We start from the raw sequence: 1,153,433 nt of genomic DNA, 5'->3' as shown, positions 1-1,153,433 counted from the left end.
CAGAGTGTTCTAAAGAACAACTAGAACGCTAACAGTCTTACTTATGACAAAAGTATGGCACATCTGAAGTCATCTTGATTGGAATAAAGTGGTAACACTTAATACATTTAATTTGAAAAGGAACAAAATGAGGGGTTTCATTTTGCCATAGAAATTTTATATATATATATATATATATATATATATATATATATATATATATATATATATATATATATATATATATATATATATATATATATATATATATATATATATATATATATATATTCACTGAAAAAACTATAGGTTTTAAACACGTTATAGTTAGGAAGTAGCATTTAAAAAACCTATGAAATTCACTGAAAAAACTATAGGTTTTACACACGTTATAGTTAGGACATAGCATTTACAAAACCTATGAAATTCACTGAAAAAAACATAGGTTTGACACCAGTTATAGTTAGCTGGAAATTTTACTCGCATAAAACCAATGAAATTCCCACGTTATAGTTAGTTGGACTCACTATAACTTGCGCGTGCAATGCACTGCTGATAACGTCACATATTACATCACTCATGACATGGTCAGTGACATCAGTCATGACATCACTGATGACACCATCCTTGTGACAGAGTAACAGACCTCTTTTCACTGTAATGTAACCCTTGAAACACATATTCAAAAATAGAAACTAAAATTTTCAAAAAAATGGAGATACCCATACCAGTTACAACAACCAATTCAATAATTCCACCATCTATATACACATCCACTTATTGATCAACAGTTCTATATAGTCACTCATACATATACTCACTCATGATATGTAGTGATACACCTATACATCCTGTTACACACCGACAGTCATCCAAAAGATACTCTCACACATATTCACACATGCAAATAAACTATTGAACATCCATTTATTTGCATATACAGCTATACACACACAACCACCCTACTTCTATGGAAACTTACACATACTTACTCTCTTAAACAATCACTTATAGAAACACATACTTATCTAAACAGGAACTCTTACAATCTCTTTCTCTCACATATACTCACTTATATACATCAATATTCACATATATTAGATTAAAACATATGTAGTTACTGATAAAGACACTAGTGAGACAGTCATTCACTCACTAACACACACATATACACACTCTTCCACCCATACAAAATAAACTGTGTTAACTGTGTTATGATGATAGTGTCATCAGTGATGTCATGACTGATGTCACTGACCATGTCATGAGTGATGTAATATGTGACGTCATCAGCAGTGCATTGCACGCGCAAGTTATAGTGAGTCCAACTAACTATAACGTGGGAATTTCATTGGTTTTATGCGAGTAAAATTTCCAGCTAACTATAACTGGTGTCAAACCTATGGTTTTTTCAGTGAATATATATATATATATACATATTATTTACCAACAGTTACTTTTAAGAATGATTTATTTCACACACCAACACTAATGCATTTCGACTAAAAAGTCTTGATCCGTGATCAAATCTTCTTAGTCTTCCTGCCACCTGAGCCCTAGAAAATCCTTTCCCCCTTTACTTCTACTATGTCCTAAACCCTAAAGAAATCTTACCTCTACCTCTCCCCAACCCTAAACCCTAACAAAAAGGCTTATCTTCCTTTGCTTCTACCCATTACTGAACCCTATACACCCTTACATCCCTTTACTTCTACCCACCCCTGAACCACAAAAAACCCTTACCTTCCTTTACCTCTGTCTTCCCTGAGCCAGTTGCGGCTAGTGACGTTTGAAAATGGTGAGGCGTAATAATTGATTCCAAATTTCAAAAAGCGACATAGACCAATAGACACAGAGGATTTGGTGAGCAAGGGGGCGGGAAGTTCTAGAACATTTTGGTAAGGAATTCGTAGCAAAGCCTAACGCTTTAGAAGGCAATTTGAATTAGAAAAAATTAAGGCCTGTGGCACTGACTTAAACTCTGTAGGAGATGTAAATGAAAACCTATGGCTCAAAACTATGATGGTGCAGAGGATTGAGCAATGAATTTTAGTCAGGGATCAATTTATGTTTTTTATTGTGTCCTTCCTTTGATTTGAGATAATATATAAGCAAGACAGAGAGACTATTCCCGAAGCACATTTGTTTCCATTCACCAGACAGGCAAATGTAGATAGAGTAGCTTTATGCGTGCCTAAATTAGTCTAAAAGAAAGGTAATAGTTTGACATGTGGGAAGGCAAACTAGCACTATAATAAACACTATAAAATAAATGATGGAACACATTTAGCCTTATACAATAATTCACCAAATCCTATGTAGTAATATACACTACTTTATACATGTTACGAAACTGATCCAAGTGTACATTACATATGTATGTGAGTCAGTAACAGGCCTTTGTGGAAAAATAAATTTTTATCAGCAGAAAATTCTAGCTTACAACCTCACTGCAACGTGAAGTAACTGCTTTAGGTAATGATCCAAAAACAGAAAAAAGTATTGTCTCTGCACTCACAGCAAATGTGAAGATAGGTCCTTTACATGCTGTTTGCACAGTGATGCTTAATTTACATTTCATTTTACACTTTACTTGCCAGTATTTGAAATTCATTGGAGTATTTTGTGCCTGTTCTTGATGTTGAGAAAATGAATTTTGCTCTATGAATTGCTGGAGGACTTTTGTTTTATATCTAGATGGTCGTGTGGCGTGCTGTGCACAGTGGAATTAAAAGTGATCGGCAAGACCCTGCTAGGAGCAGTTTGTTCATGCTTGTGTATACGAAGTTCACTAAGTGAGCTTATTAAAATGAAAGAAAGAATCAGTGTGCTTTAAACCATAAGTGCACTACAGATGCTAACTATTACCATACATATTTCTTCATGTGTATTTCATGTCCCTGCTGTCATCTGGTTTATTTGGCACCACTTATGTTTTGGTGGTTTGGGATTTCACAGGTGGTTGTAATACAAGGGGGTGCACTGGTGGTTGTAATACAAGGGTGTCCAATGAAGGGTGTAAAACAACAGTGTGCACTGGTGGGTGTAATACAAACGTGTGCACTGGTGGGTGTAATACAAGGGTGTGCACTGGTGGGTGTAATACAAGGGTGTGCACTGGTTGGTGAAATACAAGGGTGTGCACTGGTGGGTGTAATACAAGGGTGGGAACTGGTTGGTATAATACAAGGGCATGCACTGGTGGGTGTAATGCAAGGCAGTGCACTGGTGGGTGTAATAAAGGGCATGCACTGATTGGTATAATACAAGGGCGTGCACTGGTGGGTGTAATACAAGGGCGTGCACTGGTGGGTGTAATACAAGGGTGTGCACTGGTTGGTGTATTACAAGAGTGTGGACTGGTGGGTGTAATACAAGGGTGTGAACTGGTTGGTGTAATACAAGGACGTGCACTGGTGGGTGTAATACAAGGGTCTCTTGTGCCTCTGGAGGTCGTGGTTTTGTGTCAATACTAGCCTCCTTAAAGTCACCTGCCTTTGGGGGCATATGGATTTTCCTAGAGTACCCCACAGTACCTATCATTCGAGTAAACATGAAATAGTGAAGAAGCCAGCAGGCAGCCTTGTCTAACCCCTCTACTAGCTGCAAGTCATCCATGCCCAGAGGTTGGTGGGATCCTCCCACACTTACAAAGCCCCACCTTTTGGAATTCTTTCTCCCTCTCTCCCTTCTCCTCAAGAGGAGAAATACCTCACTAATCTACCAAGCTTAGGCTCGAATTATTTTTTTTCTGCTTTTTGTTCTACTGTTTTACCTTTCAAATTTACAAAATAATCATAGGCTGCCCCGAGGCAGTGCAAACACAATAAACATAAAACCTGACACCAAGAGTCACTGCCATAGTGCTGCTGACGACACAAGGCCATGATGTCCAGCCAGGTGAGGCCAAAAGGTCCATTGAAAAGATCTGTTTCCACATCATGTTATCTGTGACTAATGGTATGCCTCCTTTGCAACAAACACACAACTTCCTTTAATCGTGCCATGCTTCTCTTCAAGCCTGCCTTCCCCTGTAACTCCCGGTGCATTCACAGGGGCCATACAACTCCGTGTGTTGAAGATGTGCACAAAGCGTGCCAAGCTGTTGCTTTGAGCATGTCTCTTGAGTAGTCTAAACATGCGTTTGATGAAGATCACACCAAACAAAGATCCCCCGCAAGGAACATGAACATGAAAGGCGAAGATGAATGCATGTGGTATAGATTTTGATCTCGACTAGTGAATACATGAAAGTGGCTAATTATACGCTGCACCGAAAGCATCTTCTGAAATGCTTGTTCTAAAGGTCACCTTCACATAGAAAACAAACTCACGCATCTGAAGACCATGTATTTTGAATGTGTGACTTTTATGGATTATGAGTAAGTTTATTGACATTGATTACAAGTTTCATTTTTAAAGCTATTACTAAATGAAAGATTCGATAACATGTTTCGCTGAAAAAATGACATTTTTTAACGTGACAAAAGCATTAAATGTACCAATAACGTTTAGCATTTTCAGAAGGCGAGTTATTTAACTGGATACATCCTGTGCACATATAACTTGTATTTCCATAAGATTTCCTCAATTATTCATTTACCCTAGAGAACACACACACACACGCACACACACACACACGCACACACACACACACACACACACACACACACACGCCCACATATATTTATATGAAAAACAGGTAGCAAAGAACTCTGGGTAGTTCCCCAGTTTAGGCGGAGAGCAGCTCCATTAAATGGAGCACCGTCCAACACGAGAGACACTCTGAATCTGCTCACCTCAAATGTCTGTTCTTCTACTGTCGTTTTAAGCATAGGATTTAGCACAATGCCATCTACACTGAGCCAGAAATGGTCAAAGCATTTTGCCATTTTCACAGCAAAATCTTTAAGTATAGGATTAGCACAGTGCATCCAAGCTGAGCTGAAAAATGACAAAAGCCTTTTACCACTCCAGGCACAGTTTTTCAGCTTTGGATTGGTAAAATACCATCCAAGCCAACCTGGAGTGGAAAAAACAATCCCATTTCGCTCTAGTTAGAGGCCATCAGAGAGGTGCAGTTTTGTCCAGACACAAGAGAGCACCCAGTATAAGTCAAGACAATACCCTTTCAGGCTTAGAGTGCTGAATAAATTATGCAAAACAAGAAGCAAGGAACTCTGGGTAGTTTCCAAGTTTAGGCGGAGTGCGGCTCCTTTATATGGAGCAGAAAGCAGGAACCTGCATAAATGGACAGCGGGTGTCCAGTACTGTATTAAACAGGCCTGAGGTAGATTTAATACTAGCAGTCTTGGTATTCAGCGTGCCGATATTTAAATTCATCAGCCGCAGGCTTCTGAGCAGAGCTTTGAGCACTAACATGCATTCTTTTATAAAGTAAGCACTGTAAAAAATTTTTTTACAGTGCTTAAAATTGGCATCAGTGCAACATAAACCACCACACAAAAATGTAATTACTATTATTCTCCATAATTAATAGGGCCACCTCTCCTCCAAACACTTTTCGCCTTGCTTTTAATCTCCAACTAGCTATAGGCAGAGGATGTACATAGGTAAATAATAATAAGTGAGATCTTTCAGGCCACAGAAGAAAGGGGAAGTGCAAACCAAGCTATCGCTGGCCCTCACAGGCGCCCCCAAACCCATCCTGGCCATGGTTGAATTGGTAATCCGGGCAGTTGGGCAATGGGCCAGATCACTGATCTGCAGCTGTGGGCTGCTTTTCCGGCTAGGCCAGTGACCATTTTGGGATCTGTCTGTGCGGTTTAGCTGCCAGCACGTCCCGGTAGTGCCTGAATGGTCTTTCTGGAGGCCTATAGCCGGGGTCAGATGGGCCTCTGTTACCCCCTTTCCCTAAGAGGGACAGACTGTGTCATTCCTAGTGTGCCGCTTGGCTGGCCAATGGTTACAAGAAACTGACTTTGGCTAGCTATAGGCACATTGTTGTATGCAGATGAAGAGGGGCTGGGGGGGCCTGATCTGAAGTAGGTTCATTAGAGTCTAGGCAAGAAAGGCCATTATCGCCCCTGCTGGTGGCCAGCCATGCCTTTTCACTGACCCCCCAATTGCTGATGGTAGTGGGCAGGGGGGCAGATAGCCCTAGTAGCTTCAAGTTCTCGCTTCCCAAGGGTGAGAAGGCCATGCAGTCCCAGTTGTATCTCTGCATTCAAGGGGTGCGGCCACGCTGATCCCATTAGACAATCATGGCTACAATTCTCAAAGAATAAACCTATACTGGATGAGCTATTCGTGCAAAGGCCACTGAAACTGTAGAGCTCTCACAGTGGCATCTGGAAGTAGGATGCTCTCTCCTATGACCTAAACAAGTACAAACGTATTGAGCTGCAGCAACTCTTCACTGATATTCAGGTGTGGTTCTCTAGGGTGGACCAATCCATGCACAAGGATGAATGTTGACAAAGTTAGCATTTTTTTATCTCAGTAAATTTAAAAAACCAAAAGCTAAGTGTCAACATGTGCTCGAGAGATCCTTATAGTTAGTTTGACAGCCCAGTACGTTAATGTGCTGACTGCCTGACTATGATCATCACCACACTGTCATGGTTATAATGTTAACTACAGACAACAAGCGCCAAGTCCTATGAGGAGGCTATACATATTCTGATGCTTGTGGGCAAAAAAACATGCTGAGACTTTGGTAGTTCATCAAAAAGATAAAAAGATCGTTGATTACCGCTCTCTCTGCGATTATGGCTTCCCTAATTGATACGTTTCTCATGGCTTTCTGCTCCTCATGTAATGGCAAACTTGGGGACACTGTCTGGATGCAATAACAGAAAACTGAAATGAAATTAAATTTGTACTTATAAAGCGCACTTATACCCCAACTGGGGTGTCCTGGCGCTGTGCGCTTACCCTGTGGAACCCTTCCTGGCTTTTCCCTGTGAAATGTCCACTCCTGGGCACCCCAAGGTGAAGCCAGGAATCCCAGCGCTGTCGGGGCAATTGTGGAAATTAAGCAAGCTATTGTACAGAGTTACAGAGTGGGACCCATGATTAGAATAGGCACCGAGGCGAAAATTATCAGGTCCGAGGAAATTGAGCCCAAGACGCGCCGAGGCGGGAATTGAACCCTGGTCCCAAGCCAGACCTTTGCATCAGGGTCTGCCGCTCTAACCATTGAGCCACCCTTCTCCTCACAGGGAGCTACCCAAATACTGACCAGGCACAGGAATTTAGTTTACATGTTTTGAACCACATCCTTAATAACATAGACAATGCTTCTTGGAAATGGTCGTTCATGCTTTTTTGGCCATGCTTCTTTTGGAGGATCGCCCCTTCGCCTTTTCATATCACTAAAAACGCTAAAGCAGTGTTTTTACAAAAAGGCAAAATCCATGAATGTGGGCAACTTTCTTTGGGGTGGCCGGGTCTATTTTTTATCCCAACCCCACCCTGACCCTAATAGATGGCCGGCCCATGTTTCTTTGCTTTATTGGGAAAGAGCTCCTTCCAAACTTATTTCATTTTTATTTTTGAAACTTAATATAGCGCGGACATGGCCCAAAGGCATCAGAGCGCTTTCCAACAGTAGCAGGGTACATGGGTCACAGCAAGTTACAGTTATAGTGCTTAAACTCGGAGTTTTACATCGGAAGAGGAGTGCAGGATTTACCACATGAGACAATTACAGCAGTGGTCAGAGGTTGTACACAGGTAACGCATCTATTTGGATGGTGGGGTCACATAAGCAAGGTAGTTCTGATCCTGGTGGAGAATGCACTTAAGTATGTTCGAAGGACATTAACCAACGTACCTGGCAATCCCTCTAGGATTTGGCCTAACGGCTAGGGCGCTCGACCTCGGACCTGGGGATCTGGGTTTGAGTCTCGGTAACGACGCCAAAACCTCCTGTGATTCTGGACAAATCACTTAGGGCCCGATGTAGGAGCCCTAATACCGGTCGGAAACGGCCGTTTCCGACCGGTATTACGGTTTTCTTATGTAGGGGGCTACATAAGTACAGAATCGGTAATTTTACCGATTCTGTACATTTACCGATTCGGTAAAATACCAAATCGGTAAATGTACAGAATTGGTAAATAGAGATGTAGGTGGCACTCTGAAGAGTGCCACGGGCCTTCAAGAGTCGGTATTTTACCACCCAATCCAATTGGGTGGTAAAATACCGAATCCAGGTGTGCATGCACATCTGTGCATGCACACCTGTGCCATGTGGCACACAGACATGCCCTTAGGGCATGTCTGTGTGCCACATGGCAGACAAGCCTGTAATTGGGGTGCTAGAGGGTGTCAAAGTGACACCCCCTGTACCCTTGCAAGAATAGGTAATTACCGAATCGGTAAATACCGATTTGGTATTCCACATTGATTCCTATGGGCTTCAAGGCCCATAGGAATCAATGGGGGATACCGATTCGGTATTTACAGAATCGGTAAATACCGAATCTTACAGAATCTTACAGATTCGGTATTTACCGAATCAGAATTACCTACTTTTCCCCCCCTCTAATTTACCACTTCTTAAATACCGAATCGGTATGATTCGGTATTTTAGAAGTGGTAAATTAGATTTACCTACATCGGGCCCTTAATCTCCCCGTGCCTAAAAAAATGAAAGTGTGTCCTCATGTAACGTAACTGGAAAATATGTAAAGCGCTCTGATACCTGATTCGGTTCGGGTCTAGTTCGCGCTATATAAAACTCTGCCAAAAAAAAAAAAATGATGAAAGAAAACCTGGACTGTACAAAGAAAGTTTTATTGCAAGGTCAATAAAGTTTATGCTGGGTTGTTGCAAGCATTTTATGGTTTAAAAGGTTTTTATTAATAAGGCGATTGTTCATTATGAATTGATAATATTTGCGCATCATGTATAAAGTGAAATAGTGAATGTTTAAGGGGCTGGATTTAAATGAAAATTACTTGAATTGACCTTTCAGTGTGCTCACACACCTCTAACTATGGACAGACAGACTCCTGCATTCTGGCCAGGGCACTCACCTGGGATTTGAAACAAGTATTTTCTTCAAGGGACGTAGGTAAGAATGATGTTGCCTTGGAGGTATGTCTATACACCATTATGCCTGTTTTGTCTTGAAAGTTATAGGGTCAAAGGTCACCCAGACCATGGCCAATCCTGCCTAAGGCATGGATGACTTAAAGGTGAAGTACAGAGCTCAGGCGCATCAGATCCATCACTGCCATGCAAGTGGCCTATGCCATCTTTGTTCTTAGCAGATCCTGTGTCACTGGAGTAGGCAGGCAGCTGGTCTAAAGAACAAGTGTACATATGTTCCTTTCACAGCTATGAGTGAGTGCTGTGCAGGCTGAGCTCCCGCCTGGCACTGTACAAACAGCAACAATATCAAATACCATCAGCACTGTATGTTTCCTGACAATGTGAGCAGTGGAAACAGAAGCTTGTAGCTCCGCTATATTATTCTTGATCATGCATGTATGTATCACAGACCCGGCTGTAAAGCTGTGCATTGTTGTACAAGAGCTATGGATGCAATATGGATGCAAAAGGGCGGGGCAAGCAGGTAAATCCATAGTCTTTCACATTCTGGATTGCTGCTAAGTGTGATCTTGGTCAAGTAAATCTGTCTTGTGGGAACCTTGTTGAATGATTGACAAAATTAAATATAAAGAACCTAATATACTACAAAGCCTACCTTTAAGCATCAGCTTTGTGAATAAATAGGATCCTCTTGAGACCTGAAGAACAACACAAAAACAAGCATTCAACGTAATTTAAATAATGCATCACAATCAGTTGCAAGAGAGGTGTGATTACCAAAGCCCCTATTAGGACTTGGCTGACTAGTTGCATGGGTCCTGGGGACCCAGAATCTCTGATTCTGGCAGTATCCCCACATCTCAATCCTGCCAGTATGAGTGTTTGCCCTTGGAAGGCTGAATAGTCCTCTAGACACAAATTTAAAGGGTTAATTTGTTGCAGGTTTACCACAATTCAGGAGACAGATCCCCGGACATTTACCACTTGCTCCTAGCAGGTTGGGGCAGTGCAAGCTGGGGGTGGTAGGGGATTTGGGAAGAAGGGAGGCTTTGGGTTGGCAGGGGTGTTGTCTGTTCCTTGTTGGCTGCAAGGGTAGGTGGGGTTAGGTTGTACCTCACCCCGCAACCTCTGCCCTTCTCCAGCCATGTTTGTGACAAAGGTGGATTTGCACTGTGTACACACGGTCCAGTGCTTTGCCACGAGTAAATATGGATCTTGAAAAACAGGACCACTCATAGAGTGGAGGAGCAGTGTCCTACCTGCGGATACTGATCTCCATACTCATAATTAGGTCCACGTCAATGAGGGTTTGCTTGGAATACCAGAAGATGAGTAGGAATTCCTTACTAAGCAGGTGCAATTCCACTTCACCCATAAACAGCAATGGAGACTCTACTGCTGCATGAGAGAAGCAGGGTTCTCTCATCCATTGTTGTGCTCTGATTCTTGAAAGAGAACGCAAGAGGCATGGTATGTTGTATAGATTGCCATGGAAATGTGTCTCTTCTGTGGCACGCATGATGGCCAGTCAAACACCCGCTCCTGATGGCCAAGAAGTGGAAAGATGTGCATCAGTGTGGGAATCTAAGGATGCAGAAAAAGAAAAGCAGACTACGGGCACAGCATTGTAAGATCCAACATGCACTGGATGGCAGTGAAAATAGCCAAGGAGCAGTAAATTCAGCTAATGCTATGAATGTTCTACTCTCAATGTACATATCACAAATCATGAAAACAGGCAATGAGGTACAATGTCCTGGGTGCATGTGATAGATACGGGCCAACGTTCTGACAACTACTCCCAGTCGAGGAGTGTGTACTGATGTAATATAGAATGTATTGGCCATAACTACACATAGAATGTTATCTTTTGAAGTAGTGTTCAGTTACAGGAGCAGCGCTGAGGACAAGGAGTTGAAGCAGGCTGCCACAGCATGTCAATAAATATATTTGACATATGATCGTCTTCGCGTCATTACAGAGTGATGTTTGATGGTTGCCCAATGGGTTGCACAATATGGGTGACTGAGCCTCAGGGCTCACTCATCAGATGATCGTGCACTTGATATCACATGGTGTTTGAGTGCTGGTGGGAGGCAAATCAATGACCCTTGAGTGTAAAGTGGGAAGAATGGCACAGGTCCTAAAGTCTCACCTACTCAGCCCTAGAGTCCCAACAGTTGTGACAGCTTGATCACTATCAAACTGAAGTAAGAGAAATTGATGTGCCATTTTTTAGGAGCATATGTATGTATGTACCTAAAAAATGACATGGGTCCTTAATTTTATTTTTAGCCACCCATCTGAATTGGATCGGTATCTAAAAAGGAACTGGAGAGGGGCGTGGACGCAAAAGAGGAGGCGCGTTGGAGCAGGGAAGCAAAACAGGGGACGCAGCCAGGCAGGCTTGGAAGCCAAACGAGGAAATGCGGCTGGGGGAAGCAACACTGGCAGGACAAAGAGGAACACGGCGAGGCAAAGCAACACAGGGGAGCACTGAAGTACATGGTTTGACAGAGCCACACAGAGACGGGAGACAAGAAGCACATGGTCAGCAACATGGAGACAATGGGGAAGCAACACAGGGATGTAAACACAAGAGGAGCAGAGAAGCACACGGTGTAGCACGCAGGCCTCGGTGAGCAGGGAAACCTTAGGGGGTGGAACACAAAGAAGCACATGGTGAGACAGAGCAACACTGAGATGGGGGGTGGGGGCAGGGAAGCACACGGAAAGACAGATCTACATGGACACTAGGGGGCACAGAAGCACATGGTGAGACAAAGCAACACAGAGTCTGGGGGGCAGAGAAGTATATGGCGAGACAGAGCAACAAGGGACAGGGGAGCAGAGTAACACACAAAAGAGAGAGCTGGAAAAACAGACATTCTTGTAGAGGGCTTTACTAAAAAGAAAAAAGTAGCACCAAAAAAACGAGCAGTGCGGGGACACAGTAATTTATCCAAACTCACCAGGGAGAAGTAAATCCCACAAAAGCTATCAAATAAGAAGCAAGCAAATGCGAGTTACAATAATGCCAATCAATGGTAAACAATGGGTGGCCTCTAAGCTCACTGTAAACTAACAAATGTCTCACAACACACAGCGTAGTGCCGTCTTAGGTGAGACATAATGTCAATTAACAAGACATATCATATAATTACATACTTAGCAGCCAAAAAGCCAGCACGAAAAATATTTGAAATAATTTTTTTTTATTTTCATAAGGTACTGACTTTTTGCAGGATGCGTCAAGTGCATACTTCAAGCATAACCCCGGATTCACAAACAAATGAGGAACCCTACTGTTGTTTATTTTTTTGTTTTAACAATTTTATTAAAGTCAAAGCACAGAGTCATCATTGCAGTATCATATTACAGTCCAATTTTCGTGCACTATAGTACATCAATATTCACAGACTACTTATATTTAAGGATTTGGAAGGTCGTTGTTTCGATTTCTCCTCATCGCCATATCCTCTGTTGGAGAAGTACAAATCTCCCCCCTAAATGCATTCCACCCTCCCCATTTCTATTCCCACTTCTTAGGGCAGCTCCGCTATTTGTAGACCTCTTTCTCTGCAATCATGCATCTATCCATCTCTGCCACCCATCCAACTGTCAATGCCCGTTTGTTGGATCCCCAGAGCATTGCTATAGCCCGTTTCAACAGCAGGAACCCCAATGCCATCCACTGTTGCTATATGTCTGTCAGGTTGGTGGCCTCCCATATATTCAGAATCTCCATTTGCGCCGATAATTGAAGGTGTTTACCCAGTGTGTCTCTCATTTTTTTGGTTCCACTGCTCCACAGAGGACGTATATTGGGACAGTCCCACAGGACATGGTAAAATGGGTACACAGTCAAAATATCGAGTATTAAATTTCGACCTACCAAAATATCGTGTTTGAAATTTCAAAGGTACAGAATATCGATGTCAAGAATATCGTAGGACAGAATATCGACCCTAAGGTAAGTAATATCGAATTTATTTATATCGATGTAAGTAATATCGATGTCACAAATATCGATATTTTTATTATTTTATGTTTTTTATTATGTATGTGTTATATGTTTCTGTTAAATATTTAAATAAATGTATATTATATGTGTATTATTTATATATATTAATACATTTATTTTTAAGTAAATTATATGTTTTAGTACCGGAGCGGGTTGTGGGTTTATAGGGGAATAGGGTGGGAAGTAATTTAATTCTAAATAATTAATGATTTTTTTATGTATAGTTAATTTTGTATTTAATTATTAATTGGCAATTAATTATTTTAATTGATAAATTAATTATTTAATTGGTAATTAATGTTAATTTTTATTAAATGTTATGTTTTAGTACCGGAGCGGGTTGTGGGTTTATAGGGGAATAGGGTGGGAAGTAATTTAATTGCAATTAATTATTTTTTTTATGTATAATTAATTTTGTAATTAGTTATTAATTGACAATTAATTATTTTAATTGATACATTAATTATTTTATTGGTAAATAATGTTAATTTAAATTAAATGTTATGTTTTAGTACCGGAGCGTGATGTGGGTTTATAGGTGTATTGGGTGGGAAGTAAATTAATTGTAAATGTTTAATTATTTATACATTTTTTGTTATGGATAATTAATGTATTAATTAATTATTAATTGGCAATTAATTATTTTAATACATAATTAATTTATTTAATTGGCAATTAATATTTGTAATTTGTAATTATTTTTTAATCTGTAGAAAAATTCATTACTTAATTGGTAAACATTTTTTTAAAATTTATTGTATTTAGTATATTGTTTCTTTATTGTTTTTTAATTGTGATTTAAATTTAAACAATATATATTATTTTAATGATAAATAGTTTATTTTTTTATATTTATTATTTGGTGAGTAATATTTAATAATTATTATTTTTTGGTGTTTGTTGTTAAATTATTGTCAATTAATTATTCAAATGTTATTGGTTTTAATAATTATTAATAGTTTTTATTGATGTTGATGTATTAAAAAAAATTATTATACATTATTTCAAATATAAACATTATTTATAAGTATGTTAAAATAAAATTCTACGCTATTAAACGCTTTCCCTACTGTTGAACCCTTTGGAGTTGGAATAGTAATTTTTCCCCCTACGCTATCCAAAGCTTTCCCTACTGTTGCACCCTCTGGAGTTGGAATAGTTATTTTTCCCCCTACGCTATCCAACACTTTCCCTACTGTTGCACCCTTTGGAGTTAGAATAGTAAATTTTCCCCCTACGCTATCCAGCGCTTTCCTTACTGTTGCACCCTCTGGAGTTGGAATAGTATTTTTTACCCGTAGGCTATCCAACGCTTTCCCTACTGTTGCACTCACTGGAGTGGGAATAGTAATTTTTACCCACCCGCTATCCAACGCTTTCCCTACTGTTGCACTCTCTGGAGTGGGAATAGTAATTTTTCTCCCTACGCTATCCAACTCTATCCCTACTGTTGCACTCTTTGGAGTTGGAATAGTAATTTTAGCCCTACGCTATCCAATTATTTCCCTACTGTTGCACCGTCTGGAGTTGGAATAGTAATTTTTACCCGTATGCTATCCAATGATTTCCCTACTGTGGCATCCTCTGGAGTTGGAATAGTAATTTTTACCCGTACGCTATCCAATGCTTTCCCTACTGTTGTACCCTCTGGAGTTGGAATAGTTATTTTTCCCCCTACGCTATCCAACACTTTCCCTACTGTTGCACTCTTTGGAGTTGGAATAGTAATTTTACCCCTACGCTATCCAACGATTTCCCTACTGTGGCATCCTCTGGAGTTGGAATAGTAATTTTTACCCGTACACTATCCAACGCTTTCCCTACTGTTGTACCCTCTGGAGTTGGAATATTAATTTTTACCCGTACCCTATCCAACGCTTTCCCTACTGTTGCACTCACTTGAGTGGGAATAGTAATTTTTCCCCCTACGCTATCCAACGTTCTCCCTACTGTTGCACCCTCTGGAGTTGGAATAGTAATTTTCCCACCTACGCTATCCAACGCTTTCCCTACTGTTGCACCCTTTGGAGTTAGAATAGTAAATTTCCCCCCTACGCTATCCAGCGCTTTCCTTACTGTTGCACCCTCTGGAGTTGGAATAGTATTTTTTACCCGTAGGCTATCCAACGCTTTCCCTACTGTTGCACTCACTGGAGTGGGAATAGTAATTTTTACCCACCCGCTATCCAACGCTTTCCCTACTGTTGCACTCTCTGGAGTGGGAATAGTAATTTTTCTCCCTACGCTATCCAACTCTATCCCTACTGTTGCACTCTTTGGAGTTGGAATAGTAATTTTAGCCCTACGCTATCCAATTATTTCCCTACTGTTGCACCGTCTGGAGTTGGAATAGTAATTTTTACCCGTATGCTATCCAATGATTTCCCTACTGTTGCACTCACTGGAGTGGGAATAGTAATTTTTACCCACCCGCTATCCAACACTTTCCCTACTGTTGCACTCTCTGGTATGGGAATAGTAATTTTTCCCTCTACGCTATCCAACTTTTTCCCTACTGTTGCACCCTTTGGAGTTGGAATAGTACTTTTTACCCTTACGCTATCCAACCTTTTCCCTAATGTTGCACTCATTGGAGTGGGAATAGTAAATTTTCTCCCTACGCTATCCAACGCTTTCCCTACTGTTGCACTCTCTGGAGTGGGAATAGTAATTTTTCCCCCTACGCTATCCAACGTTTTCCCTACTGTTGCACCCTCTGGAGTTGGAATAGTAATTTTTCCACCTACGCTATCCAACGCTTTCCCTACTGTTGCACCTTTTGGAGTTGGAATAGTAATTTTTCTTTTTACGCTATCCAACACTTTTCTTACTGGTGCACCATCTGGAGTTGGAATAGTAATTTTTACCCATACGCTACCCAACGCTTTCCCTACTGTTGCACTCACTGGAGTGGGAATAGTAATTTTTACCCACCCGCTATCCAACGCTTTCCCTACTGTTGCACTCTCTGGAGAGGGACTAGTAATTTTTCCCCCTACACTATCCAACGCTTTCCCTACTGTTGAATCCTTTGGATTTGGAATAGTAATTTTTACTCTTACGCTATCCAACGCTATCCCTACCTAATGTTGCACCCTCTGGAGTTTGAATTGTAATTTTTACTCTTACGCTATCCAATATTATTTATATTTATATATGTATTTAATATGTTACATAATGTTGTATTTAATTAATTTTTAAAATATTGAAAGTATATTTAATTGTTTTTATTCATTAAATATAATTATGTATTATTATTTATGTTATTATTTTATGAGTGTTGATGTATTTGTAATTTATAGTATTTGTTAATATTTTTTACTTAATTAAAAAATATATATCAATTATTAAATAAGTATATATTATATATTTATGTTTAATTTTAATTAAATGTTTAATATTAAATATGTATTATTTATTCATTTTAAACATTATAACATATTTTTAAATAAGTTTAAATTATATATAAGTATTATTTACTTAATTTAACTTTTTTTAATTTACAAAAAAAATGATATTTTTAATTACGATATTTTTAACATCGATATTTTATTTTCGATATTTTTGTACTTACCATCTTGTAGATAGGGTGTCGATATACTTGCCTTCGATATTCCAGCGTCGATATTTTGTCTGTCGATATTATGACCCTCGATATTCTGTCATAGATTCGGTAAAATGTACTGCCTTGGCCGCATCCTCTAAGGCACAGCGCATCTGCATGGCTACCTATTTTGGCCAGGAGTACCCCGGAGAGATAAGATCTGTGGAGTATTTTTAGTTGTTTAAGGCCGAAGCAGTGATTTATCGCAGTTTCCCTGGGGGAAATTAATGCTGTTTGCCAATCCTCGTCATCTATTGGCCCTATGTCTGTTTGCCAGCGGTCTCAAAGAGTTTGGAAGGAGTCAGGTAAATTACTACGGTATGTGCAGGAGATAGCTTTTGTCAAGAGCGGTTCCGTGAGCAGACGGTCCTCTAAGGAGGAAGAGTCTGGCAGGGACGGTAGGTCTGGAACGTTTGTGAGAAGAGTGTGTCTGATCTGCAAAATCTTTCCGGGTGCCAGAGCATATTTGGTTGGTAATTCCTTAAATGTGAGAAGTTTCCCCTTGCTGACCAAGTCCCCTATGCTGGTTATGCCAATGGTGTCCCATTTATCAAACCCTGTGTGGTTGCAAAGATATCCTAACCCCTGAGAGGACCACAACGGTGTGGCTTTTGTGATTTATCTGCCCATCCCAGAAGCTTAGTGCCCCTGTGCCAAATGGCCACAGTTTGTGACATAGGCCCCAGGTACCGGCCCTTTCGGACCTAGCTGTAAATAGCACCAAATACCCCTCCCGCCATGTTTGGTATTGTTCTAAGTGAAAAGAAGGGTTCGACGGGGAGCCATAAATCCAGTGGTTGCTGGCCAACAGTTGTAAGGCCCAGTAATAGAGGCGTAGATAACCCTACTGTTTTTGTAGTTTTATTATTTTTGGGAATTATCAATATCTCCTCTGTATAGATGCACAGAGATACATAGAATACCAAGCAAAGGCCTGTTTCTGCCAATGCTATTCCTGGGATTGACTGCAAGCACACAATCTGGCAGTTTGGAATGAAGGACAATCTACGATTCAACATTGATCACCCTTTTTTCTCTGTATGGAACATGTTTCCACATCGATGAATCCCTTCATCTACACTCCTTGAAAAATGAGGAATGTGGAGAACTTTCAAACCTCCATTTTAGATTATCATCATGTGCACATTTTTCAGCATTCTATATGAAACTACAAAAGAAATCGATAAACAATGTTAGCGTGGGAAAATCCATTGTCCAGTTCTGACAGGGAGGAAGGCAGAAATCATCAGGAGCAACAGGAAGTTAGATTTTGGTACTCGGGCATGATGGGGATCGTATGAGCACCGGCATTTTCGGTCCTCTTCCCGGTCTACTCCACTCTTGCTGGTGCACCTGTATGGAGCTGTGGCCCCTCCCCCACTGTGCGTAGTGTAGGATGACTGCGTAGCGGCAGGATGATGCGGATGTTGCGTGCTAAGGGCAGGTGAGTTTTTATGGATTGTGAGGAGTCTGCTGGTGCTGCAATATACCTACACAGCTGAGTGTCATCCCCGCAAAGATGGGTCAATTGGTTGCGGGAGCCCAAAGTCCTGTGCAGTGAATTCCAGTGGAGGCGTGGCAGTGAAATGCAAGTCCTCCCAGAAACAGGAAACAAAAGGAGACTTGCAAGCAGAGAAGGATGGCCCTGCGGGGGTAAGACTACACCATGACAGTGGCTGACTTCTTTAAAAAAAGAAAATGGGTGCCAGACCCAACATCAACAGGCAAGGATCCCTCCCAGCTTTTTCAGCCATTCAACGTATCCCTTGATTCAACGAGTGAGGCATTGGACAGCTCTAGTCACTGAGCCCCTAGCGTACGTGAAGATACAGGGAGCTGAAATGCAACCACAACTGTGAGTACAAACCTGCAAGTTTACACATCCCCCTTGTCATCTCAAGTACTTGGTGATCCTGATAACCCATCAGTAATTTTCAAGGTTTGCCATCACAATGAGCAAACATGACTTTAATGGGGGGGTGCAGATCCCGGGTGTGATGCAGGGAATGTTGACAGCACAATAAGGGGAGCAATGGAGGGTCCTACCAGGGATCAAACTCCCATTCAGGCACAAGGGCTGGCTATGTACAGGAAAACCAGAAAGCCTAGCAAAAGGGCACAAAGCAAAAGTAAATGTTATGCGGCCAGTAATGGCAGAGACGGACACAGTGGAGCATTTCTTCTCATCAGATCAATCCTATTGGGCAGGGGAGAATTCGGATGTGGGGTCCGGAAAGGGGACAATAGGTTGAGTCTTAAGCTGCTATAGTTAGCTATTTGGAGGAGGAGATGCCTTCTCAGATGACCTAGGGGAAAAGGAGAAAGATCCCTGGTGAACCATCAAGTAAATACATCCGCTGAAGTGGGTTCCGGAGTAAAGACTGGTTCGAAATGGGACTACTCGGAGATGCCACAACTGGAAGGAAGTTCGCCATTTGCTTAGTCGAGTGGGGGCTAAATCAATCTGACCCTGCAACTTTGGAGACTATTTATTAGTGAATCATGGCCCATCGGGAGGAGACCTAAACAGACAGCCGGAGAGCATAGACTGCTAACAGGAAACTCCAAGGTGCTATACGAAAGGTTGCAAGAGCATGCACTGAGTTCTCTGACAGAATGGCTGTGGTAGAGAACAGGGTGTTCGTCTTAGAAGCTGATGCACTTGTAAACCATAAACTAGGTACAGAGCATAAGGCGTGGCTGATTGACACTCAGTGAAAACTCGGTTGAGGCGCAATAACCTTTAGGGTTCTGGGTGTTGCTGAGGGAGCTGAGAAAGACGACACTCTGAAGTTTATAGTGGGCCTATTTAAGAGCACCTTTCCAGAGTTTGTTGAATGGAACTGGGATATTGAGATTCAACGAGCACATAAGTTTCCTTTTAAACAACACCAGTGACACGTTCAGGATGGGGGAAACCAAGAGCTAGCCTAGTATTTTGGGAAAACTTCCTTCTTAGACATGCCGTCTTGGGAATAGCCCTCCCAGACGCAAAGCGAATGGCCGAAGGTTGTAAATTTTTTGTGCGGCCACACTTTTGTCATACTATAGTTGAAAGGCGATGCTGTCTGAGGCAGCTGATACAGCCTTTTCAGGCCAAATGGGCACAAGTCGTTCTGATGAATCCAGCCAAACTAAAAGTTACTATGCAGGACAAAACACATCTATTCACTTCAGAATTTAAAGCAAAAGAGCTTCTGGATGACCTGGCGTAGCTCAGGAAGGTGGCACTCTAGATATGATTTTGATAGGATGATAGGGCCTATTCTACATTTTGAGTAGAGTATGCAACGGATGGGGAAATGTACTTGAAGGTCTTTGGTCAGATGGTGGCTGTTTATTGATATTGGGAGACACTTGCTGTTTGCTGGCTGGAGGCGGGAGAGCCCTCTGCGTGTCGTTCTGCCCTCTAAGACTGCTTCCTCTTTTCTGGAGACCTCGCGGTACCCGCTGCGCGGGTCCCGCTTCGCCCGTGTGCCTGGGCGGCTGCTTCGCTTTCTTGTGGACTAACACTCTGGACTGGAGGCGGACAACAGGGCTGCGAGCGCCAGGTGAGGTACAGGGACTCCATTGCCCAGGAGTCCCTGCGCTGTCATCACCTGCACCTGGTCGCTCTCCCTGTTTGTCCCGCCCCTGAGCGCCGAGTCAAAGGTGCTTGCGGACCAACGTTCTGTGGGAGACACTTGCTGTTTGCTGGCTGGAGGCGGGAGAGCCCTCTGCGTGTCGTTCTGCCCTCTAAGACTGCTTCCTCTTTTCTGGAGACCTCTCGGTACCCGCTGCGCGGGTCCCGCTTCGCCCGTGTGCCTGGGCGGCTGCTTCGCTTTCTTGTGGACTAACACTCTGGACTGGAGGCGGACAACAGGGCTGCGAGCGCCAGGTGAGGTACAGGGACTCCATTGCCCAGGAGTCCCTGCGCTGTCATCACCTGCACCTGGTCGCTCTCCCTGTTTGTCCCGCCCCTGAGTACCTCCTCCCCATAATAGGAGTGGTAGGAGCCGCTGCGCGGGAGCGTGCCCGGGAGAAGCCCGGGACAAGGGCGGACCGTCTAAGGCCGTCATAGGCCGGAGTAGGCCGGGCTGGGCCTACTCTCTTGATTTGGTTATTTGAACCCTGGCCCAATTTGCTGCCATAGCCCCTTACTGACTACTATTAAACATCTGTTGATATGCCGTCCCCGGTAAGGGAGGGTACCCCCATGAAGCAGGGAGGAGCTAAAAATAGGACCTTAGAGAACTATTTTCCCCGGGCTGTGGGGGATGGGGACAAGGAGAGCACCTTAACCCGGCTAAGGGCAGAGCGGAGACGCTCTATAGATAACCTGAAAAACAGACCCCTTGGAGAATATCCCACCACGCCTAGTGAAGAGTCGACCTCAATAGATGATGTCCCATTCCTGTTGAGGGATGGTACGATCTCCCCATCTGTTCCACCCACGAGTCTAATCCCAGCCATCAGCTCAAGCCCTAGTAGGGTGACTATTGATCTAGTCTCTCAACCCCCCCTAGCTCCGAAAGCTAGGAAAGCTAAATCTAAGCCAGCCACCGTACAAGGAGTACAAGTAGTACATGGCCCCCCCCCCAAACAAACGTAGGAGAAAGTCGAAGGGAGCCCAGGGCAAAAATAAATCCAAAATCCCTCATTCTTATTTTGGGAGGTCATCAAAACCCTTAATACCGACTGTGAGGGTAGTGGACGAACTACACCCCAAACCTACTGTACAGGAAGGCTTGGCCCCTGCTCTGATAAATGACCCAGGAAATAATATTGCTAATGTCCCCCTTTCGGTTGCCCCACTCGGTAACCTGCAATTCCTGCTTAGGTCATTATTATTACCAATTAGTGAGAGTATCAAAAAGGTCGAGATTAGACTTACCATCCTGGAGGCTACATTAAGTAGCATGAAAATCTCGGCTGGCCACCAAGGAAGATCACCGGAGCTTATTCCCACTCCACCGGCCCCCCATCAACCCCCAAATAGTGCAATGAGCTCAGCCCCCTTACAGGCCGCGAATGCTGCGGCCCCTCCACAACTCTCGAGGACTAATCATGCATCAACTAAGCCCTTTAATTCTAATAGGCCCATTCCCCCTCTAGACCCCGTCCCCCTGGCACAGCCCGTAGACAGCACTACACTGACTCCCCTAATGCAGCTTCCACCTAGACCACGTAGACCTAATTTACCCCCGGAGTCAAACGATTTTACTGTAGTTATGGCGGGCGTCCCCCCACTTGAAGTAGGTGAACCTGAGGACTTTTGTTCCCTAAAAAGCAGGGTAATCAAGTGGCTTAACAAAAACAGACCCCTCCTGGTACACCTAAATAACGAAATTATAATGGTTAGAAGGGTGCCATGGGTGGGGAGAACATATAAATCCATAATAGGGGATTGCATATTGGTGAGCTTTAGGGATGCCGGTACTGTCTCTCACATATGCCAAGGAAAGAATAGATCTAGGGATTCTACCATTCAAACCCTTCATGTGTCCTTCTTCTTTCCCCCTATCCCCGCTTCTGTACATCCGTTCCAAACCTATGACAACTGGGAGAGGGTTGGTCGGAGGGGGAGACATCACGAATTTAACCCCAGGCCACTGTTTGGCCGCCCAGAACCATCCTTTCACTCTTTCAACCGGTTTAACTGTCTGAATGGCCTTGAGGGGGTGGATTGACAAACGGACAATGTCCCTCTGGGAGACGGAGAAAAAGGAGCTCTGGCAGAGGAGATGGAGGAGCATAGTCCCCTGGCACAGCAAATTCCATCGAGTTGTGTCGGGAAGTCCGCGCTAGATGGACCTAGGGCTATAGATATTGAATGTATAGGAGGGGGACATGGGCTGGACTCGCAAGAGTTAGAGTGGGAGCCACAAACGAGGCCTCATGGGGGACTAGAACTGAGTGGTGAGGCACTGAGATTGATCTCTTGGAATACAGCAGGTTTGGCAGGCAAATTTAATAACAAAGAGTGGCTGGATTACATTAGAAAATTCCATGTAATCTGCGTGCAGGAGACATGGGCCCCGGTGAATAACTATCACTTACAGGGGTATAAGTGTTTCTTTGTACCCGCGCAAAAATCCAGATCAGGGAGAGCCATGGGTGGATTATCTATTTATATAGATCTAGACTTGCCAGGTAGCTGGTCTTCCCCAGATTGGAACTCCCATGGGATCCAGGCAGTTCGGTTCCTCTGGAAGGGGCTAAGATTTACTGTTTTCAACATCTATAATAACGAGATAGCGGGAAACCATACCACACTAGTAGCTGAACTGGATTATAGGCTGGGTCAGGAAATAACAGTCCAGAAAAAGGGGCAATCATATGCGCTGCTAGTCATGGGAGATTTTAACTGCCATCTTTGTCCGGCACTGGTCCAAACAAACACAGACTGGTCCCAAAGTCCCATGGAGAAGGGGCCGCATTTTTCCCATACGCCGACAGGGTCAGCTTTTAGTACGCTCCGGCTCAAGTATGATCTTGAGCATACTATTAACATGATAGGCACACAGAAGGATAGTACACTCCCACCTACATTTAAGGGCAGGGGATGCACATCCGTCATAGACTATATCTTGGCCTCTAGATCCCTGCTAAATAAGATAATTAGTGTAGGGATAGAATGGAGCAGTTTTAGCGACCATAACCCACTTGTTATGGAGCTAATGTATAGGGCGGGCTCTAGAACTAGAGATCACCGCACAATTACGGAGAGGGTAACAGATCAAGGCAGGAGATTAAAATGGTCCAAAATAGATGGGGAAAAGTTTTACAAGGCCCTGGTAGACATGGGCAAATCTGCCATCAATGACTGTCTAGACACAGAAGTCCACGGTTCAAGGTTACTGGAAGCATTCGGTCAGATTGCTAACCTGATCGATGGCCTACTTAAAACTAGTGCGCCTACAAGGAACCACGATAACCCTCGGTGGTTTGATAAAGATTGCTCCAAAGCACTGAGGGAGTTGAAAAGCAGCCTTAAATCTAAACCAAGGGAGCCTCAAAAAATTAAGGTGTGTAGGGAAAAATACAAAAAAGAGACCAAGAGGAGGAAACTTGCCTTGCAGGCAGAAGCATGGGCAGAATTAAGAGAAGTAGGGGAAAGAAAGGATCTAGCGGGTTTCTGGAGAATTATCAATAAACCGACCTTCCAGGAAAACGATACCCCGGAGATAGGGTCCAACATCCTCCCAGAACAGTGGGTCACTCATTATAGGGGTCTATATAACCATGAGCCTGGTACTCCTGCAGAGTTATCTGTAACTCCAACTCAGGCCTCATTGGTTGTATTTACCATTAAGGAGATCACTGCTGGGATAGAGAGTCTGACTAAAAACAAAGCCCCGGGCCCTGACGGAATTCCTCCCGACCTGTTTTTGAGCAGCATAGAACTATGGGCCCCTTTAATGACCAGGGTTATAAATACTGCAATCATTTGTGGTCTCCCACCGTCCTGGTCCAAAGCGATCATTGTGCCGATTTTCAAGAAGGGCAATAGGGACGATCCTAAGTGCTATCGCCCTATCTCCCTGATTGACGTATCGGCTAAACTCTTGGGCAGGGCGATCCTCAACAGACTGTCTGAGTGGACCGATGAAAATAACATCTTCTCGGACACTCAATACGGATTCAGGACAGGGAGGTCCACTAGTGATCAATGCCTGAACCTGCATATGCTGACTGCCAAATATACCCTGGCCAGTGATGAATCGATCTACATGGGATTCATGGATTTGGCAGCGGCATTTGATCACGTCAACAGGGAGAAATTGTGGGACATGATGTCAAGTATGGGGATTGAGAGCGGTTTAATTGATATTCTAAGGGAACTGCATAGTGACACCACGGCTAAGGTTCGATTTAACAGGGAGGGGGGATTGACTGACTCTTTTCCCTGTATGAGTGGAGTCCGACAAGGCTGCATTCTCGCCCCTTTTTTGTTCTCCCTTTACATTAACAATTTGGAGCAGTTTCTGTTAGGTCTAAAGGTAGATTCTCCAAGGGTGGGGCAGCGTCATATTCCTGTTCTGCTCTACGCAGATGACGCGGTCCTGATTGCACGTACACACAGGAGCTTACAAATCCTGATTGATGGATTTGTAAAGTTCATGGGTGCCCTAGATCTCTCTGTTAACCTGGGTAAATCGTATGTGCTCCTGGCTGGTAAAAAAACTTCCTCTAAATTTACCTACACAATAGGCAGCCACACAGTAGAAGAGGTTAAAACGTTTTCTTATCTCGGTGTAACCTTCGATGGCGCCTTACAGTTTAATTCCCTAGTGGAGGAGCGCTGTAGTAAAATGATTGCCTCTAACGGGGCAATAGCTAGCTACGGCAGGAGGCTAGGCAGATGGAGCCCGAAACAGGTGATGAATTTGTACAGCTCCGTATCATGCTCCAAAGTAATTTACGGGGCAGAAGTATGGGGCTTTGCGAACACCACAAGAATCCAACGGGAAGAAAACAAATATCTGAAATCCATCCTGAGCGCACCCCCTAGTACTGCTGGAATTGTAGCACATAGGGAATTAGGGAGGCCATACCTAGATGACTTGGTAAAACTTAGGCCAATTGTGGCCTGGTTAAAAATCTGGGCTAATCCGGATGCGTCTCTTAGCAGAGAAATCCTATTGGACTGTTTAGAGAGGGATAAATGTATGCGCATTCCCTGGCTCAATTATGTAAAGAATACCCTAGAGGAACTAGGCTTTGGGAATCTCTTCACTAACCCCGCAACAATTGTAGCCCAGCATAAGATGCAAATAAGGAAAACCTTTCTCGAGCGGAAAAGCCAACGCAGAGCTGAGGCCGAAGGGTTTAAACAGACAGTGAGGGCCCACAACTTGGTGAAGAGCGTGGAGGGTATGGAGCCTTATCTGTACCTTATGCATAATGCACAGGATAGATTCCTGATGTGCTGTTTCAGACTGAACGTACTCCCATTTATGTTGGCATCACCAGCAGGATTTACACCATCAATTGAGCAGAAGGGACCCTGCGGCTGCGACAACAGGTCTCCGCAGGATTCCCTTCACTTTGTTTTACTCTGTCCTTTTTTTACAATGCCCAGGCGTAGATTTCTTGTAAATGTTTTAAAAAAAGCTAAACAGGAACATGCCAGGGAGGCATTAGTCTTTTTACAAAAAGCATCGGACCCCTTAACTTTGTGCTGTATAATGAATTTTATTAAGGTAGCGGTCCGTTTAAGGCTAACCAGGGGAGACGAATGAAATGTCTTTGATTTTACATTTTTAAAATTGTTATATAATTTTTTTTTTTTTCTGTTGGTGTTTCATGTTAACACTAATATTTTGTATAAGGATCTTGAAAATGTTTAATGACTTTTTTATTCATGTATATATGTGTGTGCTTTCATGGTGTTTTTTAATCACCGAATAAAGATTCCTTGAAATTGAAATTGATATTAAATGTTTTTTTCCTTGATTTGTTTGCACTGTTTAAGGCTAACCATCCAGATTGAATCTTTCAGATCCATTCCTGTTTCTTTGTAGGAGCACTTATCTCCATCTACGGGCCATGTTTGGTCCAATTGGGTGGTGGAGGGATTCAGGAGGAAGGATGGGGGGGTTCAGTTAGGGGGTGGGGCACACAGGGGTAGGGCTTGGATGCAACATGGAAATGGGAGGGTGCCACAGGTAAGGGGGGGTCAGAGTTTGTATATCAGGAAAATGGTAAAGAAATGGCAAGATGTTTTTGAATGAGTTTTTCCTTTTTTGGAAACATCAGAATAGGTTTTTTAAAGGATATATGTAGAAATGTAAAGAACAACAATGATAATATTGGTTTGCGGGTATATGGAACTGGAATCAGAGTACTGAATGTAACAAAATAATCTGTGTATTTGTACAATATATGCATGTGGTTTGAATGATAGATGTAAGAGGGGTAGACTGGCACTGGATTTTAGGGGGCTGATGCCCGACATCATTTGTATGCAGGAGATGCACATCCCCTTGGGGAAAAGGCAAGTGCAGGGTGACTTCGGTTACTCACTTCTCTGTTGCACGATGCAGGGGATGACATCCAGGGAGGTGGCCATGGTTGCTAAGAAAACTTCCTGTATGGTAATCCGTAGCTTGACAGATAAACTGTGGAAGTGGGTAATTTTGGAACTGCGTCTAGGCTCGGATCGTCTCACTTTATGGTTTCTACTTAAATGAGGCAGGTATCACTGACCATGTAAATTTGGAGCTCTCATCCTGGCCGGCCCCCCTTATCCTGTGTGGGGACTTTAATTTGCATATGTCTGTTGGAGGGAACAGTGGGGGGCTTCATTCATACACCGGTAGGAAATCACCGGTGTTCGGAGCAGTTCAGCGGCTGATCAGAGATCATTGGCTGACTGATGTCTGTGGCAGGCTAAAACCTCCGGACCATGCCGGACAGGTGGAAATTGAGAGATATCCTACGCCATTAATTATCCGATCAAAAACCCCCGGTGCTCAAATGTGCAATCGCTGGTCTAGTGAAGCCAGGTGGGACCTGGACGTTTGATAGAAAACTCCATTTATATATAGAACATATAGATCACATGCGTACGTGGTTAACAGATTGCCTTGCGATAAATAGAGGTACTGCAGCAAATAATATGGTCTGGGACATCCTCAAAGCAAGGATCGGGGTGAAACACTTAGCTATGGTCTTTATAAGCTGAAGCAGAGATTCAACCAGATCCTGGGGTTATTTAGAGATCTCTCTCTTCGGGAAACTGTACTGACTAGTTTTATAATGGATGGGCTGGACTGCAGTGAAATTCTGCAAAATATTGCAGCTCTAAAAGCTAGAATGAATCACATCATAGTAAAGAGGTAGCTGCTAAATTCCAAATTATAAGTCAGAGTGCTACAAGTATGGGGAAAACAAAAGCAGACTATTAGCGCATCGTATAAGAAAAAAGAGACAGAAAGAGGGATCGATGCTATCGTAGCTAAGCAAGGCATATGACCGAAAACTCAGAAGAAATTACCAAGGTGTTTAAGGAATTTCATGAGGACCTATACTCGGAGTATATACCCCCATGCATAGATAGTTATATAAGATTTCTTAGCTCAGTCAGGGGGAATACACTGAGTGAACAAGAGTGGGCTTCTATGGAACTTCCAATCTCTCTCTCCGCTACCCTTTTAAGGGCACAGAGGGAGGGCGAGATTCCCCTCTTGGGAAGACACCAATATAGTCATCTTTAGGAAGCCTTCTCTAAAATCAGGGTCTTACAGGCATATGGGGCACATGCATCAACATAAGGAATTGCGATTCCTTAATAGCAATTATTTAGAAATTGCTACTTAGGAATTGCAATTACTCATGCATATAGGAATCGCTAAAGAAATTGCGATTCCTACATATTCCTTAATTGCAAATTGCGATTCACAATTAAGGAATAGCTTCCCATTCATTCCTATGGGCCTAGAGGCCCATAGGAATGAATTGGAATTGCATGCGCAATTTCCGAGTACCAAATAGGTACTCTCAAATTGCGCATGCAATTTCAACTGTGCAAGGGGGCCAAAAGGCCACCCTGATGCACCCCTGAAATTGGCATGTGAGCACATGTGGCGCACATACATGCCCAAATGGCATGTGTGTGCATCACATGGCACATCGAAAAATGCACTTTTGTGCGTTTTTCTACGTTTTTGCTAAGTACCATCAACTTGAAGTTGATGGTAATTTGCTATTCCAAATTTCGAAATTGCAATTTGGAAGTGCATGATGCATTGCATTTAGGGAATCACAATTTGCAATTCCCTAAATGCATTTGCAATTTAGGTAATCACAAAATTTGCGATTACCTAAATTGCGATTTTGCATTTGGGTTGATGCATCCCAAATTCAAAAATACCAGTCGCAAAGGGGCCGATTCGCAGAATCGGCACGTTTGCGACCTGTATTTTCAATTATGCACGTGCTCCTATATCTTTAATAATTGCGGATGCCAAAGTATATGCCAAAATACTGGCTAAAAGGCTAGGCAAGATAATCTCCAATCTGGTATCCCCCGCTAACATAGCTTTATCCCGGGCCGGGGAAAAACTGACCACATACGAAGGGTGATTACTCTGTTCAACATAGCTGAAGTAACAAAGACACCTATGAGATTAATACTGCTGGATGCCGAAAAGTCTTTCGACCGAGTCTCTTGAGGATATCTCTGGGAGGTTTTAAAATGGAAGGTACTTGGTCCTGGCTTTATCAAAGTTAATAGGGTATTCAGATAATGGGGGTGGAATCAGGGAAGTTCTTAATCACGAGAGGGACAAGGCAAGGCTGTCCGTGCTCATCTTTCCTATTTGCACTTTAGATAGATCCCTTCATCTCACGATTGGCGAACAATGCCGGGATTCAGCCGATCAATGTAATGAAGGAGAAATATGGGGCCACATGCATCAAGCGTTTTCGCATTCGCAAACGGTGCGAATCGCAAAAATCGGCCGTTTTTGCGAATGCAAAAACCTTTTTTGAGATGCATAATTTTTTTTCATGTTTCGCAATTTAAGAAATCGCAATTTTTGCGATTTCTGGAATTGCGATAGCATTTAAGAAATCGGAAATTTTACGATTTCTTAAATGCTATGCATGATTTTTTTAAATTGCGAATTCGCAATTATGAAGGGAAAAATTACCATGAAGTAAACTTTCATGGTAATTTGCGAAAAGTTTTAAAAATGCACAAAAGTTCATTTTTGAAACTTATATTTTACACACACACATGCCCTTGGGACATGTGTGTGAGTAAAATGTACTTACGTGACATTTCACCCTTGAAATTGCATTCTCATTTTGCGATTCCTTAATTGCGAATTCGCAAAATGAGAATGCCTTCTTATTGATTCCTATGGGCCTCTAGGCCCATAGGAATCAATGTAATGCGATTCCTTAATTGCGATTCGCAATTAAGGAATCGCAAATAAAGAAAATTAAGGAATCGCAAAAACTTTTGCAATTTCTTGATGCATAGGATTTTGCAATTCCTAAATTGCGAATCCTTAATTTTCGCAATTTAGGAATTGCAAAATCCTACAATGATGCATGTGGGCCATAAAGTCTTGGCCTATAGTGATGATATTGCGGTAGTAACACCTGATCCTTCTAGAGCTCTCTTAGTGATGGAGAATAAGACCAATAACTTTGGGGAAATAGCAGGATATCAGCTCAACGAGGGTAAGACTCATAGTTTGTACTAAAGGAATCACAGAGGGGGACAACAGTTTGTGGAGGATGCCAACTACCTAGGAGTAAGGATAACATCTACCCTTGATAAACTGGTTGAGGTGAGTCTTGCTCCTCTGAGCTTTAAGATCAGACAGGATTTAGTAAGAATTAATGACTTGCATTTGTTGCTGGTAGGGAGATGCAATGTCTTGAAAATGCCTGCCCTGCCACAGGTTTTATATATGTTTAGGGCCATCCAATTGAAGGTGAATACGAACTGGCTGACCAACTTAGATAGCTCATGTTCCAGTTTTCTCTGGCAGTTAAAAGAAACGATGAGGGCACTGAGATGTATGATACTGCCTGCGAATCAATGGGGGATGGACTATACCCAGCTTTCTACAGGTCCTGTATGCCACATGGGGATCTTGATTACAGGTAATACACATGATGTAAGTCAGGACAAAGAACCAACTAAATACGAACTAACAATGGAGTCTGATGCCAAGGGCTGCTTTTTGAGAAATCTGGAAAGAAGTTACTATAAAAAACTAGATTTAAGATAGTGGACGGGGCATTCAAGGTGTGGCGACTTTATGAATAAGCTGGATAAGAAAGAAGTCTCTCTTGCAAAATTCCACAAATTTTAACCTGTAGCTCGTGGAGTCAGAATGGGACATATATATAATCTATTAATTCAGGTCCTCCCGGATAATCAAGAATTACTGAACGACGAATGAGGGGAGAGATTGGGCTTGGAAGGGCTGCTACTCCAGGGTTTGCTTGATTTCTCTAGGAAGTCACTTTTAATTGCAGGGTTAAAAACCCAGCACTTTAAAACAATAATTGATTTATATCATACCCTTGCTAAATTATTTAGATGGGGCAGGAGACCTGACTCCAACTGCCATATGTGTGGAATTGAACATGCCGATATGGTTCATCTGTTTTATACATGCCCAAGCCTAAATGCCCATATTAAAGATGTAAGGGACTTTTATCGGAACAATTCTTATGAATCAGTTCAATATCACTCCCCAAGCGATGCTGCTAGGCTTTAGTGAAGACTGTAGGTATTCAAGAGGCAAAACGTATCTGATCTTCGTGGCCATGGCGTATTCCGCATGTTTATTGCTTAAGAATGGATTAGTCCTGACCCCCCCAACATTCCCAGAATGGAGCGTGCGATTTTTAATCATGCATAATATTGAGAAGGGCCTATTTGAATCAGGCGTGCAATACCCATTAGGCTCATGGAGCTCAAGCCACCCCCCCCCCCGCCCCCGTCGTGTGTGTCAGCCCGGGGGAGACAGCTTCGCGGGCTGGCGATCATCAATTTGCAGCCGCACCCGAGTACTTAACAGGTCTTTAAAAGACCATTTATTTGTAAATGAGGCTTTTGTTGTGTGTTCACCCATTCTTACAGCCACTCTGTCCGTGGTTGGAAGAATTAGCCCCTCCCGAAATATGTTCCAGCCCCCCCCGAAAATTGGCTCTAGTTGCCCACCTGATTTGAATGTGAGCATGGAAATCCCGACGACAGAGAGACCTAATTTGTTCTCCGGTAAGTAAATGGATCAAGAGTTTCTACTAAGGGCCCAGTTTTAAAGATAGAGGCATGTTGCAGGGTCATGTACGTCAATTCACCAAAATGCCAGGGGTAGCGGAAGTGACTTCACATGCCCCTTGACCTTCATTTTCACACACACATTACACATGCATCCATGCATACACATACACACACACTGACACATAAACACACACTCAGCCTACACATGCACACAATTCACACATACACAGACTTTCTCTTACATAAACACATTCAAAACTGCAAGCAAACACACAATATACATACATACATTAAAAAAATGTTTTACTTACCTCAGCTGCCATGGAAAGTCATATTCCAGCTATTTGCACTCGGATTTTTATTAAAGTAATAATTAATAATATAATGTTGTTCAATATCAGTATAATATATTTTTTTTTTACAAAAAACGATGTGAGTGAAGCCCCCACTGACGTCCTTAAGGACGTTCTGCTTATGTTCCCAGGGCGACCCCCTAAATGATGTGCATGGCAGGGCACCTACAACACTTTAGCTTTAAATGTTTCAAGCTGCGATTGGAACTGGGCCAAGCTTTGATCTGCTGGAACATATGTGGTGCCACTTTGATCTATTTTGTGTATTTTAAGACATGGTGCATATGCACTTTAACACCTAGGATATCCTATACCCGTTGTACTCCGAAGAATCATTGAACTATTGTATCCTTGTATTTTGTACTGTTCTCTTTGACTACCTTATCGTTACATTTGTAGAGGATGGATTTACGGTTTAAAGGATGTTGTCATATGAAAATTTTACTCTGCCATTTTGCATTGCTTTTGAAGTATCCTGCTGTTTTAATTATATGGAATTTGATGACGTAACGCCTCTTGCATTTATTAAACTCACTAAGAAATAATTAAAAAAAAGGAGCGACTGTAAGTTCAATCATCACCGAAATGTTGAGGTACTGTCAAGAAGGCATAAAGCCTGGAAGAGGAAAGAACACGAGAGGCAAAGAAAGAGCAGGACCGAGGCCTGGACATGAAATCAGCTCAAAGAGCTAACTTCCTAAGTCCAGGGTGAAGCGTCCATTGAAGCAAGCAGGAGATGTACCAAAGTGCTGAAAGGTAGGGGGAAGTTGCAAAAACAACTGTCCTGCTTCTAGCCAGCTTCTATACTGTACTCAGGTGAATGGCTCTGCATCTTTCTGTACGTCTGTCCATGTCTATAGTCAGCTGGATCAGGAGTGCGCTGTGACGGTCTAGTGTTTCCTGGTGGGCCGGTGTTCTATGCTGCTATGTCCCCTACAACCAGCTATGTTTGCCCTGAACAGGATTCTGATGCTGGCCACCTTGCAACCACACGGGCCATCCATACCTGCCAGGGTCTCGAGAGGACACGTCCTACTGACAGCTAGCTTCATAGGCCCGCCTCTGCCTTTGAGGTTAGGTAGTCAGACAGACGTCACGTGTGTGATGCTGCTGTTGAAGAAGGGGAGCGGAATCGCTGAGAGTATGGAGGACCCTGGCAGCCATAAGAACCTCTGTGATTACTCACACAGTTCAGACCATTCTCAAAGGCCTTCCTCATGACCTTTTCCTGGGAGCCCCATTCTCCCACCCCATCACGATACTTATGACTTCAGAAAACCCAGCCTCCCATTGGACAACCTGCTGTTGTAAGTGTCATGTGCACCTCTGCCACATGCCCTGCTTCAGTGAGCTAGGAACAGTAGATTACAAGGCAGTTCACAATTTTTGGTCACCTGCAGAGGAAGTACACGACACAAGACACTTTTTTACGTTTTTTCTGAAAGACAACTGGGAGCAAAAAACCAGAGATGTTTTCTAGGGTCCATAATCACTAAATGTGTCATACATAGTTTATGAGAGCCAGATATGACACCAAAAACTGTATCATTTTTACTTCCTAACCACCTATCAGCCGTTTGGCAGCCAATACTTTATGTCTTCTAAAGTAGTATTTAAAAATTGTATTTTACCTATGCCGGTAGGGTTCAAAGACTCACATTACTAGAGTCTATTTGCACAATCGTCAAATGCAATCTATTCGAATCCGAATCTTCTACATAGTAAATTTAAAAGTGTTTTCAAGCGGTTAGAGGTGAGTATCCAACCAGAGAATTATTTTGGGGGGATTAATATTGGCCTTTCAGATTGCACTGCTGTAGACCTGCTTCTTGCATATACATGAAAATACAGTGCAGGCATTGCTGAGGGCTGCCATAATAAAACAAGCTAGATCATATCTGTCACCATGAAACATGTTGACATCCCACCAGCTGACCCTCAGAGTTTGAGTGCATGGTTTTGAGCATGGTGCCGATATAAGATCACAATTTACCCGTGGTGCCTCCGGAGCAGCCGGTGTTATGACATTTTCAGAATGGTGACTTCTCAGAAAGTAAATGGAATGTGCAACATGCCACTCAAGAGACTGTGAGAATCCATTAACAGTTAGAGTATCTATATACAAAGCGCTTCTGCAGCTGTAACCCCAACAATTCTTAACTGTGACCGCAAAAGGGCGCTTTATAATTTCGAACAGCTATTTTATGAGTTACAAAAGTGTTTCTGGTAAAAGGGCTTTGACAATGATTTTTTAGAAATTCAAATAGGAGAGAGCATGAAAAGGGGTGGCCTCTCTAAATGTAGAGATGGAAGTCTGTAATCTATGGGCATGTGCATCAAGCTAAGGAATAGCGATTCCTTAATAACGCTATTAAGGAATTGTACTTCGTAATGCATGTAGGTTTCGCTAAAATATTAACGATTCCTACACATTCCTTTTCGCAATTAAGGAATGCCTTCCCATTCATTCCTATAGGCCCCTAAATGGAACAGCATTCGCAATTTGCGATTACCAAATAGGTAATTGCAAATTGCGCATGCAATTTCAAGGGTTCTAGGGGGCCAAAAGGACAGCCTAATGCACCCCAACAAAGGTAAGTATGTGGGCATGTGGGCATATAAGGGCATGTGTGTGCACCACATTGCACTTTGAAAATGCATACTGTTACTGGTAATTTGCGATTCCAAATTGCAAAAACGCAATTTGAGAATGCATAATGCATCGCAATTAGGGAATCATAATTTGCGATTCCCTAACTGCATTCACAAAATAGAATTGCGTTTACCTGCTTTGCGATTGACTTTGGGCTTGATGCATCGCAAATAGCATTTTATCGGTCACAAACAGGCCGATTCTGCGAATCTGCCCGTTTGCGACCGGTAAAATGCTTGATGCATAGGCCCCTATATTCCTTCATAAGCACCCACTCACTGGGGTTGCAGATTGCGACCTGGCTACTAATAAACAGTGAATATTTAGATTGTTTTGCAATCTTAAAAGGCAATTTGTGAAGCAACCTAATTGCACTTATATTGCATCACAAATTCAACACTCATTCACAAACTTGCACATCCTGGTGTGCAAATGGATTTTGGATGTTATGCCCCATTTAGTACAAACAATGAGAAGATTGGTGTCTTTATCCTAACTGTCCTAAGAAATGATGCAGTCACAATGCCTCTGCATGTAGCACTATACGAAACAGCAGTGGCGGCAGCGCTAAAATGGAAGCAGTGAGGCAACGCAAACAGGGGGTGTGGGGAAAAATAATTGAAACAACTTACCTTCACCTGCGGGCTCCGCCTTGATGTTTCTCTCCTGACGCTGGTCACGCTGCACAGACTCCAAGGGGGCAATCACAGCGCTGCTCTCATTCTAGTAATATTATTTGCGAGCATGAAAGCAGTGCTGTAATTCACCTGAGTAGGCTGACCAGCCGCGGCCCGTGGAGGGAATTATGGTGGGGCAGAGAGGCGGGCGGGGGAGGGCAAGGGTAGGGGGTGCTAAAAAACGGAATTTGAATTATTGGAGGTAAGTAAACAATTTAATTAATAAAATGAATTTCATAGCGCGCCCTGCATTGCAAAATGCGATGCAGCGCGTGCTACGAAATTTGTTTTATTAATTAAATTGTTTACTTACATTCAATAATCCATATTCCGTTTTGTAGCACCCCCACCCTGCTCCTCCCCCGCACGCCTCTCTGCCCCACCGTAACTCCCTCCACGGGCCGCGGCTGGGCTGACTTGATGCTCGCTTTGGCACAGGGACCCTTCAGCCTTTTCTCCAACCCAGCTGTACAACACAGTTGCGTTCGAGAAACCGAAGTGTGCATGTCTGTTTGGCCGGCCTAAGACGGTCGGCCAGACTGACATGCACACTTTCAAGTGGCCACCACTCCTCCCTACTGTGACGCTCTGTCACAATGGCCCGCCCTAACTTCGGCTGGCAATGGTAGAATTAGGAAATAAAAATAAAATGATAATAAAATGGTTTTATTATCATTGTATATTTCAGTGGGGCGACGCTCCTCCGCCATAACGCCCTGGTGAAATGACAAATCATGTAACCCTTTTTTACTTCACATACTTTAACAATCAACATAACGTTGCATAACGTTTCCCTGAGCACAATCAGGTCTATGGCTGTTATCACTGGCTTGTCTTTGTATAAACAACGAAAGAGTGTAGTTTCAAGTAAAAGGGGTGAGCATGAAGAATCTCACTAGATTCTTTAAGAAAGCCCTCAATCACCAACCTAGTTGGTGACATGCTTCATCATCGGGCCCCACCGGGAGAGGCCGAGTGCTTCCCCGGTGTGCTGCAACGCCAGAGTTACTGCAGAGCTGGTTATGTGGTGATAGGTGATGGTGTGATTAAGTGTTTTAAAATTGTCTGGATTGTGTCCCAAAAAATATTTATTAAATGGCCAATCAGACACACTAAAAACCAAGTGTGGGAAACAGTGGCTGAATTAATTATTCAGCTGGTTCCCTTGGGGTGGGGTCGACATGTTTCTGCCCAAGTGATGTAAATTAACAGGCATTCATCAGGACCAGAGAGACTAAACCTTGGCGGTATGGTGAGTGAGGGCTTTCTTAAAGAATCTAGTGAGATTCTTCATGCTCGCCCCTTTTTCTTGAAACCACACTCTTTCATTGTTTATACAATTTAGACTGGGGGACCAAGAGTGTTCCGTTTGTACTATCCCTCACTCTCCTGTTGATATTAGATCACTGGCTTGTCACCATAACTAACTGAGGACTACTGTAGTGAGTGTAAACCATACCACAAGGCAATCATCAGGCACATAGTCAGAAAACTGCACATGAATACACAACTACAGTAGGCTAAGCAATTTACCATAGCCCCAAAAAGGGCATTCACAGGGACAATCAATACCTGAAGCCCTTTTCTCCTATGGTAATTTGTGACATTTCATTTATCAAAATACCTATCTGTAGGTGTTGGAAAGGGCCCTTTTTACGATCACCCCCCCTTTGTTTTGCTCCAAATTCTGATGGTTATAACTCTGATAGTGCACTAGAGTCTGCTGCCCATATTCCAGTGCCTGCGCTCTCTCTCAAAACTGTTATGTTTGACTTGGTAATCCAAAATTGACAAAGGCTGTACACCCTTATAAGTCTCTAGTATATGGTACCAGGAGTACCCCGGGCATAGGTGGTAAAAGGGTCCCCAGGGCTGCAGCACGGTTTTGTGCCACCATGAGGGACCCAAATAAACTACTGACAGCAGGCTTGACATTGCAGACTGCAGGAGCAGTGCAAAATGCTCGAGCTTGACTGTGCCCTCACCATGAGTGGCACAGTCATGACACTATTTTTAATACGTCAACATCCCTAAAAAAGGCCTCCTGAGCCCAGGAGGAAGGGTGCAGTATATTAAAGGTGAGGACATATAAGTGCAAGTACGTATGTCCCTATAGTGGCGTTCTCCATTGGAAACTACAATAAGTAAAACCGATAGCGCTGGCACATATACAGCGTCAGCCCTATCTTCAGAGGACGTTCCCTCAGTTGCATGTGGGCGTGACCCATGCAATTGAGGGAATTCCTTTGGCTCTGTACCAGTGCCATAATACAGATGCTGGCGTGGAGGCAAAGAAACTCTCAGGAGACGCACTCACAGTGCGCCATCTAAATGGTGGCGCACTCTTCAGTGTGCCCCCTTATTACAGCCCTCTGGAGGGGTAAAGTGGGTCCCATGGACCCCCTGGGCATCCCCTTGCAGTCGGGTGAAGTCAATGACTGCACCACCCTGCAAGGGGATCTCTAATAATGTGCTGTATCCATAATATGGCCCTTGGTTGCCCCAGCTTCTCTGTGCTCTGGCTGGCAAGCCTGCACTATATGCGTTTGCTGCTGCCAGAACAGGATTTTGACCTCTTGCTAGGCAGTGTGATCACTCCCAGGAGTCAGGAACAAAGGCTTGGGCAGAAAGGAGGCACACCTCGCACGCTGGCTAGTGAAGTGGCACATCAAGGCAGTGAGCTTAAGAGGCTGCAAGACCTATGTAATGCATCAGGGCTGACTCCCAGTGAAGGAAACAGTCCTGCTCCTGCTCCAAGCAAATTTCCACCGGGACAGGCTGGAAATTAGTTAGTCAAGGAAGTCATACCCCCAGACATCCAGCCACACCTCCAATGTGGGCAGACAGGTCTGCACACTAAAATTAGATTTCTGCCATCTTCAAAAGTGGCAGAATAGAGGGTTCTGGGTAGAAACGGTGACCCACACCCCAAAATGTTGTCACCTCAGGGACGGACTAGCTGCAGGTATTAGCTGCCTATTGGCAACTAGCTCCCAGACCCCTAACTCCACGAATTCTAGGATTTAAGGGATCCACCCACCGACACCAGAACCTCAGTTCTGAACAACCTGCATCAAAGAGGACAGAAGAAGAGATCCTCGCCAGTGACAAAAAAGACTTGCACAAAGCAAAAGAGGGATACTCTGCACCTGTGGTAATGGTCTTGGAACTGCCTGATCGAGACACATCCTAGGCTATTTCTCAGCTCCCCCAGACAGAGGGACCCCAGTGGGAGTCTGCAGCACCTACAGACTCCCCTGGACTAGTGGCACTAGTCCCTTGCAAACTGCAGGTAAAACAATATTCCGGATCTAAAGAATCGCTGGCCATCGGGCCCCTGAGGTATCACCCAAATACAGATGGTTTAGTGCATTGTGGGAACTGTAGTCGTGCCTAACCCCCACGCCACATAATTCTCCACTTTCTTACAGTAGGCTTTAATATAGAATAACAACAATCCACCCGTAAAATGCCTATTCCTTTAAACATTCTTTTCATTAAAAAATACAGTTCATAATAAACAGATTAGGCCTATAGCAATGTTCATTTGCTTGCCAGCATAACCAACTCAGTTCTACTGTAGCAAGTATAAGCTTTGCCAAAAGCAAAAAAGTGCAATACAAAGCAGGCAAATTCAGTCCAATCAAATGCTGCACTCAGGGTAACCTGCCTGTCAGTGGAGCCTAAACCGCTTTCTTAGTAGAAGTAGAAGATGTTTTTGTTGATCACATAAAGTCAAGGAACAGGGTCACTCTCAAGCCAGACCTACAAATCTGTGTAAATTAGTGTAGCCCTGGGCATCCACTTCTTCTATCAAACACACGTCTGAAGTCTAAAGTTAATGATGTAAGGGAAGGATGCTGGGACAGGAAAGTGGCAATATATTCCTCATGACTACCCAACTCTCATCTGTGCCACTGTCAGAGAAAACGCTGTAAATTATATACTTATGTAAGGCACATCAGCATATCACGTTGCCATGTGTGTGCTCCTAAAAGTGCAAGGTCTATACCATTGTACGCTTGACACTTTTTGTGTGTTAAGGAGACTTTCTACGCACCAATATTGCTGCTGGCTCAGGTAGCTGGATAAACAAAATAATCAATGCTGCGTTGAGGGGAAGAACTTTTTTTCTGTGGAAGCACACAACTTCTGCCCAATCAATATGTGTGCTCTCGTCCCACAGCCCCTCTCTGTGGTACTTCTGAAATCTCAATTTTTAGGTTAATCACATAAGATCTAGGGACAGCAGCACTGTCAAGCCAGGCCTTAACAGTATCACACAAGACCATGCCCCCTTCATAAAATGTTGTCTGCATTTCACATGAGTCACAACGCCACAGTTTCTTCTTTAAAACTGGCAAAGGTTGGCGTGGCTTACTGCTGAACAAGATGGCCACAGCCTAAAGGAGATCCGAGGGAGACATAGACTCCCCTGACGATCCGCTATATAATCCGATCACTGATTGTACCCCAAAGACACACACTAACAGCGGAAAGCGAAAGGATTCCGCCGATCTGACTCCGGAACTTGTCCAGTGTTCGGCGCAGTGGGGAGAGCGCGGAGACGGAGCGACCTGCTGACATGGCTGAAGCCGGGGACTAAATTGAGGTGCAGGCCCGTTTGCAGGGGGCAGGGATCGGCACATTTCGACCGACGTGGGAAGCGGCTCGGCAAACGTACGAACCACAGAGCGGGGTCACCAGTGGTGGCTTGCCTCGTTTGGGACCCGCTCCTGCCCCGGGAATGTGAATAAGGTGCCAGCCGCATGGAGATCCCTGTCCGCTGCTTTCGGGTCGGAACTAATGCCAGATACACACTAGAGATGGCGGATGCGGGGACGGTCTAGCAGGGCGGCCGGAGCCAGAACCTATGGACCAATGAGTACCACCCGGAAACATCTATCGCCCAACCTCGGGCCGCAATCAACATTTCCATTGCCTCACGGAACACTGAGGAGGGCGCGGCCTGGCTGCCTGACCGAGGCCAGGACCTCTATTGCAGCAGGGGCCCACTTGGACGATTGTAACAGGGAGCGGACAGCACACAATACTGTGGCCTCGACTGTGTGGAGTTCTGGGACACTGGTGAGTGACGTGGCGATCTGGCTGGCATCCGAGAGGGCGATTGACAACCAGTGAGCAAATCTTCCTACAGCACATCGGGGGGTCATGAGCCCAGGGCCTCAGAGGACCCACATACTGACACTGGCGGCGGCAGGGCGTACAGGCCCCAAGCACCATACAGGCCGAAACTGGAAGCTCATTCAAACCTATTGGCTGGTGACCCCCAAGAATTGGACAACAGGGTTAGTGGGTGCACAATAACGAAACATTGCATAGGCAGCATCCCGGGCCTCGCATCGCAAATCATAGGCCCCACCAAGACAGTTAATGGGGCTGAGGGAAAACCGACAGGCCGCGCAGGACCGGCTGCCTCGGGGCAGGTGGCGGTGATTACCGACTGGCGCTGCTCTGTCCAGTCAAGGATGGGGCTTCTGGTGTAACAACGTTAGAATTACGGGCATTCCGGAAAGCGAAGGGGGCCCTGCCATGGACTTGTATGTAGAAGACCTCATAAAAACTAGATTGCAACCCAGAGGGCTCTCCACTTTCTTCTCTGTTGAAAGAGCGCACAGGTTGCCGGGGGGGGGGGGTAGGCCCAAGCCTGGGGCTCCCCCTTGACCTAATCTTGCCCGCATTTTCAATTTCCGAGACAGGGATGCCATACTGCAGACGGCGAGGGTGGCTCCGCCACTACGTATCCAAAACTCGACGGTGTCCTTCTTCCCGGAGCTTCCTGGAGTTTAAAAAAGAATAGAGAACCAGGGAAGTGCCTTACTGGATGCTGTTCCCAGCAAAGCTACGTGTAGTGGAGGATGGGAAAACTTGTTTTTTCGAGACACCTGTGGAGGCCCACGTCTAGCTCGAGGGGTGGCTGTGAGTGGAAGGGTCCAGATGGTCAGAAAGACGCCAGCTACATCACAGGGTGGAAGAGGACCCCAGGGACCGTGGCCAGGAGCAAGAGCAGGACCACCCACAGCGGAATGGGACCGAGGAGTGAGATTTTGTATGGCGGCTGGAAATCGCTAAATGACTTCTTAGCCTCAGCGGATAGTCTGAAAATATTGATAGCATAGAGATTAGACCTAGAGGTATCTCCGACCATTCCCCATTGTTCATACTTTCCCTGGACGCACGAATGGCGTTTGATATGGTTGAATGGCCCTTCCTGTTCGCTGTGCTTCATTACCTGAGCTTCGACCCTAAATTTTGCGCATGGGTCCGTCTCCTTTACACTAAGCCAGTGGCTCACGTTACGGGCACGCGCCACGGCTGTCCCCTATCACCTCTGCTTTTTGCCCTGGTGTTGGATCCGCTGGTGGCATGGATTAGGTGGGAGCCAATGATACGAGGAATCAAATGGGCGGAAGGGTGGGAAGACCGCATCTCCCTATATGCGGACGGTGTCTTGTTATATATGGCCTCCCCTAGGCGCTCCTTACTGGTTCTCCTAAATGTATGCGAGCTCTTCGGGTGGGTGTCTGGTTATACCATAAACTGGTCCAAATCTGTCCTGTATGTACTACACGGCCCCCCACCTCACCTCCCTACAGAGTGCACGCTCCAGATCACGGGAGACACATTTAAATATTTAGGTATATACATAACAGCCAACCCTGATGACTTCTTCAACCGAAATCTGCAGCCCCCACTGGAGCACCTAAATAGGAATGCAACACACTGAGGGACATTGCCGCTAACGCTGTTGGATAAGGCAGCGTTTAAAACAAGCATTAAAAATGCAATAGGTCTCGCCTTTAATTAAGTTAAAGCCATTTGCTTTGCTATATAATACCATTAGCAAAGCAAATGGCTTTAACTTAATAAAAGGCGAGACCTATTGCATTTTCAATGCTTTTTTTTGTTAGGTACGGGGAGATTAAGTGATTTGCCCAGAATCACAGGATGTTCAGCGTACTTACCGAGACTCGAACACGGTTCCCCAAATTCGAAGTCGACCGCCCTAGCCGTGAAGCCTAGTTTGGCTTTTGTGCAGAATGTTGCAAAGTTATAATAAAAAAGTATTATAAGCATTTTTGTTGCCCTATCTATAATTAACATGATATTATGTATAACTGAACAAACGTATTAAAAATAGAATTTAAAAAATGTTTACTTTTTTATGTTGGCAGGCTTGTCCTTATCTATTGGTTGATTGTTACAGTTTTTTGTTGTTATTTTGGGTGGGTGGTAGATATAATCAATGGGAGGGTAGAGGTTGAGAAATAGTATGTGACTTGTAATACGAGTAGCGGACGAATATTAGAGAAGAATTAACAAATGCCAGATTTTGAGGGTACTGTGGAGCTATTGAAATGGCTGAAGTGTGGAACAGATGTTTTTAAAAGGGTCATGAGTTATCTAAGCACTATTGTGCAATATGAGATAACATCAGTATTAAACAAGAGGCAGGGGTTACTAGGGCTACAAGGCTATAACAGTCACAGAATTAAACAAGTGTAAGATGGGAACAGGCAGTGAGCAGACACAGAGCAGGAAGAGAGGTGGCAGCGGGCAGACAGGGTCAGGAGGGAAACAGAGAGAGTGAAGGGCAGTGGGAGCTAGATTGTCGGCTCTCTGAAAGGAGGAAGACAAGAGTTCCGACATCAGGGGATGGTGCAGAGAAGCACTGGTAATGTTTAGGGCAAAGAGAAGTACTTAAAGGAGACACAGTAGTGACAAAGAGGTGAAGCTGGGAGAGATGAGAATCATTGCCTTGGTGTTTACTGCTTGTTACATTTACACCCTTGGAAAAGTTAAATGGAATGATTTCAACCCGTGCTGCCGGTTCACATGAAAGAACTCAGAAAGATGCGATCTAAAAGTATCGGGGTTGGATGAGTGCAGATAGGGAGGTTCTCCCCCTTCATAACTCAATGTGGCTTCAGTACTGTTCTGTGTGGGGTGCAAAGGTCAGCCGAGCCTGTGTTACTCCGGCGCCTGCTGCTGCTCCTGGGCCCCAGTCGCCTCCTATGTGATCCTGTGCAGTGGCACCAATAACATGGTGTCAAGAACAACGCCAGTCACAGGTGGGAGTGGGAAATCAGAAAGCATGACCAGCCATGGATGACACATTTCACAACCAAGAGCAGGCTACTGCCATTACTGTGAATTTACCAACGGATTAAGGGATGTCTTTGAAACAAGTAGCGGCAGGGGCGGACGAAAAGGACAAGTTCACTCGAACCCGTAGGACGTTTTTAATCATGATAATGGAAGAAGGACACTGCCGGGCTTCTGACAAGTAACTCGCTAGAGTAACTTACTGACCCGCCTAGTAAAATTATTTAATGTAAAGCTCCAACTTACATTAAAAATGATGGATATGTTTTTGAAAATTATGGGTAACTGGCTGTAATGTCTCTTACAGCGTTTGAATGTTGCCATGCGTAACAATAGCAGCTACGGGTCAAATGATATTTTGCAATTTGCTTTGATTAAAATGATTTGAAAAAAACACTCAACATGGTATTATTCAGGAACTACAAGTTATCGCAGTAAAGTTAACAAGGCAGCGCTGGAAGGAAGGAGAAATGCGAGTCACGGCCAAACAATGAAGCGCTCTTCAGGAACTACAAGTTATCGCAGTAAAGTTAACAAGGCAGCGCTGGAAGGAAGGAGAAATGCGAGTCACGGCCGGAGGCCGGCCGTGAAAACAATGAAGCGCTCCTGAAACTGAAAGCACGGGCGGCCGGCCGTGAAAGCCTGTGATGCCGCAGGGGGTGGAGCGGCAAACTGAAAGCACGGCCGACCGGCCGTGAAAGCCTTTGATGCCGAAGGGGGTGGAGCGGCACCAAGCTGGGCAACAGATGGCTGACGATTTGATGCTGTGCACGCGCATTTTAGGTCAATGCGCTTGCGCATTGACCTAAAAGCGCACGGGCACAGCATCAAATCGCCAGTTAGTTAAAGTCTGTTTAAGCCCTTTAGTCTCGCTCCGCTCAATGCGCATGCGCATTGACAGGTCGCGAGACCTAAAAATGATGGCCCTCCCTCGATTTCTAAATGCGCTGGAAAACACACAGCTCCCAGTGCCGCCGGGCTACTTTAAGGCGATAGCAGCCCAGGTCTCCAGCCTGCTATGGGGAAACAAACCGGCGCGCATAGCACAGAACAAGTTGATCTGAGGATGGTATGACGGTGGGATAGCACTCCAAAACATACAATTATATTACTGGGCGTCGCAGTTAAAGGTAGTCAACCAATGGATACATGCCCCGCAAACAGACCCAGCATTTAAGGCAGACAGATTTGTATTGGGATCGAGAAGTATGTTATCTGTCCTTTATAACAAGAAGCAAGCCCCTGCGTTAATAGGGCACGCAAAGCACACAGTTGCCATATGGCACACAGTGCAGGCTAAATTGGCCTGGCAAGGGGTCATAACCCAATTTACTCCACTTTGGGACACAAAGCGGCTGGGTAAGCTCAGGAATAGTAAGGGCTTTGATCAGTGGGACGCAATAGGCATATCCACGGTGGGTGACATGTGGAACAAGGGGGAAGTTATTACATTTGAACATCTTCAGCAACAGTATGAGTTGGTTTTTAGGTACACACATATAAAACACGCAATAGCAACGGTCCTACCACCTGGTACCGAAGTCCCGGAGGTGTCGCCTCTGGAGGACAGATTACTGACAGACTGTATGCATAAGCGGGCTCAATCACTTACCTACCGAAAATTAGTTAACAACCTGCCGGACCCCAGAGGGCCCCTCAGGGGAAAATGGTCTCGCGATGTGGGTGACCTGGACGATACTGAATGGCAGGAGGCACTGGCCTCACCACGGGAGGTGGGTATACCTTCACGACTCAGACTAGTGCAGCTTAAAATTCTACATCGAACCTATTACACTAGGCATACCTTGCACATGATGGGTAAAACCTCACCCCCTTACTGCTTGCGATGCTGCGGGGATGAAGGTACCTTTTATCACACCATATGGCAATGTCAGGAAATTATGGAATACTGGACAAAGGTGATGAGAACAATATCACAAACGGAGGAAGTGTCACTGGTACAAGAGCCCAAGAGGTGTTTGCTAAATGTATTGGAGCCAAATGACCTTACTCACCAGGCACAAGACGGGGCCACGCTGGGGATAATGGTTGCAAAACGCAATGTTGCACAAAAATGGGGATCAGCAGAGTTACCATCACTTGCCTCGTGGTGCAAGGACATGGACGCAGCCATGATAGCAGAGAGAACGGTGTTCATCAAACGTGGCTGTCCCCGGAAGTGGAGGGGCATGTTACACATTCAGGGGAGACATTAGTGAGCCCCCCCTCCCTGGGCCACTATCGGCCTCCGGGATCCCATGTTGTAGAACTGAAAGACTCTCATTTAGGCCAGATAACATTTTTTTAAATCTACACAAGTAGACTTACACTATACATAGAGTATGGATTAAAGGAAGGGGGCCACCTGGCCTCACTTCCTAAGCCTTGTAAGCCCCTTGGACCCCATCTCCCAGGGCTGTTTATTTTCATTAAGGGGGGGGGGCGCACGGCTCCCCTCCCCAAGCCTTGTTAGGTCCGGGGAACCCCAGGGCCATTTCTAAAATTTATGGGGAGGAGGACCACGCAGACCCCCACCCTGAGCCACTAACGGCCCCCGGAACCTCATGTCCCGGGGTCCGCGTTTCTTAAAGATGGGTGCCCTGGTGCCCACCCAGGGCACCCATTATGTTCTTGTTGTGGGTCAGGGGGGCCTTAAGGAAGCGGGAGCCGGCATTGCTCCCACCCATATGGGGCAGCTACTGATGCTGCTCCCTTCCGTCGGAAGCAATATTTTGATCTGTTTCCCTGACTGTATCACTGCGGGTAGGCAAGCAGATCAAAGTCTGTTCCCAGCTGCCAGGAGCATTTTCAAAACTCCCGATGGCTTGGAGCAGACTTTATGTTTTGAAAATGCTCCCCCATGCGGATGCAAGCACAGGTTTCCCTGCCCTCGCTGGTGGTGTCCCTAGTACCAAAAGCAGCCTGGAGAGGAAGGTTGGGTGCCCTCTTCCCCGTCAAAATCCCAACTGGCACCAGGGGATGGGGTACCCAGGGCCAAAAGCAGCTTGAGGATGGGGCCGCGTGCCCCCTCCATCTGTACAACATGCTGTGCCCCAGGGACTGGTGTCCCTTGGGCCTAAAGCAGCGTGGGGAGTGGGGCCACATGCCCCCTCCCCCTCAAAAACATGCAGAGTCCCAGAGATGGGGTCACCGAGGCCGAAATTGGCCTACCCCTAAAATGTCGGGCTGAGTGGATGGGGTCCCCAGGGACAAAATCAGATTGGGGAGGGGAGCCATGTATGCCCCTGCCCCCCAAACAAAAACCTCTTCCCCAGGCCCTGGCCCATCCAGGTGATTTTTTTAAAAACAAGCGTGGGAGCTCGTGCTTGTTTTTTTATATAATTGCCTTAAATTTGATCCTTCAGTGTACTGCTCCTCTGCAAATTTGCAGAAAAATTTGAAAAAAATTAAATTTTGGCTCCAGGACGGGACCAATGAGACCTCACCACTAAGTGTGGACAGTTAACTCTGCTCCGCCAGCGGACTTTGTGGAGTTTTAGGACTCCGCACTCCGTTTGGAGTGCGAAATTTGCAAAAACTATGCGCTCAAAGTGGAGCGGAGTTTATCAGTGCCAGCATATACAAGAGAGATCGCTAGAGATAAACAAACCAGTCCGCAGTTACTTGGACACCGCATAAAATGATCAGGGTGAACCGGGAGATTAAAGCGTGACCATGTGCCATGTCAACTGAGCAGAATTAAAAACCCGAATCCCTCTTTCAGTGTTCCATGTGTACTTGTTAAAGACCTACACCAGGGTCTCAAGATGTAACAAAACAAAAACAACGAGATATATATAGATATAATAACCTTCACACCCCTTCCATGCACACTGTTGGTATCAATAATGTCATAAAGCATGTCATGAGTAATGTAATATGTGAGATAATTAGCAGTGCATACTGAGGGTGTGAGTTATAGTTACCTTGGGGCACAAATTATAGTTACTTGAGACAACTATAGCTAATGAATTTCAGTGGTTTTATAGTTTCACACAAATGTAACACCACTTTAGCCTTTGTTTTTTTTCAGAGAATTTCAAAGTCTTTTTTAATGTAGACTACCAGACGCTGGACTATTTATTTGTAAATCCTCGCTAGCAGTGTCAAGAATGAGAGTGAGACTTTACAAGCCAGAAGTGGGAGACCACAACAGGCTATGTATAATCCGAGACCCATCCGAAAACAAGATGGCAGCAGAAGAATCAAAATGGCATCAGCCACTACAGTTTCTTAGGGCAACATTTTTAAGCAGTTCCAGAGATGAGTTACATTTACAATTGCCTAATGTAGTTGCAGTGAAACAGAATAATTTTATTAGAATATGATTGCAAAAAGTTTAACAACTGCTGGAGCGTGTTTCTCTGAATTACCTAGTGAGCGGTAATATTTGGTGTCCAACAGTATTCGTGGAGACACATGGCAGACAAGACTACTGGGCAACTGGGGTGGTTGAGATCATTTGCCACTGGTGTCCTAGAGTCCATCCTACTATGACTCTGCAAAGTGGCCCAAGTACAATCCTTTCAGCACTTGGCTCTCAGGGTAACATGAACGTGCAGACATAGGCTTCTCAGACCGGAAATGTGGAGTTCCCAAGCTCAGTACTCACAATAAACCAACAAGCACAATAAGTATAATGTCCGGCTCAGTGATTTGATTTAAAGAAAAAGAAAGTTTTTTTAATTACACAGCAGTATTAAAATCTACAAAATCTAAAGTCAATATACAGGGCAGTGACCCGGGTATGGTCTGTCCTTGAGGCGTTACAATCTCTTAGTTCCTTTGCTAATCCTATCCAGCGGACTACTTTTTGGTTGATCCAACAACCCCTGTGAACTGGTAAAGCATGAATGAGGCTCCGGTGTAGTGTTTAGCTTTTCCCACAAGTCAAATGTGCACTTAGATCATGGCTTCCCGCAGCTCTTAATTCCTTGTTAGGCACTGGGAAGGCGGTAGTTTTATCTTGCTCCTTTTGAACTGGTCAAGTCAGTGGTGGCTGGTGACTTTTCAAAGTGGTAAGACATAACATTTGGAGACAATCATAACATAAGAACCGGGCACAGTTGATGAGCCCGACAAGGGAAACAGTCATTACAACATGGTTATAACCACATGTCACACAAAGCCATTACCACAAATATATGTTTATACCACGCATGGCTTTACAATGAATTTCGTACTAAAGGCATGAATGATAAAGGCATATGCGTGGTAAAGGTTTCGGCATATTTGTGGTAAAGGCAAGTACAGGTAACGGTTCAGGAGAGCTCTTTAATATTTGAACTTTTGCACACTGTGATTGTACTGCACAGGAATACAGACACCCCACTTACGGGCTGCTCAGCATCTCGTGGTAGCAAGACTGTAAGTCCAAGTCCATAGCTGTACAGATGGTCATGCTGTTCTCCCCAATATCTGAAAGTGCTACAGAGCTGGTGTGCACCAACTGCAAGCCAAGGAGGGTGTGTCCTGTTACCCAGAGACTTCCCATTCGAAGCGAGAGTGCCCACGGTACTTCAAGAGCGCGTCTCCGCTGTGAAATGATGTAGGAGCTCCTTGCTAAGAAGACCTGTGAAGCGCAGAAAAAACAAAAAAAGGTATTATGTGCTTTTCAGACATCACTCTGCAGCCCAACTTATCCATTACCATGCATGCCAAATTTGGGGCACGTATGTGCCTATACCAACCACGGCTTTGAATACCTTCATAGATATGGAGTAAGGCAAGGTAGCGCAATCACTGCGTTGCCTTACTCTGCACTAGGGAGGCAATCCAGTGGTGTTACAGTGGGTGTTACCAGGCAACAACCTTGGATTTGGATGCTTTGTCAGATTTACAAAACATGTAAACCTGGGGATGCGCCAAAACGTTACGCCTTCCCAGAAGAGGCACAACGTAGAAAAATACCTTTATTTCTCCTCCTTTTCCTCTTTCCATGTGTGCTGCATTCTGCAGGAGGACACATGGAAAGAGGAAAATGCCTCCCAGGATTGTTTTTGTGCAGGAAGGCGCCCTTTCCTGCACAGAAAATAATCCTGCCGACAAACAATCCTGTCGACCAAACAGGCATCCTTGCATCATGGTGCAAGGGTGCCTGCATTGGCGCAAGGCTGCCAAAACGGCACAATCGCAGGGGAAAGGACATGGATGCATCATATTGGATAAATACAGTGCGTTTCTGCCCTTTCACTTTGATGTAGGGCAGCACAGAAAGGTGACTTGCTGCGCTGCCCTATGTCAAATACTCATAAATGAGGCCCTCTGTGTGTACAATCAGCTCCATAGGCCATTCAAATCAGATATGAATATTGTCACCAGCTTCTTTTACATGAGGTCCGTAGACTGACACCCCACCCTCTCACTCTACCAACGCAGTGGCAATGGCCATACAGCGGCAATGTATTATTCTCAACAGCGCTAACTAAGCGAGCACCGCCAGCTCTGCAGAACATGTCCACAAGCCTCTCAGAGCAACAAGATTTCACACACTCCAAAGCGGACAATCTACAAGCGCCCAGACGTCACATCTGTGGAGGAGGTGCACTATATAAATACCAATAATAAAAATTAAGGGCCTCATTTATGAGGTTTTGCGGTAGGGAAGCGCAGCAGGCCTTCCTGCTGTGCTCCCTACGGCAAAAGAAAAGGACAGGAATGCGCTGTATCTATAAGATACTGCGCATTCCTGCCTATTTCCCCAGTACCGGCGCACAATGGGCTGCCTGCCCCAACGCACAATGGTGCAAGGGTGCCGCGTTGCAGGGATGATTATTTTTGTACAGGAAGGGAAACCTTTTGTGTTATACTTATCCCCTGTTCTTAGCTGCTATTACTTAGGGCCCCTTCCCTGCATTATAATCGGAATTCACCGCATTTTTCGCGGGTCCGGTTCCGGGTGGTGGGGTGATAACGGGCGCCATCTTGGACTGGTGTGGACGCCGAGGAACACCAGTAGTGAGCGGTCTAGCGCTCCTCACGCCCTGAGGGATATCTACTTAAGGCGAGCATTTGGGGGAAAGCCCTTGATGAAGACACTGAATGCTGCATAACGCTAAGCGCTTTACGATCGCGCTGCTCTTTTAAATCTCCTTTTACCTATTTTATTTCTTTTGTGTTATACTTATCCCCTGTTCTTAGCTGCTATTACTTAGGGCCCCTTACCTGCATTATAATCGGAATTCACCGCATTTTTCGCGGGTCCGGTTCCGGGTGGTGGGGTGATAACGGGCGCCATCTTGGACTGGTGTGGACGCCGAGGAACACCAGTAGTGAGCGGTCTAGCGCTCCTCACGCCCTGAGGGATATCTACTTAAAGCTCCCATTTTCCGCACAGCGGAATCGCGCAGCGGGCGTGCCTTCGCTGTGCCTGAGTCTTGCCAGAGTCCTGCCCGTCTGCGCCCGTCAGCATCTCGGAGGCGGCCGGGGCGAGACGGCAGGACTATCTTCGTTGTTACCGCTGCTTTAGTAAGTATGCTCTCCTACTCCTCGGAGGACCTCCTTTCCTTACGTGATGTTCGTGGTTCTTGCCACCACATTTTTCCTGGTGGTCGGGCTCTCAGGAAGGGATGTACGGAGTGCGGTTGGCGTCTTCCAGCTCTGCGGGGCCCCTTGTCGGATATTCCTCCGCTCCACTACCACTGTCTCCTTCTCAATACCAGATCGTTGAGTTGTCACTCCCTCAACATTTGGAATCTCTTGAGGGAAACGAATACATCTTGCCTATTCCTCACTGAGACCTGGTTGGGGGAAGGCTCTGCCCCGGATTTGGCTAATGCCTTACCTCCTAATTATAATATCTTTAGGAGGGACAGAGCGATTGGTAGAGGAGGAGGTGTGGCTTTGATTGTGGACAATCGCTTCCTCTGTACGACCTTTCCTGTAAACAATATTCAGGTCTGTGAGTCCCTAGGTTTTACCCTTCACTTTTCTCCCTCTCAAGCCTGTACTGGGATCCTTCTTTATAGAACGCCGGGACCCCTGGGGTCTTTTTTTGATGACCTGCAAGCGGCACTCTCCGTGCCGTGTCTCAGATCAGAGCAGTGTATCCTGCTAGGTGATCTTAATTTGCACATGGACAACAACTCAGACCCTGAGGTTCTAAAACTTATCGATATTACGGCTCCTTTAGGGCTGTTACCTTTCGTTCAGGGGCCGACTCATAACAAAGGTCACACTTTGGATCAGGTCTTTTCTACAAGACCAATAAATGTGTCTCCCCCGCAGCCTGTCCTGTGGTCTGATCATTTTTTAATTAACTTTGCACTGCTCTCTACTGCTACATCTCGGACGAGGCCTCTAAAAAACATCGTGAGGACCTCTCGGCCTTTTCACTTGATCTCTGCTGACATGTTATCCGAAGCCCTCCTCAGTTTCCCTTGTCAACTTTCTGGCAATCTGGAAGAGGATCTTGTTCTCTTCCAGAATTGGTTTTCGGCCAGATTGGAGGTGCTGGCTCCTGAGAAGAGGACTAAATCTACTGAGAGACGTAGTTCCGCTCCATGGTTTACTCCGCATCTGAAGGCCCTACGTCAGGAGTGTAAGAAGGCGGAAAGGGCCTGGCGACGAGCCTATGATCCAGCCGAGAGATTGCAATATAGAGTGGTGACAAGATCATACCACAGGCAAATCTGGGTGGGGAAAAAGGCGTTTTTGGAGCGCAGAATAGATGAGGCCGACAATGCTACTAGAGAGATTTTTAGAATTGTAAAGGATTTTATTTCTCCTTCCCTAAACACTCCTTCTCACACGCACTCAGAAGCTTGGATAAAGCAACTAGCCGAGTTCTTTGTCGATAAAATTAAATCCATTCAGGACTCCTTTCCTCCTGCCTGCCCCTTGTTGGACGTTAGCTGTCGGTTGTCCCTGCCTCCTCTGGATGGCAATGGTCCTTTTATGTGCGAATTCCCTCCCATGACCCTTACTAATTCCTTTGACCTTCTGTCCCGTTTGAAGTCTGGCTCGCCGCTGGATCCTTGTCCGGCAAAGTGTCTGGGGAGAGTGGCGTCAGTTCTTAACACCTTACTGAACCCACTTCTTAACTCCTCTCTGTCCACTGGTGTGGTCCCTCAGGCCTGGAAATGCGCTTTGATCCTACCGCTGATCAAAAAGCCAAACCTTGACCCTCTCATACACGCAAACTACAGGCCGATCTCTCTCCTCCCGGCGCTGGCGAAAGTAACCGAGAAGCATGTACACCGGTCGATCTCCAATTTTATCGAGGAGAACGACCTTCTTCACATGTCTCAATCTGGCTTCCGTGCGAATTTTAGCACGGAGACTGCCCTCCTCGAGGTTACCGACGCCATTAGGGAGGTTTTAGATTCTGGAGGCAAGGCCATGTTGGTTATGCTTGATTTGTCAGCGGCGTTCGACACCGTCCCCCATGAAGGCCTCCTGATAAGACTCTGGGAAATCGGCCTACGGGGGACGGTGTTGAGCTGGTTTAAATCTTTTCTGACCGGCCGCCGGCAAATTATCTGGGCGCCTCCTTTTTCTGCTGATATGTCGCCGCTAGAGGTGGGGGTGCTCCAAGGTTCCATTCTTAGCCCCATGCTGTTTAACATCATTATGGCCCCTCTGGCGGCGGTTGCGGAATCCTTTGGCGCCCAGATCATATCCTATGCTGACGATACCCAGCTTCTGTTCACATGTGACAGAGGTGGGACTTTCGATGGCATACGGATTAGGGACTGTCTCGATGCTGTCTTCGAGTGGTTCCGATGTCAGGGCCTCAAATGCAACTCCGATAAATCGGAGTTGCTTTTTTTTGGCTGTACTCCCGATCCTAGCTGGAAGGCCTGGTGGCCACAGGATATGTTCCCCGCGGACAATGCCTCTGTCAAGGCGAATAACCTTGGAATTCTGATTGATAGTGACTTATACTTCAGGCCCCATATCATCGGGCTTTCAGGGAAATGCTTTGGCATTCTCAGGATGCTTAGGAAATTTCTTCCTTTGCTGTCACTTCACCACAAAAAAAACATCGTGCAGGCTCTAATAGGGTCGCGTTTGGATTATGCGAACGCCCTCTATTTGGGTCTACCCAAATATCTTTTGACCCGCCTGCAAGTGGTGCAGAATTCTGCGGCTCGAGCCATTTTTGGACTCCCGAGACGGGCCAATGCCGCTGAGTTACTCAAAGCTTTGCATTGGTTGCCTATCTCTAAGAGAATCCTATTCAAAAGCCTAACTGTGGTTTTTAAAGCCCTTCACGGTATCGGCCCTAAGTACATTGGGAAATGCTTTTCTTTTTACCTGCCTAGTAGCGCTTTACGATCTGCTTCTTTGGCCAAAGTGGCTGTGCCTGCCATTAAGCGTTCCAGAACTGGAGGCCGGGCTTTCCGGTATCTGGCTTCGCGGGGCTGGAACGAGCTACCTCTGGTTTTACGAAGGGCAAGTAACCTTCTTGTTTTTAGGAAGGAATTAAAGACTTGGCTCTTTTCTGCATAGGGTTTCTTTGGCTTTTTTCTCTTCAGTTTTTAGTTGTTGTGTTGTTATGCTGTATCAAGTTCTCTTCGCTAAAGCGCTGGGATGCTCTTCGGAGTAGCCGTGCGCTATAGAAGAAAATAAATAACATAACATAACATAACCTTTCTGTAGAAAAATAATCACAAGAGGCTTTTCCTCTTTCTATGTGAAAAAGGAAAAACGAAGAGAAATAAAGATATTTCTCCCCGTTGCGCCTCCCTTATGCCTCCCCTAGGGAGGCTTAAGCTTTTGGCACTGCCTCTGGGGCTGTGTCAAAAGGTCATGGATGTTGCTAGGAACGCCCCCAGCAACACCCATTACACGCCCCTTAAACGCAGAACACTGTGTTAAAGGGACTGAAATTTATCAGGCAGCATTAAGCCCAAAAAAGTGGCTTAGTGTTGCCTGATATATATCACGCAGGCTTCTGCACCACGGAACGTCACAAAAAGTGACGTTCCGATGGCGCAAGGGGCCTCATAAATGAGGCTCTAAGTATTTTTAGGTTACCTTACCTCCCACTAGCATGCTAATATCTTTTGTTGAGATTATGTTCCAGAAGATGAGAGGTGCAGTTGCTACAGTTAGCTTCAGGACTGCTCGTGCTAGGTCTACTCTTCATCTACGTGTACTACAGATTGTCTTCTAGTTTTACACGGCACGGCCTTCGTTTGCAGTGAACCACGTTATAACAATGGCCAACATGAAGCATGCTAGAATTCCGATTGCATCACAACGCATGAAAGAAACATCAAAGCAGTGTTTCCAGATGCACAAAAGACACTTAAGTGCAAGCTAGAATTTGTGTTTGCTTTTGCCTGACTCTCCCCTCCCTCCAATTTGTGTAAAGGACTATTTATTTACATTTTAAAATGACGTTCCTCTCACCAGTTAATTTTCCTGAGGGGGAATGCACATAAAAAGGCCTCTTACAAGCGTCTCTCTTTTGCTTTTGCTTTACTTTGGAGAGGTTCTCTTATCTTGCTTCCTCCCAAAGAGCATGAGAACACCGTTTGGCATTCTTTAGATGCTGGATAACCTTACCTGGCCCGGCGGCTGCACGCTGTAAATCATTGCCACCTCGAGAGCCGATAACCTTCATTCCTTCTGCCTGCCAGGCCTGCAACAGGCTGTGGGCAGGGAGGGGGTCCTGGGCTCGGCGCTCTTTCAAGTTGTACTGAGAGTTTAATTCGAGGAACTAACGAAAATGTCCACAGCTCACAGGTGCCACTGAGTGGCCTTTTCACACCGACTGCCCTGTGCAGATGTGGTGCACTGGGACGGGGCAGGGAGTGGTGGTAGTATAGCTGGCAGGGGTTGGAAACTAGCGGACAGACAACACAAATGCTCAAAATACCAAGGGGCTTATATACAAGTCCATTGCGCAGCGCCGCTAGTGTGTCACTTTTATTGACGCATCAGCAGCACAATGGGCTTCCCCACATTTACAAGGCCATGTAAAGTCACCCTGTGTGACTGTTCATAACCGTGTAAATATGTGTCCCTTTCACGCATAACTCTGCGTGAAAGGTGCATTCCATGGGTTCTGCTGTGGGTGTTCCCACGCAATATCCATGGAAACTGACGCATTCCCAGATTTACATCATTTTTAAAACCTGGAGATGCGTCAGAATCATACGCCTCCCCAGGGGAGGCGTAAGGAGGCGCAACAGGGAGAAATACTTTTATTCCTCTTCGTTTTTTCCTCTTTCTATGCATGCTGCATTCTACATCATGCATAGAAAGAAGAAAATGCCTTTAATGATTGTTTTTGTGCAGGAAGGTTACCGCAGCCTTATCAAAGTCTACAAGTTTACCTCACTGTAGTTTCCTGACTCTACATCGGCCATTTTACCAAAGCTACGATTCTCTTTACTGTTAGAATCTGGTGATTCAGAAATGTACATGGAGGGGCTAAACAATTGGCACTTAACACCTTTACAATGGGGCTGAAATCCTTACATTGTGTAATAAAATATAAAAAATAATACATTGGAATGAATAAATGAAGTTACTCGTGATACTGCCAAAATAAAGGATGCTGGTGGTGGTCGGTCACAGGATTCTCATGCACAATTTAGTTCCTCTATCAGCCCCTTCTGCTCAGAATAAGAACCCTCTAATGACATTGATGTTGAGAAGCCCTCTCTTCCTTTTCTTACTGGCGGGACATCCTGCTGTCCTGTTCAAAGGTTGTATGTAGTGGATGCTGCATCAGGACTGGGCATATCCGCAAGCAGCCGCTACTCCACTCTGGATGTTACTGACACCGATCCATGTTAGCAAGCTCAACTGAGTCTTCTCTCCTCCTTCTTGTTTCCTTTTCCTGCCCTGTGTGGTATTCATGTGATACCTCTAGAGAGAGTCAGGGACAACCAGGAAACTCAGCAGATGTACATCTTCGCCAAAGTTTGACTCATACCTACACATATTCATAGGCATTCCTAATATATCCAGAGGGCAATTCATAAGAATATTTCCCATTATCCAAATAGCTATACATTTCATCTACAACCAATTTAAAATAATTAATAAATCAATAAAAAAGAACCAGCCACCTCCTTGAATGGCTCTGTTGGAACGGAAAGTCCTGTTCACTGTGATGACCATCCACCCTTGTCCTGAGTGCCCTCCTGTACTGGTGACTGGATCTCAAATGCTGATGTTGTTGTCATAGGCAAACATGGATTGTGCGTGTGCCCCAAGTCATGGGCCTGTTTTATGGATTGAGGTCATGTTGGACCAGTGGGGGCACCCAAAGCGCTAGCTCGTAGTGGTGGAAATGTACTTACTGCCTTCGCCAGAGGTAAAGCAGCACAAGCGGATGATGGCAGGGTACCGCCTAGTGATCAGTAGGAGTAAAAAGGTCCTTTTTAGGTCGAGCCTAGCTGCAGCATGCTTGCATTGTTTGCTCTGTGAGGCATGCTGTATTTGAGTATGCACTGGAAGCTCCACCCATATTTTTCATTTGCCAGTGTTAGTGACCTTTTTAAATGCTGGCTTCTGATTCGTTAATAGGCTTGTTAGTCCCTCCTTAGTCCCGCCTTGTCTTCATTTGTAACCTCCCATGAAGACTGTCCCTTTTACTTCTGTTGTTACACTGCATGTCTTATTTAGTCCGCAGCACTATTTTCTTTAATAAGTTTCTCGTACTACAGGCATGACATGCTTTTCTGTAACATTCAGCGCACCAGGCGTGCTTTCCTTTTCATTGCAGCGTAGCAAGCAGAGAGCACTTAATATGTAAAATGGTGGTCACGCTTTTGTTTTCTTCTGCATGGCTGGCCACAAACTACTTTACAAACATCCATTTCTTATTTTTCAACAATGCGCCATACCGCCATACTGCGCTTTCATTTTCATATAGCTGAGCCCTGTATGCCTTCCAGCATTGCTACGTCCCCGCCCCCATTACTCAGCTTCAGAAGCCAGGAGCAGCAGTGAAGGAAGAGGGCCAGGATCATCTTTTAATAGTGTTCATTTTTTAAACATGCGCCATTCACGCCTTTCACTTTACTACTACCTTCCAGCATTGCTGCCTCCTGTACTCACATGACACCCTCCTTTCCCCACCTCCATTACTCAGCAGCAGAAGCCAGGAGAAGCGGTGCAGGAAGAAGAGCTGTTGGCAAAGGCAAGCAAGGTAAATCACAGGCATCCTCTCTTAATTTTTAAATGCCTTTCGACTAAAAAATAATTGGCGAAATGAGCTAAGGCAGTCTTCTGCAGACACACCATGGCTCCAGAGAGGCTGAGGGCAAGGCAGAACTTTGTATGTCCGCTCCCCCTCTGTGATGTGTCAGTCCGTGCATTCAATCTTCACTGTTAGAAAGTGCTGTCTGTATGCATGCATTTAAATAATAAATGCCCTTTAAATGCATCATAACAGCCCTCATGTCCCTCTATAGAGCTTTGCCATTGTTAGGGCTGTTGCGTTGTGACTCACGGGATGAGTCCGACACTTGTGCGGGATTGGCACGTCCCATTGCTCAGGTTCTCACTGCATAAAATATGCATTGGGGGCACAATAATGGAGACAGACACAATGTGTGGTTTACTCTGCCACGGCCTCGATATTCACACTAACGTCACCTCCGGCCAGAGCTCCTTTTATTACATCCTACCCACGTGGTCCCAGACCACCCATTCACTTCAACATTATAGGGGGTTCGTAACACCACCCCTGCCGTCAGGAATCACATGTGTATCGCACCTGTTACATCACAGGAGCGTCACTACGTGCTTCCCCAAAACAGATATTCAAAAACATTCCCACTACACTAGGGAACCACACTGGTGTTATGCGCACTGCGTAATTCAACAGCGACACCTTCATATGATCAACCAAACAACAACACAAAAAAAGGAAACATCTAACATGAAATGATCTCTCAGCCGAGTAGACGGCATGGGGTTGCTCCTCAGACCATATCTGGTGCAAGTGTCACACCCAGAAGATCGACTGGACATTATCGTTGGGGAACCCCAGTCGACAAGTCAGGGAGTCCAGGGGCTCCTGTGTCGGTGTTGCGCATCACTGACAAGTCGCCTACAAAACAATCCGAATCTTCGCTGTCCACTTAGTCCTCCACCACTGAGGGTGGGTTGTCCATGTTCGGGGTTGTCCCAGATGAGGATGGAACTTCTTAAACGCTGATACATTTCTGGTGACTGTCTCTCCACCTCTCCGTGCCGTGACACGAGTGCCTTTCCGATGGATCACAGTCCAGGGTTTCTCGTTCAAACGACAGATGGAACTTGCTGCCAGCATTTCATTTCTGTAGTAAGACCACATCGCCCACCCGGAGATCAGATGTCTGTGCTTTTCGTCAACGAGTGGCTTGATCGTTTCCGTGATGATGGCGACCATGCACGTGGTGATCATCCACCCGCTCCAGCTGCCACAGTGGATGATGTGGAATTTAATCCACTACTACTTGTCCCATGTATTGATATCCAGAGGTCCTCCCCATGGTGGAGTGTGGGGTCTGGCGATACTCACAAAGGAAGGAGTATATCGCAAGTTCAAGGAACTGTTGGCTTACATAAGCGATCCAAATGACATTGTTTAACGTGCGCATAAGTCGCTCTGCTTCACCATTCGCCTGGGGCACCGCAGGGTGGTCTTCTTGTGAGTTATGCCAATGGATGAGAGCTAGGCTGCTATCTCCTGTCCATGGAAAGGAGCGCCATTATCTGTTTGCAGCTCCTTTATCAGTCCGTGAGTGGCCATCACCTTCTCCAGTTTAGGGATCACGTTGCCAGCACTCAAAGACTGCATTATCTCCACTTCCGGATACATAGAGAAGTCATCGATCAATACAAACGTGTGCCTTCCATCTAGGGGATGGGCTCAGTTATCACGGGGGCTGGCAAGCTGGCCTCACCATTCGTCCTTGAGAAATTTTTAACTTGTGTTTGACGCTTCTCAACTGAGAGACGTATATAAGCCTTGAGGAAGTTAAGTTCCAGTAACGAAACACGTGTCGGCTGCCTGTTTCATTTCTTTGGGATTTAAGTACAAAAGAACTTTCAACAACAATGTTTGTATCATGTACCATCATAAAGCACTGTACAGATAATATATAAGGAATTTCAAGTTTTTGCTGTACTTTTCATATGGTTAAATATTGGTGTTGTTCACATGAGCAATTGGCAGTCGTGACTCCTTAAACAGGTCAGGACAGGAAATTAACTCCCCTAGAAGCACTTGCTTCTATGATTAATAAACATTTGAGTGCTGAGGTACAACAAATCTTTCAACGTTTTTAGTAATGTAGCCACACTGATTGGTTATCGTGGGAGGTTACAGCAGAAGACACCAACAACAGTGTCCCAGTTTCCGATGAGGGAAGTCCATCCTATTTTTCACCCTGAGATACCAGAGCTGCGTAATCAGCCATATATCGTTATTAGACAGCGAGCAGAGGCCTACTTTCAAGAACAATGGCTTTACACTCTATGGAAAAGGAGTGAGGTTTTAGCTCTTAAGAGTCAGATACCAGACCCTAGGAAAAATCCGACTGCATATTACAAAGAATTGAGGATAAAGTGAAGGGCCCTGCAGTATGGTCACTAGGATCCTTGTTGGGGTTTGAGAGACAAGTATTAGTATCTACCCTCCAGATGTTCTGTTCACTATTTTTTAGTTATCAAACTGTACATGTTCTATAGAGGCAACAGGACATTAAGGCCAAACATTTCTAAATGAAATTTACAATGCAAGATAAAAAACTTTTTATCAAAAAAGGAATAATATTTTTTAGAGATTAAAAAGCATATTTATTCAAACCTCCCTATGGGTTACAATCTATGTACACAATATTTGTTAAAAACGTCATTAAACATTCACAGTTAGTTAAAAGGCAACTGATTTAAACAACAACGAAAAGTTTTTTATCTTGCATTGTAAATTTCATTTAGAAATGTTTGGCCTTAATGCCCTGTTGCCTCTATAGAACATGTACAGTTTGATAACTAAAAAATAGTGAACAGAACATCTGGAGGGTAGATACTAATCCTTGTCTCTCAAACCCCAACAAGGATCCTAGTGACCATACTGCAGGGCCCTTCACTTTATCCTCCATACTTACCCCCGTCCCTGTATTTAATTATAGGGGTATCCTCCTAATACTTTTTGCATATTACAAAGAATTGACAGAGGCCGCCTCTTCAACAGTGAGGAGGTTGGCAGATATTGAGATGTTTTTGGCTTGTTAGTACCGGTGGATATTTGAGGGCAGGTGCATACACAGGACCACGTTGTGGAGTTGGGTGGCACTGGGGGCGAGATCAGGGCATGGGATAAAGAGAGGAAGCCTGGTGAGAAGCCTAGGGCTGAGATACTAGCTTTGCCGAGTCGCATTATTACTTACATGTACTCCTTCATCCCACCTAGACAGGTAGATTGGGACAAGTTAGCAGCATGTCGTAGGAAGAAAGATGAAAGCATATCTGATTTCTTTACTAGGTTTGAAGGTGTGTTTTGGGATTTCAGTTGGCAGGATTTGTCAATGGAGGGAGGTGTTCGATTGTTCATTAACAGATTTGTTACAAACCTGCTTCCAGAGATCGCGACTTCGGAGAGCACTTGGATCACTTGGACTACATCCTACCTTTCAGTGATATTGAGTATGGCCCAGTATTATGCGCATAGGGAAAATGAGAAGGAAAAGGTGGAGATGAAAAATAAAGAGTTGAAGACGAGGGTGTTGATGCAGGAGGCAGCTAGGGGGAACAGTAGAGGATGTGGCACCGGTCTGGCCCAACAGCTGCCCCGTACTAGCAGAAAAAGTGCACCTGTGGGGCCAAACCAGTGTGCGTTTTGTAAGAGCGAGGGACACTGGCGAAGTGAGTGCCCGGAGTTGTTTTAGAAAGTCGCGCCCCCCAGAGGACGGGGTCCTTGCAGACAGGGCTGTGGTGGAGGTGGTCATGACGATGTTCAGGCATATGGGTCGTCGCAGGGTCGCTCTGATCAGAACTATTTTGATGCCCCTCGAGGAAGACAGTATTATCACAATGATTATGATATGGATGAGGTGACAGGGATGTCTTACAGCTAGGACAGCCAGGGACAGGGTGAGGGACCAGTTCAGACCTGTAGATCAGTGTGGTCCTTATGTCACAGCGGGTTTGCACAGATCGGTCAAAAGGTTTTTGGTGGATACAGGTGCAATGAATAGCTCTGTTTCTCATTTGCTGGTCCCCGGGGCAGCTCTCCGTGGCCACAATAATGTTTCGGTACGTTTTTCAGGTGTGCCGGTCATGAGCCCCATTTCCAAACCCCTGGCTTTGACTGTTGGCCCTTTTACCGTAGATTCACCATTTTTATTGACAATAAATTGCGGAGAGAATTTAATGGGACTAGATTTGTTGAAGAACCTGCATGCAACAATTTTTTGTTTGCATGGTGTCTATATGAAGATAGGACCAAATGTGACTAGTACCAATCAGTGTTTTTCCTAAAATGTGCCGCTCCCTGCTGAATTCAAATGTGTACCCGCTACAGGTGATACGGATGTAGGGCTGTTGCAGATACGTCTGGTCTCTATTAAGATCAAAGACAAAGTACAAAATACCGCAGTACAACATACTGCAGGCAGGGGGGCGGGCTCTATTGCAGACTATACAGGATTTGATTAAGTCAGGCGTTGTTGAAGAGACAGCAGCGCATGTGTGTAATAGTCCTATCCTTCCCATCCTTAAAAAGGCACCCTTGTATTTCTCTGATGCTCATGCTGATGTCTATCGTTTTGTGATTGATTTGTGTGAGGTTAATAAAAGGGTGGTCCCTCAGTTCCCAGTGGTCCCCGACATCACTGCCCTTCTGTGTTAGAATATATCCGGGTACACCAGGGGTTTACTCCAGAAGAGCAAGGGGCCCCGGATACTTTGCATCCAAATGCCTGTATGAATATTTATGAAGTCAAAAAGAATGTAACATAGCTTCAAAATGAGATGATGGATTTTCAAGATTTTAATGTCCCTGAGTACTTTCAGATGCGTAATATTACTAAAGACGAAGCAATGCAGTACCGATAGTTAGCACAACAGCTAGTTTCTGTGTCCAAGGATTTGGGAGTGTTAAAGTGGGAAGGTGTATTTGCAATTATACCTATGATTTGAGCACGACCAATAGCCCACCTTTATTTGCACCCATAATGTGTATTTTGTTTGTGGGTCCCAGGCTTATATATGGCTACCCAGGGGATGGTCTGGCATATGTTATGTCTCTTTCCTCCTACCACTCCCGGTGGGGCCCAATGATGAAGCATGTCACCAACTAGTGGTGAGTGAGGGCCTTCTATAGAAACCTGTAAGGTTCTTTCTATATTAGCACACTTGCTGACAAACTTACTTGGTTTTGTCCTAAAAGTCACTTTTGTGACGCTCCTTTGTTGTTTATGTATAATTAAAGTAGGGGTATAGGAGCGCCTTTTTCCTTCCCTGACTCTCTTGTTGGTTCAAGTGATTCGGCAGCGTACAGCTGCGAGAGTTTTTTTGACTCCCTCTTTTCCTTCTTAAATTTGCTATTTAGCAACTTCCCTCTCTATCACCAAACACGCTTACAAGATACTAAGATGGCCACGTTTGGCCTTACTTTCTCAGATTCCGAGGTCGATGCTATTTTAGCTCGCCCCTCTTTATTCGCTGATGCAACTATTTTACAAGCAGTCACCCATACTAATGAATGGGAGCAACTATCGGAACTAAAGAAAAATAAGATACGCACTATTCTTCACGGAACCATCTTGACAGAGTATCTAAGGACCAATACAGCACCATAGGGCCTCTAAGTCACAAATGCACCTAGGATTTTCCTGGATGATGCTGTCTTTAGGAAGGAATGGGCCATGATCACGTGGCATTGCACACGCGACTGGCTCGTTCTCATAATTAAGACAGCGGTCAGATTATCCGAGGCCATTATGGTTGAGATAACGCAGACCGGAGCCCACTACAAAACTACTCTCACTGGTTACAAAAAACGCCTGGATGACATTAATAAAGATGTCAATGAATAATAAGGACAATCTTACACAGGCAAGAGTGGCACAATTTCAGAAAGATTTGAAAAAATTCTCCTTTGCCAAAACTTACCCCTATTCAGAAGCAACCTATACAGCACCAAATAAATCCAACACTAATTCAGATAATAGTGATGATAATTCATCAAATAGTAGTGGGTCCAGTACAGGTAGCTACAAACAAAACAAAAGGGGTGGCAATAGGGGCAGAGCCCGTCAATATTACCAACAGCCAATGTGGCCCCATTTTCCCAACCAAGGTGGTGGTCCTTTGCAACCAATGCCTTTTCGGCACCATCCGATGATGCCGATGGGTTGGAACCCAGGTTTTATCCCAAATCATTAATTTCAACCAAATAATTATGGCCAGCCTTTTTTAGGGAATGGCCGACGAGGCAGAGGCAGAAGAAGAGGACAGCCACAAGTCCACTGGGAAGAGGACGACCCAGTGGGGAACCATACTCGGAGCAGACAGGGGCAAGCAGGAACGAGTGCGCAGGGAGTTTGATTGTGAACCTCTCAAACACCACTCTTTCTGGAGAAGAGACAGTCGTTTTGGAAAAGGGCTTGGGATTTGTGCCAACTGCACGGCTCGATAAGTTTCGCTTACATTGCGAACTTTCAAATTTTTTCAGAAAATTAAAATTAAAAGCCTTTTTCGAAGGAGCTGATGAAACGAGACAAGAAACTTCGACAGGGGACACGTCACTACGGGTGAAGTCTACATTCACTCCTCCACCACATACAACACCGGTGGAGCTCATAACATTTGAACAGGCGAAAACCTCGAGACACCAACTACATATAAGAATATGACAGCAACTGAATTCCAAGCCATCGACAAACTGCGTAGTAACCCTTTGATCATGATTAAACCAGCTGACAAGGGAGGGGCCGTGGTAATACAAAATAATAAAGATTATGAACTGGAATGCTCATGTTTGTTGGGCGACACCAAGAACTACCAACCCCTGTTAATTGATCCATCACATGACCTTAAAAGTACCATTGCAGAGTTGGTAGGGCAGGCGGCAGCCAGTGGACATATTTCCAAAAATGAGGCTGCTTTTTTGACAGAGAGTGAGGGCGTAATACCGTATTTCTAGACTCTGCCCAAAATTCACAAAAATAAACAACCCCCCGCCCGGTAGACCAATCGTCTCAGGAATTGGGTCTTTGCTTGAGCCACTGTCACGTTATTGCGATCATTTTTTAAAACCATTGGTCCAAAAAACCCCGACATACTTGAAGGATACAAAAGACCTCCTCAATCTCCTGAATACATTACACTGTGACATGAATAACATCTTACTTGTGACACTCGATATTGAGAGCTTATACACCAGCATTCCACAAGATGATACCATCAGAATCTTGGAGGAAACTCTCAACAACACAGACTGGGAATATTACACTCCAAGAAGATTTATCATTGAATGTGCTACGTTGGCTCTGAAGAAAAACTTCTTTGATTTCAAGGGTAAACTTTACCTACAATGCACGGGCACATCAATGGGTAGCACTTTTGCCCCTAGTGTGGCCGAGCTCTATGTTCATACCTTTGAACAAAAATACATCCAAACTGACAACAACCAGTTTATCTCTTCCATTAGTTTATGGAAGAGATACATTGATGACGTACTAATGATATGGCAGGGTACAGCAGAATCTCTACAATCCTTCCTAACTTGGATCAATACCTTAGATCCTAATCTCAAATTCACCTACACAGTGGACAACGATGAGGTGGTATTTCTGGACGTCGTAATCTCCAAAGACAATGGTTCTTTTTCCACAAAAACATACTATAAGCCCACTGCCAGGAACAACTTGCTGGAATTCACAAGCTTTCATCCGAGACCGCTCCGGGAGCATCTCCGCTATGGCCAGTACCTCCGGTTGAGGAGGAACTGTACCCATTTGGAAGATTTTCGTGATCAATCCAAAGATTTAACCATCAAACTGCAAAACAGGGGATATCCTGAGCCAGTCCTTAAGAAAGGCTACAAGCGAGCAAGAAATCAACCAAGGGAAGCTCTCCTTGAGACTGTTCAGAAAACACAGAAGAACATTCCACTTACCTGTGTCACTACCTATAGCTCTGCTTCTAATGCTGTAAAACGAATCATACAGAAGCATTGGCGGATCCTTAACAGCCACAACAGGCTGTGGGAAAAACCTCTTTTTTCGTTCAAAAGGTGTCGTAGCTTAAAGGACAGCTTGGTCAATACACAACCCATACAACGGAACATTAATTCAACAACATCCGTAATCAATGCTTGGGGCTTGCCCAACGTTACTGGTCACTACCCCATTTCTAATTGTAGTATCTGTCACCTCACCAGTCACACAAAAACTCTCAATTTGGAACCAGCACAAACGTAGACACAAAGGGCACATCCCAATTGCAATTCTGAAAATGTTATTTACCTTATCACATGTCCCTGTGGACTACGTTACGTTGGTATGACCTCCCGGAAGGTCAAATTGAGAATTTGTGAGCATTGGAGCAACATCAGGTGTGGCCGTGCCACAACGAAACTGAGTGATCACTGTATACAGAGTAATCACACAACGAACGATATACGCTGGACAGTGATCGAACAGGTGAATGCAGGGGCTAACACTCAGAGAATCCTTTTTGAGAAAGAGCAAAGATGGGTGTACCGTTTGGAAACCCATAAAAAGGGCCTTAACGACAACATCCCATGGTCCACAGTCCTTGGTAAATGAATCTTTCTCACTTTATCCAATACACATATCAACATCTTGTTTAATAATGATAATCGCAATCTACCATTTCTTCTATTTATCCCCTCTGTAGTTCGAAAGGAAATTGCTTTCTCTGTCTCATTATAAACTGTCTGACTGTATTTTAATATTTTAATTTGAACAAATGGATCAAAACCAAAAGTCAAGCAGGCTGCAGCTTACTAAGGACCTCTAGTTCTAATATGAACAACTAATGCCATTTTAGTACCTAATAAGGCTTTTTCCCCTCTGGGAACACGAGGGGTAAAAATACTGTCACTCTGTTTCTCACGCTGTTGTTTTATCTAAATAACTTTATTGGTCTCGACAAAGTTCCTAATCACTTCGGCTCCAGGCGAACCTGTGAGATAGTTGCCATAACAACTCCTTTCTCAGCCTTTATCTGGTTGCTACCTATTGGCCCAACGGCCATAACATGATCGGCGTTGGTTCCAACAGAGTCTCCAATCTTTTTGGCTCGACGTGAGCCTGTGCAATAGTTGCCATAACAACCCCTTTCCCAGCTTCGTGACTGGTTGCTGTCTATTGGTCCAACGGCAATCACGTGATCGCCGTTGGAGCCAATCAGAACATGTCACTACGAAAACCAGGAAGTGCCCGTCGACACGTACGGCGGCTCATTTTCATTTCCTTTTACTATTTCTATACCTCATTTACGGGTCCCCCCAGTCTTCGGGGTCCGGCGCAGGGGTTTGCAGGTGCAATAACGGGTGCCTAGCCAAGGAGGCGTGAGTAAGACGGAAGCAAGATAAGTACACTGCCTTTTGCCTTAACGCTCTCATGACCAGCCTTTCTTCTCCTTTTTTATAGGGTGTGCCATTTCGCTATCCACCCTCCCCCCCGTGACCCATGGCGCTCAGAATTGTAGCGCCCAATGTAAGAGCGTGTTTTGAGTGTTTGGGAATGCTTTACATATCGATTCAGTTGGAGTATGAGTAGTTCTTAACAGCCCTAGTACGCACTATGAACTAGACAGTTTGTACTATACCACTCGTATGATCTATATTTATGGGCTGTTTTTCACTATTTTTTTCATTTTATTCTTAGCACATTATGAGACATGAGGTACATTTGTCCCTGTGTCTCCACAAGTTCGCTGTTACCATTTACGAGCACGAGCTCACTATAACCTCCTCGTACTCTATATATGGCAAAGCAGTCACAATGGTAACACCCCAAGCAAGTGTGTGTATTCGCAGATGAGAGTGAACATGATTCTTAATTATGATTTCTTTTCTCTTTTTTCAATTTGTGTTATGTCTGTCATTTGTTTTTGTTTATGTTTACTAATCAGAATAAACTCGGTTCCACTCCAACACTTTGGAATCTTTGAAACCAAACAATTTTTTGGATTTTTTAACACTAGAAACCCTTGGTCAGGGTGGGCCTTAGCGCGCTCATACCGCCAAGGTTCAGACACTACCTTATCACTCACATCTGGTCCTGACGAATGCCTGATTAAATTACATCACATAGGCTGAAATATGTTGACCTAAAGCACTACACTTAGGGGTAAATCTGGACTTGTAATTTTGGTCCTTTACCCTTCACTGTTTTTATACTGTCCAATTGGCAAACCAATAAAACACTTTTTTTGACCTAATTGTGACATTTTAAATTTCTCACTTCACTTTCACGAACCAGCTCTGCAGTATTTCTGGCGTTGTAGCACACTGGGGTGGCATTCGGCCACTCCCCGTGGGGCCCAATGATGAAGCAGGTCACCAACTAGTGGTGAGTGAGGGCCTTCTATAGAAACCTATAAGGTTCTTTCTATATTAGCACACTTGCTGACAAACTTACTTGGTTTTGTCCTAAAAGTCACTTTTGTGACGCTCCTTTGCTGTTTATGTATAATTAAAGTAGGGGTATAGGAGCGCCTTTTTCCTTCCCTGACTCTATTGTTGGTACAAGTCTTTCCTCCTACCACCAGTGTATATAGCTCTGTCCAGTTATCACAGAGATCATCGATTGCATCAGTTCACCGATGCTATGAAGGGTATTATCCCCTTTTGGGGCCCTACATCCAATAGCCTTAACATTTGTCTGCTCACCAGAGTTGTAGAAGGGGTCATTAATACCACAGCAGGGATTTTAACAAATATTACAGCAGAGCTTCAGGCTGCGAGGCTCTTTGCTTTACAAAATAGAATGGTGTTAGACATCATCCTAGCTGATCGGGGTGGAGTCTGTATCGTCATTGGTAGTAGTTGCTGTGTGTACATACCGGATCATAATCCAAATGTCTATGCAGCAATACTGAATTTGCACCAACTTGCCTCCGATGTTCACCAAGAGAAGGGCACCTGGTCTCTTTCTGGTTGGTTCTGGGGTTTGATAGCATCCTAGGGTTGGAAAATACTCCTTTTCCTAGTAGCTGGTGCGGGTGTCATTTTCACTTGTTGCCTGTGTTAATTGTCTTCCTGCCTGCTGTATATATTGTGTTAGCAAGTTACCATCTGCACTCAAGGTCCCAGGACATGATACTAAGCCCTCAGCAATGATCATGTAAACTGTCCATGACATGATGAATATCGACGAGAGTATTTTAGAATATTAGCAGTATGTGTATTTCTCTGCATTATTGCTTTCCTTATTATGCTAGAATAGACAAAATTGTTAGCAAATGCTAAAAGGAGGGTCTGTTGGACTGCAAATGCATCTAGCCGACTCCTTCTAGCATTGTGTGAGATAAGTTATCGTTTGCAGCGCCATTTTGTCGTTAGCTGCCATTTTGCACTGTGATCGAAAGTAAGCTTCTGTCTCATGAATTGTCTGCCTCAGTGAAAAGCTGCTTTGTGCAACTTCTCCTTATCATATTCAAGGTTGAATCCTAACACACTGATGAATAACTTATACTGTCTTTGCATGCCTTTCCTCTACCGTAGCCCTGCCCCCACCCTAGAGAGCGTTGAGCTTGAACAAGACAACCTTGAGAATGTGATAACATGTACCCGTTCTGCAGCTGGTAGCTCACCCTTCTGTACCTCCTTTGTTCATCAGTGCTCGAGCTGGAAAATTCCAGTCTAGGAGGTGCTTTAGGGGTGTTGGAAATGCCTGTTATGTTTTACCAAGTGTTCGGAAGTCAGTCCCCTCTGTAGCATCAGGAGGCTAGTCTGACTGGACTCCACTTGAGCGCAATTGCTAATAAATAACTTGGTTTGTATTCTCTTCTGTCTCAACAACTCTTCATTTCTTGGAAGGTCGAGAGGTGGTCACGAGTGACCCGGGTGACCCTAATTTCCAAGATGGCCTCACGTAATTAGTCGAGTTGTCCTTTAACTATGTTTAGTTACATACCCGGCAGTGATCACTTCCACTTTGTAGCGTGTAAGAAGTGTGGCTCACTGTGGAGAAGTGTGGCTCACTGGTTAGAGGAGGCAGACCTGGAAACAGAGGTCAGCCCGGGACCAGGGTTCAATTCCCAGCTCGGCGGGGTCTTGAGTCCTAAAATGTCCATGGACTCGACAATTCTCGCTCCGGTGCCTACTCGATTCACGGGTTCACACTCTGGGCAATAGCTTGCTTAATCTCCACAACGGCCCCTCATGGCGGGATGCCTGGCTTTCACCTTGCGGATACCCTGCCGGGGTTATCTCACAGGGGAATACCAGGACGGGTTCCCTAAGCAAGCGCTTAGAAACCGCTTGGTGATTTGCGCTATATAAATTCCTGTACATTTATTTACATTTAAACAAACACCACATTCTATTACAACACGGTGAGGACCAGTCGAGTGTTTTTGAACACAAGATACTGACATAATGCATAATCATTTGCTTGAGTAAACTCTTCGCGATAGGTTTTAGTTAAACCTGTTATAATTATATTTTATACATCTACTTCACTGCCATTTTCATATGGATCATGTTACACACACTCCAAGATGGCCCCATGAAATTAGTTGAGTTGTCCTCTAACTATGTCTAGTTACTTACACAATAGAGATCGCTTCCGCTATTTAACGTGGAAGCAACTACTACATTCTGTCACAGGACCAGCTGAGCGTTTTTGGACACAGCGCATAGATGCCGGATATAATCATTTGTACTAGTAAGTTTTCCGCGATAGGCATTAATTTAATGGCCATATTCTCGGATATACGGCACATTTTTTAATAGGACTAATAACATGCATAGTAATTCTGAGAGTTTACCTAGAAACCTTATGAAGTTTAGATATTTTGTTTTACCGCTCTGATCATGTTTTTTGTCACATGCTCACTTAATATCACATACCAAGTTCACTTGTTTTAAGATTTACCTTCAGTAACAAAGAAAACCACTTTGAATACTTCATGAGATAGTTGTGAATAATAGGCATCACTTCTTATGTCTAGAAATTCACTCGTTTTTTCACCACTAAAGTGTAGACCTGAATAAGCAAGATGTCATTTGATAAGCACAGATGAGCATTTATTATTGCGAGGAATGCACGGAGTTCATCACCCAAAGTCATTAATTAAGGGATGGACATCATCCTAATAGATCCTCGTGTACTAAAGACATATTTTCGTTTATAGATACATGTTCCCTGATGAAGGCTTAGTTTAAGCCGAAATGCATTGGACAATGATGTAACAAGTATTGAGACCAAAGGATTTTGAACTAAGGAGATAAAAATATCATAAAATGATGGCCAGAATGGACATTATATTATTTTGAACCAACACAGACAGAACGGATCAAGAGTGATTAACCCAATAGCTGGGTAACTGCGGTGACCGGGGGACGTTCCCCAGGATTGGGGTACGCAGATACATATATTCATCGTGTACTACGGAGTACGCACCCTGGAGCACGCTACAACCAGGAAAATGGGAAAACACTAGGTTGTGCGAGTTAATACCATTGTTTATAAATTACTTGTAGACATTCCTCTTCTCTAGCTGTGTCTTCCCTATTGCTCAGCCAGGATGAGTGTTGGAATGTGTGCTAACGTAGCGGAATGCTTGGATACCTGCTTATGTCTGGAGTGTCAGTTGGTGGATGCAGGCTGAGCAGCAGGGAGGCTGCTACTGGTGGAGCTATACTTCCATCTATCTATCTTCTTCTTCTAAATTTACCCTTGGAAATAAGCCTGAATAAACCTATCCTGTTTTACAGATCTGGCCAATGGACTTTTATCTACAACATTTTTGGCGACGATTTGAAGAGAACCTAAGCGTTGAGGAAGGAAGTCTGTGATTACCCTACTGAAGATACTGGAACTAAGGAGCCTACTAAAGAGATTGGAACATAAGAACTGAAACTTTAAGGAAAAGGAAACGCAACTGAGAAGCAAAGCCCTGGCTAGCTCCACCAGTGTCCTTCATCAACAGGACAGCCTGCAGCCTAGGGCATTTGACTGTAAGCGACCATTTCCCTAATACCCTTTTTAGGTTTCGCCTAAGTGAAAGCTGCGCACTGCGCAGCTTTTCGCGCAGGCGAAAACCTAATGAGAATAACTATGTGGCTTGGGAATCCGCCCTCTGTTCCATTGGCTAGCTCCATAAATGGAGGCTAGCCATTGGAACAGAGATCTGTCCGTCATGGCCGGACCAGATTCGTGGGCGTTCCCACAATTTCTTCCCTCTCCACCCTTTTCTGCCCGTCATCGCGGAGGTGGGCGGTTGTTTATTTTTTTTTTTCTTCTAACGTTGTTTTTGCCATCTTTGAAGTGTCGTTTTCAGGGGTGGGTTGCGCGATGTCCCGCTCTCCGTTCCCGCCCCCCCCTCCCGCTGTCCGTGTGCCCGTTCCTGCCCCCCTCCCGCTGTTCGTGTTCCCGCCCCCCTCCCGCTGTCCGTGTGCCCGTAGGTGCTTGTTTATGTATCCCTTCCAAATTACGATGATTATTTGTAATTGTTCATCCATCTCCGTGATGAATTCAGCATAGTAAAAGGTCACATATCCAAGTATGCATATTTTATTACTCAGGGGTCACAGGTCACTTGGGGAGTGAGAGCAAAGACCGTAATATGTGCGGCTTAAATATGAAGTTGCATTTTTCGTTGAAATATGGCGGGCGCTGTGCAATCCGAGGCATCACTGCCTTCTTTGTGAAGAAGCAGCGGGTCGAGCTATGCTGCTTCAAAGACAACTTTGTGCTTCTTATTGACACCGGGTAAACGTGTGCACGAGCCCAGGCTTCTAAATAAGGCACACAGTCATGTGAAGTCAATACTAACAGCATCATGTTACTTCCTGCATGCTAGGATGGCTGGGGCCCCGCAGGAATCCCCCAGGGTCAGTATCACCAGACCTAAAGAACCAAAACCGCCCTGTTCGCCAAGTATTCACAGACAGATTATACAGTTAGCACGTACTCTACTTTAGGAACATTACAGCTTTTTGGAAACGTTTCTATTTTGTCTCTTCGGTGGTTTCAAAGGTTTGACTGTTATGCTGTTAGAGCTATATATAACTGCTCTCAACACTGCAATTCCTTAACACTTTACATTAAGACAGCAGGGTTATACAATCTCGTCAAAAGGTATTCAGAGAAGACAGAAGATTAAAATCGAAACTGAAATAGATCAGTGCTTCCAAGATATAAAATCATGCACGAAGTTTGGGGCCATTAATGTTTTGTAACCAAAGAAGGATACTGAGTTCCCCGGGGATCCAAAGGGGGGGTATGGGAGGTAGGAGACAGAACTAAACTATAGTCAGGGAACTGGGAGTTCCCTTGTTGGAACTAAGGGACCTCACACACCCAGTAAACTAGGTGTCAAGCTTCATCACTGGTCCCCTGCTCCTCGTCAGACTGGCGCTGCAATGTCTGACGGGCGCCGTAGGCGCGCTTTGTTGGAGATCTTTTGTTCCAGCCAAAAGTTTGTATGCGTGTGAGGGGTCTGGTGGTGGTGTAGTCGTGAAGGGAAAGTGAGGTTTAAAAGAAGGTGAGGCAGTCCACAACGGATTTTATTCGGGTGGCTGACTCCCTTATTAAAAGGGTGAGAGGGGAGAAAGAAACTGTATGATTGACAGCGGACTGACTCAACCCTCTAGAAGGTCGACATGTTTCATGCCTGTATGGCAATTCTTCAGGACCTCAAACAAATGTACTACACAGTGCAAAATAATAAGGAAAAATTAAAAAGATACAACCTCACTGGGTCAATCAGGGAGCAAGCCAACAGGTCCTACTCTATGGGGGAACCCTACAAAATAACCCTGGAGGGCCCCGCAGTCTGTTCCCGTGGGGCTGTTCGAGGAGGTTAATACCTTGGCGTCGGACAGCAGAGGTGGAAAGACCTACCCCCCACGCACGGCGCTCCGACCGGTAGCGCGAAACAGCTGGCCATTAATGTTTTGTCAAAGTTACATATTTCCAGAGCAGGCCAGGAATTTTTCTGTACTTCGCCCACATCCTCCAAGAATCTGCCAAAAAGTTAACACGCTGTATTTACTATAAAAGGCAGCTTGGCATTCTTCAACCTCGATGCGATTCCGCGAGTTTTTTTACTTTACAGTTTTATATAGCTCGAACGTGCCCCAAAGGCTTCGGAGCGCTCTTCATGAGCACCGAATTATACATTACACAAGATCTGTATTTTTAAGAAATACGGGGAGATTAAGTAATTTGCACAGAAAAATGTTCAAACCAAACCGTAACTTCACCTGGTTCCCCATTCGAACTCAAGCCGTTAGGCCACATCTCCAATAAATGAAAAAGATTTTCATGTAAATGCCACAGTGCCCCACCCCCTTTTTGAACTAAAGCCAGCCCAAAGCAATTCCCAACTTCATTTAAATTTGTCTTGCAGAGGATTCTTTGTACAGCTACTGTTAAAGACTCGACAAATGTACACATGCTGAAATACCCTGTTGTCAACTCTTTCCTCCCAGTCAGTCCCTGCCGCACCCTAGTGTGCTGTCCTCTAACACTATTTGCACACTTGCATTAATCGCACCGAGTGGTGAACACAAAAAAACAATACTTACTGAGCGCCCCAAGTACTCCATCCTGCTGTGGAGTAGAGAAAATACAAGAAAAACCCCGCAAATTCCATTTGGCACCCAAATAGGAAAAGACCCCCTATTTTCAGCCACTTCATACAATTTATTTATTGTCAACCTTAAGTTCGACGAATACAAAATGGCAAAGAGAGAGATCGTTGGTGAAGTCAGGGGAAAAACATCTTTGAGGTACTTTTGCTGCAACACATTTACATTTTAGTTCTTTTGTAAGTAGGGCGCCTAGAAGGTACGGTGATTCAATCTAGCAGCCACTATTAGTGATCGTACAATTACTGTAAAATTCTTTCAGATACAGTAGCATCTGCTTTAGTTGCAACCTGGCTCTCGATTCGAACACCAGGACGAAACACCTAGTGGCTGAGAATGGTATTCAGTTCCTTCTGGAACCTGTGGTTGTCCTGTTGTTGCCTGGTTAGGATAGCTAGCCTCACTTCAGTTACCAGGATAGTTTCCAGGCCCTCCTTCCTCATGGAATATGATCTCAAGAGGCATCTTGTTTGATGTCGGACCAGTGAGAATGTTATTACAGGGGCCAATTGCATTTAATACCTCTGTTTGGACACAGTGGATTCAGAGTCTTCAGTTTCAATCATTTCGGACTTAACTGTTACTGGGTGAAAGCTTCCTCAAGTATTGGCTGTGGCACCAGTTTCCACGTCAATAAAGAGGCCTTGCGGTCTCGAGGGGAACGATTAGGTAGTGTGCCATTGAGGAGAGCATATCAAAGTTCGAGCACGAACCCCCTCACCCCCTCAAGACCATGATGCACAATTTTGCTTCATAATGAATACTATGTGACTAACAGTTTATCTATGTATTACTAACGCTTGCTTATTAGTTGCAGCGTTTTTCTTGATTTTCTTGAATAAATTCGCTATTTACCTCACTTTAGGTCACCTTTTGGAGTGGTACACACAGGGCTGGCCCCTGTGTTGACCCGAAGAAGAGCTCTGGGGAGGCTTGAAACATGTTGACGTTTCACAGGGACCCCTAACTCATTACTGCTAGGCCTCCTAGTAACTCACCCCGTTTTTAGGTTTGGCCTCGTCGAAAGCTGCGCATGATCCTGCAGAGCCTGAAGTAACTGTTATGGGGAGGGTCAGGACCCCCAAACAAAGCCTCCAGGAATGAGTCTTTTGCCCCCAGGCTCCCCGGCTGAACAGCTGCGGTCTCTTTTGGATGGTCATTGTCACCCTCTCCACCCTCCTCCTGGGGCACTATTACACCGCAGAGGACCGCCGAGTGGCCTTCACGAGTGGATCCAGGTAAGGCTTGTAGAGAGTAGAGACCAAGCCCCTTTTTGGAACTCGGGGCATTTTTTTTTTTTTTACAGTTATAAGTACTATGCTAACATTGTTACTGCGTTGATTTTTTTTGGCAAGTGAATGGGATTGCGATTGCAAGGATGTGGCATAACGGCTAGAGCAATCGACCTCGAAGCTAGGGAACAGGGATCCAGTCTTGGCAGGGACGCTCACATCCTGTGATTCTGGGCAAATCACGTGATTACCGTGCCTAGCAAAATGAATGTGTCCGCCTGTAACGCAACTGATGCTCACTAAAGCACTCCGATACCTTCAGGTCGAGTTTGTGCTATGTAAAACTCCCACAAAAACAAATAACTAATGTTATCGACCTTTGGCGGATGAAGACCCCACTCCTACTCCCATTCACCCACTCAGCTCTAGAGCCAATGAAGATCGATTCCAACTGCTTGAAATCTATTGCATCAGGATAGGTTTTTCAGGGGGGGGGGGGAGAGAAAAAAAGGCAAAAGGATGTAACCACTGCGATGGGCTCACTGTTCGCTCAATTTGTTAAAGAGATAAGGGGCTTAGTGGTGGTGTTGCAGAAGGAGGATGGAGAGTCAGTACATTATCTAAGCACCTGGGCATACAGATGTTGTAAGCTATGCCTCGCAGGCATCTTCTAACACGGTTTCTAACACGGTTTAAGGGAGAACTTCTGTGACAAAGGGTGCTTGACACTGCCTCAGTGGGAAAGAAGGGGGTATTCTAAGAGTGTACGACAGTTCCTGTAAATGTCTGCTGACAGGCCTGTATGTCTTTAATTCTAAAACATACACTTTTGTTTGGCAGAGATGGTCAACCAAGTTATCCATCCGCAAGTATCTGGGAACAGGAGATAATGTCCCCGAGCAGGCCAACAGTCACGGTTAACCCTACTTGACTCTTAATGTTTGTCAGCTGGTAAGGCGGCCCTCATGGGACAGTACGTGCTGGCCCTGTTCAAGGCGGGAGTGCAGAGTAGTGAGTGCAGAGTGCAGAGTGACTAGGGAGTGCAGAGTGACTGCAGAGTGCTAGGGAGTGCTAGGGAGTGCAGAGTGACTAGAGAGTGCTAGGGAGTGCAGAGTGACTAGGGAGTGCTAGGGAGTGCAGAGTGACTAGGGAGTGCTAGGGAGTGCAGAGTGACTGCAGAGTGTTAGGGAGGTCTAGGGAGTGCAGAGTGACTAGGGAGTGCAGAGTGACTAGGGAGTGCTAGGGAGTGTGGAGTGACTGCAGAGTGTTAGGGAGTGCTAAGGAGTGCAGAGTGACTAGGGAGTGTTAGGGAATGCAGAGTGACTGGGGAGTGCTAGGGAGTGCAGAGTGCTAGGGAGTGCAGAGTGCAAGGGAGTGCTAGGGAGTGTGAGGGAGTGCTAGGGAGTGCGAGGGAGTGCAGATTGACTAGGGAGTGCAGAGTGACTAGGGAGTGCAGAGTGATTAGGGAGTGCAGAGTGACTAGGGAGTGCTAGGGAGTGCAGAGTGCTAGGGAGTGCAGAGTGCTAGGGAGTGCAGAGTGACTAGGGAGGGCTAGGGAGTGCTAGGGAGTGCAGAGTGACTAGGAGTGCTAGGGAGTGCTAGGGAGTGAAGAGTGACTAGGGAGTGCTATGGAGTGCTAAGGACTGCAGAGTGACTGCAGAGATTAAGCTAATGGCAATGTAAATGACAATGCCATTTATTTATCTGTTCTCAAAACCAACACATAAATACAAATTGTGTCATTTACAAAGCCAATAGCTCTAACTTTTCCAAAGGCGAAACCATTGCATTGTAAATGCTTGTTGTATCTATCCCTACTAACCCGGTAAAACCTAATTGAATCCATACACTGGGTCCACAAACATTCACCTTGGATAGAATTAACGGCTACTCCTTAAAATGGATTACATTTGACCCAGTGGCAATAACGTCTAAAATAGTAAAGCAGGCATTGCCACTAATTGAAAAATGCTTAGATTCTGATACTACCCATAAAGAGATTCTCTCTAGTTATTCTAGTATCACTAAAATAATCCAAGATTCTTTATTCAAGAAAATAAATACCAAGGGACATGTGGCAAAGGGATGGTTCAACAAAGATTGCACTAAAGCTTACACTACTTTGAAAACTGCCCTCCATAACTCACCAAGAGACAGGGATGAAATTATTAAATTAAGAAAGATCTATAATACAGCGCTAAAGTCCCGTAAGGCAGAATTAAAAAACGACCTATGGAATCAACTCCACAAAAGCTGCACAGAGAAGGATAGCGCTAGCTTTTGGAAGGTTGTAAAATCCCCCTTTTTTTCACCGATTAGTGACATTTCCACACCCTAACGACTGCCTTGCCCTTGCGATGAAGTTTCCCCTCAGTCACTGATACATACTGTTTTATTTTGTAAATTTTATACCGAGCCCAGGAAAACCTGGTTTTTGCCAAATTTAAAAATACTGGGCTTACGTAGGTGCCGTCCTGCTTTCCTCATTCTACAACTCTTGGAAGAGGAGCTATTTGCAAAAAATATAGAACGCTACCTTAAGTTTTGTATCAGACAACGAGCAAATCTTGGTTAAAATCACTATGGACTCTTCCACCTTGATTATATACTTTTGTAACTTGGATTTACTGATTTTTACTGTATTTTTATTCTATCTTATTCTGTTTTAATACTGTTTTCATGTATATTGTCCTGACTTATATATCTATTTACTCTCGTGAACTTTTATGGTTTTCTATGGAAACTTGGAAACCGAATAAAGGAATTTTGATTTTGATTTTGACCTTCTACTACGGTGGAGCCTGCTGTCATATTACTGCCTTGGAAGACTTTTCCCTGTCCTACTGTCGTAGAACAGACTCTCTAGTAAAAACAGTTTTCGTGAGATACAACAGTTTTGGCACTTCCTGCTGTGTCTTCGGGTTTATGTGGGCCCACAACGTGTGCTGGGAGTGTTAACATGTGATTTTTAGGGCTCGCCTGGCGTTGGAGCGCGAAGCGCTCCCGCCATCGAGTTCTATAGCCGCCTTCCTCCCTGTCAAGGGAGTAGCAGCTGTGAACGAGCCCGACACAGAGCTGGGAACGAGCCGACTCAGGTCCGTGAACGCGCGGGAACGTCAACGTGCACGTTCACGCGCGTCACGCTCCTGTCCTCCCGCTTCTCTGCCGAGGCGCGCTCCAGGCCGACTTGCGGTTGCGGTGTGCGTCACAGCGTGTTCCAGCGGCCGGAGGTAGGTAAGTGAGGGACGGGGGGTGGCGGGATTTGTTTGCTTTGTTGCTAGCTTGTTTAATGTTGCTCTTAGCAGGCCGAGAGTGATTGCGGCTTATTTATGTCAGGGCCCCCAGCCGGTGTTAAAGCTGTGTGTCTCACCGCCCGTTAGCCGCGTCTCCCGATCTGTTGTTTTCTGCCCGTTGTCAATTCTGGGCCCCCGGGGGGGTGATCAGCTCGCCGTATGTCGCGCTGCTGCTTTGGCCGCGTCTCAGCCCGCCTGATCACTTTTGCCACGGTCCGCCACTTTCCTGCCGCAGGAGCCGGTCTCTATTCACGCGAGGCCCTGGTCTCTGGAGAGTCAGCAGGCCTCCGTGGACTGCGCACGTTTACCGCTGCTTCCCGATATCAAACCGGAGTTTCGCCGATCTGTGCCGCCCGGCCCCAGACCGCAGCTCAGGCCCCCGAAGTGACTTGGAATGACGGATTATGATTATGGATTAGTGTGAAGGGCCACACCGACCCTGGAGCTCTTCAACTAGTCAGCCATCACGATCGGCTGTTAGCCATGCCCCCGTTGCTGCATTTTTAGTACATTTTGAAATGTAAGCGCCAGAAGCATTTTTTGGTAAAATCAGAAAATGATGTAGCAGATGATAAATTATGTGGCAAATGCGGCAAATCCTTAATTATGCAAAGAAAAGTGGCAGCATCACGTAATCCCAGTAGCCTTGGTTGTACGAGTCCTGCTCCACATGCCGTGCTTGATATACTGTCACTGTGCACATATTTTTAGTCACCATGTATAACATAACTGCATGTTATGTTGATAGTACTACTACAATTGTGTGGTGCATGCAAGTGCATTGTGTTAAAAGAGATGGTAGGTTGTGCATTGTGCTGGGCTCCTGTCAGTATGTGCTCATCTCATGTTTGCCCCTTTTCAGTAACAGGACTTCTTCATGTGGCAGAAGGGCTGCCACTTTGCACGTAAATGAAAAGAAGCTTTAAAGCAGCGGGTCACAGCTCCGTGTGTGTTATCTTCCTTCTCCATCCAGTGTCTGCTACACTACAAATTGGCAACTCCACCCGAACTTTTGTCCGAACCTAAACCTCCAACTGATTGACTCAAGCATACATCTAAACATGCATTATTTTGATATTTGGCTGCTGGACGACCTGGGAAAAACTAGAAGCAATTAGTTACATTAAGAACTTTCTGATGGCTTATTTACACTACTGCAGAGAACCATTGTAGAAAACAACTCTTCTCCATTCTGCCCGACGAAACGTTGTATTTGTTTTGTGTCAGGCTACTTGGAGGTACACAAATCCAATGAAAATATTTTTAAAATGTCTGTACTGGACTGGGGTGCTAACCAATACTCTTCCATGCATTGAACTTGACTAATTTTGGGCTGGAGTGGTAAATTGAACCAAAGTAAACTCTAGTCATTTTTCTACTTGCTATGATTTTATTGGTGGTTTTCCCAGCCCTGCACGTTTATAATATAATGGTTCCTACTCTTGTAGCTGTCAAGGATCAGACGTTCACACCTCAAACAATCACTTGCAGTGCCATAGGTCTCGCATTTGCCAGTTAGATCTATTGACATTGTAAATGATAATGCCTTTTATTTATGTGTTTACAAAACCTGTAAGCGGTGCTCAACCGCCGCTTGCAGGTTTTATAAACACATAAATAAAAGGCATTATCCGTAACAATGCCAATAGCTCAAACTCTCGCAAATGCGAGACCTATGGCACTGCAAGTGCTTGTTTAAATTCTGATTGTGGCATCCCTGGATCTATTGCCGCAAGGATGTCAGCTCATGTACCAGTGTTGTGCACGTGTGGTGAGGGACTGTGTGTTACGTTTTGCTGAATTAATTGTTTCTTTTCGCTCTCTTTCCCCGCTGCTGTGGACAGTTCAACTGTCGCTTTGTCGTTTAAAAACTGTGTGCGAGCTGGGCAATGCGCATAAAGCTTACTTGCTTTGATTGTCGTGAGGAGGTGTGCCGTAGCCTTTCTGACGTCCATGGAAGCTTGGCTGCTTCAATGCTGCTCACAGCTGTTGTCCAGCACAAGCGTGCCGAGAGCCACCCGGTGCAGTGCACGCTGCGCGCCGCTATTTTAAGATTGGAGTTTCTGAATGATGTGCTTTCCTGCTGTTTCAAGCATGGATTTAACACACGTTGCTAACCACAATGTTTTTATTGTGTGTTTTCTTCCTCTGAAGTTCACCATAAACTTCTGCATTACTGGGACTTTGGCTTTATGGTTTTCGAATAAGCTCAACATTAGTGAAGACTGGATTGATTCTCTAAGTGGTGAGGACTTTGTTGCAGTTTGTGTGGGTTTAACACACCGCACATCTTTAATTACTTTGCACACGATATTTGAGATGTCAACCTGGAGGAAGTCACGCCACAGCGTATTGGGTGGCAACAGCTTCATGGAGCTCATGGACAAGGGTTTCATTTTGGGTGAAGACTTCGGGTGAGAGATTGCTCACCGGAGTATAAGACTTTCTCTGTTTATTGTATTGCTTCACATGTCGTGTAATGGTATGCTTGACGTGTCCTGTAATGGTGTGTGTATCAGCTTGCGGTACAGTCATGTAGTTCTTCTGGGGCTTAAGGTTTCTTATCTACTACATTGAGGTGGTTAGTGCCCCAGTTCAGTTTTCTAGGGTGGTGTGTACCCACTAAGATGAGGTTGTGGGAGCTGAGTGACCCAGTTCAGTTTTCTAGGGTGGAGTACACTACTGCGGTGAGGTTGTGGGAGCTTAGTACCCCAGTTCCGTTTTTGTTAGGGTGGTGTGTACCCTACTATGGTGACGTTGTGGGAGCTTAGTGCCCCCGTTCAATTTTCTAGGGTGGTGTGTACCCTACTATGGTGAGGTTGTAGGAGCTTAGTGCCCCAGTTCAGTTTACTAGGGTGGTGTGTACCCCACTACTGTGAGGTTGTGGGAGATGAGTGCCCTAGTTCAGTTTTCTAGTTACTAAGGTGAGGTTGTGGGAGCTTAGTGCCCCAGTTCAGTTTTCTAGCTACTACGGTGAGGTTGTGGGAGCTGAGTGCCCTAGTTCAGTTTTCTAGCTACTATGGTGAGGTTGTGGGAGCTTAGTGCCCCAGTTCAGTTTTCTAGCTACTATGGTGAGGTTGTGGGAGCTGAGTGCCCCAGTTCAGTTTTCTAGCTACTACGGTGAGGTTGTGGGAGCTGAGTGCCCTAGTTCAGTTTTCTAGCTACTAAGGTGAGGTTGTGGGAGCTTAGTGCCCCAGTTCAGTTTTCTAGCTACTACGGTGAGGTTGTGGGAGCTGAGTGCCCTAGTTCAGTTTTCTAGCTACTATGGTGAGGTTGTGGGAGCTTAGTGCCCTAGTTCAGTTTTCTAGCTACTACGGTGAGGTTGTGGGAGCTGAGTGCCCTAGTTCAGTTTTCTAGCTACTATGGTGAGGTTGTGGGAGCTGAGTGCCCCAGTTCAGTTTTCTAGCTTCTACGATGAGGTTGTGGGAGCTGAGTGCCCTAGTTCAGTTTTAAGCCATGCTCGTTTCCTTTATTTTCCCTAAGGGAGGGGGATGGGGAGTGTTTCATGCATGTATATTTGGAATGTGTTTTTACATGTATATTTTTTAATGTTCCTTCCATATTTCCTGATGTAATGATATGTGCATTTCATGCATGTATTTTTGAGTGTTACGTTTCATGCATGCATATTTGGAATGTTCCTATTATCTTTTCTAATGTAATATATATGATGATGTTTCTGTTTGTTTCTTTCCATATTTCCTGATGTAATGATATGTACATACATGTATAGTTTGGAGTGTTACTTTTCATGCATGCATATTTGGAATGTTCCTATCATCTTTTCTGATGTAATGTATATGATGATGTTTCCGTTTGTTTCTTTCACTTATGCTTTTAGTTTTCCTAAGGAAGGGGGATATGTTATAAATTACTTGTTGCCATTTCTCTTTTCTAGCTGTGTCTTCCCTACAGCTCAGCCAGGATGAGTGTTGGAATGTTTGATAATGTTGCGGAATGCTTGGGTGCCTGCTTATGTCTGGAGTGTCAGTTGGTGGATGCAGGCTAAGCAGCAGGGAGGCTGCCCTGGTGGGGCTATACTTCCATCTACGTTTCTTCTTCTACTAAACTTACCCTTAGAAATAAGCCTGAATAAACCTATCCTGTTTTATACAACTGGCCAATGGACTTTTATCTACTACACATTGCTACTGACCAATTTATCTGACCTCCAAATATAAGTCCAATTGGTATCATTTTTCATCCTCAAGTGAATGCAGTAGCCAAGAAGATCAAATTGCAGTTCTCTTTGCTGTGTACACATCTCTGTACAGACCATAAGATGAACTTCAAAGAGCCCTGGTTATGGCAATATTTGATTTGTGTAGTATCATGCTTGCGCACCCCTGATGAAACTTGAGAAGGCTTCACTGGCTCTGGGTAGAGCTGAGAATAACTTTTAAGGCCCTGTGCACCATGCACAAAGCTTTCTGGACCAGGGGCACAGGGTACCTATTGAAGCCCATACCTCTCTATAACATTCACACGTACTTACAAACATTAACTGCACTATTGAGCTCACAAAGGAAACTACAAATGCCTCAAACATAAAGGGATAACTCTCCGAGTTCTCCATGTGCAAGCCTGAGATCTGAACCAAACGACAAGTTCTTTAGGAAAAAATCTGAAAAAGACCCTTTCTGGTGTTCTTGTAACTGAATTAAATGTTCGAAGCTTTTTTTATCTACAACTCTGAAATTGTAATTGTATTTATATAGCACTTACTACCACTGACATGGTGTTGAAGCGCTTTACGCCGGGCAGCATGCTGCTCTTGAACCCAATGGTTAGTTCAGTGTTATTGGTTACTTTTTGTTATTGAGATGAGTCTTGTGGGCTCAAAACCAACCATTCCATGCAGTCATTTCAGTTTTTTTATTGTGGACTAGATTAATAGTGGTTGCTTGAGATCATTAGTGGGGGGATGAGCTTAAGCACATGGTTGCGGGATTAATACAGAAGTTAAAGGATATCAGATATTGTTAGGTAGCATAGGTATAACTTTCAGGGGAGGGAGAAGATATTGTGATCTAGTAAATAATATGGGGAAAAGACATTTGCTGAAATAGAGACGATTCAAATGTGCATGTGCCAGACTAGTTTGTGCTCAGGCAGAGGGAGCATGCAGAGGATGGAAGGGAAGGAGAAGGACATTTGAAAGAGAAGAAAAAAAGTGAGGCAACTCACAGAGGTTTTAATGAAAGGACAGTTTTTTAATGCCGGTTTAAGGAATATCGTGAATATTTTTGAGAAAGCATGCAGTTTGAGGATGCAAGAATGTAGAAAGAAACAACATTATTAACAGGACTGTGCTATATTAGAAGTTTTGAATAGGTACTAGAATCAGATAAACCATCTCCCAGCTTCTAGGCTACTGCTAGATCACCGATCCAGCAAACTCAGTTGATCAGCTCAATGGTTAAAAGTAAAATATAATGGCTGGATGCAATATGTCGAGAATATACGTGGGTAATAATGTACACATTAAAAAGAGAATCTGGCATTCATCCTCCGGTTTGATTCATAGTACTAATTATACAGCAGAGTGGGATACTTTTCAGTTCCTCTGGTTTTGGATTGGCACCAGATGTAAGGTGAGGGCAGCTTCACAGATAGTGGAAGAGTATTACCTGCATTGGAGTCTCTGGAGGGCAGGGGTGCAAACACTGGTGTGACTGAGGGGATGGTGAAATGTCTCCCTTTACAAATTCAATGAACACTTTTGTTAGCAAATGGCTAATGATTAGATGTCTTGAAACTCTGCCCTATTTGTAGATGCGATGGGGGGAGTAAGGGAGAAGCTGTAGGTTGAAGCGGATCCTTTACATGAAGCCAAACATTTGTCTACCTTAATACACACTTAAGTGCAGAGCCCTCACACCTCTTTGTGTCTCTGTTGTGGGTGCTCCAGGTTGGATACAGTCCTGCTGTGGGGGGGGGGGCATCACTACACGAAGGCTGTGTCTGGAACGCAGAGTGGAAGACACTTGAAATGTAAACGTATTAAAATGTACCTTACACGGTCCCTGTGTTTTTGTTGATTTGAACAACTCAAAAAAAGACTTCCCCTCGCAGAGATAAGCGGTCCCAAAGCAAACCATTTAGGAGAGACCAGGTGTTCGACTCCAGCTTCAACACATTGCTCCCTTCCACCATTCGCCCCTGCCTCTCACACCATGCAATGAACACATGTACAGTGAGAACATGCAAAATGATGCCCACAGATGCGATCCGTGGTAGATGTGTACACACAGGACAGACGGGTCAATAGTCACATATATTCAACATAAATCCACCACCACCACCCCAAAGCCAACCGTGGTCCAACAGCAGCATCCACCAAAGACACGCCCACCATCGGCCCAAATCCCAAAACCAACCTGCGCTCCAACTCTCTAACTCCGACACACAACTCTCCAAATCCACCATGGGTGACCGATGCCCCAGGAACCCAGTCCCGACACACTCCCCTCGGCAAACCACCCACCCAAGCAGCACACCCACCCAACTGCATCCACTCCGTGGAAAAAGCAAGATGTGTCACCTCCTCCATCCTACACAGAGCACCTGGCTACTCCAAGGGCCTTCAAGTGCCACATACACATAGATAGCAAGCGCTGCTATGCCACGTCAATGGCAGGCTGGGCGCACCACATAAATGTCAATGCAAAAACCACATGAGCAGAATGCGAAGGCACCGTCCCTCCACACAAGGTGCTGGACGGAGGTGCAGAGCCCTCACTGCAGTCACCATTTGCACTGTCCCATCACCCTTTGCCATGCACGCCACTCAGAGGTGCCCTCCATGTGAAGTGCCCATCGGGCTGTACAGCAAGTCGTCCCCATATGCCTTGGGTCACAACTGTTTACAAGACTGTACACTGGTGCTCTCAATGTGATGCACCTTGTCGCCCTGCCTCTTTTCTTGTGAAAAGCACTCAAAAGTCGCTCTTTGCACCTTGCAGCGCTGTGCCAAAGAAGCACAAAAGACACACATGTCATGCCAGCAGCACTCAGAAAAGCAGCGAGGTAGCAACTCCCAGGCCACCAGCGTCCCCGAACCTCACCTGAACCCACACACACATGCAGCCAGCAAATAGACAGGTAGATTCAAACACACAAAAAGATACACAAATGAATTAAATAAACACAAGGCTAAAGGTAATGCTTTACAAATCTCTTTAATGAATGGATACATTAATTAAAATACTTAATCTGGCATCCAGGGTATTACAAATTAGAATTGTGGCCTTTCAACTACTCCTCTAAAATGTAATGTAGTGGGTGAACTGGCATCAATTAGATCATTCGAACACCATGAATTGCCTCCTACAATTCCCACTTTTTTCTGAGATTTATTCATAACTTTTTGAAATAGTTCACAAGTCCTGTACAATTTTTTAATTTGACCATTTATATTGAAGAGTAAGTACTTATGACCATATGTGATTTGAAATCTTTCCATCAGAAACCTATAGATGGTTCATGGTTCTCTTCAATTCAATTTTGCGCTTTTGATGTTCCATAATAATAACCCAGACTTAAGGTAAAGGTGCCTTCCCAATATCATCACATAATCACTATTCCAGAGATATCTATATTAAGCACAGTGGACAAACAATATAATTTTGATTAGCAGCAACTTATGCAACTTTAAGCTTTGGGTAAGAGAGATTTTACTATGAAATATGCGGTAATGTGTAACCAATAATGAACTGAGTAATAGCAGATTGACCATAAATTAAGAAAGCTCAAGATATATATGTTCAGTTATTCCCTAAAATAAAACATACAGACCTGGCAAGAACTACAAATGTATTACTGATGACTCTATTGGGGCGGTCTTGCAGTAAACTAAGTTAAGAAATAATAAAACATAATTTACTAAACGGCAGAAACCTGAGTATATATCTATATACATCTGTCTCTCTGTCTCTCTCTCTCTCACTCTGTTACCAGAAGTTTTTTGAAGAACGCACTCAGTCGGGGTCTCTTAATCCAATATTTTATTTAGTGAAAGCGGCAATAGCCATGCCCAACGCATTTCGGTTCAAGCCTCGAACCTTGATCACAGGATATGTTTTTCTCTCTCAAGAACAAACAGGCATCTTTTATTTCTACTTCATAAAGCATTTCCAGTTTGCTCTGTCACATAGTATTATGGTATCTGTTGTGCAGTGCATTACTTTTTTATATAAATTATATGCGCTTTTTTATATATCTATGTGTTTTTAAAAAAAAAACAATTGACTAAAAATGACTAGCTGCTTATTAGTGCAAATATTGTAGAGTGCAAATATATGTGCAAAATACTGCAGTGATTTAAGATCACTTTTGCAAACAACTTTTTCAATTTTTTCTAAAAAGGTCATGAGGCAAAAATTTAATTATATGTGCAATTTCTTTTGTACATTTTTACATCGCTCTTAATTTCCTTTAGTCTTTTCTCCCAGGTGAGATGTACTTAAAATTTTGTTACATATATTTCTTTCTTATTTTATACAAAGTCTTCAAGTGTTGTTTTCATTTCTGCTATAGAATTTTTCTTTATGATGTCCAAATGTTCAATTTTCTTTCATATTATCCCTTACCAATATTATCCTTATTTTTCATTGTTTCTCCAAATTTTTATATCTCTCTAGTGAGATTTTCAGTTTTTGTAAAACCATGTGATTTGTCTTGAAGGTTTGTAATAGAACGCTTGTATACATTTTTAGAGATGTACATATAATTCCTCGTCTTGATTCAATCCCAAGGGTGTAAAGGTGCGAAATGTTACAATGTGCTTTGATTCTTTCTGTCTGAGTAATCTCTCACGATTTCCTTCTCTTTCCAAAATTGGGACTTGTTTAATCGCATAGAATTTGAGTGTTTCCCATTTGCTTTCATGCGTCTTCTGCATGTGTTTGGCAATTGCGTTGGCTCGGTCATTCTTAGTGGTAGCTCTGATATGTTCCAATATGCATTTTTTAATCTTGCATGTCGTACTCCCAATGTATTTTAGTTTGATTGGGCATTCCACTATGTAAATAGAATATTTGCTCTAACAGGCGATGTGTTGCTTGAATTTCCATTTTACTCCTTTCTTGATTTCCACTTCTTTTCACTGTTCAGCAATTTTGCAAGCTTTGCAGCTTTTGCAAGGCCAAAAACGTTCTATTTGAGTCCAAAATGTAGTTTGTTTTGCTTTAAATAGCTGTGTGTTACTTTATCACCACAATTTGGAGCTCTTCTATAGGGGATATTGGGATGGTTTCCTATCAGGCCTGATACAGAAGGGTCCAGTTTCAAAATGCCCCAATGTTTTTTTAATGATTCGTGATTTGTTTCTGTCAAATATGTCGTTATCAGTCTGATTTTTGGTGAATCTTCCATTTTAATTTTAATGGGATTGTTTAAAATCTCAGTACGATTTTTATTTTTTGCTCTTTCTAAACTTTTTCAACTATTTTTTTGGGGGTAATTCCTCTTTTTGAATCTTGCCTGGGCTGCTGTACTATGTTTTTCAAATTCATCATCTGATGAGCAATTTCTTCGTAGCCGTAAGAATTCACCATAGGGTATATTCGATTTTTGATTCGTGGGGTGGAAACTGTTGGCATGGAGAATTGCGTTTGTGGCTGTCAATTTGCCGTATAATGTACTTTGTAAGGTGTTTCCGTCTACATAAATTTCAGTGTCCAGAAATGTTATTTTGGTAGAACTGATTTCATATGTGAATTTTAAGTTAGCCTAGTTGTTGTTCAATATTTGAAAATAAGCAGCAAAATCTTCTTCTGACCCATCCCAAACAAAAGTTGTCGATAAACTTGAGCCATAGAATGATTTTATCAACCTATTCATCGTTTTCAGACTTCCCGGCAATTTTCTGTTCGAACTGTCTCATGACCATATTTGCAAAATTTTGAGAAACTGAAAAGGCTGTTCCTTTAATTTGCCTGAAGTCGTTTTTGTTAAATGTAAAGATGTTATTTTGTAAGCATAGAGAGATCATGTTAATTAGCATATTATTGTGTTGTTGATATTGGATATTTATTTTTCCTAGCAAGAAACTGCATGCTCTGATTACTATTTGATGTTCAATATTCAAATACAACAAAACAACATCCGTTACTATTAATTTATATTCTGGATGCCAGGGTATTCCCTCCAATTTTTGTAAAAAATCTGTTGTATCACCTAGATAGGAATTATAGTCCTTTACCAATGGGGCTATATATTTATAGATATATATCTATGTACATATATAGCAAGATATACATATAACCTACTGGCGGTCGCCAGTAGGTAGTTATGGTTAGGCTCTAGTTTCCATAGGAAAAGCGTTTTTTCTTTTGCCAATATTTTTGGCGCCGGTTGCAAATCTTCGCGAAAGTTTTAAAACTAATGTGGTGCTCCGGTCAGCTTCTGTCTTGAAAGTTTCAGTGTGATTCATCAAGTGGGGCCGGGAAAAAACGGGTCACAAAACACATTTCCTTCATATTATTTTTCATAGGAAAGCTTTGTCATGACTACAGCCCGAACTGCTGAATGGAATTACACCAAATTTGGCAGTGAGGTAGCTCTTGGTCCAGCGTGCACTCTTTGCTTTAAATGGTGTAAATCCGTTCAGTAGTTCATGAGAAATTAGAAAATAAAAATGATATTGATATCTGGTGACCGCGGTGGATCAGCGAACCCTCCCGATCACGAATTTCATTATGATTGGCTGCCAACACTTCAAATCAAGAAGTGTTGGCAGCCATCTTGTGACTCGGTAAATCCGAGTCACAAGCAAAAAGGGTAGAAAATTATAAAAAAAAGAAAAGGGGGCAAGGTAGAAACACCCTGACCCTCTAGGCCTGATAAGGGAGTCCCTGCCCAAAAAAGCATTTTTGTTTTGCATTTTTTGCGGGATTTGCGTACCGTACGCAAATCTCGCAAATAAAATGAGGCATTCCTGTATGTTTATGCAGGACTGCCACCTCCCTGGGACGATACTTATTGAAGTGGGGGGGGCTTGCAGCCCTGGGGACCGCCACCTCCCCGGGGCTCTCTTTAACATTGAGCGTGGGGGGGCTCAAGCCCTCCACACGCCAGAGGGACCACCACCCCCGGGGCACTAATTAAAAGAAGCTGGGGGTCTGTTGCGGACCGCCAGCTTCTGGAACCACCACCTCCCCGGGGCTTTGCATACAAAGGGAGGGGGTCTGCGCAGCCCACCTCCTGGGCCCTCTATGGCCCTGGGGATGCCACCCCCCCAGGGCCAGCTACAGTAATGTACCGGGGTGCCCACCCTGGGACATTGCAGTTTTCTATGACTTTGATGTCATTTGATATGTCATCAGTGATGTAACTGACCATGTCATGAGTGATGTAATATGTGACATCATCGGCAGGGGGCGCAAGTTATAGTTAGCTCAATTAACTAAAATGGCTGAATATCTCTGGTTTTGTACGAATGAAATGTTCAACTAACTATAACACCCCTAAAACCTGTGTTTTTTTCTGTGAATAGATATTATGGCTTACTTCACTATCTTATGAAAGTATAGGCTAAGAGAGACTTTAACACATTTAGGCCCAGATTGACTAAGGGCTTGTGTTGTCCTTGCACGACGCATGGCAATGCAGCTCCTTACTAGGATTTACTAAGCCAAGCAAGAGGGGATTTTTGCCACTTTGAGTGGCTTTGTAAAGAAAAAGTAACTCAACACAGCACATAGCACTGCCTTGCGTTATCTTCGGTTGGGAAGATGCTCCATTAGTGGAGCATGGGCATTACCGGAGATCTATCCAAGGATTCTGAGTAGGGGTTGGTGGAATATTCTGTTCCACTAGTAGAATTGGTTGAATTGGGTGACTTCACGTTACTTTTGTAATGCGGAGTTCAGGCCAAATTCCACCAATCGCCAGGAATAACTTTTTCTTGCACAAGGCTCCAGAATGGTAACCTGGTAAACTTGAGTGAGATTTGGTGTCCCCTAGCAAGATTTCCGGTCGCTGTGAGGACATTCAACGAGATATTTCTAACGCTGGCAGTCGAGAGTTTTGTGGTCAGAAGGCTGCCACTCATGGAAAAAATCTACTTGAATGGCAGCAAGATCAACTCGAGTAGCTGCACCTATTGGCACACTGCGTGGTGCAGTTCATGCAGTTTTTTCAGTGTGGAACATGCCACCGGCGCTAAATCAAAGCACGAGCAGCGCAACATGCCCATTTCTGCTAATTGGTGGAACTCTGTGGAATCTCGTGAAGTTTACATGTAACTTTGCAAGTTACACTCTACCCTAATTTTGATGCAATCCCAGATTTACTATGGTCAATAAACCTGTGATTTTGCCAAAATAGTGCGTCTCCCTGATCCAGGCAACAAGGTAAAATATCTGTATTTCTCATAGTTACTTCCTCTTTCTGTGCATGCTACATTTTGTATCATGCATAGAAAGACAAAAAAGCCCCTATGGATTGTTTTTGTGCAGGAAGGCATCCCTTGCTGTACAAAAACAATCCTTCCCGTTAAGTAGATACCCTTACACCTTGGCTCAAGGATGCTTGCGTTGGTGCTAGGCAGCACACAGAGTGCCAGTGCTATTAGACAGAAGAACTGCACCATTTCTTTGTAAATATGGCACATTTCATCTGTCTCCTTTCACACAACGCAGCGTAGCAAGTTGCCTTGCTGCATTGCGTCAACTAAATTCTTAGTAAATATGCCCCTTTACAGTATATGATTTGAAATCCTAAAACCTGAGATTCAATTAAACTTGTCAATTAGGCCTTTCATAAAAAGCTATACAGAAAGGTAATTAGAAATGAAGGTGATCACGTCATCTGCATAAATTTCTTTATTTAATTTTTTTTTTTTTTTTTTTAAACCTTTATTGTACAGAGAAGGCTCACAAATACGGGCCTACAACCCAGCGGGCCGGCCACCACAAATAAGAAACAGAGACAACAGCACCGAAACGCATACAGAATATCACAACAAAGCATACAGGAAATAAGGGCTAAAAGCCATATAGCAACCAGCAGGGGCAGGATACGTGAAGGTTGATTTTCTAATATAGAAACGGGAATGACAGAATAATAACAGGTAGGAAGTCTCGGAGGGCCGGGGTGGGCCGCGAACAAGCCGCGTTGGAAGATACAGGATAACGCAATAATGACAAACACATATCGATAAAGGCAGAATAGGAGTCCCGCCAGAAAAACAGTGGCAACCGCCGTTCAGCGCCCACCCACCACAACAAGAACATATCATATCAAACAGAATCGAAAAAAGCTTATCAAATAAAGCCCTCCGTCACACAACCCAAAGAATAAGGAAAAAAAAAACCCACGAGAGGGGGGAGGAAGGAAAGAAAAAGAGGGAGAAGGGGACAAAAGGGGAAAGGAAGAACGCCACCTCAAGCACGCGCCCCATGGCAAACGAGATCGGAACCACAAATCGGTATACAGAACCAGTAGTAACCGGAGCAAAATTACGTAGTGAGCCCAAGTCACAGTAAGACCAAACGGCTAGTGCAACAAAAATAACCCACCCAGGGGGACATATGCTGAGACCGCGCCCCGAAAAAGAGGACACACAAGAGCCATAGAACCAAAGAATAAGAAAATGAGGGGAGAAAAACCCCAACGAAATGACAGACCCCCCCCACCCCACAAGCCCACCCTGCACCCCTGCAGAAGGCTATGGCCTACCCCCCAGCAGCGTGCCTGTCGCCCTAATCAGAACCCGAAATATAGAAGAGCTAAAGCAAGATTGAACCATAAGACAAAAAAAAAAAAAAGGGGAAAAGAAGGAATAAGGGAGGAAAGAACACGGGAGAGGGCCATAAAACAGAATCATAGGCTCCCACCCTCCCGTCCGAAACAGCAGTGCCCACGGGAAGACAAAGATTCTAAGGACACATTACAGGAATACGACAAGAATCCGACAAGGTCATACCGTTACCAGCCGCTCATCCAACCATTACAAAACACCAGTCCACAAAGGCAAGATCGTCTCATCCCTGTCCTTGTTTTTCCAAATCTGTGGCAGTCCGCCTCACAAAGAACCAGACCATGAGGAACAGGAGGCAGAGAACAGGGAGGTCAAACTTCAATCCGCAGAAGATGTTTCGTGTACCACTTGGATGATCCGGAACAGTCAGAAACCATTGTACACAATGCAGGCACAGTTCCGAAGATGATCTGAGGAAAGCCGACCCAGCGGAGTCAGCACAGGATATACGGTCGGCCATTCGAGGAGATGAAGCACAGGAAGAACCACCGAGACCGGTCCGGACAGGACCCGGCCTACCAACCCACAGCCCAGGAGAGGACACATCACGATGGAGGGCAGCGGAACTCCGCATATCCGCAGAAACGGCAGCCACCGGGTCCATAATTTCCAGGATAGTTCCAGCCGCACCCAGTAGCGACGTAGCCGCACACGCCGGGGGGGATCAAACGGCCCAGCGAAACGAGCCTCCTCCAGGTTATCAGCGGGTGCGGCCACAGGAGCACCCCAGGAGCGCAGGGCGGCGAGGACGTCGGCAAGTGTAGGAACACCTTTACAGTATCCGGCTTCTGTGCCACATCGTGGACCACCGCCGCCCATCTCGGCCCGGCTGAGATATACAGGGTCGGCCGCCATTTTGGAAGCCCGGCGGGGTCGCAGCGATCCTCGACCCCGGGCCGCAGCAGGGCAAACGGAATTCAGCCAACCACCAGCAGAGGCACGTCCAGAGCAAGAAGGGGGGCCACCAGAAGAAGAAGGATCGCAGGCCCCCCAATGCCACCGGCCCCGTTTTCCGAGTCCGGGCGGAGGCACTCAAAATGGCCGGACCGGAGAACAAAGGGGGGGGACAGGCCACATATACGGTCAGCCCCGTCAACGGAAGGCAGCGCCTCCACCCCAGGCCGCGGGACCGCCTGATCAGGCCAGAAAGCCGCAACCGGCCTCTCTGCACAACCGCCTCGTCGGCCGAGCCCACTGTGCCATCAAAGGCCGGCCATAGCGTAGCGCCCCGTCCGGGCGCCGCCGAGGAGACTCAGGCCAGTCCGCTCCAGAGGCCCCGAAGCGAGCGAAGGCACAGCTCCGGAACCACGGCACCCAGAGACAACCGGAACAGATGGTAAGTGCCTAGAGATCGCCGCAGATCCACAGCGTAGCAGTAATTGTCTTCCCGGGGCAGGATAAAGGCAGGATTTATGTTTCGAACAGGAAAGTAGACGGAGCCGAGCTAAAGCGCGGCCATCTCGGACGCGAGCTTGGCTCCTCCCCCTTTATTTAATTCTTATTTTGTTTTAGAAGTTTCACAAGGTTCGAAAAAAAGCATAGGGAAGAGCAGTGACAGCTGGTAGGGGATGGTGGCGGCGTTAGGAGGGGATTAGGAAATTAAAAAAATATTTACCTGCTGGTCTCCAGCCGCCGCCTCCAAATCGCAGGAAGCACCCAGGCTTCTAGACTCCCCTGACCAATCACAACGCTGCTTATAGCAGTGCTGGATGCCCATCGATTTGAAGTGGGGGTGCCCTAGAACTTGGAAGCAGGCCCTCCGCTGCAGGCAGTAGTGTCTGAAAAGAAGGCCCTTAAAGTGTGGCAGGTGTTGTTGGCATGGAGGCCCCGGACCGCTAGTTGGTGCCCCATCAGTGAGTGAGGAGTGGGGCGGGGTTGCTCGTGCCCTGCAGCTGTTGCTGGGGTACCAGGCTGATATGGGGTGTTACCCCAAAACCGGTCCCAGGATGATTGATTCTGGTTCAGGGAAGACCTGGCTTGGCAGTTCAGGCTGGTCTGTTCCTAAGAGGCACAGGGTCAAGACTGATTTGCATATGGCTGGATTTAAACTGAGGTGGTGAAGTGAGCTAAAGAATGATAATGGATTCAACCCAGACCTGTGCCTGGGGGTGAGTGTCTGAAAAATTTCAGCGCACCTCCATCATCTCCTTATGTTTGCTTAACAATGTACAAAAGGCAACTAACTAACCATTTATTTAAATTGCACACCCGTGGCAGTGTACGAATATTAGTGTAGACCCTAGAAACATGTTGTAAAATAAAATAAAAGCAACCTTCACAAAGTTGCCCATCATAACAATACCAAAGGGCAGGGCACAGAGGACAGACTACAGCAATAATTACTTTTGAGGTGAAAAATGTTATTAAGGAAGTGGAGAAGGTTATTGTAAGTACTAAACAAAGTCATGTGTATTCACAGGTGAAAGGTAACTTCAAAACAAAGAAATGAAAACGACAAACTACATTTCTTGAAAATTTTAAAACGATTTGTTTGAAGTAACATAACAAAAAATAAAGACAAATCACATGAAAATCAACTTTGCTTCTATTGTTTCTTTGCTTTGCCACCTGCTATGTCATCAGTGGGTTGCTGTGAGTATATACTCAATGTCACCACTCTTGCTCCTCCTTGGCCTTCCACCTGCATCCTCTGCTACAGATGTGCTGTTCTTACTTGATGCTTCCTCACTATCCCCTAGCTTGTAGTAGTGCTCTATGAATAGTGTCATTGGAGGTCTGCAACTCCACTAGGACATGAGTGACCTGGGCAAGGCTACTGATTAGATCACCACCTTATCTAACAAGCTCCACCTGTACAGGGTGCAGAGGGGGTTGTAGAAATAGAAGCCACCCTACAGACCCGCCGAATTCTTGTTGGTGGTGTCTCATGTTGTCTTGTTCTTGCCCAATCTTGGCAAATTAGTCTCTGCAGGACTGGGATAGTGTTCTTACTGTCTGAGACATTTTATAAACACTTTGTTTCATTGCAGCAAAGTCTTCATAGAGGGTGTCTTTATCCCACCGACATTTCAGCTGATTCCACGCAGTGCTTTAAGTGCTTTTCTTGCAACCTCACAATCTTACCTTTGATTTTTTTTAATTGTGTTGGTGATGGTGTACCAATAAAAACTCCAATCCTCTGGTGATTGATTTTTTGTCTTCTTGCTGTTTGATGTAGTCTTAAAAGGGCTGATGTGTTTCATCTAAGAGTGGGTGGGATAGTAGGATTGCTCCCTGCAGTGACTCGCTTTTTGTTTGTTGACTGCATCACTTACCCTGCTTGTATCCTCAGACCTTATTCTGTTAGGTGGTACTGTCTACCCATGTTTGTGGTCCTTCTCTGTCCTGTGAAGACTTCAAGCCAGGTGTCTGATCTGTAAGAAGTCAAACAAGAGCGCGTCAGTGACATGTTGTGGAAAAAGCATGAGTGTGACTATACATGTAGACTTTCACACTGGTCTAAGTGATCATGAGTGAAAATGTAATGATCTTAATATTGTATAAGCTAAGTAGTAATCAGAGTGTGGCTTAAACTAAACGTGAAGTAGTGCTACACATATGCACACCTCCGAAGTTTGCCAATACATCATATAGTCACACAGGTATTGCATGTAAGATGTAAAAACTGAAGAAGTATTGCGCAGGTCACACTGGCCTTGCAGGTACCAAATAAAGATAGCAAAGCTATTACTCAGGTCTCACAGATGTTTCAAGTAGAGTGTAAAGGGAGCCGAGCTGTCAATCACATCTTATTGGTTTTGCAGATAGAGGATGAAGGCAGCAGAGGTATTGCTAATATGACACAGGACTTACAGACCGCAGTACTGTTGCTTAGGACACACCAGTCTTGCAGGTGGAGTGTAACAGCAACAGAGATATTGCTCAGGACACATATATCTTGCAGGCATGCTGTACTATCAGTAGAGCTATTGCTCAGGTCACACAAGTCTTGCAAGTAGAATTTCAAGACGCAGAGCTATCGTTCGGGTTACACATATCTTGCAGGTAGAGTGGAAGGTAGATATTAAACACAGCAGTACAGTGACCACCTCACTCCAAGTCATTACAGACACTGTTTCCAGTCCTGAATTTTTCACCTATAGACAGATAGTTATTTTCAGGTGTATTAGTTCAACTAGTTCAATGGAACCAAAGCATGAACACAATACTAAGAATGTATAAGGGGATTACATGAAACTTCAGGACTAAACGCATTGTCTGAAATGATCTGAAAGGAGGAGGTCACCCTAGACAGCATTGCTATCACTCAAGTCATACAGATCTTCCACATAAGGTGTGAAGACAGCAGAGATGTTGCTCAGGTCACACAGTTCTTGCAGGTCAATTGTACAGTTAGCAGATCCAATGCTTAGGTCACCCAGGTCTTGCAGGTATGGTGTTAAGGCAGCAGAGCTATCGCTCAGGTCACACTAACCGTGTAGGTAAAAAATAAAGCCAGCAAAGCTATTGCTCAAGGGACACATGTTTCGCAGATAGAGTGAACACATGGGGGCTACAGCATTGAAGCCCCCAGCACACTTCAGGGCACACCACAGGGGTCAGGGGGAATAAAGGGATACTCAATGATAATTTTGCCATTGAGACAATATATTCATTACTTTTGGTGGGAGCTTAGAGTGGCAGTTGGAGGTTTGTAAAACCTGGCTCTCACCATGATTGGTAAAACAGGTGCTGAAGGGTTGGTGGAGGACAGCTGAAGACCGCTGGGGCTATCCAGCAGAGGAGCTGGGGCAGGGCTTTCTTTGCCTGTTTTTCTGATGACCTTCAGCTGACTCCTGGACCCACAGCCCTTGGAATCATCCACAACGTATTCTTTTACCAACCCTCCAATCCCTAATGTCAGATTATTTGATAGGACGAACAGCTTTGTTTTGTCAAATTTTGCAGGGTAGACTCATGGTTGACCACAGAGCAGGTAGACTTTAGTTACCCTATTAGTTCAATGGAACCAAATCACGAATACAACACCCAGAATGTATAAGGAGAGTATATGAAACTTCAGGACTGAAAACAGTGACCCATAATGATCAGGAAGGAGGTGGTCAGCCTAAACAGATGAGCTATCACTCAAGTCACACAGATCTTCCAAGTATGGTGTGAAGACCTTAGCATAACACAGTAAAATATAATGCAAATTCTGAATGTAGCTTAGTTTTACCCCAAGCAAGGCCAATCGTATTACAGGGATCAGTGAGGTTTAGGTGTAGGGTGAGAGTTTAGGCGTGTGATCCTTGCCCTTAAAGGGTACTTCATAGCACTGCCTTGGGGAGGTGGGGAGATTGTGCTTGCACCAGGTACCAAGTTATGGCCCAGTTGCCCAGGCCCATCTCCCAAAGGGTTCCAGGGTGGATCCCTCTCTGGTATTGACTCTGGCATGGTGTTCTTTTGAGTTCAGCTAGTTAGCTGGTATGGCGCTCCCTGTGGGGAGCACATGAGCTCCTACCGTGAGAAATTTGGTAGAGGCTTCAGGAGTCATTGGAAGGGGCCGCTAGTCAATTAGGTGATGTTGGAAGGGACAGTTGGGTGGTCAACCATAACTCTTGTCATTTTGATAGGTGTTTTAATGTCTAGTTTTGTTTTCCTAATTAATTCCATAAAGTAACGATGGCCCCTTGTGTAATGTTTGTTTAAACTTGTTTTGTAAATAAATGAGGACCGGGTCTTTTGGTTCTCATAACCAACACTGATTTAAGATTTAAGAAAGATTTGTAACTTGAATAGATGTTAACTAGAGTTGGCGGTGAGTGAGTTTCTGTGGTCTGGAGGCATGTGGTGCACCTCTGACCATACAACAACAATGGACTTCCACTGTTGTTCTGCATCGAGATAGCTTAGAAACGTATTGCATGAGTTTGTTCTGTTCTTTTCAGTCATGCTATTGGTTCTTGGGACACAGTTTCAGAATCCGAGTCTATGATTAGATTACAAACGTTCAAGCACAGCACTAGTCTAGTGCTGGCATCAGTGGAGCCAGTGTCTAGATTCTGCTGTGTTCTGTGTGCTATACTTTAAAACAGCATCTGATGACTTAAGGTGGTTCGCTTTGGATCTCTCTAAGAGACCCCCTTTGTCATCGTGATGAACGTTTCTGTCCCCTCTTGTCTTATTGCACTGTGTGCTACAACTACGAGGTTCGTCAACATAGGGCTTCAGGAACACGGATGAAAAATAGTAAGCATGTCTAGGTCTTCAACATCATTGCTGCCATGGGTGTTAATCAGGGTGTCTCAGCTCCAGCAAACAATCTCCAGTACAGCTAGTACACTAGGAAGAAATATGGTCTCTTTCCCTGCTGGGTGGGGAGACTGGGGGACATATTTACAAGCCCCTATCGCCACGGGACCATCACTTTTTATGACGTTCCTGTGGCGATAGGGTCTTCTCCTTATCTACACGGCAGCGTTAAGCCACTTAACGTGGCTTAAAGCTGCCTTGTAAATAAGGCCCCCTTTTTACGCTATGCTTAGCGTTAAAGGGGAGGGCAATGGGTGTTGCTATGGGCGTTCCACCGCAACATCCATTGATTCTAACACTGCCCCCTATTTACAATGGACGCAAAAATAGGAGGCAGCGCCAGAATTAAGACCAGGGAAAACCTGGTCTTACCATGGCACAACGAGGAGAAATGTTTCATTTCTCCTCGTTTTTGCTGTTTTCATGTGTGCTGCTCTGAGCAGCATACATGAAAACAGCAAAAGGCTAATGATTGTTTATGTACAGGAAGGTTCTCCTTACTGCACATAAACAATCATTTTTTTTAAATGCCGTTTTGCAACTTCTATGTGTTGTGCATCAAGCATCACACATAGAAGTTACAAAACGGCATTTAAAGATTGGTTATGTGCAGGAAGTGGCACCTTCCTGCACATAAAAAATCTTCTCCTGCGTGCAGACACCCTAACACTATGGTGTAAGGGTCCCTGCGTTGGCGCTAGGCTGCCAAGTGTAGCGCCAGTGCAGGGGGAAACGCAGGGCTGCACCATATTCTTGTAAATATGGTGCAGCCCTGCGTTTCTGAAGTGGCGGAGTGAGGCGTTAACCCAGGAAGGTTAATGCCTCACTCCGCCACTTCCCTTGTAAATATGCACCAAAGTGTCTCCAAACATGTTCAAATGTTTGCAGAGTTTTCTGCTACCTGGGGATTATGTCGAACAAAGATAATGAGAAAACAAAAGGAAACGCAGGACCTTGGACCCATCAGTGTGGCCCTCTGAGGGCTGGTCAGCACTTCCTGTAGGGAACGAAACAGGAAGTGGGTAGAATCAAAGAGACACTCTGTTTCAGGTTAGATTAGGGAACACAAGGTGAGAAACACGTTCTGCCAGAAGTAAAGGTGCAAATAATAGAGAGGGGTTGGCAGCATAAAAGGAACATACAGCCAGATTCATGAAGCCAAAATCGGCTCGCAAAGGGCCAGATTCTGAGAATCTGGCCCTTTGCGAGCGCTATTTTTGCATTTGGGATTCATCATCCCAAATGCAAAAATCGCAATTTCTAGAAATCGCTAAATTGAGAATAATTGCATTTAAGGAATCTCAATTTGAGATTCCTTAAATGCAATTCATGAACCATTTCAAAATTGCGAATTCGCAATCTGGGGCCTCTATTTACCGCGAAGTCTAACTACGTGGTAAATAGCAAAAACTTAGAAAAGTGCACTTTAGTGCATTTTTCTAAGTTGTATGTGACACAAACACATGTCCTTTGGACATGTGTGTGCACAACACCAGTGTACATTACCATTCCAGGGGTGCTACAGGGTGTCCTTTGGACACCTTGGCACCCTTGAAATCGCTTCCTTATTTGCGATTCGCTAATTGCTAATCGCAAATAAGGAATGACTCCCCATTCATTCCTATGGGCCTTTAGGCCCATAGGAATGAATCGGAAAGCCATTCCTTATTTGCGATTTGCAATTAGCGAATTGCAAATAAGGAAGCAGTAGAAATCGCAAGAAATATTGCGATTTCTACATGCATCCCGTTTTGCGAGTCTTTAATAGTGATTCCTTAAAAATCGCTATTAAGGACTCGCAAAACAGGACTTTGATGAATCTGGGGGTTGGTTTGTCCCAGAGTTCGTGTTCTTAGTCAAATGATGATGTGTTCCTGTGGCTGAAAATTGGGCTGTCTGTGAAATGTCTACGAGCTGTCTCTTCTACAGTGGAGGGGGCTTTGTTTACAAGTGTCTGGTGGCTTCTATAACATAGACGGGTGTGAAAGCAATCAGACACTCGGTAAAGCTCATAGAAGTCTAACAAATATTTAATGCAAAAATAGCTGGCAAGCATGAAAAAATATTCAAAGTGCAATTTCAATTGACCAACGCCCACGCCATCTGATCCCCTAAAGCGCATAATGATAAATTCTATACATTTTCTCACTAATTCTGTGTAATTGTTCCTAATGCAAGAAGCTGGGGACAGACCACATGGTCAAACAGAACTCCAGACCAACATTAATGAGCGGCTCATCCTGGAAGAATGTGAGAAGGCCTTGAGATAAAGATACAACAAGCTCTGTTCAAAGGCTGACTTCATTCCAACTTTAAAAGGAAGCTGTACTTACGTGCAATGTGCAACAATGGATAACAAGCCGACAGCACATTTAACATATGTTTTAATGTGCTATATTGTTAATGCGCATGTAATGCTTTGAACAGGTCTTTAAATGAATTCACAAACATTATTATAAACAGGTGGGTTCACATAAACAGTCGTTCTCAGAGGGTAGCAGGGTCCAGCCAAGCCTCTGGGTGCCCAGGGCTTAGCTCAGTTATCACACATAAAAGGTTCTAGGCAGATCAGTTGTGTCACTATAAGCAAACAGAATATCAGCAAGGTGGAGAGGGGAAAATGTGCTAGTCGGCTAAGTTCAGATCCTGGTTTGAAATCACCATGAGAGTGGCAACATTGTCACATCCAAGAATGAAGTGCCCACGTGCATGCTGCTTGTGCACTGTTCTTCTTGGTCAAATCGAATTTTGGTTATGGAAACGCCCCCAGCGAATTTGACGGGTGAGTAGACACATTCCAATCATAAAGAAAGGTTTATATTCTGATTGGCTACCCCAGAAAGTGCAAAAAAGCGTTGTTGTTGTCATCAAGGAAATGTTTGTCTTGGAGGTGGGCAGCAGGTTCAGTGTGGTTAATTTCATCACCTCCTCCAACCAGTCCCTGCAGACACAGCAACAAGGTGAGCCACCCAGACAAGCTTGCAGCAAAGGGTCTGCCACACCCAATGATGGACTAGCTTCCCCTCACCTTTGCCATATGCAAGAGAAGGGGCTGCATCTTGATGATGTCTGTATAGTATAGCAGCAGGACCATGTGCACTTGTGGTTGCAGGGACTGGAGCACTTCCGGTTGGGGGGCAGCTTGAACCTGAGAAAGGAAGATGTAGAGGCAGCGAATCACTTGCTGGCAGTATTCTAAAGTCATGTCATCATTCCGGTGCAAACAGAGCAAAGGTAAAGACACTGATGGGGTAGCAGGAAGGACAATGGGTCGTTCTATTAAGATCTTCTACGGACTCAACTTAGTCTTTTAGTTGGGCGTGGCTCAGATAGACCTGAGAGCCAATATTAGACCATCAGTCCACTTGAGCCTTGTTTCAATGCAAATCTTAGATTTGATGTTTTTCACAAACCATCAAGCCTCTCTACCTTCCCTTAGGTATCATGGTGATATGTGCAATATAAAATGATGTACAGAAGACACAAAGAAAGCTCCTTTGTCCCTCTCGATCTGATGAAGTCTTGGAATAGTTTCTTATCTACAGTGATCACTTCATCTCGGGCAAAGGTGTAGGCTTCAATCCATATGGAAAATATACATTTCATGAATAGTACATAAACATAGGAACAACACTGGGGTATTCGGATAAAATCAAACTGCATGTGAAGTAAAGGGGCTCCTTTGGGGAAGATGGGCAGCAAGAGTAAACTCAATGTCTTCACCAACACCGGTGGCGTGGCAAGTAGCACAGGTGTAACAGTTCTGCGGACAATGGAGGGGACGTATGGCGTGAATCAATAGGTGCTTGAGGCATGAATCATGCCATCTTCATTGACAAGAGTAACACCATGATGCAATAAGTACAGATTTGGGAACACTTTGAGGGCAACCACCCTCTATTATTTATCTCTCTATACTCTGCTATACCCTTTTCCGCTATTTTCATTTTCCATGACATACTCTTGTAACTTGGAATCATTCTTTGAATTCGGCATGCGAAGATCAGTGAGTGGAGACACATAGAGGGTACCTTCAGAACTGGGGGGCAGTGCATCCTTTTCAGCAGTACGATCAACAAAAGTGTTGACGTTAGACTTTGCCCTATCTAGGTTGGTGAGCATCACATTTAACAACAGCGACGTTGAAAAGGCAACTGGAGAGCATCAATCAAACCTTTCACATAAAATGTATTTTTGGTCGGGGCACCAACAGAGGTAAGAACCTCCACTGCATCTAAAAAAGTCCAAAACCATGAGCAACTCTAAATGTATTCTCAAAATTAGTGACAATACTCACATTTTTCTATGCAGCTAGTTTACAAACACCATTAAGGGCTATCATTTTAGCTACTTAAGCATGTGGGATAAACGTTGACTCTCCATAAATTCCTAAATTGTATGAAGGGCATAACTAGCGACCAGAGTCCTTTGCCATTTCTGAGACAAGAACCATCAACACAGTGTACAAAATCGCAATTCGGCAAAGGAGTGCCACTGAGATCAATGACAGTCTTGCGTAGTTGCGCTGTGGCGAGTGAGTAGTCTTGGGTGCCCCATTGAGAGCCGCAGGGAACAATGAAGCACGATTCTCTTGCCGCAATAACAGCAGCATCATCTACAGATGGTTTCCGCTGCCAACTGCCTTTCACCAAGCATCTCACTTGGCATGATTACACATAATGATGAATTCATATCAGTCCATTATAGATGGCCTAGAAGTGACAGCTGTTGGCTGCTGCCTGTGGAGGCTACCTGCCCTCCTCCTATTGTTACCGCCCCTATATTGGGGATCAGTTCTTCCTGTTTGAAGCAACCCAATGCCCTGTGCTCTTAGATCTGCAGGGCCATCCTAAATATACCAAAAATATAAATCAAATTTAAAAAACACAATGCTTCTTCTGAGTTAGAATACGGGGTAGACTCCCTTCAACCTGATTTCCAAGTACCCGCTCTCTGTGGCATTCTCTTTTCCTGCTTTGTGTCTTTCTTCATCGCTAAGTCTGCCCTGTTTCCAGTCATCTCTCTACTCCTCTTCTACCCCTCACTTTGCATCTGTGTCCCTCACATTGCTCATCCCTTCCCTCCTGGTCATCACTACAATTCTCGACCTGGGCGACCCTCTAGCTTTCCATCCCATGTCTGCAATTAGAGCCATTACTCTATGTACCGGTTTGACTTTGGCAAACTGAAACTGACATTATTTGTTATGCATGTTTACTCATGGTACTACTCAGAGTCAAGATGCAAAACTGTGTACTAGTTGCATACCATCATCATGTCTTTATACTGGGCAGAAAGGTGTATTTCAGAGCACGAATTTCAACATGGAGCCTGGAGGTAAGGACACTATGCAGTGTTTTTTTATTACTAAAATCCGATTTTACATTGTTGTTTTCATGCTGGTGGTTGGGGTGAACGGCAGGGCTGAACGGTAGCGTAGGGGCCCAGCTCCCGTGATATTGGTGTTTCAGCTTCCGGAGGAAACTCAGGCTGTGGTGCCACTGGCATAACGAAAAGTTAGAGGGCCCTCCAGCAGAGGCGTGGGGAGACTAGGAGCACGTTATCAGGGAATCAGCTCGGAGCACGATGTAAGTCCGAGCGATGAGTTTCAGCGTCCCTTGTGCTACTGCCTTTAAAGGTACATTAAAAGGTAATGGGGGCTTTAATTTTCCTTGTTTCCTCAAAAAAAGTAAAGCATTTCCAAACTGCAGCCCCATCTGGTAAAACAGCTTTTCATTCCTGTCATAGCCCTTATCTTCCTAGCACCGATAAAAGTGTTTACATTGGGAAGGCGGAATAGTTACTTTCATTACTGGTCCAGGGGCACCGGAATCATAAAAGTATTACAGGGGTCGGCACAACCTGAGTTCAACCTTGAAAATCCTTTCAAGAGTTATTTGTTTAAAATATGTGATGTTGGGCCTGCTTCAAAAACATTCAACTGACAGTATTGTGTAATGCGTGTTGTGACAAGTATTCTCCCAACAACCAACCGTTGTTCTGTGTGATGTCCTGTGTGTTGTTGTGTTCTGTGTTACGATTGTGTTCTGTGTGATTTCCTGTGTATTACGGTTGTGCTCTGTGTAAGGTGCTGTGTATTACTGTTTTGTTCTGTGTGATGTTCCGTGTGTTACTGTTTCTGACTTTTACGCCTCACTGCTTTCAGATCCCACCAGCCGCCACTGAGTGTAGTGCCTGATGGCCACTACATCTGTTCGAATGATCTCACCCACCACGCACCTGTTTCCATCTGAGTAAAATTCCGTGCACGTGACAGATATCAGGTAGCTCTGTATTATAGTATAAATGTGTTTTCTGACTTCCATCGGGGACTTTGATTCCATCTCTGTGGCTAAAGGAATCCCCCTTGCTCACTGATTCTGTAACTCGCAGACCTGTTTTTTTATTTGATACTCTTGTCAAGCTCAACGACAAATCTGAAGGGTGACTTTTATTTCACGCGGTTGATCATCTACTTCATGGGGTTTGGTTGGCAGTGAGACTGGTCCTGCGTGTACACTCAGAAGGGAGCGTAGGACAACCCAGACACAGCTGCCCAAGCAGACGCGAGGCTGCAGGGATGTCGGGCGAGTTCCAACTGAAGAGGCAATTGAGCATCGAAGGCGACCATTAAGCTTTATATACACAGGTATGTGATATGAGACGAAATCAACATTTTTTAAGAGATTTTGTGAAATTCAGGCAGCTGAACGGGCTCAAATGTGACAGCAATATTCCATTGCTAGACAACAAATGAATCTATCATATTTTCAGTTTTACTTTGCCCTCTATACAAATAATAGCTTTGCATTTATTTAATTTCTGGTGCACAACATTTTCTTGAAGGATCCCAAGGTACATTAGCACGACCTACGTTAGAACCAACGTTTCCCTGTTCTTCACATTGAGGGCTATTTGAGGTTTTAAGGATCCCTATAAAAGCGTGGAGTGACTATGTGCAGACACAAGCTACTGATTAAAGTGTCTTTTGTGTGGACTCCAAGATCAATCAGGGTGGGGGTGATATCAACAAGGGTTGTCTGAGAGAATAAAGCAGGAACGTGTGATTAGATCCGCCTTAATGAGGTTATAAAGTGGAAACACTTCCTCTACCCTCCCCACTAGGTAGGTGAGGTTGGTTACAGACCCCCATAAATGAACCTGAAAAGCTGGTAACCAAACAAGTGCTTTTGAAAACAAGTTCCCTACTAATTACAGTGGACTGTACAGGTGAATGGCCGCCATGATGGGGCTTTAAGTAAAAGGACAAACCTGAGGGCACTCAAACCTTCCGTGACAGCCGCAGAGCAGAACTTCCCAGGAAATACCAGTTTTTTTCCTGCACGTTTATTTCTCATCACAGTTTCATTTGCGAAGTGGGACCCGGAGAAAAAAATCGCGAAAAAGGTTCTGACAAGAACTAGAAAAGGTGAAAGTAACCATTTATTTGAATCGTAAGCTTTGCTTTTCAAAACCCAACTTTACAATGATTTCTATAGCGCTAAAGGCCCTGTATATAGTTTCTTAAACGAGAAATTAGAAATCAAAACTCATAAAAATAAAACTCAGAATTTTACATATAAATAATTAAACTACAAATATGACAATATTTTAATTTGTGTCAAGGAATTCTCGCAGAGTGGTGAAGTATGTCTCTTACCACAGAAGCAGGATTAAGAGAGAATTAACGTGGAAGAGGTCAATACAAGTAAAGTAGTATTTGACACAGGGGATGGGGGTGGGGGTGGGGGGGGGGGGGGGCGGTGAAATCCCCATTTCCAGCTGGTAAGCTGCAGCACCCTTTAGCTATTACAATATATTGAACTCAGAATGAGTGATAACTTGCCGCCCACATTTAATGGTTCCTTTTCTGCAGACTTTCTCTATCCCAGGCCAGCTTTTCCCCTGCATTTTGCCAATTGCTAGGAGAGGGTGGCATACTGCAGTGGAGGGAATGGTTGGTTGACTGTCATGAGTCATTGGAGCTTTTTCTGCCCACCTCCCTCTCCTCTGGTGGTGCAGTTCGAGAGTGGATGGGTGCCAAGTTCTGGAAAGAACTGCAGCCCAAACAGGACCGCATATAGGGCCGGGTTCTATATTTCTGGTCACAGGAATACCAAGTCCACTATTTTCATATTGGGTAGGACCAGGCCCAGGGGTGCAGGGGACCATAACTCTTCATTCTCCCCCAGTACAAAACTAATGAGTATTTGTAAGATATGGGAGACTTAGGGGTCCCTCATCCCATTCCGCAGGGGAGCCCCATCATTTTGCGTTATGGCACTGATCGAGCCTTGAAACAATGGGCTACTCCGATTGGACCAGAGCCATTCCTTCCATGAGGAGACTGCTTCGAGTCACATTTAATGAGAGCCTGAGGAGTGATGAGGTAGTGCTGGTAAATTACAAGCACATTAGGTGTGCATATATGGTGTGGTCACATAATCTGTGATGGGATGTAAATATGATGCAGTTCATCAGACTCTGCTTCTGAGCTGTGGGCCACATAATAAAACAAGCATTTACAATGCAATGGTCTCGGCATTGCTAAAGTTAGAGCTATTGGCATTGCTCATTACATTATTTTTATTTACGTTTTTGTTTTTAAAACATAAATAAATGTAATTTACAATGCCAATAGCTTAATCTCTCGCAAATGCGAGACCTATTGCATTTGCACCCACACACAGAGCCACACACACAAAGCCACCCACACACACATACAGAGCCACCCACACAGTAATTCACATAGAGTCACCCACATACACACAGAGCCACCCACACAGAGCCACCACACACACACACACACAGAGCCACCCTCCCACAGAGCCACACACACAGAGCCACACACACACACAGACAGAGCCGCACACTGAGCCACACAGACAGAGACACACACAGCCACACAGACAGAGCCACACACACACACACAGACAGAGCAACACACACACACAGACAGAGCCCCACACACACAGACAGAGCCCCACACACACAGACAGAGCCCCAGACAGAGCCCCACACACACTGACAGAGCCCCAGACAGAGCCCCACACACACAGACAGAGCCCCCGAAAGAGCCCCACACACACAGACAGAGCCCCACACACACAGACAGAGCCCCACACACACAGACAGAGACACACACACACAGACAGAGACACACACACACACAGACAGAGCCCCACACACACACAGACAGAGCCCCACACACACACAGACAGAGCCCCCCACACACACACAGACAGAGACCCACACACACAGACAGAGCCCCCCACACACACAGACAGAGCCCCACACACACAGACAGAGCCACACACAGTAGTAGAGAGTAGTCATGACCTACATTTTTTAAGAGGTAACTGTAGGTTATTGCCCCTCCTAAACAACACACTGCAAAGAACAGGCAGGGGAGCGCTTATGTAAATCAAAATCAAACACAGAATAACTCCGAAAGGCAGGAAAGGTCTAACGGGAACAACCGGAAAATAAAGCAATAATGACACATTCTAAGAAATGACAGGGTGCCGGCAGACCGCGAGGGGGCGGGGGAAGGCAGTTTTCCATTACTGCTAGTTATAAAGCCGCCGTTCCTTTGGTGACATCACTACTTCAAAGCTTTGAGAAGTAATGGGAAAACAAATGAAAAAAAAAGCAGTTGGAGCAATGTGAGTGAAACGAGAAATGTACTTGATGGTCATGTTTGCACTGCACACACCCCTCCTAGCCCTTAATCAATAGTCTCAACCGCAAGATCAAGATTATGTGAGTGCGCAAAACTGCAAAATTCCAGCGTGGAAAATACGCCTTTTTCACCTTCAATGATTCTTATAAATGCTACGGACAATAAACTAAATGCAGTGCAACTATAAAATGTATTTTTCATCCAGGAACGGACTTCTTTCAAATGAGTTCAACAATCAGTGACGAGTTTTGCCTTATTTGGGAATCCTTTGTATATGCGTGTCACGTGGCTGCTTTAAGGATGGATGTTAAAGCTTGAAGATGCCCAATAACAGGAAGCTTCAGTGGTCCATACAGAGGAAACCCTGCACAACCATATCTCAAATCCATCAGAAAGGGGACAGGCGCAGCTTGCTGCAGGCCCTATCAGTGTCACAATTACACCTGCGGCTTCAGAAGCAGGGCCGGCTGAAAACAAAAACTAAAGATCATCCACCAGCCATATGAAACTGACTATTAAAACCTATCTTTTCGTCAGTTTCCACGGTTTATGTATAAACCTCCTTTCCAAAAGGCTTCACGTTCTACAGTACTACACTCCGATTCCTCCTGCTTACTCAGCTCCTCAGAAAAGCGCCAACCCCAAATAAACCCACCCCTGCTGCCTAGGGCACAGCGCCTGGTCCGTATCGAGCTTGTTTATGCAAGAGCGTGCAGATAAGAGTGCATGTGCACAGCAGTTTCCAGCACAGGGCATGTTCGAGCTGGACAATAGTCATTAGCACAAGGCAGCCTCGGCGCTGGAGTGCTGCAGGGGGTCTAAAGGGAAGCCAGCCCTCTATTCTTGGCTCGGAGCAGCTGCTCTCCAAAACAAATCAGGTTACCGTTTCCAGGTAAACTGGAGTAAACACCAAGTCACGCTTTGCCGATTATCCACTGCTCTGCAGGTTTGACACAAGTTACTGGCAACGTTAGTAAACCCGTCAGCGTCACAAACAAGGCGCTCATTCATATTCTACAGATGTAACTGCTGAGTCACGTTTTCACGAGCGTACGTGTTTAAAGCACGCAATTTCTTAAAAAGATAAAAGATAACTAGATTTGCTCAACACTTTAAATGGCTTCTCGTTGTACAAAAGTAGGCATCTGAGCGGTTTAAAAACAGTTCACACAACAGCAGCTCCTCGGGGAGTGACGAGACACAGCATCTTTCTATTTTAAAGTAGGTGGATAGTCCCTCGGTGTCACCAATGCGGCCTCGACCTAAATAAACGCCCAGAATGGCATGACGAAAAAAGGGGCGAGACTTAAAAAAAGACACAGAAACGCCCACGAATCGCATCAAGCCGGGGAAAAGAGTAATTGACACACATCTCTTCCAATGGCTAGCCTCCATTTACGAAGCTAGCCAATGGAAGAGAGAGGCGGGTTAAAGCACCACTGTTGAACTCATAAAATGTCGGCTCCACCCACTGCTTCGCAGTGTGACGGTAGCCTCAACCTAAAAATAACTGTAGCCTCACTGCATGCTGTGCACTCACGATATGTATACTTCGACATGCAAATAAAATGACATCAAATTAATCCCTTGAGTATTTTTCACAGGTCGCCACTGTCATACTGTATATGTGTCTCAGAATCCATTGGTTTATCAGAATCCATGGGTTTCCCAGAATCCACATGTGCCAAAATGTAATTCGCACCAACCCTGTAAGCATTCCAACCACATTTCCTCATCCAACACCTGGAATCAGCCTGCAGGGCAATACGCCCACTGGTCCCACACCAACCAGAACTCAAACAGGATCACACACGATCATCCACCAGCTCCTCTGTCGATTCTGTAGTTTATCGCGGCCTCCAGTTCATGTCCAGACTCCCAACCATCAAGGACAGGCTGGTCCTTCAGGGCTTCACAGGCATGTATTTGGCCAAGCCACGGCATGGTTAGGCGGTGAGGGATATACTCAACAGCTCATCAGTGAAGCTTGATCACCCAATGGCCTTGCTGCACCTTCAGCCCTTTGCGAGGATCATGCTTTTCCCAGACCACCAGGGGAACGTGAGAAGTGGAGCTGCAGCTCAGCAGAGGAATGTCCTGCTACAAAGCCAGCTGGCTGCAGATCCTACAAACCCAGTTACATGTTCGCACTTCCCCAATGGTGCTCGCTGTCATTATTCATTTGCAGATTAGTGCTCTCTGATTTGCTGCACTTTCAATGAAACTAGAAAAAAATAGTAAGCCACTTAAGAACCCGGATACTACATGCAGCAGTCCCCTCATCCCTTGCTAGGTTCACACTTATGTTATGTTATGTTATACAAGGCTCTTCTATAGCGCACGGCTACTCCGTGGAGTGTCCCGGCGCTTTGGCAAAGAGAGGAATAGGAAAAGTACACAACAAAACACCCTCAGAGGCCGGCACAGAGTTACTGGGAGAAGAGCCAAGTCTTCAGTCCCTTTCTAAAAACCAGCAAGTTAGTAGCTGTTCTCAGAGAGAAGGGAAGATCATTCCAGCAGCGAGGTGCTAGGTACCGGAAGGAGCGACCTCCGGTACGGGGGCGCCTGATAGAAGGAACCACGGCCTTGGCCTCAAAAGTAGACCTAAGAGTCCTTCTGGGGACGTAGAAGGCAATCCGCTTCCCAAGATAACTTGGGCCCATCAAGTGGAGCGCCTTAAAGGTCACAGTCAAGATCTTAAAAGTGACTCTCTTGGCGACTGGAAGCCAGTGAAGTTTCTCTAGAAGCTCCGAGGCTCGGGCCCTACGTGGTAGGCCAAAGATGGCTCTGGCAGCCGAGTTCTGCACAACCTGCAGGCGTGCCATCAAGTATTTGGGAAGGCCCAAATAGAGGGCGTTCGCGTAGTCGAGACGCGAACCTATCAAGGCCTGCACAGTAATTTTTTTGTGCTGAAGAGATAGTAAAGGGAGAAACTTCCGCAGCATTTTCAGAATGCCGAAACACTTCCCTGTCAACCCTATGATCTGGGGTCTAAAAGAAAGATCGACATCACACAAGATGCCCAGATTTTTAGCTTTTAGTGATGCGGTGTCGGGCGGAGACATGTCACGAGGCCACCATGTCTTCCAGCCGGGATCCGGTGGGCATCCAAAGAAGAGCAACTCCGACTTGTCAGAGTTACACTTCAAACTATGCCTCTGAAACCAGTTGAACACGGCTTCAAGACATTCCCGGATCCGACCGCTGTCGAAATCCTCACCCTTGTTACACGAAAAAAGAAGCTGGGTGTCATCAGCATAGGATATGATCTGGGCACCGAAAGATTCCGCCACCGCCGCAAGAGGGGCCATATAGATATTAAAAAGGGTGGGGCTCAGGATGGACCCCTGGGGAACCCCCACCTCCAGCGGCGGCATTTCGGCGGAAAACGGAGGTGCCCAGACCACTTGCCGGCGGTTGGTCAGAAAAGACTTAAACCATTTCCACACCGTCCCACGGAAACCGATCTCCCAGAGTCTTAAAAGGAGACCATCATGGGTTACGGTGTCGAAAGCCGCCGACAAATCCAACATGATCAAGATGGCTTTACCCCCTCCGTCCAGAGTCTCTCGAATGGCATCGGTAATCTCGAGAAGAGCTGTTTCCGTGCTGAAATTAGCACGGAAGCCCGACTGAGAGTCGTGCAGGATATTATTACTCTCTATGAAACTAGAGATAGAGAGGTGCACATGCTTCTCAATCACCTTAGCCAGAGAGGGAAGGAGGGAGATTGGTCTGTAGTTCGCGTGTACAAGGGGATCTAGAGATGGTTTTTTCAACAGCGGAAGAATCAGGGCATGCTTCCAGGCCGTGGGGACCTCTCCCAATGTCAGGGAGGCATTGAGCAGTGGGTTAAGCAAGATGTTAACTGCCGGTGCCACTCTCCCCAGACATTTGGCAGGGCAAGGATCGAGCGGCGAGCCCGATTGAAGCCGCGACAGAAGATCCAGAGAGGAGGCAAGAGAGATAGGAGGAAAAGCCGAAAGCAAAGGGCCTTTCTCCGTCCTAGATGGTAACGTAGGTGTCAGATGGCAGACAGCAGGACTGAGGGCCATGCCCGGAAAAGAGCCTTGGATGGTTTTAATTTTATTAATGAAAAATTCACTAAGTTGGCTAATCCAGACTTCAGTATGGGCGTGAGTAGGTGTACTAAAAGGAGGAGAAATAAACTCCTGTACAATTCTAAAAATTTCTTTGCTCATACTTTCTGCTGCGTCAATTCTGCGCTCCAGATAGACTTTTTTAGCATCAAAGATATGCTTATGGTAAAGACGAATTAGCTCCCTGTATTTGATTTTGTCTCCCAAGTCATACATACGTCTCCAGACTCTTTCTGCCCTCTTGCAATCTTGGCGCATCCTACCTAAGAGAGGAGTAAACCAGGGGGCCGATACGTGTTTACCCACATAGTTGACTGGTTTACCAGGGGCTAGCTCCTCAAATCTAATTGTGAGCCACTTCTGGAACAATTCAATGTCTTGTTCCAGGTCGCCTGTTAGCTGGCAAGGATGTTGGCCAAGAGCGTCAGAAAGCATATCCGCCGTAACTCGATGGAAAGGTCGCGACATTCTTCTAGCATCTCTCGCCCCTCTTATGCTGGGCATGGCTACAGCTAAGATGCAGAATTTGATTAAGAAGTGGTCAGACCACAACACTGGGAGTGGTGGAGGAGCCTCGATAGTCCTGGTGGAAAAGATCTGATCTATCGTGTGGCCTTTAACGTGAGTGGGACTGGCAACATATGGGGTCAGCCCAAACGGACAAACAATGTTCAAGAGTTTAATAGTGTCTGGGTCTGCTGAGTTATCCATATGGAGGGTTAAAATCTCCCAATAGGATGCAATGCTCTGATCTAAGACAAGGCACTGAAAGAACGGCCTGCAGGTCGTCGAAAAAGGAACCTAACGGGCCAGGTGCCCTGTAGATAATAATCCCTGTACAAGTTTGACGGGGAGACAGTTTAAGAGTGAAGCCAAGGGCTTCACTACCGGAGATGTTATCCACGGCAAAAGTTGAGCAGGAAAGACTCTCGTCCACAATTAGTGCCACTCCACCACCCCGGCCAGCAACTCTATCCTTCCTTTAGATGGTGTAGTTCGGGGGGATAGCCGCGGCAACGTCAGGGCCAGAGCATTCACTCAACCAAGTCTCTGTGAGAAACAAGCACGAGATTTTAGAATCAGAAAGCAAATTCCAGATGTCAGTGGAATGCCTGCTAAGCGATCTGGTATTAAGCAGGTAACAAGGGAAATATAAGGGTGTAAATACGGGAGATAAGTCTTCCCGACTGGACAGATGCCAGCCACAACCAGAGCAGCCCTTCCTAAGAGAGCGGCCACCCGGAAAGACATGGTGGCAAGAAGAAGAAGGGCCTCTAAGAGCTAATAAATAGCTGGAAGAGTAGAGAAACATGAAAGCCGATAAAACGCCTCAGCTGCCCAAGCAGAGGCCCGATATATAAAAGGAAGTCTAAGAGCCTACCTCGCCGCCTTCCGAGACGCTGACGAGCGCAGACGGGCAGGACTCTGGCACGACTCAGGCACAGAGAAGGCACTCCCGCTGCGCGTCACCGCTGCCGCGCCACGAGGAGACCTTTAAGTAGGCATCTCACACTGTCTCCGAGCGCAAGGACGCTCAAAGATGGCGGCCACAGTTTCGCCCCACTCCAAGATGGCGCTCCCCACCCTCAGCCTCCCCGGAACCGGACCCGCTAAGCAGCGGTGGGTAACAAAGATTAGAGTGCAGGTGAGTGGCCAAAGACCCTGAGGTTAAAACCAGGGGATAAAATAAAAGAGAACAAATAAACTACAAAAACGGGCAGTTTAAAATTAGGGATAGCGCTGAGGGAGCGCGCGCGACCAGCAGCAAGGCGCTGCAGCAATACTAGACCTCAGGTCCACTTCGCCAGGCTGTCCCAGTAGATGCTCCGCCTTAAGTAGGCAGCTCACACTGTCTCCGAGCGCAAGGACGCTCAAAGATGGCGGCCACAGTTTCTCCCCACTCCAAGATGGCGCTCCCCGCCCTCAGCCTCCCCGGAACCGGACCCGCTAAGCAGCGGTGGGTAACAAAGATTAGAGTGCAGGTGAGTGGCCAAAGACCCTGTGGTTAAAACCAGGGGATAAAATCAAAGAAAACAAATAAACTACAAAAACGGGCAGTTTAAAATTAGAGATAGCGCTGAGAGAGCGCGCGCGACCAGCAGCAAGGCGCTGCAGCAATACTAGACCTCAGGTCCACTTCGCCAGGCTGTCCCAGTAGATGCTCCGCCTTAAGTAGGCAGCTCACACTGTCTCCAAGCGCAAGGACGCTCAAAGATGGCGGCCACAGTTTCTCCCCACTCCAAGATGGCGCTCCCCGCCCTCAGCCTCCCCGGAACCGGACCCGCTAAGCAGCGGTGGGTAACAAAGATTAGAGTGCAGGTGAGTGGCCAAAGACCCAGTGGTTAAAACCAGGGGATAAAATAAAAGAAAACAAATAAACTACAAAAACGGGCAGTTTAAAATTAGAGATAGCGCTGAGAGAGCGCGCGCGACCAGCAGCAAGGCGCTGCAGCAATACTAGACCTCAGGTCCACTTCGCCAGTACACCAACAAACAATGCTTTGCACGCACAACTACATTGTTTGTTGCAAAATGATAAAATAAATGTGTGCAACCTATTGAAGGGTATTTAATGCATGCAGTCCTTCAAAGGAGGCCGAATGCAAACATTCCCTCCATGCGGTGGGTGCGCATCTATGTCAGATGTCTTCATTTTATTTCCTTATATACCATATACAGTAAGAACCAACGTGCCAGTCACGTGGAGCAATACCTTAAACTGACCGGATGTTAGCACTTCGCTACCGTGCGATTATACTAATGTACCCAAAGCCCACCGCTCACATCAGGTGAACAGGGCTGGGTTTTGCAGCATCCATTGGTTTTAACTCTTATAATATGTTCCGTGGCACCAAACCTCGCTTTGTCTCCTTGTGCTGCTCGCTGGCACCGGCTGCTAATGAATGCTTCTAGGTGTGTGTAAAGCACCGGAGGGCACGCGGCTCTCCGCGCGCCTCGTACCCCCGAGTTTAAACCGGGCCCGGGGGACCGGCCTGCTCTGTGTTGCTTCTCCGAGGCCTACCAGCGAATGTTTGACAGACTAAACGCAACACTCAAATGTGATGACCGATTATATTCGGTTCAGATGTTGTATTCCCCGAAGCCACATTCTTAAAACACGCCACCGCTGCCCAGACAGGAAGCAGACCAGCACCGCCGCTGTGATAGGAGGCAGAGCTGGCACCCCTCCCCCTCCCCCAGCAGAGGGCTCTGCAGTAAACACTCTGTGGTAGACATGTTAATCACCAAACGCGCACGTTATGAATTTATGCCAAGGAATTTCGGCACAAATAACCCACTGAGCTGCTAAACAAACTGGGGCTCATCTCCCAGCAGCCGCCGCATGGCAGGTGGCACACCAATAGCCGGAACCCGAAATGGGCGTCGGATCGTTACAGACAGATGTAACTGCTGAGTCACGTTTTCACGAGCGTACGTGTTTAAAGCACGCAATTTCTTAAAAATATAAAAGACAACTAAATTTGCTCAACACTTTAAATGGCTTCTCGTTGTACAAAAGTAGGCATCTGAGCGGTTTAAAAACAGTTCACACAACAGCAGCTCCTCGGGGAGTGACGAGACACAGCATCTTTCTATTTTAAAGTAGGTGGATAGTCCCTCGGTGTCACCAATGCGGCCTCGACCTAAATAAACGCCCAGAATGGCATGACGAAAAAAGGGGCGGGACTTAAAAAAAGACACAGAAACTCCCCCGAATCGCGTCAAGGCGGACCCTGAACTGAGTGACGCTCCTCTCCTCCAATGGCTGGCCAGCATTTACGATGCCAGCCAATTGAGAAGAGGGGCGTGTTCAGGCCCCCATACTACACACATAGATCATCCAGTCTCGTGCCTAGCACAGTCTGCAGGGTATATTTTTGAGGAAATTGTTTTCTAACCGGGACTTGAAACATTAACAGAAATTATTACAATTACTTGGAGTGACCACCACATCCTTCTTTTCAATCTCAGTCTCCCCATAGCACCCGCAATGCCACTACTAGAAACTCAAGATTTAGAAAGAATTTTCATCTTTACTGTGTACAATATGAACTTTCAACTTCTTTTTCCATGGACCCTCCACATTGAAGGTCAACAGTGTAACCAGTACCCTTTTTTGGATCAATCTTGTTGGTACCCTTCACTTCCTTCTCCAGTAAGTCCACTGATCACTCCTAAACCAGGGAAGGGGCAGTGGTATTCCTCGAATCACAATGAGGGCAACTAACGGTACACTATGGTAGTAAAGCCCTTCGCAAAATACAGGTAGCACCCCTGTCACACTAAATGCAATGTTGCCAAGGTGGTTTATGCAGTCCACTTTTTCTGAGAAGCTCCTTCCTGCAGAGAAACCTTCAGCAGATAGAATTTTGTACCAAACAGATCCAGATCTCCTCCCAGCAGATTGTTATAGACTTCATCAGATGTTGTTCCTTCAGTGTAAAATCACAGACCTCGGTCCTAGGATCTCACTCTCCCGGCAGCTCCACTGTGCCCTGTGTCGCCTCAGAAGCAAGCCCCTCTGTTGCAGGGTTCGAGTCTACCCTGAATTCGGTTTCTCGATCGTTGCACATTTTGTGCTTATTTTAATCTGATTGTGCCTGCTACTGTATGTTTTTGTTTACATTCCTCTTTTGCCCTTGCTGTGTGCTGTTGACCCGCTTCTCTTTTTCCCACCACTCCCGCCGTCGCTGACCCGTAACTCCTCCCCCTACCGCCCGCTCCCGCCTCCCAGTTGCACGTCCCTCCCCCCTCCCCTTCATAATGGCGGCCGCTGCGGGGGAGCGCGTGTGAGTCCACAGACCTCGGTCCTAGGATCTCACTCTCCCCGGCAGCTCCGTTGTGCCCTGCGTCGACTCAGAACCCAGACCCTCTTTTGCAGAGTTCGGGTATACCCTGAATCCGGTTTCTTGATGGTTGCACATTGTTTGCTTATTTTATTCTGATTGTGCCTGCTGCTGTGTGTTTTTGTTTACATTCCTCTTTTGTCCTTGCTGTGTGCTGTTGACCTCCTTCTCTTTTTCCTGCCACTCCCGCCGTTGCAGACCCATGACTCCTCCACCTACCACCCGCCTCCCAGCTGCACGTCTCTCCCCCCTTCCCCTCCCCCTCCCCTTCCTAATGGCGGCCATGCGCAGCCACGCCGCTGGCGCTCCGAAGGCGTGCCTAAGGAACCAGTCTGCGCCCGTCCGCATCCCGACCGTGACCAGCGCCAGTACCTCTGGTCCTCCTAGACTCCACCGCTATGACTCAACTACCCTCCACGCACTCAACCCCGGAAGACACGCCGGCTGTGAAAGATCCTCGCTGAACACCACCCACGGGCAGTTCTCATGCAGACCCTGCCGCAGTTCCTTCACCATTGACAAAGCATCCACGACCTTCGAAGGCACGCTCGATGCACGCACCACCGGAACCCTGACCTGCATCCTTCTCAACGTGTGCTCCCTGCACCGACACGCCGTAGAGATCTGGGACCTGATCGACACCCTCTCGCCCGACATCGCATTCTTCCCGGAAACCTGGACCACCGCCACCTCCGGCCCGACAACGCCTCTGCCATCCCCGACGGCTACAAAATCCAGAGAAAGGACCATCCACACCACCCAGGAGGAGGACTCGCCATTGTACACAAGACCCCCTCTCTGACTCTCCACATACAGCACGAGTGACCCCCACTCCAACACAGAACACCTCCACTTCCAGATCTAGACCAGCCCCAGGACCATGCTATGCAGCACACTCATCTACAGACTGCCAGGACCTCGCACTCACCACGCAACCACCATAGCTGAGCTCGCCGCACCCAACGCCATCACCTCCATGGACTACATTCTACTCGGGGACCTGAATTTCCACCTCGACAATGGCAACAACCCCGACTCCACCACTCTCCCCGCCAACCTCGGACCGAATCAGCTGGTCAACATGCCCACCCACAGATTGGGTCACACCCTCGACCCCATCTTCGCGGAAGGAACTAACATCGCTTTAGCCACACCATCCAGCCCCTCTGGACTGACCACCACTGCGTCCACTTCACTTTCAACTCCACCACCGCACCCAACCCCGCCCGCCATGACGGAACTGGAGCAAGGTCACAGAGGAGCACCTCAGTACCACCCTCTGTCAAAACCCTCCCATCATCACAAACAACACCAACTCCGCCAGGGAATTTCACAGGTGAGTCTCCTGCGCCGACATGCTCGCACCCCTCCGCCCCGCCAAACTACACCCTCTGAAAGCCGCCTGGTTCACCACAGACCTTCAAGAAGTCCGACGCTCCTGCAGATGCCTAGAGAAAACCCGGCGAAGCCTGAAAACCACAGAACCACGGAACAACCACAAGAACGCCGTGAAGGAATACCACCAGCACATAAAAGACACCAAACGGACCTTCATAAGAGACAAAGTCCAGACCAACGTGACTAACGCCAAGGAACTGTTCAACGTCATACAGAAGTTAGCGAAGCCCACCTGAAAAGCCACAGACAACACACCCTCCAAGGGACTCTGCGACAAGCTCAGCTCCTACTTCCATCTGAAGATCAAAGCCCTCTACGACAACTTCAGCAAACCAACGACAAACACCACCCCCCTACCCAATGCCACCGATAAGCCCACCATCACATCCTGGGATCCCGCTTCCGTCAAACTCATCACCGCGACCATGAAGAAAACCCACTCTGGAGCCCCAACGGAACCCTGCCCAACTCACATATGCCGCCGTCATTGCACCCGAACTAGGATGCACCATCAAAGCCTCCCTCGGATCAGGCATCTGCCCAGACTGGAAACAGGTGGAGGTTAAACCTCTCCTCAAGAAACCAACGGCCGACCCAACGGACCTGAAAAACTACCTGCCCATCTCTCTCCTCCCCTTTGCAGCCAAAGTCACAGAGAGACCCATAACCACCCAGCTGACCGTCTTCATAGAAGAGAACTCCATCCTGAACACCTCCCAGTCTGGATTCTGCAGCAACCACAGCACCGAGACCGCCCTCCTTGCCTCCACCGATGACATGAGCGTGCTACTGGATCAGGGACACACCGCGGCCCTCATCCTTCTAGACCTCTCTGCAGCCTTCGAAACTGTCTCACATCACACGCTCGCAGCCAGACTTCACGATGCGGGAATACAAATAACCGCCCTCGACTGGATCCAATCCTTCCTCTCCGGCAGAACCCAGAGGATCCAACTCCCTCCCTTCCTCTCCAAACCCACGGAAATCAGCTGCCGAGTTCCCCAGGGATCATCACTCAGCCCCACGCTCTTCAACACATACATGGCCCCCCTCACCGCCATCGTCAGACAGCATGGGTTCAGCATCGTATCCTACGCCGACGACACTCAGCTCATCCTCTCGCTCACGAAGAATCCTGAAGACACCAGACTCTGCTTCCAGGAAGGAATGAAGAACGTGGCAGCCTGGATGAAGGACAGCTGCCTGAAGCTAAACTCAGAGAAAACAAAGGTCCTCATCCTCGGACCCTGCACCTCCACCTGGGACAACCACTGGTGGCCCTCCACCCTCGGGAGCCCACCTACCCCTACAGAACCTCGGAATCATCCTTGACTCCTCCCTCTCTATGAATCGCCAGATCAACGCCGTCACCTCCACCAGCTTCAACTGCCTCCGCATCCTCCGTAAGACCTCCCCCGACTACAGAAGGAAGGTCACCCACGCACTCATAACCAGCAGACCGGGCTACGGCAACACCCTCTACGCCGGAATCAAACCCAAACTCTTCTACACAAACTCCAAACCATCCAGAACGCCGCAGCCAGACTCCTCCTAGGGACACCACGCCACAAGCACGTAACCCAACACCTACGAGGCCTCGACTGGCTCCCCGCCGAAAAAAGAGTCACCTTCAAACTCCTCACCCACGCCTACAAATCCCTCAACAACGTCGGACCCAAATACCTCAACGAGAGATTATCCTTCCACGCGCCCAAGAGGAACCTCCGTTCCGCCAACCTCGCCCTAGCAGAGGTCCCCTGCATCCGCAGAAACAGAACCGGCGGGAGAGCCTTCTCCTACATCGCAGCGAAAACCTGCTCCCTGTGAACATCAGACACTCCCCGATTCTGCACACGGTGAGGAAAGACCTCAAGACCTGGCCCTTCAACTGACCAGGAGCCACTGCCCCCCAGAGCGCCTTGAGGCCCTCATGGGTGAGTAGCGCACCATATAAACCCCATGATTGATTGATTGATTGATTGAGCTATGGGAAGTTAGCGGTCAATCAGCTGTTGCTTTCAGAACATTTCTCCAACTTCGAGCAGAACAATGACTGACCATTCCAGTCCTACTTTAATCCTCCTTTCTCGAGCATGGTTTGTGAATTCCACATGTCATTTTATTTTATTTTTATATAGAACGAACATGACCCGTTAGGGTATCAGAGCACTTCACAGGAATAAACATGTTGCGTACAGTATAGGCATAGGCAAAATACAAGGATTGGGTTAGGGTATTGACTACAGTAGGACAAAAGTCAGAGCTATATACAATAAACAGTACGGTACCAAAATCAGCGAGCGAATAGTCAGAAGTAAAACAAGGGGAACAATTGATACATGGAAAGGGCCAAGCAGTACAGGAGATTGTGCACAGAATTTAATTTACGATCTCTCAAATTCACACTCCAGACTACTTATCTTGGGGGACTTTAATCTGTGGCCTAATGGGCCTACAGATACAGCCTTTAGAGAACTATGCCAGGCCTGTAGCAACCTTCAGTTGCAACAGGTGGTTTTATCTCAGACCCATACGAAGGGTCATGTCCTGGACTTGGTTTTCACCGAAGCCTCCCAGGTGGTGATCAGGGAAATTACCTTTCAATGCTGGACAGACCATGCATTAGTCCATTTTTCGCTCTACCTTCCCGTCGAATCTCTTAGAGGGAATGGACTGGATTCCACCAAAGTTAATAGGCAGTGGTCTAAACTTTTGAACAACCCGGATCTTCCTTCTTTCCTTCCCGGAGGTTTCAATTTGAAGGAGAGTGTCGAGGCGAGCTATTCTAGCCTGTACCAGCAAATTACTAACTCGCTGGACACGCTGGTTCCTCTACGAAAATCTAGAGCCAGGCGTAGGCCTGCCATCACAACAATGATGGACAGAATGTGGATCAATGTCACACATTCACCCCAGTCCAAAGATCTGGGCCCAAATCCATCGTTTTTCAACTCCACACCACCCTGGGTTAGACAATGGCGATAGGTAGGCCTGCCATGCCATGGTACTCGAACAATCTCCTCCAACTGAAACACCGGTGTAAACAGGCAGAGAGGGTTTGGAGGAAGTCCTACTCTGAGGCTGCTAAATCACTATACAGACTAGCACTGTTGGACTATAAAAGCCAGATTACATGCGCCAAAGCTAAGTATTTTGAGGACACGCTAATGCAGGCAAGTAATAAATCGCAGACTTTGTTCAAAATAGTGAACGATCTCTCTAGACCGGCCTGTGCGGCTAATAACATCCCGGCCTCACAATCTCTTTGTGACTCCCTAGCAAAAGCATTTGAGGACAAAATTGCTAATATCTTGAGTGGTCTTTCTACTCCAGGCACTCCTTGTCCCCAGTCCACAGCCGTCCCTGTATTTTCCTCTACTTTGGTTGAGTCAGGAGAACAGGCAGTTCATCGGCGGCTGGAGAGTTTCACTCTCCCCTTGTTCGAGGAGTTCTGCACATTAGCAAATGGGGTGTCTTCTGGCTCCCCTCTTGATCCTCTTCCCCATAAATTCTGGAAATCCTTTAATGAGGAACTCTTCCAGCCTTTATATTCCATATGCCACCAGTCCTTTAGCACTGCCACGGTCCCAGATTGCTGGAAGTTAGCAGTGGTCTCCCCTCTCCTAAAAAAATCCACTCTCGACCCCATCTGTTTGTCTAACTACCGGCCAATCTCGTTACTTCCCTTCCCAGTTAAAATCATGGAAAAGCTTGTGACCCGGTCTCTATCCAGCTTCCTGGAAAGTAACATCTGCCTGGATGTGGCCCAGTTCGGATTCCGGCCGGCGCAAGGCACGGAGTCGGCACTGGTGGTCGTGTTGGACACACTCCGATCACAGGTCGACAAGGGTCGAGCAGCCTTCCTAGTGCTGCTCGACATGTCGGCCGCGTTCGACACGGTCAGCCACTCAATTCTTGTCAACAGGCTGGAGGAGGCCGGGGTAGCAGGATTGGCATGAGATTGGCTGATGTCCTACCTTCAGAATAGACACTAGGTGGTGGCTTTACCTCCCTTTCGATCTGGTATTAGGAGAGTGGGACAGGGTGTCCCCCAGGGGTCTGCGATCAGTCCCATTTTGTTCAACCTGTATCTTTGCCCCTTGATCGGTTTGCACAAATCTTTCGGCATTTCAGTGATTAACTATTCCGACGACACCCAGCTCATTTTCTCCCTTGAAGGAGAAGATGCTGTGTCTACAGAAACCTTTTGTCGCTGTATGACTGCCACTGCCGACTGGTTGAAAAACAACTCCCTCCAGTTCAACAGCTCCAAGACCGAGGTACTCTACTGTTCCTCGGATCACGTTCCGCGTCCTTTACCGACTGACCTTTGGCCTTCTTCCTCCTTGGGCAATGTGGTGGCGGTGGACTCTGCCCGTAACCTCGGAGTCATGTTTGACTCTAACCTTCAGTCGGACGGCTTCATTAATAAAACTATCTCCACATGTATGCTGCTACTCCGTACTTTGCGGAAAATCCTCCCCCTGCTCCCGATCCAGGCTAGGCCAGAGGTGGTGCGTGGCATTATCCTTAGCAGGATAGATGATTGCAATGCACTGCTTCTAGGGGCACCTGGCACTATGATCTATAAGCTGCAGCGCATCCAAAATATGGCTGCGAAGTTAGCTCTCTCCAGGCCGCGCGCTGCTTCCTCCTCCCTTGCACTTAAATACCTCCACTGGCTGCCAGTCCAGCAGCATATCCGTTTTAAATCATCCTGCCTGGTCTTTAAAGCTCTACATGACCAAGGCCCAGTTATGCTTCATAACCTCTTCTCTTGGTACCACGCAGTGAGACCTTTGTGTTCCTCCTCAGCATATCTTGTGGTGGTCCTGAGGATTCATAGGCTACGGATGGGGGGTCGGTCCTTCGGACACGCGGCTGCTAAGCTGTGGAACTCACTCCCCCTGTCTTTGAGGAGCTTGAAGGACTTGCCATCCTTCAAGAAAAATCAAAAAACCTATATTTTCCCTAGAACAACATAACAACGTGTCTAAGTAGCTGGTTCAGTAATGTCAAAGCGCCAGGATACCCTACGGGTGGCAGCCCGCGCTATATAAGTGCACAATACATACATACATAGGTCATGAAAAGGCAGAATGCGCAATAAAGGAGAGTTATTGGAGGAATTTTCTCATTCTGAAGGTTTTCGCTTCCTTTTTGAAGCGCAACAAAGCAGGAATTCTTCTGATTTTTGGTGCGGCCCCAGAGAACGCTCGGTTATATGTTTTTACATTGCAGAAGCCGGGTGGCTGGAGCACATGGTCCCTGGTGGACTGGGAGTTTCTGGTTCTCCCGGATATTACAATTTCCTGGGCGGGATACTTCGGGGTGTTCGTGTACAAGGCTTTGTGAGTGATGCAGGCCAGCTTGAGCTGGATTCTGCCTTCAAGAGGAAGCCAGTTCAAGGCCTTCAGATGTGGTAAAATGTGGTCACATTTTTTTAACCCTATAAGAGTCTAGCTGCTGTGTTGAGGAAAGCTTTTAGCAGGGCCGTCAAAGTCATTGGTAGGCCAAATAGGGTAGAGCTGCCGTATACAATTCTGGAGATAACTAACACCTGAACTGCGGTTTTTACGTCAGCAGTATCAAGGAAGGATTTTAGTTTTCTCAAGTAGCTCAGATGGAACCTGGCATTTTTGGCCATCAAATTGCATTTATATAGCACTTACTACCCCTGATACGGCGTCAAATTGCTTTTTTAGCAAGTAGCACACTACTTCGGAACTTAAAAAGGATTAGTGGTGAATTACTATAGGGAAACATGAAATTAATTTGAGCAGTAGACCTGCAAGTCTGTTATTTGGCTTGAAAAAGGAAAGTGAAGGGATAGGAGAGGGAAGGGTCAAGAAAGTGTTTATTTAGAGATCATAACAGTAAGAGGAGGTTTGGGATGAGTAATGGAGGGGGGAGGGGGAAGGGTTTAGAAAGGCTTGTTTGCGAGATCTGAATAGTAAAAGAGGTTTGGGATGATGTAAGAAGGGGTAGAGGAGGGAAGAGTCTACAAAGGGTTATTTTGGGGATGATAGTAGTAGAACGGAGTTTGGGATGAGTCAGAGAGGAGGTAGAGGATGTATTGAGGGAGGTGTAGGGTGAAAAATAGAGTGTTCAAAGAGATTCTTTATCTTTGTATATGCCTCTTCTTCCAGAGCAAACACATCCTTTCTTTCCACGTGATGGCAGTGAATAGGTGGTGATGCTGGGAGTCTTCAAAGAGAGAAATGCACAACATGAGCACAAAGAGGAGAGAGCTGCTGACAACCACCCATTACCTCCTCGTTAGTCTTCCTCGCCACATGACTAACATAGGGAGCTTCAGCTCCACGACAGAACCCTCCAAAGTAAAAAAAGCCTCCCATCCCCTCCCAACATGGCCGACCAGTCACCCTTGACCTCTATAAGAGGCGGGCCGGCCCAACCAACAGCCTGTTTTTTTTGTTCTGCGCTGTACAGGTAAGTTGGATCTGCTCTAGCTGGTCCATGGGTTTTGGGTTGGAGGTCCTGCCTTAGCGGACCCTGGGACCTGGGACTTCATTCCCCCCCTCTTCCTTCCCCCGGTCCTGTGGGGCCGGTTAGGTGCTGCTTTAGCGTGCCAGGGGTCTACGGGGGGGGGGGGGGGGGGCGGCCGGGGATGGTGGGTGTTCACCTTCCTGTTTCCCGGTCGTTTTTTGTGGTCCTCGCCCGTTTTTCGGGCTCTGTGGACCGGCGCTGGCTCCTGTTTTTTTTTTTTTGTGGGGCTCCGGTCACTTGCATTTTGGCGGCCGCCGTTTTTTTTCAGACGGTGGGCCGCGGGACCGGCTGTTGTGTCCACTGTGTGCCGCTTCATGCCTGCGCGTCCCTGGGTTCGAGACTGCATCAGGCGTCCTGGTGTTTTGATTATTGTTTTTCCTCGGTAATCCCCGTGGCAGCTGCCCCGCTCGGGGCTTCAGGGCACTTCTTGGTGCATTTTTTTGCATTTTTTAAATTCGCTATTCCCGGCCTCGCGCCTATGCGTGCCGGGTGAAGGGGGGCTTGCGCGCTTACCTTTTGCCGGCCGTCCCGGTCGCTGGGCCGCTCCGGGAAGTGCATTTTGCGGCGCTGGACGCTGCCGCCTTTCAGGGGGTTTTCAAGCCTTCGGCCCGCGGCTCTGTGCCGCTCTGTGATTGGCCCGAGACGCGACCCGCCTTTTGGGGGCGGGGTTTCGCTCCAGGTGCAGCGTGTGGGGTTTACTGCCGTCAGCTGTGTCTTTGGACGCCTCCCCTTCTGGCTATATATTTTTCTTCCTGCGCCTGGGTGCCCTTGAGTTTCTCCGCTTTCTTCTGCTGGTGGTGTTTGCTCACGCATTATGGATCAGGATTCTGTCACGGCGGAGTCGGTAGCTGACTCCTTGTCTGCTTTGCCTTTTTCTGCGCAGTCCCTGCAATTGATGATACAGTCGGCGGTGGCTGATGCCCTTGCACAGCGTGATGCCCAGGGCCCTTCCTCGCCGAAGCGTCCTCGCAGGGACCCCACTCCTGTCTCTGATGCGGAGGGGGAGGAGGAAGATCTCCATGGCCGTTACATCCAGGGTCAAGAGCTTCGTGATGTTCTTTCCCACATCAAGGATAACTTGGCCTTCCCTCCTCCTGCGGCGGAGGATGTTTCCGAGGATTTCTTTGTCCAGTATCAGCGCAAGGCTCCGGATTCCCTTCCTCTGCATGCGTCCATCAAGAAGGTCATCGAGGGGGAGTGGTTGAATGTGGATAGGCAGTCCTTCCCCCGGTATCTGACTAAGCGTTACGCTATTGATGAGTTCTCTAAGGACTTCCCTCCGGCGGTGAAGGTGGACTCTCTGGTGGTTGGACTGTCTTCCCAGGGTTCGATCATTTCGGAGGACGCCTCCCCTTCTGACCCTGTGGACAAGCGTGTGGATGCTGCTGCTAAGCGTTCTTATGCTGCGGCTGATTTCTCCATCAGGGCCTCAGCCTATTTGTCTTGCACGGTGCAGTCTTTGTTGAAGGACTTCCAATCCCTGGGTGAGCTCCTGGATCGGGGGGCTGATGTTGTCCCGACCCTTGCCTTAATGGAACAGCAGACGCGCCCTCCTGTCGGACATCTCCTTTGACACTCTGGGTGCGGCGGCTGCCGCTGGGGGTGCTGCGATACAGGCTCGGCGTCAGATCTGGCTGCGGCATTGGAAGTCGGAGGCAGCCCAGAAGGCTTTGCTCATGAAGATTCCGTTTTCTGGGGCTAAGTTGTTTGGCCCTCCTCTGGAGGTTATGATTAAGAAATCTGCTGAGGACCGCAAGTTGCTGGCTCCCATCAAGACGTCTGGGGCCCGCTTCCCTGATCGCGGCCGTGTTTTCTCCTCGTCATCCAGGGGTAAGGGCAGCGCGCCCTTTCGAGGGAGGGGTCGCGGCCGGGGCGCCCCGTTCTTCAACAAATCCCGGTCTCAGCCTGCAGCTGCCGCTTCCTCTTCCACCCCTAAAACCTGACTTTCGGCCGTCTCCCTCCGGGGTGTTCCCTGTGGGGGCCGTCTCCGCCATTTCGTCCCGGCCTGGGAGGAGTCTGTCTCAGATCTTTGGGCTCTTCGGATTGTGAAGGAGGGTTTTTCCATCGTCTTCTCTTCCCCTCCTCCGGATTTTTTCCTCGCTACACCCCTGCCTTCCTCCCTGGTCAAGAGACGGGCCTTGCTGGCCGGAGTTCAGGACTTGCTTGCCAAACGGGCCATCCGCCCGGTCCCGCCTTCTCAGAGGGGTTCGGGCGTCTACTCCATCCTTTTTCTGGTAAGGAAGGTTTCTGGGGATTTCCGGACAGTTTTGGATTTGAAGTGGTTGAATTCTTACATTCCGCATACTAAATTCAAGATGATCTCTCTGCAGGAAATTCTGCCTCTTCTGGTTCAGGGAGAGGTGGTGGCTTCTCTGGATCTCCTCGACGCCTACCTCCATGTCCCGGTCCATCCGGTTTCCCAGTCCTTCCTCCGGTTCTGCGTTGGGGGTTCCCACTATCAGTTCCAGGTACTTCCATTTGGCTTGTCATCAGCCCCGAGGGTGTTTACTAAAGTCCTGGCTCCCCTGGTGGGTATTCTTCACCAGGAGGGGATCAGGGTTTTTCCTTACCTGGACGATTGGTTAATCTCTGCCTCTTCTTTTTCCAAGGGGATGCTGCACGTCGGACGGGTCTGCGAAGTCCTCTCCGCCCACGGCTTCCTGATCAACGAGCGGAAGTCCCATCTGTCCCCCACTCAGGACTTGAACTTCATTGGGGGTCGGCTGGACATGGTGCTGGGGAAAGTGTTCTTGCCTCTGGGTCGCCGGGACACTTTGTGGCGAGATCTGGGGTCCCTTCTGGCTCGGGGATCCGCTCCTGTTCGTCTTTGGCTGAGGGTTCAGGGCCTGATGTCGGCGACCATCAATGTTCTCCCCTGGGCTCGCCTCCACCTTTATCCCTTGGTCAACCATCTGCTTTCCCTCTGGGATCCCCGCTCGGAGGATTACGAATTCCTGGTCCCGGTCTCCCCTCAGCTTCGTTCGGAGTTGGGTTGGTGGTTGGTGGAGTCTCACCTCTCCGAGGGTCTTCCCTTCTTGATTTCCCCTTCCCGGGTGGTCACGACCGATGCCAGTCTCCTCGGCTGGGGGGCGACCTTGGGCTCGGGGTCGGTTCAGGGTCGTTGGGATCTCCTCCAGTCACGCTGCTCCTCGAACTATCGGGAGTTGAAGGCGGTCCTCCTGGCCTGCCTTCATTTTGCTCCTTCTCTCCGGGGTCACCATGTCTTGGTCCGGACGGACAACCAGGTTGTGAGGAGCTATCTCAACCACCAGGGGGGGTGCAAGGTTCGCTCCCTTTGGTTGCTGACTCAGGAGTTGTTGTCTTGGGCGGAGTCGTCGGTCCTGTCCCTTCGGGCTGTCTATTTCCCGGGGTCCGACAATGTGGAGGCGGATCGTCTGAGTCGGATCTTTCCGTCTTTGTCCTGTCTCTCCCTGTCTCCGGTGGTGTTTCGCCGCCTGGTGTCTCGCTTCGGTCTGCCTCTGGTGGATCTGTTCGCGGACGGGGAGTCGGCCCTCCTGCCCAGGTTCTGCTCTCTCCTTCCGGTTCCGGTGGTATGGCGTGTGGATGCCCTGTCGTTCCCTTGGCCCTCCGGTCTCCTGTACGCATTTCCCCCCTTCCCCCTGGTCCCTCGGGTCCTCTGCGAGATTTGATTGGACAGGGCCAGGGTGCTTCTGGTGGTTCCCGGCGGGGTTCGCCGCCCCTGGTACCCTCTTCTTTGCGAACTGGCGGTTCAGGCCTGCTGGCCGATCCCGGATCTTCCTTTTCCTTTGAGGGGCCCCCCGCTCCCGGGGTCGGTGTTGTGCCGGCTCCATCTACAGGCCTGGCTCTTGAGCGGGTGACGTTGCTTTCCCGTGGTTGCTCTTCGGGGGTGGTGGATTTGCTGCAGGGCTCTCGCAGGTCTTCCACTTTGTCCTCCTATGCCCGGCATTGGTCTTCCTTCTCGCGTTGGTGCGGTCTGCAGGGTGCTGATCCCGCCTCCGTGGATCCCTTGCGGGTCTTGGATTTTCTTGCTGAGGGGTTTTCCTTGGGTTTGGCCCCTTCATCCCTGAGGGCACAGTGGGCGGCCTTGCGGGCCTTCCGCAGTCTGGATTTCGACGGGCTGGATTCCCTGGTGGCTCGTTTACTCCGGAGTTGTTTTCTCCGTCGCCCTCGGGCGCTCTGCCTGTCTCCCCCTTGGGATCTTCCCCTCGTTCTGCAGGCCCTTCAGGGTCCCCCCTTTGAATCCCTGTCTTCGGTGGCTCTGAGGTTTCTCACTTTTAAGGTGATTTTCCTGGTTGCCATTGTGTCTGCCGGTCGGATGGGCGAGCTGGGTTCGTTCCTCCGCTCTCCTCCCTTCTTGCGGGTTTTGCCTGACCGGCTGGTTCTCCGTCATGACCCCCGTTTTCTTCCCAAGGTTCCTTCCTTGGTGAACCGGTCTCGGGAGGTGTCGTTGCCCTCTTTCCCTCCCGACGCGGATCCTTCCCTGTCCTTGCTGGATGTCCGCCGTGCAGTTTTGGTTTACCTTGAGCGCACGTCTTCCCTTTCCCGGTGTGATGGCCTGTTCGAGACTTTCGGTCCCGTTCATTCTGGCCACAAGCCCTCTCTTTCCACCTTGAGTCGCTGGCTTAAGCAGGCTATCCTCCTTGCCTATGCTTCTCTGGGTTCGGTTGTTCCGGTGGGGGTCCAGGGTCGTTCCATTAGGAGTGTGTCTGTGTCCTGGGCCTCCTTCAAGGGTGTCTCCACTGAGGAGATTTGTCGGGCGGCGACATGGTCATCCCCCCACATGTTCATGGAACATTATCGTGTTATCCTGGGTGGTTCTGTTCCTGGGGATTTTGCTGGGGCCGTACTGAGTGCTGGAGCGGTGGCTCCTTGATGGTCCTTTTTTGTTTCTGGATTCAGGTTTGCTGTTATTCCTGTTTTCTTTCTTTTGTACTGAATAAACCTTGTGTTGGTTTTCTACTTCACCGTGTGGTGTTGTTTTTCTTGTGGTCAATGAAGCCTTTTGGCTTGGGTATTTGCTCACTATGTTAGTCATGTGGCGAGGAAGACTAACGAGGAGGTAATGCCCCGGTTACTTACCGGTAATCTTCATTACTCCGAGTATAGTCTTCCTCGCCACATGAGTTCCCTCCCCCCCTCCCTGTCTGGCTATCGGCTTCATTGTTTGCTTGGTGGTTCAGGCTGGTGGTTGGGCCTGCCCGCCTCTTATAGAGGTCAAGGGTGACTGGTCGGCCATGTTGGGAGGGGATGGGAGGCTTTTTTTTACTTTGGAGGGTTCTGTCGTGGAGCTGAAGCTCACTATGTTAGTCATGTGGCGAGGAAGACTATACTCGGAGTAATGAAGATTACCGGTAAGTAACCGGGGCATCAGTCTTTCGGGAACAGCACATGTGGGGGGAATAAAAGTGTCAGGCCCTGTCAAAAGCTAACCATGTGTTTCAGAGACAACTGCCTCACCACAGCCACCATGTACTTTAATGGGGTGCTCTAGGAGGGAACATAATGCCGTCCACACTTCAGAATCTGATGCTACACAAAAGCTTCAAGTATGTTAGCAATACACATTGCTCATCTGGCAGGCTACCTCCATCTTGTATAACATTCTTCAAATGATAACCCATGATGGACACCATCCAGGCACACACCATTGCCACAAATCTACGCAATAGATTAGACTTTCTGGTCACATACATTGCCTGAGTTACAGCAGTGAGTGCCTCTTTCAGGGGAAGGCAACACTTGAATCCTGATTCCAAACAAGACGGGACCAGGCTTTTAACAATAATGTACACACCAGTAGATTGAACATTATTGCATGACTTTCTTAGAAAATAGTTGGCAGTGTTTTTTTACATGATAATAACCTGAATGTGGCAGTTCAAAATCAACTCTGAACCAAAGATGAAAGCTAATGCACTCACCTTGTTGGGTAAGACCAGTCTCATCCCTATTAGGCATGTTACTATTAGGTAACATCTGAGATATGTAAGATCTTGGTCATTGCAGGATTGAACTTGAAATGCTACTTGGCTATGCCAGTCTCAAAACTGCCATGGCAGTGCCTCACGGGACTCGCGCCCGCCATTTTGTATTTTCTATTGGAGTCCCTCCCTTCACCGCAACGTAGTAAATTGGTCTCCTTATTTCCCTAATGTGGCCAAAAGGAATATTACTCGACGTTCCTTTTAATTCTTAGGGCATTCCTGTGGAACAATCCACTTCAACGGGCACCTGTGTATTTCTGAATGCTACACACCTTCAAGTATGTTTGTTTTTTCCTCATGGCGTCTGAGCTCCTGAAACCAGTTACACACCTTTTATGAAATCCTACTTTAAGCAGACCACAACACTACTTGGACTTAATATTAGTCATGAAACTCAACTGAGCTATTGCAGACATTACCAGTTTTGAGAACATGCTGCACTGCTTTTATAGAGACTGCCACCTGTAATTATATCTTACTCATATAGTGGTTCATCAAAGAACTATTTGGAATATATGTATCATTCCTCGTCACAACGCCTAATCCCAACCGAAGGAATACGACGCGTTTCTCTTCACGAGTATCGCATCCAACTTATTGTTTTGCTTAACAGAATCTGGGTTCTCATTGAAACTTGGCTATTTTGCTGACTCCTCCTCTTAAACAATTTCGTCCATTTTTCTATCCAATACATCTTATTGACTGAATTTAGCGAAAAATGTTCAATGACTCTTACTGTTTTACATTTTGGATAGGAGGTACTTCTTAAATCCTTTGACTTTTTTGTTATATATCAAGGTCAAGGTCAAGTCAATCTTTATTACGGCCAACATGGCCCAGTAAGAGCAAAAATAAGTAACAGCATTGTTAATATAACATGTTAAAAACATAGTGATAAAAATAATGATAAAATCCTGTACAAAAGTTAAAAATCCATGTTAAATTAGTTCTATCTTTCATCATTAGTTATAGCCATATTTTTTGAGGCCACAATACTATTTCATTCTCCCTATTGATCTTATCAGAAGTAATGGGTCAGAGTATCTCATTCTGAAAAAGTGCATGGTGCATTAACCAGCCTATCTTTAGACTCCTACGTCGATCTTTTCTACATTTACCATACATAATTGCAAAGTACATATTGGAGCAGCTTGGAATACGGTACATCATAACTTTTAAACACACAGGGAAATTTTATAGCATATACATTTGTATAGGTTAGCGGCTAGTTCTTATCTGCTGTTGGCTTGCAAGGGCCCTTCTTGTACACCACATTGAGAAAAGGAACCCCGCTACACAGTAAACAATTGGGATCCTACTCCTCCTCTCAAACAATTTCGTCCATTTTTCTATCCAATGCATCTTATTGACGGAATTTAGCGAACAATGTTCAATGAGTCTTACTGTTTTACATTTTGGATAGGAGGTACTTCTTAAATCCTTTGACTTTTTTGTTATATATCATATACTTTACAAAGTACTCCTTTTCCTACTAACTCACTACTCTCTTCCAAATATCCTAATCATTTTTGTTGTACTCCTACGCTGTATGTTTTTATGTTGAGAACAAAACCTGTGAGTCGCTCCACATAATTGCCTGCTTCGTCATCTCCCCTTGAGGATTATAATCCTTTCAGTATTCTTCAGTCTAACGTGTAAGAGAATTCCAGCAATAATGTATCCCTCCCAATGGGTGCTTCTTCATCATCTTCTAACATTCCGCTTCCCACGACGAAGCCTTCACTCAAATCATCGGTTTCCTCCACTCTCATCTGGAAATCATGTTAAAAAAGATCCTCCATCCCCTGCCACTTCACCTCCTTCCACTTCTCTAGACGTACATCTGGAAGAAATTTGTGCTCTTCGTCCTTACATTGAAGAAACTAATATTCATTTACAAGCTTTGGAGGGTAAATGGTCACACACGGAAAACAAAGCATACAGGTGGAACAACGTGTTGATTCTCTTCAAGCTGGAGTAGCCCAGCTTCCCACAATGCAAACGGAAATTTCTTCTCTTAAAAAGCAAATCGAAAACCTTAAAAATCGTAATAGGGGTAACAATCTGCAATTAAATGGTCTGGTAGAGGGGCAAAAAGGTTCAGATCCTGTAGCATTTTTGAAATCTTTCCTTCCAAAAGTCTTGGGTATTCCTGAATCCCCTATTCTCAACATGCAGAGAGCACATCGCTTGGGTCACCTTCCACGTTCGCCAGCTCCTTCTACAAAGCCAAGAGGTGTTACTATGTATTTTTTAGAATATACTGCCCTATTGAAAGTATTGCAGGCAGCCAAGACTAAAGGCCTACTATCTTGGCAAGGTTCTAACCTCTTCTTTTCCCAGGATTATGTGGAGGATTCGGCAGACAGAAGAAAGAAATTTCTGGATATGAGACCGGCATTGCGAAATCTTAATGCTCGATTTGGCTTTTTTCACCCTTGCCTGTTGAAAGTGACATACAAAAACAAAACAACGAACTTTGAAGATCTGGCTTTGCTGCAACGTTTCATCAACAAATCACTAAATTGGCTTCCCTACGAAGCTAGAATTCAACTGCAGATTGCCTGCCTTTCACACAAAGCCCTCCACTTCAAAACCCCCAGCTACCTTGCACGAAAACTAGAACTCTCCGGAGGAGGTAGACTTTCAAGGAGTGCCAATTCCCTCCTCTTGAAACCACAGATCGTCCGCAAAAAGAGAACATGTCAACGAGCCATCTCTGGCGCTGCTCCTAAAATTTGGAACTCTTTTCCACCGGAAATTCGGAGGATCTCTTCCAAGGCTGCTTTCAAATTGGAAGCAAAAATAATTCTCATGAACAAGTTCTTACCTTAACAGAAGGGGCAATTTTTAGCATCAAGTGCATCGGACATACTATAATATCGGTCATTATTCCATTATATGATTTTTATTTTGTTTTTGGTTATTATTCCTGTACATGATTATTCGAGTTACTCCCTTTAAGTCATTATGTTACATCGTCTTGCCCATTCTTCATTCACTCAGGTGTATAAATTATCTATTAGATGTTACTCACTTGATTCAATACCTATTAGAGCCCCATTAACTCATGTATAGATTATTAGTTTGGTTTTGGTTATCATTCCTTTAATTGATTATTTCACTTACTCCCCTTATATCACTATGCTCCATCATATAACCCACTCCTCATTCACTCAGGTTTTACAAATGAGCTGTTATGTGTGCACTATTTGGTTCAATGCCTATTATACTCCCCATGTTTGACTCATGTTTTGATTTTGTTACCTTTCCCTATAATTGTAAAGCGCTCTGATATCCTTCGGGATCAAGTTCGCGCTATATAAAACTTTATAAATAAAAAATAAATACAAATAAATTGTAGAGAGGATGACATGGAAGTTTCCAGAATTTCCAACATCTGATGTTATAATGCATAATTTCTCTCCCTTTGATTGACTACCTATGCTGATTCTCCTATGGCAACACTTCTTCGTCAACTGTAGAGCAGAGGACCTGGTCGTTTTCAGTGTCTCTAATTTTTGATGTTTTGATGCATTGTTTCTCTTTTTTGCAATTGTTGCTTATTTGGCTTTTTCTCTGATTTGGTATTAATTGTTCACGTTTCAAATAGATTCTTCATGGCTCCTTGTGCTCTTGTCGTCTTTTTTATTTTTCAATTAGGTGTGGTATTCTGTTTATTTGCTCCCTGTGTTTATCGTCTCGTCGGGATGGAGTGTCTCCCCCACCTGACCTTGCCCTGAGATATCTGGTCAGTCATGTCATCTTCCTTATGTGGTTTCACCACCCTTGTTTTTGGTATGTCTTTTTTGAGGTTTTTTGTCTTGTCCTGTGTATATTCAGTGTTTGCTTCCTCTCTTCTCCCTCTCTCCTTTTTCTTTCTCTCTTTCTCCTTCCCTTTTCTTGTCTCTTCCCCAGCAATCCTCTTCTTTTTTCTATCATGGATCTCATCTTTTTCCCTCTCTCGTTTACATCTTATTTTATTGTTCTTCTCCTTTATAATCACATCTTATTCTCTTTACTTCTTCGTACTAATAAAGAAATTGTACCTTTTAATCTTAAAGAATTAAAATTAACCCCGAAAAAACGTCATTCTTGTCCTTATGGGGCCGTTTAGATGTAATAAAAATTATGTTGGTCCCAGTGATTCTTTTTTATATATCCAATCTTCCTATAAATATTTCTCTTTCACAATATAAATTAATTTATTCTATTTTATCGAAATTTTTATGGAACAATAAAAAAGCGTATGTCTCTTCAGAAGCTTAAACTACCCAAATTTATGGGAGGTGTTAACGTTCCGGACTTTCATTGTTATCATACTGCATTTTTCCTCAAACAATCTGCCCTCCTTTTACAAGAAGGTGATAGCACAGATTTACCTTTATGGATTTCCATTGAAAAATACTTTTTACATCCGTTTTCTCTCAGAGAATTTTTATCCTTTACATGTAGACCTTTATCCTTTTCCCTTCCTATTTTCAATCACATTTCAAAAATCTTTCGACCTATCTTCATTTCTCATAATTCCCCCGAAGATCGGTTCCTTCATTCCTCCATTTGGTGCAACCATTATATGCAAATTCAAAATAAAACTCTTGTTTTGAAAGATTGGCACGCAAGGGGCCTCCATTAGGTTTCTCAACTCTTTCAAGTTACTGTTTGCATCTTATTTGCCATCGCACAAACAAAATTTTCGTTACCCTCTTCCTGGGAATCTAAATTCAATTCTTTCATCACAACGATTCAAAATGCTTAAAATTCTCTCCTGCCGTCCCATATATCTTCTACTTCCCATTCTACTTTACCTGCACATTTGGAATCTACCCCCTATGCTTCTCAATTGTATAAGCATTTCCTCCCTCAACCATCTACTAGAGAGAAGACAGAGGTGGAATTACTCTGGGAAGCAGATCTTCAATCTACTTTTCCTATTCACATTTGGAACACGGTTTGGCTAAAAATACGTCGATCTTCCCGAGCAGCCAATTCCACTCAAACATTATTTTATGTATATAATAGACTTATTTGTACATAAAATAACTCAATCTCTCCCTTATTCCTGTTTGTCTTGCTCTTCTGACTCTGCCAATTTGCGGCACATGTTATTTGATTGCCAAAATATTCTCTGATTTGGTATTAATTGTTCATGTTTCAAATAGATTCTTCATGGCTCCTTGTGCTCTTGTCGTCTTTTTTATTTTTCAATTAGGTGTGGTATTCTGTTTATTTGCTCCCTGTGTTTATCGTCTCGTCGGGTTGGAGTGTCTTCCCCACCTGACCTTGCCCTAAGATATCTGGTCAGTCATGTCATCTTCCTTATGTGGTTTCACCACCCTTGTTTTTGGTATGTCTTTTTTGAGGTTTTTTGTCTTGTCCTGTGTATATTCAGTGTTTGCTTCCTCTCTTCTCCCTCTCTCATTTTTCTTTCTCTCTTTCTCCTTCCCTTTTCTTGTCTCTTCCCCAGCAATCCTCTTCTTTTTTCTATCATGGATCTCATCTTTTTCCCTCTCTCGTTTACATCTTATTTTATTGTTCTTCTCCTTTATAATCACATCTTATTCTCTTTACTTTTTTGTATTATCTATCTCCTGGTACCTTCCTTTCTTATTATTACATCTACCATTTCTGCTTCACCTCAATTTGTTTAGCACATTTCTTCGATTTTTGTATCATGGAATGTTAAAGGTTTGGGTTCTCCCATAAAATGTCAAAGAGTGTTAACTTATCTTTCCAATTCAAAATGTGATATTGCCTTGCTTCAAGAAATTCACATTGTCGAAAAGGAAGTTGCTAAACTTTAAAGGCAATGGGGAAGCCATGTTTTTGCTTCCCCAGGTAATGAAAAACATAATGGTGTCGCTATTTTGCGTAATAAACGTTTAGATATTCAATTACTCTCACAAGATTCTGATGATCTAGGCAGATGGGTGTCTGTTTCCCTTTTAGTTAACAAAATTCCTATTACACTTTGTAACCTTTATGCTCCTACCTCTCCCAATAACACCTTCTGGCCAGTAATTTTATCCAAATTAATGAGCTATAATGATGATTATCTATTGGTGGGTTAGGGATTTCAACATGGTGATAGACCCTATCTTGGACTGCAAATATAAAGCTAAATAAATTCCTTCCCTTATGCACTCCCAATTTACCTCAACCATACACAACAGTCTTTAGTAGATGCATAGAGACTTTGCAACCCCACCCTTTTAGAATATACTTTTTTCTCCCCAGTTCACTGTTCCCAATCTAGATTAGGTTATTTCTTTCTCTCTCAACCCCTTACTCAACATGTCACTCACTCAGAGATTGGCCCTATCCTTATTTCAGACCATGCTCCTGTATTTTTGAATTTGGATCTCCTTCCTCCGCTCCATGGCACCAAATGATGGAGATTTAACAATTCCCTTCTATTAGACCATCATTTCACCCAATCTTTTCAGTCCTTTGCTCATACCTTTTTCCTTGAAAATGAACCCTCTCATCCTTCACCCAAGTTATATGGGATGCTTTTAAAGCTGCTTCGAGAAACTTTATAATTTCTTTTGTATCCCGTAAAAAGAAATCCTCTCTAGGTACTTCGAACTCCCTTACTAAGCGTATTAAACAATTAGAATATTCCTATTACCATACTAACACTAAATCTTCTATAGAAGATCTTATTAAACTTAAATTTGTTTTCAATAAACTGTCCACTGATAACACAAACTCATTTTTACTTAAAGCTTCTGCAAAATACTATGGAGGTCAAAATAAATCGAAAAACTCTTAGCCAATTATCTTAAAATAAAAAAAGAAAGGTCCAAAATTAATTCGATTCTTGCTCCCTCTAATCGCATGCTTTACAAAAATGAAGACATTTTAATGGAATTTACCCCTTTCCATAGGGACCTCTATACACCTGATACCTCCACATCTCAAGATAGCATCGACGAGTATTTATCTTCCATAAATCCTCCTTCACACCTTCATATTGAATTTTCTTCTTTAGATAAAGAATTTAAAATTCAGGATATTCTTAGTGCAATTCGTGCAATTTAACATGGTAAAGCGCCGGGCCCTGATGGTTTTACTATTGAGTTTTACTCTCACTTTTCTCAGCTACTTCTTCCTAAACTACACCAGCTTTTTCTTTTCTTCAAATCCTTAAATCCTCTGGGGGCTCTCTTCAGGAGGCTCTCATTTGTCTCCTTCCCAAAGAAAACAAAGACCCCCTATTGTGTCAAAATGATAGACCCATTTCTTCGATTAATTTGGACTATAAAAGTTTTGCAAAGATTTTGGCCCTCCGTCTGGAATCCTTATTACCCAATTTAACTGGTGGGGAATAATGTGGTTTTATCAAGGGTCATCATATCGCAGACAATATTAGATTATTTTTTAATATCCTTAGTAAGTCCAAATCCTATAAGCATTGTTTAGCAGCTATCTCTTTAGACGCTGAAAAAGCATTTGATCGAGTAAGTTGGCCCTTTATTTTCTCTACTCTTTCCTGGTTTGGATTTGGCAAAACTTTTATTGAATATGTTTCTCTTTTATTTTCCTCCCCCACGTTATCTATTTAGTAAATGGTCTTCTCTCTCCTTCCTTCTCTTTATATTGTGGTGTTCCGCAAGGATGTCCCCTTTCTCCTCTTCTCCTCATTCTTGCTCTTGAACTATTTTTGATAAAGATTCGTACAAATTCTCAAATTTCAGATTTTCAATATGATGAGAAACATCTAAAGGCCTCTGTTTATGCTGGCAATATTTCGCTTTTTCTTTCACATCTTTCTCTTCCTGTCTTCTTGTCGGAGGTCCAACTTTTTGCTTCAGTTTCAGATTACAAATAAAATTTTGACCAATGTGAAATCCTCCTCTTAAATAAACTGTTTCCATGCTGATTATATTTCCTCCAATTTTTGTTGGAAACCTAACAAAATTAAATATCTTGGCTTATGGTCATGTTTACTATTAAAGAAACTGTACCTTTGAATCTTAAAGAATTAAAATTAACCCTGAAAAAACGTCATTCTTGTCCTCATGGGGCCGTTTAGATGTAATAAAAATTATGTTGGTCCCAGTGATTCTTTTTTATATATCCAATCTTCCTATAAATATTCCTCTTTCACAATATAAATTAATTTATTCTATTTTATCGAATTTTTTTGGGAACAATAAAAAAGCGTATGTCTCTTCAGAAGCTTAAACTACCCAAATTTATGGGAGGTGTTAACGTTCCGGACTTTCATTGTTATCATACTGCATTTTTCCTCAAACAATCTGCCCTTCTTTTACAAGAAGGTGATAGCACAGATTTACCTTTATGGATTTCCATTGAAAAATACTTTTTACATCCGTTTTCTCTCAGAGAATTTTTATCCTTTACATGTAGACCTTTATCCTTTTCCCTTCCTATTTTCAATAACATTTCAAAAATCTTTCGACCTATCTTCATTTCTCATAATTACCCCGAAGATCGGTTCCTTCATTCCTCCATTTGGTGCAACCATTATATGCAAATTCACAATACAACTCTTGTTTTGAAAGATTGGCACGCAAGGGGCCTCCATTAGGTTTCTCAACTCTTTCAAGATACTGTTTGCATCTTATTTGCCATCGCACAAACAAAATTTTCGTTACCCTCTTCCTGGGAATCTAAATTCAATTCTTTCATCACAACGATTCAAAATGCTTAAAATTCTCTCCTGCCGTCCCATATATCTTCTACTTCCCATTCTACTTTACCTGCACATTTGGAATCTACCCCCTATGCTTCTCAATTGTATAAGCATTTCCTCCCTCAACCATCTACTAGAGAGAAGACAGAGGTGGAATTACTCTGGGAAGCAGATCTTCAATCTACTTTTCCTATTCACATTTGGAACAAGGTTTGGCTAAAAATACGTCGATCTTCCCGAGCAGCCAATTCCACTCAAACATTATTTTATGTATATAATAGACTTCTTTTTACATAAAATAACTCAATCTCTCCCTTATTCCTGTTTGTCTTGCTCTTCTGACTCTGCCGATTTGCGGCACATGTTATTTGATTGCCAAAATGTTTTTACTTTTTCAACACAGGTTTGGCGGCAAATAAATACTATCTGTCATACACAGGTCTCCCTTACATTTCTTAACATTTTTTAGGCAGTGTTTCTGACGTTTGGGACTTCCAGTTAGCCATTTTCTCCATAATTGACCTTCTTTTTGCCGTTGCTTTTCAACAAATCACAAGGGAATGGAAGAACTCGACTACCATATCATACCAGGCCTGGTGGTATGCGGTTTGTTACAACCATAGATTAGATAGGGCATATCTCACCCCGATTTCCCTTGCAATTAAACGTGACACCCTCTGGCAGCCTATAACTATTTTTCTAGACACCTCTGCCATGAATGCCTCCTCTCATAATCCCCGGATTGAGGAGGTCCTCAAACCTTCATGATTGTATTTCATACTATCTATCTACTGTGTTATACTACTTACTGTTAATTACTGTTTTTTCTTTACTTTTTATTCTTGACTATGATGTTACTTCTTTGCATTGTAGCTGTAGCTCCCCGCAGGGTGTCTATGGCTAGCTTGACATCGGCGACCGATATTGGTTCCGCCATAAAGTCTAGCATGAATTTTTCCAAAAACACCAATGCGACTTCATCTAGGTATGCAGTCTGGGCCGTGCTGTCAGGTTCTGCCCTGGATGAGTACAGTGTGGCATAATAGTCTAGGAACTCATCCCGGATAGCCGCTGTGGAGGTGAAAGTGGTACCGTTAGCTGAGTGTATTCAGTGTTGTAATTTTTACTGTAAGGTGGTCTGAACATCTGCGCCAGCACCCTGCCGGGCTGCTCGCCTTCACCCTATCTTCGTGCCATGTAATACTTTCCCAGGTATAGTATCTTACAATCGGCCGTGTCCCTATATTCAGACAACAGGGCGAGTCTCTCAGCCTGAGCCGCTGGGTCAGGGAGGGTCGCAAGTTGGGAGTCCAATGTGGCTATTTCTTGTTCGATACTGGTCATCATCTGTCGGAGATCCCTAAGTACCCCCGCCTACTTGGAGATGCATACCCCTCGAATAACGGCTTTAAAGCCCTCCCACAGTACTGCCATGGTATCTACCGAGCCTGTGTTGAATTCAAAATAGTCCTCTATTGCTTCCAGAACCTCAGCCTTGAACAAGTCGTCTTGGACGGCTTTGCTAGGGAAACGCCATTGACTCTCATACCCTTCCGGTCGTGGAAGCATCAAATGTAAAACAATCGGGGAGTGGTCAGAACATGTGCAAGGGAGCGTGGTGTGGGAGCCAAACCAATCTGCAACTGTGGGAGGGATCAGCCAATAGTCTATCCTGGACCAGGTGCCGTGTGGGCCAGAGTGATGGGTGTACTTGGTGATAGTGGGATTATGCTGGCGCCAGATGTCAATCAGTGTATGTAGCCCGTGGTTTAGCGTCCGGTGCATTAGATGTGCTGTCCAGTGTGGGGTGTATCAATAGGTTGAGGTCCCCTCCCATAATCACCGCATGAGGGTCGTGCTTTGTGACCCGGGCATTCAGGTGGTGAAAAAACTCAGGGGCGTCTACATTGGGATCATACACATTAACTAAGGTGACTTTATGGCTGTATAGATTGCCCGTGACTATTACATATCTGCCCACCGGGTCTGGGATCGCATCTATAAGTGTGAAAGGGATTCTCTTGTGATTCAATATAGCTGTTCCTCTAGCATAATTGCTATAATTAGCGAAGAATCTGTGTGTGCCCCAGCTAGCGCCAAAACGGGCTGAGTCTGTGGGGGGAGGTGTGTCTCCTGCAGGTATGCTATGTCTATTGTCTACCTTGTGTCGAGTAAGATAATGGATCACCTGCCTCTGCTTACAGGTGTTATTGAGGCCTCTAACATTCCAGGACATGAAGATGATGGCCGAGGGCCCCTGTATGTTACCTAACTGTGACATTTAAACATTGTGTGGACCTGTGTCTGTCAGGACATTTATACAATGGCAATTTGGCAAGCAATGCTGAAATAAAGTGTGAATAACAACAAGTACAATGTACTGCCCTACCCCTTACACCCTCCCCCCACCCAGCCACCTTCCAACCCAAAGGTGGCCAACCCCCGGTAACTTCTCCCGCCCGGGTGTCATAGGGACCACCGGGCTAGCAATTGAGAACCAAGAAAAGGACCCCAAGATGGTAATGAACCAAACACTGTGGATATACTAAAGGGGGGTGGCAGCCAGAAACCAGACCGGCCCATTGACTAACAATGAACAACACTAAACAATACAATTTCCCCATTATGAATTATTGATACTGCGAAAACAATGAAACCATCATCCAGTTCCCGAGTTCGAGAAGAGTTCCGCACTAGCATCCGATCTGCTGTGAGGCAGGGAGGCGATCACACCCTCCACTGAGTTTTGTGTGTTACTCATCTTGTGCGTTTGGCAGAATTCCTGGGCCTACGCCAGAGTGTCAAATATTTGGGATCTGCCGCCAAAGCCTACTTTCCGTCTCGCTGGATATAACATACCATATTTAAGCCCAAGGTTGCGCAGGGTGGCCTTCACCCCCTGAAATTTCTGTCGTGCCTCCTGGACCATTGGAGTGACATCTGGGTAGAAGGACAGTTTGGATCCCTGCAATTCAATTACACCACGCTCCCTTGCCAGACGTAGCACGGTGTTGCGGTCGCGGAAGTTTAGGAGTCTCGCTATGATGAATCGCGGGCGTGGCCAGGGTTAGGCCTGGGGCTAAGCGATCATTGGGCTCTTTCCACCACAAAGCCAGGCGTGAAAGCTTCGCTACCAAACAGTTCTACAAGTAGCTTCTCTACAAAGAGGTCCATCCGGCCTGTAGATGGCGTCTCCTGGATCCCCATAATGCGAAGGTTGAAGCGGCGTCCACGTGCTTCCAGGTCCTCGTTCTTGATGGCTACCTCTTTTAGCAAGCGTTCCGTACATTCCAGCCTTTTCAAGGACTGGGCTGTCCCGTCCTTCAAGTCCGAGACACAAGCTTCCACCACGTCTAGACACCGATCGTGAACCTGGATTTTGACACCCAGTGACGCGATAGTCTGGTCCAGAGAGTTGAAGCGGGAGTCCAGCGCCTTAAAGCCTGCCTTCATCTCGAGTAGTAGTGAGACGACAGAGGCACCTGAGGGTTCAGGTATATCCACAGCGGGCACCTTGTCCGCCATTGTAAAGGAGTGCGACGTTGTCCCCTCAGCTGCTTTCACAAAAGGTAGGGTACCTTGTCTGGGATCTGTATGTCCCATTCCGCAAAGATGGCCACGCCTGCGAAGAGTGTCCGGACAGGTCAGTGAGCTTTGAGTGCTACGTGGAACAAAAACCAGCTTTCGGTGCCCTACGATCACCGTGGACACACAGGAGCCCGAGCCCACCGCGGCACGCAGCCTGGGCTAGATAAGGGAACTGGTGGCAGAAGAAATCAAATGTCCATGTTCACGCAGGATGATGTGTGCATTACAGAACCAGACTTGTGGGCATCAGTGCAAGTGGGCCTTGTGAGATCTTCTGCCGGCACCGGGTTGCCAAAGAGCGCTGTTTTCCAGTTACCGCTGGCGATATGCAAGAAATTATGGAGAGCCTTTATGTCGTCTTCAGCGTGTTCCCAGATGCGCGCGTACTGTACAATGGGGCTCTGCAATTCCCGTAGGGGGCTTGCGGGTATACAGCAATGCTGCTGTGTTGGACGACAGGTGAGCGCGCGGCCACCCCCACCGGGACCGCCACAGCCCCAGACCAGCGCCCCAGACCCGACAACAAAGACACGTGGGCCCTGTCCCCACGTGCATCAGACTGTATCGCGCTGGGGTCGCGGAGCAGAGCAGCCGGTCCGGATGCCGATCGCAGGAACCGGCAGCAAGGGAGGGGGGATCCTCACCAGGGTGGCCCAACTCACCCGTGTCTCGCTGGTTCCAGTCCGTGCCACCGACGTTCGCTCATGGGACGCTGCGTTATGCGGGTCCGCCACGGCGCCTGATGCGGCAGCACCGGCAGGCCCGGGCTCCCTTCAACACAGTGGTTCTCCGGTGCTGGTTGAAACCCTGCACTGTGCCCGGCTCATCAGAGGCAGCGCCGCCTCCGCTGACAGCGACGCTGGATTCGGCGTGTAATGGCTGGCACAATCTGAGGGAAATCGCCGCTGGGCCGGGCTGGTTACAAGAGCTTCTCTAGCTGGCGGCCATCTTCGCCGCCGGCTTGGCCACGCCCCCTCTTGGACAGTGATTTATTGTTGCTGATGCACCCTTTTTGAGTTGTGAAGCCTTTGTTCATTTCTCTGTATCCACCTCACCCCGAGGGAGCCTTGGACTCTTAACAACGTTACTACTGAGAGTCAAGTACAGAAGGGGTACTTGGCACAGTTGCTCACTATCAGTAGTAGTTTGGCCCGTGGGACATCAAGAGTAAAAGGCCTCAGTCCCATGGCAGAGCCCAGTAACTCCTGCTTGCCCCGTGGCCCTCTTAAAGGGGGGCTGACAAAGTGAATATTCTCTCACGTGAAAAGAATAAGAGCAAGTCATAAGCACTTGGTAACCTTTTTTTATTACTTCTCCACAAAGCATCATTTTATCTACTAATTTTGGGGGCTGTTCACTTCCCCTTCACACTCTCGAAAGGGATTTACTCCTACCCTTCCATGAGTGAATTCCCACTCCCGTCTTTTCCTGGGTGGGATAAGGTCAAGAAGTGGTTAATGCATATCTACAAAGTGTGCGTTTGTTGGTGGACCCCGCTTTCAGCATATTTCCACTCTCAAATGCCCACTCCCAAATCCAAATAGATTTACTCATAGAGAAAACTCTGTGTCAGAAAATCCACTTATGGTTGGGAAAGTAACTTGACTGGATAGGAAGACTGTTTTTGCACTCGTAAATAAGGCAAATTACACATTTATGTCTGATGCTAAAAGTTTTAAGAGTGAGGCCCACTCAAGCAAATAGCTTGCTAGTATCGAAATTGCCCACTCAGATTACGAAAGATGATTTAGCTTAAGCAATTAACTTAGATAAAATCAACCGTGCAGGACAATTTTTCTTTCCTCTTGTCAAGTCAAGAACAGGTCTAGCCGTACCCCTGCTCCGCGAGATTTTTAGTCTTTTCTTTGTAGAAAGGTTTTAATTATAGAGTGCATTAGCATAGAGTGTTGCAGAGTATAGTAGTGTAGAGTGCATCAGCATAGAGTTCAGTGGTGTACAATGGAGTGTTGTAGAATGTAGTGGCAAAAAGTAGAGTGCTGCATAGTAGAGTGCAGTGCCATAAAGTGCAGTTGCAGAGTGCTGTGGTGCAGAATAGAGTGACGCAGAGTGCAGTGCCATAGAGTGGTGCAGAGTAGCTTGGTGTACAGTGATGCAGAGTAGAATATAGTGCCATAGAGTGCAGTGGCATGCAGCAGAGTGCCGCAGAGTGCGGTGGCTGCGAGTGGAGTGTTGCAGAGTAGAGTGGTGTAGAGTGGAGTGGCATAAGTGTGCATTGGAATAGAGTACAGTGGTGCATAAAAGAGTGGCAAAGAGTTCAGCAGTGTAAAGTGGCATGGAACACATTCACAGAGTGGTGTTGAGTATAGTGGCGGAGAGTGCAGTGGCACAGAGTACAGCGGTGCAGTAGCATTGAGTGCTGTGGAGTAGAATGCAGTCCTGTAGAGTAGAGTACAGTGCACTGGTGTGGAGTGGCATAGAATAGAGTGGACTGGTGTAGAGTGCATTGGCGTAGAGCTTGCGGGGTATAGTGACAGAGTGAAATGACGAAGAGTGTAGAGTGCAGTGGCATAGAATTCAGTGGCGTACAATTCAGCATCATAGAATGCAGTGGCATAGGTTAAAGTGGTGCATAGTAGAGTGCAGTGGTGCGAGTGCAGTGGTGTAATGTGCAATAGTGTAGAGTAGAATGGCAGAGAGTGCAGTGGCGTAGAGTGGTGTGGAGTGGTGTAGAGTGCAGTGGCACAGAGTGCAGTGATGCAGAGTAGAGTGGCGTACAGTACAATACAATACAAAACAATTTGTAGAGCGCCCAGTTGTCTCCAAAGAGGCGTCCTGGCGCTAGCAGCAGGAGTTAGAAAGAAGAAAATTAGACTGCATAGCTAAAAAGAAAAGATTTCAGATCTTTTCTAAAAATAGCTTCTGAGGAAAAAAGCAGAAGGTTGTCTGGAAGGGCATTCCAGATCTTCGCAATAAGAAAAGCAAAAGATCTTCCCCCTTGTTTTGCTTTGTGCATCGAGGAGTCTGAAGTAGACTTTGGCTGCTAGATCTCAGAGATCCCGATTAAGAGTTGGCCTTAATTCTGTTTCTTAGAAATGCAGGGCCTCCAAGGTCAAAGCTAGAAAGTCCAAGGTGAGCGTCTTAAATTGGACTCGCTCAACAATAGGCAACCAGTGATGATTCCGAAGATGGAACGTTACTGATTGAAAAGCAGGAATTTTCAAAATCAGTTGAGCAGCAGCATTTTGTACAATCTGTAGACGACGCAGTAAGTAAGCCGGAAGGCCCAGATAAAGACTGGTAGCCTAGTTAAATTTGGACGTCACTAAAGAGTGAACAATGGTCATACTTGTGTCCTTGGTCACTAGTGTAACATTCTCCTTAGGGATTTAAGAGTGGCAAAACAGCCGCCAGATACAGTGTTCGCTTGACGAACAAAGGAAAGATCGGAGCCAAAATTGATCCCACGATTTCTGACAATTTAGGCAGTGGAACGTGGAACCCGAGCTCAAAGGCCACCAATTGTATGAGTCAGGATAGAACATAGTATCAAAAAAGAGAAGCTCTGTTTTATAAGAGGTAAGTCTCAGGTAATTGTTACTCATCCAATCTCTTTCAGACATTAAGCCCATTTTAAAGGAGTTGCGGGCGCGAGAATTCTTTTCATGGAAGGGTAAAAGCAATTGGGTATCGTCGGCATAGGAAATCACCCTGAGACCCCAGTTTTCCGCTAGACTTGCATGCAATTCCAGGTAAATGTTAAAAAGAGGGGGACTCAGGGCTGAACCCTGTGGCACTTCACACTCCACTGTTTTTTTAGAGTAGGAAAAGGGTGATAACAGGACAAATTGCATCCTGCTTTCAAAGAAAGAATTCAACCATAAAAAGGACCAAGCCTTGTATCCCTAAGTTCCTAAGCCTGCTCAAAAGAATCTCAGGGGAGACCGTGTTGAAAGTTGAAGATAAATCTAGAAGCACCACCATGGCCAAGGAGTTTCCTTTTATATTCAGATGCTTCCAGCAAGGCTGATTCCGTGCTGCATCCAGTCCTAAAGTCAGATTGAAAATCATGTAAAAGATGGTTTAACTCCAGAAAGTATGGCAATTGTCTGTTCACAAGTTTCTCCGGCATCTTGGCCCATACTGGCAGAAGAGAAATTGGTCTATAGTTACTTAAGAATATGGTGTCTGCGTTGGGCTTTTTAAGTCATGGAAGCAGAAGATCCAGCTTTCAACACTTGGGACCTGGGCCCAGTTGATGGAGGAATTCATTAGTTTATTCAGGATAGGATTCACCGTGGAGGACGCCATTTTAAGAATGGCAGGTGGACATTGGTCAAGAGAGGTACAAGACTTGCATTTATCCAGTTCCAGTAGAGAATCCGCTAAGATATGGGACTAAAGTTGGCAAAAAACTGGTTCAGAGGAAAGTTGAACTCCACGACAGGCATAGCTCCCGTATTCCTGGGGAATTGGTCACAAATAGATCGAATCTAATTATGGAAGAACTCTGAGAGCTCTTCATATAGATATGCAGAAGGGGTGGGCTTCTTCTATAGAGCACTCAGGGACAGGAAGGAATTAACTATTTTTGAAAAGCTCCCGAGGTTTGTTGGCTGCATTGGCAATTGAGGAGGAGATATACTCCTTGTTGGCTCTGACAATAGCTTAACTGTAGGTTTTCAGCGCTGTCTTACATGTGCTTTTGGCCTCAGTGTCATACGATTTCCTCCATGAAGTTTCTAGCAGTTTACACAAAGCTTTATCCTTTTTTAGGTCTAATGAAAACCAAGGGGTGGATGCCGTAGATCTTTTACTGATAGATGTTTTTTTTAGGGGCAATAAGGTAAACGCTTCTGCAAGTCAGCCATTGTAACTTTCTATATCTTGTTCCATGGGCCTGATAATTCTGAAAGGATACATAGAAGTGTCTCCGTTAAAGAGGATTCAGAGATTTTATGCAATGCTCTAGAAGTTTTATACGTACTATTTGGCAGCTTTCAGGCTCTGGGGTAGTGACCACAAAAGGAATCAAAAAGCGATCTGACCAAGTTAATTGTGGAACTGGCCTAAATGAAAGGGTTTGAGGGTCAGAAAAGATAAGATCCAGGGTGTGCCACCTTTATGAGGTGGCTCCTTCACAAGCTGTTCCAGTAGAGTGCAGTGGTGTAGAGTGGCGTAGAGTTCAGTGGTGGAGAGTGTAGTGTTACAGAGTAGAGTGTCATAAAGTGCAGTGGTGTAGAGTGCACTAGCATAGAGTGCAGGGGCACAGGGTTGAGTGGGATACTGAGCAGTGACGTAGAGTACAGTGGTGCAGAGAAGAGTGCAGTTATGTAGAGTGCAGTTGCATGGAGTGCATTGGTGTAGAGTGCATTGGTTTAGAGTAGAGTGGCATAGAGTGCAGTGGCATACAATAGATTGTTTCAGATTTGAGTGAGTGGTGTAAAGTGGAGTGGTGCAAGGAAGAGTGCAGTGGCAGGAGTGTTATGGCATAGAGTAAAGTGGTGTACAGTGCAGTGAGTTAGAGTGCAGTAGTGCAGAGAAGATTAGAGTGGCTTACAGCTGTAGAGTGCATGGGCATAGATTTGAGTGTTACAGAGTAAAGTGCATTGGTGTAGGGTGTATGGCATAAAGTGCAGTGGCTAAGAGTTCAGTGGTACAGAGTGGTATATAATGGAGTTGTGCAGAGTAGATTGGAGTGGCCTAGACTGGAGTGTTGTAGAGTGCTATGGTGTAGAGTAGTGCTGATTGGAGTGGAGTGGTGCAGAGTAGAGTGCAGTGGCGTGGAGTGGTGCCGTGTAGAATGGAGTGGCATAGAGTGGAGTATATATGTTGTGGTAGCAACCATCTGGCATTCCGCACATCTATTAGATCCGACACAGAATGGTTTTAGACCTGGACATAGTACAGAGACGGCACTTTTATTCATGGTGGAACACCTCCGCTCTGTACTAGATGCAGGTCAAACGGCGGCACTGGTCCTTTTGGACCTCAGTGCCGCCTTTGACACTGTATCTCACACCATTCTTATTCGAAGGCTTAGTGAGGCAGGTATCTCAGGCAGGGCGTTGGATTGGTTCCAATCGTTCCTTTCGGAACGATCCTTTCAGGTTGTGGTGCCACCGTTCAGATCCAAGCCCCACGCTATCACTCAAGGAGTTCAACCTTTGGCGGAGGTTGCGAGAGTTGGGGTCTCACTATGGTATCATACGCCGATGATACCCAGTTGGCGGTGGATCTTAATGGGGACTCTGACCAACTGGCATCGAACTTTGTGGATGGTCTGAGGGCTGTTGCTAGTTGGCTTACGGCCAACTGTTTACAACTCAACACCCTCAAAACTGAGGTGATGGGGCTGGGGAAACATCCTGATCTGTGGGGTGCTAGCTGGTGGCCTAAGGAGCTGGGACCCCCCCCAAAACCTGTCCCCGAACTCAAAAATCTTGGCGTCTGGTTGGATTCCAAACTAACCTTCTCGTTCCACACTAAGAAGGTGGCATCCATGTGCTTCGGCATTTTACGAGGTTTGAGGCCTATCCTCAAATTTTTTGATGCCCCCACCCGCCAGATGGTGATCCAAGCTAGCGTACTATCGAGGCTCGACTATGCGAGCTCACTGTTCTTGGGCGCCAACCAGGCGGAAGTCCTGCGACTTCAACGGGTGCAGAATGCGGCAGCTAGGGCCCTGGTGTGCCTGCCGCGTTTCTGCTCAGCCCGTAGTACAATCTTCAACTTGCACTGGCTGCCAGTAACCAGACGTATAGAATTCAAGGCCCTCTGCTTCGCATTCAAAATTCTTAAATTTGACACCCCCATCATACTTCAGCACCTTCTGTCCTTGTACACTCCTCTGCGCAGCCTTCGTTCTGCTGGCCAAAATTTGGCACTTGTCCCCCGTTTCCAAAAATTTAGATTGGGTGGCAGATCGTTTACGGTCTTAGCCTCCAAATTATGGAACGCACTCCCTGCCCACATTCGCTCTCTGGATGACCTTTTTGCTTTTAGAAAAGCTGTTAAAACTCATCTCTTTCCTTTGTCCTATTAATCACTCCCTACTTTTTCTGTGTTATTAGTTGTGTTACCTGTTCTAGATATAGCGCCGGGACGCCCCTTGGCTGGGGCAGCTGCGCGCTTAAAAATCCAAATAACATAACATAACATAGCACAGTGCCATTACAGACAACACATTTTCAATTGAAATAACCATTAGATTTGCACAGACATATAGTTCTACTAATAACACTATACAGCGCATAAACGATAATGTATGGAAATGGCATCACCTAGTGTATTGATTTTTTTGATCATATTAAAGTATTTGTTTCAGCACACTTCAGAATTAACAATAATGTGCTTCATTCGAGTACTCATAATAATATTATATTATGACATACTTGCCAAATTCATTTAAATGTTGTAGTGTGCTAGAAAAAAACCTTTCCTACCCCATGAATCCATCAAGATTGTCACATAAATACTCTCACTTTGAAGTCAGAGAAAGAAAAGTAATGACCAAGCTCCCTCGGAATACGGAGCTCAACATTTAACCACTGTCTTTGAATACACAGCAAGATTTACAGGCATGTGTACAGAAAGGAGCACTTGTGGAAGAATACATGGGGAGTTGGTGTGAACTGACTTTGCTCCTTCGGAGAGACAAACTCACCCTGGCACAGCCTAAAACAAATAAAGCCAGCAAATAGCCATAAAAAATCTTGAGTTACAAACCACAAAGCCAATGGTAAGCAACGGGCAGAATGCATTCCCAGGAAAGCTTTCCGAATGTCCCCAAGATATGTTTAGCAAACCAGACAGCTTTGCTACTTGATTGGTATCGACCTATAAATGTGTCCATACAGTTAAAAAATGCAATTCACTAAATAATATATGTTGCCTGGTTCCAAATCCCAAATTTACCACATACTCATTAACAAACCACACATCCCATTACACCAACTCAAATCTTTGCAAACTGTAATCATAAAATTGCAGATCGTTCTCATAGCAGAAAGTCAGGCCACCTATTCCACCAAACAGTTGAGATAGTGGGTTAAAGTCATTATACTTTACTGACAAAAAGAACAGACACCAGAGAAACAGGGGCAAGGCAGCTGTCTCTAACTTGCTGCTGCACATTCTAGCATTTCCTTTAGCCTACATGAGCCCAAAACTATGTAATCACCATGATTTGAGCACTTGTCACAATAGAGAACATCTGTTGTCCTAGAAAACACTTAAATATTTAATGACCTCATTATAAAATGTATAAACGTGGAGAAATCCATAACATTAAGGGGCTGGCCAATCTGCTTTCCAGTCCTAATACACCAGTAAAGTCTCCCCTTTTATGTATTGCCTAGACAATGGATGCTGTCTCTTCCAGATCTTCTGTTTCCTATCATTGGGCTTGGTGACTGAGCATTGCTTACCATTGGTTGCCTTCATTGTCAATCATTTTCTTGCTCTTTATTAGTAAACTGCTGTAGGCTTCAGTCTTCTTTGTGTGTTGTTCCATACCCTGGAGCATAGCTTCATTACTTGTGTCCTGGCACTGCTAATTTTTGTAGGCGCTATTATTTTCTTTGAGTTTACATATTCTACTAGAGTGTGTCTTTGCAGCAGGATCCCTCATGTACTTCTCCCCCCTCTTCTGTCTCTTCTTGCCGCCACTAAACTTTTTCTCCGTCTGTTGTTGCAGTTGCACTACTGTGCAACATGGCTAAAATATTGTCATCCCCAATACCATGCATGGGCAAGACCTACTGGTTTTGCCAATTCTTGTCTACAGAGAATTGATAGCACTCCAGCCTAGGTCATGCATTCAAGTGCTCTAAACATTTAAACTGAAATGTGTTTTATAGACAGGACATTCGTCATACAAGCGAAATCTCAACATGTTAGGTTATAATCTAAAGGTATGTGGTAATGTTATTCTCTAAACAAATGGGGGCTAATTTACAAGAAAATGACGAATCTGGATAGATGTGTCAGTTTCCCTGCGCCAGCCTGCGAAGCCCTTGCACCACCATGGATGCACAGTATTTACAATACGGCCCACCATGGCGCAATGAGTGACAGATGCGTCAGAAATTGATTTTTTTTAAATTGATTTTGGCGCAAAAGGCACACATTGCTGGAGTCGTGTCACAAGCATGACGCAACTCCAGCAAAGCATTGGTAGGCCTATTCCTAATACACTGCATTACTCCTTAATCCTGCTCCAAGCAGGCGTAGGATTTTGACGCAGTGACATCCTAGAAGTGGTGCAGTGAAATCTTGTAGATTTCACTGCGTCACTTCTATAAGCGCCCACCCTGCATACATTATACCCGACGCAAGTCTAATGTGACACAGGGCTTTACAACGTGACGCATCTCCCTGTTATCTGGGAGTACGCTTTGACCAACCTCTTATGATGAAAGAACACATGTCAACTTCATGCTCATGTTTCCATATCATGCACTTATTGAGAAGAGCCTTCGCCCTCCACTCTCAGCAAGGAAAACAGGGGTCCAGGGCTTTGTAATTAGCCACTTGGATCAATGCAACGTTTTGTTGGCTCTGGTAAATGAGACGTTGCTATTAAAATTGCAGGTGGTACAGAACACTGTGGCTCACATCATTTGCAATTTGCCATCTGGGGCTGCCTCCGCTCCCCATCTGCAGACCTTGCATTGACTACCGGTTCGGAAGACAATAATTTTTAACCCGTTCCATACCGTCTGACGTCACTGTGGGCGTGTGTGGAGGACGGCCGGGGCCATCCGAACCACGCCCACTCATTATTTCACCTGCACCACGGCGGAATACGCGATGCGGTCAACGGGTTAAAACGTGTTGTCTCACACATAAAGCCCTAACTGGAAACAACCCTGGTTACTTAGCTACCAAACTTAGACACTATAGCCCTATGAGACTTTTGAGATCGAGTGATAAAGCTTTGTTAATCTTTCCTTGTGTCAAAAGGGCCAGTACAGGTGACAGTCCTTTTCCTATCTGGCTCCCTATTATTGGAACAAACTGCCACAACATATTCGGATCTGTTCGTATTATTCTCGTTTTAGGAAAGTACTTAAGACAATTTTGTTCTGATCTAGCTGTTCTTGTTTCCCTGTCTGTTGGTTGCGCCGAGATACCCTTCAGGGTGATTTGAGCACGTTATAAATTAAATTAACATAATGTATGGCAGGTCTTTTCTATGATGGTAGTTCATGTTATATACAAGACAGTCCTAACAGCATGTAAACATGGCTGTGTTTAATATTTGAGAATGTGTTCGATAGGCATGTTAACAGTCAATCCTAGTAGCTTTACTGTTTGTATGGTAAAAATAGGAAATGTGTGCTCGTTTGCCATGTTTTCACTTTGGGAACTCCATGTTTTCTGGCACTGTTCAAACTTACAAGACAAAGAATGAACACTTTCCACGCTTCTGGTAAAAAGAATTGTATCTGCAGCTGTAAAAGGAAGATGACTTTGCAGTGGTCTGTCTTGGTAGGAAGAAGGGGAAATAGCATTAGCTTTCTGTGCTTCTGCAAAGGGGCAATGGTTGGATATTTTTGTAGCAAAGCAGGAGCCAAGCACAAATGACCCCTCCTCGCACCATAGACATCATTAGTGAGAAAGATATATGAGGTACTGGTGCAGGGTTGGTGTTAAACACATGTACCGGTTGCTGGGGAGAGATGCTGATATGCTGAATTGTGGCTGCTAACCCAATGCCAGCAAAAAGTATGCAGGATACAAAATATGTCTCACCATAATCAAACTTTTTTTTAACTAAAATTACTACCGTCATATTCGTTGTAGGGCTGGCAACATTGGAGGACTTTGGATATGGTTAGACTAACGGGTAAGAGATGTGTGATTGGCATCTACATATCATTGGCCCTGTGTATATTATCTGCTGAGTTGTCTATACTAATTATGATTGTTCACATGATTTGTAGATAAAACTGCAAGATAAATAATCCTACCTACACAGTAAAATACCAATTATTGTGTAAGCCTCCTGATTTGGTGTACCACTGCTAGGCTCCTTTTAACATCACCTGCAGATAAGAGATTCTCTCAGAAGTTTGTCTGGCTGCTAACAGTTCCTAGCTAAAACAGCATAACTCATTAGAGGAGGACTAACAGACGGCTGCCGGTTTCTCCAAAAAGGGTGGAACTCCTTTTGGGGCGAAAGAGATCTACTGGGTGTGACCCCAATAATATCTGGAAGAACAAAATACTCCTAACACCTATTATGCTGAGTTTCTAACTGAAGTCCTAATAGGTTTCTTAAAATATGATTGCAAATCGGTACCAGTTATTGTTAACCTACTTCAATTTTTTGGTCAAAGTTTTCTACTGTCAACATCTTGGCGTAATCGATAATTATTTCATTAAAATTCTAAAGTTTAAAAGTTTAGCTTAAAGAACATTGTGTGATTTGCTACACTAATAATGTAATTTCATGGTAAAACTTACGCTCTGGCCAACTTCTCCCCTGACTTCAAAGCACTCTCCACATTGGCCACACTCCAATCCAAAATCCTTCCAACCACACACTATTTTAGCGTATTAAGATGGGTACCTTTGAGAAGGTCCTGGTACCATGAACATCATTTACGAGTTTTTACGGAGTCGCAGTTGTGACACCTGGCTTGTCTCTTGCGACCCCTAGCACTGCATTTGCGACCCTAGGCTCAGAGGTGGCAACATCAGTGCTTGGAACACAGTGGCAGATTTAGGGACATCAGTTGGGGTTCCAGTCTCTTTGTTTTCTGTCAATTTTTCATTACACAATTCACTATCAGTGTAAACAAATGGAGTACAATTTGCGGAAAATATGACCTTCCCTGGCAGCCGAGGTCAGTAAAAAATGATTTTAAATCCATGCTGTGTGTGTACTTGTGGGTGAGAGTTAGTTTATATGAAAGACATCATGTGCATGTCTGAATGTGGGTGTATGTGTAAGCATGTGTGTGCAGTGCACAAGTCCTTTAAAAAGTAGTGGGGGGACTGACCAAGTAAGACAATATGCAAATGACCTCATGACGTAGCGCTATAAAAGAAACAAAATAGTGGCATTTAGATTATTTCTGTAAATACTGGGACAGACTAACCCATCTGACAGTCTTACAGTGTGTGCATTTATATACAGGGACAGAGCAAAGGCAAAAGCATGCCTCTCTTAAGTACCTGTGAAGAGAACGCAAGCGGTGTGCCTTTGTTTCCCTCTGTGGCATTTACATTTAAATGTAAGGTTCCAGGCACCCCCCAGTCAGCATATACAAACAAAAGGAGGGCAGATGGCCCCTTAACTTTGGCCCAGCTGGAGGTGAAAAAAAGGCTCCCTTGCTGCCTGCACCTTGCTGCAGGGAATGGAAAGCAGGCAACGTGCAGGTGCTGCTGAACGTGTCCCGGTGTATGAAAATTACACTGGCACAAGTTCAGCATATTTCTGTGGGGCCCAACTTCTTGGCAGGGGGGACGGCGTCCACCCTGTGAAAAGAGTGGGGGGACACGTGTACCTGAGTGTACCCCCGACTCGAGCCCTGTGTGTGTGTGTGTGTGAGTGAAAGTGAAGTTAAAGGGCATGTGATGTCACTTCGCCCTTCCCTGGCATTTTGGTGAATTGACATCCATGCCTGGCATGAGTCTTTAAGATGCCATCCAACGTGGAGAAAAAAACCTCTCTTTACCCAGTTATACAGTAGTCATTCCAAAATGTTCTTTTGCTTGGGATTGGGAACTATTGTGGTATTAGTCATCAGATGCCCCCTTTAACTTTCTCTTCCAACATTCAATGTTCTAAGATGTTACATGTGTTCAAGAATCCCACATGGAATAATGTGATATATTCATGCGCAATTTAGGAGGAATCTCGGGTTCGTTCACTTCAGTTTACTACTAGGAACACCTGCATTTCTGCAGGTAATGTACTTCCGAGTCGAAGTCTTGAATCTCTAGTCGGAGCAGAAAGGGCGCGGAGCGCAGACGTGTGCCAAGCACTGCAGCCAAGCTGCTGCTGATAAGAGTGATAAACGACTTTCCGTTGCTGGCTTACTTATTACACAGTAAGAAAGGAATGTTATTGTACACATCAGAGAACGTTATAAGATTTAAGCTTCTACTGAAGCAAAAAGGCATAACATGTTTGCATTTTGCAGACAAAGTAAGTTTTTAACACCTTTTATAACTGAATTAAACTCGCTGTACATCTTTTTCTATGTCAATGTTTATTAGCTGTTTAAAAAGTTTTTTCCCTCTCAAACATAATTTCATCCTCATCTTCCCTTCGAAATCAACAATTCCACTGCAATCCTGGATGAACACAGACGATCCTCAACAGAAAGTCTACCATTGTGGACACCGCCAAGTCTCTGGAAGTCATTCATGGCTAAATGAAAATTGTTTTCCTTATTTAGATATTTTACCAAACCACTGGTATAGACAAGAGATCTTGAGGATGAGAATTTGTATAAACCCCTGGATGGTAAATGATGAATTAAAAATGAAAATGTGGCATCAGGATGGTTATTGTAAGTGGATATTGGGAACTAAAGGTGATATATTGCACATCTTGCTAGATTGTGTAACAGTATTGCCGCAGCGAAAATGATACCTCCGCCCATTATTTTTAAAATATGATATAAAGCTACGAACACAGGCAGTAGATCTACTAACAGAAATGCCTAATCTTGAGATCGCGGTTGCATTGGGGAATTATATTAAAGTAATTAAAAATTCCCTTAGAGAGAATTAGCCTTATTTTAGAGATTTAAAATTATGTACAACTGAACGACCCTACCAAAAAATTAATTAACATGAAAAATGTCTTCTAGTTTTTTGGTCCTTGCAATGCTGGCAACTTTTATGGGGAAGACAGAAACAACGGGAGGTTGGGAAATAGTACCTGGATTACAAAACGAGCAGTGGATGGACACTAGGGGAGAATTAACAGATGCCAGATTCATAGGGCAGACTGAGGTGTTGCTCATTGATGCTAAGGTGGTGCTGAGGTGGCCGTTTACTGGTGCGGAGATGATGCTCAGGTGATGCTGAATGATACTATATCACACAAGGGGAAAGATCAAGGGCATTAGTGGGCTCACTCCTGCCATTATTCACATAACAAACCACAAAATGGCAAGACACCGTTGCATTTCGCTATGAGCCCAGTTAGCTATTCAGCGAAACAAGCAAAGAAACATAGAAAAATCCCTGCCGTCGCTACCTTAGGATTAACTACAAAAGTGTCCTTTATTAAGGTGGTATCCTAGGTTTATTGAAAATTACAAATGGGTAAAAACAAGAGGCACATGTACTATCCTAAGGTTTTTTTTATAATAAAAAAAACTGGATCATAGCATTATCCTGAGGAACTCACCTGCAGTTGAGTCCGCCCTGGTAGTACCATCTTACCAGGGTGGGACAAGGTGGCAAATGATGAAGAATGTCACATTTCGTGAGTGAGCCATCCTCGTCCAATTCTTGAAATTGCCTAGACACTGGGATTGCATTAGCTAGCAACAGCAGGGATTTTCTACATTTCTTTGCTTGTTTTGCTGAATATCCAACTGGGCTCATAGCGAAATCCAAGGGTGTTACCCCTTTTTGCGGTTTGTGATGCCGAATGATACTCATGTGGTGCTGAGTGGTGCCGAGGTAGTGGTGTGCTGATGCAGAGGTGATGCTCAGGTGATGCTGAGTGATAGTGAGGTGTTGCTGATTGATGCTGAGGTGGTGCAGTGTGACGCTGTAGTGCTGAGCCATTCTGAGGTGGTGATGTTGCACTGGTGCTCAGGTGGTGCTTAGCGATGCTGAGATGATGATGTGCTGAGGTGATGCTGCAGTGGGGCTGCTCTAGTACTGAGTTGCAGCTGCCCTGGTACTGGGGGGGCTGTGCTGTTGGTGGTACACTGATGTGTAAGTGGTGCTGTACTGAGATGGTGCTGTGCTGATGTTGAGGTAGTAAATGTAAATGTAAATGTAGTATACTTGTAAAGCGCACAGCTGCCCCAGCAACGGGGCGTCCCGGCGCTGTATAACTCTGGGGAACCCGTCCTGGCTTTCCCTGTGGGATGGTCCCTTGCTGGGAGTCCCCAAGGTGGAGCCAGGCATCCCCGGAATTGGTGGGGCCGTTGTGGAGATTAGGCAAGCTAATGCCCAGAGTTGCAGAGTGGAACCCCTGATTAGAGTAAGCACCGAAGCGAGAATTATCGAGTCCGCTGACCAAGGTCCACGACCCTGCCGCGTCGGGAATTGAACCCTGGTCCCGGGCTGACTTCTGCTCTCAGGTCTGCTGCCTCTAACCAGTGAGCCACACTACTCCACTGTAGTGCTCCTCTGTGTTCCTGAGTTGGTGCTGCACTGGTGGTAGTGCACTGATGAGGAGGCGGTGCTGTGCTGATGCTGAAATGATGCTGTGCTGATGCTGAGGTGGTGCTCAGGTGGTGCTGAGTGATGCTCAGGTGGTGCTGAGTCCGGCTGAGGTGGTGCTGAGTAATGGTGTGGTGGTGCTGAGTTATGCTGAGGTGGTGCTGAGTGATCCTGATTTGATGCTGTGCTGAGGTGGTGCTACACTGGTGCTGCGGATGTGCTGTGCTGGTGCTAAGTTGGTGCTGCACTGGTGGTGGTGCACTGATGGGGAGGTGGTGCTGTGCTGATGCTGAGATTGTGCTGATGCTGAGATGGCGCTGCGCTGATGCTGCGCTGATGCTGGGGTGGTGCTGTGCTGGTGCTGAGGTAGTGCTGCGCTAGGGCCATGCTGAGGCATAGTAATGCTGAAGTGGTGCTGTATTGTTGTTGTGCTGGTGCCCAAGTGCTGCTGAGTGATGCTCACTTAGTGTTGCGGTGGTGCTGCTCAAGTGGTGCAGAGTGATGCTGCCTGGTGCTGAGATGGTGCTGCGGTGGTGCTAAGGTGCCGTTGCTAAATATAAGTGAATGGTGGGTTTAAGGATTGATGAAATGGAGAGCTGGTTAGAGGGGGGAAACAGTGACTAGAAATTGAGGGTTGACAGTCAGTTTGACTACCAGGGATTTTGCCACAGCGTACATGACTCAGTTGCCACCATCTGTACAGCTGACGTTGAGAAAGCTAATTTACAATTTTAAACAGTCATTCAACAATTAACGAAACGGTATATTTTCCCTAAAAACGGCTAAGGAGACTAAAGTTACCACTTTTGGGGTAATTGGATCCTTGAACTTTTTAGTGTTTGTTTAGCAGCTTGATTGATGAAAGCTGCCACAAACTAAAGGATAGGGACATAAGTATCGCCCATCTGAGGCGAAAGTTGAAGCAAGAAGGTGGCACCATAGAAACAAAGAGCTACTGTTCTGCAGGCTCTTCCAGGGACCCTGCATAACTGCCCTTGCTGGGACCTACCCATATCCTCGACAATCAAGGGGCGTGCATCACGTCTATGTTTTGCCCACAAATGTGTCACAGTTGCTGCTTTTGTTTTGAGCCATAGCAAAACATTAAAAATTACAAGAATGCAACAATAAAATGCAAATACCGCCAGCTGTGCTAATTTCCATTGAAAAGCAATTGAAGGTAAAAATGTAGTTGGTCTCTACCTTGATTTGTGCACAAGTACAGCTAACAAACTAGTATGGATGAGTAGCGGTCTGAATTGAAGCACTGGTATGCAACGAATGAAGGAGAGCACTTTTTAGGAATAAAGAGGCAGATATGTTAGAGTTAAAAATTAATATTTCTATATTTTAAAATAAAACAAAACTTTGATCATTTCCAATCTTCTCACTGAAATTAATATCTCGATTTTTGTATTTTCGTTTGTAATTCAAGTGGTAATTCACTGTGGGTCTACTGTAGATAAAAGGTTAAGCACCATTGCTCTGAGCATTCGATAACCGTGTTAAGATTTCATGTTGCACTACAAACCAGTGCAGACCTGAAAAGTAGTTTCACAATATTTTCAAAACAATTGAAAGGGATCCCCTTTTTCTATCAAAATGCAAATCAGTTCGGCTCCTGGTCACATTAAAACTCCCTGCCGATTACGCATGTTATGAAGCTACAGTTTTAAACTACGTGAAAGATGCATAGTATACACAAGGAAAAAAAAGATATACTTTCTTGAACATCATACCACTTGAGTGGTTCACGGATCCGGTTTGAGACTAGAGTTTCCACCCCTAGCCCTTCTGTCATCTGACATGTCTATGCATATACTTTTATAACAAAATACAGTTGCATCATCAGCAAAATAGACCACACACTTTTTTGTTGGAAACTGTTGCAAGGTTATTTCTATTTTTTTTTTTTTAGAGTTTTATATAGCGCGGACTTGACCCTTGGGTATCAGAGCGCTTCACAGTTACATATGGAACATTTGTGATACAGTGCGATTGGCTATATAAAATTTGTGTACAAGATTTTCTTATCAGTTTCAGTAAAAACAGCAGTATTACTATATTTAATATTCATGTACAAGACATTCTTATCATTTTCAGTAAAGATAAAAGTATTTTTGTATACAAGGGTCTGTAGTGCTTTCTGTGAGTTTTACCACAGGACCGGTTCATGATCGACATTTGGTATTAAAAGCTAAAGAGCTGTCTAGTCTTATGGAAGGAACTTGCTCATCAGGAAGCTCTTCGCTTCCTTCTTGAATGTTGCTATGTTTGGAATTTTTCTAATGTTTGGTGGGAGTGAATTCCAGATTCTGGGGGCTGCTCCGGAGAAAGCTCTGTCATATGTTTTCTTCTTCTGAAAGATGGGTGGTTTCAGCAGTAGTTCTCTGGCACTCCTAGCTGGTCTGTTTCCCCCTGAAAGCTCTATTTTCTGAGCTAGGTACCTTGGAGGTTTGTAGTGGAGTGCTTTGTGTGTAGTACATGCCAGTTTGAATTGAATACTGGCTTCGTAAAGTAACCAGTTTAATGCTTTCAGGTGAGGGGAGATATGGTCATATTTTCTGGATCCAGTAATGAGTCTTGCTGCCGCATTTAGACAAGTACAAAGGAAAAGCGGTCCGAGTTAACATTATTATGTATCCACGAGTATTCACTTTATACCAATAAACCACATATAATTCAATTCAATGGAATATAACTGATGCAATATTCTTAATCAAATTGCATTTATTTTATTCATTAAAATCTCAAAATGTTCATCATAGTATAATTGATAGTAAATCTTTCAATGTAATTGTGAATTCATTACATTCAAATCGTGCTCTCAGTGAAGTGGGGAAAGGAAGTGAAAAGGTATGTGAGGGACTGGGTAAAGGTAGTGTGACATTAAAACATCACAGTAAATTCAAATACGCCTTTACAATCAAGGTAGTATTAATGTTCCCAGATACATCACACATAGGTAAAAATATATTCATTGCTTCAGATCCTATGGTGTGTCAGGTTGGCGTAGTCTACGTTTCGACCCCTTGTGTACTAAAGGGTTAGTGTGGCCTCATGTTGGGGTCTTCATCAGGACATAGTGGAGAGCCTGTGAAGTAAGGCAGAAGGTATTACCAATGGCCTGCGTGGTGAATTGGATAATCAATTAAGATAGAAAATGTAGGAGATACCTACATGGGAGTGATGGTCAATCTATGTTCCGTCCTGGTGAGGGGCTGTGATGCTCCTAGAAATTCTGAAACATACAAAGAATAAAGATTCCTCAAAGGGATGTCCTGACTGGGCAGGCAAGAAAACATATTTATGGGAAGGACACTTGCTAGGGAGTGCGTCCTCATGCAGCAGCATAGGACATTGGGTCGTGCGGTCATTTCTTAGTGTTCGCCGGGTTGATCTGGCGTCATTCTAGAGATAAAAACCTTAATGAGGTACTGGGATTCGCAAATGGGGCATAGAAATTGCAGCCTCGTATGGTTCAAAGAAGGTCCGGAGCATGCATTCTGTGATTAACAGCCAAACATGCACATATATTAGCATAATCAAAAGTGGTTTGAATGGGCCGATAGGGTGTTTGGACAGTAGTCATGAGGGGTTCACTGAGTAACAATCATATGAAAGTGCTAGGGCTCCAGTGAAAAAACATCTGATCGGCGGTATCGTGCCTCAGTGTGTTATCATGTGAAAAAGGGTCGATATAAAAAGTGCCGGTTTAATCGATAATCCTCGAATGTGATTGAGTGTGTGCTCACAGTTCAATTTTAAACCTTATTGCCCGTTGTTTGTACATGGCGGACCGTTATTGAAATACCTGTGTGTAGTCTGCTTTAGTCCGTCAGTGCAGCACGAGTCCTCGGTCGATCTGAGGCTCCTCGCGGTGCTGCAGCTCAGTGCTAGGTGACTAGGGGCTCGGCACCCATCAGCCAATCAGAGGCTGACTTGCACGAACACCCAGGGAGTCATGGAGTGTGTTTAAAGGTGCCGTATATTCTCTAAGGGATATAGTGGTCTGATTAGGTGCTTGAGTAGGGGATGTCGGTGCTGCCACGATTCCTACGGGTGGTCTGATTAAGGGCAAAGTCAATTTGTTTGCCGCGTATATCACTCGTCAGGAATGTGATCTAAATGATTGATTAACATACATGCTTTTAGTGGAGCTGTGGAAATTTTTGACAGACCTGCTAGAGTTTTAGATCCATATTCAATCCTTGAAATAACTAAGGACTGGACTTCTAGTTTGAGGTTTTGCATCTCGTAGAATTTCTATGAGGGGTTCGACATATAGGTTGAATAGTGATGGGGATAGTTTTGAACCTTGAGGGATTCCAATTGAATTTGGGCATGATGGGGAAAGCGACTGGTTGACTAGGAATCTTTGAGTTCTGTTCTCGAGGAATGATTCAAACCACTTCAGAACAATTCCAGATTGTCCCATCCTGTCTTGAAGCCTGGCTAGCAATTTTTCATGGTTTACCTTGTCAAAGGCAGACGACAGGGCAAAAAGTACCTATAGGCATGTTTGATTGTGGTCTAGGGCCTGCAGCGCATCATCCACTATGTGTAGGATTGCTGATTCCGTACTGTGGCCTGGTCTGAATCCAGATTGGCAGTCGTTCAGCAGCTTGAAATTGGCGATGTGGTTGCTCAGTTTATTTTGTACACATTTCTCTATTAGTTTGGCAAGTATTATTCTGTTAGGCAATGCACAGGTAGGGTGAACTTACGGGTGATCATATGAGTGCAGCACCTTTTAGGACTAACCACTGACACCCATCCTGAAACAATCTCCAGCCACCGGGCATTACATTGCCGTCTTATTAGTCATACGGTGCTGCATATTTTGCATTGAAGCTGCGGCCCAATGATTTTAATGGTTGCTGCAACTGTGCCACCAGGGAGCGAGGTAAGGACAACCCCCAGCTGTCAGGATACCATGTGTCCCTTACGGGATGAAGGGGTCCCCGTTGTGTTCTTCTCATGGCCCCCTGTGGCCTAAGGATCTCATATTTAGCGGCCCCCATTACCACCTGATGGGGTTTTCATTGCTTTTTGCATTAGGATCACCCTGTAACTCTGCTTGCGATGCTGTACAGCGATTTGCTGCTCTTCTTAGTTCTTCAGTTCTTTCAGGTGGGTGGAGGGCAAATTCCTCTGCTGCTGGCCACTGAAAGAGGAATACCCAGGTGTGGCACCCACTTAAATATCCCATTGACCTCCTGGAAGTAACATCATACCTGGGGCCACAGGGAAACGAGATCTTCAGGTGACGTGGCCATCCACCTTTCCTTTATGCTCGCTCTAGCCTTCTCTCTCTAACAAGAAAACAGTTGTGTATCAGGCCTGGAGCTGCCTGAAAGCAATACATTTGGCACATACACACACACTCGTCCAAGCAGCCTCTGCAGTCTTCTCTATTCACATATGAAGATGCCTTCCGTGCTGCTGTGATGAAACACAAATGCAAAACAGCAGATAGTTAGTGGTGGAAAGCCAACATCTCCCAGAATTGCACTGTTGGAACTGAGGGGTAGGATGGCTTCCCTCTTGCCAAGGGAGCATGTAGCAACATAGGGAGGTACACAGAGCCACGTGGGGATTAAAAGCCACACTGCCCAGTCTGAAATAGGATGCACAGCACATTTCACCAGGGTAGAGGTAAGGGAGCTTCCCCAGCACAAGAGTCACAGCCTGGGCAGCCTGCCCTTAAAAAGAAAGGAGGATTAAAAGTCCTGCGCTGATTGCCCAGCCTGACTAACAGCTGTACGACGCTGAGCACAGCCTGCAAACATTCCCAGCACACACAGTGTTTGCTTTATAAGGCACGGGCCTAGCTTTTAGGAGCCACCTACTCTCAAGAAATTTCTGTCCTCCTACCACATGCCGTAAAACAGGATTTTTGTAACCGTGTTACAGTGGTAACGATAATTTGTGTGGGCATTTAAAAACAAAATGTGCACATGCCTTCAAAGAGAATATTGCTCCCTCCTCATATAAATAAATAAAAACCCTCACCCGATCACGAATGAATTCTCTGCCCTGAGAAAATGGTGCAGCAAAACGAACGCACGTTTAGCCATGTACGTGACACAATTGGGACAGCCCATTCATGCTGCGATTGACTGGTCCTAAGCAGGACATAAGGACGCACACAAGGCACTCCACAACACTGGACCAGCATACCCCACCAGCCAGCTCCGCTCCGCCGGCCTCGCCTTCGCCGGGATCCCCCGCATCCAACAAGCGACCTCCGGTGGCAGATCCTTCCCTTTCCTCGCCGCCAAGACCTGGAACACCCTCCCCACCCACCTACGGCAGACCCAAGACCTACTCACATTCAGAAGACTCCTCAAGACCTGGCTCTTCGAGCAGTAGCAGCAGACCCTCACCCCCAGCACCTTGAGACCCTCATGGGTAAATAGTGCGCTTTACAAATACTGTGATTGATTGATTTACTCTGGTGCACGTGCACTGGGCACCACACAGAACTATAAATATAACATTTTACAGGTGTTCCACAGCGATTACAACTGTAAACACTGAGCGTACTAACAATCCAATATTTCAGGAGCCTGGGTACACCGGAGGTCACAGCCACCGAAAACAATGCTTCAGAAAAACACAAAACAATCAGTGCAAATCAGGGACAACTCAAAATGCAAAGCCGCAGTTGGGATTACTCATGCAGAAATTATGCACAGATGAGGAATACAGCCAGAATGAAAACGAGCAGCTGGGAGCAGCGAAGGGCGCAGAAGCTGAACTAGTGCACAAGACAGGACCAAGAAACAAATACAAGCGAGCTGCGAGGAGAGGGCAGAACGAAAAAGTAGTGCACTGAAACAAAATATATGGCCACTAGTGAAATGATTGATGTAGCAGGGGAAGTTGCCAGGGCGGTAACAAAATAGCCACAAGGCGGGACAAATGCACACTGTTCACCAATGAAAGCAATGGCATTTCTAAAGGTAGACCAAGCAATCAATTGAGAGCAGTGAGCTATTAAAAGCCCACAAAGGGGTTACAGCATGCCTCGTAAAGCAGCACATGCATGCTGACTCTAGGCTCGATCTAAAAAAAGAAAGCAATTTACTCACCCAGAATGCTTTCCAAGGCAGGGGTAATATCTAACTTTTCTCCCCTACTGGACTAGTCTGGTTAACCTCTTCCTCAGCCGAAGCTCCCTTCCTGTTGCCCTCAAAACTGAGCAGGTTACCCCACTTCTAAAGAAACCCTCTGCTGATGTGAATGACCTCAACAATTTCCACCCTATCACCACCCTCCCTTTCCTTGATAAAATAACTGAAAGATGTGTAGCGGAGCAACTCTACCAACATATCAAGGACAACGACCTTCTTATTTATTTATTTATTTATTTTTCACATTTGTAAAGCGCTCTGTTACCCGGAGGTGTCCTGGCGCTGACTGCTGGTGCTGGAATGAGTAGATGGGCTTAGTGGGTAAAGAGCCAGGTTCTGAGCTCTCTCCTGAACACCATCAGGTCCTGGGATTGTCTAAGCCTGAGCGGAAGTTTATTCCAGGCCTCGGCAGCCCCAAGGGAGAAACTCCTGCCTCCCCAGCGAGCTCTTTTAGTTCTGGGGACCGTGACCAGGGCCTGTTCCCCTGATCTCAGTGTTCTTGCCGGTGTATACCATCGAAAGAGCAGTTTCATATATCTGGGGCCCATTTCATGTAGGGCTTTAAAAACCATGCATAGTGCCTTAAAGACAATTCGCTTGCGGACAGGTAGCCAGTGTAGAGTCACCAAGTCCTGACTGATAGATGCGAATTTGGGAGTGTCAGTGATCAGGCGGGCAGCTGCGTTCTGTAGTAGTTGGAGTTTATTAAGGACGCTCTGCTGGGCGTTTAGCATCAGACTGTTACAATAGTCTAAGCGGGAGAGGACTAGACCTGTAACAATGGTTTTCCTATGTTCCCTCTCCACATAGGGAAGAATTTTTCTGATGGTTTTAAGAACATAATGCAAGGAGGAGGAGAGTGCGTTAACCTGGGGTTTAAAGGACAGGGAATTGTCCACAAGGATGCCCTAGTTTTTTACGTTGTCCACCGGGGAGGGGAGAGGACCCATTTCATCTGGCCACCAGCTCGGGGACCAGAAGTTATCCGTGGCTCCGTTGCTACAAGTTATCGACGATCCCCTATGAGTACTTGACTCAGGCACGCCCTGTCTCCTCATCCTTCTTGGCCTATCTGCAGCTTTTGAAACTGTTAATCACAACACTCTTCTGAACACATTAAAACAAATAATGGATTTTGAAGGCACAGTGCTCAAATGGTTTGAATCATACCTCTTGGGCTGATCACAGATGATCAAAATAGCAAACGGTCTCTCTACATCAAAGGCTGTTTATCAAAGCGTCCCTCAAAGCTCGATCCTTGGGCCCACCCTTTTCAATCTTTACATGGAACTGCTGGGAAACCTCCTAGAAAAGTGCAGAATCCACTATCACCTCTATGCTGATGACACCCAAATTTACTTAAAGCTGTCCTCTGCACACAGAATTTCAATCCTTGACACAACCCTCACCTCCATCCAAGACTGTATGTCATCTCATCATCTAATTCTGAATCCCTTAAAAACTGAATTCCTTCTTCTCTCTACCTCATACTCTCTTCCTCCTGTTCAATCAGGGAGGGATAATCTAAACATTCTTAACAACAAACTTACCATCATTGGCAGCGCCAATTCCTTAGGTGTCATCCTGGACAAAAGACTCAACTTACATTCCCATATAAACACCATGGCAAGAACACATGCTACAAACTGCGCCTTCTCTGAGGGATTTGGCGTTTCATTCCTGAGCAAGACCTGAAAACTCTGGTCCAATCATTGATTCTCTCTGCAGATTGGACAACTGCAACTCTATCCTTGCTGGCCACCCCAAAACCCACCTATCCTGTCTAAAATCCATCCTACATTCAGCGGCACGTTTCGTCTATGGGGTCAAAATAAATGATTATATTACACCCAAACTGATTTCTCTTTGCTGGCTTCCCATTGAAGATAGGTTAATTTACAATACTGCGGCATCATCCATAAAGCCACACACACTTCCACCCCTCGCTACCTGTGATCCAGCGGGCTATAGGAAATATGTCATAAGCAACGCTACCCAACTCCACTATATACACTATCAATCAATATACTCTCATAAGGCCCATAAATCTAACATGACATATTATAACCAACTGAATCATGTGACCTTATTAACCTATTCACAAATTATATACATTTATATACAACCATGGTAAATGAATTCATCGTACTATACAAACCTATAAGCTAATTAAGCCACTGTGGCGATAAGATCTAGCTATGAATAACCTATACATATGAAAATAACAAGACCAGCTTGATTTCCAAAGTAAGATTTTTATTAGCTCCTCATTTGGAAAATGTATTAGAAATTTTATTAAAGCATTTTTATTTGAATCATTGCAAATAGTTATGACAATTTTATTATGAATCAAAATTATTATTGCAAATGAGAATTATCAGTTTGGCATTTTTCAAAACCTAAGTCCCTAACTAATGCTAGCTATAAGGAAAATTAAAGAGTAAAGTCTTTGAGGGCTCTTACGTGTTCCAAGAGAAGTCCAACAGCATAACGCCCTCATCAAAAGGTCTGCAAGGAGAAGCATAACTCTTCCACGGGGCAAGAGTTTTTATACCTTTCTACGCTAAGCTAATCTAAGAAAAAGTAATTTTCACTGCTGAAATAAAACCCTCATTGGTCCAAAAGTGACAAGCGACATGTCACCAGATTTCAGAATTACAGTTCCGTCATCATTCTTAGAGACCATTGTCTCCAGTTTTCGAAAAACGCAGTTTCCTCCAGTTCGCAACATTTGCAACAAAATGAAGTTTTTAGCTTCCTCGGATGCGTGAATGTCATAAGCCTTTCGCCGGTTCCTGGCCTTGGCCTTGTTCAGCTAAGAGGATGTCATCTCAGCACAACAAACTTTTCAGACGGAGAAAATTGTAGCCATCATGGACTCATTCTGGCTCCAAGCAGATTTTTGCAAGCACGGAAAGTTTTCACTAGGCCCAAAGCCTTTTTATTAACTAATGTATAAACAAACACAAGAAAATAATTAATGCGAGAAAAATCATTTGTTCTGTTGCCACCCTTTATTGCTAATAATTAGCCCATTAGTCTAAGTTACCTAGCTATAATGCACAAATAAAGCAGCATTTTATATCTACCATTCTTCATATTATCCAGCAAGGTTCTTTATGCACCTATAGAGAATAGAGTGACACCACATAGACAGGGAAGCAAAATAAGCACATGCCATTTATTCTAAACAGCTGCAGTTAATTTTTGACATGACAAATAGACACGATTAAGTTATTATTTTTCACAAACAAGGAAATGCAACATAATGCACATTTATGAGCACACATGTTAGTATCCCGCGTTTTTCAGGTGTAGATGCAACTTAAACTAGGTTGAATTAATACATACACAGCACAACTGTTAATTTTATTATTTTATTTATGGAAGTGTGACTTCACGAGTTGAAATGAAAAACATTTCTGAATCTCGCTCCATCAACTCCCTCATCTGGTGATTAACCAATCACCACACCACACCCAAAAATTTGATACAATTTTTATCTCAAAAGAAAATGGTTCGATTTCATTCTGTTAGTATTTTCTAAAGACTAGTTTCAGCAAAATCTTTACAACTCTCATATTGAGCTCTGCGCAACTCCTCAAGCTCTATCTCTTTCTCTTGCTCCTTTTTGATTTTGTAAATTCTTCTCTTTTCCCTCATGTGCTTCTTTCTCTTGTGTAACATACAACTGATCTTTGTCAAAACTATCACAAAAATTATCACAAACAAAGGTGTTAGAATCTTGCCAAGAACTGATCCACCAATTTCTTGAAACCAGGTTTTGATTGCTTGGAATCTTTTTGAAAGACGTTCTGAAAAATCATCTTCTTCTAAGGGGACTATTTCTGAATGCATCTCTGTGATGTTTCTAATGTACATTTCAATATTCTTACTCTCATCTGGAATGTAAGTACAGCAATGCTGTACATGTAAAATGCCACAGACTCCTCCCTCTTTTGCCAGGAGTATGTCTAAAGCAAGGCGATTTTGCATCACCATTGATCTGACCGCAATGACCTCCACATCCACTAACTGAAAACCACCTGCTGTGTCAGTGGACAATCTGTCAACAATTGTGGACAATTTTCTGATTCTTCCTGCATTCAGGGTTATACCTACTAAGGGTATCACTGCCTCAAAGATGTCTCCCAAAATTTCTGAGAAACTTTCTCTCCTATACCTGTTTGCATGGCTACTGATTTCAAAAGAACCTTCTGCATTTCTGTCAACATGAAAAATCTTGGGGAACACAAGACCAACAAAACATGTCCCATACCAATGGTCTGGGAGATTATAATAAGCCTTATCTCCACAAACAAAATAGATCCCAGGGAAAATTGGATCTCTGCCACCTTTGAATCCCCAACCCCCCATGATTTGGTAAGTGTCCTCACAATTACTAGCTCCTACAAAATAATTATCAAACAGAGTGTTATCTCTCCTAATGCAAAGCTTTCCACTAATTGGTTTGTCTATGTGAATTGCAAAATTGTCAAAAGATTTGCCATTAAGCTTAGCATCCTCCTTTTGCCAGAATTTAGATTTGGTCTGTTTGACCATCTCATTTCTTTTATAAATTGCTCTTCTCTCCTCAACAAGATTCAGGAAAGATTTTTCCTCAGCTCTCAATTTGCAAGTTAAGTTATTTCTGTATGCGTACTCATAAGTGAGCTCATTAGTTACTAAGAAGAAATCCCTCATCTGTTTAGCTTGTTTATGTTTATTTAAATCATTCTCTATCTTCAAGTTAGCAAAGATCTCATCATAGTTGGAATAATAATACTCCAACCGACCAGTCTGGTAAAATAAGCTAGCTATCACACTGCATGTTATGCCATAAGTAAGAGGAAGCATATTGTATGTTACTCCCTCAGAAACAGAAGCAGGCAACTTCACACAAATATAGCAATCTTTGACACCCATGACTTTAACATACTCTCCCAAAAGCCTCGAAAATGTATTGCTAGAAAAATCACCAACAGACCTGTCCTGATGAACATCTGGTCTGTGATCAATAACCTTGTTAGCTTTGTGTGTTGCACTATGTTTGTCTTGACTAACTGAAGCTTTGCTTGTCATATTGGCTTTGAACGTCTCCTTATCAATCCCGAAAGGAAAGATGACAGCTAAAACTAACCAGAGCAGAATTAATATGAGCACACATACCAGAGTCATCTTACAGCATTTCTTGAAAATTGAACATTTTGAAGTACTACGCGCCATTACATACGGCATCTCTCTTTTTTTTTATATAAACTTATTTACAAAAAAGAGAAAACAAAAATTTTCAAAATGTCAAAATTTTCTAAAACCTCAAAAAACCTCACACCCCCTTTTAAATTTTTTTTTTTGTTTAAACCCTCTAACAATTTTTCTTAGACCTTGCGTCACAAGTTATTCTCCAACTAAATATAATTTCTTCGACCTTGTGTCACCTAACACAATTTCTTCAGCCTTACGCCAAAAACAGAAACCTAAACTTAATCCTAAATTCTAACAGGTTAGTACTTCAATCAATGTCACTAATTTCCTCCACTTCTTCTTCCTGACTACTGCTGTTTATTTCAATTACAGGTGGTATTATTATATAAGCCCATTCAGGAGACTTATATTGCTGATTCGGTCTCAAAACTCTCTTTGTCTTTCTAGAAATCACTTCTATTTTCTTTCCTTTTTCAGCTTTCTTTTCAGGATCCCCCTGACTAGTGATCTCATTCACCTGCTCCTTCGATCTTTTCACTAACCTGACTCTCAACCCTCCGTTTTCAGATGGCCAGGTCTCTCCTTTCCTCAAGATTTTTCTTTTTGGCTCAGACTCATTAAATTCTGTTTTCCATGATCTTTTCTTCACTCCTCCTTTCTGACATTCTTCATCACTTTCTCCAGAGTCACTGTCAGAAATTTCAATCGTTATCCCAGTATCTTTTCTAATCGGCAGCCTTACTCCGTTAGGAACAGCACTCCTTCTCCCATCACTGGTACTCGGTAATTCGTCTTCCTCCAATTCTTCAATCACCTTTAATTTCCCAGATGCAGATTTCTTGTTCCTGCTTTCAGAGTTCGTTTCCTGCCTTTCGATACCCTCCTGGTCTTTCTTCTGAACTTGATCAGACTCTTTTGTTGTTTCTTTTTCTTTTCTCAATTCTTTATCAGGTTCTCTCTCTTCACCTGTTTCCTTTTCTGTTTCTTCTGTTGATTCTTTGTCTAGCAGATTAATTTCATCTCCAGAATCTATTTCAATAATGTTCAAGTCTTTTCCAATCGAATCTCCATTCACAGATGGTTTTTCCAGATGTCGACCACTCTGTCGATCTTCAATATCTGGACTTCTTTCTATTTCCTCTTCAGAGTCTGAATCATCTGTCGTATCACTCTCCTCATCAGAGTTTTCAGGTGTAGGTATTGGAATAGTGTGACTTGGATGTATCCACCTTTTCAATCCTTTACATTTCACTGCATTCGTTGTAACAAGGATCACCTGCCTCGGTTTCTGCCACCTCGGGATCAAACAGTTCCTTCTTCTGTGAACTTTCGTTCTGACCCAATCTCCAGGTCTCAGATCATGTGTCTGCACTTTGTCTTTTGATTGTGCTTCAGTTCCCACCTGATTAGACACAGAAGTCACTACGTCAGACAGACGCTTGCAATACTCCAAAATCGCACTGTCATTAATGCTTAACAGTTTTCCTACTGGTACATAAGCTTGCCTCATGACTCTACCCATAAGGATTTCGTGAGGACTCAGACCTGTCTTTTTATCTGGTGTACTTCTCAAAGTCATCAGAACAAGTGGAAGAGCATCTGTCCACTTTACACCTGTATCAAGACACATTTTCCCAATTCTATTTTTTATTGTTCCATTAATCTGCTCAACTACTCCAGATGCCTCTGGTCTGTATGCACAATGTATTTTCTGCTCAATGTGTAATGCTTCACAGATCAATTTCATCAGTTTGTTATCAAAATGTCCCCCTCCATCACTCCCAATAGTGACTGGGAAACCATACCTTGGTATTATCTCTCTAAGAAGCAACTTTGCCACTGTAATCGAATCACAATGACGTGTTGGAAATGCTTCCACCCATCTTGAAAACAAACACACAATCACCAAAACATATTTCAAACAGTTGTGTATTGGCATTTCAATGAAGTCCATCTGTAATCTGGTAAAAGGACCACCCTCCCGTCCTATGACTCCCGTTCCCACAACTGATTTCCTGTTTGGGTTCATTTGTTGGCAAGTCAAACACCTCTGACAAAGAGATTCTGCAATTGTCCTGAACTTGGTATTAAACCATGTTTCTTTGAAAAGCCTGATCATAGAGTCTCTTCCAATATGACCAGGACCATGATACATTCTGGCCATGTCAGCAATCATGCAATTTGGTAAGACTACTCTGCCATCTTTGTAGGTCCAAACACCATCCTCATCTCGTGGCCTACATTCTGCTCTCAACCATAAGTTTTTCTCATCATCGTCAGCTTCATTTTGTAAGTCCCTAATTTCTTCCCATGTCTCAACAACAGATGTTAGCATTACTGAAATTGAACCAAAGTCTTTGTTTTTTCCCCGATTAAGTCCATAACCATTTTTTGCACAACATTTTGCCATTTCGTCTGCATAATTATTGCCTCTGGTGATAAAATCTTCACCTTTTTGATGTGCTGCACATTTTACCACAGCAATCTCCTTTGGCATTTGAATGCCATCAATTAATCTTTTGATGAATTCTGCATTTTTGATTGGAGAACCTGCTGATGTCATGTAGCCTCTCTGGGACCAGAGCTGTCCATAATCATGCACAACTCCGAATCCATACTGACTATCTGTTATTATAGTAACTCTCAAGCCTTTTGCTATTTCACAAGCACGAATTAAAGCAATTAATTCAGCCACCTGTGCTGAACGAATTCCTTCTAGACATGAAGCCTCTTCAACATCTGCTACTGTGCAGACCGAGTATGCTGCTTTCCAAACACCTCCCTCTGATCTCAGACAGGAGACATCCACAAAGAGGACAAGATCTGATTCAGGCAATGGTACATCTTTAATGTCCTGCCTTGGCTTGGTACAGTATTCCATGACATCCAAGCATTCATGCTCCACGTCATTTTAATCAATATTCTCAGTGTCAGGTAACAGTGTGGAAGGATTTAAATTCACACACCTTGCAATTGACACATTATCAGATCCCAGAATAATTTTCTCATATCTCGTTAGTCTGCTGTTTGTCAGGTGCTGCGTTTTACTCCTTGTAAGGAGAATTTCGACTGAGTGAGGAACATAGACTTTTACAGGAAATCCCATTATTATTCCCTCACTCTGTTCTAGGCTAACACTTGTTGCTGCAACTGATTTTAAGCAACCTGGTAATGCCTTTGCAACCAGATCAAGAACTGCTGAGAAGTAAGCAATAGGCTTTCTCATGTTACCATGTCTCTGAATTAACACAGACAAGGCACATCCTTCCCTTTCACTGCAATAGAGTTCAAAACCTTTTTCATAATCTGGCATGCCCAGAGCTGGAGCTTCACATAAGCTTCTTTTTAGTTTCTCAAAAGCTTCTAACTCAATATCAGTAAGAACAATTGGATCTTTTACATCTGATTTTGTCAATCTCTGTAGTGGCTTCGCAATTACCGAAAATCCACTAATCCATTGACGACAGTAACCAACCATTCCTAGGAACATTCTCACCTGTCTTTGTGTTTTTGGAGGTTGCATTCCCTGAATCATTTTGATTCTCTCGATTGTCACCTGTCTCATTCCTTTTGCAATTCTATGACCAAGGTATTTCACTTCTTGTTTACAAAACTGCAACTTTGCAGGAGACACTTTGTGTCCCTCATCTGCCAAATGATTCAAAATTGTAATTGTGTCTGTCACACAATTATCTCTTGTCTTTGCTGCGATCAACAGATCGTCAATATACTGCACTAATGTCGATCTGCCTGGCAAATTCAAATCTTCCAAAGATCTCTTTAACAGTTCATTAAAGATAGAAGGACTTTCTGTATACCCTTCAGGGATTCTGCACCATGCGAGGGTCCTACTCTGGAACCGGAAAGCAAAGATTTCCTGGCTTTCTGGATGCAATGGAACAGTAAAGAACGCATTGCAAAGATCAATGACAGTATACCATTCTGCATCATGCGGAATCTGGTAAAGAATGACAGCAGGATTTGGAACAACTGGGCAACAAGGAACTACAATCTGGTTTATTTTTCTCAAATCCTGAACTATTCTGTACGTTCCATTTGGCTTTTTGATCCCCATAATCGGTGAGTTACAAGGACTGCTCTCAATTTCTTTCAAAACACCTTGTTTAATGAACTTTTCAATTACAGGAATAACACCCTCAATCGTTTCTGCCTTCATTTTATATTGAGGAATGTTTGGAAAGTCTATTCCCTGCTTCACTGTGATTTTGACTGGATCGACATGTTTCATCAGACCCATCTCATTTCCAGTCAAATCCCAAATCTCAGATTTAACTGTCTCTTTCAATTCCTCTGGTAAATTTTCTTTATCAAAGGTAGGAAACAATTTCTCTTCTTCTGCCTCAATCATTAGCATAGTCAGTCTGTACAACCCATCTTCCTCCATGGTTTGTAATTCAATTCCACCAGGTGAGCAATATATCCTACAATTCATTTTACACAATATATCTCTCCCTAATAAATTCACTGGACTGCTATTACAAACTACAAATCTGTGTTTGTCTTTGAAATTGCCTATTTCCACATTCACAGGATCAGTAAGATCAGTCTTCATTTGTTGATTACTGACTCCGACTACTTGGATGGTATCCCCAGAGAGAGGTAGGTTTTCAATTTCCACTGATCTAACAGTAGAACGGGTAGCACCAGTGTCCACAAGAAAAGTGATCTCTACTTCGTTCACCTTTCCATTTACAAATGGACCAGACTGGTCAACCTCAAGAGTGACTCCAATTACACACTCTTCCCCCTCTCTCGGGCACCGTCAGAAGCAGTCATCAGAATCACTTTCTTTGTTTCCTGTTAACAAAAATTGTCCTGATGCACTTTGCAAATTTGGTCTTTGATTTCTTATTACCTGATCACATCCGCTGAATCCAATATCTGGATTGAATTTTTGACCTCCCCCACAGTTAGGAAAAGGAGGCAATGGAATCTGATTCTGCTGCTGGGTCAACTGCTGTTGTAGCTGTCGCTGAAGACTCAGTTCACTCATTTGACGCTGCAGCTGGAACTGTTGCTGCAGATCAACATCATTCGGCATCTGTGGGTTAAATGATGTGTTTTTAAATTTTCTGGGTGGGTTTTTGCACTCGTTTCTCCAATGTCCAATCTCCCCACAGTTAAAGCAAGGCATCGTTTGTTTTAATTTTTCAATTTCTGGATTAAACTTTGGCTTAATAGGATTATTAAAATTACTTTTAAATTTTCCTTGACCCTGATTTTGAACGAAATTTCCATGTTGCACAAAATTCCCATTTTTATTTTCAAGGCTTGCAATCTGTTGCTCAGCTACCTTTACCTGTGCCCACATTGCCTTTTCCTTTAATTTCTTTTGTTTAGCCTCCAATTCATCACTGCAGTATTTTGCCTTCCTCAAAATATCATCAACTGAATTTGATTGCCATCCGACAATATTATTCCTGATAATTTCTCCAATTTCTGGTCTAAGACCGTATACGAACCTGTAGATAAAATGGCTCATATCCTTTTCATCTAATTTTTCATAACCACTGTATTGTTTGAAAACCAATAATAATCTTTCGTAGAATGAATGAACTGATTCTTTCGGCTCCTGATTTGTTCTGTCTATTTTAACCCAATCTACTTCTTTTGGGGCAATTATTTGTTTTAGCCAGTAAATCACTTTTTCATAGAATTTCATGACCTCGGGTGCTGGAGCACCTGTATCTTTAACTCGATCTGGTTCAGCTTTTGGCCAACCCACAGCAATTTTGCATTCCGTCCATAGATCTGATGGGACAACTATGTCGAAAAAGCCATCCAGATCAATCCACAGAACTTTTGAAACTTTAATAAACCTGTCTACTTGTCGGTACCATTCCACAGGTTTTTCTCTCAGCCGAGGAAAATCATTAGTGAAAAGCAGAATATCCTGTCTTGACCAGGGAACATGTACATACCCTCCACCTGCAATTTCTCTCATTGGAAACTGTTTAGACAGATTATCCAACCTATCCAACCTTTCATCTTCCTTCTTTTTAGTCCATTTCACTCTCCATTTACTCAACTCACCCAATTTCTTGATATAAACAATCAATTCTTTTATGTGTGTAATTCTTCCTCCTGTATTGAAATTTTCAATGTCTTTTTCTGTAAAATGTAATTTGTAATGTTTTCCCAGGTTTTTCTGTTTGTTCAAATCAATTTCTAATTCTTCTGCCAGTTCCTCCAGCTGATCATATTTATTTTTTATTTTCCAATGTATGCTTTTGCTGATGAACAGGAGTTCATCATCTCTGTAAAATTTTAAACTATCCGGACCAATTGTGCCAATTATTAATTCTTCTAAATCTGCTTTTAATTTAGCAACATCAAGTTTTGAATTCGATTTTCTTTTCTCAGGAGACTCAGCATCTGACTCTGCACCCATTGGTGTCTGGTTAAAAGAACCTTGATTAAAAGTCAAGTCAGGCATCCTTGATTTTTCACGATTAATTTCAGATAAATCTGAATAAAAATGTTCAGCTACTTTTTGAATTTCTGCATTTAATGGAATTGTTAAACCTGGCTGTTTAATTTCCTTTTGATCGAAAATAGGCTGAACAGGACCAATCGTTACTGGAACTGTCACTGCTTCCATGCTCTTGGTTATTTGTTGAATTAATTTTTCTTTCGATCGCAGATATTTTGAAGTATTTGCAACTTCCTCAATCCTGTCAGTTCTCATCAGATTTCTAGGAGCTTCCCTTTCCATTGGAAAACTTTTGCTTTCATTATGAGCACTAGAATTAGTTCTTGTCTCAAACTGTTCTGGAGTTCCAAAAGATTCGCAATTATTTGGGTACAATTTTGGAGAATCATTTACTGGGGGTGCACTAGGAGTGGTTCCAGCAGAAACCGTTGGAGTGGACCATGAACGAGGCTGTCTCAAAGGGGCATTTTTATTATTCGTCGTATAAATTTCTTCTAAGACTGGATCCTCTGTTTCGTTATCTATAACAACATTATTTTTCTTCTCAGTTCTCTTTTCACCTGGAGACCCTAGAACCATTTCCCTAATTAAATAGAGACCATCGCACATATCTCCCTGTCTCCACATACGCATTCTATCTTCATGCGTTTCTCATCTATAACTCGGTGTTTTTGGAGGTCTCTTAATCCCATTTGCTTCTCTCTGAAGTTGAAACATCTCATCCTCCCATTCAACCAAAGCCTCAAATTGTGTCGGTCTAGGCCGTGGTACTAGAGCTGACATTTTCTCTCTCAAATTTCTTAAAACCTTAACATTGAATGAACCATCATCCGGCCAAGCCAATACGCCGTCGTCCTTTGTGTAATTTTTCCAAACATCAAACCACAGGACAGTATGGTAACCATATTCACCTTCCATATATGCTGCAGGTGTCTTGCACTTATGAAGTAATTTACCACCTCGCGTTTGAATTTTCTTGTCGGGTGAAAATAAATTTTTTAATTTTTGAAGTATCGAAGTCTTTTTCTCGACATGTTTAAAGTAATAAGTCATTTTTAAATCAAATCCGCTTAATCAGAAATGATTGTAGATGTTTTCCTGGTTGTTCTGTAACACCAGCCAATCCGTGCGCGAAACACACCAACAAGCCAATCAGGTTCAAGCTACATCACCACCTTGCTTGTCCAGTAAAAACAGAGCTTTCCACCAAAGCCAATCAACGTTCAGCTCGACAAAGTCACGCGAGCCAATCAGAGTACAGCCTGTGACGTACAGTACCCAATCCCTGCGCGGACCCTGTGACGTACACAGCCGCTGCGGTTTCTCGCGTCTCACTCTCAGCGCTCACCCCTCCTTCACAAAAACTTTTCACAGCGCCATTGAAATTCGATTAATCAACAACAAAAGAACAAACCATTTGTCTGTTTCTCTAAATAAGGTGATAGTTTTTACAGACACACGAGAAATTCTTTGCGTGGAATAGACGACGCTATTCTCACAGAATATGCATTTGCCGATAAAGTAAAGCTTTACTCTACCCTTCACACACGTAATAACGAACGCGCTTCCCTCTGAATGCACATAAAGTAACAATTCAAAGTTTGACTCGAACAGAATTACAAAACCATTTACGCACTTTCAAACGGAAAGTATCCCTAACCACACACACATGAAATCCTGGCGGGACTCTAACCCCCCACTGATAACATGAATCGTCAGTAAAATAAGCGACGTTATCCTACCCTTCACTCAAGTTGAATAAATTCTATTACTTTCCCCACAGAGAGGTTTACAACGGACACATTGTCCTTATACTCAATGTTTCGATTTCATAGACAATCCTCACTATGCATGCATTCTATCTGACACACCTAATATCCCTAACACGTGCTGCGCGACGACAACACTTATGATACACGACGATATCACAACTCTGAAACAGATCAAATGCACTGTGTGACTTGTGACTTTACACTCTGGCCACACTACTCTGTACCGGTACAACTAGGATTTTCCACGTCGGAAAAACCCTTTCGACTACACATAACACAATTGAACAAACTCAACATATGTTAATCATCGATCCTATGTAACTACCATATAACATATCGGTTACCATAGCAACCATCCAAATCTGCTACCAGAAAAATTGATCCAGCGGGCTATAGGAAATATGTCATAAGCAACGCTACCCAACTCCACTATATACACTATCAATCAATATACTCTCATAAGGCCCATAAATCTAACATGACATATTATAACCAACTGAATCATGTGACCTAATTAACCTATTCACAAATTATATACATTTATATACAACCATGGTAAATGAATTCATCGTACTATACAAACCTATAAGCTAATTAAGCCACTGTGGCGATAAGATCTAGCTATGAATAACCTATACATATGAAAATAACAAGACCAGCTTGATTTCCAAAGTAAGATTTTTATTAGCTACTCATTTGGAAAATGTATTAGAAATTTTATTAAAGCATTTTTATTTGAATCATTGCAAATAGTTATGACAATTTTATTATGAATCAAAATTATTATTGCAAATGAGAATTATCAGTTTGGCATTTTTCAAAACCTAAGTCCCTAACTAATGCTAGCTATAAGGAAAATTAAAGAGTAAAGTCTTTGAGGGCTCTTACGTGTTCCAAGAGAAGTCCAACAGCATAACACCCTCATCAAAAGGTCTGCAAGGAGAAGCATAACTCTTCCACGGGGCAAGAGTTTTTATACCTTTCTACGCTAAGCTAATATAAGAAAAAGTAATTTTCACTGCTGAAATAAAACCCTCATTGGTCCAAAAGTGACAAGCGACATGTCACCAGATTTCAGAATTACAGTTCCGTCATCATTCTTAGAGACCATTGTCTCCAGTTTTCGAAAAACGCAGTTTCCTCCAGTTCGCAACATTTGCAACAAAATGAAGTTTTTAGCTTCCTCGGATGCGTGAATGTCATAAGCCTTTCGCCGGTTCCTGGCCTTGGCCTTGTTCGGCTAAGAGGATGTCATCTCAGCACAACAAACTTTTCAGACGGAGAAAATTGTAGCCATCATGGACTCATTCTGGCTCCAAGCAGATTTTTGCAAGCACGGAAAGTTTTCACTAGGCCCAAAGCCTTTTTATTAACTAATGTATAAACAAACACAAGAAAATAATGAATGCGAGAAAAATAATTTGTTCTGTTGCCACCCTTTATTGCTAATAATTAGCCCATTAGTCTAAGTTACCTAGCTATAATGCACAAATAAAGCAGCATTTTATATCTACCTTTCTTCATATTATCCAGCAAGGTTCTTTATGCACCTATAGAGAATAGAGTGACACCACATAGACAGGGAAGCAAAATAAGCACATGCCATTTATTCTAAACAGCTGCAGTTAATTTTTGACATGACAAATAGACACGATTAATTTATTATTTTTCACAAACAAGGAAATGCAACATAATGCACATTTATGACCACACATGTTAGTATCCCGCGTTTTTCAGGTGTAGATGCAACTTAAACTAGGTTGAATTAATACATACACAGCACAACTGTTAATTTTATTATTTTATTTATGGAAGTGTGACTTCACGAGTTGAAATGAAAAACATTTCTGAATCTCGCTCCATCACCTGGCCAACAAACTCAAAATATTAAGCGGCTCCGGACCTTCACGCAGTACTGAAAATGTACTGCTCCAACCTCCTACTTTCAAAAAGGGAAAGACTTATGGCGTAATATATCTTAAAACTCTTCTCTTCCAAAGACACTTCTATGAATAATTAGCCTCAACCCAGGTATTCTGTACTTTTATTACCCTAATCGTACCACCTTTTGTTTTTTATAATCGTGAATGTATCTGTAGCTTATTATTATGTAATTTCCACCACGAGTTCCTAGAAGTAGTTTTACCTACTTCCATGCTACTCGTTTTCCTTATGTAATTTACTTTATTCTATTGTAAAGCGTTCTGACACCTTTGGGTAAAGTTTGCACTATACAAAAATGCATAAATAAATGTTTCAGATGTACTCCGGGAAAGATGCGCCAATTGCAATTTTCCAAGAGTAATTCAGTATATAACATACGCCTGTAACGTAAAGCAAGCAATGTTTCTTTTGAGTCGGTGGTTGTGGTGGAAAAAATACAAAATAGGGAAAGAAGGGAACACAGTGGCAAACACGGTAGGCATGGAAGTCATTTAGGAGGTCGGCAGGGGTTGCATCTGCAACCTCTGGCTTTCCCCTTGCCACCCTGGCACTGCTTTTGCAACCCCTGGCTTCAGAGGTGGCAAATTCAGTGCCTGGGACACAGGAGCAGCTCTTCATAATGGAAGCTGGTTTGAGTTTCACTTGCCTGGTTTCTGTCAATTTTTTTTATTATACAAATAGTGAATAATAATATTCACTATTAGTGTAATAAAAATGGAGTACATTAGCTGGAATTTGACCCTATATGGAAGCTAAGATAAATAAAGAATGCTGTTAAATGTATGTTGTATGCATGCTTGCTGGTGAGAGTGTGTTTATGTACGCAAGAGTGTTTGAATGTGTTAGTATGTGTTAGCATATGTGTGTAAGTCAAAGTAAAGGTCAAATGGCGTGCAATGTCACTTCTGCTACCCCTGGCATTTTGGTGAATGAACGTCCATGATGGTAGGAATTAAAAAGAACGAGCAAGCATGAGATAGCGGGGATGGGAATGTCTGGTGTTGGATGAATAAGGCATGAGGTGGAATCAAGACTACACAGCCTTGGTATAAAGCCCCTCCAACATTTCATAGTGCTGACCGTGGGCATCTGAGCAACATTTTGGGCACCAGCACTCACTCTCTCACAAATTAAACACTGAAAGCGAGCTATAGTCCGATTTTTCTGAACTACTGCTCTTGCTGTATCTGAGCTTTGTGCTGCAGAACAGCCAATCTTGTCTTACCTAGCAGTAAAGAAATGCTGTTTGGTGGGTTTAAAACACCTTAGGTTACACCTGCTAAAGGCAAGTGAGTTGAGAGGTATGCATAAAAGGCCCACCAAGTGCAATTATACTTTTTAACTCAGGAAAAAGTGTCTTTCCCTTAGGCAAACCCATTCCCTGACTCCCTGGCACTTATAAGGGCGGTCCCCACCAACTTAAATATGTACACCTACCCATCAAAGGAAGAAGTAATTGAACACTTTCAGTGCTGGAATGTACCTGCCAAAGGTTTGTGTGTGCCTGCTAATTGCAAGTTGTGTGTGTGTATATTTATCCATTAGCCAGATATCCCCACTTGGAAAGCCCCACACACCCAACATGTATCATAACACCTTTCTGGTGGAACAAAGTGAGAGCAAACTGTGGCTTATATTGATAAACAGGGTCAGATTGGGAAGGCGGGCATTGGGCGATAGACGGGTGCCTCAGGGTCACCTGTGGGCTGATTTTTAGGGCCTCTGTAAACCGGTCCACAGAGACTTACTGTCTGTCTTCCCTGCTTATCGCCAAACCACTGTAATGTGTCGCCAGTATCATGGGCACTCCCCTACCATGTTGTCATACTGAGGCTGGGGGCCAGGTGTTGTTCTGGCCCTTTTGGCATTCTCACCTCAGCCCCCTGCCATGTGTGGCTGGCCCGGTCCAGAAACTGTCATTCCCCTGCTGGGCCTTTACTATCAGGCTATGGTTAGTGAGGGGAGGTTGGAAGTATGCAGGGGCCACATGTGGGGTGGAGCATTATCACATAACTCCCCCTTGAGTAGGAGCAGCCATGTGCTTTTCTTGACCCCCTTCCCTGCCAGGTCATACCCTGAGGCCACACTGGACTGAGGAGGGGTCAGGTGTTGTCACCTCATTCCCAGTTTCTTTTAGGCCTGGGTGGAGGGGTGGAGGAGCATTTGCATAGGCCTCACCTTTCCCAGAGTAAAAAACACAGGCTGTAGCGGTAAGGTTTCAGAGCTGCTGACGTTGGAACTGGGGAAGTACATTTGAGTACTGGCATCATCTCAACATCCAGCGATTCTGGGCAAATCACATAATCTCCTTATCTAAGATAAAAATGAAAGTGATCTTGTGTAATGTAGCTGGTGCTCATGGTAATTGCACCAATGCCTTTCGGCCGAGTTCCAGTATATTAAACGACCCAAAAAAATACTAATGATTTGGGAATGAGGGACACTTTTTTTGGGAGTGTACAGGCCTAATTGTGATCCCAATCCGACCTTGTTGATAAATGGAGGTGTTTGTAGACCTTCACTTAGGTGCTCAAATACAATTGTGATGCCTGCTCCAAGTCAGCTGCAGAAGTGCAAGACATAACCTGTCTTTATTTTGAGTACTTTATCCCTTAATCTGAGGTACCTAGTCTTAAAATGTTTATCACATTTAAATGACACTTAATTCTGTAAAAAAAAGCATTAGCCACGTTGGCAAATTTGAGGAATGTGTTGAAAAAAGTAAGGAAATGTGCATGTTCACAAGCTCAGAAGGCACCTACTACAGCAAATACTTCACCAGAGTGGCACGATGTTACTCTATCCTTAGTGTCATTTGGGGAAGATAATATGAGTGTTTCTATGGAAGTGCCATGAGAGTGTCCATTACACATACTGCAAACATTCACAGGGTGATGGCTTTGTGGAAAGCCACTAATATTTGTAATATATTCCCAACCTTTACTCTCCACACAATCTCACAGTGCTTAGTTCAGAAAAAATTACTAAGAAGTAAGAAAGTTGCCCCATCAGACTTACTCCTATGTTTGGAGAAAAGTTTCACCTTTTTGTTCCTCATGGATTCCAGATGTAGTGTTTCTACCTGCAGAATTGTAATAGGAGTACGAATCCGCATATGTCAGATTCCGCATACGTCAATTGAATACATATGTGTATTTTAACACATCCTTTTTTGTTTCCCAAAAAAACAATGTTATTTGTGAAGAACTACCATCCCTTACATCTGACTAAATATTCAAGTGATCCCTTCCATTGGCACCATGGAAACACAATGCCTCTCACAGGAGTAAATCTGCAAGTGTTTCCAGAGAGGGAAACTACTTGAAAATGATTGGTGACCATCCTTAAACTCACAAGTTTTGCAGGTGCAATCACCGAGAAACAAACACATTCCACTGAATTCCGTACTGGGAAATCCCGTATGTGAGGATTATTGTCTGATATTAAGAGCTCATTGGTTAGGAATGGGAGTTACCCTCATAAACGTTTTTTAACAGAACTTAGTTGAACGGCCGAATGCAAAAACATTTGTGATTTTGCACCTTCATAATCTAGATCTCTGTGTTTTATACAAGAAGAGTGCACAAGTGGCCAGTCTCAAGAGTAAAGGGACCCATGTGTAAAGTAAATGAGCACACTGCAGCCTGCCAGTTGTAGAGATGATGGGCTTCGGTTAGAGTTAGGAGGCTGGCCTTCAGGTCAGAGGAGGATATGGCCTCCTCTCTCCTGGCAGAAGACTGCCCACCATATTGAGAGATCCCCCTTAGGATGGCCCAACCCCAAATTTGGTAGAAGGGGCTCTGCCGCTATTTGACAAATGCCCTGCATACATCAAACTCTGAATGGCTCTCTGTATCACCCTGAGGCTTCCCATCACAGTGTAGGCTCTATCACAGCCATACAATCTTTGGAGATGGGCACCATAAGCGTTGCTCGTAGAGCACAGGGTCTGCACAACCGATACACTCACAAAGACTGAAACATGTTCATAATAACCATGCCTGGCATAGCAGTTTTGTGACTTATCACACATCTATGATTTAGTGGTACCTGTGATGTGACCTGAGAATATATTTGCGGTGCAATTTATGAAACAATCCATCATAGTACAACAATGAAATTCAAAAATACTGACAGAATACTGCTGGGCATTGAGCGATTCCCTTTGTGAATCCCTCCAAATTCCTGTGAATGCAAGGATTGAGGCGTACGAGAGAGAGACAGAGAGAGAGGGGACTCCCGTCTCCGCATTTACATTTGCGAAAGGTCTACATTCTATTGCCTGTCCCTTAGGTATACCGCTAGACTGTCAAATACACAATATCGCGAAGCCTAAATATCGCAGACCAAAATATTGTGTAGGTAAGCGCATATATATGTAAGTATATGTGCGCTATTTCTAACTCCACATCTATGACCCTTGACGATAATGGAAAGGTACCCAGATATGGAGCATATGCACTGCACACGTGTTAACTTAGCAGGAGAATGCAGCACCATTTATTACATATAAAGGTCATGCATTAATTTGCTGACACACAGAATTAGGATTGGGGTTGCGACAAGTCCATTTACTGATAATGACAGAACTCAATAATTTGGATAGTTCACCTGTTTACACCCTGCAGTAAAATGGTGTCTACCTTAGATATACACTATGACTTGGATAACCGAGGAGCACTGCATCCCGGGGTTGATCCACAAGTGCTGGTGGGCCTGATCATGCCAGCCACAATTTGTGCTTCATGGCATATGTGTTGCCCTAGGGATCTCACTATTTGAGTCCCTGCTTAGACTCATCCCATATTCGATTAAAGTGATTCCATCAGGTGGTTCAAATTGTACCATTGACTTGTCTGTGGAAGATCAGGATGGAGTGCACCAGACGATCAATGTGGCATCTGAGATTCAATGCCCAAGAGGAAGTGCAACAATACAGAAACAAAACTGGGAAGTCGGGGTTTTGATGAGCCAATATTGTGAAATAACAAACAATAATGCAAGCGAAAACCTGCTAATACATTTCTCACATAGTTATTTCTATGAAGAGGCATTATTCAGGTGTGAGGAAGGAACACTGGATCCTCAACATGACTAATTATCTTTCTTGATGTTTGTTGTAAGTAGTTGCTGATAGTCATACTCTCCACAGTAACCTGTTTTCTTCTGGCTTTATCTTTTTACTAGGGTATAACCCCACAACCCCGACCAATAGATGGTGGCTTCCACTCTATAAACCTTTAATACTAGCCGTCTAGATTATGGCAAGGCACTACTTGCAGGCATCAACAAGGAATACCTGTCAAAACTTCAGGTGTTGCAGAACACGGCTGCCAGAGTGGTTCTCAATCTCCCTCCTCTTTCTCACTCAGCTCCCTCTCTAAGGGCCCTACATTGGCTGCCCATGAAAAAGAGGATCATTTTCAAAACCTGCTGTATGATTCATAAATCCCTTAACGGCAATGGACCCATGTACCTAGCCAACAAATTAAGAAAGTACTAACCCGCCCGACTCCTCCGCTCTTCTAGCAAACTACTCCTAGCTGTACCCAAAGTGCGCACAATTAGAACTGGAGACAGAGCATTCTCCAAACTTGGTCCAGAAACTTGGAACTCTCTTCCTATTCATCTCCGCACTGAACATAACCACAAAAGTTTTCGTAAACTCCTGAAAACATGGCTTTTCCAGCACGATTGAGTCACCTACTACAGTCCTCCTGCACCCCGCTGGCGCTGTGAGACCTACGGGTGATACACGCGCCTAACAAATACCAAATGACATGAAAATGAAATGAAATACTGGCTCTGATGCTGCCTAGGGTAGGATATTATTTGTAGAGTGTACTTATACTGGTGTTGTCCAGGCGCTGAGGCAGACAAAACAAGGAGGCAGAGACGAGGCGCATCTACAGCCGCTTAAGATAAGAAAAGCCTAGTTTTCAGTTGCTTTTTGAAAACTAGATAACAGTCCGCATTGGAGATAAAGGTGGGCAGGGAGTACCATAGCTTGGCGGCCGCTACCGAAAAGGAGCGAGCACCCCATCTGGTCCTGCGAAATCTGGGAGTCACAAGTTTTTTCTAAATAGAGGATTGCTATAACATAATTTTTTTGCTACAAAAGTATCATAACAAAACTATCGACAGCAACAATATTGTAAAAGTAGCTATATATAGGTAAATTAGAATTAAACATCTTTGAAATGTTCAGAAAGGACAATAACATCAAAGAAAATGTTATTGCAGGATCTGTTTTAACCTGAGGACCTTTAGCCTCCCTGGGGACTTTAATATAGGTTTTAATGAGGAATAACAGTCTTTATTGTTTGATTTGTTAAAAATCTCACTATAAACAATGAGATCCTAAAATTCATACATACACATTTTTAAAATCAATAATCAGTGGTGACCATTAAACTGAATAAATGAAAATGGTTGAAAGCGCATTAGAAGATTATTATGATAATATTGCAAATCCAAACTTGGCAGGTTCCTCTGTGGAGTAAGCTGACATATATGACTTGCACAACTAAAATAAAGAAAGTGCTTTATAGGATTGTTTTGATGAGTACAAGCCCAAATCGGCAGACTCCTCAATAAATTTAAGCTAACATTTATGTCTTCTAAAAATTCATTCTCAAAGTGCATGTGCAAAGTTATTCAAGTAATTTCAGGATCATGCTAATAGAGAAGCAGGAAAACATTTATGACTTCCACAACTATAGTCTGAAAGTGCATGTGCAAAGTTAATCAAGTAACATCAGAATCAAGCTAACAATATGGAAGCAGGAAAGAGCATAGAAAAGAAAACGTTTATATATAAAAATTAGTCAATTAACAGCAAGACGTATTTGGTCCCATAGTACAACAAACACTAGTATTATAATTTATTTGATCCACTGAGAAGTTTGGATCAAATAAAGACTGTGACTTCCACATCGAATTCGAAATTCAAGTCAACTTGATTTAAATAACTACTTTCATGACAAAAATACAGTATCATAACAAAAGGACTTGTACTAAAATCAGTTCGAACCCTGCGATTGCCCTGTATCCAGAAAGGGCATAAACATTTAAATGATGCTGTATGATAGATCAAGTAAAGTGTCTTTCATTGAGAGATTAACTGTTTTCTGATAGTTTGGCTGCAGCCAAGCCCGCTGAACCTTAAGGGATATTTACGGTAACGGGACAACCTACCAGCATGGAGGCAAATGCTAGTAGATTTAAAGGCGTGCTACGCCTACCCTGCTGACTGCTCCCGAATGAATACTTGACGATCAATGCTTTCTGACATCCATTAGATGACGAACTATCATGAAACGTGACTAAATAGAGGTATGATACGCAAAACGAGTTAAACACAAAAGGAATGCACACCTTACATGTCACACATTAGCGCCTTCTCCTCTAGTTTTTAAAGCTGATGAAAGTAGACTCGGAATATTACGCCTTTCACCTGTTGGGGAGGAGGGAGGGATACGATTGGGAATGTTTTATTATGTGTTTAATAACAAAGAAATGCCAATTGCATGTATTAACATATAAGGTTAGAAGATGTGTACTTTTTTCATGCCTCTGTTGCTGCATATCAATAAAAATATATTTTTTAAACAAAACTGTTTTCTGATAGTTGTTTGCGCCTTTTTGGACTATCATGAACAATTTGATGAACCTATGTGAGCTGACTGTTAGCGGACTCCATGCTTTTTAAAATGGCCTGCCTGTAAGATCTGAATCTGAAATGCAGAGTGTTAAACAAGGGTTTCAGCAGGCGAGTTCTCTCTTCCTTATATGCTGGACAAATGCATAAAATGTGCACGGGTGGCCCATGTTGGTAGACGCAAAAAAGAGCATGACTTCACTGCAAGTGCTTGTCCCTATGGCGGTGCGCAGTCTTTTGAAGGATAACATCAAATTCTATAAGGTGGAAACATACTTTTTAAAAACATTGAAAATAGCTGGTTAAAAATATTGCAGCCTGTGAATGAAGTGATGTATATTGATATGAATTTATCACAAACCAGGCATGAGAACAGGAGCTAAAGGCCGTTTTGCCCTTACGATGCAATTACTTTTTTTGCCACAGAGCTAACCACTTTCTTAAAAAGATGACCTATCGGGCCTGCCCAATGATCTTGGAGCTCCAGCTGATTTATTGAATCCTTAAGAAACTGCATCCATTGATTGACCTTGGCCTGAGAAAGAGTTGAGATTTCCTTCCAGATGTAATAACAATGTATTTAGATTTGAGGCTTTTATTTTATGCATTCATTTGACGTACCCTAATTTCCTTGCGGTGAGAAAATTACCGACATCAATCTGGAGACTTATCTGGCTGGGAGCCGAGTACAATTGAATAGTATGCGCACAACGTGACATTCCCTCCTCCCCAAATTCTGTCACCTTACCGCCCGCTACGCCCAAGAACTCTCAGAATCAGGGTATGTTGTCTATGGCGTAGCTTTTTATTTACTTCAAACCAAGTAATTTACCACAGACCATTACCAAAGAAACTTATCCTTTTTGGATATATAACAATTATTCACAGCATCACACTTTAGCTGCATCAACATGTCAACGGCAGTAAGTGAATTAGGCACAGCATTACACTTTAATTTTAACTCGGCCATACACTAGAACAACTTGGCCGTACCTTTGAACTTTACCCTTTAACTTTTTAACTCGGCAGTACATTAGAACTTGGCCGTACATTTGAACTTGACCGTCTCGGTCACCAATGTTCCACTCTGCTGAGCACATTGTACCGGCAGGCCCCAATGCGCTAAAGCCAACTGTTGCACTGCTTGACATCCAGGGCACCGCATACCACACCGGCCCACCGGGGTACCTGAACACAGGCCTCCTCCCCAAGATTCTACTGAGTCCATACGTTGTGGGTTAGGGCAGTAGAGTCCAGGACTACCGGCAGGTCAGTCTCTCCTCCCTGCCGACCCACTGCACACGTGGAATCTACCCCCTCCTGGGGTCCATCGAATGGCTGCACCTCCATTGTTGTACATCCTTCTTTGTTGTTAACTGTCAGCGCTGCGCCTCCGTGAAGCCTTCTCATCTGCCGGGTGGGTGGGTGGTCACAACGCTCCAGTAGTCAGGCTGTGGTCCGAGGGGACAAAGAGAATGAAACCCCCCAGGGCACAGCCTTAAATACCCACTAAGTTACGTTTTCTTCAAGGTTTCATTTCACTGTGTAAGTTTCGCTTCTGCAAGGTTTCATTTCACCAGCCAACCCCTTCCTTAGCCAGGGGCCCCAGAGGAGGCTCAGCCCTGTGGCGCAACTAAGGGCGCCCCTCCCCTAGGCGTGGGGGGCGCCTGTTCAGGAGGAACACTTACCTGTAAACCTTTGCTATCAGCGTTTTCAAACGTGATGCTCATCCGGTTGGGAGTAAAGCGAGACCGCAGTTTAGCACTGGCTCCATCTTCCCTTGGATGACTTTGCACAGCTGTTCCAAGTGAAGGGCTCTGCAAATTGGCATATCATTTGTTTTAAAGAGGCAATCAAAGCGAAAGCTTTTGGTTGTAGGGAGGTTTTGTTATTGCTAAATGAGGTGTAGCTATCAAAAACGATGTAAACAATGAAGGGTCGGCTGTTCCCCAGGGTGACAAAGTGAACAAACGAAGTAATGGATGAAGGCCCCAACAAAGGAGAAAAGGGAGGGGAATCCTCCCTTTCGGAACTAAAACCCTCTCACACCCAGCAAGCTAGGTGTCATGCTTCATCATATGGGTTTGCTCCTCGTCAGGCTGGTGGTGCAATGCCTGACGGGCACCCATAGAAGGGCTCTTTACCGGAGATCTTTTGTTCCTGCCGTTGGTGCTGTGGGTGTGAGGGTCCTAGGGAGAGTGTAGACGTAGGGGGATAGTGAATTGAAACAGGTTAGATAATCCACTGGATGAATTTAGTGGTGTGGTAATATACCTTAGTAAAATACGTGACGAGAGAATGCTCACTGGTGCAATGATCCAGGAGAGTAGGCGCTACTTAGTGGTCAACATGTTTCATGCTATGTGTTCACAAGGATACAGTTCAATTCATCAGGACCTTTGAGGAGTAACTATCTACACACTGTGGTTGGCGAGAAATCTACCTACCACAGGATACTGGGGGGCAGGCAAGGGGTCCTGCCACTTCTTAGTGGGACCTAGACAGGAATGACAAAAACAGGGGGGTGATATAAAAACAACTGTAAGTGTTGTCATCAACCTGGTTCACATTATCAAGGTTGAATTGGCTAGAGCAAGTCTGTGGTCGCATTGTGGTAGACAAACCTAACCAAATAAAGGTGCATTAAAAACAACATAGACTGGGTCTGGTAACAGTAATTACACAATAAATTATCTAGTGTGGATGAGAGAAAAGGTCTGCGAGTCTCACCCTACTAAGGAAAAATGATGGCATCAACGGTCTTCTCCCGTGCTGAGCACCTCAGATGTAGGTACCCTAGGAGGGGGAGGTAAGAACAGGTTCAAGGCTATACCATCTCAAGAGTGATCACCGCTTCAAACCAAACAACCCTCCCAATGTTAGCTGGTGGGGGGTGATTATGTCCATTTCTCTAACGTACCCAACGTTTTCAGCCATAGTTCCAGTCAGTAGCATCGCCCACACCTAAATTAAGCCACGGTCAGATTACAGAGGCTCACTAATCAAGCATGTATGGTGCAATCCTGGGCCCATGAGGCAAGCCAGTGTGAGCCCTGTTATAGCATCCCAAGTTGCTTCCCACACAGAACTCTGTGATCACCTACAGTTAATCGTGACCCGCTGCTGTTTGAAGACGTGGGCGCTCACATGTAGGAAGATGCTGACCACGTAGGTCCAACCAACACATCCCGTCAGCCGTGCAAACAAAGGTCGGGCTGCTTCGAACAGGTATGGCTCGATGCTTAGGTCCATTCCCACAAATATCGCTTCCCTCAGCTCTCCACTTACCTGTCAGCTGAACGGACGCTGTCAACGGACCTACCCGCACGTTACGGAGACGTAGAGAAGCCAGAACGGTTTCCTCGACGTTTCTGTCTGCTTTTATGTAATAAGCCGCACTTCCTGGTAGTCCCTAGTTACGTGCTGGGGGGCCTCGGTGATGTTGCGCATGCGTAATGGGCAGCGCATGGGTAGCGGTTACTCATTGTGCAGTAAGCCTTAATGTAATCGAACTGGCAGCCATCTTGGAGTGTATGCTAGAGATATCAGTGAACAGGTAGTTCTTGAAAACCTCTGCCAGCAAGAGTCTGGGGCTGTCGTGAATAGCGAGCCCAGTCAAAAAACAGAGCTAGCAGTGCCTGGTCAATAATTCCAAATATGTGATGTGGAATAAAGTAATACGTTCATGAATACACATAATAATGAACCCCGCCTAAACTCGTTATGGAGAGTCTATCCCCGATGGGTGGGCTCGAGAGTAGGGGGCCCTTTAACAGGAGGTAGTCAAAGAGGAACATGTGTGTCAAAGCGTCATATAATAGGGCAACATTAACGTACGCCGGCAGTGCTAGCCAACAGATGTTGGTGAATCAAAATCATTCCAAGGTGAGAAAAGCATAGCCCATAGTGCCTAAAATGACGTTTATGTTATTTGGATGTCAATGCCTGGGGAGGATAGAATCTCCCTCTATGCGGTCAGTTATAAGACACAGCAGTGTACAATGAAGAGTTTTGGTCAGGCGCTGGTGTCAAAGCAAGGGGAGGAAAGGATCTTTTGTAGCATGCATAGTCTGGACACAGGTCAATACTGTATATAGTGTGTGACAAGTCACCGGTGTTGATACATGTGCCCATTATGGTGCCCTGGCTAGGGATCCCCATAGAATGCAGTCCTTGAGACCATGTGTATCTGTGCCCAAGCGGCGATGCACCCACCTTTGTTCTATTCTGAATAGGGCCTGATGTGTGATATGTGGGTGTGCTTCAAGCACCGTCCATTTCAGGCTATCTGCGCTGTGGTTCATGTCTTTGCAGCGGGTGTATAGTCTGGTGTGTGTCTTCAGGCATCTTATATTGTTCTTATGTCCGTGATACGCAGCTTCACCTGTCTCATAGTCATACCAACGTATCTTTTGTTACAAGGACATGGAAGAATATAGATACATTTAGACTTGTTGCAGTTCGTGTGTCATTTGGGACGCCATATAAAGGTCTCAGAGAGTCTGATCTCTTTGCTGGTGCTGGTCTTGTTGCACACAGAGCAACCCCCACAGGGGTAGTGGCCGGTTACAGGAGGCAAGTCCCAGAGGGTTCTTTGGGCACTTGGTTCGCTCTTTCTCGGTCTCGTGTGGACCAAGTCATCTTTCAGATTAGCTGTGCGCCTGAAACCAAACCTAGGTCGAGGGATAGCTAGATCACCTGAGTTAACTATGCCCCAGTGTTTATTAATTGTCTTCTTGATGAAGGCTGAGTTCCTCGTGAATGATGTAACACAGGTGAGTATCAGTAGGTTCCTTCGTATTGGTTTCTAATAACACCTCTCTAGGGTTATTCATGGCTCTCTTGTAAGAGTGGTGGATTTGCCTGGATGGGTAACCTCTGTCCTGTAGTTTATGTTGTAGTTATTGGGCCTCTGTTCTGTAATCTGACATGCTTGAACAGTTCCTCCGAATCCGGAGGAACTGTCCAAAAGGGAGGTTATCCCTGAGTGATTTGGGGTGGTGGCTTTCGTAGAGGAGGAGGCTGTTCCTGTCTGTTTCCTTTCTATGAAGGTTAGTGCTCAAACCCCTCTCAGTGAGCCAGATCCTCAGGTCAAGGAAAGGGATACTGGTGTCTGATATTGTATGGGTGAATTTTATGAAAGGGTTCTGTGTGTTCACCCAAGTACAGAAGGCCTCACAGGTGGTGGAGTCGCCATTCCATAGTATGAGAATGTCGTCAATGTATCTTCTCCATACAGTGAGTTTTTTTCTGAATGGATTGTTCGGACTCATAATGATGGTATCCTCAAAAGTAGCCATGTAAATACAGGCCACACTAGGGGCAAAAGTGCTCCCCATTGACGTACCCTGGGCTTGATAGAATCATTGAGTCTCATATTCGAAAAGGTTTTCAGTGAGTGCAATAGAGGCGCAATTCATAATGAAGGTGATGGGTGTGGGGGATGACCAATCCTCTTTGAGTAGACTGGACTCTACCACCTCCAAAGTTGCCTTTTGTGGAATATTGGTGTAAAGTGCCTCCAAGTCCTGGGTCACTAGGAGGTCCACCGCTTCGCTGCCCTCAATGTTGTCAATGAGCCGGAGGACATCACTAGTGTACTGTAAAAAAGAGGGTATCTTCTTTACCAAGGGCTCGAGAAATTTGTCACAAAATTTAGATAAAGGTTCTAGCAAGGACCCTATCCCTGACACGATCGATCTCCCCGGGACCGGTGTGGTGTTCTTATGGATTTTCAGGAAGGATATAGAAATAGGGTGTCTTGGGGTTGGTAGTGACAAGGAAGAGAGCCTCATTCTTCCTTATCCACCCATTAGTCTCCCCCTCCATAACCAGTGAGGTAATCTTGGCTGTGAGTCTCGGGGTAGGGTCAACTGTCAGGAGAGCGTAGTGTCTAGTGTTGGCTGTTGCCGCCTACACTCAATATCATAGTCCCTGGAGGACTGAATCACGATGGCGCCCCCCTTGTCAGCCTGTTTGATAATTATAGTCTGATCATTGGAGAGTGATCTGGTGGCCTCCCTTTCTCCATTGCTCAAGTTGTGGTAGAGGGGAGTATGTGGGGTGTTTTCAAGGCCCTTCAACACAGCCCCCTCAAAAGCCAGGATCTCAGCTGGGACCATGTTATTGGTGGGGGTGAACATGGAGGGATTGCGTGGTCCAGTGTTATCTTGTTTAGGTTGGGGCCTGTCCTGGAAGAATGCTCTGAGTCATACCTTTCTAAAGAATTGTTTGAGGTCACATATCTTGTTAAATTTGTCGGGAATAGGTGTGGGAACAAATCCCAAGCCCTTCTCCAACATTGTCATTTCGGTGGGGGTAAGGATTCTAGTGGAAAGATTAACCACTAGACTCTCCTTCCTCTGGTCGTGCTCCTCGTCTCCACTGATGGAGCCGGCTGATCCTGCCATTGCACACCCTTCTGTGCTCCTCTTCTTCGCCCTCTTCCCTTGCCCCAACCTCTGCCTAAAAAAGGGGGGTTATTCATAGGATAGTATTGTGGAGGGCCCTGAGGGTACATTGGGTTTTGCGAAGGTGGGGGGGCTGGACCATGATATATTGGACTGTTGTCAAAGACGGGGAAGGGGGTGAAAGCTGGTCTCCGTTGGTTGCGGTTACCCCAGCTGCCACCACTGGAGTCGCTATTTCTGACCCCCTTCTGCTACCCATGTCTGAGCTATCGTCAGAGCAGTAACTATTCTTGGATGTGGTATAATCGTCCTTGAGATAGGGGTATACTTTCTCTTGGTCGAATTTGGCCTTATCTTTCTGAAGTTTGGTGATTTTTTGTTTCAACAGGTATTCCCTTCTTTCAGAGATTTCATTGTTAATTTCGGCCAGTTTAGAGGAGAAGGCTTGGGGATAGACCCTTTAAGGGCAGTCTCAGCCCCCTGTATTTTCACAAGGAGTGCATCAGCCAATCTTTTGGCAGTCTTGACAATAAGGAATAGGAGGTCTTTCGTACACTTCCAGGATACCTGGCACCAATCCTGTTTGAACGGCCCATCCTCAAGGAAAATCCTTGGGAGGATGTTAACTATGAGCCCATGGGGTGCAATATTTGCTCTCAAGTATTTCGTCATTAGGGTCCCGTGGATGGTAATCCTAAGCCATTCATTTTTAAGTTGTGTTACTGCGACCCAGTCATCAGTCGTAGAGCATGAGGCTGCGGCCCCCCCAGAACCAAATAAGGATGGGGCTGATCTCAAGGCGTCAGCTATTGCTTCCTCATCGTAGCTGAGCCCCGGGATGTCTTCCATGTCTGGTAGGACACACTGCTATCCACACTCAGGGGAGTGTTGGTATAGCTAGTGTGAGGGTAATGGGCCAACCAGTAAGCAATGTACTGTTGGTAACCTATAGAAAGTCCCACGGGGGTTGCCCATGCAAGAACCTGGGGGGCCTCAGTGATGTCGCGCTGCCCATTACGCATGCGCGGCATCACCGAGGCCCTCCCAGCACGTGACTAGGGACTACCAGGAGGTACGGCTTATTACATAAAAGCAGACAGAAATGTTGAGGAAACCGCTCCGGCTTCTCTACGTCTCCGTAACGTGCGGGTAGGTCCGTTGGCGTCGTCCGTTCAACGGACAGGTAAGTGCAAAGCTGAGGGAAGCGATATTTGTGGGTATGGACTTAAGCATAGAGCCGTACCCGTTCGAAGCAGCCTGACCTTTGTTTGCACGGCTGAAGGGGTGTGTTGGTTGGACCTACGCGGCAAGCATCTTCCTACATGTGCGCGCCCCCGTCTTCAAACAGCAGCGGGTCACGATTAACTGTAGGTGATCACCGAGTTCTGTGTGGGAAGCAACTTGGGATGCCATAACGGGGGCTCACACTGGCTTGCCTCATGGGCCCAGGATTGCACCATACATGCTTGATTAGTGAGCCTCGGTAATGTGACCGTGGCTTAATTTTGGTGTGGGCGATGCTACTGACTGGAGCTATGTCTGAAAACATTGGCTACGTTAGAGAAACGGACATAACTACCCCCCACCAGATAACATCATTGGGAGGGTGTTTGGTTTGAAGCAGTGATCACTCTTGAGAAGGTATAGCCTTGAACCTATTCTTACCTTCTCAAGTTAAACCCGCTCTCCTACATCTACAACTATTAAACGGCCCTAGAGTTATTTTTCATGTCGCCAGTTATCTGGTGGGTGCCGTTAGGGTTAGGAACCAGAGAATAAGAAATTGTAACTGATCATATTTGTAAATAGATGTTCTTTTAATTGTGTAATGTAACATGGCAGCTAAAAAATTTATTGTAAAATGGTTTCTCGTTTTCTTTTTAAACATTATGAAATTTGTGGGATATTTTTAACTATATGAATTTGTAATTGTTTTTAAAGTGTATTTGATTGTATGCATCACCGTCTTTTTATGATATTGAATTATCGAAATAAAGTATTTTGACTGACTGACTGACTCTTCTTACCTCCCCCTCATAGGGTACCTACATTCGAGGTGCTCAGCACGGGAGAAGACCGTTGATGCCATCATTTTTCCTTAGTAGGGCGAGACTCGCAGACCTTTTCTCTCATCCACACTAAATAATTTATTGCGTAATTACTGTTACCAGACCCAGTCTATGTTGTTTTTAATGCACCTTTATTTGGTTAGGTTTGTCTACCCCAATGTGACCACAGACTTGCTCTAGCCAATTGAACCTTGATAATGTGAACCAGGTTGATGACAACATTCACAGTTGTTTTTATATCACCCCCACCCCCCGTTTTTGTTGTCCCTGTCTATGTCCCACTAAGAAGTGGCAGGAACCCTTGCCTGCCCCTCAGTATCCTGTGGTAGGTAGAATTCTTGCCAACCACATCGTGTAGATAGTTACTCTTTAAAGGTCCTGATGAATTGCACCGTATCCTTGTGAACACATAGCATGAAACATGTTGACCACTAAGTAGAGCGTACTCTCCTGGATCATCGCACCAGCGAGCATTCTCTCCTCACGTATTTTAATAAAGTAGATTACCACACCATTAAATTCACCCAGTGGATTATCTAACCTGTTTTAAGTCACTATCCCCCTACGTCTACACTCTCCCTAGGGCCCTCACACACACAGCACCAACGGCAGGAACAAAAGATCTCCGGTAAAGAGCCCCTCTATGGGTGCCCGTCAGGCATTGCACCGCCAGCCTGACGAGGAGCAAACCCATATGATGAAGCATGACACCTAGCTTGCTGGATGTGTGAGTGTTTTAGTTCCGAAAGGGAGGATTCCCCTCCCTTTCCTCCTTTGTTGGGGCCTTCATCCGTTACTTGGTTTGTTCACTTTGTCACCCTGGGGAACAGTGTACCCTTCATTGTTTACACTGTATCTGGGCTTGGGCGCTGGACCCCGTTAAATATAGCCCTCTTTGTTTGCTGCCGCTATCAAAAACGATGCCCATATATTTCTTTCTGGGAATTTGAGAGCTGGATGCCTTTTTCCCTTCATCTTTAAGGACCCACTATCATAATTGTTGTTTGTCAAGATCGATTGATTTCCAAGTAATTTGCTTTGCAATAAGACCGGAGCTTATCCAATAGACGTTGCAGGTCTTTAGGGTCTTACTCATCAGCATTAAATCATCTGCATACTGCATAATAGGCAGATGTAATTTGCCTATTTTGTGGACATCAACATTTATTGAATCAAAGACATTTGCCAAAACCAACATACATAAGCAGATTTAAAAGCTATGGGGCTAAAACATAGCCTTGTTTGAGCAGGTACATATTGGCATTTTCTTCATGATAGCCCCACAATTGCCGATCTTGATGCTGACCCATGTCTTTGAATATAGGAGCTGAATGGCTTTCAAAATGTGCGATGGAATTGAAAATTTGCTAAATCTGGAATCATAGCTGAGATCTGGAAAATTCGGTTTTTTGGTATAATAAAGAAGTTGTGGGCTTGTTGTATACTTTTGCAATAACCACTGTGTATCATGGTAGCCTCTCGTTGTGGCACCCTGCCTCAGTAATGCTTGGGTTACTTGCTGCTAATCTTTATTAATTTGAAACCGGGTTATTCCACATTAACAGTCCCAGGATCCCACCTTTCCCGTGAGTGGATTGCTTGGCTTAAACAAGAGGAGTGAGCGTAAGGGCGGATTTTCTTGAAATCAGAGCGCATACATATTTTTAGAAAGTCTATATTTAACTTTGAATATACGCAAAAACTTTTCTGAAACAGCACAGCATTGCAGCAATAAAGTATTCGAGTTAGCTTGTCTCGAGGAATTGGTTATTCCTCAGGTGAGAAGGACTATGATGAGGATGACGGAATGTGGTCTCTGGTGAGGAAGCTGGAGAGTAAACTGATGTCATTTTTGGTTCTTAGAAATGGCAAAGACACCATGCTAACAATATTTTCAACAATTGTTGCTGCTCATCGAGGTGATGCATACTCTTAACTTTGCTAAGTAAGAAAATATAAGCACTGGCACAAAGATTCACATCTATTATATATACATAGACTTTTTGTAAAAATATATACACCATAGGTCTCTGGGTATATTGCAAGGTCCAGTCTAAGCAGTGCTGTCTCAACCTTTACATTACTTCTTCAGACATTGTAGTGAGGCCCTCTTGGGCCCACTTTAGTTTTTGCATTTTAGTTTTACATTTTACGCGGTTTAGAAGACATTGTTTTAGTTATATAAGTTCTACATATTTCGCTTGCACAATAATATTCTAATAAGAGACTGTACATTCTGATAGTATTTAGAAAGCCTTTCCTGCTACATAATCTGTACACTTTGTTCAAGGCTAGGAAGACAGAGCAAGATATTCTAGTGAATGCATTGCCCGTTTGGAGACAGCTTCTAACATCTAGACACATCATTACATCTGAGCTGTACCTCTAACACAGTTGTTGTATTATATAAACAGTGCACTGTCCTTTTACAGGTCAGAGGGGCACTCCAGTCATAGCTGTCCTGGAACAAATCCTGTGTTCGACATGGAACTCGGTTGATGCTGATCTTCCATCCTGCAGATTCCCCGGTTCAGCTATCCAGTTATGGGGGCTCAGGCTAACCTCAGAGATTGGGCAGAGGGTACACCAGCTATGCTCTCAGAGTAGAGGTAGTGATAGGTGGGAATATATCAAAATTAGACTTCCATGGTTGAACTGTTTATCCTTTACACCATGTTCATAATGCTGGTTACTCTACTTTGTTTTATCTGCCTTCTAATCGCCGCTCATTCTCTCTATACAAGATTATGAATGTTTAAATAATTGTATAGAAACCTTATTCAGAGCCTTCTTGTGTTTACCAAGGGCATGCATAAGTACACAACGAAAGGGGTAAGATCCGTTTCCACAATTCCTTAGGGGATTTGAGTGTCATGTTCGAGGTTTCCAAAATCCCCTGCCATCCCAGAAAGGTTAGGGGTTCGGGTGAGGCACTGTGAGCTAGCTAGGAATTGGGGCAAAGGTCTCTGATGGTGTAGACAGGAGGCGGCTCCTCCATGTGGGGGGAGGAGCATCGCCCACTGCTTTCTCACAGTGCGAGCAGCAGTAACATGAAATGGCATACATACCATTTTATGTTACTGCTTCTCGCACTGCGAGAAAGCAGAAGGATTTGGTTGCTGGCCCTGACTGTTTGGTCAGCCCTCTGGGGACGACCAAACCAGTCATACGCACTCTGCTATTTTCGCCATGTAGCACAAGTTACTACTTGTGTAACAATATATCTGTAAGAGACATTAGTTAGTGCTAGATTCCTTACCTTAGAATATCCCCAGGCGTCAGACTAGATCCGGAAACTTTTGCGTAGCAATACCCCTGCGCGTCGGTAGGTGTCGTACGCGGCTCTGAGTCGGTCGTCGGCGTCGTTAGCACCGGAATGACGTCGCCGGAGTACTTAGACGCCGCCCTCTCGCGCTGACGTCAGTTCTTCTTTTTTCCGCGCCAGCTAGCGCAGATCCGGAGAAGCTCTACCCCTTAGTCACTTTTTGACTAAACTTTTTTGATCTTTTTATCTGTTTATCTCGAGTCGCTCGACTCCTACGGTAGGGATGCCCGGGTTCAAACCATGCTCCAAGTGCAGCCGACTGATGTCGGTTACCGACCCCCATCGCTGGTGTCTTCAGTGTCTAGGCCTCGACCACGATGACGGAACCTGCTCCGACTGTCGGGCACTGACGTCTAAGGCGAGGCAGGAGTGGTCCCGCAAGCGGCTTGTGCTCCAGCAGTTGGCCCCGCGCCGTTCAAGGTCCCGGTCCCACAGGAGGTCGAGGGACCGGCCGCGGGGTCGGAGCCCTCGTAGCTCTGAGAGTCGGCATCGGTCTTCAGGATCCAGGTCCTCAGGTAAGAGGCATGAGAGGTCGGAAAGGCGTCATCGTTCTCCCGACGCTCGCGCGATGCAGCCGGGGGTTCAGGTGACACCACCCACGTGGCTCCGACGCAACCTGCCCCATACCTTCCGGTCCCTGGGCACGGTGTGACGCCAGAGGAGATCGAGCGGTACCTCATGGCCATGAGGTCTCTCCCTCCTCCGCCGGGCTCCGTGGCGCCTTCGGTCCCAGCGGTCCCGGCTGGAGGGCCTAGCGGGCCGGGTGCTTCGGCCTACGGGCGACGCCGTCCCCAATCCTGCCCTTGATTTGGTTCCGGCGCCGCTCTCGACGTCGTATGGAGTCTTTTACTTCCGCGAACCGGCCCCATCCGTTGAACCTGAATTTCAGGTGATGGGTGACGAGGGAGATTGGGAGGGGTCTGTGGACCCTCTGGCACAGGAGTGCCAGTCTCAACAGGACTGGACATATGAGCTTGGGGATGCCAGTGGACTGGACACTTCGCCAGACACTGGTTTTGTCTCCCCTCCAACCGTGGCTACGGAGGAGGGGGCTGCCTACAGTGCAGTGTTGACACGGGCAGCCAAGGCATGGGCCTAGAGCTCCCCATTGCGGCGTGAGGACTAACCTCCTCACTGAGGTCCTTAAACCGCAGGCAAGCTCGGCTGAGCCTCTGCTGCCGTTTAATGAGGCCTTGTGTGACGTTCTTTTGGGCACTTGGTCCAAGCCCGCTACAGGTCAGCCTGTGGATAGGAACGTGGCCAGAAGCTACTGCCCGGCCCTGGGCGACCCTTGCTTCTTGTCCACCCACCCCACCCCCGAGAGCCTGGTCATCCAAGCCTCTACTTCCCAGACCGCATTCCCAACGGCTCCGCCCGATCGGGAATCCAAGAGGTACGAGCAATTCGGTAAGAAGGTGTTCTCGTCCCTGAGTTTGGGACTGCGGTCAGTCAATACCGCACTCTGTGGGACACGGTCGCGGACGTGCTGCCACAATGTCTGGAGGAGGCCCGGACTAAACTCGCCCAAGCCCTTGCGGAGGGTCGAGATGCAGCGCACTATTCCATCCAGTGTGGGCTGGATACCACGGACTCACTGGGCAGAGCGATGGCAACGACGGTGGCGGTTTGACGCCACGCCTGGTTGAGGACCGCCAACTTTTCATCTGATGTCCAAGCCACCCTTCTGGACATGCCGTTTGATGGCCATCGCCACTTTGGCGACAAGGCAGACCATGCGCTTGATCGTTTTAAGGACTCCAGGGCTACCGCCAAGTCCTTGGGCCTCTCGGCCCCACGCCAGCAAACGGGTGCCTTTCGCTCCTTTCGTGGCCAAGGAAGGGGTGCTCCCACATGTGCTGCCAGCCACGCACCACAGGCTACTACACAGCACGGTGGCGGCCGTGGAAACCGCCGTGGTGGTGGTCGGGGACAACGGCAAGGCCAGTCCACACCTTCCCCTGCAGCACCCGCCTCAAAACCCTCCTTGTCCGTCCTTTCAGGCCCATGTGACGCCAGTGGGGGGCAGGGTTCGCCATCACCTCTTCGACTGGCGCAGTGTCACGTCGGACATGTGGGTGCTGCAAATCGTCCAAAGGGGGTACTCCCTCCCCTTCGAGGCGACCCCTCCAGCCATGCCACCGCAATACCACCGCGTGTCGGGGGATCACTTGCAACTTCTGCAAGATTAAGTTATGGCCCTCTTGGCCAAGGGGACCATCAACCGCGTTCCTGGGCCAGAAGTAGGATGTGGTTGTTACTCCCACTACTTTCTGGTACCCAAAAAGGGCAAAGGGGGCCTACTCCCTATCTTGGACCTACGGAACATCAACGGCTTCCTCCGGAAGGAGAAGTTAAAGATGCTGACTTTGGCTCAGGTCATAGCTGCCCTAGACCCAGGAGACTGGATGGTAGCATTGGACTTGCAGGACGCCTATTTCCACATCCCCGTCCTGCCGGCCCACCGGCGTTACCTGCGGTTCACGGTAGGCCATGAGCACTTTCAGTTCACCGTGCTCCCCTTCGGCCTTACAAGTGCCCCACGGGTGTTCACGAAAGTGATGGCGGTGGTCGCAGCTCATCTGCGCAGGTTAGGGGTTTCAGTCTTCCCCTACCTCGACGACTGGTTGTTGAAGGCGGGCTCGCCCCAGTTAGCCACTTCCAGACTATGGCTGACCTTCTGCACCTGCTGGGGTTCTCCATCAATGTGCCGAAGTCACACCTGTGTTCCTCTCAGAAGCTCTTCTTCATCGGAGCGGTTCTAGACTCGGCGCAGTTTCGGGTTTATCCTCCCGAACAGCGGGTTCGGGATATTCAGGCTCTGATTCCGATCTTTCAGCTTTTATCCCGAGTCTCGGTCTGGTTGACACTGCGGCTTCTGGGGCTGATGGCCTCCTGCATCCGTCTGGTGCATCACGCCCGGTGGCGGATGAGGGCTCTGCAGTGGGACCTGAAGTTTCAGTGGGCCCAGCATCAGGGCAACTTGTCCGACCATGTCTTGATCTCGGAGGGCACTGCAAGACAGTTGCAGTGGTGGCTCACGGACCGCGATGGGGCCAGCGGCAGATCCCTCTCCCTACCCCAACCGGAGCAAGTGGCTGGAACATCAGGGCGTGACCCTGGTGGTTCAACACCGGGCAGGTTCTCTGAACGCCAGGGCGGACGAACTCAGCCGTCGGTGCATGATGGATCACGAATGGCGTCTGAACTCGGACGTGGCGCAAGGCCTCTTTCAGCAGTGGGGAGAGCCTTGGTTAGATCTATTCGCCACAGAAGAGAACGCACAATGTCATCAGTTCTGCGCGTTGGAATTTCCAAGGCGGCACTCGCTCGGAGACGCTTTTCGTCACGAGTGGAGTTGCGGTCTATTGTACGCCTTTCCGCCTATACCACTTCTGCCCAGAGTGCTGAAGATCAGGCGCGACCGGGCTCAGGTTATCCTTGTGGCTCCGGACTGGGCACGAAGATTTTAGTATCCAGAGCTACTCAGCATGTCTGTCGATCCCACGATTCGTCTGCCTCTTCAGGAGGACCTTCTGTCGCAGCAGCAGGGGACAGATGTATGACATTACAACGCATGCTTTTACCACGCATGCCTTTACAATGCGGTTTTTACAACGCAAACCTTTACAACGCATATCGCTTTGGGGTGCTGGATAGTGAATAGTTTAATTTACTATTCCAACTCCAGTCCCCGTGGACACTAGGGAAGGTGTTGGATAGTAAATTAAACTTATTCCCTATCCTAGAGCGCCCCCCAGCGCAATGCGTTGTAATGGTTTGCGTTGTAAAAGTTGCGTCGTAAAGGCACTGCGTGGTAAAAGTTGTGTTGTAAAGGATTTTTCCCGCAGGGGACGGTCCTCCACCCGAACATGTCCAGTCTCCACCCCCAAGCTTGGAGATTGAGCGGCGACAGTTGAGGCCATTTGACTTGCCTCCTGAAGTCTGTAATGTCATTCTGGCAGCCAGGCGTCCCTCCACAAAGTCGGTATACGCCTCCAGGTGGAACAGATTTGTGGCATGGTGCACAGCAAAGGCTGTGGATCCACTCTCTGCCCCCCTTTCTGAGGTTCTCCTCTTCCTTCTTTCTCTGGCCCAGCAGGGCTCTGCTCGGGGCACTATCAAGGGCTACTTTTCTGCCCTTTCCGCCTTCTTAAGGCTACCTGATCAGCCATCTTTGTTCAAGTCCCCTATTGTAAATAGGTTTTTGAAGGGCATCACACACATGTTCCCTCCTGTTCCTTTCGTGATGCCTCAGTGGGACTTGAACCTTGTACTTACTTATCTGATGTGCACTCCCTTTGAACCACTTCATAACTGTCCTCTCCGCCTTCTTACTCTGAAGACTGCTTTCCTGGTTGCCATCACCTCTGCCAGGAGAGTGAGTGAGCTCCAGGCTCTTTATTCCAAACCTCCTTTCCTTTCTGTCCATCCGGACAAGGTTGTATTGCGGACAAGGCCCTCTTTCCTGCCCAAGGTAGTCACCGCCTTCCACATCGGGCAGTCCATCACCTTGCCCACCTTCTTTCCGCCTCCGCATCCCTCGAAAGAGGAAGAGAGGCTCCACCGTCTGGACCCAAAGCATGCGCTCTCTTACTATCTGGATTGCACACACCAGTTCCGGGTGGATGACCAACTCTTGTTGGTTACGTGGGCGCTAAGAAAGGACAGGCGGTGCACAAGCGGACCATTTCTCGGTGGATCGTATTGAGCTTCCAGGCGTGTTACTCCTTGGCTAAAAAAGAACCTCCTGCAGCCTACATGAAGAAAATGGCCTCCCCATAGGCGCCTGGCTGGGCGCCGCTCCCACCAATCACAATGCTGCCATTGCAGTGTTGTGATGGCTTAGGGGAGGGGAGGGAGGCTGCCTGCTCCCTGCGAGGAGAAGAGAAGAGAAACAGAGATGACGGGGGACTGGATCGAGCCGGCTAACCTAAGTTTGTTTAAATAATAATTAAAATTAAACCTCCCCGTGCGAACCCCTACACGCATGACCCCCCCTACCTCCTCATCCGTGAGTCATGCTGGCCGCGACTGAGTGTAGATGGACTCAGTACCTACATTCTAAAGTACTGTCATCCTAATATGAAGTCCTACCTTTCTTAGTGGGAACCATATAACAACATAAGTATTCTAGTGAGGTGGCCAATTAGAACAACTGTGTAGGTTTCCAAAGACAATATCAAGCCTACGACACGCCACACAAAGTCAACAGTTATTGCTGAAGGCATGGCATTGTTTTCCCTTAGATCATTACACTTCTTATACCATTTTAGTGTCAACCAATGTACATGCTGTGTCATAATTATGCTGCCATGTTTAGAGCACCTCACTTTCCCAAGTGTAAGGTGTATATCTAGCATGGATGAGATGTACATGAGGTTTTGAGGTACCAAAGGCGGGCGGTGCAGAATGTTCAGTGTTTGTGTAACCCCAAGTATTCGTACAGAGACTGTCTCCGATGTCCCTCTGACTGTCCCTGTGCTCTGCACCATTCTCACCTTTCCGACTCAGGCCTTTTTATCCAGGTTGTTGTACATTTGGTTCAGATGCAACAGACAGATTGTTAGTGCTCACCTCACCAGCTGAGACCAGGTGAGCACCTCTTTCCAAAGACCTTATCTAAAAGCAAGGCTCAGCAACACCTGAACAGTGGATATATGCTGAATTCACCCAACCCCTGAGGTTCGGACTGGAAGAGGAGACCAAGACTCAGCAACAAGTCCCTGATTGGCTGAAGAATAGTTTGAATTGAATCCACAAGCACTGTGATACTACTGGTGATCTAACATAACCTTTGAATCTGGACTTTGAGAACACTGTAGGAATTGGTTTCTAAGAAATGTAATTTCAGTTTAAGCAAGATGCATTTGAACCTGCCATTGTCCCTCAAATATTCTAGTGCTGCATCAATCTTGAGTGGCTGGCTCACCTGCTGGCTGGCACTCAACATTAAAATTGTCCTAGTGATCCACAAAATGTGTTTCCCTTACTTCCAGGCTAGCTTTGAGAGCAGCCACAGAAGGCGTGCATCAGTACCATGAAGATTGGCTGTTTGTGCATCAGGAGTCAGGATAAGACTCAAAGGCCTTCGGAGATATCCCTGTGAATTACTGACATTGAAAAAGAGGTAGGTACCCTGCCTTGTATACTGCCATAAAGTTCCAAGAATCTAGGGTCAGTTGCTTGTGCAGATGGCTGGGCTATGTATGAAGTGGTGCTGAGGCCTGAGATCAGTGCCACAAACCAACAACACTGAAAGTAATCAGTGCTGACAGCAGATGCACCCACCTACACCCACTGAAAGGAGTAAGAGGCAAGTGCTCAAGATGCCACGGAAGACCAGGGCCGTGCGAAAGCCATACCAGAATGAGCACCAATCAGTCAAACACAATCTCGCTGTACACCATCTGCCATCACCAATGCTTATTTTTGTTTGCAGACACAAAGACGATTTTAATTCTCTCTAACCCAATGGCTTAGATGGGGCCTAGAGGAGAAGGAGCTTAGAGAGATACGTGAATACTTTGTAATTTGAAAAGCAATTCATAGCTTTTTTAGCCATATTCCCTTTATTGAATCTCATGAGTTCCAACTTTCTAAACCCACCACATCTCGGACGCTGCTAATGAGCATCGACATTGCACCTGTGGTTTGGTTCTGTGTGTGCCGTAAGTGGAAAATGTGTGCGTGCGGATATGTGAACACCCAAATGTGGTTAACTCCCACAAATTGCAGTTGAGTATTTTGCGCTAGAGAAAAATGTGTAGAGTACCATAGTTTGAGGAATAGTTAGTTTTGCCCTGGATTTGTTGTTTTGTCCTACAGGCAGCTGGGCTGTACTTCTTGAATCTGTACACCATCTGAGGAAGTGCTTGTCTCGTTACCTGACTGGGCCTTCCCCTTCTCCTCCAATCACACCTACCTTCTTGGCCTCTCTCCCTACACACGCCATCTTGGGCTGGTTGCTCCTTCCCCAGCCACTTGTACTCACTTTTCTTAACCCCTTGGGACTGTTAGTACCAGATAGGGCCTTGGCCCGAACCTATGCTCCCAGAACATGATGCAGTACACAAGGCTGGCCACACAAGCCCTAAAGTCATCATTCATTGCAAGAATAGTTCAGCAACATAGTGTTCTTAGCCCTTTACAATCCTCTAAACAGAAGCAGGATACAGCAAGTCAAGAATTGGGTGCACAAACCTCTCATAATTATAGGGCATGTGCATGTTGGGGAGTTATAGGTTTCTGGCACAGACACAGACCAGGATGCGTCAATATAAGGCTGAGTGCAGTGATATAGGGTTCATGCCAATTCAGACAAGACCTCTCATAAACATCTCAATTATAGGGAGCATCACAAGATGCAATTATGTAGTGTTCAGGCGCACAGGCATCTAAGGATCATCAGGCACAGAACATGATGCATCAATGTAAGGTTCCGGCAAACAGGCCCCTCATGATTATCAGGCACCAAAAGAGAAGTAGTGCTGTACGGTTCAGGTGATGTTAAGTCACAAGGGACTCAAAGGACAAGCATTGAATTAGAATTAAATAAGGGCACTGTAGTTACCACCAACCCTACACATCAACCTCTTGGTCTTCCAACTGACAGCTAGAATCTTGAGAGTGCATAGAACATATTCTTATGATACAACCTTCTATTATCATAATTACCTTTTCTTTTAACTTATTGCACATTTAAGAGGTATAGTATTGGCAATAGTATTGATACTTAGGCCTGATTTAGATCTTGGAGGGACTCCTGTCCTCCCTTCGTGGTGGCGGTTACAAGAACTCCATTGAGCTGATGGAGTACCGTCCGCCGTATTTAGATGGGGGCTGACTGAACTGCCATCTGCATCAACAGACTGTTTCCCGTTGCGTAAGCGGTGCACCTTCGTCAGCACAGCAGACTCCTCTGCTGGCTAACAGCACTCCGTCACTGTCAGGGTGGTGGGTTTGCACCAAGCCTATTTAGATTTCCCCGTTGTGCTGGCATTGTCCTGGTGGCGGATATCTGACGGAGTCCCTGGTGGAGTGGAGACTGGTAAGTAGTACTCATTAATGTGTCCCTACACATATATATGTTTTGTTTGCATAAAAAATAATTGTAGGTAATGTGTTATGCCCCTTTTTGTACATATAGCACAGCATTCCAACAACATAAACACAATAATACATTTACACCACCACAACAAAAACATATTTTTTTCTGTGTTAATACAGGTGTGTTCATTTTACCCTGATAGGTTCTAAAATAAACACTAATGCATTACACATATGAATAAAATTGCATGGAAGTGCAATGTAAAAATACACAAGGCGAAAGCAAATGTTGGCACGCGATTCTTAGTAAGACAAGTGAAAAAAATTGTTACCTTAGATCCACTAGAAGGGAGATTGCTCATGGGCGACATCAGCGAAAAGGCTGTCTCAAGGACCTATAAAACTCTCATAAACAATAAGCTGGACAATCTGATAAAATTGATGGCAACGTGGGAAGTGGAGGTGGGAACCATGGACGAACTTGAATGGGAGGCAGCGCTGATGCATTCCTGCGAGGTGGCCATCAAGTCTCGCCTCCGCCTAATACAATTTAAAAAACTACACAGGGCATATTATGACAGGACCCATTTATATAAAATGGGAAGGGCAGACACACCTGAGTGCCGCCGATGCAAAAATTAGGGGGGTACCTTTATGCATACACTATGGGAATGCTCAGCGATACAAGACTATTGGCGTACCATAACGAATAAACTCAGCAAAATATTGGGTGAAACTGTACCTATGGACCCCAAATTTGTAATACTGTGAGTACCTGCAGAAATAGACAGCCCCAGAGCGAAGCAACTGTTGGAAAATGTAGGACTGGTAGTAGCCAAACGAGACGGGGCACGTCACTGGGTTACGCCTGACCCACCCACACTACATGAATGGAGAGGAGGGACGGACTTATATATGGCAGGGGAAAAAACTACATATAAAGCCCGTGGATGCCCAAAAAAGTTAAAAAAAAATATGGGGTTCCTGGATGCGATATTACAGGCTCCTAGAGGGGGAAGAATAGGGGACGACACAAATTGAAACATAAGATAACGCAGGAAGTGCAGGGGGCGGGACAGAGTAGGGGAGTGGACGGGGTAGGTGCATTACCATGTTGGATGAATGAAGAAAATGTGACAATGCCTTCTGTTGATTGTGCTATGATAAACTTGGAAACAAAAGTTGTGTATGCTGTACTTGTAATGAAAATAATAATAAGAGCTAAAAAAAAATGCATCAAAAGCTCAAAAGCTAATTTGTTTTAGAAACCAACTAGTTCAAGCTGGAAACCGACCAAAAAAACCTATTTGAACTTGTTAAGCTACAATCAAATGGCCCATCCAACCCTCCCCTAGCTGGATCCTGTCTGTCTCTAAACTGCAAGGAATTTGCCTCCTTCTTCCTTAAGAAGATGAAAACTTGAGAAATAATTTGCAGATGACTTTGGAGCACTCTCTCCTCTTACCTCCCTCCAGCCTCTCCCCCTTCCTGACTGTTGTACCCTCATGTCCCCGGGACACATCCTCAAATACAACGCCTCATGGACTTCTTTCAAAACCTTGCTTGAATGGTCCATTCTCAAAATTCTAGCAGCGCTGAAACCCTCAAACCACCTTAACGAACCCCTCTGTCCTACAATTTCTGCAATGAGGACAAACCGTTGATACTCCTACTTTCGACCAAAATTGTAAATGCCTCTCTTCTTCAAGACACTATCCCTGACTGGCTAAGCTCAGGGCAGTTATCCCCCCCTACTAAAAAAACAAACAACAGACCACATTGATCTAAACAACTTCTGCCCTATCGCCAACATTCAAACTCTGGCGAACCTCCTTGAAAAATGTGCACTCATCCAACTATATAACCACATTGAACAATTCTGCCTTCTGGACCATTTTCAATCCGGCTTCCCCAGGGCACAACATCGAATCGTTTCTTACACACATAGTGGATGATGCACTATAAATGTTGGATCAAAACAAATCTTGCCTCCTAATCCTCCTTGGCCTATCTTCGGCATTCGATACGGTTAAGCACAACAACTTACTAGACTTACTGGAACATAGAATGGGCTTATCAGGGTCCATCCTAAACTGGTTTACTTTGTTTCTTCAAAACAGAACTCAAAGATTCAAGGCTCATCAGTCCCTATCTAAGACCACTCCGGTCACACTATGGGTCCCACGGGGTTCCTCTCTCTCTTACCTACTCGCTTTAACTTGTTCTTGGAGTCTCTAACCAAAATTCTAAATTCATTCAACATCCACTATCACATGTTCGCTGATGACGCCCACTAAAGGGATTATCAAAAAACATTGGGGTATTCTCAATACAGGTTCATTAGATCTGCCAACTCCAAGATTTGCCTTTAAACATACACAAAACCTGAAAGATGTCATCATACACATGAGACCAAAGGTCCAACAGAGCAAGCAACAGAGGACTCTTTGGGACCTTCCAGCAGTCACTGGACATTACCCGTGCGGTGGATTCACCTGGAAACTGAAACACCACACTAATTGCAATACCTCTAGATGCATTTACCTGATTACATGCCCCTGTGGCGACATGTATATAGGGATGACAATGAGACCAGTCAAGACTAGAATCACAGAGCACAAAAGCAACATCAGATACCACAAACTAACCACCAAGATGTACACCCACTATCATGAAAAGGGTCACAATCCAGATTCACTAGAATAGCTAGTTCTAGAACATCTCCCTGGAAGCACACAAAATACACTATTCAGAACTGAACAACGCTGGATACATCGCCTGTCAACTTCCACGAAGGGACTCAATGATGAGACACCGTGGGCATCATTAAACTGGAAATGACCTTTGAACTAACAGAGGTACCTACCAGTTGATCAATATAATCACACAGGTTCCCCAGACCACCTAGATATAAATTGAAGGGTGCAAACTCGTGAGTACAGGGCAACCCACTATAGATGCACTCTGCAACACCTGGCAGATTATGGACTACTAGATTAATGAAGACTGTCCACTGAGTCAACATGAGCATTGGCTACATGAGATAGCAACAGCCTCGCAGTACTCCGAGAATATAACGCCTGGAGTACTCATGTCCCCTTGTACCCATGTACCCTTCCAAGATGGCTGCCATAGACACCTTCTGTTCGGCACCTCGAGAATTGGCAGACTCTGTTTTTCCAGTTTGTGAATAATGCCCCTTATATTATTATCGGGATGACTACCCCAACATAGGGACAGTCACTGTGTGGCAACACTTAATACACACCGATCATAGTATACACGATTACATGACCCCTCTTAAGATGGCCGCTGTAGACACCCCCTGTTCAGTGTCACTAGGACCAGGCACACATAACCGGAAGTGCCGCGCCTTAACCACTCCCAGCTCCGAGCACCCGGAGCACTTCTAATAGCAGGCAACCCCTGTCGGAGACACCAGCGGCCCGGGGACAGAGACGAGGGTAGGTTACCCAGCGTGGTTCCACCCACATCCCAGTAAGTGTTGCGCCGCATTGAGAGACCATGTGGCAGCCGGCGAAGCTGCCGAGCGGGGAGCTGCGGGAGCCGGGGGCGGCTGGAGAAGACTATCGGCACCCGCTAGTGCACGATGGTCCTCCCGCCTATGCCTGACTGGGTCCCACGCTGTCTCCTTAGCCCGGGAGTCAAGCCGTATCCTTCTATGGCATCGCACCATTTAACAGGGCATCCTCGTTCCCATAACTGTTAACGAAACCCTGCCCTTGTTCAATTTTATAATACACAGGGCTCCTACCATTGAGGCGCCCTGACGACCTGCCCGTCCCTGCTGAGGCTCCCGACCCCTACTAGAGAGGTGAGTCAGGCAACTTGGCATGACTAAGATAACGTGGGCACGAGATATCGACGCAACAACATTGGGATTCTGACATAAAGCGGGCACCAACAAGACAGAGTGCACATACTACTTTGGCTTGCATGAGAGAGATTTCGTATGATTTTATAAGTTTTTCGTGATATTGCTATTGATGCTTTAACATTTTTAAAGAGTGTACTACCACACTTATAGTACTAGGAGATGTAAGGAGGCGACTTCACCTAGAGTCACTAACCAATACAGATTGTTAGTATCATGGAGCTACACTTAGTGCAGTGGCTGACATCTTTGCTTTTTCTTTGCATTTTCTGTCTCCCTAGGTCATTTTATATATATAGTGACTACACTACGCTTGACCTGTAGTCACCCCTGAGAGGTAGCACATCAACAGTAGCACCACTCAGTGTAGATAACACACACTTTATACAGCCCTTACACTAACTGGTCCTGAAGAATTGCCACGGTATCCTTATGAACCACTAGGGCAAGAAACATGTTGACCCAGAGAGTAGAGCACAGTTTAAATTGAACAGCCCTTTCCAGGGTAGTGCCTCTCCACTTTTATTGACTTTTTAATGAGGTAGATTACCAATAGAATAAAGCCTAATTGAACTGGACTATCCAACCTCTTTTAAACTTTAGCACGCACTCACAACACCATATCTACACCACCCAAGGGCCACACACCCCCACTTCACCATACGGCTAAGGAACAAAAGATCTCCGACAAAGAGCCCCTTCGCGGGTGCCCGTTGAGAATTGCAGTGCCGGCTCAACGAGGAGCAGGTCCATATGATGAAGCATGACACCTAGCTTACTGGGTGTGTGAGGACCCTAGTTCCGCTAAAGCAGGATCCCCCACCCCTCTTCCTCCTTCATTTTAAAACACACCGCCAGACCATACCCACCACCACTCAATAGCTGATGTGGGACACCAACCCAAGAGGAACAGCTCCCAATCCTTGCAACCACATTGATCCAGACGGGCAAGGGACCTGGACCTCTTTAAAAAGCCCACTCATCCCCCTACTTGTTGAGAGATTAGGCACAGGTAACCCCCGTGGGATAACAGGTTACCAAATAGTGCCAAACAGCACTTACTGGACCATACCATCCTGTGGAGGCTTTCCACTCACATTACGATATCTCTCTCACCTGCTTGCCTACGACAGCATGGAAGACAATCAAGGCCTCAACTTCGATGAGGCAGCAGTGGCTGACATCTTACAGAGGGCACCTTCCCTACTGGGAAATGCCACCAATACAGCCTCAGGGTCCCAAAGCGAAGCCTGGACGAATTTGACCAACCTGAAAAAGTATTGGATCAAAATAACCTTGCACAGGGCTATGATGACCGAGTATCTGAGGGCCAACATAGCCCCCAATGGGCTTATAATCAACATCATACCCAGAATCTCTTTGGAAGACCCCGCATTCAAAAAGGACTGGTGCATGGTCTTGTGGAAATGTACCAGAGATCTCCTTGACCTAATAATAAATACTGCCCAAAGACTAGCAGACACACTACTACTGAGGATACAAGCAGCAAAGGCGGCACTCAAATAAGTAGTACAATCGACACCCTTCAGGTCTAAACTAGCTGAAATTAACAACGAGATAGCCGAAAACAAAGAACACCTCCTCAAACGCAAAGTGACCAAACTCCAAAAGGATATCCAGAAATTAAATAAGGAAACAGTATTTCCATATCTGAAGGATGACTGCACCTCATCCACCAAAGTTTACTCTTCAGATGATGGTACAGAAGGAAGCAGGAGGGGCTCGAATGATAGCAACTCAAGCTCAGACAGCAGAGGGAGTACCAACCAGAGGAGAAACCGGAATTATCCGAATGCAAACTACAAGCAGGCAACACAATTCAAGGGACCGCGTCTACCTATGCAGGCTCCCTCCTTTTGCCAAATGCCCATGTACCCACAATGTCCCCAACAATATTACCCTTTTGAGAACCCACCTTTTTTAGGCAGAGGTTGGGGCAGAGGAAGAGGGTGCAACAGAGGGAACTCCAAAGGGGTACAGTGGCAGGATCAGGCCAACCCACAGATAGAAACCAGGAGTCGAGCGAAGGGGAAGCAGAATTAAAAACCCTGGTGGTTAATCTTTCGGAAAGACCACTGACAGAGACAGAAAAAGGGGCCTGGAGAAAGGTATGGGCTTTGTCCCCACACCTAGAATTGACAGATTCAGGGACAGTTGTGAGATCCAAGCATTCTTCAGAAAGATCTGACTTAAAGCCTTCTTTCATGATACCGTACCTGAGGAAGTTAATGATTCAGGAACCCCTCTACCTTCACTCCCAACAGTGGGATGGTACCACCAGAGGTGTTGACATTTGAGAAAGCAGTCCTCAAAGATCTAGAGGACATCACTATAAGTAAAACATTCAACAACCTCTCTAAACCAGAGCAAAAAGCAGCTAGGGCTCTAGCTGAAGACACTAGTATCACCATCAAAATGCCGGACAAAGGGGGTGCCACGGTTATCCAATCCACGGAGAACTATGATCAGGAGTGTAGACGCCAGCTGAATAACACTAGGTATTACACCCCCCTCCAGACGGACCCCACAATGAGACTCAAAACTGAGATCACCATCATGGTGAATGAAGCGGAGACAAATGGATGGATATCCAAGTAGGAGGCAGAATTTCTGATTACCCCAGAACCCAAAATTCCCTATTTCTACACACTCCCTAAGATTCACAAAGGCACCATCCCGGTACCAGGGAGGCCCATCATGTCAGGAATAGGGTCCCTTTTGGAACCCCTTTTACGGTTCTGCGACAACTTCCTGCAACCAATAGTGACAAGGACACCTGCCTATATACAAGATACAACCGCTATCCTAGGCATCCTGGAAGGAATCACTGACACATCGAACATGAACCTACTGGGGACACTAGACGTAGAACAACTCTACACCAACATACGCCAGAGAGAGACACTCAATGTGGTAGAAACTTGGTTGAGAAACGAGGAGTGGTCGTCCCCAACACCTGTGTCCTTCATCATGGGCTGTGATACTATTGCACTTACCGAAAACTTTTTCGAGTACCAGAAACAGCTATACCATCAATCCCAGGGCACATCTATGGGCAGCACATTTGCTCCACGTGTGGCCTGTCTTTACATGGCCCACTTCGAGGAAACTGTCATCAGGGGCAACACCAACCCATACCATAACAACATCATTTTATGGAAGAGATTTATAGATGACATCCTGATCCTTTGGCAAGGTGACCATACAACGTGTTTGTCATTCTGTGAATGGGTTAATACTCAAAACCAACACCTCAGATTCACCCACACGATCTCTGTGACCCACATACCCTTCCTGGACCTCAAGGTACAACTAACTGAGGAAACGCTCACCACTACACTCTACCGTAAACCCACTGACAGAAACAGCTTGTTACTCTACACGAGCTATCACCCCCGGACACTGAGGGACAATCTCCCGTTCGGGCAGTTTTTGCGCCTCCGGCGCAATTGCAGCGCCACGACTGAATACAAAACTGAGGCCAAAATCCTAGAGAAAAACCTCAAGACTCGAGGCTATCCCACCAAACTGATTAGGGACTCATCCAAAAGGGCACTCAACAATCCCAGGGAAACACTCCTCCAGAAAACACCAAGGGAGGACACAGAAACACTGACCTGTGTTACCTCATATAATCCGAACTCCACACGCACTAAAGGGATTATCAAAAACATTGGGGTATTCTCAATACAGGTTCATTAGATCTGCCAACTCCAAGATTTGCCTTTAAACGTACACAAAACCTAAAAGATGTCATCATACACACAAGACCAAAGGCCCAACAGAGCAAGCAACAGAGGACTCTTTGGGACCTTCCAGCAGTCACTGGACATTACCTGTGCGGTGGCTGCTCCGTTTGTAAGCAGACTCGTACCACCAAGACCATCACCCTAACGGGTACATTCACCTGGAAACTGAAACACCACACTAATTGCAATACCTCTAGATGCATTTACCTGATTACATGCCCCTGTGGTGACATGTATATAGGGATGACAATGAGACCAGTCAAGACTAGAATCACAGAGCACAAAAGCAACATCAGATTCCACAAACTAACCACCAAGTTGTACACCCACTATCATGAAAAGGCTCACAATCCAGATTCACTAGAATAGCTAGTTCTAGAACATCTTCCTGGAAGCACACAAAATACACTATTCAGAACTGAACAACGCTGGATACATCGCCTGTCAACTTCCACGAAGGGACTCAATGATGAGACACCGTGAGCATCATTAAACAGGAAATGGGAGGAGCTTCGCGCGCAACCGTGATGGCCGCGTGAGCACAGGGCTCCCGGACCTTCGCCACCTCCTGCACTTATCCTGAATACTATCCTGGTTATGACGACGGGTCATTGAAGATGCAATCCAGCTGATATAATAGCTGTTTTAAGAACTCGATTTGGACTCCGGGAACCAATCTTATTATACTCTAAACTTTTGTGGCCTGCTCCACGGAACTGCCCCGGGCTCGAGTCAATGGCCTACCCAGACAGTAATTGAACAACATCGGCCTGACTGATCCTCCTCTCTACCCAGGTCTTAGCTTTCGGTTTCGCTTTTGGCCTTGGACCCTCTCCCGCCTCGGTCTCACTCCTACGCCCATGACGTAATCAACTTCGCTCCAGTATCGTGATCGCATGTCACGGGTCGTCGTATGGCAAGTTGTAACCTGCTCTTCTAGCGGACCCCTTTGGGTGAGCTGAACGGAGCCATTTTCACCAGGTCTCGAGGACCCCATCGGGGGCGCAACTTCTAAGATGGCCGGCAAACCGGAGATCGAGAAGCGAAAGACTAAGTCAGTCCACCGTGGGGGTACCGTACAATCGAATGTTATGGACTGATACACGTATCCTAAGGGATCCCCCGGTGGTGTGAGTAAGTCCCTGGGTGATGTGGGAGATGACTCGATGGCGGGAGACGATTTGACCCTACGTGATGTCATGGGCGCCATTGTCAGCATGAAGACCTCTATTGGCCAACAATATGAGACTCTGACCCTAAAACTTGACACTGTGGCAATCGATGTCAACCTGATCAGGGCGGATTTGGCTAAGACCAATGAAAAAGTTAAATCTTTGGATTTGAAGACCTCCAGCCTCACGACTGATGTCGCCGATCTACAAACGGAGATCCGCAATTACGGTCTTCCAACGATTTCTTTTCTCGTCGACTGGAGGATTTTGAAGGTCGGGCAAGACGAAACAACGTTCGTATCGTTGGGGTCGATGAAAAACCAGACAGCCCAACTTTGGATCTCCTCGTTGAGGACCTCATCGTCAACCATCTTGCACCTAAAGGCTTAAGCAACTTTTTTGCCGTTGAACGTGCTCACAGGGTGCCGCGAGGAAAGCCTAAGCTGGGTGCTACCCCACGACCCATAATCGCCAGGATCTTCAACTTTCGAGATAGAGATGCTATCCTACAGGCGTCGTGGCTGGGTGGCGCCACGAAATTCGAAAATACCACAGTGAGCTTCTACCCGGATTTCACCCAGCTTGTGCAGAAGTAACGGATGGGGTTCCAGGGGTGAAGAGACGATTGAGGGACAGGGACATGAAATACGCAATGCTCTTTCCAGCTCGGCTGCGTGTGGAATATGGAGATCGGACGTTTTTCTTAGAGCACCCTGAGGCCGCTAGTGACTGGCTCGACACGCTGACCAGGCGTCAGGAACACTCTGAACAATCTGGCGGAGCTGAAGGTGGCCCGATGGAGCAGGAATAAGAAATGGACCTGGTTTCCTGGGTTACATATAGATCATCCAGCTGTGGTTTGCTGACTCTTAAACTGGCTTGACAGTAGTGATTACCCAGGGGTGGCGGGGGGCGGGGGGGGTCTCTTCCTCCTCTGGGGTTTCTTTTCGTAGATTAGATATATGTTGGGGCGACAGGCGCACTGCAAGTTGGGGTGGCTTTTGAGTCTAACGCAGGGGTGCAGGGTGGTGGGTCGGGTTTCGGGTGTTTGTTGGGGGGTGGAGGGGGGGAGTTGTTGGTGCTCCGTTTATTTCAAGGCAATGTATTGATTGACTTCTGGATTTGGGTGTCGCGTTCGTTGTGGGGTGGATGCAGCGATTATTCCTGGGATGGGGGTAGGGGATTGAAATTACTATGCTGGAATGTTAATGGGTTGGGGGATAGTATAAAGAGGGGTGTTGTGTTACAATTGTTGATACGCCTCTCCCCCGATGTTGTACTACTGCAGGAGACACATCTGATAGGAAATACATGCCATGCTATGAATCGGCGGGGCTACCATCTCCTGACTCATTCTGGATTCACCACTGGCTCTAGGGGGCAGGGCATACTGGTCAGGAGTTCCCTCCCTCTGGAGGTGGATGATATCATCCTTGATGATAGGGCGCGGTACGCCGCCATCACTGGCAGATGGGAGGGGAGGACTATCAATCTGCTTTCTGTCTATGTTCTGCCTGGCCTTCAGACTACGACCTTTGCCGACTTGGGGAGAGTGATTTTGGAGCTTCCGGAGGGTATCCTAGTGGTGGGTGGTGATTTCAACTCGGTTGTTTCCGGAGGTGACGATCGCTACCCCCCCCAGGGAACTCGTAAAGTCACGGTCCTGGCTGGGTGGCTTCTTGGATACATTGGGATTAAAAGATTGCTGGAGGCTCCTTCACCCTGGGCAGTTCCAATACACGTTTCACTCTGGTGCCCACGGTAGTCTCTCGAGACTCGATTACATTCTGATGCCCACGACACAGGGCTCATCTGTCAGGGAGATTAGACATTTGGCTAAGGGTATTTCGGACCACTCCCCGTTGAGGCGTGTGATGGCGGCGAGGCAGGGAACTGAGGGTCGGGTAGCCCCGATTAACCCTTGGTATCTCCACGATCCTAGGACCCGTGCGGAATTGATCAACTCATTGGATCGATACTTCCCGGAAAATGTGGTATCTGTGTCATCTTCTATCTCGCTGTGGGAAGCCTTCAAGACTGTTATCTGTGGCCAGGCGCTATCATTAATCAATGGCGCTAAGAAACGTAAATACGAGGCTGTGGTCCGACTTGAGACCGAAATAACTGACTTGGAGGGGGAATTGGAGCTTGGTGTCACTCAGGACAAGCTCCACCTCCTCAGTCTCAAGCAACTTGACTATAGGGCACTGGTAACGGACGCCGCCAAAGTGATGAGTAAAGAGCAGCAAGGACGTTTGTATGATGTGGGAGACAAGGCGGGAAAGTTGATTGCCTGGCTAGACAAGAAGGAGAGGGCGAGTCGTGTGGTCCCCTTGATTGAGAGAGTGGATGGAGTGAGAGTGACTGACCCTATTGAGATTGTGGAGTGTTTTGCGGAACACTTCCAAACTGTACACTCCCCTGTCTCCGACAGGCCGGAGCAGGACTCGTATTTGCTGTTAAGAGACATTGCGCTGCCCCGCTTGTCGGATTTAGACAGGGAATCGATGGATGCGACGCTTTCTGTCAAAGAGGTGGCGACTGCGATTCGCTCCGTGCGATCTGGAAAGGCCATGGGCCCTAACGGACTCCCCATTGAGCTCTACAAACTGCGCCCTGATAAATTAGCGCCGTATCTACGGTCTATGTTTTTGGAGTCGTTGTGTGGGTTCCCTCCCTTCTGATCAACGACTTGCATCTATTGTCGTGATTCATAAGGAGGGGAAACCACAAGATCGTTGTGTATCGTACATACCTCTTAAATGCTGAGCCCAAGATCCTCGCGAAAGTGCTCGCAAACCGCTTGATAACTGTAATTGCCGACCTGATCCATGCAGATCAATCCGGTTTCATTCCACACCGTAACACGGCATTGAATCTGCGGCGCTTACATGGCGCCCTTGCGAGGGCTGCGTCGTTATGTGAGCCGGCCATATTGGCCTCCTTGGATGCCACAATGGTGTTCGATACGCTTGAATGGCCGTACCTATGGGCGGCCCTTGCGAAGTTTGGATTTGGCCCTGTTTTTATCGGCTGGGTGAGATTGCTGTACGAGGAACCATTGGCTCAGGTGGTCGTGAATGGTCGAGTTTCTGGGCCGTTTACCCTCGGCAGGGGTACGCGCCAGGGGTGTCCGTTGTCTCCGCTTTTTTTTGCCCTCGCCTTTGAACCCTTGGCAGCCTGGCTGAGGTGGGAGCCATCGATGAGGGGTATTCGGTGGACCCCGGGCTTTGAGAACCGAGTGTCACTTTACGCGGACGATATCCTGTTGTACCTCACGTCACCTCGGAAGTCGCTGATAGTGTTGCTTGATGTTTTAAATTCTTTCGGGAAGAATTCCGGCCTCGTAATTAACTGGTCTAAGTCTTGTGTATATGTCCTTTCGGGTGAATCTCCTCCCTTGCCGCGCGGTTGTCCCATACAGGTAGTGCAGGCGGGATTCAAATACTTGGGGGTCTTTATTGCCTTAGATCCTGTGGTCCGCTATGAACGTAACTTGCTCCCCCCGCTTCAACGCCTAAGGACTGATGTTGTGGCCTGGCGCAAGCTTCCGTTGTCCCCCCTCGGACGAGCAGCATTATTTAAGATGATGTCACTGCCCCGGTTCTTATATGCGTTACAAAACACATTTGACGTTATCACAGCGAGCTACTTTCGAGAGGTGGAAGGTCTACAGAGGCAACTGATATGGGGCGGGCGATCCCGCATTGCCCTTGCCAAGCTGACACTCCCCTGGTACGATGGTGGGATCGCACTCCCAGATATTAGGCGCTATTATTGGGTCTCCCAGCTGGGGGCAATCAATCATGGCACGTATGGTCCGGCGTCGAACCCCGCGTTCGAAATGGACAAGTGGCTGTTGCCTGGCGGGGATTACAACAGGGCGCTCTATACAAAATCTGCCGGGAAGATGCTCACAGGTCCAACTAAGATAGCGGTGCAAGCATGGTATCGTGCGAATGCTGCAATGGGATGGAAGGATAGATTGACTCGAGCGACTCCACTTTACGCATCCGAGAAGCTTGGCTCCCTGTGGAAGATGAAAGGCTTTGATAGGTGGGACGTGATTGGTATTTGCAGAGTGAATGATGTCTGGGTCAAGGACAGGGTCAAGACTTTTGAGGAGTTGAAGGCGGAATACGAGTTGAGTGATAGGGAGTTTTTCCGTTATGTGCAGATCCGCCACGCGTTGACCTCGGTCTTTCCGTCGGGTACCACTATCCCGGAGGCATCTCCACTTGAAGACCGGGTACTGGACGGGCATGTCCCCGACAGTACAATTTCGCTGTTCTATAAAAAGTTGATAATCGGGTTGGCCTCTTAGGCCGTCTCAGAGAGGCCTAGACCGGCGATGGTCTGAAGTTGGACGATGAAGACTGGCAGTCGGCGGTATCTTCGCCGAAGGAGGTTGCAATCCCGGCTCATCTCCGGTTTGTGCAGCTTAAAATCCTCCACTGGATCTATGTGACTGGTCCTCGCCTTATTAGTATGGGGTATTCCTCGGACGGGATGTGTAGGCGTGGATGCGGTCTACTGGGCACTTTTCTTCACATACTCTGGGAGTGCCCGGCGTTGTGCGTTATTGGAACCGAGTACATGCGGTTATGGAAGAGGTCACGGGTGTTGCGTTATTGCCTGAAGCTAGGAGATGTTTGTTGAATGTTTGGGAGCCGACTGACTATGATGTGGCTCAGACTCAGTGGGTGACCCTCGGGAATATGATAGCCAAGAGAGGTATTGCGCAATTGTGGGGTTCTCAGAGGCCACCCACTGTTCTGGTATGGAAGGAAAACATGGACTGGTGTATGTTTAGAGAGAAGACAACATACGTGGCACGTGGCAGCCCCCGAAAATAGGGGAAAGTCTGGGGCCAGTGGAACTCCTATCGAGGTGAAATTTGTACAGCTCCCTCCACACATGTTGAGACCACTCCACCTTCCCCCTGACCCGACATTCCTACTATTGTTTCAGCTAAAATGCCTCCTGACTTGCAATTTCCCCTTGCTCTCCCCCATCCTAGATTGTTGACTGTACCAGGGTTGGGTGCCTTCCCTCCCGCAGGACGCTTCACCATTTGTGACGATTGTATTGCCTTGTTTCTTTATTGTTTATTTTTTTTATTTTAATAAAAAGAAATATAAAAAAAACAGGAAATGACCTTTGAACTAACGGAGGTACCTACCAGTTGATCAATATAATCACACAGGTTCCCCAGACCACCTAGATGTAAATTGAAGGGTGCAAACTCGTGAGTACAGGGCAACCCACTATAGATGCACTTTGCAACACCTGGCAGATTATGGACTACTAAATTAATGAAGACTGTCCCCCGAGTCAACATGAGCATTGGCTACATGAGATAGGAACAGCCTTGCAGTACTCCGAGAATATAACGCCTGGAGTACTCATGTCCCCTTGTACCCATGTACCCTTCCAAGATGGCTGCCGTAGACACCTTCTGTTCGGCACCACGAGAATTGGCAGACTCTGTTTTTCCAGTTTGTGAATAATGCCCCTTATATTATTATCGGGATGACTACCCCAACATAGGGACAGTCACTGTGTGGCAACACTCTTAATACACACCGATCATACTATACACGATTACATGACCCCTCTTAAGATGGCCGCCGTAGACACCCCCTGTTTAGTGTCACTAGGACCAGGCACACATAACCGGAAGTGACGTGACTTAACCACTCCCAGCTCCGAGCACCCGGAGCACTTCTGGAAGGGCGAGATTTTGATCGATACCTTATCACTATAGATCTAAACCCCGATCTGGTCGACTGAACCTTTGTTGCCTGTCATTGAAGGAAGAAAGTGCCTCTCTTACCAAGTTAGTTCACCCAATAAAGGACTCCGCTCCAAAAGATCACAAACAACTTCTAGCTTTCAAAAGTTTATTGTAAGGTTAGGATAAGCTGCAAATACAGGCATCTCAGAATGAGATTCACGAGATACACAGGTCCAACTACATACATGTGCTCTCTGAAAGCCCTCAGACGAGCAACGGAAATTACCAGCACAAGTTCTAAGAATAATAAAGCTATCAGCATTGACGCATATTGAGATCTCTCCTTCATTTAAGTTGGAGGAAAACACACACAGGTTAGGCTGTCCCTACCCTGCTCTAGATGGTATCCCTACTTAACCAAGTCTCAACCTAACAAAAGGTGTCAGCAGTGAATGACCCCCAAGGGAAGTCACTCACTCTTAGTCTCTTGGTGAAAACCTATAGTTCTCCAGTCATGACCCCTCTCTGCCTACCCATCCGCTCTCTAAAGGGTCCTCAGGCATCTGCTCCAACTCCACCCAGGGGTGCTGTCCCTAATACAAAACAGTCAACAACATTTGAGACGCCCCTCGCGAGACGCCCCTCACGTGGTGTAGCTTCTGGCTTTTTCCATGCTGCTTTGTATTGGGCCTCATACGTTGGAGTTGACCTTGCTTCTCAGACTCTTCTCCGGCCCGCTGATACCCCTTAAAACATTCCGGAACCCTCCTCCATGTCTGGGCCGTCTACTGAACAGACCTCTATTCATATTATTTATAATCGGATCCTCCCTTTTCTCTTGCAGACAGACATCTGCAGCCAAGAACCCAACTCTCATAGACTTCCAAAAAGGTTCGCAACATTTCTCGGCCCAGACATGTACGTGTAAATCAATGTTAAAACATTTCAGGCCTACAACATTTCTCATAATGATTATAGCATTCAACTTCTTCATTAATTAAAGCATGTTAATACTCTTATTCTATTATTCAGTAAACACATCTATAAATCATGGCCCATTAATGCAATGACCAAAACATTAGTGCAATCTATGTCGTGAAAAGAAACACCTTCTAGCTCTGGCCCTGAGGCCTACCACATTCTGCGTTTAACCACATGCCATCTTACATTTTAGCAGCTACACGACATGGATTCAGGAATAATCACATCTAATAAAATCATATAGTGTCACACATTTCTGTATTAGTTCCACTTCTACTTAAATCTCTACATTAGCTATACATTCAGAATATAATTGCAGATACTACTAGCACTCATGGCATTTCTCCTCATGATTTGTGCTTACTACAGGTAAGTGTGATGCACTCATACATTTAGGTCAGTTTGCGCTCTCTCAGTTCCCCCCTTTGATGACCTCTCGGGGTCATCACTAACATTTAAACTGCAGTTATTGCTAGCATAACTTGTCTCTGCGTTTCCAGAGCCCTCAGACTCCTGTACTGATTATCTTGTATGGCAGCCAATCTCTGCAGCTGCTCTCTTTGGGCCCTTTCTGACCTTCTTGCTCTGTACCATTTGAATACCCTCACCAATCCCCACAATATGATCCCACAGATCAATATTATGATGATAGGTTTTAGTATATACCACACAAAGCTTTTGCCTAGGGTGGAGATCCACCCTCCAACTTCACTCATTCCGTGGCCCACCTTTTCCCAGACATTTTCTCTACTCAAGTCTTCGATCTCCTTGTGAATATCAGTTATGTTCCTAATAACTTTCTCAAGGGGCTTCGAATTGTCTGGAATGTAAGTACAACATTCCTGGACCTTCAAAGCCTTACAGACTCCGCCCTCTTTTGCTAGTAGGACGTCTAACGCAAGACGGTTCTGAAGAACCATAGCCCTTATCGATTGCATCTCTCCTTCTACCAGCATTAAGGACTGAGCAGTGCTGGCAGACAACCTGTCGACGACTGTTGCCAGTCGTCTAATTTTAACATCATTAAGGATTAGTCCCAAAAGAGGGAACATAGCTCCAAAGACATCTCCAACCATTTCTGCATCTCCTATATCTCTCCTTCCCCTCGATGATGTCTTGCCCTCGATGATCTCTAAGTCTTGTGCATGATATATTTTGGGGAAGACAATTGCTAGGTAACATGATCCATACCAGTTGTCAGGTAGTCTCACGTAGGCATTTCTTCCACATACAAAATACACATTTGGAATCACTTGCATTCCCTTCAGGAAATCTTTAGTATAGTACTCTATATTGAAAGCATGTTCACAGCTGACTTCTCCCACGTATACATTTTCGTAATACGTTTTGGCTCGGTGAAGACATAGCTTTCCTTTCTGCGTCTTATCTAAAGCTATTGGACCACTACTACCCTTTCTCTTGTGTGCCTTCTCTTCCTCGGTCCAATCTGTTTTCCATTGTCCTGATTTTTTCAAAATCTTTTGTCTCCTGTAACGATCATCCACCTGCCCTATGAACTTCTTCTCGACTTCTGACACTTTGCATGTCAGGTTATTTCTACGGGCATGTGAAGTATCTAAGGTAATCCAAGGAATGAAGAACTTGGCCAATCTGTCTTCACTCTTCCAGTAGTCCCATTTGTTCATCTGCTTATAATTTGGGACTTCTGGCAACACTGAATCATAGTTGGAGAAATAGTATTCAAAACTATCTCTCCCATAAAATATACTAAGCAATAAGCTACATGTAATGCCATATGTCAGCGGGAGGTGATGATATCTAATGCCTTCATCTACAGACGCCGGCAACTGCATGCAGACGTAACAGTCCTTAACCTCCATGGCATCCACGTATTCATATAAGAGTTTAGCATAAGCATTTGACCTAAAGTCTCCTTGGGACTCATCTACGTGTAACCTGCGGGCTTCTGCAGCTAATAACGCTTTCTCTTGAGTGTTTTCCCTTTTCTCACCAGCAACAGTGGGTGTAAGCGTTTCTACAGATTTCACATCAGTTACCTTCGCCTCTTCCTCATGTCCCTTTACATAAGAAATTGTTACCACTAAAGCTATTAATATTATCACTCCTACTATTAGTGTACCTATTATACATTTAGCTCTGCGGTTCTGGGTGCCGGCTTCCATTTCGTCAGACAATATGGCTCTCTCTTATCTTGGCACAAAGTTCTTTTCTTCTCGTTCCTTTACAGTCTCTTTTTACTCTTTTTGTCTTTAAAATCCACACAACTGGAAGCTGACAACCTTCTTCGCAAAGGTCCTTTAACAGTTCAATACAGACAACCCTAGCCCTTCTCCATCAACTCAAGGGAAAGTCCCTAATATTCTCTGCTTCCTGGGCGCTAGGTAATCTTCTTGTTCTGCTCGCTTTATTTACAAAGTCCTTTAAGCATCTACTATCAGGTTTGTGCCTGCAGCTTCGATAGCAAAGTTCAGTATTTCCAAACGAAGATTGTGCTCTTCATGGGCTGTTATCGTTGTACCAAAGTCGGGGAATTGCAATTCTGAGAGAAACATGTGTTTTAACTTGCTGAGGCGGGGAGGTCTGGGGAGCATGAATGTTAGTGACCCTTCTTGTTCGACTCCGGGTACCAACAGTCGTATTTCCACGGTGACGATGGGCTCAGAACTGGACACCACCACCGCTCGAATCCTCCCTGTCTCCTGTTTCAAAGACATTTGTCGCCAGATATGTCCACTCAGGGGTGGAGTATCTTCTGCTAGGCACACGCACTCTTCTTGACCTTCTTCGGTCCGGTGCTTCAGCGCCCTGAGCACCTTCTTCCGGGTCTGAGTCTTCTGATATCGGAGGAAGGGTTATCTCTGGAGTTGACCTCAGGCTAGAGCTCCTTCTTTGCGGCCAATTAGCTTCTCCACGTGCCCTTCTACTCCTTCTCCTTCTTGTCTGTTCTCGCTCTCTGTCAGACCTGTCAGTGTCTGACTCGTACTCCCAGCTACTTTCTCCTTCTGTAGCGTCGTCTGTTTCGCTGTTGTACTGACCGTCCTCAGCTTGGTCAGACTCGTTCCCTGCTTCCGCTGGCACCTCTACAGCTTGGCTAGCCCCCTCTATGGCTTCTCGGTCCTCTGCTGGACGTCTATCCGAGAGAGGAGCTGTTTCTTCCCGAGGTGCTGGAACCCTTCGCGTATGTGACGCGTGGATCCAATTGGGCAGGCCTCCCACCTTTACAGCCGTATTCGCGATCAGGATGATCTGGAAGGGCCCACGCCAACGAACATCCAAGCAGCTTCTTCTCACATGTTTTTTCACCAGGACCCAGTCCCCAGGGTACAGGTCATGGCACGGGCCCTGGCACGATGGAACCTCGGCAGCCTGCACCTGAAGGGACACAGAATGAATGGCGTCAGACAGCCCCTTACAATAGTCCAGGATCATATCATCTGTGATATTTAACAGTGCAGTAGTTGGGACAGATGGCAGCCTCATTGCTCTCCCCATTAACACCTCATGTGGTGACAACCCCGTTCTTCTGTCTGGGGTACTACGAAGGCTCATGAGGACCAATGGCAGGGCGTCAGGCCAACTCAGGGTCGTTGAGGAACACACTTTTGCAATTCTGGCTTTGATCGTGCCATTGATCTGCTCCACAATTCCTGAGGCTTCCGGTCGGTAACTGCAATGCAATTTCTGATCTATGTTCAGAGCCGCACAAATCATCTTCACAAGCTCGCTGTTGAAATGCGTTCCCCTATCTGATTCCAAAGAGGCCGGCACCCCGAAGCGCGGAATGAGTTCCCTAAGCAGTAACTTGGCCACTGTGAGGGTGTCGCACCTACGTGTAGGGTATGCCTCAACCCATCTGGAGAATACACAAACAACCACCAGGACATAGCGGAGGCGGTTGCACCTCGGCATTTCAATGAAATCTATCTGCATTCGATTGAATGGACCTCCAGACCTTCCTATGTGACTCAGTGCAACTGGTGTTCTTTTCCCTACGTTCAGCTGCTGACAGGTCACACAACGCTGGCACACTGCTTCTGCTGCTATTCTAAACTTAGGATTGTACCAAGTCTGTCTAAACACTCTCAGCATAGCGTCTCTCCCTAGGTGTACGGGACCATGTATGTGTCTGGCCATTGGGCTCACCATCTCATTGGGCAACACTGCTCTGCCATCTGCTGAGACCCAAAAATGGGACTCACCCACTACACATCCTGCCTTTTCCCATGTTTCTTTTTCAAAATCAGGAGCATTTTCTTGCATGTTTGCCAGTTCGTCCCAAGTATCAACAGTTTCCAATATCATGGCTAATTCAGTCCTTACATTTATTCCACCCACTTCCACCTCTGTGAAAGAGTACCCTTGTTCCGCGCAATACCGCGCGACTTCGTCGGCATATCTATTGCCTTTCGAGACGAAGTCCTCATTTCTGGTATGTGCGGTGCACTTTACAACTGCGATACCTGCTGGACATTGCAACGCCTCTAACAACAGGCGCACAAACTCTCCATTGCGAATGGGAGAGCCTGAAGAGGTCATGAACCCTCTTTGAGACCATAACTGCCCGTAATCATGAACCACCCCATAACCATATTGGCTGTCGGTGTATATGGTGACTCGAATTTGATTGCTTGCCAAGCAAGCACGTGTCAAGGCAATAATCTCGGCTACCTGAGCGGAGTGTACTCCTTCCAGGCACCTAGCTTCTACAACTCCAGTAATTGTACAAACAGCGTAAGCTGCTCTCAACTGCCCAACTTCGTCCCTTACACATGAGCCATCGACAAAGAAAATTTCATCTGGGTCGGTCAGTGGCTCATCTACGATGTCGGGTCTGGGTTTGGTGCATAGTTCAGTCACATCGAGGCAGTCATGGTCTGTACATTCATCATCATCCTCGATATCATTTGGGAGTGGCATCAAGGTGGCAGGATTCAAAACAGAGCATCTCCTGAGGGTCACATTCTCTGCAGCAAGAATAACTTGCTCATAGCGCGTGAGCCTGCTATTGGTCAGATGCTGTGTTTTGGTCCTGGTCATCAACAGTTCAACAGAATGGGGCACGCACACCTCTAACGGGTGCCCCATGACGATATTTTCACATCTCTCAATGCTGACACCCGTTGCAGCAACGGATTTGAGACATCCGGGCAACGCTGCGGCTACTGGGTCTAAAGTAGCCGAGAAATAAGCAACTGGTCTACGGGCATTCCCATGGATTTGGACTAACACAGACAACGCGCAACCTTCTCTCTCACAACAGTAAAGCAAAAATGGTTTATTGTAATCAGGCATTCCCAATGCCGGAGCACGACACAGGTCCTCTCGCAGCTGTAGGAATGCCATCAAACAGTCTTTGTCCCATGGTACCGGATCGCTCACCTCCTTATGCGTCAGTTTTTGCAAGGGCTTTGCTTTCAGTGAAAAGTTCGCGATCCACTGTCGGCAATAACCCACCATCCCTAGGAACATCCTGACCTCTCTCTGTGTCTTAGGCGCATTCATTTTCATGATCGCCTCTATCCTGTCTGGTGACACCTTTCGTTTGCCTTTCTCTATTCTGTGTCCCAAGTACTGCACTTCTGTCAGGCAGTACTGCAACTTTCCCGGGGACACCTTGTGCCCATTGGCAGCTAGGTGATTTAACAAAGCAATGGAGTCCTCCCTGCAAGCTTCTTCTGTTTCTGACGCCACGAGGAGGTCGTCTATGTACTGGACCAGAACTGACTTCTGGGGCAGCACTAGACTTTCAAGATTTTTCTTCAAAAGCTGGTTAAAGATCGATGGGCTCTCTGTATACCCCTGAGGAATACGACACCATGTTAGGACGCGACCTTCCAGCTTAAATGCGAAAAGAAAATGGCTTTCTTCGTCCAGAGGGATCGAAAAGAAAGCCTGACAAAGATCAATCACAGTGAACCACTCAGCTTGGAATGGAATCTGAAACAGTATCACTGATGGATTCGGTACCACTGGACAACACGAAACGACTATGTTATTAATCTTTCGAAGGTCCTGTACTATCCGGAATTTCCCATTTGGTTTCTGCAGACCCATAATCGGGGAGTTGCATGGACTACCCACGATTTCTTTCAGTATTCCCTGTTTAATCATGGACTCGATCACGGGTTTTATGCCTGCAATCGTTTCTGGAGTCAATTTATATTGGGGTGTTCTTGGGAACTCAGCATGCGGTTTCACTACAATTTTCACTGGGTCCACCCCTTTGACCAATCCAATCTCTTCCCCAGTGAAGTCCCATACTTCTGGTGCCACTGTCTCTCTCAAGTCCCAGGGGAGCTCATCTACTGTCAAAGTAGGGTACAGCTCCACGCATATTCTTGAGTTTGCAACTTTGAAGTCTGCGTCATCATCATTGGTCAATACCTCCACTCCCTGAGGTGTACAGTATATTGTACAATTCAATTTACACAACAGGTCTCTGCCTAGCAGACACACAGGACTTGAATCGCAAACCACAAACTGGTGCTCATCGCTGTACTTCCCTATTTTCACCTGTACCGGTTCTGTCAATTGGCTGGTTATTCTCCTGTTTGCGACCCCCACCACTTGTATGGTCTCTCCAGACATGGGCAGGTCTGGAACTGCAGCTGATCTGATCGTGGATCTAGTGGCTCCTGTGTCCACCAGAAATGTCGTGGGGCACCCTGCTACTTCTGCTTCGACATAGGGTCCCCTCTGGTCCACCTCCAAGGCTGCCCCGAGGGTGCAGTCTTCTCTTTCCACTCTCTGTCCGGTTAATGGGTCCACATAATAGCACTCTTCTCCTTCTACAAACAGGGGCATCTGTCTATAGGTCTTACCCATATTCCCTACTCGGGGTGGTTGCGGGAACTGGGCTCGGGGAGGAGCCCCCCCCCCTTTGAGCACCTTTCCCTGGTATGGCGTCACCCCTCTCGTAGGCGCGCTCTGGACCTCTTCCTCCTCTTCCTCTTGTTCTCCTATCTCTACATTGTAGGGACACTCGCGTTTCCAATGCCCCACCTCGTTACACTGGTGGCACCTAGTCGTTTTCTTCAAGGCAGCTATGTCTATTCTGGGTCTAAAGGTGGAACTCTCCTCATTGCCCCTGTTCTGACTGTACTGCTTCTTTCCTCCTGTACCTGTTCCTTGCTGCTGTTGCTGCTGTCCCCCCTTCCCTGCTATATTCAACTACTAGGAGTCAAGAGGGGTAAGGAAGACTGGATCGCCCTCCACTCAATCAGACACTAATCAAAAAATGACCCAGTCCTCAAGGCAACGTAGAGGTAAGTCCTGCTATAAACAGTTCTAGATCGTCCAGAGCGCTCTCTAGTTATATCCCTATTCGTAGAGATTATACCACCGTTTCAGGCTGTTGCCAACGTTAAAAATTAAGCCCATCTCTGATAAACAAAAAACCTTTCAACACAATACAGACATTCATTCAAAGGGACAACATTAAGAAAAAGGTGTGAATAGCTAGATGACACCTCACGGGCGCACCACCAATGGGGCCCCTGGTTGGTACTCACCAGGTTAGCCCTGTTCTCATCATCGGTGTCAAATAGCTTAACGCAAAACGTGTCCAAAAACCCAAAGTAAGGAACATAACAGTGAATGGTGCAGTGTACAAACAACATATATGTGACACAAGACTAACCGCATTCAACATATAACATACACTAAACTGCGCAGCAAGATATTACTCATACTTTATTGATATCTTTTTGTTGCATTGCAGTTCAACATGTAATATAAAAGGGTGAAGTATGAATACTACCTATCGCCTCATACTCAACCCGCAGCCGACATGTTTCATTGCCTTAGGTATAATATCAGGCAATTTCTTCAGGGCCAACGTATATTTACGATGTCACTGCCAGCGGTACTGTGCTTTTAGATGCTAGATAAGACAGTTGCTTTCATACCGTTACCGCTCTGGCTCTGTGCAAAGACTCTGACCCCCTTCCGCTCGGTAAGTAGGGTCCCGCCTCCCTTCCTGAGGTGCTCGCGGAGGTCCAGCAAACGGCGTTTCCTCAACACCGGAGTTGAGGAAACGCCGTTTGCTGGACCTCCGCGAGCACCTCAGGAAGGGAGGCGGGACCCTACTTACCGAGCGGAAGGGGGTCAGAGTCTTTGCACAGAGCCAGAGCGGTAACGGTATGAAAGCAACTGTCTTATCTAGCATCTAAAAGCACAGTACCGCTGGCAGTGACATCGTAAATATACGTTGGCCCTGAAGAAATTGCCTGATATTATACCTAAGGCAATGAAACATGTCGGCTGCGGGTTGAGTATGAGGCGATAGGTAGTATTCATACTTCACCCTTTTATATTACATGTTGAACTGCAATGCAACAAAAAGATATCAATAAAGTATGAGTAATATCTTGCTGCGCAGTTTAGTGTATGTTATATGTTGAATGCGGTTAGTCTTGTGTCACATATATGTTGTTTGTACACTGCACCATTCACTGTTATGTTCCTTACTTTGGGTTTTTGGACACGTTTTGCGTTAAGCTATTTGACACCGATGATGAGAACAGGGCTAACCTGGTGAGTACCAACCAGGGGCCCCATTGGTGGTGCGCCCGTGAGGTGTCATCTAGCTATTCACACCTTTTTCTTAATGTTGTCCCTTTGAATGAATGTCTGTATTGTGTTGAAAGGTTTTTTGTTTATCAGAGATGGGCTTAATTTTTAACGTTGGCAACAGCCTGAAACGGTGGTATAATCTCTACGAATAGGGATATAACTAGAGAGCGCTCTGGACGATCTAGAACTGTTTATAGCAGGACTTACCTCTACGTTGCCTTGAGGACTGGGTCATTTTTTGATTAGTGCCCCCTTCCCTGCTGCCTGCATCTGTACCACCATCAATTTTTCTTTTAGTTTCTTAGCCTTGGAGTCTATCTCATCACAGCAGTACCTGGCATATCTCAGTATTTCGTCTAGGGGTCTATTCTGCCAACAAATCAAGTGTTGCTGAATCATTAAACTAATATCCGGTCTCAGTCCCAGGACGAACTTGGACACAAATTGCCCTATGTCTTTTGGATCCATTACATCCAAGCCGCTATACTGTTTAAACGCCTTCAGCAATCTCTCATAATATTTGTGAACTGTCTCTTTGGGTTCCTGTCTGGTTCGGTCTATTTTGACCCAATCTATGTCTTGCATTGGCACTTTCTCTTTCAGCCAAGTCATCACTCTCTCGAATTTTGCCATCACAATCTCGGACGGCCCATTAGTCTTAGCATCTCTCTCCGGCTCCGTTGTGGGCCACTCAGCGCTAACCTTGCATGCTGTCCACAGATCTCCTGGTACTACAATGTCAAACAGCGTGTTCAGATCTATCCATAGGACCTTTGAGATTTTTACAAATCTCTCAACTTGCTTGTACCACTCCACTGGGCTTTCCCGCAATTTGGGGAAGGAGGTGGTAAAAGCAGCTAAATCTCCCCTACTCCAAGGGACATGTACATAATTCCCATTTGCGACTTCACGCAAAGGGTATGCTTCTATTCCCTGCAGCCTTCCTGGTGTCGTACCAAGCGTGCTTCTCCTGACGGTCCCTTTCTTGGACCACCTCTCTTCCCACTTATCTAGTGCCCTCCATGTCCTTATTCCAGTGATCAGTTCCCTTATGTGCGTTTTCAGCCCGATCGTTCTCCTCTCATCTAGGTCTCGATCTGTATAATGTAGCCTGTGGTTACCCTGTAATGCTTTGGTTCTTGACAGGTCCACCATATATTTGCCTGCTAGTTCGACTAACTTCTCATGGATTGCTCTCGCTTTTCGAGTGATGTCCTTTGCCATATACAGTATTTCATCCTGCTCATACATTTCCATTCTTTCTAAAGGCAGGGTACCATCTATCATGTCATCCAGGTCTGACCTTAAGCTGGCGACATCGAGTCTCTTAGCTTTTATCTCAGCTCGCAATATGTCTTTCGAAGGGGGCTCACTGGTCTCCCTACCATCCCAACTCCGAGCTCTACGTTTGGGCTCGGGAGAGTTAATGAGTGCTCTCCCTTGCTCCCATCTCTCCAGGTCCCATGCTCGGCCATCCGATCTTGGAAGGTGATGGAACACGGGCCTGTTACCCCCACTCTTGCTCTGCCCACTCTCTCCTGCTTCTCTCCTTTCACCGTACTCCTCTCTGTTATTTTCCCTCTGGTCGCTACTCTCCCTTTGCCTAGTATCGCTCAGTATCCGATACGATCCTTCCTGGTTCCCCATATTCCCTGGGCTGCGCTCGTTTCCATCATCACAGGGACTATGGTGCGACCTCTCACAACTCCCATTCAGTTCTCTGGTGCCGGGCACACAGTGGGTACACTTAAAGCTGTTTCTATACTCTTGCGTTCTCCTCTCCCCTTCACTGAGTATTGGGCGCGCCACCCCTCCACTCCCGGGGCCCCCGTTTTCCAGGTCCGTTCTATCTCCACTCCGGGCCCAATGGGTGACTCCCCTACTATCTCTCTCTCTCCAGTCCCACTCCGGGCTGCTCTCCCCAGCCCCGCAGTGAGTCCGAGCTCTGCTGTCCTGACTTTCCCTTTCAGCTTCTGCAGCTATGATGCTCTTGTGAGCCTCCACTGCCTCATCCCACTTCTTCATGTACTCATTTAGCTCTTGAAAGGATTTTCGTCCAGATCCCCTCAGATCTACTGGCCATCTAGGGCCCCCAGGATCCCCTCCTGGATCCCCTGCTGTGTGCATCGGGGTGCTCCACTCTCTGGGTATCGGCATCTGACTTGGGGAATTGATCGTATCGTTCCTCCTTGCCGTCTCTGCTCTTTCTCCGTCCTTCCGTACCCGTTCTTCCCCTCTTGCTCTCTCTGGGTCATATATCGATACTATAGGACCTATGGTAACAGGTACCTGTAGTGCAGCTGGTAATCCGTAGGATGTGGCGCACTCCGTTTCCGGCGCTCTTTGTACCACAAACCTCCCGACTACCTGTTGCACCTGACTAGGCTGGGACAGCTCTTTCTTTGCCTCAGGATCCCACTCTGAACTGGGAAGCGGTCCATGCTCTCCTGCATTGCCCCCCTTCTCTCTTTCACTATGCTCGACCTCTCCCCCTGCTCTATTATACGGGGGTGGCCTGTCTGTCAATAATCTGTTTATCAGGCTGTCCTCTGTTTCGCTCTCATCATCTTCTTCTAGGGGGCTTTTATTTCCGGGCACCTCTAACACCGGGTACAGTTTATTTACTTCCATGTTATGCACTCTCCATCTTTTAGCATCCGCATCCCACCTGGCATCCTGCACTGCCCTTACCGATCGTTTCACCCTTTCTTGTCGTCTGTTCATATTTTTTTCATGCGCTGCCCTAATCCATGCATCAAGGGCTTCAAACTGGGTCGGTCTAGGCAAGGGTCTCATTGAGGTCATGACTGATTTTAATCGATGTAACACCTCTAATCTGAACGTCCCGTACTTCGGGAACGTCAGTTCCTCATTTCCTTCCGTAATCTTACTCCACTCTGATATCCAAAGGATCGTATGCAGCCCAACATTCACTGCCATGTAACGAGCCGGCGTACCCTCCGGCGGGGCTTCTTCCCCTTCATCCGATCCCCGCTTCTCTTTTTTAAACGCCGCTCTCAGCCATTTAAAACACTTCATAATTATGCGCACAATATCCAGCCTCGCTACTCTGTTTACTTCCTGATGACAATCCACCAATCCTAACGCGGCTTTGCTAACTTGGCCTATCGCAGCGCGGTCTTTCTCCGGTCGGCCAATCCCAGCTCGCCACTTTCTGACGTCTTTGCTAGCTGGCCTATCACAGCGCGGTCTTTCTCCGGTCAGCCAATCACTGCGCGACACTTCCTGACGTCACTTTTCTCCGCTTCGCAGCAGCACCCCTCCTTTCTCAACTCGTCTCCCGGTCATGCATGCGTCCCATTCATACACCGAAAAATGACTACTTCCGACCAAGCGGTCACTTCCCTCGACTGTACGTCCACAGTCTATATGTAATTGTCAACACAACTGACGAAATGTCTATCGTCTCTCTGATAGGTTGCTTACACACACAGTAACCTCCGACCAGCGTCCGTTACTCACGCACTCACTCTTACGTTCCCCCTATCTCGGTCTTTCGGGTGATCAATGGTACCTCATGACCCCCTTCACACTATTTGACAATTACTCTGGGTGTCCGATACACCCGAACCACTTAAGCTCTCCTTGAACTTAAGATTTCCACCGGTTGCGCGCGCTCACAACCTGTTCCACAGTCACTCTACAGACATTCAACTCCGCCAGACATTACAACATAGATACAATACAAAAACACCGCAATCTAACACGCATGACCCTTTATACTCACTCTCGACCGATACTGCTGCTTTTTCTGTCTCACGTCATCCGGATCTTCTTCGGCGGGCGGTTCTTCCGATCATCGATCTCTAGGGGCCTTGGGGTAAGCTAACCTGGCCTAGGTCACCGTCCTCAAGAAGGCAACCATCCTCTATAGCTACCAACTGGAAGGGCGAGATTTTGATCGATACCTTATCACTATAGATCTAAACCCCGATCTGGTCGACTGAACCTTTGTTGCCTGTCATTGAAGGAAGAAAGTGCCTCTCTTACCAAGTTAGTTCACCCAATAAAGGACTCCGCTCCAAAAGATCACAAACAACTTCTAGCTTTCAAAAGTTTATTGTAAGGTTAGGATAAGCTGCAAATACAGGCATCTCAGAATGAGATTCACGAGATACACAGGTCCAACTACATACATGTGCTCTCTGAAAGCCCTCAGACGAGCAACGGAAATTACCAGCACAAGTTCTAAGAATAATAAAGCTATCAGCATTGACGCATATTGAGATCTCTCCTTCATTTAAGTTGGAGGAAAACACACACAGGTTAGGCTGTCCCTACCCTGCTCTAGATGGTATCCCTACTTAACCAAGTCTCAACCTAACAAAAGGTGTCAGCAGTGAATGACCCCCAAGGGAAGTCACTCACTCTTAGTCTCTTGGTGAAAACCTATAGTTCTCCAGTCATGACCCCTCTCTGCCTACCCATCCGCTCTCTAAAGGGTCCTCAGGCATCTGCTCCAACTCCACCCAGGGGTGCTGTCCCTAATACAAAACAGTCAACAACATTTGAGACGCCCCTCGCGAGACGCCCCTCACGTGGTGTAGCTTCTGGCTTTTTCCATGCTGCTTTGTATTGGGCCTCATACGTTGGAGTTGACCTTGCTTCTCAGACTCTTCTCCGGCCCGCTGATACCCCTTAAAACATTCCGGAACCCTCCTCCATGTCTGGGCCGTCTACTGAACAGACCTCTATTCATATTATTTATAATCGGATCCTCCCTTTTCTCTTGCAGACAGACATCTGCAGCCAAGAACCCAACTCTCATAGACTTCCAAAAAGGTTCGCAACATTTCTCGGCCCAGACATGTACGTGTAAATCAATGTTAAAACATTTCAGGCCTACAACATTTCTCATAATGATTATAGCATTCAACTTCTTCATTAATTAAAGCATGTTAATACTCTTATTCTATTATTCAGTAAACACATCTATAAATCATGGCCCATTAATGCAATGACCAAAACATTAGTGCAATCTATGTCGTGAAAAGAAACACCTTCTAGCTCTGGCCCTGAGGCCTACCACATTCTGCGTTTAACCACATGCCATCTTACATTTTAGCAGCTACACGACATGGATTCAGGAATAATCACATCTAATAAAATCATATAGTGTCACACATTTCTGTATTAGTTCCACTTCTACTTAAATCTCTACATTAGCTATACATTCAGAATATAATTGCAGATACTACTAGCACTCATGGCATTTCTCCTCATGATTTGTGCTTACTACAGGTAAGTGTGATGCACTCATACATTTAGGTCAGTTTGCGCTCTCTCACTTCTAATAGCAGGCAACCCCTGCCGGAGACACCAGCGGCCCGGGGACGGAGACGAGGGTAGGTTACCCAGCGTGGTTCCACCCACATCCAAGTAAGTGTTGCGCCGCATTGAGAGACCATGTGGCAGCCGGCGAAGCTGCCGAGCGGGGAGCTGCGGGAGCCGGGGGCGGCTGGAGGAGACTATCGGCACCGCTAGTGCACGATGGTCCTCCCGCCTATGCCTGACCGGGTCCCACGCTGTCTCCTTAGCCCGGGAGTCAAGGCGTATCCTTCCATGGCATCGCACCATTTAACAGGGCATCCTCGTTCCCATAACTGTTAACGAAACCCTGCCCTTGTTCAATTTTATAATACACAGGGCTCCTACCATTGAGGCGCCCTGACGACGTGCCCGTCCCTGCTGAGGTTCCCGACCCCTACTAGAGAGGTGAGTCAGGCGACTTGGCATGACTAAGATAACGTGGGCACGAGATTTCGACCCAACAACATTGGGATTCTGACATAAAGCGGGCACCAACAAGACAGAGTGCACGTACTTCTTTGGCTTTCATGAGAGAGATTTCGTATGATTTTATAAGTTTTTCATGATATTGCTATTTATGCTTTAACATTTTTAAAGAGTGTACTACCACACTTATAGTACTAGGAGATGTAAGGAGGCGACTTCACCTAGGGTCACTAACCAATACAGATTGTTAGTATCATGGAGCTACACTTAGTGCAGTGGCTGACATCTTTGCTTTTTCTTTACATTTTCTGTCTCCCTAGGTCATTTTATATATACAGTGACTACACTACGCTTGACCTGTAGTCACCCCTGAGAGGTAGCACATCAACAGTAGCACCACTCAGTGTAGATAACACACACTTTATACAGCACTTACACTAACCGGTCCTGAAGAATTGCCACGGTATCCTTATGAACCACTAGGGCAAGAAACATGTTGACCCAGACAGTAGAGCACAGTTTAAATTGAACAGCCCTTTCCAGGGTAGTGCCTCTCCACTTTTATTGACTTTTGAACTGGACTATCCAACCTCTTTTAAACTTTAGCACGCACTCACAACACCATATCTACACCACCCAAGGGCCACACACCCCCATATCACCATCCGGCTAAGGAACAAAAGATCTCCGACAAAGAGCCCCTTCGCGGGTGCCCATTGAGCATTGCAGCGCCGGCTCAGGTCCATATGATGAAGCATGACACCTAGCTTACTGGGTGTGTGAGGACCATAGTTCCACTAAAGCGGGATCCCCCATCCCTCTTCCTCCTTCATTTTAAAACACACCGCCAGACCATACCCACCACCACTCAATAGCTGGTTTGGGACACCAACCCCAGAGGAACAGCTCCCAATCCTTGTAACCACATTGACCCAATTATACCTGAAAGTCTCCTCCCTTGAAGACATCAGATCCCTCAATTTAACTCTACAGAAAACCCAAAGCTGGCTGGCAGGCAACCACCTCAAACTAAATACACTCAAAGCTGAATTACTCCTAATCGCTCCATCCAACCAGTTACCCATCATTGAGGAATGGTTGAAACAACTAACATACCTCAACTGCTTGCCCTAAGGTATTGATTCAGCGAGATGACTGGGAATAACTCTGAACGAGAACCTTAACATGCAGAAGCACATCAGTGCTGCCACCAAAGGAGCCAACCTCCAAATTAACATCTTAAGATAATTAAAACACTTCCTCCCAATTAGTGACTTCAAATCTGCAGTGCAATGGAAGTGCAACCCTCTGCGGCCTGCCCAAATTCAAAATGGTCCTCCAAGGGCCTCCTTTAACTCTGCTGCAAGATTCATCACAGGATCAAAAAGAAACAACCACAGCACCCCTTATTTGAAATCCCTCAATTGGCTCCCTTATGAGACAAGAATTCAGTTTAAAATTGCATGCATGACCCATAAAGCCCTACACTTCAATACCCCAAGATACCTTGCTCAGAAATTGGAGTTTCCGGCAGCTGCAGATCCTCCAGAAGCTCCACCACCTTACTGCTAAAACCACAGAGATTCTTTAAAAAGAACACCTACTACTGAACTTTCTCTGGGATCACCCTGAGAATTTGGAGCTTCCTGCCCCCTGAAATCAGACTGAACCGCACAACTGTTTCTTTCAAGAAATAAGTTAGAGTACTACTCATGAACAAATGTATGCCTTAGATCCTAGGATCTCCTCTCTCTGTATCTCTCGTCTTGTCAATTACTTTCATGACTACTGCTCGCTACTATTGTTTTTGCTATTGTGTGTTTTTATTTTCTTTTTTATTGTGATTTCTTTTACTATTGTATCCATTTGTATCTATATATTGTGGTGATCCCTCCTGTTTCTGGGTAGCTTTATTTGTTCTATATGTCTATGCTCTCTGTACATCTGTAAAGCGCTCTGATACCTGCAAGGGTCATGTTTGCGCTATTTAAATTTTTTTAAATAAAAAATAAAATAGTTGGAGACAGAATCAGGAGTGTGGTGCGCCACGCTCGGAAGAGGGAGTAAAAAAGACTACCTAACGCATTTCATATGCTGTGCTCCAAACACATAACCTTCCGCTGAGGCGCTGTGATTTATGATGGGAAGCTTTCTATGCCTCAACGACCCATGGGGACTCCTCACCTCCACATGTTCATTTTGGATGCTAGTATTTTACTTTTGTGTTTTGGGCCCCACCTGCATTTGTGCAGGTGGGGCCCAGAAAATGAGGTCCAGAAGTAGGGCTTGGGAGGGGCAGAGGGTACAACATGGCACCCAATGGATGGGGCTGGCTGTGACAGAGGAGCAATACACACACAAATGATGTGTGGGTAGAGATTATATTGCACTGAGAGTGTTTTATTGGTTGGGGGGGTTAGTCAGGGAAACTAACAGCACCAGGTGAGGAGGGTGGGGTTCATGGGCACGGGTTACAATGGAGGCAACTACTATAAAACAGGCCCTGAGAGAACAAAATAATAATAATAATCTGCCCACAGGGGGAACAGTCACATTTATTATTTAGCACATCCCGGTTAGGCCGCTACACCTGCAGAGGTGACTCACATGCAGAGGTGAACTCATAAAGAGAACTGTGGGACATATTAGCAAGAAGCTCGTTAAAATTATCTCCTTTTTAGTGGCAAGAAAATGTAGCGTTTTAGTATCTAAAAGCCTAGGGGCATGTTAGCAAGAAGCTTGTTAAAATTATCGCAGTTTTAGCAGCAGAAAACTGCGGCTAAAGCGGCGATAATGGGCTTGCTAATATGCGCTATTATAGAATTCCAATAGAAGCCCAGGTTACCTATCCTGCACATCTAACCTGGGCGTCTATTAGAATTCTATAGCGCATATTAGCAAGCCCAATATCGCCCTTTAGCGGCAGTTTCCTGCCGCTAAAACTGCGATAATTTTAACGAGCTTCTTGCTAATATGCCCCTATACTTTTAGATACTGAAACACTACATTATGGCACCACACCGGAGTCATTCTAAGCATTTTGGGAGCCCAAAGAAAGTCATAATTTTTGAGCCACTGTACAAAACAATTCTACTTTGATTACCCATTTCATCCTAATTAAAGCTTGCCCGATGCCAAACAATACTAAATTAAATGTTCAACTTTAAGAGGGTCGCAGAAAACAACTGAAATATATTGACCGATACCACAAACATCCTTAAAATGACACTGGGCGGGTAGACGGAGTAAAACTATACAAAAATGGCGAGAGGTTTACAGAATTAAATATAATAGAGAGAGGTCAAATTTGGAGGGAGTTTACATAGCCTGTTGGAAGGTGGGGGCCCTGGGCAACTGTCTACTGTTAAAGCAACATGCTTTAAACTGTCTCTGTATTGTGCGTGCGTGCAGGTTAAAGAGAGTGTTGGGAGCCCTGACGAGTGTCTTGCTTTCTTTACCCTCATCGCAATGAGTCTGTTTTCTGTAGATGTACAGTAAACAGTGAACAAAGAATGCTATAGAGGGGCCACACAAGTATAAGCTTGAATTTACATTAGAGAAGCTGTGATTTTGAGAAACATTTTGTTCTCTTTTGAAATAAAATTAATCTCCGAATTGGTATGCAAACATATACCACTAATGCCGTGTTTTACAAAGTGGAAATAAAGATGGCATTTTGAAATCCTTTTCAGAATATACATTTGCATCCAGGTAAGCCGAGAAGAGCTATATCCGTGCCCTGAATGCACACTTCAAAGTATTTTGTTTTTATGTGTTTTGTCTACACACCACCCTCTCTTCTTTCACAAGATTTTGGCAGATTACCTGATAACATGTCGACAAGTCCAGGCCAGGTGGTATGTACAGTAAAAGCGACATTATATTTACCGCAGGCCGGTCAGACCTGCAGACATGCAAGGAATTAGAAATCTCACTACGCTCCATGACTCACGCCCCCGAAGTACTTTCTCAAACTCATCAACAAATAATTCCTTGAGCTTTGGAAAAGAGTAAAGCAAATTAATCATAATAACATTTGTAATTTTTCAGTTCAGACTGTGGAAGGAAGCATACGATTTGGAATGAAATCCACATACCGACGTAAAGACAAAAATACAATAGGTGCAAACAGACATTCCTATTTAGTTATGTCATGCCCCCCCTCCTCTTTCTGAACATGCATTCACAAACACAGCCCTTCTTGCATGCCGTTTGCATCTGATAACTTGTTGGTACCTTGTTTCAATGACCAAACAAAACACTTGGCACTTCTAAGGTTTAAAATTGATGTGTGTCGGAGGTGACACAATATATTAAAGGGAAAATGGAAGAGATTATACAATGCGTTGGCATGTTCTGGCAACATTATATGACAAATGAGTGGTGTTTGGACGTTTTTGCTGATCTATAATAAAAATAGGTTTAAAAAAAAATTGATGTGTGTCAAGTTGTGAAGCGTTGTGAAAAGTGATTGCTCAAAAAGATGAACTTGCTCTCGAGTGCGTATCTAAACCCCGTGGTTATCACACTAACGACACCTCCCTCCCCCCCCCCCCCCCCAGTCTGTGGCCACTTTATTTATTTATTTAAAGAATAGTGAGTGGATTATTAAGACTACAGTCAGTTGAACGAGAATAATATAAAACAACATAATACATCAACGTATTACGATAAAACCAACATAAAATTAAAACACATGTCTACATTTACAGACTTACATTAAAAAGTGACTGTAAGAAATTGGGTTCGTGCTTGACTGGGGTGTGAGCCCTGGTCAAGCAGCAACAACAATTCTTGATAGGGGAGGCACAAGCCAACCCTAAATTAACCTGTGCTGAGCACTCTGGTAAGTTGCCACAGTGCAGTCAGACTTAACTTAGAGGCAACGTGTAAACTATTTGTGCAACACTTCAAAGAGTAATAACGTAAAATGCACCAGCAAAAAGGATCCCACAGCAAATTAGAAAAATATAGTAATTTTTAATAAATAAAACAACGCCAAAACAACAAAAATACAATTAGTAGAGAAAGTTTAAAGATTTCAATAACAATTGTGTCAAAATGCACAAGCACCAACTGTGGATATCTAGTCGCACCAGAACAGGACAAAGTCACAAGTCAGGGTGACCATGACGGAGCATGGGCTGGCTAAAGGGACTGAGTTTGGCCCGCTGAACAAAGTACCTTAAATCCTGGTTTGAAGTTAATTAACAAAAATACAAATTTATTTAGAATAACAGCTATATGTACAATGATTAATGTCATATTTCAAATAAAATGACCAGCATTTTTTAACGTGCTAACTTCACTAGGCAGACATAGGTATTCGTATAGGTCACAGAAATGCTTAAATGTAAGTTTCTTTTAGCTAGAAGTGAGGTTGACAATGTTGAAATGTGCACAATGACATTTTGAGACCTAACCGTAATGTGTTACATTTTGCTAAGAAACAACTGATTGTGATAACTGAACTTACTATTTACCCAATATTTCACCTAATGCTTGAATAGAATAGGTGTATATTTAATAAAAGTATTTCTTGTTCGTGTTAATGAAAGGCATTATTAAGCAGTATTTTTGCAAGTTGATGTTTCTCTTCTTTCGCACAGTTCATTGTTTACGCAGAGAAACATTTTTCGTTAGAAGGTTAAACTGTGTTTGATGCCTATGGGAACGGTGGCTTATGAATCAAGAAGCTACATACGTAAGATGTCTGTAACAAATTTAGTGATACAACTTTGCAATCTGAAAGGTATTTCATGGGAAAGGAAGAGCTGAACTTACTCTGAAGATGAATGCTGCTGTCTATTTGTGTCCGAAGAAGAGAGAGACCTGCTACACATTTTGCAACATTATTTTTGCCTTTTAAATTGTGCATGTTCCTAGTTGGTCTACACTTCATTCGCCCATTAGACTAGACTATTGCGATGCATAGAGGGCAACACTAAGAAGCTGAGACCGAGACCCATTTGCCTTGTTCCTTTTTAGGTCTAGCCTAGGCAGCACAGGCGCTATCTTGGGAGGCATGCTGTATGTCCTCTACTGGCTTAGACCACACCTATCACTTTTCATTCCTTTGTGTCCCCTTCAATTTACTTGCTTTTCTGTGGTCAATCCCTTACATGTGTCCATCCTCTTGGTGTGCTATTACCGCCCATGGCTACTGGACATATTACTTCTAGGCTTTCACCTGTGGCCATTTATATTCGTTTCAAGCAGAATTCTTTTTTTAAGGTGGAGCCTAATCGTTTGCATTGGCTCGCGCTTAGCTGATGGCTTCAGGGTGTTTCATTTGTTCAGCGTGGGCCGCTTTACGCCACCACTTCATTTTCATTAGCCCGCCAGAGGAGCCGACCTCCAAACTTCAAAGTTGGGTGCTCTTATGGTTTCCTGCTAGTCCTGTCCATCGCTGCCCACAGTTCCCTCAATCTCCACGGTGCCGTCCCCACACTACCACCTCCCTCCATCACTCCTTGTGTTTGCTTATGTTTTTTTTTTACACTGGAGGGGCAGCCAGGTAGAGCTTCCATCATGCTCTGCTTTGGGGGCCAACGATTAGAGGTCTTGAAAAGCTACACTACAGGACAGCACACACATCTCATCTGAACTGCGGCATAGAGACGAAGCATGGCAGCTGACTCCACCATGCAAAGCTGCAGAGGAAGGACGTATGGGAACAATTGCAGCATATCGTAGCCGGCAGCACACCATAAGTCTGGGCTGCTCCTGTCATATCACCTACCACATTGCCTCCTCTTAGCTTATCAGAGGAGCTGAGTGGGGACAAGGGGGGGGGGGGGGTGAGCAACTTTGAAGGTACGCAATAACTTTATTTACGCCATCTTTAACCAGCCACGCTGTTCATTGAGGTTTGTCACTAGTTTGCATTGGCACTAGTTTATTCCAGTTCAGGAATTCGTCAGTATAACTTTTAAAAGGATTTCTTCTATTAGGACCAAAAGTGTTGCTATTTGCTAAACATTTTTCGATATGTCCTAAAGCAACCATCCCTTCAATGTCCCTTCCATCTTCCTCCCTTGAGAGTCTTCCTTCCTTTTGTCTCCTCGTTCCATTCACCCCAGCCACTGTTTGAGTTAAAGTCACACTAGTTTTTTACAGTGTACAAAGCAATTCCTTTCAAAACAATGTAGAGACTTTAACGGTGCAAATTTAGTTTCAATTGATCATGTAGTTCATTAAGTAACATAGGTGGCTCTCCTTACTGATTTGTTATAGACAACATATTTTCCAGAAGCAAAAATGTGGTGAAATGAGTATGGTATGCCAGTTATGGTTGGCCCAGATGATTACAATAAATTAAATATCTACCTATAAATCTATACATATATATATATACACACACATATATATATATATATGTGTGTGTGTGTGTATATATATATTACCTACTGGCGGTCGCCAGTAGGTAGTTATAGTTAGGACCTAGTTTCCATAGGAAATCCGCAACATTCTATTGGGAATAACTTTGGCGTCGGTTGATAGATCTTCGTGAATTTCTCAAAGAAGATGGCCTGCTCCGCTCTGCTTCTTCCCTGAAAGTTTTGGGGGGATTCGTGAAGTGGGGGCTGAGAAAAAAGGGGGGTCCCAAAACTTGTTTTCCCCATGTTATTTTCCAAAGGACAATTAGACACGGCTACAGCCCGAATGGCTGAACGGAATTACATGAAATTTGGCAAAATAGTAGATTCTGTTTCGCAGATCGGCCTTTTGTTTAAATGGTGTAAATCCTTTCAGTAGTTGTTGAGAAAATTAAGTTTAAAAAAATGTATATATCTATAGGCGCGCACCGTGTGTGCACATATGCGTGCGCGAGCTGAATTCTGATTTGCTGTTGGACGTCTGTCAACATTCGAATCGGTCGAAATCAGGAAGTGTTGGGCGCCATCCTGTCTTCGAGGCAGAAGGGAGCCCCCCAAAAAAGTGGTAAACATGAGATTTCGAAAAATCGGGAGGTGCGCGCACAGTGCCTGCTTCCCACGAGATAGAAAAGCTTTGAAAACTAAAGCGGAGAACGTGAAAAGGTTCAGGGTAGAGTCTGCCAGACCCCCTAGGCCTTCTCAGGGGGTCCCTGAAGGACCCCTGAAAGTCAAATAAAAGACCCCTGAAAGTCAAATAAAAAAAATAAAAAAAGTTAAATCGCGAGGTGCGCGCACGGTGCTCGCACCCTATAGCCGCCATTTTGTGTAGTTTCAAAAGAGAGTGACAAATGAAAGAGGAGAACCTGGTGAAGGAGGCAGGGAAGAGACTCCCTGAGCCCCTAGGCCTTCTGAGGGTGTCCCTGAAGGACCCCGAAGGGCAAAAACATTTTTTTTCTTTTTTTAAAATAAGTCACGAGGTGCGCGCTCGTTGCGCGCACCCGACAGCCGCCATTTTGTGTAGTTTCAGAAGAGAGTGAAAAATGAAAGCGGAGAACGTGGTGAAGGAGGCAGTGAAGAGACTCCCTGACCCCCTAGGCCTTCTCAGGGGGTCCCTGAAGGACCCCGAAGGGCAAAACATTTTTTTTCTTTTTTTTAAAAAAATCACGAGGTGCGCGCACGTCAGAAAGAAAACTAAAAAAAAATACAGTTAAATAACAAGTTAGAGTGTTTAGATATTGGTTGGCTCTAAAAAGAGCCGTTGTGTTCATTGAGTGTTTTTGTACCTATAAGTGAGTACCGATGCAGAGTCTAAAGTTTAAAAGGAAGACTCTATTCCCCTCATCTGTGAAATGTACACCATCTCTCCTATAGATGCCTTGCATGTTGTAACGCAAGTTGTTGTGATATATAGAACCCATACCATAGTCTCTGAGGAAAGCAGAAACAGATTTATTCACATGTTTCCTTGCTTTCTCAATCTGTTGACAAAATTGGTTGGACTAGTTCCATTTTTGCCTTTGGCATATATTAGAATATACCAAGGCAGTTTTTGGAAAAAGTGACATCAATTGCCCAAAGGTGTCCTTTAAAAGCATTTCCAGACCTACCCCAGTCAAAGTGCCCAGGTCATTGCCACCACAGTGCACAATTATGAGGTCAGGGTGTGGTAGATGCATAAAGGATTTTACCAATGGTATCAATTGGTGACATCTCAATGCTCTCTGGCCAATCCACATAATATCCACATTTGGTAAATCAAGGTTGTGAAAGCATCTATTTGCTGCATACCTTTCACTCCAGAAAACATAGCTATGTCCTACTATCCAGACTTTGAGCATCTTGAAGGCAGATTTGGTTGTAGTCAGATGGGCTGTGGAAATGAAATGGCAGTTTGAAAGTAGGAGTTTAGAAAAAAATGTGGTTGAGATTCAGTACACTTGAAAAACAAGAAATGATTGGTGGTTTCTGATAATTTAGGATTGAAAACTAGGGTGCTTCCTATTGTTTTTTTAAAAGGAATAATACTATTGGTTTAGAAAAAGTGATTGAAAAGAACATCGCACAGGATAAGCTGGTTTATTGAGAGGTCAAACACACCTGCTAGTTTGGTTTGCAACATTGCAAGAGATGAACTTTTCACCTTTTGAGTTCAGTTAGGGGTTGTATGGAGAGTTACCATGGTAACAGGCAGAGGGAGCAGTGGGGGAAAGGTTGAACATTATGTGAGTTTGAAAGTGTTGAAATGTACAACCAATTAAAATGTTAGTTTGGTTTTGAATTTGTGTGGGAAGAAATTTAATTGGTTATGTACTGGAATATGTGTGAAAAATGAGATTGAATCAGTGCCATTTGTGGTTGCAGTGTCCGAGGTACATTTCAGAGATTCTGCTTAAGAAAATCTGGTGTGTGATTGACACTGTTCTAAATCTTCAAAAGCATTTTAAAGGCGAGTTATTAATGTGTAAGGGGATATATGTTGTGTACTGTAAGTTAATAATTAAAATGTGTTGTAATGTGGAAGTTACTCACTTTCCCTGTCTTTCATTCTCTCTCTGTCTTCCTTTCTGTCCACCACTGTTCTTTTTCCTTCTTTTTTTTCTAGAAATCCTTCTGTTTCAGTTACTCCTTTTTCCTTTTTTTAATGTTTTTTTTTATCATTTTCCTTTCCTTACTCTCATATCTTTTTCTTCACTGTCATTATCCCTTTCCTTTACTCCTATTTTCTATCTCCCTTTCTCCATGTGATTTACTTTTTTTAGGTCTCGCCTGTCGATGCGCATGCGCATCAAGCTTGCGAGACTATTGGGGCTTAAACAGTCTTTAACCAACTTGCAAGGAATCGTGGCGATTCCTTGCAGTGCCCGTGAAATTCAAGCTTAATGCGCATGTGCATTGAGCTTAAAAGCGCGTGCACATGCCCCCAGCCGCCTGCTTGCATGTATTTTCCCTCAGCCGCACTCCTCCCACACCCCCGCTCCGCCCCCTCCCCTGCCTGCCGTGTCGCATTTCTTCAGTTCCCTTAGCCGCACTCCAGGCCCCTGCTGCTTTCACACCCTCATGCCGCTCTCCCCGCTCCGCCCCCTCCCCTGCCCGCCGTGTCGCATTCATCCCCCCTCCCCTTCTCTGCCTTCCCTCCGTCTTCCCTCCCACAGGCAACAAGAGGCTAGTTCACGACGCGCGTCCACATCACAGCCATCAGCCTCCCTCCCGCGGGCAGCTTGGCCTCAGGTATTCACCCCAGCGCGACTTCTCCTCCCCCCTAATTACATGCCTGCTGTTTACTTCTTTCACGGCAGCTCTCTCGCACATCAAAGGCTGCCCCCCACGCCTCGCAACAGACTTCATTGGAATGCGCTCCATGCATTCTCCCCTCCCTTTCAGCCTCTTTCCCAGCTCCAAGCCGGACCCTCCTTTCTCACCTCCTCTTTCTTTATTTACAGGGAGAACTTTTATTTTTCCCCGAGGCAACCAGTTCTGACACACACCAACTTAGAGCTTGACTTGTACTGACGCTGTCACCCCAGCAGACATGCAAGCATCAGACATCCACAAGCATCAGACATATATATTCACCCACTCTGCTTCAGTCACCCACTCTGCTTCAGTCACCCACTCTGCTTCAGTCACCCACTCTGCATCTTTCACCCACTCTGCATCTTTCACCCACTCTGCATCTTTCACCCACTCTGTACCTTTCACCCACTCTGTACCTTTCACCCACTCTGCATCTTTCACCCACTCTGTACCTTTCACCCACTCTGTACCTTTCACCCACTCTGTACCTTTCACCCACTCTGTACCTTTCACCCACTCTTCACTTTTCACCCACTCTGTACCTTTCACCCACTCTGTACCTTTCACCCACTCTGTACCTTTCACCCACTCTGTACCTTTCACCCACTCTGTACCTTTCACCCACTCTTCACTTTTCACCCACTCTGTACCTTTCACCCACTCCGTACCTTTCACCCACTCTGTACCTTTCACCCACTCTGTACCTTTCACCCACTCTGTACCTTTCACCCACTCTGTACCTTTCGCCCACTCTGTACCTTTCGCCCACTCTGTACCTTTCGCCCACTCTGCACCTTTCACCCACTCTGCACCTTTCACCCACTCTGTACCTTTCACCCACTCTGTACCTTTCACCCACTCTGTACCTTTCACCTTCTCTGTACCTTTCACCCACTCTCAAACTATATGCCAAGCGCAGTGTTACCCTACTTCTATTTCGCTGTATTTTGCATTGCATAAAAATATGTAATAAAATACATGTCGAAATCATACGAACAAATAAAGTTATAGCGTTTGTCAATTGTTGCTAATTACATAAGATACATATTTACAGACTTTTTCAAAAGGTACAGCAGAGTGATAGCGTTCTAAGAATGCTTTCAACGCCATTACTAATACACTTATACAACCATATATAGAGCGTACTGCAGCACGTAGCTTTTATTTTGGTGTTTGTATAATTGCGTTGAAATTTAAAATATAACAAATAAGAACACATGAATTAAGAGATTATACTACAAGCTTTGATAATAATTGCATATTATGCATATTTATGAGGGTTTGCAAAAAAATATACTTGCCGCTAAAGTTAAGCAGAAAGATCTATATAGCGCTTACAACATATAATTGTAAGCTAAACGCAACTTTACAATAGTTGCTAATTGCATAAAAAACATGTTTACCCATTTTTAAAAGCGCAACTTTACAATAATTGCTAATTACATAAAAAACATGTTTACAGAAATTATTCAAAGGTACACGTGCCGCGAAAGCAAATCAAACTGCTACCATTAGAACAGCCCGTTAAATGCCATTGCTAATCTAATACATTGCTATTTGTATAATTACGTTTGAACATAGGATGCAACAATGAAGTAAGTACATATGCATGCAAGCCATTATGCTAGAAGCTTTGTTAATAGTTGCATACTATACATATTTACAAGGATTGGTAAAAAATGTACTTGCCAACAAGCTAAAGCAGAAATCTTCAGTCACCCACTCTGCTTCAGTCACCCACTCTGCTTCAGTCACCCACTCTGCTTCAGTCACCCACTCTGCTTCAGTCACCCACTCTGCTTCAGTCACCCACTCTGCTTCAGTCACCCACTCTGCATCTTTCACCCACTCTGCATCTTTCACCCACTCTGCACCTTTCACCCACTCTGTACCTTTCACCCACTCTGTACCTTTCACCCACTCTGTACCTTTCACCCACTCTGTACCTTTCACCCACTCTGTACCTTTCACCCACTCTGTACCTTTCACCCACTCTGTACCTTTCACCCACTCTGTACCTTTCGCCCACTCTGTACCTTTCGCCCACTCTGTACCTTTCGCCCACTCTGTACCTTTCGCCCACTCTGTACCTTTCGCCCACTCTGTACCTTTCGCCCACTCTGCACCTTTCACCCACTCTGTACCTTTCACCCACTCTGTACCTTTCACCCACTCTGTACCTTTCACCCACTCTGTACCTTTCATCCACTCTGTACCTTTCACCTTCTCTGTACCTTTCACCCACTCTCAAACTATATGCCAAGCGCAGTGTTACCCTACTTCTATTTCGCTGTATTTTGCATTGCATAAAAATATGTAATAAAATACATGTCGAAATCATACGAACAAATAAAGTTATAGCGTTTGTCAATTGTTGCTAATTACATAAGATACATATTTACAGACTTTTTCAAAAGGTACAGCAGAGTGCTAGCGTTCTAAGAATGCTTTCAACGCCATTACTAATACACTTATACAACCATATATAGAGCGTACTGCAGCACGTAGCTTTTATTTTGGTGTTTGTATAATTGCGTTGAAATTTAAAATATAACAAATAAGAACACATGAATTAAGAGATTATACTACAAGCTTTGATAATAATTGCATATTATGCATATTTATGAGGGTTTGCAAAAAAATATACTTGCCGCTAAAGTTAAGCAGAAAGATCTATATAGCGCTTACAACATATAATTGTAAGCTAAACGCAACTTTACAATAGTTGCTAATTGCATAAAAAACATGTTTACCCATTTTTAAAAGCGCAACTTTACAATAATTGCTAATTACATAAAAAACATGTTTACAGAAATTATTCAAAGGTACACGTGCCGCGAAAGCAAATCAAACTGCTACCATTAGAACAGCCCGTTAAATGCCATTGCTAATCTAATACATTGCTATTTGTATAATTACGTTTGAACATAGGATGCAACAATGAAGTAAGTACATATGCATGCAAGCCATTATGCTAGAAGCTTTGTTAATAGTTGCATACTATACATATTTACAAGGATTGGTAAAAAATGTACTTGCCAACAAGCTAAAGCAGAAATCTTCAGTCACCCACTCTGCTTCAGTCACCCACTCTGCTTCAGTCACACACTCTGCTTCAGTCACCCACTCTGCTTCAGTCACCCACTCTGCATCTTTCACCCACTCTGCATCTTTCACCCACTCTGCATCTTTCACCCACTCTGCATCTTTCACCCACTCTGCATCTTTCACCCACTCTGCACCTTTCACCCACTCTGTACCTTTCACCCACTCTGTACCTTTCACCCACTCTGTACCTTTCACCCACTCTGTACCTTTCACCCACTCTGTACCTTTCACCCACTCTGTACTTTTCACCCACTCTGTACCTTTCACCCACTCTGTACCTTTCGCCCACTCTGTACCTTTCGCCCACTCTGTACCTTTCGCCCACTCTGTACCTTTCGCCCACTCTGTACCTTTCGCCCACTCTGTACCTTTCGCCCACTCTGCACCTTTCACCCACTCTGCACCTTTCACCCACTCTGTACCTTTCACCCACTCTGTACCTTTCACCCACTCTGTACCTTTCATCCACTCTGTACCTTTCACCTTCTCTGTACCTTTCACCCACTCTCAAACTATATGCCAAGCGCAGTGTTACCCTACTTCTATTTCGCTGTATTTTGCATTGCATAAAAATATGTAATAAAATACATGTCGAAATCATACGAACAAATAAAGTTATAGCGTTTGTCAATTGTTGCTAATTACATAAGATACATATTTACAGACTTTTTCAAAAGGTACAGCAGAGTGCTAGCGTTCTAAGAATGCTTTCAACGCCATTACTAATACACTTATACAACCATATATAGAGCGTACTGCAGCACGTAGCTTTTATTTTGGTGTTTGTATAATTGCGTTGAAATTTAAAATATAACAAATAAGAACACATGAATTAAGAGATTATACTACAAGCTTTGATAATAGTTGCATATTATGCATATTTATGAGGGTTTGCAAAAAAATATACTTGCCGCTAAAGTTAAGCAGAAAAATCTATATAGCGCTTACAACATATAATTGTAAGCTAAACGCAACTTTACAATAGTTGCTAATTGCATAAAAAACATGTTTACCCATTTTTTAAAGCGCAACTTTACAATAATTGCTAATTACATAAAAAACATGTTTACAGAAATTATTCAAAGGTACACGTGCCGCGAAAGCAAATCAAACTGCTACCATTAGAACAGCCCATTAAATGCCATTGCTAATCTAATACATTGCTATTTGTATAATTACGTTTGAACATAGGATGCAACAATGAAGTAAGTACATATGCATGCAAGCCATTATGCTAGAAGCTTTGTTAATAGTTGCATACTATACATATTTACAAGGATTGGTAAAAAATGTACTTGCCACCAAGCTAAAGCAGAAATCTTCAGTCACCCACTCTGCTTCAGTCACCCACTCTGCTTCAGTCACCCACTCTGCTTCAGTCACCCACTCTGCTTCAGTCACCCACTCTGCTTCAGTCACCCACTCTGCTTCATTCACCCACTCTGCTTCATTCACCCACTCTGCTTCAGTCACCCACTCTGCTTCAGTCACCCACTCTGCTTCAGTCACCCACTCTGATTCAGTCACCCACTCTGATTCAGTCACCCACTCTGCATCTTTCACCCACTCTGCATCTTTCACCCACTCTGCATCTTTCACCCACTCTGCATCTTTCACCCACTCTGCATCTTTCACCCACTCTGCATCTTTCACCCACTCTGCATCTTTCACCCACTCTGCATCTTTCACCCACTCTGTACCTTTCACCCACTCTGTACCTTTCACCCACTCTGTACCTTTCACCCACTCTGTACCTTTCACCCACTCTTCACCTTTCACCCACTCTGTACCTTTCACCCACTCTGTACCTTTCACCCACTCTGTACCTTTCACCCACTCTGTACCTTTCACCCACTCTGTACCTTTCACCCACTCTTCACTTTTCACCCACTCTGTACCTTTCACCCACTCTGTACCTTTCACCCACTCTGTACCTTTCACCCACTCTGTACCTTTCACCCACTCTGCACCTTTCACCCACTCTGCACCTTTCACCCACTCTGTACCTTTCACCCACTCTGTACCTTTCACCCACTCTGTACCTTTCACCCACTCTGTACCTTTCACCTTCTCTGTACCTTTCACCCACTCTCAAACTATATGCCAAGCGCAGTGTTACCCTACTTCTATTTCGCTGTATTTTGCATTGCATAAAAATATGTAATAAAATACATGTCGAAATCATACGAACAAATAAAGTTATAGCGTTTGTCAATTGTTGCTAATTACATAAGATACATATTTACAGACTTTTTCAAAAGGTACAGCAGAGTGCTAGCGTTCTAAGAATGCTTTCAACGCCATTACTAATACACTTATACAACCATATATAGAGCGTACTGCAGCACGTAGCTTTTATTTTGGTGTTTGTATAATTGCGTTGAAATTTAAAATATAACAAATAAGAACACATGAATTAAGAGATTATACTACAAGCTTTGATAATAGTTGCATATTATGCATATTTATGAGGGTTTGCAAAAAAATATACTTGCCGCTAAAGTTAAGCAGAAAAATCTATATAGCGCTTACAACATATAATTGTAAGCTAAACGCAACTTTACAATAGTTGCTAATTGCATAAAAAACATGTTTACCCATTTTTAAAAGCGCAACTTTACAATAATTGCTAATTACATAAAAAACATGTTTACAGAAATTATTCAAAGGTACACGTGCCGCGAAAGCAAATCAAACTGCTACCATTAGAACAGCCCGTTAAATGCCATTGCTAATCTAATACATTGCTATTTGTATAATTACGTTTGAACATAGGATGCAACAATGAAGTAAGTACATATGCATGCAAGCCATTATGCTAGAAGCTTTGTTAATAGTTGCATACTATACATATTTACAAGGATTGGTAAAAAATGTACTTGCCACCAAGCTAAAGCAGAAAAAAGTAACCGCTTTATGCAATTATTACTAGAAATACCCATAAACTGCACAGAAATTTACAAAGCACAAAGTATGAGTTTCACATAGCAATATTAGTAAAAGTACAATTACATTTGCATTTTTTGCGCTTGCATCAACGATTTTGCATAGCTCCTTTAACTATTAGCCATGCATAGAAAGAGCATTGACATTATTACAGTGTGCTTTAGTGTCGAAAGAAAAACTTGCATGCATACACATTACGGATGTAAGTAAATTTTACATACAAGTATTAGATTAAAATATATAGCACACAATAAAGCACAATACGAATTATTATGTGAGTAATTATGCCATGTATCCAAATATCGGAAAGTTAAAAAAGTGTACAGTCAAAATTGGCCCGCATAAAAAAACACTCCTATTAATACATAAACAATACATAAACACATACATACCAGGAAATGAATACCGATGTTAAAAAAACACTTACCGATCAGACGCACAGCTAAGTCGACACTTCTTCCTCGAACTCTGCAGTTACAATCTGAATATTTGACGCGCACTAATTGTTACGCTACGTAATAAAACGCTGCAATTTCATTGGCTGTAGCATACGTCCATTGAAAAGTACACACACAGCAAGAAAAAAACTAAACCGCATCGCCAAACAACATAATTAGCATTACAGGACATACTAGACGCCATTTTGTTCATAAGGAAAAACGCTATACACATTTAACACTCAACCACAAATGCAACTTTACACACATACAGCACACACACATAACAGAAGCTTTACTGGAGCCTTTGACATTAGAAAAAAAGATAATACTGGGTATTCGAGGCAACACCACAGTGCAGAAGAGAATATATTTATGAAACTATCTAGTGATATCATCAAACTTATGCCAGCTGCTGTTCTCAGTCTGAGCCAAAAAGTAATTTTGCCTGCAGCTTGAACTTAAATAATTCTTCATTTGGTAATTAGGCTGTGGATTTTCTAGTACAGAGGCAGCTATATTTAAGACAGAAAGGTGAGATAAGCTTCCCATGACCTTATTGAGATATTGCAGGCTATAGAATGCAAGTACATTGACTAAGGCATTTGATTTTGTATTAAGCATGATGGTAATGCAATGAAACTGCTGCTAAATGTAAATGAGATTCCATCATCAGAGCTGTGTGAAAAACTGTGTCAGCCCCGTGCTCGAGGTGCATCATCAGAGCTGTATAAATAACGGTGTTGGCCTCATGCTTGAGGTGCATCATCAGAGCTGTGTGAATAACTGTGTCAGTCTCGTGCTTGAGGTGCATCATTAGAGCTGTGTTATTAGCTACGTCAGCTCTGTGCCCGAGGTGCATTATCAGAGCTGTGTGAATAAGTACGTCAGTTCCGTGCCCGAGGTGCATCATTAGAGCTGTATGAATAACTGTGTCAGCCCCGCGCTCCATCAAGCACACTAATACCACTTTTGTTAGGGCGTATTATACAAAGTGTTAAATTAATTTATTTAACTATATTGCTCGAACCCTAGTTGGCCTTGAAGGGTCATGTTATCTGTACTGAATGAAGGATGTGAGCTGTCTTCAGCTATCGTACAAACAGGTCGCAACAACGTGCTTACTAGTTGCCTAAAGTAAACTGCAAAAGAGAACACAGTCATGATGGATGATGACCCATGTGCGATTACTTTTTGTGTGGCAGATTGTAATGCTAATATTCGTGTTCACACTTCTAGAGGTATTTTCGTTCCTTAACAAAATCGCCTTGTTTGTTTTTGTTCACCCCCTCTGTGTTTTCCCGTTCTCTTGTAATTTGAAAAAAATGGTAATGTATGTTTCCTCCTAATATGTCATTTACAAGACCAATAACTACAACTTTTCTAATGCAAGACCTATTGCATTCCAACCCCACTCATCCACGCAACGCCACTCACACATGCAACGCCACTCACACACGCAACGCCACTCACACACGCAACGCCACTCACACACGCCACTCATACACGCAACGCTACTCATCCACGCAACGCCACTCATCCACGCAACGCCACTCATCCACGCAACGCCACTCATCCACGCAACGCCACTCATCCACGCAACGCCACTCATCCATTTGCAAAACGAAAAATCTCAAACTCTTCTATTGCGAGACCTATTGCATTTTCAATGCTTGTTTGTTTATTCCTTCCCTTATTGTCTCTCTCTTTCTCTCTCCCTCACCCTTGCTCTCTTTATAGAGCACTACTAGCAAGACCCCCTTCTCCCCTCTTTCACTGTAGTAATCATTTGACTGAATTGAAGGATTTCTGTTATGTGTCTAAGGTCACAGTTTGAGTCTCATGTTTGGATGTAATCTTGAGAAAAGAGTAATGCTGTAAATTGGAAATGTATTTTGAAAATGACTCAGGTTTCTGCACTGTATTGTAGTTCTGAAATAGATAGGCTGTGTTCTGTCTCAAACTTTTTTGTGTGGTAAATGTGTTTTGGTAAAATGTATGCTTTTAAACTTTTTGTCCAGGATCACACTGAGTGTCTGTGTAAAATAAAGAATTATATTTGCACCTTTTTGTATAATCTCCCCTGTCTCTCCTTACAGTCTACCTCTCTCTGCTTATCTCATTTTCTGTCTGTACCAACCCTCTCCCACTGCCTGCATCATCGTATGTGTATCTGCAGAGACCTATTATGATATGGCTGCTGGTGTGTATTAGACAGCGCTTACATGTTAAATCTTTTCCTGCTCTGTCTGTAATCTCGCACCCTCTGTGTGTATCATTTTATCTCTGTCTGTGTTTCATTTTGTCTCTGTTTGTACTTTGTCTCCTTCTGTGTGGTAAATCACCTACATCATGAAGTGAGTCATGGTTTAGGTGATGTAGTTATAGAAAGTCCTATGCAGTATGTGTTTCAGACCTCTTAATTTTCAAATTGTGTTTATGCTGTGCAATTTAGATGCTGGGTGTGCTGTTAAAATGCTAAAGCAACTGTGTCTGTAGCATGTAGTAATCATTTCAGTGAAATTGATTTGTACATTCTCAGTCCCCCCTTAACTCACTACACTGGTTTAGGTTCACTTCATTGTGGTAAACCCTGAAACTCCATTCCTAGAAAAATATTCAAACCTCTTGCAACACAACTGCAGTGTTGTAAATCCTAAAAGATTATTTCCAGTAAGACTCCCTTTCATTGTAGTACTCATTCTCATTCATCTGAGTCTCTGCTTGAACCATCTCACCCTCTCTATGCACCATCTTTTCTGTGACTGCACCATCTGTCCATCTGGATGGAGTCCTACACCATCAACGCTCTGTGTGTACCATGTCTGTGTCTGCTTGCACTATCTGTACCTCTGCCTACAGCACTCTACCATCTATCCTCTGTTTGTACCATGTCTGTGTCTGCTTGCACTATCTGCGTCTCTGCTTGAACCATCTCACCCTCTCTCTGCACCATCTTTTCTGTGACTAAACCATCTGTACCTCTGCCTGCAGCCCTACACCACCTATCCTCTGTGTGTACCATGTCTATATCTGCTTGCACTATCTGTCCCTCTGCCTACAGCACTTCTCCATCTATCCTCTGTGTGTACCATGTCTGTGTCTGCTTGCACTATCTGAGTCTCTACTTCAACCATCTCACCCTCTCTCTGCACCATCTTTTCTGTGACTGCACCATCTGTCCCTCTGCCTGCAGCCCTACACCATCAACGCACTGTGTGTACCATGTCTGTGTCTGCTTGCACTATCTGTCCTCCTCACATCTTTAGAGAGGTGGGGTTAGCAATCCCACAGGGCGTCCTTCCGCTGTTAAATGGGTCACTTTTACAGGGCAAAGTGCCTAGTTGCCTTAAGAAAGCCCTGCTTATTCCATTGATAAAAAAAGCAGGAGCAGATCCACATGATCCGATAAATTACAGACCAATATCTCTGTTACCTTATACATCTAAATATTGGAAGCCCATGTTTCCACAAATGTGTCCAAATTCATAGAAAAATCTGAATATCTTGAACCCAATCAGGCAGGCTTCCGTCCTTGTCATTCAACGGAAGCTGTGATCTTGGCGGTTCAAAATACTTTAAGGCGGAATGCTGATAAAGGTATCCACCAGGCCCTTGTACTTCTCGATCTTTCGACAGCGTTCGACACTGTTGATTTTACCATCCTTATCAACCATGTCGAACAAGCCGGCCTCAGGGGCCTTGCTCTGAGTTGGATTAGTTCCTTTATCACAGGACGCACGCAATCAGTAAGATTAGGCCTTTTTACAGCCCGCACCATCCCTACCACATGTGGTGTGCCGCAAGGCTCATCACTCTCACCTTTATTATTTAATCTGTTTCTTCGCCCACTTTTATACTCCCTAAGGAATGCTAAAGTTACCATCTATAATTACGCGGATGATCTCCAACTCATCTTTCCTCTTAACACCAAAGACTCTGTGGTGGAATTTCAAAACACCATGACACACATACAGAGATGGATGAGTCTCAATCATCTGAAACTTAACCCAGCCAAGACAGAACTGATCTTGCCTGGGAAAAGTGAACTAAGTTGGAGTCCATGCTTCTGGCCATCTAGCATGGGGGTCCACCTATGAGATCGTCCTCGGTTAAAAGTTTGGGAGTTATACTTAGTGAGGATCTTTTCTTGAAAAGACAAGTTGGCACTGTAGTGTCCGCCAGCTTCTTTCAACTTAAGAAAATAAGAAAAATAGCCCAGTTCCTTACGTGGACCGCTCTTATCCAGGTTACCATTGCCCTGGTCTTGTCTCAACTGGATTTCTCAAATAGTCTTTACTTGGGACTTCCAGCGGGCGTCCAAAAAAGACTCCAATTGGTTCAGAATCAAGCCGCAAGGCTTATTCTTGGACTAACAAAGTGGCAATCTATTAGACCTGGTCTGAAACAACTGCACTGGTTGCCTGTGGCACAGCGAATCGCGTTTAAAACTGGGTGTATCATCTTCAAAACCTTACAAGATACAGCCCCGAAGTTTATAAAAAACCTTGTTTCCAGATATAATCCATCACTAAATCTTCGCTCTGCTCAAAAAGCTTTACTGGTTGTTCCATCTTTTAAAAAGAAACGTCTTGGTGGCTGCTGCTTTGACCACCTTGCAGCCACCTTCTGGAATTCGCTACCGTTGTACTTAAAAACGAGTGCAGATCTTCTCAGTTTCAGACACTCTCTCAAAACTTGGCTGTTCATCCAGGCTTACTGTTGAGCTGTACTTTGTGTTGTGTTCCCTCCGATAGCGCCATGAAGCCCCTGGGCGTACGAGCGCTTAATAAATAAATACTAACATAACATAACATAACCTCTGCCTACAGCACTCCACCATCTATCCTCTGTGTGTATCATGTCTGTGTCTGCTTGCACTATCTGAGTCTCTGCTTGAACCATCTCACCCTCTCTCTGCAACATCTGTCTCTAACACTTTTTCGTGTGGTAAATGTGTTGTGGTAAAAAGTTTGGTTTTAAACTTTTTGTCCAGGATCACACTGAGTGTCTGTAAATTAAAGAATTATATTTGCATATTTTTGTATAATCTCTTCTGTCTCTCCTCATAGTGTACCTCTCTCTGCTTATACTGTGTTCTTTCTTCTGATATTGTGTCTCATGTTTGGATGTAATGCTGGCAAAAAAGTAATGCTGTAAATTGAAAATGTATTTTGAAAATGACTCAGGTTTCTGCACTGTATTGTAGTTCTGAAATAGATAGGCTGTGTTATGTCTCTTAAAATGTTTTGTGTGGTAAATGTGTTTTGGTAAAATATATGGTTTTAAACTTTTTGTCCAGGATCACACTGTCTGTGTAAAATAAAGAATTATATTTGCACCTTTTTGTATAATCTCCCCTGTCTCTCCTTACAGTCTACCTCTCTCTGCTTATCTCATTTTCTGTCTGTACCAACCCTCTCCCACTGCCTGCATCCTCTTATGTGTATCTGCAGAGACCTATTTTGATATGGCTGCTGGTGTGTATTAGACAGCGCTTACATGTTAAATCTTTTCCTGCTCTGTCTGTAATCTCGCACCGTCTGTGTATATCATGTTATCTCTGTCTTTACTAACTCTCCCTGTGTATGCTCCAATTAGCCTATGCATGTAACATTTCTCTCACTGTTTCCAGTATTTCTTCTCTGTTGTACCATTTTATCCTCTGTGTGTACCATGTGTGTGTCTGCTTGCACTATCTGTGTCTCTGCTTGAACCATCTCACCCTCTCTCTGCACCACCTTTTCTGTGACTGCACCATCTCTTCCTCTGCCAGTAGCCCTGCATCATTTATACTGATTGTACCAGTTTACTCTCTGCCTGCAGTATCTCATTTTCTGTCTGCACCAACCCTCTTCTATTGCCTGCACCGTTTCATGTGCATCTGTAGAGGCCTATTATGATATGGCTGCTGGTGCGTGTTAGACAGCGCTTACATGTTAAATCTTTTCCTTCTCTGCCTGTAGTCTTGCACCCTCTGTGTGTTTCATTTTGTCTCTGTTTGTACTTTGTCTCCTTCTTGGTGGTACATCACCTACATCATGAAGCGGGTCATGGTTTAGGTGATGTAGTTATAGAAAGTCCTATGCAGTATGTGTTTCAGGCCTCTTAATTTTCAAATTGTGTTTATGCTGTGCAATTTAGATGCTGGGTGTGTTGTTAAAATGCTACAGCAACTGTGTCTGTAGCATGAAGTAATCATTTCAGTGAATTTGATTTTTACATTCTCAGTCCCATCTTAACTCACTACAGTGGTTTAAGTTCACTTCATTGTGGTAAACCCTGAAACTCCATTCCTAGAAAAATATTCAAACCTCTTGCAACACAACTGCAGTGTTGTAAATCCTAAAATATTATTTCCAGTAAGACTCCCTTTCATTGTAGTACTCATTCTCATTCATCTGAGTCTCTGCTTGAACCATCTCACCCTCTCTCTGCACCATCTTTTCTGTGACTGCACCATCTGTCCCTCTGTCTGAAGCCCTACACCATCAACGCTCTGTGTGTACCCTGTCTGTGTCTGCTTGCACTATCTGTACCTCTGCCTACAGCACTCCAGCATCTATCCTCTGTGTGTACCATGTCTGTGTCTGCTTGCACTGTGTCTCTGCTTGAACAATCTCACCCTCTCTCTGCACCATCTTTTCTGTGACTAAACCATCTGTACCTCTGTCTGCAGCCCTACACCACCTATCCTCTGCGTGTACCATGTCTGTATCTTCTTGCACTATCTGTCCCTCTGCCTACAGCACTTCTCCATCTATCCTCTGTGTGTACCATGTCTGTGTCTGCTTGCACTATCTGAGTCTCTGCTTCAACCATCTCACCCTCTCTCTGCCCCATCTTTTCTGTGACTGCACCATCTGTCCCTCTGCCTGCAGCCCTACACCATCAACGCTCTGTGTGTAACATGTCTGTGTCTGCTTGCACTATCTGTCCCTCTGCCTACAGCCCTCCACCTTCTATCCTCAGTGTGTACCATGTCTATGTCTGCTTGCACTATCTGAGTCTCTGCTTGAACCATCTCACCCTCTCTCAGCACCATCTTTTCTGTAACTAAACCATCTGTACCTCTGCCTGTAGCCCTAAACCACCTATCCTATGTGTGTACCATGTCTGTATCTGCTTGCACTATCTGTCCCTCTGCCTACAGCACTTCTCCATCTATCCTCTGTGTGTACCATGTCTGTGTCTGCTTGCACTATCTGAGTCTCTGCTTCAACCATCTCACCCTCTCTCTGCACCACCTTTCCTGTGACTGCACCATCTCTTCCTCTGCCTGTAGCCCTGCATCATTTATCCTGATTGTACCAGTTTACTCTCTGCCTGCAGTATCTCATTTTCTGTCTGCACCAAACCTCTTCTGTTGCCTGCACCGTTTCATGTGCATCTGTAGAGGCCTATTATGATATGGCTGCTGGTGTGTGTTAGACAGCGCTTACATGTTAAATCTTTTCCTTCTCTGCCTGTAGTCTTGCACCCTCTGTGTGTTTCATTTTGTCTCTGTTTGTACTTTTTCTCCTTCTGTGTGGTAAATCACCTACATCATGAAGTGAGTCATGGTTTAGGTGATGTAGTTGTAGAAAGTCCTATGCAGTATGTGTTTCAGGCCTCTTAATTTTCAAATTGTGTTTATGCTGTGCAATTTAGATGCTGGGTGTGTTGTTAAAATGCTAAAGCAACTGTGTCTGTAGCATGTAGTAATCATTTCAGTGAATTCCATTTGTACATTCTCAGTCACACTTTGACTCACTATTTCACTTCATTGTCCTAAACCATGAAACTCCATTCATACAAAAATATTCTAAACTCGTATAACACAACTGCAGTGTTGTAAAGCCTGAAAGAATATTCCCAGCAAGACTCCCTTTGATTGTAGTAATCATTTTACTGAATTGGAAGGGATAGTGTTATGTGTGTAAGATCACAGTGTGAGTCTGTTTTCATTTAAGAGGAAGGTGGCAGAATAATTTGCGTAGTTAGTGTGTTTAAAAATATGGGAATATATGTACTTATAAAATTGATAAAGTTTGTTTTTTATTATCTATTAGTGAAAACGATATATAATTAAGTGTTTCTTTTTTTTTGCAAGGACCAGCAACATTATCATATTGGTGCAATGGAAGAGCATCAAGAGAACGTTGCTTTGAATTTTGAGATCTCAGGCGAATTAATAGAGGATGTCAAAGATGGACCTTTTCCAGAGGAAATTGATACTGAAAATGAAGATTTCTTTGATGAGAGTTTGGACAGTGATTTTGTGGAAGCGGTGGAAGATTTTGAATTTGGAGATGTACATTTTATATTTGATGAAAATGAAATACCGACAAAGTCATGTTGGAAGTTTTATTGGAATATGAAATGTTTGATGAATACATTTATAATTTATCATTAAAAATTATTCGAGTGAGTCTTTTTGTAGTATTGTAATAATTTGGATCGTTGATGTGTTTAAAAATTATGAGAATAGATGTTCTGATGAAGTGTGTTAGGGTTTAGGGTATGTAGTATTAGAAACTGCTATGCAGTATATTTGTCAGGCCTGTTAATCTGGAAATAGTCTCCATGCTGTGTACTGAAGATCGTGGCTGTGCTATAGAAATGCCATAGCAAGTCTCTCTGTAGCATGTAGTCATCATTTCACTTCCTCGGTGTATGTGTTTAAAGACTTGGGAATACATGTACTCCTGGAGTGAGTTAGACTTTAGAACATGCAGTGCTTTATACTACTAGCTCTTGCATGATACCATATATTGCCTACACACAACTGTATTGCTCTAAAGTCAGAAATATGAATCTCACCATGACTCTCTACACTGTCTAAACACCACTGCACTGTTCAGAACTCTGAAACACCATTCTTAACAAATTCCCCTATAATGTTGAAACATCACTGCACTATCATGAACTGAGAAACAGCAGTGACTGTATGATTTGCTACTCTGCTCAGACACTGTTGCTGTACCTTCAACTTACTTATAAAGTGAATCAGTGTTTACATCATGAAGTTGTTGTAATTGCTATGTAGTATGTTAGTAGTGGTCTATAACATGTTTTTTTACTTCACAATAGATTTAAAGAAAAGACTAAAGAAAATCAAAATGCCTACAAAGGAGGTGAAGAGAAGGAAATATAAAAAGGCTTACTTTTCCAAGACCACACAATTACACGATGCATCTAGACAACATTGTATAGAGAAAAAGAAGAATGCTCCTGGTAAGACAACAAAGGATTTTATAAGGAAATTAACTAAAAGGAAAAAAATGTGGATAATGTGGAAACGATCAAAAAATCTTCTCTAATAACAAGGAATTAAAAAAAAAATTGGAAAACTGTGTGGCAATGAGGATATCGATAGTAATAGACGTAGGAATCAATTTGTTGAAATTCGGAAGACAATGATTTATAACAGAATTATTTTAAATTTGTTGAAAAGTGGAAAGATTTCTAAAAGGAAAATAGCTTTTTATAAGCAAAAAAAAGAATTGAAGGCATTGTGGATGAAGTGTTAGAATTAAAAAAGAAATTATATGTTTTAGTAATCAATAGACTTCGTACACTAGACAAGGCAATTAATGTTTTAAAAGCGAAAAGTAAGTGGAATAGACTAATTAATAGAACTAATTTTTGTAATGTTTTTTCAGGAATATTCATTTTGACCAAAGAAGCCTTTCTATAGTACATCAGATTTGGATTAAATTTAGACCACAATTGAATATTGTAATTGACAGGCTGGGGTCTTGTATTTTAATCAATGTATTTTATAATGCATAAAATGAATGTTTTTATACAGTTTGTTTAACTTGGTTCGCATCCTTTGAAAAATCAGTTGAAGGATCTTCTCTTTTTTAATTGTGCAAGAATACTTTTGCCTCGTTTTTATAAATAAATATTTGTTAGCACTACTTTCCAGTTGGGTTTTATTTTTGATGCCACAATATATGTAGCCACTAAAGGGTTTTTGTGAGGTGTGGATGTGTTTTAAGATATAGCACTGTGATATGTGTGATAGCGTTATTTTCTAAAGCGTATGTGAAATCTCAATCCAGGGAATTTCTTCTGTGCTTCTGGTTAACGGTGCTCATTTCCCCTGGATTTATTGAGCCACCTCTCTTTTTGTTTAATTATGCCAGGATTGTCAGCAATGATACCCCAATGTTTGTTGACGGCTTGATTAATGGCGTTGCTACAGGTGTTGAAAGTCGTCACACATATCATTCTTTCCTTGTTGTCAGTGGTTCAGTCTTTTGCCGTGAGTAATAGGTCACATTGGTTGAACCAGGCCCGTTTCCTGGCCCTTTTTATCATCCTTCTCGGGTATCTGCGTTCAATCAAACGTGATACAAGGTCGTCTGATTCCAGAAAGAAATCTTAAAGGGAATAGTTCCTCCTGATCCTGAGTAACTGCCCAAAGGGCAAATTGTTCTGAAGTCCTCTGGGAAGGTGGCTTCCGTATCTCAAAAGAGTGTTCCTCTCTGCAGGTTTGCAGAATAGGGTGGTTTACAGTTGCTGATCCTTAACCTTGATCAAGATGTCAAGGAAATCAATGGCAAGGTATCCCAATGGATGGTGAATTGGATATCCTCCGATCAAACCATTAATCCGATCATGAAAAGCATGAAGATCGTCCGCCGTGCCTGTCCATATCACCAACCTGAATCCATGAAATGGGTGGTTCTGGAGAAAATTACACTGGGACCAAGGGGAGGCGATTTAGACTCAATATTAAACATTCACGAATGTAAATGGATTGACCGTTTTGATTCTGTCAGGGATGGCCAAAACAAGTTGGATGCCACGCATGCCCAGCTGCCCACCCAGTTTTACGGACTAGCACATTTACACCTTTAGACATCTCTAAATTGGCACATCTTTCAGGATCTCCCCAGTTTCTTCCTGAGATCCACCTTTCTGCATAAAATGTGCCATACAGAAGAACCCTCTAGATCATATGCATCATTCACATTGTACCTTATATTTTTTTCCACAAAGCAGTTATCGAAGGTCTTTAGGCAACTGTTGTTTAAGTACGCAACCTTGGGGATTTATATGCATATATTGTGCGCCTTTATTTTGGACAGTTACTACTTGAAACAATGGATGATTTACTGCTTAAACGTGATGTTTTGCATAATGGGCCCTATTAATGTACTCAGGTCCACGTGCACGCTGTTCATGCCCCCCAAATTATTATTAGTCCGGTAGATCTCCAGGAATTATTTGAATATTGTTTGTGAAATGTAATTTTGTTGTATTGTCTACACACAATATATCTCTGTGCTTTGTCAAACTAGGTTTTTAAATATGATGCAATTGGCTCTACACACTAGCCGGTCTTTCCCCTATGTCCTCTAGCCCTTTGATTTACAGTCAGCATCGAGTGCCTGTCACATAACGTACTTCGATGTGTACGCGTCTACACTTTCTTTCAAATAGGCACCGCTACGGTGGTCTGGCTGCCATTCCAAGTGTATCTGGAACCACCGGCAGTGAGTCTGATTACTCTGTGAACACTTTTTTAGAAACTTGATTGTGACTTCAAGCACGCATAGAATATCCGGATGAATTACGGGGTTTTTCTGTTTGCACATGACTTGAGGTCACAGCGATTAATTCAACCTTCGCCTAGGCTCTGTTTAAAACTAATGGGTTCCCTTTTGTGTTAATCGTGTCTGTAAGCAATGTACCTTTTTAATCTGTTTTCAATCTATTTTGAAATCGACTCATGGACACATCACCTAATCTTTATTCTATCTTGATGAGGCACTTGGAGTTCTTGCTGTACATACACTTTAAGGCTATCAAGCAGCTTTGACGATGTTGGCGTCATTGTAGAAAGTATTTATTAACATGGCATCCGTGACTATAATACTATATTCCTTTATGCCTATGGAGCCCTCCAAGGGCTTTCTCCATTTACAAACCATGGCGCAGGCTTGTGTTTCTGTTTAATTAAGCATTTATTCTAATCAGCGCGGCTGATACCTGGTGTATGCCTTTGTTGGTATGGGCGGTATCTTGGTGTATTCCCAGGCGGGTATTAATAATGCCTATAATTTGCAGTAGTTTTTCCTAACCAGCACAACTGATAACTTAGCATTATTGCTGACTTTTTCACCGATTTTAGCAACCATGCAGTTTGTCCTAGAAGCATACAACCACACGTGTTATAGTGTGTCTCAGCCATGGTGTATAGGCCCTCTGGAAGGCATTGCTGTTTTTTAGTTATATGTATGACGTTAGTGCGCTTTTATCCTTGCCTGAGTGTTTTCATTTGCTGGTTTTCAGCATCTTCAATATATATTTATATTTGTATTTCCACCCCATGTAGGTTACTAATCAACCAAGCCTGGAAACTAAGGTGTACTCGTGGCACCATTCATCTAACTCCATTCAATTATTGGTCTCACAAGTGAGTTTGAATATAATGAGATCCCTATGGTTAAGTGGTGGTAGTTAGTACTTCTGACCTCATGTCTCCTTATTCTGATCTTTTATTAGGAGCTTACGGACCCTCATCTTCAGAAACACAGCCAGATTCTACGTGCTGTCATGTAATGGTAATTACGAACAAAAGAAGTGACTTGGTGCACAGCAATGTTTTCCCGGAAAAGTTCTACCGAAAAAAGTTTAGACTGGTTTTTGTAAAGATTGGGTGCTCCACCAGGTTGTGTAACCGTCCAAATACGCTTGGATGAGTGATGCTTGGTTAGCGCACAAACATTGTTAGTGCGTCCCTGTACTTGGGCACACCTTTGGGTTCGTCACAAAAGGACAGATTCCGTTGTTACTGTTTATGGTTGTTTATTATTGTTATAAGTTTCACAAGTTCATTTGTGTTGCATTTTTATGAAGACGAATATTTATTTCATATCCTTATTAAAGTCGATTCAATTAGCATTTGCAATGAAAAAACGAAAACGCTCCGATTCATTTCGGGCATGGCCCTTTCTCAAGGAGCTCTGTTGGTGAAAGAATAACATCGTTTGGTATACGCTCTAAATGATGAATGTTCATCACACAAGATTAAAGACAAACTCAAAAGACTGAGATAACGTGCATACACATAAAATATATCAATACATTTTTAATTCATTGGTTCATGTCTGGCGTGTGTGGTGTAGGATAGAAATGTCTAGTGACATGACACAGTATGGGACGACTTAGGATTCAAAAATAAAAAGGAAGACGTACCGAATGTTTTCTATTCCCGGCACAGTTCGGGATAGTCACTAGCTTGCGCTGTTGAAAATAACAGCGGAGTTTGTAATGTGACATATAAACAATAGCGGGTTTGCGAAGGGACTCAAGTTACTCTAACGGCTTAACTTACTTGAGTATGAAGCTCATGAACGCTGAGCTGAATTGGGTACGAGTGTGTTCCCGCAGGTGATCGAGAGTTAAAACCTGGCAAAAAACTCGAAGGGTTCGGGATGTCAGAAAATAAAAAACGGACTAGTGTGGTGGACGGAAAATTGCAGCCATCTTAATGTGGGTTGAGTTGAAGGACTTACAAAGGGAATTCTGCCTAGGGATGACGTGGTGTGTGGGAAAAAAGGGTGTGTGTGTGTGAAAACTGATGTGGACATAAATGGGTCAAATAAAAGATTAATGGAAAACAGACCACACAATTGGTAATGCGTTACAGTATCATACTGAATTCTACAGGTAACAGCTCAGTTCAATGCGGTCATTGAGACCGAATGGTTTCAATGATTGTAACCGGTAAATCCAGGCTGTCTCTCGTTGTAGTAAGGTTTTATTATTGTCTTTGCCTTCACTTTTTGCCACCAGCTCTAATACCATGAATTTCAACTGGGCGATGTTGTGTCTCTGTTCATGAAAGTGCATGGCTATGTTAGATCGTTCATTTTTTGTCCGTATGTTTGATTTATGCTCGTTGAGTCTTATTTTCACTTTTCTTTCGGTTTTCCCTATGTAGATCTTTCCACATGGGCATTTGAGTAAGTAGATGAGGTTCATAGAATCACAAGTGGCGTTGACGTTCACCTTGATGTTATTTCCCCTCATGGGGTGGCATATGCTGTTTCCTCTTATGATGTTGTTGCAACTGTTGCAGTTGTAACAGGGCAGTGTTCCATTGTATGTCATCTGTTTTGTGGATTCCTTTGATAAAATCTCTTTGAGATTGGCTGCTCTGGTGTAGGCCATAATTGGGGGATCTCTAAACAAGTCTTTGAAGTATGGTTCTGTAGCCAGTATGCGCCAATGGTTTAAGATGATTTTTTTATACTGATTGCTTTGGGTGGAATACGGTGAAACCACGACCATTCGGTTATCCTCTTTTTTATTGGCTCTATTGAGAGCTTCAGACCTTGAGATAGCATTTACTCTCTCAATTGCCTTGTTTATGACGTCTTGAGGGTACCCCCTGTTTTTGAATCTGATGCCTGTTTCTTTCATGCGGGTTCAACAGGTTTTTTGATCCGAGGTTATCCGCTTAACTCGCAGCATTTGACTGTATGGAAGATGACTTTTTAGTGAGTTTTGGTGAAAACTTGTGTGATGAAGGGTATTGTTACGGTCTGTGTCTTTTCTGAACAAATCCGTTATTATTCTGCCTTCTGTGAGTTCAATGGAAACGTCCAGGAAACTAATGATGTGGTCACTGATATGCCAAGTTAATTGAATCCTGTTGTCTTTGGTGTTTAAATCGATAAGTGCAGCTTCCAATTCGGCTCTTGTGTTTTTCCATATGAAGAAAAGATCGTCGATGTAACGGACGAACATTTTTAAGTTATCTGTCCAATTGTTGTTACCGTAAATGAATGTATTTTCTAATTCGGCCATATACATATTGGCATAGGTTGGCGCTGCGCAATTGCCCATGGACAAGCCGGATAGTTGTAGGTACCACTGTTGGTCATGGGTAAAATAACTGTGATAGAGTGTGTAAATCATCAGCTCCATGGGAAAAGGTTGCAAAGTGTTAGAGATGTCGCTGTTCAAAATTGCTTTTTCCACGGCATCGATCCCTCCGCCGTGTGGAATTGATGTGTATAAACTGCTGACATCAGCAATGCATAGGATGAGTTCTTCTCCTTCTTCAATTCGTATTCCAGATAATTTGGCCAAGAATTCAGTGGTGTCTTTGATGTAGCTCTTTTGGCTCCTGACCAACGGCTGTAAGTGTCGATCCAAGAATTTTCCCACCGGTTCGTGGATGGAACCTCTGGTGGAAATTATCGGTCGGAATGGTGGGTCCACCATACTTTTGTGAATCTTTGGGAGCATTGGGATGGTTGGACTTCGAGGATGTTCTACCATCAGGTATTTTCTAGTTCTGTCATCGATGATTTCATCATTTGAAGCTTTAAGGATGAGTTCCCTTAATTCATTCTTATGCTCTGAAGTGGGATTGCTTTCGAGTAGCATGTATGTATTTCGATCAGAAATGTGCTCCGTTATCTTAGCTGTGTACATGCTGGTATTCACAATGACTATTGCGCCACCGTTATCTGCTTTGAGGCACTTGATTAGGTTGTTGTTGGCGATCTTTCTGAGGGTGTCCTTGTCTTTTTGAGTGATGTTAGATCTTGTCTTTTTTTTTTAAATTAATTTTTGCAATATCTTGTTTAACAAGGGTTTCGAAAGTGTCAATACTTTTGTGGCTGCATGGTGGCATGTAAGTACTTTTCGGACGTAGTCCGAGCAATTGGTCGGGTTTCACCTCTGTGGTTGGTGTTAAAACGTTGCTGAAGAAATGTCTCAGCCTTAATTTCCTGGTCAATTTAAATGTGCTTATCTCTAACTCGAGAAGGTTGCTGGAATGAGTCGGAATGAAGGATGTTCCTTTTTGTAGGAGTTTGGTTTCGTAAGGTGACAGTGTTACATCTGAAATGTTGATGACTAACAATTCTTCTTCTTGGTGGCTTTCTTTGAACTCCTTGTTTCGGTCTGATTTGTATCCTTTTCTTTTACCCCTCCGGGGTCTTCTGTTTCCTCTGGGCCTTCCTCTAAAAAAGGCTCCTGGGTGGGGGTGCCATCTGTAGTTAAGTCAGTGCTGCGGCTGGCTTCCTCGATGTTTCTTGTTGTTGTTGAGCTGAAAGTAGTACGTTTCGGTGGGCGGTTAGATGTCTCACTGCCTGAAGATGAGGTATCCGTTTGTTGGCTGTATGGCTTGTTGCGGCGTTGTTGAGCGTATATGTCTGCCCAGGTGTAAACCTCACCTAATTTGTAATCTAAAGTGTCCCGTCGGAACTTGCGAATTTTTCTTTCATTGATGTCTTTGGTGTGTTTATCAAGTTGTAAGTTGATTTCTTCCAGGGTTTTTGTTAACTCTTCTGGTGAAATGGTTTGTTCTAGCTCTTTTTCGATTTAGCTTATTTCTTTAGATAGGTCAGTGAGTATGCCAGAAAGCTCTTCAACAATTAATAAGATTAAGTCCAGACTGCATTTGTTGAGAATGGCATTCCATCTTTCCTGGAAGTCTTTAGAATTTTTACACAAAGAAGGCTTGAGTGCGATCCTGAGTCTACGTGGTATGCATAGTGCGCGATGATATTTAATAAGGGTGCTGGCATGAAGTTTCTGGTTGATCTTCCTTTTAGAAAGATATAGTAACTGTTTAACGCATTGCTCTTTTGTGCGGTTTGAGGTGGCTTGTGTGAGGTCCTCGTTGATTAGAGCGTAAATGCGTGCAGTTTCATCCTCTCCAAAGGCCAGAGTGCTGGCTCTTTGTTCTGTGGTCTTTGAAATCTCCTCGTATTGCATGATATCAGTTTCTGGTTGCATGCTACCTGCCTGGAGGGCGGTGAAGTGAGATATACGAACAAAAGAAGTGACTTGGTGCACAGCAATGTTTTCCCAGAAAAGTTCTACCGAAAAAAGTTCAGACTGGTTTTTGTAAAGATTGGGTGCTCCACCAGGTTGCGTAACCGTCCAAATAAGCTTGGATGAGTGATGCTTGGTTAGCGCACAAACATTGTTAGTGCGTCCCTGTCCCTGTCTTCCTTTTTATTTTTGAATCCTAAGTCGTCCCATACTGTGTCATGTCACTAGACATTTCTATCCTACACCACACACGCCAGACATGAACCAATGAATTCAAAATGTATTGATATATTTTATGTGCATGCACGTTATTTCAGTCTTTTGAGTTTGTCTTTAATCTTGTGTGATGAACATTCATAATTTAGAGCGTATACCAAACAATGTTATTCTTTCACCAACAGAGCTCCTTGAGAAAGGGCCATGCCCGAAATGCATCGGAGCGTTTTTGTTTTTTCATTGCAAATGCGAATTGAATCGACTTTAATAAGGATATGAAATAAATATTCGTCTTCATAAAAATGCAACACAAATGAACTTGTGAAACTTATAACAATAATAAACAACCATAAACAGTAACAACGGAATCTGTCCTTTTGTGACGAACCCAAAGGTGTGCCCAAGTACAGGGACGCACTAACAATGTTTGTGCGCTAACCAAGCATCACTCATCCAAGTGTATTTGGACGGTTACGCAACCTGGTGGAGCACCTAATCTTTACAAAAACCAGTCTGAACTTTTTTCGGTAGAACTTTTCCGGGAAAACATTGCTGTGCACCAAGTCACTTCTTTTGTTCGTATATCTCACTTCACCGCCCTCCAGGCAGGTAGCACGCAACCAGAAACTGATATCATGCAATACGAGGAGATTTCAAAGACCACAGAACAAAGAGCCAGCACTCTGGCCTTTGGAGAGGATGAAACTGCACGGATTTACGCTCTAATCAACGAGGACCTCACACAAACCACCTCAAACCGCACAAAAGAGCAATGCGTTAAACAGTTACTATATCTTTCTAAAAGGAAGATCAACCAGAAACTTCATGCCAGCACCCTTATTAAATATCATCGCGCACTACGCATACCACGTGGACTCAGGATCGCACTCAAGCCTTCTTTGTGTAAAAATTCTAAAGACTTCCAGGAAAGATAGAATGCCATTCTCAACAAATGCAGTCTGGACTTAATCTTATTAATTGTTGAAGAGCTTTCTGGCATACTCACTGACCTATCTAAAGAAATAAGCGAAATCGAAAAAGAGCTAGAACAAACCATTTCACCAGAAGAGTTAACAAAAACCCTGGAAGAAATCAACTTACAACTTGATAAACACACCAAAGACATCAATGAAAGAAAAATTCGCAAGTTCCGACGGGACACTTTAGATTACAAATTAGGTGAGGTTTACACCTGGGCAGACATATACGCTCAACGACGCCGCAACAAGCCATACAGCCAACAAACGGATACCTCATCTTCAGGCAGTGAGACATCTAATCGCCCATCGAAACGTACTACTTTCAGCTCAACAACACCAAGAAACATCGAGGAAGCCAGCCGCAGCACTGACTTAACTACAGATGGCACCCACACCCAGGAGCCTTTTTTAGAGGAAGGCCCAGAGGAAACAGAAGACCCCGGAGGGGTAAAAGAAAAGGATACAAATCAGACCGAAACAAGGAGTTCAAAGAAAGCCACCAAGAAGAAGAATCGTTAGTCATCAACATTTCAGATGTAACACTGTCAACTTACGAAACCAAACTCCTACAAAAAGGAACATCCTTCATTCCGACTCATTTCAGCAACCTTCTCGAGTTAGAGATAAGCACATTTAAATTGACCAGGAAATTAAGGCTGAGACATTTCTTCAGCAACGTTTTAACACCAACCACAGAGGTGAAACCCGACCAATTGCTCGGACTACGTCCGAAAAGTACTTACATGCCACCATGCAGCCACAAAAGTATTGACACTTTCGAAACCCTTGTTAAACAAGATATTGCAAAAATCAATTTTCAAAAAAAGACAAGATCTAACATCACTCAAAAAGACAAGGACACCCTCAGAAAGATCGCCAACAACAACCTAATCAAGTGCCTCAAAGCAGATAAAGGTGGCGCAATAGTCATTGTGAATACCAGCATGTACACAGCTAAGATAACGGAGCACATTTCTGATCGAAATACATACATGCTACTCGAAAGCAATCCCACTTCAGAGTATAAGAATGAATTAAGGGAACTCATCTTTAAAGCTTCAAATGATGAAATCATCGATGACAGAACTAGAAAATACCTGATGGTAGAACATCCTCGAAGTCCAACCATCACAATGCTCCCAAAGATTCACAAAAGTATGGTGGACCAACCATTCCGACCAATAATTTCCACCAGAGGTTCCATCCACGAACCGGTGGGAAAATTCTTGGATCGACACTTACAGCCGTTGGTCAAGAGCCAAAAGAGCTACATCAAAGACACCACTGAATTCTTGGCCAAATTATCTGGAATACGAATTGAAGAAGGAGAAGAACTCATCCTATGCACTGCTGATGTCAGCAGTTTATACACATCAATTACACACGGCGGAGGGATCGATGCCGTGGAAAAAGCAATTTTGAACAGCGACATCTCTAACACTTTGCAACCTTTTCTCATGGAGCTGATGATTTACACACTATCACAGTTACTTTACCCATGACCAACAGTGGTACCTACAAATATCCGGCATGTCCATGGGCAATTGCGCTGCGCCAACCTATCAGTGGAGAAAACTACCTAGGCAGTAATTCTAAAATAATGACAGAGTCATGAAAGGACCAACACTAAGAGTGAACAGTTTCCAAATAGTTACACAATTTTATTACAATCACATAAATCAATAGCTAAAAATATACATTCCATAAAAAATGAATATATATCAACCGTAACATAAAAAATTCTTGGACATAGAAGAGCAAGTTGTGTGTCGACGCGTTTCGGCGACCAGCGCCTTTCTCAAGACAATTTACAACTTTCTAAAGTTAAAATGGACTTAACACAATGGTAAGGAATTCGACGCTAGTAGGGTTCCATATAATTCTCAGAACCGGAATTCACGTTTCTGATTTAAAAATGATTCTATTCTGATGAATCTGTGGTTCTTATGTTTAAAAACGGGTATTTCGATATTGCAGTCTTGATCGTCAAGGTGAGGAGCCTGCCCGTAATAGAGCTTTAGAATACGTCGCCTCTACACTTTGTTTATTCTATGTTAACTTCTGGGGCCTTAGAATACCGGCATTATCGGGCTATTCGTAAAATAAAGGGCATGTGTATTTGTAAGTCAGTCACAGTTTGACACTCGATATGCACTTGATGGTCATACACGTTACCAAGCCTATGTTGTCGGCTCTTTAATTCTACGCGGTCTGGCGTGATGAATTCCAACCGTGTTATGTCGGTTAATGCAGCTTGCCGGATTCCTTAGATCCTTAGATTGAGGCCGCGTAGAGGCGCACGTCTCACTCGGACGTGGTTCCGGGATAAAAAAAAAAAAAATCATGCCAATATGTATATGGCCGAATTCGAAAATACATTCATTTACGGTAACAACAATTGGACAGATAACCTAAAAATGTTCGTCCGTTACATCGACGATCTTTTCTTCAGATGGAAAAACACAAGAGCCGAATTGGAAGCTGCACTTATCGATTTAAACACCAAAGACAACAGGATTCAATTAACTTGGCATATCAGTGACCACATCATTAGTTTCCTGGACGTTTCCATTGAACTCACAGAAGGCAGAATAATAACGGATTTGTTCAGAAAAGACACAGACCGTAACAATACCCTTCATCACACAAGTTTTCACCAAAACTCACTAAAAAGTCATCTTCCATACAGTCAAATGCTGCGACTTAGGCGGATAACCTCGGATCAAAAAACCTGTTGCACCCGCATGAAAGAAACGGGCATCAGATTGAAAAACAGGGGGTACCCCCAAGACCTCATAAACAAGGCAATTGAGAGAGTAAATGCTATCTCAAGGTCTGAAGCTCTCAATAGAGCCAATAAAAAAAGAGGATAACCGAATGGTCGTGGTTTCACGGTATTCCACCCAAAGCAATCAGTATAAAAAAACATCTTAAACCATTGGCGCATACTGGCTACAGAACCAGACTTCAAAGACTTGTTTAGAGATCCCCCAATTATGGCCTACACCAGAGCAGCCAATCTCAAAGAGATTTTATCAAAGGAATCCACAAAACAGCTGACATACAATGGAACACTTCCCTGTTACAACTGCAACAGTTGCAACAACATCATAAGAGGAAACAGGATATGCCACCCCATGAGGGGAAATAACATCAAGGTGAACGTCAAGGCCACTTGTGATTCTATGAACCTCATCTACCTACTCAAATGCCCATGTGGAAAGATCTACATAGGGAAAACCGAAAGAAAAGTGAAAATAAGACTTAACGAGCATAAATTAAACATACGGACACAAAATGAACGATCTAACATAGCCATGCACTTTCATGAACAGAGACACAACATCGCCCAGTTGAAATTCATGGTATTAGAGCTGGTGGCAAAAAGTGAAGGCAAAGACAATAATAAAACCTTACTACAACGAGAGACAGCCTGGATTTACCGGTTACAATCATTGAAACCGTTCGGTCTCAATGACCGCATTGAACTGAGCTGTTACCTGTAGAATTCAGTATGATACTGTAACGCATTACCAATTGTGTGGTCTGTTTTCCATTAATCTGTTATTTGACCCATTTATGTCCACATCAGTTTTCACACACACACACCCTTTTTTCCCCACACATCACGTCATCCCTAGGCAGAATTCCCTTTGTAAGTCCTTCAACTCAACTCACATTAAGATGGCTGCAATTTTCCGTCCACCACACTAGTCCGTTTTTTATTTTCTGACATCCCGAACCATTCAAGTTTTTTGCCAGGTTTTAACTCTCAATCACCTGCGGGAACACACTCGTACCCAATTCAGCTCAGCGTTCAGTCGAATCCACAAACGACAGAAGACTTTTGAAACCCTTTGAGCTTCATACTCAAGTAAGTTAAGCCGTTAGAGTAACTTGAGTCCCTTCGCAAACCCGCTATTGTTTATATGTCACATTACAAACTCCGCTGTTTTTTTTCAACAGCGCAAGCTAGTGACTATCCCGAACTGTGCCGGGAATAGAAGACATTCGGTATGTCTTCCTTTTTATTTTTGAATCCTAAGTCGTCCCATACTGTGTCAAGTCACTAGACATTTCTATCCTACACCACACACGCCAGACATGAACCAATGAATTCAAAATGTATTGATATATTTTATGTGTATGCACGTTATCTCAGTCTTTTGAGTTTGTCTTTAATCTTGTGTGATGAACATTCATCATTTAGAGCGTATACCAAACGATGTTATTCTTTCACCAACAGAGCTCCTTGAGAAAGGGCCATGCCCGAAATGCATCGGAGCGTTTTCGTTTTTTCATTGCAAATGCGAATTGAATCGACTTTAATAAGGATATGAAATAAATAATCGTCTTCATAAAAATGCAACACAAATGAACTTGTGAAACTTATAACAATAATAAACAACCATAAACAGTAACAACGGAATCTGTCCTTTTGTGACGAACCCAAAGGTGTGCCCAAGTACAGGGACGCACTAACAATGTTTGTGCGCTAACCAAGCATGTAATGGTAATTACCCTTATCTACCTTATAATTTAATTTTCTTTTAATATTGATGTCACCTAATTTTGAGCCTGTTTGGTTTTATGTGCTGTCTCACCTACTTCACAATTTCCCTGAGTCCTGATGAAGAACCCCCAATAAGGACGAAGCTACCTTTATGACAACAGGCATCGAAACGTTGACACACTATTATTCCTACCAAGCATAGGCAACAGAGACATGTTTATCTGTGCCTAGAATGTTATGTTTATGATTCGATTCTACTACTTCGTACTAGAAGGCGGATTGGTTCTAAAGATTTGGCTGTATTTGAACCATATGACCTTTCCATTGCCGCACTTTCTTTTTCTGAGCACAAACGTGTACTTATGAGGATTAATATCCTATGTTTATGTTTTGCTTCATGCTACATTTGTGATGAAGAATTAAATCGCATACAAATCATCTGTTTTTATAGTGATGTTGTACGAGTTACTTACCTTCGGTAACGATGTATCTGGTAGAGACGATTCTAGCCGCAGATTCCTTCACGTAGAATTATCCCCAGGCGTGAGACTGGATCCAGCAACTTTTTCTTTTGCCACAGCATCCCTGCGCGCCAGGGGCGGGGCGGCTCACGCGACTCCACCCAGGCGTAGTCCGCGTACTGTCAAGTTGTCACCCACTCTGAACCACGCCGCAGGAGCGACGATATTCCCAACCCGCTACCCCACCCAGGCTGCAGAGTGCCAGCTAGTACACGCAACTCAATACAGGCTGGGCCCAGGGAGAGGGAAGGGTAAAAAGAAACAAGGGAAAAGATGGACCCTGGTGATCTCCAGCTCCCTTTAGTCTCAACTTCTGTAACAAACTGACTTCCCACACTGCACAGGGGAGAAAAGAAACAGGACACAGGTCAACAACTTAAACAGCCTCCAGATAAGTCGTTTCTCTTTGTGCATCACATACAAGCATACAACAACAACCCCTCCTTCGTTCTTACCCGTCTTCGGGGTTCAGCAATCCATGATGTGAGACCTTCACAAAGGGAAAGTAACTATGAGCTGGAACAACTTGGGCCATCCAAAACGATAATACCACATGAAATGTCTTATTTCAGATAAAGGGGAAAAAAGTCCATAGACTAAAAAAAAACCCCGTAATTATCCAAGAGTGGCACGATTAAGACACCCGATACCCGAAAAACCCAATACTGTGGCCACAAAACTAAAGAAAACACCGACTAACAGCCGGTTCGAGAAAGCGTCTCAAAAATCGCACAACGATGTGAATTGGTAACAACGCCCGGATGAAGCGTCTCCGACGTGTTTACTCGGTCTGCACGCAGCCGCGTACAGACTCAAACAGTTCCAAACACAGGTCCGAGCTCGGCTCGCACAGTCCAGGCTTCCAAGAAATCCCAAATAAATGTCACTTTACCACATCCATTGCACAGCGCAAAACGAAGCCTCGCTTTGCTTTCACAAGAGCGTCCGAATTCCGTTAACACCCACTCGGCAGGGAATCCAACGCTGGGGTCACGAAGGGAAAACAACAGAAGAACAACGTGACCGTCTAGGAACCAAGCAAGGACTGACCCCGCCAGACTCATTTAAATATCTTCATACAGATAGAACAGGAAGAGGGGCGTGACCATCTGCAGGCACATAGAGAGAGGACTGGAAGGACTCGAAAGGTAATACAGTAAACTGGGTGCCTAAACCACCCGATTCCCAACACGTACGTGACGTCAGCGAGGTCACATAAGGCCTGCCCTGGCGCGCCTACGTCAGTTTTCTTCTGAGAACTTTTCCGCACCACAACGTGGAACCACCAGGTAAAAAACTATGGAAGCATGGGAACAGTGTGCGAAGAGCCGAAAAATTGGAAAAGAAATGGTGACTAAGAACACCACAAAGAGCAATGACAACACTGCATAACCCAAAGGCAGGGAAAGAGAAAGAACAAGCAGAGCCCTGAGCCGCCACCCTGCTCGCACATAGACAGCCTCACACCCCCATGCCCCAGAGGCAAGGAACATGCGTAAAAGTCATGGCACACGTAGTAGACCTACCACTCCCATCCTGAACAAGGATGGGGGCCAGTCCCAAGACCGGTAGGGACAACAACCTCCAAGCCACCCCAACAAAGAGAGCAACCATCCACAAGGGGACAAGGGCAAGACATGGCCCGATGACCCCTAATTAGAGGATAGCAACGGAAGGAAAGGGAGGGAAGGGAAGGACAGAGATAGAAGGCAATCCCCCCCAAACCTGGAGCAGCCAGAGCAGCAGGGCACTGGAGCACCGGGACCCTATCCTCCAAAGAACCAAAGGAGGAGTGAACCGCCCCCAGACGAAGCTACCCGTCAAGAGCAAGAAGGCACTCACAGGAGACACAGTCCCCCCACCCCCCCTCCCCCCAACGGGAGGCGAATACCAAAGACCAACCCAAGGGTCCTTGCAGAATCGGGGAGGAAGGGCAGGCCGTGAAGGAATCTGCGGCTAGAATCGTCTCTACCAGATACTTCGTTACCAAAGGTAAGTACCTCGTACATCTGATAGAGACTACTAGCCGCAGATTCCTTCATGTAGAATAGATACCCTAGCAATACCCCCGGGGAAGGAGGGTCTGCGAAAGGACCCCACCAGCCTGGGCAGAACAGAGGGTCCCACAAGGGACCAGATCTGTGGGCCAGGTAAGAACCTCGCCCCTACCAGGCAAGGGGAAACCCCCACAAGCAGAACACCACCAGAGGATGAAGGAGGGGTAAGAAGACTGAAGAGGGTCGTACACTCACAGCAGAGGAACCAGGGGCAAGGCCAGGAGGTTGAAGCACTCCACTCCCCCACCAGGTAACATAGCTTCCATCCAATGCCAGGACAGAAAGAGGAGAAGAAGCCTAGAGGACCCAAGGAAACGAGTGAAAAGAAGGCAAACCCACTTCAAATGGAAAGCAACATGCCAGCCAGAACGGTGCCGGCAGTCAAAATCAGCCAGACGCAGGAAGAACAGCCCGAGGCCCAAGGAAGGCCGGGCAGGCTGCACTTAACAAGGGACAACACAGAATCATCCCAGACCTCAGGACAGGAGCAGGGAGAGGAGTAGATGCCCGGGCACACCACTACGAGTGGCCGCGCACACAACCTCAAGAAGCAAAAGCAACCTACATAGACACCATGGAGAACAGGCACCCGAAAGCAACCAGAACTCCCTAGCAGAGCGCAAGACATATAACAGCTACCACTACCCCACATAGGGTACGCTAAGTCCAAAGATATGGGAACCCTCTTAGGAAGAACTTTCGCAGCAAAGGAAAAACAAAAGAGCCACAGGGAAAAACGCCCCCGCAGAAGTTTTGACAAGCAGCCCAAGCGAAGCAGAAGGCCTAATCTCAGGGCCAAGTCTGCGCAACAAATCCGGCAGAACACCCACATGACCAACAAAAGGGCCGTCCAGCAGCCAACAATGCCAAAGTCCCAAGGAAAGTTGCAATGGCCAGAAAAAACACTCCACAGCCAGAACAACCGGCCTAAGAAGGCCCAGAATCAGCCCAACTCAGGAGTCACTGAGGAGGGGACGGAGGAAGAGGAGGAGGAGGATAAGGCGGAGGAGGACAAAGCCCTGCCAAGAGCCTTCAGATGGCGGAGTCGGCCGGGCCATGAAACAACTAGCTGCCATCAAACGGAAGGTCGATGAGCCGCTCCCGAATATTGTCAGGGAATATTCCGTCCCGAAGCCAAGCATGGCGACGGAGAGCGACTTGAGGAAGCCATGGCCCGGCCAGCACCTCTGAGACGTCCAGGGCGGAGCAGAGAATAAACGCTGCAAGCTCCCGGCCATCCAAAGCATGATGCCGTACGTCCACGTGACCAGTCTCCTGGGATGCTGCGGATCCCAGAGACTCAACCAGGAGGAGGCCCTAACCAGAACACACAAGGTGTTAAGGGCCCGGAGGGCAGCGCTGGTCGAGGCGAACATGTTGCGCCCCCAAGAGTCCAGCCAGCCGGCCTCCCGGGACGGAGGAGTCAACAGTGGCGGCAGGGAGGGAAAGGCAGTCCGCAAAAGGGGGCTGGTGGCAGAGGGATGAAGGGAAATACACGCCGGGTCATGCGGCGCAGGAAGGTGCCGGTGCAGAAGATGCTGAGGCACCGGGTCCCCTGAGACAGGACGCCTCCAAGCCCCTGTCAAGGAAGAAAGGAGCGAACCTTAAAAGGGAAGTAAGATTTTTCTACCACCAGAGCCCTGGTGGAGGACCTCCAAGAGATGGTCTGCCGAAAAGTGAGCCACCGGATCACCCATGCGCAGGATACCCACAGCCGTGGACACCGTGTGAGCAAAGGCCGCACCTGGCTCCGTAGGGCCCCGCGGTGGAGAAAGCAGCTCCTCCGTGGGCGACGGCTGCAAACTAAGGCGGCCGTCCCCGAGGCCAAGCGGGACGGGCAATGGCCAGACCTGGAAGTCAGAAGGTACCGAGGAATGAGGGATCTGCCGCTCTTCCGACGAACACCTCTGCCTCAGGAAGGGCGGGGAGCTACCCTTTGACGCCGGTAAAAAAGAGACCACACGGCGACCAGTTTCCGGGGAGGACAACACCAATATACAGCCTGCCTCCGGAGAAGGAGCATCCGAAGACGAATCCGCGGTACGACCCCTGCACGGAGCCGTAGAATCCGCCGCCTGAGGCAAGACGTCAGCACCATCCGGCGTCACCGGAGTGAGTTCCTCCAAGTCACACCGCACCGGAGAACGGAGTGGAGCTGGAACCGAACCGGCCTCGGGGCGGCGCCGGAACGACGCCAACGCGGCAGCCGCCTGCATGGAGGAACGAGAAGGGCCTGGGGAGTGACACGAAGCCCTCCGCCAGCCCTGGCCCAAAATGTGGCGGAGATCACCCGGCAACCCATGTGGTGGCACCAGGGACGATTCAACCTCCGACGAGGCAGCCGCCTGTGGGGAGGAACGAGAGGGGCCTGGAGAGGGGTGAGGGGTCCCCACCCGGCCTCGACCGGGAGCGGGACGAGGAGGATCCACCGACCCCTGTGGCTCCGCATGGTCCACCTTCTGCCGGTGCCGTAGCGGCATCACCTTGGCCTTATACATGACCACCTTGTCAAAGGACCGAGAGGGGTTCTGCGATGCGACCCGAGCCCCGGCGACCTCCCGCGACACCACAGGGACTCCCGCAGGATTTTGGGGCGAGGCAGAGGCACCGTGGCCTGAAGGAGGTGCCCCAGAGGAGCCGCACCCCAACAGCACCACATCTACCAAGCCTGGATCCGAACAAGTCAGCGTCGGTGCCGCGCCACAAAGGGCCCGCGTAAGGCAAGGGATCCGCCAATGCCCCAGGAGGGGAAGGAGGAGGAGACGCTAGCGAGGTCTGCAAAGCCGCAGCGTAAGTCTCCATTTGGACTCTCGACGCCCCAACACCGGGAAACGGTGGATAGGATGAGAGGCGGGGCTGCATCTCCTGCGGAGAGTCCTCGCCACCGGCAGGATGGAAACCAGCCCCCGGGGACAAACTGCGACACCTACCCACCGGGGAGCGACACTCACGTGACATCGGAGGACGAGGACGACAACCACGCCGTATCTGAAGCCGTCTGCCGAAGCAGACCGAGGGGAGGACGTCGACCTGGAGAGACGCGCAGAGAGAAGTTTCATCCAGTGCTCCCGCTGCGACTTCGGCTTCAACTGTTGGCACGCCGCACAATCAGTGGTGCGGTGATCCTCCCCCAAACACGACATACAAATGAGGTGAGGGTCTGTCGCCGACATAAGACTTCCACAAAACGTGCAAGTTTTGAAGCCCGAAGGCATTCGCACACTGTTCCACAAAAAGGAATGGAAGAAAAAAGGGCCCGCAGCAAGGACCGGATCCGCGTTGCACGTGGAAAAGGAAAAAACTGATATAGGCGCGCCAGGGCGGGCCTTCTGTGACCTTGCTGACATCACATACACGGACGACGCCTTGGTGGAGTCGCGTGATGCCGCCCCGCCCCTGGTGCGCATGGATGCTTTGGCAAAACAAAAAGTTTCAGGATCCAGTCTCACGCCTGGGGGAAGATTAAACTATTTAATTTATTGGAATTTATTGCCCTAATGTACAGAAATTTGAAAAACATTTGTCCACTGTGACCTTTTCTTTTGTACCATTATTTACCTTGGTCCAGTGGTCTTACGGGTCACCCCATTTTCTATACTCTCCGAGAGCCAGGCTGTAGGTTGAAACATCAGGATCATAGCCTGAAAGTCATGGACACTGTGAGGATGAGAAACAACTCAGAAAGCACCGTACCCAGGATGGTGCCTATGAAGGGGAGCCGCTTTGAAGGAGTCAGCTGTGACTTCGGCAGGTTGATGGTAAAACATAAGAATGTCAACAGGTTGTCGGTCGTCTGGAGGTAGCTTATGATTGTTTAATCCAAGGTGCATCAGTAACAATTTATTGAGGTATGGAAAGACTAATATTCTCAACCTCCACAGATGAGCTGTGGCCACCATCACCCATGTGAAAATCCAAGGTGCATTAATTAGGCCAAAAGGAAGCACAGTAAACTGAAAATGCTCTTGCCCTACCTTAAACTGCAGGTAATGCCTGGGGGCATGCAGGCCAGGAACGTGGAAACATGAATCCCGCAAATCCAGTGCTACTATCCGGTATCCTGGATTGAGTTCAAACAGAACTTGGGCCACGATGAGCATCTTGAACTTGTCTCTCCTTAGAAAGAAGTTCAAACGGTGTAGATCTAGAATGGGATGAAAGCCCGTCCTTCTATAGCACCAGAAAATAACAGGAGCAGCAACCAGTCCCGATCTCAGATGCCGGCACCTTCTCTACTGCTCCCTTGGTCAAGAAAACAAGTGGTACTACTTGAGATGTTGTGGTGTGGATGGTATGTCCGCAGGAAAGGACAAGAAGTGTAGGGAGTAACCTTTTTCCACAATATGGAGCACCATTGATCTGAGGTAATGCTCTTGCATCCACGGATGTGAAAGGTAATCAGACCACCAATAGGAAAAACTGGAGACGAGAAGGCTAAATTAAAGTGGTTCCTTGGCAGTGGCAGATGGGGGGGCTGTGGTCTTAGTAGAACGTTGGGCTTGATAATTGCCAACTTGTTCCTCTGACATCATCCTCTAATGGACAGTTGAGATCAATTATTGCCTCTGTCTCTACATATAGCCCCTTCCAAAGCTTCAAATAGGTTGTTGTAACTGAGGAAGCCGTTGTGATTGCAGAGCTAAGCCCCAAGAGAGAGTACAGTGGCCTTACTATCTTTGAATCTTTCAAAGCTGAGTCTGTTTTTGCCCCGAACAGTCTAGAGCTGTCAAAAGGCATGTCCTTAAGTGACTGCTGGACATCAGATGAAAAACCTGTAGAACGATTCAAAGGCGTGGTGCCTAAGCATCATGCTAGTACCAACTGCCTTACCTTAACAGTCAGTAGTGTCTAGCTGTATCCGGCATGGCACCAAAGATCTTGACCACAGGCAACTTAAGCTGATGAAGTTGAACTGGCATCGCCCCCTACTCAGAAGAAATTCAAAAAGAGATCAGATATAAAGCCGTCTTCACTGGGGAAGGACGGATCCATGGCCTAGAGGTGCTGCAGGAGACATGTGACTCTCAATGGTGCAAGTGGTGACCAGCAGGTGTCCGATGTTTGGATTTTTTAAGGTCCATCTTTGACTAACATGACTGACGAAGACCAGTCACAAGATCTACCTCAGGAACGATAGCACTTCCACACCCTAGACTTCGACTTACATCACCATGTCCTGGACTTTGATCAGCAATGGATCTTCGGCTTCCTCAACTTGGCGGCAGCAAGCATTGCCTCACGGTCACAAATTGCCTTTATGTTCATCCTGGCACACGAAAAACGATTTGGAATCATGACAGGTGCCAATGCACCAAAGACAGGTGTCATGAGTATCTGTAAAATCTGCTGGGTACATCCTAATATGCTTTAAAACCTGAAGGTGACACTGTCTGCACACCATTGAAAATTTCGAGAGAAAAGCAGAATCTGTCGAATTACATTTAAAGCTCCGGATCTGCCCCAGTTGGAGCGGTTAGAAAGGAACTGACGCCAGCACAAGCAGGTGGTGTATATATATTCACCCTGATGTTGCATCAGTGATAACGGAGCAGCACAAGGTATAATGATGCAACCTGTCAGCACAGAAGGGAATTGCTGTGCATACATTTATGGATATTAAAAAGGCGAGGACTCTGTGGTATGAAGTCTCTATCAGAAAAGGCTGGAAAGGCTGTGATGCTGCTTCATGGACACTTCAGTGATGGGCAAGGTTTTCAGAGTACCCCCAGGATTCTCTGTTTTGTTGCGTGAAGCTGGAGGAACTAATCCCATGGAGTCGGTTGTAGCCAAGCTATACATGGAATGGTCCAGTGCTGAATCCATCTTTGCTTCAAAAAGCCCAGTCCTATCTCAATGCATATCCATTAATGACACCTGGATGTCTCAGGAGAAGCTGGTAGCATGTATCCCAGCATGTTATCTATGAACAACACAAGACATCGCACAAAAACAAAAAAACTTGGAGGCCAGAGCCCTTTATTTGCTTTTGGATTACTTTGATATAGTGGCAAATTTACATCCATGGTTACTCAAGAAGACAAATACTCTGCACAATGCAAGACTTAAGTCAGAGCACCTTTCTTTACACTGGGGAGCTCAGCTACCTTGAAGCAAAACAATATCATGGCATTACTCATCAAGAGGTAAAGAAAATATTGTGGAAAGTACACTTTTTACACATTTCCTTTTATGTCTCTCTCCCATCAATATCTGTACCAGGGGTTAATCCAACATATCCAGGTCTGAAAACTTAGATGAAGTCAGAGAGGCCCTGAAACGGTCTTAAAAAACAGGTCGGGAAGAGTGGATGCATCAGTATCACAGGTACAGGTTCCTGGAAAGTTGAGGTTGCCAGGCCTGAGAGCCTGACCACAGTCACTTATCTGGTAGTGGAGTTAAGGGCAGCAGAGGGTCGAAGTAGGCCAGGCCTGAAAATGGAACCTGTACTTAAAAGCTTAGAGAGTCCAAAGGGGGTCCTACTGGGGTAACCATTTGTTGTAAAAAGATATCCACGTTGGCGCGCGTAATGAATATTTAAGACTGAGAAAGATGTCCTTACCTAAATGCTTACTGGGGTTAGGCCAAAGAACCACAGACAATTGCTGCCCAGCCCTCAATAGCTCCAGTCTCAATGGATGCCAAAAAGGAACCAGGCTACACACACAACCCAAGCTAGAGGCAGGCCAACGTCAAGATTTGGGAACACATGAAGGCTGTAGGCAATCTGCCAAGTCCTTGCTTTGAGGAAACCATGCCGAGATAAAGTTTGGTCCTGGAAGGGGCAACTGGGGAGGACCAAGAAAGGACTCAGAAAAGGCTGTAACTCTTCAGTGACAAGAAAATAACTCACCAAAGCACAATGAATAAGAGCTATATTAGATGGGCTGTCTTTCATGATCTTAGATTGTGCTTCACAATCTCAGCAGCTGAATGAAGGTGTTTTCAACACTGCACGGAGGAATCTATGTGGGGCTTTCCATGCCTGCTCTAAATTTCAAGGATATTCGAATCTCAGTTTCACAGAGCATCAGTATGACTACATAATACTGCAAAAAGGATGCTGCCTCTGAAGAGACATGGAACAGATTCTCAGGTAAATAGTACACCAATAGTTCAGGGACACTTCAGTGATCCAGCCAGTGGTGAAAGTATTCAAAAACAGCTTCTGGGAATAGACTATATATTAAGAATGGTGACCAGGACCTCGTGGGAAGGTCAGCTGTAACACAATCTAGTACAGTAATGATGACAAAACCAGCAAAAAGAGTTCTGAGCAAGCTCTGGTGTAAGGCCAATTGCTTTGAGCCTCACAGCATACCACAGTGTAAGGCCCAATGTGTACCTCTGTGAAACCTCTGCTACTGGAGTGTTGTGCTTGAGAGAGGGCCCCTTGGAACATGTCTGAAAGCTCTGTAATGCTGGCACAAAGAGGCTTACTTTATTTCTTCACACGTGAAAATTCTAGAACTCCTGTGGGGTTGAACAATTTGAAATTGATGGATACTTTCTCAGGCAGATAATTGTTAGAACGGTAAAATATTCACAAAAGAAGGATAATTGCATACATACTAACTCAGCTGTTCTGAAAACCAGATAAGAGACACAAAGTAATGTGAACTACAAGTTTCATGTTACCCGAGACTCCTTCACTGTGGAATAAGAAGAGCTCTGAGAGGAGCCCATGTAGTGAAACACCTAAAAAGGCATCAATTAAAAAAAGCACCTGAAGAAAGATTACTGAATGAAAGAAGAAACTGGAAGGCATCCAAAAGCATCTGACCCCAGTGGTACAGGGAAGGACTTGCTGTGTGATGAGTGTGGGCTGGCATGGGCAGGGTCAAACTACATATTATTGGAAGTTTCTTAAAGAGAGAGACACCTGTGTTGTACAAAGGAAAATGGGCACATTAGTATCACACAATTCCAAAAGGCATTGAAGAAATAATAAAAAATATTTATTGCATTGTAACTTTCAAAATGATACTAATGCATTCCACGATGCTGAAAGGTGACAGGGCTGAATAGTATGCCAATAAGATTTTGTTTAAAAAAAACTGTGAAGCACAAATATTGTGTTGAAAATATCTTGATGTCAAGAATATCGTTGAATAAAATATAAAAGGTAAGCAAAGTATTTATTTAGGAGTTTTATGTTGTTTTTTAAATGTAGTTGTACACAATACTGTTTAATATTTAGTGTTTTTTTTAGTTATTTACTAGATAATTTTAATTGGGAAATGTATTTTACTTTTAATTGGTTAATTTGCTTATTCTATTAATTATTTGTTTTTGAAATATTTTATTTATTATTTCATTATGTTAGTGTTTTCCGTTGCTTCATTTTACAGTTTTGTTAGATTTTAAGTCATGTGTATTGTTATTTTGCCTGCTATCAATTTAATTTGTTTTTGTGTTCGCTGGAATTGTAGGCTTATAGGCTGGGAAGTATCTTATAAGTATGTTATAGTATCCCAATTGATTTATTTCAAAATATTATTTTATGTATAATTTCATATGTTAATTTTATGTTTTTTGTTTCTAATAGTAGTTAATATAAATTATATAATGTTAAAATATTTTTCATATTTCTTTATGGAAATATAGTTTGCTGTATCTGTGTATATATATATATATATACATATATATATATGTATATATATATATATATGAAGTACGTTGTCACCGCCAGCTGCTCTCCACACAGAAAATGACGAACAGGATGACTCCTGCTACGATCGTGCTGCAACAGATGGTTTCTGCTGGTCGCATGCAGAGTGAAAACACTGCAGCTTGTCACCTGACTGCTTTTACAAATAAAACCACTTGAACATCAGTGCAAATATCAAGCAGAATTGTCCACCAAGGCTTGAAAGTAAGGACTTCCAGTTTGTACATCTATATGAATTACATTGCACTGTGGGAGTTGATGTCTTTACAACTAAGTCACGTGATTAAAATCGTTTTTTTAAAAGCACGCCTAAGCGCATAATGGTGTCTTCTTCCACCTGTGAGCAAGGCTATACAGCCGAAACGTTAGGGAAATGGAAGCAGGCGCTGCTGGACTGTGCCGGAACCTGAGCTGCAGTATTGGGCTTCAAAACCTTTGTTTGCATGGCAAGTGCTTTATGGGCTGCTCCGTGCCCATTTTTCTTGAAGTCGCCCTGAAGGGTCCTGGGCTCCAGAAACGAGAGACTGTGTTTGTGATATATATATATATATATATATATATATGAAGTACGTTGTCACCGCCAGCTGCTCTCCACACAGAAAATGACGAAGAGCAGACCCAATTCTTAGTGCAAATTTAAAGTGCTTTGTTCGTGCCTAGCCTGTCCATTATGACTCGTTTTGCTTTCCCTGAAGCTTGATCACATGACATGTTGCGAGTGGTCAGGACCATTATTTAAAGTGCTTGTGCAAGTCAATCAGAGCATTGTAGGCAAAAACATAGAAGAAACACTACATTGTTTGTTAGCTGTCGGTAACATTCAATACTAATGTCACACGGGGCCTGTACATATAAATATTAAATCTTCAAAATACAATGTTTAAGTTCCCTTTTAAGAAAAAATCTAATTTTTTATTTGTTTTAAAAACATCTTTTGATATAAAAAAATCTTCTGTAAAAATCTTTAAACAAGTACAGCCCATTCAGTATAAAATATCTGCATAATACAAAAATACTGTCCACATGTTGCTGCATGCAATAGTGATTCCAAAAGTTGCCATATATCCTAATATATATATATACACACACACACACACATATATATATATATATATATATATATATATATATATATATATATATATATATATATATATATATATATATATATATATATAGACACACCCACACACATATACATACATATATATGTCATTTATTAATCAGAGCTTTCCAATCCTTAATATTATCCCTACTTTTGTTTACATTGGAGTGGGAATAGTAAATCTGACCCCTCCAAGGTCTTACACGTTCCATGCTTGTTTTCAGGTTGGAGTGGGAGTACAGAATTTTACCTCGACAAATAAAAAAATTTGAATCAGATTTTTTAAAAGTTGTTTTTATTTTTAAAAGTTAGATTAATGTCTTTTTTATTGTGTTTTCTTTTTTTAAATATTAACCCCTTCGGTGCGCATGACGGCCCCTGGCCGTCATGTGTCACAGTGGGGATGTGCGGAGGACAGCCGGGGGCCGTCCGAATCCCGCCCACTATTTAAATCGCCCGCACAGGGCAAAAATGTGCGCAGCGCCGAATGGGTTAAATGTTTTTTATAATTTTTTTTAGTATTTATATGTTTAAATATATGTTAAATATTGTTTATTTTTTGCAAACAATGGAAAGTACATATTTTTAATTTGTAAGTTATATATTTCAAAATATTTTAATATACACGTATATTTCGCTTAAATGTAACATTTTGAAAGTTATTGTTTTAAACCTAATATGGTGTGTAATAATCAACATTAGATATTAACGTACCTATTTTTTGATGATATTGTTGTCTTCCATATGATTGCTGTAAATATCTTTGACTTCAGAAAAGTATATAAAGTCCATATTTGTGTCCTCAACATGTTTTTGCCAATATTTTTGTTGCCAAAATTTCATCAGACAACCGTTAAAATAAAGTTGAGAGGTTGAGCAAAATAAAACATCACATTTAAATTTAATTTCTGAAGTTTAATAAAAGTTCACATTTGAAATAATTGGTACTTTTAAAGCTGCAGTTCATCCAAAACATGATTTGGGATGGCTGGACATAATGAGCATGCTAGATTTCACAATGGAAATTAAATCATTCTTGGAATGATAAACAGGTAATGGAAAACCAATGCAGGAGTACAATCCTTCAGTGAAGAGCTGGTTTCCGGTTTCTTGAACAAGATACTCACAAGTGTAGTCATTAATATACCACAAACAAGCATTATAGGCAGCGGTATTTTCATACTTCGACAGCATCATCGAAAAGTAGTTGACATCCAACGGCTCGTTCAAAATAGTATAAATGTGTCTAGTCCTTAATGAAACAGTGGGCAACCAAATCATTTGATTCACTGTACACCTGACAATTTGCCACTGGCACTTTGAAAAGCAGTCATTCAATATTTGACAAAAAGTCTCTAAATGTCCAAACATTGTTTTATTGCTAGGTTTAGGGATTACATTGAAATAGTGCCACAATGGAAGTTTTTGAGCTAACTTTTTTTCCTGTTTTTAGGTCTGGTGTTAGCCAAGAATGTTTGATTTTACTAAAATATGTAAAATATACTTGCTTTATAGGGACTTTCCCTTCTTCCATTGGTCTCTTGTTCTGTCATTCACATTTTGCTTCCACCCACTACAGCATAGAGCTTCGGATAGTAGGTCAGCCTACTTAATCCACTGGTTAACTTCACTTTGAATGACTGCATTGTGCTCTCTCACAAGGAACACATTCACACAAGCTAGTACCCGTCAGTGGCAGTGTTTTTGTCGTTTTAACTTTATAATTACTTTAGTGTTGCGTTTGTGGTTAAAGTCTGATGTGATAGCAGCTGGTTTCTGATGCCCATTTGATCTTTATCAGATCCCATCTCCTCCCAATGCTATTGTAAATTACTTTTGGAGTGTGTTGCTTTTCTGACTGATATTTACCATCATACAAAACTGTCTATTTTAAACTGTCAAGTATCAAGTTCTCTTTTTAATTTCTTTCTTTTTTCTTTCTCATTCCTTCTTTTTCCTTTTCTCTCATTCTTGCCTTCTTTCTTTCTCTTTGTTTTATCTTGCCTTCTTTCACTTTTGCATTCTTTCCTTCGATTTTTACCTTCTTTCCCTCTTTTTTCCTTCTTGCTTCCCTTTTCTTTCCCTTTCTTTTCTCTTGACTTCTTTATTTCTTGCTTGCCTTCTTTCTTTCTCACTCCATTTTTCTTTCTTACCCTTTCTTTTGTGACTTTTTTCTTTCTTGTCTTTTTTTTTTTTAGGCCAAAACAACGTTTTTGTTTTTATCACATTCTTTTTTTTAGACTAAGGAGGGCCTGGCATATTTCAAAACATAGCGGCTTATTAGGATGGCGGATAGACTGGAGTCCATCCGCCATACTGGTGTAAACCAGGAACATCCGCCATGCATGCGGTGGTCCCGCACACCCGATCAGGATGCGACCGCCACTATGGCGGACTGATCCTGCATTTTAACATCGCAAAGAATGCTGCTGACAGCAACACCCGCCGTGGTGATGTTAAAATGCCATGTTGTGCATTTCACAGCACTACGTGGCAGGCACCACAGAGTGCCTGCCACCTAGTGCTGTGAAATGTAGGGGGGGTACCATGGGTACCCCCCAAGTGCACCCTCACCTCCCCCCAACACAAGGAGGGTCCGCAACGGACCCACGTCAGAAATCCCCACCAGCCTTTCCATGGCGGCATCGCCGCCATCCTAATTTGGTGGATGGTGTCTGCTAGGCACCGCCACCATTTAGGGCTATCGGATCCGTCCGCCAGGCAATCTGTTAGATTGCTTTTGGCGGACAGTCTTTGCATCCATCACGGTCTGCCCGAGATTCCCTCCACTATTGAAATGTGGCGGGGGAAAATCGTGGTACGATTGCGGAAGAACCGCCACCGCATGGCTGGCAGTGATGAGCTTTCCGCAATCGTAATCGGCCCTATATTTCTAAACAAAGTTTTGCAGAAACTGACAAAACAAGAATTGCCAGCAGGCTGAAGGCCAATGCCAGACCTATTGGCTTTGACAATTCTTGTTTTGTAATAATGCTGCACCTTCCAAGCGTATTCTACTATGTTTTTGGGAGTGAGAGAAAAAACACTCATTGCTAAAGTGCTAATGACTCTGAGAAAACACATTATCCAGCGTAGAGTCCTTTTCCATCTCTTCCTAAAGGCTTTTACTCTCAATGCGATTTTCTTCTGCTTCAATTTCTTTCTGGTTTCTTTTAACGCTGGGAAAGTAAACAGTGGACACAATCATTCACAGAAGCCCGCAGGCACATCCATATTGAGTCTAGTACTTTTTTTGTGATATCTGCGCGACGGGGAGATTCAGGAGCACATCCACCCTTCAGGCTGGTTCCAGGACCAGACAAAACTAAGCAGTCACCTACGGTGCCACTGGCATGGAGACTGCGAGTGGCACCTACTAGTGCAAAATGTCTCAGTCGCCATATGAAGGAGGGGGGTGGGGAGATGTAAATTCCCTTACAGCGACAAAAAAAAACCATCATTGACTTGACCCTGCTCCACCCCCAGTCTCCATGCCTAAAATGAAATAGGGGCATGGGCTGATCTAAAATGATATCCAAATGGAACATTTCGGACGGGGAGGGTCGAAATATCCTGACATTGCGCCAAAGCATGTTAATGGGAAGCACCAAAAAATATAACACCGCCCCATATGTTGCTCCAGATTATTTATAAGGTGTTTTCTTAATCTCGCAAGTGCAGGGAAATAAAAACAGGGACAGGCCACTTCCCAATAACTTGTTTATAAATATTATACGCTATTGATATATATGTCTAAATAAAGAGAAGAACATTATATATTTGCAACAACAAAAAGTATTGTGTTGATTCATTTAAGGTATAACTTTTAGTTGAGCATTTTCTGGAGGTGGGTTGTTCTTTTTTTGCTCTGTTCTTCCCTGTCAAACTAAGTAGCCACTTTGGATGCTGGGAATAGGCTGTGCTTCAAATGTGAGTCATTATGACCAGTCGTATCCACAGATGGCTCCCTGGTGCGCAGCAGCATACAGAAAGAGCCACGTTGAAACGGCAGTACGCTAAAGCACAGTCAAAATCAAGAATGAAACACGGGCAAGGAGATCAGGCTGTCACATTTTGTAACTAGGTTTAACGACAGTGCTTCTTGCATCTTTAAACATGTAACTTCTTTCAGTGGGATGCCCTCTTCACTCAAACACCAAGAATCGACATGGTACAGTCATTATTAACCAACGATCGATCTCACAAGAATTTTAATAAATATACTAGTTCAGATACATGTTTATTTACTCATTAGAAAATAGTTTTACGTTGACAATTCATCATTTCCAAAAGATAGCCTCTACAACTTATATCTTTGTGGTTGGTTCAAAATTACTAGGTAGATTGTAGGCAATTATTACAAAACATATATTAGGCTGCTTCGATCGATGCGTCATCTGCTTGCCGACCTTGTGGCTACATGGAAAAGACAAAACACAGCCATTACTCGTTAGTTTAATGTAGATTGTATAAAACATCTCTAAACTGTTAAACTGTAATACATGGAAGGTTCACGTTTAACAAGCATGGGCATGCAATATTGTCAAAATAATCGTATTTCTTCCCGGACATGGAACCTGCCAGCTGCCCTGGGCTTTTGGTAGGGGAAGTAAAACGGGTACTGGAAAGTGCGCGTCTATAAAATATGCAAATATTTGATTTAGACAACAGTCAGGGGTTCAGGCTCACGCCAATAAAGGTTACAGAGAATTTCCTCAAAAGGCCAAGCAAGTATCACCAACTTTGTGATAGTTCACCAGGATTCACTGGCTGCGGTTGTACTTTGTTGGAACTACTTTTTGACTCCTTTGAGTTTTTAGTGAGCATAAATAAGCATTTACTCCCACATCTGCCTCTTGTCACCGCCACATATTTCTATAGCATGGATCTTGTAGTATTCTCTCCTTTTCCATTACCTGTGCATTCTATGGAACTCAGAACATTCTATGTTTGGAGATTCTTGTAGAGTCAGTTGCTGGCTGATGGTTAGGGTGCATATGAATAAACCTAATCTGAGGAGTATATTCTTTTCTGTATTTATTCATAACTTTTCATTGGCGACGAGGACGGGATGCAGGAAAGTGAAGAGCACCTTAACATCAAGCTAAGTGTTTTCAAATTTGAATGACTGGAATATTCGAGGAAGAAAAACAATTTTTGGGATTACGGTCTAAAAAACAGAAGTGTGTGCGAATTAATGTCTGAACTTCTCCAGCGGCAGTAGTTTTTAAGGGAAGCTTAGAGGTTCCCCAGCGGCGGTAATTTAACAAAGTGGAGGATGGGAAGGAATTTGAGGATTTAAAATTGATAAGCCTGAACAGGAAAATTACTAAAGTAAAAAAATTAAATTAATGTAAGAAAGACGGAGGATACGTGTCAAACATTGAAGAGATGAGGAGTTGACCGTTACCGTTTTGTTCGTGTGAGGAGCTCTTTCCTGTTCGAGAGTTGGTGGCAAGTGATGACGTGGTGGAATCAGTCTGTGGGATTCGGTGAACGGCAATCGAGGAACAACGCGTGAGCAGGAGTGACTAAAGACGCTGCGTGAGGATACGTCATTAGCAGGAGTGGCTAAGGATGCTGCATGTGGAAACGTCATTGCGCTCTGAAGAGAAACGGAAAACTATGTGAGATCGTGTTCGGATAAAATCATCTTTATTTGTAGGAACATGTAAAATTCAGTTTGAAATTGCCGAGTGAGGAAGGAACGTCTTCGGAAGATAGTGTACGTGCAAGTTTTTTTTTTTTATTAAATAAAATACATTTTAGGTGGAAAGAAGTGCATCTGTAAACCGGAAAAGTTTGAAGGATATGTAAGGAGTGACTTTAATAATAATATTGGTATATTATTATAATTTAATCGGTATTGTTAAAATTGTTTGCTCATAGTTGTATGAAATATAATAATTTAAGTTGAGGAAGGCAACATTTTCTTTTTAATTTTAAAAATGCTTTATGTACAGCAATGAAAAGTATTATATAGAATAAATATCAAAAATATTTGTAATATCTTTTGAAGAAAATATAGTGTATAATAAGATCATATATTTCAAGTCTAGAAAATGCAGAATGTGACCACACCTCTGTTTTTTTTGAGTGATCCAGGTGAGCCAAAAGTCAAAAGGAATAAGTGGAAAAAGATATTTGCACACTTTGCAAAGGTTTGTGGAACTAATTTAAATGCGGAAAGAAAACATTTGTTGTTGTTACATTGTCTTGGGGGTGAGGGACAGGAAGTGATTGAAAACTTACCGGATTTGTCACAACAAGAGCAAAGGGGTTTGGATGAATATGAAGTGTGTTTGTTGCAATTGGATAAACATTATTTACCACGTGTAAGTACTATAATGGAAAGATATCATTTTGGGAAACGTGAACAAGGAAAAGATGAGTCAGTGGAGGAATATATAACTGCTCTAAGGAAATTGTCTTCTACCTGTAAGTATGGTGCTGCGAATGAAGAACATATAAGATATCAATTTGTTTTGAAGTGTAGAAAGGATAAGATCAGGGAAGAATTGTGGCTCAAGGATGAACCACCTTTGGAAGAAGTAATTAGTATAGCAAAGAGGGTAGAACATATGTTGAAATGTGTTAATGAGTTAAAGAATGACAAAGGAAAGATTGAAGAAAAGGTGGAAGAGGTGAAGGACGATGTTTCTCAAATAAAGGAGGTGAAGTCTGTTGTGAAAAATATGTGTAAAGAGGAAACTAATATGGCTAGTATTACATGTTTTAGATGTGGAAAGTCAGGTCATAAGGCTAACCCAAATGTTTGTCCGGCAATGAATTTTGTTTGTCATGGCTGTGGTAAAAAGGGACATTTTGTAAAATTCTGTAAAACAAAGGAAAGGAAAGTGGTCAACAAAGAGATAAAGGAGGTTATATGTCAGATTAAAGTTAAAAATGAGAAAGATCATCCTACTGGTATGATCAAGATTGATGATACAGAAATAGAGATGAAATTAGACTCTTGTGCACGCATTACAATTATTTCAAAATAAATTTATGAGGAATATTTTAAAAGAAAAAATAAGCTTAGTAAAATGGATGTGTGTCCAGGTGGATATGGAGGTGCACCCATTACTATGATGGGTTATTTTAATGCATCCATTGAAATAGGGAAGAGAATAATTGTGGGTAAGATCTATGTTTCAAAGGTTGGTGATTGTTTGATTGGGTGGCCTCATCAAATTTTGAATCCAAACTCTGATCCCCAAGAGCAAATTCAAGAATTGGAATCAAAAGCGAACACATTTATGGAAGAATTTCCTGAGCTTTTTCGTTCAGGATTAGGATGTTTAAACGGTTATAAACATTGTATAAAATTGAAAAAGGATGCTGTACCTGTTATTGCAAAGGTTAGAAGAATCCCAATAGCTATACAAGAGAAGGTGGAGCAAGAACTAAAGAAATTGCAAAAACAGGACATCAATTCTTCTGTAGAAGCAACTGAATGGTTGGCGCCAATTGTTGTCGCTAACAAACCCAATGGTGAGATAAGACTGTGCTGTGATTTAAGATCTCTCAACAGGGAAGTTGTAGTGGATAAATTTCCTTTGCCTAATATAGATGAACTATTAACATCTTTAGGTGATTCAAAAGTGTTTACAACTTTAGATCTAACACAGGCATACCATCAAATAGAGTTGACGCAGGAATCGCAAGATCTAACGGCATTTATAACGCCGATGGGTGCATTCAAATATAAGAGAATGCAGTTTGGTCTTGTGTCGGCTGCGTCAGGTTTTCAACGGGTCATGCATTCAATTTTAAAAGGGATAAAATCTGTAAAATGTTATCAGGATGATCTATTAATATATGGTGTAAATCAGCAAGAACATGACAGGACTCTAAGAATGGTGCTGAAAAGATTAGAAAATGCTGGATTAACGTTAAAATATGAAACAAGTAGGTTCTCGGTCAATGAGGTGAATTATTTAGGACATCATATTTCAGCAGATGGAATCACACCTAAAAAAGAGTTGGTTGATACCATTGAGAAGCTGACATCACCAAAAAGCAAGGAAGAAGTGGTTTCATTTCTTGGAATGGTTGAATACTATGGGAAATTTATAAACAATCTAGCAGGTAAATCAAGCAATTTGAGAAATCTTCTAGGTAAGAATAAAGAATTTAAGTGGACAGATGAATGTCAAAGGGAGTTTAGTGATATAAAAAAGGATTTGGTTGATGCTCCAGATTTGCAAGCATTTGTACCCTTTGAGGAGACTTTTGTAGTAACGGATGCTAGTTCTAAGGGTGTGGGTGCTGTTTTGAAACAAAGGAGGAATGGTCAAGAGAAACTTATTGCTTGTGCCTCAAGGAGTTTGAGGGGCGCAGAACTGAACTATTCGGTTATAGAGAAAGAGGCCCTGGCTATATATAGGGCTCTTAGAAAGTTTAAGAATTTTCTATGGGGTATGAGGTTCATAGTCTGTACAGATCATAAGCCATTAAGAGAAATTTTTATGATGAAAGGTTTAGATAGTGTTTCGTCAAGGATTCGAAAATGGGTTATTGGTCTTCAGGAGTTTAATTTCAGTATAGACTACATTCCAGGAGTAGATAATGTGTTTGCTGATTGTCTATCACGTTTGGTTGATGAAGTTCAGGGAGTTGATCATGAAGAAGAAATATGTGAAAATGAAGTAAATGTATGTGAGATTACCTCAGGTGCTATACTTGAAGATGAGTGGTTGGAGGAGATTGGTAAGGATTCAGAAATTAGTAAAATAATTGGTAAGGATTCAGAAATTAGTAAAATAATTGCTAAGGTTTTAGGTAATACTAATTGGGACAGCTCTTTTGATAAGGTATGGCATTTAGTTGAAAATGAATTATTAGTGGAGAATGGAATTCTTTTGAGGGGTTCTAAGTTAATTCCTCCAAGTTCTTTGAGGAAACGATTGATTGAAGAGGCTCATCAGGGCCATCTAGGAATTGTTAAAACTAAGGAAAGAATTTGGTGTTCATTTTGGTGGCCAGGGATGGATCAAGTAATAGAGAGAGAGTGTTTGCAATGTAGGGTAAGTTACAAAATTTTAATATCACGTACAACTCCAATGGTTTGTCGCAATCTTCCAACAGGTCCTTGGGAAGACATTGCTATAGATATTGTAGGTCCTCTTGCTGGTGAGCATCGAACACCCTATCTGATAGTTGTGATTGATCTATATTCTAGGTGGGTGGAGATTTCTTCTGTTTCTGAGATTACTTCTTCATGTGTCATCTCTTTTCTTAAATACATTTTTAGAAGGGAAGGTTTTCCGAAAACTCTTTTATCAGACAATGGTCCACAATTTTGCTCGAACATGATGTCAGAATTTTTAATATCTTGTGGGATTCAACATAAAAGATCTTCTGTTTATCACCCAGAAACCAATGGAACTGTGGAAACGTTCAACAGGGTGATTAAGGAAAATATACAACTTTCTGGGGTAAATTTAATGGATTGGAAGGAGGAATTGCAAAAGTGCATTCTAGCACATAGATTTTCACCACAAATGACAACTAAAAAAACTCCATTTTAATTATTAAAAGGGAGAATTCCCAATACGAGTTTGAGTACAGCTTGGATGTGTTGGGGTAAAGGAATAATAAACAATGGGATTGGTGATTGGAGGGTTAGAGAGGAGAAAGTTCAGTTAAGGAATAAAATATGTTATGATGAAAGGAAAAGAGTAAAAGGAAGGGAAGATTGTAGTTGGTGATGTAGTTAGGGTCAGAGCACCTGTAGGAGCTTTGGCTTGGTCAAAATACTCTGCTCCAATGCATGTTATCAAATGTTTTAAAAACTCAGTTAAATTGGAAAATGGTAAGATATGGAATTTAAATCGTGTTGCTATTGTTAAGGATTACACGATTGTTGATAAATCAAATGTAAAGGATTCTGTTTGTTGTGATGATGCAAATGTATCTCAGCAAAGGTTTAGCTCTCATATTAAGAAAGTTCCATCTTATCTTAAGGACTATGACTATGCAAGTTAAAGATTTCTTTACGTTTTATGCATGAATATTTAAAGCATTGTTTTCTGCGTTCATTTTAAATGTATAATTCTCCTATGTTTTGTTCTTTATTCTTTTTAGTTTTAGTTCAGCTTTTGTTATAAGAAAGAGGATTTGTAGTATTCTCTCCTTTTCCATTACCTGTGCATTCTATGGAACTTAGAACATTCTATGTTTGGAGATTCTTGTAGAGTCAGTTGCTGGCTGTTAGCTGATGGTTAGGGTGCATATGAATAAACCTAATCTGAGGAGTATATTCTTTTCTGTATTTATTCATAACTTTTCAGATCTCATCTCAGGGGTAGCAGAACGCTTTATAAATAACCAACACAGAAACCAGCATACCAAACGCCTATGGCAGCAATGAGGCATTATTTAGAGAAATATCTCAAGTAGAGTATTAGCGTGGCTGTTCTGATACTGGAATATACGATACATACCATTTATGCCATTAATTAAGGTAAAAAGCTGTGTGTGAATAGATATCCGTCTGGCAGTCTTCTATTCAAACTGAATGCGTTTAGTGCACAACAATAACATTAGATCACTAAGAAGTGGGCCTGGCTATTATGAGGCAGGGACAGGATACACACATTTTTGTGTGTGAGAAATAGCTTTCTTCCATAGTGGTAGAACAATTTATACTGGAGCACCATTGTCATTATCTTTCATAAAAATTAAGTTTGGTAGAGGTTTAAAATGTTCTATTGACAGAAAAACAAGAGGTTGCACCAGAGCATTCTTTTAAATTAAAGTTGCACCAGAGCATTCTTTTAAATTAAAATTGCATCAGAGCATTCTTTTAAATTAAAGAGCTCTTCCAAATAAGTCATAGGCTGCCTCATCTAGGGGGAGCGCTGGCAGATCTCTCCAGGTCCATATTACTTTTATCCTGCTCAGGAGCAAGCAGCTTCGATTTAGACGAGGGGATGTGTTGGGATGGAAAAGTCCTCTTGATGGTAATACACATGCACCTCTGCCCTGAGTGCCCAATTGCCCTGCTGGTTGGATCCTCAATGCTAATCACAAGTTGTGAAAACCTACTGCTTTCGCCAGTAGTTAATAAAGTATACAAAAAATGATGGATGGGATGCTTGAATTCATCTCAGCCACTGGTAATTACTCAGGGTCGCACAGGTCCTATGTTGCTTGTTTTACGGTTCAGGGAGAACCTGGCATGGCAGTTCAGACTGGGCTGTTCCCCTCGGTGCTGGATATGTGTGTGCTTGGGAGGGTAAGATAGAGGGATAGGCAGTGCTGTGCGTGCATGCCCCGGGTGTATTTATACTTACGAGGAGCAAAGTACATGAAGGATATAGTGTTGTGAAGAATGCCATGGTATGGTGAATGTGTGTGCTGGGTGTATGTGTGCATGCAAGTGGTACAATACAGAAAGTTCTTCTGATGGATACTTCTGCCTGTGGATTCCTCACCTTTTGAATAGACTCCCAAAGCCGTACCTCTCCCAGAGAAGGGTGTCCACCTGACTAGACCAAAAAATCCTGCAAAACAGAACAAGCAAAATGGCCATCCCTCCTAAACTCAAAAATCCAAGTAGTAATGCTTTGCAAAGGTGGAGGGAGGCCCAAGTTGCTGCTTCACAGATATTAAGAACAGGAACACCTCTAGCGAAAGCAGAAGAAGTAGACTTTGCTCTGGTGGAATGAGCTCTGATACCTTCAGGAAGGTCCTTCTTGGCCAGGGCGTAGCAAATCTTGATGCACAAGATAATCCACTTGGAAAGAGTCCTCTTGTGCATAGCCTTGCCTTTCATCTTCCCAACATAGCCACGCACAGCTGATCGTCCAGCCTCAGATCTTTTGTCAGATCCAAATAAAAGCGGACAGCTCTCTTAGGGTCCAAACGATGCAATCTCTGTTCCTCCTTGGAAGGGTAAGGGGGGATAGAAGATGGGTAAAGTAATGGACTGTATGAAAAGGTGTAACCACTTTGGGAAGGAAAGCAGCCCTGGTCCTTAGAACCAATGTATCCGCATGAATGGTCAGGAAAGAAGGTTTCGAACTTAGAGGCTCAAGCTCACTTACCCTCCTTCGCGAGGTAATGGCTAGTAAGAAAACCGTTTTAATAGAAAGAAGCCTCAACGGGCAAGTATGAAGAGGCTCAAACGGAGAACCCATTAAAAAGGTAAGAACGAGATTCAAATCCCACTAAGGCATAATAAAAGGTGGGGGAGGGAACTTATTTGTAAGGCCCTTAATAAACCTCATGACAATGGGGGACTTAAATAAAGACGGCTGGTCCGGCAAACATAGAAAGGCCGACAAAGCGGAGAAATAGCCCTTAACAGTAGCTGCAGCACAACCTTGCTGTGCCAAAGAAAGTGAAAACTGCAGAATATTAGACAAAAGAGCCTTCAGGGGGTCAATGTCTCTCTCTCCGCACCACTTGGACCATCTGGAAGAGTAAACAGACTTAGTGGAGTGTCACCTGGACGATAAAATAACATTCACTATATCCGGAGGGAGAGAAAAAAAAAATCATGTTGCCCGATTCAATCTCCAGGCACGAAGGTGCAAGCTCTGGAGGTGGGGGTGTAGAAACTACAAGAGGAGGTCTGCCCTGAGAGGGAGACGGAGTGGCGGGTACGATGAGAGGTGAAGTAGATCTGTGTACCACACCCTTCTTGGCCAATCCGGTGCGATCAATATTACTTGGGCTCGGTCTTGGCGAATCTTCCTCAGAACCAGAGGAATCAAGGGTATGGGAGGAAACGCGTAAAGGAGTTGTGAGCTCCAGTCTATCCGATACTGTAGACTGCAGAACAAAGGGCAGTGCACGTTCTCCTGAGTGGCAAAAAGTTCCAACCGAGGAGACCCCCACATCTGAAAGATGCGATGGACCACCCCCGGATGAAACTGACACTCGTGATCGGCCGAGTAACGCAGACTGAGACTGTCCGCACAAACATTTAGCACACCGCCCAGATGATTTGCAAAAACACAAATCCGATGGCCCTCAGCCCAGGACCAGAGTCGCAGAGCCTCTCGGCAGAGACGATACGACCATACACCTCCCTGTTTGTTGATGTACCACAATGCAGTAGTATTCTCTGTCAGGATCTGAACCGACTGACCGCGAAGGGAAGGAAGGAAAGCCTTTAGTGTCAAACGTATTACCCGCAATTCCAACAGGTTGATATGAAGCAACCTTTCCTCTGGAGACCAAAGACCTTTGACCTCCAGATGCCCCAGATGAGCACCCCACCCTAGAGAGGAGGCATCCGTGATCACTGAGGCCACCGGCGGAGGAGGTTGAAAGGGCTTTCTTTGAGACAGGTTACCCTGCACACTCCACCAAGTCAGCTCCGCTGCAGCTTCTCTGGAGAGTCTGATCTTCTCCCCGAGATCTCCGTTGTGCTGATACCACTGCCTGTGGAGGCACCACTGGAGTGCCCTCATGTGCCAGCGTGCATGGTTGACCAACAGAATGCATGAAGCGAACAGACCGAGCAGGCGAAGAACCTTCAGGACTGGAACAACCGCTCCATCGTGAAATAAAGGAATCATTTCCTTAATGTCGAGAAACCTCTGCGGAGGAGGGTAAGCTTGACACACGGAAGTGTCCAATATTGCCCCTATGAACAGGCTGCGCTGAGAAGGCACCAGGTGAGATTTGGGTACATTTATCGAGAAACCCAATTTAAACAACAGATGAGCTGTTACCTGCAAGTGGTGCAAAATCAACCCTGGAGACTCCGCTTTCAACAGCCAGTCATCCAGGTAGGGGAAAACAGGAACCCCTGACCTTCTGAGATGAGCCGTTACCACCGCCATCACCTTTGTAAAGACTCAAGGTGCGGAAGTAAGCCTGAACGGAAGGACCACAAACTGATAAGGTTGTGACCCTACTGTGAAGCTGAGATACTTCCGATGCGACTTCAGGATGGGAAGATGAAAATACGCATCCTGTAGACCGATGGAAACCATCCAGTCTTCCTGTTGCAACTCAAGAAGAACCTGAGCCAAGGTCAACATTTTTAACTTCTCCTGTCTGAGGTAAAGGTTCAAAATCCTGAGGTCCAAGATTGGTCTTAAGCGACCGTCCTTTTTGGGGATCAGGAAATACCGGGGTGGTAACCCTGACCCCTTTCCTGCTCCAGGACCACCTCTTTCGCACCTTTCTGAAGCAAAGCAAGACCTCCTTCTGTAAATACAGTAAGAGGTCCTCTTAGCACCAACCCTGGCGAGGAGGGTAAGGAGGAGGAAACTCCAAAAAGGGAAGGGCGTACCCATTCTCTACAAGATCCAAGACCCAACGATCGGACGTGATCAGTCTAAACTCTTGTAGAAAGTAATGTAATGTAAGGTACACTTTTATAGTGCTACTACCACTCCAAGGAGTATCTTGGCGCTTAACGCCAACCCAGATGGAATAGGTTGGGAGGAATGGAGGCGAACTTAGTCACAGTATACTTTACACCAGTGCTCTACAAGCAGCGTCAGTGAGGGAAAACATCCAAGTTTTTAGTGCCTTTCTAGAGTGGCTCTCGTTGGCCATCAATCGGAGCTGCGGCGGGAGTCTATTCCAGGCCTTGGCGCCCAAGAAAAAAAAAGAGATTTACCACCTTTGGTCGCCAGCTTAAATCTAGGTGTTACCAACAAGTTCTGATTTGCAGACCTCAGGCAACGCATGGGCTGATAACGTTTGAAACTATTAGACAAGTATCTAGGCCCTTGCTGTTGGAGAGCTCTGAAGGTAATCAGAAGAATCTTAAACAGGATCCGTTTGCAGATCGGTAACCAATGAAGCGCCTTAAGCGCGGCCGAAGCAGATTACCTACGAGGCCAGCGTAACACCAAACGGGCAGTTGCATGCTGGACCATCTGCAGCCTGTGGAGAACGGACTAGTTTGCTCCCGCATACAGGCCGTTGCAGTAGTCCAGTCTAGATGTTATCAAGGCAACTGCTACCGTTTTCCTTGCTGACAAAGGAAGATCGAAAAACTTCCTCAAGGATCTAATAATATGAAAGCAAGTGACGGCCACCGCTTGTTGTTTAAAAGACAGCTGGTCATCGAATTTAATGCCCAAATTTCGGGCAGAAGAGATGGTATTTGGAGGGGCTTCAGCATCATCAGGCCACCAGTCTTTCGGGGAAAACAGATTTTGAGAGCCGAACGGCAGAATGTCCGTCTTACCGGAATTACATTTGAGGTGATTGTTATTCATCCACTCAAAAGTAGCGTTTAGGCAGTTTTTCAGGTTTTCCTCGGCCCCAGGCAGTTCTCTATCCAGGACCAGAATAAGCTGTGTGTCGTCAGCATATGAAATTGTGCTTAATCTGATAGGAAACGATTAGCTCAATCAGGGCACCATATACAAATTAAAAAGTACAGGGCTCAGACTAGAGCCCTGGGGGACCCCTGAGCTGATGATTTTAGCTTCAGATTGAAACTGGCCCAGTACCGTGACTTGGCGCCTGTTAAGAAAATTTCTGAACCACGCCAGTGCCACCCCTCCTATTCCTGCGTTAACCAAACGGTCCACTAAAATGGTGTGTGAGACCGTATCGAAGGCCGCCGATAGATCGAGTAAAATCAAGACGGCCTTCTTTCCCTTTTCCACAGCCATTCGTAGGGTCTCTGCCGTAAACAGCAAGGCCGATTCGGTGGAATGTTCGAACGGAATCCTGATGGGTTAGGGTGCAGGATGTCATTCTCCTCCAGAAAATTCGTAAGCTGGTTATTGACGAACTTTTCCGTACGTTTAAACACCAAGGGGAGCAGAGAAATAGGACGCAGGTTAGAAAGGGTGGTCGGGTCAGGCAGAGACTTTTTCTGGAGATGCTTGACCGCTGCAAGCTTCCATTCACTGGGAATTTCTCCCGTGGCCAAAGATGAATTGATGATTCTGTTAATAGTGGGATTAACCACCTCCACTAAGGCCTGCAAAACTGAAGGTGGGCATGGGTCAAAAGGAGATCCAGATTTGCTTGCTAAAATGGCTTTGTTAGTATCCTCTAAAGAAATAGGGGCAAATGAGTTCAAGCAGGGGGAGCTAGTTAATGTCCTACCCAACTCCATCTGTTCCAAATTCCTAGAGGTGGTAGACACAGGAGGAAAAACATTCACAATGTCCAAGATCTTGTTTTCAAAATAATTAGCAATGGCATTACAGAGAGATTGGGACTGGGGAATTTCCTGCGAGAGGGCTGAAGGATTATTGAAATGGTTTACTATCTTAAAAATTTCCTTTTGGCCATTTCCAGGGGTAGATATCGCTTGCAGATAGTGGGCTTTTTTAGCTAGCTTAATTGCTACATGATATCGTCTTCTAGCAGATTTATAAGCGTCACGGGCAGCAGCCTCGTAGTTTCTACGCCACCTCCGCTCCAATGCTCTTACTTTACCTAACTCCATTTTTAGGGCTAGCGAAAACCATGGGGCGCTCTTTTTACTTTTTGAGCCGCCTACATTTTTCCAGCATGTTGGGACTAAAGAGTTCCCAACTGTAGTTATCCAGTCGCAGAATTGCTGATTGTCCGTGGAAGTATGACCTGTTAGGATAGGCTTGTTTTCTTTTAGCTTCTCTACCAAATCTAACCTTATAGGTAAATTCCTCCACACTGGTTTGCCTACGGCGTCTGTTTTATTCCTACTATTTACAGGAGCGTTATGTTTCAAAGAGAGGTCAAATGGAATTAGATTATGATCAGACCATATTTGAGGGCAAGGAGATTTAACTATTAGCCTATCTGAATTAGAACAGATGCAATCTAAAACATGCCCTGCTATATGTGTGGGTTCCAAGGTAAGAAGGGTAAGGCCCAGGACATTAATAATGTCCATAAAGCAACTTACTCCGGGCTCTCTAGGGGAATCTAAATGGAGATTCAAGTCTCCTAAAACTGTGAAGTGGGCAAACCTAAGCGCCAGGTCACTCAATACCTCTCCTAGACTCTCTAGAAACTCAGTAGGTGACCCAGGGGGGCGATAAATTAGAGCACCAGAAAAGGTGAAAGAGTCGTGAATACCTAGGCAGAAGGCCATGGCCTCTGCCCCTTTAATGTCTGTTAACTCATGTGTAGAACACTTCAATGTGTCACGATAAATAATTGCCAAGCCCCTACCCCTTTGCTGAGGCCTGTCTAATCGCTGTATCAAATAATTCTGCGGAAGGGCCACAGCTAGGTCTGGATTACACCAAGCTTTAAGCCAGGTTTCAGTAATTAGGAGCTAATCTAATTTTACCTCCATAATCAGGTCATTGATATTTTGGGCATTTTTACATATCGACCGAGCATTAATAAGGCCTCCTTGTAAAATAGTGGGTTGTGGGACTACTACAGGAGTAGGTTCTGGAACGAACGTTGCCTTGCACTGACCACAGCAGACGGGACTATCCCATGTGTCCGGTTTAATGACCTCATGGCAGTGCATAGGGAGCCTGTTGAGGGAGCATAATAGATCTCTGGACATACCTGAGGTTCCATTACATGGAGCGTGGCATGGTACATCAAACAGCGCCTCCTTAACGCTGACGGGCGCAGACGGGCAGAACTCTGGCTCGACTCCGGCACGAGTCTGGCTCGCCCGCTGCGCGTCACCGCTGCGCGTCTCCATGTCAGGGTTAAATAGGGAACTCACCTCGCCTGGACGCCTGAGCACTAGAGCGCTCAGCAAGATGGCGCCCCCAGACGTCCCCAGCTACCCCCAAGATGGCGGCAAAACGCGAGGAGCTACAGGTAAATCCGCTAAAGCAGCGTTAAGGGGCACATTTATAGTGCAAATGTGCGCTATGAGGACCTGGTAAAATCAGGGGTTAAAAAACGATTTTACAACAAAAATAGGCAAAACGGGATTAATTTTAAAAAACACACTCTACTTCACAAATGAGCTAGCTTTAGCGCAGGGTGGATATAAAGCACAGCGTTACGCGAGTAAGCCTTTCCCAAGACCGACTCGCCAAAAGGAGTCGTCTTAAATAGGGAACTCATCTCGCCTGGACGCCTGACCACTAGAGCGCTCAGCAAGATGGCGCCCCCAGACGTCCCCAGCTACCCCCAAGATGGCGGCAAAACGTGAGGAGCTACAGGTAAATCCGCTAAAGCAGCGGTGAGGGGCACAATTATAGTGCAAATGTGTGCTATGAGGACCTGGTAAAATCAGGGGTTAAAAAACGATTTTACAACAAAAATAGGCAAAACAGGATTAATTTTAAAAAACACACTACTTCACAAATGAGCTCGCTTCAGCGCAGGGTGGATATAAAGCACAGCGTTACGCGAGTAAGCCTTTCCCAAAGTGGGACACCTGACCTCCAACCGGACCAACATGTTCCAAGATGGGGGATCTAGAACTGCTTTCCTGATGTACCAACGGTGGCGGGAGGGGAGGTAGAGGAAGAGGAGAAGGATTTTTGCAGAGCTGCTCTCCTGAGGCCTCTTTTATTCTTCCCTCTGTACGACTTGTACAAGGGATTCTGCTGTTGCCCTCTGTTGAGATTGCTGATGGCTACGAAAGGAAGCAGATCTCCCAAATCCACGTTACCGCTTGTATGCGTATCCTCTGGACTGCACCTGGAGACCCAGAGACCTTGCAGAGCCCTGCTGTTCTTAAAACGCTCTAAAGCTGAATCAGCCTTTGAACCAAAGAGTTTTGACCCATCAAAGAGCAAATCCAGCAAAGTCGCCTGAACATCAGATGAGAAACCAGACGACTGAAGCCATGCCTGTCTCCTTGCAGGCACAGAAGACCCCATCACATGAGCTACAGAGTCAGCAGTGTCCAGGCCCGATTGAATCATCTGGCGTGCCGCAGCCTGTGAATCAGAAAGGACTTCGAAGAAATTAGCCCGATCCTCCTCAGGCACCTTCGGAGCTAGCTGCATGACTGAGTCCATCAAAAAAATGGATATAACTCCCAAGAAGACAGGTTGCATTACTGGATTTAAGAGCCATACTTGCAGAACAGAACACCTTCTTTGCCGCCAGCTCCATTTATTTTAGAATTCCTATCACCAAGAATGGTAGGGAAAGAACCAGAAGATAGCTTTGAACAAGAAGTCTGGACAACAAAACTTTCCGGCGTAGGATGTGCTGATAAAAAAGCATGATTCCCATGAGCAGGCCTGTACCTTCTAGAGCTGGAAAGAGAAACCGCAGGAGCAGATAAAGGCTTCTGCCACACCTCCAAGATTGGCTCCGTCAAAGCATCCGTAAAGTGAAGCAACGGTTCACAAGTTGAAGAAGAAGTATTAAGAACTTTTGTAAGAATATTAGATTGCACCTCAGCTGAGGGAAGCTGAAGACCAAGCAAATCAGCTGCCTTTCTTATGACCACATGATAAGGAGCAATGTCGTGCACAACCCCAGCATTTGCAGATGGGAGATTATACTCAGGAGAAGTATCCAAGCCACTAGCCTCATGAAGGCCTTCAAACTCATCCATAGAATCAACAATCGCTCCTTCCTCCTGATTCTGTGCATATTCTTCCTCTTCAAGGAGCCTCTGAACCTCTCTCCTAGAGTGTTGTTCAGGAATCTGCGTCGGTGGCGCCACACGCGTGAAGACATCAACAACGTCGACGGAGGAGCCTCTGCGTCCAACCTCGATGTTGATCGAACTCGAGGCGGTGCCGACTTTGCAGCCAAGGGAGTCCGAGGAGCCGAAGTGGAGGACCTCGGCCCCAGGAAATGCCAAGCCGGAGTCGACTTCAAGAATGGCATTAAGGGTGCTTGAGGATAAAATTGAGGAACACCCAAGTTAAAGGCCAAAGGACCCACGGGGCCCGACGGTGCACCGGATGGAGCAGAGGCCCTGGCAAACATGCCAAACATGTCATTAAGAAAATGAGAAGAATCTGACCCAGGAGCAGGAAAAGGAGGATATGGATCCGTACCTTCCTGAAGAGGAACCATCTGAGGTTGAACCGGAGGCTGCAGAGCCGAGGACGGCACCCGCACAGGAGAGGCCAACCGGCCTGGAGAAGACTCCCTAGGCGCCGGAGACATCGCTGGAGCCGGTGAGTCTTCATGCAGGGAAGAGCCTTTCTAAGCCGGCGACTCCGGAACCGGAGATGGAACCGGCGTCACTCGAGGAGAAGGAGATGGAGAAACTAAGTGATTTCTTCGAGGCCGCTCAGCTGGAGTCGGCAACCTCGACCTCGAAGTCCTGACCTTCGAAAAACGGTGCAGAGAGCCATGTCTTCTTCTAGACTTCTTATGTTTTTTTCCGACTTCGAAGTATGGGAAGATGAAGACTTCACCCTCTTTCGACCCTTCTACTCCTTCTTGGCTTTGGCCATGAACAGCTTAGCTTCACGATCCTTAATAGCCTTGGGATTTATTTTCCTGCAGCCTCGTCATTGTTCGACGTCATGATCCGAAGATAAGCATCAGAGGCAATATTCATGCGGGTCTGTGATCAACATATGCCCGCCACATTCTCTGCAGGGTTTGAATCCCATTTTCCTAGAAGTAGCCATCAGAAACTAAAAAGAGATACAAAGCTTTCTTCAAAGAAAAAGGAGAGCCCCTAGAAAAACTGTTAAGCGGGGACAGCGCAGAAAAAAGGGAACTGACGTCAGCACGCCGACGAGGTCCTTTCGTGGCTCCGATGACGTCATTGGGTGTCGCGAACGGAGCCTACCTATTGTGACGTCCTTGTCGACGTGGGAAAGCTAGGAAAGAATTTCCCACGGAATGCTGGCGCAGGGGGTATTCAAAAGGTGAGGAATCCACAGGCAGATACTGTATCCACCAGAAAAAGCGTTACCGAAGCGTTGCAGAAGTATCCATCAGAGCTCTAGTCACTTTCATGGCCTGTGTTGTGGGACTATCAACTTTGGAGTCTCTTATGCTGTAATAGGCAGCTTTTCAAGAGGAAGAGTAGAGTAGAGGAGTATGTACTTCAAAACAAGCAATACCCTAACATAAATCTTCAAAGACCCAGACCTAAAATCACAATTGGTGTCTGGAAATGTACTATAATAAGGGGAGTTTGAGACCCCAAAAGTGTCATGGGCCATGTAGCTAAATGGACTCTGAAAGGAGAAGCACTGCAAGACTTCTGCCTGTGATCAGGACTGGGGGCAATGTCTGCTAGTCTCCCTGCTAGGTGAGGGGACATTGCCCAGGGAAACCAAGACCACCTGCCCTGGAACCTGGAACACTGGTGCCTGCCTGCTTGCCATGACGAGTGAGCCCTATGAGCGTTGGAGAAAGCAAGGTCCAGTAGGGTGCTCTGTCGAATGGAGCATTATTAAACAGCTGGTGCACCGATCAGTCATTGCTTGTCAGCGACCCCTGTATGCCAGGAGAGCACTGCCATGAAGATAGCCGTGGAAAAGATTGTCTTGTAGTAAAGGTCCAAGCCAGTGTGGCACCGCTGCAGCAACTCCATGTGCCAGAAGGGGCTGCCTTGGAAAAGACTGCCTTGTGGAGACGGGTGGAATCCTGCACGACAACGTTGCGGCGACCCCGTATGCCAGGAGGAACTGACGTACCAGTTACATGCCTTCGGTAACAATGTATCTGGTAGAGACGCTTCTAGCTGCATATTCCTTCATGTAGAATTATCCCCAGGCATGAGACTGGATCCAGAAACTTTTTTGCCACAGTATCCCTGTGCGCCGGGGCGACATCATGCGACTCCGCCCAGGCGTCGTCCGCGCATGTGACGTCAGCGAGGTCACATAAGCTCCTTTTCAGCGTGCACCACGGATCCGGTCTTGCTGCGGGCCTGTTTGGGGACCCCCTTTTTCTTCACCAATTGTCTTCTGTCTGGTGGAACAGGGTGCGAATGCCTTCGGGCTTCAAAACGTGCACGTCGTGTGGGCGTCTTATGTCGGCGAGGGACCCTCATCTTATTTGTATGTGGCATTTGGGGGAGGATCACGGCACCACTGATTGTGAGGCGTGTCAACAGTTGAAGCCAAAGTCATGGCGGGAGCGCTGCATAAAACTTCTATCGGCACGTCTCTCCAGGTCGAACTCCTCCCCTTGATCAGCTTCGGCAGACTGCTTCAGATACGGCTGTGGTTGTCGTCCCCGCCCTTCTCCGATGTCGCGAGAGCGTTGCTCCCCGGTGGGTAAGTGTCGCAGTTTGTCCCCAGGGGCTGGTGTTCGGCCGTCCGGGGGAGTGGACTCTCCGCGGGTGATGCGGCCCCGTGTGCCGTCCTCCTATCCACCGTTTCCCGGTGAAGGGGCATCGAGAGTCCAGATGGAGACATAATGGCGGCTTTGCAGGCCTCGCTGGCGTCTCCTCCTCCTCCATCCCTTCCTGGAGAGTAGGCGGATCCCTTGCCTCGTGTTCTACCGAGGCACAAGATGGCTGCCAACACTTCCTGGTTTGGAGTGTTGACAGCCAATTAGCATAAAGCTCGTGCTTGGGAGGGCAGGCGTACGGTACTTCATCTATAGATATATCTATGATTTTACTTTTGATTTTTTCAGGAACAACTGAACGGATTTACACCATTTAACAGAAAGCGTAATCTGCGAACCAAACTCTACCTTTTTGCAAAATTTGGTGTAATTCCGTTCGGCAGTTCGGGCTGTAGCTGTGTCTAAAGCTCCCTATAGAAAATTGCATGGGGAAAACACATTTTGGGACCCCCCTTTTTTCTCGGCCCCCGCTTGAGAATCACCCCGAAACTTTCAGGATTGGAGCGGAGCGCCCCATCTTCTTGGAGAATTTCGCGAACATTCGTCGACCGGTGCCAAAGTTATTCCAAATAGAATGTTGCGGATTTCCTATGGAAACTAGGTCCCAATTATAACTACCTACTGGCGACCGCCAGTAGGATATATATATATATATATATATATATATATATATATATATATATATATATATATATATATATATATATATATATCCATCACAAAAAGCTTGCCTGGAATGAGGGAGCCACAAGCAGGAAAATGAAATTTTGCCCCTTTTAATGATGATGCAAACAGCGAAAAAACAGCTTGCTGCCTCACAAGTATACTGTCCAGCCCTGACGCGTTTCATGCTCTCTGCAGCACTTCTTCAAAGGGTTGAGGACAAACTGTGAATGAAACCAGTCCTTCATTCCTGCACTCGTTTGTATTTCCTAACCACCGCCTCAGTGGGCGTGGCCATGACCTTGGCCTGATGGTTCTTGTAGTGCAGGGGTTTTCCTCCAGTGAGTTGGCTGTTTCATTCTCGGTGCAAATGAAATAAAATCCCCAGTGGGTTGTGGGGTCAGTGTCACAGTTCAAACACCCCATAAATTACATCACCGGCTTTTCCCTGCTCCTCACGCTGACTCGTCGCTTGGCGCTTCAGCTCGGACTGCAAACTGCAGCTGGGTTCACCTCGTGGCTCAGGCAACAAGCCACACTAAATCCATCACAAAAAGCTTGCCTGGAATGAGGGAGCCACAAGCAGGAAAATGAAATTTTGCCGCTTTTAATGATGATGCAAACAGCGAAAAAACAGCTTGCTGCCTCACAAGTATATTGTCCAGCCCTGACGCGTTTCATGCTCTCTGCAGCACTTCTTCAAAGGGTTGAGGACAAACTGTGAATGAAACCAGTCCTTCATTCCTGCACTCGTTTGTATTTCCTAACCACCGCCTCAGTGGGCGTGGCCATGACCTTGGCCTGATGGTTCTTGTAGTGCAGGGGTTTTCCTCCAGTGAGTTGGCTGTTTCATTCTCGGTGCAAATGAAATAAAATCCCCAGCTTGCTGCCTCACAAGTATACTGTCCAGCCCTGGCTTGTTGCCTGAGCCACGAGGTGAACCCAGCTGCAGTTTGCCGTCCGAGCTGGAGCGCCAAGCGACGAGTCAGCGTGAGGAGCAGGGAAAAGCCGGTGATGTAATTTATGGGGTGTTTGAACTGTGACACTGACCCCACAACCCACTGGGGATTTTATTTCATTTGCACCGAGAATGAAACAGCCAACTCACTGGAGGAAAACCCCTGCACTACAAGAACCATCAGGCCAAGGTCATGGCCACGCCCACTGAGGCGGTGGTTAGGAAATACAAACGAGTGCAGGAATGAAGGACTGGTTTCATTCACAGTTTGTCCTCAACCCTTTGAAGAAGTGCTGCAGAGAGCATGAAACGCGTCAGGGCTGGACAGTATACTTGTGAGGCAGCAAGCTGTTTTTTCGCTGTTTGCATCATCATTAAAAGCGGCAAAATGTCATTTTCCTGCTTGTGGCTCCCTCATTCCAGGCAAGCTTTTTGTGATGGATATATATATATATATATATATATATATATATATATATATCTCAATATCACATTTTTGTTGTGATTGGTGCCGACATAAACAAGTCCTTGGAGGGTGGACTCGAAGGAATATATATATATATATATATATATATATATATATATATATATATATATATATATATATATATATATATATATATATATATATATATATATATATATATATATATATATATATATATATATATATATATATATATATACGCTCCCCAGATGCACCATGCGAACAGCACTCCCAAGAAGAGAAACGGACACCAATCCGGTAAATTATGCAGCAAAGTTTCTTTTTCTTTTTAAATTATTGCAGTGTTAAAGGTGCCGCGATCCGACGCGTTTCCTTCGAGTCCACCCTCCAAGGACTTGTTTATGGCGGCACCAATCACAACAAAAATGTATTAGATAGTACTCACAGAGCCCCGTTGGGTGTCTCCAATCACTTAACAAAAGTGTAGATGTGCAAAAATTAATATAAAACTGTTCATGGCCGACGCGTTTCAGCGTGATACCTTCAAATGGATCTATCATTTACACATCCAGTCACTCACTTATACAGCCTTTCAGACACTCACTCACCCATACAGTCACTCACCCACCCACCCATACAGCTATAGACACACCCACCCATTCAGCCACTCACTTACCCATACAGCTATTGACACGCCCGCTTATACATACATATATCCATTCACACAAAGACACACACAGCCACTCAAATATTATATGTTAATAAAAGTAGTATCACTCATTAGTAGTACACCTAGTATAGTAATTAAACTTTTGTAGTAGTTTAGTATACATGTTTAACACTCAAATTCTTAGAAAACACACTCACTAGATGATGTTATCAGTAATGTCATTTGAGAAGTCATCTGTGATCTCAGTGACCATGTCATGAGAGATGTAATATGGGAGGTCATAAGCAGTGCATTGCGCGGCGTAAGTTATAGTTAGCTCAGGTAACTATAACTGCTGAATTTAACTGGTCTTGTGAGTGAAATCTGAGCCCAACTATAACTTCCCTGAACCTTTGTTTTTTTCAGTGAATTTCTACGTTTTTTTTAAAATTCTATTTCCTAACTATAACATCCCTGTAACCTTTGGTTTTTCTTTAATTCAATTTCTATGTTTTTTAACTACTAGGCGTGTTTGCAGAGTGGTGGATGAAGGGGGCGGGGCCAGCTCCAGCTCTCAGCAATCCTGCTGTGTGGCACTTACTGGAGGTAACAGTAGGGGTTGTTGGCCACCGAGTACCCTCACCAGCCAAGGGGACTTCACCCCCTAACAAGTTGTGCGCCCGGAGGCCCCTTTGCATAGTGGTTGAAAAAGGGGGCGGGCCTCCGGTAACTTCCCCCAGGGGCGACTATTTAATAATAATTAAAAAAAATTATTAGGGAAAGGGTTCTACGTGGCCCCCATTCCCCGGGTCGATTTTGGCCCAGAGAGCCTCATCCTCCAGGGCCCGGCCAGTTACAAAATGCAGAGGGGGGCTGCATGGCCACCCTCCTCGGGCAAATTGTGGCCCGGGGACCTCATCCCCCATAGCACAGCCATTGCCACCTGGGTGCCCTGGCGTGCAGGGGAGTATCAAGGCCCCCGCAGTTCCTGGCGGCTCTCTGCCTCCTGCGAGAGCCAGCATTACTTTCAGACACAGGGAGCTGCTAAACATAAATCTCCCTGTGTCTGAAAGCAATTTGTCTGTTTCCCTGCTCGCTTGACAGAGATCAGGGAAAAAAACGAATGCTCCACTTTCAGCAAGCGAGAGCATTTCGCTGCTCTCACTTGCTGGAAGCGAAGTGTTTGCTGTGACTCGGCGGGAGCGGTAAAGATCCCGCCAAGCCACAGCAAACAGCTATGTACCGGGACATAGCAGGAGCCGGCCCTGGGGGGTGGTGGTCCCCAGGGCCATCCATGGCTCCAGGAGGGGGGGGGGGGGTTGCACAGCCCCCTTCCTTTGTTGTAGTAGGGCTAGCCTCAGGGAGGTGGTGGTCCCCGGGGCCAAGAACGACCAGGCAAGGGAGCCATGCCACCACTCTACCATTTAAAAAAATATTTGGCCCCACTGATGCGGTAGTCCTTGTTTTCCAGGGGAGGGGGGGGGGGTCCGTGGGGCCACCCATTACACATCTGGGGAGGTGGTGGTCCCCGGGGCTGTGCAGAATTATTTGAACAATAGCCCTGGGGAGGTGGCAGTCTCCGGGGCAGGTCGGGGTCCTCGAGACCCCTCTATTTTACTTAGCAATGAGCGCAGAGGAGGTGGCGGTTCCGGAGGCACAGGGGTCTGCGAAACACCCCATATGTTTATAACTATTACAGCTGTATGCCCCTGGGACCTGGCTCTGGTTTTCAAAAAAACGTTTTTTGCTCTGGTGGGGTCCCTCTGGGCCCCACTCCACCCAAGAGGCCTAGGGGTCAGGGTATTTCTACCCTGTCCCTTTACAAACTGGTAGCTTAGCCTACAGACATTTAATCTATTAAAAACACCAAGTTAAAATGAGATTACCAAATAGTCTCCTTTCTATCTGATGCGATTATCCATACCACTTTATTCCACTGGTTCTCTGCACTCCCTTAGTTTGTCTTATTTCTACTTATGTTACTGCTTGTGTTATTACCGTGTGACTCTTTGTATGTGCACTGTGTATTTGCTATTGTTATGCTGTACAGCGCTCTGGTACCAATATTGGTCATGTACGCACTATATAAAACGTCATAAAATAAAAAGTGACAGATAAAACTGTGTGTATGTCTTACAGATTTAGTCATCATAAATGACAAACTTGCGGTTTTAGGATCGCCAGTTGGATCCATTATTTCCAAGTTTTCTTTGGGCACCAAACATCTCGGCCCGAAATGCCCGCCTCCGTAGAAACACAAATGGCTCTTCCCCCATGCTGCTGCACTTCAGCTGGCTAGCTGCACAGCAAGCTGGGGGCCTTATGATAAGCACTGGTTCATTTTTACCATCATGCATTTTTAGTGAGCTCCATTTAAAACCACATGGTTCACAGTAAGCAATGCGGTGAAAAAACAAAAGGGTGGAAGACTGAAGGTGCATTCCCATAAATATGGCATTATAGACACCTGCAAACAGCTTTCTTGACAACATTACACTTTTTTCCCCAAAAAACCGAGAGAACTGAATACATTCACAACGTGGAACACTAGTTTAAGTTAATGATTTAAACGATTCATAACGTCTAAAATAAAATATCCAATTATTCCTTTAGAACAAGGTTCAGTAATTCTAAAATGGAAGTATACCTTAACAAATATGTGTGTTGGAATGAACCGACGAAGGAGCTGATTGGTAAAGCTGGGGAACCGCTGCATTGTGATGTTGAGAGATGGTAGCTGCTGATATCCTGCCATCAGAGGGTAGAAATTGTACAACATTTGCTGCTCCGTGTCTGGAAGTATTCGCAATCGCATCTGATTACAAATCAATTAAATAAACAAAACATATTTAGGAAATACATTCTCATAACAATAGAGCGTAGAGTCCTAGTATACATTTATGTTACCACTATTTAAAACATTTCATTGACAAACTCATTGCTTAACATATGTTGGGGTACCACAGTACATGCATCCATCGCCTGATGTGTCTGCTTATTAGCTGAAACGAGAATCAGGCACTACCAAAGCCAATAGGTCTCTCCAGTAAAAGACGGAGCTACTGACTTAGCCAATGCTTGTTTATGATATGTATTATGGCAAAAAGGTTGTCAGTTTGCAATGACACATGCGCACGCTGGCAGAAAAGGATATATTTAATTCACAGTTGAAATATGGCTGATGGTCACTTAAGAGCGGTACAATAAAAAGAATGCGCATAACCGGGTGGCACTTTGAAGCTGGCAGACACCATGTAAAATAACTATAAAACAATAAAAACAGAAAATGCAGGGAGTGGGGACAGGGAAGCAACGGATGAGTGTGGGTTGGGGAGGGCAGTAAATTAAGACAGCGTGGAGGGCCCTCAGCAAAGACATTTCGAATGCACGAGTCAAGAAAGGATGAGGGGAGAGAAAGCAGAAAGAGGGCAATGGGGCAGGGATGATAGAAAGAATAAAAAGGGGTAGGAACCAAGGAAAGACTCACACCCCCATGGTGGAATGCTAAAAAGGAAAGAAAGACAGAGTCCCCTGAAGCCGGCAGTAGAATGATACAACTCATCTGAACACTGTGAGCCCGAAATACAACTGGGCCGGACAAACACAAGAATATGGTAGAAAGCCATGGAATAAAGAGCAGAGACCTATGACAGACACTAGCCATCCAAACACGAGAAAGGGGCTGACCCAAAGCTCGCTCTAAGTAGAAGTAATGTATTACATCATCTAAAAGAACGTGTCTAAAGGTTATTGCAGACAATTATACGGATGCCTTGTATGACTAACTGGTCAGCTAGCTCACCATACTATTAGCATTAAAGGAAAAAGATAACCTAAACACATCTCTAATTTACAAAGATGTCTATGGTTAAGGTGTCTAAGCTCGTGAATATATTGCTCCGTATCACAGGGACACCACCGTTTGAATTCCATGCGTCTTTTAACAAAATTTCTTATAAAATTCACAAACAATGGCTATTAGAATTATCATAAAAGACCAAGACAGAAAACAGACTGGCAACACTGAGGCAGAGACGCATACCACCACTTTGGCAACAGATATACACAAATGAGACAGTGGAAGACATTACTCACCTGATGACAACATTTTTTATGAATATTCCACTCTCTATATCTAAAAGAGAGGCAGTATGTGGCAGTGGTCCTGCATATACACTGATGTCATTGGAAGTGATGATACATTATTGTCTTCACCCACCTATAGGTTTACAATTCCAGAAGAGGTGGACTAAGAGTAGTCCCCTAAGACTAAGAGGATGATGGATATGTAGAATTTACAGAGAAATGAAATATTACCAAAACACTCATAATGTCAAGTAATGCCTTGTACCAGTGAATCATTTTCCACTGTGGTTTCCTCATTTGTAAAGAGTCTTTAGGAAATCCCTAAAATACATCAACCAGGCTAAATTCCACCTACATTAACAAAAAATGTGAGGGAAGAGAGAGGGCACCTCACGGTAGCGACACCCAAGGGGGTTGTTGGCTGATGATTGCTAGTTTAACCCACTTCTCAATATCGGCCACTCTCTCTCTTTGAGTGTGGGGTGGTTGCTCTTCGTGCACTTCGTGCAACCACCACTGGAATAAAACTGGTTGGCCAGCAAGCTCTGCCGGGTTTAAAAGGTGAGAATTATGTTCACTGGTTCTCACAGGGGTTCTATGAGCACACAGATTGAATAGCAAGCACGGTTGCTGCACTCACTATTATCTTTTCACTACGTTTTTGTTTAAAGGGAGAACACATTTTCTTTCTTTCGTCTTTCCCACACTCAAAGAGAGAGTGGCCGATGATGAGAAGTGGGTAAACTGGCAATCATCAGCCAGCAACCCCCTTGGGTATTGCTACGGTGAGGTACCGTCTCTCTTCCCTCACATTTTTTGTTAATGTAGGTGGAATTTAGCCTGGTTGATGTTTTTTAGAGTAGAGAGCAACACACCTTGACAAATCAGAGTAGTGTAAGGTATCACACTCTTTTTTTTTAGAAAATTACTGAAAACCCTTAGATTGTCTTTCCTGTTTGGTGTAGGTGTGATAGAGGTGAGGCCCTTTGCTTCATTTTTATAACAAAAATCTGCCCTGCCGAGATGGCCCCTGAACAGGAAAAAAAGATCAGTGAAAATAGAATTCAAAATCTTTGTTTTAATGATGACTTAAGAGCCATGAAATTCAGTCTGGTTGTTTAGGAAAAATCTAGCAGAAGGATTATTCCACTTAAAACAAATACCTCATATTTCTAACAAAAGAGATCAGCAGCACCTAACCTGAGAAGAACAATTGTTGCTGTGAATATGCAATAGAGAGCTGTCAATCTAAATGTAATCAATCGCTGAATCATCTTGCTTCAAAATTAAATAAAATGACAGCAGCGAAGAATATTCACAAAACCCAGTCACAAACTGAAGACGCAATTCTGCGGTCTATTAATTATACCTCACAGATAACTCTTAGAAAGTGGTCCCGATCTCAGCTATTAGATGATTATGTACATCAATCTTTAATCACAAGTACTAAACCATACAGAGCTGATCAGGATGTTATTTCTGTCAGACTGCATAAAGCTACTTTTGAAAATATATACTCATGTAAAGGATTTTATGACTAGGCTGGTTTAAAAACTGGGTTATTTGTCGAGATTTCTGATGCGTGCAGTTTTTAATAAACTGACCCAATTATTATTAATGCTACCAATCTATAATATGTGAGTTTCACATTGGAATGGTATTGACAGCTGTTCTGGTCGACCTGCATTTGTGTGCTGCCCAAGATACCCCTGCAAAAAGAACAATTGATGAACTGGAAACAAGCATCCTAGGACCGGATTAGGGCAGGATAGCTTGACTCCAGTGGCATGGAGAGCATGGGACCCACGTCTTGGCATACCCGTCCCACTCAGGGTGACAAATGCAAAAAGAACAATTGATGGACAGAATGCAGAACAATGTCATACATCAACCCAGTACAGTGATCTGGGCCTAAATCCATCGTTTTTTTTTGCTCACTATGCCATTCCAGTTTGGATACCCCTGCTGTTGCTTTGATTCTTCTACATCTTTCAGCTGCATTGGACACCAGACACCACTAAACCCTACCAATCTCCCTGGAAGAGTTCAGTATTGATGGCATGGTGTTAAAATGGTTTTATAGTGTTTCGACAAAAAGGCCGTTTTGGGTCACAATGGGTTCAACGCTTTCTAATAATAAAGAATTCACTTGTGGGCTACCCCAGGAATCTGTTTTATCCATGATACTTTTTAACGTACACATGCTTCCACTGGCTTACTTAATTACATCATTTGGATTGAACCTGTTCCTGTACTCATCACTGATGGAGATTTGCATTTGTGAGCAGAGAACATTTTAAATGGTCTACAAAGAGCCGACCTGTGAACGGCGAAACAATTTAGTTTAAACTAAACAGAGCGATAACTGATATTTTGGCTCCAAATTGCACTTTCCCTGTCTGGGGCCTTTCTTTTGGGCCTTCTTCATTTGATGAAAAGCCGCAAGTCCAAACTGTGAAAAAACCCGAAGTTGGATAATTTCTTACAAATCTTGCTCTGAATGCTCAGATAGACTTGGTGGTCCAAAAGTGTATTTTCACCCACGCATATTAAAGTGAATCATTGATTTCTTCACACAACCACGGAGGATTCAGATCCTGAAAAGCTTGTTTCTGCAAGGTTAGACTATTGCAACAATTTATTTGGCTCTCCTGCCAAATCACTAAAAAGCTTCAAGTTGTGCAAACATTTGGCAGCCATATTCGTTTAAATCTACAAATGAAAATGTCCATTCCTACAGCACTGCACAGGTTGCAAGTAAAACAAATCCCTCTGGAGCATAACGTACTGCATGATAACCACCCAAACCCATTATCGCAGAGATTTTCTTTCTATAAACCTAAGAGCTACTTTGGATCTGAAAGAGCCTGCTTAGTAGTATTCTCCAAATGTTGTCAGTGTACTTTGGGCTGGACAGCGTTTTCAGCTACGAGATGAATCCTCTTTACTGCGGTTAAAAAGAAACCTGAACACTTGCCTCTTTTCTACCGATTATCAAGTAGTTCTTTAAAAAGTGTAGGTGGCCTGCTTCTTAACCTTTTGGGTTCAGCGCCAAGATACCTCTGGGTGATTGCAGAGCTATATAAATGATAAAAATAAAATGAATATATAAAAAAATAACTAACAAACTAAATTGAGATACCACATAGCCAGGCTAGCAGGGGATAAAACCCACTGCGTCACTGCAGTTCCATTTTCTGTCAGGTGGGGCAGTAGAGAATACATTAGATTTACCTTGCTGGCTGTTACCTGAACCACAGAGCGCTCTGTTGTGGGCGGTGTGTCAAAAAGGTCAGGGCCCCAGCAGCAGACATTTGCCTCACAATGGGGCAACATAGTGGTGACACCAGTGTTTCGAAAGTGCTGATGTCAAAGTCCTCGACTAGGTTTTGTCGAATGGCAGCAAGGGCTCCAAAGTGGGAAGGCCAGGTTGCAATATTTTTGTATGCACATTTTTTGGTCTCCTCAGTAGGTAACCCTAGTTCTAGCACCTCCGCAGCACTGCTATCAACCACTGAAAAGCGCTTTCTTTAACCGGGGCCACAATTGGGCACCCAATTAAGATTGAGGGAATCTAGCAAGGCCAAAAGCTTCCAGGAGGTTCCATGGCAGATCAAAATCAGTATAGTGAGGAAGTAACAAGCTCTCCTCCTCCTCATCATCATCATTATCATCAACGATGTCATGGAGCATTCTGAAGGCTTTGAATTGCATCGGAATTGGAATTAAAAGCAAAACTAGCATCAGGTTTCAATCTGAAAATGATGCCTCTGGAGCGGGGCCAGAGCCGAACCAGAGTGGCCTCTGGCAAAACAGTGGACGTGTGGCCTACAGTCAACAGGGGGCCAGGCAGAGGCCCAATGGTGTCCGTTGACATCAGGTCAAGCTCTGAGAAGGCATCAGAGGCAAACGTCATGATGGTCCGTAACGAAAGAATAAGTTATGTACCTTCAGTAGCACTTTTTTTGGGTGGATAAAATACCTACCTACAAATTCCTCATCTTGTGAATATCCCATGCATCGGCTTACACAGGAAATGTTTGGATTGCTCTTACAAGCAAGTAGGGAGCACCTATTTCAACAGGGTTCTGCATACTGCACCGCGTGACTTCACTGGAGTCATAAAGCACCCCCACTGTCATACAGACATCAGTTTCTATCCTTTTTTGCCGTGCCTTTGAGGAAAACGGATGACACGAACATAAAAAAAAAATAGGTGCAGTTTTCATAAATATAAGATATAAATTAATAAATGAGCAGGGTGGAGGGTGGAGGGTCAGTCAGTGAGGAATAAGTAGGTAGATAATGTATTCACCAGAAAAAGTGTTACAAAAGGTAAGTTACTTGTTCTTCTGATGGATACATCTGCCTGCAGATTCCTCACCTTTTGGATAGATTCCTCAAGCAGTTCCAAACCCGAGGTAGGTGCATGTCTGTCTATGTTTAACCACAATGAGTATGGGGCATCAAAAGGGAATGCAGAAGAACATTATATTCCGTATTAAATATCCCTTGGTGAAAGACCAGATCCAGTAGTTTTGTATAAGAATACTCTCCCTATACTGGTACCACCAAGATGGACTCAAACTCATGAATATGAGGGAGTTCTTGATAAATTATAATTCCTGGATAATTGCAGGGATCCAGAGAAAAATACCTTAGGGTAACCCAATAGGATATGTCTTTATGCACAAGTTACTACTTGTGTAACAATATCTCTGTAAGAGACATTAGTGATAGATTCCTTACCTTAGAATATCCCCAGGCGTCAGACTGGATCCAGAAAGTTTTCATCAGCAGTACCCCTGCGCGTCTGTAGGTGGCGTTGTCTGGCTCCGCATCCGTTGTAAGTGCCGAGATAACATCACGGACGTTAGTTCTGTACACGACTTTCGGCGCCAGGAACGCAGATCCATGCAAGAAACTGACCACTGGTGCCATAAAACTAGGGCCCTGAAAGGGATGAACTTAACCCTAGAAATCAGTTCGCAGAACGGGAAGGATGGATGGGTCGGTAAGGAATCTATCACTAACTAAGGTCTCTTACAGATATATTGTTACACAAGTAGTAACTTGTGCATCTGAAAGAGACACTTTAGTTATAGATTCCTTTCCTTAGAATAGATACCCCAGCAATACCAACCCCCGCTGGTGGGTCTGCGAACAAAATTACACCAGAAAGTCACGGAGAACAGAACAGCCAAAGAAGCCGTCTCTCCGGACTTGACTGTCAAGGCAGTAATGCTTGGTAAGCGTGTGCAGTGAGGCCCACGTAGCGGGCAAGGCAACGCCACGTAGCGGGCAAGGGAACGCCGCGTCCCAAGGCAGTAGTGCCTGTCGTTGCACTGGTAGAATGGGCACGCAGTCCTACAGGAGGCTCCTTCTCAGCCAACGAGTAACATGCTTTGATGCACAGAACGACCCACCAAGAGATGGTCCGTTTGTGCACTGGCCAACCTTTTTTGGCGCCCAAGTAGCCAACAAAAAGTTGGTCATCCACCCAGAACTGTTGTGTGTGCTTCAGATAGAACGAGAGCGCACGTTTTGGGTCCAGACGGTGGAGCCTCTCTGCCCACCTTTTTTCCGCCTCTGCATCCTTTAAAAGAGGAAAAGTGATGGTCTGCCCGATGTGGAAGGGCGTGACAACTTTTGTCAAGAAAGAAGGACGGGATTTATCCTGTCATTTATCCTGTTCCTCATTGACGTTTCCGTGAAGGCGACCCGCGAGTGAGGCGAAATTCGTTTTCAGATCCTGAATCGGACCCCGGGAACCGGTGTTATGGAGCTTCGAAGATTGAGGCCTACGTCTACGTGAAGCCCGGCTGTGGAATTGGCATGGTGCCCGAGCAGTAGTTGAATAACATCGGCCTGCGGAGGCTGGGACGTCCGGTCTGGTTACTTTCACTTTCGATCTTGTTCCAGGGTAGACCTGTGACTGGTGAAGAGCCCACCCCAGTCCCCGAGTATTGCCGCCTTGTGTCGCGCACGAGTGTTACTCTTCATCGCCGTGCTGATCTGTGAGACCATCCGGCCTGTGCCCTCCAGCTGCGATTCCTTCAGCCTGAAGTGGGACGAGGACCACCATCTTCCTACATTGTCTCATCGACCCAGATCCGACTTTCGCCCGCAATGACCGGGAAACCGGAGGGTGCCACGCAGAAACTTAAGACCACTCGGCGAGGTGGCTATATCCAGATTAATAGCATGGATCGCTATGCCCAGGTTAAGGGTTCCCCCGATGGATCGGGTAGGTCGCAGGACGACTTGAAAGGCCCACCGACTCCGGCGGCTGAGCTGACATTACAGGATGTAATGGCTGCGATCGAGGGGATCAAGTCCACATTGGGACAACAAATAGCGACTCTCGACCATAAACTTGATACTGTGGTGATCGACGTCAATTTAATCCGTACAGACTTGGCGAAGACTAATGAAAAAGTCAAGTCTCTGGATCTTAAGACTTCCAGTCTGACGGGTGATGTCGCTGTTCTACAGACTGAAGTCGGGCGCTTGAGAACTGCCAGTGATACCCTTGCACGTCGTCTGGAGGATTATGAAGGAAGGGCCAGGCGGAACAATGTTCGTATTATTGGGGTTCCGGAGAAAGCCACAGAACCATCGGTGGACCTATTTGTGGAGGATCTCATTGTCAACCACCTTGCACCTAAGGGACTGAGTAAGTTTTTTATGGTTGAACGAGCCCACAGGGTTCCGGGCGGAAGGCCGAAACTGGGTGCGCCACCGAGGCCTATCATTGCGAGAATTTTCAATTTTCGTGATAGAGACGCTATCCTGCAGGCCTCCCGGATGAATGGTCCCACAAAGTTCGAGAATACTACTATCAGTTTCTACCCGGACTTCACTCAATCGGTCCAGAAGCAACGACTTGGATTTCTGGGAGTGAAGAGGCGATTGCGCGACATGGGTCTCAAATACGCCATGCTTTTCCCATCCAAACTACGAATCGAACATGCAGAGCAGACTTATTTTTTCGATACTCCGGAAGTGGTATCTGACTGGTTGGACGCTCTGCCGAAGCAGTATCTACCGGAGGAGCAGTCTGGCGGGGCAGAAGGTGGACCTACGGAACAGGAATAAACTCCGGTTGCTTGGTACTCAGGGGTCTGTTGTTGGCCTCAAACTGTGGTTCGATAATCCTGACAATTGATCAATGGGACATCGGGGGGGTTATGGGGCCATTGGTGGGTCCTTTTCCTCCTCTGAGTTTTCTTTTTGTAGCTTAGATAGATGTGGGGGCGACAGGCACACTGCAAGTTGGGGTGGCTTTTTAGTCTTGAGCAGGGGTGCAGGGTGGAGGGTTTTGTAACGGGATGTTGGTGGGATGGGCCGGGGGTTCTGTTGGGGTGTGTATTTGTTTTTTTGCAAGGCTATGTATCCTTAGATTGTTTGATTGAAGTACCGGGTTCTGTTAGGGGTTGGATCCCCTTTCTCTTTATGGATGGGGGGTAGAGGGCAGAAATTGATAAGTTGGAATGTGAATGGGCTCGGGGATAGGATAAAACTTGGGGTGGTGTTACAACTGTTGAAGCGTTTCTCCCCTGATGTAGTCCTTCTTCAAGAGACGCACTTGATTGGTAATACTTGTCATGCTCTTAACAGGAGGGGGTATCGTTTGATCGCCCACTCTGGGTTTTCCTCTGGTTCCAGGGGGGTCGGTGTCCTCAATAAAAACTCTCTCCTGTTTGAGATTGACTCCACAGTCATAGATGATCGGGGGCGCTATGTCGCTCTTACGGGTATGTGGGAGGGCCGGACTCTTTCCCTGGTTTCCATATATGTCCCCCCTGGCTTGCAGTCCACCACCTTTGCAGACTTGGGGAGAGTTATTCTCGCTCTCCCTAAGGGGTCTTTGATTTTAGGAGGTGATTTTAACGCAGTAGTTTCCGGTCTGGAGGATCGGCACCCTCCCAGGGACCTGAGGGGAGCACAGAACTGGCTTCATGATTTCCTTAAAACTCTGGGACTGGTGGACTGTTGGAGGTTGTTGCACCCCACTCAGAAGCAGTATATGTTCCTATCGGGCGCTCACGGTAGTCTCTCTAGGATTGACTATGTTTTGGTGCCGTCTGCACAGGCCCTCACTATCGCTGAGGCCAGGCATTTGGCTCGGGGAATTTCGGACCACTCCCCACTGTGGCTTAGGGTAGAGTTGGACTCGGGGACCAAGGGACGGGTCGCCCCGATTAACCCTTGGTATCTCCGTAACCCTAAAACTCGTGTCGCCCTGATAAAAGCTCTCGACCTGTATTTTTTGGAAAACGAGGGTTCAGTTTCGTCTGCCGTATCGCTTTGGGAGGCTTTCAAGACCATCCTCAGGGGTCAGGCCCTATCGTTGATAGCGGATGTTAAGAAACGACGTGATGAGGAGGTGGTTAGGATTGAGACGGAGATTGCGGACTTGGAGCTTGACCTGGAGCTGGGGGTCACCCGTACTGCGACGCATGTTCTAAGGCTCAAACAACTTGAATACAGGGCATTGGTTACAGACGCGGCTAAGGTCATGAGTAGGGAGCAGCAGGGACGTTTGTATGATGTGGGTGATAAGGCTGGTAAATTGATTGCGTGGCTGGATAAGAAAGATAGAGCTAGTCAGGTGGTGCCTGTGGTCGAGCTGGCTAGTGGCGCTCGGGTCTCAGATCCTAAGGAGATTGCTCAGGGTTTCGCGAAGCACTTCCAAACAGTGTACTCCTCCATGTCGGACAGGCCAGAGGAGGACTCACATCTATTGTTGCGAGATATTGCTTTACCACGTCTCTGATATCGACAGGGAACATATGGACGCGGCAATAACGGCTGACGAGGTAGCAATTGCGATCCGTTCCCTGCGTTCGGGGAAAGCGATGGGTCCCAATGGCTTGCCTATTGAACTATATAAGTTACGGCCGGACAAGATGGCGCCGTATCTACGAGACATGTTTTTGGAATCTCGGGAGTGTGGTTCTCTCCCCCGTGATCAGCGTCTAGCGACTATTGTGGTGATTCACAAGAAGGGGAAACCGCGAGATCGATGTTCGAGATTCTTGTGAAAGTGTTGGCTAACCGATTGATCACTGTTATTAGTGAGTTGATACATCCGGATCAATCCGGTTTCATCCCACACAGGAACACTGCCCTTAATCTTCGGCGTGTGAACGGGTTTCTCGCGAGAGCCGCGACGTTGCGTGAGCCGGCCATCTTGGCGTCGCTGGATGCCACGATGGCTTTCGATACTGTGGAATGGCCTTATTTATGGGCCGCTTTGGCTAAATTTGGGTTCGGTCCCGGCTTTATCGGTTGGGTGAGACTCCTCTACGAGGACCCCCTCGCACAAATGGTCGTTAACGGCCGAGTCACTGCTCCGTTTAGTCTTGGGAGAGGAACCAGTCAGGGGTGTCTTTTATCGCCCCTCCCGTCCGCCCTGGCGCTTGAGCCCCTCGCGGCTTGGATTCGATGGGAGCCCTCGATGAAGGGTATTCGGTGGTCCTCGGAGTTTGAAGATCGCATCTCGCTTTATGCGGATGATATCTTATTGTACTTGACGTCGCCCCGGAAATCACTGATGGTTTTGTGCGATGTCCTGACTTCATTTGGTAGGAATTCTGGCCTCATTATCAACTGGTCAAAATCCTATTTGTATGTCCTTTCCGGCAACGTTCCTCTTCTTCCGAAAAACTGTCCCATCCAGATCGCACAAACGGGGTTTAAATACCTTGGTATTTATATAACATTGGACCCCGCAATTCGATATGAGCAAAATCTCCTCCCACCGCTGTCTAGATTGAAGCAGGATGTCGCGGGTTGGCGCAAGCTTCCGCTGTCCCCGCTTGGCCGTGCGGCCCTCTTTAAAATGATGTCGCTGCCTCGTTTTCTTTATGCTCTCCAAAATACTCTTGATGTAGTACCGGCTAGCTATTTCCGGGCAATTGAAGATCTTCAGAGGAAGTTGGTATGGGACGGGAGACCTGGTATTGCGCTAGCTAAATTAACACTCCCGTGGTACGACGGAGGTATCGCTCTCCCTGATATAAAACGTTACTATTGGGCATCTCAATTGAGCGCTATAAACCATAGCATATATGGTCCCGAATTGAATCCCGCCTTTGCCATGGATAGATGGATGTTACCTGGGGGTGATTACTATAGAGTGCTGTACTCTCACTCGGTGATTAAGGATTTGTCGGGACCCAACAGGACAGCGGTACTCCTGTGGCAGGACTCGAATAGTTCCATGGGGTGGAAAGACCGCTTGACTCGAGCAACCCCGCTTTTTGATTCTGATAAACTCGGTAAACTGTGGAATACCAAAGGGTTCGACAAATGGGACCTTATTGGTATTAGTAGGGTGGGAGACCTCTGGGTTAAGGGTCAGGTTAAATCGTTCGAATCATTACAGAAAGAGTCGAGTTAGGTGCATCGGAATACTTCCGGTATCTCCAGGTTCGTCACGCGCTACGATCTGTTTTCCCGAAGGGGGAGGTGGTCCCCGAATCGTCCCCGCTCGAAGATAGATTGCTGGACGGTCATGTGCCGGACAGCACAATCTCCCTAGTCTACAAGAAATTAATAAATGACAGATCAGGCCTCTTATCACATCTTCGTGACTTGTGGACCCGTGACGGCCTAGAGCTGGATGACGAGGACTAGCAATCAGCAATCTCCTCTCCGAAGGAGGTCGCAATTCCAGCTCGACTCGGACTTGTTCAACTAACGATCCTTCATAGGATATAAGTCACGCATGGGCTTTTCCGAGGAGGGGTTGTGTAAGCGAGGATGTGGGCAGGTAGGGACATTTCTCCATATTATTTGGGAGTGTCGAGAGGTGGCTACCTTCTGGAGTGGGGTACATGATATAATGAAGGATGTTACAGGTATTGCCCTTTTGCCGGAGGCCAGACGATGTTTACTGAATGTCTGGGAGCCCACAGATTACAATGCAGCCCAGACTCAGTGGGCGGCCCTGGGGAACATGATTGCCAAGCGAGACATTGCTCAATTGTGGGGCTCCCAAAGGCCACCTACAGTAGAAGTGTGGAAAGAGAACATGGACTGGTGCATGTTTAGAGAAAAAACAGTATATTTGGCCCGGGGTCGTCCCCGGAAGTGGTGTAGAGTGTGGGGTCCTTGGAATAGCTACCGTGGAGATATATGTACACGCCTATAGTAGACAACCTTGACCCATCGCTTTCCCCCTGACCCCACATTCTGATTATTCTATTGTATGAACATCTCCTTTACCCTTTCCCTCCCCCCTTCCCTTCCTTAACATCACTGTCGATTTCATTGTATTGTTTTTCTTTTCCTTCCCCGTCTGGAACTGGTGCTTCGTGTAATGTAATCCTTGCCTTGCTGTTTGTATATTTTTCTAATAAAATTTAATACAAAAAAAAAAGAATCAAGGACGGGGTCCTTAAAACCACCTTGTCCGGATGAACAGAAAGGAAAGGAGGTTTAGAAGAAAGAGCCTGGAGCTCACTCATTCTTCTGGCAGAGGAGATAGCTACCAGGAAAGCCGTCTTTAGAGCGAGAAGAAGTAAAGGACAGTTATCAAGGGGCTCAAAAGGAGCGCACATCAGATTGGTCAAGACAAAATTTAAGTCCCATTGAGGCATTATGAAAGGCACGGGAGAAAACGTGTGTGTAATGCCTTTCAGGAAATGGTTAACAACTGGGGACTTAAAGAGAGACGGCTGATCTGGAAGCCTTAGAAAGGCGGAGATGGCTGAAAGATAACCTGTGACAGTGCCCAGAGCAGAGCCCTGCTGGGCCAAGGACAGTAGGAACAGAAGGACCTCAGAAAGAGGGACAGAAAGGGGATCCACAGACTTAGCTGTGTACCACGTCACAAACTTGTTCCACCTGCAGGCGTATACCATTTCAGTGGAGGGACGCCTTGCTTCCAGAATGACATCACAGACTTCGGGAGGAAGATCGAAAGCTGTCAACTGTTGCCGCTCAATCTCCAAGCATGGAGGTGGAGGCTGGACAGGTTCGGGTGGAGGACCGTCCCCTGCTGCTGCGACAGAAGATCCTCCCGAAGAGGCAGTCGGATCGGGGGATCGATCGCCATGTTGAGTAGCTCGGGATACCAGTATCTTCGTGCCCAATCCGGAACCACAAGGATAACTTGGGCCCGGTCGCGCCAAATCTTCGTCAGCACTCTGGGCAGAAGTGGTATAGGCGAAAAGGCGTGCAACAGACCACATGTCCACTCGCGACGAAAAGCGTTGCCGAGCGAGTGCCGCCTTGGAAATTCCAACGCGCAGAACTTATGACATTGCGCGTTCTCTTCGGTGGCGAATAGATCTAACTAAGGCTCTCCCCACTGCAGAAAGAGACCTTGCGCCACGTCTGAGTTCAGACGCCATTCGTGATCCATCATGCACCGGCGCCTGAGTTCGTCCACCCTAGCATTCAGAGAACCTGCCAGGTGTTGAACGACCAGGGAAATGCCATTGACCCAATCGCGATTCGTGAGCCACCACTGCAATTGTAGTGCAGTGCCCTCTGAGATCTGGATGTGATCGGCCAGGTTGCCCTGTGGCTGTGCCCACTGAAACTTCAGGTCCCACTGCGGTGCCCGTATATGCCATCTGGCATGATCCACTAGCAGGATGCAGGAGGCCATCAGGCCCAGTAGCCGGAGGAGCGTCACCCTGACCGAAACCCGGGATAGAGGCTGAAAGATCGGAATTATAGCCTGAATATCCCGGACTCGCTGCTCGAGAGCATAAACCCGAAACTGCGCCGAGTACAGAACCGCTCCGATGAAGAGGAGCTTCTAAGACGGAATCAGGTGCGACTTCGGCACGTTGATGGAGAACCCCAGCAAATGCAGAAGGTCGGCCATAATCTGGAGGTGGCAAGCGACTGCCTGGGCTGAACCCACCTTCAACAACCAGTCATCGCGATAGGGGAAGACTGGAACTCCTGATCTGCACAGATGAGCTGCGACCACCGCTATCACTTTCGTGAACACCCGAGGGGCGCTAGTAAGGCCAAAGGGGAGCACAGTAAACTGAAAGTGCTTGTGGCCTACCTTGAACAGCAGGTAACGCCGGCATGATGGGGATGTGGTCACCCAACCGGATGTGGAAATATGCGTCCTGCAAGTTTAACGCTACCATCCAGTCTCCAGGGTCGAGGGCAGACAAGACCTGAGCTAACGTCAACATCTTGAACTTCTTCTTCTGGAGGAAGCGGTTGACGTTCCTGAGGTCCAAGATAGGACGCAGGCCCTTGTCCTTCATGGGGATCAGAAAGTAGTGAGAATAACAACCTCGACCCAATTCTGGCCCAAGAACGCGCTTGATGGCCCCCTTGGCCAAGAGGGCCATGACTTCCTGCTGAAGAAGCGCAAAACGGTCCCTCGACATGCGGTGCTACTGAGGTGGCATGGCTGGAGGGGTAGTCTCGAAGGGGAGGGAGTAGTCCCTCCGGACAATTTGCAGCACCCACTTGTCCGAGGTGATGTTGCGTCAGTGAGGGAGATGATGGTGAATTCTGCCGCCCACTTGCGTTTAATGGCCCTGAAAGTACAGACTAGCAAGGCTTTGCAGTGGATGCTGCGGGGGTGGAGATGGACTGACCTGCCCGCTGGCCCCCAGAACCGCCTAGGCGGTTCCCACCTCCACGGCCACGCTGAGGATGTTGCTGCGCAGGCCTGCGGCTCTGGAACGAACATGTTGGCGCACCCCTTCCGTGACCACGAAAGGAGCGAAAAGCAGAAGACGGAAGAGGGCGAGTTGCCGACAGGCCCAAGGACTTGGCCCTAGCCGTGAGTCCTTAAAGCGCTCCTGCCCACTATCTGCTTTATTGCCAAAGAGGCAAATGCCATCAAAGGGCATGTCCATCAAGAGTGTTCTGGACATCCCCTGAGAAGCCAGTCGTCCTCAGCCAGGCGTGGCGCCGAAGCGCCACAGTCCTGGAAATCGCCCTGCCCAGCGAGTTGGCGGTATCAAGCCCACAACAAATGGTGAACTTAGCTGCGGGATTCCCTATCCGGAGGTACGGAAGGGAACGCACTCTGAGAAGCAGAGGCTTGGACAACCAAGCTCTGGGGAATGGTGTGTTAGGAGAGCAAGCGGGGGTCGCCTGGAGCGGGCGATGGCGTCGGGCCACGTTCCTGTCCATAGGAGCCCCTGTGTTGGGCCTGGACCAAGTGCCCAAAAGAACGTCCGAAAGTGCATAGTTAAAAGGCAGGAAGCGCTCCGAAAAGGTTGCCGCCCGCTGAAGCACTTCTGTCAGGAGGTTAGTCCTGACGGCCACTGTAGGGAGTGCGAGGTGGAGGACCTCGGCCGCCCTACGCAACACCACTGCGTAACTGGCTCCCTCCTCCGTAGCCACGGTAGGAGGAGACAGCATGCCAAGGTCAGGTGAGATGTAAAGACCACTGGCATCCCCCAAATCCTCTGCCCAGTAATAATTACACTGTTGTGTGAGAGGGACCTCAAACCCCTACCAGTCCTCCCCTTCCTCCGAAGTCTGTGAAACAGGCTGAAAATAAGGAGGACGGACATAGGGGTAAAAAGGCCCCAACGGCATCGGAATCGGCGTCGATGCGGCGCCGTGTCCGGTTCAGGGCTGAAACTGGGGCCGACGTCGACGGTGGCACCGGACGACATCGTTGGTGGTGCTGGCGGAGGGGTCGACACCGGTGGAGATGTTATGAGGTCAACTGGTGTCGCACCGGGGCCGAAGGCGGCGCCGGAGCCATCGGCGATGGAAGGGCAGGACCCCCAGTTGGGCCCGTAGGCGCACCGGCAGGCCAGATGGCTCAAAAAGTCGGGCCATGGCAGCAAAAAACTCTTGCACTTGAGCAGGCATCGCCGACGGACCCGGAAAGGGCAGGTAGAGCGGCGGCGACGTCGCAGGCTCCGCCTGAGCCGCGGGGGTTGCACCACCCACACCCTCAGCCACGTCTCACGACGGGCGAGGGGAAGTCGAAGAGCGACAGCGCTTCTTCGACTTTTTCTTGGAATGCTTCGACTTACATGACCCGAGTGCGGAGACTTAGATCCAGAGGAATGATGGTGACGGCGCCACGACCGGTCCCCCGACCTCCCACGGGACCGGGACCTTGAGCAGCGGGGAGCCGAATGCCGGACTTCCAGCAACTTTCGGGACCGCTCCCGCAAAGTCTTCGGCGCCATGGCCAGGCAGTCGGGGCAAGAATTGGAGTCGTGGTCGAGCCCTAGACAATAGAGATAGATGCGGTGTGGGTCCGTCACTGACATCATGCAGTGACAGTCCCCACAGTTCTTAAAGCAGGGCATCCCTACAACACCAGGAGTCGATTGACTCAAAAGAATTGAGACAAAAGGCCTCGAAAAACTTCAGTCAAAAAGTGACTGGGGGTACTTGTTCTTCCCGGATCTGCACTTGCTGGCAAGGAAAAAGAAAGAACCTACGTCAGGGCGCGTCTAAGTAGCTCCAGCGATGTCATCTCGGCGACAACGACGCACGTGGAGCCGCACGACAACGCCTATCAACGCGCAGGGGTACTGCTGACGAAAACTTTCCGGATCCAGTCTGACGCCTTGGGGGTAATTCTAAGGTAAGGAATCTATCACTACGTGTTTCTTTCAGATATAGAACATTATATATATGCATTCCTTCATAACAAATTGTAAAATAGGTATAAGAATTTACACAACATTTTGCAAATGAGCAGGCCTCTTACACACACACGTCCACTCTTCCTTTTAGACAACAAAAAAATCCCTTTTATCTTCAATTGTACTTGCACTCTATCTTTCGCAAATGGCCTATCTAACAACTCTCTGGTGGTTTTACCGGAGTCCACAAAAGAAGCTTTCTTCCATAACGCAACCCTAACAAGGTTCCAAATGTGATGATCCTCTGTCTTCACAGCATTACGAAAGAGCTTGGTAACTCTTATAGGCTGATTAAACTTATCTAACAAACCAACCTTCCTTTTTTTATTTTCACCCAATCCAACCTTAGAGCTCTTTACAGCCATCCTTGTATCAAAACGTTTCTTCCATTTACAAAAAACACTTTTCTCCTTCAGTACCCATTTCTCCCATTCCTGTTTATTTCTGTCATCGTTAATAATGCATTTAGCACCTTTCTCTTTAAACTTGTTCACCCATGCCTGACTTGCCATGCTGTTAGGAATCTCTTTTTCAACAATAAGAAAGCAGTGACACTCATTGGTGAGTGAGGAGTCAGACGGTACATGCAAACCTTCCTTTTCACCTCTTCCATCCAATTTAGACCATTAGCTAAAGCTTTGACTACTTTGTTAAAGAACTCAATCATACCAATTGCTTCTGGGTGATATAGAGCTGCCTTCCTATGTTGAATGCCTCTTTCTAACAAAAACTCTTCCATAACATTCAAGGTCAGTTGGACCCCATTGCCAGTCAGTGAGGAAACTGGAAACCCTTCTCTTTCAAATAACTCTTCCAAAAACAAGATGACATCACAAGCCTCCACAGAATTTACAACTTTCACTTCAGGCCACCTTGAGTACATGTGGATTAATGTTATTACACATTTGTCGCTACCTGACGCCTTAATGGGTCTTACACTATCAAGTAGACCAATAGTCAAATCTCGAATGATCATGGGTTGCATTCTACATTTCAGAATCTTATCACATTTTCCACACTCAAAACAATCAAGAACAACCCTCTCAATCAAAATGTCCATTACTATTAAAATGCCAGAAGTGGTCCGAACCCGGGGGAGATTGTCAGTCATATACGACAATGGCTAAAAGAATTTCTTGTTATAAATCGGAATTCAACAAATAGCTCTATTATGTGGGGCGCGTTAAAGGCCGCACTTAGAGGGGACATTTTGAGCTTTGGACTGTATGCTCAAAAACAGCAGAGGCAGCTTATCCAGGGATTGTATGACAACCTTAAATAAGCAGAATATGTGTTAATACAAACTCTAAGAGAGAAGTTAGATAGCTCTCAGGCACAAACCGAGATAGCACGATGCAAGGCGAAGATAAACGAGAAATGGGCTAATGATAATGCTAGTAAATACCAAACATTTAGAAGAGAGTGCTAAGAGTACGAAGAGATGACAGGCAAGTGCCTGGCTAAGAAAATCAGGAGTAGAGAGATAAAAGATATTATTACTGCAATTAAAGACTCTAACGGAAAAACGGTAGAAACATCGGCAGAGATCCTTGAAGTTTTTCTAGCTTTTTATGAGGGATTATATACAGAAGAGCATACAAGTCAAGATATATCTACATAATTTTACAAGAACCCTCATAGGAAGATATTAAGGGCGGATGACAGTGCACATTTAGAAAAACCTAGAATGTTGGGATAATGAGAAGAGGCGGTTAGATCACTAGCAACAGGGAAAGCTGCCGGGTCTGATAAGATCCCGCTTGAATTCTATAAGAAATTTTCAACTGAGCTACAAGTAAACATGCTGGCGTTTTTTCGAGAGGCTCAGAAAGGACATGCCCCAGCGTCATGGGACAAAGCGAGCATAGTTATTAAAAAAAAAAAAAAGACAAGTCATCCCTGCTGCCGGGATCGTATCGACCAATTTCGCTCCTAAACTGCGATGGGAAGGTATACGCAAAAATATTGCCAACACGACTTTCTCGAGTGTTAACCCCCATAGTCTCTGTTTGACAGCATGTCTTTATTCCAGGAAGAGGCACGGTCAAACACGTTAGTCGGGTAGTCACCACACTGGATGTCGCCAATGTACTGAAAGCTCCATGGGGTGTGGTGCTACTCGATGCGGAGAAAGTGCTTGACGTGTCTCTTGGGAGTTTCTATGGGCAGAGATGCGATAGCAAGGCTTTGGGTCGGGTTTAATACAAGCTCTACAGACCATGTACCGTTCACCCAACACAAGAATATGTGCACTGGGGCTGGAGTCTAACCCTTTTTTTTTTTAACTGTATTTTAAGTTTTCAGTTACATTACCATTAACAAGCATGTCTTCACGTATATGGTTAAAAAGCACACACAAGTGAGCCAGACATCATAAGTATAACGAAACAGTCTCATAATACATGCCCTGGTGCCTAGTACAGTAATGTCCTGACCCTCATATACGCATACATGTTTAAAAGTGCTACTTTAGTGAGTGGTATAATGGGTGCTGCAGGCCCACTGGCATCATTTAATTTACAGGCCCTGGGTACTGGCTGTACCAAGTACTAGGGACTTACAAGTACATTAAATGTGCCAATTTTACCACATTTGTATAATCCTCCAGTTCTCTCCTCTTGCATATTTTCGATAGTTTCTTCTCAGCTCCAATACAATGCCTCTTGTTCCATCGAGATCGTTTTCGCTAATTTCCACTGTTTCAAGGAACATAGTTTTACTCGTTCTAATTATATCCCTTTCCCCTCACACCCCTCACTTCTCTGGCTATCGGCTGGTTGCCAAACATGATGGTGCCAATGAAGGGACACTATGGCTAGGAAAGTTAGTCTAATTTCTGGATATGCTTCACTCAGACTGGACTTATAAAGCATTGCGGTTTCGGGACATAATATTTGTCAAGATTCAAGAGCTCCTCTCCGCCTTATCCGTTTCCACTCTATCCCATAATTTAATTTTAAATTACATTTCAAATGTAAGACATTCTGGCATAAATAAAGGCTACTGCTGCTTAAAAATTAACTTGTTCTCAGAATGGATAGGCCAATCGCAATCTTTCCTTGCAGATGGAACGAGTACTGCAAAACGCTTTAAGTAAATACGAGGTATCGTATTCATTTGCAAAATGGACATCGAGTAATTGCAAGAAAACCAATAATGCCGCAACCTTCAAAGACAAAAGTCTGAGTGACTAGTCGCACTACTGTAATAACAATCTATGGTTTATATTTGACAGAAGTTCCCGAGTGAAAACCCAAATGCACAGTACAACTAAAACATAACTGTACCCTGACCAACCATCTTTGTTTATCATATTATGGTGCGCGCAACAACAAAAAGGATATAGAAAATTATGCGAGTAACAGTCAACACAAATACAATTTCGGCCAATCAAAGCTATAGTACCTATTGAAGTCAAATGGAAAACTACCCAAATGTCATAGAAGTCTATCAACTGTGGCGTTCACTAATTGCTGACAAGTATGCATGTATCCGCTCAATATGACCCTTCACACCACCCTTATAGATTCTCCCCATTGACACCCCATTACTCATCCCACCTCTTCTCACAGTCCTTGCACTTTATCCGCGTGGCCAGCTGCTTGAAGAGGAGGTCAGTCATTGCCAGATCATACTCCCCTTGCTCTGGTACTCTTCGGGGAGCGGCTTTTTGGGTGTTCCCACTTCTGCCCCGCAGGATACCAGGTTCCAAAGGATTTCCTTCTTTTGAGTTTGGCGCTTCCCGCCCACCGTTGCTGAGACTACAGGCAACCGCCCGCAGCGCCGACGTAATGTAAGGACCTTTAACCTCACGCACGAAGGGCGGAACCAGAGACAGCAGGGCAAGGAGCCATCATTGTGCGGGGCACATAGCCTACTTCCTGATCCTAAATTGGTACACTAGTTGCGTGCCGATTTCCCCGATGTACTCTTTTATGAAATAGGTTACATTGTGCTATTTTGGACGCTGTGCAATATAGAGATGAATTACTTAATATTGTACACTCCACTATTTTGCAGTTTTCAACGTACCCAATTGCTAGGCAAGTAAGCACATAATAGAGTCACCGTCTGATGGATCCCAACCTAAATGTACTGTTGCTACTGTGTCGTTCTTATCTACGGACAAAACAAACGAGCAGGCATCCACTTCTGTCATTACAGCTGATCGCAGCAAAAAGACAGAAGTCGATGCCTGCTTGTGTCCCGGGGGGACTGAGTGCTGCGCCTCGCGCTGGCAGCAGGGGGGAGGGAGAGAGAAGGGGGCTTGCGCCTGCTTCCCTTACGGGAACGAGCGCGGACACCATATTTTTGCAATTTAATTACAAACATATGGTGTCAGCGCTCGAGCACGCAAGGGAATAGCCACATGTGCACACGTTGCCATTGAAGGCAATGGAACGCGTGCACTTTTGTGGCTTAAAAAGGGGACCGATGGCATTAGGTCACTCCTATGCAGCGCATGCGCGCTGTGTAGGCGAGACCTAAAAATGGCACACAGCCTCTCCGTCATTGTCAGCGACTCTCTCTGCAGGCTGATTAAGGTGTTGGGGTCCCAGGATGGGTTCATTTCCAATGTAAATGAACTTGTCCTTTATTAAGTAAAATTCTCCAAAGACCTATCCACCAGAGATCCGTTCTGTTCCACTCCAGCTAACTGCTCACTCAAGTTTGAGTATCGACATTCTCAGCTGGAGTGGTTATACCCAGTTCTCATTCAACACTCAAAGTTCTACATAACGTGTACATGGCACAAGTGTGTTGCTGTAGTCCAGCTTGCTTGTGATAAGCGCCTGGGTGACGGTTCTGCAATTCTTGATAGGAAGACCTTTGAAGATCTTCTTGTGCATCTTAAGTGTGTGGAAGCAGGAGACAAAGACTGTGTTCACTTTGCCAGGCATGGTGTGTTAGTTATTGATTACTATTCCAAGGTTCCTCACGTGTGTTGCTGTGAGGGGTGTGAATTTGGTTCGGCAGGCCACTAGATGGAGTTCCAGAGCAAGGTGTCTTTGACGAAGATTAGTACTTCTTTCTAGTCTGTGTTGAGCTTCAGGCAGTTAGTTTTCATCCATTACGACTTCGTTCATTCAGGCAGAGAAATTGGTCTGGGTATTTGGCACTTTGTTGGAGCGGGAGAGTATGAGCTGGGTGTCATCAGCGTAGCATATGATATTCATTTCATGAACGTAGATGATGCTGGCAAGTAGCGTCAAGTAGGCGTTGAAAAGAATGGGACTGAGAGGGGCTCACTGTGGAACTCCACAGATGAGTTTGATGGCATCTGAGATAAAGGGGCCAGACTGACCGACTAAATGAGGACTGTCAGGAAGGAGCAAACTCAGCAAAGTGAGGGTCCATGGATACCGTCTTCGCACACTCGTTGGATAAGGATGGCGTGGGAGACTGTGTTGAAGGCTGTGGAAAAGGCTGCAGTGTAACTTCTCCCCATGAACATCCAGATGTTGTCCGTGGTGGCGATGAGGAAGGTCTTTGAACTGTGGTTGGGCCACAAACTGGATGGAGTGGTGTCAGGGAGGTGGTTGTCATAGAGGTGGTGTCTAGGGGTTTATAATTTTTTCCATGGCACCTGCTGGATAGGGTAGTAGAGAAATTGGCAGCTAACTGGGGAAAGTCTTCGGATCTGCTGAGGGTTTCTTGAGAGTGGGAGAGTAATGTGGCATGTTTCCAGGAGTCCAGGTAGGTGGCTGGGGTGACTAAGTCATTCAGAATCAGGTGAGAGCTGTACTGAAGGGGGCCAGTCCTTTGATGAAGAGGTGGTGAGGGCTGGGGTCCAAGGATGCTCACAAGTGTAAGGACTGCATGGTCGTTGTGGTTTCTTAAGTGGGTGATGGTCACCCTGACCACCTGGCCTACCTTCTGGGGGTTGGTTGAGATGGGCAGGAGGGTTGAGAGCATGAAAGGGTCAGGATGGACCTCAATGTTCTTGTACAAGCTGGTGGCCTTGTTGCTGAAGAATAGGGCCATCTAGATGCAGAGGTCCTAAGTGGGAGTTTCACTGGTGGAGTAGCTGCTGGAGTGGTGAAGCCTTTCACTATGGCAAAGATATCCTTGTTGCTGCTGTTGCTGCTTTAGATGCAGTCAGTGAACGCAGATAGTTTTGGTGGCTCTAATTTGCTGATGGTAGGATCTCAGGGCAGATTTGTAGTTGCTCTTGTCAGTACCGTCTTGACATTATCTCCATCTGTGTTCAAATTGCTTGCAGTGGCTTTTGGTGAGCCTGAGCTCTTGCGTCTTCCAGCTTGCTTGCAGCTTTGTTCTTGTGCCTTTGCGAGGAGCCAGGGAGTCTGCGTAGGTGGTGATCTAGGTGTTGAACTTGGGGACAGATTATGAGAGGTTGTTGATAAGTCGAGGCAGGTAATGTAAGAGTTTTGAAGACCGGAATGCTTCTGAGATCTTTTCCAGTTCAGTCATGATGATTTGGCAATGGAGTTTGAAGTGATGTGGGATCAGTATGCTGAAATTGATGAATGTATGGTCAGACCAGGTGATCAGTGTGGGCTATTCTACTGTGAGGCTGCTGAAATTAAGGTCCAGCAGATGTCCGGTGACATAAGTGAGGCCTTCCACACCCTAGGTGAGTTGAGGTTGGACAGTCGTCAAGAAGGTTGGTTGTGTTGGGATCAGTGAGGACCTTCAAGTGGTAATTGAGGTCACTGAGGAGGGTGAAGGCACTGGAGTGGGAGTGAAAGATCATGAAGGTGACTATGTCCATGATGGTGCTGCCAAAGTTGGCACGTGGTTCAGAAGGTTGGTAGACAAAGGTGCCACTCAGGGTGTAGTGTATAGATGGCAGTGATGAGTTTGAAGGTCAAGTATTCCATGTTGCTGGTGGTGCTCTCTGAGGTGGTGGAGCATTGGATAAATTCTTTGGAGATGATAGCGATTCCGCCTCTGTGTGTCTGTCCTGTGTTATGTTGAGATCTTGTATCCAATAGTTGTGGCAGGGGATGGATTGCTGCAGCGATAATAGGGGTAGACAAGGGAGTCATCTAAGTTGGGTCAGGAAGAGCAGGTCCGGTAAGTATTTGTAGTAGCAGATGGCAAAGTTTGGAAGGATATTTAGAGGGGGGGGTGAGTGTTGAGGAGTATGCAGGACAAGGATGGTTGTGGCACAGTGAGGGCTGGGTGTGTGGTGGTATGTGTAGTCAGGTCTCAGTCTGTCCAGCTTGTTGCAACCTACTCATGTGCACTAAATCCTCTCTCTCAGGAGTCTAGAAGATTCTGAGTTGCACTTGAATGGATGAGAGTTGTAAACACTTAACAGCCACTGTTCCTTGTCATCTATATCATTTGATATGAAAGCACTAGTTTTTCCTTTACTGCTTGTGGGCTTACCATTATATCAAATAATGAAAAAGCAGACAGTCGAGGTTCTAGAAATGAGCCCTATAATTTAAGACCATTCTTCACAAGCCTCAGTTTCAGGAGGGGAGTGTGATGGATCTGGGCACAAAAAGTGTGTTCTTCTTTTGTATTAGCTGGTCTGCCAGGGTCCCGTTTCCACACATCCCTAGGCTTTTTGGTTAGGCCATAACAAGCAAAAGCGTTAAAAGGTCAGATACCCATCCCACACTCAATGGGCCCTGTTCAGCCTAAAACTGTCGTGCATTGGGCAGGTAACTGAATTGCGCAGGGGCATCCCCTCATTTAACTTTACACTACAGATCATATTTGATGTTAACTTTTTTACTGTGTACTTCTGTAACTATTTAGCCATGAGAAAGCTCATGACCTGCAGGCCTGTTTTGAAACATGCCAGGTGTGTTCAGTTCCTGTACTCACCAAGATTGTGTCAGGATAAGAATTTTTCATTCAACTACTTGCTATCAACAATAAAAGTGAATAAAACAAACAATAACTTATGACTATTATACTCAATAATCGGCACAGAAGGGGAGGGGTCTAAACAGTACTTAATTCGTAAAGAACATAAGTGCCAGGCCTTCGTCAAGAAGTCACTCCAGCGCACTGCACCCACGACTGCCCCTGCCAACTCTGCCAATGATAGTACTAACACAAAAATTGCCATCACACACCTACAAGTAAATATGTAAAGCACAATTAGATTCATGGGATAATTCAGGATGCTGCAAGTCTGCAGACCAAATAATATTCATGAGAGGCGCGTTTAGGTCATGCCCACAAGAATAAAAGTTATGTTAACAGTTGGTGTGGATTCCAAAAGACTGATTTTGGATTAAACTGCATTTAAATATGGGTCTGCTAAAACAATTTACCTGCTTCAAACCTGAAAACATGAAGGCATCACTGGGCTCAACAGCAATTTCGATATCTTGTACAAAACCAGTCTTATTTTGTAGCTGATATTTCACAGGTAAGGATTCTCTGACACGTCCAAATGAGGGAAGATCTATAGAACGCAACAAATACAAAAACATAAAAACAGTAAATTACTTTTTAAATTCTGGAGCCAATGATTTAAATCAAGGTGTTTAACGTTAGTCTATAAAGGCTGCTGGATCCATGCAGGGTTTCAAGATATCTGCTTTTTAAATTATTCACATTAACATTCATGTCTGAAACTTTGTCTCATGCAAAAATTCTTTGAGCTGACCCAGGTGATACAACAAGTATTTTCCATGGCTCCAGAGTTACTGCTAAGAATATATGCTAACAGAAGGAAATAGGTCTTGGATCTAAGACCTCCTTTGAGGTAGATATGGTTTGATGCATCTGTACTCATTTAAAGTAAGAAAAAGCTACTTGTAATTAGAATTCTAAATCATGGGTGAATTCATATGAATTGATAAAAGGGTGACTATCTCTGCCTATTTGTAAGATTCCAGAACACAGTTCATGTTAGAAATGTATTGTTTTCTAATCAAATAAAAAGCATGTGAAACATGTCCAGAAAGGCAACATTCACTTACTTCTTAAAAATACCAGAAAACACATTTGCTTATAGCAGCATATGTAGCATGAAATGAAAAATTACAGAATGGTGTTCCAATGAAAGATAATATACATACCATAGCAAAATTGGATCCTGCTCCTTTAAGCGCCAAAAGATTGCACTATTCCATCATTTCAGCAGAGTGTCAGGCAGTTTGTGTTTACAGCACAGGGAACAAGACTGTATGCATTCCCAAATATGTGGCCCAAAAACAAGTAGAGGTGGGTGGAGCTTTTTACTTTCGCAAGTCGTGAAAGCTGAAGAGGGACTTTGCAGAAAGCATAAATTACTAGAGAGAGCAAGCAATTCAGCATCAAGACCACTAACAAAGGGCATGTAGGGTACAGTGAAAATAAGCAATATGCATAAAGCAGTGAGTGTGGGTATTAATTTTATGACTAGTGAGAAACCCCACCATCTTCCAATACCGTCACTCAACAACTGATTTTCCTCATGGCCTGTTTTACTCTTTCTGGCAAAAAAAAACTTGGAAATAATTCGGACATGTACTTTTCACCAGAAGTTAAGATATTTCCAAGATAAGGCAAAATACCCTGTCCCCCATGAAAGATATCCCAAAATAAGATGGCTACTGGCCAACACGTAACACTATTGTGCTGATTTGTTTAAACCCTGTAGGAAAGTAAGATCTGCTTTCATGGTTACTCCCACTTTTTGTTGGTGTCAGTATGTTTTTTTTTTTTTTTTACTAGTCTGGCTGGGATCCTGCTAATCAGGACCCACGCCACTGTGCTTTCTCCCTAAATTGGCCATGTTAAGTACTTTGGTACCTCCACAATTGCCTACTGGTGTACCCATGTAGCTCCTTAGTAATGGAACTAAGGTACCCAGGGCATAGGTACACCAGGGTGCAGCATGTATTATGCCAACCATGAGAGACCCCTCAAACTATGACCACAGGCCTGCCATTGCAGCCTGTGTGAGCTAGTGCTACCACCACTTACAACAGATATACGTTTCCTCCTATCTGAGGTCACTGCACTTAAAACCTATAAGTCACCATTAAGGCAGGCCTTTCTATCCTGAAAGCAGCCATGAGCAGGACATCCCCTACAAACCCCGGAGTCAATTCTCTCGGCTTTGTAAGTGCAGTCAGCCATTTTGATATATATTGCGGCCATGTGTTATTACGCGAAGGCTACCTATATAGTGGCTGTGCCGTACTGGGCCATGTTTGGTATCAAACATGTTGGAATCATACTCCAACACTGTTACCGGTGTTGGAGGTTTGATTCCATGCACTGGGGGACTTCGCTGGGAAGTCCCCAGTACTCCCAGTAACAGCCTTCCAGGGTCTGCAACAAGCTAGTGCTGCTGCCGACCTCAGACACGATTCTGCCCTTCTTCTGCTGAGCTGCGCTCCAGCAGGGAAAGGTAGAACAAAAGTTTTCCTGTCACAGGCAGGTGTGACCACCTCCCAGACAGCACTTAGTGTGTTGGGCTGGGGTAAGGGCGCTTGCCAGCGCCACCAGACTGCTTTGAAGGGCATATTTAATGCCCTCCTTGCATACTCTAGTTAGAACCAGTACTGGGAGCCCTTGGCTCCCACTCTGGCACGAAACTGGACACAGGACATGGGAGTATCCTCCCCCATGTCCTGCCCTTCCTCTGGGAGGGACCCCAGAGTCGTCCTAACGCACGAGTTACTTACCTTCGGTAACAATATATCTGTAAGAAACAGTAGTTAGTATTAGATTCCTTACCTTAGAATACACAGACAACAAAGAAAATTTGCAGAACAGCGAGACCAAGAGCAGCAGGAGTCTTCTGTGATGCAGCCTCAGTTCCATGCCAAGTCTAAGGAAGCCCAAGTGTCCAGACGATCGAAGAGTGACGTGGTTTCAGTCTTGAGTCTTGTTCCACAATGAATCTAAGGACCCACCCACAGGTAAGACATTTTATACCATATACCATTTATACCTGGATCTGAAAGAAACAGGTTAGTATTAGATTCCTTACCTTAGAGTGTCCCCATGTGTCAGTCTGGATCGGAAAACTTTTGGGTAGCAGTACCCCTGCGCGTCGCTAGGCATCGTCTGCGGCTCCGCGTCCATCGTCGGTGCCGGAATGACGTCGCCGGAGTACTTAGACGCCGCCCTTGCGCGCTGACGTCAGTTCTTATACACAGCTTTTCCGCGCCAGAAACGCAGAGCCATGATAAAAACCAACACTGGTGCCATAAAACTAGGGCTCTGAAAGGGATGACCTTAACCCTAGATATCGGTTAGCAGAACGGGAAGGATGGGTGGGGCGGTAAGGAATCTAATACTAACTACTGTTTCTTACAGATATATCGTTACCGAAGGTAAGTAACTTGTGCATCTGAAAGAAACAGGTTAGTATTAGATTCCTTACCATAGAATAGATACCCCAGCAATACCAACCCTGGTGGTGGGTCTGCAAACCAATAATCACACCAGAAAGTCCTGGAGAACGGAACGGCCGAAAAAGCCATCTCTCTGGACTTGGCTGTCCAGGCAGTAGTGTCTTGCGAACGTGTGCAGCGAGGCCCACGTAGCTGCCTGACAGATGTCCTGCAAGGGGACTCCCCGACCCAAGGCAGTAGTAGCCGCCGTGGCCCGAGTGGAAGGGCACGCAGCCCCACAGGAGGCTCCTTTTTAGCCAGTGAATAACAAGCCTTGATGCACAAAACGACCCATCGAGAAATGGTTCGTTTGTGCACCGCCCGTCCCTTCTTAGCGCCCACGTAACCAACAAAGAGTTGGTCATCTACCCGGAACTGGCGTGTGCGATTCAGATAGTATGAGAGCACACGTTTTGGGTCCAGACGATGGAGCCTCTCTTCCTCTTTTGAGGAATGCGGAGGCGGAAAGAAGGTGGGCAAGGTGATGGACTGTCCGATGTGGAAGGCTGTGGCGACCTTGGGCAGGAAAGAGGGACGTGTCCGTAAGACAACTTTGTCAGGATGGACAGAAAGGAAAGAAGGTTTAGAAGAAAGAGCCTGGAGCTCACTCACCCTCCTGGCAGAGGTGATGGCAAACAGGAATGCAGTCTTAAGAGTGAGAAGACGAAGAGGACAGTTATGAAGTGGCTCGAAGGGAGCGCACATCAAATAAGTCAGAACAAGATTCAAGTCCCACTGAGGCATCACGAAAGGAACAGGGGGCAACATATGAGTGATGCCCTTCAAGAACCTATTTACAACTGGGGACTTGAAAAGAGAGGGCTGATCAGGGAGCCTTAAGAAGGCAGAAATGGCAGAGAGGTAGCCCTTAAGAATTTCCAGAGCAGAGCCCTGCTGGGCAAGAGAAAGAAGAAAGAGGAGAACCTCAGGAAGGGGGGCAGAGAGTGGATCCACAGCCTTTGCTGTGCACCATGCCACAAATATGTTCCACCTGCAGGCGTATACCGATTTTGTGGAGGGACGCCTGGCTGCCAGAATCACATCGCAGACTTCAGGAGGCAAGTCAAATGGCCTCAACTGTCGCTGCTCAATCTCCACGCATGGAGGTGGAGGCTGGACAGGTTCAGGTGGAGGACCGTCCCCTGCTGCTGCGACAGAAGGTCCTCCTGAAGAGGCAGACGAATCGGGGGATCGACTGACATGCTGAGTAGCTCGGGATACCAGTATCTTCATGCCCAGTCCGGAGCCACAAGGATGACTTGGGACCGGTCGCGCCTGATCTTCTGCAGCACTCTGGGCAGAAGTGGTATAGGTGGAAAGGCGTACAACAGACCGCAGCCCCACTCGCGACGAAAAGCGTCTCCGAGCAAGTGCCGCCTTGGAAATTCCAACACGAAGAACTGATGACATTGCGCGTTGTCTTCTGTGGCGAATAGATCTAACCGAGGCTCCCCCCACTGCTGAAAGAGACCTTGCGCCACGTCCGAGTTCAGACGCCATTCGTGATCCATCATGCACCGACGGCTGAGTTTGTCCGCCGTGGCGTTCAGGGAACCTGCCAGGTGTTGAACCACCAGGGTCACGCCCTGATGTTCCAGCCATTGCCAGAGACGCAGAGCCTCCTGGAATAGGGTCCACGACCCCAGCCCGCCCTGTTTGTTGAAGTACCACATGGCGGTGGTGTTGTCCATGAACACCTGTACTACACTCCCCCGGACAGAGGGGAGGAATGCTTTCAGTGCAAGTCGGATCGCCCGCAGCTCCAGAAGGTTGATGTGGAGCCGGGATCCACCAGAGGCCTCTGATCTCCGCCTCTCCCATGTGGCCCCCCCAGCCCAGGAGGGACGCGTCCGTCACAACTACGTGCACTGGTTGTGGAAGGGAGAGGGATCTGCCGCTGACCCAATCGCGGTCCGTGAGCCACCACCGCAACTGTCTTGCAGTGGCCTCCGAGGTCAAGACATGGTTGGACAAGTTGCCCTGATGTAGCCCCAAAAGCCGCAGCGTCAACCTGACCGAGACTCGGGATAAAGGCTGAAAGATCGGAATCAGAGCCTGAATATCCCGAACCCGCTGTTCGGGAGGATTAACCCGAAACTGCACCGAGTCTAGAACCGCTCCGATGAAGAGGAGCTTCTGAGAGGGGCACAGGTGTGACTTCGGCACATTGATGGAAAACCCCAGCAGGTGCAGGAGGTCGGCCGTAGTCTGGAGGTGGCTGACGACTCTCTGGGGCGAGCCCGCCTTCAACAACCAGTCGTCGAGATAGGGGAAGACTGACACCCCTAATCTGCGCAGATAAGCTGCGACCACTGCCATCCCTTTTGTGAACACCCGAGGGGAGATGGTAAGGCCGAAGGGGAGCACGGTAAACTGAAAGTGCTTGTGGCCTACCGTGAACCGTAGGTAGCACCGGTGGGCCGGCAGGACAGGGATGTGAAAATAAGCGTCCTGCAAGTCCAACGCTACCATCCAGTTTCCCGGGTCTAGGGCAGCTAAGACCTGAGCCAGAGGAAGCCGTTGACGTTCCGCAGGTCCAAGATAGGGCGTAGGCCCCCTTTGACCTTCTTGGGAACCAGAAAGTAGTGGGAGTAACAACCCCAACCTACTTCTGGCCCAGGAACGCGCTCAATGGCCCCCTTGGTCAAGAGGGCCATAACTTCCTCTTGCAGAAGTTGCAAGTGATCCCCAGACACGCGGTGGTATTGCGGTGGCATGGCTGGAGGGGTCGCCTCGAAGGGGAGGGAGTAGCCCCTTCAGACGATTTGCAGCACCCACCTGTCCGATGTGATGTTATGTTATGTTGGCAGTTTGTGTAAGCGCGCCAGCTGCCCCAGCAAAGAGGCGTCCCGGCGCTGTCGCGCCAGTGGAGGAGGTGATGGCGAACCCTGCCCCCCCACTGGCTTTAAGCCTGAAAGCTCGGACTAGGGAGGGCTTTGAGGCGGATGCTGCGGGGGTGGATGTGGACTGGCCTCGCCGTTGTCCCCTGGCACTGCCACGGCGGTTACCACGTCCGCCACCACGCTGGATGTTAGTCTGCGGCCCGTGGCTGGCAGGACGTGTGGGGGTGCTCCTTCCTTGGCCACGCAAGGAGCGAATGGCAGCAGTTTGCTGGCGCGGGGCCGACAGGCCCAAGGACTTGGCCGTAGCCCTGGAGTCCTTAAAGCGCTCAAGCGCACTGTCTGCCTTGTCGCCAAAGAGGCGACGGCCATCAAACGGCATGTCAATAAGGGTGTTCTGGACATCGGGCAAAAAATTGGCGGATCTCAGCCAGGCGTTGCAATCGCCCTGCCTAGCGAGTCCGTGGTATCCAGCCCACATGGAATACCGTGCCACATCTCGCCCCTCCACAAGGGCTTGGGCGAGTTTAACCCGGGCCTCCTCCGGGCATTGTGGCAGCACGTCCGAGACCGTGTCCTACAGAGAGAGGGTATAACGGCCCAAAAGGCAAGCGGTGTTGACCGACCGCAACCCCAAACTAAGTGAGGAGAACATCTTTTTTCCATACTGTTCATATCTTTTGGGTTCCCGATCAGGGGGAGCTGTCGGGAATGTGGTCTGGGAATTGGAGGCCTGGATAACCAGGCTCTCGGGGTGGGGTGGGTGGACAGGAAACAAGGGTCGCCCTGGGCCAGGTGGTGGCGTCTGGCCACGTTCCCATCTACAAGGGGACCTGTGCGGGCCTGGACCAAGTGCCCAACAGAACGCCAGTTAAGGCCTCATTGAACTGCAGTAGAGGCTCCGAAGAGGTTGCCTGTGGTTTGAGGACCTCAGTGAGGAGGTTAGTCCTCACGGCCGCGACGGGGAGCTCAAGAGACAATGCCTTGGCTGCCCTCGTCAACACCACACTACAGGCAGCCCCCTCCTCCGTAGCCACGGTAGAAGGGGAGACAAATCCAGTGTCGGGCAAAGTGTCCAAACCACTGGCCTCCCCTAGTTCACCTGCCCAGTCCTGAAAAGACTGGCACTCCCGTGCCAGAGGGTCCTCGGACCCCTCCCAATCCGCCCCGTCCTCCATCTCCTGGTACTCAGGCTCAAATGATGGGGCCGGATTATAGAAGTACTAGCAGCCCGTCCCGACCTTGTCTGGGTGCAACAGGCTTCCCCGCCCCCCGCCTGCCCCGACATTGTGCAGGAGCCCGGGCCCCCGCCCGGCCCGTTCCCCTGCCTGCCTCGACCCCCGCCTGCCCCGACATGGGTCCCCTTACCTGAGCCGCCGCTCCTCCCGCCTGTCCGCTGTTCGCACCGCCGCTGGCCTGTCCGCTGCTCGCACCGCCGCTGGCCTGTCCGCTGCTCCTCACGTCACCGCTCCTCCCCCGCGCCATGTCCGCCACTCCTCGTCGCGCTCCTGGACGCCGCTCCTCTCCACGCTCCTGACGTGAGCACGCACGTCGCGGCCGGCGCTACTTCGGAGGGACTACTTTTTTTTTTACTGTCAATTTTTTGAATAACGTTTTTTAAAACATTTATATAGCCTATAACCATCTACACACCCTGACGATTCCAACGGTGTATCGGGTGTGTGGATTGGCGCTGTGGTTCCCGAGTTTTCCCGCCTCAAAGGCTGAAAGTTCTTCCTTTATTATAGTAGTATAGATGGCACTTCTCTCGGCATCGAATGCGGCGTCGGAACCGTATCGAGGGGGGGGGCTCGGGGAAGACGTCGTCCGGAGACGTTGTCGGTGGCGACACCCTAGGAGTTGACGCCGGCGGAGGGGTCCTTAGGTCAACCAGCGGCGACCTGGATCCGGCGGGACCATGCGGCGTCGGGACCGAAGTCGCCGACAGCGCCCCGGCCGAAGCACCCGAAGGCGCCGGAGCACCCGGCCCGCTTGGGCTCCCAGTCGGGACCGCGGGGCCTGAAGGCGCCGCGGAACCCGACAGAGGAGTGAGCGACCGCATGGCCGTGAGGAAGGCATTGATCTCCTCCGGCGTCGCGCTCTGCCCAGGGACCGGCGCGTATGGGCGGTGTCGCCCGAACCCCCGGCCGCGTCACGCGAGCATCTGGGAGAGTCAGAAGAGTGGTGTCGCTTCTTCGACTTCTTGTGCCTCTTACCTGAGGACTTGGAGCCCGCGACCAGTCCCTCGACCTCCTCCTGGACCGGGACCTCGAGCGGCGCGGGGCCGACTGCAGGAGCTCGAGGCGCTTACAGGACCGCTCCCGCCTAGCTTTCGACATCAATGCCCGGCAGTCGGGGCACGACTTTTCATCATGGTCGGCCCCTAAGCAATACAGGCACCGGTGATGGGGGTCGGTAACCAACATCAGTTTAAACCCGGGCATCCCTACCGGCACCAATGGAGTTGTTAGAGTCGAAAAACAGATTAAAAAAAAAAAAAAAAAAAAAATCGAAAAAGTTTAGTCAAAAAATGACTAAAGGATACCACTTTTTCCGGATCGGCGCTTGCTGGCGCGGAAAAAAGAAAACTGACGTCAGCGCGCTAGGGCAGCGTCTAAGTACTCCGGTGATGTCATCCCGGCACCAACGACGGACGCGGAGCCACAGACGACGCCTAGAGACGCGCAGGGGTACTGCTACGCAAAAGTTTCCGGATCCAGACTGACACCTGGGGACACTCTAAGGTAAGGAATCTAATACTAACCTGTTTCTTTCAGATCCAGGTATAAATGGTATATGGTATACAATGGCTTACACCTGTGGGTGGGTCCTTAGATTCATTGTGGAACAAGACTCAAGACTGAAACCACGTCACTCTTCGATCGTCTGGACACTTGGGCTTCCTTAGACTTGGCATGGAACTGAGGCTGCATCACAGAAGACTCCTGCTGCACTTGGTCTCGCTGTTCTGCAAATTTTCTTTGTTGTCTGTGTCTGTGCTTCATCCAGGATTTTCAACAGACCTGTGGGCATCAAGGACACCCGAAGTAAGCTCCTTTGGAGTGAAGGAGCCATTCTCCGGCATCTGTAGGCACTGTAACAAAGCAAACCGGTCGGCTGCTCCTGATGTCCCAAGGCATTGAAAAGGCTCAGCAACACAGGTGGTGGTTCTGCATCTCCCTCGAGGCCTGACCTGTCCTCTCTGCAATTTTGAGGTCAGTATTGGTTGCCGGAACTGCTGGGACTGAACCCCTGTGCACCAAGTCGATCTGCCCTTGCCAAGTCTTGTTGGCTCTGCACTCCAGAGATCTTTGGACTACAAAAAGCTCCAGCATCTCTTCCTGCCAAGATCTTAATCCTCACCGCATCCTATGCACCATGTGCCTTCGTCTTTAGTGAGCTGCTCAAGGTCCTCTTGCTACTCCTGTGCCTCTGGCCTGTGGGTCCTCTCAGGGGCCTTCTTTTGCTTCAGTAGGCTCCCTGGCTTGCTTGGGGCCTGCTCTGACTCTCCTGCACTTGGTGAGTCCCTAGGACCTTGCTGGTCCCAACGTTGCTCCTTCATAGTTTACCACGTCTGCTGCGGCTGCCAAAGCCTGTTGGTGCTCCCGCCGGGCACCGACCCCCTGGTTCTCGACTTCTGACAGCTTGTGAAAGACTCCTGGTCTTCCTCAGTATCGCCTGGTCCACACAGCTGCAACAACAAGGTCACCGTCATCACTCTTACATCTTCTGTCATCGATAGTCATTGCTCTTCCGTGACCCCTGGTCACCTCTGAGTGGCTTAGAATCTGTCCCCTCTGCTTGCAGGTTCTTATCTTCAAGAATCCACCCTTGGATTCCACCGGACCCTTGCACAGTCTTCGCCAGTGGCAACTTTTCTGAAGTCCTTCATTGTGGTCTACGGTGGTTTCCGATGTCACTTCGCACCTATGCACCTGGCTTCCCTGGTGTAGGTATACTGTTCCTGGGGTATCCAGAAATGGGGTGACTCTCCAACCTTTTGGTCTTCCACTGGGTTTCTTCAGTGTCCACTGGGGAGGGTCCTTCTTTAAAACTGCAAACACAACTTTCCCATTGTCTTGTATTGAGTATATGGCTGTGCTTCAACTCTGCACACAGCCTCCGTGGGGTTCCTGGGTACTTACCTTGGGTGGTTCATTGTGTCCCCGGCTCTTCTGAGTCTCCTGGTCCAAGTCTCTACTTCAGTCGCAGTTTGCATTCCACTTTCTTAGTATATGGTTTGGTCTCCCCTTGGAGACCACTGTGTTTTGTGCTTACTTACCTATTTGCAATTGAAGTATTGTGTGTATTGAACAAGTTACTTACCTTCGGTAACGCTTTTTCTGGTAGATACAGTATCTGCCTGTGGATTCCTCACCTTGTGAATATCCCCCTTGCGTCAGCAACATTCGGAAATTGTTTTTGTAGCTTCGCGCCGACTTGGACGACATCACAGAGGCACAGCATCGCTCACGACTCCGATGACGTCACCGACACCATAATAGGCCCACCCCGGCGTGATGACTTCAGTTCCACCCTTTTTTCGTGCCTTCGAGGCACACAGACGGACCGACAACAGTAGATTTATACACAGTATACAATAGTCAAGATAATACAAACAGTATAAAGACAATGCAGTAATTCAAGTAGAATAGAAGACTACTTTGGAGAATAACATATATACATTAAAACATTGCCATTATCTAAGGTATAGAAGAGTGGACAACGGGGAGGCGGGTGGGCATGTGAGGAATCCACAGGCAGATACTGTATCTACCAGAAAAAGCGTTACCGAAGGTAAGTAACTTGTTCTTCTGATAGATACATCTGCCAGTGGATTCCTCACCTTGTGAATTGAGTCCCACAGCAGTCCCCACTCTCCTATACCAGAAAATCCTGGAGGACAGAACGCGCAAAGTGGCCTTCCCTCCTCACTTTGGAACCCAAGCAGTAATGCTTCGCGAAAGTGTGGAGGGAGGCCCAAGTTGCCGCTCTACAAATGTCCTCAACAGGAACACCCCTAGACAAAGCAGATGTTGAAGACTTTGCTCTAGTAGAGTGGGCTCTTATACTCTCTGGAGGTTCCTTACCCGCCAGGGAGTAGCAGATCTTGATGCATAGTATGATCCATCTTGAAAGTGTGCGCTTGTGTACAGCTTTTCCTTTCTTGCAGCCAGCAAATCCAACAAACAGCTGGTCATCCACCCTGAACTCTCTTGTCCTGTTCAGGTAGAAGCTCACCGCCCTCTTCGGGTCCAAGCGGAAGTCTCTCCTCCTCCTTGGAAGGGTGTGGGGGAGGATAGAAGGTAGGAAGGGTAATAGACTGTCCTAGATGGAAGGGAGTTACCACCTTAGGCAGAAAAGCAGCCCTGGTCCCAAGAACCATTCGTTCAGCATGAATGGTCAAGAATGGGGGCTTTGAATAAGAGCTTGAATCTCACTTACCCTCTTTGCCGAAGTAATTGCAACAAGGAAGACCGTCTTAAAAGACAAAAGTCTCATGGGACATTTGTGCAAAGGTTCGAAAGGAGAACCCATCAGAAAAGTAAGCGCCAGATTTAAGTCCCATTGTGGCACAATAAAGGGAGTAGGAGGAAATTTATTTGTAAGGCCCTTCAAAAACCTTAAAACCACAGGAGATTTGAACAATGACGGCTGATCCGGCAAACAGAGAATTGTCGACAAAGCCAAAAGGTAACCCCTAACTGTGGCAACAGCCAACCCTTGCTGTGCCAAAGAAAGAGCAAACTGCAGAATGTAAGACAAACGAGCCTTCAAAGGGTCAACAGATTTCTCGCCACACCAAGTGACAAATTTAGACCATCTGTATGAATAGATTGATTTGGTGGAGTCACGCCTGGCCGAAAGAATGACATCCACCACATCATGTGGGAGAGAAAAGGAATTCAGGTTGCCCCGTTCAATCTCCAGGCATGAAGGTGTAAGGTCTGGAGGTGGGGGTGTAGAACCTGCCCCTCCATCTGAGAGAGAAGATCTGCCCTGAAAGGGAGACGGAGCGGCGGGCACGAGGACAGGTGGAGAAGATCTGTGTACCACACCCTTCTTGGCCAATCCGGGGCGACCAATATAACTTGGGCCCGGTCTTGGCGAATCTTCCTCAGAACCCGAGGAATCAAGGGTATGGGAGGAAACACGTAAAGGAGATGCGAGTCCCAACTCAACTGAAACGCGTCCCCCAAGGCTCCCTGCATCGGATACTGGAGGCTGCCGAATAACGGGCAGTGAGCATTCTCGCAAGTGGCGAACAGGTCCACCTGAGGAGTCCCCCACGTCCAAAAGACGTGACGAACCACCTCCGGATGAAACCTCCACTCGTGGTCGGCTGAGAGCTGCCGACTGAGAACCCCGGCCAGATGATTTGCCATCAGACAAATCTGATGATCCTGAACCCAGGACCAAGACGCAGAGCCTCTCTGCAGAGACACTGCGACCCTACTCCTCCCTGCTTGTTGACATACCACATCGTGGTGGTGTTGTCCGTCAGGACCTGAACCGACCGACCGCGAATGGAAGGCAGGATGGCCTTGAGCGCCAGACGTATCGCCCTCAATTCCAGAAGGTTGATGTGAAGCAACCTTTCCTCTGGAGACCAAAGACCCTTGACCTCCAGATCCCCCAGATAAGCACCCCACCCTAGAGTGGGATGTATCCGTTATCACTGTGGCCACAGTTGGAGGCAGTTGAAAAGGCTTCCCTTGAGACAGGTTGCCTTCCACTCCCCACCAAGTCAGATCCGCTGCAGTTTCTCTGGAGATCCTCACAGACTCCCTGAGATCCCCATTGTGTTGATACCACTGCCTGCGGAGGCACCACTGGAGTGACCTCATGTGCCAGCGTGCATTGTTGACCAACAGAATGCAGGAAGCCATCAGACCGAGTAGGCGAAGGACCTTCAGGACTGGAACGACCGCTCCATTATGAAATAAAGGAATCAACTCCTGTATGTCGCGAATCCATTGTGGAGGAGGGAATGCACGACACACAGTTGTATCCAGTACCGCACCTATTAACAGGTTGCGCTGGGAGGGCACCAGGTGAGATTTGGGTACATTTATTGAAAAACCCAACCTGTACAACAACTGAGTTGTCACTTGCAGATGATGGAGCACCTTCTCTGGAGATTCTGCTTTGATCAGCCAATCGTCCAGATACGGGAATACTGGTATCCCCGATCTTCTGAGATGTGCTGCCACCACAGCCATCACCTTGGTGAAGACTCGAGGCGCAGTAGTAAGACCAAACGGTAGAACCACAAACTGATAATGTTGCGATCCTACCGTAAAACAGAGATGCCTCCTGTGAGACTGCAGGATAGGGATGTGAAAATATGCATCCTGCAAGTCTATTGACACCATCCAGTCTTCTTCCATCAGCGCCTGAAGAACCTGTGCAAGGGTGAGCATCTTGAACTTCTCCTGTTTTAGATACAGGTTCAAGATCCTGAGATCCAGGATTGGACGAAGTCTGCCATCCTTCTTGGGAATCAGGAAATACCGGGAGTAGCATCCCTGACCCCTTTCCTGCTCTGGAACCATCTCTATCGCACCCTTTCTTACCAATGTCTGGACTTCCTCCTGCAGGAGTAGCAGGTGTTCCTCCGTGCAGAAACTTTGGCAAGGAGGGTAATTCGGAGGGAATTCCCGAAAGGGAAGAACATACCCATTTTCTACGAGATTGAGAACCCAACGATCTGATGCAACCGATTCCCAATCCCGTAGAAAATGGGTAAGCCGGTCCTCCACTGTAAGTAATCTTTATTTGGCATAGTTACTTAAAACCATTGCAATATAAAATGGATTAAGAACAATGAAGATAAAACTGCAGTTTTAAAAGAATTAGTAGTTAGAATGTTCACATTTGATAACATTTTAAAAGAAATATTTGGACTTCGTATTTGTAAGGTGTTGCTCAGTGTTCTCATGAACCCATGAAGTCGGTGAAACAGTCAGCAGAGTGATGTCAAATCAGTTGAACTGGGACAGTTATGGGTTAATTTTTTTGGCATCTTCTTTTCAACTGACCTCAGAAATTTTACAAAGCTGCAATTCAAGCCAGGGTCATTAGGATGAAAGCAAGCAAGGACCGCCGTCCTTCTTGTACGGATCCCTTGTCGATTAAAGTGGTGCTTTAACCAGCGTTTCCGTTCGTCCCGTAGTTTTTCACAAGAGCATATCAAATGCAGCATGTCCTCTTGTGCCAAGCCGCATAGCCGACATAGGGGGTCAGCTTTGATTTTGAGCCAGCGTGGGAGATTTTGAGTACAAGGTAGCAGGCCCAACCTGTGCCTTAGAAAGCACATCTTGACACTTTTGGAGTATCCCTCGGCCAGGTAGCACTGTAGTGCTTTGGTTGTGTACGAATTGAGGGTTTGCCAGCCATGTGTTCTTTTCGATAAGACTTCTTTGTCTTGCAACCATGATTGTAATTTGACTGATTTTTTAACCAATTTTTTAAATGTTGTGTGGTTTGTTGGGGTGTCCCAGAGCTGTTCTAGACCTGTATTCGTCAGGCTGCCCATGAGGTACTTAGCTGCTGCCGATGAAGGATGCTGTTCTAACTCCTTCCACAGGTGTTCGTTCAGAGTTCCTTGTTTTGATTTCCTCACTTTGTCCCAGGCTATCATATAGGCTCCCTGCCTTGCCAGGAGCTGTTGGTCGATGCCGAATTCGAGCCTGATTTGAGCGGGTGAGGTTTGCCTAGGTAGGCTGAAAATGATTCTAATGCAGCTATTATAGTATTGTCAAGGGTCTTGGCATCCCTTCCTCTGAGTGCCTCACTCCCGTAAGTAATTGTTGGGAGAAGTTTAGAACGAATTACTTGAGTCAAGGGTAGGAGAGAGGGGCCGGAAAGTTTGTGATTTAGCGACTTCAATGAAATCGCCAGCGAAAGTCCTCTCCCTCGTATACTTGTTCTCTGGACCGAGAACTGCCCACCGTTGTCGATCTTCACTCCTAGGTATTTGTATGTTGAGGTGTCTTCAATTCTTGTCGTATTCCAATGCCATGATGTTGGTTTCCTTTTTTTCTTGCTAATGGTCATTGTTTGGGTTTTCTCCAGGTTTATTGTAAGATCGTTCTTACTTGAATACTTTTGTGTTGCATCCAAAAGATGTTGAAGTCCTACCTTAGTGTGGCTTATTAGGACGATGTCATCTGCATATAGTAGGCAAGGTAGCTGGAGCCCTCCTAGTTTAGGGGCGTGGGAGTTACAACCATTTAGAATTGGGACAAGGTCGCCTAGGAACAGGTTGAAAAGCGTGGGGGCCAGGACGCAGCCTTGCTTTAGGCCCCTATTGGTCTGTATGGGCCTTGACAAGGTGGACCCGTCCCCTATTTTTATCTGTACCCAGGTCTCTGTGTGCAGGTTAATGAGCAAATCCAACAGGGGTCTCGAGATCCCCCAGTCATTCAGTTTAGACCACAAAAGCTTCCGGTTTATGTTATCAAAAGCGGCCTTGTAGTCGATGAAGCAGAAATGAATGGGCATTTTGTTAGATTCTGCTTTGTCTATGAGCATGCCCATGCTCAAGATGTTCGTCATCGTGCCTACTGACTTAATAAAGCCTGTCTGGTTGACTGGAATTAAAGATCTCTCTGTTGCCCAGGCCGTCAGCTCTTCGAGTAGGATACCTGCAAAGTATTTTGCCTCGTTATCAATTAACGCCACCAGTCGATAGTTAAGTGGGGAAGCCTTATCTCCTGCCTTGTAAATTGGGGAGATGATAGAGCCCCTCCAGGATCTCGGTATGGTGTTGAATTGTCTTATTTCCAAAAAGAGGGGTTCCAGGGCTGCTGCCCAGCCTGGCACATCTTGTTTATAAAGAATAGGAGGTATGCCATTTGGCCCTGGCGCTCCCTCCTTTCTTCCTTTTTTGATTTGGCGTTGAATGGAGCTTTGTAAGTTCGACAATTTCTTGATATCATTTGGAGTATAGCATTCTGTGGGCCTTGTGTCGTTAGTTGTTGTATGATTTTTATAAATGGCAGGCTCGTGGTGCTGGTTATTTCCTTCAGACTGGCTGAAATGGGTGCAGAGAAAGCTTGCCCAGATGTCCTCTGAGATGTTTGATGAGACCCCGTGGTGCGCAGGTCTTATGAGTGCATTTATTGATTTCCAAAACCTTGCTCCATCATTCCGTTTGATATCGGAGTGAAGTCTCGCCCATAAATTGTCCTCAGCTGATTTGTTTGCTTCCCATTTTAGTTTTTTTAGTGTTGATTTTAGTTTTCGTAAATGATCTTGCTTTACGATGTCCATGGGTTTCCGTTGGAGTTCCCTCATTGTACAGTAAATTGAAGTCTTTATGTCTTTAATTTTTCTTTTGTCTTCTCGAGAGAGTTTGCAGAAACTTACATCCCCCAAATGTGGCTGAGGCTTGGATCTTGTAGCATACATAGACATAGTACTTGTAAAGTGTTCCCATTTCGTAATTTCACTATGCCCGGAGCGGCTCTCAAAGTGCTGTTTTGCCCTTTCCACTAACGTTCCATCTGTTGCTGATGAATATTTGATTTTTTTAAAGTTGATGGTTTGGATTGACTCTTTTGGCACTTTTGATCGCTCAAAGTTGGGCTTTATGGTCTTGATGATAATTTCTTGGGGGCAGTGATCGCTATCCCCACTGCAGCCGATCCGGTATGATTTTAAAAACTGAAAAAAGGGTAATGATATAAAAGTATAGTCTAGAATGCTACTTGTTTTTGTCGTGTGAAAGGTTGCGGCTGGAGGATTATCTCCAGAGGTCCTGCCATTGAGGGCCCTGATGTTAAAGTATTCCAGATCTTCTAGTGTCCTGTTGCCTAGTTTAGTTTTTTTGGATATCTGTGAGATTGCTTGTGTTGGGATTTCCCAAATTGCATTTTGGATTAGTTGTATGTCATCCTGCGTCGCACCCATGAGGTTAAGGTTGAAGTCCCCAGTAAGAACAACATTTGGTGTAGGTCTTTCCCTTATATGTGTCTCCATGAAGCTACAAAGGTCTTTAGCTGCTTTCCCTTTCCTTCTTGGGTTAATGTAGGCATTTATTAGAAGGAAGTCGGTTTCAGTGATGCCTTGTTTGAGTTGTGGCAAGCAGATATTTACAGCCAGGGCGGCTGTGGAGGATGGCCCGTCTTCTTTTGCCGTCAGTACACTTGAAACCAATATATAGGTTACTAGGCCGCCTTTGGAATGCCCATATTTTGCCGTCCTGTTTGCAGCTGAGTAAAAACGTAAGTAACCATGGATGTTGGGCGGGTCTGCGAGCCATGTCTCTTGGAGTGCCACAATGTCAAATTTTCTGATGTAATTCATGAAATCTGAGTCAGTTATTTTGGAAGCCAGGCCATTGATGTTCCATGAGCATATTTTTAGTGAATCGTATACGTCTTCCTTTGGCTTGTGGCCGATTTGTCATTCGTTGTTGTTTAGAGTTCTAGCTATCCATCCTGAGTCAAACATTCCAGGTATTTGTGTGTGTTCATCTGCCGTTACTCCGGTGCTATTGGTGCGTACATCAGATTTATTGCTCCCTGGTCCTACCGCTCCTCTGAGGACCGAGTTTTTTTGGGTTTTCGTGATAGGTGGAGCTACCGCTTTTTCCACCGGGACAAGAATGTCTGGGTACCCTGTCTTGACATAAGGTTTTATTGTGATCCCCCAACTTTTAAAGATATCAGCTTCAGCAATTAATTTTTGTGAAATTTCCAGGGTTCTCCAAGTTGCTTTTGTTTTTTCTTTGCCTGTATCCTCATCGGCTACAAATTCGATGGATACCAGTTCGGAGCTTTTTAATTCTGTCAAGGATGGAATATGGGATAGCAGCCTTAAGATGTTACCTCTGTTGAGAGTGTCATGTCTTCCTTGCGACAAGTAGTCCGGGTTGAACCAGACGGTGCCTGTTGTTTTTTTTTTGTTCTTCCCCTATTGCACTCTCTGTTGTTGATTGACTAGATCCCATAACCTCTACTCGTCGTGTTGAAGTTGTTTCCGGTTGGCTAGAGATGGGTGCAGTAACTCTTAGCCGTCGGCCAAGTATATGTTCATTTGGTACATACGGTTCAGCGTGTGGTCGTTCGTCTGACCGTCGCTTAACCTCTACTAGTCGTGCTACAGTGGTTTTAACGTCGTTTGTACTACTTGTGGTTATTCTTAGTTCTTGGCCAGAAGTGTGATTGTTCCTTAATGGTGACCCGGCTAGATCGGGGTTTTCGCAAGGTCTAGAGATGTTGCACGTGAGGCCCGGTGTCCCCATGATAGCTGAGTCTGCTTCTCTCCTTGCAGACAATGCACCTTCCATAGTCATTGCTAGGTAGCTTTCTGGCAGCCGTTTACCTATCACTGCGATGGCCGGTCCTTGGTTGGTCCCAGACTTTGTTCCCCTATTGGGTCCATGATTTTTTGTTTGCTGGTGGACCAAACTGGACTGCATGCTGGTTTTTTGCGCTTGTTTCCCGCAGGAGGCAGGGGTTATATTGCTGGTTTCATCGAGTTGGAGGCTTGAATTTCGTTTTCCTCTCCCGGGCTCTTTTTGTGTGCGGATGTTGTGTGGTTCCAGGATTGTTTTTATTTTGCTGTTACGCTCCAGCCCTTTGATGACTGTTGCCTTGGTCGAGGTCTCAGGTGTGCCGATGACTTCATCGGATTCTGATAAATACGTGGCACCCTCGGGATGTGCTGTGCTTTGTTCCATGTTCGGAGTGTTCCCAAAGAGTTGTAGAAAACCATTACGTTGAGAATCGATTTTCTGTTTCCTGCCTTTGCGTTTTTTTGCTCGTCTTTGTTTGGCATTCATTTTTGGGTTTGTTATTTCTTCCTCCGCAATGTCAGGGAATTGCGGTTCTGTGTTTCCTGTTTCGCTGACCACCAGGGTTGGTGGTTTTGTGGATACGGGGGCCCTTAAGTTAGGATTAATTTGTCCGTCGCTCCCCAGCACCTCTTTTGTCATTGAATGGTTAGTCTCAGACACGAGGGGACTGGTACAGGAGTTACTTTGCCTGCACTTAGATGTTCTTCTAAGTTCTGTGCACAAGTCGCTCATTATTGTTGGTAGTGTCGACAATTTGTCGATTATTGGACCGCATCCACATTCTTCTTTATAAGACCCAGATTCTTGGTTCGTCAATGGCAATTTATTCTGAAGAAACGTATTGAGCTTGCCCAGCTTACCATCAATGCCCACCACAAATACAGCCAATGTGTCAAGTAGCGACAGTTGGGTGTCCATTTTATCCGATTGGTAGTTGAGGGCTTCTACCAGGAGTTGTATTGTTTTGAGCAGACTACTCCACGCGATTTCCTGATCTGTTTGCTTCGAGTTTTTGTCCTGATTATCCGCGGACAAGGGGCTTTTTTGGCCCACCACTGGAGCCCCCACGACCATCACTGGGTGATCCACTGAGACATCATTTATGATGATCGGTAAGGACGTATTCATACTTGTTTCACTGCTGCTTTTGTCTTGGGTATATGCTGCTAGGAGGTCCTCCCACTCCTCCTTACCCAAGTATGAGGATATTTCTATCACGTCTAGGGGCGAGGTTGGTGGACTATGTAAGTGTGCAGTATCCTTCCCTGGCCTCATCGTACTGTTGTGATCAGTTGTACGTTCAGAATGTGTTAGAGTTTGATTCCCAAGAGTTGAGGCATTCTCTTCCCAGCACTCCTTTACGTCTTTCCCGCTTGCCCCATTGTGGTTGTTGGGGTCTTTTTTTGGTACTTGGATTTCCGACGTACAGTTCGTAGTGCGATGTGGAGGTTTGTCGGCATCGCTGCCCTTACCAGATGTTGACCTCTCACACAGTTTGTTGCTAGCAGTTTTGCCGCGGGCTGTAAGACTTTTGGGTGACATGTGTGTAGGCTGGCTATTTTTATTGTCGTTCGCCCTGTGCACTTGGATAAGGTTAGGTTCTAAAACGATTTTCGTGCCGGGCGTTGTCCCTTTGGTTGTAACAGCCATTGTGAGTTTGTTTTTGTCGCCCTGAGGGGTTGATGTCACTTGTAGTGGGTCTCTGGCTGTAGAAATAGGGCTTCTCTTGCTGTTGCTGTTACTGTTGTCATTGGTTGCTGAACCTGTGTTGTGCACAGACACTGTCTGACAAGTCTGGGAAGGTTCAATGGGTTCCTGTAGACCTGAAGGTTCATTGATGTTGGAGAGTAGTGTATCCCCCACGTTTTTTAGGAAGTGAAATTTTGTAAAAATTTTTGGTTGGAGCATTGCAAGGTTAGATTTTGATTTGCTGCTCTTCTCTGTATTTGCCGGTTGTTCACTGCTCGCGCTGATGGAGTCAAATTTCTCGGTTGCTATGTCGATTAGTGAACCTTCACACTGAGTTAGTTGCCTGGATTTACTTGTTTGGTCTTCTCTTGCCCCCTCGGCTGCTTTCGGTGATCTTTTGCGTTTGTTTGACCGATTGTTTGACCCTCCTTTGCTAGTGGGGCATCCACGAACGCGCCTTGATCTCATGTCGCCTTTCCCTGTACCCTGCTCAAACTCCGCGCCCCTGCTCCTAAGCTTGCTCCCAGGCCTGCCTCCCAAGCCCGTCTAACCCCCACAAGAAGGGCAGCTGCCGTCGGGGAGGGAGCGGGGCGATGTCGAGGAGTAGGGTGTTACCCAAAGCGTCGGTAGATGCAGGTTTTTGGCTGGGCAGGGTCGGGGACCGGGCAGGCTCTGCGCCGCAACCTCCTCTTTGGGCGGTTCTGCAGTTCTATAGTTCTACAGGTTTTAGTCGTCCTCTTGTACTTCAGTGCTCCAGCCCTGGCCAGTGCTGACTCAACCCCCCCCGTCAGGCTCCTGCTGATGTCGAAATCCCCTAAGGGGGCGGGGGGGGGGGTGTCTTGCCAACGTGGTGCACAATGCTGGACCGTGGAGTGCGTTGCTAAATGAGGGGCGGGCGGGGGGCAGCTATAAAGCTCTCCCTATGTGAGCACTAGGGCTGCGAGCTACTCGAAATTAGTTTTATCGTATTGCTGCACTTAAAAACTGTTGAACTTCGTTTTTAAAGGATTTTATATGCTGTGTTGAAATATTCTAGCTGGGGGTACTATTTTATCTTTTCAGTATAACGGGAATTGTACTTGAGGCACACTGACACCTACTCACGCTACCAAGCTTTCTTTTCGCCTCTCCTTGCCGCTTTTGTTGACTGAAGGCGGCGGCGGGCGCCATCTTGGGTGTGGGCTGGGGCTGCGCTCTAGTCGCGCTGGCCTCCCGCCCTCCTCACGGCCCATAAATTAGTATTATGACCAGACGGCGCAGCGGGCTGGCGCAGCGGGCGCGCGCCGAAGCCGCGCCAAAGCCAAGCCCGTCTGCGCCCGTCAGCGGCCAGAAACGGCCCAGGGCCATAACCCCTGGTCCCCGATTGTTGTACTCATCACATTATTTAAAAGAGCTGAATCCTGGTAAGACACATTTATTTATTTATTTATTTATTTAACTTATATAGCGCGTTATAACCACCGGGGTCTCTAAGCGCTGTTTGTCCAGATTTACATGATGAGGTATAGCATTCACTTGATCCCATTTCTGCGCCTAGGAACTGCTCCATGCTTGTTTAAAAAGTACAGTTTTTAATTTTCTCCTAAAGGATAGTAGATTACTTTCCTTCCTAAGCTCTGGAGCCAATTTGTTCCACAGGGCTGGGAGTGTGTTAGAAAAAGCACGACCCCCCACCGTGGTCAATTTAAAGCGGGATTGGGACAGAAGGGTAGCATCCGACGAGCGCAAAGTCCTTCCAGGTATGTAAGGGAATAGTCCCACAACATGCTCCGGATACCACTTCTCTGCATGGCTGTCGAGCTGCACTCATTAATACGCGCTCACTCCCATGTCATAGTTTCCAGGTTAATGAGTTTATTCTTGCTCATGATCTGGATCTATTATTTGCCACTGAGACCTGGGCAGATGCCGGGTCAGGGCCGGATTTCTGCGACGCTACTCCGGATGGATACAGCGTCGCCAGACACGACAGGCCTATAGGAAGAGGTGGTGGCCTTGCAATTATTTACAAGGACAAATATCGCACCACACTCGACCCTATAAACTCTGCCAATTGTGAATCAGCTGCCTTTGCTATTAGCATCAGCCCCAAGCAAGCTCTAAAGGGTATAATACTATACCGCCCCCCTGGCCCCCGTAACCCTTTTCTCTCCACTTTTTCTGACCTGAATGATAACGTTATAGGTTCAGAAAAATACACGATACTGGGAGATTTTAATTTTCATTTGGAAGAGCAGGACAACTCTGACACTATTCAACTTATTTCCGACCTTTCTAATCTAGGATTGCACCAATTAGTTAAGGGCATTACACATCAAGCTGGACACACCCTTGATGGTCTGTTCACTAATGATCCTGACATTTCTGTGCTGGACATTATTCCCATCACGTGGTCAGACCACAGGGCTATTATATTCCAGCTAGATATAAGGACTGCATACCCTTCACTTCCCAGGCCCCGAACTAGGGTGGGGACTCGTGCCTGGAAAAATGAAGACATCCCTCAGATGCTAGATTCCCTGGCCTTTTCCTGTCCTCAGGAAGGAAATACTCCTGTACTATCAGCCTCAGATTTCCAGGACTGGATCCGTAGTGCCGCTGATTTAGTGGCCCCAGAAAAACTCACGAGACCTAACAGAGCATCTCCTTCGGCTGCCTGGTATAATGAAGATCTTAGACTTCATCGCCAACACTGTAGGAATCTAGAAAGGCGATGGAGGAAAGCCTACTGCCCTATACCTAGACAAATTTATAAAGATGCCCTTATGATCTATAAAAAGGCGGTTATGGCTCGAAAAACGGTTTTTTCTCGGCGCAAATTGAGACCGCCGCCAACTCTGCCAGAGAGTTGTTCTCTGTTGTCACGACTCTGTCCACCCCCCCCCCTCTGGCCCTGGAGTCGATCCCTCACAGATCCTTTGCAATGAACTATCCACTTTCTTTACCACAAAGGTGGCAGATATATATGCCTCATTTGAAGGGGATACCAAAACTGAACACAGAGGCGGTACTGTGGAAGAAGTACTCTCCCATCACAATCGTGATTTCTTTTCATGTTTTTCACTTGCCTCACATGATGATGTTACCAAACTCATTTCCTTCATCAAATCGGGCTCCCCTTTGGACCCGTGCCCTCCTTCTGTGATGTCAAAACTCACAGAAGTGATCTCACGCCCCCTCATGGAGATCTGCAACTCCGCATTTCAGACAGGCCAATTTCCCAGTATATGGAAGAAGGCTGTTATAAAACCCCTTTTAAAAAAGCCTTCCCTAGATCCTACAGCTGTCGCCAGTTATAGGCCCATTGCGTGTCTGCCCTTTCCTGCCAAAGTATGCGAATTCCTGATGAATAGACAGCTCTCAGAGTTCGTCGAGACTCACCAACTTCTCGACGAAACGCAATTTGGTTTTAGGAAAGGGCATGGAACAGAGACCGCCTTGATAAAGGCCTCTGATGAGATCAGGGCGATCATGGATCAGGGAGGGGCGGCTGTCCTGATCCTTTTGGATTTGTCAGCGGCCTTTGACACGGTCGACCATGTCACTCTAGTCGACCGTGTCACAGCCCTGGGGATAAACGGTTTGGCCAGGGATCTCATTTCATCTTTCCTGGCAAACCGTACCCAGACAGTGAGGCTGGGAGATTTTTATTCACCTATCTCTGCACTCCCTTGTGGAGTCCCACAAGGCTCCTCGCTAAGTCCTATGCTATTTAATATCTATGTAGCGGACTTAGAGAGGGTAATAAAGGCCTATGGGGTACGGCTCACATCTTACGCAGATGATACCCAGCTGGTCCTGGGTATCCACAGGGATGGCCTTGCTGTGGCAGCCAACTTCCAGAGAGCTATGCTTGAGGTCAGTACCTGGATGACCTCGAATTGTCTTAGGCTCAACTCGGACAAGACCGAGATTATGACCTTCGGAAAACTCTCCCCTGAATGGTCCTCTAGTTGGTGGCCGGAAAAGCTCGGCCCTCCACCTGTCCCAGTGGAAAAAGCCAGAAATCTGGGAGTGATATTTGACAGCAAGTTGGCTTTTGACCTTCACACTAACAAGGTTGTCTCGTCATCATTCTTTATTTTGAAAAAAATAAAGAAATTACTGCCTTATCTCCCCCCCTCAGCTGGGAAGACTCTGGTCTCCACCTTAGTCTTCTCTAAAATAGATTATGGGAACGCTCTCTTTCTTCACACCCAGAAGCGTGTCATAACCAAGCTGCAATCCATCCAGAATGCGGCTGCCAGGATCCTCCTAAACATTCCCCGCCGCAAATCCACCACTCTTGGCATCCGTCAGCTCCACTGGCTGAGAGTTGAGAGCCGCATAAAATTTAAGGCCCTCTGTATTGCATATAAGGCAGTACATGGCATAGGACCCAGGTTCCTGACAGAAGCTTTTCAGCTTTATATCCCCAGAAGACAATTAAGATCGGCTAACACCAGTCTCCTCCCTGTGCCACGTACAAGAACGGCCACTTGGGGAGACAGGCGTTTTCTTGTGGCCACTCCAAAACTCTGGAATCTTTTGCCACTTGCCATCAAAATTGCCCCGAACCTGATGAGCTTCCGCAGGCTCTTAAAAACATGGTTGTTTAACCAGTAAGAGGATGGCTGACTTCAGTAGCTCCACAGCGCCGAGACACCCCAGGGTATTTGTTGCGCTATAAAAGTTGCGTAAATAAATAAATAAATAAATAAATATAACTGTGACTGTCAACCCCTTGGCACCCTTGCCGGTTTCACTCACCGTTGCGATGCTTGCTAAGGGTGTTTTGTTTGCGGCTTCACGCCTCACTGCTCACTGCTTCACTGCTTCCCGGATCCACGCGTGCCCTGAGCCCAGGCGGGCCCCCGAGGCAGCGTTTTTACTTCGAATTTACTATGTCCTTTGCTGGCGTTTAACCGGCGGGTAGCTCCCCAGCTCCTCGTAGTTTATGCTCTGCAGCTCTACTGCTCCCGATGCGGCCGCTCACTGCTGCTGCTGCTGCTGCTCACTACTGCCGGCTAGCGAGTGGGTTAAAAATGATGCCTTTAGCTTGAATGTAGGCCACTGCCTTTCTAGCGAGCCAGCCTTGATCAGTTGATGGCCTCTTGTTGCTTCGCTGCGCCTTATTTCTGTGTTGATTAATTGTAGGTATCCTAGTTGGCAACCAAATTATGATGGGGCAGGCTTTATAGATCAGAGCTGGGCTGGGCTAAGCTTGTCATGAGCCCGCTTGGCCCCCTCCGCTTAGGCCGTACTTCAATCACCAGCCTTAATCCTGCAATTAAGGACTCCTTGTCTCGCTGTCCCCCTGTGCCCCCTGCCCGTTTTTTCTCCACCTTCTGGTGCCTTGACCCCCCCTCTCGCTCTTCTCGCTGCTGGTGGGTGCTTAGAAGCCCCCTACCTGATGGAATGCTTTAGGCAGTCTTTAGGGCGGGGTTTGTTACTCTATTGTTACGATGCAGGGCAGCGGGAGGTACTCCTCGTGTTCATCTGCCTGCCACGTCTCTGGCCTCAGGCCGTGTCACCGCAGTTCTCGAGCAGTGCAGCGCTGGTCGGTAAAAGTCTGAAAACTAAAGTCGGGCCAGTCCTCCCCCCGTAGCCTCACTCACCGATACTGCAGGCTGCAGGCTGGGGGAGGCGGCTCGTTGGACCGGAGCTTCTTCCAGTACGTTGGAGCGCTGGGGCTCTGAGGCGCTGCAGGACTCCCGATGCTCGGCACTCCTGCTTTCCTTGGCTGTGTGTGCTACCAGATGCAAGGAGGAGCAGTCTTCAACCACGAGCCGGCAGATTTGCCGGTTTGCCGGTCCCGGGGTTTGTTACGGCGCTCCACTCCTGCGCTCCACACCGCTTGACCCCTCCCGCTCGGGTCTGCTCAGCTCAGCGCTGCACTGCGGCACCACACGCAGCTGCTCTCCGCGACGCTCCCAGAACTCGCTCTACTCTGCTCACTAGCGCCACCAAAGACAAGCTTCTTCCAACCAACAACGGTCCTCCACTGGGCCCACATGATCTGGAATGGCGGATCTAGGGCTGCTTTTCTGTGGCTGGGGGGGTTGGAAGAGGTGGAGGAGGAGGAGGCTTGACGTCCTCGTGGACGAGCACTTTGCCTACCCCTGTATGATTTATACAGTGGATTCTGCTGCTGCTGCTGCTGCTGTTGACCTTGACGGTAGGGACGAAAGGAAGAACGTCCAAAACCTCTAAATATTTTGGCAGATGAGCCTCTTGTCTGCAGCCCCAAAGATTTGACAGTAGCCCTACTGTCCTTAAATCTTTCTAAGGCTGCATCAGCTTTTTTACCAAAAAGACCAACACCGTCAAAGGGCAAATCCAACAACGCAGCCTGAACGTCCGCCGAAAAGTCAGATGACTTCAGCCAAGCAGCCCTTCTGGAAGCAACCGCAGTTCCCATGATGCGAGCAACAGAATCAGCGGTGTCAAGTCCACTCTGGATCACTTGACATGCAGCCGCCTGCACATCAGCCAATACTTCATCAGAATTCTTCCTGTTGTCATCAGGAATTTTAGGAGCCAACAAACGCAAAGAATCCATCAGGGCATGTATGTATCTACCCATAAGGCAAGTGGCATTAGTTGATTTTAAAGCCATACTTGCTGATGAGAAAGACTTCTTCGCAGTCTGATCTTGTTTCTTGGATTCCTTACCCCCAGGCACTTGAGGGAAAGCACCCACAGTCTTTTTTGAACTGGCTGCCTGAATAACCAGACTTTCAGGCGAAGGATGCGAGGATAAAAACTCTGGATCCCCAGGTGCAACTCTATACCTCCTTGCAACACTTTTAGCCACTGCAGGAGCAGTAAGAGGCTTGCTCCAAACCTCCAAAATGGGTTCAGTTAATGCCTCATTAAAGGGAAGCAACGGTTCAACAACAGAACTTAGTGAATGGAGTACCTCAGTCAAGAGATTGGACTTATATTCACCGTAGGCAATGTCAAATTTAAAAGTTCTGCAGCCTTCCTCATGACCATGTGGTATGGCCTAACATCATTTGAAGGGGCATCAGACACAGAAGGTAGCTCCCATTCTGGAGAAAGTTCCAAACCACTAGCTTCTCCTAGATCTTCAAAACAATCCTCCTGAAGCTCTCCTTCTTCCATCTCAGCCTCTCTATATCTTTGCTCTTCTATGAGGCGCTGAGCATCCCTTCTGGATCTCTCCTTCAACAGCCGAGCCGTCGGATCCCTGAACGACTCCGACGGAGCCGGTATCGGCGTAGAGATCGAATCCGCAGGCCCAGGGCGCTGCTCTCGAGGTCGTCTCGGAGCCGGCGACGTCGGTATCGGCGTCGACGACCTCGGCGGCGCCGAGTAATGCCAAGGCGGCATCGGAGCCGGCATAAAAGGCATAAAAGGAGCTGAAGCATAGGAGTGGGGAACTCCTAAATTAAACGCCAGAGGACCCATAGGACCCAAAGGTGCACCAGAGGGGTACCACGCTTTGGAATAGACACCATACATAGCGTTTAAAAACGCAGTAGGGTCTTGACCTGGAGCAGGGAAAGGTGGATAAGAACCCACGGACTGACCCTTCAGAGGTTCCGGATTAATCTCCTCTTCCACAGGTGGTCCGTGTCCTCGAACCCTCATCCAAAGGGACTTCTTCATCCTCTCGAGCCGGAGACGGCGCCGGAGATGGATTTACAACCGGAGTCGGCGATTGAACCTGCGACTCCGAAGGCGAAGCCTCACCGTCTGGATCCAAAACCTCTGGTGATGGAGACACTACATCCTACTCATGCCTCCTCTTAGGCGACTTCGGTCTCGAGTCCGAATCCTTACCAGAATGACGCCGAGACTCATGTCTTCGCTTCTTATGCTTCTTTTTTGACTTCAAAGCATGACCAGATGACGACTTCGAGAGCGACGCCGATCGTGATCTTGACCTCGAACTCAATCTCGACTTCGCCTTTCTCGAACGAGATCTCGAAGACTTCTTATCTTTACTTCCTCTTAACTTCGCCATTAAAAGCTTAGTCTGCCTCTCTCGAAGCGCCTTCGGATTCATCTTCCTACACGAAGAACAGCTATCGACATCATGGTCCGAACTCAGGCACCAGATACAGTCCTTGTGCGGGTCCGTGATCGACATCATTTTACCGCACTCTCTACATGGCTTGAATCCGATCTTCTTAGTCGACATCTTCTGCGAAACAAGGAAACAAGAAAACAGAGAAAACAGTAACGAAGTTACTGACAGCTACAGAGATTCCCCGAAACCGTTAGCGTCGACGACATGGAAAAAAGGGAACTGACGTCATCACACCGGCGTGGGCCTATTATGGTGTCGGTGATGTCATCGGAGTCGTGAGCGATGCTGTACCTCTGTGACGTCGTACACGTCGGCGCAAAGCTACAAAAAGAATTTCCGAATGTTGCTGATGCAAGGGGGATATTCACAAGGTGAGGAGTCCACTGGCAGATGTATCTATCAGAATGTGAAGGATATCTCCAGGTAGGAGATATACCAATGTGTTAGTGAGTGTTGTATAATAAATACATATTTTTATAAATACACTGTGTTGTTCTTTTTTATTTAATCTGCACTATATGATTAGATCTGGTAAAACAAGCTTTTTTAACACTCCTTCTCGACTAAGCCTGAAGGCTGCTCTCCACAGCTACCACTTAGAGAGCTTTCTATGGTTGTCTAAGATGGCTAAAATCACCATAAGTGTTGTCTGGATTAGTGCAAGGTGCTTCACTTAAATAAGTGTTCAACATATACTAAACCAGCCGTTTATATACCTATTTTCCTTTATCAGTAGGATGATATGGGTGGGCGGGGGATTTCTCCAGTCCATTGATGAGCCATACTGCTTGGGGAGCGAGGTTTGTATCAGTCGCTGGGATGTCTTTGAGCAGGGTGTTGGTTCCATCTAGGTGATGAAGGAATAGGGCTTAATGAACATATTACTTACCTTCAATGAAGCTCTTCTGGTGGATAATCGATCTAACCACAAGTTTCCTCACCTTAAAATGTTCCCCAGGTGCCAGACTGGGTCCAGAAATCTTTTCTCCTTAGCATGTTCCTGTGCACTGATAGATGACACAATACAGTTCAGCCCTGACTCCTCAGCACCCACGACATGAAAGAGCATCGCACATAGAAAACCACCCCAGCGCTATTGTCAGTTTCTTCTCTCTTTCCTTTTACGCTCACAAAGAGCATGAACAGTTGTTGGAACCAGTGTGCTTAGTACAAATTTAAAGCCTTTTTAGATGTTAAAAATTAGGCCACTCCACAAAACTAGGAGATGGGAGGTCAGAGAGTAATCTGCAGTTAGATGGAAAGAACACTCCTTATAGAAGGTAAGTAACTTGTTCTGATGTATAATTCTAACTACAGAACCCCTGCCTCAGAATAAATACCAAAGTAGTACCTCTCCAGGTATAGAGTCTGTGGAGTGGACTCAGACCAAAAAGTCCTACCGGACTTGGCTGTCAAGGCAATAGTGATGTGTGGACATGTGCACTAACACCCACAACCCAGCCTGTCAGATCTCAAGGTCAGGCACTTCACTTGTCAATGAGTTTCTTACATGGCCAGCTGTGTAAGGAATAAAAGATGAATATCCTCCATACAACCCTTGTAGAGGGAAAAAATCAAATAGGTATATAATTATGAAAAGAGAAGTTAGGACTCTGTCTCACTTCTTCTAACACGGAAACGCTGTAAAGCTGAGTTTGCCTGGGCACCAAAAAGATGGGTGCCATCAAAGGACATGTCGACCAAAGCAGCTTGGACAGCCTCGGAAAAGCCTGAGGTACTTAACCAGGCACGACAACTTAGTGCCACAGCGGATGCCATACCCAGACCCACTGATTCAGTGGTACCCATGCCATATCTAACAATCAGCTTAGTTGGCTGTTGGCCAACCAGAATAAACCGTTCTATATTAGAACGGAGGCCATCTGTAAGCAATAGCAACATAGTCTGCAAGGAATGCCACAAAGTATGAGAAAAATGCAGAAGAAACCAAGACGTGTGAGTGGACCTTAAAGGAGAACTAGTTGAAGAAAACATATATGCCTTCAAAATGAATCTGGTCTCCTATAGTCTCTAGTCGATGGAACATCAGGTAGAGAATCCATATCCTGTGAGGCTGAAGCCACCAAGCTATGAGAGATAGGATGCTTGAGGAGACAAGCTGGATCTCCAGGAGCAGGCAAGTACCTGAGAGATATAGCATGATCCACAAGACCCCCGTATCAGGCTTAGCCCAAGTGCCCAACAATTTGTTGTTCAGGGCCTCACTATATGGGAGAACAGGCTCCACCCCGTCTGACCTTGATAAAGGACATCAATCAGGGAATAAGTGGACTTCTCCGCTGTAGAAAGAGATAATTCTAAAACCACAGCCACTCTCCTTAACATATCTGCAAAAGAGGAACTTGCCTTGTAGGAAGCTAGCTCTGCATGTACTATACCAAAGTAAGGTATAGTGTGCACCGAGTCCAGTGGATCCCCACAGGCTTACAGAAGCTTAAGTAGATAATACTAAAAGCTCTATTTGTGGTAGTGTGGTCGAGCAGTTAGGCTTACTTATCAGAGGGCTGTGTTAAGCATTTGTTGTACACACTCAGGCAAGAAATGATTACAAAGACTGAATCCAAGACCAATTGTTTTGTATAAAAGGGTATGACTTTGTTATTTTATTTTAGAACCAAGAGGAAACTCAGTTGCAGGTAAATAAGAGTTTTTAAGAGTAATAGTGCTTTTCAAAATGCAGTAGGAATTGTTTTGCAAGGCAGCAAATATGCTTTACAGTAATAGGAATACTTTTGTATTGTCAATTAAAAACAGTAGCACACTTAGCAGACACAGCAGCACTGGGGTGCAAATCAGCGTCAGGAGCCAAATGTAAACGAAATGAGCATATCAGTCGCACAAAGAGGCTGCAGGCTAGGGCTGGAAGGCTAGATGCAGGAGACCACCAGCTGGACAGGTAAGTTGGGTTACAGGGCAAGGCCTGGGCACCGTTGCCTGTGCTCCCTAAGGTTGGGCGGGTGAAGATGCAGGGGTGCCTTTTGGTGTTGGACTTTCATTACTGGAGCCGGTCGCGATCAGGGGGACATTTCATGTTGTAACTGCAGGCGACTTTGTGGAGTCAAAGAGGGAGCTGTCACTGATGGAGTCGAGGTCTGGATCACTGGGGAGAAGTCACTGGACAGGTAAGCCACTCAGACTCTGGTCGTGGGTATCGGGTGCGGAGCGGACAGGGGTTCTGGATCTGGACTCCTTTAAGTGGGAGGTTTTCTGGACAGGGCTACTGTCCTTGGGAGATCTGGTCTTTGTTGAAGAGTGGCAGTCTTCTTGGGGTTCTTGGAAGCCGCTGGCCACAGGACAGACGGTGTCTTCTCTGCAGGCTCTTCAAGCTGGAGACAAGCCAGTAGGGCTGCGGCCAAGTCAGTCATCGTCTTCTAGCTTTGCTGCACGCTGTCTTCCTCATCCTTTTCTTCGCCGGTCACCGGAATCTGAGGATCAAGGTTCAGGGGTGCTCCTAAATACTGAATTTAGGGGCATAACAGGTACTGGCAGCTGGTAGCCAATGGGCTACCTGCCTTTAGAGTGGCTACATTCTTTGCATGTCCACTCCTTTTGGGGAGAGGGCATCCCCTAACCTGATTTGGCAGAATCGCTCCACTCAAGATGGAGGATTTACTAAGGAGGGGCTCACCTCGGTCCAGGGCACCTATGAGGTGGACCTGGCAGAGGGTAATCACACCTCTCCTGACTACTAATTTTCCTGCAACCTTGCTGCCAAAAGTGGGGCTTGGTCAGGGGGGCAGGCGGGCATGTCCACTAGCTGGAGAGACCCTGGTTAGCATAATAAAGGGCAGGAAGCCTTTGAGGCTCACCGTCCTGAATGCTGTTCCTGCTAGGGGGTAGGTGTGAAGCACCTCCACCCCAAGCAGGCTTTGTCCCTGACCCACTAGAGTGCCAGGGCTCCCACCTCAGGGGGGTCAGAAACATGTCTGTGTGTGGCAGGCTGGTGCAGACCAGGTAGCTGGACACAAAGGAGTTGGTCATTTGTCAGGAGGCATCTCCAAGATGCCCTCGGAGTGCATTACAATAAATCCCACATTGGCCAATATCATTCCTTCCCATCCTTTCCAAGATTTTGGTCAACAAACAACTCCCCAAAATCTCCTACATTCCTTTCAATCAGGATTTAGAGCAGGACGTAGTACCAAATCCGCCCTTTTAAGAGTCAAGGAACACCGCAGATGGCTCCTGGGTAAGGGTGAGACAGTTACTCTGATTTTACTTGATGTTAGTGTGGCCTTTGACACTATGTCACATGCCACTCTCTTAGAAAGGTTGACAAACTTGGATCTCCAAGGTACAGCCCTATCCTGTATAACATATTTTTTAAAAGAGTGCACTTTCCAGGTTTTCTCTGCCAGTGCTTCTTTTAACCCATATGTCTTACCTCTGGAGTTTCTCAAAGATCAGCCCTAACTCCAGTGCTATATAACATCTATGTTCATCCTCTGGCAGACTTGGTGGAAAGCTGTGGACTCACCTTATTCTCATATGCAGATGACAGGCAAATCATCATCCTCCTGTCAACTGCTAAGAATCACAACTCTGAGGCCTTTAACTCCGGCCTGGGTATGATTGCTACTTGGATGAACAGCAATTTGCTCAAACTTAATGGAGACAAGAATGAGGTACTGGTTCTGGGAAAGAACTCCTTGTTCTGGGGCCCACAGCACTAGCCACAAACCTTTGGTGATCTTTCAGAACAAGCCTCCAAAGTAAAGAACCTTGTTTTCTGCTGGGTGAGAAGCTGTTCATGACACCTCAGGGGGGAGAGGTTGCTGCAACTTGTTTTGCCGTCCTGAAATGGCTGAGGAAAATCATTTGGTTGCTCCCGTTCTCAGCCCAAAGAGCAGTCATTCAGGCGCTTATTTTGTCTAGACTGGATTACGGCAAAATCATTATTTAGGGGTAGATAAGGCCTTTATTAGACGGTTGCAAGTAGTCCAGAACTCGGCTGCCAGGCTTCTTCACAGAATTCCTAAATGTGCCATGGCATAAACCCTTCTCCGTAAACTACATTGGTTTACAGTGGGGAAGCAGATTCAGTTTAAAGCTTTGTTCTACGTGTTCAGAAGAGGTCAGGTACTGGCCCAAGATACTTTCAAAAACTGGTAATACCCTACCAGCCTTCTAATCCACTATGTTCCAGCAACTTGTCCCTTTGCTAAGTTCCCAGAGTTATACAGGTACAAATGGGAGGCCGGTACTTCGCATACCAAGGCCCCAACTTGTGGAATGCCCTTCTAGAACCCCAGAAAAGCTGCACGCCAATGACCTGCTTTTGAAAACAACCTGGTTGTTCTGATCCAGTGGGGCCTAGTTAGGCCTAACCTGCTGTTAAAGTGCCGGGAAACCCTGCTAACTGAGCGCTATATAAGCCTCTAATATTAACAACAACTAATGATATTTCTGGTGGACAAATAGCATCACTCAAACTACTTTCATATTTCACTATACTAATTGTCAACACTAATCCTTTATGGGTTTCAGAGTACCGTGCTACTCGCCAATAAAGCGCTTTAACACCCCATCAGGGTTACAAGCGCTATATAAATGCTAACTTTTTCCCTTTTCTACCTCTGCCCAAATGTTCTCAGTCCAAATAACTGACTGACATATCTACCACTCAAATTACTTTCATATTTCACTATATCAATATATAACTAATCCTTATGAGTTCCAGAGTAGCATGCTACTCACCAAAAAAAGCGCTTCAAACCCCATCAGGGGTAGCAAATGCTATATAAATACAAATCTCTTTCCCTCTTCTATCCTGCCGCTACTCTTTTCTATCCAAATAACTGAACAACATATCCACCACTCAAATTACTTTATATTTCACCGTACTAATTTTCAACACTAATCCTTTTATGGGCTCCGGAGTAGCGTGCTACTCGCCAGAAAAGCGATTCAACACCCCATCAGCGGTAACAAGCGCTATATGAATGCAAACCTTTCTCCCCCTTCTATCCCTCCGCTATCCTTCTCACTCCAAATAACTGACTAATATCCACCACTCAAATTACTTTAATATTTCACCATACTAATTCACCACTAATCCTTTATGGAGTAGCGTGCTACTGCCACCCCCCCAAAAAAAAGGCGCTTCAACACCCCATCAGGGGTAACAAGTGTAGGAGAGTGGGGTCTGCAATCCTATGGTCACCCCAGATTTTTGCTTTTTGCTTCACTGGTTTACGACTTTCCCTGGCTGTGGGCCTGCTAATCAGACCCACAGCCTAGCTGTTCTCTCTCTAAATTGACAACCATGTACTTTAGGTGCATTTACCAATTGGTACTGGGCCACCTTATCAGTCCCTGTACAGTGTACCTTAGGTATCCAGGGCATAGGTGTACCCAGGGCCTACCAGGGGCTGAATCATGTATTATGCCACCCCTGGCTGGCCATCTAAAACTGACACAACTGGCTGCAAGACAGCTGGGGCAAGGTGGTGTAATCACCCTTTGCTATAGATATAGTATACCTATATCTAACCCTAAAATGGACACATATATTCCTATCAGTCACTCCTATGGCAGGCCTTATCAATCCTGAAGGCAGAGTGCTTGGAATTATGTGAGATGGTGCTCTGGCATGAGCTGAGCCCGTCTGCAGCTTGCGGAACCAAGTCCTAATAGCTGTTCCATGATAACGCTATACCATATACTCTTAAGTGCATTATAATCCTCGCGGTTAAATGCTAACTTTGGTATAACATTATCAAAACATGTTGAGTAAGGTGTCATACTAATTGGAATACTACCCCCTCGCCAATAGCATTCCACCCTTCTAGAGGGGCACGACATGTATGTAACTATGAACCCCGGTTAAAGTTAACTCGAGCCTTGGCTTCACAAAATGGATGCTGCCACCACAGACACAAGTCTGACCTCCTGCGGCTGGGAGTCCTTCCAGCGAGGGAGGATTGGACAAAGGGTTTCCTGCCTTGAGAGGTGCTAGCACCACCCCAGACAGGATTTTGTGTATTGGGTAGGACAGGCCTGAAAGGAATGAGACATGCCTGGGGCACACAAGGTGTCCTATGCATACACCGGTTCAAACCAGTTGCTGGGGCATCCCTGCCCCAGCTCTGGGGCGAAACCGGACAAAGGATAGGGGGTGTAGCCACCCCCTTCCTGGTCCCACCCAGGGGAGGGACCTAGTCAGTAGTGCAGCCCCCTTTAGGAGAATAAAGGTAGGAGCTGGTCCCATTCCAGATTAGATTATCCTGAACAACTTTACAAGAAGAAACTCTGGACTTCGACGTTCTGCTCCACAGAAGACTGAAGAATCTCCCTTGGGGGCAAGGAGTGTCCACCCTGCAACTGCAGGCACCATCAAGCGTCCATCGGCTTCACTTTGTCGTCTTCCCTTGAGGATCCAGACTTCAGAGCCCGACGAGACTCGGATTCCCAGACCTCTCCGACCTCAACTCACATCTGCAGCACAGCTGAGATCCGTGGGTGCGACGAGACACGTGGGACCGGCCATCTTGGAAGAAACTGCACTTTGCTTCCAGCACGACTCCCGAGGTAAACTCGACCAAGTGCTTTGGGGATTGAGAAGCCCCAGCCCCGAGCAGCTCCTGCACCGAAGATCAGCCCTCCAGCTTCCACGAGATCTGCGTGGGGCCCTTCTGCTTGTTTGCTGCTCGACGCGTTGTCTGGTCACTTGCCGGCTGGCTAGTGACCTCCTAGACGACGAACTTTGAAAACTACACTGCTGGTCTGGTTGCTTCAGACTGGCCCTTGCTCCCTTCCAAAAGAGGAGCACCCCGGACTCTCCTAGTCCGCACCAGACGCCTTTTCCACTCACCGCGTGGGTTGCCTTTGCCAAGGCCTGTTGACGCCGAATCCGGAACCAACACCGCCGACAGCGAGAGCCTGCGTGGGACAGCTCGTGCCTCCATCCTGGTCGTCCAAGACACCTCCTGGTCCACGTGGCTGCAGAGTCAAGCGTCCACTCTTCACCTGATCGCGACGACGACATCTGGTTCCTTCCTGGTTCCACTCCAGTCACTGGCTAGTGACTTTGAACATTGTCCCCTCTGCTTTCAGGTATTCAGCATCTCTGATCCACCCTTGGATCACACCGGACATCTTCCTCCTGGTCGCCTGCAGCATCTTTTCTTCCAGGCTCCATAGACTTCAACGCCGGAACCCGACACGACTTTGCACCTATGCACCCGCAGCCCGTGGGTGAGGTAACAAGAGCATTTCGGTGCTCAAGGGTAGATTGACTCTCCTAGTGTCCAGTTCCACAGTTGTTTTAGTCCTAACTAGTCAGGATTGTCCGTACTTACCTTTTTCTTGAACTGTACTGTCCATAGACGTTGTTACACATCTCGCGTGTGAGTTCACACTCTGCACACACGTTCCGTGGGCCTCCTATTACTTACCTAAAGTTAGGATAGCGTAGTCCCAGCGATCCTACAGCCTCTGGACAGCTCCATTCCTTCAATCGAATTCCTTATACCATTTACTTAGTATATGGTTTGCCGTGCCCCTAGGGCACCATTGTAATTTTGTGCAACTTATCGTATTTTTCCTAAGAGATTGTCATGTGCTTAGCCCTCTGATCTCATAAAGAGTTCAGAGGTGTTTGTTATTAATAAATATATTGTTTATTTTCATAACAACCTGTGTGGTGTCCTTTCATCTGGTATTCAAGGGGTTATATTGTGGTAAAACAGCTGGCTTCACATGCCAAAAGAGTTTAGCCTAAGACTGCTTTGTCCATGCTACCATTAGGATAGCTGGTCTATAAGGTTGACTTACAATCAATCACCATAAGGGTTGTTTGGACTGATACAAGGTGAGCACTAGAACTATTGAGCATCATATATCAGGCCAACTTCTCACATTGGTGTGCAGCGGTTGGGATTTGAGCTTGCTGTTGCTTTTACCAAATATAATCTTGAAATATCATTTGAAAGATCACATAAGGTACCATAGGTACATATAACAAGCTTAGAAATACTCTGAGTTCTACTGAACCAGCTGTTGTAGTAGAAAGGGCCTACACACCCTGACTACAACTCTTAGCAAGTGATCAGTAGGAAAACCCATAGTGTAGGTAGGTGCATCACTTACACCTCACTAGAAAGCATGTCTACCCATGGAGAGACTTCAGAGACTCCCCTAGTGGTTAGTGACCCTCCACAGGTCCTTTCCAGATATGCAGCTCTCAGTTTCCAGAAGATGAGACAATTGTGTACCTCCAGGAAATTGAAACAGGGTTTTAACCCTACCACTCCTTTTCTGTTAGGTCTCTTAGAGACATATGATGCTAGAAGGGCTTCTAACACAGGCCCCTCTAATCCAGATGGGAGCATGCCCCCCTTAGAAGGCACACCTGGTGATCCAGACTCCAACCTCCCTGAAGCAGAGAATGAAGATAGTAGGGAAGAAGGGGATGTATCTGAGGATGAGGCAGAAAATGGGCAACCTTTAGTCAGCAGACTAACAAGGGCCAACTTAGACCTACATAGGGAAGGAACTGGGGGACCCTCAGTGCCATCCACTAGCAGGCCTAACTTTGGGGTCAGGAGAGATAGATCTCCTTCTAGGGACTCCAATAGATCTGTGCACGCTCATGCATCTGCTCAGAGGAGAATGACTTTCCCTCAGAGGAGAGAGCATGAATCAAAAATGAAGGAAGCTAATCTGAGGATCCAAAGGGAAGAACTTGCCCTTGCCAAAGAGAAGCTTGCCTTTGCTAGAGAGCAACAGTTGAGTGGGGTAGTATCCACTGGTGGCAGCAATATTCCTAGGGATAAAGGCAGGAGTTTTGATAACAGAAACCTGAGCAAGATAGTGCCCTCCTATAAGACAGGAGATGATATCCACAAGTGGATAACTGCTCTGGAGAGGGCCTGCAAAGTACAGCAGGTACCCCAGAGTCAGTGGGCAGCTATATGTGGCTCTCCTTTGAAGGCAAAGGTAGAGATAAACTCCTCACTGTTAGAGAGGAGGATGCTAATGATTACCAAGTCTTGAAAACTGCACTGATTGATGGGTTTGGCTTAACAACTGAACAGTACAGGTTAATGTTCAGAGACACCCAGAAAACTCAGGCTCAAGATTGGACTGACTTTGTTGATTGTGCCACTAAGGCTTTGGAAGGCTGGTTACTGGGAAGTAAAGTTACTGATTACACAGGATTGTATAATCTAATTATGAGAGAGCAAATCTTAAATAATTGTTAGAACCAGTTGTTGCATCAGCACCTGATTGACTCAGATCTGACCTCTTGGGAAAGAAGGCAGACAGATGGGTCAGAACCAGGGTCAAGCAGCAGAACCAGAACCAGAACCAGGGTGGTGGCCAGAAGAAAGCAGACCAGAAGGGTAATAATGAGAATAAGCAAAATGACCAGAAGTCTTAGACAGGGCCCCAACAATCTAAGGAGGGTGGGTCCCAGAATTCCCAAAAGAAGAAGAATGGTGGTCCTAAGAAACCATGGTGCCAATACTGTAAAAGTAAGACTCACTGGTTTAGTGAGTGCACCAAGAAAGGCCAAACTCCTACCACTACTGTCCCTAAGACACCTGCACCCCCTAGTACAGTTAGTAGTGGTAGTGTACCTCCCAAGGCTATAGTTGGGTTAACCCTGGGAACTGAGGTGGATTCTGACTTAGTCAGAATACCTACTCAGGCAGTTCTTGTTTGTACTGGGGACATGGATATGACCCCTACTGTAAGTCACAGTACTCTGGGCAAATACAGGCAAACGCCTTTAATCAATGGAAAAATGGCTCAGGCCTACAGGGACACATGTGCCAGTGTCACCATGGTGACACCAACATTTGTGGACCCTGACCAGATCATGCTAGGTTCAGACTACCTAGTGACCAATGCTAGCAATGTCACTACCAATCACAGTATGGCAGTTGTTAATTTCTCCTGGGGAGGGGTAACTGGCCTCAAAAGGGTTATAGTTAGTTCAGACCTCCCAGTAGATTGTCTTTTGGGCAATGATTTGGAATCCTCACTGTGGTCCGATGTGGAGTACAGGACTCATGTAGAAATGCTAGGTCTCTCCTCACATGTCCTTGCTGTGACCAGGTCACAGGCCAAGAAATGCCCAGCTGAACAAGTGCTGGATCCTGGAAGAATGGACCAGACACTACCCAAGAGGAAGAGCAGTAGGGGTAAGGCTGAGCCTTCCCCCCTGCCTCAGGTTGAGGATCAGCCCTCACAGGAGGCTGGCCCAAAGACCCCAGAAGGAACTGTCCTAGAAGAGCTTGAACCTGAACAGGTTGAGTTTCTTGGGACAGGGGGACCTTCCAGGGCAGACTTGAGACAGGCACAGTTAGACTGTTCCTCCCTTGAACCCCTCAGACAGCAGGCTGCTGCTGAGGCTGCAGGGAATGCTACAGGTGCCCACAAGGTATACTGGGATGATGGACTCCTATACTCTGAGGCAAGAGACCCCAAACCTGGTGCTACCAGGAGGCTGGTCATCCCCTTGTCTCTTAGAGGTTTCCTTCTCACCTTAGCCCATGAGATTCCCCTTGCAGGTCACTTAGGCCAGAACAAGACTTGGGACAGGCTTGCCCCACACTTTCACTGGCCTCATATGTCTGAGGACACTAAAGAGTGTTGTCGCTCATGTGTCACCTGTCAAGCCAGTGGCAAATCAGGTGGCACAACAAAGGCCCCCCTTATACCACTACCTGTGGTGGGGGTGCCCTTTGAGAGAGTGGGGATAGACATTGTTGGACCAATGGACCCCCCAACAGCATCTGGGCACAGGTTTATACTGGTGGTAGTGGATCATGCCACCAGGTATCCATAAGCTATTCCCCTTAGGACCACTACAGCTCCTGTTGTGGCCAGGGCCCTACTTGGAGTTTTCTCCAGAGTGGGGTTTCCTAAGGAGGTTGTCTCTGACAGAGGTGCAAACTTTATGTCAGGATACTTGACTGCAATGTGGAAGGAGTGTGGTGTAAATTACAAATTTACCACACCCTATCACCCACAATGCAATGGGCTTGTTGAAAGATTCAACAAGACCCTCAAAGGGATGATAAAAGGGTTACCTGAAAATCTTAGGCGAAGATGGGACATCCTTTTACGCTGCCTCCTGTTTGCTTACAGAGAGGTCCCACAGAAGGGGGTTGGTTACAGCCCTTTTGGGCTTCTGTTTGGGCATCCTGTAAGAGGACCCCTATGTCTTGTGAAGGAAGGATGGGAGTTACCTCTCAAAAAGCCTAAGCTTGACATAGTGGACTATGTACTTGGTCTCCGCTCCAGGATGGCAGAGTACATGGAGAAGGCATCCAAAAACCTTGAGGCCAGCCAAGAACTCCAAAAAGCTTGGCATGACCAAAAGGCTGTCCTAACTGTTTATCATGCAGGACAGAAGGTGTGGGTGTTGGAGCCAGTGGCTCCAGCAGCTCTCCAAGACAAGTGGTCTGGACCCCATACCATCATTGAGCAAAAGGGAGAAGTCACTTACCTGGTGGACATGGGAACTCCCAGGAGCCCCCACAGGGTGCTTCATGTAAACAGGCTCAAGGTATTTGTCAACAGGGAGGACATGGGCTTGCTCATGGCCACAGATGAGGGGCAGGAGGAAGAGAGTGACCCTCTCCCAGACCTGCTCACTCAGAACCCTGATGATGGGTCAGTAGATGGTGTAGTCTTTTCTGACAGCCTCTCTGAGCATCAACAAGAGGATTGCAAACAGGTTCTTCAATCCTTTAGACAAATGTTCTCACTGACACCCAGTCAGACAAACTGGTGCACCCATGAGGTGGACACTGGTGACAGTCTGCCTGTCAAGAGTAAAATCTACAGGCAACCTGACCACGTCAGGGACTGCATTAAGCAAGAAGTTCAAAAGATGTTGGAATTGGGAGTCATTGAACCCTCAGAGAGCCCTTGGGCTAGTCCTGTAGTTCTAGTGCCAAAACCTCACACCCAGGATGGTAAGAGAGAGATGAGGTTTTGTGTAGACTACAGGGGTCTCAATGCTGTCACTAAGACAGATGCCCATCCAATACCTAGGGCAGATGAACTCATAGACAAGTTGGCTTCTGCAACTTTCTTGAGTACATTTGACCTAACAGCTGGTTATTGGCAGATCAGGTTAGTTGAGGATGCCAAGTCCAAAACAGCATTTTCTACCCCAGGAGGTCATTACCAATTTGTGGTGATGCCCTTTGGTTTGAAAAATGCACCTGCCACTTTTCAAAGGTTGGTGAACCAAGTTCTCACTGGGTTGGATGACTTTTGTGCTGCATATCTAGATGATATTGCTGTCTTTAGCTCCACCTGGGAGGATCACCTGATCCACCTGAGGAAAGTTTTGGAGGCCCTGCAAAAGGCAGGCCTTACTATCAAGGCCACCAAGTGCCAGATAGGGCAGAGTCAGGTTGTGTACCTGGGCCACCTTGTAGGTGGAGGTCAGGTTCAACCCTTGGAGAGCAAGATACAGGCCATAAAGGACTGTGCTCCTCCAACCACCCAGACACAGGTCAGAGCTTTCTTGGGCCTGTCTGGTTACTACAGGAAGTTTGTCAAAAATTAAGGGTCCATTGTGACACCACTTAATGACTTGACAAGCAAGAAAATGCCAAAGAAAGTTCAGTGGACAGTTAGCTGTCAGAAGGCATTCGATGACCTAAAGCAGGCCATGTGTACTGCACCTATTCTCAAGAGTCCGGACTACTCCAAAACCTTCATTGTCCAAACAGATGCATCTGAGTTGGGTGTGGGAGCTGTTCTATCTCAACTGAATATTGATGGTCATGACCAGCCCATTGCTTTTATAAGCAGAAGGCTGACCCCTAGAGAGAAACGTTGGTCAGCTATAGAGAGGGAGGCCTTTGCTGTAGTTTGGGCACTGAAGAAGCTGAGGCCCTACTTGTTTGGAACTCACTTCAAGATTCAGACCGACCATAATCCCCTCTTATGGCTAAATCAGATGAAGGGTGAAAACGTGAAAACCCCAAACTTCTTAGGTGGTCCATTTCCCTACAGGGGATGAACTTTACAGTGGAGCACAGACCAGGGACTGACCATGGCAATGCAGATGGTCTCTTCAGGTATTTCCACTTCGAACAGGAAGACTCACCTGGTCAAGGTTAGTTTAATGTCCCTAAGTTTGGGGGGGGAGGGTTATGTAGGAGAGTGGGGTCTGCAATCCTATGGTCAACCCAGATTTTTGCTTTTTGCTTCACTGGTTTACGACTTTCCCTGGCTGTGTGCCTGCTAATCAGACCCACAGCCTAGCTGTTCTCTCTCTAAATTGACAACCATGTACTTTAGGTGCATTTACCAATTGGTACTGGGCCACTTTATCAGTCCCTGTACAGTGTACCTTAGGTATCCAGGGCATAGGTGTACCCAGGGCCTACCAGGGGCTGAAGCATGTATTATGCCACCCCTGGCTGGCCATCTAAAACTGACACAACTGGGTGCAAGACAGCTGGGGCAAGGTGGTGTAATCACCCTTTGCTATAGATATAGTATACCTAGATCTAACCCTAAAATGGACACATATATTCCTATCAGTCACTCCTATGGCAGGCCTTATCAATCCGGAAGGCAGAGTGCTTGGAATTATGTGAGATGGTGCTCTGGCATGAGCTGAGCCCGTCTGCAGATTGCGGAACCAAGTCCTAATAACTGTTCCATGATAACGCTATACCATATACTCTTAAGTGCATTATAATCCTCACGGTTAAATGCTAACTTTGGTATAACATTATCAAAACATGTCGAGTAAGGTGTCATACGAATTGGAATACTACCCCCTCGCCAATAGCATTCCACCCTTCTAGAGGGGCACGACATGTATGTAACTATGAACCCCGGTTAAAGTTAACTCGAGCCTTGGCATCACAAAATGGATGCTGCCACCACAGATACAAGTCTGACCTCCTGCGGGTGGGAGTCCTACCAGCGAGGGAGGATTGAACAAAGGGTGTCCTGCCTTGAGAGGTGCTAGCACCACCCCAGACAGGATTTTGTGTATTGGGTAGGACAGGCCTGAAAGGAATGAGACATGCCTGGGGCACACAAGGTGTCCTATGCATACACCGGTTCAAACCAGTTGCTGGGGCATCCCTGCCCCGGCGCGAAACCGGACAAAGGATAGGGGGTGTAGCCACCCCCCTTCCTGGTCTCACCCAGGGGAGGGACCTAGTCAGTAGTGCAGACCCCTTTAGGAGAATAAAGGTAGGAGCTGGTCCCATTCCAGATTAGATTATCCTGAACAACTTTACAAGAAGAAACTCTGGACTTCGACGTTCTGCTCCACAGAAGACTGAAGAATCTCCCTTGTGGGCAAGGAGTGTCCACCCTGCAACTGCAGGCACCATCAAGCGTCCATCGGCTTCACTTTGTCGTCTTCCCTTGAGGATCCAGACTTCAGAGCCCGACGAGACCTGGATTCCCAGACCTCTCCGACCTCAACTCACATCTGCAGCACAGCTGAGATCCGTGGGTGCGACGAGACACGTGGGACCGGCCATCTTGGAAGAAACTGCACTTCGCTTCCAGCACGACTCCCGAGGTAAACTCGACCAAGTGCTTTGGGGATTGAGAAGCCCCAGCCCCGAGCAGCTCCTGCACCGAAGATCAGCCCTCCAGCTTCTACGAGATCTGCGTGGGGCCCTTCTGCTTGTTTGCTGCTCAACGCGTTGTCTGGTCACCTGCCGGCTGGCTAGTGACCTCCTAGACTACGAACTTTGAAAACTACACTGCTGGTCTGGTTGCTCCAGACTGGCCCTTGCTCCCTTCCAAAAGAGGAGCACCCCGGACTCTCCTAGTCCGCACCAGACGCCTTTTCCACTCACCGCGTGGGTTGCCTTTGCCAAGGCCTGTTGACGCCGAATCCGGAACCAACACCGCCGACAGCGAGAGCCTGCGTGGGACAGCTTGTGCCTCCATCCTGGTCGCCCAAGACACCTCCTGGTCCACGTGGCTGCAGAGTCAAGCGTCCACTCTTCACCTGATCGCGACGACGACATCTGGTTCCTTCCTGGTTCCACTCCAGTCGCTGGCTAGTGACTTTGAACATTGTGCCCTCTGCTTTCAGGTCTTCAGCATCTCTGATCCACCCTTGGATCACACCGGACATCTTCCTCCTGGTCGCCTGCAGCATCTTTTCTTCCAGGCTCCATATACTTCAACGTCGGAACCCGACACGACTTTGCACCTATGCACCCGCAGCCCGTGGGTGAGGTAACAAGAGCATTTCGGTGCACAAGGGTAGATTGACTCTCCTAGTGTCCAGTTCCACAGTCGTTTTAGTCCTAACTAGTCAGGATTGTCCGTACTTACCTTTTTCTTGAACTGTACTGTCCATAGACGTTGTTACGCATCTCGTGTGTGAGTTCACACTCTGCACACACGTTCCGTGGGCCTCCTATTACTTACCTAAAGTTAGGATAGCGTAGTCCCAGCGATCCTACAGCCTCTGGACAGCTCCATTCCTTCTATCGAATTCATTATACCATTTACTTAGTATATGGTTTGCCGTGCCCCTAGGGCACCATTGTAATTTTGTGCAACTTATCGTATTTTTCCTAAGAGATTGTCATGTGCTTACCCCTCTGATCTCAAAGAGTTCAGAGGTGTTTGTTATTAATAAATATATTGTTTATTTTCATAACAACCTGTGTGGTGTCCTTTCATCTGGTATTCAAGGGGTTATATTGTGGTAAAACAGCTGGCTTCACATGCCAAAAGAGTTTAGCCTAAGACTGCTTTGTCCATGCTACCATTAGGATAGCTGGTCTATAAGGTTGACTTACAACCAATCACCATAAGGGTTGTTTGGACTGATACAAGGTGATCACTAGAACTAATGAGCATCATATATCAGGCCAACTTCTCACAACAAGCGCTATATAAATACAAACCATTTTTCCTCTTCTATCCTTCCGAATCCAAATAACTGACTAACCTATCCACCGCTTTAATTACTTTCATATTTCACTATACTAATTCAACATAAACGACTTATAAAAAGATCTCCAGTAAAAAGCCACCATTGAGGGTGCCCGTCGGGGATTGCAGCACCGGCACGACGTGCAGCAAAAACCCAATGACACCTATCTAGGTGTATGAGGGCATTTGCTCCTAAAGCGTAGCAATACCCCTGCGCGCCAGCAGGCCTCGTCCGCGGCTCCGCGTCCGTCGTAGGTGTCGTTAGCGCCGGAATGACATCGTCGGAGTACTTAGACGCCGCCCATGCGCGCTGACGTCAGTTCTGATACACAGCTTTTCCGCGCCAGATACGCAGAGCCATGATAGAACCAACACTGGTGCCATGAAACTAGGGCCCTGAAAGGGGATGACCTTAACCCTAGATATCGGTTCGCAGAACGGGGAGGATGGGTGGGTCGGTAAGGAATCTATCACTAACTAATGTCTCTTACAGATATATCGTTACACAAGTTGTAACTTGTGCATCTGAAAGAGACACGTTAGTGATAGATTCCTTACCTTAGAATAGATACCCCAGCAATACCAACCCCGGTGGTGGGTCTGCGAACCAACAATCACACCAGAAAGTCCTGGAGGACGGAACGGCCAAAGAAGCCATCCCTCCGGACTTGGCTGTCCAGGCAGTAGTGTCGTGCGAACGTGTGCAGCGAGGCCCACGTAGCTGCCTGGCAAATGTCCTGCAAGGGCACTCCCCGGCCCAGGGCAGTTGTAGTCGCCGTGGCCCGGGTGGAATGAGCCCTCAATCCAACAGGGGGCTCCTTCTTAGCCAAGGAGTAACATGCCTGGATACACAAGATGATCCACCCGGAGATGGTCCGCTTGTGCACCGCCTTTCCCTTCTTAGCGCCCACGTAACCAACAAAGAGTTGGTCATCCACCCGGAACTGGCGTGTGCGATCTAGATAGTAAGAGAGCGCACGTTTTGGGTCCAGACGGTGGAGCCTCTCTTCCTCTTTCGAGGGATGCGGAGGCGGAAAGAAGGTGGGCAAAGTAATGGACTGCCCGATGTGGAAAGCCGTGACAACCTTGGGCAGGAAAGAAGGTCTGTCCGCAGCACAACCTTGTCCGGATGAACAGAGAGGAAAGGAGGTGTGGAAGAAAGAGCCTGGAGCTCACTCACTCTCCTGGCAGAGGTGATGGCAACCAGGAAAGCAGTCTTCAAAGTACGAAGACGGAGAGGGCAGTTATGGAGCGGCTCAAAGGGAGCACACATTAGATAAGTAAGAACAAGGTTCAAGTCCCACTGGGGCATCACGAAAGGAACAGGAGGGAACATGTGTGTGATGCCCTTCAAAAACCTATTTACAATAGGGGACTTGAACAAGGAAGGCTGATCAGGTAGCCTCAAGAAGGCGGAAAGGGCAGAAAGGTAGCCCTTGATAGTGCCCAGAGCAGAGCCCTGCTGGGCAAGAGAAAGAAGGAAGAGGAGAACCTCAGAAAGAGGGGCAGAGAGTGGATCCACAGCCTTTGCTGTGCACCATGCCACAAATCTGTTCCACCTGCAGGCGTATACCGACTTTGTGGAGGGACGCCTGGCTGCCAGAATGACCTTACAGACCTCGGGAGGCAAGTCAAATGGCCTCAACTGCCGCCGCTCAATCTCCAAGCTAGTAGGTGGAGATGGACAGGTTCGGGTGGAAAACCGTCCCCTGCTGCTGCGACAGAAGGTCCTCCCGAAGAGGCAGACGAATCAGGGGATCGACTGACATGGTGAGTAGCTCGGGATACCAGTATCTTCGTGCCCAGTCCGGAGCCACAAGGATAACCTGGGCCCGGTCGCCCCATATCTTCTTCAGCAGTCTGGGCTGAAGTGGTATAGGCTGAAAGGCGTACAATAGACCACAACTCCACTCGCGACGAAAAGCGTCTCCGAGCGAGTGCCGCCTTGGAAATTCCAACGCGCAGAACTGATGACATTGCGCGTTCTCTTCTGTGGCGAATAGATCTAACCAAGGCTCTCCCCATTGCTGAAAGAGGCCTTGCGCCACATCCAAGTTCAGATGCCATTCGTGATCCATCATGCACCGACGGCTGAGTTCGTCCGCCCTGGCGTTCAGAGAACCTGCCAGGTATTGAACCACCAGGGTCACGCCCTGATGTTCCAGCCACTGCCAGAGATGCAGAGCCTCTTGGCATAGGGTCCACGACCCCACCCCGCACTGTTTGTTACAGTACCACATGGCGGTGGTGTTGTCCGTGAACACCTGTACTACACTCCACCGGACAGAGGGGAGGAATGCTTTCAGTGCTAGACGGATCGCCCGCAGCTCCAAAAAGTTGATATGGAGCTGGGTCTCCGCCGGAGACCAGAGGCCTCTGATCTCCGCCTCTCCCATGTGGCCTCCCCAGCCCTGGAGGGACGCGTCCGTCACAACCACGTGCTCCGGGTGGGGTAGGGAGAGGGATCTGCCACTGACCCAATCGCGGTCCGTGAGCCACCACTGCAACTGTCTTGCAGTGCCCTCCGAGATCAAGACATGATCGGACAGGTTGCCCTGATGCTGGGCCCACTGAAACTTCAGATCCCACTGCAGAGCCGCATCCGCCACCGGGCGTGATGCACCAGAAGGATGCAGGAGGCCATCAGCCCCAGAAACTTCGTCAACCTGACCGAGACTCGGGATAAAGGCTGAAAGATCGGAATCAGAGCCTGAATATCCCGAACCCGCTGTTCGGGAGGATAAACCCGAAACTGCGCTGAGTCGAGAACCGCTCCGATGAAAAGGAGCTTCTGAGAGGGACACAGGTGCGACTGCGGCACATTGATGGAGAACCCCAGCAAGTGCAGGAGGTTGGCCGTAGTCTGGAGGTGGCTGACGACTGTCTGGGGCGAGCCCGCCTTCAACAACCAGTCGTCGAGGTAGGGGAAGACTGGCACCCCTAACCTGCGCAGATGAGCTGCGACCACCGCCATCACCTTTGTGAACACCCGTGGGGCGCTTGTAAGGCCAAAGGGGAGCACGGTAAACTGAAAGTGCTCGTGGCCTACCGTGAACCGCAGGTAACGCTGGTGAGCCGGCAGGACGGGGATGTGAAAGTAAGCGTCCTGCAAGTCCAATGCTACCATCCAGTCTCTGGGGTCCAGGGCAGCTAAGACCTGAGCCAAGGTCAGCATCTCGAACTTCTCCTTCCGGAGGAAGCCGTTGACGTTACATAGGTCCAAGATAGAGCGTAGACCCCCTTTGCCCTTCTTGGGTACCAGAAAGTAGTGGGAGTAACAACCACACCCTACTTCTGGCCCAGGAACGCGCTCGATGGCCCCCTTGGCCAAGAGGGCCGTGACTTCCTCTTGCAGAAGTTGCAAGTGATCCCCCGACACGCGGTGGAATTGAGGTGGCATGGCTGGAGGGGACGCCTCGAAGGGGAAGGAGTAGCCCCTTCGGACGATTTGCAGCACCCACCTGTCCGACGTGACATTGCGCCAGTGGAAGAGGTGATGGCGAACCCTGCCAACCACAGGCGTCACATGGGCCTGAAAACACGGACTAGGAAGGTTTTGAGGCAGGTGCTGCGGAGGGAGGTGTGGACTGGCCTCGCCGTTGTCCCCGACCGCCGTTGCGGCGGTTTCCACGGCCGCTACCGCGCTGTGGAACATTCTGCAGTGCGTGGCTGGCGGCACGTGTGGGGGCGCCCCTTCCGTGGCCACGAAAGGAGCGAAAGGCACCCGATTGCTGGCGTGGGGCCGAGAGGCCTAAGGACTTGGCCGTAGCCCTGGAGTCCTTAAAACGCTCAAGCGCATGGTCTGCCTTGTCGCCAAAGAGGCGACGGCCATCGAACGGCATGTCCAGAAAAGTGGACTGGACATCGGCCGAAAAGTTGGCGGTCCTCAACCAGGCGTGGTGTCGAGCCGCCACCGTCATTGCCATCGCCCTGCCCAGTGAGTCCGTGGTATCCAGCCCACACCGGATGGAATATCGCGCTGCATCTCGACCCTCCGCAAGGGCTTGTGCGAGTTTAGCCCGGACCTCCTCCCGGCATTGTGGCAGAACGTCCGCGACCGTGTCCCACAGGGTGTGGGTGTAGCGGCCCAAGAGGCATGCGGTATGGACAGACCGCAGTCCCAAACTCAGGGACGAGAACACCTTCTTCCTGAACTGCTCGTACCTCTTGGATTCCCGATCGGGCGGGGCCGTCGGGAATGCGGTCTGGGAAGTAGAGGCCTGGATGAGCAAGCTCTCGGGGGTGGGATGGGTGGACAAAAAGCAAGGGTCGCCCGGAGCCGGGCGGTAGCGTCTAGCCACGTTCCTATCCACAGGCGGACCTGTGGCGGGCCTGGACCAAGTGCCCACAAGAACGTCACACAAGGCCTCATTAAACGGCAGCAAAGGCTCACTGGAGCTTGCCTGCGGTTTAAGGACCTCAGTGAGGAGGTTAGTCCTCACGGCCGCGACAGGGAGCTCAAGGTTTAAGGTCTTGGCTGCCCTCATCAACACTACACTGTAAGCAGCCCCCTCCTCCGTAGCCACGGTGGGAGGGGAGACAAATCCAGTGTCTGTCGAAGTGTCAATACCACTGGCCTCCCCAAGCTCATATGACCAGTCCTCTTGAGACTGCCATTCCTCTGCCAGAGGGTCCGCAGACCCCTCCCAATCACCCTCTTCACCCATCTCCTGTAGAACAGGGTCAACAGACGGGGCCTCCTCATGGAAATAAAAATCTCCAAAGGCCGTCGGAAGCGGGGCCCAGCAGCGCCGCTCCGGCGCCAGAGTCGGACCGAAGGGAACATAGGGGACGGCGTCCATAGGGGACGGCGTCCATAGGGGACGGCGTCCATAGGGGACGGCGTCCACAGGGGACGGCGTCCACAGGGGACGGCGTCCACAGGGGGCGACACCCGCGCGGCCGGTGAGGTCGACCGGCGACGACCCGGATCCAGTGAGGTCCTGCGGCGCCGGGACCGAAGCACCCGACCCGCAAGGGCCTCCAGCCGGGCCGTTGGGCCCGAAGGTGCCACGGGACCAGGCTGAGGATGGCCATGAGGTACCGCTCGACCTCCTCCGGCGTCGCGCCATGCCCAGGGACCCGAAGGTGTGGGGCAGGTGGCGATGCCTGCGACTCAGTCGGAGCCGCGTGGGTGGTGTCACCCAAACCCCCTGCCGCATCGCGCGAGCGTCGGGGTGGGTCGGAGGAACGATGACGCCTCTCCGACCTCTCATGCCTCTTACCTGAGGACTTGGATCCCGATGACCGATGTCCACTCCCGGAGCTGCGAGGACTCCGACTCCGCGACCGGTCCCTCGACCTCCCGTGGGACCGGGACCTTGAGCGGCGCGGGGCCGACTGCCGGAGCTCGAGACGCTTGCGGGACCGCTCCCGCCTAGCTTTCGACGTCAGGGCCCGGCAGTCGGAGCAGGTACGGTCGTTGTGGTCGAGGCCTAAACACTTCAGGCACCGGCGATGGGGGTCGGTAACTGACATCAGTCGGTCGCACTTGGAACAGGGTTTGAACCCGGGCATCCCTACTGGCACCGTCGGAGTCGAAGACTCAAGTAGAGAAATGATCAAAAAGTTTAGTCAAAAAAGACTAAGGGGTAGAGCTTCTCCGGATCTGCACTAGCTGGCGCGGAAAAAAGAAGAACGGACGTCAGCGCGCATGGGCGGCGTCTAAGTACTCCGACGACGTCATTCCGGTGCTAACGACGCTGACGACGGACGCGGAGCCGCGGACGACACCTGCCGGCATGCAGGGGTATTGCTACGCAAAATTTTCCGGATCCAGTTTGACGCCTGGGGATATTCTAAGGTAAGGAATCTATCACTAACTTGTCTCTTTCAGATGAATCGCACTCCCAGCTGACTCTTTGGAACTGTACTGACCTAAGTAGTAAAACACATCTTATTAGGAACTGCATACCCTTCTACCCTGAAAGATTATGTGTCCACCAGAAATAGCCTTACCAAACGTAGGTAACTTTCTGGTGATGGATATATCTTCCTGAAGATTTCTCACCTTATGAATGAGTCCCAAAGCAATACCTCCCTGGGAGGCAGGATAGAGTAGTGCTCATTAACCAAAGAAACCATGCAGCCCAGCTCAGGCAAAGTGCCCATCACTGCATGCCGTGAGGCAATAGCGCTTTGCAAAAGTATGCCACGAAAACCACGTGGCTACTCTGTAGATGTCAGCAACTGGTGCACCCCTGGAATGATCCAAGGAAGCAATTCTAGCATTCGGAGGGTATTACATGGTCAGAGAATAGCAGATCTTTATACACAGGATAACCCAATGTGAAATTGGGTGTTTGGTCACTGCCTAGCTCTTTAAGGTCCAGCAAAGCTCACAAAAAACAATACCGGTGATCTGCTCTGTCGCGTGTGTTCGATGTAATACAATGCAACTCACCTGGAATCCCGGCTATGCATATGTTCCTCCTCTAGGGCTGAATGTTGGAGAGGGGTAAAAGATGGAAAAGTAATAGTGTGAGCCATATGGAAAGCAGGAACCACTTTGGGCAAGCAAATGCCTGTATGTGGGAAGGATAATCTTTTACGGGCAGAAAACTGTGAAGGGATGATAAACCGTTAAGGCATGAAGATTTCGGACCTGCCTAGCAGAAGTAATCGCCACCAACAGAACAGAGCCAAAACAGGCAACTGTGCATCAGTTTGAGCAGAGATGCCATAAAAAACGTCAAAATAATATTAAAATCCCATGCAAGAACAATAAACAGAGAAAGTGTGAACAAGCAAAGGAAACCTTTCAGAAAATGTACCACAAGTTGTGGGAAGTCAATCAGGCAGCTAAAAATCCCTTAACTGTGGTACTGGGCTTGTCGGGATTTCTTTGTGTGCGTTTAAGTCAGATATTGGAATAGAAATGATGGAATGTAGAATGTGAGGTGTGAGTGTGGAATGTGTCAGTGGAAGTGTTAGAATGGCCATTGAAGTGAAGATGAGGAGATGGACATCAACTTTTCTATTTGCTTTGCTGATTGAAGTATTGCTCACAAAATTATTATCAACAAAGCGTCCGTCCACATTCAAGAATTCCGAGGATCCAGTAAGTAAGATGTCTATGGAATTGAGGAGTATGTGTCTGAATTAAGGACCTTAGCAGTATTGTGTGACTTTGAACATATTACTTGTGATGAAGATTTGAGACCAAATGTTGATGAACACAAAGCCAAAGAATGCCCAAGAAAAGCTATGGGCAGAGACATATACAACTCTTAAAGGAGCAGTAAATGCTGCCATGATGACTGAGTTGTTTGAGAAGTGTGTGCAAGTAGTGCGATAAGATGACAGTGGATCTGACATTTGTGTTGTAGCAAAAAGTACTAGGAATAATAAACAATAACTTGTTCAGTATCTTTGGTAATGCCGTATCTGGAAGAGACTGTCTAGCTTCAGATTCCTTACCTTAGTTACCAGGCATGCAATGGATGTAAAAATTCTTGAGCAGTACCCTTACGGGTTGGTAGATGATGTCTTTTGGATCTGCATCTGCGTGCACTCCTGGACATTTTCATGTCTATGTAGACAACACACCAGTGTGCTGACATCGGTTTCTTTTTGTGACCAGTCCACACTAGAAGTACGGAGCCATGAAGAATGCTGATGAACTTGTGTGCATCCATACAGGCCTCATAAGGGTGACCCTATGCAGACATCCGTTCGCAGAGTAGGGGGTAATGGGGGAGTCAGTGAGGGATCTGCAGCTACATCGAGTATGTACCAGATAAGATATTACCGAAGGTAAGTAACTTGTTCATTTGATAGAGACTTATAGCCGCAGCTATTTTACCTTAGAATAAATACCCAAGCAATAATTCCCCGAAGGTGGATCTGCGAATTAATTAGACCAAAAAGTCCTACAGAACTAACTGACAAAGTGCCCATCATGAAGGACTTGACCATCCAGGCAATAGTACTTAGTGAACATATGTAAAGGCGCCTGCGTTGCTGCCAAGTCGTTACTGAAGAGAGGGACTCAACGAGCAAACACCGTGGTTGCAGCCTTGTCTCCGGCGGAATGAGCACACAACCCATCAGGAGGTTGCTTTATGGCCAATGTGTAACAAATTTTTATGCAGACCGCTATCCATCATGAGATGGGCCGTTACGGCAGAGCATTTAATTTCTCACCCAATGAACAGCTGATCTTCCACTCCAAACTCTCTAGTATTATCAATGTAGAACAATAGCGCTCTTTTTGGGTCCAGACCGTAGAGTCTCTCCTCTTCTGTAGAAGGGTGAGGCGGGCAAAGAAGTAGGTAAGGAGATACTTTGCCCTTCATGGAAAGCCCCTACCTTCTTATGGAAGGAAGCACAGGTTCCCAGAACCAGTTTGGGTAGAATGTCATGTAGGGAGGATGGACAGATAGTTCTTTCAGGTAGCTGACCCTCCTGTCCGATGTTATGGCCACCAAAAAAAAACATTTTCATGGCAAGTAACCGTAGTGGACAGTTGTAAAAAAAACTAAGACCAGATTGAGGTCCCATTGGGGTATAATTAATGGTCTTGGAGTAAACAGGTGTTGTAGTTCTTTAAGGAAATGAGTCACAACAGGTGACTTAACCTCTTCCATGCGTCGGATGGCCCCCGGTGTCACAATGGGCGTGTGCTTCCTGTTTCGCGCACGCGTGAAATTCGCCCGCACAGCGGGGGAATGTGCACCGCATCCAAGCAGTAAAGTACGGAAGGTTGGTCCGGCAAAAAAGGCAGATATGGTCAAAAAGTAACCTTTAACAGTGCCCAGAGCACAGTTCTGCTGGACCAGATAAAGAACAAACAGTAACACTTGGGATAAGGTTGTAGCAAGATGATCAAACTTCTTGGATGTGAGCCATGTTACAAATTTGTCCCAGTGGAAGTTGTACATCATCCTGGTGGAGAAACGACTGCCTATCAAAATAACATCACAGACGGTAGGAGGCTATCAACTGCCACCGCTGAAATCTCCACGCATGAAGGTGGAGAGTGTGCAGGTTTGGTTGCAGAACACTGCCCTGCTGTTGCAACAAAAGATCCTACCAGAGAGGCAGCCTGATCGAAGGACTGATGCTCATGCTGAAGAGTTCTGGATACCCGCTGTGGCAGTAGGTTGATATGGAACTGGGACTCTGCCGGAGACCCGAGCCTTCTGAACTCCACTTCTCCCAGATGGCCTTCCCAGCCACGAGTGATGCATCTGTCACTATAGTCATCTCTAGCTGGGGAAGGGAGAGGGATCTGCCGCTGACCCAATCGCCATTCATCGGCAAGTCTTATTCAGTTCCCAGTTCCCCCCGAGATCTGGACTATGCCCAAGAAATTCCCCTGATGCTGTGCCCACTGGGACTTTAGGCCGCACTGCAGAGCCCGACTATAGCAAGGGGCTTGTGTTACCAGCAGAATGCAGGTGGCCATGCGACCAAATAGACTCACAGTCAGTCTCACCAAACTCCAGCAAAGAGGATCAAACATCGGAATCATAACCTGAATATCCTGGACTTGCCGTTTGGGAGGATAGGCACAAAAGTGCACCAGGTCCAGACCAGCTCCGATGAAAAGAATTGTCTGAGAGGGAGTCAGGTGTGACTTCAGAATGTTGTTAGTGAACCCCAGCATGTGCAGGAGGCCCACTGTAGTCTGGAGGCGGGGGATCTTTGCCTGGGGTGACCTCACCTTCAAGGTAGGAGAAGACTGAAGCCCTACCTTCACACAGGTGTGGCAACCACCGCCATCACTTTGGTAAACATCCAATGCCTAAGGGAAGCACAGCCAACTGAAAGTGTTTGTGGTCCACCGTGAATCGCATGTAATGTCTGTGGGCATACAAGACAGGACTATGGAAGCACACGTCCTGCAAGTCCAATGCTACCATCCAGTCTCCAGGGTCTAAGACAGAGAGAACCTGAGCTAACTCGAGCATCTTGAACTTCTCTTTCTTCAGGAAGAAATTGAGAAGGTGCAGGTAAAGAATAAGACGGAAGCATCACCCTTTCTGGAGACCTGAAAGTAGTGGGAATAGCAATAACAACCTAATTCTGATGTTGGTAAACGCTTGATGGACTGTAGACCGCACTATCACAGCATGTGCTAGTGTCTCCTATGGCACTGGAAAATAGTTGCTGGAACCACCAGCTAATGTTTGTGAAATACAGTTTTTCAAACACAAGTTTTCAATGCGCTTCTCAATTTTATAAGTATTTTATTCATACTTGTAGCATTAATTCAATGCACTTTCTTAGTTGTATTTTATTCATGGTCCATAAAGTGTTAAGCTGATTCTCTTTATATATATCCAAAACAATTATATCTTCCAATGCATTTCGGCCGACTGGCCTTCATCGGGGAAGTCTGTGAAACAAATAATGTACCCATCACTATGTTGTGAAACATTCCATGAATTACATGTTACAGTTGTCTACGTGTCAAATTCACATTAGCAAATTAAATAAAAACAAGAACGGTATCACCAACGTAGTTTTAGTAACTCCTAATACCATGATAAACATTCGCCATAACGTGTCATGCCTCCATCCTACACACACGTTTTATAACTATGGTCTTAAAGCTATGGGTGTTATCTAGACTCTGCAACAATTTTACGCGCGGGTTTCGAATGGTTGCTACGCTCCGCTTAGGTTGCTTACCTAATGTTTTGTCTATGCCGTCTTATGGCGCTGAAATGTGATTCTCCTTCAGTTCGGGGAAAGTTAGCGTCTGACGTCTAAGGGGTGTGTTTAAGGCATTAGTTACGCGCGCAATATCTTAAAGGAGCCGAAGGTTTTGGGATGGTCACAGGCGAGTTGTAAATAAAACTTTATAAACATTGCGAGTACAAACAATGAACGGCTGATGTTGGTGAATAAAACGCGTATAAATTACAAAGCAACCCGGAAATGATTATATACATATGTAAATAAACAAATACATTCATAAAAGTTTCGCAGCGCACTATCCAATGGTTAGCAAGAGTTTATAGGTAGCAACTAAATTCAGTTCGTTCATTGATCCCGTTAGGGCTCAGTGTTTGTAAGTGGTATATCCAGTAGTTCTCCCTTTTCAAAAGTTTTTTTTTATTGTCTCTTTCTTCACTTTTTTCCACGACCTCTAAAATGCAAGCCTTGATCTGATTGATTTGATGATTGTGTTCAATAAAGTGAGTTGCTACTGCTGATTTCAATACTTTCGTGCGGATGTTACTTTTATGCTCTGAAAGCCTTATCTTGAATTTCCGTTCCGTCTGTCCGATATATGCTTTTCCGCATGGGCACTTCATCATATATATATAATGTTTTTAGTGTCACAGGTTGCAGTAACTTGTAGTTTGATTTTGTTGCCTCTCATAGGATGCGTTATGGTGTTGCCTTCCATTATATTATGACAGTTACTGCAATTTCTGCATGGAATAGTACCTTTATATCTGACATTCGCTTTTGAAACTGCAGGATGTTTGATGATTTCTCCCAGGTTTTTTGCTCTGGTATATGCGAAAAGTGGTTCATCAGCAAAAATGTTATTGAAATCTGGTTCAGTCTTCAGTATTCGCCAATGTTTTTTAATGGTTTTTTTTAATATCGGACTCACTGTGGAGAATTTGCTGACATGTTATTTTGGTTGCTTTTTTAGTTGTGGATGTTAATAGTAAAGACTCTCTGTCTTTTAGTTGAGCTCTCTCCAGAGCTGAGTTTAACACCGTGTCTGGATATCCTCTTTTTTTGAATTTGTTTAACATAATTTGTGATTGCGTCAATGCTTCCTCTGGGTCTGAGACAATTCGCTTTACACGCAAGAGCTGTGAATATGGTAAGTGTTGTTTAAGCGGGGATGGATGGAAGCTCTGGTACATTAACAAATTGTTCCGATCTGTGGATTTTGTATGGAGGGTGGTTTCTATTTTGTTACCTGTTTTTTTTATCACTGTCACATCCAAATAGTTAATTCTGTTGTCATGAATCTCATAGGTGAATTGTATTCGTCGGCCACTTCATTCAGTTGTTGGATGTTGAAGATTAAACTTTCCTTTGTACCGTTCCAGAATATAAAAATGTCGTCTATAAATCTCAAGTATAGACGTAGGTTTTGTTTCCATTGATCCTTCTGTAAAATGTGGGTATTCTCATATTTATGCATGAATATATTTGCATATGAAGGCGCTGCTGGATTTCCCATTGCTGTTCCAGATTTTTGGAGATACCATTGATTTTGCCATCTGAAATAGCTGTGCATTAAATTGAAAGTTAGTAGCTCCAATAAAAACACTTTCATAGGTTCTTCATAGTTCATGTGCAGCAATGCTTCTTCTGTAGCTTCTATTCCCATGTCATGCGGTATTGAAGTATACAGTGCTTGGACATCTATGGTACACATGATGATTTCTTCATCTGTATCAAATTCTACTTTGTGTAATTTAGTCAAAAAATCTGTGGTGTCTTTAACATAGGAATTCATTGTAACAACATATGGTTGGAGATATTTGTCAATGAGTTTTCCCACATTTTCATGGATGCTCCCACAAGTGGAAACGATTGGACGACATGGTGGTTTAATCGGATCTTTGTGAATTTTAGGGGTAAGGTAAAATACTGGTACTTTAGGATGGTCTGTTGTCAGGTATTTCTTTATTTTATCATCTATGCATCCTCTTGACGTTGCAGCTTGTATGATAGTTTGGAGTGTGATTTGAATTTCTTTAGTGGGATTTGAATTGAGTTCCATGTAGATATTGTCGTCCTCAAGATGCAATGAGGCCTGTGAGTTATAGTAATCTTTATTCATAACAACAAGAGCTCCACCTTTATCCGCTTTTTGGCAAATAATACTCGAATCATTGGCTATCGCTTGAAGGATAGAATATTCTTTTCGTGTGAGGTTTGTGATTCTCGTTCTTCTCCGATAGTTGATTTTGTTTAAATCCTGTTTGACCATTTGTTCAAATAGATCTAATGTCTTGTGGCTGATAGGAGCCATATATGTACTCACGGTAGTGAGGCCTTTAAGAGGATCTTCTTTTCGATCTTGGTGTTCTTCTACAATATTGGTAAAAAAGTGGCGTAATCTCAATTTCCTCATGAGTTAAAAAAAGGCTGATATCCAATTCCAAATTGTTAGTGTGTGCTGTGGGCACGAACGATGTCCCTTTTTGAAGAATTTTAGTTTGTAGCTTAGTGAGTTTCAAATTAGAGATATTGATGACCAAATTCTCTAACGGTTCTTCTTTCTGTCCTTTCTCGTAACTGCATCCCTGGTTTGCGGGGGGTCTTTCGCCTTCTCTTGTGCGTGGTTTCCTTCTTGACCGCCTGGGTCGACCCCTACGTCTGGGCCCACCTCTAAAAAAAAGGATCGGATACTTTATTTGTGCTTGTGGACGGTTTTTGTGCCATGGGTGTCTTCCTGGTGGTTTCTGATGTGGCATCTGTATCCGATGATGAAGTATCCGTTTGTTGTGTGTATTGGCGATTTTGTCTTCTTCTCGCGTATACTCCTGCCCAATTATAAACTTCGCCAAGTTTGTAGTCGATTGTGTCTCGACGGTATTTACGAAGTTTTCTTTCATTGACTTCTTCGGTGTGTTTAATTAGTTGTGTTTTGATGTCTTCTAATATTTTGTTCAACTCATCAGAGGTCATTGTTTTGCTGAGATCTTCCTTTATGGTGTCAATTTCTTTCTCTAGCTCTTCCAATATTTGGGACAATTCTTCAATGATTAATAAAATTAAATCTAGCGAACATTTATTTAGGATCGCGTACCATTTGTCAGTGAATTTCTTGGAGTTTTTACATAACGATGGTTTTAGTGATATTCTCAGTCCACGCGGGATTCTTGACGCTTTGTGGTATCTAACCATTGTGCTAGCATGCAATCGTTGGTTGATGATTTTGCGTGATAAGTACAGTAATTGTTTCACTTGTTGATCTTTGGATTTAGAAGTAGTGTATTCTGTAGTTACTTCCTGGATGAGTGAATAAATCTTTGACGTTTCTTCATTTGCGTATGCAAATGTGTCTGCTTTTATTTCCGTACGTTTAGTGATTTCGTCGTATTGCATTATGTTATACTCGAGTGCTACAGGCAATGAGCAGGAAACTGAATAATAACTGAAGATGCTGTCCGTGCACTGCGTAGTTTTTTGATAATTTTCAGGCGTACCCCGTGCTCATGAAGGAACACTCCCCGCTCGGGAGTATGAAAATGAACTGTAGACCGCACTATCACAGCATGTGCTAGTGTCTCCTATGGCACTGGTAAATAGTTGCTGGAACCACCAGCTAATGCCAGCAGCGCCTTCATATGCAAATATATTCATGCATAAATATGAGAATACCCACATTTTACAGAAGGATCAATGAAAACAAAACCTACGTCTATACTTGAGATTTATAGACGACATTTTTATATTCTGGAACGGTACAAAGGAAAGTTTAATCTTCAACATCCAACAACTGAATGAAGTGGACAGACAAATACAATTCACCTATGAGATTCATGACAACAGAATTAACTATTTGGATGTGACAGTGATCAAAAAAACTGGTAACAAAATAGAAACCACCCTCCATACAAAATCCACAGATCGGAACAATTTGTTAATGTACAGAGCTTCAATCCATCCCCGCTTAAACAACACTTACCATATTCACAGCTCTTGCGTGTAAAGCGAATTGTCTGAGACCCAGAGGAAGCATTGACGCAATCACAAATTATGTTAAACAAATTCAAAAAAAGAGGATATCCAGACACGGTGTTAAACTCAGCTCTGGAGAGAGCTCAACTAAAAGACAGAGAGTCTTTACTATTAACATCCACAACTAAAAAAGCAACCAAAATAACATGTGTCAGCAAATTCTCCACAGTGAGTCCGATATTCAAAAAAACCATTAAAAAACATTGGCGAATACTGAAGACTGAACCAGATTTCAATAACATTTTTGCTGATGAACCACTTTTCGCATATACCAGAGCAAAAAACCTGGGAGTAATCATCAAACATCCTGCAGTTTCAAAAGCGAATGTCAGATATAAAGGTACTATTCCATGCAGAAATTGCAGTAACTGTCATAATATAATGGAAGGCAACACCATAACGCATCCTATGAGAGGCAACAAAATCAAACTAAAAGTTACTGCAACCTGTGACACTAAAAACATTATATATATGATGAAGTGCCCATGCGGAAAAGTATATATCGGACAGACGGAACGGAAATTCAAGATAAGGCTCACAGAGCATAAAAGTAACATCCGCACGAAAGTATTGAAATCAGCAGTAGCAACTCACTTTATTGAACACAATCATCAAATCAATCAGATCAAGGCTTGCATTTTAGAGGTCGTGGAAAAAAGTGAAGAAAGAGACAATAAAAAAACCATTTTGAAAAGGGAGAACTACTGGATATACCACTTACAAACACTGAGCCCTATCGGGATCAATGAACGAACTGAATTTAGTTGCTACCTATAAACTCTTGCTAACCATTGGAAAGTGCGCTGTAAAACTATTATGAATGTATTTGTTTATTTGCATATGTATATAATCATTTCCGGGTTGCTTTGTAATTTATACGCGTTTTATTCACCAACATCAGCCGTTCATTGTTTGTACTCGCCATGTTTATAAAGTTTTATTTACAACTCGCCCGTGACCATCCCAAAACCTTCGGCTCCTTTAAGATATTGCGCGCGTAACTAATGCCTTAAACACACCCCTTAGACGTCAGACGCTAACTTTCCCCGAACTGAAGTAGAATCACATTTCAGCGCCATAAGACGGCATAGACAAAACATTAGGTAAGCAACCTAAGCGGAGCGTAGCAACCATTCGAAACCCGCGCGTAAAATTGTTGCCGAGTCTAGATAACACCCATAGCTTTAAGACCATAGTTATAAAACGTTTGTGTAGGATGGAGGCATGACATGTTATGGCGAATGTTTATCATGGTATTAGGAGTTACTAAAACTACGTTGGTGATACCGTTCTTGTTTTTATTTAATTTGCTAATGTGAATTTGACACGTAGACAACTGTAACATGTAATTCATGGAATGTTTCACAACATAGTGATGGGTACAATATTTGTTTCACAGACTTCCCCGATGAAGGCCAGTCAGCCGAAATGCATTGGAAGATATAATTGTTTTGGATATATATAAAGAGAATCAGCTTAACACTTTATGGACCATGAATAAAATACAACTAAGAAAGTGCATTGAATTAATGCTACAAGTATGAATAAAATACTTATAAAATTGAGAAGCGCATTGAAAACTTGTGTTTGAAAAACTGTATTTCACAAACATTAGCTGGTGGTTCCAGCAACTATTTACCAGTGCCATAGGAGACACTAGCACATGCTGTGATAGTGCGGTCTACAGTTCATTTTCATACTCCCGAGCGGGGAGTGTTCCTTCATGAGCACGGTGTATGCCTGAAAATTATCAAAAAACTACGCAGTGCACGGACAGCATCTTCAGTTAAACGCTTGATGGCCCGTTTGATCCAAATAGTCAATCCTTCCTGATGAGGCAAGGAGAAATGGCCCTCATCAAGGACAGTAGGTCGTGAGACAGGGCATGGGTGAAAGGGGGTTCAGGGAGCTCCAGAAAGGACACAGTCTAGCCTTTTGAATTCCCTATCTGGTGGAGTAGTAAGGACTGTCTTTGACTCTAGAGGTGGAGGCTTGGACCAATAAGCTCTCAGGGATGGGCGTTGTTGGGGGAGGGAGGATGAGTCCCCAGGAGTGAGGCGATGGCAGCAGGAAGTTGTTTTGTGCACAGGAGCCCCTGTGCAGAGCTTGGACCAGGCACCAAGCAGGATCAATCAATCAATCAATCAATCAATCAATCAATCAATCATTTGCATTTGTAAAGCGCGCTGCTCACCCGTGGGGGTCTCAAGGCGCTGGGGGGGGGGGGGGGGTCAGTGCTCAAAAAGCCAGGTCTTGAGCTGCCTTCTGAAGGAGAGGTGGTCCTGTGTGGCGCGCAGGTGGCTGGGAAGAGAGTTCCAGGTCTTTGCTGCCAGGTAGGAGAAGGACCTGCCCCCGGCGATGGCCCTGCGGATGCGGGGCACGGCTGCTAGGGCTTGTCCTGTCGAGCGCAGGGTGCGAGGGGGGCAGTAGAAGGAGAGGCGGTGGTTGATGAGTTTTGGTCTGAGGTTGGGAAGGGCTTTGTGTGCGTGGGTGAGGAGCCTGAAGGTGATCCTCTTGCTGACTGGGAGCCAGTGAAGTTTCTTCAGGTGTCCGGAGATGTGGTGGTGGCGGGGGATGTTCAGGATGAGTCGTGCGGCTGCGTTCTGGATTCGTTGAAGTTTCTTCTGTAGTTTGGTAGGATGTCTACAAGTGCTTCATTGAATGGGGGGAGAACTTCTGAGGGGGCAACTCCTGGTTTAAGCTCCTCTGTCAAGAAGTTTGGTACGACTGCCACTTATGGCAGCATAAGGTCCAGGACTACAGCCGCCCTCAGTACCACCTTTACAAAGGAGGCTCCTTTCTTCGCAGCCATGGTAGGAGGAGAGCCATCCGCGAGTTCCTCTTAACAGTTCTCCTCTGGCTCGTCTATGGGTTGATGGAATGTATAAGGGTTCTCTCAATCTGCTCTCTGCCCAGCTCTATCAAAGGCACTGGCTCTGATGGCATGGTGCCGATCCGGCTCTCTATCAGAGCTGGGAATGAAGACAGCAGTGAAGAACGCTCCATGGAAGGTCTCAGTTTTGCGGTGGAGTCCTAGATGGAGCTCCGGATCCATGTCCGAATGACGCTGAGAGTGGACCCGCCTGCGCGAATCCAGAGGGTTCAAACTGCCCAAATATGATGCGCATGGCCTTATTACACTCCTTGAGATGAGTGGGGGTCGCTCTAGTAAATTCTGGGAGGCGCAGAACAGACCCAGGCACAGGTTCCATGGAGGAGCGGGGCCTCGAGCGGAGTCAGATGACTTTGACTGGCACGGTGAAGTTAAAGAAAGCTTCAACGTTGTACATTTTTGGAACTTAACGATCTGAGTGGCACACCAAATGTTGTAAGTGGCTCCATGAGCAGTCCTGGTACCTTCTGCGTGACCAGTATCAAGAGCGTCATGGGGTTATCAGACGTTGGGGGGGCGAGGAGTTTCAGGGAACATTCGCTCAGTGCCTTTGGGTTTATGGCTCAACATTTGTCGGAGGGCTTGAAGTCGGGGTCCCGCTCCAAGCACCACAAACAAACCAAGTGTGGGTCTGTCACAGACATCTGCCTGTGACAGCCACCCAAAGGTTTGAAAATCGCTGGCTATTTAGGGGACATCCCTAATACACAAGGGAATTTTTTTTTTAAAACTCAGTGCTGAACTATGTGCAAGGGTACTGCCCAAGGATTTTTAGATGCTGCCTATCAGCTATGGATAATTCTAAGGTAAACAATTTGCAGCTGAAAGTCTATCAGATAGGAAATGCGAGGAGTGGAGAGATTAAAGAAGAATATGGTACAAATATCATTAATACCAGTGTGAGAACAAAAGGTACTCATTGCTACAGATGTGCATGCTTTAATCATCTGGGAAGTGCAAAACACTGTCCGGCTGTTGATAAGATCTAAAATAGATGTAAAAACATGGTCATTTTGGGCGAGTATGCCCTGAGCAATTACATGGGAATTGTGTGGTTGCTGCGGAGGTGATCAGTTGGAAGGAACTCAGACAAGAAGACAGAGCAGTGCTGTGTATGCAGAGCATGGCAAGAGACGGCAAAAGCAAGGGCGTACCCAAATGCATAGTGCTGATGGATGGGGTACCGGTGGAGATAATGGTGGATTTATGTGTATGGTACACTATCATCGGTCATGGGGTGCTCTAAAATTTGTGGTAGAATAGACGTTTCTAACCAACTAAAATACAACCTATTAAGTTATTCTGGTCATAAAATTGACTTTAGGGTGGGGATAAAGAGGGGGTCAATTCTGGATAGGCCACATAAAGAGGAAATGGGCATGTGTCTGGATCTCAGAGCAAATCTACCCATGTATGCAGCGTTTGCCTGCGAGTGTGCCCTTTTTGGGGGATCATGAAAAATTGTGCTCCAAAAAGGGGAAATTACAGATGCTTTTTGCATGGATTAGGAAGAGGAGTAAGAGGTAGAGGAGGGATATCGTGGCAAGGCTCTTTGTGGTTCTCTAGCCCTCCCTCTATAGCCTTCATAAAGTGGATCTGACTGCTTCTGCTGCTGTTGTGGAGCAGACTATCTGCTAAAGTCTCGAAAATGTCTTAATTGTCTCAGTCTGTGACTGTAGGCCAAGTGAGCAGGCTGTGGCTTAAGTGTCCTTGAATCACTCCAGTATGGAATTTGCTTCAGTTCCAAGTACTGACTGTCTCTCCCATTTTCAATTTATCTCAAAGAATTTTAAGTGTAGATTAAAGAAACATTCTGGAAAAAGGACCATTGTTTGTCCCTATAACAAGTACCAACTTCGTTAGAATGAAAACAGAGGTCAATGAATTTTGCAGAAAAATACGTTTACAATCCTTTTTTGCAGAGAATCCTTTCCCTTTAAGTTTGGAAGTTACAGGTGTAAGGAAAAAATCATCTTTTTGTCCACCTTCAACAAAGATTCCAAAGGAAGTAGTTATGTTTGAAAGAACTGTGTTGTCAGCCATTGCAGAAATGGAAAATAAAAATAAATGTGTCAAGCGTAATACATCCAAAACAGAAAAAGAAGCCCTCTTGAATGTGAAGAATGATCAATCCATAACGATAAAGCAAGCAGATAAAGGGGGTTCAATTGTAGTCTGGGGAACACCAGAATACATGGTGGAAGTAATGAGACAACTAGGAGATGTGGAATGTTACAGAAAAATTGGAAAAGACCCAAATTATAAACTACAGGGAGTACTCTTTGATATTCTAAAAAAATGGGGTTGAACAAGGGTTCCTGGGCAAAAAAAAGAATATGAATACTAGCAAAACAAACACCCTAGGATCCCGCTCTTCTACGTACTACCTAAAGTACATAAAAACAAGACTTCACCACCCGGACGATCGATTGTCTCCAGGTGTGAAGCAGTGATGGAGCCGATTTCAAAATTTGTCGATCACTTCCTAAAACCATTTATGATTGAAGTACCTTCCTTCCTCCAAGACACTACTGATTTTATCAACAAGCTGGATGCGATACAATTTGACTAAGAGGCACATCTCATGGTCACATTGGATGTAGTGCCCTCGTACACTCAAATTCCCCAGGATGAAGGCCTGGTGGTATTTGACTCTTTTTTGGACAATAGAGTAAAACCAGTACAAATACCAACGGACTTCAAAGTCGAATTGGCGAGCTTTGCGCTCAAGAAAATTATTTCAACTTCAATGGAGACTTTTATTTTCAAGTGATATGAGTAGCTATGGGGTGTCCTTTTGCCCCAAAGTTAGCTGTACTTTTCATGGCCAAATAAGAAGAATGATTCATATATAACAACAATCCCTTCTCTCAATTTATTAGGAGTTGGGTACGATTTATTGATGACAACTTCATGGTGTGGACAAGCAACGTTGAAAATTTGTTAAAGTTTCATGAATGGCTGAACGTTAGGTCTGCGGATATGAAATTCAGTATGAGCCATTCCAACATCAAAATGCCTTTCCTTGATCTTGAGGTATACGTAGAAGAAGGCAGACTGGTTACAACATTGTTTAAGAAATCTACAGACAGGAACAAAGCCCTGCACTTCTCAAGTAATCATCCGAAAAGTTTAAAAGATAACCTTGCCCTATGGACAATTTTTAAGGATAAGAAGAAATTGTACATACAAAGATGAATATATGTTTCATGCCACAAACATAGTAGGCAATTTGATTGATCAGGGATATCCTAAAAAATTGTTAAAAGGAGCGTAGTGAACTCCACGGGAGGCACTTCTGGAGAGAAGAGAAAAAACAGAATTGTATGTGTGTCAACTTTTTGTCCAAATTCAAATCTTTTGAAAAACATTATTCACCAGAACTGGCACCTGATTAAACATTTGGATAAATCCTTAGCATCAACCACACTCTTTGCATTTAAAAAGGATAGGAGTATCTCTGAAGACATGGCTATTCCCGGAAATCCAATAACTAAGACTACATTAGAACAATACCAGCTTCTCTGCTTCGGAGGCTCCAAGCGCTGGGATGCTCGCGGGTAGCCATGCGCTATATAAGAACAATTTCAATTCAATTGAATTCAATTCAATCAAGTAGTAAGAGCAGCAGTACTCCAACCAAGGATAAGTACACTATGGGATTATGTAGGCCTTCCTCCTGTGACTAGACACCATAAATGTGGAACCTGTCTGTGTTGTGAATCGACCCAAGAAGGAGTACTTTTTACACATAATTCCATTCACTGGAAACATGAATCTTTCACTAACTGTAAATATAAAATTGTGGTTTATGGGATAATCTGCTCATGCAGGACATTATACATTGGAAAAACAAACTAGGAAGTGAGATTTAAACTCTCACAACATAAATCAAGGATCCGCAAAAATGTGCAGACAGAACTTCTAGTCAACCATTGGAAATTAAACAAACATGCTAAAAAAAGAACCTGCAATGGACTGTTATTACGAAAGTCTATCTTTCCCATGATCCGTTGCATTGAGGTTCCAACACTAGAATTACCCGGAAGCATACAGCCGTTACACGCCAACGCAATTGGTTAAATGAGCCTTCATGAAAGAAACAACCCGGAAGTATACTCCCGCGTTGCCCTGTCACTTGTATTCACCGCACTGCACAGCAACACCAATACCCCGAGTGAAAAAGGTAAGGAGGAACTTGATATGTTGAGGTTTTCTGCCACCTCTGGCCTGCGTAAGTTCAAAGGGTTCATGTAGAACTCTCCCGTTTTTTATTGCATAATGGACACTACAAAAATGGTCCACTGTTGCTGAAGGGGAGCGTTACCATGGAACGCTTGAGTAAGTGCTGCCAGTCTAAGAAATGCTTTCCATTTGACCCGAGAATTACTCCAAGCGATTGTGAGAGCTTGCAAATTTTGAGACCTCTCCTTTTATTATAGGAATATGTTGTGGTCTGTTGCTAGCTGAGAAGGTTTCACAAACAAAGTCACTATATACAAAAGCTGCCTACTTCTGGTTCATGAGTAAGTGATTTTGCTAACTCGCCATTTTATTATAATAAACCAAGTTACTAGTGGTGTTACTTAGTGGGTGCCATATTGTTGTTTCAGATTATGAATCAATCCGCCAGCAGATAAATAGATTGGCTGATTTACTTTCGGAAATCAAGGTAAGCCTGAGGCCCCTGGTGGGGCTGGAGAGTAAGGAGGGACCACTTGGGTTCAATAAGTGATTGTAAGTTTTTGTCTTTTTTCTTCCTGCAGCTTGTCGGTCCTGATGAGAACACCGCCTATTAAGTTGGGGTGTTCTAAACGTGTCGACCGGTTGTCTTTGACCGATGAGTGTACATAATTATCTGAATTGTTCTCAATTCTTGCATTATTCTTGAAATTAATTCACCTGAGGTCATTTCTGTTTCAAATTTTTGTTTCAAATAACTGTCGTTAGTTGTAGAGTGCTGTTGTGGTGTAGTATGAATGGGAGTATGGCTGCTGGAATGAGTGTGCTAAGATTGTGGAACTGCGAAAAATGTAAGCAGTGAGTTCTAAAAATGTTATGAGACATTTGTGGTGTGTTGGAATAATTTGGTATGTTGATACATTTTAATGATCTTTATTAATCCATTCAAATGATTTTGTGGATGAATACATTTTGATTGATTCTAAACTGAGACGTAAAGAGGTCTAGTGGTCACGTTGATTTTTATCAATGTGGTCTGTTTAAAAAGGAAAAAAACTGATTATCAGTATTGGCGCGTTGTTGTTTATTAGTTATTGGGGCTCTGCCTTACTGATTTCGAGTCCAAACCCTGGTTGTTCTAAGTCAGTCCCAAGTAGGCATGATTCATCAAAGGGTAAATCCATAAGTGTATTTTGGACATCATGGGAAAAAACAGAGTTTCTGAGCCAGGCATGAAGTCGGACTGACACTGAAGTGCCCATAGAACTTGCCATAGAGTCGGCTGGTGCCTTACCATCATTAGGTAGCACTGTAAAGTAAGCTTGCAAGTCTGTCGGCAGTTTTGGATGACCTTCTGTGCCAAATCTAGAAAAGCATGAATGTAACGAACTAGGACACAGGTAGCATTTGTTGATTTTAGAGCCATACTGCCAGAGGAGAAGATCTTTTATCGCAGGTTGCTCTACCTTTTTAGACCATTTGTCCAAAGGTGTAGATGAAAAAAGCAAAAGTGAATTTTGAGGAACAAGAAACTTATACTACCAAAATGTATGGAGATGGATGAGTTGACATAAAGAGTGGGTCCTCAGGCACTGCCTTATACATTCTTGCTATTGTTCTAGAGACTGCAGTAGTCTTTTCCCAATTTGCAACAATGTGCTCTGTTAAGGCCCCATTAAAGAGAAGGAGAGGTTTAGAGGCTTCTGGAGTGTAAAGCCTCAGTCAATATGTAAGATTGTACCTTGGAAGATGGAAGAAGTAAATTTAACATCTCCGCTGCCTTGCACATCACTAAGTGACATGAAGCCACCTCTTGAGGTGTAATTCCAGGAGGGGATGGTAACTCACACCCAGGGTATATATCTAGGCCACTAGCGTCTCTCAATACGTCAAAGTACAGGTCTAAAGAGAATTGTCAGACAATATCTCCCTTTTGTTGCTGAGAGTCATAATTTCTGAAGAAAAGCTGTTATTGTTCTGCCAGTCTCTGAGCTTCACTCTGAGAAAGGTGTACTGGTAAAGGATCAACATTCTGAGTGGGTTCTGGAATGTGCATCTGTGCCAGAGGGGTCAAAAGAACAAATTACTTAGCTTTGGTAACGATATATCTGTAAGAGACATGGGTTAGTTATAGATTCCTTACCTTAGAATTACCCCCAGGTGGCAGACTGCATCCAGAAAGTTTTTTCGTCAGCAGTACCCCTGCGCTTCGGTAGGTGGCGTCGGTCGACTCCGCGACCGTCGTCAGCATCATGGTCGGTGGGATGACGTTGAGGAATTTACTTAGACACCTCCTTCGTGCATTGACGTCAGTCCTGTACAAGACTTTACGCGCCAGGAACACAGAGCCATGCAAGACAATGATCACTGGTGCACAAAACTAGAGTCCTGAAAGGATAGCCTTAACCCTAGAAATCAGTTCGCAGAACGGGGAGGATGTGTGAGGCGGTAAGGAATCTATAACAAACCTATGTTTCTTACAGATATATTGTTACAGAAGGTAAGTAAGTTGTTCATCTGAAAGAAACCGTTAGTTATAGATTCCTTATCATAGAATAGATACCCCAGCAATACAAACCCTGGTGGTGGGTCTGCGAAGTAAGTTCACACCAGAAAATCCTGGAGAACAGAACAGCCAAATAGCAGTCTCTCTGGACTTGGCTGTCCAGGCACTAGTGCTTGGTGAACGTGTGTAGCGATGGCCACATTGCTGCTTGACCGATGTCATTTAGGGGGACTCCCTGTCCCAAAGCAGTAGTAGCTGCCATCGCCCTGGTGGAATGGGCACGCAGCCCCACTGGAGGCTCCTTTTTTGCCAAAGAATAGCAGTCCTTGATGCACAGAATGACCCACCTGGAGATGGTCCATTTGTGAACGGCCCGACCTTTCTTAGTGCCCGTGTACCCAGGAAAGAGCTGGTCGTCCACTCAGAATTGTTTGGTGCTATCCAAATAGGCGAGCGCACATTTTGGATCCAGGCGGTGAAGCCTCTTTTCCTCTTTTGAAGGATGCGGGGGAGCAAAGAAGGTGGGCAATATGAAAAGAAGTGACTACCTTTGGAAGAAAGGAAGGTCGAGTTCTGAGGACAACCTTGTCCGGATGAACAGCCAGAAAAGGACGCTTGAAAGACAGAGCTTGTAGCTCACTCACCCTGATGGCCATCAGAAAAGCAGTTTTCGGAGTGAGGAGTCTGAGAGAAAAGTTATGTAGTGGCTCAAAGGGAGCGCACATCAGATAAGTAAGTACCAAGTTCAAGTCCCACTGAGGCATTACGGAGGGAACAGGAGGAAAAAGATGAGTAATACCTTTGAGAAATCTATGTACAACAGGGGACCTGAAAAGAGAAGGCTGATCAGGAAGCCTGAGGAAGGCTCAAATGGCTGCGAGGTAGCTCTTAAGAGTGTCCAGAGCAGAGCCCTGCTGGGCCAAAGACAGAAGGAGCAATAGAACCTCAGAAAGAGGGGCAGAAAGGGCATCCACAACTAGATCTGGACGCAATCTGACAGATTCCCCTGATGCTGCGCCACCTGCAACTTCAGATCCCACTGTAGAGCCTGCATATGCCACCTGGCATGATCGACCAGCAGGATGCAGGAAGCCATGAGGCCCAGCAGCCTTCTGGGTCATCCTGACCGAAACCCAGGATAGAGGCTGAAATATTCGAATCATAGCCCGAATATCCCAGACTCGCTGTTACGGAGGATGAACCCAAAACTGCACCGTGTCCAGAACCGCTCTGATGAAGAGGAACTTTTGAGTGCGGGTCAGGTGTGACTTCGGCAAATTGATGAAGAACACCAGCGAATCCAGAAGGTTGGCAGTAGTCTGGAGGTGTGAGACGACTGCCTGGGGCGAGCCCGCCTTCAACAACCAGTAGTCGAGATAAGCTATGACCACCGCCATCACTTTGGTGAACACCCGACGGGCGCTGGTAAGGCCAAAGGGGAGCACGGTAAACTGAAAGTGCTCATGGCCTACCGTGAAACGCAGGTAACGCCGGTGGGCCGGCAGGATGGGGATATGAAAATAAGCGTCCTGCAAGTCCAACGCTACCATCCAGTCTCCAGGGTCGAGGGCAGACAAGACCGGAGCAAGGGTCAACATTTTGAATTTCTCCTTCCGAAGGAAGCAGTTGACGTTCCTGAGATCCAAGATAGGTCGCAGGCCCTTGCTCTTCTAGGGCACCAGAAAGTAGTGGGAATAGCAACCACTACCTACTTCTCGGACAGGAACGCACTTGATGGCTCCTTTGGCCAAGAGAGCCGTAACATCCTGTTAGAGAAGGGCCAGATGATCCCCGACATGTGATGGTACTGGGGTGGCATGGCTGGAGGGACAGTTTCGAAGGGGAGGGAGTAGCCCCATAGGACCATCTGCAAAACCCACCTGTCCGACATGATGGTGCGCCAGTGGGGGAGGTGATGGCGAATCCTGCCACTCGTTGGTGTTTGATGGGCCTCAAAGGATGGACTAGCAAGGTTGGAGGCTACTGCAGAGGGGGCGGTGGTGGACTGACCCACCTGCTGGCCCCCAGAACCACGTCAGTGGTTCCCACGTCCCCGGCTGTGCTGTGGTTGACCAGCTTGCGCTGGCCTGTGGCTCTAAAGGGGACGTGTTGGGGCACCTGTTCTGTGGCCACAAAAGGGGCGAAAAGCAGACCATGCAGGGTGCGTGGTGGAGAGGCCCACCATCCTTTCCACCGGACCCTCTGTATTGAGCCTGGACCAGGTGCCCAAAAGGATGTCTGTGAGGGCTTCATTAAACGGAAGCAAGGGCTTCGAAGAACTCGCTGCCTGTTGAAGCACCTCTGTCAAGAGGTTAGTCCCGACTGCCACAGTAGGTAGCTCAAGGTGTAGGGCGTAGGCCGCCCTACGCAACCCCACTGCGTAAGACACTCCCTCCTCCGTAGCCACAGTAGTAGGAGACAACAAGCCAAGGTCTGGTTAGGTGTCCAGACCACTGGCAACCCCCATGGCCTCTCTCTAATGTTATGTTAAAATCATTTTTACCGCGCACGGTCACCAGGCGGTTTCATGGCACTCATAAACAATAGCGGAGGGGCAAAACAACAGGATTACTCATAAGCTAATTGAAAAAGATGAGTTTTGAGTAGTTTGCGAAAACAGGTATAATTGGGACAGAGTCGAAGTGAAATCGGAAGGGACTTCCACTGTGAGGGGGCAAGAAAAGAAAAGCACGCGCCTCCATGCTTTTTGCGTTTATACCTGGGGACAGTTAGGAGGTTGTGGGCGGTGGACCGGAGATTTCTTGAGGGAATGTGACGCTTAAGGCTGGAGGAGGTGAAAGCCGGGGCAAGAGCAAGGAGGGCCTTAAAGACAGTACAGCCCCATTTAAAGATGCAGCGGGAAGCCACTGGGAGCCAGTGCAGTCTCCTCAACAGGGGCGAGACATGTTGGTGTTTGGGCTGTTGGAAGACCAGTCTGGCCGCCGGATTTTGTACCAGCTGAAGCCGATGGAGATGGTAAGCAGGAATCCCAACATAGAGGGAGTTAGCGTAGTCAATACGGGAGGTGACAAGAGCCATGATGACAAGTATGAGAGCCTCAGTAGTAAGGAACCTACGGATTTTGCAGATCCTGCGTAGATGGAAAAAGCAGGAAGATGTAACAGCGTTAATTTGGGGCCTCATAGATAAGTCACTGGATATAATCACACCACGGCTCTTCACCGAGTTGACAGGGCAGGGCGGAGGGCCAAGAGAGGGGGGCCAAAAACTAGAGCTCCAGGGATTAGCTGACCCTCCTATCAATAATAACTCCGTCTTGTTGGGATTAAGCTTCAGCTGGCTAAAATGCATCCACTCAGAGATGGCAAGCATGGTGGATTGGAAATTAGCACAGGAGGAGGGAGAGGGATCAACAGGAAAAATCAACTGTAAATCATCCGCATAATTAAAGATAGTAACCGGGGTGTGGTGGAGAGAAACTATATCTCTAATTCGCTCCTCTGGCTGCCAAACTGGTTGAAAATGGCCACGGTGGAATGCAGGCACAAAAGTACCCATCGGCGCCGGATCCAGCATTGGCCGACGCCGGTCTGGCTCCGTATCCACATCGGGGTGGAAGCCGGGGTCGACGCCAGCTGGAGGTAAAACTGGTGTTGGCTGCCGAGGTGGTGATGGTGGAATCGGCACTGGTGGAGGTGTCACGAGGTCAACCGGCGCCAATCTGCATCCAGCCCTGGTTCCAAGAGGGCTCTGCAGAGCCGAGCCCGGAGCTGCCGGCGTCGAGGCCTAGGGCCCCCAACCGAGTCTGCAGGGCCTGAAAGCGCAACGGCGGTGTAGGGTTGCCCAAAAATGGCATTCATCGCTTAGTAGAACTGACAAAGCTGTGCAGGGGACGCTCCCGGTCCCAGGAAGGCCCGAGTTGATCCTAAAGGTTCCGCACGCAGAGGCGTGGGAGTGGCACAACCCGCACACTTCGTCGCATCGGCCGGCAGCCGAGGGGGAAGTCGGAGAGCGACGATGCTGCTTTGACTTCTTCTTGGGCTTCAAGTTACCTGGCCCTAGTGCGAAGACTTGGATGAAGAGTGATGATGGCTCTGTGATCGGTCCCTGAACCTCCCACGCGACCGGGACCTTGAACGACGTGGAGCCGACTGCCGGGCCTCGAACTTCGGGGCTATGGTTGGACAGTCGGAGCATGATTTGGGGTTGTGGTCACGCCCCAAGCAGTAGTGGCACACATGGTGTGGATCAGTCACCGACATCAGTCGAGAACAGGAACCGCAGGCCTTGAAACCCGGCATCCTTCGTGCACCAGGAGTCTATGTAAGACTTGAAAAGAAGTCAACAAAAATTGCATAAAGTCAGTCAAAAAATTACTGGAGATACAGCTGTCTTCGGATCTGCGCTTGCTGGCGCAGAAAAAGTAAGAACTGCGCCAGCGCGCGAAGGCGGTGTCTAAGTAACTTCTGTGACGTCATCTCGGTGAACACGACGCCGATACCACCTACCAACGCGCAGGGGTACTGCTGACAAAAAAGTTTCCGGATCCAGTCTGACGCCAGGGAGTAAGTCTAAGGTAAGGAATCTATAACTAACTGTTTCTTTCAGATGCAGCATTTATAGAGCTGTTTGTGGAGTTGGTGAAGTTGTTTATGGTACTGGTTCTGGCACGGGTTAAACTTCCTCTTCAGGACAGGATGGAAGGACCAGTTGAGGTAACATCGATTTTGGTCCCGTAGTTTTCGACGTTGACGCAGGAGCTGGTCAATTTAGTTGGGCCAATAGCATGAACGGCATAAAGAGTGCCTGTTGGTAAGGCACTGGGTCTCTTCCTAAAGAATAAGTCAGTGGACCAATTAGGCCTGAAGGCTCACCAGATGGGACCAAAACCCTGTTGAATATACTTAACACTGCGTTCAGAAAATGTCTTGGATCTGTACCCAGAGTTGGAAAGGCAGGGTACATTTTATCATCCTAGAGTCTACGAATAGATGCTGTAGGGATTGCCGGCATCTGAGCCAATGGAGTCACAGGCATGGGAGCTGGTACAGTTGCATACATCTGGGTTGGTGGATCCACGAGAATCGGACGAGGTGAAGAAATGGGCACTGGTGTTAGTGCGACCTCTCCTTGACATTCTTCGGAGGTGTGAGGTTGAGTACTCACGGACCATGAACAAGAACAAGAATGATGACGAGATCCATGTTGTTTCTCCTTTTTATGTTTCCTCTTGGATGATTTTGAAGAATGAGGAGATGGCGGCTTTGATCTTGACAAGATTTACGACAATCTCATTTTTCATATTGTATTCTTACCATATACATTTTGCCCTCATGCTCTTTTAAGGCTTTAGGGTTTATCTATTGGTAATCTTGACAAGCGTTGACATTGAGGTCCGATTCCTGATCTGAGAGACATATCTCGTGAGGATTGATAATGGACATCTGATCCTCGCAGTCTTTCCATGGTTTGAAACCAAACTTCCTAGGAGGCGAATTGACGACAGAACACTGCACCAAACACTAAGTATGTAGTAGCAAATAATAGGGACTAACAAGTAAATTAAATGTGCCAATCAGGTGTATACCAATCTTACCATGTTTCGAAGGGGTATCACAAGCTCTTTACTACTGGTTAGCAGGTGTAAACTGTGCAGTGTCTTTAAAGCCAACAAAAACTGGCTGAGCACAGAAAGGCAAATCTCTGGGGTGACCCTTCACAAAGTTACTGCTCCAACAGATGTCTAGATTGTGGTTATGGGCGGTTCAAGAGATTGTAGAACGGAATTAAAAGTGTGATTTTGCTGCCTCATTTGAGGATGTTGAGGAGAGTTTTATAATCCATGGTGTTGTATTATCTAAGGAGGAATGGGAAAGAGCTATAGACCAAGATATAATATCTGTAAAACAATTTCTCATAAGTTGGTAGGCAAGTTGGGAAAAATGATGAGGAGATTGTGTGGCTTTTGAGAAGGTGAGAAACAAATTAACATTCATGGATGATGTGTTTACCAGACGAGGAAAATTGGTGTCTCCAGTAGGCCTATACAGAAGAATAATGAAGCTGGCACACAAGGGCACAGTGGAATGTCTTGAACTAAGAGGAAAAATCAAGAATAATTCTGGTGATTGGGAATAGATAGAATGGATAGGAGAGTGCCATGCATGTAATAGTACTGATAAAACACCATGCACATTTCCAGCTCTTGTAAGCATGGTTGAATTGCCGAATAGATTGTGGAGGAAGGTGGCTGTATATATATATATATATAATGGAATGTAACGAAAAAGGGGCTAGGGGCACAACTAAGGTCCAGCATATATGCTGCTGGAATAAACAAAGAGTATGCAGTTAGTTTCTATTGTTGCAGGGATTCTGCTCAGGAACATAACTATGCTTGGGACCATAGAATATCAAAATACAGGGACAGCGTCACCATATCACCTCAGCATCTATGGGCCCGAATCAGAATAGCTCATATGCCTCACTTGCCCTCCTAGTCCTAACCTTTCCAGAGAAACAAATGATTTGGCACCCCAAAACACAACACTCCCGACCCTCTAAGGATCGTAGTAGCACCTGTTCGCTCGCTCACTTGTACTTGTCCACAATAAATAGAAAAGAAAAAGGAAAGTTTACAATGTTTATTTAAACTATCATGCTCTAATGTGCATTGGTTGCACCTCATCTAGCAAACAAATAAAGGTCAGTAACATTATTAGCATTGCTATTAGACTGTATTCAATAAAAGATCCCGTCGTATTATCAGACAGATTTGTTTAAACTGACCCTCACTACAAAAGCTTAATGATTATAGAGAAATGATTAGAGATCATAGATTCTAGATCTCTGGGCTTGGCAGGGGACCCCATACCTCAGCATCCAAAGTTGTTCTACATCCCAGCAAACACAGCTTTCTTGACTCAGGACCTTTGCGCTATCTGCAAGTATCCGCTCTGTCTGTTTAGAATGACATGTCCCGGATTATATGACAAAAAGTGTTTTAAAAAACAGCAGCTGGGTGTCTCTATTATGTTTAGGGGCTGGGTGTCTGACCACAGAGAATAACAAAAGCAGTGTTGTTTGACCTTGCCTAGGCTCTGCATACGAACTCCCAGCAAAAGGACAAAAAAACCTGTGCTACCTATATGCGAAAATACAATGTGGCACAAAAAAAAGTGTGTGCTTTGGTAATGTGTGCAAAGCAGAAGCGGCCTACAACATGCATAATTAGGCTAACTTAGGGAAAACGACAATCTCCATGTAGGGAACACACAACACTATGGTATTACAAGAAAGGAGAAATCCCTATTGTAAAGATAGGTCTTGAGAATCTGATAAATCAGAAGCAAGAGCCATCACCCACCAGTTGGGTGTCATGCTTCCTCATTGGGCAGCTCATAGCTGGGCCGGGGCTGCAATGCCCTACGGGCCCCTCAGGGGGCTCTGTGCCGGAGATCTTTTTAAGACATTATTAGCCGTGATGAGTCATGAGTACTAACGGTGTAGATTGGTGAAAGTGTGATAATAAAAATAACTAAGAGTTACCTAATAGTTTTTTTTTAATTAAAGTGGTATCTCTTGACATGACAAAAACAGTGGTGTAGAGGTAATGGTTCTTCACTGTTCAAAAGATGTGGTTAAAAACAAAGGCTCAACATGTTTCTTGCCATTGGAAAGTCAAACGATTTAGGCAATTCTTCAGGACCGTTATGAACCTAATGTACAACTGACTGGGTCGACAACGGAGTGTGTCCAATCAAAGTCACCCAACTAAAGTGGTGAGATTTGTACTTTATATAGGTCAAATTATTTACAACTAGTCTATTTAAGGTACAAATCTCATTTCTTTATTCTGGTGACTTTATGATTATCGACCCAATCAGTTGTAGATTAGGTTTATAATGGTCCTGAAGAGTTGTCTAGGCCATTTATGACTTTCCAATGACAGGAAACATGTTGAGACTTTGTTTTTAACCACATATTTTAAGCTACCTCAGGAGAAGGATCAAAGGTGTTCAGCTACTGCTGCTTAATCTCCATACATGAAGGTGAAGATTGGGGAGGCAGGGGTGGAGAACCTAGCCCTTCTGCTTCGACAACAGATCCCACTGGAGGGGAAGCGTGATGGAAGACCGGTGCTCAAGCCCAGAAGATCTGGATACCATACTATCTGTGCTCGGTCCAGAGCCACTAGAATGACTTTTGCCAGGTCTTACTTGATCTTCTTGAGAACTCAGGACAGGGGTAGTATCTGCAGACAAACAAGGCTCAAATTTAAAGCGAGGTGGAAAGGGTCTCTGAGCAAGAGATGCCTTGATAACACCAACACGCAGAAATTATTGACTGTGGCAAATCAGACAACCCGAGGCTCTCTCCATTTGTGGAAAATACCTTTCACCACCCCAGAGTGTAACTGCCACTTGTAATCCGCCAGACGCAGAGAACTGAGTTTGTCCACCATAGCATTCAAAAAGCCTGTCAGGGGGTTCACCTCCAGGAAGATCCCTTGGCGATCCAGCCATTTCCAGAGTAGCAAGGTCTCCTGGCACAGGGTTTGTGATCCCACCCTGCCCTGTATGTTGCATTACCACATGACGGCAGTATTGTCGGTGCACATTAATAACACAAATTGAGGTGCGGGAATCAATTGCTACTATTATTTCATCAAGATGATTACTTCAATTAATCATTGGTTGAAACCTAAATGTCATACATTGTTTAACACATTCAATAGTATTTTCTAATGTTTTCGCACTGGAAATGCAACACTGAATAGTGTTGTTTATAAAACATTCAGATCTAACATTTATACATAATCAATACAAAACATAACAGAGAACCCATACAAAATAAAAACTCTTCTTCCAATGCATCTAGAAAACAAGCATTAGAAATGCAATCGGGCTCGGATTTATTTGAGTTTGAGCTAATGGCATTGTAAATGCCAATGTCTTTTTGCCATGTGTTATGGAGTGTGTGCATGTGGTGTGTAGTGGAAGTATGTTGGGTGAATTGTAATTTTACCAATAGTGGCATGCTGTGCTTTATATGAATATGTTTAAAAGTAAAGTGTACCATACTGCGATTGCTTGGTGGAAAAGTGCACTGCCGGCTGGAGGTGTGTGTGCCTGGTGGAAGGGTGCACTGACGGCTGGTGGGTGTGCTTGGTAAAAGCGTGCACAGATGGATGATGGTTGTTGGTGTTTGTGCGTGGTGAAAGCATTCATTGACGGCTGGGGGTGTGTTGTTGTGTGTGTTGTTTTCTGTGTGCTGGTGAGTGTGTGGTGGTGAGTCTGTGGGGGTGAGCCTGGGGAGTGAGTGTGGTGGTGAGTGTGTTGTGTTGAGTGGTGACAAGTGTGTGGTGTTGAGAGACTGAGGTGTGTGGTTTGTGTGTGCGTTATGTGTGTGTGGTGTATGTGTGTGTGGTGTTTTCTGCACACTCACACACTGCCCCTACACATTCACACACTGCTCACCTGCACACTCCCAATGTCACCCTGCATAGTCACACACTGTTTACCCTGCACACTCATTCTGCACACTCACACAATGTGCACCTTGACACACTGTCTCGGCAGTCACTCTGCACTCACTGTCACTCTGCACTCACTGTCACTCTGCACTCACTGTCACTCTGCACTCACTGTCACTCTGCACTCACTGTCACTCTGCACTCACTGTCACTCTGCACTCACTGTCACTCTGCACTCACTGTCACTCTGCACTCACTGTCACTCTGCACTCACTGTCACTCTGCACTCACTGTCACTCTGCACTCACTGTCACTCTGCACTCACTGCCACTCTGCACTCACTGCCACTCTGCACTCACTGCCACTCTGCACTCACTGCCACTCTGCACTCACTGTCACTCTGCACTCTACTGTCACTCTGCACTCTACTGTCACTCTGCACTCTACTGTCACTCTGCACTCTACTGTCACTCTGCACTCTACTGTCACTCTGCACTCTACTGTCACTCTGCACTCTACTGTCACTCTGCACTCTACTGTCACTCTGCACTCTACTGTCACTCTGCACTCTACAGTCACTCTGCACTCTACTGTCACTCTGCACTCTACTGTCACTCTGCACTCTACTGTCACTCTGCACTCTACTGTCACTCTGCACTCTACTGTCACTCTGCACTCAACTGTCACTCTACTGTCACTCTGCACTCTACTGTCACTCTGCACTCTACTGTCACTCTGCACTCTACTGTCACTCTGCACTCTACTGTCACTCTGCACTCTACTGTCACTCTGCACTCTACTGTCACTCTGCACTCTACTGTCACTCTGCACTCTACTGTCACTCTGCACTCTACTGTCACTCTGCACTCTACTGTCACTCTGCACTCACTGTCACTCTGCACTCACTGTCACTCTACTGTCACTCTGCACTCTACTGTCACTCTGCACTCTACTGTCACTCTGCACTCTACTGTCACTCTGCACTCACTGTCACTCTGCACTCACTGTCACTCTGCACTCACTGTCACTCTGCACTCACTGTCACTCTGCACTCACTGTCACTCTGCACTCACTGTCACTCTGCACTCACTGTCACTCTGCACTCACTGTCACTCTGCACTCACTGTCACTCTGCACTCACTGTCACTCTGCACTCACTGTCACTCTGCACTCACTGTCACTCTGCACTCACTGTCACTCTGCACTCACTGTCACTCTGCACTCACTGTCACTCTGCACTCACTCTGCACTCTACAGTCACTCTGCACTCTACAGTCACTCTGCACTCACAGTCACTCTGCACTCACAGTCACTCTGCACTCACAGTCACTCTGCACTCACAGTCACTCTGCACTCACTGTCACTCTGCACTCACTGTCACTCTGCACTCACTGTCACTCTGCACTCACTGTCACTCTGCACTCACTGTCACTCTGCACTCACTGTCACTCTGCACTCACTGTCACTCTGCACTCACTGTCACTCTGCACTCACTGTCACTCTGCACTCACTGTCACTCTGCACTCACTGTCACTCTGCACTCACTGTCACTCTGCACTCACTGTCACTCTGCACTCACTGTCACTCTGCACTCACTGTCACTCTGCACTCACTGTCACTCTGCACTCACTGTCACTCTGCACTCACTGTCACTCTGCACTCACTGTCACTCTGCACTCACTGTCACTCTGCACTCACTGTCACTCTGCACTCACTGTCACTCTGCACTCACTGTCACTCTGCACTCACTCTGCACTCACTGTCACTCTGCACTCACTCTGCACTCACTGTCACTCTGCACTCACTCTGCACTCTACAGTCACTCTGCACTCTACAGTCACTCTGCACTCTACAGTCACTCTGCACTCACAGTCACTCTGCACTCACAGTCACTCTGCACTCACAGTCACTCTGCACTCACTCTGCACTCTACAGTCACTCTGCACTCTACAGTCACTCTGCACTCTACAGTCACTCTGCACTCTACAGTCACTCTGCACTCTACAGTCACTCTGCACTCTACAGTCACTCTGCACTCACAGTCACTCTGCACTCACAGTCACTCTGCACTCACAGTCACTCTGCACTCACAGTCACTCTGCACTCACAGTCACTCTGCACTCACAGTCACTCTGCACTCACTGTCACTCTGCACTCACTGTCACTCTGCACTCACTGTCACTCTGCACTCACTGTCACTCTGCACTCACTGTCACTCTGCACTCACTGTCACTCTGCACTCACTGTCACTCTGCACTCACTGTCACTCTGCACTCACTGTCACTCTGCACTCACTGTCACTCTGCACTCACTGTCACTCTGCACTCACTGTCACTCTGCACTCACTGTCACTCTGCACTCACTGTCACTCTGCACTCACTGTCACTCTGCACTCACTGTCACTCTGCACTCACTGTCACTCTGCACTCACTGTCACTCTGCACTCACTGTCACTCTGCACTCACTGTCACTCTGCACTCACTGTCACTCTGCACTCACAGTCACTCTGCACTCACAGTCACTCTGCACTCACAGTCACTCTGCACTCACAGTCACTCTGCACTCACAGTCACTCTGCACTCACAGTCACTCTGCACTCACAGTCACTCTGCACTCACTGTCACTCTGCACTCACTGTCACTCTGCACTCACTGTCACTCTGCACTCACTGTCACTCTGCACTCACTGTCACTCTGCACTCACTGTCACTCTGCACTCACTGTCACTCTGCACTCACTGTCACTCTGCACTCACTGTCACTCTGCACTCACTGTCACTCTGCACTCACTGTCACTCTGCACTCACTGTCACTCTGCACTCACTGTCACTCTGCACTCACTGTCACTCTGCACTCACTCTGCACTCACTGTCACTCTGCACTCACTGTCACTCTGCACTCACTGTCACTCTGCACTCACTCTGCACTCACTGTCACTCTGCACTCACTGTCACTCTGCACTCACTGTCACTCTGCACTCACTGTCACTCTGCACTCACTGTCACTCTGCACTCAGTCTGCACTCACTGTCACTCTGCACTCAGTCTGCACTCACTCTCACTCTGCACTCAGTCTGCACTCACTGCCACTCTGCACTCACTGCCACTCTGCACTCACTGCCACTCTGCACTCTCAAACTGCACTCTCAAACTGCACTCTCAATCTGCACTCTCAATCTGCACTCTCAATCTGCACTCTCAATCTGCACTCTCCACTCTCAAACTGCACTCTGCACTCTCAAACTGCACTCTCAAACTGCACTCTCAAACTGCACTCTCAATCTGCACTCTCCACTCTCAAACTGCACTCTCAATCTGCACTCTCAATCTGCACTCTCCACTCTCAAACTGCACTCTGCACTCTCAAACTGCAATCTGCACTCTGCACTCTGATTCTGCACTCTCAAACTGCACTCTCAATCTGCACTCTCAAACTGCACTCTCCACTCTCAAACTGCACTCTCAATCTGCACTCTCCACTCTCAAACTGCACTCTGCACTCTCAAACTGCAATCTGCACTCTGCACTCTGATTCTGCACTCTCAAACTGCACTCTCAATCTGCACTCTCAACTCTCAAACTGCACTCTCAAACTGCACTCTCAATCTGCACTCTCAAACTGCACTCTCAATCTGCACTCTCAATCTGCACTCTCAACTCTCAATCTGCACTCTCAACTCTCAATCTGCACTCTCAACTCTCAATCTGCACTCTCAACTCTCAATCTGCACTCTCAACTCTCAATCTGCAATCTCAATCTGCACTCTCAATCTGCACTCTCAATCTGCACTCTCAATCTGCACTCTCAATCTGCACTCTCAATCTGCACTCTCAATCTGCACTCTCAATCTGCACTCTCAATCTGCACTCTCAATCTGCACTCTCAATCTGCACTCTCAATCTGCACTCTCAATCTGCACTCTCAATCTGCACTCTCAATCTGCACTCTCAATCTGCACTCTCAACTCTCAAACTGCACTCTGCACTCTCAAACTGCACTCTGCACTCTCAAACTGCACTCTCAAACTGCACTCTCAAACTGCACTCTCAACTCTCAAACTGCACTCACAACTCTCATGCTGCACTCACAACTCTCATGCTGCACTCACAACTCTCATGCTGCACTCACAACTCTCATGCTGCACTCACAACTCTCATGCTGCACTCTGTAACTGCACTCACAACTCTCATGCTGCACTCTGTAACTGCACTCTCAACTCTGAAACTGCACTCTCAACTCTCAAACTGCACTCTCAACTCTCAAACTGCACTCTCAACTCTCAAACTGCACTCTCAACTCTCAAACTGCACTCTCAACTCTCAATGTGCACTCTCAACGTGCACTCTCAACTCTCAATCTGCAATCTGCACTCTCAATCTGCACTCTCAAACTGCACTCTCAAACTGCTCTCTCAAACTGCTCTCTCAAACTGCTCTCTCAAACTGCACTCTGATTCTGCACTCTCAAACTGCACTCTGCACTCTCAATCTGCACTCTCAACTCTCAATCTGCACTCTCAAACTGCATTCTGCACTCTCAAACTGCACTCTGATTCTGCACTCTGATTCCCACTTCACGTGCCTTTTCAAAATTCAGCAGCAAGAACTTGTGCACTTGTGTTTGGGATTGGAATTGTGAAAGGCGGGTGGGAGTTCCGTATTGTGTAGGAAAAGCTCTTGGGTGTAATCGAATGTCACAAAAACAATAATTGTTCTCGAAAACCAATGCTGCATTAAAAAAAATAGAATGTGAAGCAGTACTGAAAGAAATAGTAATTCAATAGCCTTAATTAAGTTACTATGCACTCAACTGCGTCTTGACAAAAAGTTATGAACAAAGTTTAAAAAACTGTTAACATTTTTTTTTAACGATAGTCGCTGGATCGGATAAAAAAAATAGAAAAACATCAGCAGAATGGAAATGCATGGAAAAAAAGAGGGTTTGGAGGGTTGGTTGTTAGTATTAAATGTCAACAGAAGTCCACACAACGAACTTTCCACTGCACTGCTCTGGTCTGTACATAGCTCATAAGAAAACATTAATATGCAATGAATAAAGGAAGGAAGGAAGCAACATCAGACAGTTAGACGTCACAGAAATTCTTCTGAGAACGTTTGGGAAAAACATTTGCATCTATTCAAGAAGACTCGTGCAATGAGTTTGTGTGTAGAAGGCGCGTGGTTGTTTTTTTGGACCCATTAACAAAATAATACAATTTTCCTGTGATGACTAAAACACGAGTTAGGTGATGCCTAATAAAAGGCATGACATTATTACAAGTTGTGAAATTAATTCTCTTTTCTACAGCCCATGACAGAACGTCAGACTCTTGTTCTTGAACTAATGAAGCCCTTTCCCGGCCTGGCATGCAGCAGCTGCGCGCTGAGCGCTGCTGAATGGTGAACGCGCCCGGCCATCTGGATTCACTTACGGAGGCACCCTGACAGCTCCTAATTATAATTAATGTACTTCTTTGCGCGCACACACACGAAAATGCTACACATGCCCGACGAAAACGACATTTAGCCTATCACTTCAAGGCTATTAAAAAGACACCACAGCGAAGACGAATCACTGGCCAGATGACATAACACACTAAGGAATGTGTCTCGCCAAAGCCCTAGAGATACTTTTTTTTTTCTCTTTAACATTAGGAGCTCGAAACTCCTCCCACTTCGTGGGCGTAGGCCGAGCCCTAAAAAGGGCTGTCCTTGCAAGTTTCTGCACATTCGCTGTGGCCGATTGTCTCTGTTGTCTGTACATGTATGCGAAGTAACTATTACTCTCTTCGGTATTTAATAATGTGTACAGGGCACTTAATAGATAGATGTTATACTTCAAGAGACTTCTTTAGCAGAGTGTTGAATTGTTTCGGCCTTCCACTTTTTTAGGGCCTGTTCAGGGAAATTGAAAGAAGAAACACATTGGAGAGCACAAGCAAAGTGAGTAGCCTGAACAGCCAATGGCCGCTATTCTGGAGCCTCAGAGGATCGATATAAGTATCCCTTACTTCTAATGGGATTCCCCGTCGTGGAGGGAGATGGACATGCACATAGTGAGTGTTAGACCTGGTATCGTTGGTGTGAGTCTCCCCTCCTTTTTTTGCTGTTGTCTCCTCTGTTTTTTATATGTTTTTGCTGGTTAGATGCTTTGGGCACTGTGCCACTGCTATAAAGTGCCACTGTGCAAGTGCTCCCTATTGTAAATTATTGTAATGGATTAGTGACTCCATGATTGGCTGATTTGATTTACTTGTCAGACCCTAGTACAGTGCGCCATGTGTGCCCAGGGCCTGTAGATCAAATGCTGCTAGTGGGCTTGCAGCACTGATTGTGCCACCCACAGAAGCAGCTTGTAAAGTGTGTCTCAAGCCTGCCATTGCAGAGCCTGTGTGCAGTCATGTCGACCTGGAAAGTGCACCCACTTACCAGTCCCTAAACCTTCCATTTTCTACATGTTAGCCACCCCTAAGGTAGGCCTTAGGGCAGGGTGCATTGTAAGTGAAAGGTAGGACATGCTCTGACGTGTGTAACATGTCCTGATAGTAAATTACAGGCAATTTCGTTTTTCACTATTGCAAGGCTACCGTCCCCATAGGCCAGAATGGGCAGTTTGATTATAAAATCTTATAATCCTAACCGATCCAGGGAACATGGCAGAAAAACGAATTTAGTATGCTTGAACTAAGAATGATAACATACATATTTTAGTAAAGTTGGTTTTAACAATCTGTATTTGGAAATACCACTTTTAGAAAGTAGGTATTTTCTTGCCTACACCATCCAGTCTGCCTCTGCTAGGTTGTGTATTGCATGTCTGGTTTGTCAGTGACCGGGGCTGAGAGGGCTCCAGGAGGCAGAGTGAGTCAGCACTAGGCTGAATAGACCTACCTGCATTGGGAGTGTTGGGAGGAGCAGCACCTGGGCCTGAATAGGGCTGTGCCTGCCTTCCACAATGCTGCCTCCACCTCCTGTGGAGCGTCTGATGACGCTCGCCCACACTGACAAAGGAATAAGTTGTGCACTGGCAAAATGCACCCAGATCTGGTTTGGACTAGGTACAGACACTCTCTGCCTTCAGAGACAAAGGATTTGTGTGTATACAAAGGGGGACCCAGACCCCAGAACTTTAGATCACTTCTGGACATCAAGAAATAATTTTTGCCAAGGAGAAGAACCAGAGAATCTGCAGGAGTTTTTGACTTCCCCTGTGCCAGTGTGTTGCTTTCTGGGGTTGGCCGGCAGTGGTTTCTTTATTGCCAAGGAAAGGAGAAAGACTTATTTGCAACTTTCATCATCTTGAAGAAGAATCTCCAAGGGCTTGAACTGTGCTTGCCTCCTGCTGAAGTCTCAGGGATGCAAGACTTCACCATCAGCTCCCCCCTAAATTTCCTGGCTGGGAATTCTGTCTACAGAAGCCTGCATGTTGTGGAGAGCTGGAAGCGCGACTCAATGAGAAGCGTGCCGCATCCGCAGCTGTGGGCGTCTTATCATCGGAGTAGCGTGTCGCCGCCGCAAGGGTCGCTTTGGCATCACCGGAGAAGCGTGTTTCCGTCACAACGGTGTGTCGTCACATCACTGGAGAAGCGTGTTGCTACCGCAAGGGTCACTGTCGCATCAGCGGAGAAGAGTGTTGCAGGTCCTGTCATGGCTCCAAAGTTACAGAGTCGCCAGACGGCTGTCGGGTGTGCATGCATCGCCTTCACGTTGTCGCATCAAGGGCGCCATCTTATAGCATCGCAACCGCACCGCACCGCAAGATCATTGCATCACCTCCTCTCCAGTAAGGAACAGACACATCGCCTACTTTGCGCAAGCACTGAGGAACAGACGCATCGCCTCCCCCGAAGCAAGGAACCGACGCATCGTTCTCCCTGCAAACCTTTTGTTTATCTTGCGTGACGCATCCTAAGGTACTTTGAGAGAAACGTGTCGCATTTACCATCACCTTTGAACTAAGTTACTTCTACCATCTTAAAGTCATTTTCTTAATACTGTATTGTGGATTTTTGTCGTTTGGGTCTTGTGTTAAGTCTATATAAAGAATACTTATTTTTATAAAACCTGTGTTGTGTCCATCTGTAGTGTTTTCATTGTATTACTATATGTGTTCACAAATGCTTTACACACTGCCTCTGAGATAAGCCTTCCTGCTCGTGCCAAGCTACCACAGGGTTGATGAGCAGCGGTTATTTAGGAGTGTAGCCCCCTTACTCTGACTAGAAGTAAGGGTCCCTATTTGGACAAAGGTGCAAGCCATTGCCAACTAGAGCCCACCAGTTCTAACAGTGAGACTCAAACTAGCGGGTTCTAACTGGATTATCAGGTGATAATTAAATCCCTTTTGGTGGCGGCAGCACCTGTGTCCGACGTACTCCTACTCGATGCCTAGCCTGTAGAAGAGTGACTAACTCACTTCCGGCATTGCGAGCCAGGTGACTGTTTGGAAGTCTGTCACCCGTATACAGCGTGCCCCAACTGGATGCCTCACCGGTGGGGGGTGGAGTGACCTCTTCCCTGAAGGCACCACGAGTAAAGCAATGGCTAAAAGGTCAGTCGCCAGTGTAAGGCGTTTTTACTTCACCTCTAGATCCCGATTCGTGATGGCAGCGTGAATTAGTATTGTCCGTGAGCACCTGCATCGACTTCCCTTTGATGGGCGGTAGGAAGGCTTGTAAAGCCAAGAAGATTGCCCTCATCTCCTGATCTTGATATGGAGCCGGGACTGTCCAGTTAAGTCCAGAGGCTTAGGATCTTCACCTTCCCCCAGGTGGCTGCCCCAGCCCAAAAGGGACGCATAGGTCAACATAGTCAACTCTGGGTAGAGATGGACAATGGGTCTGCCGTTGACCAAATCGTGATTCAGTAGCCACCACTGCAAATCTGTTGCAGTCTCCTCTAGAATCTGGATGTGGTCAGTGGAAGTTGTCTTCATGTTGGGCCCACTGGGATTCAGATCCCACTGCAGAGGTTGCATATACCACCTGGAGTTCTCAACCCACTGGATGCAGGAAGCCATCAGTCCAAGCAACCTCAGAGACCTCAATGAAATCCAGGACCGAGGCTGAAAGATCAGGATTATAGCCTGAATGTCCTGGACTCTCTCCCATTAAAAAAAACGAAACATGCCCAAAATGGGGAGGGTCTGGGAAAGAGTCATGTGTGACTTCTGCATGTTTAATGTGGCAGTAAGGATTACAGGAGGTTCGCCGTTGTCTTGAGGTGGTTGGCAAATGTGTGGGGTGACCTCACCTTCAACAGTCAGTCGCCCAGGTACAGGAAGACTGGCACCCCTGACCTCAGAAGGTGTGCTGCTACCACCGCCATCACTTTCATTGGTGAGACCATAGGGGTGCAAAGTGAACTGAAAATGCTCCTCTACCACCATGAACCGTAGGTAGCACCGATGGGCTGGCAGGACAGAAATATGAAAATAAGTGTCCTGCAGGCACAACACTACCATCCAATCTCCAGGGTCGAGGGCAGCCAAGACCTGGGACAGGGTGAACTTTTTGAATTTCAGTTTGAGGAAAAAGAAATTGAGAGGGCTAAGATCTAGAATATGCCAAAGACCTCCATCCTTCTTGGGCAAAAAAAAAAGTGGGAATAACTATCATGTCCTACTTCTGGCACTGGATCCTCTCGATAGCCAGTTTGGTTAAAAGGGCTAGCACTCCTTACAGAAAAAAGGAGCAATGGTCCTCCTTCAGTTGCTGAGGAGACAGTGGAAGTTGTGGCAAGGGCGAAAGGAAGGGTAAGGTGGCTTATCCTTTGCAAACAATTTGGAGGCGCCACTTGTCCGATGTGATTGCTTGCCAACCTGGATAGAATTGTTGGATTTTGCCTCCCTCTGGGTGCCTGTGACTCTGTAAGGGTACACTAAAGTGAATTGGCAGGTGGGGCTGCAGGGTGGCTTGGTGAACTGAGAGGCACAAAGAACTTGGCCACGGGGGCGGTGGGGACAATGGCCTCTTCCGCCAACTGGTTCCCTCCTGTGGTGGAACAGGCTAGCAGTAAGGGACGCCTCATCCAAAGACATGACAGGAGTGCTGAAATTGCTGCTGGAGAGGCTTGGTATAGAGGCCCAAAGACTGAATGGTCACCCTACTCTCCTTGAACCGTTCAAGGGAGAAGGCAGTCTTGTTCCTGAACAAGCAATTCCCATCGAACTGCATGTCCATGATGGAGGACTGGGCACTGCCTGAGAACCCAGTAGATCGTAGCCTAGCATGGAAACGAAAGGCAACACTGATGCATACACATTCCAACGGAGTCCGAGGTGTCCAATCTACAATGAGTTGTGAACTTGGCTGCATTCCGACCATTCTGAATGGCTTGAGAAAGAACAGGGCAAAGATTTTTTGGAACACTAGGGAGAACTGGAACACTAGGGAGAACTAGAGCAACAAAGTCACAGAGGGCATGAGAGTAATGGCCTAACAGACAGGAGACATTTATCGAATACAGGGCCAAACTGACTGAGGAGAATAGGAGCATCCCAAACGGCTCAACTCTCTTTGATTCCCTGTCTGGGGGAGTGCGGGGGAAATTGTTGGGATTAGTCCATCTAGTGGAATCTTGCAAAACACGGAAATCTGACGAGGGTTGCTGTGATAAGAAGGCCCGGTCATCTGGAGCAGGATAATGGTGCCTGGTAATTTATCAGTTTACTAGGGTGACCGGTACAAAGTTTAGTCCAAGCCTCTAGGAGGGTATCCATCAAAGCCTTGTTAAAAGGAAGGAGAGGCTCAGAAGCAGTCTGGCCAGCCTGCAGAACTTGAGTCAGGACATTTGTTTTCACTTCCTTGGTAGGGAGGTGGAAGTCAAGGACTTGAGCCGCACTAGGCATGGCCATGGTGTAGGAGGCAGATTCTTCTGTGGGAGGGACAGGAGGAGAGAAAAGGGCTGTTTCTGGGGAAGTTTCATGCCCACTAGTCTCTTGCAAGTCCTTGTATCAAATGTAATCGGCATAGGGCTGAGCAAACTCGTCACCTTGGGCATAGTTTTTATCCAAGTCTGTTCCAAAATGGAGTGTAAGGAATGTTGCCTCCATTTTAGTAAAGTGAGCGCAGAAACCTCAGTCAGATTCAGCAGTGATGTTGGTCAAAGCCAGATCAGTGCAGAGTCAGCATTGAAGAGGACGTTCAGGGTCACCCATTCAGAAGGCGAAGTCAGCATCTGCGTTGATGTACCTGTGCCTGGTGTGGTCGTGGGCGACAGGGGCATCACTGATGCTGGAGCAGAGGGTAGAAGTGGTTCAGAGGGTCCAGCTGGTGCAGATGGTGAACCTACCTGCAGTAATATAGGTGGAAGGCATCTCAACTCCATGGGGCCCATAGGCAGTTGGTGGAGAATCTAAGAAAGAGCCAGAGCATAGCTGTGCAGAACTCTTCCATCTTGAGTTGAGCAACTGCGAAATCTTGTACACTGTTGAGAAATTTATGAAAACTTTCAATAGAGCCGTCTCTGAGAGATAGAAGCTCTGGATCGGCGTCTAGAGGCGTGGAAAGAAAGGAAGTGACATCAACATGTGGGAATGGGCGTATATAAGTCACTTCCAGAGAAGAATGCCATCAGTGGGGAGCCTCATGGCATGACCTTCTGGCACCCAGAGGTACTGTAGAAAAGTTTCTGGATCCAGTTTGATGCCTAGGGAATATTCAAAATGTAAGGATTCTGCAGCTAGAAGTCTCTATCAGAACCAGAAGACAACAGTGCCTGAATTTGCCCACCATGTGTTTAAAGATCCTGCCAGGTGTTGTAAGACCAGGGAGGTGGTACCTTGACAACTCACCCAGTTTCAGAGGCGTAAAAGCTTTTGGCACAAGACACTTGACCCTATCCTGTCCTGCTTTTTGCAATACCACAGAGCACTGGTGTTTTCTGTCAGAACCTGCACCCGTTCCCCTTTGAAGGAGGGGAGGAAGGCCTTTAGTGCCAAGAAAATCAACTGCAACTCAAACAGGTTGATGTGTAGGCGGGTTTCCGTAGGAGCCTTGACCTCCACCGCCCCAAGATGACATCCCCAATCCAGCAAATATGCTTCCGTCAAAACCATTAGTTCTGGGTGGTGTAGGAAAAGGGATCTGCTGTCGGTCCTACTGCAGTCCAGTGGCCACCACTGCAGATCTACTGCAGTCTTCTCCAACACCAGGACGGAATAAGAGACGTTCTCTTGGTGCTGAGCCAAGTGAGACCTCAGATTCTACTGCAGAACCCACAGTTACCAACTGGCCTGGTCGACTAGCAGGATACAGGAGGTCAGGAAATCTCAGAGCCCCTCTGAGTGAGACCCAAGCCAAAGCTGAAACATCTGGGTAATAGACCAAATCAGGTTGGATTTCATCTGGCGGTGGTTCACGACTGTTTGGGGTGACCCAGAAAATAGCAACCAGTCCTCGAGGTATAGAAAGACTGGTATCCCAACTTTCTCAGATGGGCAGCAACCATCACCTTCACTTTTGTGAAAACCAAAAGGACACTGGTGCAGCCAAAGGATAGCATGGAGAACTGAAAGTGCTTGTGGCCTACCTGAAAGCGCAGGTAGCATCTGTGGGATTGCAGGACAGAGATGTGAAAATAGACATCCCGCAAATCCAATGCCACCATCTAGCTGCCTGGAACCAGGGCAGACAGAATTTGAGCCACAGTGAGCATCTCAACTTGTTCTTTTTGAGGAAGAAGTTCAGAGGCGAAGGTCGAGAAATGGATGAAGGACTCCATCCTTCTTTGACAACAGAAAGTAGCAGGAGTAGCAGATAGTTCCGACCTCTGATGCTGGTATCCTCTTTATGGCTTCCATCACCAAAAGAGTGTGAACCTCTTGTCGGAGCATGGACAAGTGGTCCTCCATAAGCCATTGTGATGTAGGTAGCATGTCTGAAGGAGTGGGTAGAAATAACCAAACTGGACAATTTGAAATACCCATCTGTCTGATGTGATGCTTTGCCGTCTGTGGCAGTACAAAAGTATCCAGCCTCCAACCTGGCAACAGTGCACCACTGAGGGCAAGCTAAAGGAGTTCTGTAGCGGCTGGATATTTGGTATTTTGTTACTCTAGTGTTGAGCCTACCTTGTCTCCAAAGAAACAGGTAGCAAGAAATGGCATGTCCATGAGGGATTGTTGGGCATCGCAAGAGAAGCCCCTTGATCATATCTATGTGTCACACTGAAGCCCAGTTCTAGTACCAACTGCCCTACCCAGACATTCAGTAGTGTCCAGACCCAGTCTGATGACAGTCACATCTCGACTATACTGGATTATTTGTTGGCGGTTGACATGAAGGTCCCCTGGGGCTGTGGGTAAGACCTCATTCAAAATGTCCCACAATGCGAGCGAGTAACGCTCTAGGGACAATCTGAATTAACAGATTGAATGGCAAGGCAGGTAGAGGAGAACATCCTTTTTCAGAATTCCTTCACACGTATAGACTCTCTGTGTGGCATGGCGGTTGGAAATGGATTTGGGTTGAGTTAGCTGGTGAAAGTTTGAACCACAAGGCTCTCTAGTGTTGGGCGCTGCAGGAGGGAAGATGGATCCCACAGAGCCGGGCTGCCATCGGCCTATTTGTCTATTTACACCGGGGTAAAATGCTAGCTTCGCTCAGATGCCCAAGAGTGTGTATTTGTGAGAGCATTGTGGAATGGGAGAGGTGGTTCTGAAGAGGTCTTCCCTGGCTGCAGTAACTCAGCGAGCATGTTTGTTTTAAGCTCCAATGGGGGAAACTGGAGATCAAGAATCTCTGCTGTCAAGGCCATTGGCCTCAAGGAGGTTCAGAAATAGATTCTCATCATCATTTTGTGGTCTCCTATGGCTCCAGATCTGAAAAGCTATGTGGCAAAGGAAGTTTACCAGAATGTTGTGGAAGAGGTCAGGGTTGGGTGCTACGTTGATCATTGTCATGACAGATTTGTTTCAGAGTCTGAAAGGACTATGGGTTCACCCTCTGACCTCTGCAGTGTTGCTGCTAGTGTCGATGGACTGAGAACCCGGGCGGAATTTGCTTCCAGGGAAGGATTCGTATAAGGCTTGAAGTCGGGAACGAGAGGAGCGGGGGAGCGCACACTCCGCATCAGGAATGGATCCATAGGCGATAACCCGACTGGAGACCTCATCAGATTTATGAGGCCTAAAGGCTCAGGGGTCTCATGATGGGAGGGACAGGAAAAAGGAGATCCATGTTTTGACTTCTTCTAAATTCTCTTTTTGACTTACCTATGGACTTGGAGTGTGATGAATATCTCTCTCGGCAGTGGCCTCGGGATGAGAACACAAACATTCTGGACTTTAATCGATTTGGCCTTCTGAGCTTTCCAGTAGTGCCTAGTGAAGTACAGTTTGGCTTTGCAGTTCGGGCTGGCCTCAGGGTTCACCTAAGCACTTTTGTTGCATGACTTTCAGTTGTGGAAGAAGCCAAAACCCCAGAGCCAGACGGTGTATAGGTCTGCCACTGACATCTGTTTAAGGCAAATTAATGAAAGCACAAAGGGTATGAGGTAATAATGACTGCAGCTATCCCCTAATCAGGTTACAGTTATGAATTTAGGTGCCAGGGATCAGAGATGCCATACCCTTACATCCCCTATGGAACACTTCATATAAAACAATTTAACACACACAATGATCCAGCACTCCAACAAATAATATAAAATCTTACGACAAACAAATTTTCAGGAAGAAATCAGCAAGTCGTAGTGTAACTTCTTTATTCCATGTTCTTTTCTTTAAAAATTACGACACGGGGTAGCCAACGCGTTTCGTCCTTACGGACTTCTTCAGGGCGAGATTTTTCTTGTAATATCCTTTTTAGGGTTCTACAGCTAATTCTCTTTCAAACAAATGGTAACGACGCAAAGTATAAGATTTCAAAGGTTCAAAGATTTCAATATGCTCCCTAAACTAAATGAACAATGGGGTGTTTTGCTCCAATTTGCTCCAGTGAAAAACTTCAATATGTAGTATTGATATAGTGTTTATCTATAGCAGTCCAGATTTGAGTAGCAGCGCCATGTGGGCAAGGAACGTCTCGGCCGGATTCCGTGTGCCTCACCCCGTGTCGTAATTTTTAAAGAAAAGAACATTGAATAAAGAAGTTACACTACGACTTGCTAATTTCTTCCTCAAAATTTGTTTGTCAAAAGATTTTATATTATTTGTTGGATTGCTGGATCATTGTGTGTATAAAATCTGTTTGAGGCAATTTTTACAGATTTTGAGCCCCTTGGTTCCTCCAAGGACTGGACCAAACCACCTCCGTTGCATACTCCTCAACACCCGCTCCGCATGCAAACATGCCTTCAAGCTCTAGGATCTGCTCGACACCTCCGCCCCAGACGTGGCCTTCCTGACCGAGACCTGGTGGAACGGCTCCTTGGCGCCCGACATCGCCATAGCCATCCCGGACGGCTACAAGATCACCCGCAGGGATCGCGCCAACGGAATCGGAGGAGGAATAGCCATCGTGCACAAGTCCACGCTCAAGGTCGCCACCCACGCAGACGACACCCTCAACACCGCCGATCACCTGCACTTCCGGATCCACACCGACCCCAACACCACCCTCAGAGGAACACTCATCTACAGACCCCCCGGACCCCGAGCTCAATTCAGCGACTCCATCGCCGACCTCGCCAGCACCCACGCACTCGCCTCCACGGACTACATCCTCCTCGTGGACCTGAATTTCCACCTTGAGAACAACAACGATGCCAACTCCGCCACCCTGATCGATAACCTCGCCACCTGGTTCACCGACGAGCTGCAGACCTCCAAACGTGCATGCTCCACGAACGCACTCTGGACAAACACGCAGCCCACAAGGACGCCACCCACAGACATCACCACCTCATCAGATTAGCCAAGAGATACTCCTTCAAAGACCGCCTGGATAACAACACACACAACAGCAAAGAGCTCTTCAGCATCGTAAAGGAACTCTCCAAACACAGCGCCAACGCCAACGCCATACCGCCCTCACAAGAACTGTGCAACTCACTGGCCATTTTCTTCCACCGCAAGATTGCGGACATCCATGACAGCTTCAACACCATGACCGCCCCGACTACGCCAGACCCCACCTCCCCTGTGAACACCACCAGCGCCAACCGTCTGACCTCCTGGTCCAACGTCAACGACAATGAGACACGCAAGGTCATGAACTCCATCCACTCAGGATCTCCGTCAGACCCGTGCCCACACCACGCATTCAACAAAGCAGATGATGCCATTGCACCCCAACTACGGAAGGTCATCAACATCTCCTTCGAAATAGCGACATTCCCGGAAAGCTGGAAACACACCGAAATCAACACCCTCCTCAAGAAACCCAAGGCGGACCCCAAGGACCTCAAGAACTTCCGGCCCATCTCCCTACTCCCGTTCCCGGCGAAGGTCATCGAGAAAATCGTCAACATGCAACTGGCCTGCCACCTGGACGACAACAACATCTTGGATCCGTCCCAGTCTGGGTTCAGACGAAACCACAGCACCGAGACAGCCCTCATCGCCGCCACAGACGACATCAGGCGCCAACTAGACAACGGCGAAACATCAGCCCTCATACTCCTGGACCGGTCAGCCGCCTTCGACACGGTCTGCCATCGCACTCTAAAGACACGCCTCCTAGAAGCCGGAATCCAAGAGAAGGCCCTTGACTGGACCACGTCCTTCCTCTCCGGCAGAACCCAGAGCGTCCGCCTCCCGCCCTTCCGATCCGAGGCCACCGACATCATTTGCGGCGTCCCCCAGGGCTCATCCCTCCGCCTGACGCTGTTCAACGTCTACATGGCCCCCCTCGCAAAAGTGGCCCGCCAACACGACCTCAACATCATCTCCTACGCTGACGACACCCAGCTCATCCTCTCCCCCACCAAGGACCCGCACACTGCCAAAACCAACCTCCACAAGGGAATGAAGGCCGTCGCCGACTGGATGAGGAACAGCCGTCTGAAGCTGAACTCGGACAAGACGGAGGTACTCATCCCCGGACACACCCCCTCAGCCTGGGACGACTCCTGGTGGCCGACCACACTGGGAACAGCACCGACACCCACCGACCATGCATGCAACCTAGGATTCATCCTAGACTCCTCCCTCTCCATGTCTAAACAGGTCAACGCCGTCTCCTCCTCCTGCTACAACACCCTCCGCATGCTCCGCAGGATCTACAAGTGGATCCCGACCGAAACAAGAAGAACGGTGACACAGGCCCTCGTCAGCAGCAGACTGGACTACGGCAACGCACTCTATGCAGGAATCCCAGCCAAACACCTACGACGACTACAACGCATCCAAAACGCCTCCGCCCGACTGATCGTCAACATCCCCCGCCGCAGCCACACAACCCCCCACCTGAGAGACCTACACTGGCTCCCCGTCGACATGAGGATCACCTTCAAGCTCCTCACCCACGCACACAAAGCACTCCACAACGCCGGACCAGCCTACCTGAACAGCAGACTCAGCTTCTACACCCCCACCCGCCAGCTCCGCCAGCCTCGCCCTCGCCGCTGTCCCCCGCATCCAATGAACGACCTCCGGCGTTAGATCCTTCTCCTACCTCGCCGCCAAGACCTGGAACACCCTCCTTAACAACTTATGGCAGACCCAAGACCTACTCGCGTTCAGAAAACTTCTCAAGACCTGGCTCTTCGAGAAGTAGCGGCACCATCTCCCCTCAGCGCCTTGAGACCCTCACGGGTAAGTAGCACGCTTTACAAGTACTCTGATTGATTGATTAATTGGTTTAAGGGGAACACATGCTCCTTGCACACTCAAACATATTCGGAAAATGTTTTCTGACAAGTGACAGAAATCGAGGGAGCAAGCATGGGCTCGCATTGGAAGGCACAGAAAGAAAGGAACTGATGTTCATGTGTGGATGTGACAGTTATATTGTGGCCCAAACTTCACTTCCAGGGGAAACAAAGCCGTACAACACCATCTACGAGCGTGCAAGGGAATTGCTGAGAAAAATCTCTGGATTGAATTCGATGCTTGGGGGTAGTCATAAAATAAGGAATCTGCATTTAGAAGTATCCATCTCAAATCTAAAGACTGATTGACTGAACTGGTAACGCGTGTTTACACAGATCATCATATTAAACACAGCCTGTTGACTAGGAATAAGAAAGGTCCAGTGCTGCGTGTCAGTCCTATGCATTAAGACAAGCATGATAGTGTTCTGCTCCTAATCACCGATTGGTAAGAAAACAAAAATCTTTTCTTGACAACTTTTTTGTTTGGGATCATTATTAACAATTTATCTTACCTGCATTGACATGCAGTGGGATGCTCTCCACAATCACATGTTGCAAAGTGACTACAGTGTCGACAACAGGTACACTTTCCTTCAGTACACTCCTTCAGGATTGAAGAAAAATAAATGGTTGATAAAAACAAGGAACACAAGTTGGGCCAAACAAGCATGTTAATCAGCAGTCTTACTACAAACGAAAAATGCACAGCAGCAGGTTAAATGAAGAGGCGAAATTTTAGGTGATCATGTTGACCAATATTTAGAATATAACTAGAATGTCTTTGTGCTTGCCAAACTGTGTTAAAATAGTGTAGAATGCTCTAGTCTAAGACAGGAAATCCACTGCTGGGAATCACACGCATTTCTTTTTCTCGCAAAGTAGTGAAGTAAAAAAAAAAAAAATATTTCAAAATTAAGAACAAATACAGTTAACACTGCAATGCAGTTGAAGGGCACCTACCACATATAACAAGTTAAATATTGCTGCTGGTAGAATTTTATTAAACAATAATTGGTCCTATTTTTTCAAATTAAAAAGCTCACCCTCAAAACAACAAACAGCGAAGCTGATCCTGGTTTCTATCACAATCTAGTTGTGCTCACTCTTCCTTGAGCTTCCAGATAAAAGAAGATGGTTATCTGGAGTGGTACCTGGAATGCTTCCTACTACGTGTGTGCTCTCTGGCCATATTTAGCGTAGCTTAACGCTCCTTAAAGGACTTTGGGTGCATGTTGTGACAGGAGCAGGCCCGGGAGTCGTGGTCTGACCACAGGCACCAGAGGCAAACGGTGTAAGAATCCGTGATGATCATCTGTCCCGAGCAGTCCCTATAGGGCTTAAGCCCTGATTATTTAGTGGGTGACCTAGTGCACTTTGTAAACATTTTATGTGAGGAAAAAATCTCCTCAAAGAGAGCATGTCTCTGGATCCAGATCGGAGGCACAGAAAAAAATAAAACTGTTACACTGGGAAGGGCACTATATGGCTTTGATGACATCACAAGACTGCACTTCCAGCACAGATATAAAGCCAGTGCCCCCTACTGGTTATGAGAGAGCTTTGTAGTTTCTGGATCCAGAATGACTCTTGGGGTTGTTCTACAGTGAGGAATCTGCAAGTAGAAGTATCCATCAAAGTACTTTTTTCACTTACAAGCAGTTGAAAAACTTTCCTTTATCTTAAGCATGTACAAGAAGAACAAGTTACTTACCTTCGGTAACGCTTTTTCTGGTAGATACAGTATCTGCCTGTGGATTCCTCACCTTGCGTCAGCAACGTTCAGAATTTTTCTTCGTAGCACGCCGGCGTGGACGACGTCATAGGAGCACGGCATCGCGCGCGACTCCGTCTGACGTCACCGACTCCTTATTAGACCCACGTCGGCGTGATGACGTCAGTTCCGCCCTTTTTTCCGTGCCTTCGAGGCACCCGGACGGACCAACAACAGTAAAAATATATATATATACAGTGTACACAGTACATACAAATCAAAACTGCACACAAAGTGCGTAGCAAAAGCAACAAAAAACAGAAAATATAAATACATAAAACCAGGTATAGCAGAGCGGACAACGGGGAGGCGGGTGGGCATGTGAGGAATCCACAGGCAGATACTGTATCTACCAGAAAAAGCGTTACCGAAGGTAAGTAACTTGTTCTTCTGATAGATACATCTGCCGTGTGGATTCCTCACCTTGTGAATAGAGTCCCACAGCAGTCCCCACTCCCGGAGAGGGTGTCCACTCTGCTATACCAGGAAATCTTGGAGGACAGAGCGCGTGAAGTGGCCGTCCCTCCTCACCTCGGTATCCAAGCAGTAGTGCTTCGCGAAAGTGTGGAGGGAGGCCCAAGTCGCAGCTCTGCAAATGTCCTCAACAGGAACACCTCTAGACAAAGCAGATGTTGCAGACTTTGCTCTAGTTGAATGTGCTCTAATACCCTCAGGAGGGTCCTTAACCGCCAGTGAGTAACAAATCTTGATGCACATGATTATCCACCTGGAAAGTGTGCGCTTGTGCACCGCTCTGCCCTTCTTGCAGCCAGCAAAACCCACGAAGAGCTGATCGTCAATACGATAGTCTTTAGTCCTATCAAGATAGAAACTAACTGCTCTCTTAGAGTCCAAGCGATGAAGCCTCTCCTCCTCCTTGGAAGGGTGTGGGGGAGGATAGAAGGTAGGAAGGGTAATGGATTGACCTAGGTGGAAGGGAGTTACCACCTTAGGAAGAAAAGCAGCCCTGGTCCTGAGAACCATTCTTTCAGCATGAATGGTCAAGAATGGGGGCTTGGAACTAAGAGCCTGAAGCTCACTTACCCTCCTTGCCGAGGTAATTGCAACCAAAAAGACTGTTTTAAAAGAAAGAAGCCTCATTGGACACTTGTGCAAGGGTGCGAAGGGAGAACCCATCAAATAGGTTAACACAAGATTCAAATCCCAATGAGGAACAACAAACGGAGAAGGAGGGAACTTATTAGTGAGACCCATCAAAAATCTTAAAACCACTGGAGACTTAAAAAGAGAGGGCTGATCCGGCAAACAGAGAAATGCCGATAAGGCTGAAAGATACCCCTTGACCGTGGCAACAGCAAAACCCTGCTGCGCCAGAGAAAGAGCAAACTGCAAAATGTCAGATAATTAGCCTTCAAAGGGTCAACATTCCTCTCCCTACACCAAGAGACAAATTAAGACCACCTATACGAATAGATGGACTTAGTGGAGTCACGCCTGGCAGAAAGAATGACATCCACCACATCGTGAGGGAGAGAAAAGGAATTCAAGTTGCCCCATTCAATCTCCAGGCATGAAGGTGTAATGACTGGAGGTGGAGGTGTAGAACTTGCCCCTCCATCTGAGAGAGGAGGTCTGCCCTGAAAGGGAGACGGAGCGGCAGGTGAGAGGAGAGGTGGAGAAGGTCCGTGTACCACACCCTTCTTGGCCAATCCGGGGCGACCAATATGACTTGGGCCCGGTCTTGGCGAATCTTCCTCAGAAACCGAGGAATCAAGGGTATGGGGGGAAACGCGTAAAGGAGTTGATTTCCCCAACTCAACTGAAACGCGTCCCCCAGAGCTCCTTGCATCGGATACTGGAGACTGCAGAATGACAGGCAGTGAGCATTCTCGCGAGTGGCGAACAGGTCCACCCGAGGAGTCCCCCACATCTGAAAGATGTCGTGAACAACCTCCGGGTGGAGCCTCCACTCGTGGTCGGCAGAGAACTGCCGACGGAGAACGTCTGCACGAACGTTCTGAACTCCGGCCAGATGATTTGCCATCAGACAAATCTGATGATCCTGAACCCAGGCCCAGAGACGCAGAGCCTCTCTGCAGAGACACTGCGACCCCACTCCTCCCTGCTTGTTGATGTACCACATCGCGGTCGTGTTGTCCGTCAGGACCTGAACCGACTGACCGCGAAGGGAAGGGAGGAAGGCCTTGAGCGCCAGACGTATCGCCCGCAACTCCAGAAGGTTGATATGAAACAAGCTATCCTCCGGAGACCAAAGACCTTTGATCTCCAGATCCCCCAGATGAGCACCCCACCGAGAGTGGATGCATCCGTTATCACTGTGGCAACAGAAGGAGGAAGATGGAAAGGCTTTCCCTGAGACAGATTGCCTTCCACACCCCACCAAGACAGATCCGCTGCAGTTTCTCTGGAGATCCTCACGGACTCCCCAAGATCTCAGTTGTGTTGAAACCACTGCCTGCGGAGGCACCACTGGAGTGCCCTCATGTGCCAGCGTGCATGGTTGACCAACAGAATGCAAGAAGCCATCAGACCGAGCAAACGAAGAACCTTCAGGACTGGAACAACCGCTCCATTGTAGAATAAAGGAATCATCTCCTGTATGTCGCGAATCCTTTGAGGAGGAGGGAATGCACGACATACAGTAGTGTCCAGTACCGCACCAATGAACAGGTTGCGCTGGGAGGGCACCAGGTGAGACTTGGGTACGTTTATCGAAAAACCCAACCTGTGCAACAACTGAGTTGTCTCTTGCAGATGATGTTGCACCATCTCTGGCGACTCTGCTTTGATCAGCCAGTCGTCCAGATAGGGGAATACAGGAATCCCCCACCTTCTGAGATGCGCAGCCACCACTGCCATCACCTTGGTGAAAACTCGAGGCGCAGTAGTAAGTCCAAAAGGAAGAACCGCAAACTGGTAGTGTTGAGATCCCACCGTAAAACGGAGATACTTTCTGTGCGACTTCAGAATGGGGATGTGAAAATACGCATCCTGCAAGTCGATCGACACCATCCAGTCTTCTTCCAACAGCGCCTGAAGAACCTGTGCAAGTGTGAGCATTTTGAACTTCTCCTGCTTGAGATAGAGGTTCAAAATCCTGAGGTCCAGGATTGGCCGTAACCTGCCATCCTTCTTGGGGATCAGGAAATAACGGGAGTAGCACCCCTGACCCCTTTCCTGCTCTGGAACCACCTCTATTGCACCTTTTTGAAATAGTGCCAGGACTTCTTCCTGCAGGAGAAGCAGGTGTTCCTCTGAACAATAACCTTGGCAAGGAGGGTAATTGGGAGGGAACTCCTGGAAAGGAAGAGCATACCCATTTTCTACGAGATTGAGAACCCAAAGATCTGATGTAACCGATTCCCAATCCTGTAGAAAATGAGTAAGCCGAAACCCTACCGGACCCGCATGATCCAGAATGGCGGATCTAGGGCTGCTTTGCTGTTGTAGGTGGGGGGTGGGTATTATTGGAGGAAGTAGAGGAGGAGGAGGCTTGGCGTCCACGAGCACGTCCCCTTTGTTTACCTCTGTATGATTTATACAAAGGGTTCTGCTGTTGTTGTTGCTGCTGGCCTTGCCTATAGGTACGAAAAGTGGATCTACCAAATCCCCTAAACTTCCTAGTGGCAGATCCTCTAGCCTGAAGACCCAAAGATCTTGCTGTAGCCGGGCTATCTTTGAATCTCTCCAAAGCCACATCCGCTTTCTTTCCAAAGAGGAATATATAAAGGGGGTAAACCCAAATGGTCACTGAGACCTGGGTAGTCAAGGTACTGAAAGAGGGGGTCTCAGTGTAGAAACAATAATTTCACTTGGTTACTTTAAAAAGAAATCATCAAAAACAAGAAATGAAGCCTCATTGTTTTAATTCACAATGTGGAACAATATAACAAATATACTGACACTAGTTAGAGCATATAATAGGTTGTACAGTGCCCAAAAAAAGGGAGGGGGAGGTGGTGATGTGAGGAGTGTGTAGGTATAGGATTGTGACAATAAGATCAATACGGTATCACGAAATACATTCGTGTTTCAATTAACAATACAAGAAGGAACAAAGGAGTGAGTAGTTCACAATAGCGATGCATAGGACTGTCATACTCCAGTAGAGCAACCAATGTCAAATGTATATATGGAGTTGACATGAAGGGAGACGTTGTCGACGTTTCGACCCTCAAAATATCGCAGGGTTAGTTGAGCCCTTGCAGCGGGGTCTTCATCAGGACAAGGGACTGGGCAGGCAACCTAATGAATGTATATATAGACGGATTACTTGATCAATTTCAGAGTATGATGTCCATCAAATGTGACAACAATTAATTGGGTTAGGCAGAGCACACAGTAAAGAACATACCGTTAGAATTGGCGCTCTATCTTTGCACAGTTTACGTCATCATGGAAATGGATATGTGGATAGCTGGAGGGGTGGAGTAGAGGAAACTAAATTAATTAAAATTGAAATTTGGGAGATCAAGACAAACATTCATGTTTAAAATTCATCAAGACCAAAAAGGATCATAGACATTTGAGAATTACATTAAACCCTACACTTACTTGAGTGAGGGTAGATTAGAGCGGTGGAGGGGGAGGGGGGGGCCAGCACTGGGGCGGCGGAACAGTCGGTTTCTGAAAGATGGTGATAATTTGACTTTAGGCAAAGAAAGGATCAACATTGTAAAGGATTAACAACGATTGACCGTTAAAAAATCGAGGGGTTGGGGGCCAACTTACCAGCGTCGTCCTACAGGATCGGCGTTAGTACGAAGGAATAGGTGGTTCAAACAGCAGTACATCTGTTGACCTGGAAAACAGCGTGACGGAGAAGCTGGTTAGTCATGGGATGGGGGTGCCACTAAGGCGTTTGTCATAAAGCCAGTAACGGTTGTAATCGGAAAAGAGATGCAGCTTACCGATTGCCGACTTGATCGGGTTTCAATCTGCACTCGCGTTGGGAAGCGGCGAGGCGCGTTTCCTGGTTAGGTATGTAACCATGGAAGCGGGGGCGTGTTTGAACTTCGTGAGAATGGACAACGAAGACAGACACGTTTAGGACAGGCAAAACACCCGCGATGGGGGTGAAAACAAGGTTATGGGACTAGAAACTTTATCCTAGAGTGATGTTGAATTACTCTACATATCTGATAAAGCAAAATAATTTTATCAAATTAAGCGATAGTAATACAGTTGTTACGGAGTAACCATGGAGACCACTACGATGGACAGTGAGAAAAGACTTGCGAGACAAATTGACGTTAAATAGTCAAAAGTCAATATGGGTAAAATATACACAATTGTGAAATAGCATAAATGCGATAATGGTAGTCAAATAGAAAAATACAGCAACATCAGGGTTGATTGCCTGAGTTGATCGATTTAGCCATGAATATCAGGAATCGAACCAATCATAGTTTTATCAAAGCATTAATGTACTTTTGGTACTTTATATTCGGGCGTACCTCTCGCATGAGGGTAAAGGCCCATGTATTTGCCACACAGTACCAACGTACAATTTCTGATAAATTGAGAAACGTAAAATACAAACAATTGTGAATTAACATAAATACGATAATGGTAGTCAAATGGAAAACTACAGCAATATCAAGGTTGATATATGTACATAGTTGTCTGAATCGGTCGATCAGCCGTGAATGTCAGAAATTGAATCGATCAACTCAGGCAATCAACCCTGATGTTGCTGTATTTTTTATTTTTTTTTAATTTTTACTATCGCTTAATTTGATAAAATTATTTTGCTTTATCAGATATGTAGAGTAATTCAACATCACTCTAGGATAAAGTTTCTAGTCCCATAACCTTGTTTTCACCCCCATCGCGGGTGTTTTGCCTGTCCTAAACGTGTCTGTCTTCGTTGTCCATTCTCACGAAGTTCAAACACGCCCCCGCTTCCATGGTTACATACCTAACCAGGAAACGCGCCTCGCCGCTTCCCAACGCGAGTGCAGATTGAAACCCGATCAAGTCGGCAATCGGTAAGCTGCATCTCTTTTCAGATTACAACCGTTACTGGCTTTATGACAAACGCCTTAGTGGCACCCCCATCCGATGACTAACCAGCTTCTCCGTCACGCTCTTTTCCAGGTCAACAGATGTACTGCTGTTTGAACCACCTATTCCTTCTTACTAACGCCGATCCTGTAGGACGACGCTGGTAAGTTGGCCCCCAACCCCTCGATTTTTTAACGGTCAATCGTTGTTAATCCTTTACAATGTTGATCCTTTCTTTGCCTAAAGTCAAATTATCACCATCTTTCAGAAACCGACTGTTCTGCCGCCCCAGGGCTGGCCCCCCCCTCCCCCTCCGCCGCTCTAATCTACCCTCACTCAAGTAAGTGTAGGGTTTAATGTAATTCTCAAATGTCTATGATCCTTTTTGGTCTTGATGAATTTTAACCATGAATGTTTGTCTTGATCTCCCAAATTTCAATTTTAATTAATTTAGTTTCCTCTACTCCACCCCTCCAGCTATCCACATATCCATTTCCATGATGACGTAAGCTGTGCAAAGATAGAGCGCCAATTCTAACGGTATGCTCTTTACTGTGTGCTCTGCCTAACCCAATTAATTGTTGTCACATTTGATGGACATCATACTCTGAAATTGATCAAGTAATCCGTCTATATATACATTCATTAGGTTGCCTGCCCAGTCCCTTGTCCTGATGAAGACCCCGCTGCAAGGGCTCAACTAACCCTGCGATATTTTGAGGGTCGAAACGTCGACAACGTCTCCCTTCATGTCAACTCCATATATACATTTGACATTGGTTGCTCTACTGGAGTATGACAGTCCTATGCATCGCTATTGTGAACTACTCAGTCCTTTGTTCCTTCTTGTATTGTTAATTGAAACACGAATGTATTTCGTGATACCGTATTGATCTTATTGTCACAATCCTATACCTACACACTCCTCACATCACCACCTCCCCCTCCCTTTTTTTTGGGCACTGTACAACCTATTATATGCTCTAACTAGTGTCAGTATATTTGTTATATTGTTCCACATTGTGAATTAAAACAATGAGGCTTCATTTCTTGTTTTTGATGATTTCTTTTTAAAGTAACCAAGTGAAATTATTGTTTCTACACTGAGATCCCCTCTTTCAGTACCTTGACTACCCAGGTCTCAGTGACCATTTGGGTTTACCCCCTTTATATATTCTACTTCGAGCAGACGCTGGTCTGCGAGGTTGTTCTCCTTATCTTAATTCAGTTTTTAGCACACTATGGTGGAGAGAGAACTCCTCTCATACTCAGAGGACTATATTGAAAGACTTCTGGACAATCCGGATAATCTTTTCTTTTCCACAGATGTTCCAACCATAGACTTTACATTGAAAGACAAGATCTCACGTCTTGAGAGGTTGGAGAAAAAGCTGGTCCGGACACGGTGGCATGGTCATCTTCTGACAAGATATTTAAAAGAAAATATCATTCCTATTGGGTTACAAATTAAAATAGAACCAGCAATATTTGTAGAAGTACCAAAGTTTAAGGAGGGCTTCAGCCACGTTGCTAACAATTGCTCCTGTCATTGGATGGTCCTCGGCGTGGAAACGGCTGTCGAACAGGTTCAAATAATCACTGCCGAAATAAAAACTCTAAAAGCAGAAATAGCAGCGGATGCCAACTTTGCAAGTGCCAAAGAAACCTTAACTAATCTTGAGGCATCCCTCAAAGACTTTGATGTAACAACACAGACCCGCAAATTGGAAAAATTGGCAAGAGATGTCCGCTTGTATGATAAGAAGAAAACTTATCCTTATTTAAACGAAGACTACTTCCGCCAGGACACACAAGGACGGTTCACCAACAGAGGACGGGGATCCTATAGAGCAAGACGCAATTATCAGACCTTCTCTGACTCGTCATACAGCTCAGAGGGAGAACAGGATCAGGCGGGTCCCAGAAACTACCAGAACTATCAGGATTACGGTTACCAACAGCACCAGTACAATCCTTTTTTAGGACAACGCCAAGCCTCATGGCGCCCACCTCGGGGGAGAGGAACCAACTGGTGCATGGGTCAACAACGCGGTTCTGGACACAATTCGGACAACTGGGATGGAGGCAGAGGCCAGGCACCCAAGCAAGTTCATTTTCCACCAGAACAGCACGGGGAGAGAACCACCCGCAACAAGACCTACCGATGGTAAATCCTCCAGAGACTTTGAGTCCCGTAATCAATATATCCCAACACAATCTGGATACGAACGAAATGAAGGTTCTGAGTAAAGGGTTGTCGTTTGTTCCGACCAACCGACCCGACAATTTCACGATACGCACCTAACTTTGTAAGTTCTTTCGCAAGATACGTTTGAAGTATTTCTTCCGTGCAGCATCAACACTATCGAACCGGTCACTCACGGGACTACGAACGCCCTCCACCTTTGTACCGAATTCCGGTGCCATGTCATCAAAAATATTAGCTTACGAGGCTGTTGTTTGGAGAGATGTGGAGCAAATATTGGACACCAAAGCCTTTACAAAATACAACATCAGCAAGGTTGAAAGGGCAGCTTTGCAGTCACTCGCCAGCAATAACAAAGTGGTGATCAAGCCAGCCGACAAAGGCGGCGCGATAGTGATTCAGGACACGCATGACTACGAGTCCGAAATCCTTCGCCAACTCAATGATGGGGCCAGTTACCAACTACTAAGATCAGACCCCACAAAAGCAATTGCCATCGAGATTCATCAATTGACACAAGCAGGTTTGGACCAAGGTTTTCTGTCTGAACATGAGTACTCATATTTGAACCAGAAACACCCACGGCTTGCAACCATATATACCATACCCAAAATACATAAAAACATGACGAAACCACCTGGACGCCCCATTGTCTCGGGATGTGGGTCAATACTGGAACCGCTTGGAAAGTATATTGATTTCTTTATCAAACCACTTGCAGAGTCTTGTCGTTCATACCTACGAGACACCATGCACACAATCTCGATCATCGAGAATCGACCATTCGATCTACAGCACCAGTTATTGGCCACATGTGATGTGGTATCCCTATACACCTGCATTCCTCAACAAGAAGCATTGGCAGTAATAACCAGATGTCTTAATCAACGACCAGCCCCGGTACAGGTTCCAACTGAATTTATTGTAGCTCTACTCACGATAGCTATGACCAAAAACGTTTTCATTTTCAAAAACCAATTTTACCTCCAGATCTCCGGAGTAGCGATGGGTGCTCCTTTCGCCCCGGACGTGGCGATTTTGTACATGGCGGCATTTGAAAACGACACTGTGCTTAACAACTTGAATCCATTCAAAGACCAACTAAGTCTTTGGATGCGATACAGAGATGATATCCTTCTTATCTGGAATGGCAATATGGACGAACTATCAGCGTTCTTTGTGTGGTTGAACGAACAATCACCTCATTTAAAATTTACAAGTCAATCGGACCATAAGAGGATCAACTTTCTAGACATCACCATCTATGAAGACTCAGGAATCCTATTGACCACTCTGTATCGCAAACCTGCGGAGAGGAACTCACTGCTACAATACACCAGCCATCATCCCCGTGCCCTTCGCGACAATTTACCCTTCGGTCAGTTTCTCCGCATTCGAAGAAACTGCTCCAACAAGGAACACTATCTCCAGGAGTCAGAGGATCTTGCCAACCGTCTCCAAGAACGAGGGTATCCAAAACGACTGGTAAAGAAATCGAGAAAGCGGGCCTGGTTCTACCCCCGCGAAGAACTACTCATTCCAAAAGACAAGGAATCTGGAAACAATGAAAGAATAGTCTGTGTGACCACATATTCCACCAAGAGTAATCAAATCAAACGTATTATTAACAAACATTGGCAATTGGTATCCGACGATATTGATCAAAAGGTGACTCCCCTACATGCCTTTAAGAAAGCCAAGAGTGTTAAAGACCACGTGGTACGGTCTTTTCTATCCATTCCTCAAGACCCTACAATTATCTCAGTATGGAATCTTCCACCTGTTGTTGGCCACTTCAGGTGCGGTAAATGCAAGGCGTGTGACACAACTATCCAAACCAAAGAATTCGCACACCTTCAACACACTATCCAACTTAAGTTCCACAGTAATTGTAATACATCTAACGTCATCTATGCGATTGTGTGCCCATGTGGACTAATCTATATCGGACAAACCCAACAAAAGGCAAAGGTGCGAATTCTCCAACACATGAGCAGGATAAGATGTGAAGTACAGGGCGCTCCTCTAGTCGACCACTTCAAACTTGCTAACCATCCCCCTGAGAGTCTTAGATGGGTGATAATAGAGAAGGCAGTGTTGGGACCCAGAGGGGGCAATATTTCCAATATTCTGAATATCCGCGAAATAAAATGGATGCTTCGTTTTGATTCTATTCAGAATGGTCTCAATGAACATGACAGCTCATTCTCCCAGTTAGCAATATCACCTTGAATTTGTGACCCAGGCCAATCACCATATGCTTTAATCGATTAAGACTCCAGAGGTATGCCTCACAAGTGTGATCATTGGTGTAGTATTAATTATCTTTATTAGACCATCTGGCCTCTAATATTACTGTACGTCAAGTGTGTGAACTATCCTTGTGATATCCTATACCTTCGTACGTGTGTACTGTGTGGTAATGACATGGGCCTTTACCCTTATGCGAGAGGTACGCCCGAATAGAAAGCACTATCAGTACATCAATGCCTTGATAAAACTATGACCGATTCAATTTCTGACATTCACGGCTGATCGACCGATTCAGACAACTATGTACATATATCAACCTTGATATTGCTGTAGTTTTCCATTTGACTACCATTATCGTATTTATGTTAATTCACAATTGTTTGTATTTTACGTTTCTCAATTTATCAGAAATTGTACGTTGGTACTGTGTGGCAAATACATGGGCCTTTACCCTCATGCGAGAGGTACGCCCGAATAGAAAGTACCAAAAGTACATTAATGCTTTGATAAAACTATGATTGGTTCGATTCCTGATATTCATGGCTAAATCGACCAACTCAGGCAATCAACCCTGATGTTGCTGTATTTTTCTATTTGACAACCATTATCGCATTTATGCTATTTTACAATTGTGTATATTTTACCCATATTGACTTTTGACTATTTAACGTCAATTTGTCTCGCGAGTCTTTTCTCACTGTCCATCGTAGTGGTCTCCATGGTTACTCCGTAACAACTGTATTACTATCGCTTAATTTGATAAAATTATTTTGCTTTATCAGATATGTAGAGTAATTCAACATCACTCTAGGATAAAGTTTCTAGTCCCATAACCTTGTTTTCACCCCCATCGCGGGTGTTTTGCCTGTCCTAAACGTGTCTGTCTTCGTTGTCCATTCTCACGAAGTTGAAACACGCCCCCGCTTCCATGGTTACATACGTAACCAGGAAACGCGCCTCGCCGCTTCCCAACGCGAGTGCAGATTGAAACCCGATCAAGTCGGCAATCGGTAAGCTGCATCTCTTTTCCGATTACAACCGTTACTGGCTTTATGACAAACGCCTTAGTGGCACCCCCATCCGATGACTAACCAGCTTCTCCGTCACGCTGTTTTCCAGGTCAACAGATGTACTGCTGTTTGAACCACCTATTCCTTCGTACTAACGCCGATCCTGTAGGACGACGCTGGTAAGTTGGCCCCCAACCCCTCGATTTTTTAACGGTCAATCGTTGTTAATCCTTTACAATGTTGATCCTTTCTTTGCCTAAAGTCAAATTATCACCATCTTTCAGAAACCGACTGTTCCGCCGCCCCAGGGCTGCCCCCCCCTCCCCCTCCGCTGCTCTAATCTACCCTCACTCAAGTAAGTGTAGGGTTTAATGTAATTCTCAAATGTCTATGATCCTTTTTGGTCTTGATGAATTTTAACCATGAATGTTTGTCTTGATCTCCCAAATTTCAATTTTAATTAATTTAGTTTCCTCTACTCCACCCCTCCAGCTATCCACATATCCATTTCCATGATGACGTAAGCTGTGCAAAGATAGAGCGCCAATTCTAACGGTATGCTCTTTACTGTGTGCTCTGCCTAACCCAATTAATTGTTGTCACATTTGATGGACATCATACTCTCAAATTGATCAAGTAATCCGTCTATATATACATTCATTAGGTTGCCTGCCCAGTCCCTTGTCCTGATGAAGACCCCGCTGCAAGGGCTCAACTAACCCTGCGATATTTTGAGGGTCGAAACGTCGACAACGTCTCCCTTCATGTCAACTCCATTTATACATTTGACATTGGTTGCTCTACTGGAGTATGACAGTCCTATGCATCGCTATTGTGAACTACTCAGTCCTTTGTTCCTTCTTGTATTGTTAATTGAAACACGAATGTATTTCGTGATACCGTATTGATCTTATTGTCACAATCCTATACCTACACACTCCTCACATCACCACCTCCCCCTCCCTTTTTTTGGGCACTGTACAACCTATTATATGCTCTAACTAGTGTCAGTATATTTGTTATATTGTTCCACATTGTGAATTAAAACAATGAGGCTTCATTTCTTGTTTTTGATGATTTCTTTTTAAAGTAACCAAGTGAAATTATTGTTTCTACACTGAGACCCCCTCTTTCAGTATTCTTTCCAAAGAGGCCTGTCCCATCAAAAGGCAAGTCCATTAAAGTGGATTGAACGTCTGCTGAAAAATCAGAAGATTTTAGCCATGCAGCCCTTCTGGTGGCAACAGTAGAACCCATAATTCTGGCAACAGAGTCCGCCGTGTCCATGCCACTCTGAATGACTAAACGGGCTGCAGCTTGAGTGTCGGAGACTACTTCATTAAAGTTTTTTCTATCATCCTCAGGAAGCTTAGATGACAGTTGCTTCACAGAGTCCATCAAAGCATGTACATATCTCCCTAGCAGACAAGTAGCATTAGTAGATTTTAGAGCGATGCTACTTGAGGAGAAAATCTTTTTAGCAGACTGGTCCAATTGTTTTGAGTCCTTGTCTGCTGGTACTTAAAGAAATGGACCTGCCGATCTGTTGGAACAAGCGGTCTGTACCACCAAACTCTCAGGAGAAGGATGTGAAGAGAGAAACTCAGGGTCACCAGGTGCCACTCTGTACCGTCTTGCTACAGACCTGGAAACCGCAGAAGCAGTCAATGGTCTCTTCCAAACCTCCATTATTGGTTCAGTTAAAGCCTCAGTGAATGGAAGTGTAGGCTCTATTATGGATGAGGGTGAATGTAAAACCTCTGTGAGAATGTTAGGTTTGTATTCAACAGTAGGCAAGGTCAGATTAAGTAGATCCGCTGCCTTTCTAATAACAAGGTGTCACGTCTTTTGATGGTGCATCAGAAACTGATGGCAAACCCCACTCAGGAGAAAGTTCCAGGCCACTGGCACTATGAAGGTCGTCAAAACAGTCCCCTTGATCCAGAAGTTCACCTTCCTCCACTTCAGGATTTTCATACTCCTTTTCTTCCAAGAGGTGCTGAGCTCTGCGCCTCGACCATTCCATACGAATCGAAGTCGACGGATCCGGTAACGACTCCGACGGAGTCGGATCCGGTGTCGAGCGAGGAGCCGGGGCAGCTGGAGGATGAGATTCACGAACCGGCGTGGTACCTCGATTAGATTCACGAGGTCGATCCGGAGCCGGCGAAGCCGCATGCGGAGTCGACGACCTCGGCGGAGCCGTACCGAGCCAAGGTGTATAAGGCGCCGGCATAAACGGCATAAAGGGAGCCGGGGCGTAAGTTTGAGGAATGCCCAAGTTGTAAGACAATGGACCCATGGGACCAGCCGGTGCACCAGTGGGGTACATTGCTCTAGTATAGACTCCAAACATCGCATTAAGAAAATGCGAGGGGTCCTGTCCCGGACCAGGAAAGGGAGGGTACGAACCAATTGGTTGTTCCGAAGGAGGTTGCTCCGGCATCGGTTCATCCTGGCCTTCTAGATTTACAGGGACTTCTGCTGGAGTCCGAGGTACTTCTTCTTCTCCTTCATGATCCGAAGAATGGTGTGATTCCGGATCAGGTTTTTGCTCCGGAGTCGGGGAACCTCGAAGAGACTGTAAAGGAGAAGGAGATACGAAGTCCTTATGATGTCTTCGAGACTTTTTCTTCGAATCTGAAGAGTCTTTACCAGAGTGATGTCTCGAGCTATGTTTTCTCCTCTTGTGCTTCTTCTTCGAAGAGCCAGAAGCATGACCCGAAGCAGACTTGGATCCGGATCTCGATCTTTCTCTGGACCTCGACCTCGCTCTGGACCTCGATCTCGAAGCCGACCTCGATCGAGACTTCTGTCTCGACTTCGAGCGTCTGGACGTCGACCTCGATGATCTACCAGTTTCTCTTCCTTTTACCTTCGCTAGAAGAAGTTTAGCCTCACGTTCTCGTAAGGCCTTAGGGTTCATTTTGAAGCAGGATCGACAGTTTTTAACATCATGGTCCGATCCAAGACACCATAAACAATCGCCATGTGGATCGGTGATCGACATCATGCGAGCGCATGACCCACACTGTTTGAACCCCGTCTTCCTCGATGACATCCTCGACGTGAAGGAACACTCAACAGAGAAATAGTAACACGAAATAGAAAGAAGATACTATGTGTCGCAGAAGATCCCTTAAACCGTTAGCGTCGACGACGCGGAAAAAAGGGAACTGACGTCATCACGCCGACGTGGGTCTAATAAGGAGTCGGTGACGTCAGACGAAGTCGCGCGCGATGCCGTGCTCCTATGACGTCGTCCACGCCGGCGTGCTACGAAGAAAAATTCCGAACGTTGCTGATGCAAGGGGGATATTCACAAGGTGAGGAATCCACATGGCAGATGTATCTATCAGAAGGGGTCTCCTATAACAAATGTACCTGGGAGGGATCCTGTCCCAGCCTCTGCTCCCTCATGTGAGTCCTAAACATTTTCCAGCAAGGTCCACATGCCTCTTCGCCAATTCCTCTAACCAGCAGTCTTTCCTTGGCATCAAGGCTTCTATTTGCACTGTTAGAGGAGCGTCATCCTCGGGCTATAGAATGTCTCAGAGACAAGGGACCTACTTAGTGTTTCATGAAAAAACTGACAGGTTTAGCACCAAGGTGTTTTGAGTTGGTGCCTAGAGATTCAGAACCAAAGAAGCCATTGGCTCATAGGAGAAAAGAGGTCAAGTTACCGAACACATTGCAAAGATCATTTTAACGAGGACCTCCCAGTAGACAATCTATTGTGCTCTTTTCTTTCGGGTCATTGAGATAATATGTATCCAAAGGATTCCATAGGTGATCTTTGTGACGGACCCATTGAAGTTCTCAAGTTATAATTTTCAATTTTACAAAAAACCTCAGCCAGACTGCCAGATTACCAGATTATGCGATCATTTTGGACTTTTTGGACTGGGAGCCAAGGGATTTAACATTACAGTGCAAAAGTCACAGTAACAAGAATACAATGAATAAATATTTAGGAAACGTTAGAGACGCAAATGGTTTTACCCTTGAGTTAATGATTCATTAGAGCAAGCAAACAGGTTTCTTTCAGCATCAGAGGCCAGTAATTAGAAAACAGACAAAAAGACAAACCTCCAGAGTCTGGCCATCTCTTCCTTAACGGATAGCCTCAGGCATGTCATATAGTGGTTGTTGCAGTTAATAAGAAACATCTAGGCAAAGTCGTTCTGATGGTGAGAGTCATAGAAGGAAAATATGGAGAAGGTCTGCAATTTGGGTGCAGTTGCTCTCAAAGCAGCACTAATTCTATCTGCATATTGAGAAGGTTGGATCACAGCAGGTGGGATAGTATGGATGTTTTTCTAGCAAAGGAAAAAAGGAGTGAAGCAGAAGTACTACGAATGGAGGTCCACAAAACTGGCATAATGAGCTCAATGGACATCCCTAGGTAATGAATATGGAACAAGTACTGCATAACGTGGGCTTAGGTAGACTCCCTTTTTCCATTGGGCGTGGCTTTCGGGCTTTAAATCTGAGAGAAATAAATTAAATAATTAACATGGAGCTTAAGGAAACATTTTTGTAGTGGTCTCATACTGGCGAAGAAATCCAACAGACTAAAACTTACTGGGATATAACTCGATCAAGCATGGAAGAAAGAAGTCGCCCAGCGTTCAAATAGTTTTGTGGCAGTGGAGCAAAGAAACCATACAAATAAGTACAGCTCCACATCAAACTATTCCTCCTGCAGTCACGCTTCAATAGAGGTTGTTTTAGAAGGACAGGAAGTTGTCAAATGTTTACTCCTCTGCTGCTAAAGTTACAGAACCCAAGCAATTATTCCCCTTCAGTGCCCCTCTCATATCTCTCCAACAGGAAGATGGGTAGCACTTTCAGGATGGTGATGAAAGACCATATGGAAAATGAAGGTATGGAATAGAAAAGGATGATTTTAGAATCAAGGGCCCCTAACAAGTACAACGGAAAAAACAATTTCAAAATTGTGACTTTGCAAGCTATACCCCCTTTCATCGAAAACAGTGTTTTCACAACAGGTCTTCAGAAATGTATTTTCATATTAGAGGGTTTAAGTTACATGTGTAAATTTCCGTTGTTTCAAAGGAAAATTCAGGGATTTTACTGCAGCAGATGCATAAATTCAGGCTGCATGTAACAGCTTTTCTTTGTTTGATGTTGTCTCTCAAATTTCTTAGCCCCAAGGCTTACCTGCACATGAGACTAAAGAAAGACTGCAGCTATGGTTAGCGGGCATAGATCTCAGGAAACAAGTCACAGTCTCTTGCATGGTGGGTAAAGATGGAAAATTTGATGCAAGGTCTTTCCATAGAGGATCTTCCTCATGTCGAGGCAACAGTGCTGGAAGCATTTCTCAAGGGCTAGATCTTACATGTACTTTTACAGAAATGGCTGCAGATTGACTCAAGAAATCTTTACTATAAATGTCCTAGAATTGAGAGTTATCCTGCGTTCCGTCTGGACCTCCATCCATGGAAAGGCGATTTTGGAGCACTGGGACAACACAGCCGCTATCTTTTAGATTGTGAAGATGGGTGGAATGAGGTTAACCGTGTAGCACTTTTTGATTCTTCATGGTATATACACTTGACCGTCAAGTACATGTAAGGAATCCATAACAAACCTGCAGACACTCTTTGTCTATACTTTTAAGCATGCGCGCTATCAGTGAGGAGACCAGCCATTTACACATTGCACTCCAGTGAGCACAGAAGTTTTACAGCAGACAAAGACAAGCCAGTTGCCACTATTCCATTCCTTCCTGATTCCCAACTTATATACAGCATCGGATTATATAATCGACACCAGGCAAAACGGGTATTTGGTCGCGTCCAAGCTGCGGTACATTTTGCACATGAAGACTTTGATTAAAATGCTTTGAAATAGTCATATCGCTGTGCCGAGTGGGGGGTTTATCAGGGCTCTTCCTATTCTTCAATAACAGGTAACGATCTACAATAGTGAGACCAAATTGGATTCCCTAAGGACAACTTTTTTGTTTGATTAATGTACCATCTTGGATTCACTCCCCTATTTTAAGCAGGTACATTGTGGACAGCTGGACCTTTTCTGCTCACTCAGAGGACACATTTGAATCACAACGTTGAATCTTCTGACACATCTTGGCTTATTACTTACAATTCCACAGGACCATAACTACTCGACCTCTATTTTTGCCTTGAAAAAGTCACCTGCGTGACGAAACATGTGTCAGTTGTTTTCCTGACTCAAATTCACGCTTCATTGAACAAACATTTGACTCTTGTCGTCTAACTGTGGGATCTATGAATTTATATGAAGGGTGGAAACACTCTATATTGATTGTTTTAGGGAGTAGTTGGGTACTTTGAGTTCTCATATTAACACAGAGGTTTTTCCAAAGTGTATTATGCATTTAGGGTACTATGAAGCATTTGTACCGTATAGCACCACATTAAGAATATTCCTTGGAGTCTCATTTACAAATACAGTGGCACATGACAAAAGAGGTGCGATCAAGTAACCATCACTACCCGCTTTAGTTGTTTGTTATGCAGACACACTAAGCAGACTTTTCAAAGGAGAACATGAATGAGAGTTACATTCAAAGGTCATGTAACTGCTTCCTGGGAGACCTCTTTTTAGGTACGTTTGCAATGGACTAAAATAAAAAATGCAACAGCTTTGCCTTTATTGATGAACACAATGCTTGAATTAATCTCAGCCACTGGTTAATTACTCGGGCCACATCCCAGTCCATTGTTATGTTGCAAACTATGCCACCTCAGTTTTTAACGAGCCATATGAAAATCAGTCTTGGCCATGCTCCAATCCAAACAGGCCAGGCAAGGTCCTCCCTTAACACAAGCAACCGAAGATCGGTTTCAACCGGACTGTTGCTCTTCAGTCGAGTGTAGCTTGGTTTCAATGGCACAGTGAGCAAGGGACGCATTTCTGGGCATACCGGTCCAAGCTAGATGCAGTTGCTACAGGCCTTAGAGTCATGACTTGCGCCCAACCACCAAAGACAAATCTGGTGGGGATCTGTCACAGACATTTGCTTGTGACAGTCTAAACAAGGTTTTAAACATGTAGTTTTATGAGGTGGCATTTCCCTTTTTAACTTTTACACTGGTTTTTAAAGATACATTCGAGAAAATAGTCTCATGAAGAGACTAGGAGGAGATGTGGAATGTATCTGGTGGCGTGTAAAGAAAAGAATTGACACCAGAAAACTTGGGTGGCACGTATATCTGGCTATGCATGTCATTTCAGGAGAGGTATGTAATTATCACAGAGCCACACAATGCCAATTACAGGCAATATGGGATACAGCTTGAAAATTTCCAGATCCTATGTGATGCCTGGGGGAATATTTAAAAGGTGAGGAATCTACGGTCAGTAGTATCAATCGGAAGCTTTCTTTCATTAGCTCATGGTGGGAACATTTTCAATTTATAGTCCTGCCCTTTCGCCTTACCTTAGCCCTCAAGGCAGGTATAAAGGTGACAGTTGCAGCCAATTTTCAACGTACAGGTATATACATATTCCTGTACCTTCGCAACTGCCTCTTCGTGCTGAGATCACAGCAGTCAGTCATGGGCCACCTACAGACAACTGCCTCCCTGCTGTCATTCCTAGGAGTCTCTATAAATGACCCAAAATCACATCGGCATCAAACACAGGGGTTTTTCTTCATAGGGGCCATTCTGGACAAGTCTTTCAAGGCGTTCTCATCCCAGCAGTCAGTCCAAAATATTCAGGAATCTTCTTGGTTTCAAGCTTTCTGCAGGTCACACATGCCCATCGGCACATGAGGGTTTTGCAGCTAATCTTCTACCTGATATGTGCCCAACAACGCTCAATAATGTCTGGATCAAGCCTGACACTTGGGGAATATTCTAGGGGAAGGAAAAGGTAAGGAATCTACAGCTAGAAGTCTCTACCAGATATTCACAAACTTTTGGGGAGCCAGAAAATTATGTTTCCTTCTTAGATTGTTGCTGCATAGTTCTGGTAGTTAAACAGAGTACTGTCAAATTTACAGCTAACAGAGAAATGCAATCTGAAGTCGTGGCCATTGATAACAAGAGTAAGCGAGAATCAAGCTTTATCTGTTAATCAGACTTTTACAGTGTTTCGGACAGTAGTCTTATAGAAGTCAGAATTTCAAACAAACGAATTCATCAATTGTATTCAAGCTTTTTTCAGACCCCCTGAACTATAATAAGGAATGCTACAAATACCCTTTTATGGAACAATATTAGTGGTATCTAAAGAAAAAAAGGGTTTAGTATTATCTGGTACTTTAGGCACTTGGCAGTCTTGGGTAAACAATCTAAAAAGCAAACTAAGTCTGTATGGTTTATAAAATATATGAAACTGAACTAACTAAGCAAACAGCAGTATCCTCTGTACTTTTAAAGGCCTCCACACTAGGTGGTCACTGTGGCTCTTTTTCATAATGTTTCTTCGGCGGTTATATGTAGGGTCGCACCTTGGAAATCAGTTCATTCATTGATCTTGTTTTATGTCACCAATAAAACAGGAAACATTTCTATTGTATAGAGGATACGGGAAAGTTGAATTCAGCTGCAGTACTATAAATAAGAAAATAGAACTTGCCTGAGTCAAGTTTGATGGGGAAGTAGTCTCTAAAGTACAATCAACATAAATTACATATTTTACCAAATGGTCATCTACTTTAGAAAGGTCTAACCCACATCCCTGTCAGTATCAATTAACACTACATCAGCATCTGAACATTGTTTTTTAATTTTTTTTTCTTTTTCTTTTTATTGATTACAATTGTACATTTAACAAACACTTCACAAACAGTGGCGATCAAGAGTGCACCAATTGCTAACAATCCCACCCAGATTACGGAGCCTGTCAATACCGTGGATGTAATACATTCAGCAATTAATATGTTTCTACGTTTGTCTGCACTGGATCTTGCCCTGGTCTCCGCTGCGGCGGCTCACACATTCCTCCCCTGTAATTATATCATTTCTCCCAGATCTGTGACCACTTCTAGATTCATACACTGTCTTCTCTGTTAACATGCACCAGTCCAGATCTCTCTCCCGCGATGTAAGAGACAGAGAGCATCTTGACTTTGTTGAAGCACTATTCCCTCGTCCATATCTTCAGAAGTAAAGGGAAGTAGAACTGGAGTACTAACTATGCCAGGTCTTGGTAGAGGTGGCATTTATGCCGCAGATGGCTCAATTAATGGCAGATATCTTTGTCAGCAGGCACTGGAGCAACAATATTTGTACAAATCCTGTATCATGATCCTTAACAAATGCAAAAAGTCCACTGATTCGTGAACTAAATAACACATATGTTGAGGCACTTGACTACACTGGTTGAAAGGCCTGTGATAAAGGACAGTATGGCCTACACAATTCCTTTTATTCCTCAAAACTATTACTTTCTCCATTACCAGGAAATAAATATATCTTCAAGTGTTTAGATTTTCATACGCCAAATCTTCTTGCTACTCCACACCTTGAAATTATTTAGCCTCACAGTTTTGCTCATTCGCCTCAGAAGAATTAAGCTGGAGGAAGAATTATTATAGGTGACGGCTGTGTAACAACCTGAATCACAGAGGATGTAGGCTGTGCCTGTAAAATTTGTGATGCTGACCTTCTGACTACCTCACTGGCAAGAGATTCCCTTCTGATGAGCCAGTTGTTAATGGTGTAATTCAAAAGACAATTGACAAAGTGTTCATTGATAAGACAGGTCCTTGTGAACACTTTGGATGTAGGCTGGATATTGAGTTAGGAACTTCAGAATGCCCATAGGTCTTTGATACTGCTGCCAGGAACAATCTCCCTCTCTTTCCCTGCATACACTAAATCCCACAGGATGTGTTTCCAGCAATATGCTGACTCCTGCAGTAAGTGTTCCCATCAATGATGCAATAAAAAAGCTTTGCTTTGACAATATCACTCTACATCAGTAGTAAAAAAACATTGATATGTGTGTGATGAATCCAGAAATGTGACAGTCCCCCAGACAATCACCTAGTTGGTAAAGTGGATGGCCTTTGTCACAAAGTGGTTGCATACCAGAAGGTTATCAGTGTGGAGTTCTCAATCAAGAATCAAGATAGTCTAATGATGTAACTGTTGGCAGACTGTTCGAAGGCAGATTGGCTTTCATCCTAGATGACAAGGAGATTGTTGGCTACGGTTTAGGACTTCAAACTCTCACTAAGAGCAACAGAGAACATTTGTGCCTGGGAAAGTCAGAAGCTCCAAAAAGAATGTGCAAACCACATGCAATTAATGAGTTCTTTCATCTCCTTTCTATTATACACAGAAATTACTCCTTCTTTGAAATTTCCGAGGGTGCAGTAGGAGGACTGCGGCAAACAATCGGAAGAATTTGTCTTTGTGAAGGGATACAACTGTCTTCTCTCCCTATCCTGGAGTTTTTGAGGAAAAAGCTCTCCAGTCTTAGGTTTTCCGATGGAGATGTTCATGAAAGTAGCAGAGTTTTGTTAGGATTCAGTTTTTCCCTTGACCTATGTGAGGAAATGGTGTGTATTATATTGTGTGGTTGTGCGACCTCACTATCTCACCATCTAATACACTTACCAACTCCTTTAGGGCCTTCGGTTTTGTTTGTCAATGCTTCAACCTTGGGTAGCTGTGGCTCTGAGCAGCAAGGCTTACAGAAAGAACAAGTGTAAAGCATTTACACAGCCCCAAAATAATTGAAGAAGAAATCGATGAGTAACCAAAGAAATCCGATACCAATTTATAAAAATAGACTGTATTTTTAGACACGACAACAAAAAAAGATTCACACAGTGTTCCAGTGATATAGAATTTACAAGGTAAAATCAAAGCATTTCACTCAACGGCATACAAGCACTGGCAAATTCAACAAATTTGACACTTCAAAACTTTTTCACTAAAATGTTACGGCTAGTTGTAATAATGTCACTTGGAGTCACTTTAGGTAAACAACTCCAGTAGAACGCCAGTCAGGGAGATCAGCACGGTCTCTAGAAACAGTTACCTCAGTAGGTGAAGAAGTCTTCAGTCAATTCCAGGGACTTTTGTTCTAAGCTGGGTTTTCCTATAGAAGTGGTCTTGATGCAAGGGATAAAGGATGTTATGGATGCAATGCGGTCAAACGGGGTCTTGCTACGATTAGTCCTCGGTCTGCAAAGTGGGTGAGGTGGTTCCAGTTACAGGGTTGATTTCCCTCTAAGTCCTCTCAGTGCTGTCAGACGTCCAGTCGCCACTGGACTTCTGCCAATAGAGTCCTGCCACTGGCCTACTAGTCAGTATCGTGGTCCCAGCCCAATATTGCTTGGGTCGATAACTCATCCTCTGGAGGCTCCAGCTGCTCCCCGATGACATTACAGGGCTCAGCAAACTCAGGTGCAACTTTGTTCGTCAGGTCCTTGTCCCTGGTGCTGAACTGCAGCAGTTGGTGGTGGGTTGAAGACTTTGGGCTACCAACTTGCCCTTGCATGCCACTTCAGCTGTTGTGTCCCTGTACTGCAAAAAAGGAGGCCGGTCAGCAGGCCATTGGAGTCTCTTGGCTTTGACTGGGCTATGGAGAAGACTTCTCCTTGAGCAGGGCACAGCAGGCACAGTTACTCTCCTTGGGTAGCTACCAGGTGCGGAATTTGCAGTCAATGTCGGTGCAGCCTCTCTCTGCTGGGGACTTGGTGCAGCAGGGCAGTCCTTATTCGGTCCTTGTTCCAGTCCAGTAAATATCTGAGTTCTGGGTGTCAGGGGTGCCCTATGTATGTCAAGAAAATGCCCTTGTGATAGGATGTAGTTGGTAGTCAATGGGCTACCAGGGTTCCCTTCCTTCTGATGATCACTTGCTGGGAAGTGTGGAATTTGGCTATCCCAGGATGCACCCTTCTGACTACTCCCAAGATGGCAGAACCCATCTCTCAGCAACCAGAGCTGCCTATGCCAACCCAGACGTGTTGCTACCAAGGTGCAGTCCATGATGGTGCGGCCTCTCTTCGCCAGCTCCACGTTGCAGCAAGGCAGTCCTTCCACGGTCATTCTTCCAGTCCACTCGAGATCTGAGTTCGGGGTACCGTACTTATGCACAGAAAATGCCCTCAGGGCAGGATGCGGTTGTGATCAGTGGGTTATCAGCTTCCCTCCCACCTGATGAACACTTCCTTCGAAGTGTGACATCTGGGCATCCAGGGGTGCACCACTCTGCCCACTTCCATTATGGCAGGGCCATTCTCTCCTGGCGTGCAGACATCCCTACCCCAGCCCAGAGGTGATTGATTTGGCAACCTATAAAGCATGACCAAATGCCCGAAGGGATCAAGGCGCTAATGTAATTAGTCTACTGGCGGGCGAGAGAATCATCCTTACGCTAAAGGGACATTACAAGGCAAAAAGTCAGGTCTTCAAGGACTTACGGAAAGGAAAATGGGCTTCCAGGTAGGAGATGGATTGGGGGAAGAGTATTCCAAAGCTTAGATGCCGCCACAATAAAAGCTCTCCCATCCCATCTTGCCCTCAGACATCTAGCAATAACCAACAGATTTTTACAAGCAGAACACAACTATCTAGAAGGAACATACCATTGAAAGAGATGCCTAACTCCCTTAGAGCCTGAATTGTAGCTACCAAGGGGACTACACTCCCCTGGAAAACTGGTTTGACATTGGATTTCTCCTTCCCTGTCCAATAGAGCAGCCCCTCTCCCAGGTGCTCCACATTTCCCCTTCAAAAGCGGCTTTGCCATTTGGATTAACAACCGTGTGGCTTCCTGCATGGAGGAGGTAACACCTCCAGTGGCAGGCATCTATTGTTACCTTTCTTTGGAGTCATTAGCATGTCTCCCCAGGAGGGCATACAGCTATCTACAGGACAGACCCAAAGAAAAACAGTAAAAAGGCACTGGAAACCTTGAGCACCTTAAAGAAGCAACTTATAAAGTTACACTTTGCACACCAGTGACATTAAATTCGATTTAACCATTGAGTCAGATGTAATGCATGGATTCTTTGGATACCTTAAAGTACCAACTTTAGTAGTCCCATTCAGAGTTAGCAGGGCTGAGGTGTCCGGCTGTAATTCTGTACTTGTCAATGGGGTTACTAGCCTTTCCACAGTAAAACCGGCAATTTAATGTTAATACTGATGGAACACTTAAATGTCAATTATCACCTTTTTAACATACAGCAGCCTGATTTAGGGCTTGTCAGGCCTACCTTAGGGATGATTTACATATATTAAAAAGGGGGTGTGGGCTCTGCCATTGCCTTAAATGGCAAAGTCGAGTTAGCATTTTAAAACTGCTCTTACAGTCTACCGTTGCAGAAGGGGGGGGGCATGTTTTACCTTGTGCCACAAGGGTTGCAGTATCTGGGGGACACGCTAATTTAGAGGTCCTGGATACCCCTGGTGCCATATACTAGGGACTTGCAAGTAAATTAGCCAATGCCAACTGGAGACAAGTAAATTAAACATGCACCATTTTAAGGGTCGGGGCACATGCACTCTGTCCTTTTTAACAGGGTTCAGGGCATTTCAGAGCCATTACACCAGTACCTAGTAGTCAAAATGGGGGCAAAAAGTGGGGATAAACTTGCAAAAGGCCAGTTTCCTTACAACCAACCTGCTTTAGACAATCAGGATTATGCCGGTCTCAAGTAGGTGTAGAGCCAAGAGTTAATCTACCTTATTAGCTGCTTTGCTTTTCAAACAGTGAGGTGGTTGGCCTGCATATGTTACTGTGTGAAATGTACACAGTAAAGCAAAGCTAATTTAACATTTTCATCAAGGATTTCCAACCAGGCAACAACACTATTTAAAGTATGTGACACTATGAAAATTCCAGTGCTGGAAATCAACAACTTTCTTCCAAGCTGAAAGCACAGTGGTAGTAGAAAGATTCAAGATACAACAAAAAACAGAATCTGAATAGCTGTCAAGCAGAGAGGCAAATCAAAGTTCAGAGAGCTTATAAAAATGTATTGTACATCAAAACCAAGAGGAGAAAACACAACCTCAAAACTCTGCAGAGGTGAACGGATGGAAATGAGGTTAACTGAAAACGATGCTTGATTTTAGCTACTATTCTACCAAAGACATCAAGGAGCTTGGCACATAGCTAAACAGGTTTGTAGGCAAGACTAAAAAATAATACGAAATGTCTTCAAAATACGTGGGTATATGGGAGCTGAATAATATGCCATGCACAGAATATACTTTACAGCAAAGAGAAGAGCTTGATTTGTAAACATTTAATAATTTCGGTGTTTTACCATGTGTGAATTTTAATATCCGCTCCACAACTGAAAGTGGACAGGAAGACCAGAGGTCATTAGAGAATGAAAAAAATAATTAAATATGTGATATCAAATTGTCAGAGTATCCTTGGGACTACTGCAGTCTCTCCATACACATCCAATTATTTTGTTTTGCATTTCCCACCGCTTTTTGAGTCCTTGTCTGTCTTGTTTTATGAACTTGGTGATGTCATCTATAGAGATAAAGGTAGGAACAAAACGCTCTAGTAACTTTAACATGTTCCTTCTTTTAACAAGGATGTTCATTACATCCATGAGACATTTTCAAGAGATCTTTTAAAAAGGCCGCTTACCTTTTCCAGGAAATGATATAACGGCCAGTAGCTACACCTCCCGGACCGTTTGATACAGGTGGGCACTGGAGGCAGAAACACTCACTTGCACTTTCACTTGTCTGTAAAACAACTGCCAGTGAAATTCCAGATAAGTAAAAGAAGTAAAGGATTGAGCTGACAAAATATATTTATTTTCTGATAGCACACAATCAAAGGCTAATATCATTTAACACAAAAATAAAACGTGCCTTTGAACTAAGCCTCGAAAATAGTAAATAATGGAAACGAGATCATTCAAAAGTTATCTAAGCATACTTAACAACTACAATAGCACATTTGAGAATAGGAAAAAAGACATTGCAATTATGTTACTCTGGTACGATTCCTTGTGTTCCTCAATCCCCCTTTCAACAGCCAGTCGTCGAGGTAGGGCAAGACTGGAACTCCTGACCACTGCAGATATGCTGCAAACACTACCATCACCTTGGTGAACAACCGAGGGGTGCTGGTAAGGCCAAAGGTAAGTGCAGAAAACTGATATTGCTCTTTGCCTTTAGTGAACCGCAGGTTAATGGCCCAGGGCAGGCAGGACGGAGATATGGAAGTAAGCGTCCTCCTAATCCAACGCAACCATCCAATCTCCAAGGTTGGGGCAGATAAGACTTAATCCAAGGTGAGCATCTAGGATTTGTCCTTATTCAGAAAGCAGTTGAGAAGGCATAGGTCTAATATGGGACCACCCCCTCCCCGTGCGACTCCCTCCCTGCCTGCTTCCACGCACAACAGAAGTCTCTATCAGATTTCTCCTTACCAATGCTCTTTGGGCAATACAGAGGCCCTTAAACCACACTTGGCAAATGCTGCTACTCTGCTATCAAGTGTAAATCCAAATGGGCTACTGAAACAATATCAATAAATTCCCATAATCTGTGATACAAAAGGGATCTTTTTTTTTTCTTAACAAAGAATGACAAAATAGGAACTGGTAACAGAGTTAACCTGCATTTTGAATGCAACCTCCTATTCTAATATTACACCCAGTGGTGAACAAGTGATGAATCAGTTCCCACAGAGCGAGGCCACAAACTATTTTCCCAATAAGTTGGAACACTACTGTCAAAAAACAAAAACACCAATTTGCTTGTGACTAGTTTCAAATAGGTGTGATGGATGGAGGGAGGGAAGCAACCACAGCACCAAGACCATCCTCATTGCCGCCACTGACGATATCCACACCCTCCTTGACCACGGCCATACTGCAGCCCTCATCCCCCTGGACCTATCAGCAGCTTTCAACACCGTCTCCCACCACACAATAGCCATCAGGCTCCATGATGCCAGCGTCCGAGGAACCGCCTTAGACTGGATATGATCTTTCACATCAGTCAGAACACAGAGAATAAGACTCCCACCCTTCCTCTCAAAACCAACAGAGATCAGATGCAGAGTTCCCCAAGGATCCTGCCTCAGCCCCACAATCTTCAAAGTCTACATGGCCCCCCTCGCAACCATTGTCAGAAACCATGGACTCAAAATCATCTCTTTCACTGATGACACCCAGCTCAACCTCTCCTTCACCAAGGAACCCGACATCACCAGGTGCAATTTCCAAGAAAGGAAGAACACCGTCATGGCCTGGATGAGCAACAGCTGCCTGAAGCTCAACTCGGAGAAAACAGAAGTCCTCATCCTTGGCTTTACCCCCTCTGCATGGGACAACACCTGGTGGCCCCCCACCCTTGAAAACCCACCCACCCCAACGGACCAAGCACGCAACCTAGGCACCACACTCGACTCTTAACTCATCATGAATCGCCAGATCAATACCTTATCCTCCACATGCTTCAACGCCCTCTGCATACTTCGCAAGACTTTCAAGTAGATACCCTCCCTCCAACTTCAGGAAAACTGTCACCCACGCATTCATCACCAGCAGACTGGACTACGGAAATGCTCTCTATGCCGAAAACAAGAAAAAAACTCCTCCGCAAACTCCAGACTGTCCAGAACGTAGTGGCCAGACTTATCCTTGACATCCCATAACATGACCACATCACCCAACATCTCTCTGACCTCCACTGGCTCCCCGTCGAAAGAAGAATAACCTTCAACTGCCCACACACACTCTCAGGGGTCATGGTAGCTTCGATTGCGCAGGCAGGCGCTGAACGAGGGAAAGACTTCATTTCCCAGCATCCTCGGCACGCCACCTCGCGTCGGAGACTGCGTCCTTGCCGCAAACCACGTGATGCGGAAGGATTGAAAGGGTGAGGCAAGGGGATGAGCGCTGCCGATTATTCTCCTGACTACCGGATCTCTGTTGGCCGTATCTTTATTCCTGGGTCTGGTAAGGGTACCCGTGGCACCGCCTATTGCTCTGCTAACTTGCTGATGTTCTCAATTGAGGATTACAACCATGCTCTTGACATTGGATCCTATGAGGGGAATGCGCTGTAATTTCCCTTCTGTTACCTTTAGTTGAGAGCATTGCTTTTCACTTCGGAGGCTCTCAGGAAGGATTCTTGACTCTGTGACTCACCAGTTACTCGTTATCTTGGTGCTGATCTGTAATCATCAGATATCTTGTGAAGGCTTCATGGGCTTTCTGGTGAACCATTGCTTTGTCCCTACGTTGGCGAACTCTTCACTGTCTATATTCAGAGTTCATGCGAGGGAAGACTGCCCAAACCTTTAAGTATTAAGGGTTTCTTTTATATGCTTTGCTGTGTCAGAAGGTGTATATTGTAGTATGAGTGATGTAACTCTACTGGAATAGTTTGCTTCTTCTGGAGTGCTTGAGTGTACCATTCTTGTGAGTCTCATTGAGCATCGATGAACTACTGGCACCATATTGACTATTGACTGCAACTCACCCATATTGTTTGCCGTTTTCTTTCATCCTCCACAGGCGTGTCACTATTAGTGTCTTATTGAGCAGAGGATTGTTCCTCGCATTCCCAGGTATAATATTGCACAGGAAATGGATGCATTTAGATGTGCTATTGAATAACAGGGTTGTTCTTACATGTTGTTGTGTTATTTCAGCATATTGAATGAACAGAGGTTCCACGCTCAACACCCCTGTTAACAAGTCACAGTTATTTTCCTTTACAGGTTAGTGGGAGTATGGGTACTAAGGTTTGGTAGAGGAAGAGAGACAGAAGCGATAAGATTCCTTAATCAATCCTTCTTAATTATGTCTTACTACAGGTCTCCCTCCCTGCTGTCTCCATCCTTCCCTTCCCCCGATTAACCACCCTTTAGTCTGCGTTATTTTAGTATCCAGACTTGGGGCTGTTGAGAGGTGAACCACTAGAGCATCAATTCGATTCCGAGGATACGTTCTGGCCTGGGACACACGCCTACAAAGCCCTCCACAACACTGGACCCCAATACCTCAACGACCAAACCTTCCACGCCCCCAAGAGAAACCTCCTGTCACCTATCCTTTCCCTAGCAACCGTCCCTCATTTCTACAGGACCAGAGGAGGTGGAAGATCCTTCTCCTACCTCGCAGCCAAGACCTGGAACTTACTCCCCCTTCACCTCCGACAAAGCACGACACTGCACCAATTCAGGAAGGACTTCAAGACCTGGCTCTTCAAATGATCCCAACGGAGCTGCCCACACCCCTCCCTCCACCCCATGAGCCCCTCAGGGGTGAGTAGTGAGCTCTACAAAACCTTGATTGATTGCTTTCTCAATTTCAAGGTCTAAACGGGCCATCTTGACATGCCTCGTATTCAATTGAGTGCCATCGCCATAAGATAATATGTAACATGGAAAGCATCTTATCAGATTGATAAGGAAGTCTATCTTACATAAATCTTCAAGTTTCAAGGCCGAAGAAGGGGTCACTTTGACATGCCTAATATTTAAGTGAGTGCCGTCACCATAAGATAGTGTGTGAAAAGTAAAATATCTGATCAGATTGGTCAGGGGATGCACACTGATGGCAAACAAAATCTAAACTAGTGACATTGTCAAGGAAAATTAAAAGTTGTTCTGAAACCAGCTGTCCAAAAGCTTTCTCAGTGTAGAAAGAAAGGGACCAGGCTAGTATTTAAGTGTTGTCAGTGGGACCAAGATGAGGCTTTTTCAATAAAGGAGACACATTCCATTGTTTACAGACGTGTAGCACTGCTCCAGGGATGAAATTGCTTTAAATTGTTATGCACAGCGGTGCTACACAAGAAACTAATTTTCTCAGTATAGCAATAGGGCATTGATTTTCGGAGGGACCAGAATTTGAGTCAGAAGGAAAATGTTACTTACCCAGTAAGCATATGTTTGTGGCATGTAGTGCTGTAGATTCACATGCGTAGAATAATCCTGCCTACTAGTGCTGGGCTCAGATGTGTGCAAGTTATTTTTCTTCTATGAAAGTCTTTTCGAGTCACAAGGTAGGGTGACTCTTCTTCTTGCAGGTAATGCGCATGGTCATCGACTCCATTGTTAGATTGTTTTACCACACTGCGGGTGAGAATGAAACGTGAAAGAAAGCATAGTGTATAGAGATGTCTATGCAAAACAAGTTTGTGATAGTAACTGTAACAGACACAGGCGTCTGGGGAGGAGGGTGGGCGCATGCTACTACAGCACTACATGCCACGAAAAGATGCTTACTTGGTAAGAAAAATTTTCTGTTAAAGGAATGTGTGGCTGTAGATACACATGCTTAGCATAGACTATAAAGCAGTCCTCCTCCATAAGCGGTGGCTAGCCTGTGGGAGGTTACAGCTGTTTTAAATAGTGTATGTAGAACTACTTGGCCCACATTGACTTGTTGATGGACTAGTACATTTACACAGTAATGTTTTGTAAATGTATGTGGTGTAGACTATGTAGCTTCTTTAAATATGGGATTTCTCCCATTGACTGGTCCGACCACCACCTCATTCTGTTCAGGATTGATACACCTGTCAGCCACCAACCTATTCGTGACTTCAAACCTAAACTCTTGACCAGAAACATCAAAAAAGTCTCTTTATCCAAACTTGAATCCATGATTCATCCCCATCTGCAACTCCTTCCCGCATCATGGACGGCTGATGACCTCACTACACACTTTAACTCAAACATGACAGAGGTTTTAGACCAAGTAGCTCCACTCAAACTCAAACAACAGAGGCGAAACAAATCGAAACCCTGGTTTAACGTGTTGCTAAACGATGAACGGCATCAACTCAGACAAACGGAAAGGGCTTGGAGGCTTAACCCCTCAACCTTACACCTAACGCAACTTAGATCTGCTCAGCAGGCATACAAAAAACACATTTTCAGTGAAAAGGTGTCCTTTTTCCGCAGCCAACTAGATCTGGCGAAAAACAGACCGAGAGAACTCTTCAGCATTGTCAAAAGCCAAACTAACGGCACTCCCTCTCAAGATATCGAAGCCACAAACGAGCGATGTGAAGAAATTGCCACCTTCTTCACTAATAAAGTCTCTCAAATTGATCAATTCTTCATACAAACCGCAAACACTCCTTCCCTCATAACCTGCCCCCCTTCTACTTCCCTTGACCACGCAGTAAGAGTTCTGTATTAGGACAATCAGACCGGCCTCCAGCTAAAAAACAATGCGCACTGGTCGGACTTTGAACTAATGGCGGAAAACGAGGTCTTCAAGCTAATTTCTAATCTAAAACCTTCCTCCCACACCATGGACCCTCTCCCTTCCACAATCATAAAAGAAATCAACCACACCATTTCCCCTTTCAGGACAAAAATCATCAACGCCTCTCTCACCTCAGGCTGTGTCCCAGACTCCCTTCAACTAGGGCAAATCACGCCCATTCTCAAGAAACCAGGGGCCGACCCTAATGATCTTAACAACCTCAGACCTATCCCAAACCTTCCATTCCTTGCAAAAACATTGGGAGTCATGTGTTCTCCACCAACTCAATAAACACATTGATGAGTTCAACCTCCTCGACACCTTTCAATCGGGATTCAGGAAAGGCGGTAGCACGGAAACAGCCATATTCAACGTTTCGGACGACATTCGCAAAGCCTTAGATGATGGTGATGCCTGCCTACTCATCCTTATTGACCTATCTGCGGCATTCAACACAGTAAATCATCCAGCTCTTCTGGAGACCTTGTCGAAGCGCTCCGACATAAATGGTACTGTACTAAAATGGTTTACCTCTTTCCTCCAACATCGCTCACAACAAATTAAAATCAACTCCTGTCTCTTGAAGCCAACAAAAGTCACAGTTGGGGTACCACAAGGCTCGATCCTCTACCCGTCCCTCTTCAATCTCTTCATGGAGCCCCTCACAATCATCTTGAAAAAAGCTGGAGTGAGTTACCACCTTTACGCAGATGACACCCAAATCTATTTCAAAATCAAGTCCCCCGATGACATCCAACACCTCAATACCACTCTAACGGAGATCCAAACTTGGTTCAACGTCAACCACTTAAAGCTCAACTCAGATAAAACAGAACTGATCCTATTCTCTCCAAAAAGCAACCATCGTCCTATCCAAGAGTGGCTCGAGAATCTGGTTGCCCTAAACTGCCCCCTCGTTCTATCTGACTCAGTTAAGTCTCTAGGCATCACCCTTGACAAGAACCTATCAATGGAGGCCCACATCAAAAACTCTGCAAAAAGTGCTCTTTTCTCTCTAAAACACCTCAAGAAATTGAAACCTTTTCTTCCCCATGATGACCTCAAGACAGTAGTTCAATCCCTGGTTCTCTCTAAAATCGACTACGGGAACAGCATCCTTACAAGGACTCCAAAAGCTCACCTAGCCCCTCTAAGGGCAGTGCTGAACATGGCCGCTCGACTTGTATCTGCAAGTAAAAAGATTCCCTCAAATGGCTTCCCATGGAAGGGAGATGTATTTACAAGCTGGCTTGCATCACACACAAAACCCTCCACTCTCCGGCCCCCCAACTACCTGAACAACAAACTGGAAAGAGCAGGTAAAGCCAGAACACTGAGAAGCTCCAATTCACTCCTCCTCATTCCGCCAAAAATGAAAAAGATAACCCCCCAATACCAATCGTTTTCTGGCAACGCTCCCAGGATATGGAACGCTCTCCCTGGAGTCCTCAGATGCAACCCTCCTTCTCATGTTTCAAAAGGGACCTCAAACTCCATCTCCTTAACAAATACTTTCCTGAACAACGTCAACTAACCTAGACCTCAATATTCCGAGTCGACTCCCATTCAAGGATTGTTGGAGAACGGACTATGCTAATCACCTTGTTTTCTTTTTTTCTCTCCCCTCCCTTGCACAGTTATTTATTGTTCATGCTGTATTCTTTATCCGTGGTTTGCTTACTTACTGTCAGCCTCCTAGGTAATGTAAGGCCCTTCTGTTTTTCACAATGTGTATGTGAAGCGCTCTGATACCTACGGGTCTAGCTAGCGCTATACAAAACTTTGAAAATAAAATAAAAATAAATAAATTATAGGTATATTTCCTAGGCAGGCAATTGAAGCTCCTTTTTTACGAGTGGAGTGAGCTCTAGGAAGAATTGGTAAAGTCCTTTTAGCTTTAGCACAGCATGTTTGAATGCATTTAACAATCCATCGTGCAATGCCTGTTTTAGAAATGGCCTTTCCTTTGTGAGGTTTTGAGAAAGCAACAAATAGTTGTTGTGTCTTCCTAAATGATTTAGTTCTGCCAATTTCGTACATGAGAGCTTGTTTTATGTCTAACTTGTGCAAAGCCCTTTCTGCAACTGAGTCGGGATGGGGAAAAAAAACAGGAGTTCGATAGATTAAGGTGGAACTGTGAGACCACTGTTGAAAGACATTTGGGGTTGGTGTGTAGTAAAAACCTGTCTCTATGTATTTGGAAGAAAGGTTCTTCTAAAGTTAGTGCCTGAAGTTCACTGACACGTTTCAAAGCCAAATGATAGGGACCAAGAATGTTACCTTCCAAGATAAAAACTGGAGGGACAGGAGTGGAAGGGCTCAAATGGAGGGCCCATTTATCTTGTTAATACAATACTGAGATTCCATATGGGAGCTGGTGGCACCCTAGGAGGAATGACTATTAAGACCTTCCAAGCAGGCCATGTTGCCCATTCTGTCGATATGAGACTACTGTCGCTAGATGCAGCCTTATGGATGTAAACGTTAAACCAAAGGTGTGCAAGGAATAAGTAGCAGACAATGTCTTGTTCCTTGGTTGCTAATCGATCAATATGTTTAGAATGGCAATAGTGAACAAATCTTTTTTTTACAGTGTAACAGGCCCGAGAAGTAGTCCTGTGTGCCTCTTGGAGAATGTCCATACATTGTTGTGGGAGACTGAGGCAGCATAATTCTAGGACCTCAGGAGCCAGATCGCAAGATTTCGGGATCTGGGTGTCTGATTTCTCCATGGTTTTGCATCAGAAGGTCCTGCCTGTTTGGCAGTGCTTCGTTGGGCAGTTTAAAAGCAAGGGCCCAGGGTAATTGCGAGTGGTTCTATGATGTTCCACAATTGTTTGTCCTACAATGCATGGAAATAACATTGACAAAATGGTTTTTTTGCATACAAGGACCAACTGTCTCTAAAGGTCACAGGTACATCGATGGGGGCAACTTTTGCCCCCATCTTGGCCTGCATTTACATGGGAAAACTTGAGGCCAACTGCATCCATCACTCTGTGAATCTCTTCCAGACTAACATCAGTCTCCGGAAGAGATTCATAGATGATATTTTATGTATTTGGACTGGTGAGGAAGAAGATCTCAAAACCTTCCTAAACTGGATCAACAATCTGGATCCTTGTCTGAAATTTACATGGACCTATAGCAAGAACTCAGCGGTCTACATTGACTTAGACATCCATGCAGAAAACAATAGACCTCTAACTAACGTACATCAGAAGCCTACTGACATGAATTCCCTCCTGCACTATAGATCATACCACCCCCATGCACTGCGCGACAAATTGCCGGTGGCACAGTTTCTGCGATACCGCAGAAACTGTTCCAATGTGGAGAAATTTGCTGAACAATCAGAGGGACTGGCCAGTAAATTGGAGCAAAGGGCGTATCCGCCTAAAGTTATCCGTCAGGCCAGGAAGAGGGCATTGAACACCCCCAGAGCTGCCCTCCTGGAGAGGAATAAACGAGAAAAAAGTGAATGCATCACTACCTTTGACCCCCTGTCAACCAGAATTCGGGGAATAATAAGAAAACATTGGCACATACTCAATACAGCTAGTATGAAAATGCCACCCCCAAGATTTGCATTCAAACGGTCCTCCAACCTACGGGACAAATTGGTTCATACCCGCCCCGTAGTTAACACAAAGGAAACAGGAATACCGTCCGGACATTTCCCCTGTGAATTGACAGCACCCGCGACAAGTGTGACATTGTTGAATGGGAAGACTTGGCATCTCAACAGATTCAGTAATTGCAACACCAATAATGTCATCTACAGGCTTACCTGTCCGTGTGGTATCCAATATATTGGTTTGACCACACGGAAGGTCAAAGTGAGAATACAGGAACATGTGAGCACCCTGAAAGCTGGAAAATTGTCAACCAAGCTGGTACAACATTTTAAGGAACAGAAACACCACCACAAAAACCTAAAATGGGTTGTACTAGAAAAAGTAGTGGGAGACAGACATAATATGGAACTAAGATTGGCAACAAAGGAGGCACGGTGGAGCTACCAAGAAGGAGTAGAACGCTGGGGACTGAACTATGTCATTGAGTGGAATAGGATTGGCACATGAAGGGGCACGCATATAGGTCAACTGTGCACCCCAGGGATGTGGAATTCCTATAGCCCGACGCCCAGGACATATTGTTTGGGGTCAAGGGCTACAAGATTTAATGTGTATTTTGTCCTTGGGACAAGTAGGCCCAACCCCCTGCAGTACAAACCCTTTGGCTGCCAGTTTGCAGTACCACACTATGGATCAGGGAAGGGCACTGCCTGTAGTTAAGTTAATATTTGTGTGCATGTGTTAATGCTGTTCAAACTTGTATTTATGGTTCAATAATTGAAAGTCTTTATTATTAGGGTGAGCGCTCTAAGTACATGTACGTTCTGACTGCACTACTGACAGTGGTTCCTGTATGAAAATGTGTACACACGGTTTCAAAATTTAGCAACATGAGGCTATGCATGATGCTCACAGAATGCTCTCTGATTAGATGCAAACATTTGCAGAAGCTTGAAAGCAAGATTAATACTTCTTTGCTTTCAATATAAAATGTTCCTAAAAAATGAAAGTAGGGAAAAAAACATTTTGCTAAACTACTGTACAATTTCAGGTACCATTTCTTTGCAGCATCGTTTAGTAAAATGTGTTAATGCATGCTAGTATTTCCCAAAAATATTCATATGGAAAATTTGTGTAACCAGTTTCAATAAGATTATGGGAAACAAAAATAAACAAGCCTTTGCAAAGCCAGTAGGCCTGACATTGGTGGTCAGCTTTTTAGTTTTGGCAATGCGGGACTTGTTTTGGCATGGCTTCTGTAAAACCTTATTGATGTGAGAGCTGCCGGGCCCTCACCATTATTACAAACATTGGCAAACGCAAAAGTAGTTTTTGGTCTCAAAAAAGCACACACTGTCACATTAGTTACTGGCACTGAACAAAACTACTTTGTGTACCGATATGCTCCTTGTGAAAGAGCAGAATGCTGTCACTCACAGTGAAGCCAGCGATTCAGAGGGATAGAGAATTTTAATAAACACAAAAGGTCATGGTTAACGCCAGACCAAATTAGGGGCCCAATTATTAAAGAAAGACTCACAAGTACACCTTTGGTATATGGCTTTCATGAATTCACAAGAATTTACAATAGTAGGGCAAGAAATTGTACTTCTACAAAATATTTGTGAACTGCATTTTAGCATGAATAAATATGCATGTGTAGATTTGCTCATGTGAAAACCTTGATGTTTGAAAGTTCATTTTCCCTCCAACTACTTTTTTCCCCCAACTGTGAAAGAAGGTTTACGCCTGCCACTCTCAGGAGTACATTTCCAACATTTCTCAGTATGGGAAAGATTAGAGAAGATTTGTTGAAAACCCTTAAAACATGCAAGTTAGTAGGTTTGCACAGACTCAAAAGGGCATTCCAACCCTGGAACTACTGCTTACCACCATCTTCAATCCCAGTATGTAGATCTGGGGAAACGTGGCAACATAAAATGATTACTAGTATTCAAACACTACTATGGTATATGCCCTGGCATAATCAGGGAGGCTATATAAGAGCTCTTATATAATGAGATTGCTGCCATAATTTGTGACAGCACTACATGGCACCAAAGGGACAAGTGGATTTTGTTACAGGACAAGTAGATTTATGAAGCAACCTGTCCCGTGGACACGTGGATATTTTAATAAATTCCACACCCCTGAATTACCATACTGTCACAGCCATCATTATACAAGATTGATGATCATACTGGGAGGCGTCATCTTTACGCCACATACGACCCCATTAAGTCAGGGGCGACTGGGTAGTCTGACATGACAGAGTCTGCCATCTGGAAGCAACAAAGTCAACCTGGAGAGCCTCTATAGCAGGCACACTATCCCCACCTACCCTACTCTCTTAAATGTATGTTCATTAATTAGTACTCACAAACACACACTGCTCCTGCAGTCCCATACTTTAGCTACCCTGTCTATAGCTGATGTTTCCAACACCCTCTGCACAGGCACACACTGTGTAACTAACAGCATGAGATCTGCAGTACAACCAATTGTATATGTTTTTTGCAGCATCACTAGACTTATTGCAGTGTGTGCACGTGTGAGAGTGTGTGTGTGTGCGCGTGTGAGAATGTGTGTGCGCGTGTGAGAATGTGTATATATATATATATATATATATATATATACATATATATATATATATATATATATATATATATATATATTTTTTTTTTCTGGCACTACTTTGGCTGGCTGCTAGGCTCCACATCTTTGAATGTGTAACTGGGCTCGAATCCACATCGGTGAGCTAACTGGTAGAACAAATCATTGTTGGAGACCCCTGATTAGCCAAGCACAATTTTCCAACTAGTCCTACAGAATATACTGATTTTACTCAGCAAAATCTTTTTTTTTAAATAACTTTATTGACATATAGGGTTATCACATAGACAGTGCATATCATAAGAAGTCCATCTATAAGCTTCCCTCATCCCCGCAAACCTTGTCCCCGCAGGAATAAATGAACCAAATCCCACTGCTTACTCAAAAGTGCACTTTTCCAAAGATGGCGCTAAAACCCACAAAAGTATTCAAACTAGACATATGTCAGACCCCAACCACAATTTAGCTATACAAGAGTAAAAAAGCACTATGCATCATCTATTTTAGCACCCAGGCTGCCATATAACAATTTAAACCCACTTACGCTCCCTTAACTTGCCTGCGTCTTAGGCTAGCATAATACAGACAGAAGCAAAACATTATGAGCGATTACTGGTTACCCCAAGAGGTCATATCCATCTTCAACATTCATTTCTTCCTGGAATCACACCCCCCAAGGAGAAAGGCGCCAACTCTGCAGCTGGTCCGTCAGACGCAGGGTCTCTTTGTGGCTCCCTCACTTCTGACAACATTGACAACCAGGCTATCTAATCATCCTCAAGTTTTGCATCTCTTTGGACATGTATCATTCACACCTCTTCTGCAGTTGCCCATTCACAGACAACTTTCAACCATGTCCTGTAGGTGGGGGGGGGGGGTGGGGGGGGGAACTAACCCATGTGATGGCAATACGTCTCTTCACCAACTCAAAACCCAAAACAACTAACTCCCTGCTCAATTTAATGTTGCACTGGAGATGGGAGCAATCCAAGCAACACCTGTCTAATCTCCTTTGGGACATCCCAACCTGTAGCGCCATTGATATGGGTAAGTATTTTCTGACAGAATATAGCTAAGAATGCGCAAGTCCATACTTTTAGGATAAAATCTGCCTTTTGGGCTCTGGAACGAAGGCACTCCTCTGAGCGGGCAGGATAAATACCATGAAGCGTCTGCAGGGTAGATTGGAGAAGTTTAAAGCAGGCATTAGAGCTAACTGTGCGGGCCACCTCATGGACCTTCGCCCATTCCTTCTCCAACAGGGGTTCCTTCTACAGGGTGTCCCATTTCGCTTGTATTCGAAGCCACGCTTATGGCAGGTCATCTACAAGGCCCGATAAAGAGGTGCTACTAATCTGCGTCCCTGGGCCATATACAACATGACCATCAATACATTTGACTTAGTATGCTCTGCAGGAAAAGACGCCACATCCAACCCCCCACCCCCTCCCCCATGGCGGTGCTGGAAATTTTCATATATTGGAGATATTGTCCATTACCTAAATCAAAGGAAGCCATCGCCTCTGCCTGCGTAATAAAGTGTTGGTCAAAGTAAAGGTCTCCCATTAAATTGCTACCTCCATCCCTCCAAAGCTGCACTGACATGGACTCAGCGTTACAGGAGAAAGGCTGCACTACCCGAAGAGGCATATCCCGTGCATAGGAATCCCGCTGGATGACCGGTCTAACAACCCTTTCCCAGACAGTTGCAACATGCCGATAATAGGATGCGACAAGGGAATGTGGAATCCAGACATTAGGAGAGCCGGTAAAGATCTCCCAACATGAGTGCCCGATGAGAAAGTTTTTCCCCAATTATCTTCATCAACCGACCAATGAACCGCATATTACAGCTGAGCTGCCATTTAGTCATACTCCAGATGGGGAACCTCAAGTCCCCAATGACTTCACGTTCCCGGTCGAGTGGCAAGTCCAACCCATTTGCGCCTAGAGCCCCAAAGGAGGTCTAATATTAAACTGTCTAATGTATGAAAGTGCTGCCTGGCAATCACATAAAAAGAATTTTGCATGGCATAGGGACAGCGTGGTAGCAATATCATTTTTATTATTGCAATGCTGCCCGTAAGGGACAACAGCAATTCCCTCCAGAAGCTAATCAAGACTTGTATTACCTCCAACATACCCTAGAATATGGAGCAGAATATAGTAAGCAAACCCATAAAATAAATCCAGGGCCCAACCTAAGCTTTTGGAGTACCTGCCACAGGTAGGACCAATCTACAGAGTTGAGAGTTTGCTCCACATCTAAGAGCGCCAGCGCAAAGTAACCGGACAGGAGACGCGGAGCATGCCACACATGAGCCAGTAGCCGTAGATTATGGTTGGTGCTACGCCTCGGGATAAACCCCGATTGGTCCGAGCGTATAAGAAGGGGTAAATGGGGGAGACGTGCTGCCAGGCCACCGCCCAGAATTTTGACATCTATATTTAGGAGCGAAATCGGCCAGTATGATGAAGCGTTCGAAGGGTTCCTGCGGGACTTTGGTGTCATGACCACAAGGGACCCCCGCATGGAGGTTGGCAAAGTACCGACCTCTAGGGTCTCATTGTACACCTCTAGCAGTTGGTCTCTTATTGATGCTACAAATTTATGATAAAATTCGGCTGGCAGCCCATCACTACTTGGGTTTTTTGCAGGTTTAAGACGTCTGATTGCCAAAAGGATTTCCTCCTTCGTTACTGGGACGTCTAGGGCCTCAGCGAAGTCCGAGTGGAGGTATGGGAGCCTAACCTCTGCAAGGAAATCTTGTACAGCCTCCCTCAAAGGGTATATAGGCTCTGCATAGACCTTGCAAAGGTGGGCAACAAATACTTTGTTAATCGCTCCCTGTGTGTATATTGGTTCTCCCGGGTCCGTGTGCAGCTGTGGGACAGGGGTCTCAGAGGACTCTTGTGGAATTAAACCGGCCAATAAAGCACCTGTCCTGTCCCCCTCCATATGTAGTCGCTGCTGGTTGGCCACATTGATATGTTTCTCCAACCTAAGCCAGTATTCTATTAGTGCCTCCTGTGTATCACGCTACATCGCCAATCTAGGAGGGGCTGAAGGGAGCACAGCCTCCAGTCTGCCCAGTTTGGACTATTGCGCTAAAATATCTCTCTACACTCGACGCTTGAACCTCATAAGAAATTTTTAAACACACTCCACTGAGGATGACTGTCATGGTCTCCCATTCGAGCGCCCGAGAGGACACAGAGCCCCATGTTTCCTCAAAATAGTGTCCTAGAGCGACGGTGACCACCGCCGCAAGGGGGGGGGCCCGCTCAGAGGCACCAAAGGTGTATTACCGGCCGATGGGGTGCACCACCAAGAGTCAACAAGACCGGTGAGTGGTCTGAGAGGTATTAGGTGAGATATGTGACACCAAGAAGAAAGGTCACCAGTTCGACAGAAATAAAGCATTAATCAAGGCAGTGGAATGTACCTGTTGCTGGGGTGTGACAAGAAAACATGCGTGGACCGGGATAGCGCTTACGCCAGACATCGCACAACTGCAGACTATCAAGCAGATTCTGGAGTGCCCTAGTAAGCGGGGTTTCATATGGGCTCAGGGGGGGGGGGGGCACTCCCTGTCCAGAAACCCATCCATAACACAGTTAAAATCCCCTGCTAAGATCACCACCGTAGCCAAATAGGGGGTCGTCAGTGCCATCAGTGTAGAGAAGATTTCCAGAGAGTCAACATTGGGGGTATAGACATTAATTAAACAAATCTCCCATCCCTCAAGTGTCCCATGCAGAATGACATACCTTCCTTCTGAGTCCACAATATGATTCAATTGTTTAAAAGGGAACCCTGGAGCCACCCAAATAATTTTCCCACTTGCGAATCCTGAATAGGTGGTAGCAAAAATATGCCCTCCCCATCGCCTCCTCAGATATGGGATGATGCAATCGCCCCAAGTGTGAGTTCTTGCAGGAAGGCTATAGTCTCTCTATAGTGCTTCAAGTAGGCATACACTCTACTAAGTTTCTCAAAGGTGGCTATGCCACTGTCAAGAGATTAATTTGTTCAGTAGGTAGCCATTTCTCACAAAGCATCCACTCTCCTTCCCTTGCTTGTCCAATACAGTTGCTCACACATCCCCGGCTGAGGATTCCAGACAGCGCTTCAGGCATGGCCATTTGACACAAAAGCAGAACTAACATCCCAATCCAAACCACAACATGGAAAGCATGCCCAACCCACAACTACCCCGTCCCTATGGGCAGTAGCATCATTCCACCCCGTCTGTACTCAGACAAGTTGGGAGATAGTGAAAGCTACCTCATACCGGAGAATTAGTTAGAAAACAGAAAAGTCAAAAGGAAGACTAACACATTCCTCCCCCCTTCTTTGTTAACTTGTGCTTTGCAAGAGGCTAGACAGCCAAGACGAGTGTGAGGCTTGAGCACTCTAGCTCCCTCCTCTCTGCCATCCACCTCTAGGGATGAAGCCCTCCTGCCAACACAGATCACACATCCGTGGGGGGGGGGGGGGGGGGGGGGGAGGAGAAAAAATCTTCCCCTCCCAGACCCGCATACATATAAGTATTTTGTCAAATTCGCAACTGGAAACATCAAAGTCCATCATATGTCATGCATACAGGTTTTCATTGACTCCCCTCAAACCACCGTAGAGTCGGTAGCCATACCATCCGTTGCCACTCAGGTCTTGGTCTGGTGGAGCTGGCCCAGTCGCCACAAAGTTCGTAGAAACCAAAGCACAGTCTCAAGATTACGCATTCCCAGGTTGGTCTTGGTCACCCAGCTGTTCCTGGGAGGCCACAACCGAATCCAGGACCACATCAGTGGCCTGCAAGGTACCATCGGAACAAACCCAGATCCTCTCTGAACCCACATAAGTCTCTCGAGTCTTCCATCGGCTCTGTCATCATCGGCCACATCCTGAGTGATGCGATGCTGACTGGACCCCGTCTGGGATACCTGCTGATCACAAAATCCCTCTGGAGTCTAACCAGTTCCTGGCAAATCAGCGTCGGGCAGGCCCCCCGCACTCAACGGTCTCTGCACTATACGGCCTCCCAGGCCCAGAATCATCACTGGTCCGCCAAGAGGTCAGCAGCCAAGGTCTTTCTGCCATGTACAGAGGAACGCTCCCTTGTTGCTACATTGGCCCTCATCTCTCCGACCCGCTGTACAGTTGAAGGGGGGATTCCATTCCTCCCCTGCCATCCACAGAACACCTCTCAGGTGGGAGGCTTGGCCAGACCACGCAGCCGCGCAACCGATCACCGCAGCGGCAATCGTTCTGCAGAGTGGGCCGCGGACCTCTCCATTCTCCACAAAGAAAATGGCTCCAACCGCTTCACTTGGCCGTGCCGGCATCACTGCTGCGAAACTACCCTCGGCAGCAGGACAGGGCTTCCTGCAATACGCAAGGGCAGCGCCGTGATCGCGGGGAGCTATCCAGGAACAAATCCCCTGCAGGATCACTCAGAATGCAGGAGGATGACGACTGTGTCGGTGAGAGCGCCAGCAGACACTTCTACTCCGCCATCTTGCCTGGCCATGCCCCTCACTCAGCAAAAACTTTACGTTAGAAATATCACCTAACCCACTGATTTTGATGATAGCTTAGAAGACCATTTTCACAAAAATCAGAAGGATTTTCAAATGGTCTGGAAAGTATTAGTGACAAAAATGTTTTACTTGTTGCATGCAGTTCATCTTACGTCGAAGTTACTGGGAGGGAGGCAAAAAGAATGGCAAGTTGCTATTTTATCACTTGGCCTGGGTGGAATTTAAATTACGCCTAAGTAATGGGAGTAATTTCTGTAATTTTGCATTACTCTTTGATGCTGCATTACCAATAATTACTTTATTTCTCCTGCTCGAGTAATTAAGAGAAATTTGGGGGAAAAACATTCTACCCAAAGAGCTGCTCACGCTCATTATCCATGGACCGTTGCATTTAGTACTACTTCTCATCGTAAAATACATCTTGGCATCCATTTTGGATGAAAGAGGGAATCTTAGTTCTCATAAATAGTGCTAAAAGCAGATTTAGTCTTCTTGCTTAATTCTGAGTAATCTTGCATAATTCTTGGGCAATTCCATGTGATTACGCTACACAGAATTACCGGAGTTACTCCCACCCCTATGTATTACTTGTGTAAACCGGAGAGCAATATAATTCATGCTATCAGGGATGATCTGAAGATCTTTATAGTAGTCAATCTAAAAGAGCTGTTATTTCAGTCACTATGTTTCTGGTGGATACACTATCTAAGTGCAGGTTTCTCACCTTCCCCAGGCGTGAGACTGGACTAGGAATCATAATACGCAGTACTCTTGTGCACCTGTAGGTGGAGTAGTATGGCTCTGCAGCTAAGTCATTCCGCTCCGAAAGTGATGAGCGGAGCCGCCCAAGCACGCTGACGTCAGTTGCTTTGTAGGCTGTCTGTGTCGCTTGTCTCTGAATCTGTCTCGCTAGAAGTTATGGCGTGGTGTCTAGATAGGCACCATCCCAGCATGCTGATGTAGGTTTCTTTTTGCAACTTTCCATGCCAGAAGCGTGAAGCCATGAAGAATGTTGGCATACGGGTGTCCACTACTAAGGGCCTCAGAAGGGAGACCCTACTGAATCAGTTATCAAAGTGCAGAGGCTCAGGTTGTCGGTAAGGACTCTGCGGCTAGATACAGACTCTACTAGATAAGGCGTTACCAAATGTCAGTAACTTGTCTATCTGATAAATACTTCTAGCTGCAGATTTCTTACCTTAGAATAGGTACCCCAGATATAGCTCTCCGGAGGTGGAGCTGCAAACAGATTAGACCAAAAAGTCCTGCAGGACCGAACGAGAAATGTGCCCATCACAACAGTCCTAAGCATCCAGGCAGTAGTGCATGGGGAACGTGTGCAAGGACTCCAATGTTGCTGCCTGGCAGACGTCCAGGACAGGAACTCCGCAAGGTAACACACTGGTTGCAGCCTCGGCTCTGGTAAAATGAGTACATAAGCCCTCTGGTTGTTGCTTCTTCGCCAATACTTAGCAGATCTTTATGCAGAGCACTATCCATCGTGAGATGGTTCGTTTCTGCCCTGTCTACCCTTACTTAGTCCCATCATATTTCTTAGTTCATCATCCACCCGGAAATCTCTTGTGCGATCAATGTAGAATGACAGTGCTCATTTTGGGTCCAGATTTTAGCGTCTCTCCTCTTCTTTGAAAGGGTGAGGATAAGCAAAAAGAGATAGGCCACAATTATATTTTGGCCAACATGCAAGGGTGTGACACCCTTTGGAAGGAATGAGGCACTGGTCCTAAAAACCATCTTGCCTGGATAACAGGTGATAAAAGGGGGATGTGCAGAGAGGGTGTGCAGTTCACTGACCCTCCTGGACAATGTTATGGGCACTAGAAAGAGAGTCTGGCTAGTAAACAAAAGAAGTGGGCAATTGCGTAGCAGCTCAAAGGGTGCGCACATGAGGAAGGAAGGGAGAGGATGTGGTCCGTCAGCTAGCCTGCCGACTTTGGTGCTGGAAACCAGGGTTCGAGCCTCTGGGTCGCGTCCACATCCTGTGATTCTGGGCCAATCACTTTATCTCCCCATGCCTGAATTTGTAACGCAACCGGTGCTCATGTAAAGCGCTCCAATGCCTTCGGGTCGATTTCGCGCTATATAAAATCAGGAAGAAAAAAAACGGTAAGAACCAGGTCAAGATCCTACTGGGACATAATGAATGGCCTTTGGGTAAATGTGCTACAGTTCTTTCAGGAACTTCGTCACCAATAGTGACTTGAAAAAAGATGGTTGGTCCAGGAAGAACTAATAGTAGAACCTGGGTAACTGCAGAAAGATGGAGGGGGGCGGGGGAGTCAATATTTCTCTGTGCACACCATACCAAGAATGTGTACCAAAGGTAGGTGTATACCATCGTGGTGGAGGGCTGCATGGCTGCCAGAATAACATCACAGACTTTTGGGAGGATGGTCAAAAGCTGTCAACTGTTGCAGCTCAATCTCCACGCATGATCGGCGGAGGCTGGCATATGTTCCGGTGCAGAACTCTCTCCTGCTGCTGCGAAAGAAGATCATCATAAAGGAGCAGCCTGATCGGAGGACCGATGCTTACGCTCAGAAGCTCCGGATTCCAAAATCTCTGTGCCCAATCAGGAGCAACAACAATGACTTGGGCCCAGTCATTCCTCACCTTCTTGAGAACTATGGGCAGGGGTGGTAACAGAGGAAAGGTTTAGAGGAGACCAGAGTTCCACGTGAGATAAAAAGCTTCTCTGAATGAGTGAGAACAGCATTGGAAACACCAGAGCGCAAAACTGCTGACATTAAGTGTTCGCGGCATTGGCAAACAGATCTAACCAAGGCTTTCCCTACACTTGACAGAGAACTTGTACCACCTCTTGATGGAGACACCATTCGTGATCCACTAAGCGTTGTTGGCTGAGATCACCTGCCCTGGCGTGCAGGGAGCTCACCAAGTGTTGAACCACCAGGGAAATGCCCTGATGTTTCAGCCATGTTCAGAGGCACAGTGTCTCTTGACAAATGGTCCACGACCCCACCCGGCCATGTTTTTTGCAGTACCACATGGCGGTAGTGTTGTCCCTCAACACCTGCACTAGCCTTTCCTTGATCGAAGGAAGAACAGTTTTCAATGCCAAACGGATCCCCTGGGGCTCCAGCATGTTTATGTGAAGCCTGGACTCCGCTTTAGGCCAAAGTCAGCTGATCTACACCTCTCCTCGATGGCAGCAGAAGTGACGCATCAGTCACTACCATCAGCTCTGGGTGGGGAAGGGAGAGGGGAGTGCTGCTAACTCAATCTTAATTGGTTACTCACCACAGCAGATCCCTTTGACATCTGGACCAGTTCGGAGAGATTCTCCTGATGCTGTGTCCACTGGATCTTCAGGTCCCACAGGCATGTGTCACAAGATGCCATGAGACCCAGCAGCTTCAGAGTGAGTCTCACCGAAAACCAGGACAGAGGATTGAACCACTGGAATTACAACCCGAATATCTTGGACTTGAGTTCAACAGGATAGGTCCAAAAGTGCACTGTCCAAAACAGCCCAGGTGAAAGGGAGCATCTGAGTGAGATTCAGGTACGACTTTGGCAAGTTGATGGTGAACCCCAGCAAGTGCAGGAGGTCCACAGGAGCTCCACAGGAGCTTGGAGGTGGGAGATGACTGCTTGAGGAAAGCCCGCTTTCAACAGCGAATTGTTGAGGTAGGGGACTTACCCGAGTGACCACACCACTCAGAGTGTGATGAAAATCTAGGCCTTCGTGACCAATCCCGGGACCTTCTTCTCGACCGGGATTGAGACTTTCGCGGCGTTGTCCATTGAGCCGCCAGGAGCTTGAGGGACTGCTCCCTCACAGCGTTCAGATTCATCGCGCGACAGTTGACACAGAAGTGACATATGTAGTTATAGATTCCTTACCTTAGAATTACCCCCAAGAGTCAGACTGGATCCGGATAATTTTTTCGTAGCAGTACCCCTGCGCATCGATAGGTAGCGTCGGTCGACTGCGCATCCAACGTCGTGGTTGCCGGGATGACATCGCACTGTCTACTTAGACTGCGTCTTTGCGTGCTGACGTAAGTTCTGACCCGACTTTCCACACCAGAAGCGCAGAGCCATGCAAGACACGGACTACGGGTGCACATATCTAGGGCCCTATAAGGAAGTCCATATCCCTAGAAGTCAGTTCGCAGAACGGGGAGGATGGGTGGGGCAGTAAGGAATCTATAACTACATATTTCTCTTACAGATACATCTTTACAGAAGGTAAGTAACTTGTTCATCTGAAAGTGACTGTAGTTATAGATACCCCTGCAATTCCAACCCAGGAGGTGGGTCTGCAAACTAAGTTCACACCACAAAGTCCTGAAGAACAGAACGGCCAAAAAAGCAGTCTCTCCGGACTAGGCTGTCCAGGCAGTAATGTTTTGTGAACGTGTGCAGGGACGCTGATGTGGCTGCCTGGCAGATGTCAATCACTGGAACTACACGTCCCAAAGCAGTAGTGGCTGCTGTCGCCCTGGTAGAGTGGGCGCGTAGCCCTACTGGAGTTTCCTTTTTTGTCAAAGAATAGCAGATTTAGATGCACAGGGCAACCCATCAAGAGATGGTATGTTTGTGCATGGCCCGACTTTTATTGGCGCCCACATAACCCACGAAGAGTTGTTCGTCCACCGGGAAATCTTTAGTGCGGTTAAGGTAGAAGAAAAGCGTGCGTTTTGGGGCCTCCTCTTTGGAAGGGTGTGGAGGCGGGAAGAAGGTTGGCAGTGTGATGGTCTGACCTATGTGGAAAGAGGTAACCACTTTAGGCAGAAAACAGGGCCTAGTGCGAAGGACCACTTTGTCTGAATGACCAGCAAGAAAGGGAGGCTTGGAAGATAGAGGCTGAAGCTCACTCACCCTGCGAGCAGAGGTGATGACAAGCAGGAAAGCAGTCTTTAAAGTAAGAAGACGAAGAGGACAATTACGAAGCGGCTTGAAGGGAGCACACATAAGAAAAGTTAGGATAAGATTCAAGTCCCATTGGGGCATTACGAAAGGAGAAGGAAGAAAGTGATGAGTAATGCCCTTAAGAAATCTACTTACAATAGGAGACTTGAAAAGAGAAGGTTGATCAGGAAGGCGAAGACAGGCCAAAATGGCTGAAATATAGCCTTTAAGGGTGCCCAGAGCAGAGCCCTGCTGGGCCAAAGATAGAATGAAGAGGAGAACCTCTGAAAGAGGGGCAGAAAGGGGATACACAGCCTTTGCTATGCACCATGCCACAAATATGTTTCATCTACAGGCGTATACTGTTTTAGTGGAGGGACACCTAGCTGCCAAGGTGACGTTACAGACTTCGGGAGGGAGGTTGAAAGCTGTCAACTGTCGCCAATCAATCTCCATGCAAGGAGGTGGAGGCTGGACAGGTTCAGTTGGAGAACTGTCCCCTGCTGCTGCGACTGAAGATCCTCCCGAAGAGGAACTGATCAGAGGATCGATGGCCATGCTCAAGAGCTCGGGGTACCAGACTCTTCATGCCCAGTCTGGATCCACAAGAATTACTTGGGCCCGGTCGTGCTTGATCTTTGTCAGCACTCTGGGTAGAAGTGACAATGGCGGAAAAGCGTACAGGTGGCTGCAACTCCACTCGCAACGAAAAGCATGGCTGAGCAAGTGCTGCCTTGGAAACTCTGAGCAAGTACTGTCTTGGAAACTACAACGTGCAGAACTTCTGACATTGCACGTTCTCTTCGGTGGCTAACAGATCTAACCAAGGCTTTCCCCACTGCTGCAAGAGACCTTGCACTACCTCCGAGTGAAGATGCCATTCGTGATGCATCATGCACTGGTGGCTGAGTTAGTCTGTCCTGGCGTTCAGGGAACCTGCCAGGTGTTGCACCATCAGGAATATGTCCTGATGTTCCAGCCATGTCCAAAGGTGAACAGCCTCTTGACATAGGGTCAACGACCCCACTCACCCTGTTTGTTGCAGTACCACTTGGCGGTGGTGTTGTCTGTGAACACCTGCACTACTCTTCCGTTGACAGAAGGAAAGAAGGCCTTCAGTGCAAGACGGTTTGCCGAAGCGCGAGAAGGTTAATATGGAGACCGGACTCAGACGGAGACCAGAGACCCCTGATCTCCGCCTCTCCCAGGTGGCCACCCTATCCCAGGAGTGACGCATCTGTCACCACTGTGAACTCTGGTTAGGGAAGGGAGAGGGATCTGCCGTTTACTAAATCCTGGTTTGTAAGCCACCACTGCAATTGATAGTCAGTCCCCTCCGTGATCTGGACAACATCGGAAAAATTCCCCTGATGCTGCAGCCACTGGAACTTCAGGTCCCACTACAGAGCCCGCATATGCCACCTGGCATGATCCACCAGCAGGATACAGGAGGCCATGAAGTCCAGCAGCCTCAGGGTAATTTTCCCTGAAATCCAGTAGAGGCTGAAAAATTGGTATCATAGCCTGAATATCCTGGACTCACAGCTTGGGAGGATAAGCTCGAAACTGCGCTGTATCCAGAACTGCTCAGATGAAAATGAGCTTCTGAGAGGGAATCAGGTGTGACTTTGGCACATTGATAGTGAACCCCAGCAAATGCAGGAGGCCGCGATCATCTGGAGGTGGGAGACTACAGCCTGAGGCGAGACCGCCTTCAACAGCCAGTCATCGAGATAGTGGTAGACTGGAACCCTGTTCTGCGCAGATGAGCTGCGACCACCGCCATCACTTTCGTGAATACCCAAGGGGTGCTGGTGAGGCCAAAGGGGAGCACGGTAAATTGAAATAGCTAGTGGCCTACCATGAACCTGGTAATGCCTGTAGGTTGGCAGGATGGGGATGTGGAAATAGGCGTCCTGCATGTCCAACGCTTCCATCCAGTCTCTGGGATCGAGGGCAGAGAGGACCTAAGCCAACGTGAGCATTTTGAACTTCTCCTTCCGGAGGAAGCAGTTGAGAGCCCTGAGGTCTAAGATAGGACACAGGCCTTTGTCCTTCTTGGGTACCAGAAAGTAGTGTGAATGGCAACCACGACCTACTTTTGGCACAGGTACCTGTTCGATTGGTCCCTTGGCCAAGAGAGCCGTAACTTCCTGGCGGAGAAGGGCCAACTGATCCTCCGACATGCGATGGACTGCTAGTGGCATGGAGGGAGGGGTAGTCTCGAAGGGGAGGGAGTAGCCCCTTCGGACTATCTGCAAAACACACCTGTCCGACGTGATGTTTTACCAGTGGGGGGTGTGATGGTGAATCCTGCAGCCCACTGGCCTCTGGTGGCCCTGAAAGGTCGGACTAGGAAGGTTTGGAGGCTGCTGCAGGGGTGGTAGGTATGAACTTGCCCGCCTGCTGGCCCCTAGACCAACGTCGCTGGGTCCCACATCCACTGACATGCATAGGCAGGGTTGCTTGCGTGGGCGTGTGGCTCGATTGGGTGGAACGTGGTAGGGCGCCGCTTCCGTAGCCACGAAAGAGGCAAAAGGCAGACTGCGTGGAGCGAGAAGTAGCTGCGAGGCCCAAGGATCTGGCCGTAATCCCAGAATCCTTTAAGCGCTCGAGCGATGAGTCCGGCTTGTCACCAAACAGGTGACGGGCATCAAAAGCATGTCCAGAAGGGTGGATTGGACATCCCCTGCAATACCAGAAGTCCTCAACCAGGCATAACCCCCCGGGGTACCGACATGGAAACTATTCTGCCCAGAGGGTCGGCGGTATCCAACCTACACCTGATGGTGAAGAAAACAGGTTACTTACCTGTAACTACAGTTATCCAGTATTGGTATCTTTCTTAGATTCACATGCCTGAATCATTCCTCGTCGCCGAGGCGGGAGACCCATGGTAAATTAGAAAAGTAGTGCCATAAGTAAATAATAGTACTAGGCTAAAAGAAAAATGCCTGAGGCTTAAATCTTAGTAGCCTATCTACATCATTATAGTAAAAAGAACCAACAGTCAGCTCCAACCAATCAGCTACCAGCACCCTCTATAACACTCTCAGCAGAGGGAGTTCTCCTCTGATTTTCTTAGCACAAGTGGGAAGTAAGTATCCCAAATCATAGAGAACTGACTCGCCCGGGAGGAGGGTAGGTGCATGTGAATCTATGAAAGATACCAATACTGGATAACTGTAGTTACAGGCAAGTAACTTGTTTCCTTATCCAGTATTAGGTTATATTTCATAGATTCACATGCCTGAATCAGTGTAGCAAGCAGTATACTAAAAATACTGTCGTTTGCGGCTGGTGGGAGACGAGTGTTCATAAACACCCAAACTGCATCCATGATGTTGAGAAAATCTTTTTTTTTCTTTTTTTTTTTAATAGACAAGCCTTTAAGAAATCAACTATGTTAAAAGTCATTACCGATGTAAAAGATGAATACATATATCATATATATATATATATATATATATATATATATATATATATATATATATATATATATATATATATATATATATATATATATATATATATATATGACCTTACTTTAGACCTAAAAATATAAATGCTGCATGAAAGCAATAGAACAGTATATACACAAAGAAAAGTACCTGATTCTGACCTTAATGAAAGATGGCGTAGGACAGCCTGTCCAACCGCTGCATCATCTAGTTGTGCAGATTGAAGACAGTAATACTTTGTGAACGTGTAGACATTCTTTCATGTTGCAGCACAACAGATATTTTCCAGAGTCACTCCTGCAAACAATGCTCTAGAAGCTGCCATAAGTCTTGTAGAATGAGCTTTGGCTTTCCTCTGTAAAGGTTTGTTGGCTTTGTCAATGCAGAAATGAATCGTGGATGCCAGCCGTCTGGCGATTGTTGCTTTCGTGACTGCATTTCCAAGTGTTGCTTGGCGATAGGCCACGAATGGTTGGATCGTCTGATGTCTTTCGTTTTCTGTAGGCGGAATTTTAAACAGCGCTTAATATCCAGAGAGTGCAATGCTCTTTCTGCTGGAGTGGACGGATTCGGAAAGAAAGTTCCTAATCTTACTGGTTCATTCGAATGAAATAGTGACAGTACTTTAGGGATGAATCTAGGATTTGTTCGAAGGGTTACGTAGTCCTGAGTGGAATGTAGAAAGGGTTCCGTGATGGTGACGCCTTGGATTTCACTAACCCTCCTTGCCGAAGCAAGAGCCAGTAGCAAGGAGACCTTCCAAGTGAAGAATATGAGTTCGGCTTTTTGGATGGGCTCAAATGGACATTTCATTAATTGCGCTAGCACAGTGCTGAGTTACCACTCTGGAGGAGGAGCTAGTACTGGAGGGAAGGCTCGGAAAAGCCCTTTCATGAATTGTTTGACAAGTGAAGACGAACAGAGAGAGGGAAGCTTAGCGTCTTTTCTGAATCTGGTGAGGGCAGCAGGATGGACCTTGACCGATGAAAAAGAAAGCCCAGACTTAACTAGATAAAGCAAATAAGGGAGAAATTGTTCTGCAGGAGCTTAAACTGGGTGAATATAATTTGCCTCACATCAACAGCAAAAACGCTTCCATTTTAGGCGATAAGTCTTGATTGTGCTCTGGGCTCGAGATTTTGCTAAGATTTCACGACAGTCTTGTGAAATGTTAAGGTCCTTGAACTCTAAGAAATCAGGAGCCATGCATGCAAATGTAGAGACTGTGGGTCCAGATGATCCACCTGACCTTTGTCCCTCGACAACATCGTAGGCGTTGTAAGAAGGCTTATCGGCTTGTCCTGAGACAGTAGCAGAAGTTCCTGGAACCAGTACTGCCGTAGCCATCGGGTTGCAATCAGAATCAGAAAGCAACCCTCCAGCTTCATCGTGTGGAGCACTCTCAGGATTAATAATAGTGGGAAAAGCGTATGCACAAATCCCAGACCATCACATGGACAGGGCATTCCCCCTTGAGCCCTGTTGAGGGATCCTGCTGGCACAGTGTTGGCATTTCTTGTTCTCTTTCATTGTGAATAGATCCAGTGCCGGCTTGCCCCAAGCCTGAAATACTCTATTTGATTGTTCCCGCTCCAGTTCCCACTGGTGACAGTCCGATTGAGACCTGCTCAACGTATCCACCAGGGTATTGTGGAGACCCCTGACGTGTTCGGCTCTCAGGGTTATGTTGTGGACTGTGACCCATTCCCACAATTCTTGAGCCTCCTGCGAAAGCGTTGCTGATTTTGTTCCTCCTTGTTTGTTGATGTAATACATGCGGGTTGTATTGTCGGTACGAACCAGCACTAAGGAACTCGCAATCCTTGGAAGGAATGCGTGTAGAGACAGAAGTATGGCGCGTAGCTCCAGACTGTTGATATGCTGTTGCTTGTGTACTTGAGACCATTTTCCTTGAATCTGTAAATCTTGCAGATGACCTCTCCATTCCTCCATGGAGGCATCTGTTGTTAAAATGAAGTCTGGAATGGTTTGAAGGAATGTGAGACCTTGGGCTAAATTTGTTGTTTGTGACCACCAATGCCGAGAGTTTATCATGCGCGGTGTGACCCTGATAGAATTGTCAAACGAACCCACGGCTTGTTGCCACTGAAGATGTAGCTCCTCTTGAAGAGGTCTCATTTTGAGCCTTGCCAAGGGTATTAGATTTATTGCAGAAGAGCACATCCCCAGGAGTGAAGCAAACAACCTGACAGAAACTGACCTTTTTGAAATTAGAGGTGCCAGTTTTTGAAGACGTATTTGTCGGTCATAAGACAAGAATGCTTTGCACTGAAACGTGTCTAGCAGTGCTCCGAGAAAAGGAATGACTTGGAGTGGACAGAATTGTGATTTGCTCTCGTTGATAGTCAGCCCCAGAGAAGCGAAGAGATGAAGACATAGTGTTGTGGCAACCTTGGCTTCGTGTTCCGAAGGACCTTTGAGCAGCTAATCGTCTAAATAAGGGAATACTTGGATTCCTCGAGATCTCAATGCTGCTGCCACAGGTGCCAAGCACTTTGTGAAGATTTTAAGTGCCGATTTCAGTCCAAACGGGATAACTTTGAACTGATAGTGGGCGCCAGCCACTGTGAAGCGAAGATATTTGCGCTGTTTGGGGTGGATAGGTATGTGGAAGTATGCGTCCTCCATATCCAGAGAAGCCATAAAATCTCTCTCGTTTAAACAACCTAGAATCTAGGAAAGCGTGACCATTCGGAAACTTTGCTTTTTGGGGAATTTGTTGAGTTTGCGAAAGTCTAGAATCGGTCGCCATTCCCCTGACTTGTTTTTGATAAGGAAGAAATGAGAATAGACACCTGTTCCTTTCTGAGATGATGGAACCTTCTCCATCGCATTTTTGAGGAGCATCGTTAAGGCTTCTTTGAATAATGAATGAAGATGAGAGGGAGGGGACCTTTGGGAGGAGTAGTAGGTGGCTGTTTGATAAATTCTAGGGTGTGACCGTTGGTTACTAGGACCAGAACCCATTGGTCTGAAGTAATTTCCTGCCACTTAAGTACAAAAGCTGAAATCTTGGCGCCCACTGGTATGGAGAGTAATTTGGTTGGTGCCCTGTGGAGATCACTGTTTCGTGTAAGTGTCTCGACTTTGATTTTGTGATCGCTTTCAACCACCTTGATGGGAGAAACCAGCTGTAGTGGACTGCCGGTATGATGACTGGTTGTAAGGCTGTCTATACTGGAGTTGGTACTGCCTGTTTTGTTGGTTTTGGCATCCTCCTCGATGAAAAACGTGTCCTCTTTCGCCTCTGAAAAATCCACGCCTGTATTGAAGAGCGCCTAACGATCTAGCGGTACCCGTGTCAGTCTTGATAGCTAAGAGGGCTTCATCAATGTGTTTACCAAACAACGATTCTCCGTCATAGGCCAGGTCTAAAATCTTTGTTTGCACTTCAGTTCTGAAAGTGGTGGCTTTAAGCCATCCTTGACGTCTAAGCACTGCCGCACTGGCCAGTTGACTATTATTATTATTATTATTTATTTGATTTATATAGCGCGTAATCACCCCGAGGTCTCTAAGCGCTTTGCCAGGTATATGCCAAAGCAGGTTCTGAAAAGCCGAACATCAAACCTACAGCCCCTCCCATGCTTGCTGAAAAAGCACTGTTTTTAATCTTTTCCGAAAGGGCAGCAGGCTGGATTCCTTGCGCAGTTCAGTTGGTAAACTATTCCAAACCGCAGGAAAGATGTTAGAAAAGGCGCGACCACCAAGGGTAGATAGTCAAAAACGCGGTTGGGTTAGAAGAGTCGCATCAGAGGAACGCAACCGTCTACCAGGTTTATATGGGGCCAGACGGGTTTTGATGTAGTTTGGTGCCTTCCCATACAGGGCCTTGTGTGTAATACAAAGCCCTTTAAACAACACCCTCTGTTTGACGGGCAACCAATGGAGTTCACGTAACAAAGGAGACGCATGCGTTCTCCTTGGTTTCTTAAAAATCAATCTTGCCGCATCGTTCATGACAACTTGCAGACGATTCAGATGTTTTTTCGGAAGCCCTGCATATAGTGAGTTGCCGTAGTCCATCCTGGATAGGATCATGGCAGATACAGCACGCCTCAGGGTGGCAAAGGACAGAAGTGAGGAGATTTTCCTTAGTTGTCGGAGGAGACCAACACACGTGCCTACCACTCCTGAGACTTGTTTTTGCATCGTCAAACTCCCATCCAGGAAGATGCCCAGGCTTTTCACCACTGTTGCAGGTTCCGGAGGCACTCCTAGTTCTAATGGCCAGAACTGGTCGTTCCAGGGGTTGCCCATGATCGTGATTGGCAACACCTCGGTCTTATCTGGATTGATTTTCAAAGAATTCAGAGACATCCAATTAGCTGTAAATCTTAGGATATTCTGCATTCTTGCGTGTGCACCCGTACAATCTTCCATTTGGATAATGATTTGGGTGTCGTCGGCATAATTGTATATTTGACAATCCATCTGATTGAGAGCCGCAATCAGAGGTTGCAAATAGACATTAAATAGGAGAGGGGAGAGGGCAGAACCCTGCGGTACCCCACAGGTGATCAGCACTGGGGTTGAGGATAGGTCTGCCAATTGAACTCTCCGAGTTCTCCCTTGGAGGAAGGAAGAGAGCCAGACGAGTGCGGTGCCCTGGATGCCTAGATCCCTCACCCGCAGCAGCAGTTGACTATGACAAACGGTGTCAAAAGCCGCAGAGAGGTCTAGTAACACCAGGGCGCCAGGGAGTTTCCTGTCCACTCTGTTCCTTAACTCATCCAGGATAGATAACATCACTAGCTCCGTGCTATGATGTGCACGGAACCCCGCCTGGTTTTGCTCCAGTGAAACATTTTTCTCCAGATGGTCAGAGAGATGCGTAAGGACGTGCTGCTCCAGAACTTTGGCCAAGAATGGTAACTGCGAAATAGGCCTAAAGTTCTTAAAATTTTTAACGTCCGCCCCAGTTTTTTTCAGCAGGGGGATCAGCCGTGCCTCCTTAAAGGAGGATGGAACCTGTCCTGTTTGTAAGGAGTTGTTGAGGAGAGTCAGAACATCTTCCTCAATACCTGGCATAGCCAACTTAAATATCTCCGGAGGACACGGGTCGGCCTGAGAACCAGATTTGACCCGCCCCACGAGATTTAACAGTCTGTCCTTCGTAATCAAGGGCAGAGTGACCAAAGGGTGATCGAGCGGACGAATGACCGGAACAGTCTGTAGAGGACAGTCCAGGATTGGGGTATTGGCAATTTCTGATAGAAAGTCTTTAATCTTAGTGGAAAAATAGTCCTGAAATTTTTGGCAGTCTTCTTGCTTGAACTCTGGACTTTGCTCCTTATTTTTTCTGAGTTCCGTGAGGACCTTAAAGATTTCTTTTTGTGGGTCCGAGGCTCTGGAAATCCTGTCCTCGTAGAACTCTGCTTTTCTTAAGAGAATAGCATGTTTATAAGAGGCAAGCTCCTGTATGTAGAGACTCCGTGCGTTGGGACTGTAGTCCTTCCGCCATGCTCTCTCAGATTTGCGTAGAGCCCTCTTTTTTCCCCTAAGGGTCTCATCATACCACGGGACTCCAGCACCTCTATCTACCACCTTCATCCTTCGTGCTGGTGCCACGAGATCAACTACCTTTTTCAGTTTATCTGTTAAAACGTTACAGATAACTTCTGGATTATCTTCCATCTTATTAAGGTGAGAATTAGCTAAGAGGTGAGCTACCATTTCATCGCCATTTATGTCTTTCCATTTCCTCACAACTTTCCATCCTGCTCCGGACTTCCCCTTCTGTTCATCAACCGAGATTGTGCCCTTCACTAGAAAGTGGTCTGACCATGCGCATGGCTGCGCAACTACTGGGCCATGGTCTCGGCCATGCTCAGGGGTTGTTATCCAAACGAGATCCAGGGTGTGACCCTTATCGTGTGTAGGGCCCATTACCCTCTGGACTAGCCAAAAGGACCTAAGGGCCTCATCTATCTGGTTGGCTTGACCTTCCTTCGGGGACTTTTCCCAATGGAAGTTCAGGTCGCCCATGATGATCACATTGTTATAGCGTGATCGTACGTCCTGGACTAAATCCAGAAATAAATCCGGGAAGTCCGGCAACGCCCAAGGGGGCCGGTAGACTAGAAGGATAGTCCAACAGTCCATCCCTATCCCAAGTTTGACGCCCAAAACCTCGGCGCCTCCCAGACTTTCAGCGAACAATCTCTCGCCCCTCAGACGGGTAAAGTTGGTATTCACAATGTCCAGTGCGCAATCTATAGTCTCAGATGCTGCACTTTCTCCTTCCAACAAACTTTTTCTTGCTTCCTGCCTATGGTCTTCAGAAATTAGGTCAATGAGACCCGCCATATCTGACCACATTTGGCAGTCATAACGGCTAATTATTGCTAGAGAATTAGCAGCTCGAATAGAGGACGATGCCATGGTAGAACATTTTTTGACAATAAAGTCCAGACGAGGTTCTTCTTGTCAGGCGGTATAGTGATAGGCATTGCAGGATTTTTAGATCGCTGTTGGGCGGCCTGTGAAATTACGGAATCTGGTCGTGGATGGCCAATCAGACGAGATGGGCTGTTAGCAGCGGCACAATATTTCTTTTCTATTTGAGGAAGCACTGCCGGAATGGATGCAGGGGTCTTCATGATCTTAACTCCTTCATTACAGACATAGTCTATGATTGGTACAGCTCTTGTGATCTTCCAGGACTCTTCCTTGAAATCATGTAAGAAACATTCTGTCTGTTCGACAGTAACAGGCAATTGGAATCTAGGTGCCGCCCACGGCATTACATTATGAAAGCCCCCGATATCCTCAGGGGGAGAATCAGAAGGTAGAAGAAGAGGCAGAGAAGGCATTGGTATAATATACTCGTCCCATGGATCTCTATTTCGAGTAATATCAGGCAATTCGCCCTCTTCAACCTCATCTTCAGAGGAGGTAGTGTCATGTTACTCATGTTCAGGAGGGCCTGAAGGCTGAGCCGGTGTAACAGGAACCTCAGACTGAGGTAACCGATCAGGAACCACCGCTGGTAGGGGTGGATTTTCTGGAACAGTGGTTGTGAGGGAAACCTCTACCGGTAATCTGCCAGCATGGCCTGGAGATCCTGTATGAGCGTAGGAGGGAGGAGACTCATTTCACACTGGCGAGACTCTCTATGATGAAATCTATGGTGTGGAACTACAAGTTCCTCCTGATAATATTGTTCCTGGTAAGCCTTGTTGTCGTCATCTTGACACTTGATGTGGAGCTCAGAAGGATGGTGAGCTGTGCCAAAAGGTCCCTCATTGTCTTCGTCCTCAGTCATCATCCTCAACGTAAGTTTTTAGGAGATGCGAAGGAAGAAGCGGAGAAATCTTACTGTAATCCTGTCTCTGAAAAGTTTTGAGTTGGTAAAGTCCAGATGATATAAGAATTGACAGCGTAGGTATAACGGTCATCGTCGATGTATTAGATTGAATAGGTAAATCAGTCGATGGGGTTTTCGTCGACGGGCTCTTCATCAACGGTAGTTTTAATGATGGTGCCGACGTCGACAGGGCAGACGTCGACGACGCAGACTTAGTCGATGATGATATCTTCATCGACAGTACCGTCGTCGACGGTGACTTAGTCGATGATTTTCTCGTCGACGATTCCTCAACAACGGGCTTCTTGGTAGTGATAGTGATTCTTGTAGACAGAATAGGCGAAGTGATTGCCGTCGTCGAGACAGTAGTCGTCAACGATGGGGCAGAAGAAGTCACAGAAATCGTCAACAATGGAGTCAAAGTGACAGATTTTACATGGCTTTTACTCGCAGTTTTTGAAGAAGACGTCTTCTTAGACTCCTTGAGAGATAAGGACGGTGGAGACAGCGTTGACCCAGAGGAAATCTTAGGTGACCTCTGTGAAGGGTCTGAAACATCATGGGAAGATTTATGGTGTTTTCTTACTTCACTTGAAGAGCTGTCATGGGATCTAGCTCGGTCATCCTCCTCAGCCAAAGAGGATTTGAGCCACAAAAGCAATCTTGCCTCTCTATCCCTAAGAGACTTGGTAGGGAAAGTACGGCAGATCTTGCTTAGGATAGAGGCAATAAATGCAGTCCTTTATGTTGGTCATCAACATGGACCCTCTTGGGGGGGCGAGGCTTGGACGCCGATGAGGACGGTCGCGTGAGCCGAGAGCTCCGCGCCAACCTCACCGCTTATCCTGCACGGAGAGCCGTGCTGGCTCTTCTGTGACCCTGGGAGGGTTCCTCCAGATGCGGGAGCCTGCACTGCACGGAATGGGGTGCTTTAATGCCACCTGAGACCGAGCCGAGCGGAGAAATTAAGAGGGGGGAAGACCTGGCCTGCGTGAAAAGAAAATGGCGCCTGACTCCATCGATCGAGTTATGGGGAGTGCCGGAGAAGAGGCGTAGTTCGGTGCCCTGGAGGGACGAGGGCTCTCACCCCTTGGGAGCAGCTTGTTCCGGGCGCCTGCAGCGGGATCCTGGCCCCTCGTGCACCGTGAGGAGAGTGTGGCGGTTACCAGCAGCGCGGCCCCTAGGGAGTCACAGGAGTGTCTGGCTGCAATGTCGCAGTAAGTCACCGGCAGAAGAGAAACAGGGAGGATTGCGCCTTGCCCGGAGTATCATTGAAGACGGGCGGGGGTTCCTATGCCGATGGCCCGTGAGTGACAGCTGCGCTTGCATCGAGGGTGAGACAGGCCCCTGAGCTCGGCCGTGGCGGGCGGACTGAGCCGCTGTCTATTTGATTGGCCGAGAGTGGAAATCCAGCCCTGCCTGCGGTGAAGCCCTGTTCTGCACTGCTGTCTGAGGCGGGCGCCTGTAACGGGATCCTGTCCCCCGTGCGCTGTGAGGAGGGAGTAGCAGCCGCTGACGGTGTGGCCCCAGAGGGGGTATTGGGGACACCCGGCCTCCATAGTAAAGTGCATTGCTGGTGGCAAAGAGATGGGGAGGACTACACAGTGCCCGGGAGTTACTGGAGAGGACGAGTGGAGATCCTGGCTCCGGCGGGCCGCGAGCAACAACTGCACTCGTGTTGGGGGCGTGATAGGCTCCCGCGCTTGACTGTAGCAAGCGAAGTCAGCTGCTGCCCAAATACTGGACTGCTGGTGGTGGTCCAGCCCTGCCTGCTGTGGGACCCCGCTCTACCCTGCGGACTGGGGTAAGCAGAGGAAGCTGTGGCGCGACACTGGGGGGCTCTGCCCTCGTGAATTCAGGGCGAAGTGGAGCTGCCCGCAATTTGACCAACGGACAGAGGAGTGAGCTTGCCGGTCATTCCAGCGTGGGTGGCCCGCTGCGGAGGAGCTGTTTGGAGGCTAAGGACAGACCTCCGAAGCCAGCAGTGGGGGCTGGATGTGGCACGGCCCCGGCTGGCGGCGCATGAGTGGACTGAAGTAATCTGTGGCACCCTGGGCTGGAGGAGTGACTGGCTGGATGGTCCGTGGTAGTTGCGGGAGTGGCGACGCTGGTGGGCAGGAGTGATCGCCCCCTGTGGCTTGCAGCGGCCTCGGGCCCTGGATTGGGACACTTGCTTGGTGGCTGACTGTTGGACCCCCATCCCGTGGAGGCTGGCTCTGTTGGCTGGGGAACCCCGCTGGACTATCTCAAGTGCGGGCGTTACAGACAAGGCCACGGTGGTCCTGATGAGTCAGATGCTCCCTTGCCTGGCGGCTAGAGGTTTTGCCTCAGAGTGGACTGCCTGGAGACGGGTAAGGACACCGGGAGCGTTGTGGATGGCGAGGGCTGACGACTCAGAGAAGCCATACTCCCGACTGACGGGGGGACCCACGTCACCAGATTATAGGAGGTGCTGGATGGTGAGACCAAGACTAGGGGCCAGATCGTCGGACACCCACGGGCCGACAGGGGGCGGGGGGGTTCCCCCAGAACCGGAGGATGAGGCAATGGAGCAGCGGAAGCGAGATGTGGTTGAACCGCCCCCAGAGGGGCTGACGCAACAGCAGGTGGATCAGATCCTCCGAGCAATTACGGATACAAAGGAGGCGCTCCCACAAGACATTGCTCAGGTGTCGCTGGGACTGGGTCTCTTATGGGCAGATCATGGGAAGCTGGCCGACCGAGTGAAGCAAGCTGAGACTACCTTGGAGGTTTTAGAACCGGCTCAGACAGCGATGGGTGAAGTCACTCGCAGGCTCCAAGTGCTGGAAAAGAGGGCAGAGAATGCCAAAGGGCGTAATAGACAGAACAACATCAGGGTAGTGGGCCTTCCAGAAGGAGTGCAAGGGGACAGCATGATAGACTACCTCGAACAGTGGCTGTGCACTGATGTTGCCCCTGAGGTCCTGATGCCATTTTACACCCTGGAGAGGGCGCACAGGGTGCCTGCCCGCCCGTTGGCACCTGGGACACCACCTAGACCTGTGGTGGCCCGCTTGCTTCATTATAAGGACAGGGATCTACTGCTTCATAAAGCACACATCGCAGGCACATACAGATTGGACAATAATAATGTGTCACTGTTCCCGTATTATACTTTTGAGGTACAGCGCCATCGAGCCTCGTTTCTGGCGGTCAAGAAGGCCCTCCGAGACGAAGGCATTCAATACTCCCTGATGTTCCTGGTGTGCCTGCGAGTGACTTTGGATGGCAAAACGTTTTTCCATAACGACCCTGATGAAGCATGGAGCTGGTTGGATAGTGGGGTTTGGCATCTGGATGCAGTGAAGCAGCGGGCCAGATCTTCTTGGCGTTAGAGCTCCCCCTAGTTTCTCTCTTAGAGTGAATCCTTGGTGGTTAGCAGTGGGACTGTTAGTGGATAGTTTGGATGGGTACTAGCTGTTTAGAGCCTGTTCTGGGGAGGGGAGGTGGGGGGAAATTTGGGGTTGTTTTTGGGATAGTTAGAGCCACTGGTGTGCCAATACAGGGAGTGCAGTTGTGGAACAGAGGTAATCCGCACTATGGGGACATCACCTGAGTTCAAATGAATTACGTGGAATGTACGGGGAATGCATATGATGTTGAGACGCCACAGGGTCCATGCTTATTTGGTGCGTGGAGGGGTACAGATAGCTTTTCTCCAGGAAACCCATATGGACGAGCTGAAGGCCAGGCATTGCAGCGCCGATGGAGGGGGCAGCTGTTTTACACAACGTATTCTGCTTTTGCTAGAGGTGCACTAATTTGGGTGAGGGTGGGGGTTCCCTTCCAGCAGACTCAGCAGATAGTGGATCCGGAAGGGAGGTTTGTGGCTGTTATGGGGAGGTTAGATGGGAGGGATGTGGCATTGTGCAGTGTGTATGCCCCTAATCTGGAACAGATTGCTTTTATTGCTCGGTTATCATGGAGACTGGCATCATTCCTGACCGATTCAGTGATCCTGGGGGGCAATTTCAACTCGGTCACGGATACGGAGATGGATAGGTCGCATCCACCGCTACCCCAGGCACCCATACATAAGCTCTCAAAACTCCAGAGGGATAGGCAGGCAGAGTGGGGGCTGATAGATACGTGGCGGGTGCACCATATGGGCGAGCGGGACTATTCTTATTATTCTGTTCTACATGCCTTGCATGTACGGCTGGATGCGGTGTTGTGTTCCCGGGACGTCCATGAGCTGGTCCACCATAGTGAGTACCTGCAAAGGACAATCTCGGATCATAATCCACTACTCTTGACGCTGAGATAGTCTTGAGAACGGCCTGCAATCCCTTCCTGGCGATTGCACCCAGAGGCTTTGGAAGACCCGGTGTTTCGCACAGAAGTACAAGAGGGTATTGAACATTATTTCCTCGAGAATGAAGGGACGGCGTCGACCCTAGCCCTAGAGTGGGATGCCTTTAATGCGGTGGTGCAGGGCTTATGAATTGCTAAAACAGCAGGTGTGCGGAGGACGCTTTTGCAAGATAGAGAGGGAGGAACAGCGGCTGCTTCGAGCAGAGAGGGCCCACTATGAGGATCCGGGGGTACAGGCCGAAGTCTTAACTGCAAGAAAGGGAGTGGCAACGCAGGTAGAAAGGTTGCGCTGCTTTGACCACAAGGAGTATTTAGTGCGGGCACACGCGGAGAGAGATAAGGTGGGTTCCCTCTTGGCATGGCGGGCCAATCCGACCCAAGGGGCACGCCCATCCTGGCTTTGACCACTCCAGCAGGCGTACTGGAATATACCAAACAAGGGATTAACAAGATGTTCTTGGCATTCTATGCGGACCTGTACAAGAGTAGGTTGCGGGGTGTATATGATGGATTAGATGAGTTCTTGGCTGAGATACGACTGCAGCATCTTGAGGACGACCAGGGAGACACGTTGGGACATGAAATCACAGTTGGGGTAATACATAGTGTAATAAAACATATGGCGCGTAAGAAAACCCCGGGAGCAGATGGTCTACCAATTGAATTTTACTCAACATATGTCGATATCCTGGCCCCCAGGTTGTTGGCGGTCTATCGAGAAGCCTGGGACTCAGTGAGAATGCCAGATTTCACTCGCGAGGCTATCATTATCCCGTTGCTGAAACCGGGTAAGAACTCATTGTCTAGGTCAGTCTATCGCCCACTATCGATGTTAACAACTGACTACAAGATTTTGAGTAGGATTCTGGCGACCCGGCTTCTTCCTTATATGACGCAACTGGTCCATTCTGGCCAGGCGGGCTTTATTCCAAAGCCCAATACTGCGACTAATGTACGACGCCTTTTGCGGATTTTGGGCAAGGACCATAGTGAGACCCCTGCTGCAGCGGTTCTCTTAGTTGACATTGAGAAGGCGTTCAACAGCCTAGAGTGGCCATATTTGTATCCGATCCTGTGCAAATCTGGACTGGGGACACCTTAGTAGGGTGGATGGAACTCCTCTATAAGTCAGCGACAGCTCGAGTGCGGACGGGTGTGACGATCTCATCAGCCTGCCAGGTGGGACGGGGCACGTGACCGGGATGTCTGCTCTCTCTATTGTTATTTTCCTTGGCCATTGAGCCACTGGCTTCCCATGCCCGGTTGGGGACGCATTAGCCAGGTTTGTACCTCCGTGGGGACATGCAGTTTATCGCCCTTTATGCGGATGACTTGTTGATCTTTCTCACAGACACGGATATGGCTTTGGAGGGCGCTCAACACTTGCTCCAAGTGTTTGGGCAGTACTCGGAGCTGAGGGTGAACTGGGCAAAGACCTGCTTGTTCTCAGTGGCGCCGGCTGTGCTAAACCCGTCGCAGGTGGTGGGCGTCCGTTGGGAGCCCCACTGTTTACCTTATTTAGGCACCAACATTTATCATACCTTTGAGGATTTGTTGGAGGGTAATTTGGGCCGGGCCATGCGGGGACTTAGGGGCAGTTTTGGATTTTGGAGTACGTTGCCGCTGTTGGTAGCGGGTCGGGTGGCACTCCTGAAGATGGTGGCGCTCCCACGATTATTATATTATTTTCAGACGTTGCCGATCTGGGTGCTGGGCTCCGTCTTCCGACAGCTCAGTTCTATGGCTGTAGAATTTATCTGGGGGTCGAGCAGATGGCGGGTTGCGATGGCTACAATGATACGCCCGAGAGCTGAAGGGGGTCTGACCGTGCCAGACTTCGAATGGTACGACTTGGCAAAGCAATTGCAGTGGCTCACGAAGGCTGTGGCTCAGGAGTTCCGGGGCCCAGATGGCCCAGAGGGGCAATGGATCACACGCTATATCTTGTCCTTTATAGTGTTTCCATGCCGATGGGCTGCTACGACTGCCAGAAACCTTTCAAGTACCCTTGGACCAATACCTTTAACTCATAGTGTTTTCCACTTTCTACAAAGCAAAGATACTGGTGATGTGCTGGGTGTGCAGGGATGTATAAGTACTCGTCTTTCAGATCCAGAGCAGTCATGAAGTTACCTTGGTATAGCAAGGAGATGACAACTTGTAGTGTGACCATGTGAAACCATTTGTACGAGATAACCCTGTGATGTAATATCTGAGGTTACAAACAATGCTCTGCACAAAAAAACTAATTGGAATTCCAAGTTAAAGTTACTTTCAGTAGATAGGCCCAACATCCATGAAGGCGTTACAGGCGTAAGAAAAAAATTAACAATAATTTTTTCAATATACGAAAGCCCTGTGAACATCCCGATCTGTGTGTATAATTTGTACAGCGAACGCTAGATATTATCAAATGTACATCAGATCTACCAACTCTTAAGACACAAGGGATATATTACCCGAGGTAAATTTACGATTTTACAAAGGTATTTTAGTGAATTTGGTTGTTACAATACAAAGTATTAAAGCAGAAGAAAAGATGTTAACACTCACCATTCTCCACTTGTGATTCTATTTCATCTACTGGTGCTATAGTTGGAGCAAGCTGCAGTTGGCTGGTGACAACAGTAAGATCCCATGGCGATACACTCAGAATGTCAGTCATTAGAAGAAAGGGAATATCTGCATACACGCGATCCAAAGGTTCGAACTTTGAGCAAGAGAAACATGAATTATTACATCAATGACCCCAGAATTCAACAAATACACACATGCAATAATTGGAGCCATTGACTGAGAATGGGAAGCTATGCATCTGAAATTATTATTTATCGGGCAATCAAAACATAACAGTTAGCAACTTTCAAAATAATTCACTGTAACAGACGAGGCCCAAACGAAACCTAGTTATAAGAACAATAGTTACTTACCTGTAATCTGTGGTTCTCCAGTATTGGTGTCTTTCATAGATTCACGTGCCTGAATCATTCCCCGTCGTCGGAGTGGGAGTCCCACGGTACATAAAAAAGCAATAATATGCCATATATATGTAGTAATACTAATAGAAAAAGAACCAGGAAGTAAAGCAGCCAATGCTACAGTAGGCAAAAAACTTCCACATCTATGACTCTCATAGTCATTATGTATAGTCCAAACTACAGCCAATCAGGCGCCAGCACCAACCAGAATGTTCTCCCCAGAGGCTCAGGCTCTCAGATTTTCTCGCAAGGAGTGAAGGTAAACCATAATAGCCTAAAAAGCCTCTGAGGGGAGGTGGGGGGGTTGCATGTGAATCTATGAAAGACACCAATACTGGAGAACCACAGATTACAGGTAAGTAACTATTGTTCTTCTCCAGTATTAGGGGTGTCTTTCATAGATTCACATGCCTGAATCAGAGTAGCTAGCAGTACATATCCTTGCTGAACAGACGCCCATAACGTCAAGCTTGTCAGTTAGTAATGCAAATAACAATGCAAAGTGAAAATACACATATAGTATAAAGCATAACATAATGCAATCATGGAAATATGTGAAAACATAACATAAGAAGCGTCTGACAGCAGAAAACAAGGAGGTGGGAAACAGAGGCTCACCTTAATGAAACAGATTCCGTAGAACAGCTCGACCCACAGAAGTATCAGCCTCGCTGATTGACTCTAGACAGTAATGTCTGGTAAAGGTATGGCGACTCGCCCAAGTAGCCGCTTTGCAGATCTGCTGAAGAGGGACTCCAGCAAATAAGGCCGTAGATGAGGAGACCGCTCTTGTAGAGTGCGCTCGGGGCGCAGAAGGCAAAGGTCTCCCAGCCTGTGCATGGCAAAAGGCAATGGCAGCAGATATCCATCTTGCAATAGTCTGTTTTGATACTGCCTGCCCCTTACGAATCGCACCGTAGGTAATGAACAACTGGTCAGAAGTGCGTACAGTAGACGTTCTTTGTAGATAGAATTTAAGACATCTTCTAATGTCAAGCGAGTGTAAAGCTCTTTCCGCAGGTGTTTGCGGGTCTGGAAAGAACGATTTAAGAACAACAGGTTCGTTCAGATGGAAATCCGAAGGTACTTTCGGAATGTATTTAGGATTTGTGCGAAGTATCACAGAATCGCTTGTGAATTGCAGGAAAGGATGATGCACAGTGAAAGCTTGGATATCACTAACCCTCCTGGCGGATGTTAAGGCTAAGAGCAGTGATACTTTCCACGAAAGATACTTCAAGTCGGCTTTATGGATGGGCTCGAATGGGTGACGCATGAGTTTACCCAGGACCACATTCAGATGCCACGAAGGAGGCGGACGGCGTACAGGAGGGAACATTCTAAAGAGGCCTTTAAAGAACTGTTGGATAATTCTTGCTGAGTACAGAGAATTGGACCCATCCTGTCGATATCTAGATATTGCAGCCAGAAACACCTTTAAAGTAGCATGAGACAGACCTGTTGGTGCTAACTGCAAGAAAAAAGGAAGAATTTCCTCAGGTTTTGCTAAAAAAGGGTGAACCCCCGCTGAACGGCACCAGATACAGAAGCGTTTCCATTTCAGACTGAATGTCTTGATGGTAGCGGGCGCTCTAGCCTTGGCCAACACCTCTTTACAGTCTTCCGGGATGTTCAGGTGTGCGAACTCATGGTGTTCAGGAGCCAGGCCGCTAATCTCAGCGATGCTGGGTCCGGATGGAAGACTTGACCTTCCTGAATACTGAGCAAGTTCGGGATTGGATGTAACTGAATTGGCTTGCTCTCTGACAGTAGGAGGAGTTCTGTAAACCAATACTGGCACGGCCATCTGGGCGCAATCAGGATGAGTCGGCAAGGTTCCTTCTTCATCTTCCGCAGAACCTTGGGGACTAGTGGAATCGGTGGGAAAGCGTACGCAAACGTCAGAGACCAATTGATGGAGAACGCATTCCCCAGAGAATTCTTGTGGGGGTGCCAGCTTGCGAAGCTCTGGCATTTGCTGTTGGTACTTGTCGCAAATAGATCTAGGTCTGGCCAACCCCACTGATGAAATATGTGGTCCACTGTCTCCTGGTGAAGCTCCCATTCGTGGGTGGTGATCGTTGTTCTGCTGAGTGCGTCCGCTAGGACGTTTTCCGTCCCCGGAACATGCACTGCTTGCAAATGTACATTGTGGTGAAGAGCCCATGTCCATAAGTCCTGCGCCTCTTGAGACAGGAGAAGAGATCGAGTTCCCCCCTGCTTGTTGACGTAGTGCATGCTTGTTGTGTTGTCTGTTCGTATCAACACATTGGTGTCCTGAATGATGGCACAAAACGCCTTGAGTGCAAGAAAAATGGCTCTCAATTCCAAACGGTTGATGTGCCACAGTTTCTGTTGCGCAGTCCATTTGCCGCTGATCGTGAGGCCTTGTAGATGAGCCCCCCAGCCCTCGAGGGATGCATCTGTAGTGATGGTCAGACTTGGTGCTTCTTGAAGGAACGCACAACCCTGACTCAGATGACACCTCTGTGTCCACCAAAGAAGAGACTTCTTCATGAGTGGCGTGATTTGAATGAGGTCCTCGAAAGTGCCCGAAATCTGCTGCCACTGCAAGGTTAGTTCCTCCTGAAGCGGCCTCATTCGAAGTCGGCAATTTGGAAGTAATGGAATACAAGCCGATGCCATCCCTAGAAAAGATTTGTATAGTCGGACTGAAACTGACTGTCTTTGCATGAGATCTTGTGCTAGCCGACTTATTTTCATTTGTCTCTCCTTGGAGACGAAAGCTCTGAGTTTTTGAGTGTCCAAAATCGCTCCTAAGAATGCTCTTCTTTGAGACGATTGTATTTGGGATTTGCTGAAATTGATTGTCAAGCCTAGAGATTGAAACAGGTGCAGACACTGTTGAAGGTGACGTTGAACGGTTTCGTGAGAACTGGCCTTTATAAGGCAGTCGTCCAGATATGGGAACATTTGTATTCCCTCCAGCCGGAGGTGCGCAGCCACTGGAGCTAACACTTTTGTAAATACTCTTGGAGCTGACCGCAGTCCAAAAGGAAGGACCTTGAACTGGTAGTCCCTGCCAGCCACCCTGAAGCGAAGGAATTTCCTGTGGCGAGGTAGGATGGGGATGTGGAAATATGCATCCTGGAGATCTAAAGTGACCATGCAATCTCCTGCTGCTAGAAGATGCAATATTTCCTGAAGGGATAGCATCCGGAATGTCAATTTCCTTAGATATTTGTTTAAAGCGCGAAGATCGAGGATCGGGCGCCACTCCCCGTTCTTCTTCCTTATCACGAAGAACCTGGAGTAAAATCCTATTCCTCTCATCCTCTGAGGAACGCTCTCGATCGCTCCTTTTTGTATCATCATTTTGATTTGGGTAAGCAGCTCCTTCAGTTGAGCTGGAGGCGGTCCTTTTGGCGGTACATTTGGAGGGAATTTTTCGAATTCTAGGGCATGGCCCCTGGCCACAATATCCAGGACCCATTTGTCTGTTGTTATAGACTGCCAGTTGGAGTAAAATTTCGATATTCTTCCGCCAAGTCTTTTGTGAGGGTGGAAAGATGGTGGTGGCAGGTGAAAAGTTTCATTGTCGCTTGTCTTTGCCGCGGTAATTAGTCTTACCCCTGTTTGGGGTGTATTGAGATCTTTTCTGCCCATAAGACTGGTAGCGCTGTGTCTGATAGCGCTGATTACCTTGTCGGTATGTGGATTGTTGTTGGTATCCACCTCTATTGAAGGACGTTCCTCGTCCTCTAGCTCCTCGAAAGGGCGGCTTGTGAAATTGTAGAGTGCCCAAGGATCTGGCTGTTTCAGTATCCTTTTTTATCGTTTGTAAAGCTTCCTCCACCTTGGGGCCGAATAAATATTCGCCATCAAATGGCATGTCTAAAACTCTGTTTTGGACCTCTTGCCTGAAAGCAGTGGAACGTAACCATCCCTGTCTACGCAGAACAGCAGCTCCTGCTAATTGACGAAATCCCGTAGATGCAACATCAACAGCTGAATCGATCATCTCTTCAGAGATCCTTTGACCTTCTTGAAGAATCTGGAGTGCTTCAGCCTTGGATTGCTCAGGGAGGAGATCGATAAATGGTGCGATGTCAGACCACATTTGGCGGTCGTACCGACCTAAGATGGCCAATGCATTGGCTGCACGAACAGTTGTTGCAGCCATGGTGGAAACGCGTTTTCCAATTGAGTCTAGGCGTCTGCCCTCCTTATCCGGCGGCGCCGTAACTGCAGAGGACGGATTTCTGGCTCTTTTCTGAGCAGCCTGGACAATTACTGAGTCAAGTTTTGCCTGTCCAATTAGACATGCAGGCGTCTTTTCAGGAGCTTTATACTTTTTATCAATTCGTGGCAAGACCGGAGGAATGGAAGCCGGCGTTGACATCACCTTAACACCTTCCTTCCAGATGAACTCCACGATGGGTATTGTTCTTATTTGTCGTCTGGGCTGATCCTTGAAATCGTATAAGAAACATTCTTGTTGCGTATGTTCCATCTTTATATGAAAGCGTTCGGTTGCACGCTCCATCAATAAGTGAAAATTAGCTACATCCACCGGAGGGGAGGCCGACGCAGTCTGAGGAGATGTTGAAGGAGATTGTACCTGATAGTCATCCCACTCCGATAAATCATCCACTTCTCCCTCTTCTCGTTGGTCTTCATCTTCTGAAGATTGCGGATCTCCTTCGTCAGTAGGTTGTGGGTGTGAAGGCGGACACACCGGTGGGATCACGGTTGGAGGCGTTTCCGAAGTTGGAGTTGCCGGTCCTGAACCTGCTGATTCTGAAGGTGGGAACCTCCGATAGTAATCGTCCAGCATAAATTGTAAGTTGGATATTAAATCCAAAGGCACCTGAGTAACAGGGTTACTCACTGGTATCGATACATTAACAGGAGATTGAGAATCATCACATTCCTCCTCTTGAAGTTTAATATGCAACTCCGATGGACTAGTAGTTTGTCCAAAAAGTATTCTGTACCAACTCATCCTCACTTTCAGAGTCCAAAAGTTGGTCTGGCACTTCAGAGGACACCTTTTGAGGGGAAATACAAAGGGGCGAAAGCTGCATTGCTGTTTCGCGCATTTGCCCCGATGCTTGTCGTGGTGTTAAAAACACCGTCGACGGAGACCACACTTGTAGTGCCGTGCATGATGACAACTGCGGCGTCGTCGGAGGATTCCCTTCCGATGGTTTTGTCGTCGACGGAACACCTCTCGTCGACGGGACACTTTTCGCCAACGGAACACTCGTCGCCAACGGAACACTCGTCGTCGACGGGACACTCTTCGTCGACGGGACACTCTTCGTCGACGGGACACTCTTCGTCGACGGGACACTCTTCGTCGACGGGACACTCTTCGTCGACGGGACACTCTTCGTCGACGGGACACTCTTCGTCGACGGGACACTCTTCGTCGACGGGACACTCTTCGTCGACGGGACACTCTTCGTCGACGGGACACCCTTCGTCGACGGGACACTCTTCGTCGACGGGACACTCTTCGTCGACGGGACACCCTTCGTCGACGGGACACTCTTCGTCGACGGGACACTCTTCGTCGACGAGTCAGTCTTCGTCGACGGTGTTATTTTCGCCGACGACGAGCTGGTCGACGGAGCCTTCATTGTCGGCAGTAAAGCCTTTAGAGGTGTCGACGACGAGGCGTCGACGACGGACGTCGACGAAACAGGCCTCACAGAAACAAATACCATAGTTGGAGACACCGTCGACGATGACATAACCATACTAGGTTTAGGAGAGGAAAAAGTTACCGTCCATGTCACTGTAGTCGTCGTTCTCGTCGACGAGGAAGCTGAAGTGGACATCGCAGTAGGTGGAGACGAGGTCTGTGGTAAAATCCTCTCAGAAGACTGAGGAAACTTGAGGTTTGTCCCTTTTTTGGAAACAGAAGTGCTTTCCGTGCCCTTGGTTGTGGGGACAGTCTTAGATGTTGAAGGCTTATCCAGTCCCTTAGCAGGTGGTTGTTTTTTAGTCAGCTTAGCCTTAGGAGATGACATTCCGTCAGGCGCAGGCCTCTTCCTGGAGGCTGAAGTAGAACCAGAGGTAACGCTTCCTACCTCAGAAACAGGATTAGAAGAATCCTTTAGCCTTTTCAACCACAGAAGTAAACGACCCTCTCTATCCCTGAGAGTCTTTTGAGGCATGGTTCTGCAGATCTTACAGTCAGAGGCCTGGTGATCTGGGTAGAGACAATAGATACACTTTTTATGTGGATCTTTTTCAAAAAGCCGAAGCTTACCACAGCAATCACCTTAGAAGACATCCTTAAAAGTAGAAACAAATGGAGTTAGAAGTAAGAAACTGAGCAGAGCTCAGGGAGACTCCCTTTCACACAACGTGCGGTAGAAAATCTGAGAGCCTGAGCCTCTGGAGAGAACATTCTGGTGGGTGCTGGCGCCTGATTGGCTGTAGTTTGGACTATACATAATGACTATGAGAGTCATAGATGTGGAAGTTTTTTGCCTACTGTAGCATTGGCTGCTTTACTTCCTGGTTCTTTTTCTATTAGTATTACTACATATTTATGGCATATTATTGCTTTTTTATGTACCGTGGGACTCCCACTCCGACGACGGGGAATGATTTAGGCATGTGAATCTATGAAAGACACCCCTAATACTGGAGAATAATAACTCCTGCACACTGTTAAAGGCAAACACACTCAGGCTTGATACTTTCTAACTTGGAAACGTGCAGCCTGGCTTTTAACAGATTATAAATGATATCAAATAGGTATCTACATCTGGATGCAAAAAAATGGAAACATGTCTCCTGAAAACCTGGAACTGCTGCATAGCTTTTAACTGTTGAAATATGTCATCCGACAAAAGAGGACTTTTGCTCCAAAAGCCAGCAAGAATAGTATGCTCTAATAAAAAGCACCATCAAATATATGTAGTTTGTGCCCATCTATTGGATGGTCTGTAAACGGAATAACAATGTTACAGTTTGATATGCCTATCTCTCGGAGAAACGCCTGTCTTTTGGAAAATCTAGTAATCTGGTTGGGTAGCACATTTGCAGCTTGCCATGTAAAGTTTTAGATGTCTGTATCCCTCTTAGCACCATTGAGCAGAGCCTGGGTATAGGTGCGTTTTAGAAAGTACCTAACAAAATATTACATGACATTAGTTACTCCTGAAGCTCAATAAAAGGTTGATTTAAAAAAGGTTGATTTAAAAAAGACTGGGGAGGGTGGGCTATTGAGGGCGGGTCATGTACCTGCATGCACGCCTGTGAGACACTGGAACATGCAGACATTTACTTAGAGGGCTGGATTTTGCGGTTTGCTTTGGTGGCACTGATTTTTAATGGTCTGAGCTTGACCAATTTTTATTAATGGTATTGCTTAAACTGCTGGCTCTTGTAACTGTTGTGGTGTTGTAACGGTTGTGCCGACTCCACTTTTTTTTCTTATATCTCTATGGTTCCTCGCTGCCGTTCTAGGACGCCATCTTGGTGAGGGACTCTAGTTGTTCAGGCATTGCAGTGAGGGCGCCAACTTAATGCGCATCCAGGCGCTTCCACACTGATGGTGCACCACAGGCAAACCCGTCTGTAACCATAAATAGACTTAAGCAAATAGGATTTTAATGCCCTTCACTAATCTGCAAGCATGCAACAGACAGAAAGAATTACTTGAATTCAGAAAAACTGCGATAGGCTGAGTAGTCATTCCAATTTTTTTAAAAATATGAAAATCGCAGTCATATGTGATAGCGCGCTGCTGACTCGTTCAGCAGTTAGTAAAAGTCGTGACATATGTGACCTAATTATATAGAGAGATTTAGATTTGATTAGCACATCCGAATTTTGGTAAAAAGACGTTTGCTGAAGTTAATAAATGGTTTTGTTGTCTTCCCAGGCTATGTGATAATTAGTGCCTACAGAGAAGAGGAGGGTGGAGGGGGGCTAGTAATTGCCAGGCAGGCTCTGAAATGTGAAAAGGTCACTGAGATATCCGCGTGGATCACAAGCTATTAGTGGTCCGACTGGTTGACTTAACGAGAGTAAATTCCCAATTAGCCATTTGCAATAGACCTCCCAGCAGTTCCCATAGCGCCCTGTTAGATAGCTCATTGGTGTTCTTTACCATTACTTATGTAAGTAATGTTACTGTGCCATCTCAATGTGATGATCCTTTTGAGATTAGCACCTAGAACAGTTTAATAATCACGTAAAAAGAGCTGTTGATGTACTGATACCATGCACGAAAACTCGCACCAAACGTTCCAAGGCACATAAACGTTTAATTAGGAGTCAAGAAAAAATGGTAATTATAACAATTGTAGTAGATTTGATGTCACAGCTATACTTCCGCTGCTAAAATGAAATGGCAGGCATTCAATAATCAATATAGAAAAAGCCATAAAAAACTGCTCACGCAACATCCTATTCAGAGAGAATTTTAAATGCACCAAATGTCACGAAGGCTGTGTTCCAAGTCATTACAGCTTTCATTAAACGATTAGGTTGCTTGAAGGTGGATTGTTCAAAAACGAGAAGCAACCAGTTTGCAGAAATTGTTGAGCAGGAAATTTAGTGTTAACTCTAAGAGAGAACTTAAAAAATGTAAATCATTTCAGTGAACTAAAGGCAAAGAACTGCATCGCTTTGGTAAATAACAGTTGGCCGTTCGGCTCAGTAGTGGAATTTTTCCAAGCCAGAATACATAGGAACAAGTTACTTTCGTTTCGCAAAAATCAACCTTGTGAATATTCCCAGGCATAAGGGACTGCATCTGGGAACCTTAAAACAGTACATATTCAAGCTGGTAGGTGGTGTCATGCAGCTCTGCATAGAAGTCCTTCCACTATGGAAGTGACAAGCTAAGCCACATATATGTCACCTATGTGTGCTGACAACTGCTGTTTTCTAGGCGGTCAGTGCCCACAGACATTGAGGCACTTAGTGGATTGGCATTACCAATGCCCAGAACTCTAAATGTGGGATCTTTTTAGATCTGGAAAGAGTCCAGTTCACAGAACAGTGTCGCAGGAGAGTCAGTGAGGAGTCTGCAATTAGACAGTTACTGAAGGTAACTTGTTCTTCAAATGGATACTTCTAACCACAGATACCTCCCCCTGTGAATGGATACCATAACATTATCTCACACGGTGGTAGGTCTGTGAACTGCCTCATAGCAATAAGTCCTGCAGGACAGAGCGGGCAAAATGCCACTCTCGAAAGTACTGACTATCGAGGCAGTAGTACTTAATGAACATTCATACTGATTCCAAAGTAGCCACATGATAGATGTCCAAGACAGTCACTCTGTTTGCTAACTCAATGGTAGCAGCTTTGGCCTGGGGGAAATGAGCCTTCAAGCCTTCGGAGAGAATAATCCTTTGATACATGGTTCATTGTGCACTGTCTTGCCCTTTTTTGCCCCCAAAAAAACCTACAAAGAGCTGATCATCTACTCAATGATCCTTGGTACGATCAATATAAAAGCTAATGTGGCCTCTTAGTGTTCAAATTAATGCTGTATCTCTTCCTCCTTATGGGAGATGAGGTGGAGCAAAGAATGTCAGAAAGGTGGTAGTCTGCCCAACAACAAAAGGAGTGACCACTTTTGAAACAAAGGAACCTCAGGCCCTTAACACCAATTTATCTGGGAAGAAGGTGACATAAGACGAGATGACAAAAAAAGCCTACAATTTGCTTCCAAATGTATCCAATGTTATCGCAATGAGAAAGACTGCCTTCAAAGTCAGAAGTCTCAGCAAACAACTGTGTAGCAGCTCAAAAGAACAAGTTACTTACCTTCGGTAACGCTTTTTCTGGTAGATACAGTATCTGTCTGTGGATTTCTCACCTTTTCAATATCTCCTGGACCAGCATTCTGCGGAAACTTTTTTCCTAGCTCTCCTCGCCGACGAGGTCGTCACAATGCCACAGCTCTGCTCGCGACTGCGCATGACATCACCGGAGCCATAAAAGGGCCTTGTCGGCGTGACAATGTCAGTTCCACCCATTTTGTCCGTGCCTCCGAGGCTAACGGGCGACCGACAACAGATTCAAAGTATTCACAGTACACACTATTCATACAAATACACACAGTGTAAACTTAAAAAGGATAGCCAAAGAATAAAACCATTTCCTATAAACGTTCACAAAGGCAGCTATAAGAGACAATGCAAAACAAACATGTTAAACAATGCCACTTTTAAGGTATACAAGGGTGGACATCGGGGGGGGGGAGGGTGGGTCAGTAAGGAATCCACAGGCAGATACTGTATCCACCAGGAAAAGCGTTACCGAAGGTAAGTAACTTGTTCTTCTGATGGATACATCTGCCTGTGGATTCCTCACCTTTTGAATAGAATCCCACAGCAGTCCCACTCCCGGAGGAGGGTGTCCACCCTACTATACCAAAAAATGGTGCAGGACAGAGCGCGCAAAGTGGCTGTCCCTCCTCACTTCGGAATCCAAGCAATAATGATTTGCGAAAGTGTGGAGGGAGGTCCAAGTTGCATCCTTACAAATGTCCACTACAGGAACACCTCTGGCCAAAGCAGAAGTGGATGACTTGGCTCTGGTGGAATGAGCTATAATACCTTCGGCGGCTCCTTACCAGCCAGGGCGTAGCAGATCTTGATGCACAAGATGTTCCATCTGGATAGAGTGCGCTTGTGCACAGCCTTGCCCTTCATGCGTCCAACGTGGCCCACAAAGAGTTGATGGTCCAATCGCAAGCCTTTAGTCCTATCCAAATAAAAGTTACGGCTCTTTTAGGATGCAGGCAGTGAAGTCTCTCCACCTCCTTGGAAGGGGGAGGACAGAATGCAGGAAGGGTAATGGACTGCCCTAGATGGAAGGGAGTAACCACCTTAGGCAGAAAAGCAGCCCTGGTCCTGAAGATCATCCTTTCAGCATGAATGGTCAAAAACGGGGGTTTTGAACTTAGAGACTGAAGCTCACTTACCCTGCTGGCTGAGTAATAGCCACAAGAAAGACCGTTTTGAAAGACAGGAGTCTCAAAGGACAAATATATAAAGGTTCAAACTGAGAACCCATTAAGAAAGTCAGAACAAGATTTAAATCCCATTGATGCATAATAAAGGGAGTAGGTGGAAACCTATGAATCTTAAAACAATGGGAGATTTAAACAAAGATGGCTGATCCGGCAATCACAGACAAATAGCCCTTTACAGTGGCCACAGCACAACCCTGCTGGGCCAAGAACAGCGAAAACTGTAGAATATCTGACAAGCGGGCCTTTAATGGATTCATTTGACGAATCTAGACCACCTGGAGGAGTAAATAGACTTGGTGAAGTGTCGCCTGGATGATAAAATAACTTCCACCACATCCAGCGGGAGAGAGAAAGAATTCAGGTTGCCCCGGTCAATCTCCAGGCATGAAGGTGAGGGCTATGGAGTTGGAGGTGTAAAACCTGCCCCTGCCACAGGAGGTCTTCTCTCAGAGGGAGACAGAGCGGAGGGTGCGATGAGAGGTGAAGTAGATCGCTGTACTACACTCTTCTTGGCCAATCCGGTGGCGATAAATATAACTTGGGCCCGGTCTTGGCAAATCATCCTCAGAACCCAAGGAATCAAGAATATGGGGGGAAACGTGTACAGAAGCTCCGAGCCCAATCTAACTGAAAAGCGTCCCCCATCGCTCCCTGCATCGGAAACTGCAAAATAACAGGCAGTACGCGTACTCGAGAGTGGCAAACAGGTTCACCCGAGGAGTTCCCCACATCTGGAAGATGTAATGAACAACCTCCGTATGAAGCCTCCACTCGTGATCGGCCTAAAACCGCCGACAGAGAATCCGCATGCACGTTCAGCATCCCTGCCAGATGATTTGCGATCTAAAAAATCTGGTGGTCCTGGACCCAGGACCAGAGTCGTAGAGCCTCTCTGCAGAGATGATAGACCCTACTCCTCCCTGCTTGTTGATGTACCACATCGCAGTAGTGTTGTCCGTCAGGACCTGAATCGACTGACCGCGAAGGGAGGGAAGAAAGGCCTTGAGTGCCAAACCTACTGCCCGTAATTCTAAAAGATTGATATGAAGCAATCCTTCCTCTGGAGTCCAAAGACCCTTGATCTCCAGGTCCCCCAGATGAGCAACCCACCCTAGGGTGGAGGCATCCGCTATCACCATGGCCACCAATGGAGGAAGATGAAATGGCTTTCCTTGTAACAGGTTGCCTTCCACACTCCACCAAGTCAGGTCTGCTGCAGTGTTTCTGGAGATCCTGACCGTCTCCCTGAGATCCCCGTTGTGTTGAAACCACTGCCTGCGGAGGCACCACTGGAGTGCCCTCATGTGCCATCGTGCATGGTTGACCAACAGAATGCAGGAAGCGAACAGACCAAGCAGACGAAGGACAGGAACAACCGCTCCATTGTGAAACAAAAGGATAATTTCCTGAATGTCCTGAATGAAATAATAACTGCATGTGGTGGATGCAAACAGGTCTACGTTTCAGCTTAGAGGACCCTACAAGGTGTCGCAGCTTTGTTCAGGACCATCAATTAATGATACTACTGCGTAGAAAAGTGAATTGTAATGAATAAAGAATATAAATACAAAAAATAGTAATCCCAAAGTTGTAGTGTTCGATTTATTGGTCGTACTCGTTTTTTACGGATAAGGAACCTCACCTCAACCTAACCACAGCTCAGGGGAGAGGCACCGCTCTGTCTGTCGGTACCCCGGGCATTCACGGAGCTGGAACCGGAGGTTGAGGTGAGGTTCCTTATCCGTAAAAAATGGGTACGGCCAGTAAATCGAACACAACAACTGTGGGATTACTGTACATGTAGACCTGTGTTCACCACATGCAGTTATTAATTCAGACTGCATTTGCTCTGTTTTTAATCCTGGCACCAGGAACAAATCAATAAAGTTCCTGTTGCTTCCGGTAGCTGGTTTTAGTATCACTTCCGTCACATTATAACCGATTTCTGTTTTGCACTGCGCCCTTAACGAACCAGTCTAGTGTCTTCTCTTCTAAAGGATTTACTATATCCTAAACAGCGTAGGAATAAAAACATCCCTGAGCTCCTTCCTCACAGTGAGGGGGTTGTTGCCCTTGGCCGGGCTAGGGGTCCCCGTCAGGAGGAGAATCTCTGATGATGAAGCTTGCCACCTCGGTGGGTGATGGGATTACATTCCTAATTAAAAGTCTCCCTCAGAATTACCCTGAGATAATTTTTGGCGTCTCTTTTTCTGTCAATAGTTGTTTACCCAGACCCGAGGATTTCTTGTGTTGACTTGTTACCGTTAGGGATTCTATCCTCGCAGGTCTCTAAAATTCCCTAGGCCCACCCGTTCCCTTGTTGTATTCATTGAAGTAATGGTCTGCCAACCTTGCTGAGTGCTGGTAGGGATACACTAAAGCGGTTTTGCAGCGGAGGCTGCTGGTGGGTCAAGTAGCTGAGCTGCACATTGTCTCTGCTGGCCTCAACATGGTATCGGAGAGCTGCAGCCCCAGCCACATAAGGGCTGACAGGCTTACTAAGTTGGGGAAAGAGGCTGGCGTTGGAGAAATGGAATACCTCTACCGCAGTCACAGAGAGGACGAAATTGCTCCCTTTTTCTTGGACGTAACCGAAGACCTCGACTTTAATGATGATCTGCCACAGGAACAGGACCTTTCTTTCGACTGGTTATGGAGTGGAGTTTGTTCTTGCGGTTCAGTTCGGATTCCTTTGGGTGCAACTGTCACAGGCCTTTGAGTCGTATTCAGTCTCCAGGCACTACAAACAGACTTTGTAGGGTCCGTCACAAACATCTGTTTACGACAGTCCCTACTAGATTTAAACCGTGTTGTTTTACAGGGTGAAAATTCTCCTTGCACACTGGATAATTTTTCTTGAAAGAATTGGTCAGAAGCCAGCATGGGTGGTGCTTTTACACGACTCTGCTTGCCACTTCGGGAGCGGAACGATAATGGTGTGGAGCCGCACAACGCCACTTACCAGTGTGCAGGAATACTGCTTTAATGTTTCTGAAGCCAGTCTTAAAACTGGGGAATATTCACAAGGTGAGGAACATGCAGTTAGAAGTAACAATCAGAAAGATCTTTTATTAATAACTTTTCTGGCTGTTTGTAATATTACTATTTTATCTTTGAACTCTGGAACTGTACCTACTGAATTAAATAATGCCCAGATCTTATCATTAATAAAAGAAAGAAAATAAAAACCACTCAGTAAGACCATGGGCAGATGGGAAATGTATACACCACAGTTATAGCTGCCCATTTCAGCAAAAGATTTTAACCAGTTACACATGTTTGTGGAATCTCACCCATTCCTATATCCCACCCTGGCCGTTTGTTTTGCTAGGTAAAGCACAGAAAGTGTTGTCACAGCAGATCTGGACTATTTTTGTCTATCTGTGATAATAATATTCCAATGGCCCTGAGACGTTTAGGGTTCTCAGCAGCATTTGATACCGTTGACCATCAAGCACTTCAGGAACACCTGTGTGACTTTGGTATCAGCGGCACTGCTTTATAATGGTTTCATTGTTTTTTTTTTTAATTAGAGCAGCCAGATCAGGTGGACATCAGCTACTAGAACCCTAAACTCTCATTTATATTTGGCGCTATTGGCTCAATTGGTTGAATCATGTGGTAAGAGTGCCTTAATGTACACCTAGGACATAAGCTATTGACGGTAACTGTATTCAGAGTGTAGAAATATTGCAGCACAGTATATGGAGGATACAGTACTGGATAGCTCAAAACCGACTATAATTAAATGGAGAAAAAAATGAAATTCTCTCCTATCGGCAGACTTTATTAAGGAACTATACTTTTTTGCGCCAGTAACTAGGGAAAGAATCCACTCCTGGGCATATTGTTCGGAATCTAGGAGTAAAAATCGATTCTGGCCTAACCATGGAAATTCAGTTACAATCCTTTAATTGCCAGGAAAGGAAAAAAATGATGAATGTGTTTTTGTCCACAAGATTGGAATATTGTAACTCTGCCTATTTGGGCCTGTCAACAAAATCAGTAGATTAACTGCAGATGATTCAAAATGCCATAGCCAGAAGGTTTTTAAGGATAAATAATTCTGGACCAATTTCTTGGGCTTTAGAGAAATTGCACTGGTTTCCCATCAGCCAGAGGATAAAATTCAAATGTCTACGTTTAATGCACAAAACACTGTACGATAAGATCCTTAGTCCTTTATCTAAAAGCTTTTCATTTTATGTGCCAAGTAGTGTCTTAAGATCAGGGAAGGTGTTTTGACTTAATATCCCAAACTTCCGCTGAGCCACGTTAGATGGCTGGGCCTATTCTGTAGCTACAGCAAAGTTGTGGAACAGTCTTCTGCTTGAACTTGGGTAAGAACATGTGTTGTTAATCTTCAGAAAGCAGTTAAACACCTGGCTATTTCACACATGCTAGGCTTTATGCACGAGCTCCGCGAATGTCTTGCTTCTGAATGAGATTAGGTTTGATGTGTTCAGCGCCAAGGTACATTTGGTTGTTAGATGCGCTTAATAGTCAAAAATAAATAAACCATACACCTGAAAGAGTGTTACCAAAGGTAAGTAACGTATTCTTCCAGTGGATATTTCTACCTGCAGATTCCTCATCTTTTGAATCAACCGCAAAGCACACCTGCCAAATTAGGTGGTGGGTCTGAAGAATGAACTAGAGTAGGAAGTCCCGCGAGACTGAGTGGGCAAAACGACCCTCCCTCCAGAAATAAGAATCAATGTAATCGTGCCTGGAAAAAATGTAGGCATAAATCCACTTAGTGAATTGAGAGACACCCAAAAAAGGAGCATCTCATAACTGAGCCATAGGAGTGGTCTTTACCCTAACTGAGTGAGCCCTGAGGCTGTCAGAATGGCCCTTTTTCACCATGGGATGGGAGAGTTTGATACGGAGTACAATCAAGCAGCTTTTGGACTACCTTGCCACTATTTGCACTGGCCAAACCAATAAATAATCCAGCAAAAGCCAGTGGTCCTTAATCATGTTAATATAGAATCTGAGGGCATGCCAAAGAGCCAATTGATGTAAACTCTCCTTCTTAGATGGTTGTATAGAAAGAATAAAAAGGGCAGCTTTTCTTCAGCATTGGTGTCCTTTATAGATTCACATACTTGAATTATTCCCCTACGTCAGGTGGTGAAACCATGTTAGTCAGTGTTAACACCAGATTATACATTGACAGCAAAATAACATTTTAAGAGTCATAAAATAGATGCTGCCAATCCACCTCATTATATAACCCATCTGGCCTTTGAGATGCAGCGGCTTAGAGGTCAAACCATCCTCCGATCGTCTAACTGACAGAATATGGTAGCTCTTCCTTGCTGCTACCAGTGGCCTCATTAAAGGTGACAGTGTGAGCGCATGTCAAACTATGTAAGATACCAATTCTGAAGGACTATAGTTAGTTACAGGTAATTATCTTTCTGCTCCAGCACAGGACTTTCATATATTCATAGACAGAGATCAGTTACTTACCTTTGGTAACTCATTATCTGGTAGAGACTATCTAGCAGCTGATTCCTTGCCATAAAATATTCCCCAGGTGTCAGACTGATTCGGAAATTATTTAGCGAACCCCTTGCGCAACAGTAGGCAGCGTCGTTTGGCTCCATGTGGCGTCGTCTGCATGCGGATGTAATGTGCACTATGCCTACATAGGTTCTACCCCAGTGCGCTGACTTCCGTTCTTGACAGTTTTGCCGCACCAGAAGCATGGAGTCAAATTAAGTTGGAATGATCAGTGTTACAAGGTGAAGTCCTGAAGGATCTCTTCAGTGTGAGATATAAAGTTTGCAGGATGAGGAGGACTGAAGGATCGGTAAGGAATCTGTGGCTAAAAATTGTCTCTACCAGATAACGCATTACCAAAGGGAAGTAATTTGTTCATAGGACAGAGATCTCTAGCCGCAGATTCTTTACATTAGAATAGATACCAAAGCAATCTCTCCACAGAGGTGTTTCTGCAGACTGTGTTACACTAAGTAACCCTGGAGTAAATGCCCATCACAGCAGAACTGACTGTCTAGACAGTAGCGTTTGTCAAATGTGTTCAGCGATGCCCATGTAGCTGCCTGACAGATATCCAGGGCTGGGACTCCTCTAACTAGTGCAGTTGTCGCACATTTAGCTCTGGTGGAATGAGCTCTTAAGCCCACAGGGGGGCGGCTTCTTGCCATCGAGAAGTACAGTGTTTCCAAAACTCTAGGTCGCGACCCACTGGTGCGCGGTGAGCTGATTTTTGATGGGTCATTAGCAATGAATAGAGAAGCATTTAAATTCTGTGTTTATTTTGTCATATTTGCAGGTTTTTCAAAGACAGAGGTCAAATGCAAGGCTGCTTTATTCTTCATGGGGATTGGTGATTTATTTTCTTTCCCTGACTGCAAAGTGAGAGGAGTTTTAAATTGCATTATGTGACAATGAAAGTTATTGATGTTTGTAATACACAACAAAATGTAAATACTAATGTAAGGAAATGTCTCTTTTTGTATGGTCACCCCCAAAGCTTTGGACTTATGCTGCTGGCTTTTTGCCCCAGAGTGCACTATGGCCTGCTAACCAGGCCTGAGTGCCTGTGTTCTTACACTTATACAGGTATGTCAAATTGGCACATGCCCAACTGGCTAAGCTAACTTACCTCTAAGTCCCTAGTAAATGGTACCGGGGTGCCCAGGGCATGCAAGTTAGAGGGTCATCCAAGGTACTGCAGCACTGGCTGTGCCAACCTGAGTGTGATACAAATAAAAGAGGCCCCCAGCACACCGTTTGCAGACTGGAAGAGCAGTTTAACCCACTAGCCCGAGTTTGCCATTTGAAGTAATGGCAAAGCTAGATTTCCCCCTGGTATATGCGTAAGTCACCCCTATGGCAGGCCTATTTAGTATGGGGTATGCCCAGACATGGGTCCCTTGCTCATTACACCACTGGATTCAAGCTAGCCTGGCTGATGAATGGTGATGCCCTGAAACCGGTCCCACGATGCTTGTTTCTGGTCCAGGGAGGACCTGGCTTGGCAGTTCGGGCTGGACTATTCCCATAAGAAACAGGGTCAAGACTGATTTGCTTATGGCTGGGTCCAAACTGGGGTGGTGTGGTGAGCAAAAGAATGATTGATTAAACCCACATCCTTGTGAATGAGGATGAATGTTTGCATTGTCCAGCATTCCGTCCTTCAATTGTTTATTTTACATATGTCGCCCTAAGTGGTAGGGGAATGCCCAGATGTGGGTCCTGTGCTCACACCACTGGATTCAAGCTAGCCTGGCTGATGGAGGGTGATGCACTGAAACCGGTCCCAAGATGCTTGTTTACAGTCCAGGGAGGACCTGGCTTGGCAGTTCGGGCTGGACTATTCCCATAAGGAACAGGGTCAAGACTGATTAGGGCTGGGTCCAAACTGCGGTGGTGTGGTGAGCAAAAGAATGATGGATTAAACCCAGATCCTTGTGACTGGGCGTGAATGTTTGCATTGTCCGGCATTCCATCCATCAATTGTTTCTTTTGCACCATATCTCAAGGGCAGAACATGTCTTTCACATGTTTGTATAGTAAAAAAGTGAAACTCACCGGTGAGCACACAGTTACACGCTGGCCCCTCATCTGTGCTAACTCTGGAATGATGCGGCCAAGGTGTGTCAATCAAGGTATTAAACAACTTATTACATTAAGCCAGACTTGATTCTCAAGTCAAAATTAATGTAACAAGTTGCAGTGTGCAACTTTAACAAAGTTGCCACTTTATTGCCTTTAGTCGCCTATGCCCATACTGGTTGCACAAGGGATCCTGTCGTGGAGACAGCTTTCTTTCCTCCTGGGGAGACGTGCCAACGACACCCAGGAAAGGAGAAAATAGAGGCCTGCTCTGGAAAGAGGTGTCACCTCTCTACTGCAGGAAGTCACATGGGTGTTGGCCCAAAAGGCGAGCTTCAAAGCCGTTTTCGTTGGGCAAATGACTAACACTTGGGAGAAGGGCGGCTGCTCCATTGTTTATCCAGAAAGGAGAGGCAAAACCAGTTGGCAAACAGGTTTCCCAGGTGCGGGTAGGCCCCTTGGTAGCCACACCTCTGGGTTGGGCTAGGGAGCTCAACACACCAGGGGAGGGCTCCTGCCCTATTGAAAGTGGGCTGAATGGTACATCCCTGGATGCCCAGATGCCACACTTCGAAGGAAGTGGTCATCAGGTGGGAGGGAACCTGGTAGCCCATTGGCTACCAACCACATCCTGCCCTGAGGGCATCTTCTAAGCATTATCACTCAGATCTTGACTAGACTGGAAGAAGGACACAGAAAAGACTGCCATGCTGCACCGAATAAGTGAAGAGCAGCTGCACTATCATGAATTACTCTTGCTGCACCTAATAGCTAGCAAAGGAGAGGGAATGTGCCCGCCATGTCCTCATCAAGGAGAAGTCCTCTTCAAAGCCCAGCTAAAGCTGTGGGACTCCAAGGGCCAGCTGACTAGCCTCCTGCTCGCAACACAGGGACAAAACAGCTAAAGAAACCTGCTGGGGCAAGTTGGTAGCCCAAAGTCTTCACCCCACCACCATGCAGCACCAGGGACCAGGACCCGGTGCACAAAGTTGCACCCTGGTTCGCTGAGCCTGTTAGTGTCATCAGAGTGCAGCTGGGACCTCCCGAGGACGAGTTAATAATCCAGGAAGGATAGGCCTATAACAGAGATACTTGGAACTAGTAGGCCAATGGCAACTGGACTTTTGTCAGTACCGGGAGCACTTTGAGAGATGTAGACCCTCTGACCAGATGACTCTGTGACCAGGACCCAAAACTGAATAAACTCCCTCGTAGCCTATCAATTCCTTACATCAGAATATTGTTCTTCTCAAAGTATCTCAAACATTTATTCACAACAGTGACACTGGACTTTGAAATTTTCCATTATTTTTATTATTTCATAACTTCACATCTTTTATATCATTTCAGTCTTCTTATTCTTTTTATGTATATATTTTCTTAATTCAAAATAGAAAAACAAATTATAAAAAAGTCATACAAAATATAAAATGTACACAATCGTTAAATACCATTTTCATATAAACAGATCTTATTCAATAGAAAATCAACAGCCCCTGGATTGACTTCAATAAATACAACCATACCACAACCATTCAGACATGTATAACAAGAAAAACCTCTGCGACAAAATTGATTTGAAGGTTCAGAGCGCCAAGCTCAGCACAGGGTTGTCAAAAATAGATTTTAAAGGGGAGAGACACGCGCGCGCACGTCAACCAAGATGGCCGCCGCCACCGGAGCTCCGTGATTAAAACGGCACGATTTACGGAAAAACTACGATTTTTGTGTCATACTCTCGGCGCAAATGACAGCGCTTGCATGCTGTTGCTGTTTCCTACCTCTATGGTGATTTGTGGATGATTTTAACAGGCGGAAGTCTTCTTTCTGGCTCCATGGTTCCTGCTCCCAGCCTCTCCTTCAGGTACTGCCAGCTTTGAGTGCTTAAGGGGCAGAGTGTTCTTCAGGAAAGGGCCTGGCTTGGGCCTAGCCACACCCACAGTCCAATTTAGCTGCTGCACTGTTAGGTTTGAAGAGATGTTTGCTGGTTTTTTCACTAATTACCTCATTTATCTCACATTTTGGGGCTATTTTTTGCATTTTGTGTATTATTCACGCCTAGTTGTGAATGTAATCGTCTCATAATGCCTACGACAAATCCAGTTACTAATAAAAGAAAGCAGCAAGTTTCTCCTCCCCCAAATAAATCTAAAGTGGTGGAGTCATCTGAACCTTCCCTTGCATTAATTTTGGAGGAAATTCAAGCATTGCGTCTGAATACTGACTCTATTGCCTCAGAAGTTAAAAATATCCGTAAAGATATGGCTTCTATATCGATGAAAGTCTCTGATAATTCTATCAAAATTCATGATAATGAGAACAAACTTGACACTTTCACGCCTTTAGTGGCTAAAATAACTCCTATGCATGCTCAGCTGTTGGACATGTAAAATCGTAATCGGCAGTACAACCTTCGCATCTTCAATTTGCCTGAAGAAGTTGAAGGGTCTGATTGTCGTTTATATCTGGAATCTCTCCTTCCTGGTCTTCTGAGTATCAAATTTCCAGAAAAATTTGAGGTGGATAAAGCCCATAGAGTCCCCTCACACTGTAATCCTCGTCATACCAAACCCAGGCAAATGATATTCAAAGTTCTACGTCATCTTCATCTGGTTCTAATCAGGAAAGCTGCGAGAGCAATTCCCTCACTTTTATTTATTTATTTAACGATTTATAGAGCGCCTGGGGACCCGGAGGCATCCCCGCGCTGGTGACTTTAGTGAATGGTAACAAAATTTGTATTCATCAGGACTTTGCTAAGGAAACGGTTGCTATTCGTAAAGAGTTCTCTGCTTATCGCCCGCAGCTAAGAAGCCTTGGATTTAGGTATGGACTTTTTGATCCTTCTACGATGCGCGTCTGAAAAGACAACGTTTCCAAATCTTTCCAACAACCTGAAGATCTCAGGCAATTTCTTGAACAACAAGCCCCACCATCAATGGATACTCATGATCCTAACACTTGAGTCTTTCTACTTTGACTTCACTTGACACATACATGCATAATCTTATATTCATGGGCTCCAACGGTTTCTGGCCATGCTTGTGGAACGGGTGTGAGTTTCCATATTTCTATTTATGTTTCTTGTTTGTTCCTTCTACTTTTTTTTCTTTTTCTCCTATCCATATCTCGTATATAGAGTTGCTATTTGTATTTATACTCTAGTTATGCTTCTCCTCATCTCTTCTTGTTTCTGTCCTTTTTCTTCCTTGCTTCTTAATTCTAATAGCTAATATTCATAATATTAAAATTATTTCTCTTAATGTGAAAGGTTTGCGTCACCCAGTTAAGCGCACGAAAATTTTAGATTATTTAGGTAGATGCGAAGCTGATATTTGTTTTGTTCAGGAAACTCATGTTGATGATCAGATATTACAGTATATGAGTAAAAAGTGGGTAGACACTATTGTATCTTCTCCTGCTAAGGGAAAGAAAAAAGGGGTTGCAATTTTCTTCGCTAAAAGATTACACTGTCAGGTTTTAAGTAAAATTTCAGACTCTGAAGGTAGATATATTGTAGCCACAATTAAAATTCATGATTATACTCTATTTTTGTTCAATATTTATGGTCCTACGGCAGATGATCCTGCGTTTTGGTCCACTATCACTACTGAAGTTTTAAAATTAGGTTAAGTTCCATTGATTGTTGGGGGTGACTTTAATGTTATTGCAGACCCGTTGTTGGATAGATTATCTGCTTCTAGATTTCGTCTTCCCAAAGTGTTCCATGCATTTAAATCCTTTATTCATGCCACAAAAGTAGCAGATATTTGGCGCTTACACTTCCCTACTGAAAAATGTTTTACCTTTTTTTCCAATCCTCATAATTCCCACTCTAGAATAGAGTATTTTGCAATTTCCCCATCTCTTATTCAATCTGTAACTACCCCAGTCATTGGTACTATTGATATATCGGATCACGCTTTAATTTCTTTTATTTTAAATGTTTCTTCCACTTTCACTAAACAAAATAGATGGCGTATGAATACTGGTATTGTTCTCACTGAAAATCATAAACCTAAATTGTTACAGGCTATACAAGAATACTTTTTGTTTAACCCAGAAGACTCTACTTCAGTAGTTAATAGATGGGACGCTTTTAAAGTTTATATTAGAGGTACTACAATCTCTATTATGGCTCACGAGAATAAGCTGTTCAATACTAATGTTACACATCTAGAGAAGCAAATAGCAAAATTTGAGAGACTATTCATTACATCCAATGATCCCCAATACAAAGTCAAGCTACAAAAGCTTCGATATGAATTTAATGCTATCCTTAGTAAAAGAGCTGGGGTTCAATTTGCTAAATCTAATGCTCGGTTCCGTTTTAATTCCAACAGGTCTGGGAAACTCCTTGCAAACTACTTGCGTATTAAAAGGGATAAAACACAGATTACCTCTATTCATGGTCCTCAAGGCAAGATTGCATTGTCCCATAATGATATTGTAGAACAATTCCTAAAGTTTTATTCCACCTTCTATAATAAACCAGATTTTTGTGATAATTCATTAATTGATGCTTTTCTGAATGCTTGTGATTTACCTCAAATTTCCCCTTCAGACAGACTTGGATTAGACTCACCCATTACTAATGATGAAATCCTAACGGCCATCAAATCGCTTCCCAAAAATAAGTCTCCGGGACCTGATGGTATCCGTGCTGAGTTTTATAAAGAATTTCAATCCCACCTTCTACCTTATTTATTTCAACTTTTTTCATTTTTTGGTTCTTCTGGAACCATTTCAGGCTCTTTTGCAGAAGCTTTAATTGTTGTTCTTCCTAAGCCTGACAAGGATCCTACTTTAGTCTCTAATTATCGACCTATATCCTTAATAAATCAAGACTGTAAATTATATGCTAAAATCCTTGCCACTAGATTAGCCCCTGCTCTTCACTCTATTATTCATCCTGATCAGTCAGGATTTATGAAAAATAGATACTCTGCTAACAACATTCGAACCATGTTACATGTTATTGAGCAGAGCTCTAACCTTTTTGACCCTGCAGGAGTTATGCTTTAGATGCAGAAAAAGCCTTTGATAAAATTGATTGGCAATTTTTATTTAGTACTTTGTCATTTAATTTCGGTCCCTTTTTTATTCGCATGATTTCTGCCTTATACTATGCCCCCACTGCTTGTTTATTTGCCAATGGCCAAATTTCCTCTCAATTTCCCCTTTTTAGAGGTACACGACAAGGTTGTCCACTTTCTCCACTTTTATTTCTGTTGGGAATAGAGCCTTTCCTTAATTATATACGTAATTGTGATGATGTTCAAGGTATTACAATTAAAGATGTTACTATTAAAACTTTAGCATATGCAGATGATGTGTTATTGTTTATTAGTAATCCAATCTCCTCTGTCCCATCCTTATTAGACATTATTGCCAAATATTCGGTAGTTTCTGGATATAAACTCAATGTTACTAAAACGTAATGTTTCCCTCTACATGTTTTTTGTACCTCTGATATGCTGCCTGCATCAGATATTATTTGGCAAAAAAGTAAACTTAAATACCTGGGCATTCTATTTTCCTCGTCCTTACCATCAACATTAAAATTGAATAGTAACTTTATACTTGAATATGTTAAAAATAAGACTTCTAGATGGTCTTCCCTTCATCTTACCTGGTAGGGGAGAATGAAATCTATAAAAATGAATAGTGCTCCAAATTTTTTTTACTCCCTTGCTATGATTCCCACTCAATTTCCTCAAATATTTTATAAAGACATTGATAAATTGTTATCCAAATTTCTTTGGAACAGTAAACCACCTCGAATTGCATACAAAAAATTGAAACTTCCTAAATGTCAGGCAGGTTTTGGCCTTCCTGATTTTTATCTTTATCATAAAGCTTTTATACTTAAACAAAGTTCCATATGGTTTAATGCTTCCCCGATAATTAAACCCCCTATTTGGTTTGATATAGAAAAATCTATTGTAGATCCTTTCCCTCTATCCTCCTTGTTAACTATGTTGCATAAGTCCACTATTGTACATCGCTCTTCCATAATCAAATCCTCAAGATTGATACTGAATGATTTAGACTCCAGTTTTGCTTTACCCCTAAGTTCTACTATGGAATTATCTCTTTGGCATAGTGCCTTTATTAAACTAAATAGGAAGATAACTTTCTGGACTTCATGGATTAAGGGGGGTATATTCTCTCTTAAAGATGTATATTGTGATGATGCCTTTATTCCCTTTGATCACCTTCAATTAAAATGTAAGTTACCTAATGCTGATTTGGTGAAATATCAATTGTTGTTATGCAACTCAATTTTAGACTCTTTCCCGAATGATATTCCTTCTACGCTTACAACTGATTTGACCCGTTATCTTCATGCTGTTTCTGAATCCTCAAAGGTTGTTTCTATTTTGTATAAAAATATTTACTAACTCTATTGGTACCAATATTGATGGACTATCAACATTTTGGAACACTGAGCTTTCAATTACTCTCTCTAATGACTCTTGGAAGGTTATTTGGCTCAATAGCATTTCTGGTTGGCTGCCGGTGTCTCTTTATCAAACAAATGCATATATTTTGTTTAATTCTTTATGGTCACCAATACGTTTGCATAATGCTAAACTATTACCATCAAATCTTTGTTGGCATTGTAATTCAAATCCTGGTTCACTTCGTCACATGTTATTCGATTGCCCTATAATTTCAAAATTGTGGTCTGAAGTTTGGGACATGATATTGAAATTATTACCAATCCATTATGTTCTTTCTTATAAATTGTTAATTTGTAAATCAGTTGTACTTACTCATACCCTTCCTGATAGTGAAGCAAAATTGTTTAATTTTTTGATTTTGGCTGCCCTAAAATCAATCACTTTTTGTTGGAAAGATGCTACTTCTCTTTCTGTTCATGCTTGGTGGTCAAGGATTATACTTAAAAAAGTGCTCAACTATCATTGCAGGGAGTTAATCATAATTTCCAATATTTTTGGTCAGCTATAGATTCTTACATGAGGTTATAATTACTGCTTTTATTATTATTCTATTTCTAGTTTCAAATTGTTTGAAGTTTATATTGTTATGTTTATAGTCACTCTAAGTTCTATTTAATATGATATAATATGTACCCTTCCCCCTCCCCTCTTACCTTCCTCCTTCCTCCTCTACTCTCATTTTTCTTTCTCTCTGATTGACTGTTCTTTTATAGTAATTTATTGATCCATTATTACCTCTTCATATTTTGTACTGCTCAATCGATTGGATTTTATTGCTATGTCATGCCTTTTTGTATTGTCTATTTATGTCATTCTCTGTTTGAAAATTCAATAAAATTATTGTGAACTATAAAAAAAACTAGATTTTAAAGTTCAGAGCACAAGGCTCAGCACAGGGTCGATGCGCGTCTCGGTGGTGTAAGGAGGATTAGACCACCTTTCTCAGGACCTTTTCAGATACCCTCATCAATATCACAACAACCAGGGGACAGGAGCAACACTGGTAAAAATATATTTCAGGAATTATCAGTTAACAGCTATTGATATCGTCTTGTGTTCAAGGACAGAATCCTCCCTTAAACTCAGTGGGAGTAGACTCTGTAATTCAAAGATAGTCTCTTTAATTGAAATACAATGATTCTCTAACTAAATCCTATGGTCCAAAAAGCGAGAAAGCTTGACTTGCCCTCAATAAATTAGGGAAACAATACTTTGGCCAATCTTCTACATTCATATACGTCACTGTTAAAGTTATGGCTTGTGCTCAGACGATTTGTAGGTTCCACTATTTTAAGGAATCCGGTACTCTGCACGCAATGGACAAGCGTTGATAATTCAATGTAGACCAGGACCCTTCGTAGACGGTGTGAGAAGTTAGCCTGGCATAGGATGTCCACTAGTTCTAGTGGGCACCTTGTACCAGTCTAATCGACCCTTATTGATGGTGGTTGTAAAGTCAACCTTATAGAAAGCTATCCTAGTGGTAGCATGAACCAGCAGTCTTCAGGCTAAAACTTCAGTAGGCGAGTTAAGCAAGTTGTTTTACCATATATAATCCCTTGAATACCAAATGAAAGGACACCACACAAGTTATATATCAAATATATATGTATTTAATCTAAACACAACCCCTCTGCACTCTTTATGAGGTCAGAGGTAAAAATACAATACAAGTCACACAGTTAATATACGATAAGTTGCACAGTATACGTTATGCCCTAGGGGCCTCACAAACCATATATTAAGAAAGTGGTATAAGTAGAAAGCAGGCCTAGGGCCTGTAGAATCTCTGGGGCTACACTAAACAACCAAAGGTTAGGAAGTAGGAGACCCACGGGAGCCGCGTGCAGTGTCTAAATACAGGTGCGGGTTCCCATTGACTTTCTATGGAGTTCGTAAAAGTTACAAAGTTACAGTTTAAGGACACTTCCGGATGGACTAGGAGGGAACCCTTTTAAACTAGGACACTTCGAGAGTCAAGACCCATGGGAGCACCGGAGTACTCGTGTTACCTCACCCAGGGAAGCAGGGTGCATAGGTGCCTCTTCGTGTCGGGTTCCGTCGTCGTTTTCTATGGAGAGCAGCAAAGAAGTGCTGCAGGCGACCAGAGGAAAAGTGTCCTGGTGGATCCAAGGGTGGATCGGAGATGTGAAGAACCTGAAAGCAGAGGGGACAGAGTCTGGGTTACTAGCCAGTGACCTGGAAGGCACCATAAAGGTACCAGGCGATGTCGGGTACTTGAAGGTGAAGAAGGTGAGTTTGTCTCTTCTGCCACGAGGTCCAGGAGACATCGACGATGACCAGGAGCTGGATTCGAGCTGTCCCGCGATGGATTTAGATGACTGCAGCGTCGGTATCCCGATTGGACCCAACAAGCCTTGGCAACCGCAACCCACGCAGGATGTCGAGATTGGCTCTGTTGCAGACCAGCAAGGTCTGTGGCGCTTCTCTTTCTTAGGGAAGCTGGAGCCTGCCTGAGCAACCAGGATCGCAAGTTAGATTCAAGATGGCGTCTTCGGGGGGCTCACTAGCCAACGGGCAAGTAGCCGGGAAGACGCGTCGAGCACAAATGTAAAGGCGGGGCCCACGGGACACTCACGGAGTGTGGGGGCCTGAGCTTCAGTTCAAATGATGCTCGGGCTGGGGCTTCTCGTACCCCAATGCACAACTTACTGGGGCTTCAGGAAAGGAGTGCAGGTAGCAAAATGCAGGATGTCCAAGATGTCTGGTCCCACGTCTCTCGTGTCCGCCACGGGTCTCAGCTTTGCTGTGGATGTGGGTCAGGGTCAGAGAAGTCTGGAAGTCTAGTTCTTGAGTCGCAGAGTCTTTGGGTTCCGGCGGGAGCCTTGAAACTGCAGACCGGCAAAGTTGCTGTTGGTGCCTGTTTGCACAGGGTGGTCACTCCTTGACCACAAGGGAGATGTCTTCCGTCTTCCAGTCAGAATGGAATGTCGAAGGTCCAAGATATGTCTTACAAAGATTCGTCCAGGATAATCTAAAGTCCCAGGGACACAGCTCCTATACTTATACTAAGAAAGGGGGCTGGATTACCTGACTAGGTCCCTCCTATGTCCTTCCGTTATCTGTTGCGGGGCGGATAGCCTTGTTAAAAATGGTGGTCCTGCCGAGATTCCTTTATTTTTTCCGTACGTTGCCGGTGTGGATCCCATCCTCCTTCTTCCGCACTCTGAGGTCCGTGGTGATCGGCTTTATTTGGGGCACTGGCAGGCGACGGGTAGCCCTGAATACTTTGCTCAGGGCCCGGGATGAGGGTGGTATGGCCGTACCAGATTTTGAGTGGTATTACTTGGCTGCTCAACTTCAATGGCTCACGCAGGCGGTGGCGCGAGAATTCAGAGGACCGGACGGCCCGCAGGGTCGGCTTGTGCAGCGCCATGTTCTGTCCTTTATTGTGCTCCAACAGGAACTTCGGCTGGAGCAGCTGACCCTTGAGGAGCGTACTCTTCGCAAGTGCTGGTTGCGCTGTCACAGACGGGGGGGTGCCGAACGCCCTATGCACCGGAGATACCACTGGGGATGTGTACTGCCATCCCGCACGGCGGAGATTGGTCGGCGCTTGCAGGCTGGGAGGACCTTGGGGTCCACATGCTGGGTGACTTATATCGGGACGGTGCCTTGCAGCCGTTCGGTGCACTACAAGAGACATTCGGGCTCCCGCGGGGTGACTACCTGTTGCACGCGGCTTTGGTTGCCGGGATTCAGAGGCGTTGGAGGATGGGGCTGGTGGAACCGCCCACGTCACTGGGCTGCCAGTACGTAGTGATGGCGGCTGGCACGCATAAGGCCATCACATGCTTATATAGGAGACTGGCGCTGGCTGAACCCCCTCCCCTCCCCTTGATGGGCTGCGGGAGCGCTGGGAGGCTGACCTCGGACGGCAGATACCGGAGACGACTTGGCCCCAGCTAGTACATAGGGCCTGGAAGGGCACCCGAAATGTCCGGTTCCAGCTGGTTCAATATTATACACTCCATAGGGCATATTGGACACCTGCCAGGATCCATCGAATCTTTGGAGGAGCGCAGTCGCCCTGTCCACGCTGCGCTGCGGGGGACGCTGACTTTGCACATATGTTCTGGTCCTGCACGGGGCTCGGCACGTACTGGATGGATGTTTTCGCTTGCCTGAACGCGGTCACGGGTCGGCAGATTGATGCAGACGCGGGTGCATGCCTGCTACTTTGGTTTCCCCATACTCCTGCCACTAAGGTCACTAGTACATTTTATGATTTGGGGTTCATAATGGCCAAAAGGGAACTTACCCTACACTGGAAATCTAGAGGGGGACCCAACTTCCTGAGGTGGCGGAGGTGTTTCCTGCAATGGGCCTCATCTGAGAGCACTCTCCGCTTGCAATTAGCTAGGCGCGCAGCTAATGATAAAGCGATGGAGACAGCTAGGGCGTGGAGCGCACTAGTGATAGAGTTGCAGTCGCTAATGGAGGCTGATGATGGTGGGGAGACTGGCGAGCTGGCGAATAGGGCAGGGGGCGCGGGACGGAATGGGGTGGAGGCCGCAGGGATGGAGGGAAGGAGTTAAACTGAGAACCGGAGGCAGGGAGGGGGCGGATTGAGGGGTTACCGGGCTCCGGGGTTGTGGTTCTGGAATTTGGCAATGCTGGATTATACCTGGAATTCTATGTGGGCGGTGAATGAAGGGGAGTGCCACCCGCTGTCGCAATGTTAGACCAATCGAACCGTAATTGGGGATGTGAGGCACAATGACAAGGGGGGGGTGGGGGTAGAGAGGGAGGTGGGATGTTATGTTTAGGATTTGTTGAACGGGTATGTGTGTACAAGGCGGGGAGAAACGGAATATGAGTGGGATGATCTGAGAATTGAAATTGTCTGTTTTGTGCACAAAATTAATAAAAACATTTTTTTTTAAAAACTGTGCCCAAAGTGAGCCCTTGCCAGGCAGGGAATAAGGTAAGCAACAGAACTTCAGGCAAAGGTGCAGACAGAGGTTCAACAGATTTAGCAGTACACCAAACCACAAACGTATCCCATCGGGTGGAGTAAATCGGTTGGTGGAGGACCTGGCTGCTAATATGACATAACAATACTTCGGAAGGAAGGTCAAACACCCTCAACTGTCAACTTACAATCTCCATGCATGTAGATGGAGAGTGAGTGGTTTAGGGTGTAGGACCATGCCCTGTTGCTGCGACATGAGATCCTCCCGACAAAGCAGCCTGATGGGGGAACTCATGCACAGGAGTTCGGGACACCATAGTCTCCTTTCCCACTCCAGGGCCACTAAGATGACTTGGGCCCAGCCTTTCTTTATCTTCTTGAGAACTCTAGACAGGAGTGATATTGGGCTAAAAGGCTTACAGTAGTCCTTAGCTCCACTCAAGACGAAATGAGTCTGAGCCAGAGCTGCTTTGGAACAACTCCTGATGGAGACGTCATTCTTGATCTGCAGGCATTGGCGATTGAGTTGGTCTTCTCTGCTGTTCAGAGAGCGCTCCAGATGTTAAACAACCAGGACAATGTCCTCCCATTCCAGCAATGTCCAGAGACGAAGGTCCTCTTGACACAGGTTTCACAACCAGACTCTGCCCTGCTTGTTGCAACACTACATGGCGGTGGTATTGTCTGTGAAAACCAGAACTAGCCTTTCCTTGATGGAATTAGAAGGCTGTAAATGGCAGTATAATCATGCTCGGTTCCAACATGCTGATATTGATTTGAACTCTGTCAGAGACCAGAGTCCACTGATCCTCACCTCTACCAGATAGCGGCCCCAACCCACAAGTGATGCATCTGCCACTACTGTAAGCTCTGGCTGGGGAATAGAGAGGGATCTGCAGCTGACTCAATAGCAGTCTGTAAGCCACCACTGCAGTTCTTTTGCAGTTCTCTCCGATATATGGACCAGGTCTGAGAGATTCTCCTGATGCTGTGCTCACTGTGACTTCAGATCCCACTGCAGGGTCTGCATATGCCAATGGACATGTATTAACAGCGGGATGCAAGAGGCCAGGGGAACCAGAAGCCTCAGAGTCAGTCTCACCAAAATCCGGGATAGAGGCTAAAACATTGGCATCATAGCCCTATATCCTGGACTCATTTTTCCGAGGACAAGCCCGAAAATGCACTGTATCCAGAATAGCTCAGATGAAAAGGTGATTCTGTGAGAGATGCATGTGTGACTTCAGTACGTTAATAGTGAATCCCAGTGAATACAGGAGGTCCGCCGTAGTCCGGACGTGGGAGTCAATTACTTGGGGCAATCACATCTTCCACAGCCAATCACTGCGGTAGTAGAAGACTGGAACCCCTGAGCTACGTGGATGTGCTGCAACCATTGCCATCACTTTGGTTAACACGTGAGGGGCACTGGTAAGGCCAAAGGGGAGCACAGCGAACTAATAATGCTCTTGGCCTGCCATGAACCTCAGGTAATGCCTGTGGTCAGGCAGGACAGGGATATGGAAGTAGGCGCCCTGTAAGTCCAGTGCCACCATCAGGTCTCCAGGATCAACGGAAGACAATACCTGAGCCAAAGTGAGAATTCAGAATTTCTTCCTTGTCCAGGAAGTAGTTGAGAGGGCATAGGTCTAGGATAGAACGGAGGACTCCATCAGTTTTTGGCAACAGCAGGTAGCGGAATAGCAACTGTGACCTACTTCTGATTCTGGCACCCTCTCAATAGCTCCTCTGGCCAGAAGAGCTAGTACTTCTTGTTGGAAGAGTAAGAGGTGGCAGTTCGTCAGCCAAATGTTGGATGGTGGTGGAGTCTATTGGAAAAGTAGGGCATTGCCCCACTGGACACTCAGAAGCACCTGTTTGCTGTTTCTCCAAAGTGATTTGCCACTACTGAGGCTGGTAGTATTCAAACCTGCCACCAACTGGATGCCCATGATGGTAGGAGGGCAAACTAAAGAGGCTTTGAGGTTGCAACTTCCGGGGTAGGGACAGATTGGGTCAACCTCTAGCTTTGGTTCCCATAAAGTGTGTGGGAGCCGTTTTCTCGACCATGAAAGGACCGTCATGCCTGCTGGCCATGGTAGCTAGGGGAAAAAGAATGCAGCTGATAGCCCCTACTGTAGCCACAGATGGGGTGAAAGGTGGAATAATCCAACCCCAGCACCGGCACCAACGACATCACTCCGTCACAAGACCTCTGCGACTCCCTCGCCTCGTTCTTCCACCGCGAGATCGCCGACATCCACAACAGCTTCGGCGCCCCACCCACGCACCCAACCGTCGAACCAACGCCCCCCACCGCCACCCTTCGCACCTGGACCACGGTGACCACCGAAGACACAGCCCGCACCTTGAACACCATCCACTCCGGATCACCGACCGACCCCTGCCCACACCACGTCTTCAACAAGGCCGACTCCACCATCGCACCCCAACTCCGGAACATCATCAACGCCTCCTTCAACACCGCCACCTTCCCGGAGAGCTGGAAGCACGCCGAGATCAGCACCCTCCTGAAGAAACCTACAGCGGACCCCACCGATCTCAAAAACTTCCGCCCCATCTCGCTCCTCCCTTTTCCTGCTAAAGTCATCGAGAAGATCGTCAACAGACAGCTGACCGCCTTCCTCGAGACGAACGGATCCCTCGACCCCTCGCAGTCTGGCTTCAGAGCCAACCACAGCACCGAGACCGCCCTCATCGCAGCCACCGACGACATCCGGACCCTGCTAGACAAGGGGGAAACAGTGGCCCTCATCCTCCTGGACCTCTCCGCTGCGTTCGACACGGTCTGCCACTGCACCCTAGTCCAGCGCCTCAGCAACATCGGTATCCAAGAGAAGGCACTGGAGTGGATCATCTCGTTCCTCGCCGGAAGAACACAAAGAGTCCGCCTCCCCCCATTTCGCTCCGAGGCCATCGAAGTCATATGCGGCGTCCCGCAAGGATCTTCACTCAGCCCCACCCTCTTCAACATCTACATGAAACCTCTCGCAGCCATCGCACGCCAGCACAACCTCAACATCATCTCTTACGCCGACGACACCCAGCTGATCCTCTCCCTCACCAGAGACCCCGACACCGCCAGAACCTGCCTACACGAAGGGATGAAAGACGTCGCCGAGTGGATGAAGGACAGCCGCCTGAAACTGAACTCGGACAAGACGGAAGTCCTCATCCTGGGATCTTCGCCCTCCGCCTGGGACGACTCCTGGTGGCCCCCAGCCCTGGGCAACGCACCCAAGCTAACCGACCACGCACGCAACCTGGGCTTCATCCTGGACCCCTCCCTCTCGATGACCAGACAAGTCAACGCCGTCTCCTCATCGTGCTTCAACACCCTGCGTATGCTTCGCAAGATCTTCCGCTGGATCCCGACCGAGACCAGGAAGACTGTCACCCAGGCACTCGTCACCAGCCGACTGGACTACGGAAACGCACTCTACGCCGGAACCACAGCCAAGCTACAGAAAAGACTCCAGCGCATCCAGAACGCCTCCGCCCGACTCATCCTGGATGTCCCCCGACGCAGCCACATCTCCAGCCACCTGAGGAACCTGCACTGGCTCCCCGTCGACAAGAGGATCACGTTCCGGCTCCTCACCCACGCACACAAGTCTCTCCACGACCTGGGCCCCAAGTACCTCAACGACTGCCTGACCTTCTACACGCCCACCCGCCAGCTACGGTCCACCAGCCTCGCCCTCGCAGCCGTACCACGCATCCGAAGAGCCACCGCCGGAGGAAGATCCTTCTCTTACCTGGCTGCCAAGACTTGGAACTCCCTCCCCATCCACCTTCGGCTGACCCAGGACCATCTCGCCTTCAGGAAACAACTCAAGACCTGGCTGTTCGAGCAGTAGCATACCCCTCCCCCCAAGCGCCTTGAGACCCTCCCGGGTGAGTAGTGCGCTATACAAATGGCATGATTGATTGATTGAATAATAGCTGTTGTGGGCCAATGGTGAGTGCCAAAGACCCTACAGTGGCCATACTGTCTTTGGGGACAAGCGCTGAATCCGCCTTGTCCCCAAAAAGGTCAGTCCATCGAAGGGCATGCCCATGAGGGATATCTGGACATCGCTCAAAAAGCCTGTTGTCCTCAGCCGGAGTTATGTCGGAGCGCCACGTGGAAGCAATGACTCTGCCAAGCGAATCTGTAGTATCCAATCTGCATCTGATTGTGAGCTTTGCAGCATCTCTCCCGTTGGGAATGGCTTGGGAGAGTATGGTTCTGGCCTCTTCCATGACCATGGGCAGCCCTTGCGCAACCGTATCCCACAGAATGTGGGAAAAACAGCCCAATAAGCACACTGCCTTCAAGAACCACAGTGCCAGGTTGGTGGAAGAGAAAATCCTCTTTCTGAAGGCCTCCACCCTCTTTGATTCCCTACCAGGTGGTGTGGTAGGGAACATTAGGATTTATCTTGGAGGTTGAAGCGTGGACCACCAGGCTCTTAGGATTGGGATGCTTGCAGAGGAAGACTGGGCTCCCTGGATGCAGGGCAATAGCAGCAAGAGATCGTTCTGTACACAGGAGTGCCTCTGCATGACAACAGTGAGAGCTTCACTAAATGGGACTATGGGTTCCCGAGCAGGTCATCAGTGAGAGCTTCTATAAATGGGACAAGGGGTTCTGAACGGGAAACCCTGGGCTGAAACACCTCTGTGAAGACATAGGTCTTGACCTCAACTGTAGGCAGCTGACGGTCCAGCACTTCAGCTGCCCTCTGGACCTCAATTGCAAAAGAAGCCTCTCCCTCCGTAGCCACTGTGGGAGAAGAAAGGGTGCCAACCAGTGTCTAGGGAGATGTCCTGACCACTGCCATTAGTCAGGTCTTCATATCATGTGTCATTGGCCATGGACTCTGCTCAGGGGACCAGGTGAAGAGGGGGGCGGGGGGGGGAAAGAGGTTGATTCGATCAGAGTAGCCATAGTGATCCTCAGATCCACTCCATTCATGTTGCTCAGAGGACCCTTTGAGGAAATATTACTTTATATCCAATTCAGGCTGAAGCCAGTCCGTATCGGTAGCAGAGATGGGAAACACAATGGGTTCAGCGCACTGATAGGTGTTAGCGACGCCAGGAAATGCGCTTCTGAAATGGTCCCTGGAGGAGGTCGCAGAGTTGTGGCCGGGGGCGATACGGATACACCAACAGATTCTGAGGGCTCATCTGGTGCCGAGAATGGACCTGCCATTGGAGCCCCAGTTGGAGTTGCTTCTAAACATATCGACCTGAAGGCACTCCAGAGGGATTAAATGCCCAAACATGAGGCTCATGGACTCATAAAGAACAAGTTACTTACCTTCGGTAACGATATATCTGTAAGAAACAGTAGTTAGTATTAGATTCCTTACCTTAGAATATCCCCAGGCGTCAGTCTGGATCCGGAAACTTTTGCGTAGCAGTACCCCTGCGCGTCGGTAGGCGTCGTCTGCAGGCGTCCCCTGCGGCTCCGCGTCCGTCGTCGGCGTCGTGCGCCGTGATGACGTCGCTGGAGTATATAGACGCCGCCTCCGCGCGCTGACGTCAGTTCTTTGCACACAGCTTTTCCGCGCCAGAACACGCAGAGCCATGTGAGAACCAACACTGGTGCCATTTGAAACTAGGGCCCTGAAAGGGATGTCCTTAACCCTAGGTATCAGTTCGCAGAACGGGGAGGATGGGTGGGGCGGTAAGGAATCTAATACTAACTACTGTTTCTTACAGATATATCGTTACCGAAGGTAAGTAACTTGTTCATCTGAAAGAAACAGGTTAGTATTAGATTCCTTACCTTAGAATAGATACCCCAGCAATACCAACCCCGGTGGTGGGTCTGCGAACCAATACAACCTACACCAGAAAGTCCTGGAGGACCGAACGGCCAAAGAAGCCATCCCTCCGGACTTGACTGTCCAGGCAGTAGTGCCTCGCAAAGGTGTGCAGCGAGGCCCACGTGGCCGCCTGGCAAATGTCCTGCAAAGGGACTCCCCGGCCCAGGGCAGTAGTAGCCGCCGTGGCCCGAGTGGAATGGGCCCTCAGCCCAACAGGAGGCTCCTTCCGAGCCAAAGAGTAGCATGCTTTGATGCACAGGACGACCCACCGAGAGATGGTCCGTTTCTGTACCGCCCTTCCCTTCTTCTCACCCACGTAGCCAACAAACAGTTGGTCATCCACCCGGAACTGGCGTGTGCGATCCATATAGAATGAAAGCGCACGTTTTGGGTCCAGACGATGGAGCCGCTCTTCATCCTTTGAAGGATGCGGAGGCGGGAAGAAGGAGGGCAAGGTGATGGACTGCCCAATGTGAAAAGCAGAGACTACCTTGGGCAGGAAAGAAGGTCTAGTCCGAAGAACCACCTTATCAGGATGAACAGACAAGAAAGGAGGTTGAATAGAAAGAGCCTGGAGCTCACTCACTCTCCTGGCAGAGGTGATGGCTACCAGGAAGGCCGTCTTTAAGGTGAGAAGACGGAGAGGACAGGAATGAAGGGGCTCAAAGGGAGCGCACATCAGGAAAGTCAAAACCAGGTTCAAGTCCCACTGAGGCATCACGAACGGAGTTGGAGGATACATGTGCGTGATGCCCTTCAAGAATCTTAACACAATAGGGGACTTGAACAAAGATGGCTGATCAGGTAGCCTCAAGAAGGCGGAAAGGGCAGAAAGATAGCCCTTGATAGTGCCCAGAGCAGAGCCCTGCTGGGCAAGGGAAAGGAGGAAGAGGAGAACCTCAGACAGAGGGGCAGAAAGGGGATCCACAGCCTTCGCTGTGCACCATGCCACAAATCTGTTCCACCGGCAGGCGTATACCGACTTTGTGGAGGGACGCCTGGCTGCCAGAATGACATCACAGACTTCAGGAGGCAAGTCAAATGGCCTCAACTGTCGCCGCTCAATCTCCACGCATGGAGGTGGAGACTGGACAGGTTCGGGTGGAGGACCGTCCCCTGCTGCTGCGACAGAAGGTCCTCCTGAAGGGGCAGGCGGATCGAGGGACCGACTGTCATGCTGAGTAGCTCGGGATACCAGTACCTTCGAGCCCAGTCCGGAGCCACAAGGATAACTTGGGCCCGGTCGCGCCTGATCTTCTTCAGCACTCTGGGCAGAAGTGGTATAGGCGGAAAGGCGTACAACAGACCGCAACTCCACTCGCGCCGAAAGGCGTCGCCGAGCGAGTGCCGTCTTGGAAACTCCAACGCGCAGAACTGATGACATTGCGCGTTCTCTTCTGTGGCGAATAGATCTAACCAAGGCTCTCCCCATTGCTGAAAGAGGCCTCTCGCCACATCCGAGTTCAGACGCCATTCGTGATCCACCGAGCACCGACGGCTGAGTTCGTCCGCCCTGGCGTTCAGAGAACCTGCCAGGTGTTGAACCGTCAGAGTCACGCCCTGACGTTCCAGCCATTGCCAGAGGCGCAGAGCCTCCTGGCAAAGGGTCCACGACCCCACACCGCCCTGTTTGTTGCAGTACCACATGGCGGTGGTGTTGTCCGTGAACACCTGCATTACACTCCCGTTGACAAAGGGGAGGAATGCCTTCAGTGCTAGGCGAATCGCCCGCAGCTCCAACATGTTGATATGGAGCCGGGACTCCGCCGGAGACCAGAGGCCTCTGATCTCCGCCTCTCCCAAGTGGCCACCCCAGCCTTGGAGGGACGCGTCCGTCACAACCACGTGCTCCGGTTGGGGAAGGGAGAGGGATCTGCCCCTGACCCAATCGCGGTCCGTAAGCCACCACTGCAACTGTCTCGCAGTGCCCTCCGAGATCAGGACATGGTCGGATAGGTTGCCCTGATGCTGGGCCCACTGAAACTTCAGGTCCCACTGCAGAGCCCGCATCCGCCATCTGGCGTGATGCACCAGAAGGATGCAGGAGGCCATCAGCCCCAGAAGCCGCAGCGTCAACCTGACCGAAACCCGGGATAACGGCTGAAAGATGGGAATCAGAGCCTGAATATCCCGGACCCGCCGTTCCGGAGGATAAACCCGAAACTGCGCCGAGTCGAGAACCGCTCCGATGAAAAGGAGCTTTTGAGAGGGACACAGGTGTGATTTCGGCACATTGATGGAAAACCCCAGCTCGTGCAGGAGGTCTGCCGTCATCTGAAGGTGGTGGACGACTGTCTGGGGCGAGCCCGCCTTCAACAGCCAGTCGTCGAGGTAGGGGAAGACTGAAACCCCTAACCGGCGCAGATGAGCTGCGACCACCGCCATCACTTTCGTGAACACCCGTGGGGCGCTGGTAAGGCCGAAAGGGAGCACGATAAACTGAAAGTGCTCGTGGCCTACCGTGAACCGCAGGTAACGCCGGTGGGCCGGCAGGACGGGGATGTGAAAATACGCATCCTGCAAGTCCAACGCTACCATCCAGTCTTGTGGGTCTAGAGCAGCCAAGACCTGAGCCAAAGTCAACATCTTGAACTTCTCCTTCCGGAGGAAGCCGTTGACGTTCCGTAGATCCAAGATAGGACGCAGGCCTCCCTTGTCCTTCTTGGGTACCAGAAAGTAGTGGGAGTAGCAACCACACCCTACTTCTGGCCCAGGAACGCGCTCGATGGCCCCCTTGGCCAAGAGGGCCGTAACTTCCTCCTGCAGAAGCGTCAAGTGGTCCCCCGACACACGGTGGTTCTGCGGTGGCATGGCTGGAGGAGTGGACTCGAAGGGGAGGGCATAGCCCCTTCGGACAAGCTGCAGCACCCACCTGTCCGATGTTATCGCGCGCCAGCGGGAGTGGTGATGGCGAACCCTGCCACCCACTGGCGTCACGTGAGCCCGAAAGCTCGGACTAGGAAGGCTTGGATGCAGCAGCGGAGGGAGGCGTGGACTGACCACGCCGCTGGCCTCTACCGCCACCACGGCGGAAACCACGGCCGCCACCGCGCTGGGGAGCGTTCTGCGTCGCGTGGCTGGCAGCACGTGTGGGACCTCCCCTCCCTTGGCCACGAAAGGGCCGAAACGAACCCGACTGCTGGCGCTGGGTCGAAAGACCCAAGGACTTGGCCGTGACCCTGGAGTCCTTGAAGCGCTCCAGCGCGTGGTCCGCTTTGTCACCAAACAGGCGACTGCCATCAAATGGCATGTCCATGAGTGAATTTTGGACGTCTGGCGAGAAGTTGGCAGATCTCAGCCAAGCATGGCGACGAATCGCCACCGTTGTGGACATCGCCCGTCCCAGCGAGTCGGTCGTGTCGAGACCACAACGGATCGAGTACCGCGCCGCATCCCGGCCTTCAACTAAGGCCCGTGTGAGCTTGTCCCGCACCTCCTGGGGACATTGCGGCAGACACTCCTCGACCGTATCCCACAGGGAGTGGGTGTAGCGGCCCAAGAGGCACGCGGTATTACAAGACCGCAGTCCAGCGCTCAAAGAGGAAAAGACCTTTTTACCAAACTGGTCATACCGCTTTGATTCCCTATCGGGCGGAGCCGACGGAAATGCGGACTGCGAAGTGGAGGCCTGGATCACCAGACTCTCCGGGGAGGGATGGGTGGATAAAAAGGCAGGGTCGTCCGAGCATGGACGGTGACGCCTCGCGACATTCCGGTCAACCGGCGCACCAGAAGCGGGCCTGGACCAGGTGCCCAAAAGGACATCCGACAGGGCCTCATTAAACGGCAGCAGAGGCTCCTGGGGGCATGACTGCGGTTTAAACACTTCGGTCAGAATGTTCGGCTTGACCTTCGCGACGGGGAGCTCAAGGTGCAAGGCCTTGGCAGCCCTCATCAGGACCACCGAATAGGCAGCACCTGCCTCAGACGCCACAGGGGACGGAGAGACAAACCCAGGGTTGGGCGACTCGTCCAGGCCACTGGCATCACCCAGATCACCTACCCAGTCCACATCATACTGGCAGGCACGGGATAGAGGGTCCTCAGACCCCTCCCAACCCTCTCCATACTCATCGTCATCATACCCATATTCTGGGTCGACGATATAGACGTCGGGGTCAACGGGCCCCATCGGCGTCGAATCCGGCGTCGGCCGACGCCGGTCCGACTCCGCGTCCGGAGTCGGGGAGGAAAGGGGGGTGGCGCCGCGCGGCGTCGGTGCCGGGGACCCGACGCCGGCCGGAGCCGACGGCGGAGTCGCTGCACCACGCGGGGGCGGTACCACGGGTTGGCCCACAGGAACCGACGCCGGAGAGGCCGGGAGACCAGCCGGCGACGAACCAGAGGGAACCAGCGGCGCCGGGGCCGGAGCCGCCGGCGGCGCCGGGGCAGGAGCACCCGAACCGCTCGGGCCCCCAGACGGGACCGACGGGCCCGCAGGCGCCGAAGGCCCCGCCGGAGAAGACCTCGCCCTCATAGCAATGAGGAAGGCCTCGATCTCCTCACGCGACGCGCCTTCCCCAGGGACCGACGGGTATGGGGTAGACGGCGTCGGCGACCCACGCGGGGCCGCGGGGGTGGGGTCACCCGAGCCCCCGGCCGCAATACGCGGGCGTCGGGGAGAGTCGGGGGTGCGATGGCGACGCCCCGACTTCTTGTGCTTACCTGACGAGCCGGAGGAATGGTGGCGACTCCCGGAGCGCCCATGGCGGCTCCGCGATCGTTCCCTCGACCGCTCCCTCGACCTCCGACCGGACCGGGACCGCTCTCGACGCGGGGCCGACACCCAGAGCTCGAGAAGCTTGCGGGACCGCTCCCGCCTAGCTTTTCCAGTCAAGGCCCGACAGTCGACGCAGGACTCCACGTCGTGGTCCGCGCCCAGACACCGGAGGCAGAGTCGATGGTGGTCGGTGACCGACATCATGCGGTCGCACTCGTCGCAGCTCTTAAACCCAGGCATCCTACCGGCACCGTAGAAAGATTAAGTTTAACAAACACTTGGTCAAAAGACCGGAGTACTGCTCTTCGGATCTGCGCTAACTGGCGCGGAAAAAAGAAGAACTGACGTCAGCGCGCGGAGGCGGCGTCTATATAATCCAGCGACGTCATCACGGCGCACGACGCCGACGACGGACGCGGAGCCGCAGGGGACGCCTGCAGACGACGCCTACCGACGCGCAGGGGTACTGCTACGCAAAAGTTTCCGGATCCAGACTGACGCCTGGGGATATTCTAAGGTAAGGAATCTAATACTAACCTGTTTCTTTCAGATACTCAGAACATTGGGCTGGGGTCACTCAAGATCTGGGAAACTCAGAGAGGACCCAGTGTCAGACATCGGCTTCACATGAACAACCTGAGAGTGGAGCCTGGATTTGTGATAACATTCCCTTGCATCATCCGATGAATGGAATCAACGCAGAGTAGTCAAAGAGTGTGGAACTTACCTGAAGAAGTCAGGGATCGGGATGAGCGACTCAAGGAACAGTTCCAAGACCTCCCTGGTGAAGGTGACCTGAAGCCGAGGAGTTGCGTGGTGAGTGGGGTGGAGTTGCGTGGCGAGCAGCGCGCAGTCTCATGGCGAGTGCAAAGAAGCTTCATGGCCCGCTCTTGAATGGCCTTCGGATTCATGGTCCTGCCATCTGCACAGTCTGTGGAGCCGTGGTCCCTTTCCAGCCATCTCAGACACACCAAGTGGGGGGTCTATCACAGACATTTGCATGAAAGTCCCCAAAAGAAAACCAACTGGTTTTGGGCCTAAGTCCAAAAATCGAGACAAAAAGGCACAGTGGTCGAGTTCGACAAAAAGGTTGAAAACTTTAGTCAAGAATTGACTATGGGGAGCTTGTCTGGATCTATGCTGAAGGTGTGGAAAAGAAGGAACTAATGTCAGCATGCTGGAGTGGTGCCTATACAGGTAATGCGCAAGTCCACTCTGGTGCGAACAACGCCATGCAGAGCCTACCAATGGCATCAACCGGCACATAAAGAGATTTATCAAACATTTCGGAACCAGCCTGACACTTGGGGATATTCTACGGTAAGGAATCTGTAGCTAGAAGTCTCTATCAGATTTATGATTACCAAAGCATCAATACAAACAACTAACACATCATAGGAGGAAAAGAGGATCACCTTAATAAGACAGGTTGTGCCCTTTTGCCCATTCTACACTCTAAATGTAAAATGTAAATGTAGTTGAGCTTATATAGCGCACAGCTACCCGCAGTGGGTTTCCCGGCGCTTGCTTAGGGAACCCTTCCTGGTATTCCCCTGTGAGATAGCAGGGTATCCACAAGGTGAAAGTCAGGCATCCCGCCGCGAGGGGCCGTTGTGGAGATTAAGCAAGCTATTGCCCAGAGTCGCAGAGTGTGAACCCGTGAGTCGAGGAGGCACCGGGGCGAGAATTATCGAGTCCGTGGAATTTTTAGCCCAAGACCCGCCGAGGCGGGGAATTGAACCCTGGTCCAGGACCGATCTCAGCTTCCGGGTCTGCCGCCTCTAACCCCTGAGCCACACTTCTCCACTCTAGCTCCCAAGCTGGTGGTCTTTTTGTCAGGAAGCGGAAGGTTGAGAACAGTCCTTATGTTCATTCCTTTACAATTTTTGCTGAGAACACAGAAAGAGCACCTTGAGTTCTGCGATACCTAGGGATAGCCACCAGGCGCAGTCCAAAAGATGAATATTTTAACCCCTCCAGTGCTAAGGAGGAGAAGTTCACTTCCTCTGTACTACTGCCATAATGTAAAGCATGTGAATGTCTTTTCCTCTGGAGGGTCAACATCGGAGGATTTGCTAATTAAAAAAAAAAAGTATGGGAGCTGATGTGGAAGAGCTCCCACATAAGATCCCACCACCTCCATGTCAGTGTGATCATTCACTCATCGGGCAATAAAGGGTGCTAGCTGCAGGTGGAGGGTACTCAATGCATTCGGTGGGATTTACCTTTTGTGGGCATCCCAAAAAATAAGAGGCCACTGCAGGAAAGAGGAGAGTCTCCCATTTTTAGTGATACCTCTCCCAGAATGGTGCAGGAGTTCACACTAAATGCAAGGTGATCTTTTTGGAAAAGGAGAAGGGCTAGCGCCAACCCCCCATGTCCCCATCCTATCGCCCACGCACCCCTGGTTCCCACAGGGTATTTTCTCTACCCTGAGAAAAAAAATTGGAAATGCTATGAAAAACATGGAGCCCAGTTTGATTTTTTTGTCAGTCAGGACTTTGTTATGCCCTCTTTCCAATGGTGCCCCTCTGCCTTGGATTCGTGCTCTGGGTACATAGCAGTGTCTGATTCCTTCACTGGAATCCCAGTAGGCTACCAGTACAACATTTTTGGTAGGGAGGTGTGGGAGAGAAGGAATGATCAGCCTCTGTGGCATAAGGGCCTACTCATTAGACAGCATTAATTGTCTTTGGTGCACTACTGTATAGGGCAATGGGGAAGCCCACTTCAGCCACTGGGCTCAACACGGCCACAACTTCAATAAAAGTGATGCCACTCTAGAAGTATTACAGGGCCTTTCAACCAGCATTCTTCATCCATTGGCCTTGTTGTGTCTTTCAAATGTGGCTTAATGCTCCGCAGAATTCATGGGGTCCGTGACTGCTTAGAAAATATATATGAACAGATTAATACAGTGTATGTAAATAAAAGAGGAAAATGTAAAAATCTAAATTTTAAAACATTCAGTAAATGTGTGGGAATTTGAAATTTGAGGCAAAAAATTTAGTATCTTTAGACTGATTCGTGAGAGCTATGCAAGTGCATCAAACAAAACATAGTATGTATGAAGAGTGGCCTTAATTGATGTTAAAAAAAACTCAAAATGTCCATTCAAAGGTACATATTTCATTTTTTTATATTTGTGACTTAGATAAAATATGTCAGAATTTGTGTATTTGTTTATTGAAAGCTGGCTTCTCTATTTTTGTGTATTGTTTTGTGGTTCAAATCATTACAATTACTTAAGCAGTTTCCCTGGCTGTCACTTATGAGGGGGTCCTGGATTTCAATAATGATTCGGTGGGAGCCCCGTATTCCAGTAATGATTAAGTGGGGGTTCACATAAGCCATAAGGTTAAGAAACACTGCAATACCGCATACTTAAAAAGGGATAATTTGTCAGCCCACTTCAGCCATTGGCTAACTTCAATGTGAGTGATGGCATTCTTCTCTTTCACAAGGTTCACATCTTCACACAAAGCAATTTTCTTCATTGCCAGGGACTAATAAGCCAATGTGTGCTTTTTGAGGCTCAAAAAACATTTTTGCTTTTAACCCGTTTTTTCCCCCAGACAGACAAGGGCCAAGCAGCTTTTCCAACAATAAAGTTTTTGTAAAATCCATCAATCTGTTTGGGTGGTCGGCTCACTAGGGGAGCATAATTAATGGTCAGCATTTTCCCTTCCTAGAGGGCGGGGGGGGCTCTGGCCCATGGCCCCTATGCCAGGAAAGACCAAATGGAAAACTCTTAAACTCTTACTGAAATTGCATTTTTGTTTGTGTTGCACGTTAAAGTATTTTCTTTTGTAATTGTCCAGTTCCTGCGGTGAGGGCTTGGCACAACCCGCGCACTAGTCAATTTAAGAATTATCAGCCAACAAGTGTATTCAAATGAACTTGGTGCTCACTCCTCATGGCCCATCGCACAATAACCACCTTTCCAGAAAACTAAACTGTAAAGAGAAGGAGCACCACAAATGTCAATTTGCATCCCAACAAATTATGGTAGTCTTTTGAATTAACAGTCCTCAGGCAGTAGGTTCAAAGCAAAATTCTTCTTCTTTATTAAATATCCATAAACATTCTTTGAGCTGCTCAATTCTCAATTAATGTTTTTCCTACTATACTTGTTTTTGCTGTCTCCATTAGTTTTCTGCTATATTCTGAATTGCACAGCATTGCGCTGCATTCTCACTTTCAGCTCATATTACACACACAGCATTCTCAGTGCAGTGCATCAAAATTTCTACTAGTCCCTCTGCATTCTATTTAGCGCACACTTTTTGAGGAATAATGTTTTAGATAGTTAACAGTGATGGTGTTTCATTGGATGACTGCTGCCCAGGCATTAACTCAAATAACGGAGGAGAGGCTGGTTTTGATACTGAGACTCCAATTGGGGAAGAAGATCATGGATCAGAATTTGGAAGTGATTTTTGAGTTGGTGGAATTCCATCAAATGAGGGCTTGTCTTCCAGCATGGCCATGGCAGACGTGATGGCTCTTTGCAAGCACAATCTGTTCAGCTGAGAGACAATGGCAGTTCAGCCCCAATTTGAAGGGGAGGCAGGTATTGTGCGGGGCACAGTGAGCATGCTCACTTGGTAGCCCCCTACTAGATTTCAGCCATACATTCCCCCACTTACTGGAGAGGCTGGATGTAAAGGCAATGCTCAAATTCTTTTGCTCACTGGCTACTTCCATCTTATTGTGGATGACGTATTTTTTGAGGAAACTGTGCACCAAACTAGTTTTATGCTGAACAGCTACTAAGGGAGAACAGAGGCACTCTCGCACCTCATTCTAGGGCACACTAGTAGACTCTCCACTACAGCTGGGGACTTGAAACACATTTTAATCTTTGAAAGCACATGGGAAGAGTGTAAAAGCAATAACACACTTGGTGGCATCCTCGTATGATCTGAGCAACATCCAGCTTCACATCGGTAAAGACCAAAGATCGTTTTTTGATTCTGTAGCGTATGCTGCATTTGAAAGACAATTCTGCAGAATTGTCAGAGAACCAACCAGACCAAGAATGTTGATTGTTCAAAATTTGGCCTGCTGTGGAATATTTGTGTGCCAAGATTCCATTGATTTACACTACTGGGAAGAATGTAGCTGTTGATGAGCCATTAATACTGTACTAAGGGTAGCTGATAATCAGGCAGTGTAAATCAAACACACGAGCTTATTAGAGCATCAAGCTGTGCAACAGTTTCACTGGTTATGTATACAGCCTGAAAGTACGTACTGGGCTCCAGCATAATTCCTGCAGGTTTCTCCTCCACGTTGAGAATCAGTGAAAATATGGAAAGGAAGCATAAACAATCACACCTTCATAAAGGTTATAACATTTATGTGGACAATTTTTATAGAGGAGTCCAGCTGTTCAGTGAGCTATACAAAACTGGCACTAACTGGCAGTACAATACAAAGTTGTTGTAAAGGATTTACCTCAGGAGCTTGTTTGTAAGAAGCTTAAAAAAGTCCAAAGGAGGGCGTTCTGCCTGCGAAATTCTCGGATAGTCAATAAATATATGTGCTCACTAGAAATTGTGATAGCTCTTCTCCAATCTCCATACATGCAAAAGCCCAAATGTGTACTTGATTACATCAAGTACATTGGTGGAGTGGGTAATAATGACCAGTTACTTCATCAATATAATGTGAGCCGTAAAGCTCAACATGGGATAAGAAGTTGTCTGTCGACCTGATCCATCTGGCAATATACAATGCATTTGTTGTCTCTCGCCAGACTACCACAGGACGATTGATGTACTTCCATAACTTTCAGTGGCCGTTATTGATAGTTTTTCTGCTGTAGAAGCACTAGCCTCTACTTTAGCTGTTGTGGAAGAGATTGCAAGGCTGCAAGATAAGCACTTTGTTGACTGCATTGCAGCAAGAGAGGAAAAGAATCAACTATATTGCCAATGCAGAGCTTGCACTCTGCAAGAAAAGATGCAGCAGAGTCCTTGTTACTGTCCCTATTGCCCATCTCAGTCAGGCTTGTTTTTTCCAATTTGCTTCTCCTCAAACTACACAAAAGTGAAGCGCTAGGAAACGGACTGATGTGAAGTAGTCAGATTAATGACCATTAAGTAACTTTAAAGGGCTGCGTGTCGATACACTTCATCTATCACCCTGTGAAAATAATTGGGGGGCACTACCACCCAGAATATAAGATCCTTAAGTATTGCCCGGCGGTGTCGCCTCTTGAACCCACAAAGACGTTAAACTATTGAAGAGGCAGGCGCTGGAGACTGGAAGGCAGGAAACAAGGTTTTTATTTTCTCCGGAGGAGAACACAACGAAACGGACAGAGGGTATCGTTCTGAGGTGCTCTAACTGCATCCCTGAGGCCTGGCCTCTTATACACATGTTTATCTGTTTATTGCATGTAACACATTCTCGTCGATACTTTGATGTACGGAAAGACATCCTCAGAATCCCCCCCCCCTTTCCCAGCCCGTTCCCACGCAAGGTTACAGTGGAAGTCCCCGCCCCGTTCACAACAGGTGATGATCATCGCGCAGCTGGATATTCCGCCGATTCACGGAGTGTGTGGGGTTTGATCGGGTCTCGTAGGGCGGGGGGCTTTGATCAACCCGGGGATCCCTTGCTGGGGGGGGGGCTTTCTATTGTACGGGGAGGGGCAAGGAACAGTATCGGCAGAGCTGGGTGTCGGCCTGGGAACGAGGAAGACGAACGGGCACACGGGGAAAAGGGGTTTGCATCAAAGGGCCGGGAATCATAAATGGGAAGAAGGGAGGTGTCGCGCTGGGAACAGGACGAGGGCCTGGGGCAGAGCAGCGCTGAAGAGGGGTTATATGATTCGCGGCAGGTGCAGGCAGGGGGGTTGTCAGTATGCGGGGGGGGGATGCCGGCGAAGCTAGGAGTGGGAGAGAGGCGCGCTGGCTCTCGGCGGGAGCAGGGAAGCCATGGTGTTCAAAATGGCGGCTGTTTTACGCGCACAAAAAGGTTAAGGAGAGCAAGAGGGCGCCGATAATGTTGACGGTCTCAGTCCAACTTTCAACAGTCCCCCCTTTTCAACATATCTAGCCACCTTGCTTTACTCAATGTCAATTTTCATCAAATTCCTAACTTCGGTATCATACAATGCTCTCATATGTTCGCTTCCAACGTCCACAGTTTTGGGAAAAATACAACTCGCACATAAAGAACACATAGGTGGCAAACATTGAATTCCTAAGCATAGGCCACATATTATAACTACGGGAATCAGGATAATGGTGAGCAGTCTCCAGCCCCAGCTTTTGACGGTGTCCCAGAACCAACCACCAAGCGACCATTCTTCTTGCTCTTGGTGAACTTCCGAAGAGAGTCTGTGAAGATGTTCGATGGCTTTGTACACTGAAGGTGAGTTGTCCGGTATGTATGTACAACAGCTGGACCCAATAATGCGGCATGCTCCTCCACGGTCCGCCAGAACCACATCTAGAACGAGGCGGTTCTGAAGAGCCACCAAACGGACCGCTTGGAGCTCGGCAGTGTTGTTGGCAAAGATGCCCGCTGTGATGTTCATGGTTGTCTCGACTGCCTGAGTCAAATGTCGGATGGCACGGCTGTTTGCCATCGGGCCCCAGAGGGGGACGAGTCCTTTCATAGCATCGAGGAACTGCGCCCCGGTTGAGTCGGCTTGCTCAACGTCTTTGGCTCGTTTTTGCCTGTGGTGATTCGCTGGGGCCACATAAGTTGGAGGAAGGACGAAGGAGATGTAGCAAGTGCCCCCCCAGCCTTTGGGGAGCCAGGTGTAGGCCTTCGTGCCGCAGATGAAATACATGTTTGGGGATGACACAAAGGAAGGTGGATCCGTGGAATCCAGAGTTCTGGTAAAGCGGCAAGCGCTGCGACCCACCAGCTGTGTCCCAAGTCCTTCTACACACATGTGGCCTGTGACGTTGATGACCGTCAGGGCCACAGTCAGAGTGGCAGCCGTTCGTTTCCGCAGATAGGAGAAGGTGGGTCTGGTTGGATTGTTGAACACCTGCATTTCGATTCGTTCTTTAGCCGGGATGTCCATTTGGTTCGAGTCGCTGGGGGTCAGCGGGCAGAAGTGTGTCTTTGTCTTGTTTCGCCCGGCCCCATGAGAAGAATGTGCTGCAGTCCTGCTGGAGGTGGCATTGCCCATATAGCTCTCTTGCAGGAGGATCAGCCAGGCAAGGCAGGAGCCGTGGACAGAGAAGGGTGAAGGGATGAACGGTATTGAATGTCCAGTGGCATGGGGTAGCAACCCACAGATCCAGCAGTTGGTGGTATTGGTGGCAAGATTGTGCTGGTGAAGTAGCTGCACGAAAGAGTTGTTCCAAAACTCCTTTCGCCTCTCTCTTAGTTGAGGAGAGAGCGAAATTAGATAATGTTCCTTCATGGTGGTAGGCTGAGCAGTGGTTAGGAATGTTTCGTGAGCAGGTGCGTGTTCTTCCATAATCCAGAGCGTAGTCATGAGGAGAAAACAGAGGAGGATTACGATGAAGAGTGCAATTGTCTTTGAGCTATGGAGTCTGTCTATTCTCGGATTTCTGTAGTGGGTATTTCCTGCTGTCTCCGTCGGCTTCTTATTTGGCGCTTCCATCATCTTCTTATCTGGCGCTTCCATCATCTTCGTCTTCAAGGTGCTCGGTAGTGGGCAGGACCACAGACTTAGTTTTAGCTTCTCTCCGGGTAACCCTTGGTAGTTTGGGTCACCGTTCTGAGATCCTTTAACCTAGTCCGTGGCCTACTTAGCCGAAGCTCCCTCCTTTCGACGCAGGAAATACCCTTCTCGAGATGGCACAGTGGGGTCAGGATGTTTTGAAAGTTCAAGTGTCTCAGTATCAGGGTAGCAGTTCAACGATGGTCGGTCCTGGTTCAGGAGCTCTTCTTGGGTGTTGACGGTGTCTGTCGTGGCCAGGGCTGGAGAGACCTTTTTGCAGTGATGAGCGTGCAGCCAGTGTTTCTTCCCCTCCACTCGAAGTGCGGTCCGAGTGGTGATCAGCACTTGCCAGGGGCCCGTCCACCGGGGTTCCAAACTCTTTGATCGCTGAAAATTTCGGATCAGCACGAAGTCCCCCGGCTGGATGGCGTGACCCGGACCCCTGGAAGCATCGGGGATGGCCTGCTGCACCTGCTGATGAAGGACAGACAAAGTTTCAGTCAATTTGTACAGATAATCAGACATTAGGACATCCGGAACGTCATGAATGGAAGTTGGTTTCGGGGCAGACCAGACGCTCATGGGTCGACCGAAGACAACTTCATAAGGGGTTAAGTGATGTCGGGTGGGGGTAGAGCGCATCGATAGCAATGCCAATGGGAGGGCGTCTGGCCATTTCAGGCCCGTCGTAGCCACTATTTTGGCCAGTTTAAGCTTTAGTGTGGCATTGTGCCGTTCGACAAGCCCAGCAGATTGAGGGTGGGAGACTGCGTGGAATTTCTGTTTAATACCCAGCCCATTTAGGATGAGCTGGATAACTTTGGCTACAAAGTGGGGGCCATTATCACTCCATAAAACACGACAGAGGCCATAACGGGGGAAAAACTCCTTTAACAGAACCTTTGCAGTGGCCATAGCGGTGTTGTCACGGGTTGGATATGCTTCCACCCACTTGCTAAATGCGCACACCACGACGAGTACATATTTCAGGCCTTGGCATCTGTCTAGCTGGATGTAGTCCATCTGCAGGACTTCAAATGGGTGGTTTGGGACCCCAAATCCCCCCCGGGGTACTACAGTTCCTTTCCCGGGGTTGTGTTGCAGGCATATTAAGCATTGTTGGACCAGGCGTTTGGCGGAATCTGGGATCTTGTCATTGTGCCAAACCCTGGAGACAAGTTCGATCATGGGGGCTGATCCTATGTGGGCAGGGGAGTGTGCCATGGTTAATATGGGAATCAAGTACGAATCAGGTAGCAACCATCTGTTCGTGTCTTTTGTCCGCCAGCAGCCTTCATCGTCTTTCAATCCCACCCGTGTCCATTCAGTCAATTCGTGTTGTGTGCTAGCCGTTTGTATGTCTCTAATTGTGTCCTTGGCGTCAGTCCAGTTTTCTGCTTGTGACCTGGTCACGTACATATGTGTTGTCGTTCTATTTTCAGCTGTCGTTCGGGCGGTGATGTCGGCTAGTGCATTTCCCTGTCCAATAATGTCTGTCACTTTCTTGTGTGCCTGGCATTTGATAACGGCAAGTTTGTTGGGGAGGAGGACAGCTTCGATTAAGGCGGAGACTAAATCCCCGTGCAAAATGGGTGTGCCGTGTGAGGTCAAGTATCCTCTCTCCCTCCAGAGGAGCCCAAAATGGTGAACCACCCCGAAGGCATACTGGCTGTCAGTGTAAATGTTCGCTGTGGTTCCTGTTGCCAGGATGCAGGCTCGCGTCAAAGCAATCAGTTCCGCTGCCTGGGCAGATCGCTGGGTGATGCGGGCTGTTTCTACTACAGTTCGAGCCGTGGTGACTGCATAGGCAGCGGAAGTGGTACCATCGGAGAGTTTGATGCAAGAACCGTCCACCCACAACTCCCCGTCGGGGTCGGGGAAAGCTGTGTCTCTGAGATCGACCCTACTCCTGGTCTGTTCGTCCGTAAGAGTCACGCAGTCATGTACGGGGTGCACATTGGGATCGTTCTCTGGCAAGGGTAACAGAGTTGCTGGGTTCAGTGTGGTGCATCTTTTCAGGGTGATATGGGGGGCAAGCAAGGTCAGTTCGTATCCAGTCAGTCGTGCACTCGTCAGATGTTGTGTCTTGGTTTGGTTCAGGAGGGTGTCGACTGCATGGGGTACCAGTACCGTGAGGGAATTCGAGAGTACAATCCCCTCACTCTGTCGGATAGAGACTGCAGCAGCAGCTACAGCTCGAAGGCAGGCAGGCAAGGCTCTGGCGACAGGGTCAAGAGTGGCAGAGAAGTAAGCGCACGGTCGTTGCTTAGGGCCGATGGCCTGGGTCAGGACAGATAAAGCGCACCCCTCCCTTTCGTGAGTGTAAAGGGAGAAGGGCTTTCTGTAATCAGGGGTACCCAGGACAGGGGCTGAGCAAAGGGCATCTCGCAGTTCTGTGAAGGAAGTTTGACACTCAGGAGTCCAAGGGAGTGGGAAAGGGACGTCTTTGTTTAGCAGAGAAAGCAGTGGTTTTACAACGAGGCTGAAGTTTGGTAACCATTGTCGGCAGAAGGAGGTGAGGCCTAATAGGGAGCGAACCTGCTTCTGGGTTTTAGGGACAGGGGTATCTAGAATGGTTTGGATCCGATCAGGGGTGAGTTTTCTTCCATCTTTGGACAAAAGGTGGCCTAGGTAAGTGACCTGGGGTAGGCAGAATTGCAACTTCTTCTTGGAGACCTTGTGGCCATTTTCCGCAAGGAAGTGCAAGAGTTGAATGGTGGCGGTAACCGCTAGAGGGGTGGTGTCGGCTGCCAAAAGGATGTCATCGACATATTGTACCAACACCACCCCGTCGGGTAACTGGACTTGGTCTAGTTGTCTTTTGAGGGCCTGGCTGTAGATGCTAGGGCTTTCCGTGTAGCCTTGAGGCGCTCGGCAAAACCTATATGAGGGGGCTTTTAGGGTAAAGCCGAAGAGATATCGGCTGTCTGGGTGGATGGGGATGGAGAAGAATGCGTTCTTGAGGTCGATGACGGAAAAGGTGGTGGCAGTGGATGGAATCAAGGTCAGGATGGTGGTGATGTCTGAGACCACAGGGTACTGGGGTACCACCACTTTGTTGATCTCTCGGAGGTCGATGATGAAACGGTATGCTCTCTCATCTCCCTCTCCCTGCTTCTTGATAATGGGCAAGATAGGGCTGTTGCAAACGTTGCTAACCACTTCCTCTACCACTCCTGCGTCTATCAGTGACTGGATAATCATTACCAATGCCTTCTCGCCCTCTGGCGATATCCGATATTGTGGGAGTTTTGGGAGTGTTGCGTCTGGTCGGACAGTAATGTGCACTGGGTCAATTAACATACGCCCTACGTCCGAATCCGCTTTGGCCCACAGATACGGAGGTAGAGTGTCAAGCAGGGACGCGTCAACGTCGGTGATGGAAAACATGTGTCGGGGGGAACAATGTCTAAGCAGAACGGGGTTGTCGTAAAGAAACACTCGAACTCCATCTTGAGAACACCTAATCGTCGCTCGGAAGTGTTTCAGTAAGTCAAGTCCCATAATGGCGTCAGGGCTATTGGAGGAAAGCAAGAACGTGGTGTCGGTGGTGTTGTTTTCTACGTCAAAGAGAATCGGGGCAGACAAAGGGTTGGTGGAGGGCGTTCCATCGAAACCTGTCGATGTTATGAGTGAGCCAGACAAGGGTGCCCTTGGAATCAGTCGTTTAGATAACGCACTACGTGTTGCGCCAGTGTCTACCAGAAATGGAGACTTGGTACCCAGGACCTTAGCAGTGACATAAGGGCCCTGCTGGTCAACATAGAGCTCGACTGGATCCCTCCCTCGCCCTTGGCTGTCCTATGCGAAGGTGTGAGTGTCGTCATAGTCAGATTGTTGATATTGGTTCTGCCTGGGTCGGTCGAACGTATTTGGTCTGTTTGATCTGTCATTAGTTGCGTCATTTGGGGGCCCTCGTTGTTGTCCCTTAGGTCTCGGTCCGTTTGCTACATCCCTGGGGTCTTTGTTTCTGATCATTTCCAGAAGAACTGGGCACTGGGATTTCCAATGGCCAGTCCCTTTGCAGAAAGCGCACTGGTCTTCTCTAAGGTCTGTGCGTCCACTGTAGGAAGTCAGAGTGCGGTCCTGGGGAAATGTAGTCTTAGGGACGTTTGTCTGGTAGTTTCCCCGGTATTGGTCTCGTCCTATAGTCACCCCTTGCAGTTTGGCAATCATCACCCTCTCCTTTAAGTCCTTCTTCTTTTTCTCTGTCGCCCTATCGTTTTCATTTTTCTGATGCTCATAATATTGGGCCATTTGGAGAATCGCTGTAGGTTTGGAGGCTGCCCAACTACTCTCGCTGGCCTGTAGTTTCTGGGAGATTTCCGATGATAGGCCCTTAACATAATTCTGGACAAACAGATGGTGTCCGGTTGCAGTGGTCATGTCCTGGCCGCTGTAATCGGAGAACACCGTTTCAAACCGGGAGAAGTATTCCGATACATCCTCCTGGGGTTTTTGGCGACAGGCTGTTACTATCGACCAGTCCACTTTCTTTTCTGGGATTAGGGTTTTTAATTTCTCTACGATTTTATCTGGGAGGTCTAGAATGGATTTCAACGGCTTTTGTCCTGGTCCCCGTTGTTTGTCCAGGTCATCGAGTTGTGACCAGGTATGTCCAAACAGCTCAAGGTGGTCGACTTTCCGGATTTGCTTCCACACATCAGCTGGTAGACATAACCCGAAGAACAAGTCGATGTCAGCCAGGGTCATGATCGTTGAACCCAGGGCTGTACCCAATTCAGTATAGAAGGCAGTGGGGTTTTTACGTAGGTCGGGTAGAGATTTCCGGAATGTCAGTATCTCTTGCCGGTCCCATGGCTGGTAGACCCAGTTGTATACTACCCTTCCCTTCGCATCTTGGTTGTTTGCATCATCGTGAGTCCCTGTACCCCGAGGAGGAACCCAGTAAGGGGCAGCCTCACGTATCGGCATCATGGTGTTAGATTGCTCGGTTGGTGGTTCGGTCACTACGGGGGCTGCGGATTTAGCTCCCGGCTTTCGTTCAGTGAGGTGGCGGAAAACCTCAAGCCTACGCGTAAGGAGGTCCGACACATCACACTCGCCCTCAACCCCGATATCGACCTTCCGGTACAGAGTCCTTAGGCTCTCGGGACCTTTGTCTCGATATCGGTCCTCGTATGCATTCAAGACATGATAACACAGTCGTACGGTAAAATGTCGTCTGTGACTCCCTGTATACGAGCTGAACATATCTGTGATGTACTCTTCATCATCCTTCCTTTCTACCAGTGTCCTTGCTATTTTGTCGATCCCCGCTCGCTCATCTTTGTCTAGTCTGTTTGTTCTTGCAGGGCCAGCCCCTCGAGTCTCATGGTCGTCTAACGTTGTTGTTGATGCGGGTTTTAATACAAGGGGTTCGGCTGGCACAGAGGCCATTGGGGCCGACGCTGTGGCGGTACCTTCGTTTGTACCTGGGGGTGGCGCGTGCTGCGCCACGGGTTGAGAAGGGGCATATGGAGGGGGCATGTAGATGATAGGAGGACCTAACAGCAGGTCCTCATTGGCTTGTCGTTTCGAGGGTAAATCAGGGTAGAGCATGGAGGGGGTTCTAACCGGACACTGGCTTGGCGTTTCCATTTCTAGTTTCTGTTTAGCTTTCTCTCTTTCCTTTATCTCTTTTTCTAGTTTCTGAGCAGCTAGGTGGGCTGCTTTTCGCAGCTCTTTTTCCAACCTACTCTCAGTTTTCTTTTTACGTTGTTCAGTTTCTTTTCGCCACATGCCGAAGCTGTCAAGCATAGTAGGTGTTGTCTTGTTTTTACCCAGGGCAGTTTCTAGCGTTTTTATTTTATCATCATCGAAGGATCCTATCAGGGGCCATTGACTTTCTTGACCCTTTTTTGTATATTTATGCCATAGTTTACTATAGGCTATAGCGGTCAATCCATGCTTCATGAACATGTCCTTATTAGGGGTGCCTTCCAGTGGGGCTGGATGGTCCATCTCTAATAGGCGGTCCGGGCTAAACAGGCTACTAATCAGTGGGGAGAAGACAGACATGACGGCTCGTAACGAGGGACTAAAAAGTCAGCACTGCCTATCTTATCACTAGGTGCAAAGACTGGACAGAATATTTCTATTCTACGTTGTTTGCAGGCAGTGAATACCTCATGGATCAAAAATAACAAAAGACCAATAAATAACAATGGGGAGAATGAGCAGGTCCGCAAAGATCTGCGTTACCTACCCTTTTCACTATCTGCAAAAAGGGTGGTCTCTTCCCTGTTTGCAGACAGGGAATCTCCAGGAAACAATAGTTTTGCGAACAACAGTTCAGTTTCAAGTGATTATTGAGTGGGGGAGAAAAAATAAGCACGGCTGCTGCCCTACCTATCCTCCACTGCTTGCAAAGAGAGAGCCCGTTGTTTCTCCGTTTGCAGACAGTGAATCTCCAAATAAATAAAAAGAGCAATACTAGTATTTTTAAACAAACAAGCAATCAAGCAATTATTTCGCGACTTGTCGTGGTTACACGACCTTACCCGGACCGCATGGACAGTTTCCTGTCTTCCGAATCCAGCGCCCGATCGTCCTCTCTTCTTCGTTATCCTCGCGGCACTCCTGATGGTTCCCAGTCAGGACCGTAGATCACTCGAGAGAGGTCTGTTCGGAACCAGTGAAGTTCGGATGATCGGCTGTCAGACGAGGGTCTATCGGACAGACGCGTTCCCGATCGTTGCAGTCGTTCACTTTGTCGTCAGGACCTCTCCCACTGGATCCATGGGTCGCTGATGGGCCCCACGCTTGGGACGCCAATTGTGAAAATAATTGGGGGGCACTACCACCCAGAATATAAGATCCTTAAGTATTGCCCGGCGGTGTCGCCTCTTGAACCCACAAAGACGTTAAACTATTGAAGAGGCAGGCGCTGGAGACTGGAAGGCAGGAAACAAGGTTTTTATTTTCTCCGGAGGAGAACACAACGAAACGGACAGAAGGTATCGTTCTGAGGTGCTCTAACTGCATCCCTGAGGCCTGGCCTCTTATACACATGTTTATCTGTTTATTGCATGTAACACATTCTCGTCGATACTTTGATGTACGGAAAGACATCCTCAGAATCCCCCCCCCCTTTCCCAGCCCGTTCCCACGCAAGGTTACAGTGGAAGTCCCCGCCCCGTTCACAACAGGTGATGATCATCGCGCAGCTGGATATTCCGCCGATTCACGGAGTGTGTGGGGTTTGATCGGGTCTCGTAGGGCGGGGGGCTTTGATCAACCCGGGGATCCCTTGCTGGGGGGGGGGCTTTCTATTGTACGGGGAGGGGCAAGGAACAGTATCGGCAGAGCTGGGTGTCGGCCTGGGAACGAGGAAGACGAACGGGCACACGGGGAAAAGGGGTTTGCATCAAAGGGCCGGGAATCATAAATGGGAAGAAGGGAGGTGTCGCGCTGGGAACAGGACGAGGGCCTGGGGCAGAGCAGCGCTGAAGAGGGGTTATATGATTCACGGCAGGTGCAGGCAGGGGGGTTGTCAGTATGCGGGGGGGGATGCCGGCGAAGCTAGGAGTGGGAGAGAGGCGCGCTGGCTCTCGGCGGGAGCAGGGAAGCCATGGTGTTCAAAATGGCGGCTGTTTTACGCGCACAAAAAGGTTAAGGAGAGCAAGAGGGCGCCGATAATGTTGACGGTCTCAGTCCAACTTTCAACAACCCATTATCTGACTAGCTAGTAACCTAATTCCGCCTAATTTGGAAAATCTTTGTAATAGTTCTCAACCTATAAGGTACTATAATACAAAAGAGTTTTTCTTCCTGAAAATTAGAACTGAACCACTGTGTCTGTACTGACTTGAGAGTACCTGAGACAAGAGAAAACCACGCAAAGACCACATTGACTTCATATGGTCATAGTTTTCATCTGTTTCAATCAAAGGCGGTAGATCCAGCAACACAAGTGGGGTGTGCTTTCTTGGGACAATTGAGGAAACACTCGGTGGTTGCAATTTTGTGAATCCCTGCACATTCCTAAAATTCCTTCACTGCAATGTGTGGAAAGAACAAGATTTTAGCCAAGGTTTGTGGTTAACATGGTATTCTGGGTAAGAAACTTTTGTGCGCTCCATACAAGTCACACCACCTTGGGCTCCCATGGTGGTCTCAGACAAAATCTGGACCACTATGATGGTACACAAAATATAGGCCACAGGGGAGCCCCAGTGAAATCTACTAAACCCAGAAATGTCTGGGTTTAGTAGATTTCACTGGGTGGAGGCCGAACCCAGGCCCAAGTACTGCAGCCATTTATATCACCAAAATGTGTCAATTTTCAAACCGAAAACTTGACGTCTCCAAATTGCTTTTCAAAACCTTTCCAAGCAGAGATAATAGTCCTATACATAGAAGTGAGGTACAGATTTTCTCTGGAAAAGTGTGGGAATACAGAATAGTAGGACATTTGTTATTATATATCGAATATATCTCCATTTTTGTACATGTAAGCTGGTGCGCACATCAAACATCACATTTTGCAAAATGCGCTCTGAATCACATGATAGTATGGTCAACCCCACATTCAGAGTTATACAAATAACTACTAATCCTAACCTCAACATCTTAGGCGCATTTTAAAAATGCATAGATCTCCTACCTCTCCATTATTAGATTTTTTTCACAATTGTCTGACAGATATAAATGTAGATTACTTTTACAAATCAATCACCTGGGCAATAAATTATAAATGAAAATGTTGTCAACAATTTCTGTTTTTTCCTTTTTATTTTCAACAATTTGTTTCTTTCAGGAAACTATGAGCCACCTGCATAAATGGCCCAAGAGGAAGAGGCGTGGCGCCGCGGCCAGGGCGACTGACTCCGGAATCTGGGGATCGCGGTTCGATCCCCGGCACCGGCGGCAGATTAGCCCAGCACCATGTGACTCTGGGCAATAGCTTGCTTAATCTTCCCGACGGCCCCCAGCGCCTAGAGACCCTAACGGGTGATTGTGCGCTTTACAAATGTGGATATTATTATTATTATTATTATTATTATCATTGCTGAATTTGGAATTATGTCTAGTTTTCAGAAATGTATACCTTTCCAGGTTCATCCACAGGTTTGACACCTGTTTCCAATACAAACTGGTAAAATCCCCCAAAATTGGGAAAATCAGCTACCACTTAGAAAAAAATCCAACAACTGTGGTAAAAGGTTTTTCTTTACAACTCTGATTGTTCCTGAAATCTGGAAAGAGAGTGTTCTGAGCACAACAAACCTTTTGGTGATGCCATTTTAGAGGAAAACATGTTTGCTTCCAAAGCACATTTTTCTCAGTAAAAGAAATTCAAATGTTTTGCTATTTTCTTGGTTCCCTCCATGGGAATCCAAAAGCCGTAAGTATCTTTAGAAACTCAATATGTGGGGGAAAAGGGCTGAAAATGAGTTCTGGATACCTTTTGTGAAAAAAGGTTATGAAGGCTTAAGAGCGAATTGATCCAAAGGTAAAAAAGGCTAAGCAAAGCCTCATCTGCTGAGGGTTAACTTCTACGTTACCGGTTCATTTTCTAAGCCAACTTAACAAATCCTTACTGGGAAGGTAAATAGCCAAATGGGTGCAACCAATTTTTACCTTGTGAATTCAGGGGCAGAACACGTGCACTGCGTAGCATGAATAGCACTTTCACAGTGCTCAGATTTCTACCAGCAAAAACAATGACATAAAAAGGCAAACAATCTGGGGAGCCAAGGCAGAAAAAGGACATTTTACAGGAAAAGCATACAACTGTTTTCATGGACAGATGCTCACCTTTGTCGACACAAATTTTGTAGCAACTTCAAATGGAAAAACAGTTTCAATAGTAACAGTTTCATCCTGCAACAAAAATGAGAGAATACAACTAAATTTTGTCATACTTCATTAGTACTCTGGTAAATGCTTTGAGGAACCATCTATGTTCTTTACTTGTACTTGATAATGATATGGTATTCTGCCGTCTCATTTATCCAATGCTAAATACAATAGTTTCTAGATGGGTTTTAATTTTAATAGCCTAGGGAGGATGGGCATCAGAGTAAATCCCTCTAAGTTTTGAACCTGTGACCTGTACAGCACAAATTTGCTTATAAAAATGAGCTGTCAGCAATACTTTTAATTTCCCTTGGTCATTCACTTTTAGTTCATGACTCTTTGATTCTACAGCTTAATACCATTTCTTTATCAAAGGCATATTCTTTGTGACACTTCTGCTTCTATCTTCACCATCACTATCTCTGTTCTGATTGTGGGTAGTAAATGCAACAAAGGGGAATTTATACAGATGAAAAAAAGAAAGATTTGGATACAATAAAAACCTTTAAAAATAGTGTCTTGTGGGGTAAAACAGGGGCTAAATCTACTTTTCAAAACCGAATTACCAAACAAAGAAATGTACAATGTTCTTGCAAAAAAAAAGAAGGAATAAACACTGTATTAGCATACACTATTAAACTTAAGTGATGTTAAGCTGACAAACACATTTTCTGATTCCACAAAGTGTATAAGTTGTAAACGTCTCCCAACTTTGCAGGCACAATTTTTCCAACAGTGGTAATAAAAAAGAAACAACTTGTGATGCTTTTACTGTGATGTATTTACTATGGGTACTGTATCGATCCCCCTATTTCTGACCCTTGTCTGGTTAATAATTAACTAGCAGCCATTCAACTGCATAGAAACCCGTTATCTGATTAGCCATACAACGGCACAGAAGCCCGTTATCTGATTAGGTCATAGCGCATGCCATCTCATTAGGCAAGCACTATTTCTCCAGCCCCCTAATAGGCATACGGTGTTCTCAAAACAAATCAAACCTACCACGACCTGGGAAATCCCCACAGCCATTGTTTTGATTTAGCCGAGAACTTCAGTAAAGAATGTGCGAACGACCAGTTCGTATGACATCCTTATTGACGTATTTATGTCCATCCTTACGTCAATCCCGGCACCTTTCAGGTATAAATAATACCGACATTGCCTTAAGCAAACGCACGAGGTGGTGACAAGATTGGAGCAGCGAGACTTGCCGAGGAGCCCAGCTGACAGCGAAGCCCACAGACGCTGCCCCTCCTTTCTGACGCGCTGAGAGAGAGACGCTGTCTTTTCTCCTGCCGAGAAATCCAGCTCCGGCGCTTCCAAGCCGCCCTCGCAGGCAGCTGGAATATCAAGACCTGAGATAGAGATACCAACCCTCCAGCCTTCTAAATCCCAGGTACTGAACTGAATAACCCTTTGTAGAGAATTCTTGAAGCAGACTCTTGGCAAAGCAAACTTAACTTAAACTGCTACTTATCTACTCCCGCCCACGTATTAGGCTTAGGTCAGGTACATTGGGGTAGGCGTAGTTAGAAGCACCAGTTGAGTACGATTAGTCAATGTATATATGTATGTATCTATTTTATCCATTTTAAGTATCATATGGCTAAGAAACCATATCAATGCTTTTACAGTATTATTTTATAATTCTGTTATTACTGTATGCACTTTACTTAACAATAAGTATTGCAATAACAGTGATTCATTTCTCTTGTATGAGAAAAGAGACTGATCAATAAATAACATCTTTTTATTGAACACGCCCGTCTCTTCCTTTTCTCTACAATCTGGTGAAACTAAGAATGCACTGAACTGACTGAGTAAAATAAGTTGTCTTTTGTTTTCACACGACTCTAGAGATATACTCTTGATTAGGGGAGAGCAAAATTGTCATGTTCTATGGTTGTCAGAAACTAAATCCCTTCTTGTCTATCCAGGGAGGTTAAACTCCTCCTTATCTATTCGAGAAAGTTTCTAGTGAACTCTGAGCTAGCTGGCAAACATTAAACTTTAAGTCTAATATCGACAGTAGAAGACCTAGTTAACCTCTGTCCTACGTCTATACTATTGAAGATATTATTCCAATGCGCAGAGCCTATTGGGATAATAGGAACTACACTACATGGCGCCCAACTGTTTGGATAGGCGATAAATCTAACGTAAGACATTAGAGTAACTCAGTCGTGCTTTTTCACACAGACCCCTTTTCCCCATAATACTCCAAAGACGTCTGGAGTGGGTGAAAGGTTAAATCCGCCAAACTTAGTAGGAGGAGACTCCTATGTATGGTTCTTGGTTTATTCAACGTTGAAGGATACACTGTTCCAAAATATTGTGCATCTAATCTTTGTTTCCATAGAAACCTGATCTGCAAACAAATAAAATAACTTTCTTGACATTAGAATGTCACAAGCTGAAGAAGAAGAAAGGGAGACAGTTAGAATAGCAGCTCAACTCCTAGCAGCTGACAATAGTCTCCTACAGCAAGACCCGGAAGCAATACTCATCCCGGTCAACATAAGGAAATCTATAACTTTAAAACTTATAGAAAATGGGCTGACACCGAGAGGTGGTACAGTCATATTCGTAATTGAGGCACACGAATATCGGCAGACAGAGGTATTCTATTCATGGATAAACTTTCCAGCAGCAAACGCTGTAACAAAGGACTTCCACTATTACAAAATAGAGGAACCTCCTAATGAGTACACTCCTTTCGAGGAGGTGGAAATACCACTCAAATACCAAGAGCACCTGCTCTGGTTTAATGGCGCCCTAAAACATAACAATCACATCACCAGGCTCGGTCCACTAGGTAGACCAGGAGCAACGTGGCCGGTCCTAGCCGGATACACACCACATCCAGACATTGAAGAAATGTCTGCACCAGATCTTTTAGCACAGCTAAAACAATTAATTAAAATACATAGACAATTAGTCCAATATGTAATGCGGACTTCAACAGTCCTACCAGCTATTAAAATTCCACAGCTGATCCCTCACCAGGGGAACACAAATAAAATTACACCACAGAACATACAGTCCTGTCTAGGTAAAGTACCCGCAAAACGGGAACAAATTCCATTCTGGTTAGCACAAAAAATCACTCAAATAGAGGCGGTGTTCCCTGATACTACCTCTATTGAGAAACACAGGATTCTGACTATCTGTCTTCCAATGGGAATCGCACCACATGTGGAGGACTGTGACACTTGGGGTACAGTCTTTGCTTCCATTTACACAAAAACACATGGTGTTCCATCCATGTCAGTAATACCAGATGTGCTAAAACAAATTCAAGATGAATACGGTCCAGAACCTGCTTTAACTCTTGGTATGACATTACTAAAAGACTTCAAGCAGGTCTCGGCAATATTATTAGCCATTATAAAGGGAGAAGCAGCAAATGTGGCGATCCGCCAGAGGTTGAAAGAGACAGATATAGCAGACCAACCATTTGAAATTGCCAGAATCATAGAAAAATCCTATGAAGAACTAGGAAGAGATAGTTTGGGTGGAAAACCGATGAAACCCCAACTTATTGAAAAACCTGAAAAAGTATTTATTAAAAATAATCTAAACACTCACAAAAAGAGCTGGGATGGAAATAAACAATCCACTCCTAAAGAAAAAAGATTCCAGTCCAGAGGAAGGTCTCCTCGGCGGAGAGAAAGATCTCCGGACCAAGGACACAAGTCTCCCCAAAGGGAGCCCTCTGAGAAAAAATACAACCTTAGAAATAGGGATAATCTGAAGAAACCTGATAGATATCAAGATATTGATACACGTCCCTCTCAATCTTTTCAGACTTTCTCGCAGAAATCGGAAAGAAGAGGACGGTCAGAACACAGGGAAGAGCACGTCAAGTCCAAAGACAAGGAACCTGCTCATCAAAATAAAAAATTACAGTTTCCAAAAAATAAGGTAGCCAGTATTAAAGTAATCAACCATGCCGAGAATACTGAGGACACAGCTGAAAAACCGAGAATGGGCTCAGACAATGCTAGAAAGCGCAGCAGAAGTGAGCATAGCTCGCAAGATCCTTATGAATCATCTGGAGACAGTGGACACGAATGAATACATTCAGGTGGAAACTGCAGATACCAGAGTTAGCAAACCTCATAAAATATATGAAATAACATTGCGTATAGAGGGGGATAAGACTAGGAAAATAAGGGGTCTCTTTTGGGATAATCTCTCCAAGGGCTATCACATCCTTCTAGCTGAAAGAGAGTGGCCACCAGAGTTTGTCAGGGAGTGCCCTCATGGCGAAGAAATAATTATGCCTGCCTTCTCAAATTATATTCCAATTCATAAAAAATATACACTTGCAAGAAAGTGGGCAGTAGCCTAAGCTCCTGCATTATATAAAAACCATGTGGGATGGGATGAGGACTCTCCTCCTCACAAAATCCAGTTAAAATCACAACCTACTGCTCAGAGGCAGTACCCAATTAAGCAAGAAGCTAAAAAACGGGTAAAAGAGATCCTAGATCAACTTGAATACCAGGGGGTGATTGAAACTTGCACCTCACAAATGAATAATCCTTTGTTTCCTGTCTCCAAACCAGACAATTCATATCGTCTTGTTTTGGACTACAGACACCTTAACTCATGTTGCAAAAACTTTGCAGTACAAAACTCGCATAGTGCTGCACTAATGAATAACATAGTGCGCAAAAAATACAAAACAACATTAGACATCTCTAATGGATTCTTCTGTCAAAATATAGCACCAGACAGCAGATATTTGACCGCGTTCTCAATAAATGGCGCGCAAAAAAATTTCTGTCGTTTGCCCCAGGGGTTTAAGAACAGGCTAGGATTATTCTCAGCAAGAGTAACAGAGTTACTACAAATATATGATGATGAGGCATTATCTTATGTCGATGACATCTATCTAACAGATGATGACTTGGATACTCACTTGAAGAGAGTGAACACCATAATACTTGGGTTCGCAGCAGAGGGTTACAAATTCAACTTTAAAAAGTCAAGAATTGCCCATCTAACTGTCCTGTTTTTAGGATATGAACTATCAAGTGAAGGCAAAAGCCTGGCTGACAATTTCCTAGAGAACTGTGCTGTAATCCAAGCACCTAGAACACTAAAAAACTTACAATCAATTCTAGGTTTCCTAAATTTCGGAAGAACTTACATTATAAATTATGCAGAGAGAATTAAACCTCTCTATGATCTTATAAAACCAGATTTTAAAAGAATCAATTGGACTCAAAAACACACAGAAATTTTGAGATCTTTACAAACATATGTTAGTTAAAACAAAATTACAAACACGTGACAACACACGCAACCTTGTGATTCGAGTCATCCCAGGAAGATGCGGATTCACATACCTGACCTCTAATGAAGGAGAGAAGGTACCAATAGCATACAAATCACATTTGTACACAGAAGCTGAAAAAAGGTTCAGCATTAAGGAAAACATTGTTCATGCGGTTCAAACAGCTGTAGCAAAAGAAAAATACCAAGCAGACGGTAGACAGGTTACAGTCAGAACAGCAGAATCAGCTTTTGAGGCATTAACAACACCATGTAATTTACCGACAACTGCACTGAATCCAGAATGGATACAATGGGTAAATTCTGTTGCTACAGACAAAGTAAAATACTATTTTGACCCAGAAATGAAAGAATTAAAATATCTAGAATATGAGAGAGAATACCCTCTGCCAATCGACATTCTGCCTTTACGACAGTACGCCTGTGTAATATATACAGACGGTCATGCTCAACCCTCAGTTTGGGGAGAGCTGGCTTACAACGCCACATGCGAAATTATAAAAGAAGTGTGGCGCGGAGGTAAATTAAGACCTCTACTTACAAAAACACACTCAGTGGAAAATAATTCAGAACAACAAACTGAAATAATAGCGTTAAAAATGGCGCTAGATAATGCCGATCGCGAATTCCCGACACTTATAGTGTGCGATTCGTATTACTGCGTCAAATCATACAATAACGATTTACAGAAATGGATTCAAAACGGTTACAAAGATGACACAGGTGCAACAATAAAGCAAAAAGTGCTTTGGGAACAAGTAGTTCTTTTACAGAAAGAACTACCACAAATTCACGTGATACATTCACTGAGTCATCAGCGTGATGGCGTTCACGTTGCAGGGAATTCATTGGCTGAGACAGCCACAGCGGTAGCAACTAAATCGGCTTCCGTAGCTACAAAAAAGCGTACAGTAAAATACATTGACGGAGAAACTGTGCTGGCAGTAAAAACGTCATCAAAAGGCGACTGCTCAGCGCTACCGATCAATTACCCACTCAATTATACATACATAATCGATGCAAACAGTCCCTTTTGCTCGAATCCCTGGAGTGGGGGATAGAGTAATTCCAAACACGGACAGGAGAGGCTTGTTAATAGCAGACGCACATATGGGCGAGGGTCTCAGACACCTTAAGCTAAAAGATTCTCTGGAAGAATTACAATCAGTGTACTGGTGGTCAGGCATGAGCCTGCATCATCACATTTTTGTAAAAAACTGCCCAGACTGCAATAGAGATCGCAGTGGCGAGAGAAACGGTTTAATACCATGGCGTTTCACTCCAGAATGTATCAAATCAACAAAAAAATAAAACCCAGTATGAATAATGCGTCACATTAACATGTAAAGACTATTTTCACTTATAATGTAGGCCCCAACTTTCGGCTGACGTCGGAACTGTTATACAAAGATTTGCGAGTCTAGAATGGCATATACGCTAGAAGCATGTTATGTTCTGACCAAAATCATTCCTTTAGCTCTAAAAACAGCTTATGGGGGGTGCCTGGCCAGAATGAACATTGCATTGCGGGACTCTTCTCACTTCCTTCCTGAGGGAAACGGGATGGTGTAAAGAAAAAACCAAGGCATAAAGCAATCTATAACAGCAAAGATATTAGGTTCGGGAGCTGGGTGGGTCAAACATTTAATAAGTGTCCAACGTAGTCTAAATAACCTGCCAAGAAATTCTCTGAAAGGACTCAGTCCGTACAAACTATTGTTTGGGACTAGAATGTTAATCCAGGACTTAGATAGTCAGACTTCAGTGGTTAAAGAAAAATGCTTTGATATCAAAGATCGCTTGGCTATTTTACAGGACTTAAATGAAACAAGAAAAGACCTGAGCAACATAAAGTTGAAACAGCAGCCACCAACCACTGAAGAAAAACCACCTGTCCCAGCAAGGCCTGTCTGGATTCCAAAAGTCGGGGATCTGGTCAGAGAGAAGATCGCGGTAAAGAAGGAATTTGGGCCTTCTTACAGAAAAGCAGTTCCTGTCTTGTCTATCAACGGGACAAGATCAGTAGTACTACCACCCCTTGCTGGTAAAAAGGAGAACCGAGTCATATCCATCGACCTGGTTAAACCACAATCATGTGGCCGATAACAAATAGTAGGCCAAGTGGACTCCAAAGAAGTAGCAGAACACCAAAGTTTGCTACATCGACAGAGGTTCAAACTGAAAGACTGATCACATTTGGAAAATCGACAGTGAAACAACAAGGACTATGCAACAAAGCAATGGAACTTGAACCTCTTAAAACCCAAATAAAAGCTTTTCATCAAGAAACAACAACCTACGATGATGTAACTACAGACTTTTCTAATGAAACAAAGCAAAAGCCAAAAGCAAGAAGTAATCCAGAAGCAATTGGAACAACTGACAGAACGGCATCCGGCTACTTCATCAACTTCGATGATTCTTCAGAAGAACAAAGCGAACCAGAAGTAAAGCCATCAACAAAAACTTTTAAAAACAAAGCAAAGGAACTTTTTCATCAACTAAAGAGAACCTATCTGACTTCTCCATGGATTGAAATTTGGGTGACATTAGGTGCATTTATCCTCATACTTTGGCTCATCATGGTACTTTGCTTGGGACATTTCATTGAGGGAAAATATGCGAAAATGGACACAGCAAGCCAGAAAATCAACTTGGTCCTTAAACCACACACATCTTCACACGTCAAGAAAAGAGAACTTGGAGGAGGAGGAGCTACGCGCGGATCCAAGATGGACGCGTGAGCACAGGGCTCCCGAGACCCCTTCCACCTCCTACGACTATCCTGTTTAATATCCTGATTTAGACGACGGGTTCGATTGAAGGATGCCCTGCTGATACCAAATTGTCTTCCAGAATTCGATTTGGCCGCCGGACTCCGGACTTGCTGCATCTTGAGTTTTATGGCCTACATCAGCGGATACCCACGGTCTCGAGTTGCCGAAATGCCCGAGTGGTAATCGAACAACAACGGCCACTGAGACTTGTCTGCAACCCTCGTGGTACTTTCGGTTTCGTTTTTGGTCGCTGTCCTCTGTGGCCTCCTGCCTGCCAGTACTGCTGCCATACGCCTAGCAGCCCGCCCCCAGCGCATCTCCTGTCTCTTGTTCCTTTTGATCATACACGGCGGATCTCCGGAGAGTTGCCTTCGCCGTACCCTCCCAGGGGTCTGCCAGGACTCTTTGGCCACCATGTCGGGTAGACCTGAGAGTGAGAAACGGGCCACCAGGGTCACGAATCTTGGGGGTTCGACTCAGTCTAACACCATTGATCGTTTCGCCCGCCCGAAGGGCACCCCTGGGGGGCTGGGTAAAACCACGGGTGATTCTGGAGAAGATCGACTTGCAGCCGACGATCTGACGCTGAGGGACGTCATGGGCGCCATTGCTAGTGTTAAGACCTCCATGGGCCAGCAGTATGAGACACTGGCCTCGAAAATTGACACTGTGGCTATAGAGGTTAACCTCATCAGAACAGACCTTGCAAAGACTAATGAGCGGGTGAAATCGCTGGACATTAAAACTGCAAGTCTTACTACTGATGTTTCGGAACTACAGACTGAAGTCCGCAATCTCCGGAAATTTAATGACTTGTTTGTGCGTCGGCTGGATGACTACGAGAGCCGGGCCAGGCGGAACAACGTCCGCATCATTGGCGTTCTGGAAAGTTCTGCAGCGGTGTCTGTGGATCTCTTGGTTGAGGACCTCGTGTTAAACCATTTGGCACCTAAGGGTCTCAGTAACTTCTTCACTGTGGAACGTGCCCACAGAGTCCCTGGTGGTAAGCCTACATCGGGAGCGACGCCACGGCCCATTATAGCCAGGATCTTCAACTTTCGGGACAGAGATGCTATTCTCCAGGCATCGCGCTCTGGTGGGCCCACGAAATTTGACAATGCATCTATTACTTTTTACCCGGATTTCACGCAGTCAGTCCAGAGGCAGCGCATGAGCTTCATGGGTGTGAAACGACGCCTCCGGGATGTGGGCCTAAAGTACGCTATGCTGTTCCCGGCCCGCTTGAGGGTCGAATATGAGGAGCGCACTTTCTTTTTTGATCGCCCGGAGTCTGCTAGTGACTGGCTCGATACTTTGCCTACGTAGCGCGATCGATCTGAACATTCCGGCGGTGCTGAGGGAGGTCTGGAGGAACGGATGGAGTGAGTCCCCTCCGGAGGACCGGCTTTAATGACTTGCAGCACTGGTTTGACTATTACTGAGCGCATGTGAATTGACTACCCGGGGGTGGGAGGGTTCGGGTTTCTTCCTCCTCCAAGGGGTTTTTTCTCTCTTTTTGTAGATTAGTTTAATGGGGCGACAGGCACACTGCAAGTTGGGGTGGTTCTTTGGATCGACGCAGGGGTGCAGGGTGGGGGGATGTGTGTTGGGGGTGGGGTTTCTGTTTCTTTGTTTACTCCGAGGTTTTATTTCAATACAAGTTTCGCTGGAGGTGGCTGTCCTAATGCGGGGGGGACGTTGGGTACCTTTTTACAATGGGGGGTAGGGGGCTGAGGGTGTTTAGTTGGAATGTGAACGGGCTGGGTGATAGGATTAAGCGGGGTTGGTTTTGCAATACTTGAAACGCCTTTCCCCCGATGTTGTGTTGCTTCAGGAAACTCATTTGATAGGGAACACTTGCCATGCGCTGAATAGGAGGGGGTATCGTCTGGTAGCGCACTCAGGTTTCACCACGGGATCACGGGAGGCGGGCGTCTTGGTTCGTAACTCCCTCCCCTTGGAGATAGATGACGTTGTGCTCGACGATCGTGGTCGATATGCGGCCATTACGGGGCGATGGGAGGGGAAGACGATTTCTATACTTTCTGTTTATGTCCCGCCAGGTCTACAGTCCACTACGTTTTCTGATTTAGGTGGGGTTGTTCTGGGCTTCCCCGAAGGCATGTTGATAATGGGTGGCGACTTCAATTCAGTGGTTAGTGGCGATGACGATCGTAACCCCCCCAGAACTCTCTTGAGATCGCAGTCATGGCTGGGTGATTTTCTGGAAGCGATGGGCTTAGTGGATAGTTGGAGACACTTGCACCCTGGCACGTTACAGTATACCTTCCACTCGGGAGCACATGGTAGTCTCTCGAGGCTTGACTATATCCTGGTGCCGGCGGTGCAGATGGTCTCCGTAACGGAAGTGCGTCACCTGGCTAGGGGGATCTCGGATCACTCCCCACTCTGGTTTGGGATTGATTTGTCTTTGGGAGCGGAGGGCCGTGTAGCCCCGATCAACCCCTGGCACCTACGCAACCCCAAAACTAGGGCCGCAGTGGTTCAATGTGTGGAACACTACTTTAATGAGAATGTGGGATCGGTATCCTCCTCCGTTTCCCTCTGGGAGGCCTATAAGACGGTGATTCGGGGTCAGACCCTGTCCTTGATTGCTAGCGCGAAGAAAAGTAAGAACGAGGAGGTTGTTTGCCTTGAACGTGACATCACGGCTTTGGAGGAGGATTTGGAGTCCGGGGTCACACCTGAGAAACTACATGTTTTGGCCCTCAAGCAGGCTGATTATAAGGCCTTGGTGACGGACGCAGCCAGGATGCTGTATCGTGTGCAACAGGGGCGAATGTATGATGTTGGTGATAAGGCTGGGAAGTTGATTGCTTGGTTGGACAAGAGAGACTGTTTGAATAGGGTTGTGCCTGTTGTGGAAGGGGTGGATGGTTCGCGGGTCGTGGACCCTGTTGGGATAGTTGCGGCTTTTGCTCAGCATTTCTGTGGAGTCTATATGCCGGTCTCGGATAGACCGGAGGAGGACTCACACTTATTATTAAGAGACATTGCGCTGCTTAGTTTTTCGGAGTCTGACCATGAGCTTATGGAAGCGGACTTTTCCGTCGATGAAATTGCGACTGCTATCCGTTCCCTTCGTTCGGGCAAGGCCACTGGCCCGAATGATATTCCGGTGGAGCTGTATAAGTTGTGCCCGGACAAGATGGCGCCGCATCTTCGCCACATGTTCTTGGAATCGCGAGATCTTGGACTCCTTCCCTGGGATCAAAAGGTTGGCGTCCATTGTGGTAATTCCTAAAGATGGGAAGCCCCGTGAACAGTGTTCGTCGTATAGACCGATTTCGCTTTTGAATGTGGAGCCTAAGGTTCTGGCGAAAGTATTGGCGAATCGTCTAATTACGGTGATTAGCGACTTAGTACATCCGGACCAGTCGGGCTTCAACCCCCACCGTAATACGGCGCTCAACCTTCGCCGTCTTAATGGCGTTCTGGCACGGGCGGGGTCACTTCGAGAGCCGGCCATCTTGGTTTCTTTGGACGCCTCGATGGCCTTTGATACAATAGAATGGCCATATTTATGGGCGGCTCTCGCAAAGTTCGGTTTTGGCCCACGTTTCATCGGGTGGGTTCGGCTCCTTTATGAACAACCATTGGCTCAAGTGGTGGTGAATGGTAGGGCCTCGGAGCCCTTTGTTCTTGGCAGAGGTACGCGACAGGGCTGTCCTCTGTCACCTTTGCTTTTCGCACTGGCTCTTGAACCCCTTGCGGCGTGGCTTCGATGGGAACCGTCGCTTAAGGGCATTAGTTGGTCCCCGGGATATGAAGATCGTGTTTCATTATATGCGGATGATATCTTGCTGTACTTGACTTCCCCTCGCAAATCTCTAGGAGTGTTGTTTGACGTATTGCGCTCCTTCGGGAGAAACTCCGGCTTGTCCATTAATTGGACCAAATCTTTTATTTACCCGCTCACTGGAGAACTGCCCTTGCTGCCCCGTATCTGCCCGATACCTGTAGTACGTGACGGCTTCAAATACCTGGGGATATATATCTCCTTGGACTCGGTTGTGCGGTATGAGAGAAATTTACTGCCTCCACTTTGTCGGCTGCGTTCGGACGTCGCGGGTTGGTGTGGCTTGCCGCTGTCCCCGTTGGGAAGGGCGGCCCTGTTTAAGATGATGTCTCTCCCCCGATTCCTTTATGCCCTTCAAAATACGCTTGATCTGGTCCCTGCTCGGTATTTTCGTGAGGTTGAGGGCCTTCAACGACAATTGATATGGGGCAGGCGGCCTCGCATTGCGTTATCGAAATTGACCTTGCCTTGGTATGATGGTGGTATAGCACTGCCCGACATCAAGCGCTATTACTGGGCGTCTCAGTTAAGTGCCATTAACCACGCTATGTATGGCCCTATCTCCAATCCTGCATTCCAGATGGATAAATGGCAGTTACCGGGTGGCGACTACAATAGGGCGCTTTACTCTAAAACGGCTAGGAAGTCACTCACTGGTCCCACTGGAGTCGCGGTGCGAGTTTGGACCAGTGCGACGGCTGCCACGGGGTGGACAGACAGGCTGACTAGAGCAACCCCGCTTTATTCGGCTGAACGACTGGGGAATCTCTGGGCGACAAAGGGATTCGACAAGTGGGACCTTATAGGTATTAGTCGAGTGGGTGACCTATTGATTAAGGACAGGATCAAGACTTTTGCCGAACTCCAGCGGGAATATAGTTTGAGTGATAGGGAATACTTCCGCTATCTCCAGATTCGCCATGCGTTTGCTTCGGTATTCCCGGCTGGTGCCGTTGTCCCAGAATCTTCCCCCCTGGAAGATAGGGTGTTAGATGGATACCTCCCTGATAGTACCATCTCTCTTATATATAAGAAGCTTATTAACGATCGCTCTGACCTTCTTGAGCAGCTCCGCAGTATTTGGACCGCGGATGGGCTTGAACTGGATGATGAGGACTGGCAGACCGCGGTGTCGTCTCCAAAGGAAGTGGCGATTCCGGCGCGTCTACGGCTTGTGCAATTGAAGATATTACACCGCGTCTATGTCACGGGTCCACGGCTGATGAAGATGGGTTATTCATTGGATGGGTTGTGCAGACGTGGCTGTGGTATGCTTGCTACTTTTCTCCATATTATATGGGAATGTCCGGATGTGGTGTCTTATTGGAAAAGTGTGCATGACATCATGGAAGAGGTGACGGGTGTGTCTTTAATGCCAGAGGCTAGGCGATGCCTTCTGAACGTCTGGGAGCCCAATGATTACAGCGTGTCACAGACTTTGTGGGCCACACTTGGTAACATGATCACCAAGCGGGACATAGCCCAACTGTGGGGGTCCCAGAGGGCACCCTCGTCATCGGCATGGATGGAATGCATGGATTGGTGTATGTTTAGGGAGAAAACTGTATATATCACCCGTGGTAGGCCTAGGAAATGGGGGAAGGTGTGGGGTCAGTGGAATGCGTATCGAGGAGAGATTTGCACTCCCCCTTCCGTAGATCCCGTTACTGTCCCCTTGTCTCCATGACCTCGCATTCGGAACGCTCTTATCATACACCACACAGTTTGTTTGTCCACTCTTGGCCCTTCTTTCCGCCCCCTTAAGATTTATCCTTCTTTAGGCCAGCCACGTCGGCTGGCCTTCCCCACCCCCCCCCCTGCTTGTGGAGATAGTCACTTCAATAACGCTCTTACCTCGGACTTTGTTTTTGTGTTGTTTGTTTACTATAAAAATGATACCTTTTGCTTATCCTCATATAGCCACCAACCCTGTAACTTGGCTTGTGAACATTGCAACTGAGTCTAGGGGATGTTGGGCCTTGTATTGTTTTCAATTGTGTTGCGAGATATCACTGACCGGCCCTGTGGGGTTGTAGGTCTGTATTTGTATGGCTTTTTCGATAATAAAGGTATTAAAAAAAAAAAAAAAAAAAAAAAAAAGAAAAGAGAACTTTCTTCAGTGAACTTGACGGCCAATCCTATACCAGGCGGTGTAGCATGGGACAATACTGATTATGAAATCTATGGCCTGGTTGAAATCCTGAAGTATCCACACCAATTTAAGATCTCGTTAAGTGACTTTGTAAAACCAAGCACATTTGCTGATGATTGGGACTTTGAAAGTATTAATGATATGATGTCTGACCTAGTAATGTCTGCTAAATTTACAGAACATGATTATTTGCAGGGTTCGTCTAATTATGATCAGATGTTCTGCTATAACCACTATGGTAACCATTATCTCCATAAATCTGCACAACCTAGAAATGTTTTAAATTATAACCAATGGGAACATTGTGCTACTCCTCCAAAGGGTAGTTCTAAAACATTTTATGATAAATATTCATATTTTTCAGGGTTTAACACAAGTAATGCAGAAACATTTTATTTCAAATTGTCAAATAAGACAGGTATGAAGACCATGCTTACAAACACAAAATTGATATATTCAGATTCATTTTTCGAGCAAATGAATACATTTGGTTTTGAATTCTGGAATAATAACATTGAAGCAAAAACTGTTTGGGGTACAAAAGATTGGCAAGTACAAGGTATAGAATCATTGTTCAGAGCCTGCATGATCCCAGAACAAATTATATTTTTGAATGACACTATTCAACAAACTACCTGTCTTGGCTTAGCCAAAATCAAAGACTTAAACAAACCGTCTATTCCAAAGCCAACAACGAACAGTAATAGCTCTATAGATGTTGAGATAGACGTGAACCATATTTTAAACCAAAACAGAACACATCCTGATTGGAAACAATGGTTGATCTGGCCCACAGACACTAATAACTGTCAAGACAGATTCCTGAACAAAATACAGGGGTTCAAATTGACCAGGCCAGACCCTAGATATTCCCAAAGACAACATCCAGGGATAGTAACTACTTACAGTGTGGGCAAGCTCTGCCTTCAATGGCTACAAACATCCACACTGGCAGAAATTAAGCAACACCTAACTTTACTTGAAGAGGGTGCTGACTTGCGTGATTTCATTATGGGACCACGCAAACAGCGTCAAAAACGTTTCATAGCGGCCTCTATATATGCAGCTTACAACGAAGCTTGGAAAGTAGCTCAAATTGAGACAGCAGAAAAAATACGGGAAATTGACCGTATTAATTTGGAAAAATCACTTTCTGTTGTGGACAATGGGTTAATGACTCTGTCCTCCAGAATATATTCACTGGACAGTATTGTGCCTTCAGCAATCAATATAATATCGCAAGACTTACTGATGTTACAACACGGTCAGTCCCAATTGCGTTCCATTGTACAACTTGGCTGGACGTTACAAAATCTGCGTTCAGGCTATGTGCCTTGGCGTTTAATCAACACAACATCACTATTTAATATCTTTAACCTTACTGATAAACAAATCAGTTTGGCACAGAAGGGTGCTGACTATACAATTCTGAGCATTGAAAAACTTGAGAGATTACCATTGACAATGTCAGAACGACCTGTCATTGAATGGATAATACATGGGATAATAAATATTCCGATAACAACTTTCCAGTTTCAATACTGCCAAAAATATATACAGGCAGGCCAGTATGAAAGGTTGGGTAAAGGATACATTAAGTCAACATGGAACTTGCCCTATACACACGCATGTGTTAGTAATAAAGGACAAAGTGTGTTCCTTAGTGGCAATAATTGTGAAAGGTCACTAAGCGGTACACTTCTGTGTCAGGGTATTAGTTTGCATGGAGCATGTGAAGGGACTTCAAATAACCTTTCATGTCACCAGCTAGGCACACCTGCAACACAAATAGAACCATTCTTTAGGAGACTCTCAAACGGGAGTTACATTCTAATTGTAGATCGCAGATGTTGCAGTCTGCTGCCCGGAAAACCTTATCTCATAACCGTGACTACGAAGGTCATGTGCTGTGAACGAGTATTGTTCCCAAACGATGCCCGAGACAGGGAGGCAAGGTTATGGCCCAGTTTGAAAATTTCTTCTATTCGAATTGATACTTTAAGCAGAATGAAGACTGTGCTCCTACAGACGCCAACCCAGTTAACGTCAACAAAAGAAACGTATGATCTCCAAGTTGCAAGGACAACTGCTGAGATTCATTCACTGTTATCAACCAATTCCCCCATACATTTCGCAGAAATACTGAGCGAAATCTTAAATATTTCTGATACAAGTGGAATCGCGAGTGTATTTAAGACAGTGTTTTCGGGAGCTTTAACCCCATTCAAAGCCATCCTGGGTATTTTTCCTGATTTTGTCCATTCCATCTTTGGCGGACTTCCTCTCCTTTTGGGACTAGTGGCAGGCATCCTATTTTTGATCCTGTTACTTCGCTATGGCAGACCACGTCACAGACAAGACACCAGCGATAATGGAAGAAACAATCCGAGCTATTGGCTACCGGGACCGCATAACTAAAGTCCTTGGACTAGCACGGCTACGAGATTTAAACATGACTTGGTTTCTTTCATTTAGACCGATGTGGCAAAGTTGTGTTATGCCTGTATTAAGGTGCTTGCTATGCGGCGAAGAATGCTTGTTGGACACCTGTCTGACACTACAATCGGATGTGCCAATGGACGCAGAGACTTTGTTGGGTCCGGTAACGGCTCATGCATTGTGCTGTCCCCAGCGGCTACCAATCCTGATGACGGCATTCGTGGAGACTTCACCACTACGATTGAAGAGTTGTGAAGTACAAGATTAAAGCAGCATCAATCAGGTACGACCTTCTGTCAGCTATGCTGATCGAAACATCAATGAAGGCAATCATGCTCATGAATGCATGTTACAACATTTTTCCGAGTTAGTGGAACTTTCACAAGAAGCAGTTGACAGTTTTTTCGAAAGTCTCAACAATATGATGTTTTCACCAGAGCAGAAAGAATGACTTTGAACAAACTAGCACACAGCGTTCCATACACCCTGTATTTGGCCTTCAACTTTGAAAATAAAGCAATAAGAAATTTTCTCACCAGTTTTTACAGAGAGCGAGATATTTTTTCCCCATCCATTTCCAAAAATATTTACGATTTTTTGGGACACTTATCTTCTGCTTAAAGTAAAACTATTCCTAGAGAACAAAATTTCTATTTTTAGCTACTCTAGAGACATTAGCTACCCTCTAGCATGTTCACAAGTATTATGAATTTTGTGATGAGATGGTCTCGAATTTTTTCTTCTGTATTAAGAGCCATTTCATGTGTAATTTCCGCATTTCATTCATGCTGATTTCAACATATGCGTTTAGATTTAGCATTATTATACTGCTTGAAGTGCATATAGTAACTATACTCATCTTTTCGTCTATTTCACATTATCAATTTTCAAAATGCATTTGATTGTATTTTGGGGTGGTTCGGTATACACATGCACTACTAGTTTTGTTTACTATGCCTAGATTTGTAAATATGGACATAGATTACGTGGAGTGGGTGTGATGTATTTACTATGGGTACTGTATCGATCCCCCTATTTCTGACCCTTGTCTGGTTAATAATTAACTAGGAGCCATTCAACTGCACAGAAACCCGTTATCTGATTAGCCATACAACGGCACAGAAGCCCGTTATCTGATTAGGTCATAGCGCATGCCATCTCATTAGGCAAGCACTATTTCTCCAGCCCCCTAATAGGCATACGGTGTTCTCAAAACAAATCAAACCTACCACGACCTGGGAAATCCCCACAGCCATTGTTTTGATTTAGCCGAGAACTTCAGTAAAGAATGTGCGAACGACCAGTTCGTATGACATCCTTATTGACGTATTTATGTCCATCCTTACGTCAATCCCGGCACCTTTCAGGTATAAATAATACCGACATTGCCTTAAGCAAACGCACAAGGTGGTGACAAGATTGGAGCAGCGAGACTTGCCGAGGAGCCCAGCTGACAGCGAAGCCCACAGACGCTGCCCCTCCTTTCTGACGCGCTGAGAGAGAGACGCTGTCTTTTCTCCTGCCGAGAAATCCAGCTCCGGCGCTTCCAAGCCGCCCTCGCAGGCAGCTGGAATATCAAGACCTGAGATAGAGATACCAACCCTCCAGCCTTCTAAATCCCAGGTACTGAACTGAATAACCCTTTGTAGAGAATTCTTGAAGCAGACTCTTGGCAAAGCAAACTTAACCTAAACTGCTACTTATCTACTCCCGCCCACGTATTGGGCTTAGGTCAGGTACATTGGGGTAGGCGTAGTTAGAAGCACCAGTTGAGTACGATTAGTCAATGTATATATGTATGTATCTATTTTATCCATTTTAAGTATCATATGGCTAAGAAACCATATCAATGCTTTTACAGTATTATTTTATAATTCTGTTATTACTGTATGCACTTTACTTAACAATAAGTATTGCAATAACAGCGATTCATTTCTCTTGTATGAGAAAAGAGACTGATCAATAAATAACATCTTTTTATTGAACACGCCCGTCTCTTCCTTTTCTGACTGATCAATAAATAACATCTTTTTATTGAACACGCCCGTCTCTTCCTTTTCTCTACAATCTGGTGAAACTAAGAATGCACTGAACTGACTGAGTAAAATAAGTTGTCTTTTGTTTTCACACGACTCTAGAGATATACTCTTGATTAGGGGAGAGCAAAGTTGTCATGTTCTATGGTTGTCAGAAACTAAATCCCTTCTTGTCTATCCAGGGAGGTTAAACTCCTCCTTGTCTATTCGAGAAAGTTTCTAGTGAACTCTGAGCTAGCTGGCAAACATTAAACTTTAAGTCTAATATCGACAGTAGAAGACCTAGTTAACCTCTGTCCTACGTCTATACTATTGAAGATATTATTCCAATGCGCAGAGCCTATTGGGATAATAGGAACTACACTACATTACATTAAGGAGAATGTAAAGGAGTAAATTACCTGCACTTCTTGTAGAACTGAAGGAGACTCATACACCTATCATACAAACAATCCTAAGTCTAGGGAAGACCTGAGAAGCCTTGGTAGCTCCAATGAGGCCTAACTAACTAACTGAGCAGGTGAGGAGGAGCTTAATGCACATCATCTATCTTTGACCTCTTTCACCTAAGGAGTAAATAAAACTGCAAATGCAAATATTTATGGTCTTGCAGCTCTTTAGGAGCAAATAGTAGCTTAAGGCAAATGATGAGAATAGGAATGATATAGTTAAAGCATCTCAAATGCCCCAGCCATGTTCTGGACACCTTTCATCTAAATCATCATACCCTGGGCTCATAAATATGGATTCGTAAATGCATTTTATTTTATTTAATTTAATTTTGAGTTCTAATAAAGTGCTGTCACTGACAGCAGCATACATGTACTTGGGGGGCATTGGACAACACAATTGAAGGAAATCAAGTAGCATTGCAGTTTGTTATCCTTGAAAACTTCAGTTAGATTGTGTGGTTGAATTCATGACAAATGTGTGACGGTAGAAAGTTGTACATAAGACTTAATGGATGACTTGCAGTTCTTTGAAATCTGAAATACAGCAAGTACGGAATGTTTAATAGATTGAGAAAAGTGAAAGATCAGATTTTTGGCTTTTTCAAAAATTAATGGAGCACCACTGCATTTTAGATGTCCATCAAACGCACTCCAGAATGACAAGATCTGGCTCTATCTTGTCTGGTTCTTTACTGCCATTTCCTCTCCTTTTCCTTCAATTGGCTTACTGCTCTTCTATAATGACAAATGTCCTACAGCTTTATATGGTGCTTTACAAATATTAAATCAAATAAATGTATATGTTCTATTTGCTTTAATGTGGGTCAAGGACATATTGAACTGCCAAAGGCTCAAGTCTAGATAGAATATAGAGATGGAAGCATTACTTTGCTGGAGACAGAGAATTAAATTGTAATGTCTCTTAAATGGCAGACAGTGATAGGTCTTCCTGGCGGGTATTTTTGGTCAGGATGTTTCAAACCCTGTATAAACTGCAGCATTTCAGTTGCAGCTGCTGATATGGTCAATGTGTTTGAAGGGTGCAGATGGGAAGGATCATGCCCTTTCCGTTTGCCTAAGACAACTGCAGCCAGAGCGGATTGTGTCAGGTGTTTACTTATGGCTATAGATGATTTATCCCTCTGCATATGGGACTTAGGGCACAAATTCTAAAAACGGCTGTATCTAAATAACATCTGTTACAGGCTACCAAGACTGCTCGCTAGCTGAACACTTTATGGCAATAACCGAATTTTAAGTGGTATATAATGTTAAGTTTGAGAACAGACAGTAGGCTATGGAAAAAGCAAAACATTTCATTCTCTTGACATTACAAAATTAAATGTCATGCCAGGTGTCAATGTTCAAATTTTGGAAAAGAGCAATGCTCCTATGCCTCATAGTTTTAGAGGAGGATGGACTCATCTTGGAAGAGTGAGGTTCTTTTCTCTTGTTCCACTTATTGAGTGTTTTGACAACATTCATTGAAGAAGACATTGGCACTAGCTTCTGTATCCGCTACTTTAAACTCCTTCCCTCCTCTTCCTTATGCTGTGCCATGAGTGCCTATAAGGTATTTGAATTTATTTTGGGACCCAGGGATGGAGTTGCACTGAACATAGGAACACTGGTACAGATGAAGGTGGCATTCTGATGAACACTCTTTCTCATGAATCATTATAGTTTGAAATATCGCCAGGAGTTAATATAGAAGGTTTTCAAAATGACTGAATGGATGGCAGGTGGCATCAGAGAAGCTCTGTCTAAGGAGACACAGCAGCATCATTTGCAGAAGAACTAGGCAAGAAGGAGGAGCGAAACAAACTATACTACTAGGACAATGTTACAGAAAGACTCAATAAATCCTAAAGGGGAGGCAGGAGGGTGATGATGAATCTGTATGGGAAAACTGCTACCCAAGGTACATAACATATTCATCTAATGAATACCTCTTCTACAGATTCCTCATCTTTTGAAAGACCACATTAGCAGTTATATAAATGGGCAGAGGGTCCGGTGAAAAATTTGTGTAGAGTGACAGCTATTTTATTAACTGATAAGGCCATGAAGAATTAGACACCCATCAAAGAAGTGCAAATTCCTCAGGAGGCTATGGGGATTGTAGATCCCTGGTCCATGATGGCTCAGAATCTCTACTGTAGGGTCGTCTTTTTAGTTTGCTTGTAATGGTCAGATACAAGGAACAACTCAAAGTGGACCAGTCTGCTTAGAGACTGCCTTTTTCTTCTTGGTACTTTAAAAGCCACCAGAAAGCTGCCAATTCAACCAACATTTTTCAGCTCTTGTAATAAAGAACTTTAAGGGAATCCAATCAAGTCTTACAAGTGTGAGTTGCAGATAGAAGGATGGATGCAAAGTCTTTCGTGACAAATAAAACAAACTTACTCTGTAAAAAAGAAGTGAAAGAACGATCAACAAAAACATCGGAAATTTCCCCAAAATATGGGTTGAGATGATTGCGGTAAGAAAAACAGTTTTAAGGAATAATGGTGCTTTTGCTTGAAGATAGTACCCATTAATACATTTAGAACTTGATTCAACTACAAAGGGCTTAGGAACGGGGGCATGAAGAAAGTTGGTCATTTAAAAAAACAATGAGGACCCAGAAGGACCTTAAACAATGAACCATTTCAGAGGGATATTTCTGAGAGACATTTGAAATGCTGAGATAGCTGCCAAATGCTCTTAACTATGCCAACATTTATACCCTCTGTAAGGGAAAAACAGTCTACAAGTTCAGGAACTCTGCATTTATGCAGACCCAGTACACAGGAAATAATCACAGGAATAGAACTTCTTCGAACTACAATAGTGTATGGTCATGGTGGATTCGAGCCAATCAGCTAGGATGGCATTAATCACATTGTCCCACAAGTACCAGTTGCTCTTAGTTCTCTGTCTGTTGGCGGCAGATGATGCTGGCCTTTTGATAGATCTAGCTTTGCTATTCAGTTAATAGGCCCACCAAAGAAGATAAAGGAGCAGATGGGTATTATACAAAGGTATAAGTTCAAAGTTCTACTCCAAGGAAATCTTGGAAATTATTTGTTCTCTTTGTGCTGACTCGCACTGTGCTAAGACACGAGGAGACACTAACACGAAGACCTGGAAACAAGGCTTTGTATGCTGAACTGTAAGTAGGCTTTGTAGCATATGAGACTCTTTAGAAGAGCAGTGACGGGGGGAGAGTAGGTCTTCATAGAGTTGCCTGGTAACAGGCTGAAGCTAAGGGGGCAGCGGTTTGGACCATCACTGAAAAACAGCCCATGTATGGCTTCAATCCTCACACCAATATACAAAAAAGCAAGGCTTGGAAACTTAAATGCTCCCTGTGAAACACTTCAGAAAAGGGGGGTGGCGATGGACAGAGCATCTGAATTAAACAGAACACTCATACCCAGTCAAAAGATCAGGGCTTGATCCATCACCGTTTTTTAGCTCACTACACCATCCCAGTTCAGAACCTGGCTATATGCAAATTAGTCTGACCCTGGCCCAGTGCATCATGGGAACAGGGCAGACCAAACTACCAAGCCAATTCTTTACTGGAAAGGAAACAAGCTTCCGGGGACCGGTTTCTGGCATTGCAGCCGTCTTCGGCCCGGCTTGCTTGAATCCTGATGGTGCAGTGAGCAAGGGACTCATGTCTGAGCATACCCTGCCACTCCTATAGTGGCCAAAACGATTCAGAAAATGGGGGTGGCGATGGACAGAGCATCTGAATTAAACAGAACACTCATACCCAGTCAAAAGATCAGGGCTTGATCCATCACTGTTTTTTAGCTCACTACACCATCCCAGTTCAGAACCTGGCTATATGCAAATTAGTCTGACCCTGGCCCAGTGCATCATGGGAACAGGGCAGACCAAACTACCAAGCCATTTACTGGAAAGGAAACAAGCTTCCGGGGACCGGTTTCTGGCATTGCAGCCGTCTTCGGCCCGGCTTGCTTGAATCGTGATGGTGCAGTGAGCAAGGGACTCATGTCTGAGCATACCCTGCCACTCGTATAGTGGCCAAAACGATTCAGAAAAGGGGGGTGGCGATGGACAGAGGATCTGAATTGAACAGAACACTCATACCCAGTCAAAAGATCAGGGCTTGATCCATCACCGTTTTTTAGCTCATTACACCATCCCAGTTCAGAACCTGGCTATATGCAAATTATGGGCCAGGGACAGACTAATTTGCATGTAGCCAGGTTCTGAACTGGGATGGTGCAGTGAGAAAATGGTGATGGATCAAGCCCTGATCTTTTGACTGGGTATGAGTGTTCTGCTTAATTCAGATGCTCTGTCCATCACCACCCCCTTTTCTGAATCCCTGTGAAACACTAACACTAGTACACATTGATCAAAGAACACAGAATATTACCAGCCACAGAAGAAATGTTAATTGGCTAGTCCTGCAACTCTCAAAGCTATGCCCTACCTTGGTAGGTGGTCACTGCGTTTTACCCTCACAAGAGCTGTGAGGGAGACACCGGTTCTGGAAGCTAAGTTCGCTGTCATCAGAGGAACAAAAGCACCTCAGAGTTCACAAGTTGGGCCTGGTTAAGTGTTAACAACAATAGCTGCTGGTGCATGGGATGCATCCCGCTGATTGGTGGATGCTCAACAGCTCATGGCCAGCAAATTGTAGTGAACAAGCCAAGGCTGTGGGAAGATTTCAAGACTTTATTCCCCAAGAAACAAGAGAGCCACATGTACGCAGGCAAGGCTGAACTCATGATCAACTGAAAGTTCCAACCCTAACATTTCATGTTACATTACAGCTCTGCTGAGCAAAATGGTGGCTTCTAAAAACGAATTCACAAAGCACAGTGTGAGTCAGCACAAGGTGAACTAGCAGGATACTACAGTATATAAACCCCATTCAGCTGGAAAAGAGAGATCCTAAAAGAAAAACCGTAGAGAAATCATCTGATGAACATGGACATAAGATACCATTTTAGGAAGGAAGCCTCATGAGTCCTCATCAGGTCTCTGTCTTTATGGAAAATAGTATATGGGTTCCTAACAACAGAAGGCCTGTATCTCATTAACCCTATGAGAGAAGGTTATGTCCACTATAAAGGCTGTGTAGGAGGCTGGCTTGGTATATGGTGCATACTTATTTAAGTGAAGCATCTTGCACTGATCCAGACAACCCTTTTGTGATTTTAGTGGTCATGGACAACCAAAGAAAGCTCTCTAAGTGTTAGCTGTGGAGAGCAGCCTTCAGGCTTAGTCCATGAGTGTTAAGCAGCTCGTTTTACCAGAACTAATCATATAGTGTAGGTTAAACGAAAAAGAACCACACAATTTAATCAAATTCATCATACACACTCACTAACACATTGGTATATCTCCTAACCGGAGATATCAACACAATATTTCAAAAGTAAAACAGGTAACTAAGCACAAATACACAGTGGGCTCTGGGGGTAGACCAAACCATAAACTAAAGAAATGGAATGCAAATTGCGACTGAAGTCAGGACTTGGACCAGAAGACTCGGAAGAGATGAGGACCCAAGGAACCACCCAAGGTAAGTACCCAGGAACTAGACGGAGGCTGTGTGCAGAGTGGAAACACAGCGGTCAATGGGATGGTTGCAGTTTTCAAGAAGAAGGACCCTTCCGATTGAACCCTCAAGAAACCCGGTGGAAGAAAGAAGGTTGGACAGTCACCCCACCTGAAGTGACGCTGGGAACCGCCGTAAACCACAATGGAGGACTTAAAAATAGATGCCGCTGGCGAAGAAGGTGAAAGAGTCCAGTGGGATCCAGGGATGGATTCTTGAAGAGAAGTACCCGCAAGCAGAAGGGACAGAGTCTAAGCCACTCTGGAGTGACCAGGAGGCATGGAAGACCAATGACCACCGATGACGGAAGATGCAGGAGTGATGATGGTGACCTTGTCGCAATAGCTAAGGAAACCAGGCGACGCAGTCAAAGACCAGGAGCCGTTCACGAGTTTCCCACATCGGAAGCAGAGAACCCGGGGGTTGGTATCCGGCGGGAGCACCAACAAGCCTTGGCAGTAGCTAAAGACGTAGTAAATGAAAAAGGTGCAACGCTGGGACCAGCAAGGTCCAAGGGAATCACCAAGAGCAGATGAGTCAGAGCGGGGACGAGCAAGCAGACGAGCCCTTGGAAGCCAAAGTAGACCCTCAAGGGGACCCCTAGGCTGAAGGTACAGGAGTCGCAAGAGGACCTTGAGCAGCTCACCAAAAATGCAGACCCACTGTGCAGAGGATGCAGTGAGATCAAAGACATTAGTAGCTAGAGATGTTGGAGGCTGGAGCTTCTTGTAGCCCAAAGATCTCTGGAGGACAGAGTCAATAAGCCTTGGCAACGGCAAGTCGACATCGTGCTTCCAGCGGTTCTGACAAGGGATACGGCCCTCAAACTTGCTGAGAGCACAGGTCAGGCTTCAAGGGAGTTGCAGAACCACAACTTGTGTTGCTGAGCCTTTTGGAGTCCATTGGACTTCAGGAGGAGCAGACCGGTCAGCTTCTTTGGGATGCGTAGAGATACAAAGAAGTGACCCCTTTACTCCAAGGGATATTCCTGTATGTGTCTTTGATGCCCACAGGCCTGGAGAAGAATCTGGACGAAGCACAGGCACATATGACGAAGAAGACTTACAGAACAGCGATACCAGGAGTGGCAGGAGTCTTCATTTGTGCAGTCTTGATTCCAGGCAAAGTCCAGCGAAGTCCAAAGGTGTCCAGACGGTTGAAGTGGTTTCGAGTTTGAATCTTGTTCCACAATTAATTTGAAGAGCCACCCACAGGTAAGCTGTTAAGTACCATAGGGAAAGGGTTGGGACGATCCAAGGGTCCCTCCCAGAGGAAGGGCTGGACAGAGGCGAGGATGCTCCCATGTGCTTTGTCCAGTTTTGCACCAGAGCGGGACCAAGGGCTCCCTGAACTGGCTCAAACTGAGTATGCAAGGAGGGCACCAAATGTGCCCTTCAAAGACGTCTGGTGGAGCGGGCTAGCGTCCCCATCCCAGCCCAATACACTAAATCATCCCTGTAGCAGGAAACCTATTGTTCTACCTTCCCCTGCTCAAGCTCCTCTCAGAAACAGGATGACAGAATTGTGTCTGTGGTCAGCAGCAGCACTAGCACTAGCACTAGCTTGCTGGCAGACCGTGGGAGGCTGTTACCAGGAGCACTGAGGGCTTCCCGGAGGAGCCCCCTGGTGCATGGAATCCCACCCCAACACCGTTAACATACCCAAACACCGGTAACGGTGTTGGGGTATAATTCCAACATTTTTTATACCAAACTTGCCGAAGTTCGGCGCAGCCAGTATATTGTTAGTCATTGTTTAATGACGCATGGGCACTATATGTATCATAATGTCTGACCACACTTACAAAGCATGGAGAAAGGACTCCGGGGTTTGTAGGGGGTGTCCTGCTCATGCTGGGCACCCTCACACTTATAACCGAGCACCCTGCCTTCAGGATTGAAAAGCCTGCCTTAGGGGTGACATAGGTTTTAAGTGCAGTGACCTCATACATAATGAAACGTATATCTGTCATAAGTGGTGCTAGCACCAGCTTACATAGGCTGCAATGGCAGACCTGTAGTCACAGTTTGAGTGGTCTCTCATTGGTGGCATAATACATGTTGCAGCCCATGGGAGACCCTAGTGTACCTACCCCCTGGGTACATTAGTAACACATACTAGGGACTTACATGGCTACAGTAGCCAATTGGGAAGGTACCAAAGTACTTACCACAGTCAAATATAGGGAGGAAGCACAGTTTCTGTGGTCCTGATTAGCAGTAAGACAATTACCGAAGGTAAGTAACATTTTCTTCTGATGCATACTTCTAACTGCAGTATTCACATGGTCGGATATCCCAAGATATCTTGAAGCACTGAGCAAGCGAAGAAACCACCCTCACTGCAGAGTAAAAACAATAATGCTATGCAAAGGTGAAGGGATGCCCAGGTTGCTGCTTTGCAAATGTTCTGTAACTGACAAGTCTCTCGCCAGTGCAGGAGAGGAAGACTTGGCTCTGGTGAAATGAGCAAAAATACTTTCTGGTGGCTCTTTGTGTATCATGCCATAGCAGATCTTGATGCACAGAATTATCCATCTTGACAATGTCCTCTTATGTACTTTCTTGCCCTTCATCTTTCCAACATACCCCAGGAAGAGATGGTTGTTCAGCCTGAATTCGCAGGTCCTGTCCAAGTAGAAGCTGACCGCTCTCTTGGGGTCAAAACGGTGAAGCATTTGTAACTCCCTTGTTGCACGTAGAGGGGGATAGAACTCTGGAATGGTAATGGACTGGGCTAGGTGGAAGGTGTTCGCCACCTTTGACAAGAAGGCATCCCTAGGTTCTCAACACCAGCTTGTCTGGGAAGAAAGAGGTAAATGGAGGTTTCACAAATAGGACGTTTAATTCACAAACAGGTCTGGCTGACATAACAGCAATCAGAAAAACTGTTCCAAAGTTTAGTAGCCTTAAAAGACAACTGTGGGGGGCGTGGCTTCGGCGGCGATGTGAGCGGACGTACACTCGAGGAGCTCCCGCTGCCGAGGGCCTAATAAGAAGCTATTATTGCGGGTTTGGGGGGGCCTGACCTCTCCCCTCTTTGCCTCTGAGTGGGGGACGGCTGCTCTCTGGTGATCGCGAGCTGTGCTGGCACGGCGGAGCCCTGAGTGACGCTTGGCGAGGAAGAGGGGCTTTGCGCGGCCGGAGCCCGCCATTCCGCCATCTTGGTGCCCGGCAACGGCGGCTCAATAAAGGCCGCGGGAGAGGAGCGCTGGGGACCGGAGGACGTCTGCCTACTCCCCTGACCCCGCTTGGTGAGGGGGATACCTGGCCTTGCCTGCCTGTGGGCCAACGTGCGGCGGAGGGCGCCTATCTGCGCTTGCCTGGCTGACCGGGCGCTCCCGGTGAGAGCGGAGCCCATCGCCCAGCAGCCCCGAGGCGGAGGGCTGACGCTTGAGGACCGGGCGGGGGACTGAGAGCCGGGTGCTCCCGCCGCGGCTCCGCTGCTCAAGGCCGTGAGGAGAAAGACGCTGTGGGTGGAGGGCCCGACAGCGGCGGACTGCGTGGGGTGCCCCGGGGGCACTGGCTGAGGCGGACGGCACCCGCCATCTTGATACCCTCGGCGGTTGGCGTGCTGTGAGGGGGCGCAGGGACCTGGTGCACTCCTCCCTCTGGGGTCCAACGGCGGTGCCCTGGTTCTGGCGGGACTCTCCCCGCGGCGGATAGGGAGAACTGGCGGAGGAGGGCCGGTGAGGCCTGGCGGTGCGAGGCTCTGGTGAGGAGGAGCAGCTGTGACAGGTGGGGCCCCTGAGGTGAACGCTGCTGCGGTTCTGGAGTGGAAGGGGCTGACCGGCACGTTTCGAGGTACTGTGGCTCAGTGGGACTAGGACTGCTTGGACTGCTCTGGAGGGGGAGGGGTGCGGGGCCCACTGCTGTCCTGTTGCTGCGGGTGCCGAGTGTTCTGGACTTTGGGCCCTTGGGCGACCGGAGGGTGGATCTGCTCCCTGTACCCCACACTCGAGTGCCATCCCAGTGGGCCTCTCCCCCCCCTTTGCTACTGCTTTCGCCTGCTTAGTGGCGCTGGGGGCTCAAGAAAGTGCGGTGTACGCTGGCCTCCAGGGGTTCTCGCCGATCGCAGGGACCAATGACACGTACCAACAAAGGCGTCAGGGCCGACCCAGCAGCGGCCCCTAAAGATAACACTGTTGTGGCCATGTGGGGCAAGACGGGGGCACCGGTGGCCGGGGAGGGCCCGTCCCGAGGGGCTGCGGACTCCCCGCCGGTTACCCAGGCGTTTATGGCTGCCTTCATGACCGATCTCAAGACGGAGATAGGATCCCTGCGAACTGAGGTGCATTCCTGTGTCACTGAGCTTAAAAAGGAGGTCACAGAGTTGGGCGACCGAGTGGATGGCCTGGAGAGGACCATGGACACGCGCACAGAAGACCAGGAACATCTGTGGCAGCGCCTACTGGCCCTTGAGGAACAAAACATTGAGCTCCAGGTCAAGCAGGAAGATTTGGAAAACAGAGGCCGACGCAACAACCTCCGTATCCTTGGTGTGCCACTCGGAGAAGAAGGGAAGGACGTGATGGGTTACGTGGCGCAGCTTCTCCACGAGGTCCGAGGGGACGACGATGTCTCACCTCCCACTTTGGATCGGGCGCACCGTGTTGCGACCCCGGCGGGGAGATTGGGCCTTCTCCCAGACATCCTAACCAGGGTGCACTTTTTTGTGGAAAAGGAGGAAATTTGGAGGTGCGCGAGAGACAAGCCTGATCTCCAATACAAGGGCCACAAGATCCAAATATTTCAGGACTTAGCACCTAACACGTTGAAGCGTAGGCGTGCCTTCCGCCCGGTGACGGAGAAGCTGCGGAGTATGAACATTCCCTACCAATGGGGCCACCCCTTCGCACTTATTTTCCAGTGGGAGGGTAGGCGAAAGGCTTTGAGGTCCTACAATGAGGCGGCGAGGCTGCTCGGCATTTCTTCTTCGCCTCCGGAAAGCCCTTCTAGATCTTCGCCCCGCAAGAGGGCTCCAGCCGGACCTGATTGAACCACGGTGCCGAGGAGACGTCGCACCCCGCCTGCTGCGGGGCCCGCACACAGCCAGGCCAGGCAGGACGTCATTGATCACATCCGCGCTCTTGAGGAGGCTGAGGCTGCCTCCGGGGGACACTCTCCCACACCGAGCCCCCCGACGCCCTGATGATGGAGCTCGACATGCTGCGATCCTCTTGGTGTATTACTCTTATGGCTCCCTCTGCGTACCTGAGGCTGGGTGGCGGGGGGGGGTCTGATGTGCCCCTGAATCCCGCACACTGGGCCTGGGGCGGTGGGGGCTCCGTACCTCCTGGTGCGTCCTGATGACCATGTCCCCTTTGAACTGCCCCCTGAGGAGTGACATCCCGAAGAGCGTTCGAACCTGCGGGTGTAGAATGCCCTGTTCTGGGGACAGAAGACTCTGGCCCTGTTGGCCGCACTTATATGGTTCATGCTACCAGCCGGTTAGGCTGACGACTGTTTGTTCTCTCTTCCCATCTGTCCTTATCTTCCTCTCTCTCTCTTTTCTTCTTTCTCTTTCCCTTTGTGTGGGACCCGGGAGGGGGCCAGAGGTGGCAGGTGGGAGGCGGAGGGGGAGGACACATGGCCGGGGTGTGTGGCTGTTGTGTGGATTGCGGAGGATGGTTTGGAAGGCGTACTCTAGAGCTCTTTGTCATGGCTAGTAGTGTGAATGGCCCCCTAAAGATCCTGTCCCTTAATGTTAAGGGCCTTAACTCGCCCAATAAGCGCAAGCAGATCTGGCATTACCTCCTGCGGCATGACCCAGACATCGTTTTCCTACAGGAGACCCATCTTCTCCAGGCTGACACTGGGCGCATGGCGCACCCTAGATACCCTCTCCAGTACTGGGCGGCAGCAGATACGAAGACAGCGGGAGTGGCAATACTGTGCAAGGCTGGCATCAGGTGGGGGGAGAATAGGCCTTTCCGAGGTGGAGATGGTCGTTTCCTTAAGGTGGCTGTTGAGGTGGGTCCGCGAAGACTTACGCTGTGCAATGTGTATGCCCCCAATCTGGCGCAGGATCGTTTCCTTCGAGACCTCTTGCGGGAGCAGGTACTTCAGGGCAGTCCCTCTCTCATCCTTGGGGGAGATTTTAATATGGTTTGGTGTCCCTCGATTGACCGGAGCGTGGGCTCCTTTAATGGGGCAGGGGCGATGTCTTTGGCGCTTCGTAGGCAGATTGGCGACCTAGGTTTGTTTGACGCGTGGCGCTACTTCTCCCCAGATAAGAGAGAATACTCCTTCTATTCGAGCGCCCATCGCTCCTATTCCCGCATCGACCATCTATTCCTGTCCCACGACCTCCTCAGGGATGTACTAGACGTGGGGATGTCTGACATATCCATCTCGGACCACGCGCATGTGGAAGTGCTTCTTCGGGATCCGCGGAATTGTCCCCCCCGAGAGCGGAGATGGTATCTGCCACCGCACATCCTTCGGGACGAGGCGTCTGTAGAGGACATTCGCGCAGCTATTACCTCCTATTTTGAAACTAATGACCTGCCCGAGACGCCTTTTTCGGTGGTCTGGGATGCCTTTAAGGCCACGATACGGGGCCACATTACATCCCTGGTGATTGCTAAGGCACGTGAGGGGAGGGCGGTGGAGGATGGCCTGGTAAGGGACCTGAGAGCTGCTGAGGCGCGGGATCAAGAGGGATCTACCTTGCAAACTAGACGCCACCTGGCGAATCTGAGGGGCCAACTGTGATTGCTCGTGCGAACAGGGCTGAGGGCTCCCTTTTGGCTCTGAAACAACTGCATTTTGACGGCGGGGATAATGTCGGAAAACTCCTAGCGAGAAGGCTGAGAGTCAAGGCGGCCAGGTCCCATATAGCGAACGTGGCACTCCCTAACGGGGCGCGAGCAACGGCAGCGGGGGACAAGATGCGGGCGTTCTGGGATTATTACGCATCGCTGTACACTGCGGAACCGCCAATCCCTGCCCCGACGGAGGAAGTCTTGGAGCACTATGGCGGGTCGACGTTGCACCCTCTCGTGGCTGAGCTGCTGGAGGACTCGATAACGCAAGAAGAGGTGGCCTCGGCTATTAGAGAGCTCAATCTGGGGAGGACGCCGGGACCTGACGGCCTGCCACTCTCCTTCTATCGCATGTTCCAGTCTCAGCTGAGTCCCTACCTCCTTCGACTTTTCGCCTCTTTTGATGAGGGTTAGGGCCCATCCCCAGACATGGGGATGGCGGAAATAGCCTTAATCCCGAAACCCGGGAAAGACCCCGCACTTTGCTCGTCGTATCGCCCGATAGCGTTACTCAATACCGACTTTAAAATATACACCAAGGTACTGGCTAAACGGCTGGACCCCCATATGCCCGATCTCGTCGACCCAGACCAGGTGGGCTTTATTCGTGGACGCCAAGGGGCCGACAACGTGCGGAGAATCGCGCATTTAGTGGGGAAGGCCCAACATTGGCAGATCCCGGCCTGTCTCCTCTCATTGGACGCTGAGAAAGCGTTCGACCGGGTGGACTGGTCGTTCCTCCGGGCGGTCCTTTGCAAGATGGGGCTCGGTCCAAAGATGGTCGCCAGGATCATGGCACCCTATATTGCGACGCGGGCCCGGATCCGTGTGAATGGGCGGTTAACGGACCCGTTTAACATCGGTAGAGGGACTAGGCAGGGCTGTCCTCTCTCGCCCTTGCTGTTCGCCCTGGCGATAGAGCCTCTGGCAGATATGAACCGTCGCAACCCGGGCATCCATGGCATTCCGATGGGCGGGCAAACACAAAGTTGCGCTTTACACGGATGACCTCATCCTCACCCTTACAGAGCCCCGACAGTCCTTACCAGCGCTCCATGCGGTACTCTGCACCTTCGAGGGCGCCTCCGGTCTTAAAATCAATCATGAGAAGTCCTGGGTGCTTAACCTCACGATCCCTCCGTCGGACGTTCCCTCGTTGGAGCAGTTATGCCCATACCAATGGACAACTCGCCACATTCGATACCTCGGCATACTCCTGACCCCCTCGCTAGATGGATGGTCGTCACTTAACTGGAACGAGTGTCGCAAATCGGTCCTTGAAGACCTGAGACGGTGGAAGTCACTCATCCCCTCATGGCTGGGGAGGCTCAACGCAATCAAAATGTCTATCCTGCCCAAACTCCTTTACCTATTCCAGTGCCTGCCCACACCTATCCCCTTACCGCGTATCCGCGCCTTGCAAAAAGACTGCACCAACTTCATATGGGGGGTAGGAGACCCCGCTTCTCCCAAGCGCTCCTTATGGCCCCGAGGGATCGCGGAGGGCACGCATGCCCTAATCTAGCGGATTATTATTGGGCAGCTCACCTGCGTTTTGTGGTGGAGTGGGGCATCAGGAGGAGTGAGAAGGGATGGCTCCATATGGACAGGGCGGTCACTGGGCGTACTATCTGGAATCTGGCTTGGACTCATAAAGCGGGGCGGTCCCCGAGCGCGTATCTGGCGGTGCCCACAAGGACAGTGCTGGACGTGTGGGATAGGATAGCAGTGCGGAGGGGCCTCACGACTTTTCCCTCCCCACATACCCCTATCGAGGGCAACCCGTGGTTCCCGCCGGCTTATCGCACCAGAGCCTTTGATAAATGGACGCAGGGCGACTGCAGGGTCCTCACTGATCTCTTTGACGGGGGTACCATTAAATCTTCTGCCCACTGTAGAGATGAGTTCTGGCTTCCTCCTGAAGCTGAGTTGCAATATCTCCAGCTGCGCCACTGGGTCTTGACGGACGCGATATACCCGGGGGCCACCCGGGACTTTACTCCGTTCGAGCGCCTGGCCCGCTCCTGCACTGACACGAAGGGCCTAATTTCCCAGATTTACCAGATATTACAACACCCTCAGGCCCCGCCCTCACAACCGTACCAACAGAGATGGCACACGGCGCTAGGAGCCGTTGTCACGCTGACACAGTGGACTCGCTTATCGAGAGATATCCCCAAAGTGTATCGCAGCATTAAGCAACAAGAAAACGCATACAAGGTAATGACCCAGTGGTATTACACGCCTCAGCGCTTGCATAAAATGTTCTCCTCCTCCTCTCCTGGCTGCTGGAGGTGCCATCATGTGCCTGGGGATTTCCTGCACATCTGGTGGACCTGCCCCCTGATTGCCATCTTTTGGAAAGAGGTCCTGAGCCACATAAGAGGGGTCTTGGGGTTCCTTTTGCCTGATGCCGCTAGTACAGTGTTGTTGGGAATTAAACCTGCCGATCTGCTCGCCCTGACCCGATGTGAATGGATTATATCATTACAAATGCTAGGTGCTGCCAGACAACTCATTGCCCTGTACTGGAAGAAGGCGGAAACCCCCCCCATTGCTGCATGGTTTGGGAGACTATGGCAAGTCATCACTATGGAATTACTCAACGCGAGATTGCAATCTCGCACTACACGCTTTGAGAAAGTGTGGCAGTCCTTGGTGACCTATCTGTGCAAAACTGAACACGCAAGGAGCATGCCTCCTCGGCTGAGGGCGCTGCGTTTAGTGGATGATGCTGTGATCCCCTTCACCCCACGTAGTCCCACGAGATGACGACCATGGCGACTGGACTATGTTCCCTGCGGTGTGCCATGAAGACTGCTCCTCCCCGAGATCTCTGGTCTCCTCTTCCCTGACTTTCTCTTTTCTGTCTTTCCCTCTACTCCCTCCTTGCACTATTCTTATTATTCTGTTGCCTTCCTTTTAGCTTCTGGTTGTATGTTGGATCGTTCTGGTCCGCTGATTGTTTAGGTTTGACCTCGGGTGGCTGCCCGCTCTTGCGGGCCTGCTCCTTAGAGTGGCGATACTCTGGCACGGTGGGCGGCACACGCTACTCTTTAAACGCACCCGGCCCGCTAGGGGGTCTAGCAGACTGTTGTATATCGCCTGAAGTGCTTATTGACCACGTACACACAGTTTATTATTGCAAAAAAGTTTTTGATTCTTTTTTGGACGCGGCCGGCTCACTGAGGGTTGTAGGCTTATCGCTGTGTAATTGTCACCTGTTTCTCCTGTGTGCCCCCTTCGGGGGGTAAAATAAAAACAGACGTTGAAATAAAAAAAAGACAACTGTGCAACAGCTCAAACAACAAATAAGGAGTGTGAGAACAAGGTTGAGATCCTATTTGGGGCATAATAAAAGGAAAAGGGAGAAGCTTGTAAATGAGTCCCTTTAAAAATCTGAAAACAATGGATGACCTAAAGAGGGATGCTTGATCAGGAATACATAGAAAAGTTGCTAAATAACCTTTAAAAGTGTCTAATGTGCAGCTCTCTCTAGCCAGCGAGAGAGGAAATGGTCAGATAAACAAGCCTGAAGCGGATCGATGGAGCTATCAGAACATTATGTGACAAATTTGCACCATTTAACTGACTAGACTGTTTTGGTGGATTGTTTTCATGAACAAGACCTCAAGTTGCCCCATTCAATTTCCACGTTATATGAGCAGTGGTTCTGCCACAAAAGGAATTAGTACATTTCTTACTTTGTCCTCACAAAGGTAGGACAGCAATTAATGATTCAGTTAATCACAACACTGATTCTACAAACAAACAACTCAACTAAATTGAATTGTGTCAATTGATGTATTGAAAAATCATATATTTTAAGAAATTAGTGATCCTCAACAGGATAAATACACAATGTATACAACTACCATAAGTAGTTATCAGACAACGGCGACAAAAAAGGGAAGTGAAAAAGTGTTTTTTTACATATATCACAATACAAAATATACATAACAAATATAACACATAAAACGTAAATCGATTGCACAGCGTTGTATTAACAATGAAAGAGCCCTAACAAAACCTATGATTTATCCTCTTCATTGTAATGGTCAAGTTGGGCAACAACGCTTATCTTATGAATGTTGACGACTTTCGACCCCTTAGTTACGAGTGAGTTTGAAAGGCATCACCGTTTGGTCTTCATCAGGACTAAACAATTGTGTACTGCCTTCTAAAGAATTTTCTCAAGGAAATGGAGAAACAGCTAGCCTTGTTTGTCGATACATGAAGACCTGCATATCCAGATACAGGTGTCTATTCATAATGGGAAGCTACCGAAGGGCAGTTAAAAAAATCGTTAGAAACAATCAATTGGCAGTTAAATAGTGTAAGTAGTGGAGTTGTCAATAACAATCTTCCTCCTTTCAAGTCCTTTGTTTCAGAAATCAGGTAGGGGGTAGGAAAGTCTGTCTGTCTTTCTTGTGAATGTATGTCATACAGGCAGGGGCACCCGTGCTCCCTTAGAACCGCCGGCGTCTCGCGCTAACAGTGAACTGTCGGAGCGTCCCCAAAGTTAGTGTAGGGCACACTGTAAATTAGGCAAGCGGGCATTTGGCTCAGTGTACTCAGAGCGTGAGATGCCGGCGGTTGACTTTGGACGGAGAAAGAAGCCTTAGGCCCCGCTTGCCTAATTTACTGTGTGCGCTTCACTACCATTGGGGGACGCCTCGACAGTTTACTCTGAGCGCGAGATGACCAGCCATGTCCAGAGGCCCTGTGCCTCGTGACTAAAGCTCACACGACCCCATCCCACCATGTTTGTTGCAATCCCACATGGCAGTGGTATTTTCCATGAACACTTGAACCAGCCTTCCCTTGATGGAAGGAAGAAAAGCTTTTAATGCCAACCGAATCACTCAGAGCTCCAACAGATTGATGTGGAGTCCGGATTCAGCCAGAGAACTAAGCCTTCTGATCTCCCAGATGGCCACTCCAGCCCATAAGTGACGCATACGTCACTGCAGTCATCTTTGGTTTGGGAAAGGAGAGGGGTCTGCACCGCTCCAATCGCTGTTCGCTAGCCACCACAGATATTTTGCAGGTCCCTCCAATATCTGGGCCATGTCGGAGAGATTCCCTTGATGCTGTGCCCACTGGAACTTCAGGTCCCACTGCAGAGCCCTTATATGCCAACGGGCATGTGTAACAAGAAGGATGTAGGAGGCCATGAGGCAATTTGCCTAAGAGCCAGTCTCATCAAAATCCAGGATAGAGGTTGAAACTTCGGAATCATAGCCTGAATATCCTGGTGTCACCGCTCGGGAGGATAGGCCCGAAACAGAATAGCTCCAATGAAAGAGCATCTGAAAAGGGCTCGAGTGAGCCTTTGGTACATTGTTAGTGAACCCCCAAGCAAGTGCAGAAGGAACGCTGTAGTCTGAAGGCCAGAGACTACTACCTAGGGCATGCCCAACTTCAGCAGCCAATCGTCAAGTTAGGGAAAGACTGGAATTCCTGGCCTCTGCAGATGAACAGCGACCACTGCCATCACTCCATGAACACCTGATAGGAGCTGGTAAGGCGGAAGGAGAGCAAGGCAAACCGAAAGTGCTCTCGGCAGACTGTGAACCACAGGCATTGCCTGCGGGCATGCAGGAAAAGGATAAGAAAATAAGCATACTACAAGTCCAGCGCTACCATCCAGTCTCCTGGGTCTGATTGGACGGGCACAAGTGTGAGCTTTTTGAATTTCTCCTTATTCAGGAAGAGATTGAGAATGCACAGGATAAGAATAGGACAAAGGCTTCCATCCTTCTTGGGTACCACAGAGTAGCAGGAATAGCAACCACGATCTACATCTGATACCAGCACCTTCTCTAAAACTTCCTTGGCCAAGAAAGTGAATACCTGCAGATGGAGGAAAGAGAGGTGGTCCTCATGTAGGTGGCATGGGATGGGGGTGGTCACAAAGGGGAGGGAGTAGTCCCTTTGGAAGAGCTGCAAACCCCAATGGTCTGATGTTATTGACCTCCAGTGGTGCATGTGATGTTGTACCCTGCCTCCTATTGGATGCCCATGATAATCAGAAGGCATACTAAAGGGGTGTAGTGGCTCCAGCTGCCAGGGGGTGGTGGACTGGCTCAACCTCTGGCTGTCTGTCCCCCTGTGTTATGAGGGAACCACGTCTTCGACCATGAAAAGAGTGTGTTGTTTGCTGGCCGGTGATCTTTGTACAGACAGATTTGTGTATTGCTGCATTCCTGTGAGCTGGGTGGGACACACACTGGAGGAAGAGACTCCCTCCCTTAACACTTCAAAATGGTCTCCGGATGCATTTCAGGAAGGACATGGTGCTGATAAGGGAACCATAAAGAATAGAGCTGGGAACCCAGGATTAACATATATCACTGTGGCTGACATCCAGGTGGGAACTGGTTACTCCCATGAACTGTGTTGTGGGACAACAAGCTTTGGAGTCTTCCCCTACAGTGGCAGACAGCCTTTCAAGAGAGAAGAGAAGGAAAAATGTACAGAACCACAACATAAAGCTTTAGAGACTCGTACCCCCTAAATCACATTTGGTGTCTGGAAAAGGGCTATAAGAAGAGGCGGTTTAGACCCAAAGATTTGTCATCTGCCAAGCAGCCAGACGGGTTGTGTGAGAAGGGGAAGCTCTGCAAAACTTCTGCCTGTGACTAGGACTGCGGGCCTAGGTCTGCTAGTCTTCCTGCTGGGTGATGGGAAATCACCCATGGAAACCATGACTACTTAGCCTGGAGCACAAGTGCCTGCCTGCTTGCCAAGCCCAGTGTGCCCTGTAATGAGGAGGGGAGTGTTGGGGAGAGTGAGGTTCAGCCGGACCCTCCACATGTCAGGAGAAGGTCGCTATGGACTGAGCCTAGTACTAAGTGCCATGCAGAAGTTGCCCAGCTCGTGTTGCCATGTTATGGTGACTCTGTATGCCAGAGGGGGCCACCGTTAATGTTACTGCTGCAAGAGCGCTGAGATTTGTACCTGCCAAGGTGAATGCGACTGCAACATAAGGTGTCTGCACTCGATTTGTAAAGTACCTCGGAAAACCCATAAGCCAGGAGGGGCTGCCAGTACTAGTGTTGCAAAGACGTCTGGGCTATCGCCAGAACAAAGACTGAGGCGGCATTCGGCGGGTCGAGACCTCACAGCTAGAGAATTACCCAGGAGACCCCCAAGTATTATATAAAAGGCTGTGGATAACGTTGCACCGTCCCGGGGCTCCAGTCGGGAGCTGAAAGACTGGATTCCTCCCACCCTCCCGTGTGGGGAAGATTCACTTACCACATCTTCGAAGGCTAGGAGCAATCACGGATCCCTGTGAAGCCGGCAGCGCCACTTGGTAAGCCAGCCCACGCCTGCCGAGTGCTGTCGAATCTACTGCAAGCAGCGCAACTTCTCAGAGTAATACCAGAACTCTTGAGTGCCCCCAGTCAGGGACCTTGCCGCAACACTGACATTTCTGTGCTGCAGGAGCAAGTAAGACTTGAACTGGGCCTATAATGCCAATGGGGAACTTGCTGCCTGCAGAACTGCAAACACTTTTAACTCAGTTTCAAGAGTCATGGGGGATTCCCCGCATGCAGCCAACAGTGAATAGGGATTAACCACCACAACGTTACAGGGAAGAGTGTGAGACAGGCATGTGCCTGACAAACGCTCGAGCCCCGACTGCAATGGAATTGTGTTGTTGCTGATGAATGCCATTATTCCTTTGCATGTGTAAGAAATAATATACTTATTTTGGTTATAAAAGCAAGTATTTGGCCGGACATTGCTATATTGACAAAACTGTGTGACTTATGTGTTGTGTCCACTAATCTGGATCTACATTCCCAGTAATCTCTGTGTGCCTTGTGGCCCTCGGAAAGGGGTTCTGGCAAGGGGTTTGATTCCATTTTTATTTATCAAAGCCGATAAGTTAGAGTTGCAAAACACACATAGAAAAGTACATTGATAAATGGCGGTATTTCTCAGATCATACCTTGGGTGCTGTTTAATTTGTAAATGGAGGCTTAAAGTACCCTTAAGGAGGAACGAGGATTGTCCACTCATCAATATTTAGAGGATATTCATATTTACCTGAAGATTTCAGAGATTCAAGATGTGACCTCCAAGCTGTCTTGTTTGCAAAATCAACAACTCTACCACTGCTAATCTCCTTCAGCTTACCTCTGAGAAAACAGAGTACTTTCTAATTAAAAGCCCACACAAACACAAAATAAAAGAGTGACTTGCTGAACTCAGAAATTATGAATTCTCCCTAGCTATGGCTATTGAGTTGAAATGCTTTGGGAATCTGGATTGACTCTAATCGTTCAATGAAATATCACGTAGAACAAACTGCTGCCAAAGCCCAAGCAAATCTGTACATCATCAAAAAAGGTGAACACATCTTTAAATTGGGATTGTAATATTAATAGTAGGTTCTTTCTAGAAAGGACTATGGTAAATGTACTGATGGATGCAGCTTTTTATTTAACGCTCATGAAAGCACTTTAGGTCAAGAGAGTTCTCTGCCACAAAAAAATTTGACCATATCACTCCTGTCCTCAAAGACCTCCACTGGCTTCCGCTTGCAGCCAAAATAAAATACAAGTTGGCTTGAATTATCTGCAAGGTGCTACATCTCAATAACATCTCAATAACATATAACACATGGCCTGTGCCTATAGTGAGTGCACTTCTCCTGATCATAGCCAAATAATAAAGTAATTTGCTTTAATTGGGCAAGCGGCTGTAGCGTCTAGCCATCTTGTATTCCTAGATCAGGGTCACCCTTTAAAAAAAAAAAAAAAACTTTAATTAAAATGATGCATTGTTTTCTCTGTGCCTCCCCCCCAAGAATTATCTGGAGTGTAAGGTGTGTGGAATAAAAAGGTGAGAAACGGAGTGGTGGAGCCTCACGGAAGTAACACCATGGAGGCTAGCAGGATGGTACTCGGCTGCTGCCTAGGTTCTTATCATCAGCATCCACCACTCCAACCAAGAAGTGATAGTGTAAAGAAAAAGGTGCTGGGAAAACAGAGCCTGCCTATACCCCAAGAGTGGTGTAACTTTATTTAGCATCTTGCAATAAAGGAAAATGACACCCATTTCAAAGGCATCCTGAGTATCGGTGAATACAATAACATAGGAGGATTCAGCACGTCTACGTCCCATAGCGTGTACAAAACGTTTTAACATCATACAACACCCTGAGGCTGTTGTCATCTCCCCACCTGCCTAGTTCTCACTGGGCAGCAGCAGTCCTTGTAAATGTGTGGTTCACTGTGGGCCACTCTTTGTGTCTGAGGGGGGACATCACCCACAGCTCCATAACCTGCTTAGTTTTGGGCATTGCTAAAAGCCTCCCCACGAGCTTTGAATTGTTTTTGCATGTAGGTGGTAAATGGATGCCACGTTGTTTCAAATTTGGAACACTGTCTCTGATAATATCTGTGATCTTTTCCAAGGCATAAAGACTCCACACCTTACCCCACCACACCACACATTTAGCGAGGGTGCTTGTGGTTGCTTCCACATCTGGGCTATGCAAAATCTCGCTGCTAAACCTCGGTGGTGAAAAAAGCCACCCCTGTTGAGTCGTTGTGGGAAAAAGTCTATTGCACCAGGGTCCCCCGGCAGCACCAAGAGTGGGCCATGTGGCAACAAATTGCTAGTGATGGAGTGCACCATAGTAAGGACCTCACTCCAAAATATTTGTACCGTTGGGTATGTCCACCATGTGTGTAAGAAAGTGCCCCTTTCCCCTCACCCTCTTCAACACAACTCCGAGCCCCCAAACATCTTATGAAGTCGCACTGGTGTAAGGTAACAAAGTGTGAGGATTTTGTGTGTCTTATATAGGAAGCAAATGGTAGACTTGGAGGCCCTCTGTCATATTGGTCCCCAAGTTTGATCTGTAATGTCTGTGGTCAATCCCCTTTCTCAATGTTTCACATGAGAATATTTCCTTGGTTGGGTAAGGTTGAGTATGTAACAAAATGGCCATGATATGCCTCTACGCCAAACATTGAGGTATAAGGTTTATATGGGTGTTTCCCCCCTTTCCATAGCTAAACAGTCCTGCACCTATTCTAACAAAAGAACAAGTTACTTACCTTCGGTAACGATATATCTGTAAGAAACAGTAGTTAGTATTAGATTCCTTACCTTAGAATATCCCCAGGCGTCAGTCTGGACCCGGAAACTTTTGCGTAGCAGTACCCCTGCGCGTCGGTAGGCGTCGTCTGCAGGTGTCCCCTGCGGCTCCGCGTCCGTCGTCGGCGTCGTGCGCCGTGATGACGTCGCTGGAGTATATAGACGCCGCCTCCGCGCGCTGACGTCAGTTCTTTGCACACAGCTTTTCCGCGCCAGAACACGCAGAGCCATGTGAGAACCAACACTGGTGCCATTTGAAACTAGGGCCCTGAAAGGGATGTCCTTAACCCTAGGTATCAGTTCGCAGAACGGGGAGGATGGGTGGGGCGGTAAGGAATCTAATACTAACTACTGTTTCTTACAGATATATCGTTACCGAAGGTAAGTAACTTGTTCATCTGAAAGAAACAGGTTAGTATTAGATTCCTTACCTTAGAATAGATACCCCAGCAATACCAACCCCGGTGGTGGGTCTGCGAACCAATACAACCTACACCAGAAAGTCCTGGAGGACCGAACGGCCAAAGAAGCCATCCCTCTGGACTTGACTGTCCAGGCAGTAGTGCCTCGCAAAGGTGTGCAGCGAGGCCCACGTGGCCGCCTGGCAAATGTCCTGCAAAGGGACTCCCCGGCCCAGGGCAGTAGTAGCCGCCGTGGCCCGAGTGGAATGGGCCCTCAGCCCAACAGGAGGCTCCTTCCGAGCCAAAGAGTAGCATGCTTTGATGCACAGGACGACCCACCGAGAGATGGTCCGTTTCTGTACCGCCCTTCCCTTCTTCTCACCCACGTAGCCAACAAACAGTTGGTCATCCACCCGGAACTGGCGTGTGCGATCCATATAGAATGAAAGCGCACATTTTGGGTCCAGACGATGGAGCCGCTCTTCATCCTTTGAAGGATGCGGAGGCGGGAAGAAGGAGGGCAAGGTGATGGACTGCCCAATGTGAAAAGCAGAGACTACCTTGGGCAGGAAAGAAGGTCTAGTCCGAAGAACCACCTTATCAGGATGAACAGACAAGAAAGGAGGTTGAATAGAAAGAGCCTGGAGCTCACTCACTCTCCTGGCAGAGGTGATGGCTACCAGGAAGGCCGTCTTTAAGGTGAGAAGACGGAGAGGACAGGAATGAAGGGGCTCAAAGGGAGCGCACATCAGGAAAGTCAAAACCAGGTTCAAGTCCCACTGAGGCATCACGAACGGAGTTGGAGGATACATGTGCGTGATGCCCTTCAAGAATCTTAACACAATAGGGGACTTGAACAAAGATGGCTGATCAGGTAGCCTCAAGAAGGCGGAAAGGGCAGAAAGATAGCCCTTGATAGTGCCCAGAGCAGAGCCCTGCTGGGCAAGGGAAAGGAGGAAGAGGAGAACCTCAGACAGAGGGGCAGAAAGGGGATCCACAGCCTTCGCTGTGCACCATGCCACAAATCTGTTCCACCGGCAGGCGTATACCGACTTTGTGGAGGGACGCCTGGCTGCCAGAATGACATCACAGACTTCAGGAGGCAAGTCAAATGGCCTCAACTGTCGCCGCTCAATCTCCACGCATGGAGGTGGAGACTGGACAGGTTCGGGTGGAGGACCGTCCCCTGCTGCTGCGACAGAAGGTCCTCCTGAAGGGGCAGGCGGATCGAGGGACCGACTGTCATGCTGAGTAGCTCGGGATACCAGTACCTTCGAGCCCAGTCCGGAGCCACAAGGATAACTTGGGCCCGGTCGCGCCTGATCTTCTTCAGCACTCTGAGCAGAAGTGGTATAGGCGGAAAGGCGTACAACAGACCGCAACTCCACTCGCGCCGAAAGGCGTCGCCGAGCGAGTGCCGTCTTGGAAACTCCAACGCGCAGAACTGATGACATTGCGCGTTCTCTTCTGTGGCGAATAGATCTAACCAAGGCTCTCCCCATTGCTGAAAGAGGCCTCTCGCCACATCAGAGTTCAGACGCCATTCGTGATCCACCGAGCACCGACGGCTGAGTTCGTCCGCCCTGGCGTTCAGAGAACCTGCCAGGTGTTGAACCGTCAGAGTCACGCCCTGACGTTCCAGCCATTGCCAGAGGCGCAGAGCCTCCTGGCAAAGGGTCCACGACCCCACACCGCCCTGTTTGTTGCAGTACCACATGGCGGTGGTGTTGTCCGTGAACACCTGCACTACACTCCCGTTGACAAAGGGGAGGAATGCCTTCAGTGCTAGGCGAATCGCCCGCAGCTCCAACATGTTGATAAGGAGCCGGGACTCCGCCGGAGACCAGAGGCCTCTGATCTCCGCCTCTCCCAAGTGGCCACCCCAGCCTTGGAGGGACGCGTCCGTCACAACCACGTGCTCCGGTTGGGGAAGGGAGAGGGATCTGCCCCTGACCCAATCGCGGTCCGTAAGCCACCACTGCAACTGTCTCGCAGTGCCCTCCGAGATCAGGACATGGTCGGATAGGTTGCCCTGATGCTGGGCCCACTGAAACTTCAGGTCCCACTGCAGAGCCCGCATCCGCCATCTGGCGTGATGCACCAGAAGGATGCAGGAGGCCATCAGCCCCAGAAGCCGCAGCGTCAACCTGACCGAAACCCGGGATAACGGCTGAAAGATGGGAATCAGAGCCTGAATATCCCGGACCCGCCGTTCCGGAGGATAAACCCGAAACTGCGCCGAGTCGAGAACCGCTCCGATGAAAAGGAGCTTTTGAGAGGGACACAGGTGTGATTTCGGCACATTGATGGAAAACCCCAGCTCGTGCAGGAGGTCTGCCGTCATCTGAAGGTGGTGGACGACTGTCTGGGGCGAGCCCGCCTTCAACAGCCAGTCGTCGAGGTAGGGGAAGACTGAAACCCCTAACCGGCGCAGATGAGCTGCGACCACCGCCATCACTTTCGTGAACACCCGTGGGGCGCTGGTAAGGCCGAAAGGGAGCACGATAAACTGAAAGTGCTCGTGGCCTACCGTGAACCGCAGGTAACGCCGGTGGGCCGGCAGGACGGGGATGTGAAAATACGCATCCTGCAAGTCCAACGCTACCATCCAGTCTTGTGGGTCTAGAGCAGCCAAGACCTGAGCCAAAGTCAACATCTTGAACTTCTCCTTCCGGAGGAAGCCGTTGACGTTCCGTAGATCCAAGATAGGACGCAGGCCTCCCTTGTCCTTCTTGGGTACCAGAAAGTAGTGGGAGTAGCAACCACACCCTACTTCTGGCCCAGGAACGCGCTCGATGGCCCCCTTGGCCAAGAGGGCCGTAACTTCCTCCTGCAGAAGCGTCAAGTGGTCCCCCGACACACGGTGGTTCTGCGGTGGCATGGCTGGAGGAGTGGACTCGAAGGGGAGGGCATAGCCCCTTCGGACAAGCTGCAGCACCCACCTGTCCGATGTTATCGCGCGCCAGCGGGAGTGGTGATGGCGAACCCTGCCACCCACTGGCGTCACGTGAGCCCGAAAGCTCGGACTAGGAAGGCTTGGATGCAGCAGCGGAGGGAGGCGTGGACTGACCACGCCGCTGGCCTCTACCGCCACCACGGCGGAAACCACGGCCGCCACCGCGCTGGGGAGCGTTCTGCGTCGCGTGGCTGGCAGCACGTGTGGGACCTCCCCTCCCTTGGCCACGAAAGGGCCGAAACGAACCCGACTGCTGGCGCTGGGTCGAAAGACCCAAGGACTTGGCCGTGACCCTGGAGTCCTTGAAGCGCTCCAGCGCGTGGTCCGCTTTGTCACCAAACAGGCGACTGCCATCAAATGGCATGTCCATGAGTGAATTTTGGACGTCTGGCGAGAAGTTGGCAGATCTCAGCCAAGCATGGCGACGAATCGCCACCGTTGTGGACATCGCCCGTCCCAGCGAGTCGGTCGTGTCGAGACCACAACGGATCGAGTACCGCGCCGCATCCCGGCCTTCAACTAAGGCCCGTGTGAGCTTGTCCCGCACCTCCTGGGGACATTGCGGCAGACACTCCTCGACCGTATCCCACAGGGAGTGGGTGTAGCGGCCCAAGAGGCACGCGGTATTACAAGACCGCAGTCCAGCGCTCAAAGAGGAAAAGACCTTTTTACCAAACTGGTCATACCGCTTTGATTCCCTATCGGGCGGAGCCGACGGAAATGCGGACTGCGAAGTGGAGGCCTGGATCACCAGACTCTCCGGGGAGGGATGGGTGGATAAAAAGGCAGGGTCGTCCGAGCATGGACGGTGACGCCTCGCGACATTCCGGTCAACCGGCGCACCAGAAGCGGGCCTGGACCAGGTGCCCAAAAGGACATCCGACAGGGCCTCATTAAACGGCAGCAGAGGCTCCTGGGGGCATGACTGCGGTTTAAACACTTCGGTCAGAATGTTCGGCTTGACCTTCGTGACGGGGAGCTCAAGGTGCAAGGCCTTGGCAGCCCTCATCAGGACCACCGAATAGGCAGCACCTGCCTCAGACGCCACAGGGGACGGAGAGACAAACCCAGGGTTGGGCGACTCGTCCAGGCCACTGGCATCACCCAGATCACCTACCCAGTCCACATCATACTGGCAGGCACGGGATAGAGGGTCCTCAGACCCCTCCCAACCCTCTCCATACTCATCGTCATCATACCCATATTCTGGGTCGACGATATAGACGTCGGGGTCAACGGGCCCCATCGGCGTCGAATCCGGCGTCGGCCGACGCCGGTCCGACTCCGCGTCCGGAGTCGGGGAGGAAAGGGGGGTGGCGCCGCGCGGCGTCGGTGCCGGGGACCCGACGCCGGCCGGAGCCGACGGCGGAGTCGCTGCACCACGCGGGGGCGGTACCACGGGTTGGCCCACAGGAACCGACGCCGGAGAGGTCGGGAGACCAGCCGGCGACGAACCAGAGGGAACCAGCGGCGCCGGGGCCGGAGCCGCCGGGGCAGGAGCACCCGAACCGCTCGGGCCCCCAGACGGGACCGACGGGCCCGCAGGCGCCGAAGGCCCCGCCGGAGAAGACCTCGCCCTCATAGCAATGAGGAAGGCCTCGATCTCCTCACGCGACGCGCCTTCCCCAGGGACCGACGGGTATGGGGTAGACGGCGTCGGCGACCCACGCGGGGCCGCGGGGGTGGGGTCACCCGAGCCCCCGGCCGCAATACGCGGGCGTCGGGGGGAGTCGGGGGTGCGATGGCGACGCCCCGACTTCTTGTGCTTACCTGACGAGCCGGAGGAATGGTGGCGACTCCCGGAGCGCCCATGGCGGCTCCGCGATCGTTCCCTCGACCGCTCCCTCGACCTCCGACCGGACCGGGACCGCTCTCGACGCGGGGCCGACACCCGGAGCTCGAGAAGCTTGCGGGACCGCTCCCGCCTAGCTTTTCCAGTCAAGGCCCGACAGTCGACGCAGGACTCCACGTCGTGGTCCGCGCCCAGACACCGGAGGCAGAGTCGATGGTGGTCGGTGACCGACATCATGCGGTCGCACTCGTCGCAGCTCTTAAACCCAGGCATCCTACCGGCACCGTAGAAAGATTAAGTTTAACAAACACTTGGTCAAAAGACCGGAGTACTGCTCTTCGGATCTGCGCTAACTGGCGCGGAAAAAAGAAGAACTGACGTCAGCGCGCGGAGGCGGCGTCTATATACTCCAGCGACGTCATCACGGCGCACGACGCCGACGACGGACGCGGAGCCGCAGGGGACGCCTGCAGACGACGCCTACCGACGCGCAGGGGTACTGCTACGCAAAAGTTTCCGGATCCAGACTGACGCCTGGGGATATTCTAAGGTAAGGAATCTAATACTAACCTGTTTCTTTCAGATCTTCTGGTCAATCAGCTTGTACTTTTTCTTATCAGTTAACACTCCCAATGTTCATGATTGTTATCCCATGTACTATCTACATTTGAAGTTTCTGAACTTCATCCATTTGTTTGTACCGCATACTGATAGCCCAAGGTACAGCACGCTTTATAAAATATGCAGTATAAATATACAGTTTGCTTAATCAAAAACTGTGGCAAGCCATAAATTAGATAATATACTGCACCTTCAAAAGCTCCTCTCTTCATGAACTGCCTGAGAAAATTATGGAACAATCTGAGTTATGGTACCCTCTAGATTCCCAAACATGTGGAAAGTTGACAACCCACTTCTCAACCAAGATCCCACTAGGATGGGGACTTTTGATACTATTGGGAGAATCCATACTAATACTGGCCTCTCCTTCTAAATGAACAGCATGAATCGAGATGTCCTTCAGGATTAGTCACGCCATAAATGTATTCCTGTGGAAATCTTCACGAAGTCTACTTTCCACACTTGTTCAAGAGTGAATAGCAGTGGAAGTGTCTGTGGGGAGTAACATGAGTTTTCTAAGTGTAAAAAGAAGACAGAAACAATCCAATTGCACAAAAATACATATTAGATTGGCCTAAATGACTATTTGTCCAGAGGATGCAAATGTGTTTCTATTGCAGCCAGTACATCTGTGAAGATGTCAGATAAAAGCTAGAACTCTGAACTTAAAGTGCAGGCGTTCTGTTTCAAACCACAAGTACATTCTCTGGTATGGGGTATGGAAATGCATATTATGTTTATTTTGGGAAGACATTCCTTTAGTATTCTGAAAATCTACTTTAGAAATACCATCCTGGAATTTTATTTTCTACATTTAGATTACCCACATATTTTTATAGGTTATGTAACATTTTATTTCTGGAGGATACAAATAAAGTACTTAGTGCCGATTAAACAAGTTACTTATCTTCGGTAACGATATATCTGTAAGAGACCTATATTAGTTATAGATTTCTTACCTTAGCATTATCCCCAGGCGTCAGACTGGATCCGGAGAATTTTTCTTCAGCAGTACCCCTGCGAGTCAGTAGGTGGCGTCAGTCGACTCCGCGTTCGTCGTTGTCATCGTGATCGCCGGAATGACATTGCAGTATCTACTTAGACACGGCCCCTGTGAGCTGCCGTCAGTTCTTTACACAACATTCCTCGCCAGAAGCACAGAGCCATGCAAGACACTGAACACTGGTGCACAAAATAAGGGCCCTGAAAGCGAGTCCCTTATTCTAGAAGTCAGTTCGCAGAACGGAGAGGATGGGTGGGTCGGTAATGAATCTATAACCAATATCGTTAACGAAGGTAAGCAACTTGTTCATCTGAAAGGAGACTATTAGTTATAGATTCCTTACCTTAGAATAGATACCCCAGCAATACCAAACCCGGAGGCGGGTCTGCGAACTTAGTTCACAACAGAAAATCCTTGAGAACAGACTGGCCAAAGAAGCCGTCTCTCTGGACTGGAGTATCCAGGCAATAATGTTTAGTGAACATGTGCAAAGATGCCCACGTGGCTTCCTGGCAGATGTCACTAAGGGGGACTCCATGTCCCAAAGCAGTACTGTCTGCTGTCGCCCAGGTGGAATGGGCGCGCAGTCCTACAGAATGCTCCTTTTTCGCCAAGGAATAACAAACCTTAACGCAAAGGACGACCCATCTAGAGATTGTCCGTTTTTGCACGGCCCGACCTTTCTTGGCACCCACATAGCCAACAAAGAGTTGATCATCCACCCGGAATTATTTTGTGTGATCCAAATAAAATGAGCGGAGGTTTTGGATCCAGACGGTGGAGTCTCTCCTCCTCCTTGGAAGGATGCAGGGGCGGGAAGAAAGTGGGCAAAGTGATGTTCTGTCCTAAATGGAAAGAGGTAACCACTCTGGGGAGAAAAGAAAGTATAGTAGATCGAGCCTGAAGCTCACTCACCCTGCAACAGAGGTGATGGCAACCAGAAAGACAGTTTTTAAGGTCAAGAGTCTGAGAGAACAATTGTGTGGTGGCTCGAAAGGAGCACACATAAGGTAAGTTAAGACCAGATTCAAGTCGCACTGGGGCATTACGAAAGAAATAGGTTTCTTTAGGACATTACTCGCCTCTTTCCTCCTATGTACAATGGGGGACTTGAAAATAGAAGGCTGATCAGGAAGGCAAAAAAAGGCCAAAATGGCCGAAAGATAGCCTTTAAGGGTGCCCAGAGAAGAGCCCTGCTGGGCTAAAGATAGAATGAAGAGGAGAACCCCTGAAAGAGGGGCATAAAGGGGATCCACAGCCTTTGCTGTGCACCATGCCACAAATGTGTTCCATCTACAGGCGTATACCGTTTTAGTGGAGGGAGGCCTGGCTGCCAAGATGACATTACAGACCTTGGGAGGAAGTTCAAAAGCGGTCAACTGTCACCGCTCAATCTCCACGCAACAAGGTGGAGGCTGGGCAGGTTGGGGTGGAAGACCGTCCCCTGTTGCTGCTTCCTCAGCTGCCCTATGCAACACCACAGCGTAGGAGGCTCCCTCCTCCGTTGCCACGGAAGGAGGAGAAAGCATGCCAAGGTCTGGGCAGGTATCCAGGCCACTGGCTTCACCCAACTCCTCTCATCAAGCTGGTCTATCAAAGGGTCAACAGACCCCTTCCAGTCCTCCTCATCTCCCTCTGTCTGCCACTCAGTGCGTTGGAGAACGCCAGGGTAGAAGGGGGGTACAAAAGTACCAGTTGCCGCCGGTACCGGCGTCAGTCGATGCCGGACTGGCTCCGTGTCCAACTCATGGGTGAGGCTGGTGTTGATGCCGGCCGGGGACACAAACGGCGTCGGAAGTAGCGGAGGCTTTGTCAGAGGTATCGCTGCCGGAGGAGGTGTCATTAGGTCGACCGGCAGCGATCAGGAATCAGGCCTGGATCCCTGGGAGCCCTGCAGCGCCAGGGCCGGAGCTGCTGCATTGAAGGCCTAGACCCCCCAGCCAAGTCAGCGGGGCCCGAAGGAGCGCCGGCAGAGTTGGGCTGCCCAAAGATGGAGTGGAGAGCTTCGTAAAATGCATGAAGCTGGGCAGGGGACGCAGCGGCTCCTGGGAAGGGAGGGAAGCTCGGAGCCATCCCAGTAGGCCGAAGGATGACTACCTTCCGCGTCTCACGTCATGTCAGCCAACGGACAGGGAGAAGTCCAAGAGCGACTGTGCTTCTTCGCCTTCTTCTTGTGCTTCGACTTACCCGAAAGCGAAGACTTCGATGAGGAGTGATGGTGGTGACTCCGCAACTGGTACTGCGACCTCCCTCTCGACCGGGACCTCGAAAAGCGCAGAGCTGACTGCCGGGCCTAGAGAAGCTTTTGGGACCATTCCCGCAAAGACTTTGGGTTCATGGCCCGACAGTCGGAGCACGACTAGTCGCGCTCCAGGTACCAAAAGGCACATGAGGTGCGGATCTGTGACGGACATCAACTTGTGACAGGAGTCCCAAGGCTTGAAGCTGATCTGACGATCGGACATCCCTACGTGCACCAGGAGTTGAACGACTCGAAAAAGAGGTCAACAAAAGTCAAAGTATTTCTAGTAAAATAATGACCAAGGGTACCGCTCTCTCCAGATCTGCACTGGCTGAAGCGTAAAAAGAAAATACTAAAGTCAGAGCGCAGGGGCAGCATCTAGTGGATACCGCAACATCATTCCGGCGATCCTGACGCCAACGACGAACGTGCAGTCGGCCGACGCCACTTACCGCGCACAGGGGAATTGCTGAAGAAAAATTCTCCGGATCCATTCTGACGCCTGGGGGTAATTCTAAGGTAAGGAATCTATAACGAATAGTGTTTTTCAGATACAAGACACAACAACTTAAATCCGCGGAGCAAACCTGGTATATAAGAATAACCACCGATGGAGAGACCTATTTACTAAAAACAGGTTTTCAAAAGTTTCGGAAAAAATAATCAAAATAGGCTCCACTTGCATAGAATGCAAATATGGAAAAAGTCCAATCTAGATAGGTCACGGATACTGAGAAACAGAAGGAGGTGCTACTTTGAACTGCGCTGGGAGTGTTTTGGTCGGTAGTAAGTAAACTTTGGAGCCAGAAAGTTGGGGATTTTCTTGATTATTATCAATGCTTTAAAGCACAGAGTCAATGCTTTGAAGATAATTCTACACTCTAGGCCAACTAGTGGATGGGACTAGAGCATAGGGGAAATATATCTATTTATTTATTTCCCCCAGAGACCAAATTGGCAGCAGGCAGCAGCTGTAGTAGACTAGTTAGAGTTACTGAAGAATGTTTTCTGGTGTAGCCAAGTATACTGAATTGACATAGTTAAGTCTGGATTACATTGAAGCATGTATAACTGGAGTGTATAAGCCTTTATCAAGAATGAAAGGATCATTTGGAGGATCTGTAATTTCACAAACAGATATTCCCTACTCTTGCCACCAAGTTTCAGATTGGAGTCCAAAAGCGAGCAGACAATATAGAAAACTATTCGTCACTCATTGTTTTTGGAACAAACATATTTTCTGCAAAATACCACATTCCATTCTAATAAGGATACCTCTGCTGCAGGCAGATTTAGCAATTTCTGAAGCCTATCTTTAATTAGGTTCTCTTGGTAACTTACTTATGTTTATGGCGGAGGCAAGTCGTGTAGTAAGCCTTACTCATTATCTGCAGGAGCCCATATTTCTGGGTAAGCCTATCCAATGTCAGGATAGTCATTCAGCCTGGTTTCCCAGGCACACTTAACCTAACAATTAAATAAAGTGGTTTCCCAATGGTCATAGTGACCCAATCCTGTGACAGGGTTTTCAGTTTCTAGTCCACTGCCGTCAGTAGGCTTCTTGTACGAAGGCTAGCTATGAAAAGGATTGATTCTCACAAACCTAGTGCTCTGATGAAGTACCAAAGGATATGATCTACAAAATGGCACCCTGTAGAAAAGCTCAGTAGTTACTGACAAATGTAAAGGTCTGGCCTTCTCCCTGGAGTATTTTAAGTTCTCAAAAAGTCTCGTCAGACTTGCCTCCAAAAAAGGTTTTGCCATTGAAAGGCACTTCCAATAATTGTGATTAGATACAACGAGAATATAGCAAAGAATGCAGCTATGGATGCTGCCTCTTAATAGGAGAAGAAGTTGTGCATCTAGCTAGCAAGTAAACAGAATCTAGGCTAGATACAATTCAGTCTTCGTAAGACACTATGGAGCCAATACCACCTCCTTCGGTGCATCGATCTGCTGTTCAGTTGAGTGATGAAAGGTTTTTTCCAGAATTTGCCAGAATATTTGCATTTAGCCAAATTACTTGCAGATTTCAGAGTGTGCACTCTTTTTGAAACAATTTAGATGTAAATTAGGAAAACGTTAGGTCTCTTCCCGTTTACAGCATGAACTAGAAGGAAGTTCTCACCACAGTAATAAGACAAGTAAAAAATAACTACTAGTGATTAGACTTATTATTGCTTAGAAATGCAAAAGGTGGCATCTCCAAATGCAAAATACTGGATTTTTTAATGTTTCTGCAAAAGGCAAAAATGGTCTCTCTTCCTTTTATTCTCAGGATCTGCAGAAAAAGATGTCTATATTCTTCTTTCCAGGAGAAGGACTATGCCTGGAATGATGACATCTAACCTATTTGTTTCATGTTTGTTTCATCACCAGTCAAGCAGAAGGACTTTGTAGAAAATCTCAGTGCCCTGAGTGATGAGAATGAGGCTGAATCACTCTCTAGCTCACAAAGGAACCAGAGTCTGGACTTGCCCTAATCAGCCCTATCCTCTTCTACAGCAGTATTAGGAGTCATGGGATTCCTTTTTCAATCCTTCTTGCACTTTTCATTATCTTTGAAATAGGATCTCTAACGCTCAGATTTGGAGCAAATGAATGAATGAATTAATAAATGAATGAATTAAGGATCATTTGTAAAGCGCGTGGTTACCCGGGGGCATCCCAGTGCTAAGACGCCATATAAACTATTGAGGGGATCAAGGGAAGAAAAATGTTTTCAGTAGTTTCCTGAACTTGAGATAGTCACGTTCAGAGCGTATGTGGAGGGGGAGACTGTTCCAAATTCTGGATGCATTATATGTGAACAGTCGGCCTCCACTACGTGCACGTTTAATTTTAGGCACTGAGATTAATCCTTTGTTCTCAAATCTAAGGATTTTCTTGGATACATAAGGTTGAATCCAGGGACGGATCAACAGCGAGCCCTTTCCATAGACTGACTTATGGAAGAGCCTTAAATCGAATCCTGTCTTGGACTGGGAGCCAATGCAGGGTCGCAAGAGCGGGTTTTGCAGAGGAGCGGCTTGGAATGTTCAGCAGCATACGAGCTGCACAGTTCTGTACTGTTTGAAGTCTTTTAATAGTGGACTGGGGGGCTCCAAGGTATACGGCATTGGCATAGTCCAATTGTGATAGGATAAGGGCTTGGACTAGTAGCCGTCTAGCAGCAAAAGGTAGCAGAGGGAGTATCCTTCCAATCATTCTTAAAAGGCCGTAACAACTAGCTGCCACTACACGTGATTGTTGTTTTTGTTGTTAACTTTGTTTTATTAAGTTTCAGACAATTAAAAATGCATCGTACAAGCGTCTTATTATGCTGCAGCCAGACAGGGGCCACCCATGTACCCCCTACCCCCAAACAATGTCATGAAGAATCTGTAAAAGCCGTTTGTACAGCAAATGTCCTGGGGCGCCCAACAGTGCAGGTATCCATGCGAAATGCTCCAGAAACTCCCTCCCCCCTTCCCCGTCCCTCCCCTCCCGGAACCGGTGTGCCTGAGATATTCCATAGTGTGTCTCGCACGATGCGACATGGGCACGCCTATTCCCTGGTAGTGTCCTCTGGAGATGAAGAGTCCGTGAGTCTCAACAGGCGGAGGTATTTCGGGCATGTGACCTCATTGAATTCTGTCGATAGGATTGCGAGCAGCGGCTGCCAAGTAGTAGCAAAAGTGGACCGGGATTGGGTACGGGAAGCCTGAATGCGATCCATGCCCGCTATATACCACAATCTATGGAGCCACCTTGTGTGAGTCGATCAGGTCTGTGTACCCCAGAGCGACAAGATGTGTTGCACTGCCACTCCTATTGCTAGTCCCATCTGTTTTCCCCGGATTGATTTCAGAGGGAAAGGGAGTCTGTTGGGCAAGCTCAGGAGTGTGTATGCTGGGAATCAAGGGATCTCCGTTTCAAAGTGTGTGTCAATTTCATTGAGAACCTTTTTCCAGAAACTTTCCACCTCCCGGCAGCTCCAAAGCAGGTGAGTCAGTGTTCCCTCCTCCTCACATCCCCACCTGCAAGTAGGGCTACGGTTAGGGTTACCCCAATGTAGGCGGACCGGTGTTAAATACCAGTAGATGGCCACTTTGATCGCCGCTTCCCTGCTAGCTGAATTCCTTGCGGCGTGGTTTGCTCTGTAGTATATGGCCTGCCACTCCTGGTCAGAGACAGCCCTACCTAGTTCACCCCCCAGCGTTTCTGGCCCGCTGAATGCAAGCTAGGGATCGGCGGGTATAGCATTCGGTAGAGCTCTGAGATCAGCTTCCGATCCAATTCTTTAGTGACTAGCCATTTCTCAAAAGCCAACAATTTCCTGCCTACAAGTGGGCGTACCTCTGGGTGTGTCAGCCAGTGTATAAATTGGAAGTACTGGTATCCGCACGGGTTGGGAAGGTCATAGAACTGAGTGATGTCTGAGAATTTCATAAATCCTTTGAGGTCAAATAATTGGCCTGCAGACTTGCACGTTGATGTGCGTCATTGTGAGTAGGCTAGTTTGTCGACTCCTAGACTCTTGATTTGTTTTGTTGGGCCAGGGAGGGACCTAGGCAGCTAGGCCAGAGGTGGTCTATGTTTGAAGGAGCGGACTTTCCCAGAAGCAAGAGTTTGGTCTTTGACCCATTGAGTTTCAAGAATGAGTTATTCATCCAGATAAAAACTTTCTCAAGATCAGGATCTTATTGATTAGATTCTTCATAGAGATAACGGAGTATCGTCAGCATATGTGACGATATGTACACTAAATGGGCATACCGTTTCAGCCAGCAGGCTCATGTAAACATTGAACATCGTGGGGCTTAGGGAAGATTCCTGTGGGACCCCACATGTCAATGGTATTTGTTTCGAAGAATGTTCATCTTCGAAGACAGAAGACCCTGTTTTGAAGAAAGGACTGTAGCCATTTTAGAGCCAATCCGGTCACTCCGGCCTCCCTCAGTCTTTGTATCATTAGATGGTGATTTACAGTATCGAAGGCTGCACTGAGGTCCAATAAAATAAGTGCAGCGCAGCTTCCTTGTTTCCTCAACTACAGCCAGAAGAGCAGTTTCTATGTCCTGTTGGGGTCTAAATCATGTCTGCGTAAAATGGAGACAGTTATTGTTTTCCATGAAAGCCGATTAAATCGAATTAATGTACTTCTCGGCTAGTTTACTTACTCCCGGCAGTATGGAAATCGGTCGATAATTTCCCCAGTTTTCTGGATCCAGGTTAGGTTTCTTTAAGATTGCTTTGACCCTTGCATGTTTCCATAGGGATGGTACAATCCCTGACTTGAGTGATGAATTTATCACATCGAGTATAACTGGTGACACCACCTCCGAGATCTGATGGAGAATGGTAGGAGGGGCGGGGTCTAAGGGGGAACCTGATTTAAGCTCTCTCAACAACCCTTTCAGGGTGGTAAGATCCAGAGGCGGGAATTCCTCCAGGATAGTCAGAATTTCAGAAGTGACTATATCCGTTGAAACGGACGCCTGTGAAGCTATAATTTGAGGGAAAGATTTATAAATCAATTGTATTTTTTCTGAGAACAATTCAGCAATTTGATGGCACCGCAATTGAACATTATCTGAGACATAAGGGGAAGTAGGGGGTGTGAGAAGGGATTTGGAGATTTTAAATACCTCATGAGGAGAATTTGCAGCTGAAATTTTTTCTTGATAGTAAAGAGCTTGGGCGTTTTTTATTTCATTTTTGTAGATTTTGATGGCTTCTCGATGATTGGTTTTCCTGGAAGCAGAGAAATCCTTCCTCCAGCTTCTTTCATGCCTTTTGCATATCTGCTTTAGTTGACGTAGTTTCTGGGATTACCATGGTTTTTTTTTTTCACTCCCACTTTTTCTGAGATTTTTTTCCTTGGAAGAACACAGTTGAGTGATGACGCGAGCCAGTTATTAAAATTGACATTGGCGACAATGGGATTTTAATGAAATGGGGGAAAAGTATCTTTAAGGTTACTAGTCAAGGCATCTAAGGAGAGTTTCGACCACTTTGCGAGCAAGTTTAGTAGCTCTAACAGTTGGTAAAATGGCATTGGGTAATGCCCATTTGAAAGGAAGTAAAAAGTGGTCTGACCAAGGGATAGGGACAGCATTATCTACTGAAAGGTTGCTCATATTTGAAAAAAATAGGGTCAAGTAGGTGGCCTTTAATATGGGTAGGGCCTTCCACTTTTAGAGTAAGTTGAAATGTTGCCAATTCATTGACAAGATCTAATGAGGACGCGGATTGAGCTTTAACAAAATGCAAATTAAAATCACCCAGAATTGTGAAGTTGGGGGAGGAACTGGCAAGATTTGCTACAAGATCAGGTAAGTCCTTGAGAAAGAGCCCGAGGGGGCCTGGAGGTCGATACACAAGAATCCCTGAAAAGGTGTACGTGGGGGATAAATCAATTGTAAAGGACATGCTTTCACAGTGGGGGATGGGGTTTGTGATTGTTCTACATATAAAATTATCTTTGTAAATCATAGTCAATCTACCTCCACGACCTGTGTTACGTTGGTCAAGCCTTTAGATTAGATAATTTGGAGGAAGGGATTAAACAATGGCATAATCCGTTTCTATATTTGACCAGGTCTCAGTTAAAAATAAAACATCTGGGTTTCTCTCTTCAAGGAATAGATGAGTTTCGGCAGAATGTTTGGGGAGCGAGCGGCTGTTAAGTAATAACATCATAATCTTTTTTTTCTTAGGAGTATCTGCTATAGTTTGGCTGGAAGTTTGGAAATTAGATTTACAGCCTGTACAATGCGAGCTAATGTTATCTGACAGCATGGTATCAACATACTTACTGTCCGCCTCTCTTCTGAGATAGTGGAGTTGTGCCGAGTCATAAAAGATTCTCTCCTTCCCAAAACCGGCAGGGATTCCTGCCCCTGGCCCCGTTTGGGCGCAGACGGGCATGCCTCATCGGCCAATTTATCGAGCTGAGTGTTCGCGTTAGCGTAAAGACTAGAGCACTAACTCGTGAGTTGTATATCTCCCCCACAAGCTTTAACACAGCTCTTCACACAGTGCAAGATAAACAATATATGAAATACTGAATTAAAATACTGTTAAAAAGGCAGGTTTTTAAAACAATTTGAGGCGAAGTGCAATTAATTTCTATTCTCCTTCGCAAGTATTAAGAAAGGCGCCAGAGCGCGGTCGCGTCATCTGCCAATTTATCGAGCCGAGTGTTCGCGTTAGCGTAAAGACTAGAGCGCTAACTCGTGAGTTGTATATCTCCCCCCGAACTTTAACACAGCTCTTCACACAGTGCAAGATAATCAATCTATGAAATACAGAATTAAAATACTGTTAAAAAGTCAGTTTTTTAAAACAATATGAGGCGAAGTGCAATTCAATTCTATTCTCGCTCGCAAATATTAAGAAAGGCGCCAGAGACAGGTAGCGTTATCGGCCAATTTATTGAGCAGAGTGTTTGCGTAAGGACTAGAGCGCTAACTCGTGAGTTGTATATCACCCCCTCCAGCTTTAACACAGCTCTTCACACAGTGCAAGATAAACAATCTATGAAATACAGAATTAAAATACTGGTAAAAAGGCAGGTTTTTAAAACAATATGAGGCGAAGTGCAATTCAATTCTATTCTCGCTCGCAAGTATTAAGAAAGGCGTATTAAGACAGACAAGAGCAAGCGCCACCACAAGCCATCACGGACGTGCACCCCTCTGATTTTGGCGAGAATCGGTGGACCCGACCAACGCCGAAGCCACCGAGAAAGGGCGGCCGGGCGGGTCGGCGCCACGCCGGACGCGAGCACAGTAGAGGGCGCGGCCTCGGCGGGTGAGCTGGGCCCGGAGATGCGGCCTGCAGCCTGAGGCAACGGAGCTGGCGCGAGAGACCGAAACAGCCAGAGGCGTGGACTGGGGCAGGCGAGAGGATTACAGAAGGCGCCGAACTCCCCACCCAGCCGGCATTGAGGGGGAGCGTGAGTGCGGAAGGCCCCCGTGAGGAGACGCAACACTCGAACCAGCCCCCGGGGGACAGACGCGGTAAGAGGCTGGGCGACGGCGCCAGGGCCGGAACTCAGCGCAGGTGACCACGTGAGGCCCCTGGGTCCCGAAATCTGCACGAGGGCGCGCAGTTGTGGAGGAGGCCGGGAACCGCGACTGCAGTGGCGCAGGCGGCCGCAATCTGGGGTCCCTGGGGTGCCACCGTGCGACTGCGTGGCGACGCACACCATACAGATAAGTGGAGCGGCAGCCGGGGGGAGCAGGGACGGCTCCTGCAACTGTGAGGGGTGCGGAGATAGCGGCCCACGGAAAGGGGGGGCCTTGGGAGGCGATAGATGCTGCGTGCATCGCAGTGACTGTGGGAGTGGACTTTGAATGGTGCTACGTTGCCTGGCGAAACGCACCGGAAAACGGCCTGTGGAGAACATTGGGGCCAGTCTCTCCCAGCGGTAGGGCCACGCATTCAATCACCAGCCAAGAGGCACTGACCACGGTCTGGGGAGCCCACAGGAGCGTCGCAATTGACTGTAATTTGCGTGGTGAGCTACACATGGTGGCGGCGGCTACTTGACAGACACTGAAGTCGGGACACCCCTGAACGCCACGCGGTGAGCGGAGCGCAGGCCAATGCGGTCCCTCAGAACTGATACGACTAGAGGAGGCCGCAACCCGCTGAACACGTGCTCGTACCGCCTCCATAGCCGGAGAGGGCACCCCTGCCACCGCCATCGACGAGGGTTGGGCAAGTACCGAGGTGCCAATGTCCGGAGGGACAAGGACCCGGACTGGGACCGGGAACACGCAACCTAAGGGCAAAATGGATAAGACCGGGAAGAACGCAGAACAGGACCAAACGGCGGCCAAGCTTGACACCATGTTGGCTGCCATGGAGAGGCTGGAGGAATCCATCCAGCTCACCCGCACCTCCCTGGCGACCAAAATCGACAGTGTCGCCATTGACCTAACCCACCTGAGAGCGGACCATAAGAAGCTAGCAGATCGCACCACATCCCTTGAGAGCGACATGAAGGAACTACGTCCAACGGTCACCCAAACAGATAAGCAGGTCTCCTGAACAGGGTGGAGTTCCTAGAAGACCGTGCGGAGGATGCGGAAGGGAGGGCACGGAGAAACAACGTGCGAATCGTGGGTGTGCCGGAAAGATGGGAAGGGAGGAATCCAGAGGAACACATGGAAAAATGGCTGAGAGACATTCTCCCGGAGGGGTCACTCTCACCGTACTTTGTGGTGGAACGCGCACACCGAGTCCCGACGAGGCCACTATCAACAGGCTTTAACCCCAGACCAATGGTGCTCCGCATATTGAATTACCGAGATAGAGACTCCATTCTACGCGAAACGCGCAAACTCCAGGAAATACGGATCGAAAACGCGGCTGTTATGTTCTTTCCGGACTATACGGTGCAAGTGCAGAGACAAAGACACTCCTTCCTGGCAGTGAAGAGACGCCTGAGGCAACTCGAACTTCAGTACTCCCTTTTATTTCCTGCTAAACTGAGGGTGGTGGCTCACGGGACCACGCATTTCTTCACCAACCCGGAGGAAGTAGAGACATGGCTGGACAGCGGCACGGAAACAGCCCCCAGGAGGGCGACTGGTGCCCCCGATCGACGACAAGCCGGAGGCACCCGCAGAAGACGTAGAAACAGACAGAAACCGCCGGGTGGCGCACGAGAAGCGTCGAGCAAGACCCCCCCGGTGGAGATCACGCAGCAAGAGAAGCAAGACGCTCTTCGCATGGTAATGGATCTCAGCCAATCTCCTGCAATGAGTGAAGTGGCGAATGATAGCCCTCAAAACCTCCCCAGCGACGAAGAAGCCATCTACGGCCTAACAGACTCCCCGGCCTCGGAAGACAGACCTGATGTCACGCCTCAGACGGCGGACCTGCTTCACTGATTGCACGCTGAGAATTCACTGCCCTTGCGGTACTCACCGGGACATAATAGGAGGCTTGTGCAACCCTGGAACTGACCTGGTCGTGAGGCCCTGGCCGTCTGGAGCACACTCACCTGCCGGGAATGACTCGTGATCCAACTGTACATGGTGAGACACGTACTCGCCAAACATGTCACCGGTGAGAGAATTGTCCTGGAAGCAGAGCAGTGGCCGGCTACACCGCAGGGGCTCTGGTGGTGGCGAGCCCAGTACGGATGGAGCACTGGTGTCGCGCCGGCCCGCCTGGCTGGAGCTCGACTGGGACACGTAAAGTATGGTGTTTAATGCATGTGTATCCATTTATTTGCTCTTTTGAAAATGGTCTGGCCTGGTATACAAATCCCGGGAGGGAAGGGACCCTCATACTACAGACTTAATCATTTGGACACAGTTATAGTGCTAACTGCACAGTACCCCCCTTCGCTTTAAACTTTGTTTCTCTCCTTGAGAGTATGGACGGGAGCACATTTGGCGACCGACCTTTTGGTATTTTTCAAGTATTTAGACTACCAAAGTTTATCATTTCGTCTGAAATGTTCTTCCTGACTCTTTTTATCCCTGTGTTGTGGTGTGTGGGAGCAACCGTACATCTGGGATGCCCCTATGGGAGCATCTCTATGTTGAGACTATTGTGGTTGGCCGGGTGGTGGTGGAGGGATCGGGGTGAGAGAAATGCTATTGACGTAAGATGTCTAAGGTAAAGATCTGCACGTGGTATGTAAGGGGCATGCACACACCGTCCCGCCGCTATCAAATTTACTCTTATCTCAAACGCCACCACGTCCAGATAGCTCTCTTGCAGGAGACACACCTAAATGAGGCGGAGACCTGTATCTTGCGCTGCAGGTGGGGAGGACAGCTCTACGCCACAAATTACTCCTCATATGCTAGGGGGACGTTGGTGTGGGTAAGGCCGGGCACCCCGTGGACGGTAACTGACACACACATAGACCCGGAGGGGAGGTTTGTCATAGTGAGCGGCAGACTGGATGGGAGGTCAATGGTCCTAACCTCGATATATGCTCCTAACACTGGACAAGCTGATTTCTTGGTGCGCTTATCGAGCGCCTTGGCACGGGATCCCATGGGTACTAGGTGGGGACTACAACTGTGTCCTCGACCTGACACTGGACAGGTCACTTCCTCCACCACCGGGCTCACAGATTCAGATCACCACGAAAGCCTTGCGGAATTGGTCTGCGCAATGGGACCTACAGGACGCGTGGCGCATCCGCAATCCAGGGTATACTCTTACTTCTCGTGGGCACATTTCCTACACGTGCGACTGGACAGGTACATGGTCACTAGTGAGATGCTTCCACACGTGACGGACACATATTACATGGGACGCACACACTCGGACCACAACCCACATATACTAGGCCTGACGTGGCAGCGACCGCACCCCCCGGTGCCTACTTGGAAATTGCAGCCAGATTTGCTCCTAGACGGCCCTTTCAGACACTCCATATACACACAAACAGCCCAGTTCTTCAGGGAAAACACAGGCACAGCGTCCACCCCTCAAGTTGAGTGGGACGCTTTCAAAGTGGTACTCAGAGGACACTGCATGGGCACACAGGCTAGCTCCAGGCAACAGGTAGACAGTGGCCTGACACGCATGGAGACGGAACTGCTACAGGGAGAACAGGAAGCGGCTGAGGGTGATGAAGCGAGGCTACTAGAAGCACGAACTGAACATGAGAAATTGCTGGATAGGCTGCGAAACCTCAATTACATGGCCCACTCAGCCCGCACACACCACACAGGAGACAAACCTGGTAAACTGCTAGCCTGGCTGATCAGTCGAAAGGAACGCACGGCACCTGTAACAGCGGTACACACTCACAATGGGACAGTGGTATACACGCAAGAAGAGATACATGAGGCCTTTGTGAGACACTACCATACACTATACGAATCGAGGCTGCTCACACCCCATTCAGACATCGCTGACTACCTCGGTACTATTACGCTACCTGAATTGACCGAAGACCAACAGGATGACTTGGGTATGCCGCTCACACCAGATGAGTTGCGCAAAGCCATTTTCGCCCTCTCGAATGGCAAAACTCCTGGCACAGGCGGGCTACCGGCCGAGTATTACAAAGCATGCTCTGACATATTAATACCGGAACTACTCCGGACGTACTCTGCGGCTCTGGAGGATTTGTCCCTGCCCAAGTCAATGAATGAGGCGACCCTGGTCTCTCTCCTCAAGCCGGGCAGAGATAGCACACGTCTCGGCTCCTACAGGCCTCTGGCGCTTTTAAATACGGACTATAAAATACTGGCGTCAACACTGGCCTGACGGCTGGCACCACTAGTGCCCAGTCTCAAGCACGAGGATCAGAATGGCTTTGTACCCACCAGGAGCACCTCACAGAACATAAGGAGGTTGTTTCGGGTGCAAGAATATGCAGTGCGCAAATGGCTGCGGTCGGGATGCTCAGTCCTGGATCTGGAGAAGGCCTTCGATTCAGTGGAATGGCCCTATTTACTGGCGACACTGCGTAAATTCAATCTAGGCGATGACTACATGGAATTGGTCGGCCTGCTGTACAGACGGCCTGAGGTGCGAGTCCGCACGGGCAAACTACCATCAGCTGCCATCAAAGTCAGGCGCGGCACCAGGCAGGGATGCCCGTTGTCTCCGTTGCTCTTTTCATTGGCAATGGAGCCCCTGGCGGAATTGCTGAGAGGCAGGGGAGCAGACTGGGGAAACCCGTTAGCGGATGGGATACACACGGTCTCGCTATATGCGAACGACCTGCTCCTATAAGTCAGGGACCTGGCCCTCCCACCTCCGGAGTTATCGGATATCTTCCGAACTTTCGAGGCGATGTCGGGACTCAGAGTAAATTGGGCCAAGTCGGGGGTGTACTCGTTTGGCCCTGATAAGCCGGAATCCGAGATCAGGTTCAACGATGTAAGGCTTGCCTGGTACCCCATCACGTTCCGATACTTGGGAGTGCATATTTACAGAACCTTACCGGACGTGCTAGATGGTAACCTGGGGCGAGCCATCACATCCATACGTACGCAAATTTCCTTTTGGAAGACCCTCCCGCTCAACTTACCAAGCAGAGTGACATTGGTGTAGATACCGGGGGCCTTGCGGTTCCCAACCAGGAGCTCTATTACTTGGCAGCACAGTTGCAGTGGGTAGCGGCCTGGCTAGGCGGCAGACATTTGAGTGATACGGCCACGGACACGAGTATGCTGTCCCCTACCCAACTACACACGATGTTCCACCCTCTAGCGCAGACGACACGCCAGACACAACTACACATTGTAGTGGCCCGCAAATGTTACTCCCGAAGTCTTCGACTTACGAAGACGCAGAGACCATACGCCCCGGCGCTTCCACTTTTGTGTACTTCCAAGGCAACAGGTGTGGTGACAGAATCAGCAATGGAGCCATGGACACGGTCGGGAGTGGACACCATGGCGGATCTGTACGCAGATGGCGCCCTGATCCCTTTCGCGACACTCGTAGAAGACACAGGACTACCCGCCGGGCAGTTCCTACAACACGCATCCATAATACGGGCATACGCACAGAAATGGGGAAGCATTGCAGAGGAGCCGCCTACACATCAACTTGTGCAATACCTATACGTTATGGGTAATGGATCACACGTGATCCACTGGTTGGCACAGGCTCTACTGTCGCACACGCAACACACTCTGCAGCCGCTGCGTGATAAGTGGGCGATGGATAGAGGGAAGGAGTGGACGGATAAAGAGTGGACAATGATATTAGAAGGCCCCAAGCACATTCCCCGTAATGCTCGCTTTAAGCTTATACAGGTTTACATATTGCAAAAGGCATACCTTTCACCAGATAAGATAAATCAGTACTTCCCAGACGCCTCCGCGAAGTGCCCGAGATGCACTCTGGCAGGAGCGGATCTCCTTCACATGCTGTGGCTCTGCCCGAGGATACAGATATACTGGCGGGCGGTCCTGTTGCTATTGGAAGACAGCACTGCCATGAAAGTGCCACATACGTGGGAGGCGTGTTTGTTGGGCTTATATAAGAGAACAAAACATAACAAAGTCCCCTCCCGCTTCTGGGACCTGGGCCTCATCATGGCCAAGAGACTCCTCACTAGACATTGGAAACGCACAGAGTCACCGCTCGCTGAGCATTGGCGCACCTCATTCGACAACTGGGCAAGGGCTGAGATCATTACACTCCATAGAGTAGAGACAGCGGGGCTTAAAACATTTCCCATAGCAGACGTATGGGATGGGACACTAAACTCCTTCCACCGAGAATGCCAGACTCAGGGTATTCCCCCAATCGCTCCCCCCTCTGACGCGACAACTGCGTAACGTGCAGAGCGGAGACTCGGATACCCGGACGCCTGGGCCCCAACGTGGGAGCGGACACGACACGCCGGACGTGGAGCGCCAGCGACCCGCTCCCGCAAACGAAATACCACGGGCGGCCATACGCAAGGCAGACCTACGCGACAGTACCCCCCCACCCCGGCCCACCCGTCAACCACCAAGTTGACAACCCATGGACAGACAAGTAGGAATTGGCCGCACACGACAACCCCACCCAGCTCCTGCTAAACTAGTGCGCTCGCACCATATCACACCAAACACACTTCCCAGTTGACTCTCCCCCACTCTTTCTTTTTTCTCTTTTTCTTTTCGTCTTTTAATTTTCCCTCTTCTTCTTCCTTGTTCCATTGACCACTTAGTCAGTTCTAAATTTTGAGGGCTGCAATGGCTCCGATGACAGGTATACTGTTCAGGTAGTCGAAGATAAGCACACGTATCTACGGCAATACTGTCACGCTCGACCACGACCACAAAAGTGATAAGTGCACATTGGATGACCTAAACGGAGGGGATGCACGCTAGTGCCACAAACACAGTAAAAGACCCACTGGATATTCGGATTTTGGCCACAAAGAAAAAAGGCGACAGACCTCATATCAATCTTGAGTCCAGAGAACGGACCACTGGTCCTGCTGCCAGAATCTGCAGCTAACGCTGCACAGTCGCACACGGCTGGGACACCGGGGTGGAGTCACAAGATACGAGATGGACCCTCCCAATAGCAACCGAATGACGCTGAACATAGGGAGCCATGTCCCTGACATTTGACACGTCACTAGAACACAGTGAACAACATCGTGCCAATTTACCCCTTTTCCACAAGATATAACACCGGTAACATCCCTAGTACAAAGATGCAATGTGATTGATATGTAAACTTGTAAAGATAAAATGCTTTGTTATGGCTTGAGTCGATCAATGATGTTATGTTCATGTTCTTGTAAAACCAATAAAACATATAAAAAAATTTAAAAAAAATTACGTTTTAGTCAGACCAGACAGGTACTGCGCAACACCAGCATAGTGCCCTGGTACAAAAGCAGTACACTATTTGGGAAATAACTGAGGCGCCTGTTTGTAGGATAAATATGCCCTAATGGGGAATATACAAAAAATGTAAAGACACACCTGGACATGGCAATTTGTGCAGGCAAAAAAACTGTAGAACAATAACAATTTAAAAAGAACAGGCAATTGTTGCCATCACTGATATCAGAAAGTTATTTATTTTTTATTTTTCCATAATTGATCAAAACATTTATTTTCTTATAGATAAATCTATTTTTTTTACATGTATGTAGTTTTTAAAAAATATTTAAAAAAACGTTTTTGCTGTCATACTTCTCAGTGGACACCTGTGAGACATTAATGCGTGATACAGACATGTATACAAGACTAGTGATTCATTACACAGTGGAATACATCATCATTGGTCAAACATGATATAACATCCAAAATATCAGAATGATGTGCAGAGACTGGCGGTTTCTTGTCAGGCCACAAGCGTTTCGACTAGGCCTTCGTCAGGACTCCGTCACAGTAATCACTGAATGGAATATAAGACAACATATGAAACCTCGAATTTTAAGGCCCACTATTTAAAAAAAAATTACTCTCCTAGTCAAAAAGACAAGTTACATAAAAAAGGTATAGATTAAAGAGTTGTGTCTCTTATTGGTGGTTGCATGTTAGTAATGACAGTCTATAAACCCGAAGATTGTTCAGATATGAATGCATCAGTTAAAAAATACCATGAAAGGAAAGAGTCGAGTATATCAGACATGCAGTCAATCTGTGAATAGGTGATAGATTTATTTATTTACATGGGAAGATGCTAAACTGAAAAATAGTGAAGCATACTTATATCTCCGAGTGACCAACCATGCCATACATTTATCTCTAGGATGTTAAATATTAGAACCATACCGGTTTGTAATGATACACATGTAACTCGGCGAAAAGAAATAAGATTATGTAAACGCAGAAGGGATTCTACAGAAATTGTGGTGTGATACCCATCCTGAATCCAGAAAGAAAGATTTATGTCAATTTCAGATATTAAATGTTTCTGTATAATAACAGAATACACATTTTTGTTTTCCGGTACAGTTACCTTTAGGTTCTATAAATAGATGTTTGAAATCAATAGCTCCTTATCTGCCAATGAACTGAATAGGATGAATTAATCTTGAAGACACTATAGATTAAGGGAGAGGAAGAAATAAAATTGTATTAAAATGACGGATTCCTACTATTGCGCTACATTTTGAGAAGAAGTTTGTTGCTTTGGATTTAATCATTACCTGCCTGGGAAACAGGAATTTGATATGACCAAATTGCTGGATTCAAAATATATTATCTTGATTCCGGATTATGATGTTATGAGCATATAATAAATAGAGAGGTATTTGTAGTGATGTTAATTAAACCTGTAGCCCCTGCAACACGGGAATAGGAATATCTGCACTGACCTGTGCAATTTTTTTATGTTGTTTTAGGCGATATATCCAACATCTTTAAGGTTTCTCCAGGACTTATATGGATCACGCAGAGTGTCCCGGCATCAAGAGCAACTTCTGATCATAAACCATGATGGGGCTTACCAAAAAATAAAACTGAAAAGATTAAAAGGTGGTGGTATAAATAGTCTACATATAAACAAATCCACATGCCTTCATAAATCATATATGACTCGAATATATAGGCAGCAGTTCAATTATGGGATATATAAACTTAACACCCTAAACTGGATCTTGGCTGACAGTGAGCCATAGCATCAGTAAACCGATATGAGAAAGTTGAGCTAGGTAGTAGCAGCAGCAGTCATGTCTAGTTAGAACTGAAAAACTACTATTGTTCTTAACCGAGATTGTCTAATTATTAAGTTTACTTAATCTATTAACTTCAAACATGTTATTTTGATAGAATGGCATGCTTGAAGTGATTCAAAAGCATCCTGATATTCAATGTTGGACCAAAACATGAGCATTTAGGGGATATTCCTTAAGGTTCAGTCACACCTGTGAATGTAATACCTTTATAGCCAAGATGCTAAATACAGCAATAAAAGGGCAAAGAGCTTCATAGTGATGGAGTCCTGACGAAGGCCTAGCCGAACCGCACGTAGCTTGACAACAAACCGCATGTCTCACATTTGTGTCCACTGAGAAGGATGACCGCATAAAACTTTAAAAAAAAATTAAAAAAATTCAACTATATATATATATAAACAATATTTATTTATAAGGAAAGGAATGTCTTTGATACATTTTGGTAAAAAAAATTAAAACTAAATAACTTTCTGATATCAGTAATGGCAACAATTGCTTGTTCTTTTAAAATTGTTATTGTTCTACAGTTTTTTTGCCCGCACAAATTGCAAAATACTATGCCCAGGTGTGTGTGAATTTTTTACAAAAGCAGTACACCTCAGAACGACGAAAGCATGAAAAATGTTTATGGGGTAACTGCCTACTGTCAAAGATACAGACTTTGCGGAGAAAATGATATTTATTAGAAAAGAGTAAATAAAAGAGTTTTCAAATCATGTCACTAAAGAAAAAAATAATCAATTGCCCCGGGACATTAAATGAATACAAAATGGCAAGCTGCAAATCCACTATCCTAACCACTAGAGCAGCTGCTGAACTCCAATGATCTACTAAGCAGAAGCCAACAATGTTGGTCAAAGGTAAAGTGTTGTTGAACATCAAGGTAGCAACAAAATGCGGAGTGAACCGTAGTAAGGATCTCACTCCAAAATATGTGGACGGTCGGGCATTTTAACCATGTATGTAAGAAAGTAAGAAAGGGCCCCCTTCCCTGCACACATTTCAACACAGGTCTGAGCCCCCAAAGAGACCTAGTGCAAACGTATCTGTGCAAATGTTTTAATCATTAGGATCCTTAACTGATCTGTTGTTTAACCAAAGCTAGGCAATAGGGCAACATGGCTAGCTGTTTATTGAGTTTGGGTTGACAGGAAATCAGAAGCCATTAAATCACCTTGGCACTATGAAGTCTAATTGGCTCTCAGCAAGATACTACTGGAGATGGGATAACTATGTGTATTTGAGAACTTTTAGCTTGCCTAAAAACAATCTTGTTTGGCTGCAGATCCAGAGCAAGAATGTTGGCCCTGGCTGAAAAAATAGAGTGTCGACAATAAGCAGTTGCAAAACAATAGATTTTATTTTAAAAACAAGATGTTAATAGTCCTGGTGGAAGAGGCAGCTGATGTTGGTTTAATGAATTGTAGACAAAGGGTTTCTTCTCGGTTTAATGTTTACAGCATTTAATATGAAACAGATATCTAATAACGGAACTGACCATTATCAACATGATAGATGCTTTGAAAAGCACTTTGAACAAACGTATAATGCAATTCCTGCAATAACAGTCATTAAATAAACACAAGTAAATCAGTGAAGAAAAGCAAACGTATTAAAAGTGTCCGTAGGAACCAGATACATATCTGTACGGCGAAGCAAGGAAAGATGATAACTTGTTTCACCTTAAAAGAAGTGTTTTATACATTTTAGAGAACAACTGTAAATCAGTTACAAGGGGAAACTAAAAGTTTCAAATCAACACATTCATGACTCACCTTGTGGCACTTGCAAATAATATCCCTCTCCTCAACACTTGCATTTATGAGGTATGAAACATAGACCAGAAACACTCTTGACCCCACAGTTTCACAACGAACATAAAATATTTTTTCAATCTGTAAGAAAAAGAAATTTAATTTAGTTGATTTATGTGGCAAACCCTTGAAAGCTGCCAAGTCTGTTTAGCGAAGTGTAAAACAATAACACCAGGATTCTCATTAAGAGTTTGCTATTGTATTTATAGTATTATCTGGTATACATGCCCACTATTTGTCATGGAAGCCTAACCTCCACTATCATTATCTCCATTCCCCTTGGGAAATATAAGCTTTTTTTAAACAGTCTTCTATCTTGAAACGTTTGTATATTTAATGTCATCTCACTACATGTGACATTTTAACAGAGTATACCACCAATGCCTTGGATATTCTCACCTACGTATTTTCAGTCACATCCAATTCCTTCTCGGTAAGCATTTGAGTAACCTTCTCCTTATAATCTCACTTGCCACAGCCACATCACCCGCGTTACCAGGATCAAATCTGTTAGTTTTCATGGAGTGTCAATTAGTTCTCTTTTACACATCGAATCAGCTACAGTCATTGGAGACTACCTGCTCTTTTAAACAGTACAATTAAATGCCTTCTCGTTCTACTTTTCTTCCCCTCTTCATCAATTCTGTGTTTTCTTTAAAAAACACACAATAAAGCATGTAACTTTGCATCCTATCTCTCTTCGACAGTCAACTTCAACACTATTACAGTTTCACTGAAAGTCTCCAGGGCCCCTTTTCAGTCCCAACTACAAGTTGGTACTCCACCATGCTTTGTTCACTAAATGTTTCGACGTGGCTTCCGGTAAACATTCCATCTTCTAGTAAAACCACTACCCCTCTTGACAAGCTCCCTATGGTGATACCGGTTGCATGCACCTCTCTCTTTCCCTAGCCAACTATTCATTCTTCCATCACTTGGCCTTTTTGTATGTGGAAATTCAAACTTCTATTTTGTAGCTTACTAAAACTTAGGATCAAAATTGCAGTTGCAATTTAATGGAGTCTGCTGATGCTAATAAAGAGAGGCAAATGTGCATGAAATTACTCGGCCCGACAGAAGGGAAGGTGGTCGGGGGGATTATAGAGGTCTCTGTCGTATTATAGATGGTTAATATAGGATCCCATCTGACAGGAGACCAGGGAAATCTCCAGCGTCAAGCTGGGTTCAGTGATGTTATCTTACCTTACTCTAGACAGCTCAGCAGACAGTCAAGTCTTACTTCACCTAAAACTATGGTAGAGTGTAGCTAGGTCTAAGATATTCAAATATCACACATGTAAATACAAATACCACACACCAAGTAGTGACTAAACAACACAAAAAAATACAATAAATATAAAATATGTAAATGTCCAAAACATTAAGTAAAAACTAAGACCTTGTAAAGAAAAAGAAATCAAATATGAAGAATATACCCAAGGGTTTAAAAGGTTATACCAAAGTTTTTTTTTTGATTTTCAAAAACCTTTATTAAACAAAAAGGCACATAGCGCATTGCAGCTTGGCATTACAGCATTTGTTCAGTAAATTCAATATATCCAGTGGCGTCACATGTTACAAAGAAGTAAAAACAATAAGAAAAGGGGGGCGTGGCTTGGCGGCGACCAAGATGGCCGCATAGTTCCGCAGCGCTCCGGCGGCGATTCCAACGACCCCTGACATCCGTCATTGATCCGGCTGATAGACGGCGTCCCACGTCGGAATCGGAGAGACCCCAACCTCCGACGCCTGCTGGTGCCTTCCCGGATTGAAACCGACCCTGGGAAGCTGAGAGCTGGGGATCAGCGAGTGCGGGCTGGACGCGGCCTATGCCGTGGAGGCCCATCAGTGGAGCACCGGCCTCGGGTGCAGAGAGGGCCGAGGCGGGGACGCAGGACAGCGGCTGCGCTCGGCGCCGAGGTGCCCTTGATCGTGGAGTGGGGTGACCCATTGTTCCCTCCCCTGCTCGAGGCGGCGTGGACAGTTGCCCCCCCCGGCGAGGGAGTGGGGGCATTAAGAACGGGCTCAGCCTCCCGCGGGGAACTGTCGCAAGGCGGCAATGTATATTACCCCGGAGAGAGGGCCCCTGACTACCGGAGCGCCGGAGACATCCTTCCTGGAGGTGACTTTCTTCTCAGAATCCTGCCCCAGGACCTCAGGAGCCGGAGATCGGCAATTGCTGGCCGGACGTGGCCTACACTATGGGGGCCTATCGGCGCAGCACCGGCCTCAGGTGAAGAGAGGGCCGCGGTGGGAGCACAGGAAGACAGCTGAGTGCGGCGCTCGGCGCCGGTGTGCCCTGGATCGCGGAGTGATGTGGATATTTGCTCTCTCCCCTGCACTGAGGTAGCGTGACCAGCTGCCCCCCCTCTGGGTGGGGGGCGTAGAGACTGGGCTCGGCCTGCCACGATGAGCTGCTACAAGGCGGCAAGGCCTACTACTCCAGCACGCGGCCCCCTGTACACCGGGGCACCAGAGACACCTCGCTTGGGGATTGGTGTCACTACAACGCGGTTTTTTACAACGCATTCTGTTACATCGGAATTTTTACAACGCAGGATCCATTACATCGGATGCCATTACAACGCATGGCATTACATAGCAGATGCTATTACAACGCATGGCATTACATCGTAAGTATAGGTAAGTATATCTTTTTAAAAAAAATGTAATTAAGTTAATTTAATTAATTTAATTAATTTAATTAAAATACATTTTAAAATAGTAATAAATCTATTTATTTAATTTAATTTTAATAAAAATTGTAATTAATTTTAATTAATTAATATAATGAAATTAATTTAATTTAAATATTTTTAAAAATTATAATTAAAATAAATTAATTAAAATATTGTATTTAATTTAATTAATTTAATTAAAAAATGTAATTAATATAATATAATTAATTTAATTTAATAAATATATTTTAATTAATTTATAAATGGTAAATATAATTTAATTAGCCCTAAGCACAAACCCAACCCTGAACCCTAAAACACCCCTGTACCCCAAAACCCAAACCCTACCCTGAAACCTAAAAACACCCCTGTACCCCAAAACCCAAACCCTACCCTGAAACCTAAAAACACCCCTGTACCCCAAAACCCAAACCCTACCCTGAAACCTAACACCCCTGTACCCCAAAACCCAAACCCTACCCTGAAACCTAAAAACACCCCTGTACCCCAAAACCCAAACCCTACCCTGAAACCTAAAAACACCCCTGTACCCCAAAACCCAAACCCTACCCTGAAACCTAAACACCCCTGTACCCCAAAACCCAAACCCTACCCTGAAACCTAAAAACACCCCTGTACCCCAAAACCCAAACCCTACCCTGAAACCTAAAAACACCCATGTACCCCAAAACCCAAACCCTACCCTGAAACCTAAAAACACCCCTGTACCCCAAAACCCAAACCCTACCCTGAAACCTAAAAACACCCCTGTACCCCAAAACCCAAACCCTACCCTGAAACCTAAAAAAAACCCTGTACACCTGTACTTATTTTAAAAATTACTTTAATTAATAAATTAAATAATAAATTAATAATATTAAAAAACATAAATAAATATATTTAATTATAATTAATATTAATAAAATTTAAAAAAATGTAATACTTACCTATACTTACGATGTAATGCCATGCGTTGTAATAGCATCTGCTATGTAATGCCATGCGTTGTAATGGCATCCGATGTAATGGATCCTGCGTTGTAAAAGTTCCGTTGTAAAAGCCTCCCGTTGTAAAAGTTGCGATGTAACGGTGCATCACCCTCGCTTGGCAGTGACGGCGGCGGAGGAGGCCCGCGGCGACGGTGATACGGGGCCTGGGGTGCAAGTCCGGCTGTGTGGGGCGAGTGGGCAGGGGACTAGCCCGGCGAGCACCAGTGGGCCTGTGTTAGAATAAAGAGGGCCGCTCCTGCTCCTTTCGGCGTCGGCCGGGTGCGGGCGGCCGGCAGGGGATCCAGGGGTGACCGCCCTATATCTTCCAAGGCCATGAGGAACAAGAAGTCCACAGCGACCCAATCCAACACCATGGATAATTATACGGCAGACCCTGGCGCTGGTGCTCTGCCCCACCCCGGGCCGTCTGAAGAGCCCCATGAGCCATCTCTCTCCTCCATCATGCAGGCCATACAATCCCTGGGCACTACATTGGAGTCTAAAATAGACAAAATGTCAATTGAGTTGACGCTTCAGAGGGCGGATCTGAACAAAACGTCTGAGAAAGCCACGCAAAACGCTGCCGCCATTACGGACCTCCAGGGGGCCACCAATTTTTATTTTTGGCATTTGTACAGCGCTCTGTTACCCGTAGGTGTCCTGGCGCTAAGTGTTGCTCCTGAAAAAGAGGCCGATAAGGGAATCAGATGGTAAACAGCCATGTCTTTAAAGCTCTTCTAAAGGCCATGAGATCCGTCATTTTTCTGAGGGCATAAGGCAAGGCATTCCAAGCTTTAGCTGCGCCCAGCACAAAGCTTCGGCCTCCCCAGCGGGCTCTCTTGATACGAGGCACCGCGATCAGCCCCATGTCAGCTGATCTGAGGTTTCTAGTCGGTCGGTACCAATAAAAGTACCGCCGAAAGAATAAGGGTCCCTTGCCTTGTAGGGACTTGAAAACTAGGCATAGTGCTTTAAAAAGAATTCTCTTTCGCATTGGAAGCCAGTGCAGCTTGACCAGCTCCTGAGACACGGGGACATATTTCGGAATCCCCAAAATGAGCCTAGCCGCCGCATTTTGTAGTACCTGTAGTTTATTAAGTACCCCCTGTTGGGCCCCAAGGAAAAGACTGTTGCAGTAATCCAACTTTGCCATGACCAACGTTGTGACCACTGTTTTCCTATCGTTGCCCGGGACAAATGGAAGGATCTTACGAATGGATTTGAGCAGGTAGGCCACCGAGGAGGAGAGTGCATTAACTTGGGGACGAAAAGTAAGTTGATCATCGATCAACACCCCCAGGTTTTTCACCTTCGCAACTGGGGTGGGGGCCTTGCCCATCTCGTCTGGCCACCAGCTTGGGCTCCAGAAGTTAGTGTTTGAGCCAAACACTATAACTTCGGTTTTTGCCAAGTTTAATTTAAGGCAGTTAACTGCCATCCAGTTTCCCACCGCCAGCATACAATCCTGGAGATTCCTAGCTACACCTTCTTCCATCCCTGGTAAAACTGACACCACAATCTGGGTGTCGTCGGCATATGATGTGAGATCAAAACCATATGCCCGAATCACAGGAGCCAATGAGCTGACATAAACGTTAAATAACGTAGGACTCAAAGACGAGCCCTGAATAACTCCACAGGGCACGATGAAGGGTTTTGACTCATATTCTCCTAGGGCCACAGTCTGAACTCTAACGGACAGGAAGGCTTTGAGTATGTCAAGCGCTTTCCCTCGAACTCCGCAGGCCTTCAAACGGTCAAGTAAAATCCCATGGTGGACCGTATCGAAAGCCGCGGAGAGGTCCAGCAGTACCAGGGCGGCCCTTCCTCCCGCGTCGGTCACCGCTCTAATCTCCTCAGTTGTTTTAATGAGAGCGGACTCCGTGCTATGGTGAGGTCTAAAACCATGTTGGGAGGGGTCCATAGCTTGAGTGGCAGTCAGAAAGGAGCTTAGTTGAGTGTTCAGTGCCTTTTCTATTAATTTAGCTGGTAAAGGTAGCCTTGCTATTGGGCGGTAGTTATTTGGGTCCCTAATATCCAGGTTAGTTTTTTTTTAATAGGGGCAAAATTGATGCCTGTTTCCAGCAGGCTGGGAAACCTCCTGTCACCAGCAGTTTGTTAAAAACGGTCACCAGCGATAAAACTATCAGATCTGGGGCCATTTTTATTACAGCCACCGGACAGGGGTCTGACGGGGCGCCTGATTTTGCTGTTAACAGTAGCCGCCTAATTTCTTCCCCATTTACTGGCGAAAAACTATCCAGAATTTGTCCTGAGGATGACTGCATAACGCCTTCTGAAGAGACCGACTGGCTATTCAACCTCTCCTGACTAGAGAAGGCTCTGAAAATCGTCTCCACCTTGCCTAAAAAGAATCTGGCAAGATCTTCGCATAGTTCATAGCTTGCAGGAATGGCCGCAGGAACCGGGTCAGCCAAAGCTGCCACCGTCGTAAACAGTTCCTTCGCAGAGTTCTTAGCCAAATTTATACGATTGGTATAGTACTCTTGTTTTGCCTTCCTCACCGTTTTTTATATGTTAGGAGACTTTGTTTAAGACGCCTTCTGTCACTTTCCCTGTATTCCTTCCGCCAGACCCTTTCCAGATTTTTGCATTCCAACTTGTGATTTCTTAATTCCTCCGAAAACCACGGCGCTGAGGGCTGGGCTCTGGCCAGGAGACGTAATTTGCTGCAACAGCAGGTCCAACAGCTCACGCACCAACAGAGGCAGATGGCGGCACGGCTGGAGGACCAGGAAGGGATGGCCCGAAGGAACAACCTCAGGGTGGTAGGTGTGCCAGAAAAAATGGAAGGGGCTAGTATGGAACTGTTCCTAGAGGATCTCATCTTGAAAAGCCTGAAACCCAAGAGACTGTCTAAGTTGTTCGTCATAGAGCGAGCGCACAGGGCGCCAATTCCGTCGCCGCGCCCGGGGGTCCCGCCGCGAACCATCATCGCGCGGGTACTCAACTATAGAGACAGGGATGCATTCCTATAGGCGGCACGACGGCACGGAGATTTGCGTGTAGACGACGCCACAATCCGCTTTTTCCCTGATTTCAGGCTCAAGGTCCAGCAGGAGAGCCGATCGTTTGACGCAGTCAAGAGGAAACTTCGAGAACGTGGTCTCCGCTACATGATGTTTTTCCCGGGGCGGCTTAAGATCTTGGCGGAGGGAAAGTCCTTCTTCTTCACCAGCCCGGAGGAGGCCCATACATGGCTGGAAGAGCGCTGCCAGCAGCGGAGGGGCCCGGACCACGAGGGAAGCTGGAGGAGCGCGGCCCCCCGGTCTCTGGCCTCATCTGTGGGGTCGACGGGGGAGGCACGATGGCGCCGGGAGAGCCAGCTCCAACAGGCTAAGAGACTGGCCCGCAGCCTCTCGGCGTCACCAGATCTGGAGTGAGGAGGTGGAGTATATGGATTCGGACTGGCAGGATCTCGTGGACATGTAATGTATGAAGGGCCTGTGAATGCTCATCCTGCAGGATCGCTGAGAATGGGGGGAGGCCTCGACCTGCTTGGGGGGTCTTGAGGGGATTGATAGACGGCCTACACATGTATTTGCTGATGTGCTAACTCTCAATTTGGCCAGGGGGCATTGATTATGTCTTGGGGGGTCTTTCTCCATTATGGGACACTGATTTAGTTCAGAACGATCGTTGGACTACTTATTGAACTGTAAAGGGGGGTCGGGGGGGGGGAGCCCCGGATGCTGGACTTGGTTGCACCGCTCACCCCTGAGTTTATCGTTTCAAGGGCTACAGGCGCTCAGCTTGTTGGGGATGTCTGGCGCAGTTGGCCGGCGTGGCAGGGTAGCAGGGTGGGGGGTTGTTGAGGGGGGGAAATGGGGGATAAGTTCTGGTTTTCATTTTCTGTTTTCGTATTGTGTGATTGTTTTGACTCCATCGACACACTCAATGGGCGGGTGGGAGGGGGGTGGGAGGGAGAGATGGTTACTACCCTTTAGCTATGGCGGGGACAATGGCAGGATCACACACACCTAAGACGCAACACATAGACATCCTATCCTGGAATGTGAACGGCCTGCAGAATAAGATCAAACGTACGGTCGTGTTGCAATACCTCTGCAGACACGCTCCGGATGATGTCCTCCTACAGGAGACACATCTGCTGGGGAACCACTGCAAGGCTCTGGACAGATTTGGTTACACCCTACGTGCCCACTCTGGCTTTACAACGGGCTCCAGGGGAGTGGGTATACTCATTAAAAACCCCTTGCCATTGGTCCTGTGGCGATGCTGGTCTGATCCCTTGGGTCGCTATGTGGCACTATCTGCGCAGTGGGAGGGTCGCACTCTGAACTTCTGCTCGCTGTACATACCTCCGAAGCTGCACGCGTCCACCCTCCCTGATGTGGGGAAGTTGCTGCTGCAAATGCCTCCGGGGATATTGGTCCTGGGTGGGGACATGAACGATGTGATGGCTAGAGATTTGGACAGATCGCCGACTATGCTGTGTAGGGGAGGGGTAAGCCACCTCAGGGATTTTGTACAGGAATTGGGCTTGATCGATTTATGGAGGACAAATAACGCACACATGAGACAGTACACACACATCTCCGCAGCCCATGGGTCCTCCTCTAGGATTGATTACATATTCACACTAGCTGACTGCATGAACCTGTTTCGAGACGGACACCATAAGGCTAGAGGGATTTCTGATCATGCGCCAGTAGGGGTTCAGTTGATGAGTCCCAAACGAGATTGGAGCGTCCCCCCTAGGCTTGATTCCTTTCTATTTAAAGATAGAGACTTTCAGGAGAGGTTCAGGGAGAGGGTGGATCATTACTTCGATGAAAATGTAGGCTCTGTGAGCTCCCCTGGGATAGTGTGGGAGGCGTACAAGACCGTGGCCAGGGATTTTGTACAGGCCGAGGTAGGGCGGAGGCGTAAGGACAAGCATGCGCAGGTGAAACAATTGGAGTCGGAGCCTCATGCTCTGGAAAGTGGGACAGGGCTCACTCAGGATCAGGAGCGGGACACACTGTATAAGGCACGCCTCTTAAGCAAAGAAATACGGGATGTCCAGACGGAACAGGCGCGGTCGCACGCACTAGCCGCCCAGCGGAGGGTGTACGACTTGGGGGACAAGGCGAATAAAATGATCGCCTGGTTGGAAAAGAGAGATCGAGACCGCAGCTGGGTGCCGAAGATAGAGTGGCCGGATGGGTCACTCTATCTCACGAGCGTGGCAATTGCGGAGGACATCGCGCGATACTTTGAAAAGGTTTATCGGTCGTACACGACAAGGGGCAAACAGGAGTGTTGCGATTTCCTGGCCCCCCTGCGGCTCCCTGTGCTGGAGCCTGCGGACAGGAATGTGCTGGAAGCAGATATCACGGTCAAGGAAGTGGAGGAGGCCATGGGGGACCTGCAGATAGGGAAAGCCCCCGGCTCCAACGGGTTCCAAGCGGAAGCATTTGGCTGTGTGGCTAGCCGCACGGCGCCCCATATGTGCAGCATGTTCCTCGAGGCGCGGGAAACTGGGCAGCTTCCGAGGGACCTACGATTGGCCACGATCGTTGTGATCCATAAAGCAGGGAAACCACAGGGGGACTGCAGTTCGTACAGGCCTATCTCCCTCCTTAACTATGAGACGAAGGTCCTAGGGAAGATCCTGGCCACACGCCTGGGTGCGGTGATCCAATCGCTGGTCCACCCGGACCAGTCGGGCTTTATGCCCCACAGGAGCACGCGACTCAATTTGCGTCGCCTATTTAGGGTTCTACAGATAGTAGCCGCGCGCCGGGAGGTGCCAGCGTCATTGCTCTCTCTTGATACACATATGGCCTTCGATAATATTGAATGGCGCTACATCTATGCAGTCTTAGAGAAGTTGGGCTTCGGGGACGATTTCTGAGCCTGGGTGAAACTATTGTACACAGGGCCACTGGCGAGGGTCCGGGTCAATGGGGCCATGTCGCGGGAATTTCGATTGGGGCGCGGCACGAGACAGGGATGCCCCCTGTCCCCGACCCTCTTTGCCTTGGCATTGGAGCCGCTGGCACATTGGGTAAGGACGGACCCTGGGGTGTGGGGCATAGACATGGGGGGTGGATGGGAGGAACGCATATCACTATATGCCGACGACATATTGCTATACACCCAGCGACCGTCGGAGTCCATACCACGGCTAATGGTCATGTTGCGCAAGTTCGGGGAGTACTCCGGGTACAGTATCAACTGGAGCAAATCCTTAGGCTATATTCTAGTGGGGCCCCAGCCTCACACTGTGATTGGCTGCGAGGGCCTAGTTTGGCGCGCAACGTTTCGTTATTTAGGGATATGGGTCACACCATCCGACACCAAGTTTCTCCAGCTCAACGTACAGACGCAACTGGACCGCCTGCACAGTGACGTGCAGCACTGGCGGACCCTTCCGGTCCTCCAAATGGGCAGAGCCGTGTTATTCAAAATGATGGCCCTGCCCTGTCTGCTATATGTGCTGCAGAGGTCGCCCTTCCCGATCCCAGAACATGTCTTTAAGACGGTGGAGGCGAGCAGCGCTCTTTATTATGGAGCGGAGGATGTCCAAGGATTGCTCTTCGGAAACTGCAACGCGGTCCCTATGAGGGCGAACTGGCAGTACCCGACATCCGTCTATACTACTGGGCGACACAGTTGATCAATATAAATGGTTGGGTGTTTGCCCCACAGGAGGAACCTGCATATCGGGTGGATCGTTTGGCCCTAGGAGTAGACTCCTACTTAGCGGCTCTCTACTCCAAACCCAGGCGCAGCTAGCCCTTGCCTCGCCTGACTGCGGTAGTGGTTGGGGTATGGAAGCGGGCAACAAAATTGCTTGGGAGGGAGATGAGGCTTACGGCCCAAACGCCCTTATGGAAAGGCGACTTCCTCAGGGAAGTGGTGAGACTCCGCGACCTGCGCCAGTGGAGCCCGATAGGTATAGATATTCTGGGGGATGTGTGGAAGAGGGGGCAAGTGGTGGAGTTCGCAACTCTTCAGTCGGAATTCCAAGTGGGTGATGGCGAATTCCAGCACTATCAACAATTCAAACATGCCCTGTACAAGCATTTGACGCAAGGGGATCAGCTACCTGAATATGCCCCACTCAAGGACAGGCTACTGTTAGACCCCATGATTGATAAGGCCATCTCACTTACCTACAAGAAGCTTATTAATAATATTCCTGACTCACTTGGGCCATTGAGGGAAAAGTGGGAATCCGACCTTGGGTTGTTAGAGGAAGACGACTGGAATGAGGCCCTGCAATGTCCTAGGGAGGTGGCGATTCGAGCTAGATTCAGATTGGTGCAGCTACGCATCCTCCATAGGTCCTACACCCCTCGAACGGTGCAATTTGAAGATGGGATATGCGACATCACACTTCTGCTTGAGAGGCTGTGGGGAAGAGGGCACATTCTTTCACATCATTTGGGACTGCCCTAAAATCCGTACATATTGGGTCAGACTGAAGGACATAATGGAGGAGGTGGTGGGGGGCGGAGGTACCGCTGGAGGCTAGATGGCACGCTCTGGGGGTCACGGGTGAAGTTACATGGCCCAAAGGAGATACGGTATGGTTAGCCTTTGCCAGCATGGTGGCCAAGAGAAACATCGCACGACTCTGGGGGAATGACTTGATACCACCGATAGAGAAATGGGAATGAGATATGGACTGGTGCCAGAGGGCAGAGAAAGTCATCTATAATAGTTGGGCTGCCCCAAAAAAATGGGAAAAGATATGGCAGGCTTGGCGAAGGTACAGAGGGGAATGGATGGATACCCCAGATGCTTCACCGTAGAGGTCTCCCCCACTGAACACCACACACTGTATACATTCGACACATCAACTTCCTGGGAGACCGTGCGCCTCGGCTTGTGACAGATTCTGAACATACCGTGGGGGGCCTGCGGGGGAGGGAGGGCTCAGATCAGGGAGGGGGGCTGGACGGCGTGATCTGGGGGTAGACCGTTGCTATGTCCGCTGACGACTGGTTTACTGTAATCATCTACTGTGTAAGTCCCACTGCACTTCCACTGCTACCTGATGTGTCTTTTGATGGAGCTGTTTTGTTTCAATAAAAAGAAGTTAAAAAAAAAAACAATAAGAAAGAGACAGATACTTTCCATCGGCAATCGAATAGTACTCAAGGCACAGCAGAAGGGACACAATCAATCTGACCGGGAGGGGATACGAGATCATCATCCTTAATCTGGGCATTTCGCGCAGCAGCACTGGGGGAGGTTGTTGCTGGGCTGTCTGGGGCAGCCAAGTGTTGGAGATAGGGAACTAGAGGGGCCCAAATATCTGGGGGTCTGCTGGGTGCGGGCATCAGATCCCAAAACTCGCCCAGGAGTGTCTGACAGTGGGCTGCGTCATCCAACCAGTTTTTGACCGTGGAAGCTAGTGTACGACCCAATGCATGGCCACGCTCAGCTTAGCAAGCACCAACAGCATCGCGATCAGCTTGCGGCTAGTGTCAGACACGTGCTTAACATGACCTAGGAGGCACAGCAGCGGGTCCGGAGTAATACGCTCTAGAGTAATGTCGCTAATTGCAGTGCATACCCCCTGCCAGAACAATGCCACCCTGGGACACACCCAAGCTTGGTGTGCGCAGTCCGCACCCTGGGCAGCGCATCGCACACATCTGCCGTTGTCAATTAAGCCCATTTTATGTAAGGATACAGAGGTGCGGTAGAGCTTGTGAAAATACTTAAAGTGAATGAGCCTCAGATGGTAGTTCGGGGAGAGGCGCTTGGTCTGATGGCAGCAATAGAGCCACTGCTCAGGAGAGAGGTCCATTCCCAAGTTCCCACTCCATGTAATGCGCACGCGCTCTGTGTTGATGGAGGAGACGGCCAGGGTGAGAGCATATAATCTAGTGACCAACCTCCGTGGGGGGCTGAATACGTGTACACACTCAAGGGCTGCATTAGTTTGAGGGGCCTGTGGGAACGCGGGGTTAGCCTCCCGACACCTCGCCCATATCTGATAGTATAGCAATTTATCAAGGGGGGATCGCGCTGTCAGGAAGAGAGAAGAATGCGGCGTCGGGATAAATGTCTGCTGCAGTGGTAAGGCCCATTTGAGCAGCGCAGCGAGCCATGCCTGCTGTCTGCAATCGGGGAAACGCAGGATTGCCGGTGAGTCTCAGAGAAAGTGCGTGCAATGTGGTGGTGCCGGAGTGTCTGCGCAGTCCGTCCCAGGCCCATCGCAAGCATTCAACCATATCTATCTCGTCTCGGGGGGGCTTGGGTGGAAGGAATAATGCAGTTTGAAGCGGCCAAGGGGCAGCAAGGTAAGCCGCGACTGCAGTGTGGGGCTGAAATGGTGTGGGGTGCAACCAGAAGTGTAGGAAGCTGGCTTGAGCATATAGCGCATAAAGCTTGAAGTCTGGAGCGCCCATACCGCCACGGGCCAAGGGTAGAATGAGTATATCATAAGCGATTCTGGGTTGACGTCCAGCCCATATCAGGGCGATAATGCTGGAACAGAGCTTGCGAAAAAAGTGCGACGTGAGGGGGATAGGGATATTTAAAAAGAGACATAGAAATGTTGGTAGCACCACCATCTTGACAATGACGATGCGCCCCGCCAACGATAGTGGGAGCTTTTGCCACACGCGGATCTTAGTCTCGGGCCAGTCTATCGCCCGACCAAAGTTAGACCTCCAGATTTCGTCCACGTCCCTGCTCAGCAGACGCCGAGGTATGTAGTAGGACCAGACGCCCAGGCAAAAGGGTAATCAGGAGTGAATGGCTTTGTAGCATCCATTAGGAGGAAAAGTACCGATTTGCTCCAGTTGACCTGGATTCCAGAGAGACACCCAAACTGCACTACCTCCCTGGTCATGGGAGCGAGAACGTACAGAGTGATATCGTCTGCATACATGGATGTGACGAGAGGGCACGTGACGAGAAGCCAATGCCCCATTGAGTGGGATGTTGGCACAGACGTGATGCGGGGGGCTCCATGGCAATAGCAAACAGCATGGGAGAAAGGGAACACCCTTGTCTGGTACCCCTCGAAATGATAATAGGGTCAGTAACCTGCCCATTCACCCTGATGCGAGCTGTGGGGAGTGTATATAGTAGCTGTATTTTGTGTACAAAATCTGGACTGAATACCAGACGAGGGAGGAGATAGAAGAGGAAGGGCCACTCCAGGGTATCAAAGGCCTTGGTGGCATCCAGTAAAGCTGCCACAGCCGGTAGAGAGGGGTTGATTTGATGGAGGATCGAGAAGATAGTTCACATATTGTGAGAAGAGGCACACCCCATAATGAACCCAGATTGGTCGGGTGAGCAATTAGGGACATGAGGGGGAGAAGGCGGGTGGCAAGTAATTTGGCATAGATTTTATTATCGGTATTGATTAGGGATAAGGGGCGGTAAGACTCACGGCAGTCTAAGGGTAAGGTTATAAAAAAGCTGAATTAAAATTGCTTAATGGTAAAAAACAAAGAAAACATTCAAATCATATCACAATACAAAAAAAACAAAAAACAATCAAACCGTTAAAATGCATTCAAAAGAATAAAATGCTTGATCAAGTCAAGAAATTGCAATTAATAATTTCTGATAAATAACGAACTGCAACTAGAGAATTGCAAACCATTACATGTGTACCAACTACAACAACCATTGCTAATGGGATATGGTTGCACAACCAATGATGGGTCTAACGTGAGCATGCAAAAAGTAGTACAATGTATTAACAAACACTATTTATTCAGAATAAAAGAATGGTACTGTTCCATCAAAAAATCCTTCTACTAACAGGTGTACTTTGAGTGCCTGTAACAACAATCATTCCTTACTTGTCAGCAATTTAACAGGGGAACTCATACAAGCTTAATGTATGAAGCCTGAGATAAGTTTAGACAAAAAGGGGGTAGAGTGCATTGTTCTTTTAATGGTTGATTTTATGATATTACTGTTCACACCATGCTTACATAGAAAAAGCAGTCTGATATTATATTAATATTGTGCAAAAAATTGCTTCATAGCAAAAACTGCCAACACTTGTTTCGTCCACAGGACTTTGTGAATGCTGAAAGAACAGAGGTCATCATTTAACATTCAAAGCAATGTATAGATGAAGCATTTATGATAAATTATAAAAATAAGGCACAAGAATTAGAGAAATGTTGAAATACTGACTATTGATTGTATAAATCTTTATTGCTTGATTTATAAAATCATTGTAATCACAACTTCACATCGCAATCATAATAATTATATTAACCATTAAAAATTAATCTACAAAAACATCTTCCCAACTTATCAAAAAAATAGAATCCATTCACATATCATCAATAATTAAAGAATAATATTGCACATTTTATATTTTAAAGGTGACGTCGTGCACAGCATACTATTTCCTTATACAAATGCAAAAATACCTGAAACCAAAAATATTTCTAATGTACATTTCATGCACAAGTTACATTTCATTTCATAGTACTAATAGTACTAATGTGCATTCATTTCCGCAACCATCATATCAAAGCAATAATAAAGTGTGTAATTTTACTATAAAGTGCTAGTATGCAATTATTGCACTAACCATCACATTGAGTCAATTATAAAGTGCGTCAATTCACAATAGTAGTGGCACGCCTGTTTTTAAGATGTCACGTTATCACCCTTAAAACATTATTATTAAGTGATAAAACATATATGCCAGATAATACTGGAGATCTACCTCATTGTATCAAACATTTTTTCCACTGCGAGACTACTTTGAAAATCCTCCTGAGGCACAGCCGGGAGACGACACTCAGATCGAGCACTTTGCTTTGTTTTTAAAAATTGTATTTTGATCGCTTTTTTAAAAAATTCACTCACCCCTCCTGCTACACGATTGCTGTGTGCAGGCACCCCTTTTCCCAGCATAACGAGCGCTGGAAAGGGCAAAATCGCCGTTCTCCACTACCGCCATTCCCCTTGCCCTGACTGGGCCACGCCCACTCCGAGGCCACGCCCCCCGCTGAATGTCATAAAATAGCGCGCTGAAATGCCAGTGCGCAGACTACTTTGAAAATCCTCCTGAGGCACAGCCGGGAGACGACACTCAGATCAAGCACTTTGCTTTGTTTTTAAAAATTGTATTTTGATCGCTTTTTTAAAAAATTCACTCACCCCTCCTGCTACACGATTGCTGTGTGCAGGCACCCCTTTTCCCAGCATAACGAGCGCTGGAAAGGGCAAAATCGCCGTTCTCCACTACCGCCATTCCCCTTGCCCTGACTGGGCCACGCCCACTCCGAGGCCACGCCCCCCGCTGAATGTCATAAAATAGCGCGCTGAAATGCCAGTGCGCAGACTACTTTGAAAATCCTCCTGAGGCACAGCCGGGAGACGACACTCAGATCGAGCACTTTGCTTTGTTTTTAAAAATTGTATTTTGATCGCTTTTTTAAAAAATTCACTCACCCCTCCTGCTACACGATTGCTGTGTGCAGGCACCCCTTTTCCCAGCATAACGAGCGCTGCAAAGGGCGAAATCGCCGTTCTCCACTACCGTCATTCCCCTTGCCCTGACTGGGCCACGCCCACTCCGAGGCCACGCCCCCCCGCTGAATGTCATAAAATAGCGCGCTGAAATGCTAGTGCGCAGACTACTTTGAAAATCCTCTTGAGGCACAGCCGGGAGACGACACTCAGATCAAGCACTTTGCTTTGTTTTTAAAAATTGTATTTTGATCGCTTTTTTAAAAAATTCACTCACCCCTCCTGCTACACGATTGCTGTGTGCAGGCACCCCTTTTCCCAGCATAAAGAGCGCTGGAAAGGGCGAAATCGCCGTTCTCCACTACCGCCATTCCCCTTGCCCTGACTGGGCCACGCCCACTCCAAGGCCACGCCCCCCCTCCTCACATCCTCATAAAGATGTGCCTGTACCGGAAGCGCAGCAGACGAGCGCAGAGGGCGCGACGAATGCGCGCCGAAGGCACGCTTAAGGCAACCTCGTCTGCGCTCATCCGCGATCAGGACGAGACCGGGGCCGGTCTTCATCTTTGTCCAACTAGCCATATCTCCGCTACATACACTCGGAAGGAGCTGCTGTCTCTGAAACCCCTCCATTGCGCAACATGCCTTTTTCCCTCCCCCGTTGCTTGGCACCAGGCCCTTGTCTGCACTGTTTGCAATTTCTGCCTCCCTGTCCCAGACACTACTATCAGGACGGCTCTCGCCCTGAATCACTCCTCTTTGCGCGTAGCCCAATCCTCCTTGATCCTCAGAGCTGCATTGATCAACTGATCGACGGACTTCGGGCTGACACTGACCTGGGAGGTAATCTTCTCTGTGGGCTCCCGACCACCGCACCCTCAGCGCTGCTTTGCAGCAACACTCACCAGGCTCCCTGCTGCCCAAACAATCACGGCGAGGCGGCAGATCGGGGACTACATCCCCCAGCACCACTAGCGCCTAGGAAGGCGTGTTTCCTGTCCCGCTCCCGGAGGTGCGCTTAAGGACAGCGCGAGCCCCGGGGGAGCGGGGGACTTCGGGCTGACACTGACCTGGGAGGTAATCTTCTCTCTGGGCTCCCGACCACCGCAGCCTCAGCGCTGCTTTGCAGCAACACTCACCAGGCTCCCTGCTGCCCAAACAATCACGGCGAGGCGGCAGATCGGGGACTACATCCCCCAGCACCACTAGCGCCTAGGAAGGCGTGTTTCCTGTCCCGCTCCCGGAGGTGCGCTTAAGGACAGCGCGAGCCCCCGCGTCGTGGGATCGCGCGCGGGTCGGCGCCCGGGGCTAAGCCCGGGCAAAGGGCGGGCCCTCTGTGGCCCTCAGAGGCACAAGGAGGACGGGATGGGCCACCCCACTTGATTTCATCACAGAAGGAGGTATTGTGCTGCAATTTTATTGACCTTCCTGGCATATTTACTATCATAAACACTATGTCCATTTGGGAAGAGCTCAACGCCCTGTGTGGCACAAAGTACGTCCCTGACGCTATAACCTCCCCTACTGTGGGCATGTTTTGTGATAAGTCTAATGGCTCTCCACGGGTCCTTGCTCCTTCCGTAAATAAAGACTACAACCAAGTAAATGCTGCGCCCTTGGGTTCCAACAATAGAGGGAACCAAGACAGCGAAATTGACAATGGGAACAATATTAGTACACAAAATCTGTGCACCAGCGCAATATTATCTCCCGTTAACCCAACAGCATTTATGGAGGACCCGGCCGCGGACAAATTAGAGGATCCTCTCTTGTCTCCCAAACTGACTTTATTGGCTCAAATTGAGCAACTGCTGTTAGCTGTCATCTCTCCCTTGGTCACAAAAATCAACGATTTAGGGGAAAGGCTGATTAACATTGAGACAGTAATCAGAAAGTATCCTCCTTCATCTAATATAATGGCCACATCCGTCTGCCCTAACCCTCCCATTGCCCCCGAAAAGTATAAGTCTGGTAACGGTGTTACTCAAATACAGCCTCCCTGTACACCTACTCCAACAGGCCCCAAAGTAATCCCAAAACATGCATCAAAAACTCATACAGTGGCTAGATCCGCTTTGGTAAGAATGCCACGTATCAACCTGCCCCGAGGCCGCCCCGTATGTGTCTGTCCTCTCTGGGGTTCCTGCCCTCACCCAGGGAATACGTGAATCCCAGCAGGACCTGCTAAATAAATCCATTTTTTGGCTAAAAAACAATAGACCCTTGCCACCTGAGTTAGACGGTGGTATCTTGAGTGTCAGGAGGGTGGGATGGTTAGGGACGCTGCCCAAAAACATCGCTGGGGACCTGGTACTAATCAAATTTAAAAACAGGAATGTTGCCCCCTTTTTACGATTTTGCCCCCCCAAAGAAAGACAAGGCACCATTCGTATTTTGGATTTGCACGATTTCTACCCGAGCTCCCCACATATTACATAGAACCAACTTTTTAGCGTTTAATGGTTATTGAACTTTGGACCAAAAAATGTATTTTTAAAACTCCACTATTAAGTGGCCACCCATAAGTTTGAGTTAAACTGATAGGGTAGGCTGTAATTGATTAGTATATTGTTTTAGCGTTGTTTTATTGCTAACGAAACCCCTACATATTGATCTTGTTTTAATAATCCTGTAATGATCTTTTATTGTGCCTTTGAAATGTTTACAGTTTTTATTTATGTATCGTTGATGCTTTTATGATTTTTAAACAAAAAAATCGAATAAAGCTTATCTGAACATCTGATCAACTGCAGATCACTGAGCAAGCACGCCATTGACATCTGGCAGTCCGTTCGGGACAACAGCTGGGACCTGCTTTTCCTAACGGAAACGTGGCTGAACGACACCACGAATCCTGCCATCTCCCTTGCTCTGCAGGAGGGCTACAACATCATCTGTGCAAACAGACCCAACGGTAAAATAGGAGGTGGTGTTGCCCTAATTCACAAGTCCAAATGGACTGTCACCCTTCCCCCATTCCCCCCTCCCCCCATTTGAACGACTGTATCGAAGGCTTACCCTTCAGCGTCCAAACCTCCCCTTCCTCCTCTTGCTTCGGAATTCTTATCTATCGTCCTCCGCATTCCAACACCTCTCATCTACTGGCTCTGGCGGTCTATCTCATCCAGCTTAGCACACGCTACGCCAATTTCACCGCTTTAGGAGACTTTAATCTCCACGTTAATAACGATTCTTGCTCACACAGCAGCAATTTCATCTCTACGCTAGCTATTTGTAACCTAGTCCAATTAATTACCTTACCCACGCATAAAGCAGGTCACACTCTAGATCTGATCTGATCCAATCTACCTTCTATCCGAACCTCTACCCCCACTCCGGTCATTTTGTCAGATCACTTCCTTATTCCTTTTGAGATTGACATTCCCTCCCACATCAGACCCGTTATCACCCCCAAATCATCAGGTAGAAACTGGAGTCGCATCACCCCGGAAACGCTCCTGAAACATTTAAAAAAAAACCTTCCCCCTTTGGCATCTGACCTGGACTCACAGATTAACAACCTGGACGCATGGATTATTCAGGCCCTAGATGCACTAGTCCCGCTGAAACCCACCAAAACCTTCAGGGCGGCACCATCTGCACCCTGGTACTCAGACGAGCTCCGGCAGAAAAAGGCCTCCTGTAAATCCCTCGAACGCCTCTGGAGACAAAATTACTCCCTGGATAGTAAAACCACCTATAAATTAGCCCTCAAGGAATACCGGAGAATGATCGAGAAGCACAAACTGGACTTTCTGGCCTCCAGAATCAAACTAGCCAGCAATGGCGCCAGGGAAATTTTTAATATAGTGAGATCTTTCACAAACCCCAATGCGCTGACTCGCACCCAGCCCGCCTCCCAGTCGCTCTGCGACAAACTCTTCCCAATTCTTTGAGGACAAAATTGAGGCTATCTACTCCTCCTTCCCCACCCCTAACATAGAAGGGCGAAAAGAGGAACTCATCACTTCCTCGCCTCCGCAGCCTTCCCTACTCAAATTTGCCACTATATCTGAAGCTGATTCCATGGCAGAACTCCTCAAGTGCAAATCAGGCTCACCTAACGACCCTTGGCCAGCCAAGCAATACAAAAATCTTGCACCCGCCCTTAACCCCCACCTCAACCTCATCTGGAACGACTCCCTCAGAACAGGCTGTTTCCCGTCCAAATGGAAAAATGCCTCCCTAGTCCCCATCCTAAAAAAACCCAACCTGGATCCAGATGACCCCAGCAACTACAGGCCCATCTCTCTCCTGCCCGCCCCAGCCAAGATCCTGGAAAAACTGGTTCATTCTCAGCTGTCCAATTACATCGAAACCAATGGGCTACTCCACGACTCCCAGCATGGTTTCAGATCAGGCAATAGCAACGAGTCGGCCCTTGTTGAAATGGCTGACACGGTAAGATGGACGCTTGACCGAGGGTCAAGGGCGGTGTTAGTGCTGCTGGACCTTTCAGCAGCATTCGACACCGTCTCTCACAACATCCTGCTGAAAAGGCTGGAGAACATAGGGCTGGGTGGCGCTGTTCTGAAATGGCTCTCTTCCTACCTCTCAGACCGCACACAGCAGATCTTCACTCCCCCGTACACTTCCCCTGCCAGACCACTTAAATGGGGAGTTCCACAGGGCTCCTCCTTGAGCCCGCTCCTTTTTAATGTCTATTTCACCCCCTTGGCCAAATTGATTGCCCAGACGGGGATCAAATCCACCTCCTACACTGACGATATTCAGCTTCTCTTCACCTTCGACTCCCCTTCCGCTTCGGCCTTTGACCCACTGAAATCCTGTCTCAGAGATATCTCGAAGTGGATGGATGCCAACTCCCTTCGACTCAACGCTGGGAAAACAGAGATCCTATTTTTTAATTCACCATCCCCTCTAGATTCTAATATGTGGTGGCCGGAAGACCTGAGCCTAGCCCCCACCCCCAAAGACTCGGTAAGAAACCTTGGAGTTTGTTGGGACAAGCAACTCAGCTTCAACAAGCAGGTCCAAACAGTAGCAGCCTCCTGCTTTGCAAAAATCATGACCATCAAACGACTCATCAACTACCTGCCGGCGGACTGCCGTAAGACTGTGATCCAGGCATTGATAATATCCCATCTTGACTATGCCAACGCCCTCTACCTTGGTATCACAGCAGGCCTCTGCCATAAACTGCAGACGGTCCAGAATGCCGCCGCTCGGCTGCTGGAGAATATTCCTGCTAGGCACCACATCTCCCCCCACCTCCGCAAATTGCACTGGTTGCCCATAGCTAAAAGATGTGTGTTTAAGGCCATGGTACTGGCCTTCAGAGCATCAAAAGGCAGTGGGTCGGCACACCTAAAAAACATTCTGTGACCTTATGCCAACTCCAGGACTTTACGATCCAACACACTTCATTTCCTGGAAACTCCCCGTTTTCAACGTTCTCGGGCAGGTGGAAAAACCTTTGAGGTTTGCACCTCTCAGCGCTGGAACAAGCTCCCTCTAGCCCTACGCACTTGCCAGACAGAATCTGTTTTCCGTAAATCCTTGAAAACACTTCTCTTTTCCTCTTAAATCTGGATTTCGAACCCCGTGGCCTCTACTTTCAGAGTTCTCAGCGCCGGGACGCCCCGTTGGGGCCGCTGCGCGCTTTATAAAATTCTCAAATAAAATAAATAAAAATGTTACCAAATGACACAATAACGGAATCGGTTCACCAGATAAAGACATGATTAATGCCGGACGAGCAGATCTAACCCAGCTCTCCAAGAAATGAGGTTGAAGCTTAATCAACTTGGGGCACACACACACTACATGGACTTGAGTTTCCTGTGGCCAACCACAAAGTCTACAATTAGAGCCCGGCCACTGCTTAATCCACGATTGCGTGCCCTCCTTTGTTGGGTTTAATCCCATACGTAGCCTTAAAAACGTATTTTTGAACTTCGCCGAGAAAAAAACATTCAAATACGGCTGAATACGTAGTGATTGGTATGAGTTAATCACATTCCATGCATAATTTTTCTCTAATTCAATTTTGTCTAGCTTAAGCGATTCAGTTTTAATAGTTTTTTTTTAAATTAACTTGCAATTGGGCATTTTCAGATCTTGCAATGCAATTTGCAGGCTGATGTCTCTTAGGGAAGTTAAAATATAAGATCTCCATTGAGCCGCATAGACAGACTTGTCTATTTCTTGGCAACTAATGTTCCCTAAGGATGATGGGTCTGATGTAGACAATGCGGCCATGCATTTTAAAAATGCTCCTTTTGATACCAGCTATCTCTGGAGACCAAACACCATTCTAATTCCTGCTTAAAACTATTAAAAATGAGATTTCAGAGTACTATAGATAATGTAGTTGTGGACAAGATTAGTAAAGATGTAGAACCGAAAAGGTATAAGTGGGGCAGGATTGTGATTCATAGTGTCTAGAACACTCCTCACCAATTGAATGTGTCAAGAAAACGGGCTATATAAGTACATATTGCGTTCAAGATTTACTTTTGAAGTGGAGCCAGTAACCGTATAGGGAGAACTATATTAGGGAGAAATTATTAAATTTGGTAATGGAAAAACCATACAGTTTTAATAAAACGTATATAATAATGATAAAGAGTTAAAACACTTTCAAGGAGGAACAATATTTCAGAGTCAGAAAGACTGATCCACTTATATTGGTGTGTCTTAGGATCTTGTTGGTATGAAATAGCCGGAATGATAGAAATAGAGATCCTCAAATTCAATTCAGAATGTAAGACTGCTGGGACTTTATGAGAAAGAGTAATTGTTATCAAGGGGTATACAGATTATTCACGTTGTGCGTATGTCGCAAAATCTTCAGCATGCCATTCGTTGCTGGTACATTTTAAGTTTTGGCACGGTGCCAACGAATGTATTTAATTTTAAATTAATGATTATAGTTAGTAATAGCCAAGAGGGGGGCAGAATCAGTGTTGCAATATACAAGCAGTATAAGTACTATCTTGAGAAAAGGTATATATTAAAAGCCAGTTGGCAATGGGATATAACCCAAGAGGAAGTTAATATTTATTCATTCATAATTTTTAATTCAATGAGAAGAATCTTTGCGTATGGTATAATCCTACAACTGATCATAGTTTGTGGATTGAAAACACAATATACATCTGTCTGTTGCTTTATTGTCAATTAGATTGAGATCCCTCTTTACAGTGTTTTACGATGCATTACAAATAATATTCTTCTTGTGTTTACAGCATATTCCTCCTTACAAAAGACTACAGGGGCCCAAAAATGCAGAGGTGATGATGATGAAGAATATTTATGAAGTGCGAATTGCCTACCCTGAAACAAGGGTAACTGATTAGAATGCAACATAAAGACACATCTATTGAAACCGATAACTTTCTAAAAGCTTATGGAACTTCTAATGATTTGTTTCAGACTTGAGCTCGACAGAAGTCAATTACACAATTTTGGGACAAGAACAGAAAACGCACTGCCACCTTTCTTTTCCAAATCAAAGTGTAGGGCAGTTAAACCTAAGCAAGCTCTGATCTCAAAGTCTGTCTAAGAGCATACTTATTTAATTTCTATGAAATACTAACTGGATCAGTTTGATAGAAGGCTCGGTGACCTAGACAAGCAGATTTAAAACTTACTCTTTGACTTATCGGCAGTCAGTGTAGCTTTTCCAGCTAAATCATATTTTATTAACTTAGTGGCACAATTCTGAACCCACTAAAGTCTGTTACGGAGTCTGCCAGGTCAGGAGGAGCTGCACGGGGAACCATCTCCATTAAAAACCTCACAAGGGCCAGTGAGACCTGTCTGTGTTCCCTCTGTGTCTGGTCCAGAAGAGCTCCAGAGGGAGCCATCCATATTATACTGGCTCACAAGGGCCAGTGAAGGACAAGTTACCTGCGGCAGTGCCTTATCTGGTAGACATTCTATTTAGCCACAGATTCCTTACCTTAGAGTAATTCCTAGGCGTCAGACTGGACCCAGAAGTTTTTGAGCAGTACCCCTGCATGTTGGAAGGTGGCGTTGTTCCGCTCCGCACCGGAAGTGACATACGCAGTACCAACACGGGCGCAAATCCGGTACGCTGACGTCAGGTACTTTCTCAACTTTCCATGCCATGAGCACGGAACCATGATAAGAACTGAGGCCCTGAAAAGGGTGTCCCTTGCACTGCAATCGTTTTGCAGATCGGGAAGGATGTGAGGTTCGATAAGGAATCAGCAGCTAGACAGTCGTTATCAGATACAGAGTTACTGAATGTAAGTAACTTGTTCATCTGATAGAGAATTCTAGCCGCAGATTCCTTATCATGAAATAAGTACCCAAGCAATACCGGGAGGAGGTGGATCTGCTGAGCCAATTTCAAATCAAAAAGTCCTGCAGGACCAAACGTGGGATGTGCCTGTTATGATGGACCTCGCTGCTCAGACAGCAGCGTTTGATAAACATGTGAAAAGACGCCCATGTTGCTATCTGACCGATATCCAGAGACACAAAATTCCCAAATTTCACAGATGCCAACTCTTTTTCAGATATTCATAAACGTAGGGAGCAGGGACTGATGATCTAGGAACATCAAATTGTCAACAGCAGTGTTTTCCAAGAAACTGCTACACATTGATCCTTTGGAGCACTCAATATTTTAAATGGTCTGATCTTTTGCCTATCTCTCTGGCCTTTTGGAAAGAGCTTCTTCTGATCACAGTAAAAGTGGTGCCTTGATCAGACAGCAAACCCCGATTTATCACCATATGTTCTCTTTTGGGCTACTAAAAGAACAAATTAACCTAAAATAGGACTTGATGTTGCATGATTAGTCAGTCAAAAAATAATTGCAACATGGATCAATGAGAAGTCTATCAAATTTCGTTAATTTTATAAACTATGTAGAAAAGCAAGACAAGAAGCATCTGACCATCTATAGTGGCAGATAAAGAAAATTAAATATGATGAAGAATTAAAAGTTTTCTAGGTTACACTCACCATTATCATAAGGGTCTACCTGTTCATAGGCACTTCCTCTGCTGATGTTCAAATGCTGGTTTTTAAAATACTGCTCCTGATTAAATTACTAGATGGCAGGAGCATACACTGCAGTGCTGCAACCAATTTATACTACAAATACTGCACATTATTTCTAAAAGATAACAACACTTTTCTTCTCTTGCAAACGGTTCCGCACAGCTTAGTTCATATGCTGTATGATCAGGGTACCAATATTTGCCTCAACTATAAGAACATTTTCAGAGGCAGTAGTACAAACCCACAAATGTTTTTTGAGTACAGATTACCTTACCCAGGCATGTGATCTGAAATCTGAATCCAACACATAATGCTCACACAGAGTGTGTGCTAACTTTATCTTAATTGCTTTAATCATTTCAGTAATGAAGAACGTAGCCCTAGAGAACACATAAATTCCTTTAGAGAAGCATAAGTTAATGTGATTAAAAGGAGGAACGTTCTGATAATAGCTTCGGACAGCTTAAATGAATGGAGGGACAGCAGCACTGTGAGAGACAGCTTTACCTCATTAAGGAGTAAAAACAAAATAGGAGGCATCAGCCTGATGACCAGAGGTTGATGAAACTTTATTTTGGAGGAATCCAAAAGTGAGGAAATCCTCTTTCCTCCAATTCTGAGGTAATATGACAACATACACCTAAAAAGAGCACAAGAATATGGGGAACAAAAACCCATAAGTAGAAAATAGGACAGGAATAATGGAAAAGAGTCATAGGAAGAGGTACTACAGTGAGGGTAAGAGTAAAGCTACTAAGGCATAGAAGTGGGGTAAAGGTACTATGGTGTAAGCAGGGTACAGTAACTCGGGTATACATGGGAAAGATATACTAATGCAGCTAGAGATTTAAGGGTAGAGGAAGAGTTGGTGTTACTGGGGCACAGGTACTAGAAGAAACAGTAGTGTACAGGCAGGTGTAGCATCACTAGGTTATAGGGGGTAGAGATACTAGTATGTAGGCAGGTGAGGAAGAAGTAGAGCACAGTTAGCAATGAAGATGGTACAGTTCCTAGCAAACAGGTAGAATGAATGAATGAATAGGGTAGTTTATAAGTCAATTAAAACCATAGACATTACAAAAGTCATACAAAGTAACATTTACCTAAAAAGGTTTAAAAACGTATTATATATCAGCAGCTAAACCATTTCATTTCTTGATTAAAAGACAATTTCATTATTTGCTGCCCATCATAATTATAATACCAAATAAAAATACCTGTATGCACAGTTTGGTATGGCGCAAATAAGACGTATGAACCACAATGCCTACCTACAATCTAAAAGCAATTATCGACCATGGACCAACTTTTCCATTTCCTACTTAAAGAGCAAGTATATAGTTTACTACCCAACCATTTGTACATTTACAGATAAAATACCAATGAGTAAAATTAAGATGCGGTTAAAGTGTCACTGTGCAGGTTGCAAAGGCGAACAAAGAATAACTGTGTATTACGCTGATGCTTACATTGCTTGACGGGATTGGGAGCAGCTCATGACCATTTCCCTAGCAGCCTTTTCCTACATGTCAATTTATACATTTGTGCAGATGATCCAACCGAATGTCAATTTGCAGATAAAGTGCCAATGTGCAAGATTATGATGCAGTTAAAATGCCAGTATGCGGACTTTGAAGGCGTACGAGAAAAACTGTGTGTTAGGCAAATGATTATATAGCAACACAGGATAGGGAACAACTTGTGTCTTTTTCCCTAGCAGCCCATCCCAAACATGTCGAAGTACTCAATGATAGCTTATCAAATCACTTTACCAGCCCCATCCACCCTACCCCCCCCCCCCAGCTCCTCCCATGACCAAACCTATACTCCTGTCATGGTTTTAAAAATGGGCAGGAAATACACTAATCTGATGTTCAGCATTGTATTTCTTGGGCCCAATGACTCAATCATTGCAGTCCTACAGGACCTGATTCCCAAGCTGTTAAACTCTTGTCTTAACAAGCTTCTTCGCTGATTTACCAGTATGGGACAGATACATATGAAGTTTTGTAAAGTTTCAACCCCCTCATGACACAGGTGGCAACTCGTCTTCACCGGAGCCGCCTGTCCTCCATTTTGGAAGGAAGTCTAGTGTAGGTATATCACCAAGTCGTAGTGCCAGGAGTGTCTGTTTTACCTTCAAATGGTAGGGTGCTTCCAGAAGGATTGAATAAGATTTCAGTACCAACCACTCATGAAAACGCTTTGACAACCTTTCTTTGTCTGTGGTCCAACAGTGCAGTTTAGTCAACTTATTAACATTTTTCTAAAGCCTGGCCCAGATATATTGGCGTTCCATAGGTCATCCAGTTCTAGCCCCACAATGCTGTTCTCCAAATATTTCGTATAGGCTTAAGATTGATTTCAGTCCAAATTCGATTGGCCAGGGTCTTGTCAGTAGCTGTGTGCAGTTTGTGGCAGAGCTTTACAGATGCCCCAGGTCTGGCAAGTGACTGTGTCATTATTGAAAACTCTAACCAAACTTGCCCGGCGAGGCAGATCTGGGTAACCGAAGGGTTTGCTTATATGATCTTATCACAAGTTTGTCAAGAAGGCTGTCATTATCTCTGATCCATAGTAAAGGGTTGGTATACGTTTGGCCTTCATTACTGCTCCCAAAGGTTTCAGGTCTTGGCCTCGAATGGATCTTGCCAATGCTGAAAATGCATAATTGATTGCTTGGGCTTTCCCCTTGATTGCCTTTCTCTGACGTGCAAATGTGCCTCTTGCATCTATTTTAACCTCTAAATATACATGGGTAGATGCCTAAATCTATTGTATTACTACTAAGGTGCCATATGCAGGTTTTTTTTATTCGCTGATTAAAAGCAATCACATATGGTTGTTTGCAATTTACTTCCAAGCTATTTTTATCAGCATATATGCCAAGACAGTTGAGACGCCTTTGAAGGCCTCTTCGTGTGTTAGTGAGCAGTAGTAAGTCATAAATAAGCGTAGAGGATGTTTGACAGTTGTTGACCAGCCAAGCTCGGAGCATGCCCTGTCAGCCCCTCAAGCTCAGTTGTAAGATCTGCAATATATAAATTAAACAAAAGGGGTGCTAATATGCAGCCTTGCTTTAAGCCCATTGATGTTTGAACTTTTTTTGATACATGGTGCCATCTCCAATCTTAAACTTAATCCACGTTTCGGAGTATATTAATCTGATTGCTCTCAGGATGTTAGGTAGGAATTCTCATCGCTGGAGTTTGGCCCACAACCTAATACGTCGAACACAGTCAAAGGCTGCCTTGAAATCAACAAAGCACATATAGAGCAATGTACCGGTTTCCTGTGCTCTATTCAATATTAGGCCCACGGTCATGAGGTTGATTATAGTGCCTTGGCCCCTTATAAAACCTGTTTGATTTGGTGGGGGTCTCCCATTTTCATGCGCCCAGGATTCCAGATCGTGTAACAATAGAGTGGAAAAGTATTTAAGATCAACATCCATGAGTGCAGTTGGATGGTAATTGGTGGGTGAAGATGCCTTTCCCCTTTAAAAATTAGATGGATTACTGAGCCCTTCCAGCTTTCGGGGATAACATCTTTTGCCAGAATGATATTGAACAATGATGTCAAAAAGGCTGCCCACCTAGATGCAGAATGCTTAAAGAGAGCCTGTGGTAGCCCATTTGGGCCTGGGGCACAGTCTGTCCGCGACTTTTTGATGACTTTTTCAACCTCCTCTGAAGTGTATTCGCAGGGTGCCAGGTTATCTTTGTGGGGCCAGTATGAGCTTGTTACGTCCAGAAAACTTCCCTTAAAATTTAGTTTTAGATGTTGAACCCACTCAGACTCACTAATATTTGCGTTATTTGCTGCTTCAGTACCTTTCTCGATGTTATTAATAAGTTTCCAAAATCTTTGAGTCTTTTTTTTTTTTTTTTAAGGCATGTAGTAACTGGGCCAATAGTGTTTCCTGTTTGGCTTTTTTACATTTAGATCTCCCTTTTAATCAAAGTCTCTCATTGCGGAAATGTTTTGATAGTTCCGTATCTCCTAGATTTTGAGGCAGCTTGCCTACTTTATTTTTTATTCTCCAGATACAGAGTGGCATAACTATGATTTTACGGTGCCCAAGAAGGGCTCCCTTATTCTGACTATCGTCTTTGTGGGTTTTGGTCAAATTATCTGTAAATATCTCCCATACTGCTATCGGGTTAGGGCCTGTTGGGGCCAGATCTTCAAGGCATGCCACAGCTTCCTCTGCTAAACTCTTGACTGTGCTAGAGGACCAGTGAAGATGTTTCAGATTTCCTGTGCCAATCTCTCCCTGTAGCGTAGATGCCTCTTCATGTTTACCTATATGTGTATTTACCGTGATCACCTGGTGATTGTGATCGCTCTCCACGTGGTGCGCTATGCTAAAATCGCGTACAAGGTTGTATTGGGGCAGTGACACGAGAGTATAGTTTAGAATGGAGACGGCGTTGCCCCAAACTCTTGTCCAGGCCGAAGGGGTGTCGCCTGGCTTCCGGCCATTCAGGACCAGTAGGCCCGTTAATTCACAGGCCTTTATTTGATCCTCTCCTATTTTATCCTTCTGGTTATTTAGTGGCATTATTTGCACAGGAAGGGTTCCAACTGCAGCAGTGTGTTCCTCAGTTGGCTGATGGAACAAGTTAAGATTGAGGTCTCCTGTGACTAGCCAGTGGAACTTCTGATATGGAGCTTTTAGTCGCAATAGGTGTGCTGCCTTTCTTCTTGCTGTGGGTTATTTTTTCTTTGGATTAATGTATAGATTAACAAGAGTGATGGCTTCTTCAGGATTGTTAGCCCAGCCATCCATTTTCAGTGCCAGCATGCCTGGATTATCCAGGTGCAGCGATGCAGCCTTGACTGATAGATTAGTATTGATGTGTATTGCCAGACCACCTTTCGCCCTTCCAAATGCACTACTTCTTTCGGCCAGTTGTGTATATTCTTTATAGCCGATGAGGGGAATGCTATCTGGAGCCCAGGTTTCGTTGAACATTAATATGTCGAATGCTCCCAGGTATTGTACAACTGCTGGGTCAGTGATTTTAGTCTGCATACTGCCGACGTTTCAGGAGTAGATTGTCAAGTCACCCTGTTCGCTTGCAGGTGGCCATCCTACCATTCAGAAATTACTATTCCCAGTTCATGAAAGGGCTGTAGGTAACCAACCCCACTTGTTTTGGTGCTCATCGTTTGTTACAGTTTGCTGCATGCCGGGTTCATTTTCTTTGGTTACCTTGATTATGACCTTTGTGTAATCCTGGGCATCTTTATCAAGACCCGTAGATGAGTGCCCTCTGTTTGCGCCTCTTAAAACTGATGAGGTGGTTAATGAGTACTCGTCTGGGAGTGACCCCCTGCTGATAGTAGGTAAAGGTTTCTGTCCACCTGATATGCTATTACTTTAACCCCCAGGCTTTTAAATACTTTCTCTTCTCAAGGACCTGAGCCGGAAGGTCTAGTGTAGAAATGGTAACAAAGGTGGGATTTGTGTGCTGTTCCCCTCTTGCTGGCAAAAACTTGATCATTAAAATGTTCATTGACTTGACACGATCTAGGCCCGGTAGGGCCTTAATCAGCTTTAAGACACTTGAACGGTTTAATACATCCTGCATGTCTCTCGACTTAAACTCAGGGATCTATAGTTACCTCTGTCCAACATTACTTTGGCGTCCGGTGAATTCGCTGGATCCCAAATGATCTCTTCGTGTCGTTTGGTTCTGGTCACCGATTGTGTCTTTTCACAGCAATGAATAAACTTCCTGCAGGCCCCGGTCGGCAATAGACTGAGTTTGAGTTGCTTATTCCCCCACGATCTGGTCTTGTCGGGGTCCAACTTGTATTCCTACTATTCCTCCGTCTGAAGAGCTGCATGTTGCCAGATACATACTGGTGGTAGTGAGGTTTGTCCTTAGCTATTTTGTGGAAGTTGCAGTTTTATCGAATGCATTTTCACATACTGGGCCCGGCACGGTTCTTGTTGCATGCGACTCAACAGCGGCCTTCTCTGAATTATCTGAATCTTCATTTTGTAATGTTGACGAGGTGGATACATTTACATCGTGCCCAGAATGGGTTTTATTCCTTCCCTTCCTTGCACATTTCTTTTCCTTTTTAGTATGTTGAGATAGTACATGAAATTTATCCTGGGTTACATTTTTTTCTATCTTCAATGGGCTCTTTCTGGTGCCTAGCTGGGATTTCCTTATTTTGCTTCCTTATATCCATACCATCTTGTCCCGCCATCCTTAGTGGGAGTTCTTCCTGTCCCTCCAGGGGGCCATCACAGTGACATTTAATTCCCATCTAATGTCCTAGGAAGAGATATCCTGGTCCGGGCCTCTTTCACAAGACAATTTTTAAGTTCTCCCAGAATTACGTCCATGATTACCGGCAGTTGCACTCATTTATCTACCACCTCCTTGCATGAACAGACCAGAAAATCATTAAGGTGGCCTGTTTGAACCCTCGTAGTCAATGAATTTAGTTTCTCGAGTTTCTAGTCAATTGCTGACACAAAGATTACCATAGTATTAAGTAAGTCAACCTGAATGTCCATTTTGAAGAGTGATGTCTCAGAGCCAAAATTGTTGCTTCCATTGAGTTTAATATGGCTGGCCACAACTTAGAGGATCTTTGGAGCACCTTAGAGTGTCCTTGATGGGTCTGTTCACCCGTCTGGCCTGACACCTCTCGGGCTACTCCCACAGCACGCGGGCTGCGAGTGGGCTATGGGTTACGGATTGCACCGACCCTGACCCCCTCCCGATGCTCCGACTCCTCCAGTAAGGCTCTCGTGGACAGATCTCTGGTGCTCGGTGTTCAGCATTAGCATCTGACGTCACTGCCGCTTTTCTGTAAACAGGTAGAAATATTAGGTTATGTGCAGGAGCAGAGGTAGTGTTTAGGGAGTGTTTAGGTAGGCTAAGGAGCACTAGTGTATAGACCGAGACAGGTAAAATGTAAACCAGGCTCACTAATATTATGATATGTTCCGGGTGGGAATGTTGTACAAACATATTAACTATTTATCTTCAGTTATGCTCTTTCTGGTGAATAATCTAACCGTAGATTCTTCAACATGTGAATATTCCTAGCGGCCAAATTGGATCTGTAATTTTTTTTTAAAAGTGCATGTGTGTGCTGGTAATTGGCCCCAGGCAGCTCCGCACCAACATCATTCCGCTATGAAAGTGAAGAATGGAGATGCATAGAAGCGCCACCCATAAAAGAGGACATCAACGTCTTTGATTTGCTTGTTTGCACCTTCAGACGCGGAGCCCAATAGCAGATTGGAATAACCAGTGTGTAGATTTCTAAATTGAGACCTTTTATATGGAAAATAAGGCCAGTGCACAGAATGGGGAGATGGGAGGGCAGTGAGGAAACTTTAGTTAGAGTACCCACTAGGAAGAGTGCTACCACAGGTAAGCAACTTATTAACTTGAGAATAGGTACCAAAGCAGAACCTTTCAAGGTGGTTGGCATGTGGAGTGACTTAGAGTAAAAACACCCCCAGGACCGACCAAGCTAAATTTCCTTCCCATCGGACCTGGCCATCAAGGCAATACTGCTTTGTGAACGTGTACACTGGTGCTCACATAGCTTCATGACAGATGTCAGGACTAGAACTCTGCGTGCTTATGCAGTGGTAGCATCTGGTGTAATGAGCCTTCAGGTATTCTGGAAGCTGCTTCTTATCAAATACGTAGCAGATCTTAATACAAAGAACTATCCATCAGGGAATGTTTTGCTTCTGCACCGCCTTCCATTTCTTATCTACCATAGAACTCTGTTGGGCCTGGCCCCCTATGCAGGGTCACCCCAAACCTTTTGCCTTCACTCTACTCCTATGCTTAACTTGTTTTTGTTGGCTTTTAGGACTCTGTGCATGTTACCATTGCTAACCTGTGCTTGTGCACTCTTTCTAAAACATGATTAATTTGGCATTTTAACATATGTTCTCTCCCTATAATGTGGTAAAATTGGTGTACACCTTATTGGCATATTTAACTTACTTGTAAGTCCCTAGTATAGGATACCACATGGTCTGTGAATTAAATGTTAATTGTGGGACTGTAGCACTGACTATGCCACTCCCTAAAGCAGCTTTTTAAATAATGTCCCAGGCCTGTAACAGCAGCCTGCAGTGAAGTTTAAACTGCCATTTCGACCTGGAAAAATAAACCTTTTGCCAAGCCTAAACATTCCTGTTTAATAGTTACAAGTCATTTCTAAGATAGGCCCTAAAAGCTAATATGGTAAAGTGCATTGTACTTAAAAAGTAGGACACATCTTTACGTTTTACAGGTCCTGGCAGTAAAAAACTCCTTAAGTCATTTTTATTTATTTATTTAGTTATTTATTGATTGATTTATATAGCGCACTACGACCCGAAGGCGTCTAGGCGCTAGCCTGGCGGAAACAAATCACAACAGCCACGTAAGAAAGAGCACAAAAGATTAGATGGAAAAGAGCCAAGTTTTCAGATCTTTTCTAAAAGGCAGAAGATCTTGGGCTGATTTAAGATGAATAGGAAGTGCATTCCACCACCTGGCCGTAATGAGATGAAAGCTTTTCCCTCCCATCTCTGTAGGCGGTAATTGGGAATCTTGACATTATTGGCCGATGAGGAACGAAGCGTAATAGAGGGTAGATACCATTGAAAAAGATTCTGCAAAGACTCCAGGCCAATACCATGTAAAGCCTTAAAGGCGATACACAGGGCTTTAAAGCGAATTCGCTTTGTAATAGGCAGCCAATGTAATTCATTTAAGGCATGTTTTGCAGAAGAGAAACGGGGAAGACCGAACAGAAGGCGGGCCGCTGCATTTTGGAGAACCTGTAGCTTGGCAGTAACAGATTTGCAGGCGCCTACCAACAGCCTGTTACAGTAATCCAACTTGGACATGACCAACGCTGCCAACACTGTTCGTTGTTGATCAACTGGAATAAAAAGAAACACTTTCCGAGAATACGAAGGGTGTAATAAGTAGAGGATGTCAACATGTTTATGTGGTCAGAAAAACTAAGGGAGGAATCAATAATGACACCAAGGTTTTTAGCCTTTACTACCAGAGATGGAGTGGGGCCCAGCTCGGCGGGCCACCAATCAGCAGACCATATTGAGGCATCCTTTCCGAAAATTAGTACCTCAGTCTTATTAGAGTTGAGCTTTAAACAATTGGTGTCCATCCAACTGCTGACATCACTCATACATTTTTGAAAATTAGAAGCTGACTCAGAAATGTTACTGGAGACAGACACAATGATCTGTGTATCGTCAGCGTAGGAAACTAAATTAAAACCATGACTTCTTATTAGATTAGCAAGGGGGGCTACATAAACATTAAAAAGAGTAGGGCTTTTTCACTGTAGTAAGGCCTTTTTCTCCCATTGACTAAGACTAGGTTACTTTAGTGCATTTAATAAGTGCCACCTTTGGACTAGAAGCAGATAAAGATATGCTGTTAACACTCAAATTAATTGTAATTGAAAAGCGTCTTTAATGGTGAAGTCGAACTTGAAGTTAAAATCTGAAAATGCAACTTTTAGAAAGTTGGCGTTTTCTTGTCCTTGAACTGTGCCTTCTGTCAGAATCCTGGGTCACATGACTGAATGGCTCTGCTGTTGGGGTTTGTGTATTCCTTCCAGGCACATTGACACAAAGGGGGCTTAGGGGTGCACTGGATGAGCCATCCTGGCAGGATGACTGGGAAGGAGTACTCCCACAAAAATGCTGGTATCAGGTATAAATATTGGACCTACTGAGTCACTCATCGTACCACTCCTGGACCTGGGGAGATTACAAAGGAAGGATGCCCCGCTGTCTTCAAAGAAAGGCTGTACCTGCATACCTTCATCCCAGGATACATTGACTCAAAGTTATGCCTCGCTGCTTTGTGAGAAGCTACTAGAGGGTTAAGCACCCGACAGTACCCCTGTGCGCTGGTAGATGGCATTGTTCAGCTATGCGTGGCATTGCTGGAAGTGAGAGGCACCCCAACACACTGATGTCAGTTTCTTTTCGTGACTTTCCACAACAGCGGGAGCCAGGAAGAATACGGACAACTGGTGTGGAAAACTAGGGCACTGAAAAGGGAACAACCCTGTCCCTAGAAATTCGTTCACATAGCAGGGAGGATGGGTGGGTCGGTAAGGAATCTGCAGATAGCCTCTACTAGATAAGGTGTTACAAAAGCTAACTTGTTCATCTGATGAGCCTTCTAGCCCCATACCTTAAAATAGATACCCAAGCAACCCGCCCTGGAGGTGGGTCTGCAAAACAGTTTCAAACTAAAAAGTCCTGCAAGACCAAATGAGCAAAATGCCTATCCCTGCGAATCTGACTGTCCAAGCATTAGTGCTTGCTAAACAGGTGTAGAGATACCATGTTGCTGCCTGGGACATGCCCAGAGACTGGAACTCCGCGTGCTAATGTAGCGGTTGCAGCCTTGGCTCTGGTGCAATGAGCATGCAAGCCCTCTGAGGGTTGCTTCTTGGTCAGTGCAAGTGTCTGTTAGAAGCTGGTCCAGGACCCCACCCATCCCGTTTGTTGCAGTAGCACATGGCTTGGGGTCTTCCACTGACCCAATCCCGGTTCGCTAATCACCACTGCAGAACTTTTGCAGTTCCCTCTGAGATCTGGACCAATTTGGTGAGATTTCCATGACGCTACATCCACTGGAACTTCAGGTCTCACTCCAAAGCCCACATATGCCAGCAGGTATGTGTCACAAGCAGGATGCAGGAAGCCATGAGGCACAGCAGCCTCAGAGTCAGTCTCACCGAAATCCAGGATAGAGGTTGAAACATCTGTATCATAGACTCAATATCCTGGACTCGTTGTTCGGAATTATAGGCCTGAAACTGCACTGTGTCCAGAACAGTTCGATGAAAGCGAGCATCTGAGAGGGAGTCAGGTGTGACTTTGGCATGCTGATAGTGAACCCAAGTGAATGCAGAAGACCTCTCAGTGAACCCGAACTAAATGCCTGAGCAGGCAAGCCGGGAATGCGGGATTAGGTGTCCTGCAAGTCCAATGCTAACATCCAGTGTCTCAGGTCCAGGGCAGACAGGGCTTGAGTGAGCATGAGAATTTTGAACTTCTTCTTGAGGAAGAAACTGAGAGGACACAGGATGAAGGCCTCCGCTATTCTTGGGCACCAGAAAGTAATGGGAATAGCAACTACGACTTACTTCTGGCATCAGCACCTTCTCTATGGCTCACTTGGCCAAGAGAGCCATCACTTTCTGGCAGAGCAAGGTAAGATGGTCCTCAGTCAGCTTGTCACAAGGGGTGCCATGGGTGGAGGGGTAGTCACGAAGGGAAGGGACTAGACCCTTCGGACAATTTGAAGATCACATTGGTCTAATGTTATAGACCTCCAGTGGGACAGGTGATGGCATATACTGGGTGCTAAGAGGGCAAATTAAAGGGGCTGGAGGCTGCGGCTACTAAGAAGGTGGCAGGCCTGACCTCTGGCCTCCCTAACGCATGGGGTCTGTGTGTACCACATCCTCGGCCATGCAGAGGCTGGGAAACTTGTGAATGGTGGTGGCTGGGACATGGCCGTATCCCTGCTGTTCTTGAAGCACTTCAGTGCTGAGTCTGCCTTCTCTCTGAAAAGACAGGAGCCATCAAAGGACATGTGCATAAGTGAGGCTTGGACATCCCCTGAAAAACCAGCTTGGTAAAGTAAGGCACCCATTGATGAAACCGCTCTGCCTAGCAAGTCGGTGGCATCCAGTCTACAGCCGATAGTGAACTTCGCTGCATCTCTCCCATCAGCAATAGCTTGGGAAAATATGACCCAAGCCTCCTCTGGGACCGTTGGCAGCCCCTGTGCAATTGAATCCCATAGGGCCTGGAAGTAATGGCCCAAAAGTCATGCAGTGTTCACGGACCACAGTGCCAGGCTGGTGGAAGAAAACATTTTCTTACCCAAGGTGTCCAGCCTATGGATTCCCTATCAGGTGGAACGGTAGGGAATGCACCAGGATTTATGTAAGAGGTGGAGGCTTGAATGACCAAGCTCTCGGTGGTTGGGTGTTGTGTGAACTTGGAGTCCCCTGAAGTGGGCGATGGTGGTGGACAACAGTCCTGTTCACAGAAGCCCCTGTAATGGGCATGGACCAGTTCTCAAGCAGGATGTCTGTAAGGGTTTCATTAAAAGGGAAAAGTGGTTCAGACGGAGTCACTCCCGGCTGAAGCACCTATGTCAGGACATTGGCCTTGACTGCCCCCCAGGGCAACTTTAAGTCTAGGACCTCCGCTGCCCTTCTTACCACCATATCAAATTATGCTTCCTCCCACGTAGCCATGGTGGGGTGAGAAAGCATGCCAGTATCTGGGGCGGTGTCCAATTGACTAGCTCTGCCAATTCCTCACACCAGTTCATGTTGGGACTAGAGGCTGATATTTTTCAGAGCCAGCGACCTCTCCTAATTTACCTGAGTCCCATGCAATAGGAATGGGGCTCAGACTTCGACCTGGGAAGCTCGGTTCAAGGCAGCGGCAGAGTCTCGTCGGACGACACCCTCCTTCGTGTCGGAGTCAGGGATAAAAATGGGGATGGCTCTGCCGTGGGGCCGGGAGCGTCAACATCTGAAACGGCGCCAGGGAAGATCGAGGAGGTGCCGGTCCAGATCCATCTGTGTATCCAAGTGGCCAGACTAGCGCCGAGGGCAGACCCGCCAGTGGGGAACCAGTAGGGGCCACACCTGAACCCTTAGGGCCCAAAAGTGCGCCAACAGGGATGGCTTCCCAAATAAGAGGTGCATTGCCTCACAGAACTCATGGAGTTGGGCAGGGATCACTCCAGCTCCTGGAAACTCTGGGGGGCAGAGAGCTGGCCCAAGCGCAGGCTCAACTGCGAGACAGGCCTCGAATTACTATACTCCCTCGCCTCGTCTGAAGACCGTGACGGATGGGGCACAGTCGAAGACCTCTTTAACTTCTTGTCCTTCTTTTTCTTGTGGGACTTACCCGAACGACTTTGCATCCGATGAAGATCTTGCGTGCCGCAATCAATCCCAGGATCTTCCTCTCGACTGGGATCAAGACTGTTGCGGCAAGGAGCTTGAGGGACTGCTTCCTAAGGCCTTGGGGTGCATGGCACGGCCGTCGGGCAGGTCTACATGTTTTGGACGCGCTCCTGGCACCAGAGACAAACAAGATGTGGGTCTGTCACTGATATCTGTGAGTGACAGGAGCAGCAGAACTTGAAGCCTGTCTTCCTAGTGGACATCCCTGCCACACCAGGAGAAGATTTCTCAAGAAAAGTTGAAAAATGCTCAGTCATAAACTGACTGGGGGTAGCTCTCTCCGAATCTAGTTTGAAATGCATGGAGAGAAAATAACTGACATCAGCCCACTGAGGTGGTGCCCGTTCAGGCACCGTGCAGGTCGCCACGTTGAGCCAAACGATACAACCTAAAGGTGCGCAGGGGTATTGCTCACAAAAAAGTTTACGAATCCAGTCTGACAGCTAGGGATAATTCCAAGATAAGGAATTTGCGGCTAGAAGTCTCTATCAGATATGACACTGCACATTCTCTGCGGTGGCAAAGAGATCAAGCTAGGGTTCTCTCCACAGCTGAAAGAAAACCTGCACCACCCTTGTTGTAAATGCTATTGTGAGCCGCTAGGCGTCGGCAGCTGAGCTCGTCTGCGATTAAAGATCCCGCCAGGTGGCGTGCAGGTAGGAAAACACCCGTACAGCGCAGCCAGCTTCAGAGGTGCCTCACACACAACCCTAATATGCTCTGCTTGTTGCAGTACTATATGGCAGTGGAACCTGAACCTGCTGCCAGCCTGAAGGCTGGCAGAAAGGCCTTCAACACAAAGCGAATTCCCTGCAGCTCTGACAGATTTATAAGGAGTGACTCCACTGGAGACCAGATTCCTCTAATCTCCACCTCACCCAGATGGCCTACACATCCCAGTTCCATCTACCCACACCTATGTCACCACTGTCCACTCTGGGTGGGGGCAGGGAGCCAGAAGTGCTGCTTGTCCAATTGCGGTTGAGCAACCACTGCATGTCTTTTGCAGCCCTCTATAAAATCTGTATGGAATTTGTTAAGTTTCCCCTGATGATTCTTTGTCCAAGTCAGATTATAAAATGCCACTAGACACTTCCTTGCCCAGTGACGTAGACATTCAATAAACCTCTAACAAATCACACAAGCATGCTTGGGATCTCATGCAAAAGCGTTCTGCAGTATCCGTTTCCTAAAAAGTGATGTACAGCACTTAAGATAGTAATAACTGCCTTTCCTAGTAAGCTATATCGATCGGTCCAAATAAAAGTCTCTTGTAAATTAAGAAGGGGATAAACTGAATAGTTATCAGTCACTACATGTGAAGCTTACCTTTTCACCCGGCTGCAAATCGCCAACAGGAATGTCTGTGAGAAGCGCAGGATGGGAATCATCACACATTTCTGTCCCAATTAGAGTTACATGGGTTTTCTGAGTCAAATTAGCATCTTGTCCTGCAAACAGGACACAAACAAGGAAAAGACTTACAAAAGAGCAGTGACTAGACAACAATTTCACCAGCCTTAAGCAGAAATTAAAACTTCTATTTAAGCGAGAAGCATGATCAACAACATGTCTTCAACTGCCCTTATTTTAACTCTCTTTTTGAAGCCCCCTTTTTCTGTACCTCCAAGCCCGATTTACTCTCAATAAAAATGCACCTTTTGATGTCTTCCTCCTTACAAACTATACATAGGTCTGGCTCCATCTATGGTTTATCTGCTGCATCACCCTGTTACTTGACTGACCCTCCAGCATATATATATTTTTTTTTGTTTGCTGGACCTTGAATATGGGCTTCTGGAATCTGTTTATGAACTACAAACAATAAACATTGAGTACAAACATGACAATACACCCAAGTAAAAGTTTATCAGGCTAAATACATTTACACTGTATGTGTATATATTCACGTATATCAGTTAAGTATAAAGGAGAACATGGTGAACAGATACTCCCTTTAATTAAGGCAAATGTGTTAATGTTGAGAAATGTTCTGCAATGTGTGGGTGAATAGCCATAAATATATAGGCAGGTTTGAAGTGTATCCATGAATTTTAAAATACTTCAAGAGGCAGTGTGCAGAGCACACCTTTTTCAATAAAATTAAGTAAGTACAGTAGGACGCTGGCTTTCTATGTAGTGTACCAAAACACGGTACACTATGCAGCAAGTCCAGGCAACTCTTAATGGCTTACAGGGGCTTGTTTTACAATCCCAAGAGTGTTGAGCATTTGTTGAACACACATAGTCAATAAATGAGGCACACACTCAATAGGAAATGCCAGGCCAACCTGGAAAAATAACAGAATATTTGATATAGTATTTAGACACCAGATCTTCAGAATCAGGTAAGTACTTTAGTTCATTATCATTTTTACACAGTAAAACAGTAGAACAGCAAAGTTGTCAGATTTGAAGCATGAGCCTCAAAACAGTGATTATATCCTCCGGAAGGAAAAGACATCTACTGCACACAGATATTTGCAAACGGCTGTAGAGGGTACTGTTTAGAACTAAGGTGCCTGGGGGCCAAGGTCCAAAGTACCACTAGCAGTTTAGATTTACCTTACCTAGTGTGTCCGGGTGCAGAGGTGCTGGTCACTATGGTAGCCTTGAGCACGGCTACCTTTCAAAATTCAAAGGGACACGTCAAAACAACAGAGTCAGTACAGTGGGACTTGGGGACAAGTCCAACGGAACCCAAAGGTGAGTTTAGTTTGTGTGGACTCCTAGGCCAAGCAGACACAGGCAGAATAGCTGTATTTGTGCTGTAGGGTTCGGGTGCAGAGGGGTTTCCTGGTGGGACACGTTAGCATTGGAAGCGGTCATAGTTCTTGGTGCACCTGCAGAAGAAGGAAAAGAAACACAGGAAGGCCACTCTTGGTGTGGAGCTTGCCTCACTCAAAGTCCCTCAAGGTGCTGGTAAGTTTTTGTAGCGGTGCTGTCCGGACTGGACACAAACAAGCCTTGGTGGGCGCAAGTGCCCCAGTAGTCAGGATATTGGTGCAGGGCGGCTCCTAGACGGTTTAGCGACTTGAAACATGCCAGAGAGATGGGCCTGACCTCCTACAACCTTGGGGGCCTTCTCCTGTAGCGCAGTTCCTTTAGTGGGCCCGATGGTTGCAGAGAATTGGCTCCTCCACCTCAAGGGAGAGGCTGCTTGGTTGTTGAAGTTGGTGGAAGGTCCTCCACAGCTTTGGGAGGAGTTCAGCTTTTGGACGAGTTGGGTCGGTGCGACTGTTGAGGTTCTAACAGCAAAGCAGGGTTTCGCACCAAGTAGTGGTATAATCCTCAGTTCTCACGGTGACTGCTCTTCTTCATCCTTCCTTCGGTTCCCAGTAGATGAATCTTGATACCTGGTGTCAGGGGAACCCATAAATATTTAATATAGGGGTGTAAGTGAGGGAGTATAGGGTAGTGACCAATGGGCTACTTGCCTCTAGGGTGACTACACCCCCTATTTGACCACTTTCTGGGGAGAGTGGGCATAAACCTGACCCAGAGTTCCTAGTTTCACTAAATCCAAGATGATGAAAACCTTCTTTCGTTTTTCACTTCAGGTAGCCCACCTTAGGGGTGTGAATAGCCAGTAAGTGAAAACACCTTCCGACTATCTAATTTTCCCTCCTGCAATGGCACCAAATGAGCCCCAGGGCATGGGGTGCCTTTCCCAGGTCTGGGGGGAAAGATGGGGTTTGCATATCAAAAGCGGTAGAGGCTTTGAAGCCTCAGACCTTGATATGCTAAATTTGCTAGCTATCCTGTTGGAGGAGGTGTGAGCACCTTCCTCCAGACAGGCATTGTTTCTGATCCCTGACAGCGTGGGCTCTCACCTTCAGGGGGTCGTAAACTTGTCTGTGGTGGTGGGCTAGGAGATACCAGTGAGCCAGCACACTAAGAGACAAGTAGGATTCAGAGGGCACCTTTAAGGTGCCCTCTGGGTGCATGTCATAATAACTCTAGTACTGACATCAGTACAGATTTATTAAGATGAAGTGTTTGATACCAAACAGCATTATTTTCAGTGAAGCCATTATGCAGCTGGGTAACTCATAAGTGCCCAGTACATATGCTTAACATGGCTTCACTTGCAATGTCGGGGCAATGGAACCAGACATCACAGGGGCATATCTGCTCATGTGGATATGTCCTCACATACAATATATTACATCCTGCCTTAGGGCTGTAAGGCCTGCTGTAGGGGTGACTTAAATATAGTATATGCAGTGAACCTTGGCATGGAACACAGGAAGTGTGCCATGTTGGTTTTTCCAAATGGTTTGCACCATCTCGCGCATCTTGTAACGGCAGTCTGCATGCAGTTTGTGTGTGGGTCAATTTGGATGGCATAACACATGCTGTAGCCCTTTGGGACCCTCTTTAGTACCCATGCCCTAAGTACCAGGGGTACCACTTACTAGGGACTTGCAGGGCTGCTAAAGTCCTTGTCAACTGGGTTATAATTAGACAGTTACCTTGTCGCAGACTGGCTTCAGACCTCTACATTTACTTTCTTTAAAATCCAACAATATGCTCCCAACAACAAGAATCCAAAACTCACGTTACAACACTACATGCACACACAGATTACCCGTCTCTTCACGCTCAAGCCACAAAATAGTAATAACATTGACAAAATGCAGTTTGCATTTAAAAAATCCATTAAAAAAGCGAGCAATTGCCTCTTACGCCCATTTGGAACCCAGTGCTTGTCTTTGTCCAACTCTACATCTAGCTTTCCAATTGCCTATCAAATTGACGTTTCCTATTTCGTTTCCAACTGCAGATTAGCATCATAGCCTTTAATACTACCCAATGTTCCACCAACATTGTTTCAAATACATCTCACTTATAGGTTTCAATAGTATCCCCATGAAGTGACAGCACAGAAGTGCCAATCACTATGCCCACAACCTTAATTGGACTAACAATAGAAACTAGCAGCTTTAATCCTGGAACAGTTGCCCGAGTTAATGATGCCTTCCTTGTCGTCTGCACCTACTCACATAATTCACAAGAATTGCAATTCCCTTGCTGCATCACTACATCTACCATTGTGCTTGCCCAACTCTTTACTTCATTACACTCCTAGATAGGTGGCACTTGTGAGCCACCATGACGAGCCTGCTCCTCAAGTCACCAAAAGTATCAACTGTACAATCCTCAACAATTTGCAATTCACCATATAACACATCCCTCATTTTCCAAAACACCCTCAACTGTTTCTCAGCATCCAATGTCCTTAGTAACCACTGTACAACATGCATTTTCACCTCATGCATTATTCTTACACAAGAATCCATTACTACTGATACCCCTACACTTATGGCACAGAGATTACATTTCTCCGTGACCAATCTCGGTAATAAGTCTCAATTGGGAAACACAACAAGCTGTTTGCAGTCACATACAATATACTTGGAATAAAGATTAAGAAACTGAACTGCATTACACAAAAAAAATTTGGCAATCGTGGGAGCAGCACTACTGAATCCTTTAATAGTGCACACAATTACCAGTGGTTTCTGGACATTGCTAATGACAAACCAAATTTCACTATAATTAGATTTGAAATGCTGGATTGCCCAACAGCAAAAAAGAGCTGCCCTCTTCACACCTGACCACCAAACATGTGCTCTAGAATCAAATGCAAAGACCATGACCACCTCTTGACCATCCTCAAATCGCAGGCAGTACCGATACACTTCAAAGCAAAAGAGGAAGGTCCAGAGGTCCTGAACCTGGATATTAATTCCTATTATGATAGAGAAACTGTGCTCAAGGCTCTGGACCTTTCCAGCCTCAAATTGTTAAGTAGAGGTGGGGGTGTGAGCATGTGTTTCTCTTTTCCTTGCAATCAGGTTCAGTTAATAGGATAATTCTATTTTTGTAACACAAGACAATGATCATCAGCGATTTGAGTAGAAGTATTAATATTATTGGCATCAGCCACTTTGTCATTTCATTGTGCAAGAAATTCACTTTTTTGGGGGGGAAAGGAACAGCCGACACATGTTTCACCCTTCGTCGCAATTTGAGCCAGGGTTTTCTCAAGGCTAATTATTGTGTTCAGCAGTCATGCGGTCAGAAGCTGCATATATGCATTCATATTTGCTTCAAAGGACTAAACATCAATAATATTTGTGTCCATGTACTATCTCTACAAACGAAAGGGTCCTGGGGTAATCCCATGTAGGGCTTTTCCTTTTCTCTAAAAAAAGTTAATTTCTTGCACAATGAAATGACAAAGTGGCTGATGCCAATAAAATTACTACTTCTATTCAAATCACTGATGATTATTGTCTTGTGTCACAGAAATTGAATTATCCTATAGGCTGAACCTGATTACGAGGAAAAGAAAAACACATGCTCACATCCCCAACAGTACCTTTACACTTATATCCATTGTGATAAGAAACTCTCTTTTGGCAACAAGCCATCCCAAAGGTACTGCAGTTTAGTGGCACTAGACATTTTAAATGCCACATTGTGCTTCTGAGGGTTTGATATTTGAGTGGATGGAGATTTGCAAACTCTCAATACATTCTCTGAACTTTGAATAAAAGTGTGCTAAATCAAGGGAAGATTATAATTAATCTTTGTCAAAAACCTTGAGCACCTTTAAAACAAGGTTCACAATAATAAACGTGAAGTTAATGCTAGATTTGCTAATGATAAATCCGAACAGAGGTATTGTACTTTCAAACTGCACTTTTCTTTTTAGTTCTTTAACTTGATCACCCTTTCTTTTCCATCCTGCTCACCACGACAACTAAAAATGTGTCATCTTTGAAGAAGGATATTTTTTCCTATAGCTAAAGAAAACTTGTGCATACACTTTTTAGTACTTCTGACTAATGCCAGACCAAACTGCATCCTTTTAAATCTCTATATATCCCTATCGGTTTGTCAAAAAAGCTATGGGCTACAATGCTAGAATCAGGAGGCAGGTTTGTTTATGACAAGCCGGGATATGTCTTTTAAACTGAGAATGATAACTTCCCTGGCAGTAGCCACAGCAGTAGTGACAGCTCAACTAGGAAAGTGTTATGGGCTAAAAACATTCTCCTTAGAATTCCAGAGATCCAGCAAGGGAGCTTGATATTTTTAAGAAGGGTTCGGGGAGGAGGGGTCATCCAAAGCCAATTTTGAAAAAATAGGACCAAATGGTGCATTTTAAATATTAACATAATCCAGGTAAAAATCAAGAGATTCTGAAGGGACACAAATAACATATTTAAATCATTTAGACCTTGGACTGACAAGCCTTACCTCCCCATGTACTAAAATTCATTCTCCCATGCTAATAGGTATTGCTGGCACTCATCATAAAAGCATTTGCACCCAGAGAAGACAGGAGTGAACGTATTTACCATTTGTTTAATAATGAACAGAGCAGACACCATTTGTCTCACACACAGTTTGCTCCATTTCAAATTGCATGAAGAGCAAGAAATAGTTCAACATTAGTAATCCATTTTCTGTAGAGCAAAACATTATGATATAGTTCCAAGTAAGATTGGAACAAAAACAGTTTGCCTATTCCTTATTACAAGAGCTTAGAACAGTACAAATTGTATTGCTTTATATTTTGTGTGTATCCTAAACCTTCTCATTCGTTAGCACAGTATTTGGTAGCCAGGCACAAACGCTCTGACATCTATTGGCATGAATGTTTACCAAAAGCAAGTAATGTAGTTTTTTAATAATTCCTCCAGATCCTCAAGTGACTCCCCCCTAGCCCCCTCAAGAAATGTCATGGTGGAGAGTTGAGAGATTCAACTGTCAAGAAGAAAAGACTAAAGAAGTGCTCTTCTAAAAATATTTCTGCTGTCTTGCATTGATTGCCGATGCAATAATGATGAGAAAATGAATGGGGAGACCACAATGCTGCATTAATTAATATTTATTTTTTTATCAGACCACTCTGCAAAAGAGCATTTAAAATAGGGCCCGAAGCTCTCTTGTGCTGGTTCAATTATCAAATCATAACACTGAGATACTGTCAAAGATTAATCTGGATGTAATTTGTTTTCCAGCTCATTTACCGTTTTAGTATCCAAAGAAACCTGAGTGATTTAGACCTATGAATGTAATGATTCAAAGGATGGATCAAAAATGAGCAAACGTTCTTGCTCTTTTGTAAGATGCAAAAGCGTAAAGAAGGAAGGCAAAGAAACAACCTGGGATGTACAAGTTACTTACCTTCGGTAACGGTGTATCTGGTAGAGACGATTCTAGCCGCAGGTTCCTTAACGTAGAATTATCCCCAGGCGTGAGACTGGATACGGAAAACTTTTTCCACAGCATCCCCACACGCTGGGGGGACGGCATCACGCTACTCTGCCCTTACGTTGGCCATGTATGTGACATCAGCAAGGTCACATAAGTCCCATCCGAGCGCCTACGTCAGTTTTCTTCGGAGAACTTTTCCGCGCCACAACGCGGAGCCATCAGACAAAACTGTGAGAGTATAAGGACAGTGTGCGAAAGAGCAGAAAAATTGGAAAAAGGAATGGTGAGGAACAACACCATAAGGGGCAGTGCCAGCCACTGCAGTACCTAAAGACAGGGAAAGAAGAAAGAACAGAGCACCGCCCTGAGCAGCAACGCTGCAAGTACGGAGATAGCCCCCTTGGAGACAGAAGAACATATGCAAAAATATCAGGAGAACCTGTAGCAGGACTACAACCCCAACCAATGACAATAAAGGGGAACAAGTCTTGGACAAACAAGTAACAACAATATTCCAAGACAGCCGGATCAAAGAATGTAACATCCCCCACAGGGAACAAGGGGCAGGGGCCCAGCCAAAGACCCCAACCTAGAGGACAGCAAAGGGGCAAGAACCCAAAGTAATGAAAAGGGGGGGGTGAAGGCAGGCCCCAACTGGATCAACCAGAACGGAAGGGCACAGAAGCACCTATAAACCCTTCCTCCAAAGGCCAAAAGGGGAGGAATGGAACAATAAACAGGATGAAGCATCCTGCCAAGAAAGAAATGAAAGAATGCACTCACAGAAGACATAGCCACCCACAGGGAGGCAAGCGCAGAAGACCAAGCCGAAGGTCCTCGCAGAATGGGGAGTATGGGCGGGCCGTGAAGGAACCTGCGGCTAGAATCGTCTCTACCAGATACACCGTTAGCGAAGGTGAGTAACTTGTACATCTGATCGAGACTACTAGCCGCAGATTACTTAATGTAGAATAGATACCCTAGCCATACCCAAGGGGAAGGAGGGTCTGTGAGAGGACCCCATCAGCCTGGACATAACAAAGGATCCCATCGGGGACGAATCCAAAGGACAGGTAGACGAACCCCGTCCCCCCAGGCAAAGGGGAACCCCTGCATCCAGAAGAACACCAACCCCAGAGGGGATATGGGAAGACAAGAAGAGAGGCAGCCCGCAGTCAAGCAGCAGGAGAAACGAGGGCAAGGCTAAAGGAGGTCAGAGCACCTGACACCCATTCAAGGTATCAAGAATCTCCACCAGGAGCCTCCAGGCCCAAGCAATGAAGAGGAGCACCTAGGAAGAAGAGCAACCTAGAGACTCCAAGGAGAAGAGGTAGAGTGAAGGCAAGGCGCCCCCCCCCCCTCCAGCCAAGCCTATCAGAGCCGGAAGGTAATGGACAAGACAAAATGGCGCCTTCAGCAATAAGGCAAGCGGAGCAGACAGGTAGGCCGAGGTCACCCAGGGGAAACTGCCCAAAACCCAGCAGGGACAGACAGCGCCTGAGGAGGCACAAGAAACTTAAGAAACTCCAGAACCACTGCAACCCCAGGGAGGAGAGGGAGAACTAAAGGCAGGGCCCACTGGAAGAGGGTCGAACACACCCCAGCCTCAAGCAAGGCAAGGACGACTGTCCCGCTAAAGTACCAGAAGGCACAGTGATGCAAAAGAACAGCAGGTCAGCACCGCAGGCACAGCCCGCTGCAGACAACACTACGGAACAGTGCACCCAGGACAAGCCAGACGCCAGCCTAAGACAAAGGCCAGGAAGGCCAAGAAGGCCCCGGACACACTCCAAGAGAGAAGTCCGCACACACGGCCCAAACAAAAGAGGTGGAACCAGGCAGAGCTATGACGCCATGCTGCAGACAGCAGGCCAGACCAGGCTAGTAATGCAGCGACCCCGGAGATGGACATCAGCAAGAGGATCGCACCTGCGAAATACCCTGACGCCACAGAGAGCAGAGGCCCGAAAGGCGACCACACCTCCCCAGCACATGACCGAACTATATAATAGCTACCAGAACCCCACATAGGGCATGTTACGTCCCAAGACATGGGAACCTTCTTAGGAAAAAAAATCCGCAGCAGAGGAAAAACAGAAGACATGCGGAGAACCCGCAGACGGCTTGCCAATCAGCCAATAAGAACAACAGAAGGCCTTATCTCAGGGCCAAAACGGCTCAGCAAAAGCCAAAAATCACAATCCAAAAAGGGAGGGGGGGGGGGGGGGGACCAGCGGCCAACAGCACCACAGTCCTAACAAAAGGACTTGAATGCACAGTAATCACACTGACTACGCACAGGGGCGACCCGCCCCAACAGAAGAGCATTTCCCAAAACTCACAGGTCACTGAGGAGGAGAAGGAGGAGGAGGAGTGGGAAGAGAAGGAGGAGGAGGAGGAGGCCGAAGCCCTGCCAGGAACCTCTGAATGGCCGAGTCCGCAGGGGCGTAGAACAAAAGAGCGCCATCAAAGGGAAGGTCCACCAGGTGACCAAAGAAGCCATGGCACGACCAAGCACCTCCGAAATGTCCAGAGCAGAGCGAAGAATAAACGCCGCCAGCTCCTGGCCATCCAACACATGGTGCCGCAGATCAACAGAGGCACCCTCATGAGAAGCGGCCGGCATAAGTGACTCCGCCGAGTCCCTCAAGCAAGAAGTGGCCCTAGCCAAGACACACAGAGTGTTAAGGGCCCGCAGCGCCGCACTGGTGGAGGCGAACATATTGCGCCCCCAGTAGTCTAGCCAGCGGGCCTCCCTAGACGGGGGAGACGACAGCGGCGGCAGGGAGGGAAAGGCATTCTGCAAAAGAGGGCCCCTAGTAGAGGGGTGGAGAGAAAGACACAGGATCACGCAGCGCCGGATGGTGGCGGTGCAGAAGGGGTTTGGGCACCGGATCCCCCATGGCGGGACGGCACCAAGCCCCCAAAAGAGAGGAATGGAGCGAACCTACGAAGGGAAGCAGTTGCTCCCTACCACCAGAGCCCTGATGGAGGACCTCTAGAAGATGATCCGCGGGGAAATGGGCAGCCTGATCACCCATGCGCAAAATCCCCACAGCCGTGGAAACAGCGCGAGCAAAGGCCGCACCCGCCTCCGTGGGGCCCCGCGGTGGAGAAAGCAGCTCCTGTTACCCTTAGTATAGTTTACTTGTTTTTGGGCACGTAGGAGCTCTGCAAAATTGGGGGGTGGCAGGGTGGGGGAGGGTTCAAGGGAGTTTCATTGGATTTGTTTGCAGTCTTATTATGTTTTTCATGCAGTCTCCTTGATGATGTCGCATTCAAAATAGTTTGGGTCATCAACAATGTGTTTAACGATCTTCTCATGATCAAAAGTGTAGTATCTTTATTACTGTGTTTAATGGGCAGAGGTCTAATGACTTCCTTAGTTACTCCTCTAATCCTTAGGTCAACTTACACGTATAGAGGAGCGCGGACCAGAGTGCAACTCCACCACTGGGTCGTCTTAAATTTCTTTTGTGGAATGTGAATAGTCCACGAGACCAAATTAAGAGGGGAATAGTATTACAATATCTAAAACGGCAAGCCCCGACCTAGATTTACTTCAGGAAACGCATATCCAGCGTAACTCCTACTGTGCACTCACTAGGTGGGGGTATAAACTGATAGCCCATGTGGGTTATGCCTGGGGATCCAGGGGGCGTGGGCATACTGGTACGTAGCTCCCTGCCCTGTCAGGTACATAAAGTCACACGTGACCCCCGTGGTAGGTTCATCTCAGTCTCTGGGCGGTGGGAGGGTAGGTCCCTTAATGTAGCATCCATATATATTCCTACCAAACTCCACTCCTCTACTTTGACTGACCTTGGTCCACATATGCTGAGCGTACCCGAAGGGAATGTTCTGGTGGGGGGAGACTGTAATGCTGCCTTGAATGGGGATCTGGATCGCCTACCGCCTAGACAAGGGGAATCAACGGGGAAGCTATTGACAGATTTCCTGGTGCCTTGGGACTGATTGATGGATGGCGGGTATGCAATCCAACAACCAGGCAATATACTTTCCACTCTGGGGTGCATAAGAGTATGTCCTGCATAGATTATTTCTTCTGCAGGGCCACCCAACTCCCTATGTTTGATGGGATCTCCTTCCTACCCAGGTGCATTTCCGACCACTCCCCAATCGTACCATTCTACGCTGGTGTACCACCCTCTATTCGCCGCGAAATGGTGCTTAATCCTTGGTACCTTAAGGTACCAGCGATACATGACAAACTGACAGAAGCTACCCAAAATTATTTTGCTGAAAATGATGGCTCGGTGGAGGCAGACGTAACACTATGGGAGGCATATAAGACGATGATACGGGGTTGCCGAGTGGCAGCAGTAGCGGGTCACAAGAAAGGAAAAATGCGAACAGCTCCAGAACATAGAGAGAGAGGTTGCGCTCCTTGAGAGGGAATTGGTCGCATGTGTATCATTAGACGCCTCACATAAATTAGCTAGAAAGCAAAAAGAATATAGAGACATTGCGGAGGATGCGGGCTACCTAACATCGCGTGTAGGATATTGGCGACAAAGCCAGTAAGTTGTTCGCATGGCTCAACAGGAGAGAATTGGCCAAAAAGTGGGTGGTGGAAATTAAAGACCGGCAAAACGTAAGGCACCATGGCAGAGTTAGAACTGCGGAGGTAATCGCCAAATATTTCGACAGTTTATACCCCTTCGCCCACATCCACCCAAGAAGCAGCAGCTGAGTTACTTTCCACACTGTCACTGCCAAGACTAGATCCCCAGAAGGTGACAGAGCTTGATGCCTCCCGATCAAACTTTATAAAACTACTGCCTCGATGATTGCACCTTTTCTTATGCGTATGTATGATGAGAGTGTGACACTCAAAGGTTAGCAAATGTTGTTGTTCTACATCAAAAGGGAAGGCCCCCCGAGCACTACTCTTCATAGAGACCTATCTCCCTCCTTGACCCAGAGGTCAAAAAATTAGCCAAAATTCTGGCCCTTTGCCTCTCACCCTGCCTCCACAAATGTATAAACCCGGAACAGTCCGGCTTTATGCCAGCCAGGAATACTGCACTTAATCTCACCGTCTGTTTGGGGTACTGGGCCGAGCCTCTACCATACAGGAGGACTCAGTGATCATGTCTTTGGACGCCAAGATGGCTTCCAATATGATAGAATGGCCTTTCTTGTTTGCCGCGCTTGAGAGGTATTGTTTTGCAGGTCTGTTTCTATACTGGGTGCATTTACCCCTGGCCCGAATCACAGTTAATGGTGGCCGGTCGGCAATTTTTGAGTTGGGGAAAGGCACAAGACAGGGCTGCTCCCTGTAGCCCCAGTTATTTGCTTTGGCTCTTGAACCTTTGACGATATGGATTAGAGGTGACCCCCTTATTCAATTATATTTTACTTTATTTGGCCAGGCCCCAATTTTCGATTAACAATGTCCTGCATATATTTGACCTCTTCTAAAAATACTCTGGTTATACCCTTAACTGGGATAAATCACTGGTCTATGTTTTGAGTGGGGAGCGTCCGAACCTCCCTTCTGGTTGTGAGGCCAAGATAGTTACAGATGGCTTTCGGTATCTCGGAATATATATATCACGTGAGATATAGGAGTCTTCCACCAGCGAAATCTAATACCTCCCTTACATCTTCCCCGCGCTGACTTGCAACACTGGAAAACACTACCTCTTACACTCCTGGGAAGAGCCACCCTTTACAAAATTATGGCACTCCCCTGCTTCATCTATGCACTGCAGAATACGCCATACTTGGTGCCGCCTCAATACTTTCTGTCAGTTGAATCCAAGGTTCGCAGTCTGCTTTGGAATAACGGTACGCCTCGAATTGCCCTCGCCAAGCTTACTTAAAGCTGGTATGACGGCGGCGGCGCCTTGCCAGTCATCAGATTTTACTACTGGGCCTCACAGTTGGTGGTTCTCAACCACTGGACTCACCGACCCATTACAGACCCGGCATATAGGATGGACAGGCACAATTTGCTTCCTGGCAATTACTTGAGGGCATTGTATGGGGGGACAAAACATGTACCCACACATACCCCGACCTCCACCACTGTTTCCATGTAGCATACTGCAACTGCCTAGTTGGGCTGGAAAGGTAAAATCACGCAGGTTACCCCGCTGCTTGAATCCTGTCAGTTAGGTATGCTTTCAAAGCAGCCAAGTTTTTATAAATGGGACCTGATCGTCCTCTCTAGGGTCCGTGATCTGTGGGCAAAGTGTGGGGTTGCACCGTTCGGCGACGTACAGACACAGTACCAATTGCATGAGGGGGAAACTCTTTGTTACCTTCAGGCCCGCAGCGCATTACACAAAGCATTACCTAAGGGTTCTGACCTACCGGTTTCCTCTCCTTTGGAGGACATGCTACTAGACTATTACCTCACAGAAAAAGCCATCTCACTAACTTATCGTAAAATCCTCAATAACTCACCCGAGATTCATGACAAAATACGCACAAAACGGGCGGACTACCTGGGAGACATGACTGAAGAGGACTGGAGGAAGGTCCTGGCATCAGCCCGAGAGTTAGCGATCCGTTCCCGTTTTAAGCTCAAACAACTTAAAATACTCCACAGAACCTACTACACTAGTTCCGCGCTTGTTAAGATGGGACTTATCAGCTCTCCGGTCTGTCCCTACGGCTGTGGTCACACTGGTACCTTCTTACACCAATGGTGGAATGCCCGAGCCTTCAGAAATACTGGGGAAGGGTTGTCCCCACCATGTCCCAGATATACCATAAATCTATTGATCTGTCCCCACAGCTTTGTCTTCTGAACATCTGGGATACTACTGATTTATCTAGAACTGAAAGAACATGGGTTTCGCTGGGGTGCATGGTGGCAAAACGTAACATCGCCAGAACATGGAGAGGAGGGGTTGAGCAGTGATTCACGGATTGGGAATCCGATATGGATTGGTGTATGCAAGCAGAAAGATTGGTGTATGAAAGCAGGGTTTGCCCGGGTAAGTGGACGAAAATATGGGGCCCTTGGAACAAGAGCAGAGGTTGGCTATGTACCCCCTTTAGCGATGCTCCCTCATTCGTAGTTGATAATGAGACACTGTAGGACTTTATTGACTATGTGAGACCATGTTACAATTGATTGTGCTACAGAGCCAATATAACGATTCGTTTTTGCTCATATTTCTATACTTTGAATTTGAATATCTAGACGACTGCCCTATACTGCATCTGTTTTGATTTGTATTGTATTATTTTGCGATTCTTTTCAATAAAAAGATTTGTTAAAAAAAAATATATATACCTGATAAAGTGAGAAACTGCTGAGGGAGTTTGCCAACTGGTACCTAGAGGCCCAACGAGCATGCAATGGAGTGGCATTCTTTAAAACGTTTCAGGGCAGAGTCCAGCCTTTAGCTGAACAGATGAGAGCTGTTGAAGAACATGTCCATTAGATGTCCCAGGAGAAGTCTGCCGATCTCATCCATGCATGGCATTGCAGAACTATGCTTCTTATCTAGATAACTAGTGGTGTCTTGACCTGAGCGGATAATGGACGTAGCTGCAACATCGCCATCCCAAATGGTTTGGACCAAGGAAGCCTGAAATTCTTCTGGCGCTATTGGTAAGATCTCACCAGTCATGTCCAAGAGTGCATGTGTGTAACATCCTAGGAGGTAGCTGGTGCTGACTGACCTTAAGGAAAAACAGGCTGATGAAAATATTCTCTTTCCAAATGTTTCCATACGTTTGCGGTAGTCCGTAAGGCTTTAGTGTTTACTCTGCTAACGGAGATCTGCACCACCAAACTCTCAGGGGCTGGATGCTGGGTTACAAAATCTGGGTCTTCTGGAGCTGGTTTATGGTCGTGAGCAACCTGGCGATTGACAGAAAGGCCAGAATCGCTTTGTCCATGTGCCTAAGAGCAGATCAGTGAAGGACATATAGAAGGTAGAAGAGATTCATTGAGTACCTGGCCAGGCTAAAGGACCTCAGTAAAAACATTTGCTTTTACCTTCATACTGGGGAGGGGCGGTCACTGACTTCAGCAGCTATCCTAATGATTGTCGCAAAGGATGTACTTTCCACAGTTGCTGACTTGGGGGTGGGTCAAAGGACTGAGGGGAGGGAGGACCATCTCAATATACGAGAGGCATACAGCTCACTGGCCTCTTGTAGATCAGAGTATAAATCATCCCCATTATAGGGAGTCAACAAGACAACAGTTTATATTATAGGATAAAAGTCTCCCTAAAGTAATCCTGTTTGTAGGTACAATTACTGTGGAGGCGTAAAAATTGACCAAACAGTAGACCGTCACACAATATTGGCATACATCTATATGCGTTATACCTTAGCTAACAATGTTTATACGCTTGAGTAACTAGGATATTCAGCTTGCCATTTGTTTTCAGTTATTGTATTTGACACTGTCACTTCTTATGTATAATTGGTAATCTCATATAATAGCCACAAATTGCATGTTTTGTTTTATAGAATTTTATATTGTTCCTTCTAGTGACCCCACTGCAATGCTTTATGCCATTGGTATTTTTTGCCACACGTTTGATTCCTCTAAATATCATGGCTGAATACCGTTCTTCATTCTGTAAGCGCTCTTGCGGTCTACTCCCATCTATCTGGCCTACATCTTTTACTGGTCCTGCACGTCACTGTCCCTACCAACGCTTACCAACCGCGAGACACACAGCGGACTGTGCGCATCCCTTCCAGGGTTGTCCTGCCACATAGCCTCATGTGCGTCTCACCATGCCACATACAACAGTTTATGAGCATGCCTCTTGCAGCCCAAGCATCGTCTCCGTGAGGCTGACTTTGGAGGCCCACGTATTATTTATTCTACACTGATTGTTGTGTATCTGCATACAGTGAACTATCCTGTCCCCAGCGCGGCCTATCAAAGCGTGTTGCAGCATTCTACTAATCGCCAGATTGGGGCTTTCTCCCTTCACTAGGATAAGTGCATCAGACACTCTACTGAGTCTGCTCCCTCACTCCCCTTTCATCAAATTATAATAATACTTGCTTGCTCATTTTTCCCCGAGCACCCAGGTGGATCCTACGTGAGTGACCCCCTTCCTTTTTTTTTAGTTTAAAATGCTTTATTGATAGGATAAAAACAATGTAAAATATCAGTACAAAGTATTAGTAATAAAGTAAAAAGAATAAAAATAACTACTTGGAATGCAGCACAACAGTGCAATAACCCGTGAAATAAAAAGGAAAAACTGTACTTCGTAACAGGAGCATTTTTGGAGTGACCCCCTTCCTTACCACTTATTTGGTGTGCATGCAACCATTTCTGGTACAGTATCACTCTGTATACTCAGGTACGCTACCAACTCCAATACCCTTAGAGTCTTTATGTTTCTCACTGTACCCTTGCACAGTTAGATTTCCATTACTTCATTACGTGTCCCCCATTCCATGGTCCTGATGAAACCCCTGCCCCCCCCCACCTGTTAAGGGGTTGAAACATCAACAACTCATACTATAACTATAACTGTATCCGGCCTTTCCAAATTGAAAGAAGGCCATTGTTTGACATCGTTCATTTGAAAATGGTTGTTTATATGTATTAGGAAACCCTGCTCTGTGTTTCAATTTGTCACCCCAGTTAATTTGGTTTCTTTCACATGGGACACCGAGCACTGTCTTCATGTTTACAATACAGACTTACTATTTCTTCTGCAAAACAGTATTTGGTCTCTTTACTGTGTTCTGTATAAAGTTTCCTCCTTCGCCATCCTACTTTAGTTTTATTTACCATTGTGCTCACAATCTATGAAGTATTCTTACATTGTCCACCAGAAGCATTATTTTCTTGAATATATTTAAGGTTACAAAGAGCGCAGGAGTCACAATAGGCATGGGATGCTATCTATCTACTTTGAGAGTTCTAACTAGAGAGAATATTTTATTGGTGCAATACATAATCCAGCCTGTTTCCTTTTGAATGCTAACACTACATGAGCCAAAGTAACATACATTAATGTTGCATAAGTTCATGTTCTTGGATGTTGGATGGTCTCCGACTTATTTCTTTTTCAATTGGTAAAAGCTTGGCTGCAAATTTATCAATAATGATGCATCTTTATACACTACTGCTTATAGGAAAAAGTCTTTCTGAAAACTTTATTTTTCCTTTTTAAAGTGGTAAAAGATTTCTTGGTAGAGAGAGAAAAGTCTTGCCTCCCTTAGAGAAGACTCCTCTTAGGTTAATGTGGTACTTTCAAAATTAATGTGCTGCCGTTTTTGAAACTTTTCATAATGCTACTTTCCAAAATATCTTGGGGAAAGCAGCTTTTCTGACATCTGTCACTTTAGTCGTGCTCTGTGTTGTAAGGAACCAGATACTATTTTGCATTAAAAAGAACGCTGTGATGAGCACTCATCCTAGTTTTCTTCCTAAAGTAATTTCAAACGTCTCTGTCAATCAAACTATTTCCTTTCCAATGTTTTCTGGCTTTTCAGCTCTCCAGCAGAGAGAACTTTACAATCTCTTGATATTAACATCGTTTTACAATTTTACTTTAATAAAAAAAACATTAACAATATGACCATCTATTTGTTAATTACGGCCATGTACAAGTGTAGCCACTTCTAAAATAGACAATTTCTCGATTTCTGAAAGACCATTCCATGAGAGCTAAATATTTTAACACTGCAAACTAAGAAATGTATCCATTGCTGCCATGTTTAAACCGGCCACTTGGAGGTCGGTACATATTTTTACAGAACATTCAGATTCAGATTCCAGAGAAGATAGCCAAGTAGAGAAAGCTTCTTTAGGAAATGTGCATAGGTATTGTGTTTCTGTTTTTATCTGTCATTGTCTTTGCCTTTTACATGGATGGGCTTACTTAGGACTATAAATGAGGATTCCCTGGAGTACAAAGAATAATTATGAACATGTAATCTGAGTTCTCGTCCAGTGGAATCTTCATTTTACTCATAAACACTCCTTCATCTACGGAGAAGAGACCATAACATTTCCTAATGTCATTACATGATCTTAGTAACAAGGGAACTGGCACACCTACTACTAACAGGGCATTATGGAATACTGGTGCTATGCTGTGCATTAAAAGAGCAGTAACAGCTTTTCTTGCCCATTAAAAAAAATATTGAACATCTTTCTTCTCACTGTTGCTTTAAAAAAAAGATCAGTGAAAGTCTTCTTGTCACTATAAATAAAATAGTGGCTTTCTTACAGTAGCTCTAATCACAAAGGGCATGCAGCTCCACAAGACGGACAAAGTGAAAAAGAGGTAGGAGGTAGGGGATCCTCCTTGTCGGAACTAGAGCCCTCACACACCCAGCAAGCTAGGTGTCATGCTTCATCATTCGGACCTGCTCCTCATCGGGTCGGCACTGCAATACTCGACGGGCACTCTTAAAGGGGCTCTTTGGCGGAGAGCTTTTGTTTCTTGCCGTATGGTGCTGTGGGTGTGAGGGGTCTAGATGGTGTAGATGTGGTGAAAGTGAGTGATATTAAAAAAGGGTGGATAGTCCAAATGAACTTTTATTCAGGCTCGCTATCCACCTTCTTAAAAGCAATTAGAGTGGCCGCTCTCGGACTTTATGGTCCAGTGGAGCTAGGCTCAACTCTCATGGTCAATATGTTTCATGCACAGTGGTCTGGTGTGATCCGTGGCATTTCATTAGGACCTAGTGTGTGCATTATCTACACGCAGTGGTTGGTAAAAAGGTTCCTACCTACAAAGCATCATGAATTTGAGCACAGTGTCCCGCCAATTCAAGTGGTGACCTAACTGTAGGGAGAGTGTCACTCCATTCGGTGTTCGGCTCTAGACACCAGTATCGCGGTGTCCTATCCTCGTTAGGATGTATGCCGATGCACCTACCCTGTCTCGCCGAAACCAGGATCCCCTACCTCCTACCTCTTTTTCACTTTGTCCGCCTTGAGGAACTACAAACCCTTTGTGATTAGAGTTTGACTGGGCATGTATGCTGGACCTCCTAAATAATCCCTAGTAGTCCCTTCGCTTGCGAATAATTCTTACATTTGCATCATTTTTAAAGAAAATTGTTGAAAACGGTCTTATATGGAATATTCTGGGCTGTCAAAAACACACTGATTTCATAAAAAATAAAAAAAAATAGAAAAGACAATTGTATATATTTTTGTAACATTTGCTCAGGGAACCCGGTTCTAGATGGACAATGGACAATTCAATGCGTATGACTAAAAGTGAAGATTCCCCTGGATAGGAAGCTTGATTCTCTTTTGTATTGTGGTGGTATACTTCTATAGCGCAAACCTGTCACCTCCAAGGGCATCCTGGTGCTTTGACCCCTAATCCAGCAGATTCAGCAGCCTAGCCTGTTCCAGGGAAGAGGTGAGTTTTCAGCGCCTTTCTAAAGGCTAAAAGATCCTCAAGGCTTCTCAGGGATAGTGGCAGGGAGTTCCAGAGTTTGGCCGCCGCTACTCTAAACGATCGGCCACCCATCCTCACTCTCTGGAAGCGTGGAACTACTAGTAGCCTAGATGAAGAGGAACGTAAGGCTCGGGAAGGGAGGTACCAGTCAAACATTCTCTGCAGAGGGATTGGGCCCAGGCCATGGATAGCCCTGAACACAATACAGGCTGCTTTATAGCGAACGCGTGACTGGACCGGCAACCAGTGGAGTTCCTGTAACGCTGCTGTTGCAGAGCTATAGTAAGGGCGGGAGAGGGCAAGTTTGGCAGCCATATTTTGCACCCTTTGGAGCTTGCTCAGAAGTGTTGCCAGGGCCTCCAGAAGTAGTGCGTTACAGTAGTCGAGACGACTTAAGATGGTACTACGCACTACTTCGGGTCTGGCTTGCTCACGGAGGAGAGGTAAGACCTTGCGCAGCATGCGGATCAACATCATGCACGTTGAGGTGGTTTTATTTACGTGCAGGTCCAGCTGCAGGTTGGGCCCAAAAATAACACCCAGGTTACGTGCCGAACGTGCGGCTGACACCGACTCAGAAAAAGACGGAGGCCAGAAGTCATCTGGGAGATCTCGGGGAACTCGGTCATTGGAGCAGTATAGGACCTCTGTCTTAGTTCCATTGAACTGTAATGAGTTCAAGCGGAGCCATTCCGCAGTCGCCTGCATGCACCGATGGAAGGTCTCCAACGGGACTGCGTCCTGTCCCTCCAGTGAGAAAACCAGCTGGGTATCATCCGCATAGTTAAATGCGGAGATCCCAAATGATTTGATGAGCTGGGCGGAGGTAGATATTAAAGAGTATAGGGCTGATGGCAGAGCCCTGAGGTACTCCATGCCCTACTCTCCGCTCCTCTGAACTGAAGGGAGGGAGCGAGACCCGTTGTTGACGGTTGTCCAAGTAGGAGATTAACCAATCCCTGGCCCTACCTTTGACCCCGCACTCCTCCAGCCTCGAGATCAAGGTGGGATGGCTGACCGTGTCGAACGCGGCCGACATGTCGAGCAGCACCAGAAAGGCTGCCCGACCACTGTCGACTCGCGCCCGCAAATTGTCCAGCACGGTCACCAACGCGGATTCCGTCCCATGAGCAGGGCGAAAACCGAACTGCGTCTCATCCAACCAGATGTTCCCTTCTAAGAAGCCGGACAGGGTGCGGGTGACCAATTTTTCCATGATTTTCCATAGGGAACATGGAAACATAACAGGGGGGCACCCCCCATGGAGGTAGAAAATGCATTTTCCTATAAAACGGGGCCTGGTGCTACTCTGTTGTCATCCAAAACCTCAAGTAATACAACACTGCAGCAAGAACTTCATTTTCAGACTTAGAATTGTATAAATACTCAATCACTATAAATGTTGTTACCATCCTTTCCTCCAAAATCTTGATATAAACAGATGTATCTTCAATACAGCGCTAAAGGGCACTGAAAACAGGAAATTCAAAGTGGAAGATAGGAGCACATACCTGGTTTCAAGCCAGCTGTAAGCTTGACATCCTTGATAGTAGTTTCCTCATTTGAGTGGACGGTCACAATAAGGCAGTACATTTCATTGGTCAGTGCAGGAGGCTCATGACGGAGCTGAACAGAAATTTTTGGAACTCTGGAAATAATCCTTTAAATTTCAAAGACAAATGCTACTGATAAGTGTCTGATAGACAACTCTTTTTACAAAATTCTCCACACCACAGAATGAGGCTTTGCACAAAAGAGACATAATGAAAAAAATAAAAGCATGTTACAAAACATCTCATGCAAGTGTTAAAGTAATGGCTACTTTAGACAACTGTGTATCAAAAGAAGAATACAAATATATTCAACTTTGAAAATAATCTTGAAATCAATTTAGCTAAAAAAACATGCTTATAGACATGGTTTGTCTTCTATTCGTTACTAGGGAGGGCACATTTCAACATAAGGAACTCTTGCAAAGTGGTCATTCTTCCTGGACTGATCAGCCAATCAGTACTGTTTGGAAAACTTATAAAGCAAAAACTGGTACATTTCAGCCACAGGACACCCAGTAATGTGCCACAAAAGCAGCCACTGTCATGCCATAGGGAATTCGCCCTATTCACTACAGGCAGTTTCTTCTTCGCCAAAGCATAGAATATTTGAATGTGAGAGTGACCCAAAAGGAAATCGTCTACTTCATGTAGTCTTGCCCTTTTTAGCGTGAGCTAAGACCACAAAAGCTGGTCATCCATCCCATTGTTTCTCCTATTGATCAAAGCAGACTGAGATTGTTTTCCTAGGTCCTACTGTGCATCCAATTCTCTTCCTTAGTAGAGAGTGGTCCAGGAAAGAAGGATGAAGGGGTCTGGGTAAAATGACCTGTCAGTACTACCAGGGTCTTAAGCTTGCTGACTCTGCATGCAGGAACGCAATTTTCAAGATCAACAAATTCAATAAAGAATGCAATACCTAAATCCATGTACTATTGTTCAACAACAAGAGACAAGGGAGGAAACGAGCATCAATCCCTTCAAAAATCTGTCCATCAAGAGAGACTTGAAGTGAAAAGACTGACCAGGAAGGCATATGAATTTAGATAAGAGGGCCAAGTAGCCTTTTACAGTGGAAACATCACGTGACTGCTGGGCATTAGAAATTACAAAACGCAGAGCATCTGAGACCTGAACCCTGAAGGGCTCTCAGCCCTCTGTATTATCACCAGGGAACAAACTTGTACTAAAGACCAGCATATGCCGAATTGGTGGTTGACTATCTAGCAGCCAAGATAACATCAGCGACCTCTTAAGGAAGATGAAAGGCATCACTTAATCTCCATGTGTGGAGGCTTTCAGTAGGAGCATCCATGAGCTGGTATGCAGAACCTAACCACCATTCTGGTAGAGCAAATCTTCACTGTCCAAGAGGTAACACAGATGCCGAACATCTTTGCCAAGTCAGGACTCAGGGGATTGCTAGAGATGTCTGGAGGACCCAAGACATATGGAATTGATTGGAACATATTTAGAAGACCCTTGTTCCACTACAAATGGAACATATCTCTCAGCTACCTTCACAGTGGAAAGTGCAGTAACCTGACAAGGGGCACTTCATGGCACGCAAACTGATCTATGTATAGTCCACCCAAACATAAAACGATTATAGCTGTGAGGTGCTCAAGGTGTGTGGACATATCTCAAAATACACATAACGGATGCTGTAGGCAGCATGGCAGTATGGCATCCAAACGCTCAGATTCACAGTCAGGCAGTGCAGGCGGGAAAGCAGTGGGCTTCAGTTTTGCTGATGATGCATGAACTACTAGAGGAGTGATGGGACAAGAGAAATTTAGGATGGTTTAAGCAAGGCCGTGGCCAATGGATTGCCAGACCTGGAAAGGGATCTTCCAAGCAGAAAACATGTATTTGAGCTGGGCCTCGTTAAAAGACAGGAATATGAAGGTGAAAATTCAGTCAGGAGGTTTGACATTGATTTATCAGTCAGGAGGAGGACTCAAGCGTGTCCACAGCTTTGGTATCCGGGCCATGAAAGAACAAATGCCTTCCAAAGGAGGAACTGAAGTATAAGGGAATCCCTGCATGAGAATTCCGACGACAATGGCATTTAGGAGGTCCATATGAAGTCTAGAATCAATCTAATGTGGTGAATGAAGGTGATCAGCTTCTTAAACATCTTTGTCAGTGTGCTGAACATATACATGGCATATCCAGTGAGACATAATCAGAGCAAAAAAGCTCACCTCTTGACCCTGGAAGAGTAATGGCCACTGACTAGTCTATTAAGCATGCTCCGATGTTCTTCCAAGTGAGAAATCTGATGCCCTCTAATGATTGAAAGAAGTGGTTGAATCAGCTAAGTATGTGACTCTAGGAAAAGAGTTGCCAGAAAAACTAATTTTACTGCAGCTCTGTCTGGGAGTGAACCATTAAATGAAAAAGGTACCCCCTACTATAATAATTTAAGGTCTGGGATAAGGGGAAAGTAAAAACTCTAAACAATTACACAAACAATCCCACACGCCCTGTATCTCTTCAATGGCTGCTCAAAGTGCTCTGTGGGTTGACAGGAAACAATTTAAGACCACATATGCATGTTACTTCAGCATATTATTATTTGTTTTAATTTTTTTTAACCATTATCACACAAGTTGGTGCATGCTGCTATACATTGTCAATTACAAATCCACAGTGTAGTTTTTCATTATTTAAGCTTTATTTCATTTCTTCAATATCAGAATGCATTTAAACAAACAAGAAAACTGATTTTTTTTAACACATTTTCTATCCCAAAAACATGACACATTTAGATGCATTTCGGGTGTGTACCTATTTCCACCCCATATCACAATGCCACTCCCTCATTCATTCACATAAAAACACACATCCTCTCACACATGCCATTCAGGCCCATCCCAGCCACTCCTCGCATTCACTGAGAGTTACTGCAGGAAACTCTCTCAAAATTCTGCTGTTGTGTTGTGGGCCAGAATCTCTCACAGAAACTGTCAACACATGATTCAGTGGGCGAAAGATAATGATGATCCACGCACTATAAAACATTGGTTACAGTTGGCCAATAGGGGATGAGATAATTTTATCGAGTTGCTGTAATTCCAGTGGGGTCCTACAGGTACTAAGTACAACTTCTCCTCATAAGATTTCTTTAATATCCTATGTTGAGCAGGGTTCTTAAGTCATGGGCTTCTTTCCGTTTGCTTACATGATGATGCTTCAATAGGGCACCCTGATTAAGATTTGCGTATCGAGTGCCTCACTCAAAACCGGACTCCATACGGATTAAAGAAGAATTCGTCTGGATGCCCTATTGAAGCCCTATTAAACCTGTCTGGAGTCTGGCTTTGCTCGAGGCACTCGACAGGCAGATCTTAATCAACCCATACCAAGATACGGATAAGGGATGTCCACAAGGAACGTAAAGAGAGAAAGGACATACAGCGTAAAGAAAGGATATCACCTAGGTCATGACAAGATGATGTACCCTAGGCCAAGAACCAGGCCCCTTCCTTTGAGTCTGATAGGAAAGAAGGACACCAGATAGAGTGAAAGGAAATACCTCCTGGCTAGTGTGGAGAAACACTCAACAGCAGCAGGGAGCAGGGAAACACAAAGAACCCCCCCACATGCACCATCTACCGACATGTACCGTTGTACCAAAGTGCGGCATGCGGAGTCACCTGGAAGGGTTACCATCGTGTGAGAAATACATGGAGGATTACTTATGAGGTATACAGAGGAAGTGCCCTTGGGACAGGGAACAAGGTAATCGAGCATCCACACAATACCAGGAAAATACTAGAACTTGGATAGAAAGCAAACTAACACTGTGCAGCCACTGACATAGGAAACTAACAGGGTCAAAAAAATTCCCAGAAAAACAACCAGGGACCATAACCGGTCATCAACAGGGTGAGAATACAAGAAAAGAAAATACTTGCAGGGGCAGTAGTACCACACCGGGTATCATTCTGAGTTGACGAGTGAAAAGCAGAAGGATCACACATAAAAGGATGGGCATAGCAGGCAGGACCTAAAATTTGGCTCCACTCTGACTATCCCGAAAACGGCATAAAGCGGAGTCAGCTTGAAAGCCAAACAGATGTTGACCATCGACCGGCGTGTCTACCAAGGTGGACTGAACAGCCTCTGAAAATCCAGAGGAGCACAGCCAGGCATGCCGGTGAAGAGCTACTGAAAGAGCCATGGCTCGCCAACAGAATGTGTGGAATCCATGCCACAGAAATTTTGCAATTTAGCTGCCTAACAGCCATCCTGGAGTAACTAAGTAAGAGTGTCATCAAGGAAAGAGGGGAGAAGGCGCAAGACCTTATCCCACACCACATGAGAAAAACCGCCTACAACCCGAGTGGTATTAAGGAACCACAAAGTAGTCAGAATATCAAAGAGAGATTCACTGTAGGGGAGCACAGGCTCAACCCTCATCTGGCCCTGATGAAGCACGCCAAGTAGGGGATCAATGGCCACCTCTACAGAAGAAAGCTGCAGTGCCAGAACCACAGCACTTCTCCAGAAAAGCTCAGCAAAAGTCGAGCTAGCCTCAGTAGTGACACTAGGCGGGAGAAAACAAACCAGAGGATGGTGAAGAGTCAAGGCCATTTAACTCACCAAGGTCAGACACCCACTAAAAGTCCGGAGGAGGCTGAATAGTGTCACTCATATCAACAAAGACATCACCAAAATACTTGTTTCCCTGAGGGAAAAATAGCAGGGGGCTCCTCCCAAGGTGGACGAAGGTAGCCCAAAAAGAACTGTTCTGGGGACATCGCTCCAGACGTCAAAGAGGTGGCACCTCAGTGTCGGGGAGGAGAGGGATAGTAGCGGCGATCTACAATGTCGCTGATGCCGGCGGATCCAACACAGATGTCACAGGTGGGAACTCCGAAGAGCTGTGCTTGGAGCCAGATGACCTCACTGACACTGAAGGAGGTCCCACCGGCTTGGAGTCAGTCAAGGCTTCTCTGGCCTTCATGGGGCCAAGACACGAACCAGAGGAAGGGGGAGAACTAAAAATAGCATGATGGGGAGAGATAGTATTCCCTCATCTGATCCAGAGTCTCCTCTGCGCCCGGGAATATTGGAATGTGCGAGGAAGATTCTTGCTCCGACTCTGTAACCAGAGGATAGGAGGCGGTGCAGAGACACCGAGCATATGTATTAAAGTTGGGGAATACAGCGACTCCAACCACCTACGGCGTGACTTACCAGTCGACAACACAGATGAAGAACTGTGGGAGCTGGTCCTTGGAGGCAGAACAGAACCGCAACCGTCAAGGGACCTTCGACCACTGTGTTGTTAACAGTCATGCGACGCTCCTGCAACACCGATGACCGAAGTTGAAGACATGAGCAACACCCTTCAGAGTCACGGTGCACACCCAGACAACACATGGAAATAGACTAAAGGTACGGGGTAGACAAGACCCCGAAAATATCCAGAAAAAGCACACTGTGTAGTCGACAAACGTCGAGATAGGCCAAAAATAAGCAGAGGCACCACAATACAGATCCGCGTGGTAGCGCAGAAAGGAAGAAACTGACGTCAGAGCATCAGAGGAGGGCTTACATGGACTCTGTCGACATCACATCCGGTGGACACTGACGCGACTGAGTCACTCTATGCCCTCTACCAAAGTCCAAAGTGCAGAGATACTGCTTTAGAAAAGTTTCCGGACAATCAGCAGAGAGCAGAGACATGCAGGCTGAGCGAAGGTATTGAGACGAAAGTGCTGCATCAGCTGAGATGTAGAACAGCCATCTATGTATGCCAAGATAGGGAATTCACCACTACTCCCAGAGATCTATAATATAACACTTTGCTTCAATAGTGGGGGTAGGTTTAGGCAAATCTGTCAGCTAATATGACCAAGCTTTTCATTGTATATGTCTTTTAATCATGCTAATGACATTGTTGGCCTGCATATGTTTTCTAGTTGTGGCAGTTATTGCATCCATGTGAGTGGTACCCCTGAAATCTAGGGCCTTAAAACTAAAGAGGGCCCCTAAGGGTTGCAGCATGAATTGTGCCACCCTAAGGGGCCCCTCACCAAGCTTATGCACACTGCCACTGCCATTGCAGCCGCTGTGTCTTGGTGCAGAGAAAACCGAAGAGTCGACATGGCACACATCCTTGTGTGCCATGCCTGCCAGCACTACATGTGGTACAGGTAAGTCACCCCTACGGCAGACCTTACAGCGCTAATGCAGGGTGCACTATGCCCATGTGTGGCCATATCTGCGAGAGTAGGTATGTCCTGGTTCACCCTTAAATATTACCAGTATACAGGGCAACCATAACAAGTACATGGGCTGGACACTCATCATTACAAGTTAACCAGCTACATGATGGCTTCACTGTACCCTAAGATGTTTGGTACCAAACACCTAGTCTTAATAAATAATAAATGCACCCAGAGGGCACCTTAGAGCTGCCCCCGGAAAACCTATCGACTACTAGTGTGTTGACGGACTGGTCTTGACCAGCCAGCCACCATAGACAGGTTTCTGACACCCTGAGGTGAGAGCCTTCGTTCAGAACAAAGCCTGCTCTGTGCGGAGTGTACTCCCCCTCCTCCAAACAGGATGGGCATTACAGGGCAGGAACCTTCAAAGCCCTACCACCTTTGTTATGCAAAGGGATGGCGTATAGCAAGTATACCCTTGTATGCCAGGGTACGTTTCGCGCCAAATGTTAACAGTGCAGGAATGCCATTATGGCCCGTAAGGTCGCCAAGAAGTTGGGTTTGGTATTTAATTTCAGGGGGAATCTATCTAGGCTACTATCTAGCAAGCAATTAAAGTCCCCAACCCATATTAATGGCTTCCCTATGTGGGGGATTAACAGTTTATCTAGTTCCAAGTAAAACTCACCATTGTCCACATTCCGGGCATTGAAGTTGACCAGACAAACCCCCATGCAATCCAACACGCCATGCACCACTATATATCATCCCGCTAGGTCGGCTTTGTAGCCATGTACTTGTGTGGCTACCCAGATTGCCACCAGTAGCACTTCATAAATGAGTTAAACCCACTTACGTTTTATGTTATAAATTTAAATTGTCACATATTTTATAATCTGCCCGCTGCTTTGCCACCATCGCCACCAAATATAAATGTAAAATTAACATTTGAACCAATCCACTCCCCAGGTAGATACTGTAGAAACAATACATTCATCCCCATGCATGTCCAACTTCAACTGTACCCTCCCTATTCCTCCATCCCCAGAAGAATATCCAAACCAGTTCCGTAGCCCTAACATTGATATAACATAAACAGTAATCCATAACTGAAGGTAAGTGAAGATCACGTTAGCTATCACCCAGGCATTAAATAGCCAGCAGTCTGTGCCTGCCGTCATATGTCTGTGTTCAAATCACACTCAGTCCTCTGAAATAAACTCAATGCCAGGTGGGGATGGCGTGTGGCCGGACGGAACACCCTCCCGACCCTGGTCTCCAATCACTCTCAAGCGTACCCTGAATCGCTGATGTGAGGGGAAACTTAGCAAAGAAAGGAAAGAGAAGAATGGGGGAGGGTGTCTGCCCGCCTTGTAATTGGTCCCATCTCAGTCACTCCATGTCTCAGCCCATGTCCACAGTGTCCACTTGAGCCCTATTCACACTCATCATAGCCCCCCTTCTCCCTGCTCAGGTGTGCCCAGCTATTTTCAGCACATATTCTTCTATCACAGTAAATCTCGGCCTATAGGTAGGGCAGGAATTGTCCAGGAGTGTCTTCCACCACATCTCCCATGCTGGCATCAGAGTTTGAGGCTGTAACTCCCTCCACCAAGGCCCTTGCAGCCTCACGCTCAGCTTGTTGCAACTGCAGGTCTACTCTAGGCAACCCTCTGTCCTCAGTGCAGGATTCTGACTGCTCCATGTCCAAAAATCCCTCTCGCCGCACTACTATTCTATGAGTCAAGCGCAGTGGCTTAGCAAGGTCAGGTAGTACAAGGTGTAGGAAAAATAAGATACTTACAGTTGCAAGTGTAATTTTTTTAGTTTAAACACATTTTTGCCATTTTGTCACCTCCTTCCGTGATGACATCCGGGGCGGCACGCACCCACCGCAACCCCCTGCCTAAGCCGCTGGTCGAGTGCGATGTTCGTCCGGATCGTCTGCCACGGCCACTATTCTTTCTCAGTGTGCCAGTGCCAGGGGTCCTCGCTGCTGCACCCCCTGATGCAGGGTCTTCCCTTCTATGGGCATTTCCCACCAGTCCCATCCAGCCTCTGGTGAAGTAAAGAAATGGGCATGATTGCCATGTAGGACCTTCAACTTAGTAGGATAAAGGAGCATATATTGGACATTCATAGCCCTACGTTTCTGATTTACTCCTCCAAGCAATGCTCTCTGTTGTTGCACTAAGCGCGTATAGTATGGGAAAATGCACTAAGCGTGTATAGTATGGTAAGATGCGTATCACATGGTTCTTGAAGACTGTATCTCCATCTCGACGTGCAGCTTTTAAGATATTGTCACGGTCTCTGTAACCTAGAACTTTTGCAATGAGAGTTTGTGGTGCTGCGTCTGCAGGGGCAGTGGGGCTCACGCCCGGTGTGCTCATTCTATCACGAATGTGCTGAGAGATCCGACCCCGAGAATGTCTCGAACAAGAGTTCTGGTGTTTTCCCTTCTACTCCTTCCGGAAAACCAACAAAACGGAGGCTGCATCTTCAGTAGCGACTCTCCGCATCGTCGTTCGAGGACGGCAGACTAAGCGGTTAAATATGAAAGGGCTGCTTTCAGGGTGGATACCACGCAGTTAAGTGACGTTCTGCTCGATCGCTATGATCTTTTCACCCCAGTGCGAAGGTCAACCCGCAACAGCCCAATATCAAGTACGAATTTGCATCAATCTTGGCCTGTACAGCTGCACCGGAGGTCTCTATAGCTGCTAGAATGTGTGCTCCGGTGAAGGGGATCAGTGCATTGTCGCTCTCTGTGGACATCTCGCATGGGGTATCTGGCTTCGATGCGCCTCCCAGCACTGCATATTGGTCTATCTTTGTTTGTTTGTTGTACCCCTCTTTGTGGCCGGTCATTCCCCGAGGCTATACTTCCTTGGTTGAAGAGCAAGTGCATCCGGGGTCAGTGCGGCGTGAGTGTGGCAATATAACTTATGTAGTCTCTTCAGATGTGCTTCAGTGTACTGCGGCATATTTCACTGCAATATCTTCTGCTGCGCACCACCCAACGCCGGTGTCCGCCTTCGCGCGACTGTGAGTTTGTGCATATTTAAATTTCGATTTTGACGCCAATGTGTGGGCTCATTGCATTTCTAAATTGTTCCTGGGGTCAAGGTGTGGAGCGGTGTCATTAACGGTCCAATGAGAAGCCCACCAGTGCACACCGACACCAGGCAAGATAACACTTTGCACCTCTGCTGCCTCGCCACTGCCCCGCCAGCTCTATGGTGCATGGCCCCTAGTAAAAGGGCCCCCCTCTCGCGTCACAGCTTCAGCTGAGTGGGCAATTTCAGGGCGATGCCTCTAGTAATCAGTGTGGGCTCCCACCTGTGTCTCTCATTGGCTTAAGAGTGGCAATGTTGCAGGGGCAGTGTCTCTAGGCCCAGAACATGTGACCAGGCACTCCTCTCTCAAACGGGTCCCAGCCGCATTTATAATAACCTTTGGGGCGGGGAGGGAAAAGGACGCCTTGTGTTCAATTATATAGTAACTAATGAACTCTGGAGCTCCGGGTGGCGCCCGTCCTACCGTGCAGTGGTAGATAGAGCCAGTGGTCAGCCCAGCAGGTCTGGGCATGATGCGTCTGTAGTATGATGCAGGCCTAACCCACAGAAGCCGTTCGTGACTCCGCCAGACCACGACTCCAGTGGGGGCTTGATACAATGTTTGAAGGTATGGCTGCCGTCTGGGCCCAGTGCATCCAGGCCCCCTCTTTACCAGTGCGGAATTTAGGCCGCACGTCGGCCCCGCCTCTTACCTCCCTCTGCTCCACGGCCAAGGCCACCTCCTCAGCCAGGGTCCGGGTCCCGCACCGGCACCCGGCTGCCGCCTCCACCGTCCGCAGGGGAGCCACGAGGCTGGGGGAAACAGCGTACATTGTGCGGTCCGATCAGCTCTCTGACATCAGCGGCCGGGGATAATGTGAGGCCCACTGCAGACTGCTGCTCCCGGGCCTTGCCCCCGCTCTTGCCACAATAGCGGAGTGGTTAGGGGAAATTAACAGATCTTTGGCAGGCGGGCTACGAAGCTTCTTAAGCTGCATCCGCTACGGCAGCCATCTTGGCCACAACCCCTACACTTTTTTCTAACTGAGATAAGAGAACCAACTGTGGGGAGGTCAGGAAACCTGTAGATTTTTTGGCAGGTTTATTATTATTGCCTCAACGTGAGGCCCTTATTCTTTCGTGCTCTTAAATGTGAGGGCTTGTTAAAGTTGCTCACTCTATGATTACACAGATGTAAGCATGGTTATAGTAGCGTGTACCTTAAGTTCTAGAGCCATAAAAATAGAGCCATGAAAAGTGAGGGATTGAGGTAGTTAATTGGAGAGCTGCAACATAGTTTACATTATCGGCTGCCAGCACGCTGGTATTGAAGCAACAGGCCACACTACACGACCCAACAGTGGGAGACTCCAGTAATAGCAATGGAAGGCAGCCCACAACAAAAAGTTTTTCTTTAATACATAAATTATAAGGGTAACCTGGCAAAAGCTTAAGAAGCTAATTCTGCTGACCCACTGAGGTGTGACCACCACCAACCGATGCCCTTGGTCCTACAAAAGTTGAGCAATCCCTGAACATATGTCAGGGAGGAGGCCGGAAGCAGGGATAACGCCATTCCTTCTGAATAAATATCTATGAGATAAATGTTGTTCCCTTTCAGTTTACTTTCCCACAAAAGATTAATTTCTGGCAGGGAAAAGTTTGCTTACAACTTATTATCATCCTAAGTCCTGGTTTATCTGCTCCACCTGCTTGTTTTAAATAACTCAATGTTGAGTTACTGACGGGTGAATGCCCTCACCTCGCCCGCCACAGCTAACATATTCTAGATAGCCGACACAGGGACAAGGAATATTATCCTCCTCAATATTTTTATAAAACATGATCCTTGGTATTGATGACTGAAACAGACAGATCTTCAACATGTTGAGGGTCTTCAGACTTGTAGAAACCTGTATGGGGTTATATAGGAGTCCACCGTACACCAAAACGATTGCAGCTAGCATTACGCTCAGGATGATGGACAATATCTAACTTTAAATTCCACTTGTGGCTTCAACAGGTAACCAGCTCTTAAAACATGTGAATGAATGACCACCTACTCAATTAGTATTGCTTTATTTAGACATTAGCGTGAATTCCAGGTTCACAAATATGGTTTAAATGTAGTGATGAAATAATGTCCAAATTAACGTGGTGTATCCCTTACAAGCTCCAAAGTGGCGTTATCCTTCCAAGATACACACAAACACCTGATACAATTTAAACTTAAACTAGCGAACTTCAAAATCATGTTTGATACATTACACATCACAAAAATACATGGACATGTGATAAACCTGGATCTACCTGGGAAAAGTAATAGCAAGTAGAGGCTGATCGAATTCACAAGTTTACAATATATACAACTGGTAAGAAGCATTGGGATTAGATATTTATTCTGTTAAAGGATTTCCCAGGAGTGATTACATTTCATAGAATCATGACAACCGTATTGAGATTACCAGATCTTCATCTGCTTTGGTAAAAAAACACTTGGCTCTTAGCAACCACATTCAAGTGATTATTGATTGCTAAAATGAGTCACACCTCATCCAAAGCCTACCTTGCAATAGGAAACTAATCTATTCCTTTGCTACTTTGTGGTAGAATATTTCACCATAACTTGAGGTAGAAATCATGAGTTTAATCAAGCTGTGATGCTCATTCATATAATCCTAAACTTGCTTACACCGACATTGAAGGATAGAAAATATTCTGAACCTGAAGGTGGAATATCTTCAGCTAGGTGACTCCCCACGGCTAATGTTAATGTACTGCATTGGCAAAACAAAGGCTCAATTCTCCATTTTTAGGTCGTGCCTAGTGTCAGCGCTCAAGCGCTGCTCTGGTGAAGATCTGCTGTAGTTCAGTACGCGAGGGAAGCCCCGCCCACTCACCCGCCCATAAATTTCATTGGCCTGTGTCTTTGCCCTTCCTAAATACTGCCTTCGGATTTGTTTATAGGATTGTTAGTCCCTCCTTATTACGGCCATGTCGTCATTTATATCCTCCTATGGCTACTGGCCCTTTTACTTCGAGTGTTACACCATACGTGTTATTTAGACTGTGAGCACTATTTTCTTTAATGAAGTTATCCTACTGCCTTCTCTACTCCCCACTCCCTCCTATTGTCTGTGCCTTCTCACCCCCCCCCGCCCGCACTCCCGTCGTCTGTGCCTTCTCCCCCACTCCCCTGCACTCACAATGTCCAAGCCTTCTCCTCCTCACTCCGGTTGTCCGTGCATCCCCCCACCCTCCCTCCCGTTGTCCGTGATGACTGCCATTTGCAATGCAATAGGTCTCGTGTAAATGTGAGTCCTATTGCATTGCAAATGCTTGTTTTAATTGGAAGCGAAAACAGCGGGGTAGCAACAGTCAGGTGAGCCAGACCGGAGGGAAAATATTACGAGCCCTGAGTTTTGTTACACCCACGAACTGATTCTACCTAAAATTACACCTACAATAGGACGAGATACAGTTGCAATGGCAGAGGCCCATGGGGACTGACGCTGCGTGGAGGAACCAGAAGGGGCGGCGGTGGGAGCCACGCGAGAAGCAAGAAATACAAACTGTGAGCTCCTGGGGGACACGCAGCGTCCTGCAAAATATGCACAGACTCATTTGTTGCCCAGTGACTCATTTCCATTTCTTGTTCTTGAAGTTTACGGGCTAATTACTGGGGATGTTTTCTTAACTTTCTATAATTATGCTTCCCTGCTTTTTCCCCCCACCAGGAGTGAGGGCTGCGTGCGCTGAAGGCAACTGTATCCAACGCAAGATTAAATCTCGTCAGCCCCTCTCGCAGGTCCAGCACGTAGCTCATCACAAGCCCCTCCTTAATCTTTGATCAGCTACCACAGGCTGTGCTGGGCAAGCAAGTGCGTTTTGGGGGAAGGAGCGCAGGTGATTTTTTGATACAGTTCCACAGAATAATTGCTTGACTTAATTAAGGAGAGGCTTGCTGGAGCATGTAGGGCGACCTCCGTGTGCAGTTTTGCCAGAAGCTTGCTACAGAGCTTACCGCTATTAAGGAGCCTTGGGGTCCAAAGGGATGCTACCAAAGGGTAGAGACCAACAACTTAGCTCCAAGTCACTTTTTTAATTTCCATCCCACTCATTGCCGCAAAGCACATTTGATAGGCCGCAGACAGGAGATGTGAAGATTACCTTTGCGCTTCTTCAGGGGGCGCGGTGTTTGTTTTCGGTGCTGTAACTATATGGGGACATGTTATATGCCTCCATACCCTGGATCAATTATTGCAGCCGTATGACTAATTCACGTAACCAACAGTTTGAAGATGTGACCAAAAGACTAGAGGGGGGGAGAGGGGTCAGTGGTTCATTACTTGAGTTGGCAGCCTTTATGTGCATTGAATGCCCTCAAATAAGCTGTCACGAGGCGCAGATAAAGTGTAGGGATCCCTCACTTTCTGCACACAAAAAGATTGGCCCTTTGTACAACAATAGGCCTAAGCTGGGAGACTCATATCTCAAGCGCTGTATATAACTGGCGAGAGGTAGGGTAATCTCTAAGCAGGATGGGCGATATTTGGAGACAAGATTCGTACCAAATAAAAATAATTATATAGTACGAATAATCAAAGCACAATTGCATTGAGCAATCGATTTGGGGTTATAATATGAGATGACCTAAGGCAAAACTTTGAAATTGAATGGTGAGTACAATACATTAGGTAAATAGTAACACCTATAATGTTGACCACTTAAAAAGCCATACAGTACAATATTAAAAATAATGTATTATTTATTAGAGCGCAAATACTACTCTAAGTGGTAAAATATGTAAATAGGCATATGGGTGTGCTCTATTTAGTGGGATTACAGTTCAGAATTCGAGTAACAGTGTAGGAAACAAGCATTTCAATGCAACAGGTCTCGCATTTACGTGAATTCGAGCTATTGGCATTGTAAATGACAATGCCTTTTATTTATGTTTTGGATTTTGAAACCTAAATAAAACGCATTGTCATTTACAATACTAATAGCTTAAACTCGTGAGAATGAGAGACCTATTGCATTGCACATGCTTGTTACATGTAGGTTCCTATTTTTCACGGACACATAATGTATGAAATCCATTACATTCTCTTAAAATCACTTAATATGCAGCCAAACTATACATTTTTGATGTAAAGTGTTTCAGCATTTCCAAAAGTATAATAAAAGAGGAAAACACCCATTTCTATGGTAAGTCTAGTGAAAAATCACACACAAATACACACTTCTTGTGCAATATACACAATCAAATTTTTAATTTTATTTTACAATCCACTCACATTGTACTTGCTTGAATGGTTATACTGTCCCAAAAGACTTCGTTGTCAGGGAGTTTGGGTCGCCGTTTGAAGGAACGAGCTGCTTGCAGTGCTTCTTGCGGAGATGCAGCATCTCCGCCACCACCTCTCCAGTTCAGAATCACACACCTGCCCGTCTCACTGCCCAGAATGAGATCTATCGAGGTGATCTGGAACAAACATCTAATGTAAATGGTCTAGCGGCAACTTGATTTAATTTCAAAATATAGCTAGGTGACTGCACAACAATGGATCTCCTTTCGTTGGAGTACAAATTTGTAATAATGTTGAATTTTATTATATTGCATTGAAGTTACTAAAGTGCATTTGCAGAATTGTTATATTACTCCACTGGACGGCTATGCAGAGTTAATCTGTAATGTTTTGATATTGTGTGTAAAGACTAGAGGTGCGCTATGATTCTTTTCTCACTGCACACACGCTTGTGTGAATTTGAAGCAAAGCGGAGTAAGAGATGAGGCGATCGAGTAGTAACCACTATTCTATGGAAATATAGAAAGGGAGTGCAGTGAGGCCGATGTGGGCAGTGATGTTTGTATAGTAGAAACTGTGCAGTGTTTCAACAATCATGTAACTTTATTTATGCCCGAGTGTAGGAGCATGCATCACACATTTATCGTAAGATGAATTTACAAATAGGAGCTCTGGCAACTGTCACCACAATCCTAAATTGTTTCACTTCTACATTTCTAAAGAACCAGAAGCATATCTTTCAGAACCCAGTTGCGAAACTGTTCCACTACTTAATGTTATCCCACAATAGCATAAGTAGGATAAGAACATTGAGTAGTAATACTGGAGATGCACTCATATAACCATTGCACATAACTCAATTAATATAAACAGTGTCCATAAAGAATAGTCCATTCATGCTTCCATAATTGTCGCAGTTTATACCATACCGGATATAGATATATAAAGTACCCAGACGTGAAAGGATTAACAACAAAGATCTATAGCGTGCCCTAGCCTTTGTCTTTGGCTGACGGTCAGGCAATCTGATGGCAACAGGAAGAACTGCGTTACTTACCTGTAACAGCAGTTATCCAGTATTGGTGTCTTTCATAGATTCACATGCCTGAATCATTGTCCTATAGACATACATAGAGAAAATGGGCCTATGGGTCTCCCCTTAGTAGCCTTTCTTTGTCCTTATGCAAAAAGGACCAAACTCTCACAGTCAGCCAATCAGCTCCGACCTCCCTCTAGAACCTTCCTGGGAGGAGCCTCAGTCCCTCAGTTTTTCGTACGCACTCAGCTAGTTAGGCGTAATATTGTTAGAGAGGGATGTGAGACTTCCCAGGGGAGGCGGGAGGGTTGCATGTGAATCTATGAAAGACACCAATACTGGATAACTGCTGTTACAGGTAAGTAACGCAGTTCTTATCCAGTATTAGGGGTGTCTTTCATAGATTCACATGCCTGAATCAGAGTAGCTAGCAATTAGACATGCACATTCGTGATGGAAAGGTGTCCTGCAGGCATGTTAGACAATGCACACATTGTCCTATAGCATGTAAAAAGACAGCATAAGCAGAGCATCACAATAGCAGAGAATGTCCATACCTGGATGGCGGGATGAGGGAAGGCTCACCTCATTGAAAGAGATGGCGTAGCACCGCCTGGCCCACTGCTGCATCCTTCTGAAGTTCGATATCCAGGCAGTAGTGTCTTGAGAAAGTGTGCGGTGACTTCCAGGTCGCCGCTCTGCATATGTCCAGGATCGGCACTCCAGCGAAAAGTGCTGCTGAGGTGGACATCGCCCTGGTGGAATGTGCAGTGACATGATCAGTCAAAGGCAGTCCGGCCTTGGTATGACAGAATGCAATCGCTGAGGAAATCCATCCCGAGATGCTTTGCTTCGTGAGAGGCAGGCCCATTCTTGGATTGCTGTATGCCACAAATAGTTGTGAAGATTTTCTGAAGGCTTTGGTTTTATCCAGATAGAACTTTAGACATCTCTTGAGATCTAAAGAATGGAGTGCTCTTTCGGCTGCGGTGGAAGGGTTCGCAAAGAAAGACCTAAGGACTATTGGTTCATTGAGATGAAAGTCCGAAGGCACTTTCGGTATGAACTTAGGGTTCGGTCTTAACATCACTCTGTCCTGTTTGAATTGCATGTATGGATCCTGAATGGACAGAGCTTGAAGTTCGATTACTCTCCTGGCCGATGTTAAAGCGAGCAAGAGCGCAGTTTTCCATGAGATGTATTTGATGGATGCCCGATGAATGGGTTCAAAGGGATGCCTCATGAGTTGGTTGAGAACGAGGTTCAGATGCCACGTCGGGGGGACTTTCCGAGGCCTCGGAAAGGATCTATAAAGCCCCTTCAGGAATTGTTTGACCAGTCTACTGGACCACAGGGAAGGTCCCGTGAAAGTTCTGGTGAACCTCGATATAGCTGCCAGGTGGACTTTTATGGATGCATGTGCCAGTCCTGATTGTGCCAAGTGCAGTAGGTATGGCAATAGCTGTTCAGGTGTGACGTACAGTGGTTGCAGGCCCTGGTCCGAACACCAAATGCAGAATCTTTTCCATTTGAGAGAGTAGGTTTTTGTTGGTACTGTCTGCTCTCGCTTTTGCCAGTATATCTCTGCAGTCCTGCGGGATATTCAGGCCACCGAACTCTCTGTGCTCAGGAGCCAGGCTGATAACCTGAGCGATTGCAGGTTCGGGTGTTGCACCTGCCCCTTGGACATCGTCAGGAGGTTCGGGTGTTGTCGCAGACGAATCGGTGTCTTGATAGAGAGCCGAAGTAGATCCGAGAACCAGTGTTGTCTCGGCCAGGACGGGGCAATCAGGATTAGGGTACAGGGCTCCGCCTTCATCTTCCTGAGGAGCCTCGGGATCATGGGAAACGGAGGAAAAGCGTACGCAAACACGCTGAACCAACCGATGGAAAAGGCATTCCCCAGTGATCCCTGTTGGGGATGCCAGCTTGCGTAGCTTGGGCATTTGGCGTTCCCCTTGGTGGCAAACAGGTCGATTCCTGGGACTCCTCATTGAGAGAAGATGTGAGTCAGCGCGCTGTCGCTCAGTTCCCACTCGTGGGAGAGGGATCTTTGCCTGCTTAGGGCGTCGGCGATGGTATTGTCCTTGCCTGGCACATAGTCGGCTTTGAGTGTGATTCCATGCAGCACTAGCCAGTTCCAGATCTTCTGCGATTCGCGTGATAGAGAGAGCGAACGCGTTCCTCCCTGTCTGTTGAGATAGTGCATCGTCGTGGTGTTGTCCGTTTTGACGAGCACTGGGGAGTGCTGGATGCGTGGTAGAAAGGCCTGTAGTGCCAAATACACGGCTCTCAGCTCCAAAAGGTTTATATGAGTGTCCCATTTGCCGCTGATCCGAAGGTCCTGAAGGACAGCGCCCCATCCCTCCAGGGAAGCGTCCGTGGTGATCACCAGAGGTGTTGGCGGAAGGAGAAATGACAGTCCTACGGTCAGATTTTTGCGACGCCTCCACCAGGTTAGACTCTTGGTCATTTTGTGTGTTATCCATACAGTGTCCTCGAAAGAGCCAGTACTTTGAGTCCATTGGCTCACGAGCGCCTCCTGCAATGGGCGCATCCTGAGTCTGCAGTGAGGGACGAGGAGTATACAGGAGGACATCATGCCCAGGAGGGATGTATAGGTCCGGACCTTCAGTTGTGTCCTGTGCGCCACAGCCGTGGCCAGGGACAATATCTTGTCTGTCCTTTCCTTCGAGGGGAAGGCTCTTGCGCACTCTGTGTCCAAGGTTGCTCCGAGGAAGGTAATTTTTGTCGTAGGGATGACACAAGATTTCTTGAGATTGAGAGTTAATCCCAGCCTCTGAAAAAGATTTGTGCAGGCGCTGGAGGATTCGGCTGCGTCTTTTGCCGAGGGTGCTTTCACCAGCCAGTCGTCTAGGTAGGGGAAGACCTGGTGACCCATTTGACGCAGGAAAGCTGCCACCGGTGCAAGGCACTTCGTGAAAATCTGCGGCGCGGATTTGAGGCCGAACGGTAGTACCTTGAATTGATAATGTTGCCCTGCAACCTCGAACCTCAGGAATTTTCTGTGACACTTGAGGATGGGGATGTGGTAGTAGGCATCCTGGAGATCCAAGGATGTCATGAAATCTCCTTTTTCTAGAATGCCTAGTATTTCTTGAATCGTCACCATCCTGAACGATTGGCTCCGTAGGAAGACGTTGAGCGCTCGGAGGTCCAGAATGGGCCTCCACTTGTCCTCTTTCTGGCGTACAAGAAAGAAGTGGGAGTAAAAGCCCTTCCCCTTCAGGGGTGCTGGAACGCGCTCGATAGCTCCTTTCTTCAGCATTACAGAAATTTCCTGGAGAAGCAGGCGTAAGTTTTTGTGCGCCCGTCTGCGTGGAGGAGTTCTGGGAGGGATGGTGGTGAATTCGAGGGAATGGCCAAAACGTATAATTTGGAGAACCCACCGGTCCGTGGTTATGAGTTGCCAATTGTTGAGGAAATGGGTCAATTTTCCTCCAAGTTGTAAGGAGGGATAGGGTGTCTGGACTGGCTGGAGTAGCCCGTCACTGGCGGCCGCCAGTGCCCCTCTTCGCATTCTTGCCTCTCGTGAGAAGTTGGCCTGATATATAATGTTCACTATTCTAGTGAGCACTTTGTATCAGTCCAAACAACCCTTATTGATGATTGGTTGTAAGTCAACCTTATAGACCAGCTATCCTAGTAGCATGGATACGAGCAGTCTAAGGCTAAGACTCTAGAGGGCGTGTTAAGCCAGCTGTTTTACCATCACATTACCCCTTGAACACCCAGTGAAAGGACACCACACAAGTTGTTATGAAAATAAATGTATATTTATTTCTAACAAGTCTACCCTGAACTCTTTATGAGTCAGGGAGCTAAGCACAATACAAAACTCTTATAAAAATACTTAAGTTAGCACAGTATATACAAATGCCCGAGGGGCACGGGAAACCATATACTCAAAAAGTGGAATGCGAAACTACTAGCAGGTAAGTACAGTACTAATAGGCTTTGGCCTGACTATAGAATCGTTAGATTACTTCTAGGAGGCCCAGGGGACTCGGGTGCAGAGTGTGCACTCTCACGCGGGATGCGGGACAAAGTCTATGATAGCTAGTAAAGGTAAAAGTTAGTGTTCACGGGCGAACCCGACCTGGTAGGAAGAAAACGACAGTGGATCCTGACCCTTGGATAGTGAGGCTATGCTGGGGCACCGAAATGCCGAAGTTACCTAGCCCAGGGGCTGCAGCTGCATATGTCTCAAAAGACGTCGGGAATCCTCGTAGACGAACCAGGAGCCTGGAAGAAAGATGCTGGCAGGCGACCAGTGAAGAGAGTTCGAAGTGATCCAAGCCTGGGTCTTGAAGATGGATGACACCTGAAAGCAGAGGGGACCAAGTTCGTGACTACTAGCCAGTAGTCAGGGGCACCAGGAGGGCACCGGAGGGTAGTCACCTCGACTAGGTGAGTGGGCGACGCTGTGCTCTGCAGATCTCACGGACCAGGAGGCGTTGTCGGCGACCAGGATGGAGGGGCGAGCTGTCCCACGATGGATGAAGCTGTCGGCGTCAAAGGACCCAGGATTGGGCAACAAAGCCTTGGCTAATTCAAGCCCACGCGGTGGACTCAAAATGGCGTCTTGAGTGGACCAGGAGGGTCCGGGGTGCTCCTCTTCTGGAAGGGAGCAAGAACCAGTCTGGAGCAACCAGACCAGCAGCAGTGATGTCGTCGGGCGTCGTTCAGAAGGCCACAAGCCAGCGGGCTAGTAGCCAAACAACGCGGTGAGCAGCAAAAAGCAGAAGGGCCCCACGCCGATCGTGGAGATGCTGGGGGGCTGATCTTCGGGGCTGGAGCTGCTCAGGGTCGGGGCTTCTCGGACCCCAAAGCACTCGCCAGTAGATTACCCGGCGGGCTTGCTGTGAAGAAGTCGTGCAGTCTTGGCAATAGTCGGTCCCTTGAGGTCTCGTCGCACTCACGGTTCTCAGCTTGGCTGTAGAGGTGAGTAGAGGTCGGAGGTGCCAGGGAAGCCGGGTCTTGTCGAGCTGGACAGTCGGATTCCGGAGGAAGGACTTGCAGCAGACCGCAGTGTTCTTAAGGTGGTGCCTGCTGATGCAGGGTGACTACTCCTTAGTCACAAGGGAGAATCTTGAAGAAGAAATCTTGATGTCCTTTCGTAGAAAGTCGTGTCTTTATTCCAAAGATGATCTAATTTGGAAGGGGGCCAGTTCCTACCTTTATCTGGGAAAAGGGGGCTGGCACGCGACTAAGTCCTGCCCTATGGGTGGGACCAGGAGGGGGGTGGTTACACCCCTCTCCTTTGGCGGGCTTTCCCCAGGCCAGGGGCTGGAGTGCCCCTGGAACTGGTTTCAGCCGGCCTATGCACAGTGAGCACCGGGGTGCCACTTGCAGTCACCTTCCTCTGTAGCCCTGCCTACCTGGAATACATAAAACCCTGTCTGGGACGGTGCTGGCACCGCCCCTGGCAGGAAACCCTTTGTCCTTGCCTCCTGCTCTGGGAGGACTCCCAGCAGCAGGAGGGCAGACTTGTGTCTCGGTGGCAGCATCCATTTTGTGGATGCTAAGGCTCTGTCTGACTTTAACCGGGGTTACAGGTTACATACATGTCGTGTCCCTCTAGAAGGGTGGAATGCTAACCCCGTCGCCAGAATTGGCGAGGGGTTAGTATTCCAATTCGTATGACACCTTACTCGACATGTTTTGATAAAGCGATACCAGAGTTGGCATATAACCGCGAGGATTATAATGCACTTAAGAGTATATGGTATGCGATATCATGGAAACGGCTAAGGGATGGATCCCGAAAGCCGCAGACAGGCTCAGCTCATGCCAGAGCACCATCTCACACGATTCCAAGCACTCTGCCTTCAGGATTGTTAAGGCCTGCCATAGGAGTGACTGATAGGAGATCTGTGTGTCCATTTTAGGGTTAGATATAGGTATACTATATCTAAAGCAAAGGGTGATTACACCACCTTGCCCCAGCTGTTGTGCAGCCAGTTGTGTCAGTTTAGTTAGTCAGCCCAGGGGTGGCACAATACATGCTTCAGCCCCTGGGAGACTTCTGGGTGCACCTCAGCCCTGGGTACAGGGACTTAGAGAGGGCCCAGTGCCAATTCAGTACCTGAGTACAATTTGGATAGAGAGAACAGCTAGGCTGTGGGTCTGATTAGCAGGCCCACAGCCAGGGAAAGTCGTAAACCAGTGCAGCAAAAAGCAAAAATCTGGGTGATCATAGGATTGCAGACCCTACTCTCCTACACCTCTGAAGTTTGATCGTCCGTAGGACGATTGACGGCCTTGAGGTTGCTTGTGTTGGTATTGACCTTTGTTAGTATAGGAGTACGAGGACCTATTCTGATAGGAACCTCGATACGAGGACTGCCCTCTGGATCTGTTGCCTCGAAAGGACTGGGTCCGGGACTGTAAGGTCCCCAGAGCCCTGGCCGTATCCGTGTCCTTCTTTATGGTTTGCAATGCCTCATCGATCTTGTCCCCAAAAAGGTGCTGGCCATCGAAGGGCATGTCTAAGACCTTGGATTGCACCTCCTGGCGGAACGACGTCGCCTTAAGCCATCCTTGACGGCGTAGGACCGCAGCTCCAGCAAGTTGACGAAAGCCAGTCATGGCAGCATCAATAGCACAGTCTATTATTTCGGCTGCTGAAGTTTGACCCTCCACTAGGAGAGCCTTGACTTCACCTTGGACTGTGTCAGGCAGGTCTGACAAATATGGGGCTATGTCTTCCCAGAGTTGGCGATTATAATGCCCCAACAGGGCAATGGAGTTGGCCACCTTGACGGTCATGGCCGAAGTTGTCGTGAACCGTTTTCCGATTGTGTCCAGCTTCCTGCCTTCTTTGTCCGGAGGAGCGGACAGCGGGGAGGAAGGGTTGCGGGAGTGCTTCTGGGCCGCCTGTGTGACCACTGAATCAGGTTTAGGGTGTCCATTTAGGCAAGCCGCTGCAGTCAGTGGGGCTTTGTATTTCTTGTCCAGGCGTGGAACAACCGCAGACACAGAAGCGGGCGTCAGCATCAGTTTCTTGCCTTGTTCCCACAGAAATTCTATTATTGGAATAGATTTAGTCGTCTTTTGAGTCTGCTCCTTAAAATCGTGCAGGAAGCATTCAGTTTCTGTGGATTCGATAGCCATATGGAATCTTTTTGCCGCTCTTTCAACGATTTTATGGAAGCCGCCGACGAGTCCGCTTGGCGCGGTTGGGGCGAAGCTGGTGAAGACGCCACATACTCATCCTCCTCATCATGGGTAGAGTGGGCCTCCTGGACCTCTCCTTCCTCCAATTCTTCCTCCTCCTCATCCTCGTCTGATGACACTACCTCCTGAGGTTGGATCCTCTCCTGGTGGGTTTGAGGGAGAGGTCGAGACTGTTTTGGGGCTGCCGCTGGTTTATGAACGATAGGCGACTGATCTCTACTGTCAGCGTCCGGGAAGCGTTGTTTGTAATCCTGTACAAGGAATTTCAGGTCGTTCACCAGAGCAGCTGGCAGGCATATCATGGGGGTAACCTCCGTGCTGACATTAGTGTGGACGGAGTGCTCCTGGTAAGAGATTTCCTCTATCTCCTCGTCAGTGCTTTGGCATTTGACATGTAGGTCCGAGATGGAAGTAGCGGGGCCCAGGTGGTCATCCTCTTCTGAGTCTTCACTCTGGAAGATTTCTTGAGGCGGCTGCATCTCCACTTTGCTTGGAGACGTGGTTTCCGGCGTAATATGCGGTTTGGTAGTCTTGGCCAACGCAGGACTGGAGGTGGAAGCCGGTGGTAGCGTGAGGGATGACACCTCCACGAGCTTGGATTTCTTCCATGTTTCTGAAAGCGCCTTCGTCGACGACGAGTCCTCCGTCGACGGCGTCTTTAACTTCGTTGACGACGACGACGAGTCCTCCGTCGACGGCGTCTTTAACTTCGTCGACGACGACGAGTCCTTCGGCGACGGTAAGGTCTTCGTCGACGGATCCTCCGTAGACGGCAACTTGGTCGTCGACGACAACCGCGACGTCGTCGGTGCACTCGTCGACGGCGAGCCCGTCGTCGACGTCGTTCTCGTCGACGTTTTCGCCGTCGACGTCTTCGCCGTCGATGCCCTCGTCGATGCCTTCGTCGTCGGGGCTGTCGACGGTGGGTTCTTCGTCAACGTCGTCGTCGACGACAATAGGCTCGTTAGAGAGGATGCCGTCGTCGACGGCGTAGTTTTCGTCGACGGCGTAGTCTTCGACGTCGACAGGGTCTTTGTCGTCGACAACGATTTCAGCAGTAAAACAGAGGAAATAGGTCTACCTGTCGATGACGATGATGGAGATGTCATCGTCGACGGTGAAGGAGACAACGCTGACGTCGTTGACACAGTGGTAGTTACTGAGGTAGTCCTCTGGGCAGGTCTGCTAGATGACTGAGCAGGCTTCTTAAAAGTCTGATTATCCTTAACAGACACAGAAGATGTCGTAGATCTTGCCTCTGAAGACTTCTTGGCTGTCTTCCTAGGAGGAGTGTCTGAGGGGCCAGGGGAAGTTACCCTTGGCCTCTTTTGAGAGACTTCTGAGACCTTAGAGACACTACCCTCGGAAGATTCCAGAGTGTCTCTGTCCTTAAGCCTGTCGAGCCAGATGAGAAGGCGACCTTCCCTGTCGAGAGAGCTTGATTGTACAGATTTAACATGTTTGATACAATCATGTGCAAAATACTGCTAAAACAAATTCAATACTAAAATGATATGTGTTGTATGTAAAGTGCTGTCTTTTCAGTAAATACTTTATTCACAACTGTAGCAAAAAAATTTTTTTTTGTGGAAGTGCATTGGGGATGGAAAGGAGGCGACAGACTTTTCAGCTTTCCACTTCCATCAATAAACTCATAAATTGTAATCATCACTTGAATAGCAAGACTACAATACAAGGGTCCAATCACAAGAGCAGCATAGCCGGTATCACTAGAAAACCACTTTCCCCCTGGAGAAAGGACGAGACAAGGACACATGGTGGCCCTTCTTGACACTGCAATCAAATGGTAAATGGTGCATTCTTTCTCTTTAGGGTCTGAAAGGTAAAGCAAATATGAAAAACACTTCATTCTGCCTTTAGGGAAGCTTGGAAGAGCCAAGTCTGACCATAGATGGGATAACTCAATGCAGAAATATGGAGTCTCTATTCTTCTTGGTACAGTACTTGACAGACATCAATACACCAAATGGTCAATTCTGAGGCATGCAAGATGGGAGGGCCTGACTGTACAGCCGGTTATATCGCTCAATACATCATACTCATTTAAAAGCAATAACTAGTAGGAAAAGACTTAATCTGAGCAAGAGAAATGGTGCAATATCTACACTGGATATCTATACTGAAAGTTTTTCAAAAGTAGACTCAAAAGCAAATACTACAATTGTACCTAAAAATATGCATATATTCATTTTATCCTGTAATAGTTTTCTTATTCTATTTACGTTACCACATATTACAAATTAAAAATAGCATCCTATTATGTGGTTGTGGATAAAAGTTAATTAATTTTGGCCTGAGGTGTTTTGACAGCGCCAATTTAGTAACTAGTCTGACCATTCTAAAAGGGGCATTCATAGTTTTGACACATGTGATTTCCAAAATCCTGGTTCTGGCTTTTACGGTTGCAAAAATATTAATGTGACAAAAAGTGGCCTAGCATCTGGTGATGGAGGTTGTTCAATTAACTCTACTTTGAAAATGTGAACAGCTCATTTCAATTGGGGAGCTTTTTATACTAGAACTTGGCATGCATTTAATTGTATCTGTGAGTTACTCCCAGAGCATGAAGAGGAGCTAGATAATTATACACATATTTTCTCTTTTGTCTGGTGTGTGCAAACTCTACTTACGTACTTTGATCACTATTTTGTCATCTTAATTTACAGATTCATTGGGTACCTGAGTAACAACGTTAAGGAGAAAAATGGCACTTATGCAATGCTATGATTCCTGTATAATTTGTTACTTTTATTTAAAGTGAATAAATTATCATCTACACAAAAAACTATCCTGAAATTCAATAGCAAACCTCTATTTTTTTCCCAACATCTTCAGTCTTTGCAGCAAATTTGAAAGTGAATTTTCTTGTTTTCCCAGGGACTAGACACATTGTTCCTTGTGGAGACAGTTCCATATTCTCACTTGACGGACACGCATGTTCCACCACACAGTACTCATTGTACTCCTGAAACAAGAACATTAAATTAATTGCTACATGTCAATGAGTAATTACTTTACCATTGGGTTTTATACAGACCAACATACATACACATGCAAAATACACAGCAAATTCCAAATGATTTAATGAAATAGTGATACCCTCAAGTTGCAGTAACTTAAAGTAAGTAAAGAACAAAACAAAAAAACTGAATTACAGAACATGTGACACTTTACACACATTAGAAAATGTCTTCAAGCTACATGATTTAAGGACAAACATTGCCTTTCAAGATACTCACAAACACCCCTTAAAATGTGCATCCAGTGAGCTCCTTGCTTGCCTCACCTCTTCCTCTCACAAGCAGATGATATTCTAAGCAGGTCAGAGCAGTGAGGATGAAAGCATCATGAACAGAAGAAGCAAAGGACTAAGTAGATATGCAAGCATGCACTACATGGTGTTCACAAACAGAAGTCTATTATAAGCTTGTGTAAAACGTTGGGTTACTTCCAAATGGTCATATACAAGAGGCTGTACCAATGGACGGAGCAAAAAAGTGTCCATGGGCATGAAATAAAAATTAGCTGAAAGTCACGTTTAGTAATGTTTGGGTATCCACATTCACGAATGGCCTTGACAAAAGGTATGCATTTACATGCAATAGCTACAAGCTGTGTTTAGGAAGAGGTTCCAAGAAAAGGAAATTATGTACAAATGAGGGACTTTTAAAGCTATTATAATTTAGGAATCTGTGCATTTTTGCACCCTTAATAAACGCTAGGGTTAGGAAAATAGGCATAACTCTTCAACATACTAGAAAATATATAATAGTGAAGCAATTTCTTTGGGATAAAAAAAATCGAGATATAAAAATATCCAGCTAATAAAAAATAAATAAAAGAACCTGTGAGTAAAAACTCCAGTAAGGGTTCTGCTAAGCATTATGGGGTAATGGCAAATTTAATGCTGAAGATTCGCAATACCACAAAGGAAAGCTTAGAGTTAGCGTTAGGTGAAACATAAGATAAAGGAGAAATGATTAGATTACTGGAAGGGTGTCTCGCCGCATATATAACACCAAAACAGAAAATGCTGAATTTAACCCTGGTTACTCCAAAATCAAAAATTGTTTATGCTAATTGTAAAAATGATTTCAAAAGACTAGCAGAGGGAAGGGTAATCCCATGGAAGCATGCCTATGTGGAATGTTGGGCTAGGTCCAAGCAAGCAGCAGTTTTACTTCAATGAAGAGTCCTACAATGCACAACCATTGTGTCCGATTGAACTCTATTAGAGATGCCATTCTTTCACGGATGCTCAAAATGCTGCTGTGAAATGTCTAACTTTATTAAGTTACATTATTTGTCATGACAAACCCCTCTGTGGGCATGAAAGTAATAATGTAGTTTTATCGGCTTCCATTAAGGGCAGCGAAAAAGCAGGCCTGTCCCTTTAAAATCTGGGAGGCATACCTTCCCACAATGCATTGTTCCAGCAGTTACCTGCTAAAGCATGTTCTTTTTTAAAAACTAAGCATTTCAATGACGTTTATAACCAAAGCTCAAGGACTGGCAGGGAGGCGTTAGGTCGTTTATAACTTAAATGAAGATTCTTACGGTGCAGACTAGAACAGCAAGTCTACCAGGCGGTTGCTAGGTAAAAAGTAGTCAAATGTTTCTAATCTTTGGAAATTAGTTGTATAGACACTGCTCTCATTTGAAAATATTTTTAAGCATTTCTTGACCAACGTTATCCTCCGACAGAGTCCATTTCTACACAGCATTGTCTAAAAAACGTATGTATTTACTTCTGTCACCACATTGCAAAAGTTTAGAACTGGTACATGTCTAACCCAGGCTGCGTTGGCAGTTTTTCCTTTTGTCGAGTGGGCCTTGGGTCTACCCGGAAAGGGTTTATTAGACTTTAATACACTTTAATATTAGAAAATACATGCCACTGCCTATCTTGCAATAGATTGTTTAGAAGTAGCCAGACTATGCCTAATATGACCATAATTCACAAATATCTGATCAGTCTGTCTAATATCTTTAGACGGATCTAAACACAAATGTAGTACTCTTCTAACATCTAGGGAGTGGAGAGCTCTCTCTGCCGGTGTACAAGGATTAGGAAATAAGCTATGAGTGTAATAGACTGATTATTGTGAAGTTTCATTTTTGGGTAAAAAGGAGTTCTAAGACTACCCTGAGGCATGGAAAACAGCGAAAGGCTCTTATAACTCACTTATTCTTCTCGCTGACGTAATTACTACTAAAAAAAGCAGTTTAACATGAAATATGCTGTAAAGGTGATTTGTGAATAGCTTCAAAAGGGGGTGCTCATCAGTTTTGATAACACCAAATTTAACTCCCATGCCGGTTACTGTCTTTTTATTGGAGAAAGAACCACCTTAAGACCTTCCAGGAAATCTTCCACTAAAGGAATCTTAAAGAAGGATAGCTGTTGTGTTGATCTTCTGGAAGCAGTGATGGTCGCCAAATAAACCTTTCGCAATGGAATTTTTATAATTGATTTAGTGCGATAAAGTATGGCAGTATGAGATCATCATGACCATTGTTTTGACACTAGCTGCAAATCATTTCCACTTTAAGGCAAAACGAACTTGTTGAAGGGAATAGTTACTCCTTCAGGATATTCATGAGGATCAAGGGGTAGATTTAAAAGCCCATAGTGTCTGATTTCAGGAGCTATGCAGCCAATTTCAAAGACTGATGACTCGGATGCTGTATTTGGCCCCAACGTCTACTCAACAGATCTGGTCTGCGTGGCAATTGTTTGTGTTGCAACAGGGACAGTTGTTCGAAAGTCCAGGTACCACCACTGCCTCAGTCAATCTGGTCCCATCAAAATCACTTTCAGTTTAGAATTCCATAGTTTGAGGTTCACCAGTGATTTCAGTGGAATTGGTGGAAAGAAACAGACAAATGGAGTTGACCAACCGATCAAAAGGGCATTGGCCACAGAGGTCAGATCTGGTGCTCTCGATGCAAAGTTTCAGCATTTCTTCTTTTGAACTGTGGTAATCTGGTCTAATGTTGAAGTACCTCATTGAGAAATGGCAGGTTTACAATCTTCAGGTATGCCTCAGGTTTCAAAAACTATTAACGAAGTTGTGAGAGTTTTCTGAGCAAGATTCGAAGACAATAGGTGGTTGACAAAAGTTCTGCCGAATCCACTGCAGTACTTATAACTGGGCTAGACACAAAAGGACCTTCTTTCAGAAGGTCCATGAAATAATGCTATCTGTGCATGGGCTGTCCCACACATCTTTCTTCCTGTTGTGTTCAACCTTGTGTTTTCCCACCTACGGGGGAGCAGCTGACTGAAGCATGCTTTTGTCTGACCGATGTGACTCAGATTTAATCCAGTTTGGGAACCATTTTAAGGAATTCAGGGTCTTGCTGGTAAGGCTTAAATGTTTTCAGAAGACATAGGGCTGCCACTTTAAATGTCTAAGGGATCAGAAATTTTGCCTCTGCAATTTCTAACAGATCCGGGACTAGAGGTAAATGTGGATAAGAAGCAGATCTTGGTTGAAGCATTTCTAATATGACTAATAAGCTGCTGGATGTGGCCTTTCCAATGAGATGTTTAATTTCACTGCTCTTCTAGTCAGAACACCTTAAAATGTTAGGATATCATCTACCTGAGACTCTTTAAAAGGAAAATGTGCCAAAATGTAGGCATACAAGATGAGTTAAATGTATTTGTTTAAGCAGTTATATAGAGAGAGATCTAGAGTATGCATATATTCTCTATCTTTTTGTGGGAACTATACTTCGAGGAGATGAGTAGAGGGAGGGTTCTATTCCTTAGGGGAGACATGGACATCACCTACTTAATGAGTGAAAAGTTCAGACCTACAGAGAAGTTTGAATTGGATCCTCAAATGGGACTATTCATCTCAATGGCCAAAATAAGCATGGGTCAGGTTTGAATCTTCAGCCATGGCTAAGAGGTGACTATTAAAAACTGTAGTTTTGGCTTTTCATTTCTTGCTGGTGGTGGTCAGGATTGTATTAGTTTGTAGGAGACATGGACCAGCCTTGTGGTGAGAATATACTCTGAAATTTCTTCGATGGGGAACGAGTCTCCATCTTTCTCCATCTTTTTGAAGTCAATGAACTAGGTAGGTCTCTTCTACGTCAAAGAAGGATGAGTCAACATACATCATGCGCTATTTTGTGGAGCTTAATGGGCGGACGTCCATCTACCTGCTCGGTCGACATTGGGAGTGACAGTGATCTATTCAGTTTTGATAATGAATGTCTTGACAGCAAAGATCTTGAATGCAGTCGGTGTTGACGAGCCACAGCTGATCCATCTCCTAATGACAAGCAGGTCAGAGCAAAGCTTTTTAAATGGAACCTTGTAGGTCTCATTGTTGAGCACCCTCAGCTGCAATGGTTTGCCAGGTGTTTTCTTTTCTGTAGCTCTCTCTCTCTGTGTGAGTCTTTATCAAATGGAAGCACAATTACAAAGGAAGGATGAGAGGCAGATTTTTCTGGTTTCTTCCTCTTTCTTCTCTCCTCATCCACCTTAATATTCTGCACCATGCGGTTCAGTTGGATGCCTTTCCTGTCTTTGATTTTTTTTTTCTCTTCAAATGTCACAGCAAAGCGTCAGAAGACCGCTCCGCATACAAGAACGCCATGACAGAATCCCACCAACTCATCAGATCCACCAAAAGGACCTTCACCCGAAACAAAATCCACGCCAATGCCATTAACTCCAAGGAACTCTTCAACATCATTCATGAATTCACCAAGCTTCCCAGCAAAGCCACGGAAGTCACACCGTCCCAGGACCTCTGCAACAAACTCGGCTCCTGCTACCACCTGAAACTAATAATCCTCTATGACAACTTCAACAAACAGCCCGGACACCGAACCTACTCCTCCCCACAGCAACGGCAGCCAGCCTACCATCTCCTCATGGACCCCAATCACCACGAAGACCCTGCATCGACCATAAAAGGCATTCACTCAGGAGCCCCCAAGGAACCCTGCACTCTGCACATCTTCCACAGAGCTGCCGTCGCTTTTGCATCGGAGCTACGACACACCATCAATGCCTCCTTCAAAAACACCACATTCCCCGCCGACTGGAAACGTGCTGAAGTCAAGCAACTCCTCAAGAAGCCCTCAGCACATTCGACGGAGCTCAAGAACTACTGAACCATCTCTCTCCTCCCTTATGCAGCCAGAGTCATCAAAAAGAACGCCCAAATAACAAAATTCATCGAAGAGAACTCCATCCTCGACCCCTCCCAATCCAGATTCCTCAGCAACCACAGCACAGAGACAGCCCCACTCGCCGCTACAGACGACATCCGCACTCTCCATGACCAAGGCTACACCGCGGCCCTGATCCTGCTCGACCTCTCTGCAGCCTTCGACATGGTCTCTCACCGCACTCTCACCGCCAGATTCCTCCTCCCCCCCCAAACCTCAGATAAAGAGCCTGGGAGTCTGGCTCGACAAATAGCTAGACTTCATTTTCCAGGCCACTAAACTGCATCCACCTGTTTTGGGCTAATGAGAATGCTCCGGAAAGTGCTCCCTTTGCTTCCGTTCCAGGCGAGGAGAGTCATGGTTCAGGCCTTGATACTCTCCCGCCTAGACTACGGCAATGCTTTGTATCTAGTAGCCCCGGTGGCAGCGATCAACAAACTCCAGGTCACTGTGCGGCCCGACTACTTTTTAACATTCCACGCTGGCAGTCGGCCAAACAGGCCCTAAAGAAGCTACATTGGCTCCCTGTGGCTGCAAGGGTACAATTCAAGGCTATGTGCCTTGTTCAAAAAGCCATTCATCGAACAGGTCCAGCCATAATGCACCCCCTAGCCATTCCCTACCTTCCCCCCAGAGCTCTTCGCTCCAGTTCGCTGCATTTAGCTACCACAACCAAAATAAATAAAGCCCGCTGGGGCGGCCGCTCATTCTCGCACAATGCTGCGAGAACATGGAATTCCCTTCCTCTGGCCCTTAGAGAGAACAACAACCGGATGGCATTCAGAAGAGCTTTAAAAACTCACTTGTTTGGAAGAGCGTGTTAACCAACCCAGTATATCACCTTGGAATTCAGTTAAAAAGCTGCGAGGCCTCCGGGTAGTCTATGCGCGATACAAATATAATTTTTTCATTCCACAACATCGGCATACAGGGAACCGCCATCGACTGGCTCCACTCCTTCCTCACCGGCAGAACCCAAGGAATCAGACTTCCACCCTTTCTCTCCAAACTAACAGAGGTCAGTTGCAGAGTACCCCAAGGATAGTCGCTCAGCCTCACGCGCTTCAACATCTACATGGCCCCCCTCACCGCTATCGTCAGGCAGCACACTCTTAGCAGAGTATCCGACGCAGACGACACCCAGCTCATCCTCTCCCTCACTTAAGACCCCCTCATCACCTGACTCAGCTTCCAGGAAGGAATAAAGGCCGTCACATTCTGGATGAGCAGAAGCTGCCTGAAGCTCAACTCGGAGAAGACCGAAGTCCTCAGACCTACCCTCTCTGCATGGGACAACACTTGGTGGCCCATCGCCCTCAGCAGCACCCCCACGGACCACTCCCGGAACCTCCGCATCATACTAGACTCCTCCCTCTCCATGACCCGACAGATCAACGCTGTCACCTCCACCTGCTTCAACACCCTCTGCAAGACCTTCAAATATATCCCCCCAGAATCAAGAAAGACCGTCACCCACGCACTCATAACCAGCAGATTGGACTACGGAAACACCCTCTATGCCAGGATCAACAAATCTCTACTCCGCAAGCTCCAGACCATACAGAACACCACAGCCAGAATCGTCCTCAGCATTTCTTGACACAAACACATCACCCAACACCTGCGAGACCTCCACTGGCTCCCCGTTGAGAGGAGAGTTCCCTTCAAGATACTCACCCACGCTTACAAATGCCTCCACAACACCGGACCCAAATATCTCAATGAAAGAATCGCCTTCCACACACCTAACAGAAACCTCTGATCCGCCGACCTCATCCTCACTGAAATCCTGCGCATCCTCGGAGTAAGAACAGGTGGAAGAGCCTTCTCCTAAATCGCGGAAAAAGACCTGGAACGAGCACCCAATCAACATCAGACACACCCCACTTTGAACATCTTCAGGAAGACCCTCAAGACCTGGCTCTTTGACTGACGGGAGCTGCCTCCCTCCCACCCAAGCGCATTGAGACCCTTACGGGTGAGTAGCGCACTTCACAATTCCCTGATTAATTGACAATCTTGGACTGAATGGGACACTGGTAGACAAACCACACAGACCATGTGGGTATCAGTAGCTGCCTTCTTCCTTCCACATGAAGGGTAGCTGGTGAATAAGGATGGGGTTCTTCAATAATAGTCAGGAAAAAACAGTTTCCTAAACATTCTAAATGAAAAGAGGTTAATTGAAATTCGTAAAAGATATTTTCTGACAAAAATAAGGATTTTTTCCAGAGTAGTGAAACCTCAGACGTGTTCATAGATCCTGCTGTAGCAAGCTGGAAAAAGAACTGCCTCTGACAAGTAACTGCTGGTACAAAGCATTGTGGGTAGGGGTGCCCAACAGGTTCGTAAAGGACTGACCTTCTTATTTATACATTTAAAGTACTTACTACTCATCCAGGATTCACATGCTTTACTGAAGAGTATTTTAAGCTGCATATAGGAGGGAGGTAGAAGAAAGTAGTTAATAATTTGACGAGATTTCAGATTACAGCTTAGATGATTTGTGAATTCGACTATACTTGAACATCCAAGCAGCAGTGACTTGTAAACGTAAGCACGTTACAGAGCTGGCATTTCATATAGTGGTGTTTCTCAGCTTTTGTTATATGGGCTGTGATCCTTTGCAGAAATGGTCTATGGGCCATTGTTACACAGATATGAATGCAGTGAAATGTCTAATGATTTTTGATATCCTGGCCTAGGTTTAGTTTTGCATAAGACACAAACAGCCAGTTCACGAGTCTAAAGAGTTTAGATCCATTCCCAGCTATATCCAAATCCTTTGGCTTTAATGTGAGCAACATTCTATCAGTCGAGCACAATCAGTTTGGAAGCACCACCTGTATGGAGACTATCTTAGAAGAAATGGAAGTCTGAATGAATTGGCTGTATTTTAAGCATCACTTTACCGCTGTGAAACGTACAAATGGGTATTGAAAAAGAGGGAGCCTGTACATCAAGTACTCTTTTGGTTGATGTAAGTTACACAAAAAAAAACAAATCTCATTAAAAAAATGCCCATCACAAAAATGTAACTGTTAGACGAAGCATGGCATATAGGTTAACGAAGGCTCGATGGTAGTACAACAAAAATATAAAATCAGTTATGAAGCAAAGGTAATGCATTCTTTGAACCCCTCAGCCACAGAGGTTTAGAACGAACAGGGCCTGTTGGCAACATCTAAATGCATTCTTATTCATAGTATTAGTATTTCATGCGCTGATGAATTGTAAAAAGCAAATTAAATAGTGTTGAAATGTTTTCTGGGATTATCCCATTGTGAGGGAAAATTCTCAAATATGAGTCTATACAGGAAAAAAATAAGTTACACTTGGAACTGTATTAATTTGCCATGAATATCTTTTCGTACCGTTCATAGATTTGTAGATGCTTTCAAATTATTTCACTGCAGGCTGGGAAGCCACTGCGACTAGGACATGAAAAGTCACTCTTATGTGCATCAATTTCTTTGGATTTCTACCCACTCAGTCAATAGTTGGATGGGTACCTCAACTCTGCACTACCACATTGGCCATTGCCATCTCAGTGTTTCAAGCAGGAAATGTGCACTCTGGAGTATATTGACTCAGCTGTAACATCATCATCTAAGAAATAGTACTTTCTAAGGTTGCACTATTTCATATAGCAAGGTTTTCTTCTACACCTACTACAATGTATCCCTGGCAGTAGCAGAGTGCAATGTAGAATACTAATGAGACAGTCCAACTAAATAACAAGAACCCAACTCAATGTCTTAATAAAGAATATAATCCCTGCTCTAGTTTCACTACGTGAACATGTTTCATTTGAATTTCAGTAAACTTCTAGCACTGGATGTAAATTAAACAAAACTCAAACAACCAAATGAATCTAATAAAAAAAAAAAATCACAGAATTACAATTTTAACATAAAAAGATTGACATGGTTACCTGATTATTGAAACCGATGCAAAGTTTGGAAAACCGGATAGGATGAGGACAGTCAGCTTTAAGATATAAATGAAACTGAACAGGTACATCCACATGGAAACTTGGAGATAGAAACTTGGCTTTGCATTGCACTAAAAAGAAAGCAAAGGCTACAGTCATTCTGAGAGCTAATACGCATTTTTGGGAATTATACTTTAAACCCTCTGTAATATATTTCACAAAACTAAGTTTAGTTCAAAATGTAGATGAGGCTTAAGCATTGTACCATATCCAACTGCTGACAATGCACTCCTAGAAGAGAAGGTAACTTACCTTCAATAACAATCTTTCTGGTAGATACCCTATCTAACTGCAGATTCCTCATCCTTTAAATGAACCAGAGCTAGACTGGGTCCAGACACATCCCCATAGCCCTTTCTTGCGAGACAATCCCATAGCTCTTTCATGCCAGTAGGAAGCGCAGGCCCCACATCAATACCAGAAACAGTGCCACTGTGGCATCACTGGACAGTAAAGCACCACCCTCCTCGCCACACCCTGAAGCCAGTTTCCCATCCATTTTTTCCATGTCAACTAGGCGGAAGGATGAGAATGGCCTGAATTTCTTAGTCGTGCATCACAACAAAACAATTTCACCCTTCAAGACAGGGAGGAGGGTGGAATCAGTAAGGAATCTGCTGGAACAGAGTATCACCAGAAAGATGGGAAAATTGGGTCCGTTAGTGAGGCCATTCTGAATGAGACCCTTGTGGATTGCGATAATTTGCACTTAATTTTTTTATAACTGAGATTTGACGTCTATTCTCCTTCAGGGCTAACCTATCCCATGATGCTCTGTCGAATGAGATTTTTAACATGGATCATCTCTCCCAGTTTATGCAATGCTGACCTGTGTAATGCTCTTTTATTAACAAAATGACTTGCATGTTGTTGGTAAATGGTTGCACTTTCAAATATTTTAAGAAATGTGGAATAATTGGCTGCAGATCACTCAATGAGTTTTAGTGAGAAGATATTTTAATTCACATCATTTTAGGCTGGTGATACGGGTTGGTCGAACTGATTTAAATAAGTGTTATGTATTGCTGATTTTATAATATCTGTAACTGAATACACCAATGAACTGAGTATTGTACAATATTTTTTAAGAATGTATTTCTTGAAAATAAAGAATTTTGATTGATTGTTTGAAAACATTAATGCTTAAGATGATCCACCTCAATAAGGGTCTCATTTGAATAGTTTTTCCCTTCCTGCTGCCTACGTACCCTACAAAGAGCTGGTCATCAATCTGGAAATCTTTGTTGCAGTCAATAAGAAAACTAAGCATCCTTTTTGTATCCAGTCAGTGTAGCCTGTGCTGCACCTTGGGGAGATATGGAGTGGTTAAAAGAACAGGAGAGTAATGCATTGACCAAGATGGTATGAGGTCACAACCATGGGTAGGGATACACTCAAAGCTCACAACTCAGACACACCTCACCAAAGTAATACCTATTTGAAAAACAGTTTTTAATGTCAACAGCCTTAATAGGCCCATATAAAGTGGGGCGAATTAAGACCCATTCAAGAATATCAAAACCCAGTTAAGGTCCTACTGAGGCATGACAAAGGAAGTAGGGGTAAACTTATTTGTCAAGTTCCAAGGTTGCACCCTTAAAGGAAGACAGAAGGGGCCAAAAGGAAGGTGAAGATGGTCTGCATACCATACTCTTCTTGGCCAAACTGGCTGAGGAGGACTTGGATCAAGTCTTGGCGAATCTGCCTCAAAACCTAAGGATTCAAGGCAATGGGAGGAAAGGTATATTGAAGAGGAAAATTCAATTTCAAGTGAAACACATCCCGCAAGGCTCAACAGATACTGGGGGCAGGAACTGCGAGTAATGCATGTTGCTATGAGCCTCACATAGATCCACCTAAAGGGTAGTCCAGGGAGCAAAGAAGTACTGGACTCCCTCCAGATGGAGACACTGTTTGCGATCAGAAACATGGCGCAGCCAGAGTATGGCAGCCCCGGTGTTCTCAGAATCTGCTCGGCGGTCCAGTATGAGCCAAATTCCGTGCTGGTGTATTGAAGGCCAGAGGTTCATCACTTTCTGACAGAAAGGCTGAGACCCCACTCCTCCCTGCATGTTGACATACTACATCGCTGTTGCATTAGTCTCACAAGATATGGCTGAACAGACAGCAAATGAATTGCCCTTAGTGTGAGCAGATTCATGTGCTGAATCTGCTCTCTAGGAAATCAAAGTCTTCTTATCTCCAATTCCTGCAGGTGAGTGCCCCATCTAAAATTGGAGGCTTCCGTTACTACCATGGTCACAGTTTGCTGCTCAAGATTTTCCAACAAGCTCCACCAAGCCAGATCTGCTGCAATGTCCCAGAGAACACAGTGGTGCCCTACAGATCTCCTCTGTGCTGGAACTGGGTGTAAAACCATCAGAACTGGAATCCAAGCCCCTTCCCGAAACATTGGAATCATATCTTGAATGTCTCCAATCCTCTGATTATGGGGAAAGCTCGGATTGATGTTGTGTACAGAGTACAACCACTACTGAAAAGAAGATGCCGAAAGGGGAAATTAGTTATTCACCTGTGTAGGAAGCTGGCTTTTTATGTAGTGTACCAAAAGGAGGTAAACTATGTACAAAGGCCAGATGACCCTTATTGGCTTACAGGACTTAAGGAGGATGCACAGCTGTAGGAGGAGTCTGGTTGTTGCAATTGTCGGAATAGAAGCAGGCAGGGTTTGGCACCAACGTCCACCTGCAGGCCGCAGTTCTCGCTTTTTCGGCTATACGTGGTCCTCTTCTTTCTTCAGTCAGATGAATCTGAATTCTCCCACCTAAATACTCAATTTAGGAGCGCTGAGGGGATTGAAGGGTAGTAACTCATTTTTGAGTTCCCTTCAGGCAGCCCACCTTAGGGGTGAGACTAGCCTGGAGGTGCAACGCGCCTCCTTGCATAGCCAAATGGGCCTCAGAGTGGGGGTTTGATTTCTCACAGGTCAGGGGGAAGCCGGGCTCGCATATCAAAGGCGGCACAGGCTTTGAATCTCCTTGCATTGTTATGCAGATTTACTAGTCAGCCTGCTCGATGCCTTTTACAAATATTTGTATTAGATTTTAGAATGCATAAAACAAACACTCTTGGTAATAGATAACATAAGATAGCAAAACAAGTTCTCACACACTGTTTCGATATGTCCCGACCAGTGAAATGGGATAACGACTATGCATGTGTGTAGTCTAGGTGTTGGTGGGGACCCTGACATGTATCCAAATAAGTGTGTTAACCCACATTAGGTGGTCCGTAATGCAGACTCGTGGTAATAATGCATGTGGTAAATACTGCACATCTCGGTACCAGATCAATTGACTGTGCTGTCGGGATAACAAGCAACTTGTATCAAGGTCTTTAAGCTCCAAAACAGAACGGTACAGCAACACCACAGGAAATAATGCAGTGTGACTGCAGCGCCTTGAAACTTCAGTGGTGTCCAGTAGGAGCACAGGTTGTGGTGGTTTACAGTCATTGAGTTTACTTTAATTGCTTCCGTTGTCTGCAAGGGTCTCGACAGAGGCAATGTTTTGTGACCACACATCGTATATGGTTCATAATTGGCAGCGCTTACAAAGGAAACCAGGAGCTGGCCAACCCAAAAAAAATCAATAGGAGAGTGTGGTTTAGCCTCGAGAGCTGCTGACTTCGGACCGAGGGAATAGGGTTCGAGTCAAAACAGTATATATATATATATATATATATATATATATATATATATATATATATATATATATATATATATTCATTTAAACAAAAAAACAAAAAACAAATGTAAATACATGACAATCATCACGGAAACAATATGAGGAATATTCAACAATCTCTAACTGAATGCAAGGTCACAAGTGGAGGAGGGAAAGCAAAAAGACGCCAATGCCTAACAGAAGGGAGGCTGTGGCATAACCTTGAGAGTTGCTGACTTCGGACCTGGGGAATAGGGTTCGAGCCTCAGCATTTGTTAAAACTATGTCTTTAAAAAATATATATAATATAAATATATGGCAATCATCATTCAAAAAAATTAAAGGAAAATGCACGACAATCGTCACAGAAACAAAATTATGAATGCTCAACAATCCCTAACTGAGCACAAGGTCACAAGTGGAGCGAAAGCAAAAACATGGCGCGTGTAAATAATTGACTAGGTCACAAAACAAAATGAGGAATGCCAAAGCAGGTAGGATGAGAGGTGGTGGTGATGTGGGGTCGAGGTTAAGCGAGGGCAACAATTAAGAAAATAGTGCTCACAGACTGTAAATAAAACATAATGAGTAACAACACATCTACCAAGAGGCAGTCCTCATGGGAGGTGAGAAAAGGAGGAACTAACGAGGGACTACTAAGCCTATTCACGAATCAAAAGCCACTATTTACAACGGACAGAAACACGATCCAATTTAAAAGATGGGCGGGAAATGGGCAAAGCTTAAATCCACATATGATACAGCATGTCTCAAAGAGACAGCGCAAGCACTGTCTAGGCGAGAACTAAACATGGGTGGTGCTTCAAGCCCTATTCTAGACACTACATGCCTCGCTGAGCAGTGTATGCGCTCTGCTAGGCTTGACCTAAAAATGGGTGTTGATCTTTCTCTGCTGTCAGCTGCATCTGATAACAGAGAGTGGATATAATGCACCAATTGAGCTCGAACGCTACTGGCTATAAACTCCTTTCCCCTCTTCTGTGCCCCATGTCAGTCAAGGCATTTAGTAGTTTTCAGACACATCTGGAATATGTTCAAAACATTGATTACTAATCCATTGGCGGGGGCTGGGTTGAGTGCCTGAAAACTACTGACTTGCCACAACAGCATCTGCAAATATGTATCTAATGGACTGGATTTTTGGGAACAAAAGTTACCTTTCCGTACAGACTGGTTTGGGTTTGTGAGAATAATATTAGTTGATTACTTAACCCCACTGGTCAAGGTACCCCACTCTCCGTTTCCATTTGTACACACAGAAAACTGCAAACGGGATTTCTGAAAAACTGCATCAACAATGCACGAGCACATGAAGGGATTATAATTTAGGTAGGAGAAGCATGCAGTTCCCAAGGCAACTGTATCAACACAAAACATCAAGGAATGATACATAAATGATGCTTTAAATCCAGCACATTTGAGTAATCGCAGTGTTTTCTCTTCACATGGAAAATATTGTTCTCTTTGGGAAACCCCTTCCTGAAGATGCTATAAAAAGTTTGGGAATGTTCATGTCCCTTTCCTAAACAGACAAAGGTTTTTACTACAGACCCTGACTGGAGTAAGCAGAGAGGAGTTTAAAAATAGCCACACAATGAAGTGTTTTGAACATTCAAAGACTCTTAAGACTAACTGCTTACAACATCCAATCCCTAGCCCTTAATTGGGATTCACTCATGCGTAGTATTATATGATTGTGGGGTAATGTTATACAAGATGTTCATGATTTACATCAGTAAGCTCATATTTTACAAATTCCTTGAAGTTATAAATCCATCTATTTTTACTTTGAAATCAGCTTTATGGGTGTTAGTAGCTTTGTGAATCAAACCCTAACATTTTAATAGGTAGAATAATGCTCCTAAATCACAAACATTCACATTTAAACAGAAAACCACATTAAGTACTTACCAAATGGTACAAAATCCTGCACTACTATTGTAAACACATTGCTGACAGCCAGAGAAATTCGGTCTGTCCACAGCTTCTGTGCAGCCTTCACCATGGTGCCATCACATTCAGGTTCAGGGTCAGGACGCTCGTTCTAATCAGAACAAATCAGAGTAAAACAAAAGCACCATAAAAAAAACACATGATCCAAAACACTCACACCACTGAATGATTCTCACTTACCATTAGGACTTTAATCAGGTTCTTTTCTATTCTAGATTTCTGATCATCTTTTAGAGTAGATGCTAGTGGCAAAATTAAGGAAATGAAGCTCAAATGAACGGTGCACAAAGTGATAAACATGACACATGCTCAGTTTCCTCTATGTTGCTTATGGCTGAGAAATAACCTTTGTAAGATGTATTTCATTTTCCTTGCTGTGACTGTCTGACTTCAAACATTTTTTGCTGAGAAAAGAGAAAACCCAAAGCGTAATCAAACTTCTATGTTACACAGATGCCCAGGAACCCCATGTGTGCTGATTTATGGCATACCTTAAAACATCCATATTTATCATGTTCACCAAAAGCTGATCTTCACAGCATCTTTGTCAGTCCCACTGTAACTGCCTAGGGTAAGCTACTGGAATTATAGGGTGAATCGGAAAGCAAGACTAGACACTCCACATATGAAAAGACTGCCCAAATACAAAAATAAATTAGAAAACAAACTGATTATATCTGCTCAACAAAACACAGGACTACATCAGCATTACTTTATGGCGTGAACAGGTTTCCGCTTGCCAAAGTGAAATTTCCAACACAAAGTTACCCTAAGAACCTCCACTTAAAATACAGATAAAACATTATCTGTCTTGCTTGGTTGTTAATGCAGCACATTTACAAGGTGGGCAGTAATAGTAAGAACTTCAAGTACATTAGTGGACAGACAGGAAGTTAGCATGAACACGTTGCTAGTATGCAGAAATTTCTAGACTACTGTGTGGTCAGTTTGACATAAAAATGGGCAAATGGCCCGAGTGACCCAATACGTGAGAAATCGCATAAGAGGTAGGGACAATCTATCAGACCTTGCTTCAATAATGAAAAATGAAACTACTGGACGAATCACAGATTTAGCTCCTCTATGGGGAGTGCCTAGAGCAGTAAGGATTGAACTGTATTCCTACTCCCCTGAATGTGGTGAAGAAGAATATCATCCTGGACCTCCTGCTTACCCAGTAAGGTCCATCAGATACACTTTAATCTAATACCCTCACTTTTGGAGCACAATTTACTTAACTAGTACCAGGTGTCAAGTATATTCCTATGGAGATAAGTCAAATTACACATTAATAGGGTCCCAAGTGTTGGCAAGAGTGCTTCTTGACTCTCATTATTCTAACATTTTAGGGATATGTACTAGAACATGTTACAACTTTTCTAGATTAGCCAGCAGTAAAAATTAAAACCAACTCATCATCACGATTTTGTGAAGACTGTCAACGGTAAACCACTAAGAGGACACAGCACATTCTACTCACTATTGGCTGCTCATATAAGCCCTCTCTCACATCCCAATATAGAGGCACAAGTCTTACTGGTTTGTGTTACTCACTTAATGACACTTGTACTGGAAGTCCTTGCCACTGCTTTGTGTGTACACATTTTCCAGGTATTTAATAATATTAGCATAGATTGTAGACCTTAATGCTTGTCAACATAACCCAGCTGTGTACACTGGATGGGACTGTTTCTATGGTTCATTTTTTGCAAGCTAAAAATGTTTGAGTGCATGCAAAAATGCCACATCTCTTATGCTCATATACCTTCAGAATCGGCAGAATATTTGTGGTAGCCGAGGCAGAGGTTTTGGATGGTTAAAGCATAAACTGTCGAGGGGGCGTGGCTTGGACGCCGCGGCAACATGGCGGACCTGGCGTGAGCTCCGTGAAACGGCGGAGCTCTTCTTCTCATAATTGCCGTTTCTGCACCGCTATTTCTTCCCCATCGGACGGTACCGCTACCGGATCATGCGGTGAACCGAGGGACAGCCTTTTCTTCATCTCTGTCCTGCTGGCGAGCGAGTTCGTGCCGGTGACGTTTCCACCTCAACGCAGGTGAGAGTGGCCGCCATTTTAGGCTGCTTATTCCTCACGGTAAGCCCGATATTCGCTCTTGCTACCAGCATGAATGCACGCAACTAACGTCATATGCCCTTTCAGCAGCGATATGACAGTGCTTCTTCACCTGCCATTCCTTTTTATTATTTTATTTTTCCTAAAAGGTGCGCACCTCGTATTCCTTCATTGAGGATTTTTTCGCGCCCTTTTCCCTCTTCTATCTCCGGCTGGCTCTACTGCCTCCATGGGATTTCTTACAACTATTTTTGGTGTCTACTCCTTCATTTGACTACCTCCTGCTATGCTGTTCACTCTCATGGCTCCTCTCCACAGTGACTGATCTATGCGGGAATATTGCCATCTCCAGTTCGTCCGTCTCTTTGATTGGAACTGTGTGTGACTGCTTTTTCTTCAACCGCTGAGTGCATAGTTTCCTCTTTACTGGCAGTGCACCTATATTGACTTGTGTTACTATTTTATTTTTCTTTGTGGATCCTCCTCTGCTCCTGCAACTTACTCTCTGGTTTGAGTGTTTTCTCTCTATCGCTTGCAATGGCTAATGACTCTCACTCAGCCCGTTCCTCTGTCACTGGCACCAAACCCAAGAGACTGAAAGGTGACCCTCCTTCGCCTATCCATGCTTCACCAAACCCAGTTTTAGACTCTATTTTGGATGAAGTTCGTGGTCTTCAGCCATTTATGTCTTCAACTAATGAGAAATTGAAGCAGATGGAGGAGAGATGGATCACTATGGAGAGTAAGGTTCTGGATCTAGAACAACGTGCCGGTTCTCTTCAGGATGTCTCTACTAAAATCCCATTACTTGAGCAGGAAATTCATAAGCTGAAATTACACACAGAGGACCTTGAAAATAGAAATCGTAGAAATAACCTACGTCTTTTTGGTCTGCCGGAAAATGTTGAGGGGCCTAACTTGGTTGTGTTTCTGCAAAAATTTCTGCCAGAGCTCTTGGGTCTACCGCCATCTTCTACTCCTCTAAACATTCAAAGAGCACATCGATTGGGTCGAGCTGCTTCTAACTCCGCTAGACCCAGAGGCGTCATCATGCTCTTTCTGGAATTCACCGAACTCATGACTGTCCTGAAAGCTGCAAAACTCAAACGACATCTTACTTGGTCGGGACATAACATTTTCATTTCACAGGACGTCTCCAATGCAACGAACGCTCGACGTAAAGAATTCTTGGAGTTACGTCCTCTCATGAGGCACCTTCATCTTCAATATGGAATCCTCCATCCCTGCCTCTGCAAGGTCACCCATGATGGACGTTCACGTACTTTCGATGATCCGACGAAGCTGAAGATATTCTTGCAAAGTTTTCCCTCTACAGGAATGGATACAACGGTTTAAGTGTTTCTCTTCTGTTTCTTTTTTCTTATGTTTTCTCAAACTATGTTTATTCCTAGACTTCTACCTATCATTTCATTAATTTCCTCTTCTTGTTTGTTATGTTCTCTGCTGTCTCCTGTCGCATATAACTTCTTATTCTGGCTAATTCTTCCTTGAGTTGCTCTTTTCTTCTTTCTGTATAGCCTATGCTACTCTTTTCTCGTTTACAATGCCTGTGCTCTGCCTTGTCGCATGTCACCATGCTCCATCTTCATTACTTTCTCGCTTCTTTACAGATCTGGCTTTGCTGTCCTGATCTGTTTCTTCCTCTATACTTTCCTATTCTCTTCATGTTTCTCTCTTCTCTTTCTTTCTTTCTTTCTTTTTGTATTCCTTCTTCCTGGTAATTTTCGTCCTCTGGGTATTTTTTTTCGGTATTGATGCTTTCGTCGCAGTTTGCTTGTCCTTCTTATGTATTTCCTTATGTGGATTTGCCCTTCTCCACTATTCCTGATTGCTGTGTTTTCATTTGTGTTCCCTTGCCTGCAGTGTCTACCCTTCATTTGTTTCCCGTTCCTCAACTCCTTCATCACATGTAATCTCGTGTCGTGGAATGTTCGTGGTCTTGGAAATCCTGTTAAACGTCAAAAGGTATTGTCACATTTGTCTAAACTTCAATCTCAAATTGCATTTCTACAAGAAACTCATTGTTCTGAAGTGGAGTCGTTAAAGCTAAAACGTCATTGGGTGGGTCAAGTTGTCTTTTCACCTACTTCTGATAAGAAAGGGGGTGTCGCTATATTGTTTCATAAGGCTTTGTCAGTTCAAATTGCTTCAACTGAACATGATGTTGATGGACGATGGGTAATGGCGAAAGTTATAGTCCAGAACAAGACGTTAGTCTTGTTGAATATTTATGGCCCTGTTCGCCCTGATCCCAAATTTTGGTCAGATATTAAAATTCTCCTGTCCTCTACTGATTGCCCTAACCTGGTGGTTGCCGGGGATTTTAACCAATGGTTGGACCCTTACTCTGACAGACTATCCAAATGTAAATTTCAACCTGACAAAACTCACAAAGCTTTCCAATCAGCCATTGCCTGTCGTCCATTTTATGATGTATGGAAAACTTGTAACCCTGACTCTTTTGAATATACTTTTTTTTCTAACATGCATCATACTAGATCTAGGATAGATTACATTTTGGTCAGCAAATCCTTGCTCCCCTCTATTCAGAAATCGGAAATTGGCTCCATATTTATATCGGACCATGCCCCTGTTTTTGACACGCTTGACTTTTCGCTCACCTCCTCGAATTTTAGCCGTTGGAAATTAAATACGTTCCTTTTATCCGACCCTCTTTTTATCAAAAATGTTACTACCTTCATTAATGAATTTTTTACTTTCAATGATTTCTCGGATACCTCCATTCCCAACACGTGGGATGCTTTTAAAGCCGCCCTGCGTGCTTTTGTTTTATCCTTTGTCTCACAAAAGAAGAGAGTTGCTAAAGCTAACTATGAGGCTCAATTACACAATCTCAAACAACTAGAACACACATATTTTACCTCTAAAGACTCCGCTGCCCTTACTGCCCTCATTGCGGCGAAGACAGAACTCAATAAATTGGCCACTGTTGAAGCCTGTAACGTTTTACTTAAAATCAAATCCAAATACCAAGGGGGACAAAACAAAGCGGGTAAGATGTTGGCTAATTACCTGAAAATTAAAGCAGAACGTAAAACCATTGGACCCATTCTTAATGACTCCACTAACAAACTGGTGTCGTCTGATGAAGATATCGCTGAGGTCTTCCATAATTACTATCGATCCCTTTACTCAGATGATACTTTCCCCTCCACGCAGAACCTGGACTCTTTTTTTTCAGGCCTTCCCTCCCCTCCCAATCTCCCAGACGAGTTTGCTTCTTTAGAGATGGATATAACCCTCCAGGAAGTACTCTCTGCCATCCAAGCCCTGAAACGCTCTAAAGCCCCAGGCCCAGATGGCCTCCCTGTCGAATTTTATTCTACGTTCTCCTCGATTTTTGCCCCTAAGTTATTACAACTTTTTAATTCTTTTATTGTTCAAGCCAGGGCCTCAGGCTCCTTCATGGACGCGTTAATTATTATTATCCCCAAGCCAGATAAAGACCACTCCCACTGTAAAAATTTCCGCCCTATTTCCCTGATTAACTATGATTGTAAAATTTTTGCCAAACTCCTTGCCTCCCGACTTGACAATATTATCCCCCTTTTGATTAAAACAGATCAAGTTGGCTTTGTAAAGGGTAGGCTTGCTTCGGATAATGCACGTATGTTTGCTAACATTATCTCTCTGAGTAAAAAATATAAAGACCCCCTTGCTGCTCTTTCTCTAGACGCGGAAAAGGCCTTTGACCGCATCAATTGGCAATTTATGTTTAAGACTCTCCAATGGTTTGGTTTTGGGCCTTCCTTTATTTCATATGTTAAGTTGTTGTATTCCTGTCCCCGTGCCAGCATCTTTGTCAACAATCAATTTCCTAAATACTTTTCCTTATCCCGTGGAACAAGACAAGGTTGTCCCCTCTCTCCCTTATTGTTTATTCTTTGCCTTGAACCTTTCCTTGAGCGTATTCGCAATAACGACATGATTACAGGTTTTAAGTTTTCCTCTGTTCACACCAAACTTTCTGCGTATGCAGATGATATCTTGGTCTACATGTCAAACCCTGTTGCTTCGCTGCCCCATTTTATGTCTGAAGTCCATCTTTACTCATCTGTCTCTGGCTATAAACTAAATCTATCCAAAACTGAAGTCCTGCCTTTAAACCCTGATTGTTCCCAATACATGTTCTGTGATACTGAATTTACATGGTGTCCCACCAAACTTAAATATTTAGGTATTTGGTTTTCGTCCTCCCTTAGAGATACCCTCAAATATACCTTTAATAATTTGCTCCAGAAACTACAAGCTCTACTTCTCCTGTGGTCCCCGCTTTTTCTTTCCTGGTGGGGCAGGCTTGACACTATTAAAATGATGGTTACTCCCCATGTGTTATATACAGTCTCCATGCTTCCTTTCAAAATTCCTAATTTATATTTCTCACGTATAAACTCTTTATGTACAAAATTTCTATTGAATAATAAACACCCTCGTATTAGCTTACTCAAACTCACTCGTCCAAAGACTGAAGGAGGTGTCCGTTTCCCTTTGTTTAAATCTTACCACTCTGCTTTTTTACTTAAACAATCATTTTCCTTAGCTTATGATTTTCAAGCTAGACCAGTCCCCAAATGGGTTCTTTTTGAACGTTCACTTTTGAAGGATTTTCCTTTTGAACATGCTTTTATGTCCAACTGTTCCTTTATATCTCAATACCCCATTTTGAAATATTCGCAAACTCTTATTAATAGTACTGTTTCTAAGGATGTGAACCCTCTGCAATGTTTTGTGTCTTCCATTGTTTGGTACAATCAATTTCTCAAATATAAGGGTAAATCCTTTTACTACAAATATTGGAAGGAGAAGAATGTTTCCTTTGTATATCAATTCCTTCATAACTTCAATATTGTCCCCTTTCATGATTTGCAACTGCGTTACCATTTACCTGATACTCTTTTAGGTGAATACACTATTTTTGTTACTGCTATTTCATCACACTTAGCTACTTTTACACTTCCAACTGAATCTCCCGTTGTTACCCCACCATCTCACTTATATCCTTTGTTCTCTACCCAAACCCCTAAAGCTGCCCTGGTTTACAATATATTGCTATCTGCTACCCACCCCCGTCCTAAATATCCTGTTGAACTTACTTGGGAAAATGACTTATCTGTCTCTTTTTCCATTAATTTGTGGGAGAAGATTTGGGCAAAATTATTTAAAGTCTCTGCAGCTGCCCGTGTGACTCAATCTCTATATTTTGTATATTGTAGAGCGGTTATTACTCCAGTTAGCATTTGTAAATTTTCCCCCACTTCCTCTCCCTTATGTTGGTCATGTTCTAGTGCTCCAGGTACATTAATTCATTTGATATTTGACTGTCCTAAGGTTTATTCCTTATGGAGTTCAGTCTGGGAGGTTTGCATGTCAATTTTTAAGTTTAATAATGATGTATCTTTTCTGCATGTTTTTCTAGGTTCCCTTTCCTCTGATATTGATATACCCTCATCTGCTTCTAAGTTGTTTGACCTCTTTATTGCTCTAGCTATTAAGGTCATTCTATCGTCCTGGAAAGATAAATCCAAAATATCTTTATCTATGTGGTGGAATTTTATTTGTGATGAACATAGAATTGCCAATGTATCCTCCTCCTCTATTCCTCAAAAAATAAAATCTGATCTTCTATGGCTACCCTTTGTTTCCTATCTTTCCTCTACTGCTATATCCCACTGAACATTGTCTGTCTTTTCCTCATCTCTTCTCTTTTTTTCCTCTTCCTTCCTTTTTTTCCTTTCTTTCTTTTCTTCTTTCTTTCTTTCCTTCTCTTTTCCTCTTACCCTTCCTTTGCATCCCCCGTTTTACTGTCTTTCATCACATAATGTTATGCCTGTTAGTATCTCCCTATTTTCGTTCATATGTTTCCAATGTATGGCATGTACTCTGTTTTACTTGCAAAAATTTTCAATAAAAACGTATTAAACAAAAAAAATAAAAAGCATAAACTGTCCCCGAGCACAATCAAACAAATAGCAATTCTTAAGAAAAAAGAAAGTTCCGATTCTTTTAATTTCGTATATTCGTTAAATCAGTTCCTTTTATTTTCTTTTTTCTTCTTAAATGTCAAATTTCCATTAAATCGTCGTCAGAAGTCTGGCCTCTTTTACTATGAGGCCAGACTTCTGATGACGGGCGCACTCGCCGAGAATTCATATATTTCTCTTACTGGATCACTACGAATTTGAAGATATCGAATCTAATAATGATGGACAAGTGGACATTTACATGGAAAGAGTATGATGCTGCTCAGATTATTCCAGTTTGATTCTGTACCGTACCTTAGACAGGTTTCCTGAAACGTGGCGTTTCACTCTATGAGGAATTATTTCTTGCCCTGAAGAAGTCAATGGGTGAATTTTCCTGTGACGAAACACGTGTCGGCTCTGCTTTTCTGGCTACATCTGTATGATCCTTACGCACATTGTTTGAAGATTTTATGGAAATTTGACATTTAAGAAGAAAAAAGAAAATAAAAGGAACAGATTTAACGAATATACGAAATGAAAAGAATCTGAACTTTCTTTTTTCTTAAGAATTGCTATTTGTTTGATTGTGCTCGGGGACAGTTTATGCTTTATCTTATACTCCTCGTGTTTGTCACACAGGAGAATCTTTGGGGACGTTAGTGGCCGATTTCCCGTTGTTCTTATGAGCAATCTACTGTGAAACCTACTTTCTTTAATTGTTTTTTTGCTCAAGATTAATCCAGCCACTTCCTTTTTTTGGGTTTTGGTTGGTTAACCTTGAAAAGTTATGCCCTGGTCAAATAAAAAAAATAGCAAAGACTGTTGTTTCCGCACTCACTACCATTTTTAATAGAAGCATGGGGTCAGAGGGGTAACTTGGGGAGGTTGATTAAACAACCTAAGTGAAAGAGCAGGGAGATCGTGGTCTCCAAGTGGTTCCAACACCAGATACCGCAAATTGCCCTTCAACAGCCAATCATTGAGGTATGGGAATCATTGAGGTATGGGAATCATCGAGGTATGGGAATCATCGAGGTATGGGAATATGGTACGCGACCTGCAAAGACGCGCCGCAATGAATTACATCACTTTTAAGAAAACTTGAGCAGCCAGTATTAGCGCAACAAAAGGATCCCTAATTGATAGTGGGGGAACGCTCCAAAAAAAGCAGGCAAATGCAACTGCAGGATCAGTGTATGAAAATACACATCTCGGAAATAAAGGGAAGCCATCTAGACTTCCAGCTCTACAGCCATATGGGACTATGCATGGGAAAGCATCTTGAACTGCATGTTGCGGAGGATGGCATTTAAAAACTGAAGATCATGAAGGGGATGGAGACCAATATTTTTCCTGGGTACAAAAAAATAACAGGAGTAGAATCCCTGCCCAATCTCATTGCAGGAACCAATTACACAACCCCCTTGAGCAAGCAAACTCCTAATGCGAACATAGTTGTTCGGGGTGACAGAGAAAATAGAGGAGGTGGTAGGAGACGTGTCCTGGAAAGGAAAGATGTAGTCTTGTTCAACAATCTGGAGGACACAATGGTGCACAAAGAAGGAATGGAAATGTTACAAGTCCATAAACACCCTCCCGCTTAAGATTGAACATGCTCCCTCAAAGGCGAGTAAAGTGTTTTTTCCGGGGGAGGGGGTCAGAGTAGAGGCAGAGGGGGCTATTACTACTGTCTTTGGCAACTTGATGCTGGCATGCCTTTGTACTGCTGAATTAAAATTGATTTGGATGATGAAAGGACATTTTACAGGTATACCTCTGAAATGTGTGTAATGCCTGTGAAACTGGACAGCGGGGAAAGGCAGAACCAAAGACCGAGATCTAGCCAGATCTTGTATGAAGCGTTCCAGTGGTGAGACTGCCAATAGGAAAATCTGTAAGATTGGCCTGGACATCACCAGAAAAACTGGTGGAACTCATCCAGGGATGGTAGCAGATGGTAATAGAGGAGCCCATAGATCGCATCACCAAATCAACTGAAAAACTCTGCGGGGAGAACTGAGCAGTCAAATTTAGGGCCCCCCAGGTGTTGACTGATGGCAGCAGACAGTGGCAGTTTACAGCAGAAGTCACTACCTATTTAAAGGGGAACAATGCACCAGCAGGATTTGTGTGAGGGGGTTACTCTTGTTCGGTTCCACAGGAAATGGCAATTCGAGGACCACTGCAGCGTTGTAAAGAAAAGCAGTGTGACAACTCCCTTAGCTGGAGGCCTGAAGAACACACGAAAAGGTCACCACTATCTATTCCAGTAGAGGAGAGAAGATTTACCACTTCACTGCAGTCCATCAATCTCATCATAAAAATAGTGAGTATGTGAATGGGGTCTGAAAGTCTCTCAAGCCTGCCAAAGTACTCCTAAGGGTCTGTTTCGGGATTCTTCCATCATGAACTGTTGATTTTTGTGTTGGAATCTGATCAAAGTGGTCTTTGGAAAAATTGGCACTTTTCTAACTAGCCGAGAAGCCACAATCTTTGGGTGGTTAGTGGCAGGGGCTGGAAACTCCAGAAAGAGCATGGGATCTGGGCCAGGAACTGGCGCTAAATTCAGCATTTGCTACATCTCTACCAAGACCGGCTTCGAAGACACGAATGAAGGCTGAAGTTGTGGAATGAAGCTACTGGCTGGAAGACTTACCCTTTGAGCAGGAGCAGTGGTGAGAAGCTGAACAATTTCTCTGATGCCGTTTCTTGTTTTTCTCCCTGGAGGACCTGTCAAGAACCGGTTTCAAATATCTACTATTCAAGGATGAGCTGAAGAAGGACCTGATGTAAGACCTGTATCTAGAGCAATAACAGACTCAGCATTTGTCGCAAGCCTGTTCCATGAAGAACTTCGATTCCCGCTACTTCATGGCTTTGACATGCATGAGCTCACACTTTCTCACATGGCCTGGGCACCAGAGACCAACACTGCGAAGTTCCGAGAGGAACATCTGCTTGTGACAAGAGCAACATGGTTTGAACTCTAATTTTCAAGGGAGACATTCTGTCAAAAACTGCAAAAAAAGAGAATTTGTGAGGAAATGTTCAGATCACAGTAGCTCTGGGATGGCACCTTATACTGCTCTTTAATGTAATATCCAAGGTAGATCTTGGAGTTGAGTCGGAGCTGAGGCTACTTCAACTTTTTGATCCAATCTGGCACCTAGATTGGATTCAAGAGGTGAGGAATTTGAGTTAATTCGTTTTTTATGCAATTTATGAAAATGCAACTGTAGCCCAAGTATATGACATCTGGGTGAATAGATAAGGCTTTGAACGTGCTATTTCTTCCTCCCAATGATAGACTTTTTATCTACTCATGACCCCCGACTGTTAATCATTTCTGCAATTACCAGGAAAACCAGTTGAAGAAGAAAGCAAAACAGAAGTATTGATTATATACATGCCTATTTTGTTACAGGGTTGCAAATGGAGAAAGTAAAAACTCTTTAAAGCATGTTTAGGATAAGATTATGATGTAAGATTAGGATATTTCTATTTATAGCGAAGGACACACAAAGTAAACGCTTCTCAGAAGGATACCCCTACCCAGAAGTTCTAGTGAGTAAGTAATGTATTCTTTCAGTTGGGCCATCAGGTAAGAACATTTAAGGGCTGTTGATAATATGGAAGTGAGTAGCGTCCACCACCGTTCACTCCGGTAATCACACATCACATAATCCAGCAGCCTAAAATGAAGAAACAAGAGAGACAAAGCTTAGACTTCTGTGCATTTTCCTTTTTCTATGGCTCCTCTAGTCAGCCATTTCTCAGATAAAGAAATATGGTCTATTGTCTGATTCACATCACTCTTCAGTATTTAAAAAAAAAAAAATTAAAACATAGACTTGGCATGCGCGGGCTGATGTAAATACCAAAGCAGGGTCTAATATGTGATCAAAACTTTGGCTGGCACAGCATACACTATTTTCTCAAGGCCCTGTATCGATTGACCCTATGGTACTATTTAAGGTTTTAATAGTAATTTGACTGAAGCTACTTACATTAAGTTTCATTCAATGTCCCAAGAAACCCACATTCCACACAGATTTCATGGAGTGACCAGAATAAAAGAAACACAGGGCTCAATCTAAAACAATGGCATGATAATTTGGTGACTAGGACTATTATGGTCCCTGTAGCCTTTGTTGTGCCAACAGAAGGAGCAAAGATCACACACACAAAATCAAGCGAAACTGCATCAGGTCAGTAGATGTTAGTGAAAAACACTTACTTCAAAGCTTTTGTGTAATCATTAGCATGGTAATACTCTTCTCCCATTTGTACCACTGTAAACAAAACAGTCACATTAATGCACATAGAGAGAAACATTCTAAAAATCATAGAAAGCAACAAATGGCAGGTATTTCCTACAAGACGATGATAATGTAACCATAAACTTACTCAGATGGCTCTTCATCCTGGGACACTTGTACTTCTTAAACTGTGCCACAGCATTGCTCAAGAGTGTGGTTATTATCAGCTCCTAGAAGAAAGCCCAAACTGATGATGTAGCAGGATCCACAATATGAAAGCTTTCAGAATCATTTTCAATTAATTGCTTACCGTGTGGAGCACCGATCGCTCTTTCAGCTGGAGGGCAAAAATAGCAGCCTTCTCTTTCTCAGGATCAGATAGATCAAAGCCTGGGAAGGATACAGAACACTCCATTAATGGAAACAGTACCTAGCTCTGAAGACAAGGTGAATGTGCGTAAAAAAAGAACAATTAGGGGACTTGTATAAAATACATTTTTTTCAAGCAAGCGTTTCTATATACATAGGTTTAGTCTCTTGGGAGATGGAATGTTTGCGTCCAGAGAGCTCTTTAGGCCCTTTGTGCTGCATAGAACACCCATGCTCCACAATTCTTCTAATATAGCTACCCAGCTGAATCCCTAAAAATGAGCTCCAAAATCACACAGTAACATAAAAACCATCCACCAGGTGAGATACCTTTTAGAGCCTAAATTGACAGGTTTTGAATTAGAAAAACAGAGTTTTAATACTGGTTTCCCCACTTAATCAAATTGTATGATTTGGGGCAATTCAGTTTCCCCACGGGCTTCATTTATCTAGTCTGTCAAATACAGCAAGATGCAGCTGCACACCAAACGTTCCATTATAAAGCCCAAAACAGAACTATGAAGAGAGTGCTTAGTCCACTAAAGAAAACTTCTTCAAAGGTTTTCTGGTACACAAATTCTTCAGACAGATTCTTCACCTGATGAATTAGCCTTCCAGGCTTCAGACCGGTTAGGGAAAGCTTTTCCTCAGTAATGCTGCTAGAATATCCCTCCCTGGATCTTTGTGGATGAAGGAAGAAATATGGAAGAGTAATAGGCTGGTCCATATAAATATGTAGACACCACCTTGGGTAAGAAGGGCGGGCAAGTGCAGGGTACCAACTTACCTGGGTATGGTAGAAGAACTTAAAAGTGGTCTGCAGTTCTCCGACCATACAAGCTGAAAAAATTGTCACTAAAAAAAATCGAAACTTTACATTGGCTTAAACAGGAATTCTACCAAGAAAGTCAGCATTCAAGATTCAAATTTTACTGAGGAACAATAAATGGAATGGATGAAACGGGTAAACCAAACCTTTGAGGAAATGCACCACTAGTGGAAATCTCAACAGGGACGGAAGATCCGGAAGAAGCATGAAGACAAACATGGCAACCAAATAGCCCTAAACTTCGGCCACCACCAGACCCTGCCCTTCAAGGGACAACAAAAATCACAAGACATCAGACAGTCAAGATTTTTGAAAGGATTGCGGCCTTCCAACTTGAATCACTGACCAAATTTATTCCATTGGACTCCACAGACAGATTTGGTAGCAGGCTTATTGCCACCAAAGATGACGTCTGTGACTTCTTCAGGTAGGCAAAATAATTCTAGCTAGTACTGCTCAATCCCTAGGCATGCAGCTGCAGCTTTTGGGAATTGGAGTCAAGGACCTGACCATCCCACTGTGAGAATAAGAAGCAGCCAAACATGGAGTGTCAAAAGATCAGTGCAATGTCCGCAGCCAACCTGAAGCAATCAGGCTTAGCAGAGCTTGATAATCCTGCACTTTCAGTTGTACTTTCAACAGTAGAGAAAATCAGTGGTAATGAATAGAGCAGGCCAAGACCAGTAAACATGAAGGAATCACCTAGGGAAACATTCAGAGGGAAGCATATGGCTCAAAACCAAAGACACTGTGTTAGGTCTTGACAAAGAGATCCATGAATGGAAACTCCAATTTGTATAAGATCACCTCTGCCACTTCGGGGTGCAGCTTCCACTTGTAATCCTGACAGCACAGCCTCGCCACCGAAGCAGTCTGAAAAATAGGTCACTACTAGGATGATTCCTCATCGCCTAGACCATTTCCACAAGTTAATTACCTCCCAACATAAGATCCATCACCCCTCCCCATCCTGCTGAACAGGGAAACGAGCTAGTGTCAAAATCATCTCCGCAATATCTGTGATTCTCTGCGAAGAAGGAAATGCTTTCATGCTGATCATGTCCAGTCTGCCCCTATAAAGGTTAACCTCTCCAAAGAGAACAGTTGAGACCTTTGGTTGTTAACTGTGAAGTCCAAGTTATGGAGGAGAGCCATCATTTACTGGAGGTTATTCCTTGACCAGTTCTGGGGACTCCACTTTCACCAAATAAACAAGTTCAGAAGTTGAAGATTCAGCGTGGGCCGTAAATCTCTGGGATAGTCTTCCATTTAGGGACACAATGGGACACTTCTATCCAATCGTGGCTTAAAGAAGAGGGAAATCAGAGAGTCTCTGAGGTAACATAGCTGTCAGAGATTGCATCTGTTGCTGTACCTGGTGTCCCCTACATCCATGTTTGCCCCAAAAGCAGCAGTATAGCTTCAGGGGTGTCTGGACAGGTTGAGGAAGTAATCTCTGCTGTGACTGTACTGCACTGGAATAGCCACAAAACCTTCTGTACTATTGGTGAAAATGATGATCAGGGAGGTGAATATTGGCGCTTAAGTTGTTTCTGAAACAGTCCAGGGAGGATTCAGCTTTGCATACTAACAGCCACTAGCCACCAAAGGCCATGCCCATGACTGTGGATTGGGCATCACCAAAAAAGTTTGTGAAACGCATTCAAAAGTGTTGGAACAGAATGAAAGGCATGCCCATGGACTAAGCAACGGTTAAGGCAGAGCCAAGGTGCATCTCAAGAAACGTTTGTATGGATCTCACCCATTCACTAGGTCTCTAAATAGTTCTTTCATGCAGTCTAGCAAGCTTACTACCTTAAGTTTTTCCAATTTTCACAAGGGATGCATATTCTGCAAAGGTGAGGTGGCATTAGCAGTTCAGAGACACAAGCATTCTAAATAAAAACCCTTGTGATCTAAATGGACAAGTTTCTACAACTCTATCAGGAGGCGCCATAGGAAAGTTATTGTAATCTGTTTGGAGGGCGATGTGTGGACAACCAGACATTCCAGCAAAGGGTGAGAAGACAAAAAAAAAAAAAAAGGAATCGCCCAGAGGAGGCCTATGGAAAAAGGTTTCTCCATGCAGCCAAGGTTGGGTCCAAAAGGGCCTCATTACATGTCAGCAAGAGCTCTGACACTGAGGATAAGAACAGCAATATCTCAGTCAGATTATTATTTACGCAAATATAATGTTAACTCTAAGGAATCCTGTGCCTTCGAAAGTCCAGTCTTAATGGAGTAAACCGCCTATGACGCAGAGTCAGAAGGGTAGGGCATGCCACCACTGGCCTAGGCCACTTGAATTTGCTAAGTTCCAGTAAGTCTATCATCAATATTATGGTGTGGTGGGAGGTTGTCCATCTCTGCTTGGGCACCTTTTAAATAGCAATAGTTTTAGTCTGGTGTTTCCAAAGCATCTGAATCAGAGTCGGAAATCTCCTTCAGATTCAGAGTGAAAATATCTGAACGCTGGGGAAGAGCTAGGCCAAGGGAACATAATCATACTTTACCTTAACCTTCTCTATTGCCGCACAGATAACTTCCTCCAACTTAAATCGCTTTGTGAGCAGCATCTTGGTTGAATCTTTGGGCAGCATCAATAGCGATTGATGGAGCGAGATAGAAAACAAAATTTTGTTTAAACTCGCAAAGTCACATTTCCATAACGTGAATAAAATTATTAATGATTTGTGATATGTCATACTAATACAACCTAGATTAAACTTTACACGTGGGGGGACTAACATGTGTGCTCATAAACGTGCATATTTGTTGCATCTTTTTGTTCGTGCAAAATAATAAAATAATTTATTGTTTTCGTTTTTGTCATTACTAACTGCTGCAAACTTAAAATAAGCATGTGCTTGTTTTGCTTTTCCTTGTCTGTGTGATGTCATTTCTACTATTCTAGGTGCATATGGGTCTCATAGAAAAACGGAGACTGGTAAATATAAACGCTGCTTTATTTGTTTGCATTAGCTAGGTAACATTTTGATTAATCGGGTGGGTTAATTAATTAGTAAACCATGGGGTGAATACAGAATATACTTTATTTCTTACATTAATACTTTTCTTGTGTTTGTTTTATACTAGAAAACATAAGTTGCCTGCTTTTGGGCCTAGTTATTTGAAGCCGCAGAAAAAGAGCTGATCTATAATTCTGCAGAAAGTCACGAGACGCCCATTCTGAATTAAAACGTTTATTGAAGCTGCATTCACAAAGCAAAAAAAAAAACTGATGAGCTGACATCATTCTGTCGGACATGGCCAAGGTCGAAAGTGAACTTTTTGTCAGTCCTTAACTTGGCATCCGCGGAAATTGTACTGAAAGACTATGGAAGCTGCGAGGATGACTTAATACAAAGTTGCAATCGCAGGAAGCTTCTGGCTTCACGTGGAAGAGACAATGGTCTTTGTAAGACATGATTTTGTGGAACTTTTTAAGAATCGGGTGACATGTCACTTGTCACTCTCAACCAATGGGACGTCGTAGATTTCTGAAAACTTTCCTTTACTAGTTTAGTTAGCGTAGAAAGGTATAAAAAGTCATGCCCTTAGGGTTGGGCTGGCTGCTGCTTTCTGACTTTCCGATGAGGGTGATGTGCTGCTGGACTTTGCGTGGAGCACGTAAGAATCCTCAAAGATCTTTACTTTAATTTCTGTCTATTTAGCTGAGTTAGGGAAATAGGTTTTAGAAATGCTAATCTTTATATAATTTCTTTAAATTGATTCAATTGCTTAAATTGTATTCTTCTCATATTTCTTACCATCATGCTTGCTTTATTGCAAATAAATTTCATTTATAAAACTTTCAACTTATATACCATAATTTAGAAAATAAAATCTTACTTTTGACAAACAAGCTGGTCTTGATTATTTAGAAGTATAGGTTACCATTAGCTAGATCACGTCGCCTATGGTGGTCGTTTAAATGGTTGGGTTTTATTCTAATGACAATATTCTTTCTGCAAATGTATAAATATGTATATAGTGTGTAGATAATGTGTATATAGATTTATTCTGACCACCTGATTCAGTAGGCCCAAAATATATCAGGTTCATAAATGGGTCCATATTTAGTATAGAATTTTGTTTATAGGTTATGTAGTTGGGTAGTGTAGTTTATGATATATTTTCTATAGCCCGCTGGATCAATTCTCTGGTAGCAGAGGATGGTTGCTAAGAGGTAACCAAGGTAATATGTTGGTTGCTAAGGGTTACGTCATGGTATGAAATAGGATCGATGTTTTAACACATGTTTAGTTCGTTTTTCGTGCCTATCTGTAAGCTATACCGGTATAGATTGTGTGGCGAGAAATTAGTCACGCAAGCCATCTGTTCAGTTTGTAGTGATATCGCCGAGTATCACAAGAGGTATCGCCGTGTACCATAGTGTTGTCGCCGAGCAGCACAGTTTTAGGGCTAGGTCTGAATCTTGTATAGTGAGGATTTTCTAAGAAATCAAAGCAGCATGAGAATAGGGACAAAGTGCCTTCCATAAAACTCACTGTGATGAGAGTATTAGTTATATCCAAGCTTGAGTGAAGGGTAAAATTAACGTCGGTACATGATTATCTATAAACAGGTTAAGAGTCCTGTACGGGTACATGTTTCATATCTATAAACAGGTGAGAGCCCTGTACGGATAACGTCGTTATTTTGCTAACGGTGCATGAATTCTATAAACAGGTGAGAGTCCTGTACGGATTTCATGTGTGTTTGAATTTAGGGAATTTTCCGTGTAAAAGTGCGAGTTTGAATTGTATTTTATGTTCAAGTGGAACTCTTAGAACTTTCACTTCGCGGTGGGTTCAGAGCAAAGCGAGTTCATAATTATACGTGTTAGAAGGGTGGGGTAAGGTTACTCTACTGACAATTGAATATTATCCTTAGTGTGAATAGCGCCGTCTATTCCGAAGTGTGGATACTTGAATGTATGTAAACTATCCTAATTAGTGAAACGAACAGATGTTGTCTTTATAGTCATCGTTAAGGATTAATTTACACTGAAAAGTGTCCTTAAAATGGCGCTGTGAAAAGATTTTGTGAAGGAGGGGTAAGCGCCAGGAGTAAGAAGCGAGAAACCGCAGCTGCTGTGTACGTCACAGAGCCGCGCTGGGATTGGGTGACCTACGTCACAAGCTGTATTCTGATTGGCTCTTGAGTCTCTGACGGCCTGTGACCTGATTGGTCGTTCGGAAAAACTCTAAATTTATTGGTTGAGCAGAAAAGTGACGTAGCTCAACTGCCATTGGCTTGTTGGTGTGTTTCGCGCACGGATTGGTTGTTTTGCGGAACATCCCGGAAATATTTTACGAACGATTTTGTGAATTAAATTTAACTTTTAAAAATGAGTTATCATTTTAAACATGTTGAGAAAAAGACAACATTATTTCAGAAATTTAAGAATTTATTTTCACCTGACAAGAAAATCGAAACGCGAGGTGGTAAACTACTTCATAAGTATAAAACACCTGCAGCGTACATGGAAGGTGAATACGGATATCATACTGTCTTATGGTTCGACAGTTGGAAACGCTATACTAAAAACGACGGTGTTTTAGCTTGGCCTGATGATGGTTCATTTAATGTAAGAGTTTTAAGAAATTTACGAGAGAAAATGAATGCTCTTGTTCCAAAACCGAGACCAACTCAATTTGAAGCTTTAGTTGAGTGGGAAGACGAGATGTATCAGTTACAAAGAGAAGCTAGTGGAATTAAAAGACCTTCTAAAAATCCATCATGGAAAAGAGAAACTCATGAAGATAGATTGCGAATGTGGAGACAGGGAAACATGAGTGAAGGATTGTATTTAATTCATGAAATGGTAATGGGTTCTCCTACAAGGAAATCTATGGAAAGTGAATCTGAGGATGCAGTTATGGAAGAAATATATACAACTGCTAGAAAGAAACAGCCTAATCAGCCTTTGAGACCTCCTAGATCATGGTCTACTCCGGTGGTTTCTACTGAAACTTCACCGAGTGCACCTCCAATTAGTGAAGCTCCTAAACTTTATCCAAATAATAGTGAAATCACTGAAACTCCTAGAAGATCAGAATTCGAGAATGCTCGAAATGAAGGTAGACATTTTTCAATGACTCCAAGAGCAAGGGAACCTCCAAAAGATTATGCTAGAGAGACAAGAAATGTTGAGGATGTTGATTATAATGAATATTTAAGATCAAAAGAAGAATTAATTAAAAGAATGACAAAAGGCATGGAAGCTGTCACTGTTCCAGTAACAATAGGTCCTGTTCAGCCTGTATTTGATCAAAGAGATACAAACAAAAATGGATTAACTATTCCTTTAAATACAGAAATTCAAAAGCCTACTGAAAAATGTTATTCAGACTTGACTGAATTAAACACTTCTAAATCGAGAATGCCTGATTTAACCTTTAATGAGGATTTATCTCCAAAAACACCAATGGGTGCTATGTCAGATGTAGGAAGTCCTGAAGTTAGGGTAACCACACCAAAACTTGATGTGGCCAAATTAAAAGCTAATATTGAAGAATTAATAATTGGAACAATTGGCCCAGATAGTTTAAATTACTATCGGGATGATGAACTACTATTCATTTGCAAAAGTATTCAGTGGAAAACGAAAAATAAATATGATCAATTAGAGGATTTAGCTGCAGAACTTGAAATCGATGTAAGTAAACAAAAGAATTTTGCAAAGCATTACAGATTAGATTTTTCAGAAAGTGACATTGAGAGTTTGAACTCAATGGGAAGAATAGTTCACATTAAAGATTTGATTGTCTATATCAAAAAGCTAGGAGAACTGAACAAATGGAGAGTGAAATGGACCAAAAGGAAGGAAGATGAAAGATTGGAAAAATTGTCAAAACAATTTCCAATGAGGGAAGTTGCAGGTGGAGGATATGTTCATGTCCCATGGTCAAGACAAGACATTCTGTTATTCACAAATGACTTTCCAAAATTGAGGGAGAAACCAGTTGAGTGGTACAGGCAAGTCGATAGATTTATCAAAGTGTCAAAAGTTCTGTGGATTGATTTAGATGGATTTTTTGACATTGTAGTTCCATCTGATCTTTGGACAGAATGCAAAATATCGATTAGTTGGCCAAAAGCAGAACCTGAACGAATCAAAGAAACAGGTGCCCCAAATCCACTTGTAATGGATTTTTATGAGAAAGTAATTGTTTGGATGAAAAACAAAATTCCACCCAAAGAAGTTGATTGGGTTAAAATAGAAAGAACAGAACAGGAAACAAAAGAATCAGTTCATTCTTTTTATGAAAGACTATTGTTAATCTTTAAACAATACAGTGGTTATGAAAAATTAGATGAAAAAGACATGAGTCATTTTATCTATAGATTTGTTTATGGACTAAAACCTGAAATTGGAGAAATGATCAGAACTAGTATTGTCGGATGGCAAGCACTATCTGTAGATGATATTCTAAGAAAAGCAAAATATTGTAGCGATGAATTAGAAGTAAAACAGAAGAAGCTGAAGGAGAAAGCCATGTGGGCTCAGGTAAAGGTGGCTGAGCAACAGATTGCCAGCATGGGAAATAAGAACACTAATTTTGTTCAAACTGGAAATACAAACCAGATACAAGGAAAGTTTAAAGGTAATAATTTCCCAAAGAAATTTAGCCCAAAGATAGAAGAACTGAAACAAAGATTACCTTGTTTTAATTGTGGCGAAATTGGACATTGGAGGGACGAGTGTCCTCATCCTCCTAGAAACTCAAAGAATCCCTTATTGAATCCACAGATGCAGAATGGTGTTAACCTGCAGCAACAGCTACAGATGCAACAGGGGTTAAATGAATTTAATATTCAGCGACAGTTACAACAACAGCAACAACAACAGGTGAATAATCGTCAAGACCAGTTGCCACAACCACCTTTTCCGAATTGTGGGGGAGTTCAAAAATATAATCCAAACGTGGGATTTCAGGGATGTGAACAGGTAATAAAACCACAAAAACAGCAAAAGCAGCAAAAGGTTCAAATGCAAAATACTTCACAACAATTTTTATTAACAGAAAGTCAAGACAGTGATTCTGATGATTATTGCTGACGGTGCCCGAGAGAGGAGGAAGAGTGTGTTGTTGGAGCCACTCTTGAGGTTGACCAGTCTGGTCCTTATGTAAACGGGAAAGTTAATGATGTAGACATCACTTTTCTAGTGGACACTGGTGCTACCCGTTCTACTGTTAGATCAGTGGAAATTGAAAACCTACCTCTCTCTGGGGATACCATCCAAGTTGTGGGAGTAAGTAATCAGCAAATTAAAACAGACTTAACTGATCCAGTACCAGTTGAAATTGGAAATTACAGAGACAAACACAGATTTGTGGTTTGTAACAGTAGTCCAGTAAATCTATTAGGTAGAGACATCCTATGTAAAATGAATTGCAGAATATATTGTTCTCCTGAAGGAGTTGAGTTACAAACAATGGAGGAAGATGGTTTGTACAGAATGACAATGATGATGATGGAAGCAGAAGAAACAAAATTGTTTCCTGCATTTGAAGAAAAGGATTTACCTGAAGAGCTAAAAGAAACAGTAAAATCGGAAATATGGGATTTTACTGGGAATGAGATGGGTCTGATGAAAAATGTAGATCCTGTAAAAATAGCATTAAAACAGGGGATAGAATTTCCAAACACTCCACAGTATAAAATGAAAATAGAGACAATTGAAGGTATTACACCTATAATTGAAAAGTTAATCAAGCAAGGTGTATTAAAGGAAATGAAGAGTAGTTCTTGTAATTCACCAATTATGGGAGTTAAAAAGTCTAACGGAACATTTAGGATCGTACAAGATTTGAGAAAGATTAATCAAATTGTCATTCCATGTTGTCCTGTGGTTCCAAATCCAGCAGTAATTCTATTTCAGATTCCACATGATGCTGAATGGTACACAGCTATTGACCTTTGCAATGCATTCTTTACTGTTCCCTTACACCCAGACAGTTATGAAATTTTTGCTTTCAGATTCCAAGGTAAGACCCTTGGATGGACAAGAATCCCTCAGGGCTATACAGAAAGTCCTTCAATCTTTAATGAATTGTTAAAAAGATCACTAGAAGATTTAGACTTACCAGGTAGGTCTACGCTGGTGCAGTATATCGATGATTTGTTAATAGCTGCAAAGACAAGAGAAAATTGTGTAACAGACACAATAATTCTGTTAAATCGCCTTGCAGAAGAAGGACATAAAGTGTCACCAGCAAAACTACAGTTTTGCAAACAAGAAGTAAAATATCTTGGTCACAGAATTGCAAAAGGAAAAAGACAAGTAACAATAGAGAGAATAAAAATGATTCAAGCAATGTTACCGCCAAGAACACAAAGACAGGTCAGAATGTTCCTGGGAATGGTAGGTTACTGTCGACAATGGATAAGTGGATTTTCAGTAATTGCAAAACCACTACAAAGATTGACCATATCAGATGTAAAAGATCCAATTATTCTCAAAGATGCTGAGATGGAATCTTTTGAGAACCTGAAAAAGAGCTTATGCCAAGCTCCTGCTTTGGGTATGCCAAATTATGAGAAAGATTTTGAACTGTATTGCAGTGAGAGAGAAGGATGTGCATTATCTGTATTAATACAGAGACATGGAAATCTAAAGAAACCTATTGCATACTTCTCCGCAGTTCTTGATCCAATTGCAAAAGCATTACCAGGTTGTTTGAAAGCAGTTGCAGCTACAAGTATCAGCCTCGAACAAAGTGAAGGAATCATTATGGGATTTCCTGTGAAAGTTTTTGTGCCTCATTCAGTTGAAATATTACTGACAAGAGGTAAGACTCAACATTTAACAAGTAGCAGATTGACAAAGTATGAGAAAATCATACTGGGAGCAGATAATGTTTCGATTTCAAGATGTTTGAATCTGAATCCTTCTACATTACTGCCTGATTCTGAAATTGTTGATGATATTGAAACTGAACATGAATGTTTAGATGTCATGGAATTCTGCACAAAACCAAGAAAAGACATCAAAGACAGACCTTTGTCTGAATCGGATTTTGTCTACTTTGTAGATGGCTCATGCTTAAGATCCGAAGGAGGTGTCTTGAAAGCTTCATACTCAGTTTGTACAGTTGTAGATGTTGAAGAAGCATCATGTCTTGAAGGAGTTCGTTCAGCACAAGTGGCTGAATTGATTGCTTTAATTCGTGCATGTGAAATATCAAAAGATATAAGAGTTACCATCATTACTGATAGTCAGTATGGGTACGGAGTTGTGCATGATTATGGACAACTCTGGTCACAGAGAGGATACATGACATCAACAGGATCACCAATTAAAAATGCAGTTTTCATTAGAAGATTAATTGAAGCAATACAATTGCCAAAAGAAATTGCCATAGTCAAGTGTGCAGCGCACACTAGAGGAACTGATTATATTTCCAAGGGAAATGCCTTCGCAGACGAAACAGCAAAGTACTGCGCAAGGAAAAATTATTCATACAATCGGGAGAGGAGTAAAGAAACTGATTCAAATTCGTTAATGCTAACAACTGTTGTAGAAACATGGCATGAGATTAGAGATTTACAAAACGAAGCAGATGATGAAGAAAAAGACCTATGGTTAAGATCAGATTGTAGACCACGTGAAGAAGATGGAGTGTGGGTTTACAAAGATGGCAGAATAGTCTTACCAAATTGCTTGATTGCTGACATGGCCAGATTATATCATGGTCCTGCACATTTAGGAAGAGATTCTATGGTCAGACTTTTTAGAGAAACATGGTTCAATACAAAATTTAGAACCATTGCAGAATCTTTTTGTCAAAGGTGTTTGTCATGCCAACAAATGAATCCAAACAGAAAATCAGTGGTGGGGACAGGAATAATTGGTCGAGAGGGTGGTCCCTTTACCAGGTTACAAATAGATTTCATTGAAATGCCCTTACACAACTGTTTGAAATATGTACTTGTAATTGTATGCTTATTCTCAAGATGGGTAGAGGCTTTCCCTACACGACATTGTGATTCAATTACAGTAGCAAAACTAATGCTCAGAGAAATCATCCCAAGGTACGGTTTTCCAGTCACTATTGAGAGTGATGGAGGAAGCCATTTTGATAACAAACTGTTGAAGTTAATTTGTGAAGCTTTGAGCATTGAGCAGAAAATACACTGTGCATACAGACCAGAGGCATCAGGTGTAGTTGAACAAATAAATGGAACTATCAAAAACAGAATTGGAAAAATGTGTCTAGAGACAGGTGTTAAGTGGACTGATGCTCTTCCACTTGTTTTGATGTCATTAAGAAGTACACCAGATAAAAAGACAGGTCTGAGTCCTCATGAAATTATAATGGGAAGAGTTATGAGGCAAGCTTTTGTACCTGTAGGTAAACTGTTGAGCATAAATGACAGTGCAATTTTGGATTACTGTAAAAGGTTATCTGATATGGTAACTTCTGTGTCTAATCAGGTGGGAACTGAAGCTCAATCAAATGAAAAAGTTTTGACTCATGATCTGAGACCTGGCGATTGGGTCAGAACGAAAGTGCATCGGAGGAGGAATTGTCTATCTCCTAGATGGCAGAAACCTAGGCAGGTAATCTTGATCACTACTAATGCTGTAAAGTGCAGAGGATTGAAGCGCTGGATTCATCCAAGTCATACTATTCCAGTACCAACTCCTGAGAGTTCTGATGTTGAAAGTGATACCACAGATGATTCTGATTCTGAAGCAGAAGACAGAACAGAAGGTGAAGTAATTCCAGATTCTGAAGATCGACAAGAAAGTCGACATCTGGAAACTGTGCCAGTGAATGGAAATGTGACAAGAAAAGACTTAGAAATAATTGAAATAGATTCTGAAGGTGAAGAGAATCTGTTAAAAGGAAAGATAACTGAGGATTCGGTTGTCTCTATTGAAGACAAAGAAGCTGAACCAAAAGAAGTTTCAGACCAGGAGAGTATCGAAAGGCAGAGAACAAGCTCTGAAGTAAGGAACAGAAATCCGAAATCTGGGAAGCTAGAGGTAATTGAGGAAGAGGAGGAGAACGAATTACCGAGTACCAGTGATAGAAGACAAAGTGAAGTTCCTGAAGGAGTGAAATTGCCGAATAGAGAAGTTCCTGAGTCAATTGAAATTTCAGACTACGAAACCGAAGAAAGTGACGTGGATGGTGGAAGTGAAAACGGAAAGAAAAGGACTTGGAAGTCAGAATCAAATAATTCTGAACCAAAGAAGAAGTACGTGAGAAAAGCAGACTACTGGCCTGGTGGAAGATTGAGAGTCAGATTGATCAAAAAGCCAATAGAACAAGTTGAAGAAATAAGTAGTCAAAAGAGTCCAGGAAAAGAAATTGGAAGAAAAATTGAAGTGATATCAAGAAAAGGGAAGAGAATAATTAGACCAAACCAGAAATACAAGTCTCCTGAGTGGACTTACTTAGTAATTCCACCTGTTATTGACATATATGATAGTAGTGAAGAAGAAAACGAAATCCAAGAAATTAGTGACAATGATTGAAGTACAAAATTATTAAATTGGCAAAAGGCTGAAGAAATCTTGTTAGTTGACACAAGGTCGAAGAAAAACTGTTTAGTTGAAGAAAACTTATGTATGACAGAAGGTCGAAGAAATCTTGTTTAGGGTCATAAAAGAAAAATATATTTTAAAAGGGGGGTGTATATAAATTTTAAAATAAATTTATTTTTATTTTTGAGGCTAAAACTAACCTAAAAATGCCTTACGTTAAGGAGAGCACTTCAAAATGTTCTGTTTTTAAAAGATGCTGTAAGATGACTCTGGTGTGTCTGCTCATTTTAGTTCTGCTCTGGTTAGTACTAGCTGTGATTATCCCTTTAGAAATGAATAGAGAATTACACAAAGTTAACATAACAAGCAAAGCTCTGGTTAGCCAAACTAAACATAGTGCATCTGCAAAAGTAATTGATCATCAGCCTAACATCCATCAAGATAAATCAATAGGTGATTTTTCAAGCAATACATTCACAAAGCTTTTGAGTGAATATGTAAAGGTAATGGATGCAAAGGACTGTTATGTCTGTGTTAAGTTACCTGCTTCTGTTTCTGAGGGAGTAACTTATAATATGCTTCCTCTCACTTATGCTGTAACATGTAGTGTATTAACTAGTTTATTTTATCAAACTGGACGTTTAGAATATTACTATTCAAATTATGATGAGATTTTTGCTAATGTTAAGATTGATAATGCTTTAAATAAGCATAAGAAAGCAAAACAATTGAGAGAATATTTCCTTGTTACTAACGAACTCACTTATGAGTATGCTTACAAGAATAATCTAACATGTAAATTAAGTGCTGAAGGAAAGAAATTTTTGAATATGGTTGAGGAGAGAAGAGCAATTTATAAGAGAAATGAATTAGTCAAGCAGACTAAGTCATCCTTCTGGCAAAAAGAGGATGAGAAATTAAATGGCAAAATGCTTGAAAATATTGCAATTCACATAGACAAACCTGTTAGTGGAAAGCTTTGCATTAGAAGAGATAATACACTTTTTGATAATTATTTTGTAGGTGCAAGCAACTGTGAAGATACTTATCAGATTATGGGAGGTTGGGGATTTAAAGGTGGAAAAGATCCTATCTTCCCTGGAATTTATTTTGTTTGTGGTGACAAAGCTTACTATAACCTTCCTGACCATTGGTATGGAACTTGTTATGTGGGAATTGTTTTTCCTAAAGTGTTTCATGTTGACAGAGATTCAGAAGGATTGTTTAAAATTCATAATTATGTAAATAGAGCTAAAAGAGAAACTTTTACTGAAGTTCTGGGAGATATTTTCCAAGCTGTAATACCTTTTGTTGGTATAACCCTAAATGCAGGGAGAATCAGAAAACTGTCCACTATAGTTGATAGATTATCAACCGACACTGCTGATGGGTTTCAATTAGTGAACGTTGAAGTTATTGCAATTAGATCCATGGTAATTCAAGATCGCCTTGCTTTAGACATACTCCTAGCAAAAGAGGGAGGAGTCTGTGGCATTTTACATGTTCAACATTGCTGTACATATATACCGGATGAAAGTAAGAATATTGAAATGTATATTAAGAATATTACACAAATGCATTCAGAGATAATTCCTTTAGAAGAAGAAGATTTTACAGGGAAACTTTCAAAAAGGTTTCAAGCAATTAAAAACTGGTTTCATAATATCGGAAGTTCAATTCTTGGCAAGATTTTGGCACCTTTGATTATAATACTTTTCATTTTTATTTTGACTAAAGTAGGTTGTTTGTTACATAAAAGAAAGAAACAGTTAAAGGAAAAGAAGAGAATTTATAAACTGAGAAAAGAAGAGGAAAGGGAGATCGAGTTACAGGAGTTACATAGAGAGCGTCATGTTAATTGCAAAGATTATGCTGAAACAGATTTTTAGGTTTACTAAAATAATTGAATTTGAATCGATTTCTTAAAATTTAATTTACCAAAATTTTGAGTGCTGGTGTGGTGATTTGTTAATCACCAGATGAGGGAGTTGATGGAGCGAGATAGAAAACAAAATTTTGTTTAAACTCGCAAAGTCACATTTCCATAACGTGAATAAAATTATTAATGATTTGTGATATGTCATACTAATACAACCTAGATTAAACTTTACACGTGGGGGGACTAACATGTGTGCTCATAAACGTGCATATTTGTTGCATCTTTTTGTTCGTGCAAAATAATAAAATAATTTATTGTTTTCGTTTTTGTCATTACTAACTGCTGCAAACTTAAAATAAGCATGTGCTTGTTTTGCTTTTCCTTGTCTGTGTGATGTCATTTCTACTATTCTAGGTGCATATGGGTCTCATAGAAAAACGGAGACTGGTAAATATAAACGCTGCTTTATTTGTTTGCATTAGCTAGGTAACATTTTGATTAATCGGGTGGGTTAATTAATTAGTAAACCATGGGGTGAATACAGAATATACTTTATTTCTTACATTAATACTTTTCTTGTGTTTGTTTTATACTAGAAAACATAAGTTGCCTGCTTTTGGGCCTAGTTATTTGAAGCCGCAGAAAAAGAGCTGATCTATAATTCTGCAGAAAGTCACGAGACGCCCATTCTGAATTAAAACGTTTATTGAAGCTGCATTCACAAAGCAAAAAAAAAAACTGATGAGCTGACATCATTCTGTCGGACATAGCCAAGGTCGAAAGTGAACTTTTTGTCAGTCCTTAACTTGGCATCCGCGGAAATTGTACTGAAAGACTATGGAAGCTGCGAGGATGACTTAATACAAAGTTGCAATCGCAGGAAGCTTCTGGCTTCACGTGGAAGAGACAATGGTCTTTGTAAGACATGATTTTGTGGAACTTTTTAAGAATCGGGTGACATGTCACTTGTCACTCTCAACCAATGGGACGTCGTAGATTTCTGAAAACTTTCCTTTACTAGTTTAGTTAGCGTAGAAAGGTATAAAAAGTCATGCCCTTAGGGTTGGGCTGGCTGCTGCTTTCTGACTTTCCGATGAGGGTGATGTGCTGCTGGACTTTGCGTGGAGCACGTAAGAATCCTCAAAGATCTTTACTTTAATTTCTGTCTATTTAGCTGAGTTAGGGAAATAGGTTTTAGAAATGCTAATCTTTATATAATTTCTTTAAATTGATTCAATTGCTTAAATTGTATTTTTCTCATATTTCTTACCATCATGCTTGCTTTATTGCAAATAAATTTCATTTATAAAACTTTCAACTTATATACCATAATTTAGAAAATAAAATCTTACTTTTGACAAACAAGCTGGTCTTGATTATTTAGAAGTATAGGTTACCATTAGCTAGATCACGTCGCCTATGGTGGTCGTTTAAATGGTTGGGTTTTATTCTAATGACAATATTCTTTCTGCAAATGTATAAATATGTATATAGTGTGTAGATAATGTGTATATAGATTTATTCTGACCACCTGATTCAGTAGGCCCAAAATATATCAGGTTCATAAATGGGTCCATATTTAGTATAGAATTTTGTTTATAGGTTATGTAGTTGGGTAGTGTAGTTTATGATATATTTTCTATAGCCCGCTGGATCACGATGCCGAAGTAGGCCCGGGTGCAAATGGGAGACTGAGCCTTAACTGGCTTGGCTATCGCTGTAGAAGCCGAGGTCGAAGTAACAATCACAGTTGCCTGAGTCGGTACTGCCAAGCCCAAACGGTAAAGCTCCCCCAGAGGGTGTTAAAGCCATCTTGAAAATAGGGGGCACAGCCAGCCAGAAAACCTTGGCCTGTCCTGTGCTGGGTCAACCAATGAATCCTGAAACGCCAGTCTCAATTCTATTCAGCTGTAGTTTTGTCTGACGATGAGGAAGAGTTTGGTATTGGGGCAAATGGAGTCAAGACTCCAGAGGGTCTCAAGAGCTCGACTGTTTTGTCGAGAAAAAAAAGAGGACTTCTCCTTCCTATAGTGATTTTTGTGGAAAAAACCGTTAGGAGAACGTTCCCTATGGGTGACCTACCTCTGATTAAAGCAAAGTGCTCAGTGTTTCCTTGCGGGTTTTAGCTAAATACAAGTTGGCCTCCAGCTCTCTGATGGACTTTGGTAACATGGAGGAACAAGAGTCACAAGCCACAAGTCATGCACCACATTAAGAGGTTACGTTGATCCGAAAGACATTTTCTTGGGGCATCTGCTGTTGCTGGGATTTTGCTCATACTCAGAACTGTGCACAGAGACCCAGGACCTCAGTGAATTGTGGTGTACCAAAAAAACTCACCTCATTACCTAGAACCCATGACCGACAAGCATCAGTGTCTCATTAGCTACTCGTCCTATAGCAAAGTTACCAATGATTAGACAACCAAGAACATGAGACTTAGGATACTTTCAGGAATGGTGGGAATCAAGAACACTCTTTCGGTTTTATTTTCATACCAGCCCACAACGTGAGTAATTAGAGACACGGAAAAGTTTAAAATGTTTATTTTAACGACGCGCTCTAAGTTGCAGTATTTTTGCTAACATAAGCAGGCATATGATTAAGAATAATACGATCAGCATTGTTCCAATTCCATAAAACACAAAGGGAGAAATCATATTATAACGATAGTGGAAACAGGTCCTAAAGTGCCTTGTGTACCACCCTCCCTTGCGAAGTACTAGGTTTTATAATAATAATAGAATGTCTCTTAGGCTTGAATGGGGAACCCCATACCTCCAAGATCAGCAGAAGTGAATCACATCAGGATCAGCAAAGCTCTCTCTCTCTGGAAAAGGATTTTCTCCAAGTGCCGAAATCATGCACACAGTGCAATATTAAAGGAGCTAGAATTTCAGTTAGCTGCAGCTGTGTGCATGTTGTGTCTAGAGCGTGGGCCGATCAGCTCGAATAACAGCTAACATTGTTATGGTAACCTTGGAGGCTTCTGCACTCACCGTGCAGACTAAGGTTGCGATGTAAGTCTAGGGATGTTGAAAAGAAGCCGTTCTCATGTGCAGAAATTCACGCAGTCTAACTTACAACAACAGTTACATGCAGTGTTGTGTGCAAAAACCGCAAAAAGGCAAAATGGCGTTTAAACTTCCAATAAGCTTATGCTAACATAGCAATGTGTGCAAGCAGGACCCTGCCTTCACTACACTGCGACAAGCGATAAACCTTGAAATCTTAGGGGGATACTTCTGATCTAGTCACTGTTAAAATGTTGATGAATTTATTGGTGAATCACTGAAAGAGGCCAGGACACAGATCAATGAGGCTCGGAAAAACAGGAACTGGTATCATGGTACCATTTTGCATCTCCTGTACTCATGTCAATGCAAAGCAGCAGCTGGGGCTACTTGGCAGCAGTGGTGAGGCACTGTTGGAATAAAGCTTTTGAGGACCAGACTGAAGTCTGCAATGCCAATTTGTAAGATGAGGAATCTGCTGGAAGCTAAATCCTTCAAAAGAAATGGTTACTTACTCGCAGTCCTAGTTCTGAATCACAGACATTTTCAATAAAGTGATACATCCTTCATGTTTTCAAGCATACCACCACATCTTGAGTCAACCCTTTACCTAAGAGTTGTTTTAGACATCTTTTGGTAGATTTTGCAGTCTTTCACTATGAGATCAATCAATCAATACGGGCCTGGTGAAGAGCAGCTCACCTGCAAGGGTCTCAAGGCGCTGGGAGGGCACTAGAGAAACACACACTACAAAAAAATGTTGTCATCGTCGGACACTGCCTTTTTTCTGCCATAGGAGGGACACTTCTCAAATAGACACAGCATTTTGAGGAAAACTCTCTGCAGGTGGAAACATATTATCTCAATTGCCAGTCAGTTGTTAAAGACGTTGAGTGAAAATTGAATTTTGTCTCAAGGACATAGTTTTGAAGAAGATCCTGCTTGCAGGAGCCAAAATAAACAACTGAGAGGGTGAGGCCAGTCTAAAACATCATGGGTAGAGGGGCTTACTCATGTTCTTAAAGGGACAGGACTCTTCACTCTGTGTTACATTAGAAGTCTAACAAGTTACTTTTTTTCTAAACCCTTGCAAATTCTAACCACACTTAAGTTGTTGAAATGTAGTTTTGGGATGTTGTCAGGATGAACCTGCTGTGTCACTCATTTAGGGTTCTGCTTTCATCCAACAGACAAATAGTTTCTTCACACCTGTGTTATATTACATGAACAAAATATCTGTGGTAAAGTGCTCTGGATCCATGCAGACGGCAGGAGATCATTCAAGCATTTATGGCTACCAATGAACATCCTACGATGTAGAAAAGTATTCTTCATGACGAAGTGACATAGTAAAGCGTTTTGTTGACTCCTGGGATGGAACTAAACTCTGTCAGGGGCTTGATTCAATATGCCTTGTGTACAGAATAAGCCATTTTTAACTGAACTGGTAACTCTCTTTAGAACAATGGAATTTTATCAATTGTTTAAAACTGATTGACATCTGTCTTAACTAACAGACATCTTTTGGCAAAGATGTGAGAGAACTTCTTGACCACTACCGATATGAATGTGGCAATCCAAAGGGCTCCATGCTCATGCCATCTTCAATCAGCCACTACATGAAGCCCCTCAGTCTAATTTGAAGACTCAAGATATCACCATGCATCAATACGCTGATGACAACCAGCTTTTTCTGGAAACGTTCCCTACTTATGACTTAGCCAGTCTAGGAAACTGTCTTACACTTCCTCTCCTAAAAACTTGGATGAAAGAAAATGTTTTTCCTCTCAACCCTTTGAAGACCAAATTCACCTCTACAACTCCTAAATCCTTAGTATTCACACTGGACACGACTCACTCTCTGTTATCACACACAAACAAAAAGTCCAAAGCAACAAGCTTCCATCTACAAAATCTAAAGAAAGCATGCCGCCTCATCTGACATAACCTGTCATCTGATGATTGGACTTTGGGAATGCTGTACTGGCTTGAAATCTGTGGGTGAACTCAAATATAATTTTTGAAAAGGGAACAACATTCTGAATTTAACCAATGTTAATTTATGTAGTTCACTAATGGCTTTCCAAAAGAGACTAATTGTTGAAATCAAGGAACAGTTAAAGTAAGGCTGGAAAAACAAAAATAGATGAGAATGTTTTCCTCTGTACCTTTTTGCACTTGTGCACAATGACCTACATTTCCAAGTAAAAAAAAAAAAAGAATTCAGTAGATAACAAATATTCTATTCCATGGTCCCACACTTGTCTCTATAAAAGTGGTACCCGAGTGGGACCATCGCAATAGATCTTAAATGCTAAAAAACAAACCATAGCAACACCATGATTTCTATTTGAATGTCATTGCTCTTTGGAATGGGAATAGCTACAGTATTTGGGCGGAGTATTGGCTGGTACCCAAGGTCTCATGCCAACCCCAGGAATATTCAAAAGCTAGACGTTACATGGAATCCAGAGTGGTGAGGCAAGCTTGGACCCCACCACTTTTTCTTACCAGGAATGCCCTACAAATGTCAATGTTTGGATAAAAATCACAGAACTTCTTTACATTTCTGTGAAGGAACGTTGAGAAATTTGCAAAGCTTGACAAAAGTTCTACCACTCAGCGTTCCCACATTTCTCATGATCAAAACAGCACAAGACTTGCATGGGTGGGCGAAGGTACCAATAATAAAAAAATCCAAGAGAAATCATAAAAGCAGTGCTTAAGTATGTCAGAGAAAAAACATGTCCATTCCAGTAAGAAGTCCAGACATCCAGAGATGTGTCCATGAATGCAAACAATAGATATACTAAAATGATAAAACCTGGACAATTTGATCTTTCTACCCATTTAAGAAATTAAAATTGTATTTCTAAAACTGTGCAGTAGTTATCCTCTGTCTTTCCCTCTCCGCCAACCTTCCCGGACAGTGTACAAATATGGTTATTTGGCTAGACAAGGGCAAAACCATCAAGGGCCATATCATGATAGACTTCTCTGAAGCATTGCAGAGCTGAGCGTCTGTTTTATGTGCATGCAGGGCATAAAGTAAATTAATTTAACTCACTATTTCTCAGAGTTAGAGCTTTATTTTCAGATAGCGAACTCAGAAAGAGCTACACTTGCCCATGGTTTCCAAGCAGCACTATCTAAAAATAAAGCTTTAACTCGAAGTAAAATAGGTTAAATTAATCAACTTTAAGCCCTGCAGGTCTCCACTAATGGATAACACCATACAGCAATGAGCAAACCAAACAGTACATTCTTAAACTAAGGTAAAAGCTAACTTGTCCATACTTGTGTTCCTCTCACTCCCTCAAAGCCATGCAGTAGACCACTGCAGCTTTAGTCACTAATGTCAGTGAACAGCTTACCTGACTTCCATTCTTGGAGGCTCAGCACTTTAGGTAGCATTACACCGACCTTTTACAGCCACCAAGGCACAGGCGCAGCTGCCAAAGAACTGAAACCTAACATTTATCACCATTGTACAAGTCGTTCCAAACTCTGAAGCACCACACAACGAGGATAGAGCATTACATATGTTGGCTCAAATTAATTATTTTTATTGTACTCTCATAAAATACATGTGATTCGCCGAGTTATTCAGATCTTTGTGTTCCTTAGATTCATTCTCTTTTATGAATAAAGTATATATGCAACACAAATTGTATATGACACAACCACTTGTGCTTATGCACTATATGATGCCCAGGTTCTGTGGAACACAGGGTTACCCCATTTATGATTAAGGCTCTGAACGTTCAGCAGAGGTTTTGTTGAATCACAAAAAATCTGCTCCAAAAGAAGACTTTGCAAGGATATCACTTCTGCTACAGATATCATTTAACCCAGGCTGCAAAGAATCCAAGGTGAAACTGGCTACATTTCTTCCTTGGAGATGAAAGGGGGGATATAGTAAGACAAATTGAGGCTGCATCCCCACAGCACGCAACTAACACTAGCATTCGCAGGGAAATCAAGGTAAGATCTGGGCTGTTCCCGTTGAACCACATGCACAGCAGTAACCTCTATCCAGTGAAGACTGGTTAATGGACAACAAGCTCCTCTTTGAGAGTCGACACATCGAGACTACTAATAAATGGCATTCCCCCTTCAATAGAATTATCACTGTACACCATGAGGTTTGGAAATTGAACACAAAGTGCCTGGCTCTATTAAGAGAGAGGAAAGCAGTAAATAGATGAGTTAGGTGTCGTTGGTATATATGAGATAATGGAGATACCTTCATTGTTGAATAGGGTGTCGCCGAGAGACGATCCCTGAGGGACTAGGCAGATCAGTTTCTTTGTCTCTGATATTAAAGGTGGCATTCTAACTCTTAGGGTTCTTACCGTGAGGAAGGAACAGATCAAGTGGAGTGCGGGAGTTTGGATACCTATGAGGTGGAATCTTCCGATCAGAGTGTTGGGGGAGATGATGTTGAAGGCCATGGACAGGTCAAGTAGGATGAGGGCTGCTGTTTCTACAAAGTCCAGGATGGCCCTGATGTTGTCGGTGGCTGCAATGAGTGCTGTGGTTCTTTCTGAAACCGGATTGAGTGTTGTCCAGTAGGTGGTGCAGCTTGAGGTGGGTTGAGAGTTGCTCGTTGATCGCCTTTTCCTTCACTTTGGCTGGGTAAGGGGGAAGCAGGGATACTGAATCGAAGTTGCACAGTCGGTTCAGGCTGGCTGATGGTTTTCATTGATGCTTGCACTGTCTGACAGAAGCTTCACTACTTCTTGGCACAAGTTTCACACATTCATGACTTGCGTTACTACTGGCTGATAGGTCACTGCCAAAAGCCAGGGATACTACTAACTACTGCAGCGTTCTGACACAGCTTGCCTACCACAACTACTGCATTGCACTGAACCGTTCGTTGCCTGATAGTAGTTCTGAGAGTTACCGTGCAACTGCCTGGCACACACAAAAGCACTTATTCCCCTGGTATGACTCGATTCTGAATGCCACCACCAGTCTCTCTGGTAATCACTGTCTAAAAGTGATCAACTGCTGGTTTTTCTGCTGCCCAATGCCAATCTTGCTACGGTCTCACACCACTGCTTTTGTTTACAATTATCTTTGTCGACTACCATGATTTTCATTCTGGTATGGTTAATAAAGTAATGGGAAGTTAAGTGATGTCTATTATTTACAGTGGTAATTAACCTCATGTTTGTGGTTAAAAAAATACAATAAACATACTAAAGCAATAGACTATAAGGCCAAACGTACTGCTTTTGTAAATGCTTGTTTATTTGAGGGGCCTAAGGTAACCTAAATGAGTAGTCTGATGAGGAAGATAGACCAATTCAGTATGTTCATTCAAATATAAATACATACAAATATTTATGTTTGCAGGGACAAAACATAATGATTCCCTGTTCTTCAGTCTGATTGGACTATTTACAAAATAACAATTCCTATATCAATTAAAAAGTAACACATACTCAATATTCCCTGCCGCCAGGGTCTTTGGCCATAGAAGTCCAGCATACCATATGGAGTCTCAAGAGGGTCAGGATTAGGGTACACTGCAGAGGCCTGTAAATATAGTAGAGAAAGTGTCAATACACAAGGTATTTGTGATTTTACTGTTTCCGTAGCGGTACCTTCAGATTTCTTGGCTATTACCAACGATTTGCAAAAATGTAATTATTATCCTATATTATATCATTATATATATATATATATATATATATATATATATATATATAATATATTAAGAATAGGTCCTCTCTATGGCTGTGCAAGTAGTCTCTACAAAAACACAACTGAGCCAGTTAAAATATATATATATATATTTATATATATTATTTTAAAATTATTTTTATTTTATTTATTTATGAGTTTTATAGAGCGCAAACTTGACCTGTTAGGGTATCAGAGCGCTTTACAGGAAAATATAGCCATAAAAAGAACAGGTTGAACATCAACCAGTTACGGATCGAGTAGTAGGGGACAAGGTGCAGGATACATGAGGGTGATAAGGGCATATATTTACAGGTTACATATCCAAATACTCATGACAAGAGAGATATATATATATATACACACACACATATATATACACACACACACACACACACACACACATACATACATTAGGGAATAAAGCTGGTCAAACAGATTGAGACTGTCAGAGTACGAAACAACTCCACATCTGAAATAGACACTTACGTCATGGTTGCAGAGTTGACTGGCAAGCAGCTTACGTTCTTGGGCGTAGTATGCAGCCTGCTGGTAGTAGAAACCTGGATTCTGAGTCTGAATAGCCGTCAAACCCAACTTTATAGCTTCGTCAAATAAGTCTCCAAATGCTTGGAACCTTAGAAAAGGGAGATGTTACACAATGGTTTGGGGTTCTCTCCCTTATTAATGTTGGCATACATTGTAAAGATGATACAGATTAAGTAAAAGTGAAAATTGTTGCTTTGACATACACATTTTAGAGGAATTGCCCTTAATATTTTTCTCATACAATGAAAACAGAGGCAATGATTCCATGAAGAATACATTATACACAAAGTTAAATTGACAGCTACAGTCGAAGATCGTCACAGACGCCCATAAACGGCAGAATCAGTTCTCTAGTGTACAGTCTAACAAAGAAGGCAGTAGGAAAACCAAAAGAAATATTTGAGAGAAAAAAAAAACACCATAGAAGAGAAAAAAGGAATCATTTTGCTAGAACTAAAGGGGTTTAATACTATTGTGCAAAGGCCATTATGTATACTTTTTACCATAACACAGTGTAACTGACAAGTGAAACGCTTTTTATTTTCTAAAAGAATGCATATTAAAATCATTTAGCAAGAAAAAAACGGTTAATATTTATACAAGCTTATAATTTCATTTGACCTCAAAGTGTGCAAGGTTCAAGTTGAACACTTTTGCTTATAACTTATACGTAGAGCAAAGCAGCAAGATAAAACATACGTCATCAATGAGGTCATTTAACATGTCAAGGATGATGTAATACGTGAGGTCATAAAAAGTGCATAACGGGGCGAAGTTAAGTTTTGTTTATCTAACTGTATCAGGCGAATTTCAGTGGCTTTTAGTTTACTAAACGCGATGACATTACTCCTGATAGGGGGCCGCTATCGACCCTAAAAATCATATCTGGCGACGTGCCGTGCCGCCCTGGAGGTGTCCGCGGCACTCATCGGCAGAAAAGACATCACCGCTGCAGATCGGAGTAAGAAATAGAGCGGGACCCCGGTTGCTCAAAATGGCGCCGGATACCGCTGGGAAGAACTGATCTGTGGCGGAGCACGGCAGGCAACCAGCGAGACAGTGGAGAGGTGCAGTCCTGTCAAGCGTCACGCAACAGGTGTGACGCTCACGCATTTCAGTGCGGTGATCCGCATCACCGCACTGAAATGCAATGTCACGCATTTTGCCACCTGCTGGCAGGCGAGCCACCAGCGGCGCCTGTCACTGTGCCCATGGCTCTCTCTGCTGCTCCGAGAGAGGTGCGCCTGCTTCGGTCGTGTCCCACAGTTAACTAGACTGCTGCAGCTCTCAGCTCCGAGAGCGCTACAAATGTATCGAAAAGAGTGCGTCACGTCCGGAAACGGAAGTTACTTAAAGCGGCGGGGGAATCTGAGAGTGCAGGCTGCCTGCAGCCTCTCTCATGCCACAGGAGGCCGCCCGCCGCGGCCGCAGGGGGTCCGGCCACAGCATGAATCGATTTTGGCACGGGCGGCCCGGCCACCTGAGCCCCGCAAACCAGGCTGCAGCAGCAAAGTCCGTAGAGGTTGTGATCTGGATTCTTGGCCAGCGGCAACTTCAAAAAGCCAGGGTGAGATCGGCTGCCCCGGCGGGTGAGTAAGGTCTCCTGCAGTGCCCACAGGGCGAGAGAGAGCGAGAGAGGTCTGCACTGCAGCGCTGGATGGGTTATGCATCTCTCTATAGAAGTCGTTAGGCATCGCAAAGTTCCTAAGCAGTGCCTCGTTTGGGTAATGAGTGAATGTTATGCTCCCGCTTCCCTTGCTTTGTAATTGAAATTCAAAAGCCTATATTATCAAACTATGTAATTTATTTAACGTCTTTCAGTACAGAAATGTTATGCCCTGCCCACTGCACTGTTTATCAGGACCCCCGCATCGCCCCTTGCCCCTTACTCCGTGGTGTATGTTCCCATGAAATAAAATGTATGTATTCCGTGCAAAGAAATGGACGTATAACATGGGTTTTGCTCCGAGTCATGGCCTGCACTGATATTTTTTAACTGTTGATAATAAATAAATACATTGGCCGCCATTCATAATCTAAAGTCTCCGTCACACGAAGGAAAGGTGGATCGAACTGCTGAGCGACGACCGCCTAGCGGAGAGTGCTATTGTGCGGTCCCGGAATTTTGTGGCGGATTTGGAGCAGTTGCAGCCGCAGAAGAACACGGAGCTTTCCCCACCTCCCTTTCTGCCCCTTCCTCCCGGTGAAGTGCAGGGCGGCCAGAGCGGCCCCAGCGGGAGAGGAGAAGCAGAGCGGGGCTCCGAAGCACTGAAGGGACAGACAATGTGTGACAATGGGTTCTGGGGGGAGGTCTCCCCCAATTAGGACAGGGAGCTGTGACGCGGGCAGGCTGACTACAGTGTGTATGCAGCCGCCATTTTGGGATCATTGAAGTGCGGCACAACTGCGGGCTATGCAGCTCCCAGAGCAGACGCCATCTGAACTGGAGGCGAGATTGGTGGAGGTGCGGCCTCTGTGGGAGCGGTCTGCAAAGGAAAGGCACTGACATTAGTAAGCCAGGAGGAAGCCCCCAGGACGTTCTTTTAGGGGCTAGAGGGGCTAGCTGGATGGGCTACTGGTGCGGCACTTGGGAGCGGCGGAGAGAGGTGAGCTGAGGCTGTAGGGCATTGTGGTGACTGCCTGGATTTGACGCCTGAGTTGCCCTTAGGCAGTGGAGAACTATACGCGGATTCCATCACTGGCCGCCTAGTGGCAACAACTTACCTCTGCTGGCACGAGTGTGCACAAATTCAGTGTGGCACCGAGAGCAAGGAACAGTGGCTGAACCCCGCAGGGTCAGGGCAGTGCACAGGGATTGGGGCCCTGGAGAACAAAGTGCGACCAGATGGCACAGTGGGTGCAGCTACGACTACTAGCCGGGGCCTTTGGACGCAAGGTGGGGCTGCCTGCGACCATTGCTCCGAGACCCAGCCTATTGAGGTGCGACTTTGGGGGAGCGTCTGCCTGGGGAGTCAGGGGACTAGCTGAGCGCCTCACTGTGTGGTATCACGACCAGAGAAGAGAAGCCAGGGGAGTGCCTTATGAGCCTTGGAGGCTGGGTGGCAGCTAGCTTCTACTGAGGGGAAAAGTAAGGACGCCTCGTAACGAGGAACATCGTGAAAAATCTCCGGCGAAAGCGGAGGACTGGAGGAGAAACGGTAGACAGATGGTGGAATTGCTGGAGCTGTGGAGACGACGGTCATGGGAAAGCCACGGGGCAAGCAGGGCGGGCGCACCCCCGGAACAAGAGGAGGAGGCGGTGGATCACTAGAGGATGGAGGCGTTGGAGTTGCACCCTGAGGGGATGATGCAGCAGCAAGTGGAGGCGATACTTAAGGCCATCACGGACACTAGGGATGCATGCCTCCAGCAGAATATAGCACAGGTGTCTGTGGGGCTGGGCCTTCTCCGGGCATGCCACCCAAAACTGGCAGACCAGGTAAAACAAACCAAAGCCACTTTGGGAGTCCTAGATCCGCACACAAGGCTCTTGAGATACAGATGGGAGAAGTGCATTGGCGTTTGCAAACTTTGGAGAAGAGAGCGGAGGATGCGGAGGGGCGGAACAGAAGGAATAATGTGCGGGTGGTAGGGCCGCCTGAAGGAGCCAGTATGGTGGACTATTTGGAGGCCTGGTTGAGGACAGTTTTAGCCAGGTACGGGGCATACATCATCTGTTGGCACAAGATAAGAAGCGCCACTACAAACACGCTAAACCATTTGCTGTGGCGCAATATAGAACACAGGGATTTCTCTTTTGCGAGAAACCACCTTCGTCTAGCGTTGGAAGCCACTAAACTCTGATCTTTGGGATGCACAACTTAGTCACCCCAACTTCAAAAAATTAGTCTGGAAAAATGTAAAATCACTCTCCTTACTGGAGAATAAGGCGATTTTCTCAAAAAGATCTCATGCATGGATGATCCTCAACTCCTACAAATCACTAACTCCACAAACCTACTTTAATCAGGGCTATCCCAAAGCCATAAAAATGAACTTCTTAAGGCACAGACTGGGGATTCTTCCATGCACTGAGCACCTACTACCATAGATGAGGACAAATGTACAAAATACTTGCAGGCTGTGTCACTCCAATATTGGCGACATCCTTCAAGTAATATGCCTATGTGAAGAGCTGCACCAAGCACGGCAACAGTTCCTTAAAGAACCATTCAAGCTGAAAGGCCACCGCACCAGAAGGCAAGCGGTGCTGGCCTGCTTAAACCCGTCAAATACCAAACTAAACTGCAGATTTGTAAAATTTCTGATGGTGGTCGAACGGAAAATGCCAGAAATACCAGAGAATGCCAGAAATACTGAAAAATGCTCTACAAAACCCGCCGACCAGCAGATGGGCAAAAGGACTTAGCGGAACCATATCAAGGATGTCCATCAGCAGCAGAGGGACAAATTGTGCAACAAGCAGAGTCCATGTGGAAAACACGGCAAACGGTTAAGCTGAGCGAGAGCAAGCGAAAACTGAGATATGCACTTCCCAGCTTCCATTGAATTAATGTTTGTCTCTAATCAGCACCACTGAACTATCATTTTAAAGTGTAATGAATTTTTCACTTTTTGACTTTTTATTGGTTTTAAACATGTATGTTTTATGAATTTTGGAATATTTTATTGCAATGGTTTTAGTTAACTATGCAAAATAAAGATAAACTGGTTGAGGACAGAGATTGCCCCAGAGGGATTGTCCCCTTTCTTTACCCTGGAGAGGGCGCATAGGGTACCGGCACGCCCGTTGACCCCTGGGAGGCCACCCAGGCCTGTGGTGGCACGCTTGCTTGACTACAAAGACAGAGAACTTCTTCTGAATAGGTCACCCCCCTTCTATTGTATTTGTGATTGTGTGGGGGGGGGGGGGGGCAACTGAACGGTCTGGACGTAACGTTATGCAGCGTCTACGCCCCTATTGCCGACCAGGTGGGCTTTTTTGACCGTCTGTCGGGAAAACTGGCACCATATCTGACTGGCTGATATAACATTGCCCTGGCTGGAGGATGAGCAAGCAGATTTATTGGGGCAGGACATCACGCTGGGGGAAATACGAGGTGCCATTAAACACATGGCGTACAACAAAACACTGGGCACAGATGGCCTACCCATTGAGTTTTACTCAACTTATATTGATTTACTCGCTCCAAAATTGTTGGCGGTTTATAAAGAGGCGCGGGCAGAGGGGAGGCTCCCAACTTCCATGAGAGAGGCTATCGTTATCCCGCTTCTGAAACCGGGAAGGGACCCATTAGACAGGTCGGCGTATCGCCCGTTATCTATGCTGACATCTGACTATAAGATTTTAAGCAGGATTTTGGCGACCCGGCTCCTACCTCACATGGTACAACTGGTTCATCGGGACCAGGCGGGTTTTATCCTGACCCGGAACACGGTCATTAATATACGACGCCTCCCCTGCATATTAGATGTAGATCACAGAGATACCCCCAATGCTGCGGTTCTAACGGTGGACATAGAGAAGGCATTGGATAGCCTAGAGTGGCCTTATCTGTACCGAGTTATGCGTGTATTCGGCCTTGGGGAGGCATTTGTGGAATGGTCGGGGTGACTGTACAGGGCTGCGACGGCAAGGGTGCGGACGGGGATGGTGATATCCTCCCCCTGCTCAATAGGTCAGGGAATACGACAGGGATGTCCACTGTCACCACTGCTGTTTGCGTTAGCCATTGAGCCACTGGCTGTGCATGCTAGGATGGGGGGGGGGGGGGGCACTACCAGGACCTGGCCATGAGGGGCTACGAGCATTATATATACCTATACGCCGATGATCTACTTATCTTCCTGGCCAATACAGGAGATGCGCTGGAAGGGGCGACAAGCCTGTCGCGGGGGTTCGGAAGGATTTCGGGGCTGGGGGTTAACTGGGGGAAGACCTGTCTCTTCCCAGTGATTCCATTAGCGGCAGGCCCTACTCAGGTAGTGGGAATTCGGTGGGAACCGAATTGCTTGCCCTATCTTGGGACCAATATATATCATGCACCTGCTGATTTGCTGGAAGGGAATGTGGGAAGGACCTTACGTGGACTGCGAGGAAGCCTGGCTTTTTGGAGTGTTCCACTTTTGGTGGCTGGCAGGGTGTCACTCCTGAAGATGGTGGCGCTCTCCCGCCGGTTATATTATTTTAGGACATTGCCACTGTGGATACCGGGGGCAATCTTCAGGCAGCTTAGAACTACGGTTAGCGGCTTCCTATGGGGACACGGCAGAAGGCGGGTGGCTTTGCCTACAATGATGAGACCGCAAGTGGATGGGGGCATAGCGGTGCCAGACGTCGAACTTCATTACTTGGCGGCTCAGCTGCACTGGCTTATTCAGGCAGTGGCTCAAGAGTTTCGGGGTTTAGAGGGACGGTGGCTTCTGCTTCACCTGATCTCATTTACAATATTACAGCAACGCCTGCACCTTGGGTCACTGACCGCTGAGGAGCGGACGCTAAGACAGTGCTGGAACCGGAGCCAGCGCAGAGCTGGCATTAGCCGCCCGTATGCGCCGGAGATTCCCTTGGGCATGTGTACTGCCCACCCCCATGGGTGGGGGGATTGGTCGGCACTGGCAGATTGGGAGACGATGGGTGTCCAGGTAATAGGTGATTTGTACAAAGACGGGGTATTGCTACCTTTTCAAGTGCTGCAGGACAGGTATGGTCTGCCGCGAAGGGATTATTTGCTGCATGCAGCCCTGGACTCGGCAATACAACGCCATTGGAAGGAGGGGCATTCAGAACCACAGACCTCTATGGCATGCAAATATGTAGTGATGGCGGCGGGGACGTTTAAGGCGGTTACTTGTCTCTACAGGCGACTGGTCACAGAAGGCCAGCAGCCACTGCAAGAATTACAGAGAAAATGGGAGGTGGATCTTGGGAAGGAAATACCGGAAACAACTTGGGCACAATTGGTTTGGAGGGCCTGGAAGGGAACTAGGAACGCTAGATTTCAATTAATACAATTCTTTATATTGTATAGGGCTTATTTGACTCTGGACAAGATCAATCGGTATTTTCAGATAGATACTGCCCAGTGCCCACGATGTAGCTTAGAAGGGGCGGAGTTGCATCACATGCTGTGGAGTTGCGGACAGTTAGGAACGTACTGGAAGGAGGTAGTTGAACTGCTTTGTGGGGTTACAGAGCGCCACATAGACACTGACATGGGTACCTGTATGTTGCATTGGTTTCCGCATACTCCCAAAATGAAATACCTCGAGCAAGTTTTTGGACCTAGGTCTACTGCTAGCTAAGAGAGATCACGGCCCAATGGAAGTCACGGCGAGGCCCTAGCATAGGGAAGTGGAAATCGGAAGCTACTTAAATGGGCTAGGAGTGAGAGTACAGTTAGATTACAACAGGCTACATGTTCTAATAATGAGAAGGCGATGGACGCGGCAAAGGCGTGGGGAGCGCTAGTAATAGCATTACAGACACCAGAGACTGACTTGGAGGAGGACCCTGCTGGGGAGGCTCCAATGGGTTCCCCGTGTTTGCTCATAGAGCAGGGATGGAGCTATAGGCTTAGCCATGTGGTGAATGACTGGGGTATTTTGAGATGCACCGGGAACAGGGGGTATTGTCCCCCAAACATCCCGAAACAAGACATGAAGGAACTGATAATACTACTGTAATAGGCGATTAGGGACCTGGACACACCGGCTGCAGAGGGAGGGGGCAGGGAGTTTGGTTGCGATGGCTTATTGTTATTGATATGACTTGCACTGTCAAACGTAGGCATTAAGTGGTTGACAACTTGCTCCTAATATCATATGCACGAGCACCGAGATGCCTGCAGTGCAGTGACCAATATTATATTAAAACGGTAAAAAAAAAATGGTCCATCGAGGAAGAATTTGGGGATTTTAGGAATGTCTATATGATGTAAGGTACAGATGTTAACCACTGATTTATGTTTGCCATGCATTGTTTTGTAAAATAATAAAAAACAGATTTAAAAAAAGTGAAGTTTTGCTCACAAAACACAACCTATAAACTACTGAAATTCACCAGTTATGGTTAGGCTTGACCAAAAGAGGGCGTGTTAAGCAATGCCTCTCCCCAAATGATTCCTGCTGGTAGGTGGCAGGTATGCTTCACTAGTGTGTTTTTGGGGGGTTAGGCAGGAGAGTCTTTTTGTGGATCCCGTCAGATTCAAGAACTTCATTTCATAGAAATGTGTACAAAATGTGTCATTATACCTGAAGTTTGAGATATGAGGGCATTCTATGTAAGAAAATGTAGTAGGATCCACTCAAGTTACACAACCCCCCACTCCCCTGGGAGTACAATTTGTAGAAATGCCTGGGTTTAGTAGGTTCCCTGAGTGACAGCCAACCTTGGTCTCAAATGCTGCAGCTATCCACATCGCCAAAAAGGGCCAATTTTCAAGACGAAAACTTGATTTTTCTACATTGCGTTTGTGGGTCTTTCCTGTCACAGGCACTAAGCCCAGCCACACAAATGGGGTGCTGTTTTTATCAGGACTACAGAATAGTAGAAAATCTGTTATTATCAATTGAATTTCTTTCCATTTTGGGCTTCCAAATGTAAACCAGTGTGTAAGAAAGAACACATTTCGTACATGTTCCACTGAATCACTTGATAGTAACTCATAATTCCGAGTTGTACAAATAACTACTAGCCCTATACTCAGTTTCTAGGGAATGTTACAAACATGCCTATATTTCCTTCATATCCACTTTTTCCATTAATTTCATTTTACCTTGTGAGCCGATGCATGGCTGGTACTCAATGTACTATCATTATAAGCTGCAATTTAGCTGTTGGCTCTGGGTTCCGCCTGCATTTGGACGATCAACAAACACTATATTTTACTGAAACCAGAAGGGTCTGATGAATGTAACAGCATACTACTTCTGTATACCGGCAATCAGGAAAAAATAAAAAATAAATCCTAGTTGAAAACGTTACCACCTCATACTATTATTCATACCTATTGCCATTTTTTGATTTCAACAAGTAGTGTCTTTGGTACAACTGTGAGCAATCTATACAAATGACGCCTTGCCAAATTCAAAATTTTGTTCACTTTTCAGAAATGTATAGCTTTCCAAATTCAACCTGGGTTTCTTATATCTTTCCACCTCACACTGAACGTAACTAGCAGCCACAAAAATAAAAAAAAGGAAAATGGTGCACTGCTTACAAAAATGCCAAAAAATAGTATGTACACACGCACATATATATATATCTCATCCACACAAATAAAAATAAAATGCACAACACAAAGTCATGCTATATTTAGCATTTTTTCTCAATTCTCTTCACGGGTATCCACAACAAGAGTGGGAACTAAGGACACAAATTTGGCCTGTATCCCTGTGTGTATGAAAACGTTAATTTTTAACCGTACAATTACCCTTATTTTGGAGAGAAAAAAGGACACAACATTGAGGACTGAAAAGTCTCAGCAGCTGAGTGTTAACAGAAACAAAAAGCAGTGATGTCAGTGGGCAAACATGCAGGGCCTTGTAGTTTATAGAGGTCTTGGTTTATTTATTTGTCAGTCATTCACCGCACACACAACTCACGCCATAACCGGAGATGCGTCCCCTGTTGTTACTAGGATAATGGTTATTGAGCGATTATCAAATTGGGGTTTCGGGCATGGCAGATGCCATGAGTTATGGTGTGCGTTAAGAACCTTACCTGGCGAATTTCAGTGGTCTTAAGCTTTGATCAGTGTAAATAGAGAGAGGCCCCTCAATCCAAGAGGATAAGGCACCGTACCAGACTGTTATGTCAATAAAAATCTCTTAAAAACAACGTGAATTACATTTATTTAAAAAAAAAAAAAAAAAGATTTTTTTTCCTTTAAGAACAGTCAGACAATAAATCACAAACATTCACAAATGAGGAGAACACATAAGAAAACGCATATGACTTTAAATAACTAATCTGTTTTGGTCATTGTTATGGACACACTGTATTTCCAGATAGCCAACATCTCTGTGTCTCAATGCCTGCCAGATTTAGTTCCCTTCGTTTTTAAGTTGCTGCTATATTTTGAAAAAAAAACTACAGGATTCACTTTGTGATGGCTAGACGAATTTTCTTAACTGCTTTTTATAATGGATGTGATTTTCATGAATGGAGCATTAAAGATCTTTTCAACCGCATGCTGGTGTGTTTTTTAACTTCAGTGAAGTTGGGGGTCGAAATAAAGTGCTGGATGAGACTGAAATGCGAGAGGTGTGAAAGTCTGATGTAATTGTATTACTGTTCAAACCCCAAGCCGAGATTTTTTTGACTTTACAGTCTTAACCGTTTGAGCCAGAACCATAACTCAGTAGTCAACTTTGTTTTTTTCAGTTACATTTTTTTTATGATGTACTTAATTAACAACTCCACTGTGTAGGCACAACCCTGTTGCATACGCCCACCATGTTATCCTTCAGAGCTTCGAGACTCAAACTTGTTCACAAATCCGTCAACTTTTAATTATATTTTACATTAACCTTAGTGGTTCTCTTTGAGGTTCGCCCCATTGGGGTATGGGGTCAGGGAGTGTCCTTTTATAGCCAATCTTTTTAAACTGCAAGACACTGGGACTGCAAGCACATTCTTGTAATGACTGCTGCAAGAGAAATGCAGCATCCCATCAGAGCTCTGGAATCCGCAAGACCAATTCGCGTACCGCGGATCCAAAAGGGACGAAAGCCGAAAAGCTCCCACAACCAATTTGATTTTTTTTTTAATTGTAATCCTGGACTTGTAAAATATTTACGAGTCCCAAAACAACAGTGATATACAAAAGTGTCAATCATTTAAAACCTGCTCTGTAACTTTTTTAAAAAACATTTATATATCAAAAGGTAATGAATGGATTTACACAAAAAGAACAAAAGCACACTTTGAGTAAAGTTCTACCTCCATGCCCTGTTTGGTGTAAATGTGACTTGACCACAATTTCCTATGGGAGCGAAAATGGAAAACTCTTTTTTTCACGGTCACCTTAACTGCGAAAAGAAGCATGGTGCCCTGGGGAGTTCCTAGGTCTTAGGTGGAGAGTACCTCCTTTATATGGAGTGCTCTACAACACCATACATACTCTAATATACATATGTTTATGTTCCTGTGGGGGCAGCAGAGCCAGAAGGTCATCCTAAGCAGAGAATCTCATGGGTCCCCTGGCAACCTCCTCTAAATGACTAGATTTGTTTTTATTTGGTGTTCCCTGAATGCAAATGAATTTAAGAGCACACAAAATGTAACATTAAATACTGAAAAAATATTACAGATAAACATACTGTTTGGACATCCAGGCTGCATGCTCAAACGACAATTCAGCACTTCCTATTTTTTTCTTGCACAAGTCAATGTGTTTTCGAAACTGAGCAATCGCATCCAGTGGGGTGTTATGCTGAAAGCATAGACGGCAGATCTATACATCGAGAAAAGAACATAGATACATTGCAATTGAAAATACATCCTTCAGTATTTCACCAATCATAATATACAAAAAGTTAATCAAATCATGTTAAGAGTCACTGATTTATGATCCTACAAATCACATCTTGGAATTATGTTGGTACTTTACCTTGTAGTTTATAAATCCGGCCATTGTCTTGATCTCCAGCATGTTTGTTTCATGTGCCCTTAGCTCATGCACAAGATTATATGCTGTTCTGTAATGCCTAAGGAACATAGTACAGATTATTTGATTTTAGCAATGTACAAAATTGTAATGTATTTAGGATAATTAGCGAACAGCAACTGACATACCCATTGTCTTGCTTACACAAAAAGGAACTGCACCACCCAACATTATGCGGCATAATGCTGCATTTTCTCATAGCATTACTTCTCTTGGTTCATCTTATTATTACCAGTTTAACAACCAAATACAAAAATAAGCAACTGAAAGAGGACCATTTACTTTTTTGTGAAGGGCCTTCCCCTGCGTGCAAACATGTCGCCATATTTTTTAGTAACTTTTGATCTGTTTGAGCTAGAAACAAATTTTGTTAAAATCTGCAGGCTATGCAGCAAATGATTAAGTGGCAAATCCTTAACTATGCGGAAAAAAACAGACTGCAGAATTGCATATATCCAGTTTATGTGTCCAAGCGACAGACTGGATTTGACATTTTTCAATAGCTCTTCACACAGGTAGGGAGAGCTGCTTCCATCTTGGCACCGGAAACAATGCCATCATGACACTGTAGCCAAAAAGCAACTGCCCCCTCAGCAAAAGGCTATCCATTTTTCCTAAGCCTTGGAGGCGGGGACTGGCAGAGAACGACACCTTATCAGCAAGGTGCTGAGCAAATCTAAACTTGGAACCTTATTTTAATGACTCTAATATAAAACCAGTCTTCAAGAAGGGGAGGAGGACGGAGCAAGTTGGTAGTCTTAGTATCCAACAGAAAGATGCTTAGCAAAGGTATGCAACTTTTCCTTCTGGTGAATACTTCTACCTGCAGATTCCTTACCGTTTGAATATATTCTTCAAGCAATACACAACCAGGAGGAGAGACTTAAAGGAGTTGTTGAAATAAAAAGGTATGATGGACTGATCGTGCAAAATGCCCCTCCCTTCACACCTCCGAATCAAAACAATAGTGCTTTAAGATGGTGTGAGAAGCTTAAGTCGAAGCTTTGCAGATCTCTACCATGCGCACTCCACCTGCCAGAGACAAAGTAGAAGACTTTGCCCTGGTAGAATGAGCTCTGATTCCCTCTGGAAGTTCCTTGTTTGGCAAGACATAACATTTTTTTTAATGTATTTTTTATTTTCAGAACAAGAAAAAACAATACAACAACCCCACGAGGTGGGTTAGATATAGCATACATTCAGTGTATCGGACTTTCCAGAAGGGGGATCACCATAGTCAATTACTAGCAGGACACATGATACAGGACCCCTCGGACGGGCCAAGGCAGGCTCATAGATTAGTACCAAGGGGGCCCAACTAGAAATAACTGGGACACAGAGCATTGGCTATAGTAGTCGTACAAGAGAATATGTTCAGCTTTTTAACTCGGAGCTTCCGAATCAACAGTTAACAAGTAATCACAAAGTGGTTGCCAAATGTCCTTCGGCCTAGAAGCTGGTGGCTGTAGGGTCGCTTAAACTTTGCTCATCGTATCACAGTATATCATACTAGTTAGCCAATCTTTACAAGTAGGACGAATACCACTGCCCCAATGTACCGCTATCTCCCTCTTAGCCAACAGTAGCACTATGGCAGTAAATCTCCTCACACTCTTTGGCACGTTTGCCACATAGCTCAGAAGCGCCATGATGAGGTTCAGTCGGAGCTGCGTCTCTGTCATCAAAGAAAGGCACCCAAATACCTCCCACCCCCAATATGTACCTATATGTGAACATGTCCAGGTCAAGTGGGTGACATCTGCTGTGTTGCATTTTGGGCACTGGGAGGATCTGGTGGGGTCAATCCTGGCTTGGGTGCTCGAGTGACATTATGCCTTGTGTAAGAATTTAAAATGAAGAAGTTTATGCCTGTGGTTGGGTCAGACTAATTTTGCCTATGAACAGCAGTAGTATTACTCTTTGTCTTTTAGTGGGCAGCCGTCCCTAATCTTACCATCCTGCGCCCATTGTCTCATGGTCAGGCAAGCCCGGTAAAGCTTAGATATCAGTCGCGCCCCCCCCCCTACCTCCCCCCCATATCCAAGATTAATAACGTCAATGGAGGGAAATAGTTAGGGGCTAATGGGTAAGAGGAGATACAGGCACGTAGGTGGTCATGTAAGCAACACAGAACAAAATCATCCTTATGTGTGGCACTTGCAAATCTAACATCGTCAGTATGGGAGAGTATGTGGCTGTTAGGGAAGAGGCAGCCAATTGTGTGCAAGTCAAGACAAATAAATGTGCCTTGGACCAATTTCTCCTGAGTCAGTGGGAGCCACTGACTCAGGAGAAATTGGTTGTATGCCAGGGGGTGCGCAGGTGAGTATAGAGCGCCTCCACCCAGGAGTCGGCGGAGCTTCGTCCATCCCCAACTCGTGGTGGACAAAGTCTGTATGTCAGAAGGATCTAATTTAAGGCCTTGTGGCTGTAGAGACACCAGGGGAGTGTCTTCCACCTGATCTCATTCAGATATGGCAGATTAGCATCGGCAGGAAACCAATGGAATGCAAACTGGCACTGTACTACTAGATAGTAGATTTGAAAGTCTGGGACCCCAAACTCGCCAATATCATAGGGAAGCACAAATGTATCCCACCAAATCGGAGGCCTACAGCCAGCCAAGATAAGGTGCAGCAACAGACCCTGGAGGGTGAGGAAAAAGGAGTTGGTAAAAGAGATTCATATATTAAAAAACAGTTATAAAAAGCGGAGAAGGACAACCAGTTTAATGATGGCTACACGACCCGCCATGGAAAGTGGGAGATGCAACCACCGTTCAGTTTGGACTGTGAGCCTGTCAAAGGCGGGCCATAATTTAGATGGAGTACTTGCTCTACGTAACAGTGCAAAAAGATGCCCAGGTATTTGGGGGATTACTCACACCACATGAGCATATACCTGCAGATGAAGTGACATCTGTGAGGGGGAACAGCTCTGACTTTGCCCAATTGATTTTAAGGCCAGAGAAGCCAACATACCGGATGATTTCACAGACAATAGGAGTGAGGTTGTCCGAGGGGTGGAAGATAAACAATAAAACTTTGTCCGCATGCAAAGATATGAGCAGGGGACCGTCACGAATTCGAAGGCCATGATGTTTTTCTATGAAGAAATGAACCAGCGGGTCCACAGCAATTATAAAAAGAAGTGATGACAAGGGGCAGACTTGGCAAATACAGCTAGCCATGGTAAACGGTTCAGTGACCGAGCCATTCACCTGTAGAGTACAGAATCATGATCAAGGCCGTAAAGCCCTAGAGAGCCCCCAACTTCTGGAGCGTCGCCTGCAGGAATGGCCACGCTAAGGATTGAAAGGTGTTGTAAATAGCTTTATATTATTGTGTATTCTTTGTAGTCTTTCTACAGCTTCTCTCTTGTGACTCATTCATGGAATTCTACTGTTATCTGAATGTGATGATCTCATCTTGTTAATGTTCCAGTTGGTCAGTTGGACTCTGGTCAGCTGGTGGTTTACATGTGTTTTCCTGTACTGCAATAAACAGAAGAAGACTACTTCTTTGCAAGATATAATGAGTCCTTTATTATTTACATCATTTGGCGAGAGATTTTGAAGCTGACCAGGAACTTTAGAAGAAGATGCAATTGCAGTGAGTGATTAACGAGGAGAATCACTTACAGGGAATGTGATGTATCCACCCAGGAAATAATTCACGCAGAGAAAGCACTGCCATAACTAATCTGGTCATTCCGGTGAGCAAAATAATAGTTTTTGGAACATTTAAAGACTTACTGAGTGACTGGTAACAGCTGTGATGTTTAAAAAACGGCGCGAGCTTGCTTCAGCATTCCTCGTGCCTCTGAGATGACACCGGTGTGGTGACGTCTTCTCTGAACCTACACAAAGTCGAACGAAAAGCAAGCTTCGAGCACACTAGCATCATTATTTCCTGTGTCTCTGAGATTACGCCGGTGTTCTGACGTTCTTTCCGAACCTGAACAAAGCCGAACCGGAAACAAGTTGAGAGCGTAGTGAGAGGAGCGTACATTACAGCAATTATCAGGAAGTGACGTGAACAACGCTGAAAGTACTGACGTACAACGCAAGCGGCCATCTTAAAAAGGAAATTGACGATATAAACAGATTTCAAGAGAGTTGCCGTAAACTAACATTGTGAGCGCTACGCGGTTGCGCGCTCGTTTCGGAAGAAGATATTGGCAGAAATATAACGGAATTGAGTCACTTCTATTGCATGTGGAGAAAATGAAGATGTGACTATCTCCGTTGATTTTGGAGCTATAGAGGTGACTGCGTGTTTTAAAATAATTAGTATTCGAAGAGCACTTCCATCTGTTGAAAACAATTGTGTGCATATTGACATAACTCCCATTTGCTTTCACTAATGTGAAGTTTATTTAAAGTATTTGATTTGTTTTCACTACCATTGTACTTACAGTGATAAGCTTTCACAATCTCATGTTTATTAGTCATTTTTTTTTAAAAGTGCTGACATTTACGTTTAAATATAGAACCTATGGCGTTGGATCTCAGTCATGGCTCAACAGGTGAATGTTACGTTACCACCTCAGTTTTTAAGTGAACCTGGTAATCCTCAATTGGCATGGGAGGACTGGGTTCTGATGTTTTATAATTACTTAGAAGCATTAGATAGAGAAGATTTCTCTCCTAAGAGGAAAAAAGCCATTTTGATGACCACTCTAGGGAAAGAAGGTCAAAGAATATTTAAATACCTTCCTCAAGTGTTAGCAGCGAGTAGCAAATCTCCGTTAGATGAGTTTAAAGAAGCTACTTCAAGACTAGAATTTGCAAAGGAAGAGAATCTAGTAATGAATAGGTATACATTTTACATTAACAAACAGCGCGAAGGTGAAACCATTGATGATTTTGTGGGTAATTTAAGAGAATTGTCGGTAAAGTGCAATTTTGGGCAAATGACAGATGAATTAATTAGCGATCAGTTGATCGTCCAATGCAATAATCGAAAAATCCAAGAATGGTTATGGGCAGCAAAAAAAAACAAATCTAAAAACGGCTATTGATCTGGCTAAGGTAGTAGGAGAGTCAGAAAAATGCATGAGGGAGCTTCAAAAATGCACATCAGATCAAAATGTAGGCAAAATTTCATGCAAAAATGTAATCGACAGTGATAATAGTGATGACAATGCAGTGGCATTAGTAAAGAAGAACGGTTACATGTTGCAGAAGAAGAATTTTAGGAACAGATCCACAAGCAAAGTTTGCACGAAATGTGGTAGTTACTCTCACAGCGCGGATGCAAAGTTTTGTTTTGCCAACAATAAGGAATGTTTAAAGTGTTGCAAAATAGGAGATTTTGCCAAGATGTGTATGAGTACGCCTAAATCAAGAGTAGCCATCAATGGTAGGGATTGTGAGATAAAAAGAGAAGTTAAAAAACTTTTAGTCATAGAAGATATGAGCGTTAATTTTTGTCAATAAGTAAGGGAAAGGAGGCCTAGAGCAGATTTTATGGTTGATAAGAAACATATTAGTCTGATGGTAGATTGTGGTTCAAAGTGGACAATCATTCAACACTCCATGTTAAAAGAAATGTGGGGACGAAAAGATTTGTTTGGAGCAATATTTTCCCACGGGATACCAAGGAGAGAAAGTTAATCTCCTAGGGTATTTTGTGAGTGAGATACCATTTAAGACTAGATCCACAATAGGCAAAGTGTATGTGTCTGAGGATGGTCCACCTATACTGGGTTGGATGCATCAGTACGATTTGCACATCATTGTCAAACCCAGAGCTAAGGAACAAGTTATGGTGATTGATGATTGCAGTATTGATGACATTATGAAGGAATTTGCTAGGATTTTTAGAGATGAGTTGGGTGAACTGGTAGGATATGAACACGAGATACTTCTGAAGGAAGGAGCTATCCCGGTCCAGCACAAAGCAAGGAGAGTACCCATTGCTGTGAGAGAGGAGGTGAAAGGTGTGATTGAAGAGATGTTGCAGGGGGGTATAATAGAACCAGTTGAGGTGGCCACTTGGATTTCTCCGGTGGTTATCACACAGAAGGCGGATAAAAAAATAAGATTCTGTGTAGACCTGAGATCACTGAATAAGAGTGTTGTAGCTGATGTGTTTCCCCTGCCTAATATAGGTGAACTGGTGTCTACTTTACATGGTGCAAAATACTTCAGTAAACTTGATTTAAAGAACGCATATCACCAGATATGCCTTCATGAGGATTCAAAGCATCTAACAGCTTTCATCACGAGTGAAGGAACATATCAATTTACCAGACTGCCTTTTGGTCTCATATAGGCAGCTAGTGTATTTCAAAGGATGGTAACAAAATTTTTCAAGGGTATTGGTAAAGTGCTGTTATTTCAAGATAACATACTAATCTTTGGGGATAGTATAGAACAACACAATCATGTGCTGAAAGTTGTGTTGGGTAGGATTCAAGAAGCAGGTTTGACCTTACGGGAAGAAAAGTGCTCTTTCTTAGTTCAAGAGATAGAATATTTAGGTTATGTCATTTCAGCCGAAGGCATTAAACCTAAAAAAAACGTATTGTCTGCCATTGAATCAGCTCCATATCCAAAAGATAAGGATCAATTGAGGTCCTTTATGGGACTGATTGAATTTTATGCGAAATTCGTGAAAGATTTTTCGTATAAGACTGCTGTGATGAGAAGTCTTTTGAAAAAAGGAGTGAAGTTTGCGTGGAATGATGATCATAGCAAATGTATTGAAGTTATAAAAAAAGAATTGTGCAATGCAAAAATACTGGTGCCATTCGACATCAAGCATACGTCTATTTTGATGGTAGACGCTAGCAGCATTGGATTGGGTGCAGTTTTGTTGCAAAAGCATGGGAAAGAAGAAAAGACGGTAGCTTTTGCATCACGTCCATTGAGTGTGTCAGAGCGGAATTACTCTGTCATTGAGCGAGAGGCATTGGCAGCTGTGTGGGGCACTTACTATTTTCGAACGTATTTGTGGGGCACTAAGTTTATTTTGAGGTCAGACCATAAGCCCCTAGTGAATGTCATGGCTCCTGGTGGAGCTGTGAAAGGGTTACCTAGGTGAAGATAGCGAAGATAGCAGAGAATCGAACGAAGATGCATCGTGGAACACGAACTACACTTACCACAGTCCTTAGGGGCGATCCCGCTGGTGTGCGAGTAGTGTGCAACCCCACCCCCATTTGTAATGTTAAAGCTCCCTCGAGCAGTTGGCTGACGAGCCTGGGACCCCGCACCTGCGCGCCTGAGTGGTACTAAACCTGGCAATATTTGGCAGCCACCGGCAACCCCAGAACACGGCCTAATCCCTGCTGATGAGGGGTAAATACTCCGAAACACGTGTCCAGGGATGGCGAAGATAGCGAAGATAGCAGGGAATCGAAAGAAGATGCATCACGGAACACAAACTACCCATACCACAGTCCTTAGGGGCGATCCCGCTGGTGTGTGAGTAGTGTGCGATCCCACCCCCATTTGTAGGGTCACCTAGGCTTGCTAGACTGGCTTCAAGATTGCAAGACTTTCAGTTTGATTTGTCTTTCATTTCAAGGTTGGTGTACTGCCTGTCTAGACTTCCTGTAGCTGATGATTCTTCGGGTGAATCCATGGTAGAGGTTCAAGATGAGAGTCCTATAGCTTTTGTCTAAGATGTAATTTCTCTGGGAGAAGGTTCATTTTCCAAAAGTGAGTGGAGCTCCAGCATGGAAAAGGACTTAGTATTGTTGAAGGTTATAGACTTGGTTAGAAAGGGTACCAGACGTGAGAGCACAGTTGAACCAAGTGTGAGACCTTTCATAAGGGTTTTAGATGACTTGTCGGTTTCTGGTGACATGGATTTGATTAGAGGAGATAGATTTGTTCCTCCGTGTTTATTGAGGCCAAAACTGCTTAAATTAGCCCATGAGGGACATTTAGGGCAGACACTTACTCAACGATGGATTAAAAATGATTTTTGGTGGCCTTCTGTTGATTCGGATGCTGCGGCTTGTGTGGAACGTTGTGAAGGGTGCAGAGAAGGTGAGAAAAGACTCAAGTTGGTGTCTAATCAACAAGTAGGTAAAATATTTGCATCAGAGAAACCATGGCATAGTATATGCTTGGACTTTATTGGTCCCATGGATGAGCTACCTTACAATAAAAGGTTTGCAATAATTGTTATTGAAGTATTTTCAAAATGGCTTACTGTGTGTTTTGCTAGGGAGATTACTACTGACAGTACTGTAAAGTTTCTTAAAGGTGTGTTTCAGGATGAGGGATTTCCTTCCGTCAAATACAAAAAAAGTTTTGAATCCCTTTGCACTCGTGTAAGATGAATATCTCAGAGTTTTTCTTTCTTTTTAGGAGTGGCGCTGACGTCTGTCACACGATGCCTTGTCGTGCCTTGAAACTACTAAACCCAATGTGTGGAGGGTGGAGGACCTCTCACATAACAGTGCGCACGTCTTTGTGAGAGGTCCTCCACCCTCCACACATTGGGTTTAGGATTTCCTTCCGTCCTCATAACAGACAATGGGACACAATTGACGTCAAATAAGATGAGGTCATTTTTGGAAAGTTGTGGAATTAGCCATCACCGAACTTGTTTGTACAATCCACAAGGGAATGGCATTTGCAAGAGAGTCAATCGTTTGGTCAAAGGAATCATACAAAGGACTGTTGCTTTAGGTTGTCTTTCAGAAGAGAAAGTACTAGAAATGGTTTGGGCGTATCGCTCTACTCCGCATAGGCAGGATGCTAAGTCTCCATTTGAGATGATGCGGGGAAGACCTCCAGGTACGAAGTTGATTCCTTCTTGGCTAAGGAACATTGATGATGACAGTTCTTCCTCTAGCGCTTTGGAGACGTCCTCTGGGGGTGTTTGTGCTGGAGATTTAGTAAAAGTTAAGCCTGGTAGGATTTCAAGAGGTTTAGCTAAGTTTAGGGGTCCGTTTGTGGTGAAAAAAGCTTATCCCCAGTATGTGGTTTAAGAAAATGGAACTATCGGAGAGTTGCAATATTTAGGAAGGGTAACAAAATTTCTTTTGGTAAGAGTGATGGAAATGTGACAGGAGACTTGTCTGGTAATAATGGTTACATGTTTTCAACTCAAGGTGAGGAAGGTGCATCTTCTTTTCCTATCCATAGGAGAGAGGATGGTGGTGGTGATGCTTCTCAGCATTTAGAAAGTATGTCCAGCCCTTCTCATAACATGATGAATGCTGCAGAAGTTGTGCATAATGCCATTACAATGAATACTAGATTACGTCGTCCTCCATTGTATTTGAAGGACTATGTTTGTTGATGTCTTAATGTTTTTATCTTTTATTTTCAGAATATTGTAGGGAAGGAGATGTGTTGTAAATAGCTTTATATTATTGTGTATTCTTTGTAGTCTTTCTACAGCTTCTCTCTTGGGACTCATTCATGGAATTCTACTGTTATCTGAATGTGATGATCTCATCTTGTTAATGTTCCAGTTGGTCAGTTGGATTCTGGTCAGCTGGTGGTTTTACATGTGTTTTCCTGTACTGCAATAAACAGAAGAAGACTACTTCTTTACAAGATATAATGAGTCCTTTATTATTTACATCAAAAGGCCTTCTCCGCATCGAGCAGGGCGATGGCCACGGTACATCTGGGGATACCCTGTTGAGCACCGCAAACACGGTGCAAAGGTGGAAGAATGTGGATCTGTGGGGGACATATCCTGTTTGGATCAGGGAGATCATGTGATCAATCAGGAACGATAACTCGGAGGCAATCATCATAACCAGGATTTTGTCAAAGTTTAGTTAACGAGAGAGGTCTGTAAGATGTACAGAGATGGGGGTCCTTACCAGGTTTCATCAGTAGTATGATAACTGCCTCTCACAGCGCAGGTGGCAAGGTTTTTTCTGTGAGAGACTCAGCATACGTATCCAACAGATGCAGGCAAAGGATATATGTGCATGCCTTATAGATAATACTTGTAAGGCCATCCAGGGAAGGGCCTTGGAGCAGTCAGAGGAATCAATTGCATGGATGATTTCCTCAGGTAAAAATAGGCTCGCTGAGGAATTGTCACTGCGTCAGTGATCCACACCATCTCAATTTCCGCCAGATACCCTGCACGTGCATCCGCGTTGAGCCTGGAGGCGTACAGTTGTTTATAATATCGAAGAAGCTTACGGGTAACATCATAGTTAGCAGTGACCATCCCACCCCCGTTAAGGTGGAGCTCAGAGATGTATTTTGGACCACCGGTTAGGTGCATTAGACGGGCCAACATGTGTACTGGGTGTTAACTTTTCCCATACTGACGGGTCGTAGCATATTTCTGCAAAAAGGGAGTCTCCCTTTTATTCAGGGAGTGAAAGTCCTCCAAAAGGATAGAGAACAGGTGTAGTTGGGCCCTGCAGTGCTGCTATACGTCGGCTCTGTCAATATCCTTCAGTTCGGTCTCTATGCAAGCAAGGCTATTGAGGATGTAGGTGAGGACGCCAGAGTGTTTGGAAATACACATGGTAGCTGGACACGTAACAGAGCCAATATTCAGCTCAAAATATTCATGTATGGATCATGCAGTGTGCACTGAATACAGCGTGCAAGCGCGCAGTGCCAGGAAAGCAATACCTCCTCTCCAGCCTACCTCCATATCATATCTTCAATAGCATCCTCACTGGAAAATGGTCCAATAATGTAAGCGGAAGATGACTAATATCATCTAGTCACAGGGTGGCATTTGTTGATATGAACCAGTAGTCTATATGTGTCCACAACGCAAGGGGTTCAGAGTAAAAGGTATACTCCGGCATGTTTGCCTTTGTGTCGACAAGCATCTTTAAGGGAGTAAGTGTCGCTTATATCCAGAAAAACACGTAGGGCTTGTGGTTTGCCCACTGTATTGGCGCTAGTTGAGTCCATCATTGGATTCTGTACCATACTGAGGTCCCCACCCAGTATGACTGTGTCAATGTCAACATGCCCATGATGGATTGAAGTTCCTGAAAAAAGGCAGAAGCATCTACGTTGGGAGCATAAACGTTAACGAGTAGAAGTCGCGGTCCAGCCAGTTTGCCCGCGAGGATCAAGTAACATTCCTCATTGTCAATTAACTGGCAGGAAGGCTAAAAGGGATACTTTTATGGATGAGTGTACATACTCCCCGAGAAGGTCTGCTGTAAATAGACAACTATCTATGTGAGCCCCATGTGGTCAAGAAGCCTGGTGTGTCCTAGGGGGTCGGGGTGCATCTCCTGTAAGAAAGTGACTTTCACTCCATGTCTACTGAGGAATGTAAATGTAAATGTAGTGTATTTTGTAACGCGCGCAGCTGCCCCAACGGGGCGTCCCGGCGCTGTATAACGCTGTGGAACCCTTCCTGGCTCTCCCTGTGAGAAGCCCCTCCTGGGCAACCCCAAGGTGAAGCCAGGCATCCCAGTGTTGTAGGGGCCGTTGTGGAGATTAAGCAAGCTATTGCCCAGAGTTGCAGCGTGGGACCCATGATTAGAGTAGGCGCCGAGGCGAGAATTATTGAGTCCGCGGACATTGAGCTCAAGACCCTGCCGCGTTGGGACTTGAACCCTGGTCCCGGGCCTAATCTCTGCTTCAGAGTCTGCCGCTCTAACCAGTGAGCCACACTTCTCCACCAGGTATGTTAGTACGTGTTTGCCCTTACAGGGATTGTTTAGGTCTAGTATGTTCCACATAAAAAAGTAAGCTTAGCCATGTGATCTCAGCCCTGGAGCTGTAGTCATGGTGGAAAAAGTATGTCCAGTATTGTGTACATAGTGATGGCATAGTGCCCTTCGAAGCAGGAGTTATAGCAAAAATAAAATAACAATGCCCATATGAACAGTTCATTACCTCCCACACCAGGCACCAAACTACCCAGCTTATCCCAGTGAACTCTAGAAAACAAATACCCCAAACATCATCCGTGTGGTATACACCTTGAGAGGTGAGCAACACTACGGCAAATGGAGCCCAAATTATAAGAGGTACCTGATGTTGAACATAAAACAGGGGTTACAGGAAGATCATCCTAACAATAGCAATGCAAAAGATATGCAGGTGTGATACTGCCCTGAGATGTATGGACATAGTAGAATACACAGGCAGATCAATGCGAGATCAGCTCAGTCAGGAGAGAACAGATCCGTGCTCATAGAGGCATGCAAATCCGGAGCTGTGTGCTCCGGTGAGGTTTGCGGGGATGTGGACCCGCCAATTCCATTCTGGGGGTCAAAGAATCGGGCATTCCAATTTGCATCCACACGTAGTCTGGTGGGGATAGCATGCCGTATTTCAGTCCTGGTTTCCGGAGCATAGCTATAACATCCTGAGACTTGCACCTCGCCTCTTGCACCGCTAAGGTGAACTCAGGATAAAAGGAGATGGTGGTTCCCTAATATTGCAGCACACTGCATTCACTGGCCAAGCAGAGCATTGTGTCCCTATCTCTGTGGTCTGTGGTTTAATAAGTGTGCGATAATAGGACGAGGAGGGGGCCCTGGCAGTGGACGGGGGGGGGGGGTGCTAAAGTTCTATGGGCTCTTTCTACCACAAGTTTGGGCATGAAGCTTTGGCAGTCAACAGGTACCGTAAGGAGACATTCCACAAACTGGCCTGGGCACCCCATGCCTGTAGATTCTGTGATTCTCATGATGCAAATGTTATTCCTATGCGATCTTGATTCAGGGTCTTCATTTTGAACAGCAAACGCCTTGAGGAGCCGTTCAGTCTTTTCCAGGCATTTAGAAAGTGGCACAGAGCCATCCTCCAAGCCCGACATACGTACCTCTCAAATGTCTAGACGGAGGTTATGATGATCAAGTCTCTCACTCATACGATCCAAACAGCCGGCCAGTATATTGAAATGTGCCTCAATGGAGCAGAAACCACTGCGTAATTCCGCCATGATGTCAGTGGCGGTTGTTTTAGTCCTTCCCTCCTCAGTGTCCAACATGTGTTCTGATCTGCCAGCCAGTTTGGCGCATTCACGCTTAGGGTCCCCACTTCCCATGCTGTCCACCACAAGGTTGGTTATGTGGTGCCAAGGTAAATGTATAGTAATTAGACTGAGCAAGAAATGGGAGAACAGGACGTCAGAACATAGGGACTTAGTCTCTCTACCACATCAGTATCTGTAGGCCCAAATCCAACTTGCTTACAGTGCCTCACCTGAACTCCTAAACTTCTAGAGTAGCAGGTGATATCAGCAATACTAGAACATGAACTTTTAGTCCCCAAGGGAACTGTGGAAACAGATCACCACATTTCATTTCTCACTCATGCATGTCCATACTAAACAAAAGAAAGACACAAAGGAAGTTTACAACCCATTTATTGAAAATATCGTAGTCTATTTTGAAGCCAGTGTGCTGCGATTAGTAAACCAATACAGCTGAGTTATCAACATTACTAGAAGACTGTATACAATGAAAATCTCAAACATGGCAACTAATATATATATTATCTAGGCCTAACCTGCTATGTGAGCACAGGGATAGATTAGTGATCTCTGGGATTAGCATCAGACCCATATCTGGTGAGTGTGTGTAGGTACACATCATAGGTGTAAACTAAGTTTATGCAAGGCTGCTGCTCCTTTCCAGGACTGGTCTCTGTGCTGGAATTCTCCTCTCTGCATCCCAAAGGGGCGAGACACGTTTATATGATAAGAATAACAGTTTCGAAAACTGCAGCTGAGCTGTGTTACGTTTAAAAACGTTAGGAAATGTTGCTGGCTGGTACAAGAAAACAGTTGTTCATTCTTGTACAAAATGCTGAGTCTGAATCAAAAGAATAGTAACTGAATAACAAATAATATGTGCAGCGTATTTCTAAAATATCATGTCACAAAAACAAATGTATTATATGTGCCTGTGCAAAGCAAAGACAACCTAAAACAGCTAATATGTGCAACTAAGGGAGAACCAAAATGGGCCCCTATTGGAAATCCCCACACCCGCTCCTTGGTCGGGAAAGTAACTTAGCGACTAACAAAATAATAAAAACACAAATTCAATGCAATACCAATAAACATGTCATAAAAGATAATTATATTCATAATATAAAATATAACATGAACATTTTGAAAATGTTGCCAAATTAAGGGAAACTGAAGGCACCCAAGATTTCTTCCACAAGATGAATGCAGAAAAGATTCCATCTCCGCAAATGATGATTCCACAATTGCCCCATTTATAAGCTCCAAAGAAAAGACATGATTCTTGTTATCAGCAGATACAGAGGATGTAACCGGGTGACCTGTATCTGTGTTATTAGAGCTGTAGTTCAGTACTCGTTGTGCTGAAGCACCCATTTTCCCCAGAGGGAGTGGCTCGTACAATGCATCTTGAAGCAGCCGCAAGTTCATGGGACAACTCCGAAAATGGGTCGTTATCGGACTCATCAATAGGTTCATGTCCACAGGAACAAGCAATTGCAGAGCCAAGAAGACATCGAGTGCATATTCGAAGGGGCACCATAGGCAATGAAACACTGGTTGCACGCAGCTGAACCAGGCGTGTCGGAATGACAATGACCAGTCAGTGTTCAGTTCATGGAGCAAAGGGATTCTAAAGATTGGCATTAAGTGCTCACGGCACAGCTGGACTGAAGGTAGTCCCAGTTCCAATAGCCTTCGAAACGGTACAGTCACTGCAGAGAAGCAACAATAGAAACAAAATGCCACAAATGAGGAAAAATAGCAAGGGTATGCTCCCAAATACACTGGAAAATAATGAATGGATAAATGCCAGTATTACTCCAAAGATCTTCTGGAAAGTACTGTCCAAGCCAAGTCAGACTGCTCAAAAAAGTGTGCTACACCAGCGGTATTGGAGGCATTTATTATTCAGTGCACAGGCTTGCCGAAATGCATTGGAAGATTTGTGTTCAACAAGGACTGTATTTTACTGGAATTTCGCGCAAACCTCAGTTTAAAAGTTTATCTAGCAGATATTAATGGTACAGTTGTCTGAAACAATAAGGCTTTGAGTCAGCTTAGTTTTTAAAATCTGCCTTCAAAGTTGGAATTTAAGGCCACAATGACCTACCAGAAAACATATGTAGGTGGGAAAAGCACATTATTGCAGAAGGTCACTATCTGGGAGACCGATTAAATATACGGGATCCCGGCCTTCATGCTGCAACACTATTGGTCACTTAACATTAAATAGCTTCCATTTGAAAGGACAGGTATGAGGGGGAGAATTGAAGGGACTGGTACGCCTTTTAGAAAACAGGCCAAATTTGCTACTGAAGCATTGCATGCACCATAAATGGCAACGTGTTTACAGACAAGTGAGTGACCGACAAAAGAGTCATTCCTTTCCAGTCAGGAATACCTCTTTCTCAGCCTGCTATCATCAGTAAGAGAATGGGAGTGACCATAACTCATGAATAAAGCTACCTCCTGGGGCCTCATATTTACCCACCTGAAAATGTTTCATGCAAGCTGTGACTTGAAATGTTGAAATTGGCAAAGATATTACGGTATGTATTAACCACACTGCAGTGGGTTTTTCCACTATTGTGAATGGAAGTTGTTCTAACTTCTCGAGATGTAACATTGTTTAAGTGGCATCTTCCTTAGCCATGAGTTGTTGTTTACGAGGCAGACTGAAAGACAAAAATAGTTGCGTAGAACTGAGGTAACCCCATGGCACACAGAGATTTTTGAGACCTGAAGCGTCCAACTAAACTGTATGATATATCTAAGATGAATTTGCCCATGGTATAATGAAGAAATGTCACTGTGGATAATATTGTTAACAGATGACACAATGTTATTCAAGTTGTAAATACGAGAAGACAACGTATTGATACTATTATCAATAACAGAAAGCACTTTATCCAAATGATCATGAACAATTAGTCTTAAACACGCAGCAGCTTCCATTTGTGAATGTTTCCAAATGTCATTATATGTAGCATAGATACACCTTTTTGAACGCAGAGACTTAAGACCCAATAAAAAGTCAGTTCGGTCCATGTTTACCAAAAGGAGAGAAAAAGTTTGTTTTACAGCAGACAGTGTGTAATGTTCCAAGCACAATTTCCCTACCGAATAGGTGGTAACTTGTCCGGAGTGTTGAAAATGTGAATAACGAGGGTCAGGTATGCTTGCCTTAAACCTCGGTGGGGAATTAATAAAACAAGCATATCCACTGGCCACAATAACCACACGTTTGGACTTGAAAGTGTGGAGTTAAATGTACCATTCTGTAACATACTATTGAGCTGTTGTTTAGCGTAATTTGTGAGATGTTGCCAATTGTCAAATTGGGCAAAGGGAGGAATGTTTGGTGCATTCATATCCTTTTTGCCAATCCTAGACAAGTAGTCTGCAGAATTTTAGATTTCAGAAAAATCACCTGTGCTGGAATTAAGCAGGCTCGAAACAAGGTATCTATTCCCTGAACTTACCAAGATTTTGTGCCCCGAACTGATTTCATGTCAATGGTATCCTGCCAATAGTCATAGCTTTTCATGGCTAATTGTATAACAAACAAAACTGTATATATTAGTTTAGTTTGAGTAAGCATATATTTATTTGCTATTGTAGAGATAAGTTTAAGATAAAAATATTTTGGATCTAATGTATTGTGTCCAGAAAAATATGTAAATGTATCCCTGTATGCTCCAGTATGGAGACCTCATCGGATCTGCCTGCTCTAAGAAGCATCACTCTACACAAAGGATTGAGAGTGGAGAACAGCCTATGGTGGACCTTGAAAGGAGAACCACTGCAAACTAGTTTGTTCTGCAGTTTGAGAAAAGGGATCCACATCCCAGGTGTAGTAATGTGTACACAAAGTGGGACCCAAACTACTCCACTCCATTCCAGTTCCAAGTCCTTTATGATCAGGAAAGAGGAGGTGCTCTTTCGCATACTCAAAGAAATGCTGTGCAAGGAGGGGTGGTGTTTGCCTGACATACAGTCTCCCTGAGTCAAGTGGACATCACCTTAAATTTGTACTTTCTGCTGGAGGAGTGAAGGATCTACTTGGAGTGCCTTGAAGCCTGCCTACTTCCTCTGTGTATAGAAACTGGCCTGCTGACAGAGGGAAGGGGTCTGCCCGACTATGCAACAAGAGAGACTGTCAAGAAGGAGAGAGGCCCAAAATGTCTTGGGGACATCTGGAGAGAGTCGACTGTGTGACTGCAAGCTAGAAGTAACCTGCGCTGCCGAGGGTCTCCCTGGATCTCATAATTGGTCCCTGTCTGGAATCGCCTCAAGTACCGGTGTCATTGGCACAGCCAGGCTGCATCTCCTGGGATCAATGCACAAGCCAAACTGTGGCTGCATATGCCATGACCACCACATTGGCCTCATTTGGGTTGCAACTGCCATTGGCCAGGTTGGGGGAAACATTTGCTGTGATCACTGCACTAGCCTGATCAGGGCTGCAACTGCTATCAATCCAGGTGGGGCTGCATCTTGAGTGATCACCACATCTGTCCAGTCAGACCCAGATTGGTTAGGACCTTTGCATCATCCCAATCAGGCTGCAACTACCTAATTAAATCCAGGCCGGGCCCAGAACCTAGCCTCTGCCCAAAGAAGCCACAGTAGCAGGGACCGCACTTACGCCAAGGCCGTTGTGCCACAGGTCTAAGCCAGGTGGGTAACCGAGAGAGACATGTCTCACCCCTTGCCTACCCAGCACCCTTGTACCATCTCTGCTATTAGTATCCCCCGCCTATGGGAGTGAGGAAGGACCACCTGATCCGAAGCAGCAAAAAAAAAAAAAAAAAGAGAATACAAGGGTGTAAAAACTGTGGTAACTGAACTCAGTGCGCCTTTTGACATGTGGGGGAAATTAAGACTGCATCTGAGCAAGATTCATACTTTTACCCAACTACTAGAAGAGGGAGCACACTATGAGGGGAGGGGACATAGGGGGTGTCACCTGTGTGCAACTGGCAAGGAAACCCAGCAGCGGGTGTAGCATCATAAAGGAAGATCATATCAAAGGCACTACTCTGTACTAAGTTGGAATATGCAGTATTTAGAACTGCTGTTTGATTAAAAGTACTTCTTTTGAAAATAAAAAAAACATGCACTGGGCTGGACATTGAAGTTATTGTGTCTGTTGGTTGATTGTTTGCAGAGTTTGAGCATCCCACACTACCTTTTGAGAAGCCTGTCACTGCTCGCACTCCCTATCCTGAGAATCAAATGCAGAAGCAGTTGCCCAGTTTGATAAGCCATAGTAGGGTGGACCCAAGGACGGTACTTGAAGCGGTCCCTTCCAGGAACCAGTAATGAGAGATCAGTTGGCAAACACCCCAACACTCAGGGTTGTGGCTCACTAACCTCTCTCTGCCTGGAGGACTGCTGAACGTCCGACAGCTGCCGTAGGTCTAAAATCACTCACCAGATGCAATATTTCATCATCATATTTTGGTGGGATCTGGGAACCTAGCACTCCCCTTTTTCATAATAAAGTGATTTTTGACTTGTAATTGACAAAGCTATTGTTGTGAGCTTTTGTGCGTAGAAGAGACTTCTAGGCAAACTCAAGTGTATGCCCATATTTTACTGGGTCCAGGACCCAAAGATCTGTTGTGATAGTGGTACATTAACTGTAACAACCAGAGAGCTTCCCCCCAAAGGGAATGTCTCTGAATTATTGAATGAATGGCTGATGCTGAAGATTGTCACTGCTATCCAAAGCATTATTATGATCTCAATTGTATGACATCCTTTCAGCAGGATACTTGTTTTTGTTAGACTGATGGTGGTGCCCTGTATTGTGGTCTGTAATATTGTTCTGAACACTGTTAGTAGTAGGGTTGATAAGGCTGCAAGTATGGCTGGTGTCTGAAGGATTGAAATGTCCCTCAGTGCAAAGATTGTCCTCTACCTCTGGCCCATGAAATGAGCATAGTCACCTCTGTTCAAGAACTACCAGCAACCTTGCAGTGTCGAGTCATTTTGATTGATTGGGAAGCCTTATCCACATGCCTTCCAAACAATGGCTCTCCCTCAAAGGGCATTTCACAAATCCTACTTTGGACCGCTGGAGTAAATGACTTGGAATGTAGCCAAACTTGCCTACAAAACACAGCAGAACAAGCTAGCATCCTGAAATCAGTGGTTGCTACACCACATGGGGGTTGTCAAAATAGTTCTTTATAATCATAAAGCAAACTTTGGAGGTCTTTACTTAGTACTTTAGGAAATTGAACAATAGGTTGTTTCGAGTAAAGTAATTCTTCATCAACGTGATGTTCTTTAGACGACTGGTAAGGAACTCTGGATTCATATCCGCCACCTTGACCTTCTGCTGAGACTGGAAGGCTTGTGTCTCCTTCCTCATAGTCATCAACTGGATGCTGGTAGTTAACCTTTAGTTACACCGGAATAGAAGACAGACAAGAAAGCCCAATGTCATCAGAACCCTCAGTATCTGAAAAGTCATCAAGGTGGCAAAAGTGACACTTTGCTTGGAGAGAGATTCAGGCAACAAAAGAATTGCGATCCTTTGTCAATAAAAGGATAAATATTTTACCAGCTGTTTCGCCTACTGAATCTCCATTGACTGAACCACAGTTGGTGAGATCATAGACACAGGTGTTGCTGTTGATGATCGTGAGTCACTGCCATTGGAGACAGGATTGGAAACATCAATGGGGACACATCAGGTTGTCATCAACGATAGTTTCAGCTTCAGTTTTGCTTTTTTAATTGGCACCTTAGCCACCGGTTCCATCAAAAATGTCGGCAACACTTCAGATGACAGACTTCGATCTCTGGTAGCTTTAGGCTGCATTTTCTTTTGAATCGCTTTTGTGGTCATCTGGAGGCAGAATCGATCTACAGAAGAATATCGGGCATCGACCTTCATCGGCATGTACCCCCTTTTTTGGACTTTTCCTGGTAGTTGTGATGAACCTTCAGTCATCTGCAGGTTAGGCTGTATCTTGGACTATTGATTTTTGTAGCAATAACAAAAGCCTACTCTTGCTCGCTCTTTGAGGGTTTTCTATACCCAATCTCTAAAGGCATGCTGTGACCACTGCCATCACTTTCGTGAACATCTGAGATGCACTGGTGAGGCTGAGTGGGAGCATGGCAAACTAAAAATGCTCTTGCCCTACCTTGAAACAAAGGTAGTGCCTGTGGGACTGAAGGACATGGATTTGAATATAGGTGTCCTGCAGATCCAGCGTTAACATTCAGTCTCCTGGATACAGGGCAGAAAAAAACAGAGTCAACATGAGCATCGTGCCCTTTCAGGAAGACGTTATGAGGGTGAGGATCTAAAATAAGACTAAGACCTTCAACCTTCTTCAGGAAATAACAGGCATTGCTGTATTTTCATCAGGGATTTACTTTGAAGTGGTGGGGGCACCAAGAATGCCAAATACCAAATATAATAATTTTTTACCAGTCTAAAAAAAATAAATAACCAGGAATAGCTGAACCAGCATGTCACCCTCTCTTGAGCCCTTAAGAATTCTAAGGTCACAGTTAAACCCAATCCGGAAAGGAACTGCATCTCCGGTGATACAATTGGGACTAATATTCCATTTAGTCCCATAATTTTTTCCATTCACAATAAACAAAGTAAGCCTGTTCAATGGCCCCTACTTCTTACTTGGCTCTCAATCACAGAAAACAGGCATTCTCTATATAAATTTGAGAGCTACATCTGTCATGTAAACACTGCACCTCACTCCCTTTAATCCAGATGATAGAAGAATATTTAAAGGTTTAGGGGTACTATAACAAGGAGTACAAATCTGGACAATTCGATTATACAAAGTAAAGCACCAAACAAACTATGCCAGATCTGGGCCTGCAGTGCAAACTGAAATTATGTTTCATAATCCAATATAAAAGATCACATCCCTCGAACACCCTCAAAGTACTTCAGAAGGTGCATGACCTATTGAATCAAAGTCCAACTTCCCATCTTTCACGGTAGTCAGTGAAATCTCTAGGGATGATGCTTGCCTCTGTTTATACACAGTAATTAATGGCTCTCCGATGCCATTCCCAAGTCTTTTAGAAGACACTGCATAAAATTATAAATAAATATTAGTTAGGAAAAGGGATTTTAATCCAGACATCGGAAAACCTTTCAAGGGAGGAGGTCGATATGGCTCAAGCAACACCAGAGATGTGAGATTCAAGATAATGACATTAACGAAAATACCAGTAAATTAAGATAAACCTGAGGGATGGGAGGAAATTAACATACCAGTACCTCACTAGGGATCCTGGACTAGGGGGCGGGTTGCAACACGGAGGCCCGCTTTCCGGTGCACCTACTAACCCACGACAAGAGATTGTGTGATTAGCACATAAGTTTTCTATGGTTATTACTAGTTGGGGGGCAGAGGGGAGGGTTGCTTTATTATCCTGGGGAGGGGAGAAAGAGGTTGGTTACTGAGGTCCTTGAAGTTACCCACACAACACACAGTGCCCTTCCCTGTTCAAAACAACTGGAACACCATACACACACACAGGAACACAGCCAGGGTAGGGTCCCCTCCATTGCATCGTAGATTTGGTGTGGGATGTGTTAAGTACAAAATAATATCCTGGAATGTCTGAGAGTTAAATAATATGACTAAACGATAAAAGGTCCAGCCCTTCCTGAAATGAAGGGGAGTACACATAGCATTATTACAAGAAACCAGTTTAACGGCTAAAGAGGGATTGGTGTTACAGAAACGCTGGAGGGGACACAAGTATTATACCACATACTCTGCTTTTGCTCGGGGAGTCCTGATCTGGGCGCGACATGATGTTCCATTCCAAGTCCTGGAGGAAAAGGTGGATACAAATGATTGATACATGATAATTAGGGGGGCAACGGAGAGGGGGGGACAGATATAACTATTGCTAATCTATATGCCCCACCGTGGATCAAGCCTGATTTCTTGACGACCTGTCCACAGTCATATCGGCATATATGCCCCATGCAGTCATCGTCAGAGGAGTCTTCAGTTATGTTAGGCACCCTGAACTTGACTGGTCGCATTCCCCATTACCGGACTCCCCTGTCAGGAGACTAGCGATGAAATTTAAGACTTGGCAGACCCAATGGGCAGTTGCGGATATGTGTTGGATGACACAAATGGATACTCTTGAATATTCCTTGTACTCCACACTCCCTGATTTACATGTCCGCCTTGACCTATTTATGTGCACAACAGATAATCAGGTAGAAGTTACAGACTTAAAATTCATTGCCAAAACTTTCACAGCTCTGACCCTGTTGTTATTATGCTGGATAGGATGCCAACCCGCACTGCTATTTGAAGTTAGTGAATAAATGTCAACACTCTAGGTCATCCACTTTTCCATTACGCCGTTGGGGAGGGGATCATGGCTATTTTCTGCCAACGAAAACACAACCTCTTCTATACTAATAGAATGGGAGAACTTTAAACAGTAATAAGGTCAATGCATTGCAAACATGGGGAAGTATGCAGAACACTTTTACGAGACAGAATGTCCGGAAGCAACACTTAAAAAAATAGAAAAAGGACGCCCTACCACACGCAGATCTTCAGCAGACATTGCTGTTAGGGAAAGAAAAATTAGCAGAGCATATTGAACGATTACGCTGCTTTGATTACAGGGAGTACATGATACAAACACATGCAAAATGGGACAAGGCAGGGCACACTACTTGCATGGTTAGCTAAAACAAATAATACTTGTGGCACACTCGCTCAATGAACATGCGGTGGTGATGTCAGTAGACATTGAAAAACATTTGGGAGCTTGTACTGGGAATACCTCTGTGAGGTGATGCATAAGATGATGTGGGGAGAGGATTTTATTGGGTGGACCGGCCTGCTGTACACAGTCCCCAGTGCAAGGGTCAAAATGGGTGGGATAATATGCGATTCCTACAAAGTGGAATGAGACACAAGACAGGCATGCCCACTGTCCCCATTATTATTCACAACTGTGGTTGAACCACAGTGTGTAATGGGAGGATGGGGCTACACTATGATGAGTTAGTAGTGCGAGGAATAACAAATCATATTGCACTATATGCAGATGATATGCTGCAATACCTTGACAATGTAAGAATGGAATCTCAGAAAGCTATCCAATTGCTTAACGGCTCTGTATCTATTTCAGTGTTATACATAAACTGCCATAAAAAGTAATCATAGGCGTACAATCCGTTCCTGCTCGCGTTTTTTTGTGGATTTTCGGCACATTCACAATCCGCGAACTCGCGCGAATTTGCCGAAAATTCGCACGCAGCGGATTTTTTTTTTGCTTGGTGATACAATTTTGCGGCGCGCGGCGTTCACTTACCGTCATTCAGCGTTTGCAGAGTTGTTTTTCTCCATATTTTGCGTGTGCTGCGCCATTTTGGATCTTGCTGCGGGATCCCGCGGGAGTTTGGCGTTCGCGATTACGTCATCGCGGCTTGCCACCTTGCACAGCACGCACCGCGAGAGTTCGCAATTGCGAACACGTAGATGCGGCGAGCAGCAACAATCTCGCACTCGCGAAATTTCAAAATTTGCAATTTTGCACAAGAATCCACCAGCAAGCAGCATAAACCTTCTAAAAATGATGATTTTTATCAGAATAACTCCTAAGGTTGACATTTGCCTGCACTTTTTTCGCAAGGAGTCCATTTTGGGGGGGGGAAGTGCCCCACAGTCTCCAACTTCCTGTTCCTGTCCAGCAGGCTCCTCCCAGTGCTTTCTTCATGTGCTGGTCACTTTCATTTGGATCTTGACCTGGAAGCGTATTCATGCCTGGATAGATGAAGATATTTTGTCACCGTTACAGGCAGGGTTTCGCTGCCATACTAGTACCATTGACCAAGTTTTTAGATTTGTTTTAATATACTGGAGGGTAGTTCTACTTGGTGGGGGTATGCTGTTTGCAGCCTTTGTTGACCTCAAATCAGCTTTTGACTTGGTCCCTCGTGTCAAGTTGTGGAAAGCCTTACACGAACAGGGCATCCCAACTGAAATTTTATCTTTTCTAATTAGATTGCACGAAGACAATTTTGCCCAAGTCCGTTGGAACCAGCAGGGAAGCGTAACAGATAAATTCCCCATTGCAAGGGGAGTACGCCAAGGCTGTGTACTAGCCCCAACCCTCTTTTCGCTATACATCAACAGGGTGATCAGGTATTTTGAACAACAACCGACCGACGCACCTAAGCTGGCCGGGAAACTGATCCCCCTGTTGATGTTTGCGGACGATACCCTGTTAATATCAAAGACGCAACAGGGGTTACAGAAGGCTATAAACGTCTTCGAAGCGTTTTGTGCAGATCATGGCCTTGTTGTCAACACAGCTAAAACAAAATTCATGGTTTTGCATAAACGGAAACACGTGAGAGGGAAGGTGGCTATGGACGGGGCCCAACTTGAACAGACCCAAGTCTTTATCTACTTGGGCATTACTCTGTCCTATAAACTAGATTGGCAGCAGCATACCAATCAGCTGGTTACGAGGCATGCTCAACTGGCAGGGGCACTCACCAAGGAATTTTTTTTATCACATTCTAGGCCTATTACTCCTCTTTTAAAAATTCATAATGCTAAGGTGGGAGCAGCAGTCCTATATGGGGCGGAACTCTGGGGGACCAGTAACCTCAGTAAGTTGACGGTCGCTCAAAATACATTTTTTCGTAATATTACTGGACTACCAGCATCCACTCCTTTGATACCTCTCCACTACGACCTGGGAGCTCGTAGCTTTGATGATATGGCTAAATACAGATCTGTTGCCTACTGGAGGAGATTATGGGTAACCCCGGAACTCCTCCAGTATGCTCAGGGCTTCCTCGAAGTTAGAGATTTAGATAAATCCCACAAAATTCAGTGGATGAGGGAGGTTAAAATAATGTACATGGCTATGGGCCTATCTGCATTATGGCTTGACCCCGTGGGAAATGTTTTCCCACCAAAAAAAATACTTCGCGAGCTGTATTGGAACATGGTTGAGCTCAGGACAATTGGACGTTATATAGATCCATCATTTACTACTAATTTCCTAGAGCTCAAGCATGCCCCGGCCCTAGAACCCTATTGGGACTGGATTACTATTCCAGGGGACCGGAAGAAGTATAACCAATTAAGGGTGGGGACACTACCACTAAACGCATTAACCGTAAAATGGCATGGGAAACAAAGTTCGGTGTGCCCATTTTGTCCTTTTTGCCCCGACCAAAGGGAAAACATAGGGCATGTAATGTTTGCCTGTCCTGAATATAATGCACCAAGAAAGTCGTGGCTCAAGCCAATCTGTGTTCAGTTAGGCTTTAAAACTGCTAGCGAGGCAATTAGGATATTAAGAACCGATACATCCCAGCTAGTAGTTATAGCCATGTCTAAATTTTTACATTGGATGTGGATAATCCGGGCCCGTAAAATGAGTTCCGTGTAACCCCAAGGCCTGCTGATATGTGCTGCTTATGTTGTAATTTGATTAAGTAATGTGCATAGAAAATTTGACTCTCCTAGCAATGAATGTATTATTCTCTTAACATAGATTCTTTTATTGTTTCTTTATTTAAAAGTGTGATTTTTAGCTATTTAAATTTTTGTAATTATATATGAGCTGGTAAGCTTTTTTAAGGAATAGTGGTAATGCTTGATTAAATGTGGATCTATCATCTATGGGGTGGGGTGAAATGTATTGTTAAATGTCTTTTATGATTGAAAAATATCGAATAAAGACTATTTTGATTTGATTTGATTTGACCTGGAAGGATTACTTTTTGTGGATGCTGCTGGATATTTGGATTTGAGGCCTTTTTGACTTTCTTTGGATCACTTTTGGATTAGAAATCAACTTTCACAAGTAAGTTTGTTTGGGGCATTACAGTTGCTGCAACTACAATTTTGGAACTTTTTCAGAACATTAAATAAAATATATTGTGGGTAGCCACAGTATCCAGTAGGACCAGGCTTAGTTATGGGTGCATGATACAACTGTTTTGTTGAATTTAAACATCATTGAGGGCATGGATGGCATGGGATTGTGCTGATTTTTGTGTGTTTTTTGATTTTTGGGGCTGCTGTGGGGGCCTTTTGCCCAGGGGTAGTGAGTGGTGCATGGACTTAGTCTGTCTGTGGGGTCTCTCATGTAAACATCATGGAGGGCATAGATGGCATTGGATTGTGGTGATCTGTGTGTGTTTTTCGTTTTTTTGTGGTGTACTGTTGATGTGGACTGGCCATGTGGGTGGGGGCCATTTTTAGTGCTGGTACAGGAAGGCCCTGGCCATGTGCTTGGCGTGCAAGGGGCCATTTTGAAGGCAGGCAGTGTTCTCAGGCCTGCACCCATTTTGCCTAGCTTTCATCCATTATGCCCAGGGGTAGTGAGTGGTGCATGGCCGAGTCTTTCTGTGGGGTGTCTTGAATTTATTTTAAACATCATTGATGGCATGGGATTGTGCTGATTTTGGTGTTTTTTTCCGATTTTTTTGGCTGCTGTTGGGGCCTTTTGCCCAGGGGTACCCAGTGGTGCATGGACTGAGTCTTTCTGTGGGGTCTCTCATGTAAACATCATGGAGGGCATAGATGGCATTGGATTGTGGTGATTTTTGTGTGTTTTTCGTTTTTTTGGGGTGTACTGTTGATGGGGACTGGCCATGTGGGTGGGGGCCATTTTGAGTGCTGGTACAGGCAGGCCCTGGCCATGTGCTTGGGGTGCAAGGGGCCATTTAGAAGGCAAGCAGTGTTCTCAGGCCTGCACCCATTTTGCCTAGCTTTCATCCATTATGCCCAGGGGTAGTGAGTGGTGCATGTGCCTAGTCTTTCTTTGCGGTGTCTTGAATTTAAACATCATTGAGGGCATGGATGGCATGGGATTGTGCAGATTTTTGTGTTTTTTTCGATTTTTTAGGCTGCTGTTGGGTCCTTTTGCCCAGGGGTACCCAGTGGTGCATGGACTGAGTCTTTCTGTGGGGTCTCTCATGTAAACATCATGGAGGGCATGGATGGCATTGGATTGTGGTGATTTTTGTGTGTTTTACGTTTTTTTGGGGTGTACTGTTGATGGGGACTGGACATGTGGGTGGGGGCCATTTTGAGTGCTGGTACAGGCAGGCCCTGGCCATGTGCTTGGGGTGCAAGGGGCCATTTTGAAGGCAGGCAGTGTTCTCAGGCCTGCACCCATTTTGCCTAGCTTTCATCCATTATGCCCAGGGGTAGTGAGTGGTGCATGGGCCTAGTCTTTCTGTGGGGTGTCTTGAATTTAAACATCATTGAGGGCATGGATGGCATGGGATTGTGCTGATTTTTGTGTGTTTTTCGATTTTTGGGGCTGCTGTTGGGGCCTTTTGCCCAGGGGTACCCAGTGGTGCATGGACTGAGTCTTTCTGTGGGGTCTCTTTCATGTAAACATCATGGAGGGCATGGATGGCATTGGATTGTGTTGATTTTTGTGTGTTTTTCGATTTTTGGGGGTGTTGATGGGGCCTGTCCATGTGGGTGGGGGCCATTTTGAGGCCTGGTCCAGGCAGGGCCTGGCCATGTGGGTGGGGGTCTAGGGGCAATTTTGAAGCCAGGCAGTGTGCTTTGTTGTGTCATAGGCCTGCACCCAGTCTGCCATGCTTTCATCCATTATGCCCAGGGGTACTCTGTCAGTGGTGCATTTTATTGGTCTTTCCATTTTGGGGGGTAGGTATAATAAAAATGCTTACTTGCAAACTATTAATTGAAGCGCTATATATGCAACATTTATTTAACTGATGTTCCTCTGGCTTCGTTTGCTTTTAGGTGCAGAAAGACGAATCATCAGCCTCATCGTTCCTCATCAGTGCCAGGAAGAAGTCCTGCTGCGGTGTGTGCAGCACGTCGTCACGTGTGGCCACAGACAACTCTGCAACTTGTGCAACTGCGGCCTGCTGTTCTGAAATCTGAAGAAGATGGCCCCAAAAAAAGTTGCCCGTAGCTCCTCTAGCAAGAAAGTTGCCAGTAAGGAGCAGAAGAAGCAAGTGGCGCCACTTACCAAGGAGACTGGTGTGACGACCGCCACATTTTTGGGGATAAAAAAAGTACGCCTGCAGCAGCAGCGGGGTCTGCTGGGGACCAAGCTGGGAGCAGCACCTCCGCTCCATTGGGCTCAGTGCCACCACCACCACCACGCCAACTTAGGTCCAAGCCCTTGAGTGCTGCAGAGGCAGCCAGTATAGTTGTTCAATCACCATCGACCAGTGATGTTGGCTCATCGCAAGAAAGTAGCAGCATCCCTCAATCAACACAGGTTGTTGTAACTCATCTGACGAGTGTTGAACAACCACAGCCGCAACAACAACCACATGTGCAAGTACAAGCCCAAGTACATGTGGAAGGAGAGGCAGTGCAAGGAGAGGAGCAAGCAGAGGTGCATGGAGCGGCACAAGTGCCCACAATAGTTGTTCCTCCCGAAGTAGGGGCACATCAGGAAATCGACATTCAAGCCGAGGTATCACATGAGGAAGCCACTCCTCCTGATGATTCATTGTCTTCCAGATCCCCAGCAAGGAAAAGATCAAGGATGGTGTCTACTTCTTCTTCAAGCCCCCTTCCTTCTGATGATATGGATGAAACTTGGGAACCACCACGGCCGTCTGAGAGTGAGGCACACCATGATCTGACAAAGGTAGCTAAGCGTAAAAGGAAGGTCCCCGAAAGTCTCAGAGTTATGGAGTGTGATGATGACGCTGAACAAGACGCAGTCATCATAGGCGTCACTCCAGCCTCAGCGGGCATGCAGCAAACAGACATTTTTACTCTATCCCGAAATGCTGCTGAGCGTGATGATGGCGACGTGTCAATGGGACCACCACCAATGCAGTTAACTAGTACACCACCACCTACAGCTTCCATATTTTTCTCGCCAGAAGGGACCTCCATCCACCTCGACCTCCATTTCCTCAATTAGTGGTGCTGTAAGTGCACAACGTACTAAATTACGGCAACACACATCCTCCAGTTCATCTGGCATTAGCAGCATTACCAGTATCGCCTCCTCCGCTCCCCACAGACATTTGAAGTCCGCAGTTTGGGACTTCTTTAGTGTTAGCCCAACAAGGGAAAACATAGCCAGTTGTACCATTTGTAAGGTTCGAGTTAGTCGTGGTAAGCTTGGTACCAACTATGGTACCGGAGGCCAGAGAGGTCATCTTGAGAGACAGCACACTGTCAAATGGCTGGCGCACCTAAGGGAGATCAAGGATGCCCGAATTGCAAGTCAACAAATTGTATCCGTCGATGTTTCATCTGCTGATGACGAGGAGGAAGAAGAAGCGTCAGACATTTCTTCACTTACACCCAGTACCCCTGTCAGCAGCAGATCTATGAGCCACACTAAGAGTGTGGGAGAGAGTGAGACACCAACGCGAAAAAGTTCATCACGGAGCGTAACTGGGTCGCAGAAGTCATCATCATCCCGTAAATTGGTCCAGCCCACCATTAGAAGCATGTTGTTTTCAGAAGCGCCATATGAACGCAACCACCCAATGGCGCGTCTGTATAACAGTAAGCTGGCTAAAATGCTAGCGCTGGACCTTCTCCCTTTTTCTTTTGTGGAAGGGGTGGGTTTTCTTGAAATGGTGGCAACGCTCTGCCCTAAATGGAAGGTTCCTAGCCGGTTCTATTTTGCCAGAGTTGCGATTCCAGCACTACATGAAGATGTGCTCGAGGTGATTGGGGCAGCTTTGCAGAAGAGTGCTGTTCACACTATACATCTGACAACAGACATGTGGAGCAGTTGTGCAGCCACTGATTACATGTGCATCACTGCACACTGGGTCTCTTTTTCAGGGGTTAAAGGCAAGATAAACGACAGGTGTTGATGAGGACAAAGTTTATAAAGCTGCTCGGAAACATGCAACAATAGCCATGTTTGCCATGGAGAAAAATCATACAGCAGAAAACATTTTGCATGAGTTTAACACAAAGGTCTTTCAATGGCTGTCCCCAAGAAAACGCATGATTGGTTATGTTTCCACTGATAATGGCACCAATGTAGTTAAGGCCATGGATATGGGTAACTATTTCAGAGTGCCGTGTCTGGCGCACTGTATAAACCTGGTTGTTAATAAATTCTTGAGTGAAGTCCAGTCTCCGAGTTACTGACCACCTGCCGAAGAATGTGCACACATTTCAACCATTCTTTTAAGGCCCGGAAGCAGCTGAGGTGCCTGGAACTCAACCTTCTACATGCTTGAGCGTCTGTATGAGCAGTATGCGGTAGTCGATCAGTATTTCTTTAAACTGGGTACACCTATGATGGACATGAGGATACAGGTGGAGCAATGGCACCTAGTTAAAAGCCTGACAGACATGCTTCGTCCTTTTGAGGTCTTCACGCGTGCAGTCAGCAGGGAGGACTGTAATTTGGGAAAAGCTATCCCATTGTTGAGCATGCTAGAGCACCGACTGAAGGCGGTGTGTTCTAAGTTTGAAAAAGATGGAAAGGAAGAAGCATTAGAGTTGGCGGAGAAGTTATTACACCACCTACTTGGCGATGATCGTCTTGAAATGATCAAGACAGAACAGCATTACATTTGTGCTACTATTCTGGATCCACGGTTCAAAAAGGCAGTGGCAGGCAGAGTATTCTTTCCTTTTGATGACGCAGATGTTACAAAGTACAAACATTGGCTAGCTGTGTCAGCCACTCGGTTTGAAAGAGAACGGCAGGAAATTGAAGGAAAAGGCAGTACATCAGCATCAGCAGGCCGTCCGCAGTCAAAAAAATCCCCTTCTGCATTTGTGGCTGTGGCAGAAGTGAGTTATTTGCCCTCTCAGCTGTTAACGACACCAGAAACCGTATCATCTGCACCAGACACAACAGTAATATCGGGTGATGAAGAGGATTGGCTAACTGAGCTTGGGTTTGCTTCTGAAATGGTCCCAGAAAAAAATAAGCAAAGTGGAGGAACCCAGGAGAACCTTGAGTTGATGGTGCAGGCCTATCTGAATGACTCAACAGAGGTCCATCTTTCTCATGACCCATTGGCGTATTGGCATGGGAAAACAGTTGCTTGGCCAGAGATCACCAACCTGGCTTAGTAAATGTAAATGTATTGCGACTTATGTAGCGCACGTATCACACGAAGGCATCAAGGCGCTTGCCTTGGGAACCCGTCCTGGCTTTTCCCTGTGAGATAACACCTACTGGGTATCCCCAGGGTGAAAGCCAGGAATCCCGCAGCGGGTGGGCCGCCGTAGTGGAGATTAAGCAACTATTGCCCAGAGTTGCAGCGTGGGACCCCATGATTAGAATAGGCACCGAGGCGAGAATTATCGAGTCCGTGGACATTTTTAGGCTCAGGACCCTGCCGCGTCGGGAATTGAACCCTGGTCCCGGGCCAGACCTCTGCATCAGGGTCTGCCGCTCTAATCATTGAGCCACACTCCTCCGCTATAAATTACTTGTCTTGCCCACTTGCAAGCATGTCTTCTGAACGTGTTTTCAGTGCTGCTGGTGGCATTGTAACTTCCAAAAGGACCCGCCTCTTGCACAAAAATGTGGAGAGGTTAACAATGATCAAGATGAATCAGCACCTCATACCACCAGATTACAAAATACGAGAATGCACGCAGGAAGAAGACGAGGCGGACACCAACTTAGATGAGGGAAGTTCTTCTCTGTTAAGTGACCTACTCCCGTATGAATTCGCAGAGTTTGAGGACGAGCTCTTCTTCCCTGACACCGAGCCTTGAAAATAAATGAGTCAATGAATCACTAACTTTCTGTTTCGTCCTTATTCACTTTTATTCCTGTGTGTCTCTTTCTTTGTTTTGCAAAATCTATATAACAAAAACTTTAATCACCTAATCACAAAAAACAAGCCCATCAGCAGAACTGTCTTCACTTATTTGCTTATTGATTTGAAGGTGCCGCAGTCTTCATTCCTCAGGTTCACAAGTTCACAAGAACATGCTCCTCTATCCTCCTCCTCCAGACTACTATTACCATCAAAGCAGATGGCTGGATTACGCCCAATGAAGAAAGACTCTGCACTTGTGGGGGTATTCTACTTCTTTGCGGGTGAGTAGACGGCTCTGGGGCCATTGCTGGGAAGGTCTAGTACCGGATAAATGTGTTTTGGAGAAAATCGGAGCAAAAAAAGTTTTTGCCTTTTTGCTCATTATCATGTTTTCGGTGGCCTGTTTGGGGGGTTCCTGGTGTTTGTGGGTGGGTTTTGGGGTCTGGGAGCAACGCTGGCACAGTCTAATTTTGATTGCATTTGTTTTCCAGGACATCCATGGTGGAAAAGTAGAGTTATGACCTTGCTGCACAGCACGTTTGGACAGAATTGAAAGAAGGCCGAAAAATAATTCTAAGTATGAGATTTTCCATTTTTGCTTTTTGCCTATTTGGGGGTGTTGTGCTTTTTTGCGGGTGGTTTGGGTGGGTCTTGGGGCATTGCTGGGAAGGTCTAATACCGGATAAAAGTGTTTTGGAGAAAATCAATGAGGAAAACGTTTTTGCATTTTCTGACATTTCGCTCACTACAGCATTTTTGGGGGCCTGTTTGGGGGGGCTTCCTGGTGTTTGTGGGTGGGTTTTGGGGTCTTTGAGCAACGCTGGGTATGGATACTTTTCATTGCAAGTGGTTTAAAGAAAATCCATGGTGGCAAAGGGGAGTTAGGGCCAAGCTGCAGAGCGCGCGTGGAGTGATGTTGGAAATTTGCCAGGAAAATTACTAAGTCCCCACTTTTGTAGTTTTGCTTTTTGGCTGTTTGGGGGTCTTCTACTGGTTTCCGCCTGGGTTGACGGCTCTGGGGCCATTGCTGGGAAGGTCTAGTACCGGATAAAAGTGGTTTGGAGAAAATCCATGAGGAAAAGCGTTTTTTGCACATTAACTTAGGGCTCGTTAGGGTTAGCACTAGCAGCAGGGTTGCATGTGTTTCGGGGTGTTCTAGATTTTTGCAACTGAGTTCTGGGGTTTTAGAGCACTCGTGGGAATGTGTAATTTTGGTTGCAAGTGGTTTGAAGAAAATCCATGGTGGGGAATGGGGGATTTGGCCTAGTTAAAGAAAGCGTTTGCCACTATTCTTAACTTAGGGCTCGTTAGGGTTAGCAGTATTGTATTGCATGTGTTTGGGCGGGGGGCTGTTTGTGGGGGGGGTTTGCGAGTCTTGGAGCGATGCTGGGTATGGATACTTTTGTGTGGTTTGAATAGAATCCACGGTGGGTAAGGGGGGATTTGGGCCTACTTTACTTTCAAAGTACGTTTTGTCACCATTTTCTACTGGGCCTCGTTTTTTGAGATCTGATTGGGGGTCTTCTACATTTTTGCGACTGGGTTTAGTAAGGGTCTGGGAGCACTGCTGGGAAGGTCTAATTTTGTTCTAAAACACAGTTTACAGTACACCTAGCTTGAGGGGACGGATCCGCTAAATTAATTCGCCCTTACTTATTTATCCTTCAAAAGGAGACTCAGACAGAGTAGGCACTTTCAAAAATATTGTACTGTCTATTAGGAATCTCAAAGTGTGACTACACAGCGTACATACCTTATATTTATTTGTCAGTGGTGATCTAATATCACTTCTTGTTTTTCCATCAATAATTACAGGCCGAGTTTCAACCTGTGCAATGGGAAGAAAAGGATGAAGTCAGGCTTCACATTAGCGAGCCGCAATTCAGCATCCGGCAGGCAGTGGACAGGGTGTCTTCTGGTCACCAACATTGATGGACGGAGCGTCAGATGGAATGGAGGAGTCCTGCTAATAAGAGGAATGGTTGGATGCATCTTACAACTTCCCAAATTCAACAGGACAACTACAACAGCTCCCTCTCCCTCTACGCAAAGCTACGAACCTCCTGGCGTTTAGGAAAGAGTTGAAGACTCTCCTCTTTTCTGCGTAATTCTTTTGACAACTGTGCTGCTCCTCTATGTGTCTGTAGATCTCAGGCCTCTTTGCAAAAGCGCCGGGACGCCCCCTTGGGCAGCCGTGCGCTCAAAAAATAGGCCCTTAACATAACATAACATAACAACAACATTCAGATACAGTATCCGTTCTTTTCTAATTATCTTTTAAGTAATGTTATTGCTGTGAACTTCTCGGAGAGTGACTCTGCATTTGTTTGATCTCTGCTTCTAAATTCATCCCTTCAGCCATTGGATAGGTTTTACTTCTGCTATTTTTCAAACCTAATTTAATGTACGAAGTGTTTCTCTGAGTGCAGAGATAGGCAAGTGAAAACGCATAATTATTACTGCAGCCCTGTACTGTCGCATTCTTTCATTCACGGTTGTCGAAAGTACTAGTTACTTTTTAGTAACCATGCATGCAGTAGTGCATGCACTTCCTTTATGTCACTTAAAAGATTCATGGTTAGCTTTGTACCCAAAGATTTGTTTATCTTCAATTATTGTTTGTTCATGCTGTGCTTTTTTTTTTTCTTCTCTCAACAAAACTTTCCCAAAAAACCCCATTCCCATCCATTTTCCAAACCCTAACCCTCTTCCCCCGGGCTGTGTGGTTTTGATTGATTTGTGACTAAATGACAGCAATAATTCCACACACTTGCTGGGGAGGATAAGGTCATAGCAACAGGATGGTGAAGGAATCCGAGGATATATTCTTACTCAGCTTGACACCGAGTCACTATTGGCAAATGAAAGCAGATTTTCATGTGCGCCATCAACTTGATTGGTCATCAAGAACATCCTCCTCCTAGACGTGGCAAATGAAATTATTACGCTGCTGTGTCCTTCACCTTCAGTACTATTTCTTGTAATAGTAGCCAATGTCAAAGAAATTCAACGCAAGTAGTAGTTATACTTTAAATACTTTACCATTTGTTAGGCTACATTGTGGCACTATTCTAGAGTACTGTCAGTTGCTATATTCTCTATCGTACCGTTCTAATGCTACGGTAAGGACAAACAAGGTTTCATTTGCTATTTTTTCAGATGCTGCAACTGCCACTATGTAACACCACAAGTACCACCGCAATGATGACATTTCATCCGCCCAGGATTGCCAACCTTAATCGCCATTTCGCGTGCAGCCAGCCCTGTGCCTAGCCCTATTTCCAAACACAAATTACAGCTAAGATAAGCGTTTGGGGGGAGGTAGTATAATGAAGTATTAGGAGAGACGAGAGACTGACACTAGTCCTAGGACTATTGAATTCACTTACTCTGTGAGAGGCACTTAGTTTTGAAAACATTTGGGCCATTAGTACTTACACAACTTGAATCAAGATGCCACTTAAGTTTCAGGACTGTTAAATCCCCACCCACCAGCCTCAAATCAGTAAAAAAACACGTATGCTAAGATAAAGTTTAAAGTATATTTATATATCCAGTAACATAAATCTCCCGCAAGACCCAACCCCCCCCCGGAACCCCAACGAATGTCCCTGAAAACGAAGACCAAAAAAGTAGAAAACCCAACTCCCAATTCCCACCCCCCAGAAGTCTTTAAAAAAGGGGCAAGGGACAGTCTCCTCCTACTGGCTGCTGTTGACTTTTCGGGCCAGGTCAGCATGCTCCTTGCGGAGGGTCTCGAGCAGGGTCTTGGTGTTGAGGAGCTCCTGCTCGAGGTAGGAAACCCTCAGGGAAAGGCGGTGCATCCTTTTTTTGCAACTGCTGTGGGGGGCAGCTGATTTCTTTGCTGCTCGGTGGTGGCGGGTGGCTGCGGTACCCCGGCTCCGTACCGCTGGAGACCTGCGCTAACTGGCTGACCCAGGGAGCGCGGAGGAGGATGCAGGTGTCGCCGTGGATGTTGTTGATGTACTCTGCGTGTCCTCCTCCTCCTGGGCCACCAGCCGCCGATATTCGGCGACATTCGGCGACAGTCGCCTCCAGCCTCCGTTGCCGGGCCCTTTCAGCCAGCTCCTTCCTTGTTGGTTAGGAAGGAGCATCTATATGAAGAAAGAAAGACATAGTCTGTAACCAATGCTCTTTAAGATTAACACAAAATGATTCAGCAGAAAGTTGTGTCACAGTAGAACTAGCAACTTGGAAGCGCAGTACATAACTATTGTGGCCAGTATCTATCTAACCTCCCACTTCTTCATCCTTGCTCTAACATTAGTGGGAGTTTAAGGAATCAATTCTACGAGCACTATGGACTCACTCCATTAGAGTCGACTATGACAGTACACCAGTCTTATTCTTCTTCTTCTCTCTTGTTTAGCAAAATTGGTACGTTAACTTCTGTAAGCCGGCATAATGCCAGCGCAGTCAACTTGCACCCGAGAAAAACAGACTACCGCCATGATGAGTGAGACAGACTTGCGTTACTGTACCAGTCCAGTACATGCAGGTGGTGATGCTCTTACTTTTCTATTACGGGTGGCACTGAGAATACTCTGTTACAAGGGCTACTGCTTAATTAATTTAACTTTCACCCTACAGTGCCAATGAATAGATACTAGAAAAGGAAAATGAAGAAGATAAATAATCGGATTATCTATCACTGCACATGGTATGTATTTGCTTACATATGGGATGACTTTAGGTGCTTTGCTTTTTATTGAGTGAACAGTGATACATCCACACAAGAATGACCGAGTTCTACTAAACATATTAACAGATGTAGTGAGCGGCCATCGTAATAGCCGGATATATGCTGTGCTTGCAATACAAACTACTGCTACTATTCATGGTAGTATTCGGACAAAATGACAACTTCTTTTCCTTGCTTTTCCTACACTGGGATGGACGTGCGGGTGCGGTGTTACATGCTCTTCTAAGTAACACTTAGTTCATCCAGTGACCGTCTACTCTCTCGAGATACACATATGCTATCTAAGAGTCAGATAGTACCATGATCCAGGCATCCATCCATTCATACTATATGTCAATCATTCTTCTTCATGTCTCTCATCTGGACAAACCTTACGTTTTCTCACGGGGAGCACACTATGCAGTCTGCAATCTCAATAAGTAAGGAATATAAGAGCTTACCACTGCCCGCCACTACCATGGCAACCCGCACAGCAGTTTGGTCCGGCACTTGCACCGCCTCCTCCCCAGAACTTTCCTCCTCCACCTCCGCGCTGGGCCCAGCACCAGATGTTCCACCTACAAAGTACATTTAAGAATGTTAGATGTCATAGACATACACCAATCACTAGTATTTTGTCTAGGAATGAAGAAATGTGAATACCAAAAACAAGCTAATAATTTGTGACTGTCTACTCTAAAGTAAAAATGTCCCTTTTTCCTGGAAAGGTTGTTGTCTTGCTGCACTTTTTGGCACAACTGATGAATGCTTGCTTTTTAACACGCACCATTTGTCTCATAACAGACAGAATCTTCACTTCTAAGAACAAATCATCATCACTAGGACGGAGGGACCAACGATTCAGCACCAAAAAGAAAAATTAAAGTTCAAACCAGGTGAGGGCTCGGCTCGCCCACAATAAATGTGTGAAATAAATCACTATAAGCACTTTTCCATTTTTAATCAACCGTTTATGTTTTACGACAAGCTTGATTTCAATACATATTTTTACTTTTAATAAAGCTTTAAAACTTAAATAGACTCTGTGGTTTTTGGTCATGAGTGAATGGGCAAAAGGTTTTGCAATTTGCAATGTATGAGCCCGTGCCTCTGACACTTCTGGACTCTGACTCCGTACTCTTGTCCTGCGTTGGATAATCATCATTGGGGATCAATCATCGATGAATTCGGGAGCTAAATAACTCTGCCACACTATCTAGCCAGTAAGGAGATTGGGGGTTCTTCAAAGTCTGATATCACGGAGGTATGTGGAAAGTCGACCTGTGCCTATTATAATTGATAAACAATGCACTTTAGTGTCCATAGTTCTGTTTGTACAGATTTGTCCCTGCAACAGTAGTAGTATGGATTGTCCTCCTATCCAAACCAAAAGTAAAGTAGTATCTTATTCTTTCTTGGTGGTCATTCACCTTTTTATTGTTGGTAATTGTCAAAGCATAAACATTTAGAAGACTTGAAAAGACATTATGGACAATCCCAGAGGACTGCACTCAGAGCTATTGCTGACTAGAATGGGAGTTTCATTTTACACCTTTTGCCAAATGTTCAATCTTAGTTAGCTACACAGACAGACAAATAAGAATAATCTAGTAATCCCACAGGGAGTCATAGTCGAGGCAGGATAAGAATTTAGATACAGTGCACAAGAAGATCAAATACGATTTAGAAAAAAATCGAATGAGGAACGCTAGGAAAAAATAGGTACTCTATATTAAAATTAAAACTTACCGGAGCCAGCAAAGGAGCCCTCGCCTGACCGATCCTGGCCTGGTTCAGCAGCAGCAGCCTCCTCCAATGTCCTCTTGCCCCTGGGGGGAGCTGATGTACAACATGAAAGAAAGAAAGACCTAAAAACATGGATGATTGTTGTCAACCAAATCAAACATTTCAAAAGAACAATAACAAAATCTTTTGGCGAAATAGCAAATAGACAACTATTGAACGGGAAAAATTGACCTCTCATGTGGTCTACTACGATATTAGTATTGCTTGATTTGCGGACCCTCGACTTGGAAAGTTATGCAACTCACTAAACAAACTACTAAAAAGGTTCGCCTAGGATTGGCAGGCAGCAATCCGCAGCACGCGAAGTGACAGACAAACTCCATCGTGATTGCAGATCAGCAACAACACTAAAAAGTTTCCTACTACATTAACCAGTCATTAAAATACTCAAACTATCAATCCACCACCACTATTTCTTCTTATTGCCAGGTGTACAAAGGAAGGACTGGACTGGAGTCTGTAGGGTCAGATTTACAAGCCCCTTGCGGCTCTTTTGCTCCATTGTTGCGTGACTTTAGTGACGCAGAGGCATAACAAAAGAGGCGCCATGGTGCGGCATATATTAACAACGTGACGCATATGGGAGATGCATCACGTTGTAAAGCCCTGCGTCATCAGGGGGCGTTCCGGCGCAAGGGAGGGCGTTCCTGCGCAGGAACGCATCCTAAAAGTGGCTGAGGGAAATCTACAAGATGTCAATCAGTCACTTTTAGGACAATGATGCGTGACTCAAACCCTGCGCCTGCTTGAAGCAGACGTACGGCTTGACGCAGCATTGGGGAGATAGGGCACCCCAGAGCACTGCTGGAGCTGCGCCAGTGTTGTCACGCAACTCCAGCAATGCGCCGCCTTTACGACACAGATGCGTAAGGCTTCTGTGACGTTTTGGGCCCATGGTGCGCCACATTGTAAATACGGCGCACCATGGGTGGTGGTGGTGGCGTGGCGCACAATTACTGGCGCATCCCTGCTACTTTGCAATTGAAAATCTGACCCTTAGTGTCTAGCATTACGCAGTTCTTTACACTACACTCATACATAATTTCTCAGGCCAATGAAATGAACACAAAATAGAAAACAAATAAGCATAGTAGCAAGGCTACTGAGAAGGAGAGCAGTGCACCTGAAATGCACAGAAGATTTTGAAATATAATGTACCTACAATGTAATCGGCAGCATTATTGCTCTTGGTAAAAAACAAAAATTTGCAATATAATAACACACAGAGCGGGAGAAAACAGAGTAGTGATGAAATAGCTAGAAATAGCTACTACCACTCACCAAGCCCGGGGATCTCGACGCCGAGCACGTCCAGCAAGTCGCGTTCCCGGTCCATGAGATCCGTCCAGCGGTGGGTGACCTGGTTGTAGGTGCGCCGGACCCCAGAGTTTTCAAACATGGCCCGGCACACCTTCTCCCACCGCTTCCGGCGCTCCCGGATCCCGTAGCGATCTTGCCGCCTCCCATGATGGTCTTGGGGAGGCGGCGCTGGACATGAAAGACTAGTGCGGCCACCTCCTCCGCACTAAAAATCTCCCGAGCTATAACTTGCTCCCCCCTCAAACGCCCGTACGGGAGCCGGGCACGGGGTGCGGGACCCTTCCCCTTCGCGGGCTGCTTCCCGGCTCCCTTTACCATGGTCTGGGCAGAAAGGTAGGTAAATAATAAAGAAGAAATAGAATAGGGAAGAAGAAAAGAGTTAAAAAAAGTAGTTTAAAATTAACCCAAAGTAGCAGAAAACACAAAAATATAGAGCTAGAAAAATAGAGGGATAGATAATAAGTAAAATAGAACAAAAAAAAACTTCAAACAAGCAAAGGATGGCAGAGATTGACAGAGGATACAGAAAGCAGGCCCAGAACCATAGCAATGAATGGAAAAACAAGATAGCCGCGCCCGTTGACGACCGCGTGGGTAAGTTCGCGCGAGATTTTCCCCGCAATCACACGCAAACATGTACTAGCGAGCCGCACACTTTGCGAGATTACACATAGCGCCCGGAAACTGAATTACGTCACGCAAACAAGATGGCCGCGCCCATGTACGACCGCTAGGGTAACTTCGCAAACGTTGCGCTACAAGCGGCTTGCGAACACGCAAAAAATCACGCAAACAAACACGCCGCAAAAAAAAAAAAACGTGTATTCGCACGAATTCGCGGCTTCCGAAATCGATCTCGCACGAATTTGCGCCCCGCGAATCGCGCGAAATTGCAGAAAAACGATTTTTGCAAAACTGAAAGCACTTAGCAGGTGAAAAAGTTCAATCTTAAAATTAGTAACAATTCCCTCTAGTGCTTCCTGAGGGGCCCCTCCAGAGTTCAGTTGCCTACTTGCAACTATTCTATGACCCTGCTCTGATCCTCACAGCAGGCTCAGAGAATAGCTACAAGTATGCCAAAGGTCCTGCTAAAAAAAATTAGACTGCAACAGAAAGCAATTACAGATAAGGAAGCAGGTGCCAGACTGGAAGTTCAAATTCAGTTACACATTAATCAATCAGCCCCTAATTCATTCATGTCAGTTGAGGCAGGGCAGGTGTGCTTTCCCCCCCATAATCTACAGTGATGAAACAGATGGTGGCATGGGTGAGCCAGAGGGTGGCAGTGGTGAAAAAGAGGGTGCTGTGATGAACCAGACGTAGAAACAACATGGTCGCGACCGTTGCTACCCGACAAGTAAGTTCGCGTTTGCGAACTGGTAATAAACCCTTGCGAAACGGCAGAAACACTTGCGAAACAAAACAAAAAAAATCCGCTAAATTTGCGAGAGTTCGCGGATTTTGCGGATTGCGAATCCGTAAATACGCAAGTTCGCGGATTGCCAATTCGCAAAATCTGCCCATGCTTAATAAAAAACCTCTTCCAACTCAGGCCATCACAATGCAATGACTTACTCCACCTGGGACTTTAGTGGGGACATAGGCCGCTAAAATATCTGGGGGGGGTCAGACTATACATGCAGAAGCAAGATTTGTTGGTCGGGAACATGAGCAGGCCTGTCACTGCCCTACAGTTGGGCATACCTTATTGGAATACTCTTCCACGGTCAGTGGCACGACGAGTAGTCATTGCAAAAATGATAGCATTACCCCAATTATTGTACTTCTTCTCTACTCTACCGGAGATAGTACCCAGGAGCAAATTTCGGGGGCTGGATAGTTTACTCCTCAATTTGAAATGGGGCAAAGGAAGGCGTGGGGTGGCGCTAACCAAATTACACCAGCAGGTAACAGATAGGGGATTTGCAGCTCCAGACTTTGAAATTTGAAACATACCATCAGGCAGCACAGATGCAATGGATCACGAGATGGGTACATGTTAAAAGTAATGATGATCACCCCGCAGAAAGGGATACACAATTGATTTTAACACCTAAATAGGTACAAACAGAGCACCATGGGTTGTTGCAATAGCAAAATACTGCTGGCTGGGATACTTACAACAACATAATAACAGAGCACCTTAATTCTCCAGACATCCCACTTCAATTCATAGCAGCCCTCCTGAAGAGCAAGGTACTGTGAAGACAGGCAGAATGGTCAAGGCTAGGAGTAGATAGACTAGGCGATTTCGTTGCAGACAGAAAGGCACGATCCTTTGAGGAGATTCAAACTAAATATGACATCCCAGCAGGTCACTTCCTCTGTTTTGGACCAGTGGGAGTGACGATAAAGCAAAAGTTGAGGCTGGGCATGGCAGAACCCAAAACAAACCAGAGTTGTCATGTACTATACACAACTGCAGGTAAACAGAAAGCTACAACAGGGCTATATCAAGCCAAATATGGGCAGACATATCTAAACCATTACACACACACACACACACACACACACACAGACAAATGGGTGGAAGATGTGAGCGAGCCCATTAGGGAACGCAGTGGGTGTGGCAATATTAGAGAGAACCCTGAAAATATCCTGCAATGCTAGATTCCAGCACACTGGATGATGCCTGTGATGCATCTCTCCATTACAGCTAGACGAGCATGGTGGACATGATCAATTATGTCACTGCGCGCAATATCGCTACACTGCCAAAAACATGCCTACTGTGCCAGTTTCCACGCTCAGCTAAGTTTAAGGTTACAATAAACTCAATGACCTGGCATTGATATTAGCAAAGCACAAAAATAAAATGAACTGAAAGCGACAAATGGCCCTACAGTGACTAAATGTAGAGCAGAACCAAATGGGCAACGTATAAAAGCATAAATTTACTTACAGACACCAAGAAGGGACAGGGTTCGCTGGAGGTAGCAAGCACCTGGGATGAACTACTGTAAATTATACATGATGCACTGTCAGCAAATAGCTTTCCCTATCGAGTCACGCCCACAGTCTCATAATGCCAGAACTGGAATCACGCCAAACTGAATAAATGATCACAGGACGACACTACACAATCCCAGTAGGATGGACATAACCACAGTCATTACCCTGATTGATGGGATTACAGAAATAACTGTGTGTCATTAATGACAGGGGCACTACCACACTACAACCCCGTTGAGACCAAGGGCACCTGTGGGACCAAGGGTGAGAGGGAAAGGTTGTAGGAGGCGGAGGAGGGGGGGATCATACAGTTCTTGTTTTTTTCTGTATGTTGCGACTATACATTGCAATCAAATATGTTTTAAAAAGGGTGGAGGTCAATATTCCCAATTTTTCAGTGTTTCTTTTACACATTGTACCTCTTTAATGCATGGTAGTGATTTTACAAAAAAAATAGAGTAGAAAGACAAGCTGCTAGAGATGGAAGAGAAAGTGCCTCCAGGGAGAGCCTTGCTTGGGTCCAGATTGTCGGAAAAAAGTAACAGTTCTCAGGGGAGTGGTAATAGACAGCCGTTTTGAAACTTTTTTCTGTGGTACTCTTAGCCCTTACTTCCTCCATGTTGTGAAATGCTTGCGGTGTGCAATAACTGTGTACTTGTTGACAAATTGTCAAACCAATCTACATCTAATTAAACTACTAGGTTAGATCAATTACAGAAAAAATTAAATAGTTCTGTCCAAAAACAAAGCAAACAAGTATATGTAAATTTACCAGTGCAAAGACTTATTACAACCATATTCAGGAATTGAAACAATATGCACTTTAAGTTTTTTATAAGATCAAACAGTTCATATTTATGATCTTTGAGGTTTTAATAAAAATAGATTTTACAATTAGAAAGAACATAAATAAGAACATACTTACTTTAGAGCATTCTGGGAATCCTGTTTCAATTCACTGAAGAATGCAATCTTAAACTGATGTCTCACAAATAAGAGCTGTAAAATAAACAGAAAAACAGGAATTAATTCTTATGCTACTCTTCAGCTTCTGGAAGTTAATGAATTATATTCATTTTATAACCAACAGATCAGTGGCCTTCTAGGAAAGAAGAGTTGCTCATCTTCTATTTATTGAAGAGTTGTGTATAACAATGACAGATTGTCCTATGGGTACTTAAGAACACTATGAAACTGCATGCCTAGGCTGGTATGGTGAATAGGAGTCTTCCTTAAACATTCCTTGTAGTAGTGCTGCTGGAGCTTGTCAAAGATCATCCCCTTGTTTTGACAGCATGAGCAGACAAAAGGCATCCCTAGAGGACAGGGCACTATAGGCAAACAGTTTGTGTCCCATGGCTGTGGTCTGGCTGAGAAACAGAGAGGGTTTTCTGTTTCATCTCTTATAGGGGATCCTCTCCAGCACACAACCTTTAAAATGGCTGTGGCTGTAGCTACAAAATTAACCGAAGTACATATATAGACATTTTTCACGCATGCATGTAACGAAAAGTGCCAAAGTCTCCACAACAAAAAAAGCCCCACTCTCCCCAATTTGGCATCTAATTGCCCATGTAAGGCACACTTACGAAATTTGGGTAAGTCAGTTAGTGCAGAAGCATACTGAGTACCCAAAATTGTTAGATGCAAACCAATCAGATCTCCAAGAAGTTAATAGAAAGGAAACTACCCCAGATGATTTGCTGAAAAACTGCTCTGGGAAGAGAGCAACTGGCCCTAGTTCTCTTTTTGAGGCTATGGATCATGAGTTTTTGACAGACCCTCTGCAGATTACAACAGGGATCCCAAGGAGGTCATATACAATAATTATGTAATCTTATTCAAAGATAGGTCTCTTCAGGTGTAGAGTGAGCCGTTTTCCCTTGCTGAGTCTTTGATCTATTGACTAGGGTTAGCAGAGTACATAATGTGGATTTCTACTTGTATGGGTGACATGCAGCTGCTGGCTGGCTTGGCTTGGAAGTGGGAATGTGAGTTAGGGATCTGAATCCCTTATCACACTTAAACCGCTCTATGATAATTAAATTGAAATTGCATTTGCATAGTGCGTATTACCCCTGATGAGGCACTGAAGCGATTTACAGTAAGTAGCAAGCTAGCCGGGAGCCCAAAGTTAGTGGTCAGTCCATTTGGTATTGGGATTAATCATGTGCTCTCAAAGAAGACATTCAATGCATTTACTCAGGTTTCTCTATTGTACATTAATGACTTAAGTATTAGTAAATGGAACAAATAGATATTATTAAGTGTGTTAAGTTGCAGGTATTTGTTCGCAAAGAAAGAGATTAGGACAGACAAGCAAGTGACTTAAAGTAGTCAATATATGGCAGAAGTGTGCAGAAGGTGGAAGAACTACAAAAAATGATGGGCAGAATGCGTAAGTTATTTTCACCGACAGCTAATTACTCGAGCCACATCCTAGTCCATAATTGTTTCCCCCCCCAACATGCAACCTCAGATTAGACTCCGCCTTATGCAAATCAGCCATGGTCCTGCTCCAATAGGAACAGTCCAGCCCAAACTGCCAAGTCAGATTCTCTAAACAGGAACACACGCAACAAAAGGAAGCCTTCAGCCTAATTGGGCCTTTTCGGTCGGTGCAGCTTGGTTCCAGTGGCTAAATGAGCAAAGGATCTACATCTGGCATACCCGTCCCACTTCCCTACATGATGCTGGACTTGCTAACTTCTGCCAACCTTAAAAGCTGCTTTCAGGTCAGCTAGTTGTGCTGTTGTTCTTTCTGTTATGTGAGCTAGGATTTACATAATTTAGTCTATGTAGAGGTTGTGAGGGTGCAAAGGTACTCCGAAGCAGCAAATGGATGCATTCCATTGCCTCAGAAGTTGAAAGAGAGATTAGACAAAGACACCCAAGCATAGTCTCTGGGTAAAATAAGAGATAGGAGTTTGTAATTTGCTTCTTGCTTCTGGTACACAGTGTGAGTGCCGACAAGTGAACACTTTCTCTCTCCCTCAGCTTTTTACCTCAACTGTTAAAATGATAAGAGCTCATCTGAGCTCACAGAAGCCCTGAGTAGCAAAGGTAGACATTCTTAAATCACCCCTGAACGGGGTCTGAGGGATCCCAGAAACTGAATGTGTTGTTCTCACTTACAAGATTATGCTAGTGCTAGTGCTAGATTGACCTAAGCATTATATCAGTAAATCATGGTGCCAAATAAAACATTACATTTAGGCTAGCTTATTTAATTTGAACACAATAGGCAGAGCACTCCTGCCCCTATTCCTCCATCAATCATGACAGTAATGTAGTACTGGGACTGGGTTGTGAGAAATAAATAGTTATATACATATAATCCAGTTTGTTTTTTATCATGGGTATTTTCTGGGAATGTATTACCACCACAGTATTGCTGCATGTTTATGGAAACCCAAAACACAGGTTAAATATATAAAATTTTTGCAAAAACATGCCTATAACAGGCAACACCTTTGGTCCCATTTTAAAAAGACAATTGTAAATGTATCCATTAAAAACTGCAAATTTAATTTTGCTTGGAAAACAAAATTGTTTCCAGATTTCCTACAGACAAGAACAAACCGGAAATGGCAGTAAGGGAAGTGCTTTCCTTAATGAAGAGTTATTTTGACTACATTCTTGAAAGCATTCCAGGGGGTATCCTGTGCCATCATGTTTTGCAAGATTAGTTAGCCTCACAGTTTATTTTCATGTGAAATATTGAACATGGAAATGCAATGTTGCCTGTGTTCTACCTAGGACGAGAGTGGATTGTTATGAATTGACAGAATACCCCCCTAACAGAGAACTAGAATTACAAGTAAGCAGCTTTCCATCCTCCTTTGAGGGGATTTCACAAAAATTCATAAAAAGTTGAAAACAACAGTTGGCCCATCCCCATCCGTGATAGGTACATTCATCATAAGCTGGCTGTGCCTGGTTTTGTTCTTGTACGATATGCCCTGAGGTACCCAAGGAGGGGTCTGTTAGACTTCTGGAAGACGTTAGGCAAGACAGTATCCACCTTGTGACGTACGAAGCAACCAAAGACAAATACTCCTAACGTGTTCTGTGAGCAGGCTACAGGTGTAATGGTGATACGCTGAATGGGCAGTCAACGATTTAGTTTACTGCAACAGAAAAGAGAATCTTTTTGCATCATAGATTACTGTAACAAACATATTAATTTGTATGTTGATGATGAAAGTCAATCTTCGTGTTGGATTTATATATTAATTTGATTAAGCATCAACACTTTGAATTATGCCAACTTGGTTCATTCACTGACAGTGTTGAGGTCTCAGATGAATCAAACTTAATTCCTTGGATCTTTTGCCTTTACGTAATAGCGATAGGAGATTCCTTTGTTTCGCTATTGTGGTAGAAAATATAGTGGGATGGTAAATGTTCCATCAAAGTAACACACACTCTCTCTCCTTTGATAGCCGTTGTAGGAGATTGGGTATTGTTGCCTAGGAAGGACTGATTGGCAAAAAAACTCTGAAGCTCAAAACCACAAAATGAAATGTTTGTAAGCTGCAGTTGTTTTATATGTCCACAACGCGAGTGTGTTATTTCCACTGTGCATGCCTCTTACTTTGGAATGTGATCCTAATACCCTATGCCTAACAAAACCTATCACATAATTCAGATCATTGTAATGGCTTCATTCCAATCTATGCAGGCAATTGGGTGCACAAAGCCCAATATTAATTGGACGTACAGAGTGCTTTCTAAATGTATTCAGTTCAAAAACAACTACCACCTGACTAACTTTTACCCAAACACTCCCTCATTAGGAGCACTCAAGGCTCACACATTCATCCACACAGTCGTTTGCAAACTCATATCATGTATACTAACAGACCATGCACAGACAGCTTTATCAAGTCACTGTCCTGCTGCTAAGGAATCTAGCCACTTGCCCTACTACCTATTAGGTACAGCAGCCTAATGGGGCCAAAAGGATCCTGCACATGTGCATCCAATATGCCTGATTAGGACATGTGACCTGCTCACAATATCCCCGCCACCATTCTTTATGTACAGAGGGATTCTTGAACGTGTTTTAACTTTGCCCGCCTTGTACTGTGATTGGATATTGCATGGAATCTCTACTTGTGTTAGGCAAAGGGATTACGTTTGGTAACAGCAGCCTGAATCCCAATTAAAAGGAGCTCAGTCATATTAAATAATGTAACTCATCATTCGAGTTTAGCACAGCTACCACCTACCAGCAGGCCCTCTAATCTACCAACTTTCAAATGGTTTATATTGATTATAAATGTTGATCAAATACTCCTCCTCCCAAACTGACTTTACATCTTTATTTAATTTGTCTCAACTATGAACCTTCACTTTGAGCAGCACTCTGTTGCTTTATAGCTCTATTTGTGCTTCGTAAATTTTCCATACATGGAATGCTATAAGCCAGTTAAAACAACATAAAAAATTGGAAGGGAATATTATTACCTGATGTGTGGTCTTGTTTAAAAATTCTTTATGTGATTTCACTCTCCGGATTTCTGTGTAATAATATGTTTGTGCATGCTCATAAAATGCATTCTCTAATCTGTGAAAAAGAAAGACAGTGGTACTTCAGCATGTTTTAATTTTCACATCTGAAATGCACACATAGCACTAGCACGCACACTTCAAAATGATCCTTGACCTATGTGCAGTAGCTATAGCGTAACCAGAAACAACCAAATATGTTTTCCTAATAGTCAGTCCCCCCTTCTAGTTTTTTTGTTAAGTCAATGAAAAGCAAACATATCAGCATAATATTGTATTAGATAGTATAGAACAGTGTTCGAAAAATGTTAAATATAGTAAAAAAAGTCAATGTATTAAAAAGCAAGGACAAAATAGCAGCAGAAGGCTATGAAGTATCAAAACCTGAAGGCTTACTGAAAATGACATACTCAAAAGATTGCAAACATGTGCATAGACAGTACAAGCAACCAGTGAATAGCACGCAAGTCAAATATGTTGTTTATGACCCACTTGCCTGATAATATAACCAACAAGATGATCGGTATGTGGCAACACAAATAAAGATTTTCCTGACAGGTCACAAGCACTGCACAACGTTGAAGCCCTTTCTGAAGCAATAACGTCTTCCCCTGATAATGAACACGCAATCGGAAAGTAAAAAAGACAATGTTTAGTGCAGCCATGGCATATCATTAACGAAACAATTGGAGAACCAAGAAGGTGTCTATTATGGGTGTACTTGTTAGATATGCGTTTGCCTATACAAAAGGGAGGTTTCATACTTCAATAGATAGTGAACCACGCAACAAGGTAGATCAAAAGGAAGAGTATTTGAAATCCACGTTAAATTTGTACTGCAATAGATGGTGAATAACCTGAATAGAGAACACTAGTATATACACAAATTGTATTGGAGACTAAGTTTCATAAGCACCAACAAACATTTTTGTAAATTGTAAAGATTAAAAGCATGCTATTTACACAATGCAAACAGTAGGTCAATAAAAAAAAAAACCTTAACATATGTGTTTTACCCTGGCACTTTTTGCGGGTTATTCCCCAACTTTTTGCCTTATTCCTACTATTTTCTCTGACCGGTTTTTGTTGGTTTTAGGACTGGGGGCATTTTACCACTGCTGACCAGTGGTAAAGTACATATGCTCTCTGTCTAAATTGTATTTGTGATTGTTTTTTCCATGATTGGCATATGTGATTTACTATTAAGTCCATAGTAAAGTGCACTAGGTGTGCCCAGAGCTTGCAAATCAAATGCTACTAGTGGGCAGCAGCACCGATTTTGCCCCCCACATGAGGAGCCCTGCAAACATGTATCAAACCTACCACTGCAGTGTCTGTGTTTGCAGTTGTAAACTGCCATTTCTACCTGGCACTTGTAGCTTACTATAAGTGAAAGGTTGCACTTGATCTCCCTCCGCACAGCTGTGCACATTGCTTTTTAAATTTCTAGTGTTAAATTCAACATGTACAAATATACATTTTCAACCAAATGATGCCAATTCAAAATTATACAATTCTTTTTATTTTGTTGCAAACAATGTATGCAGCATATATTCCACTACTATTGCATCTTTTGAATTTCAATAACAATTTACAAAATAATCATGACGTTTCCATGTGATGCTCAAACATACAAAATAACTCTCACAAAACTGTTCCCAATGCATTTCGGGATTACATATCCCTTCTTCAGGGTGCTGTCAAAATAAGAAAAATACAAACTAGAGTTGAAAATGTATATTTTAAATTTGAAATTTAAAAAGCAATGTGCACAGCTGTGCGGAGGGAGCTCAAGTGCATCCTTTCACTTGTAGTAACGTACATTTAGAGACATGAGGCAGGCAACCTCATCCCAGACTACCGCGCTATAAATGTCAGAGCGACAAGTAACAGTTGATTTATAGTTAAAGTGTTTCACACAAGGAGTGCACAAGAAAAAAACAGAAGTCCCTAATCCATATGCAAACTAGTTTGGATTATGGGTATTGTAAAATATTGTGATTTAAGTTAGAGTCAGGGATACATATAACCATACACTCTTCATTGACAAATATTAATACTATGACTTTAGATAAAATCAAAGTTACATACAATTATTCACACTTCAATTGAAGGAGTCAGTGCCAGATGGAAAACCATTGACAAACTACATGGGACATATACAAATGTATTCCACAAGCAAATATAGATATAGTTAAAAACATTTCATATTAAAATACAGTTTACAATCATATAAAATACAAAATACAAGAAAACACAAAGTCGACGCTGCGTTTCGGTAGAAAGTGGGCATTTTCTTCCTTAACCATTCTGTGCCTCTGCCTGTCTGCAGAATCCACGTCTGGGTTAGGACGACAGATGGGCTCTTGTGCATGCACTCTAGTCAGTCACACAAAGGTAGCAGTGGTGTGCCTTGCATATTCTGATGGGCTATCACCAGGCTGATGGGCCTTCCTGACCTAGAGTGGTGGGAGGAGCTGTCGCTGACAACTGAATAGGGCTGTCCTCACACAAAGCTCTTTCTAACCCCCTATAGTGCGTCTGGAGCCAGGTTAGGGAAAGGCAGGGTCTTGTGCACTACAAAGACTTTCCTCTGAAGTTTGCCTACTTCAAAGGCAGAAAGGGGTATACAAATTGGACCTCTGACACCCTCAAATCAGAATACTTCTGGACTAAGGGATATTCTGCCTGGAAGAAGAGATGGCTGTTGTAGGGGGCATGGTCACTCTGCCTGCTGCTTTGTTGTGCTAGCCTCCTGCTTCTGTCCTGGGAATGAAAGGACTGGACTTTGCTTGCTGTATCTTGCTGCCAATATTCTCCAAGGGCATTTGTATGCGTACCTCCTGTGAAGAAGTCTCAGGGCCATCAAAGACTTCAACGAGCAGTGCCTGGGTTTCTCGGTTAAGAGTCTTGACTTGCCAAGTGGTGCCAAGTGGTGCCAAATCCAGTCCCTGGGCCCTTGGAAGTAGAATCTAGTGAACTGAAGGGGAAAATCCACGCATCGACTTCCAGCGCCTCTTTTTATCAATGCATCGTTACAAACGGCGAAGCATCGCCACTGCCAGCACCAGAGTGTGGTTCCTGATGAGTGCATCAACCATGACTGTCACTGCAGGCCCCAGCTTTCTGACAGAGCACGTTAGAAGAAATTCTGCAGCGTGTGTTTTGAGCACCGTATCACTGAATTCCGCACTGCACTGCTCCAACTCTGACGCAGCACCTGCTTCATTGCAAGCCCTCCTCTCAGTGACTGATAACATCAGAATGTCACTGGATGGAGGGAGCTCAGTGATTCTGGTGCTGTTAGATCTTTCCGCTGCTTTCGACACGGTGTCCCATGAACTTCTTCTCGACAGACTGAGGGATACAGGTGTGGAGGGAACAGCCTTGTCTTGGTTGGAGAGCTTCCTCTCGGGACGAACACAAGGGGTTAAATTGGGCTCCCACTCCTCGACCCTAAGAGAGCTCACTAAGGGAGTGCCACAGGGCTCATGCCTAAGCCCCACGCTCTTTAACGTGTACGTGGCCCCCTTAGCCAACATCATAACATCCTATGGATTTACCCCGGTGTCATACGCTGATGACACCAAACTCTTGTTTCCATTCCAGACCCTCACACCCACAGTACAAACAACTTTTGCAGACGGGATGAGAGCTGTGGCCCGATGGATGGCACAAAACTATCTACAATGTAATGTCACAAAAACCGAAGTAATGCTGTTTGGGGGGGCAACTCTCCTGTGGTCTCCAGATTGGTGGCCCCTGGAGTTGGGTCCGGTGCCCAACCCCAAACATACAGTAAAAAACCTTGGTATAAAACTTGACCAGGCACTGCTACTCAAGGAACACACTACCCAAGTGACAGGTGCATGCTTCCATGTGGTGGGGTTGCTCCGACGTGTTTTCCCCTTTCTGCCAGACAGCCACAGAAAAACACTCATCCAAACTCTCATAATAGGCAGAATGGACTATTGTAATGGCCTTTATGTATCGGCTAATGAAGAACAACTGGAGAAACTACAAGTGGTCCAGAACACGGCAGCAAGACTGGCCCTAAACGCTCCCCACAGAACCCCTTCTCGTCCCCTCCTACACCAACTCCACTGGCTGCCGGTAAAGCATCGTATCAAGTTTAAAATATGCTGCATGATACACAGATGCTTGTTCGGTACAGGTCCCAAATATCTTAAGAAAATATCTGTACCGTACATCCCCGGCCGCGCGCTGCGTTCCAGCAACCATCTACTGCTACAGGTTCCAAAAGTACGGAAAGCCAGACAAGGTGGAAGAGCTCTATCATACAAAGGACCAATAATCTGGAATTCTCTACCAATCGCATTGAAACTGATCCCTAGCCTTGAATCTTTCAGGAAAAAACTCAAAACATACCTTTTCACACTATCCTAAAATAATCCCTTCTTTTTATTCTCACTCATAACTGAAAAACTAACAGCAAAATAAACAGCAGAAGCAAAAAAAAAGCGCAGAGATATCCCTTCGGGAATTGAATCAGGCGCTCAATAAGCAAATAAATAAATAAATAAAATAAAATCGACACAGCACATCTGGATTTCCAACATATCATTCCTGGGTGCTGCTTTCTTTATTGATATTTCCCAGCAGAAAAGAACAGAGGCCGCAGGTCCGCAGACTGATGCATCACATTCCCTGCCTAGCAGTAAGGAACTGATGCATCTCCTCCCCTGACAGTAAGGAACCGACGCATCACCTCCACTGCGTAGCAGGTAGGAAACAATGCATTACCTCCCCGGGTAGTAAGGAACCAACGCATCACCTCTCCTAGAAGTAAGAAACCCACACATCGCTTTGCTTTACTGGCACCTCACCTCCTCTGCGTCCGTTTAGTCTTTGAATGTTGACGCATCCAAGGCACTGTGTGCCTAAAGTGGCCCATTCTTAGATTTCTATGGACTGAACTGGTTTCGCCTTTGAAAAGTGATAGCTTTACTTGCGTATGGTGGCTTTTTGTCATTTTGGTCTTGTTTTAATCAGATAAATATTGGCTATATTTTTCTAACCTGGCGTGGACTCATTTTGTAGTGTTTTCACCATGTTAGCGTGAGTGTATGTACAAATGCCTTACCCGTTGACTCTGAGATATGTCTGACTGCTAATGCCAAACTACCAAGGGGGCGTGCAAGGGTTATCTTAGCTGAATGACTCCCTTACCCTGACTAGAGTGAGGGCTACTACTTGGACAGAGTGCCAACCACTGTCAACTAGAGACCCCATTTCAAACAGTATGTACGAAACCTATAAAGCACCAACCTAGCACCAGAGCACTCTCCAAATAGTGGAAGGTGGAGAGGGACAAGAAGTATGAGTGGAATAACAGGTTGGCGAATTAACCTATGGAGAATGGAGCTAAGGAGTGGCTTCATGAAGTTGAAGAGGCAAGGAGAGCAGGAGTAGGAGAGCAAGGACTTTGGGGGTAATCCAGCAAGCAGGTGGTTAGGTGAGATGTTGCTTGAACAGATGCATTTTCTAATGCTTGTGGAATTGGAGAAAAGGCAGTCTCTGGAGGACCTAGACAGATAGCCTAGATCCTTGGTGCATAGGAAATTGTTGGTCACCTAATAATCCCTCCCTCTCCACACTGCACGTGTGTGTGAGGGGGGGACACCCTCCAATTTTCCTATTTTCTATCATATAATTGCTTTTTAAATATTTATATTGTTTTGGGAGTGAGAAACCAGCCCCAACCCACCCTTTTTGTCTTTAACCCTCTCTCAATCCCAAGATCCTTAAAAATGCTGTTGCTTCCCCATACTCTTACCTTTACTGGATACCTAAATCCACTTACTACCCTGACACTTACTTAATCCAGGACCTTAAAATCCCCTTACTATCCCTTACTTTACCACTTCCTTACCAAACTTTGAATAATAAAACCCCTTAAATCCCTGCACCCTTACTCATCCTTGAACCTTAAAAATCTTTCTCCATCCTTTACTACCTCCTACCCTTCCCTGAACCCTAAAAACCCTGTACAACCTTTACTTACCCATACTCTTGTTCGAAACCCCTTAAATGTCTTAATTTCCTTTAATTCTCTTATTAAAATATCTTTAAAAACACTAACTTGCTTTACGTTGTAAAGTGCCAGAAAATGTCATGGTACTTACCTGTGTGTTAACTGTTGTGTTATAAGTGTAATGTGTGTAGACTGCATACCATGTGAAAGGTGATGGAGAAGTATTCAGATGTGGAGAAATTCATCAGGGGAGCAGGACTCTGTAATTCAGGCAGAGTGAGAACCACTGCATTAATGCACCACCTAAGAACATTCCATAGGCAGTGAATGGAGCAAAGGGCATGGTGGGCAACTGGGTCAGGCAATGCAGAAAGGCCAAACGGGACAAGGGAGCATGTTGAGAATCCGTTGTATTGTGGCTTGAAAGACTCTTGATCTTCTCATGTGGCTAGCTGCTACAGCCTTCTCCATAATTTTCATCTGCAATGGCAGGAAGAAGATGAGACCGTAATCAGAAAAGTTGTCAGCAACCTATGTTGCCCTTCTTCAGGAGGGGCAAGATCCGTCTTGTCATTTGGAATCTTGAAAGGGGTCATGAACGACTGAAGTATTGGTGATGTTCAGCGGTGAGGGTAGAGCTTTCCAGTTTATGTCTTTAGTAGCAATGATGAAATTATGCTGAATCCGTTTGAGGTAGCTTTCAGGGTTGGTTCACCAGTGGAGAAGTTGCTGAAAGCAGTTCATTTGGGGATGTCTGAGGTCTGGATTGATGCTACTGAGTAGAGATTGTTGCTAGGAGAAGGTGTTGCTTGCCCTGCTCTTCCTTGTATATTTCACTAGTAAACCTGTCATACAGTTGGCACAATGATGAAGAGATCAGAAATTGCAGAGCCCAGCATATAATTTCCCTATCACAGATGTGATCGCATGCGAAAAACCTTGATGACACCATTGATATCAGATAAGTAGCCCACTGTTAATTAGAATCACTGTCGGGGTAAAAACTAAAAGAGGAATACACTGGAGCATGTGCACAGCTCAAAATAGGATGCGAGGGAGAAATTAAGTGTGGCAAGTGTAGGTGGTTGATGTATGTATGTATGTATGTAAACCAACTGGAACATCGCAAGCAGCTGAGCTTATATGCAAACAGCATTTCTTCCCCACCCTTGGGATTTTAAGCACTTGTTCCGCATCAATACAATTCCTAGAGCATGAACTAGCAAGGCTTCTGTTCTGGTACTCAGTCCTGTTGAAGAAATCAGTGTCATACCTGGGGGCAATGGTGTTTTCTTTTGTATCAACACAACAGCAACCTTTGTATTGCGCCCTTGCAAACTCTGTCTGTAAAATAAATCATAGACTATGGTTAACGTGTGACCCGCATGGAGTTTACTGCTGTTGTGAACTCAAAATAGCATAAATATACTTTGGAAGTTGTAAAAAGCTGGAGTGACGTTAAATGGAGGTAAGAGACAAGCACTGGTAATACTAATAGGTTGTGCTAATAACTCCGTGTTTCTTCGTCTCTGATGAATTAAGGAAATCAAGTAATCATACATGCACTTTGTAACTCATCATTGCACTCATACATACATTCATAGACCCACTAGCTCATTCTTGCATTCATACAAATTACTGAACCGTATTAAAACGGGGACACAAATTAAATAAGCATATGGAAGATAAATTAAATTAATAACATGTAGAAATAAAGAAAACATCCCACACCTAAACTTGGTGGGCATATGCATCCAATACAAAAATAAAATTATACATAATAGTGGGCTGACATCGTTAAATGGAGTTATACATAGTGTATTGTTGTTTTAAAGTTCCAACATAGCTACCAGTTTAGAAGCAAAATGTTTGCCACCTTGAAGCAGTAAGAACAATGGTAGACTATGTTCAAAACCATTCCAAGAGGGTTGTGCAATAAACATCACGCATGGCTGTCATCTTCAAATGTTAAAACATGTACTGTATCACAGCTTCATAACTTATCATCACAAACAGATCAGACCTATGGCACATGTCATAACTTTTCCCAAAGAACAAGATGAAGTTCACAGCCTTTGTTATTGGTTTGTCACCATAACTAATTCAGGCCTCGTGTATTCCATGTAGGTTGGCACCTCTCTAGCACAACGCTATAAAATAGTACGTTCTTAAATTAACATTGACTTTAATAAAAGCATATCACAATCAACTGGTAATGCCTACTAGCTTAGACACAACTTTGTATAATAAACATATAAGATGTATTGCAATCTATGAAATTACATGTAACACAATACCTGCCTACAGGATTTAGCACAGTTTAAAAATAACCCACTCTTTAAGGCCTATTAGCTTTAACATATTATTTTCACAATAAATAGGTCAGGCCTAAAGCGTTTGTCGTAAACTTTCATATTCAAATGATTAGACCTAAGGGCTCTGACAGAACTTTTACCAAGGAATCAATGAAGCCTATAGCTCCCATCACTGGCTTATCACCAGAACAAACGCAAGCCTACTGTATTCTGCATAAGCTTTCCTACAAGGCAACTATCCGTATACAGCCATAAAATTACAAATATGAAGACAACTACAGTTAGCAAAACGATATACAACCCATCCTAAAAAGGGCCCAACAAGGATTGTAAGAGTGCAAACTTCTACCATAGGGGTTTGTCATTGGGGGTAACCAACACGGAAAGCTATGTTTACAACGATGATCTGTCAGATTCTCTTAATAAAACACCTCTCTACAAACTTAAAGACAATGTAATGACAATATACCCCGAAAGATCAATTGGCTATTAAATATGCTTTTCACAATAAGTAAGTCAGCTCTACTCTCTTTGTCATTAATCAGATCAGACCTATAATAGCCTTGATCAATGGATTGTCATCATAACAAACTCGATCCTGCTGCGCCGAGTATAATCTTTCCGACAGAGAAAAAAGTGCAAGTGCACTTTCAGTAGAAGCACACAACTTCAGCACAACCAAAATCTGTACTCAAGGAGATCAACATTTTGCCAGAACTAACTATGCACCTCTCAGCAGTGCTTTTAAAGCTCGCTGTGGATCACATGAGGGAGGCGACAGCTGTGCTGTCAAGTAGACCCAAAAATACAATCTATGTCTCCATGTACTAAGGATAATCTTCTTTTCCCACATAAATCAGTTTAAGTCCAGGAAACAGTTCTAAATTACTGGCTGAGTGCTCCCTTGAGGATAAAATAATGCAGGTAGCTGGAAATCATTCCTGCTTTCCGATTTTGCGCATGTAACTAGTTAGAAACACGTTATAAGTGTCAGACGTTGAAGTAACATTTTCAGATGAATGTTCAGTCGATTATGAACAGGGAAGACTATAGGGTCTACTGTCAGCAGTATAATGCAAAGCCGTCTACTGCACCTGACAATCTCCACCCTCGTTGCACATTCCAGCTGCTTCTCCTTCCACTGTTGTTCGTCCCAGTCCAGCTCATAGAAGACCACGACTAACGCAGGCACGAGGTTGAGGTGTTTGTTCATCCAGCCCGTCTTCAGGATGCCCTTGGGAATGTACCATTCATACGACGTTCTCTTAAAAGACAGCCCCGGGAAAAAAAAGGAAGAAATGACCAGTTAAACAAATAACGCCAGATCTCCCCGCCCCCCATAATTTTCAATACAATCATCCATTTCCTTGTAACAAATATGACAGAATAGGAACAAATGAACCGGGCAAATCGCATGTTTTTTTTTAACATATTAATAGTTTTTAATTAGCATGGTTAGTGTAGACTACAATATTTACGTGAAACCGGTCTATCTATGCCTTCTCATGAACTACAAAGCAACAACTGCCCCTTGCCTGAAACTACCCAGACACCAATGAAGTTATTCAGGTCGGTGGCCGGAAAATAGACTTGCAGAAGACACAATGCTTACTTAAGTGTTGGTATAGTCAATGCATATTAGGAACCATTAGGTCAGGTGTGTAAAAGTGTATTTGAGCATCCCTTAAAAAATGTTTTTTTAAAAAGCTACCAACTTAACACCAAGTCCATAGACGTACCAGAAAAAAGTACTTTCTCACGACAACCTAAAAATGGACGATTGTTTGCCGTTTAATGTGAGGTGCATTTGATCATTGGCACCCACAATTGTGATTAACATCTAACAGAAGGCATTGTCAAAGAAGTTCAACAAATCAAAGACTGAATCAGGATACGTACAATTGTATGCACTGTCAATGTATAAATGCCAATAAAATATGGTTTAGAAAAAAAAAAAAAGAAAAAGAATTTCAACAAATAAATGACACCCCTAATAAGAAGGCTTTCCTCATGGGAAAGCTTTTAGAAGTTCTTTAAAAATACACTGTCTCAGGAATCACAAGATCGAAACAGTACTTAAAGAATTCTCTAGCTAGCAACTGCACAGGCAGAACTATTCATTCAACCACTGCTATGATCTATGTACACACCAGGGGTAAGGGTTTCAAAATGTTGTTACTGATTAACATGTTTGTCAGTTGCAGCAAGGTATATGCTAGTTTTCTTGGCGGAAACAGTTTTTTCAAAAATGCGGACATTGACATGTGCATCCAACAACAAAACCTACGTGCGAAGACTACATTTTGTGAAACTCTGATTAGGTGCACTAGGTACCATCCACAGTTAGCTGTAATTTGTTTAATCAAACATATATATTTGTGTCTATATGCGCAATTTATTGATCAGCCAGTGTGTGTTTTGAAAGAAGGGTTATTTGGCCACAGATAAGTGTAGAGCTGTGTAAGGGTGGGACAATTTATCATAGACCAGCCACTCAATATATATAAAAAAAAAAATTAAAAAAAAGGAGAAAGAGAGAGAGAGAGAGAGAGAGAGAGAGAAATAGAAAGAGAAAGAGAAAGAGAAAGAGAAAGAGAGAGAGAAAAAGAGAGAGAAAGAGAGAGAGAAAGAGAGAAAGAGAGAGAGAGAGAGAGAGAGAGAGAGAGAGAGAGAAAGAAAGAGAAAGAGAGAGAGAGAGAGAGAGAGAGAGAGAGAGAGAGAGAGAGAGAGAGAGAGAGAGAGAGAGAGAGAGAGAGAGAGAGAGAGAGAGAGAGAGAGAGAGAGAGAGAGAGAGAGAGAGAGAGAGAGACATGTAGTGGTTGTGTATGGAAGTGATGGAATAACCTATTGAAAAGCTTCTCATCTAGGGAGAGACTGTAAAACATTTTTACCTTCTGTCTGCATTTTGGAAATTCATGGTCACCAGGTAGAACTTTGAAGGATATTGGCACCCGGTCTGCTCTTCGGTTGGCACAGAAAGCATCCCATATTGCACGATGGATGGCATTGTAAGTTATGTCCAAGCCAGTCAGCGTTACAAAGGCCATAGGCCGGCAGCAAAGTTCCACAGGAAAATCCCATTGTGTTGGACTCATCTTCAATATTTTAAAACCAATCTAAAATAATAATGGTAAAGGCACATTTTAAAATAAAGATAATAAATCGATCTCCAAATAATTTGTGTTTTTCTCATCTTTCCACCAACAACTGTTACAAAGAGCCACACAGATTTGAAACCGACTAATCGACTAACATTCCCTCAGTGTGCAGTCAGATGTAGGGAAGATAGTTTTCCATTTTCGTCTAATCTGAAGTAGGCAGGTTAAAACTTTTGAAGGATGTTCATTCATGATTTTATCCAGTCAACAAATGTGCTGGGGTGGATCTGGGAAATAAATACACTCTTCCATTCTTTCTCTCTAGAGGTTCAGTTTGGCCCAGAGCCTGCTTGCAAAGAAAACTGTGCTCAAGTGTACAACAGGGAATCAAAATAGTACACACACACAACAGTTTGGCAACAGGGGCATGCAAGGAGAATGTAAAGGAGGCAAGGTATGCCAGCTAAATGGAAGGACAGACATCGTGGTAGAAGAAGACTGCTTCCCAACTCTCCTTGCCAGTAGCACCGGGTCTAGCTGTGAAGGTGGCTTCTACTGGATGTGAGTGCATGGCTATTAAGTAATGCCAAGAAACATTAGAATATTTTTCTAACACAAAAAGTAATAACAGCTTCAGGTTATTAAGGATACAGTCAGTATTATCATAGTGAAAAATATGAACTTTTTTAAAATTTGCAGTTTGACGCATCATTGCCCATCTACCGTTCTCATCTCCGCCGAGTCACTTTCTTACATTGAACAGAACTCCCTCATCCCCCTCCAAGCCATCGCAACTTTAACTTATTTATGGGGCTTTTTTCTATTTAAATGTTTATAGCCTTAGATCACTTTGGGGTCGCTTACATATTAAAAGAAGTGAGTAGTAGGTGATGGTGATGTAAATCTGACTATGTAAACTAGGGAAAAGTTAATCAGGTAAAGGTGGAAGTTGCCTCTGGCATTCACCATCTAAATGCCCAAACAGATTCCAAACCCTCAGAGAACAGAGCCATAAACCATAAAAGCCATGGTAAAAGAAGCATGCATTCTTTAGGTGTCTGGCCAGCCAGAACTTGCAGGAGTAGGATGGTATTAGAGGAGTCTACATTATCTAAAGGTCAGAGAGAAAAGAGGACTCTTTAAGGCTATTCTGAACTCGCCAAGTTCATTAAATGACCATAAAGCATCACATTCACTAGGTAGTTTTATAAGTCACACACTGTCTTATAAAAGCCAGTGACAGCATTTAAAAGTCGGATTGATGAGATCATGTTGTATCCAAACATACGACAGACAGACTGCATCATTTTGAATTCATACAGACTAGGTAAAGGGAATGGGGTAGAAAGGATGATAGGATAAGGAACAGGATATTGGGGTTATTGCCGTTGAGGCAGAACTAGTTGTTCTGCATCTATAAATGAACCTGTGAAAGACAGCAAGAAAATTTGTGTAGGGTGCCAAGATCATCGTCAAGCTTCATTTGAAACTGTATATCATTCGCATATGTGGCAACCTACATGGAGAAGTCTATAAACGCGAGCAAAAGCAGCCAGATACATGTTAAACAGTAAAAGCCGTATCAACAGTCTTGTTGTTGACTGTTCTGGGGATGATTGAGCAATCATCAAGTGCAACATGATGGGAATGGTTTTCAAGACTAATGCAAACCACCTCAGTGCAGCTCCTCTGAAATAATCTCAAGTAGGCAATATTTTCATTAACACACAACAGGATCAACATTTAGGGTTGGCACTGGTTGTGGGTTTGATTAATTTGGTCCCTGATGTTAAGAACAGCGGTCTCTGTGCACAGGCTTACCCAGAACCTAAATGGCAGTCACTTAGGAAACCAATTGTCTCCAGGTGGGAAGACAGCTGATGGGAGACGATTGATTCTAGTGCCTTTGCATCATAAGCTAGGCCAGAGATGATCTGCAGATTGGAGAAGGGCTGTGCTTGTTTATAATAGGGATAATGTTTGAGTACCTGGGAGAGGACACCACTGGAGAGGAAATAATTGACTAGGCTGGGGATGGTCCGTGATAGAGCTGTGATGCCCAGTTTGATTACTCTGGTACTGCACATGTCCCAAAGAGGAAATTATTTCATTAAAGAGGCCAAGATATTGCTAATGACAGCTTGAGAAAATGGTGGCAGCTTGCAGTGTGGGATTTCAAATGCACGTACAGGTGAATATGGGCTGAAGTTCGTAGCCCATGCAGGGACAGATATTGAAAATAAAGATCAGTCCTCGCAAAACGTTGTAACCAGCCATATGCTGCTAGGGTGGGTCTGAAACAGCTTTCAATTCTTGAGTCATGCAGCCCATCAAGCACTGAAGCAGTCTTATAAAGTCCAGCCCACTGAGAAGCAGAATAGACAGACCAGTGCAGAGATGCTGCAGTGGCAGAGTGATGTAAGCCCATAAGGAGTCATATTTCCTGATCAAAAATGACAAGAGATTCACGAAAGATCAACTCAGGGGACTGGCATTCTGGATGACGATCTTAGCGACACCATCACCATATACATGCAGTGTGTGAGAAAGTGGATTATTAGTTGGGGTGGATGATATTTCACCACAAGTAATAATGCCACTAATCCTGCAAATAGAGTATAATTTATTGAACAAAGTGACAGCCACACAAACCAAATTCAATAAGGGGAACCAGAGAGATGAAGTTTTAAAGTTAACATTTAAAGGTAGCACCAAACAGCATTACACACCAACTGCAGACATCTGGATGAGCTTGATTGGGACAAAGGGCTGAATAAAGTCCAACCGTGATAGAGCGCAATTCGGATAAAGCAATCAGATTTTTTCCAGTCGGAAGTTTTTCCTTCTGACTTAGTCTCTTTTTGACTGTGATGAATTCTCAGGCAGAAGGCATTGGCCGTCAAGGGTTAACGAGGCCGGATAACAGTCGGATGAGGTCCCGGTGAAGCAGTTGACTTTTGGGGAGAAAGGTCTGAGCAGAAGAAATTTAAAATTCATGCCCTATGGAGCTCCCTCACCGGTCACATATGTTTGGCACCTTCCAGTGTAGATTTCTACGTGTAAACTTAGTCACATTTTTGGAGCTCGGATTCCTCCAGCTGGGCAAGGCTGCAAGCGGAGGTCTTGAGAAATCTAGTCGCCCACTCGCTATGGCGACTGTGGCCTGGTCTTCATTCAGAAAATTAATGAGCAATAAAGATGCCTTTAAATGTTGCTTTCATCTTGTTAGATTTGCTATGCATTCAAACATAGAGGTCAAATGCCAGCCTATGTCTTCTTACAAAATTCTGAGTATTTTGTCCAGGAGATTGGTGTTTACTTTTCTTTCTCTGACTACAAAGTTAAAGGATTATTTAAAGTGAACAGTTTGACAAACGTGCAGAGAACGCAACATTTAAATAGCATGTAGAGGAAAAGTATAAATATTTCGAAATATATATTATTTCAGTAGTAAGGCAAGCACTTTTTTGTGTAGATCTTAAGAAAGATGGAAATAAACCTTTTATGGGAGCAAAACATCAAAATACTTTACTTGGTGATGTGCAAATTATAAATATTTACTGAAACCCGATTCTACACATTATAGTTTGTATGCTGTATGGTTTTATCAGTAAAACTGCATGTCAGTGGAAAAGCTTGTGGCCATTTCAATGGGGAAGGCTTTACCACATCGCACTTTAGTATTATATTTATTAAAAGTGACAGTTTTTTTTTGTTTTTTGAAAAAGATCTTTATTGTACCGTAATGCAAGAACAAGCACTTGGCCTACAACCCGCAGAGAGGGCCGGCCGCAACACAAGTCGATAATCATGCTTCAACAATCCCGTCAAAGTTAACCAACATCAATCCACATCGTGTCAATACAACCAGCCAATATGTCAATCTATAGTCTTGCAGTGTCAAAGTAAAGTTACAAGGAGCCTTATTTAGATTATACCTTAATAACAGCCAAACCTCCCAACTACCCTCCCCCCAACAACCCCGGAATCCAATCAAGGTAGCAGTCAATAGTACAGAACATCAAAAGATAGGTAAGGTAATCAGCACAGCAAGACATGCACAGTAGTGGTGTAGGCATTAGACAGGTCATTGTCAGATACACAAGGTTCCCAAAGAAAGTGTATCGTAGTTTAGAACAATGTGAGCAGGGTCAAGTGGCCACAAACCGAAAGGGTATGAGGACCTCTCACATGCAGAGACAGGCAACATCGAGTCCACAATCAGTACTCCGCAGTGGGCATTTACTCATTGAGGAAGAACCGGAGCAACCCACTCATTCAACACACTCTTACAGTCAACCTTCAAAAAGTGACAGTTTTTAATTAAGGACTGGGAAACATTCCTACCCCCGACCTGACAATGCTATTAGTGAACTTAAAGGCAAGTCGGGGTTCATGTGTTCTCTTTACGTGAGCTAGGTTTTCATTATACATCAGGCCTCAAGAAATCTACTTGACCAATTGCTATGGTGGGTCACATTTTATCAGTGAGGGTTATTTTTAGTGCCTACTGATTCAAGCTGACAAAGAACAGGTGTTCTGTTCTTTCAGAAGGTGAATGAGCAATAACGAGGACTTTAAATCATGTTTTTATCTGGTCACATTTGCTGTATGGCCAAAACAGAGGTCAAGTGTCGGCATATGTCTTCCTACAAACTGCTGCTGTTTTTAGATTGGGGTGTACTTTTCTTTCTACGACAGCAAGTTAGAGGATTTTGTAAAGTGAACGGTCTGACAATTGTGCTGGCACACAACATTTAACGAACCTGTAAATTAACTGTCAACTATAAAAAACTATATTTCAGTAGATATGAAAGGACTTTATTTATTCTGAAGTGAGATGGAAATAAAGATTGTAATAGGTTCAAAACATCGAAGGCCTTTGTCTCACACCTCATTTGAATGGCTATTCAGCTCCTATGTGACAGTTGAAGCTCCTGTAAATGGGCTTCTAGAAGATTTAGGAACAGAAGAGGTAACTTTCTAAAACTATCCTTTCCAAAATATTTATTAATCACAAATCCAACTTTACCAGAGATTGGGTTTATAATAATTATTTTGTATGCCAATGCTTTCCAATGGAACAACCAGACCAGGGACAGTGAAAATAGCTTTTAGAGACTTTTCACTATAAGGGAATGTTTAACATTAAACATTTATATGTCCTACTTTTATATACCATGCACCCTGCCTTACAGGCAGTACAGCCTAATTAGGATTCATGTATTCATATTTGAAAGAAGATTTAGGCCTGTCAAAGAGAGGTACTGTGACTGGTTGAATTAGCAGTTTTAAAACTACACAGAGCAGTTACTGTGGTAGGCCAACAGTCATGTCTGCACTGTCACTGCTATGGGTGGCACTGTGGCTGCGGTCCACTATTGATATTGGACTTACAGGCCCAGGGTATACTTTGTACCAGACACTACGGACACATAGGTATGTTAATTATGCCAATTAGGAGTATAATAAATGTCGACATATTTTAGGGGTCAGAGCACATGAACAGGGGCCTCGTCAGCAGGGTGCCAGTGCACACAGTCAAAAAACCAACAGCTCAGTCCAAAACAAATGGAGTGATCATGCAAAAAGAGGCATTTTACTATACAGAGGAATGGTGGTTAATTGGTTAGATGATTCATTAATGCAAGGTCAACATGAATCATCTATTGCTCTGGCACTAGCTGATTTGTAGCATCTGGAGCGTGGCAGACAAGTTAAATCCATCTTCTCTTCCAAGACAGGCTCATGAATGTCATGGACTTTTATAACTGCTTTTTTGATGATGCCTCCAGGTATAGAAATGGTAAGAATAGAATATAGAATCACCAGGGCATGTGAGTGCCAATAGAGGTAGGTTTTTATGTTTGCATTTTGCATGTTTTTAACTTGTTCATCTATGATTTATTGTAGGTGAACTGTGTGTGTAAAATTTCTAAACAATTGTCCTGAAGGTGGTTAACCACAATACATGCCACCAAAACACTTTGACTAATAGTGAGAACATACTTCTCTTCTCACATTATGTGCTTGGAATAAGTAATTGTGTCCTATATAATTGTAACCCCGGGCGGAGCCTGCGGAGTGCAGCTACCAGGAGTTCCACGGAGTTGGGGGAAACTTCGTGGAACTCCGTTCCGCCACCCGCAAGATGTCCGGCGAGGAGGAGGAGGAGGAGGAGGAGGAGGACATCCCGGGGACGCCGCAATAAGGTAAGTGACATTTATTCTTTTTAAATTATGTGTAGTAGCATTTTAATTTGGCCTGGCCCAATTTAGCAGGGGCTGGCTAACTCCGCTCTGGAGTTTCTTTTCCTACTCCGCATTATCAGCGGAGCGCAGAGTAGGGAAATCTCCGCAGACACTGCTGCCGTAGGGGAGTTCTCCGCTCACGCCAATTTAATTGTTTAATGATGAGAAAGGGGCGGCTACTAAACCTACAATACAATATGTACGGTGTTTTGATCGCAATCTTCTTGATATTCATGTATAATTATGGTCATATTTTAATTGAGAGTTATAAATTGTAAATTTTGTATATATGTAATGTTTTGTTTGTTTTTTTGCACAGCTGTTACAGCAGTAGAGTTTACAGGCCTTGAAAAATCTACTCGCACACTCGTAAGTGTGAAAACATTTTAACAGGTTGAGCTATTTTTAGCACCTACTAGTCCCATCTTGTGAGCAAACTTAGGCTGGAAAGGAACTGGTGTTCTTTTCATTCAGAAAGTGAATGAGCAATAAAGATGCCATTAATTCTTGTTTTTAAGGTGACACATTTGCTGTTTGTTCAAAGAAAGAGGTCAAATGTAGTTTGTCTTTTAACTAATTGCTGCTTGGAAAATTAGGTTTATTTTTCCCTCTCTTACTACAATTAGAGGATTTTGTCAAAGGAGATGTCTGAAGATGTCAGTTATTTTTCTCTAACACATAACATTTAAATAAATAGCCTGTAAATTAACATTACACATATTTCAAAATATATCAGGAATTACAAAAGCACTTTTTTTGCAATTAAGAAGGGTGATGCAAACAAAGTTACATAGGAGTAAAACAACTCATAACACTTTACTTGGTGATGTGCAAATGACACATATTTGAGGAAACTCTATTTACAAACATTATGTACATCATATAGTTTTATCAGTAAAGCTGCGTGTCAGTGGGAAAGTTTGTGGCCATTTCAATGTAAGATCGGATTACAAATGAGTGTGTGTTACCACTTCATGCGTTAGTTACGTATTTATTAAAAGTGATAGTTTTTAAACATGATTTGTGAAACATTCCTGCCCCAACCCTGATGACAATGGAGTTAATGAACTAAGAGGCAAGCCAGGGATCATGTGTATCCTATATGTGGCTAGATTTGTATTATATATGGAGCAAAAGTGTAGTCTATGAAATCAAACAAAATAGTTTTTTGTACAGCAGACATTCTGAATTTGCACATTTGAAGGTGCTTTCATATGTGATAATGAAGAAAATGGCGGCTCAATGAATTAAAATATTTGCCCACGATCACACCAATTGAAACCAGTTTTGGGTCAAGAGCATTACAAATATGTCGATTAGATTATTTACGTCACTAGACCTGCAGTTCTAGTAAAAAAAAAAAAATGAGTTTTCGAGGTCTGAGTTTATTATTAAAATAGTCTAATTTTTTCTTGATCTGAGGGGAGATTTGTGCTTCTGTCTCCTAGAAAACCCTGCCCTCTTTGGTCAGAGTCACTCTCAAATTTGTCCACAAATTTAGTATTGCAATTAATTGAATCCTTTATCTTTTGCTTTTTTACAGTTATTTTTCTCATTCTAATGATCTATCCATGGCATAAGAGTACATTAATTTAGTCATATTTATAGAAACCTACAGCTTTGGTGGTAAAAACTGTGGACTTGCAACTTTAATGGGTTGAAGAAAACTGGGACCAAGGAGGTCATGAATTGTTTTCTCTCTGCTGTGGACTACTCTCAGTTTATTGGGGATCAGTTGTTTTAATGTGCTGTTTAGCATCTAAATAAAGTGTTTAGTGACCATTACCCAATAGGTAGTAAGGAGTAAAGACGAGAGCACTAGGTGCCTTTCTTGCATTCTCTCTGTGTTTGAAAAGTAGTTTGGGAATTTGTATTTGTTTTCTCAATATGTTTTGATTGTATCCTCTTATCTAGGAAACATGACTCCATTAGTGAAAGTTCTTCTTGGAATATGATGTAATCACTGCAACTGCATCTCAATCTGAAATGTCATGAATGAGACTGACTGAATTTTAAAGCTGTGTGTAGTGCATGGAGAATAGCACCGAAAGCCATAGGCTTTCTAAATAGTCAAGAGGCTAGGTGTTGCTCCTGCATGTATAGTATGATGTCAAGAAATTATATTAATGTCGGACTAAATTTGTAAGTAAAACATAGATTAAAGCGATTGTTATTGAGGTACAGAAAAAGATATTGTGATGCATCTATGTCCCAAATCAAGATATTGTCAATATATCAGCCCCAGTGAAATAGGCTGATTGTGTTGTTGGGAGCACACTTTCCACAATTGATGTTCTCCAAAGTAGCCCAAATATAGGTTTGCATAGGATGGTGAAAATGTAGTTCCTGTTGCTACACCGTTATTTGGCACACCCTTTTTTGATCATGCGTGAACACATTGTTTTCTAGTATCAGATTATTAATTTCTAGAATCATATTAGTGTGTTAAAATGTTGCTTATTTGTGAGAAAGAAACTATTTGGTAGCTTTTAGTCCTCCAGATTTTGTGGTGTATGATTAAAGGGAACATACTTCTAGAGAGACCAAAGTTAATGCTTTTGTCCAGACTTAATTTTGTTATGCAAGTCTTTGGTATATTGAACATACCAGAAGATATACTATAAACACTTGCAAAGGTAGTCAATGTATTCTGATATTTGTTTAGTGGGAGAACATATTCTGAAGATGATTGCCCTACCAGGAAGGAAGGGGCTTGGTTTATGTATTTTGGGAAGGATATTATGCAGGAGAAGGTAGGAAAAGAATAATCTGTTTTTGAGATTGGTAATAAGTCAGAGATCTCTCCATTATTGTAATAGAGATGTGATGATTATAGTCACCACAAGGGGAATTGGATATTTAGGGGGGGGGGTTTATATAGCACAAACTTGACCCGAAGTTATCAGGTTTCAGAGCGATTTACATGAGCACCAGTTGTTACATAAGGACATATTCATTTTTGTTAGGCACGAGAAGATTAAGGGCCAGATGTACGACCCACCAATTTGTGACTCGCAAATTGGGATGTACAAAGGTGTCTCAGACACTGTTTGTGATTTCAAATGGGGTCGCAAATTGCATGCTTCATCAATATTAATGAGGCAGTCATAATTTGCTACCTTATTAGGAAGGGCTAGCACTCACAGGGATGGTGGCCGGCTGGGGTCAGCAGGCCACCATGTCTGTGACTGTTTGTAAATAAAGCAGTTTTTGTTGTTGTTAAATACAGCCCGTTTTCTTTAAAAGATTTTTAAAAAAAAGAAAAATGAAACTTCCAGTTTGCGAAGGCTTTACCACCTACTTGAAGTTGGTGGTAAATTGTGACTGTTTTGCACCCGCTATTACGGTTGCAAAACATTCATACATAGAAATGTGAGTCGCTATTAGGAAGGGATGCCCTTGGAATGCCCCTTCCTAATAGCGAGTCGCAAACCTCATTTTGCGATCGATTCACAAAATGAGGTTTGTACATGGCCATGCCCTAATAGCCGACTGCCCATTTGCGGTTGCAATTTAGGGTCGCGTATCTGGCCCCAAATGATTTACCCAGAATCACAGGATGCTGAGCGTCATTGCTGAGACTCGAACCCGGTTCCCCAGGTTTGAGGTTAACCACCCTAGCCGTTAGGCCACATCCTCTCCCCAATTCCAGTCTGAAGTCTTATAAGCAAGTGATTAAGTGTTCTATTGAGCTATGATCTGTTCATGATCACCCCTTTATTAATAATTAAAGGGCAGTACGTGTTTTGAGACTCAGGTTGTCTAAGTGTTGGGTGGGAGGTTATTTGCTACAATGATGTTAAAGAATATATAGATTATTGGTTACTAGTAGAAGAGATCAATGTTATACCTGAATGGTAATGGTGGGCTAAAAGTTGATTTGGGTTAAGACAACTTTCAACATTAAGATCAGATGTTATGTCAACATCCTGTAGTAATTCCCTTAGGGATGACTCATTGGTTTCCATCTCACTGATGGATAGTAAGGTGTGTATGTCTAATATATCGTGAATAGTCATGATACATGGTAGTGAGGTAGGTGTAATAGCAGAATGGTTTGTTGGATTTTCATGAAAGTTACTGTGTAGCTTGATTTTTACAAACACATTTTTAAAAGTCTATGTATACTTGAGCAAAGTCACATTAATTAGATTAACAGATTCGTAGGCCCTGGTTAAAGTGATGTTATCCTCTATATACAGCTGATCAGAGTCAAGAATTTCTTTAAGGATTTTGTCATTTTGGGCATATGCTTCACATGCCTCAAAAATCATACCTGCAGGTCTAGTGATATGAATAATCTACTCAACCTAATTGTAATTTGTAATGCTCTTGACCTGGTTTCAAATGATGTGATCCTGGGAAAATATTTTAATTCATTGAGCAGCCATTTTCTTCATTATCACAGGAGAGCATCTTCAAATATGGAAGTTCAGCATGTCTGCTGTACAAAAAGCTCTTCCATTTGATTTAATAGTCTAAACTTTTGCTCCATATACATTACAAATGTTGCCACATATAGGAGACACACAAACTCCAACTTGCCTCTTAGCTCATTAACAGAATTTTCATCAAGGGGGGGTGGAGGGGGGAGGCATGTTTCTCAAATCATGTTTAAAACCTATCCCTTTCAATAAACACATAACATTTTTTTCTTACAATTTGTTATTTTGCCATAAGTATAACACAATACAGAAATGAAAAACCATATGAAAAATATAAAGCATAGGTAGCATGTAAAAATTTAATTTCCCACTGACATGCAGTTATACGGACAAAATTGTATAGCATACAAACAATGTTTGGAAATCGAGTTTCTGTAAATATTTGTCATTTGCACATCACCGAACAAAGTGCTCCGATTTGTTTTGCTCCTTTTTTTAAATCTATGTTTGCAACACATCTCAATTACAAAGCAATGTGCTTGTGTGTAGTAATAGAAAGAAAAATGAACTCAATTTTCCAAGCAGCAATTAGTAAAAAGACAAACTGGCATTTAACCTCTTTCCTTGAACAGACAGCAAATGTGCAAAGATAAAAACAAGATTGAAATGTATCTATATTGCTCATTCACTTTATGAATGAACAGAACACTCGCTCCTTTCCAGATTATGTTCACTCAAATAGCTTGATCTGATCAAATCTGACTAGCTATTGTGAATGGATTTTTCAAGGCCTACTTCAGGTAGAGCTAAAGCTCGGATGTCTTCTTCTAGATTTGCTATGTCAAGTAGGATTTTTTTGTTGCTTCCTTTCCGCAGGTCTAATCTGACTGTCCACCTCTCACTATTGTCCCCCTAACACGGCTGGTATTGCAACGCGCCATCAGAGACATGGGACAATGACCTAGTTGCCTTAACTATGAACAATTACTGGAAACTACTAATGCTACTTCAATGTCTTTGACAGAACCAAAAGCATTGGCTTTTAAATGTGTGGTGCGGCTGACCATATTCTTATTAACAGATTGCATTATTAGAGCTAATAGGTCATTTTGTAAAACTGCTTCAATTAAATGAACAGAATTTTCTGTATTATCATTCAGCACTGTCCACCGAATTACTACAGATTACATCAGTTTAAACAAGCATTGTTTTCAATTCAATCATGTTTTACAAATGTGGCCATATTTCTTTGAGATGTGCGATGGACACTTAACTGCTACTATTGTAGAGCTCCTAGTAATTATTGACAGCTACACTAAATACCAAGTCACAGAGATGATTAACTCAAATGCCTTTGAACAAATACAACCAAAGCATGATAAAGTCTTTGCGTTTGGAGTACCCACATAAATGAAAAACAACAACCCTTTCCAAGGGGCTTACGTCAAAGAATATATGGCAGAGCTGGGAATCCAGCACTGGAAAAGTTACACCCTGGTGGCCACAGCTAACAAGGAAGTGGAATGCTTCTCGCAGATATTAGATAAGACCATCCGAATTGGAGTTGAACAGGGAATAAACATAGAAACCTCTATACGCCAGTTCCTAAGAGCACACCGGCTCACGCTGCAATGGACAACACAGTATTCCCCAGCTTTCCAGATGTTCGGGCGGACACTAGGGGTTGTTCTGCCTCACAACCCTGATTGGACTCCTCAGCAATTGAATACCCACATGAATCTGCAGAGCAGGACCTGCAACACCATATATGCCAGCTGATGAGGTGAGCAAGAAGGAGTTAGCTGAAAACAGTAGTAAAAGATAGTTTCCCAGCAAGCAAGTTCAGAACTCTTTTGCAGCTCATGGAGAGATGTGCAGGTGCAAGGTACCATGGTGGCAGTGGAGAGACAGGACACCCAGGTGACTCGAAATGTGTCACCTTTCGAAAGATTCCCTCAGCCAGAGAACACAAACATTTAGATGGTGATGACCCTACAAAAAAAGAGATGGGAGGAGTACCCCGAGATAGTACCCCAAAACAGTCCCAGGCATATAAACCTGGAACTACACGACGCAACAAAGGAAGACATCAAGCCTCAATCACCTGTGCAGTTTGTGAGCAGTTCCATCGACATAGGCCAGGCCTGCCTTTTTCATCTGCAAGAGAGAGTGGTAATTGCTCATATGACCTCTGATAGACTCCCTAACCATAGGTGAAGCTGCAATACTTTGCTTGCTGAACTTCCAGTGGTCCAGTTGGACCAAAGCAGATATGTTACAAGCAGATATGTTACAAGGACAGTTTGTTGGCAAGAGATTTAATGTGCTGACAGGCACTTATAAATGCTGCTCAAATGCAAGCACACATTCAGGCTGTCGGAGGACCCAGGTGCTGCCATATGAGTAAAGAAAGAATAGGTGATGCATGGGCCACTTGTTTTGGCTCCCAAACCAGTGAGCCATGTGTGTCGGTTGGCATTACACTGCCAAGTAAGCCCTGCTCCTGTAGGCCTGTGCGCCATTCTACAGCCTCCAAAGGTTTTTTATAGGAATGATGCCCAGTTAATTTCAGTTAATCTATGCTCTCAATAAGGATACTGGTCTGAAACCCACATATTGTGACAGGCTGGTGTTAGAGGCAGGGAGGGTTGAGACATAGTTAGTAGATCTGATGGTTTCGTTTAAAAATGGCTTAGCTAACTCATGAATAATTATAGACAAGGTGGAGTCCCACATTGAAGGGCTCTTCTCGGAGCTCACAATATCGGTATTGTCAGTGTTACGCTTTAGACAGTTGGCCTTCAAGTGGGTGATTTTAGCCATGCAGGCATTGAACTTCATCCGGTTACTGAGCGTCTTGTCCATGAGGGGGAGAAGGATTAGCGTATTGGCATTGTTGAGGATGTTTATGTCAGTAGTGCAGATGATGCATGTCTGCGTTGAAGAGGTTTAATAGGTTCAGGGAGGAAACCTAACAGAACTCCGCAAATTAGGTTGTGGGCGTCCGAGGTGTACATGCAAACTCACTGACGGGCACCTTTCACACAGGAAGGAGAATATCAATCAGAGTGCATGTCCCTGTATTGTAGTGTTGTGCAGGCATTGGATCAGGATTGGGTGGGAGACGGTATCAAATGATGTGGAGCAGTCCAGAAGGATGAGGAGTGCAATGTCTCCTCTGTCCAGAGTCATGCACATTTATCTGTGGTGGCAATGAGGCCAGTTTCTGTGCCGTGGTTGGGGCTGAAACCAGCCTAAGTGGTGTTAAGATAGTCAGACTGAAAGCATTACTGAAATATAATGGACATGGGCAACTAGAGAAGGCAAAAAATATGTTGTTTGAAATTGGGAGAAGAAAATAAGGGAAATCCCCATTTCCCCTGTTTTGTTTCCTTCCTTCTGTCATCCTACCATGATGTTCTGGCAGTTCACCTACTTAATTGTTAACACACCACTGTGATGTGCCTTCCATTCACACTGTTACCAATTTCCTCCTAAATTGGTGCCATACCCAAGGCCACACTATCATTTAATCACCTCTTTCAGATTTAAATTTAGTCCTTGATTTTCCTCAACATTTGGAAAGACAATTAAAATGACACAAGTATAACGTGACTGGATTTCGACCTTTTAGTTATCTTTCTGTCCATTTCTCTTCTTGGTCACAAATGCTATAGAATAATTTAGTGTTCAGTGCTTTTAAACCGGAATAATTTATCTATAGGGATATCCAAGATAGCATGATGCTGATTCTTCCTATAGAAACATTGATAGGGGCAGTGTCTCTGTGTTAAAACTGTTAAAAAATGCAGTTGACAGATTTTTTTGAGATCACAGATGTTTTTGTTAAATTGGACCATTATTCGTTTCCAGCAAGATAATGTTGCAGTTGATGCATAGTTTTACATCATTTCACAGTCTAGTAGCAAGTATTTTAAAGAGGTTAGCATGCCTCCCTTTCAGTATGACTTACAGGACATCATCACTATATATGTTATGCTAAGTTATGTTATGATATGATATGTTGTTATGTTATGTTATGTTACATACCATTCAATTTGTATGGTGCAGAAGTACGTTTTAAATCTGGGCACCATTTACTGTTCTGGTACTGGGGTCAAAGTGGTCTCTTGTTACATTTGGTTGTGTTTCATATTGTTTGGTGGTAACTCACTCATTCTGGATAATGCCCAACAAGGTTAGAGTAGACTAATGCATTTCTTAGAGATGGATAGTATTGGGCTGTGGTTGGTTACATCATGTTATGGGTCTATATGGTGAATCATGAGCATGGATGTAGTATATGTCCCAGCCAGAATATTTTGTGAACTTGAACTGATCCGAGACTTTATCTGGAACACAGGCCGCCCCAGAATAGCACTATGGAAACTCCATCACCCACCAGTAGGGGGGGTCTGGCAGTCCCCAACATGGAACTGTATTACCTGGCAGAGCAACTACAGTGGGTGACAAAATGGTTTTCTGGCTTTGGCCTAGACGACCACTGAGCCACTGCACAGCGGCCGTGGTCACAATCCCAGAAATGTCATCTGTTTTATCCTGCTGCCCAACTCCCATGCCCATCACAGACCTGCCTTGCCCTAGCTCACCGTTGCTATAGGAGGACTCTATAGCTTACCAGGAACACAGTCCCTTATGCCCGATTCCTACCACATCTGGTGACCCCCAGAGGCAGAACGGGCCCCTCTAGTGGGGTGCTTGCATGTTGGCACACAGTGGAACACACAATAGGTGAGTTATACGCTGAATGCACTCTGATACCTTTCGAGACCCTGGAGGAGGATTATGACTTACCAACAGCCAATTCCTACTACATAACTCCATCACAAGATCACTTTCTGCGGTGTGGGGAGACATCACCTCTGAACCGGAGATGCATCTCCTGATACAATACTTACATGTCATGGGTAATGGATCCCATATTTTACACTGGTTGGCGGAGGCGCTACTCACCCACACATTACAACCCATGGCAGCCCTTCGTTTAAAGTGGGAGGCCGATAGGGGAAATCTATGGACAGACTGCAACTGGGACACGATTTTAGCCAACCTCACATGCATAGCAAGAAACTCCAAACTCAGGCTTATACAAACATATATCAAGCATAGGGCGTACCTTTCCCCGGATAAGTTAAACAAATATTTTCACACGACCACCTCTGCATGCCCCCGCTGTCTACAGACTAACGCGTACATCCTCCACATACTATGGTCCTGCGCATCCTTACATACATACTGGCAGGAAAAAATGGTGGCACTTGCGACATGCACCGGAAGGCCACCATTACAGATGTGGGAAGCGTGCATACTAGGTTTTTACCACGGATCCAAGAAGCTCAGGGTCACATCCAGGTTTACTGACCTAGGCCTCATAGTAGTAAGGAGATAGATAACTTAAAGATGGAAACATACTGACCCCCCCCAGCCATCAACAGTTGGAAAAAATCATTCCTCGTGTGGGCGCAGGAAGAAAGCATGTCATTGCATAGGGAGGAAATTGCCAGACTGCGCAAATATCCCTTTGCGCAATACTGAGATACAATACTTGTGGACTTGACACATGCAGATAGAGAGGTTGGGAGTAAACCCTACACAAATGGCTGACAGTCAGGACACGGACACTGGCCCCTAGACACACCACACCCCAGACCCATGATAAATCGAGCATTGGCAAGGGAGAGGGAGACATCACTAGGGCAAATGTGTGCCAGGAGAGGAGACGTTCAGCTGCTCATCCCATCGGATATTAAGAGGAAGGGGTGGCGAACCTTGTACAGTTTAGATGAGATGGTAGTCTACATTCCATACATACAATAACCCAGGCGTGGCGAATTAACAATGGTTTTCTTTTTTTCTTGTTTGATTATTTGATTATAAACTGTACCACATATTGCGTCAAACATTGTTCCCAAAACGGACAATAAGGTCTGGAAACCCATGTAGAATGCCGAATGGGTGTTTGGATAAACGACAGCATCGGTGTAAGGTAAGGCAAACACTTTGACACCATAATGTACATAAAAGTGCGATTCCTCTGAAGAATACGTCCGCCACCATGTATGAAAATCACATTCACATGCACATTTGTCTTTTATACAGAACAGGTATTGGTTATATTTTATAATATTTAAACAGTATGCATGGCAATGTTTACTGCACCTGCTGCGGTTGCCAGATCCCTACCTCACGTGTGTTCCTTGTCACCTATATGTCGGAAAAATGCAAATAAAGATATTTTTTTTAAAAAGAAATCATGAGCATGGATGTCTGTGCCAAGGGACATTGTTGTTTGTTTCATTCTGCTGGGTATGAGGTTGTCCATTGCTCGGCTTCAGGAGGTTGTTTTGTTTAGAGGCATGTTTTCCAGTATGTGGAATTATGCCATTTTATTTGTATTGATGTGTGGCAGATATAAGTTAACAACTTCATCATGATTCATTTAAAGATTGGTTAGAGGTAATAGATGTGTCAGAATAACATCAATGGATGTACCATTGTGTGGCAAATATTAGCCAACTCTATGTCTTGCAGCCATTTTGTGCTTGTGATGTTATCAAATGTTGTGTCTTAAGAGCTTCTTTGGTGTCAAATAAACCTGGGTAAATAACCATTGAGGATAAAAATGTGAGATTATGCTTTCATGATCATGCTGGGACTTTGACTAGGGTAGATGATGAGATGTGCATGCCCTGAATACAACTGTCAAATTAGAAATATTAGTAAATTAGACAAAACATGAGTATACAGAATAGAACAAAGGTGCAAAGATCAAGAAGACACAGGTTCTATTAGAGGTTCTATTATGTGCTGATTTTTCAATGAAAATGTCGTTCAACCCAGTCAGTCAGTCAGTATACGCTTTATTCGATTTTTGTTAAAATCATAAAAGGCAAAGATAATACATACATTTTAAACATTTTAAAAATACACACAATACATTTATTTACACAATCAACCTTAAAATAGTCAGTTATTTAAATGCCATAAGATATTTAAAAAAAGATAAAATTGATATATTAGTACACCTTTAATTTAAAACAATGCTGTTCTAGGGATTCTTTTGTTTCTTCCTCTATAAGCGGCAGTAAGGAAACTTGCAACACAAAAAGTGACATGTGCATTGGGTAACCTTTGAAGGAAAAGCAAGGCCGGTCTCACTTGTATAAAGCCCATAGTTTTCAAAAGAGGTATTAAGTATTTTCTCCTCTCCATATTATATAGCCCACAGAAAAGCATAAAATGAAGAGTGTCCTGATTAGAGAAGTGATCACACTCACAAGGTGATGCATACTCTGGTTTTTCCCACACAGGAAAATGACCTAACGAGTAGTGAATCAAGTTCATTCTAAATCTGATTAATAGAAATCTATGCAAGGGTTTGGTAACAAATTGCAAATATGGTTCCATAGAGGGAGAAGAGGATAGGATCAAATGTGCTCGTACTGATGGTTTATTGACTTCAATCTCTTCTCTCTCTAAACGAACCCTCCCATGGAATTCCTGCTTAATCCATGCAATATCTGCCTTCCTGATATTTGAACGTGAGGTGTATAGGTCAGATCTCCCGAGGGCAGTGAATGATGACTTTATGTATTTCAGCCATGGTATTTTCATTGCCCCCTCCCTTGCGGTCACATCTTTAAGAATGCTATGATTTAGAGACAGTTCTGTATTTAACCAGGTGTTAGCCCAGAAAAGTAAAGGAGCCAATTTCAATCCAACAATAATGTAGGGTAGACCGACTTCCTCATGTATACAGTAGGTAGGTGTAGAGTTTGGGACCGATAGAATTTGTCTAATAAGCTTGTTTTCTACCCTCTGGATACTATCCAGGTTAACGTACCCCCACAAGGCTGCACCATATGAAGCAATGGAAACGCATTTGCTTTTATAAACTTTCAGTACAGCTTCCATTGGTTTGGCCCCTAATCTTTTCGTGAAGGCCATCAGGGCTGCTGTGGACCGTGCTAAGGAGATATTCTTAGTCTTAATCTGTGGGGCCCCAGTGCCTTTCTCATCGAACAGGACCCCTAAGTATGGAAAAACAGGGACCCTGGAGAGAACCTCACCCCTACAGGTAAAAGTTTTTGTGTGTGCTTTGCTTTTCTGTGGACCCACAATCATTGTATGTGATTTAGTCACATTTATCTTTAGGTCTAAGTTTCCCATAAAAGAACCAAATATCTCCAAAAGAGTCTGTAGACCAATGCCCGTGCGGGCGATGAGAACTGCGTCGTCCGCATAAAGGAGAGCCGGAACCTGCTTCCCACCTACCCGAGGGACATCTGCATTGCCTGCTGACAAGGACTTCCCCAAGCCATTTATATAGATAGTAAATAAAAGGGGGGCCAAGATACAACCTTGGCGCACCCCTTTCTTTGACCTAAAACTGTCTGAGCAACGCCCCTCCCTAGAAACCCGTACCTTCGCAGAGAGCCCCTGATGTAAGCCTGCTAGGAGAGCCACCAGGGAATCCTCAATACCAAGCTCACATAGTAGGGACCAAAGCTTGGACCTATTTACCAAGTCGAAGGCCGAGGAGAGGTCCATAAAAGCCAAATATACTGACCCCTCCCCGGCCACCGTGTACTTGGAAATTAAAAGATGTAAATTTGAGCATTGCTCCAGGGTACCCCGTTTCTCCCTAAAGCCATATTGTATCTCTGCGAGGCCCCCGCAGAGCTCCAGGTTTGCTCTCAATTTAGTCAATAGTACTCTGCCCAAGATCTTAAAGGCAGAGTCTATTAGAGAGATTGGTCGGTAGCATCCCGGATCCTCCCTATCTCCTTTTTTAAAAATGGGCACTATGACAGATGTTGCCCATGTCTCTGGAAAGCATCCATCATTTGTTGCCCTGAACACATTAGTGAGGACTTTGGACCAGGTAGTTGGGGCATATCCAAAGAAGTCCACCGGGACTCCATCTGGTCCCGGAGCCTTGTTTTTGGTGGAGTCCATTATAGCTTTATATACCTCCTTCTCGTTAAACTGTACTGCAGGTAGCCCCAAACCTAGCCCTATGCCATTTTCTTCCACAGTGTCGTTGCTACCATATATATTTTTAAAGTGATTAACCCATTTCTCATCACTAATGATGCAATCGGAAATTGTATTAACCTCCCCCGAGAAGAATTGGTTATTTATAATGTCCCAGAATCTCCTACTATTACGTAGAACATCCACATCAAGTAAGTCATTCCAGGCATTATTTTTAATTGTATTTTTCCTTGTCTTAATAACCAGTTTATAATCCCGTCTTAGTTTGGAGATTAGTATATTATCCCTCGGCTTTGCTTTTAATGCATTTTTAAGGTCTCTGTGGGCTCTAGAGCAATTAGAGTCAAACCATTTGTGGGGCTTAAGAGGCAGTCGGGATTGGGGAACTGTAAGCTCTTTAGCTGTTTGTGAGCAAATAAAATTAAAGGCTAAAATAATTTGACTATTGGTGGCATTTTGATCTAGACAGATACACATAGGTTCCTCCAACTTGGGGAGCAGGGATGCCATGAAAGTTTCCTGGACCACCTTACCCCACTTAAGCCGTCTGCCCTGATCACTGGGCACCGTCGATGTGCAAGCCCTAGGAAAACCCAGGTGTTTGCTCCATAAGTCACTCCAGTGAATCTCAGCGGACACTGGGTTGTGGTCACTATGTGGTGAGGCAATTACCTCATATTTTTTCACCTTAGAGGTTAGTCCCTGCGAAATAAAAATGTAATCTATCACAGACCCACTTTCTGAGCCTTTGTAAGTGGGCAACATTTCTCCACTTCCTGTACTGTGGGGTTCAAACATGTTGAGGCTAGCAAGAAAAATTTCTAGTGCCTCCCCCACTTTAGTGTGCGCGAAGTGTAGATTACCAGTGTCTGTGTGGCCCTCGTGTTTGCCTAGGTTGCATTTTAAAACGCATTTGTGGGTGTTAAAATCACCTAATATTATAAGGTCGAAATAAGTACGAGTATTTTGACTGTATTTATTGAGGACGTTTTCCAGGAGATCCACGTGGACTGTGTCTGTTGATCTAACCCAAGAGTTATAGAAATTTATTACCACAAGGATACGGCCTGGAGAAATAGTCCACTCTATAATTAAAATATTTGGGGAACCAGACTCTAGTTGCCTAAACGTCCCTGCCAGTTTAAGTGAAAAAAGCAGAACTAGACCACCTTTAGCTCTTCCGGCGCTACTTGGTATTGCTGGTATGGTGAAACTCGAAAAACCATCTAACCAGAAAGTTGGTGAAGCATCCCATGTTTCTTGGAGTGCTATCACATGGTTACTGGTTAGAAAGTCTATCCAGGTGGGGTCTAGCCTTTTGGCTCTAGTACCCGCCACATTCCAACTAAGAAACTGACATGGGGAGGGTGCCCCTTCCCCTAGTGGGACTAATGGCAATGGCTGAATAGATGTTGCTTGTCAGTCATTTAAGTCTAGGCCCACTAAGGGGGTAAAACTATTTGCCAGTACCAAGTTAGGATGCGGACTTTCAGTAACGCGTCTTTCCTGTTGGCGTCTAAAGGGTATCGTTTGCCATGAAGTGCCATCTTTACCTGTCTTCTGGAGTGAGTGTGGTTGTGTGCTTGGGAGAAGATTCCCTTTGTGGGGTGGGTAGAAGAAACCTAGTGGGACTGGTCTAATAGTGTTGTATTCTTGAATCTCTGATCCGTCCCAAAGGAGTCTATCTATACATTGTATATTGTCAAAATTTACCACCACACAATCACCCCTCACAGATTTTGATCGGCGGCCCACCCACCCCACCCTTCTTGCAAAGATGACACTGTTTGAGATATTGATACCCCCACAGCTATAGTTTTCACACCATTCTTTTGCCATTTCAATTAAGCTATTGGCGGATTCTGTCTCCCCCTCTGATAGCGGTGGTACCCCTACAAAAACAGCTACAAAAGGTACAACAGCGGGGGGGAGATGTAAATGTGCCTTAGAGTATGCAAGTGTTTTTTGCTCTGCAACTGTATTACATCTAACTAGGGAGGGTTGTGCGGTGCCTACTTCGCAGATGTTATCACCCACACACATCCCTGTTCCCGGCACAGTCATAGGGCTATTTATAGGGATAGCCTGCAGAGGCTTAGGAACAGATTGAGGTCCGTCCTTAGGTGCCAGGGTTACCGGTAGCTGTAAGAGAGCAGGTGTATCAAGTTTCTTAACTAGATTATCAATTAATACGCATTTCTTGAGTAACCCTTCAAGACATGTATTCATGGTATCAACAATGTCCTTAGCGATCCCCACTAAGAGGGGTTCAATCCGTTCCTCGAAGAGGGCTTCAAGTTGTTCTTTGAATGCGTCCTCTGATATGTATTTAGTGGTAGAAACCCCATCTCGTTTCTTCCTCTTTCTAGATGTTGGTTTGGCTTGAGTGGCAGGGTTAGGTGAAAGGTTAGGTGGGATCGGTAGGTTCGCTAGTGTACAACTCACTTGGGGATCTGTTTGACCTGATGTTGAAGATGGTTTTAGTATAATTATTTCAGGTTCCAAAGGGGTACTTTGATAAAGGTTAGGTTCTAGGGATAATGGTGCAGACACTTGTAGTCCCAGTTCCTGTTGTGCGGTTTCTATCTCTTTAGACAGTGCCCCCACTGCAGATGTTAAATAGGAAATGATATTTTCCGAATGTCTAGCCACCTTTGGTTTTTTGCCCCCAGCGTCAGTGCAAGTAGTGATTTTTCGCTTACCCATTGTCACTTCGAATGCAAAGGGGGTAGCCTCGCCCCGCCTCTTCCTGCCGATGACTGACGAAGACTGACCCGCCCTTGTCCCGGGCTTCTCCCGGGCGCCACCCGCGCGCGTCCCGCGTGGCGGGATAAGCACCGTTGTTCTGTAGCGCCTCCGGGCGCTGTTGTTAGCGTCACAGGTGCGCCGCCGGGGCACCTGGGAGTTTGAGTCCGCTAGCCGTTGCCCTCACGGCGCGGTGGTGGACTCTGCAGCAATGTATTGCGGCGCTGGAGTCTCCGCGGTCCCTGGTTGCCTGGATGCCGTTTCCCTCACGGCTGTGTCCCCCACAGAGCTCCGCGAGCCCCGCTGTTTTGTAGCACCTCCGGGCGCTGTTGTTAGCGTCACAGGTGCGCCGCCGGGGCACCTGGGAGTTTGACTCGGCTAGCCGTTGTCCTCACGGCGCGGTGGCGGACTCTGCAGCAATGTATTGCGGCGCTGGAGTCTCCGCGGTCCCTGGTTGCCTGGACGCCGTTTCCCTCACGGCTGTGTCCCCCACAGAGCTCCGCGAGCCCCGCTGTTTTGTAGCGCCTCCGGGCGCTGTTGTTAGCGTCACAGGTGCGCCGCCGGGGCACCTGGGAGTTTGAGTCCGCTAGCCGTTGCCCTCACGGCGCGGTGGCGGACTCTGCAGCAATGTATTGCGGCGCTGGAGTCTCCACAGTCCCTGGTTGCCTGGACGCCGTTTCCCTCACGGCTGTGTCCCCCACAGAGCTCCGCGAGCCCCGCTGTTTTGTAGCGCCTCCGGGCGCTGTTGTTAGCGTCACAGGTGCGCCGCCGGGGCACCTGGGAGTTTGAGTCCGCTAGCCGTTGCCCTCACGGCGCGGTGGCTGTTGTTAGCGTCACAGGTGCGCCGCCGGGGCACCTGGGAGTTTGAGTCCGCTAGCCGTTGCCCTCACGGCGCGGTGGCGGACTCTGCAGCAATGTATTGCGGCGCTGGAGTCTCCGCGGTCCCTGGTTGCCTGGACGCCGTTTCCCTCACGGCTGTGTCCCCCACAGAGCTCCGCGAGCCCCGTTGTTTTGTAGCGCCTCCGGGCGCTGTTGTTAGCGTCACAGGTGCGCCGCCGGGGCACCTGGGAGTTTGAGTCCGCTAGCCGTTGCCCTCACGGCGCGGTGGCGGACTCTGCAGCAATGTATTGCGGCGCTGGAGTCTCCGCGGTCCCTGGTTGCCTGGACGCCGTTTCCCTCACAGAGCTCCGCGAGCCCCGCTGTTTTGTAGCGCCTCCGGGCGCTGTTGTTAGCGTCACAGGTGCGCCGCCGGGGCACCTGGGAGTTTGAGTCCGCTAGCCGTTGCCCTCACAGCGCGGTGGCGGACTCTGCAGCAATGTATTGCGGCGCTGGAGTCTCCGCGGTCCCTGGTTGCCTGGACGCCGTTTCCCTCACGGCTGTGTCCCCCACAGAGCTCCGCGAGCCCCGCTGTTTTGTAGCGCCTCCGGGCGCTGTTGTTAGCGTCACAGGTGCGCCGCCGGGGCACCTGGGAGTTTGAGTCCGCTAGCCGTTGCCCTCACGGCGCGGTGGCGGACTCTGCAGCAATGTATTGCGGCGCTGGAGTCTCCGCGGTCCCTGGTTGCCTGGACGCCGTTTCCCTCACGGCTGTGTTCCATTATACAAATGGCTGCCTTGTTTGTTGTGACTTTGTGAAAATGTATCTATTTTTTAACCATACACAGCTCTTCTGAGCTGTTTGTTGGTGTATGAGCAGCACGAACAACAATTAGTTTAGGTGCCAATGGAAGGCACGGTGGAATATTGCTGGTTCTTTCATTAAAAACACAAGAAGGTTACCAGCCATAAAGTGTCCACACTTTATTTTAAGCTGCCGATATTCACTGTGGTGTAGCTGCTTGTAGGGCCTCTGAAACGTACGTTTCAGGTTCAGAAGCCTTATTTGATAGTTATCTCCAGGAAAAGTTTGTTGTATGCATAAGTTGAACTTAGGTGTACAAAATTGGCATTTGCTAGTGCAAATGACTGATCCACAGAATCGGGAATGGCAAACATTTTGGCCTGTAAAGAAAATCTACAACCCTTAAAAATATGCAATAGAGCGGGGTCATAATAGTCAAAACATGGGTGTTTCCAGGAAATGACAATGGGTTACTTAAAGGAGACTAGTAATTGGCAAATAAAAAAACGAACCAATTTTCAGATGTTGATGAACCTTCCAAATTGTTATTATGCCTAATTCCCTGCCCGTCTCCCTCCCCCCCACCGTACGCCCCCCTTTTGGGTGCCAAGAATGACTGAAGTAAGATTACAAATTAGGTGTGAAAATCACCCAACCACCTTTCATTTTCAAAGGGTGCAGTGAGAGAGGTTCTACTTTTGATATATTTTCCAGGTCATTTTTCACCTTAAACCTAACTGAAAACGTGCAGATTTCTATCAGTCGAAATTCACTATTTAAGGGTTCAATATATGCCTAAAGCTACATGCTTGTTAAATTTTTGTGACAACCAAGGAGAAGTAAGTTAGACTTTTCTGTGTGAACCTGCCCCAGAGAGGTCAGACGAGCTGTTAAATTGGGTAGATACCTTTCTAGTCCACATGTATTGATGATGAAAATGGCGTAGTAGATTTAACAGCAAAAACCTATTCTTGCATATATCTATGTACTACACGGTGTTTGTGATTATGGGGGAGAAGATTGATTGATTACCTGGAAAGGGGAGTTTGGGATGTGGAAGGATTTGGCGGTCTCTCGCTTCTTGCATCATCGTACACAACGTTTCAGTGAGTCTGTGGGTGCTTTGCAAACTCCACTGTCCTAAACAGAAAATGCTTGCCAGGTACTAATGCTACTGCACTAAATAAATCTGATGCTTGCCGGGTGAGTCTGCGGGTGTTTTACTAATGTTGCTGTACTACACAGATCTGATGCTTGCTTTGTGAGTCTGCGGGTGTTTTACTAATGTTGCTATACTAAACAGATCTGTTGCTTGCTTTGTGAGTCTGCGGGTGTTTTACTAATGTTGCTGTACTAAACAGACCTGTTGCTTGCTGGATACAAATGCTACTGTACTAAACAGAGCTGATGCTTGCGAATATCACCCTCTACAACAAATGCTTTCACAACGCATTCCATTACAACGCGGACGTTACAATGACTGTGTTGTTTCTACGTGATCTATTAGATCGCAAGACATTTCAATGACTTGCTGTAGGGGGCGCACTGGACTTAGGAATAGTATCATTTACTATTCGAACTCCAGTGTGCGCAACAGTAGGGAAGGTGTTGGAATAGTAAATGATACTATTCCTTAGGTTAGCGTGCCCTCTACAGCAAGTTGTTGAAATAACTTGCATTGTAATGGAGCGTGTAGAAACAACGTGGCCATGTAACGACTGCGTTGTAATGGAAGCGTTGTAATGGAAGCGCGTTGTGTTAACAGTGTTGTAAACACTGTTTCCTGATGCTTGCTGGGTGAGTCTGTGGGTGTTTTACTAATGCTGCGCTACTAACCAGGTCTAATGCTTGCCGGGTACTTATGCAACTGTACTAAACAGTTCTGATGCTTGCTGGGTGAGTCGCTGGGTGTTTTACTAATGTTAGACAGATATGATGCTTGCCGGGTTAGTCTGTGAGGGTTTTACTAATACTAGACAGATCTAATGCTTGCCGTGTGAGTCTGTGGGTGTTTTACTAATGCTGCTGTACTAGACAGATCTGATGCTTGCCGTATGAGTCTGTGGGTGTTTTACTAATGCTACTGTACTATACAGATCTAATGCTTGTTGATAACGTGTCGTATGTACGAACCTGAATATAATAATAATTAAACTGAGACCAAAAAAAGGAAAGACAAGCATTAGGAATGCATTAGGGCTCGGGTTTGTTTTAAGTTAGAGATAATGGCATTGTAAATGGCAATGTGTTTTAGGCACTCTGCCCTACCACTCTGCACTCTGCACTACCACTCTGCACTCTGCACTACCACTCTGCACTACCACTCTGCACTACCACTCTGCACTACCACTCTGCACTACCACTCTGCACTACCACTCTGCACTACCACTCTGCACTACCACTCTGCACTACCACTCTGCACTACCACTCTGCACTACCACTCTGCACTACCACTCTGCACTACCACTCTGCACTACCACTCTGCACTACCACTCTGCACTACCACTCTGCTCTACCACTCTGCTCTACCACTCTGCTCTACCACTCTGCTCTACCACTCTGCTCTACCACTCTGCTCTACCACTCTGCTCTACCACTCTGCACTACCACTCTGCACTACCACTCTGCACTACCACTCTGCACTACCAATCTGCACTCGCCACCAGACACGGCGGACTCGTGGAAAATTAATGAAGTGACCTAGAGGGTGAGGATGGGATACTCCGCTACCATCGAGTTCGTAGAAGAACAAGATTACATACGAAAAACAAGCAGCACAGAAAGCATGACTTTTGCGATCGCAATTGTTTAAAAAAACGAGATCTGATGCATGTGATTCTCTACATTGCTGGCCGGCTGTTCATGCGCGCACACAGAGCTGAAGGGAAAAAAAACCACAGCAGTGCACACGCTCCCAGCACCATCTGCCTTCAATTACCGGCACCTCGGACAGCTGGTAATTGAGGATTTATGTATTCTTCTGCGCGTGTCCGAATACTTTATGCAGGAAGTGGACATTGACAAATTCCTAAGTCCTATGGCGTGCTGCCTTACTTAAACACAGCCTTGCCTGGACCAATTACCATGCACATGGCAAAATACCACACGCAAAAAACGCGTGCTTTCTGGAATGTGGCAGCCAGGACCCCTTTCAGAATTCTTTTTTTTTCTAATACATAAGAGCTCGGAAACTCCGCCCCCACTTCATGGTGACGTAGGCCCGAGCCCTAAAAAACCAGCAAAGTAATCACATCCAACACAGTTACTGCTGTGTAAATTGTCAGAGCCTTTGAGTTCCAGCGGCAGACCAATCTCTTTACAGACAGCAGCAAAAGGAGCTTCAATTAATACAGCGATTCCTCAGCCAAGTATACAGGTCAACAGTGGTAGTGACATACAAAGACCTTGCCTCTGGACTGGTCCAGTCCCAACAAGCCCCGGGAGCCATCAGCATGCAAGGATGCATATTAAACAGCCTTTATCTGCGAATCCAGTCATCAAATATCACTCTGAGCATATCATTGTTTCGTCCTGGCACACCTGAAGTCAACACCAACAATAACTCTTTCCTTTGCGGCTCCTGGAATGTGGCAGGTCTGCAGAGGCTAAAATATATATCGACTCAGCGATGGAAATAAAGAAAACATAAATTTTCTGTTACCAGGCAACTTTGGACGTAGAGCCTGGGTTTATTGGTGGCTTTTTGATAACACGTACTCCTGCTAAAAAAACTGGAAAATCTGGACGCCCAACTGGCGGTTTAGCAATCTATTTGCTTCGTTAAACAGCGCCACAACACCAATCATGATTATCAATCATTCTTACAGATAACACTCATTGAGCACAGAAAATGTCCACTATGGCCAGGGCAGGTTGCAATGGTAAACATCTACATTACTGCAGCTGCACAACTTACAAACATTAGCACTACCCAAAATCAATAACAAATAGGAAAAACAGAAGTGGGGTACAGGGATGCTATACTCCTAGTACCAGGAGACTTTAATGTGAACTTACTATCCAGAAGCCCCTGTAACGAATACATTGAAGTACAAGATTTGTTGTTGAAGGCATTTCGGACTGCACATAAACTTTGGATTACAGATTTGCAAGCCTGACTCTACTTAAAAACATAAAAGGACTTCAAAACATTGGAAACCTCTCATAGTCGTCATTTCATCCACAGCGTAGAACTGGCCTCAAAATATTGCATAGTGATGAGGAATCAAACTTGGATTAATTTGTAGGGCTGTAGAGGGTAAAGAGGCAAAAATAGGATAGCAGCCTGGAGAACAAAGCAGAACGGAAAAAAATTAATCTGTGAAACACTGAGTTCAAAGTATGGAATGATCATCTTCTGTTAATAGTGCACCAACACAGACATTGAGCTAACTTCCCATAGAGACCACACCTTGATAAAAAGCAAAGTAACATCATTTCTGATTGAACACAATATCATTAAATCACCTAACATTTCTGGGAAAGGCCAGCAACAAAGAATTAACAAGAAGTTTACCACAGCACAGCGTATGTAATAAAGGAAGCTAAACAAACTAAGGAATCATATAAAACTAAGTAACCCAAAGTTTGAGCCCTAGAAGATTAGAAGGTGCAGAGAAAACTATACATGAAAGAAGTATAGGAGGCGATGGAAACACAAAACGACAAAGAATGGCGGACACTAATGTCCATTTGCAAATCTACAGTTTCTAGAACATGTTGGGCATATGTAAACGAAATTGAAAACAACCACACAGGAAACTTAGGGAACAGCATACCATAACCATATGGGAGAAGCATATCTCCAGAATGTTATAAATCAAGGTAAACACCGGCAGCAGTATGACACTATGAATGAAACAATATCCTCTTCACTTTGGTGCACTAGCCAAGTAGTAGCCACTAGTATCTGGAATACTTGAGCGGTTAGGGCCCCCGGCCCAAATGGCCTACCTGCCAAAGTATTCAAACTAGATGTTGATTACTGGGTTCAATAGCTCAATCCTTTACACAATATTTCCTATTCCACCTTTTTGGCAGTATTGGAAATGGTGTCTCTAGTTGGCAGTGGTTTGCATCGGTCCAAGTAGGGACCCTCACTCTAGTCAGGGTAACGGAGTAGCACAGCTAAGATAACCACTGCTCACCCCCTTGGTAGCGTAGCACAATCAGTTAGGCTTATCTCTGATGCAATGTGTAAAGCATGTGTACCCACACACACAGAACACAGTGAAAACACTACAAAAGAAGTCCACACCAGGTTAGAAAATAGCCAACATTTATCTGATTAAAACAAGACCAAAACAATAAACATCTAACGTACACAAGTCAAAATATCACTTTTTAAAAGGTTAAGCAAGTTTAGTCCACAGAAATCAAAGGATTTATTTATTCATTGAAACACAAAGTACCTTTGATGTGTCAAAAATCAAAGGGACAGGAGAGGTGAGGAGTCGGAAAATCAAATTGATGAGCCAGTTCCTTACTACCCAGGGTAGGTGAAGCAACGGTTCATTACTGCTAGGCAGGGGAGGCGATGCAACGGTTCCTTACTGATCGGGGAGGTGATGCTTCAGTTTCCGGACACACGGCCTCGGTTCTTCACTGCGGTGCCAATGAAGATTCAGAGTCCAAGGACGGTGCATTGAAAATCCAGACGCGCTGGGTAGAATCTATTTCACAGCTGCAAGGCCGGCTTTGCGTGGATTCATCAGGCGCGAGCAGGTGCTGTGTCGGAGTGGGTGCCACGGACGTCGGTGGCATGGTACTCAGGACTCACGCTGCATCGATTTTGTCGATGAGCTGCGATGACAAGCTGGGGCTGGCGGTGAAAGCCGTGGTCGATGCTTCCAGCAGGTGCCGCCAGCGACGATGCATCAATCTTTTGCAGCAATGAGTTGAGAAAACAGGAGCTGGGAGTCGATGCATGGATTTTCTCTTTAAGATCACCAGGTTACACTTGAAAGGGCCCAGGAATTGGATTTGGCACCACTTAGCAAGTCAGAACTCTCAGCAGAAGATCCCAGGCACTGGTAGGTGAAGTCTGTCATGGCCCTGAGACTTCTTAACAGGAGGCAAGCACGCACAAGCCCTTGGAGAACTTTGTACGCAGGATGTTTAAAGCAAAGCTCAGTCTTTTTACTCCCAGGACAGAAGCAGCAAGCTGCAGGCCAGCACAAAAAGCAACAGGCAGAGTGACAGTCCCTCCTATAGCATCCAGCTCTTCTTCCTGGTAGAATGTCCTCCGTCCAGAAGTGTTTTAATTTTGGGATGTTAGAGCTACAGTACTTTTACCCACTTCTGCCTCTGAAGTAGCCAAACTTCGAAAGAAAGTCTTTGTAGTGAACAAGACCCTGCCATTCTCTGCTCTGGTTCCAGACTACAGGGGTGGTGGAGACAGCTTTGTGTGAGGACAGGCACAGCCCTAATCAGGTGTCAGTGACAATTCCCCCCACCACTCTAGCTCAGGAAGACCCATCATCCTGGGGATAGCCCATCAGGATATGCAAGGTACACCTCAGCTCCCTTTGTGTGACTGTCTAGAGTGAATGCACGAGAGTCCAACTGTCAGCTAACCCAGACATGTATTCTATAGACAGTCAGAGGCACAGAAAGATTAAGCAAGAAAATGCCCACTTTCTAACAGTGGCTTTTTCAAACACCCAATTTAAAAACCAACTTCACCAAAAGATGTATTTTTAAATTGTGAATTAGAGACCCAAAGCTCCAACTCTCTATGCACTCCCATTGGGACATTACACTTATAAAATAGTTTAAGGCAATCCTCATGTTACCCTATTGAAGAGATAGTCCTTGCAATAGTGAAAAACGAAATTAGCAGCATTTCACTATTGGGACATGTAAAACACACCAGTACATGTGCTACCATTTAAATACACTGCACTCTGCCCCCGAGGCAACCTTAGAACTACCTTAGGGGTGAACTACATGTAATAAAAGGGAAGGTTTGAGCCTGGCAATGCACTTGCCAGGTTGAAATGGAAGTTAAAAACTGCACTCACAGACACTGCAGTGGCAGGTCTGAGACATGTTTGCAGGGCTACTCATGTGGGTGGCACAATCAGTGCTGCAGGCCAAATAGTAGCATTTGATTTACAGGACCTGGGCACACCTGGTGCACTTTACTAGGAACTTACTAGTAATTATCCCAGCCCTCGGATATATCACCATCCAAAAATTGTTGTCCCAAGAGTTTCGTTTTTGATTTCTGTTTTTGGTTTATTAGAGAAGCAGTTTAGCTTGGGTAGACATTGCTGATCAGGGCAGAATTTTTCTGGATGACATTTTAAAAACTGGCGAATGTGTTGTAGTGATAATGTAATATTTCAGGGACCATGAAGACCTACATACTGCATTTTTGTGTCGAAACATAGGTTTTGGGGTCCAGTGGTCTTATAGAGACAGAAAATAACTCCTCAGAGCAACCCTTCCGCAAGTTTCCAAAATGGCAGCTACAATAGAGGAAAAAGAGACATATATGGAAAGGAAACAAATAATAATGGTTTTTAATCCTTTCATGTATACACAAAACAATGTTTATGACCTGAATATGAAAAAAAAAAAAATGTTATCACTCATGTTTTAGACATTTTCATAGTTCACCTTATTTATTTGTTTCGGCAAACGCTCGTGGTACATTTGCAGAATGTTGAACATTTGAGAAGAGCATAATCGACAGCGACATCTTTTTGTAGCACAGGTTTTGCAAGTACATGTACGTGTAAGTTCTGTAGGTAGAGGCTTTAGAAATTTGTAGGTTTTAGCACCCCATCAATATATTCCCAACCAAATTCACACAGATCTGTCTCTACATATGCATGATCCAAACCACTTCTGATCAAGTAGAACACTCCTTTAATGCGTTCATGCACAGAATATGACGTCGGTGGAAAATAAGTTAGCGGGACTGATCTTTTGAACTCACTGTACCAAAGATCGTCAAATGTGTAAAAGTCAGAACTCGTTTTCCACACACGCACAAGGTATTTTTCTACGTCTTTAAAGTCACATTCTTCTTCTGTCTCAGCAAAACCTTTTAGAAGCTTCACAGGTTCATCAATTAAAGCGCCAAGCTTTGTTCCAGTAGTATCACTACCCGTAAGAATGTGTGCCTTGATAAGAACACTGGGTCAAGTTTCTTGTACAGAATATCGAGCAAGATTAAGTGTCTTTTCTTGCCTGTTCCATAACTCTTACAATCCTTGACTTATGAACATTGCAACAAGTCTACCCTTGCCTTCAAAAAGGAAGTCAAATCTCTACTACTGAACAAACTCCTCTAATGAACAATGCGCTGATCTTGATGCTATGCTCCGACTGCCTACAAATGATTTTATTTTTTAAATATATATTTATTTTTATTTCCTGTATCTGATTTGTTCTTGATGTATATTGCCCTACTTGTCCCGCTCGCTACCTAATGCTATGTGAAGCGCTCCGATACCCACATGGGTCATGTTCGCGCTACACAAAACTTTAAATAAATAAATCTTTGTCATTTGACAGAACAATGACATGAATGGAGCCATTTTGAACAGCCCACTCAGCATGTGGCACAAAACAAAGGTCAGCTTCCTCCAATTTGCAGTTAAGTTCTTGAACAATATGGCCCGTACCTTTTGAATAAATCTCAGCAGGCACCAACTCTTCATTGACAAGCATTCCAATTACAAGAATTGGAAATTAAGTGTTCAATGAAGCATCAGCAATGTTTTGACGAGTTAACATATCCAAGTTAGTCTTGTGCAATGATGTTAACCAGAATTAATCAAGTTGCACAGGTAGCCTACTCTTCGAGCTCGAGCAAGCCGAGACTCCGTCTCCGACCCCAGCCCCGCCTTGCCTCACGCTACGGAGAGAGCCGTGGAGGGGGAACATCGTTTACAATGCGGTTTTTACACCGCAGTGCCTTTACCCCGCAGCTATTACAACGCAAGTCGTTACTACGACTTGCGCTGGATGGCGCTGTGGGATAAGGAATCTTGCAATGTTATATTCCAACACCTTCCCTACTATTACGGGGACTGGTGTTGGAATATAAAATTATAAGATTCCTAAATCCACGCCCTCCAACGCAAGTCGTTGTAACGACTTGCGTTGTAAGACTTGCGTGGTAAAGGCATGCGTTGTTACAACATGCGTTGTAACAACGTACATCCCCGTGGAGAGATTGTGCGGCGTCCGCTTCGGCTGTCCGATTCAAGCAGCGGGAATCTTTGACCCGCGCTGGATGCACCGTGCACCATTGTGTAACCCGCGACTGACCGGCTTTGAGTCTAGTCGGGTCGATGCGAAGAGTCTGGGGGGCCGGAGCCAGGGGGTGAGTTGTGGTGAGGTGTGCCGAGCAGCTTTGGCGTGGTGCGCAGACTACTACGCGCCTCGCACCCGCACCTTACACCTTGTCTGTTTGTTTCAAATGGGGGTCGGGTCGCACACTACTCACACACCAGCGGGATCGCCCCTAAGGACAGTGGTAAGTGTAGTTTGTGTTCCGCGATGCATCTTCTTTCGATTCTCTGCTATCTTCGCTATCTTCGCCATCCCTGGACACGTGTTTTGGGGTATTTACCCCTCATCAGCAGGGATTAGGCCGTGTTCTGGGGTTGCCGGTGGCTGCCAAATATTGCCAGGTTTAGTACCACTCAGGCGCGCAGGTGTGGGGTCCCAGGCTCGTTAGCCAACTGCTCGAGGGAGCTTTAACATTACAAATGGGGGTGGGGTCGCACACTACTCACACACCAGCGGGATCGCCCCTAAGGTATGTTTGTTTGTCTGCAAAACTCGCTGCACCCTCGCCCCCCTTACCCCCGCGCCACAATCTTGATCCCGACCCCGACAGCCGACTCCTTTTGCCGCCTAAGATGTTAACAGCTCTTAACTGACGCTGAGGACAACATTTCCCACTTTTGTAGAAAGGAGCTTTAAATAATGATCTGCGGTGGGCTGCAAGTGTTAGAAGGCTTTTAAAGAATTTTTATACTTTGCTTTCTTCACACTCTTCTACAACAAGTGGAGACTGGGTGTGGGTGTTAAGTGGTGTGGAGTAGGTGGAGTGGATCAGGTGCCTCCTCCACCCCCCCCCAAACACCCCGAACACCCCAGGCAGCGTTTGAGTCCACGCTCCCCCATGGAGACTTAGGAACAAGGGGCACCAGGGCAGCCACAACCCCGGAGAAGGTCGCATAAGGACACTAAAGGACTCTTTAGCAAGTGGAGTGGGGTTGAGCAGCAGAGCAGGGAGCAGTGAGCAGTGACCAGAGGGGTCAGAGGAACGTGAGAGGCATCGGGGTTGGGGGCTACATCCCTCCAACCCTCCCCTGCCGCCTCCTCTCTACACCACTCCTCTCCTGCTTTCTGACATCTGCTTCTCTAGCAATCTGACATCGGTCTCTAACCCCTTTACGCTCCCCCATGTTTGTCAGGGATCGCAGACACAGTAATCTTTAACTCCAACTTAGATTTTGCATCTTCTGGCCTAATCAACCAAGTTCAAAGACCAGGCATTTGCCAGACACTCACCGCACAGAACGTAGAACAACCATGCGGACAAGGAATGCGGGACTGATCCAACCCCAGTCCAATTACCGCCCTCCTAAATCTGCAAGATGCCAAAAAGCCAAGATGTTATATCCCGTTGGTAAAGACAGTACAAGACACGATCCAACCTTACAGGACAGGAATTGGGAGTGGAACAAATAAACTCTCCCTTAGCTTCCAGGACAAATACCAGGAACACAAATATAAATACAATTACAAATGTGAATACAAGTATAACTCAAAACCCGAGTGAACATGTCGAAATCGACAACAGTAACAGAAACAGCAACAGAAACAGTAACAGAAACAGTAACAGCATCAGCATTTGCAGTAGTAACAGCCCTAAAGGCAACATTTTCAACAATTGTCTAAACAAGGTAACTCCCCCACTTGTGGAAAAACAGTTGATACATTTTTCTATGCATCTAGGATGGAAACCAATGGAACTATTGCCAACACATCACCATGTGCTGCTAAAAACGAAACTTTGAATCAAAACCTTTTACTGACTGTTCCTCTCTCACCAAAAGTTTCCAATGTGAAGGGCAACAGAGCACAAGCTGAAGAATACTTAATCGATTACAGCTGGTTTCGTTTCAACTACTCCGGAATCAGCACATCGGTGTCCACAAACTCGGATAATGGTCTCAGGGAAGCTCCACTCACCTCTGCCCCAGATGAAAGTGAGACACATAAGGAACTCCATTCTTTAATACGATATACCACGGACACCAAGGATAATTGTATACTTCCGAAATCTCAGTCGGACCCCCTGACCTTTCCGCTTACGCCCATTAAACCGGGTGACGATGACGAGGGCTTTTCAATAAAAGAAAATCCTGACTTGGACTTGGAGCAAAGTCCAATAAACGCAAATGAACCACGGCTGTTCAACTTGCATAAAATCAAAACGGAACCTAGTCTGGCACCACAAAGAATAGAAAATCATCTTGCATTGATCAATGAAGCTTTGATTTCAATGGCAAATGCAGCTATAATGCATGCAGATAAATTAGCCATCCAAATGAACATACTGTAATCAGTAGCCAGCCTGATTTCCGTAGTGGATTTAAAATTGGAACATTTAAACTCCTCAATACGTAGAGCACAGGCGAACACAGAAGTAAAGGTAAAACCAAACGATTGCGGGTGCTCTCCAATACTGCAGACCTTGGGAAAACTCCCAGAAATAATGAGCACACTAGTTACAGACCTTAAGTGTGAGGCAAATAAATGGATGAGCAATACAACACGCTCCTCTCCCCACAACTCAACTCAGAGTCTAAGTGCAAAGACCACATATAAAGAACAAGCATTTGCAATGCAATAGGTCTTGCATTTGCGAGAGTTTAAGCTATTGCCATTGTAAAAGGCAATGCCTTTTATTTATGTTTTAAAAACCAACACGTAAATAAAAGGCATTGTCGTTTACAATGCCAACAGCTCAAACTCTAGCAAATGCGAGACTTATTGCATTGCAAATGCTTGTTCAATAATGCTTTGGCGCTACCTCTTTTTATTTACCAACCCAACTTGAATCAGTAAACAAATGGAAAAAACCCTGCTCGTATTTTTAGACGAATGTATGTCTGATACACATGCCTACAAAATAACACACCCACTGCAGCTGCAATACAACCAAGTTAGTTTTGTTTTCTATTTGGTCACACAGCACAGCATCACTAAAAACAAATGTCAAAGCCAATAGTTCCCAAAGGCAAGGCAGATTAGATTTGCAAATGCTTGTTTTAAATGCCATTGTTAAAAATCCTTGGCTTTCACATGGGGTTTTGCAGGCAAACATGTGATAGGTGTGTGCAAGAAAATGTGTGATGCTTCTATGGGACTTCTGAGGATTGGGAGGACCGATGTTCGACCCCAGGGATAACTGTATACAACTAACCGCACACACACACACACACACACAGACACACACACATATGCACGTATACACACACACACACACACACAACACACACATGCACGGAAACACACACACCACACATGCAAGCACACACATACACAACACACACACAACACACACACCATACACACACATACAAAACACAACACATGCACACAACACACACACCTGCCTCCCAAGCTGTGCAAGCTACGGGCAGCAGACCCCGAAATAAGTAAACTTTTGATGTTTCTAGTTATTTAAAATCATAACAACTTAACACAGACATTTACAGTGATTAATCCGTGCATACCCCGAGGAGTTGGAATGTATTGTGGGAACCCAACAGGACCCTCTGTAAACTCTACGACTTTTAGTAATCCACCACGAGGCACAAAGGCGGACAGATTGTGGACAAAGAGCATACAAAAATCATACTAAGAAAAAACACCTATATTATGTAGCAGAAGCTGACACCTGTAACATACAATTTACACCTTAGTCGCATGCCCAACGTAATAGGTTTAAACAAGCATTTACAATGCACCCCGCTCGTGAGCTGTGTGGGAGCGAGGATCGACCGCGAAGCTGCAGCAGAGGGGTCGGGCTGGAACGAAGAGGGGTAGGACGGGGGCCGGGTGCAGGCAGGAAGCAGCCCCGGGCTCCGCCTCCGGTGGCAGACCTCGGAAGCAATGCTCTGTTGAGGCGGAGGATAAACAACGGGGCGCAGGCATCTGACAACACGCACGACAGAAGGGACCGCTACACTCCTGGGTCCTCCATGCACCCCGCTTGTGAGCTGTGTGGGAGCGAGGGCCGACCGCGGAGCTGCAGCAGAGGGGTCGGGCGGGAACAAAGAGGGGTCGGACGGGGGCCGGGTGCTTAACAGCGGCTGAACTCGAGGAAGGCAGGAAGCAGCCTCGGAAGCACTGCTCTGTTGAGGCGGAGGATAAACAACGGGGCGCGGGCATCTGACAACACGCACGCACGCGCACCTAACAGAGCCAACCCGAGAGGTAAGTGACGGGGGCTGTTTTGCACATGTTACAAGACTTACATGTTGAATGCTGTGTGGTTTACATGTGCACTAAAAGCATGGGGCGAAAGTAAAACTGCATGGTTGTTTGCCTGGGAGATGTGCGCGTGTCCACAGACCCCGATCGCTTGCGCGTGCCCCGGTCTGTACCATTTGAGAGCCAAGTCGCTGACAATAAGTCTCGCTGGCGACAGCACTTCGCGCTACGCCGCCAGGTGCGAGACCTAAAAAAAAAAAAATATGATAAAAGCTACACACGCACAACTAGGGCTAATGGGAGATCAAACTAACAAAATAATTATAAGTGATACGCAGTCCGCTTCGGACCCACATCAATGGTTACAGGACAATCAGGATTGCCTAGAGAAAATGCAGGAAACTTTTAGCAACAATAATAATGATCTCAAATGCTAAATCGAGCATTAACGCTTTAGCTTCAAATTCAAATTCACAGTCAAAACCACAATCTTGCCAAATAATCGATAACAGTCCTGGAAAACCTGATGACCCAAAACCACCTCCCTTAGAACTCCAATGTTTATCAAGAAAACACTGAAAAAGTTAAACAAAACAAAAAATGATAAAAGTCATTTAAAAGGGACATTAAGCATTGGTTTGTGCCAGTAAACCATGACAACAAAGATAAAAGCAAGGAGAACCAGAAGGGTTGTGATCGTATAGAAAAACCAATCACTGCAGATCAAAACAGAGACACACAAATACATGGTATAACCATCAAGGAAATACCTCCACAGAGCCTCTTGTGAGCCTCTTGTGAATTCGACTAAAATCTCGACTGAAAGATCTCCTGCGCCCAGTGACCACTTGCGCAATGCACAGGGCCCTCAGATCAACGAGCCACGCCAAGACATCACAAACAAACTTGATGCCGCACAGACAATTTGTCTATAATGAGCCCCAAATTGAAAACACATTTAACGCCCACCGGGAGAGGAACATCGTCCAAGTAAGTCTTAAAGACTGCCAACCTGCCCCGGACCACACTGTCACCTTTAGGCGGACTCGCAAATCCGTATCGCAAATACAAATTGGACCGAGGAGGGATTGTTTGTTTGCGCTAATTCCACGCGGAACTTATGTGAGCCTTTGGAAACTACTAAGGCCCTTTTCCAACACACTTAACCCCCGCCAGACCCTTGGCATAGACCGTGAAAACCTGAAAGTCTTGTTATAGCTCAAATACACTTCGCAGGGGAGCTGGGACATCCTCAACAGAGGGAACCTTCTGAAGCTCTGTGAAAGCATTCCAGGTCTGGAGAGTATCAAATCAACAGATATTGAGAGGGTGGCTTTTTACGGCCCAGGGCCGAGTGAATTAAACAAAACAACTGAGATAACCTTCTCCAACCAGATCATGGCGAATGCTCTGAAAGGATACAAAACACAACTGGACAACTGGGGCATAAAATTTAAGCCTCCACTTGCTACCAAATACCCAGAGATTCTGAAAAATATAGAGCCAAACGACCTACAGGGAGATCAAGACCTGAAGGGACAGAAAAGCACGAACAGCAAACACCTAACTTCACCTGCTACCGGATCGATCTTACACTGCTCTATAGGTGGCACACAAGCAATACAGCGGAGCAGCAACTCAATCCAAATCATATAGATGGAGGTAATCGCTACTGCTTAATTATGGGACATAGTACCAAAGACTGGACCTGGTTCCTTCTGGCCTTAAATTCTAGCTCCTAATATTAGCTATTTGTCAGGTAATCATCCGGGTCCAACAAAGATCACCACCGGCCACACCCAGCACAACAGCTCCACTGCGAGTAATCAAACAATCAATATAATGTCTTGGAATGTTGCAGGGATACAAAACATTTGCAAAGTCCAGGGGCAAATCACATTTCTAGCAGGAGCAGATATAATCTTTGCACAGGAAACATGGGCTACTTCCTCAACACCACAGGGGACTATGCTGAATACTTAAAACCCGCAATAAAGGCCAATATTTTCAGGAGACTGTCAGGGGGCATCTCAACATACGTCAAGCATGCACTGAAAGTAAACTTTTCAGTAATACAGAATACATCAGATATGTTGTTGGCTGGTATTTTGAAAGGCCTGGTTACGACAGACGGCCCAACATCAATACTCCTAATCAATGTCTACTACATCCGCCACGGCCGGGCTCAAACAACAAACTCAACTAGCTATTAAACAAGATTGAAACTCTATTACTACGGTATGCAGGCATGGATTCCATTATTCTGGGCGATCTTAACATGCATGACATAGGGCAAATGATCCCTGAAAATCACCGCAATGTAAGCACCAGAAGATTCAATGACCTAATGCGGGTTTATAAGCTGGCAACGACACACTGTTTAACTACAAAAGGCAACCCAACAGCATTGATAGCACCGACTTACAACAGCCAGAAAACAATAGATTATATTCTACTAAGTGAGAGCCTACAAAAACACATGTCAAATTATAAAGTCCACCCCTGGATCGAAAGTGACCATGCTGCTCTTACCTTTGTCCATTAGTGCGAAAACACGGTATACTCTTTGCTGTATTGGAGCCACAAAGTGAGAAGAGTTATATAGACTCCTTAGAATAATCAAATGGGGACCGTTTCCGCGCCATACGTTTGCCTCATGGAAACTAACATGGAAAGGCTGTCAGGCTGGCTATAATGACAAGGGTAGAATAGGAGAATGGAGCTCACTTGCATAGGACTTAGCCCACCAACTTTGAGGGATACCAACCAGCAATCAAGAAATGCTCAAGAGAACTTAACTCCAAACGTAGAGCCTATCAAGCAACCAGATCGGAGTCTGCAACAAAAAGAGAGGCTAAGAGTCATGCAACAGTGGTCTGGCAAGTAAAACGTGAACTTAGAGGAACAATGGCTGAAGATTTTGGAGTTGCTTGCCCCCAGTAAATCCCAAGAATTTTGGCAATATATAAATAAGGTAATCCATGGAACTTCCACTAGAGAGTACTCACTTGGTCAGCCCACGTAAAAACTCTCTACACGAACGATTCAAAGAAAAACCCAATTGAAATAACTTTCGGGGAACATCTAAATAAAACAACGATTGAATCCATGGACCCCCTAGCAGATGCCACACTTGCTGAAACGCAGGCAATACGAACAATTCTGAAAAAAATACGCCACAGTGGAGCCCCTGGACCAAATGGCCTGCCTGGCTCCCTCTTCAGAGAGGATATCAACTTTTGGGCTTAGAATTTGGGACAGTTGTATGCGGAGTGTAGGCTCTTGGAGGACGTCCCAGATTCCTAGAGGGGATCTCTACTACATCCAATCTATATAAAAGGGCAAAGCACAGACCCTAAGAACTATCGCATGATTGGCTTATTGGACATTGAGGGCAAGGCCTATGCAACCACTTTCCTGATGGAACTAGTAGATTGGGTCAGTAAGGAGAATCTGCTTCCTTACTCTCAGATCGGGTTTCGCCCAGGAGGCTCCACCTTAGATAATATCAATGCCCTATCATATTTAGTACATCAAACAATGGCTCGGGCAATCAGCCACTTTCTGCCTGTTTTATTGATTACACAGCAGCATTTGACATGGTAGACCGAAACATCCTATGGAGGAAATTGGCCTGTTGGAATATCTGCCCGAAACTACTACAAGCCATCAGATCGTTGTAAACGCAAACTCGGGTAAGAGTTAAACTCTCGTACGAAACAGCCACAGAAAAAACCAGCACAGATCACAGGTTGAAGAAGGGCTGTGTTCTTGCCCTGCTGCTTTTTAATCTATACACAGCAGACCTGGGTAACGCACTACACGGAGCAACTCTGGCGCTCCCAGGATTGGGGGGGAACCAGAATCCAGTTGATACAATATGCAGACGACCTGGTCCTCTTGGACCACATCAAAAAGTTAGCCTTCAAAAAGCCCTAACAGCACTCGCAGAGTATAATGCCAAAAACAAGCTGGTCGCAAACCCAACAAAATCTAAGATAGTGATCTTTGGCCGTCATCCGAAAAAGAAGTTAATGAGATGGAGTTTGGGACCATTAACAGTGACCAGTACACAATCGTACAATTATCTCGGAGAATGGCTCAGTGAAACAGGCCGGCCAAGGGCTCATCAACACAGGCTCCAGCAGAAAGGCAAAATGGTTACTTGCGTCATCTGTAAACTTAACGCCACCTTGGAAAGTCCAACAACCACGGCTAACCAACGAGTTCTGAGGGAAAATTACTACCTTCTCTCAACTACGCGATACAGGCTTTCCCAGGCAAATTTGTGCAAGACCTCGAAAAGATCAACTGTGCAGCCAACAAAAAGCTATTTTGTCTTCCATCGTGCACAAGGAATACTCTAATTCGCCTGGAATTTAACCTTAACCGACAATCTTTGGAAGAACTGGCAAGTCTGGCAAAATACTTTTATTTAACTACTGTGGCCCCAGAGAACTCAATAAACAAAATATTAAAAAACCCGGACAACCCGTGGTCAACCGGTCTTGCCTCAGCCAAAGATCTCTTGAACCTAGCTACAGAGTACTGGGACCCCAATATAATTAAGTATACAAATATTAAAACATCAATAAAAAAGCAAGTAAGATCATGCTTTCGAAAACTGGATATTGAAGCTTTGACAGCTAGAGACTTCCATGAGACCCAAAGTTCCTTTCATACTTCATATGGCCTCAAACCACACCTCACACAGCCGGTTGGGAGGCAAGCCCTACAAAGGATTCTTGCAGCCAGACAGCACGTTTTTCCTTTAAAACATCTGTATCCTTCAGTGAAAGTAAGACCAGCTATTACGAAGTGTTGCCTCTTCCATTACAAGCGTGAAACACTGGCCCACATCTTACTATGCTGACCCACCCTGTTGTCAATCTGCCTAATCCATCTAAGGACCTTTCCTTTCCAACTGGGCACGCGGACGGCAAAAGAGGCAATTCTTCAGCTATACTTGCTGGACACGATGAAGCACATGGCCAATTTAGCTAAGTTCATCTATCACGCCCGCCAACCCCTAACGGACAGGTCAACCATGGCACTGCATGGAATTCATCCGGAGGAAGGCCCTATGCAGACTGGCTCCCACTAAAAACATGTCCGGTGCACCTAAAGGAATAACATTTACTGCATCTTAGAAAACAAAACACCAAATGGTGGTTTTAGGATTAAGCCGTGAATATACATTATTATTTTACTCAATTTTAACTATCCTTTTTATATTGATTGTTCATTTTTTGTATTGGTTTTTATTAATCACACAAATAAAGTGCTATTGTCATTGCCATGGTCATTGTCATTGTCACAGGTATAGGTGTCAACATTTTGATGCAGGGAAGGTCAATTGTTCCAATTGAAGACATTTGTCTGATCCTCTCACTTTCTTTGACAGGTAGCGGTAAAAGACATTGTGCAGTTCTTGCAAGGTGCATACTGACTTTGATATCTGTAGAATAGTCTGAAAGACCTCTCTCGAAGTTTTGTATGGATGAAATCTTGACCATTTGCAATGGTGACATATATGTACAACAGCAGCACGTTTCAATGAGGATACCTTTTAGATTTGAAATTCTTGAGCAGATTTGTTTTTCTTTTTTCGAGCTATTGTACGAGTTTGTGCTTTACTGGTTTGGCTGCAGCAACTCCATCACATAATTCATTGTTGGAAGAATATAATGCGACAGAATGTCCTTGCTAAATTCACCCCTTTTTTTCACTACATTCATCTCTGTATGTGCTTGTGAAAGTTGTTTTTTGTAACCTATTTTGTAGTGGCTAATTGGACGAAACTCAAACCATGACAATTAAAGTGAGGAAGTTTAGCTTTAATGATTATCTTAACAGCTTTTTCTCTTTCAATACAAAGCTCTCCTGCTTCAGTCCTGCATATAGTTTCGATCCACGGTCAAGGACTTCTAGTAGATGTGTCTTTATATCGTTATCCACATATTGTTTGGTCCCAAAGTTGTGTAGTCGCCAGTTGCAACTCCTCCTCTAAGGGGACAGAGCATTGACCCAGCATTGATAAAGCAGTGCGAAATAAAGCAGTGCGAAATAAAGCAGTGCGAAAGAATTGATAACGAATTGAACGATAGTATCCTTTTATTTTTAGTGTTGCAGTTGCAATACAGCCAGGTTAAGTTAGGGCGGGCGGGCCGGGCTCCTGGGATGTCGAGGGAGGAGGAGTGATGGCTTCACCGAAAGTGCGCATGACTGTTTGGCCGGCCGTCTAGGGCCGGCCAAACTGTCATCTGCACGGTGCATGTTCTCCAAAGGCTGTATTGCACAGCCTGGATGAAGAGCATGCCGAGCCTCCCAGTCCCTCTCCGAGCACTGAACCACGGTGCTCAGACAAACCAAAACGCTGCATTGTGTTGGTCAGGGGAGTTCAGGAGCCTGGGTGCTGCCTGGTACCTGCGTGGGAGGAGAGGCGGCAGCTGGTGACAACGACCAACGGGTAAGTTTTCTTTTTTTTTTTTTCTCAACCTTCCGCTGCCACTGTTCCCTACCAGACACCCCAGGTAGTCGCACAGGCTCAGTCATTTCAAAGTGTTTTTCTTGCTGCTGCATGAAATGAAGAAGGCTTTCAGCATGTAAATAGAAAGAACTTCAGCCTTTGAGCAATATTCACTTTAACATGTCTGACCAACAATTCCCTTGAGCTTTTCTGTGATCTCTTTATTGTCTGTTCCGGTTTCATATGCATTGCACATTCACTTTGTCTTTCACCACAAAATGTCTTTGGATGAATTTTCTCTAGAGGTATGGTTTTTCTACTTCTAGTTTCTTCACTCTTTCCAAATACCAGGACCCATTTCTCTTTATGCAATCGAATTTGCGAAACATAGTAATCAGTGACTCCACAGACTTTACCTTCAGCTCCCAATCACCTTCTCGAACAGCAATTACCATGTTTTTCACTAGAGCGATCATGTGTAAAACAGTTCCCCAGTACTTGAAAAGTTCAGATTTTTCTTCACGTTTTCTGACAAACTTGTTTTTAAGATTTTGAACTAAGTGTATTGAACATTGCCTGGCTTTGCATTATGTTTTTGAATGAAGTGCACAAACTGCCTTATTTACTTCAGAGATAAGATATGCACAACCTAATTTGTCATTTTTGTTCTAGAAAGTATTCCAATGCAAAGTTTCTATACCCTCAGATATGATGAGCATTCCTTCTAATGAATTAACATAATCAATAATGGCTGGACAGTTTTGCTTTCAAAGATTTCCACCTCAATAAGTGCATTGTCTATGCCACATCCACTGAAATAACTTCCTGCACATCTCAACGCAACTTTTTGTCATGTGGAAAAACGCCCATAATTGGATAAAGATCATCAAATGCTACTGGATTGCTCATAAAAATGTCAGCTACAAAACAGAAAACACCCTAATTGCAGAAAATTGGCAGGATACGCTGGTCTTCAAGCTGAGCATGCACATTTCTTCGAAACTGTTTTAGAGCTATGTATACTGTTGGGTAGTTTGTGACTGGAGGTGGTATTACTGGTAAAAACCCAACCTTCTTCAGTGGGACGGTAATCTGGGAGATCAGAGCATAAATTCCAGACCACGGAGGCACTGGCATTTCGTCAACCTTCAGTCCGCACCGCATAAGCAATAGGATAAAATCAGTTAAATTAGCTTTGCAAACCACAGCTTCAGGTAGAAGATCCATATCCTCAGCCACTTTGAAACTTTCTGGTGGACTGGGATGTGTTGATGGCTTGTAGTGATTCTGTACACGTTGGCAAGGAAGTGTGGTTACAAGTTTGCAGCTTCATTTGCTTATGTCTACAACTGACTCAGCTTGTTTTCCAGCAGCTACTTCATTGGTACAGTATTGAAAAAGCACCATGGGAGTATCATGTGTGCTAGATGTTCCAGACAAAGAAGAGCAGACATCAAAATCATCAAGAGCAGCAATTGTAAATCCTTTCTTGGGAAAGTGACGTGGATGTGGTGTGCTGTCAGATTCACAAGATTTTAATTCCTGCTCCGTACTATGTCATTATAACTTGTTGATACACCAATCCTATTCGTTGAAGTGATTAGCTCTATAGTTTTGCACCTGTCATAGATTGCATAGGCAGTCATCCTATGTAGCGTAGTTTTCTTTTTGCCGAGATGCAATTAATAAAACAGGATATGGAAAAGACAGTACATTTGCACAGAATAAGCCTGTCGATTCATAGGATTGTCTTCCACTTCCTCGCTTCTAACTTCAAAGCCATCATCAATGTTGTCGGCTTCTTTTTCGAACTCAAGAACTTCAGTTTGGAACGGTTTTGCTTTACTGATATTACACAATGAGGTATAAAATGTTAAGACAACATCAGACATTCTTGTTCACTCCATGATTTGCGGAGCACTGGGGCATCACAAAATTTGTCATGAAGTCCAAAATTCAAACTCTTTCAGAACATTTCTTAAAATGGTTCCTGCTGATTTTACTGCATCCGGATATCTTACTTTGGCAGCAAGAACTTCAGGAGTCAGATCAGCTGAGAACACCATGATTGGCTCATTCTTGGGGGGCGTGGCTTAGGCGCCGACTGGGATGGCTGCGTGAGCGAGTTGCTCCGCGCCGAGTCCCGTCTATCTCCTGACATAGTTGGCCCCGCGCGACCTGGCAGCTGGAACTGAGCTCCGGTGGGGTCCCTGACCTGACGGGGAGCGTCTGACCCCCGTCGGAGCCCTGGGCGCTGAAGGCGGACGGACCCGACGTCCTGCTGGAGGCGGCTGCAGAACAAAGCCAAGATGGCAGCGCCAAGCGAGCGAGCGCTTGGAGAGCAGCGCGCTGTGGTGTGCTGAGCGACCTGAGGCGCCTGGGAGCCCTTGCGAAGCAGTGCGCTGGTGAGGGGTCCGAGGAAGCGGGACCGGAGCGACGGAAAAGGACGGCGGCGCTGCCTAGGCGCGAGCGGCGCCCCTCCCCCACCTGCTCGCCGGAGGGCAGGAGAGTGGAGCCCTCACTCGCGCTGCACCGGTGGCGGCGCTGCTGACGACTGTGGCCGACCCATTACAGGGGTTGCTGAGGCAGAGGCCACCGGAACACGGAGGTGGACGGCGAGTTGGCAGTGTGCTGAAGGGGCAGCTGCCCAGAGCGAGTGAACGCCCGGCAGGCCGCGGGAGGGGGTGAAGCAGCAGGATCAGTGGATGGACCCCGCGGTGCACTGACGCAGCGCAGTTTGGTGCCGCCGGGGGCGGGGGGCTCCGATTGCCTGGTGGGACGCCCCTGCCTCTCGGTCTTCCGTGAGGGCACATACCCCTAGCCCCTGCACTTGGATGACGCACTGGAGATAGCGGTGGGGCAGCGCGGCGTCCATCCCTGAGCTGGTGGTTGGCGACGGAGCGCCGTGGGGGGACATTTGGCACTGCCTGGAGACAGGGGAGCTGCGCATATTTTGAACTGCCATTGGGCTGCGCCGGGTGTCCCTGGGAACAGGAAGGACGGGAGGGCGGCAGCAGCCGACCGTCATTGAAGGAGGTGGTTTGGGTGGCACGTTTCACGTCGTCAAGATGGCCGCGCAGGGGGCTGACCTCGCTGCGCCTCATGAGCGGGGAGACGGGACGTCTGGGGATGGCGATGCCCCAACGGAACCCTCGCCACAGGAGCTGCGGCTGACCCTCCGTCTTGATGCCATTTTGGCCGCGATCACTACCACCAAGGATGAGCTGCACCAGGATATTGCGCAGGTTGCGTCCGGGCTTGGCTTGCTGAGAGCGGATCACGCCAAGCTCTCTGACCGTGTGAAATCAAATGAACACCTGCTCCAGGAGCTGAAACCGGCGGTGGTCACGGCGGAGCATAAACTTGATGACGTTCTCCGCCGACTGGCGATTCTGGAGCGTCGAGCAGAGGACGCGGAAGGACGCAACCGCCGGAACAACGTGAGGGTGGTGGGGCTTCCGGAGAAAATTGAGAAGGGTGATGCGGTGGCCTACTTGGAGGACTGGTTCCGCACGGTGGTGGCGCCAGAGGGCCTCTCCCCCTTCTTCTCCCTGGAAAGAGCGCACAGGGTGCCCGCGAAGCCCCCGCTGGAGGGCCGACTGCCCCGACCGATGGTGGCCAGACTGTTGCACTACAAGGATCGGGATCTGCTGATCCAAAGGGCGAGAGATCATGGGCCCTTCCAAGTGGACAACAGCAAGGTGACGATCTTTCCGGACTATACGCAGGAGGTACAGCGGAGCAGGGCGTCTTTTTTGTCGGTAAAGAAGGAGCTGCGAGAGGAAGGGATCCAATACTCCTTGCTTTTTCCATCCAAGCTGCGGATCATTGTTGATGACAGGGCTCATTTTTTCCAAACACCCGATGAAGCATGGACCTGGCTGGAACTGTATCGTGCGGGGACGGATCGAGCGCACAGGCCCGCCAGGGATCGCGAGCAACCGGTCAGGGTCAGGAAGTCGCAGCGCATCTGCTCCCGGAATAGGCGCCAACGGGCCGAGCGAGAGGCGCAAATGCTAGCCGACAGACAGAGTGCGCTGGAGGCCACGGCGACCATCACGGGCTCGCAGCGGGATGACGCCTCCAGAGGTTCGGCTTCGGAGGGTGAAGGTGAGAAGTCCGGTGATGACGGCTCGGAGGTGGGGGGAGCGCAGGGGCCGGAGGTTACCCCACAAACTTCTGATGGTATCTTTAATGGCTGAGGCGCATGGCCGCTGAACTTCTTATCAGGCCCGGACGCTCCTGACTTCTATTGGACTGCCAGGTTTGGGGCTGTTCTGGTAATATGGGGCTGTGGGCGCGGGGTGGTTGCTCTGTCGTCCTGGTTCGGTGCTCCATTGTCCTCATCAGACCCTTAAGGTCTTCTGTGGTGTTGACCACAGATTAGTGTGATGTGTTGGGTGTTTGAGGTTTGGAACGGGGCTGAAGCTGGGTTATTAGGCCCTGTCCTGGGGAGGGGGGGGTTGGGAGTTACGGGGTTTGTTTTGGAGGGGTTGTGCAATTGCTGCGATGCGGGTCACATTTCTTGGCGTGCGCCACTGCTGGGATTGATGCTCTATGGGGACGTTACCTAATTTGAAATGTGTCACATGGAATGTCCGGGGTATTCGAACTATGGTTAAGCGCCACAAGGTACATGCATACTTGGTGAGGCGGGGCGTTCAGATAGCGATGCTTCAGGAGACTCACTTGACACAGCAGGAATGTGGGGCCTTACAGAGGAGGTGGAGGGGTCAGGTGTTTGGCACGACTTACTCAGCGTTTGCCAGAGGGGTTTTAATATGGATCAGAGCGGGCACGCCATTCCAAGTCGCGAGTCAAAGGGTAGATCCGGAGGGTCGTTATGTGGTGGTGGAAGGACGACTGTGTGGTAGGGAAGTGGTGCTATGTAACATCTATGCCCCCAACGCTGATCAAGCGCATTTCTTCGAGGATTTATCGCGCTCATTAGCGTATTATTTGGCGGGCCCTGTGTTGCTGGCGGGGGATTTTAACTCCATTTCAGATGTGCTGTTGGACAGGTCACACCCGCCTTTGGTAGACTCCCCAGTGCGCAGACTTGCAACCCACAGGAGGGACTGGCAGGAGAGGTGGGGCTTAGTGGATGTATGGAGGGCGCAGCACCCTGAAACTCGAGATTATTCCTACTTCTCGGCACTGCATGATCTGCATGTTCGACTGGATTCAGTGCTATGCTGCGAGTCTCTGGCGCAGATGGTGATTCACTCTGAGTATTTGTCTAGAACCATATCGGACCATAACCCACTGCTGATTTCTGTGCAATGGCAGCTGGCGAGATCGGCGGTCCCTACGTGGAGACTTCGCCCGGAGACGCTGGAGGATCCGGCGTTTTGTGACACGGTCCGACAGGGTATAGACGAATACTTCACGGTCAATGCTGGGTCGACAGAGACTAGAGCGAATGAATGGGACGCGATGAAAGTGGTGGTGAGGGGGGTGTGTATGGGACGGTTTCTGACTGTGAGAGGTACAGTGCTGAATGACCTCGCGAAGGCGGAGGAAGTGCTGAGAGGGGTGGAACGACTGCGGCCCGAGCGACCGGAGCTGCAAGACAGCTTGTTGCGTGCTAAGGAGGCGGTGGCGACAGAGACAGAGAGACTGCGGTGCTATGATTATAAGTTGTATGCGGTGAAAGTGCATGACGAGCGAGATAAAGTGGGCACGCTCTTTGCGAAGTTGGCTGATCCGAACCCTAGAGGATGTCCGGTTATGAGTGTGCGACAGGAGGATGGGGAGGTGGTTTATTCGCAATCGGCGGCCCTGGGGCGCTTTCAGGTCCTACTACGCGAATCTGTACACCAGCCACCTCGAAGTGGAAGCCGCGGCCATAGGCGATTATTTAGCTCAGATCCCTCTACCGGTACTGGATGAGGAGGACGCCCGGGACTTGGGGGGCCCTGTAACCCTAGCGGAAATCAGAGGGGCGATTAGTCATATGGCGCGGAACAAAACCCCTGGGGTGGATGGGCTGCCGATCGAGTTCTACGCCAAATTTATGGAAGTGTTGGCACCCAGACTGCAGGTTGTGTATGCGGAGGCGAAACAATTGGGGCGGTTGCCCGACTCGATGACGGAGGCGCTGGTGGTGCCCCCAGGGATGCGGGCAGGGATGCGTTAGATGTTTCGTCTTTTCGTCCGTTGTCTATGCTGACTGTTGATTATAAGATTTTGAGCCGAATCCTAGCCACCCGGCTCCTACCACTGATGACCTCTTTGGTGCATAGGGATCAGGCGGGATTCATCCCCTCGAGGAGCACTTCGATGAATATCCGCCGGCTGATTGGGGTCATTGACAGTGCGGCCTTGGCAGATCCAGGCCCGGTAGTGCTGACGGTTGATATTGAAAAGGCGTTTGATAGCTTGGAATGGGATTTTTTAGATGGTGTGCTGTTGAAGTTCGGAGTTGGGGAGGGGTTCCGGGGCTGGACGAAAGTGCTCTATTCTTCGGCTAAGGCGAGGGTGCGGCTGGGGACCCTGGTCTCCTCGGTTTATCCGGTCTGCAGGGGCACGAGGCAGGGCTGCTCGCTGTCTCCTCTGCTCTTTGCTCTAGCAATGGAACCGCTGGCGGCGCAGGCGAGGCAGGGAGTTGTTTTTGACGGGATTGCGCTGGGACTTGACTCACATTATATTTCGTTGTATGCCGACGACTTGTTACTGTACCTGGCAGACTCTGGCAGAGCTCTTGAGGGCGCGGTGGACATGCTGGACAGGTTCGGGAGGCTCTCAGGCCTCAGGGTGAACTGGACTAAGACTTGTGTGTTTCCGCTGCGGAAGACCACGCTCTGCCCGCAGCTCACGAGGCCGGTAGTGTGGGAACCCTCTTGTTTTGTTTACTTAGGAGTGCGCATCTACCATGACACGGCGGACCTCCTTGAGGGGAATGTGGGGCGCTGTATTAGGGCGCTGAGAGGCAGTGTGGACTTCTGGGCCTCTCTCCCGCTGTCTGTACTGGGCCGTGTGGCGCTGTTGAAAATGGTGGCACTCCCGAGGCTCCTCTACTATTTTAGAACATTGCCGGTGTGGATCCCGCAGGGTGTCTTTCGGGAGCTGAAGACGTTGGTGACCGGCTTTCTCTGGGGCCACGGCCGCAGGCGGGTGGCATTGACCACCCTGATGAGACCCAAGTGTGAGGGAGGGGTGGCCGTCCCCGACTATGAGCTATATTATCTGGCAGCGCAGCTCCAGGTCCTGACGCAGAATGTGGCCAGAGAGTTTAGGGGGCCTGAAGTTGGCCGGGGGGTGGGCATTCAGAGGTATGTCTTGTCGTCTATCGTGATGCAACAGAGACTGGCCAGTAGGGACCTCACGATGGAGGAATGGACGTTCAGACTATGTTGGAACAGGCACCTGAAGAGGGCTGGGAAGCGCCGGCCATACGCACCGGAAATTCCGCTGGGAATGCTCACTGCCTTACCGCATGGGGGTGATTGGTCCCAATTGTTAGAGTGGGAGGACATGGGCTTACAGATGGTAGGTGACCTTTATGTGGACGGGACGCTGGCCCCGTTCCAAACCTTGCAGGAGCAATACGGCCTGCCGAGTGGTACCTTCCTGTTGCATGCGGCGGTTGTCGCGGCCCTGCAGAGGCATTGGGGGGGCGGATTGGCTGAACCGGAGGTGACGACGGTGTGCCAATACGTAGTGATGGCAGCGGGCACCGTTAAGGCGGTGACCTGCCTCCACAATAGGATGTTAAATGACGGTCTGGCCCCGTTAGCTGAGCTGAAGTCGCGTTGGGAGACCAGCATCGGTAGACAAATCCCGGACTCCGTATGGGGTCAGGTGCTACACAGGACCTGGAAGGGGACGCGGAATGCGAGATTCCAACAGGTGCATTATTTTGTGCTCCATAGGGCGTATTTGACCCCGGAGAGGTTACGGCGACACTTCCAGGTGCTTGATGCCATGTGCCCACGATGTCTGGAACCTGCGGTGGATCTTGACCACATGCTGTGGGGTTGCCCGAAATTGGGGGACTACTGGTCTGAGATAGGGGACCTCTTGAATGCTGTCACGGATCGGGAGGTAGATTTTGACATGGCCGCATGCCTGCTTCTCTGGTTTCCGCATACCAAAAAGACCAAGGTTACGAGCAAATTCATTGGGTTGGGACTGATATTGGCACAGCGTGAGATCACTTGGCATTGGAAGTCTAAAGAGGGACCGTCTGTACGGAGGTGGAGGAATGAACTGCTGAGGTGGTCGAGCTGTGAGAGTGTGTTACGAATGCGCCAGGCGACTAGGGCTGGTAATGAGAAGTGCTTGGAACTGGCACGGTCCTGGGAGCTGGTGGTGCAGGCACTGAGGGACTACCTGACCGAAGGCGAGGACACTGATCAGTTATAGCCAGGGATTCCGTGTGGCTACTTGCTTGTCAGAGCTTCCTGATAGTTGTCACCCGAGAGCAGGAGGGGGATGGTGGAACCCGCATTAGCAGCAGTTGAGGGGGGGGGGTACTGGGTGGGAAGGAGTCGTTGGAGGAAGAGGTTGCCGGCTAGCGGCAACCTCCCGGAACCGGTTGGCCCAGGAAGGTACTTGTGAGGCTTTAGTAAGGTGACATTAGAGTGGCCTGGGATCAGATGGAGAGAGTGGGTTGGTTGTTGTGGGATAAAAGCGGATACGAAGTGTTATACTTGACCTGTGCCCCGAATGGGACATGCACCGTGGTACCTCCAGTGGACTGACTTATTGCTGCGCCGCCCAGCCTCCGGGATGTGGGCCACTCGGCTGTGTATTGTATTATTATTGCACTGTATGATGGGGACCGTTGGTGTACGGGTTGGTTTGTTGGATGTATTTATTCCTGATTCTGCAATAAAAATATATTTCAAAAAAAAAAAAAAAATGATTGGCTCATTCTTTTTGTTAGACTGACAAAAATTAATTCTGTCATTGTACATTCTCACAAGAAAAATCTTAATTATTATGGATCAATACTGTTTCCTCAATGTTGACCACTATTTCTCTGATATCACTGAATGTGAACCCGTAGCCAGCACTCAAGAGTGGCTTTAAAACTTCAAAGGCTTTTATAAAGAGTGCAAACTTAACTGAAGGATGGCGGTAACATTGCTGCTGGGACCTCACTGTACATTCATATTTTCGAATGTATGCGTGCATGCAGTTTGGGTGGACATACAAATAAATCCACTGCACCTCGCTGTTTAGATCAGCTACTCGGCTGAAAACGTAATCTTAGAAGAAAACTACCTGCAGATAAAAACATGTTCGCCCTTTGAGACTCACATGATCTGTACTTTGTTGTTTCAGCAATCCCTTTGGCCCTTGGCTAAACCACAGATAACACATTGAAGATCATCTTCTTTCTGATCAGTTTGTGTAGGTGGGTAAGGGGTAGCCATTGATCTTCTAAGTGGATGGGAATTGGATGTGGTGCTACTGCTTTCTCAGAAGACTCAGATTCTTGTTGTGATTCACTGGTTTCTGCTATTTTTTTAGCTATATTTTTCCAGGCTTATTTTCCATTGTATAAGACTTGCAGCACTTGCTGTTACAATGATAAAATCGTTGATCCTCTTCACCTATGAGTTTCAATCTTTTGTGAATTTTGTCTTTCAATATTTCTGCACCATCTCATACTCTATTTTGTCCAGCAATAGTTGATGTTAGCTTTCTTTTGGATTAGTTTGGCATGACACATTTTTCTCTGTTGAAGGAGTCCTCAGATTTTGTAGTTAGCAACACTCTTTAAGGAGGTAAAGACCCTCTGTTACCACCTGCTTCACTCATGTTTATGAATTTGAATAAACGGAAAACCTGAAACAAAACCAATATTAAAATAAATTACCAATACGATGGCTAAAACACATCATTATAGAGCCACCATTTTGGAAAGTGTTGGAAGGATTGCTCTGAGGAGCTATTTTCTGTCGGTATAAGACTACTTGACCCCCAAAACCTATGATTTGACACCAAAGTGAAGTATATTGGTCTCATGGTTTCTGAAATATTATGTCATCACTGCAACATATTTGCCATTTTTAAAAATGTTGTCCAGAAAAACTCGGCCCAGTTTATCGATATCTACCCAAGCTAAATAACTTCTCTAATGATACAAAAACTCAAATCAAAAATGAAAATATCTGGACAACAACTTTTTTTCCGAGGTATATCAAGGGGCCAGGACTATAAATCAAATATGCCAATCAAGACTAAACCAATCACCAATACATTTTACACAGGGAGCACTTGAACGGTAGCAGTGGTAAAGGGACCAGAGTCCTAAAACTAGCAAAAACAAAATGCAGCACACACTCAAAAACAGGAGGCCAGAAGCAAAAAGACTGGGGTAATAACACCAAGAGATGCCATGTCTAACAGACAGGGTTCAATCTTATTCCATTGCACAAAAAGGGCCCATACACTGACCCAGTCAATTAAAGAATTATTTTCTGCTGAACTTGGGCAGAGGAAGAAGAACTGATCCGCTGGAATCAGAAAAGCTTTAGAGACAATAATGGTACTTAAGATAATCTCATGATTCCATTAATGTTATTTAGTAAACATTTACCTTCAACTACAGTAGTTATCTGTGCCCGTTTTATTGATTTCAAGGTCTCATTTGATAAACTAGACCTGGAACTATTTTAGCTCAAACTAAAAGGATGGTGAATTGACAATAAGCTATTAAAACCCTACCAGGTACTATAAACAAATTATTGGGTCAGAGTTAAACTTGTAAATCACTCACCAAGGGTTCCCAACAACTAGAAGCCTTAAGCAGGGCTGTGTTGTATCCCCATTACTTGTTAGTCTTTACGTTTCCCATATTGCTGACAATGTGCACATTAAAAGGGCCTGTCTTCCAAACATCAGAGGAAGACAAATGCAGCTACTGATATATGAGGCCGATACCATGATCTTTGATCAAACCAGCATAGGGCTACCACACATACTGAAACATTTTGAAGCACAATGCAGAAAAAAAATATTTAAACAGTGAAGTAATTAAAATCAAATGTCCTATATTTCAGTAACTGGAATATTAAAAAAGAGTTGATTGTATGTAAACAACAAAATAATTAAGTGGTGGTATCTAATAAATATATTGCCCTCTGGTTTAATAATAATGGATCCATCTCAAAACAAAAAGAGCAAAGGAAAATTACAGCATGTACCCTGACATAACTGGTAGACAACTTAACTCCACAACTGAATCCTTCACTAGACCCTATTAAAGCCAAATTCATGTTGGCACTAACAGAAGGCTGCAAAGTTTTTACAGTATCACTGATGATAAGGCTATTAGAAAAACAGCATTGCACTGTGTTCAGGCAGCTTTACACTCTTCCTTCATACCAAGCTCAAGCCCAAATTTGTCTGGAATTCAACCAGACCCATCAGATTGCATACCAAGCGGGTCACATCTTACATTTTTGCCATAATTGACAGGTGGCCGTGGAAAGCTCACTTAGGTCTAGAATATGGTCTTGAGTTAGGTCTTTCAACCGAAATCATCTTAATCTTAATGCTATGACTAACTCTCTCGATCTTTTGAAGATGACGTACTTGTAGGAGCCAACAGCACTGAGGAGCCACTTTAATTCCATATTGAGGAAACAACAGTGTCTATGCTCCTTCACTCTAGACAACTCTACACGTTTTTGGACAAAGCACACTTACTTTATGGGTCCCATATGACGAAATAGAATCTTATCTGCTGGCAGCACACCTGCTCAGAATGAAACGTGATCTTACAAGACTCAGATTTTGCCAATTTGATGTGGGGAGATAAGCTAAGTGTAGTGCCTTGAGAATTAGAAAGGATAGAACTCTATTGGCTCCAGATGGACTCAGTAAATGTAAATGTAATGTTGCCATGAGAGCGAATGCACTGAAAGCTGGTTTAAAATGTTGAGTTCTCAGTTACACACAGAAGAATAAAGACGTGTATTACTAAGCTCTGTGTATGGTGTAGTCCTTTTTTTTTTAAGGTACCCAGGCTGCAGAGAAGGCCGTAGCAAGGATGGATATGAATCTAAAATTTGTATTTCCATCCCTCAGGCATCTAAATATTATATCATGCTCACTAGCACCGAAAACAGATAAGTACTGGGCAAGCAGTTTTATCATCTTTTTTACAGCACTTTTGGCCAAATTATAATAAAAATAGGCACTTAGCATGAATTCTCTTTTTATATTTTCCATTTTCTGATAGAATTGCACAGCCCTAAGATATTTTAACAACAGTATTGTAAAATGGTTATTGGCTTATATTTCTCTAGAATTGCTTGATATTCATTCCATTTGTAACGGTTTTTGTTCACCATACAATCAAAAATGTTGAACTGTTTGACATGGTAACGTGATATGTGACTGTTTCACTGGCCTAGCATGTGCACCAGCCAATCACAGAATGTCCATGGTTCAAATAATCTTTCTTCTACTCTCAGCCTACCAACCTATCAAGGAGACTCGGCTCATGTTTTAGCTATTAAAATGCAAGCCAGACCCATGTCCGGCTCTTCCCGTAAATGGTTTGCTCCGCTCTAAAGATGTATTGAACGTCAGCTCACCATTAACATAAGAACTATAACGACCAGTAGGCGGAAAGGTACTGACCATTCTCAATAATGTATTCCAGGGATGGAATGCTAATAATAACATTCAAACATAAAACAGAACCCAACCTCACATCTATACAACAAAAATATAAATTGCTACACAGTACTACATCGCAACTTAACTATATCCATTATGGGAGTACAGTTTGCATGTTAGTTTCAGGATCACTCGGGAATATCAGGAAGGATCCTAATAGATCTCGAAGTTGAGTGTCTGCTAGCACATAAGCACCCAACAGGCATCACTAAGGGGTGGGGAGACAGAAAGGGCTAGGGTACACAACGCAAACCGTAATAGGGAGTAAGAATAACAGCACAGTAGTCGTACCACCTTCTAAAACCGCTGTCTGAATACCTGTCATGGGCTGTTTTAATTGCTCCATCCAACACCAAGAAAAGAAACGTCGTTCCTGTCTAGCTACGGATTCACAGCAGGGCCAATTTAGCTCCAGTCAAATAAGAAAGGCAAGCCAGTCGGTATCTGCCACTCAAGTATCCAATCAATGCGCACGGGTGAGGGTTAGGACCGCCTTCTGCTCAGTTTAGTGACAGTAATATGGGCGGGGCCTGGAAAGGGTATGAAAGAAACGTGGGAATTGAAAGGATACAGAGTTCCTGCCTACAAACAGGAGAAAACTAATGGGTGTTGAAGTGTAGTTCTAGTTTGATCGAAAGTGTTCCGAATTTTTCTGCGCATATACTTAGAAATAATAATTTTGTAAATGATTCTTAACGATTTTAGTTATTCTGTAAATGTATTGCTATTTTAGCTTATGTCAAAGTCTTATTAAAGTTTTAAAGAGATGGTAGATTTTGTGTAGGAATTGAAGTGCTATGAAAGATGGTATGGTGCGAGCTTGTTTTGCATTATCTTTTTATTGTTAATCAAGGTATCTGTGAACAGCGAAATACATTTTTGCCAGTCCCAGTCCCATTTCTGTTTCTATTTTTTAGCGTGGTGACGTGAGTACAAGCATTCTGGATTCAGGGAAGTGTACGTTGCAGGCTGCTGCGCGTGCAGTTTGGAGAAAGGCAGCTGCTTCCTTCGGAGCAGAAGGTTGTAGGGCAGCAGCATGACGGCTAACGAGGACCAGGAGGTGAGTGCGCGGAATTAGTAGTCTAGCCCGCCTCTCCGGTGGGTAAGAGTCTCTGTGCACAAAGCTGATGGGACAGGCTGTGGAATGCATGGGGTGACAGCCTGCCCTGTTTCCCAACATGCCTGTCTGTTTCAGTGCTAGCCATCTCTTATTTGGTGACATTTAGCACATTCTCATCCCAGAAACGCAAACCTTTTATTATTTAAACTTTTTATTCACTTTCTTAATCTTCAAGCATCCCTGTTTCCGGTGCAAGTCAACTGAAGGAAGCATGGTTCATTTTTGCCGTCCTCATATCCACGATATCTAAGAAAACATGGAAAATATTTATTTTCCAGCACACTACTTCGAATCCTTACAGCGAGTGCCAAGAAACCTGGTTTGTGAACGTACGTTCCAGCCTCAATGCCGCACTCTTCATAATATATTGAGGTTTATTTGTCCCAAAACATTGGTATATATGCAGCGAAGTCCTATCTAAACTTCTATGACAAGCATGCAAATGGAAAAAAGAACTACTTATGCCCAACTTGGGCCAACGTGTGATACTTGAAAGCTTCTTCCATAGTGAATAGCCCAAGTACATTTCACTGCAAAGCACTGTTGTTTGCTTAAAATGTTTAAATATAACACCTTATGTATGTGTGTATATGTATGTATACGAAATTAAGATATGCACACACAAATTCAGATTTAAATATTTTTTAAGTGACCACTGCACTTTTAACTGTGGTACAGTGTGTGCCCCCCTGAAAAGTTACTTGTTGAGACACTACTGGATTGGCCGTGGATCATCTACCTTTACAGATGTTACCAGGGCTGAGTGTTCGCATTCGTTTGGCAGCTCTGTTGTGTATTGTAGGTGCTGCACAATGCCAGTGCTTACCTTTAAAAGAAATTGTTTCTAGACGCTTAAGAGTCTGCATCAGTATCAGTGCTCGTGAATTCTACTCGTCCACTTGCTAAGGCTAGTCAAATTTTATCAGGGCGTGCTGTTTTTAGGGCTCATTGGACCGTTGTAGCGAGAGTGCTGAGCTGGCAAAGAGCGTTTTTTCACACAAGTGGCACTAAGGACTTGCCAGACTGCCGTGAGGGGAACGGCCAACAGCTTTGCATCACCGTTATCGTCGCCTGCCGTGAGGGGAACGGCTCGTCGCCCTTTGCTCTCGCGCCCCACCAGTACCATCGTCGCCGCTGGGACTCTATTTCCCAGGTGCCCCGGCGGCTGTGGCGCGAGAGGGACGTCATCAGAGCGCCCGGAGGCGCGTTAAAGGACAGGAGCGCCGAGCGCTCATTGGGAGTGTTTTTTCACACAAGTGGCACTAAGGACTTGCCTGACTGCCGTGAGGGGAACGGCCAACAGCTTTGCATCACCGTTATCGTCGCCTGCCGTGAGAGGAACGGCTCGTCGCCCTTTGCTCTCGCGCCCCACCAGTACCATCGTCGCCGCTGGGACTCCATTTCCCAGGTGCCCCGGTGGCTGTGGCGCGAGAGGGACGTCATCAGAGCGCCCGGAGGCGCGTTAAAGGACAGGACGCCTCTCGCCCGGGCCCGTTTAAGCCCGGAGAGGCCGGGTCGGGCCATCCCCCTTCCATTTACCATCCAGCACTTCCGAGTGAGTACATTATCTATATATACCTCTGTAACAAACCGGGAGATTTGCTATGCCACCTAAAGAGGCAAAGGGGAGGGCAGGTGCTGCAATATTTACGGGAGCTATGGACCAATTTATAACCAAGATGAACAGTGTTGTTGATGAGGGGATTACTATAATGGAGCTACGTGTCTCGCATGAACTAGCTATTGCAAGAAGATCTTCTATGGGACTAATTGCGGACGCTCGGACTCCTGATAACTTGAATGCCAATAGCGGCTTAAGTGCTTCCCCCATTTTAGAACTTCCAAAGCTACCCCTTTGTAATCTGTCACAGACTACCCTTAGTAGCCAGTCCACAGCCTCAGAATCATTGCTGTTATCGCCTCAAATGTTTCCTACTGTGCCCAGCATAGTAAAGGTGTATAATACTAGGCAACAGTGTGGGAAGGACCCAGGGGCAATCCCTAAAAACACCCACCAATTACCAAATATCGCAGGTGGGAGGAGAAATAAAGGTCGTAAGGGCAGGAAAGTAAACCTACCCATCGCGGAGCAACCTGTTGTAAATTCACCCCATGGATTAACAGGCTCTACCCCGCCTAGCAGGGCGGCAGAGGCTTCAGATGGGTTACCAAGCCAAGAAATGCGACAGAGGGTGTTGGAGGTTGAGCCTAATACTATCTATGACACTATTAAGTTCCTGTTAGCTCCACTAGAAGAGAGGTTGAGCAAGATTGAGGTCCACCTAAAAAGGATTGAATGTGATGTTAAGGGCCTTGTTGAACCCACTCTTAGAGTTATTTCGCCCTTGGTCACTAAATTGCCTAAAACCCGAAAGGAAAAAGTTATCGTTCCAGCAACCAACAATGAGTTAGTAGGCTTAAGTACAGCCCAGTCGGCTATTTCTGTTCCCGTAGCTATTCCCACTGACAAAGAAACAACTCGTCCCAATGTAAATAATTCATGCCAACACAAGAAGATCTCAGACCAAAATATGCCTGGTGGGGGGGCACCGACTAATCAACCAAATGCGGGTAAAAAGATCTTAAATCTACCTCCGGAGGTTTGCCCATTTGTGGTGGTCCTAGCGGGGGTTCCAGAACTGGGCAAAAACGAAAGGGAAAGCCCTACAAAACTATGGAATAGGGTCGTACACTGGCTAAATACGAATAGACCCTTGCCCCTGCACCTAGTGGGTAAAATACTTATGATTCGCAGGACCCCATGGGTGGGACATTTGGCTAAAAACATAAGGGGTGACTGTATTTTGATCAATTTCAATAACCCTAGAATTGTCGATTTCATCTGCAACTGGAGATACCCTAGCACAGGCACGACTGTCCACTCCCTCCCACTAACCTACTTCTATCCCCCCGGCCATTTTGTTCCTCAGCTTGACGGATGGACTATGGTTCCTGGGAGTAGGAGGGGCCCAGCACAAGGAGAATGGCCTATGCCCCCCTTAAACATTGATAGCTTCTTTCACTATAATCGTTATGACTGTCTGGATGCAGTCGATTGGCCCGATGATATCGCAAGTGAAATAAGTATTTCTTCTTCCCCCCCCCGGGTGATCATTCCTTAGAGCTACCTGTATTGCAACAGTCAGTGGGTATAAAATCCACTGACATAGCCCCGGACTCTGGGGGGTATTACAAACACCAATGCCAACCCGGCCATGGGTGAAACTGCAAGTGTCTTAGTCCATAGTAGGGATAATTTTAGCAATCTTAAAATTGTTTCATGGAATGTGGCAGGTCTGCGAAACAAGCTTTTGTTATCGGATTGGATTGGCTTTATTAATGGGTTTGACATTTGCATGTTTCAGGAGACATGGAGTTTGGAACCGCTGCATATGCAGGGATTTTCTTGCTTTTGTGTACCCGCTACCTCGGTTGGACGTGGTCGTCCCTCTGGTGGGCTCATAATGTGGGTAAGGGTTGATCTTAACCTCAAGATTACACATCACACTCCCTCCTGTCCAGACATTATGAGGCTCTCCATTGAGGGTATAAATGGTGCCCCCGCTTGGGAATTCTTTAATGTATATGCAAGAGATACCCGGGGGGGGGGGGCCAAATCGCCCACAATCGACATGTTAACTGACTTGCTGAGGCTGTGTGCTCCCGATTCCTTAGTTCTGGTCGCTGGGGACTTTAACTGCTCTTTCGAACCCTTGGCAGTAGAGGACATTCTTGGAGAGGACGATGCACAATGGGGCGTCCCGTCTCTAACCCTCAAGCCCGTGCGGAGATGGTCTCCTGTAGTCATCCAATTAAATGGTTTAATGATCGAAACAGGTTTAGAGCTGCCAATGGCCGTACTACCTCCGATTCTCAGGGAGCCAACACCTACAATAGAGTGTCGTGTGAGAGTAGGATTGACTACATAATGATAGATAGGAGGACTTGGAAGTCAGTAGTGGATATGGTCATTATACCATCGGTGTAGAGTGCCCATAACCCCCTGTCCCTCACATTGCTAGATCCATGGCATAGAAGGGAGCGTTTACTTTCAAAAAGCGGGGGGCTAATAACCAAGCAATTTATTCCATCTAATTGTAATAGATTTCTCAAGTGGCCTAAGTTCTGTCTGGATGAGTCTAGACTGAGTGAGTTGGATGGAATTCTTGCCGAGCAGTCAGCAAGGCTATCTGTAGCTTGTGATGAGGCGGCTGGGTCAGCACAGGTAGAAGATATCTATACTGCCACCCTGGATCAGATTGGCAAGTTGTTTACGGTCCCAGCCAAGAAGAGTCTGGCAACTACCAAACCACCTCAGGACTGGTTTGATAGTAATTGTAGAAGGAGGAAAACCGATTTAATTTCTGCCATCAAATCTTCTAATCCAGCATCTGTACGTTCGGCCAGATTGTCCTATAGAAAGGCAATTACAGCCGCTAAAAGGGCTTGGGAAGAGTCCCATTGGGAAAATCTCAGAGATGCAAGCCAAAACAAGGATGGTAATTTGTTTTGGTCACTAGTCAGAAAATCGACTGGTTGCAATTCGAACCAAATTCCAAATCACATCACGGACAGTGAATGGTTTGAACATTTTTTTAAACTCTACGGTGGGAATGAACTGCCCGGAGTCCCTGGGCATTTGAGCGGTGCTCTGGATGATGGTTCCCGGCGGCTCGCACCCACTAGAGTTAATAATAAAGAGGTTCTTGCTGCAATAGCCAAAATAGTATCTGCCAAAGCCCCAGGACGGTGTGCCAGGCGACCTTTTCAAAGCTAATCCTGATGGTTGGGCAACGTATTTTGCTACCCTAATAAACGCATTGCTGGCAGGCTCACCGGTCCCTAATTCTTGGAAGGCGGCCGAGGTGATTCCTATCTACAAGAAGGGTCCTAGGGAGAATCCTGCCAACTATCGTCCAATTAGTCTAATAGACGCTGGACAGAAATTGGTGGGCAGGGTTCTCCTCGAGAGGATCCTCTCGTGGGCAGAGGAGCATAAGATCATTTCCCCTTCTCAAGCAGGCTTTAGGGCATGCACAGGTACAATTGACCAAGCATTTAGGTTGTTACTCCTTCACTGGAAGGTGGTTACCATTGGCAAAGGCGGTCTTTATTTGGCATTTATTGACTTAAAGACCGCCTTTGACCTGGTTCCCCGAGACCGCCTGTGGACTATATTGGAGGAGATGGGGATTCCCCCACCAATCTTAAACCTTTTGGCACGCATGCACGATGGTACCTATGTACGTATTAGATGGGGCTCCCAAGGGCAAAAAACCGATAGGATTCCTGTGAACCGAGGGGTACGCCAGGGGTGTGTGTTAGCCCCAACACTTTTTTTCTTTGTTTGTGAATGGTGTGGTCTCTTTTCTGCTTGAAATAAACGCAGATGCTTCGGTCCTGGCGGGTGATAAAGTGCCCACCTTACTTTTCACAGACGACACACTGTTGGTCTCGAAAACCCCCGTGGGCCTGCAAAAGTTGCTGAACCGCTTCTGTTTGTTTTGTGAACTTAGGGCCTCGGCATTAACACCTCGAAAACTAAGCTCCTCTATTTCAATCCTAGTAAGTCCTCCAGGTCCACCCTCTTTCTTGATGGAGAACCATTGGAGCGTGTAAAAGAATTTGACTACCTGGTAATTAGAATTTCACAAAACTTGAAGTGGCAGCCCCATATTGATAAAATGCTTCTGAATCATAAAAGGGTGGCTGGTGCTTTGGGGCGAGAACATCGTATGTCCACCTCTAAGCCCGTTGCCCCTGCCCTGGATATATATGCTGCTAAAGCTGTGGGCAGTGCCCTCTATGGTGCAGAGTTGTGGGGTTTCGATTGCATTAGCGGTCTTACCACTTCCGAGAATAAATTCCTTAGAGAGCTGGTATCCCTTCCAATGGGCACCCTCATCAAACCATTACTGAGTGAGCTGGGTCGCCGCTCCATCCGGGATCTAGCCAGGCTACGACCCCTTTTATATTGGGCTAGGCTATGGCGGACCCCAGAGCTCTCTAAGTATCTAGATGGTTTAAAAGAGGTCATGAATCTTAATGGCTCCCATAAAATCAGCTGGATCCATAACATTAAGAAGCTTCTGAATGACACTGGCTTGCCAATCGATTGGGAGCTTGGAGTTCCCTTATCTAAGCCTGAAATTAAGCGAGTTTACTGGAACTGGGTGGACAAGCAAGATCTAAGGGACCTAAATCAAGGAAGGCTGACCGAAGAGTTTAAACAGCACAAACCCAAGCCTCGTTTGGAGCCTTACTTGGATTTGATCAAAAAACCAAGGGATAGATCCCTATTAAGTCAGTTCAGGCTGGGAAACCTACCCTTACACGATTACACCTGTAAGTGGAAGCCCCCGTACCAAACCCCACCTGACTGCCCAATTTGTGAAGGCGTCACTGAAAGTATCGCTCACGTCTTTTTTGCATGCCCAACTTATGTAAAACCGAGACAGAAATGGCTAAAACCCGCGTGTTTATTGCTCGGAACCAGGAATCATTCCGTAGCACTTAAAATACTCAAGGCTGACACTAGTACAAGCTTAGTGTGTGGGGTTGCCAAATTTCTGAGCTGGGTTTGGATAATTAGAGCAAAAGCTATGAGATGACTCCGTTTTAATTAATTTTTAATATTCACAAAGCTGCTAATGTTTAATATGCCTCTTAAATTATTTATTGTAACATGAATGTTTTTACTGTAACCAACTTTGCAAAATGTAAGATTTATGAATTGCGGTTTTTCTTTTAAATTTTGTATGTGCTTTTATGATATCTTGTATATCGAAATAAAGCTTTGATGAAAATTCATTGAAAATGTGAACGATCAGTAAAGATTCCTTTTAATTTTTGTTTTTATCTTGTCAAGTTTGTCGGGCGTTCCAAGTCAGAGGTCAAATGTCAGCTAAATTCTTCTTACAAATTGCTGCTTATTTTATCCCAGAGATTGCAGTTTACTTTTCTTTTCTCTCTCTGACTGCAAAGTTAGAGATTTTTTTTTTATGTGAACTGGTGTGAAATGAAAGGCTGTTAGGTGTCACGTTTTATTTTTTGTTTGTTTTTCTAGCACACAATATTTAAATTGCATGTAAAGGAAATGTACAACTATTTCAAAATATTTTGGCAGTTCAGAAAGAAAGCACTTTTTGTATTTTATGTTATGGAAACAGATTTTAATAGGATCAAAACAAACTAGAACTGTTTAGTGGGTGATGTGTAGGTGATAAATATTTGCTGAAACCTGATTTCTATGCCTTATTTGTATCCTATATAGTTTTATCAGTAAAAGTGCATTTAAGTGGGAAATGTTGTGGCCATTTCAGTGAAAAATATGCAGTATGTAAATGACAGTGAGCTACCACATCGTTCTTTAGTAGTATATTTATTCAAAGAGAGACTTTTCAAACATGAACTGCGAAACTTTCATGGCTCCGCCCTGATGAAAGTGATGTTGGTGAACTAAGAGTCTAGTTACGGGTCATGTGTAACCTATATCTGGGCTAATTTCTTATTATAATACATGTAGCAAAAGTTTAGCCTATTAAATCAAAAACAAATTGTACAGCAGATCTGCTCAATGTACATATTTAAAGGTCTTCTCGGAAAGTGATAATGGAGAGAAATGCAGCTTGGTGAAATAAAATACTTTCCTAGGATCATAAAATCTAAGCCCAGTTTATAGGTCAAGAGCATTATTGTAAGGTCGAGTAGATTACTGCAGTCACGAGACCTGCAGGTCTAGTAATACTTTCATTATATTTTGAGGCCTGATAGTAAATGAGTGTTGTGGCCACTGTTCCCTCTAGAGTGTGCGCCTGGGCGGCTGTGCACACTGTCATTTATCACTGAGCAGGTGGGCATCTAGAGCGCGCGTTACAAAGGGTCCTTCTGATTATGAGCAGGACAGCTCTTTATGGACATCTGAAAATCAACACGCATCTGAAAAAGAACAAAGACATGGGAGCCAGCAGTAAAAAGAACAGGGCAGGGATGTAACTGGAGCCTTTTAGTTAAATGACCGCAGGATGTATCACATTTAATCTTTTGAGGCAGTTTAGTGTGGGCAGTAACTGTTGTGGCATTGTTGTGTTACTGAATCAAATAAGGAGAGCACTGTAAATCTAAAGTATATATGCATTATAGGAAGTGACATTTCGGTTTCACCATAGAGAGAGAGTGTGTGTGTGTGTGTGTGTGTGTGTGTGTATATATATATATATATATATATATATATATATATATATATATATATATATATATATATATATATATATATATATTCAATGTATACATCATAAACAATAACGCACAACTGGCATCAAATCAGTGTATGTAAGCAGATCGACGATCTCATTAGCGGCATTTAGGACTACAGGCTTCATCGGAGGGGAACGGACTCATGGGGAAGGGGTACAATTGCATACAATTAAAGCACCGTGAGGAAGGAACCAGGCTTGGTGCGGATGCAGGTGGCAAACATCACTAGGGTCCACCCCCTCGCTCCCCGTCAGACCTAGACCCCACAGGCGTATCCAACCCACTGCCCCCACTGAGTTGTGCCGTGTGCGTAGAGCTCTTCTTCTGCTAGCCCCGACGCACACATGACGCGTCAGGCCATTAAGTCGTCCTGCAGCTTCTCATCCCTCCGAGTGAGTTGCACATGAGTTTCCCAGGGACCACTCCCATACATCTTTGAGCCGAATGGGCACCTCCGGGGCCCCCTGCCCCATCCAGGTTATCGCCACCCTACGCCTGGCTAGTACCAGCATTAGTTGTAGGAATTCATATGAAAGCTTTTTTTTCTTGGGTTTCCGGACTAATGCAAGCAGACAATGCAGGGGTTCCATTGCCATCCGAAGGCCTTTAGCTGCGACTATTCAATTTCTTCCCCCCCACCCAGAATCGCCTGACCAAAGGGCAGTCCCAGGCTAAGTGTAGGAAACCCGCTTTCTCAGCGTTACATCTAGGGCATCTGTCTCCTCTATCCCCAGAGATACGCTGCAGGAAAAACTGGGGTTAGGTAGGTGCGGTGTAAAAAATTGAAGTGCGTTAGTTTAAACCTTGCGTTGCATGAGACCTTGCACCTGAGTGAGCCTATGCGCGCCCAATGTCTCTGTTCCAGTGGAGTGCCGAGATCCGCCTCCCAGGCTGCCCGGGACGGTGGCACCGGTGGGGTTGAATCCTGTTTCATGACCTTATACAGGAGAGAAATCAGTATACACCCCTTGCCACAGGAAAGCAGGATGTCGAAGGTGTGGGTCAGTGGTGGAGCCTCTGGGTACTGGGACCAGGTGACCTTCGCCACATCTTGGAGTCCTCGGAAGTGTAGATATTGTCCCCGTCCAAGGCCAAAGGTCTCTTCTGTGTGTTCATAAGTAAGGAAGGACTCGTTAGGGTAAAGGTCAGACAGAACTTCGCAACCACCCTCCCTCCAAGAGTGAAAGGACATGTACTGCCCCATGTCGATGAAGGGGGCCGTATCTAGATCGGGAGCTCCCTGTGAAAGGGTGACCTCCGTAAGACCCTCTCAACAAACCGCTGCCATATGCCGGCCGTATGTCACATAACATAAGGAAGAGACGCGTCTGCCCCTCTACCCTGCATCAGGACGACCTGTAGTGTTTGAATGTCCACCCTACCAGAGAGGAGGCGCGTCTCCCAATTGTCTGCGTCTGTTAACCAACGGGTTGCATGTTGCAACTGGGCCGCATAATAATATAGATCGAAGCGCAGAGCTTCAAGGCCCCCCTCCTCGCTGCCATATGCCGGCCGTATGTCACATAACATAAGGAAGAGACGCGTCTGCCCCTCTACCCTGCATCAGGACGACCTGTAGTGTTTGAATGTCCACCCTACCAGAGAGGAGGCGCGTCTCCCAATTGTCGGCGTCTGTTAACCAACGGGTTGCATGTTGCAACTGGGCCGCATAATAATATAGATCGAAGCGCAGAGCTTCAAGGCCCCCCTCCTCGTAGCTGCAGACAACGGTGTGAAGAGCTACCTGACTGCATCGTCCCGCCCACAGCTGGGACGTGAGTAACTTATTGAGAGTGCTGAAAACTTGTGGTGGGAGCGGACACAGTGAGTTCTGGAGGACATATAATGTCCTAGGAAGCATTACCATCTTGGCAATGGCCAGCCGTCCCATTAACAAGAGTGGCAGAGAATTCCAAAAAGACACTTACTGCTGTAAGGACGTGATTATACGATCCACATTCCGGGCTAGAGCCTGCGTGTCTGTCGGAGCCACCTGTATTCCAAGGAAACGGAACCCCTCTAGTTCCCAGGGCAGCCCGAGGTCTGGTAGGTCTCCCATGGGCACCAAATCAAGCCCCGCCAGTGGGAAGATCAGAGACTTACTGTGGTTAAGTCGTAACCCCGACACTTCCCCAAACCGATCTAAGTGTTGCAGCAATATCAGGAATGCATCCCGCGGAGCGGTCAAATAGAACAAGGCATCATCCGCATACAGGGAGATAATGTTGCACGTGTCCCCCACCCTGATACCCCACTGTCCCATATCTGTCCGAACCCGGACAGCAAAGGCCTCTATGGCTAGGGCAAATAGTAGCGGCGAGAGGGGACACCCCTGGCGTGTACCCCGTCCCAGTCGCCACTCCCCGGACCGTGCGACCCCAAGTTTCATCCTAGCACGGGGGTCCGTATACAAGATGCGAATCCAGCGTCAAAAATTGGGACCTAGCCCCACAGCACGTAGGACTTGAGGAGATAACCCCAATCAACTCTGTCGAATGCCTTGGCGAGGTCAATAGACACCAAGACCATTTGCTCCTCCCGCCCACGCACCTCATGTAGAATGTGAATCAACCGCCGCAAATTCATATGAAACCGCAGTGGACCTTGTTGACCTAGTGCGTCATATACGGCGCTAAGCGCGAGGCCAGGAGCTTGCACAAGATCTTAATGTCTGTGTTGATCATCGTGATCAGTCGATACGATGAAGGCTTGTGGGCATCCCCCCCCCCCCCCCCCCCACCCCAAGGCTTCAGTATCATGCATATTTCCCCACCATAGACTAAATTTTGTTACTACCTTTCTACATTTTACACACATTCCTTTAATTTTAGTGCTAGGCTAATGTTTTCCAAACCTTTGATTTAAGGTGTTATGGCCAAGCTATAAATAGAGATGCCTTTAAATTCTGTTTTTATCTTGTCATGTTTGCGTTGCTTCAAACACATTGGTCAAAAGTCAGGCTATGTCTTCCTATGCTTATGTATGTTTTAACACAACTGGTGTTTTATAAACTCCTCTCAGTTTGCAGTTGGAGAAGGAAAAGTAAAGTTAATTATGGGCCAGTCTTGTTAGGATACGTAAAGTGTGAAAATAGGAAAGCTTTAGGTTGTCATTTTGTTTCATAGCACACAACAAAATGTGAATACTTGTAAATAAACTGTATACATTCTGCAGTTAAAAAACTGAAAATAAAGCATTCCTCTGTATAATTCTGATGTGTGATTGAAACAAATATGTTAATGGGATTGGAACAAATCAAGTCCCTTCACTCTGTGTTGCACAAATAATAAATATTGACTGAAACCAGATTTCCACACATTCTCATTTGTGTGCAATATAGTTTACAACTGTATGTCTGTAAAATTGGTTATCATTTCAATGGAAATGTGCTCTCTGTAAATGACAATGAGCTAATACACCATGTTTTAGTTACATAAGCCCGCCTCATGTTCATTAAAGCTAAGTGGTCTGCAAAAGTTGGTCATATTAAACAATGGGTTATTGTTCTAAAATGTTTGGGAACATTGCGTTCGGCACAAGTGATGGCAGTAAAACATCACCAGAAAATAAATTTTACTAAAGCTGTTTGTTACGTTACGTTAAAAATATTTATACCGCGCACGTTCACCAACGGTTTCATGGCGCTCTTGACGTAACAGCAGCTAGGGTGGGGAAGTTACTCAGGTAGTTGTTGAAATAAGAAAGTCTTAAGGAGCTTACGGAAATGATCGTAAGTAGGGCAGAGACGAAGTGCAGTGGGAAGGGAATTCCAGGTGGCAGGTGCCATGGCGGAGAAACTAAGGCCACCATGCTTTTTCCGCCTGGTTTTGGGAATGACCAGGAGATTGAGGGTGGCGGAGCGGAGGTCTCTGTGAGGGACGTACCGTGTCAGACAGGAGGTAATGAATGCTGGGGCTGAGTCAGACAAGGCTTTAAAAATTACACAGCCAAGTTTAAAAAAACAGCGTTTGGTGATGGGAAGCCAGTGAAGACTACGTAGGAGAGGAGTGACATGCTGGTACTTAGGCTGGCGAAAGATGAGGCGAGCTGCCTGATTCTGAACAAGTTGCAGCCGGTGGAGGTGGATAGATGGAATTCCGGCATACAACGTGTTAGCATAGTCGAGTCTGGAGGTGATCAATGCTAGGATGACTAGGATCAGAGCATCTCTAGTGAGAAACCTGCTGATCTTACGAATCCGCCTAAGGTGAAAAAAACAGGATGAGGTGACTGCATTGATTTGTGGCCTCATAGAGAGGTCCTCCGAAATGATCACCCCCAGACTCTTCACCGTGCCAACCGGGTTAGGTGGAGTACCCAGAGAAGGGGGCCAAAAGGTAGAATTCCACGGATTGGTGGAGCCCCCAACTAGTACCAGCTCAGTTTTTGTTGGGTTTAGTTTTAATTGACTATGAAGCATCCACTCAGCGATGTTAAGCATGGTGGACTGAAAGTTGGAACAGGAGGAAGGGAGATTGGAAATAGGAAAAATTAACTGAAGGTCATCTGCGTAGTTAAAAATAGTAACCGGGGTATTCCGGAGGGAGACAAGAAGGGGCTGAAGATACAAATTAAACAATAAAGGTGAGAGCGCGGAGCCCTGAGGGACCCCACAAGTAAGGGGTGAATAGGAGGCAGAAAAGGTGGATAGGTGTACTGCCTGAGTACGATGTCTCAGAAAAGATCTGAGCCATTCGAGGGCCACCCCCTGGATACCGGCATTGTTGACACGGTCGATCAGAATGGTGTGATCGACCGTGTCAAATGCAGCCGACAGGTCCAAGAGGACAAGGGCCTGGGGGATGTTATTGTCGGCACCTTTCCTCAAGGCATCCATGACTGCTACTATGACCGCCTCGGTGGAGTGGAGGGGTCTAAAGCCAGCTTGTTGGTTTTCCAGGAAGGAGGAATTCTCTATAAAGGTACTCAGGCAGCGAGTAACATAGGTCTCAAGGATTTTACCCAAATAAGGAAGAAGGGAAATTGGGCGGTAGTTACTTAAAACGGTGGGGTCGGCATTGGTATTCTTGAGGATGGGAATAACAGCTGCCTGTTTGAAGGAACGAGGGACCTCCCCAGAAGCAAGAGAGTGGTTAAGCAAGGCTAATGGGGGGCCAGGACATGACAAAGGCTTCTCTAAGAATATGGGGAGGGCAGCAGTCATTAGGTGATCCTGAGCTGACTTTACGAAGAAGAGCGAGGAATTCCTCTTGAGAGATAGGTGGAAACTGAATCAAACGGCTTGGGTTCATTGGAGGGGGGGTAGAGTAAGAGGTGATGAGGGGGGGGAATATTATCTTTGATGGTAGAGATTTTATCTGTAAAATAGGAATTCAGAGAGTCGCATAGGGTTTGGGTAGGTTGAGGTTGTGGAGTAACCCTATCTGGCAGGGAGAGCTCAGTGACGATGGAAAAGATGTCTTTAGCCTTGGTGTTGGAATCCAGGATTTTTTGAGAGAAATAGGCTGTTTTAGCAGATAGTATAGCTTTTTTATAAGTATTTAGGGTAGTGACATAGATCAATTTTAGATGGGGATCGTAATTGCGTCTCCAACGGCGCTCTGCCTGACGCAGCGCAAGTTTATCAGTCTTAAGCTGATCAGAAAACCAGCGTTGGGCGTCGTGGGGACGCTTAGCTTTGATCGTTTTATAGGGAGCAACTTTATCACAAGCAGTTAACAGCCATTCTTCTAGGTGGGCGGCTTGATCATTGACCAAGATCGCAGGGACTGGGGCTGAAGAGGCCAGTAGAGCATGGAAGTCGGGTATATTGGCGTTCTTCCAGTTGCGCGCAGATAGGTTTTTAGTGAGGGGAGGAGGGCAAGGGATGTGGAGGTAAAGAAAAAAAGAAATTAAACAATGATCAGACCAGGGACAGGGAAGTACCGAAGGAGGGGAAATATCAAGATTAGATGTCCACACCTGGTCAAGGACGTGACCTTTGCAGTGAGTGGGGGTATGAATATGTTGGTAAAAATTCATGCCTGCAAGCAGGTCCGTAAATTCCACGGAGAGATGACTTTCGTGGGAGTCGGATGGCCAATAATTAAAATCTCCTATGATCATGATGTTAGCATAGTTGATCGATAGCTGGGAGATGGAATCGCCAAAAAGCTGGGAGAAGAGAGGCATATGATCCGGGGGCCTGTAGACCAAGACACAGACAAAAGATGATTTGGGTGAAGAGAATTTTATAGTAAGGCAATCAGTTTTGGGGATAGGGGTCATAGCCAGCTCCGAGAATTTTAATTCAGAGCGGATAATGGCCGCCACCCCTCCACCCATCTTGGCAGCAGGTCGGTTGGCTTGCATGATATAATAACCTGCTGGAATGGCGGCTAGAATGTCAGGGCCGGAGTCCTCATTTAGCCACGTTTCGGTCAAGAGGAGGATGTCGATCAAGCCATCATGCAAGAGTTGGAAAACTTCGAGCTGATGGCGGACTAAGGAACGGGTGTTTAAATACAGCATCCTCAAAGGGACAGGTGGAGGGGGCGCGAAAGATGGAGGAGAGGGAGAAAGGTCAAGGGGGGAGGTAGTGATCGGGGTAGGAATATCTGGGGGAACTAGGATGCCGCATTGTTGGGCAGCCCTAGTGGCCTGGTCAGAGATGGGCAGAGGGAAATTCAGATTACGAAGCTCAGAGGAGGAATATGTTAGCAGAAGGGCATTACGACGGGGCCCAGGGCCTGGTCGGCCGCGGACGGGCGCAGACGGGCTTGACTTGAGCGCGACTTTGGCACGAAGTCGGCGCTCCCGCTGCGCTCGTCCGCTGCGCGTCCTCCATACTGCCATTTATACCTATGAGAGGGAATACTAGACCGCTAACCTGCGATGCCTGGAAGCAGGGCGGAAGTGGTGTTGCCGGCAGGCAGGAAGTGACGCTCCTCTCACTGACCCTCCGCGCAAACGGCACAAGCCGGGGCGGAGCGGGGTCACGAGCGTGGCAGGTAAATTAAAAGTGAAATACAATTGCGCGCTAGCACACAACAAAAGAAAATTCCACAAGTGCTTTTAAAATCAGCATAGACATTTGTTTTTAAAAGTAATGCAGCAGCCACAGCGAGTGTGCATCCGCAGCCTAGCTCGCCGCTTTAGTCACTGGCCGGGCGCTGGGAGCAAGAATATGACTACACCGGCTCGGCAACACTAGACCGCTAACCTGCGATGCCTGGAAGCAGGGCGGAAGTGGTGTTGCCGGCAGGCAGGAAGTGACGCTCCTCTCACTGACCCTCCGCGCAAACGGCACAAGCCGGGGCGGACCGGGGTCACGAGCGTGGCAGGTAAATTAAAAGTGAAATACAATTGCGCGCTAGCACACAACAAAAGAAAATTCCACAAGTGCTTTTAAAATCAGCATAGACATTTGTTTTTAAAAGTAATGCAGCAGCCACAGCGAGTGTGCATCCGCAGCCTAGCTCGCCGCTTTAGTCACTGGCCGGGCGCTGGGAGCAGGAATATGACTACACCGGCTCGGCAACACTAGACCGCTAACCTGCGATGCCTGGAAGCAGGGCGGAAGTGGTGTTGCCGGCAGGCAGGAAGTGACGCTCCTCTCACTGACCCTCCGCGCAAACGGCACAAGCCGGGGCGGACCGGGGTCACGAGCGTGGCAGGTAAATTAAAAGTGAAATACAATTGCGCGCTAGCACACAACAAAAGAAAATTCCACAAGTGCTTTTAAAATCAGCATAAACATTTGTTTTTAAAAGTAATGCAGCAGCCACAGCGAGTGTGCATCCGCAGCCTAGCTCGCCGCTTTAGTCTAGATATATGAAGCTCCGATCGCAAAATACTGGTCGCACACTGTGACCTATATTTGTGCAACCAATTGAATACTAAAAGGCAATATTTAAGGGTGCAAATCAGACCTTTTGTGAACACAAAATGCCTTTGCTTATCTGGCTCTTGGTCGCCCTTTCTGGCTTCAGTGACCACTGTTTTCAGTTCCTGTAGATCCCATTAATATGTTGAAAGCTGGATATGCATTTAACAGCCCTGTGTAGTCTAGGAGGTATGGTCTTGGTTTACATGGGTTGATCCATTTGAGCTAACACATCTAGAAACTATTTCCTTTCAGTAATTTTTATAGTGCAAACCTGGCACAAGGGCCCTGCTGCGCTTTATATGCGTACCAGAAAATGTTACCCTTTTTTAGGTCTTGCCTAAGACTGCACATGTAAGATCTTTGGTTTTATATACAGTGGCCTTCGAGGCCACCTATTATTTACCATTGGTTGGCTTTGTTGTCACTCTCATTTGCTTGCATCTTATTGGTCAACTGCCATAGGTTTCCTTCCTCTTCATGTGTTTGTCCCTCTCCATGTGTTTGTCCCTCTCCTGGAGCATTGATGCATTACTTGTGTCCTTCCACTGCTCATTTCATTAGGTGTTACTTTTTTTTTTAAGTTTAAGCACTCCACCAGAGACTATTGTCCATCTGGGTCCCTCATGTACCTCCTGCTGCCTGTGTAGTTGCAGCCCCCTCCTGCCCACTGCGTGTGTTGTAGCTTGCCCTCTTCCACCTTTCTTTCACTGTCTATGTTGTTACTTGCTCCCTCCCACTCTCTGTGCTGTTACTTGCCCCCCTCCTGCCCTCTTCTAGATGTCTGTGTTGTAGTTTTCCCCCAGCAACTGTCCATTTTCTTGTTTTCCCCCAACCTCTGTCTGTTCTTTTTTGCTCCCTCTCTCTCCTCTCGCTGTCCATGTTGCCCGTTCTCCTGCCACTAAAAAAAAGTGATATGATGCTGCCAACGGTGGCTGTGTCATAGCACTCATAGAAAAAACTTTCAGCCATGCACCTTTCCTCCCCATTTTGTCCAAAAATGGTGTGTTGCTTTTCACCCTTTTTAGAGGCAGCACGCTATACTCACTCACATAGTTATGACTCTGTTGCGCACACGGCTCAGAAAAGTGTGCACACAGACACTACATTGCCGCACAGCAACCAAAAAAGTTTGAGGGAGTTTGGGAATTTCTGAGATGTTTTGCTGAAGAAAGATTGTATCTGTGTTGGGTTTTATTTTGATGGGGTAGTATTGTCTGATATTGGCCTAGTGACTTGAAATGTAGGATCTGAATGTGAAGGGTTAAGGTGGTGTGGATGATGGAGGCAGTAGGGTTGGGTGTTAAAAGGAAAATCTCTGGGAATTGTGATGGGGAAAAGAAAGGGTTTAGGTGTTAGTTGTAGGGCAAATGGAGAGATGAGGTATGCTTCCTGGAGGAGAAGAATGTTGAAGGAGTGTTGTCAGTGGCTTCAGAGGCAAGAAGAGGAGGGTTCTCTAGGGGAGTGTTTGATAGATGGTTTAGAGGGCTCACATGGCAAAGGGTAGTGGAAAGATAAAGGGAGTGGGTGCAAGAGATCGAGGGAGATATTGATGTGTACAAGGGGATAGTAGCATAGTGGGGATAAGTATTTTGGATTTGGACTTAGCAGAATTGTGGCTTGTGTAGAAGTGAAAGGTCCTTCGTGTAGATGTAAGAGTAGAAGGATATGTAGAAGTGTTTTGTAGAGGTACATAGTGGCTGCTAGGTGAGGGTTTATTGGAGTGACCTAGAGATTGTGTGCACGTTAGTTGTATATGTTTCATCAACTTTCACAACAGGAGCAGCATTTGTCACACAAACTGATCTAAACCAGATATTCCTTATTACTGTTGTGAATTATTGCGTACCTTACGGGCCTCTTTGATTGTAGTGCAAAGAGCAAACCTATAATTGGGCTGATAGGCAGACTAGGTAGTCAGCAGTGTCAGTAAGGGGAGAAAGCAAGAGAGCATAGAGAATACAGGGAAGTCAAAGCACACACAGTGAGTAAAGAGGGAATGGATAAAAACATCAGAGAGAAAAAAAGGCTGCAAAGAGGTAAAGCAAAGAAAGGGGAGATGAGCCAGTAATTGGCGGGGGTGAGTGTGAGATCACATGGGGCTGAATGGAGAGGAAAAGAAGAAGAAAATTGCAGAGCGAAAGACAGGAAAAATAAAGACTGTATACAGGGGAAAAAGAGCAAAGATTGGGAGCAGACCTAGTAAGTGGTGAGGGGTGAGTGGGAAAATGCAAGATCCCACTGAAGAGGGAAAGGAGAGAAAGGGCACAAAGCAGAAGGTAAAAAAACAGGCTGCAAAGAGGGCAAGAATGGGGTTCTTACAAACTTCAGTAAGTTAAACCTGCTTTTTTGAGGAACAAGCAAGAGCAGAGCGAACAGGAGCAGAGTTCAAAGGGACCGATGTGTGGTGGCAAAAATGCACAAAGCACTAGGTGTTACACTACGTTCTATTTACCTCTGACTCTGTTCAGTGCTCCGTACCTTTGGCTAAATTTGTGATAGACAAATGACATACAAAACATTGATTAAACGATGGGCGGTGATGAAGTTGAGCAATTGCTGTTTTTGTTACCTAAATGCATCATTATACTTCACCTGATTTTCAATAGCTAGTTAGAACGACAAACATTTTGACTATTGTGGAAAATAATTCACAGGTATGATATCATACCTGCAATATAATGGCTGTGAAACAACAGCTTTTTGTTCAATAGAAATACCCAAGCATGCAGGGGTGTCGAATTTAGTAAAATATCTACTTGTCCATGGGACAGGTTGCTTAATAAACAGGGATGTGGAATTCTTATAGCCAGACGCCCAGGACATATTGTTTGGGGTCATGGGCAACCCGTTTTATTGCGGATTTTGTAATTGGAACAAGTAGGCCCAAGCCTTTACAGCATAAACCCCTTGGCTCAAACATTACAGTAGCACATCATTGATCAGGGAAAGGGCACTGTCTGCAGTTAAGGTAATATTTGTGCCCATGTGTTAATGCTGTTCAAACTCTCATTTGTGGTTCAGTAATGCAAAGCCTTTATTATTAGGGTGAGCGCTCTAAGTAAATGTAAGATCGGACTGCACTTCTGACGGTGGTTCTAGTATAAAAATGTATACACATGTTTTTAAAGTTTAGTTATATGAGGCTAGGTATAATGCTCCCAGAATGCTCTCTGATTAGATGCAAATATTTTCAGAAGCTTCAAAGCAAGATTGAGGAGTCATTGCTTTCAAAAGAAAACGTTGACAAAGAAATGCAAGTAGGAAAAAAACATTTAGCTAAACTACTGTAAAATTCTAGGTAACGTTTCTTTGCAGCATCATTTGTTAAAATGTGTTGATGTATGCTAGTATTTTCCAAAGATATTCAAAATGTAAAATCTGTGTAACAAGTTTCAATAAGATTATGTGAAACATAAAAATAAACAAGCTGTGGCAAAGCGAGCAGGTCTGAAATTGGTCAGAGAGATTTAATGAACATAAAAGGTCATGGTTAACGCCAGTCCTAATTAGGGGCCCAATTACTAAAGAAAGCTTCAAAAGTGCACCCATGGTATATGTGCAGACATACAACTTTCATAACTTCACAAGTATTTACAGAAGTAGGCCAAGAAATTGTATTCTTAAAAAAATTGTGAACTTCATTTTAGCAATGTTCATGTGCAATTCTGAGTGCTTGCAACTTACACTCCACCCACTTTTTTCCCAACCCTCTAAGAAGTTTCACATTTGTCATTGTCGGGAGTAAAGTTCCAATCTTTCTCAGTATGGGAAAAGATTAGAGAAGAGTTGGTGAAAACCCTTAAAACCTGCAAGGTAGTAGGTTTGCACAGACTCAATAGGGCATTCCAACCCTGGACCTTCAGTCCCAGTATGTAGATCGGCGGGAACGTGGAAACATAAGGGAATGGCTAGTATTCAAACTTTACTATGGTGTGATCCAAGGCATAATCAGATTGGATATATCAGCGCTCTTATATAATGAGATTGCTGCCATGATTTGTCGCTACATTAAATGGCACAAAAAAGACAAGTGGATTTTGTTACAGGACAAGTAGATTTATGCAGCAACCTGCCCCAATGACAAGTAGTTATTTTATTAAATTCCACACCCCTGAATAAATCTACTTGGCCCTTTGGGGCCACATAGTGCAGCTACAATTTATGGCAGCAATCTCATTATATAAAAGCTCAGATAGTGGCCTTTCTGATTATGCCAGGGCTCATACTATACTAGGATTTTAAATCTAGCAATTTCCTTATTTTGCTACCTTTCACCAGATCTATATACATGGGCTAGAGGTAGCATTAAGCAATAGTTCCCAGGTTTAAATGCCCTTTTGAGTCTGTGCAAACCTACTAATTGCATGTTGTAGGGTTTTTCACCAGCTTTTTTCCAAATTTTTCCCATACTGAGAGAGGTTGGAAATATTCCCCTGACAATTGCAGAAGTAAAACTTTCTCCAGTGTTGGACACAAAGTGGTTGGAGGAAAAGTGAACTTGTAAACGCTCAATATCTTTTCGCGTGAGCTACACCTGCATATCTGCTTGTGCTAAACAAGCATTGAAAATGCAATAGGTCTCGCATTAGAAAAGTTGGAGATATTTGTTATGTAAATGACAATTTTTTTTAATGTGTTCGTCTTGAAAATAGCAAAATTAATAGCTTTGTCATTTACAATGCCAATAGTTATAACTTTTACAAATGTGACACCTATAGCATTTGTAATGCAATATTTTATTCTCGTCTTCGAGAGACGAGAATAAAATGCAGGGAAACTGGGGGGGGAGAAAAAAGACACAAGGGAAGAAAAACAGATTGTAAAATGAGGAAACAATTTAAAGAAAATAGTAGGGGAACAAAAGGAGAGGGGGACCGGGGAGAGTGGGAAGGGGCAGGCGGGCGGAGGGGAGTAATGGAAAATTATTTTCTGTCTTTAAATATTTGTTTACCCCCTTAATATTCACACAGGCTTAAAGCGACGCATAGACCCTTGGACACACCCCCAAGACAGGGGGTCCGGCAGAGAGACGCGTAAAAGAGAAACGCCGAGAAGGAAGGGGGGGGGGGGGGAGTCCAAAATAGACAAGTGCGTGGATAACGGGAAAGGAGGGGATGGGAAGGTTTTGGAGGAGAGAGAACCACGAAAGGGGAAAAAGCGAATCGTTTTTTAAAAGAAAGAGAATAGAGAATATAGCGCTAGCTTGATTTACGGGTCAAGCTAGCGCTATATAAAACTTTTCAAATAAAAAAAGGGATAACTGGCAATGACGTAATACATAAGGATGCCCACCCGTTTCCGTGGTATGTAAGGAGGGGCCTTCGAGTCGGAGCCATACTGATTGCCCTTAGGCAGAACAGGGGGCTCGCTTTAAGATGGGGGCCTTCTTTAAGGGTAGGGACCCCTGGGGGGGGGGGGCTTTGATGCCCCCCCTGCAAAGACACCGGTAGATAGAGGATGGTGAGAGTCAGTTCAAAATCACGAGAGAGGGATAGAGGAGGGAAACAAAAGCTGACAGAAATACAGAATGGAAAAAGGTGAAGAGGAGTGAACAACCGGGAGAGAGAAATAAAAGGAGAGGATGGAGAAAGATGGAAGGGAAAAGATGAGTCTAGCGAAGGATTAGGTGAAGAGAGGATACATTAATGAAAGAAAGCGGCTCGAGAAGGCGAGGAGACACAGGCAGATAACGGAGCAAGCGTGGAGGCGAAGACCGGAATGAAACCAAGAACGCGGAGGAGAAAAAAAGATGCTAAGGAGAAGGGAAAATGGTGGAAACAAACCGCTGATGAAGTGCGAGGGAAGAGAGAATCGCGCAATTCCGGAGTGAGCCAGCTAGGAATGACAGGCAGGCAGGAGAGAGGCAGCAGCAGGGTGAAATACAAGCTGCGCAGTCAGCCAGCCAGCGCCGGGCTTTATACAGACATGACAACAAAGCACTCTCGGAAGGAGGGGGTGGGGGGGTTGGCTCGGGGGGATGGAGTAGAGTGGGGGTGGGGTAGACAGGGATGGAGTGGTGGGCACGAATTAGATAACGGAGAGAGCGAAAAAAGCTCTTGTGTGAAAGCCTACAAAAAGATGCCGGCCCAGAGCAAATCTAAAGAAACGAAACCAGGAGCAATGACGTGCGCTGCTGAATGTAAACAAGCAATTCACCGGCCACGGTGAGTGACACACGCCTTCCTCTTGACATACACCGAGAGTGCACGCGCTTGTGTATAGAGTAGCGGACGGTGTATTATGAACACGATAAAAGTGGATATGGAACACAAGAATAAACAGAAGGGAAAATAACGTGATGGGGACCGAAAATAATGGCCATAACCCTGCGATGAGGACAAGTACCCTTTACGACGAAGGAAGTCGGCAAAGCAATTCACCGGCCACAGTGTGAGACACGTGCCTTCATCTCGACATACACTGAGAGTGCAAGCTCTCGTGTATAGAGTAGCGGATAGTGTATTATGAATGCGATAAAAGCGGATATGGAAGAACGCTACATTATTTGAAAACACAAGAATAAACAGAAAGGAAAATAACGTGGTGGGGATAAACAAGGGTGAAATAAATTTTTTAAAAAAGCTCTTGGTATTGCTGTGGGGAGGGGAGAAGGGGGAAGGGGAGGATAAACGCGAGACACAGCCTGGCGGCCGTGAAATTGAAAGTACGGCCGGCCGGCTGTGAATAATTAGGGGAGGAGGGAGGAGCTGGGGAACAGATGGCTGGCTTTGATGTGCACGCGCTTTTTAGGTCAATGCGCTTGCGCATTGAGCTTGCTTTTCACGGGCACTGCATGGAATCGCCCGATGGTTAAGCTCTGGATAAGCCCCTATATTCTCGCAAGCTCAATGCGCAAGCGCATTGACAGGCGAGACCTAAAAACCTGTTCTCAAATATTTTCTAGGTGCACAATTTCATGGCCTACTTTTGTGAGTTCAAGAAAGCCATAAATCTTCAGTAAGGAAAGGACATATACCAGGGATGCAAATATGTTATTTTCTTTCTGAATTGGGCCCATAATTAGGTCTGGAATTAACAAAGACATTTTGTTTTGTCTGTCTGTCTCTCTCTATAGCTCTCTCTATAGCTATAGCTCTCTATCATCCATCGGCTTCCGCTCTTTCACAAGGGACACATTAGTTTTGTTCAGTGCCGGGGACTACTGTGCCAATGTGTACTTTTTGAGACCAAAAAATATTATTTTTTTTGTCATGTTATAATAGTGAGGGTCTAACAGTTCTCACAAAGTTTGTAAAAATCATATCAAGACACGCATTGACACAACCAAAAGTCTGACAACTAGACCTATTGGCTTTGCCAATGCTTGATTATTTATGTTTCCCATTATTTCGTTGAAACTGGTTGCACTGATTTTTCCATTATGAATATTTTGGGGAAATACTAGCATGCATCAACACATTTTACTAAATGATGCTTCAAATGTCACCTACTATTTCAAAGTAGTTTAGCAAAACATTTGTTTCCCTAGTTGCATTGTTTTTATGAACATTTTATTTTGAAAGCAAAGGATCATTAATCTTGCTTTCAAGCTTCTGCAGATATTTGAATTTAATCATAGAGCGTTCTGGTAGCTTTGTATGTATCGTCATATTGTTAAACTTTGCAAATGTTTGTACACAGTGTTACACTGGAACCACTGTCAGTAGTGCAGTCCGAGCTTACAACATTTCCTTGGCACACTCGCCCTAATAAGAAAGGCTTTGTATTAATAAACCATAAACACAAGTTCGAACAGTATTAACATACGGATCAAATATTACCTTAACTGCAGATAATGCCCTTCCCTGATCCATAATGTTGTACTTTAAACTGGCAACCAAAGGCTTTGTACTGCAGGGGGTGGGGGCTACTTGCCCCAAGGAGAAAAGGAAAACTTGTTGGCCTTGACCCCAAATAGTGTCCTGGGAGTAGGGCTATAGGAATTTGACACCCCTGCAAACATGTAATTATGTAGGTATTGTAAAGTCAGCTGTTTAGCAGTAAGGCAATTACAATTTGTACAGATAAAAACGTACTTTAACAGATGCTTGTTCTTTCAAACAAAAGGCTTTATTTCAAATTTCGTGCAGATGCAGATCTATTCATTACTTTTTCTGAGTGTCTTTCCCATGAAGCCATTGAGCCCAATGAGTTTGCTAAAAACTTGCACAGTGTCTTTTAAGCATAATAAAATGTTATGCGCAGTTATCCTAGGGAAATTGGGAAAGGATAGCACCATTAACCCTGCCCGCTCTCTTCAGAATGACAGTTGTCCCAGGTGATTCAAACTCGCTCTCCTTTTAAATGGAATCCACTCACCGTGCATACAGCCTAAAGATGTGTGCACACCCACAAGGCAGGGGTGGCACACTGCCATATACAAATGGCAATGAGCAGACCAGGATGTGCCAGCATACACATCAACTTATCAAATCAAACTGATTTTCAACTTCAAATTCTCCTGGTTCAAGCAGCAAGCGACACAACTCGGAGCTTGAAAGTCGTTTTATTTTTTAAAAAAAATTGTTCTTAACGAGCAAAGTACATCGTACAGTCATAATATAGCCTACACATTTTGTAGTTATACGGTCTGCTTTTCCATAGAGAAGAGTATTTTTGGTGTGCTAATACCTTTGGCCCTGTTTGATGAACCTTCACAAAACTCTCCAACTAAAATGTTCATCAATTTCATCTCTTTCCTGGAAAGTTTCAGTGTGACCGTTAGGCTGGGGGTGAGAAAAAAGGGGGGGTCCCAAAATGTAAAATCCCCATGCATTTTGCATAGACTTTTTTAGACCAGAATACATCAAAAAGTGCTTTATGGAATGACACCAGATTTGTCGGGAAGCTTTATCTTGGTCCTCAGATTATGCTTTTTTTTTATTTGGTGTGAATCCGTTTAGTAGTTCTTGAGAAATTAAGGGACAAAAATAATTATATATCTGGATTGTTGGGTTGGCGAGAGCCTCGAGAGACTGTTGCATGAGCACCAGTTTAAAAATAGTGTTATGATTGTCCCAGGAAGCTTTATTTCCTTTGGGACCTCTCGCTCTACAGGAGTCTGACGCCTGTTGGAGTGATCGCTCTGATTGGCTGACAGCAACAAGAGAAACATGAGAAAGTCCCCAAGTCATTATATGACTCTAGAGCGAAGTCACCTGTCCTAAAGTTAAAAATATATATATATATATATATGAGGGCAGGGTAGGAATACCCTGACCCCCCCTCGGCCCCATGTGAGTGGGGGAACACCCCATGCAACGAAAATGAAGTGGTGGACGGGGCACATTTCCTAGCCTTATGCACCTGGGAGACAACCCTGGGGCTGTAATCATAAAGGGGAGTGCGGCGGCGCAGCCCACCTCCCCAAGCCTCCAGATGCCCCAGGGCTGAAATTCAATTATATGGGAAGGGTGGGCCACATGCCCCACCCGCCAAGCCTGCAGAGGTCAACATTGTTCAAAGGGGGAGGGGTGCCATGCAGCCTCCCTCCGGGCCTCTAAAGGCCCTGGGGAGACCCCCCCCCCGGGCTGGCTCAGATGCTGTGTCCTGGGGAGCCTACCCCCTTGGGACAAAGTGGTTTCCCTGCCTGTGCAGATTTGCGAAACCTGTGTTTGCTCTCGCTTGGCATAAGCATGTTTGAATCTCCTGCCAAGCAGGACCAAACATCAAGTCTGCTCACAGTGGATGAGAGCTTAAAAAATGCTCGCGCCCCCTGGGTGCGGACTTTTGTTCTGCATCCCTACCCGTCCTGAAGCGGGCAGGGAAATGGATCAAAAGATTGCTCCCGCCCGGGATTGCTCCCGCCCGGCAGCTCCTTGCAGCTCCTTGCAGGTGGGAGCACAGCCGGCTCCTGCTGTAGGCGAGGAGCTGGCTGTGGCCGCCATGCCCCTTGGGCTCCCTCCGTGGCCCCCAATGAGACTATGATAGGTGCCCTGGTTGGGCACCCACCTTTAAGTGTCAATGCCCCGGGCGAACTGCCCCCAGGCTGCCTAACCCCCCGTCCCCTCAAAAGAGTGCCGAGAGATTAGGGTCCCCAGGACTGAAATTGACCTGGGAGAGGACCGTGTGCCCCCTTCCCATCAAAAGAACGCCAGACCCTGGGGGATGGGGTCTCCGGGACCAATAACTGCTCAGGGAAAGGGCACCTAAGGGCCCAAAGAGACGCAGCGGGGGGTTGCATTCACATACGGTAATGAAATATTACTTTACGTTAAACCTTAGAAGTTCACTGAAAAAAAGAAAGGTTAACGTCATCAGTGATGTAATTTGAGATGTCCTAAATTATGTCAAAGAACATTACATGAGCGATGTTGTGTAGGGTCATTAGAAGTGCATGGCAGGGTTGCAAGTTATAGTTAGTGCTGATAACTAGAACTGGTGAATTTCTGTGCTTTTATTTATTTTGTTCAAAATGTTAAATATTGTTTTTGACAAATTTACCTCTCTATAATGGTACTTTAACCTTTAACTTTTTCATACATGTTCCAATGTGCAACTAGGACAGGGCTTCCATAGGAAATGGAGTTTTTGGTTTGCCAATAGTTTTGGCACCATTTGATGAATCTTCACAGAACATTCCACAAAAACATTTAAGCCAACTCTGCTCCTTTAAGAAAAGTTTCAGGGTGGTCTGATAAGCTGGAACTCAGCAAAAAGGGTGGCCCCAAAACATCTTTTCCTCATGCAGTTTAAGGAAAATGCTGAGGCCAAAACAGCTAAGGCGAACTACCCCAAATTTAGCAGAAAGCTAGATCTTTACCCAGAAGGGTGATTCTTGTGATTTGGTATAAATCCATTCCTTAGTTTTTGAAAAATTAAGATTCAAAATGTATACATAGCGAGTTGTACTAATGCAGTGTACTAAAGTTCAAAGCACGCAGTCTGATTGACTGAAGCTCTACTTCCTCTGTACTTCCCCGGTTCTGTTGGTTCAAAACATGCAATGTGATTGTCTGGCTGCACCATGAAGAGAAAGTTGCGGCTGCCATTTTATGACTGTGAGACTCAGTCACTGTGTCTAGAAACTAATAAAAATAAGGACTAAGATGGCAGGGTAGGAGTACCTTGGTCTTTGTGGTGCGTTGGGGTGGGGGGGTGGAATCCCAGATTGACATGCCCGGTGTCAAATGAAAAAGATTTTAAGGGCTCTGCCTGGTGAAAAGCAGCGCATGCCCTGCTCTGCCATGCAGAGGACCTTTTGGAATCGATACGATTCCAGCGTGCACGCGGGGAGACGTGACAAAAGATGTGTACGCGAGGATTGAATGCTTTATTGGAGGCATGATATACTTGGGACTTTTTTTTCTCGCCACCAGTAAAGCCAGTCCCCACATGCACATCTTCTGTCCCTTCCATGATGGGGTGCGCTTTTTTTTTTTTCTCACCTCAGTCAGAAATAACACAATGCCGCTGTCTGCAGTAGAAGCTGCAGGCACCGGGCTAACTTCAGGGCCAAATCTCTGCCGGATCAACGCAACCTTTTATCCTCTCAAGAAAGGGCAGTCACTCTCCACCCCTTACTATAGGCGATGACTTACTCTGCACCCCCATCCCGGGTGATACGCGCACTGTATGAATAAGCATAACACAATCTGAGTTACTTGGCATTGGGCGAAAATTGTGGTTTGAATACATCCTTATTCTGTTTGATGAGCCAGGTTTGGTCTATTTATTGTCTATTCTTGCCAAATATTGGTAAGTGTGTCTTGTTAGAGTTGAGCATTGATGAAAAACAAAGGTAAAATATCCTCCTCGAAGAATGTGGTATTGAGGGAGTTGAGGTTGTCAGTAAGGTCCTAAGGCAGCTCTTCAAATGTCACCTATTGGGGAAAATAAAAGATGATAAATATCCATCCATTCTGCCCAGGCTCGACTTTCCCAGGCATTCTTTTCCATTGCTGTGCCCCCGATCCCACCTTCATTTAGGTTGAGTCCACCGTCCTTTACTAGAGCTCACCCAAGAGCAGCATCTTTCAAGTGATGTGCAAAAGCCCGCTAGAAAGGCAATATAGATCTTTTAAAAAAAATCTGTAGTCAGTAGAGATCTAACACAAGCCATAGCATTGTACTAGTTAAAATTAATACGAGTGGGATGAAGGAGCAAACAAATGGTAAGCCTATGGTTGGGCTGAAGCCCACTGAATTGCAAACAACATGTATCTTTGAGACAGCGCATGCAAGTCTAGCTGAGGCCTAAAGATGGGGCAACATGTATTGTAATCTAAGATAGTCATGCGAGTAGAATTTTGGGTGCTCACAGTTGGGTTGTGAAAGGTTAACTTGGGCTGAACTGCATATTGAGTTGAAAGATGAAGTTTAGACAATAATGGCTAGTCTTCTGTAGACAATGGTGCACTTATTTTATTAGGTTATTTTAGTACTGAACACGTTATACTGAAGTGAATGGATTTTATGTGTAACTACCACCAGGAAGTTTGATCCTATCACTTGTGGAAATTAGAATCGTTCCCTTTACATTATTTTGACATTTTTGTTTCATTTTAGGACCTCCAACACAACTATTTTTTATTTATTTCTTTACAGTACTAAGTATTTTTATTTTTTGTTAAATTTACATTTTGAAATTAATTACACTGTTTTTCAGATGGAACTTGAAGCATTGCGTTCCATCTACGAAGGTGATGAGTGTTTCAAAGAACTTGGTCCTGCTGCTTTTCAGTACAGGGTAAGGCTCTACAAAACCTGTTTTTATTTTCAGGTAAAAGAAGACTTTTGATAACAAAGTCCTGAGCAGCTATGTACTAATTGCACCTCTGGAATTGGCATTGTTTTTCCTTGTAATGCGTAGTTGGAAATCCTGCTTAGCATCACTACATATAATAACCACAACACAAATACTGAATTAAAGTAACCAACGGTGTGAAATGCTACAGGGTAATTTACAAATCTTTTACTAGTTATAGATTATCAGAGCACCTTAAAAACAAGCAACTTCACTTATTCTACCCCTGTGTCAAACATTAATACACATTCCCGCTCCACAGTGTTCCGAGTTTTTTTTTTGACAGATTAGACCTAAATGACTGGTCAAAACATCAGAGCCATACTATAGTCTAGCTTAATAGGTAAGCCCAGTGTTGATTAATGATTTGGCCTTGAGGTGTGGGCAGGGAAAACACTGTCCTAGGGTTAGGCTCCCCAGGACAGAGTAGGAGCTTTGCCCTGGGGGATGGGGCCCACATGGCCATTAATGGTTAGGGTGGGACCGGGGCTCTTCCTCAATTTGTATATTGGCTGGGCCCTGGGGTCCCCTTAGGCGAAGGTGGGCTGCATGGCCCCTTGCCCATATTGTCTTTTGGCATGCAGGGGGGGAGAGGGCTCCCAGGGCAGAAATCAGCCTTGGGAGGGGTGGCCAAGCGCACCCTCCCACCCTCTAGTTAAAATAATAAAAACACATCCTGGGACCTGGCCAACCCAGCTAAACAAGCACAGCAGATTCCACCCCACCCCCGAATCTGTGTTGTTTAAAAACAAAAACAAAAAAATTACTTTTATCTTGGATGCCAACACTTCCTGGTTGAAGTGTTGGCAGCCAACCACATCTCATCATGACATCCGTCGAACCCGCGAATCCTCAGTGTCCCTGCATATATACATTTTTTTTTTTTTCTTGAAAAAGCAAAAACTACTGAACAGATTTGCACCAAAATAACAAAAAACTCTTTCTGGACCAATATCAAGCTTTCTGCCAAATTTGGTGGTGTTCCGGTCAGTGGTTCAGACTGTAGTTGTGTTCAAAATGGGAAATTGCAATGGGAAAATGTGTATTTAGGACCCCTGTTTCCTCGGCCCCAGATTGACTAATCACCGCGTAGCTTAAAAAAAAATAAAAAAAACTGAAGTCCGTGGCAAACTAGTTTCGAAAATTTCATGATGATTAATCAAACAGCGCCAAAGTTATTGGCAAAACATAAAGTTGGTCTGTCTATGAAAACTAGGTCCGAACTACAAAAACCTACCGCCAGTTACAGATTGTGTATGTGTGTGTGTGTGTGTGTGTGTGTGTGTGTGTGTGTGTGTGTGTACAACAAAACGATCACTCCTTTCAAGTAACCGGAGGACACAGCGGGGATGCGTTTGGGAGTTCCTTTAATGACCTTTGCTCGGCATGACGCATTTCGGCTTGTGTCTGCCTTCCTCAGGTGCCGCTTGCAAACAAAGGGTCCACTTTGCCTCTTCCCTTGAAATGCTATGGCCCTCGCTTTTGTAGGAGGTCTTCTGGCTCCACTTGATCGGATGCAGCTGCAGTCGGGTGTTGGAGACTGCAACTACCATAGTTAATATATATTATTTTGAGTCGGTATCCTTAGAGGTTTAGAGTGTTTAGTGTTTTGCGATATTTTAGTGCAGAACCCTTTTGGCTCCTACCGGACTCCGTAGAACTGTGACGTAGGTGTCTGAGCGCAATGCCTTGAAAGCTTGTTTTGGAATGTTGGGTTCGCAGTTACACACAGCAGAATAAAGACTTGTAATACTAAGCTCCGTATGTTGTGTTTTTAATGGCGGCTACTCAGGTTGGGAATACGCTAAAAATGGTGACGACATAGGGGATAAGTAACCTGAAGAACAACTGTACTTGCTAGATAGTTTGCTGTGGTCCAAGGAAACTGGTCATCCCTTCTACGTGTGTTGTTGTCGATCGGAATCGATGCTTTATGCATGTGGAGTTAAAGCTGCTATAAAGCACATGGAGACAATGGAAGCATTTCAAAGAATTTACACGTTGAGGGTCAGGAACCTGATGGTCAAGCCATACATAAAGATACAAAGCAAAACCAAAGGGGTTGATGGACAGAGTGTTGAACATTGCAAGAACTCCACCCCAGTCAACTGATCTAGGTTTAATCCATCATCATCATTCTTTAGCTCACTCCGCCACCCCAGTTCAGACATGTCCATATGCAAATCAGTCTGACCCTGTGCCTCATTGGAACAGTCCAGCCCGAACTGCCAAGTCATGTCTTCCCTGGACCGGACACAAGCATCCTGGGACCGGTTTCTTGCTAATCAGCTGTCATCAGCCAGGCTAGCTTGACAATGAAGTTGTACATTATACATAGTGTTACCACTGAAAGCGTATACATCCTAGTTTACGAAGTACAGCTGCTGATGATCATAACCTACAAAATAACGCTGCAAACAGAAGTGCTGCAAGGTGGAGATCAACCAGGTGTTACAAAAAGCAAATTTACTAAACATGGTGCAAAAACGGCGTGCGTGGTACTTGGAGGTGAAGAAGAAACTCAGGAAGGCGCAGTTGAAATACGCGCTACTCTTCCCTGCCCGTCAAAGTCATACTTGGACGGAAAACTCACTTCTTCGAGAGCCCCTCGGATGCTGACGAATGGCTGGAGGTGATGGGCATCGATGGCAGCCAAGACGACTCCCAGGCGGCGGCTACTGACAATTCGAATGTGGGCTTGGACCAAGAAGCCCGAAGGTCCCCGGGAGCCGGGAAGGAGAGGAACCGACCGGGCCCATCCCGGACACAACAGACGAAGGAACAGCTCGGGGCTTTGTTGGTGGCTGGTAATTTTCGGGAAGATGCAACAAGAATAACCACAGACTCGGAGGACGGTACGATACATTCGGACTCTGAGAACAGTGTAATCCTATTCCCCACGGTCACTCCCCAAGCTGCGGACGAACTTATGGACAACTGACCGGCTGGCTGAAGTATCATAGTACTGTATCTCTCGATGCACTTCATTGTATCCTTTTATGATATCATACTGTGTAGACCCTGTCTTAATTTTGAGTGGTTCTGTGTTTCTGGGGTGGGACGCCTTCACGGGACCTGCTGATACTTGGGTGGTATCACCGAGCGCCTCCCTGGTTCCTAGAGAATGCATACAGGGGTTGCTTGTATAAGGTGCTGAGAGAGGATCACTGATTGTCCCGTGGCACCCGTTTCGAAAATGCGTCTGTATCATTGATAAGAGATACTCCCTGGCTGGGCGGCCGTTGAACCGACAACGCCTGATGACAATAACACCATGAACGTGTGTGTGTTTCGCCGCCCCCCCAATAGCGAACGCACAAGACTTTGGACCTTTCTGTTGTATTTGCTCATGTTGGGCTCAGCTGGGTTAAACGGCTGTGCCAAGTTAGTTCTGTTTATGTTCACAATGTTGGGGTATGTGCTCTCCTGGGCGCTTACTTTATGGGATCCTGGTACACGACCACTGACACTGACCAATCTGACGACGAATGATCATGTCTGAGAGGGCTGGGTCTTACAATCTCATAACCTTGAACGTGCGGCGTCTGGGAGCGGTGCAAAAACGACATAGAGTTCACTCCTTCCTCCTCAGACAGCAGACACAGATAGCCTTCATACAAGAGTCACACCTCACAACAACAGAGGTGCAAAAGCTGAGAAAAAGTGGAGGGGCACTATCTATTCCACATCCTACTCTGCTTTCTCTAGAGGGGCGACCGTTTGGGTCCGTCACGGGACACCTTTCGTAGAGCTGGAAAGGAGGGTAGACGATCAGGGCAGGTATATCCTAGTCAAAGGCACCCTAGATGGCACACTGATCATTCTGGGCAGCATATACGCCCCGAACTACGAGCAAGACATATTCTTCCATAAGGTTGGGAGGGAGTTGGCAGACTGGGCAGGAATACCCTGGATACTTGGGAGGGATTGGAATGCTGTACTGGATCTGGGCCTGGACAGATCGCACCCCCCCTTCAGGCGTCCGGAGCTACAAGACTGACTGACATATTTAAAATGTGGGCAGAGGGCTGGAGGCTACATGACGTCTGGCGAACGCTTCACCCCTCCTATAAGGAATATTCCTTCTACTCCCCGGTGCATGATCTACACACCCGCATGGACCGCTTTCTGTGTTCCGGGGCTCTGGTCACAACGGTGGGTTCGTCCGAGTATCTGGCGAAAACCTTTTCGGACCATAGGCCCTTGGCGATCACCCTCCACTGGAGTAGGGTACCGACCCCGGTATCAACCTGGAGACTTAACCCACGTCTCCTGGAGGACGGTCCGTTTCGGGCGACCTTGGCGGACGCCTTGACAAATTACCTGGAAGTTAATTGGGACTCCGCTTCCTCTAATCTAGTAGTGTGGGATGCGATGAAGGTAGTAGTGAGAGGAGTAGCGATAGGTCAATTGGTGGGGGCCAGGCAAGAAATACACAAGAAATTGTGCGAGGTGGAGGAACGACTTAAGGGGATTGAGCGGGAGGCGAGTGTAGACCCGGATAGAAAACAGGAGCTACAGGCATTATACATAGTTCACGCAGAAACGTTAGTCATTACGGAACATAGACTACAAGGCGTATCTGCGGAGACAACATACTGAAGCGGACCGCTCCGGGGCTCTCCTAGCCCAATTGGTGCGGGATAGACCTGACCCACCGACAATCACCCAAATACGTAACCCGAGGGGTGCCCTAGTACACACTCAATCCGAAATTAATCAGGCCTTTCACGAACACCTGCAGGCGCTTTATGCTCCTATGGGTTCCGAGGGCTCTGAGCAGATAGCTGATTTTCTGCGCGATCTCCCCTTCCCGTCCTTAACGGCAGCTACGAAAAAGACACTTGAGGGGCCTATCTCGCAACACGAGATACGCGCTGCGATTAAACACTTAAATAGAAATAAGACGCCGGGTATGGATGGCTTACCGGTGGAATTTTACTCGACATATGCTGAAACTTTGGTGCCGGTCCTAGAAAAGATCTATAGGACAGCGTTCGAGGAGGGGCACTTACCAAAATCCACCATGCAAGCCCTGGTGATCTCCATACCTAAACCGGGTAGGGATGTTATGGAACTGGCAAATTATAGACCCTTATCCATGCTGTCTATGGAATATAAAATATTGAGCACAGCTATCGCTTTGCGGATACAGCCTCATCTGCCTGCCCTTATTCACCGCGACCAATGTGGATTCCTCCCGGGGCGTAACACTTCTCTGAATACGAGACGCCTGCATGCTCTAATGGCAGCATCGCCACAGGACTTGTACCGGGTAGGGTGCGTTGCACTAGATCTAAAGCAAGCGTTTGATTCCCTCTCCTGGCCCTTTGTTTGAAGCTCTGACTCGCTTCGGCTTCCCTGCCCCTTTATTACAGTGGATCCGGCTATTATACACCGATCCCACTGCCCGGGCACGAACCGGGCGATATGTCTCGGCAGAATACCCGGTACATAGGGGCACTCGGCAGGGCTGCCCTCTGTCCCCGATGCTGTTTGTCCTGGTGCTCGAGCCCCTGGCCATTGCCTTGCTGATGCACACTGAGAGATTTGGCATCCCGGTGGCAGGGGCCTGCCATCTACTTTCCGTATACGCGGACGACATGTTGATATACCTCCGAGACCTGGAAGCGGACCATACGCAATTGTATGACACTTTTCGCAGGTTCGAAACGGTGTCGGGTTTGGCTATAAACCCAGACAAATCGGTTGGATTTTATTTCCGGGAAGCACCTCGCCCTCCTTCCATACCCTTCTGAGCCTATCAGATCCCGGTGGCGCAATCCACCTTTAAATACCTGGGGGTTCGAATATATAGGACAACGGAGGACCAAATTGATGGCAATATCGTGAGAGCTATTACTGGTCTCCGCAGCAGCATAGGGTTTTGGACCTCATTACCTCTGTCCATCATGGGTCGCATCGCGATAGCCAAGATGGTTATGTTCCCCCGCCTGTTATATTTTTTTGTTAGTTAACCTACTGGTCTGTCTTCCACAACAGGTATTTAACATGATAAACACTCTGCTGACCACACTTATATGGGGGACGGGTCGAAGACGGATAAGCCTTCGCAAACTCCAGCTTGACACCAGACTTGGAGGCCTAGGAGTCCCAGATTTCCGAGGATACTATTACGCCAGCCAGCTCCAGTGGTTGTCCTACTGGCTGGCAGGTAGGAATCTGGAAATTGGACTTGCGTCCGAGCGATTGGATCGGGGAGAATTGCACAGTCTATTGGTGCCAAAAAGTAAACTGCCACGGACGTGTCACCCACTGCTTCGCACGGCCCTCATTTGCTGGAAGAAGGCTCTGGCGTACACGGCATCAGTAACACCCTATGCCGGGAATATCCCTTTATTGGGCATCCCAACACCACAGGGAAGACTTACAAGACAGACACTACGCCATTGGACGGAGAACGGGATTGGGGAGGTCGGGAGTTTCTTTGGCGCCGACACTCTCCTGGACTATGACACCTTTGTACAAGTCACAGGGACTTCTGACAGACAATACTTGTTGCATGCCACAGTGTCCCACTATATTAGAACGACTTGGGCCCCGCAACGCACTCAACCACCTAGACATGAGTTAGTACACCTGATGTATCTTATGGGGACTGGGGGACACTTGGTGCGATGGTTATATACTGGAATCAGACTACACGCAGCGGTATCCCTCACTACATTACGGGACACTTGGGCACAGGAGACTGGCGAGGAGATAGCGGATAAGATGTGGCAGATGATACTCGAACATCCTAGAAGAGTTTCACGGAATGTGAAATTTAAATTTATTCAGAACATGGTTCTTCATAGAGCATACCTGACCCCAGAGAGGATCCATCGGATGTTCCCGGACTCCCCCCATTGGTGCCCTAGGTGCCGCGCAGATGAGGCGGGCCTTCTCCATATGATTTGGGCATGCCCGCTATTGAGAAGATACTGGGGGGAAATATGCCAGACACTACGGGAGGTTACACACATGCAGGTACAAGAAACTGCCCTGTATTGCTTAGTGGGAGCTCGCCACCGCCCTAAAGCATTGAAAGCCAAGCTGAAATTTATAGACCAAGCCCTCATCTTGGCGATTAGAGGGCTCACCATGAGATGGAAATCTCCTAGGGCGCCTAGCGTGGAGACATGGAAGAGAGATGTAGTGAAATGGGGCCAGGTGGAGAGTGTCACTCTTAGGAGAGAGGAGGAAACGGGGAGGCGGAAACATCCTATGGCGATGGATTGGGAGGTTATGCTGCTGGACTTAGATGGCCTAGACCCGACGCTGTCTCAGGGAGATGGACCACATGGTACACGTTAAGGATGAACATTTGGGGATAGATCATGCAAAGGCCGGATTGATGTATCTGTTTATGTATTATTACTGCATTGGAGTGGTCAGAATTGTAGCCAGGAGAATTGTACCAAAGTGAGGCATTTGCGCTCAGGAGACGGGGGGGGGGGTTAGGGGTGGGATAGTTGGGGTGGGAGCGGGAGGGTGCAGGTATACTCCTTCAGTACTTTGTATGAGCTAAGATGCTCCCTAGCAAGATGCTCATGGATGGCTGAGAAATGTTACACGCTGAGTGTCATCATACAGTTATGGAGATTGCATAGATCCGAACTGTTGGTGGGAGATCATTACTGTTTTACCTGCTGTTGGGATGAAAAGAGAAAACCGTGATTGTTAAATGTACGATGATTATAGACTATGCTACCTTGTATGTCCAATCACGAATAAAGAATTAAAAAAAAAAAGCAAATTTACATGTAGACAAAAATGAAAACAATGACTCTATGTCCTGAAGAGAGAGTCCTCTTTCTATCTGTTAGAAATGAGCATCTCTAGTTGGCAGAGTGTAGGTTTCCCCCCTATCCTCTTCAAACTCAATATCCACAGATGCAAGTGATGCTGGCTTTGTCATGATGAGGATTGGCAGTTCTCAGTGACAGGAAAAAAATAGTCCCAAAGAAAAAGTTTCACCAAATGTATGTGGTTGCGTAATGGTCTGAACTTTACTAGTAGTATACACCAATCACTGTATGTAAGACACAAATGCAAGTCCAGATCCTCACCGCTGACCACCAATGTTAGAAATGGGGGTCTAGTTGGCAGAAGTAGGTACCTTTGTCCAAGTAGAGACCCTTCTTCCTAGTCAGGGCAAGGAGGATACACTTCTAAAATAACCCCTGCTCACCCCCTTGGTAGCTTGGCACGAGCAGACAGGCTTATCTCAGAGGCAGTGTGTAAAGCATTTGTGCAATCATACAGTGAAAACACTACAAATGGACACCACACCAGTTTAGAAAAATAAGTAATCTTTATCTAAACCAAAACAAGACCAAACGGCAAAAATCCACAATACAGTAACCAAAAATTACTTTCAAATGGTAGAAAACAGTTCTGTTCCAAGAAAATGTGAGCTGATACACTTTTACAGAAAGTACCTTGAATGTGTCGAAAAATGCAAGCAAAATGGGTCGCAGGAAAGGTGATGAATCCGTTCCTTACACTCAGGGAAAGTGATTGTTGGTTCCTTGCTCCAGGGGAGGTGATGCGTTGGTTCCTTACTGCTGCGCACGGAGGTGAAGCTTCGGTTTCGTACTGCGTAGTAGGTGATGCGTCTGTTTCTTACTGCGTCCCCCAATGATGCGACAGACTTGATGCTTCGATGTGTTGTGACGACCCAGTGCAATGCATAGTTTTTCCTCCAACTGGGCCTGCCTCAGAATCGGTGCGGTGATGCTAGAGATTGGTGCACAAGATTCGTCACACTGCAGCCGCTGCGTTAATTCTTCAGCGGCAATGCGTCAAATCTTCTCTCGCAACTCTGCAATGCATCAATTTTTCAGAGTTCTTGCAGTTTCCAGTCCCAAAACCACCTCCAGCGGCCCAGAACACTGGTAGGCACCTCTCAGCAGGTCAGAACTCCCAGCAAAAGAGTTCAGAGGAGACTGGGGATGAAGTATTTGTGTCCCCGAGACTTCAGAACAGGAGGCAAGCTTAATTCAAGCCCTTGGAGATCTTCCTCAAGCAGGGGACACAGCACCCAGCAAAGTCCTTCTCCTTTTCTTGGCAGAAAGTAGCCACTGCAGGCCAACCGCAGCAAACCGCACAGGGGCAGTATTCTTACTCCGTTTCTCTAGCTCTTTCCCTTGGCAAAGGTTCCTCTTGATTCACAGAAAGATCTCAAGTTCAAGGGTCTGGGCCTCTCTTTTTTATACAGTAAATCTATTTGTTCTCTGAAGGGAGAGAGTGTCTGTGCCCAGCCAAAACCAGTTATGTCCTCACTGGTGCAGCTTCCTGGCAGGAGGTGGAGACAACATTGTAGAAGGCAGACCAGGCCCATTCAGGTGAAAGGAAATCTCCTCCCCCCTACTCTAAATGCAGCCTCCCCAGCCCCTGTCACTCCAAAGTCAGACAATCCACATCCAAGCAAAGCCACACTGAATAGTTACGCAAGAAAATACATACCTACTTTCTAAAAGTGGGTTTTTTCAAACACAGAATGTAAAAATCACACTCCTAAAAGATACATCTTAACATTCTGAGTTCAGGCATATCCAACTTTATTTTATATTTATGCTCATAAGATGTTATGAGCAAAATCCCCATTCTGTTGTATGGGAACAGATAGCCTTACAATAGTGAAAAACGCAATTTGGCAGTATTTCACTATCTGGACAATCCACACACCTAAAGGCATGTCTTACCTTTCACATACACTGCCCCTGGCCCACAGGGGTACCTTGGGCTACCTTAGGGGTGACTAACATGTAAGAAAGGGGAAAGTTAGGAGGTCGACATGGCAGTACTAGACTGCACACAGGCAATGCAATGGCAGGCCTGAGTTACATTTACAAGCTGCTTATGAGAGTGGCACAATCGGTGCTGCAGGCCTGTTTTCTAGCATTTGACTTGCTGGCCCTGGGTGCACACAGTGCACTGTACTAGGGTCTGACTAGTAAGTCAAATATACCAATCCTGGAATCACCAATCCATAACAATATTTTACAAGGGGAGCACTTGCACTTTGGCACTGGACAGCAGTGGCAAAGTGCCCAAAGCATCTAGACCAGCAAAAAACAAAGTCCAACACACAGCAAAAACACAGGAGGCAAAGGCAAAAATACAGGGAATCCCACGCTAATGATGCCATGTCTAAAAAGCTATTGCACTAGGTGAAAGTGGCGCAAAGAAAAGGCTTCGGGTTTGTGCTTACGGAGCAATCCATACCCGAAGGGACTCACTCACAATGTTGCAGACTGGGGCTCAGAACAACTTCACAATTTTTTGAAGACCAAAGGCCCAAAAAACATTTTCTGAATAACTACTTTTTTCAGATGGCTGCAAAGAAAGTCACATTCATAGCTCTCATTACAGATGAGTCTGAGGCCAGCACGCTGCAATGTCTCGAATTGCAAACACCAAGTCACAAGGAACCACCAGCAATGTCATTAAGTTCCACACTGGTCTACAATGCTGATACGTTCCTGAAACCAGCACAACCTTTTGGACACCAAGTCACAAGGAACCACCAGCAATGTCATTAAGTTCCACACTGGTCTACAATGCTGATACGTTCCTGAAACCAGCACAACCTTTTGATAATGCCAAAAAGCAAAGTTTTGGCAACAGATAGTCTGTGTATATAGACATTTGATAATTTCATGGATGGACTTGAAGAGACTGATAACAAAAAGATTATCAAGTATCTAAAAAATCTTGCTGGCGATTGTGTGAAAAAAAGTCATAAAGAAAATGCTGTGAACTTAAAATGAAACTACGTGTCAGGTTAAAAAAACCTGAAATTAAATTCAATCCTGTTCCAAATGTTGTCTTCGTAAATACATTTTCAGTCAAGGGCATCAGAAAGTTGGTGAAGCCATTGAGGAATTTGTGGAGAGGCTTGATACCCTCATCAGAGACTGTAAATTCAATTAATTTAATGATGAAGAATCTATGCGTGTTATTGATGGATGCTTGTCAGATTCATTCAGGCGACGAATGCTGAGAGAAATGTAGTAAAGTTTACAAGTATCTCCAAATTATGTTTTAGATGTGGATTTTCGTTTAAACATGAAGGTAAATATGTCACCATTGGACAGACATGTAAAGACTGAGGGAAAGAGAACCATTTTCTAACTGTAATGCGAAGGAAAAAGCAAGTGCATCACAGCACAAAGACAAAAAGACTGCCAGAGCATTCCAGAGGCAACGTTCGACGCAACCCCAGATGGTCAACCAGCGGCATCAATTGAGGCAAATCAACACTGAACAAAGTAGATTATCCTCTAAATCATCATCAAACCTCTTGTCCGCCTCAGTATCACATGAAAGTGAGGAAGAATGTTGCATCATGTTAGTGTTTACCCTAATGAAAAAAAGCACATGTCAGACTGGCCGCATGCGAGGAAAAATTTCAGTCAAAGAAAAGTCGTCATGCCAAAGCACCAAAGTCATACGAATATTGCCCAAAATTAACATTAGAAATAAATAACTGCTCTATACCTTTCATCATCGACAGTGGCGCATCGATAAATATTATGCCTGAAGAGAAATATCATGAATTTTCTCCATTACCTCGACTTACACAATCGAAAGCCAAAGTGTACACTTGGGCAGCATCAACGCACATAAGAAGTCTAGGTTCATTTTTAGCAACATTGAAACGCAAGAAAGCGAAGGTGCAAGCATCCATCCATGTACTTCAAGGTACAGCAGCAAGTACCTCTATGCTCCGTTTCAGCACCGCTGCTGATATGAAACCGATTTCAGTGAATTTTGACCTGAATGTTTACTACGAAATAAGTCCATTTCCTTCATTGTGTCACAGTTTGGGAAAGCTAAAGACTTTGGAATTAAAGTTAATCATTAATGACTATGTCCATCCTGTTGCTCGGAAACATGGATGAGTTGCTTTTCATTTACAAGAAGCTGTTAAAAAAGAACTCTAATCATTACTTAAACATGGCTTAATTGAGTTTTAAACTGGTCCAACGCCATGGGGTTCTCCCATAGTGGTAGTGCACAAAAAGTACACAGACGAAGCTGTACGCATATGCGTTGATATGTGCCATGCAAACAAGGCAATTGAATGAGAATGACATCCAAGTCCACAATATTGCCGATGTAACGCAACTAAATTGCGCACGGCTTTTCTCTCACCTTAAATTAATTAAAGGTTTACATCAGATGGAACACTAAGAAGATTGCAGGTATTTTACAACCTTTTCTACACACGTAGGTCTGTTTCGGTATAAAAGACTCAGTTTTGGTGTGTCATCGGGTGCAGAACTTTTCCAAGGCTTCATTTGACTTGTCGTACAGCCGGTAGGTGTGAATGCATTCAATTATAGCGATTACGTATTGATTTTTGGAGCTACACTAAAGGAGCATGATAAAGCTCTCCCTCAAGTATATCGCTTACTGACTGATGCAGGGCTGACCTTGAGTGCAGACCAGTGCGAGTTCCACAAGACTAAATAATTCTTTGGCCATATCTTTTCTGATGGGGTATGACACCCGATCCTGCTAAACTACAAGCTCTGACTAATACTGATTACCCTCCTCCTTCTTCCTCCCCCATTTTTCTATGATACTTTCATTTCTTGGCATGGTCAGTTACTGTTCAAGATACATGTGAGACTTTGCGACCATAAGCGCTCGCTTACGAGAGTTAGCAAAGAAAATGTTTTCATTCGAGTGGTCCCAGGAATGTGAGAAGTTTCAAGAAAATCAAACCAGTCATTGAAACTGCTACTGCAATGGCCTATTTAACTCCAAAGCTTCACACAGAGGTTTTTGTTGATGCTAGCCTTTTTGGGTTAGGCGGTATCCTGGCACGGCACAGCAGACACCACACTCTTGAAGGCATATTGTGGCATATGCCAGTAGATGTTTGACCTAAACAGAACAAGCTTACTCTCACCCCAAGAAAGAAAGTTTAGCCGTGGTATGGGCTTGTGAACATTTTCATGTATTCCTGTATGGAATGCCTTTTAAGCTGGTAACTGATCACCGTGCCTTATTGACTATCTTTGGCAATCCAAAAGCCAAGGTGCTTCTTGCAATAAACGGTGGGGACTCTGATTACAAGAGTTTGATCGCACCATTGTCCATTGTGGGATCAAAACACTGCTGACTACTTTTCCAGAATACCTGTACATGGACAGTGTGCTCCATCCAAGACGGCTGAAGCCTGCATTCATTTAATTGTAAAGACAAAAACGCCAGCTGCCATCTCGTTAGCCCAGATCATCACTGACATGAGCCATGATGGTGACATGCTGAAGTTATTTATTTATTTATTTTTATTTTGAAAGTTTTATATAGCGCGAACAAGATCTTTGCAGATATCAGAGCGCTTTACAGAGCAGGGAATACCAAACAAAAGAAAGAATACGTGAGGGAGCATAATAGTACAGGTGAAACAATAATGCAAGTACATAGTCATAATAGTAGGTGGAAACAATAATAAAGGTAAAACACATATTCGTAGGGATGTAGCAGAATAATACAGGAAAAAACACAGTCATCGGGATCGAGCTGGGTAATATAGATCGGTGCCGATCCTTTATAGTTTCAAGTTGAAAGCTCAAGTGTATTTGGCCATGAGAAGAGCTTTTACTTCTTTCTTAAAAAGTGTGATTGATGAGATGAGCCTTGTTTCAGGAGGGAGTGAGTTCCAGATCCTGGGTGCCATTCCTGAGAAAGAGCGCTTATACGTTTTTTTCCTTCCTGAATCTTCGAGGTTTTAGCAGCAGATTGTTTGTGCCTCTAGTGTATCTAAGTTAAAATGTTTAATTACACATCAGTCATGGAACCAACATGCTCGACTTCTCACTAGTGATGGTGAATACCAAAAGTCCAAAAATTTTCAAGATGAAATATCTTTAACTCAGTAAGGAGTTGTACTGCGAGGGGCGAGAATCCTAATTCCGGAGAGTTTAAGACCGAAGATAATTGAAGTGGCTCAGGAAGGACATAATGGTACTGTTGCTACCAGGAGAGCTATCTAAGATAGTCTGGTTTCCATATATAGATGAGATGGTTGAAAAGAAATTCTAGGCCTGTCATCTAGGTAACTGCCTCTTTACGAACATTACTTAACATACTGTCAGAACTCCCGAAGCATGAATGGGAGAGAATAGCCATCAATTTCATTGATCCTTTTCACAATGGACATCATTTGTTGGTAATTGTGTACGAGTACTCTCGATTTTTAATTAATGGAGGATCTCTCAGCCTCAACTCATTAGCGAGTCATTGAGAGACTTGATGGCGTTTTTGCAACATAGGATGTTCCTGCCATTTTAAAGTATTATAATGGCATGCTGTTCAACAGTAGAAAATTCAAGGATTTTCTGTAGTATCTGAACATAAAGTATCAGAAGAGTATTCCTTTATGGCCGCATGCCAATGGTCCTGTTGAGCGCTTTGAGTACGCTAAAGAAAGCAGTACAGCAGCAGCTTTTGTGACGCTCTATTTCCAAAATGTGGTGAATTCCACAATACAAGCCTATCGTTAAACACCTCATTCGACCATGAGTGAAAGTCCTGTGACTTTGATTTTCGGGAGAGCAATGACAACCAAGTTACCTCAATGAACCAACAAATGAGAAGGCGGTGTTAATACAACTCGAATGAAGGACTTGGTTAATAATATAGAAAAGATGAAAGCCTGTGCTTGCGAGAGGCGACATTCAAAGATCATTGAATTTTATACCGGTGATCTCCCTCCAACTGCAAAGGAAAAAATCTGATGCTCTATATGATGCTACAGCTCTCCACGTTGCGTCAACCAAAGGACATATGGTGACTACCCAAAATCCAGGGAAGTCTGTTACCAGAGTCTCTTCTCACTGTCAGCATTTGATTCACTGGTCATCGAATTCAGATGGTGAAAGAAAGACTGAACTTAAGAACCCAGCGACTGTTATTACTTCTTCAGTCTTCGAAAATCTGACCGTGAAGATGACCGCTTCTAGTAACAAGATCAGGCTGAGTAATTAAAGCGCTCAGAAGGTTGACTGAAGAAGTGTGTGTGTGGGGGGAGGGAGAGTATATATATATATATATATATATATATATATATATATATATATATATATATATATATATATATACATACATACACCAAATTTGCCAAAGAAGTAGTCCTCAGTTCAGACTTGTGCTTAAATGGTGTCAATCTGTTCAGTAGTTCCTGGGAAAATTAGTTAAAATCATTTATAGATCTATGGCTGCGGTGAATCCGCGCACCCTTCCTATCACGCGCTGAATGCTAATTGGCTGTCAAGTGGTTGTCAACATTCGAAACCAGGAACTGTTGGCAGCCATTTTGTGCCTCAGTAGAAGCGAGGCTGAAGAAGTCAGTGGAACAAGTGTGCAAAACTTATAAAGGGGGCGGGGTAGAAGCATCCTGATCCTCTTGACCTGTTTAGGGGACCCCTAGGGCTCAAAATTCAAAATTATTATTTTTTTGCAAACCTGGCAGGTGCCTTAAAAAAATAAATATAAAGGGGATTCTTTTATAGTTAGCCCCCGGGGGGGCCAAATCCCGGGGGCAAATTTTAAAAATGTATGGGGGTCCCAGAGGGGCCCCCTAGCCTTGGGGACCCCCGGAGCTATAAAATAAATAGTTTGGGGGCTCCAAGGGCCGGCTCCTGCAGTGTCCCGGGGTGCCTACCCCAGCAGAGTGGACAGCAGCGTCCATAAATTTAAAAGAGAAACGATGTGAGAGAGAGAGTGAGGGAAAGAAAGAGAGAAAAACGACATTAAAACTGGGAGAGAGAGAAAGTTCTAGATGGAGCAGTTAATACTGGTGAAACTCTTCGTAGCTCACCTTTTTGCCTCCGTTGTGTGTCCAAGCACGTGCCGGTTCATAGTGCACCCTCTAGTTTAGTGATCTGAAAGATAGTATAGAGTTAGTAATAGCAGAGTATATACAACTGCACAAGTATATTTTTACTTCGTCTTTGTAAAGACAGGATACTGTACTTCATCAACTTCCCCTGTAAGGAGGTGTATGTGCGCTGTTTTTCTTCCAAAGTACTATATCCCATGCACTCCCACTGCATAGCGGTGAGTTCTCAATACTGCGTACCCAGACTGTTGCACCCCATTGACTCCCAGAGTCCGGAGGGGAGTGCTTTTTCTTGCACAGCTAAGAATGTCTTTTGGCTACTGAATTTTGCCTTAATAAGGCCATGTGGCGATTATTTATGGTGCACTGTGTTAGTGGTACGTCTGATAGTCAGCGTGTTGCCTACTGGACTCCATAATCTGTAATCACGATTGAAGTAAAAGATGAATCATGTATGGAATACATTGTCGAAATGTGTATGTTTCGGGGACATTATAGTTCAAGTTGTGACCTGTGCTGTCCGGAGTGTAGACTGCCATTGAGTGTGCCTTTGCACTTGCAACGTGAATTTTGTTTTTCAACTAAACCTAGAACTGATATAAAAGAAGTTTTTGAAGGAAGGCTACTAAAGGGATATTGTATAGTGTTTGATAGACGTTTTATTTAGTTTGGTACTGCACTCTGCAAATGACGACTGAAGAGTCAGTTGAATTCTTCCTGAATACGGCCATGTGACGATGAATTATGGTGCACTGAGTTAGTAGTACCTTTGGGACTGAGCATGTACGTAACCTGTGATGACGCGTGGTCCGGACAGGCCGCACTGGGGGTAATGTTTTTTTTTTACTACTGAATGTTCCCTTAAAGCCTCGGGGCGATTATTTATGATGTACTGACTTAGTGGTACGTCTGGTGTTTAGCGTGTGCTCACCCTGCGATGATGCGTGGTTGCACGCAAAGCATTGAATGTTGCATACTGGATTGCATGTACTTTGAGGGGGGGAAAAAAACTACCATTGATGGTTATCAATTGTTCTGCAAACTAGGTCTACTGATTGCTCCCAATAACAAATTAAATGATTGCACTTCACGCAATCATACATCACCAAAGCACAATTAACTATAAACCTTAAAAATCAAATATCTTATGCTTCTCCAGCTCCAGAAAGAAAAAACCTAAATTTGTATGGAGGATAAATTCTTCTACATTGACACAGGTGGACAAATATAAATATTTGGGCATTTCACTTGACCATCAATTAAAGTACAACCACCATTTAGAACTGGGGAAATCAAAAGCCAAACAGCTTCAATTCGCTTTTAAAACGATACAAACACACCTAAGTGGTAGTTCCACCAGCCATATGCTAAAGATCGTAGCTGCCAAATTTTTGCCATCGCTCGCATATGGCTCGGAAATAATGGCAAGCAGGGACTCCAGGTGCTCTGGCCAAGTATTACTGGCGCATGAGGGACGCTGAAGATAACACCCTAGACCATTTTTGCTGGCTAGAGGTCGAAAAACAGGCCGGGTCATCAAATTCAACATACAAATCTCTTAGGCAGGCGCTTGTTTCATTAAAGCTGGAAGAATCCTGACTCTCACCTGTATCATACAACGCTTTTAAACATCTTACCAAAAAAGCCATCAAAGAAGCATCGCTGCTAATGGACAAAGCTGCAGTGGCAGGAAAAAGCCATGCCTGGATTGTGTCGCCAACTTACAAATACCTGAAACCTCAGCCATACCTGCAAGATTGTTTTAGGGACTACTATAAGAGGAAATTAAGCCTTCTGAGGTTGGGAGGCTTCTCGAGCAAAGACCTCACCCAAGTGGCAACAGTCCTGGTCAACTTCTGCCTGTTGCCTCTGTGGCAACGCCATAGATTCTTTATTGCATTTAATATGCATATGCCCGGCACTGCATAAACTAAGGAAAACACTTTTACTACCACTTTTAAGAGAAGCTCAGGTGAGAACTTGCAGGGCGGCTGTGATAGAATACCTCAGCGGGTCCCGGATACAACTAGCCTGCAAAACTATAACATTTCTGGCTCAAGCTGCAGAAGAGCTAGAAAACATGGAAGTAATTAAAGACGATCTTGGCCAACCGGTCTTATCACGGCTGCCCCTGGACCCCCACTTCCTTTCTTAATGGACATCCCCTTATTCTCACTTTTTCAGGCTGTGTTCTCTACCCTGAGTCAAAATGTGTATCTTCCATCTAACTCGCTTATTCCCCAAAGTATTTGCACTTTTTCCTAGAACAGTCATCAGTCGTTTTGCAGTTTCAATGAGATAGTCATATCCCCCCTAGCCATATCCTTACAACTTTACAATGCGATTGTATACTTGTGCAAGTTTAAGATAATGCTTTTTTTCTCCTTTTTTTGTGATTTTAATGTTGTTTTTATGCCGATTTCACGATGCGCACGCTGTTTGTATGGTGGTAAGACCTACCCTTTTATGATTTTATAAATCAAATAAAAGTATATTATTATTACATATTATTACACTTCACGCAGTGCATTCTAACTTTCTCAAAATAGGGACGTATGTCTGGTGACGATGTTACAGATTGAGAGCATTTGGTTTCCTTAACCGATTATATTCTCTTACACAATTTGTATCGGTACTAATCTTGAATTGTGAGCCCTACTATTCGCAGTATAGACCGGAGGCAGTCGTCAGGAAGGGCCCACAGCCATGTGGCATTGACTTGAGCTGTATAGAGTTAGTGGTAGGTGTGGCTCTCCGCAGCCAGCGATGATGCCTGGTGTGGGCCAGCCGAACTGGGAGCAATGTTTTTTGCCTAGTGAATTCTGTCTTAATAAGACCACGAGGAGATAACTTGTAATGCAGTGAGTTAGTGGTACCTGAAGAACTCAGCGTGTGTGCACCCTGCGATCATTCGTGGTTCGGGCGGGTCGCACTGGTACAATGTCTCTTGCCTACTGAAATGCGTCCTGTGCAATCGCCATTCCACCTGAATCGTGAGCCCTCACAATGTAGATCGAAAGCAGTAGTCCTCACAAACATCAATGCATTCTTTTTGTCATATCCTTTAACAAAATCTGAGGACATAAAGTACAATTATCTCTACCTTAAATAAATCCAGGCTAAATTTCATGCTGTCCGTAGTATAGATTCAAAGCTGAATTGAAGTTGCGAACCCTGCTGTCCGCACTGTAGATCGAAGGCAGTACTGAGCACGGATATGGAAGAATGATTTTTGTCTCTTATTTTAACAAAAGCTGAACACATACAGTATAATTGTCTCTGCATTAAATAAATCAAGGGTGAATTCCCTACTGTCCGTACTGTAGATGCAAAGTTGAATTCAAGTTGTGAACCCTGCTGTCCGCAGTGTAGATTGAAGGCAGTACTCGACACAAACATCGATGAATGCTTTTTTGTCAGTTAACAAAATCTGAGGACACAGTACAATTGTCTCTGCCTTAAATAAATCGAGAATGAATTTAAAGTTGTATGTAGTTCTGACGCACCACAGGTATCAAGTAATAAACTCTGTTGATCGCAGTGTACATTTGAAGGCAGTAGTTAGTATAGCTATTGAGCAATGTTTTTGTGGCATCCTTTAACAAAATTGTCTCTGCCTTACATAAATCAAGGATAACTTGAATGCTGTCCGTAGTGTAGATGGAAAGCTGAATTGAAGTTGTGAACCCTGCTGTCCGCAGTGTAGATCGAAGGCAGTACTTGACACAGACATGGAGGAATGCTTTTTGTCACTTATTTAAAAAAAATCTGAAGACATATTGTTATTGTTTTATTTTTATATAGCGCAAATTATCACTGGTCTCTAAGCGCTTTAGAGAGGAAGCGGAAAACTGCAGGACAGCGAACTAAACAGATGTCAATGTTGCTCTGAACAGATGCGTTTTTAGCAGCTTTCTAAAAGGGAGCAAGGCAGGTTCCCTACGTAAGGACTCTGGCAGGTCATTCCAGATCCTTGGCAGGAGAATCGAAAACGCTCTGCCCCCTTTAGTCTTAAGGTTGAAGCTAGAGGAGGCTAATCTGCATGCTTCTAAGGAACGCAGGGTCCGTCCCGGCACGTACTTTTGTACTCTGTCTTTTATATATTGTGGGGCATCTCCGTATATGGCTTGTGGGCTATGCACAAGCTCTTAAAGTGAACCCGCTGTACTATCGACATATAGTAGAATTGTCTCTGCATTAAATAAATTAAGGCTGAATTTCCTACTGTTCATACTTTAACAAAATCTGAGGTCATAGTACAATAGTCTTTGCATTAAATAAATCGAGACTGAATTCAGTGTTGTCTGTAGTGCTTAAGCGCTACTGATATCAAGTTGTGAACTCTACTGACTGCACTGTAGATCGAAGGCCGGAGTCACTACAGATACCGATGAAGAATTTTATCACTTATTTTAACAAAGTCTGAGGACATAGAGTAGAATTGTCTTTGCCTTACATAAATGAAGGATAACTTCAATGCTGTGCTGTCCGCAGTGTAGATCGAAGGCAGTAGTCGATACAGACATAAGTCTGTGTTGCTGTTGCACTGAGTTCGCAATCAGCCTGTATCGAGGAGGCAAGTGGTCATGGCGGCAGCCACATGGCAGGGTGAGGATCTTCGCTGTGGCAGAGTCTTTTCTCTTTGCAGAAGTGAACCACGCCTAAGGCGTAGGCTAATTATTTATACTCTTACGCTGGAGGTGCGTACGTTGGATCAGCCCACTCAACACAGCAACATGACCGAGATATTCCCCAAACGCTGAGAAAATATGGTTGCGTCCACTATGCAGTACACACGTATAAATGGTATATCTACTCATGGAAAAGTTTTTCGTTTCTATAGTGAGTTGTGTATAGCATTTCACCTGTAGTCTTGGCATTGTGTAAATTATTGTTGATGTGCGAGTTCCTTCCCTTATATATAGTTGGTTACCACATCTCTGAACATTGAGCTAGTGTAATGTTGAAGGGATATATTATCTTGGGAAGGTCCGTTGTCCTGTTTTGCGCTGCCTCTGAGGTAGAGGGGTGAGGAGGAGTGGTTGTAGTGGTGGTGGTGACACTGGGTATTCAGGGATGTGGAATTCCTATAGCCCGACGCCCAGGACATGTTGTTTGGGGTCAAGGGCAACAAGTTTTTATGTTTATTTTGTCCTTGGGACAAGTAGGCCCAACCCCCTGCAGCACAAACACTTTGGCTGCCAGTTGGCAGTAACACATTATGTATCAGGGAAGGAGACTATCTGCAGTTAAGGTAATATTTTTGCCCATATGTTACTGCTGTTCAAACTTGTATTTATAGTTAATTAATTGAAAGCCTTCATTATTAGGGTGAGCTCTCTAATTAAATGCTGTAAGCCCCGACTACACTGCTGACAGTGGTTCCAGTACAAAGATGTTTGCACACGTTTTCAAAGTTTAGCAAAACGAAGCTATGTATAATGCTCCCGGAATGCTCTCTGATTTGATGCAAATATTTGCAAACGCCTGAAATCATGATTGATGATTCTTTGCTTTCAAAATAAAATGTTAGTAAAAAAAATGAAAGCAGGAAAAAAAAACAATTGGCTAAAATACTGTAAACTTTCAGGTACCCTTTCTTTGCATCATCATTTAGTAACATGTGTTGATGCATGCTAGTGTTTCCCAAAAATATTCATAACGGAATATCAGTGTAACCAGTTTCAATATGATTATGGGAAACAAAAACAAACAAGCCTTGGCAAAGCCAGTGGGTCTGAAAATAGTGGTCAGCTTTTAGTTATGTCAATGTGTGACTAGTTTATGCATGGGTTTTGTAAAACCTTATTGGGGTGCAAGCTGCTAGGCCCTCACCATTATAACCAACATTGGCAAAAGCAAAAATAGTTTTTTTTTGGTCTCAAAACGCACACACTGCCACAGTAGTTACTGGCAATGAACAAAAATACTTCGTGTGCCGATATGCTACTTGTGAAAGAACCGAATGCTGTCCACTCACAGTGAAGCCAGCCGAAACAGAACTTTAAGAAACACTAAAGGTCACGGTCAACGCCAGACCATATTAGGGGCCCAATTATTAAATAAAGTCTCAGAGGTGCACTCAAGGTACATGTCCTTGCATTAAGGGTAGTTATGCGGCTTTCGTAAATTCCCAAGAATTTACAGCAGTAGGACAATAAATAGTACTCCTAGAAAATATTTGTGAACTGCATTTTTGTATGGGCAAATATGCAAGTGTAGATTTGCTCATGCAAAAATCTGAGTATTTGCGAGTTCACTTTCCCTCCAACCACTTTTTTCCTAAACCTGGAAGAAGGATTACATCTACCATTGTCAGGAGTAAATTTCCAACATTTCTCTGTATGGGAATATATTAGAAAAGAGTTTTTGATACCTAGGTTTGCACGACTCAAAAGGGCACCCTGACCCTGGAACTATTGCTTACCACTACCTTTAGCCCCAGTATGTAGATCTGCGGAAACGTGGCAACATAAGGGGATTGCAAGTATTCAAACACTACTATGGTATGAGCCGTGGCATAATCAAGGAGGCTATATCAGAACTCTTATATAATGAGATTGCGGCCATAATTTGTCGCTGCAGTACATGACACCAAGTGAGCAAGTGGATTTTGTTACAGGACAAGTAGATTTATGAAGCAACCTGCCACATGGACAAGTAGATATTTTATTAAATTCCACACCCCTTGTATTGTGATTTTGTTGGGTGTCGGAAGTGTATAATTAGTACCTCTATCACTTATTGCTCTTTAAATATGGGTATAAGTTGGATGTAATTCACGCAGTACATAGTCGACATCCTTACACTAGTTAAATGTTGATGTTAATTTGTTAGTGGCAAGTGAAACTATTAATTGTTTTTTTTAGGTAGGATTGCAGATTTGGTTTCTTGTAGAAAATATGGGGAAGTGGTCAACATTATAATTAGGAATTGTCATTTAAAAAACTTTTGAAATTCAATGAAAAAAACCATAGGTTTCAGGCAGGTTATAGTTAGAAATTATCATTAAAAAAACCTTAGAAATTCACTGAAATTTCAGGGGTGTTATAGTTAGCTGGACATTTCACTCTTACAAAACCATTGAAATTCCTTGGTTATAGTTGGTTGTACTAACTGTAACTCTCCCGCCCGCAATCCACTGGTGATGATGTCACATCATTCATGACATGGTCAGTGACGTCACTGATGATATCTCAAATGACATCACTGATGACATCGCTGATGACATCCACGTGACAATCAGATACACCTCATCATACACTAGTATAACCTTTCATCACTCGCTGTAAAGAGGTGGAGAAGTGTGGCTCACTGGTTAGAGGAGGCAGACCTGGAAGCAGAGGTCAGCCCGGGACCAGGGTTCAATTCCCGGCTCGGCGGGGTCTTGAGTCCTAAAATGTCCATGGACTCGACAATTCTCGCTCCGGTGCCTACTCGATTCACGGGTTCACACTCTGCGACTCTGGGCAATAGCTTGCTTAATCTCCACAACGGCCCCTTGCGGCGGGATGCCTGGCTTTCACCTTGCGGATACCCTGCCGGGGTTATCTCACAGGGGAATACCAGGACGGGTTCCCTAAGCAAGCGCTTAGAAACCGCTTGGTGATTTGCGCTATATAAATTCCTGTAAAATACAGAGTATCATATTTGAATCCATTGACACAGCAATACAAGTATCTAAACACCCACTCAGTGATTCCTAGATCTACACACATATAATCAATTACCTATAGATTCACTCATACATTTTGTCAATGATCAATAGAACACTATCAAATATACGTATGCACCTACATTGACATTACACACCAGAACACATCCTATTCAGTTATGCAGTAATCCTACTCCGTTTTGCAAACAATGTATCCTATTTACATTTACTCAGCTACACACTTCTACAAATAGCACTTCATTTATTCATATAGATAGTAACGCCTACTTAGTGTGCTGTGAAATCACGAATACTAGTATACATTTATCTATACAGTCACTCATGCAATCAATGAGTTGTATGTATACTTATTTATATGCAAGAATTGTCACATGCACTGCCTTTTATTTTTTTCTACTTTGTTGGACATGTACCATTGAGACATATTTTTGCTCATCACCACACCCATAAAGATATTCACTCACCCAAACAACTGTTATAACATGTAGTCTTAACCTCATATACGTACTGAATTAACTATTCACATATCTTTGGTCAGTCAATGATCCCCCACCGAACCACGCACACATTCACCCTCCCATACAAATAATCGGTTAACTAATCAATAACTAATATAGACTTTCACGTAGCTAGTAACCAACTAGTGCAGCAGTTTACACAACTGACTGTAATACAGATATTCACACAGTTTAGTCACTATAAATTAGAGACACTATAAATTAGTCAATCACACTTGTACTAAATCCTCCATCAAGATAGATATATATCCACTGATTCTTAAATGCAGATTTTTATATATATATATATATATATATATATATATATATATATATATATATATATATATATATATATATATATAATTTAAATAACAACCCAAACCACATTCACTGGATGATGTCATCAGTGATGTCACTGACCATGTCATGAATGATGTAATATGTGACATCATCGCCATTGGATTGCGGGCGCGAGAGTTAGTTAGTACAACTAACTATAACAGGGGAATTTCAATGATTTTGTATGAGTGAAATGTCCAGCTAACTATAACACCCCTTAAACCTATGTTTTTTTCAGTGAATATATATATGTACATACATATATACAGTTTATTCGTCACTTTACGCAGACAACGATCTGTAGAATAGACAAAGCAAACCCAGTGTAGTAGTGCAATTTCGTTTATTTCGTGCCCAGCACCTCCGCCGCCATAACTCGTTTCAGCCCACGAGGGGCCTTGATCACATGACACTGTTAAGGGAGCGGTTACAGTTTTTACAGTGAAAGTCAAATGACGTGATGCATCGCAAAGACTTGCATAGACATGGAAAAAATTCCTACACATCCATAACCCACAATGGTTTAACAATGTTGTGTCAACAGGGTAAGTTCATAACCATCATGTGCAATATAGAGCAAACCTGATATTATATCCAGTAAATAGCAGCATAGTGAATAATTAAATATTCTTTTTTTGCATACTGAGCTCTAAAATTTCACATGTCAGTGAAAAGCCTATTTTATCGAATAAAATGCAACTATAAAAAGTAAAACAAATGTAAAACTTTTCATCATTAATAGCAGCATCCTTCAAATAAAAAATATGGCTAAAATTACACATATAAAATGATCATGTTGTCTAGATGTTTGAAAATAAAGCCCAAGTGGGCGATTGCCAATATTCCATGTCCACATGATAAAAAGATCAGTGCAAAATGCGCAAAGTCACGTCAAATTATGAAGTGCAAAACCATGTGCAAATAGTGTAAACATTATACAGTTCAGTGAAAATGTATTTTCCTAAATAGTGCTTTAACCTCATAGCTGCTATGGAACGTCCAGCTCCAGTGCTGGACGTTCCATTGCGCAGGTGCAGTTCGAACGTTCAACGGCCGACGGCAGCACTACGGAGGTAGTGGTGCCGTCGGCCGATGAACGTGCGCAGCGCTTAAGGGGTTAAAAACCTTTATCAGGATGGTAGGCAGTAGCAAGTACATTAATATTGAAACTTAATGCCATAGTTATTAAAGGTGCGTTTATTAGTCTTCGCTGGAATTTAATCCATAAGGTGTTTTACAGTCCATTTCTAAAATGTACGTTTCCAATTTGCACAACAATGACTCGGGGTCCCCACCTCTTCTTAGTGGTGGGACCGTGTCAATTGCAAAGTACTTGTATTGTATTGTATTGTATTGTATGTATACTTATATAGCGCGGTCCTGTCACCCCAAGGGCATCCTGGCGCTTGAATCGACGTTCACACCGTATACGCTGCTCAAGCAACCCTTGGGAAGAGATGTGTTTTCAGAGCTTTTCTAAACGGGAGGATGTCCCTTTGGCTTCTTAGGGGCAGTGGTAGCGAGTTCCAGAGCTTGGCCGCTGCGACACTAAACGAGCGGCCCCCCATCCTCACTCTCTGGAATATCTGTACCACGAGCAGGTGATCCGAAGAAGAGCGCAAGGACCGCACAGGGGAGTACCAGACAAACTTATTCTGCAATGGAACCGGGCCTTGTCCATGCACCGCCCTGAACACTAAGCATGCAGCTTTGTAACAAATACGTAGGTGCACCGGCAGCCAGTGTAGGTCTCGTAATGCTGCTGTTGAAGAGCTGTGAGTGGGGCGGGAAAGAGCCAGCTTGGCGGCCAAGTTCTGCACCCGCTGAATCTTCCCCAGCAGTGTTTTTGGAGCCTTCAGAAGCAGCGCATTACAATAGTCGAGGCGACTCAAGATGGTACCACGCACCACTTCGGGCCTGGCCTGCTCGGGGAGAAGGGGCAGAACTTTACGCAGCGTACGACGCAGCGTCATGCACGTGGATGTGGTCTTATTCACGTACATATCCAGCTGCAAGTTGGGGCCAAAAATCACCCCCAAGTTGCGTGCCGACTCAGCAGCTGACACAATTTCGGGGAAGGTCGGAGGCCAAAAGTTCTCCGGAAGATCACGAGGAATCCGGTCCATGGAGCAGTACAGCACCTCGGTCTTTGTACTATTAAACTGCAAAGAATTGGACCGGAGCCAGTCCGCTGTGGCCGACATGCAGCGGTGAAAAGCCTCCAACGGGATTGCGTTCTTCCCTTCCAGCGAAAAGACCAACTGGGTATCATCCGCATAATTAAATGTGGAGATGCCAAACGATTTAATTAGTTGGACCAGAGGTCGGAGGTAAAGATTGAATAGTATAGGGCTGATGGTCGAGCCCTGCGGTACCCCCTGCCCTACTCTCCGCACCTCCGAGCTGAAAGGAGGCAACGCCACCACCTGCTGCCGGTTATTCAAATAGGAGACCAACCAGTCCCTTGCCCCTGCCGTGACCCCGCACTCTTCCAGTCTCCTGATGAGGATACGATGGCAGACCGTGTCGAACGCGGCCGACATGTCGAGCAGCACCAAAAAGGCTGCCCGCCCACTGTCGACCCGCGAACGTAAGTTGTCAAGCACGGTCACCAACGCCGATTCCGTCCCGTGTGCTGGGCGAAAACCAAACTGTACCTCATCGAACCAGGTGTGATCTTCCAGGAAGCCAGACAGAGAGCTGGTCACTAACTTCTCCATGATCTTAATGGGGAAGGGGAGCAAGGAAATCGGTCTGTAATTAGACAAGCAGGCGGGGTCCAAGGTGGATGTCTTAAGGAGGGGGAGACACAGTTGCCAGTACTGTAGCTCAGCAGAATTTTTGGCGTGTAATTCTTCAAAATGCCTGGCAACTGGATAAGTAGAAACCCCATTATTGATTGCCCGGATGTGCTGGCGCATTCTCTTATGGACCTGCAGCTTAGTGCTGCCCACAATGTGCAGGCCACAAGGACACTCCAGCACATACACTGCAAATCCAGTTTTGCATGTAAGTTTCTTGTGAATGCGGACTGGTCTGTTACTGAAGGGGTGTCATGTACTCAGTTTTACTAATTCCATTTTAGCAGGCCTTGCAGACTGAACATTTAATAAAGCCTTTACTGCAATTGAGCCAAGTAGTGTTATGTCTTACCTCAGGGCTGCTTTTCACAAGGCAATTGCTCAAAGAGCGTGCCTTCCTATATGTGATACTGGGTGATCGTGGCAAATGGGTCCCCAGCACCGGACCACCTTTGAATAAAGCCCAGTTTTTATTAACAATCCTACAAATTGTTTTGTGCTGATTCTTATAGGTAAGAATCAATCTTGTCTCAGTTTGTTTACTTTGGACCACCTTGGTTTTACCTGCTAATGCCCGTGGTCTGCCATGTTCATTAGCTTTAAGTATGGCTTTATCGACCACCTCAGGAAGATAACCTCATCTTAAAAACCTGTCTCTACATTCTATGTGCAGTTTGGCAATCAGAATTAGTGTTGCATATTCTTCTGATCCTTTGCATCTCCCCATAGGGGAGCTATTGATTAAATGTACAGGGTGGTGGCTAGAGGCATGTAGTATAGCGTTCCCAGCAGTTGGTTTCCTATACATTTACTGTATGTTAGTTTCAACATCCAGAAAACATATTGAATTCCTACTGATTTGACCAGTGAAGAATAGGTTAAGGTTATTGTCATTGATCCTTTCGATGAACTGTAGGGCCTCACATTCTGGACCTTTCCAAATTATCAACAGGTGATCAATATACCTGAACCACTTGATGACATTCTGAAACATTATGTGGTGAAGGTGGGCATGATGACCCGTTTCTCCCACAGGCCCATGTGCAGGCAGCCATAACTAGGAGAGAAACAAGCCCCCATAGCCACACTCCTCACCTGCTGGAACACCTGATTTGAAAAAAAAAATTTATTTTCTAAACACATGTTAATCATGGATAGAAACATTCTGTTGTGTTCAAGATAGCAGATAGGTTTAGTATTCAGATAGTATTCAATTGCTTTTAAACCGTCCCTGTGATGGATACTTGTGTACAGGGACCATACATCAAGTGAAATAAGCAAGTAGTCAGGTTGCCAAATTATACCCTCCAATTTCTGTAACAGATCACATGTGTCCAGAATAAAAGACTGAAGGTTCTTTACGTGGTCCTGCAAGAAAAAGTCCACATACTTGCTGGCATTCTCCATAATGCTATCACAAGCCAAAATTATGGGACATCCCAGTGGTTTCACATTGTTTTTGTGTATTTTTGGTATGAAATAAACAGGCCTCACCGGGTGGTTGTTATTTAAGAATTTGAATTCCTCCATCGTAAGCAGACCAGTACTTTTCCATGCCAGCAAGTTAGTATAAAATGCATTCCAGGCCGTTTTGACCTCTGCCATCGTGCTGCGTTTGTAACATTCCCTGTCATTGAGTTGGCCAAGTGGCTCCTCCATATACATTTCCCTTGGTCACATCACGACGTTGCCGCCTTTATCCTATTGTCGGATAATGATGTTTCATCGCTTTGAAGTTTTTTAATCAATTGCTGGTAAGCATGATCTTAATAATTATGCCTGTTAATGATATTATCTTGTTTTTTATACAGTATTCATAATTCTTGTGAGATTTTGTCGTGAAAGACATCAATGTTATCCTTCAACATAATCGGGCAAAATGTTGATTTAGGTTTAAAGTTATGGGTAGTGGGTGCAATATATATATAAAAAATGTTTCTTTCTGAAGAAAAGAACGGAGGCTGTGAGGGGAATTCAGTGACGAAAACAGCTTTATTTCACGAGTCCCCGCGGCGGCGGATGCATTTCGGCTTGGTTGCCTTCTTCAGCGCCCTTCCTGTGAAGATGCCGTCCCTCATAAGCTCCTCCTGTTTAAAATAACTGCAAGTACCTGGGTCTCCTCCCCCTGTGGCGGTCAGCTCACCAATTAGAGTTTGTGTTGGATATGGTGAACTTAACCCAGCATGCACTGTGTTGGCATTGTCGAGATGGTGGCGTGGGGAAGTGAGTAACATCATAGGATCGGTACTGGCTTCAGGTGAGTAGGATGGGTCAAGGATCCGTTGAAATGGCAGAATCTCCTCTGAGTCCCCTCTGACTACAGCTGCCAGTCGCTTCAGGATAAGATTTCGTGTGGGGGCAGTCAAATGTGAGACTTGGCTCCCCATTGAGATAAAATATCTCGATCCACTCTCGTTCTCCTGTCGGTTCTGGCGGACTCCGGAGTTACCAGTCCTCTGGTCATGAAGATGAGCTAGATATATATATATATATATATATATATATATATATATATATATATATATATATATATATATATATCTATCAAGCCAAAAACGTTGCCACGTTGCGGGAATGACCACAGCAGCTGAAGGTGTGAAAACCTTTATTTGCAACAAGAATAAGGGGCCGATAAAAAAGGGGGGTCCCAAAACGTGTTTTTCCCATGCAATTTTCCATAGGGCGGTTGGCCTCACTTTTAGCCCGAACGGCTGAATGGATTTACACCAAACTTGGCAAAATTGTAGGGACTGGTAGCCCGATGTGCCTTTGCTATGTCTCAAGATATAGGCTCCAGTGGTTTTTACGAAAATTAACTTTGAAAAATATATATTGGGCTACATTGGGCTATATATATGTTGGAGCCCTAAATGTAGCCCAATGTAGCCCAAAGATGGCCACCAGATAAAAAAAAAAACAAATGTAGCCCAAATATCAGCCAGATGTAGCCCAACTATAGCCCAATGACAGAATGTCCCAGAGTGTTCTAAAGAACAACTAGAGTGCTAACAGTCCTACTTATTACAAAGGTATGGCACACCTGAAGCCATCTTGATTGGAATAAAGTGGTAACTCTTAAAACATTTAATTTAAAAAGGAACAAAATGAGGGGGTTCATTTTGCCATAGAAAGTATGATTAGCGAATATATGACGAAATCCCGCATACCATCAGTCCGCAAAAAAAATCCTGCATGTACTATTAGGCCGCAAATTAAAATAACGAAATCTTTTAGAACGAATATGCCTTTAGCATACACTAAACAACTAAACTACCCTAAAACACTACCCCCAGCATGACCCTACACTACACAAACAGTACAACACTACCCTAAACCCTAAAACACTACCCCCAGCATTACCCTACACTACACAAACACTACAACACTACCCTAAACCCTAAAACACTACCCCCAGCATGACCCTACACTACGCAAACACTACAACACTACCCAAAACCCTAAAACACTACACCCCAGCATGACCCTACACTACGCAAACACTACAACACTACCCTAAACCCTAAAACACTACCCCCAGCATGACCCTACACTACACAAACACTACAACACAACCCTAAACCCTAAAACACTACCCTCCGCATGACCCTACACTACGCAAACACTACAACACTACCCAAAACCCTAAAACACTACACCCCAGCATGACCCTACACTACGCAAACACTACAACACTACCCTAAACCCTAAAACACTACCCCCAGCATGACCCTACACTACGCAAACACTACAACACTACCCAAAACCCTAAAACACTACACCCCAGCATGACCCTACACTACGCCAACACTACCCTAAACCCTAAAACACTACCCCCAGCATGACCCTACACTACGCAAACACTACAACACTACCCTAAACTCTAAAACACTACCCCCAGCATGACCCTACACTACGCAAACACTACAACACTACCCTAAACCCTGAAACACTACCCCCAGCATGACCCTACACTACGCAAACACTACAACACTACCCAAAACCCTAAAACACTACACCCCAGCATGACCCTACACTACGCAAACACTACAACACTACCCTAAACCACTACCCCCAGCATGACCCTACACTACGCAAACACTACAACACTACCCTAAACCCTAAAACACTACCCCCAGCATGACCCTACACTACGCAAACACTACAACACTACCCTAAACCCTAAAACACAACCCCCAGCATGACCCTACACTACGCAAACACTACAACACTACCCTAAACCCTTAAACACTACCCCAGCATGACCCTACACTACGCAAACACTACAACACTACCCTAAAACACTACCCCCAGCATGACCCTACACTACGCAAACACTACAACACTACCTTAAACCCTAAAACACTACACCCCAGCATGACCCTACACTACGCAAACACTACAACACAACCCTAAACCCTAAAACACTACCCCCAGCATGACCCTACACTAAACAACCACCACAACTCTACACTACACTAACACAACACTACACTACACAACACTACACTACACAATCACTAACCCACGAAAAAAATTAACACAAACCCACTTACCTCTCTCGTCATCGTGGTTTTCACAACGCAAATGCATTTACCATACATGCCTTTAAAACGTAATTCTTTGTAAAGGCATGCGCGATAAATGCACATGCGTTTTGAAAAAATGCGGGATAATGGTATGCGAGGTCAATGACCTTGCGGGATAATGGTATGCGGACTGAAAGTCTGCGGGATAAAAAATGCGGGAAAATGGCTGCAAACCATGATTAGCAGCAGACTTCCCTGGTGAGCACTAGCTTTACTACAGTGATCTAATGAGCAACTAGAGTGCTAACATTCAGAATTGATGGCAAATGTGTGACACATCTGAATGCCTTCTTGATAGAACCAAAGTAAACAAGCATTGAAAATGCAATAGATCTCGCCCTCGTTTAAGTTAAAGCCATTCTGTTTGTAATGAGGTGGCTTTTTAGCTTTGCTTTTATTAGTGTTTTTAAAACTTTCATGTAAATAACATGCATATGTATGCATATATGTATATGTATGCATGCATTTATATTTATATAGATATGCAGATTATATATGTTTATATATGTATATTACCTACTGGCGATAGCCAGTGGGTATATATAGTTAGGATTTTTTCTCTATGGGATTTCTGAAAATTCTATGTCTAATAACTTTGGCGTTTGTGGACGGATTTGGCAGAAATTTCCAGGAAAATGGCACATTTTGTTTCTGAGCAGCCCCTGAAAATTTGGGGGGGTTTCGTCAAGGGGGGGCCGAGAAAAAAGGGGGGTCCCAAAACGCGTTTTTCACATTCATTTTTCCATAGGGCGGTTGGACTCACTTTTAGCTCGAATGGCTGAATGGATTTACATGAAACTTGGCAAAATTGTAGATATGGTTTGCCCGACATGCCTTTGCTATGTCTCAATATATGTGCTCCAGTGGATTTTGAGAAATTAACGTTTCAAAAAAAATATATATCTGTGACAGCGCTCCGGTTAGCGCCCCGGTTCGCGTACCTGACGCGTAACGGAACTTCGCGAAGCGAAGCTGATTGGCTCTCCGGTGTCTGTCAACATTCTAAACAGTCCGGAGCGGCCGCCATCTTGTCTCTCGGTAGGTTCGAGACACAAGATGTGGTGAAAAAAGAAGGGGGAAATGAAGGAAAGGGGGCAAGGTAAACCCCTCCTGACCCCCTAGGATTGATGAGGGGGATATTAAAGTCCCCCGCGTAACGGGAGTCCGCCATCTTGTGTTTTTGGAGCGTCCGGTTCGCGTACCGGGTAGCGTCCCGGTAAACGTAACAAGGGGAAAACCAAGAGAAACAGTAAAAAAAAAAATGAAGGGAATAGATTTCTAGCAAACTTGGCAAAATTGTAGGGACTGTTTGTTTGATGTGCCTTTGCAAGGCCTCAAGATATGTGCACGTGTGGATTTTGTCTAATTAAGGTTAAAAAAAATATATATATCTGTAAGCGTGCTCCGGCACGCTTACGTTACGGGTTTTGTTTGCGCTGCAGAGCCGATACGTCACGGTTATGCGACGCGTCATGAGGCGTCTCACGTGGCTACGTGATACGTCACGTAATAAAGAATATATTTTACAGCTATAGATATTAGCTTTTAAAAAACCAATGAAATTCACTGAAAAAACCATAGGTTATAGACCATATATAGTTAGGAATTTGCATTTACAAAACCTTGAAAATTCACTGAAAAAACCATAGGTTAGAGACCATATATAGTTAGCTGGACATTTTATTGACATAAAACCAATGAAATTCCATATATAGTTAGTTGCACCAACTATATATCGCGCACCCGCAATCCACTGCTGATGATGTCACATATTACATCATTCATGACATGGTCAGTGACATCACTGATGACATCACTGATGACATCTCAAATGACATCACTGATGACATCACTGATGACATCTCAAATGACATCAGTGCAACTAACTATATATGGAATTTCATTGGTTTTATGTCAATAAAATGTCCAGCTAACTATATATGGTCTCTAACCTATGGTTTTTTCAGTGAATTTTCAAGGTTTTGTAAATGCAAATTCCTAACTATATATGGTCTATAACCTATGGTTTTTTCAGTGAATATATATATATTCACTGAAAAAACCATAGGTTATAGACCATATATAGTTAGGAATTAGCATTTACAAAACCTTGAAAATTCACTGAAAAAACCATAGGTTATAGACCATATATAGTTAGGAATTAGCATTTACAAAACCTTATTTTACTCACACAAAACCATTGAAATTCCATATATAGTTAGTTGCACTAACTATATATCGCGCACCCGCAATCCACTGCTGATGATGTCACATATTACATCATTCATGACATGGTCAGTGACATCACTGATGACATCACTGATGACATCACTGATGACATCTCAAATGACATCACTGATGACATCACTGATGACCTCACTGATGACAACATCCAGTGACTGTATGTTTCTGTAAAGTTAAAATGTGTCTTACATATTGAAGAATGAGTGGAAGTATAAGTGTCTGGACAAAGGATTTAGTAGGTGCATGACTGAATGTATGAGTGAGTGATTAAATGTGTCTCACTGAGTGCATGGGTTAGTGACTAAACTGTCTTAATTTGTGCATCATTATGTCTGTTGTTCTGTAAACTGCTGCATGTGTTGATCAGTAGCTATATGATTAACTATATGGGTTACTGATTGATTGTCCAAGTATTTGTATGGGAGACTGAGTGTGTGTGTGGCTGGCTGGGAGGTGTGTGACTCTGTGCAGATCAATGTGTACTTGTATCAATGATTGTATAAGAAGGTAAGTATGTGTTAGTATATGTTTGAAAATGTAAGGTGCTCTATGTTTAACTGTATAGACAAGAAAATGGAAGTGTCATTGATTCTTTACAGGACTGACTAGGTGTGTGAGTAACTCCATGGATGAGTGGCAGACTGTGAGTGTCTGTATAGGTGTATGAGTGCATATGATAGTGTTGTAAAGATGAGTGATTGTATGTATGAATGATTGTATGGGTGAATGAGTGAATGTGTGTGTAGACATAGGAATCAGTGAGTGCGTATGTAGTAACTAGTATTGGTGTGTCAATGGTTTCAAAAATTATACTCTGTATTTAACACTGGGTGAAACAGAGGTTATATTAAAATGTGAGGAGATGCATTGTATTGTCACATGAATGATATCATCAGTGATGTGGTCATTGATGTCAAATGAGATGTCATCAGTGATGTCATTTGAGATGTCATCAGTGATGTCATCAGTGATGTCACTGACCATGTCATGAATGATGTAATATGTGACATCATCAGCAGTGGATTGCGGGTGCGCGATATATAGTTAGTGCAACTAACTATATATGGAATTTCAATGGTTTTGTGTGAGTAAAATAAGGTTTTGTAAATGCTAATTCCTAACTATATATGGTCTATAACCTATGGTTTTTTCAGTGAATTTTCAAGGTTTTGTAAATGCTAATTCCTAACTATATATGGTCTATAACCTATGGTTTTTTCAGTGAATATATATATATATATATATATATATATATTCACTGAAAAAACCATAGGTTATAGACCATATATAGTTAGGAATTTGCATTTACAAAACCTTGAAAATTCACTGAAAAAACCATAGGTTAGAGACCATATACAGTTAGCTGGACATTTTATTGACATAAAACCAATGAAATTCCATATATAGTTAGTTGCACTGATGTCATTTGAGATGTCATCAGTGATGTCATCAGTGATGTCATCAGTGATGTCATCAGTGATGTCATCAGTGATGTCACTGACCATGTCATGAATGATGTAATATGTGACATCATCAGCAGTGGATTGCGGGGGCGCGATATATAGTTAGTGCAACTAACTATATATGGAATTTCATTGGTTTTATGTCAATAAAATGTCCAGCTAACTATATATGGTCTCTAACCTATGGTTTTTTCAGTGAATTTTCAAGGTTTTGTAAATGCAAATTCCTAACCTATATATGGTCTATAACCTATGGTTTTTTCAGTGAATATATATATATATATATATATATATATATATATATATATATATATATATATATATTCAATATCAAAAAATTTATATTTTATTTAGCAGAGGGGGGATATGTAGTGTCAAGCGATTATTCTAGAATTAAACCCTTTTGGTTCCTTAGAGCTGTGACGTAGGTGTCTGAGCGCAATGCCATGAAAGCTTGTTTTAGAATGTTGGGTTCACAGTTACATACAGAATAAAGACGTATAATACTAAGCTCCATGTGTGGCGTGGTTTTTGGCTGCTACCCAGGGTGGGAAGACGCTACAGAGTTCATCATTAAGTAGGCAAAGAAAAAAACCAGTGAGGAACTCTGGGTAGTTTCCAAAGTTTAAGTGAAGGGGAAGCTCCTATATATGAAGCACCTAACATAACGACCGACTCTCTGAATCTGCTCACCTCAAATGTCTGTTTCTCTAGCAGCGTTTTTAAGCATAGGATTAGCACTGTGCTATCCACGCCAAGCAAGGGAGTGACAAAGCCTTTTGGTATTTTTACAGTAGCTTGAAATGGTAAAAGGCTTTTGCCATTTTTCAGCACTTGCTAATCCTATGCTTAAACACTTTGCTATAAAAATGACAAAAGGCTCCACCTAAACCACCTAAACTTGGGAACAACCCAGAGTTCCCTGCCTACTTATTTGTTTATGTATGTGTATGTATGTATTATGTATATGTGTGTATACGTTTACATAATGTGTGTGTATGTTGGTATGTATGTGTGTGTATATATGTGTGTATATATATATATGTGTGTATATATATATATATATATATATATATATATATATATATATATATATATATATATATATATATATATATATATATATAAGGAGAGAACTCTGGGTAGGTCTCAGTTTAGGTGGAAAGCAACTCCAGTTAGAGCACTCTCAACACCAGCGACACTCTAGATCTGCTCACCTCAAATGTCTGTTTTTCCATCAAAGTTTTTAAGCATAGGATTAGCACAGTGCTATCCACGCCGAGATAGAAAATGACAGTCTTTTGCCATTTAAACAGCAAAGTCTTTAAGCATAGGACTAGTACAGTGGAGTCCTTGCCGAGCTGTAAAATAACAAAAGCCATTTATCACTCCAGGCACAATATTACAGCTGTGAATTGGCAAAATACCAACTCCAGCCAACCTGAAATGAGTAAAAGCAACCCCTGACACAGTGTTTCGCTCTAATTAGAGCTCTTCAGAGAGGTATAGCTTTGTCCAGACACAAGGGAGCACCCAGTATTAAGTCAAAACAAAACCCTTTCAGGCATAGAGTGACGCATAAATTATGCAGGAGAGAAAGTGGAAAGCAGCTCCAGTTAGAGCACTCAACACCAGCGACACTCTAGATCTGCTCAGACATTTGAGGTGAGCAGATCTAGAGTGTTGCTGGTGTTTAGAGTGCTCTAACTGGAGCTGCTTTCCACCTAAACTGAGACCTACCCAGAGTTCTCTCCTTCTTTTTTGCATAATTTATGCGTCACTCTATGCCTGAAAGGGTTTTGTTTTGATATATATCACAACAACGATTCCTCCCATAGAGAAAGCCTGGAGTCGCAGTAATAAGTCACAATCACCACGAAACAAAGTTCTTGTTAATGTATTCTTAAATTCATTGGGGTGTCAAAACAAGGCAAAACCAACGCGTTTCGACAGCCTCCGCTGTCTTGTTCACGGTTAATTTTAAAGTGCATTTTCACAAACTTATAAACAATAAAGTTGCATACAAAGTCACTCCCCCGGAAGGGGCGTTTCCCAAAAACCACCATAGTTTGTATATGCCACATCCCTCAAAGTTATAAGGATTATGGGCTTTGTAGTGAAACCTTAATTTTAAGCATAAAGGCTGTTTTAAGCATAATAATAGCATTTCTGCGTCACACAACTTTGGAATCCTTTGGTCCTTTGTTTATCCCGTTTGATTTGCGAGATGTCTAGATATAAATATATAATTTTATATATATATATATATATATATATATATATATATATATATATATTTGGTTAAGCTGGTCCATAGAAAAAGGATTTTGCGTTGCTAACAACTTTGGCACAGTTTGACGAATTTCCACTAAACGTTTGAAAAATATGCTGCTTTTATTCTAGTTTGTGCATGGACCGTTTCAGGGTGATTTTTCAAAAGAGGGCAAAGAAAAATGGATGCCCTAAAAGTGGGGGTTCCCAAAAAGCAAAATCCTCAATCGTTTTCCATGGACTACTGAATGGACTTACACCAAATTTGGCAAGCAACTAGTTTGTGGTCCATAGATTGTGCTTTTTGTGATTTGGTGTAAATCCGCTCAGTAGTTTTCGAGAAAATAAGGTTTAAAAATAATTGTATATCTGAACATTTCGATCTGCGAGAGGCTAGAGAGAGTATCTCGGGAGCGCCAATTTATAAAAATAGTGCTGATAGGCCCAGAGATTTATTTCCCCTTGGCCCCCCTCGCTCCTGCGGGAGTCCAACTCTGTTTGGCTGCCAGCAACATAAGAATAAGCATTTGCAATGCAATAGGTCTTGCATTTACGCGAGTTTAAGCTATCGGCATTGTAAATGACAATGCGTTTTATTTATGTTTCAAAAAGCAAAACATAAATAAAAGGCATTGTCATTTACAATGCCAATAGCTCAAACTCATGTAAATGCGAGACCTGTTGCATTGCAAATGCTTGTTTTTTTAGGCACAGGGAAATTAAAGGATTGCCCAGATGTTGAGTGTCCCTGCCGAGACTTGAACCCGGTTCCCTAGCTTCCAGGTGACTGCTCTGCTGTTAGGCTACATCCTCTCATCTACTTCAAAGCTTTCTCGAAATTGCAACAGAATGTTCCAATCTATGGTACCATAAATACCTGCTCAGCGCGGCTCCATGGAGCACCTACCAGCATGATATGCTTACATCCGTAGATCAACCTTGAAATGATTTTTGTAGCCGCCTATTGAGCCACAAAAGTACCTTTCAATGGGCCCGACATGACAGGAACTATTAAGGGTGCGGATCATTTATTTATTTATTTATTTATTTTATTTTATTTTATTTATAAAGTTTTATATAGCACGAACTTGATCCCGAAGGTTATCAGAGCGCTTTACAATTTGAGACCCAAGTCCAAGGTAACAGATCCGTACCTACCGGTCATACTGACTCACCAGCGTATAACTAGATTTTAAAAAGCACAGTATTTGTCAAATAATAGAACTAATGTTTTGAGAGTAAAGCAAAGCTGCGGCGTGTGCATGTGCTTTTGGATTCAGCTTCAGGACCGATACTGAACGGGATGAGACCTGGGGTGATGAACTCCATCCCTTGAGAGTTCCTTCTTGGAGTAAATATATGATCTTACTGCACGGTATGCCCTGGTGCCCCCCCCTTCTGCGTCTCAATAGGCCAAATAGGAATATAAGGAGCTACTCATAATCAGGCTCTTAGTGACCAGTCGATCTCCCTGTTTATAGAGCTTTAAAACACGATTCTGGAATAGAATAGCCATTAGCTATGTAAAAGCTGAATTTCAGGCTCTCCCCACAGATGAGGTGCGAAGCAATCTTGGAGGCATCAGAATGCTGCTCCAATGCTTATAAAATTATTTTATTGTAATAGACTGTTTTTTATTTTTTCTATACCTTATTTTACCAACATCCGTTCCTGTGTTATCGAAGAAATTTGCTACACATCACTTTTTTGACTGTCATCAAATATACGACTTAGTTTTCACTCCTACAGATTTTCAGACCTTGGGAAGCTGCCAAAGAGCAAATTGTGCTGTAATAAACAAAGGTATACGCTTAAGGCATATCACCCTGCAACTGCAGTTAGTGTATTTGTACTACCCACCTCGGCAGTGTAGTCCACCTTCACTTTCGTGATGGTGGACGAAAGCCACGACTTGTGGGTCACAATCCGCCCGATGCTGAAGTGCCACAGCCTGCTGAGCAGGGTGAAGAGGTGGCTTTTGTCGCGAACGTTCTCCCAAGCCAGAATGGGTAGCCGCTTTCCAGTGAAGAGTCTGGTCATGGTTTGATAATCCAAGGCATAGCGCTGCAAATCACGCGGGCGATTCTTAAGAGCCCGATACTCCCAAATCTTGCAAGCCATCTCGGCAATCAGCCGCTAGCGTTTCTTCTGAGCCATCGCTGAATTTAAATGGGCACGGAAGCACAATCGGAAAACACTAGAATAAGCCTGAGGCTAGACTTTGAACTGCCCGGCTGTACCTTTCACCAAATAACCTGATTTATAGCTTTTTCCGTGATAGGTCATAGAATAATATTGTATCTGATGGTAGGAACTTTCCACGCGTATCTGATGCTGAAGGCATGGCGAACAAGAGTACCTGCACCTTTGGGTCGAAGAACATGCAGTTGGTGGGAGCAGCCATTGTAAGGTCATGAAGGACAGTGCATCCGCCCAAAAAGACCGACTGTGAAACCGCGGCTCAATTGGTTTTCCTAAGTGACGATCACGGAAAATAAGTTAGACTTTACTAATGGGTTCACTTTATTTCCCATCGGAAACAAACAGTTTCTTTGTCTTAGTGTAGTAGGTGTAATAAATCCATGTTACAGTAGGCTTGCATTTCTTAAACAAGCGGCTGCGCAGCCAAGTAACTTTAGGCAGTGGAACCGGGAGAGAAGGGGGGAGGCACACCCATAACCACGACCAGCGCTTACATTTGTTGCCATTGTCTGACACGTCTGTCAATGATAAAAAAACAGATGGCACACTGCACACAATTAAGTGTGGACGAAAACTATAGTTAAGTGCCGCTGCTTCGGGACTACACGGAAGTTACCATAGGATCAACAGCCAACAGAAATCAAGCAAACAGCAATGCCAGATTTAAATCAATCGCAAGGGGCAGGAGAAATTACAGAGTTGGAGCCAATATACAGATTACTTTAAATCTCACTTGAGACAGCACATGCGCTGCCAAGGCGAGGCCTAAAAATTTAGCTGGCAGCCATTACAGAACTCTGAACTTAATCCCCTGTCCTGAGCATGTAAAAGAAATGTGTGTGTGTGTATATGTGTGTGTGTGTGTGTGTGTATATGTGTATGTATATATGTATGTATATAATTTTTTATTTATTGCGGGGTAGAGATGCCCTAACCCAAGGCAAAATAAAAAATCTCATATTGGCGAAACCCCACAGCACTCCCTTGGGATCCAAAAAATCTAGTTGCGCAATTGAGAGTTTAGCCAATAGAATATATTAATACCTTTCTGGCACTTTTACTACATGGGGTTGCCAAACTTTATATTCCCCTGCAAGCACCACAGAGCACACTCTTATTACAGTGGAGACTTTGAGTAGGGATATATGACTCGGCCCATTGCTTCAGAGTATTGGCTGATCAAGGAAAGTAAATCGTAGAAAGTGAGATTTTCAGTCCACTTTAAAACTCAACAGATTAGGTCTGCAAATCAGCCTACAGAAGTCCTCATCAGAATCTATTTAGAAAATAAGATACCTAGGTTCAATTCTGTTCACCATCCAAGAAATTAATGATTTCCTTCACTGGATAAATTATGTGCTCTACAATTGAAGGGTTGACAACTCCATGTGATGCACAATCCTAATGGTGAGGCAAGTCTCTTCTCTGCTTGGGTCTATGGCTTCATGCATAGTCTAAATTCTGAGCACCAGGTTGGGCGTGCTCTTGTCTAGAAGATCATCGGATGAGTCAAATGTGGGATTCCTGGGACATCAAATAAAGAAATCTAAACATTAAGGAAAGGAGTGAACTATACAGGTAAGCTTGATTATGACCATAAAATCCTTTAAAATCATTAAAAAAATGTTATTAGAAGTTGATCACAAACAGTCTAGTGCATGGTTGAAAAATACAAAACTCAGGGGCTAGGTTTAACTGTCTTATATCTTCTCTTTTCACTTGCAACCCTCCACCTCATTTTATAAAATAAACTACCTAGGCATTGGGCACAGGATCTTGCGCCTTAAGCCTTTCTTTGACACCACATATAAAATAAAAATCTTGAAGTCGTAAATACCATCAAAGGGGGAGGGTGGGGGGAGGGGGTCAAATCTTAAAATACGGTACACTTCCTGATAATTTCTTATGCCCAAATTTTTACGAAGTTGTAAGATCCATTTAGCTCTGGGAGTTGCATAGGAAGGGCAGAAGAGTAGAACATGTAAGTCTGATTCTACACTAGCTGAGCAACCTGGACAGCCCTTGGGTGTAGAATTTGCTCCAGCCCACTTGTTCGTAGTATCCCTTACCGGAAGCGTTCCGTGTCTGAATTGCACGTAGAGTTTTTTTGCAAGGGGTGGCTGGATAGTGTCCAGAAATTGTTAGAAGCGATACGTGCATTTGACTTCCAAAAATCTAGAGCTTAGCGCCCCTATGTTGCCATTCCGATGTAGAGTGGCCAGGTGGTGATCTTTGAGCGCTAAAGCAAGAGATTTATTGGAAATACAGGGACAAGACTGTTCGGGAGTGAGCCATAGGTCAGCCCTTCCCAGTGACTGGCATAGGTGTTTAATATGCATAAGCCAGGGTATCTTCCCTTCCCCATGCATGAGTAAAAAGTCCTTCAATTCCTCCCTGTATGGACTAAGCTCTAGAGTACACCAAAGTCATCTCCAATAAAGTAAGGGGCGATCAGTGATAGTGTCCCTAATTGGAATCAGGCCAACATCTAAGCGTAAAGGTAGTAGGGGAGTGCTCTGGGGGAGACGTAGTAGGCGTCTCAGGAAGCTGTTTTCTGTCGCTTCCAGAGAGTCTACGTTAGTATGGCCCCAGAGTTCTACTCCATAGAGCGCTTCTCCCCTTGCTTGGGCCTTGTGTATTTCTATTGGAGGCACTATGATTTTTTGGGGGTAATCATTATATACCTTTAGGATACCACTTGATACCTGAGCTAGTTTAAGGTTGGCTTTGCCCACGTGAGACCGCCAGTCTATGCGATCGTTCAGGGTGATCCCCAGGTAGTCGAATGTGGATTTTCTTCCCAGGGTCTTGCCCTTCAGTTGGGGATGGGGACAGTTTGTTGTTCTTGCATTAAAACCATATATTTTGTTTTATCAAGGTTGATCTCCAAATTCCTGAGTGAGCAAAAGTTACAGAATGCATCCAATGTACGCTGAATACCCATAGATGATTTGGATATAACTAACGTATCGTCAGCGTACATTAGAGCTGGGACAGGACTACATTCAAGATCCCTCTCCCAACGCGCTCGACCCGCCTAAGTGTGAGTATATCGGGACAAGAGCATCTAATACAGATCAGAGATCAGCTTCTTGTCCGAAGTTCGTGTAATGAGCCACCGTTCATAGGGAGTGAGAATCCGAGACGCCTGTGTGCGATTGCCAGGGTGCATAGCCCAATGTCGCACTTGGAAATAGTGCAAACTTTTCACAATATAGGTCCTGAAGAATTGCCCCGTTATTTTTAACCAACAGGCAAGAAACAGCTCGACCATAGGAGTTGAGCATAGGGTCAACTGACCACCTCCCCCAGAGGTTACTGTGTGTGTATAAAATTTATTTGGAATATCCAACCTTTTTTAACGCACTCACTGCACCCCACCTTATCTACACCATTCTGGCCCACACCCCCCCACTTCATCATATGGCAAAGGAACAAAAGATCTCCGATAAAGAGCCCGTTCGCGGGTGCCCGTTGGGCATTGCAGCGCCGGCCCAATGAGGAGCAGGTCCAAATGATGAAGCATGACACCTAGCTTGCTGGGTGTGTGAGGCCCCAAGTTCTGCCAAAGTGGGATCCTCATATCCCTCTTCCTCCTAGTGCTCTTAACAAATACACTGCCACCACCACTGACTTGATGGTATTTTGCTTGCACGTCTTAAACTTTCTAGACATGATTCCCAGAGAAACAGTTCTATTTCTTTATTCGCATAACCTTACAGGGCACGTTTACTGGACCTCTTTAAAAAGCCCCACTGTCCCTCCCTCTTTGATATAAATATTTTGGTCCAATCCCAGACTGTGAGGGTTGTGCGTGAACATTTGAAGCGTATAAGTTGGGGGTAAGGTGGAGCTTTGGGAGAAATTGATTTTTCATGAGGGATGTACCCGTGACCGCACGATCTTGAAAGAGCCAGTGCTTCTCAGATTCAACCTGGCTCCATTCGATCAAGTGTCGAAGCTGTGCAGCGTTATAGCAGAGCGTGAGGTTAGGGACCCCAAGACCTCCTTTGTGGGGAGGGAGAAAGCTAACTAACCTTTTCATTCTTGGTTTGCGCCTTTGCTAAATAAAGTGAGAGAGTTCTGATTGCACCCTGTGTAGCAAACCGGCTGGGGTCGGTAAGGGAAGCGTTTGAAAGAGATACAGGATTTGGGGGAGACTCTTCATTTTAATAGCTGCAACGCATCCCAGCCACAAAATCAGATAGTGTTTCCATCTCCGCAACTCTGTGAGTATGGAGGTGAGAATAGTTAGCCGCCTTTATGGCCTGTAGGGTCGGGGCCCAATGGATACCCAAGTAAGGGGCGACATTGTCCGGCCATTGCAGGGGTTGTCGGACTTAAAGATTTGCCTGCTCGTGGGGTGAGGTTCAACGCAGTAGATTTTGTCACGTTCACCTTAAACACAGGCGTTCTCGAAAGTGCCCAGTTCCTCCAGAAAAAACCCTAAGGTGATCCCGGGGTTTGCTATGGTAACTAGTACATCATCCGCGTGGAGACTTCTAGTGTGGGTGTCTCCTCGGAAGCTGATGCCAGTGATCTGAGGATGGTCCCTGACTCGCTGCGCCATGGGCCCCATGTAGAGGGTGCAGAGTAAGGGTGATAAAGGGCACCCTTGCCTCGTGCCACTACTGATGGGAAATGGGGATGGTAGCTGTGGGTGCCCGGTAGCAGTTAAAAATGTGCATCTGCATCTGCATCTTCTCCCCCAAGCCAACACGAGGTAGTGCCTGTTCGAGATAGGGCCAGTGGACCCGATCGAAGGCTTTCTCTGCATCTATGGTGAGGAGCATATAGTCCCCGGGGATGCAGGAGGCTTTCTCTATGAGGTGTGTGACTCATTTGATGTTGTCGCTAGTTTGCCTCTGCAGAATAAATCCAGCCTGATCGCGGTCCACAAGTCTCAGAATATAGGGGGCAATCCGGACGGACAAAATTCCAGCATAGAGCTTCTGATCGATGTTCAGAAGCGAAATGGGTCGGTAAGACCCGCATTCTGCCCTATCTTTCCTTGGCATAGGGATAACCGCTATCTCCGCCTCCAACATGGAGGAGGGGACTGCTGGGTGCTGAAAAGGAGATGAAGAGCCGGGTGAGCAGGGGAGTAAGCTTTGAGCAGAAGTGCTTATAAAAGGCCGCTGTTTAGCCATCGGGACCCGGTGATTTGCCCAGCTTAAAGCGAGAAATGGCTGCTATGACTTCCTCTGGTCTGATATCCCTCTCTATATGGGCTGCCTGTTCTGGCATCAGGGTGGGGAGCCGAGCATGTGCTAAGTACGCGTCTATATCCGCCCTTTCCAAAGGCTGTTCAACATAGAGTTGGGCATAGAAGTTGCGGAAGACCTTTGCAATAGCCACGTCGTCTGAGTAGGACAAGCCCGTGCAGTCCCTAATCTCCTGCACCCCTTCGTGTTGTCGCGCCACCCAGAGCCTATTCGCTAGTAGTCGCCCACATTTGTCCCTGCTAGTATAGAAGGAATGCCGCTGGCGCATCGCCGCATATTCTACCTTCTCACGTTCAAGGGCAGCCAGTTGTGCCCGAGCCGCTGTCAACTGTCTCCTTATGTGGGGGGGCCCCGGTGCGCTGGTGCATCTGCTCTAATTCTCATACTTTCTGCGTCAGTTGCTCCCTCTTCGCTGTTCATTCTGCGTTGTCTGCGGAAGGGATGGCAGTGACTTCTCCCCGAATGATTGCTTTAAGGGCCTCCCATCGGGTGTCGGTCGGTCGTAGTGTAATAGTCTTCTAGCACACATTGTATCTGAGCAACTGTGTCTGGTCGGTGTAAGAGGGTGTCTCAGAAGCGCCAATGCCTGGATGGGCGCCAAATCTGAGGAAGAGCCAGGTAACTACCACTAGGGCGTGATCAGACAGAGCCGCCGTCAATATGTTGGCAGAGAGCGTGACATCTCCGAGAGCCTTTGAACCCAAGAAATAATCTAACCTGGTATATATTTTGTGTGCGTTAGAGTAGTATGAGATTCACGTGTTCTAGTGTGATGTTGGCTTCACCGGTCTGTAAGTCATGTAGTCTGGTGAGTCCCGAGGGCGACGCGTCATCAACCTGACATGTGTGCTGTGCTGATCTATCTAAATCATTGTCGAACACCAAATTGAGGTCTCCCCCTATCAATATGTGATGGTCCTGAGTTGCCATGGCGTCAGCAAGAGCCTCATGTAAGAATCGTTCCTGACCCTCATTAGGAGCGTAGATGGACCCCACTGTTAAGCAGAGGCCACCAATGGTGAATTGGTAGGTGAGAAATCTGCACCGCCTTCCCCTGAAAAGCCCTAGAAACTTAGTTACCCCTGCCGTCTTGGTGGGTTTGGAAGAAAAGAATTGCGTTTGGTAGGCTCGGAACCTTAGCACATGCACAGTCCCATGGTTTACGACTTGGCCAAGGCTTCTGGCAAGGCCTCCAGGGCGGCCTGCTGCTCCTTCTGACCACCGTGGGGTCCGGACGATGGATGCAGCGTCTTTGTCTTTGTTGTCTCCATTTTAGTCGATCTTCAGGGGCTCCCTGATCGGAACATTCTCCCTCGTCAGTTTCCTCCGAGATGGGGATTCCCAAAAGTTTGCTAGCTTCAGAGAGGTAGCAGAGTTGGAACAATTTGCTATCATGCTGGAATACGAGGCGGAACGGATGCCCCCAGGAGTATGGGATATTGTGTTGACGGAGGACCTCTGTAATAGGCCGGAAGTTCATGCGTTTCTGTAGTGTAATGGCAGCAAGGTCCTGATACAGAGTGGGTGTCTGGTTGCAGAAGGAGATCTGCGAGAGCGAGCGGGCTTTGCGCAATATTTCTTCCTTGGTGTGGAAGTCCTCGACTCAGACCAGAATGTCAGCAGGGGGTGCCTTGGCCGCCCTGGGTGGGCGTACTCTGCGCGCACGGTCTAGTTTAAGATCAGTGTCTTGTGGGTTGTCCAAGATATGATTGAAGAGCTCAGCAGCACATATTTAAAGATATCGCCGTCTTCCTCATTGGTGCCGGAAGCGATTCTCAAGGTCCTCTAGATGGGATTGAACGTCGATCTGTTGTTCATGAATTCGGATTGCCTCCTGTTGCATGGTCGTCAACTCTGTATTCCTGGAATCGCTCCTGTCTCCCAATGTCGCTACTCTCTCCCCTATATCATCCATCTCTTTGTGAATGTCCTTGATCTCCGCTGTAGGTCGCGTTTCACGGTCTGCAGATCATCTCGCAGGGCGGCGAGCAGGGATTCCAAAAAGGCCTGCGTCACTGGTTCATCTGCTGAGGCTGCCATTAGTGCTGCCGCGCCCGGCCGTCCAGAATCTCCGGATCCTCCTCCCTGTGCTTTGGCGAACAGATCCTTGATTGATTTTTCCCAGGTGACAGTCTTGTCCTTCCTCCCTCTGGCGGATGTCATGCTTGTCGCGCCCCTCCCCACCTGCACAGCAGCGGCAGACCAGGCTAGTTCAGCAGTCACTGTGGCACAGCGTCAACCGGCTCACGAGCTAACCCTGTCTCTCAAGGGGCAGTTCCTTAGGCACCAACAATGAGTCTTGCCTGGGGTGAGGGTTTACCGCTGCAAACGGTCCGCCGTCCTCTATATGGGGTACCTGGCGTCCGCGCTGACCCGGCTCAAGGAGGGTGATGTCGCAATGCAGTAGGAGCTAGAAGAAACCAGGGAGGCAAGGGCCGCAGCCTGTCATGTGTGTCACCACTCCCGGTGAGAGACAGAGCTACGTAGGGGGAGATCAAGGTTATGGCAACACAGGACCGCCCGGTCGCCACCAGGTGTGGCGTTTCATCGGCAAAATGAGTCCCGTCCCCACTCCGGGGCGCCTCTAATCTTTGCAGTTTTTGTCAGGTGGTCTGCCACATCCCGGGCCCTACCAGCCGGGGGACCAGACCAACAAGCCTCCCCACCCCACCCTCCACCCCCTCACAGCAATCCTAGCACGTTCCACCCCGTAAGGGCGTACAACCAGAGGCCCAGCACCTGAATATGTCCACCACTCTCCTCCGCAAGATCTGGGTGTCACCAGCAGGTCCCAGACAGTCAGAGAAACGGAGGGGGGCGTGGGCGGTGGCCCGGCCCACCAGAACAGCTCCTTAGTGTGCTTCACAAGGTCGAGGGCTGGGGAGTCTTCCGACGGCCCGCACAGCTACCCACCGATCAGAGTACCTGGGCGAGGTCACCGTGCGCACCCCAGCTCGCCAAGAAGGCCGCGAAGCGCCCCAAGATGGTGCCCGACGTTCAGCCGGCGCCATTCGCAAGGCGAATGCAGTGGAAAGATGCTCAGGGGGCCAGACGGTGATGCAGAAGGAGGCCTCCTGGTGTAGGCGCTGAGGAAAGTCGGCGGCCTGGGGTCCAAAGTCCAGGTAGACCCACCATGTGGTATTAGGCGGTATGAGTGCGTCCAGCAGGCCCTGGGATGTCCAGTCGCAGCAGAGCCCAGGGCCAGCAGCGTGACCCACCACCGCCGCTTCAGGGAACCGTTCTTGGGACCGGAGGCCAAAGCACCTCCCGACGGTCTGCTCGGACTTCCGCTGATTCAGGGCACCTGTGCAATGCTGGGGTGCACTCAGTTTCACTCCGGGGAGGCCGCCCAGCCACGTAAGCCGGCGCCCGGGGTTACGATGCAAGCTTCTGCCGAATCCACTCACTGATTAGAGGTGGCGGGAATGCCTCCGAGGGCAGCCGGCATCCCAAACAAGGCCACGTCTCTCCGCATCCTCTGGCTCAGGGCCCCAGCCCTGGGGATTAGTCGTGCCATCCATCGCTGTAAACCGACCCTCCGGCGCTCGGATCTAGCTTGGGCCGGGAGCCACGAACGCAGTCTGCAAAACCGGGGAAGTCGCCATCAGTGGGTTGCTGACTGTGTTGGGTGTTATATGGCACGATTCTGGCGTTTCACATACGATTTATGTCCAAGGGCTGGTGCGATTTGTTGGCGGGTGGAGGAGAGAAGGCAGAGCACGTCCTAACTCTCCGCCATCTTGGCCACGCCCCCCAAAAATGAGGGTTTGAAGCGACTTACAAAGATACATCTTCGATGAGTGGAAAAAACTCAAATCTATTCCAACAGCATAATTCTCCATATGAGAATTTGCATCCAAATACCCACCTCCAGGTTCTGTATGAAATGCCCTATTGATGAACTGGTCAGAAATATATTTTTACGTTTTCCCCTCTTACCATCTAAACTCTTGCACTTTACTGAGGCTCAGGTAGACAAAGACCAAGAGGATCTTGATTGCACTGGAATGGCCAATAAAGTGGTGGTAAAGCGACTTACACCATCTGTTGGGAAAAAACTCACAAGAAGCTGTCTTGCAAATCCAACCTTATTTTCATAGTCCCAGGCCAATTACCCCATCCAAATTTGACATCCTTAAATTTGGCAGCGTGGCTCCTGACTACATTCACTACAGGCATTTAAATCTGCCAAAAGATTCGAAAATGTTTTCCAAGGAAAAGGCATTGATTCCGTATCCTGCCACACGATGCCATGAAGTGTTTCTGCCTTACTTACAGCAGCTGGCCAAGTATAGACTTCAGATCTCATTGATTAAGGCAGTTGATATTGCTTCACGATCCCGGTCATTAAAAACTTATTTTAACGGTTGAAAAAGCTATTCCATTTGATTTGTAAACTTTCATCTTCTTGGGAGCTCAAACATTTCTTTAGTAAGGTAGTCCCACATGCATGGCTCCTTAAAGTAACATTTTCCTTTGTCTGCTATATCATTATTGCTATTGACCTATGAGCAAAAGGTGTGTTTTTGTGGGTCAGGTGCTTCATTTTGGTCTTGATTTAGAGCTTACATCTTGGTGAATTAGGTTCAATTTAATGTTTTCCAGCTTTTATCCTACGCAGAAGAAAGTTCTGATATTTCCTTTAATTCAGATATACAGAGGTCCTGTTCTTTATGCTCCGCATTTTATTGCTTTCTTTATGTGGGACAACTAAACACAGCATATGGCTGCAGTTATAGATTCAGGAAAATTGCTATATTGATCAATTTTCATGAAATTATTCAAATCATGTGGTTTCTTTGCTCTCTGTGAGAAAGTGCCTCTTTTGCATGGTCAGCCTCCCACTGGTATTAATGTGGTTTCAAATGTAGTGCAAAGGGTTCCTGCCAACCTGTTCCGCTGTGCCAGTGCTTCTGCCCTAAAAACAAACCCCCCAACTGGACCTTCTACCCCCTGTAAGTCCCTATTAAATGGTAGGCTGTTTGCTGGCAGGGCACTGTTGGGTGACATGCCAGCTAACACTGCCTGAAGGCACAGTTAAGTCACCCCACTAGCAGGTCTCACAGCCCTAAGGCAGGATGCACTATACCATAAGCGAGGGCATATCTGCATGAGCAGATATGCCCATACAATATTAGGGTCCATTTCCCAATATTGTAAGTGCCAGTGAAGCCATAGAGAGTACATGGGCTGGAAACTAGACAACTCAAGTTCCACAGCACCATGATGGCTTCAATGAACATAGGTGTGGTTGGCACCAACCTACTCCTTACAATAAATTCACACTAGTGATAGTGTGGGATTTATTGTAACATCTTGGTCTCCCTAACTTTCTTGTTAATAGATTTCAGCCCTCCACAGTCTCCCTATAATAAAGAGGATTGTCTTTAAGGCCCTGGTCTTAATACATAAGGCTATGCATGATTTGGGCGCAGTCTACCTCCGAGAGAGAGAGGATCAGCTAATATAATCCAACGCGTACCTTACCATGCGTTCTTCCTCCGCGTTCCTTGCAAGAGTGCGGTGGATCAATTGCCATGGAATAGGCAGGAAATCCTTTTCCTACTTGAGGCTGCTCAACTGGAACAATCTTCCAACAGACCTTCATTATTCTTGCTGCCTTTAAGAGGAAACTGAAGATATGGCTCTTCAGGCAGCCAATTTAGGTGTCCAGTTCTGTTGTTCTTGGCCTGAGTGCCGGGACACACTGCTGAGTAGCCGTGCACTTTACAAATCCGATAAACATAACGTACTCAGAGGTGCCCCCTGAAAACCTACCAAACCTGGTGTGGTCTCTGACCGGCTGTAGGCTGCCAGCCACCACCAGACATCTTTCTGGACCCTTGGGTAGAGAGCCCATGCTCTATGGGACCAGAACCATGTACATCCTGGGCAGAGGTGTCATGTCTCCTCCCCCAGGATGGGCCAGAGCTTGAAGACAGGATCTTTAAAGGCCTGACGCCTCTGAAATACGACGCCTCTGCTGCAAGCAGCAGATGGCAGCCCCTGGTTTACACCCCCACTTGGGGCGGGAAAACTGGCAGGATAAATTCAGAAGGATAGGTGTGCCCTCCTCTGCCAACCCCACCCCTAAGGTGGGGGAGGTGAGGTGAAGTATAACTTTCATTCCCCGCCATCTTGAATAGGGGGAGACCCCTGTAATCAGGCCTTGGTCTATGCCCCCCTCTCACAGAAGGGTCGCATATTAGAGGGTGTAGTCCCCCATGGTGATGTGCCCATTAGCCCTACCTGCTACTCCCCTAAAATGCCTCCTAAATTTAGTATTTAGGTGGCTCCTCCGGACCTAGAACTCAGATCTGTGACGACCAAAGAAGAAAGAAGACCACTCTGCAGAGAAGACAGAAGGTGTTGACTGCCTTGGCCCCAGCCCTACCGGTTTGTCTCTAGCTTCTGTGACCCGTCTTGCTGCCAGCGACCTCTGAAACCCCTGGGAGGACTGCTGCCTTCGAAAAAGCCTCCAATATACAGCGGATCTGTCCAGAAGAAGCCTATTCCAAAGACTCTGGATCCAGGCGGATCCACGTCTCCTGCCCCCTCTGCACCCAACGCCCCAGCCCGAGTCTTCGTGGCTCACCCATGCAGTGAAGTCTCAAATGCGATCCTGACCTCCTGTCCAGTGTTGGCTGACCTCTCCTGCCCTCCATGACGGTACCTGCAGTGTGAATCCAGAGGCTCCCCCTGACCGGCTCCGGCAAGAAGACCCCGGCAAGAAGACTCCGGCGTCGAAAGGCAATCCTGCACCCAAAGCACCTGAGCCTTGGTGAGCTGAACCGACAGTGCCCCTATTACCCCCTACATCCCAATTTACCTCTGCTGTTGTAGGTCTTCCTCCTGCAACGTCCGGTGCCACACCTGCAGCCTCTTTAGAAATCAAAAAATTGACCAAGCACTCTCTATGAAAGATCATATTTTGGTTAGCACTGGTCTATGTTATCATAATATGCGTTGTGTTCGCAAAATATTTCCCTACCTTCCATCTCTGCCAGAACAACTCTAATACAAGCTGGTAGTGAGCCGACTACTGCAATGCTCTACTGGCAGCAGTAAGTGAGACGCTGGTGGCTAAACTATCGGTAGCTCAAAATACGGCTACCAGCTTGTTCTCAGTCTTCCACCTGGTACCCTGTCGGCCCCTTTGCTAAAGGCTCTACATTGGGTTACAGTAGTAAAAGGAGCATTTTTAAGATCTGCCGCCTCACACAGCGCCGTAAGAAGCAAAGAACCCAGTTATCTCCAACAGAAAATCAAAGCATATGTAGCCACCAGAAGCTTAAGATCCAAGGATAAAGTCCTGCTGTGTGTATCCCGCATCCGCTTGACTAAATGCGGGATGAGATCCTATATAAATAAGTTCCACAGGAACACACTGTACAGGATAACCGCAGCTACCTCCAGAACTGTGCTGTACAGAGTTCAGGTGCACAAATTGTTTTTTTAAACTATATTCTCCCTTTGTATGCATGTTTACTGTCACTGTCTATCACACTCTAAGCTTATTTTCTAGGGGCTAAAGGGGCTGCGATAATAAACCGTGCCTTCTAACAGTTTACAACTTGTTAGGCAGACTAGAAGACAAAGACCAGACACCGAACAGACATCGCCTGTGAAGGCCACGGAAATATGAAAACACGCACAGGCATACACATTAGGACTGCCTTGGTTCTGCTTCACAAATAAAAACGACGGAGGTGTCACTTGTCAGGTTTCGTGAAGGCTCTCGAAGCGATTCTATTTTGAATCAGTTAAAGTTCATCTTGAACGTTAAAAAGAAATGTACATATCAGCCTGGGAGTTTTGCAAAAAAAGCAACAGCACACAATAAAAAGTGTACTGCAACTGTTCGCAATCATTCGGTTGTGCCTCGTTGCCAATGACAAGACATCTTTAAATTCCATATACTGATTGGGAACGTTTCCCCTCGGAAGGCGTTTATGCATCAGGGGCTTGAATTTCAGAAGTATTTGAGCAAGAAAGTACATCATTTGGAAGGGGGAGAATGCTAGTTTATAATTATTTTTCAACCTATGCTGACCTCATAAGGCTACTTATGTCTAGGTCTAAAGTGCAAAAAAAATCACCCTCAGTTGTAGCCTTTAGCAGCAAAAATGCACCAAATCGTACGATTAATTTGGATTACTTTTCTATTTGTGAGATCACGTCCCTTCAAGACAGTAGTAGATTTCTACGTTTGTACTGACTTTATAGTTTACTTTTGTCAATGACTTCAGTGATTTGAATTTTTATGCGGGACCGGACCCAGGCGGTTCATCTTGGGGAGTTTTCAGCTACCCCCTGCCAGGTCCAGTGCGGTGTTCCCCAGGGCTCTTCTCTCTCTCCTTTACTCTTTAATCTGTATATCGCTCCGCTCATCTTTGCCCTACAGCAACTTAAGGTCTCGGTATATAACTATGCCGATGACCTCCAGCTCATCTTTAATCTTTCTTCTACTCCTGACTCTATCTCCAATTTCCAATCTACGCTATCTTTCATCAGGGACTGGATGAACTTCAACCACCTGAAACTCAATCCCGATAAAACGGAACTTGTGGTGACGGGTGGTTGCTCCAGTCCCTGGAATTCTCTCTTCTGGCCCCCCTCTTTTGGTTCTCCTCCTACTCCTGTTTCCTCTGTTAAGACTCTTGGTATTAAGCTAAACAATCAACTTACTATGCACTCCCAGATTGGCTCTGTGGTTTCTTCTTGCTTTCTTACTCTCCGCACTATTCGTTCTATCTCCCGTTTCTTTTCCTTTCCTGCACTCAAGCTAATTATGTCCGCACTGGTCCTGTCCCGCCTGGACTACGGGAACATTCTGTACAATGGCATCCCTCAGTACAGCCTCCGTAAATTGCAACTAGTGCAAAACCAGGCTGCCCGCCTTGCCTTTGGTCTTCCTAAATTCCACCACACCTCCCCCCTCCTGAAAACTCTTCACTGGCTCCCGGTGCGGGAACGCGCCCTGTTTAAACTGGGCTGCATGGTGTTTCAGGCCAGGACTGGCCTGGCCCCCCTATTTATATCTTCAGCCATCAAGGCTTACGTCCCTGGCAGAGACCTCCGCTCTTCGGCACAACTCCTTCTAGCTGTGCCCCGGTACCGGAAAAAAAAAACAGGGTGGCTCAAAATTTTCCATTCTTGCCCCCATATTCTGGAACTCTCTCCCTTTTTATCTTAGGTCCCTCACTGATTACTCCGTCTTCCGCAAAGCTCTGAAGACCTTTTTATTTCCTCAGGCTCTTCTCTAGTATATTCCCTATTTTCCTGTTGCCGTCTTAGTTACTGTTCTCGCTCAGTTGGTTGCCTTCTACTTTAGCGCCAAGAAACCGCCCAGTTGTATGTTGCGCTCAATAAATATTTTAAACTTAAACTTATGCGCACATAAGCACTGCTGAAATGTATTCATCCTCACGTCAAATGATTGTTAAGCACAGATATACAGAACACCGCTTCAGAATGGCATTCCTGTCCCACAGGACTCCCCACAAATCTCTTCTATTAGCAGGGCCGGACTGGGAATTGAAAGCAGCCCTGGCAAATTTTGCCAGACCAGCCCCCGTCCGGCACGTTGCGAGCTAGCGCAGCGAGCGAGCCCGAACGTTACTAGGGGGGTTTGGGGGGGTTCTCCACCCCAAAAATTTTTGGAAAACAGACAAAAATAGTGAATTTTACAGCACATTTTTCATTACTTATTCGAATTGTATCAACTTTCAAAGCACAGTAAATAGTAGATGATGACCTTAAAGAACATCAGGTTACCCTCCCAGTTATATGTACCCATAGACATTATTTCAGAGAGCACCAAAAATAGATACAAGTAGTGAATCAGAGAGAACAAAGTAAAAGTGAGACCAGCCCCCATATGGTGTGTAGCGAGCAAGCAGAGTGAGCAACCACTACTAGGGGGAGTTTGGGGGGGTTGAACTTGCCAATTCGGTGTAAGCCAATTTTACAATGTTTGAAAGGAAAGAGCGCAAGCACTTTAGCACTGGTAAGTGGTGGTAAAGTGCACTGAGCCCTAAGAACCAACAAAAATGTCATTTTTTGATGTAATAAAGCAGATCAAACTGGATTTTAATTTGGAGGAATCCGAGGCCGATGAGGACTTATCTAACTAGGTCTCAGCATTCAGTATGAACAATATGTATCTAAAAAACATTTTACATGTGCTAATGGCGCTGGAAATTTTTCTGAGTTAGCTTCCTTCTATATCTCCTTGGGTGCCTGAAGAAAAGGATGCAGTTTAGAATGCAGGCATTTATCATCAGTTAGTGTCCTTTCCAAGTTCAATCATGGGATTAATTACTTACATTGTTTTTCAATCCACAAAGAAAATAGGACAGTGTGTCTTAATTTATGGGGTTTTTTTACCAGAAAGTGGCAGCCCGAGTCCAACATATAGATTTTGGTGCACAGACGAACTACTCCCTTCTAAAGCAGATATTTATGGATCTATGTGTTAAATCTAATGCAAATTACTCGTGCTACCCTTGTTAGATCATTATACATCGTTAATACAGTAGTCAGGGTAGAAACAAAGCACCCAACATACCTTGAGCATATAATCAGTTCTACCCTCTTACTTGAACCATACAGAAACCTGACCTACTCCCCTTTGTAATAATAGATGTAGTGTTTTTGATGGTAATGTAAAGCTTCCTTCTCCATACAACTTCAAATTGGCAGCTGGAAAGAATATGTACAACATTGGCAACATTCTCAGTTTGAATATTAAGTCTATTAAACCATATGCCATGTTTTAAAACTCATATCCATGTGCCATTGTACTCCAGAACCACCCATTATTCTTAAGTCACAGTGCCTTGTCACTGCAGCACAATTTGTTCCTCGTCTGGCTCCCAATTGTTTTTCTTCTATGCTCTGTGTGGTACAATGCCTTAGTACCCAAAGGCTGTGCGAGAAAGGCTCTGACAATGTTCACTTGTAATTCCACGCCTTCCTGCCTTTATTTTAACAGAGAGCCTTAACTATTGTTTATAATACATCTCCTTTCACCTCCTTAATTGCATTTTTGTCAGATGAGCCAACCAAGTAACTTGATGAAATTTACATTCAGAATATATGCTTAAGGCTCAAGTCACTTAATTACAATGTATGCCAATTAACTTTGAAAGCACAGTATTATTAAATCTTAAATTTAGTGGTGGTAATTAAACACTATTCAGTACTCTAGTTCATTTGCTGCATGGCAGCCACTGGCAGATTTGCTGTTATAAGTTTGGTATTTTAGCACAAAACACAATCTTTTGAATTGTGGCATTGCTTGTTATATAGCAAATACTGATCTCCACCATACATTTTTAGGTGAATTAATATAAGTACCTTATCTCAGAGACTCTGGCTGGTAAGAATGAAACTCAGTTAGGGGTGCCCACTGGCTAGGAGTAGCAGCTCCCACCCCTGGCTTGCCCTTGGGTACTCATGGTGTGGCACTGCCCTTGTTGGTTTCTACCCCTGCACCAGGTGTAATGAAGAAGGCAGGAGCAGAAATAGAAACTAAGGAGGGTTTTAAAGGGCCTATTAGTGTGTGAAGTGCCCCATACCTGATGACTTTTAAAACTTTTGACTATAAGAGAGGAGGAGGAGGGGGCATAAACAAGGAGAGGTATGGCTAGCGAGTAGCCTGAGAGCCACACCTCTCTCTCCTCTAAAACTCTAGCAGAAGCTTCAGAGGCTACCACTAATTTCCTAGGGAGGCTGCTTGTAACCCACTTTATGGACGTCAGCAATGCAAAGCCTCCACACACAAGCTGGAAGGCTGCTCTGTGCAAGGGTTTCCAGCTCACCTTGTCAAGCACTATGATAACAGCTCTTCCCCAGGTGATCATGCGAAGGGAGCCAATAGTGCGACACACACTCACACCATGTGAGGTAGCAGTTCTAGCTTCCACATCTTGCCCTTGCTGCCCCTGGGCCCTTAGGAGCAAGTAGGACTAGGAGGCTGTTGAAGGGCTTGGGCTGGGATCAGAGATCAACTCTGTGATTTCATCAGAGGATTGGTGATGTAATTTGCCTAACACTGCGCCTTCTGTAGAGAACTCTGTGCAGCTAATTCGTTAAATATTGGAATCAATGCAAGGCAGAACCACCCTTTTCAGCTTTCTGAGGCCAAAAAACACGAATGCTATTCAGCTGGATAATCTGTTCCTTGGACATTAAAAACGAAACATCATAGAATACACATAAATTGGGTATTATGAAACAGCAAGTCTCTTTCTAAAACTTCTGTCAGATTGCACATTGGGAACTGCAGCTACCATACCGTCACTGTGGCCCGATTGCATCTTTAGAAGTGAACCATCCGCTGAACACACAAGTCTGCACATTTTAACAGCACAAACTCCTTTCTCGTGAAATCCCGACTGAAATCCGGACAATTAAAAAAAAAAATAAAGAGGTCACGAACCAACTGAGCCAGCGTCAAGGGAACGCACAGAGGGCTCCTAGAAATGTACACATTAGCCTAAGTGGCAAGTGCAAGTGGCAACAACACCAGTGGCCAGTGGAAAACAAAAGGACTCACTCGTGTAAAAAAATAAATACAATAAAAAAACACTAGAAAGCCCTGTTTTCTGCTAAAAATATATTTTTCAGCACAAGCCCCAAGTTGGGGCTTGTGCTGAAAAATTTTAAGCAGACTTGCTGACCCCAACCTTCGCCCAAGTTGCAGCCCCCAAGAGTCCAGCAGCACAGCGCCATCAAAGGGAGCAGCACACATATCCTGCCTGATGGCTCGGAACATTGCAGGCGGCCTGGCCATGCCCAGAGATGGACACACACACACGAACAACACCTGACGAAAAGAAAACCCATTTATACAGAATCTGACCTGAGATCTTGTTTGAGGTCAGTGCTGGGGTGGCAGCCAATGGGCCGTGGCAGGAGGAACCAAAGGGCTGCCAGTGCCATTGCCATTCCAGCCCTGATCCACACTCAGGAGGCCAGGGTGCTAGAAGTGCGCTGTGCACTGCATGCGCAGAACCGGGCCGGGGATTAAACAAAAAGGGATAGGCCAAGGAATTAGTATTTTGTTCTTATATAGTTAAATCATTCTTTTTAAAACATGTACTTGATGTTAAAATAGATAACGTCCTATCCCTGTCTTTTCTTACTGACATGCTGTGCCTGTTAACCCTAGGGCTGTTTCCTCAAATCATCCTCATCACTGTAATAACGAATATATATGACGTTGTCATACATTATTAGAAAGTCAAATAACATGCGATGCAGCCGCCTAGTTTGCTATTTCATCCCTGTGCCTCTGCTGCTCCTGCTTGTCAGCTTCACAGGATGCCCCAAAATACCACACAGCACAGAATGTTGGTTCAGTTAATATGCAGCACTTTCACGTGTAGCTCCGATGCACCGGCCGACTTTGTACAGGCACAAGAAGCATATTTTATCTCATTTAGAGGGCCTTGTCTGAGTCATCGGGGACAGCGCTGCGGGGGGCCTATACCTTTTGTTTAATCCCAGCTCGCCCCTGCCCACAGTGCCAATGCCTTGATGAATCTGATTGCAAATGCAAATGACTTCAGTGACTCCCTGCATAGCTGCCAAGGTTTAAAATTGCTATGTGTGACATGTTCAGAATTTCAGTGTAATTATGAGTGACATTTCAACGACAATGAGTGACACTTTTTCGCGAGCAAAATCAAGTCACAATCCAAGGTGAACAAGACTGGGCGAAGTTTAACTTTTATCCAAATGGGAAATCTGGTAGCCAGTAAGCGGTATGTACATAGCTGCCAAGTTTTCAGACTGCTTATGTGTGAAATTTCCATGGTATGTACACCTTAAAGGCTTCACAGAGCACTCCACAGTGTTGCCATTATGTGTGAAGAAATCAGTACTGGCGCTGCGTAGCTCGGTATTAAAAAGGGGATATCGAGGTGCATTTTCGGGAAGTCTCTACTAAATGAAGCTGTGATCAGGTGTGCAAACTGCAGGCAGAGTTAAGATAATCGGCGTGTGAACCGACAGCCTTTGGACTAAGTGCTCGACATTTGTAGTGCGCATGCAGACATCCCTAGTAGTAAGCCAGTAGTCTATTCATGACCATGCTTCATGAGAAGATGTCACGCAGGTGCCCTCTCTGACACTTTGGGATGCCTAATTGGCCAGATGTCGACTAAGTCATGGTCAGTTCGGAGGGAGTGCAGTTGCACTGCGGCGCTGGGTGTGTGCTCCAGTTGGACCATGATCTGTCAGGATAGAGATCTAAAATAACATATAAGTCACTCACCTATAACACTGTCGAGTGACCACAGAGGAGACTATGGTTTAACATATAGCGGCAAAGAAGTCTAGGGAGTTAACATTGGGCCATTATACACATACAATGGTGACCCACTGACTTAAGAGAAAGTGGAACACGTGCAGAATCACACACTTATCTGCCCTTCTTGTCAGACAGGATGAAGGAAACGTGCTGCTGGGTCGCTGGCTGTGCCTTACCCCAATACTTTCACCAAAGCAAAGGAGTAGGTACCTACAAAATACCCTTGCTCTCCCTTTGGTATAAACAAGTTCATAGGTAGCCTAGCCTGTGGCGTGGCTGAGCAGCAATCACCAGGCCAGGCCACGTGGCAGCACAAGTACAGGTGGCTGCCCCGCCGGGCCACAGGTCCTCGAGGGGCACGAGCAGGTCACTGCGCTGCAGAGCATCCGCAGATCCCACACAACACCATTCCCTCAAATGGTGTGCAGGGTGGTCAAACAGCAACAGCCAGATAACAGCAGGTTGCACAGGCCGCAATCCGCAGTCCTCACTCCTGCCAGCAATTGTCAGCGGTGAAGAGGGAGCAACTTTAAGGTGTCCGCTCCACTGCGGAGCATCTCTGGTAAAATGCCGCTGTTCCTCTCCGCCGCAAATTGGGCTCCAGTCTGGTGCGAGGTATCGGGTCCACCAGAGCTTTAAGTGGGATGAAATAACAGGGGGGGTCGCTCAAAGGGGCGTGGCTAATGTACTTAAGGGCGTGGCTTAACACATAAGCTAAAAATCTGTGCTTAGCATTGTGTGCCGCCTGACTTGTATTTTGCTGTTCTTTCTGTCACTGCATCCAGATATGATACAACAAATAACATCATACCTACAAGAAGACAGAACTATTGCCTTTGTCAATGGTTGTTAGTTGCATAAGATAAAAAAGCAGCAACTATGGCTTCTTGTATATAAAATTGAAAAAGCTTCCACTTAAAACCCTGATGACACCACCACGATGTTGCTGCTCCCGAGTTTCAAAGAGAGAGAAGAGAAATCCAGAGAGAAAGTGACTCTAAAGGATTTCCCTTCCCCTACAATGCTCACCTGGCCTGACCTCATGCCGTAACTTCACCACTAGTGAGAAGTGAGCAGTGTGAGCAGCGCACACTAGTGAGAAGTGAGCAGTGTGAGCCGCACACATCCATGTGCCTGATGTCACAGCAGTCCAGAAAAAAACTGAGCGCCTGTGCCAGGGCACAAAACAGAGCCCGACAGAGACCCGTTTCGAGGCCCCCTTTAAAAAACTGCTGGCCTGGCCCACTTAAAGCCCTGCTGGTACCACATTTTGGTTGTTTTGTCTTTTTGGGGGTTTAAATTGAATACAATTCAAGTTATGAGCACAGAGGTGTAGCTTTGTATTTTTAACTTTGCTTACCTATTTCTGTGTACTCGTACATCGTTTTTTCTCAGTAACAGGCTTAAATTCATAGTACGGCCACTCATTCGTTATTTCTGTTGCCATGTGTTTTTGCTTGTTATTTTAAAAAAATTCTGGGGCATATTATCAAGGACAGGCGATACATTATCGCCGCTTTTATCGGCAGGAAACTGCCGATAAAGCGGTGATAATGGCCTTGATAATATGCTCTATGAATTCCAATCGACGCCCATGTTAGATGTGTTCAAGGCCATTATCGCCGCTTTATCGGCAGTTTCCTGCCGATAAAAGCGGCAATAATGTATCGCCTGTCCTTGATAATATGCCCCTCTGTTCTTATTAATTTCTATAACGACAGTAACACTATTCATTCAAGCAAAGACAGTTAACTCCCACCCCTCTCCACTGAGTCCCAGTCACATGATATATGGTACAGTAATGAAATCCATCCGCAAACAGAACACCCCCAAATAAAGAACAGAATGGGTCTTGAATGTACCCCAACATAATTACCAAACACATCCTTGTGTATTACAAGAGGTCACCTCAGCCAGCATCTCTGGTAGTTTTACAACAAAACAGTTTTGCAAAATGGAGTGCCTTTTAAATGCCAGGTGGCCCATGTTACTGAAGGCAAAAAAGCAGGAGAAGGCTGTAAAGAACTGAAAGAAGGAGGAAAAGAAGTATAAGTAGAAGGCACGATAAAAGAATTAAAGACAGAGTAGGATAGTGGAGGTGTCCTCCTGATGTTTTATTAATTATACGAATTTACTAATCTGCTCGAAAGCATTCGTACTCACACAGGTGTCAACACTTTTATTAATAAGAAAATAAATACACGTGACAAAGAATGTACCCATCAGAGAGAAAATGTGAATAAAATCTATTCCTAAAAATTAGTGTGAAGCTTATGGTGTTTGAACCAGCTTGTCTGGCACTCTGCCACTGCCTTGAAAGGGTCCGTGTGTGGGCCGTGTATGTTTTGTTTGTCCTGTCACGGCCCACAGGGCAAAAAAAGGCCCATTCACTGGCTCTTTCAAACTGACCCATCTGAGAGCGCCAGAGGACCAGATAGCCCTGTTATCCGTATAGAACGCCTGAACTAAAGCAGTCTGAATCGGGTGAGTCACGTGATCTGGCTCTTTCAAGACGTGTACTTCACTATACTAAATGGAGCCTCTATTTAATTGTATCACAATTTCCGTTTCACACTTTTTGAACTTCCTCCCTTGCATCCCGCACACCCTTGGCATTTGTATTGCTTGTCACAGTGATAGTGGACTTTTAAGTCACTGAATACCATAGAAAAAAACGAGACCCCCCTCTTGTGCAATGGTTTCGCCTCCGAGCATGACGTTGCTTCAATGCTAGTAGAGAATGACCTGTGCCAATGTCTGAGCAGTTATTTTAAAATCGCAGATGTAAATGACCCCTCATACTCACCCTGGAGCCTCAAATTGAATTCACCAGCAATATCCATCACTCGCTCTCCTCCTAACTTTTAAGACCGCATCGGTGCGTTTATATGGGCTCTGTCAGGCCACAAAAAAAAGATTACAATCACTTGTGGAGTCAAGCCACTCCATAGTATGCTGTGCAGGGGAAGTCGTGTCAGCAGTTCTCAGAATCAGTGCTTTGTCTTCTGGCGAGAGTCGAGAGATAGTAGTTCAAAGTACTACTGTCACACACGGCAGCACCACAGCGAAATTACGGAGCAGGTCAGTGTTGCTGCCCATGCTGCCCGCTGCCATCCTGCCACCAAGGCCGCTCACGCTCACCACTCTGTCGATGGTGACACAGCACGGCAACCCTGGAACTCCGGATCAAGGCTTCTGTAAAACTGCAGAACTGCAGTGCCCCGGTCGGCCACCTTCAAGTTCACCACGGCTCGCTCACTCCTCTCTCCGACTTCCTCCTCGGGCCCTGCAGGATTGAAATTGCAGTCCGACCGGCGGGCGACAACAGGGGGGACTATCAGGCAGGGGCTATAAATAATTGAATTATGGGGTGCGCCTCTCTGCGACTTATAAAAAGACTTGTCTTAGACAGTTTGGAATGCTCCTCTCGACCGGGTCACGCACGCGCACGTTTTATTACCGAGCTACTATGCGCATGTCACCACCAGCGCGGCAGTAGAGACCCTCCCCCTATTGAACGGCGCGCAGCACAGTTCCATTATTTATGTATTTTTGCACGAGAACTCACTCCGCGATAGTTGTGCTTTATTTACCCCCACATGGAGCGAGGAAAGACGCAGAGTAGTGACTGACTATTCTTAGTGAACGCTGCGGCGGCGGCCGCACCAAAAATCGGCCCCCAGCAAGAAAACCGGCCCCAGCCAAAAAACCAGCCCCCACCCCTGGCAGCCGACTGGGGGATTGCCCGGTGCCCGGCATTGTCAGTCCGGCCCTGTCTATTAGATACTGAATCCGTCATTGAGGGGGGAGCTCCAACAGACGTGGAGAGAAAACGACGGAACACCGACCCTTGGCCGCAGCAGGCCTAATGTTCCCCTCCCAGGCCGGAAGGAAATGCAAGCTTTAAATCGGGGTCCGTGCTCTGAACAGCGTGTCAAGCGGGCAATAATTCAAAAGCAAATAAGCAATGACCGAGGCCTACGTTGCTTTTGCGTAAACAAAATTATTTAATAGCTCGTGGTATTGCTCAAGTGAGATCGACCTGAACGATATATACCCTGGCGCGTCACAGTCCGGGCCAAGGCACGCATGACAACCCAAAACCCCTCGCCCGGGCAGCCACTGGATCGGATCCATGGTGTTATAGAGGAACAGTATATGGCCCGCACTTACCGCAGCTAACCCGACGCCATCATATGTCTGAACCATGCTACACGACCACCCCTGCGGTAACTCTGAACTGGGTGAAGCCAAACAGCTGTCCTGGACTGGACAGCATGTCCAGGGGTCGAAAGGTGGACAAAGAAGCATAGCGGGCCATTGAATGAACTGTTGTGTGCCTGCTCGAGTGTGAGGAGAGGAATCAGTAACTCATGCCCCGTAGCAGCTGCCAAGACTAGTTACTCAGCAGAGGGCCGGGTTAGAGCCGGGGTTACTGTAAGTGTGTGCGCCTGCGAGGAAAGCAAACACCGGCGGGAGCCTGTGTGCCCAACGGGGCCAAGGGCCACCTGGCCCGACTCAATTGTTCCCCCTGTTAGCACCACTCCTCGCACTGCCAGACTGGGGTCGAGCAACCGGCCCCAGGATGAGGAATCGCTACAGTAAGGACAAAGTGCAAACCTCAGTCAGTCAGTGCACAGAACCAGTGGCTCACTGATCCAGACGATGAAGCTTATTTACACTGCACAAACTACAAATTAGTTAGAGGGGGGTGCAGGGGAATTAAACTATATAAAACAGAAAACTTACCTCACAGCCGGTCCGCGCCACCTCTGCTCCCCTTGGCGCCTTCATGAACGGCACTGGAGTGGACTGGCAACCCCTCTCAGCCAATCCTGGCGCTGCCAGCAGCACCAGGATTGGCTTAGGGCATGGTTACTACACGCCCGCCTGCCCATTAGGAGAGCGAGGTTTGAGCCTTTGCTCAACCCTTTCTCTCCTAATGGGCATGCGCCAGCCAGTGCAGACTCTAGTGCGCATGACTGGGCACGGCGCAAACATTCGCTGACCTTCCCCACTCAGGCGCACTTGTGCTGTTGCCTGCCCCCTGGTCTGACTCTGACAATCATGTCAGTCAACAAGACGCCAGACCGCCCACCCCCTTCAGATGAAGGGGGTGGGCGGTCCGACATCATGCTGACTGACATGATTGTCAGTTCTCCCTCTGCGTCTTTGAACTTAAGTAAACTGATTCAGTTTACTTAAATTCAGAGACGCCGAAGGAGCTGCGGGGGGCTCTGCCCCAACACCCCTGTTGTATAGCAAACCTTTCCGTTTCATATTTACACAAACATATGCCAGTTACCATATAACTCTGCTGTTACTTGAAACCCAAGAAAAGCATGCTATGTGAAATACTGCGACCCTGGCAGTGCCTAACAACAAAGCTTGCTTTTGAGTTCTCAATTTAAATGACAATTCTTAACTGTGCAAGTGATGTGTGATGTTCATGAAAGTTACCAGACAGCTTACATGTGTGATTTACGAATCTTTTGCATGAGTGCATTTCTGTAGATCTATTTCTGTCAAGCATTTGGTTAGTTTTGCTAGTCTTCATCATCGGTATGAATTCCTTCTAAATAAAATATTCTTTTTTTTTTTTTGTCCTTTTATCCCATCTTATTTTATGTTTTCATTTAGGTAGGTGGTGATGGCGATCCTAAAGCCTTCCTTGTGGACATATCCTGGCCTGAAACGTACCCGGAAACTGCACCCAACCTATCTATGAACGCTTTCTTTAATAATAGTATGTAAGTTATCTCTCTTCCTTCCTGCAGACCTCTTAGTAAACTTTGGTTGATATGGTCTCCGTGAATGAAGCATTCTGTTTTGCATTCCTTGCAGATCACCAGCTGTTAAACAAAGCATATTAGATAAATTACTGGAACAAGTTGAAGCTAATCTAGGGACATCCATGACATACACACTGTTTGAATATGCCAAGGATAACAAAGAACAGTTTATGGAAGATCACCAACCTTATGTCAATGCTGGGGCGAGTATATCTTTTATTCTTTGTTCTGTTAACGAAGTCTATGAAATATGATACAAATTAATGATTTGTGACGTTTCCTAACCAAAGCACTTTGCTGCAGTGTTTGCAGTAGTTGGAGAAAAAGTTGTCCACTTTAGCTTTGATACCATATTAACTTTGCCTTAGCTAAGACTACCACAGAGAAGATTGTCCTTTTCAAAGTTTATTTTCCATTTATTCTGACTTGCTGTGTAGACCATTGGATCTCTTATCTGATATACTAGCTCCTACACAGGTCAGGGGCATCATTTCAATGTTGTATTTCTCTAGTTATCAAAACTTGTTTTCCGTAAATGTTTTTATGTATACCTTCTACTTTAGACTTCAATTGGAAATGAGGATTCTTTTGTAAACTCTGTTTCATCGAACAAGAAAAAGGATAAAAAGGAGCAGTTGTCAAAATCTCAGAAACGGAAGTTAGCAGATAAGACAGGTTGGTTTTGCTACAACAGTAATCAATGAAGTGTGCTGGGTTCAGGGCTCTTAACATGGACAGGCTTTATTTGCATATCTTCCCGCCAAGCACATATATCTGGCATGCTTCCACTCTGTCTCTCCTCCCCTCTTCCAGAGATATTAGATCCCCCAAATCAACTGGTAAACGTTGTTCCTCATCATTAGTGCTATGTTGTGCATGAGTCCCATTGGCTGAATTAATGTAAAGCAAAGTAACAACTCCCAGGAGATATGGGTGTGAAATGAATGGGCCTTACTGGAGCATTGTGTCCACTTGTTACATGAAGCCATCCTGGAAAACCCCGCTCAGGCCCCCCTCCGCGCACTACAGCTTACCAGTGCCATAGTCCCATTCTGTTATCTTTTTTATGCCGACTAGATTAGCTTGGATGTGAGTGGGCAGGGCTTTAGTGTGCAGCATAGGAAACACCCAAAAACAGCATGTTTGCAAAAGCCTGGCTTCAGTTGCATCTTTTTGTAAACTTTCTAGAGCCATTGTGTGATTGTGTGCGTTTTTCGTATAGAAGAGCTTCTAAAGTAACATGGGTACAGCCCCCTGATATGGTTGCTAAGTCTGTTAAAATATATTATTGATCACACAGAGAAGGGGATGCATTTCCTGTTTTTCTTTTTGTCTGAGGGAGCTAAAGTTACATACACTATAATCATGATCCTGTTAAATATTGACCTCCTACCTGGGTCATCATTGTTTAAAAGCATAAATTCCATGTTACATCTAAATGTTAGGGTATTGCATCTGCACATTCTAGGTTTGTTTTCGGTATAAGATCGTTGTCTTCATACATTCCGTGAGCTAGAGCCCCCAATTAGCTGACGGTGCTAAAAATTCTTTGGTTATGAATTTATAACTAGTCCTGCAATATATATCACGATGAAAAAAATCTTATGTTTCAATCAGATCTGTGTTTTTAATTTGCAGATCACAAAGGGGAGTTACCACGAGGATGGAACTGGGTAGATGTCGTTAAGGTATTGTCATTTGTAGAAGTGTAATGATATTTAAATAGACACAACCATTTATTCTATGCAGTCTACTACAAACTATTTTGTAACTTTGTTTTTTCTTTTCCCTTCCATATCCCAACTTTGCTGCTCTTAAATTGATTGCTAAATCAGCATGTGAGTACATAAAACATTTTACTGTACCCTTTCAAGTTGATAATTTTGTTGGGCTTTAATCAAAGTTTTTTGCATATGAAATAATGTGGTATGCCGACATTCTTGCTAGGTTTTCGCAGTTAACTGTAATGCATGTACAGGGATCAAGTGTCGGAATAACTTGCAAAGCATTAGCATATATTGTATTTTATTGTGATTGACAGATGAAACCTTTGCCACCTGCAAGGTGTGGAACCCTCGAGTTTGGTACTCCTGAAAGACCTTGTTCTTGAAGTACCTTTGGTATACACAAAATTATTTTCAGCACCTGTAGTCCCTATGTTGGTAGAGTCACTTTAAAAACTGTTGTTGCTGTAACTAGGTCTGTGTGCCATCTGATCTCATGGAGAAACTCTGCCATAGTAAAAGACTGAAACCCAAATATCATACGCTGTCCAGGACTCGCAGATTAATTTAAAAGTGTTGCTTTAATGTGTAAGTTTTCTAAATATATTTGAGGGGTGTATCTAGACTGCAGAATTTTTTAGGAACATCAACTATTTTGTTTTTTTTCTTCATTTTACCATTCTACATTCCGTTTTTGTAAATGTTTTTTTTACAATTTCTTCAGAAATCTACCTCTGGATAGTGACCTGTTAAAGTTGCTCATCAAATAGTATGTAAGTTCCTAACCAATACCAACTCCTAGCTCGGTCACACTACCCATTGAAGAATCATGACCTAAATAGGAATCCTTTTCCACAATGAGCAGTTCCAAAGGCCCTCTGACACCACTTGTAAACTAATGTCACTATCCATAGAACTGTACAGCAGTCTGTGACTGTTCCGGAGAAAATACCCGGCACTATTGCATCGGTATTGAACGAAGTGGACAAAAGTACAAGATATATTAAATTACATCGCATATTCTGATCTCTTGCACTTCAGATCTTGCAGGTAGCATAACACACTGATCCTGTTTTGTAGAAACTAACACTTAAGAGGAAAAAGTGTGATTGCAATGTGAACCGTCAGGCACAGAACAATGGGCCAATAGCGACCACAATCTTAGATCCTGATAGATTCGAACGATGTGGTGGGTATTGTGCTGGAGTATATTAATAAAATTCATTTGTTTCAACGCCATTTTGTCCTATAAAGTGTAGTTTCTTTACAAATGAGGAATTTCTTTTGGATAGACTATCTATACTGTTGAGTCAGCAACTAAAGAAGAGGAATGGTGTGCAAACTGCCATCTAAGCTCCCGGAGGCTTTGATTGAATACACCTTTGCCTCTCTCTTTATTTTCTAAGTGTGTTGCAATTTCTGCTATATTACATGTCTCTTTTTAATACTTTGTAGCTAAATTTTAAATCCATAAAATCGTTGCACACCAAATGTTGTACCACATGTTTACCTGTTATGTCAGTGAAGTTGTGAAGATCTGCAAAAGGAAATGTATGAATGTATCCGTGCATTTTTCTTTTGAGGCAGTAGTACGGATTCGTGCCAGAGAACCCCTCCTAATTTACTGTATATTTTTTTTATTCACCCTTCACATATTTTTGAAGTTTGGAGACTTGGGAGTGTACAGTGAAGTATTTAAATGTACAAGCTAAATCCTTTGTAAATATTTAAAGCTAATATATAAACTGTTTCTAACTGTCATTCTTCTTTATTTATAGTTGGCCAAAACTGGTTCAAAAGATGATGAATAATGGACTTTGAAACAAATAATCCCCAATTTATACAGATGTGCTCCGTCATGGACTGGCAGTTTTTTTCTTTTATTATAGTTATTTATTAAGAAAGTGGAAAGTAATTTTATACAGAAAATGACTGACCATTTTATAAGGCTCCTAAATATTAAAGCATAGATTTTTATTTGTTTGCCTCTTGTCAACTCTTTCAAACCTGAAACTAAACTGTTGCCTTAAAGTTATATGGGATAATGAAGATTAAGGATATACAAATTGGTCCATGGAACTCCTTCTGCGTTTGTGGCCGAGATATTGAAGAAGGAATTGGAAGGTGTTGCAGTAGTCCTGTCTTATGTCGCTTTATTAAATGGAAGCAGGAAAATAGGTGCATATTTTTGCAGTTAATTTGGTCACTAAGTGGTGCAATAAAAAGAACAGGTGCAATAAAAAGAAAATATCTTAGTACAGTGATGTTATTTAACACCGTTCTCCTGGATTTGTCGCTGCAACCTTATTTCCTAGTGCTCACTGTATCACACTACTAAAAGATAAGATGTTAGAAAATTAACTGAACATATTTCATATGTCATAAATACTTGAAAAAATAAGTATGAATATGACATACATAAGGATGCACATTTTTTTAAATCCTCCAATCCAGGATCATGCCATGGTCCTAGACTAGTCCTTGTGGCATAGTGTGATTATTTGCATATTCTGGTAAGTGATTCCAGCTAATACTGATCTGATCTGATCTAATTTAATTCTGGCGTTTTGTTCAGTGCTTTTTTGGGCATTGGTGAATATTTATTTCTTCGTCCTAATAGTTTCTGCAGCTAGAAAGCTGCTTTATGGCAGTGCCACCATATGTGAATGTCTTCATCTACAGCACAATTGCAGCCACCTGTTGTGTGCAGTAGAAGCCAGATTGTCAGCTATGTTTTTTTTCAAAACTCGTTTAATAATTTGGCTTTGATACAAATGTAATTAAATGCTATGTTATTGATGTCCATTTACCTCTATTCAAACTGTCTTCACAATAAATTAGTATAAGGGGAAAAAAGTTCACTTCTGACCACATCGAAACGTATTTGTGAGGGTGTGAAGAAAAACTTACTGTAAAGAAAAAACAGTAGTTGAGGATAAACTGCCTTAATGTGCTATTTTTGTCTGTGATATTTTAATAAATAACTATTCTTCTGCCATGTGAATGTTTTAGTCTATATTTGATGATAATTCAATACGTTTGGGTGCATGCATGCATATGCATTTAACTAATATAGAATTCAAATAGATTTGATTAACTTGTGTTTTAGCAATCATTGTGTCCCTGACTTAAGTTTGGAGACTTTAGAGTGGCAATTAAAAAATGGTGTCAGTTGTACTTGCAGTGAGCGAAAGATTGTATTTAAAAAGAAATCACAATGCATATAAGTAAAGTTGCTTGTATTCAGAAGAAAGGGGTTCTTTAAGCTGTTGCCAAGTATAGGTTCATTATTGTGTCCATGACCACCATAGAAATGCCTGTCACAGTTACTATAGCAGTCTTTCTAAACGTAACTGACTAGGGCATTCAAGCATTTAGTACTCTGAGTGTTATCCGTTTGCTTAATAGTAAATGGCACAAAGTAAAAAAGGTTTTTAGCATTGCCATGTCCTGTAATGCCTAAGAGTGATTTGACTATGTATACACTTTCAAATTTGTTTACTTTTAAAAGTATTGAATGGTATGATGATTAAGAAAGGGATTTTATAATTGTTTCTCAGTAGACAAGGTGTTAGTAGGGCTAGAAGCATCTGTACATCACCCTGACTTGGATTATGTTACCAAAAACTATTTTCTAGTTTTATAAGTGTGATTTGATTAACTCAGACTGACAAATGCTAAAGTAAAAAAACACGAAATTGAAATTTCTGTTTTGATGAATAATCTGTAATCAAAACCAAGAAAGCATGGACAAAAGAATACAAATCCTACTAGGTTTATATAGAAGGCCCTCACTCACCAACCTGGTTGGTGACATGCTTCATCATTGGGCCCCACCGGGAGAAACCGAATGCCTCCCCAGTGTGCTACAACGCCAGATTTACTGCGGAGTAGGTTTTTTGTGAAGTGACAAGTGAATTAGTGGTAGTGTTATTTAGGTTAAAAATGTCTGAATTGTGTCGCAAAAAGAATTTAATTGGGTGACCAATTAAACATGTTAAAAACAATGTGTCGGAAAGGGGCCAAATAGATTGTTTGGCTACTTCCTTTTAAGTGAGATCAGGTCAACATGTTTCTGCCATTTACGGTGTAAATTTACCTGGCATTCGCCAGGACCAAAGTGGACTATACCACGGCGGTAATGGGCGCGCTAAGGCCCACCCTAACCTTAGGGCGTGTGTGTGAAAAAGTGTAACAAAGTTCAAGGAAAAAAAGGAATCCTTTTTGAGGGAACCTCAAGGTCAGAGGAACCAATTGCACCTGTAAAGGAAGACAACAAAGACACACATAAAGAGAAGACAAAACATGCAATTAGCTTCTGTTCTCTGTGTTGAGCATGTTCGATGTCTCCCATGCTCTTGATTTATTTAGTGCTCAGGTTGTGAAGATCACCTTCCAATTATTAGCTGTATTGCTTAATAAAAGACAACGTGATACTGCCTGGCCTGAGTGATTAGACCATGGCCGGTGCATGTTTAGTTTAAAGAAAAAAAAAGTAGACTATTAAAAACACCTGTATGCCTCCAGGGCATTTAGCTGTACATTGAGTGGTTTATAAATCAATGGACCCGAAATGGCCAGTGAGCAACACGACGTGTCAAATGCGAATCAAAACCACATGCACAATTGCTTTAAAATTTCTCACTTGTGGGGTGAGAATCTCACATCATGGGTCACGGGAGGGGGGGTTGGCGAAATTGGCACACCCTATAGGAAGAAAACCGAGTAGATGCTTTACTTAGATAGTATGTTAAAAAGTTACAAAATACCCAGCGCAAAGTACTTAGCTGATGGTGGACGCAGGAGACTTACGCCCTCGTCGCCAGGCACCCGCTCGGTACCTGCAACAAAACCTCTGAAACCGGACCCTGAAGATGGCCGGTATCGAAGGGGCTGTTGTATATAACGGCCAAGGATAATGGTGAACGTGCGATTTCCGGATAGGTGGTGGGCGTGGCCGCGTCGGCAAACGTCCCACCAGCCAATCACTGGGCACGTAAAGGAGGAGACGGGTGCTGGTGCAGAAAAACACTAGACCGTCTGACCCACAAAGAGAAATTAAAACTTTATTGTTACATGTATACACATTACCGTGAGTGTATACATGTTACTGCGAGTGGTTCATTTTACTGATATTGCTCGCATATTTCAAAACGGGCCAAAAGTGCTGGTTCAGAAGGTGGTTAGTCTATTTTATAAAGCCTGATGAAAAACAATTTTTTAATATGGAGTAATGGAAAAATTTAAGCTGGTGGAGGAGTATTAATAGCCAGGAGTGAAACCAAACATTTCAGGGAAATCAGAAAAACAGCGTACATTGCGGCAGAACGGGGTTAATGGTTACTGCATGTTTGCAGATATGAAACACATTTTAGAGGGCAAAGGAGGCCCGGTTTTGTAAGACATTGGGTAGCCTATTGATATGCAGAATTAAATTTTCTAGATATATTGGGGGAACAGAGGATGTCTGAAATCCCGTTGAAAGGGAAGACCGTTTTAGGTCCTAATGATATGTCGGACGGCTATAACTGGTCTTAATGGTTATTTTGGGGGACCTGTTATTTTGGCAACTCTTGTATGATATCCCTGGGTAAGAGAGCTTGAAAGGTTCCAGATCCTATCTGAATACTGTAGCCCAAGGAATGTCGTCATTCAGGCCGCGGATATGGGTCCCCACCCGGTAAACCCATCTTTGCTCTTTCTCAAAGTTTGCATGGAATGTCTTTACCAGTTCTTATTTGTTCGATGATAGTCCGCTTAAGATCATTAGTGGTATGATTCATCTGGATGAAATGTTCGCTCATCTTGGTTGTTACTCGGCGACATCTAATGTTGCATCTATGTTCGCAGACTCTCTGCTTGATTTTCCGAGTAGTCATTCCAATGTACCTTAGTTGGCAAGAGCACGTGATAAGGTAGACCACATTGGTAGAATTACAATTTGTATGAGCCCGTTGCGTCCATACTTTCCCTTGTTCCAAATCCAGATGTTTTGTGTTAGTCAAATGGCAAACACTACAGTCTGGGAAATGGCCAGTAACTCTTGGTAGGCCCCAGGTGTCAGTGATAGATCGCTCTCCCATCAGTGTGGTTTCCTTCGGTCGTGTATGGACTAATGAGTCCTTCAGGCTCCGTCCCTTCTTAAAGGAGAACAAGGGTTTCTTCCAGGTCTTGTTGGTACTTGTAATGATCCTCCAGTTCTTATTAATGGACTTCTTCATAGCATTGGATAGACTGCTGTATGTGGTTACACAGGTATGGGGAACATCTGGGGGTTGCCTCATACTGTCTTCTAGTAAGGCTTCGCAGGGTTGGTTGCAGGTTCTTTTGTATCCTTTATTCAAAATCTTGTCCCGGTATCCTCTTGCTTGAAGTCTGGATGTTAGGCCGGAAGCCTGTTCCCGAAAATCTTTCACATCACTGCAATTACGCCTGATTCTCAAGTATTGGCCATATGGTAGGTTCTCCCTAAGTGGCCGGGGATGGAAACTGGAAAATTCCTGGAGGTTGTTTTTTGCAGTGGGTTTATAGTGTGTTTTTGTAGTGAGCGCCGTACCATTGATTGTAATTACTACGTCCAAGAACACCACTTCCAGTTGGCTCTTGGTATGGGTAAATTTCAAATTTAGATCCAGGGTATTGATCCAATTAAAAAAATCTTCGAGTAGAGAATCTCCGCCCTTCCAGATCAGGAGCACATCGTCAATATACCTCCTCCATAAAGCTATGGAGGAGACAAAAGGGCTATTCACAGGTAAGATGTGCTTGGCTTCAAAATCATAGACATAAAGTCCGGCCACACTCGGGGCAAAAGTACTGCCCATTGAAGTCCCTGTACATTGGAGAAAAAGTTTGAATTGTATTAAAAAAAAAAAGAATTTCTTTCAAGGCCAGAGTGGCGCAATCCAGAATGAATTTCTTGGGTGTTTGATAATCCCAAAGGACAAAGTCTAGAGCTGTTCCCAGGACCTTGATGGTATCGTCCTGGGGAATGCTTGTGTATAGACTTTCTATGTCAAGGGTTACGAGTGTCACCGAACCCTCTTCAAATGTTACATCTTGTAGAAGTTGTAGAAGACTCTTGATGTCCTTCAAATATGTAGGATTATTCTGAATAATTGGTTTCAGGAAGTAGTCGCAGAAACGCCACTGTGGTTCTAAAAGTGAACCGATCCCTGAAACGATGGGTCTACCTGGTAGGGGTATTTTATTTTTGTGTAGGGCCTGGGGTTCGTCCCAACAGCCAAACCAGACAAATTTAAACTGCACTGTGAGCTGACAGATTTTTTCAGGAAATTGAAACTAAAGGCCTTTTTTTCTGCACCAGCGCCAGTCTCCTCCTTTACGTGCCCAGTGATTGGCTGGTGGGACGTTTGCCGACGCGGCCACGCCCACCACCTATCCGGAAATCACGTGTACACCATTACCCTTTGCTGTTATATACAACAGCCCCTCCGATACCGCCCATCTTCGGGGTCCGGTTTCAGAGGGTTGGATGCAGGTACCGAGCGGGTGCCTGGCGACGAGGGCGTAAGGCTCCTGCGTCCACCATCAGCTAAGTACTTTGCGCTGGGTATTTTGTAACTTTTTAACATACTATCTATGTAAAGCATCTACTCTGTTTTCTTCCTATAGGGTGTGCCAATTTCGCCACCATCCCCCTCCAGTGACCCATGGTGTGAGATTTTCTCACCCCACAAGTGAGAAATTTTAAAGCAATTGTGCATGTGGTTTTAATTTGCATTTGACACAACGTGTTGCTCACTGGCCATTTCGGGTCCGTTGATTTATAAACCACTCAATGTACCGCTAAACGCCCTGGAGGCGTACAGGTGTTTTTATTAGTCTACTCTTTTGTAAAACTAAACCTGCACCGGCCATGGTCTGATCACTCAGGCCAGGCAGTATCACGTTGTCTTTTATTAGGCAATACAGCTAATAATTGGACTGTGATCTTCAAAACCTGAGCACTAAATAAATCAAGAGCATGGGAGACCTCGAATATGCTCAACAGAGAGAACAAAAGCTAATTGTATGTTTTGTCTTCTCTTTATGTGTGTCTTTGTCGTCTTCCTTTACAGGTGCAATTGGTTCCTCTGACCTTGAGGTTACCTCAAAAAGGATTCCTTTTTTTCCTTGCACTTTGTTACACTTTTTCACACACACACGCCCTCAGGTTAGGGTGGGCCTTACCGCGCCCATACCACCGAGGTATAGTTCACTTTGGTCCTGACCGATGCCAGGTAAATTTACACCGTAAATGGCAGAAACATGTTGACCTGATCTCTCTTAAAAGGAAGTAGCCAAACAATCTATTTGGCCCCCTTCCGACCCATTGTTTTTAACATGTCTAATTGATTACCCAATTAAATTATTTTTGTGACACAATTCAGACATTTTTAACTTACTAACACTACCACTAATTCACTTGTCACTTCACAAAAAACCTGCTCCGGAGTAAATCTGGCGTTGTCGCACACTGGGGAGGCATTCGGCCTCTCCCGGTGGGGCCCAATGAATAAGCATGTCACCAACCGGGTTGGTGAGTGAGGCCCTTCAATACAAACCTAGTAGGATTTGTGTTCTTTTGTCCATGCTTTCTTGGTTTTGGTTACCGGAATTACACTTTTTTAATTTATTTTTTAACTATATTGTTGGGGACTAAGAGTGTATTTACTACATTTTCCCTCCCTCTCTTTTTGATGGCTGTTAATGAATAATCTGACACATTTAAATACATATATGCCTCAGAACGATTCGCAGCTCCAATTTGGACAAAACAAGTTCAAAATAAGAGATAAAGTTGCTAAAATTTCTGAAATGTTGGTAATTGTAAGAATATTAATAAAAATGTTTTGTGTTTTGAAAGAGCAGGAAGAGGGAATAAAGCAGTGTTAACTCAGAACATTGGTTCTTTTTAAAACGTTTTCTTTTCATTGTCGGTAAGGGAAAATAACAAAACTCCCCACATTGAGAATGGTTAATGACAAATATTAAACCAAATGCCCTGATAATTACAGAGTGCACAGTCAGTTTCCCGCAAGGATGATGCATTTACCTTTTCAGCAATTACTGGAGTGTGCAGTTTCTGGGGCATCAAGTAGTATCTGGCTGTGGATGCAAAAAAGTGAATGCAACTTTTATTCAAGAAATGTCAGAATTGCCTACAAAATAACATTCTGCAGCATATCAGTCCGATGCTATGCAAACCAAAAGGTTATCGGAATAGTGCATATCATGGATTAGTTCAGTTCTCCTCATGTTAAACTATGAAAGTGGGCTCATATGTCTCTCGGTCAAGGGGTAGCAGAGTGCTATAGGGGTCTGCATTAGAGTAAACCACATATCTTACCCATTCAGTGACGACAGGTTGTGGGCCCTTTCCCTGGCTCACAAATTCTTTTCTTTGAGTCCTCAAAACAGTGTGTGTGAAACCTACATAATGAGGATGGGACATCATTGGCATAACCTTGTAAAGGTTAGGGACAAAGGTCGTAACCAATCGGAATTGACAGCTCTGGAAGTTTTTGGGAAATGCACTGCCAGTAAGTCTCTAACTTTATTCTGCCTTCAAGTAATGGTACCTCACACATGGGGTGTCTACATCCAGGATAAATTATACCATGCCCATTTCCATGTATTATACCTTATGGATACCTGTATAATACGATATGAAGAGTGTGTGCAGCAAGAAGCCCACTGGTCATCAGATATTGCAATACCAAACGACTCCGTCACAGAGCTTTCTTGTCATCCACCCCTGTTCTTACAACCATCATTGCATTATATATACAGGCACTAAGCAGTGTGAGTCAGGGTCTGTGATCAACTGCAAGAGAGCCAAGTGTATCAGACTCAAGAGTGGCTTTCCTTTATCATGCTCTGTAACAAAATATAGGAACCCAAAGAGCTATATATTTCCCCCTCTGGGAAAGTATCTTTTATTTGTAAGAGGCTCAGTTTAGTTAGTTTCATATTCGGTTTGTATTGCATTCTGATGTAAGCAATAGCATTGGGTTATCAAGACTAAAGTGTTTTGATGCCCATGAAGTTGAGCAAAACTGTACCATTAAATTGCTAAAGATGCTATGATAGTAAAAACAACTTTTTAAAGATCTCTGCTTCAGCGACCTAGTCGGTACAAACGGGGGTGGTGATGGACGGAGCATCTGAACAAATCAAACACTCACACCCAGTCAACAGATCTGGGTTTAATCCATCACTGTTCTTTAGCCCACTCTGCCACCCCAGTTCAGACATGGCCATATGCAAATCAGTCTGACCCTGTGCCTCATGGGAACAGTCCAGCCTGAACTGCCAAGCTATGCCTTCCCTGGACCGGAAACAAGCATCCTAGGACCGGTTTCTGGCATTTCAGCCGTCTTCAGGCAGGCTTGCTTGAATCCAGTGGCAAAGTGAGCAAGGGACTCACGTCTGAGCATACCCTGCCAACTTATGGCGAACAAAGCGGTACAAAAGGGGGTGGTGATGGACGGAGCATCTGAATCAATCAAACACTCACACCCAGTCAACAGATCTGGGTTTAATCCATCACCGTTCATTAGCCCACTCTGCCACCCCAGCGACCTAGTCATCGGAACAACAGAGTGGATATTAGGAGACCTCACCCACACTGTTGTGGGTCATCATAGGTGAACTCACCTCACTTTGATAAGAGAGTACTATCAGGAAGGAATCAACTCTGAGTGAGGGGGTTCTTAATAATAATTACTTGGCATAACTGGGTTCCAGATATTTAGTAAACCCAAATGTTGTTCTTTTATTGGAGGGTATCAAAAATCGGATTAAAAATAGATGAGGAGTATGAGTGACTAGTAGTCTGTCTGTCACCCTGCTTAATGTCCGCATGTTTCAACCGACTGCTTGCCTGCAAGTCAATGGGCTTTAGCAGGACATACAGGATTATTAATATTAGAACTATGTACACATTCATAAAAAGCCAAGAAATAGTCCTATCTTGGGATTGTAGATGTAAGACTATCTGGGGGAATTTTAATCAGCCTGGTCTGCTATCGGTTCCGCTGACGGAAGGCCAATTAGGTAATCCAGCGGAACCTGGACTCTTGATGAATGTGTGACAAAAGAGTGTGTTGAGACCATCTTTATGTGTGTCTTTGTCGTCTTCCTTTACAGGTGCAATTGGTTCCTCTGACCTTGAGGTTACCTCAAAAAGGATTCCTTTTTTTCCTTGCGCTTTGTTACACTTTTTCACACACACGCCCTCAGGTTAGGGTGGGCCTTACCGCGCCCATACCACCGAGGTATAGTTCACTTTGGTCCTGACCGATGCCAGGTAAATTTACACCGTAAATGGAAGAAACATGTTGACCTGATCTCTCTTAAAAGGAAGTAGCCAAACAATCTATTTGGCCCCCTTCCGACCCATTGTTTTTAACATGTCTAATTGATTACCCAATTAAATTATTTTTGTGACACAATTCAGACATTTTTAACTTAAATAACACTACCACTAATTCACTTGTCACTTCACAAAAAACCTGCTCCGGAGTAAATCTGGCGTTGTCGCATACTGGGGAGGCATTCGGCCTCTCCCGGTGGGGCCCAATGAATAAGCATGTCACCAACCGGGTTGGTGAGTGAGGCCCTTCAATACAAACCTAGTAGGATTTGTGTTCTTTTGTCCATGCTTTCTTGGTTTTGGTTACAGGAATTACACTTTTTTTTTTTTTAACTATATTGTTGGGGACTAAGAGTGTATTTACTACATTTTCCCTCCCTCTCTTTTTGATGGCTGTTAATGAATAATCTGACACATTTAAATACATATATGCCTCAGAACGATTCGCAGCTCCAATTTGGACAAAACAAGTTCAAAATAAGAGATAAAGTTGCTAAAATTTCTGAAATGTTGGTAATTGTAAGAATATTAATAAAAATGTTTTGTGTTTTGAAGGAGCAGGAAGAGGGAATAAAGCAGTGTTAACTCAGAACATTGGTTCTTTTTAAAACGTTTTCTTTTCATTGTCGGTAAGGGAAAATAACAAAACTCCCCACATTGAGAATGGTTAATGACAAATATTAAACCAAATGCCCTGATAATTACAGAGTGCACAGTCAGTTTCCCGCAAGGATGATGCATTTACCTTTTCAGCAATTACTGGAGTGTGCAGTTTCTGGGGCATCAAGTAGTATCTGGCTGTGGATGCAAAAAAGTGAATGCAACTTTTATTCAAGAAATGTCAGAATTGCCTACAAAATAACATTCTGCAGCATATCAGTCCGATGCTATGCAAACCAAAAGGTTATCGGAATAGTGCATATCATGGATTAGTTCAGTTCTCCTCATGTTAAACTATGAAAGTGGGCTCATATGTCTCTCGGTCAAGGGGTAGCAGAGTGCTATAGGGGTCTGCATTAGAGTAAACCACATATCTTACCCATTCAGTGACGACAGGTTGTGGGCCCTTTCCCTGGCTCACAAATTCCTTTCTTTGAGTCCTCAAAACAGTGTGTGTGAAACCTACATATTGAGGATGGGACATCATTGGCATAACCTTGTAAAGGTTAGGGACAAAGGTCGTAACCAATCAGAATTGACAGCTCTGGAAGTTTTTGGGAAATGCACTGCCAGTAAGTCTCTAACTTTATTCTGCCTTCAAGTAATGGTACCTCACACATGGGGTGTCTACATCCAGGATAAATTATACCATGCCCATTTCCATGTATTATACCTTATGGATACCTGTATAATACGATATGAAGAGTGTGTGCAGCAAGAAGCCCACTGGTCATCCGATATTGCAATACCAAAGGACTCCGTCACAGAGCTTTCTTGTCATCCACCCCTGTTCTTACAACCATCATTGCATTATATATACAGGCGCTAAACAGTGTGAGTCAGGGTCTGTGATCAACTGCAAGAGAGCCAAGTGTATCAGACTCAAGAGTGGCTTTCCTTTATCATGCTCTGTAACAAAATATAGGAACCCAAAGAGCTATATATTTCCCCCGCTGGGAAAGTATCTTTTATTTGTAAGAGGCTCAGTTTAGTTAGTTTCATATTCGGTTTGTATTGCATTCTGATGTAAGCAATGGCATTGGGTTATCAAGACTAAAGTGTTTTGACGCCCATGAAGTTGAGCAAAACTGTACCATTAAATTGCTAAAGATGCTATGATAGTAAAAACAAATTTTTTAAAAATCTCTGCTTCAGCGACCTAGTCGGTACAAACGGGGGTGGTGATGGACGGAGCATCTGAACAAATCAAACACTCACACCCAGTCAACAGATCTGGGTTTAATCCATCACTGTTCTTTAGCCCACTCTGCCACCCCAGTTCAGACATGGCCATATGCAAATCAGTCTGACCCTGTGCCTCATGGGAACAGTCCAGCCTGAACTGCCAAGCTATGCCTTCCCTGGACCGGAAACAAGCATCCTAGGACCGGTTTCTGGCATTTCAGCCGTCTTCAGGCAGGCTTGCTTGAATCCAGTGGCAAAGTGAGCAAGGGACTCACGTCTGAGCATACCCTGCCAACTTATGGCGAACAAAGCGGTACAAAAGGGGGTGGTGATGGACGGAGCATCTGAATCAATCAAACACTCACACCCAGTCAACAGATCTGGGTTTAATCCATCACCGTTCATTAGCCCACTCTGCCACCCCAGCGACCTAGTCATCGGAACAACAGAGTGGATATTAGGAGACCTCACCCACACTGTTGTGGGTCATCATAGGTGAACTCACCTCACTTTGATAAGAGAGTACTATCAGGAAGGAATCAACTCTGAGTGAGGGGGTTCTTAATAATAATTACTTGGCATAACTGGGTTCCAGATATTTAGTAAACCCAAATGTTGTTCTTTTATTGGAGGGTATCAAAAATCGGATTAAAAATAGATGAGGAGTATGAGTGACTAGTAGTCTGTCTGTCACCCTGCTTAATGTCCGCATGTTTCAACCGACTGCTTGCCTGCAAGTCAATGGGCTTTAGCAGGACATACAGGATTATTAATATTAGAACTATGTACACATTCATAAAAAGCCAAGAAATAGTCCTATCTTGGGATTGTAGATGTAAGACTATCTGGGGGAATTTTAATCAGCCTGGTCTGCTATCGGTTCCGCTGACGGAAGGCCAATTAGGTAATCCAGCGGAACCTGGACTCTTGATGAATGTGTGACAAAAGAGTGTGTTGAGACCATCTTTATGTGTGTCTTTGTCGTCTTCCTTTACAGGTGCAATTGGTTCCTCTGACCTTGAGGTTACCTCAAAAAGGATTCCTTTTTTTCCTTGCGCTTTGTTACACTTTTTCACACACACGCCCTCAGGTTAGGGTGGGCCTTACCGCGCCCATACCACCGAGGTATAGTTCACTTTGGTCCTGACCGATGCCAGGTAAATTTACACCGTAAATGGAAGAAACATGTTGACCTGATCTCTCTTAAAAGGAAGTAGCCAAACAATCTATTTGGCCCCCTTCCGACCCATTGTTTTTAACATGTCTAATTGATTACCCAATTAAATTATTTTTGTGACACAATTCAGACATTTTTAACTTAAATAACACTACCACTAATTCACTTGTCACTTCACAAAAAACCTGCTCCGGAGTAAATCTGGCGTTGTCGCATACTGGGGAGGCATTCGGCCTCTCCCGGTGGGGCCCAATGAATAAGCATGTCACCAACCGGGTTGGTGAGTGAGGCCCTTCAATACAAACCTAGTAGGATTTGTGTTCTTTTGTCCATGCTTTCTTGGTTTTGGTTACAGGAATTACACTTTTTTTTTTTTTAACTATATTGTTGGGGACTAAGAGTGTATTTACTACATTTTCCCTCCCTCTCTTTTTGATGGCTGTTAATGAATAATCTGACACATTTAAATACATATATGCCTCAGAACGATTCGCAGCTCCAATTTGGACAAAACAAGTTCAAAATAAGAGATAAAGTTGCTAAAATTTCTGAAATGTTGGTAATTGTAAGAATATTAATAAAAATGTTTTGTGTTTTGAAGGAGCAGGAAGAGGGAATAAAGCAGTGTTAACTCAGAACATTGGTTCTTTTTAAAACGTTTTCTTTTCATTGTCGGTAAGGGAAAATAACAAAACTCCCCACATTGAGAATGGTTAATGACAAATATTAAACCAAATGCCCTGATAATTACAGAGTGCACAGTCAGTTTCCCGCAAGGATGATGCATTTACCTTTTCAGCAATTACTGGAGTGTGCAGTTTCTGGGGCATCAAGTAGTATCTGGCTGTGGATGCAAAAAAGTGAATGCAACTTTTATTCAAGAAATGTCAGAATTGCCTACAAAATAACATTCTGCAGCATATCAGTCCGATGCTATGCAAACCAAAAGGTTATCGGAATAGTGCATATCATGGATTAGTTCAGTTCTCCTCATGTTAAACTATGAAAGTGGGCTCATATGTCTCTCGGTCAAGGGGTAGCAGAGTGCTATAGGGGTCTGCATTAGAGTAAACCACATATCTTACCCATTCAGTGACGACAGGTTGTGGGCCCTTTCCCTGGCTCACAAATTCCTTTCTTTGAGTCCTCAAAACAGTGTGTGTGAAACCTACATATTGAGGATGGGACATCATTGGCATAACCTTGTAAAGGTTAGGGACAAAGGTCGTAACCAATCAGAATTGACAGCTCTGGAAGTTTTTGGGAAATGCACTGCCAGTAAGTCTCTAACTTTATTCTGCCTTCAAGTAATGGTACCTCACACATGGGGTGTCTACATCCAGGATAAATTATACCATGCCCATTTCCATGTATTATACCTTATGGATACCTGTATAATACGATATGAAGAGTGTGTGCAGCAAGAAGCCCACTGGTCATCCGATATTGCAATACCAAAGGACTCCGTCACAGAGCTTTCTTGTCATCCACCCCTGTTCTTACAACCATCATTGCATTATATATACAGGCGCTAAACAGTGTGAGTCAGGGTCTGTGATCAACTGCAAGAGAGCCAAGTGTATCAGACTCAAGAGTGGCTTTCCTTTATCATGCTCTGTAACAAAATATAGGAACCCAAAGAGCTATATATTTCCCCCGCTGGGAAAGTATCTTTTATTTGTAAGAGGCTCAGTTTAGTTAGTTTCATATTCGGTTTGTATTGCATTCTGATGTAAGCAATGGCATTGGGTTATCAAGACTAAAGTGTTTTGACGCCCATGAAGTTGAGCAAAACTGTACCATTAAATTGCTAAAGATGCTATGATAGTAAAAACAAATTTTTTAAAAATCTCTGCTTCAGCGACCTAGTCGGTACAAACGGGGGTGGTGATGGACGGAGCATCTGAACAAATCAAACACTCACACCCAGTCAACAGATCTGGGTTTAATCCATCACTGTTCTTTAGCCCACTCTGCCACCCCAGTTCAGACATGGCCATATGCAAATCAGTCTGACCCTGTGCCTCATGGGAACAGTCCAGCCCGAACTGCCAAGCCATGCCTTCCCTGGACCGGAAACCAGCATTCTGGCATTTCAGCCGTCTTCAGGCAGGCTTGCTTGAATCCAGTGGCAAAGTGAGCAAGGGACTCACGTCTGAGCATACCCTGCCAACTTATGGCGAACAAAGCGGTACAAAAGGGGGTGGTGATGGACGGAGCATCTGAACCAATCAAACACTCGCACCCAGTCAACAGATCTGGGTTTAATCCATCACCGTTCATTAGCCCACTCTGCCACCCCAGCGACCTAGTCATCGGAACAACAGAGTGGATATTAGGAGACCTCACCCACACTGTTGTGGGTCATCATAGGTGAACTCACCTCACTTTGATAAGAGAGTACTATCAGGAAGGAATCAACTCTGAGTGAGGGGTTTTTTTTGTTGTTTTTTTTAAACCTTTATTGTTCACCAATGGTATACAGTTACGGGCCCACAACCAATCTGGCCGGCCTCGAAAGTAAGTCCTTGCACGTAAAACAACCATAAGAAATCTCAGCAGTCCCCAAAGACACAAACAGCAAGTATCCCAAATCTCACGTAAGGGGAATGCGACCACCGAGTGTAGGAGTAAATAAGGTTCATTTTCTAAATTATGAGACAAGAAGGATCAGAGACCATACAGTCCATCGAAAAACATAGAGTGGGCAATGTACACAGCAGAATGTCGACAAAGCAAAAGAGTCATAATCGGGATAGCGGCACAAGATTATATTGGGCAGGATAAAAAGCATACAATCAAATTTCGTACCTAGCATTACCCACCCCATACACGTAGGACAACCTCAAGAATGTGAATATGGACACCAAAAAGAGAAACGGCAAATGGTACAACACCCAGCCTCCATACTGACCCAAGATAAGAAGGAAAAAGGATAAGAAGAACTGAGAAAAGAAGAAATAAAGGTCCATAGAAACTAAAAAGGACAAAACAAAACCCCACCCCCCACCCCACACGCATGTAGAGGCTACGGCCCGCCCCCCCCTTAACAGTGTGCCTGTCGCCCGAAAAAGAGTACCCGAAATATAGAGACAGAAAAGAGAAAGGAAGAAAAGTTATATATAACAAACTGGAGGAGGGCCGATCATGCACACAGGCTCCCGGTCTCCCCGGCCATGTATTTATCCTCTACCCCAAAAGCCACAGTAGCAACAGTAATCGAGTAATATAATAAGAATGGGGAGAATCATCATGCACTGCGCCAAGAAGTATATCACAGGAGCGCGCCAAACCGCTCCTCCGCCAGCCACACAAATGTCAATCGATAAAGAAACCCACCTAGCCCTGGCCTGATCTTATAAGTCCCCCGAGGTATGCCCGCCGAATAAGTCCCGTCTCAGCCGATCTAGGAGAGCAGAGTGTCCACACATGGTAGAAGAGCAACATGGGAATACAAAATGGACGTCGCCGACCACCGACAGTCATCTTCACTTACGACCCTCACCCCCAGGTCCATCTCATGACTCGTAGTCCATAGCAAGAATACAAGGGCGAGGAAAAAGGAAGCAGTCACAGGAGCCAACCGTTGCTGAAACAGTGTCTGGGCCATTAGCGGCGTTACGATAGACGAGGCCACCATCCCCTGCCGGGAAAGGAATCCTTCAGGATAGTAGAGGGATACGGACATCTGTTCACAAGTACCAACCCAGTCTAGGGTCTTCCGGTCTCCACCGCACCCAAGTGCAACCACAGTACTCCCCTCAAAAACAGTAAAGGGCCAGCCCTCACGCACCGGAGAGCCATCCGACCGCAATCACCCCGGTGTGAGCGTAATATCGTCAAGCTTCTTCCCCCAACGCTTGAAAACCAACCTTCCAAACGGACTGTAAGTCATCGAGAGCAGACAGAATATCACTGCAAGATACCGTGGGCTGTGCCTCTCTCATCACAGCACCACTCGGTAACTCGCAGTCCCAAGCACAGTGTGTGTCGAGAGGCAGGTTAATGTGCTGCGTCTCGTTCAGGCAGCCATTACGCGGTTCCATCTTGTAGGGAGAGTGAAGGTAGGACAGGGACGAGTCCGGCTCGGATAGACAGCAATCCGACTCTCGGGGGCCTGCAAAACACACATCCAAGGAGCGGTATACAGTGATGGTCATCCCCACTCCGAGTCAGCGCTCGCAGCAAATTCGGGAGCGTCCCATGAACACCGGGCAGAATCGAAGACGGAGCGGACACAGCGCACCCTCAGCGTTCCTCAGGCAGACAGTATTTCCAGCAAGCCACCACCTCGAGGATGCAATCCGGCCGCGTCGTGTAGCAACCAGAGCTCCTGCCATAAATTTGCCCCCTCGGCATTCACAGCGTCCGGCGGACCGACTCCGCCCAGGCCCGGCTGGCCGTTGTTGACAAGCTAACACCCGGCCATGTTTCGCGGCCGAGGTCGCGGCTTCAGGGTCGCTGGGGCCGCAAATCAGTCTTGCGGATATCTCCGGTTAGAAGGCCGGCAGAGGCTACGGGATTGCGCGAGCGATGTCGGCGCATATTCACCGTCACCCCGCTGCAGTTCAATGTCAGGATCGTGAACAGGATGTCCGTGCGGGGCTCGGAGGCTTGAGGAGCCGGGAGCCTACACTTCCAGTCCGATCGCCATCTTGGCTCCTCCCCCGAGTGAGGGGGTTCTTAATAATAATTACTTGGCATAACTGGGTTCCAGATATTTAGTAAACCCAAATGTTGTTCTTTTATTGGAGGGTATCAAAAATCGGATTAAAAATAGATGAGGAGGATGAGTGACTAGTAGTCTGTCTGTCACCCTGCTTAATGTCCGCATGTGTCAACCGACTGCTTGCCTGCAAGTCAATGGGCTTTAGCAGGACATACAGGATTATTAATATTAGAACTATGTACACATTCATAAAAAGCCAAGAAATAGACCTATCTTGGGATTGTAGATGTAAGACTATCTGGGGGAATTTTAATCAGCCTGGTCTGCTATCGGTTCCGCTGACGGAAGGCCAATTAGGTAATCCAGCGGAACCTGGACTCTTGATGAATGTGTGACAAAAGAGTGTGTTGAGACCAGGCTGATCAATATACCCCCGCTAGGGGTCTTACATCTCTAATATGCAATACCCAAATCTCCTTCACCATATAGAGGCTTTAAAGGGTAATCTGGTAGCAATACATTGAACTGTACACTTCAGGGTCAAGAGGAACCTCTGCCAAGGAGAAGAGTTGTGAGGAGGAGTACTGCCCCTTTGCTGTGTGTTGCTTTGCTGGGTTGGCCTGCAGTTGCTGCTTCTGCTTTGGAGAGGAAAAGGATTGGACTTTGCAGTGTATCCTGCTTGTGAAGTTTCCCCAAGGGCGTATGTGTTCTTGCCTCCTGTTAAGAAGTCTCAGGGCGATCAAAGACTCATCTGCCAAGTGGTGGCAATTCCGGTTCTGGGTCTTGGAGGTGTTTCCTGCTACAAAAAGCTGCAAAACCCTACAAAATCGACACTTCGCCCTTCCAGTGCCTGTTTTGCTGATGCAGCACTGCCATGAGGGAGAAATTTCCATACACCTCTGCCATACGGCTGAAGAAATCGATGTAGCACAAGCCCGCGGCCAGAAGAACCGCAGCACCCTGAGTTCAGCCCACTGGTCTCCGAAGTCCGAGACCACCACACTGACTCTGACGCATGCTCTGCTGTGTGGCTGCGAAGATCGACACATTGTTGGACCGCGGCTGAAGTAAACGACACATTACCGGCCACGGGCCAGCCCAACAGACCTGAACCAGGGGCAGTCAGTGTATAATCCTAACAGTGGTTCAAGAAGCAATTTGCTGAAAATACAATATTTGCACGCAAATCCAAATCAAAGACAGGACAGATAAGCTACAATATAGTAAAGGTAGAGAACAATATCTGAACAATTTTTCACAAATTTATTCCATATTCTAAAACAGCGTTTCCCAAACTGTGGTCCGCGGACCCCCAGGGGTCCGTGAGACATTCCCAGTGGGTCCGCAGGACTCTAGTGCCTGTCTTAGTGAAAATGGAACGCCCATGCGTCCTCACAGCACAAAGGAGCTGTGAATGTTGCCGCAGGGGCGGCAAGACCACAACAATACAATCTGGAGGCGGAGGCAGCGAATGGGGTGTGGGCAGTCAGGGGGGCGGGTCGCAGGGTGCACAGCGGCTGGGGAAACGAGTGGAACAGGAGGCAAAAGGGGCACAAAAATGAGGGAAAAACGAGTGGCACAGAAGGAAGAAGGGCACAAAAAAAGAGTGGAACAGAGGGTAGAAGGGCACAAAAACGAGGAAAAAACGAGTGGAACAGGGCAGAAAGGCACAAAAAACGAGTGGAACACGGGCAAAAGGGCACAAAAACTAGTGGAATAAAGGGCAGGAAGTCACAAAAAACGAGTGGAATTGAGGGCAGAAAGGCACAAAAAACTAGTGGAACAGAGGGCAGAAGGGCACAAAAAACAAGGGGAAAACGAGTGGAACAGAGGGCAGAAAGGCACAAAAAACGAATGGAACAGAGGGCAGAAGGGCACAAAAAACGAGTGGAACAGAGGTCAGAAAGGCACAATAAACGAGTGGAACAGAGGGCAGAAGGGCACAAAAAACAAGGGAAAACGAGTGGAACAGAGGGCAGAAAGGCACAGAAAACGAGTGGAACAGAGCAGAAAGGCACAAAAAACTAGTGGAACAGGGCAGAAGGGCACAAAAAACGAGTGGAAATGAGGGCAGAAAGGCACAAAAAACAAGTGGAACAGAGGGCAGAAAGGCACAAAAAACGAGTGGAACAGAAGGCAAAAGGGGCACAAAAACGAGTGGCACAGAGGGCAGACGGGCACAAAAAACGAATGGCACAGAGGCAAAATACAGAATACAGAAATATAGGGGCCGCTAAGAACAGAAGGCAGAACGGGCAGAGAGGCACCGGGGGAGCGAGGGGAACAGAAGGGAAAACCGGGCAGAGACACGGGGCAGCGAGGGGTACTGAAGAAAAGACCGGGCAGAGAGAGCACGGGGACAGCGAGGGGAACAGAGGGAAGAAAAAGTGGCACAGACCACGTACAGGCAGCGGGGAAAGACAGACAACAGCAGTCAGAGACACAACAATGAAAATACAGGCAATACAATAAAAGCAATAAAACGTTGAAAGTCACATGTGTATAGGTTACCGTTACTTGGCAGGCAGGTAAAAATAGATGCAGCCAGGATCAGCAGTAGGATTTTCGTACCGCTGTCTGATTGCTCACTTTCCACAAGCCCTTGGGTACCACTAAATAATACACTGCTGTATGCATACATGTCCATGCCAACAGACCCAATTCAGGCAGTCTTCCTGTTGAAATTGCCTCTACTTCAAAAGGCTTTTTTTTAAAGAAATTTAAATTGCTTGGGGGTCCCCGGCTTCCAGTAGTGATTCAGTGGGGGTCCTCAGGAGTCAAAAGTTTGGAACCACTGTTCTAAAACATTTAAGACAATAGCGCTCAATACAGTATGCTTGTATACAAACAATACATATCACAAACCAGACAAGTGGCAAACAAAAAAAATACACGTTCCAATACAGGAACAACATACACAAAATGAATGTGACCTCCGTTAGTTTTACTTCGACTACGGGTGAGTGAATGGCTGTATGAGTGGATGTATGTTTGGTGAGTGGCTTTCTGTGTTAATTGCTGTATGGATTTTTGAGCAGATATGGAAGTGTTTATATGGATGTGTGAATGGGTATGTAAGTGGTTGTGTGGGTGTGTGAGTGCTTGTATGGGTGAGTGAATGTTGAGAGGCGTATGAGTGAGTGTATGGCTGTATGGGTTATTGTATGGGTGAGTGACTGGTTCAACAGGTAGCTGTATGGCTGAGCCAGTGATTGTGTGAGTGACTGTATGGGTGAGTTAATGAGTATATGAATGGCTATATGGATGAGTGAGTGGTTGTGTGTGTGTACTTGTGTGGGTCTGTGTGTGAATGGGTGTGAGTGGACATATGAGAGGTTGAATGGGGGCGTGAGTAGTTCTGTGGATGATGTCATTTGTGATATTATCAGTGATGTCACTGACCATGTCAAGTGATGTAGTTTATGAGGTCATTAGCAGTGCTTTGCTGGGCGTAAGTGATAGTTAGCTCATGTAACTATAACTGCTGAATTTCTATGGTTGTGTACGTGTGAAATCTGAGCCGAACTATAATGTCTCTGTAACGTTTGGATTTTTGCAGTTGTAATTCTATTTCTTACTAAAAGTCCTTATCACCTTTTATTTTTTTCAGTGAAACCCTTAGGTTTTTCAAAATCTATTTCTAAAGTATGATGTATGTCATGTTTAGTTGTTTCCATTAATTTATGGAGGTTTTTTTTAAATATTAAGTATTGTACAAAATATTATGATTTTTTAATACATTTGTTTTATTTCCAAATATACTCTTCATTTTGAAACATAAAAATTACATATCTTGTAAATGTATTTAAATTAGTTTTATTTATTTAATCCATTTTTCAGATGTGTGGTACCTCTATGACTCTGCAAACATAGACTGGGTGTACACTATGGTTTTTTTCCAATCACGTGATCAAAATGAATCTGTGTTTCCGGAACTGCGGTGTCGACAAAAATTAAAATTAATATTTTAACTATGCACGTGCCTCTGCTTAGATTCATGAAATCAGGGTCAATATATATCGAAGTATGTGTATGGTATTCTATATTAGATTTTTTTTAAATGTAGTCATTTTACGAGTTTACGTGAAGTCACAAATCTATGGACCAGATTCACAAATTCTCAAAATGACACCTACAAAACTTGCCTTTTGATTATGTACTTTTGGATCCCACCCATATAGATGGCAGCCACACCTAAAAACAGTGTTTTCTCTACTGAACTCTGTACAAAGAGGATTCAGGAGTGGCTGTCTCTTCTTTGGAGAGATGGCAGAAGCTTCAACCTCAGCCAAAGGAAAATCCACAAGTTGTTCAAGAGGAGGAGGAACAATCTACACCACCTAAAAACCAAATTGATGTTTGGAAACCCTTCACTATCCCTTCAGGGGAAAAAAAGTGACTTCCAAGTACATCAAATGTACCATTTTTGGCAAGCATTTGTCAAGAGGGGCTGTTAAAAAGTTCTCTCGCTGTCCTAGCAGCATATGGAAACACCTCAAGACAATACATGCTAGAGTGCACAATAGCATGATTTGGGAGAGAGCTGGTGCATCAGGGGAGTCCAGCTCTGCAACATCTTCTGGGCAACTGTCCTCTACTCTAAAAGTAACTATATCTGCTAGCTGTGCAGAACTCCATGGCATTGTCACTCGCTCAGCAAACTGTTGCATGCTTCTTCTGTCCTGAGTTTTTCAAGGCAGTAAAAAAAATAATCACTGGTAATTTTGTGGGGGGGCGGACAGTTCCTCCCGTTTGTTGTTTTTTTTGGCTTGGTTTTTTTACAGTTTATTTCTATCCTGTTTAGTGTTTCTATAAGAAATTAAAAAAACAACCAAAAAAATAGTTAAACTTTGAAAGAGCAAAATGTTCTTTTTAGATCAAAAAGCTGACTGTGTTTGTATTGGTTCAGTGTGTGCCTGGGTGTTGTAGTGTATGCATCCATGTATGTCTGGTTGTGTTAGTGTATGCATGCTTGTGTACCTAGGTGTGTTACTGCATGTATGATTGTGTACCTGGGTGTGTCAGTATATGCATTACAGTGTGCCTGGGTGTGTCAGTGTATGCATCATTGTGTGCCTGGGTGGGTCTATGTATGCATGAGTGTATGCCTGGCTGTGTCAGTGTGTGCCTGGCTTTCTTAGTGTAGGTATGACTGTGGGCCTATCTGTGTCTCTATGCATCAGTGTCTGTCAGCTTATGCATGAGTGCGCCTGGGTGTGTCACTGTATACATCAGTGTGTGCCTGGGTGTGTCAGTGTATGCATCAACAGATGTGAGGTGAGGATATCTGTATCAGTGTAAGAGTGTGTGTGTGTATGTGTGTGTGTACATATATATATATATATATATATATATATATATTGTCGCTCCAACTCCATCAACGCCTGCACACAGAACTCACGGCGGGTGCACAACACACGGGGATGGAACCCGTTTCGTTTCTCGCCAAAACATCGCTCACTTGTGCACTCATAGGTCGCAGTTTCCCTCCGCAGACGCGTTTCTGCTCTCGCTTCATCAGTGCGGTTTAGGACATGGGCTGTAGACTTCATGAATTGAAAGGCATTTATTGGTGTTTCATCGTCCAATAAGGAGGCGACTTCCTCCATGGGGAAATCTCATTGGATGTCTCTTGCTTTGATGCAAATGTCTCAAGCCCCTTGCCAAATCAGCCAACTACGTCCTTCGCCTGCCACCTCAATGCCGAGCTGCCTTCGGTGTCCGTTTGATACTCAGACACCTCGGATTTGTATAATCCGTGACCGCAAGGTCGGCAGCGCTGCTTTTGGTGGCGGTTCACGCAGGCAAAAAGATTGTCGCTCCAACTCCATCAACACCTGCACACAGAACTCACGGCGGGTGCACAACACACGGGGATGGAACCAGTTTCGTTTCTCGCCAAAACATCGCTCACTTGTGCACTCATAGGTCGCAGTTTCCCTCCGCAGACGCGTTTCTGCTCTCGCTTCATCAGTGCGGTTTAGGACATGGGCTGTAGACTTCATGAATTGAAAGGCATTTATTGGTGTTTCATCGTCCAATAAGGAGGCGACTTCCTCCATGGGGCAATCTCATTGGATGTCTCTTGCTTTGATGCAAATGTCCCAAGCCCCTTGCCAAATCAGCCAACTACGTCCTTCGCCTGCCACCTCAATGCCGAGCTGCCTTCGGTGTCCGTTTGATACTCAGACACCTCGGATTTGTATAATCCGTGACCGCAAGGTCGGCAGCGCTGCTTTTGGTGGCGGTTCACGCAGGCAAAAAGATTGTCGCTCCAACTCCATCAACGCCTGCACACAGAACTCACGGCGGGTGCACAACACACGGGGATGGAACCCGTTTCGTTTCTCGCCAAAACATCGCTCACTTGTGCACTCATAGGTCGCAGTTTCCCTCCGCAGACGCGTTTCTGCTCTCGCTTCATCAGTGCGGTTTAGGACATGGGCTGTAGACTTCATGAATTGAAAGGCATTTATTGGTGTTTCATCGTCCAATAAGGAGGCGACTTCCTCCATGGGGCAATCTCATTGGATGTCTCTTGCTTTGATGCAAATGTCCCAAGCCCCTTGCCAAATCAGCCAACTACGTCCTTCGCCTGCCACCTCAATGCCGAGCTGCCTTCGGTGTCCGTTTGATACTCAGACACCTCGGATTTGTATAATCCGTGACCGCAAGGTCGGCAGCGCTGCTTTTGGTGGCGGTTCACGCAGGCAAAAAGATTGTCGCTCCAACTCCATCAACGCCTGCACACAGAACTCACGGCGGGTGCACAACACACGGGGATGGAACCCGTTTCGTTTCTCGCCAAAACATCGCTCACTTGTGCACTCATAGGTCGCAGTTTCCCTCCGCAGACGCGTTTCTGCTCTCGCTTCATCAGTGCGGTTTAGGACATGGGCTGTAGACTTCATGAATTGAAAGGCATTTATTGGTGTTTCATCGTCCAATAAGGAGGCGACTTCCTCCATGGGGCAATCTCATTGGATGTCTCTTGCTTTGATGCAAATGTCCCAAGCCCCTTGCCAAATCAGCCAACTACGTCCTTCGCCTGCCACCTCAATGCCGAGCTGCCTTCGGTGTCCGTTTGATACTCAGACACCTCGGATTTGTATAATCCGTGACCGCAAGGTCGGCAGCGCTGCTTTTGGTGGTGGTTCACGCAGGCAAAAAGATTGTCGCTCCAACTCCATCAACGCCTGCACACAGAACTCACGGCGGGTGCACAACACACGGGGATGGAACCCGTTTCATTTCTCGCCAAAACATCGCTCACTTGTGCACTCATAGGTCGCAGTTTCCCTCCGCAGACGCGTTTCTGCTCTCGCTTCATCAGTGCGGTTTAGGACATGGGCTGTAGACTTCATGAATTGAAAGGCATTTATTGGTGTTTCATCGTCCAATAAGGAGGCGACTTCCTCCATGGGGCAATCTCATTGGATGTCTCTTGCTTTGATGCAAATGTCCCAAGCCCCTTGCCAAATCAGCCAACTACGTCCTTCGCCTGCCACCTCAATGCCGAGCTGCCTTCTGTGTCCGTTTGATACTCAGACACCTCGGATTTGTATAATCCGTGACCGCAAGGTCGGCAGCGCTGCTTTTGGTGGCGGTTCACGCAGGCAAAAAGATTGTCGCTCCAACTCCATCAACGCCTGCACACAGAACTCACGGCGGGTGCACAACACACGGGGATGGAACCCGTTTCGTTTCTCGCCAAAACATCGCTCACTTGTGCACTCATAGGTCGCAGTTTCCCTCCGCAGACGCGTTTCTGCTCTCGCTTCATCAGTGCGGTTTAGGACAAGGGCTGTAGACTTCATGAATTGAAAGGCATTTATTGGTGTTTCATCGTCCAATAAGGAGGCGACTTCCTCCATGGGGCAATCTCATTGGATGTCTCTTGCTTTGATGCAAATGTCCCAAGCCCCTTGCCAAATCAGCCAACTACGTCCTTCGCCTGCCACCTCAATGCCGAGCTGCCTTCGGTGTCCGTTTGATACTCAGACACCTCGGATTTGTATAATCCGTGACCGCAAGGTCGGCAGCGCTGCTTTTGGTGGCGGTTCACGCAGGCAAAAAGATTGTCGCTCCAACTCCATCAACGCCTGCACACAGAACTCACGGCGGGTGCACAACACACGGGGATGGAACCCGTTTCGTTTCTCACCAAAACATCGCTCACTTGTGCACTCATAGGTCGCAGTTTCCCTCCGCAGACGCGTTTCTGCTCTCGCTTCATCAGTGCGGTTTAGGACATGGGCTGTAGACTTCATGAATTGAAAGGCATTTATTGGTGTTTCATCGTCCAATAAGGAGGCTACTTCCTCCATGGGGCAATCTCATTGGATGTCTCTTGCTTTGATGCAAATGTCCCAAGCCCCTTGCCAAATCAGCCAACTACGTCCTTCGCCTGCCACCTCAATGCCGAGCTGCCTTCGGTGTCCGTTTGATACTCAGACACCTCGGATTTGTATAATCCGTGACCGCAAGGTCGGCAGCGCTGCTTTTGGTGGCGGTTCACGCAGGCAAAAAGATTGTCGCTCCAACTCCATCAACGCCTGCACACAGAACTCACGGCGGGTGCAAAACACACAGGGATGGAACCCGTTTCGTTTCTCGCCAAAACATCGCTCACTTGTGCACTCATAGGTCGCAGTTTCCCTCCGCAGACGCGTTTCTGCTCTCGCTTCATCAGTGCGGTTTAGGACATGGGCTGTAGACTTCATGAATTGAAAGGCATTTATTGGTGTTTCATCGTCCAATAAGGAGGCGACTTCCTCCATGGGGCAATCTCATTGGATGTCTCTTGCTTTGATGCAAATGTCCCAAGCCCCTTGCCAAATCAGCCAACTACGTCCTTCGCCTGCCACCTCAATGCCGAGCTGCCTTCGGTGTCCGTTTGATACTCAGACACCTCGGATTTGTATAATCCGTGACCGCAAGGTCGGCAGCGCTGCTTTTGGTGGCGGTTCACTCAGGCAAAAAGATTGTCGCTCCAACTCCATCAACGCCTGCACACAGAACTCACGGCGGGTGCACAACACACGGGGATGGAACCCGTTTCGTTTCTCGCCAAAACATCGCTCACTTGTGCACTCATAGGTCGCAGTTTCCCTCCGCAGACGCGTTTCTGCTCTCGCTTCATCAGTGCGGTTTAGGACATGGGCTGTAGACTTCATGAATTGAAAGGCATTTATTAGTGTTTCATCGTCCAATAAGGAGGCGACTTCCTCCATGGGGCAATCTCATTGGATGTCTCTTGCTTTGATGCAAATGTCCCAAGCCCCTTGCCAAATCAGCCAACTACGTCCTTCGCCTGCCATCTCAATGCCGAGCTGCCTTCGGTGTCCGTTTGATACTCAGACACCTCGGATTTGTATAATCCGTAACCGCAAGGTCGGCAGCGCTGCTTTTGGTGGCGGTTCACGCAGGCAAAAAGATTGTCGCTCCAACTCCATCAACGCCTGCACACAGAACTCACGGCGGGTGCACAACACACGGGGATGGAACCCGTTTCGTTTCTCGCCAAAACATCGCTCACTTGTGCACTCATAGGTCGCAGTTTCCCTCCACAGACGCGTTTCTGCTCTCGCTTCATCAGTGCGGTTTAGGACATGGGCTGTAGACTTCATGAATTGAAAGGCATTTATTGGTGTTTCACCGTCCAATAAGGAGGCGACTTCCTCCATGGGGCAATCTCATTCGATGTCTCTTGCTTTGATGCAAATGTCCCAAGCCCCTTGCCAAATCAGCCAACTACGTCCTTCGCCTGCCACCTCAATGCCGAGCTGCCTTCGGTGTCCGTTTGATACTCAGACACCCCGGATTTGTATAATCCGTGACCGCAAGGTCGGCAGCGCTGCTTTTGGTGGCGGTTCACGCAGGCAAAAAGATTGTCGCTCCAACTCCATCAACGCCTGCACACAGAACTCACGGCGGGTGCACAACACACGGGGATGGAACCCGTTTCGTTTCTCACCAAAACATCGCTCACTTGGGCACTCATAGGTCGCAGTTTCCCTCCGCAGACGCGTTTCTGCTCTCGCTTCATCAGTGCGGTTTAGGACATGGGCTGTAGACTTCATGAATTGAAAGGCATTTATTGGTGTTTCATCGTCCAATAAGGAGGCGACTTCCTCCATGGGGCAATCTCATTGGATGTCTCTTGCTTTGATGCAAATGTCCCAAGCCCCTTGCCAAATCAGCCAACTACGTCCTTCGCCTGCCACCTCAATGCCGAGCTGCCTTCGGTGTCCGTTTGATACTCAGACACCTCGGATTTGTATAATCCGTGACCGCAAGGTCGGCAGCGCTGCTTTTGGTGGCGGTTCACTCAGGCAAAAAGATTGTCGCTCCAACTCCATCAACGCCTGCACACAGAACTCACGGCGGGTGCACAACACACGGGGATGGAACCCGTTTCGTTTCTCGCCAAAACATCGCTCACTTGTGCACTCATAGGTCGCAGTTTCCCTCCGCAGACGCGTTTCTGCTCTCGCTTCATCAGTGCGGTTTAGGACATGGGCTGTAGACTTCATGAATTGAAAGGCATTTATTGGTGTTTCATCGTCCAATAAGGAGGCGACTTCCTCCATGGGGCAAATCTCATTGGATGTCTCTTGCTTTGATGCAAATGTCCCAAGCCCCTTGCCAAATCAGCCAACTACGTCCTTCGCCTGCCACCTCAATGCCGAGCTGCCTTCGGTGTCCGTTTGATACTCAGACACCTCGGATTTGTATAATCCGTGACCGCAAGGTCGGCAGCGCTGCTTTTGGTGGCGGTTCACGCAGGCAAAAAGATTGTCGCTCCAACTCCATCAACGCCTGCACACAGAACTCACGGCGGGTGCACAACACACGGGGATGGAACCCGTTTCGTTTCTCGCCAAAACATCGCTCACTTGTGCACTCATAGGTCGCAGTTTCCCTCCGCAGACGCGTTTCTGCTCTCGCTTCATCAGTGCGGTTTAGGACATGGGCTGTAGACTTCATGAATTGAAAGGCATTTATTAGTGTTTCATCGTCCAATAAGGAGGCGACTTCCTCCATGGGGCAATCTCATTGGATGTCTCTTGCTTTGATGCAAATGTCCCAAGCCCCTTGCCAAATCAGCCAACTACGTCCTTCGCCTGCCATCTCAATGCCGAGCTGCCTTCGGTGTCCGTTTGATACTCAGACACCTCGGATTTGTATAATCCGTAACCGCAAGGTCGGCAGCGCTGCTTTTGGTGGCGGTTCACGCAGGCAAAAAGATTGTCGCTCCAACTCCATCAACGCCTGCACACAGAACTCACGGCGGGTGCACAACACACGGGGATGGAACCCGTTTCGTTTCTCGCCAAAACATCGCTCACTTGTGCACTCATAGGTCGCAGTTTCCCTCCACAGACGCGTTTCTGCTCTCGCTTCATCAGTGCGGTTTAGGACATGGGCTGTAGACTTCATGAATTGAAAGGCATTTATTGGTGTTTCACCGTCCAATAAGGAGGCGACTTCCTCCATGGGGCAATCTCATTCGATGTCTCTTGCTTTGATGCAAATGTCCCAAGCCCCTTGCCAAATCAGCCAACTACGTCCTTCGCCTGCCACCTCAATGCCGAGCTGCCTTCGGTGTCCGTTTGATACTCAGACACCCCGGATTTGTATAATCCGTGACCGCAAGGTCGGCAGCGCTGCTTTTGGTGGCGGTTCACGCAGGCAAAAAGATTGTCGCTCCAACTCCATCAACGCCTGCACACAGAACTCACGGCGGGTGCACAACACACGGGGATGGAACCCGTTTCGTTTCTCACCAAAACATCGCTCACTTGGGCACTCATAGGTCGCAGTTTCCCTCCGCAGACGCGTTTCTGCTCTCGCTTCATCAGTGCGGTTTAGGACATGGGCTGTAGACTTCATGAATTGAAAGGCATTTATTGGTGTTTCATCGTCCAATAAGGAGGCGACTTCCTCCATGGGGCAATCTCATTGGATGTCTCTTGCTTTGATGCAAATGTCCCAAGCCCCTTGCCAAATCAGCCAACTACGTCCTTCGCCTGCCACCTCAATGCCGAGCTGCCTTCGGTGTCCGTTTGATACTCAGACACCTCGGATTTGTATAATCCGTGACCGCAAGGTCGGCAGCGCTGCTTTTGGTGGCGGTTCACTCAGGCAAAAAGATTGTCGCTCCAACTCCATCAACGCCTGCACACAGAACTCACGGCGGGTGCACAACACACGGGGATGGAACCCGTTTCGTTTCTCGCCAAAACATCGCTCACTTGTGCACTCATAGGTCGCAGTTTCCCTCCGCAGACGCGTTTCTGCTCTCGCTTCATCAGTGCGGTTTAGGACATGGGCTGTAGACTTCATGAATTGAAAGGCATTTATTGGTGTTTCATCGTCCAATAAGGAGGCGACTTCCTCCATGGGGCAAATCTCATTGGATGTCTCTTGCTTTGATGCAAATGTCCCAAGCCCCTTGCCAAATCAGCCAACTACGTCCTTCGCCTGCCACCTCAATGCCGAGCTGCCTTCGGTGTCCGTTTGATACTCAGACACCTCGGATTTGTATAATCCGTGACCGCAAGGTCGGCAGCGCTGCTTTTGGTGGCGGTTCACGCAGGCAAAAAGATTGTCGCTCCAACTCCATCAACGCCTGCACACAGAACTCACGGCGGGTGCACAACACACGGGGATGGAACCCGTTTCGTTTCTCGCCAAAACATCGCTCACTTGTGCACTCATAGGTCGCAGTTTCCCTCCGCAGACGCGTTTCTGCTCTCGCTTCATCAGTGCGGTTTAGGACATGGGCTGACATGGGCTGTAGACTTCATGAATTGAAAGGCATTTATTGGTGTTTCATCGTCCAATAAGGAGGCGACTTCCTCCATGGGGCAATCTCATTGGATGTCTCTTGCTTTGATGCAAATGTCCCAAGCCCCTTGCCAAATCAGCCAACAGCACAGCCAAGTTCTTGCTGGTTCAAAGTAAGTCCTTTTATTTCATATCAAGCCACCAACAGTGCAGAAAGAGACATACGCGTTTCGTCCTGAGCCTTCAACAGGGTCATAGAGATTGTGTGTATAGACATAGACAACACACTTTTTTACATATATTTTATTTTTTTCGGGTTTTTTTCCACACTTGTACTTTTCATACATAGGAAGTAATGAATTATGTAATAGACCCACATATCGTTGTTCCAATGCTTCATTCTTATGGTGTTTATTTATGACATGTGATGAATACGGGTACTTAACCGTAATTGGGAAACCATTTTAACACTAATATAATAAATGACATGTCATTTCTTTAGCTAAAGTTACGAATGCTGCCCATTCACAAGTAGCCACAATTTAACTAATCACCTCACTGTGTGGGTCACATAACATTTGACAATTACCTCCAATAAAGATTTGGTAAGATGTTACCAAAAAAGAGAGGAAAATAAAGATTTGAATTTAACCTCTTCAATGCATCGGACGGCCCCCGGCTGTCCGACGCAATGGTGGGCATGTGCGTCGGATGGCCGGGGGTGCCGTGGCGAAGCGGTTAATACTTTATGAGATTATAAACATATTATTCTATACTTCATTTTCATCAGGGTAGGCAATGAGGAGGTGTGCAAAAGTGCAAGTAAGCATTTGAACAATATGGTGTGTGTGAATGTAAAAAGACATGAGAAAATGTCCAGGAAAGTAATGATTGGTCCGGGAAGTACATTAGAACTTAAAGATTAAAAATCATAAACTCTTCCGTCATTCCTGAGTTGTTGTCTATTCAAGTTTGTTTATATATGTCAGATGGCAATATCCTTCTATCTGCTTATTAAATATAACTTTCAATAAATAACAGATAGAATTCAAGCAGATATATCAAAAGTAACTTCATAATTAATTATGTAAAGTTCTATTATATTCATAAACAGTACCATGATGTTTAAAGTGCTGATGTTCTGATGAACAGTACCTTAATTTTAAAGTGTCATTGTGCTGTAAACGGATATTAGCACTGTATTTTCATACTTAAAACTGTTCTCATCCATACTTTTGGATGAAAAAAAAGTCATATCTATATTAAGTCCTGGATCGTGTTTCAATCCTTAGAAACATAGCAGCTTTTTTTTCCTAAAGTGCAAGTGCTGTAAACATTGCAGGTTGTAATCTGCCGCTTTATGCAGTGCAAAATTCTGTAAATTACAACAGTAATATAAAATCTAATTGAAAGTAAGTACATGCCCAATTGATAAAATACTACATGCAAGAAAGCAATCTCTTCAGAAGAGTCTCTGTTTTCATGATGTTCCATATCATTCCTTGTAATCCTTCAAATCACAAGATTATATCCACTCTTATATCCACTCTCACATGTCCATATCATTCTAAAAACCAATTTGTCAGAAATATGTGAATATAAACGATGATAACAATTAATCGAATCAGCACATCTAGAACTATATCGAATTCATGGATTTCAGAATCTGAAAAGCAATCCACTTCAAATGTTCATTTCTATATTCTTCACATGAATATTTCCATCTCCAGATCATATCAAAGTGGAACTGCCCATGGAGTAAATCCTTTTTTACAGATTGTTGCAATTCCAACAGTTCTCAAATATCAGTTTAAATGTGGATATATAATTCAGCATCAGTATTTAACCCATTGGGGGTCTCTGTACCCAGTAGGAGGATCTTCTTCGACTCCTCACATCGTGGTTCTAATTCAGTGTTGCCTCCTCTTGGTTTTTTCTGTACATGTTTAATATCATAGTATGTCATGTTTTCAGGCTTGCCATCATGTTTCACCCACGAATGCTTTGCCATGGCATATAGGTAGTCTTTATTTGTGATTGCTATTACATGTTGCAATATACGTAACTTGAGCTTGTTGATGGTGCTGCCTACATATTGGATCCTGCATTGACTATCCAAGACATAAACTACAGATTGTGTTTCACCGGTAATCTTCTCCTGTATTTTACTGTTCGAGCCATAGATGGTTTCATATTCGCTCTTGTTCTTGCCATACCTGCAGCCTTTGCATTTTGTACATTTGAAAAAACCTTGTGTAGTGGCCAGTATCCATGTTGTTACATTAATCTGGGCGTCCACCGGTCTCATGTGGGAGCTAGTCAGAAGATCCCCCAATGAGGGTGAATTACTGTACGTAATATTCGTTTTTTGTGACAGTACCTCCTTTAGATCTTCGTCCATGAGTTGGATCTTCCAGTTGTTCCTAAGTATGTCTCTAACTTTAGTACTTGATGGGTTAAAATTGGTTATAAATCTCACTTCTTGTTCACTTTTTAGTTTGGTTTGATTCCACGCTGTTAGGTGTTAATAGCATTTCTCTTTTCTTTGCACTAGCTCTCCTCTGAGCATCTTTCAGAATCACATCCGGGTATCCTCTGTTTAAGAATCTCATGGGCATTTCCTTTGCCGGATGTTTAAAATATTTCTTCTCTGAGCAGCACCGTCTGACTCTTAAAAACTCTCCATATGGGACACTCCATTTCAGAGGCAAAGGGTGCCCACTGTTAGCATGCAGTATACTGTTTGTGCTGGTAGGCTTTATATACATTTTACTGCAGATTTTGTTTGCGCTCATGTATACTGTGGTGTCCAAATAATTAATCTCGTGATCTAGTATGTCAAAGGTAAATTGAGGATGAAATGTATTCTGCTTCAATGATTTTAGAAAATTTTCCAGATCTACTCTTTCCCCTTCCCGTTTCAGGAAGAGGTCATCGATGAATCGGACCCACAGTATTATCTGTTCCATCTTCTCCTTGTTTGACTCTTTCCATACTTCCTGCGCTTCCCAAAGCTTAGGCTGGGGCAATGATGTCCCCATGGCTGTCCCTTGGGTTTGGAGATAGTATTTGTTAAAAATGAAGATGTTATGGTGCAAACAGAATACTATCATTTACATCAACATGTCTGAGTGTTCTAGTAAGGAGACGGAACTTGTTCTTAGAAAGTATCTGAAGGCCTTCATGCCATCTCGAAGATGGATTGAAGTGTACAGATACACTATGTCCACAGTAGCCATCAAGTAGTTTGGTTTCCAATGGAGCTAGTTGATCCTCTTGAGGAAATCTTGCGAATCACGTAGATAAGATGGTAAGTTTTTCACATACGGTAAAAGAAAAGTGTCTATAAATCTTGACGTGTTCTCCAATAGTGCTCCAATTTAACTGACTATCGGTCTGCCTGGCGGGTTAATTAGATCTTTGTGCACCTTAGGTAAAAAATAGATGGTGGGAGTTATTGGATGAGAGGTCTTAAAATAATTGTATTATTCTGTGTCGAAAAGCCCTCTTTCTTGCCAATCTTTTAATTTAGAGGTGAAATGGGCCATATGCACCTGGATGGGATTGTCTGGGACTATTCTGTAATGTTTTTTGTTCTTAAGTTGTCTGTTTGCTTCAGTTAGATATTGTTGCAGACTCCTAATTACAATGGTTCCCCCTTTGTCACTCGGTTTTATGATGATATTTTGATCACTCTTTAGATCTTTCAAAGCTTCCCATTCCTTTTTCGTTACGTTCTGTTTGGCCCAATGTTTCCTTTTCTCTGATCTAGCGTTCTCTACTAATACCATATTTTTTAACTCATCGGTCACGATTTTATAGAACAGATCAATGTTATTGCCAACAGGTATTTGGAGGCAAAATTTGGATTTAGGTTTATACCCACTTTTAGATGTCATATATGTAGGAATTTCAAGGTATTCACAAAGATCCTTCTCGTATAGCCCTTCAGTGGAGGTACTTTGTAGTCCTGATGCCTCTCTCTCTCTCTCCAGACATGTTAGAGATTGTAGTGCACTGAGATCATTGATTGTGATAATGGATGGCTTCATACTAGGTTGAGCTTTCTTAACATTCCATTCTTGTACCAAGTCCATTCTTGTACCTACAATATCAAAGCCTGCATTGGAGCAAAAACTCAATCCTTTATTCAGGAGGGTCCTATGATAATCATTGATTATTGTCTTGGAGAGATTAATGACCAGATTACTGTCTTGTGCTTTCAAGTTCATTAGGGCCTCTTGTTTTGCGTTCCTCTGCCTCTTTTTGTACCTCACTTTGGATCTTCTGATTTTGCGGGGTTTTCCAGGGTCACATTTCTTCTTCCCCTTCCTTTTTGTCTTGTTGTCATTTGGAAGAGCCTCATTTCCCCTGAAAAATCCAGCCTGGGGAAGGGTGTTCTAGGCTCCTCGTCTCCCGAACTTGCTTTGGAACTCTCCACACTTGAGATGGCTGGTCTAATTCCAGTGATATTTATTGCTGCAGTTTGTTTAGCATATAGATAATCCAATTTTCTTGAAAACGTATATATTCGTCCTGCAGCAGTCTATTTTATCTGTTAAACCTTTTGGCTTTTTTTTGTTCCTTCTTCCTCATGGTTCTCCAGCTTTTTTCCCATTTTCACTAATGCGCTCTTTACATCCTCTCTGTCCTGCATAGTTTCCAGGACATCCTCCAGTTCCTTTATTTTAGCTACTGCTGTTGTTAATTTTCTATCCACAAGTATAATTAATGTCCGCATTAATTTGTTAAAGCATTCCATTGTATCTTCCTGCAATTGTTTTGATAGATCAGGGTGTAGGTCAATCAGAGTTGGTAGTACGTAGGTTCTTAGATCTCTCTGGATCCTTTCACACTCTAAATAGTTCTTTAATGTGGTCATTTCCCACCAAGTATTTATCTCTGTAATCCTGGTTTGTTCTCGTTCTCTAACCAATTTACAAGGGGGTTGTATCCATTTTCTATCAACGCTCACCACTTGGTGTGTTGTCTTTATGAAAAAGTTCTTTGGTTTTAATTTCCTCTTAGCACGTCGATCCGTTATGATTTTAATTCACAAGCAGCAGTTTCTCCGACAATTTCTCACTATTTCTCTACACTCGTTACCAATCGTTTTTTTCTATGAAACGATGGATTGTGTAATCCTTTCTGTCTGTTTTCCTCTTCCTTTTTTTTTTTTTTTTTTTTTTTTTTTCCTTGTCCTAAGTTGCTGGGTTATTGTTGCTGTCCAGACTCGTTCTACAAATGATTCCTTTTATTTATACTTCATGGTGCCACTGTTTTTATTCACAATTTTAACAGAATTCCCAGATTAATTAGAACATTACATTTTGTTTGTTGCTATTTAGTTTATGTTGAATTCTGTTTTTAAGTTTATAGATGCCCTTTCTGAGTAATCAGTATTTTCTCTTTTAGACAATATTAATTATATTTTCCTCCTTGTGCAATGTGTGTTTTTTAACGTTCGGTTGGATGTCGAAATGCGGCAGTTCTTTGTTAATAAAGATTTATTCAGGACAAAACCTAATTGTTTGGATGCAAAACCTGGCCTGGAATCCGCTCCCGAGTCTTCGTCTACTGGAGTTAGTTCATCACTTGCAGAAAGAAACAATGTATCGGCACAATCAAATGTTTCCCTTCGTTCAGACGAAAACACCCTCCATTTGACTCACGTGCTCCATCGCTGCGATACCACTAGTTTTCAAACACGGTATAGATATATATATATATTGCGCAATAGCTGCTGTATGTGTGTGAGACTATGTGTATGTGACTTGATGTGGGAGGGTCTGTATGGGTATGTGAGTGGATGTATGGGTGTAAGTGTAGGTGTGAGAAGGTATGTATGGGTATGTGAGTGGATATTGAGAGTTTGTATGGGTGTCAGTCGCTATGGGTATGTGAATGGCAATGACTGTATGTATAGGTATGTGAGAATGTCTGGATGTGATTATGGATATGAGTGGGTGTGAGCATCTATCGGTTTAAATGTAGGTGTGAGTCTGCATGGGTATGTAAGTGGGTGAGAAAGTGTATGGTTGTAAGTGTAGGTGTGAGTATCGGAGTAAGAGTGAGTGTAAAAGTGTGTGTATATACATATATATATATATATATATATATATATATATATCATTTAGAGTATCAATTTGTGTTGTTATGAGTTTGGAGGTGCGAAGGCAAGATTTTAATGTTTTAAAGCCTAATTGTTTTATGAATGTTCCCACATGTTTTAAGTTTACTGCTTTTACATTTTTAAATATAAATTTTTAAATAGCGAACCAATATGGCGCACTTCAGTTTGATAAAGGCAGTGTCAATTCCGAAACGTGTGTCTCTTCTGTGTTCTAGTGCCATTTGTGACTTGAACCAATAAACCGGTTTACTTTCACTGATCTTCAGTGCTGGCTCCTTTACTCGTAATGGAGTTTAGGGAGGCAGTTTTTAAATATTCTCTCTAAAGAGCTGCACATCCCTGATAAAGTTACAAGGGGCCGTGCTGAGCCCTGTGAGGAATCTGCGGATCCAGCAAATGTAAAAAAACAAAAAACTTTTTGGGGCCTATTCAACCCCATTAGACCTGCCTAACCCTCTGACACGCGAGGTCAGGAAAGCTGTCACATGACTCCTTTATTTAATATACAAACCACTTTTCAGCCCCGGGAACATTCCCCTATGTATAAAATGGTGGCTGCAACTTCTCTTTCAGGTTGCGGCCAGCCAATCTGGGCCCTGCTGTGGTGTGTGGAGCCGTGGATCAACAGTGGGTGAGTCCGTGTCCCTAGATATACAAATTTGTATTATTTTGGTCAATATCTCTAAAACTGCTGAGCCGATTTACACCAAACTACCAAAAGGCACTAATCTGGACCAAGATCTACCTTTCTGTCAAATTTGGTGTAATTCCATTGAGTGGTTTGAGCTGTAGCAGTGTCTAAAGTACCTATGGGCATTAACATGGGGAAATGCATTTTAGGGCCCCCCCATTTTTCTCGGCCCCCGCTTGACAACTCCCCCTACACTTTCCAGACAGCAGCTGAAGTGAGTGTTGGATTAGTTTGGAAAGTTTTGTGAAGATTCATCAAACACAGCCAAAGTTATGTCCAAAACAACGCTCTTTCTATTGAAAGTAGATCCTAACTGTAACTACTTACTGGCAACCTTCAGTAGATATATAGTATGTAATGTGTGTGTGTGTGTGTGTGTGTATATATACACGTATGTGTGTGTATGTATATATATATTGACTGAAAAAACCATAGGTTTCAGGGACGATATAGTTAGAAATTAGCATTTAAAAAACCTTAGAAATTCACTGAAAAACACACAGGTTTCAGGGACGTTATAGTTAGTTGGTTATTTCACTCGTACAAAAACAGAGAAATTCGGCCGTTCTAGTTAGTTCAGCTAACATAACTCGCTCCCCCCCAATGCACTGCTGATTATGTCACATATTATATCATTCATGACATGGTCAGTGACATCACTGATGACATCTCAAATGGCATCCCTGATGACATCATCCAGTGACTGTGTTTCTATACATTTTAAATATGTTTTATATATATATATGCCAAGGTGTATTGAAGAATGATTGGCTGTATAAGTGTCTGGATGGATGAATTAGTAGGTGCATGACTGACGGTATAAGTGAGTATTTAAATGTGTCTTACTGAATGCATGGGTTAGTGACTGATTCAGACATTCGCACAGTTTAGTTAGTCAGTTGGTGTGTTAGTGGTTGCATGGGTTGGTGAGTAGCTTAATGAGGATTTATATGGGTTATTGATTGGTTGCGTATCTGTGTGGGTGCCTGAGTGTCAGTGTGGGGGTGTGTGACTGCATAGAAGTGTGAGTGGATGATTCACTGGGCGTATGGGCTCAAGAGTGCATCTGTGAAGGGCTGTATGTATGTATGTATGGGTGGGTGGGTGAGTGTGTGTATGGGTGTGTTGGTGAGTGAATGGATGCCTTAGTGGTACATGTGTGAGTCCCTGCATAGATGAAAGGCAGTATATGTGAGCATTGGAGTGTATAAATGACTATGTGAGAGTGAGTGATTGTGAGAGTGGCTGTAAGGATCAGTGTGTGCTTGTATTAGTTATTATATAAGAGTGTAAGTATGTGTTAGTAAATGTTTGAATAAGTGAGGTGGTGTGGGTATAACTGTATAGGAGAGTAAATGGGAGTGTGATTGATTGCATGACTGACTAGGTGTGTGAGTAACTATAGATGAGTGATGATGTGTGAGTGTCTGTATAGATATGTGAGTGCATATGATGCCGTATTGATGGTTGCCTGCATGTATGAGTGACTGTATGGGTGAATGAGTGGATGTGCGTGTAGACCTAGGAATTAGTGAGTGGGTATGTATTAACTGGTATTGGTGTGTCTATGGTTTCAAAAATGTTAGTCTGTATTTTAGAGTGGATGTATCAAAGGTTATATTAGGGTTTGAGGCGGTGCATCAGATTATCACGTGGCTGATGTCATCAGTGATGTTACTGACCATGTCATGAAAGATGTAATATGTGATGTCATCAGCAGTGCATTGCAGGGGCGCGAGTTATAGTTAGCTGAACTAACTATACCAGCTGAATTTCTCTGGTTTTGTACGAGTGAAATGTCCAACTAACTATAACGTCCCTGAAACCTGTGGTTTTTTCAGTGAATTTCTAAGGATTTTTAAATGCTAATTTCTAACTATGCCTACAAAGTTAGGACATGTGAAGAAAAGCGCAGAAAGAAGCAAGACAACTGCAGAAAGAGGCAACAGAAGTCCAGAAAGACTAAGAAAAGTGCAGAAGAAGCAAGAGATGTGCAGAAAGAACCAACAGAGGAGCAGAAAGTCCTCCTGTACCCCCAACGTTTTGCTGACGGGTACTGGTGGTAACTGACTTTGACTAACTAGGCTTAGAGCCAGTGCTATGCTTAAAGACACTTACAATACAGTGAAAACACCTACGTACACTAGGGAATACCATGCGTTGGGGTACCCCTGTGATCAGCATGAGCCCCGCAAGAAACATTTTCAAAAATGGATTCAAATGGTGGCCTTTACACCACATATTTACTACAAATTGTTGCAAACATGGGGTTACAAATATAGCATTTTAAAGCACAAGTGAGAAGAAAACATTAGAAACATATAAAAAATGCGCCCATTCCTCTAACTGGTCTGCTTGCAAACTGACCCCCAAGCCAAGCACACAGGACCTTGAAACCCTGGACTAAAACCGGCCACCTCTGATTTTTCACTGTGTTTTTGTTTTCTTTTGTGTGTTGACAGAGCCTCCATTGCTGCAAATCAGGGATAATTCACAATTTCTTTGGAAGGTTTTTTTTGCGTAGCTTAAATTTCCATAAATATTATCTCAGTGACACACTTTTGCTTGCTATTATGTACCACACACATTTCATAGTAGTCTACAGGGTTGTTCCTGTTCTCTTATAAACTTAGTCCTACACTGTATGCGTGAAGTTAGTCCAGGCAACCAGCTTAGGTATTGCATACATACTACAGATGCGGGCAGGGAGTACATTAAGCTGTTGATGCATGCAAGAGAGCAGTTTCAAGGCAGAGATTTTATTTTATCAGAAGTTGTGTCAAACAGTATTGACCCTGGAATTAGCAGCAAGGCCACCTAGGTCTCTGCCTTGCCCATTTTTTGGCTGAGCCTGACGGATTATCAGATTCTAGCTCCAAATGGGGGTAGCAGGTCTTGGATATCCATATCAGGAGTAGTCATTTGGCATGTGTTCTACTCTTCCCTTTCCTAACCTCAACTTTTCCTACAAACCCTGCAGACAATCTGGGTGCTGATGCTAGTGTTCCTCTTAGTCTGAACTCAGAAGGTCTTCGAATCGAGGGCCTCACTTTTAAGAACTGTCTCATTTGTACAATGGGTGAGCTCGGGGCTGTTTGCAAATCCCTGCCAAGTCACACATTCGAAGAGGGTAGCTCTTATTTCACATTCACCTTCTAAAAAGCAAATTGCCTCTTTAGAATTCAAACGAACTCCCAAGATTCCTCATACAATACCCAGGTCCTCAGCTTCAAAAGGAAATAAACATGAGGTGTTTACATTTATATTGGGATGAACATGACTACAAGTACCAGGATGCATAGAGAAAAAATGGATGACCCACTCACACAATGACACAGGAAACCAGAGAGCTCCACAGATTTTCAGTATCCTACTAAAATAGTTTATCTTATCTCCAGTACTTTAATAGGATTGTCCAACTTCTGCTCAATAGATCGGCAGGGTCACATTTAGGCGGCGCTCTCAAATTTCCACGGTCCATAGTGAGGAACTCAACTGGCATTCTGACACTTATATTCCTATGGATCCTAGTATATAGTTAGCTTGCCAAGCTCCAGAATGGAAACTAAACTTGACGGGATGAGCTACTCAGGAAAGCACCCGGGAAGCTTGAGAGCTCCTGTTGGGTGGAGTTGCACGAGTTCAGTTGACTAACAGCACCAGAAGGCGGGCTAACTAGCACTCCACTTACCTCTGCTTCCGTCGCACGAGCAGCAGCGATGTGGCAAGCAGGATAGGGTCAGGAGGCAGTTTTCTTGGAAACACGCACCCCTGTGATTTACTCCTCAGTTCTCAGCTCCATAAAGGTACCCAGGAAGCTTCTTAGGGCTGTGTTAACAACACCTCAAGTTCAGGACCCCTAAGCACGCTGTACCTAAGGTCTCATGGCAGATTGGGAAACTGCATCGTCAGTCACTATGATTGCAAAAGCAAAGGCGCGGCCAGTGCTTAATTTGTTAAAATATAGGTGCCAGGGCCCTCGTCAGGAGGACACTGTAGCTTGGACTATCCATTGTCCCTGCTAGTGCTCCCAGTGACAGTATCAACACGACTACTGACCATCACACTCTTAAAAGTGTGACATTTCATACTATTCCAGGCCCCCAAAGCTATAAGAATGGCTTGAGCGGCAGGACTGGCAGCTATTAATCACTGTTAACGTATATTGAATGAATAAACAGCTTTTGTTGTGCTCATACCTAAATTTGGCATTGCCAACATGTGGCAGACTAAGATGAGCACCGGTGCTGACAATTAAGTGCCGGTGCCAAGCACTGGAAACTACTGGCTCAAATTGAGCCGAGTAGCGAGATCATGTTGGGCCCGGGATGGTCAGGCCTCAGTGTTCACTCCACCAACGCAGAGAGGCCATTCGGTGTTGTAAGGAGTTAGTTTAGAACAGTTAGACCATTGAGATCTCATGCTTGTTCGTGTGACAAAAAGCTGGAGTATATAATTATTTTATACAGCCCAGCTTGCTCCTGAATAAAGCCGCCTTTTGACAATTAAAAAAAAACCTGTGGTGATTTTCCTCCCAACCTATGCTTCAACGCCAAAATCAGCAAGTACAGCGAATGCGCCAAAAGCCCAAATACCACACTGTTGTGCAAACATTGGTCAAAAGTCACGCTAATGGCAAAAGGCTGCTCTAGAACAGCACCTCACATGAAAACATAGACGTGTTTGACTCCATTTCATGCAACCATCATAGTGCAAACACTACTCCGATGGTACTGGGATTGTCCACATCTGGTGTAAGAAAAGTTAACACACTACAATAAGTGAGACACATTGCAATACGTGAGACACATATATAATTATTAAGAGTCCATCACCAGCCTTCCGGACAGTATGCAGACTGAGTCCGCTACACCAGGCAGCGTCAACCCCCGTCATACTTAAAGAAAGCTAAACACATGGTCTAGACCCCCTACTCATCTCACATTTCACTCAGGCAGAAGTACAGCCAACAGGCACACACACCTAGCAGGTTGGAATTAGAAAATGCTTTCCAAGACATGGTCTGTTAGTGCCCTCATGGAGTTCCCGACCAGACAAACTGCCACACCTTCCACGGACTGCTCGAGCGTGATAATTACTACAAACCAGAGACATCTAGACTGCAGGTGACAAAAAAATACCACAGCAGGTGTGTGCTATGCAAACACTGGTAACGGAGCATAAAAGACTTCCCTATTCTAATATGTCCATATGGAACTGGGGTACTTTGTCTTTCTGTGGGCCATCAGACAGGTCCCTGTCGCCGAGAAATACAATAGCAGAAAAGAGGCAGCTGACATAAATTAAGGACGAATATAAATACATGCACAGCAGAATGAAAGACAGGCCAGAAATTGACTGGACCGGAAACAAGCATCCTAGGACCGGTTTCTGGCATTTCAGCCGTCTTCAGGCAGGCTTGCTTGAATCCAGTGGCAAAGTGAGCAAGGGACTCACGTCTGAGCATACCCTGCCAATTTATGGCGAACAAAGCGGTACAAAAGGGGGTGGTGATGGACGGAGCATCTGAACCAATCAAACACTCACACCCAGTCAACAGATCTGGGTTTAATCCATCACCGTTCATTAGCCCACTCTGCCACCCCAGCGACCTAGTCATCGGAACAACAGAGTGGATACTAGGAGACCTCACCCACACTGTTGTGGGTCATCATAGGTGAACTCACCTCACTTTGATAAGAGAGTACTATCAGGAAGGAATGAACTCTGAGTGAGGGGGTTCTTAATAATAATTACTTGGCATAACTGGGTTCCAGATATTTAGTAAACCCAAATGTTGTTCTTTTATTGGAGGGTATCAAAAATCGGATTAAAAATAGATGAGGAGGATGAGTGACTAGTAGTCTGTCTGTCACCCTGCTTAATGTCCGCATGTGTCAACCGACTGCTTGCCTGCAAGTCAATGGGCTTTAGCAGGACATACAGGATTATTAATATTAGAACTATGTACACATTCATAAAAAGCCAAGAAATAGACCTATCTTGGGATTGTAGATGTAAGACTATCTGGGGGAATTTTAATCAGCCTGGTCTGCTATCGGTTCCGCTGACGGAAGGCCAATTAGGTAATCCAGCGGAACCTGGACTCTTGATGAATGTGTGACAAAAGAGTGTGTTGAGACCAGGCTGATCAATATACCCCCGCTAGGGGTCTTACATCTCTAATATGCAATACCCAAATCTCCTTCACCATATAGAGGCTTTAAAGGGTAATCTGGTAGCAATACATTGAACTGTACACTTCAGGGTCAAGAGGAACCTCTGCCAAGGAGACGAGTTGTGAGGAGGAGTACTGCCCCTTTGCTGTGTGTTGCTTTGCTGGGTTGGCCTGCAGTTGCTGCTTCAGCTTTGGAGAGGAAAAGGATTGGACTTTGCAGTGTATCCTGCTTGTGAAGTTTCCCCAAGGGCGTATGTGTTCTTGCCTCCTGTTAAGAAGTCTCAGGGCAATCAAAGACTCATCTGCCAAGTGGTGGCAATTCCGGTTCTGGGTCTTGGAGGTGTTTCCTGCTACAAAAAGCTGCAAAACCCTACAAAATCGACACTTCGCCCTTCCAGTGCCTGTTTTGCTGATGCAGTACTGCCATGAGGGAGACATTTCCATACACCACTGTCATACGGCTGAAGAAATCGATGTAGCACATGCCCGCGGCCAGAAGAACCGCAGCACCCTGAGTTCAGCCCACTGGTCTCCGAAGTCCGAGACCACCACACTGACTCTGACGCATGCTCTGCTGTGTGGCTGCGAAGATCGACACATTGTTGGACCGCGGCTGAAGTAAACAACACATTACCAGCCACGGGCCAGCCCAACAGACCTGAACCAGGGGCAGTCAGTGTATAATCCTAACAGTGGTTCAAGAAGCAATTTGCTGAAAATACAATATTTGCACGCAAATCCAAATCAAAGACAGGACAGATAAGCTACAATATAGTAAAGGTAGAGAACAATATCTGAACAATTTTTCACAAATGTATTCCATATTCTAAAACAGCGTTTCCCAAACTGTGGTCCGCGGACCCCCAGGGGTCCGTGAGACATTCCCAGTGGGTCCGCAGGACTCTAGTGCCTGTCTTAGTGAAAATGGAACGCCCATGCATCCTCACAGCACAAAGGAGCTGTGAATGTTGGCGCAGGGGCGGCAAGACCACAACAATACAATCTGGAGGCGGAGGCAGCGAATGGGAAGTGGGCAGTCAGGGGGGCGGGTCGCAGGGTGCACAGCGGCTGGGGAAACGAGCGGAACAGGAGGCAAAAGGGGCACAAAAATGAGGGAAAAACGAGTGGCACAGAAGGAAGAAGGGCACAAAAAAAGAGTGGAACAGAGGGTAGAAGGGCACAAAAAAAGAGGAAAAAACGAGTGGAACAGGGCAGAAAGGCACAAAAAACGAGTGGAACACGGGCAAAAGGGCACAAAAACGAGTGGAATAAAGGGCAGGAAGTCACAAAAAACGAGTGGAATTGAGGGCAGAAAGGCACAAAAAACTAGTGGAACAGAGGGCAGAAGGGCACAAAAAACAAGGGGAAAACGAGTGGAACAGAGGGCAGAAAGGCACAAAAAACTAATGGAACAGAGGGTGGAAAGGCACAAAAAACGTGTGGAACAGGGCAGAAGGGCACAAAAAACAAGGGGAAAACGAGTGGAACAGAGGGCAGAAAAGCATAAAAAACAAGTGGAACAGAGGGCAGAAAGGCACAAAAAACGAGTGGAACAGAAGGCAAAAGGGGCACAAAAACGAGTGGCACAGAGGGCAGACGGGCACAAAAAACGAATGGCACAGAGGCAAAATACAGAATACAGAAATATAGGGGCAGCTAAGAACAGAAGGCAGAACGGGCAGAGAGGCACCGGGGGAGCGAGGGGAACAGAAGGGAAAACCGGGCAGAGACACGGGGCAGCGAGGGGTACTGAAGAAAAGACCGGGCAGAGAGAGCACGGGAACAGCGAGGGGAACAGAGGGAAGAAAAAGTGGCACAGACCACGTACAGGCAGCGGGGAAAGACAGACAACAGCAGTCAGAGACACAACAATGAAAATACAGGCAATACAATAAAAGCAATAAAACGTTGAAAGTCACATGTGTATAGGTTACCGTTACTTGGCAGGCAGGTAAAAATAGATGCAGCCAGGATCAGCAGTAGGATTTTCGTACCGCTGTCTGATTGCTCACTTTCCACAAGCCCTTGGGTACCACTAAATAATACACTGCTGTATGCATACATGTCCATGCCAACAGACCCAATTCAGGCAGTCTTCCTGTTGAAATTGCCTCTACTTCAAAAGGCTTTTTTTAAAAGAAATTTAAATTGTACAAATTGCTTGGGGGTCCCCGGCTTCCAGTAGTGATTCAGTGGGGGTCCTCAGGAGTCAAAAGTTTGGAACCACTGTTCTAAAACATTTAAGACAATAGCGCTCAATACAGTATGCTTGTATACAAACAATACATATCACAAACCAGACAAGTGGCAAACAAAAAAAATACACGTTCCAATACAGGAACAACATACACAAAATGAATGTGACCTCCGTTAGTTTTACTTCGATTACGGGTGAGTAAATGGCTGTATGAGTGGATGTATGTTTGGTGAGTGGCTGTCTGTGTTAATTGCTGTATGGATTTTTGAGCAGATATGGAAGTGTTTATATGGATGTGTGAATGGGTATGTAAGTGGTTGTGTGGGTGTGTGAGTGCTTGTATGGGTGAGTGAATGTTGAGAGGCTTATGAGTGAGTGTATGGCTGTATGAGTTATTGTATGGGTGAGTGACTGGTTCAACAGGTAGCTGTATGGCTGAGCCAGTGATTGTGTGAGTGACTGTATGGGTGAGTTAATGAGTATATGAATGGCTATATGGATGAGTGAGTGGTTGTGTGTGTGTACTTGTGTGGGTCTGTGTGTGAATGGGTGTGAGTGGACATATGAGAGGTTGAATGGGGGCGTGAGTAGTTCTGTGGATGATGTCATTTGTGATATTATCAGTGATGTCACTGACCATGTCAAGTGATGTAGTTTATGAGGTCATTAGCAGTGCTTTGCTGGGCGTAAGTTATAGTTAGCTCATGTAACTATAACTGCTGAATTTCTATGGTTGTGTACGTGTGAAATCTGAGCCGAACTATAATGTCTGTAACGTTTGGATTTTTGCAGTTGTAATTCTATTTTCTTACTAAAAGTCCTTATCACCTTTTATTTTTTTCAGTGAAACCCTTAGGTTTTTCAAAATCTATTTCTAAAGTATGATGTATGTCATGTTTAGTTGTTTCCATTAATTTATGGAGTTTTTTTTTAAATATTAAGTATTGTACAAAATATTATGATTTTTTAATACATTTGTTTTATTTTCAAATATACTCTTCATCTTGAAACATAAAAATTACATATCTTGTAAATGTAATTAAATTAGTTTTATTTATTTAATCCATTTTTCAGATGTGTGGTACCTCTATGACTCTGCAAACATAGACTGGGTGTACACTATGGTTTTTTTCCAATCACGTGATCAAAATGAATCTGTGTTTCCAGAACTGCGGTGTCGACAAAAATTAAAATTAATATTTTAACTATGCACGTGCCTCTGCTTTGATTCATGAAATCAGGGTCAATATATATCGAAGTATGTGTATGGTATTCTATATTAGATTTTTTTTAAATGTAGTCATTTTACGAGTTTACGTGAAATCACAAATCTATGGACCAGATTCACAAATTCTCAAAATGACACCTACAAAACTTGCCTTTTGATTATGTACTTTTGGATCCCACCCATATAGATGGCAGCCACACCTAAAAACAGTGTTTTCTCTACTGAACTCTGTACAAAGAGGATTCAGGAGTGGCTGTCTCTTCTTTGGAGAGATGGCAGAAGCTTCAACCTCAGCCAAAGGAAAATCCACAAGTTGTTCAAGAGGAGGAGGAACAATCTACACCACCTAAAACCCAAATTGATGTTTGGAAACCCTTCACTATCCCTTCAGGGGAAAAAAGTGACTTCCAAGTACATCAAATGTACCATTTGTGGCAAGCATTTGTCAAGAGGGGCTGTTAAAAAGTTCTCTCGCTGTACTAGCAGCATATGGAAACACCTCAAGACAATACATGCTAGAGTGCACAATAGCATGATTTGGGAGAGAGCTGGTGCATCAGGGGAGTCCAGCTCTGCAACATCTTCTGGGCAACTGTCCTCTACTCTAAAAGTAACTATATCTGCTAGCTGTGCAGAACTCCATGGCATTGTCACTCGCTCAGCAAACTGCTGCATGCTTCTTCTGTCCTGAGTTTTTCAAGGCAGTAAAAAAAATAATCACTGGTAATTTTTTTGGGGGGCGGACAGTTCCTCCCGTTTGTTGTTTTTTTTGGCTTGGTTTTTTTACAGTTTATTTCTATCCTGTTTAGTGTTTCTATAAGAAATTTAAAAAACAACCAAAAAAATAGTTAAACTTTGAAAGAGCAAAATGTTCTTTTTAGATCAAAAAGCTGACTGTGTTTGTATTGGTTCAGTGTGTGCCTGGGTGTTGTAGTGTATGCATCCATGTATGTCTGGTTGTGTTAGTGTATGCATGCTTGTGTACCTAGGTGTGTTACTGCATGTATGATTGTGTACCTGGGTGTGTCAGTATATGCATTACAGTGTGCCTGGGTGTGTCAGTGTATGCATCATTGTGTGCCTGGGTGGGTCTATGTATGCATGAGTGTATGCCTGGCTGTGTCAGTGTGTGCCTGGCTTTCTTAGTGTAGGTATGACTGTGGGCCTATCTGTGTCTCTATGCATCAGTGTCTGTCAGCTTATGCATGAGTGCGCCTGGGTGTTTCACTGTATACATCAGTGTGTGCCTGGGTGTGTCAGTGTATGCATCAACAGATGTGAGGTGAGGATATCTGTATCAGTGTAAGAGTGTGTGTGTGTGTATGTGTGTGTATATATATATATATATATATATATATATATATATATATTCACTGAAAAAACCATAGGTTATACACCATATATAGTTAGGAATTAGCATTTAAAAAACCTTATTTTACTCACACAAAACCAATGAAATTCCATATATAGTTAGTGGTACTAACTATATATCACGCACCCGCAATCCACTGCTGATCATGTCACATATGACATCATTCATGACATGGTCAGTGACATCACTGATGACATCACTGATGACATCTCAAATGACATCACTGATGACATCACTGATGACATCTCAAATGACATCACTGATGACATCACTGATGACAACATCCAGTGACTGTATTTTTCTGTAAAGTTAAAATATGTCTTACATATTTAAGAATGAGTGGATGTATAAGTGTCTGGATGAAGGATTTAGTAGGTGCATGACTGACTGTATGAGTGAGTGGTTAAATGTGTCTCACTGAGTGCATGGGTTAGTGACTAAACTGTCTTAATTTGTGCATCATTATGTCTGTTGTTCTGTAAACTGCTGCTTGTGTTGATCATTAGCTATATGAGTAACTATATGGGTTATTGATTGGTTGCCCAAGCATTTGTATGGGAGACTGAGAGTGTGTGTGGGTGGCTGGGAGGTGTATGACTCTGTGCATAGATGTATGGGTTCAAAAGTGCATGTGGAAACAGCTGTATGGGCGGTTGACTGTGTGCATGACTGTATTGGTGAGTGAATACATATCTCAGTGCTACATGTCAAAGTAAGTACATATGTAAAATACAGTACATGTGAGAGTTGACATATATAAATAACTGTGCATAAGAGCCAGTGAATGTGTGAGTGGCTGTATGGATCATTGTGCTCTTGTATCCAGGATTGTATAAGTGAGTAAATATGTTTTAGTATATGTTTGAATAAGTAAGGTGTGTATAACTGTATAGTTGTGAAAATGGAGCTGTGATTGATTCTTTGCATGACTGACTAGGTGTGTAAGTAACTCCATGGATGAGTGACAGTCTGTGAGTGTCTGTTTACACTGAGTGTATCTAAGGTTATATTAGAGTCTGAAGAGGTTCATCGTATTATCACATGAATGATGTCATCAGTGATGTGATCATTAATGTCAAATGAGATTTTATCAGTGATGTCATCAGTGATGTCATTTGAGATGTCATCAGTGATGTCATCAGTGATGTCATTTGAGATGTCATCAGTGATGTCATCAGTGATGTCACTGACCATGTCATGAATGATGTCATATGTGACATGATCAGCAGTGGATTGCGGGTGCGTGATATATAGTTAGTACCACTAACTATATATGGAATTTCATTGGTTTTGTGTGAGTAAAATAAGGTTTTTTAAATGCTAATTCCTAACTATATATGGTGTATAACCTATGGTTTTTTCAGTGAATGTTCAAGGTTTTGTAAATGCAAATTCCTAACTATATATGGTCTATAACCTATGGTTTTTTCAATGAATTTCATTGGTTTTTTAAAAGCTAATATCTATAGCTGTAAAATGTATTCTTCTTTAAATACAAAAATATATTTTATATGTTTATTAATAATTTTTTTAAAATATTTTTTTTGTTTCGCTCCCGGTCCGCGAACCGGGAAGCTTTCCGTTAGCTCAAATAGATGCCGCGACCCGGTCCGTGAACCAGTAAGAAATCAACATAGTGACGGTATCGCGTTGCCGCGAAATGCGTCTTGTGACGTATCGCGTTAGCGCACCCGGAAGTGTCCCGGGGCGCGGACCGAGGCGCGAAGCGCAGCGAACCGGAAGCTAACCGGGGAGCGTTCCGCAGCGCGTAACATGAGCGTGAGAGGTCATGTGACTTGGTAATAAAACTTTTCATTGGTTCATTTCACTTTTGGTTTCATAATAATGGAAGGCTAGGTCAGGTGACCTAAAAATAACACTTTTCATTGGTTGAGAACTTTTGCTTTTCCCAAATGATGAAAACCCCTCCTTCTTTCCTCACTCTGACTTTCATCTTGGTGAGAGAAAGACCCTTTTACTTTATAGAGAAATGGCTTCCATTGTTGCTTCAGCTAGTGTTCCCCCACCACCACCCCCACCTCCTCAAGGGAAGAAAGGACCACCTGCTCAACCAATGTTTGAAGAAGAGGAAGATCAAGAAGAGGAGGAAGAGGAGGAAGAGCCTGAGTTTTTGCCAGAGGAGCCCAGGAGGTACAATAGAAAAGAAAACTACATCTGGCAATTTTTTAAATTTCCAGCAGGGCAAAAAAAAGTCAATGCCAGATATGTGTTTTGCCGTATTTGCAACGATCGACTGTCAAGGGGCACTGACAAGAAATACAGCTTCGGCAATTATACGATGCACAGGCATATGAGTAGGTGGCACCCAAATAATTATAGTGCTGCCCAGCTTCGTGATGAACAGCAAAATCCCCTGGCAATGGTGAGAACATCTGCTGTCAAAGAAGTATCGGGACCAGAGGCGAGGGAGGTGATCCCGAACATTCAAATGGACATGGGGGAAGTAAAGCAAGTGTGCGTGTGGTGCAGCCAAACACTTTGCTACCGAGAAAGTAGCATTACTCTTATAATGAGAGCTATCAAAAATCATGTTTGCCCGAAACGCCCCAAAAAATAAATTCTTCTTTTTTTCGTTGCTCCTGTTGAGCCCTTCTCAATGAATCATTTTTGTTTCCCCCCTCCCCCCCAAAAAAACAAAAAAATTACAAAATGTTCAGAAAAAACAAAAAAAATATAAAAAATGTTCAGAAAAATAATTAAAAAAATTTAAAACAACAAAAACCAAAAAAAAAGTTCTTTTCAGAACTACCTCCCCATTATAAAAAAAATTGGTAGAATTTTTGAAACTCTGCCAATCTCTATTTCTTTTAGTTCGCTTCCAGTTCGCACTCCGGTACGCGAACCAGGAGCGAACCCAAACAATTTTTTTAAAAAAAGAACAGTAAGTATAAGGGAAGGAAACAGACAGTTATGTTAAAAGAAAGACAGCTACAGGGAGTAAAGAAAACATACTGTTACCCGCAATCCACTTCTGATCATGTCACATATTATATCATTCTTGACATGGTCAGTGACATCATCAGCAGTGGATTGCGAGTAACAGTATCTTTTGTTTACTTCCTATAGCTGTCTTTCTTGTAACATAAATGTCTGTTTCCTATCCTTATACTTACTGTTCTTGTTTTAAAAAAATTTTGAGATCATTCAGAAACAGTAACATTAATAGAGACAGAATGAGTGAATAATAATGAAGAAGTATGAGAAGAGAGGGACTGAGAAAAATACTGGAAGGAGTAGAATAATTAAGTAATAGAGAAAGGAATGAGAGAAGTAGCAAACGCAGGAAAGTAAGGATTAAAGAAATGAAGCAGTAGAACTAATAGATGTTAAATGTGATAGATTAAATGATTGATTCAGGATGACGATAAGGTGTGTCCTCTCCAAAATTTTGTTTAAGATGAGGCCTACTTAGGGTTGCATATCAAATTTATGCTTGTTGAAGAATACAGAGGAGATAATACATGTGAAGGCCTACCATTGAAGTAAAACATGTCCACTTCACTCTTGAACAACGGCCAGACCTCTTCTGTGTCCATAGACAGACCTAAAGTTCATCTGCACAATGTCATCCGTAAACTTAGAAAACACAAGTAATGTAATTGAAAAACGTGGAGTTTCTTTTGCTCATTTCAAAATCACATCACCTGTGTTGCCTTTGCTTAGGTATCTCATAGTGCAGATGTAGTTCAGCATATGAAACAGTACGCAGAAGTGCAGCAGTGTATGCATTAATACATGTGAAGGCCTACCAATGAAGTAAGTCATGTCCACTTATTACATCATTCATGACATAGTCAATGACATCATCAGCAGTGGATTGCGGGTTAAAAGAGTAGAAAACATTTACCTTATAATTCTTGCTAACTTTTTCAAATATTTTTTCATACTTTCAATCTGTAAAAGAGAGAAGAAACATTTCAAAAATATTAAAACATGTATTTAAAAATTTGAAAAGACAAGGGAAAAGGTTCAAGAAGAAACAGTTTTTCAAAAACTTTGAGATTTACAGAAGCCTCTGCTGCTATACATCCCCTACACAATCCTAAAGATATATATTTTAAACAAACAGTATCTTGATGCTGATGAAGTGAGGCCTATTTTGGAACATGGTGCATCTTTTGCACTGCTGATGTCTCACAATAGTGATGCAATAGCAGCGCAAAAAAGATGTAAAGCCATCATAAAATTGTGTCTAACATTTTAAATGATTCTTTCAGGATACAAATAAGATGTGTCCTTTCAAGAGGTTTCTTTAAGGTGAGGCCTATTCAGTTTTTTAAAAAAAACAGTACCCAGAAGTGCAGCACTGTAAGCATTAACTTTGACACTTACAGAAGCCTCAGTTTCTTCATATCTACCTCACATTTCTAAATGTATATCATAAGTACAAAAAGTAGAACATCAATTATACATGTTAAATGGTTTATTTTTGCTGTTCTCAGAATGTATCAAATTTCACTAAAAACAGTGACTTGAAGGTATTCATCATGTAACAGCGGGGAAAAAAAAACACAATCAAAATGATTGTGTTTAAAAAACCCATACAACATCAGAAATCAAAATTCAGAACTCCTTAAAGTTAACTTACTTTCCATGACGTCCAAGGATGTCCTATGAACAGCTTACACTCTTTTGTGCTGTTATTACTTTCAGCCCGCCACTTTCTGAAAGAAAATCTCCATCGTTTTTAAAAACACGTTACATGCAATAAATGACTTCTTGCTCTCTACCACAATTTTCCACAAGGCCAAATCTGGTCAGAGCCATTTATAACTCTTGGATTTCTTGTAAGCCAATCCCGTCATTTGGCATTTCCGCAACTTTCAGAATTAAAATGTTGAAGATCATTTTCACAATCCTGGAATAGTAATATCTTCCCCTTCTTGCTCAGTCATGTTCTACATTTCCTATGACACTGATACTGCTTACTATGAAGCAGACTTACACTACCTCTATGACTACTACAATTATTTAATTCTCTACATCACTTTTAATCACAAAGCAATGTAAAACAGTAGACAGCATTGCAGACTTACATTCCCTCTACTCCATGTTTTGATTGGCTGCTTCAATTAGCTTATAAAAAGAAACAGTTTTTCTGAACTCATTGAAAGTGCACGTATTTCTCCATGACGTCCAGTCCTATGGTTAGAAGTTATGTCTCTGAACTACACTTATCCTCAAGGCCAAATTGTGTAGGAGCCATTAGAACTTCTTGAAATTCCACAGAGCACATCCCGAGATTATTTCCCTAAAATTTTGGTTTTAAAAACACCAGGTAAGAGTTTTTAAGGTCATACGGCAATTTTTTTTTGAAAATTAAAACAGAATCATTGCAGAATGACCAGCCATTTCTAGACTTTAAATAAGCTGTGTAATGTCCTGATGTTATTGAAGGGCCGTCATGATATATAATTGCTGCAGTTACAAAAGTCCTTCCTGATATTGACAACTGCGAAGCTACAACATTTTTAATCAAAGTTGTCAATTTTGTTCCATCAGGCCTACATCGTTGGAACATTAAAATGACATACTGGCCATATGTTCGTATAAATAATGTGGACATCATTTCAGATTTACATTGGCTACACTCCATGTTGTGATCAGCTGCTTTTACTAGCTTATTAAAGGAGACTGATTTACTGTCTGGCAAAGTTAAATATATAAATCTTTCTGAGTCTACACTAGTAGTACTTGATACCATACAGTTCTCGCAGTCATGCTGCCATTGATAAGAAAGCCCAAACAGCTGATCTACATCTACACCTTCAGCATGTAATACATCAAGCATATACATTAAAAACTCCTGACAATCTTGCTGAATATTTTGAGAGAATTGTGTTTGGCCTGAACATCTGTCTAACAGATTTCGAATTTCAGACACACTTTCTATGTTTCTTCTATCAGTGCTACATTTCTCTAACACAGAATTTAACAAACTGCAAAATCTTTGATCAGAATTGACCACAATCTCTTCTTTTACATTTTTTAGAGAAAACAAAACATTAACCACTACATTAGCATAGCAGTTGACACCAGAACTGTTTTCAAACTGAAAACCAACAACATCTTCAACAGAATCCTTTTTGTTTCTGCTTGTAATTTTAGGTTCATTGACTTTTTGTCTTTTTGCTACAACCTCCCCAGTATTGTTCTCATTTCTTCGTTTCCGGCCTACCACACGTTTCTCAAACAAAGGATACTGAGGCAAATGTGGCGCATACTCTCTTCTTAACCTATTGTATTCCTTAACACAATCTAGATCCGCACAAATGTTTGTGACATCACACTCAATCAAGTACAATCCCGATAAAGTTCTAACTCGTGACAATGCCACATATGCCATACCCTCCTTGAACACAGAACTGCCAATATTCACCAATGCACTGTCTACACTTAAACCTTGCGATTTATGGATTGTCACCGCATATGCCAAGCAAACAGGAAACTGCTTACGGCGAACATATAAGTCTTTTACAAGCAAAAATCTAGCAGAACAACGAGCAATTAGCTGTACTTCCTCAATGCCATCAAATTTAATTTTTATAAATTCAATTCCATCTCTATTTCTGTATTTCACAAAATCAACAACATTACCCATTGATCCATTTACCAGACCTCCTTCAACATGTAAATTCCTTCTTAAAATTATACGGCAGTTCAAGCACACATTCAGAGTCTTTTCAAAACCTGCAGTTTTAGATATACTCTTCTCTAATGAATCCAATTTTGTTTTCAGATTCTCAGACAAAATAATTGTTGATCCCATATGCTCTACTCTATCAATAGCTTCCAGTTTCACAATCTCTTGCTTTTCTAAATGCAACATTTTGTTGTTAAATTTGGCACATTCTGCAAGAGTTGGCATCAAACATATTCCAGATTTCTTCTCAGTAATTTTCTGAAAAATATTCTCAGGCACAACATCTTGTTCTGGATATAAATTTGACAGTAATCGTGCATGTAAAGCTTCTTTCCCATGCTCGGTCACTTTTCCAATTCTAACATCTTGTAGAATAGTCTTGTAAACTTCATCCTTCGCCTGACGCATATTTTCATGCAGTTCAGCATAATTGAAGTTTAACCATATATTGACGTTGCCAATGCTGCCTAGGCACTTCCTGGTATCTTCATGCGTGAGCATTTTGAACACAGGTTGCCCTTTCACTGGTGTCAGCTGCAGAAGATCTCCGAAAACAATGATGTGTTTGCCACCAAATAACACATCATACTCTGTTTTGAGAACTTCTTGCATCCTCAAATGCACAAAGGCAAGCATGACATTGGAAACCATGCTTACTTCGTCAATGGTAAGAAGTTTCATTTTCCTCAAGATTCTTGAAACTTCAAAACAAGCATCTCCAGATAGCTTGTGATATTGTAATTTGTTGTCATGCTCCACTGGCAGCATCAGTAAACGATGTAAAGTAATCCCTTTAATATTATGTGCTGCCAGTCCAGTTGGAGCAGTGACAACACAAGACAGCGATGACTCTGTCCTTTCCTGCAAATAGCATGAAATTGCTTTAATGAGGAAACTTTTTCCAGTTCCCGCTTCTCCACTCACGTACAGTCGGACAGGCTTCAACGACGTACATGAGCACTCTTTCTTATCATGACTTAATCCATGATCAATTTGCATGGTAACTTCGTCATATATTTTCCTCTGCTCAACGTTGAGTTGTCTTTCCAACTCTTCTAAGTTAACCGCATCCTCTTGAGCATGTGCCATGGCTCTTTCCACTTCATTCATAGCAGTGGCAGCTTCATTTTCAATAACAGGTCCTCCTAGTGGATCCTGACTCAATGAAGCAGAACTCTGACTGTCCTGAGAACTGTCTCTGGCAATCTCGGCTGCAATCGTTGCTTCCTGCTCAATTTCCGCATTCAACATTTCTACATATTTGGGAAAAGGAGGACATTCTATGGTCTCCTTGGCGGCATTGAAAGAGTCTTCGTAACAGAGGAAATCTCCAAGCAGTTCCTCTTCTGCACGCCAAGGCTTGAAAAGTTGCAAAAGTGCTAAATAGAAAAACTCCTTTTTTTCAGGAGATTCGCCACTCAATTTTCGATGGTTTACCAAGTGGCATTTTCTTTGCTTGACCAGACATCCCTCACTTCCTATTACAGCATACACTCCTTTCTCAGTATCTTCTTTGATGTTCCTCTTGAATATGTAATTTTGCAGAACCTCATACAGACAAACATTCTCGAGGTGACTGCTTCGATTTGGATAATATGTATCCAACATGTTTGTCTTCAAAATGTCGGTACTGTGTGGCTCCTTTTCCGCCAAATACTCAATTTCCCGCACAGGTTTGAGAACTCGATTACGCGTTGCTGCAAGACCAAGACTCGCCCAAACGATACTCCTGGACTTGGCATAGAGACTTGCTGAAGACAACCGGTCAGAACATTCGTACGCTCCGATTTCTCGATGCGACAACATCTTCAGACTGAAACTGTACAACTTCTTGCTGAGGCTCTTTTCATGGGAAATGTCCTCCCACATATCCTTCAATTCTGTCTTCTCTTTTTTGGTGATGTAAGACGTCACATACCGAGCCACAGCCATACAGTTATCAGCCACAAACTGTATATCCATGTTAGCATTCCACATGGACAAAATCACCGGGTTGTAGTCGTTGATGTACTTGGGCTCTTCGTTCCTCTTCAAATTGTAAGTGTTTTTAGGTGATTTCTTCATGACATTGTGTCGCAGCGAAGACATCAAACTGTTTACTCTTCCTTTAGAAATCACCGGTCGTGGAAAGCCGAAACGACAATTTAGTGTAGAACTTGTCCTTGTTTCGGAATTTACGACGGCAGTACTTTCCACATCGATGGCTTTGGAAACGCAGAACTTTTTCTCTTAGGCTTTTCTTCTCCTTTGCGTTTGGAACAGCACACGTAGAATACTGTTGGATGAAACTCATCACTGAGTCTTCTGGATCCGTTCCAAATTTAGGTGCATCCTTGATCCACAGCAACATATGTATATGAGGAGCACCTCTTGCTTGGTACTCCTTTCTCCAGAAGAAATCCAACACCTCTCCAAGAGGTGGATTCTTCTTATTCATGATGAAAGACATCATAGCTTCAAATCTATGATTGAAGTACCTACATACATTGACTGGATCCAAAGAGCACAGTTCTCCGGGTGTCTTGAATTCGATGTTATCTACGTTAGCATTTGCCTCTCGTACAAATTCAAGTAAGTCTTCCCAGCCATACTCGGCACAGCTCAGAGTGAGGAACCATGTGGGAGTACCTAAGTTCCTCAACATACATTTTAAATCACCATGACGACGGTACCAGTACTCATTAGTACCACGCTGACACGCCATGAGATTAATCAGGTGAGAATCCAAAATACTGTCTTGGACATTGACTTTATCCATAAAGTCACTTGCCGAGATGTTTTGCATGTGTATACCACTTTTCAAGATGTGGTTCACTGCATATGACAGTCCAGACAGATCGCTTTCAAACAGGAGATGAAACAAATAAGGAATGCATTGTCGAAACCTAGCGTCTCCTGCATACAATCGCAAAGTCCGGTATTCAGAAGCAGGAATTTGATGAGGTCGCTCATCATATCTTCCTCCCTGACCTGTTGGAAAAAGCTGTGGGAAACACCGAGCTTCCAAACTTTCCTCCCAAACACTAATGGGACTCCCTTTGGCTTGTTTCATTTGAAACAACTCAATAGCATTCCCCATGACTTCCTTGGAATGCAAAGGATGAACACTATAATGTTCATATATTTCTTCACTAGTAGAGGGTTCTACTTTCTCAATTTGACCAGCACACAAATCGCTATCCTCTTCCTCACTTACTTCCTCTTCTGCAACATATACATTCTTATAGTATTTATTATTTTTTTTCAAATACAATGTTGCCTTTTTAACTTTCCTAACATCTACTAAATCTTGCCATATTTTCTTATTCTTTGTCGGAACCCCATTAACTAAGATAACCAGAGGTTCCTCTTCCACTTTTTCTACTCCAATTGTGTTAATGTTTTTCTTCAAATCTAGAGGCAAATAAACAACTCTTCCCTTTAATCCTCTCTGTAAATCTGATGGAGGCAATTTCCCTGTCTTTGGCTCCATTCTTACAATAGCCTGAAAGGGATGGATACTTTGAATCAAAATAGATTCATAAGTATTTAAATCCTTCAATTCAGAAGGAATCTCAACCAATTCCAGATTATTATGAACTGCTCTAGCAGGCATCTGGTTTTGATTTAATTTGCAACAACAATAACTACACACACGTTGATCCAATCCCAAATCAAAACAATTTTCTACCATCAAGTATGTTGCGAAATCCTTCCATTCACTATTATTTTCCCTTTCACTTTTTGCATATAAATCCACTAACTTAGTCTGATTCTTATAATAAGTGCGTCGACAACACACACAAGTGAAATTAGGCCTCTCACTTGATTTCACCTCAAACGTCGCAATTTCCCTCTGGAAATTATCTGTACTGGAAACCTGTACACTATCTTCCACATGACCCTCTTCTTCTTGCTCAATTTCAACATTCTCCTCTTTACTTCCAAAGTAACAAAACTCAATTTCTTCACATATATTCTTCACATCTATTTCAGAACCATGCAAAAGAGCAGCGCATAATTGTTTAAGCATAATTGCTGGACTCTTAGCATAATACAACATTCTAACTAATTTCCTCACTTTATTATGATGCACTGCTAGCATCCTGAAATGATGAAAAACACTCTGGCATACTCTCCTGGAAAGACAAGCCAGTGAATGACCATGCAAACCTGTCACTTCTCTTACTCTGCAAGGATCTAATTCTTGCAACAACCTTATTTTCTGCTTCAAACTTTTCTTATTAAATGACCGTACAAAATCACAAAGCAAATTGATGGAATCCTGTCGCACACTGCAAATACTACTACACTTCCAGGTGTACACAGGACCCTTAGCACGTCTTCCTAAAACCTCATTACCTAACACCTCTTCTGCCTCTGTTGTCACAAGTTTTTCTTTTTCAACTGGACAACCATCTTTCACTTCATAAGCACGACCACTGGTGTCAACTGCATGCACCAAATCATTATCCTGGAAATAACTCTCCTCATTAAAAAATGCCTCACAGCTTGAACTATGCATCCATTCTCCAGAAAAAACTTCACAAAAATTACTACGATTAACTATTCTCTTCCATCTACTATTTCTTTTGAAATCATAAATTGCCTTGTTTAGCTTCCTAATTCTATTGATTATCAAAATAAATAACTTACGTTTAATTTCAAATGCCTGATCAATAACTTTCTCAACTTTTTTTTTTCTCTTATAAAAAACCAGTTTCTGTTGACCTTTCTTAATATTTTTTAACAAATTGCCAATTATCCTGTTGCGGAACATTCGTTTACGAATCTCCCTAAACTGTTGTTTCCTTCTACTATCATGCACAGAGTTATCTCTTGCTCTAGCAGTAACATTTTTCATTGGCCTTTCCTTTCCATTTGAATTCCTTCTCGTTTTATGGACTGAAACATTTTCTGTAGTAATATTTTTTTTACTACACATATTTCTTATGAAATATTTTGTGCTCTTACCCGGTGCTTTCTTCGTGACTTGACAAATCTTTTTGTTAGAGGACTGCTGCTTATTTTCTTTCACCTGCTGTCTTTGACGTTTTGCAGCCTTTCTCTGTCTTTCTATTGTTGGCATGGTGAAATCTTGAAATGATCTGCAGTTGAATCTGTGGTAAAATATAATAAAAAATGTTATTAACCATTATTACCAAACAGTAAAACAATAACAGTGATCAAAAACTTAACACACTACTTGACATTTTAAATAGAAGATTTTTTAGTCCTTGCAAATTTACAATACAGAAATACCAGAAAAGAAATGACATTTATATTTATGTTACCTATGCTATTTTATATGTGAATCTGATCTAATTTTATGAGCATATTTTAATATTTTATTGAAGACACTACACATAACCTGCTTTTGAAGGTGTCTTTATTTTTAAATTAAACGGTTTACCTTTTTACTTTTTATTAATTATAAATTTTAAAAATAAATGTTTATATTTCCATAGGCTCAAGCAGGTCAGCTTCCCATCCTATGTCATATAATTCGGACAAATCTGCATCCTCATCACGCTCTTCTTCATCCTCAGGATTTAAATCATCCAAGGGATCAACATCCACTGATGTTTCAATTACAAGTTCAATGATGAGGTCAAAATCAACTGATTGCAGATTGTCGCTCATGTTGAGGTTGTCTTTATCTTTAAAGAAAGATAACAACAATGAGATGTTGCAGAGTAAGAGACAAATCTCAGAGATTATAATAGTAAAATTGTTTAACAAGAGTAACATTTTGCAGCTATTATTTAGCCATGTCCAGCGATGCTGAGCAGGTGAAGCCTATGTCTAATTTTTCACTGAACAGGACTCATCTCTTCTTAACCTTGGATAAGCCTCACCGACTCTGTGTCCCCTGCACATACTTAAATGTAAAGGGGCAGATTTATGTTAAATGGCACATCCCCAGGCATGCACCAGTTAACGTGCACCACTGCTCTGCCACCCATGGTGTGCCGCATTTACAATCAGATAGGAGAAACCTGCGTCAAAACCCTGCGCCTGCTTGAAGCAGGCATAGGTCTTGACGCAACATTGTGGAGATGGTGCACCCCTGAGCGTTGCTGGAGCTGCATCGCACTTGCGATACAACTCCAGCAATGCGCCACCTTAACGGCACAGATGCGTCACGCATCTGTGCCATTTTTGCCCCATGCTGCGCCGCATTGTAAATGCAGCACACCATGGGTGGCGGAACAGCGGCGCAGGATGACTGGCACATCCCTGGTGATGCGCCAGTCATCATAAATCTATCCCTAAGCTTCTTATCTTGTTAGAGATGAACTGCCATATGTATCATCAAAATATTTTGCATTTCCTAAATAGCGAATTTTAAGGAATAAATAGCGATTCTTTACCATTCCTAATTTGCGATGAGCAAATTGCTAATTGCAAGTTACCCATTCATTTCCATGGGCTAGGAGGCTCATAGGAATGAAGGTTTAATTTGCGATTAGCAATTTGCTCATCACAAATTAGGAATTTTTCCAAGGGTGCAGGGGTGTCTCAAGAACACCCTGCTGCACCCCTGAAAAAGAAATTTGGGGGCATATGGCACACATACATGCCCTAAGGGCATGTGTTGGCGTCATATGGGACCTTTTGTTTTTTTTAAAAAAAGCTTTTTGAAAAGAATTCACAAATTACCACCAATTTACCACAATAGTTTCCAAATCCTTAATGTCATTTTTTACATATTTTTGTTTGATACATTGCATTTAAGTAGTCACAAAATTTGCAAATCCTTCAGTGCAATTGCAAAATAAGGAATAGCAAATTTTGCTACTCCTTATTTTGCATCAAACTTGTTTGATACATACCATTTGTCTAATTAACATTCGCAAAGGCCGAAATTCGTAGAATTTTGATCTTTGCGAATGCTAATTAGCTTGATACATATGGCCCCAAGTGAGGCCTGTCTTGCGACATGGTGCATCTTTTGCATCACTGCTGCATCGGTTTCATGTGGTACGTTTTTTTTACACCATGACATATCTGCCTAAATGCATCAATTTGTAATGTTGTCGCCTCATAGCAAATCTTTTGCACCGCCGCTGCATCATAAAAGTGACGCACAGTGGCACAAAAGAGGCATATACCTATCATAAATCTGTCCCTAGCATTTTAAATGATTAATCCAGGATGACGATAAAGTGTGGCCTATCCAGAGGTTTGTTTAAGGTGAGGCCTACTCAGGATTGCAGATTAAAGTTACGCTTGATGAAGAATACAGAGGAGATAATACATGTAAAGGCCTACCAATGAAGTAAGTAATGTGCACTTTATTGCGCCAGTCATCATAAATGTATCCCTAAGCTTCTTATCTTGTTACAGATGAACCACCATATGTACCATCAAACTATTTTGCATTTCCTAAATAGCAAATTTTAAGGAATAAATAGCAATTCTTTACCATTCCTAATTTGCAATGAGCAAATTGCTAATTGCAAATTAGCACCGCCGCTGCATCATAAAAGTGACGCACAGTGGCACAAAAGAGGCATACACCTATCATAAATCTGTCCCTAGCATTTTAAATGATTAATCCAGGATGACAATAAGGTGTGGCCTATCCAAAGGTTTGTTTAAGTTGAGGCCTACTCAGGATTGCAGATTAAAGTTACGCTTGATGAAGAATACAGAGGAGATAATACATGTAAAGGCCTACCAATGAAGTAAGTAATGTCCACTTTATTGCGCCAGTCATCATAAATGTATCCCTAAGCTTCTTATCTTGTTACAGATGAACCACCATATGTACCATCAAACTATTTTGCATTTCCTAAATAGCAAATTTTAAGGAATAAATAGCAATTCTTTACCATTCCTAATTTGCAATGAGCAAATTGCTAATTGCAAATTAGCACCGCCGCTGCATCATAAAAGTGACGCACAGTGGCACAAAAGAGGCATACACCTATCATAAATCTGTCCCTAGCATTTTAAATGATTAATCCAGGATGACAATAAGGTGTGGCCTATCCAAAGGTTTGTTTAAGTTGAGGCCTACTCAGGATTGCAGATTAAAGTTACGCTTGATGAAGAATACAGAGGAGATAATACATGTAAAGGCCTACCAATGAAGTAAGTAATGTCCACTTTATTGCGCCAGTCATCATAAATGTATCCCTAAGCTTCTTATCTTGTTACAGATGAACCACCATATGTACCATCAAACTATTTTGCATTTCCTAAATAGCAAATTTTAAGGAATAAATAGCAATTCTTTACCATTCCTAATTTGCAATGAGCAAATTGCTAATTGCAAATTACCCATTCATTTCCATGGGCTAGGAGGCTCATAGGAATGAAGGTTGCAATTTGCGATTAGCAATTAGCTCATCACAAAATAGGAATTTTTTCAAGCGTGCAGGGGTATCTCAAGAACACCCTGCTGCACCCCTGAAAAAGAAATTTGGGGGCATATGGCACACATACATGCCCTAAGGGCATGTATGGGCGTCATATGGGACCTTTTGTTTTTTAGGAAAAAATGCTTTTTGAAAAGAATTCGCAAATTACCACAAACTAGAAGTTGGTGGTAGTTTCCAAATCCTTAATATCATTTTTTACATATTTTTTGTTTGATACATTGCATTTAAGGAATCGCAAAATTTGCAAATCCTTCAGTGCAATCGCAAAATAAGGAATAGCAAATTTTGAATTAAGGACATTTTAAGTCATTTCCACATGTGCAGTGTTTTCAAATTATGATTTGAAAATCGTTTTTGGGGAAAAGTAATGGTTTGCAAATTTATGACAAGGACATAATGGTGTATGCTTCTCTATAAGGCATTTCAGTGTCTCTGATGTCATTTTTCCCATATTACATTATAAGACCTTTCCCCATGGAGCACATTCCTTGTAAATATGCTCCCACCTGTGCATGGCGAATTTAGATTTTGACTGTTTGAGTCACATAGCCATGTTAAAAGTGACCCAAAAAAATTGCAAACGTTTTAAAAAAACACATTCATGTGTCTTAAGGACATTTTAAGTCATTTCCCCATGGACAGTGTTTTCTAAGTGGCGCAAAAGAGGCATACACCTATCATAAATCTGTCCCTAGCATTTTAAATGATTAATTCAGGATGACAATAAGATGTGGCCTATCCAGAGGTTTGTTTAAGGTGAGGCCTACTCAGGATTGCAGATTAAAGTTACGCTTGATGAAGAATACAGAGGACATAATACATGTAAAGCTCTACCAATGAAGTAAGTGATGTCCACTTCATTGCGCCAGTCATCATAAATGTATCCCTAAGCTTCTTATCTTGTTAGAGATGAACCGCCATATGTATCATCATACTATTTTGCATTTCTTAAATAGCGAATTTTAAGGAATAAATAGCGATTCTTTACCATTCCTAATTTGCAATGAGCAAATTGCTAATTGCAAATTACCCATTCATTTCCATGGGCCAGGAGGCCCATAGGAATGAAGGTGCAATTTGCGATTAGCAATTAGCTCATCGCAAATTAGGAATTTTTCCAAAGGTGCAGGGGTGTCTCAAGAACACCCTGCTGCACCCCTGAAAAAGAAATTTGGGGGCATATGGCGCACATAAATTTTAACAACATTCCTTTACCTCAAAAACGATTTTCAAATCATAATTTCAAAACACTGCACATGGGAAAATTACTTAAAATGTCCTTAAGACACATAAAAGCGTTTTTTGATTGCCTTTGCAGCATGTTTGTATCACTTTTAACATGGCTATGTAACACAAACATTCAAAATCTAAATTTGCCATGCACAGGTGGGAGCATATTTACAAGCAATTTGCGCCACAGAGAAAGGTCTTACATTAAAATGGGAAAAATAACATCAGGGACAGTCAATTGCCTTATAAAGAAGCATACACCATTATGTCCTTGTCATAAATTTAAAAACAATTCCTTTTCCCCAAAAACGATTTTCAAATCATAATTTCAAAACACTGCACATGGGAAAATGACTTAAAATGTCCTTAAGACACATGAAAGCGTTTTTTGATTGCCTTTCCAGCATGGTTGGGTCACTTTTAACATGGCTATGTAACACAAACATTTAAAATCTAAATTTACCATGCACAGGTGGGAGCATATTTACAAGCAATTTGCGCCACAGAGAAAGGTCTTACATTAAAATGGGAAAAATAACATCAGGGACAGTCAATTGCCTTATAAAGAAGCATACACCATTATGTCCTTGTCATAAATTTAAAAACAATTCCTTTTCCCCAAAAACGATTTTCAAATCATAATTTCAAAACACTGCACATGGGAAAATTACTTAAAATGTCCTTAAGACACATAAAAGCGTTTTTTGATTGCCTTTGCAGCATGTTTGTATCACTTTTAACATGGCTATGTAACACAAACATTCAAAATCTAAATTTTCCATGCACAGGTGGGAGCATATTTACAAGCAATTTGCGCCACATAATTCATAATTTTCTCCTTAAAGCACACTATTCTCTATCTAAATTAAAGAAATATTTTCTCACCTTAGCAAATACTTTGAGTTTGAAAACAGTCTCAGAAACACACCAATGTGTCTTCAGCAGAGCAAAAGGTATGCTCTCCAGAGTCTGCAGCTATCAAAAGCACAGAAATGCTGTAATTCTTCACACATATCTCTCATGTCACCCAATCAAAACTCTTCCCTCACTTTTTTTCAAATTAAAACCCATCCCCCCTCTGCCCTTTCTGCCTTTTCTGCATGGCAACCACCTCTTGGAAGACCTCTGTTGTTTGCAAGTTCACACAACAATGTTGCAATTGAACTCTGAACTCTCAGTGCACCTGCATATCCAGTGCATTCTTTCATTTAATGATTTTTTATTGACCACTCAAAATACATCTTTCAAAGAACACATCCGTGCACCCTAACTTTCTATTTTCAGCAATCAAAATCCACCAATCACTGTTACTGCTTCATGAACACAGAAACTCCACAGTTTTTTTTCATTTTACACTCTCATTTTTTCAACTGCCATTTCATTGCCACACTTCATCTGACTGCAGGAGAACCTTCTCTCACCATGTTTTCTGTCTGGATTGTTGGACATAGTTATATTCACTGGGCTCAAAGGTACGTTGAAAACAGGAATTTACCTAACCTCAATTTACAAGATGTGGAAATTAAGTGGTTTGGCCACAGAGGATTAAAATGTCACCAATTGATACCATTGGTGAAAACCTTTATGCATTTGCCCAAACCTGACCTGTTAATTGTGCACTGTGGAGGTAATGACTTGGGCACTTTGACTGGTGTAGGTCTGGAAATGCTTTTAAAGGACACCTTTGAGCAATTAATGGCACTTTTTCCTCAGACTGCCTTGGTATATTCAAATATATGCCAAAGACAGAAATGGAGGTGGTCCAAGCAATTTTGTCCACAAATTGAGAAGTCGAGGAAGCATGTAAACAAATCTGTTTCAGCTTACATGAGAGACCATGGAATGGGCTCCCTGTACAACAATAACTTGCGTTACTACATGCAAGATATCTACAGAGGAGATGGAGTTCACTTCTCAGATGAGGGCAACAGAATTTTCACTCTGAATTTAAGAATGTGCATTGGTACCTACTTATAAGTACCTAAATGTACCATAAACCCAAAAGCTCTTCTCAGAGCTACCCTACATCTAATCACTCACAATTATTATTTTACTCTAACATTTTTCACTAATTTTCAACAAAGTACGCTCCCTGGGGCGCTACCCGGTACGCGAACCGGGAGCTAACCTCGCGAAATTTAAAAAAAAAATGGTTTTTTTCGCACATATAAGCCTCCTCAGCCACCCTCACAAAACCTAGGGGGTCAAGATAACTCTACCGTGCCCCCTTCTACCCATTCTGAACAATATTTGCCCTCCATCTTGTATCTTAATTCGACCGAAACACAAAATGGTGGACTCCCGGAACGCTTAAGGTCCGCGAACCGAGGCGCTCAACGGTTCGCGTACCGGGTCGCTCCCTGGGAAGCGCACCATCAAAAAAGGTGGGAAAGTAGTTCACAGAAAAGCCACTGGAGACAATTTCACCAAATATAGATTAGCTCATACTACATACCAATCCCTACCATTTTCACAAATTTGATTGGAATTCCATTTAGTCATTTAGCCTGTAGACCTCTCTAAATACCCTGAGGTAAATTACTTCACAAAACACATCTGAAGTGTTGGAATTGACAACCAATGAAAATGTTACTTTCATTTTCTACTTTTTTTACCTGACATTTCATTGGTTATATACCTGAATATATATAAAGGAAGAGAAGAAAACACAGCCATTTTGACTACTACTTCTTGCTGTACATTTCAATAGTATTTTCACTAATTCCTTCAACTTCTTTCGAAAGGTAAGTTTTTATTTTTAAAACTGAAGTATATAGTACACTATAAGTTAATATGGTAAACTTTTTCTGATAGATATATACTATCCCTCTGTAGTAGTTATAGATTTAGAGAGACTTCTCTGTTATAGTTATGGATGGAGTTAGGCTTCTCTTGTATAATTATGAATTTACTTACTTTAAATCACATACACTTTTTTATATTCCTACTTCCACTCTGATACTATACACTGCCCAAAGATAAATTCACTGATAAAAAATACCTATCTAAAATTATTCCCAACATTGCCCTATCTCTACTAATATATATTTTTTTAATCCAAATTTCAGGCAAAATGGAAGGCGAAAACCAAGTTTCTTTTGAAATGGACCTGCAAGAGAGCAGCCAAGAATTGATTGATACAATTGATCAAATTGACATTGAATTTTTCGATGAAACTTGGGACAATGAACTACTGCAATGTGTACAAGCAGTAGATAACCTCCTTGCAAATGAGGACATTTTACACCCTCAGAGACTACAATGTATATTCCATGATAATTATGAAATTTCTGACAATGAAATGTTAGAAAGTTTAATAAATTATGAAACACAATCACAATAAAAAAAATGCTTAAAAAATAAAGAAAATAAAAAATAATCAACAAAACCAACAATCAATTAACATACTGCATTTGAAAAGTCTCTCATTCATTTTTCATTGCAGTACGCTGCCCAGAACGCTTCCCGGTTCGCGGACCGGGCGCTACCCACGAAAAAAAACAAAAAAAAAATATTATTTTTTTTGCCCCGCGGGGCCCTTTTAAAGCCTCCACATTAAACCTAGGGGATCAGGGAGGATCTACTATGCCCCCTTATGGTTATTTCCACCTTTGTTTTGGCCTCCTCTTGTCTCTCAATCCTACCGAGAGACAAGATGGCGGCCGCTCCGGACTGTTTAGAATGTTGACAGACACCGGAGAGCCAATCAGCTTCGCTACGCGAAGTTCCATTACGCGAAAAGTACGCGAACTGGAGCGCTGCCCGGTCCGCTGTTACAGATATATATCTTTTTTTAAACGTTAATTTCTCAAAATCCACTGAAGCACATATATTGAGACCTACAAAAGGCACATCGGGCTACCAGTCCCTACAATTTTGCCAAGTTTCGTGCAAATCCATTCAGCCGTTCGGGCTAAAAGTGAGGCCAACCGCCCTATGGAAAACTCAATGTTAAAAACACGTTTTGGGACCCCCCTTTTTTCTCGGCCCCCCCTGGACGAACCCCCCCCAAATTTTCAGGGGCTGCTCAGAAACAAAATGTTCCATTTTCCAGAAAATTTCAGCCAATTCCGTCCACAAACGCCAAAGTTATTAGACATAGAATTTTCAAAAATCCCATAGGGAAAAAATCCTAACTATATATACCTACTGGCGACCGCCAGTAGGTAATTTTCCAGGATTTCTTCACCAGCAGCAGCCCCCCACCCCAAGGGCATGGAAGAAAAACAGCACAGCCAGGTTCTTGCTGGTTCAAAGTAAGTCCTTTTATTTCATATCAAGCCACCAACAGTGCAGAAAGAGACATACGCGTTTCGTCCTGAGCCTTCAACAGGGTCATAGAGATTGTGTGTATAGACATAGACAACACACTTTTTTACATATATTTTATTTTTTTCGTTTTTTTTCCACACTTGTACTTTTCATACATAGGAAGTAATGAATTATGTAATAGACCCACATATCGTTGTTCCAATGCTTCATTCTTATGGTGTTTATTTATGACATGTGATGAATACGGGTACTTAACCGTAATTGGGAAACCATTTTAACACTAATATAATAAATGACATGTCATTTCTTTAGCTAAAGTTACGAATGCTGCCCATTCACGAGTAGCCACAATTTAACTAATCACCTCACTGTGTGGGTCACATAACATTTGACAATTACCTCCAATAAAGATTTGGTAAGATGTTACCAAAAAAGAGAGGAAAATAAAGATTTGAATTTAACCTCTTCAATGCATCGGACGGCCCCCGGCTGTCCGACGCAATGGTGGGCATGTGCGTCGGATGGCCGGGGGTGCCGTGGCGAAGCGGTTAATACTTTATGAGATTATAAACATATTATTCTATACTTCATTTTCATCAGGGTAGGCAATGAGGAGGTGTGCAAAAGTGCAAGTAAGCATTTGAACAATATGGTGTGTGTGAATGTAAAAAGACATGAGAAAATGTCCAGGAAAGTAATGATTGGTCCGGGAAGTACATTAGAACTTAAAGATTAAAAATCATAAACTCTTCCGTCATTCCTGAGTTGTTGTCTATTCAAGTTTGTTTATATATGTCAGATGGCAATATCCTTCTATCTGCTTATTAAATATAACTTTCAATAAATAACAGATAGAATTCAAGCAGATATATCAAAAGTAACTTCATAATTAATTATGTAAAGTTCTATTATATTCATAAACAGTACCATGATGTTTAAAGTGCTGTTGTTCTGATGAACAGTACCTTAATTTTAAAGTGTCATTGTGCTGTAAACGGATATTAGCACTGTATTTTCATACTTAAAACTGTTCTCATCCATACTTTTGGATGAAAAAAAAGTCATATCTATATTAAGTCCTGGATCGTGTTTCAATCCTTAGAAACATAGCAGCTTTTTTTTTCTAAAGTGCAAGTGCTGTAAACATTGCAGGCTGTAATCTGCCGCTTTATGCAGTGCAAAATTCTGTAAATTACAACAGTAATATAAAATCTAATTGAAAGTAAGGACATGCCCAATTGATAAAATACTACATGCAAGACAGCAATCTCTTCAGAAGAGTCTCTGTTTTCATGATGTTCCATATCATTCCTTGTAATCCTTCAAATCACAAGATTATATCCACTCTTATATCCACTCTCACATGTCAATACCATTCTAAAAACCAATTTGTCAGAAATATGTGAATATAAACGATGATAACAATTAATCGAATCAGCACATCTAGAACTATATCGAATTCATGGATTTCAGAATCTGAAAAGCAATCCACTTCAAATGTTCATTTCTATATTCTTCACATGAATATTTCCATCTCCAGATCATATCAAAGTGGAACTGCCCATGGAGTAAATCCTTTTTACAGATTGTTGCAATTCCAACAGTTCTCAAATATCAGTTTAAATGTGGATATATAATTCAGCATCATCATTTAACCCATTGGGGGTCTCTGTACCCAGTAGGAGGATCTTCTTCGACTCCTCACATCGTGGTTCTAATTCAGTGTTGCCTCCTCTTGGTTTTTTCTGTACATGTTTAACATCATAGTATGTCATGTTTTCAGGCTTGCCATCATGTTTCACCCACGAATGCTTTGCCATGGCATATAGGTAGTCTTTATTTGTGATTGCTATTACATGTTGCAATATACGTAACTTGAGCTTGTTGATGGTGCTGCCTACATATTGGATCCTGCATTGACTATCCAAGACATAAACTACAGATTGTGTTTCACCGGTAATCTTCTCCTGTATTTTACTGTTCGAGCCATAGATGGTTTCATATTCGCTCTTGTTCTTGCCATACCTGCAGCCTTTGCATTTTGTACATTTGAAAAAACCTTGTGTAGTGGCCAGTATCCATGTTGTTACATTAATCTGGGCGTCCACCGGTCTCATGTGGGAGCTAGTCAGAAGATCCCCCAATGAGGGTGAATTACTGTACGTAATATTCGTTTTTTGTGACAGTACCTCCTTTAGATCTTCGTCCATGAGTTGGATCTTCCAGTTGTTCCTAAGTATGTCTCTAACTTTAGTACTTGATGTGTTAAAATTGGTTATAAATCTCACTTCTTGTTCACTTTTTAGTTTGGTTTGATTCCACGCTGTTAGGTGTTAATAGCATTTCTCTTTTCTTTGCACTAGCTCTCCTCCGAGCATCTTTCAGAATCACATCCGGGTATCCTCTGTTTAAGAATCTCATGGGCATTTCCTTTGCCGGATGTTTAAAATATTTCTTCTCTGAGCAGCACCGTCTGACTCTTAAAAACTCCCCATATGGGACACTCCATTTCGGAGGCAAAGGGTGCCCACTGTTAGCATGCAGTATACTGTTTGTGCTGGTAGGCTTTCTATACATTTTACTGCAGATTTTGTTTGCGCTCATGTATACTGTGGTGTCCAAATAATTAATCTCGTGATCTAGTATGTCAAAGGTAAATTGAGGATGAAATGTATTCTGCTTCAATGATTTTAGAACATTTTCCAGATCTACTCTTTCCCCTTCCCGTTTCAGGAAGAGGTCATCGATGAATCGGACCCACAGTATTATCTGTTCCATCTTCTCCTTGTTTGACTCTTTCCATACTTCCTCCGCTTCCCAAAGCTTAGGCTGGGGCAATGATGTCCCCATGGCTGTCCCTTGGGTTTGGAGATAGTATTTGTTAAAAATGAAGATGTTATGGTGCAAACAGAATACTATCATTTACATCAACATGTCTGAGTGTTCTAGTAAGGAGACTAAACTTGTTCTTAGAAAGTATCTGAAGGCCTTCATGCCATCACGAAGATGGATTGAAGTGTACAGATACACTATGTCCACAGTAGCCATCAAGTAGTTTGGTTTCCAATGGAGCTAGTTGATCCTCTTGAGGAAATCTTGCGAATCACGTAGATAAGATGGTAAGTTTTTCACATACGGTAAAAGAAAAGTGTCTATAAATCTTGACGTGTTCTCCAATAGTGCTCCAATTTAACTGACTATCGGTCTGCCTGGCGGGTTAATTAGATCTTTGTGCACCTTAGGTAAAAAATAGATGGTGGGAGTTATTGGATGAGAGGTCTTAAAATAATTGTATTATTCTGTGTCGAAAAGCCCTCTTTCTTGCCAATCTTTTAATTTAGAGGTGAAATGTGCCATATGCACCTGGATGGGATTGTCTGGGACTATTCTGTAATGTTTTTTGTTCTTAAGTTGTCTGTTTGCTTCAGTTAGATATTGTTGCAGACTCCTAATTACAATGGTTCCCCCTTTGTCACTCGGTTTTATGATGATATTTTGATCACTCTTTAGATCTTTCAAAGCTTCCCATTCCTTTTTCGTTACGTTCTGTTTGGCCCAATGTTTCCTTTTCTCTGATCTAGCGTTCTCTACCAATACCATATTTTTTAACTCATCGGTCACGATTTTATAGAACAGATCAATGTTATTGCCAACAGGTATTTGGGGGCAAAATTTGGATTTAGGTTTATACCCACTTTTAGATGTCATATATGTAGGAATTTCAAGGTATTCACAAAGATCCTTCTCGTATAGCCCTTCAGTGGAGGTACTTTGTAGTCCTGATGCCTCTCTCTCTCTCTCCAGACATGTTAGAGATTGTAGTGCACTGAGATCATTGATTGTGATAATGGATGGCTTCATACTAGGTTGAGCTTTCTTAACATTCCATTCTTGTACCAAGTCCATTCTTGTACCTACAATATCAAAGCCTGCATTGGAGCAAAAACTCAATCCTTTATTCAGGAGGGTCCTATGATAATCATTGATTATTGTCTTGGAGAGATTAATGACCAGATTACTGTCTTGTGCTTTCAAGTTCATTAGGGCCTCTTGTTTTGCGTTCCTCTACCTCTTTTTGTACCTCACTTTGGATCTTCTGATTTTGCGGGGTTTTCCAGGGTCACATTTCTCCTTCCCCTTCCTTTTTGTCTTGTTGTCATTTGGAAGAGCCTCATTTCCCCTGAAAAATCCAGCCTGGGGAAGGGTGTTCTAGGGTCCTTGTCTCCCGAACTTGCTTTGGAACTCTCCACACTTGAGATGGCTGGTCTAATTCCAGTGATATTTAGTGCTGCAGTTTGTTTAGCATATAGATAATCCAATTTTCTTGAAAACTTATATATTCGTCCTGCAGCAGTCTATTTTATCTGTTAAACTTTTTGGCTTTTTTTTGTTCCTTCTTCCTCATGGTTCTCCAGCTTTTTTCCCATTTTCACTAATGCGCTCTTTACATCTTCTCTGTCCTACATAGTTTCCAGGACATCCTCCAGTTCCTTTATTTTAGCTACTGCTGTTGTTAATTTTCTATCGACAAGTATAATTAATGTCCGCATTAATTTGTTAAAGCATTCCATTGTATCTTCCTGCCATTGTTTTGATAGATCAGGGTGTAGGTCAATCAGAGTTGGTAGTACGTAGGTTCTTAGAGCTCTCTGGATCCTTTCACACTCTAAATAGTTCTTTAATGTGGTCATTTCCCACCAAGTATTTATCTCTGTAGAATCCTAGTTTGTTCTCGTTCTCTAACCAATTTACAAGGGGGTTGTATCCATTTTCTATCAACGCTCACCACTTGGTGTGTTGTCTTTATGAAAAAGTTCTTTGGTTTTAATTTCCTCTTAGCACGTCGATCCGTTATGATTTTAATTCACAAGCAGCAGTTTCTCCGACAATTTCTCACTATTTCGCCACACTCGTTACCAATCGTTTTTTTCTATGAAATGATGGATTGTGTAATCCTTTCTGTCTGTTTTCCTCTTCTTTTTTTTTTTTTTTTTTTTCCTTGTCCTAAGTTGCTGGGTTGTTGTTGCTGTCCAGACTCGTTCTACGAATGATTCCTTTTATTTATACTTCATGGTGCCACTGTTTTTATTCACAATTTTAACAGAATTCCCAGATTAATTAGAACATTAGATTTTGTTTGTTGCTATTTAGTTTATGTTGAATTCTGTTTTTAAGTTTATAGATGCCCTTTCTGAGTAATCAGTATTTTCTCTTTTAGACAATATTAATTATATTTTCCTCCTTGTGCAATGTGTGTTTTTTTAACGTTCGGTTGGATGTCGAAATGCGGCAGTTCTTTGTTAATAAAGATTTATTCAGGACAAAACCTAATTGTTTGGATGCAAAACCTGGCCTGGAATCCGCTCCTGAGTCTTCGTTTACTGGAGTTAGTTCATCACTTGCAGAAAGAAACAATGTATCGGCACAATCAAATGTTTCCCTTCGTTCAGACGAAAACACCCTCCATTTGACTCACGTGCTCCATCGCTGCGATACCACTAGTTTTCAAACACGGTATAGATATATATATATATATATATATTACGCAATAGCTGCTGTATGTGTGTGAGACTATGTGTATGTGACTTGATGTGGGAGGGTCTGTATGGGTATGTGAGTGGATGTATGGGTGTAAGTGTAGGTGTGAGAAGGTATGTATGGGTATGTGAGTGGATATTGAGAGTTTGTATGGGTGTCAGTCGCTATGGGTATGTGAATGGCAATGACTGTATGTATAGGTATGTGAGAATGTCTGGATGTGATTATGGATATGAGTGGGTGTGAGCATCTATCGGTTTAAATGTAGGTGTGAGTCTGCATGGGTATGTAAGTGGGTGAGAAAGTGTATGGTTGTAAGTGTAGGTGTGAGTATCGGAGTAAGAGTGAGTGTAAAAGTGTGTGTATATACATATATATATATATATATATATATATATATCATTTAGAGTATCAATTTGTGTTGTTATGAGTTTGGAGGTGCGAAGGCAAGATTTTAATGTTTTAAAGCCTAATTGTTTTATGAATGTTCCCACATGTTTTAAGTTTACTGCTTTTACATTTTTAAATAGCGAACCAATATGGCGCACTTCAGTTTGATAAAGGCAGTATCAATTCCGAAACGTGTGTCTCTTCTGTGTTCTAGTGCCATTTGTGACTTGAACCAATAAACCGGTTTACTTTCCCTGATCTTCAGTGCTGGCTCCTTTACTCGTAATGGAGTTTAGGGAGGCAGTTTTTAAATATTCTCTCTAAAGAGCTGCACATCCCTCATAAAGTTACAAGGGGCCGTGCTGAGCCCTGTGAGGAATATGCGGATCCAGCAAATGTAAAAAAAAAAAAAAACTTTTTGGGGCCTATTCAACCCCATTAGACCTGCCTAACCCTCTTTGTTTTTTAGCACACACACACGCGAGGTCAGGAAAGCTGTCACATGACTCCTTTATTTAATATACAAACCACTTTTCAGCCCCGGGAACATTCCCCTATGTATAAAATGGTGGCTGCAACTTCTCTTTCAGGTTGTGGCCAGCCAATCTGGGCCCTGCTGTGGTGTGTGGAGCCGTGGATCAACAGTGGGTGAGTCCGTGTTCCTAGATATACAAATTTGTATTATTTTGGTCAATATCTCTAAAACTGCTGAGCCGATTTACACCAAACTACCAAAAGGCACTAATCTGGACCAAGATCTACCTTTCTGTCAAATTTGGTGTAATTCCGTTGAGTGGTTTGAGCTGTAGCAGTGTCTAAAGTACCTATGGGCATTAACATGGGGAAATGCATTTTAGGGCCCCCCCATTTTTCTCGGCCCCAGCTTGACAACTCCCCCTACACTTTCCAGACAGCAGCTGAAGTGAGTGTTGGATTAGTTTGGAAAGTTTTGTGAAGATTCATCAAACACAGCCAAAGTTATTTCCAAAACAACGCTCTTTCTATTGAAAGTAGATCCTAACTGTAACTACTTACTGGCAACCTTCAGTAGATATATGTATGTAATGTGTGTGTGTGTGTGTGTGTATATATACACGTATGTGTGTGTATGTATATATATATTGACTGAAAAAACCATAGGTTTCAGGGACGATATAGTTAGAAATTAGCATTTAAAAAACCTTAGAAATTCACTGAAAAACACACAGGTTTCAGGGACGTTATAGTTAGTTGGTTATTTCACTCGTACAAAAACAGAGAAATTCGGCCGTTCTAGTTAGTTCAGCTAACATAACTCGCTCCCCCGCAATGCACTGCTGATGATGTCACATATTACATCATTCATGACATGGTCAGTGACATCACTGATGACATCTCAAATGGCATCACTGATGACATCATCCAGTGACTGTGTTTCTATAAATTTTAAATATGTTTTATATATATATATATGCCAAGGTGTATTGAAGAATGAGTGGCTGTATAAGTGTCTGGATGGATGAATTAGTAGGTGCATGACTGACGGTATAAGTGAGTATTTAAATGTGTCTTATTGAATGCATGGGTTAGTGACTGATTCAGACATTCACACAGTTTAGTTAGTCAGTTGGTGTGTTAGTGGTTGCATGGGTTGGTGAGTAGCTTAATGAGGATTTATATGGGTTATTGATTGGTTGCGTATCTGTGTGGGTGCCTGAGTGTCAGTGTGGGGGTGTGTGACTGCATAGAAGTGTGAGTGGATGATTCACTGGGCGTATGGGCTCAAGAGTGCATCTGTGAAGGGCTGTATGTATGTATGTATGGGTGGGTGGGTGAGTGTGTGTATGGGTGTGTTGGTGAGTGAATGGATGCCTTAGTGGTACATGTGTGAGTCCCCGCATAGATGAAAGGCAGTATATGTGAGCATTGGAGTGTATAAATGACTGTGAGAGTGAGTGATTGTGAGAGTGGCTGTAAGGATCAGTGTGTGCTTGTATTAGTTATTATATAAGAGTGTAAGTATGTGTTAGTAAATGTTTGAATAAGTGAGGTGGTGTGGGTACAACTGTATAGGAGAGTAAATGGGAGTGTGATTGATTGCATGACTGACTAGGTGTGTGAGTAACTATAGATGAGTGATGATGTGTGAGTGTCTGTATAGATATGTGAGTGCATATGATGCCGTATTGATGGTTGCCTGCATGTATGAGTGACTGTATGGGTGAATGAGTGGATGTGCGTGTAGACCTAGGAATTAGTGAGTGGGTATGTACTAACTGGTATTGGTGTGTCTATGGTTTCAAAAATGTTAGTCTGTATTTTAGAGTGGATGTATCAACGGTTATATTAGGGTTTGAGGCAGTGCATCAGATTATCACGTGGCTGATGTCATCAGTGATGTTACTGACCATGTCATGAAAGATGTAATATGTGATGTCATCAGCAGTGCATTGCAGGGGCGCGAGTTATAGTTAGCTGAACTAACTATACCAGCTGAATTTCTCTGGTTTTGTACGAGTGAAATGTCCAACTAACTATAACGTCCCTGAAACCTGTGGTTTTTTCAGTGAATTTCTAAGGATTTTTAAATGCTAATTTCTAACTATGCCTACAAAGTTAGGACATGTGAAGAAAAGCGCAGAAAGAAGCAAGACAACTGCAGAAAGAGGCAACAGAAGTCCAGAAAGACTAAGAAAAGTGCAGAAGAAGCAAGAGATGTGCAGAAAGAACCAACAGAGGAGCAGAAAGTCCTCCTGTACCCCCAACTTTTTGCTGACGGGTACTGGTGGTAACTGACTCTGACTAACCAGGCTTAGAGCCAGTGCTATGCTTAAAGACACTTACAATACAGTGAAAACACCTACATACACTAGGGAACACTATGCGTTGGGGTACCCCTGTGATCAGCATGAGCCCCGCAAGAAACATTTTCAAAAATGGATTCAAATGGTGGCCTTTACACCACATATTTACTACAAATTGTTGCAAACATGGGGTTACAAATATAGCATTTTAAAGCACAAGTGAGAAGAAAACATTAGAAACATATAAAAAATGCGCCCATTCCTCTAACTGGTCTGCTTGCAAACTGACCCCCAAGCCAAGCACACAGGACCTTGGAACCCTGGACTAAAACCGGCCACCTCTGATTTTTCACTGTGTTTTTGTTTTCTTTTGTGTGTTGACAGAGCCTCCATTGCTGCAAATCAGGGATAATTCACAATTTCTTTGGAAGGTTTTTTTTGCGTAGCTTAAATTTCCATAAATATTATCTCAGTGACACACTTTTGCTTGCTATTATGTACCACACACATTTCATAGTAGTCTACAGGGTTGTTCCTGTTCTCTTATAAACTTAGTCCTACACTGTATGCGTGAAGTTAGTCCAGGCAACCAGCTTAGGTATTGCATACATACTACAGATGCGGGCAGGGAGTACATTAAGCTGTTGATGCATGCAAGAGAGCAGTTTCAAGGCAGAGATTTTATTTTATCAGAAGTTGTGTCAAACAGTATTGACCCTGGAATTAGCAGCAAGGCCACCTAGGTCTCTGCCTTGCCCATTTTTTGGCTGAGCCTGACGGATTATCAGATTCTAGCTCCAAATGGGGGTAGCAGGTCTTGGATATCCATATCAGGAGTAGTCATTTGGCATGTGTTCTACTCTTCCCTTTCCTAACCTCAACTTTTCCTACAAACCCTGCAGACAATCTGGGTGCTGATGCTAGTGTTCCTCTTAGTCTGAACTCAGAAGGTCTTCGAATCGAGGGCCTCACTTTTAAGAACTGTCTCATTTGTACAATGGGTGAGCTCGGGGCTGTTTGCAAATCCCTGCCAAGTCACACATTAGAAGAGGGTAGCTCTTATTTCACATTCACCTTCTAAAAAGCAAATTGCCTCTTTAGAATTCAAACGAACTCCCAAGATTCCTCATACAATACCCAGGTCCTCAGCTTCAAAAGGAAATAAACATGAGGTGTTTACATTTATATTGGGATGAACACGACTACAAGTACCAGGATGCATAGAGAAAAAATGGATGACCCACTCACACAATGACACAGGAAACCAGAGAGCTCCACAGATTTTCAGTATCCTACTAAAATAGTTTATCTTATCTCCAGTACTTTAATAGGATTGTCCAACTTCTGCTCAATAGATCGGCAGGGTCACATTTAGGCGGCGCTCTCAAATTTCCACGGTCCATAGTGAGGAACTCAACTGGCATTCTGACACTTATATTCCTATGGATCCTAGTATATAGTTAGCTTGCCAAGCTCCAGAATGGAAACTAAACTTGACGGGATGAGCTACTCAGGAAAGCACCCGGGAAGCTTGAGAGCTCCTGTTGGGTGGAGTTGCACGAGTTCAGTTGACTAACAGCACCAGAAGGCGGGCTAACTAGCACTCCACTTACCTCTGCTTCCGTCGCACGAGCAGCAGCGATGTGGCAAGCAGGATAGGGTCAGGAGGCAGTTTTCTTGGAAACACGCACCCCTGTGATTTACTCCTCAGTTCTCAGCTCCATAAAGGTACCCAGGAAGCTTCTTAGGGCTGTGTTAACAACACCTCAAGTTCAGGACCCCTAAGCACGCTGTACCTAAGGTCTCATGGCAGATTGGGAAACTGCATCGTCAGTCACTATGATTGCAAAAGCAAAGGCGCGGCCAGTGCTTAATTTGTTAAAATATAGGTGCCAGGGCCCTCGTCAGGAGGACACTGTAGCGTGGACTATCCATTGTCCCTGCTAGTGCTCCCAGTGACAGTATCAACACGACTACTGACCATCACACTCTTAAAAGTGTGACATTTCATACTATTCCAGGTCCCCAAAGCTATAAGAATGGCTTGAGCGGCAGGACTGGCAGCTATTAATCACTGTTAACGTATATTGAATGAATAAACAGCTTTTGTTGTGCTCATACCTAAATTTGGCATTGCCAACATGTGGCAGACTAAGATGAGCACCGGTGCTGACAATTAAGTGCCGGTGCCAAGCACTGGAAACTACTGGCTCAAATTGAGCCGAGTAGCGAGATCATGTTGGGCCCGGGATGGTCAGGCCTCAGTGTTCACTCCACCAACGCAGAGAGGCCATTCGGTGTTGTAAGGAGTTAGTTTAGAACAGTTAGACCATTGAGATCTCATGCTTGTTCGTGTGACAAAAAGCTGGAGTATATAATTATTTTATACAGCCCAGCTTGCTCCTGAATAAAGCCGCCTTTTGACAATTAAAAAAAAACCTGTGGTGATTTTCCTCCCAACCTATGCTTCAACGCCAAAATCAGCAAGTACAGCGAATGCGCCAAAAGCCCAAATACCACACTGTTGTGCAAACATTGGTCAAAAGTCACGCTAATGGCAAAAGGCTGCTCTAGAACAGCACCTCACATGAAAACATAGACGTGTTTGACTCCATTTCATGCAACCATCATAGTGCAAACACTACTCCGATGGTACTGGGATTGTCCACATCTGGTGTAAGAAAAGTTAACACACTACAATAAGTGAGACACATTGCAATACGTGAGACACATATATAATTATTAAGAGTCCATGTCCATCACCAGCCTTCCGGACAGTATGCAGACTGAGTCCGCTACACCAGGCAGCGTCAACCCCCGTCATACTTAAAGAAAGCTAAACACATGGTCTAGACCCCATACTCATCTCACATTTCACTCAGGCAGAAGTACAGCCAACAGGCACACACACCTAGCAGGTTGGAATTAGAAAATGCTTTCCAAGACATGGCGCCACCTGATGGTCTGTTAGTGCCCTCATGGAGTTCCCGACCAGACAAACTGCCTGCACCTTCCACGGACTGCTCGAGCGCAATAATTACTACAAACCAGAGACATCTAGACTGCAGGTGACAAAAAAATACCACAGCAGGTGTGCACTATGCAAACACTGGTAACGCAGCATAAAATACGTCCCTATTCTAATATGTCCATATGGAACTGGGGTACTTTGTCTTTCTGTGGGCCATCAGACGGGTCCCTGTCGCCGAGAAATACAATAGCAGAAAAGAGGCAGCTGACATAAATTAAGGACGTATATAAATACATGCACAGCAGAATGAAAGACAGGCCAGAAATTGACTGGCATGGGTAAACCTGCTGCAACTCGTTTACAATAATTGTGGCTTGCCGACCAGGGCACTGCAAAACACATTGCATCTTGCTGCTTAATTTCCAGAAGGAATTGTGTGTGGGGAAAGGATGTTTGGTAGGGTACGAGGGGAAGATCTAGGCAGTATGCTGGTTTTCTTCCTTGTTCACGCCCCGCACAAATAACCCTTGCAGAAAGGATTGCTCAAACACGTGTACACTGCACATAGTCTCACACACGCCCTCCCTCCCGCTGAGTAGCGAGTACTGCCCCGTTGAGGTAAACTTATGCCAAAGACAGGTACACTCTAACCTGGGAGATGACAGGGCGCCTGTACAATGTAAGTCCGACCATACTATGCACTTATGCCACTGCCACTTTGATCACACCGCACACAACACGCCAACCATAACGCACGCACGGGCAGATACCTCAGTCAAGTGTGACATGTTAGGGATCAGAGGAGAGGCCGTGGGGTGCAGGCTTCGACTGAGGCAGAGAGGCCAAGTGCGGTGTGTACAATGGTCTGTTTTCTGTGGAACCTGCCAGCTGAATACAGTGATGTCAAAGCATGCAAAACCCCAGCAACCAAGGTTAGTAATGGGCCCGAGGATGAACAACATTTCCTTTTCACCACGGCAGGTTTGATTTGCCGATAGCAGAGCAGGAATTGAGGCACGAGTGGGCATAGTCAGTCTTTTTATGGAAAAAGCATCCCTTGACTTCAGCATATCCTGCGACTGCTCGCGAAGAGGACCCCTCCCAAACCCCTTCTGTGCAGTCTGCTGTGCTCAGCCAGGGACAGCCTGAGCCTCTAGTCTGTAGGACGGCCACTGCAGCTGCTTATTGGGGCTGTGCATCTCAGTGCGCTATCTCGGCTCATAGTGGACAGAATCCATCAGCAGGGCAACTCTGCAGAGAGTCCACCGTGCCAATGCACCAACTGCAGCCTCTGGGCAGTGTAGTGTCCTGCTGGACACGGGCTAGTTGTTCTAATAATGTAATCTACACTTTGCACCCACCCACCACTGGTGTCACGGGTCAGGTGACCCAGTCAATAAAGGGGGCGGAGGCACGTGCTCTTGGCCCATTTCACTAGCCAACTATCCCTGTGTCTGTGTTTCCCTTATTACCATAATGCGGGCCTAGGACCCAACATTACATTGGCGACGAGGTGGCTGTAGCCCGGCGTGCTACAGCCCAGGAAGAAGGGGGAGAGAATACTGCCCGCCTAAAGGCACCCCCTACAATGATCGGTGCCGGCAGCCGAGAGGCCCGTGGGGCGTGTGCCGTGCCCGGGGCCCATATGCAAATGGTGAGGTGCCCGGGAGCCTACCCCGCACCTCACGTGCCCGCACTGAACTGCCCCTGCGAGGAGTGCCTTGGGGGAGAAAAGGCAAGCGGACTGACCGGAGCCCACCCGTGTCGGCCGTGACAGCGTGGCCCTTCCGGGAGCAGAGCGGACCGATAGGAGCCCACCCGCGCCGTCATGATGGAATAATCCCCGACAGGGATGAGTATGAGCCAAGCGGAGCCCACCCGCATCGGCCACAACCGGGCCGCAACCAGGTGACCCCACTGGAAGAAGCGGACCGGCCAGAGCCCACCTGCACCGGCCGCAACTGTGCCCGTGAAGATGCGGATCGACCGGAGCCCACCCGAACCGTCTGCCAATGCAGCGAACCACGCGGAGCCCACCCGCGTGGCAGGAGGGGCCCGTCGGCCGAAGCTGACCCTATGCGTGTGAAGCAACCCTGAGCGCAATAAGGCCAGCGAGAGCCTACCCCATTTACATGAACACTGCCCAAACCGAGTGAACCAAAGCCGAGCCCACCCGTGAGCCAACATAAGAGCTCCAACCTCCCCCGCCGCGGAGCGTGCAAATGTAAGGTGAGCTGCGGCGACGGGGTGAATGCGGCAATGGCGGAAGGGCGCAGAGCCCAAGTACAATACTCAAAGCGGAGCCGAAAGCAAGGCCCGTAGCATGTAGCAGCATGAAGGAAGCTGCTGGGCCCTTCACAAGAAAAGTGCCTGACATGTCCCGATACGGCCGGCTGCGCCGTGAACTACACTGTGGAGCCCCCTGCAGCACAGCGAGTCCCCCATACTGCCTAGATGGCGAGATCTGGACTATGGCAGCATCCGTTCCCAGAGCGTGGGTGCGCTAACAGAAAGTAAAGCATAGAGAGGGTTTACCTAGAGAGGCCTGACACGGACCCCAGTCTCGAGCAGGAAGGCCCTGCAGAGGAGAGTCAGGCAGCACCGCCCCAGACACAAGCCACGCAGCAAGGCAGATCGGCAAAGACTGGGAGAATGAATGGCCTCAGGTAAAGCGCTCCCATGCCATCTAGTGGACACCTGGTGTTACTGCGCCAAAGGAATAAACAAGCCTAGCACAAGCCAAGAAAGGGATTCCGGGGGGAAAGCAAGCCTGCAGCGATGCGGATGGAGACTGCGACCCATACCAACTGCTAAGGAAAAGTGTGGTGACACCTGGTGGTCACAGGTGCTCACCACAACTGCAGTGAAGACAACCGCATCACGCTACACAGCAAGGAAGCTTCACGACCGCCAACTGCAAGCAGCAAAGTGCAAGAACTCCACACACACATCAGGACAGTGCAGCACTGCGCAGGAATGCAGTGGGAGTGAAAGAACTCCATGCACAAGGACGTGCAATGAAAGAGTGACGCAAGATCACTACGCAACCAGAGAAGGCGAAGCAACCAGGCACGGTTAACGCCCCAATGAGACAGGAGCGCCACCGGAACGCGCACGAGAGCGTGCCCACCGGAGAAGGTCCAAGGAGCGGTGACGTAACCGTCCGGAGCCAGAGGAGCATACGAAGAGCGCAGACAAAAGCGCGCCAACGCAAAAGCACTGCAACAGAAACAACTGGCGATCCCAAGGGTCATGGACAGCATGAAGACTCACGAAGAGGAAGAAAAGCCGCCCACCCAGTCTGGTGGCAAGAAGGTAAAGCCGACCACCCAGCCTGGTCGCCAGGAGAAGAAAGCCGGCCACCCAGCCTGGTCACAAAGAGAAGAAAGCCGGCCACCCAGCCTGGTCGCAAGGAGAAGAAAGCCGACTACCCAGTCTGGTCGCAAGGAAGGCAAAGCCGACCACCCAGTCTGGTCGCAAAGAAGAAGAAGCCGACCACCCAATCTGGACGAAAGGAAGTTAAAGCAGACCACCCAGTCTGGTCGCAAGGAAGATAAAGCCAGATGATCGCCCAGGAAGAAAAGAAGGATCCGACCAGCACGATGGTCGCTTACGATGAGAGACCTGGCAGGAGGTCTGATCAGAGGGAAGTAGAAGTCCGTGGAGCGGATGTCCGGAAGAGGACCCACAAGAGATCCACGAGGAGGACCAGAAGAAGACGGACGCGACACCCGTCAAGAACCAGAAGTAAAACAGTCAAAGGAAGAAGGTCGCGGCGACCGGTCCAGTCACAAAGTGGAAAGAAGACAGTGTCCTATAGCAAGGACAAGACCAGAAGAAAACGGGCGGAGTGTACGCCGCTTGGAGAAGCCTGGTCAGGAGGACAAGAGCAGCAAGATGGCCGGAACACGTCGCGAGGAAGAAAAGAAAAGAAGAAAGGAATCAAAGGACATAGTGCCGCCAGAAACAACAACTTCCAGGAAGATGGAAAACAAGTGGCACGACGCCATGAAGGAAGGAGAAGAAGAAAGGAGTCATGTGGCACGACGCCATCAAGAACAACAACATCCAGAAAGGTGAGGAGAGGTGTGACAAGTCTACACACCCACCAGAAGAAGAGGTGACACGCACCACAACACCGCGTACAGTGACCCGCATGTCCAGGAGAACATTGATGGCACTAGGAACAGAACAGGCATCTATTCAGAAGTCCCCCAACGACCGGTCGACTACAGGAGAGTACAGGCTGGACCATTGGTGACACCTTCCTTTGGGATTGAGCGGAAGATTGGATGCGGCGAGCGCTCAGACATCCGGCAGAAGGAGAACTGACCACTCCACACCAGCCCGTGGATATCCAAGGGGCAAAGGCCTCAGGGACACCGGTGGCAGAGGGTCCCAACAAGAGAGATGGATCCACCGCCGTCTATCCTGCACGTCCTGGGAAGAAGAGGAACTTGTGTCCAAAGGCAAGAGTCAACACCCACCCTCCAGGTGGAGCTAGGGACTGCGAGGTAGTAATCTCATCGCCTCCTCCATTCACACCCAGACTGTGGAGTTGGAGCAGCGCTGCAGAGAACACCCAGCCCAGCGGAAACCTGAAGAAGAGGGCCTCCGGGACATCTCGTGGCAGGAGAACACCCGTGAAAGGGGCGTCCCAGTAAGAGGGATGTCCTTCATCCACTCCCTCCTTTGCAATGTGAAGCCAAGCTGCCTACAGTGAAGAAACCAGACGGACTAGTAGAAGACAACATCCATCAAGTCTACCATCTGGTCTTCCTGGTCGGCGTCACCCCAGAAGCAAGATCTCAGTGGACTGAAGAACACACTTCCAGGGCGCAAGTCCAGAAGAGCACGCCCACCGAGAACCAGGACGTCGAGCCCAAGAAAACTAACATTTCGGCGTCAAGTTCCACCAGCGTCATCTAGCAAGCAGCTGAAGAGACTCCTTCTAAAATTATGAGATTGCATATTTTGTGTTTTTCCTCCCACAGATTCGGACTTTGTGTTATCTCAACTTTTATTAAAGTTTGGGAGGAATGTAGTGTCCTGCTGGACACGGTCTAGTTGTTCTAATGATGTAATCTACACTTTGCACCCACCTACCACTGGTGTCACGGGTCAGGTGACCCAGTCAATAAAGGGGGCAGAGGCACGTGCTCTTGGCCCATTTCACTAGCCAACTATCCCTGTGTCTGTGTCTCCCTTCATTACCATAATGCGGGCCTAGGGCCCAACATTACAGGCAGCACACAGCTCAGGCCAGCCACAGAAGTCAGTGCTACCAGCCACTTAGACAGGTGGCATGGCGGGACTGGAGACTCCGAGGGCAGGCGGAACCATACTTTCCTTTTTACTGCACAGTATTGTTTGTGTCAGGCACTGCAGGGCATGCGTCCTTGATGAAAGGGCATTCAGCCAGTGGACATTTCCACTTTAAAAGGCCTGGATTGGAACTGCTGCCCCTAACACTAGCAAAATGAGTGCCACTCCCAAAAACATAAGTGTAGGTGGGGCCTCCATCGTCAAACAACAGCATAAATTAGGCACTGAGGCTATTGTCATCAGGGCAGGGGTCGGGTGCAGGAACGTTACTCAGTATGTTTTAAAACACTCACTTTTAATAAATGCAGTTTACAAAATGTGATGTATTAGGGTGAGACGCTGCTGTGTGTTTTATTTTTATTTTGAAGACACCTTTTCATATTCTACCCTGGTATTTCTTGCATGATTTCCCCCACCTAAAAAACAGCAGTTAGGATTAGCGTGAGATGCTGCTGACCTGGTTTGCGCTGCGGGTTAAAAGGCTGTGTACCTGATCTATCACAGGCACATTAATTAATGGCCCCATGTACACTTATGGATCCTAGTATATAGTTAGCTTTCCAAGCATTCCAAGCTCGTACCGTTATGATTGGGATGCAGAGGGGATGCAACTGCAACACGAGTCGCGACTCGGCACTGCCCTGAGTCAGACTTGACACAGTGTAGTGAAATCAAGTCTGACACAGGGCCCCGGCAGCGCCAAGTCGCATCCCCCGTACCTCCCACTCACACCACAGGGTTGTCAGGTGCGCTATGGGTCCCCTTGATGTCTGAAATCTCCGCTGCCCAGAATCACCATCGCCTACCTCCCATACTGTAAAGACTAAAGCCCCTGCCTGTTTAAACACATCAAACCGTAGGGATGCGACCCGTAGGAAGGTAGCGGCAGAAAATGAAATGTACATTTTTACTTCATCTGGCCTCCTTTTTCCCGTCCTTATAATTTGCGCCACTAAACGCCGTCCAACGCTAGAGACTTACTGTCCACCCTCTGGAGAGGAGGAGGCTTCGTGGCACACTAGAATGGTGACGTGGTACGCGCTACCGCCGGGTAGGCAAAGTACTCTCTCTCAGGCTGAAAACAGGCATCACCCTGCCCCGGCCCCAACTACTACCGCAACAGCACAGCAGGCCTCAGGCGCTTGGACTGCAGGAACAATGTTTTATGCACAACGCCACAAGACACCAGCACCGGGTCTGTACCGCGCCACGATGGCAGGGCACCATCATCATCGATCAAACAAAACGGTGGCCCTATAATTCAGAGGTTGTGCTGCCCACTCATGTCGCATTCCTCTGGCAAAGTACTCTGAGGATGGAAAAAAAACATCACCCCCGGCCCCAACTAGTACTACTGCCACGGCAGAGCAGGCCTCAAAGAACTGCTTGAACTGCATAAACAACAATTTTATCTACGATGCCAGCAGATACCACCAGGGCTGTACTACCACACCACCATGGCAGGGCCTCATCGTCCTCGATCAAACAAAAAACAGTGCCCCTATAATTAAGAGGTTGTTGTGGGGGCCGGGTGGGTCGCACTCGCTTACCTAATGTCCTACTGTCCTCAATGCTCTCGAGCCAGGCTTCAGGAGGACTGCACTGCAGACTGGACTAGAGTTGCAGAGACAGCGTTGCAAGCACTCAGGCAGGCACAAGCCAAACTGAAACTAGAAAATACTGGATTTGGTCTTTGGACTCCTCCCCAGGTCCCATTACCAATCACTTGCAAACCAACAAGCAAATTGCAACTGTTGTTAGGTCTGGTGGAAGAGGCAAAGGCCACTGCTACACCCCTACACATCTCTAAACCTGCCAGACAGCCCCGCCCTCAGCCATTGGAATTAATGGAAGGCCTCCAACTCCTCCCTGGGCCAAGCTAATAACGCCCAAAATCAGGATGGTATTCTGGCAGTGAGACACAAGCTGCATCCACCAGTGTGTCGTCAGTGCCCTGCTTTCTGGCTCCAGGACGAAGAAATCTTCGCCCGGCCAAAAGCAGGTGCAGACCAAGGGTCATCCTCCCCCACCTCCCTAAAGAAAACCACAGATTTGCACGTTTGTCAGGACCCACGAGCAGCCAGCAGAACAATTTATTTCTAAACTGCTCAGTGTCCAGTAGGCATTTATTTGGTCCCCCAGGGTGGCAGGTCGATGCCCATCTTGCCCGTGTACACCTGCCTCCCTCTGATAAGTACATGGTGCTGGCTGGGTGATTGGAGGAGTGCATGGGTAGTGACCAGGAGATGGCTGGACTGCATCAGTAGTGTTCAGGGGATTGTAGAAGTGCATGTGTTACTGCCTGGGTCATTGCATGTGTACATGGGTAGTGACTGGATGATTACAGTACTGCAAGGAGAGTGCATGGTGAATTTATAAGTGCTTGGGTTTTGGCAGAGTGATTGGATAAATACACACATGTCGCATCAGGCCCGCCCCTTCCCTTCACCACTGTGAAAACCCGCCCCCCTGGCAGGTTATAAGTTGGGGGATTAATTACCCTTGAATCCTGAGGGTCCATGGGGCCCAACTAGCCCACCAGGTACCTCCAGTAACCCCCACAGAGCTGCGTTGCAGAGAGGTGGTCCGAGGCCACGCCCCTTTTTTCACCTCTCTGCACTGCAACTCTGTTGCACTTACTGAAGGTACCTGGTGGGCTAGTTGGCTCCCAGGAATCCTCAGGATTGAAGGGAATTAATCCCCAACTTAGAATGCGCCACAGGGCACGTTTGCACAGTGGTGCAGAGAGGGGGCGGGGCCTGATGTGACAAGTGTGTAAACAAGCCCTGTGGAGCATTTTAAGTAGGGGGATTAAGTTCCCTTGAATCCTGAGGATCCCGGGGGGGGGGGGGGGGCAACTAGCCCACCAGGAACTTCCACTCTCTGCCTGCACCATCTTGCGTGTGAGATAGCGCAGGCAGAGAGTGAGATGACAGTGTTGAGATGACGCAGGTAGAGACTGAAATTACATGGTAGATGCCTTTGTATATTCTCTCTGCCTGCACCATCTCTCTCTTTGCTTGTGTCATCTCTCTCTTTGCGTGTGACATCTCACTCTGTGCCTGCACCATGTCTCTCTTTGTGTGTGTCATCTCACTCTCTGCCTGCACTATCTCACACGCAAAGAGAGAGATGACACATGCAATGAGAGAGATGGTGCAGGCAGAGAGTGACATGACACACGCAAAAAGAGAGATGATGCAGGCAGAGAGTGAGATGACACGCGCAAAGAGAGAGATGGTGCAGGCAGAGAGTGACATGACACACGCAAAGAGAGAGATGGCGCAGGCAGAGAGTGAGATGACACACGCAAAGAGAGAGAAGATGCAGGCAGAGAGTGAGATGACACACACAAAGAGAGATGATGCAGGCGGTGAGAGACATGATGCAGGCAGAGGGTGAGATAGCGCAGGCAGAGAGAGATGACACATGCAAAGAGAGAGATGGTGCAGGCAGAGAGTGAGATGACACACGCAAAGAGAGAGATGACGCAGGTAGAGAGTGAGATGACACATGCAAGAGAGTGATGGTGCAGGCAGAGAGTGAGATGGCACACGTAAAGAGAGAGATGTTCCCTGTGCCTGTGGCATCTCTCTCTCTGTGAGATGACACACACAAAGAGAGAGATGGCGCAGGCAAAGAGTGAGATGACACACACAAAGAGAGAGATGGTGCAGGCAGAGAGTGAGATGACACACGCAAAGAGTGAGATAATGTAGGTGGAGGGAGACATGATGCAGGCAGAGGGGAGATGGTGCAGGCAGAGAGTAAGGTGACACACGCAAAGATAGACATGGTGCAGGCAGAGAGTGAGATGTCACACGCAAAGAGAGAGATGACATACGCAAAGAGAGAGATGGCGCAGGCAGAGAGTGAGATGACACACGCAAAGAGAGAGATGACACATGCAAAGAGAGAGATGGTGCAGGCAGAGAGTGTGATGACATACGCAAAGAGAGAGATGACACATGCAAAGAGAGAGATGGCGCAGGCAGAGAGTGAGATGACACACGCAAAGAGAGAGATAGTGCAGTCAGAGAGTGACATTTATGTTGAACCTGTTCTGCACTGCCATAAAGTGAGAAACAGGGCAACAAAGAAGGTTAGGGTCCTGTCCCTGACTAGCTTGGACCACTCCAATATTCTAAACAATCCGGAAAAATGGGTGGGTGTTCATGCGCTCCTGTGCTTTACTAAATTCCTTTCCCTTTAATTTATTAATAGCGCTTCTGAAAACATTGCCGGATCAACCGACCCCAGTGCCCCTCATCGCGACCATTCGCATAAAAGACAGGTATGTCCTGCTGCCTTCCAGCAGTGCTGTGTACAATCCACACAGTGTGATGGTAATAGAGATTCACACGCTGCTGTACCTATTCACTTGCAGACACTTTGCTCGCTGCACGACGTGACCCCTCCAATCCAGATTAATATCACGGATGCCACAGAATGAACCAGGTATGCTTTCTAACAAGCCAGCCACGGCTCGCCATGATGCCAATGGTTCTCGTTAGTTACAGGCCATTTTCTATCATTTTCTTTGCAGATAAGGAGTACCCCGTGAGGCTGCTGCCCACACACATCTTGACTATGAACACTACATTCAGGTAGTTACAGATACTGGTTTTCGAGTCTCTGAGTCCACTAGATCGTACTTGCAATCAATACTCACACCAGATCTCATTATGATTATTTACAGCTACGGCTACATCCAGTCCGTGTCCTGAGGAGAACCCTAAATCATTTTGTGGTTCGAAACGCGTTGACCCCGAGCCAGGGATAAAGAAGAAGGGTGCCACTAGAGACTAAAATTAAACCACACTGTTCGTCCCTAGTTGTGCAACCATAACAATATCTAATCACTGGCTCAGTAAGACTAGCAGGCATTTTCCATTAAATGTGTTGTCCGCTTGTCTTCTGTTACAAAATCTGAAGGACCGGTGCCTATCCTTTTGAAAAAATTCTATCTAGGCATCATACACATTTAATGTGCTTATTGCTATGTAATTGTTGGTGTGTTTTCTTTTTTTTTAAAAAATGTTTGTATTGATGATGTGTATATATTGATCACTTGTATATATCGCGCACATTGTTTTCTGTATGCATTCTTTATTGTTTGATCACTGTCTGTTTTCATGACATACAAAAAAGAAATATAAAAAAGTTTTTTGAAATCAAAGAAAATAAATCAAAAACAAAACACTGACCGCTCAGTACTTCTAGGCTGGGTGTGTCAAAATAAATAAAAAAACAAGTAAAACCTGACTAGCCATCTTTTTGTTTAGAATAAAGTGAGAAACAGCACTCACTGCATGATTTCCTTCTCTGGTGAGACACAGTTGCTGTGCTATAAAATTACTTATGTTGTAAACTAGTGTTTATATCGTTTAGTTATTGTAATTGCTATGTAGTATGTTAGTAGTGGTCTATAATATGTTATTTTTTCTTTACAACAGATTGTAATTATCAAGAAAAAGAAGAAGCAAAATGCCTACAAAATCTCGTCAAATAAAGAAAATATAAGAAAACTTACTTTTCCAACAAAACGCAATTACAAGATGTATGTAAAAAACAAAATACGGAGAAAAAGAAGAATGTTCCTGGTAAGGCAACTAAGCATTTCATACGGAAATTAACTCAATGTAAAAAAAGTCAAGATAATGCACAAAAGAAAAAAAAAATTCTGCAACTACAAAGAAAAAGCAAAATCCCAGCAAAAATGTAGACAAAGTTTATGGAGATGATATTGTCTATATCAATAGACGTAAAAATCAGGTCATTGACATACGTAGGCGAATGTTTTATAACAGAATTGTTTTAAATTCATTAAAAAATGTTAAAAATTGCAAAAGGAAAACTGATTTATATAAGAAAAAAAAAGTATAGCGAGGATAGTTGATCAGGCCTTTGAAATGAAAAAAAAATTCTTTATTTTAGTAATCAATAGAATTCGTACAATAGACAAGGTAATCAATGTTTTGAAATCAAAAAGTAAGTGGAAAAGAGTAATTAATCGGACAAATGTTTGTGATGTTTTTTATGGAGAATGGAAGCATAGTTCAAGTTGTGAGCCATTTTTTAATGAAGAGAGTTATTTTCAGGATAATGATTTGGTGCATACAGTTGACACCAGTGGTCGAGGATATGAGGTGAAGGACGGTTGTCCGATTGAAAAAGAAAAAATTGGGCCTAGAAATGCAGAAGAGGAGTTAGCTGATGAAGTTTTAGGGAGACATCCTAAGGCTCCAGTGTACACTTGGAAGTGTAGTAGTATTTGTAGTGTGCGACAGGATTCAATTGACTTGTTTCGCAATTTCTTACGTACATATACTAAGAAAAGTCTAAAACAAAAAAATTAAATGTTGCAAGAGTTAGATCCTTGCAGAGTAAGAGAAAAAACAGGTTTGCACGGGCATTCACTGGTTTGTCTTTCTAGAAAAGTATGTCAGAGTGTTTTTCATCATTTTAGGATGTTAGCAGTACATCATACTAAAGTGAGGAAATTAGTGAGAAGGTTGTATTATGCAAAAAGTCCAGCACTAATGTTAAAAAAGTTGAACAGTGCTCTTTTGCATGGATCTGTATTAGATGTGAACAACATTTGTGAAGAAATTGAGTTAAGTTACTTTGGTGAAAAAGAGGGCAGTGCAGAAACTGATACAGTAATAGAAGGTAATGTGGAAGAGAATGTACAGAATTTAAGTACAGAACATTTTGACCATGAAATTGCAAAGTTTAAGGTCATTTCAAGTGAAAGGACAAATTTTTCTTGTGTGTGTTGACGACGAACTCATTATAAGAATCAGACTAGGTTAGTTGATTTATATGTAAAAATTGATCAGGAAAAAAATAATGAGTGGAAGAATTTTGCAACTTATTTGTTGGTATAGAATTGTTTTGATTTGGGTTCTGATCTGCGTATTTGTAAATATTGTTATAATAAATTAAATGAAAACAAAATGCCTGCTAGAGCTGTACATAATAATCTTGAGTTGGTAAACATGCCTTCTGAGTTGATGGATTTAAATACTTATGAGTCTATTCTGATTCAATGTGTGCATCCATTTCAGGCTATTGTTCGCATGGCGCCTAAGACAGGGAAATTGCCTCCTTCAGATTTACAGAGAGGATTAAAGGGAATAGTTGTTTATTTGCCTCTAGATTTAAAGAAAAATATTGATACAATTGGTGTTGAAAAAGTGAAAGAGGAACCTCTGGTTATTCTAGTTAATGGCGTTCCTACAAAGAGTAAGAAAATCTGGCAAGAATTAGTGGATGTTAGGAAAGTCAAAAAGGCAACGTTGTATTTGGTAAAAAACAATCAGTACTACAAAATGAATATGTAGGGGAAGAGGAAACAACTGTAGAAGAGGACAGTGATTTCTTAGCTGGGCAAATTGAAAAAGTAGATGTGTCTAGAAGTGAAGAAATTTATGAACATTATAGTGTTCATCCTCTGCATTCCAAAGAAGTAATGGGGAATGCTATTGACTTGTTCCAAATGAAAGAAGCAAAAGGAAGTCCCATTAGTGTATGGGAAGAAAGCTTGGAAGCTCGTTGTTTTCATCAGTTATTTCCAACAGGTCAAGGTGGTCGATATGATGACCGATCTGTTCAAATTCCTGGATCTGAATATCGGACTATAAGATTATATGCAGAAGATCCAAGGTTTCGCCAATGTATTCCATATTTGTTTCATCTTCTGTTTGAGAGTGACTTGTCTGGACTTTCTTATGCAGTGAACCATATACTGAAAAGTGGAGTACATCTGCAAAATGTTTCGGCAAGGGACTTTATGGATAAAGTCCAACAGCAAGACACTATTTTGGAGTCTCCGCTAATTAATCTCATGGCATGTCAGCGTGGTACCAACGAGTATTGGTACCGTTGTCATGGGGAACTGAAATGTATGCTAAGAAACTTAGGAACTCCTACATGGTTCCTTACTCTTAGCTGTGCTGAGTATGCTTGGGAAGACTTACTTCAATTTCTTCGAGAGGCAAATGCAAACATAGAAAATATAGAATACAAGACACCTCGGGAACTGTGCTCTTTGGATCCAGTTAATGTATGCAGGTATTTCAATCATAGATTTGAAGCTATGATGTCTTTTATCACAAACCAAAAAAATCCTCTTCTTGGAGATGTTCTGGATTTCTTTTGGAGAAAGGAGTATCAAGCAAGAGGTGCTCCTCTCATACATATGCTGCTATGGATCAAAGATGCCCCCAAATTCGGAACAGATTCAGATGAGACAGTGATGAGTTTTATTGAACAATATGCTACATGTGCTGTATCAAAAAGTACAGAAGAAAACAATTTAAGACAACAAGTGTTACGATTTCAAACCCATCGTTGTGGAAAATACTGTCGTCGAAAATACAAATCTAAGGACAAGTTCTACACAAAATGTCGTTTTGCATTTCCACGTCCAGTAACATCGAAAGGAAGAGTGAACAATTTGATGTCATCTTTACGACATACTGTGGCAAGTAAATCACCAAAAAATACAATCAACTTAAAAAGAAATGAAGAGTCCAAATACATAAATGACTATAACCCAGTCATTTTGTCCATGTGGAATGCTAACATGGATATTCAATATGTTGCTGACAACTCTATTGCTGTGGCTCAATATGTAACGTCTTACATAACAACATCAGAAAAGACAGAACTAAAGGAAATGTGGGAAGAAATTTCTCATGAAAAGAGCCTAAGTAAGAAATTTTACAGTTACAGTCTGAAGATGTTGTCTCATCGAGAAATTGCAGCATACGAATGTTCAGATCGGTTATCATCAGCAAGTCTATATGCCAAATCTAGAACAATCATTTGGGTGAGTCTAGGTCTTGCTGCAACACGAAACCGAGTTTTGAAATCTGTACAAGAAATTGAGTATTTGGCAGAGAAAGAACCAAACAGTACAGATATTTTGAAGACAAACATGTTGGATACATACTATCCAAATAGAAGTACTCATCTTGACAATGTTTGTCTCTATGAAGTACCGCAAAGCTATACTTTTAAGAGGAATATTACAGAAGATATCAATAAAGGAGTATATGCTGTAAATGGATGTGAAGGATGTCTGGTGAAACAAAGAAAAGGACATTTGATTAATCATCGAAAATTGAGTTGCGAATCTCCTGACAAAAGGGAATTTTAATATTTAGCTCTTTAAGCTATGGCGTACAGAAGAGGAACTACTTGGAGATTTTCTCAGTTATGAAGATTCTTTCAATGCAAGCAAAAATACTATAGAATGTCCTGCTTTCACTAATTATCTGCAAATGTTGAACGATGAAATACAGCAAGAAGCTACAATTGCAGCAGAGATTGCTAGAGACAGTTCTCAAGACAGTCAGAGTTCTGCTTCGTTGAGTCAGGATCCACTCGGAGGACCAATTATCCAAAATGAAGCTGCGACTGCCATGGATGAGGTGGAAAGAGCAATGGAACAAGCTCAGGAGGATGTAGTAAACTTAGAAGAATTGAAAAAACAACTAAACGTTGAGCAGAAACAAATATATGATGAAGGCATAGAACAGATTGAGCATGGTTTATGTCATGAGAAAAAAGAGTGCTCATGTACGTCATTTAAACCTGTCCAACTGTACGTGAGTGGAGAAGCAGGAACTGGAAAAAGTTTTCTAATTAAAGGAATTGCAACTTATCTACAGAAAAGAAGTGAGTCATCGCTCTCTTGTGTTGTTACCGCTCCAACTGGGTTGGCAGCACATAACATTAAAGGGATTACTTTACATCGTTTATTGATGCTGCCAGTAGAGCATGATAATAAATTACAATACCACAAGCTATCTGGAGAAGCTTGTTGTGAAGTTTCCCGAGTCCTGAAGAAAATGAAACTTCTTATCATTGATGAGGTAAGCATGGTATCAAATGTAATGCTTGCTTTTGTGCATTTAAGAATGCAACAAATTCTTAAAACAGAGTATGATGTGTTATTTGGAGGCAAACACATCATTGTTTTTGGAGATCTACTGCAGCTAACTCCTGTGAAAGGACAACCAGTGTTTAAAATGCTTACGCATGAAGATACCAGAAAGTGCCTAGGGAGCATTGGAAATGTTAATATATGGTTATATTTTAAATATGCAGAACTGCTTCAAAATATGCGACAGGCAAAGGATGAAGATTATAAAAATATTCTTCAAGATATAAGAATTGGAAAAGTAAGTGAACATGGCAAAGAAGCTTTACAGGCACGGTTACTTTCAAATTTGCTTCCAAACGCAAATATTCTCCCAGAGAATATTTATAGGAATATTGCTGAAAACAAATCTGTGATATGCTTGATGCCAACTCTGCAAGAATGTTCAATCTTCAACAACAAAATGTTAAAATTAGAAAATCAAGAGATTGTAAAACTGGAAGCTATTGATAAGATAGAGCATGAAGGAGCTACTATTATTTTGTCAGAAAAGTTGAAATCAAAATTGGATTCTTTAGAGAAGACAATATCTAAAACTGCTGGTTTTGAAAAGAGTCTATATGCATGTTTAAATTGTCGTATAATTTTACGACGGAATTTAGATGTGGAAAGAGGTTTAGTAAATGGAGCAATGGGTCATGTTGTTGATTTTGTGAATTACCGAAATAGAGATGAAATTGAATTTTTGAATATTAAATTTGATGGAATTGAAGAAGTACAACAATTGAGTCGTTGTACTGCTCGATTTTTGCTTGTGAAAGATTTATATGTTCGCCGAAAACAGTTTCCTGTTTGTTTGGCATATGCGGTAACTATTCATACATCTCAAGGTTTAAGTGCAGATAGTGCTTTGGTGAATATTGGAAGTTCTGTGTTCAAGGAGGGTATGGCATATGTTGCTTTATCTCGAGTCAGAACTTTATCTGGATTATACTTGATTGATTTTGACGAGACAAAGATTAGTGCAGATCTAAAATGTGTAAAAGAATACAATAGGTTAAGAAGAGAATATGCTACAAACTTACCTCAACATCCTTTATTTGAAAAGCGTGTGGTAGGCCGAAAAAGAAGAAATGAGAAAAACTGTAGCGAGGTTGTAGCAAAAAGAAAAAAACTAGATGAACCAGTAATTGTAAGCAGAAAGGAAAAGGATTCTGTTGAAGATGTTGTTGGATTTCAGTTTGAAAACAGTTCTGGTGTCAACTGCTATGCTAATGTAGTGGTTAATGTTGTTTTTTTTTTCTCCAAACTTTACAAGAGCAGATTGTAGAAAATCGGGATCAAAGATTTTGTTGTTTGTTGAATACTGTGTTTGAGAAATGTAGCAGTGATAAAACAGAAATTAGAAAGTGTTTCTGATATTCGAAATGTTTTAGACATATGTTGTGGTCTAAATCAATTTTCACAGAATATTCAGCAAGATTGTCAGGAATTTCTAATGTATATGCTTGTTGTATTGCAAGATGAAGGTATAGATGTTGAAAATCTTTTTGGCCTTTCTTATAAATGGCAGCATGACTGCGACAATTGTTCCTTTTCAAGTAGTACTACAATAGACACTGACAGATTTATATATTTGACTTTACCAGACTCCAAATCAGTGTCTTTCAATAATCTCGTTAGAGAAGCAAATCAAAACATGGTCTGTACCCAATGTAACTCTGCAATGTTATCAACATTATATATACAAAGATATGGACAGTATGTAATTTTAATGTTCCAACGATGTAGACCTGATGGAACTAAATTGACAACTTTAATTAAAAATGTTGTGGCTTCTCAATTATCAATTTCAGGAAGAACCTTTGTAACTGCAGCAATTATTTTCCATGATGGTCCTTCTACAACATCAGGACATTACACAGCTTATTTAAAACGTCAAAAAGGCTGGACTTATTGTAACGATACTCAATTGACTTTCAAACAACGTTTGCCTTCTGACTTACAAAATTCTTACCTAGTGTTCTTACAACCAAAATTGTAGGAAATGTAATTGGCCTAGGAAGATTAGAGCAGTTAATAAAAGTTAGTCTGCTGTTCAAAATTGCTTTGTGAGTGAGAGTGATCAAGATAATAAAAAACTTGTAGTTCTCATAGAGGTAGTGTAAGTGTATCAATTAGTGAGTGATATCAGTATTATAGGAAATGTTGATCATGAGTGAGCCAGAGGTGGAAATATAACTATTGTTAGATGATCGAATAGATGTTGGAGCTTTTCATTCAGAAAGTTGGGTAAATGGAAGTTTAAAAGTACTATTAAGTAATTTCCAAAAAAAGGACTTTTCATATACTATTTGGCCTTGTGGAAAAGTAAATGAATCAAAAATGAGTATTTCGTGTAAATGTTGTTAATTTATGGTTCTATATTACTTTACTTTGAGAGTATAATAATGACATACTAATGTTTTATTAGTTTGTGATTGTTGATATGTACGTAAGAAATTGTAGTTTGGAAGAAAACATGTAAGATATGTTTTTTTTCTAAGTTTTACATTATTTATTGAAACGTTGTATGGGTTTTTTAAACACAATCTTTTTTATTGTGGTTTTTTTTGCCCGCTGTCATATGATGAGTAGTATTGAACTCACTGTTTTAGTGAAATTTAATATATTCTGAGAACAGCAAAAATAAACCATATAACATGTTGTACAAGTTATTTTGTATTTTGTATTGTGAAATATATATTATACTCCCCTTGTCTCACGCTCACTCACCTTTATCCACCCTCTATCACCCCTCTTTACTCACCCTCACTGCCCTTCTCTTACCCTCCTTCACCCCCGTTCCTTTACTTCACTTCCCTCACTACCCTTCATTCCCCATTCCTTCAATCCCCTTCCCCTCTCTCCCCTCCACCACTTGCCAGCTCTCAGTCCCTCTGCTTCACTCCCCTTCCCCTTCTTTCCTTCCTTTGTTCCCTCAGTATTTCCCCTTCCCTCACTCACCTTACTCCACTTCACTCACTCCTTCTCTCACTCCCTCTGTCCTCTCACATCCTCACTCCCCTTCCCTCAATCCCTCTCTCTTATCCTCACTCCCTCCATCCCCTCACTTTGTCACTCACCCTTCCCTCACACTCACTCCCTTTAACTCACCAACACTCCCTTACTTGCCTTTCTATGCTCCCTCACTTAGTCCCCTTCTCTCACTCCTTCCTTCACTACCTCTATGTCCTCACTCCCTCACTCCCCTTGTCTTACGCTCACTCGCCTTTATCCACCCTCTATCACCCCTTTCCTCAACCTCACTGCCCTTCTCTCACCCTCCCTCACCCCCGTTCCCTTACTCCACTTCCCTCACTTATCCTCATTCCCCATCCTTAACTCCCCTTCCCCTCACTCTCCTCCCGCACTCACCTTGTAATATGTGACATCATCAGCAGTGGATTGCGGGCGCGCGAGTTATAGTGAGTCCAACTAACTATGACGTGGGAATTTCAATGGTTTTGTATAAGTAAAATGTTCAGCTAACTATAACTGGTGTGAAACCTATGGTTTTTTCAGTGAATTTCAAAGGTTTTTTAAATGCTAATTCCTAACTATAACAAGTGTTAAACCTATGGTTTTTTCAGTGAATATATATATATATATATATATTACCTACTGGCGGTCGCCAGTAGGTATATATAGTTAGGATTTTTTCTCTATGGGATTTTTGAAAATTCTATGTCTAATAACTTTGGCGTTTGTGGACGGAATTGGCTGAAATTTTCAGGAAAATGGAACATTTTGTTTCTGAGTAGCCCCTGAAAATTTGGGGGGGTTTCGTCAAGGGGGGGCTGAGAAAAAAGGGGGGTCCCAAAACGTGTTTTTAACATTGAGTTTTCCATAGGGCGGTTGGCCTCACTTTTAGCCAGGTCTTCAGCTTCTTCCTGAAGGAGAGGTGGTCTCGGGTCAGGCGCAGGTCGGTCGGGAGGGAGTTCCAGGTCTTGGCGGCCAGGTAGGAGAAGGACCTTCCTCCTGTAGTCGCTCTTCGGATGCGGGGGACGGCGGCGAGGGCGTGGTTGGCTGATCGGAGGTGGCGTTTGGGAGCGTAGAAGTTGATCCGGCTGTTGAGGTAGCTCGGGCCTTGGTCGTGTAGGGCTTTGTGTGCGTGGGCGAGGAGGCGGAAGGTGATTCTTTTGTTGACGGGGAGCCAGTGAAGGTCTCTCAGATGTCCGGAGATGTGGCTGGTTCGTGGGATGTCGAGGATGAGTCTGGCTGAGGCGTTCTGGATCCGCTGGAGTCTCTTCTGGAGCTTGGCGGTGGTACCGGCGTAGAGGGCGTTGCCGTAGTCCAGTCGGCTGGTGACGAGGGCCTGGGTGACGGTCTTCCTGGTCTCGGTGGGGATCCACCAGAAGATCTTCCGTAGCATGCGTAGGATGTTGAAGCAAGCCGAGGAGACGTTGTTGACTTGTCTGGTCATGGATAGGGAGGAGTCCAGGATGAAGCCCAGGTTGCGTGCATGGTCTGTCGGTTTGGGTGCGGTGCCCAGGGCGGGAGGCCACCAGGAGTCGTCCCAGGCGGAGGGTGAAGAGCCCAGGATGAGGACCTCCGTCTTGTCAGAGTTCAGTTTCAGGCGGCTGGTCGTCATCCACTCGGCTACTTCTTTCATCCCTTCGTGCAGGTTGGCTCTGGCGGCGGCGGGGTCGTTGGTCAGGGAGAGGATCAGCTGGGTGTCGTCGGCGTAGGAGATTATGCTGAGGTTGTGTTGGCGTGCGATGGCCGCGAGGGGGCTCATGTAGACGTTGAAGAGGGTGGGGCTCAGCGAGGATCCTTGAGGGACGCCGCAGATGACTTCGGAGGCCTCTGACTTGTACGGTGGTAGGCGGACTCTCTGTGTTCTGCCGTCGAGGAAGGAGATGACCCATTCCAGCGCCTTGTCCTGGATTCCGACGTTGCTGAGGCGCTGTACTAGGGTGCGGTGGCAGACAGTGTCGAATGCCGCGGAGAGGTCTAGGAGGATGAGGGCCGCTGTTTCTCCGTTGTCCATCAGGGCTCGGAGGTCATCGGTGGCGGCGAGGAGGGCGGTCTCGGTGCTGTGATTGGCTCGGAAGCCGGACTGTGAGGGGTCGAGGGATCCATTCGTCTCGAGGAAGGCGGCCATCTGCTTGTTGACGGTCTTCTCGATGACTTTGGCGGGAAACGGGAGGAGCGAGATGGGCCGGTAATTCTTGAGTTCGGTGGGGTCCGCTGTGGGTTTCTTGAGTAGAGCGCTGAGTTCGGCGTGCTTCCAGCTCTCAGGGAAGGTGGCGGTGTCGAAGGATGTGTTGATGATGTCTCGCAGGTGGGGTGCGATGACGGCGTCGGCCTTGTTGAAGACGTGGTGAGGGCAGGGGTCGGTCGGTGATCCGGAGTGGATGGAGTTCATCGTACGGATGGTGTCTTCGGTGCTGATCGGGGTCCAGGCGTGGAGGGTGGTGGTGGGGGGTGGTTGTTCGGTCTTGGTGTGCGTTGGTTGGTTGTTGAAGCTGTTGTGTATGTCCGTGATCTTGTTGTGGAAGTATGAAGCGAGGGAGTTGCAGAGGTCTTGCGATGGGGTGATGTCGTTGTTTCCTGCGCTGGGGTTGGATAGCTCTTTCACGATGTTGAAGAGTTCCTTGCAGTTGTGTGCGTTGTTGTCCAGCCGGTCCTTGAATGCAGTTTTCTTGGCGGTGCGGATCAGCTGGTGGTGCTTCCGGGTGGCCAGCTTGAAGGTGGTCCTGTTGTCCGGTGTAGGATCCCTTCTCCAGACTTTCTCGAGGGCTCGGCAGTTCTTCTTGGAGCTCTTGAGTTCGTCGGTGAACCACGGGGCTTTCTTGCTGCCGGGTCTGCTGGGCGGGGTCCTCATCGGGGCGAGCTCGTCCGCGCAGGTGCTGATCCACTTCGTGAGGTTGTCGGCGGCCTGGCTGGGGTTCGCTGAGCTGGCAGGAGGGTGCTGGCTCAGGGAGGTGGCGAGCTGGTCTGCTGTGATCTTGTTCCAGCTTCTGCGGGCGGCCTGTTGCTGGTAGTGGTGGGTCGTCGTTCTCTTGAAGGTGAAGTGGACGCAGCTGTGGTCCGTCCATTGCAGCTCTGTGGCGTGGCTGAAGTCGATGTCTGTGCTGGAGGAGAAGACTGCGTCGAGTGTGTGTCCGGCGAGGTGGGTGGGGGTGGACACCAGCTGCTTGAGTCCAAGATTGGCGAGGTTGTCGAGCAGGGTGCTGGTGTTGCGGTCGTTGTTGTTCTCCAGATGGAAGTTGAGGTCCCCCAGGAGGATGTAGTCGGCGGAGGGGAGGGCATGCGGGCTGACGAAGTCGGCGATGTCCTCGCTGAATTGTGTGCGTGGTCCCGGGGGTCGGTAGATGAGGGTGCCTCTGAGGGTGGTGTTCGGGTCGGTGTGGATCTGGAAATGCAGGTGTTCGGCGGTGGTCAGGGTGTTGTCGGTGCTGGTCGTGAGACGGATGGTGTTCCTGTGGATGATGGCGATGCCTCCTCCCATCTGGTTGGCGTTGCTGTCCCTGCGGACGATCTTGTAGCCCTCTGGGATGGCGATGGCGATGTCGGGAGCTGAAGAGGCGTTCATCCAGGTCTCCGTGAGGAAGGCAACGTCAGGTGCTGTGGCGTCTAGGAGGTTCCAGAGTTCGACGGCGTGCCTGTGGACGGTGCAAGGTTTATCTGCGATAATTTCTGACGATGCTTAGCGGTAAAAAATTCGTTGCTAAGCATCGTTAGGGTAAATATCGCTTAACTTTGGTAATATGCCCCAACGTCTGTTAACGTTCGATTCGAAGGAAATCAGGAAGTGTTGAAAAACATTGTCTGCGCCATCTTGCCTTTTTTCAAATGCCACACTTTTGTCGTGCACGGCAGCCATTTTAGATGACTTGACCAGACCCACTCTCTGCACGCTGTCGATCCTTAGCATGGCTCCCCACCCTCGCAAGCATCTCCCCCAGGCACTGGTCACCCCCGCTCTCTGTCTTATGCATGGGCAATAAACCTCCCCCCATCTGCGCTGCTCTTCCCTGAGAATCACACCCTGTGCCCGCCCGACACCTCCCTTTCGCCCTATTCACTACCGCACCCTCTGACACTCCTCTTCCTCTGTGTCCGATTGTCCAGGCCGGTCCCAGGCTATCAGCTAGCCCTGCAGATGTAGTTTATGGCCCCAGCTGTAAAGAATTGCCCCTCTTCAAAGGAGTTATAGTAGATCAAGGCCCACACCCGATGAGATCCGTCACACCACACGCGTTCCTACTATCTGAAAACCATCCTGTATTGTGATTGGGGAGGGGACCGAGCCTGAAGCGGAAGATTCCAGGGATGACTCTTTGTACATCAAAGTTTTTACAATTATGTGTCACATTAAAAATATATAGCACTCCAACAAAGTAGTAGGATTATAAAACTTTAATAACTTATAAATATATACAACAAAACAAAAACAGTAAAAACATTTAAACATTTTTAGGGAAAAAGAAGGAAGTAGCGGTCGGTTGTGCGAATAGTCCCAAGGCAGCACAACGTCCAGATTTCTGGACGGCACCCAGGTGATGTTGCCTGGGTGCCGCACTGATTTCGGTATCCGGCGTGGGGCTTCGCGGGGGGTGGGTCATCAGTAGCGGTCTGTTGTGCGAATAGTTCCAAGGCAGCAGAACGATGGCACCAAGGTGATGTCCAGTAAGTTGCCGCCCTCCGAATAACGGCGTGGGGCGCCCCGGGGGGGGGGGGAGGCGGCGTGAACGGGCCTCCCCAGGTGGAGCCTCGTCTGCTGTAGTGGGGCGCCCCTTTACCGTTTCAGTTGCCATTCCGTCCGCTTTTGGTCCACTGTGTCAAAGTCTGCAATTCAGCTGAGTTGCCGCCCTCCGAATAACGGCGTGGGGCGCCCCGGGGGGGGGGGGGAGGCGGCGTGAACGGGCCTCCCCAGGTGGAGCCTCGTCTGCTGTAGTGGGGCGCCCCTTTACCGTTTCAGTTGCCATTCCGTCCGCTTTTGGTCCACTGTGTCAAAATCCGCAATTCAGCTGAGTTGCGCCCACTCTTGCAGTGCAGCGATAGGCGGCTGTCACAGGACTCTCAAAATGGCGGCAGGCTCTTTCCTTTTTTGGGCCTGGTCCACTGAAATGGCCCTGGGACACCTTGGAAATCGGACGCTTGTCTGCTAGGTCTTGGACCCCATTCTCGAAAGCGTCCCCTCCGCCTTGAGGATTCTACAAAAGTCTTGGGGGCCCCCGACTCCTGTAGGCTTCCGGTGGGGGGCGGCTGCCATGATCGCTCGCGGAATGACCACGACGGAGCCACGAGATGGTGGTGCTTTCATGCTGACGCCAGCTTCAGTCTGAAACATCCAGAAACAAGGTGGGGCTTTCATCGTTTGGGAAAAAAAAATAGTTTTCATCCAATGAAAAGTGTTATTTTTAGGTCATATGATCAAGCCTTCCATCATTAGGAAACCAAAAGTAAAATGAACCAATGAAAAGTTTTATAAACAAGTCACATGACCTGTTATGCGGCATAGGGTATAAAAAGCGTAGAAAATCCTTTGGCACGTGAGGCGGCGTCAGTAGCGGACCGATGTGCGAATAGGCCGAAGGCAGCACAACGCGCCAAGATCCGGATGGCACCGAGGTGGTGTCCAGCAAGTTGTCGCACTGGTGTGGCCATCCTACAATGCTGAAAGTCGGCGTGGGGCGCCCCGTTGGCCTGTGAGATGGCGGCAGTAGCGGACCGATGTGCGAATGGGGCCAAAGGCAGCGCAACAATATTTTCTGAATAGAAGACACCACAAGGCGCTGAGATGCCAAGATCCGGATGGCACCGAGGTGGTGTCCAGCAAGTTGTCGCACTGGTGTGGCCATCCTACAATGCTGAAAGTCGGCGTGGGGCGCCCCGTTGGCCTGTGAGATGGCGGCAGTAGCGGACCGATGTGCGAATGGGGCCAAAGGCAGCGCAACAATATTTTCTGAATAGAAGACACCACAAGGCGCTGAGATGCCAAGATCCGGATGGCACCGAGGTGGTGTCTAGTAAGGTGCACTGGTGTGGCCATCCTACAATGCTGAAAGTCGGCGTGGGGCGCTCCGTTGGCCTGTGAGATGGCGTCAGTAGCGGACCGATGTGCGAATGGGGCCAAAGGCAGCGCAACAATATTTTCTGAATAGAAGACACCACAAGGCGCTGAGATGCCAAGATCCGGATGGCACCGAGGTGGTGTCTAGTAAGTTGTCGCACTGGTGTGGCCATCCTACAATGCTGAAAGTCGGCGTGGGGCGCCCCGTTGGCCTGTGAGATGGCGTCAGTAGCGGACCGATGTGCGAATGGGGCCAAAGGCAGCGCAACAATATTTTTGGAATAGAAGACACCACAAGGCGCTGAGATTCGGTTAGCACCGAGGTGGTGTCTAGCAAGCTATGCAGCTGAGTTGCGTGCGCACTTGCGGCGAATAGGTCGAAGGCAGCACAACAATGTTTTCTGAATAGAAGACACCACAAGGCGCTGAGATTCGGTAGGCACCGAGGTGGTGTCTAGCAAGTTGCCGTACTGGTGTGGCCATCCTACAATCCTGCTCCGAATAACGGCGTGGGGTGCCCGAAAGGGGGGGGGGAGGCGGCGTGAACGGGCCTTCCTAGGTGGAGGCTCGTCTGCTGTAGTGGGGCGCCCCTTTACCGTTTCAGTTGCCATTCAGCTGAGTTTCGGCCGCTCTTGATGCTACAGCGACAGGCGGCTGCAAGAGGACTCTCAAAATGGCGGCCTGTTCTTTGGATTTGGGCCTGGTCCACTAAAATGGCCCTGGGACACCTTAGAACTCGGACGCTCGAATTTTTTTTCCTTTCCTCTACATGCAAAAAAAGGTAAATGCCCGGTACGTTACACGCTTCATCTGCCACGATGTACTCTCCAGAGGAACCGAAAAAAAATATAGTTATGGTAACTATACCATGCATCGTCATATGGAGAGGTGGCACCGATTAATTATAGTGCTGCATAAAAGAGAGATTTGGAGGAGAACCCCCGACCTGCCAGTACATTCATCAAAGAAGTGGCACTGACAGCATCAGAGGCAAAGGAAACGGTCCCAAATATTTAGAAGAACTTTGGAAAGATTAAAATGACATGTTTAGATTGTGGCAAATTAATTTCATGTGGACAGATGAGTGTTACTCTAATAAATACAGCATATGAACATCATCATAGTCGATCGTTGGTAGAGACATTTTGACTATATCCTGGACCTGCCCGTCCTCGCCCAAAATGGCGCCGGAATAAATGGGACTCGTAACTCCTTGTTGTGTACTGGTTGCACAACCTTGATATCACGAGATACGTATGCAGTTTTGAAGCACATGGCGGGCGGGGACGAGAATAGATTGAATATTTCGATATCCCTATTGATATTAAGTTCTGATGTGTTATTGATTACTGTACTATTGAAAGTTCGAATTAACGTCACCCATGGTACTTGCCCGCAAATGTATATCTAGATAATTTTATTGTAAGTGGCCCTGTCGTATTTTAATTATAAAATGTACCTCCACCGATTCCGCAACTGTTAGACACTTTAGTTCTTGCAACCTAATGGCCCGCCCGTTACGTTCCTCTACAGTGTAAATGTCTACTCATCATATACGATTACAGTTTGCTCCGTGGCCGGCCCACGTGGTTATAGGCCCGTATTTGTATAATGACATTTTCACAATAAAGGTTTTTAAAAGAAAACATGGTAGTAGTATATACATTGGTAAAGTTTTTAATAATAGTCACTGTTTTCGAATCAGTAAAAGGCAAGTGAAATAAAGCAGTCCAATTACATGAAGGGTAAAAGGTATAATACGCAGGAACGCAGTAAAGATAAATGGTCAAGGGCTGTTGTGTTTTCTACTCCTGCAACATAAAGTGATCGATAAGAATCTGATATTCAGGCGTATCGGCGACTAAGACAGCAGGCCGACCCTCTTTTGCTCAACGGCTCCGTCATGGGACGAAGAAACGCCCTTTTTCTCGAAAAAGGAATATATTTTACTTGCAGGACAGTTGTAAATTTTCCGGGAAAGTACATTAGCCTGGAACATTATAACATATATTTAAGAAAAAATAATGTTCGAAAGCATCATTAGAATAAGAAAAGTAAAATGAACCAATGAAAAGTTTTATTAACAAGTCATATGACCTGTTATGCTTACGTTACGCGCTGCGTGTCGCGCCCCGGATCACTTCCGGATGCGCTAACGCGGTGCGTCATATGACGCATTACGCGACAACGCAGGTCTAGAATATAGTCAAAATGTCTCCACCAACCAGCGGTCGGAACACAACCCCTTTCAGCAGGCTAAATAGTTCTGTTAAATGACAACAGAAGGGACAGGCAACAAGAACCATCAGTCAAAGAGGGGAGGGCTAGTTCTTCTCTACCGGGTCACGTTGGGGCGCTACCGGAACTGATCGAATTGGTAGTCTACAGTGTTTCTGGATGTTTCAGACTGAAGCTGGCGTTAGCATGAGAGCACCACCATTTCGTAGCTCCGTCGTGGCCATTCGACGAGCAATAATGCTAGCCGCTCTCCACCAGAAGCCTGCGGGAGTCGGGGGCCCCCAAGACTTTTGTAGAATCTTCAAGGCTGAGGGGACGCTTTCGAGAATGGAGCCCAATCTCTAGCAGACAAGCGTCCAAGTTCCAAGGTGTCGCAGGGCAATTTTAGTGGACCACGCCCAAATCTGAAGAGCCGGCCGCCATTTTGAGAGTACTGTGGCAGCCGGCTATCGCTGCACCGCAAGAGCGGGAGCAACTCAACTACATGGTGAGCGAGACGCTGTAGTCGAAAGAGCGGGCGGTAAACAGCTGAATAGCGGAAGAGGCACAGTGTAGCAAAAGCGGGCGGAATGGCAACTGAAATGGTAAAGGGGCGCCCCACTACAGCGTGTCTTTAGGTGAAACGGATTGTGGGACAAGGTCAAGAATGGAAGAGTTACCAAAAGGCAAAAAGTTCCGCTTGATCCCGGGAGCCGGCCACCTATGTCGGGGGCGATCTCAGGCTACACCAGGAGAACACGACTTGGGGAGGGAGCCGGAGCCAAGCGCCCCCTCCGAGTCCGCGCCATCACACCGTCCCTCGGGGACCTCCGTCAAGCGGTTCAGGGTGGCACCGCATTACATTGTTCACAAATGCAGTCACGTCCTCAAACAGTCCCCACTTTACTTTGACAATAGTGAAGCTGAAGCAAGTGCAAATAGGCTTCAGACAGTGTTACAAGCACTCCTCAAAACTTTGAACCATCAGAGTGCATGAGTTTCATGCTCGATCGATTGAGCTAGCCGGATCGGGCAACAAAAAGTATAAAATAGTTATGTAAATAGTTGTTTAATAAAATGTTTTACCCTGTTACTTTGCTGGTGTGTTGTATATATTTGTAATATTTGCATAGAGTTTATCGTTATTTTGGGCGGGGTGGGTGGCGGAGCCGAGCTGTATTGCAGCCATCATGGTGTGGAGTTCAGTTCATCTCAATAGTTTCGTGTTTGTCATGAGGGGTTGTTCCTAATGTTTCTATTTTAGCGAGGTCAAAAAGAGATCCCATTAGTGGCCTACTGATTTTGATCGATTCCTTTTGTTTTTTTACACGATTTTTCGCTATCTGCAAAGACTAAACAGAGTATTGCGACTCTGTGCTTGTTTGTAAATAGAGAATGAACCAAAGAGAACCAATTCTAAAACAGTAAATGCTTGGATAACAATCAATCAAATGGAGAGAGAAGCAGGCACGACGGATTACAACGGGGGCAAAGGCCTGCGTTAACTACCCTTCACTATCTGCAAAGAGAGAGTACTCCTAATAGAAATGAGGGGGAGGGAGGGGCAGCATTCAAAGCAGATCAGTGTGCATAAACACGAAAATGTTTTTACTTACCACATACTTGACATTCGACAGCTTATGATATTTGCTATTAAAAAACCATTGAAATTCACTGAAAAAACCATAGGTTAGAGACCATATATAGTTAGGAATTAGCATTTAAAAAACCTTGAAAATTCACTGAAAAAACCATAGGTTATAGACCATATATAGTTAGGGCTTAGCATTTAAAAAACCTTATTTTACTCACACAAAACCATTGAAATTCCATATATAGTTAATTGCACTAACTATATATCGCGCACCCGCAATCCACTGCTGATGATGTCACATATTACATCATTCATGACATGGTCAGTGACATCACTGATGACATCACTGATGACATCTCAAATGACATCACTGATGACATCTCAAATGACATCACTGATGACATCATCTAGTGTCTGTGTGTTTTTGTAAAGTTTAAATATGTTTTACATATTGAAGAATGAGTGGATGTATGGAAGACTGAGTGTGTGTGTGGCTGGCTGGGAGGTGTGTGACTCTGTGCATATCAATGTGTACTTGTATCAGTGATTGTATAAGAGAGTAAGTATGTGTTAGTATATGTGTGAAAAGTATGGTGTTCTGTGTTTAACTGTATAGATGAGGAAATCGAAGTGTGATTGATTCTTCACAGGACTGACTAGGTGTATGAGTGCATATGATAGTGTTGTAATAATGAGTGACTGTATGTATGAGTGATTGTATGGGTGAATAAGTGAATGTGTGTGTAGACGTAGGAATCAGTGAGTGCGTATGTAGTAACTGGTATTGGTGTGTCATGATGTCATCAGTGATGTCATTTGAGATGTCATCAGTGATGTCATTTGAGATGTCATCAGTGATGTCATCAGTGATGTCACTGAAGTATGGTGTTCTGTGTTTAACTGTATAGATGAGGAAATGGAAGTGTGATTGATTCTTTACAGGACTGACTAGGTGTGTGAGTAACTCTATGGATGAGTGGCAGTGTGTGAGTGTCTGCATAGGTGTATGAGTGCATATGATAGTGTTGTAATAATGAGTGACTGTATGTATGAGTGATTGTATGGGTGAATGAGTGAATGTGTGTGTAGACGTAGGAATCAGTGAGTGCGTATGTAGTAACTGGTATTGGTGTGTCATGATGTCATCAGTGATGTCATTTGAGATGTCATCAGTGATGTCATCAGTGATGTCATTTGAGATGTCATCAGTGATGTCATCAGTGATGTTACTGACCATGTCATGAATGATGTAATATGTGACATCATCAGCAGTGGATTGCGGGTGCGCGATATATAGTTAGTGCAACTAACTATATATGGAATTTCAATGGTTTTGTGTGAGTAAAATAAGGTTTTTTAAATGCTAAGCCCTAACTATATATGGTCTATAACCTATGGTTTTTTCAGTGAATTTTCAAGGTTTTTTAAATGCTAATTCCTAACTATATATGGTCTCTAACCTATTGTTTTTTCAGTGAATATATATATATATGTGTGTGTGTGTGTGTGTGTGTGTGTGTGTCTGCTGCCCGGAAACAGCTGACTAATCAATTTGTGTTATGCTCATGCGTGAAAATGGAGGTTCTGACACAGTCAGGGTGCACACAGGTTTGGGGACATTTGGTTTGACCTCAGTACACCTTGTGATGTATATCTGCTACCAACCAGACATAACTGTGAATTGAGTAGTGGTTTTCAGTCTCACCGCTAGGTGGCAGGCTACTCATAGATTGGAGTCCCAGGGTGTAGGAATAAAAGCAGGAAAGAAATGTTTATTTTCAGTGTTTGTTTTGCACGAGTTACATAAAGGTAAGTAATCGCTTCATAAACCAAATCAAGAGCATAAACGGATTTGTCCTGAAAATGGTAATTGATCTAAAATCTACTGGGTGAAATATTTATTGTACTGAAAGAAGAGTGATGTATTTTTGCATAGTCGCCTTTCCATGCGTTTCTCCAATCCGCTTGTTTTCGTCAGCTTGCGCTCCTTCACTGGAGGATGCTCTCGGAATTCATATAAACTCTCGCTCCTGTTACTCCCGACAAAAGAAGTATCTTCTTGCGGTTCGCCTTGTTTTGGCAGCTCGTGTGTAAAGGTCCCAGCCCAGGGGGCGTCTTTATGAGGAATCAGCAAAGCAGTCAAAGCGTATTCAAGGACGCCTTAACCTCCTTAAGGGAAACACATTCCAATGGAGGAAACACACGAGCCTTGCCCTATTAATCATTTTGTGACCAGGCAGTGATATTTTGCCCTGAGTGTTTATTTGTTTTAGCAATATGTGTTCTGTCTTCTACATAAATTCTAGGAGCTTTTCTAAAAATGTTAAGGAGTAAAATAATGGTGTATTTATAACAGGTGCAAACAGACCCCGGCACAGCTATGGTTTGCGCACTGGATCGTGGCTGTTTTTCCACCCGAGTATGTGTTTTGTTCTAGTAAAAAAGGACAATGATGTGCAAAAAAAATATTTGTGGCTGTTGTTTTTTTCGCGTGGTGTTGCCTGCACAGCAGGGTTTGTTAGTATAATTGCATCCATGTAGGATCTGGAGGAAATCTTCCACGCAAAACGCAGGAGTGGCCGGTATTTCTGCTCAGCACATAATGTAAATGTAAATATAAATGTAGTAGTACTTGTATAGCGCACGAATCACCCATGAGGGTATCTCGGCGCTTGTACGCATACCGCTGTGGAACCCTTCCTGGCTTTTCCCTGTGAAGTGCCCACTCCTGGGCACCCCCAAGGTAAAGCCAGGCATCCTAGCGTTGTTGGGGCCGTTGTGGAGATTAAGCAAGCTATTACCCAGAGTTGCAGAGTGGGACCCATGATTAGAATAGGCACCGAGGCGAGAATTATCAGGTCCAGGGAAATTGAGCCCAAGACCAGCCGAGGAGGGAATTGAACCCTGGGCCCGGGCTAGACCTCTGCATCAGGGTCTGCCGCTCTAACCGTTGAGCCACACTTCTCCACTTGTGAATTAAATACAGGGTGCAAAGAATGTGTTTGGCGGATGTTCCACTTTTGTTGGTAGCCGAATAGAATTTCTTTCTTTCTCAAACATTTCACATTTTTTCTGTAACTGAGTGGTGATGAATCATTCACTGAAATATTTCAATATGCCCTACAGAGCCTGAATCACCGGAATTGTCTACGCCCATAGGCGGCATAAGCGTAAACTAGTTCATATCCGCATCTGAAACAAACTTCCTGATTGATACACCCAGGATTTCCTAGCAAACATACATTTATTTACATGGAAAAGTGGACAAATGTGATGGCTTTTTCGTTTCAGAGGAAAGTGCAGAGAAAGCGAAAGAAAATGTTAGTCAAACATTTGGGAAGCCAAACAAATTTGGAAAGGTATGGGATTCACCAAAGCTTACCAGGTAGTTATGTACACTGGTGCTGCATACTCTTGCAAACGTGCATCAAAACAAAACAATTGATGCTAGCATTTTTAAAGCTGCGGGGGCATGTCTGGCAGATATTTTCCACAGTCCCCGTGCGGATAAATAGACTTCTGACTGGAAATGTATCAGCTTGGGATAACCTTACCCATGTGCCTGATTTCCAGATAACCCCATGAATGGCCACAAAAGTGGTAGGGGCAGATTAGCCGGGACAATGGGCAACAATATACCTTAGTCATTACAAGAGATGTCAACAACCTATCTACCATCACTTAAATGGGAATAACTCTATTATTCAGTCAAAAATAAGATACGTTTGAAATATATATCATATGTGCATGTAAGTACACATTTAGTGTAATACACCTGTTCATTAAAAACTACACAATTGTGTCTATCGACTTTTTGGTTTTTGCAAAGGAGCAGTGTTTAAATTGATGCCTGAGCCTAGATTACCAACATTACATTTGTTTAGAAATATTCATACCTGCCACGCAGTAGATCATACATTAAGGAATACCAAGATTGTTTATACCAGAGCTTATGCCATAACTCTCTATTTGGATCACCACACATTAATATCATTGATATATTTTGTGAAAATGTATTTGAGATACTCTATAGAGAATGCACCCGTTCAATCCAGGCTTGTCAGAGGTTTGTGATCATGTTCTGTTTTTATTAATGGTGTGTAGGAAAGTAGGATCTTTCTTTTATGGTTACCCCCAACTTTTTGCCTGGTGTCAGTATGTTTTGGCTGTAGTTTGCTGGGATCCTGCTAACAAGGACCCCCCAGCATCTGTGTGCTCTCACCAAAATTGGCTTTGGTAAGTACTTTGGTACCTCTGCAATGGACTACTGGTGAACCTTCATAAGTCTCTAGTATACGTACTAAGGTACCAAGGGCATAGGTACACCTGGGGCCTCCCATGATCTGCAGCATGTATTGTGCTCCCAACAGATGTCCACTTAAACTCTGATTACAGGCCTGCTATTGCAGCCTGTGTGAGATGGTGCTTGCAGCACTCACATCAGATATGTTTCCTTCTATCTGAAGTCACTGCACTTAAATCCTATGTCACCCCATGGTAGGCCCTTCAGTCCTGAGGGCAGGGTGCTTGGTTATAATTGTGTGGGGGTCCCTGAATGCGCAGGACACCCCTCTAAACACAGAGTCAATTCCCCAGGCTTTATAAGTGCTGTCAGCCATTTTAAGACTATAGTAGACATCGGTCATTACAAGATGTCTAACTATATAATGGCTGCACTGAACCTAGTCATATTTCGTATCGCACATCTTGGAATCCTACCCAAACACCTATTCTGGTGTTGGAGGTATGATCCCATGTACTGGGGAGCTCCTTAGAGGAGCCCCCTGTACTCCAGGTTACAGCCTTCAGTGTCTGCCAGCAAGCTAGCTAGTGCTGCTGTCGACCACAGTCACTGTTCTGCCATCCGGCTGCGGAACTGAGCTCAAGCAGGGAAGATGGAACAATAGGTGTCCTGTCACAGGGAGGTGTGACCACCTCCCATACAGGACTTAGTGTATTGGGGTGGGGGCACTTTCCAGTGCCACCAGACTGTATTGAAGGGCAAATTTGGGGCCCTTGTGTACACTGGTTTGGGCCAGTTCAGAAACTCTTGGCTCTCGCCCTGGCGTAAAACTGGACAAAAGACAGGGAATTATTCTCCCCTCTGTTCAGCCCCTCCTCTGGGAGGGATCCCTGAGTTGTTCCAACCCTTTCCTCGGGTATTTATGGGCTCCCCCATGGGTGGGTCCTCAGATTAATCATGGAACAAGACTCACCTCTGAAACCAAGACACTCTTCGACCGTCTGGACACTTGGACTTCACCTGGAATCGAGACTGCATCAAGGAATACTCCTGCTACTCCTGGTCTTGCTTTTCTGCACGTTTACTGCCTCATCCGTGTCTGTGCTTTTCTCAGGATCTCCAAGGACCTGTGGGCATCAGGAACATCTGAAGTAATCTCCCTTTGGCGTGAAGGAGTTACTCCCCTGCATCTGCAGCCACTGCATCAAGGCTGACCGGTCTGCTGCTCCTGTAGTCCTACAGACATCCTGAGGCTCCGCAACCCACTGGTGGATCTGTGGCTCTACAGAGTCCTGACCAGTGTTCCCTGCAGTTTGAAGGACAGTATCCCTCATCAAAGCCACTGGGTCCGAACCCCTGTGCACCGCATCGACTTGCTGTTGCAAAGGCTTGTTGGCTCTGCACTGCAGAGATCTTTGGCTCCAAGAAGTTCAAGCCTCCAGCACCTCACCCCTCAAAGATCAGTGTCCTCCCTGTATCCCTTGCATCCGGGGCCTCCATCTTTGATGAGCTGCCTGAGGTCCTCTTGCGACTCCTGTGCCTCTTGAGGATCTTCTCCTGCTTTGGTGGGCTCCCCTGCTTGGCCAGGGTCTGCTCTGACTATCCTGCATGTGGTGCATCCTTTGGACCTTTCTGGTCTCAACAATTGCATATTTTCGTCTTCCACGCCAGTTGCGCTACCCAGGCTTGTTCGTGCTCCCACTGGACACCAACCACCTGGACACTGGCATCCGACATGAGACAGGTAGTGTACAGCTCTTGGTGTTCCACAATATCGCCGGGTCCCAACAGCTGCAGCAACAAAGTCCTCGTCAACTCTTCTGAACTTTCTGCCAAGAGTGGGTATTGTGCCTCCGTGACGCTAGGTCACCACCTCTGCTTGCAGATTCTCCTCTTCCAAAATCTGCCCTTGGATTCCACCGTCTTTTTCACAGACTTTTCCACAGGCCTTTCTTCCCGAGTCACCTGTTGTCGTCTACGGGAGATTTCAACACCACTTCACCCCAATGCACCCGGCTTCACTGATGCAGGGAACCTGGTTCTTGGGGAACTCCACGGGTGGGGTGGCTCTCCAACCTTCTGTCCTCCAAAAGGTTTCCTCTGGGTCCTCTGAGAAGGGTCCTTTTTTTTTTAAACTTCAAAAACAAATTCTTTGACTTCTATTGAACACATGGCTTTGCTTCCACTCTGCACACAGCCTCCTGGGGGTGCCTGGGCACTTACTTTGGATGGTTCGTGGTTCTCCAAGCTCTTCTAAGGCCTTTGGTCAAGTCCCAGTCTCCTGTGCAGTTCGCATTCCACTTATTTAGTATATGGTTTGGTCTCCCCCTGAAGACCAGTGTATATTTGTGCTACTTACCTGATTTCTTTGACGTATTCTTACGTGTATTGTTGATATCTCAGTATAGAAGATAGACCAAGAGATATTGCTTGTTTGTTGTTAATAAATAGGCTTATTGTTCATAAACACTGTGTTGTTCTTTCTCATATAATCTACACCCTTGATTAAATGTGGTAAAACAAGCTGCTTTACACTCCTTCAAGATAAGCTTGAAGGCTGCTCTCCACAGCTACCCCTAGGAGAGATTTTAAGGTTATCAAAAACATCCAGTCGCAATAAGGGTTTCCTAGAATATTGCAAGGTGCACCTTAAGTGTTAAGTGTGCACCTTATATTAAGCCAGCCTCCTACATGCTGTGAAGTGCTCACTTCATTGTGTGAGCGCTATAGAAAAGTATATTTTCACAGATATTTTCACAGGTAAAAATCTGAAAATACCTTTTTATAGTAAATTTACCTATTGTAAAATCCCATGTATCTTTTCCACAAATTAAAGGGTAGTTTAGCTTTTAAGTGACATACAGTAATATTTTTTTTAAACAAAAAGGATGTGGGCTTCGTGTGTTATATTTAAAAGTTTTCAGTGAATAAAATATATTTTTGCATGCATTTAAGTGATAATGCTAACACCCAATACGTGTCAGGGCTTTCAACTGCAGCCATTTATGCCTCTATTATACAACTTGTAGTCCATCTCACATCGTTCCGCGTAGTTTCAATGAAGTAGGTGGTGCCTGGCAATAGTGAATGGAACCCGAAATTACTAGGGCTTCCTTTTATCTTCCAGAGCTGTCACCCTGGTTTCATCCTATTAATCTCGCAATGTTCTGATTTCTCGACCTTCAGCAGGTGAGCCAATGTAATGTATCCCATATGTAAATTATTGATGGACTCAATCCCCGGGGGTCATCATAACCTGGTCCCAAAAGCCAAAGCGACGTTTTTTAGAATTCAAAATGACCAAAAATCTCAGACGAGTCCAAACTTAAACTCACTCTGTTAAATTTCCGATTTTATGAAGTTGTTTCAGTGTAAGCTTGACTTCAAGATAAGAGCTTTGTGCTAAAGAATATAACTCAAAACAATGTAACTACACCCTTGAGCTCAAAGGGGAGAAAAGTGAGGTGCAGTGGCGGCTGGTAAACTTTTAAAGTGGTGAAACGTAAAAGAAAACATTTGGAATTTGTCTAGTGAGAAAGATTGTCATAAGGCGAGTTTGGGGGGCTTCACTCCAGATCAAGGGGCCCGCAACTTTGCAGCAGATAGAAATAGTTCGATGGATTTGGAAGGGGTAAAATCAAAAAGTCTTGACTAGCGCTACCCTTCAATATAGAGTACCACCGATGAGTTAGTCCTTTAAAGTCAGAGTTTGTCCTAGGCTAGGAGATGGTGGTGGATAGAAGGGCTTCCTGGAAGCTCCGGTGTCAAGGTGTCTTAGTATTGTGGCAGAGTTTGGGCATAAATGCAGATCTAATGATTGCCTTTTGACCAGCACTACCAAAGGAGGGGGGCAGTGTCACACTGATGATGGGTATAATCCTACCGAGAGGAATAGTGTTGAAGTGAGTGAACTGAAAGAGATATTCTGCTACGTGCTAAAGATGTAAAGTTTTGCAGTGTTTCCAACATAGTATTTTAAGCATTCTGAGTCTGCCTTACCGCGGTATGTATGTCTTTGGTAAAATTGCAAACTAAAAAAAATTAATTAAAAGCACCCTCCTCTCCCTGTTCATCCTAGGCGCCAGTTATCGAGAGGTTTCTACTCTGGTGCTGGCCAGCCCCCTCCATTGTCTGCTGCTCTGCTGCCTTTTGCTCACTTCAGTAGGCCTTCTGTTCCCCAGTACAGTACTGGTCACATTTTGCAGCCTGTTTCCTTGCTTGTTATTCAGCCCTCATACATAGCACTTTTCCTTTCTTTGAGGATTTGTTTTATTGCACTGCACTCCTTATTGATATTTCACCAGAAGAAGCTTCCTTTGCACTTCTAACACTTTTGAGTAGGCAGGATCATTGTTTTCATGCAGTTCTTAATTGCTTGAACCCTGGCTGGATGGACTTTCATCCTTCTGGACTATTATTATGCATAATAGTTGCGAACGACCAAATATGAAAATAGAAGACCTGGGCTCTAGGCCCATTCAGAGGCACACGTTGGGTCTGTGAGTGTGATATCAAGAAAGCAGGAGGAGCAGAATATGCTATGCAAACCTGCCTTCTACACCAGGGTTCTCCAAAGTCGGTCCAGGAGGGCTTGATCCATGCAATTTTTAATGTAACTACATTTATGTAAATGGGTATATGCTAAACATCTGGCATGGATCCGGCTCTCCGGGACCGACTTTGGAGTACCCTGCTCTACACCACCACTCACTGGTAGTTGACGCTAAAAGTACACTGAGGTTTGCAGGTCTGGAGAAACGTAATGTAATAATTCACAGCAGGCCATGATCTGTGATTTTGGTGGGTACGCGGTGAACACACACAAAGAAACAACATTCTTGAACAGGGCACAATTCATTTATTAGCTCAATTCACCTACCTGGCCAAGATGGTTTGTTGGCAAATTCTTTTGCTCCTGCAACATAAAATTTATGTTGAAAGATGTCCGCCTTAACAATCAGATGTAACACTGCAAATGTAAATGTTAAGCAATGCTGGTACAAGCATGGGCTTAGGAAAGTGTCTGAGGCATCTTAGAAAGAGTTACTACATCAGCAGGCTCAAGGGCTGGCCGCCGGGACCGGGCTTGAATGGAAGTTTATGTACAAGTGAATTCGAGCCTTTGCATAATCAGATATCGACGGAATTTCCAAAAGCAAAATATGACCGAAACTCTATTAATTTTGGGTAGGATAGACAGCCGGGTTATATCTGGTTATATAGCTGAAGGTTAATATTTCATCATTATCAGATGTTTTTCTTTGCTTTAACCAGCTAATGAGGCTGGGCTATTCCACATCGAGAGGACATTCCATTCCCAGTGTGGCTATCTCTCGCAATAGTGAGCTTACTGGAATATCACCACATGTGATCTTGTATTAGTAAATGCCATGGGGCTACGCAGAGCTTTACACCCCCACATTATTACTCGTTCATGCCAGATATGGCAACACCAGCCTCAGCAACCAAGGATAACCACTTCCATCTCACCTCATTTATTATGCAGCACTGAGATAAGCAGGGAGTGAAGGGCCACCTTAGCCCAGTTCAGAACAGGCAACCAGGAACATTTCAATTTTCCTGCCAGCATCAGGACTGCCTACGTGTTAGATTTAGGGGTCTCTAGTTGGCACAGGTAGGTGCTTGTGACAAATATGGACCCTTGCCTCTAGTCAGGATAAGGGGATTACACTCCTAAAATAACCCCTGCTCACCCCCTTGATAGCTTGGCACGAACAGACAGGCTTATTTCAGAGGTAGTGTGTAAAGCATTTGTGACTCAAATAATGTTGCAAGGAGGATCACCTTCTTGTAGATAGGTGCGCTATTTAATACATGAACCACAAAGGGATTCTTCACATGTGTGATTACTCTTTATTCATTTGTAATCCTTCATCAAAAATTTCGGTTTAATTCTTATTTTCATTGATTATTTCATCTCATAATCATGTTGATTAAACATCATATTTCTATTTCAACATCAGCTTATCCACACCCAATGCATTTCGGGTCATCCAAACAAACTGACCCTTCGTCAGGGGTCTGCAACGAAATGTAAAACAGGACCATTAGGTTCACCGACCTTTTTACATAAAGAAACGCTACATAATAATAACAAATCATGTAATAATTTGGCACATTGCTGTTCTAGCGTTAACCGCTTTAAGAATGACCTAATAACTTCTCTTACTGAACATGCTGGAAAAATACATGACCTGCTCAATGCATTCGAAGAATGTATCATAACGTTCTTAAACAAACATTTCAAGTGCTGTTAGCTGAACGAAATTAGTCGACATCACTCAACGTGCAAATTTAAAGAGGTGATCTTTTACGCGCAAGAGTTTATCAAACAGCACACTTACATCCGGATCAGCCGATCTCTGAACCTTTCTATTTGGACGCCATAGTGTATCTGTTTTACGCGCCAACATTTGGTTCCTGACTTGAACCGGGCTTTAAATCACGTGATCGGCACCACTGCCAATCAGAGTGCTTTGACTTCGCGCACCAGTGTCATGTGACAGGGGACAACCCGTTTACTTGTACAGCGTACGTCTATTGTCAATAAAGTTATTGAAAACGGCAAAATACATGAAATATAGTGACATCATCTGAGTGTTGTGCTATACTTCAAAAACTACAATGTCAAAAAATGATTAAAATGCAATGAATATATCACCACAGCATCAATATAAGGCACCAATATCACAAACAGTTTCAGTTGATGCCAAGTGTTATGCCTACGTATTATGTGAGACCAAGTTGTCCTTAAACTCATGTAATAGTATGTATGATCTGTCATAGAAAACATGCATGTTCAATACGATCATTGAGCCCCACCGGGGCATCTAACATCAGCAAAATATATGTGAGGCAACAGCAAAGATGGAAGGGAGACCCACGCCAATGGTGCCAGGTCCAAAACTATGGAACTGAAAGTAGTCCTGGTCACCACAAATAAGTAGCTATGGTGCCCAGAGGCACCAATTATCAACTGGAGGTGGCTCTGGTTATGGAAAAGAAGATCACAAGACAGATGGTAGTTGATTCAAAATGGCTTATCTAAGTTCTGCAGCATACACTGTTTTCCAGCCCATGTTTAGACTCTTCTGCAACACAATCAGTACAGCGGGGGAAGCTAGAAACTGGATTCTGAACAGTGGGTCATCAAAACTCAAGCTGATACACTGTGCAGAATCCATTGCCTATCTTCCTGTCTGGAGCACCTAAGTCCACACTTCCTCAATGCTTCACAGGGTGGGGTGCGGTCAGTGAAACCCACTGTCCCCACCTTATTCTGTGACGAATTGGGGAAGAATTCGGTGACATAGCTCCAGTCATTGATTGACATGTAACTTCTGCTGCAACAGGGCTTGAGCCCTGAGTGCTCATAGGCTCACTTTAGTCCAGCATCATCAGAGAGGCTATTACTTTGATGAGCAGATGACGTCATGGCATCAGGTTTGTGAATGAATCAGCCTGCAAATTGTTGACCGTTGGCAGCTTAAATAAAGTATCTACACACACATCACCATATTACTACCAGTGCAGTACAGAGATAAGTATTTGAGGTGTGAGGGTGACTGGGACAGATGGAGAGTTGTACTCTAAATGTGTGTGTTTGTGCATTATTATTTTTTCTTATTTGAGGTGGAAAAATAAAGGGTGCAGAGCCCCTTTGTCCATACTGTGGAGCCACTGCTGCTGAGGTGCTGATCCGTGATACCGCTCCCTTCTTCTGGACACCTTGCTGGTGGCTCCTGGATCTGGCAATTCTTACCACTCATGTTTATTCTACAAAAAAACATAGAAGCTCTCTGTGGTGTGCTAGTGAGATGACAAAAACGGCAGCACTCTAAGAGTGCTACAGCGGGCAAGCTAAATAAATTAACATCGGCAGGCTCCATCAACTTCCGAATTCCACTCTGACAATGTGGAAGCTATAACCTTGCAGCAAATGGTGATCCCCCGCTGATACGTTGCTCTTGGCTCATTGCACAGCTGGAGGAGGAAACACTGGCAGCCCAGGCTTAAAAATGCCAGGCATCCATGGTAGAACACACCCACTATCTTGACACCCAGGACAGCGGTGAATGCGCTGGTGTGGTGCCCACGCGCTGCCCTCCTATGGGGATAACTGGCGACACACCTAGCAAGTGGCCACCCCATCATTTGAATTCCTGATGGTAAGAAGAGCAGAAGAGACTGAAAGTGGGATGTAGGGTCACAGGAACCCTACATCGAGGCGGACAATACCTGGTAGCTGAGGCCTGGCCAGACCATGGTCCTGAGGGAGGAGATTGAAGCCTTTCTATTCATTCGGGGTATGTTATGAACTGATACAACTGCACTGTGCTGATCAGCGCGGGCCATAACAGCTCATCCCTCTGCAACTATCCATACCATTGACCACATCTGCAAGCCCCCCGGGGGAATTAATGAGATCTAGAAAACCAGACCCAGGATAAACTGGCCTTTGAGGCCAAAAAAGTTAGATGCTCCCACAACAAGACAATGGAGGACACTGCGGGTGTGGACATGGAAATGCACCCACTCGCAGAGACTGCCACAGAAGTGCGGTACCTCCTGCTCACCTTATAAAACAGCCTCTCAAAAATTGACTTGAAAATAGCCGCATTGACTCTCAGATTAGACGCTATGAAGGAACACCAGGAAAAACATGAACAACATATCACAGCAACCGAAACTAATTTCTAAGCGGCGTAAGACTCACTGACTGCAGTTCACTCCATACAAAAACGTATGTTGGAGAAACTGTCATGTTTGAAATGAAAAATGAAGATTTGGAAGCCATATCAAGGTGCAGCAATATCCACATCGTGGGAGACCCAGACTCCACAGCCAGTGGAAGAATGGAAGATTTCATAGAGTGCATACTCTTGACTATGATTGGAAAAGATAAACTTTCCTCTTTTTGTTGTGGAGTGGGTACATCGTACACTGGGACCCTGGCTGATCCTAGGTGCCCCACCGCAACCTATCCTCGCAAAGGTCTTAAACTACAGGGACCGGGATACTATCCTTGATACTGCCAGGGACAAGGCAGAAATTCTCTATGCCATGCTTTACCCGGTATGACTTCGTTTCCAATGGCGAGGCAAAAGCCATATTTTTGGCAATTCTCCCCAAGCAGCGCAGACCTTCCTCAATAAATAAGGAGCGAAAAATCATTAAGATGAGAAAGGAGGAGGTGAGCCGCACTCAGAACTGGTAATATTAAAAATACAGTCAGGAACTTAATTAATGGGAAAGCCCTGGCAATGATGACTTGTCGGGAGACTTTTACAAGGAATACATCAATCTCTTAGCTCCCTCCCTACTGGAAATGTATGCTGAGGTGTTTCAAAAGCTTCTTCCTACTGTCATGGAGGCACTAGTAGTCCTGCTGCTCAAACCCGGGAAACCCGCTAATTACTGCATTTCTTACCACCCGCTTTCTCTTATTAACATAGACAATAAAATCTTGGGGGAAAGTTTGGAAGCATGACTGCTGCCACTCCTACATGGCCCAGTTCTTACAGAACAATCTGGCTTTATACCAGGCGGCTCTACATCAGACAACCTACGAACACTCTTCGCAGTCTTACACCAGATTAATCCAGAGACAAAGGCGACGGCACATTTTCTTGACATGGCCAAGGCATACGATTAAATGAATGGCCCTAAATTTTGGGGGTCCTGTCCTGGATGGGGTTGGGCAAGTCTACAATCAAAAGGATAGGATTGTTTTACACCAACCCTACAACTTGTATGAAAGTGAATAATCAATTATCTGCCCAAAAAAACATACAATGCACAACCTGGCAGGCATGTCAACTATCTCCTATAATATTTTCTGTAGCACTGGAACCCTTGTTGAGTTGCATAAATAAAATACATTCTGACATGGGTGCTGTCACGGCCAGCATTAATTATGGTGGGGGGGCTGGTAAATGTAATATTACATTTTTAGAACCTAAATACAGTAGTAATGAAAACATCCACCCAGCCTCAGGAAATCCACATTGTGGACTGCACCATATGAGCATGGTCACGCCTGAGGCAATTGTGTGCCATTGACGCAATATACTTGCAGCATATTAGACTTAGAAAAATTCCAAAACTGACCATCACCAGTGAAACAGCAATTGTTCAAGCCCTATGAGATTTACTGCTTAGCACTTTGGGTGATTTTTAAGCAGACAGTCAATTCATATCCCTAAATTACTACCTGCACAGGGGCACATCTACTCCTTCGGACGTGTTTACCTACCACCGACTGCGAGAGTCAGTAAGGACATTCTTCCAGACCTCCAAGTGAAAGCTTGTGGACTGGCGTCCACTTAGTCTGCTCACAGCAGTCCCAGTTACTTATCACACCGCTAAACACAGTAACCATCACCACCATGCCGAAAATAGGGCATGGATCCCAAGATCAGTGGTCACAAGACCTATCGAAGATTATGAACCGCTGTGTGAATACTTCATCAACATACCAAAGAAGTCTCACTGAATGCAAGACATCACCTCATACATTAAGAATATCTACATCAACTATATTACACATCACGCAAAGTGCATAGATATGAAGGATGATGTTGGACTTGGGCCTTAGGGCAGGTTCACCCCTAATCTTTTTGCTTTTATTTGTGACCCAGTGTTAGTGATTTTTGGGTCTTGGCGCACTTTTTCCCTGTGCCCCAGAGTAAAGTGCGTGCGTGTAGTATGGCTGGCCTGCCCTCCCATAGGAATGCATGGGGAATGTGTGTGTCCATGTTAGTTCCTGATGTGTGGGGAGTTGTCAGGTGCCCCACAAGTCTTACCTTTGCTTGTGACGCAATTCCGCAGAGACGACAAGAGCACCCGTCCCTGTACCCACCTGACCCTCGTGGAAGGCAATACCCAGCAGGGATGAGATGGACGCAGGGATGGGAGCCAGGGTGTAGGGCTAAATAATAGCGTGGAGCTGGTGGGTGTCCCGATGTCCCCTATGAACCAAGAAAGAGTCAGAGCAGAAGGGGTCAGAACAGAAAAAGAACCACCCCACACTTGCACACACAGACCTAGTCGCTCTCTAAGGACTCACCAATTTTCCGGGAATCCGGTTCACAGACAGGTTCAGCTCCGGAGTTCAAATGGCTCAGGTAAAGCGCTCCTGCGCGTTTCTCCCAAGTCCAAACCAAAATGAAGCGCTCCTGCGCAGTGGCAAAAAGTACTGAATCAAAACAGGAACTCAAATGCTCCGGCACGTATCTCCGGTAATAGTGCTTAGTCCAGCAACACAAGTTTGTTTCCCTAGTAGCGCTCCTGCGCTGAGGGAAACCGAAAGTAACAAGACCCAAAAACAAACACTCCTGGCAAGGTCGAAAAAACACCCTCAAGACGCTCCTGCGCGTCAAGGGTAAAAGAATCACTCACAGGTACTCCCTGTATCCCCCAGGAGGAACTACTAACTAGCGTGATGCAAGAACCGCGCTCCAGCGCGAGTAGCTGCCTTAACAGCTGAGCAGCGCTCCAGCGCGAGTAGCTGCCTGAACAGCTGAGCAGCGCTCCAGCGCGAGTAGCTGCCTGAACAGCTGAGCAGCGCTCCAGCGCGGCTCGGCTTCAGAGAGAGACTGGCAGGTCTCGGCAAAAGGCGAAGGCAGTCCGCCTCACAGGAACCTCCAGCACGGAATCCAAAGCACAGAGCCAGCGGGAAACGCGATGTTTAAGCGTTTCCCCCGGAAGTGCTTCTGTGCTCCCAGGTCACTGCCCGGGACTAGACCGGGGACTCAACTTCCGGCCGGAAGTGAGTCTCCGGCGTTCTATGTGTGCAATGCGGGGATGGCCGGCCGCGGTATTGCCGCGGACCGTGACAGCACCCCCCCCTAGAACACAACCACCCCCCCAACACCCCTGGAAAATCAGAAAAGAGAGACAGGGCGAGGGCTCAGGGGATGACTCAGATGGAAAGCACGAACCAGAACAGGAGCGTGGCGCACATGGGACAAGGGTTCCCAGGACCGCTCATCAGGACCGTACCCCTTCCAGTCCACCAGGTAGAAGAGCTTGCCCCTGGTACGACGGGACCCCAGGATCGCCCTGACCTCATACTCAACATAGCCCTCCACCACCACCGGAGAAGGGGGAGACGGTACGGAGCCACCGGACTGGACTGCACGCAGAAGGGAGACATGGAAGACCGGGTGGATTTTCATGTGCGGAGGAAGCGACAGTCTCATGGCCACAGGATTGACCACCTTCTCGATAACAAAGGGACCCACAAAACGAGGCAGCAGCTTCTTGGGCCCATGCACGTTCAGGTGCCGAATGGAAAGCCACACCCTATCACCCATGCGATACGTGGGTTCCTGCTGTCTGTGAGCGTCAGCATGCTCCTTGTAGGTGTCCTTCGCTTTGGCCAACTCGAACCGTGCCCGTTGCCAGAGGTTGCGTAGGGTCTCGTGATACGATCGCACGGTGGGCAGGTGGCTTTCCTGATGTTTCTCCCATGCCGAAGTGCGGGGGTGACGTCCATGGAGGCAAAAGAAGGGGGACATACCGATGGCCGAATGCTTGCTGTTGTTATACGCATACTCTGCCATCCACAACACTTCAGACCATTCCTTCTCGACCGTAAGCAGCAAACAGCGGAGGTACTGTTCCATGGTGTGATTTGTTCTTTCAGCTTGACCATCCGTCTCGGGGTGGTACGCTGAAGAGAGACGAACGTCCATCTCGAGTATCCTGCATACCTCCTTCCAGAAACGGGACACAAACTGTGATCCCCGATCCGTTATGACCACAGACGGGATGCCATGGAGGCGAACCACCTCCTGCACGAAGATCAAGGCCAGTTCGGCCGCCGTAGGTAGTTTCGTCAAAGGAACGAAATGTGCCATCTTGGTGAGGTGGTCCACTATGGTGAGAACCGTGGTGTGACCCGTCTTGGTGAGTGGGAGTTCAACCACGAAATCCATGGAGATGGTGTGCCATGGATAAGGGGGCACTGGAATGGACTGCAAAAGGCCAACCGATGGTTCGGATCTGTTCTTGCCGAGCAGGCAAACAGCGCAGTTCGTCACGTGTTTCTTAGTATCGGTCACAATCGTTGGCCACCAAAACCGCCGTCGCACGAGATCGAGCGTTTTGTGGTATCCAGGATGGCCGGAGAGGACATGATCGTGACAGGAGTAAAGGGCCTTCTTCTGTTCGGGTACCTCCATAAGATGTTTTTGGGCTCCTGTCGGGACAACAGGATCGGACCGTTTCTTGTCTGGATCTGCCTTGCCGCTGGAAGCCATAGAAGCGACTATGCCCTGGAAGTGCTTCTCCGGTAGTATGGAGACAGGCTCGTGGTCTTCGGCGTCTTCTTCGGCTTCAGACAGTCGCGACAGTGCATCTGCTTTGGCGTTGTCCTTCCCTGGCCGGAAAGTGATCACGAAGTCGTACTCGTTGAAGAATAGGGTCCATCGGAGCTGTCGGGCTGTGAGGGCACGTGCTGATCGTAGAAACTGCAGGTTTCTGTGGTCTGTATAGATGGTTACCTTGTGTTTCGAGTCCTTCAGGAAGTGTCGCCATTCCTCAAACGCGGTCTTGATGGCTAAGAGTTCCCGACCAGACACGGTGTAGTTGCGTTCAGCGGGTTGGAGCTTCTTGGAGTAAAAGGCCACAGGATGCAGTTGTCCCGTCTCGATGTTCTGTTGAGAGAGCACACCGCCTATGGCGTCCCTAGAAGCATCTGCCTCTACTATGAAGGGTTGCTCGGTGTCGGGGTGCACCAGAACCGGGGCCACGGTAAACCGTCTCTTTAGTTCCTGGAAGGCGTCGTCTGCTTTTTGGTCCCAACCAAAACGAACCCCTTTGCGTAGCAAGCGCGTGATGGGAGCCACCATCTCGGAGAAACCGGTGATGAAACGACGGTAATAGTTGGAAAACCCGAGGAACCGTTGGACGCCTTTCACGGACTCCGGTGTAGGCCAGGACAGGATGGCTTCCACTTTTTTGTTGTCCATTTGGATGCCTGCCGGTGTGATGATGTGCCCCAGGAACTCCACGGATGTGACGTGAAACAAGCTCTTTTCCAACTTCACGTACAGACGGTGTTTCTCCAATTGCTGCAGGACGGAACGTACATGATGGATGTGCTCTCCGGGGGTCTGAGAGTAAATCAGGATGTCGTCGATGTAGACGATACAAAAGACGTCGATGTAGTCTCTCAACACTTCATCGATGAAGAACTGGAATGCGGCGGGGGCGTTGCAGAGTCCGAAAGGCATGACCTGGTATTCGAACAGGCCGAACTTCGTCCGGAAGGCGGTCTTCCATTCGTCACCCTTCCGGACTCTGACTAGGTGGTAAGCACCCCGCAGATCCAGTTTAGTGTATATGGTGGCGTTCTTGACCTGGTCCAGGAGATTGGTTATTAATGGCAGCGGGTACCGGTTTTTTATAGTGATGGCATTCATAGCACGAAAGTCTATACAGGTCCTCAGATCCCCTTCCTTCTTCGACACTAAGAAAAGAGGAGAGGAAACCGGTGATCTGGAATGACGTATAAAACCGTTGTCCAGGTATTCGTCCAGATAGGAGCGGAGGTGGATGTTCTCCTTTTCCGTGAGCGAGTAAATCCTGCTGCATGGCAACGTGGAGCCGGGAATCAGGTCTATGCGGCAGTCGAATGATCGGTGGGGTGGCAGAGTGTTGGCTCCCTTCTTATCGAACACTACTGCTAGGTCCAGATATTCTTTCGGTATGGTTCCTTGGGTAACCGTTCCCATGCCCACTACAGGCAACGAGTGTGCCTGTACAAAACGAGGACCTGACAGGTCGATCTTAGCGTAACAGGTGCTGCTGCAGTACTCCGATTCTAGGTTGACGGTTCTGGTCACCCAATCGATGCGGGGATTGTGCTTCACCAACCACGGCAAACCCAAGATCACCTTAAACTGTGGGGCGTCTATGACGTCAAAACTAACCGATTCGATGTGGTTGTTCGAGAAGGACATCGTCAAGGTCTCTGTTCGGTGTCGGATGGGTCCGGAAGTAAGGTCCGTTCCATCAACAGCCTTGACGGGTTCGGGTTGGGCCTTCGTCACTGTATCAATGCCCAAGGTGCGGGAAAATGCTGTATCGATGAAGCAGCCTGTCGCCCCGGAATCCAACATGGCGGTCACCACCCAGGTTCTGCCCGCCGGATTCCGTAAGGACACGGCCATGCCGACGTGATGACTACCGTCGTATACCACAGGGATCGCAGATGTACAAGACGAAGAACCCAGAGGACGGACCCCTGTGTCTACTGGGTTGTGTCGTTTCCCGTCTTGTCACCCTTGCTGATGGGTAATGCGTACGGCCTTCTGCCTCGTGGTTTGGAGGGCTTAGCAGGGCATTCCCTCACAAAGTGTCCGCTTTTTCCGCAATATAGGCATTGGTTCTGCTTCCTCCTTTTCTCCCGTTCTTGACTGGTCAAGGGTCCTCTTATGCCTCCAATCTGCATGGGCTCGGAAGCTTCTCCCAGGGGAGTGGAGTCCTCTTTGGCTTTTTCGACGCCCTTGTCCCCTATGGGCAAGAGACGGTTGTCGTTGCCTTTTCCCCGGTCGGTCTTTCTTTCTTGTAGACGGAAGTTCATTTTCACCACCATGTCGATGAAAGGGCCTGTAGCTTCGGGCGGATCGGGATACTGCGAGATGAGGTCCTTCAGGTCATCCCGTAACCCCCGATAGAACACTGAAACCTTCTTGTCCTCTGGCCAGTGGGCCTCGATGACCAGCCTGTTGAACATTGTTATGTAATGGAGCAAATCCTGGTTGCCTTGTTTGAGGCCGAGCAACTTGTTATCTGCTGCCTGCATGAAGGTATGGCGAGCGAACATACGCCGCATGGTTTCCTTGAACGTTGGCAGGTGGTTCAGCATGGGATCGTCGTTCTCCACCAAGGAAATGGACCATTGAGCAGCGTCCCCGCCCATGTACGACAGTATATAGGCGACTTTGGAAGCATCATCGGGAAAAGCCGCAATCCTTGCCATGAAATGCAGTTGACACTGATGTATGAATATCCCGTACTTAGTGCTATCCCCGTAGAAGCGTTCGGGTGGTGCCAACTGCACTGGATGGGGAGTGACAACCTGGATGGCTGTCTCTTGGTTGGTGGCAGTGGAGGACCCCCCAAAGGTGAACGTTGGCTGTCTCAACAGGCCGTCTTGTCTAGCTCTGGGGCTGGGAGTGGTACCCCATGGATTAGTAACCCCGGCTGCCATCTGGCTCTGTAGGGCCGTTATGTCATGGCGCAAGGCAAGGTTCTCTGTCTGCATGGCAGCCAGCATAACCGCGATATCCTGCAGAGTGACCTCCGGGTCGCCCATGTCGTCTGGGCGGAATGGTTACCGTGGGCTTTGGATTCTGTCAGGTGCCCCACAAGTCTTACCTTTGCTTGTGACGCAATTCCGCAGAGACGACAAGAGCACCCGTCCCTGTACCCACCTGACCCTCGTGGAAGGCAATACCCAGCAGGGATGAGATGGACGCAGGGATGGGAGCCAGGGTGTAGGGCTAAATAATAGCGTGGAGCTGGTGGGTGTCCTGATGTCCCCTATGAACCAAGAAAGAGTCAGAGCAGAAGGGGTCAGAACAGAAAAAGAACCACCCCACACTTGCACACACAGACCTAGTCGCTCTCTAAGGACTCACCAATATTCCGGGAATCCGGTTCACAGACAGGTTCAGCTCCGGAGTTCAAATGGCTCAGGTAAAGCGCTCCTGCGCGTTTCTCCCAAGTCCAAACCAAAATGAAGCGCTCCTGCGCAGTGGCAAAAAGTACTGAATCAAAACAGGAACTCAAATGCTCCGGCACGTATCTCCGGTAATAGTGCTTAGTCCAGCAACACAAGTTTGTTTCCCTAGTAGCGCTCCTGCGCTGAGGGAAACCGAAAGTAACTTGACCCAAAAACAAAATCTCCTGGCAAGGTCGAAAAAACACCCTCAAGACGCTCCTGCGCGTCAAGGGTAAAAGAATCACTCACAGGTACTCCCTGTATCCCCCAGGAGGAACTACTAACTAGCGTGATGCAAGAACCGCGCTCCAGCGCGAGTAGCTGCCTTAACAGCTGAGCAGCGCTCCAGCGCGAGTAGCTGCCTGAACAGCTGAGCAGCGCTCCAGCGCGAGTAGCTGCCTGAACAGCTGAGCAACGCTCCAGCGCGGCTCGGCTTCAGAGAGAGACTGGCAGGTCTCGGCAAAAGGCGAAGGCAGTCCGCCTCACAGGAACCTCCAGCACGGAATCCAAAGCACAGAGCCGGCGGGAAACGCGATGTTTAAGCGTTTCCCCCGGAAGTGCTTCTGTGCTCCCAGGTCACTGCCCGGGACTAGACCGGGGACTCAACTTCCGGCCGGAAGTGAGTCTCCGGCGTTCTATGTGTGCAATGCGGGGATGGCCGGCCGCGGTATTGCCGCGGACCGTGACAGGAGTGCAGGCTCGAGTTTAGTATGTATAAACTCGTGAGAGTGAATGCTGCAAGATGGTGTATGCGGCATGTATGTGTCTAGAAGGGAAGTGATACTTCTGGACATTGATGTATGTGTGCAGTGAGGGTGCTGGAGGGTGATTGGCTGGAGCTGGCTAGCATGCCAGGCTCCAGGAAGTCTGGATGGGTCTGCCCGGTGGTGAGTGTGAGATCAGCATGAGTGATGTGTGGGAGGAGTGCACCTGGGTCCTTGATGGGCTGGGGTTTTCCCCACAAAATGCTGGCTCCGCCCCCCTGTGGTTTGTCTAATGACCCAAGCCTCCCCAGTGAATGAAAGGGGTGGTTGGGCCATCAAGGGTACTCCCAAGCCAGCTGCAACTGGTTTCCCTCACCCTGCACCCTGAAACAAAGGATTTCGCTGTATAAAAATGGGGCTGTGTCCCCACAGAAATGGTTCTCTGTTCTTTCCAGGATCCTTGCCAGAGGGGGCTGTTGCTGCTGCTGGGGCCAGGAGGACCGCCACTTGGCTTGTCTCCCTGCCTGGAGACCCAGTGTGCTGGCTCTGGCCCTGCCTTGCCCCCTGCCTGCCTAGAAGGACTTTGCTTGTGGCCAGAGCGCCTGGAAGCGCTTTATTTTCACCCTTAGCGCTGAGCGCGCTTCTCTGTGCCTGGGGAGCGCTTTATCGACATTGCCGGTGCCCACCCGGCAGCAGAGCCGATTTGCCGATTTTTGCGCAGAGCGAGTGCCCACCTCGCCTTATATTTAATATTGGAGGCCGGTGCCCACCCGGCATTGCCCCGTTGTCCTTGTTAATTGGAAGCCGGTGCCCACCCGGCATTGGCCGCCCGTGATCACCGCCGCAGCCCAGGAGCGTTGGAAACCGTTGCCGGGCCGCTGCCTAGAGCGACCCGGAAGTTCCGCCTCCTGACCCCCAGGGCCGCGCTGCCATTGGCGGCCCCAGCGGAAGTCAGGCGGCGTGCAGCGGAGACGGGTCCAGGCGGGAGCGCGAGAGGAGCTGCCGGCCCCGTCCTCGAGGCTCCCCGAGTGAAGGAGAGCCCAGAGAAGAGCAGCGCATGAGGAGCCGGCAGTGTTCCTGCCCCCACAGCACCAGCGAAGGACCGGTGAGTGCGGGGACAGGGTCCTTTGTTTTTATTGAGAGCGGCCCGGGTTGGCAGCGGGCCGCTCCCACGAGTCCCCCCTGGTTGTGAGCGAGCCCCGAGAGGCTCGAAGGGCGCCTAGTAGTTTCGAGCCCAGAGAGGCTCGTGTGACATTGGCCATTGTTCCGAGTCCCCCGTGAGGGACTCCAGCGACGCCCACAGTATTGATTTACGAGCCCCGAGGCTCGAGGGGGCATTTTGTTGATTTAGAGCGCTGAAGCTCTTAACCCCAGCCCACATTTGTTTTGTGAGCCCTGAGAGGCTCTGAGGGTGCCAGTTCCTTTGCGAGCCCTGAGAGGCTCGAGTGCCCATTCCTTGTTCCTGAGCCCACGAGGCTCCAACGTTTGCCTACCTGCTATTTACAACTGTCCAGCACTTAGTGGACAGTTGCTACGTTTAGGCTTTTGTTCTGTGCTGCCTGTGCAGCCTCCCCTGACATTGAGACTCAGGGCATTTCAGCCCCTTGCGAGGCCAGTTGGCCTGAGGGACAATTCTAGTGTTGTGCTACATGCACCCTGCGCAATTTATGAGTTACTTGCTTATTTGATTGCTGCGCAAATGTTCTACCTGCACCTCTGAATGTGTTTTAATGTTTCATGTGCAATTGTTTGTTATTACCTTTGCTAAAAGTGACCTGCTTAGGTGATTCTTTATGTTTTATTCCCCTTTGCTAAAAGTGACCTGCTTAGAGGAATGTTTGTTGTTACCTTGTTAAAAGTGACCTGCTTAGGTAATTCTTTATGTTTTTATCCCCTTTGCTAAAAGTGATCTGCTTAGAGGATTGTTTATGTCATTACCTTTGCTAAAAGTGACCTGCTTAGGTAATGCCTTGTGTTTTTATTCCCCTTTGCTAAAAGTGACCTGCTTAGAGGAATGTTGATGTTTTATTGCCTTTGCTAAATGTGACTTGCCTAGGTGATTATTTTAGGTTTCCTTCCCTTTGCTAAATGTGACTTGCTTAGGTGATAGGTTTTCCTTCCATAGGTCCTGATGATAAGGTCCTAGTTCCCTGCGTGATTTCCCTACAGTGTTTAGGGTGGCGTAGGAGGTATTTACCCTTTACCAGTAGTTACTGGTTGTATGCTACATATAACTATTTTGTGTGCTACATTCATTATGTTTATGTGCTAAAGTGTTATACCTACAAATGCTATTTCTAAAAGTGCATTCCCCTGACAGTGGTCCAGGTGGCCCTGTCTTGTACATAATCCCTTGTAAATCTTGCCCGTGCCTGTTGGCACATTGTAAAGTGTGTGTGTTATCTAATGTGTTTTTATTATTATAATACATACAAAGGCTATTTTTGATATAACCTTGTGTGGAATTTCCTTTGTGGTGGGCCTAGGGTGTTGTCGCTGGGGTGCGCGCGCAAACGCTTTACACATCGCCTCTGAGATTAGCCTTGCTGCTCGCGTCACGTTACCTAGAGGGTGAGCAGGGGTTATCTTGGTGTGTAACTCCCTTGCCCTGACCTTAGAAATGGTGATCCCTGACTGACCTTGGCGTGAGCCTTGGCCAGCCAGAGGTCCCGTTTCTAACATTGGTGGCAGCGGTGGGATTGGACTTGCGTTTGCGCTGTACCACAGTGGCGACAGGTCACACTACAAAACTCTGCAATTTTAGATAACCACATTTTGGGGATTATTGTTTTTTAGGGAAGATCAGTATTGCTTCTCCTGAAAGGTGTCATTTTGTAATTTCTGTCCAGTACATTTGTTCCCCGCCCTGCTTCCAGAGTTTGGTACCTGTGTCTTTATGGTCAGGTTGCGAAGTCAGGGGTGGTAGAAACTGCCTTACCAGTCCGAGGGGAGGGTGTGTGTGAATGAGTGGTGTGTTACACTGGACAGAGGAGTGCAAGTTCTCTGAGATAGGAATCTTGCTGAATTTTGTAATTGTGTACTCCTGTGTAAGCTCAGACCCCCAGGTTCCCTGTGTCAAACTCTTCTTGAGAACGTCCTGCCAAGATGGAGCTTGTCTTTGATCTCAGTGATCTAGTTTGGTACAATACGCAGGAGTTGGAAGGGTTCTGTAGAGAGAGAGACATAGGGGTGGATGGGTCAGATACTAAGTACGAACTTAGGAACTACCTGGTCCAATGGTGTAAGGTACAAAGGGATCTTGAGCGCAGTGAGGAGAGGGCCCGGGCCGCACGCCATGAGGGTGGTGAGTCTGTGGGGAGCCCTGAAAAATGTGAAGTGAATGAGGATGACAGTGATTGGGCACCAGCAGATAGTGAGGACCCCATAGATAGGGAGTCCCTTGCTGGGTCCAGTGTCAGTACCAGCGCCCCATCCCTTGTCCTGTCCCCAGAGGAGTGGTTGGATAGGAGGGAAGAGCGGGAGCATCAGCTAGCGATGGAACAGCTCAGGTTGGAACACGCCAAGCTAGAGGCTGAAAGGGCCTTGTTCAGGGAGAAGGTAACCCTAGAGGATAGGTTATCCCCTGAGTGCAATTTTGATTTTCTGGATTCCCCAGGGAGGGTTGAGTCCAGTGGTGGCAGCTATTTAAGTGTTAGTGTAGACAGTCCCACTCCCAGTTCCCCGAGTATGGTACCTGTTTCCCAAGAGGAGGAGAACAGGTTGAAATTCAGGAACCTTAGGAAACCACCTCACCAGGGGTGGGAGTATTTTGTGGATGACTGTTCTGATGCAATGTGGGATTGGCTGAGGGCTAACTCGGACAATGAGGTGGACGAAGTGGTGAATATGTTCCTCAAAGAGCAGTTGCTCAGTGTTGTTTGTCCAGAGTTGCGCCAGCACCTGCTGAAGTTGAAATGTTTTTGCCCTTGGGACCTTGCAAAGGAAGCAGAGCGCTGGGACAGTGCGAGAGGTTCTTTAGAGTCACTAGTGAGTGATTCCAACAATAGTGGGTCAGGTGTCCTCCAGCCCAGCGTGGTGGAGGAGGGTGAGAGTAGCCCAGCTTGGTCCCAGGTTAGTGAGGAGGGTGTAGGGGCTGACTTCCTGTCTCAGTGGAGCAGGAGTGAGTGTGTGACCGAGAGTCCCCAGATGCCCGAAGCCCTGTCACAGAGCCTGGATGGTTTCTTTAGGGAACACCAGGATGGGAACCTAAGCTTACCTGTTAGTTCACTTGAGGGAGATCTCCTAGTGTGTAGAGGACCTGGAGCATCTGTAAGCGGAGCTTCTATGGTTCTAGAGTCTGGCAGTACCGCTCCGGTGGGGAGGGTGCAGGAGTCCAGCGAAAGGAGTGATTGGGGAATAGTATGTGAGTCCCCAGAAGTCCTGGAGTGCCAGGCATTGGTTCCACCAAAGGTTCTAGACCAGAGGTTGGAAGGCCAGGTTCAGGATCCGCCTGACCTGAAGGGTGGGACTACTGTAATCAGTGTCCTGACCAGTTCTTTTTCCAGAGGTACCGCCCCGGTTGGGAGGGAGCAGGACTCTGGAAGGGGTGCAGAGGGTGGGAGAGCCCACCTCTGACCCCGGTGCAACCTGGGGGGTTAAACCCTAGGTTGGGAGAATGTTGTTTAGAGGGTACCCCTCACAGGAGGAGGAGGAACCCTAGGAGAAGAGGTAAGGGGAGGAGAGCCTTCCCTGAGACTCCTGGTCCACCTAAGGTTGTAGACCCTAGGCTGGAGAACCAGTGGCAGTCTAGCCCTGTCTTGCAGACAGGAAGGGTGGAGAATGGCTATTATGTGCCAGGGGTTACTACCCCCCACTTTGTGAGTAGGCAGGGTCCAGTGGTACCTGGGTGGCCTAGGGCCTGGTCCTGGCCGAGGGCAGCTGGAGAGTACCAGTGGGGTACCCCAGTTAGTCCCTACAGTAGTTTTAGAAGGAACCCCAGGGGTTCACCGTGGCGTAAAACAGGAGGGTGTCCCTGCAGTTGTGGGCCCGCGTCCGTGTTTTATCGCCCCAAGCAGGGAAGTCCATCACGGTGGTGATTGGTCTGCCCTGCGTTTTGGCTGGAAGGGGGTTGTGTTGGACTTGGGCCTTAGGGCAGGTTCACCCCTAATCTTTTTGCTTTTATTTGTGACCCAGTGTTAGTGATTTTTGGGTCTTGGCGCACTTTTTCCCTGTGCCCCAGAGTAAAGTGCGTGCGTGTAGTATGGCTGGCCTGCCCTCCCATAGGAATGCATGGGGAATGTGTGTGTCCATGTTAGTTCCTGATGTGTGGGGAGTGCAGGCTCGAGTTTAGTATGTATAAACTCGTGAGAGTGAATGCTGCAAGATGGTGTATGCGGCATGTATGTGTCTAGAAGGGAAGTGCTACTTCTGGACATTGATGTATGTGTGCAGTGAGGGTGCTGGAGGGTGATTGGCTGGAGCTGGCTGGCATGCCAGGCTCCAGGAAGTCTGGATGGGTCTGCCCGGTGGTGAGTGTGAGATCAGCATGAGGGATGTGTGGGAGGAGTGCACCTGGGTCCTTGATGGGCTGGGGTTTTCCCCACACAATGCTGGCTCCGCCCCCCTGTGGTTTGTCTAATGACCCAAGCCTCCCCAGTGAATGAAAGGGGTGGTTGGGCCATCAAGGGTACTCCCAAGCCAGCTGCAACTGGTTTCCCTCACCCTGCACCCTGAAACAAAGGATTTCGCTGTATAAAAATGGGGCTGTGTCCCCACAGAAATGGTTCTCTGTTCTTTCCAGGATCCTTGCCAGAGGGGGCTGTTGCTGCTGCTGGGGCCAGGAGGACTGCCACTTGGCTTGTCTCCCTGCCTGGAGACCCAGTGTGCTGGCTCTGGCCCTGCCTTGCCCCCTGCCTGCCTAGAAGGACTTTGCTTGTGGCCAGAGCGCCTGGAAGCGCTTTATTTTCCCCCTTAGCGCTGAGCGCGCTTCTCTGTGCCTGGGGAGCGCTTTATCGACATTGCCGGTGCCCACCCGGCAGCAGAGCCGATTTGCCGATTTTTGCGCAGAGCGAGTGCCCACCTCGCCTTATATTTAATATTGGAGGCCGGTGCCCACCCGGCATTGCCCCGTTGTCCTTGTTAATTGGAAGCCGGTGCCCACCCGGCATTGGCCGTCCGTGATCACCGCCGCAGCCCAGGAGCGTTGGAAACCGTTGCCGGGCCGCTGCCTAGAGCGACCCGGAAGTTCCGCCTCCTGACCCCGAGGGCCGCGCTGCCATTGGCGGCCCCAGCGGAAGTCAGGCGGCGTGCAGCGGAGACGGGTCCAGGCGGGAGCGCGAGAGGAGCAGCCGGCCCCGTCCTCGATGCTCCCCGAGTGAAGGAGAGCCCAGAGAAGAGCAGCGCATGAGGAGCCGGCAGTGTTCCTGCCCCCGCAGCACCAGCGAAGGACCGGTGAGTGCGGGGACAGGGTCCTTTGTTTTTATTGAGAGCGGCTCCGGTTGGCAGCGGGCCGCTCCCACGAGTCCCCCCTGGTTGTGAGCGAGCCCCGAGAGGCTCGAAGGGCGCCTAGTAGTTTCGAGCCCAGAGAGGCTCGTGTGACATTGGCCATTGTTCCGAGTCTCCCGTGAGGGACTCCAACGACGCCCACAGTATTGATTTACGAGCCCCGAGGCTCGAGGGGGCATTTTGTTGATTTAGAGCGCTGAAGCTCTTAACCCCAGCCCACATTTGTTTTGTGAGCCCTGAGAGGCTCTGAGGGTGCCAGTTCCTTTGCGAGCCCTGAGAGGCTCGAGTGCCCATTCCTTGTTCCTGAGCCCACGAGGCTCCAACGTTTGCCTACCTGCTATTTACAACTGTCCAGCACTTAGTGGACAGTTGCTACGTTTAGGCTTTTGTTCTGTGCTGCCTGTGCAGCCTCCCCTGACATTGAGACTCAGGGCATTTCAGCCCCTTGCGAGGCCAGTTGGCCTGAGGGACAATTCTAGTGTTGTGCTACATGCACCCTGCGCAATTTATGAGTTACTTGCTTATTTGATTGCTGCGCAAATGTTCTACCTGCACCTCTGAATGTGTTTTAATGTTTCATGTGCAATTGTTTGTTATTACCTTTGCTAAAAGTGACCTGCTTAGGTGATTCTTTATGTTTTATTCCCCTTTGCTAAAAGTGACCTGCTTAGAGGAATGTTTGTTGTTACCTTGCTAAAAGTGACCTGCTTAGGTAATTCTTTATGTTTTTATCCCCTTTGCTAAAAGTGACCTGCTTAGAGGATTGTTTATGTCATTACCTTTGCTAAAAGTGACCTGCTTAGGTAATGCCTTGTGTTTTTATTCCCCTTTGCTAAAAGTGACCTGCTTAGAGGAATGTTGATGTTTTATTGCCTTTGCTAAATGTGACTTGCCTAGGTGATTATTTTAGGTTTCCTTCCCTTTGCTAAATGTGACTTGCTTAGGTGATAGGTTTTCCTTCCATAGGTCCTGATGATAAGGTCCTAGTTCCCTGCGTGATTTCCCTACAGTGTTTAGGGTGGCGTAGGAGGTATTTACCCTTTACCAGTAGTTACTGGTTGTATGCTACATATAACTATTTTGTGTGCTACATTCATTATGTTTATGTGCTAAAATGTTATACCTACAAGTGCTATTTCTAAAAGTGCATTCCCCTGACAGTGGTCCAGGTGGCCCTGTCTTGTACATAATCCCTTGTAAATCTTGCCCGTGCCTGTTGGCACATTGTAAAGTGTGTGTGTTATCTAATGTGTTTTTATTATTATAATACAAAGGCTATTTTTGATATAACCTTGTGTGGAGTTTCCTTTGTGGTGGGCCTAGGGTGTTGTCGCTGGGGTGCGCGCGCAAACGCTTTACACATCGCCTCTGAGATTAGCCTTGCTGCTCGCGTCACGTTACCTAGAGGGTGAGCAGGGGTTATCTTGGTGTGTAACTCCCTGGCCCTGACCTTAGAAATGGTGATCCCTGACTGACCTTGGCGTGAGCCTTGGCCAGCCAGAGGTCCCGTTTCTAACAGATGAGATGATGCTAACTGAGGTAGGCGCTCTGCACCGGATGCAGGCTTCATGCATATGGCATGGCAGTGCCCCCCTATAGCCCACTAAGGGCACAATCTAATACAAATGCTGAGTGATATCACCGATCTGACTCCCTATGTTAGTGTTAGTGGGCTATGGGAAATTGGTCCCCAAAACCAGTAGGAAATGAGTGGGATTGGCCTTACTACTGGACAAGAGATGAGTGGCGATGTCCTGTGGTGATGATGGGGGCGGCAACCCATAAGGCAATAGACTGGCTCACTGACTTATTTACAACAAGGGGTGGTGAGGGACAGAGTCTCTGAATTAAGCAGAATACTCTCACCCAGTCAAGAGATCAGGGCTAGATCCAACACCGTTTTTTAGCTCATTGCACCATCCCAGTTTCAGAACCTGGCTGTATGCAAATTAGTCTGTTCCTGTCCCAGTGCATGATGGGAACAGGGCAAACCAAACTACAAAAGCCAATTCTTACACTGGGAAGGAAACAAGCTTCCGGGGACCGGTTTCTGGCATTACAGCCGTCTTCGGCCCGGCTTGCTTGAATCCTGATGGTGCAATGAGCAAGGGACTCATGTCTGAGTATACCCTTCCACGCTTAGGGTGGACAAAATTATTGACAACAATTTTATTTATTTATTTATTTTTAACATTTAGTATAGCGCGAACAAATGCCCGGAGGCGTCTCGGCGCTGTAAACTGCAGGCTCTCCTAACTTTGGCTTCTGGACTCTAGAGGTTAAACAGCCATGTTTTCAGCTGCTTCCTGAATACAAGCAAATTAGGGCTGGATCTTATGGTTTGCGGGAGTGTGTTCCACAATTTCGGGGCAGCCACCAAGAAGCGTCTGTCTCCCCAGTTAACCAATCTAGTGCGTGGTACTACCAGATCGTTCATCTTAGCGGACCGAAGTGGCCGAGAAGGCTGATATGGGATAAGATGATCTCTCAGAAATTGTGGGGCCTGTTGGTGTAGTGTTTTATATACAATGCACAAGGTTTTAAACTTTATTCGATTTTTTACAGGCAGCCAGTGAAGATCTCTCAGGGTGTTCGTTATTGGCTTAAATCTCGGAACACCTGAGAGTAGCCTGGCCGCCGCGTTCTGTACAAGTTGCATTTTTTTAATAACTCTAATTTGAGCGTTGGCAAACAAGCCATTACAATAGTCTAGTGCCGACAAAACAAGGGCACTTATCAGGGTTCTACCCACAGAGTCAGGGAGAAATGGTAGGATCTTTCTTACCAGGCGTAGTTTATAAAAAGCTGCCGAGGTCGTCTGGTTGGCATGAGCCATAAAATTCAAGTTATCGTCGAAGGTGACACCTAGGTTTCTCACCTTCGCAGTTGGTTTAGGCACGGCTCCAAAGGATGGTGGCCACCATGCCGGGGACCAGCTAGGATTAAGGCGACCAAACACTACCACCTCTGTTTTTTCAGAGTTCAGCTTTAGGCGGCTTCCGGACATCCATCGTCCGATAGCCAGCAGTCCTGCCTTAAAACTTTCTGCCACTGCTTCCCCATCATCCCTGACCGTCAAGATCAACTGGGTGTCGTCAGCATATGAGGTAAGGTTCATCCCATGCGCTTTGATGGTGTTTGCGAGGTCCGACACATAGATATTGAAGAGTGTCGGACTCAGGGATGAACCTTGGGGTACCCCACATGGAAGGGACAGCTCCGTTGACTCGAATTGTCCCAAGGCGACCGCCTGAGATCTGTCCGCCAGGAACGATGCCAGTAGTTTCTTGGCCAGGCCACTAACGCCCATCCCCTCGACACGATCGACCAAGATCTTATGATCGACCGTGTCGAAGGCGGCCGACAGGTCTAGAAGAACCAATAATGCTGAACCCCCCTGATCTCGAATCAGACTAATATCATCCGCTGCCTTAATGAGGGCTGTCTCTGTACCATGAAACTTACGGAATCCGAATTGCGTTTCATCGAGCAGCTGATTTTGCTCGATGAACTCCGTAAGTTGAGTATTTATGGCCTTTTCTGCCACTTTGGCTAGAAATGGGAGGTTAGCAATGGGCCTATAATTTTTTTGCTCTGCTTTATCTAGGCCCTCTTTTTTCAGGAGTGGCTTCAGTAAAGTTTTCTTTAGAGGGATGGGAAAAGTTCCAGTACAGAACATTTGGTTACAGATGTGAGTTATTGCCGGGATCAGGATATCCATTAAAGGGCGTATGGTGTTCAATGGGCATGGGTCCAGTGCCGAGCCGGATTTAATGGATTTGATAATTTCCTGGATTTGACTATCCGAAATAGCCGCAAATTGCAAGAGTGTTTTATCGGTCTTTGGCCTCCTTAAATCGTTACTTTTTGGGTATTCAGATGACGTGAATGACGTAAAGATGTCGTTTACTTTAGTAAAGAAATAGGAGGCTATTGAATCACAAAACTTTTGTGAGGCTGGAGGATGTAGATCAGGAGTAGCTCCTGCCAGTTGTTTGGTTATATCAAAGAGCTTTTTATTGGAATTACTACATTTCTCAATTTGCTCCTTATAATATTTCTTTTTGGTTTCCAGGATCAATAGTTTGTACTGTGTTAACAGCTTCTTGTACTCTTCTTTACTTTCCTCATCATAATTTTTCCTCCAGTGCCTCTCCCTATTTCTACACAGCTGTTTATGTTTTTTAAGTTCCTCCGTATACCAGGGTGCCGAAGGAGCACTTCTGTTTTTGGACCTTTGTTTTATTGGTACTAATTCATTAGTCGCATGGACCAACCAGTCTTGATACTGCGAGGCCGCTGTCTCTGGGTCGATAGAGAAAACAGGTTTGGAATTATCCAGGGATACTCTAAGGTCAGGAATACTAATGTCTTTCCATGCTTTAAAAGAGTCCCGCATTGAAGGGGGTGGTTTAACGGAAAGTGCATCGTTAATTTTTATCGTGCCTAGTATTAGGTAATGGTCTGTCCATGTCATAGGGAGGATGTCAGTTATTGCCAGATTTTGTAGATTGGTGAAAATACCATCTAAGGTGTGCCCTCCTTTATGGGTAGGTGCTGTCACCAACTGAAATAAGCCACAAACCTCCATTTCTGACATGAGGGCGATGGTATCTTTATCTTCTGGATTATCCAGGTGGAAATTATAATCTCCTAACAATGTTACAGCTTTCTCAATAGCTAGGGATTCTAAGATGGAGGAGATTTCTGTGAGAAATCCGGCCCGCGTCTCAGGTCGTCTGTATAGTAATACCCCTTTGAAGTTATACGATGGGGACAGCTGAATATCAAACTGGAATGATTCACATGCCATGGTGGGGATGATCGTGGTTCGTATTTTAAAAGTCTCCCGAGCTATTATAGCAATTCCTCCTCCTCTTTTGCCTAATCTATCTTGTCTATATGCTTTAAATCCTTTTGGGACAGCTATAACTAGATCTGGGTCCGATGTAGTATCCATCCAGGTCTCTGTTATGAACATCACATCAATATTCTTATCCACAATTAGATCTGGGGTGGTGAGGGACAGAGTCTCTGAATTAAGCAGAATACTCTCACCCAGTCAAGAGATCAGGGCTAGATCCAACACCGTTTTTTAGCTCATTGCACCATCCCAGTTTCAGAACCTGGCTGTATGCAAATTAGTCTGTTCCTGTCCCAGTGCATGATGGGAACAGGGCAAACCAAACTACAAAAGCCAATTCTTACACTGGGAAGGAAACAAGCTTCCGGGGACCGGTTTCTGGCATTACAGCCGTCTTCGGCCCGGCTTGCTTGAATCCTGATGGTGCAATGAGCAAGGGACTCATGTCTGAGTATACCCTTCCACGCTTAGGGTGGACAAAATTATTGACAACAAGGGGTGGTGAGGGACAGAGTCTCTGAATTAAGCAGAATACTCTCACCCAGTCAAGAGATCAGGGCTAGATCCAACACCGTTTTTTAGCTCATTGCACCATCCCAGTTTCATAACCTGGCTGTATGCAAATTAGTCTGTTCCTGTCCCAGTGCATGATGGGAACAGGGCAAACCAAACTACAAAAGCCAATTCTTACACTGGGAAGGAAACAAGCTTCCGGGGACCGATTTCTGGCATTACAGCCGTCTTCGGCCCGGCTTGCTTGAATCCTGATGGTGCAATGAGCAAGGGACTCATGTCTGAGTATACCCTTCCACGCTTAGGGTGGACAAAATTATTTACAACAAGGGGTGGTGAGGGACAGAGTCTCTGAATTAAGCAGAATACTCTCACCCAGTCAAGAGATCAGGGCTAGATCCAACACCGTTTTTTAGCTCATTGCACCATCCCAGTTTCAGAACCTGGCTGTATGCAAATTAGTCTGTTCCTGTCCCAGTGCATGATGGGAACAGGGCAAACCAAACTACAAAAGCCAATTCTTACACTGGGAAGGAAACAAGCTTCCGGGGACCGGTTTCTGGCATTACAGCCGTCTTCGGCCCGGCTTGCTTGAATACTGATGGTGCAATGAGCAAGGGACTCATGTCTGAGTATACCCTTCCACGCTTAGGGTGGACAAAATTATTTACAACAAGGGGTGGTGAGGGACAGAGTCTCTGAATTAAGCAGAATACTCTCACCCAGTCAAGAGATCAGGGCTAGATCCAACACCGTTTTTTAGCTCATTGCACCATCCCAGTTTCAGAACCTGGCTGTATGCAAATTAGTCTGTTCCTGTCCCAGTGCATGATGGGAACAGGGCAAACCAAACTACAAAAGCCAATTCTTACACTGGGAAGGAAACAAGCTTCCGGGGACCGGTTTCTGGCATTACAGCCATCTTCGCCCCGGCTTGCTTGAATCCTGATGGTGCAATGAGCAAGGGACTCATGTCTGAGTATACCCTTCCACGCTTAGGGTCGACAAAATTATTTACAACAAGGGGTGGTGAGGGACAGAGTCTCTGAATTAAGCAGAATACTCTCACCCAGTCAAGAGATCAGGACTAGATCCAACACCGTTTTTTAGCTCATTGCACCATCCCAGTTTCAGAACCTGGCTGTATGCAAATTAGTCTGTTCCTGTCTCAGTGCATGATGGGAACAGGGCAAACCAAACTACAAAAGCCAATTCTTACACTGGGAAGGAAACAAGCTTCCGGGGACCGGTTTCTGGCATTACAGCCGTCTTCGGCCCGGCTTGCTTGAATCCTGATGGTGCAATGAGCAAGGGACTCATGTCTGAGTATACCCTTCCACGCTTAGGGTGGACAAAATTATTTACAACAAGGGGTGGTGAGGGACAGAGTCTCTGAATTAAGCAGAATACTCTCACCCAGTCAAGAGATCAGGACTAGATCCAACACCGTTTTTTAGCTCATTGCACCATCCCAGTTTCAGAACCTGGCTGTATGCAAATTAGTCTGTTCCTGTCTCAGTGCATGATGGGAACAGGGCAAACCAAACTACAAAAGCCAATTCTTACACTGGGAAGGAAACAAGCTTCCGGGGACCGGTTTCTGGCATTACAGCCGTCTTCGGCCCGGCTTGCTTGAATCCTGACTTAGCACGATGCAACACACTCACCTATCTTTGCTGTACATTATTCCCCCAACCTCTAGACCCAGCAATATCTGATACCCCGTGAGAGCATTCCTCATAACTCGCACCCCCAAAATTGTCTTGGGCTCCCAAGCCTCATGATGGGATATAGGTTCCACCATTATCAATGTGTAATGATGTGCGGATCACCACAATGTATATGTCGCTCTTCTGTGAGAGGGAAACACCTAATATAGTTGTAAGCATAACACACGAAAAAGATGCTGATATATCGGGCAGATAAATTACATTACCTCTGGATTGTCATAAAGTAGTCATCCAATACCTTGGTCTATTGACTACTCCAATGCTCTTTACCTCAGTCTACCCAAATGTGTGATTCACAAACTTCAGCTTTTCAAGAACACACCTGCTAGACTCCAGAGGAGCCTTCTCACCTTATAGGTCTGCTTCTTTATATACACTGGCTCCTGGTGTCTAAGCTCGACTTCAAGGCACTCTGCATCTTTAATGTGAGAATCGCTCAATTAGGTCATTCTTTCAACCAACCGAGATTTGTATGGTTCATTTTTCCTTTGAATACCCTCCTCTCTACTATGTCTGATCAGGGATTTAAGTATTGAGGGAGGGGGGATGACTGAAGACCTAGCTTTTCAATCAATCCATTTACTCTGAGGACCTGAATCTCACAGTGCCAAGATACGGTGGGGTAGGGGGATGACTGAAGACCTAGCTTTTCAATCAATCCATTTACTCTGAGGACCTGTATCTCGCAGTGCCAAGATACCTCAAAAGGGTGACAGCACTAGACATTACTATCCGTTCATTCACATTAACTCGGTTTAGGCAGGGCAGCATTGCAACTGAAAATATCTTGAGATGTGTTTAACAGTATTACGTTACCAAGTGTTTTTAAGAAGATGGTGAAACCTATGAAGATGAAGGCTCCAATCCACAGCCCGTGGTAGGCCCTGGCTGCACGCCAAGCTGAATCACAGCTCAATCAAAGGTGAATTCCAGAAATGAATCAGGATCTGGCAGCAGTAAAACAGGACCATATGGCCCATTCAACCACAGTCTGTAGGATTAATGCTGGTGTAGAGAGAGTAGTGTGTGGTTCTCTGTTGTCAAGTTTACCAAGTCAATGTATGATGAGAGGCTCCAGTCCAGGTTTTTTTCTTTTAATTCTGGGACCTGTAGTCTTATTTATTCCATTATAAAGCCAGAACTACAAATCCTGGAATGCAAAGAAACAAAACTGGCCTGGAGCAGCTGGGGCCTGAGAAACTTGGCAGCTATGCAAGTATACACAGCAGGGAACGAATGGAAGTGTTGTGTCTAGGTATGTAGGCTAAGCTCAAAAACATAACATACCATAAACCAGAGGCTCTAAACACATACCGTTGTGTGGTAAGTTGTTGCTTAATCCTGGTCCACATACCATTTAGTTCAATTGGAATGGGATCGTTTGGATGATTTTTTCTAACTGGGCTTAGTCACTGTCATGGATTTCAATGCTGGTTGACAGGGGTGAGTAATTTTAATCCTATGTTGGAAAGGTACATGTTGGTCTTCTTTGTTTGCTGATGATAACTAAGTCATCTTGGGTGAGAACACATTTCTGTATTTTCATATCAAGGGTACGGTTGGGTCTGGCATCATTCTTGAATGTTGGATTGGAGGCAGGGGTGGTCAGGGGCACCCTTGATGAAGCTTTCATGGTGTTGCTGGCCAGGGAGGGGAAACGAGCCCGAAGATCTTCGGAGTAGCATGCTGGAAGGAGATGGTGGGGAGGTGTGGTTGTTCTGGGGGCAGGGCAGCTTGCTGGTTTGATTCTAGTGGGCTAGGAAGGAATATGTAGTCTCGGTATATGTTGAGTTAGGATGGATGGGAAGGAATGATGGGACTGCGCTGGAAGACTGCAAACACAAGGAGATGATGGACGAAGCGCTGAAACATTTCAGACACTCGCCTCAGTCACAGATCTGGGTTGTATCCATCATCGTTCTTTGCTCACTTCGCCACCCCAGTTTAGACCCAACTATATGCAAATCAGTCTTGACCCTGTGCCTCATGGGAACACTCCAGCCCGAACTGCCAAGCCAGGTCTTCCCTGGACCGGAAACAAGCATCCTGGGACCGGTTTTGGAGTAACATCCCTCATCAGCCAGGCTAGCTTGAATTCAGTGGCAAAGTGAGCAAGTGACCCAAGTCTGGGCATACCCTGCCAACTTAAGGCGAACAAAGCAAACACAAGGAGATGATGGACGAAGCGCTGAAACTTTTCAGACACTCACCCCCATTCACAGATCTGGGTTGAATCCATCATCGTTCTTGAGCTCACTTCGCCAACCCAGTTCAGACCCAGCTATATTCCATTGTATTGGGGTGAATCTACAAGCTTTACAATGATTGTGCTTATAAAACCCTTTGGGTTGAATCAACCATATGTCTGTTCTTCAAGTTCTAGCGTGGTAACTGTGCATTAGTTCATCCCCCAAAGACTTGCTCATTCGGTAGGTGATAGCTGGGTTGGCTGGCAGTTCTGTGCCTATCACTCCATCATTCTTTAATATGGAACAATGTCTACACATTAGATTTCTCACTCTATATGAGGCAGACTTATAGGTGGTTATGAATCTAACACCCTCACCTTCTTTTTATTTACCCCATTCAGATGGAGAATTTGGACTTACTACAAATTCTTTTTTGTCTTAAAGTTTCATCATGTGGAATATTTTCAATCAGAATTTTAGGGTGTTGACTCCTAAAGTGTAAAGTAGTATTTCCATCTGTTGGTTGGTGGTGTTCGGTGGACTTTATTTTCCCTCCTTGCACTTGCAAATGTACATCCAATAAAGCAATTTCTTGTGAACTCATGGTGACTGTAAATTTTAAGTTAAAAGGTTATCATTTAACTTAATAGCATATTCATATGCCATCTCTTTCAGACCACTCCACAAAATAAACAAGTTAGCAATATAGAGGGACCAAATCAAACTATGCGGTAAAACTCCTGATTGTCTTTGCCTCAGGCCACATGTTCCTCCTACCAGCCCATCACGATATTTGCGAAGCTGTGGGCGAAGCAGGTGCCCATTGCAGTACCCACTATCTGTCTGTAAAAGGTCCTCTCCTATACAAAAATGTTTTCTTGGAGGCAAAACGTAATCATATTCACTAGCATCTTGTTATAGTCCAGAATGAGTCCAATTTGCTTTTCAGGAAATATTCACAAGCTCTGACTCCAAAGCTGTGATCTATACATGTATGTAGTGAGACCACATCTAATGTGATCATCAGATATGAATCCGACCATTCTATGTTAAAAAATGTAGATAAAAGTCTCTACTAACTCTATTGTAGGAGCGTAGGACAGCCACATATGGAAATAGAAAAAAATCTATATAGATAGCTGGGTTTTCAAGCAAGGCCTTCATTTAAGGCGACTATCAGTCTAGCCGGGGGATTGCTGCTGTTTTTATGTACATTTGGTAGTACAAAGATAGTACATTGGGGTAATCTAATCTCAGAAAATGATATACATCAACATCTAAGATCCCCCTATCTCACCAATCTAACAGATGTTTACCATATCTTAGTGTCAAAGCCTTATATACTTCAGATGTTATGACCTCCTAGCAGTTATCCTACGATAGTTGCCTCATGACTTCTATTTCATCATGTTGGCACAAAAACCACAACATACCCCACTTTATCTGAGGGTGTTATTACTATAGATTTATCATTGTTTTAAAGATAGAAGGGCATCCCTTCGAGGTTTTGATAAATTATCTGATGATTTCCCACAAGTATCTTTAATCTTGATCAGCTGCCTAATCATGATTACATTAAAGATATCCAAATTCTCATGCAGCAGGGTCAGAATCAATTTAGATTTTGGTTTGAAACCTCTGCCACTTGGTGTCTCCCAATCAATCCCTAGGTTGCCCAGTACCTCATCTAATTCCTCAGTTGCCTCGCCCTAATTGCTTTCTCTATGTAATGACTGCAGGGCAATGAGACCTTCTATCTCCCCAATTTGCAAATCACACGGAGGTACATTTATTTGCTGTGAATTACATTTTTTTGCTAATATATGCACCTTTATTAATTTCAACTTTCAAATAAATAAGTACAAAGCATAATGACTCTGCATAATTAAACCCTGAGTTGAGGCAAAATGACAGTCGTAATTTAAACAAAGAAATCACATCTGTGATAAAATCACATTTGGATAGTTTCAGAACAGTCAATCTGGGTTTGATTCTTCTTGTTGCTCTGATGCGTTGTTCGTCCGGTCCACGCTGCCTTGTCCCCTTCCTCTTCTGATCCTGTGCCTCTGCCAGCACCTTGGCCTTTTCCTCTCAAAGGTGGGCGATCTTTTCTCAGTTGGTCCGCCTGTCGAAGTAATCGATATTCATTGTGAAAACCCAACATCTCAGCTCTCGGTACACATTCCAGTGGGTCCTCATTATCTGTCCTGACATCTGAGCTTTAGGCTGTAGAAATTCTGTCTTGTTTCCTCTGAGTGTCCTTTTGTTGCATTTTCTTGTGGTATACATCATACTTTCTTGCAAAGGTCAGTATTCTTCCTTCAGCATAATCATGCGTGTCGCATTGGAATTTCAATTGCTTTTTTAACCTAATCTCCTCCTCATATTTCTTCAATCTAGGAGATATTGTCAAATACCAGTCCTTAATTATATTCTGATCAGCATGTTGTTCCAATTCTTTTTTCAAATTGCTTAATTCCTCACGAATCTTTCTTAGATCTAGTTTGGTGTACTTCACCAGGATTTCCTTAATGTCGTTGCTGGTTTTGGCAGTAAAGTTTGACCATTCCTCTAATAATCCTTGGTATGGTGTTTCACATATGGGGACTGTGAATATTCTTAATCCCCATGAGACCCGATTTACTTTAATATAGTGAGAGAGAGGTAAGTTCCCACCATTTACTTATGTCCCTTGTTAGACAATTTCTCAAGCATAAACGACTTATATTGTAAAGTGACAGTATCTGAATTTCCACCTCTGTGGAAAAGTAAATTTTACCGTGTTCTGTGTCCCTACGTGTTCCCCATCTTATGCTATATGTGCATGATTAATATGCAATATGTATTCCCCATGATCGATTAAAGACGCAATTACAGTTGTGTCCATCTCTAGTATGCCAGTTTTCAGTTCTCGTTAAAGCTACGAGTATTAGGCCTATGTAAAGTTATGTTGCCACGTTTTACAGTGTGCACGTTAATTCATTGAAAAGTCTCCGTTTCTAGGCCTCAAAAGGGCCCGGACACCAGATTCAGCTCCTGTCTCCTGAACCCTCGCTGAGGAGCGATACAGCCCCCACCTGTATCCCTGACCCTTCACTTACTTCCTGCCTCACAGTGCCCGGCTCGGCCTGGCTCTGCCTGCCAGTCTGCCAAGAGTATGTTATGATTCTAGTTATCAGTCCAGCCCTCCTTCTCTGCATTCCTAAAGCTACTGAATCGCATCAATAGTTTCAGTCATCGTCTAGCCTTTACGTCTCCATGTAAGAGAAATACTGTATTAATGGTCATTTAATATTCCTCAACACGCACTACATATAGAATGATGCATGCACCAGTCTTAGAGTCTGTTAGCCTTTGCCCTGATAGCTTTTGGATTCTATCAATATGTTCTCTAAACATCAGATACTAGATAGTGTTTAGGTACATGTCGCTCTGACTCTCCAGACTTTCGTCTCCTCTTCTAGCGCAGAAGTCATAGCCCCCAGTTCCTCCTAGTAACACGTCATTGCCAGCTTGCGCGCACCACTAGGTCAGAGGTCCCGGCTCCTTAGGTAGCCCCCTCCATGTTTCCGCCCCGTTTATGACATATTCTGTTACGTTTACATCACATGTCTATGTATACGTCTCTTGTTCCACCCACTTTATGCCTTATCTTTCGCGACTGCTATAAACTCCACCCACTGCTACGCCTACTATACTGAATGTAATGCAATTGTTTAACTATAAATATTGTGCACTGTTATTAAAAGTTACCCCTTATGCTCCCAGATCCTGCCCCCCGGCAGCTGCCATCCCATTCCCATGCAGGTTGTCCTGTTCCTGTCCTTTATGCCTGATTAAAACCTGCAAACTCCAGCTACCTCGAATCTTGACTCTTATTTATTGAGCTATCTGTTATTGTATATCTAGTCAAAAATAGAACAGGTATTTAATTATTTATTTACCACATAATGGCGCCCGAACAGGGACTTGCCCTTTCCCCATGCGCTGGAGAAGCCACGCCAGCCCCCTGACCCTCTGCAGCCGTGACGGAACCATACCGTGCACGTGCAGATATTTCTGCTTCAAGTATCCCTCAGGCCCACGGAGGAGACGGAGGTTGCGGTCCAGCATCCAGACGAGGCGGTGGAGGAACGCGGCGAGTCCCGACCAGAGCCCAAGCCGAGAGTCCAAGGTCCGAGGTATCCGGAGGCCCACCTGTAACTGAAGTCCGAAGTTCGTCGTCCGTCGTCGTAGCAGTCCAGTCCAGTCCGAGGCCTTCCGTTCTTGCTGCCCGGTGAGTACCGTTGCTGGGGTAGTATCTAGACAGGGTCAAGTAATTTGTCTCTGGTCCGTGGGTTTGGGTACACAGATCCAACACGAAGTGTCCATCTAGGTGGATGCGGGTCCTGACGTGTCTCTTTATGAGACCGGTATGTTTCGTACTGTTTCAGCAGTGCATCTAGTAACTCTAGTAAGTTCTAGTCTCGAGAAATTCATGTGTTTCTGTTCTCAAGTATTCCAGGTAATGTTTCTGTTCGAACTGTTATTTTAAATGTCATTTTAATGTGGTTTTAATGTCGTGGTATGAGTGATCAGTCTCAAGTCATTATTGTGTTCATTGTGTATTGTATTGTGTCCAGATCCCAGTTCACGTCATGCCTCTGTTCTCAAAATTACGTCAGTTAAGAACTAGAAAAGGTCTGCTCGACGAAGCAGTTCCTGTCCCACCTAGGGACAGTCCAGGTCATTTTATGTATCATAAGCATGGCATAAGTGCCATATTATATCTAGACTTATGGGTCGAGTACACTAAGGAATTAGAAGAGAAATATAGATGGCCTGTATCAGGCACATGGGATGCCGAGTGCATCATGCGAGTAGAAGAAGTATTATGGAAAAAGAAAGCCAGACAGTCACAGAAAGATGCCATCGAGTTATGGCGCAAAGAATCTCATAAAAGAACCGAAAAAGAAATCAGAAAGTCAGAATTAAGTAGAGAATCCTCAGAAAGAGCCCAAGAAAGGGAATTAATCGAAATAGGTGAACGAGTTAAAACCGAACAGTCAGACAGACAGAGGAATGCCCTTATTAAGGGTATGTACCCTCTTCTTGCCGAGGGCTTGCCAAAAGCAACCCCGGAGGCATCCAGTAATTTTCCGCCACCCTTAGTTCCGACCAAGCTACGTCACAAACTGACCGCAGCTGATATTTTTCTCTCGTCCTATTTGGATGACACAGTCCCAGAATATGCAAATCCTGTTCCGCCAGCTCCTGTAAATAATGTAAATCCTGCTCCTCCAGTCACCGGGGCACCTGTTACAGCACCTGTTACGGTACCCCCGGTCCAGCCTACATTACAAGTACCCGCTACACTGGTCACTCTGCCAGCACGAAGAGTATCAGTCGACGATTCCAGTTTAGGGGCCGCGGGAGGAGGTCCTCCGGGAACCCCGCCGCCACACAAACGTGTAACGTCAGTCGAGTTACATGAACGTGCGTTACAGCGCACGCCCAAACATCAGTCTGTTGCAGATATCAGACGAGCTCTTACCGAATGCCGTTATGATCCGGTCCCAGGTGATGATAGTATGGTTATATATTCATTACGTGTAAGACGGGTGACCGAGTATTTGGACACCCTACCAAATATGAAAGAAGATCTAGACAGAATATATTGTTTCATTCGTACAGGAACAGACCCAGAAAGTATTGGCGAAGTCATGTTTCTAAGGAAAGCTGAGATTCAGCTCATGCTATTAAAGTTTCTAATTAATTGTTTAATAAGGGAACAAGATTATCCGACTAAAGATCCGACCGAAATGAAAGTCCTGACAAGGTGGAGTGATAATATAGCCGAGGGAAGACACAGGACGCTCAGTTGTATAGAGAGTATGTACAAGAAAATTCGTAAGGAAATAATAAGGTTACACGAGAAACGCAAAGCAGCACAAGTAAGCGAGAAGGAAAACGACTCTTCTACTGAAGAGGTAGACGACGAGAATACCACCAGAATAGCATATGTAGGTAAAGCTAGACTTCCCGACCGACATTCACGTCTAGAACACAAGAAAACTGTTCCTCTTCCAGCACCAGAACAAGGTCCTCTAGAGCAAGTATTTCAAGCTACCGATCACATTCTGAAATCACGAATCGGTTATAGTGAACTTAGTACCATGCATGAACAAGAACTAGCCCGATCAGCAGTCCGATGGGCTACTGATTCTACCACTTTTTCAGACGAAATAGTGGCACAAATGTTTCTGAAACTGCCCCCAGCCGAGCAGCGACTGGTGGGTATGTATATGATCCAGCACCTCATTACATTGTATGAGGGTCAGCATTCCGATCCAGGTCCGTTACATGATGTTCTGAACGAGTTACTCCAGTATAAATGGAGAGGTCTAGGTACCGACTCAATTAGTATCATTATAGAACAGCGCCACAAATATAGAACGTTTCTGAACCCGCATTTTGTTCACGTCTCACCCCCAGAAAGTAAACCCTTTTACATAGACAGACAGCATCCGTTACGAGAAGTACACCCAGTTAGGACAGCGGGTGGTGAAATGCAACGAGTATTTGTTTACACCCCGATTACAAAAATGGAACTCTTAGAGATGAAAAAGTTAATTCCCTGTCACGATAAAGATCCAGCAGGGTTCCACCGTGAATTAAAAGACATGCTCCGTATGGGAGAATACACGTATCCAGATATAATTAAAATGTTAAAGGTCCTGTTGCCCGCGGGCATATATGAAAAACTCAAGGAGAAAGAATGGGAGGTGGGAGAGAAAAAGATAGATTGGGCAGCTCTAGAAGCTGAAGAAAATACACGTGTACCAGGTACCGGTCAAGGAGATAAATGTAAAGAATTACCTGAACTGTTAATACAAGTTTTGCCAAGATTACTAGCCACGAAAAAGGAAGACTGGGATGCAATCTCAGCCTGTAAACAGAAACCAGACGAAGATACTAGTGATTTTTATTCTAGATTTGAGAAATGTTTTAGTATTAACAGTGGTTTGAAGACGAGTAGTGAGTCATACCCTCATCTTTTTGTTACTAAACTAGTCGAGAATTCAAGTCCACAAGTTAAAAATAGAGTTTTGAAAGTCGAGAGTACCTGGCAAGCTAATACTCCGTCCCAAATGCTCCAGATGCTCCAGTATCACCAGA

The 1,153,433-nt window shown here is 45.3% G+C and overlaps 2 protein-coding genes across 3 annotated transcripts; one reads left to right on the top strand and one right to left on the bottom strand.

Moving 5' to 3' along the window:
* Positions 1-294,663: 294,663 nt before the first annotated feature.
* TRAPPC11 (trafficking protein particle complex subunit 11) lies at positions 294,664-902,362 on the bottom strand. Of its 2 annotated transcripts, none has more exons than XM_078678000.1 (30): positions 902,224-902,362; positions 845,098-845,322; positions 843,301-843,470; positions 841,165-841,235; positions 834,393-834,507; positions 833,855-833,954; positions 829,308-829,381; positions 785,878-785,974; positions 785,588-785,721; positions 774,242-774,389; positions 773,512-773,605; positions 749,770-749,849; positions 749,608-749,689; positions 749,438-749,492; positions 748,747-748,892; positions 737,302-737,363; positions 737,080-737,212; positions 731,402-731,532; positions 722,081-722,236; positions 711,003-711,190; positions 696,420-696,568; positions 675,611-675,732; positions 636,103-636,222; positions 566,697-566,762; positions 507,314-507,470; positions 467,402-467,513; positions 440,094-440,185; positions 343,278-343,411; positions 317,967-318,134; positions 294,664-294,883 (listed from the first exon to the last, which is right to left on the bottom strand). In XM_078678000.1, the coding sequence occupies exons 2-30, from the start codon at positions 845,299-845,301 to the stop codon at positions 294,839-294,841; spliced, it is 3,405 nt and encodes a 1,134-aa protein (XP_078534126.1). In that variant the 5' UTR covers positions 845,302-845,322; positions 902,224-902,362; the 3' UTR covers positions 294,664-294,838. The 2 variants fall into 2 exon arrangements, with proteins under 2 accessions (XP_078534126.1, XP_078534127.1); XM_078678001.1 differs by having other exon boundaries at positions 902,197-902,257.
* Positions 902,363-902,814: 452 nt separating this feature from the next.
* On the top strand, positions 902,815-1,001,859 carry RWDD4 (RWD domain containing 4). The gene is made up of 7 exons (XM_078677999.1): positions 902,815-902,965; positions 931,717-931,797; positions 996,986-997,095; positions 997,190-997,340; positions 997,701-997,812; positions 998,776-998,825; positions 1,000,640-1,001,859. Exons 1-7 carry the CDS (start codon positions 902,942-902,944, stop codon positions 1,000,670-1,000,672), a joined length of 561 nt encoding a protein of 186 aa, XP_078534125.1. The 5' UTR covers positions 902,815-902,941; the 3' UTR covers positions 1,000,673-1,001,859.
* The last annotated feature ends 151,574 nt before the right edge of the window (positions 1,001,860-1,153,433 follow it).

The sequence above is a fragment of the Lissotriton helveticus genome, chromosome 2_2 (genome assembly GCF_964261635.1).
Source record: "Lissotriton helveticus chromosome 2_2, aLisHel1.1, whole genome shotgun sequence".
In the NCBI taxonomy this organism is placed as follows: domain Eukaryota; kingdom Metazoa; phylum Chordata; class Amphibia; order Caudata; family Salamandridae; genus Lissotriton; species Lissotriton helveticus.
Note: the sequence above shows the minus strand (reverse complement) of the source record. Positions and strands in the feature narration are given on the sequence as shown.

What these genes read in the sequence shown, in the direction of transcription:
- TRAPPC11 (XM_078678000.1), bottom strand. Translation starts at nt 845,301, where the DNA reads ATGAGTCCAACACAATGGGATTTTCCTGTGGAACTTTGCTGCCGGCCT. An exon ending in TAAACAAGACCACACATCAG is followed by an intron (nt 829,382 to 833,854) that starts GTAATAATATTC and finishes TTTATTTTACAG; the next exon opens with CTCTTATTTGTGAGACATCA. An exon ending in TTATTTGCAAGTGCCACAAG is followed by an intron (nt 566,763 to 636,102) that starts GTGAGTCATGAA and finishes TTTTTGTTGCAG; the next exon opens with GATGAAACTGTTACTATTGA.
- RWDD4 (XM_078677999.1), top strand. Translation starts at nt 902,942, where the DNA reads ATGACGGCTAACGAGGACCAGGAG. An exon ending in CGGCTAACGAGGACCAGGAG is followed by an intron (nt 902,966 to 931,716) that starts GTGAGTGCGCGG and finishes ACTGTTTTTCAG; the next exon opens with ATGGAACTTGAAGCATTGCG. An exon ending in ACTGGGTAGATGTCGTTAAG is followed by an intron (nt 998,826 to 1,000,639) that starts GTATTGTCATTT and finishes CTTTATTTATAG; the next exon opens with TTGGCCAAAACTGGTTCAAA.